This window comes from Pleurodeles waltl, chromosome 6 (assembly GCF_031143425.1).
Source record: "Pleurodeles waltl isolate 20211129_DDA chromosome 6, aPleWal1.hap1.20221129, whole genome shotgun sequence".
In the NCBI taxonomy this organism is placed as follows: domain Eukaryota; kingdom Metazoa; phylum Chordata; class Amphibia; order Caudata; family Salamandridae; genus Pleurodeles; species Pleurodeles waltl.
The window spans coordinates 887,837,909-888,991,341 of record NC_090445.1 but is presented as its reverse complement, the minus strand read 5'-3'; the positions used below and the strand labels follow the sequence as shown (position 1 = coordinate 888,991,341).

At 44.8% G+C, this 1,153,433-nt stretch overlaps 2 protein-coding genes across 12 annotated transcripts; one reads left to right on the top strand and one right to left on the bottom strand.

Annotated features, from left to right (window-relative positions):
* Positions 1 to 430,763: 430,763 nt before the first annotated feature.
* BCCIP (BRCA2 and CDKN1A interacting protein) lies at positions 430,764 to 656,907 on the bottom strand. 2 transcript variants are annotated; one of them, XM_069239708.1, is made up of 7 exons: positions 656,728 to 656,907; positions 649,544 to 649,618; positions 640,937 to 641,017; positions 636,996 to 637,091; positions 574,840 to 575,027; positions 550,416 to 550,587; positions 430,764 to 431,434 (listed from the first exon to the last, which is right to left on the bottom strand). In XM_069239708.1, the coding sequence occupies exons 1-7, from the start codon at positions 656,851 to 656,853 to the stop codon at positions 431,321 to 431,323; spliced, it is 852 nt and encodes a 283-aa protein (XP_069095809.1). In that variant the 5' UTR covers positions 656,854 to 656,907; the 3' UTR covers positions 430,764 to 431,320. The 2 variants fall into 2 exon arrangements, with proteins under 2 accessions (XP_069095809.1, XP_069095808.1); XM_069239707.1 differs by lacking the exon at positions 430,764 to 431,434 and adding an exon at positions 460,691 to 461,152 and having other exon boundaries at positions 656,728 to 656,900.
* Positions 656,908 to 657,291: 384 nt separating this feature from the next.
* Positions 657,292 to 1,107,713, top strand: UROS (uroporphyrinogen III synthase). 10 transcript variants are annotated; one of them, XM_069239701.1, is made up of 12 exons: positions 657,292 to 657,440; positions 722,755 to 722,825; positions 806,628 to 806,719; positions 809,405 to 809,488; positions 853,797 to 853,893; positions 990,311 to 990,385; positions 1,025,401 to 1,025,472; positions 1,043,461 to 1,043,535; positions 1,082,377 to 1,082,460; positions 1,083,204 to 1,083,286; positions 1,096,060 to 1,096,161; positions 1,107,468 to 1,107,713. In XM_069239701.1, the coding sequence occupies exons 3-12, from the start codon at positions 806,657 to 806,659 to the stop codon at positions 1,107,591 to 1,107,593; spliced, it is 861 nt and encodes a 286-aa protein (XP_069095802.1). In that variant the 5' UTR covers positions 657,292 to 657,440; positions 722,755 to 722,825; positions 806,628 to 806,656; the 3' UTR covers positions 1,107,594 to 1,107,713. The 10 variants fall into 10 exon arrangements, with proteins under 10 accessions (XP_069095802.1, XP_069095806.1, XP_069095801.1 ...); XM_069239705.1 differs by lacking the exon at positions 1,025,401 to 1,025,472 and having other exon boundaries at positions 657,293 to 657,440; XM_069239700.1 differs by lacking the exon at positions 722,755 to 722,825 and having other exon boundaries at positions 657,300 to 657,440.
* Positions 1,107,714 to 1,153,433: the final 45,720 nt, after the last annotated feature.

Below are 1,153,433 nucleotides of genomic sequence, written 5' to 3'. Positions count from 1 at the left end.
TACGCTTAGTTCGGCCATATGCCTCATTGTAGCAGTCCTCTGCCCTTGTCCTGGCATTCCTCACTGGGGTCAGTAGCCATGAGGGGTTGGGGTTATTAGAGTCACCTGCAAATTCCGAGGAATACCTGCTAGACACACACTAACCATTAGGGACTACCCCATTTCCAGACACCTGCTCATACTGTGTGGGGACCTTGGGCTCACCTATTAGCCACACCCGGTGCCTCTGGAGTTGGCCCATCACATAATGGATACTGCTATTCCTCAAAATGTAGGCGTCATGCACAGAGCCAGGATACTTGGCATTCACATGAGAGATGTACTGGTCTGCCAAACACACCATTTGCACATTCATCAAATGGTAGCTTTTTCTATTTCTGTACACTTGTTCATTTCTGCGGGGGGGGGACAAATGCCACAAGTGAACCATCAATGGCACCAATGATGTTGGGGATATGTCTCAGGGCATAAAAGTCAGCCTTCACTGTGGGCAAATCCTCCACCTGGGGGAAGACGATGTAGCTGCGCATGTGTTTCAGCAGGGCAGACAACACTCTGGTCAAAACGTTAGAAAACATTGGCTGAGACATCACTGATGCCATGGCCACTGTTGTTTGAAAGGAGCCACTTGCCAGGAAATGGAGCACTGACAAGACCTGCACTAGAGGGGGGATTCCTGTGGGCTAGCGGATAGATGACATCAGGTCTGGCTCCAATTCCACACACAGGTCTTGGACTGTGGCACGATCAAGTCTGTATGTGATTATGATGTGTCTGCCTTTCATTGTCAACAGGTCCACCAGGGGTCTGTACACCGGAGGATGCCGCCATCTCATCATCTGCCACAGCGGTTGTACTCTATGGAGGAGAACGGTGAGCAGAGGGTCATTTACCACATAGGTTGCACTACTGTGTCTGCAGTAATGTTAGTAAATCCGTGTGTGAAGTAGTTAGTCCGTATATGTGCCAAAATGTGCTGTGATGCATTTAGGTGCCATGCCATGTGCCTCCCTGAAATGGCGGCTGCCTGACTTATGAGGAGGGACAAGGGGAAATGAGGTAACTGGGCTGGCGTTGTGCAGCGTCGCGGTAGGCGGCCCAAGACCACAGCGTAACTCAGCATTCCAATCCAAAGGCCATGTGCGCCGGCGGTGACGGTATGCACCGCCGCAGACGTGACTGCCATTTTTTATCTGTTCACTCACTTGATACCTGACCTTCAACAGGAGAGGAGCTACACTGCAAGTGCTGCTGTGACCTCAGTCTAGAAGCGACAATGGCTCAAGTGTCTGGGGAAAGGGCCCCTGCCTTCACTGCGGAGGAGTTGGACAAACTGTGGATGGGGTCCTCCCCCAGTACACGCTACTCTATGGTCCTCTAGACAAACAGGTGAGAACACTGTGAGCATGATGCGTGGGCAATGCCTGTTTGGAGTGGTGTGGAAGGAAGACACATGTTGGGGGTGGCTGAGGGCTGCATGTGAGGATGGTCAGTGTGTGTGCGTCAGGACATGGGTGGGAACTGGTGGGCAATGAGTATGACGGTCCGGGCAGGTGAGTAATTTCCTTTCGTCCTGTACCTTTCCTCTAGGTCAGCGTCCACCAGAAGAAGGGTGTTTGGCATGCCATCGCCAAGGAACTGCGGACCCTGGGGGTCTATCATAAACGTAGCACCCACTGCCGCAAGAGGTGGGAGGACCTGCGCCGCTGGAGCAAGAAGATGGCGGAGGCCCAGCTGGTTCTGGCCTCCCAATGTGGAAGGGGTGCCCGTCGCACCATGACCCACCTGATGTACCGCATCCTGGCGGTGGCCTATCCGGAGTTGGATGGGCGCTTGAGGGCATCACAGCAGCCACAAGGAGGTGAGTACAGTTTCAGATAGCTGACTCAGTGTGGTTTAGGAACTAGCTGGGTGGGGGTTGTGGGCTGAGGGTGCTCTTAGGCCAGGGCGATTATGCCAGGGTAGCTCCCTTGTTTGCAGGCTCAGAAGCACCCCTACCCCAATGGTACAACTGGACAGCTACTAGTGTGCAGGGTCCTGTGGGTGTCAGGTGTGCATATGTAGGCGTTAGGCATTGTACCCCATAGGGTGGTGACTACCATAGGGACTGGTTGGGCAAGGTCTAGTGCACAGGGCAGCTCTGTGTGTGTTGTGTCCGCCAACGGGAGTGGTATTGCTGGCAGTGACCATATGTGTCCTCTGTCTTTCCCCCCTTCTTGTTTTGTCACCCTGTCCTTGTGTGCATTAGCATCATCTGGCGGAGAAGCAGAGGCACCGGCGACGGAGGGAGCTGCATCCCACATGGCCCAGGAGGGTGAATCCACAGAGGGTGAAGGCACCAGTGGGGACGGAGGGCGAGGGGAGCTCCACGACGGGGACAGGAGGAGATACCAGCGACTCCTCCTCTGATGGAAGCTCCCTGGCGGTGGTGGACACCTCTGTGCCCACCCCAACAACAGGTACAGCCGCCACCCCCCCTACCAGCACCGTCCTCCCAGCAGCCCCTCAGTGAGTTTCCCATGCCCACTCACATGGGAGGGTGGGCATTTCCATCACCCCAGGCACCTCAGGCCCTGCCCAAGTCAGCCCTGCTGCCCTCAGTGAGGAGGCTATTGACCGCCTGATATCCCTCACTGTTGGGCAGTCAACCATTCTAAATGCCATCCAGGGTGTTGAGAGGCATTTGCAGCAAACAAATGCATACCTGAAGGGCATTCATTCTGGCGTGGCGGCCCAACAGAGAGCATTTCAGGCTCTGGCCTCAGCACTGATGGCAGCCATTGTCCCTGTGTCCAGCCTCCCCCCTCCAACTTCCACTACCCAGACCCAATCCTCTCTACCTCAGCCTATCCCAAGCACACCATCAGACCAGCATGCACACACATCAACACACAAAAGTGGTTCAGGAAAACATAAGCACCACACATCCCACAGGCACTCACACAAGCACCTTACCCATACACACATACCAACATCCACTTCCTCCTCTGTGTCTCCCTCCTCCACCTCCCTCCCAGTCTTGTCTCCACTTACACCTGCATGCACTACATCATCAGCCACTGCCTCCATCACCAGCATGCCCATCACAACACACCAATCACGTGCAATCACCACCCCCACTACCATTCACACGTCCCCTGTGTCCTTTCCCAGTGTGTCTGTGACCCCTCCTCCCAAAGTACACAAACGCAGGCACACAACCACTCAACAGCCATCCACTTCACAACAGCCCCCAGCCCATGCACCTTCACCCAAACTCAGCAGACGTACTCCTCCTACAACCACTACCTCTTCCTCCACTCCCACACCCTCTCCATCTTCCCGTCCCAGTGTGTCTAAAAAACATTTCCTAGCTAACATTAACCTCTTCCCTACACCTCCCCCCGTCCTTCCCCTAGGATGTCTAGATCCCAGCCCAGCATCTCAGCCACCAAATATGCATCCGCTGTGGTCCCTGCAAGTCCGGGAGGCTTGAAGGGGGCACCCGTCAGAGCTGCCAGTGTGCCACCTACAGATATGAAGGATCATCCTATTCCGCCACCTGCAAAGGTCAAAAAGGGCCCGGCTTCCAGCAGGGGAAAGTCACACCACCCACCCGGCAAGTCCTCGCCCAAACACAGAGAGGACAGTGCCAAGGTCCCTGCAGCGACTGCCAAGGTGGGGAAGTGCCACAAGACAAAGGGCAAGTCACCTCAGGGCACAATACCTCCTGGTGAGGGGCTGGTGCCCACCATTTCGTCAGGGATGACAGCGACCTGCACCACAGTCACCACTGTCGCTCCGACCGCCACCTGCACCGCCGCTGCCACAACCTCAGTCTGCACCATCCACCCCAAGGATCAGCCATCCGAGGCTGCTGGAGACGGGATGGTGTCTCCCTCCACCACAACAGACACTTGCACCACGGCCAGCACCGGCAGCATCTCCGCTGCAGCCACCTCCACCTGCACCACCATCTGCAGCGCCACGTGCCCACGTCGGAAGTCAGCAGCATCCCCAGTGGGCAGCAGTTTGTTTAAAAATGCAATGTCCTCACATTTATGTACGGTAAAGACTAGAAAAAAGAAAAACAGTGCTGATGGTAAGTGGATCGGCATACCTCATCGCTTGTGGGAAGCCAGCATTTTTTTTCCCTGTGTTTGCCCAGCAGCCAAATAAACTTGCAACATGTGACATTTATGAAATGATGATGCCATGGTTAATCCTGGGAAGTGTGGCTTGTGTCGATTGCTCGTTTCCTAGCCAATAAGACCCCACAAATGTCAAGTATTGTTAAAACACTGTTAACCCATGTTTACTTACCAGGAAAAACCAGAATGCAAAAGGCAAATGTCAACTGTCTTGCACAGTAACATTTCCACTTGCAAACAAGCTTTTGCAAACTCAGTAGGTCTCGCAGTTTGGACATATTGAATTTGCCAGTGTTAAACCCATGTTGCACAGCATTGTGTCATTTTGTAGGCATGTGGTCACCATGCATACCTGCGACAGTAAAATTACGTGTTTTATTTTTCTTTACCGATCAGACATGGATAGGTACATAAAAAAAGAAGCACAAAAGCACTGTTTGAAAACACATTGCGAAAGCCTTTAAACTAAACATTTAAACAAAATGTAGCAAGGCTGACTAGGTTGTGGGAGGGAGAGAAGCAACACAGCGGTGCATTGGGGGGAGGAAACAACACAGTTAAACAAAACGGCCTAAAGAGAGCAACGTGGAATACAGGGAGACAAGAAGCACACATAGGCAAGAGAACACAACACAACACAGGTGACTTCCTGGATCTTGGACACGCCACTTGAGGCACCACCTCCAGCACTGCCACGACCAGCAGTTGGCAGCCTAAGTCGCCGCAGGATGGAGTGTGGCTCTGCCTCCATGGAGTATCATGCAACCTGTTCCAGGTACATCGCGTGGCTCAGACACCCAGGTGAGAGGATGTGAACTGCCACACCCCAGGTGCAGCATCACTGGGCACAAAGTCCCCTCCAGAACCAGTGGAGAGATACATCCACTCACCCAGTCCTTGGCATGATGAAGCAGACTGGGCACAAAGCCCCCTCCAGATCCAGTGGAGAAATGCATCCACTCACCTTATCCTTGGCAGGGTGAAGCACTCTGGGCACAAAGCCCACTCCAGAACCAGTGGAACATGTCACCCACTAGAGAGACTGTGGCTTTGCACTCCCCAGGGCCAGGCAGTGGGCAAACCACTCACTAGAGAGACTGTGGCTTTGCACTCCCCAGGACCAAGCAGTGGGCAAACCACCCACTAGAGAGTCTGTGGCCTTGCACTCCCCAGGACCAAGCAGTTGGCAACCCACCCACTTGAGAGACTTGAGAGACTGTGGCTTTGCACTCCCCAGGACCAGGCAGTGGGCATGGAGTCCCCCCGAGGAGCAGTAGCGTAGTACCATCTTCCGGCTGAGGTGCCTCCCCTCACTTTCCCCCTGAGGTGCCTGTTTTTTTCCGACCTGATGCCCCTGCAGAGTTCTCTCTATTTTGAGGCAGGTGAAGCCCATGCTTTTTGGGACCACTGGTCCACGGACATTAACAAGGGACAGTGTACGGCCTTGTTACTTAATGTAAATATTTGTACATACTGATTCTTTGCTTTTCTCTTGATATATCTGATTGTTCCAATATAACACTGGTTAGACTCATTTCCTTTTGTCCTTGTGTTCTTCCAGGTGGTGACGGGGTGTATCTGTAATGTTGTTGGATATATTTGTGTGTATGGTGTTGTGGGTGAGGATGGAGGTGTTGCAAGAGGTGTGTGTGTCTCACTCTCTTTTCCCTCCTCCCCTCCCCTGTGTGCTAGGTGCAGTACTCACCGTTGTCGTCGCAGCTTCTGCTTCGTGGTGTGAAAATTGTAACTTAGCAGAAAACTATTATGGGGGCTTTATTTGACTGTACAGAATCCTGAATGAATTAATGAACAATAATTTATTGTACAGATAATAAAATCCAATACAAAAAAAGAAACAAAAAAGCAATTGAGGATAAATACCCTCTGAGACTAAATTCATGCTAAAACACATCATAAATTATACACACATGACATAAAAGATACAGAAAATGCATATATATGAAAGACATTCCTGTCTAAAAAACATAAGACATACTGGGATATAAAAATAAAACAAACCACCCAACCCGGAGCCCCGCATAGTACAAGACAAAATGCATAGGCACAGCCCTAAAGTGCATGGTGCGTTAAATATTAATTACACTAAACATCAATGTATGCCATTAGAACTTCTCGACCTAACCAATAACAGACAATATGAAAAGATTCCGATTATACCTGTTCATTGCTCGCAGTGCCATTTAATTTAGATTTAGATTGTGCAATTTTAATAAATTTAGTCAATAACACATTTAAAATTGGGTTGCCTGGGTCCAAGTACTGAATAATAGCCTGTCGACAGGAGCGGATTCCCAGTTCATTCCATTTGCTCCAAAGCAAAAATCTACACTCCTTTAATAAGGCTGGACACAAGCAAACCACATGATCAATGGTTTCATCCGCATTACTACAGCCTCTACATGTCACACCATCCCTGGGGGGTAGCTGGCATTGGGGCAGATGTTTTAAAAATCCCCAATCTCCCATCCTTAAGGCCATGAAGGCCTTTTTCAGCCAAAACCCATGAGTGCAAGAGGAAAAACTAGAAGACATGCCTGGCTTAAAAGATTCGATTATTGCCCAGGCGTGCTTCCGTTGAACGAGGAGTGAGCAGTCTGAATGATAGGAGTACAATTGAATAAGCCGTTTAATTTCTAGTTTAAACAGAGAGTAGGGGTGGTTACTTGCCCAAAGATCACCTGCATCTAGTCACCGTTTACATTCATCCAAGAAATGAGAATAAGTACACTTCAATTTCGACTTACTAATTTCTTGCCACAAAACTGCCTCCAAGTGACCATCCGTGGCCTTGTGCAATTTATAGCAAAGCTTCAAAAAAGCACCAGTACCAACTGCCACCAAATCCGGAAGTCCAAATTCCAACCGTACCTTCGCGGGTGAAGCCAGGCGCGGGCACTGGAAGACTCTCTTATAGATTTTATTAACCAGCCTATTTAATAGGCAAGAGCCTTTGCCCAACAGAATTTCTTGTCCGTAAGCCAGCAAAGAGATAATCTTTACTCTCATAAGTTCCATTAGGGGAAGACGGGTCGGCCCCTTTAAAATTTTAGATAGTTTAGAAAAGGCCACCTGCAATGCCACAGCTTTAAGTTCAATTTCCTTGTTATGTTTATCAAAACTGCCACTGGAATCGAAATGGACCCCTAAATATTTGTAGGACTGGTCAAAGACAAGTTTGCAGCTTTTATAACACGAGCTAAAACTTGAGTCTTTTTTCCTCCCAAAGGAGACCACTTTTGTTTTAAGCAAATTAACTTCCAATTGATTCGCTGAAGTATAAGAGGCAGTTGGTTAAGCAGCTGTTGAAGGCCAATCTTAGTGTAACTAAATAGTGCAAGATCATCAGCATAAAGCAGATGGCTAAGCCTAAGGCCACCAAGCTTGGGAGGATGGGACTTAACAGCATCAAGAGATATTGACGTGTCTGCAGTAAATAGATTAAAAAGAAGGGGAGCAAGTACACAACCTTGCTTCACACCACGGGTGGGGGGATTTTCCTAGAGAGAGAGAGCACCCATCACCAAGCTTGATACGGACCCAGGTGTTTGTATGGAGATCTATGATAGCACCTAGGAGTACTGGGGGATACTTCAGTTTTGTAGTTTAACCCACAGGGCACTTTGTGGTATCCGATCGAATGCGCCTTAAAATCCACAAAACAGCAGTGCAACATCAGGAGTGAGACAATTGCCCTGTTGATCAAAACCAAAAGTGCTAATAGATTGGTCGTAGTGCCTGATCCAGCAGAAAACCCTGTTTGGACAATGGGAGTTAAAGCCTTCGATTTAGCCCAGGCATGGAGATCTTGCAGCAAAAGACTAGCATAGAACGTAGCCTCATTATCCAGCAGGGCTATCATCCTAAAGTTGACGGGATCTGACCTTGAACCACTTTTGTATAGGGGATGGAGGATGGCACCACGCCAGGACTCAGGTATTGTTGAAGTCAAGAGTCAGTGCTCGAACAAATGTGCAAGGTGGTTAGACCAAAAGAGAGGATCCTGTTTAAATAGTGCCTGTGGAAGGCCGTTGGGATCCGGTGCTCCAAATCACTTAGCCCTCGAGAAGATATGGGGGTGACCTAATTGAAAGAACTTCATCACTCCCTGCGAGGGAATTAAAGACCCTGTGAACAAGGGACATGTATTATACAAAGCGAGAATACATCTATGGGCCCCTTCATCCAGCAGTTTTGCATCCTGATCAGTAGCAGAAAAGTGGGTAGTCAAGTAAGAAGTCCAAGCTCCTTCTGAAATGTCAACAACGCCAGTGCCCCTTTGATTACTATTTAAGTTGTTGATAAGGGACCAAAATTTCGTAGGGTTTGAGTCTTTGCTTGCACTTAAACGTTTGTCCCAAAACTGACTATGATAGGTCTAGTGGTCATCATAAACAGCCTTCCTGTAGTCTTTCCTTAGTTGATTGCATTCAATGAATAAACACTCAGAGTCTGGACTTTTTCTAATTGCCTTTGCTAGCCTATCAAGCGCTTTCTTTAGATTCCTAGTTTCCCTAGAGATGGCAGAGGACCGGGATGGAGCACAATTACGTGCAGGTTGGTGGAACTTTGACCATAAAAGGCAAGTTTAACCCATAACTGAATTGGAGTCACACAGCCCGATCCCTCTGAGTACAAAAAATAGTACATTCAGTGATTACTATGCCACCAATAGAAGCATTCCATTTTATGCGCTTTAGTGACTCGAAACAAATACACCACCCACTGCCCGCATAACATCATGAACAGGAAATCTGGATTAGGTAGATACAGTTTGTGGACAATGATCGCTCTCACTCCGAGACGAAATCAAAAACCTTTCAATAAGAGGAAATAATTCAATATTGCAAATGGTGTAGTCTAAATAGGAGTGTGAGCGACCGTCTGATCTTGTCCACCAGGTGGGGCATCGTCACATAAACGACCATTCAAGACTTTAAAGCCCATACTGTTTAGGTGCACTACTAAATACTATCCCAATGGGCAATGCAGACAACCCGGTGGACTTAATGGATCAGAAAAGAACTTGCGGTTACCACAATCGGGACCCTCAAGCACCTCCATTGTGTCCTGAAACAGATTTGTATTAAAATCACCAGTTGTTATATAATTAGCACATGGGTATTCCTCGACTAGGATGCCCACGATCTGCATCAGTCGAGACAAACTGCCCCTTTTGTCCTTGGTCCCGGGAGCAATGTAAATATTAATAATTACTATAAGGGTCTGCTGCGCAGTCCCATTTGTTATAACAATCCCCTGAATCCAGTTGTCATCCCAAACCAGTGGCATTACACTCCCATTTAGTTTAACAGTTACATAGATGGCCAATCCTCCCTTAGATTGGCTATTCTTGCTTGTTCTGTGGGCCGATTTCCATATTTCTAAATACCCTGGCAGTGGACAGCTGTGCTCAGCTCAGGTTTCCTGAAGGATGATTATATTGTAACTGTTCAAAAATGTTAAGGGGTCAGCTGAGGGAAATTTATTCCCAACCCCATTGATGTTCCATGAACATAAGGACCTGAATGAATAATCTGTGGACGACAAATGCAAAAAGAACAAGTGATGGACGGAATGCTGAACAATGTCAAACATTCACCCCCAGTACAGAGATCTGGGCCTAAATCCATCGCTTTTTTGCTGCCCATGCCATTCTAGTTTGGACCCAGCCATATGCAAATCAGTCTTGACCCTGTTGCCCATGGGAACAGTCCAGCTTGAAATGCCAGGCCAGGTCTTCCTTGGACTGGAAACAAGCATCCTGGGACCGGTTTCGAGGTTTCACCCCTCATCAGCCAGGCTAGCTTGAATCCAGTAGCATGGGAAACACGGGACAAGCATCCTGGGACCGGTTTCGAGGTTTCACCCCTCATCAGCCAGGCTAGCTTGAATCCAGTGGCATGGGAAACACGGGACCCACGTCTGGGCATACCCTTACCATTAAGGGTGACAAATGCAAAAAGAACAAGTGATGGACGGAATGCTGAACAATGTCAAACATTCACCCCCAGTATAGAGATCTGGACCTAAACCCATAGTTTTTTTGCTGCCCATGCCATTCCAGTTTGGACCCAGCCATATGAAAATCAGTCCCAGAACAGTCCAGCCCAAACTGTCAGGCCGTTTGGCCATGGCGGTAGCAACAAGCACCGCAGCCGTATTAGCCAACAGCCAGGCGGAAGACAATGTACCGCCCACATTATTACAACTGGCCTATCCGCCACCTTTTCCGGGGAGGTACCATCGCCATCAAAAGCACGGCAGAAACAGTACACAGAAGCCAAAAGACTCACCCCTGGAGACTCAAGGAAGAACCACAACACCATGGAGCCCGAACAGCAGGTGTTCCCCATGCTGATCTACCTCCTCCTAAACCAGTAATACCAATGCCAGTGACGACGACCACGAGTGAGTACTGCCGCCTAGCACACAGGGAAAGGGGGAGGAAAAAGAGAGTGACACACACACGCAACACCTCCACCCCCATCACCATACACACAGATGCAATAACATTACATATTCACCCCTCACTCTTCAGGAATAATGCAAGGACAAAATGATTTGAAGAAAGTGAGTGTAATAATATAAAATGCTAGAAATACGTCCTCAAAAATCAAAACAGTATTTACAGATAATACAAATGAAGGGACACTGCCCAGTCCATAATGTCCGTGGGCCACAGGGCCATATCACATAGGCCAAGGCCCCACTTGACTCCTGCCTTAATACGGAGAGAACACTGCCGGGGAATCAGGTCGAAAATATACAGGCACCTCAGGGGGAAGGGAAAGGGGGGACACCTCAGCTGGAAGATGGTACAACATGACCTCTGCGATGTTCTGGAGAGTGCAAAGCCGCAGTCTCTCAAGTGGGTGGTTTGCCCACTGCTTGGTCCTGTGGAGTGCAAACCACAGTCTGTTTAGTGGATGGCTTCTCCACTGGTTCTGGAGGGGACCTTGTGCCCAGTGTGCTTCATCCTGGCAAGAAGGGAGTGCAAAGCCACAGTCTCTCAAGTGGGTGGTTTTCCCCTGCTTGGTCCTGTGGAGTGCAAACTACAGTCTCTCTAGTGGATGCCTTCTTCCACTGGTTCTGGAGGGGGCTTTGTGCCCTGTGATGCAGCAAATGGGGAGTGCAAGGTCACAGTCTCTCATCTGGGTGTCAGATCCACGAGATTTGCTGTGGGAAGGATGCATGACACTCCATGGAGGGAGGACTACAGTCCATCCGCCAGCGGCAACGGTTGTACAGTGGTGGCAGTGCCGGTGCTGGTGTCGGTGCTGCCAGTGGTGGGGGGGGCTCCAGCCCTTCCCCTGCAGCCTCGGACGGTTGCCCACTGGGGCTGCTGCTGCTGCCAGTGGTGCTGGTGGCGGTGCTGCCAGTGGTTGGGGAGGCTCCAGCCCTTCTCATGCAGCCTCGAAAAGCTGCCCACTGGGGCTGCTGCCAGTGCTGCTGGTGGCAGGGGCTGGTGACTGTGCTGCTAGTGGTGGGGAGGCTCCAGGCCTCCCCGCCGCAGCCGCAGCCTCAGACGGCTGCCCACTGGGGCTGCTGCTGCTGCCAGTGGTATTGGTGGCGGTGCTGGTGGGGATGATGGTGGCGGTGCTGCCAGTGGTGCGGACCGGCTCCAGACCTTCTCCTGCAGCCTTGGATGGCTGAAGCGGCATGGTTGGTGGTGGGGGCTCCGATCCTGTCACAGCACCAGGCCTCTGTCCCTCCTGCCTGCAGGGGCAGGCCCTTTGCCCTTGCCTTTGGCAGCTGGTGGTGCCTCCCTGCCCTTGGCAGCTGGTGGTGCTTCCTTGCCCTTGGCAGCTGATGGTGCATCCTTGGCCTTGGCAGCTGGTGGTCTCTTCTTGCCCTTGGCAGCTGGTGGTTGTTCCTTGGCCTTGCCCTTGGCAGCTGGTGCAGGCACATTGCCAATGCTGATGGGTGTCTCCTTGGAGCCTCTCACACCTGCAGTAGCTGCAGAAACTACAGTGGCTGTGGACTGGGTGGCTGAGGTGCTGGCCTGGGTTCTGCTCAGCCTGGCCCGAAGTGAAGGACGCGGGAGGGGTAAAGGGGTAGAGAAGAGGTCAAGGAGGTGTTCAGGGGAATGGAACTGGGTAAAGGAAGTTGGAGATGGGAGGCTAGAGACAGGGACAATGTCTGCCATCAGGGAGGAGGCCAGAGCCCGGAATGATCTATGTTGGGCGGCCACGCCAGAGTGAGTGCCCTCCAGGAGTGCATTTGTATGTTGCAAATGCCCCTGCCAGCCCCTGGATGGCATTTACTATGGTTGACTACCCAACAGAGATGGATCACAGGAGGTCAATAGCCTCCTCACTCAAGGCAGCAGGGCTAACTGGGGCAGGGCCTGAGGTGCCTGGGGCAAAGGAGATGCCCACCCTCCTGGGTGAGCGGGCACGGGAAACTCGCTGAGGGGCTGCTGGGAGGGCGGTGCTGGTACGGGGTGGCGGCTGTACCTGTAGTTATGGTGGCCACTGAGCTGTCGGCCACCAGCAGTGTGCTTCCATCAGAAGAGGTATCACTGTCAGAACTGTCCCCTTCTGTCTCTGCTGTGGTGCTCCCCTCGGTCTCCGTCCCACTGGTGCCCTCACGGTGGGTGGATTCGGCCTCCAGGGCCATGTGGGATGCAGCGCCCTCCGTCACCGGTGCCTCCGCTCCTCCACCAGATGATGCTAATGCACAGAAGGACAGGGTGGCAAAACAAAAAGGGGGGAAGAGACAGAGGATACACTTGGTCAATGCCAGCAACAACACCACCGTTGGTGTACACAACACACAGGGGACAGCCCTACGCACTATGCGATGCACTACCACTCACAATGCTAGTCACCAGGCCATGGACAGCAATACTTGATGCCAGTAGCAGCATACCTGAGACCCACAGATCCCTGCCCAGTAGTAGATGCCCACTAGCATGTTTGGGGGTGGAGTGCATCAGCCCCTGCCCAACATGGAACCTACCCTGCAATGTCCGGCCTGGCCTAGGGCACCGACAGGCCCACATCCCCCACCCAGAGACCACCCCACCATGCGCAATTTACAGATTTTGAAACTGCACTTACCCCCTTGTGGCTGCTGTGATGCCCTCAAGTGCCCATCCAGCTTCAGTGGGTGCTCCGCCTGCCATAGACTCACAGGGTCCGCAGACCCTCGGTGATGGTGCGCCATATACCCTTTTTCTGATGGGCGCTGACCTGCAGACAAATGAAAATGGAAAAAGGGATCCGTCATACCATCCGGCCTGTTACAGCCATGGTCCACCATATCCCGCCCATCCCCTTACGCACATACATTGCCCACCATACATACTACATACTGCCCAGGACCCCTCCACCCCCCCCTTACACAAGGCCTTCCCACACATCACACCATGCGTTCATGCCCCATGCATTGTGCGTACAGTGTACTCACCTGTTGGTCTGGAGGCCCATAAAGCAATCGGTACTGGGGTAGGACCCCATCCACCAGATTCTCCAACTCCGCAGCGGTGAAGGCAAGGACCCTTTCCCCAGTGACTCGAGTCATGGTCGCTTCCAGACACAGGTCACACCAGCACTTGCAGTTTAGGTCCTCTCCTGTTGAGGGTCAGGTAGCAAGTGAGTGAACAGATAGAAAATGGCGGTCACGTCTGTGGCGGTGCGTACCGTCTCCGCCTGCGTACATCACCATTGGCTACTGTGACTCATAGGGCCCAATGATAACCAATTAGGAGTTGCACGCCAGTACTCGACCGCCTCCTGCAATGGTGCACAATGTCAGCAGCACTACCTCATTTCTACCTGTCCTTCCACACAGGACAGGCGTCCGCCATTTCAGGGGGGGCAGGCCATGGCACCTATCTGCATCAGCCAACATGAGCACATTTTGGGAATAAACATAAAGATACTGTTTCTGTCACAAAATGCAATGCATTGTACATTGAGGAAATGTTATGAACTGACCAGATGCTCATCGTTTTGCCCCCTAGAGTACAACCGCTGAGGATGAATAGGAAATGGAGACATCCCCCGTGCACAGGCCCCTGGTGGACTTGGCAACAATAGAGGACAGGCACATTATCCTCACCTGCAGACTTGATAGGGCCACAATCCAAGAGCTGTGTGCCCAATTGGAGCCAGACCCGATCTCAGCTATCCGTCAGCACACTGGGACCCCCCTCTTGTGCAAGTCCTATCTGTGCTCCATTTCTTGGCAAGTGGCTCCTTCCAAGTGACAGTGGCCATGGCAGCAGGAATGTCCCAGCCAATGTTCTCAAACGTGCTGACCAGAGTGTTGTCTTCCCTGATGAAACACATGCGCAGCTACATTGTTTTTCCCCAGGTGGAGGATTTGACCACAGTGAAAACTGACTTCTATTCAATGGGACATATTCCCAACATTGTTGGGGCAACTGATGGTACACATATTGCCTTTGTTCCCTCCCAGAGAAATGAACAGGTGTTCAGAAATCGAAAGAGCTTTCACTCTATGAATGTGCAGATAGTGTGCCTGGCGGACCAGTACATCGCCCATGTGAATGCAAAGTATCCGGGTCTGTGCATGGTGCCTATATCCTGAGGAATAGCAGCATCCCATATGTGATAGCTTAACCCCAGAGGCACCGGGTGTGGCTAATAGGTGAGCCCATGGTCCCCACCCAGTGTATGTTGATATATGGGTGTGGGGTTGGCCCTAAGAGTGAGTGTCTGGCTAACAGGTATCCCTCGATATTTACAGGTGACCCTGGCTACCCTAACCTCTCATGGCTACTGACCCCAGTGAGGACTCCCAGGACAAGGGAAGAGGAATGTTACAATGAGGCACATTGGCGAACAAGACGAATTATAGAGCGAATCTTTGGCCTCCTGAAGGCCAGGTTTTGGTGCCTCCATCTAACACGTGGATCCCAGTGCTACTCACCCAAGAAGGTGTGCCAGATCATCGTGGCAAGCTGCATGTTTCACAACCTTGCCTTGGGACGCCAGGTGCATTTTCTTCAGGAGGATGAGGTTGGAGATGGGCGTGTGGCAGCGGTGGAGCCTGTGGACAGTGACAAAGAGGAGGCAGAGGATGAGGATGTGGACAACAGAACATCTATCATTCGACAGTACTTCCAGTGACACACAGGTAAGACACTGTAACTTCATCTTCCATTGCAGTTTTGTGTTGTAAATTTACACTGGCAGGCTGCTGTTCCCATTACTATGGCCACTTACTGTACCCTTTGACAAGTCTATTCACAGATATTTGTGCCCTACTCTGGTTGTATTGAATGTAGCACAATACAGGTCATACTTATGTATACATTACTGTACAGTATACTTGCAATGTCTACAGATTATGAAAGGAATACATACTTAAAGATTTTGAAATACTACATGCTTTCCTTTTTCTCAAAGGATGTTTATTTAATTGCTTACAATTTAATGGGGATGTGCAGTGGGCTTGGTTGGTGGTGGAGGAGAGTCCAGGATAGAGTCCATTCTATGTGGGTCACTGGTGCATTGTCCAAGGGGGCATAGGAAGTGGAGCAATGGCAGTTCAAGGTGGACAGGGTGACAGAGTGGGACACAAGGGTGACAATCAGGAGAGTCTTATTTCCTGGTGGGTGTCTTGGCAATGTTCTCTGGCTTCTGCCTGGATCGCATGGACTGTTTGCGTGGTGGTTCTCCTCCTGCAGGGGGAAAGGTGCTAGTGGCCTGTTGTTCCTGTGGCGGGGCCTCCTGTCCACTAGCATCAGCAGAGGTGGAGGGCTGTTCATCGGTGTGGCTAGTGTCAGGGGGCCGTTGGTGTGCCACTGCCTCCCTTATGGTGTTGGCCATGTCTGCCAGCACCCCTGCAATGGTGACCAGGGTGGTGTGGATGTCCCTCAGGTCCTCTCTGATCCCCAGGTACTGTCCCTCCTGCAGCCGCTGGGTCTCCCGCAACTTGGCCAGTATCTGGCCCATCGTCTCCTGGGAATGGTGGTATGCTCTCAGGATGTTGGTGAGTGCCTCATGGACAGTCGGTTCCCTGGACCTGTCCTCCCCCTGTCGCACAGCAGTCCTCCCAGCTTCCCTGTTGTCCTGTGCCTCTGTCCCCTGAACCGTATGCCCACTGTCACTGACAGTAGATCCCTGATCATCCTGTGTTTGCTTTGTTGCCTGGGGTCCCTGTAGTGGTGGACACACTGCTAATTGATGTGTTCTGGGGACAGAGGGCTGGGCCCGCTGGGTGGGTGCTGTGGTGGTGTTTCCTGAGGGGGAGGCTCTGTGGTGGTATGAGACTGTGGTTGGGTAACCGACTGTGCGGAGGTCCCTAATGGGCCAGGTTGGTCATCCAGATCCAGGTGAGCAGAGCTGCTGTCATCACTGTGGGCCTCTTCTGGTGGTGGACTGGATGTTGCTGGCACCTCCTCTCCGGTGACGTTGGGTGGGGACCTGTGGGGATGTAAATGCAGTGTTATTGTTTCTGCGTGTGACATCTTGTGCATGGGTGTGTTGTCCTGTATGGTTGTGAGTGCCCCGTCAGCTTTGCCTTGTGTGAGTAATGATTTTGTGGGCTAGGTGACTCTCTCTAGTATGCATGCTGTGGTGATGGGTGTCCATGCAGGGCTGTGAGTGGTGTCCATGCATTGGTGGTGCATGCAGTACTGGGTACTGGGATGGGTGGGTTGTGATGGTGGGGTGCGGGAGGTGGTGGAGTGATGGGAGTGAGGGTGAGGGTGGGGTATGTCGTGGCATGCAGGGAGTAGGTAAAAGTAGTAAAGATTTGACTTACCAGAGTCCAGTCCTCCTGCTACTCCTGCCAGGCCCTCAGGATGCAGTATTGCCAAGACTTGCTCCTCCCATATTGTTAGTTGTGGGGGAGAAGGTGGGGGGTCCACCGCCAGTCCTCTGTACAGCGATCTGGGGTCTTGCAACCATGGAACGCACCTTCCCCCATAGGTCATTCCACCTCTTCCTGATGTCAGCCCTTGTTCTGGGGTGCTGTCCCACGGCATTGAGCCTGTCCACGATCCTCTGCCATAGCCCCGATCTTCCTTGCAATGGATGTCTGCTGCACCTGTGATCCGAATAGCTGTGGCTCTACCCGAATGCTTTCCTCCACCATGACCCTTAGCTCCTCCTCTGAGAACCTGGGGATTCTTTGTGGTGCCATGGGTGTAGTGTGTGTGGTGTGTGTGAGGATGTGTGAGGTGATGTGTTAGGGTGTGTGCTGTGAGGTGCGTGGATGGTGTATGGGTGATGTTGTTCTGTGGCTCTGTTTCTGTGGGTGCTCTTGGTGTGTCTCTCTCTCAGTTGTCAATTTCTTCGAGTCGTAAAGGGATGTGGGTAGTGTGGGTGTGTGTTTTATAGTGGTGTGGGTGTGGTGTGTGTATGAGTGTCAGGTGTGTGTAGCTTGAATTGCCCAATGTGGTGTTGTTTTGTATGTGTATGTGTATTTTGAGCATGGAGGTATGTACCACCAATGGTTTACCACGGTTGAATGTCTGCCACGGTGATTTGTGGGTCATAATGCTGTGGGCGTAGTTCTGTTGGCGTATCGGTGTGTGTTTTGCTACTGCTATTTTATCACTGACCTTTGGGCTGGCAGACTTGTGTTTGTGTCCGTATAGTGACGGATTATGTGTGGGTCATAATATGGGTAGTGGTATACCGCCGCAGTATGTTGGCGGCAGTCGGCATGGCCGTAAGCGGGACTTACTGCCAATGTCATAATGAGGGCCTAAATTTAACCTTATGGGCAAGAGCTTGAATGCCCAAATCCAACCAAAGGGGGACAAGAGGGGTACTGGCCGGCATATTGGCTAGGAGACGCAAAAAGAGATTCTCCACTAACTCCAGTTCATTTACGTTATCGTGCCCCCAAAGTTCCCCACCATGTAACATTCCGCTTAGGGCTTACAAGCTCTAAATCTGTAATGCAGGGGTCACCGGCGAAAACTAGAACCTGAGGCTGCCATCAAAATACCACCTGTATAGTGCTGCAGTCTGAGCTTATACTTTAAAATCTGCAAAGACCAGCCAAAAAACTCATTTCGGGTCTACCCCAGATATTCAAAGGTACCGACCTTCTCCAAGCAAATACTATTTAATCTAGAGTGAGACCAAGAAGAGTGGCAAGGGTTTAAAACCATGTAGTTGGTTTTACTATGATTAATCTCCAGCCCCTTCTGTCCGCAGAAGGCACCGAACCGATCCAACAAATTCTGGATACCCATAGATGACTTCAATATCAGTAAGGTGTTGCATGCAAATGAGATCCGGTACCCTCCTACCAGCCAGACCCGTGGCATCATGATTATATTGTTCCAAAAAGGACACTAGGTAATTAATGAATAACAAAAATAGGTTTGGAGCTAATACACACCCCTGCCTCACACCCCACATCACTGAGATGGGGGTCAGTCAATTCCCCAGTAGGACCACACCTGAGCATAATTATTCTCATGGAGCCTTCTAAAAATATCAACAAGATATTTTGGCACACTCATATTAATCCAGACTTTCAACGGTGCCTCTCTGGGGACAAGATCGAATGCCGACTGAAGATCAACAAAAATTATATATAACTGATGGCCCCCTATCACAGCATGTTCCCAATATACTAATTCCAACTGAAAAACTTGATCAGTGGTACTCGTTCCTGCTCTTAACCCAGCTTGGAGGGGAGTGAGCACATCTATGTCCTCCATCCAAGCTTGCAATTGGCTCCTTAAAATATGACTAAACACTTTCTGCGAGCTGTTGATTAAACTGATAGGCTGATAGTTGGATGGAAGGGACTTTGAGCCCTTTTTATAAACTGGAATAACTTCAGCCCCCACCCATGTCCTTGGCATAGAAAGCCCAATCATAATGCTCTTAACCCAGCTTGGAGGGGAGTGAGCACATCTATGTCCTCCATCCAAGCTTGCAATTGGCTCCTTAAAATATGACTAAACACTTTCTGCGAGCTGTTGATTAAACTGATAGGCCGATAGTTGGATGGAAGGGACTTTGAGCCCTTTTTATAAACTGGAATAACTTCAGCCCCCACCCATGTCCTTGGCATAGAAAGCCCAATCATAATGCTATTAAAGAGCAGGCATAAGTAGGGACCTCAAATCTCTCTCTCTGTTTTAAATATGTCTCCTCAGACCTTATCCAAGTCAGGTGCTTTCCTAGGTGTGACCCACTCGATGGCTTTTAATAACCTCACTTCCAGTAAAGAGGCAGGTAAGACCAACTGGCTGGCTAGATGTCCTCCACTGGATCTAAAATAACACCAGACCAATTGCATCCGGGATCACTCACGTAAAGACGTGAAAAATGTTCAACCCAGGCAGAAGCCAAATTATTACAAGAGGGTGAAGCAGTAAATGAAGGGCTCCTTTTAGCCAGAGTTTGTGCAGAAAGGCATAATCGTCTTTTCCTTTTGCTGCTTGATGGAAAGCCTCCTAATAGACCACTTCATAATCTTGTTTAGCCTTAGCTATTGTTGCCTTACAAGAAGCCCTAGTTTCCTGAATGGGGGCCCTAATACCTATTTTAATGGCAGTCATCAAAAAGCACCAGGGCCTTAGTGTACCACTGTAGCTCTTGGGACTGTTTGGGGGAAGACCTAGCCTTCACCAGAAAAAGCTCCTTCAGGGTACAAAACAAGGTGTTATGAATACAGGTATAAACTTCTCTCACAAACCTACTGAAAGTGAGCTCCCTCCCAGGGCTGTAATTGCTTCCAGAGTAGCACCAAGAGACTCATACAGACGCTTCTGGATAGTGGAGGAGGAGGCAATGGAGCCCCACTTTGATCTGCGTCTATTACTAGTGAGCAGGAGGCTACTACCAAAGGGTTTGTGCTCATGGGTCAGAATAGAAGTCTACAAACTAAGTAAAAGAGCCAGGGCATTGTGGTTGCTATCCAACGGCATAATCACCATTATATCAACAAAATGCTTCCACAGCTTTATATCCACCCAAACATAGGGGGTCATTCTGACCCTGGCGGTAATTACCGCCATGGCGGAGGTCGGCGGTAGCACCGCCAACAGGCTGGCGGTGCACCGCTGGGCATTCAGACCGCGGCGGTTCAGCCGCGGGCAGAAACGGAAAGTCGGCGGTGTCCCGCCGACTTTCCGCTGCCCTTGAGAATCCTCCATGGCGGCGGAGCGCGCTCCGCCGCCATGGGGATTCTGACACCCCCTACCGCCATCCAGTTCCTGGCGGTTCTCCCGCCGGGAACAGGATGGCGGTAGGGGGTGCCGCGGGGCCGCTGGTGGCCCCTGCAGTGCCCATGCCAATGGCATGGGCACTGCAGGGGCCCCCGTAAGAGGGCCCCAAAAAGAATTTCAGTGTCTGCCTAGCAGACACTGAAATTCGCGACGGGTGCAACTGCACCCGTCGCACCTTCCCACACCGCCGGCTCAATTCTGAGCCGGCGTCCTCGTGGGAAGGGTGTTTCCCGCTGGGCTGGCGGGCGGACTTTCGGCGGTCGCCCGCCAGCCCAGTGGGAAAGCCAGAATGACCGCCGCGGTCTTTTGACCGCGGAGCGGTCTTTCGGCGGGAACCGCGTGGCGGGCGGCGACCGCCGTCCGCCGCGGTCAGAATGACCCCCATAATCTATATGGCTTGATCCTCCCTGCTGATTAAAAATAAACCTTCCATTCTTGTCTGAGGTAGTTCTCCCATTGCAAGCTCTCAGCCCATCATTAACAGTGAAGGCATTCATTTGCAGGGCAGCCACTGACACTTTTTCACAGGTTTGTGATAGAACGTGGGAACACCCCACCCTTCATCCTCAGATAATGTCACAGTATTGAGGGGTTTAAAGTTACAATTGAAATCACCAACCACAATCCTGTATACATCAGCAGGAAGAGTTGTCAGGAATAAACATTAATGAAACATAATGTAACCCTGTCAGGTAACCGTAGTGTAACACTTAAAATATCCGGGGAACCACGATCAACAACATTAGCAGTGCATAGCAAAGATGTTTTCAACCAAATTACAAGGCCCCCGACGGCTCTCCCCTCCAGAGCGATAGGGCAGGTTGATCAAAATTAGTAATCCCATGCCAGAAGGGTGATGAAGTGGCCCATGTTTCACATATGTCATATTGGTCCACAAAATCAGCCCATTCCCGACATGCAAGTTTATTTCCAATTCCTTCCAGATTCCAGGAAACTAACTTTGTCATACACCCAATTCCAGAATTAGGATCCATGATGTTGGGCATACCCTGGTGCATTAATAGAGGGGAGGAAAACCAGAAAGATGCATGTAAATGCAATGCATTACCAGGAAGGAAACTAAGAGCATCGCAAGGTGGAAAATCAACAGCAACATGAAACTCCAGTGAAACACCCAACATATCTCTGACTTCTTCTCAGCTGTGCCACAGAGGAGATCCCCAGTGGACTAAAGGTTGACCTGAAGGGCAGGAAAAGGCAGGTCTAAAGAAGTATCATAATGACCCAATTCTCACTGCTTGACCAAGGTAATTTGTTTATATGGATTCCATAAAAAGTATCATTTAAATGTTCTCTCAATTCCAAGTGTCACAGTTACAAACACCAGTGGCCTGCAGACATGGTGCCATGTTTATAACAGAAAAATAAATTTGTTTAAATGTGAGAAATTTTAAGTGAAGAAAAATGCTTCATAAAACATTAAGAAGTAGTTGGCTTAATTAAATTGGAGAAAGACATTACAACTTAATGTTACATAGAAAAGGTTTTCTTCGTATGATATTTCTCCCAGTTATAAAAATACATATATCCATAGACTCAACTGGCCGCTGGGAGCAAAAAGCCTGCTGCTTGAAAATGAGACACTTTGAAATGGCAGAAAATCTAAATGAAGAGTTAATCAGCATTCGGAAACATCAGTTTGCTATCACACTCCAGTGTTGAGTGGAAAACGACTTTTATTGAAGAGTTAAATACTTCAGTGCTTCAGGTCTTCATCTTTGTGCCCAATCCTGGCCCATAAATGTGGCTGAGCACTGCTCATTATCAGGCTCTGCTATCTGCAGCCTGATGATAAAAATGTAACCCCAGCCTTCCCTTAATTTATTCCCTTCCCTTGTGCTTATTTAAAAATTAACTCAAGGCAAGCTACTTTGAAGATGTCTGGGAGCAACTAGTACCTCCTGATTGAATGATTGGAGACACCTTTGGATGTTAGCAGACAGGGCGCCATAACCCGCCCAGGGCCTGTGTGCTGCCACTGTTTTATCTTCTTCCAAGCCTCTCCCCTGATAGTCAGTGGACTGATCATATTCCATTAAAAGGACACTAGTACACCCCAACATTTCAGTCTGTTCTGAGCTCTGTGGCCATCTATTATTTGTGACTGCAGTCTCACTCCTCCACTACACCCACTTCCCTCAAGAATGCATGGCTTCAAAGGCTCTTTTTTTAGAATTGTTTTGGGGCTTGGAGTTTGATTTAGAGTCATAGTACCAGAAGATAAACTCAGAAATGAAATAATTTTACATTATAAGTCTGTGAACAAAAAAGAAGAAATTCCAAAGAACTGTGAACACAATTTGTGTGATGATACTTTGAGTACAATTAAGCTCAGCAATACATTTTGGGCACTGCTTAAGATAGCCAAGTAACATCACATGTACATACAACATGTTATTTGTGATGAGTTGTACTTATTTAAGTTGATATGTGTAATCATAACAGTAATGACCATTGACACAAGACATGATACAAACTGAATTGAATAAAAGACTGAAAACCTACACTGATTCAAACATATCACATGCGGGCTACATGTAATTATTTTCAGCTAATGCAAATGCTATGCCACTAGGTTTTCAAATAGTGACCTGAAGATCACAAGTATATTTGCAAACTCCAGTGAGAAGGCATCCTAGAATGTCTGGTTGTGACTTATAGTTTACGTGCAGTGCTCTGCATCAGTAACATAAGCCCTCTAATCATCCTATGAAGATTCAAGCATGTGACCATCAGATTAATCACAGATCTCTGCATTAAGTATATTAACCACATGTTAGAAATGGGTTCTCTAGTTGGCAGTGGTCCAAAGAGTGACCCTCACTCTAGTCAGGGTAAGGGAGCCACACAGCTCAGGGAACTCCTGCTCACCCCCTTGGTAGCTTGGCATGAGTAGTCAGGCTTATCTCAGAGGCAATGTGCAAAGTATATGTACACTATTGGACCTGGCCCTTTTGGCAGGGTTATCCCCAAGCTTTTCCCCTATTTTTTCGGACCTATTTTGCTGGCTTTAGGACTCTGGGCACTTTACCACTGCTAACCAGTGCGAAAGTGTATATGCTCTCTGTCTAAAATGTATTGGCCAATCAATTAATCATGGAGATTTGTAGAGCGCAAACTTGCAATCCCGGCAGGTCTACAGACACTGGGGGAGTCTGCGAGCCTTGGTCAGCTGGTGATGGAGGTCGAAAAGCCATGTCTTGGGCTGTCTTCTGAAGTCTTCCAGGGAAGGGAAGATGCACAGGTGAATGGAGAGGTCGTTCCAGAACTTTGCGGCGAGGTGGGAGAAGGAGCAGCCACCAACGCATTCCTGATGGATGCAGGAGATGTAGGCCAGGTTGGGTTTGGCAGAGCGGAGGTCTCTGGTGGTTCGGTGGAATGTGATGCATTTGTTGATATAGGCAAGTCCAACATCATGGAGGGCTTTGTAGGCAGGTGTGAGAAGCCGGAAGTGGCACCTTTGCAGGATGGGAAGCCAGTGGAGGGCCTTGAGGGGGGGAGAGATGCTGGTTCTCCTGGGGAGTTCAAGGATGAGTCTTGCTGCTGCATTCAGGATGGTCTGGAGGGGGTTTGGGAGCTGCTTCATGGTTCGGGCATAGAGGCCGTAGTCAAGGTGGCAGGAGATGAGGGCCTGGGTGACTGTGTTCCTGGCTGTGATGGGGATCCATTGGAAGATCTTGCAGAGCGTGTGGAGGATGTGCAAGCAGGAAGAGGAGACGGTGTTGATCTGTTGTTTCATGGTGAGTTGGGTGTCCAGAATAATGCTGAGATGGCGTGCCTGGTTGGTAGGGTTGGGCAGGGAGCCTAAGGTGGAAGGCCACCATGTGTCGTCCCAGGGAGAGGGCTTGTTCCCGAAGATGAGGATTTCTGTCTTGTCTGAACTGAGCTTGAGGCAGTTGGTCCTCATCCAGATAGCGATTTGGGTAATGGTGTTTTGGAAGTTCCTTCATGTGGTGGAGGTGTCGTTGGTGAGGGATAGGACGAGCTAGGTGTCATCTGCGTAGGAGATGATGTTCACTCTGTGGGTGCGTGCGATGTCAGCCAGTGGAGTCATGTGGGTGTTGAAGAGGAAGGGGCTGAGGGAGCCCTATGGAATGCTGTAGATAATCTCTTTGGGTGTGGAGACAAAGGGGGGGGGGGAGAATCCTCTGTATTCAGCCAGAGAGGAAGGAGGCATTCCAGTGGAGTGCATTGTCTTGGAGGCCAATGCTGTGGAGTCTGGTGATAAGGGTGTTATGGGAAACAGTGTTACAGGCCGTAGATAGATTGAGGAGGATGAGGGCTGTTGTTCCTCATAGGTCGAGGAGGTGTCTGATATTGTCGGTTGCTGCGATCAGGGTGGTGTCAGTATGGGGGTTGGGCAAAAATCAGGATTGGGAAGAGTCGAGCAAGCCGTTTCTTTGTAAAGTCCATGAGCTGGTCGTTGATGGCCTTTTCTAAGTCTTTGGTGGGGGGGGATGTGCGGAGCGAGATAGGACGATAGTTTTTGAGCTCCTTATGGTCAGCTGAGAGTTTCTTCAATAGGGGCTTGACCTTGGCATATTTCCAGGCATCGGCGATAATGGCTGTGGAGATGGAGGAGTTGAGGATTTCTGTGAGGGAGTGGGGGATCCGGAGTGGATAGAGGTCATGATTGCAATAGTGATTTCGGTGGAGAGCTGTTTCGATTAGGTGATCCAGTGGGGTGGGGAGGTGTGGGTTGGGGTGCGGAGGTGGTTGAGGTCAGTGGGCTGGGGGTCGAAGTTGCTGTAGATGTTGGTGATCTTGTGGCGAAAGAAGTCCGAGAGCGTGTCCCAGAGAGCTGCAGTAACAGAAGTGCAAGAGGAAGCACCATAATAAACACAGGTAGGTTTCTCCTGGTGCTTCTTTTCCCGTGAATCTTCCCCACCATCATCGTCCACAACAAACTACTGATGTTCTTCTGACTAGGGCAAACCTGTCTCCCTAGCTCCAGCATCCATCTCGTGCAGTGTGACAGTACACATCTGACTGAACCATAATTCTGCTTTCCAGCGGTCCAATCACTTGTTAATGAATTTCAGTTTGGGACATAATTGCATAAAGCCGTTGAAAGTGATATTAACTTGTTAGCTCAAACCAGCCATGATCCTGGTTTGCAAACATGGGAACTTACCTCCACCTCGGAGCCCCAGGGAGTGGGAGGCTGATGAGTGGATTTCAGAGGATGTCGAAAGCAGACATCTGTAAGGCTGCAACTTGTCCTTCCCTCACACCTGGATAATCCATGACGTGTTGAATAGGAGTTTGGAGAGTGGACATTTAAACAGATAACTGCCTAGTTGAGTTTATATCCTGCACTAGCATTTGTCATTATGTCTTGTTTATTGTTTTTTGAATAAACGTAGGTGTGTGGCAATCACAATCTTTCAGTGTCAGTCAGTGCTGGCTGTACTGCTAGGCTATATCTTCTATGTTAAAGGACGAGGGAATCGGATGATGTGTAAAGCCCAGATTACGTGCCGGAAAGGTTCATTTCAGGAAGTCTGTTCAACCTCATCTTGGTCCTTTGCACCTTTTCCCCCCGCCTGTCTTCTGCTGCACCTTTGCTAAATGGATTTCACCGATTGACTAGAGGTACAGATAGCATGTATAGAGAGTTTGGGTTGCTTATCCCTCTTCCTCGTGAGGAAGGTCTCAGATTCCGTGCTTGTCAAATAACTAATTCTGTCAAATGACTGGGATGAAGGAGTGTCTACTCTACGGAATGAATATTACTCCTCTCTACATTCTGAGCGTGTCTACACTCGATGCAAGATGCCAGCCGTGGTCTTGCCACTGTTCCAAATATTGAAAGATATCCATCTCACCTGCCCTGGTAACAAAGTAGCGGAGGCTGGGGGAAGGGTGCACGCCTTTGAGTTTGGCTCAGCAGACAATATGACACACTACCCCCATCTGTCAATTTATACAGCTCCACTGCCAGCAATCGTAACTCATACACCACCCGAACCCCTAAATTTTGCTCCAGTGGTCTGCACCCTCCCAAATATATTTCACTTTGGGTGGTCCCCAGGTTGGCTTCATGCTACGACAAAGGCCGGATTTAAGATGCCTTTTATCTCACAGGAGAAATGTTAGTAGACTTTACATTCACAGTTGGATGGTGGCGGGTGAAATTTGAAATTTCAGTAGCAGATTTAGCATTGCCTGCCAATGCCACTGTGACAGAGGGGACCGTGCCTTCTGGGCATGTCGGCTTTGAATTCTGGTCACTTCACATCCAGTCCGTTCGCGTCTGATGGACTTTAAAAGTTGAAGTAAGATAAGGTTTGCCCTTTTTCTGACTCAATGATTTGACTTTTTTAGACACTGCAGAATGTCGCCGTTCAAAGCCACGGCAGCCTGATATTTCATAGCAGCGGATTTCACATCTCACTGAGCGTTTATGGAGTCATAAAACTAACCCTGCAAGCCTCACTCTGTTAAGGTGAAGGACTCTGGCGCTGATGTCTCTCGCCTAGCCGTCATTGAATCTCTTTCTTGTCAGTGAGGTTCTTAAGAGACTTTGCACTTCGTTCTAAAAAGATTGTGCAGAAACACCCGTTCATCGTTTTCACAGTTGCGTTCAGTGCACTTAACAGGGTATATTACCTAATGTTATGTTTCTGAGAACGATCGACTTGGCAAAAGCTTCTTTGTTGTAAACTGATGAGAGGAAAGGTTATGCAGACATCAAGGGCCACATGTAGCAAGCTTTTTGCACGTCGCAAACAGCGACCCCTTTTGATATCTATAGTAGAAAAGAGACAGTTACTGTCGTTCGCGTCTACTAATTCTTTAGACTATAGTACCCATACTGGGTGTAATGTCGCGCCGCAGCAGGCGCGCGCTCTGCAAGAAACACTCAGCAGTGTTCTGGCAATAACTCTTTATTTTAACTCTCTATTCACACACTGCCTCTTCCCGCCTTCTCACTCCTATATATCTCTTCTTCTCCGTCATTCCGGTGCAACCCATCTTGCACCTCCGGTCCAGGGGGGTTTCTCTCACCCACCCCTTCCGCTTCCATTCTAGTGGTGCTGGCCAGTTCCGGCCACAACACTACATCCCTCCCCAACGGGGGAGGAGAGGAACAAATACAAATGAGATGAAACACAAAATGAGATGCTGCCATTTCCACATGGCTTATGATTGAAAACAAAAGTCTCCTTTTCTTTTGGGCGTTTCCTTTTTTTTATAGGTCAGTCACACGCATAGTCTGCATATCGGCGAGAGGGGCCTGGGTTACGCCTCAGCATGTATCTCCCTTCTCTCGACCGGTCCGACACCTGGATCCTCTATGCACTTTGGTTGGGTGCCGTCGCTCCTGCAAGTCGGTTCTGTGGTTGTTCCGCCACTGGGCGAACTGTGTGGTGTTCTGAGGCATCTTCCTGTTCTCCGCTTGTGGGTTCTAGGCATGCAGGTTCCACATCTGAGTCTGCTCTTTCGTCTGTGTTTCTCCTGTCATTTTCGCTGGGCGCCCTTTGGGGCAAACGTTTGAAGAGTGCCGCGTTGCAGGTTACTGTCTCTGGCCCTCGCCGGGCTGTTACCATGGTGCCCTTCACAGCAGTCACAGTCCACGGGCGTGTCTCAAAAGGTAGGCGGAACTTCCCTCCTGGGTGACGGTCTTTTACCAGGATGGCGTCGCCTATTTGCAGGGTTATGTCTCTAGCTCTCCTCTTTTTGGACGCATGTCTCTTAGGGCTGGTTCTCCTTGCTGTTGACGTGTCAGGAAGTGGTGGTTGGTTTGCCCACGATGGGTGATGCAGGATAGCATCTGTCATTGTTCTCCCGAAACAGAGTTGACTGGGGGTGGCTCCGGTGGTGGTGTGGGGCGTGACTCTGTACTCTCTTAGGAAGGCGTATATTGCTCTTTTGGGGTTCTCCGCTTCTGCCACGGCGATGCGGATGACTTTGTTCAGGGTTTTGACAAACCTTTCCACCTCTCCATTTGCTTGTGGCCACCGGGGTGTGACGCGCCGGTGTTTGGTGTTTGTTGATGCTCGGTTGATATTTAAGTGAGAAGTCATACCCTTGGAGCTGTAGGATCCATTTCTCAATCCTGGGTGGTGGTTTGGAAGACGATCCTTTGTAAAGGGATAGTAGAGGCTTGTGGTCGTTCACCACAGAGAAAGGCTTGCCGTATAGATAGAGATGGAAATGGCAGCACCCCCAATGGATGGCAATGGCTTCCCGGTCGATCTGCGAAAACCGCTGCTCCGTTGGTGTGAGTGTGAGGCTGGCAAAAGTGATGGGGGCCCATTCTCCGCATTCTTGTTTCTGTGCTAGCACTGCTCCTAGGCCCGTGGGGCTGGCGTCGACTACCAGCTGTGAGTGGCATTGGGGGTCAAAGAATGCCAATGTGGTGTCAGCGGAAAGTGCACTCTTGGTGGCTTGGAAGGCATCTTCTTGCTCCTTACCCCATTCCCATTGGTGGTTTGCTTGTGTGAGCTGTCGTAGGGGCCCGTGATGTCTGCGAGGTTTCCCATGAACTGGCCGCAGTACGTTACCATGCCCAGGAAACTCCGGACTCCTGACATCGATGTGGGTGCTGGGGCTTCCTGGATGTCTTTACTTTCAGGGGATCCGGTCCGACTTCGTGTTTTGAGAACCGATACCTGAAAAAGCAGATTTCTTGCTTCAAGAATTCACATTTTTTCCTGGTGGAGCGTTAGTCCACTTTTCTGTAGTCTGGCAAACACGGCTCGCAACCTCTTCAGGTGCGTTTCGACAGTGGGGGCATGGACCAGGATGTCATCGCTTACGTTGAGGACTCCTGGGAGCCCTTGTAGGACTTCTTTGATGACGTGCTGGAAGACTTCCGCCGCGCTTGAGATGCTGAAGTTAAGTCTCTTGTATCTCCACAGACCATTGTGGGTGGAAAAAGTGGTTATGGGCCGTGAATCAGGGTGCTGCATGATCTGGTGGTAACCTGATCAAAGGTCCATTTTTTAGAACCAACATGATCGTGTTAGCTCACTGAAGATATCATCTATTGTTGGGGTCAGATGTCTCTCCCTTTTGATTGCCAAGTTTGGCATGCGCATGTCGACGCAGATCCTGACAGCCTCAGGTTGTTTGGGCTTCCTTGCGACCACAATGGGGGATACCCACGGTGTTGGGCCTGATACTTTCTCGATGATTCCTGCCTGTTCCAGGAGTTTGAGTTCGCGTTCAACTTTGGGGCGCAGGTGGAATGCTACCCAGCAATGTCTAAGTGCCGTGGGGGTGACTGAGTCATCGATGTGGAGGCATAGTGGGGCCCTTTTAGGCAGCCGATTCCTTCAAACAGTGTCTTGAATTCCTGCGTTAGGTCATTGAGTGCATTCACATGTACGCTAAATGCAAAGTGTACCAGGTCGAGGTCCTGGGCCGTTTGGCAGCCAAGTAGGAATCCTGCACCATCTTTGAAGACGTACAGTTTCGTGGCTATTCCGGTGGTATCATGGGAGAGTTCTGTCGTGAATGACCCTGCTATCTCTAGGGGTCGCCGGTTGCCAAACGCAAAAACCTGTATGTTTGTGGGTCGGAGTGCAGGCAGTGGTTTGGGTAATTTGTTGCATATGTCTATGGCCATTAGGTTTATGGACGCACCCGTGTCCACCAGTGCTGGGATTGGAGAGCCTTGAACCTTGACTTGGCATGTGGGTAGGCGTCGTCCCCCAACGACGTGTATTATGTGGACTGTGTGTTGGTCATTGTCCATGTCACTGTCTGAGTCTGGGTCTTGAGTGGCTTCAACCATTTTGATGGTTTTCCTTGTGGTGTTGGCCGTTGGTTTTGGTGTGGATCTGCAGACTTTCGCAAAATGGTTGTATTTCCCACATGCGCTGCAAATTTTACCCCACGCAGGGAAGGTGGTCAGATGTGGTGCTGGGCCGCCGCACCGCTTGCATGATCTGCTTCTTTGCTTTCCTTTATAGTTGTCTCCTTTTTGTCGCGGTGTGTTTGCTACCACTGCATTGGCTGCTTCTGCTTTTCCTTGTGATGTTGGTGCTTGTTTCATGTGGGCCGCTCGTGCCCGTGATAGCTCTTGAGATCGTCCGAGTGTGAGAATGTCTTTCATTGGCATGTTTGGTTGTTGTAGCATGCGCTCTCGGAGTTTTGATGACGAGCACCCTTGGATGAATTGTGCCCTTATTGCGTCCTCTTCATCGGTCAGTGTGCAGGTGCTGGCTAACTCTTTTAGCCTGGCATAAAAGACGTCGACGGATTCATCAGTTATTTGGCGGGCTTGGCGTAGTAGGAACCTCTCGTAGTCCGGGTTTGCATATGGCTCAAAATGCACAGTAATTGCCCCTTTTAGAGTTTCGTAGGTCCGGGGCCACGCTTCTGTTATGGACCTAAACACCTTATGGATGTCTGCCCCACCAATGTGGAGAAGGAGGGGTCTGCGTCTCTCTGGTTTGACATCTAGGGCTTCAAAGTACGTTTCGAGGCGTTCCACCTAGACTTTCCACCTCGCAGCTTGAGTGGGGGGTGCACCTGTTATGGTAAAAGGTTCCAGTGGTGGTATGCCAGCCATTGCAAAAAAAAAGGGGGCAAACAATTGTGGTGAGGTGGTGAGTGTGCGCTTGGAAGTACGGTAAGTGTTGACTTTATTGTTCTCGTACTTGTTTACTTCCTTACAAGCACTTTTGTTTTTTTTTACCTCTTTTTTTTTTTGTGCCCTCTTTACCTTGCTTGCGTTGTTTGAGAAGCAGGGGGAAAAAGGACTTGCAAAGGTATTGTTTGTGTGTTGACAGTTCCTTTAGATGGCTTGTGTGGGGTCTCCGGGCCACAGGGGGGGAAACAGAATGCTTAATGCAGCCGTTATTATTATTTTTTTTTCCTTTTGTTCTCTCCTTTGTTATTTTCTTCTTTGTCTGTTCTGGGTGCTGGGGCCTGCTTGTTGTGGAGTACAGGACTTGGGCTCGCACTCTGGCGCGTGCGCGCGTGCGGGGCGAGGTGCGCTCTTTTGATGAATTTCTATTTTGTTTTAGGTGCTGGCTATAGCCGGCTGTCGGGGCCGCGACTTGCATTGGGCAGCAGCTGAGGGGTTGCACGGGCGTTTTATTGTGTGCGCACCGCCCTCCTGGTGCGGCGCAGCCCTTTTGGTGAGTCCGCCGTGTGTGTCAGGCGACGGTGCCGGTTGTCAGCGTGGGCGGCTGCAGATGAAATCCCTGGTGGCTTCTGGGATTGGAATCGATGGGACCGCCTTGAGACCGGTGGTCGGCGTGGCGTTGGTCAAACAGTTCGAGATGGCTCGGAAGGTAAGCCGGTCGGACTTTCTGCTTTTTTTTTTTTTCTGCGTCAAAGCCTGTGCCCAACAGATCCTGGTTTGTCGCTGGGTGTGCGGTGGGTATCGCACACCCAGGTTGGCCCACTCTCGTCGCCATTGTAATGTCGCGCCGCAGCAGGCGCGTGCTCTGCAAGAAACACTCGTAAGCAGTGTTCTGGCAATAACTCTTTATTTTAACTCTCTATTCACAAACTGCCTCTTCCTGCCTTCTCACTCCTATATATCTCTTCTTCTCCGTCATTCCGGTGCAACCTATCTCGCACCTCCGGTCAGGGGGGTTTCTCTCACCCACCCCTCCCGCTTCCATTCTAGTGGTGCTGGCCAGTTCCGGCCACAACACTACACTGGGCACAGGGGGCGTCTTGACAAAGTGTCACGTTCTGGTGCTTTGACTTATTCGGGAAATGCTGATTCACATATGGTAGAATGTGAATCTGTCACTGCTTTTCAGCATTAAAAGGAACGATGGCTTGGGCTTTGCGTGAGTCTTCAAAGGCCAGAGCAGTAACGCAAATTATTTAAAGCCGGAGGAAATACATAAAAAAGTCCACACATGGAAATCTACACATGGCGAAGGTCATAGTGCAAACCAGGAAGGTTATTAAAATGTATGAATGAATACAGAATGCATTTATTTAAAAATGCTCAAAATGCAATAAAGTGCAAAATCACTGGCAGTGGAAAATGAGCCCTAATCTAGTCAATACCCGGAACAAAATACAGTTCAGTACAAAGTAAATAAAAATCAAGGAGAGTTACTCATAAGGACTGCTTAGTAAGGCACATGGAAAAAAACATGAAAAGTAAAAGTTTAGATTGATGAACATACCATCATAAGATCTGCTTTCTAACAGCCAGGAAAGAAGACTTGGCTCATCTACCAAATAGTGAAGCTTTATACATTTTCTAGACAGAAACCTGCACTGTGACTGTGGTCTGACAAAGAAAGTTACATCTCACAACTAATGAGTAATTAGAAAACACACCATGGTAAACTTTACATTTGCCCCAGATCTAATGAATACATCTCCATTGGGCCCAAAGGAAATGGCCTTCAATTGTAAACAGTAGTAAATCTGTCCGCCCCAAGGACATTAGGAGCAGAAAACATTACATTTGAAAAACTTTACAGTGCAAGCAGACCAATAAGTGGGCTGAATTTTATACAGTTAATAAGGACCACATTTGAGCTCTGCGGTGCAAAGCAGCGGGGACGTTGATGAGGTGAAGAAGAGTTTGTGTCAAGCACTGGAAACCGCATGCATTATAATGTGCAAACTGAAAACATGAGTAGGCCTAACGTCTTACTCATGTCAAGCTAACAAAAGTTCTTTATGCTAAACACAGAAAAATGCATTACATTTGCGACTCTTTCGTATTAATTAGGGTTCAGGATTATTTACTGTGGAATTCACATCCATTAGTCCATTGCCTGCAGAAGAGGCACAGTTGTCTGCAGTAGATGTTTTGAGCCATTTGAACACTATGCTGTCTGACATGGTCAATTAATTGTTTGGTGCGTTGACAGAGTTGTTTAGATGAAACTACCCTGCTTTCCTGCCTAGTCAATTAGATCATTTAGGGTAACCATGCCAAGGAGGCATTTCCTTACACTGTCTTTTAATAAGGAGAGACAAAACATTTAGCATTTTCATGTGTAGATAATGTTGTTTAGTTTATAGCATTCATGATTATTCCAGTAAATAGGACATTTTATTTAGGAGTACTAAAATATAAATATCATGAATGATTTCATTACTTACCGGTTCTCCTCATTTTCTCTGAATACCCTGTTTCTCGTATCAATACTTACTCATGTAAGATGTTTCACCTCTGCTCAGATCCACGTGACCTAGCCCTACCCAATCAAAAGATTTTTTGCAAGTCACAACCTCCTCACTCACCCCGCCATCTCTCCCCTCTAATCACCTTTTCCCATATCTGGGTTTAAAAGGGCCATCAAGTCCAGAAGTCATCCTGTAGATCCCCAAGCTCAAAGAACCAAGGGAACAGGTTGTGAACCGGGAAGGGATAAATGTAAGTATTGGTACGGGAAACAGGGTATTTGGAGTAATGAGGATTACCGGTAAGTAAAGAAATCATTACCTCCACAACCCTATTTCTCGTCCCAATACTTACTCATATGAGGATATACCAAAGCCAATCCCCAACAATCAGGTCCCCATAAAACAGATGCCACAAACTTCAGATATTGCAAAACAAACTTTATTGTACCAGAAGGCATCATAGAGGAGACCAGGCTGGTCAATGAGACACAGAAGCCAAAACTGCAGACCCAAAGGATAATGAGTCTCGAACATCCAACCTGTAATGAGACACGAAGATAGAGGGAGTAACCCAAGTGGTAGCAAGACAGATGTCCAACAAAGAAACTCCCGAGCCTCTGCCAAGGAAGTCGCCATGCCCCGAGTAGAAAGACCCTGTATACCATCCGGCAAACAGACCTTTTGAGAGGCATAAGCCAAAAGAATCAATCCAGTGACTCAAAGTGGGCGCAGAAGCTTTCAAGCCATGACGAAGTATGCCAAAGTTCACAAAAAGGGCCTCACATTGCCGAAAGCGTTTGGTGCGAGAGAGATAGATGGATACAACCCGCAAAACACCCAAGCTGTGCAAGGCAACCTTCTCAGGAGTAGCAGGATCTGGAAAAAAAAGAAGACAATGTGAACTCCTGGTTACTGTGTAAAGAGGAGACAACCTTTGGAAGAAAGGATGGGCCCAAGCGAAAAACGAGGCGGTCGGAAAATACCTGTAAATAAGGAGGCCATATTGACAAAGACCCCAGCTCACCCAACCTCCGGGATGAAGTGATGGCCACCAGAAAAAAAAAATTCAAGGACACAAACTTAAAATCCACAGTGTCCAGGGGCTCAAATGGAGGAGATTGAAGAGCCCTGAGAACCAGAGGCAGGTCCCAAGGAGAAACAACAGGATGGACCTGCGACTTCATCAAAGAAAAACTCTTAAGGAGACATGAACTTAATGGAAGGAGCTCAGGCAAACCAAAAGGCTAACGTAAAGCCCGAATGGAAGCCCATTGGACCCTTAAGGTGGAAACAGCCAAACCCTTCTGGAAACCATCCTGAAGGAACTGAAGGACCGAAGAGGCAGGACAAGAAGCCGGGTCCAAAGAGTAACCCCTGCACCACTGGGCAAAGGAAGACCAATGATGAGCGTATGCCTGTCCAAACTAACATCGCCTAATCTTGTAGGAAGGGAGAAATATTTATCAGAGCCATCAGGATTGCCTTCAATTCCTTCCAACTGGAGGAGTGCCTGCTCTCCAGAGGAGACAACCGACCCTGAACAGAAAGGGAGTCCAGAGTTGCCCCCCGACCCAGCAGACTGGCATCTGTGGCAACCACAGTGGGAGGAGGCAGTGCCAGTGGAAGGCCCCTGGCTAAATGATGGGGATCCACCCACCATTGCAGTAAGTAACAAATGTGACAGGAGACAGGAACCGGGTAGTCCATGGGATGTAGCCAAGGCACCCAAAGCAACAGCATATGACAAACCACCAGACCCAAGTGCAGACGGGCCCACAGGATGACAAAGACGCACAAGGCCTGAAAGAAAAAAGAAAACAGAAACAATGACAAGAAAACAGATACCAGATTAGAGCAAGCGTCAATCAGGGAACAGGACATGCAGCCTACCATGTGACTCTGAAGATGTAGCCAGTCTCGAGCAGGCGCCAGATCCATGGAACCCAGAGCCATGAGATCTTGCAACCACTGAGCCCGGTCCGGAGGAAGGCTGACAAAACTTACTCCTGTGTGGAAATACACAGCGATGAACTGCAGATCTTGGGAACAGATGAGATTTCTCCCAGTTAATAAGTAGACCAAAGGCCTCCAAAGTCTTGCACAGGAACACAATCTGAGACTGAAGGACGGACAGCACAGGGTGATGGAGAAGCCAATCGTCCAGGTAGGGATGAATCATTACTCCTTGTCCTTGAAGATAAGCAACTAGGGGCGCCTACACCTGGGTGAATACTCCGGGAGAGGTAGCCAGACCAAAGGGGAGGAGCCAGAACTGCCAGTGGAGAACCCCCACACAAAAACAGAGGAACTATTGATGGGCTGGAGCAATGGGAATGTGGAGGTAAGCACCCCTCAAGTCCAAGGAGGCCAGCAATTTGGCTGGGCGAATAAGGAGAATAATGCACATCTTGAAATGAGTTGTCCTCAAAAACATGTTTAAATGTTTGAGATTAAAAATGAGTCTGACCTTCCCTGCAGGTTTCAGGACCAGGAAGACAGGCGAGTAGAACCCCCTCCCTTGCTGTTTAGTGGCACAGGCATTACAGCCCTCTTCCCCACGAAGTCTGCAATTTCTTGATTCAGGACATGAGGATTTGCCCAAGATGCCAAAGAGTCTATGGTGCTGGTAGAGGGAGGCCTGGAAACAAAGTTAAGGAAGTAACTTCCTGAATTGACCCGTAGAACCCAGGATCTGATACATGTTTTTGCAAGGTGAAAAGAAAAATGGGGAGACGACCTCCCACCGGGATAGAGGAATAGTCAAGAACGCTTCCCATATTTAGGAGCCGGGGGAGACTAAGGCCCTCATTACAACTTTGACGGGCGGCGGAGGCCGCCCGCCAAAGTTGCGCCGCAGGAATACCGCACCGCGGTCTGAAGACCGCGGCCGGCATTCTGAGTTTCCCGCTGGGCGGGCGGGCGGCCCCTTAAGGCCGCCCGCCAGCCCAGCGGGAAACAACCTTCCCACGAGGACGCCGGCTCGGAATCGAGCCGGCGGAGTGGGAAGGTGCGACGGGTGCTACTGCACCCGTCGCGTATTTCACTGTCTGCTATGCAGACAGTGAAATACAAGCGGGGCCCTCTTACGGGGGCCCCTGCAGTGCCCATGCCATTGGCATGGGCACTGCAGGGGCCCCCAGGGGCCCCGCGACACCCCCTACCGCCATCCTGTTCCTGGCGGGCGAACCGCCAGGAACAGGATGGCGGTAGGGGGTGTCAGAATCCCCAAGGCGGCGCAGCAAGCTGCGCCGCGTTGGAGGATTCCAACGGGCAGCAGAAAACCGGCGGGAGACCGCCGGTTTTCCTGCACTGACCGCGGCCAAAGCGCCGCGGTCAGAATGCCCTGCGGGGCACCGCCGGGCTGTCGGCGGTGCTCCCGCCAACCGCGAGCCTGGCGGTCACAGACCGCCAGGCTCGTAATGAGGGCCTAAGGCTTAGAAATAGAACGAGCAGAAAAAAATTGAAACTTCTGAGGCCTGGACTGAAATCGCCCAGAGAAACCTCTAGTGCTCTTCTTAGGAGGAACCTCCTTAGCGGGGACAGGCCTGGAGTGGTAACAAAAAACCTGAGCATGTTTCTGAGTCTTAAAGGCTTTGTGGAGCATCTGCTCCAGATCTTCACCAAACAGACGGCTGCCCTAAAAAAGCATTTGCAAGAGACCCGACTTTTGAGCAGAGTCCACAGTACAATCACAGAGTTAGATGTTGCGCCGGGCTGAAACAGAAGAGGCCATGGCTGACGCAAAGGCCTTCAACAAATCACAGGAAACATCCGCCCAGGAATTTAGCCTGAGTCTCCATGGAAGAAAAAAGAGAGAAGCATTCAACCCCTTCCTGGAGTGCCTCGGTCAAAGATTGGAAATCTTTAACCAGCAACTGAGAAGCATAAACAGCAGCCCAAAAGGCAAGGTTCTATCCAGAAAAACACTTCTTCAAAAAGGCATCCACCCTATGATCAACAAAATCAGACAGGGGAACCTCCTCTGACATAATAGGACAGTCCACCAGGTGAGACAGTAGGTGATCAATTTTCTGGTAAGAAGGAAATTACAGATCACCCATGGCCAAAGGATGGAGGTGCAATAAATACTTAGGGAGATCAGACCTCTCAGGATCCAGCCATCCATGAAGGAGAAGATCCAACACCTCTCTGTTGACAGCCAAACAAGCCACAGGACGGTAATTAAATTGCTGAAAAAGTCCCGAGCTGGGACCAAGAACATCATCTTCCATAGGGATACTGAGATTCTCCCCAAGATATCTGAACAATAACAGGTCAGACCTCTGAAGGAACGAGGCCTCAGCCACCTGAGAGTTAATGTCCTCATCATACTCAGGAGAAGGCCAAGAAGAGGTAGAAGAGAGTGAAGTCACCATCAGAGATGAAACAGGAAGTAGGGGAAGAGGGAGAATAGCGAGAGTCGCTCACATCCTTGAACGGCGCAAAAGCTTGATAAAGTGATGAGAGCAACACCTGGAATTGCTCCTCAGAAATCCCCATACCCTGGGAAAAACCAGGAAGAGAGCCCATAGACCGGTGATGTTTTACTCCCATCCTGAGAGGTACCGGAGCAAGGATGGCACTTAGCTGCATGCTTCCTGTGGTCCATAATGAACTGCCACACAGAAGCAGCCGGACACTTAATTAAAGGGAAGTAGGACCCTTAAGTAGGCCACAAAGAAACCTGAACAAAAAAACGTAGTAATGAAAGAAAAAGAAACCAACAGAGAGAAAGAAAAAACAAAAATGCGGCCAACACAAGCAACAAAGGAAAAACGACCAAACTCATTAGCTAGCTTGGTCCGAAAACCGAAAAAGACACTTTATTAAAGTGAGAAAGTACTCCAGAGGAGTAGCAATTGCCTTCCGCCACCTCAGGGAGCCAAACACCAAAGCAGAGTGAAAAAAACAATGGGCAAATTTTCCATACAGACGCCATTCAACAAAAGTGTTGGGAAACATGCGTTCTCGCTGGCCGACAGAACAGGACGGTGGTAACCCCCCACACAAGCTGGGGTCCTGCCACTCCAAAGCTCATTGAGAGGGCGGAAGTCCCGGACATCGGCGGGGCCCCAGCTTTTTCCCGAGGCAGAGAGACAGCAGAACGAGGCACCCTAAGTGCTGGAATGACCTGCCAGTGCGGAGCTGAAGAAAAATGAAAGAGGCCCCAGACAATCACCGCGCACGCCACAGGATGAGTGTGGTGAAAACCAACAAAACACAGTAGTCCCCAACACCTCAACCTCAGGGACACCCCAGGAAGGGCCAGCCAACCCAGAATCAGAGAAATCAAACATAATTACAGTGCCCAGCACAGTAGACAGACAACAAAAGCAAATAAACAGCCAACCCCAGGAGGCCCAGCCCCCAGGACTTAACTTTTGACCGTAAAGCTAGGCAGGGTAAGTAGCAGAAGAAAAAAAACAGGATGTCTTCTGGGCTCCTTGTCCCTTTTATACCCAGATATGAGAAAGGGTGATTGGAGGGGAGAGGTGGGGAGGAAGTGATGAGGGTGTGACGTGAAAAATCTTTTGATTGGGTAGGGCTAGGTCACGTGGGTCTGAGCAGAGGTGGAATACCTCATATGAGTAAGTATTGGGACACGAAATAGGGTTGAGGAGGTAAATATATTTATACTCTGACAATCAGCTAAAAAATGATCCCTTAACTGGAAAATATAATGTAAATTAAGCGTCTTCCAAACTTATTAGAATAACTCTGCCTTTCTGGTAATATACCACCTGCTTTTTACCCTTCATACATTGTTACCTCTATGGCCTTTTTATCTTTATATTGAGTTCCCAAATGACACCCGGGAGCCCCTGCGCCTATTTCCAAATACTGCCAGAGCAGTCATGGATAGAACACTCCCATGGCTATTGGCAATCCTAACGTTGTTCGCCAAGCCGGTGAGAGCTCAGGACCACTAATCAAAGTGATCTTCTCTCACGACTGATGTACATTTTACGTGAGGAATATAGATATTATTCTAGAAAATTGATATCTGAATTTTAGTTCATAGCCTGCCTGTGTTTTTATTTCTATGCATTGCTGGTATTTCTCATGCATACAATGTAAGTAAATGGAAAACCTGTAATAGTAGACAGTGCCAGGTCAGGCAGAGAACCTGAATATCAGTAGTGTGGCATCCTATCAGTGAAAACGTGTGTATTGCTTTACAGTGCATTGTTACAAAATTGCATTTACATGGAGCTTTATTCACTTAACAAGCTGCCAAAGCACTTTCCATGAATGGAAAGTGTTGCAGCGGGGGGGGGGTTGGGCTGTGCAGGTTATTGGTGCAAAATCAAGTACCTTTTGTCCCGGGCTAAAGTTTGACATCAACAAGTCTGCAGTATATCAATTACAGAGAAGCACATTAGCCCTCACAAAGAAGCAGGGGCCAGATGTAGCATTATTGCAAATTGCGACTTGCAATTTGCGAGTCGCTATGGGGTCGCAAAGACCCACCTCATTAATATTAATGAGGTGGGTCGCAAATTGCGGCCCCATAGCAACTATAGGCACTCGCAAACATGGAGGCCTGCTGTAGTCAGCAGACCTCCATGTTCGTGACTGCTTTTAAATAAAGCAGTTTTTTTTTTTAAAGTGTAGCCCGTTTTCCTTAAAGGAAAACGAGCTGCACTTAAAAAAAAAACGAAACCTTTAGTTTCGGTATTTTTTCAGGGCAGGTCCGTTGGACCACTACCTGCCCTGAAAAAATAGTTTTGGGTCCATTCACAAAGGGGAAGGGGTCCCATGGGGACCCCTTCCCGTTTGCGAGTGGGTTACCATCCACTTCAAGTGGATGGTAACTGCAACTCCATTTGCATTCCACTGCGAATCGCAAATAGGAAGGGAACACCCCTTCCTATTTGCGATTCGGAAATGCATTTTGCGAGTCGGTCCCGACTCGCAAAATGCATTTCTGCATGGGAAACACGCATTTGCGAGTCGCAAACGGCAAATTTTGCCGTTTGCGAGTCGCAAAGTGTTTCCTGCATCTGGCCCCAGATTAGAAAAAAGTACAAATTCAAGTCATTCAAGTTAGTCATAAATCATTGTTCGTCAGGTAGGAAAATGGTCAGTACAATTCAAAGCAATTCAAATATAGCAAATACAAAGATAGATTGTTTAATGTTGTAATGAATCAAGCTTGTTTCAACTTCCCCTGAAGGGAAATTTCATAACATGCTATGCTAAGAAGCTGAGAAAGAAAATGGAGTAGAAGGTGTCCCCAAAGAAAGTCTGTAAAAGGCAGTATCAAGGGAACATCGCGTCAGATAAATTGCAATGGATTTACATAGGGGTATAACTTTTTGAGCAAGTGCAAAAAGTCTCAAGCGACAGGAAAGGGGCATCTTAAGCAGATGGAAAGGGCACCTCTGAATTTAACCAGCTAAATAGTGCACAATTGAACATACAATTTTCAGCAGTTACAATACTGGACACAGTTCCCGGAGAGAAGTAACCAACCAGAATTACAAAATGATGATAAAAAGTTAATAGTCTTCTTCTCAGGCATTGACCAATGGAAGTTGTCAGCTGCAGGGGCTTCAAGAAATATCATTTACCAGGATGATACATCGTGGTCAGCTTGTCTCAGGTGCAGGTGTGGAAATGTACTCTTTACTGTGTATGAAACACATACTGATAATTTATTCTCATAGAAACCAAAACATTTGCTACATTTCATTAGTTCAAACTAATGTTGATTAGAACGTGGCTCTTGAAACGGGGATAAGGGGAACAGAATTATAGCAGCCAAATGTACTTTGAAATGTTAGCAAAAGCCATTTGAACTGAAGTCTATATTAGCTGGCTAACTGAGAGTGAATTCACTTTAACTATTGTCAACTGTAACACGAAAACAACATTTTGAATATATGTATATATATCGTGAGTAAGTATTTATGCCAAACAACCCAGAAATAGTGAGAGTATCACTAGGAGCCGGCTACTCCATTGTTGTGAAGCCATAAATGAGAAATTTTACTTGAAAATCTCCTTCCTTGAAGATATTGATGATGCAGCTATAGCATTAACTGAAATCAAATTGTGGATGATGCATCATCATTTTAGGCTCACTCCCCTTAAAACTGAGTTCCTCCTGATCACCCCCTAACTGTTCTATCCATGTACCATCAACACTCAACAAGTCAGTGTTCTAAACTGCAAGCCCTTTTTGGTGGAGAGAGCCAACTCATTTGGCTTCTTTCTAAAGAAGGGATTAAACCTGAAAGTACACTGCAAGACAATGGACAAAGGGGTCCGATATCAGCTACAGTTTCTATATGGTAACAAAGTTGTAATACCTGTAGATGACTTTAAACTGATGGTATTCTTTCTGGAGCCTTCAAGAGTTTTCTATGTGGACTCCCTATTCATTGGAATCCTAAACATTAATATAGCACCTCTTAAACCGTCACCACATGTTCCTGCTACGACTAGTTACAGGTGTGAGAAAAATCGAAAACATGTAACGCAATAGGGATAACATTAAACTGGCTCCCCCAGAAAGCAATACGCATCTATGAACTGACATGCATAGCCCTTCAAACCCTTCAGTACCTGTCTCAGAAACTCCTTGTCTCAGGGGACAGCAACAACTCTGACAACTCCCTCCTTGAAATTCCTTCAGTGAACAAAACTAAGACAGTAACACAAGCTTTCATTTGGAGCACCCCTAGAGTTTGGATCTGTCTCCCGCCCAATTACACAAAATTAACAAGCTGAATTTGGGGAAAAATAACTAAAGACTACTCCTACAGTGTCATTTTGCTCCCTGACAGATTGTGAGTTTGGTTGGACTGAGAACGCACATAGATCTTGTTCTTGCACAAAATATATCATATGCATTGAAAGTTTGAATAAAACCATTTCATAACATACATCTTGTGGCCTCCTGCATTCCTGGTTGCTCAATCGGTATGTCTAAAAATGTAGCCATACGGCAAAGTTCTTGACATGGCTTGGCAAAACGATTGCTCATTCAACGAAATACAGTCTGCTGTACTGACTTCTGTATGTTAATTAGACCAGGACAAATGCAGATTAAATGCAATAGAGATTCAATTTTGTATACAAAAATCCTGCAGTGCTTATCGACATGTCTTATGTCAAGGCATCAGCTTGCCTTTAATTCAGCTATTGGTAGCAACTAAAAATGGAATCGAAGAATTGTTATTCGTGTATTTGTCTTCAAATTGGTCCCGAGCTATTGTTGATACCCTGAACTTTCACAGGAGACTGTAGTAGATTTTGATCGTTTATATTCTGGCATAATTTTGAAACTGTCCCCAAATGATTTTATTTTAGCTTGCTCTTTTAGTGATTTTGTTACAATTAAAAACGTCTGATTCAGCTGCTCCTCACTTCTTGAATATTAAACTGTGTTAGGGTTCTCTCTAAATTCTGTGGCTGTTCATCTCTTTCCAAATGACGGATTTTAAAGTTCTGGCTTTTGCATTCCTCAGTCAATAGAGGCAGTGGGCATATTGTACATCGTTACCGTGAGCTATATCCAAAAGGCCAAAATCTAGCCATAGTTGTGCTGGTAGTGCAGGGCTAGGAAGAGTGAAGATATGTCCAGGACTTTTGATTGTGAATTTCTCTCAGCACTCATTCAGGTTGTTTTACTAAGTCAATGGAACTGTATGTCATTGCTGGGCTGAATTTTGTAGAGAAAACAAAGAGCAAAAGATACTGCTGAGGTGGCTACACAGTTTATGTGTAGACTTTTACTTCATGGTAAAGATAAATAGCTTAGCTTTTAGTTTCAAATCATTAAGGTGAGTTTTAATCCTGTCACACTATATTGCCATACTCCTACATAATGGTATAAATCAATTTGATTTAGGGCCTGATTACGAGGCTGGAAGTCCAAGGACTGCCATCCTCGCAGTGACAGTCAAATAGCTGCAACTGTGGCTGTCCAAACACCACATTACAATCCTGGCAGGTGGACCTGCCAGGGGACCACTGTCTCTGATAGGAACGTGGATCCTGACTGTTCGATGGTGATGAAGCAGAAAATGAAGGTTTTGATTTATTAACGCTTAAACGTAGTGCTGAAATAATCATGTGTGACTTTAACCGAACTAATAAAGATTGTACGGGGCCAAAATGTGCCCTCAGGGTAGTTTGCCATCATTTATAAGCGTGCTTTATATAACGTGGTGTATTAGAATTGCACTAATCCGACATAATCATAAACGTGTGCTACGATTTGCTTGTTTGAAATGTTTTAGCTTAGCATTACTTTAGCGGAGGCTTTGGCCTAGTTGCCTGGTCTCACGGTTTAGATGCTCGTATTTTTCCACTGTGCTAATAAACGTGTATTTTTGCTTGAAGCTGTACTTTTCCACAGAAACCGTTCACATGCTTATCTTAAGGTTTCGTGCCAGCCTGGCATATTTTCTCTTTACTTCAAGGTCGATTTGCAGGTGCGGACAATGGGGGCTCTGAAAGTGAGCTAATTGGTAGACAATGTTGCAACTTGCGTACCCATCTCCAAGGATAATGTATGCTTAAGTAAAAGCTTGAGAACTGTCGTTTTTGATTGGTCAATTTGAAGCTAACCTATGAACCCTCCAATGGAGACCCTACTGGATTCGAACTGTTGTCTATAAAACCCAGGTGCACGAGGAGAAATTAGGCCATTATTGGACATCGTCCATGCCCGCCATTTTGCAGACTTCGTAGCTATTATGACCCACTTTGCTGCGACGCCATTTTGAGAGACTTTGATGCTTCCTCTAATCGAGAGAAAGAGACTTTAGATGATTCTGGCCCTAGAGACTTTAACTTTGATTTGTCCCTTTGCATGAAGTAGTAGTTTTACCTTGCCGCCGTGAGGCAATTGCCCCGTCCACCCCTGCCCCTTTGCCCCGTCCTATGCTGATCGAAACGGTACCCATGATGACCGAAGAACGGTACCTGTGAGACGAAGACTTCCTTGTATGCTGATCGTAATTGGTAAATATGAAAGGAAATTGTAAAATTGCATTGTGTTTCTTTTAGGTAACCAACTGCTGATTTTGGTAAGATCCCTAGTTAGGAGTTTTCTAAATTAATGTTGCTAAATTGTTTTCGCATGAAGTCCCACATGCTGATGCTAATTTGAGGTTAGACGAGGATTCCCTATGTTGCACGATGCAATTTGAGATCTTGTTATGCTGACTAAATGTATGTGATTAGTTCATTACAGATTATCGTATTAGTGATTTGCATTGCTATTATCGAATGCCTTGTGATTCAAATGCTACATAGATTGCACTTGTTTCGCCGCTATGGACAGCTATTAATGTTCATTTATGTTTATCATTTGGTGTTGAGACACATCTATATTGTGCTAGCTTTGTTAATATAGGGAAATAAATTCACTAACTTTGCAATAAACTGGTGTGGTTATTCCTGGCTGAAAGGTCAGGGTTCGCCGAAATGTATTCTGGATTAATTGTTAAGTGTTATGTCGATCAAGGTATTGCTTATGTTCGTTATTGATTATTGATTTTAATGAAATTGATTGATTAAGAGTACAGAGAGTTCCCACTTAGTCAAAAGATTCATCGGCCTAAAGAGCGTCCGAAGACAGGTAAATTATTATTACGGACCGCTCTATCAGTAGATGATAGCAGAGGACGGTTACGTCTTTTGGGACCCTGTACTCCTAGAGTACATGGTGTTGGATTAACGGTTACGCATTTTGAGACCCCACTTGACAAGTTGAGTTAGATTTTTCTTGGGTAAAAATAGATTGACAGAATGATGATGGGCTAGGTCCACCGCGACTTTCCCGGGATCTCGGAGCTTGCGAATGGAGAGAACGGAGGTGTGGAATCAGCGTTGGCGGAACTAGTGATGGTATGAGTGAAGTTAGGGTTTTGCGCTTGCACAGCTTATTCCCGCAGGGTGTGTGAAAAGGTTGCGAGGATTTTTCTTTTTTTGAGGATAGCGGAGGTGCGACTCCGAGTGTAGAAGTAGAGAAGTCGTCGAACTTCATAGAAATAACGGAGGTGCGGCTCCGAGTGTGAGAGTAGGGAAGTCGTCGAACTTCATGTGCGTGTGGCGCTTTGTGCATAAAAAGGTCCACGTGGTTGTTGTTGTTGAGACGGGCCCTGCGAGGTCAAGAGACTCCGGAGTATGTTGATCCATGTTGTGGTCTGGGCGGTTTAGTAGGTTGATCGGGCGTGGTCAACGAGTCGGTACGTGTGTTAGGGAGTGAAAGAAACTTCGACTTCGGGCTTTGACAAGATTCTAAGTGCACTAGAATAGATCATTGACAAGTTGAGAGTAGGTCTGCGGGTCAGATTTGCTTGCGAACGTGGGGACTGAGAAAGACGGAATAGCGGCCGAGGCTAGTGAAAGGTCCCTAAAGTCCTGAAGCGACTGTGTTACCCTTCCTGTAGTAAACCGACAGATCTGTTTTATTTTTTGGTAGCTCGCGATACATGCAAAGGTTGTTACGAGAGGAGCTGAGTGAAGGAAGACTAGCCGCGAGGCTTTGTCAGCCGCAGTGTGTGTGAGTGTGACGTCACTAGGAGCTGCGCTGGGATAGGTTGGTTGTAGAGAAGGGTCGCGCACGGATTGGACGCAGTCCGTGGGGCCTGATTGGAAGGGGAAAGGCAAGCGAAGAGTATTCCGGGAATTAAAGTCACCTATTGATTACAAACTTTGTGGAATAAAAGACGAGAAAATGAAATTCTTTAAAGCATTTAGGAGTGCGATGAAGGGGGAGTCTTACATTAAAGCGAGCGTAGGAGAGGAGACGCCGCCCGAGGGTACACCAGCTTACATTGTAATGGAAGAGAAGGGGGTAGCTCCGTGTCTTTGGCTAAAGCAATGGCACAAACTGACAGAGAAACATGGGAGCGTAGCGTTCCCGATACATGGGACATTCAATATAAGGATCCTAGAGAATTTGAGATTCACGATGTACGACATGAAGGTGCCTCCAAGGCCAGCCCAGTTTGAGGCTTTAGCGATTTGGGAACTAATGGCCAGACAGCAACAGCAGAAGAAGTTTGAGACCAGAATGAGAAAGGTAGAAAAGACACTAGCGGACGCTAGGTGGGATAATGCACAGAAGGTGTGGAGGTCAGATGTATTGCAGGGGATAAAATTGTTCCCCGCAATTACTAAGGAAGAAGAGGAGACAGGGAAGAAAGCTACCTGTAAGACGGACAGGAAGTGTTCCAAGGATAGAGAGGACGAGGAAAAGTTGAGAAGAGAGGAGGAGTTAGAGGATGAGGAGCTAATAATGCAATTGCTGAACGACCGTCCACCACCTTATGCGGAGGATGGACAGGGTCCAAGTACCAGTTCTGCCCCTCCGGCATCGGTACAGAACAGTGAAACCCAGAGTTCAGGAGCGTCATCGGGATCTAAGGACCCGAGTTTATTGTTTACCCCGCAGATACCGCAGGTTAGGAGAATATACCCAGATGTGCCCATGTTGAAACCAGCAGAAAATTATCAGCCGCAGATGCCAGGGTACTACAGCAGTGACAACAGTGGAGGAACAATTCTAGAACCAACCGTAAGGGGAGTACAGAATGGTTACAACCAAACAATGGGACAAGCTGAATCAACTCAGTTTTTGATGCTTCAAAAGCAGATGCAGGGGGGAAACGTACATGGTCAGATGACGGGGAGTCAGATGGGCATGCCGGCAATGATGACCCATGGTGTGGGCATGAACATGCCACAGAACATGGGAAATGGACAGAACCCAGACGCGATATCACTACCCATTACTGTAGGTCCACCGGTACCTTTGTATAGTCAGCCTAACTTAGGTATGAGCGGTCAGGGACCAATGCTGCAGAATGGGACAGAAAGAAGGTGCATAGAGAACACTTCAGGGATAACTCCGATAGCGGTTCAGCCAAATGGACCCGGATCCTTGATGGAGTTTAGTCCCATGTGTGCTCAGTCAACGTTGGTGAGGTCGAGCCCCCCACTGATAATACCTTTAACATCGAGCACTGAAAAGTTGCCGCAACCATCAATGGCAGTCGATGTGAATGCCACGCTGATGGGGGTGAATGCGCAACAGTTGACACAATGGTTCAACAGTCTAAATTCCACACAAAGTTCAGCCAGTGGGAAAGGAGAAGACTATATGAATAGGGTCAGGTTGAACATGGAAGCACAAGAATTGGTGGAAGGGACCATGGGTGTGAACAGGTTAGAGTCCTACACAGAAGAAGAGCTGAGGTATCTATGTCCTAGGATTACGAAGGAAGTGAACAAGGTACATAAGAGTCTGCAAGAAGCAGCTGACAGAAACAGGGTTGACATAGACAAGATGAAACACTTGAGCAGGAGCTACAGGTTAGATTTTGGGACCACAGATTTTGAACACATGAGGTCAGCAGGCATGAAGACACACCTTAGAGAATTGCTGCAGAGTGCACAGGTGTGGAGGTGCTTAGACAAATGGGAAAGCAGGTGGGTAAAGAGAAAGGAAAAGAGGAGGGACAGTGCTACAGAGCACAATGAGAAAAGACCGCAGAGTAGTGATACAGTAACAATGTTACCAATGAGGGAGACAGCAGGGGGAAAATTAGTACATGTACCATGGCACAGAAGCGATATTCAGTCTTTTACGGACGATTTTCCCAAACTGAGAGAGAAGCTGATTGAATGGTATCAACAGACTGATAGGTTTGTGAAGCTTGCAAAATGTCTCTGGGAGGACCTGAACACTCTCTTTGAGATTGTGGTTCCGGCAGATTTGTGGGAGGATTGCAAAAGAGCGGTAGGTTGGCCGACAAGTGAACCAGAGAGAGACAGGGAGACGGGCGCACCATCACCTATGGTGATGGGCTTGTACTATAAGGTGATTGAGCATTTGAAAACAAAGGTACCCGCGAAAAACGTGGATTGGCAGAAGATTGATCGAACTGCCCAAGAGACTAAAGAATCGATTCATAGTTACTATGAGAGGTTGTTGAAGGCGTTCAAGAATTACAGTGGCACGGAAACAATAGAGGCGAAGGACATGCTCCATTTTGTCTTCAGATTTGTGGAAGGGCTGAGGCCAGAGATAAGTCAGATGATAAAGTCGCATTTGATTTGTTGGCAATCGAAACCGATTGATGAGGTGTTGAATTATGCGAAATACTGTAGCGACGAAATCGAAGTGAAACAGAAAAAGTTGAAAGAGAAGGTGATGATGATGCAGCTTAAGGCAGCTCAAACAGGTTTACAAGGTTTGCAGGGTTTGCAAGGGATGCAAGGGTTCCAACAACAGGTACCGCAGCCGCAGTTGCAGGGAAACATGGCGTTTCAGCCACAGGCCAGAGGCAGAGGCAGAGGAGGTTTTGTGAATAATGGTCCGGATTTGAACACTGTTGTGACGGGTGTGCAGGCAATGAAGAAGGTGATGCCATGTCACGTGTGCGGAATTGTAGGTCATTGGAAACGCGAGTGCCCGATGGTGGTGCAGGAAGGTGCAGGTGCAGGTGCAGGTGTTGGTCAGCAAAACAATGATGTCAATGCATTTCAGACAATGAGGGGACCGAAAATGAGAGGTCCAAGCCCAAATTTTCAGACCATAAATCAATTGCAGGGATTGCAACCTATGCAGCCGCAGCAGATGCAGATGCCTCGTATGCAGATGACGCAAATGCAGCCGATGCAACAGCAGTTACCTATGGTACCTAATCAGCAAATGCAAATACCATTGGCACCAATGAGTCAGCAGCAAGTGATGGTTCCTCCACAGGTCTCGGGTCAGGTAATGAGTACAAATGGCACAGTACAACAGTTCCCATTACACAGTGAGAGTGGAATAAACAATGTATGGGAGAGTGAAAGTTCAGAAGAAGAAGGAGATTGTGTGCTTGCAGCATCCTTGGAAGTTGATCAAAAGGGTCCGTATGTAGAGGGAAGAGTAATGGGTCATCGTGTCTCGTTTTTGGTTGACACGGGAGCAACCCGTTCAACTGTTAAGAGCAGTGAAGTACCAAATTTGCCACTCTCAGGGAGGACAGTTCAAGTGGTGGGAGTAGCAAACAGGCACCTGACGAACCCAATAACAGATCCGGTAACAGTCAGCATCGGTAACTATCAAGGGGTACATCAGTTTGTGGTATGTGACTCAAGCCCGATAGCACTGTTAGGAAGAGACCTATTGTGCAAATTGGGTTGTTCAATCATGTGTTTGAACGAAGGAATAACAATCCAGACGAGCAGTGATGGGGAAGAAGAGGACAGTGTAGAGGGGGACGAGATGGAAACTGTAGATGAAGAGTATCCTCTGATTTGTCTTTTCCCGATGATAACTGAAGAAGATATTCCAGCTGAATTACGAGAGACAGTCGGAAAGGAAGTGTGGGACATGACTGGGAAAGAGGTGGGATTGATGAAAGGAGTGGAACCAGTGAAAGTGGCTGTAAAGCCCAATGCAATTTTTCCCCAGACCCCACAATACCACATGCCACAAGATACCCTCATGAAAGTTGCCCAACTCATTGACGAATTTGTAAAGCAGGGAGTACTGAAAGAAGTGTTAAGCAGTCCATGTAATTCACCAATAATGGGACTAATAAAGCCAAGTGGGAAGGTCCGACTTGTGCAAGACTTGAGGAAAATAAATGACATCATAGTCAAATGCTGCCCTGTCGTACCGAATCCAGCTGTGATAATGTTTCAAATTCCTTGCGATGCCGAATGGTTCTCAGTCATCGATTTGTCACAAGCATTCTTTTCTGTGCCTCTTCATGAGGACAGCCAATTCCTCTTTTGTTTCAAATTCCTGGACAGAGTATACAGTTGGTGTCGAATTCCTCAAGGGTTTTCTGAGTCACCGTCAATATTCAATCAGATTCTAAAGAAAGATTTGGAAGCATTAGAATTGCCATTCGAGTCAACCCTAGTACAGTACATTGATGACTTACTGGTTGCATCGAAGACGGAAAGTGGCTGCACAGCCGATACCATTGCTCTGTTGAATCATTTGGGGAGGAATGGACATAAGGTGTCTCCTTCCAAATTGCAGTTCCGTCAGAAGAAAGTGAAATACTTGGGTCACCAGATAGAGAAAGGGTCACGGAGAATAATGAAGGAAAGAATAACAAGCGTACTTCAAATGAGTCCACCCAAGACAAGGAGGGAGGTGAGGAAGTTTTTGGGAATGGTGGGCTACTGTCGCCAGTGGATTCCCAACTTCTCGACTCTAGCAAAGCCTTTACTGAAGCTGACCCAGAAGGATGCCTTGGATCAAATTGAGCTGAAAGGAGATGAGATGGATGCTTTTGTTGAATTGAAAGAATGCATGTGCAGGGCTCCAGCTTTAGGTATGCCTGATTACACAAAGCCTTTCACATTGTTTTGTCATGAACGTGATGCATGTTCTCTGTCTGTCTTGACTCAAGCCCATGGTGGCGTAAACCGACCAGTAGCATATTTTTCAGCTACTTTGGATCCGGTCGCAGCAGCACTCCCAGGGTGTTTGCGCGCCGTAGCAGCAGTTGGTATCAGCCTCACTCAGAGTGAAGGAATAGTGATGGGACACCCAGTAACAGTCATGGTCCCTCACTCAGTTGAGATACTTTTGACTCGCTCCCGAACGCAACACATGACCGGAGCAAGACTCACAAGGTATGAAACGATAATTCTGGGCTCACCGAACGTGCAGCTGAAAAGGTGCGCTACGTTGAATCCAGCAACCTTGCTCCCTGGAGAAAATGCCGAAATTGAGAACGCTGAAGACGTCGAGCATGACTGCCTTCAGGTGACTGAATTTTGCACAAAACCTCGACCGGACATCAAGGATACTAAGCTTGATGAAAATGACCAAATTCTTTTTGTTGATGGTTCATGTCTAAGAGACGGGATGGGGATTTTGAAAGCAGGATATGCTGTATGTACTGTAACAGGGGTCTTGGAAGCGGGATGGCTTCAAGGAGTCTATTCTGCACAAGTGGCAGAACTTGTAGCCCTTACCAGAGCATGTCAACTGTCTGCATTGATGAAAGTCACCATTTACACTGATAGTCAATACGGGTTTGGGATTGTGCATGACTTTGGACAACTATGGTCACAGAGAGGGTTCCTGACTTCTTCAGGATCCCCAGTGAAGAACGGGGAGAGGATAAGGGAATTGTTACACGCCATTCAAGTGCCAGCCGAAGTTGCAGTAGTAAAGTGCAGTGCTCACACGAAAGGACAGGACTATGTTTCTCTGTGAAACGCATATGCGGATCAAGTCGCAAGATTTTGTGCCTTGAACTGTATATTACTCAGGGACGAATGGAATTCGATAAATGAACCAGAACTCGAACCAGCTGAAGCATTTGCCTTAAAGGTCGTAGATACAATAGATGAACTAAAAGCATTACAAAATAATGTCAGAGAGGACGAGAGAGATTCCTGGATTAAATCACAATGTATAAAGAGACAAGACGAGTTATGGGTTTCACATGAGGGAAAATTTGTTTTGCCAAACAGTCTCTTATCACAGCTTGCGCGGTTCTATCATGGGCAAGCTCACCTAGGGAGAGATGCCATGATAAGATTGTTCAAAACTGATTGGTTTAACCCCAGATTTCGTCAAGCTGCAGAAGCAGTTTGCCATCGATGTGTCACTTGCCAGCAGATGAACCCAGGAAAGGGAACAGTTGTGAACGCGAGCCACATTGGTAGGGCAAGCGGGCCTTTTAGTCGAATGCAGATGGACTTCATCGAGATGCCTGTGCATGGAGGTCTGAAGTATGTGTTGGTGATTGTGTGCATTTTTAGTCACTGGATTGAGGCATACCCCACACGTAGAAACGACAGCCTTACAGTTGCAAAGCTATTGTTGAGGGAGTTGATACCACGTTTCGGATTCCCGATCTCTTTAGAATCAGATAGGGGAAGTCACTTCAATAACGAGGTGATAAAGTTACTTTGCGAAGCGCTGAACATTGAGCAAAAACTGCACTGTAGCTATCGCCCTGAAGCCTCAGGATTGGTGGAGCAGATGAATGGTACGCTGAAATCGAGAATGGCGAAAATATGTGCATCGACAAATTTGAAATGGCCTGACGCATTGCCCTTAGTACTAATGTCAATGAGAAATACTCCCGATAGAAAGACTGGATTGTCTCTGCATGAAATTCTCATGGGCAGGGCTATGAGACTTCCTGCAGTTCCCGCAAACGCGCTTTTGAATATTACAGATGATATGGTGTTAGACTACTGCAAAGGTCTGGCTGACGTGGTTCGCTCTTTCTCTCACCAGGTGGAAGCGACCACCTTGCCACCGATACAAGGTCCAGGACACGCACTGAAAGCAGGTGACTGGGTCGTGGTAAAGAAGCACGTGAGAAAGTCGTGTCTGGAACCCCGTTGGAAAGGCCCTTTCCAAGTGATCCTGACGACAACTACCGCTGTGAAGTGTGCGGGGGTTCCCAACTGGATTCACGCCAGTCACACAAAGAAGGTGTTGTGTCCCACAGATGAGGAAGTTGAAGCGCTGAAACTGCCAGTGCCTGATAAAACAGTGCTGAGTGCTGAGACAGAGCAGAACCGAACAGAAAACGAACAGGTAGAAACGGGAGAGAAAGAGATATTCTCCGAGGACGAAGACACCAACTCGCTTGGGGAAGACCAAGGAGAAAGTTCAGACAGCGACGAAGAAGCTGAAGGTGACAAACAACCTGAAGCAGCTGAGGGTAGCAAAAAGCCTGAAGCAGCTGAAGGTGACGAAGAACCTGAAGCAGCTGAAAGTGATAAAGAGCCGGACGAAAGTAACGGTGACGAAGGGCTCGAAGAAGGTGAAAGAGCAGGAGAGCCTGATCAGAGGAGGGCTTTCCCAGAAGCAAACGATACAGAAAAGGGAAAAGAGAACGTGATTGATTCCCCAGGAGGAGGGGACAAGGCAGAACAGAACGAAAAAGTTCAAGCTTCCTCAGAAAAGATCGCAGGTCCATCAAATGGACACGGTGCAAAGAGGAGACTAAGTATATCACCAATAAAAGAAAGGACTAAAGAAAGTTTGAACGACGGAGAAAGGCCAAAAGTGAAAGAGAAAAGAAAGGAAGTGACTGTCGTGGAACAATCGTCAAGTGAAGAAAAAGACTTGACAAAAGAGGAAAGTACCAGTGAAGCAGAATCGAAAAGAGAAGCAAAATTGAAAAGGAAAAGGATACCAAACAGGAGATATTCCGGTCCTGAATGGGCATATGCAGTCAATGACGATTGGACTGACGAGTTTGTATCTCTAAGCATCGAGAACGAAGAAGAAGAAGAGATACCAATAGAAAAGAAAAGTTTCATAGACTCTGTCGATTGAAAGAGTAATAAATGATATTGTTTGCTACAATCTAACGTGAAACAAAACAACCAGCTGAGACATTTGCTAAACCGATAAAGACTGTGTTAATCCGAATTGAGACAAATGCTGCTAACCGATAAGTGACCGGCCTCTTGAAGAAGACGGTGTGAACATTGCGCTCGTTCAGCTTTGTAACTGAATCGCTAAATAGTTTCATTTATAGGTGCTTCTAGCTCTCTGATTCTATACAGATCATGACTAGGTACGCTATGCAAAATAATAGAAAGAAATATTGTAAATATGTGTGTATAGGCTTGGTAATTACATGTGTACTAATAATAATGGCAATTGTGCTTGGAATGCATGGAAAGGGTGAGAATGAGAATATTGAGGCTTCTACTTTTGCTCCTGTTACTGTCACTGAACTAACCCCATTGAAAAGACTGGCATTGGATGAGAGACTCTTGCATGATAAGAAAGAGCTTTCGTATAACGTTTTCTATCGCTTGCTAACAGAGTATGTTGAGACTATGGATGCGAAGGATTGTTATGTGTGTACACAGATACTGACATCAGTAAAGGAAGGGGTGACTTATCACCACATGCCTCTTACATACGGGATTACATGTAGTACAGTAATGTCTAGGTTTTATGGTCAAACTAACATACAGTATTTTTACTCGAATTATGATGTTACTTTTGCTTATGTTCCTATAATAGCGCAGCTAAGCCAGATTGCTAAAGATTGGGATGCTAAGATAATGAGGGAATTTTTCGAGCCAATGCAACCTTTTGAAACGGCTCATGCTCATAGGGAGAACCTTACTTGCTTAGTCTCTGCAGTAGAAATAAGCTTTTTAGATCGCACAGATGATAGAAGGGCACAAATGAAGGCGAAATTAGAAAAAGAGCTACATAAGAGGACTTCAGTAGATAATTATGATTTTGCTGCTATAAAGACACAAGGGAAAATAGCTTTAGATGCTTGGCATGTAGGGAAATTTTGTATATATCGAGGTGAATCCTATTATGACAATATTTTTGTAGGAGCGAGTGAGTGTAAACATACGTTTATTTTTAAGGCCAAATGGACATTCATGATGAACGGACTTGACCCTGTCATTCCAGGTGTATATTACATTTGTGGGTATAATGCCTATTATCGTCTTCCAAAGGGATGGTGGGGGAGATGTTATTTGGGTATAGTATTCCCAAAGGTTTATCAACTGGATGACGTATCGATGATTCAAAAGACATCTGGATCCCATCGTATCCAGAAAAGAGAGACCGCAGCTGCTGTGGTAGGAGATATATTTGGAGCCATGATTCCTTCATTGGGAGTTGTGTTGAATTCCATCAAAATAAGAAAGTTGTCTACTATAGTGGATAACATGTTGACAAAGTTTTCAGGTGCTATAATCCTGATAGATGCTGAACTTGCAGCGGAAAGAGCTATGACTCTTCAAAATAGGCTTGCTTTAGACATTCTTTTAGCAAAGGATGGAGGCGTTTGCAAAATGCTTGGTGCACGACACTGTTGTACCTATATACCCGACAATAGTGTGAAGATTAAAACTATGCTTGCTAATCTAACAAATGAAAGTGCAGATTTGAAGGAATTGAAAGAACCAGGAGTGTGGGAGAAGGTTGGAAAGGGACTTGCTTCAGTGGGACATTGGATTGGGGGAATTTGGAATGGAATACTATTGAAAATAATAGAAGGAATATTAATAGTAATAATTTGTGTATTTGGAATTTGGGGAATAAAAAGGGGAATAATAATGATTATGGAAAGAATTAAAAGAAGAAAAGAAGAGAAAATTGTGAAAAGAATGGCAGAAGAATACAAAGCGCAAACTAGGGGAACTAAAAGAAGAAGGGAACAGACAGAATTTTAATGGAATAAAATTTGTGGGCATGATTTGTGTGATGACAAGTAGTCATCAGAGGAGGGATTGATGAAGCAGAAAATGAAGGTTTTGATTTATTAACGCTTAAACGTAGTGCTGAAATAATCATGTGTGACTTTAACCGAACTAATAAAGATTGTACGGGGACAAAATGTGCCCTCAGGGTAGTTTGCCATCATTTATAAGCGTGCTTTATATAACGTGGTGTATTAGAATTGCACTAATCCGACATAATCATAAACGTGTGCTACGATTTGCTTGTTTGAAATGTTTTAGCTTAGCATTACTTTAGCGGAGGCTTTGGCCTAGTTGCCTGGTCTCACGGTTTAGATGCTCGTATTTTTCCACTGTGCTAATAAACGTGTATTTTTGCTTGAAGCTGTACTTTTCCACAGAAACCGTTCACATGCTTATCTTAAGGTTTCGTGCCAGCCTGGCATATTTTCTCTTTACTTCAAGGTCGATTTGCAGGTGCGGACAATGGGGGCTCTGAAAGTGAGCTAATTGGTAGACAATGTTGCAACTTGCGTACCCATCTCCAAGGATAATGTATGCTTAAGTAAAAGCTTGAGAACTGTCATTTTTGATTGGTCAATTTGAAGCTAACCTATGAACCCTCCAATGGAGACCCTACTGGATTCGAACTGTTGTCTATAAAACCCAGGTGCACGAGGAGAAATTAGGCCATTATTGGACATCGTCCATGCCCGCCATTTTGCAGACTTCGTAGCTATTATGACCCACTTTGCTGCGACGCCATTTTGAGAGACTTTGATGCTTCCTCTAATCGAGAGAAAGAGACTTTAGATGATTCTGGCCCTAGAGACTTTAACTTTGATTTGTCCCTTTGCATGAAGTAGTAGTTTTACCTTGCCGCCGTGAGGCAATTGCCCCGTCCACCCCTGCCCCTTTGCCCCGTCCTATGCTGATCGAAACGGTACCCATGATGACCGAAGAACGGTACCTGTGAGACGAAGACTTCCTTGTATGCTGATCGTAATTGGTAAATATGAAAGGAAATTGTAAAATTGCATTGTGTTTCTTTTAGGTAACCAACTGCTGATTTTGGTAAGATCCCTAGTTAGGAGTTTTCTAAATGAATGTTGCTAAATTGTTTTCGCATGAAGTCCCACATGCTGATGCTAATTTGAGGTTAGACGAGGATTCCCTATGTTGCACGATGCAATTTGAGATCTTGTTATGCTGACTAAATGTATGCGATTAGTTCATTACAGATTATCGTATTAGTGATTTGCATTGCTATTATCGAATGCCTTGTGATTCAAATGCTACATAGATTGCACTTGTTTCGCCGCTATGGACAGCTATTAATGTTCATTTATGTTTATCATTTGGTGTTGAGACACATCTATATTGTGCTAGCTTTGTTAATATAGGGAAATAAATTCACTAACTTTGCAATAAACTGGTGTGGTTATTCCTGGCTGAAAGGTCAGGGTTCGCCGAAATGTATTCTGGATTAATTGTTAAGTGTTATGTCGATCAAGGTATTGCTTATGTTCGTTATTGATTATTGATTTTAATGAAATTGATTGATTAAGAGTACAGAGAGTTCCCACTTAGTCAAAAGATTCATCGGCCTAAAGAGCGTCCGAAGACAGGTAAATTATTATTACGGACCGCTCTATCAATGGCGACTGGAGTTGTAACCAGTCATAGCAGCGTTGAACTCAGCACTGCCTGGCTGATTACAACCTCACTTTCCGCCAGCCTTTCCATGGCTGGGTCCCCGCCATGGAAAGGCTGGTGGAAAGCCAGTGCAGAGGGCCACAGTCTAGCACCTTTGCAGACAGTGTGCATTCTAATGGTGCTGGAATGCTACTATATTTACCTCGGCTCTCTTAAGGGAGCCAAGACCAATAATGTAGCACAGATCCCTCCAGGCAGTCCTGGAGGAACCGTGTATTACAATGTTCCCACCGGTCAGCCCAGCGGAAACATTCCAATATGCTCCCTGCGAGTTTGGCGGTCCCGCTGTGGGACCGCCAAACTCATAATGAGGCCCCTAGATTGTGATGCCATTTTCCAAAGACCTTTCTTCTTATGTTTCCAAATGGGATAATTTTGGCTTCATTTAGATTCTCCATGAAATTGTTATTTTTATTATTTGTCTTAAGCTCCCTCAGGGATCCCTCTAGCCCAACTGCTACTCATCCCCTTTATTTTCTTCTTTTTCTATCTCTCTCCTCAATTCTTCACCATCTCACTGTGATGGCCTGCCATAACATTGTGTCAAAATCTTGCCAGTCTTTAATATTTTCACACTAACATTGTGATGTCATGTATACTGGAGGATATAATCACCCAGGTAAGAATACTGTATTTGTCATTATTTTTATATCATTGTAATTAATATTCAACTTTCAGATAGCATATACAATATAATTTTTGCAATGTTTATTGTTATTATTAATATACTTTATTGTATAATTGTATATTATGTTGGTAGTTCCTGTTTTAGAAGTCGTTTTCAGGGTTAGTAAGGCAATTGGGTGGGGAGTGTTTTCAAAGTGTTGCTAAATATGTTATGTTTTTAAATGGTATACTTTAAAAATGTGTTTTAATGTTTTCAAAAAGTTTTTAACTTAATGGCTTTCAGTGTGTGTCCTTTTAAACATATTTTATAATTGTGATATTTGTGACGATATTTGGTCATGTTTTATCTATGTTATCATGCTGACAATATTTTGCGTTTCTTAATTGGTGTTTTCAATATTTTATGGCTATAATTTTGTAGTTACTGTTTGCGTTTTTGTGGTTTATGTATAGGATGGCAATATTTGTGTTCTATATAGTTATGTGAATATATTTCTGTCTCTCAGCGTTATCGATCTTGATATTATTTCATAGACGCCTCTCTGTTGTCCTCTCAATAAGAGGAACAGGGGTTAGTGCAGAGTTTAATTTGTGCAGATTGTGGACATCAGCACTCTTTTGTGCGGACCTGGAACTATTTTTCATAATCAGACTTTGAGCAAGTGAGAGCATAAAATATAGAAAAAGGAGGGCAAGACAGATAGTACAACAATGATAAAGGGTGAAATCAGAGATGAAAAAGAACTTAGGCTACAGAGATAGAAAGTGTGGGGTAGTGGAAGAAAGAGGCACAGGGTGGAATCAAAACTAAGTAGTCTTGGGGGCACATTTACTTACAACAAAAGTGACGCAAACCACAGAAAATATTTATTTTGAATTTACTTTTAGGGCGAGCCATGTTTTGCTCTGAAAAATTGCCTGAAATTAACTGACTTACTTTTTGTCAAGAGAGTGTTCCATGGGTAGTGCATTCCCATGCAACCACCCATGTTTTTTTGATGCACAACCCTGTCTACTAGCAAATGTAGACAGTGTTTTACACTAACAAAAAACACCTATTTGAGGCAGACATGTAAAAGAGAAATGTTTTGTTTCTCCAAACCATTCCCACTTACATGGGTGCTGAACTGTACAACTTACATCCAAAGTTGGAAAACATTTATCATTTGTCCTGGCATAGTATTTTGTATCAGAAGGGTATCTTTTCAGTGCACAATTTATACTAGACATGACGCAAACAACATTGCATTCCTGTGCAAAGATGTGTGCGTTTCGCTACGCAGCCTTATTGTGCGCCAGCGCTAGGAAGATAGTTGGACGGTGCCATATCTTAGTAGATGTGGCTGTTTCTGCTTTATGGCGCTACCCTACTTTCGGTGCTGCTCGGCATTGTGTGACATCTTTGCGAATTTGGGCCTTTGTATTTGGCAACCCAGGCATTTGGCTTTGATGGAGAAGGACAACTAAACAAGCATTTTGAATGCAACGGGTCTCGTATTTGCTCGAGTTAGAGCTATTAGCGTTGTAAAGCAAAAAAAACGCAGCGCAATCGCGCTATTTAAAATGCAGCGCGATCGCACTGCGTGGAAAATAAACAGATAAAGTAGTCCGGACTCCAGGCTGAAAACATCCAGCCTCGTATGTTTTTGGTACTTTACCGGTGCTGTGTAGGTGGGCTAAACACCGGAAAAGGCCTGACGTATGCATGGCTTTCACAAATGAAAGCAAGGGGATTTTAAAAGGCAAGCCCACGAACCAATGTAAGTGAATTTGTGCTTGCCCATAAAAAGACTTTGTGACCTCACGCTTATGTTTTTTTTAACAAATTAAGCACTGGCTGATCAGTTATGGTGTTCAACCAGCCATTGGGCCTGCTTCTGGCTTGTGGCTCACTTTCCTGTTGGCCGATTTTTTTCTCTGTACTGTGTCTGATTTCTCCATGTATATGTTATTATGAAGGTATGGGCACTGCTGCATATCCTCTAACTGGAGTCACCGGGGCTCCTTTAAGGTGGCTTAATCGACCCACTCCTTGCACAGAACTCGTGCATTTTTCTACCTTAAATTATTAAATATAGACCTTGTTGAATATATTAGTGCTAATCCTGTTTACTGAATGACAATTGGATGCCTTTTGGGTACCAAAAATCAGAAGGTAGAACGGGAGGGTGTTAGCATTCCAACACATGTCCTCCCCGAACCTAACTAACTGCAAAATCATTTGACGTTCTGTTGGGGTTTTTTCCCACACTGAGCAAAAAACATGAAGAGGGAAATAATGCCTATTTATTCTTGATTTACAGATATCACTGGGATTGACACAACAATTTAAATTCTCTGCTTTCCCAATTTGATTTGTGAGTAGCTCATGTAGACTAGTTTTTGTGTGTATATTCTGGTACACAAAGCCCTGTCTCTCTTATTATGAATTCAGGACTGCCTTGCATTTGATAAGCTTCCTATCACATTTGCAAAAAAATACGGAGAAGCCACAATACGTTGATTAGGAAAGTAATAAGGGGTCAATTAAGGGTTTCTATTCATATATTGCCTGGACAAAAAAAAATCAAAAAACAAATGCGCTTTGGCAACTAAAGTTTGTGCTTATTACTGTGGGGAAACTAATACGGATAATTTTGGTTAAAATCTTCTTGACAGTAAAATGTATTGTTTTGAAAAGGAAATATGAGAACATGTGTAAGAGGAGGATGGCTCGCACAATTCCAGGGGGTTTTGGATTGTGCTTTCTGTTTCTAACAAGTATTCGGCAAAGCCAATAAGTCTGGCTTTTTTAATAAGTGAATGTGCGTCTTTACTTCTATATTTTTAAGACAAAATTATTGATTAAGAGTGGCCAAGTAACTCACCATAAAGCTTAATCATTTGTATCCTGTCGAATCAAATAGCACTGCAACATAGAACCATGCTCACTCTCACTCCCCCATCCCCCACCGTTCTCCCTCCCGAACCTGGGGTACCACAGTGTCTCTTCTGTCCCTTCGAGTGCATTTCCGGGCAATAAGCTGCCGCTCATGGGACCAGTGTTTCATCTCAGCCTCGGTGCAGTCCATCGTTCCATCAGTGTCCACTGGTAACGTTACGCCTCCTTGGCAATCTGAGTCTTCCTCCACCACTCGGCTATCCAAAATGTTCCTAAACTTTTTTGGACATCCTTTGCCCTCATATACTAGTTTTTCCACTGCTCAGCACCTCTTTATTTCTATCACCCAGTCCTGGACTCGTAGTTAGTCTGCTCTTCCCCACTGTCATACATTTTTTCTTTTGGCAATCAGCAGCCCCAGCAAGGCCAGTATCTTCTGGTACGATGTAATATCTGTACCCTTCCACACTCCCAGTAATACTAGGGATGCCTACCTATCTATTTGTGTGCCACTGTGGCCTCAAACCTAGTCTGCACCCTCATCCAGAATTGCGCCAGCATTGGGAAGTCCCATATCGTGTGAAAGAAGGACCCGACCCCCGCTGATCGCATGCACACAGCCACTTATCCTGTTTGGCCCGTCCTTTTTTGTGTAGTAGTGTACTGGTGTAGTAGATCCTGTGTAGTATTTTAAGTTGTATCAAGTAGAAACGTGCCTCTTTTGCCTGTTCTCAAGAGAATTGTAGGGCTTTTCTCCAGGCTTCATCCATGTCTACCAGCGTTCTCTTAGTTTATTCAGATATCCCTGTGAGTTCACCATTAGTGTGCCAACAGGCTTCTTTAGTGATTTGGCAATTTGTGTGTAATGTCGATCAGTGAGTTGGTTCATGCAAGAATGAGTCAATGGGTGGATTAATCAATGAATATGCAAGTACATGGATTGTTGGATTGTTGAGTGGGATATGTTCAAAATGTTGGTATGGCTGGGGGCGTAGTGTGGCGTTAAAAGAGTTAGACACAAGGAGCCTCTTTTTCTCATCCCATACATTTTTGAAAATGCCATCCACAGCTTTACTTAGTGTGGGTCATTCGATGTCCCCTATATGTAAAGAATTGCTACCATGATGTTACATGGCAATCACCATGCCATTGATACCATGGCTAGTGTTATGCCTACGGTTGTCAACACTATTCCAAAGATATCCACAATATGCTTAGATTTACAAACATTAGCCAGGGCAGGCCATACTTGGGTACTGTCATTAAGTGGCTTTTCAAATTGTGCCTCTATGTACCAGCTTTATGCCAGGCACAGCATTATGCAGGAGGTGGATACCATCCAGCCATGGATGCCTCCCATTTGCTGAGAATTATCAACATTGTTCCTTGACCAGCATTAGGCCAGAAGTGGATTTCATTATACCGATGATGCACAAAATGACAAGAATTGCCACCATTATTCCAGGGCAGACAGTATGCTGCAGAACGGCATGTGCACTATATTTCCAGGATGTCTACAGTAGGTCAAAATACACCACTATTGTAACAAAAATGATCACAATTATACCTTTTATGGACCGCACTAACCTAGAGATATATATATATTTTTTTACCTTTTATTTATGCTTTTATACAAGTGAAGCAGTACAATAAGATCTTGCATTTGCAGACTCATACGATACAACTATGTTATTGCGACATTTCTAATGAGTATTTTCACTTTCCAGATTTTATCTATATAGTATATAAACGAACGGACACATAGCTGCAACCATGCTTTGTTTTATCAATCAGTTATATCACCCTCTGGTTCTCCTGTTTCTTTCCCTATAAGGTATTGTTTGTAGATGTCCCAAAATTTCGCTGGCTTATTTGTGGGAGGGAGTAGTTCACTGTAATTGTCTGTTTGCATGTTACAGTAAGTCATATCTCTATGCCATTCATCTATTGTAGGGATCGGTCCACGGTCCCATCGCATGGCGATCCTACGCTTAGCTAGCAGCAGACCCATAACCACCAGTTTGCGAGTCGATTTTGGTAAGTGGTTATCCCACCCCATTAGTGCTAAGAGTGGACCAGCGTCTATTTGTTCCTCAATTATAGTTTCTAGTTCTTTGAATACGGCTTTCCCAAAAATTTGTGTTTTTACACACGCCCATGCCATGTGTGGAAAATTTGCTCTCTTCATTCCACATCTAGGGCAGTTCGAATTTTCACGCAAACCATATCTGTGCAATCGGAGTGGGGTGTAATATATTCTGTTGAGAAATTTACAGTGGATAAGTCTATGTCTGCCGTTTAGGGAGATAGAACGTGTCTTGGCACAGCAGTAACGCCATTGTGTGTCTGTAATTTGTACCTCTAGATCCCTTTGCCATTCCACCCGGGCTTTTGAGAGCTCATAAGTTCTTGATTCCTGTATTGAAGCGTATAGGCGGGACACCAAGTGCCTCGTACAACTCCCCTGCAGGATCATGGAGAGCGATGTGATCTCAGGGGCTTCTTGCATGTCTTCACCCAATAGTTAAACCAGTGCATGACGTGCCCTGTGATACTGGAACCGGTGCAGGGGAGTAGACTCAACGGTCTCATTAAACACTGTTTCCCAACTTTTCATTCTATTGTTCGCTTAGGGCAGATATCAGTTTGCTGTCTCGCCAGAGTGGGAACCAAGCACAGCAATATAACGGTACATATGGGGAGTATAGCAAAGCCATTTTCTGTTTATCCGCAATCTCTTGCCATGCCTTTGCCACCGACTCTAGAGAGGCACATTTTTTATTTTGCCTGCTCGGGGTCTGGTATGGTCTTCCCTGTAACGGGGCAGGCAACGCTAGCTCTCTTTCTATGCTAAAAAATGGGGAATTCTCTGGTCCATGGAGCCAGATGTGCACTACAGCAGCTCGGCCCGCTACGCTATAGGTTTCCAAATCCGGGGCTCCCAATCCGCCGAGCTCATATGGCAAGGTTAGCACACGCCATTGTACACGGGGCTGTTTGCCTGCCCAGGCCAGTTTTATTAGTAGTGATCTCAATGTAGCAAAATATTTCTTAGGCAGCACCATCGGAATATTCTGGAACAGGAAGAGAAAGCGCGGCAAAACCACCATTTTCATCAACGCTACTCGACCAAGCAAGGACAGAGGGAGTCGTATCCACCTCTCAACATCTATAGCCAATTTAGTCATCGCCGTATCATAATTATCCCTCACAATAATGTTGGGATCGGTGTGTACCTTAATACCCAGATACCTAACTGAACCGATCTCCCATTTTAGCGGGAAACCTACCTCTGTCTGTACTGTGGAGGGAGTCAATGGAAATATCAACGATTTACCCCAATCGACTTTGAGGCCGGACAATGCCCCATATCGCACTATTTCTTGGAGCATCGGCGCAGCATTACGTTTTGGATCTTTGATATACAGCAATGTGTCGTCTGCATATGCTGATATTACTACTTTGTAATGTTTGAAATTAAGACCACAAGGGCTATGATATTCCCTCAGGGCACAAGCCAGAGGCTCCGCTGCCAGCGCATACAGTAGAGGGTAAAGTGGGGATCCCTGCCTAGTGCCCCTGGTGATGTCCATTGCCTCTGTCACCACCCCGTTCACTCGGACCCTGGCCCGGGGTTCCCTGTACAATGTGGTTATCAAATGTCAAAAGGTGTCTCCTATTCCGAACCGTCTCAGTGCCGCCCATAGGAAGTCCCATTCTACTGAGTCGAACGCTTTTTCCACGTCCAGAAACACTGCCACTGCCTGTATATCAGGATTAATGTTTAGAATAGTGCCGAATAAGGTGCGTAGGTTCATGGTTAGATTACGGCCAGGGATAAACCCGGCTTGTTCAGTTTTTACTAGTAGGGGCAGCACTTTGGCCAGACGTTCTGCTAAGATGTTTGCGTATATTTTGACATCTACATTTAACAGTGATAGTGGCCTGTAGGAGGAGCATTGTTCTTGTGGTTTCCCCGGTTTAAGCAGTGTGATTAACATGGCCTCCCGCATCGATGGAGGCATGTAACCATCTGCAACCATCTCCTCAAACACCTCTTCTAGGTGTGGGAGTATTAGTGTTTGGTATGTTTTGTAGAAGTACACTGTCAGGCCATCAGGGCCCGGGGCTTTACCTTCAGCCATGCTTCCCTGAGCTTTTGCTATCTCGCCCAGCGTAAATGGTGCCCCCAAAGCCTCTATGTCGCTCTCCGAAAGTTTTGGTAATTCTATGTGAGTGAGATATTCTTTTATAGCGTTAGGTTCAGGGCTTCCTCTTGTAGTATAAAGTGTTTGGTAATATTCTCGGAATCTAGCCGCTACATCCTCGGGTTCAGTGAGAATGCTAACATCTGTTGCTGCCGTTTTGTTAATTAGATTGGTGCTGCGACTGGGTCGGATTAAATTTGCTAGGACCTTGCCAGGTCTGTCCCCCTCCCCATTAGCTCGGGCCACAGCATACTTCCCCATATGACGCACTTCCGATAGTGCTGTCTCTTGAAACTCTTGCATCATTGTGAGAATATGACCCAATGTACGTGTATCTGCAGTATCACGATGCTCTTGTTCTAACTGGGATAGCTCCCAGATTGTGCCCACTCGGGTAACTGATCCTTTGTTTAGTTGGAAAAATTATTTAATTGCATTGGTCAGTTCTTCCCTAAACACGGAGTCTGTTAGCGAGTATGGTGGGAATCTCCAGGAGAATGGTGGCTGTGGAATTTGACCCACTGTCAGTAATATCGGAACCGGGGAATGATGCGAATACGTTTGTGGCCAGGGCACTTCGGGTGTTACTCTATGTGATAAAGTGTGGGAGACCAGCCAGAGATCTATGCGTGTATACAAGTCATGTGCTGATGAGTAATGCGTGTAACCTCCCTTTTCAGGGTGCCTCTCTCTCCGGATATCTGTCAGGCCTAAGACCACCATTATGTCTAGTATTGCGTGCGCTGCTGCTGCCGGGCCCCAGGTCCTACCTCCCGATCTATCTAATGTAGGAGACAGCGTACAATTAAAGTCTCCTCACCAAAGCTGTGGAAGGTCTCTCCATTTCGTTGCCCGCGCTGCAAGATTTCTATAAAACTGGGGGTCGTCGTAATTCGGCCCATATATTCCTATCAATATAAAGGTGAAAGCCCTGCCTTTGCATTTTGCCACAACATATCTCCCCCCGGGGTCAATCTCAGCACTCTCAAACTCAATGGCAGATGTGTGGGAGGCCCACAGCAGGACACCCCTAGAATGAGTTGTGTAACCTGCAGCCAAGAACTGCCCCTTCATTCTGCGCGATGTGAGCATATGGCTGTCCGGGGCCAAATGTGTCTCTTGCAATACTGCAATATCGACCTTGTGTCGGTGTAAGTATGCCACCACCCCACTAATTTTGCGTGTATCATTAAGTCCCCTCACATTCCAGGTGATCAACCTTAGTCTATGGTGCCCCTTTTGTGTGTCAGTAGTTGTATGCTCTGGAGCCATCTATTCTCTAAGATGGTTTTCTAAGTCCAATTGTGCATAGTACTCATCTGCATTATGTCTGCTTCGTCTACTACAACGTTTCAACCATACTGTTACTGCAACTTTTCCCCTCCCGCCCACCCCCCTCCCACAATAGGCCAAACCCCAACCTGCCCATCTGTTTGTAACTTTCACAATCCTCCCACGAACTGCCCCTCTGGATCCTAACCCCAATTTTGCTATAAGTGGAACACACATGAAGGCGGATGTTGCTTCGCCTTAACAAAAGTTTTGTTATGTTGGCTACCAATATATGTGTCCGTCGGACCATCCCTGCATCTCGGGGCACATCGCGCCCAGCGTGTAAGATACGCAGGATTTACCTCCAGTCCCTGAAAATTCAAGCCTTATGGGCGACAACCACATGGCATTAATGTACATCTACAGTATACACATCTTTTACAATGTTAGTGTTCTGAACCAATTTCTGCAATGGAACCTTGACAACTAGGAGCAGCTCTTTGATTAATTGTTCGCTGGCTCTGCTCCCGCTGCGTTTATTTTATCTGCTAGCTTACGGTTCACAAATTGTTCCAGTTTCTTATGATCAGTGAAGAATATTGTATTTCCATCTACATCTACTCTTAATTTGGCTGGGTATAGCATTCTGTAATCTAGTTGTAGAGCTCTAAGCTGTTTCTTCCCTGGCAGGAATTGCTTCCTCGCTTCCTGCACCTGCAGTGTGAAGTTGGGGTACAATGAGAGAGTCATACCCTCATATCTCAATGTTTTAAACTCATGTGCACGCTTCAATGCAGCATCACGGTCCCTATAGTTCAACAGTCTCGCTATCACCGGGCGAGGTGGAGCCCCGGGCGGGGGCCGGACCGCTAGCGACCTATGTGCCCTTTCCACCACGAAGAACGCTGAGAAGATGTCCCGCCCCAGCAATTGTATCAGCAGGCTCTTGATAAAGTTTTCCATGTTTGCGATCGATGTAGACTCCACTAGTCCCACAATACAAAGGTTGTTTCTACGAGAGCTCGACTCCAGATCATTCATTTTGTTTTTAAGAGAGAGTATCCAGCTCCGTGTTCACTTTTAGTTGTCTGGAAGCTAGTGCTGTTTGTCCATCCTCCACGGCCGACACACGTATCTCCACCTGGTCCAAGCGCTCTGTCTGCTTATCTAGTCTTTCTGACATCCTGTCCACACGATAAGATAGAGAGTCAATTTTGCCATCTATTTGGGTTAGACTTTGCTGCATTGCCGTTAGAATGTGTCGTAGGTCTTGTTCTTCATGAGCTGGGCTCTCTGGGGCCCTCTTTGATCCAGCCTCTGTGCCCTTCCCTGCCTGGCTCATAGTTTTTCGTCGCTCGAAGTGCAGCTTAGGCTGGGCTTTGTCATGTTTTCCCATAGTGGCAAAATTTAGTTGTCTTCCCACGTGGTCCGCTCCTCATTCCCAGCCAACTCGCTTTCCGATATCACAGATCACGCGGTCCCGTACCACCGAGGGCCCCTCTACTGGGTCAGCACCGCCGTCCCGGGCTCTAGCCCTGGATCAGCTCTTTCCAAGACGCGACTCTCCGCAGTTGGCGCCCCTCTGCTGTTCACCAAGATCGCCAGCGCGCCGGATTTAGCACGTCCAAGGTCCCTCCTCCATTAAATTGTGCCAGCTTCATATGCCGCGCCGGAAAGTTTTAAAATAACACCATCAGTCGCAACATTGCCATGTTCGCTCCAAGCAGTTCACTCCAGCCACCCGATAAAGCGGTAGGTTCCACGCTTCTTTCCACCCCACAGCGTAGTCTCACCTCCAGGCCTCCTCGCTCCCCATCTGCTCCACTGTGTCGCCGCCCCGAGAGCGGAGCGCGGCCGCGCGCTACCAGCGCAGCACGAGGATCTCTGTAGGTCCGACGCGCCGACCAGGGCCGCCCCCAGGCGCGACCTCTCTCTCGCCTCGGGCGCAGTCAGTTACTCCACAACACGCCTCGGGAACTTGCCCGCAGCACATCTACAGGTGAGCGCAAGCGCCGCCACTCCATCTCTAGGCCTCAGCTGTCCGGCTCCGGCCCGCTCGCCTTGAGCGTCCTCGTGGCCCGGTGTTCACACCGGGTCCCACCGGGGACCACTGACGGCCGGATCTTTACCCCTGCGGTCTGGGCTTCAGCTGCTTCCCCAGGGGGTCCGAAGGATCGGGCATAGCCCGAAGGATTATGAAGGATCTTTAGGTAGCCGGCAGAGCTCCGCTACTGCGCGGCCATCTTTCGGCTCAGCAAGCTCCGCCCCCCCCACTAACCTAGAGATTTAATCATTGTGAATGGGCAGATGGGTTGGGGAGGATCACCAGCTGCCCAGGGTGACTTGAAATAGAAGGATTAGATCACTGACTGGTGTGATGCAAACACAATTCTCTTTGTCTTTTTTTTCAATTATACATAGTCCAGTCACTGTCCATGGAGGGCCCATGGTAGTGTCCAGGACCTCAAAGAATGTTCTGTCATGGCTGATGTGTGGTTGGTGGTTTGGTGCAATCTCAGCAGATAGACTCCTTTGCCATTGTCCTGCTCACACCTCCCTAGGCAGACTCCTACAACTGCTCTACCAAACAAGGCCCGGTATGTTGGTAAGTAGGAAAAACTTGATATGTCATTGCTGACAGTTACAGTCTACTAATGGCTTATGAATGTGAGCTGATCAATATGTGCATGACACTTCCAATAATCAATGACTGGGGTGAGCTTTCGGACTTCTTTTGCTATAAATTGTGCAAGGTGTGAGGAAATGTGTTTTTTTATATGGTGTGGTTGTTCAACCTCACTGTGTAATAAACTCACAAACCCGTCTTCAGTCCATTCAGGCTTGTTTGTAAAAGTTTAGCTCAACACTGAGTAGTTGTGGCTTCGAGCATTCAGGCTCTAACAAAGGAATATCTGCAAAGCATTTAGAAGTACCAACCAAATGAGTGAGAAAGAAACACAACAAAGGATATCTAACACCAATGTATAAAGATAGGTCTTAATGTTATGAATTGATAGACAACAAAATGAACAAAATCCACTATAAGGTTCCAGAGATATAAATTATAAGCAAATCATAAATCACTGCTTTTCACTCAAAATGCAAACAGGCAACTACTGCGGTTAGCGATTTCTTAAATTTTGAAAACTTTTTATAAAGTTGTATTCGGCCCGCCTTGGGCGGCCAGCTTTGGCAGGGAGCAAATCACAGGGGCAGGTCAGGCTTAGCAGGACATTTACCTTGTGGTCTAAGTAGCTGCCAGTCCAGTTCCCGGCTCTATGGGCAAATTGCTATAGACATTATCAAAGGAGTCATGATGCAAGGTATACAAGATGCTGAAGATGCTGAGGATGTTGATCTGGTCGCCATGGGTCTTCCTGGGACCACCCCTCGGTCATCCAACATGGGTGGGTGACTTTGGCGTAGAGGTTGATGTCCCCCGAAGTCAAGGTGAAGTCCAGCCAAAAATCAGTTGCCACTGGTCTACAGGTCTCTGGTCATAGCCAAACCAGCAGTTCCTTTTAACTGTGGCTAGTGTCCGTCTTGGAAAGTCACAATGAACTTCGACCAATCTCATGGGTCTAGCAGACTTGCTGCAACTTTTGAGTGTTGGGGCTCAGTATCCTGGACTGCATTTCGGTGATCAGCAACAACTAAGGAGATTGTGGCTTCCAACTCACCAAGGCAGCTTTTTTAGCTTTTGGGGTCCTGGAGCTGTAAAACAGAGTCAGCCAATTGACTCTTGGAGTTCCACTCTTGTGCCTGAGGCACATGGGATAACCTTCCCCCGAACAGAGCACCATAGGCACAGTCCTGGTTTTGCTAGCCCAGGAGCACCAAGTGTAGCCCAGCATTTGGTGCATCCTCTCTTTGACAGGGCCAGGGAACAGCAAAGCAGTCCTTCTTTGGTCCTCTCCCTACTTCAGATGTGAACTGAGGTCTGAGTGCCAGGGGTGCCATTTTTGTGCTCACAACTTGCCCTCCCAGGATACAGCAACTACTAGCCAATGGGCTACCAGGTCTCTTCCTGCCTGATGATGACTTCCTGTCATGTGTGACATCGAGCTATCCCAGAGTGCAATATTCTGCCCACTCTCATGAAGGCAAAACCCTTCTATTGGTTTGTGGTGCTTGGTAGCCTATCCTTGAAGTGTGGTTCCCTAAAGGCCACACACTCATGGAAAAAGAGGTTTGACCACTGTTTTCCCCTCTCTGCCCCCTGTCTACCAGAACAAAGGAGCAGCCCCTCTTGTGTGTGACATCTATATATATTTTAAAAAAGATATGATCATACAGTTGTTGTAATGGGTACTTCATCTTCGCTGTACAGATTATATGGATACCTCATGCTTTCCCTCTCAAACTCCCTTTCAATGCTGAAAAGTTTAATGCAGACATTTAGGGCCTGATTTAGATCTTGACAGTAAAGGTCCTGCTGTTGTTTTTCTGTCAGAAAACCCGCCCGCCACCTTGGCAGTCCGCCTGCCTGATTTAGATGTTGGCTGGATCATAGGCAAAAGACCGCCCGTGTCCCGCCGACTCCACCAGGAATCCTCACCTGCGTCAATGGTGGGAACACTGCCAACTTGACGGAGTACTCAGGTCTGCCGCAGCGGAGGATCAACGGTATTACCAAAAAGTTCTAAATCAGGCCCTTAGTGTTAAGCAATCTCCTCAATGCACCTGCAAGTTAAGTTGCTCGAACATATTTTCAGGGAAATATAGTAAGCAACATGGTTTTATTTGTGATTTGCTGTAGCCAACTAAGGGCCTTATTTAGAGTTTGGTGGACAGGAGACTCTGTCAAAACGTGACAGACATCCATTCCGCCATACCCCATGTGTCATCAGCTATAATGCACTATCATACATGAGATTCTGCAATCTCTGAATAAAAACCTGTCTCTAATTTCTTTATAATAGGCGACTTGTGATGTCACCAATCGCCTATTCTAAAGAAATGAGACAGCCATTGTAGGAGGCTGGACTGGCTTGTAGTGAGTACCAAGGGGTACTTACACCTTGCACCAGGCCCAGGTATCCCTTATTAGTGTATAGGGTGTCTAGCAGCTTAGGCTGATAGATAATGGTGGCTTAGCAGAGCAGCTTAGGCTGGACTAGGAGACGAGTGAAGCTCCTACAGTACCACTAGTGTCATATGCACAATATCATAAGAAAACACAATACACAGATATACTAAAAATAAAGGTACTTTATTTTTATGACAATATGCCAAAAGTATCTCAGTGAGTACCCTCAGTATGAGGATAGCAAATATACACAAGATATATGTACACAATATCAAAAATATGCAGTATAGTATTAGAAAACAGTGCAAACAATGTATAGTTACAATAGGATGCAATGGGGACACATAGGGATAGGGGCAACACAAACCATATACTCCAAAAGTGGAATGCGAACCACGAATGGACCCCAAACCTATGTGACCTTGTAGAGGGTCGCTGGGACTGTAAGAAAACAGTGAGGGTTAGAAAAATAGCCCACCCCAAGACCCTGAAAGTGAGTGCAAAGTGCACTAAAGTTCCCCAAAGAGCACAGAAGTCGTGATAGGGGAATTCTGCAGGAAAGACCAAAACCAGCAATGCAACAACAATGGATTTCCAGACGAGGGTACCTGTGGAACAAGGGGACCAAGTCCAAAAGTCACGACCAAGTCGAGAGTGGGCAGATGCCCAGGAAATGCCAGCTGTGGGTGCAAAAAAGCTGCTACTGGACAGTAGAAGCTGAAGATTCTGCAGGAACAACAAGGGCTAGAAACTTCCCCTTTGGAGGATGGATGTCACACGCCGTGGAGAGCCGTGCAGAAGTGTTTTCCTGAAGAAAGACCACAAACAAGCCTTGCTAGCTGCAAGTTGTGCGGTTAGGGTTTTTGGATGCTGCTGTGGCCCAGGAGGGACCAGGATGTTGCCAATTACGTCAGGGGACAGAGGGGGCACCCAGCAGGACAAAGAGCCCTCTCAGAAGCAGGCAGCACCCGCAGAAGTGCCGGAACAGGCACTACAAAGAGGAGTGAAACAGTTCTCACCCGAAGTTGCACAAAGGAGTCCCACGCCTCCTGAGGACAACTCAGGAGGTCGTGCAATGCAGGTTAGAGTGCCGTGGACCCAGGCTTGGCTGTGCACAAAGGATTTCCGCTGGAAGTGCACAGAGGCCGGAGTAGCTGCAAAAGACGCGGTTCCCAGCAATGCAGTCTGGCGTGGGGAGGCAAGGACTTACCTCCACCAAACTTGGACTGAAGAGTCACTGGACTGTGGGAGTCACTTGGACAGAGTTGCTGGATTCAAGGGACCTCGCTCCTTGTGCTGAGAGGAGACCCAGGGGACCGGTGATGCAGTTCTTTGGTGCCTGCGGTAGCAGGGGGAAGATTCCGTCGACCCACGGGAGATTTCTTCGGAGCTTCTAGTGCAGAGAGGAGGCAGACTACCCCCACAGCATGCACCACCAGGAAATCAGTCGAGAAGGCGGCAGGATCAGCGTTACAGAGTTGCAGTAGTCGTCTTCGCTACTTTGTTGCAGTTTTGCAGGCTTCCAGCGCGGTCAGCAGTCGATTCCTTGGCAGAAGGTGAAGAGAGAGATGCAGAGGAACTCTGATGAGCTCTTGCATTCGTTATCTAAGGAAATCCCCAAAGCAGAGACCCTAAATAGCCAGAAAAGAGGGTTTGGCTACTTAGGAGAGAGGATAGGCTAGCAACACCTGAAGGAGCCTATCAGAAGGAGTCTCTGATGTCACCTGCTGGCCCTGGCCACTCAGAGCAGTCCAGTGTGCCAGCAGCACCTCTGTTTCCAAGATGGCAGAGGTCTGGAGCACACTGGAGGAGCTCTGGGCACCTCCCAGGGGAGGTGCAGGTCAGGGGAGTGGTCACTCCCCTTTCCTTTGTCCAGTTTTGCGCCAGAGCAGGGCTGAGGGGTCCCTGAACCGGTGTAGACTGGCTTATGCAGAAATGGGCACCATCTGTGCCCATGAAAGCATTTCCAGAGGCTGGGGGAGGCTACTCCTACCCTGCCTGAACACCTTTTTCCAAAGGGAGAGGGTGTAACACCCTCTCTCTGAGGAAGTCCTTTGTTCTGCCTTCCTGGGCCAAGCCTGGCTGGACCCCAGGAGGGCAGAAACCGGTATGAGGAGTTGGCAGCAGCAGCAGCTGCAGTGAACCCCTGAAAAGGCAGTTTGGCAGTACCCAGGTCTGTGCTACAGACCCGTGGGATCATGGGATTGTGCCAACAATGCCAGGATGGCATAGAGGGGGCAATTCCATGATCTTAGACATGTTACATGGCCATATTCGGAGTTACCATTGTGAAGCTACACATAGGTAGTGACCTATATGTAGTGCACGCGTGTAATGGTGTCCCCGCACTCACAAAGTCCGGGGAATTGGCCCTGAACAATGTGGAGGCACCTTGGCTAGTGCCAGGGTGCCCACACACTAAGTAACTTAGCACCCAACCTTTACCAGGTAAAGGTTAGACATATAGGTGACTTGTAAGTTACTTAAGTGCAGTGTAAAATGGCTGTGAAATAACATGGACGTTATTTCACTCAGGCTGCAGTGGCAGGCCTGTGTAAGAATTGTCAGAGCTCCCTATGGGTGGCAAAAGAAATGCTGCAGCCCATAGGGATCTCCTGGAGCCCCAATACCCTGGGTACCTCAGTACCATGTACTAGGGAATTATAAGGGTGTTCCAGTATGCCAATGTAAATTGGTAAAAGTGGTCACTAGCCTGTTCGTGACAATTTGAAAGAAATGAGAGAGCATAACCACTGAGGTTCTGATTAGCAGAGCCTCAGTGAGACAGTTAGTCATAACTTAGGTAACACATACAGGGCACACTTATGAGCACTGGGGCCCTGGCTGACACATACAACTAAAACAACATATATACAGTGAAATATGGGGGTAACATGCCAGGCAAGATGGTACTTTCCTACACAACCTCCCCCCAAACGAAGGACAATAAGACTAGCCATGACCTGATGAGTCTTCATTGTCTAAGTGGAAATATCTGTAGAGTCCATCTGCATGGGAGTGGGTACTCCCAGGTCTATGTTCCACTGTATAGTCCATTCCCTGTAGGGATATAGACCACCTCAACAATTTAGGATTTTCACCTTTCATTTGTTTTAGCCAAAGTAGAGGTTTGTGGTCTGTCTGAACAATGAAGTGAGTGCCAAACAGGTATGGCCTCAACTTCTTCAGTGCCCAGACCACAGCAAAGGCCTCCCTCTCTATGGCAGACCAACGCTTTTCTCTAGGGGTCAACCTCCTGCTGATAAAAGCAACAGGTTGATCCTGGCCCTCAGAATTAAGTTGTGAAAGGACTGCCCCTACCCCTAATTCAGATGCATCAGTTTGGACAATGAATTTTTTGGAGTAACAGGGGCTTTTCAGGACAGGTGCAGAGCACATGGCCTGCTTCAGCTCCTCAAAAGCTTTCTGACAGCTAGCTGTCCACAATACCTTTTTAGGCATTTTCTTGGAGGTGAGGTCATTAAGAGGGGCTGCAATGGAGCCATAGTTCTTTATGAACCTCCTGTAATACCCAGTGAGGCCTAAGAAGGCTCTCACCTAGGTCTGAGTTGTAGGGGGAACCCAATCTATAATAGTTTGGATTTTCCCCTGAAGTGGTGCAATCTGTTCTCCACCTACCAGGTGTCCCAGATAAACTACCTTCCCCTGCCCTATCTGGCACTTTGAAGCCTTGATAGTGAGGCCTGACTTTCGCAGGGCCTCCAAAACTTTCCATAGGTGGACCAGGTGATCATCCCAGCTGGAGCTAAAGACAGCTATATCATCTAGATATGCTGCACTAAAAGCTTCCAGCCCTTGCAGGACTGTATTCACCAACCTTTGAAAAGTGGAAGGTGCATTTTTCACTCCAAAAGGCATTACTGTGAATTGGTAATGGCCTCCAATGGATGAAAATGCAGTTTTTGCTTTTGCATCTTCTGATAATTTGATCTGCCAATACCCTGCAGTCAAGTCAAAAGTGCTTAGATACTTGGCAGATGCCAGTGTATCTCTTAGCTCATCTGCCCTGGGTATAGGGTGAGCATCAGTTTTGGTTACTTGGTTGAGACCTCTATAGTCTACACAAAACCGCATTTCCTTCTTTCCATTTTTGGAATGAGGGTTTGGTACAAGTACCACAGGAGAGGCCCATGGACTTTCAGAGTGCTCAACCACTCCTAGTTCAAGCATTTTCTGCACTTCTTGTTTTATGCAGTCTCTGACATGGTCAGGCTGCCTATAGATCTTACTTTTGACAGGCAAGCTGTCTCCAGTATCTATAGTGTGCTCACACCAAGAAGTGGTGCCTGGCACAGTAGAGAAGAGTTCAGAAAACTGACCTAGGAGATTTATGCAGTGGTCTTTCTGCTCAGCAGTGAGACAATCTGCCAGTACTACACCTTCCACTAGAGCATCTTGTTCTGTAGAAGAGAAGAGATCAGGGAGAGGGTCACTCTCTTCCTCCTGTCCCTCATCTGTTGCCATGAGCAGGGTGAGATCAGCCCTGTCATAGTAGGGTTTCAGGCGATTGACATGGAGCACCCTAAGGGGACTCCTGGCAGTGCCTAAGTCAACTTAGTAGGTGACTTTACCCTTCTTCTCAACAATTGTGTGGGGTCCACTCCATTTATCTTGGAGTGCTCTTGGGGCCACAGGCTCCAAGACCCACACTTTCTGCCCTGGTTGGTACTGAACCAAAACAGCCTTCTGGTCATGCCATTGCTTTTGGAGCTCTTGGCTGGCCTGAAGGTTTTTACTGGCCTTTTTCATGTACTCAGCCATCCTTGATCTGAGGCCAAGTACATAGTCCACTATGTCTTGCTTTGGAGCTTTTAAAGGTTGTTCCCAACCCTCCTTAACAAGTGTTAGAGGACCTCTCACAGGGTGTCCAAACAGGAGTTCAAAGGGGCTGAAGCCCACTCCTTTTTGGGGTACCTCACTGTAAGCAAAAAGGAGGCAAGGTAACAGGATATCCCATCTCCTGCGGAGTTTTTCAGGGAGTCCCATAATCATGCCTTTGAGAGTTTTGTTAAATCTCTCCACCAGTCCATTTGTTTGTGGATGATAGGGTGTAGTGAACTTGTATGTCACACCACACTCCTTCCACATGGCCTTTAAGTAAGCAGACATGAAATTGCTTCCCCTGTCTGATACCACCTCTTTTGGGAAGCCCACCCTGGAAAAGATTCCCAGGAGGGCCTTTGCCACTGCAGGAGCTGTAGTGGTCCTTAGAGGAATTGCTTCAGGATATCTGGTGGCATGGTCCACTACCACCAAAATAAACCTATTGCCTGAAGCAGTAGGAGGGTCAAGGGGGCCAACTATGTCAACCCCTACCCTTTCAAAGGGAACCCCAACCACAGGCAGTGGGATAAGGGGTGCCTTTGGACTGCCACCTGTCTTGCCACTGGCTTGACAGGTTTCACAGGACTTACAAAATTCCTTTGTGTCCTCTGACATTCTAGGCCAATGAAACAAGGTAACAAGCCTATCCCAAGTTTTCATTTGCCCCAAATGTCCAGCTAAGGGAATGTCGTGGGCTAGAGTTAGGAGGAACTTTCTGTACTCCTGAGGAATCACCAATCTCCTGGCAGCTCCAGGTTTTGGATCCCTTGCTTCAGTGTACAAGAGGTTGTCCTCCCAGTAAACTCTATGAGAGTCACTGACATCCCCATTTGCTTGTTTGACAGCTTGCTGTCTTAGACCCTCTAGTGTGGGACAGTTCTGCTGTGCCACACTCAGCTCCTCCCTGGCAGGCCCCCCTTCACCCAAAAGCTCAGCAGTGTCTGCTTCCAGCTCCTCTGGTGTAGGTTCTGCACAGGGTGGAAATTCTTCTTCCTCAGAAGAAGAATCCACTGTAGAGGGAGGGATAGTAGGTAGTGCTTTACTTCTACTAGCCCTAGCTTTAGGGAGCACTTGGTCCATTCTTCCAGGATCCAAGTCACCCTGTCCTTTTTGCTTTTTGGCCTGAGCCCTTGTCAAAGCAAAAATATGCCCTGGGATGCCCAGCATTGCTGCATGGGCCTCCAACTCCACATCTGACCAAGCTGATGTCTCTAAATCATTTCCAAGTAGACAGTCTACAGGTAAATCTGAGGCAACCACAACTTTCTTTGGACCAGTAACCCCCCCCCCCCAGTTGAGATTTACAACAGCCATGGTGTGGCTAATTGTGTTGTTGTGAGCATCGGTTACTTGGTACTGGTAACCAAGTAGGTGTTGTTCAGGGTGGACCAGTTTCTCTATTACCATTGTAACACTGGCACCTGTGTCCCTGTAGGCCTGAACCTCAACACCATTTATTAGGGGTAGTTGCTTGTATTTATCCATGTTAAGGGGACAAGCAACTAAGGTGGCTAAATCAATAGCCCCCTCAGAGACTAACACAGCCTCTGTGGTCTCCCTAACAAGACCAACCCCAACTAAGTTACCAAAAGTGAGCCCAGCTACTCCCTTGGATTGGCTATTAGTAGGTTTGCTCCCACCACCACTGCTATTAGTAGGGACACTAGGTGTAGCAGTAGGGGTTGTAGTGGTAGGAGGCTTGGTGCTTTTCTTTGGACAACTGGGATCTGTTGTCCAATGGCCTTTTATTTTACATAAATAGCACCATGGTTTCTTTTCTTTGTTTTGATTTGAAGAGGATTTGGAACCAACAACCCCCACCGGAGTGTTTTTGTGGGCCTGATGAAGACTCATTTTTAGATTTGTCCCCACCCTTGTCAGAAGACTTACCATCCTTCTTCTTGCCATCTTTGTCACCCCCTGTATAAACTTTTCTGTTCACCCTTGTTCTGACCCATTTGTCTGCCTTCTTTCCCAATTCTTGGGGAGAGGTCAGATCAGAGTCCACCAGGTACTGGTGCAACAAATCAGACACACAGTTATTAAGTATATGCTCTCTCAGGATTAAGTTATACAGGCTTTCATAAACAGTAACTTTACTGCCATGTAACCACCCCTCCAAGGCCTTCACTGAATGGTCAACAAAGTCTACCCAGTCTTGTGAAGACTCCTTTTTGGTTTCTCTGAACTTCATCCTGTACTGTTCAGTGGTTAAGCCATAACCATCCAGGAGTGCATTCTTAAGAACTGCAAAATTATTGGCATCACTTTCTTTTACAGTAAGGAGCCTATCCCTACCCTTTCCACTAAATGATAGCCATAGGATAGCAGCCCACTGCCTTTGAGGGACATCCTGTACAACACAGGCCCTCTCAAGTGCAGCAAACCACTTGTTAATGTCATCCCCCTCCTTATAAGGGGGAACTATCTTGTGCAGATTCCTGGAATCATGCTCTTTTGCAGGATGACTATGGGGAATACTGCTGCTGCCACCATGGGTTTCTAAACCCAATTTCTGTCTTTCTCTTTCCACTTCTAAGGACTGTCTATCCAAATCCAGCTGTTGCTTTTTGAGCTTCAGTCTGGTTTGTTCCACTCTCAATCTATTGAGCTCCCTTTATAACACTCTGTCATCAGGGTGGGTGGGACATTCCTTGAAACAGAAGTATGGTGAGAATGAACAGAAGGAGACCTGTCCCTAACAGATGGCACCCTAACAGGAGGCTGGACTGGCTTGTAGTGAGTACCAAGGGGTACTTACACCTTGCACCAGGCCCAGGTATCCCTTATTAGTGTATAGGGTGTCTAGCAGCTTAGGCTGATAGATAATGGTAGCTTAGCAGAGCAGCTTAGGCTGAACTAGGAGACGAGAGAAGCTCCTACAGTACCACTAGTGCCATATGCACAATATCATAAGAAAACACAATACACAGATATACTAAAAATAAAGGTACTTTATTTTTATGACAATATGCCAAAAGTATCTCAGTGAGTACCCTCAGTATGAGGATAGCAAATATACACAAGATATATGTACACAACACCAAAATATGCAGTAATAGCAATAGAAAACAGTGCAAACAATGTATAGTTACAATAGGATGCAATGGGGACACATAGGGATAGGGGCAACACAAACCATATACTCCAAAAGTGGAATGCGAACCACGAATGGACCCCAAACCTATGTGACCTTGTAGAGGGTCGCTGGGACTGTAAGAAAACAGTGAGGGTTAGAAAAATAGCCCACCCCAAGACCCTGAAAGTGAGTGCAAAGTGCACTAAAGTGCCCCAAAGAGCACAGAAGTCGTGATAGGGGAATTCTGCAGGAAAGACCAAAACCAGCAATGCAACAACGATGGATTTCCAGACGAGGGTACCTGTGGAACAAGGGGACCAAGTCCAAAAGTCACGACCAAGTCGAGAGTGGGCAGATGCCCAGGAAATGCCAGCTGTGGGTGCAAAGAAGCTGCTACTGGACAGTAGAAGCTGAGGATTCTGCAAGAATGACGAGGGCTAGAAACTTCCCCTTTGGAGGATGGATGTCCCATGCCGTGGAGAGCCATGCAGAAGTGTTTTCCTGAAGAAAGACCGCAAACATGCCTTGCTAGCTGCAAGTTGTGCTGTTAGGGTTTTTGGATGCTGCTGTGGCCCAGGAGGGACCAGGATGTCGCCAATTGCGTCAGGGGACAGAAGGGGCGCCCAGCAGGACAAGGAGCCCTCTCAGAAGCAGGCAGCACCCGTAGAAGTGCCGGAACAGGCACTACGAAGAGGAGTGAAACAGTGCTCACCCGAAGTTGCACAAAGGAGTCCCACGCTACCGGAGGACAACTCAGGAGGTCGTGCAATGCAGGTTAGAGTGCCGTGGACCCAGGCTTGGCTGTGCACAAAGGATTTCCGCCGGAAGTGCACAGAGGCCGGAGTAGCTGCAAAAGACCCGGTTCCCAGCAATGCAGTCTGGCGTTGGGAGGCAAGGACTTACCTCCACCAAACTTGGACTGAAGAGTCACTGGACTGTGGGAGTCACTTGGACAGAGTTGCTGGATTCAAGGGACCTCGCTCCTCGTGCTGAGAGGAGACCCAGGGGACCGGTGATGCAGTTCTTTGGTGCCTGTGGTAGCAGGGAGAAGATTCTGTCGACCCACGGGAGATTTCTTCGGAGCTTCTAGTGCAGAGAGGAGGCAGACTACCCCCACAGCATGCACCACCAGGAAAGCAGTCGAGAAGGCTGCAGGATCAGCGTTACAGAGTTGCAGTAGTCATCTTCGCTACTTTGTTGCAGTTTTGCAGGCTTCCAGCGCGGTCAGCAGTCGATTCCTTGGCAGAAGGTGAAGAGAGAGATGCAGAGGAACTCTGATGAGCTCTTGCATTCGTTATCTAAGGAAATCCCCAAAGTAGAGACCCTAAATAGCCAGAAAAGAGGGTTTGGCTACTTAGGAGAGAGGATAGGCTAGCAACACCTGAAGGAGCCTATCAGAAGGAGTCTCTGACGTCACCTGCTGGCTCTGGCCACTCAGAGGAGTCCAGTGTGCCAGCAGCACCTCTGTTTCCAAGATGGCAGAGGTCTGGAGCACACTGGAGGAGCTCTGGGCACCTCCCAGGGGAGGTGCAGGTCAGGGGAGTGGTCACTCCCCTTTCCTTTGTCCAGTTTCGCGCCAGAGCAGAGCTGAGGGGTCCCTGAACCGGTGTAGACTGGCTTATGCAGAAATGGGCACCATCTGTGCCCATGAAAGCATTTCCAGAGGCTGGGGGAGGCTACTCCTACCCTGCCTGAACACCTTTTTCCAAAGGGAGAGGGTGTAACACCCTCTCTCTGAGGAAGTCCTTTGTTCTGCCTTCCTGGGCCAAGCCTGGCTGGACCCCAGGAGGGCAGAAACCTGTCTGAGGGGTTGGCAGCAGCAGCAGCTGCAGTTAAACCCCTGAAAAGGCAGTTTGGCAGTACCCGGGTCTGTGCTACAGACCCGTGGGATCATGGGATTGTGCCAACAATGCCAGGATGGCATAGAGGGGGCAATTCCATGATCTTAGACATGTTACATGGCCATATTCAGAGTTACCATTGTGAAGCTACACATAGGTAGTGACCTATATGTAGTGCACGCGTGTAATGGTGTCCCCGCAATCACAAAGTCCGGGGAATTGGCCCTGAACAATGTGGAGGCACCTTGGCTAGTGCCAGGGTGCCCACACACTAAGTAACTTAGCACCCAACCTTTACCAGGTAAAGGTTAGACATATAGGTGACTTATAAGTTACTTAAGTGCAGTGTAAAATGGCTGTGAAATAACGTGGACGTTATTTCACTCAGGCTGCAGTGGCAGGCCTGTGTAAGAATTGTCAGAGCTCCCTATGGGTGGCAAAAGAAATGCTGCAGCCCATAGGGATCTCCTGGAGCCCCAATACCCTGGGTACCTCAGTACCATATACTAGGGAATTATAAGGGTGTTCCAGTATGCCAATGTAAATTGGTAAAATTGGTCACTAGCCTGTAAGTGACAATTTGAAAGAAATGAGAGAGCATAACCACTGAGGTTCTGATTAGCAGAGCCTCAGTGAGACAGTTAGTCATAACACAGGTAACACATACAGGGCACACTTATGAGCCCCGGGCGCCCTGGCTGGCAGGGTCCCAGTGACACATACAACTAAAACAACATATATACAGTGAAATATGGGGGTAACATGCCAGGCAAGATGGTACTTTCCTACAGCCATTCAACTGTAATAACTTAAATTTTAGTTCTGACCTTACAATGCCTGCTGCCAGAGCCAGCAGCAGAGTTGAGAGGCAGGTCACGGGACAAGCATAATTAAAGTAGATGTTTAAAGAACAAAAATAAAATGTTGCTTTACTTTATTCTGCTTTGTTTGTTTAGCTGTACAGTGACAAGCAGAAAATACATATTGATGGCATCATGTTGATTTTTGTAATTCTTTGGGTAATTATGGAAAAGCTAGACTCTTTCTGCATGATTCGACATTTTCCAAGCTACTGCACCTTTTGTATTAAACAGACTTGTATTACACTGATTCTAATATCTTTTCGTAATGTGTTTAATTTTGCACTAGACGTTTTGTTTTTATTCTTCATGTTTGCAAGCATGTTCTCTCTTTTATATGAAAGGGCTACTCACCTGTATTTAAGTGGGTTGTGGGAAAGGTAATGGTGTGACCATGTATTATAAGGAATAAAATGCCCCCTGCAGTGTAGGATAAGTATATTACAAGTCTTCTTGGAGTTCCATAACCTTATAAAAGAACTTAGCCCTTTGCCTTGTTTCTCTCTACAGTCATAGAACTCCTTGTGACATACAATATACTTATAATGTCCAGCAGGGGGTACTTTATCCCATAGGAAATACGGCGGACAGGACATCGCCCCCGTTTGTGATTGAGTATCAAACGCTAAATAAGGCCACGTGTATTTTAATGGAACCATTTTTATGGATGGATTTTTTCACACAGTTTTCTGTATCATTAATGAGACACAGAGCTGCTTGCAAATTTGAAGAGATCATTTTTACTGCTTGGCGCAGTACAGTTGTGACAATTAATAGGCAGTGGAACCAAGCAGTGACATAGGTTGCCCTTCCATCACCAGAGACCAATGCTGTCAGCGCTGTGAGACACTAACTGAAGAGAAGCACCGGCTCATTGACCAGGGAAATTGAAGTGTTCTGCTCTTCCCAGAGATCGTGTCTGTCTGCTGCTTGGCCCTGTAATGCATTTCTGACCGTGCCATCTGCTCAGAGCTGCCAGTTATTATCAACTTGTTTGCACTGTTAACGTTAAGTCAGCCAGAAAGACTATTTTATGCAGTATCCAAGGTTGAACCAGCTCACTCTGTGTTCTGTTGTTATTGTATCTGCGAGGCAACGCTCGCTGTTTCTATTGCACTGACCCCCATTGTTTTACAGGAAAGAATTCTCAGTGGTATGCCGAGTGCTACCATCCAGTTAGTTGCCAGCACAGGGTGGCGGCGGCAGAAAGGTACACAAGCAGTGTGCCTGGCAGTGCACGCAGTGGGCAAGATGCATGTCTGCACTGGACCTGAAGTCAGGTACTCTGTGCCCTCTGAGAGATGCAGTAGCACTGAAACCATTCTGAAGCTTGTGCGTTTTTCATTTGTAACAAGTGACATTGAAAAACGTACTCCTGTAACACTGCCTGTGACATACACTGTGGAACCTTCTGGAAATCAGAGCGGGATAAAGGCCCATATTTATAGGAAAATGATGGAACGCGACGCCGCGCCAACATTGTCAGCGCTGCGCTCTGTCATTTTCACAACGCAGGGATGCGCGGTTTTTAATTGAATACAGTCACCCCTGTGTTGTCCCCTGCACTGGCGCTAAATTTAGCTGCCAACGCAGGCATCCATGCACTATCATGCAAGGATGTCTGCATTGAGGGGTATGATTGTTTATGTGCTGGAAGGTGTCCCTTCCCACACATAAACAATCACTAATGGCGATTTGGCACTTCTGTACACAGAAGTGCTAAGGCGTCATTTTCAAATGATTGTTTATGTGCAGGGAGGGACACCTTCCCGCACATAAATAATCATGTCTGGCATTTTGCTCTTTCTATGCGTGCTGCAGAATGCAGCACACATAGAAAAAGCAAAAAACAAGGAGGAATAAAAGTATTCCTCCTCGTTCTGCCTTGCTAATGCCATCTCTGCGGTGGCATGAGACTTTGGTGCTGCCTCAGGTTTACGAAAACTTGTAAATCTGCGGCAGTGTCAAAATGCAGTGGGTGTTGCTGTGGAAAATGCAGTGGGTGTTGCTGTGGCACACCCACAGCTACACCCATTGCACACCCTTTCCATGCAAAGGGCTGCATATGAAGGGGTCGTATTTACAAGGTGGGGTTAAGCCACAAAAAGTGGCTTTACGTCACCTTGTAAATATGGCGCAGTGCATAGCGCCACCAGAGCGTCACAAACAGTGACACTCCAGAAGCGCTAGGGGCTCATAAATATACCCCAAAATATTATAATTTAAGCTAGGAACTTAAGACATACACGAGCACTGTCTAAATGTAAGGTTTATGCGTAAGAGGCAAATGTCTGTAAAAAATTTTACTTTTTAATTTATGTTAGAGTTTGTGTTTTGTTAAAAAGATGAGAAGGGCCACGTGTTAAATTTTTGTAAGAAAATTCCGCTAATTGGTTTGTAGTTAGACATATTTGAATAGAAAGGGTTGTATCACATAAAGGGTCTTATTATGACCCGGGCTGTCTGAAGACAGCCAGGGTCGCGGTAGCGGTCTGAACACCACCAGTGTGGTGGTCCGACCGTCACTTTTCGACTGTGATGGTAGCGCCATGGTTGGACCGCCAGCTTTTACATGAATGTAGCACCGCCATGTAAAGGCTGGAAGAGACAGGGTGCAGGGGGCCCCAAGGTGGCCCCTGCACTGCCCATGTACTTGGTATGGGCAGTGCAGGGGCCCTCATGGCCAGCTCCGTACCGCTGTTCACTGTCTCCTTTGCAGACATTGATCAGCGCGACGGGTGCTGGTGCTCCCTGTGCACTGCAGCATTGCTGCCGACTCAAATATGAGCCGGCGTCAATGTTGTAGGCTGTTTCCTGCTGGGCCAGCGGGCAGAAACACAATTTGTGCCCGCTTGACCCAGCAGGAAACTCCTAATGGGGCCCACAGGAAGGTGGCTGCACTGGCAGCAACCTGACCGCAGGAGTTTGTCAGACAGCCTTTTCCGTTCAACAAACTCATAATGACCCCCAAAGTGTGCACTGGAAGCACTAAGTTAAGAAACAGTTTTTGCATAGCTTTGTGCTTACTGGTAGCTTAAATATTTGAAATGCTGGAGCAGCTGCATTTTACCTTCAGGAAAATGGTTGCTTCTCACAGGAACTTTCAATACATATGCTGCTTTTGATAGAAATGTAGCAAAAATGGTGGACATACCTGAATTGAGCAACAGATCATACCACATTAGCACACAAAGCAACATCACAACACAAAACATAAAGAACAAATCACAACAAAACAGAATGCAACACAAGAACTGCTGTATGAGTATAAAACAACAAACAGACAGTGCAATAATGCAGCACACAGGTAAAGCAGCCAAAAAAACAGAACACATCATCACCACTTCAAAATGACAGACAACCAATTTGCACATCTGCTCCTAGCACACATTACCACCTCCATAGTCCTGTCTGGACAAAAACAAAATAACATTCACATCTGAACTATATCCTTGATTCACAAGGAGGAAGACAATGCATTCAGGGAAAACGATTATTATACAAAATCAAATCATTCAGGCAGGCTTCCTGTGTTCTTTTAAGTTAAAGATATTGTCCCAAAATATTGGCCAGGAGCCCCGAAAACATGGTGGCCCATCATAAAAACCTCACACGAACTGGACGTTTTGAAAGGTCCCAGCATGCCAGGGATATTTCTTATGTGGGTTCTGGCCTCTCTGTCCAGAAATCACATGTGACTATACGTCCATCGTGCCTCCCTGGCATTGCAGGCTTCCTACCACACTCTATTTTTCTCCCATAGTTTTTTCTGTCATGTAAGCGAGAGTCATCTCAGAGGAATAATGGTCTTTGAAGCAGCCACAAGTTTAATTTTGGCAGCTTTGCTACCACCCTTGGGGCTGATGATGCTTCTGTGAAGACAGTGGCTTGACGGCCTGGTCACCATTGCCTAAATGAGGCCTAAAGTTTTTTTAGTCTAGTTTTTCCCGGACCGTGCCATGTGAATGGCAACTGTAATTGAATATAAATAATGTATATACCCTCACAGTGATACGTTTGTTGACGTTTGAAAACGTTTTGCAATACCTTTCTTTTCCTTATTCCACTTTTAATCTATATTTGGATGCTTCACCATTAAGAAGTGTAAAACATATGGATATGTTTACCCTGTTTTCACCAAATGTTTGATGAAATAAGAGATATTCAATGGTAAATATTTTCACTGCTGGAAAAAAGTAAAATGCAAAGTTCCAGAAATTACCTAATCTTCATGCGCAGTGTACATGGCGGACAACGCTTGCATATTGGATTAAAAATAGGCATAAGTAAGCAATGTATTTGAACTGGAATCATTTATTCTTGTACATTACAAGATGCGAAGGTTACAAACAAGAAAGCTAGAAATTATTGTGAAACAGGAATAACACCTTTAAACTAGAGCCAGGCATAGTTGGAGATTATGAATGTTGAAATTTACACGCGTTTTATGAGTTTGCCTTTGATACATCCCTCACTTTAAGGTAGCTAGCTACCAGGAAACATGAATCACACAAAAGAGAACATATATGAATTCACAATGTCCATAGAATCATCCTTCGGGTGGTTGGAAAATGCGGATCAGGTGTGAACAGTGGTACTGGAACAATTTTCTAAGTGGGGGTGGGGTGCTGCCATCAGAGCTACATCACCCGGGCAATAGGGATTGTGGAAAATCCAAGTATCACAAAAATTATAAGTGCAGCACATAAGCCACTCCTCTTCAGCAGGAGCATGATAACCGGTGGTGCATTCTGGAGCACACTGTCATAAATATATTGTGGTTTAAATACTATTATTTATGGACAGCATGTTTCATTCAAATGGCAACTAAATTTGCAGAGGCATGCAGTTTTACTGATAAAACCATATAGGGCACAAACAACAGTGTGTGGAAATCAGATTTGAATGAATAATTAAAATTTGCACATCACTAAGTAAGATGTCTGTTGTTTTGATCCTATTAAAATGTTTGTTTCCATTGCACTTCAAAATTACCAAAAAGTGCTTCATTTGTGCTGATATATTTGGAAATATTTTGTACAGTATATTTAGTGGTATTTACATTTTGATGTGTTAGAAAAAAATAACATCCTGCAGCCTATCATTTCACACTCCAAGTACTCCAACAAGATTGTCACATAATTGTTGTTGTAAAGTCTTCTCACTTTGTAATCATGGAATGAAAAGCAAATGTGTGTAACCAATAAGTAGCATTTTGTTAGAAGAGATAGCCTGACATTTGCCCTCTGTCTTTAAATGGACAACAAAGGTCACAAGATGAAGACACAATTTAAAGGCATCTTTATTAAGCATTCACCTTCTGAACTCCAGCATGGACATTTCTGGGGATTCTGCAGCACTGCCAGTGCCTCTACTTTCAGCGCCTATGGGTGTGGAAAGTGAAAGTATAAAGAAAAATCACTTTTGCCCCATTCCTACTGGTATTCTTCTTCAGTGGGTCATCTTAAAAACCCTTCAGGAGGCAGTAGGTTCTGTTTTCCTTCTTCTTTGTCTGACAGTTCAGTAATACTAAGATAACTATCTGAAGCCCGCCATTTCAAGTAGTTTCACAACAGGTTTTCAGTTAACCTCTTGACTATGAGAGCTTTCCTCCCTGCTGAGCCATTTTTTGGATGATTGGGGTAGCTCGTGTTTAATTCTAAACGAACCCGTGGTTTGTAAATGCCTCTAGAAAGAGCGAACTGGCAAAATAACCAAATATTATTATTATTTTTTTTGTGGGAAAAATGGGTAAAAGTGCTATGTAAGAAAGCGTATTTTTTTCTAAAACTGGCATCAACGAAATGCTTGCTGTACTTGGCTCACCATCTTCCCGGCTTTTAGTGGTATAAAGAAAACTTTTTACCAGCGTTTTTTCATTTTGCTAAATGGTAGTCCATTTTTAGGGTTTTCCTACACAGCACATGTACTGTGATGTGAGACGTATTGTTTACTATTTAGTGGGCTTACTATCTGCCCACAGCATGCCATCAGTCTTTTCGTTGTCACTTTCACTTGCAATCTTTGAGTTTTTAGCTTGGAATTGACGTACAAGGTCTGCATTAACACCTGCAGTCTCCAGGTGAATCTCAAGTGGGAAAATGAGGGAACTACTGTGTGAATTACACCTGGAATTACTGATTCCAAGAGTAATACCTCATTTTTCTCTCTGGGAAATTCCGGGTTCCATTTGTAATCCATGTGAGCTCTGCTCCCAAAGTTACCATTACCTTCTGTCCCTGTAACTCTCAGGTGGTGGGTTTAATGTGGAGAAATCATGGCATCTCGTACCTGGGTCTTAAGTGTTCGAGCGCGCATTGTGTCGGAGTCCAACAAAAACAGTCAGTGTATATGCCACGGCTCAAATGCAATCGTGCATCCATTGTCTGTTCTGATGTTTACCATTAAAAGTAGAAAAATGTTTTCTCCTCAGAAACCTGATCAGTCCTTGCCTCCAAAAGGTGAGCCTGTTTTCCACAAAGAACCTTGCATAAAGTGGCCTCTGTCCCCAAATAAGATTAGTAGGATGCCCAGTCCAGGGCCAGGACAATGGGTCCCAGTTCATTCTGCAGCAGGAACCGCATGCTGCATCTCCAGTGTGCCAGTTGGCGCATAAACTAGAGGCCCTATCTTCGCTGCGCGGGACCCTCCATCCAGGACAAGGACTATGGGTCCCATTTCACTCTGCGGTAGGAGCCGCAAGCCACATCTCCAGTGTGCCAGCTAGTACATAAATTAGAGGCACTTTCTGCGCTGCGTGGGCCGCTCCATCTAGGGCCAGGACTAAGGGCCCCAGTTTACTCTGTGGCAAGAGCTGCACAGCGCATCTCCAGCGTGCCAGCCAGCGTGTAAATTAGAGGCACTCTCCCTGGTGCGCAGGATGCTCTATCCAGGGCCAGGCCTACTGGCCCCAGTTCACTCTGCGGCAGGAGCCACATGCCCCATCTCCAGCGTGCCAGTCAGAGCATAAATAAGAGGCACTTTACCCGTTGCGTGGGTTGCGCCAACCAGAGCCAGGACTACAGGCCCGAGTTCACTGTGCGGCAGGAGCTGCACGCTGCATCTCAAGCGTGCCAGTAGGTGCATAAATTAGAGGCACTTTCCCTGCTGCACAGGACGCATGGGGGGTGCTCCCAAGCAAAGGCCAGGCCAAGGGCTGGTCCATCCACACCCGTCAGTGCCAGGAGGAGGCTGGGCTGGGCCCCCTCTTGGCTGGACTGGGAAGTGCACTATTAAGGTACTCCACCGAAATTCTACTTTTGCTGTGTCTGTTTTGCTCACTGTATTTTACCTGCTTGCAGACTTAGATACTAGGTCCTACTGACCAAATGTCTTTTGACTTATGCTGACTTGTTCACATTGTATTAAGCAACCCTCCAATTCTGGCCCTTATCTACGGAATCAAAAGTAATATTATAGCATCATTATAATTTTGACCCAAGGTGCATTACATTTCATTATGGGCAAACGGAAAAAGCAGCTGATTTTGTCCAGGGAACTACCAAAAAAAGCTCCACTAAACAAAATAACTGCACTCTTAAGGAGATTGTTCTCATCATTGAGGAAGTGGAGTCGCTAATTGGTGCTGTTGCGCCATGCCAAGTTGAACCTGGGGTAATTTCGAACAGCACAAATGGCAATGTTCTTCCCAACAATACAGGCACTATTCCTAAACAAACAGTTCCTAGAAACAGGAAGGGAACTTCAAAAGCACCCCCAAAACACAAGCATGATGCTCAGAATATCAGAAGTTACTTCAGTGGTCCCAATAGGGAAACGCAAGCTTGTGAGTCACCCCCAGACCAAGATTTGATAACACCAGGTGCAATTAATACAGCTGATCAGCCTAATCAGTCTAGTCAGGCCTCTCATCTCTTACAGACTGAAAGGCCGCAGGTAGACACAGCAAATAAATTAACTGTGGCCGGAGATTTAGGGCCTGATTACAACTTTGGAGGAGGTGTTAATCCGTCCCAAATGTGACGGATATACCACCAGCCGTATTACGAGTTCCATAGGATATAATGGACTCGTAATACGGCTGGTGGTATATCCGTCACTTTACTGTCACTTTTGGGCCAGATTAACACCTCCTCCAAAGTTGTAATCAGGCCCTTAGTCCATTTAACACAGCAAACCACAGAACTAAGGAATAAGGTGGGGATTTCAAAACTGTGGTTTAACAACTTTGTACTTTGTTAAACCAGCTCATCGCTGACAAGAGCATTAATACTAGCAGGGTCAGGAACACTACTCACAACTTCCAAAATCTTCCATCTAGCAATGATCCCAAACCCCTGTTGCCTGACAGTTCTTCTTTCATAAATGTCCTTGGGTTTGTACCAAAAATGGCTGGGATAGTAAAGATACCAGGGGCCAGGATAATATCAACACGCCTCTGACATTGTGTTCCACATGCTTGACGCATCCTACCAGTAATCTTAGGAAGGAGTTGGGTTCTAATAGGGGCCTCCCAGCACCTTTTGTTAGCAAGACCATTCCAGAGTTGGGTCCTTTTGCTAGGCATCGTAGATGTTCAATCTTTATGGTTAACATCCCCAAACTCAAGCATAAACAACACAAAGAAGAGGAGGGCACACTAATAAACAAATCAATCAATTGGATCCTTAAAGTGAGAGGTTGTAGGTCCCTTAATAGAGAGGACATCCTGGGAGCTTTTAGGCACATGTGCCCTGGCTCCAATTATGATTCCATCGAGCTGATTCAGAGAGTTAGTAGACATCTAAGTGGCATTTGATGTGTGGACATCCACACTGTTTGATACAAACATTTGTTTTAATTATGGATTGCGGGTCTCTAACCACCACAAAAATCGGTGCACACCTCCACTACATTCTGCAGAAGAATCCCCCAGTAGGGCAGTAGATTGACAATCAGTGCCTAATACCAGATCACTTGTATTAGATGGGATCTCTTACTGGGCTAATATTGACAAATGTATAGCTTCGAGCTCTACTAACCCTCTTTCCTTGCTAACTGATGACCCTGTTTGCTCTGGCTAGCTGGGGTTTCACTGTCAAGCTTGTCCCTCCTTCCAGTATCTTGCAGACAAGCTATACTGGGGACATTAAGGCACCTTGTTATCTAGGCTCAATAATTTCTTGGAATATAGCTGGATTAAAATCTAAAATTAACTCACTAGATAGGAAATACTTTATGGAGCCATTTGACATCTGCTTGTTGAAGGAAACATGGTCTCTGGAAACAGTTTTCAAATCCGACTATTTAAACTTCTGGATCCCTGCTAGGCGCTGCCTCGCTGAAAACCCAACTGTAGGACGTACAATTTGGATTCGATCTAGCCTGAAACCTATATTCAAACAACTCCAAACTAATTGCCCAGATATCATAGCTGTACGAATAGAGGCAGGCACTTCAAGACCCACCAACATTTATAATGTTTATGGCAGAGGGGTTTAAGGTGGCTTCAGATTGACAACCATTTCTGCACTAAAGGAGCTTCTGGGTAAGTATTGTGGTGAATAAGACTTATTAATGGCAGGGGACTTTAACACCACATTTGAACCTCTAAGCAGTGATGATGATAGCTTAGAAGAGGTGGAGGACGAGAGTTTGGGCATTCCACAACTTAAGTTACCACAGATATGCAGGTAGACAGAGGGTGCTTTTCAGCTAAAAGCATTGCCATCAGGATTTGGGGTGAGGGCTGGCAATGGGAGAACTAAATCTGATAGAAGGGGTGAGGGAGGCAGTACTTTAGCCAACTCCTTCCACACTTTTCCTATTGACTGCAACCCAAATTTCCAAGAAAATGACGCAGCGTGGCGCCACAAGCTATTAGGAAAGTGTGGAGGTGTGTCGTATTTATAGCAATATGACGCATCCCTGACTTTCCTCTGTGTTGGCACGCAATTGACTGCCTAGCGCCAACGTGGGCACCCTTGCACCATGGTGCAAGGGTGCCTGCATTGCAGGGATGATTGTTTATGTGTAGGATGGGACACCCTCCTGCACATAAAAAAATCATTAATGGCGTTTTCCTCCTTCTATGTGTGATGCAGAATGCAGCACGCATGGAAAGAGCAAAACATGAGAAATAAAGGTATTTCTCCTTGATGCACTGACATATTCCCAGATTTACCAAACCTTGTAAATCTGGGAATGTGTCAGATTCCATGGGTGTTGTTGGGAACACTCACACCAACACTTGCAGAACTCCCCGTTCATGCAGAGTTATGCATGAAAGGGGGCTATATTTACAAGGCTATGAAAAGCCACACAAGGTGGCTTTTTATGGCCTTGTAATATGTGCGGGCACACTGTGCTGCTAGAGCATCAGAAAAGTGACATTCCGAATACTATATATTGTAAATATGCACCTATATTTTAGTAGAGCTTCAGTTCTGGCCATACATTAATGATATGGTTGTTAAGACTAGGGTAGAAAGTGACCACAATTCGTTGTGCCTGACAGTGGAGTCTTTCTGCTCGAAGTTAGGTAATATACACCACATTGTTGTTAGCAGTAGGGATGTCTATCCCACAAATGATACACGCCACCTTAAATGGTCTCAAATAGTAGTGAAGCCTGCCATCTTGACTGATTGGTACTGATTTACAGTCCTGCCTAGCTGAGATGAAAGTAATTTTGGTAGGAGTAAAAGTATGCAGGCTATTCCCGATACTCACAACAGTGTCTTTAGGAAAATGTTAAGTTACTTTATAGTTCCATCTACTAAATCTCGTGGAAAAAAGGGTAGAGTAAAAACCTGATTTAATATGGAGTGTTAACATTCCTGTCAATAGCTTGGAGACGCACTGAGGTCTAAAGATATCTCCCTGAGTCACTTAGCAGTGAAGAGCTACAAAGTGACTCAGTTCAGCGCAAAGAGGGATTGGGATGAAGGGAAGTGGCGAGAATTGAGTTTGGTGTTTTTTATCAGGGACTCCACTAAATTCTGGTCCCTTGTAAAGTGGGGTGGAAAGGACTGTTTAGATAGCCACAAGCATTACATAGTTCCCTCTGTTTGAGTTTAGCATTTCTCAGCCCTATATTCCTTCAGCCACCCTACTACCTCAGTTGAAGATGTAGGGGAAATTCCCTGTATTTATATCCCTTTTGAGTCGTCCCTTGATCCATCAGATGATAATACCCCAATAACACCAGAGCTTTCCTTTGATCTTTCAAATGTTATGCTCACTATAAATGATAAAACCAGAGTTAGGGCCACAGGACCTGATGGTATCACATCTGATGCATTCCTGTTTGACAGAGACAATTGGTCTAGGTATATCCTCCTCCTGGCAAACACCATTGTTAGAGGAGCTCCAATTCCAGATTCCTGGAGGGAATCCAAAGCTGTTCCAATGTATAAGAAAGGCGACAAATCACTGCCAGGTAACTACAAACCAATCAGCTTACTTGATTGCATACAGAACATTTTTGTCCGTCTCCTTCATGGCTTGATCCACCAGTGGGTTGATGATAATGATATTTTGTCCCCCGATCAAGTGGGTTCCACAGGAAAACTAGCACTAGAGGCCAGGTTTTTCTTTTTTTGTTAATATACTGGAGGACGTGAAGATCCGGGGAGGCAGTCTGTATGTTGTCTTTGATCTGGTTCCAAGGAAGAAATTGTGGCAGGTTCTGTGTGGTATGGGTGTGTCTCTAAATTTGTTGAGAGTACTGATTGCATGAGGGTAACTATGCCCAGGTCCGATGGGGTAATAAGGGAGAATTGACCAAACCTTTTGCATATTCCTACTGGAGTACATTAAGGCTACATTTTGGATCTGACTCTATTTTCTTTGTTCCTTAATGACATCTCCTTTTTTCAGGTCTTCCCACTGACACTCCTACCCAGAACAACACTTGTCATTTATTTGTTAGTGTGCCTGTGTGGCATTGAATATGTGGGTGGGATTAGTCACCCTTTTTTCATCAGACTCACTGAACATAGGTCGGCTATCAAGATGGAGAAATTCAGTCGCCCTTTGGGTCAGCACTACATAGATCTACAATGTAATAGATGGCTTATTATTGAGAAGGTTGTCAGCAAAGAAGGTTATGACGTTAATAAAATCAGTTCATTAAGAAAAGTATTTTGGATTTTCACTTTAGAGACACACTAAAGGATTAAATAGTGAGATCCCATGGGAGAGCGCTATAAAATATACTTCCTGATAAACTAAAAGGAATTTATTTTCTTAAGGAAAATACCCCATTTATGGGGATGCGACATAGGGAATTCTAATAATAAGAAGTTTTTCTTAAGACTATGTATAAATACGTGTCATTTTGAAGATGGCGGTGTCAATTTCTTTCTGGGACGTGAGGATGACATTTAGACATCGTAAAGAAATGCAGAACTGTGAGGTGAGAGTATACCGAGGTGGGTGCAGACGTAATTGGTTGGCAGCCTTGTTAGGGTCGAGCCTGCTTCGCATGCGCTTGCGCATGTGTTTCGCTTGCGAGACGCTTTAGGAGTTAGAAAAGGGCTCGGAGCCCCATCCACGTCACAACAGTGTCTTTCATTTGTTCGTGTGCTTGGCTGTTAAAATCTGCTTGCTTTCATTAGTGGAAGGCACGCATACGTTATGCCTTTTCCAGTGGTTAGCCCTCCTCGAGCGCAGCGACCAAGTACTGAAAACATGCGAGGCTCGCTGTTTCCCGTCAGGTTTGTGAACTACTTTTTATCTTTTGTTTGCAGCATGATCTTGCTTGGCAAAAGTCGAGCGCCCTGCATAACATCGACCCTGTTACATAGTTAATTGAACTTTTGCCGGTTATGTAGATAATTGCATTTTTGCCGATAGGTTTCATTACGAGTGAACTGTAGCAGTGCAATTGCGCTGTTTTTTTTCATTCAATGTGGCAAGAAAATTCTGGTTGGGAGTTTACAACTGCTAATAGCTGTAACTCAAAGAAATGCGAGACTCTGGTGCATTGCAAATGCTTGTGAGAGAGCGTAGCTTATATAGGCCCTCATTCTGACCCTGGCGGTCTTTGACCGCCAGGGCGGAGGACCGCGGGAGCACCGCCGACAAGCCGGCGGTGCTCCAATGGGGATTCCGACCGCGGCGGTAAAGCCGCGGTCGGACCGGCACCACTGGCGGGGTCCCGCCAGTGTACCGCGGCCCCATTGAATCCTCCGCGGCGGCGCAGCTTGCTGCACCGCCGCGGGGATTCCGACCCCCCCTACCGCCATCCAGATCCCGGCGGTCGGACCGCCGAGCTCCGGATGGCGGTAGGGGGGGTCGCGGGGCCCCTGGGGGCCCCTGCAGTGCCCATGCCACTGGCATGGGCATTGCAGGGGCCCCCGTAAGAGGGCCCCTACATGTATTTCACTGTCTGCTGCGCAGACAGTGAAATACGCGACGGGTGCAACTGCACCCGTCGCACAGCTTCCACTCCGCCGGCTCGATTCCGAGCCGGCTTCATCGTGGAAGCCTCTTTCCCGCTGGGCTGGCTGGCGGTCTGAAGGAGACCGCCCGCCAGCCCAGCGGGAAAGTCAGAATTACCGCCGCGGTCTTTCGACCGCGGAACGGTAACCTGACGGCGGGACTTTGGCGGGCGGCCTCCGCCGCCCGCCAAGGTCAGAATGAGGGCCATAATCTATATTAATATGCAAATGCTTATGAACTAATATGTAATAATGCTGCATAGAAACTGTAGTAATGTATTTTGCTTAAACGTGCACCTGAAATGTGACCACGGGGAGTGGCCGTCAATATATGCGTGTACTAATGAAAATGACTAATGTTTATAAATTATTTTATTAGACTTAGGGCCTGATTCTAACTTTGGAGGACGGTGTTAAACCGTCCCAAAAGTGGCGGATATACCACCTACCGTATTACGAGTTCCATAGGATATAATGGACTCGTAATACGGTAGGTGGTATATCCGCCACTTTTGGGACGGTTTAACACCGTCCTCCAAAGTTAGAATCAGGCCCTTAGTTTTGTACTAATTATTAATGATTATGTTATTAAAGTATGCTAAATAAAATTGTAGGCCTTAAGTTAGCATGAGCCAAAGCTTAGCTGCCTGGCTCTCATATTGAATGTGTTTTTTCTAAACGTGCAGTGTGCTGACTCGCAAAAGGACATGACCTCTTGTTTTCTTCAACTAGAAGCTGAATGTAACTATAGAGGATCCGTTCTCACGAAATTCATATTGCTGGTAGAAAATGTTTAGTTAAAAAGCAACAGTGTATATTAGTATAATGTACAAGGTCGCTCAAACCGGTATGGACAATGGAGCTACTGACCAAAAGATGTGCAAAGAATTACAGAAGGATGAAATCATACCGGACGTGCTACATCTGAAGGTGTCAAACATATGGACCAATGAAATGTCTGTAAAATAATATGGGGCGAAAGATTAATGACATAATCTGTTTTCTAATAGGGTAAAGATAGTGGGGTATAACCTTTGTCCAATCAAATTTTAGGGGAATGTACAACGAAAAAGGGATAAAAACCCATGACACGGGGAGCCATTTAGATTGGTTAGGGAGATGCTGCTGATTTGATCCAGAAACTTTGTCACTCTTTCTGGTGACTTATTTGGTTTTGCTTAAACCATCCTTTTCCTTAGATTGCCCATTGACACTTTACCTCCTTATGAGGGAAGTGCCCTTTTGTGCCCCAGAGCTGAGTTTTGACTGATGGCGAATCAACTGATGTCCTGAAGATGAAGACTGAACCTGAGTGCTGACCTAAACCTTGGAGGGTAACTATGACAATGAAATTGTGATTTGTCTGTTTGCTTTTCCTTTCTAGGTACCAACTGCTTACTTTTGACAGAGACCATAGCTAGATGTTTTCCAAATTGGTGTTCTAAATTATTTTGCATGAAGCCCAACATGCTAATGCTAATCAGTGGGTAGGACAGGAGTTCACTGAACTAACACAAATAGACAAAAGACAGAAACAATGCTTTGTCGAACTGAGGCGTTAATGACACTTTGTTAAAGTGGATCTATGTTCATGCAGTGTTATATTATGATGTTTGTGATTCTTGCCTTAATGAAGTCTTATCAGAGTTGCCATATGGTGACTATGCTATTGTGTTTCTTAGTTTTGAGATTAACACATCTTTTTTTAGAATTGTAACTAATAGGGAATAAACCTCATAAAATTATACTAAACTGGTGTGGTTATTCTTTTTTTTTTAAACCAGATTTTATTGATTTTAGATTCATCCAATAGTACATATACATTTTTATTCATTTAACATTCCTACGTGTACCACCATGTATCTTAGTCACATTTATACATTCTCTAGTTAGTGGTATTTAATTAGAATATGTTATAAATTCTTGTAGTAGCAAAATCCAACTCCCTCCCCTTTCCTGGTCCCTCCCTAACCCTTCTACCCAAGAGCTTTGATTCAGCATTGATATTTCTACTGCAGAGTCAATTGTCATGTTTGGTTAGTATTTATAGGCCTCTTGTAGTGTTCTGACATGTTATGGGTTTCTGCACAGGGTCAGAAGTGTGTTTCAATCTATGAATGAATGTTGTATCCTATTATATTTTGTTGCTTGTTGCGTGGTCCTAGCTATTGTGTATTAGGTGGGTTCTGCTGTGTGCACTCTGATCTGAATGTGTCCATTATTGTGTCCCAACCTTCTGGCACTTCCGGGGGTCTGATCCCATTCTTGGCCTCTCTTTGTAGTAGTGTACCTTCTGCTGTTGCCCACCTAAGTAATTCGTTTTTCCAGGTTATTACTCTAGGGCCCTTAGGGTTTTTCCAATTGCTTGCTCTTTCCCTCTTAGCTATTGTTAAGGCAAGGTCAAGGAATCTATCTGAGGCTTTGTGTTTAGTTGAATGAGTAAAGGCGTGTAGGAGGCAAATTTCCATAGAACACGTTGTGTTCTTATTCAGTAATTGGGACAATTTTTGGCAGATCTCGGTCCAGTAGGATGTCAGTATGGGGCATTCCCAAAACATGTGATTAAACTCTGCATCCACTAATCCGCATCTTGGGCAGCACTCAGTGGATTTATTGAAGTATTTATTAATGCGGGCAGGTGTTAAGTAAGCTTGGTGAAGGATATAAAAATTGATAAGTTTAAATCTAGCACTCCGCAAAGCCTTGGGAAGGTTCCGCAGTATATGTCCCCATTCTACTTCCGAGATTTCGCGACTGGAAGCTTTTTCCCATTGTTGTTTAAGGTAGGGTAGAGGATCCGTAATATCTGCTCGGATTAAACCATACAGCCTTGTTATTGCCTTGGTTTTGTTATTGGGAGATGTCAAGTATGTGCAAATTGCCTGTGCCGAGGGTTCGATGTCTTTCGTTCGCCAATGATTATATATGCTGGCTTTTATGGTCCTGTATGTTAAATAATGTTTAGTCGGGATGTCGTATTCTGCTCTGATGGCTTCAAAGTCTTCAGTTTATTGTCCTTGAAAAGCAAGCCTACGGTAGTAATTCCCGCCTCCACCTAGTCACCTAGTTCAAGTACAGAACTCTTCTTTGTTATTGCCTGTAATGAGCTAACGGGGAGCTCCACAGAATAGGGAGTTTTAGTTTTAATCTTGCGTAAATATGTTTTCCAACACCTGGTTAGTATTTTTAGTTCTGGACTGTCTTGTTTCTCGTCTCTAGGAGATCCCACCGGTATCTCAAAAAGCCTGGTCCCCTGTGGAGTAGAAGAGTTTGTATTTGGAGTTATCATCAGACTATTCGAGATCCAAAGTGCCAGCTACTGTAATTGTGCTGCAAGATAGTAGGACTCGAAATCTGGTGTTGCTAATCCCCCATCTGTTGCTTGTCTTTTAAGCTTTGTCAGGGCCACTCTTTTCCTACCTTTACCCCATACAAATGAACTTACCATTGTATTCAGTTCCCTAAAGAAGGATTTAGAAATCCAGATTGGGAGAGCAGCGAAATGATATAGAAATCTCGGAGCACAATCATTTTGAGTATCGCAATTCGCCCTGTCACTGATAGTGGCAGTGTTTGCCAGAATGTCATGGAGGTTTTTATGGAACGGACTGCGCCGCCCAGATTGCCATCATGTATATCCCTTGCCTCGTGATAAACTTTCACTCCCAGGTAAGGGAGCCCGTCAGGTATCCATATTACCAATCCCAGATTCAGGGGAGGTAGCTGGTGGTTTGTAAGAGGGAACAGGCCTGTTTTGTCCCAATTTACTTTTAGGCCTGAGTGGTTTTCGAAATTATTTAGCATTTGTTGTGCTAGGGGTAAGTCCCTTTGTATATCATCCAAGAAAATTAGGAGGTCGTCCGCGTATAGGGCTATATGATGTCTATCGTTTCTGACAAGTATACCTGGCCCTCCTTGCCCTGCTCTGGCCGCAGTGGCCAGTGGTTCCATCGCCAATGCGAATAGTAAGGGGGAGAGGGGGCAACCCTGTCTCGTCCCGCGCTCCACTTTGTATCTATGTGATATTATGCGCCCCGTGCAGACTTTAGCTGAGAGGTCAGTATATAGTAATTTCACCCATGCTATGTATTCTGGTCCTATTCCGAGTTTGAACATCACTTTATAAAGGAAGTCCCAATTTAAGCTATCAAAGGCTTTTACGATGTCGACTGCTAGGATACCCGGGGTCCCAGAGGTGGATGCTAAGTCCATCATAATGGCAATTAATCTGCGAATATTCCCGGCTGTATTACGTCCTGGTATGAAACCTGCCTGGTCTGGGTGTATTAAAGCGGGCATCATTGGGAGAAGTCAGTGGCCAGTGGTTCCATCGCCAATGCGAATAGTAAGGGGGAGAGGGGGCAACCCTGTCTCGTCCCGCGCTCCACTTTGTATCTATGCGATATTATGCGCCCCGTGCGGACTCTAGCTGAGGGGTCAGTATATAGTAATTTCACCCATGCTATGTATTCCGGTCCTATTCCGAGTTTGGACATCACTTTATAAAGGAAGTCCCAATTTAAGCTATCAAAGGCTTTTTCGATGTCGACTGCTAGGATACCCGGGGTCCCAGAGGTGGATGCTACATCCCTCTTAATGGCAATTAATCTGCGAATATTCCCGGCTGTATTAAGTCCTGGTATGAAACCTGCCTGGTCTGGGTGTATTAAAGCGGGCATCATTGGGAGAAGTCTGGACGCCAGGGCCTTGCTAACGATTTTATAGTCGAGATTCAGCATAGAGAGGGGTCTATATGCTCCCACTCCTGTTGGGTCGTTGCCAGGCTTAAGAAGGGGGATTATGATTGCCTCCCGAGTCGAATCAGGTAGAAGGCCATGGTCTCTGGCGCTTTTAAACATTTTTTCTAGTCTGGGTGAGAGGATCCCTGCGAAGGTTTTGTGAAACTCAGCGGGGAGGCCATCAGTTCCAGGTGTTTTTCCCCCTGCTAAACTCTTCATGGCTTCGCTGATCTCTTCTATTGTGATGCTCTCCTCAAGCGTGTCTGGGGGTATTGGTTCCCAGGGTTTTTGGTTTAGTGTTGCTAGGTAGTTTTCGGTTGATTCTCTGTTTAAATTGAGTCTTTTTTGGTATAGTTTCTCATAAAAAGATAAGAACTGGGCATTAATCTGTTCTGGTTCATGCAACTGGATCCCTGTCATTGAGGTCAGACTCATTATGGGGGTGGATTTTCCAGATTGTGAGACCACCCAGGCAAGTAATTTTCCCGCTTTATCTCTTTCGCCATGCACTCTTGTGAGGTAGTTTTTATGGTCAAAGTATCTAAGGCATTCAACACATTGTGCTACTTCTCATCTGAACTCTTGTATTGGGGTTTGTATTTTTGGGTTTCCAGGTCTATTCTTCTCAGCCTCTCTCAGTTTAGCCTCAGCCCGCTCAATATCCCCCAATATAGTTCTACGTATTCCTACTGTTTCAGCGATACACTTTCCCCTCATAACCACCTTAAAGGCGTCCCATTCTATCAGAGCGTTAGATGCTGTAGTGTCGTTTTCTTCGAAATATTGTAATATACATTGGCGGAGTTCGGCTCGGAAGGGAGGGTCCTCCAATAATTCAGGTTTAAGTCTCCACGTGGGTATACAGGAGATGGAGGACCCCCATTTGAGAGATAATAGCAGGGGATTGTGGTCCGATATTGTGCGAGATAAATACTCTATATTTGGTATAAGCGCGTGTATATCTGGAGAGCATAAAAAGGAGTCCAATCGTACATGTAGTTCATGGAGGCTAGAAAAATAGGAGTAGTCCCTGACACTAGGGTGTAATTTACGCCAGGCATCTGTGAGGCCCCAGTTCGCTTGCCAGGTAGAGAACTGCTGTGCCGTTCTCAGTAGTGGGGAATGTGGCAGGGGAGGATGTGATCTGTCTGCATTTAGGTCGCTTACACAATTATAATCGCCTCCCACTATCACTGATGATTGTAAGTATGATGCTAGTAAGCTGGATAGTCGTGTAAAGAATTCACCTTGTTCTGTGTTGGGAGCATAAACATTGATCAGAGCTATCTCTTTCCCCTCCAGTCTGCCCTTGATCGCCACAAACCTCCCCTCGGGGTCTATGAGACTGTCTATCATTTGGAAAGGGACCCCCGCCCGGATCCAGATCAGAGTGCCCCTCGCGTATGCCGAGTATGTAGTGAAGAATGCCTGGCCACGCCATCTTTTCTGCAGAACCTTGCCCTCCGCCGATGTTAAATGGGTTTCCTGTAGCATGGCTATGTGAATACCCCTTCTTTGCAGGTATGCCGATATCTTATATCTCTTGACCATTGAGTGCATACCTCTGATGTTCCACGTGAGGAACTTATATGGTTTTGGTGTTGTCATAGTGGTACGTTTGTTACTCTAATCAGGTAGTGTTTCTGATGACCCTGCTTCATGGCGTGCCCTAGCGTGCCCTCATAGTTCCTAATCTGCTCTGCATTTTCCGTGATGGTGCTCGGTGTAGAATTTAACCCCTTAAGATTCCCCAACAACATAATTACCCAACTCCCCATCCCCAGGACAAAAGTCAAACCTCTCTCGTCCAAACTTGTGAAAAACGTTAACCTGTCCAACAACGTGGGGGGTGCCTCGGGGTGGAAACCGAAGCTCAGCAAGGCGGTCTCTCCTCGACCCCCAGGAGGAATGTCATGTCTCAAAAATTTTGTTCAGTACATGTGTGGGATATCAGTCGGATTCTTCTGCAGTCCCTCTATTTATTACGATCTCAGGAGCGGGCGCTGCGTCCTATTTACCGATGCCATGTTCAGGCAGTTTCAGATTCATGTCTGTAAATCAGGTTTGTGCGTCAGATAATTTTATCTGATGTTCCTGGGGTCACCTCTGGGCCCCTTGTGTCAGACGCGAGCAAGTGGTCCGACTCTTGTTCCGATTCCGACTGATCTACGTTTTTTTGGGATTGCTTAGGCGAGCCCTGTTCTGAGCAGCTGAGGGCCGCATCGGCCTCCACTGCTTTTTGGCGGTCGTTTAGAATTTCCAGTGGGGATGGACTGGTGTGTCTAAAAGATTTACTGAAATTAGCCCTTCCTTTGCGGTTTGGCTGTGGTTTTTCTGGGCCGTGACTTGTCTCATCGGATGGTTGTTTATCAATCCAGTTCCACACTTCCTCTGGCGTGTTGAAAAATTGTGTGCCTGTTGTGGTCACTATTCGTAGCTTGGCTGGAAAAAGTATCCCATATTGTACTCCCATGTTGCAGAGTTTCTGTTTAGCCTCCCTAAAGGAGGCTTTCTGTCTCTGTACCTCTCGGGAAAAGTCAGGGAAAATTCGGACCACTTGGTTGTTGAGTGTACAATCTCCCTTTTTCCTGCTTTGGGTTAGTAGATGGTCCCTGTCCCTGTAGTGTAGCAGTCTGGCTATTATTGGCCTGGCAGGGGCACCCGGTGGTGGTGGACGTGCAGGGACTCTGTGTGCCCTCTCAACTGTGAAGAACTGGGAAAGAACTTGGTCCGCCACTTTTTCTTTCAGCCATTTTTCCAGGAAGTCTACCATGTTGGTTCCTTCGGACCGTTCCGGCATTCCTATGATTCTGATATTATTTCATTGCGATCTATTTTCAGCGTCTTCAACCCTTAATTCTAATTCTTTGATCCGCTTCTCCATCTGACGTGACATTTTGGAATTGTCCTTTACCTCAGGCCTTAGTTCCTCCATCTGTTTTTCTGTGGTGTTCACTCTCTCTACTAGTCGGCGATGGTCGTCTCTTAGTACTGAGAAGTCCGATGCTAGGGAGTCTATTTTCTCCTCAAGAGCAATTCTGGAGGCAGTGATGGCTTGCATCATGTCTTGTAGTGTAGGTTCTCTCGTCTCACTGTCCTCTCTTGAAGGGGATTTCCGCATGTTTTCTTGTTCTGGAGGTGCCCTGGTTGAAAGGTCTTTGGGGTTATCAGTATCACGACATCTGCCTGTTTTGCCCATGGTGGAAGACAGCCGATGTACTTGCTGGCAGTTATTTATTCTTGGGTGGTCACAGGCTGTCTGTTGGAGGCAATGCAGTTTGTCACTGGAGAGCAGTGATTATTCTAATAAGGAGGCTGAGATTTGGTCCAGTGTTGGGTCTAAGATTCTGTACCTTGTTATAGGCCACCAGCCAGCATTTGCGAGTGTTTTTATGCCAGGTTAACGACTGTTCTGGTGTCGGTCTATCACCTTTGGGCCATAGATTAGTTTCTTCGGTGCTCTGGGTTGTATATCTTTGCTGAGTTGCAGCTAATGTTTGGGCGCCGGGTGTTTCGGGCTCTAGAGCTCCCAGGTCCGAGGCTAGGTCTCTCAGTGCCTCCCAGGTAAGGACAGCTATGTTGCAGGAGCAGGGCTATCAATGCAGCAGAGCAGGAAGTCTCTGGTGGTATATTCCAACTCTCCGCTATATTACTGGTTTCCTGCCATCCCTCCCGCTGCCTTGGTTACTGGGCAGAGTTACGCACCTTGGTTTGGGCAGGTATACCTCCCAGCGTTCACCTCTTGTTCCCTGTTATCTCTATGGGATCTGTTGCAGAGCCCCTGTCTACTCCAACCCAAGTCGCTGGCTGCGGGTAAGATTTTCAAAGTGGAGGGCAGGAGGGGCTCCTCTCCCTTCTGGTCTTGTGCACCGCGGGGCCCCGGTGCCCTCACCGATCTCTACCCCTTTCGGGGCGTGTCCTTCACTCCGGTCTTCCGGGGTCGCCGCCCGCTGGGGCCGGCCCGGCTACCATCAGGTCCTCAGGGCGAACCACAGTGTCCGGGCGCCGGACACCGGGCACCGATGTGCCAAGTGCCCCGCAGTGCCAGGTTTTGTCTCACCTCGTTTTTCTAATGCTGCCTCCCAGGCCCGTAGGGCACGGCCCTCGGGGCCTGTTCTCACAGGAGCTTGGGTGTGCGTCGAGGGGCCAAGGCGCTGCGACCCGGCCACCTGTCCAGCCCCGGGTCTCTACCTCTTCCTATGCCGGCACCACCTCAGAGCTGATCCGTCTGCCCCGGCGTGGGTAGGCCCGCCTCGTTCTGTCCTCCGTCCGTTCGTCCAGGGCCGCAACACTCGACGAGGGCCGCCGTTGGTCTCCGCACCGGTCCGCAGAATCAGGCGGAGCGCTCAGCGGTAAGGGTCCAGAGGGGCCCCCCACCTATTTAGCCACTCCGCACGACTGAGTTGCGGAGTGCTCGGGCCACCATCTTGTTTCCACAGCTTTACTCTGCCGCTTTTTTGAGCTTGCTCGTGTCGGGCCCAATTCAGCCGTTATCTGGGGTCTGCAGCTATTTAGCGGTACCTGTGGGGGTCATCGCATTTCCCACTTGGTTATTGGTGATTTTGGAGCTATTCGGGGTACTATAACCCCGGGGGTGAGGAGAGAAGGATGGGAGCCTCAGAAAGAAGCTGCGACCGCCATGACGCCAAGCCACGCCCCCCCAACTGGTGTGGTTATTCATGACTGCCAGGTCATGGTGGTGTCATTGAGTTAATTAATGTCTTTGACTAAAGTGAAAGGCATTGTTGTAATACATGTTGATGACATTATTGACGTATTGATTTACATATTGATTAGTTATCTCGTCCTAAGGTGTCTCTCAACTGGGCCGAAAGATTCATTGGCCTAAAACGAGTCCTGATGTGTAATAAGTTATCATAAAGGGACGCGTTAGCAGTTCTGGTAGCAGAGCGACGGTTTGGCCCTTTTGGGCCCTAGGACAGAGAATTATTGTTTAGAATGTTTTTCTGAGATAATGCAAATTGGAGATATGATGTGTTTCTAAATTCCCCATGACTTTCCCGGGATCTCGGAGCCTGCCTAAGTGAGTTGGGAATGTTCTCGGCGTCTCAGCTTGTGTGGTGTAGAATTTGCGCTTGCTCAGCTTATGCATTTTGCAGGTGTTTTGTGAGAATTATGTGTGTTTAGGCCCGGTAATGTTATTTTAGCTGGAGTGGGCGTACTCCAAAGTATGAGAGTAGGGAAGTCGGCGTACTTCAGATGAATGTGGCGCTTTGTGTTCAAAATTATCCACGTGGTTGGTTGTTAATGTACGGACCCGTTGTGGTCTAAGACTCCGGAGTATATTGACAAGTGGGAGACACTTGGGTTTATGTTGTAATTTGTGCGGTTTAATAAGTCAATCGGGCGTGGTTGACAAGTCGAGTTTGATTCAAAGTGTATGAAGGAAACCTTCGATGGAGATTTGGCAAGTACTAAAGTGCACTAGGACAAACCATTGACAAGTCGATAGTAGGATTTGCGGGTCGAATTCTGCTTTGTATGTGGGAACTGAGAAAGAGGGAGTAGCGGCCGGGTCTTCAAGTGAAATCTCTGTAAAGTTCTGAAGCGGTTGTGTACCCTTCCTGTAGTAAACCGGCAAATTTGAGTAGTTGTTGTTGTTAAAGGTGCTCGCAATATTTTGCATTAGTTTGGTGTGAATCCAGTGTGAGGAGGACAAGCCGCAGGACTTTGTCAGCTGTAGCGTGTGTTAATGTGACATCAGTGGTACCGGGCTGGGATAGGTCAGTTGCTGAGAGGGGTCGCGCATGGATTGGCAGCCGTCCGTGAGAGGCAATAGGTTGAGAAAGGTGAGTGAAGAGTGTCCTGGGAATTAAAGTCACTTCCTGATTAACTACAAAGCAAAAGAAAAGACGCAAAGATGAATTTTATCAAAGCTTTTAGGAGCGCTCTGAAAGGAGACGCATATATTATGGCGAGTGAAGGGGAGCCGACACCGCCTGAGGGTACTCCAGCTTATATAGTAATGGAGGAAAAGGGTGTCGCGCCTTGCTTATGGATGAAACAGTGGTGCAAATTGACAGAGAAGGAGGGATGTTTCGCATTTCCGGAGTACGGTACGTTCAATACGAGAATCTTGGAAAATTTGAGGTGGATGTTAAGTGTACAAAAGCCACCTCCGAAGGCCAGCATTAGCAGTCTGGGATTTAATGGCTATTAAACAGAGACAACAGAAATTCGAGAGGAGAATGAGAAGGGCAGAAAAGACTTTAGCTAAGGCTAGATGGGACAATGAGAGCAAAATGTGGCGAAGGGGGATAGTCGACTGACTTAAATTGTTCCCAGCAATAACACAGGGAGACGAGACACAGGGAAAGAAAGCCACTTGTAAGACAGACAAGGACTCTAGCAAACCAAAAGAGACTAAGAGGTCATGGGTAGATGAAGACTATTCAGATGATGAAGAGTTTCTTAATCAGTTGTTGCATGATCTCCCTCCACCTTATGCAATAAGTGACACTGCCCCAAGCACTAGTGCGGGTCCTGGGAACCAGACGCAGGACAAGGGAGTTACAGAAACAGTACAGACTAGTGATACGGGTTTGATACAGAATGGTGTCAGTGTACCCACTGTGCCAGACATGCAGATACAGTTGTAACCTCCACCACAGATACAGAGAATCTATCCAGACGTCCCAGTACTAGAGACTACTATGAATCTGATAGTGCCGCCTGACCTGATATACACTAAATCGAGGTTAGTGCAGATTGAGCCAACTCCACAGTTGCTGCCCCAGCTGCAGCAACAGCTGATTCCGGGTTATAGTCCAGCAGCAGAACCTCCGTTAGTACCTGCCCCAGCCTCAGTGAGTCAAGCCTTCAGAGTTACAGCTTCGCGAGGTTTGGAACCAGGTCAGACACCAGCAGCTATATCATTACCAATTACTGTTGGTCCACCGGTGCCATTGTATGCACAGGGTAAGCCTGAGATGGGTGATCAAGGGTCAGCGACCCAGGAAATAATAAGAGGAGGGTTCACAGGAACCCCCCGATCAATATCACCAAGATCAAAAGCAGCCAAACACCTTAGATCTCTGTTAGATCTTAGCCCAATTGGGGCTCCTTTGGAGGCAATGAGACAAGTAGGGTCAAGTGTGCTAGCCCCACAGACAATGAGTGTGGATGTGTCACAAACACCATTGATGCAGTCAGGAAATATCTTGTTGCAAGGCTTTTCCATGCAACAGTTAAACGAGTGGCTGGGAAATAATAAAACCTCACAACCCGCCATAGTGACCGCAGAAAAATCTGAGAGAGATGACTACCTAAACTTTGTGAGACTGGGTGTGGAAGCTCCTGAACTAGTGGAAGGGACAATAAGGGTGAATAGATTAGAATCATGTACAGAAGCAGAATTGAGATACCTGTGACCCAAAATCACTAAGGAAGTGGGCAAGGTGCATCAGAGGTTGGCAAACCTGGCAGACAAAAACAATATTGATATCGAGAATACTAAGCATTTGAAAAGAAGCTACAGATTAGACTTTGACTCTAAAGACTTTGACCACATGAGGTCGGCCGGAATAAAAGCACATATTAAAGAGATATTGCAAAGTGCGCAGATCTGGGGAGCCTTAGAAAAATGGGAAGGCAGATGGGCAAAGAAAAGAGAAAAGGAGAAAAGTGATAGTCCGGGATCAAATCAGAGTAAAACTTCACCGGACAGTGGGACAGTAAAGATGCTACCGATGAGAGAAACAGCTGGAGGGGTTCTAGTGCATGTGCCGTGGACTAGAGGAGACATTCTGTCTTTTACAAATGATTACCCCAGGGTGAGGGAGAAACCGATAGAGTGGTATCAGCAGACAGACAGGCTTGTGAAGCTTGCGAAGTGTCTCTGGGAGGACTTCAATACCTTGTTTGAGATCATTGTGCCACCTGACTTATGGCTTGAGTGTAGGAGAGGTGTAGATTGGCCGATGCAAGAAACGGCAAGGGATAAGGTGACCGGAGCACCGTCCGAGGAGGTGATGAAGTACTATCATAAAGTGATTGAGTTTTTTAAACAGAAAGTGTCGCCGAAAGTGACTGATTGGCAGAAAATCGACCGGACCTCACAGGATGTTAAAGAATCAATCCATGCTTATTATGAGAGGTTGTTGAAAGCGTTTAAACATAACAGCGGCACTGAGACTATTGAGCCGAAAGACATTAACCATCTTGTGTTCAGATTTGTTGAAGGTTTGAGGCCAGAGGTTAGCCAGATGATTAAGAATCGTTTGATATGTTGGCAGGCAAAACCGATTGATGAGGTGTTGCAGTATGTGAAATACTGTAGTGACGAGATTGAGTTGAAGCAGAGAAAGTTGAAGGAGAAAGTGATGGTGATGCAGATTAAGGCAGCGCAGGCAGGTATGCAGGGAAACGGAATCCAGCAGATGGTACAGCAGCAACCGCAAGGGAATGGCGTGTTTCAGGAGCAACCAAGAGTCTGAGGTCGAGGTTTTGTGAATCGCGGTCCAGACTTGAATACTGTTGTGGTTCAAAATGATGCGCAGGGGATGAAAAAGATGTCACCATGTCACGCGTGCGGGGGCGTGGGGCATTGGAAGCGGGAATGCCCGAATGTGGTGCATGATGGTGTCGTTCAACAAAGCACTGATGTCGGTACATTTCAAAATGTGAGGGGTCCAAAATTGAGAGGTCAAAATCAAAACTTCCAGAATAACATGGTTCAGATGCAGGGGTTACAGCCCATGTAGCAGATGCAAATGCCGCGTGTTCAACCAGCACAAATGCAGCAAGTACAACAGCAGGTTCCCATGGTACCTAGACACCAAATGCAATTACCATTAGCTCCAATGGGACAGAAACAGGTGATGCTTCCTCAGCAGGTCACAGGTCAAGTAATGAGCCAAAATAATACAGTACAGCAATTCCCATTGCGTGGTGAAGATGGAATGAATGATGAATGGTCGGATGACAGTTCAAACAGTGAGGAGTGTAGGCTTGCAGCATCCCTAGAAGTAGATCAGAGGGGACCCTATGTAGAGGGAAAAGTGATGGGTCACAAGGTTTCATTCTTGGTCGACACGGGAGCTACACGCTCTACAGTTAGAAGTGCAGATGTTCCAAAATTGCCACTTTCAGGGCGTACCATAAGAGTGGTAGGAGTAGCAAACCAGTACTTGACAAACCTGATCACAGACCCGGTTCAGGTTGAGATTGGCAACTTCCAGGGACTGCATAAGTTTGTAGTCTGCGATTCTAGTCCAGTATCCCTACTGGGAAGAGACCTACTGTGTAAGACGAAACGTTTGATTACCTGTTCTAATGATGGCATTGAGGTGCAGACAAACAGTGATGATGAGGGGGATGATGGGCAATTTACAGAATCAGAAACAGAGACCGCAAATGAAGACTACCCTTTGATAACCTTATTCCTGATGCTTACAGTAACTGACTTGCCAGCTGAGTTACAAGGAACAGTGACAGAGAAAGTGTGGGACCTGACAGGAAAGGAAGTGGGATTGACAAAAAGGAGATGAACCAGTTAAAGTACAAGTGAAGCCAAATGCAGTGTTTCCTCAGGTACCACAGTATCACATGGCACAAGATGTCCTTATACAAGTGTCGCAGATAATTGCAGACTTTGTAAAGCAAGGACTTCTGAGGGAGGTATTGAGCAGCCCATGTAATTCACCAATAATGGGTTTGAAAAAGCTTTGTGGGAAGGTTCGAATTGTGCAGGATTTGAGAAAAATAAACAAGATTGTGGTAAAATGTTGCCCTATAGTGCCAAATCCAGCAGTAATCATGTTCCAGGTTCCGTGTGATGCAGAGTGGTTTACAGTTGTGGACTTGTCACAAGCGTTCTTTTCGGTGCCTCTTCATGACGACAGCCAATTTTTATTCCGTTTCAAATTCCTGGACAAGGTGTACAGTTGGTGCAGAATTCCTCAAGGGTTTTCTGAGTCACCGTCCATCTTCAATCAGATATTGAAAAAGGACTTGGAGTCACTAGAATTGCCTTTCAGTTCGACTTTGGTACAATACATTGATGACTTGTTGATTGCGTCCAGAACAAAAGACGACTGTAGGTATGACACAATTGCCTTGTTGAATCATTTGGGAAAGAACGGACATAAAGTATCCCCAAAGAAGCTGCAATACTGTCAGAAAGAGGTGAAATATTTAGGGCACTTAATTGAAAAGGGGTCCAGGAGGATATCAAAGGAGAGGGTGACAGCCATACTACAGATGAATCCCCCGACAACAAAGAGAGATATCAGAATGTTTTTGGGAATGGTGGGCTACTGTCGTCAGTGGATACCCAACTTTTCGATTATCTCTAAACCATTAATAAAGCTGACAGGCAAGGAAACTAAGGATGACCCATATACTATAACTCTGTCTGAAGAAGAGCTTGAGTCATTCATGGAATTGAGGGAGTGCATGTGCAGGGTGCCAGCTTTAGGTATGCCTGATTACACAAAGCCTTTTCTATTGTTTTGTCATGAATGTGATGCTTGTTCTTTGTCTGTTTTGACACAGGTCCATGGAGGTGCAAACCGTCCTGTAGCATATTTTTCAGCTACCTTGGACCCAGTCACAGCAGCCTTACCGTGTTGTTTGCGCGCAGTTGCAGCAGTTGGTCAAAGCCTCACACAGTGTGAAGGCATAGTGATGGGGCATCCCTTAACAGTAATGGTTCCACATTCAGTTGAAATCCTGTTGACTCGAACTAAAACTCAACACATGACAAATGCCCGACTTACCCTATAGGAGATAATCATTCTGGGATCACCTAATGTCTCCTTAATGAGATGTACTGTATTGAACCCGGCAACTCTACTTCCTGTTGAGAACACTGAGATTAGTGATTCGGAGGAGGTGGAGCATGACTGTCTTGAGGTAACGGAACTATGTACCAAACCCAGACCTGACATTAAAGATACGCAGTTATGTTTGTTGATGGATCCTGTTTGAGAGATTCAGTCGGAATACTGAGAGCCGGATATGCTGTATGTACAATCACTGGCATTATAGAAGCCTCCTGGCTCGAAAGAGTGTATTCCGCACAAGTGGCTGAATTAATTGCCCTTACTAAGGCATGCCACGCAGCTGAAAATCTGAAAATCACTATCTATACTGACAGCAGATACGGATTTGGAATTGTACATGATTTTGGCCAATTGTGGTCACAGAGAGGTTTCATGACCTCTTCTGGTTCACCAGTGAAAAATGGCGAACAAATTAAGGATTTGTTGCATGCAATTCAGTTACCTCTTGAAATTGCTGTGGTGAAATGCAATGCTCATTTTAAGTCACAGGACTTTGGGGGTTATTCTAACTTTGGAGGAGGTGTTAATCCGTCCCAAAAGTGACGGAAAAGTGACGGATTTACCACCAGCCGTATTACGAGTCCATTATATCCTATGGAACTCGTAATACGGCTGGTGGTATATCCGTCACTTTACCGTCACTTTTGGGACGGATTAACACTCCTCCAAAGTTAGAATAACCCCCTTTGTGTCTATGGGAAACGGTTATGCAGATCAAGTCGCAAGGTTTTGCGCATTGAACTGTATATCGTTCAAGGATCAGTGGGAATTGTTACCACAAACTGAAAAAGAAACATGCTTAAACTTTGCATTAAGAGCTGTTGACACATTAGATGAGCTAAAATCACAGCGGGGTCGTGCAAGCAGGGAAGAAAAACACTCCTGGCAGAAAATGCAATGTGTACAGAGGGCTGACGGCTTGTGGGTTTCAGAGGAGGGGAAACTGGTTTTGCCAAACAGTCTTTTGTCACAGTTTGCAAGGTTGTACCGTGGTCAGGCACACATTGGGAGAGACGCAATTATCTGATTATTCAAAATTGATTGGTTCAATCCAAAATTCAGACAAGCCGCAGAGGTTACCTGTCACAGGTGCATCATCTGTCAACAAATGAATGCAGGAAAAGGGACTGTGGTGACTTTGAGCCACATAGGGAGAGCTGGAGGTCCGTTTAGCAAGATGCAGATGGATTTCATTGAGATGCCTGTGTGTGGAGGCCTGAGGTTTGTGTTGGTGATTGTGTCTGTTTTCAGTCACTGGATTGAGGCCTATCCCACACGTAGGAATGACAGTCTTACAGTTGCAAAGCTGTTGCTCAGAGAGATAATACCACAGTTCGGATTCCCGGTCTCTTTAGAATCAGATAGGGGAAGACACTTCGACAATGAGGTGCTTAAGCTCTTATGTGCTGCATTAGACATTGAACAGAAGCTGCATTGTAGCTACCACCCGAAGCATCAGGACTAGTAGAACAGATGAATGGCACTTTGAAGTCAAGAATGGCAAAAATGTGTGCAGCTACCAATATGAAGTGGCCAGATGCATTGCCTTTAGTGTTGATGTCAATGAGAAACACACCTGATAAGAAGACAGGACTATCTCCCCATGAGATCCTCACGGGCAGAGCTATGAGATTACCCGCAGTACCTGCTAATGCTCTTGTGAATATCACGTATGATATGGTGTTGGACTACTGCAAAGGTTTGGCTGATGTGGTCCGATCTTTTTCCCACCAGGTGGAGGCTAACACGTTACCACCAATCAGTGATCCAGGTCACAATCTGCAAACCGGTGACTGGGTGGTTGTCAAGAAGCATGTGAGGAAATCGTGTTTGGAGCTGCGTGGAAGGGGCCACACCAATTAATACTGACAACAACCACTGCTGTGAAATGTGTAGGCGTTCCAAACTGGATACATGTCAGTCACACGAAGAAGGTGGCATGTCCAACTGATGAGGAACTTGAAGTTTCCGACTCAGCAATTCCGGAGAAGGAAGTCTCAGGGCCTGAGAACAGTCAAAGGGGAACTGAGACTACAGGAGAGACCACTGAGGACGGCCCAGTCTCTCAAGCAATAAACGAGTTCGAGAGAGATGACGGTGAGCCTATCTCAGTAGAGGCAGCCGGAGAACTAAGTCAAGGAGAAGTTCTCCCAGAAGTAGATGGATACAGTTAGAGCTTGAACCCGTTACAGACCCAGAAGAAGAGGAAGGGGAAATAGTAGAGGGAGGTAATAACACACCGGAGTCCCCTGAGCCAGTTGCAGGACCGTCAAGAGAAAACACCATAGCACAAGAGGAGGGTGCTGTTCAGTGTCCTGAAAGACCAAGCAGGAAGAAAACACATAAAGGTGATAACTGGCCAAAGAAACAAGCTGTAAGGGAAAATATCATCCCAGGTGGGACAATAGAGGAAGAAATCGACACAACCAGAAAGGAAGATCTAAGTGAAGAAGAACTGCAGAGTGAACACAGGCTGAAAAGAAAGAGAGTTGCAAATAGAAGGCACGCAGGCCCTGAATGGGCATATGCAACATTATCTGAGTGGCAAAATAATTCTTAGCGTTCTGTTTTGATCGAGAAGTACCAGGCCAATATTACGGTACCTGAAATCAACCAGAGAAAGAGACTGTTGTAAAATTTGAAATTGAAAGCTGAAAAGCTGAGAAAAGAGACCTATGAATTACCGGATGTGACATTTAAAACATGATTTGACTTAGAAAAAACGATTATGACAAGATGCTAACCTGATTTGACAAAAAGAGTCCTGGGGTGAGTGAAACGCTGTAAATACACGCAGGAAGAAAGAGAGACTTTGCATTAAAAAAAAACTTTAAAAAAAGAAAGAGCTTTTAAATCGTCCTCAAGTTGGCATACAGTAGAGGTAGTAACAAGAAGGGTAAAGTATGTGGTTGGTTAAGTGTTATCTTAGGTATTGTGTGTGCAATAATAGTTGTGGGTGTGATTGTGGGAATGCCATGGTTGGATAAGAAAGCTAACAATGCTTCAAAACCTGAGGCTGCTACACTAACACCGTGGGAAAAGTTTGAGCAAGATACAAAATATTTGCATGAGGGAACTAACTCAAAGGGAGAACTCTCAACTAATGTCTTCTATCGCTCACTGAATGAGTATGTTGATACAATGGATGCGAGGAACTGTTATGTGTGTACAAAAATCCCTACCTCAGTACAAGAAGGGGTTACTTACCATAGCTTTCCACTAATTTACGGGATTAGCTGTAGCCTGTTGCTAACAAGGTTCTATGACCAAGAACATGTGCAATATTTTTACTCAAATTTAGATGTAGTGTTTTCCTTTGTGCCAGTGATTGAGTTTCTGAACAAGCTAGCTAAGGAGCATAGTATAAAACTAGTTAGAGGTTTCTTTGAGCAGACACTAACATTTGGGATAGCTTATGCACACCGCAACAATCTGACCTGCTTATTAACACCTACAGAGAAAAGCTTTTTAGATCACACTGATGATAGACGCAAAGCACTGAAAGAAAGATTAGAAAAGGGATTAGAAAAACGCACATATGCAAATGATTATGCTTACAATGCAATAAAGACGCAAGGCAAATTAGCTATAGATGCATTACATGTAGGTAGGCTTTATATATATAGGCCAAAATCTGATCATGACACTTTATTTGTGGGAACAAGTGAATGCAGGCATGTGTTTTTGTTTCAGAGGAAGTCGACATTCATGTTAAATGGACAGGATCCAGCGATTCCAGGGATCTATTATATATGTGGACTTAATGCTTATTACCGTCTCCCTAAGGGATGGTATAGAACATGTTATTTGGGAATAGTTTTCCCAATGATCTACCAGATTGATGACTTAAAGCAAATACCTAAAATATCTGAATTACAACATGCTAGACAAAAACGAGAGACAGTGGCTGCTGTCGTTGGTGACATATTTGGAGCCATAATTCCTTCAGTAGGGGTTATCTTAAACTCCATAAAGATTCAAAAGTTGTCTACTATTGTGGATAACATGTTGACAAACTTCACAGGGGCTATACTCCTGATGGATACTGAACTTGCTGCGGAAAGAGCTATGACTCTTCAAAATCGGCTTGCTTTAGACATTCTTTTAGCAAAGAGCGGCAGAGTCTGTAAGATGCTCAACAAGCGTCATTGTTGCTCATTCATTCCGGATAATAGTAAAAAGATTAGAGGTATGCTTACTAACCTAACAAGAGATAGTGCAGATTTGAAAGATTTGAAGGAACCTGGAGTTTGGGAGTACGTTGGAAAAGGAATTGCCAGAGTAGGGAGCTGGTTTAGTAATATTTGGAACGGGGTTCTTGCAAAAATATTAGGGAGTCTATTAATTGTCTTAGTTTGTTTATTGGGTTTATGGGGAGCATGCAAAATTAATGAAAGAATTAGAAGAAATTGGACAAAAAGAAGGAAGAGGAATGAAGAAAATGAAAGGAAAAGATGTTTAATGAAATTTGGGAAAGTTCACACAAAGGACAAGATGTTGAAATGCGCATTATGCGCAAGGTGAAAAATTGAAAGGCGGAAAGGGAAAGGTTTGTGTGATGACGAACTTCATCAAAGGAGGGACTGAGAGAGCGTAGCTTATATAATCTATATTAATATGCAAATGCTTATGAACTAATATGTAATAATGCTGAATAGAAACTGTAGTAATGTATTTTGCTTAAACGTGTACCTGAAGTGTGACCACGGGGAGTGGCCGCCAATATATACGTGTACTAATGAAAATGACTAATGTTTATAAATTCTTTTATTAGACTTAGTTTTGTACTAATTAATAATGATTATGGCCCTCATTACAACCCTGGCGGTCCAAGACCGCCAGGGCCGTTTTGGCTGAAGCACCGCCAACAGGCTGGCGGTGCTTCAGAGGGGATTACGACCGCGGCGGTAGCGCCGCGGTCGCACCGCCGGGACCGGCGGTTTCCCGCCACATTTGCCCCGGTGGTTGCCCAGGGGATTACAAGTCCCCTACCGCCAGCCTTTTAAGGCTGGCGGTATGAGGAGTCGCGGGGCCCCTGGCATGGGCAGTGCAGGGGCCCCCTGACAGGGCCCATACAGCTTTTCACTGTCTGCATAGCAGACAGTGAAAAGCACGACGCGTGCAACTGCACCCGTCGCACGGCCGCAACACTGCCGGATCTATTTGGAGACAGCTCCCAAGTTGAGGCCCACATCCCCGCTGGGCCGGCGGGCAGAAACTTGGCGGGTGGCGGTTGCCGTCCGCCAATGTTGTAATGACCCCCTATGTTATTAAAGTATGCTAAATAAAATTGTAGGCCTTAAGTTAGCATGAGCCAAAGCTTAGCTTCCTGGCTCTCATATTGAATGTGTTTTTTCTAAACGTGCAGTGTGCTGACTCGCAAAAGGACATGACCTCTTGTTTTCTTCAACTAGAAGCTGAATGTAACTATAGAGGATCCGTTCTCACGAAATTCATATTGCTGGTAGAAAATGTTTAGATAAAAAGCAATAATGTAGATTAGTATAATGTACAAGGTCGCTCAAACCGGTACGGACAATGGAGCTAATGACCAAAAGATGTGCAAAGGATTACAGAAGGATGAAATCATACCGGACGTGCTACCTCTGAAGGTGTCAAACATATGGACCAATGAAATGTCTGTAAAATAATATGGGGCAAAAGATTAATGGCATAATCTGTTTTCTAATAGGGTAAAGATAGTGGGGCATAACCTTTGTCCAATCAAATTTTAGGGGAATGTACAACGAAAAAGGGATAAAAACCCATGACACGGGGAGCCATTTAGATTGGTTAGGGAGATGCTGCTGATTTGATCCAGAAACGTTGTCACTCTGTCTGGTGACTTATTTGGTTTTGCTTAAACCATCCTTTTCCTTAGATTGCCCATTTTACACTTTGCCTCCTTATGAGGGAAGTGCCCTTTTGTGCCCCAGAGCTGAGTTTTGACTGATGGCGAATCAACTGATGTCCTGAAGACGAAGACGGAACCTGAGTGCTGACCTAAACCTTGGAGGGTAACTATGACAATGAAATTGTGATTTGTCTGTTTGCTTTTCCTTTAAGGTACCAACTGCTTACTTTTGACAGAGACCATAGCTAGATGTTTTCCAAATTGGTGTTCTAAATTATTTTGCATGAAGCCCAACATGCTAATGCTAATCAGTGGGTAGGACAGGGGTTCACTGAACTGACACAAATAGACAAACGACAGAAACAATGCTTTGTTGAACTGACGCGTTAATGACACTTTGCTAAAGTTGATCTATGTTCACGCCATCCTATATTCTGATGTTTGTGATTCTTGCCTTAATGAAGTCTTATTAGAGTTGCCATATGGTGACTATGCTATTGTGTTTCTTGGTTTTGAGATTAACATATCTGCTTTTAGAATTGTAACTAATAGGGAATAAACCTCATCAAATTATACTAAACTGGTGTGGTTATTCATGACTGCCAGGTCATGGTGGTGTCATTGAGTTAATTAATGTCTTTGACTAAAGTGAAATGCATTGTTGTAATAAATATTGATGACATTATTGACGTATTGATTGACATATTGATTAGTTATCTCCTCCTAAGGTGTCTCTCAACTGGGTCGAAAGATTCATTGGCCTAAAACGATTCCTGATGTGTAATAAATTATCATAAAGGGACACGTTAGCACTTGATTTCCTTTGGAATAAATATAGGACTAGCCAGTCTGTGAAGTTTGCCAATATTCACGGCTTGAGGGCTCTAGGTCCGCAACAGAAAAAGAAAGGAGTAACGAATTGCCTACGGTACCAATCCGTTTTGTCAGCTAAGGTTTACACACATAGCTTTTAGACGCATGTGTACGATTTAATAAGTAATGTCTCGATAAACAGCACACCGCGCCTTACACAGAGAGTGGGAGGGACGCTATGCGAGATTTTGTAGGCAACAGCTCAAGATATAATGGTAAGTGTTGCTGGAAAATTCGAGCGAAATGCTGGCTGGTGGCTTGATCGGCACCCGTAGCTCAGTAGACTGGGACATTTGATGCAGGGAATATCCATACCTGTAAGGGGACCGGACCCAGAGGTTGATGCATCTCTCGGAAAATATATTTTCAGACTACCTCGGAAGATAATTACAAGTTTCTCCGTTCTATGGAAAGTTCATAGATTTAAGATTCAAGAAGGCACAGTCTAAACGATATATTGGGATGCACAGACACAAACGCTATATGTGTTGGGGCCCATAGACAAAAAGTGCCCGTTTATGTTTGAATAGATATGAGAAACGGTGTGAACATGAACGGTCTCCTAATTTTCTCCTGATGTTTACAGGTTATCCTAAGAACTATTTCCACATGACGCATGAGCTACTAGGATACCGTAGGCACTGAAAAAGAATGCCTACAAGTGGGGACTATAATTATCCGTACTAGTTGGTAGGTCGATGATTCTATTTCGAAGAGATCTTTCATAAAATGAAGGAGACGAACACTTTAAACCCACTCTTTGCCTTCGTCTTTTTTCACTTTAATTTCTGCCTCGTTTTTATGTCGCTGGCAAGAAGAGTTACTGTGATTGTTGCATTTCAAGACTAGATTTCAAAGTCACCTTTTCGGGCTAGTGTTGAGAAATTTAGGGGCCTAGTTATTCGTTTATATTGGATAAGAAATTCATACCATTTGGGATTGCATGCTGTGTAGTACCAGTAAGAGTCAGAGTATGTCATGCTGCATGCACACACCTAAAGCATGTTGTGGACATTCTTGGCATACTAAAGAGAAATAGGAGACATTTTCAGTATATTCACTAACAGAAGCATGTAACTCATGGCATGATGGCTTTTGAAATGTTTAGATGTGAATGCATCTGCCTATAGAGAGCGAGAAGTTAAGAACTCACTGGGTTGCATGCAGTCCATCACCAGTAAGAACTAAAGACTGAATGTTGCACTCCATATAGACATCTAAGTCAGGTCTTTGAACACTGCCTGGTGCACTAATGAGAAATAGAAGATATCTATTGCATATCCACTATAAAAAGCATGTAGGGCAGGGACTTGAGTCCTGACAAGCCCGGTTTTTGTGGCATACAAACATAAGGACATAAGAGTTGCATGTACAGCTCAGTAAGAGTATCATATTTTTACAGGTCAGGCCATTTCGGTGGTGTGAGAAGTACAGTTGTGGTGCTCCTTAAGAAGGTGCTGTGCCGAAACACGCATTGAGAAATAACATTATGATCAAGCTTTGAGCCACAGCATTGATACAAAAGAAATGAAAGCAAAAAGAAAGAAAATAGTAATTAAGGCATACAAATGGACTATTGGACTGTATTCCATTGAAGAGGAATTGATTATGCTCCAAAGATAGTTATTGAACCCTGTGTTTTCAATGACCATATTTAGGTCAATATAAGATTTTATATTACTCATGTATATTTAGGTTGAAAATCGAAGGGAAGTTATGATCACACATTAAGTATATATTTTATTGTGGAATGATTGGGTAGTATGTGAGTTAATGTAGTAGACAGTGGATAAGAGAGATATGAATGGTGTGATGAGTGTAGGTGTTTTTATTTCTTATAAGATATGGGTTGTGAAGGGATATAGGGTGTTATAAGACATAGATATGTTATTTGGCCTGAGAAATATTATGAAGAATTATGAGACAATAAATGATTATATAGAAGAGCTTTAAAGCCGTACATGCACTTTTTAAGATTGTTTGACATAAAAGAATCAATATAGGTGGCCTGGGAGTTGTTTCTTAATTTCATTTTAGAATCTGAAATACCCGCCTCTAACTCGAAGGGAGCAATTTGTACCCAAGAGGTGTGTTTCTTGCAGCATCGCTACTTGTGGGCCGGGTCTATGGAGGAACCATAGAATGGCGTACCTTTTAACTTGGTCTAATAGGCCGCTGAAGTTTCACAGGCCTTAATGGTGGATCAAATGGTGTTGTGGGTAAAGCCCAGTGGAGAGGTATATGAGATGTCCGGAGTCTGAAGGACCACCGGGAGGCCTCACTGTGTGATTGTGTAGTGTCTGAAAAAGCCGTTGAGTCTGATATTGTCACTCTCCACCTGGGGAGGGGCCCCCCGGCACCACATCACCCCTGGCATCACCTCTCCCCCTGGTGCAGGCAGCCCTCCTGGAGCGCTTCCTGCACCTGGAGTCATTGCACTTGGTGCTCCGGGGAGGCGATGGGTTCGGTCAAAATGGCCCTGAGTTTCTGCTTTATCTGGTTGTATGATTTGTGTTGGGCCTGAACCTGGCTGGTGTAGTCTGGGAACGCAATCTCCTGGCAGTTTGGTACATAAGTTGGCCTTTGATCCCCGCCTTCTGAAAATTCTGTTCCTGTCTTCATAGTTCAGGTGCTTCGCAATCATATGGTAGGGTGGGGCCCCCGGGGTGAGGGAGTCTAGGCCAGAGATCTATAGGCACGTTCAACAATAAAGCATGGCAACAGTCAGATAACTTCGATCCAGGATGTAATCTGTCGCTCCAAAAACATTGTGTGGACCCATCAACAGCCTTGAGACATCAGACAAATGGAAGGTTATTTCTTTGGCTCCTATTATGGGCTCCTATTATGGGCATCATCTACCCTGGCAATGAGGGTCTTGGAGGAAACAGTGAGGTGGGACATTTCAGTTTAGAGCTCCCGGATCATGTCCTCCAATTCCGATATGCATCAATCCACTTCAGAGACCTGCACAGTGGAGTTGCGGTGCTCCTAGTGCAGAAGGGCCATGACCACTCATACTTCCCCTATCTTAGATTCAAGTGCTGTGAATCGTCTGAAGGATGATTGTGGGGTCTCCTTCTCCTGGCACCTGGACAACCTGGGTGTCCCTCCTCCGGCTCCCTTTATGAGTGCCCATGGAGACTATAATCTTGTCGATATTGGATTGAGCCAGGGTCGCCAGAGATTTGTCAGCCCATGATGCCTTCTAGGTCGTGGTATTGTCTTTGGGTGGGCCCGTAATGGCCCCCGGAGGGTGGAGGGGGGACTCTTTCCACGGTGTGCAGGCTCCAGCCTGCCTGGCATGCCTGGCATGCCCCCAATCGAGGTATGGATGGCACTAGCAGCTGAAGCTGTCAGGTGTCGCACCTCGCAGCACAGAGTAGGACCGAATGCCCCCTGTCCCTGCCACTACTGCCAGGCTCTCCTACTGTCCAGGGGTCTGGGTGGCTGCCCCTCGGTGACTCTCTGCTGAGCACTCCGCCCCTCTTTGGCTCCGGTCAGGGCCCACGTCTTCTCTGTGGCCCCAAAGCTTGCTGAGGGCCTAGGATATACTTCAGGGTCAAACGAACCCCAGTGATAGCACCCTGGACGGCCCATGTGGTGGCGGGTACCACCATGTGTATGGAGCTGTGGGCTTGCACCTCCATTTCCTTCATGGCTGCTGGTGACGGGGGAGTCCACATCGCCGTCTCAGAGCAGCCAGGCGGATGTCCTCCCTAGGCCCATTGGCCAAAGGATCGAGGCAATCTGGGGGTCCTGGGTGTTCAGGGATGGCCTCAGCGGGTCAAGCAGCACACCAGCACAGCTACCAGAAAACATGGGCCAGAAGCCGAGCGGAAGCTCAGAGAAGAGTGACCCCCATTTTGTCCATCCTGTCTCCACTGCCTTATGTCAGCTAATTTAAAGCAGATGCCCCATTAACCAGCCAACCTTTAATGATCAAATAGATTGGCCATTAATTTCAGGTTTCTGAAGGAAATCATGTTATCTGAACTGATTGGATTATAATGCTAAGAAATCAAAACAAAATGTGATCATAGTGTAAGTGGAGGCATTTTTCTAAATACCACTTGAGAGAAAATCCATTATAAACATCTGTATAAATATAAAACTTTACACAATCTGCAAGCTGGCAAGTTTTCTTACGAACATAAGAACAGGTTTTGTAATAGAAAGGATCTAGCAATAAAGTTTTTCTTTTTAGGTAAATCACTTTGAGACAGAGAACCATAGCTGTCTCAGTGCAACAGCTGTAGAGAATTCTAAACCTGTAAGAGTTGCAAGCCTGCAAATTCTATTTTGCGCCAATACCATTGACCACAACACAATTTCCATGGCGTATATAGCTAGAGATTTAGGGGCATATTTATACTCCGTCTGCGCCGAATGTGCGTCAAGAATTTTGACGCACATTCGGTGCAAAACTTGCCCCATATTTAAACTTGACGCCCGAGCCCGCAGACGTCAAAATCCCGCCGTGTGTGTCATTTTCTGGATGCGGGAAACCGCCTTGCGTTAATCATATGCAAGGTAGGCGTTCCTGTCCAAAAAATGACTTACACGGCCGTGCGTCGTATTTATTCTTCCGGGCAAAAATGCCGCATGGCCGGGAGGTGCAGGCGGAAAATGATGCACAGCCCGATTTGCGCCAAAAATTAACACCTGGGTCAGGGCAGGCGTTAAAATGGGGCAAATACACCTGTATTTAATTAGAACACACAGAAGCAACAGCAGAGCAGCAAAAGGGAGACATGGAGGTGCTTCTCATCTAGCGTGCACGCAGACGCAGAGCCCAGCAACAACAACAGCAGCTACCACAACACCAGCAGGGACCCCAAAGGCAGCGCAGAAGGCAGGAGAGGATATTCCGCACCAGAACAACCCTTCATGGCCTCAGTGAACATGACATCATCCAGAGGTACAGGTTGAACTGGCAGGCCATTCAACAGCTGCTGCGCAACATAGAGCCACAGTTGGCACCCACCTTGCTGACACCCTGCACCATCCCAACAGAAACCAAGCTGTTAGCTGTACTTCACATGTTGGCAAGTGGCTCCTTTCAAAGCACTGGCACCCTGGTTGCCGGAATATCACAGCCATCATTCTCTGCCTTCTTGCCCAAAGTACTAGATGCCATCATTGGACTCACACCCCGCCACATCTGCTTTCCAAACACACTGCAGAAGCAGCAGGAGACAAAACAGGGGTTTTACCTCATTAATGGATTACCACACGTCCTTGGTGCCATCGACTGCACACATGTACGCCTTGTGCCACCTGCTGCAACTGAACATCTATACCGCAACAGGAAGCACACACACTCCATCAATGTGCAGGCCATTGTGGATCCAAGGATTGATCACCAACATCGTGGCAAAGTATCCTGGGAGTGTCCATGACTGATTCATCTTCCGTCACTCTACCATCAATCAACACTTCCAGGATGGACGATATGGCAATGGACTACTTGTTGGTAAGTACAAAAACCTACTTATATACACACTGCACAGCAACCCTCTAGGACACACAACACATACCCCACAACAGCAATATGTGGACAGGAACACACAGAGGTCGTGCTATCGCTAGCCATGTTTGATAGGTCTGCAGTGAACCTGTCACACATCTGAAATTAGTGTACAGTCAAATGTTAAGACGCCAATGATCACAACGTATGGAGAGGTTTGGCTAATTGTCACCTTGCAAAATGTAAGCGTCTCACTGATGGTTAAATTAATCCATTGCATAGGTCTAAAGGTATGGGATGTCCAGCGTACATAGATGCTAACGTGTTACCACCACTGTCAAAATGAATCTGTGTATGGAACTATCATCTCATCCCCAGTGAAGACACAGGGACACCTGTATTACAAGTCACAATGCTAGGGAGTGCCCACTGTACTGCAAATACCCAAACATACTGCTGACAACCGGTCAGCAGGCAAACACTCGTTCAGCCAAGGAAACAACACAATGTAGATGGTACATCCTACAAGCCTAGGAAGGAACACAATAACACAAAAGAGTCACAGACAACACAAGACAACTACCACCGTGCAAGGTGATATTAATGGGGCAAGCTACATCAACATGATCCCATTCATTTTCTTTTTCAGCTGATCAGGGGTATGGGATCCAGCCATGGATTATGACACCATTTGGCAACCCAAGCACTGCAGCAGAGCGTGCCTACAATGAGGCACATAGCAGGACACACACCATAATCGAGAGGACCTTCGGCATCCTCAAGTCGAGATTCAGGTGCCTCGACATCACTGGTGGCAGCCTCCTATATTCACTAGAAATGGTCTCTAAGATCATTCTAACATGTGCCATCCTGCACAACATTTGCATACGAAGGAGCATTCCCCTCTTAGAACCAGAGCCACAAATGCCTGAAAACGAGTAAAAGGAGGATGCTGGCCTGCAACATGAGGGGGAACAACAAAACACAGCTGCTGGATTGTGTAGGCGCCAACATATTGTGAACAATTATTTTTAAAACAACTAACCATCACCACTGTATTAACTAATGTAAATAAACACCAATAATAATCACCATATCATGGTATGGCTAATCATTTGTGCTCACCTTTATCTCTAACTATCAGAATAAGAGTGTAGCCTCATGTAGCATTGCTGATATACCGATCATGACACAGAAATTTCCTGAGCAATTGTGATGCGTATTATACATTAGTCACATACACACACACTGTAAATGACATATATCCTGTAGATTTCACCTTTGAAGGGCAATAGCAGAGGACCACACCTATTTCACACATACATGTTGGCAACATGGTTCATTGCAGCATATGGCACACAACAAAGACACCATCAGTCTACAAGAGAAAAAAATGCCTCATAAATGAGGCAGTGGATGTGATATTGCATTGGTAACAGGAATGTATGTCCAGACCCTTGACAGCAGTAAGTCGTACAGCACCTATCTTTGCAAGGACAATCTGTGACTAAAGTTCCCTAGAAGCAGAACATAGACAGCACAAGTGCCATACCTATGACAAGCGTTGCACACATGACATTCCATGTACATGTCAGCCCATTTCCTAACTGCTGACACACCCATGCTCCTGGTCTCAACCCACCTGTCTGAAGAGTTCCCTGGAATGATAATATGTGTACCCCGATATTCCCTCCTCTACACACACAGACTAACAATAGTAATCCAGTGTGCTACACCCTTTCATATGGTATGCCATTGTCATAGTACATCTGACTGCATGGACGTCAGGTCAATTAATATACTGGCTTGTCATTTCTAATCCCTGTTATCGCTTCCCGTGTGAAAGGTACTGTTGGCCATTTGAACTAGAATCTCACCTACAGGACTTGTGATAAACTGATGCAGCACACACCTGTGATCACCTCAATGCACACACTACCCATTTGAAAAGCACTGTCCCTGCAGATGCTTGGAACAGCTTAGAAGTTGCCATTTTGTCAAATACACTGTTATGCATTGCTAGTAATAAAGCTGTGTAACACAGCCCTTGGGTTTATGTGTCACCTTCAAAAACACAGGACAAACACAGTTTCCCATGTCAACTGTCTTGTTCTTCCTCCGACCAGTGTAACTCAGACCACTGAGTATGTACCTTGTGAAATTGCTGGATCCTGATTGACCCTGCATCCTGTCAGCCTGACTGGCACCTGTCTGTGCGTTATCCTAAAGGTTCCTTGTGGCTACATATGTACCACACTTGTGTTACCAAACCTCACATTCCTCAGGGGATATTTTGTCATGTGCTTCCTCAATGCATACCCAAATATATGGTATAGCATCATCTGTTTTTTAATTGTACCGTATTAGTAAAATTGTCTTTGAATACCAAAATCATGGCCTATCCCTTGTCTGGGTATCATGTATGCATGAACGACAAAGTGTGACGGTGTACCACGGCCGTATGCAGGGATTGGGTATGGTGCCTCCAGGAGAACCAGCTACCTCTGATAATGTGCATGAAAAGTCCACACATGTTAGGACCCTGACAGTTCACACGCTGAATCACATTGCTCACAACATATTGATGGGCTGTGCGTGCTTAATAGCTGCAAGATTAATCAACACAGAGGCTATGATGTTCCCAGATGCAGTGGGAACTTTACAGGCCAACCTGTTTACAAATTTTGTAATGACACCTGCCGGAACATGACTCCTGAGATAGGATCTCACTCAGCACACCAAGGTTGCCCTGTTGACAGCCTCATACCACGTCTGCAGTGACAGGGTGGGACCATCCCCATGTAGGTTCTCATGTCCTCATCGACTTTACTTCCATTGATCTCCGAAGGATACTCAGTAGATGCCGGAGTAGCCGCCACTGACATGATGAGACCTGGACGTAACTGTGACAACATAGACCCCTAAAAATATACAGGATCAACATTGGCCACACACATGAACCAGACACCTCTGTGCAATTGAGCACTGGAAATATGTGGCCCGTGCTGCCTCGTCTGCTGGCCCACCACTGCCACTGGAGAGTTGTGGCTCAGTCATATGACCACAACTGTGGCGTGATATAACAGTTGTGGGTCAACTGTGGCTGTCTGTGCCAATAACATGTGCCAGACTCACAGTGGGTTCACCAACAAGTGCCTAGGAAGCAGTTACCAAATTTCTAGGACATGGGATGGGCAACTTTTGGACCATTGACATGAACAAGCGAATGCCATCTATCCGGTGCATGCTTTGTCATTTGTGGTGTCTACGTTACCCAAAATCTTGTAAGTGCACACAACAGATGTTGATACATGTATGACTAGCACATGTCCTCTCTCATTTCCACACTGACTTGCATCTAAGGTTTGGACACATTGACTTCACATTCATACAAGCATATTTTCAATAATGCATCTTGTGATGCACACACACTGGGTGGACAACTAGATTAGTAGCCAATGCACACACATTGAGCCATAGGCATAGAGGTATTGCACGTATGTGCATCATCTTGCTATCCTCTGCTGACACCAAACATGCCCAATTTGTGCAATACATATCTGTAGGCCACACATATGGCCATCTAGTGCATCAGCCAAGAGTGAAAATCCTGTTAAGGAAGTAGCGGATCATGGTCCGCAGCAGTATGATGTCTCACATGTGACCATACACTGTCAACACCAAAGTGGGTGCAATCAGCCTATCTCAGTTGTGTCACAAATGTAACATTACATTAAAATGTAAAAATGACCCAAACCCAGTTAATGCCCTGAAATTTTGATGCATACGCGTCAAAAAATTACGCACAAGCGTAAATAAATTACGCTTATGCCTGAAAAACGACGCATTATGCCCTTAAAATTGGTTACGTTTTAGACTATTTCCAAATATATGGATGCGGCCTAATTTTTACTCCTGTGTGTCAAAAAATTATGATGCATCACAATAAAAACGGCGGCCATTTTATGCAGGAAGTGATGTAATAGGATATCCTGTTTACAGATTATTTACAGTGGGGGTACTTTAACTTTCTCTTTGCAATCTGTGATTCTTCTAGACTGTGTGGCTGTGTTCTGAGTTTTGTCCAGTGAAATTGTGCTTTTGTCTCCTGTGTGGTCCATTACTTGTTAGTTTGTGAATTAACATTGTTGTTGTATACTGTCTGAGTGTTTATTGTGTACTATTGTCCAGTATTGTATTGTCTTTGTTGTTTGTGGGAGTCTGTTGTGGGTAGTGATAGTTCGGAGATAGTTGGGCTCTTTTAGTTGTTAAGTTAACTTTTTTCTTATTCTGCTTTCCCCCATTCTCCTTTGTTCTTCTTTATTCCCTATTCCCCTTTTTCTGTGCAAAGATGTTGGGTAGGCCACGTCTTGGCAAGATGGGTGAGGAGGAGCTTGGGGGGTTCATATGGCTGGTGTTCCATTTCCTCCCACTTATGATTGAGGCAGGGGGGCGGGTGATACAGGGGTATCACACCGAGGCATGTAGAATCCGGTGGGGAAAGGACCTGCATCACTTGCAACGTGTGTATCGGAGCCAGAGGAATGACCACCAGCTGAAGCACCTCATCTCCAGGGAGCAAGATCTGCTGGACCACCTGGGAATTGTGATTGGTGGCCCTGTTGGTGAGTACAAATCATGTAAATGTGCATGATTAAATGCTCTGTAGTGACATCAGATGATTTGTACAATATCTGCCGGCTATGTTGTTGAGTGTGTGGAATGCTTTGGAAACATAGAGGGTCATTGATGGACTACGTTAAGGACCACAATTGGTAGCTGTCAGGAAGCAAGTGCCCTGCAAACTTACTGAATAATTTTGCTTCATGTAAGTTGGTGCTGCCTTTGTGTCAGACAGCAACATAAATTAGGAGCCAATTATGTATATATAGGTCACATTTGCCAGTGAGGTATAGATTTTCCAAAACATTACCGACCTTTGTTGACACAACAGCTAGACTGACTTTAGAAACACTACATGATGCAGAAAATGAGTGCAGGCTTCACGTCAATTGTTGATAGCAATGTGGCCCAGACATATGTCTCATGTGTGTCTGGTGAGTGTGTAAGGAAAGCGTTCACAGAAGTTCTATGAATATTAGGGAGTATTGTGGTCCTTCATCATTTTGGATACATGTCAGATCTGGATTTGGAGACATATGGAAAAAGTGCAAGGTGCCCTCAGCTAACATCTTACACTGGTATTTGGTGTTTGGTGTTCCACCTTTCGTTTAGGGATGGCAGGCCAAAGGTATGCACATGGGTTCATATATCTATGGTTGGTGCAACTCATCATAGCTGGGCCACATCAAATGAAGAAACTGTAACAACATGAGGGCTTACAAATGTCCCTGCCCCTCTGTACATTGTACCTATGTGTCATACATTTGTCATGGCCACAATGGCTGGTTGACTGGTAATGCACTCCTCAAGGAAACTGGCTTTGGATGTCTCTCTTGGATGCACATGATGAGACGAATACACTCCATTATTATGTCTGCTCACTAATGAAGGAGCATGTTTGCCACCACATGATAGTTAGGGCCACTGAATGTGTGCAGACATGTGTGTAAATCTCACAGGAGACCCATGGTATGTAAAAGCTAGCCATGCTATATCGGATGCAATATCATCATGTCTGAGTGGATTTACTTACTTATGATATCTTACACATAGTTTTTTGTCTTAGGAATTGTTGGTCAGTGCACAGAATTTGAGCACATTTCTTCCTTCCATGCCTTACAGGTGGACCCGCACCCCACACTGTGGGCGAGGTGGCTTCATTCGAGGACCCCGACAACTCCAGTAAGTGTTGATATGTCTGTTATGTGTTGTGTTTGCTGGTGATGTGTGATGGAGTCCTGTGTGTTGAACAAATAGCAAGGTGTGATGCGCTGGCCCATCATTTGTCTTGTTCCATGAGTGGGATTTCATTTTCTCAGCATTTTGGAGTTGGCCAGTGCTTATCCTATTGTCTTATTTAGGGATTCTAGGTCATTCCTGTAGTCCCCGCAATGTGAATTGGGATGAGTCATGTGGATAACACTTGTATCAGCAAGAGTCGCACTGGACCTAATCTCAGATTTAGTCAGCCTGTCAGACCCACATTCTCCCAGAATGGGGCTGCAAAATGCTTACCCACAGACTGCTGCTTCCCCATTCACTAATGTACTTATGAAAATGTAGGTTGAACTTCCTAGCAGCATGTAGCTCCACATGTAGTGCAACGAGTATGTGGCACTTGAGTGCAATGGCCTAGGTGTGCATGCAAATCATGGCCAGGGGTGTTCTTGCAACTCTGTGTTAGTTGTAAGTCATGGCTTACTGGAAGTATATGATGTGGACAAAGGTATGCATTGCAAGACATGTGTGTTGCTGGGATTGGTCAAGGGTTTGCTGTCTCCTATTTGTAGATACACCTTACCTGTGGTGTGTATGTTGAGCCCAACACATGTCCAGCTTTCATAAGATTCCTGGGTGTCCATGTTGTTGGAAATTGTTAGTTGTTTCTCCACCCCCCCACCCTCAAACACAGGCATGGGTTTGTGAATAGTGTACCTAGGACTGATGATACAAGTATTTTACACAGACATGTAAATCAGTGAATCTTTGGTCTGAACCTAGTATACACACTCAGGTTTAGCACATGAGTACTATACTAGCAAGTCCATTTACAACTTGCAGATCATGTGGCCCTAGATTTCCATCCCGTACACTGACATTTGTAGTCCTGGCATTGGCGGAGGATGTGCAGCATGATTGTTAGCTGACAACTGGCAGAACTCTGATGCCAAAATCATGCCAGTTGTTACCCATCTTGTAGGGTTTGGATGTGCTATGTGTGATACGACCTTTGTAGGCTGGCCTGCCATGTACTTCCTCAGGGGCATTCAATGATCTGTATGATGATAGGAGCTGTTACAAGTACAGTAAATGTACTGTCTGATTTACTTCTTGTGCAATTTCACACAATGCAGTTTCTAATGTAATTATTTTCATTTGTCTGCACAGCTGCTAATATGAGACCCATCCAGGTGCGTGAATTCCAGAGGCGGGCAATGCGGTACCAGCATATCCTGCTGGTAGAGTCGGGCTACAGAAGGATGGCCCGAAGATACAGGACCGAACGGGCCTCCGGAGCCTGGAGGGCTTTCCCACAGGGTGGCCCTTCTTTGCCCACCGCACCCACCACCAGCACCACCACCACTACTACCCAGGTGGCACCACCCACAGCTGGGACCGTTGTGCCAACAACATCTTCAAGTGCTCCAGGCCCTAGCAGTGGACCACCTTCAGGGCAGCCCACAGGCATTGACCATACAAGGCCACACACGTCCTCAGCTGGTACACAGACCACCCTAGCTGCAACAATTGACCCTGCTGCTTTTGTGGACATGCAGGGCAAAATGGACCTTGTCCTCAGGAAAATGAGTCACCTGCGGCGGGATGTTCGCCATATTAACAGGCGTGTGCGGTCCATTAAGCGGACCCTCTGGAGGGCCAACCTCTAGACTTTTTTGATAGACATGATTCCCTCTCCTCCCTCCTCTTTCCTTCTTCTTATAATTTGTTGAATTTAGGGGGCTTAGTGTTAGGTTAGTATAGGCTGTTAGTTTAGTTAGTGTTAGTGAGTGGGGGGTCCTGATTATTTAATTTCTTTCTTTTTGAGTGTGTGGGTGGGTGGGGGTCTATGTTGGGGTTCTTGTGTGTTTTGAAGAAAAAAAAAATAAATTAAAATTATATTAAAAAAAATACAACAAAATATATATTTGTTTAGGATAGGATAGTATGTGTTTAGGTTAGTATCTGTTGTCCTCTATGTGTCCCGTCTCATAAGGGGGGCTGGAGGGTTGATGTTTAGAACGTTTCGTTACATGTGATAAGTAAGTTTAGCTTAGGTTAGTTAGGGACAGTTGTGGGTAATGAGTAGTTAGGGTAGATTAGGGTAGGTAAGACTTTTCCCCGAGTTTTCTCTTCTGTTATTTCCGTTTAATAAATATGTAGTGAACCCTTGACAGTATGTGTGAAATGTTTGTAGATCAGGGCCTTGGCATAAGTGTACATGAATTTTGTTGTATTACATTTGTGTCCTATGCTACGAACAAATCCCAACTGAGCTGTAAGATTGGCAGCTACCCCAGAGCTACCTTGCAAAGATTCGACCATTCATTGCAACCACCAATCACAGTTACTATGGATCCCAACGTGTTTTTTTCATTAAGTATGTTTTCAATGTCACATACAGTACTTCCAGATTTATGATTGGGGACACTGTGTTATGTCTGATTGCAGTGTGATGTTCAAGGAAACCCTTATTAGCGTAGTGGTAGTGAGCACTCTTGTAGTATCGTGTTCATGACTCACATAGATCATTTGTGACACTGTTCAGCATGATTACGTATTTGGATGTAAACTTAGACACCTTCATTCATGCAGTTTGTTGACTGTTTGCTTAGATTTGTGGGCAATGTTATATGTGTTAGTATTGCATGGTGGCAACATTTTGCTGCCACTATTTAATGGCTTAGATATCCCTTGAGGAAGCACTATTCTGTCCAACACAGCATTATGGTGTATGGTTTCTCTTTTCATCAGATATTACCCTCAGGAAGGGCAGGGTATGGTGCAATCCAGGCCACTGTGCATAGTTAGCAGACTACATAATTTCAGGACAGTTGTATTGACAAGCTATGTAATTTGACAGGAGGCAAATTTCAGTGATCTACTGCACGGTTGATGTGTCACATTACACAGAGGCAAAGTGGTTGTGTAAGGGCCATTTATTGAAAAGTGCTGTAGTGCTATATGTACATTGTCCATGATTGTGAGTCCATTATAGTGACATCTTCCATTGTGATCCTACACAAGTGCTAAAGGAAAATGCATTTGACATGCTGGGGTGATGTGTCAGACAGTGCAGAGGGACAGGATTTGCCAGTGAGTAAGTGAGAGACAAGCACTGGACAGGCCACCTTCTTGTCCTACTCAACCCTCCGTCTACATCCATTCTCATGGTGAGGCCTTTCACTGGCTGTGGGTGCTGTGATGGCACTAGCAGCACACTTAACAATCTGGACCTGCCCCAGTCTCTGATCTTTCACATCCACTTATATGTAGTTGAAATGTAGCGTATACTATGCATTGCATTGTTATGGCACGATATGGATGTTAGCATTGGTAATGTGTACAGCTGATGTTGGGGAATGTGTGGAGATTGGATTGCCCTGATAGTCGTAGCAGTGTCCTATTTCCTCCTCTGACTGTGCAGGTGTATGTCAGTGACCAGTTACATGTGTCCTCCCCCTCAATGCTGTTGTCTGAGCAGTATGACATGTGGGATGTTGCATTGTGACCCAGCCACAGGATGGACCCTGGCATATGCAGCATGGGTGTGACCTTAGTACTGTGTACAGTTGTCATCTTCAACCCACTAATATAGGTGTGTATGATCCATGGGGACGTTACTGCCATTGGCTACTTGAGCTGCACACAGAGCGGAGGTGGTAGTGGCAACTGTTATCACTGTTACATTCCAGTTTGTTGGTATGGCTAGAGGTTGTTAAATGGGCCCTAGTTAATGTAGGGGGTATAGTGGCTGACGTGTGATGGGATGTCAGTTTGACGTTGTGACCTTCCCTCCTGGCATGGCTTTACCTTGCTACATCGTTGGCATGGCAGCATACCCCCATGGAACTGTTGTTGGTGGTGTGTTATGGTGTGCCCCAGCTTCTCTCTGTACAGGCCATGCCCCCATGCCATACCGCTTTACCCATGCCACTCCATGTATATCATGGATTCCATGCATTTTGTGGTCGGTATCCCCCCGCTTACAGTTAACATTTGTTCATTTTAGTTTCCCATGCGACTTACCCTGCATGTGTGTTGTCTTCTGGTAGTCTGTGCTGTCCTGTCCTTTAATCCCTGTGACGATCTCCTCAGGGATGTCGGCTGCGACCATCTCCTCCATGTGGTCCAGGGCCTCCTGGTGTGCTGGACTCCCACCTCCAGTCTGCAGTGCTGCAGTCATGCCAGCGTTTCTAGCACTCGATGACTGTTCTGCGTACTTCTGCCACACTGTTGAGCTTGTCAACAATTTGTTGCCATACTGCCTCTCTCCTACTGATTGGCAACTTTGAGGTGACAAACAGTTGGTGTTCCGTCACCTCTTTAACCAGAATTTCCTGTTCCTCTGCACTGAAGTGACACTTTCTTTTCTTCTTCAAACTGTCCTGGGTCTTGTGTGGGTCCTCCTGGCTGGTTCCTGGTCTGTTGTCATCTTCCTGGGGTCTGTACAGGCATCTGGGATCCATTTTGGCTCTCCTCTGCTGAAATGGCTGTGTTCGCCAGGAATTTTGACGCTATTGCGTAAAAAAAAGCAGCATATCCGGTTTGCGGTGTCGTAAATCGACCCACAGTCATTTCTGCTGCTTTAACGTCGTTTTGCTTTACGACTTGACGCTGCGGTGTGCGTAATTATTTTTTACTTACACCTGTTTTTTGCGCCGCAGGGCGTCAAAGTATAAATTTGACGCCCGCATGGCGCACCGAAATGGCGTTAGCTGGCGGTAATATTTTTGACGCAAAACTGCGCTGGCGCAGTTTTGCTTCAAAAAGTATAAATATGGCCCTTAGAAACACCAGGATAGGAAGCTAGCAGCATCTACAGCAGATATATCAGTGATAAGGGTAGTAGGTTGAAGCCAAGGGTTGTGCATTTAACAGGGTCAGAATGGGGGACCAAAAGCAGCCCTGGCAAAATAAATCGCCAAACCAGCCCCACTCACTTTTATCCTTGTGCAGTCTCTCTCTTAGCATCAATGCTCTCTCTCTCTCTCGCCATTTCTCTCTCCTCCCTCTATGATTTCTTTCTTTATACCTTATCCCTCACCCTTCTTTTTTTCTTGAAGCCTCCCCGTTGCAATTAACCTTAGAAGATGGGAAAAGTGACAGAGACAACAAAAGCAGTCCTTTGCTTTCACAAGGGCCTCCAAGAGTTCCAGCCCACCAGGGAAATGCCCAGTGGAATATGAGAGCTGTCTGGCCCTTGCATTTCACAAAGACTACCACAAGCAACCTTTGAACTAAAGGAGAATTGAACTGAAGCATCTCGCTTGCTGGAGTACCAATTGCTCCTCGAAATCCATAACAGCATCTTACTAAAACATTGATGGTTAGTAAGTTCCATTGAGTCTTTGTTGAGATAACATATAATATGTTGCATTAGGTTTAGTTTGTCCTAATAAGATCAAGAAGAAATATTTTGATGAAGAGTTGTTAATATCTCTGTCATGGTCAGTGTTTTATCCCAGTTCTCTTTTTTTTCTTGGGGAAAGCTTGTTGCAGGAAGAGAAGCTTCTGCTGTAACCTCATCAAGGGCCTGATTTAGATCTTGGTGGTGTTACCGCCAATCTATGCAGCAGCGGACCCGAAAAGACTGTCAAGTCGCCAGTTTTCCACCTGCCGTATTTAGATGTATTGCAGCTGAGCCGAGGAGTGTCACAACGGAGTGCTCATCCTATCCGGCAGACTGGTGGGTTACCGCCGAGCCTCTTTAGCTGTTACAATCCTGCAGGCGGTGAACTAGTGACAGATAGCTGACAGAGGGAGACCTTTGCTAGACCCAATGGACCTCAGACAATGGCACTGGCCATGGAATAGAGGTAATCCACACATACACAGAGTACCTTAGCTATATGTGTCCCCCTGCAGTACACACTACACAACACAACTGATACACACTATAATCCATTGCCATTCCCCCACAGCACGGACGTGCCAGAAACACACATTGCCATACATCCATGACACAATACACACACATAATGGACACTCCACCGGCACACGACACAGCCGCAACAATCAACACAACTACACACTCATCTACACAAACACATTTACACACAAGCGCAACTACACACATCATGACAACCACACAACACTCACCTGAATGTGACACACAGCAGTACAACACAAAACCAAACATACACAACATCAAACCCACAAACACAGACAACTCCAGTTGCCTCTGCCTCAACCAGCCAATCACAGTACATACACACACAAACTGACTCACATACACAACAAGTTGCACAACATCACAGGTACACATCCCCTTACAATGTGCACACATGGACATAGTTGACAAATGTGAAAGTACTGTCATTGTGGTGCCAGCATTAATTTGGCCATGAATACTGACACCACAATGACATGTGTATATGTGTGCGATATGTGTCATGTACAAGTGTGTCCCAATCCATTTACCACACGTGTGTCCCAGACATATGCATGTCACAGGAATTTAAAAAAATTACTGTGACATTTATATGACTGCAATGTTCCTGTGGCCATCTGCCATGCCCACACAGCGGATACAGCCAATGCGGGTTCCCTACCTTGAGGTCCGACAACAGAGGGTGGGGTCATATTTTCTCCGTGGTCCAGTGGCAGCAGCGATGGAAGTTCAGTCCTGTCCAGCTGAAAATGGTAGTGGAAACGCAAAAGAAAGTGAGTTTTGGGAACCTCTCCCACAAAAACCACCAACTCAGACATGGAGGTCAGACAGCCACAGTTCGCTTGGTGGTAAGGCACATCCAAATCTGCTCGGCTGTAAAGGTGGCTGGAGTCCTGCCGCCAGCCCCTATTCCCAATGCTGCAGTAAAAAATCTTGACTGAGTCGGCGGGACTCGGGCGGTCTTTCTTCTATGGTCTAGCCATCATCTAAATCGGGCTGGTGCACCGCAAAGGTGGTGGATGGGAAATCCAATGATTTTTCTACGGTAGGACCATTACTGCCAACATCTAAATCAGACCCTACATCTTTGAAAAAGTTTGAATACCTATTAGTGGTTATCCCCCGACGTTTACAGGTGGGTGATGCATTCCATCGCCTTCTTTTCTGATAGAGTTAGAGAACATGTTTTAGAGTTTGTTTAAAGACTGTGGTGCCATAGTCTTTTTTAGGTCTGTTTCTTGGCTGTCTATGCACCATGTTGTCTTCAATGGGCAAGTTTAGAAGATTTTAAGTGAATAGTGAAACCAGGGCTGATACCAAGTTGAGGCAACGGAGTGTAGAAGTTACACACACATGAGCTGGTTGTACTTGTATGTATTAAGCAATATCAACTAAACTCACTATTTCCCACCACCAAGAAATAACTTCGCTGTTATTCTGTTCTGTTAATGAATGGGATTGGACAACAAATAGGCAAACCTTTTTTTTTGTTGGGCGTCAATGAATTCGACTCACATAATCAACATATATAATTGAAAATTTAACAAGGTTTTGCAGAATGCATGAGGTTACATTCTGAATTAAGGGTTATTGATTTTTTGCTGGGCAGAATGGTTGTTCTCGCACCTTTTATGTAAATTACCCAGGATTAGTTCCGCAATAAATGTAGAGTGAGATTATCCTTTCTGTCCATAATTACACTTCTCACCCTTCTGATTGCAATGCTTTGGGATGCAGGTCACGGGCATGTGCAAATGGGATAGCAGTAGCGTGAAGCTTACGATAAATAACATTGAAGTTACCGGCGGCGTGGTTTGGCAACAGTCCTGTCAAGCATTCGTTTTTTTTAACAGACTTCACATACCATATGTGCCCCCAGCAAGACAAAATGCAAACTTTTGACAGCACAAGTGGATGACATGTTAACTCATTGCGAATTAGCTTTGAATTGTTTTCCAAATTCTGCCTATGTTCCAAAGTGATTTTTTTTTTTACAAATGATTTAATATGACCAGATTGAGAAACAGAGAGCTCGCTGCATACTTAGATTTTAAACCGTTGCAAAACCTGGCAAGTGCAAAGCGGCAGACTGTCAGGGTGAAAAAATCACACAACATATCGAAGTAACATTGTGAGTTGCAAGTATCTTTGTTATCCGCATTACCTGGTTAATCCGACTACCCCAAGAAACATCTCTATTAGCAAGGGTCAAGGAGCATTAAAGAGCAATCAAGGACTGCACTTGTGGTAAGCCTGCATCACACAAACTTACTTTGTGTGGTTGACTTTACCAGAGTATACATCTGTCCATTTGAAACCCCTGATGATCGCAGTGGTGTTTTATTCTCTTTATTTCATGACCTGTGGAAATGCTAGTGCCCTTGGTTTTATAGCTACTGGAATTAGGTTTTCCCTGATAGGTTTCCCTTGATAAGGATGCCGCAAATACAAAGATTTGAAGTTGCATTGTGACTCTACCACTACCCCTAAATACCAGTGGTCAGCCCTTACTGGTGGATCCGAAGTGTACAATTGATGACTCAAGCAAGGTTTGTTAACCCTGGGTGGCATGTCTGTAAATTGAGCACTAGTGCCCTTGCTTTGACCGAGAGACCATTTGGGACCTCAACTGGTCTCTACTTTGAACTGTTACCAGTGAACCATACTCCTCTCTCTGACTACCAGTTGTCCCTTTAATAGCCACATTGACTGTCAGTACCCTAAACCACATTGTTTGGAAACGTTGTTCTAATTTGGGTGGGGAGTTTTTGATCTTGCTAGTTATTGGACATTTTTACTAAAAGGTCAGCCATAGGTGCTGAAATTCATGGAGTTGTCCAGCATGGCACTAAGGGGGTCTTTATGACCCTGGTGGAAGGTGGAGAAGCAGCGGTAAGACCGCCAACAGGCTGGCGGTCTTTTTTTTTAGTATTATGACCATGGTGGTTACCGCCATGGTCATCTGCCGGTTCTGCGTTCCGCCCGCCAGGGCGGAGACGATCGCGGGGCTGGAGACCAGGGTCTCCAGCCCGGCGGCCATCACTATACCACCGGCGGTATTTTGACCCGGCTTACCGCCGTGGATTTCCTGCGGTTGGAACCGCCATGAAATCCATGGCGGTAAGCACTATCAGTGCCAGGGAATTCCTTCCCTGGCACTGATAGGAGTCTCCCCCACCCCGACCCCCAACATCACAGAACTCACACGACACGCACGCAGGCACCACCAACACACACACGCACACACACCGACATACATGCTTAAATCCACACACACAGTCAGACATGCACACCCACATACAAACATACACGCACACATCCATACAGACATACCCACAGACATGCACGCAGTAATTCCCAAAACATGCAACACCCCCGCAAGCATACACGCACTCACACACCCCCTCTACATACACACACGCACACCCACACGCACGCACACAACACCCCCCACCCCCCTCCCCTCACGGACGATCGACTTACCTGGTCCGACGATCCTCCGGGAGGGGACGGGAGCCATGGGGGCTGCTCCACCAACACCACACTGCCAACAGAACACCGCCACGCCGAACCACAGGACGTGATTCGCTGGGCGGGGTTCTGTTGGCGTGGCGGTGGAGGTGGAGCAACCTCCACTTCCCTGCCGCCCGCCAGTATGGCTGTTGGCGGCTCTCCGTCCGTAAAAGGACGGAGAGCTGTCAATGGTCATAATAGGCCGAGCGGCAAACCGCCACCACTGGCGGTTTTCCGCACGGCGGTCCCTCCGCGGTCTTGGGAAAAGACCGCCGAGGTCAAAATGACCCCCTAAGTCTCCAAGAAACTAGGGCAGAAGATAGGCATATGATATATTGTTGCACGCCGTCTGACACCTGTACTTCACGGACTGGCTATAGTAAAGAAACATGATAGTAAACCCAAACAATTCATATTGGCCACTTGGAACACCAGAACCTTTTACTACTTTTAAATGCTTGTCATAGAGCCCATTGTACATAAGAACTCTTCTGCATAGAGCCTAAGTTTTACAATAGTATTTGGATTTGTGCTTCAACTGTAGAAGTTACTACGACCTTCAGATATTTTGTGCATATCTTTATTTTAAATTCCATTTCTTTTCCAGTTTGTAAATAAAGCTCTAAGCCCTTCAAAGCTATAGCTCTAACTGGATACTGAATTTATTGAGAGTCCTCCAGTGCCCAGGTTTAAAAGCCTCTACCATCTCCTGGAATAAGCCTTGATTGTCTGACTCGTTGGACAGGGAGAGTCAAAGGCCGTAGCCTGGGTAGTCAACTGGAATGCAATAGTACCTGAGGCTCAAAGACAATGGTGAATAACAGCACCCACCGCAAATATGACTCTGTTACCAATGACTGCGACAAGACCCAGAGAAAGTGCCTCACACCAGTAATGCTGCTACCTTTGCCTATCTGTTCAGTGAGGTTTCCCCTTACGCTCCACATTTTCCCTTCCTCCCAAATTCCAGTGATAGATCTTCTCATTACAGTCCACTGTTGATGAATTCACTACTGTCCCCATTTCAGGACATGATGTAGTACCACATTTGGAAGCAGCAATTGAAAAACCCAAAACAGAGGAAAAAGATTATGGCAGGTGTAGGAACTTTCAAAAGGTGTGGTGTCTAGGCCCTGTATATTACTGAGTTTTGCCCTGAAGAAGGTGGTCCTCGATATTTGTTGGTTTTCCACCGAAATGTGCATTGGCGAATAATACGGATTAATAGTGCTTGTAGTGGACTGCGAAATGCCAATATTGAACTTGAGTATTCATAGTTATCTTTAAAAGCGCTTATATTGAACCGCAAGGCGCTGACCACGGACCTTAATAATTGTGATATAAAAGGGCCAGTTAGTGTAACCCAGAAGGAATTACATCATTGTTGGAGCAGGTTGCCTTTAGAATCCGGCAACAAGAGACAGGTATTCATAATTTATAAATTTGTATATATATATATATTTTTTTTAATATATATATATATATATAAATATTCAGGCAGTCGACAATGAAATGATTTGAAACGCTCTGTGCCTTTATGGTTTGTGAAATGAGTGTTTGAAACTGTATGTATGGTGGTAAAATGATTGAGTGTGATTAGTAAAGTGACCCTGGGTACATGAATAGTTTATCTGTGTACACTTTATTTTTCTATGTCTAAAAGTCTTTTGTATTGATAATATCAACTTTATACATAATAAATAAGTATTTTGTATTATGGTATATTGTTTTTTTCATATTTATTTTTGGCTTCAATAATCCACAATATGTTATAGCATATCAGGTTATTTAACCCAAATCCAATGCAGTTTGGAGATGCAGTCTCTGTTTGCATAACATGTAATTTTCCCTTGTAACTGCTCACCTTATTTACACAGGGGCCCTTTGGTGTTTTGAACATGCTAGTCTTTTGTTACTCCAAACGTCCTGAGCCTTGCTAGAGGAAGGGATGAACTTTCCACAACTAAATGTGGGTCTAGGATAGGAAATCCACCCACTTTAAATCCTGGCACCAGGTAGAAATATTGGACTTCCAGAGCTACTCTTCAATACACTTCTTGACTGTGGACATTATAGGAGAAGGACTGCCTTGATCTCCAGAGGACTGCCCTGCTGTTTGAGGTCTGCCTTGCTAACCAGAAGGCTACCCGGCTGCTCCAAGAGGACTGCTGCACTGCTTAAGGACTGCCTTGACCCACCCATAGGACTGTCCTGCTGCTTGAAGACTGCCTTGCTCTCTGAGAAGAAAGACTAGGCCTGCTCCCTTCATCACAGGCTACCTAAGTGACTCCAAGTGGAAGTTGCCTGACCTCCTGTCTGAACTACAGGGACACAACAAGCTCCAGATACAACTCCTGAAACCGCCTAGCTGACCTGCTGCACTGGACCTGCAACGGGATCTGCTTGAGACCTACTGGCTCCAAAAACTGCCTCCTTAGGTGTTGGCTAGCATCATCTGAGCTCCTTCTGTGACGAAAGGTGAAATCTTGAAGTTTTGTGCTGTTTGCAACCGCAAATGGGCAGGTTTGCGCCATCACTGTGCCACCCACAATGACAGCCGATACAAAACTCTGGTGAACCCAACAGTGACCGCCAGTGATGACTGGCAACATGAGATCTTCACTTCACGGAATAGCAGTGACAAGCTGTAGAGACTGGCAGTGTGAAGCTCCAGCAAAGACGGTCTGCAACGCCTAACCAGATCTTTGCACTACAGTAGGGACCATCCACAATGCCAGGCCTGCTCTTTGCACCACAACAACAACCACCTATGATGCTGACTGTGCTCCTTGTAGCCTCCTCCACTGCAAACAGAACTCTTTGCTCCAGACTGTGAGAAGAAAACGTTTTCAGTGACACTAACCTGGTCCATGTATCCGGCCCATACTCTATCATGAACAGCCTGAACTTGTGACTTTCCCTCGATCTACTATGATCCCAAATCACATGACCAGATTTCCCCAAGTGTTTTCAGGCATTAAATCTACCATCAATTTTAAAATTAAATATCTCCAGTTCCGCTGATTTGATTTTTTTGTTCAGAATTTTATTTATTAAAATGTACTCTGTTTTTCTAAACTGGTATAGGATTTTTCTTTTGATGTGTTTTCACCTTACTACTATTTGTTTGCTGCTTAAATACTTTACTCTTTGCCTCTATGTTAAGTGTGGCTGCTTTGTGCCAAGCTACCCGAGGATTAAGCAATGGAAAGTTACTGACTTTTTTGGTTCACCCTGCTAAGGACTGTGGTTGTTGCTTGAGTGGGGCTTCCACTACACTCAATCAATAACCCAATTTGTACAGACTCATTCACTCCTGACCCAGTGAAGCTATCCTTAGTTGTTCCCTTTAACTGACTCTACTTGGTTTCCCATCACTCTCAAGGGACATTTATCACCATTTTTCTAAAGCTGCTGCGGGGGATTCAGATCATGTGCATGTAGTTTACTTGAGAACTCTGGTAGTGGGGCAAGGAGTAATTTATCAAGAACACTGACTAATGAGGATATCCTATCTCATTTATGTCCCTTGGTATCACTTGTATCAGTTTCCCTTTCCTTCCTGTCTAATATGATATTTTGGGGAGCAGCAGTCCCTAAAGAGGTTAGAGAGGCTTCTCTTCTGACCCACTACAGAGGAAACATCTTGTTTTATATTGTATTGTAGCATTTATATCCCACATAAGAAGCATGCTACACCATGTAGGATGTATGGTTGGAAGAATGTTGTTTTTGTTGTGTTGTGACCCTATGTGAGAAGTGTTTCCATGTAGTGCATGATGGTCATGTGGTTGTCGTGTTATGGGATGCAGTGCAGTGTGCTGCATCTTGAAGTGTAATAGACAGAGACACAGTTTTATGATTTTTAGTATGCTTTTAGCTTTGAACAGATCTGCAGGTTCTTTATGGTATAGGTTGCTTAGCTGGTTACTGCACTGGGTTGTCTAATGTCAGATTCTGTGTACAGTTGTTTTCCAGAGCTGGCATGGTTGGAGAGATATGTTGGGATGGGCTTCTTTAGTGTCAACTTTGGTGACGTTTGTTATTTGGCAGTACAGTGCTGGTGATGAACAACCTTCATAGCAGATATGTATTATGTGAATTTAATAGGTATAAGTTACAATTTGTTGCTGACCGCGGGATATTATGGTTTGAGTATTATCGTGGGCCATAATTGTTACATATGGAATAACATAACTACATGATGCCAAAGTTATCTATAGGTCATCCCTTTTTTGCTCACCTGCATAATGAAAGCAGTTTGGTGGTTGTTTGCAATTAGTAGTTTGTTATTTGAGGACTGCACTTGAGGATGTGACTGTTTTGTCAGTGATGCTGGTGGTGCATTTATCTATGAAATAGCCAAGTTTTCAACTTTCTTCAGAAGTGTCCATGTGCCTGAGTGATTTTAATGCTTCTAATGCAGGTTGGTAGTAATTTCCATGAAGCTATTTAGGGGGTCACTCTCACCCCGGCGGGCGGCGGACGCCGCCCGCCTGGCGGGAACCGCCATTTGACCGCTCCGCGGTCAAAAGACCCCTGGCGGCATTCCGACCTTCCCGCTGGGCCAGCGGGCGCTAACAATGTTAGCGCCCGCCGGCCCAGTGGGAAGGGGGCCTGCAACATTGAAGCCGGCTCCGAATGGAGCCGGCGGTGTTGCAGGTGTGCGACGGGTGCAGTTGCACCCGTCGCGCTTTTCACTGTCTGCTAGGCAGACAGTGAAAAGCAGGCTGGGGCCCTGTTAGGAGGCCCCTGCACTGCCCATGCCAGTGGCATGGGCAGTGCAGGGGCCCCCAGGGGCCCCAGGACACCCGTTCCCGCCAGCCTCTTCCTGGCGGTGTAAACTGCCAGAAACAGGCTGGCGGGAAGGGGGTCAGAATCCCCTGGGCAGCGCTGCTTGCAGCGCTGCCCTGGTGGATTTGCCCAGCTGGGGGAAATCCGGCGGGAAACCGCCGGACCCGGTTTTCTGACCGCGGCTTTACCGCCGCGGTCAGAATGGGCAGGGAAGGACCGCCAGCCTGTTGGCGGTGCTTCCTCCATTCGCGGCCCTGGCGGTCCTTGACCGCCAGGGTCGGAATGACCCCCTTAATCTAATCTCAGATAGCTCAGAACAATACTGCCCGCCTGGTCTGTAAACTTGCACCCCGCACACCTTCCGAGCCCACTCTGAAATCTCTGCACTGGCTGCCAGTGAAAAAGCATTCCCTGTCTAGTTCACAAGTCTCTGACCAGCAACAGCCCCTTTACTTATAAAAGAAACTGCATCCCTACAGGCCAACTCACAAACTCAAGTCCAGTGGGCAATCTCTGCTACGCCCATTCCACATATGTACCTTCCCTGACTTGGCCAGCTTAAAAAAAAATCTCTCAAACGTGGCTCTTCAGACTCTCTATGTATTTCTTTATTCTTGTGTATGTGCCACAGTTCAAACATATATTTTCAGGGGTAATCCGGACTGTGCTATATAAATGACCACAAATGTCATAACATAACATTGACGGCTTCTACTGAGAAAGCAGTGCCTCCTACGGATTTTTTATGGTAAGGTGGTATGATGATAAGTGGTGCAAGACTGGACTGCAGTATTCTGTTTGGTTTGTATTGCTTGAATTTAACTTGCAGGTGTAGCAGTCCATTTCCTTGGGAAGCTCTGTGGACAATGAAGAGTGCCTTGAACATTGCCCTTCTAGCTAAATGCAGTCAGTGGAGCGATTGCAGGACTGACGTCATACGTACTCTTGGGTGAAAGCAGAGAAGAATTCTTGTGGCAGCATTTTTGATGAGTTTTATTATCCATATAATGACTGCGGGTGCACCAAGCTACTGGCTACAAGCATAGTGAAGCTTGAAGATTATGAGCATGAGGATCGTTTACAGTTTATGTTGGTTTTCAAGTAATGGGAATATGAGACGTACTGTTTTCATTTCATAGAAGGCACTCTTCGTGACATTCTTTGCAGGAGATATCAAGGATAGGTCTAAATCTATGGGTACTCCTAAGTTTCTAACTTCTCTTGATGTTGTTGCACAGGCTTAAAGTTCATTTGGCTATTTGGCCATAGGCTGGAAGTTTTGCCATTGTCCGCATGTCATAATCTCTGTGTTTGTGGTATTGCAGTTTAGATTGGTTTTTGCACAAAGGCAGTCATCAAGGTTTGAATTATAGAGGTCTTGGGGGCTATCCATTTTTAAAATGATTTGGGGGTCATCTGCATATTTGTAACAGGTGAGGTTGTATGATTTAACCAACCCACCTCCAAATCAACACAGCACAAGTCAACACACCCACTAGTATCAGCATTCCAAGCTTCAGCTACAGCAAAATCTAGGAAACAGACTCGCTCAGTGTACAGAGCACAGATAAACCTAACTCCAGAGATAACCTCAACAAGGACATTACCAATTACAACAACTGGATTAAGAACTATGCAAACTCCCTTGCACTCCTCAAACATAACAAGCGAAGAGGATCCAATAAGCAGGCTAGCTTGTACACAGAGGACTCTTGGGGCACCAAATTGCACTGTAAACAGCTAGAAAGGAAATGGAGAGCCAGCCACGAACCCTCCCACCTGCAAGGCTGCAGCCAGACGCTACCACCAGCTACTAAGGGACACCAAGGAAAGGGCACTAGCTGAAGGCATCAAAGGAAGCTCAAATAGCTGCAAGGAGATCTTCTTGATCATCAAGGACTTCACCACACCCTCAGCCTCTGTCACCAACATCACCGCCTCCCAAGAACACTGCAACAACCTAACAAAATTTCTTCCACAGCAAAATAGCAAACATCTACAGTGTCTTCGGACACCAACCTGACCCTGGCAAACTCACTGTCACCAACCTAGACAGCCACCTGACCGAGTGGACAACCCTTACCTGAGATGACACAGCAACAGTCATGCAGACAAACCATTCAGGGGCCCCAGTGGATCCATGCCCCTAACGCACCTGCAACCTGGGAACATCGCCAATCAGCACTGCCCTCACTCACACCTCTATCACGTCCACCACATTCCTGGATGACTGGAAACAGGCAGAAGTCAACGTCTTCAGGAAATCATCAGCTGACCCAAACCAACTGACCAACTTCTGACCTAGCTCTCTGTTCCCCTACCCAGCCAAAGTGATTTAGAAGGCCATTAACAAGCAACTTTCAGCCCACTGCGACCACCAACAACATACGGACCATCGTGGATCATAGAGAAACAGCAACCCTCATCCTGCTTGATCTATCTACGTCTTTCAACACTATCTCCCACCACACTCTCATCGGAAGACTCCATGAGATAAGCATCAAAGGATCCACATTCAGCTGGATCTGCTCCTTCCTCACAGGAAGATTCCCAAAGGGTCAGAGTGCCACTATTCACATTAGAGACAAAGAAGATGATCTGGGGAGTCCCCCAGGAATCAACTCCTCAGCATCACTATGTTCAACATCTACATGACACAGCTCACCAACATCATCCAATCCCAAGGCATCACTATCATCTCCTATGTCTATAACAAGAAAATCCTCCTCTCCCTAACAGACAAGAGAACCACCATCAGAACGAGCTTTGCCAACTGCATGACCATGGTAGCAGATTGGATGAGAACCAACTGCTTGAAGTTTCATTCTAACAAGACGGAAGTGTTGGTCTTCAGAAACCAGAGCTCCTCATGGGACTCCACCAGGTGACCATCGGAGCTAGGACCAACACCCACTGACAAAGAGAGAAATCTGGGGGTCATCATAGATGACAAGCTCAACATAAGGACCCAAGCCAATGCAGTGAGCATCTCCTACTTCCACATCCTTCCCAACTTTATTCAAAGTACTAGAGGTAAATGTTCTTACACAGCAACAATGGAGAGATTTCTTGTAATAACCACAAATTATAAAAGAAAAATTGTGTGGACAACGAGCTGTGGTAAATATTTATTTCTGGATGAATATATTATCTGTAATTGATCTGGGGTTGTGGCAAGAAAGGTAGATTCAGAAACTGCTGAGCTTTTTTCATTTGTTTTGCATGCCACAAGAACTTGGTACTTGGTACACATGTAGGAGCTTACTATACCAACTGCCAATATATTTATTGCACAAAATGCTGTGGTATAAAAGTGACATATTTCATAGGGATCTGTGGAATATCGAAAATATGTCACAGGTTCACCCCAAAAAACTCAACTTGCAATCCTCTAGTCACAGAAACCGGGTGTATTTACTTATTAAATGACAACCTGGATTTATGATTATTCTGGGCCAGATCTTGCAGCTGCCATTTCCCGCAGCTACTGGCTCAGCTGGACCACCAGCATTGAGTTGGTGCGGTCCAAACAATTGTCTTTTGTTAAACTACCTCCTCCAGCATTGTTAACAACAATGATTTTCCACAGGCAGAGTGTCTTTTATTTGTGTTGAAACTCAATTCTTCTACTTCCTAGACTATCACCCTCCAGGACCAAGAACTGACTTCTGTAATTAATTATCTAGCAACTTTAAATTTAAATGCTGTAAACTTTACTATTCTGGATTACCTTAACTTTAATCTGAATAGCTTTTCTCACCCTAACACTCTTAACCTCTTTGAGTCAATGAAGGCCCTTTAACTCCAGCAGCTAGTTACTATTCCAACACACATCGCTGGACACATTCTGAACCATTGCCCCTCTTAACTTTAATAATTCCTTACCTACCTGCAAATCCTATCTAGCCGGCCCTTGGTTCAAAATTAACTTGTCCGCTGGATGTGGGTTTTGCATTTTCTGTTTATGTATCCCCTTTGCATGTCATATACATATGTATTTGAGTGCACCATTTTCATTTTTAAAAGGGTTCTTTATTTAGAACTAATTGTGCATGTATAGCATATAGCCATTGCTTTGTTATAGGCTGGAAGTGCATCAATTATTCATGTAAATGTCCTAATGTGATTTAAGATGAGTAGTATGTTTTAACAAATGTGCAACAGAATTCATATGCTAATTCTTGGATTTTATGTCATTCATCACAGTGTCTAATCCTTTCATGACAATCAGAAAAGTGTCTTTAAGCCTGCTTTAGACATATATATTCAACAATGTTTCTTGGGAGCTTCCTACAAGGTGTGCTGCAAACATTATTTGCAATGTACATCAGCTTCTCCAAAACAGGCCCTTATCAGCTCAGGAATGCCGCAACTAAGACAGAGAACACCTACAGAAGCTAACTGACAACAGTTCTGTTGTTCAGCTAAAGTATGCTGGCTAGAGGTCACTCAAGAAACGCAGACATGCACTGTGGTGCTATAAATGTTTAGCTCGGAGCTAAAAGTCAGGAGGAAGTTATCAAAGCATTTGATGCAATGATTTACTGAATCCCACTACAAAGTTGATTTTGTTTTAGTATTCTGTCTATTAATCACTTTAATGGCCACTGTGTTTATATCTCTTCATATAATCTGCACTAGAATAGGATATTCATATTTCATAAAATCTTTTAATTATATATAGTATGGAATTCTTGTGAGTGTCCATCCAAGGGTGGAATAGCTTTGGAACTCACTAATAATACAAGGCTCAGAGCACTGATCATTGAGCTCTATGCACCATCTTGAAGTAATGCGACATGGTTCATGGGCCATAGTTTGCAGTTTTCCCTGGCTTGATATTCCACCAAAACACTGAATACCAAATATAAGTATACCCGAACATATGCTCAAAATATGGTCAACTCAGAGGTATTGTGGTACAGAATATAGAAAGTAAGAATATTTGTTTTTGTTGGGTTTATTGTTTGTTTTAAAATATTGTTGTATATCATATTTTCTTTACTATATTTGTATTAAATATTGTTTTTAATTACTTTAATAGTATATTTGTTATTGTATTATTGTCATTATTATAATACACAGGATTCTGAAATCCCAGTATAAAGCTCATCTCGAACATCTTTATAATCAATGACTTGTGACACACCCAGTCACTGATTCTAAAGAAATTACATCAAAACTCAACTGTAACAATCTTTTACAATTGAGTTCTGACGTCCCCATAGCTGCTGCCAGAGCCAGCACTAAAGGAACATGGCAGGTCATGTCATGGAACATAATTTAGGCAGCTGTTTAAACAACAAAAACAAAATGTGCCTTTAATTTCTTCTTTGTTTTTTAGCTGTGCACTGACAAACAGAAAGGGGATAATTATGGCACCATATTTCTTTTTGCACTCCTTAGGTAGTTATAGAAAGTTAGAAAGATTCTGCATGTTTCTACACATTCTGAGCTACTGTGCTGTATTAAAAAAGCACAACTGACATATTAAACTGATTCTAATATCCTTTGAAACAAATACCTAACAGCTTTTTGATGTGCTAAATTGTGCCCTAGATAGATGTTCTATTTTTGTCCTTCATGTTTGCAATCATGCTCTCTTTCATGTAAAAGAGGTATGCATCAAGGATTTAAGTGGTTTGGGGGAACGCTGATGGTGTGACCTTGTTGTCCAAAGAAACAAATACCCCCCTCCTGTACATGTTAAGGATATTGCAAGCCACCATGGAGTTCTGTGTCTTTATAAAGAATATTTCCCTTCCTCAATATGGTAATGGAACTGCTCAAATACTTGCAATATACTTAAAATGTATGACAGGGGTACTTTATCGCATATAAAATATATGTCGTTTTTTTTTTGCTTAGTATAGTTTATCATTTTTAATCCGTACATTTGTGTACATTTAATTGATAATTTTCAATTTAGTAGCAGGCTGTTGGATTTGTGGAAGATTAGGGTGAGAAGTTGTTATAATATGTATTAAAGCAATTTTGAAAAATACTTTTATATTTATTATTTGTTTTTACTTTTGATTGTTTTATTTAATAATTAGTTTATTATTATTATTAATAATATTTTATTAATAGCTTTCTCCATATTTTTTGTTGGTGTTTTTCGTGTAGGATGGTAGGGAGTGTGTTAATTTCTATTATTTTTCATTTGTTTGTTTTACATTTTTTAAATAAATTTTATATTATGAAATGTGTGTTTTCCATTACATTTAAATATATTTGTCTTCAATAGATATATAGTTTTAATTTAAATATGTTCACACATTTTTAAATTTGTTATGTACATCAATATTTAAAAAAATATTTAGGGGGGCGTGGCCAAGATGGCGGCGTGAGCGGACGCGTTCATGTGAGCTCTGCCGCCCGTGTCCCAGTAAAGCTCGGTGGCCCCGTCTTTTGGAGCCCCAGGCCCTCCTGACTGGGTGAAGGGAACCGAGAGACGGCGGGTGCCCCGAGGGAGAGTCGGGACGCCCTCTGAGGAGAGCGGTGGCAGCGTTGGGCCCTGGACGCGGAGGTTGCCTGGGCCCGCATTCGAGCAGCAGCGGAGAGTGGTGAACCTCGCGCTGGTGGTTCTGGATCAGGACAAGGGGTGCAGCGGGACTCCGCGGCCCGCGGCGGCCACTTCTTTGCTGGGCCATTGCGGGGTGGAGGTCCCGGGCACGATACAGCGCACCAGTCTACATTTGTGCTCCCGCTCCAAGTTGGTGGAGCTTGGACCGGCACTAAGAGGTTGGGCCACCCATCGGCGGTGTGGTCGGCCCGCGGTGGCCCAGCCCGAGTGCGGGGGGAGCCTGGGCCCTGCAACTGGCCCATTAACTTTTGGCAGCGGTGGATGCAGAAGCTGGTGGCCAGGGTCTGAAGGGCATAAAGTGAAGGAACTGGCAACTCGACCCACAGGGAGTAGTACGAAGAGGCTCTAGACGTGACGGGCACGGGCCACAGAGGGGCACTCGGGGCTATGACGTCCTCCAAGCCAAAACAAGATCAGTCGGTGAGAAAAATGTTGACCAGATCCCACCCGGTACAAAGCAAATCGTTTGAGGGGTCGGCGGTGGCGCGGTCTCCTGAGGTACGTGGGGAGATGGTGGAGGATGGGGAGGCCCCAGTCACAAAGGGTTTCCTTACCTCATTGTTTGACTCGTTGCGGAGTGACCTGCAGGATCTTTGTAGAGACATTTTCCAAGAGGTGAAAGAGCTACGAGTGGAGGTCAGGTCTCTGGGCGAGCGGGTGGCCCAGGTAGAGGATGGCGAGATCTCTCGTGGTGAGGAGTTAGCGGGCTTGCAACAGTAGGTCATACTCCTGCGTGACCAGCAGGAACTTTTCCAGTCTGCAGTTGAAGACTTGGAAAATAGGTTGCGACGGAATAACATTCGCATCAGTGGTGTGCCGCTCAGAGCAGAGAAGGAGGACATTAGTGAATTTGTGGTGGCGCTGTTTGACTCGGTGCTTGGCCTGGAGGGTGCCCGGGAGATTATGCTCGACAGGGTCCATTGAGCGGGCCGCAGCGGCGGGCCCGGAGAGCATCCGCCCAATATCCTGGCATGTGTTCATATTTATGGGCTTAAAGAAAGCATCCTGCAGAGGGCTCGTAATCTCCAGCAGATTCAGTTTGGAGGGCACGCGCTCCAATTATTTCAAGACCTCTCGCTACGAACTCTGCAGAGGCGTCGCAAATTTAAGCCCATCACGGAGCACCTGCAGGCGCACTCAGTGTCTTACACATGGGGGCACCCTTTCCACCTTATCTTTCGTTGGGAGGAACAGCTCCGCCAGGTGAAATCAGTGCCGGAAGTGAGAAAGATTCTCTGTTTGGAGGGAGACAATCAAGAAGAGGGCACATCCATGGTCACCGCCGATGGGGATCGACCACGATGGCGGCGTAAGGAGAGAAAGAGGAAACAGCAGTGACCTACAACATCGGAGCAGGTGTTAGAGCGGCAATCTGTACTGAGTAGCGTGGCCGCTGGAACGCACGCTTAGTGGCTGGAGGGCTGGGATGGTGGCTCTGATATGGGCCGCAACAATTCAGGTCATGTGACCACTACGGCGGGACCTGGGCGGTGGAGTCGTTGGACTTTATACAACGAACTTGAGTGGTTCTGCTGCCCCTGTTGAGACTTTGCCTCTTAGGAGAGGAGTGATAGAGGACTTTATGATTATGAGCACCTGTTGTGCGTTATGGTTGTATGTTGGTGCGCTCCCCCTGGAACTTGGGTACAAGTTGTCTTGGCTGACTGGCCCCGTGTTTGGAGCGGCCTTGGAGCTGGTCTGGGCGTGGGCTCCCTCGCCGGATCCCCCTCATGAGCGATTTTGATACTGGGACATATGTCTCTTGCGTGCCTAAGCTTGAATGTCCGTGGTCTTAACAATCTGGCTAAGAGATTAGCGATTCTGTCGGCCCTGGAGCGCTCTGGTAGTCACATTTGCCTTTTACAGGAGACGCATTTGCTGGCGAGGGACACATATCGTATGCGCTCAAAGTGGTTTCCTAGACAGTTCGGGTCCTCACCCTCCACAAAACATGCTGGGGTGGCAATATTGCTCTCGAAGACCTTCTCTGGGGAAGTGATAGCAAAGATACATGAGGTGCAGGGTGGACTCCTGGCATTTAGACTACAGGTGGGGGCTTTCTGATTTACCACTGCTTCTTTGTACGCCCCTAATGCGCAGCAAGAATCCTTCCTGAGACAGGCGATTGCTCCGGTGCTTGCGACACCCGATGGGGCTGTTTTGGTGGGAGGGGATTTTAATTTGGTAATGGACAATGAGTTGGACCGATCTGGGCATCATTTTGGACAGACGGGTGTGTTGACGACAGCAGGACGACAGTGGTTGGCCGAGTGTGGACTGGAGGATGTTTGGAGGAGAACACATCCTGCACTTAGGGACTACTCCTTTTATTTGGCTGCTACCAAGACGAATGCGCGGATTGACTTCTTTTTGGCCTCACGAGAATTCACTTCTCGAGTTCGGGAGACCACAATAGATCCCAGGGCCCTTACAGATCATGCACCTATCACGGTTGAGGTTGGTGTGGATGGAGGTCGGATGGGCAATTCGAGCTGGCGCTTTAGGGACGCGATCTTGCAGAATAGAGAAATGGAGGAGTTGCTACGGCGAGTGATTTTGGACTATCTTAGCCACAATGACGTGGGACAACCTGTTTAGAGTCTCTGTGGGAGGCTCTGAAGGCAGTGGTGCGAGGGGAGGTAATGTCGCTATCAGCGAGAGATAATAGAGCAAGGAGGGAGCAGAGGGCGGTGCAAGAGCAAAAGGTTACAGCACTAGAGCGATCCCATAAGTCCACGGGTGCACCGAGAATTTGAGAAAATGAGGCAGCAGTTGAGGCGGCTGGACTGGGACAGGGCGGAGTATGCGATAGCGCGGCTTAAGCATAAATATTACATTGGGAGTAATAAGTGTGGCAGGCTTTTGGCGCATCGGTTGAGAGCACAGCGCTCGGCAGCAGCGATAAAAATGGTCCGCTCACCTTTGGGGAGGGAGGCCCGCACAGATGATCATATTGCAGAAGCGTTATAGAGTGTTATATACGGCTGATGATCAGAGCGACGCGAATCCAGCCACATTCCTCGCGGGGATAGCAATTACTCCGCTTGGCGAGAGGGAGGCGTCCTCCTTGGATCAGCCTATCAGAGTAGAGGAGGTGATTTCGGCAATAGCTAGGCTAAAGGTGGGGAACTCTCCCGCCCCTGATGGCTTCACAGCGCTCTTTCTGCGCGGAGCTTGCACCGCTTCTGGTGCGTCTTTTTAACTCTTTTCAGGAGTCAGGGGCTCTTGTGCCCAGTATGTCCGAAGCTACCATTGCGGTGATACACAAGCAAGGGAAAGACCCTGAGGAGTGTGCCTCATACAGACCAATCTCGCTTTTGAACATAGACGCTAAGCTTTTTACTGGAATACTGGCCCACCGCCTTAACCCCTATATGCCGGGTCTTATAGATCCGGACCAGGCGGTCTTTATACCCCACCGTCTGTGTAGTGATAATACGAAGTGACTGCTACATTTGATAGATAAAACTAGCAGATCTCATAAGGAGGCGCTGCTCCTCTCTATTGACGCGGAGAAAGCGTTTGATAGGGTCCACTGGCCTTACCTATTCCGGGTGCTGGAGTGTTATGGATTGGGTCCGTGCTTTAGGAGGTGGGTTCAGTACATTTATCGCTCGCCTACGGCTGCGGTCTGGGTTAATGGTACAGTCTCTTTGCTATTCTCGGTTGGACGGGGGACTCGACAGGGGTGCCCTCTCTCCCCCCTTTTGTTTGCGCTCTATATGGAGCCCTTTGCGCAGCGTCTACGCGACAACCCCTTGGTCTCTGGGATGAAGTTTGGAGGGGATCATCACCTTATCACGCTGTATGCAGATGACGTGATTCTTACCCTGGCTGAACCCGCAACCTCCCTGACTGAGCTAATGGTGATAATGGAGGAGTTTAGCCAGATCTCGGGGTTCCGGTCCAATATGCAGAAATCCCAGGTCCTTAGTCTGTCTGTGAACCCAGAACGCGAGCAGGGGTTGAAGACTCAATAGCCCTTTCTTTGGTCGTCATCACGACTCCCTTACTTGGGTATTGATTGGGCGTCTTCAGTTGCGAAGAAGGTGAGCTTGAATTATGCGACATTGGTCCGGGAGGTGCAGCGAAATCTGGAGAGCTGGGCGAAACATAAACTTTCCTGGCTGGGCAGGGTAGCGGCGGTGAAGATGACCACGTTGCCACGCATAATATATATCTTCCAGGCGCTTCCTCTGGCTCCCCCGTCTCGAGAGATAGCGACTCTCCAGTCGACAATCCTCAAGTTCATCTGGGATGGGTGACCGGCACGGCTCCCTAGAAGACTTTTATACCGCTCTAGAGCGGAAGGGGGGTTGGCAGTTCCCTGCCTTCTACGATATTGTCAGGCAGCGCAGTTGCGCTTTCTGTTAGAGTGGAGCCGTCCACTTACTGAGAAACACTGGTGTTTCATGGATCAGGCGGTCGCGGGGTGTCACATTTGGAAGGAACCTTGGCTTTGACGTCGACATAGGGCGCGGGGCCTATATTCCTCCCCGATTACAGGGGCGACGTTACGTGTTTGGGATGCAGTGGCATGTCGAGCGGGGCTTACGTCGTTCCCGTCCCCTATCACCCGGATAGGGGCGAACCCTGATTTTGAGCCTGGGCTGCGTATGGAGGGCCTGCACCGATGGTATGATGGAGGCTGTAAAAGGGTGGGGAGTCTGTTTGACGAACAGGGAGTAGTTTCTTTTGATCAGATGCGGGAGACATATGGCCTGACGGAGGCAAATAGGCTGATGTATTACCAGGTGAGGCATTGGGCTCTTCTGCCGGCGAACAGAGCACTGATGGATAGACTGCTCACATCGTTCGAAAAGTGGCTGTTGACGAAGAAGAATGACAGGCGAGTCCTTTCAGACCTGTATAGATTCTTGCAAGGGGGAGAGCGCCTGCCTAAGTCTAAAGGGCAACTGAGATGGGAGAGGGAGTTGGAGAGGGAGTTCTCTGACGAGGAATGGGACAATAAATACTATAGAGCACATCATACAGCTTTCAATGCAGCGGGGGCGGGGACGGCGTAAAAAGTGGCTTCCTATTGGTATTACACCCCAGCCAGGATACATTCATGGGACTCCACCAAGCCCAGCTTTGCTGGAGGGGGTGTGGTAATACAGGTACGCTGGTGCATCTGCTTTAGCATTGCCCCAAACTTCAGAGATATTGGACGAGCATCTTAGATGATATTGACAAAGTGTTTCAGACCGAGCTCCCTAGGTTTCCATCATATATACTGTTGGGCTTACCCAACCCCCTAACTTTCCCTCTACGATCCCTAAAAGGGTGACAGATGGCGCTGGCACTCAACGCGGCTGTGCAGTCGATACTAGCCTTATGGGGGACGGACAGGGTTCCGACGTATGTGACATGGCTTCAGAAGCTTTGGTTTATTCTTGCAATGGAGAAGCTTACCCTGGTTTCTCAGCAGAGAGTGGGTGACATAGCTACGTTACGGGAATCCGTTTCTTAAGATCCTATCAACAGAGTTTACGGACCTGACATGTCCGGCTTATTTGAGGGTACTGAGGCTGACAGATGCTTCGTAGAAGATGTGTGGCATGTTGGGTGGGGGTGTCCCGGCATGATGTTGTTGGGTAAAAACGGGGAGAATGTAATGGGAGAGGTGCGACATAGCGGATGGGGGAAGCACTGTTCTTGTACTGTTAATTTCTTGTATGTTTTGTTTACTTATGTACGAAGCTCTGAAGTGATTAGATCATTGTCTTCACCCACCTTGTTCTACTAAATGTTTGGAAGCGGACGAAAAGGGAGTTTTCTCCTGGTGATAAGACAGTGATCATGTGCATGCTCTCGTGTGTGCCAGATTGAGACGCTGTAACTAGATGGTTGAATTGCTGGCGACTCGAATAATGTGCTTCGTACTTTATATGTTAAAATCAATAAACAGATTTGATCCATAAAAAATATTTAGGAACTAGAAAAGTTTATCTAGCTCCTACAAAATACAACATGTTCCCTACTGTTGCTAAGATTAGTGTGAAAGTACTAATTCTAACCCTTACGAAGGGCAACACTTTTCCTACTGTTGCTTACATTGAAGTGGGAATAGCGAGACTAACCTCTCCAGAGTCCACTACTTTCTTTACTTTTGAATAGATTGGGGTGGAAATAGTAAATCTAACTATGCCAAAATCCAGCATTTTCCTTGTTGTTGTTTAGATTGGAGTGACAAAGTAGATCTAACTCCTCCAAAGTCCAAAATGTTCCCTGTGTTTGCTTACGTTGGAGAGGGATTGTAAATTTAACCCCTCCAAATTCTAACACTTCTTTCCCTACCATTGTTCAGGTTGGAGTGCGAATAGTAACTCTACCTTCTTAAATGACTAAGGGCCTGATTATGAGTTTGGCGGTCGGACAAAGTGACCATCAAGCTCGCGGGGAGGATGCCACTGTCATACCGGTGGCGTTCCTCCCCCCAAGCGTATTACAATGTTCTCTCCGGGATGACCAGCGTGAACATTGTATCATACGTTCCCGTTGGGCTGACCAGCAGGAAAAGTGCTCGGCATGAATCGGCATGGGCAGTGCAGGGGCTCCCCAGCACTCGCTTTCCGCTAGCCTTTCCATGGCGGGGTCCCCCATGGAAGGGCTGGTAGAGAGCTGAGTTGTAATCAGACAGGCAGTGCTGAGTTCAGCGCCGCAGTGGCTGAGTACAGCTCAGACTGCCTTCAACCCATTAGGAACCATGTTCCTGGTGGGGACGGTGGTCCCCTGGCTGGTCCACCTGCGAGGGTTGTAATGTGACAATCAGACTGCCTGGAGTGAAGCGGTCCGACCGTCACTGCAAGTGTGGCGATCCTCGGATCGTCACACTCGCAATCAGGCCCTAATACTTTTTCTGGTTCTGAATGCATGCGTCCAAAGGTAACTATAACTCACGCCCTCACCATGCATTGCTTATTAGCCCAGATATGACAGCACTCATGAAAACTTTTAAAACATCATTTAAAATATCAATGAAACATTAGCAGTCAAATTATTGAAGAGAAAACTGTGTATGGGGGCTGCGAGTTATAGTTACCTTAGGGTGTGAGTTATAGTTACTCGAAATAACTCTAACTATAAAGGCTGAATTTCTATAGTGTTGTGGGAGTAACTTCAGATCCTAACTATAATATCTCTGTAACCTCTGAATTTTTAAGTGAATATATATATATATATATATATATATATATATATACATATATATACATATATATAAATAAAACGTACTGATACATATATATACACACACATATATATCTACTATACACACACACACACACACATATATATCTATATATATATATATATATATATATATATATATATATAAAACGTACTAACTGGCAGTCCCCAGTAGTTAGTTATAGTTAGAACCTATATTCCATATGAAAAGCCCTTTATGTTCTATGGTGCCGTTTGACGACTGTTCACAGAAATGTTCAAAATTAGTGTGCCACTCACTTTAGCTGCTGCCTTGAAAGTTTTGGTGTGATTTGTCAAGCAGGGGCTGTGAAAAAGTGGGGGGCTCCCAACTTGCCTATAATTTTAAACATGACTACAGCCCGAACTGCTGGATGAAATTTCACAAAATTTGGCAGAAAGATAGCTCTTGGTCCAGAAAGAGCCCTTTTTGTAATTTGGTGTAAATTGGTTCAGTAATATTAACATTATTAAAGGATAAATACATTTTTATATCTAGGGATGTGGATGCTCCGTGGATCAGACACATCTCATGCTGAGATCTGATTGGCTGCCAGCACTTCAACCAGGAGGTGCTGGCAGCCATCTTGGGACTCAGACTCAGCCAAATCCCAAGAAAAAAGTAAATAAAAAAAACAGAAGGGGGCAGGGTAAGAATATCCTGGTGGTGGGGTCTAGAATCATTTCTTTAAACATTTTTGCAGCAAAATCGCAGTAGATCCACGAATCTGCGGCACAAATTTACAAAAGAAGCCCTGCTCTCTCTGTATTGTTGTATCACTCTTGCTCTTGTCTTCTTTCTTTTTTCCCGTTGTTTGAGTGCCTTCTCCTTGCTTTTCCCTCGTTCTCACTGCTTTCTCCTTGCTCTTTCCCCCGTATTTTGTGTGCCCTATTCTTGCTTTTCCCTCGTTGTCACTGCTTTCTCCTCGCTTTTCCCCCCATTTTTTGAGTGCCTTCTCCTTGCTTTTCTTTAGTTTTCACTATATTCTCATTGCATTTCCCCTTTTTTTGTGTGCCTCGTCTTTGCTTTTCCATCATTTTCATAGCTTTCTCCTTGCTTTGTCCCTTGTTTTTTGAGTGCCCCCTCCTTGATTTTCCCTGCCAAACCCCTGCTGCTTTAAAAACACATAGAAAGTCATTGCAATATGAAAGGCTACAGGGACGTTATGGTTAGGCATTAGCTTTGAAAAAACCTTAGAAATTCACTTAAAAAAAATGTGTTAAAAGGACCTTATGGTTAGGATCAGCATTTACCCCACATATTACATCAGTAATTGCATCTTCTATGACATCAATGATAATATAATTGCAACATTTGCAGTAACATTATTGATCTGACAACCGTGCATCGCGGGCCTGAGTTATAGTTACCTTAGAGCGCACGTTTTAATTACTTGAAATAAATGTAACTACAAGGGGGCGTGGCCTGCGGCCGATGAAGCTGCACGCTTAGCGTGGCGCTCCGGTGCTGCGAACGGGGCCCGGCCAAAATAATAGCACTTCGAAACCCCGAAAATGATCGGCAAGATAGGCCCCGGGGAGCGGAGTCCCGCCCGATAAATGCGGTGTAAACTCTGACGAGAAAAGAATAGCGGCTGAGGAGGTGAACGGTGTCTCACCCCGACGACCTCGAGGATCCAAGATGGCGGCAGCCTCAGGGCCCCGGCCCGGCTGAGCTCGGACCCTGGAGCGGAGAGACCAAAAACCTGACTGAAGCGAGGCGAGATCACCCGCACTCCAGGAGTGACCCGGCAGCTACCCCCGCTCCCGCGGAACAAGGCACTGAGGTGAGCGCACGATAGCAGGCGAGCAGTGTAGCAGCGGCCCAGCGGAGTGTCGACCCGAAGTGAATCATCTTGGTCCGTGGCCCTGGAGGAACAGGCCGAGGCCTACGAATGGGTTACCTGCAGCGTAAAGAAGAGCCGTGAGATTAAATCTTCCATCGAGAGACACTGGAGGAACCCCCAACCCCTACAGTGAAAGGTACAGAAACCAGGAGCGGGAAAGGGGAGATTACGCAGCAGCGGGAGTGTGAACTGATGGGCCTACGCTCCGACCTCATTGACGGCCCGGAGCGTTCCCTTTCAACCGTGGCCTCGCCATACTGAATAGTGGGAAAATACGTGGAACAGACAACCACGCTGAAGAAGCAGACGGCGAGAATAACAGACGCTCGATCCCGGACTCGGTGTCCTCCCCCCCCGGGCACCCCCCCTAGTCTGTGAACAGTCTGGGAGTCGCGGCCGTGAACCGTGGAGGGAGTGGCCGAAAAATCCAGCACGTGCCCCCCCCACCTAAGATACGAAAGGTCGTCGGGACCCTGACCACATGGTAGTCTACACCGATCGGGGCGACTAGACCCTCCCTCTGCCGGGAGTGATGACTTGATAAACGCGGCCCTGGTCCCCGGCAGCTGCAGCTGCCCGCCTGAGCAGGCACCGAGTAACAAGGATGGGGAAGCCCAAGAAACACGAGGGGCAGGCCCCGGAAGACTCCGATGACACCCAAACTGCAGGACGGCCCCAGAAAACAGTCACCTGAGATGGCACGGCTGACCAGGAACCAACTTTGGATACAGTGCTCCAGGCCATCGGAGAATCTCGAGAAGCACTAGAGCAAAAAATAGATAACCTGACTGTAGACCTCTCCCTACTGCGAGATGATCATCGTAGGCTAACGGAGAGAGTGGGAACGAATGAAAAGGGGATTAAGCTCATGGCCTCAACCCAGAAGTCTTCTTCTAAAGAACTCTTGGAAATCACCTCTTGTGTAAAAGCGCTAGAAACAAGAGCGGAAGACGCTGAAAACCGTGCCCGAAGGAGCAACATAAGGCTGATTGGCGTACCGGAGGGAGCGGAGGCGGCGGCGGTAAATATGGAATCCTTCCTGGAACACTGGATCAAAGAAACAATACGTCCTGAAGGCCTATCAACTTTTTTTGCCATAGAAAGAGCTCATAGGGTGCCTAGCAGGCCTCCTCCCCCTGGAGCGAGAGCTCGACCAATAGTGGCAAAACTCCTGCACTTTAAAGACAGGGATTACATTCTGTCACAAACGCGCCTGAAAGGTGAAATAGCACTAAATAATCAGCGTGTTATGCTCTTTCCGGATTTCACCAAAGGTACTCAGGAGCAAAGGGCCTCCTTCAACAATCCCAAACGAATCCTCCGTGAAAATGGGATAAAATACGCCATGCTCTTCCCGGCCAAACTCAGAGTGGAATATGAAGGGAAAGTACATTTCTTTACATCCCCACAGGTAATCGACGAATGGCTGGAAGCCAAGAATATCACAGCCCCGGGCCCCCACCACGGAACTAGTAGCAAAACCCCCAGAAAGCGTAGCAGATCCTCCAAACGAAATAAAGAGATTGCTCCTCCAAAGCACCAAGCTCTCCAAGAAATGCGCGATGCAGTGGACGCGGCTGCGGCACTGGGCCGGGGCTCTTTCCCCTCCTCCCAGAACTCTGGGCACTCCTCGGACCGCGACTCCTGCAGTGGAGACTCATTGAGCTCGTCGCGGGATACACTCATCAGCCTACCAAAAGTGACCCCGAGATCCTCGGAAGAAATCATTTGACTCTTTGTTGCTAGAATGGTTACTAAAGGAACACTGAGAAGCATCAAATAAGCATGGTCTAGATAGCAGAAGAACAACTCTCCGGAACATCCACACTCAACACGCCCTGCGCAACACCCTCCTGGGTAGCTAAATATAATCTCGCTGGGTCCCGGAACCGGCCTGGAGTGTAGGCTCTCGGTCGCTGACATGCCACCCTCCTATAGAATTTTAAGACAAGTTACAATGGTTTGGACGGGAATAGTTCTGACCACCGGTCCTGGGGAGTGGGAGTTGGGAGATGAGTTTACCAAGTTAGTATTAAGGGATAATCTAGCACTTAACATTTATGAAGCTGGCAGCTCACGCATTGAAATCACGCCGCCACAATATAATCCTATACACAGTAATTTCCTCATCCTCCCTAGCTTCTACAAGGTTAGCAACCAAAATGGAAACCACAAAGTATAAGATAATAACCTGGAACGTTAGAGGTCTAAACAATATGTCCAAACGTTATAAAGGATACAACTATTTAAAACGCAGGGGGATCCACATTGCTCTACTACAGGAAACGCACCTGGTAGAACAGGAAGTTAACTTCCTTAAGAAACGGTGGAGAGGTCAAATAATCGCCACTAGTTACTCAGCTTTTGCAAGGGGAGTATTAATCTGGATCCGACCGGGGGTGCCCTTTCAGCTTCTTCACAAGCACATAGACAGGGACGGGAGATATGTAGTGGCCTCCGGGAGACTGGGCGGAAGAGATGTAACACTAAGCGGGATATATGCACCCAACCAGGACCAGGGGAAATTCCTCGATAAATTGTCCCTTGAAATAGGCTCACTCCTAACAGGTCCTAATATAATTGGAGGGGATTTTAGCTGCATAGCTAACGTTAGCCTGGACAGATAACACACCCCCATTTCATAGTTCCTTACTCTAAAAATTGCTAAATCATTTGCAGAGTGGCAAAAACACTGGCACCTGGGAGACTGTTGGAGGCAGCTTAACCCTCATACACAGGACTTTTCATATTACTCGGCGGTACAGGACCTACATGTGATACTAGACACTTTTTTAGTCTCTCCTGAAATTCAAATAGACGTAATTCCTGCTGAATACCTGTGCCGTACAATATCTGACCATAACCCTCTGATTCTATCGCTATCCTGGGGAAGGGAGAGAACGACCATTCCAACATGGCGTCTGAGGGCTGAAATGCTTGAGGATGAGGCACTCAAACATCTTTTCCATTCAACCATAGTTGATTTCTTTAAACACAACGCACAAACTGCGTCTTCCAGATCCATTGAATAGGAAACATTCAAAATATTTATAAGAGGCACCTGTATCAGTGAGAACATAGGAGCCCGGAAATCTATGGAAAACGAGCTCCGTAGCCTGGAGGATTCCCTCAGAGACCTTCAGAGCAGACACCCCACACAACATGATCTGGCCCCCCTCCTGAAAGACACCAAAAATAAAATAATAGAAGTAAACAATAGGCTGTCACGATATGATTATAATCAGCACATAATCAAACAGCACTCAGAGGGGGATACGCCTGGTGCCCTGCTGGCGTGGCTGGCTAATCCACCTAAACATCAAACTGTCATAGTGGAAATCGAAGACACCCCAGGCATCAGCGTTTACACCAAAAAAGAGATTAACTCTAGCTTTATCAACTACTATTCAACACTATGGCGGTCATTCTGACCGCGGCGGGCGGCGGTAGCCGCCCGCCATGCGGTCAGCGGTAGCCGCCCGCCATGCGGTCACCGCCATTTGGCCGCTCTGCGGTCAAAAGACCGCGGAGGCCATTCTGGCTTTCCCGCTGGGCCGGCGGGCGCCCGCCAAAGGAGCGCCCGCCGGCCCAGCGGGAAAGGCCCTGCAACATAGAAGCCGGCTCCGAATGGAGCCGGCGGTGTTGCAGGGGTGCGACGGGTGCAGTTGCACCCGTCGCGATTTTCCCTGTCTGCTAAGCAGACAGTGAAAATCATGCTGGGGCCCTGTTAGGGGGCCCCTGCACTGCCCATGCCGGTGGCATAGGCAGTGCAGGGGCCCCCAGGGGCCCCACGACACCCGTTCCCGCCATCCTGTTCCTGGCGGTAAAAACCGCCAGAAACAGGGTGGCGGGAAGGGGGTCGGAATCTCCATGGCGGCGCTGCTTGCAGCGCCGCCATGGAGATTTAGCCCAGACAGGGGAAATCCGGCGGGAAACCGCCGGATCCCCTTTTCTGACCGCGGCTTTACCTCCGCGGTCAGAATGGGCAGGGAAGCACCGCCAGCCTGTTGGCGGTGCTTCCGTGGTCATCCACCCTGGCGGTCGATGACCGCCAGGGTTGGAATGACCCCCTATATGCGCCCCCCACTGAGACACTAACTAACCTCCAATTACAAGACCAAGAAGACCTCGCCCTCCCCAAACTTGGGGAAGAGGAGAGCTCAGCCTTAGCAGCCCCAATATCGATTGCAGAGATTAAAACAGCAATCCAAGGCATGGCTAAAGGTAAGGTCCCAGGATCCGATGGACTTCCACTGGAGTTCTATCTCCTGTACCAGGACCTGTTAGCCCCACATCTCAGCACAATATATACTGAGGCTTGGAGCGGGGGCAACCACCCACAATCTACTAATGAAGCCATCATGATTCCCCTACTAAAACCCGATAGGCCCCTAACAGATGTCCGTTCTTACCGTCCATTATCCATGCTTAATATAGATTAGAAAATATTAAGTAGGATTCTTGCGAACAGACTACTCCCCCACATGACCTTGTTAATCCACCAGGATCAGTCTGGCTTTATCCCGCAACGTAGCACCGCACAAAATATTAGACGCCTGGTGTCTGTTCTCCGTTCTATGCCTCCGGAAATGACTCAGGCCGCGATTATCTCGGTCGACATAGAAAAGGCATTCGGCTGCCTGAGATGGGACTACCTAGAACAGGCCATGCCGAGAATGGGGATGGGAGAGGGATTCACACGTTGGACTAGGTTGCTATACTCAAATCCCACTGCTAGGGTGAGAACAGGTAACACCATATCTGATTCATTTTCGATTGGCAGAGGAACTAGACAGGGTTGCCCACTATCCCCTCTCCTTTTCGCAGTAGCAGTGGAGCCCCTGGCCCAAATGGCTAGAACCGGGCAGCACTTCCAAGGCATTTCAATCAACGACTGGACACATTATATCGCCCTTTATGCTGACAATATGGTGCTTTTTCTCCGTAACCTAGGAGATGATCTACCAGGTGTAATAACCATGCTTGAGAAATACGGCATAGCCTCCGGACTTCGGATCAGCTGGAGGAAGTCCACTATATTCCCCATGTCAAGTAGCACACCAGAACCGAATGAGACGAGAGGGTTACCCTGGTCTCCTAACACTTTTAAATATCTAGGAGTAAACATATACCATACTGCGGAAGACCTCCTTGAAAGAAATATTCATAGAGCAATCAGAGGAGTCAGAGCTAGCATGCGCTTCTGGGAGACTCTACCATTAACAGTGTCCGGCAGAATTGCCCTACTTAAAATTATTGTGCTATCCCGAATGCTATACTACTTCTCTACCATCCCATTGGTAATCCCGAAAGCAGTATTCAGAAGCACTGACTCCATGATCGCAAGCTTTATATGGGGACCGAGCAGGCACAGAATCGCACTAAATTCATTGCAGAGAACCACTGCAGAAGGGGGCCTGGCTGCCCCAGACCTAGAAATCTATTACTGGGCAGGTCAACTACAATGGCTAGCAAAACTTATCAGCGAACCCCCAGGTGCGACAGACTTACGGATTCCACTGAACTGTCCATCTAAAAAGATACTAGGGATGGTACTGACAAGGTCACAATTACCAATGGAATGGGAATCAACCAGACACTGCTGGGAGCAATTCCTAAGAAGAACCCGTACAAAAACCCCCATACACACCTGAGGCTCCCCTGGGATGTCTGACTTATGCTTTGGGAGACCACATTCTTAGGGGTCTCAATAAGTTGGAAGAACACAACATCACAAAACTAGGTGACTTATACAATAACGGGAGACTCCGCACTTACTCGGAGCTCCAAGATCAATTTAATCTCCCGTCAGGTTTGTTCCTTATATATAACGCAGCCACCAGAACTGCACAAAAAATTTGGGGGTCGGCAGCTATCGAACCTCCAACTCACAGTGGCTGTAACATCCTCTGCACAATAGGAGAAAGGAAAGGAGTGATCTCAGAAATATATAAATCACTACAAAACAGTTCATGCACACCCCTAAATAAACTCAGAGACAAGTGGCAGACTGATTTAAACACAACAATTGAAGATGCGCAATGGACAAAGATCACCTCCCATATTTACTCCGTATCTAGAAACGCCAGATTCAAATTAATAAATCTTTACATTTATCATAGAGCCTACTTAACCCCGCAAATGATAACTAAAATATACAATACAAACGAAGCGAGATGCCCTAGATGTACTGAAACAGCTGCAGGTCTGGTACACATGCTGTGGAGTTGTTCACAACTCAAATCATATTGGTCAGAGATATTTAGGAGAATTTCCGACAGCACTAGCAGGAAGATCACCCTGTCCCCACTAGTGGCCCTGCCAGGAGACTTCCCCCGCCCTACTGCCCACAAAATGTCCAATAAATTTATTGACTTGGCTCTAGTCCTGGCCAAAAGAGAAATCACCTCACACTGGAAAGACTCAGTAGGCCCGCAAGTTAAGAAGTGGGAAGAAGCGCTAGAAAAATGGGCAAAAGTGGAGGGTTCTGTGCTGCTAAAAGAAGCACTACAGGGCCGGAGGCCGAGAGAGGGTGCTACACAATGGGACTCACTACTGGAAAGTTTGAAAAACTTAGGGCCAGATGTAGGAAGCCTTTTGTGCCTCGCAAACGGCGAAAAACACAGTTTGCGAGGCACAAAAGGCTGAAATGTGATTCCGACTCACAAATAGGGAGGGGTGTTCCCTTCCTATTTGCGACCGCATTGCGATGCTGAGTTGCTTTGTGACCGCAAAAGCGGTCACAAACCAACTCACAGTTACCATCCACTTGAAGTGGATGGTAACCCATTCACAAAAGGGAAGGGGTCCCCATGGGACCCCTTCCCCTTTGTGAATGCCCACAAAAATATTTTTTCAGAGCAGGCAGTGGTCCTATGGACCACTGCCTGCTCTGAAAAAAACAAAAACAAATGGTTTCGGAATTTGTTCTTTTTGCAGCTCGTTTTCCTTTAAGGAAAACGGGCTGCAAAAAGAAAGAAAAAAACTGCTTTATTAAAAAAGCAGTCACGGACATGGTGGTCTGCTGTCTCCAGCAGGCCACCATCCCTGTGAGTGTCTAGACTCTCTATGGGGTCGCAAACAGCGACCCACCTCATAAATATTCATGAGGTGGGTCTTTGCGACCCCATAGCGAGTCGCAGAAGGTGTCTGAGACACCTTTCTTCATTTCATTTTGCGAGTTGCAAATTGCGAATCGCCAGTACTCTCAATTTGCAACTCGCAAAATGAAACCTACCTACATCTGGCCCTTAGACTCTCCGACACCTGAAAAGGATCAGACGGCTTCAGACTCCGAACCAGAAGCAGCCCCCACACCCACGACATAGAACTTTGGTAGCGATTGATACTCTGCTTAAACCTTCAAGAACTGTCAGCTCAGGAATATAATGTGTTGATTTAAGTGCAATATGGGGGGTGGGTGGTTTAATAGCGAGAAATTGGGGATTTACTGTTCATGGTTAAAAATCAATAAAAGATATTTAAAAAAAAAAAATGCATGCAAGTTCTGATCCTAACTCTAACGTCTCTGGAACCTTTGCTTTTTTTGTGAATATACATATATATATATATATATATATATATATATATATATATATGCACACACACACACACGCCTTTGGAACACCTAGGGCACACGCGCCAGACTGAACCAATAATTACAAAGAGATGTCGGTTATAATATTGGTTTCCACCATGAGCTCAGGCAGGAGCTCTCTCACTCTCTCTTGCGCTGCTGTGTGATTTGTTAGGGGCTACTCTGGTTTTCTCTGTTCGCTTGCATTTTGAAATGCAGTCTGAATCTGTTGTGACAAGGGAGACAAGGTTTCCCTGGGGCAGGAGGATGAAGTAAATTTAATTGTTAATGCATATGTAACCTACCCTTTAGAAACATTTTACTTATGGGTGGTGTCTGCTCCAGTAAATTCAAACAAAATGCATTTTCATACCTAGATAACTGCCCTTATTCCTGCTGATTGTGAATCTTATCGCTATAGGATATCGCAACATCAAAGTGGTTTGGTGGGTACTCACCACATAAACTGAACAATGTTAGAATGGGGACCTTAGGACTATCTGGAAATGAGCCTGATCAAGATCCTGAAATAGGAACTGTTTTATTTCCTTCTTCCATGGATTACAAAAACATTCACTTCTGTAACCAAGCAGTGCTACTGATGGAGTATTCCTTTTTGTTGGAGCTCTGACAGGTATATCTGCCCACCACTGTCCAACATTTTGATATTTTCTCCAAAATACATTTTTACTTTTGTTTTTTAAAGTGTTGAATATTTTTGCAGATGTTTCATGGGCACTGCCTTTCTGAAGGTTAATACCATCTCCTGTGATACAAGACCCCCAACTATATTATTTGTTGCACAGAACTTCATGCCATCACTGTTGCCTCTTATTCACTATCTGAGGTTTTTGCCTGGTAGAAGGTTCCATATCAGATTTTGAGCCCTAGAGAAATGATTAAAGTTCCCTATGTTTTGAGAATCTAATTGGGTGGCATTGTTACACCAGGTAATTTTTCAAATTCCTAGGACATCAGTGTTGTAAACAAGTGACAACTGACTAGAGTGTACATGCTTCATTGGACAATGACGAGCCACATTACAATGCAACAAGAGCAGCTCTGTTTCCATCATTAAGGTCCACACTACATTTACTGAACAAATAGTCAAAGGCAAGTATATCGTTATATGCAGTGGGAGTGTTTCAGCACTCTTCCGATTAACAGCCCTAGAAGTTTCCAGAAAAGATATTCCTGGTTATACAGAGTAGTAAATACACTTCCCTCATGACTGACACTGTTTAACGTTCAGTACCATACCCACTGATAAACACATAATATAGCCTTATGGCCCACTGTAGTCGGCTATAGTGGCCATTGAGGCCCACTCCAACCCTGAGCCGAAGGCAAGGGCATTTCACAAGGAAGCAGGCCTTTATTGGCCTATATAGCCCAGCTAATCTAATTAATAAAACAAAGGCCTCACAGAGCCCGAGGTGATTGAAATCCCCTTGAGATCTGTGAGGCCTTTGTTCACAGCAACAGCTATGAATGCCAAATATTGGAATGTTGGTGCGCCCAACTTTTACCAGCCATTAGAAGCCCGGTGTCTTCAATGGAGCTCCCAACATTCCAATGTTCTAAAGGTTTTTCTAGTGGAGTACAACGAGGAAACACTAACTCTAATTGATATGTTTTCCTTGCTAACCAAAATGATATTTCATTCCATTTAGTTGGGTACTGCCCCATCATAACATTTATTGTCTGTGGATTAATAGTTGCAGCTTTTGTGGATGGTTGGTACAGTTCCTATCACCTCAGCACCCTGACGTTGTAAAACATATTGCCTGTATATATTTATAATTTCAGTGAGCATCTCCCTAGCATCTTGCTTTAGAAAGGGCAAGTTTGTCCCACCACTGTATGCGGTCCTAGCATAATCTTTGCAATATATGTGAGAGTTTTCCCTGAAAAACTGTCAAAGGCTCAAAATATGTTAAAGGCACTTCAATATACACAATGGATCATATTGAGTTGGAGGGTCAATCTTGACATACTATATTAATACCCTAGCTGCATCTGCAGCTTCCAGATCAATCAAAGAGCAAAATGCTTCCTTAGTGTATACTGGGTCTGGTCCAACCACTAGTACTATTTCACCACCTAGCTGTTAAGTGGGTAGGAAAAACTGTATGGACATTCTCTGGAATTTCTACTTCCTCTAACTCAGATGTTCCTGGCTCTCCAGACATAGCCTACAGACTCAAACCTGAAACTCATGATACCTGTTGAGCATATAACAAACTTCAGTGGGAGGAGGAGTGCTTCTGGTAGTCCTGAGGAGGATCAGTAAACAGCTCTGGATTTCTCCAGCTAACTTCTGTCTGTCCACCACTTCAGGTTTCAGGTCTTTAAAAACTTATTAAGGTTCAAGCCATGTGGCTGGGCAGCATTTTGTGAACTGTCCCAAGAAGAGGAAAACACCCAAAAAGATTTTCTTGGCCGCCACGGGTCAGATCAAAGGAAAATAGGCATGTGTCTCTCATTCTTCCCTATATAGACTTAGGCTCATTTAGATCTAGAATGTTATGATTGAGACAAGCTTGTAGTTGCATGGATCCTCACCCTAATCTCTGAAAGCTGTAAACACACATGGCAACTGTTGTTTATAATTCTTTCTTAATATGTACAACCAGCACACAAACTTTGTGAGATAACAAGAACTATTATTGTTTTACAGCAGTCATAAACTAAAAGAAGATGAATATTAGAAAACCCCAAAGCATTATATATAGCAAAATACCTACTATATGGAATAACTGGTCTAACCTCAACGTAACTTTAAAAACGTCATTATTATTAGCATCCTTTTTATAGTATCAACTGACTAGTACTTTTCCTCACTACTTTATGCCAAGTCAAGTATTACCCTGCATACCTCTAAGCAGCTTTTAGGTCTGCAGTTACCAGATGCTAAGCTTTCTTCACATCTTTCTCCCAATTATTTGATTTGATTGGATCATGAAATGTATGTGCTAAACAGCTACTTTGGGAACTAAGGGGGTCATTACAACATTGGTGGTAAAAGCTGCTTATGGCTGTGCAGAAGACAGCTAACACACTGCCGTGGACGCGAAATACCGCCACTGCCATTATGACCCACAGCTCAGAATCTGCCAAAATCTAGACACCCACACAAGTCCGCCACACCAAAGGTCAGTGATAAACTGGCAATAACAAAACCGAAACCGTCACGCCAACAGGAATACGCCCACACTATCACGACCCACGAATCCACGCGGCGGTCTTTCAACCGCGGTATTCCATTGGCGGTACACACCGCCGCGCTCAAAATACACACACATCTACAAAACACAACCACATTGGACAATTCCAAATACACACACCTGATACACATACACACACCACACCCACACACCCAATACACTATAAAACACACACCCACATCACCCACAAACCCTTACGACAGCAATTGTGACAGAAGGCCAGAGAGACACACCACCAGAAAGAACAATAGCATCCACAGGCACTCAACACCATCACTCACACAACATCCACGCACCTCACACAACGCACCTCTAAATATCACCCCACACATCACAACACACACCACCCCACACATCACCCACACCACCCCATTGCACCGCAAAGACACCCCAGGTTTTCTGAGGAGGAGCTCAGGGTCATGGTGGAGGAAATCATCCGGGTAGAGCCACAGCTATTCGGATCACAGGTGCAGCACACCACCATAGCTAGGAAGATGGAGCTATGGCGAAGAATCTTGGACAGGGTCAACGCAGTAGGACAGCACCCAATAACTAGGGATGACATCAGGAAGAGGTGGAACGACCTACTGGGGAAGGTGTGTTCTGTGTTCTCAAGACACCAGATTGCGGTTCAGAGGACTGGCGGTGGACCCCCACCTCCTCCCCCAGAACTAACTACATGGGAGGAGCAGGTCTTGCCTATACTGCATCCTGAGGGCCTCGCAGGAGTAGCTGGAGGAATGGACTCTGGTAGGTCAAACCTTTAACTACTTAATCCCCCATCCACCTGCATGCTATCACATACCCCCACCCTCACCCTCACCCCCATCACTCCAACTCCTCACATATGTCCCAGTATCACAAACCATACATCCCAAACCCAAGCCCTGCATGTAACACCAAAGCATGGACACCCATCACCAAAGCATGTCCACTGCACATACCCATACACCCCCTAAACCATTATCACACAAGGTCCCACACAAGAATGCAAGCACTGGGCTACAGGGTCACCCACCCATTGCACACCATGGCACACACAGATGCAATAATCATGCTTTTACACCCATGCAGGACCCCTACCCAACGTCACCAGACAGGAGGGTCCAGACATGTCCACTCCACCCACAGAAGAGGCCCACAGTGCAGCAGCTCTGTCCAACTGGATCTAGATGACCAGCCGGCCCATCTGGGACCTCGGGACAGTTGGTTCCCCTCACACTGGCACAAGCCACAACAGAACCTCCCCCCTCTGGAAACACCAGCCCAGCACCCACCCAGCGGGCCCATACCTCTGGCCCCAGGACATGTCAGGCAGCAGTGTGTCCACCACTACAGGGAACCCAGGCTAACCCACCACCCCAACAACACCAGGGACCTGGGGGCAGTAATAGTGGGCACACGGTTCAGGGGACAGAGGCCCAGGGAAACAGGGGAACTGGGAGGGCTGCTGTGCAACAGGGGGAGGACAGGCCCAGGGAACCCACTCTCCACGAGGCCCTCTCCAACATCATGGGAGCCTACCACCATTCCCAGGAGACGATGGCAATGGTACTGGCCAAGTTTCAGGAGACCCAGTGGCTGCAGGAGGAACAGTATTTGGGGTTCAGGGAGGAACTCAAATCCATCAATTCCACCCTGGGCACCATTGTAGGGGTGCTGAAGGAACTCGTCAACACCAGGAGGGACACTGTGGCACAACAAGGGGCCCCTGACACTAGCCTGGACGATGAACTGCCCACCACCTCCGCTGGCGCTAGTGGACAGGAGGCACCACCACAGGACCACGACACCAGCACCCCACCCCCTGCAGATGGAGAACCACCCCGCAAGCGGTCCCTGAGATCCAGGACAAAGACAGAGAATAATGCCAAGACCCCCGCCAAGAAATGAGACCACCCTGATTGTCATCCTTCTGTCCCAATTTTTCACCATGTCCATCCATCAACTGCCCCAGCTCCACTTCCTAAGCCCCTTTGGACAATGCACCTGTGAGACTAATAGACTGGACTCTGCCATGGACATTTCTCCACCATCACCCCTGACCATTTTACAACCCCCTCCACTATTTTTCACTTAAATAAACACCCTTAAATCACAAAACAATCTGGAGTCAGTCTGTGCTTTCGAAAATGTGTATTAGCAATAACAGTGGCAAAATGCTATATCCAATGTAATGTCAACATACCTATGTCACACAGCTCTAGTCCATGCGGAAACAAAGCAGAGGTCACACGGTGGGACCCACATCTGTGAAATCGAAAGGGAAAGTGACAACTCAGTGTCCATACACTGGGTGAAAATGACAGATGAGAGGTAGAAGAATTAAATCAGATGTAGCAGGCAGTGTTGTCTTCTTACCTGTGTCTCACTGGAAGTATTGCTGGATCACTGTGTTCCTGTTGTCTATTTCATCTTCTTCTGCTTCCTCGTCTTCACTGTCCACAGGCTCCACAGCTGCCACAACACCTCCATCTGGACCATCCTCCTGCAGAAAAGGCACCTGTCGTTGCAAAGCCAAGTTGTGAAGCATACAGCAGGCCACAATGATCTGGCACACCTTCTTTGGTGAGTAGAATAGGGAACCACCTGTCATGTGGAGGCACTGGAACCTGGCCTTCAGGAGGCCGAAGGTCCTCTCTATAATCCTCCTAGTCCGGCCATGGGCCTCATTGTAGCGTTCCTCTGCCCTTGTCCTGGGATTTCTCACTGGGGTCAGTAGCCATGACAGGTTGGGGTAACCAGAGTCACCTGCAAATGTCGAGGGACAACTGTTAGACACACACTAACTCTTAGGGATATCCCCAGACCCAGACACCTAGTCACACTGTATTGGGTCCATGTACTCACATAATAGCCACACACGATGCCTCTGGAGTTGCCCCATCACATAAGGGATGCTGCTATTCCGCAGGATGTAAGCGTCATACACTGAGCCAGGAAATTTGGCATTCACATGGGAGATGTACTTGTCTGCCAAACACACCATCTGCACATTCATAGAATGGTAACTCTTCCGGTTTCTGTACATCTGTTCAAACATGCGGGGGGTACCAAGGCCACATGTGTCCCATCAATGGCACCTATGATGTTGGGGATATGTCCAAGGGCATAGAAGTCACCTTTCACTGTAGGCAAATCCTCCGCCTGAGGGAATACGATGTAGCTGCGCATGTGGTTCAGCAGGGCATACAACACTCTGGACAACACTTTGGAGAACATAGGCTGGGACATCCCTGATGCTATGGCCACTGTCGTCTGAAAAGACCCACTTGCCAGGAAATGGAGTACTGACAGCACCTGGACTAGAGGGGGGATTCCTGTGGGATGGCGGATAGCTGACATCAGGTCTGGCTCCAACTGGGCACACAGTTCCAGGACTGTGGTATGATCAAGTCTGTAGGTGATAATTACATGTCACTCCTCCATTGTCAACAGGTCCACCAGTGGTCTGTACACCGGAGGATGCTGCCATCTCCTCACCTGCCCCAGCGGATGTGCTCTATGGAGGAGAACAGCGAGCAGAGAGTCAACCAACACTGAGGTACGTAAACACATCTTAATCGGAAAATGTTTTAAAATCGACATATGGCTGTATTAGTGTTTAAGCAAGGCCTAGATATGTGTGACGCAGTCAAAAAATAATGCCATGTGGCTCCCTGAAATGGCGGCTGCCTCACCTGTAATGTGGGACAAGGGGATATGCGGTAACTGCACTGGCGTTGTACACCGTCGCGGTAGGCGGTCGAAGACCGTGGCGCAATCCTGCATTGGTTAACATTGGACCCTATGGGTCCAAGGAGCCAATGACGATGTATGTTGGCGTTGACGGTACGCACCGCTACAGACTTCACCGCCATTTTCTCTCTGTTCACTCACTTGATACCTGATCTTCGACAGGAGAGGACCTACACTGCAAGTGCTGCTGTGACCTCAGTCTGGAAGAGACAATGGCCTCTTGTGTCTGGGGAAAAGGTCCCTGCCTTCAGCACGGAGGAGTAGGAGAAACTAGTGGATGGGGTCCTCCCCCAGTACACACTACTCTACGGTCCTCCAGACAAACAGGTGAGTACACTGTGAGCATGCTGTATGGGCAATGCCTGTTTGGAGTGGTGTGGATGAAAGATGGGGGGGGGAATGAGGCGTGCATGAAACGACAGTGAGTGCATGTGCGTCATGGCAAAGGTAGGGATGTGGGCCAATGACTGTGACGGTGCGGACGGTTATATCTTCTCCTTTTCCCCTGTACTATTCCTGTAGGTCAGCGCCCACCAGAAGAAGGATATTTGGCGTGCCATCGCCAAGGAAGTCCGGACCCTGGTGGTCTACCACAGACAGAGCACCCACTGCCGGAAAAGATGGGAGGACATTCGCCGCTCGAGCAAGAAGACGGCGGAGGCCCAGCTGGGGATAGCCTCCCTACGTGGGAGGGGTGCCCGTCGCACCATGACCCCCCTGATGTTCCGGATCCTGTTGGTGGCTTACCCGGAGTTGGATGGGTGCTTGAGGGCATCACAGCAGCCACAAGGGGGTGAGTACACTCTCATTCAGCTGATTCAGCGTGCATTGTAGGTGTCTGGGTGTGGGAGGTGGGCTGTTGGTTCCCCTAGGCCAGGGCGAGTTTAGTAGGCAAGGTCCCTTCTTAAGGCAGGCCCTGTGGCACCCCGCCCCACCTGTGTACAGAGCCAACTACACCTAGTCAGGCTCCTGTGACTTCCATGTGTGCAGCAATCGGGCACAGCCTTGTAACCCATGTCCCTGTGATTGATTAGGGAATTCCAAGTGCACGGCATAGTGCAGGGGGCTTCTGTGTCTGTAATGTCCGCCAACAGTAGCGGTATTGGATGCACTCAACATGTCTTTCTTCTGTCCCCACCCCCTTTTTGTGGTCTCCCTGTGCTTGTGTGCATTAGCATCATCAGGCGGAGGAGCAGTGGCACCGGAGCAGGAGGGAGCTGCATCCCACATGGCCCTGGAGGGCGACACAACAGAGTCAGAAGCCACCAGTGGGACGGACGGAGAGGGGAGCTCCACGGCGGGGACAGGAGCTGAGACCAGCGACACGGACTCCTCCTCTGATGGGAGCTCCCTTGCAGTGGCGGGCCCCTCTGTGCCACCCGCACAGCCGCCACCCCCCCACCAACACCACCCTCCCAGCAGCCCCTCAGCGTTTGCCCCGTGGCCGCTCACCCAGGAGGGTAGGCATCTCCTTCGCCCCAGTCATCCCTGCTGCCCTCAGTGAGGAGGCCATTGACCTCCTCAGGTCCCTCACTGTTGGGCAGTCTACCATTTTGAATGCCATCCAGGGTGTAGAGAGGCAGTTGCAACAAACCAATGCATACATGGAGGGCATTCATTCTGGTCAGGCAGCCCATCAGCAAGCTTTTCAGACTCTGGCCTCAGCACTGATGGCAGCCATTGTCCCTGTCTTTAGCCTCCCCCCTCCAACTTCCTAACCCCTGTACCTCACTCTATCCCAAGCACACCATCAGACCAGCATGCACACACGTCAACACACAAGGGAAGCTCAGGCAAACATAAGCACCACACATCCCACAGGCACTCACGCAAGCATCATACACATGCAGAAATACCAACAGCCACTGCCTACACTGTGTCCCCCTCCTCCTCGTCTCCCTCCTCCCTCCCAGTCTCGTCTCCTCTCACACCTGCATGCCCTACATCGTCAGCCACTACCTCCATCACCAGCACACCCACCAGCACACCCCACTCACGTGCAGTCACCACCCCCACCACCATTCACACATCCCCTATGTCCTCTCCCAGTGTGCCTGTGAGCCCACTTCCCAAGGTACACAAACGCAGACACCCACCCACCCAACAGCCATCCACCTCACAACAGCCTCCAGCCCATGCACCTACACCTCATACAACCACTACCTCTTCCTCCGCTCCCAAACCCCCCTCCATCTACCCGTCCCAGTGTGTCCAAAAAATGTTTCCTATACAACCTTGACCTCTTCCCCTCACCTCTCCCACCCCTTCAGTCTCCTAGGGCCCGCCTCTCCAGGTCCCACCCAGCGCCTCAGCCACAACATCTGCGGGAAAAGGGGTGCCAGTAGTAGTAAGCGGCTTCTGGTTTGCACCAGGCAGCCTGGCAGCCAGTGTGCGAAGGAGCCAGTGCACGGACAATCCCCCAACACAAAAGCACAAAAAGTTGGCCAGTGCCCGACGGGAGAGAGGAAAAAAATCTTCCACTAAAGCCTCTCCCATGGGTACAGTTGGGAGTATGGAGACAGCTGCGCCACCATCCAAGGTGGGGAAGGGGCACAGTAAAACAGGCAAGGCTGGGAAAACCTGCACTGCAGACAACACCGCCACAAGCACCGCTGTCAAGGACACCACCGCCACAGACACCACCGCCACAAGCACCGCTGCCAAGGACACCGCCACCACCAGCACCGCTGCCAAGGACATCGCCGCCACCAGCACCGCTGAACAGGACACCGGTGCCACCAGCACCGCTGCCAAGGACACCGGTGCCACCAGCACCGCTGAACAGGACACCGCTGCCACCAGCACCGCTGAACAGGACACCGCTGCAACCAACACCGCAGGCCAGTGAGCGCCAAAGATTCCGTCGCTACTGAGGCCGCCACGAGCAGGATGAAGCACTCTGGGCACTAAGCCCCCTCCAGAACCAGTGGAGAAAGGCATCCACTACCTCAGTCCTTGGCAGGATGAAGCACTCTGGGCACAAAGCCACCTCCAGAACCAGTGGAGACTGTTATCCACTTGTGAGACTGTGGCTTTGCACTCCCCAGGATAAAGCAGTGGGCAGACCACCCACTGGAGAGACGATAGACTGTGGCTTTGCACTCTCCAGGATGCAGCAGTGGGCAACCGACTCACTGGAGAGACTTGAGAGACTGTGGCTTTGCACTTCCAAGGATGCAGCAGTGGGCAAACCACCCACTTGAGAGACTTGTGAGACTGTGGCATGCACTCCCCAGGATAAAGCAGTGGGCAACCCACCCACTGGAGAGACTTGAGAGACTGTGGCTTTGCACTCCCCACGATAAAGTAGTGGGCAACCCACCCACTGGAGAGACTTGAGAGACTGTGGCTTTACACTCCCCAGGATACATCAATGGGCATGGAGCCCCCTCGTGGATCTGGCGTCGTGCACTCATCTGGCTGAGGTGCCCCGTCTTCCCTTCCCCCTGAGGTGCCTGTTGTATTTCTATCTGATGCCCCAGCAGTGTTCTCTCCGTTTTGATCGGGTATTGAGTGTAGGCCTCGCTCATGCATTTTGGGCCCAGTGGTCCACGGACTATGATGGTGGAATACCTTGGACTTGTATTCTTGGTGTATATATTTGTTTCTAGTGTAAATATATGTATATATTTTTGATTACTGATTTTGCATAGATTACAAACGTTCAAATCATTTCCTTTTGTCCTTGCATTCTTCCAGGGGGAATTGGGGGTTGTTAATGTAATGTATCAACATGTATTTGTGTGTGTGTTATAGTGGGTGAGGGTGGGGGTGGGAGTGTTGCATGTGTGTGTCACTCTTTTTTCCCTCCCCCCTCCACTGTGTCGTAGGTGCAGTACTCACCGTGGTCTTCGCCGCCGTCTTTGTTGTTCCTGGTAGAGAAGCAGGAAGATAAAGGCTGGCAGTATCTGAAGCTCGGGTTCCATGGCGTCCTGATTCCTCGTGGGGTGTGTAGAGGTGAGCGTTTTCCTTTCCAAGTCCTGTTTCCGCCGTGTTTTTGTTTGCGGTGAATCCGCCCCGGAAAAGGTGGCGGATTGGACTGTTGTAATACAGTGGGCGGAACCTTGTCTTCCACCTGTCTGTTGGCGGTGACCGCCGCGCTGTTTGTTTGTAGCACCGTGGCGGTCAGAGTGTTAAAGTGGCTGTCTATGTTGGCGGTTTCCGCCACGGTCGTTATTCCATTTTTTTTTTACCGCCGGCCTGTTGGCGGTTTTACTGCCGCTTTAACACCGACCGCCAGGGTTGTAATGAGGGCCTCAGTGTCTTCACACTAGAGTGGCAGTAGAAGTTAGAGAGGAGTTCATAGAGAAGCCAAAAAAACTGTCTCTCTCTCCTGAAAAAACAGGACTCAGATGCTGTTGGTAAACAGGAAGGTTTTAAGATCTTTTCTAAAAAAAAACATAACATTTTGTTGGGTGGTAAGGGCCAGGGAAATGGAGGCTCTCTCTGGCACCACAGTTAGATGGTGGTCACCCATTCTGACCTTCCTGAACCCAGTGAGCCTGCTGAGATCTTAGGTCATATGGAGATAGATACCAGATAAACAAGGTAGCTAGGCAAGAGAGCTGATATTTCTTATGAAGAATTTTATGATGGATTCGCGTGGCTTGTGCTGAAGAGCAATGGCCACCTGATTCACTGGCTCCACACTCCATCGCCTACAATGTCGCACCCAGCCTGCCACCCTTAACAAAAAATGCACACTAGCATAGGTGGATAACCCCAAGACACCAAAAATACCACCAGCAAGCTGATCCGACACCAGAATCAGCAGTGCACCCGGACACTCTTCCCCAAGAGCCGAGACAGTGTGAGGTCTAAAATGTCAACCACCACTCCATCGATAGTCCCAGGACTATGTACTCGCCCTGAGCTGCACCAAAGTGTTAGCCCATACAAATCGACATGCTATAAAAGAGACATGCTAATCAACGACCCTCCACCGAGTTAACGCCTCCAAACATCACTGCGGTGTGCCACTTGTGACTTGTGCCATGTTCAAATAAGTGCTATGCACCAGCTTGCTCCATCCAAACTCGGCGCAAAGCCACAGGCCATAAGTGACCCGACTTATTCCGACCGGTTCCCAGGCCATTCTGCAGAACACACAGAAGTGCCAAATCGCCATTAGTGATTGTTTATGTGCAGGAAGGGACACCTTCCCACACATAAACGATTGCACCTCTCAACGCAGACGTCCATGCACGATAGTGCAAGGATGCCTGCGTTGGCCTTAGGCAGCCCAATTTATCACCAGCACAGGGGGAAATAAATACGGCGCATCCCTGCATTTCTAAAGTGACGCAGTGCAGCGCTGCCAATTTTGGCACAGCACTCTGCTGCACCACTTTTTAGTAAATCTGGCCTTATATGCTATAACATCAGTGAGACATTATGAGTGTCAACATTATGAGTAACAACTAACTCTTTAAGAAAAGAGCAATCTATCGTAGAATTGTTTAGGGAAAATAAGGGAGTAGTAGACTTTTTAGACATGACTCCTAGGTATTTTACATGTTGATTCATGTTAATATATGATGATAAACCATTGTTGACCAATTACAGCTAGGCCGATCCTGTCATTGAGAAATATAGCTAACATTACAAACATTGCTAACATCAGAGAAATGCTGTAAAGTGGTTGTTAAATAATATGTTCTTCTACCAGTGTTACATGAGATTCTGTTGTAGTCCTTTAGTGTGTTCTTTTCAGGGTGAATAAGTGGTTCCATTAAGTTAATGGGACCAACAAGAAGTTGGACATATGTAACATCGTGTCCAGGTGCGGTACAGGATAAACCTGAGTCTTGTGGGTGTAGTGACTGTTTCCAACCGTGTATTGTGGTGAAAGTAAAAGAGTCATCAGTGAAGTCTAGATGACCATCTCTGTTTGGGTTGAGGTATTCAGGAAGACCTTGAAATCCATAAGGGAGTTGAAGTATAATGCTTTCCCTTTAGCAGTGATACAGAATTTGGCTGGACCTGCAAAGGAAAAGGGTATGTTCCAATCTCCTAGGGCTTGTCGAAGAGCTAGGAATCCTCTTATTGTTACAATAGTTTCTTTAGCGTAATCTTGATAATTTGAGATATGTGATCTGTTCCAATTAATTTGTTGCGCTTTCCTCATATGGCCAAGGATGCCTCAGTGTGGCAGCAGCATAGAGATTAGAAAATCATTATTCTCAGACGAATGGAGCTTCCAGGTGATGAGAACCCAGGTTTGCTTGAGGGGATTCTGTGTGCTCTTTCAATTTCAAAGTATTTGTCAAAGGTGTTGCCCAATTTGTGAGGGATCCATGATTCAAGGAATTCCACACAAGAGTTAGCATAATTTTCCACATTCTCTTGTTGATTCCCTTTGCGTTACGGTCTTTGAGGTCAATCTATCAAACAATCAGGATTTATAAAGCATGGCTAATCACCCGATAGGGTATCCAGCCACTTGCATGTCCCGGAGGCCTATTCAAGCAGCCAGGTCCTGAGGGCCCTTTGGAATTCCAGAAATGAGGTCATGGTCTGGAGGTGTGTGGGGAGGATGTTCAAGGTTCTGTCTGCAACATGAGAGAAGGAGCGTCCTCCACTTCTTCATTGGTAGATACGGGGAGTATCAGCATTTGAAAGGGAGGCAGAGCGTAGTCTTCTTGATGGTTGGTGGAAGTTCAGACTGTGGTTAATGTACGCTGGTCCTTGGTTATGTATAGCCTTGTGTGCGTGGGTCAGCAGCTTGGATTGGCATCTCTTCTGTACGGGGAGCCAGTAGAGTTTCCTGAGGTGGGGTGCGATGTGGGTTCATCGGGGAAGGCTGAGGATGAGTTTGATTCTGGCGTTCTGTATGGTCTGAAGTCTCTATAGGAGATGCACGCCGATTCCTACATAGAGGGCGTTGCCGTAGTCCAGTCAGCTGGTGATGAGAGACTGTGTCACAGTGCATCTTGTGTGTAGTTGTAACCACTTGAAGATCTTACATAGCATGCGCAAAGTGAAGAAGCAGGTGCAGGAGTGTTTCATTTGGTTTCTTGTGCTAGGTCACGTTGGTCCCCAAGGCACTGTATGATAACAGCAATGTTAGCAGATATGTCTCCTTTGTTTTTGTGTGGGAATTCTGGAATGGTCAAATCAGATTTGGGATGTTTGTGAGGAGCTTTATTTTCTTTATGCTCTTTTGATTCCCTTCCTTTGTGATCCGCTATTGCGATGGTAGGCTATGAGTCAAATAGCTGATAGGACGCAAGTAGGATAACGAGCAAAGGTGATCTGAGGTGCGTTTGTCTGGTAGCAGAGTGACAAATTGGCAGGATAGTAACATGGGCGGTATGTTACTGCATGTGGCAGCCACTGGTTTGGGGTACAGGCAACTTAGAGTAGATAAGTAGCGGCATAAGTGCCAACTTGAAATCAGATGCCAAGCTTGGTGATCTGGAGGTCTGGTGGTCATTTTGTAGCTGGGTCAAACGCCCTTAAACAAGGTTGTGCTTCTTGTTGAGTCCCATGGGCTAGCTGTTCTTTTAGAGCTGGATGGTCGCCAGGTTGAGCAAAATAGTAGAAGCATGGTGTTCAACCTTTTTTATGGATGGTCGGTATGGCTGCCGCCATATTGAAGTCAGACATTGGTGCTGGAGACCGGTGTGCTGATTAGCATCCTGATTTAAGATCTCCAAGTAAGATTTAAGTCCTCATGAGGTCTTGATTGTATCCCCCGCACCAGTGGGAACTGTGGTGCGCTGGGTACAGTCGGCGGAGACTGGTCTCGAGATCCAACTCTGTGCTGTGCTGCAGCAGGTACAGTGGGGCCCACAAGGTCAGGTTTCGGACACACTTGTGTCCATTGTGATGGGGTTTGTGGAAGAATATGTTTATTGCACGCAGGTTTTTTAAATTAAATATGGGCAGGTAACCGATCGGAATGAGTCTGGTGGCTTATGGCCTGTGGGTTCGCGCCGAGTTAGGATGGAGCCAGGTCAGGCGTGCAGCTAGCTGGTGCATAGCATTTATTTGAACCTGGCACAAGTCACAAGTGGCACACCTCAGTGATGTTTGGAGGCGTTAACTCGGTGGAGGGTCATTGATTAGCATGTCTCTTTGATAAAATGTCGATTTGTATGGGCTAACACTCTGGTGCGGCAGAATGCAGCACACACAGAAGTGCCAAAGCGCCATTTTGAAATGACTGTTTATGTGCAGGAAGGGACATCTTCCCACACATAAACAATTACACTCTTCAACCCAGACATCCCGCACATAAGCAATCAATTCTGGCATTTGGCTCTTTCTATGAGTGCTGCAGAATGCGGCACACATAGAAAAAGCAAAAAACGAGGAGGAATAAAAGTATTTCTCCTCGTTGTGCCTTGCTAATTCCACCACTGGGGTGGCGCTGCCTCAGGTTACGAAAACCCCGTAAATCTGAGGCAGCGTCAAAATGCAATAGGTGTTGCTGTGGCACGCCCACAGCAACACCCATTGCATGCCACGTCCATGCACAGGGCTGCGTGTGAAGGGGCCGTATTTACAAGATGGCTTTAAGCCACAAAAAGTGGCTTAACACCACCTTGTAAATACGATGCAGGGCATAGTGCCACCGAAGAGTCATGAAAAGGGACGCTCTGGTGGCACTAGGGGCTCTTAAATATGCCCCATAGTGTCTTTATGGCACTTGTCTTAACATAATTTTCCTCCTAGATTGCATCGGGCTCCTCGTTTATACATATGTACACTAATTACATCCTACGCAACAACCACTTCCTATTTCTATCCTTAATGTATCCCTCAACAGACAGAGGTGTTTACCTGCATATATAGAACCTCACAGAACACTTTGGAAGCTAAGTTCCTTCTACTGTGTTCCCACCTACTCATCACGTGATACCATCACTTGCTATCCACCTGCTTGCTCACTCACACAATACGTGTATTCTACCAACTTAACTGGGCACCAGTGGCGGCCGGCAGCTTTAGGAGGGAGGGGAGCGGGCGGGGCACACACACACATGTGCACACACATTCATTCTTTCACACACAGACATGCACGCACATCCATTAACAACACTCATACCATTCAAACATGCACGCATGCACCAAACATTCATTTTAAAACATCACACACACTCATTCTTTCACACACACACACGCACGCACATCCATTAACAACACTCATAACACTCAAAGATGCACGTGCGCACCAAACATGCAATTTAAAACATCACACACATACACACACACACTTACCTTTGGCCTCCAGGTCCCAGGAGGGTTGGGACTGCTGCCTTCCCTCATTGGCTGACCTTAGGTCAGCCAATGAGGGAAGGCAGCAGTCCCAGCCTCGTCACAGAGTGGGATGGGGTCAGTGAGACTGCTGACCCCACCCCACTCTGTGACGAAGTGTCACTGATTGACACTCACCCTGGGCACTTCAGGGCTTAAACCTGAAGCGCCCAGGGAGAGTGTCAATTGGTGACGCTTTCCTCATCACCCAGGGGAGGGCCTCGAGGCACATTTGCTGGGCCGAGGAGGTCACGCCCATAGGAGCTGTGATCTCCTCAGCCCAGCAAAGTTCAGCTCAGGCAGCCAGGATTCTGTGCAAATCGCGCATGTCTGCTCCTGGCTGCCTGACCTGAACATGAAGAGTGTCTGTCAGGCTGACCTTTGTTCAGCCTGACAGACACTCTTCATGGGGGGCAAAAGGTGGGGGGGGGCATGGCCCCTCCGCCCTAAAGGACGGGCTGCCACTGCTGGGCACTCAAACCCAGTCCACAGATGGAGTGCGACAGCCGGCCTTAGGGCTCGGCCCTATTGTGACTCCCCTCGCTCCAATTATAGACAGTTTGGGTAAGTACGACCTTTCCGCACCTCAGGGGATGGGTGGTGGGCGGGTTTTTATACACGGTCTCTTTTTATTTCTTTTTTTCTGTTTTTTTTTACCCTTTTCCCTCTGTTTTTCTCCTCTAACGCTCCCCCTACACCCTGCTCGGCACCATTAATCCTTACTCCAATCAATAGGTCTGCTAAGGTCCCATATATGTCACCTATTTCTTAGCTCATTGCATCGAGAACATATTCAGGAATGTCTCCCTACGACAAGGTCTCCATACTATCATAAGCTCTTGTTACAGTGCCCACAATCCACCATTTGCAACGGTTCTAACTCTTAACAGTGTCTGGTACCCACACTATACCATCTGCCATAACACTGCATACCGACCACATATTACTGACACCCTAAATCTGCACAATTTTCAGACCGTATAACACCCTTGCTCCAAATTGCCCCCCCCCTTCTCTCACTCATATCTACTCACATACACCCTCACCCTGCAACAAGGCAGATGACCGATCTAAGGATTATCTCATTAAATGCATAAAGCCTCTTCCACCCACTAAAACGCAAAAAAATTGCAGAGTACTGCAACAGATTAAATGGTGACCTAATCTTACTGCAAGAAACCCATATTGAATCTCTAAGAAGATGCCAGATTCTACTGCCTGCGGGTCACCGACTGTCTAATCTCCCCTGCCATAAAGAAAGAAAACAGGGTTATTACATTATTTTCCAGGAAGTCAGAAGCCAATATTCTTTCACACACAGAGGATCACCAGGGTCACTGGTTGATCACTAGGATCTTGACTAATAACAGAGATCTAGCTATTGTAAACATATATGCCCCAAACTACAATTCAGTCGAATTCTGGACAGCTCCAGACAAACACCTCTCAGAAATACCAGAAAACATTGGCATCAACCTACTAATGGATGGCCTCATAGACAGGCTCTCCTCACATAAATTCCTAGGAAGCAGGTCTCACAAACAAATGACTTTGTGCTGCAAAACCAACAACTTGTCTGATATTTGGAGATTATATCACCCTACGAGTAATTATTATACATTTTACTCTACACCCATCACGCATTCAGTAGAATTGACTACATCTTGGTGGCAAAACCCCTTGTGCCCCTAGCACATAACCTAAATATCGAACCCATAATAATTAGTGACCATGCTTGTATATCACTTAACATCAGTCTCTCTAAGTCCCAGCCCCATCCAAATTATGGTGCCTCAGTGACACACTACTGGAAGGAGATTCCTCCAGAACCAAGATCAGAGAAACAATACTACACTTTTTGGGAGAAAATAAACATGGTGACACAACAGACTCCACCAGATGGGATGCCCTGAAAGCCTGCCTGCCTCAGAGGCACACTGATGAACGTAACTGCATCCTGAAATAAATCTCCAAATAAGCGCCTTGAATCTATTGAATCTGAGTTTAAACAAATAAATGATTCCATCAGACATTCACCTGGCTCACAAGAGATCCCATAGCTATGCAAGTTACAATACGATATAACCAAACTCTAAGCATTAGAGCGCACACATGGGTGGACATCGCCAAAGCAGAGAATACGGTCTGCAGGAATAGAGCTGGAAAAGCTCTAGCAAACTATCTAAAATACTCTAAAAATAGAACAATTACCACGGCTATTAGAAGCAACACTGGTGTAACAGTCACTTCCCCACAAGAAATTTTAGAAACCTTCCATAAATTTGATGCAGAATTATATACTTCAAATCCAGGCATTAATTTATCTGACTGCTCTTCCCTCCTTAAGTCATGTACCCTTTTTTCTGCCTCATCAGAGGATAGATCTCTCCTTAATGGCCCAATCACCTCTGAAGAAATCTTCTCGGCCATCAAATCTCTTATACCTGGTAAAGCTCCGAGCCCATATGACTATTCATTAAAGTTTTATAAAATGTTTGCCAATTTACTAGTCGACCCTCTCCTAGCCCTATTTCAGTCATACACCTTGACCAGTCATATATCACAGACAGCTTCCCAAGCAACGATAGTTGTCTTTTTTGGCAATCTTTTTATTCAACAGTTGCTCAGCATACAAAGATGGCATCATCATGATGTATCAATACAGTTGGGGAAAAGAACCATTACAATTTGCAGTTGCCCAAGCAACAATAGTTGTCATCCCAAAAGAGGGTAAGGACAACCTGGATATCAGTAACTTTAGACCTATCTCACTGATGAATATCGATTGTGATATATATGCCAACATCTTAGCACAGAGATTGGAGAAGGTGAAACAAAAACGTATTTCCCCATCCCAGACAGGATTCCAGAAGGGCACACTTGCCACTGATAATATTCAGACCATCTGCCGTGTTCTAGAAAAAGCACTATTATTACACACACCAGCCGCAGCAATGGCCCACAACGCAGAAAAAGCCTTTGATAAAGTCTCGGACTTTTTCCTGTGCAGGGTATTAAAAAATGTGGCCTCAGGGAATCCTTCATAAACATGAACATTGCACTATACACAGATCCGATGGCGAAAATCAGAATAAACTGGCATTTATCTGACACATTCTGGCTGGCCCAGGGCACCAGACAAGGATGCCCTCTCTCTTTACTTCTATCCTCCTGGTCATTGAACCCCTCCTGTCCTCCTTAAAACAGAATATTAATGTCAAAGGTATACCTTTCCATTCAGATAGACAGCTTGTTGCAGCCTACGCTGACGATGTTTAAATCTTCACCGAAGACACAGAGATGGCTATTCCGCATAGAATGTCCAAGAGCGAGAAATATTCGCAATTCTCCGGATATACTCTCAACCACACAAAAACAGAAATCTACCCACTAAACATCCATTGCACATCTTCATCGACAGATACATTTAGCATGAAACCGCAGCCTGCTAATCTGAAATATCTGGGCATATGGTTTGATAAAGACCTAAAAACTAACCTGGCCATTAATGAGAATAAAACACTATACAAAATTAAAGACCTCCTTAACTCCTGGTACCCCAAGTACATGACATGGTGGGGCAGATCAGAGACAATCAAGATGATGATCCCCCTTGATAAACGTCCTCGCAAACGTGCTTCCCATGAACCTGTCCCCCACCTTCATTAGAGCTGTTGGTAAAGCAATCTCAAGCTTGTGTCGAAAGAGAAATAAGTCAGAACTCTCCAGCAATGCCCTTAAACTAAACAAGACCAGAGGTGGAATGAACATGCCAGACTTTCAAAAATACCAACAAGCCTTCCTAGCAACACAAGGTACCGGGTGGTTTAAGACGTCAGACGAGCAATCGCCTCAGTGGCTAAAAATTGAAAAACAACTGCTGTCACCACTACCTCTAAGCTCATCCCTCACCATCCGCTGTCTTCAGAAACTACCAATAAATCATTTGCACACTACAATACAGACACTGTCTTACTATGAGTTGACAAAACATTAAACAATCGCCTAGCTAACTCTACCCTAGCCTCCCCATGGCACAATGATAAAATTAAATTGGAGGCAGACCTGTGTTCTGGGAGAAATGGGTCAAAAGGGCAATTCATTCTGATGGGGACTTGGGGACAGCGAACCCCATATAACTTTGCATGCCTACATAATTATTCGAGTAATTGATCGAGTTCTACAACTTTCTAAAAATCAAATCCGCCAGTAGGAAACTTCAAAAACCCCATAACCCCGACCTTCCCACACCCCTTAATAACCTTCAAAGGCTGGGACAATCAGCATCACACATATGCAAACTACTTGACCCTCCCAGCTTACATCCTCTTAAAAACCTGAAAAAGAAATGGTCCCCATATATAAAAGAAGAAATCTTGTCACATTTCTCGGACGCCACCTGGAATAGAATCTGGCACTCCCCTTTTCCCACCAAGATTACTCCTGCAATCGCACCATCTACATTTTGGACACTACACAAAACATATTGGGCACCCTCCAAATTACACAATTTAGGAATCCTGTCGTCAGACAAATGCTGGAACTGTGAGTAGTCTCCTGGATCATTAGAACATATGTTCCTTACATGTAAAATGGTACACCGATTATGGACCAAAATTCACCAAATTATCTTGGGCTTGGTAAAAGTTCAGATTCCACCATCTGCCTTGACCACTACTCTAGGTGTAGAGGCTCATCCATCCCTTATAAACATTCCATCACACAACCTTTTACAAATAGACTTAATGCTAGCCCATGGCACCAAAACGGTCCTAACAGAATGGAAGACGCCAACAGTAATACCGTTCTATAAATGGTGAAACATTCTTTGTTTTACTAAAAGCGCAGATAACATAATTTACAAACATCTGCACAACACAGCTCAGACGCGCTCCCTGTGGAATGCTCTAGATTTATAGCTACAAAAAGTGGACCCTCCTTAACCTCCTTCCACTTATATCAAGACCACCCACATCTTACTAGCTCAATTATACACCCTCCAATAAGCTCTTAGCAGACCCAACTCTACCCTTCGTACTTGGACTAAGCCCACAGTCCTCCCTCTTCCCCACCTATACTCCTCCTCTTACTTACCTTTCAAGTTCCCCCTCTTTATCTCCTTTCCACATTTGCACCCCGAGTACAAAGATGGTATCACATCCTTTCTCATCAAAGCAGGAATGAATGAAGGACAGTGTTTTCCTAATAATTCTCAGGAGCTTAAATCCTGCTTTACGTGTACTGCTGATGTCCTATCTGAATGACAGATTAGAGTTTATCCAGAATTCCACATTCTGAGCGTGGTTGAATGCATAGGTAGGTGCCCAAATGAGTCTGGCCACCATTCTTTTGATGACAAGGAGGCAGGACAGAAGGCCACAATCTCTTTTTTGTGGTTGTTCAGAGTTAAAGAATTATACATCATCCGGTTGAAGACCTCCAACAGACCATCCCTTAATCAGATGATCAATTGAGTATTGTTAGCATGTAAGTAGAAAATGGTGCTGAAAGATTTGATGAATTTCGCTAACACAGAGGAATAAAGGTTAAAAATGGTGGGGCTTAAAATCGATTCTTATGGCATTCCAGTGATAATTGGTTTTGGAGTAGATATAACCTTTGCAAGTGTTGCTGCTTGTGTACGTTCTGATAAAAAAAGAGGAAAGCCTTGCAAGTACCTCACTCCCGATCCCAGCTTATTTTAGTGTCTAGAGAAGGAAGGGGAGGGAAATGGTGTCATAAATTGTGTCAAATGCTGCTTAAAGCTCTAACAAGACCAGAGCACCACCCCCTTCTTCATCAAGTGTGTCTGTGATATCATGGGGGACTTCACTAGCACTGTGTTAGTTTAGATTCCTTTGCAGACACCATATTAGACTGGATGTAGGAGATAGCTGGTTTCAAGATATTAGGTAAACTGCTTAGTCACCATAGTTTCAATGAGTTTGGCAAATAAAGGAAGCAGTAAGAAGGGGCAATAGATGGCCATGATCTTGGGATCAAACAATGGCTTCTTTAGAAAGGTGGTAATCAAGTCCCTCTTCCATTCCTTAGTCACCCAGCCAGCCCTAAGGCAAAAATTACAGAGGTCAGTCAAGTAGGGAATAATAACAACAATGACTTTTAGTCGGTTGACTGGACAAAGATCCAACCAAGAAGATTAGCCGTTTTAGATGTATTGAAGAGGGTGAATCAAATCTAAGACACGGCACAGGATTCTTAATGGAGAGGAAAAGAGGAGTCACTGCACCTCTCCTTGCATCACTGAATGAACAACGAACTGTTAGAAATATATCCGAAAGGCAAGCAGTTGTATCAAAAACATGCTTCCTTCCAAATCAGCTCTGTGTCCTGCCGGCCAACTTTGCAATGTTGCTTACTACAAGTAGTTATCTAAACATCAGAATGATAGATTTCCTCTTTGCTGCATTTCTGTTATTTTTGTTAGTGCGACTAATGTCAGCCTGTTTATAATACGATATGGTAATCTCACACACTATGGCCCTCATTCTGACCTTGGCGGGCGGCGGAGGCCGCCCGCCAAAGTCCCGCCATCAGCTTATCGTTCCGCGGTCGAAAGACCGCGGCGGTAATTCTGACTTTCCCGCTGGGCTGGCGGGCGGTCGCCTTCAGGCCGCCCGCCAACCCAGCGGGAAAGAGGCTTCCACGATGAAGCCGGCTCGGAATCGAGCCGGCGGAGTGGAAGCTGTGCGACGGGTGCAGTTGCACCCGTCGCGTATTTCACTGTCTGCGCAGCAGACAGTGAAATACATTTAGGGGCCCTCTTACGGGGGCCCCTGCAATGCCCATGCCAGTGGCATGGGCACTGCAGGGGCCCCCAGGGGCCCCGCGACCCCCCCTACCGCCATCCGGATCCCGGCGGTCGGACCGCCGGGATCTGGATGGCGGTAGGGGGGGTCGGAATCCCCTCGGCGGCGCAGCAAGCTGCGCCGCCGTGGAGGATTCAATGGGGCGGCGGTACACTGGCGGGAGCCCGCCAGTGGTGCCGGTCCGACCGCGGCGGTAAGCCGCGGTCGGAATCCCCATTGGAGCACCACCGGCCTGTCGGCGGTGCTCCCGCGGTCCTCCGCCCTGGCGGTCTTTGACCGCCAGGGTCAGAATGACCGCCTATGTTAGCTATTTTGAACATTCAAAGTATTAATTTTGAAGGCCCTAGGACTTTCACATTTAGACTCTAAATAATTAGTTTGGTCATGTTTATCATACAACTAGGCCTGATTACTATGTAATATTCAGCTGTCATCAGCAATTTTCTTACCACATATTTTATTAGCTCCTGTGGGAGTCTTACAGAAGTATGTGGGTTGCACTGGCACTTGGTTTCACAGGATTGTGGTAACCCACAATATGTTATTTATTTTATTTGGCTTCCTTGGGACCCTCCTACACAGGTTACATGGGGTCTGTTTAACCCTGCTCCCTTATATCTTTGTTTTAACATTTTCAGGGCACAGAGACTGAGGCCCCATGTCCTGTGGGGTGGCAGCAACTTTTCTTTTCAAGTTGTGACCAGGCAATCAGAGCGTGTGCTCTCGCAGGACTCATGGGAGCCTCTTGTGCAGAAGTGAGATGGATGATGGGGATAAAAGCCCCCTCAGCCAATCAGATCACTCTAATATTCAAGGTTGTGTGCCGGCGGGACTCCCATTTACCAAACTGTTCTGAAATATATGAATTTTGAATCTCAATTTCTCAAAAGCTACAGAATTGATTTACACCAATTGGCAAAAAAACAAACTTTTTGAGTAAAGTTCTAATTTTTTGCCAAATTTGGTGTAATTAGATTTAGTCGTTTTTTCTGCCGATGCAACAATAGTTTCCTACAGGAAATAACATAGGAAATCAAAGTTTTTGGGCCATTCCTTGTTCTTTACTCCTGCTCGATAGATTGCTGTGAAACTTTATGGGAAGGAGCTAAGGTGGATGAACATTTTCTTGAAAAAGTTTTGTGAAGATTTCTCAAGCAGCACTAAAGTTATTAGCGAAAGAAAAAATGCTCTTTCTATGGAAATTGTGACCTAATTATACAAACACACAATTCAAGTTTAGGTATAGTTCAGCGAACAAAAAACAGAAAAAAAACTGAAATTTTCCTATGATGGCATGCAACACATAACACACACCAGACTCATGCCGCAGCCCATGTTCAATGCACTACTTGTCTAAAGGCACGAGAAAAAAATACTGTTCACCAAGAGAAAAACATGGCAGCGGTCGTGGGAAAAGGTGTGTGTTGTGTATTACATACATTGGTTAGTCTGTAAGAGATTGAGTGCTGGTGCCCAAAGCTCAGCTAAGAAGCCTGCAGCCGGCGCTATTAAATGTCAGTGTGCCGAACATCAAGGCTGCAAAGTTTTCACTCCACCTCAGGCCTCTTTAGTATCCTACCAACCATTTGCTGCATCTTTATCTCACTCATGCAGGGTCTTGCTTTCTCTCTTGGTGACGGTTTTTACTTCTTTCTCTTCCTTCACAATTCAGTTTTGTAAGTTTTTCCCTCTCTTGCTCTTAGTAACTGTCTGAGGAGGAAAAATAGGTTCCGGTTCCCAGAAATGAGTGCTGGTGGCCCCCACCGGCAACCACAGGCTCAAATTAAGTGCTTGTTGCATGTCATAACGGGAAATTTCAGGGCTTAGGCTTATTTATGTTCACTGAACCACACCTAACCTGTAACTGTAGATTTTTGACTCAAAATAGGTGTATTTATATAATATTTAAATATATTTACATATCACTCTGTGAGCTCCTGTTAGATGCTGGTCTTTGGTCAATCTAAGATTGAACCTGAAATAGGTAGGATGAAATAGTTGCAAATTACTTGACCACCATTGTGATATCAGACAGACCCAACATCAGAATTGGAACTGCAGCTCTTTTATGAGCAATAAAGTCAGCGACAGCCACCGCGTATGTCAAGTGGGGGGTGGGATCGATGACGGGGGAAACAGAAAAAAAAAGAAAACCCACTTACAGGTTCTCCCTGTTGTCACCGCCTCCTGCTGCATCATGCTGCCTCACTTGTCGCTCCTCTTTGTCTGGTGTCCCAGCATTCACTGGGACACAAGCACAGGCTCCCCAGCAATCCTGGTGCTGTTTTCATGCTAAACATAGCATGAAACAGCATTAGGATTGGTCTGAGTGGCTTGGACTGCCTGGGGTCTGCTGATTCTCTGTGTATACAGCCGGGTTGGAGAAACCTAAGTGTGCATGTGTGTTTGGTTTGCCTCAGACGGCTGGCCAAACATATATGCGCACTTAGTGCACTCTCCCCTCCTTCCCCCTCCCACCTGCCATGACCCAGACCGCCCCACTCTGTACACTGCTGGCTGTGCCAGCAAGTGAAAAATGCTAAAAAATAAAACAATAGCAAGCTATCATTTTATTTTTCATCTGCTGGCTCAGCCAGGAGGGTGACTCCCCTCCGCCACTGCAGAGGAGCCGCCACTCAATAAAAGTGTGTTACAATGAGGCAAGTTTCTTGTTTAGTTGACTGTCAGGTTGTGTTCCGATTTACAGTTGTCAGATGTAAGGTCTACCCTACGATTGAGCAGAACTTAGTTTAAAAAAACCATTTGATTCCTTTATTGCTTCGCTTTTTCTTGACAACAGTTTTAGGTTCTTTATAGTGGGTCAGAAATTAAGACTCATTTTCTGTCCGCTGTCTTTGCTTTCTGAATAATCATTTTTTTTGTAAAGAGATGTTGGTAATGGGCATTCGCCCACATTTTGCATTATTCATACTCTCTTTATTTGCTATGTGATTTACTCTTTAGTTGTGCCTTCCTATTTTGATTGCAATAGAATGTCTACATTTAAAAAAAATAAAATTAGAATCTGAACAATAGACTAAATTGGATCACAGCTTCTCTAGGCATTTACAGGGAAAATTATTTTATCGAATGTCAGGGTTTATTGTATTTTAAGTATAGTGTCTGCTGGAAAGCTGAAATCGACTTGTTATTACAATGGTTGCTTTGAGCTAACATATTTCTGTCAAAGTCAGAAATCATCTCGAAGAAATATGAAAAAAATCAGAAATGGTATTCAGCTACATTAAATTGTATACAGCAAAGCACAATTGTGCATGGGGGCATCGTAATTCAAATCAGTCAATGCTCGTTCTATTATAAACATTAAATAATGCTGATGCATATGGCAGTTAAACTATTCACGAAATGGCATTTTTGGTGTGCTTCAGATGCTTTCTGCTTAAGTGCTTTTTAGGTACTCCTTAATGTGGGGTAGTGTTGAAGCAGCTAAACAGAATTCTACCAAGCAAAAGAATGCAAGAGTATGTAATGCGAACCAAAAGCCTCCCAGGCAAAAACAGTAAGTTTCCAGTCAAGAATTTCAAAGAGTTGATGAAACAATGAATTTGTGGAAAGACTTAATGCACTCATCAAACCCTGTAAGTTCAAGTAATTTAATAACAAAGAGTTATTGATGGTTGCTTGTCCCATTAATTCAGGCGACAAATGCTGAGAGAAACTTTTAGGGCCTGGTTTTGAGTTTGACGGACGGGCTTTCCTGTCCGCCACACTCTTGAAAGGGTGGCTGCCGTCTTTGTGGTGACCACCCGCCGGACCTATTAGGAGTTTCCTAGGCAGGCAGGAGGACACCTCAGTTACCAACCCGCCGGCCTAGAGGGAAACAGGCTACAACGTTCATAATCGAGCCAGCGGTAATTCTGTAGCCCGCAGTTAGACAGTGAACATTGTGACAGTGCTGGGCAGCAGGACCCTTGCTCTGCCCATGACAAGTGCATAGGCAGTGCAGGGGCCCCCATGTGGCCCTCTGCACCTGTTCTCCGCCAGCCTTTTGAGAAGGCTGGTGGAGAATGAGATCGTAATCGACAGGCCAGCGCTGCATGCAGCACTGCTCTGGCGGATTATGACCTCCGCCACTGCCAGGCCGTCGGGATCATGTATCCTGGCGCTGCTGGCAGAACTTGTGGCGGTTGGACCGCCACAGCAGCGGCGGTCCTGACCGCCACCAAGAGGCTGGCGGACTCAAGACCACCAGCCTCTTCATGATGCCCTTAGTCTGGAGATAATGTTGATGTCTGCCAGAGCTGAGGAACGTGCTGGGAGAAAAGCTGCTGACATGGAGATTGGAGGTGCCCAGAGCGAGTCAGTCATGAGTGTGAAAAGTAATCCGAAGCAAAAGATTGATGGGCACTAAGTGATTTTTATATGTAAAAAGAAGTTGTTCTTTAGATGTGGATTTTCATTTCCACACGAAGGAAAGTGTCCCGCCATTAGACAGATTCGTAAAGGCTGTGAAAAAGAGAACCATTTTGTGATGGTGTGTAGAGCTTAGGAAAATGTAAGGTGTGTCACGGTGCAAAAACAAAACGGGTACCAGAGCGTTCCAGAAGCAACTTCCGAGGCACGCCCACAAGGCTAAGTGGCAAATTCAGTTAAGGCTAATTGATACTAAACGAAGTTGATCGCCATCTAAATCATCATCAAGCCCCCTGTTCCCAATTGAGAAATGGCTACTAACTAGAGGTTCCAAAAAACACATCCTTTCCTACATGTATGCCCTTCTTATCAATATACAAACCTCTTTGGTATCTTCAGCACAGCGCCGATGGGAGAGAGAATGTGAGCGTTCCTTTACACCCAGGGAGTGGTCGGATATCCTCAAGCGGGCTGCCTCATTGGGCCGAAGTGCTGCAGGTAAAGAGACACTAATGAAAGTACTGCATTATTGGTACTACACTCCGGCAAGAGTGGCCCGGTGGAAGAGGGATGGAGATGTGTGCTGCTGGCGGGGGTGCACTGGTTAGCAGTGGTAAAGTGCACTGAATCCAAAAGTCAGCAAAACAGAAGGTCATAAGGAAAAAAGTCTGGGGAAACCACACCAAAGGTTCCAGGTCTAACACGTGCCCCTCCCAGCTGAAGGTAGGGAGAGCTACCAAACCCTTTTGGAGTTCTCTTCACTAAGGCAGAAGAACCTGGAGAGACCATCAGCATTGGCGTAGTCTGTCACAGGGCAGTGTTCCACCGTGAAGTCCATTCCCTGTTGGGAGATGGACCACTTCAACAGTTTGGGATTCTCACACCTCATTTGCATTAACCATCTGAGGGAGCTATGGTCCGTCTGAACCCGGAGGTGAGTGCCAAACAGGTATGGCCTTAGATTCTTCAGCACCAAATCCACAGCAAAGGCTTCCCTTTCAATTACACTCCACCTCTGTTCTGTGGGGAGTAGCCTCCTACTAATAAAGACTATAGGTTGATTCAGGCCCTCTTCATTTAGCTGTGAGAGCAAGACCCCTATGCCAAGCTCTGAGGTGCCTGTCTGCACCATTAATTTGTGGGAGAAGTCGGGGTCCTTAAGTACAAGTGCAGTGCACATAACCTCCTTCAAGGTTTCAAAAGCTGTCTGGCATGGCTCGTCCCGATCACCTGACATGGCTGCTTTTTTAAAGTCAGCTCTGCCAAAGGGCAACAATGGTGCCATATCCCTTGATTAATCTCTTGTAATAACTAGTGAGGTGTAAGAAGGCTCTCACTTCTCTCTGAGACTTAGGAGGTTCCCAAGCCAGAATGATCTCAATTTTGGCCTGGAGGGGCTGCACCTTGCCACCTCCTACTTGTTTACCCAAGTAGGTCACTGAACCCTGTCCTATCTGGCACTTACTAGCCTTGATAGTCAGGCCTGCCCTCTGCAGAGCCTGAAGCACTTCTTTCAGATGGCATGCGTGGTCCTTCCAGCTAGAACTGAAGACCGCATTGCTGTCTAGGTAGGCAGCACTGAAGTACTCCAGTCCAGCTAAGACCTGGTTTACCAACCTCTGGAAGGTGGCCGGGGCTTGACCCGGAACTGGAAGTGCCCTTCTGATCTACAGAAGACAGACCACTCTTTTGCCACATCGGTCAAGGCAATCTGTTAGTACCCAAATGTTAAGTCAAATGTGCTGAGGAAGTTGGTAGCTCCAAGTCGATTTATGAGCTCATCAGCTCTGGGGATGGGTTGTGCACTAGTCCTAGTGACTGCATTGAGCCCAAGTAGTCTACACAGAAACAAAGTTAAGGTGTGACACCTAGCAGGGCAGCCCTGTGGACAAGCACCACTGGGTGGACCAAGCGCTATTGGAGGGTTCAATAGCCCCTAGTGCCAAAAGTTTGGAGACCTCCTCCGTAATGTTAGCCCTCATATTTTCAGACAACCTGTAAATTTTGTTTTTCACAGGTGGGCTGTCCCCAGTGTCACTGTCATGAGTGCATCATGTAATGAGCCCTGGGTAAAGTGAGAGGAGAAGAGCCAGGCAAACTATCCCAACAACTGGCAGCAGTCTTTCTGTTGATCTAGGGTCAGTGTAGGGGAGATGCTAACACCCTCCATTAACCCATCCTACTATTTGGAAGATAGGAGGTCGGGGAGAGGTTCATTCTCCTCTTCCACCCCATCATCAGTTACAGTATGGTAATCTCAGACCTCCCAAAGTGGTGCTTGAGGCAGTTCACATGCAGGACTCTCAAAGGGTTCCTAGTAGTTTTGAGGTCCACCAAATAGGTGACATTACTCTTCTGTTCCTTTACCTCATAGGGCCCAGACCAACAGTCTTGAAGAGCATGGGGTACTACAGGTTCCATAACCCACACTTTTTATCGAGGCTGAAACTTCACCAGAGTGGCATTCTGGTCATACCAGCATTTCAAAGATCCCCATCAGTGCCTTGGCTACAGGGAGCACAATCACTGTCGTGAGAGGGATAGCTTCGGCTACCGGGTGGCATGGTCCACCAAGACTACAACAAATATGTTTTCCAGGGATGTCTGAGGATCCAGAGGCCCACAGTGTTGTTGCCAACCCGCTCAAAAGGGGTGCTAATGACAGGAAGAGGTTGCAGGGGGCCTTTGGCTTCCCCCCGACTTGCCACTCACCTGGCTGGTAGGATAGGACCTGCAGTATGCAGCTGAGGCCTTCCTCATTTGAGGCCAATAAAAGTGAGTGACAAGCATGTCAAAGGTCTAGTCTTTCCCTAATTTACCTGCTAGTGATACACCATGAGCCAGACCCAGTATGAAAGCTCTGTAGCACTGAGGAATCACCAACACATGTGTTGCACCAGGCTCAGGAGCCTTAGGCTCACTACACAAGAAGTCATTCTCCCAGTAGATAAGGTGCTTGCCAAAGGTGTCACCAGCTGCCTGGGCCTCAGCCTGCTGCCGAAGACCCACAAGAGTAGGGCCCTCTTTCTGCACCTTGCAGAACTCCTTCCTGGTGAGACCCCCTTCCTGCTGCCAGTTGGACAGATCAGGCAGGCTCCCCAATTCAGCCATTTCCTCCCCTGTCGGTACCAGGGCCTCCCATTCAGGTTCAGCCTCCTCCTGGACAGTGGAAATCTCAGGAGCGGGTTTCTCATGCTTCTTGTCCTTCCTCTTCTTGGCAGGATCCTGGGCCATTCTTTCAGGCTCCAGGTCCTTCTGATTACCCTTGCGAGCTGCCATGAACCGTGTGGACAGGGACACCCACGCAGGCAACCTCAACATTCCCAAGTGTGACCTGAGCACCACCTCCTTTCAGATGGTGTGTTCTAGGTCATTGCCCAGCAGACAATCCACAGGCATGGATAGACTCACAGCTATCTTAAGCAGAGCTTAGACCCCACCACACTCATAAGGAACCACACCCACTGGGCAATGTCTTGCACGGTTGTCAGCGGCAAAAACTTGGTGGAACATGGCAGGGACTACCTGTTCTGAAGACACCAGATGATGACACCCGACAGTTGTCATGCTGGCTCCTGTGTCTATATGAGCCTCAACCCTCTGGCCATTGATGGTGACCCACTGACTGTACTTCCTGGTATTATCAGGCATGTTGGTTTTCTACACCATCTCTCTGTCACCCAGGGAGAGTAGGGTAGCCTCTACACTCTCCCTAAAGCTGTCTGGGGCAATCTCCTCTCCAAGCGCTATGCTAGCCAACCCCAGTGAGTGCCTACCAGTCGGAGACTGTGCCCACTTGAGACACTTGCAAAAACAGCAGATGATGGACGGAATGTGAAACAAATCAAGCATTCACCCCCAGTCACAGATCTGGGTTTAATCCAGTTTTTTTGTTCGCCACGCTATTCCAGTTTGGACGCGCCCATATGTAAATCAGTCTTAACTCTGCTCCCCATGGGAACATTCCAGCCCGAACTTCCAGGCAAGGTATTCCATGGACCAAAAACCTGGACCGTTTTCGATGAATCTCCCCTCATCAGCTAGGCTAGCCTGAATCTGGTGGCATAGTGAGCACAGGACCCATGTCTCAGCATATCCTTCCCGCTTAGAACAACAAAAGTAAAAAGGACAGATGATGGGTGAAATGTGGAACAAATCAAGCATTCTTCCCCAGTCACAGATCTGGTTTTAATTCATCAGTTTTTTTGCTCGCCATGACATTCCAATTTTAACCCATCAATATGCAAATCAGTCTTGACCTTGCACCCAATGGGAACAGTCCAGCCTGACTGACTTCAACTGCTTGTTCCCAGTCCAAGGAGGACCTGGACTGACAGTTTGAGCTGGACTGTGCCCATGGTAAAGTTTCTAGTAGAAACCCCAATTGCCTTGCAAAAATCCTTGAGTTGGGTTACTGTATACGTCCCTAGCTTGGCCAGCTCAAAATCCAGATTTGCACGTGCAATTGTGGGACCTCCAATCAGAGACATAATTTATAGAAATGTAAAAATGGCAATCAGGGATACTTGAAAAAATAAAAATGTCAGTCAGATAGGGTACAAAACAATTGTCAATCGGGATCTGCACAAATGCAGGTCCTATCCTCACCGCTGATCACCAGTGTTAGAAACTGGGTCTCTGCTTGGCAGAGGTATGTGCCCTGTCCAAGTAGGGATCACACTCCTAGTTAGGGTAAGTCAGATACACAACCTGAATTAACCTGTGCTCACCCTCTGGTAACTTGGCACAGAGCAGACAAGCTAACTTGACAATGTGTAAAATATTTGTGCAACACAAATTACAGTAACGCAGCGGAACATCACAAAAGGACTCCACACCAGTTTAGAAAACAAAAGAATATTTGTGTGAGTAAAACATGATCAAAACGACAAAAATCCAATAAGTAGAAGTGGAGATATGCATTTTTAAAGATTAAACTGCAAAATAGTGCTCACTTGAGGTCACACTAGACCGGGTAAATCTAAAGTTCAGGTCGCTCGCAATGGTGGGCAGGCCGGCTACAGGACTCACACAGGACCTGCTGAAAAGTACCTTGAATGGAGGGGTGCGTGGACAGCAAAGAGGTGATGCGAAGGCGATGCGTCGTTCAGATTCATGCAGTCGGGGTACGTGTTGTTCTCGAGCCGCGCAGTTCTCAAGAGGATGTAGAGACAACTCTAGTCATTCTTACAGCAAGGCAAGAAGCAGCAGGCTGCAGGCCAACACAGCAAAGCAGTTTAGCAGAGCAGCAGTCCCTCCTGACAGCACAGCATGTCTTCTTCCTGGCAGAAAGTCCTCAGATCCAGAAGTATACTGATTTGTTGGGGCTTGGGGTCCAATACGTATTCCCATTTGAGTCTTTGAAGCGAGTGAGACTTTGAAGTGCACAGGGTCCATGTCCTTCTTTTCCACACTCTACAGGGTTTTATGCAGCTCCTTCTGTGGGGACAAGCACAGGCCTATTCAAGTGTAATTGTCAGCTCCTCCCACCCATTTAGCACAGGAAGGTCCATCAACCTGGTGATGTGCCATTAGGATGTAAATATCATACCCCAGCTCCCTTTGTGTGTGACTGTCTAGAGCAAATGCACAAAGCCCAGCTGTCACCCAGCAGTCACCCACCCCAGAGGTGTATTCAGAGACAGGCAGAGGCACAGAATGGTTAAAATAAGAAAATGCCAATTTTCTAAAAGTGGCATTTTCAGACTTACAACTGTGAGTCCAGAGACACCAAACTCCAAATTTCTATCTTTTCCCAAATTGGAATTTACACTTAAAGACTGTTTCAAGGTAATCTCAGTGTTAACCGACGGGAGATACAGGCCTTGCAGTATTGAAAAACAAATGTAATAGTTTCTCACTACCAGGACATGGTAACCTTAAAAGTACATGTCCAATGTTTTAAATACCCTCAACCTGCCCTTGGGGCTAGCTAGGGCCTACCTAAGAGGTGACTTACATGAAATAAAAAGGAAGGCCTGGGCCTGGCAAGTGGGTGCACTTGCCATTTCAAAATGGCAGTTTAAACTGCACACACAAGCTCTGCAGTGGCACCCTTGAGACATGTCTGAAGGGCTTCTGTATCGGGTGGTGCCATCAGTGCTGCAGGCCCACTAGTAGCATTTAATTTACAGTCCCTGGGCACATATAGTGCACTTTACTAGAGACCTACAAGTTAATTAAATATGCTAATTAAGGATAAGCCAATATTACCATGTTTAAAGTACAGAGCACCGGCATGTTAGCAGTGGTTAGCAGCAGTAAAGTGCACAGAATCCTAAAGCCAGCAAAAATGAAGCCAGCAAAACAGGATGTCAGAAGGCAGGTCGGGGGAAACCATGCCAAGGGTGCCAGGTCAGACAGTTATCATCAGTTTCTACACATATTGGTTTGTTTAGATACATGAGACTTAGGGCCTGATTTAGATATTGGCGGAAGGGTTGTTCCATCACAAAGGTGATGGATATTCTGTCCACCAAAATCTACATCCTATTGGATATAATTGGATTTAGATTTCAGTGGACAGGATATCTGTCATTGTTGTGACAGAGTAACCCCTCTACCAATATCTAAATCAGGCCTTTACTTTTGGTGTGTCATCAGGTGCAGAACTTTTCCAAGATGACAGCCAACACATCATACAGCTTGTTGTGAATGCATTTAACTATAGCCATGACATATTCATTTTCAGAGCTACAGAGAAGGAGCATGATAGAGCTCTCACATAAGTATGTCAATTACTCAGTGATGCAGGTTTGCCTTTGAATGCAGACTAGCATGAGCTCAAGAAGACAATCCTTAAATTCTTTGGCCATATCTTTTTTAATGGGAGTTTGACACCTGATCCTGCAAACGTACAAGCTCTGCCAGCTGCTGATCTCCCACAAGATGTTTCAATGGTATGTTCTTTTCTTGGAATGGCCAGTTACTGTTCAAGATACGTACAGGACTTTGCAACTGCTAGTTCTCCACTACAAGAGTTGACGAGGAATAACATTTCTTTTCAATGGTCACAAGAAGGTAAGAAAAGTTTCAGGAGAGTCAAACATGCCATTGAAAATGCTACTGAAGTTGCATACTTCAATCCAAAGCTTCATTCAGAGGTTGTGGTCAATGCTAGCCCAGTCGGTTAGGCGCTATCCTTGCATACCATAGTGGCCATCTAAATGTTCGATGTCATAATGTGGCCAATGCTAGTAGAAGCTAGTCCCAATCAGAACGTGCTTACTCACAACCTGAGAAAGAAAGAAAGGTTGGCTGTGGTATGGGCTTGTGAACATTTCTATGTAGTCCTGTATGGAAAACCTTTCACGCTGGTAACTGATCATCAAGTTTTGCTGACCATCTTTGGCAATCCAAGAGCTAAGATGACCCCTCACCATGAACTATGTTAAATTGTAAGGCCACATTGTCACTGACACGAGCAATGATAGTGACTTGCTGAAGTTAAAAGACATAACTACACATCAGTTGTGGAACAAGCGCACTCAGCCTCTCAATACTGATGATGAATATCACAAATACAGAAATGTCAAAGATGAATTGTCCATAACTCAGGAAAGAGTTATACTGCGAAGGTCAAGAATCCTGAATCTGGAGATTCTTCAACAGAAAGTGATTGAAGTGGCTCACGAAGGACATTGTGGTATTGTTGCCACAAACAGAGCTTTCTGAGACCGAGTTTGTTTTCCATACTTAGATGAAAGAGTTTAAAAGTAACTCAAGGACTGTCACTTGCCTGTTAACCAATGTCACTCAACATACTATGAACCTTTGAACACGCCAGAACTCCCTAGACATGCATGGGAGAGCATAGCCATTGATTTCTTTGGTTCACTAGATAATGTTAAATGTAGATGAATACTCATGTTTTCCTTTGGTTGAAGATCTCTTATCCTCGACTCACAAACGAGTTATTGAAAAACTACATGGCACATTTACGTCATGAAGAATCCTAGCAATTGTGGAGTCGGATAATCCCCCCTCCCTTTATTAGTAAAGAATTTAAAGAGTTCTTGGATAATCTGAGGATCAGGCACCAAAAGTTTACAACTTTATGACCACAGGTCAATGGACATGTTGAACGTTTTATGAGTACACTAAAGAAAGCAGTAAAGCGTGCAACTCTTGGGAAGCTCAGTTTGACAACACTATTAGATTCTACTCTACAAGCTCATCGTTTTGCACCCTATTCGACCACTGGTGAAAGTCCTGCGACTTTGATGTTCGGGACAGCAATGACAGCCAAGTTATCTCAATCGACCATCACGAGAGACACAATTGAAAACATGATTGGTACAAAGGACTTGGTTAACAAGAAGAAAATGAAAGCTTATGCAGACAAGAGGCAACATGCAAAAGACATCTTGTTTAGAAAAGAAGATTTGGTGATCACCCGATAGATGTGCAAAAGAAGATCTGATGCTCCTTATGATGCTCAACCTTTCTAAGTGGTGGCTACCAAGGGACACACAGTGACTGCCCAACACTCTGGGAAGTCTGTTACCAGAGACTCTTCTCACTTTAGGACTATGTTTCATCAGTCTTCAACTTGAAATGATGAAAAAAGGACTCACTTTGAAATCTCAGTGACTGCTGCTCACTCCTTACCAACTTTAGCAATCCCTGACATTGAAGCCTACAGCTTCCAGCTTCCAGTAACCAGATCGGGTCATGTGATCAAAGCTCCACAAAGATTGAATGAATTTATATAGTTATACATGTATATATATGATGTGTGTCTACTGATTTTATAACAAATGCGTTTCTACTGATTTTATAACAAATTGTAATTTTGTATTTAACAGAGGGGGAGATGTAGTGTGTTGCATGTTTTAGGACAGAACCTTTCTGGTTCCAAATGGACTCCATATCAGTGTGACATAACTGTTATAACAGGATGGAATGAAAGCTTGGTTTAGAAAGTTGGAATACAGAGGTACACACAGAGGAATAAAGAGGTGTGATTTACAGCTCTGTGTGTGGTATTGTCATTGGTGGGTACTCAGGCTGGGGAAGACCCTACACCTGCACGAGAAATTCTTTTATGAAGAGTGATATTTCCAGGTAAGAAGCCACATACTCAGGAACAGCAGCTAAAAATCAAATATTGCCAAATCATCTCAGTGGCAGCAAAAAGTAAACAAACGCTCAATATGTTTTGGTATACAGCCTTGCTCATGGATGACATCCCAAAGTTCAAAGCGTGAGTAAATAGTGCAGAGTTCATGTACACAAAAAAAGCAACCATCAGAAAAATATGATTGTAAAAAGTCAGCCTCTTGAAACATTTATGAATCAAATTTAAAAAAGTTTTTGTGCTTCATTCTCAGGATCCACAACGTATTAACGCTGGCTTCCTTGCCTTTTGTTGCACAACAAAAAAACGAAATGGGTGGGACATCCCTCAATAATCCTATTGTTGTGGTCATTTATCTGAAATTCCAAAAAAGCACCATTAAAGCACAGTGCTTGCTATCTTGTGAAGCGAGATTGTGAATGGGCATTACTGAACCAAGCATGCTTATTAAAAATCAAAAGGCATTTATAATCTTAAAGGAATGTGTACTATAGTCTCAAGTGCCTAGGCAACAATTCCAGCCTTAATGTCTTTCAACAAACAATAATAATGCTTGTTCATGAAGTTAAACAGAATGCTGAAGCAAGAATAATAAGTAAGAGTGTAGCTCAATGTCACTAGAAAAAAAGACAAGAAATAAAGCACAAAAGAACGATTGTACAAAAATTCAAACTTTGTCTCCTGAAGAGTTGACTACAGGCAGGCTGAGATGGACCTGAAGCTGAAGCTACAGCTAGCCAGTTTGGCTGCAGAGAAGAGCTGAGGCTGGGAAACCATTAGCAGAGGAGAGAAAGGCTGAGGCAGAGAGAGTCTTGGACAAGGGGAAAAACGTTTTTGTCTCAAGAACTGAGTTTTCAGGAGCTGGACTTGAAGTCCAACCAGCTATCAGAGTCCATCAGCAATGGTTGAAGTGTAAATAATGTCCAGTGGTGAAGGAAGGAGCCACATACCCAGGGACATCGTGCCGGACTTTGTTGTGGAATTTGACATATTTGATATAGACAGATGGTTTGAGGCATGTGAAGAAACTCTAGAGATGGATGGGGTCCTTGAGGAGGATGAACAAGCCAGCCTCTGAAGGCATAAACCTAAGGAGGGGAGGGACACCCTATTGACCTTAGAGAAGGGAGACAGGATGAGGTATCCCCTCATGATGGAGACTCTTGTAAAATAAATATGGTCTCACACCAGAAAAGTACAGGTTGAGGTTCAGGGGCAGTCAGAAACTGTTTTAGCAATCCTGTATCCTTCAGAGGTGCAACCGCCCCCCACGAGAAGGCAAGGACAGACGCACTCCGGGAGCGCATCAACTCCTCCACACACAACTCTAAGGAACTCTTCTCAGTCATGAAAGAGTTCACAGATCTCCCCTCCGAAGCCACCAGCATCCCCGTTACAGGACCTCTGTGACAAATTTGCCACCTTTTTCCATCGCAAGATCCAGGACATCTATGACAGCTTCCTCCCAGAAAATCCTGGCACTGGAACCTGTGACCGACCCCCTCCACTCCCAGAGCCCACCCAGACCACCCACAGCTGGCCAACGCTTACCACGGAGGAAACCGCCGGCATCATGAACAGCAACCACTCCGGAGCTCCCACGGGCCCCTGCCCACACCACATATACATCAGAGCCAGCGCATCCATCGCCCCCGAGCTCTGGAACACAATGAACTGCTCCATCAACACTGGTACCTTCCCTGAAGACTGGAAACACGCTGAAATACGTCCTCTCCTGGAAAAGCCATCAGCCTACCCATCAGAACTAAAGTCATTCCAGCCCATCTCGCTGTTACCCTACCCCGCCAAAGTACTGGAGAAAGCAATAAAAGCACAACAACGGAATTTCATCAAGGTCAGCAACCACAGCACGGAGACAGCCTTCCTGGCAGCCACCGACAACATCCGATTACTCCTAGACCGCAGCCACACTGCAGCACTCATATTCCTCGACCTCTGAGCAGCCTTTGGCACGGTCTCCCACAGCACTCTACGCACCAGACTCCATGACATAGAAATCCACAGAAGAGCTCTGGAATAGATCCACTCCTTCCTCTTTGGAGGACGCAGACGGTCAAACTCCCACCCTACACATCCAGACCCTCGGGAGTCATCTGCATAGTCCCCCAAGGATTCTCACTGAGTCCCACACTGTTCAACGTATACATGGCCCCAGTCGCAGCAATTGACAGAAGCCGTCAGAAGGCACGGTATGAACATCGTGTCATATGCCGATGACACACAACTCATCATTTCCCTCGCTGAAGACCCGGATACGGCCAAAAGGAACTTCCACTCAGGAATGGAAGCCGTCGCCAACTGGATGAGAGAAAGCACCTCAAGCTAAAATCTGACAAGACTGAGCTCATCATCTTCAGAAACGCCACCTCAGCTTGGCATGACTTCTAGTGGCCCACATCCCTCAAGACCCCCCTGCACCGACTGAGCATGCCCGCAACCTAGGCACCATCCTCAACTCCTCCCTATCTATTATCTGCCAGGTAAACTCAGTCTCCTCCTCTTGCTGGCACACACTCACAAACTTCAGAATACCTTCAGATGGATCCCAGCAGACTGTCGCAGGACAGTCACCCAGGCCTTAGTCACAAGTAAGCTCGACTACTGCAATGCCATCTATGCTATCACCTCGACTAGAAACACAAAAAAACTACATATCATCCAGAACGCCGCTGCCAGACTTATCCTGGACCTCCCATGCCAAGAACACATCTTCCAACACCTGAGGACCTTCCACTGGTTCCCATTCGTGAAACAAATCACCTTCAAGCTACTCACCCACAGGTACAAGGCCATACACAATGCAGGGCCAGCCTACCTGAACCACCGCGTTTCCTTCCACACCCCCGCCAGATCCCTCCGCTCCGCCCGTTGGCCCTTGCCACCATCATTCGCATTCGTAAAACCACTGCTGAAGGACGATCCTTCACCTACATTGCAGCAAAGAGCTGGAACAACCTCCTCCTGCACCTCAGACAAAGCTCATCGCTCACCTTCTTCAGGAAGAACCTCAAGATGTGGCTCTTCGGATGAGGCCCCTCCCCTCCAGCATCTTGAGACCCTCACAGGTGAGTAGCTGTGCTTTACAAAAACTGATTGATTACAAACTGATTGATTGGATGGATTTTGTGGATTACTAGTGTAAGGCACTGGATGGTTGGGTGAAGAGTTTAAGGTGAACACCTATGAGGGGCTATACAATTGGATGACCAAAGAACACTTTCCACCCAGGGTGCCCTGACAGGCCAGTTTTCTGGGAGTATCACTCCCAAAGGGCGGGTACAGAGGCCCAGATTGAAGGGCACAGAGTGGAAACAATCCACAGTGGGAGGTTCAGTGGATTAGGGATTGCCAGCTCTGAGATAGAGCACCCCAAGGCTGACCACAATGAGGCCACTTCTGACCTGGGGCTGCTGCCACAGAGACAGAGGGCTGGCAAAATGCTGGAGCCAGATTCCTTCATGACACAGACAGAGTGTGTCACATTTGAGAACCGTGGTGGTTCCCCCTGTACGTCCTGGCTCACCAGACACCTGTTTAGCCTCAGGGTACAGATCCTGAGCTGAGTGGCTAGTCTCAAGCTACTACCTCTGAACTGGTGGGAAGGAGAGTAGAAGAAGGGTACCTAACACCCAGATCAGGGCACACTGCATGTCCTGGTTCATGCCACCTGCAGGTGTCAGTGGCCTCTGTTGGCTACTGTCCTTATGGGCAGAGTTTTCTTTGGGTTGGGGACAGAAGTCTGATCCAAAGGGTGGAATGGGCCACATCACTTTGTTGGCCATGGTGATACTGTCTGCCTACTGGGATGTACCTGTGAGCAAGTTAAGATTAGGTGCTGCACAGATGGGGTCCACAGAAGAGGAGAAGGTTTCCCCATGGGTCCGTTCAGTGCTCAGGAGAGTGGAGAGAGGAGAGTGTAAACAAAGGGATCCAACTGTGTTCAGAGAGGTGTACAATTGACAAGTGCCCCTGCATGACAGGGCCTTCACCAATGTTCTATTGTCTAAGCAGGGAAGCCCATCAAGGTATGGATTAGCCTACCCTGACCTTTGGCTGGAGGGGGTTGTGCTGGACTGCAGGCCATCCTCTCACGTTTGGCCTTCACTCCTATTTTTGCTGAATTTGTTTTGTTGGCCTTTAGACTGTGCACCTTACCACTGCTAACCAGTGCAAAGTGCCTGTGTTCTCTCTTTTTTAAACATGTTAGAATTGGCTTATACCCAACTGCTATATTTAATTTACTCGTAAGCCCCTAGTAAAGTGGCACTTTGTATACCCAGGGCCTGTAAATTAAAAGCTACTAGTAGACCTGTAACACTGATTGTGCCACCCACTTGTGTGGGCCTCTAAACATGTCTCAGGCCTGCCATTGCAGACCGTGTGTGCAGTTTTAAACTGCCATTTCAAATTGGCAAAACAAACCTTTTGCTAGGCCCAAACCTTTGTTTGTTGTTTTTAATAAATATCCTACCCCTGGGGTAGGCCTTGGACAGCCCAGAGGGCAGGGAGCAGTGTATTTAAAAAATCTGATGTACTTTCAAGTTTTGTTTGCACTGGTAGTGAAAAACTCTTCAATATGTTTTTTACTACTGCATGGCCTGCCTCTCCCACAGGATAACTTCGGAGTTACCTTATTACATTTAATAAGCTATAACTTCCACATCAGAACAGGTAAACAGTTCAGTCGGATTTTAAATTACAATTTTGAAAACGCCACTTTTGGAAGATTGGCATTTTCGTATGTTAGCCATTTAGTGCCTGCAGCCTGTCCCTGGGTCATTTGACTGGATGTAGATGACAGTTGGGCTTTCTGTATTACTCTTAGAGTGCCACAGACAGTTGAGAGCTTAGGTGTGCCTGGATGTGCTATCATTGGCAGGATAGGAGGGCGGAGCTGGGCACAGCCCTACTTATACTTGAATAGGCTGCATCCTGCCTCTACACAAAGGGCTGCATACTCCCAGAGTTAATATGGTGCCAGGGCAGCAAAGGCAGGAAACTTCCACTTCAAATGGAAACCTCCAGAAGTTTCTTCCACCTCAAAGGCGGCACCTGGTATAAATATTGGATCTCAGATACCAGCTCTTCACAACAATTTGAACCTGTGGAGTCTCTGCCAGGAAGACGTTTTGCTAGTGAAATAGTGCCATATGTAATTGGACACAATACTACTACACTATAATTTTTGTATTTGCAAACTCAGTAGATTAAGCCAATATTGTAGCCCCTTCCCTTCCCCACCCACAAAGATCCCCAAAAGACTTGTGAACATCTCTCGCCCACAAACAATTCCCAGCACAACTGGCAATATTTATGCCAAACTAGATATCTGCCAAATAGCATGTGGTGTCTATTAGGGTGAACCCCGCAACACTTGTATGTGGATTTGTTACTGGAGCTGGTGAATCTGTACTTGCCTAGCTACAGCTGTTCATTTACTATCGTGAGTGTGTGCCATTGTTTAACATAGGACTCAGGTAATACTGCTGGGCAGTTACAGATGCCCTCTCGTATGAACTATCAGTTCTGAAACATTGTCTGATAGGTTTACTGTGCCCTACGGTACCCCTTGCTCTGCAATTCATTTGGACTGTCAATCTTCATTCCGTTCTTGGGAATATGTCGTAGCAGCCCTCTAATTTGTAGAAGTTGTCAGTGCCTTTAATTTTTTTTAAATCATACAGCAGCTTTCTGTGACTGCAACTTGTGTAATAACAAGCAGCGTCAAACACTAAGGGGGTGATTCCAAGCTTGGCGGCCGGCGGGAGTCCCCCGCCAAGCGGGAACCGCCAGAAGACCGTACCGCGGTCAAAAGACCGTACCGCGGTCAAAAGACCGCGGCGGTCATTCTGGGTTTCCCACTGGGCTGGCGGGCGACCGCCAAAAGGCCGCCCGCCAGCCCAGCGGGAAACACCCTTCCACGAGGAGGCCGGCTCCGAATGGAGCCGGCGGAGTGGAAGGGGTGCGACGGGTGCAGTAGCACCCGTCGCGAATTTCAGTGTCTGCTAAGCAGACACTGAAATTCTAAGTGGGGCCCTCTTATGGGGGCCCCTGCAGTGCCCATGCCATTGGCATGGGCACTGCAGGGGCCCCCAGGGGCCCCACGACACCCCATACCGCCATCCTGTTCCTGGCGGCCGAAACCGCCAGGAACAGGATGGCGTTATGGGGGTCGGAATCCCCATGGCGGCGCAGCAAGCTGCGCCGCCATGGAGGATTCCCCTGGGCAGCAGAAAGCCGGCGGTACACCGCCGACTTTCCGTTTCTGGCCGTGGCTGTACCGCCGCGGTCAGAATGCCCAAAGGAGCACCGCCAGCCTGTTGGCGGTGCTCCCGCGGACCACGGCCCTGGCGGTTTTTACCGCCAGGGTCGTAATCAGGCCCTAAATATGTTTTATGGTCTATTAATTTTTAGTCATACATTGATGATTGCAGCAGTCTAATTCTGAGACAGATGCTTAACCTTCATTTGTTCCAATAAGCTAATGTTCTTTATCAGTGGACTATACACTGAAGTGCATGGTACATGTTCATTGATAGTACACAGACTGTAGTTACTGACAGTCCATTGAGAACTCTAGATGCCCTCTTCTATTTCACATGTTGATTGACAAATGGCGTATGTCCTGATGAGACCTATAGACTGATAAATTTGGGTCGAAACTTCATATCACCTTAGGTTGTCTATTGATATTTCAAAATGGAGATCTGAAAAATCATGATATACTTCTTTTGCATATTGTTTGTTAACCCTGTGTCTTTTTGTGTATTTGATGTTGAATTTATATATTCACCATTTTAAACACTGTGCCGTCTGCACTATTATTGAGTTATTGTTGATCTACTATGATTACAGAAACTTTTTTCTACTAAGAGTAATGCTCATGTACATTCCTTGGTTGTATCTACCTATGGTGATTTCGTTTTTGCAGGCCATATATATTTACTACACTTGTCCAAATCAATCCCTCAAAATTGCTGTCTTGTGCTTAGCTGCTTTCGGTTAGTCATGAAGAATGTATGGTTTGTCCTGCCTGTTGCATTTTAGGTGCGCTGGGTATAACATGAAATACCGGATAGCCTCCTGCTGTAAATTTCTTCTTGACCAATATAAAAGTCAATCGAGCTTATTGAACTGCCTGTCTAAAGCCTGGATATAGAGCTATCCTAGTGAATCGATGAACCAGCATTTGCTTATATCTTGCCAGTGTTAGGGCTGCATCCCTGTCATGATAATGTATTAGTTGAACAATTATAAGGTGGGGTGTACCAGGAAGTGTTGTGCCCATTCACATAAGTGTAAAAACTCCATCTGCCGAATGTCAATAGTAAACTCAACAATTGTTACACAGAGTCTTTATCAGTGGACTCCGCTACACCAATGATTCTTAGGTTATTCCTTCGAGAGTCGGTCCCAAGCCCTCAATCTTGCTACTTTTGATTGCTGCGTTATCTTCCAGCCTCCAGCCTCAACAACAGGATCAGCAACCATCCCCTTCTCCGGCATAAAGCAATATCAGATAACCTCCTGTGGGCTAGTGTCGATGAAGGAGAACCGCAGTCCTCTAGCAATCTCCACAGGCAAACCTCGGCTCCTAGGTCTGCGTTCCGCAGATTGTTATGGACGCTACTGACCCAGTTTCACCTGCCTGCAGGATAGTGGGAAATGCTCTGGTTACTTACTGGTAATCTTCATTCCTCCATGTCCATCCTCCATAATACAGTCCTTACTAATGAGAAATCCCAAAGCAACTTGGATTGATTATATGGCCTAAAAACAGAAAGAACACAGCAGACTGGTAAGGACAAAAGCAGAAAGACTTTAATACAAGAAAACAGAACACAATCATGAGGAAACAGCAGAAAAAACATGATCTGCAAAAGAAGAAGCAAACCCCTCCCCTAACTGAACATGATAATGGGACAGAAACATATGAGGAGAGGACCATGTGCCACACAGCAAATGTCTCTTAAGGAAGCCCCCTTAAAGGAAGCCAGAGAAGCAGATAATTTCCCTAGTCGACCTTCCCTGCACATAAGCAGGAGCGTCAGAAGGAGACAAATCATAGGCACACAAAATAGCCAACTTCATCCAATAAGAGAGGGTAGAAGTAGAAGGACGAGAACCTCTACTACCCACCCCAAAAGTAACAAACAGGGAGTCAGATTTCTGAAAAGAAGAGGTGTGATGCAAATAAATAGACTAAAGCCCTGTGAACATCCAGTGTGTGAAGAAGATCCTCCTCCTCTGAGGATGGATCAGGGCAGAATACAGGAAGAACAATATCCTGTGAGCAGTGAAAAGAGGAAAGAACCTTAGGCAAAAAAGATAGACTGGCGTGCAACACCACCTTATCTGGAAAAAAACAAATGAAAGGGGAGACAGAACGCAAAGCCCCAATTTTCTCAATCCTGCACCCGGAACAAATAGCCACCAAAAACACAACATTTTGAGTCACAAATTTAAGTCCACAGAATCCAGGGCTCATCGGGAGACACCCATCAAACCATTAAGGACCAAAGGCAAATCCCGGGTAGGAACTGGGGACCGAAAAACAGGGCGCTGCGGACAAAAAACTTCGTAATAGCAAGGAAACCAAAGGAGCAAGGGACAGCACTGCCTCCCTCTAACAGCTTGAATAGCCGCCCATTGAGCAAGAATGGTGGACACCACCAAACCCAGGACAAAGCCATCTCTCAAAAAATCCCAAATCCTGACAGGGTCACAAGTAAGAGACAACAACTGTTTGGAGACACATCATTTCTCGAAATTCCCCCAATGTCTATTGTACGACTTCTAGTGGAAGGATGCTGAGATCCTTGAAGGGAGTCTGCCACACCTGAGGAACAACTCAGAGCCAACAACCTCAACCCCAGATTCAACTGACGGAGAGGCTCCTGAGACAGGAATGATGAGAGTAATGGGGGAGGCTGAAGGGTCAAGATCCAAGGAGGAGCCACTGCCAAGTATCTCAATATGGAAAACCAAGGCCTTCGCGGACAACTGGGGACCACTAAGAGAACCCGAGCATGATCCTCCCTGATCTTCTGAAGGACCTGTGAGATCAATTGGAAATGAGCTAAACAACAGAGGAGACCTGGAGGCCACCGGAATAAGAAGGCATCTATTGCCCACGCCCCTTGGGCTGGAATCAGAGAGCTAAACTGAGAGAGGAGTGAATTCTCTTTCGTAGCACACAGGTACAACCATGGGGGGCTGAACCTGTGAGTGATTTCCCAAAAACCCAGTGGAGAGAGACTGCTTTGAGGGCCCCCAAAACTACACCCAATGCAACTTTGCTGGCATCTGTGGTGATAATCAGAGGAATGGGCTGAGCAAGCTGGAACCCTCTCGGCAAGTTTTCAGGAACCAACCACCAGTGTAACTCTTTCCTGGTCTGAGGAGACACAGGAAACATAGCCTGGAAGTCCTGAGAGAGGGGACTTCACCTGCTCAACAGATGCACTAAAGGAAAAAGATGCAAATGGCTCCCAGGAACCAGGCCTTGGCAGAAGCCATTACCCCCTGACTGCGTAATCACAGGTGGGCAGAAACTTGGGGATGCTGCAGCAGGTCCGGAAGATGAGCCACCAGCCTGGAAGCCCTGTCTGGGGAGAGAAATAGTATTCCTTCATCCATAGAAAACAGGGCCCGATGAACTAGAGCGACTGGACTGGATGTAGATTGGACTTGTCCAGGTTTAACAAAAGCCATGGCTCTGCAGAACATTACACACAACCATGACATTGGCTTTGGCCTTGGAAAAAGAAGAGGAACTAATTAACCAGTCATCCAAATATGGGAACACCGGTATACCAGCCATATGCAAAATACCCACCAAGGGAGCCAAGAGCTTGGTAAAAACTCTTGGAGCTGAAGTCAACCCAAACGGTAGGACTCGAAATTGCTACTGGTGACCCCCAAGAGCAAAGTGGAGAATCCTCCGGTGCTCAAGGAAGATCGACAACTGAGCAAAGGGAAAATGCTCTGCAAGGTTGTCATTTTGAATGTCTGATGAACCAAGAACCTGTTTAAATCCTCTAAGTCTAAAAGTCCTCTGAAGGTTTGTGGACAAGGAACAGAATGGAATAAAGCCCCTACCCTATACTGCTTGAGGAACCGGGACAATGGCCTTTTTTTGTAGCAATGCCTGTACCCCTTCCATCACAGCCTGTTGTTGGCAGCAGGGATGAAAAAATCCTTTGGAACGTTTGAGAACTCAAAATGATAACCACTGGAGACCACTTGAACTGCCAAAACATCGAAACGGTGGAAGCCCAAGTCTTTCTGAAATGCCAAAGGCGACCCCAACCGTAATAGTCATCAGATAGTCTGGAATTTGGCTGGACAACACCTGAGGGACGGGCTACAGAGGGCTGGAAGTGGTATTTGTCAGAGTGAGTGGCTCAACAGTTACGGTCTGACCTTGAAAAGGCTGAGAAGTCCCCCTGGAGGATGAAAAAGGAAAAGCATGCTTGTGAGCAAACCCTTTGCTCCTAGGAAAGGCTTTCAAAGGAGCAAGCAACTTCTCATCTCTGCAGTCTTTTTAACCATGGCTTCCAATTGCTGCTCAAACAGTTTCACACCATCAAAAGAAAGCTTCAACAAAACAGCTTTCTGCGATGGGATCAGCCTACTAGGTACGCATCCACAAGTGACGATGGGCTGAAACAGCTGCCCCAGAGGCCGCCGCAGAGGAGCATAAATTATCAAAGGAAATGTTAAAAAAAAAAAAAACTCCCTGTTCCATCAGAGCCAGGAGGGCTAAACAGTCCAATCCCTCAGACATGTTGTCCACCAAGGACTGGAAATCCTTGAGCAAGGGTTGCACAGTTTAAATGGAATAGTCGTTTGCCTGTACTGCAAAATTGGCTGCCGCATATGCCCTCTTGGTAGCCTTTTCCACCTTCCCATCCACAGCGTCAGAAGGGGAGGCATCTCAAGAAACAACATTGCCCTGGGTGGAGAACCCGCCATCAGGTTATCAACTTTAACTGAGACAGGAACCTCCTCAGCAAAGTTGACAATGGGATACCGCTTGGCCAAAAATCGAGGAAAACAGGAATTATCCACATGCTTCCATTCCTGTTGCAAAACCTTCCTCATAGCAGCATGCAGAGGAACAGAGTCAGGTTCAGGCAGCAAACACTGTGCCAAAAAGTCACTAACTTTAGGAACCCCCTCCACCTCAGGAAATTCCAGATTAGATCATAAATGCTGCACAATGTCAGAAAGATCAGCTCCCTGTATAAAACAGCACTATTTGTTGTCCTCTTCAACATCATCAAAATCCCCCACAGCCTTGTCTGAATCCAGCCTACAAGGAATTTTAGGGGCAGGAGGGCCTTCCTTAGCCTTAAAAGCAGCCTTCACTGCCAAAACAATCATTTCCTGCAGGGAGGGCTGCGCAGGAGCAGCACCAGAGGAGCCTGAGGCATTGCCAGGATCCAGATCCATAACACCGAAGAGAAAAGTCAGCACGACTCTAAACCGACCTACTTCCTGCTTGTAAGCAACCAAAGTCTCACAAAGTCCAGCGAGAACTGCCTGAAAGATGGACATAAAACAACTTCAGACCGGCCATAAAGCCATGAGGCCACAGGGGACGGAGGGCCATATGTACGAACACATTTTCCCATTGACACAGAATGGGAAAAACCCTTTGCTACATCTGGCCCGGAGTCTCGACTGGACTCGCACAAACTGCAGTGCCATCACCTAGCGCAAAATGCGAGTGGGAATCGCAAATGCCTCCCGACCACTAGAGCAGATCCAGGAGCGTGCTGACACCTGCTGCGCCCTGCATGCAAGGCAAAAGCCAGGAACTTGGCACTCAGCACCGTAACCAGCAAGTCGGGTCGAAACCCCTGAGTGCTCCCAAACTGCTAAAGCCAGTCCGGAAGCGCTCCGAAACCCGCAGTATAAACAAACACCCTGCAGCCCGTCCTGACCGCTAACCAAGGACCAAGCATAGAAATCCCAATCCGCTATAGTGAGGCCCTGGGAATTACAAGAAAAAAGGAAAAGAAGGACACTAAAGTAGTACCTTGAGGCAAAATCCATCAAAATACCCCACCACCTGAGTCAGCCAGGATCATTAGCAGAAAACAATTACATGATGTGTGTTGTAGTTGCACGTGTGTAATGGTGGCCATGTTGGGGGAAAGTAATTTGAATCAGCTAGGGGTTAGGGTCTGCCAGAAGAAGATAAGGTCTCAGTAGTAAGGACTGGAGCAGGGAGGATGGACAGGGAGGAAATGGGTGCTGCCATCTTGCACAGGCCACTTCCAGAAAACAGGATCAGCCACTTATCTCCTTTGCTGCACTCTAACAATCTTGGACATTAGTGCTCGTACAGCTACCATGGAGATACACATTATGGGGGTCATTATGACCCCAGCAGTAGGTGATAATGTGGCAGTAGTACCGCCACATTATGACATTGGCGGGTTGGCTACAACCAACCTGACAATTTTCCATTCCTACCGCCATGGCGGTAGCAGCTGCCGGGCAGGAGATAACACTCTACAGTCTGGCGGCCGCTATTGTACTGCCGGCGGCATTTTGAGCCTGCACACCACGAAAACCATGACGGTAGGACCTACCAATGACAGGGAATTCATTCCCTGTCACTGGTAGGAGGTTCACCAACCACAAAACACTCCCCAGACGCCCCACACCCCCCTCCATTCACACTCCCCCCTTCAGATCCCCCAACCCCGTACACGCACACACTCGCAGACACACACCACTCACTCACACTGGCATACACACATTCATTCACGCATACATCCATTTATTCTTGCACACATTTGTACACACATTCACACTGACATGCAGACACGCATTCACATTTCCATTTTTTCACGCATTCGCACACACAACACCCCGATTCCCCTCCCCTGTCAGAAGCCCAACTTACCTGCATCTAGGTGGTCTTCCGTCAGGGAACGGGACGGGGCGCTGCTACCACCAGCAGCACCTGACCATGATACGGCTGGTGGCGGTGAACTGGCCAGCGGGGCTGGTGGTAGCAGCAGCACCTTATCACCATCCGCCAGTATGGCCACGGCTGGATTTCCACCCTTCTTGTGGCGTAAATCTGGCTGTGGTCATAATCTGGCGAACGGATGGTTGCCGCGGTGACAGTCTTTTGGCGGCCGTCACCGCGGCGGTAGGCGGCTTATACCGCCAATGTCTTAATGTGGGACTATGTTTTCTATGCTCTCTCAGTAGCATTGTATGATGTAGTTCGACAGGATGCTAGTGGATATTAACTTCCTTTTGGCAGAGCATCATGCTAGTGTGGCCACCTGGATATGCACCACTCTAGCACCCCCTCAAAACAGGGACTCTTTGTTGACTGTTCAGCTAAAGTTTGTGAAAAAAAGCAGTTAGCATATTTGTATTATGCAACTCTTTTACTATAATGTGGCCCCTTTTGTTGCCCATTGTCTCATGTATCAATGGGTAATAAGTACTACACTTTGGGTGTGAAAAGGCATAGAGAATTTTCATGACTGCCCACCAAATTATGATTTTGTAGATCTTGATCACATTCTTAGCAGACAACCTTCCAGCTTCCTCTTGGGAATGCCTGCAGTGCTGCCGTAACATCATACTTAAAATAGCAGAAAATTGTACTACTTACAAATTTTCTGTGGTTGTGATTTAGAAGTGCAATATTCTCAAATTCTGATTTTGTTCATGGAATTTGTAATTTCCAACTCTAAACTTTTGACAGTTGAATGATACAATCACAAAATGTTTTGTGACTTGAGACATTAGCTCTATGAAAATCTTTTTCGATTATTCTAAAGCCCTTATTCACAACCAGCATTTAGTTAAATCTTGGCACTGTTAGTGACCCAAACTCTTAGGATAGCTTTGATGATGTGCCTTAACTATGTATTTTCTAGATTAGAGAGTCTATGGTCCTCTTTATGACATTGGTGGAAAATCCCGCTTACCGCCACGCTGACTGCCGCCAACCTACCGCCGATGCGGCGGACATCTGCTCACCATATTATGAAACACACACCAATCCGTCACTATTTAGCCACATACACAAATCCGCCAGCCCAAAGGTCAGTGATAAACTGACAGTATCCAAACCCACACCGTTACGCCAACAGAACAATGCCCACCACATTATAACCCACGAATCACCACGCGGTAAACCATTGGCGGTACATACCGCCATGCTCAAAATACACACACTCAAACAAAACAACACCACATTGGTCAATTCAAACTACACACACCTGACACCCATACACCCACCACACCCACACCACTATAAAACACACACCCACAGTACCCACAACCCTTTACGAATACAAACCATTGGCACGAGACAGACACCACGACCACAGACAAGACCACAGTCACACACCACCATCACCTATACACCACCCACGCACCTTACATCACACACCCCAGCACATTACCCTACACACCCTCACCCACACTAGTCACATAACACCCATGGCACCACAAAGACACCCGATTCTCAGAGGAGGAGCTAAGGGACATGGTAGAGGAACTCATCAGGGTAGAGCCACAGCTATTTGGAGCACAGGTGTAGCAGATATCCATTGCTAGGAAGATCGAGCTATGGTGGAGGACCGTGGACAGGGTCAATGCCATGGGACAGCACCCAAGAACCAGGGATGACATCAGGAAGAGGTGGAACGGCCTACGGGGGAAGGTACGTTCTACTGCAGCAAGACACCAGCTCGCTATCCAGAGGATTGGCGGTGGACACCCACGTCCTCCCCCACAACTAACAACATAGGAGGAGCAAGTCTTGGCAATCATGTATCCTGAGGGCCTGGCAGGAGAACAAGGAGGACTGGACTCTGGTAAGTCAAATCTATACCATTCTCACCCCCCTACCTGCATGCCATCACATACCCTCACCCCCACCCTCACTCCCATCACTCCACCACCTCCCACACACCCTACCATCACATATCACACATCCCACTGCCTAGCCCTGCATGCACCACAAATGCATGGACACCACTCACAGCCCTGCATGGACACCTATCAGTAAAGCATGCACACTTGAGAGAATCAGCTATCCCACCATATACCAACTCACACAAGTGAAAGCTGCCAGGCTGAATAAAACCAAAGAGGGCAACCCACTGATGCACAATATGTCACACACAGAAACAATAACACTGCATTCACATCCCCACAGGTACCCCAGCCAATGTCAGCAGAGAAGAGGTGCCAGCACTATCCAGTCCTCCCACAGAAGAAGTCCACAGTGATGACAATGACTCTGGTCACCCGGAGCTGGATGACCAACCTGGCCTATCAGGGACCTCTGGACAGTCGGTTACCCAGCCACAGTCACACACCACCACAGCGCCTCCCCCATCAGGAAACACCACCACAGCACCCACCCAGCGTACCCATACCTCTGTCCCCAGGACACGTCAATCAGCAGTGTCTCCACCTCTATAGGGACCCCAGAGCACACCTCGCCCCAAGACAATCAGGGACCTGGGGTCAGTGGTAGTTGGCACATAGTTCAGGGGACAGAGGCACAGGAAAACAGGGAAACTGGGAGGACTGATGTGTGCTAGGGAGAGAACAGGCCCAGGAAACCGACTCTCCAGGAGGCACTCACAGAGATCCCGGGAGCATACCAACATTCCCAGGATACGCTGGGCCAGATCCTGGCCAACGTGCAGGAGAACAGGGGAGGGACAGTACCGGGATCAGGGAGGACTTGCAGGCCATTAACACCACCCTGGTCTCCACTGTAGGGGTGCTGGCAGACATGGCCAACATTATGAGGGAGGCAGCCTCACAACAGCGGGCCCCTGCCACTAGCCAGACATCTGAATTGCCTTCCACCTCCGCTGCCGCTAGTGGACAGGAGGCCCCGCCACAGGACCAACGGGCCACCAGCACCCCTCCCCCTGCAGAAGGGAAACCACCCCGCAAACGTTCCCTGCGATCTAGGCAAAAACCAGAGACTATTGCCAAGACCACCACCAGGAAATTAGACTCTCCTGATTGTCACCCTTGTGTCCCACTCTGTCACCCTGTCCACTTTGAACTGCCATTGCTCCCCTTTCTATGTCCTTACCTGTGCTACCAATAGACTGGAACTATACCCTGGACTTTCCTCATCATCACCCCAGCCCAATGCACTTTCCCCTCCACTTCTTAGCACTGTCCTATCTGTGTGTCATTGGAAGTATTGTCTGATCACTGCAGTTCTGTTGTCCTCATCGTCCTCCTGTGCCTCCTCATCCTCACTGTCCACAGGGTCCACTGCTGCCACACGGCATCTCCAGCCTCCTCATCCTGCAGAAAAAGGCACATGGCATCTCAAGGCAAGTTTGTGCAAAATACAGCATGCCACGAATATCTGGCAGACCTTCTTGGATGAGTAGCACAGGGATCCACCTGTTAGATGGATGCACGGAAACCTGGCCTTCAGGAGGCCAAAGGTACAATCTATTATCCTTCTTGTACACCCATGTGCCTCATTGTAACATTGTTCTGCTCTTGTCCAGGGATTCCTCACAGGGTCAGTAATCATGAAAGGTTGGGGTAACCTGAGTCACCTGCAAATATGGAAGGACAACATTTAGCCACACACTATCCCACATGGCCCATACCATACCCATACACCAACATCCACTGGGTGGGAAACAGGTCTCACCTATTAGCCACACCCTGTGCCTCTGTAGTTGGCCCATCACATTTGAGATGCTTCTATACCTCAGGATAAAGGCATCATGTACAGACCCAGGATACTTAGCATTGACATGGGAGATGTACTGGGCCGCCAGGCACACCATCTGGACATTCATGATAATTTTGCCGGGGGGGCAAATGCAATAGGTGTTCCATCAGTTGCCCCAATTATGTTGGGGATATGTCCCATTGCATAGAGGTCAGCCTTCCCCTCACCAAATCCACCACCTGGGGGAATACAATGTAGCTGCACATTTGTTTAATCAGGGCAGACAACACTCTTGTCAGCACGTTTGAGAACATTGGCTGTGACATTCTTCCTGCCAAGCCCACTGTGACTTGGAAAGAACCAGCTGCCAGGAAATGGAGCACTGATAGAACTTGCACAAGAAGGGGGATACCAGTGGGGTGACAGATAGCAGATATTAGCTCAGGCTGCAGTTGGGCACACAGCTCCGTGATTGTGGTCTGTCAAGTCTGTAGGTGAGGATAATGTGCCTGTCCTCCAAAATGGGGTTATGTCTCCATCTCCTGTTCATCCACAGCAGAAGCAATCTATGGGGCAAAAGAGTGAGGAGCCAGTCACAAATCGAACATTGTAGCCACAACAGTACAATGCATGATGTTAATTTGAAATGTATAAGTGGCATTTGTCCTGTATGTCCAATTGTGACCTGTGACGCAGTTATAATCCACGGCCTGTCCGGTGTGGCGGGACAGGTGGAAGTGAGGTAATTCCGCCGACATTGTGCGTCGTTGTGGGAGGCGGTCTGGAGCCGCCGTGCAACGTCTCATTAGATAATATTGGCCCCTATGGGGTAAGTGGCCAATGGTGATGTACGCCGGCGGCGACGGTATGCACTGCCGCGGACGTCACTGCCATTTTCTATCTGTTCTCTCACTTGCTACCTGACCTTCAACAGGAGAGGACCTACACTGCATGTGCTGCTGTGACCTGTGTCTGGAACCTACCATGGCGCGTGTGACTGGGGAAAGGGCCCCTGCCTTCACCTCGGTGGAGTTAGAGAGACTGGTGGATGGGGTCCTACCCCAGTACGGACTGCTGTATGGGCCTCCAGACCAACAGGTGAGTACACTGTGAGCACGATGCATGGGGCATGAATGCATGGAGTGGTGTGTGTGAAGGCCTTGTGTGGGGGGGGTTGGTGGATGTCCCCAGGGTGGCGTGCACCTTGTGTGCTCCGCCCTGTGTGTGCAAATGGCGATGTGAAGGGGTATGGTGGGCTATAAGCGTAACAGTCAGTACAGTCTGACTAATACCTTTCCCTGTGTGTATTTCTCTGCAGGTCAGCGCCCATCAAAAGAAGGGTAAATGGTGTGCCATCGCCAAGGACGTGCGGACCCTGGGGATCTACGGCAGGCGGAGCACCCACTGTCAGAAACGGTCGGAGGACCTGAGACGCTGGGCACGGAAAACCGCGGAGGCCCAGCTGGCGATGGCCTCCCAACGAGGAAGGGGTGCCCATCACACCCTGACCCCCCAATGGCCTGCATACTGACAGTGGCCTATCCGGAGCAGGATGGGCGCTTGAGGGCATCACAGCAGCCACAAGGGGGTGAGTACAGTGCCCATCATTACAACTTATGCATGGTAGGGTGGGATCCGGGTAGGGGATGTGTGTACGTGGGTGCCCCTAGGCTAGGCCTGGCATTGCAGAGAAGGTCCCATGTTGGGCAGGGTTCTGAGGGGATATTCCACCTACCTAGCTTGTAGGCATCCACTACTGGGCAGGGCTGTGTGAGTCCCAGGTATGCTGCAGTTGGCGGTATGTGCCCCTCCCCATGCCCTGGTGGCTAGCATTGTTACTGGTAGTGAATTGCACAGTGCTTAGGCCTGTTCCCTGTGTGTGAGGGTGGTATGTACGCCAACGGTGGTGTTGGTGCAGACATTGACCCAGTGTATCCTTTGTCTCTCTCCCCCTTTTTGTTTTGTTATCCTGTCCTTATGTGCATTAGCATCATCTGGCGGAGGAGCAGAGGCACCGGCGATGGAGGGAGCTGCATCCCACAGGACCCAAGAGGCAGAGTCCACCGACGCTGAGGGCACCAGTGGGACGGAGGGGAGGGGAGCACCACGGCGGAGCCTGGGGGGACAGTTCGGACACAGATACGACCTCCGATGGAAGCTCCCTGGTGGTGGTGGACACTTCTGTGACCACCTCAGCTACAAGTACAGCCGCCACTCCGTACCAGCACCGCCCTCCCAGCAGGCCCTCAATGAGTTGCCCGTGCCCGCTCACCCAGTAGGGTGGGCATCTCCTTCACCCCAGGCACCTCGGTCCTTGCCCCAGAGAGCCCTGCTGCCCTGAGTGAGGAGGCTATTGACCTCCTGCGGTCCATCTCTGTTGGGCAGTCAACCATTGGGAATGCCATCCAGGGGGTGGCAGCCCAAATGCAACAGACAAATGCATTTCTTAAGGGCATTAACACTGGCTTGGCGGCCCAACAGAGATCAATCTAAGCTCTGGCTTCCTCCCTGATGGCAGCCATTGTCCCTGTTTCTACCCTCCCCCCTCCAACTTCCTCTTCCCAATCCCATTCCCCTCATCCCCAACCTATCCCAAGCACACAGGCAGACGAACATGCACACAGGACAACACACAAGAGTGGCATAGGCAAACACAAGCACCACACATCATCCCACAGGCACTCACACAAACACCATCCAGATGCAGGCATAGCAACATCCACTGCCTCCACTGTGGCCCCCTCCACCTCCCTCCCAGTTGCATCTACACTCACACCTGCACGCACTACATCCTAATCCACTACAACCATCACCAGCACACCTATCAGAACACACACCTCACTGGCAGACACCACCACAACAGCCATGCACACGTCCTGTGTCCTCTCCCACTGTGTCTGTTCCCCCCCTCCCAAGGTACACAAACGCAAGTGCTCAGACACCCAACAGCCATCCACCTCAGCATCTAGCCCATGCACCTGCACCCAAACACAGCAGACAGACACCTCCCACAACCACTCCTTCTTCCTCCACTCCCAAACCTGTCCCTCTTTCAACCCCAATGTCCCTAAGCAGCTTTTCCTCTCCACCATTAACCTCTTCCCTACCCCTTCCCCCATCCTTTACGTCTGGCCAGGGTGGCTAAAACCCAGGCATGCACCTCAGCCACCCAGTCCACGGGCCCAGTAGTGTCCACACTCACTCGTGGTGGTAAAGGATCCAGGGCACCAGGCAGCCTCAAGGAAAGGGTGCCTGCCCCAAGTGCTGCCCTGAAGGGCAAGGTGCTATCCCCAGCTACTGCCAGGAAGGGCAAGGAGCCTGCCCCAAGTGCTGCCAAGAAAAGCAAGGAGCCATCCCCAGCTGCTGCCAGGAAGGCAGGAAGGACAAGCGGCCTGGTGCTGGGACTCAGTCGGAGCCCCCACCACCAACCATAGCTGTGCAGCCACCTGAGGCTGCAGGAAATGGGCAGGAGCTTGCCACCACAACCACCAGCAGCAGCACCACCACCACCAGCATTGGGCAGCCATCCAAGTCTTCAGGGGATGGGCAGGAGCTTCCCTCCACAACAACCACCAGCTGCAGCAGCAGCACCACCAGCAGTGGCCAGCCATCTGAGGCTGTAGGGGATGGGCTGGAGCTTCTCCCCACAACCACCAGCAGCAGCAGCACCACTACCACCACTGAGCAGCCGTCACCGCCGGCGGACGATCTGTAGACCTGGCTCCATGGGCTGTTGTGCGGTCTGCCCCCTGAAAATCCTGTAGTTATGACACCCAGGTGAGAGACTGTGACCTTGCACTCCCCAGGATCTAAAGCACAGGGCATGATGCCCACTCCAGAACCAAGGGGTATAGCACCCACTCACCCCATCCTCAGCAGGATCAGAAGCACAGGGCACGATGCCCCCTCCAGAACCAGTGGGTATGGCTCCCACTCACCCCATCCTCAGCAGGATCTGAAACACATTGCACGATGCCCCCCTCCAGAACCACTGAGTATGGCACCCACTCACCCCATTCTCAGCAGGATCTGAAGCACAAGGCACAATGCCCCCTCCAGAGCCAGTGGGCAAGTCACCCACTTGAGAGACTGTGGCCTTGCACTCCCCAGGACCAAGCACAGGGCATGTTGCCTCCTCCAGAGCATGTGGGCAAGTCACCCACTTGAGAGACTGTGGCCTTGCACTCCCCAGGACCAAGCACAGGGCATGTTGCCCCCTCCAGAGCATGTGGGCAGGTCACCCACTTGAGAGACTGTGGCTGTGTACTCCCTAAGACCAAGCACAGGGCATGTTGCCCCCTCTGAACCAGTGGTGTTGTTCCATCTGCCGGCTGAGGTGCCCCCCGTTCCCCGTCCCCCTAAGGTGCCTGCTTATTTTCCAACAGATGACCCTGCAGTGTTCTCTCTGTGTTGGTGCAGGAGACTAGTGGGGCCTTGGACTTTGTCATGTGGCCCTGTGGCCCACTCACATAGAGGACTGGGCAGTGTCCCTTGAACTGTACATATGTACATACTTTTAGATTGCATGTTCGTATTTTTTACTGTATTTATAATATTACACTCACTATCATCTATTCGTGTTGTCCTTGCATTATTCCTGAGAGGTACGAGGTAAATATGTTTTCTTACTGCATCTGATTGTGTGTATGGTGTTGGGGGGGTGTGTTGTGCGTGTGTGTGTCACTCTCTTTTTCCTCCCCCTCCTCCCCTGTATGCTAGGTGTCTGTAATCACTGTGGTCGTCTTCGGCGTCGTTGGTGTTCATGGTGGAGCAGGACGTAAAATATCATAGGAAAGATTTGCAGCTCAGGCTCCATGGCTTTGTATTTGTTCCCTGTGTCTCCAAAGGTGAGTCCTTTCCCTTCTGTGCAGTGTTTCTGCCAGGCTTTTGCTGTCAGTACCGCCCCAGAAAAGGTGGCGGTTTGAAGTGTGATAATATGGTGGGCGGAACATTGACTTCCGCCTGGCTGTAGGAGGCTACCGCTGTGGTGCCTGTTGTTTCTGCCCTGGTGGTCGGTGCGGTAAAGTGGCTGTCTATCTGAGTTCTCACCGCCATGGTCATAATTTGGCAGTAATTACCGCCATCCTGTTGGCGGTATTACCGCCACTTTCTCACCGACCGCCAGGGTTGTAATGAGGGCCTATAACTCCCCACCTCTCCATCATGAAGGTCAGGCAATCTAAAACATTCACTTCCTTGATAAAAGTTTTGTTTCAATCCATTACAACCAGAAGCATCTCCTCCTCTAAGGCAGAGGAGCGTTGACCCACTGGATTGCGGGGAAAGGAAAAATACAATGAAAATAACACTATGGCCCTCATTCTGACCTTGGCGGGCGGCGGAGGCCGCCCGCCAAAGTCCCGCCGTCAAAATACCGTACCGCGGTCGCAAGACCGCGGCGGGTATTTTGACTTTTCCCCTGGGCTGGCGGGCGGCCGACGAAAGGCCGCCCGCCAGCCCAGGGGAAAACGACCTTCCCACCATGAAGCCGGCTCGTAATCGAGCCGGCGGAGTGGGAAGGTGCGACGGGTGCTACTGTACCCGTCGCGTATTTCACTGTCTGCTATGCAGACAGTGAAATACTAGCGGGGCCCTCTTACGGGGGCCCCTGCAGTGCCCATGCCATTGGCATGGGCACTGCAGGGGCCCCCAGGGGCTCCGTGACACCCCCTACCGCCATCCTGTTCCTGGCGGGCGAACCGCCAGGAACAGGATGGGGGTAGGGGGTGTCAGAATCCCCCATGGCGGTGCAGCGAGCTGCGCCGCCATGGGGGATTCAAATGGGCAACAGAAAACCGGTGGGAGACCGCCGGTTTTCCATTTCTGACCGCGGCCAAAGCGCCACGGTCAGAATGCCCAAGGGAGCACCGCCGGCCTGTCGGCGGTGCTCCCGCCCCCGTTGGCTCTGGCGGTGCAACACCGCCAGGGTCATAATGAGGGCCTATGTTATTATCATTTTATTTTTCCTGGGAGAAGGGTCGGGCAGGGCTGGAGGAAGGGGGCCGGAGGAGGGGTATGTGCACATCATGGGCTGGCCAAACAGACATGCACACTTTATGCACAGTGTACTGCACAGCCGAGTGGAAAACATGCCCAGGCTCCCACTCCCATTCTGAGCAGCAAAGCAGACCGCTCAGACCAATCATGACACTGCGGTTGCCCCCACACTCCCACCGCCCACGTTGAGTGGCAACCGCCGCTGATTAAAACACCTGCCAAAACTGAGAGATATCCACCACCCTAAGGACATCTCTGTACATTGGCAGCATCCACCGTCCTGGTGGTCCTGTCAATGCTGGAAAAGTTTGATAGATGACTATGTCAAACATGACAGCTGGCCATCAAACTTTTTCAAAGTTTTACATTTTTAAAAATCAAGTTTCCAAAGTGGGAGTATGATTTTCATGTATGTAAAACCAATGGGCAATCTACACAGTGGAACATTTCTCACAGTATGTGTGGTGGGGGGGGTTATTTTTGCTGTCCCTCACCATCAGGTTTTACCTGGTGGTGAAAGACAATAAAAAACCCATCCAACGTTCCACTCAAATTTGGTAGAACGATCCAATGGCTTACCTCCAACCTCCTGTGCAACGTCAGGCTTTTTGCGGACTACGTAGGTGATGGAGCTGGAGGAGGCTCTGTCGTTCATATACTGCTTGCCCAGTAGCCACTCTGTTGCTGCTGCAATAGTATAACCTATCTGCCAAATTCTAAATAAGGATTCAGGCCCTCATTATGACTTTGGCGGTCTTTTTCTGCCAAAGCCGCTGGTCCCACAAGACCACCAGTGCTGGCGGTCTTACGCCCACTATAATACGAGTACTGCAGGATTTCTGCCACATTTTGGGCTGAAATCCTGCAGTAGCCATGCTCGTGATCAGAGGTGCATGGGCCTGATAGTGGGGCGCTGCCAGCGGTGGAAGTGCCCGTTCCCTGCCGGACGACCTCTTCGCCGGATGAGGTAAGTCAGGTGTCTGACGGGAGAGGGGTTGGAGGGTGGGGGGTCTTGTGTGTGCATGTGTGAGGGGGTGTATGCCTGCGTGTGTAAATGTAAGTGTATATGTGTGTGTGTATGCATGTGTGTATGGGTGTTTGTATGCATGTGTATATGAGTGTTTGTATGCTTTTGTGTTTGCGTGTGTGTATGGGTGTTTGTGTGCGTGTGTGTATGGGTGCTTGTATGCATGTGTGTATGCGTGTGGGTATGGGTGTGTGCATGCATGGTTGAATGCATGTATGGATGTTGAAGTGAATGCGTGTATGGATGCATGTGAGTGAATGAGTGTATGTCAGTGTTGGTGAATGAGTGTATGCAGAGTGCGTGTGGGTGTCTGTGTGGGTGTGCGTGTATGCGGGGCGGAGGGGTCGGGGGTGCTGTACCAGAAGTGGGGTGGGTGAAGGAGGAGGCGCTGTACCAGAAGGGGGGTGTGGGGGATTCTGTGATGGAGGGGAGTAGGGGGTATTGTGCTTGCTGGAAGGGTGGGGGAGTCATCTCCCAGTGACAGGGAAGAAATTTCCTGTCACCTGTAGCTTTTCCGCCAGTCTTTATTGGACCACTGGGTCAGAGATGCTCATCTCCGGCCCGGCTGGTCCAACCTCCCTGCGGTCTGAGGGGGGATGTGGTGGGTTGGCAGAGGCCAACGTGCCAAACTCATAATGTGGCGGTCTTCCCTACCAGCCTGCTGGCGGTGGGACCGAAACCGCGAGTCTGGCGGTCATCAGACCGCCAGACTCTTATTGAGGGCCTCAGTCTTGAATTTAGCCCCTTGGAGGTGATATTGCTCATGGAATGCCTAGGCCGTCGCAGCATCTATCATATTTACTGCTTCCTGGCATGCTGTTCCCTATTGGCGCTTGTGATGCTCTGGAGGTCTGAAGGACAGTGAATGGCGGGGTGCCTTCATGGCCCCAGGAGAAATTGCTATAACAACACAACTATGACTGATACAACTGCATTATCTGCACATGACTTATTTTACACCATAGCAGCTTTGCCACTCTGGAATTCTCACCGACTTTTACTGCACCTGTTGCACATTTCCCTTTTTTTCCAAAAACTCTTTTTATTTAAACAAAGCTCATGGTACTGCAGACATACATCTACTATTGCAGACCAACATGGGACAGCAATAATAGTTACATTAATTATCAACTGCTGCAAAATACTACTACTATCCGACTTTGGTGCTTTTACAGCCCAATCACAGAGGACTTGGAACACAACATGCACGGTATGACTACCTTCGCCACATTGGATTTGCTTAATTATGGCCCAGCCAACGTGTCCCATCTGGTAGCACACCAGGGTCCTCAGATTTCTTCCACTTTTTGGGGCATCCCCGTTTCTGGTACACCACTTATTTTTGCCCTTTGACACCAATCTAGGTCTGATACCCACTGATCCAAAGTCCGTGCGTCGGTTTACCCCAATTTCTTGCTATATTGCATTTGGAAACCCTGAATGGCAACACTGCCAAAATCCTGGAATATTTTGATATCGGTTCCTCCCCTGTTATCCACAGCAAGATCCACCTGTCAGATATGGGGATTGTGATTTCCAAGGTCTGTGCTAATCTCTGGGTAATCGCTGCCCAGTAGGTCTTGATCACTGGGCCAGCCCATAGGGTATGAAAAAAGGTTCCCTTCTGCCGCAGCCCCTGAGACAGAAAGGCGTATCAATGTTGTGCATCTTGCGTGAAAGGGATCTGGAGCAGTAGGATCTGTGTAGGAGCCTCAATTGTATCAGGCAAAATCTTGCCTGGATAACTATCTCCCTTGGGCTTTGCAGCACCTCTAGCCAGTCCTCATCATCTAGCTCTCCCAAGTCCTGAGACCACGCTTCACTGAGGTACCTCAGCGAGTCTGGGACATTGTTTATGAGTTTTCTGTAAACCACCGACTGTTGCTCATTTCCAAATGCTGATTTCTTTTTACATGGTGTGGCAGTGTCCTTCGGTGGTGCTTTACTGGACATAGTTTTGCCTGTGTCGTGTTGTGAATGCTGGACTGATTGATTGAGCTAATGCATAAAGTGACTTTGCTGGTCCTTCTAGATCAGGTGGGTAGGAGCCTGTGGGGACTGAACGTTTGTGGGCCTAGTGGCAATGCTTGATATAAAGGACATTATGTGCGAATGGAAATGTCAACACCCTCCAACAGTATCAGAATGGAGGGAACGTATGGACTAGTGTGCCAAGCAGGAAGAACTGATTTACATCGCTTAAGAAAGCCAATGCAGATTTAGGGCAAATGGGGGAATACTACAGTTTTTAATTCTGTCTAGGGGCCTGACTCCTGTAGTTAATGTTTCAAACTAATGGCCTCATTATGACCCTGGCGGTCACCAGACAGCCAGGGTCACGGTCGCGGTTGGACTGCCGCCAAAGTGGTGGTCCGACCCCGACATTATGACCATGGCAGAGCCAACACAGTCTAACTGCCGACACCGCCAGACTGCCACCAGCCTGCACCCTGGCAGTCCCAGCGGTTGTAAACCACCAGCCTGAAGGCTGGCGGAATGGCAGATTTGGGGGACCCCAAGGGCCCCTGCACTGCCCATGCACTTGGCATGGGCAGTGCAGGGGCCCCCATTCACATCCCCGTTGCTCATTCCACTGCCTGAATTACAGGCAGTGGAATGCGCAATGGTTCTGCTGCACCCGCCTCACCGCCACATTGCAGCCGGCGCCATTAGGAGATGGCTGCAATTTATTTCAAGGCCCTGTTCCCTGCTGGGCTGGTAGGCAGAAATGTTATTTCCACCCACCAGCCCAGCGGGGAACTCAAAATAAGCCCCGGGGAGATTAAGGCCGCACAGGCGGCCTGATGGCGGTAACAGTTTGCCAACGGCCAAACTCATTATGAGGCCCTAAATTTCTGAAGACCTGGATGTGGGTGGTGTGCAGTTCAGTTAGTGTACCTTATATTGTGGTTTTACTTATGTTCCAAAAATCAATAAAACTTATTTATAACAAAAAGGTCTCAGTCTTTCAGTAAGACCTGAACTTGTATTGACAAATGTGATAATAGGGTTTGTGAGTTGTGCCCTTCGGCTTGTCCTAGTTACCACATAGCTTTTTCTTTGATCCATCAGTTTATTCCACATGACACAGGCTTATTTAAAGACCCAGTTCTTAGTCTGCTGTCCACCCTCAGACTAAGTTCATTGCCTTTGACCTCTTTGAACTGCCTATGCTTTTTAATGCACTGAATATTTTGAAACTGTTCTTGCCCTTGCTCATTCCACATTCTCAACTAGATATTTTCAGTGTCAAATGCTTTAGGCATCATTTCCAATAACTCAGGACAGAGATCGTTCCCTCAAAACATAAAGAGGCAATTGCTACACCTCTTCCTAAAATACTGGACTCTAAGTCCACTCTAATCTCACCAAAGCTTGTCTACCTTTTTTCTTGTCACTCGGAAACCATCAGTGGCCAAATCTTGATGAACCATACAGACTCTTAAATGTTTATCTTTCTCCAAGCATTGAGTGCCTTGAGTGAGGCCTAGGTGGGTATACATCCTAGACTCATTACGGTGTTGGTACTTTTTGCTCTAGATGACCTGCACATGGGCACTGATGCAAGTGATATTAATGCCCTAATGTTATTAAATTTGTCATTAGCTTTGAAACACCGTCACTCACCATATTCTCATTAACAGGCGTCAGTAAATAGTGACTGAAGGAACATTGTTGGTATGGTTGACCTCTTTTTGGTTGGTTTGAAGCCAAGAGGTCTCTTTACCTCCTGTCATGTCAGGACACTAACACCTTAGCTGTTGGTCCCCACAGGTTTCATCTTTTCCTCACTTCATTGACATTTTTGTTGGGCCTCTGGCTAAGTACATTCACTCCTAAGCTTTTGCCACCTATTGGCTTTTGCAATGCTTTTTTCTGATCCTTTGCAGCAAAAAAAGAAAAAAACATGATGATATGGACATAAAACTACAAACAGCTCTGAAGACCGAAGCCACAGTCCTGACAAGCAACCAATTAGTGCACGAGACAACCATACAGAAGCTGACTGAAACCATTGCCAGAGCAAAGGTACACCCCAACATCCTGAGTTCAGTGCTTCAAAAATACCAAGCGGGGATGACACAGACTTTGAGAGGGTGGCTACTTTGGCCGCCTGTCTCCAGAATGTTGAAGTCAAATTGAGCTCCCCTTTTGACAGGAGAGCTCCAAACGGCTTATCAGGCGGCCAACCCTGCTGGTACAGCTCTGTTTTCAGTAGTGAGGAAAGCCATCCTGGAATGGTTGGGATATAATAGTGAACACTACCAGACAAAGTGCAGGAAAGAGAAGTGGAACAGCCAAGACAACCTGAGGGCATCGTTCTATTGAATCTAAGATTTAGGTATACAATAGTTGAAACCCACCGAGCAAACCAAAGGAGAAGTGGTTGATAAGGTCCTGCTGGAACAAATCCTGGAAGCTCTGCCCGGCCCTGCCAGAGCTAGGATCACACAACACCCAGATGTTATGCTGATCGACCTGGCCTGCGTTTTCCACAGATCAACTGACTTCAGGGTTCCACACTCTCAAGGACCTACTCCATCCGTCCCAAACTGGAGAAATTCTCCCTTACTTAAACTAGTCCCAAAAGTTCACCAGGAGATCCGCTATGTACCACAACTCCCAGGGAAGGAGTTTGGACAAGGACCCCAGTATTTTCAATGTGGCGTGTAGGGTCATATAGCACACAATTGTCCCCAAAAACCCCAGTCGCCTGAACCCATGGAGGTGGGCTTCTCACGTAGGAGAGTCTTGTGGGCGGGAGGTAGTCCACCTAAGTACAGAAAACAAATACAGGTCAATGCAAAACCTACCCTGGTACTGATAGACTCAGGGTGTTGATGCTCAGTGATTAGTGCAGAAAGAATGTTACCTCAACAGTGGAAGAGAGGGGAAACCGTATTAATAACCTGTGTACACGTGGACAGTACAACCTACCCGATAGCCAAGTTCAACTGGCATGGATAGGAAGAACTCCTAAGGGTGGGTGGTATTCCCCAACTTGTGTAGGACATGGTAGATTTTCCTCTATTACTGGATACTGTGGGTCAACAGGATCCTGACCTGGTCTGCCTAAAGGAGGCACAGTTTCAGGCAGAAACACTAAACGGGGTTAGGGGAAGAAACATCAAAGTCATAGCAAAAACAATTTAACATAACTGATTGTTTGTCCTCACAGTTGAAACTAATTCTACTCCTGTTTCTCCCGCAGCATTCCCCAAGAAGCAGAACTATGTAGCTTCAGTACAGCCCAGAGATAGGACCTCAACTTACATTAAGCTTGGGCCAGTGCAGTGGCAGAAGAGGACAGCCAGGTAGGACCCTTCTTTAGTGCAACAAAAGGTCAGTTGTATCAGAAAGTAAGGAAAGGGGAGGAAGTAGTCACACAGCTCCTAGTGCTCCTCACCTTTTAGACAACAGTTTATACATTTGGCCCACAGTCAGACAGGGGGACACTGCGGTAGGATGAAAACAGAGTAATACCTACTTAGACACTTCGAGACCCCTACCTGTCATAGATATTCCCTTCTCCTGGTGGCTATTGGTCTGGTTGGACCACTTATAACTTCTGTTCGGGGTGTCAATATATATTGTTTTTTGTAGATTACACCACCTGATATCCCTGAGCGATACCCCTGTCCAGCATGACCACCAAGGCAGCTGCCCAGGCCATGATAGACTAATTTTCCTGAGTTGGTCCTCACAGACCAGGGCACCCCTTTTATGTCACAACTCATGACACAGATTTGCCAGGTGCTCGGAATAACCCACATCAGAACCTCCGTTTATCACCCCCAAACTGATGGCCTTGTAGAACAGTACAACAGAACGATCAAGACCATCTTAAAAATTTATGTCTGAGACAGTATGGGATTGGGTCCAAAAACTACCCTTGATTCTTAATGCTATACACTCTCATGCTCAGTCCTACACAGGTCACAGTCCCTTTGAGCTAGTGTCTTTGACATGGCGCCAGAGGAGTGGAAAGAGGAGGAGGATGAGGGGCGAGGGCTACTTAAATACATTGTGGTATAAAAGAATGGATACACACCCTTTGGTAGGATGTCAGTGGTAACATGGAGAAAGCACAGAAAAAGCAGCAACTGGGATGCAATCACAGCAGACAATTAAGATAGCTACAAGTGAGAGAAAAGGTCTTGGTCACCTCCACTGATAATAAACTACTCACAAAGTGCCAGAGCCCGTACACAATGACCGCCCATATCACTCTGGTGACCTACCGCATAGCCGTTCCCCATAATCCTGGAAAGGGACAGATATATCACATAAACCTCCTCAAAAGTTGGGAAGAGGATGAAAGGAAAACAGGGGAACGTCCACCCAACCTTTTTAGTAACTGGCACACAGACCCTGGAGATCGCCTTTCCTCCCGAAGATGACCCTTTGTCTAAAGAAGAGATAAAGGTAGGAAACAAACTGACTAAACTACAGACACAACAAATCCGAGACCTAATAAACTGAAACTAAGATGTTTTTTCCCGTCCACTGGGAAGAATGTCATTAATACAACAAGAAATTCACACTGAGAAAGGCCGGGTGATACTGTTATGACCACATAGGATTCCTGAAGCCAGACGGAAAGCCGTAGGGAAGGCAGTAACTAGCATGTTAGCAGGAGGAATAATAGAACCCACCAATAGTCCTTGGTGCTCCCCACTTGTGCTTGTGCCACAATCCGCAGCACTATACGCTTCTGTTTAGACTTTCTCCAACTTAACAGCATCTCTAAGTTTGACACATATCCCATGCCCCGGGTGGATGGGCTCATCGAAAGGTTGGGGACTGCCAGATACGTCACCACTGTAGACCTAACTAAGGGGTAATAGCAGATAACCCTACATCAACAAGCTACGGAAAAAAACACTTTTTCCATACCCTCGGGTCTTTACTATTTCAAAGTACTGCCCTTTGGATTGCATGAAACACCAGGCACTTTTCAGAGGCTGATGGATACATTGTTACGGCCTTATCATGAATATGCGATCGCTTACCTTGATGACTTAGTCGTAAACAGCTCAACCTGGGAGCAACATCGAGAACATTTGGTGGCAGTACTCTTGACTCTCAGAAAGGCCAGCCTCACAGCGAACCCCAAGAAATGTAGCCTTGCCAACAACTCAATTAAGTATTAGGGATATCGCATAGAGGAGGGAAGGATAAGCCCCCAGGTGGACATGATGAGGGCTGTGATAGAATTGCAGCACCCCACAACCAGAAGGAAATCAGGTAATTCCTCAGACTGGTAGGGTATTACCGACAGTTGATACCTAAGTTCTCAGAGAAGGTCGCACCCTTAACAGATGCTTCAAACCAAGGTCTAGGAGTAGTGTTATCTTAGAACGACCTCTCCGGTCAGCCTTACCCTGGGTTTACATAAGCAGGAAGCTTTTGCCCCATGAGGCCCACTACCCCACTATAGAAAAGGAGTGTCTGTCGATTGAGTGGGTGGTGGAGGCCTTGCTAACTAATCATACTTGTCTAACGTGGCTGGCACGTCATAAGGATGCCAATCCCCGAAAATTCTGCTGGTTCTTAACCCTTCAGCCTTTTGTCTTCCAGGCTCTTCATTTCCTGGCCATTGTCACACTACAGCCGATTTCCTTTCTTGTGTTCTGGTGTGAACATGGCCCGATTGGCAATGCTTGGTTTGGAGGCACTGTGGCTGAGTGTCCACAGAGGTACCAGGAAGTGAGTACATGGCCGTAGAAGAAGCATAAAGTACCTTCGGCAGGTGCCCCAGGGGCATGATTGGACAGTCAACTGGCTGTAGTAGTCTCCCAGGACATGCCCTATGAGCTCTTCGTGATGGCTCATAGGACAGGAGAGCAGGACTTGAAGGTGCGCGAGGTGCATTCAAAGGAGGACATCGGAAGGAAGTGAGGACCAAGGAAGGGAGGACAGCGAGAGTTGAATGCCAGGAGGCCACCATCACCGCGAGGCACCTGGCGGAACGTGGCTTGCTCAGATAGACACTCGTCTATGTGGGCGAGTCAGGAGCTTGGGGGGAGGAACCAGTGAGATGGGGTAGCCAGGGACGCCGCCGGAAAGTACTTGGTGGCACTTAGGCCCTATGAAAACAGTCACGCTATTGCAGTGACTGTGGGAACTGTGAAAAAAATCTAGGAACGAAGAACTAGACCTTGTGTTGATCTTACCTGCACCTGTGACTGTGGCAATAGCTTGATTACACTTCGTGAAGGAAGCACTCAAAAAGAAAGCCAGTGCACAGGGTGTTACCCCTTCTCCTCACAAGCACATTCCCAGAGGTAGTGATACTCGGTATCAAAACACTTACCAGTGTTCTCCTTTTCTTGAGACACACGTTCCAGATGCTGGTCCCGACGGTCCAGGAAACTGAAGGAAAAGGAAAGGATAATCAACTCCCATGTGGAGCAACATACCTACCACCTAGTATCTTTTTGTAGAACAATAAAACGGAAATAAAATACTTGAAAAACGGTCAGGTTCTGTCATACTGACACCTGCATATTCACCAGGACTCTGAAACCTACCCCCTCCCTAGGACTCTGTCACGTTTAAAAAGCTACCACGAATGACAAAAAGCTGCAATTTCCTGAAAAATTTACATTTAAGCTGAAGAAACGATTATTTAAATCTTGAATGAATAGCTGAAGAAATGGGTGTGAGTCTTGCTAGTAAGTGAATTTGAAAAATTTATAAAATGAAAATGATAGAATGTGAATTACACAAATAAAATATTGTACAGGTAAGAGGAAATTTCAGAAAAAATATAGATTTCATTGGATAATGGGAGAATGTGAAACAACATAAAAACGACGACTGAAAAGCTACAGAAATGCAAAATTGTTGAGAGTTCTCATTGAGAGAGTGCTGGGAGGAGCTTATGTGCACGTTTCATAATAATGTAATGGGACTACCAGAGAATGCAGCAAAATCTACTGCAACCTCAAATGAAAAGTTCAGTAATTAGTGACACTTTTCCATAATTTGCAGGTACACTCAGAGTTCCTTTGGGACTGAATCAGACACAATGACTGTACCTGGAGGGGAGACGAATGGTTTTCTTGGTGCAGTCCTAGATGTAGACCAGAATTGACCATTTGTAGAAAGAGAAGTGAATGACCATTCCATATCATTTTTGGGTGATACAGGTGCTACCCATACTACAGTTAGACCAGTAGAAGGTCCAAACCTAACACTCTCAGGAAAAGCAATACAAGTAGTAGGCATTTCAAATAAACAGGTGACTAATAACTTGTCTGCAAGCATTCCTGTAAAAATAGGCTGAGCTATAAAATTACTTAAATTTATAATTAGTGAAACAAGACAAGTAAATCTATTATGTAACTTGAATTGTGTAATTTATTGCACACTGGAATGTGTTTCCATTCAGACAAATGATCCTTGTGTTGGTTTCAAAATAATATCAACACAACCAAAAATTGGTATGTTCCCAGTCCTCACAGATAAGAATTTACCTCCAGACGAAAGATATGCAGTGAAAACAGAAGTTTGGGATTTCACAGGAGAAGAGTTTGGCCTGAATGAAAATGCAAACCAGTGCAAATTACAGTGGAACCAGATGCAATGCTTTCATGCATTTCCCAATATAAACTTTCTCATGAAGCTTAGGAAGGGATCATACCTGTGACTGAAAAGATGATGTAGCAAGGCATTTTAAAACAATTTTGGAGGAATCCAAGTAACTTACTGTAGGAAGCTGGCCTGGTGTGTGGTGGGTACCTAAGGTACTTACACCTTATACCAGGTATCCCCTCTTAGTGAAGTGTAGACAGTGTCTAGAAGCCAGGCTTTCTAGAGGTAGCTGTGGATGAGCAGCCAAGGCCTATCTAGGAGACATTCAGAACTCATGCAATACCACTGTAGTCACACAGCACTTACACACATGAAAGAAAACACTCAGTGTTACAAAAATAAAGGTACTTTATTTGTGGAACACAATACCACAAATTACTAGAAGGGCAACCCTCCAATAGGAGGTAAGTAATACACTAAGGCCAATACTTATACTTTATTTGTGCCGCATTTGCATCGTTTTTTTACGCAAAAGCGGCACAAACTTGCCAAATATAATTGTATTTTGTAAGTTTGCGCCACTTTTGTGTCAAAAAATGAAGCAAATGCAGCGTATAAAAGTATAAATATGGGCCTAAATATATACACTAGTAATCAGAAATAGGTATAGAAAAGGTTAGAAAACAGTTCAAATAGTAATAACCAACAGTGACCCTAGGGGGAGCACAAACCATATCCCAATGGAATGCGAACACCCACCTAGGTAAGTAGAATGTGTAGAGGGGAGTTGGGAGTACTAGAAAACCAGAGAGGTAAGTAACACAGTACCCCCAGTGACCAGGATAGCAGGAGTAAATCACTGGATTTTCCCCAAACCACCCAGAAGGAGGAAAAGAAGACACCAAGACAAGACTGCACGAAAGCCAGCAGTGGATTCCTGAAGAAAGAAGACCTGTGGAGAGAGGGGACCAAGTCCAAGAGTCACATTGGAGTCCAGGAGGAGTGGGAGCTACTACCCACTCAGCTATACTTGAAGGAGTTAGTAGACAGTGATGAAGACCTGGTCAGCACTGCAGCCCTAGAGCCAGATGATGTCCCACGCTGGAGTGAAGACTGCAGATGGGTGTCGGTGCAGGAATTCCACCAACAAGCCTTGGGACCATCAAGGCCCAGGAGGACTCAACCCAGGAGAGGGAGTCACAGGGGACCCTCAGAATTGCAGAGAGTCTACAGGAGCAGAGGCAGCACCCGCAGGAGTCCCACAGGATGGGGACACAGGAGTCGCAGATGAAGCCCACGCAGCACTACAAAAGAGGATCCCACGCCGCTGGAGAACCACATAGGAGGCTGTGCTTTGCAGGAAGGAGTGCTGGGGGCTGGAGCTATACGTCGCCTGAAGATCCCTTGGAAGAGATGCAAACAAATCTTGGCAGCTGCAAGAGATGCGCTGCACAGGGGTACTGTCCTGCGTGGGAAGGCAAAGGCTTACCTCCACCAAAGTTGGACAGCTGGCATGGATGACCAAGAGGAGTTCTCTGGACTTCCACCTGTGATGTAGAATCCATACAGCTCAAGATGAGGAGAGATACAAGCAGCCGGTCGTTGCTTGCTGTAAGTGCCTGCGGTTGCAGGGGAGTGACTCCTTCACTCCAAGGGTGATTCCTTGTTGTTGTTGTGCAGGCTGAAGAGTTTCTGTCTTCTGAGGATACATGGCTGGGGAAATGTTGCAAAGCTGGCAGGAGTAGTGGAAACAAAGTTGCAGAAGACCAGCGTTGTCGGTTCCTAGAGGGTCCAGTCGCAGTTCCAGTGGCCAGAAGTCGAAGTGGAGGTTGCAGAGGAATCCTGATGGAATCTTGCAAGCTGAATCTGAGGTGACCCTAAATAGCCCTGAAAGGGGGATTAGTCGCCTAACCAGTTAAACACCTATCAGGAGGGGACTATGACATCACCTACCTGGCCACTCAGATGCTCCCAGAGTTCCCTGCTAACCTTGGAAACAAGATGGCAGAACCCCGGGATCCTCTGGAGGAGCTCTGAGCACCACCCTTGTGGTGGTGATGGAAAGGGAAGTGGTCACTCCCCTTTTCATTGTCCAGTTTTGCGCCAGAGCAGGGACTGGGGGTCCCTGAACCGATGTGGACTGGTTTATGCATGGAGGGCACCAAAGGTGACCTTCAAAGCAAACCAGTGGCTTGGGGAGGCTACCCCTATTTCCAAAGGGAGAGGGTGTTACCTCCCTCTCCCAAGGGAAATCCTTTGTTCTGCCTTCCTGGGCTTGATCAGATCAAGTAGCAAGAGCACAGAAACCTGTCTGAGGGGTGGCAGCAGCTGGGCTGCTCGGAAAAACCTGTAAGACTGGTGGTAGCAATGCTCGGGGTCCTCTAAGGAGACCCCAGGGTGCATGGAATCACACTTCTAATACTTGTAACAGTATTGGGGTATGATTCCAACATGTTTGATACCAAACATGCCAAGGTTCGGAATTACCATTATGTAGCTGGACATAGGTAGTGATCTATGTCCAGTACACAAATGAAATGGCGTCCCCACACTCGCAAAGTCCAGGAAAATTGACCTGGTGTTTGAGGGGGCACCTCTGCTAGTGGGGGGTGCCCTCGCACACAGGTACCTGCACCCTGCCTTCTGGGCTGAGAAGGCCTACCATAGGGGTGACTTACAGAGACTTAGTGCAGTGACCTGTAGTAAAAATGGGTGCATTCACCCATTTCAGACAGGCTGCAATGGCAGGCCTGCAGAACCCTTTGCATGGGCTCCCTATGGGTGGCAGAATAACTGCTGCAGTCCATAGGGATCCCCTGTAACCCCAGTGCCCTGAGTACCTAGGTACCATATACTAGGATCTTTCATGGGGGGACTAGTATGCCAAGTGTGGGAAGAAAAAAGGTACAGTATACATGAACGAAAAAAACTACTGGGGTCCTGGTTAGCAGGATCCCCCGTAGTCACAGTCAAAGACACTGACAACAGGCAGAAAATGGGGGTAACCATGCCAAGAAAGAGGGTACTTTCCTACACAACCCCCCCAAACGGAGGACAAGAAGGCTAACCTTGCCCAGATGAGTCTTCATTGTCTGAGTGGAAATATCCTGAGGGTCCTCTGCATTGGAGTGGTTACTCCCAGGTCTATATTCCACAGTATTGTCCATTCCCTGTAGGGATAAGGACCACCTCAACAATTTGGGATTTTCTCCCTTCATCTGTTTGAGCCATAGAAGGGGCTTGTGGTTTGTTTGAACAATGAAGTAACAATGCAGTGAGTGCCAAACAGGTATGGCCTCAGCTTCTTCAAGGCCCAGACCACAATAAAGGCCTCCCTTTCTATAGCTGACCAACGCCTCGCTCTGGGGGTCAACCTTCTGCTTATAAAAGCAACTGGTTGATCCTGACCCTCAGTGTTGAGCTGTGAAAGTACTGCCCCAACCCCTACCTCAGAAGCATCAGTCTGGACCATGAATTTCTTGGAGTAGTCAGGGCTTTTTAACACAGGTGCTGATCACTTAGCCTGCTTGAGATCCTGAAAAGCCTTTTGACAGCTAGCTGTCCATAAAACCTTTTTAGGAATCCTTTTAGATCTGAGGTCTTTAAGAGGGGCTACAATGGAGCCATAATTCTTGATGAACCTCCTGGAGTACCCAGTGAGGCCTAGGAAGGCTCTTACCTGGGTCTGTGTAGTAGGGGGATTCCAGGCTAAAATAGTTTGTATCTTCCACTACAATGGTTGAATCTGGCTTCCACCGACCAGGTGGCCCAGATATACAACATTCCCCTGCCCTATCTGGCACTTAGAGGCCTTGATAGTGAGGCCTGCCTTTTGCAGAACCTCCAAAACATTCCAGAAGTGGACCAGGTGGTCATCCCAGGTGGAGCTAAAGACAGCTATGTCTCCAAGATAGGTTGCAATAAAAGCTTCCAAACCTCAGAGAACTGTATTCACCAGCCTATGAAAAGTGGTGAGTGCATTTTTGAAACCAAGGGGCACAACAGTAGATTGGTAATGCCCTCCAATTGGTAAAAATGCAGTTTTTGGTTTTGCTTCCTCTGACAATTTGATCTGCCAATATCCTGCAGTCAAGTCAAAGGTGCTTAGATACTTGGCAGATGCCAGTGTATCTATAAGATCATCTGCCCTAGGAATACGCATCAGTCTTGTGTTGAGCCCTCTGTAATCAACACAGAACTTCATCTCCCTTTCCCATTTTTGGAGTGAGGTATTGGGACTAGCACCGCTGGGCTAGCCCAGGGGCTGTCAGAGTGCTCAATCACTCCTAGGTCTAGCATCTTTTGCTCTACTGCTTTGATGCAGTCCCTAACATGATCAGATTGCCTGTAAATTGTACTTTTAATAGGCAAACTGCCCCCTGTGTCAATGGTGTGCTCACACCATGTTGTCTAACCAGGTGTCATTGAAAAAGTTCAGAGAACTACCCTAGGAAATTCATGCAGTCCTCTTTCTGAGACTCAGCAAGGCAGTCTGCTAGGATAACTCCATCTACCGAGCCATCAGCTGCAGTGGTGGAAAAGAGGTCAGGGAGAGGGTCACTCTCTTCTTCCTGTCCCTCATCAGTAGCCATGAGCAGGGTCATTTCAGCCCTGTCATAGTAGGGCTTAAGGAGGTTCACATGAAGCACCCTGAGGGGGCTTCTAGGAGTGCCAAGGTCCACCAAATAGGTGACCTCACCCTTCTTCTCCACTACAGTATGTGGACCACTCCACGTGTCCTGGAGCGCCCTGGGAGGCACAGGCTCCAGGACCCACACTTTGTGCCCTGGTTGGTACACAGTTAGGACAGTCTTCTGGTCATGCCACTGCTTCTGCAGTTCTTGGCTGGCCTGAAGCTTTTTAGTGACTTTTTTCATATAGTCAGCATCCTGGATCTGAAGTATATAATCCACAATATCTTGTTTAGGTGGATTGTGAGGCTGCTTCCAGCCCTTCCTTACAAGTGCAAGAGGACCCCTAACAGGGTGTCCAAACAGGGCTGTAGCCCACTCCCTTCTGAGAAACCTCCCTATAGGCAAAAAGGAGGCATGGCAGTAGGACAGCCCATCTCTTCTGAGTTTTTCAGAGAGTCCCATGATCATGCCTTTGAGAGTTGTATTAACTCTCTCAACCAAACCATTGGTTTGGGGGTGGTAAAGGGTGGTGAACTTATAACATATACCTCATTCCTCCCACATGGCCTTCAGGCATGCAGACATGAAGTTTGTACCTCTGTCTGATACCACCTCTTTTTGGAAGCCCACCCTGGAGAAGATTCCCAGGAGGGCCTCTGCCACTGCAGGAGCTTTAGTGGTCCTTAGAGGTTTACCTTCTGGATACCAGGTGGCACGGTCCACCACCACCAGTATGAATCTGACTTCAGAGACAATGGGCAGGTATAGGGGGCCACCAATATCCACCCAAACCCTCTCAAAGGGAACCCCAACCACTGGTAGTGGAATTATGGGGTCCTCTGGGGGGCCACCTGTCTTGCCACTGACTTGACAAGTGACACAGGAGCGACAAAACTCCTTTGTATCTTCAGACTGTATTGTGGTCATTTTTATGTATCCTTTGCACGTTTGCTTCTGGCGTTAGGCCTTTGTGCACTTTGCCCTGGATGTATTTTATTCCTTGCTTGCAGCATAGAGCCTCTGTGCACTTTGCTCTAAATGCATGTTATTCAGCTTCGTACTGTTATTTTTCAAATAGCCAGTTCTACGGTGTAGGAAGTTGGCTCTGTATGTGCTATTTCAAAGTAAGGAATAGCATGCACAGAGTCCAAGGGTTCCCCTTAGAGGTAAAATAGTGGTAAAAATAGATAATACTAATGCTCTATTTTGTGGTAGTGTGGTCGAGCAGTAGGCTTATCCAAGGAGTAGTGTTAAGCATTTGTTGTACATACACATAGACAATAAATGAGGTACACACACTCAGAGACAAATCCAGCCAATAGGTTTTGTTATAGAAAAATATCTTTTCTTAGTTTATTTTAAGAACCACAGGTTCAAATTTAACATGTAATATCTTGTTTGAAAGGTATTGCAGGTAAGTACATTAGGAACTTTGAATCATTTCAATTGCATGTATACTTTTCAAGTTATTGACAAATAGCTATTTCAAAAGTGGACACAGTGCAATTTTCACAGTTCCTGGGGGAGGTAAGTTTTTGTTAGTTTTACCAGGTAAGTAAGACACTTACAGGGTTCAGTTCTTGGTCCAAGGTAGCCCACCGTTGGGGGTTCAGAGCAACCCCAAAGTCACCACACCAGCAGCTCAGGGCCGGTCAGGTGCAGAGTTAAAAGTGGTGCCCAAAACGCATAGGCTAGAATGGAGAGAAGGGGGTGCCCCGGTTCCGGTCTGCTTGCAGGTAAGTACCCGCGTCTTCGGAGGGCAGACCAGGGGGGTTTTGTAGGGCACCGGGGGGGGACACAAGCCCACACAGAAATTTCACCCTCAGCAGCGCGGGGGCGGCCGGGTGCAGTGTAGAAACAAGCGTCGGGTTTGCAATGTTAGTCTATGAGAGATCAACGGATCTCTTCAGCGCTGCAGGCAGGCAAGGGGGGGCTTCCTCGGGGAAACCTCCACTTGGGCAAGGGAGAGGGACTCCTGGGGGTCACTTCTCCAGTGAAAGTCCGGTCCTTCAGGTCCTGGGGGCTGCGGGTGCAGGGTCTTTTCCAGGCGTCGGGACTTAGGTTTCAGAGAGTCGCGGTCAGGGGAAGCCTCGGGATTCCCTCTGCAGGCGGCGCTGTGGGGGCTCAGGGGGGACAGGTTTTGGTACTCACAGTCGGAGAGTAGTCCGGGGGTCCTTCCTGAGGTGTTGGTTCTCCACCAGCCGAGTCGGGGTCGCCGGGTGCAGCGTTGCAAGTCTCACGCTTCTTGCGAGGAGTTGCAGGGTTCTTTAAAGCTGCTTCTTGGAACAAAGTTGCAGTCTTTTTGGAGCAGGTCCGCTGTCCTCGGGAGTTTCTTGTCGTTGTCGAAGCAGGGCAGTCCTCAGAGGATTCAGAGGTCGCTGGTCCCTTTGGAAGGCGTCGCTGGAGCAGAGTTCTTTGGAAGGCAGGAGACAGGCCGGTGAGTTTCTGGAGCCAAGGCAGTTGTTGTCTTCTGGTCTTCCTCTGCAGGGGTTTTCAGCTAGGCAGTCCTTCTTCTTGTTGTTGCAGGAATCTAATTTTCTAGGGTTCAGGGTAGCCCTTAAATACTAAATTTAAGGGCGTGTTTAGGTCTGGGGGGTTAGTAGCCAATGGCTACTAGCCCTGAGGGTGGGTACACCCTCTTTGTGCCTCCTCCCAAGGGGAGGGGGTCACAATCCTAACCCTATTGGGGGAATCCTCCATCTGCAAGATGGAGGATTTCTAAAAGTTAGAGTCACCTCAGCTCAGGACACCTTAGGGGCTGTCCTGACTGGTCAGTGACTCCTCCTTGTTATTCTCATTATTTTCTCCGGCCTTGCCGCCAAAAGTGGGGGCCGGGGCCGGAGGGGGCGGGCAACTCCACTAGCTGGAGTGTCCTGCGGTGCTGTGACAAAGGGGTGAGCCTTTGAGGCTCACCGCCAGGTGTTACAGCTCCTGCCTGGGGGAGGTGTTAGCATCTCCACCCAGTGCAGGCTTTGTTACTGGCCTCAGAGTGACAAAGGCACTCTCCCCATGGGGCCAGCAACATGTCTCTAGTGTGGCAGGCTGCTGGAACTAGTCAGCCTACACAGATAGTCGGTTAAGTTTCAGGGGGCACCTCTAAGGTGCCCTCTGGGGTGTATTTTGCAATAAAATGTACACTGGCATCAGTGTGCATTTATTGTGCTGAGAAGTTTGATACCAAACTTCCCAGTTTTCAGTGTAGCCATTATGGTGCTGTGGAGTTCGTGTTTGACAGACTCCCAGACCATATACTCTTATGGCTACCCTGCACTTACAATGTCTAAGGTTTTGTTTAGACACTGTAGGGGTACCATGCTCATGCACTGGTACCCTCACCTATGGTATAGTGCACCCTGCCTTAGGGCTGTAAGGCCTGCTAGAGGGGTGTCTTACCTATACTGCATAGGCAGTGAGAGGCTGGCATGGCACCCTGAGGGGAGTGCCATGTCGACTTACTCGTTTTGTCCTCACTAGCACACACAAGCTGGCAAGCAGTGTGTCTGTGCTGAGTGAGAGGTCTCCAGGGTGGCATAAGACATGCTGCAGCCCTTAGAGACCTTCCTTGGCATCAGGGCCCTTGGTACTAGAAGTACCAGTTACAAGGGACTTATCTGGATGCCAGGGTCTGCCAATTGTGGATACAAAAGTACAGGTTAGGGAAAGAACACTGGTGCTGGGGCCTGGTTAGCAGGCCTCAGCACACTTTCAATTGTAAACATAGCATCAGCAAAGGCAAAAAGTCAGGGGGCAACCATGCCAAGGAGGCATTTCCTTACATACGGTCTCGTTTTATTTTTGATATCACACTGTTTAGCCTACTTCAGCACTGGAGTTCTCAATAACACATTCTTGCTCACTCTGGGCGCCAGTCAAGGATACAGTCTGGTACATTGCAGATAGACGTGGTAGGAGTTTAGTCTCTGGATACATTCTTGCGTAGGGACGTTTTGTGATCACACTGACATATTAGTTATAAAAACACTTCCTTGTCCTAATACACGCAAGATGGAGATTCCGACCAGGGAACCACAAATAGACGCTGACTGCCCTGTTGCAGATGCTGAACCAGATCACAGGCCTTTGCTCAGGTATGAGGGTTGATGTCTTCCCGGGGAATCTGAAAGGCAAGTTAGTAGCTTAACATGCTGTGCTCGAAATATAACTTACTGAGAGAGAATAGAATCTATTAACACCATGATAGCGTTGTTTTTATGTTTCACTCTCATCGTGACTATTTCAATCCTACTCTGTTGTATGGTTCTGGTTATTGCGGCTCACGCCTTATTATCTAAAATGCAGTCGTTTTATTAAAAACAATCTATAAAACTTAAACTGCCTTTGTCATTTGTATATGAGATCATACTGTAAATGAGAGAGCTGGTTGGGACCTGTGACCACGACTTCCCTGAGAAGTTCTAAAGATGTCATGCGCTCGGCTGCCCAATCATCCCTTCCCCTTGGGAGAGATGAGGCACTGCTAGTTAGCCGGAGCAAAACCGGATTGAAGGTGACAGAGGTCCTTCTAAGTGGGTCAGACTCAGTCCCCCACAAAATGAAAGACCCTGTTACCTAGAAATCCAGTAGTCTCATTTAGGATAATGAGAGCCCACGCGACAAGACATATGGGGCTAGTGAAATTGTGGGACAAGTCTGTCTCATGTCTTGCTTTGTCCCAGGTGACTTGCCATGGGTATGTCATGGGCAAGAGTCAACAAAAATTCTCTATACTGCAGAGGTACTACCAACCTCATGGGGTCACCAGGTTTGGCTTCCCTAGGATTTGAGTTTAAGAGGTTGTCTTCCCAATACACCTTGTGGGTGCCACTGACATCCCCTGTTTCCTGACTGAAGGACAGCTTGCTGTCTCAGGCCTTCCAGTGTGGGACAGGTTTTCTGTGCCATACTGAATTCCTCCCTGGCAGGCCCTCGGCTTCAGCTGTGTCAAATATCAACTCTTCAGGTTTAGGTTCTACCAAGGGAGTGTATTCTTCCTTCTCAAAGGGGGAATCCTCACTGGAGGGTGGGGCAGGAGGCAACTTTGTGCCCTTTCTACCCTTGGCTTTGGGAGCCTCTTGGGCCACTGTTCCAGGCACCAAGATTCCTTTCTCTTTCTGCTTTTTGGCCTGTGCCCTGGTCAAAGAAAAAATATGCCCTGGGATGCCCAGCGTTACTGCATGGGCCTCCAATTCCACTTCAGCCCAAGCTGAAGTCTCCAAGTCAGTCCCCACGAGACCCTCTAAAGGTAGGTCACTGGACGCTACAACTTTCTTTGGACTAGTAACTCCCTCCTCCAGATGAAATCAACAACTGCCATGCGGTGGCACACAGTGTTGTTGTGGGCGTCACTGAGTAGGTGTTGCTCAGGGGACACCAGTTTTTCAGTCACTGTAGTGACACTGGCACCTGTGTCCCTGTAGGCCTCTGACTGAACACTATTGTGATTGGTTCCCGTGTTGAAGGAATACTCAAATGCGTTGGTCAGGTGTGCCAGTGTTTTATTATAACAAGAGGATAGTCGGTGAGGTATGGTGCAGGTAAGTTAAAAGGATTTTTCCTCCTTTGGGTGGGTGGTGGTTTCTTGTTGTGGTCGCTCTCACTCTTCTCTCTCTTTTATTTCCTCGATATGCAGGTGTCCCGGCAGGTACATGTAAAAGAACAGAGGACAGAAGGTAAGTGGAAGGATCACTTTAGGGGTTTTCTCTTTCTTTTTCCTTTCTAGTATCTACATGTCTTATTTTGGAGTTTACAATGGCTATGATCTCACTGTCTCTCTTGGTTCGTCTGGAAAATCGTTCTTCTGGCCTTTTTTTTTTAGCGCGTTACTGTTCTTCCCTTTCTTTTATAGTGTCTTCTATGTCTCTGTCGGTGCAGTGCCTTTCAAGTGCCATAGGGCCAGATGTAGGAAATTTGCAAATTGCGACTTGCAATTTGCGAGTCCTTCCAACTCGCAAATTGCAAGTCGCAATTTGCAATGCAGAACGGTGTCTCAGACACCGTCTGCGTGTCGGTATGGGGTCGCAGAGACCCACCTCATTAAAATTAATGAGGTGGGACGCAAATTGCGGCCCCATACCGACTATAGGCACTCGCAAACATGGAGGCCTGCTGTAGTCAGCAGACCTCCATGTTCGTGACTGCTTTTAAATAAAGCAGGTTTTTTTTTTTTTAAGTGTAGCCCGTTTTCCTTAAAGGAAAACGAGCTGCACTTAAAAAAAAATCCGAAACCTTTAGTTTCGGTATTTTTTCAGGGAAGGTAGTGGTCCCTTGGACCACTACCTGCCCTGAAAAAGTAATTTGGGGTCCATTCACAAAGAGGAAGGGGTCCCATGGGGACCCCTTCCAATTTGCGAGTGGGTTACCATCCACTTGAAGTGGATGGTAACTGCGACACCATTTGCGACCGCATATGCGGTCGCAAATGGTATTGCATACCATTCCGAATTGCAAATAGGAAGGGAACACCCCTTCCTATTTGCGATTCTGAAATGCATTTTGCGAGTCGGTCCCGACTCGCAATATGCATTTCTGAATAGGAAAATGCGATTTGCGAGTCGCAAACGGCAATTTTTGCGACTCGCAAATGCTTTCCTACATCTGGCCCTTAATCTCTAGATATATAGAATTAAAGTGCTTCGGTGATCTCTATGCGGAGGTGTCTCCGTGCTCTGTTTTCCTCTTTCCCTTGTTCCTTCCCCAATCCCGTTTACTTCTTCTCTTCCCCCCCCTTTTTCATACGTCTCTCTCACTCTCGCTCTCTTTCTCTTCGTCTTCCCCCCTCAGGTATGTGATCCCACGCACCTGGGTTCGCCGCGCTTCTCCAGAAGCGAGGTGGGCATTAGCGTTTCGTCCTCCCGGCTGCCTGCTCCTGCGGGACCTGTCAGACGTCTCCGGCCGATTCCTCCAGGTTGCAGTCAGCGGTTGCTGGGTCTCGAAGCGCCGCCCTTCGTCTGCTTTGGTGACCTCTGGTAGCTCGATCCTTTCCTCCTTTGGTACTCGTCCATCCGCTTCCTCCACACCATTTTTCCCCTTCAGTGTTGTCGGAGGAACATTTAACTTGGCGGCGGCCCGCCGATCCTGAGCGTCCCAATCAACCCGTCACAACCATATATTAAGGACAGCTGCCTGTACTTACCCATGTTAAGGGGACAGGCAGCAACGGTGGCAACATCAATGCCCTCATCTGTGACTAAAACAGCATCATTAGTCTCCCTAACTAAGACAGCCCCCACCACACTTCCTAAAGTGAGTCCAGCTATACCCCTGGAATGGCTATTGCTTTCTGACCCACTACTACTGCTGTTACTAGGGGCACTAGTGGTAAGGTGGGGGTTGTAGTGTTGGGTGGCTTGGTGATTTTCTTAGGGCAGTCGCTGTCTCCTGGCCTATGGCCCCTTATTCCTATAGACATAGCACCAAGTCTTCCTGTTATGGGAAGAGGAAGAGGTTTCGGACCCACCCCCAGATAAATTTTGTGTGCCTGGTAAAGACTCTTTACATTTGTTTTTGTACTCACCCTGGTCCTGAGACTGACCTGCTTCCTTTTTCTTGTCTTTGTCACCCCCTGTGTAAGCTTTTCTGCTCACCCTTGTTCTGACCCATTTGTCTGCCTTCTTTCCCATCTTGGGGATATGTCAGATCTGAGTTTACCAATTACTGGTGCACAAAATCAGACACACAATTGTTAAGTATATACTCTCTCAGAATCAGATTGGTTAAGCCCTCATAATCAGTGACGTTGTTACCATGTAACCAGCCTTCCAAAAATCAACCCAATCCTGGGAGGACTCTTTCCTGGTCTCCCTGAACTTGATTCTGTACTGTTCAGTGGTAAGACCAAACACATCCGAAAGAGCAGACTTTAACACTGTGTAATTGTCAGCATCTTCCTCTCTGACAGTAAGAAGCCTACCCTTGTCAGAGAAGGAGAACCATAGGACAGCAGCCCACTGTCTCTGGGGGACCCTCTCAACTTTGCAGGCCCTTTCCAGAGCAGTGACCCACTTGTGAATGTAATTCCCCACCTTGTTGGGGGGGGCAACTTTACTAAGGTTTCTAGAATCACAAGAGTCCTCCCTGACCATAGGTTCCCTGAAACCAAAACTACTAACCCCAACCCCTGCCTCTCTCTCTCTACTGCCAAAACCTTCCTGTCTAGGGCTGTTGCAGCCTCAGCTTGGCCTTCTCCAGCCTCAGTTTCCTGAGCTCCCTGTCTAGAGAATCTTCTGCTGGAGTTGAGGAGCATGTCCCCTCAGATACTGAGGTGACATGAGAGGAGGATCAGTCCCTACCTTTTGGACTAGCCCTCTGGGTACAAAGATAGCGTACTGCCATGGCCACCCTTGGCACTACCGGTAGTGCTCCCAGCTACACTATGGGTTTTACTAGGGACCCTGTGATCCTCTGAGGGACCCTCCTGACCCTCCTCACTGTCTAGATCCTCTCTTTCTAAAACTGGGGGGTTAGAGTCTACATCCTCCTCCCTCTCCTCCTGGCTACCATCTTTGTCCTGGCCATCCTGGTGGAGCATGCAATGGAGCAGACTATTATTAGAGTTCGTCCCTGTCTTCAGTTTCCTACTCTTACACACTTCCCTCAGTTCCTGAAAGGTACGATCCTCATAGTGAGAACCCATGGTCTGAGATGAGCTAGGTCCTGAAGACATGTTTGTGTTAGAGTGGTGTAGGGTGTGCCTAACGTCCCTAACTTCTAGTCTCTCTTACAGAAATTTGGAGCAAAGGCTATGCCTAGACCCCTCTCTTACCCAAACCCCAGAGACTGTAGTCCTCATTATGACATTGGCGGTGACTGTTAAAGTGGCGGTAATACCGCCAACAGGCTGACAGTAATTACCACCAAATTATGACCATGGGGGTGTTCCCTCCCATAGACAGCCAATGTACCACACCAACCGCCAGGGCCTTAACACCACTGACCACGGCAGTAGCCATCAACAGTAAAGCAAAAGCCAAGGTACCGCTGACCATATTATGAAAAAGCAAACTGCCATGATTTCTGGGGTGGTACCAACGCCATCAAAAGCCTGGCGGAAACACTGCATAGAAAACAAAAGACTCACCATCAGAGACACAAGGGAGACCGCTGCCGCCATGGAACCAGAAATTCAAGTCTTCCCAGTGCTCTTCTACGCCATGGTCCTTCTGGAACACCAACGCCGACGAAGACGACGACAGTGAGTACTGCCGCCAAGCACACAAGGTAGGGAGGAAGGAAAAGGAGAGTGACACACACACACAACACACACCAACTGCAGAATTAAACCAATGTCACAGGACACATGTCTAATTAAAACAAGGACCACATTGAGGTTTAAGTGACACTGTTATTTGATGCCAACAGCCACCATATTGCCCATGCGAAAACAAAAGCATCCGTCAATGTTCAGAAAGGGCCAATGACCAGTCCAAAGTACAAAAGGCCCACATGGCCACAGGGCACAGTCCAAGGCCCAACTTGACTCCTGACATCATCCGGACTCCACTGTGCAGGGGCATCATGTTGGAAATTGGCAGGCATCTCAGGGGGGATGGGGTAGGGGTGGGGGGCACCTCAGCTGAAGTGGGGAACATGCCCACTAGTTCTGGCGGGGACTCCTTGCCCAATTGTCCCTGGTGGGAAGTGTAAGGCCATAGTCTCTGAAGTGGGGAACATGCCCAGTGGTTCTGTAAGGGGCTCCATGCCCATTTGTCCCTGGTGGGGAGTGTAAAGCCACAGTCTCTGAAGTGGGGAACATGCCCAGTGGTTCTGGAGGGGGCTCCTTGCCCAGTTGTCCCTGGTGGGGTGTGTAAGGCCACAGTCTCTGAAGTGAGGAACATGCCCACTGGCTCTGGTGGTTGGTGGAATAGGAACCTTCCCTTTCTTGCCTCCAGGAATAGGAGGTGCCTCCACTGTCCCCATCTCCTGTCCCTTGGTTTTCACCACCCTAGTGCTCCCTTTCTGAGGCGGAGGTGTGCTCACAGTAAGAGTAGCAGCCATCACAATCTGGGGCCCCTTTGTGGCAGCAGCTGAGGAGTTGATGGGAGCAGTGGCAGACTGTTTGGCTGAGGTGCTGTGCTGGGTCATTGGGACCCTGCTCTTATGGACGGGATGTGAATACGTGCATTTGTGTCTCTTAGGAGGGGAGGCAAACAGGGTGGGAGGGGACAAAGGGGACACCTAGATGGATGTTGTGGTGTTGTCTGCAAGTGAAGTGTGTGTGCTGCATGATGTGGTGATGGTGGTGGTGGCCGTTGATGCAGTGCATGCAGGTGTGGATGCGGATGTGATTGTGAGGGAGGAGCAGGAGGAGGGGGGTAGACAGTGGAGGCAGTGGATGTGGTTGTGTGTGCAACTGTTGTTTGTGTGAGTGCTTGTGACCTGAAGTGTGCTGCCTGTGTTTCTCTGTGCTACTCTTGTCTGATGTTTTGTGTGCATGATTGTCTGTATGTGTGCATGGGATGGGTTGGGGTTGAGGAGACTAGGACTGGGAAGTGGTAGTTGGAAGGGGCACTGGCATTCCATTTGCTAGGTACCAGAGCAAGATGAAAGCCAACCACTGCCAACAGCACTCCTCCTGGGACCCACTAAGCCCTGTCTGACCTGGAATGCCACCTAGCTGGAATAAAAGATTTTGCTATACACCCATTTACCTTGTGCTGGACCACGCATCAATGTCTGAGCTGTCATCAATGGGCACCCACTTACTGAAACCCACCACCAGGATCCCATTCCAGCCCACAAAAATGGTTGTCACGCTCACTGTACTCACCCCCTTGTGGCTGCTGTGCTGCCCTCAAGAGCCCATCCAGCTCTGGGTAGGCCACCGCCAGTATGCAGGCCATCAAGGGGGTCAGGTGCCGACGGGCACCTCGCCCTCATTGGGAGGCCATCCCCAGCTGGGCCTCCGTGGTCTTCTGGGCCCAGCGTCTCAGGTCCTCCCACCTTTTCCTGCAGTGGGTGCTCTGCCTGTTATAGACACCCAGGGTCTGCACGTCCTTGGCGATGGCATGCCACAATCCCTTCTTCTGATGGTTGCTGACCTGCAGAGGCAATACAGACAGGGGGGCACCATTAACCATAAAATCCAGCATGTCACACATATGGCCCACAAATTACATTTTCATCTCCATTGGCACACACATCACCCGGAGCCCTGCATGTACACTACCACAAGACATACCCCACACCTTGTTGCATGCATCGTTTCCATGGTGTACTCACCTGTTGGTCTGGAGGTCCTTACAGCTGTCCATACAGGGGTAGAACCCCATCCACCAGTCGCTTTAACTCCTCGGAAGTGAAGGCAGGGGCCCTTTCCCCCGTCACATGGGCCATGGCAGGATCCAGACACAGCTCACAGCAGCACACGCAGTGTAGGTGTTGTCCTGTGGAAAGTCAGGAATCAAGAAAGGTCTCACTTGAAAATGGCGGTCACATCCGCGGCGGTGTACACCATCACTGCCGCCTGTGATCCTCATTGGATGCTGTACTCCACAGAGCCCCATGTTAGCCAATGAGGAATAGCACGACAGTGCAAGATCGCCTTCCGCCATGTGACGACCAACACCGGCGGAGTTACATCATTTCCACCTGTCCATACTTACAGGACAGGCGTTCGCCATTTCATGGTGGTGGACAACAATCAGAAATTGAAAACTGCATGAAATGTACATTGCCATTCACATTGTCCAATTACATGCATGCCCTGTTGCATAGAGGTGGTGGTTCCATTGTTCAGTTTGTGACACGCTTATCACTCTTGTGTCCCTTAGATACCTAGCACTGTGGAGCAATAGGAGGAGGAGGGAAGCCCCAGTGTACAGACCACTTGTGGACTTGGCGACACTGGAGGAGGGGTATATATTACTGACCAACAGACTGGACAAGGCCACAATCACAGAGCTGTGTACTCAATTGGAGACCGTCATCCCACTGGGATCTCTCCCTCTTGTGTTCGATCAGTGCTCCATTTCCTGGCAAATGGTTCTTTCCAAGCGACAGTGGGCTTGGCAGCAGGAATGTCAGCCAATGTTCTCAGTAGTGCTGGCAAGGGTTTTCTTTGCCTTGGTCAAACACATGTGCAGCTACATCGCTTTCCCCCAAGTGAAAGATTTGGCCACTGTGAAGGCTGGATTCTATGCAATGGGACATATACCAAATATTATTGGGGCGATTGATGGAAAACATATTGCATTTGTCCCCCCTGCAACAATGAACAGGTGTTCAGGAATCGGAAGAGTTTCCACTCACTCAATGTGTAAATGGTGTGCCTGGTGGACCAGTACATCTCCCACATCACTGCCAAGTATCCTGGGTTGGTGCATGACGCCTTCGTCCTGAGGAATAGCAGCATCCCAAATGTGATGGCACAATTACAGAGGCACAGGGTGTGGCTAATAGGTGAGCCTGAGTCCCCACCCACGATATGTCAGTGTATGGCTTCTGGGGTAATCCCCCATACCATTGTGTAAGGCTAATGGTTGTCCCTCAATTCATCCAGGTGACTCTAGCTACCCAAGCCTGTCGTGGCTCCTGACCCCTGTGAGGAATGCCAGGACAGGGGCTGAGAATCTGTATAATGATGCACATGGGGGAACCAGGCGAATCATAGAACGTATCTTTGGCCTCCTGAAGGCCAGGTTCTGATGCCTCCATCTGACACGTGAATCCCTGTGCTACTCCCCTGAGAAGGTCTGCCAGATAGTTGTAGTATGCTGCATGTTGCACGTCCTGGTCTTCAGGCGACATGTGCCTTATCTGCAGGAGGAGGAGCTTGGAAATGCCCCTGTGGTGCAGTGGACCCTGAGGACAGTGAGGATGAGGAGGCAGAGAATGAGCATGTGGACAACAGAACATCAGTAATACAGCAGTACTTCCAATGACACACAGGTAAGGTGGAACTAACCAACTCTCAAATTATTTATGTTTTCAGTGTGGCTGTAGCAGGATGGAAGTCATTTCCTTTGCATCTAAACTGACTGTCACCTACACCTTCTCTATTTGCAGATATTGGTGTTATTACTACTGTGCGCTGATGTCATGACTACAGACAGCTACAGCTCATCATTTGTATACTATAACAAAGTTCATGTCAATTGCACACAATGTAACTGTTATCATAAGTGCACATTTTCATCACATAAAGCACTATCACTCAAGTTGTGTTTAAGAGTGTTTATTGTAGTGTAAATAATAGAAGGAATAGTGCAATTGAATGGGGTGATGGTAGAGGAAAGTCCAGGGTATGGATCCAGTCTGTTTGTAGCACAGGTCCAGTGTCCAAGGGGCCATAGGAAGGGGAGCAAAGGCAGTTCCAAGTGGACAAGGTGTCAGAGTGGAACACAAGGTGGACATTCAGGAGGGTCTTATTTCCTGGTGGGGGTCTTGGTCTTGGCAAGTGTCTCTGGCATCTGTCTGGGTCGCAGAGAACATTTGCGAGGTGGTGCACCTTCTGCAGGGGTAGGGGTGCTGGTGGCCTATGGGTTCTATGGCAGTGCCTCCTGTCCACTAGCTGCAGCAGATGTGGTGGGCTGTTTAGTTGACTGGCTAGTGGAAGGAGCCCAGTGGTGTGCTGTACATTCCCTCATGATGTTGGCCATATCAGCCAGCACCCCTGCTATGGAGACCATGGTGGTGTTGAGGGCCTGCAAATCTTCCCTGATCTCCTGATGGTGTACCTCCTGCAGCTGCTTGTTCTCCTGCATGTTGTTAAAAATCTGTCTCATCTTGCCCTGGGATTGTTTGTAAGCCCCCAGGACATTAGTGAGTGCCTCCTGGAGAGTCGGTTCCATGGGCCTGTCCTCCCCCTGGTGCTCAGCTGTCCTCTGAGTGTCCCTGTCCCCTGGTGCCTGTGTCCCCTGAACTATGTGCCCACTGCCACTGATCCCACGACCCTGATTGTCTTGGCTTTGAGGTGTGGACTGGGGTCCCTGTACAGGTGTGCACACTGTTGATTGACGTGTCCTGGGGACAGAGGTGTGGGGACGTTGGGTGGGTGCTGTGGTGTTGGATACTGAGGGGGGAGGCTTTGTGGTGGACTGGGAGTGGGCTGGGGTGGCCGACTGACCAGTGGTCCCTGATGGGCCAGGTAGTTCATCCAGATCCAAAAGTCCAGAGTTGCTGTCATCACTGAGGGCATCTTCTGCTGGGGGACTGGATAGTCGTAGTGCCTCCTCCCCGTGGGATTGGCTGGGGCACCTGTGGGGATGTAAGTGATGTATTATGCTTCATGTCTGTTACATATTGTACTCCATGCTGTGCATGCTTTGGTGACGGGTGTACATGCAGGGCTGGGAGGGCTATACATGCATTGGTATGGCATGCAGGGCTTGACATTGGGGGTAGTCACAAGTGTAGTTGCACTGTGTGGGATGGAGTGGAGTGATGGGAGTCAGGATGAGGGGATGAGATGGCATGCAGGTGGGGGGGTGATAAGTAGTAAATATTGACTCACCAGTGCCCAGTCCTACAGCTACTCCAGTGAGTCCCTCAGGATGCAGGATTGCCATGACTTACTCCTCCCATGCTTTCAGCTGTGGGGGAGGAGGCGGGGGTCCACCGCCAGTCCTCTGGATGGCAAGCTGGTGCCTTGCTGCCTTGGAACGTACCTTCCCCCGTAGGGATGGTACCATGGGATGCTGTCCCACGGCATTCACCCTGTCCACAATTCTCCACCATAGCTCCATCTTCCTGGCAATGGATATTTGCTGTACCTGTGCTCCAAAGAGCTGTGGCTCAACCCTAAGTATTTCCTCCACCATGACCAGCAACTCCTCATCTGTGAAACAGGGGTGCCTTAGTGGGGACATGAGTGTTGGGTGGTGTGTGTGGTGCAGAGGGTGTTGAGTAATGTGGTGGGGTGTGGGATGTGGAGTGCGTGACGGATATGTGGGTGGTTGTGGTGTGTGTGTAGTTGTCTCTGCGATTTGCGTGGCTAGTTAATGCAGTCTTTCTGTAATAGCAAAGGGTTGTGTGTAATGTGGGTGTATATTTTATAGTGATGTGGGTGGGTGTGGGTGGTATGTGTATGAGTGTCAGGTGAGTGATTTTAGTTTTGGCCAATGTTGTGTTGTTTTGTATTTGGGTGGCCATTCTGACTGCGCCGGTGTGTACCGCATTGTGGGTGACAATGTGGTGGGCGTTGTTTTGTTGGTGTAACAGTATGGATGTTCGTACCAACACTTTAACACTGACCTTTGGTCTGGTGGATTTGTGTTTGTGGCAGTATTCTGTCCGCTTAGTGTGTGTGTGTCATAATATGGTACACCAATGTTCGCCTCCGCGAAGCGCCATTTACCGCCAATGTCATAATGTCCACCTATGTCCTGACTCTAGGTATACGTGTAGCCCCTTAGCTAGTAAGTGGTCTTTCTTGTGAAAAGTACCAAGTTACAGAGGGGTAAGGCAATTGCAAATGCTTATTCTACCGCTGTACCACCAATGCAGGAAGCTCGCCTGGTGTGTGGTGGGTACCTAAGGTACTCACACCTTATACCAGGCACAGGTATCCCTTCTTAGTGAAGTGTAGGCAGTGTCTGGAAGCCAGGCTCTCTAGAAGTAGCTGTGGATGAGCAGCCAAGGCTTATCTAGTATCTAGGAGACATGCGAAGCTCATGCAATACCCCTGTAGTCACACAGCACTCACACACATGAAAGAAAACACTCAGTTGTACAAAAATAAAGGTACTTTATTTTTGTAATACAATACCACAAATTACTAGAAGGGCAACCCTCCACTAGGAGGTAAGTAATACACTAAACATATACACTAGTAATCAGAAATAGGCATACAAAAGATTAGAAAACAGTGCAAATAGTAATAACCAAGAGTGACCGTAGGGGGGACACAAACCATATACTAAAAAAATGGAATGTGAACCCAGGACCCCCACCTCTGTAAGTAGAATGTGTAGAGGGGAGCTGGGAGTACTAAAAAAACAGAGGTAAGTATCTCAGCACCCCAGGTGACCAGGAAAGCAGGAGTAAATCACTGGATTTTCCCCAAACCACCCAAAAGGAGGAAAAGAAGAAAAATAAGACACCCAGACAAGACTGCAAGAAAACTGGCGGTGGATTCCTGAAGAAAGACGATCTGTGGAGAGAGGGGACCAAGTGCAAAGTCACAATGGAGTAGGCGCTATTACCCACCCAGCAGAAATTGCAGGAGTTGGTCGACAGTGATGAAGAACAGGTCAGCCCTGCAGCCCTGAAGCCGGAGAAGAGTTCCTGATGGATGCAGATGATGTCCCAATCTGGAGTCAAGATTACAGGCAGGTGTCGGTGCAGGAACCCCACCAACAAGCCTCAGTAATGTCAAACTTGCGGTTAGTGGAAAAGCATTGCTGCCAGGGACCAGCAAGGCCCAGGAGGACTCAACCTAGGAAACGGAGTCACAGGGGACCCTCAGCATCACAGAGAGTCCACAGGAGTGGAGGCAGCACCCACAGGAGTCCCCCAGGACGGGGACACAGGAGTCGCAGAAGAAGCCTATGCAGCAAAAGAGGATCCCACGCTGCTGGAGAACCACTCAGGAGGCTCTGCTTTGCAGGATGGTGTGCTGGAGATACACATTGCCTGAAGAGCCCTTAGAGGAGAGGCAAACAAGCCTTGGCAGCTACAAGAGACACAGTGCACAGGGGTACTGTGCTGCATGGGAAGGCAAGGGCTTGCCTCAACCAAAGTTGGACAGCTGGCAGAGAGGACCAAGAGGTCTACTCTGGACCACCACCCGTGATGCAGGATCCACGCAGCTCAAGATGAGGGGAGATCCAGGCAGCCGGTCGCAGCTTGCTGTAGGTGCCTGCAGTTGCAGGGGAGTGACTCCTTCATTCCAAGGGAGATTCCTTCTTCTTCTTGTGCAGGCTGCAGAGTTGCTGTCTTCTGAGGATGCACGGCCGGGGAAAATGTTGCAAAGCTGGCAGAAGTGGAAACAAAGTTACAGAAGAGTCTTCTTCATTGTTGCAGCGTTGTTGGTTCCTAGAGGGTCCAGTCGCAGTTCCAGTGGCCAGAAATTGAAGTGGAGGTTGCAGAGGAATCCTGCAGGAATCATGCAAGCCGAATCTGAGGACCCAACCAAGAGAGAGACCCTAAAAAGCCCTGAAAGGGGGATTGGTCACATAACCAGGTAAGCACCTATCAGGAGGGTGCTCTGAGGTCACCTGCCTGGCCTGGCCACTCAGGTGCTCCCAGGGATCCCTGCCAACCTTGGAAACATGATGGCAGAACCCAGGGACCCCCTGGAGGAGCTCTCAGCACCACCCCTGTAGTGGTGATGAACAGGGACGTGGTGACTCCCCTTTCCATTGTCGAGTTTTGTGCCAGATCAGGGACTGAGAGTCCCTGAACTGGTGAGGACTAGATTATGTATGGACGGCACCAAATGTGCCCATCAAAGCAAACCAGTGGTTTGGGGAGGCTACCCCCTTCCAAGCCAGTCACACCTATTTCCAAACCTCCCTCTTCCAAAGGAAATCCTACGTTTCTGCCTTCCTTGGCTTGATCAGTTCAAACAGCAAGAGGGCAGAGACCTGTCTGAGGGATGGCAGCAGCTGGGCTGCCCGGAAAACTTTGTAAGACTGGTGTTAGCAATGCTGGGGGTGCTCTAAGGACCCCCAGAGTGCATGGATCATTCTTCCAGTACTTGCAACAGTATTAGGGCATGATTCCGACATGTTTCATACCAAACATGCCCAGATTCAGAATTACCATTTTGTAGCTGGACATAGGTAGTGACCTATGTCCAGTACACACGTAAAATGGCATCCCCGCACTCACAAAGTCAAGGAAAATGGATCTGGAGTTTGTGGGAGTACCTCTGCTAGTGCAGGTGTGCCCTCACACACAGGTACCTGCACCCTGCCCTCTGGACTGAGAGGGCCTACCATAGGGGTGACTTACAGTGTCCTGGTGTAATGACCTGTAGTGAAATCGGGTGCATGCACCCGTTTCACGCAGGCTGCAATGGCTGGCCTGCAGAACCCTTTGCATGGACTCCCTATGGGTGGCAGAATAACTGCTGCAGCCTGTAGGGATCACCTGGAACCCCAATGCCCTGGGTATGGGGGGACCAGTATGCCAATTGTGGGAAGAAAAAGGTACAGTTTACATTAAAGAGCAAAACTACTGGGGTTCTGGTTAGCAGGGCCCCAGTAGACATAGTCAAACACTCTGACAACAGGCAGAAAATGGGGTAACCATACCAAGAAAGAAGGTACTTTCCTACACTTATTTAAGAAAGACTTAAGAAAGATAAAAGAGATGGTAGTTATGTGTTGTCACACGTTATCAAATTAAGCAGTATTTTTGTCGCAAATTCCAGTAGGTACAGAATGGTCTAAGCTAAGTGATTTGTGCTCAGGAGTTTCCCATTCCTCTTTAGGAGGCTAGTTAATATGTTTTTGCTTTTAAATTTCAAAATAGACTCCTGGTTTGGGCTAGGATCCCATAACAGTATACAGAAAGTCCTTCAGTTTTCTCCCAAATACTCAAAACATATCTAGAAACTTCAAAATGACTTGTGACTCAGTGCTAGTGCAATACATTGATGATTTGATGACTGCTGCAAAAAGAAAAGAGGGCTGTAAGTTCAACACCATTGTGTTATTGAATACCTTGGCATAACATTGGCCATAAGTTTTCCCCTAAAAGATGCAAAACTGTCAGAAAGAAGGTATTTATTTGAGATTTCAAATTCAGAAGGGAATTTAAAAAGGTGTCCAAAGAAAAGTGAGGATGTTTCTTGGAATAGTTGGATACTGCTGCCAGTGGATTCCAATGCACCAGAGAAAGATTTTAGTCCTCACTTAGTACAGTTCTTAGCGCCCTATGCAATAAAGTGTATGCATTTTTGTCAATGTTGATAGCAATACTTGTAAGGAAATGCCTCTTTTTGCATGTTCCCTCCCACATTTTTGGACAGATGCTGCTGGGTTTTTGACTCTGAGTGCACTGAGGCCTGCCTACCACATCTCAGTGCCAGTGTTCTAACCTCTTAGAAAGTTTATATCAAATTGGCTACCCCGAAATGGCAGAGGCTGACTTACCTCTAAGTCCCTAGCATATTGTATCGAGGGCATTTAAGGCAGAGTGTCTACCCAGGGATGCAGCACAGATTGTGACACCTTGTGTGTGACAAAGTACAAAATGACTCACAGCTTGCTGCTGCAGACTGGAAAGGCAGTGGTAATACTGCTGATTCAACTTTGCTATTCAAACCCATGGCAAATCCCCCACTTCTCTTAGCAGTATATGTACGTTTCCCTAAGGAAGGCCTATCACACCCTAGGGCAGGTACTATATATTATTAAGTAGGAAATGAGTTTTGTATATATGTCCTGACAGCAACACTTTGTCAAAGCCCAGCTCACCTGAGTTCTTGTTCAGTTCTGATGGAGGTTGAAGACAATCCGACCCCACCCTGAAACTGCTTGTTCCAGCACACTAGTTTTTAAAACAGTGCACTAAGAACAGAAGCTCAAGGGAAGGGGGGAAGTGGATAAAATAAAAAATAAAAAGACAACACCGTTCTTGCGTTTCCACTGTTGAAGTGCTGCACAAATCTGCGGCCCTTTCTGACTTCTGTAGAAACTGGTGCCTAATGAAACATAAACAAAGAACAGATAAGTGCAACCTATTCCTAAATGGGTTCCTGACTATCCCTTTATTTATTAGAAATTCTCTTCTAAAAGTACCTCTTGGATCCTGGTCTCTAGTTTCCAGGTTTGGAATGTGTTACTGCTCTGGGATGTGTTTTCTATTACTGTAAAGCTTCTAAAACATTAAACAAATACCGTTATCAGAATTACCAATATCAAACATTCATCATAATATAACTAAAGCCTAAATTCCCAATAGTAGACTCACTTTTCCCATATTTCCAGAATCTTTTATAAAACAAATACTGTACTTGTACATCAAAATACAGCATGTAATTTGTGCAAGTCCTTGATTTACTGTTTGCCTTGCTGTCAATGGTTTTCACTGTTCGATTCCCAAAAGTTCCATGAAAAAAAAAAAAACAATGTCCGCTTCACAAAGTTCCGCAAAATACTCCTGCAACAAAGAGCCTGAATCACAATGCTCGTGGAAGGCACTTCGCCTCAAACTGTCTATACACGAATCCAGAAATTGCTGTCAAAGCTTCCTCAGGTAATAAAAAGTTTTGCACTTACTTGTTGCTGGCAAGAGATACTGATCAGTCTAACCTTGTCTTCTTTCTCTTTTGCAGGTTACTCGTAGGAGAGAGGCTGAGGCAAGGAGGAACCGGAAACCGGAAGAAGGAAGAGCCAGCAGCTGCGCCCATTGAAGTCAAAGAAAGTCTGTAAAGAGCAGGAGTGCCAGCGCCGAGGGATCTGTTCTCAGGTAAGCTGGAGGTAGACGAGCACAAGCACTGGGTGAGGCTCGGGGGATGCCTTTTATAGACAGGGCTGGGTGTGGCTCAAAGAGCTGGGTGTGGTTTGAAGGGCTGGGTGTGGTCCTCACATGCTGCACATGTTCTTGGAAGGTGTGCAGAGCTGGGTGTGGTTTGAAGAGCTGGGTGTGGTCCTCACATGCTGCACATGGTCTTGAAAGGTGTGCAGAGTTTCAGTTATTATGCAAATGAGTTGGATTAACACATGGCCTAGGGAGGAGTGTTTTAAAGAAGCCTTGGTAAAAGCAAGGCCCAATGTGTAAACAAAACAGCACATTAAACAACATACACAGAAGCCTAGGGGGGGGGAAGGTGAAATAACAAGAAAGGCTTTTAATAGTAAGTTTAAAAGGGAGCTATTACAGAACCCACTAGTGCAGTGAGAGGGGACATGCTCTTTGCTGTGTACAAACCCTAACAGTTTCCCCCCTCAAAGGCCCTCCTACAGGACGGGGTTTTCCTGGATTTTTTAAATAAAACCGTCTAATCAGCTGTGGGGCATGTACATATGATGCTGGTTCCCATGAATTCTCAGATTCATCATATCCTTTCCATTCTACTAAATAAAACAGACGTCCACTAATTCTTTTTGAGTCTTTTATGCTTTTCACTTCATATTCCAGATTTCCCTTAATTGGTATGGGTGGAGGTGGTGGTTCAGGTCGGGTTTTTGAGTTGTACGGCTTAAGCAAGGACACATGGAATGTAGTATGTACTGGATATTCTTTTGGTAAATCTAATTTTACTGTTACCGGGTTTACTATGGCAGTTATACTAAAGGGTCCAATGAAACGTGGTTGCAGCTTTCGGGATCCCTCTATGTTTAGGTTTTTTTGTGGAGAGCCATACCTTGTCACCAATTTTATACATTGGGGCCTCAGACCTGTGTTTGTCTGCTTGTCTTTTCATGCTTTCCTTGTACTTTAATAAATGTTTCCTGGCTTTGTCTTGTATGTCACCTAACCTCGTTAGTCTATCCGTTACTGTAGGCAACAGGGAATCTTCTAACAAAATGGGTATAGCTCTTGGATGATACCCCTGCAAGAAATAGAATGGTGAGCAAAGTAGAGCTGAATGCTCAGTATTATTATAAACAAACTCTGCTACAGGAAGAGCTTCCAACCATTCACTAGAATAATCAGCCAATAAACAACGTAGTGTTTGAAGTAAGGTTTGGTTCAGTCGTTCAGTCTGTCCATCTGTCTCTGGGTGGAAAGCAGTGGATAAGGCCACATCTATTTTCAGTTTTTCACATAATTTTTTCCAAAATCTGGAGTTGAACTGGCTCCCTCGGTCTGACACCACTTTGCTTGGCAAACCATGTAAACGCACAATTTCCCTTATAAAAATATCGGCAAATTCTGCCGCCGTGGGTAATTTCCGTAATGGTACAAAATGTGCCATTTTAGATAAAAAATCCACTATAACCAACACTGTTGTGAAGGATTTTACAGGTGGTAAACCTACAATAAAGTCTACGCTCACAGTGTGCCAAGGTTGTTTGGGTGTTGGCATTGGTATTAACAAGCCGTCAGGAGCCTTATGAGAAGATTTATGTCTTGCACAAATTGGACAGGTAGTGACAAATTGCTTAATGTCCTTTCTTATAGTGTCCCACCAAAAGTGTTTTTGCACATTTTCCAGGGTTTTTACCCAACCAGGATGACCTGCCAACGGTGAGGCGTGATGCCAAATTATCACCTGTGTTTGTAATTCAGAGGTGGGCACTAACAGCATGTTGTCGTGATACAATAAACCTCGTTGTATTGTGTTATGGGAATCCTTTAACCAATCCTGAGGTGCTATTTGCATGTGTGCATTATATAGATCTGTGATGAAATCCTTCTGTTGTACTGGTGCCAACAACTTTTGGGGAGGAATAATGGGTTCTCCTATTTTATCTTGTTTCATGTCTGAGGTATGTCCGTATCTAGATAACACATCAGATTGAATTTGTTGTGCACCTGGTCTATAGGTTATAACAAAGTCAAATGTGCTAAAAAAAATTAACCAGCGCATCTGACGTGGTGTTAGTGCTTTAAGTGATCCAAAAAACTGTAGGTTCTTATGGTCAGAAAAGATTGTAACTGGGTACTTGGCTCCCATTAAATGGTGCCTCCATTCTGAAAAGGCTACTTTGATAGCTAGTAGTTCCCTTTCAGCCACAGTGTAATTTTGTTCAGCTGGCAATAACTTTTTGGAATAGAAGGCTATAGGATGTAACTGGCCATCTACTGCATCTCGTTGAGAGAGAACTCCTCCTAAAGCTACTTGTGAAGCATCCGCTTCAACAAAAAAGGGCAAGTCAGGATCAGGATGTTTCAGAATTGGGGCTGAAGTGAACTTTTGTTTTAGGAGTTGAAAGGCGTGTGCCGCCTCATCAGTCCAAAGAAATCGTTGCCCTTTCCGCAACAAGGTAGTTATTGGGGCCGCAATGTCTGCAAAATGTGCAATAAACCTCCTATAAAAATTGGCGAAACCCAGAAATTTCTGAATATCTTTTACAGAGGATGGTTCTGGCCAATCAGCAATAGCACTGATTTTCTTTACATCCATAGTTATTCCTTGAGGTGACAGGCAGTATCCTAAAAAGTCCACCTTGCTGACATTAAAAGTACACTTTTCTAACTTAGCAAAAAGATGATTTTCTTTTAACTTTGATAATACTGCACGAACATGTTGGGTATGTTCTTCTGAGTTCTTAGAGTAAATGAGGATGTCGTCTATGTATACTATGACACAAACGTCCAGGAATTCGTGTAGGACCTCATTTATAAAGAACTGAAAGGCCGCAGGGGCATTACATAACCCAAAGGGCATTACTGTGTACTCAAATAAACCAAACTTTGTCTTGAAAGCTGTCTTCCACTCATCCCCCTCTTTTACTCGGACCAGGTGGTAAGCTCCCCGCAGATCTAGTTTAGTGTATACAGTAGAATGTCTTAATTGATCCAACAACACAGGTATTAGAGGAAGAGGATATTTATTCTTTATTGTAGCCTTATTTAGTCCTCTATAATCGATACACGCGCGCAGGGATTTATCCGGCTTCGGGATAAAAAAGAGTGGAGATGACACCGGAGATGTGGAATGACGGATGAACCCAGACTGTAGTAGGTCATCTAGGTAGGTTCTTAAGTATTTGGTTTCTTCGTCAGTCAAAGCATATACTCTGTTATTAGGTAAAGGGGCCCCTGGGATAAGATCTATACGGCAGTCATAAGACCGATGTGGGGGCAGCACACTAGCCTTTACTGGATCAAAGACGTCTTTAAAGTCAGAATATTCAGGAGGGAGACTTGGTTCATCTTGTGTAACACTAGCACAGTGTAATACTGTGCTCTGTTCTGTACCTGCTTCTTGATAGCAATTGGTTCTACAGAAAGAGGAATCCAAAGTAACAGTTCTATTCACCCAATCAATTTTTGGGTTATGAGTTGTTAACCAGGGTACCCCGAGAATCAAACCAAAATTAGGAGTATCTATTAGATCAAAGCTAATCACCTCTGTGTGCCCGTTCTGACAGACCATAACAAGTGGACTTGTTTGTTTTGTGATTAATCCAGAGGTCAATTCTGACCCATCCACTGCACATACTGCTTCTGGACAAGGCTTTAGGCACATAGGAAGTCCTAAGATTTCAGCTAACTTATTATCCACAAAATTTCCTGTTGCGCCTGAGTCCAGTAGGACAGGGAGAGAATGCCTCACTTGGGTAGTAACAATTAAAACAACCTGAATTATGAAATGTCTAGGTATGTGCGGTACCCTGAAGGGTGCAGCATTAGAGGTTTGATTAAGATGTTTTCTCGAACAAGTAACCTCTCCCCTTGTCGAGCTTAATCGTTTCCCGATTCAGTTGAGGAGGTGGAGGAAACAGCACCCTTTCGTGGAGTTTTAGACTTTACTGGACATTCTCTGGCAAAGTGACCTGCCCTGCCACAATATAAACATAATTGAAATTTTCTCCTTCTTTCTTTTTCCTCTGATGTGAGTGGACCTCTGAGTGTCCCTATTTGCATAGGCTCTGGTTCAGGGAGTTTATTATCTGTGTCTTTCTTCTCGTGTCTAATAAAAGTTAACCGTGATTCCAGTTTGTATTTATCTCTCTTTCTTTCTCCTAGTCTATGTTCTAATTTCACAACTAAATCTACAAAGTCCGAATAGTCTTTTGGCAAATCAACGATATGAGCCAGCGCGTCTTTTAACTCGTCTCTCAAACCTTTATAAAAAAGGGAGACACGCTTTTCTTCTGGCCACTGTGTCTCGGTGAGTAAACGATTAAAACTAGTGAGATAGGTCAATAAATCCTTGTTACCTTGTTTAAGATTTAAAAGCTCATTATCACTTGCCTGCATGAAAGTGTGTTTTGCAAAAAGGCTGGTCATGGTACGTTTAAATTGATTCCAATTATGGAGGATGGGATCATCTCTATCCACGAAAGGAATTGACCAATTGGCTGCTGTGCCACCCAAATAAGACAAGACGAATGCCACTTTCGTATCATCAGTAGGGAACTGTTGTGGCTTACAAATGAAGTGTAATTGACATTGATTGATAAAAACATGGAATTTGTTACTATCTCCATGAAAACGTTCAGGTGCTGCTAAGGGCACAACATTAGGAACATTAACAGTAACCTCAACTGGGGAAGGCAAAGTTGTATGTTTTGATGGCGCCCCTGTCTCTGAGGAGGTTTTAAACAAAGGCGTAGAAGCTGTGTTCCACTGAGATCCCCTAAATTTATACCTGCTTAAATCCTGTTTTAAAGAGGTATTCTCCATCTTTAATCTCTCTATTTCCTCTTGCATATGTTGCAAGATGCCAGACACTGATTCATTATGAGCCAAGTCCTCATTTAGGGCCAGCGCCATATCCGTGACGTCAATGCCCTCTATTTCTTCCCCGGTATTCATCATCCACCAGAACTGAAATTTTTTAAGGCTTGTGCTTCTGTCAAAGCCCAGCTCACCTGAGTTCTTGTTCAGTTCTGATGGAGGTTGAAGACAATCCGACCCCACCCTGAAACTGCTTGTTCCAGCACACTAGTTTTTAAAACAGTGCACTAAGAACAGAAGCTCAAGGGAAGGGGGGAAGTGGATAAAATAAAAAATAAAAAGACAACACCGTTCTTGCGTTTCCACTGTTGAAGTGCTGCACAAATCTGCGGCCCTTTCTGACTTCTGTAGAAACTGGTGCCTAATGAAACATAAACAAAGAACAGATAAGTGCAACCTATTCCTAAATGGGTTCCTGACTATCCCTTTATTTATTAGAAATTCTCTTCTAAAAGTACCTCTTGGATCCTGGTCTCTAGTTTCCAGGTTTGGAATGTGTTACTGCTCTGGGATGTGTTTTCTATTACTGTAAAGCTTCTAAAACATTAAACAAATACCGTTATCAGAATTACCAATATCAAACATTCATCATAATATAACTAAAGCCTAAATTCCCAATAGTAGACTCACTTTTCCCATATTTCCAGAATCTTTTATAAAACAAATACTGTACTTGTACATCAAAATACAGCATGTAATTTGTGCAAGTCCTTGATTTACTGTTTGCCTTGCTGTCAATGGTTTTCACTGTTCGATTCCCAAAAGTTCCATGAAAAAAAAAAAAACAATGTCCGCTTCACAAAGTTCCGCAAAATACTCCTGCAACAAAGAGCCTGAATCACAATACTCGTGGAAGGCACTTCGCCTCAAACTGTCTATACACGAATCCAGAAATTGCTGTCAAAGCTTCCTCAGGTAATAAAAAGTTTTGCACTTACTTGTTGCTGGCAAGAGATACTGATCAGTCTAACCTTGTCTTCTTTCTCTTTTGCAGGTTACTCGTAGGAGAGAGGCTGAGGCAAGGAGGAACCGGAAACCGGAAGAAGGAAGAGCCAGCAGCTGCGCCCATTGAAGTCAAAGAAAGTCTGTAAAGAGCAGGAGTGCCAGCGCCGAGGGATCTGTTCTCAGGTAAGCTGGAGGTAGACGAGCACAAGCACTGGGTGAGGCTCGGGGGATGCCTTTTATAGACAGGGCTGGGTGTGGCTCAAAGAGCTGGGTGTGGTTTGAAGGGCTGGGTGTGGTCCTCACATGCTGCACATGTTCTTGGAAGGTGTGCAGAGCTGGGTGTGGTTTGAAGAGCTGGGTGTGGTCCTCACATGCTGCACATGGTCTTGAAAGGTGTGCAGAGTTTCAGTTATTATGCAAATGAGTTGGATTAACACATGGCCTAGGGAGGAGTGTTTTAAAGAAGCCTTGGTAAAAGCAAGGCCCAATGTGTAAACAAAACAGCACATTAAACAACATACACAGAAGCCTAGGGGGGGGGAAGGTGAAATAACAAGAAAGGCTTTTAATAGTAAGTTTAAAAGGGAGCTATTACAGAACCCACTAGTGCAGTGAGAGGGGACATGCTCTTTGCTGTGTACAAACCCTAACACACTTCCCAATTTTTGTTTTGCTGTGGGAAGTTTAGTACACCCTTTGGCTAATACAGGGTTGCCGGCTGACCACTTACCCTGACTAACTTCTGAAAGGGTCTACTTAGATGGGTACAGTAAGGTATTAAATTAATTGTAAAATTTAATGTCACTGTATAAAAGAAATCAACTTTTAAAAAGTTGCCACTGTGTGACAGTTTGTCCCGTGGCCTCGCAGAGTTACTGGCCAAAGGACAGCGTTTTGCCCTCCTGGGGAGTAGTATGAATGACTCCCAGGCTTAGGAACAATGACAGAATGGGTAAAACCCTTTGATACATCTGGCCCCTAATTCCTCACAATTTTCACTATATAAATCAGGTTGACCTACAAACCACTAGATGTAGAGAGGATAAACTTGCATCAAAGAGTGAATGGTCCCACTCACTGACCTGGTCACATGTTAGATCTACTTTTATCAATATTGACACACTCAGTGTGGATTTTATAGCTCCTCTAGAGTGGTCAGGCCACTATTTATTAGAATGTTCAATTTCTTTCACATTGTCTATTTTAGCACCTATCGAGGGACCACTACCAAATATAGAGCTTGGAAAATTTCACTAAGGACACATTAGCTGGGAGACTGCAGTAGCCCAAGATAACAGCTGTTCAGAATACCAGTGAGCGTGCTCACCAGTTTAATACAGTTATGACAAGATCTCTAGATTGGATTATTCCTGAAAAGATCAGCATTGAAAAGAGACAAATGATCACTGCCAAATGCTGCACATTAGATTTAAGCACAGAAGAGGGCTTGCAAACATCTTGAAAGATGATGGCGACACTCTAAAGTAGACGATGACAAATTGAATCAGAAAGCCTCTCTTAAGAATGTTTACTCTAAGTATTGCCAGGTCCAATGCATTCATTTTTTTACAGAAGGTAAAAGAAAGTTAATAGTCAAAATTGTAAAGGAGCTGGCTCACTCCACTGCAGGAAGGCAGTTCATACTAGCTTCTCCTACCTTCTGAACCAACCTAACACTATGTTTTAGGATAATATTGAAAATATCTATTTCAGTTTTACTGCTCAATCTAACTCTATCTGTCTCTCATCTCAAATGAATGTGCCAAATCCAACTCCCGTTGCTGCTTGGAACTCCTTTAAACCCTTGTCTCTTTACATGATGTAATAGGGCATGGTGACAGTCACATCTAGATCCCCAGATCCTTGCCCCCGCTATGCCTGTTCCCAACATGCTGTGTAAGGAAATGCCTCCTTGGCATGGTTACCCCCTAACTTTTTGCCTTTGCTGATGCTAAGTTATGATTTGAAAGTGTGCTGGGACCCTGCTAACCAGGCCCGAGCACCAGTGTTCTTTCCCTAAACTGTACCTGTGTCCCCACAATTGGCACAACCCTGGCACTCAGGTAAGTCCCTTGTAACTGGTACCCCTGGTACCAAAGGCCCTGATGCCAGGGAAGGTCTCTAAGGGATGCAGCATGTCTTATGCCACCCTAGGGACCCCTCACTCAGCACATGCACACTGCTTCACAGCTTGTGTGGGCTGGTGGGGAGAAAATTACTAAGTCGACATGGCACTCCCCTCAGAGTGTCATGCCAACCCCACACTGCCTGTGGCATAGGTAAATGACCCCTCTAACAGGCCTTACAGCCCTACAGTCCTAAGGCAGGGTGCACTATACCACAGGTGAAGGCATATGTGCATGAGCAATATGCCCTTACAGTGTCTAGGCAAAACCTTAGACATTGTAAGTGCAGTGTAGCCATAAGAGTATATGGTCTGGGAGTTTGTCAAACACAAACTCCACAGTTCCATAATGGCTACACTGAAAACTGGGAAGTTTGGTATCAAACGTCTCAGTGCAATAAATGCACACTGATGCCAGTGTGCAACGTATTGTAAAATACACCCAGAGGGCATCTTAGAGATGCCCCCTGAATACAAACCTGACTTCTAGTGTAGGCTGACCAGCTCCTGCCAGACATGTTGCTGGCCACATGGGGAGAGTGCCTTTGTCACTCTGTGGCCAGGAACAAAGCCTGTACAGGGTGGAGGTGCTTCTCACCTCCCCCTGCAGGAACTGTAACACCTGGCGGTGAGCCTCAAAGGCTCACCCCTTTTGTTACAGCACCCTAGGGCATCCCAGCTAGTGGAGATGCCTGGCCCTCCGGCCACTGACCCCACTTTTGGCGGCAAGGCTGAAGGAGATAATGAGAAAAACAAGGAGGAGTCACCCACCAGTCAGGACAGCCCCTAAGGTGTCCTGAGCTGAGGTGACCCCTGCCTTGAGAAATCCTCCATCTTGGGTTTGGAGGATTCGCCCAATAGGATTAGGGATGTGCCCCCCTCTCCACAGGGAGGAGGCACAAAGAGGGTGTAGCCACCCTCAAGGACAGTAGCCATTGGCTACTGCCCTCCCAGACCTAAACACACCCCTAAATTCAGTATTAAGGGGCTCCCCAGATCCCAGTAAATCAGATTTCTGCAACCTGAAGAAAGAAGAAGGACTGCTGACCTACAAGCCTGCAGAGAAAGAGGAAGACGACAACTGATTTGGCCCCAGCTTTACCGGCCTGTCTCCAACTTCAAAAACCTGCTCCAGCGATGCATCCGACATGGATCAGCGACCTCTGAAGCCTCAGAGGACTGCCCTGGACTTCAGGACAAAGACACTCCCATGAACAGCGACCCTGTCCAAAACCAGCTACTTCTTTGCAACAAAGAAGCAAATTTCAAAGACTGCACGTTTCCCGCCGGAAGCGTGAGACTTCACACTCTGCACCCGATGCCCCCGGCTCAATCCTGCAGAAAACAAAAACCTCAGGGAGGACTCCCCGGCGACTGCGGGCCCGTGAGTAACCAGAGACGACCCCCCTGAGCCCCCACAGCGACGCCTGCAGAGAGAATCCAGAGGGTCCCCCTGACCGTGACTACCTGTAACAAGGGACCTGACGCCTGGAACCAACACTGCACCCACTGCCCCCAGGACCTGAAGGAACCGAACTTCAACGCGGGAGCGACCACCAGGCGACCCTCTGCCTAGCCCAGGTGACGGCTGTCCCGAGAAGCCCCCCTGTGCCAGCCTGCATCGCTAGAGTGACCCCCGGGTCCCTCCATTGATTCCTACCTGAAACCCGACGCCTGCTTTGCTCACTGCACCCGGCCGCCCCTGTGCCACTGAGGGTGTACTTTGTGTGCCTTCTCGTGTCCCCCCCGGTTCTCTACAAAACCCCCATGGTCTGCCCCCCGAGGACACAGGTACTTACCTGCTGGCAGGCTGGAACCGGAGCACCCCTGTCCCCATAGGTGCCTATGTGTTTTGGGCACCTCTTTGACCTCTGCACCTGACCGGCCCTGAGCTGCTGGTGTGGTAACTTTAGGGTTGCCTTGAGCGGTGGGCTGCCTATGCCCCAGACTTGAGACTTGTAAGTGTTTTACTTACCTCCAAAACTAACCTTTACTTACCTCCACCTGGAACTGTTGATTTTTGCACTGTGTCCACTTTGAAAATAGCTTATTGCCATTTTTACAAAGACTGTATGTGATATTGCTTTCATTCAAAGTTCCTAAAGTATCTAAGTGAAGTACCTTACCTTAAAGTATTAACTGTAAATCTTGAACCTGTGGTTCTTAAAATAAACTAAGAAAAGATATTTTTCAATATAAAAACCTATTGGCCTGGAGTAAGTCTTTGAGTGTGTGTTCCTCATTTATTGCCTGTGTGTGTACAACAAATGCTTAACACTACCCTCTGATAAGCCTACTGCTCGACCACACTACCACAAAATAGAGCATTAGAATTATCTAATTCTAAGGGGAACCCTTGGACTCTGTGCACACTATTTCTTACTTTGAAATAGTATATACAGAGCCAACTTCCTACATGCTGCTTTACTGTCATTATCTTACAGACCTGTTTAACAGATCAGTCCAGAAAGCAGAATATCCTCATGATTGAAAACAAGCTCTACTGATGCCTTTGTTGCAAAAGCAGGATCAGAGGCTCAAAACTTTGAAAACTGTTTCCTGATTTCTGTGCTCACATATCTAGCTAAAGTAATCGAGAAGGTGGTAATTTGCCAGCTTTAGACATAATTAGAACACAACCACTTGATGGATGCATCTCAGACAGGTTACAGCGCTAACCATAATATAGAATCTATCTTGTTGGCAGTGACTGATAACATGAGGCTTCCGGTGGATGTGGGCAGATCTGCTGTCCTTATCACCCTTGTCCTCTCTGCAGCCCTTAATACAATGTCCAACCATCTTTTAATCAAACAGCTGCACGTGCCTTGGTTATAATCAAACCCTCTCCGCTGGTTCTTGTCAATCCTGATGGGTAGATCTCAGTCAGTGCATCTCCCCCCGTTCAAGTCATAGGTTATGTCCATTACGTGTGGTGTCTACCAAGGCTGTTCATTAAGTCCAGCACTTTTAAACATCTAGATGGCCCAGTTGGCTGATATTGTAAGAGCCAGGGGATTTGATATATCTTATGCTGATAATACTCAAGTAATCAAATCTATTTCTGAAAACACTGACTCTATAAGGTGTGATATGGGTGAAAGCCTATAATCAGTAGCCACGTGAATGCACAATTATTCCCTGAAGTTGAACAGGGACAAGACTGAAGTGATCCTGTTTGAGACAGCAACCTTCATTTGGAATGATACCTGGTGGCCAATTACATTGGGCCCTGCCCCTATTCCAAAGAAAGCTGCTAGGAGTTTAGGGGTCATAATAGATGACACTCTTCACAAAGGACAGGGTTATTGCTTTATGTGATTCCTGTTATGGCATCCTGTACTTATAATGCAGGTTTTTTAACTGGATATCCATCCAGTGTGGCAAAACCACCATTTAGGCAATTGCTTACTTACTAGTCGCATATATTATGGGAATAATATATTATTGACAAGGGTAGGTCAAATTATATGTTTTCATATGGCAGTTTTCAAATGTACTACAGACCGAACTGGAAAGGACATGATTACATTGATTATTCATTTCTTTGATCAGGTAGCTAAATATTGTCACTCATGTTCTCAATGTTGCCAGAACAAACACATGGCAATTCATAAATAATTTTTGAAAACATAAATAATTTTCTTTCAATGTCAATTGAACCAAGAGGTGAGCTAAGAGGTACGTAGAATGAAATGTCAGTTGAGGAAAAGTTGGAAAAAGCAGGATGCAAGCAAGATGAAAATTAACGATGGAGATTTTCTAATGAAAGGTTTGTCTTGCTGGATTCATGGCTACTCAAATTGCAGGACTAATGCATAGAACTACACTTGTAGGATATTATGGAACAGTAGATCTATTAAAAAATATTAGTGTAATTCTTATTTCCTAAATATTGTGGAAAACGTGTGTGAAAAGATGCATAGTTTGTGAACTTAACAACATAGATAAAAGGACCAGTGTTTATATAAGTCATGCAGGATCTTTTACAATACTGGTGGTATATTTGAAGAGATGCCATCCTGCAATGTGTTAAATTATATCTTAGTGATTCCTTCATTATTTTCAAAATCGATTGAGGCATATTCAGCAAGAAAATGTGATGAACTGTAAAATGTTAAATTGCTATTTATGGAGTTGTTCCCGAGGTTTGGATTGCCAACTTCAATAGAGACAGACAAGAGTGCACATGGTAAGAATGAAACCATGAAGGTGCACTCTTGGCATTGCGTCAGCTGCTCTAGTAAATATTACTGAAGATTGGTTTTTAGTTGTTGCGAAGACCTAGCTGATAATGTATGCTTTATCTATCACCAGGTGAAGCATGCTGCATCTTCTGCAAGTACTGAGACATTGTGCACACCAGTAAACAGACGAAAGTAAAGCAGATCAAGCAAGTAAAGATGGAAGCTTAATTCAAACCGGTTTGACCCAGAGTGTAAGAGAAAGAAGCAGAGACCTCCAAAAATGGATTTAGCAAAAGTGTTAAAAATCAGAAGAAACGGTAAAATAGAGTGCTGACAAAGAGAATGAAGAAGGCATTGATTAATTATCATTTGAGGAGACTGCTGAAGATGTTAAATAAAAGTGGCAAACAATAAATTCACAGCTCCTGAATGGGCATGTCTGCGAAAAAATTGTGCCAGAAGAAAGAGACATTGAGTTGAAGGATTTTAAAAGTTTGCTTGAAGAGCCTCCAGGAAACGACGAATGAACTATAAAATTGTCAATGCTAAATACATTTTCTTGACAAGTGAATTTTTGCTTTGATTTTTGAAAGACTTATTATTATTCTTAAAATGTGTGCTTTGGAAAGGTTTGTTTTTCTTTTTATTTACTTGTGATTACTTGGATTAATTTGGATTCCTGTTTGTACTTTGCTATTTCTGCTTTAAATATCACATTTATTTTGGGACAAAACTATTCTAAATAACTAAAGAAGATGCCTTCAAAAAAAGACTTTGACTTTCCAAATACATTATACAATTTTTATTTTGACTGCACTAATTAGTGTGTTGGTATATCTATATCCTCCTGCTGAGAGTTTTGTTATGATATGCTATAATGTACTTATAGCCTGCATGTTCATTCGGCGGTTTCTTGGTGCTAAATGCAACGGAAGGTCCAAATCACACTTATACTTAGAGAAAGAAGGAGAATATTAGGCCTCATCCAAGTCTTTAAGTCTTTCCTAAATTTCAATTCATCCATTTGATGCATGGAGGTAGAAGCAGGGACTTGCATATTATAGGGGCTTGTATGGAAAACATGGCGCCAGCTAACCTTTGCTTCTTGAATTTATAAATAATAAGGAGATTGGAGTAGGGTGATCATAAATTCCTAGTTGGTAGATATTTCATAATTCTAGTTCTTAAAAACTGAGAACCCTCCTCCCAAAATGCCTTGAAGATAATGCAACAGGCTTTGAAGGTGATTCTTTAATCCAGTAGAAGCCAGTCAAGATCTCTCGATAAAGGAGTGATGCGGCAGTTTCTAGGAGCCTTAAAGATAAGTCTGGCTCTCTGATTCTTGGCAGTCTACAATCTGCGTAACTGTTTTTTGGGGAAACAGAGATACAAAGAGTTGCCGTATTTGAGCAGTGAAGTGATTAGTACCATGACCACCAAAGTCAAGGTCTCGCGAGTAAGGTACCTAGCAATCTTTTTATTTGCCTCAGAGTCAGGAAACAGATTGAAATCACTGATCCTATCTGAGGTTTCAAGGTAACCATGGGGTCAATAGCCAAGAGGTTCCCCTTTGTCTGAGGGCCAAGCAGAAGGATTCCATGTGTTAACTTTGTATTTTTCAATTTTATTGGCATTATGCTTTAGGACATTGTTGCCCATCCAGCTCCGGATCAACCACAAAACAGATTGAAAGTTTCTTTGGGATGCTAGGGAGCCATCAAATCTAAAAAGAAGCTGACAATCATCTGCATAAATATATATTTTACAGTTAATTTTATTCAGAGCTTGAATAAGGGGTTTGATGTAAATATTAAATAAATGTTGTGATAAAGAAAAGCCCTGTGGGACTCCACAGTCCAATTGAATTGCTAGAGCCTTAAAATGACCCAAGATAACTACCTGAACTTGGTTTGACAGAATTATTTCATCCAATCCATAGCTGAGCCTTGAAACCCAGCAGCGTTCACAATGTCCACCAATAACTGATGGTTGACTGTGTCAAAGGCTGCTGATAGTTTGAGTAGGACTAGTGCAGAAGTCAAGCCTTTGTCACCGTCCTTACGCATTTTATCTACTACAGAGAAAATTACCAATTCAGTACTGTGAGCAGGATGAAACCCACCTGGCACAGATTAAAAAAATGAGAGTTCTCCAAATTAGTAAATAAGAGAGTCTAAAATGCAATAGTGAAACTTTATATTCCTTTAACCACTTTTAAAAGAGAATTTCACTATCAAGGGCATAGTCTCTGCAACATTTCCTCTCCAACTGGCAATGAATTTCAGCTCCTCGGAAAACCACAGTGAGGATACTGTACGTTTAGTATTTTTGGCTTTACATAAGGGAGCGTGTTTATTACTGGCATTTAGTAACCAGGAGGAGACTCCTTTCTCCATGACCTGAACATCATGACAGAAAGTAGGTGCAGAGTCTATAAGCGTTGCGCAAAAACCCTCCCTATATAAACATGAACAATTGCGAACATGTGGCCTGATTTAGATACTGGCGGATGGGTACTCTTTCACAACAGTGGCAGATATCCCATTCGCTAAACTCTAAATCCCATTATTTCATATGGGGTTTAGATTTTTGCGGACATGATATCCATCACCGTTGTGAGAGAGTAATCCATCCACCGAAATCTAAATCAGGCCCATAGTTATTGGTCCCTGGTTGTATATCTTAGGCCATCTAATTTAAATGTAATCAAAAAATTATCAGACCGGAGATAGGGAAGAACACATAAACTAGTAGATAGGTGATCTTTTGTCCAAACGTCATCTAGGGTATGTCTTTTAATATGCATATTAAAGGACAAGTTTTGTACAAGACTGAAGGTGGATAAAAGTTCTGTAAAGTCTCCAGATTTCTGACACCTATTGTCATCAGTTACCCAATAGTTAAAATCCTCTAAAATTAGACTCTTTGCATGATCTATTAAAAAGCGAAAAATTGCCTCAGAAAACTGCTGGGGGAAGTTCCGCATATAATTAGGAGGATGATACGTTAAGATACAAACCTGTGACTGTTTAGCAAATTCCAATTTAATAGCTAAGAGGTCAATTTCAGGAATGCAATGGCAGCAAAGGGAGGTTGATTACATTTTTTAAGAATAATAGCTGCCACTCCACTACTCATCTTGCCAGAGTGCCTTTCTGCTTGGAGAATATAATACCTATCTGGCAGAGGTAGTAAAATATAAGGAGTGGATTATTTTGTTAACCAAGTTTTGATAAGGCATAGAATATTTGGATTTTCAGTTATCAGCAAATCAATCAAATCTCCAAGTTATGTTTGACCAATGAGCGTGTATTAAGATAAATCACTGATAAAGTACTGGAATGAATCAGTGAGTCGGAAGGAGGTGTTACATATGAACGTGAGATACTTACAGCTATTGAGATGGGTAAATGAGGATGATGAATAGCCAGGAGTCCAAGGTTTTTTTTTAACTTTCATTAATGTAAGTGGGCAAATAGCATAACTCACAGAGTAAAGTGCTCTGAGTTTGCTTGATGAGTAAGGGTGATTTCCAGCATAACGGCAGGTCACTGGTCTGACTGGGCACGGATGGGTGCAGACAGGCTTGCCTTTGGTGCTTGCCTTCGATGTGCCAGCCCCAGCCAGGATTAAGTAGGCGCTGCAAAAGTACTAGACCTCCTCCCAGATTAGCAATCTAGTCATATAAAACTAACAGTAAAAATGGCCACTGAGCTTCCACCAGTAATGAGTGGTAAGTTGCAGATTAGTTAAAAAGGATCACAAAACAGGTTAAAAGACAACCAATTCAATTCATCAGCAGTTAACAGCTAGGAATATCTTTCAATCTTATATAATAGCTCAATTTTAGGTTGTTCCTTTTTATTGTCTTTGAGGATGTTTCCTCCAATTAAAAACACTTTTGAGGATGTAGGAAATCTGCCTTTACTGCATGGTCACTCCAGATTTTGTGCCTTTAGCTGGACCCTATATATTTGCTTCCTTTAGAACTCTGTGCACTTTACCCCCGCTAACCAGTAGTAAAGTGTCTGTGCTCCACCTTTAAACATGGTTTAGTTGATATACTCCTAATTGGCATATTTAATTTGGTTACAAGTCTGTAATATGTGGTACAAAGGTTACCCAGAGCCTGGAAGTTAAATGCCACTAGTGGACTACAGCACATTTTGTGCCATCCACTAAAGTGCAGTGCTAGCATGGCTTCAGGGCTTCAATTGTAGCTATAGCAGTGTATAAACTGCAATTCAACCAATCAAAATCAACCAGTTTGACAGGTCAAAACCTCCCCTTGAAATATTATTAAGTCACACCTATGTAGGCCTTGTAGCCCTCAGGAAGGGTGCATGGTATTTAAAGGTAGGACATATACTAATTTCTTGTTAACATGTCCTTACAGTGTCTAGCACCTGTCACGACTCCATTGTGTGTCCTATGTGTGGTGTGTTTTACCCTCCGAGCCTATGTCACCCTTCCTTTGTGGCTCCTCCCTAACCTGAATAATCTCAGTCATGCTTGCTTCCCTAGTAGTGCCTCTCAGGGCCGTTCTCTATCTATAGTTTCCCCCTCCCGCTGAAGTCTGAGCCATTGACCTTTCAGTTATGTTGCTATGCAAGTTTCATCCAGTTTGCACCTGCAAATATCATGTGCCCAGTTAGAATAACAATGTTTTCTCTGAAGAACAACGGGTTGTTCTATCATGCACTTGAGTTTAGGTGTTATGGTCATATTTCAAGTAATGTTTTCACCTGTGACTGGGTAGGCCCATTTCCCCTGCTATGCAATACATGTACTCCCCCCCTCCTCAGGTTCTTTGGAATATTCCACACCTCCACTTGGACCATGTGACCTTCTAGAACACTCCTGGCTTCCTGTATGAATACCCTCCTTGAATCTGCATCAGCATTTGGCTCAAACCTGTTCCGTATGTGCACCAGCATCGTTCCTGCACTCATCTTCCAGTGTCCCAGTCCAGCACATCTCTTCTCTGTGATCATCTCCTGATTCGCCCAGAGTTTTCAGTACTCTAGTCTTCCAAGCCCTTCTGATGACTCTGTGGTTTTAGTGTCTGCAATGCTTACAGTGTATTCCTCCATGAGTTACAACTCTGCTTCTGCTTAGGTTCTTGCACTGAGTTTCCTATCATTTTGGATTCCAGCTCTAGTATTGGTAAGGCTAAGTACTTAACTCTCAGCTTAGTGCACACTAAACCATAGACTTGTGATATTTCAAGACTTTCTTCCTGAGTCATCATTCGGTTTTGAATCCTGAAAATTTCTGGGGTTTTGAGCCCTCCCTCTGAGGCCCAGCTTGATGATATCTTGTTGTAGGACCTTGTGTGACAATTGATTTGGGGTCTGTGTGGGTATCTGTTGTGGACATGTTTTGGTGATGGGTGTCCATGCTTTGGTGTTGCATGCAGGGCTTGGTGTTGGGATGGGTGGGTTGTGATAGTGGGACATTTGTGAGGTGTTGGAGTGATGGGGGTGAGGGTGGGGGTATGTGATAGCATGCAGGTAGGGTGGGGGATGTAATAGTTAAGAGTTGACTTACCAAAGACCATTCCTCCTGCTACTCCTGCGAGGCCGTCAGGATGCAGTATAGCCAAGACTTGCTCCTCCCATGTTGTTAGATGTCGGGGAGGAGGTGGGGGTCTGCCGCCAGTCCTCTGTACTGCAATCTGGTGTCTTGAGACCACGGAACGCACCTTCCCCCGTAGGTCGTTCCACCTCTTCCTGATGTTATCCCGTGTTCTTGGATGCTGTCCCACTGCGTTGAACCTGTTGACGATTCTGCGCCATAGCTCCATCTTCCTAGCAATGGAGGTTTGCTGCACCTGTGATCCGAATAGCTGTGGCTCTACCCGGACGATTTCCTCAACCATGACCCTGAGCTCCTCCTCAGAGAACCTGGGGTGTTGTTGAGGTGCCATGATGTGGTGTGGATGATGTGTGAGGTGGTGTCGGTTGTGATGTGTGAGGGGATGTGTTTGTGTGTGTTGTCTGAGGTGTGTGGATGGTGTGTGAGTGATGGTGTTGTGTGCCTGTGGATGCTAGTGTTGTTTCTGGTGGTGTCTTTCTCTGGCCTTCTTTCTCAATTCTGGTAGTAAGGGTTTGTGGGTGATGTGGGTGTGTGTTTTATATTGGATTGGGTGTGTGGGAGTGGTGTGTGTATGTGTATCAGGTGTGTGTATTTCGATTTGTCCAATGTGGTTGTGTTTTGTAAATGTGTGTGTATTTTGAGTGCGGCGGTGTGTACCTCCAATGGAATACCGCGGTTGAAAGACCGCCGCGTGGATTCATGAGTCGTGATAGTGTGGGCGGATACCTGTTGGCGTGACGGTGGAGGTTTTGTTATCGCCACTTTATCACTGACTTTTGGTGTGGCGGACTTGTGTGGGTGTCTGGATTTTGGCGGATTCCGAGCTGTGGGTCGTAATAGCTGTAGCGGAATTCCACAGCTGCAGCCGTGTGTTGGCAGTCTTCTGCACGGCGGTACATGGGATTTACCACCAATGTTGTAATGAGGGCCATAATGAGCTCACATGGAATATAAGGGGAATGGCGTCACTACATAAGCGTCAGCGGGTACACACCTATCTTAGGAGACACCAGTTACATCCAGCCATGCTGCAAGAGACACACCTCTCAATTGCTACACTAGAAAGCACACGCATAAAATGGAAAGGGCAATTATATGGAACCACATCCTCCTTATTTGCTCAGGGAGTGGCGATCTGGATCGCTCCAGGAGTCCCATTTGCAATGGCTCACACGCAGATAGATCCCAATGGTAGATATGTGGTCCTGGAGGGCGACCTGGACGGCTCACCCCTATCGCTGGTAGCGCTATACGCCCCTAACATCAACCAATGCGACTTTTAGGTACACTATCAACCGGAAATCTCAATGACCAGGCTGCAGAAAGTATATGGGGTGGTGACTTCAACTGCGTCCTAGACACTCACAAGGATCGCTCCTTTCCCCCACTTGGCACCGCCCCGACCAACCGCACCTCACACGACCTGGTAACTTGGGTCTCCAAAAATGGCTTGAGAGATGTCTGGAGATTTGGGCACTCCACTCATCGCGAATACTCCTACTATTCCTCAGTGCACAGCCTACACACCAGGATAGATTTGCTCCTTGCTTCAGGGGCAGTAATCAACAAGATATGCTCATCAGAATATCTGGCCCGCACCATATCAGACCATAGTCCGTTATATTCAATTTTAGAATGGGGCCGCACACACACACGCATACCAACATGGCACCTGCAGACAAAGTCACTCACAGATCCCCCCTTTCACGCAGAATTGGCCAAGTGCTTGTCCAATTATTTCTCCTTAAATAATAACACAACTGCATCACGCGCAACCGAATGGGACGCCCATAAAGTTCTGATACGAGGGCACTGTCTTGCAGCTTCAGTGGGGGTAAGGCGTACACTAACCAAAGAATTGCAAGAGCTAGAGACTAAGATGCAAAAGGCAGAAGTGGCGGTCTCCAGAAATGAGAGGCCGATTGAGGAACTGAGATCACTAAGGACCAGCCACAGAGAGGCAGATGTTAGATTGTGTAAACATGATTACAGATATTACATGGCACGTCAACACGCAGAAGGAGATAGATCAGGACGACTATTGGCATTGCTGGTTTGACAGCCATCGCAATCCTTACCTATAGGTGCGATCCGGCTGCACTCAGGTAATATTATTAACACTCAGGCAGAAATCAATGAGGCCTTTTATACATACTACCGCTCCTTATATTCACCCCCTCCGCCATCAACCGAGCAGCAAATGGCTGAACTTTTGTCAATAATCCACCAAAAATGACAATTAACCGAAAATGCAGATGCACTGGAGGGCCCTATCACCATAGACGAAGTACGTCTAGCATTGTCACAGATGGTGCGCAGCAAAGCACCTGGCTCAGACGGCCTGCCAGTAGAGTATTTAAACTCCCAAGCAACTCATCTCTTGCAACCACTCCTAGAGGTGTTTAACGAAGCTCACGCCAGGGCGCAACTACCAGATTCCATGTGTGAAGCCCTGATAGTGGTGCTCCCGAAGCTAGGCCGTGACCCCCTGGATGTCAAATCATATAGACCACTCTCCCTATTAAACTCTGACTGCAAGCTTCTCTGAAAAATCCTAGGAAATAGACTGCTCCCCTACCTACCAAGTCTGATACACACTGATCAGTCCGGATTTATACCAGGGAGAAGCACCTTCTTAAATATCAGAAGATTAATCTGCATAATGCACAGCAACACTGGGGGAGAAGCAGTGGCATTCTCCTTAGACATAGAAAAAGCGTTCGACGCGCTGAGTTTTGACTTCCTTGTGCACACACTCATAGTGCTGGGTTTTGGCAACGGCTACATTAGATGGATTAAAACACTATGGGCCTCATTGCAACATTGGCGGGCGGCAAGTTGTAACCGCCGTGCCCATTCTGACATCCCCGCTTGGCTGGCGGGCGGAAACCTGCCCAGCGGGGATGTGGGCTGCAACATGGGAGCTGGCTCCAAATGGAGCCGGCGATGTTGCGGCTGTGCAACGGGTGCAGCTGCACCCATCGCGCTTTTCACTGTCACTGTAGGCAAGGGTGCCCGCTATCCCCCTTACCGTTTGCAATAGCCATGGAACCACTAGCGATTAGGCTCCGCAGCTGCGCCCAAATATGGGGCATCCCAGAATCTAACACACACCACATTATATCCCTATATGCGGACGATGCCCTGATATATTTGCGCAATTATACCACCTCCATAGCTGGGGTGATGACAATATTGGACACCTTTGCAATCATCTCCGGCCTACGAATTAACTGGTCCAAATCATGCATCTTTCCTCTTACTCCTACAGCAACTGATATGCACCTGACACTAGCGAAATACCAATTACCATGGTCTCATTCCACCTTAAATATTTAGGCATACAAATATATCACTCCATAGTAGACCTCAGGGAAGGCAACTTTGACAGAGTTCTCAGATTTGTCCTCGGCTGCTTTCCGTTCTGGAGCTCGCTCCCTTTATCCCCTATGGGACGGGTAGCCATAGTCAAAATGCTCATCCTCCCGAGATTCGTATATTACTTCACTGCGCTCCCGATACTCCTACCACGATCGTTCTTTCACTCGCTGCACTCCTTGGTGACTGATCTGCTTTGGGGCAAAAATAGGCGCAGAGTAGCATCATCCACAACGCAATAGCCACAGGAGGCAGGTGGATTGGGCATTCCAAATTTCAAGCTATACTACGCTACTGCTCAACTGCAATGGCCAACCATGTGGCTCAGTGAGCCCCTCCCAGAAGAGAGCAAAGCACTGGGAGAATTCCTAGCACCACTACTGATCCTAACTTCGCTATTGGCTAGCCCCCATCGCCCACAGAAAAGGGCTATATTGCTAGATGTAGCCAGATCTTGCTGGCGCAGTTACGTCCAATGCAAGACCTCCACGACTCCTTACTCTCCCTTGCTGCCGTTGACACAACTCCCGGGAGCCCAAAAGCTCTCATTACATCACGATACACGCGACATAAGACTTAAACGCAGGTGACTGTTATTCAAGCTCCACGCTGCGCTCCTTTGGGGAACTAGTGAATGCATGGGCGACTCACGGCGGGGCCTATCTGACATATGGTGCAATCAAACTCCTACTCAACAACATATGGGGGCTCGGCAACGCTGAGTCACAGGAATCTCAGCTGCTCACTGCAATCCTCACTATAGGCAATACAAAAGGCATAATAATAAAACTGTACAAGCTGCTCCTAGCTGGAGCTTGCTTGGAATTACCACAAGCCAGGGCCCGTTGGGACGCCCCCCTCCCCTCACCCTTGCCCAAGAATACCTGGTCCGCAGCACTTTCTATGATCAAGAATGTATCCCGCAACACTAGACTGCGCTACACCCAGTTCAATTACATTCATCACTCCTATTTATCTCCGGCCTGTATAAAAAAATATACCCGAACTCAAATCCAGAATGCCCCAGATGCGCTACCCCAGCAGCAGACTTCTATCATATGGTTTGGAGCTGCTACTCAGTGAACACGGCCTGGCAACGTATTACTGATACGACAGCTGACATTGCCGTTCACACCCTAGCACCCACGCCGGAATCTTGCCTACTAGGCATATGTCGGCACGACAAAGGCGACAAACACCTCCATAAATTTATTGACCTAGCCTTCGTAGTGTTCAAGTGCTTGATTGCCACGCACTGGAAGGCCCCACATGCCCCGTCACATGCTACCTGGCTCCGAGACTTGCACAGTTTCTCGCAAGCAGAGGCCCAGACATTGCGCCAGCTACAACACAGGGGACTGATCCAAGGCGGCGCTGAAATCTGGGATACTTTTGTGGTTAACATTGAGGCCAGAGATGATACATATCCCCCCTGAACACTGGGGAACCTGCATGATACGGTCCCTGTCAAATCCCCATACTGTACGTCCCGTCCCCCGGAGACCCCCATAAATAACCCAGACACTATACTTACAGAGCACCACTCAGGACTCACGTCTGCCAGACGCGCAACAATAAGTTAAATAAGCTCCCCCCAACAGCGGTCCCTAACGTTGCCATTACAAGCCCACTCCCAGTGTTGCGCCTACTCCTGGTTCGACCAAACTGCCCCCACAGACCACAGACCATAGATGCAATTGATGCCCCACCCCCACTCTACAGGCAAGAACAGCCCAAACCACTCCACCTGCCCATTAAACCACTCCTGGAACACAAATGTAATATCATTTATAAGCTGTTCTGTTACACGTTGCATCACAGTACGGCAAAATACAAACTGCATTGTATAAGGTTATATATGTGTGTAAACAGAATGCAAAAACTTAATGGAGAAATGTACTGCCACTCGTTTATCATGTTTAATAAACAGATTTAAACAAATAAATATATACAGTGTGGTACAATTTTGTAACTCCACACTTTGCTTTTCAAGAACTTAGCTACATCAGCTCCTGAGGTGACTGTAGTTTGTATACCCTCCTTCAACACTTTTTTTAGCTCTTTCCGCCAGGCCGTTAGATGAAGGAGAGTATAAGGCAACTTTCAAATGTTTGACATCATGTGTTTTGAGAAATGCACACATGCATTCCGAAACAAATTGTGTACCATTACCTGTAACTATTTCCTTTGGGGCCCCCTCCAAAGTGAAAAAAAATTCTAAAATGTTTATGGCAGCATCTGTTTTAAGGGATTCCAGAAAAGCATAACTTATCCATTTAGAAAAAGTAATCGACAAGAACTATCAGATAACATGTTATCTGGTAGAATTACAAAAGTTCCTGAAAAATCCATTGCTACATTTTCCCAAGCAGCCCCGGGAAAAGATACTGGACGTAAGGGTGCTTCTATAGTTTTCTAGTGCTTATTAGCAATGAGGCACTGAGAGCAATTATCAACCAATTGTTTTACTTGCCCCTCAAAAGAATGCCACCAATAAAGTTGCTTAAGATTTTTGCATGTTTTATTGATGCCCAGATGTCACTGATGTGCAAGTAAAATGAAATCATTTCTTAAACTTACATGAGGTATAAAGATGTCATCTCTCATGACCAGATTGTTCACTATAGATAGCTGATCTGACACGGCAAAATATTTTCAAATCATTGCTTAGATACCTGACTTCAGGCCACCAAGTATTGCTCAACTTTTCATAAAGTTTAATCACTGGCATAGACTGTCATCCATTTTTTTTCTGAAATTACTTATTTACATTCAGACACACCATCTGTCGCAGCCATTATACATTCCACTTCCTCTGACAATTCCTCATCATCAGCAATGTTAAGAGACATGTGGGAAAGGGAATTCAGGCAGAAATTCTTGCCTCCAGACATTTTTTTATCATAAAATTATATTAATGAAGATAGGATAGTAATCTGATTAATTTGGCGGATCCATTGGTGTGTTTTTCTTTCACTCAACATGTACACTAGCGGTTTGTGGTCAGTAACTAATTAAACTCAGGCCCCAATGTGTACATCCTGAATTTCTGAACAGCCCAAGTACAGGCCAGTGCCTCGCGTTCAATCCTACTGTAGTTCCTCTCAAAATCTCTGAGCATCCTGGAGGCAAAACCTATAGTTTGTTTCTCATTACCAACCCACTGACTGAGTAGGGCTCCTAAGCCATATAAACTTGCATAAATTGCAATGATGCATTTGCTACCTTCATTAAAGGCATGCAAAGCAGGAGGTTCCTCAATTATTCTTTTTGCAATTTCAAATGCAGAATTAGCCTCATCTGACCAAATAAATTTAGCATCTTTTCTCAACAATGCTCTCATTGGTGCACCATGTGTGCATACCTTTGAACAAACAAACAGCATCTCTATCCATAGGTGGAGCAGCTTCTACAATGGCTATTAAAATACACATTTTATGTTTGACCTCTGACGCAGTGATTGTGTTACCTAAATAATCTAACTCCTGAGTCCCAAATTTGCACTTGTCATTCCTCATGGTCATGCCTGTACATGACTAAATAGACAGCACTTCTCTAAGAATACTAATATGCTTGTCCATATTTTTTGCATAGGTCAAGATGTCATCTTGATAGGTTTGTACTCCTACTATATCCTCAAACAGGTTATCCATTAGCCGAGGTTACTAGTCCAAAAAGGTAATCTCAGGTAACAATATGCCCAAAGGGTGTGACAAACGTTGTTAATTCCTTAGAATCAGAAGAATGTGCAATTTGATATGCTTATGATTTGATACACAGACTGTAAATTGATTACTGAAATGTATTTAGCATCACCTAGATTAGCTAACAACTCCTAAATCTTGGGCAGGGGATAGCAATCTACTGGTATATTTTTGATGAGTGTTCTGAGATTCACACATAAACTATATCTCTCTTGATTTTTTTTTTTAATCACTATGGGTGACACCCATTGTGATGAGTTGCAAGGTTCAATGATGTCCTCCATACATAGGGGCATATTTATACTCTGTTTGCACCGAATTAGCATAATTTCTTTAATTCTAATTCGGTGCAAAACTAATTCCATATTTATACTTTGGTGGTAGACACGTCTGGCACCAAATTCATGGAGTTAAAGTCATTTTTTGGAAGTGGAAACCTACCTTGCCTTAATCAGATGCAAGGTAGGCGTTCCCGTGCAAAAAAATGACTCTATGGCCTTAACGCCATATTTATACTCCCGCGCAAAAATGGTACACAGGAGGGAGGAGGGGTCAAAAAATGGTGCAAAGCTTGCTTTGTCCTGTTTTTTAACTCCTGGGTCAGGGCAGGGGTTAGGGGACCTGTGGGTCTATTTCCATTGTGGAACACCATGGAATAAGCCCGCTGATGTCCTTCCCAGGCCCCAGGGGCACCCCCACCCACACCAGAGGAACTGTGGAGGATGGGGGACCCCATCCCAGGCAAGTACAGATAAGTACAGGTAAGAATTGCATTTTTATTTTTTAAAGTGCCATAGGCACCAGGGGACCTTTGTCCCCTGTCCTGGCCATTGGGGTGGTGGGCATGACTCCTGCCTTTTGTAAAGCAGGAGTCATTTGACATGGTAGGTTTAGCCCCATAAAACAACACTAATCTTGTTAGAGTCATTTTTGTTTACTCTAACCTGCCTAAAGTCATTTTTTGGTGCTAAACCCCTTCTTCTATATCGCCAGCCCCACCCGACTAAAGTTATTTTATTTTACTATAGCCTACCCTTTGCACCGACTTGCCATTCCATAAATATGGTGCCCGGCTGGTGCACAGAAATGGTGCAAGCCGGTGATAAACTTTTTGGTGCAAAACTACTTTAGTGCAGTTTTGCACCAAAAAGTATAAATAAGGGCCATAGTTTTTTAAAGTATTTCTTTCAAATATTCCTGATGCTAAGTGGAACAGGACGAACTTAATGAATATCTGGTTACGCTGAAGGTTTTTAATTTGATTTGATGGTCACATCCTCTTACATTAGCCACATGTTCACTAAACATATCCTTATATTATAACAGAATGGTATCAATGTCATTGTTATATTCTGCACTTGAAATAAATGCAATGGGTTCTTCACGAACGACTACAGGATTGTCTGCACCAGGTTTGCGATACAAACCTAATTTTGCTAAATATTGCCAACCCATTATATTTTTTCTCCTTAACAGCCATGTATATTTTGGTTTCAGAACACCTTTCTAAGCATTTCAAGGATAAAACAAGATACAACAACATGTCTATATCCTTTTCTCCAAAAGCTTTAGGTTTAATGTCGGTTTGTAAGAGTGCTCTGAAGTAGCCCCAAAGTCCTGTCTCTCTGAAACGTAACAGGTTACCCAGAATCAGCCATGACTTGTAATGGGTTACCACTTATCTTTGCTTCACATAGTGGTTCTTTGACTGAAGCTCTCAGACACTGCATCCTCTTGAACATCAAAGCTGTTAATTCTGATATTACTCCTATTATTACATTTACAAACATTTTAGAAATGTCCAATTTTCTTGCAAGCTATACAGCGTTTTCCGAAGACAGGAATTAGGGTTATCACCAATGTGAGATTTCAATCCACATCTATAACAATGATATCTAAGTTTCCTTTGGACAATTGTTTTTCTTCAGTTTTGGTACTAACTAGGGAAACCATGTCCATTCCTTGTTCATAATCAGAATTAGATACAGCATTAATGGATTCACTAGAATTTATAACTTTTGAAGATATTATAGATCTTTCTATACTTTTGGCCAGATCTATTACTTCCTTTAGGGAAGGATTTCTGCAGCTTAATAACCTTGCTTGAACTTTGTTTGAATAACAGTTAAAAACAAACTGATCAAAAATATGCATATCTACATTTTCCTCAAGGTCACAATTTGCAGCCAAAACTCTCAAAGCAGAAACATATTCCTCCACACTTTCATCTATGAGTTGCTTCCGTTTATGAAAAGTGTGTCTCTCCAACAGGATGCTGGGTTCATCAGAATACTGTTTTGTAAGACTTTGAATGGCTTCTTTGTAAACATCCCAGCCATTATCATCTGAATATCCTTGTGGAGCTGTAATGGGTGACAAATTGATAAATACTTAGGCCCAAATTTAAGAATAGTAAGTGCTGCCTTTGCTGGTTTTTTTACGCTAACATTTCCTTAGTGCCATGGTGCATCATTTTCTAAATACAGGTGCATGGATGGCGCAAGGAAATGTAGTTAGCCGGCGTTAATTTTTTTGATGCACAAATCTGCAAGCGCTGTTGTTTGTCATTTTTTTAAAATCTGGGCCTTATTTTGCTGCATGACCTAAACAACCAAATAATAAGTCAACTTGTGTGCAGGAGCAAACAACAGCATATATTGCCACAAGATAGTTTTCAAAAAGCCATAACCATGACTTCCATTTTGTTTATGGTTTGCCAGGAAGGTCATGAAATGGATGAGGCCGTGCACAATCTTGTGCTGTCAAATTTGCCAAAAATAGAAATGGAATTGCAGGCAAAATAAATAAAGTACCTACTTTATCAAAGCCTTAGTTGAATAAAGGATCAACTTGTGCTGTTTGATGACCGCCAATGTGAAGAGATATGGGCAAACAACGTGATTGTATACTAGTTAGTCAGTCGAAGCCCAATCCAATATGGCCACAAATGTGGTGAAGTAGTTGCACTGAGCAAAGGAATGTTGCAAGCTTGTGAGTCACAACGTGCCCAATCCAATATGGCCACTGACGTGGTGACATAAATCACGTTGTGTGAAGTAAGAATGTTGCGAGCGTGCATCTCACAATGTGCTGATATCGCAAACTCATGCCCAAAAGAATTTGACATATTATTGGAGGGACTACGCAAGAGGCAAAAGTACCTTGTACATGGCTCCGGGGAAACGCGGAGTGTGCCAGTGAGAATCACTGCAACAGCAGTATCTAGAACGAGTTAAACATTATCTTAATCTTGTGTGGTAACCATGACATTAATACATTTGAATGTACACTACACAACCTTTCATCAGTGCCTTCAGTGATGAAACAAATTAGTGACCTTAGCATATAGCCCTTAACATTTCCTCTAGAGAAAGGTGTGTCAATTTAGGAGCTCATCAGGGATACTCTGAAAAAAGCATTTCAAAAGGGACTACCAACATTTTGGCACATGTGCATATTTCATATAGTCAGTGTCCTCTAGTGTGAATTGGCAGTGGGAAGAGGTGGGTAAATCATTAGTCTTGTCTGCGGAGGGACATACAGCTTTTGACTTCTTGTAAAAAAAAAGAATCACACAGAATAATCATACCAAAGTAAGGAATTAGTGTGACCAAGCAGAACACGATGGAGGCCTAAATGATAGTAGTGTTCGTAGGGGGATGACAGGAGGTCATCATAATGCTAGCGCGCCTGGTCCTCAATTAGTAAACTTACAAGGGGACTCGTATAGGTCGATGAACCTTTTGAATTGCATGGAGTATCCTAGCTATGCAGTGATCCCAAGTCCAATAATCAACATTAATATATTATTGTCAACACAACCACCAAGACTGAAACCCTTAATAATTAAAATACTAACCATCACTCACTATAAAAGGTTAAAAAAATGTATTCCCTATTGATTACAATTCTACTCAAAATCTTTATTTACTTTTCTTTTATTAATTAAATGCTTTATTAGTCATCACAAAACATTTCTCGCCAGGCAATCAAAGCAATTCATTAATCAGCAATTACCAACATTAATGGAATATTTCAGCAATGCAAATTCGTCAGTCTATTATCACTGTCAACGTCTTCCCAGTCACCTACCTAACCAAGATTAGCATCAGCATGTGGGTCTTCATGCGAAAACAAATTTGTCAAAAACATTAATTTGGAAAAATCTACCTAAGAGAGAGATTCTGAATAACAGCGCAGTTGGTACCTAGAAGTAAAGGTACAAATTAATCAGTCACATTTTCATAGCTACCTATCCAAGATGGATCAGCAACAAGTCAGTCTTTGTCCCCAGGTCATCAGTAGTCAGCAAAGTATTGGGCTCACAGAGAGCAAGCCCAAATATCAGCACTTCGGACACCATCTCCTGACGTCATCAACTTTCTCCTCTCCGCTCTGATTTCGCTCCCCTTGTCATTACTTTTTATTAGGGGCTCTCAGTCCGTCCCACTAATTGCTAATTGGTTAACTTTACAGAAGTTATGACTCTAACCTATAGTTTTGGTTTCCCAAATCTACATGTCTGTTTAGGCTTCAAGTTTCATTAATTTGATTGGTCCTTCTAGTGATGAGAACATCATCCGGCTCTTCAGGTAACTAAATTGTTGCATACGAGTCGTTGGTCAGTGCTTCCATTGTTCAAGTCCTGGGAAAGTACATTTAGCCTACACTACACATAATTGTATCAAATCGTCTTTATCATCTCCTGTCCTCTGGTACATTTGCAGAATGTTCTAGCAGAGCGTCTGAACTCTGCATAGTTCAAGGTCGTTCACTCCGGTTACCAGTCCTCGCAAAGCCTCGTCGAGGCTTCACGTTATAAGCAGGCAAGGCCCAGTGAAACCAGGCCTTTGGTTTGGCTAAGTTAAAAATGCGAATTAACACAAAACATAGGTTATACATCCAATTATGATATATTAATACATTTAACATATAATTTTCTCATATTTTAGCAACTTGTTAATACACATGGTGACCACTCCCCGTGGGCACATTTTGCTTACACCCGTTATTTTCTAATATCTTTTTACTTATGAGATTGTCTTCATTAATAAGCACACATTAGTCATTAGAAATTTCTCAAATTAACACATCTGCTCCATCAGTCCCTCCTCTGATGAATAAATATGTCATCACACCTTTCCTTGTCCACATTTCATAAGTTAGTTTCAGATACATTTTGTCTTCTTCTTGCATTTTCCCTATAAATCCTGATTATTTTTACCCCTTTTTAATTTTTTTATTTCACTTTTTGCCATAATTTACACGTACCCCATAATCCTAATATAGAAACAATCACAATTAGTATCCCGTGGACGATTTTCCATAATACCCTATTCCAAATTTGACTAAACCAATTTCCCACTGAGACAAATCCATTTCCAACCTTCTCCAAAACTCCTGGTTCCTTCAATTCTTTCAAATCTTTGCTTGCATTAGTTAAATTAGTAAGTAATTCTTTTATCTCTTTATCATTTTCAGGAATACATGAACAGCAGTGCCACGCATGAATCATTTTACAGACTCCTCCGTCTTTCGCTAAAATTATATCTAAAGCAACCCTATTTTGAAGCATCATAGCTCTATCCGCAGCTAGTTCACTGTTTAACAAAAGTATTGCTCCTGTAAAGTTTGTCAGCATATTATCCACAATAGCAGAAATTTTTCGTATCGTGTTTGCATTTAAAATAACTCCTAAAGAAGGAATTATTGCCCCAAAAATATCCCCTACAATTGCAGAGGCGGTTTCTCTCTTTTGTCACATTTGATGTAATTCAGTCACTTTCGGTATCTTCTTTAAATCATCTATCTGATAAATCTTAGGGAAAACTATTCCCAAATAGCAGGCTCCATACCATCCTCTAGGAAGACGTTAATAGGCATTAAGTCCACAAATATAATAGATTCCAGGAATCACAGGGTCCGCACCATTCAGCATAAAACACATGCCTACATTCACTTGTTCCCACAAACAACGTGTCAGTGCGTGATTTTGGCCTATATATACAAAGCTTTTCTACGTGTAATGCATCTAAAGCTAATCTCCCTTGTTTTTTAATAGCAGTATAAGCATAATCATTTTTATAAGTTCTTTTCTCTAACCCTTTTTCTAATTTTTCCTTTAATGTTTTTCTCCTATCATGAGTATGCCCGATAAAGCTCTTTTCCATTGGTGTTAATAAGCAGGTTAAATTATTACGATGAGCACAAGCTGTTCCAAAGGTTAGGGTTGGTTCGAAGAACCATCTAACTAATACTATATCATGCTCCTTAGCTATTTTACTCAAATATCTAATATTAGGAATAAAGGAAAACACCAGATCGTGATTCAAATAAAAATACTGTATATACTCTTGGTTATATATAATCTGGTTAGTGACAAACTACAAGTTATGCCATATGTTAATGGCAGACTATGGTACGTAACCCCTACTTCCACAGAGGAAGGAATTTGCGTACACACAAGACAATTCTTCGCATCCATCGTCTCTACATACTCATTCAACAACTGATAGAAAACGTTAGAAGAAAGCTCTCCTCGTGCTTTAGTGTAATCATGCAAATATTTTTCAACTAACTTAAACCTCTCTAAAGCAGTTAGTGTAGTAGTTTCATGAACAGGAATATTAGCAGCTTCTTTCATCTCATGAATAGACATTCCCACAATCATTATTATAAACATTATTACACACATAATTGCCACTACAACACTTAAATATCTACAATACCTAATATTTCTAACGCTATTATTTAATTCAGCTATGATCGATAAAGAATCAGAAAGCAGACATAACCCTTAAATAAAGTGCAACAAGAAAAATCTAAATCGAAAAAAATCAAAAATGTACTTCTTTCTCACACAAGGACCCCTTTTCTTCCTTAGTCAAAATCGATTAGCATATCAGGTTTATCAATGTCTTTTCCGGGTTTATTTTAATAGCCTTTTCTTTATTTCTCTTTCAGATTAGCTCAACTACTCAGTCTATTGATTCCCTTCAGGTTGCATCAAAGTACTGACTCAGAACTTCTCTGTCAAAGCAAAAGGACATGAACTCGTTTTGCCATTCATTTGTCCCTGCATATGCCCATTCATGCCCTGCGTATCTTCCACTTTCTACTCTCTTTCTTTTTAATTTTTGTTCTCCTGCTAACTCCCCTTCACTTAGTTCGTCTTTTCTTGTAGACTCCACTTCTTCCTCTATTGTTTCATTTATGACTAACTCCTTTTTCTTGCTTATTTGTGACACAGTCCAATTGTCTCCTTTTCTTGTTCCTTCTGTCAGCAATCTCTTTAAGATTGGACTCTTCTCTTTCTCTTTATCTGTGGTGTTTTCTCTTGATGGACCTGCAATGGGTTCAAGAGTAGTCGAATCACCTTGGCTTTGATCCGTCTCAACTCTTTCCCACCCTTGGTATGGCACTCGGTCTGCTTGTGCTTTAGCACTGTCTGTTTCTGGGAGAACCTCCCCTGTGCTCGGTTCTCCAGTCGACTTTGTTGGGTTAAGCTCTTGCTCCATTTCTCGTGCTCCTGCACCTTCGTCTCTTACTGGTGTGATTGATCCATCTTCCACCAGCTCTGGGTCAACGTCAGGCTCAACTTGCTTCAGTTCAGGTTCAGGAAGGGCCACTTGTTTTGCTGCTGTTGGTACTCAGAAACAACACTTCTTCATGATCTTGTGGATTCACCATCTCTTGGTATGGCTCGCATGCATCCAGTTAGGTAGATTGGCACATTTCACAGCTGTCGTAGTTGTCAACACCACCTGGGATGGACCCTTCAAACGTGGCTCTAGGCAAGTCTTTCGGACGTGTTTTTTTATCACGGCCCAATGTCCAGCTCTCAAGTTGTGACCTGGGTCATGGATGGGTGGTAGGGTAACAGCCTGTACCTGCTGAGAGAAAGATCAAACCACATCAGCCAGATCTTTGCAGTAGTCCAATATCATATCATCTGTAATATTGACAAGAGCATTTGCTGGTATTGCTGGTAATCTCATTGCTCTGCCCATGAGAATTTCATGTGGAGACAGTCCTGTCTTTCTGTCAGGTATATTTTGCATTGACATCAACACCAAGGGTAATGCATCTGGCCATTTCAGGTTTGTTGCAGCACACATTTTGGCAATCCTTGTCTTCAATGTACTATTCATTTGCTCTACAAGTCCGGATGCTTCTGAACGGTAACTGCAATGAAGCTTCTTTTCAATGCTTAATGCTGCACATAAGAGTTTGATCACTTCGTTATTGAAGTGCGTTCGCCTATCTGATTCTAAAGAGATCGAAAATCCGAATCGTGGTATCAATTCCATAAGCAACAGCTTTGCAACTGTAAAACTATCATTCCTACGTGTGGGGTATGCTTCAATCCAATGACTAAACACACACACAATCACCAACACGTTCACCACATGCAGGCATCTCAATGAAATCCAACTGCATTCTGCTGAATCGTCCTCCTGCTCTTCCAATGTGGCTCAAATTCACCACTGTCCCTATTCCCACATTTAGTTGCTGACAGATTACACATCTGTGACATACTGCTTCTGCTGCTTGTCTGAATTTTGGATTTAACCAGTTAATTTTAAACAGCCTGACCATGGCATTTCTTCCAATGTGTGCCTGGCCATGGTAGTATCGGGCCATCTGAGTCAATAAACTATTTGGCAGCACCATTTGACCCTCCTCAGAAACCCAAATTTAATCTGGTCTTTGAACACATTTTAACTTCAACCAAAGCTTTTTCTCCTCCTTGTCTGCATTTTCCTGCAACGTTTTAAACTCTTCTAAGGTATTGATTACCCAAAGAAATGTATTCTTGTGTCTTTTGGTGTGCACTGCATTTTACCACAGCAATTTCTTCAGGTAACTGAATTGCAACTCTTTTATCCGGTCGCCATTTCTCACTGGTGTTCCAGTTGAGGTAATAAAACCTCGCTGCGACCACAATTAGCCAAAATCATGAACAATTCCAAAACTGTGGTACAAATACCGTTACAGGGTATCCCATGACTACCCCCTCGCAGACAATCTGGTAAAGCTGCTGCAACCGGGTCCACAGTAGCTGAACAATAAGCTACTGGGTGATAAGCATCTCCATGGACCTGTGTCAAGACAGACAAAGAACAAGCATCACGTTCATGACAAAACAGTGTGAAAGGCTTTGTGTAATCAGGCATTCCCAACGCTGGAGCTCTGCATAGACTCTCTCTCAATTCAGTGAATGCTCCCATCTGATCTTCATCTCTAATAATAGGATCTGTAACTCCTTTGTGTGTTAACTGTTGTAAGGGTTTGGCTATCTCAGCAAAATTTGGAATCCACTGCCTACAGTACCCTACCATTCCTAGAAACATTCTAACATCTCTCTGCAAAGTCAGGGGACTTCTCTTAAGAATCATGGTGATCCTTTCTCTGGAGATTCTTCTCAACCCTTTCTCAATCTGATGTCCCAGATATTTGACTGACTTTTGACAATACTGTAACTTCACAGGTGAAACTTTATGTCCAAATTCTCTCAAATGATTCAACAGGGCAATTGAGTCATGCTTACACTCGCCCCTTGTTTTGGACGCAATCAACAAATCATCAATGTACTGTACAAGAGTCAATTGGCAGGGCAATTCCAATGACTCCAGATTCTTTTTCAAGATCTGATCGAACAGGGATGGTGACTCTGTATACCCTTGTGGAAGCCTGCACCAGCTGTAGACTTTATCTAAGAATTTGAAACTGAAAAGAAACTGACTATCATCATGAAGTGGCACAGAAAAGAAAGCTTGTGACAGATCAACTACTGTGAACCACTCTGCGTAGCAAAGGAATCTGAAACAGTATCACTGGTGGATTGGGCACAATCGGACAACATTTAACCACCATGTTGTTCACTTTTCGCAAATCCTGTACAACCCGTAGTTTCCCACGTGGCTTTTTCAATCCCATTATTGGTGAATTACATGGACTGCTCAACACTTCCTTTAAAACTCCTTGTTTTAAAAAATCTCCAATTATTTGTGCCACCTTCATCAAAACATCCTGTGCCATGCTATACTGGGAAGCTGTGGAAATTCCACATTTGGTTTCAAAGTGATCTCAATCGGCTCCACTCCCTTAATCAGACCCACTCCTTTTCCTGTCAAGTCCCAGACTTCTTCCCTCACAGTTCCCTGCAGATCTGCATGAAACTCTTTCACAGTGAACATTGGGAAAAATTCAATCAATGGGTATTCTTCATAAGTATTAGTGAGTGCCATTGCAGATGCCTGTTCTTCTTCATTGTCACTGTTTGTCTGGACTTCTGTCCCTGCATCTTTACAATTTATAGAACATTTGGTTTTGCACAACAAGTCTCTACCCAATAAGGATACTGGGCTTGAGTCACACACCACAAATCTATGCATACCCAATTAATTTCCAATTTCAACCTGCACTGGTTCTGTGATTGGGTTTGTCAATTGTCTATTCTCCACTCCTACGACTTGCACTGTCCTGCCTGAAAGAGGTAAATTTGGTACTTCTATGCTCCTCACTGTAGAGCGTGTAGCTCCTGTATCAACCAAGAATGAAACCTTATAACCCATCACCTTTCCCTTTACAAAAAGCCCTCTCTGGTCTACTTCCGGGGAAGCAGCAAGTATACAGGCTCCTTCATCTGAATTGCACTCATCCATTCATCGTTTATTTTATCCTCACTGTGAAATGGGAACTGGTGCACTGTGTTACTACTATTGTCTTGTCTTTGACCTGTGACCTGTTGAGTAAGCATCACCTGTTGCTGTTCCATCGGTGCTTGGGGTATTTGCATTTGCTGTCTTTATTTTTTATTTTATTATTTTTTTTTATTTTGAGTAAGTTCTTTACTTCATACCACTTACATGTCTATGGTTTTCTTCAATATAGCCACAATATAATTTTATTTCTTATCTTTTATTCTCATCACTACTTGTTTCTGTCTTTTTCTTTGCCTTAATTTTTCTCTCTTTCATTGCAACAACATGTAGAATTTAATTATAACTCATAGTTTTCGAGTATACACCACTTTTTCTTAATTATCCGAGTTTTTGGTTTGTTCGAGCACGGTGCTCATAACTCCACAACTTTAGAACAGCACTCAGGATTAATTTAACTCTGACGTACACGAGTGTTGTGACTCTCTATTAAGGGTGCTTGATCACCTTAGCACTTCTGCCTAATTTTTCCCGTTTTCCGAACTTTTTTCGACATTACTGATTAAATTAAAGTAAAGTAATCTTTTCCCAAAACTCCGGGCTCTTCGGCCCACCTTAACATGGTGACAGTTTTTTCCTGGAGTTCTTACTCTGATGGCTAAAAAAGTGAAAAAGGACTAAGCAAGTCAAGGATAGTCCTTTTAAACGCGCGCACACGGGTGGACACCTTTTCAAGATGGCGTCCGATTAAGACGCGAATTCGGCAACTAACTGCCGCTGTCCCCGAACATTATTTTTCCAAGGTATTCTGGTACGCTTTTACTACCCTGACCCCAGAAATAGATATTTTCTGATATCTGGTTTGCCAGTATTCTAGATTTCACCACAATTATGAATAACTAAGGAGCTATCTGCTAATTCTCTATTATCGGGGCAAATGCATAATTTTAGTCTAAAATAGTTATTTAACATACTGTTAAATGACCTCTTTAAATTTAGCTGTTACTTTTTTTTTTCTCTTAATTTTCTCTCTCAATATTTTTATGTTACTAGTTGCAATACTATGTTGGTATTTCTACATATGTTGTATTTGACTCTAATTCAGGAGACTATGGGGGTTATTCTAACCTTGGAGGAGTGTTAATCCGTCCCAAAAGTGACGGTAAAGTGACGGATATACCACCAGCCGTATTACGAGTTCCATAGGATATAATGGACTCGTAATACGGCTGGTGGTAAATCCGTCACTTTTCCGTCACTTTTAAGACGGATTAACACCTCCTCCAAAGTTAGAATAACCCCCTATCTTTCTTGAAGTCTTTAATTAGTTAATTTTTTTCTCAAAATTCAGACCAATGATAATAATGATGTGATGAATAACCATGAATATTATACTGGTATGACTATTTGTTTTTTCGCTGCTTCGAGCACAAAGCGCCATATACATATGAAGTTCACATACATATGAAGTTCTTCCCTACTCTCACATTGTGGAGTACGCTCAGCTGGAGTACACAGACTCCTTACTTTACCTCACATACATCACAAATCACCTGCAAATTTGCTTAAGCCTGTGCAAGCACAACCTACCACTTTCACACTACCTCAAAAATATGCCGAAAACATACAAAAACTTTACTAGCATGATCCAGGATCTGGGAAAGTCATTTCTGGGCTTAAGGGGACATCATCTTTGCTACAATTGCCATTTCAGAAAAATAAAATTCAAACCTTATAAAATGCGAACAACTAATCCTAACTTAACCTAATACCATAACCAAATATCACCACTTAACTAGTTCTCCAAGGAAACTAACCATCCTCTGCTAACAAAAACTGCTAGCGTGCCTGGTCCTTAGTAAGTACTCGTATAGGTCGATGAACCTTTTCAATCGCATGGAGTATCCTAGCTATGCAGTGATCCCAAGTCCAATAATCAACATTAATATATTATTGTCAACACTCAACCACCAAGACTGAAACCCTTAATAATTAAAAAAATAACCATCAATCACTATAAAAGGTTAGTCATTTTTATTCCCTATTGATTACAATTCTACTCTAAATCTTTATTTACTTTTCTTTTATTAAGTAAATGCTTTTTTAGTCATCACAAAACATTTCTCACCAAAAGAATCACAGGCGATCAAAGCAATTCATTAATCAGCAATTAGCAACATTAATGGAGTATTTCAGCAATGCAATTTCATCATTCTATAGTCACTGTCAACGTCTCCCCAGTCACCTACCTAACCAAGATTAGCATCAGCATGTGGGTCTTCATGTGAAAACAAATTTGTCAAAAACATGAATTTGGAAATTCTACCTAAGAGAGAGATTCTGACTAACAGTGCAGTTGGTACCTCGAAGAAAAAGCACAAATTCATCAGTCACATTTTCATATCTACCTATCCAAGTTGAATCAGCCATGACCTGTAATGGGTTACCACTAATCTTTGCTTTACATAGTGGTTCTTTGACTGAAGCTCACCAAATTGCATTCAATAGTGAGAACCACATTACTCAATCTCTCGGACACTGCACTGTTAATTCTGATATTACTCCTATTATTATATGTACAAACATTTTGGAAATGTCCAATTTTCTTGCAAGCTATACAGCGTTTTCCGAAGACAGGACAATTAGGGTTATCACCAATGTGAGATTTCAATCCACATCTATAACAATTATATCTAAGTTTCTTTAGGACAATTGTTTTTTTCTTCAGTTTTGGTACTAACCAGGGAAACCATGTCCATTCCTTGTTCATATTCAGAATTAGAAACAGCTTTAATGGATTCATTAGAATGTATAACTTTTAAAGATATTATAGATCTTTCTATACTTTTGGCCAGATCTATTACTTCCTTTAGGGAAGGATTTCTGCAGCTTAATAACCTTGCTTGAACTCTGTTTGAATAACAGTTAAAAACAAACTGATCACAAATATGCATATCTATATTTTCCTCAAAGTCACAATTTGCAGCCAAAACTCTCAAAGCAGAGACATATTCCTCCACACTTTCATCTATGAAAGCTTCCGTTTATGAAAAGTGTGTCTCTCCAACAGGATGCTGGGTTCATCAGAATACTGTTTTGTAAGACTTTGAATGGCTTCTTTGTAAACATCCCAGCCATTATCATCTGAATATCCTTGTGGAGCTGTAATGGGTGACAAATTGCTAAATACTTAGGCCCAAATTTAAGAATAGTAAGTGCTTCCTTTGAGTTTTTTTTACGCTAACATTTCCTTAGTGCCATGGTGCATCATTTTCTAAATACAGGTGCACGGATGGCGCAAGGAAATGTAGTTAGCCGGCGTTCATTTTTTTGATGCACAAATCTGCGAGCATTGTTGTTTGTCATTTTTCTTAAATCTGGGCCTTATTTTGCTGCATGACCTAAACAACCAAATAATAAGTCAACTTGTGTGCAGGAGAAAACAACAGCATATATTGCCACAAGATAGTTTTCAAAAAACCATAACCATGACTTCCATTTTGTTTGTGGTTTGCCAGGAAGATCATGAAATGGATGAGGCTGCGCACAATCTTGTGCTGTCAAATTTGCCAAAAATAGAAATGGAATTGCAGGCAAAATAAATAAAGTACCTACTTTATCAAAGCCTTAGTTGAGTAAAAGATCAACCTGTGCTGTTTGATGACCGCCAATGTGAAGAGATATGAGCAAACAATGTGATTGTATACTAGTTAATCAGTCGAAGCCCAATCCAATATGACCACAAATGTGGTGAAGTTGTTGCACTAAGCAAAGGAATGTTGCAAGCTTGCGAGTCACAACGTGCCCAATCCAATATGGCCACTGACATGGTGACATAGATCACGTTGTGTGAAGTAAGAATGTTGGGAGCATGCATCTCACAATGTGCTGATATCGCAAACTCATGCTCAAAAGAATTTGACATATTATTTGAGGGATTACGCAAGAGGCAAAAGTACCTTGTTCATGGCTCCGGGGAAACGCGGAGCGTGCCAGTGAGAATCACTGTGACAGCAGGATCTAGAACGAGTTAAACATTAACTTAATCTTGTGTGGTAACCATGACATTAATACATTTGAATGTACAGTACACAACCTTTCATCAGTGCCTTCAGTAACGAAACAAATTAGTGACCTTAGCATATAGCCCTTGACATTTCCTGTAGAGAAAGGTGTGTCAATTTATAATGAGTAGGAGCTCATCAGGGATACTCTGAAAAAAGCATTTCAAAAGGGACTACCAGCATTTTGGCATATGTGCATATTTCATATAGTCAGTGTCCTCTAGTGTGAATTGGCAGTGGGAAGAGGTGGGTAAATCATTAGTTTTGTCTGCCGAGAGACATACAGCTTTTGACTTCTTGTAAAAAAAAAGAATCACACAGAATAATCATACCAAAGTAAGGAATTAGTGTGACAAAGCAGAACACGAGTGAGGCCTGCATGATAGTAGTGGTCGTAGGGGGAAGACAGGAGGTCATCATAATGCTAGCGCGCCTGGTCCTCAGTTAGTAAACTTACAAGGGGACACGTATAAGTCGATTAACCTTTTGAATCGCATGGAGTATCCTAGCTATGCAGTGATCCAAAGTCCAATAATCAACATTAATATATTATTGTCAACACTCAACCACCAAGACTGAAACCCTTAATAATTGAAAAAAGTAACCATCACTCCTTATAAAAGGTTAATCATTTTTATTCCCTATTGATTACAATTCTACTAAAAATCTTTATTTACTTTTCTTTTATTAAGTAAATGCTTTATTAGTCATCACAAAACATTTCTCACCAAAAGAATCACAGGCGATCAAAGCAATTCATTAATCAGCAATTATCAACATTAATGGAGTATTATAGCAATGCAATTTTGTCAGTCTATTGTCACTGTCAACGTCTCCCCAGTCACCTACATAACCAAGATTAGCATCAGCATGTGGGTCTTCATGCAAAAACAAATTTGCCAAAAACATGAATTTGGAAAATCTACCTAAGAGAGAGATTCTGAATAACAGCGCAGTTGGTACCTAGAAGAAAAAGCAAAAATTAATCAGTCACATTTTCATAGCTACCTATCCAAGTTGGATCAGCAACGAGTCAGTCTTCGTCCCCAGGTCATGAGTAGTCAGCAAAGTACCGGGCTCACAGAGAGCAAGCCCAAATATCAGCACTTCGGACACCATCTCCTGACGTCATCAACTTTCTCCTCTCCGCTCTGATTTCGCTCCCCTTGTCATGACTTATTATTAGGGTCTCTCAGTCCGTCCCACTAATTGCTAATTAGTCAACTTTATCAGAAGTTATGACTCTAACCTATAGTTTTTGTTTACCGAATCTACATGTCTGTTTAGGCTTCAAGTTCCATTAATTTGATTGGTCCTTCTAGTGATGAGAACATCATCCGGCTCTTCAGGTAGTTAAATTGTTGCATATGAGTCTTTGGTCAGTGCTTCCATTGTTCAAGTCCTGGGAAAGTACATTTAGCCTACACTACACATAATTGTATCAAATTGTCTTCATCATCTCCTGTCCGCTGGTACATTTGCAGAATGTTCTAGTAGAGCCATCTGAACTCTGCACAGTTCAAGATCGTTCACTCCGGTTACCAGTCCTTGCAAGCCTCATCGAGTCTTCACGCTGTAAGCAGGCAAGGCCCAGTGAAACCAGGCCTCTGGTTTGGCTAATTTAAGAATGCGAATTAACACAAAACATAGGTTATACATCCAGTTATGATATATTAATACATTTTACATATAATTTTCTCATATTTTAGCATCTTGTTAATACACATGGTGACCACTCCCCGTGGGCAAATTTTTCTTACACGCGTTATTTTCTAATATCTTTTTACTTATGAGATTGTCTTCATTAATAAACACACAGTCATTAGAAATTTCTCAAATTAACATACCTGCTCCATCAATAATGTCACCGAGACATATTTCTGCTCCCTCTGGAAAACACTGCTTACTGTTTTACTCACTACTATGATCCTTGCAGCTCCAGGGGCTGGCAGCGTGACTCACCCTGTTTCAGCACTGTGAGTTACTAAATGGTATGGATGCCAAGCTTTGGTTCCACTGGTACAGTTTCCAGAGAGCCAAAATTCAAAAGAGGGCTTATTGTATATGACAGCGGTCCTTAACCTATTGACTTTTGAGGACTCCCACTGAATCTCTATTGGAAACAGAAGCCCCCCCCAAGCAATTCATACATTTTGAGCCACTAATTAAGACATTAATATACCAAAAATACACAAACAAGTACACACAAATACTCAAATTACAAAATATTTTTTTAGTTTACAAATTAAAATATACAAAAATCTAAATTTTAATTGTAATGGGAAAGTTGGTGCTCGGAGTCCGTAGACCGCAGGTTAAAAATACTGCCCTAGTGTGTTTCTCTCCCCCAACTGCACTCCATGATGTGCTCTATCTCTTGCTTTTGTGCTACTCCCTAACCCGCTATTGTTGCTCTCTATATGTTTCCTCCCTCACTCCACATTGCTCTCTCTCCCCATTTGTTTGCTTCCCTCCCTGCAACATCCACGTTGCTTCCGCCCACCGGCGCCCTGTGTGTTATTTCACACCCAGCCCCCTGTTGATTTCCCACACCCTCCATGATTCTGCTCTCTTATTGCTTCTTTGCTACTACCCCTGTGCTCTCCACCTTAATCTCTCTTGCCATTAGTATGATTACCACATCCATCCTTGTGCTTACCTCTGCCTTCCTGTTTCGTTCACCCACTCCGTGATTCTGCCCTCCTCCGTATTGCTTCTGTGCACCCCCTGCACTCCACATCACTCTCTCTCACTGTTACCTTACTTCCCACCACCTGTGCCCCCATGTGGCTTCTCCCGCCCTCCTGTTTCTTCTCCCCACTCCCATACTCCATGATCCGTCCCCAGTGCAATCCTCGTAGCTGTTGCTCACCGGTGTTTCTCTCTTTGCATTTGACTCCCGGAAAGGCTGGGGATATTTTGTTCAGCTTCACCAGGGAGTTTATGAAATTCACAACTTTTAAATCAACTTCACTGGGAAACAAATACAGAAACTACACTTGTAAAGGTGTAGGATCTACAATCACAGCCTTGGGTGTCACAGTAGGGGTCGAGGGAAGTCAGGCTCTCAGCTTTCTTTCACTGTCTTGCCTGAATTAGAATTGCTAATTACAAATGGTACATTTGCGAGTATCACCAAGTGTGCACTGGTTACAGGCTAAGGATTAAATGAGCATGTAATATTAATACTGTTATGGTTAACTGACTCTTTAGCATTTATGTACATAAAATATGCAATAATATATTATTAAAACCATTGGCAAAGCAATAGGTTCCAAAGGCGAGACCTATTAGTTTGACAATGCTTGGTATATTTTACTGCTGAAGGTTGCTGGCCACAGTTTAAACAGATTTCACGAACACTAACCCCCCCCAGATGGGCTAGAGACCAAGCCACCTGTTGATGGCCCCTTCCTGACCCATCAACAAAGCAAGGGGAGACATTGCTAGGAATCAAACGGTTGCAGTTTATTCAATGTACATTATGAATATAAAAATACATCTCATGCAGGTTGTAAAATTATTTCACACATAACGATAATGCATTTTTCTGTCTTTCCAGTTTCCTCTGTGGTTCCTATCCTGCAGTGTTTCAGCACAGCCTTTCCTCCCAACAGCTCTTAGTCAACACTGCTGTGGCTAGGCTTCCCTTACTACCAATCGCAGTGGGCGGCCCCTTTGCCTTGCCCGGCCGCAAGCGCTGTCACCGCCTCATGCTAACCCTGGTTGGCCATTGTCTTCTCCCTCATTTCCCTGCCGTGTGGCATCCCAAGAACACTACCTGCGCAGTTCTTTTTCTTTAAGCTAATGAGCTGTCCATCTGGCTGAGCCCTCTCCACCAGCTCTCTCCGCACCAGTCTCAGCCCAGAATTACGCAGATGCGATGCCCACTCTCCTGGTATGGGTGGGTGGGGCAACATTGGAGGTCGCAATGACTGGGGTGATGCTTGCACCCCTCTTATGCCCTGCGAACCCCTCCCCCTGAGCACTTGATTGGCTGGTTCAAAGCACACCAGTAAATTAAGGCACCTATAATTCACTGGTTTGGGCCTCCCGTGGGCATTAGTCGTGCCCTCGAGAGGCATTTGTCGCGGGCCCCTAGCGGGCCTGCTGTGCAGCCCGGCCCGCAAACCATTAGTTCGGGACAAGAGGCAGCCTAAGTAGCTTAAGGGTGACTGCAACACACCATGTGAATTATCAAAAATCATGCCCACTCTCCTGGTATGGGTGGGTGGGGCAACATTGGAGGTCGCAATGACTGGGGTGCTGCTTGCACCCCTCTTATGCCCTGCGAACCCCTCCCCCTGAGCACTTGATTGGCTGGTTCAAAGCACACCAGTAAATTAAGGCACCTATAATTCACTGGTTTGGGCCTCCCGTGGGCATTAGTCGTGCCCTCGAGAGGCATTTGTCGCGGGCCCCTAGCGGGCCTGCTGTGCAGCCCGGCCCGCAAACCATTAGTTCGGGACAAGAGGCAGCCTAAGGAGCTTAAGGGTGACTGCAACACACCATGTGAATTATCAAAAATCCTTCTTGCGAGAGAATATTCAGCACCCATCACTCCATTTTGTGTGTAAAAGGCCGCTTTATTGGAAACAGGTGCACTCACAATATATCCGCCCTAGGCCATGTGCCTTACAAAACTAAAACCTCAGTATACATAAAATCTCCTATCAACCTCTCCCCAACTCACCCCTCCCCCCTCCCTTCCCCTTCTTTACACTTGCAGCTCATTAGTCCAGCCCTCCTTACTTCCCGCTCCTGTTTTATCTATCTAATACCTTAATAGTCAGTTTCTATCGTCTTGAGCGTGCAAGTCTCCCGCCCCTAAAAATTCATATTATCTTCGTAGCCCAGTTACTGTCCATCCTCTTCCAATGTGCGTTTGTCTTGTCCTATTTTCGTCCCAACCGTTCTCGTCTGTCATGTGCCCTTTCTCTGTCTCCGCCTGCACCTGTTCCAAGCGACAATACATCAAATCCCTCAACCCGTGCACCCTTTTTCAACAAAGCAACCATCAGTACCACACTGAATAGTAAAAAACCTTTTACCCCCTGCCGTAAATATTCTGGGTGGGAGGGTGGGGAAAAAAGCCTGCCGCACTGGCAAACCACCAACCACAAAATGGTGGCTTCCCCACGTGTTTGCCCCTTTTTATATGGTAGCCCCATGCTACCAAAAACACTTGCCCAAACCAGCCCAAAAAGCGCCCAGAAGGCGCGAATGGGCTGCACCACTCTCGCAAACATTCCGGGGGGGAGACTGCCGATATCGGCGCTCCCCCCCAAAACCTCCTTGGGAGAGAATATTCAGCACCCATCACTCCATTTTGTGTGTAAAAGGCCACTTTATTGGAAACAGGTGCACTCACAATATATCCGCCCTAGGCCATGTGTCTTACAAAACTAAAACCTCACTATACATAAAATCTCCTATCAACCTCTCCCCCCTCCCCTACCCACCCCTCCCCCCTCCCTTCCCCTTCTTTACACTTGCAGCTCATTAGTCCAGCCCTCCTTACTTCCCGCTCCTGTTTTATCTATCTAATACCTTAATAGTCAGTTTCTATCGTCTTGAGCGTGCAAGTCTCCCGCCCCTAAAAATTAATATTATCTTCGTAGCCCAGCTACTGTCCATCCTCTTCCAATGTGAGTTTGTCTTGTCCTATTTTCGTCCCCACCGTTCTCATCTGTCATGTGCCCTTTCTCTGTCTCCGCCACCAGAAAAGGAGAGGATCCGGCCCCATCGCCCTCCTCTCCTTTTCTGCCCCCCCATCGTCAAACGTCACTGTGTTCATAAAAACTCTAGTGTTCCTTAAACATTGCTGGTAGGACCTCTTTTAATTGGAGCAGGTACAATTCCATGCCCATAAAGGACAGGTGTACTCCATCGCCCCTGAAAAATTCTTTATCTTCATATCTAATGTCGGAATGCTTCAGATAATCAAAACCTTGCTCCCCACAAAACGTCCGCATTTCTTTATTTATCTTTTTCCTTGCCTTTTCAATTGCACCTGGCTTTCTCGCTCCTCTCCAAACTAAACAAGGAACAAAAGCCGTCCAAACGACATGGCAGCCATGCCACTGCCGCCGCACTATTAACAAATCTCTCTTCATGTCCTTCAATATGTCCAAACCAGTCCTTTTCACAAGATCATTTTCACCCAAATGAATTATTAGAACGTCTGGACAAGCCCCCTGCCCCCTTAATTTCTCCAAAGTCCCCAATAAATCAGTCCTACACATACCCCCTCTGCCTTCCCACCGAACCCGATAACGTACCCCGTCTAAACCCAAATTCTTCCCCAAAGCGGTTGACTGTGCTTGCTTGGCTGCCCACTTCACAAATGAGTGACCAACGAGCCATATTGACAAGGACTGCACAGCTGGCCCCGGGACCGAACCTGCATCAAGAAGAAAAACATGTTACTACCCTTTTACAATCCCCCATCATCGCACATATTTTTTATACGCAGCGGACCTCCATCGCCCCAACTCCAAAACTGCATCCTGTCGCCATCCCCGCCGCCCTGCCTCTGTCGCCATGCCAATTCTGAAAGAATGCGTGCCGTATTGAGAAGCATCACAACCTAAATACCTCAAGCAAGCCCTTAATACTGACATCAACTGATAAGCTGATACCACTCCGCCCCTCGCATAACAAAAAAAACAACCCTGCTGACGTCGCAAAATCCCTTGCCATCCCTGCACCAAACGCACTGGGCACAATTCTCGACGGGGGTATGCTCGAAGGAATACTTGCCTCCCTTTACCTTGCTGATCAGTCTTCGCCCGTACCAAAAATATTGCAACTCCCTTTTCTGAAACGCAAACATCCTGCCATCGAACCCCACCCCAATCAGAAGAACCCAATAACTCAGACACCCTAAACGCCCCAAAAAACATCCATGACATCAAAGTCCTGAACAATGCGCACTCTGCCGCACCCCTGCAAACCACCTCAGCCACCTGCAAAAGCTTTTTTAACAACCCTAAGGTAATGGGCTGCCGCTTCCTTGTTCCGGCCCCCTTTTCCCTGGCCCAACCTTCCAAAATGCACTGCCCCAATTCACCCGCCGACGGTGCATAGCCCCACATCATCTTGCCCATAAAGGCTATCCCAGCCAACTTTCCTGCCATGGACACTCTTGAGAGGCCTAGATCCACCATGTCCATAATAAAATTGACCACATCATCAACCCGTTCCTGTTCACTTCGGCGACGACGAGCTCCCGACTCCAAAAAGGAGCTCGCCAAACCCCAAAACCGCCAGTGAATTCACCACCAATCGCAGAATCCCCTGCTGCCTATGCTCCACAGCGCCGCCGGCATCTCCGTCCTCCTCACCCGTTCGTTCGCGACCACCCACGGAATCTCTCCCACTGCGAACGAGATAACGCATCCGCAATGTCATTATTCACCCCTGGCACGTGCTGCGCCCTGAAGTAAATGTCGCGCCGCAAACACTCCAAAACAAAAACACGAAGAAGCTGCAACACCTGTGGCTCTCTCGCTGACTGCCGATTAATTACCTGCACCACTGCCATATTATCCACCCGAAACAGCAATCGCTTGTTCTGTAAACAATGCCCCCACACACACACTGCCACCACCAACGGAAACAACTCCAAAAAGGCGATACTCCGCCCTCCTGAACGCCATGTCTCAGGCCACTGTTCTGCGCAATACTGTCCCTGCCAATAAATTCCAAAACCCGACGCCCCCGCCGCATCTGAAAAAATTTGAACATCCCATTCACACAATGTCCAGGCTCGAATGAGGACTCCATTAAACGACTCCAAAAACACGACCCACATTCTCAAGTCCTCTTTTATTCCCGCGCTGAGCCGTACATGATGATGCGGCACGGTGCCCCCCGACAATGCCATACCAAGCCTCCTACAAAATGTCCTGCCCGCCCGGACCACTCGGCATGCAAAATTTAAATGACCCAACAGGACCTGAATTTCCCTCACTGTCGCCTTCTGTTTCTGTACCACATGTCGCACCATTTCCAACATGTTCCTCTGTTTCTCCTTTGGCAGATGTGCCACCATATCCAGAGTATCTAATTCAATGCCCAAAAAAGATAAGGCCGTACAGGGCCCCACCGTCTTTTCGGGGGCCAGGGGCACTCCCAGGTCCCCCATAATGCCTTGAAAGTTCTGCAACGCTGTCTTGCAAAGACTCGGACTCGGACTCCCTCGGCCCTGCAATGAAAAAGTCATCCAAATAATGTGTCACCGCCTCATGACCAGTGACGGTCACAAAAATCCATTGCAAAAAAGTGCTGAAACATTCAAACAATGAACATGATATCAAGCAGCCCATGGGCAGAGCCTTATCAACATACCAGTTGCCTTGAAATTGGATGCCCAGTAACTCAAAATCCTGCGGATGCACCGGCAGGAGCCGAAATGCAGACTTGATATCAGTTTTCGCCATAAGGGTGCCCGGACCCAAGGCTTCCACCAATGCCATTGCCACGTCTACTGAGGCATATGACACTTTCGTGAGTTCCTCCGGAATGAAATCATTCACCGATGTCGCTTCCGGCCAGGACAAATGATGAATCAGCCGATACTGACCCGGCTCCTTTTTAGGCACCACCCCGATAGGGGATACGATCAAATTTTTCAAAGGCCAATCAGTAAAAGGGCCTGCCATTCTCCCTTCCGCCACCTCCTTGTCAAGTTTGAGCCGCACAAGCTCCTCTTTTCCCTTCACCGAGCGCAAATTCTCTGCCCACCGCCGCTGTCGTGGCCCGTTATAAGCCAACTCGAAACCTTCGGAAAACCCGCGCAACAACAGTAGCCCTTGAGCCTCATTCCCGTAGCGCCCCACCCAGAACGCCAGCTTGTCTAACTTAACTGGCGTAATAGCTTCTCCCCAACATTGGCCCTTTCTGCTTGGGCTGTCCCTGATTCGCATTGGCACTACTCCCTCCTGTCGCTGACTGCTGCCCGCCGCCCGCCGGTGGTTCCTCCGTAACAGCTGGTGAGAGGGTGTTTCCCTCCGCACTTGGAGCACTCGTGCCGGAATTTACAGTACTCCCTTGTGCATAACCCCTTGTTAAAATCCCAGCAAGCACCAAACTTCTTCCCGCTAGCTCCTGCCGCACCGGACACGCTCCTTTCCGTTGTGTTGGTGCTGAAATTGGCCCCACCCTGGGTGGGGCGATCCCGAAAGGGCCGGTAAGGAATTGGTAGCCCGCTCAACGTAAAAATAGTTTTCCCAAATTTTGCAGGCCCCATGGTGTGCTGCTATAAGTCAGCATCAATTTCACCCCATTGAGCCTCCTCATCCGCCGCCATGCGCGCCTGAAACTCCTCGTCATATTGCGCCCACGCATAACCCCCATAATTCAAATAGGCCTTGCGAATAACATCCATGTATTTTAGCAGTGCCACTGAATGCTCCGGGAAACGCTCGCAATACACGCTCGCAAATATCAGAAAAGCCGCCATCCAATTCTCAATCGTCACTGGAACGCGGGGCCGCTTCGACAACTCAAATTCTTCCTCTTTCGAGCCTTCCTTCGCTCGAACCTCTCTGAGCAGTAACTTAAGAATTTCAACATACTCCCCTTTCCAAATTTTCTCTTTTGTTGCCTGCATGAGGTGGGCACCCAAAGGCTTCGCCGTCTCCATGTATTGCAACCTTTTGCACTTACCACCTACCTTCCCCACCCCATGCTCTTCCCTCACCTTACCTGCCTCCTTGTCCGGACTCTTACTTACTTGCTCCTTTACATCATCCGTGGTGACCCCCACATCTGTCAAATACACACCTTTACTCAGCCGCTCACCCGTACCCCCAGAAATATCATCTGTCTCTACCGCCACCCCCACAGACTTCGACCCCGTTGACGCATTACCTGTCCGCAACGACGGGGGCCGCTCCGTAACCGTCCGTCTTGCTTCCTTCCTCACCATTGGGGACGGCACCTGCAAAACTTCACCAACAGCATGAGACTCCCCCCCAGCCGCCCACCAATCCTCTTCCTCCCGAATTTCACCCTCCTCCACACTGTCCACCTCATAGTCCAACTCCTCCTCCTTCTCCCCGTCCTCCACGTCGCTGTCCACCACTCCTGTCCCAAACGGAGCCCTCTTTATAAAATTCTCCAGCTGTGCCGCCGAAGAGTGCGGTCGCCTTGAGGCTGCCGTAGGCCCCGCCCGTCGTGCGGCAGGGCCAGGCCACTCCCCCGTACTCACCATTACCTTGGTGGGCACAACACCCAATCCAGGCTGGCGTCTCCGCACCGCTACCTTGGCCCGCCGCGAATATCCACTACCTCGAGGTCGGATCCAGCCAGCCGCACTGGGCCCCGCCTTCTCTTCATCCCAGGGTGCTGAGCCCGCAAAAGGCTCACCTGGGTCCCCCTCATCGCTCCCACTTTTCTCCCCCTGCAAAATTGCCAATGCGTCGGTGATCAATGGCCCTTCCTCAACTCCCACCCCCCCCTGTATCTCCTCGCCGGCCCCCCTACCCTGACCCTCAACCTTCTCCTTTTTGCTGGCCTGCGAAAGCATCAGACCCCTTACCCCACTCCTGATTCCCCCATAAGTCCTGAGGGGCGGGCGCACCTTAAGGGTAATGCCATCCTCCTCCACCATGCTACCCTCCCCCACCTCCTGACCCTCCTCATCACTCCATTCCAACAAAGAAATCCCCTCCCCGCTTTGGTTAAAGCCCAATCCTCCACCTCTCTCTGTGGCCTCCTGCCCCCAGATATGTAGGTCCTCTCCATTGCCCTCCTGTGAGCTCCCCTCATCCCCCTCCCCCCTCCCATCGTTGCTCCCCTTCACTCCTCCTCTGGAAGTGTGTCCTCGTCTTCCCCCACCTGTCTCCCCCTGGCTTGCGTTATTCCCTGTCCACCTGGAAGCTGGCCATATACGGCCTTCGCTCCACCCGCCCTCCCTGCTCCCCTCCCCTTTACAGGAAACCTCCAACCCGCCGACCGCTCTTGGGAAGCCCCCGCCGGCAGGCCCCGTCTCAGAGGCCGCGCCCCCAATGCACGCGGCCCGCGCAACAGCATACCTTTTTACTCTGGAGCCGCGGCCGGGACCACTCTGGTCCCACCCCCAGCTCCGACCTCGTCAAACTCCACTAGCGGCCGCGCCCTTAAGGGGCCCGGCTGCCGCGACAGCCCATACGCTCCCCGCTGGTTGGGCGCGCCAGCCCTCCCAGCGCGGCCCCTACCCGACCACAGGCTCCTTACCTGTGGGTCCCGCCGACCCCCACTCTTCCGAGGCGGCGAGCATGCCGCCACACCACTTGCCGACTGCCGCGCAGGGCGTACGCGGCAGGCACCACCTTCCGCCAGCAGGTCCAAACGGCCTGCCTCTTTCAAGAGCCGCATCGCCTCTTCAACACGGGGATCCATCTTACACCCTCCGGCCTCGAACACCGCCGTCCTACTCTAACGGTAACCTAGAAATTATCTACATGCAATGAAATGTACTCCTGATCCAGCTACGTTAAGCAATGTAACCTAACTAATTAATTTAATTTTAATAACATTTTTTTTTTTTTTTTAAACTACCCCTACCACCTAAAACCACTAAATCTATGGAAGGCGAAAAAAGCCTGCCGCACCGGCAAACCACCAACCACAAAATGGTGGCTTCCCCACGTGTTTGCCCCTTTTTATATGGTAGCCCCATGCTACCAAAAACACTTGCCCAAACCAGCCCAAAAAGCGCCCAAAACGGCGCGAATGGGCTGCACCACTCTCGCAAACATTCCGGGGGAGAGACTGCCGATATCGGCGCTCCCCCCCAAAACCTCCTTGCCGGCTGCGGCGCTGAGCTGCCTTTGTGCACAGATTTTAGCTTCAAAACAACATATGAGGCATAGATCTTCTGCATGTGGGCAAGGAGGAATGGACAGATGTGTGAAGGGGAACAAATTTGGCCCTTCAACAGTTCGGTGTAAATTGCATTAGAATCTCAGTGCAATACAAGCCTAAGCACGATAATAAAATAGGGCCCATCATCATGCAACTTACACATAATGCTGAATGCTGATTGGCCTGAATTTTTTGTGTGAAGAAGAAAAGGACCGTTTGTTCAAGCTAAGTGACATTTCTCTAATGGTCCTTCCACGACGGCACTGAGCAGACGTCAAGATGAGGAACAGTGCACTATACATAAGCATACATATTATTTTCTAGGTTGCCACTACTCACGTTCTGTTAATCATACATGCATACATGTGTGGTTTAACAATATGCATACACCAAATCGGATGGTTCACAACTCATTTTCAGCATACTGTTTGTTGTAAAGCGTGTCTCTTTTCATCGCTTGTCAGGAATCTGTATGGGAAAATGGTGCCAATGTTTATACATTGAAAACAAAAAGAGCTAGCACGCATGAGAGTAAGGGACAATAGCCTTTTTGACAAGCCAAAAGCTTAAAAATAATACTACTAAATATTTCTGCATGGTACAAACACGAAACACCATTGATTTTGCATCAGTTATTCAGTGAAGGTATTTGTGACACTTTTGAGCCACCAATATCTTGAAGCACTTGTGTGTTGTAATTCTATAAGTCAGTTTTTATACAGAGATATTGCTTCACCTACAGACATTGTCCAACCTCAGTGGAAACAAAACTATAGTGAAATGTTGTTTAATCTTCTTAGTCCTTACCAAGAAACGTTCGCACAAAGAACAAGAAGTATGAATTCATTTTAGGAACGCACACTGTCCTTTCCTCCAAAGAGACTTTCATACCGTGAGAATGCATTACTTAATGGAGAAAATGTACTCAGATTTGCAAAATGATGTGCTTCACTCACAAAGATTTTACTGGGAGGTGTTTTAATTCTGAAGTAAGCCTGACTGGCAGAATAAAAGATGTCTTAATTGGACCCAAAGTCTTTAATCATGAAGACCAAGAACAAAAAGCTGTGTCAAAACGGATTCAAAACTAGAAAGTGCTGTATGAAAATATGATCTGTTTTTTCCTTTTGTGGTGTTCTTTTAATTGTTTAGGTAAGTGTATATCTTGTGTGTACCACAAATAAAATAGAAATTAAAAGTTAAAAAATAGCCTGCAGTCCAGCTCAGCGGACCAGTTGCCGAAAACACAACAATCTAGCCCATTAGCATCCTAAAAATCTCAGGGACGTATAGGTACTCTAAAAATAGTATTTAACATTGCCACATTACCTTGAACTAAGCTGTGTTTTTAGGTTGACATATAATTGAACTTGTACAATTCATGACAAGCATATTGTATTCAATACATACTCTAAGAGTCTTTTATTTAGCTTCCTTCAGTCATTGGCTTCATTGACTAAAAAACCTTCAGTTATTGGCTGTGACCTTTTCAGTCATATCATGAATCAGCACACAAGACTATTTGGGCTCCACCTTCTTTCTATTGGTAGCTTGACTGTATCCTTCCTCCTTCAGCGGAATGAATGTTGGACAGCTTTGCATGTGAACAAGCACACCCTGTCATCACAGATGCAATTCTTTATCTTATCCATGCATTATTAACATAAAACAATTTTCTTTAAAATTGTTTTGCACTGCACCAGGCACTATTTATTGCTTTTGGCATCATTCGGCAGCAAGCTTTGCCGGTGCTTTCATTTTTTCCTGAAATCACTTTGAGATCTTTACACCAAATTCGGACTATAAAATGTACCATTTAATTTAGATTGGCAACCTCTTTTCCTGCTTAATTATTTGAAAATTTGGAGAAAGAAGGTGATTTTGATGGATTCATCAAATTCAAAAAAGCAGCTCGCTGTAATTACATCCAATTTGGTAAGCACGTAGTATTTCACCCCGTATTGTTATTTCCTCTGTTGTGTTTTTTTCAACCGTTTGTGATTTATAAGCAAAAAACAAAGTGGCCATCGAAGATGAGACAAGCAGTTGATTCTGTCAATGTTCACTAACTTTTAGAAAATGTTGAAATAAATAAATAAATAAATAAATGTTCTGGTTGATTGAATTTTCACAAACAGCACTGAATGTGATTGGCTGGCAAGTCCACTTAAGAAGCAAGACATTGTGTATCTCAATTAAATGTTAAATGAGTTGCTGTTATCGCTGAAGTCCCGCATAGTCAAGGGTATCTAATAGCGGATAAAATAATTATCTTGTTGTAATGGCCTCCTCCAAAGGTCGTTAACTTAATTAGTACAGGCAGGTAGCGTGGGAGATGACAGCGACAGATACCTGAAAAATTAGTGTTGAGGAGGTGGAGATTAGCAAAGCAAACTGCATGGAGTGTGAACTTGTACTGTCCTTAAAAACTGCATTGCCTGTGAACTGATTGGCATAAATGTATTGAAATTACATCGTGCACAGAGGCATTACTGTTTTATTATGTACAACTGGGTTGTCATTAGCTTACGCGCTAAATATATACACATTATTTGATATACACTTAAAGAGAGTATGCTACAGTATACAACAGGTAAACCGTATCAATAACACAATGCATGTCATGTAAATATGTGAAACTGAAAATAACATGGCATAACATAAAACAAACATGGGTACCTCTCTGTATCTGTAGAAGCATGCATGTATATATGACCATACATATCTGGTTAAAGCATAAATACATTAGTAGCTGCTCCCAACATAGAAAACAAAACTAAATCTGCGCTCTTTTTCGACCCCTATCTCTATGGTGCATTCAGAAGTAACAAATTAAGCAGACACAGATTGCTATAACATGGTTTGGGAATACTACAAAAACAAGAAATTGAATGGTGAAAACAAAAGGATACATTAAAAACACTTTTTGTCTGTGGACAGCACTGTCAAACACATGAAACCCCCAAAGCAGAGTAATGGGAAATCGATCTTCCAAGCACTTTCCAAAAAGTGCTCTGACTTTTGTCTGCATTTTGCGATTTAGCGTGGGCACCTGTTCACTCCAAAAGAGGTCATGGAACTTCACCCTTAGGTTTGGTGGTTAAGCCAGAGAAACATACACGGCCAGCTGAGGGAGTAGCAGCCTGCTAACTGTAATTTCTTCAGTGTGCTGTCTTTGCCTAGGGGTCTTTCTTCCTTATTTATCACTTTTAGTATATGTTTACACAAGTCTGCCAATGCCAGGAATGAGAAAAAAAAGGTATTTCATCTTAATATCGACTCCAGAGTATCATGCAACCAAAATATTGAGGACTAAAATATTGTCAAGGTAAATATATGTACTTAGTATAGATTTATTTTACTTAATTCCACATATATGTACTTTCATGATGTGTATATCTTCCAGGTATGTAGAGGAGTTGAGAATAGGAAATCTATCCTTACCTATATTCACTGAAAAAAACAAATGTTACAGAGTCGTTAGATTTAGGTTCACGTTTTACCCACACAAGACCACAGCTGTGCAGCAGTCATATTTATAGTTATACATATGTTAAGAAACTATAACTCGTCGCCTAAAGTTGCTTTCCGGCACTGGTTATAGTCTATTCAGATAAGTATAACTGTAACTGCTGAATTTCTATGGTTTTGTGTGGGCAAAATGTGAACCTAACCATAACGTCTATGTAACCTTTGTTTTTTTCAGTGATTTTCTTTGTATTTTAATGTAAAGTAATATATAATCACACTGTATGTTAATACAACCACCACTTCAGGCACTTTATTCAAACCCCCATATTCACCCAGGGGTATGGTGTGTGAGTGGGTGTTTTTTTATCCCATTGAGCTTCAGATCTGCAGGTACTCGTGGATCCGTGGAGGATGTGCGTCCCTAGACATCTATATTATTTTCCTTTAATAACTCACAAACTACTGAACAGATTTGCACCAAATAACAAAAAGAGATCTTTCTAGACCATAATCTAGCTTTCTGCCAAATAATTTGTTCAGCTGGTTGGGCTATTGTTCTATTAATAAATTGCAAAATCCACATAGACATACCATAGGGAAAAGGTGTTCCCCCCCTTTTCTTGGCCCCCCTCTTGATAAATCACCCTAAAACTTTACAGACAACAGCTGAATTAATTAGTGTATACATTTTGAAAATTTCCACAAGATTTGTCAAACGTCGCCAAAGTTATTAGCAAAACAAAACATACTTCATCTATGGAAAAAGGTGGTCCCAACTACAATTACCTACTGGCAATGGCCAGTAGGTAATTTATTTACCTTCTTAATATTTTTGTCCTTGATATTTTGGCCATGATATTTTGGTAGCACGATGTTTCTGTAGTTGACATTTCAACATGATAACCAGGAATGAATGGTCCCACCTAGAAAAAGAAAGGGACTGCTGTATATGCATGAGAGAGAATATATGTGTGTGTGTGAGTGTGTGTGTGTGTGTGTGTGTGTGCGCACGCTCACCCATCCAGTTTCCTCTGCCCAGGGTCAGAGGGAGGCACTGGAGCTTTGGATGTCACTTTGTATCGCAAATGGGGTCCCTTCAGCTAAATACCCTCCTGCTCCCACTGCCCATTCCCCATGCTCAAGTCAACAGTCATGCTTGACCATAATCCAGACATACTGGTGTGAGGCAACAATACCTGCTTCCCAATTTTCAATTTTAGAGCTATATACTAAGTATACTATTTAGATCTGAGCCATGGCAGTGCAAGTCCTTGCTATGGCTCTTGGAGAATACGTTCACCATAATATGGCTGGATCCATCTCAGTTTGTCACACAAATGAAAAGAATATGGCTGTTAACATACAGTGACCTAGGTACTTTGTAGAGACGTATATCAAGAAAATGCAATGCCCTTGCCTTCAAACTGTGGCATGCGTCGTCATCAGGCTTCCCCCACCTATACTTCAATGTGAGTCAAGATTTGCCCAACCACCTAGTGTGGGGTTCAAGTTTTTTTTTTTGTTATAGGCCACATATGTATATATTGAAACAGTCTAGAACTGTCCACTATAACTGTTTAGGCAGAGATACCCTGGCTGAATTAAAAGAAGCTGGATAGCTGTATTGACAAACTTAGGTTACAATCACCATGGAATCTTCAATCATCAGCATGATTCAGCTGACTCAAAAGTGTCCTGTGGGTCAGAGACTATTTATCCTGACAATTCTCTAGCTGTATGAGTCACGTGTGAAAGTTGGAACACTACAACATATAAAATCATGCCTGTGATACTCTTTCTTCTTATTTTTTTTGTTGTCATCATTCGTGACTGGAAGGGAGTACTCAGTTGAGATACTAACTGAAAATCGAAACTCGTCACCCTTGTCTTCATCCTGAAACACTCTCTCCCTGCCGAGACCTCCTCCAACACTTGGTAGAACTGTTGATTCTTCAGTCATAATCATTGAATATCAGTCTGAATCATTGGACATCAGAGTTTCTCACTTGTGGAACCTTCCGTGCTGATACCGCCTGTGATCTTACCAACCACCACTCCTTCAGAGGTCCCCACATTTCCACCCTTTCAGTACAGATGCATTTGTGGTCAAGTTTGATTATTCTCAGTGCAGAAGTTGCCCAGTCTTCAAACCCCAGTGGCCTGTGAGGTACCAATTTCATGTAGATCTCCCACCTTGCAAGTAGAACTAAGATGAATAACAGTGCTCTTTGTCTCTTATATAACCTTATGGTGGACCCAGCATACTCTAGGATTCCAAAAATCACCTGTTGTAGGCTTACTTTGATTTCTCTCCTGATTATACCTGCTAGGGCCTTACCTACTTCCTGCCAGAAGACAGGGATAGTGGGATACTGCCAAAACATATGTATATTGTCGGCCTTCTCCATACCACACTGTACCAGGGTTTACGAATGTGTGGATGGAGTCTCCACTAATTTGTCTTATCCCTTAGAACAAAAATGACCAGAAAAGAAATGGAACTTGATTTTATTTCTTGACTGCGCAGTATTCAATCAATCAAATCAATCAGGAATTTGTAAAGTTCATCTAACTTCTTTTTCTCTTCTATTTCTTCCATAGGTGAACCATGGCTCCATGGACGGACTCTAGCACCTCAGAAAGAAGGTATAAGACCGGGTAGGTGGATGTCTGGGGTCTTTCTCTATGGAAGAGAAGGGAGTAGAGAGGTAACAGCGAAGCGTGGGGTAAAGGGCCCAGTGTAGGACTTTGGCTCACCAAAACAAGCTACTGTGTGCCCTTGTGTACTCTAGACCTCCATGCTTTCCTTTAAGGGGCTCTCCTTTGTGCACACCTCTTTTGAGTGAGTGGATATATTGGGGTAGGAGTCATGCAAAATCCCTGATGGTGCCCCCTTTCCCGTTATCTGCCCTCTGTCCTCCCCACCCGCTACCCCACTAGTGCTTGCTCGCCAATCAGTCTGTGCTACGTCATTCGATGGTGTAGCTAGACTGGGAATCTCGCGGGACACAGTTCCACCAAGGTAACACTCGTCTTGTAATGAGTGCACTCCATCCATCATCTCCAATGTTCCTGTCACACACATTTAGCGCATGCCTTTTTATCTCGGTCTCCCAGTTCAGCCAACTTTTTCAGATTCCAGTGCACTCTGTAAATAGGTGGTTCTTCTTAAGGGATGCAGATTTTACTGTACTCGTAGACAGATACTTGCCATAAATATGTAACTTCCAGCGTAGACTGGTACCTTTTCCAGGTCTCTGCTGGGAGGGTAAAAGCTCCATCATTCCCCTGTGCTAACCTCGAATACCACTTTGCCATCTCTTTTTTGGGTGGGAGTCCGTCTGTATTTTTTTTCTATTCTGGGTTGCCTTCTGCTTCCTTCCTCAACCTGTGAATCCAACTGGTTATCTGATTTAAATATAGACAACATATTGTTTGTCATTTGGGTGATCTCTTCCCAGGATATCAGACTACCATCCTTGATAATTTGGTCCCATTTGTCCATACCAGCCTATTTCAAGGGTCTTGCCAAATCGTCTTAGAGACATTCAGGAGTTCCAGGTGAGTTCCAGATTGGGGTGAACTCACTGTAGTATGAAGCGAGTGCTTTCACATGGCACCCTGAGCAACATATCTTTCAGAATGTCAGTACTTTGCTGTGTTTCTACCCTAAACAATGCTCTTATATTTTTTAGTTGAAAGCCCAACAATAAAATCGGAAATCTGGGGTCACAATACCACCTTCAGATCAGTTCCTATGGAGTTTTTTCCAGGTAATTCTCACGCTTTTGGATGACCAAATAAAACTACTGATTTCACCCTGTAGTTTCTTAAACCGTTCTGCCCTAAATATTAGCAGGATCATATTGAAAATGAAAGTAAACTTTGAAAGCATTGCCATCTTTATGATATTGGCTCATCCCAGGATTGTAAGTGGAAGGCTGCTCCTTCATCTTAGCTGTTTTTTAGTTTCCATCTTTACTTTATCAAAGTTGATTTATGCCATTTTATCTAGGTCTTGTACCACTTGGAACCCAAGATACTTTATCTCCTTTGTGGCCAAGGAGCTGCTGGTTTGGGTGTTCCATTCCATAATCTCAGTTTTTTGTTGAATTCTTCCAATGTCTGTAAGATCGCCGAATATTAATTGAACATATCCCTAGTATATATCATTAAGTTGTCTGCATATCGAGTAACTTTCTTTGTCCAACCATTGATTTCAAACGGGGTCTATGTCAAGATTCGCTCTTAGTCTCCTTGCTAGTGGCTCAATGTATAGATTAAAGGGCAATGGTGACAGAAGGGCACCCTTGTTGCGTTCTTCCCTGTGTTGCTATTTGTTTCACGAATTTCCCATTCACTACTACTCTTGTTGTCGATTCTTTATAAATTATCTTTATTGCTCTTGAGAAATCTTCTCCTAGGTCGAGTTGTTTAATCACACCATGTAAGAAGGGCCAATTCACTCTATTGAAGGCTTTGGCGGCATCAAATGTTAATACTGATAATAGTATTCCTGCTTTGGATGCCAAGTCTATTGATCTGACCAATTAGTGAGTCAGTTCATAAAGTTGCATTCCTTTGATAAAGTATTTTTGATTCTTTTGTACTAGACATCCTATCACCTTTTCTAGCCTCCTAGCTAGTATGTGCATATAAATCTTATAATCTCTGTTTAACAGGGAAATTCGTCTATATGACTCGGAAACTTTAGGGTACTTGGTAGGCTTTAGTGATGCACTAATTGAGCCTTCATCCCAAGATTGTGGTGCAGTTTGGCCTCTTGTGAAAATATCGACTGATAAATTGGTAAGTACTGGAGATAATTTGTCTGCCAGTACTATATACATCCCTTTCGATAAACCATCCGGACCTGATGCTTTCCCTTTTTTTTAGCTTTTTTATTGCTGCCTTCTCCTCTTCCTGACTTATCTCTCAATTCAATTACTGACTCAGATCTGGCCCTAGTTTTGGAAGTAGATCCTTCTTGAGTCAATCCTCTATCTGATCCTCTGAGACCACTAGCTAGGTCCTCTGTGTAAAGCTCATGAAAAACAAATAGTAAATGCCTGCTCTATGTCTGCATTGCTGTACACCACTCCCTGATCCTCTTGTTTATAATCCCCTTAATAGTATTCCTCTCTCCTTCCAACTTTGTCTTCCAGGCCAGCAGTTTCCAAAATTCTTCATCATACTCATAGTGAGCGAGCTTGCTGGTCTCCCACTTCTCCATAAATAATCCTTCTAAGTGGTCTGCTAGTTCACCTTTTGCTATTTTGATCCGATTATTTTTTTATCAAAATCTCTCTGTGTTTATGAGCTGCCAAACTAATACGCCTCCATCTAATCTATGCTTTGTAAGCATCCCAGATTATGTACGTGGGGGATGAACCCTTGTTTAGGTCAAGAAAATCTACTGTATCCTTTTTTAACTGATTGACTGCCCCCTAGTCCAGCAAAAGTGATCTATTTAAGGTCCACCTGGTAGAGATTCTTTCTGTCCCCAAAAGAAAATCTAATCTAATTGCAGACTGGTCCGATAAATGTTCAGGACATGAATTTCCTCTTTAACTTTGTTAATCAACCTGATGTCCACCAGAATAAAATCTATTCTAGAGGCATGACAATACTTCTTATTATAAAATGTGTCACTTTTTCCCTGTCTCCCCTTCTGTCTCCAGATATCCTTCATCAATATTTGTACCTGTGTCAACATCTTGGGGGATTTTGCAGTGTATCTTTTCATGGACCTGTCAAGGGCAGAATCTAGCAAAACATTGAAGTCTCCCCCAATCACTATCAGAGATGTTACTTTTAAAAACTGACAGTATAAGTCCTAAAGGGAGTACAGATCATCAATGTTTGGCCCATAGTAACCAACTAAGGTGATCTCTGTGCCACATATTTGGATTCTAGCTATCAACCACAAACCCCTAGGACCAATTATACATTTTCCTAAAATTGCCTGAGACAAGGTTTTAATCAGAATAACCATACCCTTGGTACAACACGGTTGATCGGTGCATACAATGTCTTTAATCCATTTCTGCTTTTTCATAATTTCTCTACATTCTTTACTCAGTAAATATGTCTCTTGTAGTACTATTATTTTGCTCTTTGATTGCATCAAATATTATAGAATTTTCCTTCTCCTACTCACCCTGAGACCGTTCATGTTCCATGTAAAAATAGATGTTGTTCTTTTTTTATTTTTGTCATCCAACTCCCTTTCCTTCGTATACTTCTTTCTTGCCTCCAATCAGATATCGCAAGTTCTCTGTAAGAAAATGAGGTCCATTTTTTAAAAAAAATCTCCCACATGTTTCCCACCTAGAGCCTCTTCTTCTTCACCCCCACTAGAAGTGTACCCTCCCTACCTACCCATCCTGGAAAACCCTCCCTTTTTCCTTTTGGTTTTTATTGATTTACCCTTTTGAGCCTTTTCCCCTCTGGTGCCTTCCTTTATACATGGTGAGCTTTAATTTGTTTAAGTAAACTCCCCACTGCCTCTCTTAAATTATGCATTTTATTGTCCCACGTTACTTTAAGAGTCAAAGGGAACTTCAATTGGGCGATAGCCAAAACTTCTTCAATCCCTGAATGTACTTCACCCGTAGGTTGCCAACAAGGGAGCAAACTTGATATGGAGGGTGTAAGAGAGGGTGCTGAGGGAGGAAAGGTGATCATACACACCGTAATCATGTTCCAGGTACTCGTCGACAAGCTTCCAATGCCAGAGCAGGAAAAAAAAGTTGCAATCAGAATCCTTGGATACACTGGGGACAGACAAGAATCTGGTAACCAAACAGGGGTAGAGATGCTCCTGATCGCCATGATGACAGAGATGAAATCCAAAATTGCAACATCAGAAAAGAACCAGGCAAACATTCAAAGCGCCTGCGCAATCCTAGATGGCAAGATGGATACCTTCATGGAGAAGGTAAACACTCTAGAGGCATCGCTTGAAGAACTTAAAGAGGAGGTCGAGGCAAACTGTAAGGAAATTCAAACATTGAAAATGGGGAAAAAAGAGCTTTGGGAAAAATTTAGGGGGTTATTCTAACTTTGGAGGAGGTGTTAATCCGTCCCAAAAGTGACGGAAAAGTGACGGATTTACCACCAGCCGTATTACGAGTCCATTATATCCTATGGAACTCGTAATACGGCTGGTGGTATATCCGTCACTTTACCGTCACTTTTGGGACGGATTAACACTCCTCCAAAGTTAGAATAACCCCCTTAGTCCTTAGAGAACAACGCAAGGCAGAGTAATGTAAGAAGTCTAAGTATGCATGAAGGATTTGAAGGAGACTATCTTAGGGGTTTTATTATTGCCTTACTGAAATAATTTGTTCCATCTGTAGATCCTAGTGAGCTGGTGGTATATATACAAAGGGTACATCGTGACACCCTTTAAAAGAAATCCAAACAGGAAAAGAAACAAAGAAAATGTTGATTTTCCTAGTAATTTATGACGGAAAGTCTTAATTTTATTAAAGACACGGAGGCGAGTATTATGCTTCTCTAACTTGCTTTATTTTAAATAGCAGCAGTCAAGAAAACTACAACTCCCATGAGGCTTAACAAGTCCAAAGCCAATGGGAGAAGAACAGGAATAACAAATGCACCAATCACCATCCACGGTGCTACGTAACCACTAAGCTTGACTGCGACCAGCCCTCTTTCTTGATGCGATGGTTTAGTCGATGCGTGAAAACAAAGGAAAAATAGTCAAAATGATAGCAATTGCCAGAACCAAAGAACAAAGTTCCTGAAGTAAGTGCAGGCAAAAGAAGAGACAAGGAGGAAGCCGGGAGATGTTCTGTGAGTTTTTCTGAAATGAATCCTGGAGATCAAAAGGAACGGTGGAGTTCGGTATGACCATAGCTTGATCAGGTAGCTGGTTGCGTTGTTGTAGATGTTGCTGTAAGGGAGGGAAAGGACAAAAAATTAAGAACGTTTGTCCCACTCGAGGCGGGATAATACTCGCCTCCGTGTCTTTAATAAAATTAAGACTTGTTGTCATAAATTACTAGGAAAATCTACATTTTATGTCAAGAACGGAGGCTCCTATTATGCTTGTTTAAAGCATATTAATCACTACAGAAGTTGCAGTATGTACCGGTTTACAGTAAAATGTTCTAAAAACATTATCGTTAGACCAATCGTCAGACCTCAGAATGTCCTCCAGGCTAGAACCAACCCAAAAGGCCTTGGAGGCCATTGCACCCCTAGTGGAATGAGCCCCAAAAACAGAGGTATCAATCCCTGCAAGAGACATAACCCAACGAACCCATCTAGCCAGCGTAGCTGAAGCAACAGGTTTGTGGGGTTTACGAAAGGAAATGAGCAACTGGGAAGAGGAAGACGTCCTGAGGTCAGCCGTGCGATCTTCATAACATTTAAGACATTGACCAACACATAACTTAGGTTGATTGGGAAAGTATGGGTAGAAAACTGTATGTAAATTAGATTTTGTGCGTCTATGAACTGAAAATAATACCCCTGAAGGGGCAAATTGTCGAGAAGAAATATCTAATGCTCGAACATCAGATAAACGTTTGATAGAGACTAGGCAGAGTAACATGGTTAGTTTGGCAGAAAGTGATTTTAAAGACAACTCATGATTATCTTGCCAAGATAAAAACAGATTCAGTACTACATTCACATCTCACAACTTTGAGTATTTGGGTAATGGAGGAAAAGAAAATTTTACTCCCTTTAACAGGCGACAAAGGAGGGGATGTTCTCCGACGGGTTTGCCATTGACCTGATCATGGTGCATGGAAATTGCTGATCGGTATAGATTAATCGTCCTGTATGACTTACCTAAACCGGCTTGTGCCGCTAAGAAGTTAATGACATAATTTATATCTGCTGAAACTGGATCGAGGTCCCTTCCCACACACCAGCAAGACCAAAGCGACCAAGCAGAGCTATATGCCTTTCTGGTGCCTGGGGCCCAGGCTTTGCTGATGAGGTCCGCAGCTTCATTCGAAATCGGGACGGAAGGTCGGGAAGTCCTGATACCTTCCATGCCGAGAGCTGAAGAGTGTTGTTGATGACAAGGGGATGAGGATTTCCGTGAGGATCTTGAAGAAGAGAAGGGAATGACGGGAGAAGAAGAGGGGAATCGATTGTTAACTCCAAAAGGGGTGGGAACCACATTTGTGACTGCCAAAAAGGTACTACCAGTACTGATGTGGCTTTCTGGCGTCTGATCTGGGCCAATACCCTGGTGATCATCAAGAAAGGAGGAAACGCATAGTTGATTGCTTGGGACCAGTCCTGTAGAAAAGCGTTGGAGGCCAAAGCTACCGGGTCCGGACGCCAACTGAAAAAGAGGGGTAACTGGGAGTTGAGACGGGAGGCGAAAAGGTCTATGGCAAAAGGGCCCCATTTGCGACAAATGGAACGAAAAACTGAAGGATGAAGTTTCCAATCGCTGTAATCTCTGAGGAAGCGAGAGTGCCAGTCCGCCGTCTGGTTGAGGGAACCTGGAAGATATTCTGCTGAAAGGGAAATCTCGTTGAGGAGACAATACTCCCAAAGACTTTTTGCGAGGTCTGCAAGAGGTTTTGATCTGGTGCCTCCGAGATGGTTTATGTAACGGACAGCCGAAACATTGTCCATGCGGAGGAGGATGGTACACTGCACCCTGTCTTTTGCCAGGCTTTTGATTGCAAAGGAGCCTGCAAGCATCTCTAAATAGTTGATGTGCAATCTGGACTCCTCGAGTGACCATGTACCCCCAGTCGAGATTGAGCCACAGCGGGCGCCCCAACCCGTAAGGCTTGCATCGGATTCTAATACAAGATCGGGGGCTGATGGAAAAATAGCCCTGCCGTTCCAGGCATCTAAATGGTCTATCCACCATTGGAGTTCTAAACGAGACTCGTGATCGAGAGCTATCATCTCTGAATACGCAAGACCTCTTCGGAGATGACGGATTTTTAATCTCTGGAGAGCACGGTAATGGAGGGGGCCCGGAAAAATGGCTTGAATGGAAGCCGACAGAAGGCCCACAATCCTGGCCAGCGTTCTGAGGGAAATCAGTGACCTGCTGAGTGTTTTCCGAATTTCCGATTTTATGATATGTACTTTTTGTGAAGGGAGATGGAGAGTAGCGGACAAAGAGTCTATCTCGAACCCTAAGAAGTCTATTCGTTGAGCAGGGAGAACATTGGACTTTGCTTCGTTGAGAAGGAAACCGAGTTGGGAAAGAAGGGAACAAGTTATTTGTAACTGAGACAAGAGAGTAGCACGATTCTGATGTAGTATAAGGATATCATCCAGATAAATTAGAAGTCTGATGCCTAATGACCTGAGATGAGCCGTGACCGGCTTCATTAACTTGGTGAAGCACCAAGGTGCGGAAGAAAGACCGAATGGAAGGGAGGAAAATTGATACGTCTGGCCTAGCCATTGAAACTGAAGATATTTGCTGTGATTTGGATGAATGGGAACTGAAAGGTATGCGTCCTGAAGGTCTAGACGTACCATGAAATCGCCAGGAAGAAGAATGTCCCTGAGATGGATAATGGTCTCCATCTTGAAGTGTCGATAAACGACAAACTGATTGAAATCCCTGAGATTTATAACCGGCCTGAACTTTTTGTTTTTCTTTTGCACCAAAAAGAGAGAGCTGAGGAAACCAGAGGAATCTAGAGGGGCTTCTTGGATGGCTCGCTTTGAGAGCAACAAAGCTATTTCTTCTGAAATCAGGGAAGACATCTCCTTGGAAAAACGAGGAGGAGGAGGAAAGTACCTTTGTACGGGAGTGGCGTAGAACTCTATTTGGTAACCCATAATGGTATTGAGAACCCAAGGGTCTGAAGTCAGCGAGCGCCATTTTTGGATGAAATGACGAAGTCGTCCCCCTATTGGAGTAAGGCCAAAAACAGGGCTTACCTTGGTTGTTGTGGGATCGGAATCCACGCTGCCCACGACCTCTGTAGCCTCTGCCACGCTGAGGGTAGAACTGGGGTTTGTAGGCTTGAGATGGATAGGTGGACTGAGAGGAGTAGTAGGAGCCTCTGTTTCCTTGGAAGGAACGGCCGGTAGAGCGGCTCCTGCCTGTACCGGCCCTGGCAAAAACCCGATGATTGAATACCTTTTTGATATTCTGTTGAGCTTTGTCAATCGAATAAAAAGTAGAAACAAATTTTCCTAAGTCTTTAACAAAGGTATTCCCAAAAAGATGACCATCAGCTTTAACACCGGGATCCATGTTGGCCAGATTTGACAACTTGGGGTCCAATTTTAGGAGTAAACCTTTCTTTCTCTCGTGAATGATGGAGGCATTAGCGTTGCCCAGGAGGCAAAAGGCTCTCTGTGTCCATACGGATAGCTCAGCCGGATCAATGTCCGCCTCATCCATTCTTGCTGATTCAGCGAGATCTAAAATACGAGCCAAAGGACCCACAACATCGAGCAGTTTGTCCTGGCAACTTGACCAGGCTTTATCTACCCCCTTACGGGGATCCTTTCCGAATTTAGAGAAAAAGGTAAGTATAGAATCGTCAATTGTAGGAGTCGCTGTAATCTGGGAAAAAAGTGATGGTCTGGGGCATTCAGATCTCAATTTAGACCTTGTCTGCTTATCGAGAGGAACTCTCAGTCTGGACGCAATATATTTACCCACGTGAGAAGACGGAGACCACTAAGTGGAGTTAGGGTGATGTAAAAGTGATGGGTCGAACATGGGGTTACCATCCGCGTCCAAAATGGTTTTGGCAAAAAATGGGTCCGAAACATTTAGTTTAGGCTTTTTGGCAGGGGAAGCCTGAGACTGAGAACCCCATATGTCAGAGGCGTCATCTGCCTCATCTGCATCACCGACGTCGTCATCGGTATCAGAAATGTGGGAGACAACAATTTGTTTTGGCGCTGTAACAGAATGCTTAACTTTAGATTTGCATTTGCTGAAAACATTACTATTCCCCTCCTGAGAAGGAGGCCTGGGAGGAAACTCGTCCTCATCCATTGGTGAAGAAGCTTCACCAGTCAAAACAGCGCTAGCGGATGGTTTTTGGTTAGACAAATCGTTATAATTTCTTTTTCTGCTATCCCCCGCAGAATGGGCCAGAAAGGATTTGTGGACCATGTTTTGAACAGTGGTCTCAAATTTTTTTGACATTTTTAGCATAGAAGCTGAAACAGCTTTTACCACAACCTCATTAATGAGGGTTCCAAAATCTTCAATATTAGCTGAAGGTGAATCCTGAGGATCCATTATACAGGAAATGGTACTTCAAATACAATTGTATCAGGTAGGAGAAAAAGAGAGAGAGATAGCCCCTGAAGAAAGGGTTAACAGCAACCAGGAAGTAATGGGAGACTGAAGGAACCGAACAAACACGCCCCTTAAGGCGTGTCCAGGTCAGGCAAGGGACGCTGTGGAAGCTGAGACGAAGAAGCGAGGCTCCGGGACTCCGAACGGCGTGTGAAAGAAAAAAACTCGGCACCCGGCGGTAAGGAGCGTTCGCTTTAGAACGTTCGCATGAAGGAGGCCAAATGCCTCAAGACGCGTGCGAGGACAGGTCATAAAGCCTCAGGGCTGAAATAAAAACGCTGCGAGGAGTGGGAACGCATGCAGCAAAGACCGACGAAGCGCAGAGAAAAGCACGCGCTCGTATACCATCAATAATTACAGTATAACAATAATAAGCACTGAAAAAACGTAGGAGAGAATAAAAGCACCACTTATCTTGACTGCGAGCAGCAAGAAAGAGGGCTGGTCGCAGTCAAGCTTAGTGGTTACGTAGCACCGTGGATGGTGATTGGTGCATTTGTTATTCCTGTTCTTCTCCCATTGGCTTTGGACTTGTTAAGCCTCATGGGAGTTGTAGTTTTCTTGACTGCTGCTATTTAAAATAAAGCAAGTTAGAGAAGCATAATAGGAGCCTCCGTTCTTGACATAAAATCTCGATTAACTTTGACTATTTCTTAATAAAAGAACACATTCTTTCTGAGACTCTAAAAAGAGGCAGCTTCAAAAAAGATGAATGGTCCTTTTGCATCAGGTTAGACATCTCAGGGGACACTGACAGTGGGGGTTGGGGAAGTACATACCTATGACACTCTTGAATGCAACATAACACCTTAACACTTAAGTTGAGAATTGTTCAATATGTTTTGCATATTTGCCATTAGCTTTACCCTGTGGATTAGAGAGCATAAAGTTTTATTGTATTCTGCCATGCAAGCCACATTATATAAGACCATGATATCATGATTCATTCGTGGCAGATGTGAAACATAAAACACAGCACTCTGTGAGGCACAGCACACTATGTGAAAAGGTGCTGATGTTTACACATATACACTATTTGACATCTTACCTTAAAGTTGAGGTAATTGTTCTCAAACCAGGGAATCTAGACAGCATCGCCCAGTGGCATAGCAAAACTTAAGGGGGGCCCTGCAAAATACATGGAGAGGGGGACCTGAAGCTCAGCCCCCCGCACCATAGGGGCTGCAGGGGCTTATGTTGCGCCACTGGTGTCCCCGTGTAGGCCAATACTCGTGGAAAGGAAGGCAACTGTCATTTCCATTCTGTGATCTACCAATTGATTGTGCTTCTACCTTGCATCTAAAAGTGCCCTAAAGGGTGTCTCTTGAAATCTTTGTGCGGTAGCCATAATAAGCGCTGCATATTACTTACTCTATAAAGGGTCTGATGCCTCTGGGTTGCTGCCCTCCATTATATGGGTCCATATAAGGGCAGCAGAGGTTACTCACTAAAAGAGATAATTTCTTTGCTCATCACACTTCCTGATCATTTTCTTGGTTTCTCATCTTCACATCCAGTGGTAATGCATTAATTTAATCAAGACTCAGATATGGGATTTTGGTCTAGCTTGTCCACCTAACCTTTCCAACACCTCTAGTTAGTCAAGAGGCCGTTGTGTGTATATAATTTCGAGCTGCTCCAGGTCCCAGCATATTACGCCAGTTCTGGGGTCACAACACTGGCTACCTATACATAACAGAGTCATCTTCAAGTCTATGACTATATTGCACAAAGCTAGTCATCAGAAAATCCCAAATTTCATACCCGATAATATCTCCTGTCACATTCCTATCAGAATGCTGCACTCTGCAGATCGTTTCTTACTACAAGTCACCAAGAACAGATCAGTTGCTCATTGTGATAGAGCTGTTTCTGGCACATTACCTGGGCTTCGGAACTCTGTCTGTACCCCTTCATTCCAAAACCCCCTTATCCCCTTTTAGCAAAATGTTGTAAAACCGATTTTTAAATCAGTAGTTTTAATCTTTCCTTTGTCTTCAGAGTCACTATATAGGTTGTATTATTTTGACAGTGCCACGCAGCCTATGTGTATAAGTGCCAAATAAATACATTTATCATAACATTATGTGCACAGTGTAACAAATTATTTCATTGGCACTCGTTCATCCACATGTGTTTCAAAAGACTGGTTGGGGTACTCTCCTTCCACAAACCACTGGAAGCAATACACTCAACTGTCTTCAGTGGTGACCAAATGCACAAGAATATGAGAGCCAGTGGTAGAAACTGGGAATAGGGAATGAGATGGGAAACAAAACAGAAACACTAGCCCCTACCACTCTGGTTCATCACTCAAGTTGTTCACGATGGTTCCAAAATGTTGTGCATACCTACAAGGCATCAAGATATCTTAAGTAACGTGCATAAGAGGTTTTTTGCATACTTGTAACGGTGAATGAATATACCTTAGCAATAACTTTGTGTCACCAAATCTCTATACTTGGATGTGGAAATTGTAATTTCTGAAAACTATACTACACAAAGAATGAGCACCTCAAATATATGCTCCCTAATACTTCTCCCTAAGACCTGAATAACCTCCATAGGCTTTGTCAAAATGCATTCTCTGTGGAAGGTTAGTTAAAGTTTCTACTTGACTCTCGTAAACTCCAGGACACCCAACGATGTAAATATTCTGTTGTTCCTTAGTCTTAGTAACTTGTATGTTCATACTAGAATTGTAATACCTTGTATTGACATTCATGCATAAAAAGGCAACATAGTCCTGTCTAAAAATCCTCCTTTTTCCACCAAACGATAACCCTTCTCAAATGTCGTTCTTAGAAGGGTTCATATAAATGTTTAGAAAAATAGTTCACAATTTGGTTCAATCAACACCAATATGTTCTGAACACATTTCAGTAGCTCCAAAGTCCTTCAATACAAATTCATATGAAAACAACAGGTGTTGGCATTGAAACTCGACATCCATGTAGCAAGCATGTAGCAAGGCCCTTTATGCGGTAACACTGCATCACGATTGCTTAGCAAAGACAATGAGGAAGTTATACCCAGATATCCAAGATGACTGCCATCTCTCCAGAATACGCAAGAGTTATTTGCTTTTTGGGAATTGAGGCTTATTGCCAGCACACTTCAGTGTAATGTGTTCTCCGGGCATGCAGCATCAGTTCAGACAGTGCCATGACTGCAATGACTGACAGCCTTTCCGTCTCTTAAAGGAGTTCAGTGCAAACAGATTTGGATTATTGCACCATCAAGCTTGACCAGTACCAACAATACCCCCAACCATGCTTCCTGACACTCCCTTGTAGAATACAGCACCTCCAATTACAGTCTCTTCAGGCTGGGGTGTCTCTTTCCCCAGAACAATTCTGAGAAGAGCAACTATAGCCAGCAGTCAATTTGGAAAAGTTCTTATTTTCTTGTGCCTGTAAAATCACAGCTCTAGATATGCAGGGATCTCTAATATGCTGAATCTTTTCCCTGTGGATGTTCCAAACTATCCAGCATACAGGGGGTGGTCTTGAATCTTTGGCTTTGCACTGACACCTGGAGAGCCAAACCAAGATGGGGTACAAAGGGTGAGCATGCCATGAATTGAAGAGAGCTTGAGTCCAGTTCAGCCTTTTGATGAATAGTTTTTAGCATTGTTAGACCCATAAGCAGTTTGTGTTGAACAAAATATTGCCACAGAAGACCAATCTTGTTCCACTTGTAAGAGGTGAGAATCTTCTGTGAAATCTGATGGTGAGCCAGCATTGTCTGATAAAACTGATTTACCTACCCAGTGAATGCACTTTCGTATGTGCTGAGTTGAAGATACACCAAATTCTAAGTCGGCTATATCAGAAAAAAAGAGGAGCAAGCACCAAATTCAAAGCTCGGCAAAGACTAGCAGTCAGTTCAGGAACATTCAGAAGCCAGTGGTGTGCCAGGCATCACTCTTAAAACTTCACTTTGTTGGAGCTATTCAGTATAAGGGACGACATCCATTATTCAGTGTAGAGGACTCACCAGTAAGACTTTGTCCAGGTTTCACATGTTTAGGTTTTCCACCTCACACCAGAGTCCAAATTGCTTATTTGACTCTTAGAAGCTACCCCAAATGCACCCTACCAGTATGTATGGGTGACCCCAACAGGGGTGCAATATACTCCGATGTCTTCACTCAGTTTGTGTTGCTGTGTTTTTATGGTATTATGGTGATTTCAAAGACTGATAAGGAACATAAGAAATGTAAATTTGTGTTGTCAAGTCTTCAGCAATGTCATTCGTCTTGCAAATCTCAGAGGTGTGAGTTTCAGAAAGAGTAGGCTGAGTGTCTTGAGTTCAGATTGAATATTTCTGGCCTTTCTATAGATGCTAAGAAAGTTTCAGCTATTTTGGATTGTCGTGCGGTTCCTATTGTAGTAATCAGACTGCATGTTTAGGACGGCAGCACAGAGTGTGAGAGACTGAGTTAACTCCACACCATTTAGAAGCTGTTGACCTTACTCCTGTGACACAGTGCCTCACCCAACCCTAGAAAAGAGAAGATGATTTGTGGCAACCTAAACCTGACACTCTGATTCCTCAGGGAATTTGTGGAAACAGATCATACCCCTTTCCCTCAGTTACTCAGCGATTGACACATGCAAAGGCAGGACATAAGATACAAACTGGATTTCAATGTATTTATTGAAGCATCTGAATCCTAGCATAAAAAGCATGGGCTGCGATAATAAGGCAGATGAAACATAGTATGGTAATCATCCTTACAACCAGTGTAAAAAAGATAAACAACTGAACTATGTTGTATGATTCTAGAGAGGCTAGAGATTCCTTCCTACCCCCTGTGTCTAGGTCTGGGAACATAGTGGTTGTAACCCTTTTGCCTGTCCTGATCTAAGGGAGTAACCCCAAACCCATACCTGAATGTGATATCAAGGGTCTGCCTGTTGTCTGGATGGCAATATTCTCGGGAAGCTGAAGAGTCAGCGTCAGGATCAGCAAAGCTGTCTGTGGAATGGTGTGCGTCCCAGGAAGGCCAGGACTGGAATGCCCTCTGCCCCCCCTTAGGTCTATGTGTTGTTTATATAATAGCTCATACAGAGTTCTAAGGACAGGCCTGAGGTACTGATGTTTCTAGAAAAGGGGACTGACTCCTGAGCTCCTGGAGTGGCGATACAAATTAGTATATCATGTAATGACCATGACAGCCCTGAATAGAGCACAGAATGCATGTTGTACAAATGACAAATAAAATGTGCAGCTCGAACAACTATGTCTTCTTGGAAAGAAGCAGCTGATTAAAATATAAAAACAAGCTAAAAACTGGCTGTGCTAAAAAATATTAAATTAATAAAAATGCATATGAATGTAAAAGGCACAGGTTACTGGCCTAATGCTAAAATAAGGGTGCTCTAACTAGTTGCTAAAAGTGACCCAATACAGGATTGCCCATCATTTACTAATGTTAATGGGAGACAGAGTTTCAGAATTTTTTTGCATCGATTTATAAAGAACCCTTCTTAGGTAACTGATGAAATGACTTGAGTTTTAAAAAAGAGAACATGGAGAAGTATTTCGGGCATTTCTGAGAACAGAAAGACTCATGTTTTGCCAGAAATTGAGTGCAATTATTCTGTACTCGAAGGAGAAATCTTAGCTACAAAGGTTGGTTGTACTGAGTGGAGACATCTATTCATAGAGTGTATAAAGGCATTTGAAATGGAACCTGACCATCAATATTTACAGTGTTTGCAAACTCTTCAGAGCAAGAACAGTCATGTCAAATGGCCTTTTTTCTTGATCCACTACAATTTCATGATTGCCTATTTTCTGGATAAAAGAATGTGCGATAGCTAGAGGATTCCTATGATCGAACCGTAATTTCCTCTCAAGGAGAGACTAGATTAGTTGTATCTTTCTTAGGCAAAGTCAGCATGGCTCTAGAACAGATGGATTCTAAAGAACAGGAAGGTCTTCTTTTAAAGACTCCTATAGCCTAATACAATGACTTATATTTGAGCCAAACAGCTATCTTCATTCTCCCTAAGAAATTACAGGTGGATGTTGGAAATTGTATCATGATTTTGCTATCTTTGGTCATAGAGGGACAAAGAGTATTTTCAATTTGTTTAAACAACCTTTTTGGTGGCGAGCTGTGCATTTTGATGTCCAGGAATATGTGTTTGCCTGTTCAGATTGTGCTCAGTATAAATCCTTGGCTAAGTCATTTGGATACCTGCATCTGTTATGAGTAGCTCTAGAATCTTTTGACACATTTTATAATGGATCTTCCACCTTCACAAGAAAATTGTGCGATGACTGATACTGTAGATACTTTGTAATTATGACCTTTTCTCTCCTTTGTTTAAAGTACTAACAGATGAAGCAAAGGCATAATGTTTTGAGTGATATTTTTTATCTTAATAGATTGCCTCATACTATAATTTCAGGCATAAGTACTCAGTATCTTTCACTGTTAAGAAATATCATGTTTATTTTGATTAAACACACAGTAGTAAAAGGTCTCTGGTGTGCCAATCCGTGTCTGCTGTGAACATCTCAGGATTGCCGACCAGCAAAGCACTTAGCAGTTTTGTGCCCATGCCTCTACTGCAGTCAAACTGGCCACATGGTCAGGAAGGTGTTTGATCTCACAGTTGGTTGGGCGGTTTTAGATGTTATAGGTATGTGTCCTGTTTGATCAAAGTATTCTTCTCCTGGCCATGGGTGCTGGACACTGAATGCTGGTCTCTGAATGACTTCACTCACCACAGGTGTGTTTCTACAGAACACTGATTGGATTGTGACTACTGTGTCTCATGCCTCTCTCCAGTGGGATTACATGGACACTAACAATTTGGCTCCCAATACTGAGAGTTCTATTCCTACAATTTCTTGTTAGGTTTTGCCATCTTGGTCTCTGGATCAATCCTGTGGTCTTTTGATTGAACTAATCTCAACTGGGAACATTATTCTGTTATCAATTCTTCTCAAAAGAAGCCATCTGTTCCTCAGCTTTACTTCTGATCTCTATCTGAACCTCAACCAGTTATGGTACACAATTAACCAGAAAATTAGGTTGTTTCAAGGTCATCTTCAGGTCCTGATCAACAGGAAAGATTATCTCCTAATGAGTGTTCCTAGGAAGGTACAGCTTCAGATGATGTTCCCTTGCTTGTCTTGCATTTCTTTCAGCAGAAACCTTTTAAACCTAGAGCTTCAGGAGGGAGACACACTGTTGTAACTGTATTAAAAATGGTGCCAGAGGTCATTAGTTGGCCAGAGGAATGAAAGCAGTCCACATTGATAGCAACAAGTTCTGAGATGCTGTGCCCTGTGTGCCGATGAGCGGTCATGCTGTCTGAATTGCCCTGGTGTCTCACCACTCGCAGTTGTCAGAAAGGTAGTCCACAAGCTAATCCCAGTACCAGGAATGAATGTCAGTGATGAGACCACAAAAGTAGCGCTGCTCAAGAGAAATAAAACTCTGGTTTACTTTAGAGCCACCAGATGAATGCCACGATTTTCAGAAATGGAACGTTGTCAAGCCCTATAACCACCATCACGGGTAGAGGATGATCAGGCATAAATGGGAACCCAACATGGATAAGATACTAACCGATAAGGAATGCAAGAGAGTCGTAGAATACACTCAAAAGGTTGGTAGGAATGCAAGTTTAAATTGTACTCAGTTCCATTGCTTCCTTAACACTTATAAGATCCCCAAATGAATAAACCTAATGCTAGAGGTGGTAACACAGTAATGCCCAAGAAGTGGATACCTCAACACAGACTTCTTCATTATGGTATGAAGCTGCAATGCGATGACCTCTTTCTGTAGGGATGACAGACATTTTGAAGAGAACACTAAACAGAGACAATCTATATTTCCCAGAGGCTTGTCATCTGAGGTTGTTTCCCAAGCATAAGGTGGCGAACGCTGGTAATAAATACACAGATTTGGCATTTGTATTATCTAAGAGATGCATAGCCATGCATTGGAAGGGAAGAGAGGCACCACCAATAATGCAGTGGAAAAGAGCTCTTTGCACCTGGGCACAGAGAAAAGGTATAGAGTTGTTGGGTGAGAGGCACAAAGGAGTAAACAAACAACTGATCACCCATCTTTTGGGATGAAACACCAATGTAGGGATGAGAGTTATCTGAATTTGAATAGGGGGCCTGCTTGAGGTCATCTTGGCTTGGAGCTGATTGGTGATGGGATATATGGATGAGAATAGTGTGGAAAGGGAACCAGATCCACAGAGGCGTTAATTGGTTAAATACTGTTAAATGAAACCTGAATCTGTTGATCAACTTACCAGTCACAATAGGGGTGAAGGCTGTCCATGTGAAATCTCTGACATGACAGGAAGTTTCAAAAGGAACCAATGTAAAAGGGCTGCAGAGATTGAAGCACAAAATATGATGTTGGTGTAGATTGCTATATGCTGCTATTGGAATAGTAATAAACAAAGGCTCCTAATATTTCTCCTGTGATGTCAGTTTCCGTTATTAGTATTCATAATCAGACATTTCCCAGTACTGGATGTATCACAAGGCCTTTGTTCCCTTATTTTTCATTGCATTCACTGCCCTTTGCTACTATCTTGTTCCAGATTTTTGTTAACTGTACTGCCATTAATAAGGAAGCATTCCCAAGTGCTAGATGCTTTGCAACACATTAGTTCCCTTGTCTTTAATTGTGGCCATCACCCCTTGTGAGTATTTTTGTCTCTGAATTTGCTTGTTGCTGTTTTGACTTTCTTCTGAGTTTCTACACCTGGATTTCGGCTTACCTTTTTAATCCTTCCTGATATCATGCGGAGTTTGGTGCCTTGCTAATATTTCCAACAAACATTTCTACTTTCAATAGTAATCTACAAGATTCTTTCCCTTTTATGGGTTTTCTTCTTAACAGCAACCTTTCAGGGAGAAACAACACTTTCACATATTCTGTTCTTTGCAGAGCGGCACCGCGGCAACTGGGAAGAGTTGTCCTTTCCTTTGGCAATCAAGAAGGCAACTCAACAGGCCCTCTTACCACCGAATCCTTGATATGTATTTAAAATCACCTTTTGTGCAAAATCAAACGGAATGTAGTATCAAATTTAGGAGCCAAATCACTCAGTACAAAGAAAAATATGACAGATGATGTCACATTAGGTGTGGGTCAGTATGAAATTACACTTGGTTGACAGCAGATTGATGTGCAAAGTTACCCATGGCACAACATCATCTTAATGTAGAAAACATTTAGGTGTGAAATCATATTTTGTTGCAAAACCACTTTTAGGTTAAAAGTTACCCTTCAAACAAAGTCAACGTCAAGAGAAGTGCTGAAAAACCTTTAAGGATCACAATCACCTTTTGTGGAAAGTAAGGAGGCTTGTGGTATCACATTTCAAAGCGCCATTTTGGTTCATAAAAACATTTAGGTACATTTTTGTGCTTTCAGCCTCCTTCCAGTTAGTGACAGAAATGGGTGTGAAACCAATGTTGGATCCTGGACAGCTAAACATTTCTGAAAAAGTAGACAACATTCTGAATTCAGCATATTGTGTAGATCCTTCAAGGTTTTCTTACAGAAAGTAACAGCTAAAAATAAAAAATATTGAAATTGAGGTGAAAAAAGAGCCATTTCTGTCCACATTTTCTTCTATAACTTTTTCCAGCTATGGCAGATTTTTGAAAGCGATATACCGTTACGTCTGCTGGACTCTTCTGGACTCTTCTGGTTGTGGGGACATATAGGGCTTGTAGGTTCATCAAGAATTCTAGGTACCCAGAGCCAATAAATGAGCTGCACATTGCAATGGGTTTTCATTGTAGACCGGGTCCACAGCAATTCATTTGGTGACATATAAAGAGTGAAAAGTAGGAATCTAGGAAACCTTTGTACTTCCAAAACGGGCATCAGATAAGGTGTTGAGAAGCAGTGGTTATTTGCACATCTCTGAATTCGGGGTACCCATACTAGCATGTGAATTACAGGGCATTTCTAAAATAGACGTCTTTTTTATACACTGTGTCACATTTGGAAGAAAAAAACGTAGAGAAGACCAAGGGACAAAGGGACAATAACACTTGTTTTTCTATTCTGTGTTCCCCCAAGTCTCCCAATAAAAATGGTACCTTACTTGTGTGGATAGGCCGAGTGCCCGCAACAGGAATCTCAACATGGACACATCACATTTTTACATTGAAATCTGACGTGTTTTTTGGAAAGTGCCTAGCTGTAGACTTTGGCCTCTAGCTCAGCCGGCACCTAGGGAAACCTACCAAACCTGTGCATTTTTTAAAACTAGACCAGATGGGATGGGGTCACTTCTGGGGCTCTCACCAGGTTCTGTTACCCAGAATCCTTTGCAAACTTCCTTTTACCCAGCATTCCCCCACATCGTCCGACAAAAATGGTACCTCACTTGCATGGGTAGGCCTATTGCTTGTGGCAGGAAATGCCCCCAAAACACTACGTGGACACATCAAAATTATCAATTACAAAACTACCTGTTTTTGGTCCTGGGTTCAGCAGCCATCCAGGGAAATCTACCAAACCCACACATTTCTGAAAACTAGACACCGAAGCAGTCCATGTAGGTGTGACTTGCATGGATACCCCAGTGTTTTCTTACTGAGAATTCTCAGAAAACCTCAAGTTTAGCTACAAAATCAAATTTTCCCCACATTTCTGTGTGGGATTGCCACCTGGGCACAAATTTCCTACCACCCAACGTTCTCCTCAGTCTCCTGATAAAAATGATACCTCACTTGTGTATGTGGTCCAAGTGCCTGTGACAAGGATGAGCAAAAACGTGTTGAAATTGAAGGGGAACCAAAGCAAGTCCAAAAGGGCAGTTTGAGAATAAACATTTTTAGGCTGACAAGTAGGGCAGAATTTTTATTGGTATAGATGCGACAATGCTGGGCGGTAGGAATTTTGTAGATTCCTGCAGATTCTGGAAGGTTCCATCACAAAAGTGTGGGGAAAATGTGTGATTTCAAGCAAAGTTGGAGGTTTGCAGGTCATTGTGGGTAAGAAAATGGTGTGGGGTGCATGTGAAGTACACCACCCTGGACTCACCCAGATGGTTAGTTTTCAGATGTGTCTAGGTTTCTTAGATTTTTCTACATGCCAGCGTCCCAAAGTCCAAAAAGTGCAGCTCTTAGCATTCCAAGTGGGACGATTTTGAGAGTTAGCTAAGCTCTCATGGCCCAAATGTAAAATCAAAACCCAAAATAATCAAATGTGCTTGCTTGCCGTTGGGATAAGATATTTTAGTGCACGGGGGAGTGCTGAAAGAGTGTTACCCCCTTCAGTTGGGGTGGGGGCATAACCATGCCCATACTGGTTGGTAGCCACCACCCCACTGTTTTTTTTATTTCTTTTAAATTCCCTGCATCTAGTAGGATTTCTGCCCACTGGGGGAGTGGATCAGGGGTAATTGCCCCATCTGCCTACCGGTGGGCAGAACAACTTTGTCCCCATTTATTTGGGGTAGAGGTATGGCCCTACCCCCAACCTCTTTTTTTAAAATAAAATCTTTACTGGTGTCCAGTGGGCTTTCTGCCCCATGGGCCTTACAAACATAGGCTGATCTGCTCTCAAGGGGGCAGAAATGGCCAACAGTAATGTTCCCTCATGGGGAGCGACTCTTGCCCAAAAGGCTGCCCCCCCCTAAACAAAACACACACACATCAATCCCTGGTGCCTAAGTGGTTTCTGCCCCCCTTGGGGGCAGATAGGCCTAATAGAAATAGGCCGATCTGCCCCCAAGGGCGGCAGACATGACCTAAAATAAATATGCCCCCAGTGGAGTGACCTTTGCCTATGGGATTGTTCCCAATCTGTAAAAAAAAAAAACCCTGGTGCCTAGTGGTTAATGCTCCCCTTGGGGGCAGATCGGCCTAATTAAAATAGGCCGATCTACCCCCACGGGGAGCAGAAATGGCCTAAAATAGATTTGCCCCCTAGGGGAGCGACCCTTGCCTAAGGGGTTGCTCCCCTTTGCATGAAATTGTTGCATAAAAAACAAACCCCTGGTGTCTAGTGGATTGGCCTAAGAAAAATAGGCTGATCTGCCCCCAAGGTGGGCAGAAATGGCTTAAAATAAATTTGCCCCCCAGGGGAGCGGCCCTTGCATAGGAGGTCAGTCCCCATCTGTAAAAAATAAAGCAAATAAAAATCCCTGGTGCTTAGTGGTTTCTGCCACTGCGATCGGGCTGCAGGAATGCTCAGAAAGACATCAAATGAAAGGAAAAGCCTTTCCTTTCCTTTCCTTTGGTGCTTCTCTGATCTGCCCCACACCCTGATCGGAAGAGAAATATAAGCTCAACTTCCAGCGCGATGAGGTCGACCTCTGATGAGGTCTGACATCATCAGATGCCACTGGGGGGTCAGGGTGGAGGAGGAAACGATTCCCCTTCCATCCCTGCCCAGGGGAGGGGAGTGGGAGGCCCACAGGGGGAACGCTAGCGCTCCCCCCATGGGCTGGGTCCAGGACATAACAGTTACGTCCTTGGCAGCCGAGCGTTGCAGCTGAGGACATAACGGTTACGTCCGTGGCACCCAACAGGTTAAGGAGCAAAATTACATTCAGGTGCCAACTCATATTTAGATGCACAATTACCCATTGAGCAACATTAGCAGGAATGTTGAAAGAGAAGACGACAACCACATTTAGGAGTAGAGTACAGCATTTAGACTCCATCCTTTACACTTTATCAATGTGCAAATTATGTATTTACATTTGACATCGTATTTACAGTGTGCCTTCATATTATTAACGTAGATGGATGTTAAACACATTAATGTAATAACTGAAAGACTGAAGCTTTATAAACATGCACTCTAATGTTTATTTAAACTCCTTTCATGTATTCATTATTCATGTTTATTTTTATACTTTATGTTGCATTTATTGACGGAACAGGTATTCATCTTTTTCAAGTTTTACATATATTCTGAAAAGTTAACGTGTGCATGTATAACCATGTACTTGAAATGCAAACTTAAACTGAGTAAAGGCCTTCATTGTAAAATGTGTTTTGCTTGGTAGTGTGTTCTTTTCTCTTTGCAGATGCGTTTCAAGACTTTGTTTGCTAGTGACAAAAAGTATTGTCTTATGTATTAGTTTGCTGAAAGTAAGGTCTGAGAGAATAAATCTTAGCAAGAAACATAAAGATCTAATTAGCAGCTGAAGCTTCTTATTCATAGTGTATCAGGAACAGAGGATGTTCAAGGTTACAGTAACTGTCTGAGTTCTGTGGGATGAGAAATTCAGGTGGTGTTGCAAATGCAAATGATGGATCTGAAGCCAATTGATCCTTGGAGGGAAGGAGAAGATAACATTCATGTTGAAGGTTCTGTTTGTTTTAATAATGCTCATGGTGTTAGAAGTTAAGGAAGATTTCCCTTGGATTTTGAGGGGTACAGACCTCTCTGCTTCCTTTATTCTTACAAGTGTGATGCTTCATGCTAAACACTTATTCCTTTTTCTGGAGTTTTTCTACTGGAGATTTTGCTATGCTGACACTTTTACACATTTTCAAATTTCCTTAAGATTTCATCCCAACCATCCTCATTCCTGACTTTGAACTCTGACTAGATGATTTTAGAATAATTTCATATTTAGAACAAAGAGCAGATGCTTTTTTATGGGACACCTATTTCCAATTCTCAGTTTCTGTATTGCTGTGGTAGCTATTGATTTGTATCTTAATTTGATGAGACTGAGTGGATGGTGATTTTCAGCTAGCCAACTTTAATCCTATACCTTTTTTTTAACATTTTTATGACTTGCATATATATTGGATTGATTATTGATTGAAAGTACATTTTCATTGTGTGTCAAATTGGGCTTCACAGAAATGTAAATTGTTTAATATTGTTGATTCCTTCGAGGTCTCCATCAACTTAAAAAAGGTCCGTCAGTAGAGACTGTAAATCACGCTCCTGGGCGTTCTCAGATTGTAGCAGTGAACAGTTCTATTACAGAGACAGAGGGAATCATTGTATTCGTATGAGAGCCAAGTTTTGCCCAATCCCATACCCAATCCCAAGGTGCATTTCCCAGTTTGGAAGAGCAGTGGTATTCTAGAAATTTGGAATGAGGTTTTAGCAGTGAAGTATCAATAGGGTTGCGCATTGTAACTGCTCATGCCTAGCTTGCAGTGTTCTGCTGAGATTGTGTGGTGGGATGTGATTTTTTAAGTTGTTTTATGGATGTGGAAGCGCTTAATGTAAAGAAGTTGAAGTGATAGTGGTTGCGACATAGACAATGATCGGGATGGTAATAAGATATTAGTGAAGAATACAATATGTTGTAATTGTCTGCTATGTTTTGTGGTGTTAGTTTGGGGTGCCATCAGCTACACAACTAAGATAGGGACAAATACCTTTGTGTGAGAGTAAGGAGTAGTTAGTGTAGTGCATCTCTTTGTGCAGCGGTGAAGATATACTAATCGAGGTTTTGCTCAAGTGTGAGTCAGAGTAGGCTGGAAAGTGTCAGTCCAGACCATTTCTTGTGTGATTGAGTACTATTGAATTTATAGTGGAGCAGACAAGGTTGTTGAAATTTTGCTCTGCATTATTATTGTGCTTGTATTCCAACTTTTGTGAAGAATTGTAAAGGAGGGCGAGCCACTGAAAGGAATGAGAAAGTTGCCACAGTGTGCCATGCTGAGATTGGTCGGTTAATGTTGGTGCCACGCTGTTATTGGTTGAGTATGTCATAGAGTGCTGTGCTGCTGTTGGTTGTTAACATCAAACAAGAAACGTGGATGAAAAGAAGTTACTTCCAGGTTGAAATTAAAATTATCTTTGTGATTGTTGACAATGTTGTTGGAAAAATTACATTATTTAAGGCAATGTCACCCCCTAAAGATAAGCCAGGTCATTTTATGGCTAAAAATGTAGGACTTTACACATGCATTCAGCTGAGTCAATTGCATACGATCACAGAGAAGGAAGGTGCATTGATGCTCCAAACAATGGCACATTTAATTTGAGAATCATTGAAAGTTTGGGAAGGGTATTGTACAAAATGAAGCCACCTCCTAGAGTTGCACAGGTTGAAGCACTTAATGGTTGGGAGCACACAACTATGTTAGGGAAGGGGAACTATATCAGGGAGGAGTTTGAAAGGCAGTACTTAGTTGTGCTGATGGTAGATGGGATGGAGAACAGGAGTGGTGGAGGACTGATATGTTAGATGGAACTAGATTATATCCTGCATTGACGAGTGAAGAATTTGAGAAAAAGAAAGAAAAGAAGGAGGAAGAAAGGACAGGAAATCCAAAGAGTTCAGGGGAAGACAATTATAGTTTTTCTAGCGGTGATATACTAGATATGTTGTTAGAAGCACGTCCACCTCCATACAATGTGGCTCAGCCTGAAAGAATGAATGGTGCAGTGGCCAATGTAAGCTCTGAAATAGCTACAGCTCCCGTAAATACAAGTCAGAACTAGACAGGAGAGAGTTCAGGGATTGATAAAGCCATTAACTCCACAACTCCCAATACCTCAGATGCGATCACTGTTCCAGTCACTGTTCATCCCACAGTCCCCTGGTATAAACCTGAGTTAGCAGGAACCATGACACATACTTTGACAGCCCCACCTGGAGGAGATATGTCAACTAATACTTCTGTGGTCCCTGGACAGGAGGAACTCCTTTAGTCCCGATTCAAGTGAATACCCCTTGTATTGTCTCTGCAATGCCAATCAAGAATCTGACAGGACTTACTCCTGTAGGAGAGTCTACTCCAAGATCACAACATCCTAACTTGCCAATTTGGAATTCACCTCACGGTGTAGTCAACAACTGTCCTAGAGAATCAGTCTCGAATAATAAAAACTATCAAGCATTTTATGATTTGATTAGATTTGTCAATGTCCCACCCCAAGAGAAAGTAAAGGTTCAGACAGAGAACAAAAGCAGACATTGGTCAGGAAAAATGCAGTGGATGTGGTCAAATTGAAGTTAGGATCGGATGAGATGATACTCAGAAATCTAAATCTTTCCGGATTAGGAACTTATCAAGAGGACAAGCTTGTGTTAATTTGTAAAGACATTACTAGATGTGCGGGACAAGCTCACAATAAATTCTCTGAGTTAGCCTAAACATATCAGATAGATTTAAACTGAACAAAGTAATTGCAGAAAAGTTACCATGTGTGTTATGATGAAAGTGACATTTGCACCATAAGAACATCAGGAATGAAAATGCAAATTAAAGAGTTAATTGGTAGCATACGAAAATGGAGTGATTTGGATAAGTGGGAAAGCAGATGGAAGAAACAGAAAGGACAAAAGAATCAGAAGAAATGGTTTCCTCTGCCTTTACAGGATAGAGAGGGCTCTTCAAATTTTCCATTGAGGGATGTGCCTGGTGGAGGTTGTATCCATGTGCCTTGGAGTAGGAGTGATCTTGCATCATTCACTAATGATTTCCCAACATTGAGAGAAAAACCAGTAGAATGGTACAAGCAAGTTGAGCGGTTTGTAAAGATTTCACAAGTCTTGTGGTTGGATTTGACATTGTGGTACTGAGTGACTTGTGGGCAGAATATAATATGTCTGCAGATTGGCCAGAAACAGAGCCTCAGAGAAATCTGATAACAAATGGCCCTTCACTGTTGGTGATTAAAAAGTATCAGCAGGTGATAACCTTTTTAAAAGGGAAAATAAAAGCCAAAGACATTGATTGGGTTAAAAGTGACAACCCAAGATCCTAAAGAGGTGGTGCACGCTTATTATGAGAGATTGTTGCAGGTGTTTAAGCAGCATGGTAGAATGGAGACTCCTGAAGCTAGGATATGGGACATTTTGTGATCTGGTTTGTGACAGGATTGAGACCTGAGATTAGCTTGATGATTCAACAACATTTTATATGTTGGTAGAACAAGTCAGTTGATGAGATCCTGAAATATGTGAAATATTGCCCTGATGAATTGGAAATGAAAAGAAAGCGGTTGAAGGAGAAGTTGATAGCGGCACAGATAAAAGCAACACAGAGAGTAAATCAGAGCTAACCCCCTACAGAGAATCTTGGTTCTAGGCAAGAATCTTATCAGACGGGATTACCTGTGATGCAAGGTGGAAACGGGTTTCACAACAAGGTAGAGGTTGAGATGTTCCAATTGACCCAAGTACTGGGATTGATGTGGCAACTTTATAGGGATTGAATCCTTGTCATTATTGCAACAAGTTAGGTCATTGAAAGTGAGAATGTTGTCTTAATCCCAACAGAAAGATAAATGAGAACCAGGTTCAGAACTAAGGATTTGTACACCTCCAGATTAATAATCTCATACAGCCACAGTGTGTACCAAGACCGAGAATGCAAACTTCTAATTTGTCCCAAGCTCCAGTGATGCAGGTTCCACAAGCCCCAATGCCAAAGCAAAATGCAAATGGCCCCCGATTTAATTCAAATCCAGTCCCAAATATAACCCAAAACTCCTTCCAGAATCAGAATTTTTTCCACCAATTTACTGTCTTTGATGCCTTTGAAGGCCACACACCTGACTAGTCACAATGACGGTGCTTGAGGGGGGAGAAAGATTGTGTAATTGGTGCAATCTTAGAGGTAGACCAGAGTGGTCCATTCGTGGAAGGTGATGTGAATGGCCACCCTGTATCGTTCTTGATCGGTACTGGTGCTACCCGCTTTACTGTTAGGATAGTGGAGGTTACAAACCTAACTCTCTCAGGAAAAAGAATCCAAGTTGTAGGAGTCTGTCAGAAAATGCTCCCTAGTGAAGTGGGAGAGGAGAAGAGTGATATATACATACCATGGCATCTTCCCACCGATAATTCACAATCTCCTGATGTCCATGTCCTTTATTTTCAGCCCTTTGATGATTGGACTCTATATGAAATGACTACTATGAGCTATATCCTTCGTCTACGAGAATTCTCTTTGAGTGACTCTGTTATCTTTCATGGTGAAGAATCTAGCCCCTTTAAAATGCCAGGACCCGTAAGAGAATGGAAGAATACAAAAGCCAATGAGTAAACAGCTTTCAGTTCAAAGGGGAGGAACCAGGAAGCAAGTCTGACTTGGCATTATGTGGAAGAGGTAGAGCTAAGAGAATCAGAGTCAAAAGACGCTGTCTAATCCGAAGGACAAGACGCGGCAGGAGAAAACCAGGAGTCTTTCGATACTGCAGAAAGAGGTCAAGGAGAAAATGACCCCTCTGAGCAGAGTCCTATTAAGCGTACCCTAGAGGAACAACATGGCCTAAATTCCAGCGGGGTCCATACCCAACAGGCCGAGAGTCACCGGAGAGGTGATATCTCCAGCCATGCTCTGGGAGGAGTGTGGCATATCCGGGTAGGGGGCCGGGTCCTCGGTTTGTTTCACTTAGGGAGGCAAAGGAAGGGGAACAAAGGTGACGCTAAAGGAGTTACGGAAGTTCACGGATGTTGGAAATTAGGTGACTTTACTTCTTTCACTTTACTAAGGTTATAAATCCTCACTAATGATCCACGAGGATATTAAACGGCAACGCACAAAATAAACTAGAGAAATTTCTATATTTAGTTCCATACTAGCGACATACAGACTCCACCATGAACGCATCTTTTGCATGGGTCAAAACACTTATGAGGCACGCTAAAATGTTCAGGAAATAACACGATTCCTGGTATACAAGTATTCATTAGTTGTCTCCTTTCTTTTCTCTGAGCCCATACTTGGTCCCTGTGACACTCTGAAAACCTTACCTGGGAACAAAACCAATACAGAAGAAGAGGAACAAATAACAATGCCAGTTTCCTTCCTACAAAGGAACAAGATCACACAATAAACACCTTGATTGAACCACTTAAACGCCTCACTCATCATTCCAACGTTGATATAATTCACAGAGTCACAAATCAGCAAATGACAAACCCCGTAACAGAAGACGTGCCTGTTAAATTAGGGTCTTTTGAGGAGAATGACCAGTTTGGGGTGTGTGATTCGAGTCACGAGAGTGTACCAGCACTTGATTTTTTGTGCAAGTTAAATTGCACTATCAATTACACACCACAAGGTGTTGAGTTCCAGTCCCATAATGAGGATGCAGGCTTTATATTGATGAATCAAAGGCCAGAGATTGAGCTGTATCCTGTAATGACATTTAAGGATTTACCACTGTATCTTACAGATATGGTTGAAGCCTGAGGTCTGGGACTTTTCAGGAAAGTACATTGGTCTCATAGAAGGAGTTCAGCTTGTTTGCATAAAAGTAAAACCTAATGCTGAGTATCCAAAACCCCACAGTACAATCTGACCCCCAAAACAATTGCTGAAATCACTCCTCTGATTGAGTCAATGATACAGCATGGGATTTGAAAGAAGATGATGGGAAATCCATGTAATTCACCCATTATGGGCTTACAGAGGCCTAGTGTTAAGTACCACACAGTGCAGGACCTGAAAAGGATCAACAATATTGTAATTCCCTGTTGTCCTGTGGTACTGAATCCAGCTGTGATTTTGTTTCAAGTGCCATGTGAGGCATTGATTTGTGTGAGGCATGTTTTCCTGTTCCCTTGCTAGAGGACAGCCAGTACCTTTTCGCCTTTTGGTACCAGAACCATGTTTATGAATGGTGCAGAGTCCCACAAGGGTATACAGAGAGCCCTTACATTTTCAACCAGATTCTCAAAAATAACCTTGAGGCCCTAATTATGACCCATAATTTTGTCCTAATACAATATATGGATGACATGGTAGTGGTGTCTGAGTCTCAAGAAGTTTGCAAATGAAACACCATTGCATTACTGAACCACTTAGCTGAGAATGAACATAAAGTGTCCCTGAGTAAGCTGCAGTATTGCCAGAAAGAAATTCTGTATCTCAGACATCACATTAAGAAAGGAGCAAGAAAGAATAATTTCTTAAAATGACTCCGCCAACCACCCAGAGAGCAATCAGGATGTTTTTAGGAATAGTGGGCTACTGTGGCTAGTGGATACCCAACTTTTACCTGGTGACCAAGCCTTTACAGAGGCTGACACACAAGGATGTATCTGATCCGATACAATGGGATAACAACTGTTTGGTTGTCTCCCTAGAGCTGAGAGAAAGTCTCTGTTGTTCCCCAGCACTAAGAATGCCTGATTACAACGAGCCTTAACACTTTTCTGCAGTGAGAGGGAGGGCTCCTCACACACATGTACGGAAATGCGAGACGCCATGCTACTCTTAACCCAGTGGCCGCAGAACTGCCAGGCTGTCTTAAAGCTGTGGCAGTGGTAGGTGTTATCATAGAAGGATGCAAAGGTATTGTGATAGGAAAGCCTCTAAATGTTCTTGTACCACATTCAGTTGAGATATTGTTGACACACACCTTACCATCAGCCGCTTGTTGAGATATGAGCAGATTATACTTGTGGCTGAAAATGTCACCCTTTAAAGATGTGCTACTTTGAATCCTGCTATCCTCATGCTTCTCTCAGAGAGTGAAAATGATGATGGAGAAGATGAGCATGATTGCCTCGATGTTACTGAACTATGCACCAAGCCGAGATCAGATATACAAGATGAATCACTGGTAGAGTCTGACTACACACTGTAGATGGGTCTTGTCAAAGATATGATGGGGGAAACTTGAGAGCTGATTATGAAGTCTGTACAGTCTCAGGAGTAGTCGATGATTCCTGGCATTGAGTGGTATTTCTGCACCAGTGGCTGAATTGGTTGCTCTTACTAGAGCTTGCTGTGTGTCCGACCAGTTGAAAGTGACTATGTTTGCAGATAGTCAGTACGGCTTTGGTGTTGTTTATGATTTTGGGCAGTTATGGTCCCAAAGAGGTTTTATGATATCATCTGGCTCTCCAATTCAACATGGCGGATACTACCGGAAGTTTTCTGTAATGAAGTGCTGTGTTCACCACAGTGGGGGTAATTGTGACAGTGGGAAACCGATATTCGGATGAAGTTACTCGAAATTGTGCATATGTGCCTCAAACGTTCAATGGTGAGTGCATGAATGAATCTGAAGGTGATACCAACTGTAACATTTTGTTGTCAACAACAGATACCAGGAAGGAAGTGAAGAGATTGCAGGAGGAAGTGGCAGAAGCAGAGCAGCAGGGTTGGATCAGAGCAGGATGTTTGAGGAGAGATGACAATATATGCATTTCTGTAGATGGCAGACCACTGTTGTCCGACAGCATGCTATCACCACTGACAAAGCATTTTTATGGACACGTTCATATTGGGAGGGACGCTATGGTTAGTTTATTCAGATAGCATTGGTTAAACCCACAATTTACATTGGTGAAAGAAGAATTGTGCCACAGATGTGTTATGTGTCAGCAGATGAACATAGGGAAAAAAAACTCCTGTGACACTGAGCCACATGGGAAGATCAGGAGGGCCATTCAATAGAAAGCAATTGGACTTCATTGAAATGCCTTTGTGCAGCGGGCTGAGATATGTCCTGGTGAATGTAAGCATCTTCTCACGTTGGGTGGAGGCCTACCTCACCAGGAGAAATGATAGTCTCACAGTAGCCAAATTGTTGTTGACGGAGTTGATATCTTGGTTTGGTTTTCCGACTTTGCTGGAGTCAGAATGAGGAACTAATTTTAACAACGAGGTCCTGAGAATGTTGTGTGCAGTATTATGGGTGGAGCAAAGACTAGATTACAGTTATTGGCCAGAGGACTCTGGCATTCTGGAGCAGCTGAAGGGGACGTTAAATGTCAGATTGGCCAAAATGTGTGCATCAACATCTCTGAAGTGGCCAGATGCTTTGCCTATTGTGTGAATGAGACTTCACAGTGACCCTGACAAAAAAAAGAGGACTGTCGTCTCATGAAATAATCATAGAAAGAACCTTAAGACTGCCTGCAGTGCCTGCAAATGCACTTGTGAACATTATGGATGACATGGTTCTTGGCTATTACAAGGGACTAGCTAATCTGGTCCTTCCTGTGTCCCACCAGGTTGAAGTTATTATTGCCTCTCCATGTCTGGAGCAGTGCCATAACCTCAGTCATGGCGACTGGGTCCTGGTGAAGAAGCATGTTCTAAAATCAAGTCTGTAGCCTAGGTGGCGTGGACAGTACCAGATTACCCTAGTGGCGAACACAACTGTCATGTGTGTGGGTCTTCCCAATTGGATTCTTGCAGACCACTCTCAAAGAGTGGAGTGTCGTCTTGATTACGTGACAGTGTCTCTTCCATTTTGCAACCCACAACTGAGAGATAGCGAGACTAGGGTCCACAAAGTACTGGTATTCAGCAAGAGCCTGTGACAGCACATCCTCAGCCTGGGGGGGGATATTGATGAACTGGCATTTGAGGAGTCTTGGCCTTAACTGCTACCTGAGCCAGGCTCAGACCCTGACAAAGGGTCTAGTGCTATGTTAAAGCAAGTAGAAACTGATAACAGTTGGTCAAGGAGGCAAAAAAGAGAGATTGAGATTGCTTCCCGAATGAGGACTTAGCACTGTCCCAGAGGATACTAGGACCAACCTGCCAACTCACATGGTGCCACAGTGTGACACAGGATATTGGATCCCCTCACACGGTCTCCCAGTGAGGAGCCATTATCACAAGGTGGAGGGGAAATGAGCTGAAAGCAACTGTAAACCATGGTTTTCAGCTCGTTTTCAGAGTCTTTTAACTGCAGATGTCCAATGATGGGTGTGAAACACCCCAGGACACCCGCAGCATCCTCAGCAAGCTTTTGTTTTTGTTTTTTTAGATGAGGGGGTTTGAGGTTGGGGGTAAAAGTGCCTCTGAGGTGCTTCTTGGCGCGAGGCAATGCCCCCTCCAAGGCCCCAACCCCTCCTCTCACTGTAAGATTTTTGGTGAAGTTGGCAGGTCTGTAAGGAGTCTGACCTGAGTGACAGTGAAGATGAGCAACCAGCGCTCAGGAGATCAAAAAGCACTGGAGTGCCATATAGGAGGTACCCATCCCCGGAATGGACATATTTTGCTGATAATTATAATGAAGGGGAAACCTGTGATTTGAAAGACAAAAGTGAAATCCCAGTTGAGCCTCCGTAAATTTGAATTGTAATCTGAATGGAGTTTAAACTGCACGCTCAATAAACAAACAAAGTTAAGAAATTTCGATCATTTGAACTGAACTTTGATTTGTAAATAATAAAAAAGGACATTTTCAAAAGAAGTAAAAAGTGTCCCTAGGCCCAAGGCAACAAAAGGAGCGCAAGGGAGTCATTTAGAAGAAGACAGAGTAGGGCTAAGAAAGTCTCATGAAAATGTTGTATATAATTTTATTGCACAGCGTTTGAACTTTGTTTTGCCATTTGCACAAGTGGAAAAACCAACACACAGAAATAACTCTGCTCCCAATTTGTACTCAACGGTTTGATTCTAGAGAAGGTATGGAAAATAATAACGCACATAAACGTGCATATATGTTAACAGGAGTGTTGCCTGTCACTATTGTTGTACTAATTATTCTCTTTGTAGGGTTGTCTTCACCCACATCTCCTGTAGTAGCTGAGCTTAAGCCTAGTGTTACCCCTCTGACCGTGAGTCCTTCTATAAAATAGATTTCACATGTGAGATTATAAAGCTTTACTTATAGATGCATCTAGAGGAGATTATTCATAAAATGCCTACTTTAAACTTTAGGTTGCTTTAGGAATATGTTGACACTATGGATCCAAAGAACTGCTATGTTTGCATGCAGTCACTCATATGAGCTTCAGAAGGAATTATCTATCACCATATTTCTATTATGCATGGTGTTATGTGTAGTCTTCTGTTAAGTTTGTTTTATGGAACAGGACATTTCCAGTATCATTTTTTGAATTATGATGTAGTCTTTACTTAAGTTCCTTTGTTGAAGCATTTGCATCTTTGTTACCATGCTACGACAGTGGAGACAGCTGCCAGTTTTCTATAAACCCATCACAACACTGGACATAGCTTATGCACACAGAACACTGAAGTTGGCAAGACTTTTTTAGATTTAATAGAAGATGGGAAGAGCGCAATGGATGAAAGGGGAAAACCAGGATGGGATGAGAGCTATAAGGGACAATGGGGTGAGGAAGAAGCAAAACTTTGAGACCTAGTTCTTTTGCCAGCAATATAGTTAGATTGGCAGTACGAAGAGAAATTATGTGTGAGTGGGAATAAATTGTCCTTTAACGACATTTTCATGGGTAAGAGTGAGTGTGACCATGATGCTGAATTTGGTGCAAGAGTATACTTGTGGCTCAAGGCGGGCTCAAAGAAAGCGCAGAAAGAGAGGAAGCAGCACCATATCCTATTTTATGGCACTATTCTGCTCTTCCCCTTTAATAAAACGCAACACACCACCTTTGGTTGCTGCGCTGTTTTGCGTCAAATGTAAGTAAATCTGCACTGTAGCTTATACTATGATACAACAGATGGCTAGCCGGAGTGGCGATCATTGGTGTGTCAAGAACTCACAATGTGAACCTATTATGTTCTTAACATGAAAACTCCAGCTTTGTTTGCTATTGGTTATTTTACACGTTTATTTGTGCTGCAATACATTTTTTTAAAGAATTCAGCATTGCAAAGGAAAATATCTATTGTAATAAAAGCTATAAAGGTAATGGAGTGAAATCAGTTCAAGTGCACATTACAAAAACCCATGCATCCTGAGACACATTTTCAATCAAAGTTTCCTTTGTCTTGGGGACTGCTTGGAAATTGTTACAGACAGCTTCCATTCACTATTAGAATGCACATCCTTGACTGCTTACCACAAAGGTTTCTCCTAACCGAGAATATTTGCTGACATGCAAGGTTGAAAGTGACGAAAGATGGGACCTTGAGAAGCGCAATGTGATAGGAAAGCAAAACAGGCCGGGTACAGAGAACATGAGCTACGGCAGCGCCTGTCTGCGAAGTAAGCGATAACAGCCGATCCCCCCGATAAGAGCGCGCGATGTATAACCCATCATACGTTTTAAAGATGAAGTTGCGAAATAGTATTTAGAAAACTGATAAAATCTCCAGAGAAACGTGTCAGCATTCATTTTACTTGTGTTACTGCATTTCGGCTAAAGCACGTATTAACAATTCTGCACCGCCTCGTGCCGTATGTCAACTAATATGGCTCACTACTGTTCATCATTGGAGCAATTTGAAAATAAACGCCGCCTTGTTTAACCTCGGATCAATGTCCTTCAAAACACAGAGCGCTGCATGAGGTTCCCAACAGCGCGACGACTGTCTGGAAAACGTCTGGTAATTACAAGGTGATCAACGCTCTGTCCTCAACAGTATCTTCTAGGAAGAGGACGCTAGAGAAATGAAACGGACATCTTCATTAACGCTTCTCACAGCAATATGTAAAATAGCGTCAGCCATTACTGAAAGCATTATATTACTCCGTGGTTATAGAACAAACAATTGTCTGCTCTTGGAAATCATAAAATCACCAGGAAATGCTGGTAGGACAAGTAATTGAAGCAATGTTTCAGCGGACGAGTTACCTTTGAGAATAGAATGCCGTCCAGATCTAATGATAGCAGCCTTGTGTTCATAGCAACATGTGATTAGTATTGATTCAACTCTTCCAGTCCACATCGTCATAATGTTAAAAAAACATAAGCGCCAAAGCGAGGCTTCGAATTATCGACTGTGCAAGAGGAGGTAACACATGATGAGCATGAAAAATTGAATGAACGGTTTTTAATGCTTTGTTTTCAGGTTTTGCTGTGGCGACCTGGTTCTGGGACTAGGAGACACCACCGGCCCTTTTCTGGAAACTGGCGCAGGAATACAGGGAACCGTCCTGACCTGACTAATATTTTATATTGGACAAAACTCGAGATTATGGGCCGGACTTCTTAAACGCCATTGGTGGGGTCATTTTAAATCTGTGATTTGCTAAGGGTTGCTATTTAGCTTTTTCTCACTCGATAAAAGCGTTCTGTGTTTCAATCAATCTCCAAATACGGAGACCAGTCAGTCCTGCTTTGCGGCAGAACATTCAATGTGTTCACATTCTGTGAAACGATTGTTTCTGCCACGAAAGTACACTGACTGGCATATATGAAGTGTAACAAAACAATAGAGCACTTCAAAGTGCAATATGCTCAGTAGCGTTTTGGCACAAATTAGCAATACTGTGCAGGTTACATAATCCACCATTTTAGAATCATGGTTCCCAGTGCTACCGCTAGGTATGAAACATTTTAAGAATAGAATGGTGCCCACAGACCCATTTTCAATACGTTGGAAAGACTAACAACATTTGAAGAAAAATGTAATAGGGAGGAAGCCTTGACTGATTTGTAGAGGTGCTAAACAAGAGTTCATGTCACACCAAAAACAAAACAAGCATTTACAATGCAACGGGTCTCGCGTTTGCTCATGTTAGAGCTGATCGCGTTGTAAACACCTAACCCGACTTTTCATCTATCGGGCAAAAGTGCATTTATGTACATAACCCGAAAAAGTGAAATCAAGTATGTAAAGCGCTCGATTTCTGCCAAGCGAGATCGGGCTCGTAAATTAGAGAAAAAAAAGTCCAGGAGCCCGATAGAAAACAGCGAGCCTCGCATGTTTTCTGTACTTGGTCGCTGCGCGAGGAGGGCTAGCCACCGGAAAAGGCATGACATATGCGTGCCTTCGACTAATGAAAGCAAGCAGATTTCATTAGGGAAGCCCACGAACCAATAAAAAACACTGACGTGAAGTTGTCAGGGCTCCGAGCCCTTTTCTAAATACAAAAGAGTCTTGCTGCGATACGCATGCACGAGCGCATGCAACGCAGGCTCGACCCTAAAAAACATACCCAGACAGGGGATTTAAATCAGCCTCCTTTCAGCCACCAGTTCGTTTTGGTCAGACCATTCCACCCTTTGCTTAAAGAAAGTGTGATTCTCATTTTTGAGCAGGTGAGAGACCTGTCTTGATGTTTGCTACTGGCTCTCTGGCTGCATAAAGAGAATCTCCCATTGAGATTTTAAAATTAAGGCCTTTAGTCAGTTTAAGTTAACCTGACTTTAACTAAACATTTTAATGTGCATTTCAAATACATGGATATTCAAACAAGCATTAACCTTTCAGAATATATGTAAAACGTGAAAAAGAGGAATACATGTTACTTCAATAAATGCAACTTAAAGTGTAAATATAAACATGAATAATGAATACATGAAAGAAGTTTAAAGAAAAACTAGTGTGCAAGTTTATAAAGCTTCAGTCTTTCAGTGATTACATTACATTAATGCATTTAACATCTATCTATGTTAATAATATTAAGGCACGCAGTAAATATAAAGTCAAATGTAAATACATAATTTGCTCAATGATGGAGTCTAAATTGTGTTACTTCACTCCGCCCTCTGATGCTGATGCAAGTGATCACAATATCACACATGTGAATTCGTATCAGGTGAGTTCTAGTTAAGACCTTGAAGTATTATACAACGTCTGTCTATTATATTGAGTAAAAGGTCCACTTTAATTCAAAAAGGCGGAAAACCGCGTTGCTGTCCTCCCGCGGCATTCCTAACATAATGTCACGAAAAGCTTTTCAATATACTGAGCAGTATGGCATAAATTTTGGACGATAGCATACGGGACACCTGAGTATAGTTTGCTTGTGATGGGGATTCCAGAAGCGCTTTTTAAGCTTACCGGCTCTGAAGTCCCTTCAAGTATTATGGAAGCCCTGATGAAGTCTTTGAGAATATTTATCTCATAGGACGAAACACGTGTTGGCTGTTGTTGCATTATGGATATTGGTTTCCAAGGACGGTTATTGTTGCTTTAATGGATTTTGCATTTCAAGATTAAATTGAACTTTGCCTACTATCCTGGTCCGACTCATATTCGATGGCTTACCAAGTCTTGGCACATATGAAGGACTGAACTTTTATTCATGAGTGCCCTGACATCTGTTTGTTACCCAAAAAGCATGTACCATACCATCCCTTGGGCAATTTGAAATATCCACGATCCCCACAAACCATATGGACTCCAGGAATGACGGGATCACATCCTCCCAAGAATGCAAGGATATGTCAGTGAGGTCTAGCATAGGTTTTGCACTTGAAGAAGACCCTTCTAGTACAAAACAATAAGCTCCAAAATAAATTAAACCTTTTCTTTTTACCATTTTGTGAACTTTACAGAGAGTAACAAGGACATTTGCAAGCTGCATGCATACATCACTCTAAAGAAAATTGTTACCAATAACAGAATGCATCAGTAGAGACAGCATAAACCCAACCAGGAACCCACAATACACCCAGAATCAGGTCACATTTCTCACAATATTGACAGATCCAAAGCGGGCAGCAGAAAATCACACAAATGCAGAAAAGTACCATAACGACTTCATACACTGACTTTAAAGACATTAGGACACAGAAGAAGGGTGTAGATACGTTTAATAAGTTCCATGCAACATCCCCGAAACCTCCTCTCTCCTCAGCAACTGTCTGCCTTCTGCTTCTGGAATCCACACAGTCCAGTATAGAATGCACCCAGTTGGTAAGATACAACACATCTCTCCTCTTTACAAAAAATAACAATTATATGACCAACACTACAATTAAACAATGAAAGCATTAACAGATGTACAAACTATGCTTCCAGGCATAATTTTTTTTTTTTTTTAAACAAACCATAATGAGCAAATAAAGTCTTACAGCCAAACTTGTTTCTTTCTGATCCAAACCCTTTCATTCTTTTCCACTAGCTCGGACTCATAGGCTGGCATCTTTTCCTTACTGTTCTTTCCTCCCATATTTTACACTCCAATTTATTGCACAGCGTAACATCTCTTACATTCCACCCTTTGTCGTCATCCAACCACACACTGTTGCCAACTACTTTCCTTACTACTTGTGGCCTCGACCATTTTGATTGGCCTGTTTTTTGACTACCTGCATGTAACATTTTTGTTTTCACTCAATCACCCACTACAAACCTGTGCGACTTGCTTTTCATTTTATCATTTTATCTGTGCACATATTTTTCTTGATACTTTTCTTAAAATTATTTTTACTAAACACAGCGTGACATACAGTAAGCAATTCAGAGACTCGAAACATCATCTTGTGGACGTGTGCAACAGTGCACAGAGCCCGCTGTGGATAGATACAAATAGGATCAACATTGACACATTCTCTTTCCCATCCATCTTGCCTAAACTAACTGCTCCGGTCTTGCTCGCCCCCATGAGGGCGCTACCTGCCTTCCTTCTTCCCCCCACTCCCTTCACATTCCTTGGGTGGTGTTCCACTGGCCCCATACCCTCTCCCATTTTTTAGGGCATCCCCAGCTTTGGTGGACCACCCTCTCTGCCCTACAAAACCAGTCCATGTCTGAAACCCATTCCTCCACTCCTGGTTGTTGGGGGGGCCCCCCATGCCCTTGCCACATTTCTTTTCTTGATTCTTAATCACCTGTTGTTTCAACTCCTTTTCATTTACTTATTTTTTTACTAACTTGCTGATACACGCAGGTGTGCTTTTGGTGCTTGCTTGCCTACCCTTCAACAGGCTAAAATGGGGTTCCCTTGTAGCTGAATGTGGTGTATTGCTGTAACTCCACAACATGTCTTTCATCGTCTTCCCTCAATCTGCTCCACATCCTGCACCCAGCTGCACAGATTCCTTAAGTACTCTGTAAAATGTCTCCACAAGACCATTTTCCCTTGGATTATACACAGCTGTTCTATGGTGTGAAACTCCTACTTTCTTCAAATAACTTTGAAATTCCACAGCTATAAATTGTGGTCCATTGTCAGTGACCACACACTTAGGGTAGCCTTCCCTTTTGTACACCTTTTCTCAGAAACAGAAATTCACAACACTGGATGCTGTTGTTTCCCCAACAAAGGCTACCTCAGGCCAATTAGAGAAACAGTCCTCCAAAACAATAGCATATTTCCCTTCAATTCCCTTGCTGTTGAATGGCCCACATATATCCATAGCCATCTTCTGCCATGGCTTTTCTGGTAGTTTGGTGGATAATATGGTAGATACCTCAGAGTTATGGGATTTGTCACTGCACATGCAAGCTATGCAATGGCGCACAAACCTTTCCTTCTCTTGATCCATACCCAGTCTTGAAAACGAGGTGCTTTGCAGCTACCTCATACCATGGCCAGCCCGTTTCGTAACAGTTTACAAAATTCCTTTGGAGCATGTTTTACAAATCACAGTAACACCATGGAGGGGGTGATCTGAAATTTGTACTCTGTAATTTCTTCCAACGCTGCAATGATTTGGGCCCAGAATGAGGCCACATAAGGGTAGCACCATGCCAAGTGTAGATAATCTGCTTGTTGTGTACCACATCTTTGGATACTAGTGTCAATGGTAAGTGAATACCTAATGATAGACATGAATAAAAGATATACCCTATTCAGAAATTTAGGATGAAAAAGACAGTAACAACCGTTAGGAGACACCTCTTTTGTTTGCTGACAGCAATATGTCCAGATTTCATCTGTGATTCTGATAATCAAAACCTCTATCCATAATTCTCATGCCCAGTCAACTGGTGTGCATCAATTATTTCCATTACTGCAGTGTGGAGCCTAATCTTAACAGTTGGGGAGCAGATAACAGGAGAGAGATAACACACCATTCCACCGGTTCAGCAGGAAACAAAGAACCGAAACAGCATGCGGCATGACAGGTAAGTGTGTACATTAAAGTGCAAGGGGCATCACAGAGGTATTCCTGGAATGATTTAAATGTCTGATTATTATTAAATAGGTCACCAAGTGACACAATTTGTTTCATATGAAGGTGTGGCCTAACTGTGGAGAAGGGATCAATTTGAAGTGGGGTATAGTATTTTATGGGAATAAGAGGTGAGTACAATACCTGGATATTACAGAGGAACGCCAGTCTGGACAGCGTCCAGCGTGTGCATTTCACTGTGTGTACCTCATGAAAGGGTCTAGGAAGGAGGCATATGTGAATGCATGTAGTGGAAGTTGGTGCATCACACCTTTCTTTATAAGAACGTGTGGTGCATTTCTGCTGTTGTGAACCTGATGATGAATAAATTGCACCTGCGCCATCAAATAATATGCTTCAAAGTGTGGAGCAGCAAGCCCACCCGTATTATATGGGATTTGAAGTCTGTTCCAGCGTATCCTTGGTTGTTTACCTGCTCACACTAGTTTTTATCATGAGTTTGTTGAGTTGTGTAAAAAATGCATAATTTAGGGAGATGGGGATGGGGATGTTTTGGAACATATGAAGTAATTTTGGGAGCACCGCCATCTTCCTCAACGCCATTCTACTGGTTAAGGATAACAGAAGCTTTATCTAGCTATCCACCCACGTGAAAAGATTAACCATATATTTCCCAAAGTTTTCCCTTAAAATAGTTTGAACATTCATGTGGTATTGTATACCCAGTTAACGAACAGGCTCCATCTGCCATAGCAATGGACGGTCCAGGATTGGCTGGGTAGCCACAGGTGTAAGAGAGACCATAATTGACTTTGACCAATTAATTGAATACTGGATCAGCCCCCATATTGTATGCTTTCTCTAATGATTGGATTTAAGTTTCTCTCAGGGACCTGCACCACAAGGTGGGTGTTATCCGCATATATTGCTAAAAGCATATACCTGAACCCCAGATTGATCCCTTGTCTATGATGAAATTCCAGAAGGGGACAAGCCAGGGTCTCCATTGTGAGAGTAAATAAGATCAGGGATAAAGAGCATGCTTACTGAGTTCCATGGCTAGTTGCAGCCTTTGACCCTCACTGAGACCAGCAGTTCTGTATACATATGCTGGACCCATTTCAGTAGAGCTCTACCAAGGAATGTTCTTTCAGCACAGTAATTAGGAATTTCCATTGTGCTGTATCGAATGCTATAGCTGTATCCAAGAAGGTGGCTCCCACCGATAAGTTCGGGTCTATTTGATGTGTAGGTAAAATAAAATGTGAGTAATTGTCCATTGCGGATCTGCCCGGTATAAAACAGGATTGTTCTGGGCACACCAAATGAGGAAGTAGAGGCAATATTCTGTTCGCTACTGCCTTAGTCAAAATCTTACAGTCCACATTGATAAGTGACAGTGGGCGATAAGAGTTGCACTCTTCAGGGGATTCACCAGGTTTAAGCAGAGTTATAATGGTGGCTTCTCCCATGAATATGGGAGTTTCCCCATCCAAACCCCTCTTCATATACTTCCAATAAAAGCAGAACTAGTTCCTCAGCATAGACTGTATACAATTAGACTGGAAGGCCATCACTGCTAGGTGCACTCCCATTCTTAAGTTGTTTGATCACTAAAGTCAGTTTTTCCACTGTGAGTGGTTGGCAAAACTGGACATGCAAAGCACTGTCCAGCCAGGCCAATGTCACTTTGCCTAGCTACTGGTGTATCTCTGGCATTGCTACCGCCATTTTGTACGTGTAGAGGGACAGATAAAAATTAGTGGATGTCGTTAGTATGTTGGCAGGGTCATGCACAGCATTCCCTTAAGGTGTATTAAGGCGTGTTATGCAAGTGGCTGCACATTTGGGTTTTAGCAGTGTAGCTAATGTGTGTCCTGATCTATCCCATGCCACATATTTCCTGCCAGCCTTTATTTACTCAGGAATTTCAGTTTCCTCTCAGCCTCTTCTCAAAATTAATTGAGTTTAGCATGCATGGGACCAAGGTCCCCTTTACCATGAGCGAGATCATAGTGGCGCTCCAAGGAACACAATTACCTTTTCCGATACATTACCCCCAAATCTGTACTTCAAGGGCCTCCCACAAGGTAGCTGAAGAGACAAAAGAACCTCTATTGACCTCTAGATAGGATTGAATAGCCTGTTGGCCTTTCTCTGTAAACACTGTGTTCAAGAAGTTTTTAGGTTGGAGAGGGCACAAAGGAGTTTGGCACCAGGTATGAGGTGGTTCCAGTGATAAGATCAGTGAGAGGGTCTATATCTTCACAGTGTTGGATCACCCCATGGAAAAAAATGTGGATTATCAATATTAGGGCGGTAATTATTTATCAAGGTGTTGTGTGAACAATTGAATAGGCCCTGCAGAGTGATAAAATGACCCTCTGGATAAGCAATGGTACAGATGTGTTGAAACTGTACCGATTTGTTAATAATTATTGCAACACCCCCAGAATAGGTGGAGTAGGAGGAGACATATCTATACAAGCCCCATGTACTAGAGGGAGGATCAGTACGATCAGGTGGAAGATGCATTTCTTGCAGCAGGAGAATATCCACTGCTTGTCTAGTCATATATGGAAGAACCTGTCTGCATTTTCGAGGATTTTTTAGCCCTCTCACATTCCATGTGCACAACCTCAAGTGGCAGGGATGAGTGCAATGTCTCCTGGTTATAGCCATACTGTAACAATATAATTTCTATTGAAAAGTGCAGCGTATATTATGTGATGTCGAATAATCTGTCACAATATTCTGCCTGTATTGCAGATTCCTCCTAGCCCTTCCCACTCCCATGCCAGGACCCAATCTTCCAGCAAATTCCTCATAGAATCCATCCCCAACAACATAAACAGTGAAGTGAAATTATATCTGAAGTTGGAATAACAACATATTAAGTGCATCTAAGCATACAGTCGGGCAGCCAAAGCAGATGGTATACTACTGCCACACCAATTAGTTGGAGCCAAAAGAAAAAAATAACACAAACCCATCAGCAATAAACACATAATAATAACTTGGCAAGCGGTGGTCCAAAAATGGACAAAGGTCCCGAGGACCACCTCCCTCGTCCGGAGGAGGTGTAGAGGTACTAGTCAACCAGGGAGTCTTCAGGTAACCCAGGTAAACCCATGACCAGAAGGGCTCACAGCAGAGGGCATGACTCTCACCCTTCTTCAAACAGCAATCTGCTGCGATCATTGTCTCTTGGTGAGGAGGAACCCTGGCCAGTCATGTGTTTCTGAAGAAATGTAAGAGCATCCTTGGGGCTCGAATACACTTGGGGATTGCCTTTCCAGAGGAAATGAAAACATGCCAGATAGAACATTTAATTCCAGGTTCTTGAAGTTTTTTCTTAACCGGAAGACATTTTTTCCAGGCATCTCATGCAGATTGGGTAAAGTCTGGGAAGAATGAGATGGCCATCCGTTCGTAATGAATTTCCTTTGCTTCTCTGACCAGGCTTAAAACCTGGTTTTTATTTATGCAGCTAAGAAACTTTGCTATAAAACGCTGCAGAACTGCCCCCCCATATCGGTCTGGGAGGGCCCTCTCAATAATGAACATCTTTGAAAAAGTGTCAGAACAGAAGAGGGACAGGATAATTTTTTCTAAGTAATCTTCAGCTTGGTGCATCACTATTGCTTCCAAGACACCAATGACACAGATGTTGCTCCTCCGTGAGCAAGCCTCCAAATCCTCATGTTTCAACTGTATTCCGTGAAGCTCCATATGTAGATCTTTATCATGGTAGTTTGTTGCAAAGGATCATCCTCCAAATCGAATATGAGTTGTTCTGCCATGGTGTGTTGGGTACATTGTTTGTCGAAGCGGTCTTTCATGTCATCTATTTTTTGTGTTAAGAAGTCAATCTTTAAAACTATGGATGTGAGGCTGGAATTCATGTCCAGTAATAGGACCAGGATATCCCCCCATGAAAGGGAGTCCACGGCAGCCATAATCCCCAGTTGGGGTTAGAGGCTCAGGGTCCGGGTACTTGGTGCTTTCCCGAGCCAAGATTGTTTAGTGTCAGATTTACCCATAGTGCAACATCGGATGGTGTAGGAGTAGCCAGCACTCACATATACCAGTTTCTGAGCAGAACCCAGCTATCACAACTCCTCCCTAGTCCACGAAGAGGTAAATTTGCATATATGACAATCAGTGCATACTCCCAAGCCTTCAGAAAGAAAGGAGCTCAGGCGCCGGCCACAAATTACAGCACTAGTGGGCCCAAGACGTGAGAGCACATGTTTGAATACAGGCACTGAAAGGCTGCAGTCCATCTGGCCAACTTCCCCCTTTAATGTGGCACTGCAAGTTGTTTACAATACCTTCTCGCCCCCCCAGCAGGCACCTATAGAGTTCCCCAGCTGTCCTGCTCTCCACTCTTCTGCACCAGTTTCTTCAGTTCTGGAAGGTCCAATGCATCCATCCACAGCTGTTGTCCGCTTGGGGACTTCACAGCCAGGGGATGTGGGTGAGCCTCAGCAGCATACTACATGCCGGTCGTTGCATCTGGTCATCCTTGCCCTCCGAACTGCAATGGCCTGCGAGTTCGAGTCCTCACGAGCCCCCCTAGGCAGAACACAGGAGCCAGAGCCAACGCCCGCTATCTGACTTAACTCTGCATGCGCCACTGCTGATCGGAGTCTGCTCCACACAATGAGGGCTCACAAATCAGGCAACGGTGTGGGTGCTGTTCCTCTAGGGTGCGAGTCCTGGCCAGGCACTGGGCTCCCCCCTGTCAACATCAATGCTGTGGGTCCTCCTGCTGAGGCAGACATTACAGCATGTTGTCGTAATAAGGATAAGGATGTTAGATATATTCGCCCCTGCTCATGGACCATACTTAGAGCGCCTTTATCTTGTTTTGCTGCTCGGTCACACCCCCATAGATTAAACCTTTTCCATGTTTGTATGTGTGCTGTACACTACGGCACACATGAAAAGTTTTGAGAACAAAAAACTTTTCTCTAATACATATGTATATTTTTTAAATTCTTTGTATTGCAAAAGAACAACACTTAAAACATTGCAGCAACAAAATCAATGACATCAGATAATGGTCATAGAAGATTCCCAATAGCCCTCTCCCTCACCCTGCCCATAGGAAGATCAAAGCGCATCCTCAATATCAGTTTGTATCTGTTTTCGATCTTCTGCCCCCTAGGAGTCAGGTGAGCACATAAATCACTTCTATGATTATTCCACTTTTCCCAGATTTTGGTCCATTTCGTCGGGCAAACCCTACTCACGTACACCACTATTTCTGCCAAAATGCACCAGTCCAGATAAGGTTTCCAGTCCGCCAGTTCCGGTGGTTGACTTGCTTTCCAGGTGCGGGGAATATTACATTTCGCCACTATTAACCCCAGAGTCATCCAGACCTGGTCCATATGTGTGAGATCTGTTTTATCCCAGATATTCAACAGGCACCTTTGAGGGGAGAGCACAACAGCTTCACCACACACAGTATTTAGGCATGACACCACTGATTCCCAGTAGCCCTGTATGACCAGGCAGCTCCACAGCATATGCTAAAAGGTCCCCATGTGTCCACAGTTCCGAGAGGGGTGTGGCCACTCTGCTCATCTTTGCCAGGGTTGTGCAGACATAATAGCATCTGTGGAGGATTTTCAACTGGACTAAATGGAACCTGGAACAAATGGCCACCTCCTTCGGGGAAGCCAGGGCCTCCTGCCACTTATCATCATCCAGTTCCCCTAGATCGCACAACCAGTGATTCCTCAAGCTCCCAAATACATCAGGTGAGTTATTAATGAGTTTACGATATGTGAGGGAGACTGCCTTCCTGGATATGTATTCAGTCAACAGTTGCTCTTCAAGCGGTGAGGATTCTGGGGGAGCTACTGTTTTTGGTAATGCCGTGTGCAGTGCGTGCCAAATTTGAAGATAGCGAAAGGTTTCTGTGGGCACTAGTTGATATTCTGCCTGAAGATCTGTGAAGAGGAGGACGGTACCATTCACCCACCTTTGCAATTCTGATTATATCCTATTTACGGAAATCCGGTTGTGTACCCAGAGCGCCTAATATTGCAGTGTCCCATATTGAGGCGGCCCACGTAATTGTGTTTCTCCAACCCAATGAGTGAAGTGTTTCATGTCAAATGGTAAGAGTGACAGCTGCGGGAATGGGAAATATCTGGCATTTTTCCCTCCGTAGAGTGCCCGCTGGAAGCCCCCAGGTTGCATGACCCTGCGGTCCACTTGATAAGCTGGCTTGGAATCAGGGAGTTAGACCCAATGATTAATGGTTACCAGTTGCGCTGCTCTGTAATAAGTATGCACATCTGCCAGGGCAATGCCTCCATCATACCAACCTCTTGTTGGCCTTTTAGTGGCCATGCGTGCGGGGCCCACGTCACAGAGCAGAGTACAAATTTCACAGTCGATATTTTGGAAGTAGGAGGCATGGATGGGATATGGTGTATTGTGGAGGGCATAAAGGAAGCGAGGCGGCGCCTCTCCAATGTTATACCTGCTTCGAGGAGGTTTACATTTTTGGTGCAAAGCTGTCTAGAATTTTTAGTACATATTGCTTTGCGTAAAAAGCCATGGGTGGCTGTATGGGAACACCCATGTACCACACATAGGATGCACACTTGACACAACTTAGCACAAAGCTCACTGCAAGAGTTGGTGCACCCATATGAAACTGTTTTTGTGTGATGCATAGTGTTTAATTTGTTAAAAAAAGGAAAGTGCAGGTGCTCGAAATTTTTATTTGGAGGCTCACCCACTTATTTCACTGGCACAGGCCACATCCAACTCTAACATTACATACTACCTACATGGACAGCGTCCAAAGCAGGACTGCTGTGAGCGATTCAACCTGACTTCTCAAAGTAGGGCTCGGGGAGATTCTCCCACAAGAAAATGTTTGGAAAAAATTGGTACACTTCACCCACATGTGCATGGTAACCACATGTGCATTACAAGTACACATACCTCCACAACCGAATGCCTAGCTCCCAAGGAAAAAATAAGTCATCTTTCAATCGGTTTGCATTTCATTGTGTGGGTGTTATGATGTTAATCTAGCACTACATTTGAACATACCGCATTTTGCAAGTGCAATCACAGCAAAATTGAAATGGCTGGTAATCTACAACTGTGAGAGACACAAACCTAAAAAAGCAGGGTGGGGATTCTTAATGTTAACAACAACTGCATGTTCTATTAAAGTCACAGATTGTGAGCTAGGCAGTCTTTATATCTCTGAGGTTGTTAAAATCCGTGCCATTAAAAAGAGTAATTATAAAAGCTGCTATCCTCAGTGCTTAGAAACAGCAAAAATAGCATCATTAAGCGCAATATAAAGTCTGATATTAATGTTATCATCTAAGGTTGATAAAACAAACCCAATTGAGTTAGATGATGCCGATAACAAATGCGGAAAAACGAAGGTGTGCAAAGCTCCCTGCTGACTGAAAACTCCTCTGCCGAGTGTTTCTTTCAGGCTGCAAAGTCAGTAGGCTAGCTCAGGAGGTTATCATGCTTGCAGAAGAGAGGTCTTAAGAGCCTAGAGCCTACCAGTGATAGCTCACTGGGTGGACGAGCCTGATGGAGAGAGATCTGTGTGCACCTGCTGGTCTTTTATTGAATTCCTCTAGGGTCATCTCTGCTTCCACCCTTCCACTGAACTGGATAAAAATAACTGCCAATATTCAAACACCATCATCCAGTGCCTCAATCTGTTGTGCTGGCATGGACCCTGAACTTGTGTCTTATTGAGACCTGGTCTCATAATTCTAGGGACCTTACAAGAAAGGGCACTTCCTGTCAAGTCAACACGCGACTTGACCCCACAAAGGCCCTCAACATGGCGCTTCATGTATTGGATCTGCTCCCTCACAAACACTTAAAGGCTAACAACCCTCACACCATCTCCTCCCACTGGATGTCAGTACGCTCTGCGACCATTCAATGTAACCCCTGTTATGATGACCCTTGAGCCAAGTCCCCATGGGTGGAAACACATTGACATTTTAATAATTCTCACTGACAAAAACTAACAATGAAATACTTTAGAGCCTAGAAACGTGGCTACTGAATTGGACATTTTGTGCCCCATCAATGGACTGCCCTTTAAATTGTATTCAATGAATCAGGCCATTTTGTTGTAGATCATTACTTGAAACAAGCATTTGGTTACTATAAAATCCCCCAGATCCTTACTATCTCCGACAATATATTATTTAACTCACAAATCGTTAACATTGCACACGTTTTTTCTTCTAAGTCGCACGAGTATTTTTGTTCTGGTAGAGGGGTGTGCACAAACACAAAATAGCATACGTTTTTGATTTTAAAGCAATTCATTGTTTTATATCTGTCTATGATTAGAATGGCAATGTTTACATGTTACTCAATGTTAATCAATTTGTGTTTTTACTGTGTCCTTAGATTGAATTTAGAGCAGAAATGTGTGGGTGGTGAGGTGCAGTGGTTTTCGTGTGTATGTGGCATCACAGACCTCAATGAGTAAAAAGTCCTTATTCTTTCTCTATTACAATGTGTCAGGGCTAAAATGTAGAAAGCTCTTTCTTTGAATACATTTGTGTTTTGATAAAGAAACCCTTTGATATGTTGCTGATGATGCAGAAGGGGCTATAATCTCTGCGGTGTATTTTAGGTTCCAATAGATTTTTATTACATTTCTACAGCATATAAATCACCTGTAACACCTTGCAACCAAATATATTTGCCAATGTACTTTAAAGGGGAAGTAATAAATATCCTGGGCTGCCTGGGGCAGAAAATCAGTTGAACAATAGGATTATGACAGCAAAAGTGTATGTTTACGAAATGGGACTACTGAGTATGGGTCTCCCTTGAGGCCTTTGCATAGTTTTAGATCCTGGAAGAAGAGCCACATTTTAGGAGTGCTATGGGGCAACGTAGAAACATTCTGTAGCTCTTTTTAGAGAAGGTTTGAGCACTTTGAAAAGTTATGAACATCGCATACAATTAAAAGAGAATGCAATTCCTGTGAGAAATACACTGAGATGAGCGTCATTTTTGATGAGAGAGGAAATACTCACCATGCCAGAGGAGATCATAGTAGAGGGTTTAAAGATTTAAAGACTTTTCACAGTTTTCCAAATTGGTTATATTATTGTTGCTTAACGTGAACATATCTTGAGCTTGCTTCAAAGTCAAATGATTGAACTGTTTTTAACCCCATAAAGGACGTTTTGCAGTTTTTCAGGCTGCTCTGTGGCTTGGCTTTGGTGGCTTATGTCTTTGAAACAAGTGATAAACAAGTTGTTCTATGGGGATCCAAACAATTTGTTCCAGGATGAATTTTCTATTTATAGAGTTCCCGAAGAACTTCCCTATTAACAGCTGTACTGATTTTCCATGAGACTGTTGATTTTATGTAAACAGAAATGCAGACATTTGTTTTAGGAGGCCAAGTATTTCAATTAAATATATTCTTCTTATGGGCTTGGGAGAGCGGATAATCCTAAATTACTCTGCACCTCTTAAGGCCTAAGAGGAGGATCTTATGTATGTGTGTAGGGGCAAGCTGAAATTCTCAATTCAAATTTATTTCAAATACTTTTTCTTCAGGAGTCAATAATGAAAGTTAATTACATTTTTAAAAGTTTTTGTTTATCATAAGTTTTTAGTTTATTTTCATTAGTCAATTTGAAGTTTAGTTTACATAACATTACATAAAGTGTGTCCCAAAATCTGCCTCTATTCTGTTATCCTAAATAAGTAAAATAACAATTTAGTCAATGAAAGAACGATTCTAGTAATAATCTGGTTTACTAAGCTATCAGTACTCATAGGGGATATTGTAACAGACTTCTTAATAGAGATTAGTCTAGGTCGGAAACAAATCTATTGGTGTCTAGAGCTCAGAGGGAAAGACTCTGAGTCTGATCTGTCTGCAAATCTCTCCTACCTCACAGCTGCTTGCCTGCTTACTCACCGGCTCACCTACTTGCTTGCAATGCCCACACTGTTCTTTCCCTAGGAATACATTCTTTTGAAAAATCTTTTTACTCAACAGTTTCTGAGCATACATGACTAACATAATCATGGATCAATAGAGTGAAACATTATAGCGATGGAAGACCCCCACCCATGGTCACCACCAGTAATTGATCAATATTATGAAAACAGTGACATACACAGCGCAGACAGACTCGACCCCTTGGAGTCCGTATTGAACATACCTCCCCGCCCATCCTTTCCCAACCTACATTAACCTCTATATGTGGCCCAAGAATTCCAGATCTTTTTCTGGGGGCATCCACGGCTTTTATAAATCACCTGTTTGGCTCCTTGGCACCAGTCCAAGTCTCTCTCCCAGTCTTGGAGAACTGGAGATTGTATTGCCCCATGTCCTCTCAATGTTCCTCTTGGCCACCCCAGCAGCTAGCATCAACCAGATCCTCTGGCATCTAGGCCACCTTTCCTCCCCAGTTACATGTCGTAAAAGCCATCTGGCCCCTAGTGGTACTGTGAGACCAGTGACTCGATTCATGATGGATATCACCTCTTGCCAGTATGTTTGATTTACGAGACACTCCCATAGTCTATGGAAAAAAGTCTCCACCATACCACAGCCTCAGCACACAAGACAGAATCACTACTCCCCAAGCGATGTAGGAGTGTTTGGAAGTAGTAGGCTTGATGTAGTATTTGGAGTTGTATTAAATGGAAGTGAGTTCTTATCACGACCTCCCTAGGTCTCTGCAGCGCCTCCACCCAATCATCATCATCCTCTAGAAACTCTATGTCACCCTCCAAGCCTCCCACACAGAGCTTATAGGATCAGGGGAGTTATTCATCAGCTTTCTGTATATCAGGGAAATGGCTTTATGTGGCATGGGATCTAGAAGGAGACGGTACTCTAACAGAGCCGACTCCGGCAGTCACTCCCCTTCCGTTATGTGACATCGTATTGCCATTATGTGACATTACATTGCATGAATCATTCAGGGTCCCCCATATCGAAGTCCCTTTTCAGGTCAACAAAGGAAAGCAATGCTCCCCTTCTCTAAACATCCCGAAGGCGGTCAATACCAATGAGGCTCCATTTATGAAACCCTCCCAGGTTTCCCAATTTTGGCAGTTGATTGCTCTCCCATAGGGGAGTTCTGTCTGTGAGCCTGCCCTCCCAAACCAGACATTTGGTGGCCTCCCACCACACCCTTACTACCGTTTGAGTGTGCACTGGGAATTTACACTCCCGTTGTCTGAATGTGCATCTGGAGTTTACGCTCCCGTCGTCTGTCATGTGGGATGGACGGATGGGCGGATAGCCTCGGGTCCCCATTGCCTCGATAGGCCGGCTCTGTGACATCTGCAAAGACTCAATCGTTGACTGTGATCAGTTGACACATACAATAGTAAGCACAAACATCAGAGACCGCCAATCCTCCTTCAAATACTGCGCGTTGGAGCTTGGCCAGTGAAATGTGCAAGCTGCCCCACACCACAGGAGTTTACATAGTTCACTGTTGGCCACAGGGAAAAAGTCAGCAGCCACTCTATACGAAGTGTTCTGTAGAGCATAGAGAAGTCGAGGGAGCGACATAATTTTAAAGAGTGCTTCTCGCCCGATTAGAGACACTAGAAGCCCTCTCCAGGGGACATCACTGCGGAGTTGCTCTAGCTGGGGAAATACATTTTTCCTCTGAAACTCGTCAGCGCTATGTGACACATAGAGGCTGAAATACTGGAAACCCTCAAACACTACCGCGGCTAGCGTGGGCATCCCCTCGCCAGGGGGAAAACAAGGACTTTGCCCCAGTTGATTGTGAATCCAGAATGGTTCCCAAAGATCTGGAAGATGTGAAGTATTCTATCTAATGTAACAATAGGGCGCATGACATACTGTAAAATGTAATTGGCGCATCAGGTAAGTCTCTCCTCCCAACTTCCTCCCCCCTCGATTTTCCATTTAAAGGGGTCCTGTCTCACCCATGCAGCCAATGGTTCTAGGGCCAATGAAAAAATCATGGGAAGTAGGGGGCTGCCCTGTCTCCTGGCCCTGCAAAGGGCAAAGGAATGGGTCAGTACTCCATTCACTCTCACTCCAGGTGTCCCAGCCAGTACAAGGCTGCAAACGAGTAAGGCCATTTGACGCTGTCAAATGCCATCTTCACGTCTAGAGAAAGCAGTACTGCTTCTTAACTGTAAGGGGGGCCGGTCATGTGCATGACGCCAAACAGTTGCCTGAGATTTAAGCGTTTGCTTCTATGGGGCAAGAATCCGGATGGTAATCACTTTTTGCAGCCTGTTAGCCAGGACCTTAGCGGGGACCTTAGCCTCCACATTGCGAAGTGAGATAGGGCACTATGAACCGCAATCAGTGGGCAGCTTACTCTTTTTGGCCATAGCCTTTGATCCTCTGGGAGAACACCCTCCCGGCGAGCCCCATGAAACATGTCCAGCATATACTTCGCAGCTTTATCCAACACACATTGGTATAGTTCTGGAGGAAGGCCACTGGGCCCCACCACCTTCCCAGACTGTAGCTCCCAGATGGCATTTCCCACCTCCTCTTCCGTCAGGTCGAGCTCAAGCGCATCTCGGTCCTCTCCAGACAGGGTCCTGAGAGAGATGTCCCCCAGACGTCCAGCACAGACTTCACCAGTGCTTACATTTGCTGCAGCGTTTATAGCTTTGAAGTACACCTCAAAGTCCTCTGCTATCGCCTCCTCCGTAGAATGGGTCACCCTTTTAGTATCCCTGATTTCCACCTCACAGTTTCTGCCCATATCCCACCTATTTAACCAGGCAGAAACTTGTTGGCCTTGTCTCTGATGTCATTGAGGCGTCATTGCGTGGCAAGCGCCTAAGACTGGGCAGAATCTTCCTCCAGGTCCTTGAGCTCCTGCTGCAGGAGTCAAAGCCTATGCAATTGTAATGAGTCAGGCGTTTCCCCGACCAGTAACGCGGATTGCAAGTTAGCTATATCCTTCTCCAATGTCCCACACTTTTCCACACTCTCCTTTTTCAGCCCCCTATCAGAGCCTGAGCGTGGCCCCGCAGGACCATCTTAAAGGCCTCCCACAAGGTGTAGGCCAATGCCACTGTACCTTAGTTTTCCAGGAAGTATTGCTCTGTTCGTTCTCAGATCTGGTCGCAAAACGTTGCATTCTTCAGATACCACAGATCTATCCTAGGGGCCTGAGTCTGGCTCCGAGAGATGCCAGAGAATATCACCTCGACCGGGGAGTGGTCGGATATACTTCTTGCTAAAGGGGCAGCATTGTGAAACCGACCAACATGTGTACTGTGAGTAAATAGATAATCCAGTCGGGATGTGCAGCCTCCAGGTGTGTGTATTGTCTTGACGTTAGGGGGTGCTTGTGCCATAGGTCTACCAAGCCCATTGCATCCACAAAGCTCCAAAAGGCAGTGGTGTTGGTCCCTCCCAGGGAAGTGGATTTTTGTCCATATCTGGCAACATGGTTCTATTAAGGTCTCCCCTGAATATCAGAACCCCGAGTGGCAATTCAAGTAAAGGTGCGTTGAGTGCCGGCAGGTTGACCACATGAAGTCCCGGCAGTATGTAGACTGAGCATAGGTTCAACATTTGACCCTCCAAGTACCAGTCTGAGCCACATAACGGCCCAGGGGATTGTGCCTTGTGTTGTGTGGCATATATGGCACTGAGTATTAAATGAGGTTGCCCGTTCCCCTGGAATTGGAGGCAAGGCCTGAGTGGGCCAAGAGAAAGTACCCCACGCGATCCAGGGCTTTGTACTGGTTGCCAGCAGAAGGACAATATCTGGGGAGCGCCTATGGATGTGCTGTAAAACAAGGGTGCATTTAATTTTGTTGCCTTGGCCATTGACGTTCCACATCATGACCTTTAATGCCGATCTAGTGTGGGACCCCATGTAGTAATGTGTGATTTGGCATTCTCACCCAATGGGTAATAGTGGCTGCTCAATGCCCTCCCCACCGGAAGTCTGGTGGCCTCCTTCTAATACCCAATGTAGCTGAGCCTAAACACATCCCGGTCTCTGTGATTGACAATCAATCCTGGGGATCTTGGAGAGGTGTTTGGGACAGAGGGTGTTTAGGATAAGATCTTCCAAAAAAGGTATCCACACTAGGTCCATTCAACCCTTCTGGGACCCTAACCACTCTGATATTCTTTCTTCGTGCCCTGACCTCCTGAACCTCTAGTCTGGCAGCTATGATTGCACTTTGTTTTGTGAGGTATTGGACCTGGTCTTCCATCCATTTAGTGGTAGTTTGTAGCATGTGGATATGTGATTCAGCAGTCATGACTTTTCTGACATTTTTTTTTAATTCGCTCTCAGTAGAGTGACATCAACTGTCACAGTGTCTATCTTTGGTTCAAGAGTATTCTTGAGGTCCTGAATGACTGCCATAATGGCGCCCAAGGAGGGTTCCTGCATCTCAGGCCCTGGCTCCTCAGTGCTTGTGGATAGTTTGGTCACATCGTACTTATCCATCTTCTTAGATTGGATCTGTGGGCATCCCCTGGATTTCACTATTGTGTCTCAGGACTAGGGCACAGCGGCAAATGGAGGACCGCGCCACAGAACTAGCTATTGTGTGGGCACCGCAAATCCACAGCGTCTCAGAGCATACATGTGCCTCACGCCTCGGGAGGCCTTCACTACTGTTCCTCACATGTCGTCACACAGCTCCATTACCCCACTGCGTCCGAAGGCCCAGCCAAGCCAATCCAGTTCCAGGGGGCCAATGCATGTTGGGAGTGGGGGGCCCGTGCTTATGCCAGAAGGCTGTCAGATCTTTATCCCATGGGGAGCACGTCACAGTGCACAGCCCCTGCAGGCCCCACAACACTCCCGCCACTGCAGAGAGTGCCCCCAGCCTTGCAGAGCAATCTTCTCATCCTTGGGTCCATGGTGCCCCTCACCAGAGAGGACCCCCCAGGCAGTCTCACCTCATCAGTGTGGCATCAGGTGTGCCCCCACACAGCCCCATCACAGATCACTGGATCTCCTGCTCCTTATCTCAGCTCAGACAGTTGTTTGTTGTTGAGCCCCCATTACTAAGGCCAAATCGTCTCAATTGCGGCACCCTCCTCCTCACCGTGTTCACTTGGTGACTCTTGGGGTAATGGTATCCAGGAGCGTCTCCCCTCCTGTGAGGCAGGTCGCCTTAGGGCTCCAACTGAGATCACACTTCACTGCTGCCCAGCTGAGCAGTCAGAGGGAGGCATCAACAGGTGGTTGCAGGCCCAACCCCAGGGCAGCAGCGATCGGTTAGGCGGAGAAGTTACGTTTCGGTGGCAGCCACAAGGCACCCTCGGAATCCATTGTTTGAAGTGTGATGCGGCTGCCAGGCCCAAGCCTCCGAGGTTGCATAGCCCTCAGCAGCCGCGGCACCCCAGCGGGTCCCTGAGCGATCTGCACCCCGGGGCACGCAGGGGGAAGCCTATACAGGTCAGGTGTGGGGAGATGGAAGGACGGATGGTGGAATTAGATATTTATTGGCCGCTGAGCGGTTTCAAGCTATGGCCATCTTGGCTGGAGCCAAGACACGCCCCTCTCCCTGGGAATACATTTATACACATAACATGAACGAAATACATTTTAACATGGTTGCAACGTTTAAAACATTTAACATGCAATCAGGTACTTTGTTTCCTTGGGAAAGGAACACTTTCTGTCGATTTGATTTTTTAATACAAGGAACAATCCTAATGTGTGACACATCACATTTCTTTTCATATTACTCTGGAAACAAAGCAGTTTTTCCCATATGATTCACTCTCTGGAAAACAAGACATTTATATGAGTTTTGAATACATTTTTATTCCGCCACCTCCATCCAATCGCAACTTCATATCATATGCTTATTTATGAAGAAGCAAGTTTCAGATTAGCGTAGTAAGTTTTGAAATTCCAACGCAAGTCAGTTAAACAGAAAGAATGAAACAATAGAGCTTTCTTTGTTATAGAAGGAAGTTTGTGTCATGCATAGGCCATGCAAAGGTTATGACAGAAACATTTCTGCTAAGCAAAAATATGTTAGAATTTGTCAATGTTAGAAAAATAAAGCAAGTCGAACAAACACAAGTCATGCAAAGTACAGAAAGGGAAGTGCACGTTTTAAATGCAGTTTCTGACCAGGCCTAGTTTTTACTCATACAAGTTATTTCATTAATGGATTTTATTTCCTGATAAAAGCTACTGCAACCTCCCCCCTTTCAGAACCATCACAACTCATTCACAAATTTGTTTGTCAGAGTTCACTTTCATCTTCTTCAGTATCTCATCTTTTCCTTTTCAAGCGCATTTATTCATGTCTTTATCTCTTTTCTTTAGCAATATCACTTTTATTGCTTTGCATATTGCGTATGTAGATAGGAGGAAAGCTACTACTATTAACCCAGGAACTCATATTGTCTTCAGAATTCCTCCACCTATTGTCTTAAACCAAATAACTACTTTAGTGAATCCTTTTAGAAAGTTTTGAACTATACTAGTGGTTTCTAAAGGTTCAAGGCCAAGCTTAAGATCAAAAATACTCTTTGCATACTCTACATTCTTTCTACTCTCATCAGGTATGTAAGTAAAACAATTTTCAATTTTCAGCATCTTGCAGCATCTTGCCTTTCTCAGATAATAAGATATTTAATGCTAAGTGGTTCTGCAAAACTATAGATCCAAAAGATACTAATAGAGCTACAGAAGTACTATTTGCTTAACTAACAACAATTGTTGATAATGTTCTAATTTTCTCATCATGCAAAACTACTCATATAGAAGGTATGATTGCTTCAAATATGTCTCCCACTTGTGTGCCTGTGTCATTGTTAATGCATCTAAGCTCTGTATGTGATACATCTTTGGAAAAGGTAAGCCTAAACAACAAAGACGCTTCCAATTTACAGGAAATCTAAAATATGAATTTTCACCACAAATAAAGTATATCCTAGGCATGGTAGGGTCATCTTCTTGCAAGATTTGGAATGTACCTCCAGATAATTGAAACACATGCTCACAATTCCTATTTTCCACTGGTGTCTTTCTTCCACTTGTTCTTCTTTTAAACACACATACTGTCCCGTTGTGCCTTTTATCTAATTTAAGCTTAGGGACAGACATTTCCTTTTTAAATGCATACTCTTCATTTCTCCATACAATCTTCTGAACATCCTCTTTCTTATATACATTTTTTGAAAATTGCTCATTTCTTTCTTCTAGCATTAAAATAAAAACTTTCTCTTATGAATTCATTAAACATGTTAGACTTTTCTCATCAGCTTTAACAGTATTTACAGGAAGAAATGGTCTAAAGTAATGCCATGCAGTCTCCATTTCTTTAGCTTGTGTTTGTAAAATCATGCTTTTCATTAGTGGAACTTTAAAAAGTACCATGTCAAAATGTGAGTAATAATATTTGAAATGTCGCTGTCTATATAATAAACTAAGAAATATACTACAAGAAATACCATAGCTAAGTGAAATATGGTGGTAGGAAACGTGTTCGTCTGTAGAGGATGGCATGTGCGCACATACGCAACAATCCTTAACTTCATTAACTTTAGTTTATTCTTGCACTAATCTAGAGTAAACATTCATTGAGTAACCTTCATTCATGTAATCTACAAAATGTCTTCAATTCATCTTCATCAATAGTAACTTTGCTACAGTAAGACTATGATTTCTCCTTTTTGGATAACCTTCTACCCTTCTGGAGGATTTACGGACAATTACCAGAACATATCTCAATCTGTTGCAAATGGCCATTTCTATTAAATCCATCTGCATCTGGATAAAAGGACCTTCTGATCTTCCTACATTAGTGTAATATGTGTTTGTTTGCCTACATTCATTTGTTAACATGTCATACATCTATGACACAATTCTTCTGCTTGGGATTGAATCTGGGATTAAACCAGAATTTCTTAAAGGTGAATATCATTGCATCCCTACCTAAATGAGTCTGGCCCTGAAAGTGTTGTGTCATTGGAGATAGCAGACTGTCTGGCAATACTGGTCTTCCATTAACTGAAACCCAAACATTGCATTCATCTATTCCACAACCTGCTCTGACCCACCCTACTTCTCTAAATCCGGTGCATTTACTTGTATTTGTCTCAATTCATCCCAGTTGTCAGTCATTCTCAACATCATGGAAAGGACGTTTGTTTTCTCCTGCACTTTCCTTTGTGAATGAACTGTTTAATGTGAGGGCCACATCTGCACAATAGTGTGCCACTTTATCAGCATACCTGTTGCCAATTGTGACATATCCATAGCCACTTCTGTGTGCTGCACACTTTACCACTGCAATATCAGTGGGGATTTGTAGAATTTCTAAAGGATTTTTGACAGGTTCCCCATTTCGAATGGGCAAACACAAGGAAGTCCTCTCTGAGATCACAATTGCCCAAAATCATGGACAACACCAAATCCGCACTGACTATCTGTAAATATAGTCACTCTCAATTTTGCTGTCAAGCTGCAAGCTCTGGTAAAGGCAATTAGTTCTGCAATTGTGCTGAAGAAAGTACTTGAAGCCATGAAGCTTCTATCACTTTTTGAATTGTGCAGACAGCATATGCTGATGTCAATGAACCTTAATTTGTTCTTAAGCATGAGCCATCAACAAATAGAACATTATCTGAACTTATTAGAGGCTCATCATTTATGTCTGGTCTAGGATCTGTGACATCAAGGCAATCAGGTTCAAAACAATTGGATCCTTCTTCTTCATGAATGGGCAATATTGTGCTTGGATTCAGTACTTGACATCTTCTCAGCACAACATCGTTTTCTGCAAAAATTTGCTGCTCGTAAAGAGTCAGTCTTGAATTTGTAAGTTGCTGTGTCTTAGTTCCAGTAAGCAACACCTCGAATGAGTGAGGGACCATGACAATTAATGGATATCCCATCATAATATTCTCACACTTTTCAAAGCTGACGTTAAGACAACCAGGCAAAGTAGTGGCCACAGGCTCAAGAGTTACGAAGAAATATGCCACAGGTTTTTAGGCATCTCCATGAATTTAGGTTAGCACTGAGAGAGCACATTCTTTCCTCTCACTGCAAAACTGGATAAAACGGTTGTATAATCTAGCATTCCCAGTGCCAGGGCAGGAAAGATACTTTCTCTCAGCTCTAGAAATGCTTTTATGCAATCATTGTCCCATAGACTCATATCTGCTACATCTTTGTGTGTCAACTTTAGCAAAGTTCCACCGAGGAAAAGTTAGGTATCAACTGGCTACAGTAGCCAACCATTCCCAAAAACATCCTGCTCTCCCTCTGCGTTTTAGGTGGGCTCGTTTTCAAGATAGGTTTGACGCTTTCTCTTGATATCTTTCATGTTCCTTTTTCAATTAGATGTCTGAAATACTGGGCTTCTTTTTGACAAAACCCCAGTTTGTTTGGTGACATTTTATGTCCATTTTATGCAAAAATTATTTAATAAGGCAATGGTGTCACCTTTGTAAGATTATTTTGTTCTTGATACAATCAGTAGGTTGTCTATTGCACCAAAACAGAACTTCGAGGCAAGCTCAATGATTCCAGATTCTTTTTCAAGATCTAGTTAAAGATGTATACAGTAAAAACTTGTGAGACACAACACCTTGCTAATACTTTCTCTCAGAACTCAAAAGAGAACCAATACTGACTATCTTTGTGCAATGAAATTGAGAAGAAAGTTTGGCAGAGCTCAATCACCACAAACCGTTCAGCTGCGCATGGAATTTGAAGTATAGTGGCTGGATTCGGTACCACAGGATAACATGGGATTATGATGTCATTCACCTTTCTTAAATCCAGCACTATCCTGAATTTACTGCTGGGCTTTCGTAACCCCATAATTGGTGAGATGCACGGACTCCCAAGTATTTCTCGAAAAATGCCCTTTTCCAAAATGTCATTGATCAAGAGTGTTATTCCCACTATCACTTCAGGTGTCATGTGATAAGGTGAAAACTGTCATGTGTCATGTGATCCTGGTGAAAACTGCATCTGATTTTACAAGCTCAACTCCAATAAATAATCCAATATCTTTGCCTTTGAAATACCATACTTCTGGATTCACCCTCTCAATTAAGTCTGCAGGTAAATCCTTTGCTGTGAAAACTGAGAAGATCCATACCATCTCTTGCTGAACAATTCAAAGACTACGTCTCCATCATGCATCTGGAATTCTACTCCTTGTGGTGAGCAATAGATGGTGCAATTTAACTTTCCAGTAAATACCTCCCTAATACAAAGGATCCTATTTTTACAGGTACTTCTTTTGAAATTGTAGTAATCTGTCTAGTTGTAACTCCCAGAATTTGGGTCTCTTTTCCCAAGAGGAGTTGGTCTGGTTCTTCTGCTGTCCTCACAGTGGCACAGGTAGCTCCTGTGTCAATAAGAAATGAAACTTGGTGGGCATTTACCTCACCTTCTACAAAAGGTCCACTCTGGTCTACCTCTAAGACTGGGCCAAGAACACAATCTACCTCCTCTCTCAGGCACTGTCATTGTGACATGCCTGAATCCAACATCTCAATGTTTTCAAAATTGGGCAACTATTGAACTGCATTTTGACTTTAAACCTGCATTACATTTCGATTCATTTTCAGTAACTAGTTCTGATTTAATCTTGCACTGTTTATATTGGGCTGTACCACAGATGCTTCAGGCATAGGTACCATTTGAGTTTGATTTTGCATCAGCATTTGTATCTGTCTCATAGGAACATTTGGAACCTGCATTTGATTCATTTGTTACGTCTGAGTATTAACAATAATATCTGGATTGAGCCTACACATGTGCCTCCAATGCTCCACTTTGTCACACAGGTGACAAGGTGTCATTTTCTTCAGTTTTGCAACATCAATACCTGTACTCAAGTCGATCAGAGCACCTCCCTCTCTTCCTTGAGACATTATCATTCCACTCTGCACTCCTTGCATTCCTGATTGAAAACCACCTGTTTGTATTCCACTCATATCTTGAACTGTAACACAATTTCCAGCAAATGGCTGATTCTAAAAACCTTGTTGCGCAAATGTAGTCAATGCCATCATAAACTTCATCTTAAGCTTACAATGCTTCATCTCCTGCTCATCACTGCAGTACTGTGCATACTTCAAAATCTCATCCAAAGACTTAGCCCCTCATTACGACCCTGGCGGTCTTGAGATCACCAACGTTACGGTGGCAGTTGGACCGCCACCAATGTGGCAGTTCAACAGCCACGTTACGACCATGGCGAAAGCGCTACGGTCTGACCGCCAGCACCCCCAATTTTCTGCTGGCCGACGGACTGGCAGTCTCAATCCGCCGGAGCAGCACTGCAAGATACACTGCCCTGGGGATTATGACCCCTCTCTCCGCTGGTAGAACTGCTGGCGGAGACGGATGGCCAGGTACCTCTGGGGGGCCCCTGCTCTGCCCAAGCACTTGGCATGGGCAATGCAGGAGCCACACTGGGCACCCCCTTCTCGATTTTCACTGTCAAAATCACAACGGGAGCTGCTGCACCCGTTGCACTACAGTATTGCTGCTGGCCGGAAGCAATGTTGTAGGCTGTTTCCCACTTGGCCAGCGGGTGGGAACTTTGTTTCCACCCGCTGACCCAGCGGGAAACTTTTAATGGGGCCTGAGGGAAGGCAGCAGCACTGGAGGCAACCTGACCGCTGGAGTTTGGCGGACAGTAAATCCTTAGGAGAAATTCTACCCTTCAGAAAAGTAATTGCCTCATTATATTTACTCATCACCACGGGCGAAAGTGCATTTGTAACAGGATCTCTCGCTGGTTCTGTATCCTGCCAATGGACAGCAATCTTACATTCAGCCCACACATCACTCAGCACCACAATATTAAAGAACGCATTTAAATCTTCCCTTAAAATGTTTGAGAACTTAACAAACCTTTCAACCTGTGTATTGGACTTTCTCTCAACTTTGGAAAATTGTTTGTGAATGATGCAAGGTCTCCCCTCCTCTAAGAGACATGTACATATCCGCCTCCTGGTATCTCCCTTAAAGGGCATGCTGCAGTTGTCTCTTTCTTCTCTGAATGTAATGTTTGTTTTTTCTCCTCTGCCTCTTTTTCCTGTTTCTTTTCATGTTTTTGTGACCATTTGGTTTCAAATTTACCAAATTCACTCCACATGCGTACGCATTTAATTACTTGACTGAGATTAATTTGCATTCCTGGAGAACACATGTTTTCAATTGATGTATCACCTAAATGTAGCCTTAAACTTCTCTGCAATGGTATGCTTATAGATATATCAACCTCATATTAATTTGCCAGTTCAAATAACTGTCATTTACAGCTGCAGCTTTTCTTGTAATTTCTTTACATAAATAAATCAATCCTTTATCTTGATATTCTTTATTATGATCAAGATCAAAACATCCTCTAATAATGTCTTATATTTCAACTTTCAATTTGGGCACATTTAAAGGTCTGTCCTTTTCAGGAGCTGGGCTACTTTCTGAATCTGAACTAGTACTCAGTCTTTCTGCATCCTCAACTTTCATACAATTTCTGCCAGCTTCTTCAAACGTACATTCTCCTGGTATAGTTTGTGTTGTGAAAACAAATTGCGCTCCCTCTCCTAGAGCTTGAATGGTCTGTGGTGGAGTCAAAGCCACAATCTGTGAATTCTGAGATGTCAGGATAAACCTATTTGCTAGTGTACCGCCTATTGGTTGCTGAACCACTGTTGCTGGAGTTTGAATAATCTGTGCAGGTACTGTTTAGGGTGTAATTAATTCAGTAATCTGTGCTGGAGCTGTAACCACAGTAACTAGAACATCTGTTAAAGTTATCGTTTAGCTGTACTCATTGGTAGTAGAGCACCTGCAACTGCTTGCTGAGCTACAGGCTACACATTAACAGGTTGTGCAACAGTCGGTTGAGTCAATACGGGATGTATATTTTCAAGCTGTACTGTTTGCATCTGGCCAGTAATTTAGGAAACACCTGGGTCTGTTGGAACAGTCGCAATATCCACATTATTTACTAATTGAGCTCTATCATTTGACATAGGACACACATATATTCTAATATATCATCACCTGAATCAGAATCTTAATCAAATTTTGTTTCTGTTTTCAGTTCTTTATCTCATTTAATCTTTTTCCTTACAGGTTGTTCAGAATCTTTAATCTTTGTGCTCCCCTCCTTTGTATGCACAAGATATAATCTAGTACCTTCCACTATACTTTTTCTCCATAACTGTCTCTCTTAGTTTGTTTTGTTAATCCTTTTCTATCTTTATTCTGCTCTATTTGCTCCAATTGACCAAGTGCTTCAAATTGTGTTGGTCTAGGAGGTGGCTTCATTTCATGTAAAATTTCTCTTAATCTACTAATAATCTCCAAATTAAATGTTCCCCCATGTAGTAAAACTCAATTCCCCTTCTTTTTCAATGATCTTGCACCACTGACGAAGCCAGACACATGTATGTAACCCTTCTACCATTGTTATTTGATGTGCAGTTGTATCCTCAGGAGGTGCTTCCTCACCCTCCCTAACTAGAACCATCATATCACCTCTCATTAGACTCCTTAAAGTTTTGAAAAACTTCATACTTTTGAATTTTAATTCAACAATTTACTAATCAAATTTACAATGTTCCAAATGTTTTGAAATTGTTCCTTATACGTCAGGACACAGAACCTCCTGTAATTCAATCAACCAATGAACTCGTAACTCTTGCCGATATTCTGCCAATCACAGCGTAGCTTTACACCAAGAGACCAATACCAGTGTGGCACAATATGATGCAACAAATCTAATAACTAAGCAACATAAAATTACATTAATTTCTGTCTGCTTATTCTAAAGAAAACCCACTTGCATAAAATAACAATCGGAATAGGTTTTACACCTTCCAATCCTCAATGGAAATTTTTTTCTCATTCACAGTGATGAGTTCTAGACCTGCGGGAAATAACTAACCAGAAATGTGTCACCTTTGAACAAAAGTTTTCACAAGAACTAATCAAAATCAGTACACTCACAACAGATTATTACATCCCTACTGTAAGAGTCAATAATGAAAGTTAATTAAGGTTTTAAAAGTTGTATTTTATCTTAGGTTTTTAGCTTCTCAGTCAATTTAAAGTTTACAGGCCATTACATAAAGCGTGGCCCCAAAGCAGTCCCTATTTTGTTATTGTAAATCAGTAAAGTAACAATTTAGGCAATGAAAGAACAATCCTAGTAACAGCCTGGTCTACTAAGCTATCAGTACTCATAACAAATTTTGTAACTGACTTTTGAACAGAGAATAGTCTAGGTAGGAAACAAATCTGTTGGTGTCTAGAGCTCAGAGAAAAGGAATCTGAGTCTGATCTGTCTGCAAATCTCTCCTAACATAGGTGCTGCTGCTCACCTACTCACTCGCTTACTTACTTGCTTGCCATGCCCACCCTGTTCTTTCCCTGGGAAGCCATTTAAACACATAGGGGGTCATTACAACCCTGGCGGAAGGCGGAGATCCGGCGGTAAGACCGCCAACAGGCTGGCGGTCTTACTCTGTGGAATTATGACCATGGTGGTTACCACCGTGGTCATCCGCCGGTTCTCCGTTCCGCCCGCCAGGATGGAGACCACACAACATCCCCCCACCCCCCTCCCCTCACGGACGATCGACTTACCTGGTCCGACGATCCTCCGGGAGGGGGCGGGAGCCATGGGGGCAGCTCCGCCGACACCACACCGCCAACAGAACACCGCCACAGCGAATTACAGGACGTGATTCGCTGGGCAGTGTTCTGTTGGCGTGGCGGTGGAGCAACCTCCACTTCCCCGCCGCCCGCCAGAATGGCTGTTGGCGGCTCTCCGTCCGAAAAAGGACGGAGAGCTGCCAACGGTCATAATAGGCCGAGCGGCAAACCGCCACCAATGGCGGTCTTCCGCACGGCGGTCCCTCGGCGGTCTTCAAAAAAGACCGCTGAGGTCAAAATGACGCCCATAATGTGAAAGGAATACAATCAGTTGCTTTGTTTTCCTGGGAGAGGAATAATTTCTGTTGATTTGACTTTTTAGAACAAAGAACAGTCTTAGGGGCATATTTAAGAGCCCCTTTCACTGCCTTAGCGGCCTTTTCCTCACGCCGTATTTACAAAGTGGCGCAATGCATGCATTGTGCCACTTTGTTACCCCCTTTTGCCAAGTTATGGCTGTACCAGGCATAAAGTATGCAAGGGCGGGTGTTCCATGGCGCTGTGAATTTTAACAGATTTCACTGTGCCATTTTTGACATCATTTTTTATGCCTGTTCAGAGTAGGCATTAAAATGACACACCCATAGAAAACTATGGGCCTCCTAGCACTTTGCTACACTAATGACAGTATTTTTCATTCTAGTGTAGCAAAGTGCCACAATATTTTTTACGTTATTGTGCTAACGACCGGCATGGTGCACCATATTATAAAAACGGCGCAACCATGGTGTCGCTAGGTGCCGGTAGAAGGGCGCCGAAAAAGTGGCGCATCAGCTATGATGCGCCACTTTTTCATAAATATGGGCCTTAATGTGCGGCACATCTTGTTTCTTTTAATATTACTCTGGAAACATAAGCATCATTTTCTATGTTCTTCAATCTCTGGAAAACAAGACATTTGTATGAGTTTTGAATACATTTTTATTTTGTCTCTTCCATTCGCATGTATCTTTACACCAGAAGCTTATTCATAAAGAAGCAAGTTTCAGATTAGTTTAGCAAGTTTTGAAATTCCAATGCAGATCACTTAGATAGAAAGAATATAATAATATAGCTTTCTTTGTTATAGAAGGAGAATTGTGTCATGCATAGGCCGTGCCAAGGTTATGATAGAAACATTTCAGCTAAACTGATTTTTTTTAGAATTTGTCACCGTTAGCAAATCAAGCAAGCCAAACAAACATGAGTCATGGAAAGTTTAGAAAGGGAAGTGCATCTCTTAATTGCAGTTTCTGGTTAGGCCATGTTTTCACTGATACAAGTTACTTAATTCATGGATTTTATTTTTTTATGAAAGCTATAGCAGGGTTAAGCCAAAAAAAAGGTCTAGTGAAACCAGTAAAGGTGATATGCAGTGCACAGAGCTATGACAGGCACAAAATTATGCCAAATGTTTGGAGAATTTAGCAGTGAGAATCGAATTGTTGAAAGCTTTTTGAATGAAAGAGGAGGAGTTTGTTCTGAGGTCTGCAGCAGGAGAGTGGTTTTATCAGGGTAAATGTAAATATTGTAAGAGCACTGATTTTGAAACTTTTATCATTAAGGAACCCTTTATCACTGTAACGTAAGTGCTAATGGAATAGGGGCAATTATGTAGAAAAAGACAGATGTAGAACAAACACACAGTGGGAAACCCCTCCCACTCTTTGGACATTAACAATCTTCCTACTTTCAAGGCTTTGAGTTCAACCTGAAGTGATTACAAGCTAATAAAAGCCCGGAAGAGCCACTCCCCTGCCTTCTGTACAGAACTCTAGCATCAAGGCTTGGTCCACAGTTTTTAAAACCCTCCCATAAATAATATGGGGGTTTTGTCTTGCTAAATCGCATACTCTTCCTGTTCTTTCTTTCATTTAAGAATACTATCCTATTATAATTTCTTCCTACCCCTTCTCAATCGTTTTCTTGTTAAATTTTAAATGAGCACCCCTGTCGTTTGAGTCTTATTTATTTAGCACTCTGGGGCCTAAGTTGGGCATAACTATTGTACAAGTGCATTCAAACTGTTAAACGACTCCTGAGCCACATAATGCAGAAGAAAAATGAATAGCATCCAAGAATGAGACCATGACTGTACCAGAGGGTTGAAACAGTGTTGTGACGAACAGTTGTAGAATCATTCATTTTTTTATCTATTAAGGCCCACCCAACACTCAAAAATTGGTTTGGCAGTGACATGAAACTGAATTTGGATATATAATCATTGTAAAACCGGACAAATGGATGCAGTTGCTGAACAGGGCAATTGGACTTCTGCAGAACTTTTGAAAAATAAAGCACAGCAGCTTTCTCACCTGACCCATCATCCTTCAGCATGTTATTCAAAACATTAGACTGAATAAACCTAGAAAAATGCAAATATACAGGGTGTAAGAAACTGTATTATTATTTGGAGTGGGTGACTACCTTGCCAGGGTGAACCCTCAAAGTCACTAAATTATGCCAGATTCCACCGCCGGGCCAAGGGTAGGCACTTACGACCTGGTGGTGGAGGCCAGACCAGCAGTGGGATAATGATCCCATTTCCACCAGGGATTTCCTGGCAGGAGACCCCGCCAGGTGATCCTTTGCGGAAAGCATACGGGCGACAGGAATTCTCATTCCTGTCACCTGTATGGGACACACCAGGCCCCCCCTTGCCACACCCCCCAACCAACTGACAAAGGCCCTAGAACCGTCCCACCCCCTGAACACTGAAAACTGACCCCCGTCCCCCACCCTCCAATCTCCCTGTAGGCATCCCCAATCCCCCCTCACCATCCCCCACCCCCACCTCATACAGGTCCCCAAACCTAAACCCCCCACATCGACATGCACCCATATCCCTACTTGCACACACGCATTCATACACGCAGACACGCATACCCCCATTCACAAAGTAACATGCACACCCCCATGCACTCACACACTCAACACACGTACCCCCTTCCCTCTCGAACAGCACTTATCTGATCTGTGGCACTGCTTCAGGAGCGAACGGGCATCGCCGCGCCTCCATTCACCACCACGCCTATGACTGCATCATTATAGGGGTGGCGATGTCTGGACTGACGTGGCGTGAGGGTGGAGCAGCATCCACCCCCACCACCGATCGCCAGCATGGCGCATGGCGGGTCTCGCCGCCATCAATGGCGGTGAGGCTCCATGCGTCAGAACATGGCAGGATGCCTGCCGCCACAACTGGAGGTCTTCCATTGACTGTCAGCATGGTCGGCGGCGGGCTATCCCGCCATGTTCGTAATGAGGGCCTTAGTCTTTGTCTGGAAGTCAAGATTCTTCAGCGAGGCAAGGCAGCCTTCAAGGAGGTGGACAGGTTTTGGGCCAGGTACTTCTAAAGCTGTTGGATTTTTGTGGGAAAAGCTCAAAGTATGAGAAATACAAGTTTCACTCCCATGGGCGTCTAAGCGTCAAACAACACTTTTGGTGCCTTTGCCTGCCCAAAGATTTTAAACTTTGGACTTCACCTATTTTCAGGAGCTCAGAATCCTTTATCGAGTCAAAGCTGTGGCTTTAGCCAATGTTTAGCTCCACGAGGCTGGGCACCAAGGGTCTGCTCAGCAGGATTTGCTGTTGTGAAGATGCTCAGAGTGGGAGAATCCTGATCTCTTAGCCCAGCGAGGTCACACCTTCTTCAGATTGGCTTCATTGGTTTGTGATGGTCCTCCAAACATTTTCTAAGTCCCAGGTTTTCAGTGGTGGTAGGACAAGTCCAGTTAGACACAGGGTCCAAGTGCCTCAAGAACAGCATTTAGGGGTCAGGACTCACTCTAGCAGAGGTCACAGAAGTATCCAGGTCAAGTCAATTTGGCATTGTTAAGGTTGGAACTTCAGGACAAGGCCGCTTGCAGCTTTTGGCAGCTCTGTAGCCACATGGGTCAGCCAAATGACCCTTTGAGTCCACTTCTTTGTCATGGGTACAAGAGGGAGCAGGTCAAGGCTCCTCTCGGGTCACATACAGCAGATCTAGTCCTCTTCTAATGTTCCTCAGTTCCAGTAAGTGTTCCCAGGAGGCTTCCAGAGGTGCCACATTTATACATGGAAATAACTTGTTGGTGGCAGAGGCTTGTGTCCCCTCCCAAACCAATCCCTTAAACGTTCCCAGGGGTTACCCTACTCATTTTTGCAACAGTTGATGTCTGCCCTACTCCAAACAATCCCACATTGCCCCTCACTCCTGAAATCCAAAATGGTGAAACCCTTCTTCCCTTATACAGAGCCTGTGTGCCCACCCAGAGAAGTGACCAGGGTAATATTCAGCCCTCCTCTTTCGTCGCTCCATGCCAATTCTGGGGGCAGCCGTCCACCCTCCCCAATTCCCCCACGGTTATGGTTCATGCCTGAGAGGACGAAAGAAGAGGCCTGTCAATGCAGGTGCTATCTGACATCTGCTTCTGTCAGAAGAATCCGCTCTGACGTATATTAAGCTATTGTGCACAGCCCTATTGGTCTCCCTGCCTGAGGAGCAAAACCACATGCCCACACCTAGTTTTTTTTTCACTGCTTTGGCAGCAGTTTTTACACATCAACCAAGGACATTCACCAGCTTGGTGACGGTTGGAAGGTACATGGAACAGGAACACTTTTCATCAGGAATAAAATCACGAAATACATTCAACAAAGAAACCTCCACTCAAGATTGGCACCCTGCCTCAAAACACCACCGTACAAGAAAAAGGCAATTGGTGGTACTTCTCTCTCTGTTCAATCAGCCAAACTATGGAATTCATTGCCCCCAAATATAAGATTCACAGATAACTATCTTATCTTCGGAAGACTACTCAAGAGTTGGCACTTTCCTACATAACAACCATACTCAAACAGCAATGCACTGCATATCACTGTGTATATAAATATGTCATAATTTGATTATGTGTATCTATCTAGATATGTGTATTTCTTTGTACAAATAGGTACAATAACTATTTTATCTTAAAATATATACATACTCTTTAGGCTTGTTTAACAAATGTATATTTTACTTCAGTTAAATACATATATGTATGTATTTTTAGGTGTATGTATGTATATGTGTTTCTTTACATATAGATGTGTATGTTATTTTACATATGACATGTTCATATGTCATTGCATAGTTTCTATATAATTTGCTTGCTTAGATGTTCATGAGTCTCTGTATTTATTTTATATTTCACAGTAGGTAAATATGATCTTAACTATTTATCTACATGCATTTCACTATTGAAATATTGAGGAAAGATAAAATAATGTTATAAAAGTACACAAATGAATTAACTTTGAATGCTGTAACTCTTGAAAGCCTGTGTTTATATGATGCGACTTTAAACCTCAATATATTATATTCCTTACACATTTATTCCCTTAATGATGTAATCATGTAGCTATATATTTGCTACTCAAATCCTACTGTACAAGAGGGAAAAAAAATTAGTCCCTTGAAAGTATTAGTCTGTCTGACCATCACCCTATACCTCTATCAAGCTATCCTCTATCTCCCAAACCCATTCTATTATGATCCAAAATAACCCTTCACACTCTTCCCTCTTCTACCTCTCCTGGCTTACCCCAAACCTCAGTTTACAACTATGATCTCCCAAACAACCCTACTAAATTCTCCCTCATTTATCTCTCCTTTGACTCATCCCAAACCCCATTTAACTACTATGATCTCCCTAATCCTTTTCTACAGACTCTTCCATCTGCCACCTCACCTTTACTCATCCCAAACCTCATCTTACTACTATGAACTCCCAATTAACACTTCTGGATTCTTCCCTTCTCTATTCCTCCATTATTCTATTCAAACTAATTAACAGACTCACGTGTCCTCCGCTCAAATTAACTCATAGCTCCCTATACTAATACTAATACTGTACTCATATTTCTCTATACTAATCCACCACTAATCCCTTGGGGTTCTGGAGTAGTGCGCTACTCACAGAAAAGCGCTTGGATGCCTTGTCAGGGGCAGTAAGCGCTATATAAATACAATTACAATTATATGTAAATTAACCTTCATGAGTTTTCAGGTACGGAAAAGGTAATTTTCCAAAATTTACTTTTCCTTAATATTTATTGAAAAATCTGGCTTCAACATTAAGATGGGTTTTTAATTAATAGTGTGGTTTCATCAATCCTCTAGCTGGTCCCTAATAAGAGATAGCAGAAGTGACATTTAATATTACTTCCCGGTGTTTCCCAGTGGACCAGTTGGTCTTTATTCAATGAAAACGCTTTTGGGTGCTATAAAGATTTGTTAACTTCAAAATTTCATGTATTACTTTTAAAAACCTTGCACCCTACCTTGTGGGCTACACCTCCTATAAAAGGGTGACATTATTATTTAAAAGAAAGGTATTTACTTGTCAAAAGGGCTTATTTGCACTGTAATAGTCAGGCTACAATGGTAAGTCTAAAAGCACGTTTGCAATGTCGCTATAGTGGATGGCACAAGAGGTGCTGCAGTCTACCAGTGGTATTTAACTTCCAGGCCCTCATTACATTTTGTAGTATATACTAGGGACATATAGGCAAGGTAAATATACCAATTTGGAGAATGCCAATTCAGCCATGTTTAAAGGGGAGCACAGGCACTTTACTACTGGTTAGCAGGGGTGAAGTGCACAGAGTTCTAGAGACAGCACAACATATAGCGCAAAAATCTGGGGGGCATCATGCAAAAGATTGGTATTTTCTACAAGGGGGAAATCCTACGGCTATGACTGAAAATACTTTTACAGTTTTGTTTTGGCAATCACATAACTAAATCCTACGGAAGACTGTGTTTCAAGTATCACTTTGGCGTTTTTGGTCTCTTTATTCGTGGAAAAATGGGAGTGTGGTGATAAAGTGAAATGATACTGACAGAGGTGTAAGGTAATATTATGTCAGACTGGACATACATCTTCGTTTGGAAATTTAAGCAGTTGTAATCCGAGTGGGTCATTAAAATGTGATTGTAAAGAAAAGGCGTGCTTAATATTTTGATATGATTAAACTATGAGTGCATAATCTCAAAGTACCAGAGGTGTGCAACTCTGAGCTGGCCTTATGAACAGTGTTGCTCTCGTAGCCACAGGGTATCTGAGTTCAAGTTCCGTGAGTGGGATTGCCGTCTGCAGGAGTTACTTGAGGGAGTTAGAGCAGGTAAACAGGCATGAGTCAGAGGTGGCATTTTAGAGGTTATAGGTGCCAGCTAGGGCAAGGGCCGTTGTTATAGAGCGAGAGAGAGAATGATCACCTTACACAATCTGTACTTCGAACAAATCACAGGTTCGACACAGTATTATTTAGGTAAAAAAAGTAAATATCATAGTTTCACTAAAACATTTGTTTTTAATTGTTACCTGAATAAGACAAATGAAGCTGTTGAGAGTACTATGCATAGTCAAATGTCACATTCTGTAAAGAGCATGCGCCTACAAGTGTCTTAGGAGTGTCTATCAAATTGAAATCCCTACATCTATGAAAAGGGAACTTAAATTTGGTTGTGGGATAAAAAACTGTTTTATACGCCTTTTTCCTCAAAAGCAGACAACATGCAATAATAGGTTCCACCACTTGAGTCAACTCAGGGTTTTCAACAAAACGGGTCATCTGGATTTAAGGCCACTGACAAGGTTCGCTGTGACAGTTACTCTAATTCCAACAATGGAATCTCACCACGCAAACACCTTACACACAAAATTGACAGTGAGTGGTTGTGGTACGTTGCATTGGTTAGTAAGACAACTAAACTGTATGTTGGCAAACCAAGTTGCAGTTATGTTTCCTATGGCTGGTAGCAGATGTGTGAAAGGGGTTGTCTGTCATATCATCCCTACCTCACGCCTGTACCTCTAGCTAAAACAGTCAGTATTGCCTCGTCTGTTGCTTTCAGGTCAGTACTTTTGGAAAGGCAAGCCAACAGGTGGGGTGCCTGTCGGTGGCAATGGATTGTGATCAGAGAGGGCACTGCTTAGGTAGATGACATTGTAGGACATACACTCTAACCCTATGCTCGAAAGAAGGTTGATGTTTCGTTCGTAAGGCATGCGTCATAAAAATACAGAATAAATCGCTCAAACGCGGCACAAAGTATTAAAAAGTTAAATTGATAAAGTGATTGTGCGTTCTATGGTCACAGCTCTGTTATTTACATAAATTGAAGGATAACACTTTACATAAAAAAAGCAAAGACCTTTCCCCGCATAAGTAGGTGAGAGGATGTATTGTTTTATTGTTGCCTTCGTGCATTTGCTTTGGAGGGGAAGAGGTGCGTGGCCGAGCCATCCTTCCCATGAACCTATTGGCTGTCAGGATTCAAGTGAGGATTGATAGTGAAGGGAGGTAACTGCAAGATGGGCTTCACTATCGCTTCCTTTAGCTTTCTAGCAGTAGGGTCTGGTTTCATGCACAGTCATAGAGTGGGCCTGACGTCTTACGGTCAGGGCGCAAACCAGTTGTTGTTTTTGCACCTTGTGAATGCAGGGATGGAGGCCTTCGGGGGCAGAAGACCTCGAATCCTGTATTTACATTTCCTGCATACCGATTTGAACCAGCCCATTTTTCAAACTGGTCATGATGCAGAGAATAACATCGGGGGGAGCATGCAATGGGTTCCTGTCCGCTCTTCTCTAAAACACCTGCCACCATTCACAAGGTGGAAGCTGGCCCGTGGTTACTACCTCATGTTGGGATTCAGTAACCTGTAAACGTTTGCGACAATAATGTGGACACAAAGTATTGCAACATATAATTTGACTCTCAAGGGTAGGAGAAGACGACCCTTTAAGGTCCCTCCTCCTTGGCATTTGACATGAGTTGACAAAAGTGCTGAGCGAACCGTTTCCTTTCACACAAAGCACCTTTAGTACATTACAGAGTGTGCTTTTGCAATCGCGAAGGTTAGGATTTGGTGAACGGGAGGCTTTGTCACCTGAAAAGCAGGTCGTACATCCGGCCCATGGTGTTTAGCTCCAGTTCTGTACAGGAGACAATCTTGTTACATCGCTTCGGTCACGTAGTTTTAAAAGAACAAAGCAGGAGATTAAGAAATGTGCGAGACAGACAAAAGCAGTCACCATGAATATTATTCAGCAAATTGTGACAGAAAGTGAAAGCTTTTGACATCAGTTACTATCCCACAGTATTTTCAGCACCGAAGGACCACCGAGACAGTGTGGTCTGCCCAGGTACCTGCAGGCCAAGGTTACTTGGGCTCAGTGGTTCTCTTTGCTGCCATATTAGTACTACCGCACTGGGCCTGTCCCAGCCCTTTCATGTTGTGTTACTGATTCCGAAACCCACTACTAGAAGACAACTACATCACGCGACTTTTGAAGAGAAATATTCGTCATATTGCTTTCAGGGGAAATCTTTGTGCAGTAACACTATATCTTGCATCTCTTTGTGGCTGCAGTAACATCACAAACAACTGCATTCCACAACTTTCCCCCGGGCCCCACGGGCCGAAGAAAGCATGTCTTCTGATACCAGGCCAGAGAGGGCAGGGAATAGACGTGCTGTGTTGCCGGTTCCGCCATCTTCCCCATTGTACACCTGGTCCGCACAGACGGAGTGGAAGAGACGGCAATTACCCCTGGATGAGTCTCCCGAAAATATCCATGTAGTATTTAATAGCCATGATATATTGACATGTAACCATGAAGATGGACAGGCACATTTATTAAAACGATAGGGTGCAGGTTTGGCAACAGCAGAGGGAAAGATGTCAGGAAATTAGATACTTTAATCTCAGGAGTGGGTGTGGTACACAGGAGGGGATAAAGTAGGGTGACAGAAGTCCAAGTGCATTTGTTATGGGGAGGCAAGTGCAGCAGAATGTGACTATTACTTAGGGTTGTTCCATGATCCTTCTTCTGGCCACTTTCATTGCTTGTGCATGAGTAGTTCTTGGATGACCAGTGTGGAAGGGATTTGGCGGCGTACGCAATATCAAACCGCACATGTTTATCTTTAAAAAAAAGAATGTTGTCCACCGAGGCTCCAAAGCGACCTCCGAGACCATACAAATGGAATTGCTGTCGCTTAGAATGTCTCAGTGGAAAATAACTGCGTTTTTCCTATTTAAACATTTTCTTTTTAATACATGCCATTCCCGATTCCCCCCTCCTTTCCTGGCAGTCGTGTCCTGGGGCCCATGGTTATTGAGAGCATTGTGGCATCAGCTGACTGTCACTGGGTGATCGGGAGTCAGGACCTGCTGTCTGAGTGCACTTTCAGGAACACAGGTTACAAAGAGGAAAGGAGAACTCCTCATTATGAGGCACCCTGTGCCCCCAACTGGCAGTGCCACACACTGCGGTTTACAGAGCAGCCCATCTCACCACACCTGCAAAGGCTGAACAGAGCAGGACGAGACCTGCATTAAAACTGGCTTCCACTGGAGAAGACATCGTATCTCAGCCCCAGTTGTTCCTACCCCACTTTCACCATGCTCCAGATCTTTACACATATATCTCCCCTGGAAAAATGAATTCTCTCTCATTTTACTGAGCTCCAGAGAAGCAGAAGAAGTGATAAGTAAGAAACTGCGATGCTGGGTGCAGCACTAGAGCGAAGACTGGAGCTTCAGAAACTCCACACCAAGATCTTCAGGCTGTGTACCATCCCACGCTAACGAATCAGTGCCAACAAAACAAACAGATTGCTCAGTACCTTCCCACCTGCAGGAAATAACCAGACAAAAGAGCTTTGTTTATATTCGGTGTATTTTCACCTAAGCTGCAAGCAGACTCAACGCCAGGGAGCTCAGTAGCCTCATAATCTTCAGCAGTTCATCCTTGATGATGTCTGCAATGTCCAGAGCTTAGCAGCTGAAAAAACAATCTCTCCACCATCTCTGAAGTGGTATGAAATGAAGTATACACAACAGAGTTTTAGATTCTAGAGGTAAGTTGACAACACTGTGTTGTAACATGCTGTATTGCTCAATGCATGCTGGGGGTGCCATGTGTGGGCAGAATTATTCAGCAACATGATGAACATGGTCATACGGGTTTTCAGCTACAGTACATGCATAGCAGAACAGGAATATCAAATGAACAAACACCATCACCAATGCCCACCCTTCCAATGCCAAAACTGTTGCAGTTAAAGAACGGAAATGTTAAACTTTGTCTTTATTGCTCTGTGGTTAATACACATTGTATATTTTATTAACACCTCATTTGCTCATCCTGATTGCTCACTAAGATTTAAACCCATGCTGCACAGCAAAGCTCCCCCTTAAAATATTTTACAAATTCAGATTAGATTGTATTTTCATTTGCCTGTTTAGAACTAATAGGGTATAGGGCCTGCCCAAAAACAGACACAAGTTGGACTCAATGATCATTGCTGGGTAAAAATAATTCAAAATTGAATAAAATACAATGAAATATAAAAACAGTTTCCTAAAAACTACCCTGACATTTTTCATCCCCAACTTCCACACCCAAACACAGGAATAACAAGTATTGACAAAGCCAGTAAGTCTGGCTTTAATGTGCTAACAAATATACAGAATTTGTACATCTGTATTGTCATGCTTTAGTACATTAAATCAAACCGTCAAACCAAAACTAAAAAAATAATACCGTTGACTGCCACTCCAAAAAATGAAGGGTTTGTGGTCAAACATACAAACTAAACAAACTACTTTGTAAATGGACAAACATAGTCGGCAACAACACAGATGTACCATGCATGCAATGTTATGCTTCAGGTAGATGTCGGACATCCCTTTGAATAGGCAAGGCACATGTGGCAACAAATACAAGACTTTGGACGCTCTTTATAATCCTATATATAAAGTGAGGAGCCCCAAACCATTCTTCTATGTCTATGCTATCCAAATGAGTTACACCAAAAGCAATGGTAAACACTTTGGTGACACGACCACCTCCCCCCTCCCCAGCCCCCACACCCACATTGAAGGAAGCCCAAGAAGCAGCTCTGCTTCCTTCCAGGAACACAAGTGAACACAGACAGCTAAGACTCCATTAGTAGTTGCAATTTTGTTAGCGTACCTGCATCATTTCACAGATGTACTTAGCTTAGCTGGGATCCTGCAATCTAAATGATTTTGGCAGCAAGCAACAGTGATATCTGTGGCAGCATAAGTATGTCTAATGTCCTACCCACAGACTTTATTGGAAATAAATAGCATATGCCTTTGTTTTCTGCACTACCATGACCAGCACACTTATTACTGTAGACAAAAGCATAACTGGTGCAAGCATCAGTCGTTGAAGTCTGGGGGAGTTTATAGGGTGGTTCATTAAAGTTACAGAAGAAAACAAATATTGAAAAACCACATGTGGTGCTTTATGTAGAGAAAATCTTTTGTGGTGTTCAGCACAAAGTGCAAGTGTCAGATACACACTTCTAAATACCAAGCAGACATACATGAAAACCAGTCTTACTATAATTCTGAGCCGGCCCTTCACAAAGATGGTAGGTAGCCAAGCTCCACCTTTGTGTGGGGAACATTCCCATTGAAAACAAACTGACCAATCCGATGTTGGCAATGAAGCATGAGCTCGATTAAAACAATAATGACATAGCTCATCAAGAAAAGTATGTAAATGAGGGATAATATTTGTGGGGTGTTATGTATAGCAACAATCATTTTTGCACAGCATTTTTTAAATAACATGAAATATATTTTAGAGCATTCACATACTTATATTTTAGAACATACTTTGAGAAAGTGTTACAGTGCAAAATATGCTGTTTTTAGACTGGGAAGTTTTCTTTTCAAGATAGATTCTGTTTTCACCAAATATTACCTGCTAGCATCTATAAACAGTACACATGGCACATTGCAATGGAAACACTGCATTGGAGGCAGAATGATCCAGCAACCGGCCAATGGCATGAGGAAGGAGTTTACTCCTCTGAAGTTCACTATATGCATACTTTTAGGAAACTGGAGACAAACGCTCTGACAGGCAGCTGCATTACAAGCCATTCCTAAAACAAACAATAGGAAGGCTCAGAAATGTCTCTAAGATTATTTAGGAGATCAAAAAGTCTTGCCAAAATTCAATAATGTCACCAGGAGACCAGAAAACAATTCTAAAACCGAGAGCCAGTAAATTAAGCCCCGATTGGGTTTGGGTCCTGCTAGCTCTAAGAATATCCTTTAGATATAGACTATCATATTCATCTGGAGATGTCAGGTCTGACCATGGGCATGGCCAGACAAGCCCAGGACCTGGAAACAAAAAGAAGCAAACGCTTGTGGTGTGCAGAGGTGCTCCAACAGCCTGTACCTCGAAGTAAGCCCTGTCAGTGTGAAGGACAGGAGGCAGAAGGAAGGAGCTTAAAAATATGCTAATTCATGTTGGGCACTTGTGAAATTAAAATCTAGAAAAAACGAAACTATTTCCGATGTCATCTGCATGGGTAGTGGAAACACCAGGCTGCTGTGCTACCTCCCCAGACGTTAGTCATGTTTTCAATGCGCTTTTCCGCAAAACAGGATTAGATAGGTGACGTTGAGCATTTCCCAAAGTGAATATGGTCAGCTGTCTTTTTAAAGATTTTCGTTGTTTGTCGTGTTGTTGGCATATTGTGATGACTTTCCTTTTGTTAGTAAGTTTAGAATATTTCATACACAAAATAGCAGTGTGCTGCAGGTTTGTTTTTACTAATCTTGCATTTTCCACATAATGCTACTTAAAAATGCAGATTGCTTACAAGTTAAAACTATCAGATAAACACAAGAACGCAGAACAGCCAGCCTTACATGCTAACAACTAGAGTAAAAGTAATCTGTGATATGTATACACGAAAGGTCACACTATGGAAGTTCTTTCAGTGGCAAGGCTTGTTTCTATAGACACAGAACGTCATCTTGCTGATTTCTAACCACGTCTAATCTGAGCAAGAGTGCTTCCTGAGTAAACGCAGAGATATCTTTTTGATGCTAGTTTTCGCGCCACGCACAGGAACTCTGGCAATTTCCGCCACGCTTTGTGGAAAAACACGTTATCAGCTGTGGCGATTCGCAGCTTGTGTGTTCGGCTAATCTAGCAGAGGTGCCACCTGACATTTCCAAGTTGTCACTCACCGGCAGGCTAAGCAACAGTGACACGCATTGCACACGCTGGCCCTCCCTGCTGCGCCACATATCTGATGAAGCATTTGAGGCACAAGAGGAAACCGCGGCATGTAACACACCGCCAGGCCTGGGCCCTCGCTCCTTACAGGTCACCTCCAGCACTCGACCTTACTGCGCCTTATTAGAGCTGTCAGTAACTTCCCAAAGATAATCAATGCAACCCTCAAAGCAAGGGAAGCCTGGACTCCCCAGGTACACTAGAATGCAAACCAAGTCCTTATATCTTGTGCAATTAACAATTCAAGTGAAAATTAATTTGTTAGTCAATGACATGTATTTCATTTTTCGCTAAGTAAATAAATAACAGGTATGTTTCCAACTCTCCGTTGGTCATTTTATTGTCATTTTAGTGGCTCAAATCAACGTATTCAAAAACATCAAGCAAACATAAGACTGTTGTAGTCCGAATTAGGAGGACATATAAAACACCAAAAATGAAGAACAAGGCAAAGGACCCTTTTGGAGGCAAAAATACATAAAATCGCCCCCTGCTTGCTTTTCCATTGCTGGGGAGACTATTTTATATATATATATATATTCACTGAAAAAAATGTTACAGGGACGTTATAGTTAGGAAATAGAATTAAAAAAACATATAACTTCACTTAGCAAAATAAAGGTGACAGGCACATTATAGTTAGGTTCTGAATTTACTCATACAAAACCTTAGAAATTCACTAGTTATAGTTATTTATTTCAAGTAACTATAACTCGTGCCCTAAGGTAACTATAACTCGCGCCACTGCCATGCACAGATTTTTATGAATAATTTTACAACAACCGTTACAGTAATATTATCAATGATGTTGTTAAAGATGTCATGATTGCTGTAATATCTGGGGTAATTAGCAGTGCATGGCGAGAGTGCGAGTTATAGTTACCTTAAGGCACTATAACTATAACTGGTGATTTTCTATGGTTTTGTACCAGTACAAAACCTACGGCCAACCCCTACAACCACCCAACTCTGCGCTTTTCATGGCCTTTGGCCGTGTGCAGCGGGGGTTGGCCTCAGGGCATGAGAAATTGAGAGAGAGAGATAGCGTTTTTTTTAGGCTTTGAGGAATGATATAGTTAGAATGAGATAGTTTCGGACAAATTGAAAAAAAAAGGGGTTTTTGTCAATTAAAAAGAGTGAGATCACCTTTCAGTATGTAACTTAAATATTTATAGTTGAAAAGAAACTAAAGCAGGGAGTGACCACAGACTCACCTAGACTGAAACCCTTAGCCTTCAGTGTGGATGGTTGAGACCTTAACCACTAGACCAAAGGTGACGCCTTACTGTGCATTGTCAAGACTTAGTTATGACATTCAACCCACAGATTTTGAGGGAAAAAAGACTTCAATGTTCCATTACTAGGAATGGTTAACAGTGAAAACACTAGAAAATAAACAGACACACTGTCATGAGATACAAATTTTTGAAAATTCAAACTACTGATAGTCGAAAAGCTTTACCATTAGGCAACAAGTGACCCTGGTCTGCTGTCCATCAAAATGTAACTATAACATTTGCGTCAAATATCTTGCTAGTTTGATGCTTTGAAGTAATTGTATGGAGAGATAACAATCTCTCTCTCTTCCCATGCCGTCAAGTCAGATCAATCAGCTATGCCCAGAGGGTGGGCACCCTGGGACATAGCAGGAGCATGGCCCTCACTCCAACATGAATTAGCCCTGGGGAGGTGGTGGTCCCCAGAGCCGGGGGGTCTGATACAGAATCCCTTCATTCCCTCATTGCAGCCCCAGGGAGGTGGTGGTCCCAGGGACTGCGTGGGGGGAGGTGAGTGCATGGCCCCCACGCACAATTGTAACTTTGCCCTGGGGAAGTGGCAGTCCTTGGGGATGAAGGGGGGGCACTTGGCCCCAGCATTCTATCTGATTTCTGATTTCAGCCCCAGGGAGGTGGTGCTCCCCGCGGCTGCAGTGGGATCTCGCAACTCCCCCACACACAACTGACACTTTGCCCTGGGGAGGTGGGGGATCCCAGGGCTGAAGTGGCATGCACCCCCCCACACACTTATCGAGATTAAAGCCTTGGGGAGGTGGTGGTCCCCAGGGCTGCGGGGGGCCAACAAGATCCCCCTTCACTCATTAAGATTAAAGCCCCGGGGAGGTGTGTTGTGGGTCTTTAGTACAATAGAATCTCATTATAGAATGTGATGACATAGTGAGATTTTTGTGTCAGAATGTGCAGATGCAAGATATCTGGGCAGTGAGGAGAGACTGTTAGCTGTGAAGGAGGCTTGCCTGTCTGCACTTTATTGCATGTAATAAACTCTTACTTACTCAAGTATTTTCCAGTGTGTGGACTAACTGACACAACAAACTTGGTGACGAGATGAGAGATGCGAGTGGAGCTATCGGTGAGGATTGAAGGAGCAGACAGAGATGAGCATCTAAATTGAGGAGCACCGGCAAAAGAGTAATTTGCATTTTACTGCTCAGTGAGTACTAAAGAAATTGTCAAGCACAGGTGCCCGACTGTGATGTTTAACAATAGTTAAAAAAAAGAAAGAAAATAAGACAGTACCTTAAAAGAACCGCTGGAGAGAGTGAGTCAGGTGTGAGCTCAGGAAGGGTTTCTCATGCTGAGGTGGGAGCACAGAAACGAAAGGCTGCGGCAGAGCAAGGAAGTCAAAGTGGCTCGAGGACTTCTCAACTGTAGTTGTGTGAGCACACACACTACTTGAGCTGTGCAACTGTAATGTGTGAGTGCGCATGCCTCTCGAGCTGTGCCATTCCCATCTGAAGTGGGAGACAGCATGGAAATCAGCTGCTTAGCAACAGGCTATGTTTTCACCAGTGACAACCTGTATGACCCAGAATACATTGGGAAGGGTCAATGAAGTTGAGAAGGCGAACGGTTAAACACTCACCTTGCAATTCTACAGTGTGTCACGCTGTGCAGTGCCGTTTTAAATGGCAAAAAAACTATTGCGCTGTTCCAATTACGTTGTAAAATTGGTAACAGAAAAAGGAATCAACATTGAATCTAAAAGTGGTGGCTATTTTAAATTGGAAAAGAAAGCGATACATCCTAAAGAAATTGCCTGTTTTAGAAGAATTTACAGACATAACTACTTTTTTAGATACTTACTTTTTTAGACATGTACCATATAAATATATATATATATATATATGTTTTTTTTTCTTTGTGTGGAGTGGTGAAGTTTGGACATTGAAGTAAGTACACTTGACAATTCCACATCCAGCAATAATGAGTCAGCAAACTTTCTCATTATGACCACAACAAGAATTTTGGTGTTCTGGAATGGAACCTGCATTGAAATGGAACGAATAGAAGGAGTATTTTCTGAATTACACTGCAACAGTGTATGTTGTAGGGAAGATGTCACCAGAGCACAATGAAATAATTCTTGTTCATGCCTTAGGCCCTTAGGGATTGAAAACCTATAATCAAATGCATAAATCAGCGGTAGACAGTGGAGACTTTAATATATTTCATTTAGCTATGGAAAATTTGGATAACCATTTTGCTCCAAAAGATTGCTTTGGAGTAACACGGTACACATTTTTTTCAAAGAAAACAATTGAAACATGAATCACTTGATGATTATGTTAGCAAATTAAGAACGTTGGTTAACGATTGTGCATTTGGGGTTTGGCTAACTCTCATATTAGAACAAGTAGGTATGCTTACATGCAATACAGCAATTCAAGAATTGTTTGCAATGGATATACAACCTGAAAATTGTGGAGGTGAAAAAATAGATGTTATTGGGTTTCAGTGGTTCAAAAATAGACAAGCATATGGCAAACTATATGTTGCAAAAAACGGAAGCTCAGTTTTAGGTTGTCGAGATCTGAAAAATCTCCACATTATTTTAGATCCAAATAGCAAAGAGCAAGTACTTGTGGTAAATGAAGGAGTAAAAACAGGAGAGAGAATGGTAAGGAAATTTCCTAAGGTATTAAACAAAATTATTGGAAATTTATAAGGGTTCGAATGCAAAATAAGACTCAAGGAAAGTGAAGTGTCAAAAAATCACAAAGTCAAAAACATTCCTGTTTCACTACAAGAGTAAGTAAAAAGTGAATTTGAAAAATGTGTTGCTGCTGTTATAATTGAGCCTGTAGAGGCTTCAGCATGAATTTCACCCCTAGTACTAGCACGCCAATCTAATGGCAAACTAAGATTATATTTGGATTTATGCCATCTTAACTGAAATATAATAGTGGATCAATTCCCATTGCCAAAGATAAATGAAATGTTTTCTATACTGAAAGATGCAAAAGGGTTTTCTACCGTTGATCTATCAGCAGCATACCATCAAATTTCTTTATCTGAGGACAGTAAAGAACTTACTACATTTATCACGCCACATGGCTGCTACAAATTTAAAAGAATTCCATTTGGTTTGGCATCAGCAGCAGCTGTATTTCAGCGCTTAACGAATCATCTATTTGGGAAATTAAAATGTGTTGCATTCTTTTAAGATGATATATTAATCTATGGAAGAAATAAGGCTGAACATCACCAGTTTTTGGAAGAGGTGATGAGTATTTTAGAATCTCTTGGTTTGACAACTGAGTATTCAAAATGCTCTGCAGAAACTAGTGTTACATATTTGGGGCACATAATTGATTGTGAAGGGATCAGACCTAAACCATCCTTGGTTGATGCTATATAGAATGTACCAGCACCCATTAATAAAGAAGAAGTGAGGTATTTTATTGGTTTAGCTGAATTTTGCTGCAAGTACATACTGAATTTTTCTGAGAAAACATATAATATCAGACAGTTACTGAAAGCAAAATGCAGTTTGAGTGGACTGCTGAATGCGACATGGACTTTCAAACTGTGAAGAAATGCATCACTAATGTGGCATCACTCAAATGTTTTGATCCTAATGTTCCTTGTGTATACATCACTGATGCAAGTTGTATGGGACTAGGGGTAGCACTTACCCAGACAGACACAACGGTGAAGAAAATGTAACTGCATATGCATCTTGATCATTGTTGCCCACAGAAGAAAAATATTCACTGATAAAAAAAAGAGACCCTCGCATGTGCATGGATGATTGACCACTTTAGAACATCTGTGTGGGGAAGGCGATTTACATTAAGATGTGACCACAAACGTTTGGTTATGATTTTAACAACAGAAGGTACTATCAATACTTCTGCAAGATTAGCTAAACTATTGGTAAAATGGCACGACTACAACTAGCAGGTCCAACATGTAACAGGAAAAGTAAATGTAATTGCTGATTTTTTATCCCGTATGCCCAAACAATTGGTTGAATGTGAGGATGTAGTTAGGAATGATATTCAGATTGTGGGAATTCAGGGAATTCTTGCAGTAAGAAAGAAGTATGTTATCTTGCTTTCAAGGAGGCTAAAATAATAATTAATGTAACGTATTCATAAAACGGATTGCCACATAAATCTAAATTGGAGAAGAAATGTAAACCTTTTTGGGAAGTTAGAATGGATCTGTGTGTGCAACAGGGTTATATTTGGAGAGGTGAACATGTTATACCACCAAATGGTATGTATGCCCTAATTCTAGACCTATGTCATGAGGGTCATTTTAGAATAATAAGAACAACATAAAGTATGAAAAGCTCATTCTGGTGGCCTGGGATGTATATTAGAATTGAGAGGTATGTATGTGAATATTCAAAATTTAAGAATGCAGATAATACCTTGGTGACAATGAAGCCACCCAAGACAATGTTTTCAGTGCCAAAAGCTCCTTGGGTGTCTGTGGCTATTGATATAATGGGGCCAATAGGAGACATGCAAACATTTTTCATTGTACAAATGGACATGTTCTCTAGGTGGCAAGTGGTCAAGGTGGTGCAGAAGGTAGATTCTGGTACCGTCCTGAGTTTTATAGATACATTATTTTCTATGCAGGGGATACCTTCACATTTATTAAGTGACAAAGGAGTAAAGTTTATGTCCAACAAGGCAAAATAATATTTTGATAGACTAGGAATCACACACAGAACAACGTCACTGTACAGTGTTCTGGAACGCTTCAATAGAGTAATCACAAATGTCATCCAACTACCTGTTTCAGGGGGCTGTGACTGGGAAACTCAGTTAAAGAAAACAATGTGGGTATATACGGAGTCCAATTGTGAAATTACAGGATAATCATCATTTGTTCTTATGCAAGGGAGACAATCCAAGATGGCTGTTTGAATCTAATATTTTACAATGGTCAAAGGAAGAAGTACACAATAGGATGGAATCTACACAGTTAAAAAGAAGAGGTTGGTATGATGTGAAACATGGCACTAAGGAATGTTAGCTTATTGGTGAATTTATATGGTTATGTACATTTAAAATGTGAGCCTAACTATAACGTCCCTGTAACCTTTGTTTTTTTAAGTGAATTTCTATGTTTAAAAAAAATATATTTCCTAACTATAACATCCCTGCAACCTGAAGCCAGTTCGCACGACCAACCACCCATCCCTACTCTGCACACGGCCCTTTGGCCATGCGCTGCGGGAGTTGGCCACAGCCTATCTCTCTGGGTGTGAGAATAGGTGTGTATCTGGGAAGGAGAGTGGCTGTGAGTATCTCTGTCTGGGTGGGAGAGTGCGTGCATCACTGTCTTAGTGGGTGTGTCAGTGTCTGCACAGGTGTATGAGTGGCTGCATGAGGGTGTGAGTGGGTCTGTGAGTGAGTGTGTGAAAGTTTGAGTGGGTGCATGAGTGCCTGAGTGGGTCTTTGAGTGGGTGCGTGAGGGTGTGACTGGGGCTGTGAGTTGGTGCGTAAGGGTCTGAGTGGGGCTGTGAGTGGGTGGATGCACAAGGGTCTGAGTGGGTCCGTGACTGGGTGCGTGAGTGTCTGAGTGGGTCTGTGAGTGGGTCTGTAAGTGGGTGCATGAGGGCATGAGGGTCTGAGTGGGGCTGTGAGTGGGTGAACAAGGGTCTGAGTGGGTCTGTGAGTGGGTGCGTGTGTGCTGAGTGGGTCTGTGAGTGGCTGCATAAAGGCCTGAGTAGGTGTGAGAATGAAAGAAAGAGATTGAAAAAGAGAGGGAGTGAGAGGGAGAGAGATAAAAGTTTTTAGGCTTTGATGGATGATATATTTACAATGAGATATTTCTACACAAACTGAAAAGAAAAATGTATTTGTCAATTAAAAAGAGTACGACCACCTTTCTTTATGAGCTCTAACCATGAGAATGAAACAAAAAGAGGGAAACGACCAGAGACACACCTGGATTCGAACTCTCAGTGCAAAGGAGCAATTTAAAAAAATTTCATATTTTTTTTTTAGCCCTTTATGGGGTATCTGGGACCACAGGGGAAGCCTCAAGGCCTCCCCCGTGGTCCCTGACTTTTTTTCATTTATTTTTTACTATGCCCTTTACGGGCTACCTGGGATGGCGGGAGGAGCCTCAAGACCTCCCCCCGTCCCCATTGCTTCAGAAAGCAAGGAGTTGCTTTTAACAGCAGCTCCCTGCTTGGTTGCAGGAAACAGAGGTAGGTGCTGTTGTAAGAAAGCGGAATGTTTGCTGTGACTTGGCTGCTGCTGTCAAAGCTGCAGCCAAGCCACAGCAACGTCCCGAAAGTGGGCATGCTGGGACATAACAGGAGCCGGCCCTGGAGGGAGGCGGTCCCCAGGGCCATCAATGGCTCCATGGGGAGGGCCGCGCGGCCTCCCTCCATGTATAGCCCTGGGGAGATGATGATCCCCGGGGCTGCGGGGGGCCTCCGTGCCTCTGCACCCAATTCCTGTAATGCCCTTGATGTGGTGGTCCCGGGGGGGGAGGGGCCATACAGTCCCCTGCACATGTTTTAATATTTCGCCCTGAGGATGTGGTGATACCCGGGGCTGTGGAGGAGGTAATCGGGCCTCCCCTACATTACAAAAGCATTTTGCCCTGGGGAGGTGGTTGTCCCTGGAGTATTGGGTGGGGGGCAGCATAGTCTCCCGCACATATTTCATTAATCGCTCTGGGGAGGTGGTGGTCCCCAGGGCTGTGGGGGGGCCAGGAGGCCCCTCCTATTAAAAAGAAACCAGTGCTCCTGGGACCCTGTGCTTTTTTTTTTTTTTTTAATTGCAATTTCTCAGTAAATAAAAAAAAAAAAAGCTTTTTAGCCCTGTGGGTCCCTTTTGGGCCCCAGTACCAGAGCTAAGGGGTCAGGGTATTCATACCCTGATCCCTTTTGTATTTTGTATTCTTTTCTTCTGGGACTCGGCTTCAGCCGAGTCAGTAGATGTCTGCCAACACTTCCTTGTTGAAGTGTTGATAGCAAATCAGATTTCAGCATGAGATCGGGAGGGGGTGCGAATCATTCACGTCCCTAGATATACAAATTTGGATTTCCTTAAATTTCTCAGAAACTCCAGAACGGATTAACACCAAATAACAAAAAGGACCTATTCTGGGCCAAGAACTATCTTCTGCCAAATTGAATGTTATTTCATCCAGTGGTTTTTGCTCTATCGCTGTTCAATTTGTCCTGGGAATTAACATTGGAATCACATTAAATTTCACTCACCTCTTTATCTTGGCTCCCGCTTGACAAATCACCCAAAAACTTTCTAGTCAGCAGCTCATGTGACTGTCAAATTTATTGGGAAAATTGTATGAAGATTCGTCAATCGGCGCCAAAGATACAGGCAAGCAAAAAACATATTTTTCTATAGAAACTAGGTCTTAACTATAACTACCTAGTGGTGACTGCCACTGGGTAATACATATATATATATATATATATACATAGATATATATATATATATATATATATATATATATGAGATTTTGAAGGTTCATCTTAAAATAACAAAATACATCTGTATATGTATATATAAATATATATGTACACATATATATGTAAACACACATATAACCACTGAAATTCACCAGTTATTGCAAGTAACTATAACTCATACCCTAAAGTAATTGTAACTCGCGTCCCCGGCCATACACAGTATTATCAACAACTTTTTTTAAATGTATTTGTATTGATTTTTTTGCCATGTAAGAAAAAATAGTTCCAGCAAAATAAAATCAGTCAGAGCGTGGAGAAGCCTTCTAGTCAGCCAGCATATACATTAAATGGGAGGTTGCAACTGCAACTGGGAGAAGGGAAGAAGGGGAAAACAATAATCCACAAAAAAAGGAAAACCAACTATAAAAGCCTGAACAGGGGAGTCTGTATTTATAAGAAAAGGAGAAAAAAAGTAGTGTTGATCGTTGGAGGGGAGTAAGATGTGAGGGGTAAGGGCAGGCCTACACAATGGAATAGAATCGATATGCAGATGTCCCTGCGTTGTCACTCGTCGGGGGCAATGCAAGCATGTAGGCCCATTCAAGGGGGACATAGCAGTGGACCCCACACATGTATATGACGGGACAGGCATCCTGGGGGGTCGTGTAAGACTAGATACACTGCATAGGTTGCCTATAATTAATGAGGGTGGTGGCAGCTCTAGGGGAGATGGGGGGGGGTTTCCATTAAGCAGATGGGCTCGGTAGCCACTCATAACCTTGCTGCTATAATGCAATACAATCTGTGGTAGATATGTGGGGTCTATTACTAGGGTACATTGTCATATTCAAGGTGGGGGTATGTAATTTTTTGCCTCAATATTAAGAAGGTAAACTTTCCAACTTTCGCCACGTGTTCTGAAGTACCCTCTCATCCTAAGGAGCCGAAGGGTGTTCACTTCTGCTTGTGCCCAAGATAGCATTGTGGACAGCGAGCGTTGGGGGGGTCAGGAGCCGCAGGTGCCTTCCACGACATCTCTTTCTGATGCTTGAACAGTACTAAAGGCCTGGTTGATTAACATATGTAAGCGTTTGTCCCTTTTAGCCATGGCGGATATTCCCAACAAACAGGATTCAGATGTGGGGGTGAGGGTATGGTCCTCAATGTTCAGCCACTGTAGTGGGGATCTCATGTCAGACCACCTATAGTATTAGGCAGTGTCCCATACATGTGGTATAACCCTGCAGCCGCCAGCTTACACCTAGGGCACTCAGGGGCCATGGTTGAAAACATAGGCTGTATGTGTTGAGGGGAGAAGTAAGCTTGGTGTACGTATTTAAATTGCGTGAAGCAGAGCCTCATGTTGCAAGAAACCTCCTTCACTTGCTGCAGTACCTTGGACCAGGTCTTGTCTGAAAGTGGTTGCGGAAGGACCCCATTTAATTTGTGCTTCGCTCCTGTCGTATGGTCTGTAGATGTGGCGTTAAGGGCAATGTAGAGATTAGTAATGGAATGCTTCGTGGACCCAATAGTATTATGTGCAATGTGGGTGACTGAGTAGGTTCCACATCTCCAGTGTCCCACATGGCCTATATTATTTGACGTATAGTGTCATGTGTCAAAAAGCGACCAGCCTCTATTTCATAAGTGTCTATGACATTCTGGAATGCTATAAACCTTCCATCATGGCATAGATCACCAAATTGGGTCACCCCTGATGCCATCCAAGCATCTGAGTTGAGTCCTTGCACTTTTATGTGGAGTTCTGGCACACACCACAACTCTATGGAAGGAGAAATTAGGAATTCAAGGCCCTTTGCCATGCCCAAGCAACGCCACCACAGTCAAGCCACTGCCATCTGGCGAGACTCTTGCTGAAGTCACCTCTCAAGGTCAGACAACCATGCCCTCAAGCAGGCTACGAATGTAGCCAGCTCACCGGCCACTGCAGTTGTGCTTCTGCATAATACAGTTCAAGGCTGGGTCACCAAGACCGCCATCAAGCAAGGGCCGTTGTAGGGTGATGAGGGCCACCCTTCACCTGTCCTTACCCCAGATCAATTCCAAGAGGAAAATATGGTTGTGAAAAAAGAGCTGAGGTAACACAATCAGAAGTGCTGCATAGAAGTAGAGCAAACTGGGCAGCACCAAAAACTTAGATATTGCCACCTGGCCCAGTAGAGATAAGGGCAATGACTGCCAAAAAAGCAGTGACCGCCTTATCCACATTACCTTCTCTGATATCCTTCTCCAAATGATAAATCTAGACACCCAGATATTTAAAGGGGTCGAAACACCAGTGAAGACGGGAACCTGGTGGTGCAGCATTGCGTAGCTCAGGGGTCATGTCATAGAGAACAGGCAGGATTTGGGCCAATTCACTATGAGTCCGAAAGTGGCACCAAATTTCACCAGCAGGAGTATCCGTCCTGGGAGAGAGGCCTCCACATTGTGCAAGTATGCCAATACGTCATCTGCATATAGCAATATAATGTGGAGTGCCACCAATTCCGGGATCCCAGGGGCTCCACTGCCAGGGCAAAGATCAACGGTGACAAAGGACACCCTTGTCTGGTGCCCCTTTATATCATAAAACTGTTCAATATCATCTGCCCTGTCCGAACCCACGCTGTTGGGTTTCTGTACAGGACATGAATCCATCCCAGGTAACCTGGGTCGAATCTCGAGAACCCGAGATTCAGCAGCAGGTAGTCCCAACGCAGGGTATTGAATGCTTTTCGTGTTTCCGAGGACACCACCACCCGTCCGTGAGATTTTGGGGAGGGGTGTGTCCTGGATTCAGCAGAGCAACAGATACATTTTGAGAAAGATGATGCACCCAGGTAAAAATCCTCTATGGTCGTTGTGTACAAGAGCCCCGACGATGGGGAGCAATCTAATGGCCAACACCTTGCCCAGGATTTTATAATCTAAACTGAGTAATGATAGTGACCTATTGGAATGTACGTCCAATGGGTCCTGTCCTGGTTTAGGCAGGGCCACAATCAGAGCTTCCTGCAACGAGTCCGAAAGTTTGTCTGTCTCCCTAGTCTCAATGTACATGCTTAGTAGGTGTTGTGTAACTTGGGCGGAGAAGGTGTTATATTTCTCAACGGGTATCCCATCTGTGCCGGATGCCTTATTCGGGGCAATTTGGCCAATGGTAGCTCTGATTTCTTCAAGCTGGAGAGGGTCATCTAATTCAGCCCTTCGCAGAGGGGATAATTTAGTGAGTGGATGAGGTCAGTGGAACCCATGCATTTGTTAGAGTGTGCACTGCCTTATATAGTGATTGATAACAGTCATGAAACACAGCATTGATGGCAACTTGTGTTGTTAGCATTTCACCCTCATCCATCTTGATTTCACCTCTCGGGATCTCTGTATACTAGCCATGCTAATAATTTCCCTGAGTGGTCTCCCTCAGCATGAAGCATAGCCATACGTAGCTTATGATCATGTTTTCCTAGCCTCATCTCCGCTTCATTGCTTTGTTCATGCATCTACTGAAGTTAGGTGTAGTACAGTTTGCCACCTATTTCCATAGGACACAGATCTGGCTTGAGAGATAATAATTTGTCCTGTAGGCACCTGCGAATTCCCCATGTGGCTGGCAAACAGTAGCTCTCACTACTACCTTATGGGCATCCCATTCCAGAGCCCTAGAATCAGTGTTCAGCTTGGAATATTGGGTAATGCACATTGCAAAGTTCTCTTGGAATGGGGGGCTGCAATGCCTCAGTTTGCAGCCACCAGGTAGGTATCCTGGGGTGTGACATATCCCACTACAGGATCACTTGTAAAGGGCAGTGATTTGAGAGGGTGTGAGTCAGGTGTTCTGACTATAATGTTGTGGTTTCCTTTTAGCACCTAGATTGGACACCCTTATTTTAGCTCTACGCCTGTAGCCTGTGCCCTTTCACATACATTCACATTTATTTGTTTTTTTCATTTTGTTACGTTTTAGCACAGCTCGCTTTTTACCTTGGTTGTTTTTATATTTTAATCAGTTGCCTTTTTGAGAAGGCATAGTTGTTCATGTTTTACATTCATCAGTCGTTTGCATGCATTTCACTCTGTGCCCTGCTCAAGGCTGTCATGTTCTATACACATTAGTCTACTCAGTAGTGTCACTCTAAGAGTTAGGGAGTCAGCTCTCCAACCAAATATCATGTCAGGCTTACACAACATGTTTTGTTATATATGCACCACATAGGCCTATAGAGGGTAGAGGGCATTCCAGCCATGGGCATCTGAGGTTGTACACCGTTTCGTTGACAACTTTGTTGATCCTGGCCTTGTCTTTCCAGCCAACCAGGAGGATTGCTAGCAGACAACAGACAGGCCCATGCCGTTTTTGAGTTCTGTAGTCGGGGCTCCTTCCATAGCCCAGGACAGGCAGAAGGGCTAACACTGCTCTGTCTCAGGTTTAGACATTAGGGTTTAGGTAGGAATCACCAGATTCAGATTTACTGTAATGGTCACAATCATCACTATATTATGTTTCATCTGCCACATAGTCACAGCCTATGCTTTGTATAATCGGATGCAATTGCTTCAACAAATATAGTGAAACTTATCTTGCATCTCTTTTTCTGCCTTTGCATTTGTGTGTTGCTTTGTGTAACTGAGAGATAAGGGTATGATCTGTCCACCACGACTTCCCTGAGGAGTCAGAGTATCATGTTTCTCGGCTAAATCACCTTTACTTTCTAAGTTTGGATGAGGTGCAGCTAGCTAGCCAATGAAATCAGGCCGACAGGTTTCAGTCGGTGTTGGACTGACTCAGTCACACACACTCGGTGGTGCTGACACCCTAAACTAAGCAGTCTTATTCCCAAGGTAAGAGTCTTACTACATGGCACCAACAACGTTTGGTCAGGCACAAATGTAACAGATCTCCAGAGTATCTCTATCTCACATGCTAAAGGTACCCTAATCACCCTTATACAGAGACGTCTGTCGTGTCTGGCAATAATCCTCCTCAGCTAAATAGGCAGCACCTATCTTAGTCTGTAAGTTGTTCAAGTTGAATCTTAAAAGGATTCCCCAAATTGGTGTTTCTAGCTCTGATTTTGTATCATTTTCAAATATGGATGACCATCAACGGGTGGCAATTCCAGTAAATATGAAACAGCCTCTCACACAACATTTATTAACTTATGGGCTCACTGATAAGGGTGGGGATGCAAACACACACACTTTTCATAACTATACAGTACCAAATGCACCTCCACAAAACAGACCATATGCATATTTAGAAATACCACTTTCTTATCAAGAACACCAGAATTGGTTTGAAGATGCCCTTCCACACGTTATTCAAAATGTTACATTAGGTGCCTTAGGGCCAGAATAGGCCACATACACACTACATCCCAAGGTACAAAACATGCCGGTAGTGGATTTACGCCGCTTATACAATAATTTTGAAGATATATAAGGACTAATACAATTCTTAATGTGGACCTTACATACTGCCCCAGACAGGGCTGCTCCAGCGGCACTACATTTGACTACAACCTGGATAAATCCAGTGACTGCGCATTCAATAATGGGTAAGGTTTACACCAAACGTGAAGAGATTCTGTTTTGGATAGCACAAAAAGTAAATGCACTGAAAGCAGCGTTTCCCCTAAGAGGACCCCAAGATAAACATAGAATTCTCACAATGTGCTTGAACCTTTGGGATGGTTCCCTCTGTAGAGCACTCTGCCACTTTGGGCACAGTATTCGCTGCAATTTACACTACCACACATGGATGAGTACAGGGTGACCTCTGTCCTGGATTTGGGGATGCAATTAATGGGCAATTTTGCACAGTCTTCTCAATTATATTAAATAACATTAAAGGGGGCAGTAGCACTGGCAGTATGCCAGCGGCTCCGAGACATTCCTCAACAAGATCACGAATGCAAGCTGCCAAAGTTATCACCGAGATTTATAATAGTCTAGGTCGGGATAGTCTGGGAGCCAGGCCAGGTAAACCACAATTACAAGGTAAATCCAGTAAGGATAATACCAGGCAAGCACAAGAGGATTCTAAAAAATGCTGGGATAAGAAGAAAAATAATGAGGATAAACTAAAAGAAAGAGGAGAATCTCTGCATTCGGAAACCTCATAAAAAAAGAGTAAATCTTAGAAATCATGAAACTTTAAAAACTCTTGACACATATCAGTATAATGATGCTTGCCCATTTTGTTCCTTCCAGGACTCACCCGACAAACGAAGTGAGAGAGGAGGGCGATCAGGCCACCAAAATGAGTACTTGAAACTGAAAAAGGAGTCACAATGCACTTTGGAGATTTTCACGAAAAAAGAAGAGAAACTTCCACTACAAAATCCCCAATTCAAAAAGGAAAAGGTTGTGGCAATTTCGGTTAAACATGCAACACATATTGAGAACATTACTGAAGAACAGGACGTGGGCAGTGACTCTGCTAGACAGCGCAGCAAATAGTTCGTCAGAATCTTTGAGAGATTCTGCATGTGACATTAACTAATGACTTTCTTGAAGTTGAAACAGCGGGCAGGTGCGTTTTCCCACCCTACAGGGTTTAAAAACTAAGAATTCAAATTGAGGGAGACATAGAATGCAGCATTAAAGTAATCTTCTGGGGAAGATTAACACTATTATGACATACTATTGGCAGAAAAAGATTGACCACCTGATTTTGGCCCCACAGTCCCACAGGGGAGAGATGTAATTTTGCCTTTCTTCTCAGTCCTTGTTCTTGACACAGTAAAAGAATCCTATAACACAGATTGGGCTTTGGCGCAGGCTTCAGCAGTGTACCGCAACCATGTAGGGTGGGCTAGGGATTCCCCTACCATGTCATTCCGATAAGATGCACTCCACAGTTCCAACCTCAATATTCTATAAAACATGAGAATAAAGCAACTTTGAGGGAAATTCTCTAACAACTTGAGTACGACAGAGTAATTGAACCTTGCGTCTCTCATATGAATTATGCTGTAGCTAAGTCAGACAATTCATATAGAATAGTCTTAGATTACAGAAACTTAAACAGTCACACACACACACATTTGCCATACAAAATGTACATAATATAGCACTAATGTGCATCATGGCGCACATTATCCTGAGGATTGTCCTATGTAGATGACATCTATCTTACAGATGTCGACCTCAACACACACCTAACCAGGATGGATTGCATTGTTTTTGGATTCCCCGCTCAGGGCTAAAAATTCAATTTAAAGAAAACAAAAATTGCTTTTGTAAGTGTCCTATTTTTAGAATACGATCTATCAAATGAGGGAAAGAGTCTGGCTCAACAATTCCTAGAGAAATGTGCAGAATTACAACCACTAAGGACCATCAAGAAACTACTATTGTCGCTCGGTTTCCTTAATTTTGGCAGAATTTACATTCCAGAATAAGCACGGCGCATAAAAACCACTTTATGATTTAATTTGTCTGGACTTCTCTAGCAAACATCGGAAACCACAACAGACACAAATTCTTAGAGCATTACAGAATTACATGTTTGAAGCCAAACATTTACACACGTCACAACCAAAAAAACGTGGTAATCCGAGTCACTCTGGGTACCATCAGGATCACGTATGTCACATTCAAAGAAGGTGACCCTGTCCCCAAAGCATACAAATAACACCTGTACTCTAATGCAGATCAATGTTTTGCATCAACAGAAAAATGCTGACTGCTGTCCAAATGGGTGTCAAAAAAGGAGAGACCAGTAGCCCATGGGAAATGCATAATCTTCGTTATCCCGATACCAGCTCACGAGACAAGAGCATTACATCCAAGTTGGATAAAATGGGCTACCTCTTTGACTGCCACTGATGTTGATTATGTTTTTGATCCAAAACTTCAGACCCAAGAATTTCTCCAGTATGAACCCCCATGTCCACCAACATTTTGCCTCTAGATCAATATAGAATCGTCTTTTACACTGATGGTTCAGCTCAACCAGCTGTAGGTACCAAACACCAATACTACGCGGCTTTGCAGCTTTTTGTGGAGTAATGAGGGATGGTGAATTCAGCCTTCATATTGATGGCCCTGGTACAGTGGCGGCAGAAACACCATTTGACATAAATGAATGTGTTACTGTCTTGCAGGGAACACAATAGTTTTCTGATGAAAATTCAAAAGCATATGCCGCCACCTTGGGAATGAGGAATTTGCCACCATCCACAGGCTGGATTCCTAAAGTTGGGGATCTAGTCCATTATTCAATACCTGTGAAGCAGGAGTTTGGCCCATAATACCGAGCACCTGTTCAAGCCCTGGGAATACACAGTACCAGAAATTTTCTTTTACCACTGCTGCTTGATTCTAAAGACAACAGATTTGTTTCAATTGACAATGTCAAATTGTACCACGTGGCTGATCCTGCGCAGCCGACCAAGAGGATTCCTGGGTAGTTCCAGTACCTCTCTCAGTACCATCCAGTAGTTACCTCTTCAAGCACTAAACAATGCTGAACTTATTTCCCCAAGCTTGGGGAGGGCGGAGAATGAACTTTTGTTGATTCCTGTCACCACTTCATCGACAAGAAATGTCCACAATATAAATTTGGGGTTTTCCAACGCAACACAAACGGATGGATTTGCTTAAGATGAACTACCTATGGACACATCCCTTTCACCTGCACTGGCTCCTTTTTTTGCACAGACTACTTCTTGTTAGTTTGCCAACATAGATTACTTTTTTTCAAACCCCCCAGCAACAGCTTCAGTACCTGTATCAAAAATACAGAAGCTCTTCAATTGGTTTAAATATAATTACTTAGATTGTCCATGGTACTATCTGTGGATACTATTGACACTGCTTGCCTTTCTTCTTTGGATTGGTTTCGTCATTGTTTTCTTTCCGCTGATCCATGCTCATTATCTTCCTGAATGCTCTGCTGTTGAACTGATGGATCAGGTTTGAAACTTTATTTGTCCTCACATAAAGTCTGAATAAGCTTGTCCCTTGTGAACACTTCAGTCACTCCAGTTCCTGATGGGATTGTTTTGGATAAAGTACCATTTGATATCTCTGGTGCTACGGAAATCTTTCAAATTCCATATGTTTTTAAAATATCAATGAATTATATTACCTTGAATATTACACTGTATTTGAAAGTAAATATGTTTACATGAACACAGCATAATATGGGGAAATGTTCTGTTATCACCTTTGTGACATAATTTTCTACACAGAGTTAGTACCCCTAGAGTAGTTTTTAATTATACACAGTGGAAACATTGTCCGACTTCACCAGCGGGGAGTTCCAAAACATATATAGAAAAGTTTGCTTATTTTACTGGGCATGATAATAAAAATGCTGAGTCTTATTATTTCAAATTTTATTACAAGACCGGAGGCTCATATTATGCAGTCTTCTTCTTGCTTTAATTTTAAACAGCAGCCAAGAAGAAAACTACATTTCCCAATGAAACAAACTACAAAATGACATCATAAAGGCACATCCAATAGGACGTCGAATACCTCTATTACTATCTTAACTGCGAGCAACAAGTCCTCTTTTCTTGCTGCTCGCAGTCAAGATAAGTATCACCATTATTTTTCCTGTCATATTACGAAAATGTTTATTGTAAAATGTTCTTTACTGTCGAAGCGTTAATATGCTAACCCCTTAGTATTCTGTATATATTACCTCTAACGTTGTTTTTTCCTCTGTGCCTTTGCGCCTCTCAACGGTCATTTTTGGCCGTTTTATTAACGCGTTAATACGCGCGCGCTTCCGGCTTCTTCAGCGCTTCGTTCCCCCTGCCTGCAGCCGACATTCCGAGCGTATTTTCGCTCGTTTAAGCGGCTTCCGCATTACGCAAATACCAACCTCTCACGGAGAGAGTTCTTTTCGACGCGGAGACAGCCCGTCTTCAGCACCGCCTCATTTTTGAGCTCCAGCCCCTGTTAGCCACTCCTTCTTTATTTTGCTCAGGTTTTTAACCATTTCTGTTCCTGAACTCGATAGTTAACCGGTTATTAACTGAGGATACCTTATTTATTTAATTTTTCTACCCCATATTATTTTATTAATTTCAGTCATAATGACTGAGGAAGAAGATTCTCAATTATTTCAAGAGAATTTAAAATCTTTCATTAAATATTCTGTTCAGCAAGCTGTTGCTGTTTCTATGTCAGACATAACCAAGAATTTAGAGGCCTCTTTTTCTAAAATTATGTCCACCTCTAATATGCCTTCTAATAAAGGCAAGAAACGTGCGGCCACCCTTCCGGTGCCTACCAAAGGCGTTTCTGCTGGACCTTCCACCCGAGAGGTGTCTAAATCGGGTTCCAATTTCTCCCCAATTCATGTTACCCAATTAAGAGACACCGATGATGATGACGATGATGATTCCCCAAGTCATACTGATGATGGGGACGGATCGGTGGATCCATATTCTTTTGGGCCTCTGGAGATAAGGTGCAAAATTTTTCCTAATGACGGTGGTGACGTTCACCCTGTGTCTCATATTTTGGTGGACCATTCGGGCGAGCCTATGTTTGATCCTTCCCTAATGGTTCATCCAAATTCCAAAGAGTGGTATCCTTCTGACCACGTTGCAGATTATGTCTCCTTCTTTTTACGCCATCCTCTAGATAAGAATACCCGAAATAAGCTCAAGTCAGAATGTCCCCGTCCTTCCTTGCCTGACAATATTACTTCTACCCCAATAATTGACCCTAATATGCTTATGTTTTTTACCAAATTTGGTAAGGACCCTAAAAAAGGTGTCGATAGAGCCTGGTCAGGTTGCCAGGACAAACTTTTGGATTTGGTGGGTCCTCTCACCAGGATTTTTGACTTGGCTGAGGAGGCCAAAATGGACAACACTCCTATTGACCCAGAGGTCCTATCTAATTGGGCGCAACGCGCTATTTGTATGTTGGGCAATGCCAATACCCAACTGTCCATTGAGAGAAGGAAGAGCCTCCTGTTGAAGATTGACCCCAAACTAGCTTCCTTGGCTTCTAAAGATGACGGCCCGTCAGCCAAGGGCCAGTTATTTGGAGACTCCTTTATCAAGGAGCTTGGTAAATATGTGTCCACCTTTGCCTCCCTTGATAAGGCACAAATTTCTATGAAAAAGATTTTCTCTTCTCTGGTTTTTGCCAGGGCCGGCAAAGGCAGGAGTCGCTTTGCCGGCCGTTCCCTCAGAGGCCAATATGCTAACAGAGACTTCTATAATCAACAAACCCAGCTTGATACCTACTCAGGTTACAAACCAAGATTCTACCCCCGTCGCTCAAGAGGTTATCGTCAAAGAGGCTACGCCAACAAAGGAGAACAAACCTCCGGTAAGTGCTTGCAGTTCTGGCCTTCCTCCAGTAGGAGGCAGACTGGCTCTATTTCTCGCTTCTTGGCTTTCTCTCACGTCGGATCCCTGGGTAATTCAGTCTGTTCAAGGTTACCTCTTAGAATTTTACCAACCCCCACATCAGTCTCGTTTTCCTCTTCCCCTTGTTTTTTCTCACGATCAAAACAACCTTCTGCACAACGAAATCCAGTCTCTCCTCGACAAGCACGCCATAGAACCTGTCCTATTCGACTCTTCAGGTTTCCTCAGCACCATTTTTCTCGTCCAGAAGAAAAATCAGAAATTTTGTTTAGTGCTAAACCTAAAAAACTTCAACAATTTTGTGGTTTATCTGCACTTCAAGATGGAGGCTATCCTCCACCTCAGGGATATTTTGCTTCAAAACGACTGGTTAGTCAGATTGGACCTTCAGGATGCTTACCTCACGGTACCAATTCATCCCTCTCACAGGAAATTCCTTCAGTTTCAGTGGCAAAACTCTTTCTACCAATTCCGAGTTCTTCCTTTCGGTCTTTCTTCCGCTCCTTGGGGTTTCACTAAGATTCTCAAACCCGTTGCGGCCTTCCTCCGCTCTCACGGAGTTCGCCTGATTCTTTATTTAGACGACTTTCTTTTGATGGCACAGGACAAACGTCTTCTCCTCGACCATCTACAATTTTGTCAAAATCTTCTTCTCAATTTGGGATTCCTTATCAACTTTCAAAAGTCGGCTCTCATCCCAACCCAGAATTTAGAGTTTCTCGGTTTCCTTATAGACACCACTTGTTCGGTTCTCCAGCTTCCTCAACACAAAGTGTCCCTAATCAAGAAAGAGATCCGTCAATCCTTATCCCTTCCTCACATCTCCCTCAGAACTTTGGTTCGTCTGGTAGGTCTCCTCGCTTCCTCTATCCAGGCCATATTCCCAGGTCCTTTACACTATTGGGCCCTTCAACGACTCAAGATCAACCATCTTCACAAAGGTCTCGCCTACTCAGATCCTTTGGTCCTAGATTCCGAATCCAAAGAAGAGCTTCGTTGGTGGCTGACTCATCTAGACGCCTGGAATGGCAGAACTATCTTCTCTGCCGTCCCAGATCTTGTATTAGAATCCGATGCAAGTCGGACCGGTTGGGGCGCAAGATGTGGTCAGTTCTCGACTGTAGGCGCATGGTCTCTGTAGGAGTCCTTCTTGCACATAAACAGTTTAGAGATGCTTGCAGGCTCCTTTGCCATCCGTACCTTTACAAAAGACAAGATAAGCTGTACCATTCTTCTCAGGATGGACAACTTGTCCACCGTCAGATATATCAACCATCTGGGCGGTACCAAGTCCAAAATTCTCTCCACCCCGGTGAAACATCTTTGGGAGTATTGTCTACCCCGACAAATCTCAGTCAAGGCGGTTTATCTGCCAGGCAAGCTCAATACAGTAGCAAACTGGTATTCCAGACATCTTCACGACCCCAGCGACTGGCAATTGCATCCTTCAGTATTCAATCATCTTATTTCCATCTTTGGCGAAATGTCCATAGACCTTTTTGCTTCTCGCCTCAACTCTCACCTTCTCTCCTTTTTCAGTTGGAGGCCGGATCCTCAAGCCCTGGCCATGGATGCTTTCCTTCAGACTTGGCCATCATCCCTGCTTTACGCTTTTCCTCCCTTCCTGCTCATTCCTCAAGTTCTGGCACAAGCACGCAGACAACGCGCTACTCTAATTCTCATAACCCCATTCTGGCAGGCTCAGCCTTGGTATCCAACTTTATTGGAGTTGGCGATTGACCTTCCCGTTTGGCTTCCTCACTTTCCCAACCTCCTCTTAGATCCCCAAGGCCATCAACATCACTTAATTCTCAACAACTCCTTGTTCCTCATTGCTTGGAAGATTTCGGGTCGTCCTGGAGAACCCCAGGAATTTCAGAAGATGCTATCAGACTCATCCAGCAAGCCAGGGCTCCTGGTACTTCCAAGGACTACAAATCCGCATGGGCCATTTGGAGCAGCTGGTGTATGGACAGGAATTCAGATCCCTTTTCAGCTGATGTAGTGTTGGTGGTCAATTTCCTTGCTTCTCTCTCCTCCCAAGGTAAAGCTTACCGTACGATTAATATTTACAGATCTGCCATCTCCGCGGAACATAGAAGAGTCAATGGCAGACCTATTGGTGAACATCCTCTCATCTGCCAACTGTTAAAGGGAGTAAGATGTGTCCTTCCTCCATCTCCTAAATATAATGTTATGTGGGACGTTAATCTGGTATTAATTTTTTTTACAGCCTGGCCGGATAATGATTTCCTCTCTCTCAAGCAACTTTCTGCCAAATTAACTATGCTTTTGTGCCTAGTCTCTCTTAAGCGTGTTTCAGATGTTAAAGCCTTAGATGTTTCTTCCTTTTTCTTCTCTCCCCTTGGTGTTTCTTTTCAGGTTAAAAGGCGTACTAAAACTAATTTAACTTGTGTAAATTATCCCTTTTTTCCTTCTCAACCCAAATTGTGTGTGGGAAATTGTTTGAAAAGCTATGTGACTCGTACTGCAGATTTGAGATCATCCTCTGCCTCCCAATTGCTCATTTCCTTTCAGAAACCCCACAATCCTGTTTCTTCTCCTACACTGGCTCGTTGGGTCAAATGGACCATGTCCCTGGCTGGCATTGATGTGCAATATTTTGGTGCCCATTCGGCCAGAGGTGCTATGGCCTCTCGTGCCTTTTGGGCGGGTTCCTCTTTACAGGATATTCTCAAGTCTGCAGATTGGTCTAATGAAAGTATTTTTAGAACGTTTTATTGTTAACCAATTTCTCATGTTTCAGATTCTGTTATTGCTTTGCTTTAAACATGCATAATATGAGCCTCCGGTCTTGTAATAAAATTTAGATTTTCCTAGCCTTGGTGTCTGAAAGGCTAGATTTTATTAAAGACACGGAGGCGAGTATTATCCCACCACTGTTGTTAACCCTCCCTGTTATTTTGTTTCAGTGCCAACTCCCTCTTCCAGTGTTGGCTCTTCATAATCTACGTGACCAACTCCTACCAACTTTGGATTCTCTCCTCAACGTTCATCCTTCCAGGACTCCAGTCTACACTCACCAGCTTCAGAATTGCTTGTTGGACTTTGTGACATTAGTTTCTGTTTTTTATGTCATTTTATTGGTTACTTCTCCTCTTTAGTTCTATTCGCATCAAGAAAAGAGGACTTGTTGCTCGCAGTTAAGATAGTAATAGAGGTATTCAACGTCCTATAGGATGTGCCTTTATGATGTCATTTTGTAGTTTGTTTCATTGGGAAATGTAGTTTTCTTCTTGGCTGCTGTTTAAAATTAAAGCAAGAAAAGACTGCATAATACTCGCCTCCGTGTCTTTAATAAAATCTAGCCTTTCAGACACCAAGGCTAGGAAAATCTCAATTATCTTCTTCAAAAGCAAGGAAAATATTTCTAACTGATACCAAATTGATTAATTTGGATTCCTTTGTTTCCCAGGTGGCCATAGAAGGTTATGAGTATTGGAAGAAATTAATTCATTTGAAGAGTGTGTGGGACATGAAATATTGGCAAATACAAAGCATGGAAGCTTTACTTAGAGCTTGCATTATTCCATTGCAATTATTATTTTTGAATGACACCATACAACAAAAACTTTGCCTAGGGTTAGCAAAAATAAAAGATATGAATGCGCCCTCTGTAGCAAAATTTGATAATTGGCAAAAGATTCTAAATGTCACTGAAGAACAGCTCAATGGCTGCGTTCAGAATGGTACCTTTAATTCATCACTTTCAGGTCCCGACAGGGGGGTTATTGTGGCAAGTGGACACAAATGGTTGTCATGCACATTTTGTTAACTCCATGTGGTATTTTACAGTGAGCAAATCTGACCCTTGTTACATCACCACACAACACTCCACATACAGAGTGGGCCGATTTTGCCAACAATGGTTACAATCTTCCACATTAACAGCTATAAAAGAACACCTTAGTCTCCTTTCCGGAGATGTAGACTTACAAGATTTCTTGTTAGGTCCCAGAATGCCATACTCAAAACGTTTCTTATATGTGATATTCAATGAAAATAGGAAGCTTTCGCAAATAGAAGCCCCTACACCTTTAAGGCAAATAGATAAGGAGAATTTAGAGAAAGCTCTAGCTGTTGTCGATAATGGTAAGAACATATACCACTGGAAGTGTGGGGTGGTCAAGTGAGGGTAAAACTGGATTAATGGACCCTCGACTAGTGGTGCTATATAAGGGGCTGTGTGTAGAGAGTGTCTATGGTAGTGGCTGTGTCTACAAGAGGGAGTTCCTTTTACGGACTAGGTGGTCTCACACCCATAACAGTGTCATGCTTCATCATTTGACCACCTAGCCCCACCCAGGTAAGATAGTACTACCTGGGCGGACTCAAACTCGTTGTTAAAGGAATGACAGAGGGAGTGCTGAAATAAATCTAACTGGATATTTCACAGGGATCCAGATGGGGTGAGAATAAAATTACCATACACGTCATCTATCAAGGTTAGTTGGGTACTTTAATAGAGGTGCATGTAGGTAAGGTTAAAATTATGATTGGGACTCAGTCGAGTTTTAATGCCTCACGGAGTCTAAAAATCAGGGACCAACATGTTTCTGCCCTCTCTACGTGCTGGAAGGTCAGGGGCATTCATCAGGGTCAAGGATCCCCTAGGGGTGGATGCTTTGTAGCATGCTCAGTGGGTGGTAAAAGGTAGAATACTAAGCCTACCTGAACTGATTGTTCATATTTAGGTAGGTCCTGAGGAATAAGGCGATTTGCCTCTGGTCTGGGAGATGCCGGAGGGAGGGTATCCCTTGTAGTCACACTCACTCCAAAGGGATTACCGGTGGGTGTACCTACTGCCCTGAGCCCAGCCGCTTGAGTGACATCATTCAGAATGACATGTCACTTTTACACCATGAACAGAGCCAACTTAGGTCCATTATGCAGTTGAATTGGACATTACAAGTTCTAAAAAAAATAGCTGTGTATCTTGGAAGCACGTTAACTCTAAGGAGTTATTTGCCGCAGATCATATGCAGCTTGTGGTGTGTGGTTCGGCCCTAATGACTAGTGCTCACTGTCAAGGTCACAGAATAAGGAAATCCGATGCCTGATTAGGATGTAGGAGAGTGAAAGAGCTTGTGCTGTGTTCAGAGGTCACCTCCACTCTTCTGGCCTGTTCCTCGGCCATCTGAGTTTGGGTTGGTCTCGACCGGGCAAGTTTGCATCTCCTCCGTTTAGGACAAGGGATCACCAATGCTCCACAGAAAATCGTTTCTTGATGTTATTTTCAAGGACAGTTGTCATCAGCCATGTTTTAACAAAGAGCTTTACATTGGGTCCCTCAGCATGTTCAGGGAAGCCCAGAAACTGGATAGTGTTGTACCTCGAGTGCCCTTCATCATCTTCTAGGCTGGGGTGTAACAAGGCCACTTCATCATTCATGACCTGTAACTGTTGTTGCAGATCCTGGACCGTGTGGGAGCATAGACATCAAAGTGGATTCCTGTTAGAAAACAGTGCTGATTACTGAGACCCCCTAACAATTTGCCCCCATTTTTCACTTTTTGCTGGTGTTTTCCTGACTCAGATGGTGCCCTGGGTACTGCTAACCAGTCCCAGGGCCTGTGCTACGTATAAAATACATATGCAAATTAGGCTAATTATAATTTGCTATGCCAACCTATCTATAAGTCCATAGTATATGGTAGGGCATGTAGGTTTAGGGACCAGAGCATAGCTAGTGCACCCATAGGTGTACTGCTGAGGTGCCCAGTGTCATTTTAATGGCAGGCCTGCCTTGCTGGCTGCTTTTAAATTAAAGGTATAAGCAAATTTGACTTTGGAATTAAAAGTAATGCCAAAGTCTTAAAGCACCTTATTTTTTACATATAAGCCACCCCTAATGTGTGCTCTGTGTGCCCCTAGGGCTGTGTGTGATGTACCCATAAGCAGGGACCTTATAAAAATAGTTTTATAAGCCCTGGTTAGGTAAAACAGCCAAATTTGTTTTTTCCCTCATTGTAGTGAATGGCCTCCATAGGCTAGAATGGGGAGACTTTATTTTAATTTATAAACTCCACTTTTATCATTTATAAACTCCCCTTAAGTGTCAGATACATCAAGTTTGATATCAGATTAATTGTTATAATAAATCCCACAACTTACAATTGTTGGATTGAATATAACTTGTTGAGGTAAAGCGTTTTAAACTCTACCTAAAAAGTTGCCAACTTCAGCCCTCGTAGTGCTCTGCTCTGATTGGCCAGCCTCTGGCAGTCTGGCCAGGCTGCCTTGATGAGGTGTATAGTAGCCTAGGCTGAAGACAAAGGAATGTGCCTGGGGGAGGAGAACTTCCCTCAGCAAAGGAGAAGCTGGAAGGGGGAGGACTGCCAAACCGGTCCTCAAAGGCAGGGAAGGACATTTGGAGCAACCCAGCACCTCCCTCACATCCTGCAAACTCAGGCAATTAGACGCCCTTCTGATTAGATTAGGAGAGGGCAGGAGTTTGGGATTTTTTGCCACACCAGTGGGTGGGCTCAGCTAGATGTAACCTCCAAAAATCACTTTCAGCCATGATGGATTTGTGAGGAATGTTGCTCCCTGGGGTTGATTTTTGCCATACTTCCCAGGTAGCGGTCATCACAGGGGGAAGAACCCTGCACCTTATTGGAGAACCAGGACCCCCCTGTTTATCGCCCAGGAGCATAGATACAGCTGGCAGACCTGCACCCACACCTCAGTTCCCTACTAGATCCCAACAAGGAAGAATGTCAGAAGAAGAAGGACTCTAAAGGACTGCACCAGCTGCACACTTGGGCTTCACCACTTAAAGGACTTTGCCTGTCTTCCACTGCTTCCGGAAGAGACTCCTTGTTTGCTACAGGTACAAAAGAGCTGCCCAGAGTCCCTTGCATCAAGTCCTGCAAGCAGAGCCCAGCTGACCAATGTCCAGTGGCCATTTTAGGATTCTGACCAGGTGCATTCTGGGAATTGTAGGCCCAACTCCCAAGGAGAAACTCAGAGCTTCTGGAACTTTGGATCAAGTTGTGGACCCTTCAAGGACCCAAAAAGGACCTCTGGAAGAAGAGCCAGAAGTTTGGAGACGTTTGGAGCAACTCCATAAGTTGAAGAGGTAAATTGTGGGAGTTGTAGTCCCAGACCCCAAGAGGCAAACCAGAGTCTCTGAACCCTTGGCTGGTGCTGTAGACCACTTTCTTGCATCAAGAAACACTTCTGAAAGTAAGTGTGACAGTGTTACCTCGTGGGTGGCCTGAACCCTGGCCTTTGTTCCTTTCCACTGTGACCTTTTCAACCCTTTGACCACTAGTTGCTTCTATGCGCTAGAAAGCATTAATTATTTAAAAATGCATATCTCCTGTTCCCCTTATCAGATCTTAATTGTTTTGGTGTAATTTTAAAGATAAAAAATATAATCTATTTTCATGAATTGGTGTTGGATTTTTATTGTATTTTGTGTTTTACTTATTAACTGTTTTGTGATTTTTAAATGCTTTACACATTTGTCTCCTAAGTTAAGCCTTGTCGCTCGTTGCCAAGCTACCAAGGGTTGAGCTGGGTTTAATTTATTGCGATCTAACTGGACCTAAGAGGAGGTTAGTTGCCTACTGCCAAGTGTAGGTACTTACCTGCCCTTACCAATAATCCATTTTCCAACAATTCCACATCATCCACGTGGCCCGCTTGTCTCTGGTGGTCCGCTCTAAGGAGGGTGATATCTGAGGAGACGGCAACTATTTTCAACTTCAGGAAAGTCTTTGTGTCTAAAATAGCATGGAGGATTTTTTCCAATTGTACAGAATGTGCAAAGAGTGTGTCAATGAGGCACTGTAAAATATTTGTGGAAGGGCCCATGAAAGCAGATGTCGGCCCAGGTTCCTCAGCATTTGAAGATGGGTTATTAGAGTACCTGGGTTCCCCATCATAATATTTGTGGGCAAAAAGTGGCAAGTAGATGCCACAGTAAGGGACTAATAGTCAGGAGCTGATGCGTCTGAGAGAGTGAGCACTACTGGTGGGATTCAGCTGGGGGCCTCCACTCAATGACAAACCACCGACTAGGCAGTCCGTCCAAGGCAGGAACACAAGCCCTGACACAAGTCAGGCTCACATAGTGTATATCTCCCCCCCGGTCACAGGTTTGCAGAGTCGGGATGTGTTTGCTCTGGGGCAAGCGCGACTGTCATAAATGTCACCTTCTCACAACAGAGCAGGGCATCTCCCTTTTTGTGGCCTTCCAGCAGCCCCTCCTCTGAAGCACCAGGAAATCTTCAAGCATGAGAATTCCGTCAGCTAGTCGGCAATGGTGATTAGATCATGGAAGTACGATTGCGCAAGGCCACATATGCGTCCCGCCATAAGGGGCTCTGGTAGGCCACAAAGCGTCTCTCCGTAGATGGAGCTCCACAGCACCCTCTGGTACCACAGCAATGCGATGAGGCCTGGTGGTGCAATCAGGCAGCCCCAAGGAGGGAAAGGGGGGGGCACCATCAGCTCCGGGACAGTCACAACTCAAGGTGTGCAAGGGAAAGGACACAGTAATCAAACTGGACTCACCTTCCTTATGCAGAGTGATATCAGGGGTGAGTGTTCTGTGTAAAAGTCAGTGCGACTGGGGGCCCTGCAAATCAACCCCATCAGCACGGATCAGGGATCACACCCCTCTGCTACAGTCTCATCTTCATGCCCGCATCAGGGCCTGGAGGATAGCCCCACTGCGAACTGCTGCTCACGAGCACCCAGCTTCTTCACAGCTCATGTAGCCTTCTCGTTTCACAGATGGGGGCCCTTGCAGCAGGAGAATCAACCTCAGCGAGGGCCTGGTACCCAATGATCGATGTCATCTGTGGAGCCCTGCTGTTCCCCTTAAGCACTCTGTTGCAATCTTGCATGTAAGGCGGGAACCAGCCCCAGGCACCGGAAGAGCACGGCCCAGCAGCGGGCAGGAAAACAGGCCCAGGGGAGACTTCAAATATGTCTGGTTCTACTCTGTTGCATGCAAAAGCCCTCACTGTGAGCGCAGGAAACCCCTGCACAAACGCGCCAGCGAGGTGGTGACTGCTGTGAGCATGGTGTAGTGGCGCAGCTTTGTGGCAGTTAGGGCGGCGACTCAGTTCACGGAGCCAATGTTCATTGTGCCGAGGATCACGGTCATGTAAAACATAGGACTGCCGCAATTCCTCCCTTACTCCACCAACCCTAGAGGAATGCCCTTGGGCGATTGGCTTGTTCAGCCTGCAGGTAGGTCCTGATTTGACAGGATCATGTACGGGCCCAGTCAGAGCTCACTCAAATAGCGTCCGATGTGGCTGCCCTCTTGGTCACGCCCCTCCATAGTATTATCAGCAATGATGGCATTTCAGATGTGATTAGGGAGATTATAAATGTAGTCATGAGTAGTTTAATATGCAAGGGTAAGAGCACATCATGGCGAGGGTGCAATATATGGCTACTTTAAGGTACACATTTTAGTTAATTGAGATAACTATAACTGGTGCATTTCAGTGGTTTTGTTAGTTTCAGAAGGTATGTTTTACTGTGACATTTTCACTCAACTATAACATCCCTTCAACCTTTGCTTTTTCAGTGAATTTCTAAGGTTTTTTAAATGTAAAGTTAGATATTCTTTTGTGTCCTAACTATACCATCACTTTAACCTTTGTGGTTTTCAGTGAATTTCTAGGTTTTTTTTTAACGTAAAGTAAGCTGTCCATCATAATGCATGGAAGGGGGACTGAATGCAGCGTCTGACCTTGCATTGTCTATTGTCCTGCCCCTGATTCAAATTTCCTACTCCAGCCACCCTCCTCTTTGCCTTCCACTGACCAAGTCCATACCCTTGCCTCATCTTCCATCCCTGTGGGGTTGTTGTTCTGCCACTACCCTTCGTGTCTGCCCTGCATTGAGCCTGCTGCCCCTATCCACCTACTCCTTGCCCTCTATTGTCCAAGTAAATGCACCTGCTCCCTCCCTCCAGCCCTGCATGTTCTGATGTGCTGCCACTGCCCTCCTGATAGCTTGATATCCCTGCCCACTTCATCTGCCCTCTGCTGCCTGAGTCTATGCCCCTATTATTGCCCTTCTGCTTAGCCTCTGTGCTTAGTTTGCTGCCACTGCCCCTCCTACCTGCCCAGGATGGTCAGATGGCTGCTGTCTGTCCCTGCCTTCTATTGTCCAAATTCCATATTTTATATCCCTATCCCCTCCATTGTCCAAATTCCATATTCCTATCCCCTCCCTTTTTGCTGCCAGTACTTTCTGCCAACCATGCTCTGTTGTGCTGCAACTGTTTCTCCTGCCCGCACTGCATGGTCTGTTGTGCAGCCCCTACCCTTTCCCATGCCCTCTCTTGTCTGTGTCCATCCCCTACCTCTCTCTTCTACCCATCCATGGTCGTTTGTTCATGGCCCTACTCCCTCCTTCTTGCCCAACATGGCAGCTGTGCTGCCACTAACCCTTCTGCTTGCTATTCATGTTCCTTTGTGCTGCCACTGCTCCTCCCACTTTCCCTGTGTGGTCAGATTGCTGCCCTTACCTCTCACACCTTCCCTCCGTTGTCTGGGTGTATGCCATTATAGTCTCCCTATTGCCCTCCATGGTGTGTTGTGCTTCCAGTGCCCATCTCGCCTCACCTGAACGGTCAGCTTGTGGTTCCTGTCCTGGCATTTTGCCTCCATTTTCCTTGTGTGGGCCCCTATACCTTCCCTCCTGCCTTCCCTGGTCCATTTGCATGCCCCTACCCGCTCCATCCGGCACTTCATGGCCCGTTGTGCTGCAATTGCCACTCCTGCCTGCCTTGTATTGTCAGCTTGCTACCATTTCCTACTTCACCCTTGCCCTCTGTTGTCTGTGTGCATGGCCCTGTCCCCTCCCTATTGCTTTCCATGGTCTGTTGTGCTGCACTTCCCTCCCGCTTGCTCTGTGTGGTGCATTGTGCTGCTGCAGCCCCTTGCACCTCCCTGTAAGGTCAGTTTGGTGCCCCTGCCCCCTCCCTCCTGCCTTCTATTGTCAGAGTTTACATCCCCACCCAATTCCTTCTACCCTCTGTGGTCCAATGTACCATGCAGGTCAACATTTTAAACTTGGTAAGAGGGACAATTTGAAACAAAAAAGCTGGGAAATTGCTTTTCCTCGTTGACTTTGAAAAAGAGGAGATTTTAGGTGGAAAACGGCTAAAATAAGGCCTTTTAGGGCTTTAAAACTTTGGGAGTCTCCTGCTTGAATTGGGTCTTTTGGCATGTACAGCTGAACTGCTACTTCATCTCCCTTCTGCATTCAATGGTCTGCTGTATTGACACAACCTCTCTTGCCAGTCCTACATGGTTGGTTTGTTGCCTGTGATTCCCTTTCCCTTGCCATCCATGGTCTGTTGTGCAGCCACTGCCCCTCCCGCCTTCCAAGTGTGGTCAACCTGATGCCTCTGCCCTCTCCTCCCTGCCCTGCCATCAGTTGTCTGCGTCGGTGTCCCTGACCTGTGCCTCCCCAGTGTTCTAACGAACAACTAGATTGCTAACATTCTATTATTATTACAAAAGTGTGACACACCTGAAGTCATCTTGATGTAATCAAAACTGTAATACCTAAAGCATTTACTATAGAAATTACAAAAATAAGGGGGTCTTTTTCCTACAGACCTTGTAGTTAGTGCTCTAAAAAACTAAAATGAAGACATTTTCTGTAACCAGAGACAAAGCAGTTTTAAACTATTTGCTATATTTGTTTTTATCCAATTTATCACTTTAATTATATGTTGTACTTAGAGGAGAGGATGTTTCGGAGTCGGCTCAACATCCTATCATTCTGGGCAAATCACTTAATCTTCCTGTGTCTAAAACCAAAATGAATGTGCCTGTGTGTAATGTAACTGATGCTCATGTAAAGCACTCAATACCTTCCAGTGAAGTCTGTGCTATATAAAACTGCAAAGAAATAAAAATAGTTTTGCACGCTTCTGTAATTGGGCTATACCTGGGCTACATGTGGGTGATACTTAGCCTACATTTAGGCTCTTTTTTTCTCTGGTGGCAATCTTGGGAGACTTTAGTTCTGAAGATCCTCAATTTCCTCATTTACTACAGTATTCTCAGTAGAACATACTTTGTTTTACACTTCAATTCCATCAAGATAGCGTTCAGATGTGCCACACTTTTGGCATAAATTCTGAATGTTAGCGCACTAGTTGGTCATTAGAACACTGTGGTAAAGCTGCTGATCACCAGGGAGTTAACTGGAAGTCATAGCTGCCAAGTTTTCAGCCTGCTTGTGTAACATTTCCATGGTTTCAGTGTCTGCAGGAGTGACATTTCAATGCCAAATATGTGACATTTTATCACGAGTAAAAACGAAACAATGAAGGCCATGAGAAGAGAGAGATATTACAAAACAGTCCCTCCTAAGCATTACGACTGTCTAAAAATGGCTTAAAACTGGCCATAAAATGAAAGGACTATTTCATCTACCATGTCTGGGTAATACAACTTTAAAAAAAAAAAAAAAAAAAAAAAATATATATATATATATATTTTCTCTCTCTCTCTTCCTACAGATTACTTTAACTTGCATGAATCTTTCATTTTAAGGTGTGTGTGCCGTTGTTTTGAATTATGAGTTACCTAAACAAGAAGAAAAACAAAAATAGTGAGAAGACAAATATTTTGTCATTTCTAGCCACGTCAATTACCCCGCCACACCCATTCTAATACACTACCTCCAATGCAGTGCTTATGAGTGTGTCAACCATATGCAATCAAAGTGCCCTTCTTGGCTATTAATGATCTTATTTACAATTATACAAAACAGTCAATTAGTACAGTGTGCAAACTATATCACTTTTGTATCTCATTAAATATTCTCTTATATTGATTTCTGTTGTACACAGAAAAAAGCTCAAAAGTTGAATCAAGGTATTATACATATAGCAGTGATAGAAACAAAGGGACAATTAGAAGGGAAATAACATTAATAAGAACAAAACATCTACAATTCACATTTGTCTTTATGCAAAAAATGAGAACACATCAGTAGGTCAGTTTGACATATATTAAAAGGTCTTTATGATGAAAATTGTCCAGAAAAAATACATTACACCACTACCCTTCTATCATCCATGCCTTGATCGATTAAATCCTTTATTGCCACTTTGTTTCTATTGGATTCTCTTGTAATTGACAGTCATGGGTTACCTGTTTGATTTGTTGGAGTATTTCTTGCTCATATTCTGTGCGGTCCATTATCACAATTGCTCCCCACTTTTCTGCTGGCTTTATCTCCTTGTCATTTTGTGGTATTGCCAATGCTTTTGTTTCTTCTTTAGAGAGATTATACATGATTAATTTGTTTTTGGATGCCATGCGGTCCTGTACCCTAGGGACCACCTTTTCAAAGGTGACTAGCTCTATTGGCACATTTCTTGTTGGATGGGAATAAATTTGATGATTACGTTCTGAAAAAACCTTTTGTTATTAATTGATCACCTTCAGAAAAGAAGTGTTATAGTTGCATCTTCCTGAAAAAAAAATTTGAGGTGAAAATAATGACATGTCTTTAGTCAAGTCTTTCTTCATATGGGTCCATAGATCAGGATCAACCCCCCCCTCCCCAAACCACTTGAATATTTGTCTCCTGGTTCTGATCTCTCCGGATCCCTGTCGTGCATTCATCCATTTCCTTCCTTCCCGCACCTCCTCTGGCCTCTTCCTAAAAAAGAAAACACAACCTCAGTCTGACCATCATAGATACTAGTGGAAGGACCCGAGTTGCTTGTTTTGAAATCAGTATATGATGCACTGTTGGAAAAGACAATGAATATTCCAGGACTTCTTCCTTGATATTGGAGGAAAAAAATTGGGTTTTCTGAGTTGTAGAATCCTTTACATAGATAAGAAGATATGAAATCCCTTGAAAAATTGATTATGTCTTTTTGAATCTTTTTCTTTTTAAAATTTTCCATATTGACCTTGAACTCTCCGATCTCTTTGCCTATTCTTAAAGTAAATTATTTGCACCTGTAATCGCAGAATTGATTTTAATAGAATTCTCTAGTTCAGCAATCTCTTCAAGCTGTTTTTGCTAATACGTCCTACTGTTTTAATGGATAAATACATCCAATCTCGTGAACATTTTATTCCAATACAACTGAGGTCTCTGAGGTATTCTGGATTTCAATAAAAATGACTCAAATGTTTCTTACTTGTAGGCCGAGGGGTATGGTTCCATTTCTCAGGTGTTCCAAACGGACCTCTCCATGTAAAGTAGTACGAATCTACTTTTTCTTAAGTGGTATACGTTTTAATGGTTCAGTTTGTTCTGTTAGGATAGATTGCTCCCCTTCAGGGTTTAGTGCTGAAGGTCTCTACTAGTTCTCTAATTTCATCCTCTGTAAAGCTAAGTGTTTGTAGTCCTGACATGTCACAAACAAACTAGAAACAATGTTAAATGGCTTTTGGGAAATGAGTATTTGTGTACAAGCTTTGTGCGTAAACACTAGTTTTATAGGAAGAGAAATGAACCCTTGTGCACACACTAATAAAACACAACAAGGAATAGGGGTCTGATCCAGTAAAGTGGGGTGGGGGTGTCAAGGTAAACCATACACAACCAGGGGGCCCTCCTTGGCTATCAACTATCTTATTTACAATTACACAGAACAATCAATCAGTGCTGTGTGGAAAATATATAACTTTTTTGTTTATCTCATTAACTATTCTTTTATTTTGGGAAAGCTCAGTGGGAGTATGCAGAGTCGGACTCACCCGGCCTAACCTGAAGTGATTGCCAGGCTGAGCAAGCAGACAGCATATACTAATCTGTGGGTGTGATGGGTGCCACAGGTACCAGATGTTACACTGGTGTGCTGATTGCCGGCAAGCCTCTTGGTCTCAAAGGAGGGGACGATGGTGATGGTTTTCCTGTCACCTGTGCTGACTGCAGTGAGGGCAGATGCCCTGCCACTGTCGCCAGACTCTCGCAGGCTCTCTGTTTCCTGATAGTTGAGACAGGGCAGTGCAGGTTGGCAGATGCTTTAGGGTGTGTGCCACGCTCGCCCCCACAGAAGACTACAGAGAGGGTATCATAACACCAGGAAACAAAGGCATGCTCACTGGTTGGGTGGGGCATAGGCATGAGGGAGAGTAGTTGGGAAGGTTTGGGGATGAGGGTGTAGTGAGGATTGGCAATGTCCCTCTTTTTCATCTGGCCTGGGCCAAATCTGTACAGGGGGCAGCAGAGAGAGGGGCCCTGTAGAGTGGTGGCAGCACCTAAATGCAGCAAAATCATTATGGGAGTGAGAGGATGCTTTTATTATTTTATGCAGCACCTCAAAAGCTCTCTGGGAGCTATATGTGTGGCTAATGAATTTCAGTGATGTAGGCACCAGCACTAAAATGTATTAGTCTAACGCCTGATGCATGGTACTTGGCCAGGCTGGGCAGACTGCTGCTGGTGTTGAAAGTGCACGTTGAGTCTGCATGGTGGAATGTTTTACTGAAATAGAAGAGAAAGATATTTGAGAAAATGCTTTATAATGTTGCTTTCTATAGCACTGACCATACTTTGTGTGAAAATGAACCCCCTAATTGTGTTCCTTTCTAGATTAAATAGTTTAAGATTTGCCTGTTTAATTAAATCAACTTGGTTTCAGGTGTGCCACACTTTTGTCATAAGACTGTCAGTGCTCTAGTTGCTCTTTAGAACACTCTGGGACGCAGCAGTAGAACACAGAGGAATAAAACGACGGGCTGCTCATGATGGAAGTGCATGTTTTACTGACAATGTGACACTTTATTCTCACATGGCTGAGAAAGATAGTGTTAATTTATAGAAAATCTGTTCTCATTTTAGCTCCTGGAGCACCTTCCATAACCTCTATGAGAAAATCATGGGAGAAAGCAGTTTTGTCTCAAACATGATTTATGAAATCCTGGAAGGTCAGCATTTTCCACAAGGTAATATCACCTTAGAATACATCACAAGTCCTAAAATTATTATGGCACCACCAACAAATGAATTAGATTGTAACGAAAATTTGTTAACACCCTTTATACGTGATCCTTTTTGTGACCCTCAAAACCTGCCATTCACTACAATGCATTTCAATTTGGTCCATGTCCCAGAGTCCGGTATTGGCTGCAAAGCATGTTGCGGCCAGTCAGCAAGCCATCTTCTCGCCACATGGTCTTTGGGGTCTGGGTATGCTCACTCTGACCCCTTATATATGTTTTTTAAAATTCATTTACAGGACTCAGGGATCAAGTCCCTGAGTCTTGTAATGGCTGCCAAAACATATTGTTCAGGTTGAAACCAACTAATCAGGATTGACTAGTCCCCTTTAATTTGGCCAATCAGAGCAGATTGTGAGAGAGGGGGGGGGGGGGGGGGGTGTGTGTGTGTGTGTGTGTGTGTGTGTGTGTGTGTGTGTGTGTGTGTGTGTGTGTGTGTGTGTGTGTGTGTGTGTGTGTGTGTGTGTGTGTGTGTGTGTGTGTGTGTGTGTGTGTGTGTGTGTGTGTGTGTGTGTGTGTGTGTGTGTGTGTGTGTGTGTGTGTGTGTGTGTGTGTGTGTGTGTGTGTGTGTGTGTGTGTGTGTGTGTGTGTGTGTGTGTGTGTGTGTGTGTGTGTGTGTGTGTGTGTGTGTGTGTGTGTGTGTGTGTACCTTTATTTCACAAAAACTACTGAACAGATTTTGACCAAAGCACAATCTGTGTTCCAAGATCTAGCATCCTGCCAAATTTGGTGCAATTCCATTCATCCATTTTTTCTGTAGCACGGTCTAAAGAAGTCTATGGAAAAAGCATGTGGATTTTGCGTTTTGAGACCTCCCTTTTTTCTCGGCCTCTGCTTGCCAGATGACCCTGAGACTTTCCAAGCACAACTAGTCAAAAAGTAGCATCTTTTTGGGAGGTTTCTTGGACATTCGTCAAATGGGACCAAAGTCATCAGAAACTGAAAAAAACCCTTTTCCTGTGGAACAGCTGATCTAACTATAACCACCCAGTGGCAACAACTACTGATTAACAAAGTTTAAGCGATGTTGTTCTTACGTGACAGTCACACACACTGTAACATTTATTTTAAAAAAATATATATATATATATGGAAAATGTCACTTACCCAGTGTACATATGTTTGTGGCATTAGTCGCTGCAGATTCACATGCTGTGCACATCCCGCCATCTGGTGTTGGGCTCGGAGTGTTACAAGTTGTTTTTCTTCGAAGAAGTCTTTTCGAGTCACGAGATCGAGGGACTCCTCCCATTTCGGCTCCATTGCGCATGGGCGTCGACTCCATCTTGGATTGTTTTCCCCCGCAGAGGGTGAGGTAGGAGTTGTATATGCTAGTAATAGTGCCCATGCAATGGAGTGAATACGTATGTACATAATGTAGTTTAAAGTAATATATATATTTACAATCATACAGATGTTCAAGATCAACTTCTAAACGGCTACAGGCTCCCGGGGAGGCGGGTGGGCGCATGTGAATCTGCAGCGACTAATGCCACGAACAGATGTACACTGGGTAAGTGACATTTTCCGTTTGGTGGCATGTGTAGCTGCAGATACACATGCTGTGCATAGACTAGTAAGCAGTTATCTCCCCAAAAGCGGTGGTTCAGCCTGTAGGAGTTGAAGTTGTCTGAAACAATGTTCGTAGTACTGCTTGGCCTACTGTGGCTTGCTGTGTTGTTAGCACGTCTACACAGTAGTGTTTGGTAAATGTATGAGGCGTAGACCATGTAGCTGCCTTACATATTTCTGTCATTGGAATATTTCCTAGAAAGGCCATGGTAGCACCTTTCTTTCTAGTTGAGTGTGCCTTTGGTGTAATAGGCAGTTCTCTTTTAGCTTTAAGATAACAGGTTTGAATGCACTTAACTATCCATCTAGCAATGCCTTGCTTAGAAATTGGATTTCCTGTATGAGGTTTTTGGAAAGCAATAAATAATTGTTTTGTTTTGCGAATTAGTTTTGTTCTGTCAATGTAGTACATCAACGCTCTTTTGATGTCCAATGTATGTAGTGCTCTTTCAGCTACAGAGTCTGGCTGTGGGAAGAACACTGGTAATTCTACTGTTTGATTTAAGTGGAACGGTGATATGACTTTTGGTAAAAATTTAGGATTTGTTCGTAGAACCACTTTATGCTTGTGTATCTGAATAAATGGTTCTTGTATGGTAAATGCTTGAATCTCACTTACTCTTCTTAAAGATGTGATGGCAATTAAAAATGCAACTTTCCATGTTAAGTATTGCATTTCACAAGAGTGCATGGGCTCAAAAGGTGGACCCATGAGTAGTGTTAAGACAATGTTGAGGTTCCATGAAGGAACTGGTGGTGTTCTTGGTGGTATAATTCTCTTTAGACCTTCCATAAATGCTTTTATGACTGGTATTCTAAATAGAGAAGTTGAGTGCGTAATTTGCAGGTAAGCTGAAATTGCTGTAAGATGTATTTTAATGGAAGAAAAAGCTAGCTTTGATTTTTGCAAATGTAGTAAGTATCCTACGATGTCTTTGGCAGATGCTTGTAAGGGTTGAATTTGATTATTGTGGCAGTAATAGACAAATCTTTTCCACTTATCTGCATAGCAATGTCTAGTGGTAGGTTTCCTAGCTTGTTTTATGACCTCCATACATTCCTGTGTAAGGTCTAAATGTCCGAACTCTAGGACTTCAGGAGCCAGACTGCTAGATTCAGCGATGCTGGATTTGGGTGTCTGATCTGTTGTTTGTGTTGCGTTAACAGATCTGGTATGTTTGGTAGTTTGACATGAGGCACTACTGAGAGGTCTAGTAGTGTTGTGTACCAAGGTTGCCTTGCCCATGTCGGTGCTATTAGTATGAGTGAGTTTGTTTTGACTCAGCTTGTTTACTAGATATGGGAGAGTGGGAGAGGGGGAAAAGCGTAAGCAAATATCCCTGACCAATTCATCCATAACGCATTGCCCTAAGACTGATCTTGTGGGTACCTGGATGCATTTTGCGTTACCCTTTGTTGCAAATAGATCTATTTGTGGCGTTCCCCAACTCTGGAAGTAAGTATTCAGTATTTGGGGGTGAATCTCCCATTCGTGGATCTGTTGGTGATCCCGAGAAGGATTGTCCGCTAGCTGGTTCTGAATTCCTGGAATAAATTGTGCTATTAGGCGAATGTGGTTGTGAATCGCCCAATGCCATATTTTCTGTGCCAGGAGACACAACTCTGTTGAGTGTGTGCCTCCCGGTTTGTTTAGGTAATACATCGTTGTCATGTTGTCTGTTTTGACAAGAATGTGTTTGTAGCTTATTATGGGTTGAAATGCTTTCAGCGCTAGAAATACTGCCAATAGTTCTAAGTGATTTATGTGAAACTGTTTTTGGTGAGTGTCCCATTGTCCTTGGATGCTGTACTGATCGAGGTGTGCTCCCCACCCTATCATGGAGGCATCTGTTGTTATTACGTATTGTGGCACTGGGTCTTGGAAAGGCCGCCCTTGGTTTAAATTTATACTGTTCCACCATTGAAGCGAGGTGTATGTTTGGCGGTCTACCAACACCAGATCTAGAATTTGACCCTGTGCCTGTGACCACTGTGATGCTAGGCACTGTTGTAAGGGCCGCATGTGCAACCTTGCGTTTGGGACAATGGCTATGCATGAGGACATCATGCCTAGGAGTTTCATCACCTTTTTGACTTGTATTTTTTTATTTGGATACATGGCCTGTATTACATTGTGAAATGCCTGAACCCTTTGTGGACTTGGAGTGGCAATCCCTTTTGCTGTGTTGATTGTCACCCCTAAGTATTGCTGTGTTTGACACGGCAGAAGGTGTGACTTTGTGTAGTTGATTGAGAAACCTAGTTTGTGAAGGGTTTCTATGACATACTTTGTGTGTTGTGAACACCTTTCTAGAGTGTTGGTTTTGATTAACCAATCGTCTAGGTACGGGAACACATGTATTTGCTGCCTTCTGAAATGTGCAGCTACGTTTGCTAGGCACTTTGTAAAAACTCTTGGCGCAGTTGTTATTCCGAATGGCAACACCTTGAATTGGTAATGTGTTCCTTGGAATACAAACCTTAAGTACTTTCTGTGTGAAGGATGTATCGGTATATAGAAATATGCATCCTTTAGATCTAGTGTTGTCATGTAGTCTTGTTGTTTGAGTAGTGGGATTACGTCTTGTAATGTCACCATGTGAAAGTGATCTGATTTGATGTAGGTATTTAATGTTCGGAGATCTAATATAGGTCTCAGAGTCTTGTCTTTTTTGGGTATGAGAAAGTACAGAGAGTAAACTCCTGTTCCTTTCTGGTGTTCTGGTACTAATTCTATTGCTTCTTTTAGTAGTAATGCCTGAACTTCTAGTCCTAGAAGATCTATATGTTGTTTTGACATATTGTGTGTTTTCGGTGGCACGTTTGGAGGGAATTTGAGAAATTCTATGCAATAACCATGCTGGATAATTGCCAGTACCCAAGTGTCTGTTGTTATCTCCTCCCAATGTTTGTAAAATTGTGTTAGTCTCCCCCCCACAGGTGTTATGTGTTGGGGATGTGTGACTTGGAAGTCACTGTTTGTTTTGAGGGGTTTTGGGGCTTTGGAACTTCCCTCTATTTTTTGGGAATTGTGCCCCTCTATATTGCCCCCGAAAACTTCCCCGCTGGTATTGGCTTTGTTAAGTGGGCCTTGCTTGTGAGGTTGTGGCCTCTGTAGGTTGACCTCGAAACCCTCCCCTAAATGGTGTTTTGCGAAATGTGCCTCTGCTTTGTGGGGAGTAGAGTGCGCCCATGGCTTTTGCGGTATCAGTATCTTTTTTGAGTTTTTCAATAGCAGTGTCGACTTCCAGCCCAAACAACTGCTGTTCATTAAAGGGCATATTCAGCACGGCTTGTTGTATTTCCAGCTTGAATCCTGACGTACGCAACCATGCGTGTCTCTTTATTGTTATTGCAGTATTTACTGTCCTTGCAGCTGTATCTGCTGCGTCCATTGATGACCGTATCTGATTATTGGAGATACTTTGTCCTTCTTCTACCACTTGTTGTGCCCTTTTCTGGAACTCTTTGGGTAAGTGTTCTATGAAATGCTGCATTTCGTCCCAATGAGCTCTATCGTATCTTGCCAAAAGTGCTTGTGAATTGGCAATACGCCATTGGTTTGCTGCTTGTGCTGCGACTCTTTTACCCGCAGCATCGAATTTGCGACTCTCCTTGTCTGGAGGTGGTGCATCTCCCGAGGTATGAGAGTTTGCTCTCTTGCGAGCTGCCCCAACAACCACAGAATCTGGTGTTAATTGCTGCGTAATATAAACAGGGTCTGTTGGTGGTGGCTTATACTTTTTTTCCACCCTTGGAGTTATGGCTCTGCCTTTAACAGGCTCCTGAAATATTTGTTTTGAATGTTTTAGCATTCCTGGGAGCATAGGTAAGCTTTGGTATTGGCTATGAGTGGAGGAGAGTGTATTAAATAAAAAGTCATCCTCAATTGGTTCTGAATGCAAGGTGACGTTATGAAACGCAGCTGCCCTTGAGACCACCTGCGTGTAGGATGTACTGTCTTCAGGTGGCGACGGCCTTGTAGGGTAACAGTCTGGGCTGTTATCTGATACAGGAGCATCATAAAGGTCCCATGCATCAGGATCATCTTGACTCATTGCAGTATGAGTCGGAGATTGCATCAGTGGTGGAGTGGCTACCGGTGATGCGTGCATTGATGGTGGTGGAGATGGTGGTGGAGTTGTTTGTCTTGCCACCTTTGCCTGTGGCTGCTTGTCCTTTTCTTGAAAGGCAAGTCTTCTTTTCATCTTAATTGGGGGAAGAGTGCTTATCTTCCCTGTGTCTTTTTGAATGTGGAGCCTTCTTTGAGTGTAGTCTGGCTCAACAGATTGAAGTTCCTCTCCGAACTTATGTCCTTGCATCTGGGAGGACAATCCCTGTTCCTCTGTGTAGGAACCCGTTTTCGGTTCCGATGCTGGATGTTTCGGAATCGAAATCTTTTCGGTCGCCTTTTTGGGCTCCGAGGCAACCTTCTTTATTTTCGGCGTCGTGGTTTCTCGGTGCCGAACCATTTAGGTGCCACTGTCTCGGTGCCGAATCTGTTCGGGGCCGGTGTCTCGGGCCCGAGATTGCTGTGTGGCGGTATCTCGACCGGAGTCGGATGACTTCGCCACATGCATGCCCTTTTTCGGTGCCGATGATCGGTCACCTATCTTTCGGGTTAAGCCATGGCCTGTTGGCGGTGGCGTCCCCTGGGCTTTTGTTGTCTTCTCATGAGTTTTATGTTTCGATGTCTTACTCACGGTTTTCGGCGTTTCTTCGGGATCGAGCTCGTCCGAGTCCGATTCATGGATGGAGAAGCTTTCTTCTTCCTCCTCGAAACGCCCTTGTCCTGTCGGTGCCGACGCCATCTGCAGTCTTCTTGCTCTTCGGTCTCTTAATGTCTTCCTCGACCGAAACGCTCGACAGGCTTCACAGGTATCCTCCTTGTGCTCTGAAGACAGACACAAGTTACAGACCAGATGCTGATCTGTATATGGATACTTGTTATGGCATTTTGGGCAGAAGGGGAATGGGGTACGTTCCATCAGCCTTGAAGAGACACGTGGCCGGGCCGACCAGGCCCCGACGGGGGATCGAAAAAACCCCAAAGGGCCACCGGAGCTCTTCAAAAGTTGGTGTCGATCTGTTATAACTAACCCGATTCCGAACGCAAACAATACAGACGATTTTTCCGAGATTCTAACTAATTTCCCGACCCGAAACACGGAGCGAAAAGGAACACGTCCGAACCCGATGGTGGAAAAAAAACAATCTAAGATGGAGTCGACGCCCATGCGCAATGGAGCCGAAATGGGAGGAGTCCCTCGATCTCGTGACTCGAAAAGACTTCTTCGAAGAAAAACAACTTGTAACACTCCGAGCCCAACACCAGATGGCGGGATGTGCACAGCATGTGTATCTGCAGCTACACATGCCACCGAACATATATATATATATATATATATATATATATATATATACACACTGCAATTGGCCAGTTCTAGTTCAGTGAGCTAAATATAGCTTATATAGTGCTTATGACCTAACGTATTACATCACTCAATACATGTTAAATGACATCATTGATGATCCATTGAATTTAACAGTCTGCTATACGCTTTATATACTGGAAGGTATTCACTTAGCTACACCTAGACCCAAATTTCTTGAACATTTTTTATTGCTAGTGGACATACATTTCGCAACATGCTCGGCATGAAGCATATCTGTGAAATCACCTACATTTCTTAGATATGCTTTTTTAGTGATATTCAAGTCATAAGGAACGTAATGTCTTTGGAGACATTAACGCAATCAGCAATTTATCCAATAATAAACTTGCACATGTAAATTACTCACAACTGTCAGTTACCTTTGTAACTAACCCCTGTAATCTGTGTAGACATTAATGCGACTAACAATTTATTAAACCTTGAATACCATTCAAAGGAGGTGTGGTCCTTATTTTCCTTAATGACTATGTAACTATTAAATATCTCATTTGACATCGAATTTTCAGTCCACCGCTTCAAATCTATGCATTAACCACAGATAAGGCATTCACAACCAGTTCCTACACACAGCCCTCAGTAGTTATAAAAAAAAAAAAAAAACACCTTTGAAACATTCCTGAACTGAGCAGAACAGCGTACACCATTAGGACGTTTACAGTCATACTGAAACTTGAACCTTTTGTGAGTCACATTACACTTTGCTGAAGAATGTATAAGTATTGTTTTTCACTGAACATTTGGAAATATCTGCCCTTATAAATCTCCAATTTAAGTAGTTATTGACAGCAGCACTACATGACAACTGTTTAACAGCATGTGCGATAGAAATCTACAGGTGAACAATTTATTTTAAGTATAAGCTTTAGTTTTTCCTCTCCTATTTTGGCAGCAGGGCTTTGATTTAAGAAAATCTATGTATAACATACGTCTGCAAATCATACTAGACTCTACCCTGTTTAAATGAAGTAAGATTTCCATTTAAAACTTTAGTGGTAGGGGAGAGACATGGGGAACATGGCGGCCGTGTTCTAAGCGGTTGCAAGCTTCCCCAGGAAAGATGAGAGCGGCTGCTGTGGCAGCCACAGCATACATGCCTTAACCACCACCGAGAGCGCACTCCTGGCAGAGTTTACCTGTAGGGGTTTTCTGAATCCCCTTCTGCATTTCCTCTCCCCATAGAGGGTTTCCGTGAGACTCCCTGGAGCACCCTTTCCCGACGTGGCTGTCAGTAAGGGAGTTCTGCGCTGGGGGAAAGCCGCACAGGAGCTGCAGTGTGGAAGAGTGACCAGAATGAGGGCCTATAGCCATGCAGGCAGCATCAGCAGAAGCACAGACCAGGGAGTGAGAAGTTGAGTCTTCCTGGCCTGTGCAGAGACGGAAACAAGCACTGACGCTCTGGCAGTGTCTGTCTGGAGGGGAGTAACAGGCGAGGTTAAAGGTGTAGTGTTGGGGGCCCTAGGCCCTCATACTACCAAATAAGGAGACGCACACAGTAGCATGGTAGTAGGAACTGGCCACGGGCACGTGCGCCCGGCCCCTTTTATCCGGTTCTGTGCCCAGGACGTAATGGTTACGTCCTGAGGCACAGTGCTGCTGTGCCCAGGACGTAACCATTACGTCCTGGTCACAGAGCCCAGAGGGAGCGCTAGCGCTCCCTCTGTGGGGTTCTCCCCCACCCCCCCAAGTCAGGGATGGAAGGGGAAGCCCTTCCCCTTCCACCCTCCCCCTCCCCCCCACCCCCCTGTGACGTCAGCGCGCGAGCTGATTTGTCACAGGGTCTCCCCCATCACACTGGAAGCTCTGCTTCCAGCGTGATTGAAAGACAAATTCTCAGCATTTCTCTTTCAATCACGTGGGGGAGGCCCGGAGAGGCTTCAAGGGGAAGGAAATGTATTTCCTTCCCTTTGAAGTCTCTCCCAGCGTTTCAAAAGCCAGATTGCTTGCAATCCGGCTTTTGAAACCCCACTAGACACCAGGGATTTTTTTTTTTTTTTAAATGGACATAAGAGAGCTCCCAGGGGGCCGGCTGAGCTAGAGGCCAAAATCCACAGGTAGGCGCTGTTTTCTATAAAAAAATGTGATGTGTCTACGATGTGTTTTGGGGCGTTTCTGGTCACGGGCGCTAGGCCTACCCACACAAGTGAGGCATCATTTTTATCAGGAGACTTGGGGGAACGCTGGGTGGAAGGAAATTTATGGCTCCTCTCAGATTCCAGAACTTTGTCACTGAAATGTGAGGAAAACGTGTTTTTTTAGCCAAATTTTGAGGTTTGCAAAGGATTCTGGGTAACAGAACCTGGTCAGAGCCCCACAAGTCACCCCATTTTGGATTCCCCAAGGTCTCTAGTTTTCAAAAATGCACAGGTTTGGTAGGTTTCCCTAGGTGCCGGCTGAGCTAGAGGCCAAAACCTACAGGTAGGCACTTTGCAAAAAACACCTCTGTTTTCTTTCAAAAAATGTGATGTGTCCACGTTGCGTTTTGGGGCGTTTCCTGTCGCGGGCGCTAGGCCTACCCACACAAGTGAGGTATCATTTTTATCGGGAGACTTGGGGGAACATAGATTAGCAAAACAAGTGTTATTGCCCCTTGTCCTTCTCTACATTTTTTCCTTCCAAATATAAGAGTGTGTAAAAAAAGACATCAATTTGAGAAATGCCCTGTAATTCACATGCTAGTATGGTCACCCCGGAATTCAGAGATGTGCAAATAACCACTGCTCCTCAACACCTTATCTTGTGCCCTTTTTGGAAATACAAAGGTTTTCTTGATAGCTATTTTTCACTCTTTATATTTCAGCAAATGAATTGCTGTATACCCGGCGTAGAATGAAAACGCATTGCAGGGTGCAGCTCATTTATTGGCTCTGGGTGCCTAGGCTTCTTGATGAACCTACAAGCCCTATATATCCTCGCAACCAGAGGAGTCCAGCAGACGTAACGGTATATTCGAAAATCTGACATTGCAGGAAAAAGTTACAGAGTAAAACGTGGAGATAAATAGATTTTTTTTTCACCTCAATTTCAATATTTTTCTTTTTCAGTTGTTATTTTCTGTAGGAAACCCTTGTAGGATCTACACAAATGACCCCTTGCTGAATTCAGAATTTTGTCTATTTTTCAGAAATGTTTATGTTCCTGGGATCCAGCATTGGTTTCACGCCCATTTTTGTCACTGACTGGAAGGAGGCTGAAAGCACCAAAAATTGTAAAAATGGGGTATGTCCCAGTAAAATGCCAAATTTGTGTTGAAAAATTGGGTTTTCGGATTCAAGTCTGCCTGTTCCTGGAAGCTGGTGATTTTAGCACCGCAAACCCTTTGTTGATGCCATTTTCAGGGAAAAAACCACAAGCCTTCTTCTGCAGCCACTTTTTCCCATTTTTTAAAAAAAATAACGAAATTTTCACTGTATTTTGGCAAATTTCTTGGCCTCCTTCAAGGGAACCCACTAAGTCTGGGTACCTCTAGAATCCCTAGGATGTTGGAAAAAAAGGACGCAAGTTTGGCGTTGGTAGCTTATGTGAACAAAACGTTATGAGGGCCTAAGCGCGAACTGGCCCAAATAGCCAAAAAAAGGCTCGGCACAGGAGGGGGAAAAGGCCTGGCAGTGAAGAGGTTATTGGCAGTATCACCTGACTGGTGACGCCTGTGTTGGGTGGGTGTACATGTAAGACCAGCCCTCAGCCGAGTGGCTGGTATAACCACTAGAACGTGTACAGCAGGACACTACAAAAGGCACTGGGAGGCAGGCAGCGGCGGTGAGGAGGCTCAGTGCCCCACATATATGGAGCAGATAGGTCAAACGACTAGTAAGACTGGAGGTAAGACTTCATGGTATTCACTGCGCACCTGGGCTATAGTGGCTAGAAAGGTAAGCTCCGTTTTGGATTTCTCCTTTACTGTTCCTAAAAATACTGTGAAGGCGCAAACGTGTATGTCTTGTGGTCCGGTAGGTGTTCCTGCTATGAAATTAGGTCAATCCATCAAGCAGTCAAATAAACGTACTCGAAGAAAAGGCAAGAAAGCACCTGACCCGCAGGTCAGGATAACCCCCTTGTTAAATTCTTTTTTTAGAGCCCTGGCTTCCCTAGCTCTGTGGAGTATGGAGGAGAACCTGGAAGAGGAGGTGAGGGAACAAGACCAGAGAGGGGGCTATCCCTTACTGTGGACGCTCTGATTGTCACTGATGCCCCCGTTGTACCTCCAGGGCTCTTGGAATAAAAAATAAAAAAGAGCCGACAAGGGTATTCATACTATAGCACAGGTTTCTACCAGTAATCGGTTTGAGGCTCTTACTGCATTTGATAAACTGGCTCAGGTTAATCAGCAGGTTCCATGCTGTGAAAATGAACAAGGGGGACAGCGGGGTGAGGCAGCAAGAGGTCAGGGACGAAATAAGATCAGCAGCGCTGGCCAAATCACTTGCTGCCATTCCTCTGGGTTTAAAAGGGGAGATTGAAGCCAGGTTTGTAGTGTTGGAGACCAACCAGGCGAGAATCCAAGCCTCCTGCTCCGCTGTCACAAAAGTAAGATGAAATGGCTGCACGCACTTTGGTACTGGAGGAGGAAGTGGTCCAAATTAAACAGGATGTTGTGAAGAACACTCCTGGGATAAGTCTGCTGACTAAGCAAAATCAAGTGCTGAGAGAAGCTCTTTAGAGAATTAAATACCATTCTCGAAGGAATAATCTCAGTTTTCTGAATGTGCCGGAGACCGAGGAGGGCACAGACATGAAACCTTTTATAATTTCTTAGTTTTAGGAAGTAGTCTTAAAGGACAGACCAGACATCCTTGAAGAAGAAATGCGAAGAGTGCACTGACACCCTTTCAAGAGGAATCCTCAATAGCAAAAGGCAAGGAAGATATTAATGATTTTTTTTTCAAATGCTGTAAAAGAGGCAATATTGACCAGCGACTAAAGGAGTGGCTCTTTTAATGCAAGAGGGTTTTCTTTTACTTTCAGATCAGACGTGTGCAAGGCAACGGGTCGGCGACAGTAGGAGCTAGGCAGGAGAATGGAGGAGGTGCAGAAATTAAGGGGCAAAAGTGCAGCTTAAATGTCCAGCGATGCTCCCCATCATGTGGCAAAACCAGATGTTTATTATCGAGGTGTGGCAGATGTGGATGCACTGACTGTTACCAAAAAAAAAGGGGCAACCTCCTGATAGTTCTAGTAGTCCCAGGGTCTTTTTTTTCTCCTTTCCTTCTCTTTTTCTTTGTTTAACTCCAGCATTGCGGGTAGGGAGGGTGGTGGGGGGCATATTGTGGTAAATTTGGAATTGAGGGTAGCATCTCCCAGGGGAATATCTTGGGCACTGGAATGCCTACAAGTATTGGGAGGGTTACCCAGGGTGGGACACTGGGGTGGATGGGGTAGAAGGGCACTGGGTGGGTAGCAGTGAGAACAAGCATTTTCAATGCAACGGGTCTCGCATTTGTTCCGAGTTAGAGCTATTAGCTTTGTAAAGCAATACAAAAAAAACAGCGCAATCACGCTTTGTAAAATGCAGCGTGATCGCGCTGCGTGGAAAATAAACTGATAATATAGTCCGGACTCCAGGCTGAAAACATGGAGCCTCGTATGTTTTTGGTACTTTACCGGTGCTGTGTAGGTGGGCTAAACACCAGAAAAGGCATGACGTATGAATGCCTTTCACAAAGCGGATTTTAAAAGGCAAGCCCACGAACCAATGTAAGTGACTGACGTGGCATGGGCGTGGTTTCAAGCCCAAAGAGGAATTACAGAATGGACGGAGCACTTTGAGCTCGCCCATAAAAATGGAAAAAAAATGTCCTCAGTTTCACTGAGCTATAGGTATTTCATGATTAGGCCTCAGCCGATTTACCAAGGGAACAGATTGAGTTTTGTTGTAAACAATGGAAGGGAGTAAGGAGATAGGTTTCCTGACTTGGAATGTAAATGGGTTAAGGAGTCAAGAGACAGCAGAGACTGGTGATAAGGTATCTTGAAGAATGCCAGGCTTATGTTATCATGCAAGAAACACACCTAACCCCAAACAAGATCACAGCCCTCTTCTCCAGGGTAATCTGCTGGAGAAATATGTGGTATCGGATCAAACGGAGCACTGCAAAGGGGTTGCGATTTCAGTTAGGAAGGGGGCTGGACTAGACATCACTTTCTTGAGAACAGATAGCTCAAGCAGGTGGGCCTTCGAGGATATGAGATGTGCCGATGTTGAGCGTGTGTGCCTGGGGTTTTATGGGCCAAATATAGATGGCCCTCACTTTTTGACTAACCTCGACTGGTGTTTGGTTGAATTGACAGTTTCAATGATCCTTGGGGGGTGGATTTTAACACCCTTTTAGATCCCCCTCTAGGATTGCCAAGGACTAGGCAGGCCCTTTGAAACATGTTGCAGGACCTAGGGTTGGTAGATGTATGGCGACATTTTAAGGGCTTGATGAGAGGTTATACTTTTTATTGTAAGAAGTATGGCCATTATTCTAGATTGGACTATTTTCTTGTTGAAAGTGCCCTGGTTGCCACAATAAAGGAGATTAAACATCTTCCTGGTCATATTCCAGATCACTTTCCGGTTACCATGCTGCTCCATTGCTCAAGTCGTAGGCAGAGTCCAAAATGGACTCTAAAGCATGCTCTCCTTCTCGATGAGGGTGTGGCATCTACCTTAATAAAACAAAAAAGCCACTTCTATAGTCTTTCTTGATAATGCTGGTTCTGCTCCCGCTAGGAATAATATGGGTAGCTTTTATCCACGGAGTCTTGCAGAGTCAGGCATACTTTAAAGAAAAGCTGGAAATGGTGGAACTGGCCATAGAGAAGCAAGAAGTGAGAGATCTTGAGGCTGCTTTACAGCCACAAAGTTTAGCCATAGACCGAGTTAGGCCCCTGAAACAGCTGGAGGAGGCACATCTAAATTTTAAAATCAAGCTGGATGCCATCTGCAAGGGAAGGTGGCTTGCAGGCTGCATGAAGGAGTTCAAATATGGTGAGCGAGCAGGTGCTTTTTTTGGCATGGAAGGCAAGAGCAGACAGATTCAGGAACATTATTAAGGAGTTAATTGTCAACCCCTTGGGAGAGGTTTCCAATACGGTTGAGGACATGCAGGGGTTCATGGTGTACCTATTTACTACACTGTATACAGAAACAGTGTTTCAAGACTCGGGCAAACTTGTGGAATGGTTGAGGGGTTTGGAACTCCTAGGACTCTCTGCAAAGGGCAGAGAATGCATGGAGGCAGAGATTACCCAGAAGGAAATAAGAGAGCATTTGGTCTGCAAAAAAAAAAAAAAAAAAAAAAAAAAAAAAAAAGGAGAAGGAGGCAGGCTCCCTTTGGAGTTTTACACGCTCTTGAAGGAGGTCACAATATTGGGGGGGGGACTTGTTCGATATATCAGGGCAAGGTTCAGATTCCTGACTCATGGAAGGAGGCCACAATCACCTGGATCTTAAAGCCTGCTACAGATCCCAAGAAGGGTGATTTGCATTGGCCAATCTCCTATTAAATGCGGAATACAATATCTTTGCAAGCATTTTGGCCAGAAGGCTGGCATAGCTAGCCCCTCAATTTATCCTTCCGGACCAGAAGGGATTTGCGGCAAAACGACAGATCCAAGAGCTCACTCAGCAGCTATGTTCTATTGACTTAGCAACTACTCGGGGGGGGGGGTCCCTCTGGCAGTGGCCACAATAGACGCTGCGAAGGCGTTTGATGTGTGTTGGGCCTATATTTGGCAGGTCTTGACATTGCTGGGTTCAATACCTCCTTTATTCTGACTCTCCAGAGGCTGTATGAGAACTCTTCAGCTAGTATCCTTCTCAATGGGTCACTGACCAGGAGGTTCAATATCCGCAGGGGTATGCACCCTATCGCCCCTCCTTTTTGACATTTATATTGAGTCATTTGCTCTGCAGCTTACAACGGATGTTCTGGTTATCCCCTTCCAGGCACACCACTATAGTAATAAAATAGAGCTATACACGAATGATTTGGTCATCTATACCTTGGACCCCTTTAAGACCATTCCGAGGGTGGAAAAGTTGACAGAGGAATTTGGGGCCTTAGAGTATTCGGTAAATGTTTCCAAGTGAGAGGTATTGTGTTAGAATATAACAAACTGAACAAGGGAAGTGTAGGCAGAAATTGAATATCTGGGTATGACTATTGTAGAATCTTTGGAGGATATCCCACGGTACAATTTGAGAAAGGTGGTTGAAGAGGTAGATGTGTTACTGGCCAGGTGGAAAAATGTGCCTTTGAATAACTATGGGTGGGTAAACCAAGGTAAAATGACTATCATCCCTGACTTACCTTTTTTTAATTGCATCCCACTCACTTTCCCTAGGGTCACCATTGATAAGTTTTAGGGAAAAATAATTTGTTTTAGTTTGACCTCGTGGGTAGGATGGGGGGGAACGGGGGGGGGGGGGAGGGGGGGAAGGCGTTGGCCTGGAAAAAACAAAGGTGCAATCTCGTGAAGGGATGCCCCTCTCTGCCAGATCTGAACCTGTATTGTCTGGTTGTTCCGTTCATGATGCTTCTGGGTGTTCTGGACACCTGAGCCTGGGAAGAGATTCTGGCTGAGATGGTTAGGGATTTGGGATGTGGGGGGATTCCTATACAAGTTTGGCATCCTGAAATGTTTTTTTAAAAAGTACGACCAAAGATCGTGCAAGCTGCTTTGAGTCTATGGCACACAGTTAGGAAGCTTCTGGGCATTGATTATTACTTAGATTTTGCACATGTTTGGGATTCCCCAGGTACTCCAGAGTTTCTGCATGATAAGCTGGGCCTCCCACTAAGTGAGGTAGGCATTGCTACCCAGGGAGAGTTGTTCTCAGCTCAGGGGGGGTTCTACCTTGTGAAGGTCTGAAAGCTAAGACTAGGGGATCCATGACGAGATTTAAATACCTGCAACTATTTTCCTGGTTTTCAAGTGTTGCTCAGGAGATGGGAGATTCCTGGGAGGTTGGGTCATCACTTTAGGATGTACAGCCTCAGCACAAGGAGGTTGCAGTTTGGTACTGGATGTTTCTCGAAGCAGATAACAGCAAAATTGCGGTGACCCAGTCAGTCTGGGAAGGAGTTATACAGGGGGGGGGGGCAATTTAAGGTTTTTGTGGCAAACATCCCTGAAGCAGCTGTATTCGGTGGTTAAGCCAGCCAACCTGAAGCTGAACCATTTTTTCACCATCAATCGACTGTACTGGACCACCCTCCCTCCCAAAAAAGATCACAAAGTTTGTCCAGGCGCAAATGACATCAGGTTAAACCTGGGGTTGGTTGTGTTTGGGGTAGATGCTGATTTACGTGGGCACTCCAGTAGAGCACAGAGGGGTTTGGATAACCTTGTACTCCTGGCCAGGGGAGCGATCTGCAGGCATCGGACTGAATCACCTCACCCCCAGCGTAATAATTTGGCTTAGCGCATCCTTTTGGACTTGTCACTTGGACAATGGGTGTAAGACCGGCAGGACCACAAGGATATGGGATGACTTCTTTAGGTGGAGTGGGAGTTGATAATGGAATTTGTTCCTATGATTACACCAGGCGCCGCATGAGTGACAAGTCCCTTAGGCTCAGTCCAAGTGGAAGGGCTAAGCATTTGCAGCAGGCTGAGGGTCGGATAATATTGGAATAGCCTGAATTTTGCAGAAGTTATGGTGCTATGAGGACTTAAAAAAAACAAAAACAAAAATTAGTGGTAGTTAAATTGTGCACTCCATAACTTTTACCATGGTGAATCAGATTTGTCTCCAGTTCTACACTATTTGTTTTTTGTACATGCACACATACACAACAGTTAATCATGCTTTACTACCTACTTTTCTTTGTAAAATAGACTAATTTGAGGAGCAGTAGCTTGGATGATGTCATTATTGATGTAATTTGAGGTGCCATCAATGATGTCATTTAACATGTCAAGAGGGATGCAATATGGGCAGTCAAATGAGGGACCGTGCACGTCATGGGGTTGGCCACAAGGCTTTGCCTCTAGGACCTCCGCACCCCACAAGGGATAGGGGTTCAGGATATCCCTGCTCTACCTGACCCCAAATGTTTTTTTTAGTTTATCTTTTAGGACAGGGCACAGAGTCCCTGAATACTGCAATGGTGACCACAACATTTCACCTCATGTTGCTGACGGCCAATCTGAACTCTCATGTGGCATCTCAGTGCCGCAGGACCAGCCAATCGGAAGACTTTCTTTTGAATTCCGGTCCCATATAAGTCCTGCAGCACTAGATATCACTTTTTGTTTTTACCCTAAATTTCTCAAAAACAGCTGAACAGGTTTGTATCAAATCACAAAAAGCACACTTGTTCACTAAAGATCTAGTATAATTCTGTGCAGCCATTTTTTCTGTATCGTTATGAAATGTTCATGGGGAAAATTAGACGAGTCATCATGTTGTAATGCCTGTGGGGAAAGGGCATGCATGGTTTTGACTGATAGTCACCCACATACGAGTTGTTAAAAGTTTATTAAATTAGAATCTTGTGCACTCACTGTGGATAGATTTAATTTATAAGCAAGACTGGCACACAAACAATGGAATTTAACATTTGCTATTTTTCTGCCATGAGTTGCCTTGCTTCAGTAACAGAACAAAGTGTTGTAATTAGGTTGACCAGACGTCCAGGACTTCCCCAGACATCCTGGTTTTCAGAGGTCTGTCCCGGCATCCCAGCACTTTTGGCAATTTTAAATACATGCCCCCGTCTTTGGGGAGATGTGTTTGCACCTTTCAGAATTGCAACTTGCAGAAGCTTTGACTTCTGCAAGCACCTCTAATATCTGAAACTTAAGTGATTAATCTTTGTTTCAAGCAGCGAAGGGGTAAGTCAGCTGGAGCTTCAGTTCATGGAGGGGAACAGGGGACTGTGGGCCAAGGAACAGGCTGCACCATTCTGCTACAGATAATGCTTTCTAAATGAAGCTTTTTGAGTTGTTCAGAAATAAGAGCACTAAGCCTTAAAACTTCAGAACAAATCTGTGCTCAACACCATTATACTTGTTCAAATCCTTTACTCAAAAATGTTTTAAAGTCCCTGTCACACGCTGTGTTTATATATCTATTTTCACAGAGTAAACCATAGGTTAAATTAATAGGTGAAATGTCCAGTAACAACATAACATAAACTCTAAAAACCACAGAAATTCACCAGTTACAGTTAAAGTTATCTCAGATAACTAACTTGTGCCATAAGATAACTATCACTTGCACCCTTGCCATGCGGTTTTCTCACCAATAATTTCATTACAAATGTTGCAGTGATATTATCAATCATGGCATAGATTTCATGAGTGATGTAATATATGGGGTAATCAACAGTGCATGGAGAGGGTTATAGTTTCATTAGGGCATGAGTTATAATTACGATAGTTAACTATAACTGGTGAATTTCTGTGGATGCTAGAGTTTAAAACATTATGTTGTTACTGAACATTTCAACTAACTACAACAGAACTTTAGCCTTTGTTTTTTCAGTGAATTTCTAGGATTTCTTTTAACAAAAAGTAATAGTTTATTCCAGTATGTAAAGCCAACCCCACTCCTCATGGCTGGGCGGCTGGTCGCAGGGCCAGAGCATGAGGGCAACCCCCCTTGCAAGCTTCCAACCCCACACTGCAAATTTCTTCAGCCATGCACTGCAGGGAGTTGGCAACAGGGCCTGACTGCAGCCAAACCCTCTGCAAGCAGACAACGCCACTCTAAGCACAGCCTTTTGTCATGCGCCGAGTGGGATTTGCCTCAGACAACCACCTGGAGGCAAGCTAACCCCACGCCTTTGGTCATGTGTGGCATGTAGCTGGCAGCCCGGCCTGGCTTGTTGCCATGCCCTGCTCCCAACTCCTAACCGGCAGTCAACCCCTTGCTGCGCATGGCCTTTGGTTGTTTGTGGTTGGCTGCAGGGACTGGCTTGCTGCCAGGCCATGCATCCAGCTACGCCCAGACAGCCAACCCCCATGCAGTGCACAGCACAATGTGAGGTTAGCCACAGGGCTTGTCCCGCCACCAGGCCTGAGGCAAATGCCCCAGCAGGCACCCAACCCCACGCCATGAACAGCCTTCGGCATATGCAGTGTAGGGCAGGCCCTTGAGACACAATCCACCAGGGCCAAAACATATATATCACGAGGAGAGGAATGCAGCCCCCTCCCTGATCTTTAATTGGCCAGAGGGACCCATTCCATTTAAAAGGGGTGGGGGCTGCATGCCCCCACGCCCTGAGCCTTAAAAGGCCCTGGAGACACATCCCCAGGGCCAAACACAATTAAACAGGGGAGTGGGCATACAGTCACCCTCCCGAGCATTCTTGGGCCCCAGGACCCCCCTCCCCAGGGACCAAATTCTAAGGGGAGGGGGTGAGACGCCCCCTGCCCGCATCTTATTAGGCCGTAGGGACCACATTCCCAGACTCCAAAAAAAAAAAAAAAAAAAAAAAAAAGGGGAGACAGCCACCCGGAGCCTATTTTGGCCTAGGGGGACTCCATTCCCTAGGGCATTTCTAAGCTATAGGTGAGTGCCCCAGAGCCCACAAGGGGCACCACCAGCTGGCTCCCCACATGGTGCGCCCAGATGGAGCAGCTGTTTTCTGTTTGCTCCCTCCGGGCAGGAGCAATATAACTTGCGCCCTCGTCATGCAATGCTAATTCCCCCACAAATTACGGCACTCATGACATCATTGATTATAACAATGCAATATTTGCAGTAAAAATATTTGATGAAAAAACTGTGCATGGCGAGGGTCCAAGTTACAGTTATTGTGGAGCATGAGTTATAGTTACTTGAGATAACTAACTATAAGAGATGAGTTTATGTGGTTTTGTAGGTTTAAAATGTGAGCTTAACTATAATGTCCCTGTAACCTTTGTTTTGTTTTTTTTAATTAATTTCTGTTTTTTTAAATTCTATTTCCCAACTATAACGTCCTTGTAACCTTTGTTTTTTTTCCAGTATATGGAAAATGTCACTTACCCAGTGTACATCTGTTCGTGGCATTAGTCGCTGCAGATTCACATGCTGTGCACATCCCGCCATCTGGTGTTGGGCTCGGAGTGTTACAAGTTGTTTTTCTTCGAAGAAGTCTTTTCGAGTCACGAGATCGAGGGACTCCTCCCATTTCGGCTCCATTGCGCATGGTCGTCGACTCCATCTTAGATTGTTTTCCCCCGCAGAGGGTGAGGTAGGAGTTGTATATGCTAGTAATAGTGCCCATGCAATGGAGTGAATACGTATGTACATAATGTAGTTTAAAGTAATATATATATTTACAATTATACAGATGTTCAAGATCAACTTCTAAACGGCTACAGGCTCCCGGGGAGGCGGGTGGGCGCATGTGAATCTGCAGCGACTAATGCCACGAACAGATGTACACTGGGTAAGTGACATTTTCCATTCAGTGGCATGTGTAGCTGCAGATACATATGCTGTGCATAGACTAGTAATTAGTTATCTCCCCAAAAGCGGTGGTTCAGCCTGTAGGAGTTGAAGTTGTCTGAAACAATGTTCGTAGTACTGCTTGGCCTACTGTGGCTTGCTGTGTTGTTAGCACGTCTACACAGTAGTGTTTGGTAAATGTATGAGGCGTAGACCATGTAGCTGCCTTACATATGTCTGTCATTGGAATATTTCCTAGAAAGGCCATGGTAGCACCTTTCTTTCCAGTTGAGTGTGCCTTTGGTGTAATAGGCAGTTCTCTTTTAGCTTTAAGATAACAGGTTTGAATGCACTTAACTATCCATCTAGCAATGCCTTGCTTAGAAATTGGATTTCCTGTATGAGGTTTTTGGAAAGCAATAAATAATTGCTTTGTGAATTAGTTTTGTTCTGTCAATGTAGTACATTAACGCTCTTTTGATGTCCAATGTATGTAGTGCTCTTTCAGCTACAGAGTCTGGCTGTGGGAAGAACACTGGTAATTCTACTGTTTGATTTAAGTGGAACGGTGATATGACTTTTGGTAAAAATTTAGGATTTGTTCGTAGAACCACTTTATGCTTGTGTATCTGAATAAATGGTTCTTGTATGGTAAATGCTTGAATCTCACTTACTCTTCTTAAAGATGTGATGGCAATTAAAAATGCAACTTTCCATGTTAAGTATTGCATTTCACAAGAGTGCATGGGCTCAAAAGGTGGACCCATGAGTAGTGTTAAGACAATGTTGAGGTTCCATGAAGGAACTGGTGGTGTTCTTGGTGGTATAATTCTCTTTAGACCTTCCATAAATGCTTTTATGACTGGTATTCGAAATAGAGAAGTTGAGTGCGTAATTTGCAGGTAAGCTGAAATTGCTGTAAGATGTATTTTAATAGAAGAAAAAGCTAGCTTTCATTTTTGCAAATGTAGTAAGTATCCTACGATGTCTTTGGCAGATGCGTGCAAGGGTTGAATTTGATTATTGTGGCAGTAATAGACAAATCTTTTCCACTTATTTACATAGCAATGTCTAGTGGTAGGTTTCCTAGCTTGTTTTATGACCTCCATACATTCCTGTGTAAGGTCTAAATGTCCGAACTCTAGGACTTCAGGAGCCAGATTGCTAGATTCAGCGATGCGGGATTTGGGTGTCTGATCTGTTGTTTGTGTTGCGTTAACAGATCTGGTATGTTTGGTAGTTTGACATGAGGCACTACTGAGAGGTCTAGTAGTGTTGTGTACCAAGGTTGCCTTGCCCATGTCGGTGCTATTAGTATGAGTTTGAGTTTGTTTTGACTCAGCTTGTTTACTAGATATGGAAGGAGTGGGAGAGGGGGAAAAGCGTAAGCAAATATCCCTGACCAACTCATCCATAACGCATTGCCCTGAGACTGATCTTGTGGGTACCTGGATGCGAAGTTTTGGCATTTTGCGTTTTCCTTTGTTGCAAATAGATCTATTTGTGGCGTTTCCCAACTCTGGAAGTAAGTATTCAGTATTTGGGGGTGAATCTCCCATTCGTGGATCTGTAGGTGATCCCGAGAAAGATTGTCCGCTAGCTGGTTCTGAATTCCTGGAATAAATTATGCTATTAGGCGGATGTGGTTGTGAATCGCCCAATGCCATATTTTCTGTGCCAGGAGACACAACTGTGTTGAGTGTGTGCCTCCCTGTTTGTTTAGGTAATACATCGTTGTCATGTTGTCTGTTTTGACAAGAATGTGTTTGTAGCTTATTATGGGTTGAAATGCTTTCAGCGCTAGAAATACTGCCAATAGTTCTAAGTGATTTATGTGAAACTGTTTTTGGTGAGTGTCCCATTGTCCTTGGATGCTGTACTGATCGAGGTGTGCTCCCCACCCTATCATGGAGGCATCTGTTGTTATTACGTATTGTGGCACTGGGTCTTGGAAAGGCCGCCCTTGGTTTAAATTTATACTGTTCCACCACTGAAGCGAGGTGTATGTTTGGCGGTCTACCAACACCAGATCTAGAATTTGACCCTGTGCCTGTGACCACTGTGATGCTAGGCACTGTTGTAAGGGCCGCATGTGCAACCTTGCGTTTGGGACAATGGCTATGCATGAGGACATCATGCCTAGGAGTTTCATCACCTTTTTGACTTGTAATTTTTGATTTGGATACATGGCCTGTATTACATTGTGAAATGCCTGAACCCTTTGTGGACTTGGAGTGGCAATCCCTTTTGCTGTGTTGATTGTCACCCCTAAGTATTGCTGTGTTTGACACGGCAGAAGGTGTGACTTTGTGTAGTTGATTGAGAAACCTAGTTTGTGTAGGGTTTCTATGACATACTGTGTATGTTGTGAACACCTTTCTAGAGTGTTGGTTTTGATTAACCAATCGTCTAGGTACAGGAACACATGTATTTGCTGCCTTCTGAAATGTGCAGCTACGTTTGCTAGGCACTTTGTAAAAACTCTTGGCGCAGTTGTTATTCCGAATGGCAACACCTTGAATTGGTAATGTGTTCCTTGGAATACAAACCTTAAGTACTTTCTGTGTGAAGGATGTATCGGTATATGGAAATATGCATCCTTTAGGTCTTGTGTTGTCATGTAGTCTTGTGGTTTGAGTGGTGGGATTACGTCTTGTAATGTCACCATGTGAAAGTGATCTGATTTGATGTAGGTATTTAATGTTCGGAGATCTAATATAGGTCTCAGAGTCTTGTCTTTTTTGGGTATGAGAAAGTACAGAGAGTAAACTCCTGTTCCTTTCTGGTGTTCTGGTACTAATTCTATTGCTTCTTTTAGTAGGAATGCCTGAACTTCTAGTCCTAGAAGATCTATATGTTGTTTTGACATATTGTGTGTTTTCGGTGGCACGTTTGGAGGGAATTTGAGAAATTCTATGCAATAACCATGCTGGATAATTGCCAGTACCCAAGTGTCTGTTGTTATCTCCTCCCAATGTTTGTAAAATTGTGTTAGTCTCCCCCCCACAGGTGTTATGTGTTGGGGATGTGTGACTTGGAAGTCACTGTTTGTTTTGAGGGGTTTTGGGGCTTTGGAACTTCCCTCTATTTTTTGGGAATTGTGCCCCTCCTATATTGCCCCCGAAAACTTCCCCGCTGGTATTGGCTTTGATAAGTGGGCCTTGCTTGTGAGGTTGTGGCCTCTGTAGGTTGACCTTGAAACCCTCCCCTAAATGGTGTTTTGCGAAATGTGCCTCTGCTTTGTGGGGAGTAGAGTGCGCCCATGGCTTTTGCGGTATCAGTATCTTTTTTGAGTTTTTCAATAGCAGTGTCGACTTCCAGCCCAAACAACTGCTGTTCATTAAAGGGCATATTCAGCACGGCTTGTTGTATTTCCGGCTTGAATCCTGACGTACGCAACCATGCGTGTCTCCTTATTGTTATTGCAGTATTTACTGTCCTTGCAGCTGTATCTGCTACGTCCATTGATGACCGTATCTGATTATTGGAGATACTTTGTCCTTCTTCTACCACTTGTTGTGCCCTTTTCTGGAACTCTTTGGGTAAGTGTTCTATGAAATGCTGCATTTCGTCCCAATGAGCTCTATCGTATCTTGCCAAAAGTGCTTGTGAATTGGCAATACGCCATTGGTTTGCTGCTTGTGCTGCGACTCTTTTACCCGCAGCATCGAATTTGCGACTCTCCTTGTCTGGAGGTGGTGCATCTCCCGAGGTATGAGAGTTTGCTCTCTTGCGAGCTGCCCCAACAACCACAGAATCTGGTGTTAATTGCTGCGTAATATAAACAGGGTCTGTTGGTGGTGGCTTATGCTTTTTTCCACCCTTGGAGTTATGGCTCTGCCTTTAACAGGCTCCTGAAATATTTGTTTTGAATGTTTTAGCATTCCTGGGAGCATAGGTAAGCTTTGGTATTGGCTATGAGTGGAGGAGAGTGTATTAAATAAAAAGTCATCCTCAATTGGTTCTGAATGCAAGGTGACGTTATGAAACGCAGCTGCCCTTGAGACCACCTGCGTGTAGGATGTACTGTCTTCAGGTGGCGACGGCCTTGTAGGGTAACAGTCTGGGCTGTTATCTGATACAGGAGCATCATAAAGGTCCCATGCATCAGGATCATCTTGACTCATTGCAGTATGAGTCGGAGATTGCATCAGTGGTGGAGTGGCTACCGGTGATGCGTGCATTGATGGTGGTGGAGATGGTCGTGGAGTTGTTTGTCTTGCCACCTTTGCCTGTGGCTGCTTGTCCTTTTCTTGAAAGGCAAGTCTTCTTTTCATCTTAATTGGGGGAAGAGTGCTTATCTTCCCTGTGTCTTTTTGAATGTGGAGCCTTCTTTGAGTGTAGTCTGGCTCAACAGATTGAAGTTCCTCTCCGAACTTATGTCCTTGCATCTGGGAGGACAATCCCTGTTCCTCTGTAGGAACCCGTTTTCGGTTCCGATGCTGGATGTTTCGGAATCAAAATCTTTTTGGTCGCCTTTTTGGGCTCCGAGGCAACCTTCTTTATTTTCGGCGTTGTGGTTTCTCGGTGCCGAACCATTTCGGTGCCACTGTCTCGGTGCCGAATCTGTTCGGGCCGGTGTCTCGGGCCCGAGATTGCTGTGTGGCGGTATCTCGACCGGAGTCGGATGACTTCGCCACATGCATGCCCTTTTTCGGTGCCAATGATCGGTCACCTATCTTTCGGGTTAAGCCATGGCCTGTTGGCGGTGGCGTCCCCTGGGCTTTTGTTGTCTTCTCGTGAGTTTTATGTTTCGATGTCTTACTCACGGTTTTCGGCGTTTCTTCGGGATCGAGCTCGTCCGATTCATGGATGGAGAAGCTTTCTTCTTCCTCCTCGAAACGCCCTTGTCCTGTCGGCGCCGACGCCATCTGCAGTCTTCTTGCTCTTCGGTCTCTTAATGTCTTCCTCGACCGAAACGCTCGACAGGCTTCACAGGTATCCTCCTTGTGCTCTGGCGACAGACACAAGTTACAGACCAGATGCTGATCTGTATATGGATACTTGTTATTGCATTTTGGGCAGAAGCGGAATGGGGTCCGTTCCATCAGCCTTGAAGAGACACGTGGCCGGGCCGACCAGGCCCCGACGGGGGGATCGAAAAAACCACGAAAGGCCACCGTAGCTCTTCAAAAGTCGGTGTCGATCTGTTATAACTAACCCGATTCCGAACGCAAACAATACCGACGATTTTTCCAAGATTCTAACTAACTTTCCGACCCGAAACACGGAGCGAAAAGGAACACGTCCGAACCCGATGGCGGAAAAAAAAACAATCTAAGATGGAGTCAACGCACATGCGCAATGGAGCCGAAATGGGAGGAGTCCCTCGATCTCGTGACTCGAAAAGACTTCTTCGAAGAAAAACAACTTGTAACACTCCAAGCCCAACACCAGATGGCGGGATGTGCACAGCATGTGTATCTGCAGCTACACATGCCACCGAACATATATATATATATATATATATATATACACATACACACACATTTATATAGATACACACAGCTTGACAGTGACTGAAACACACATTATTTGTCCATGTTTATTGCCAGCCTTTAGTCCTACCTCTATTTCTCAACCCGTCCCTGTGAGTTTTAAAATCTGGTCACCCTAGTTGTAGTTGCCATTCAACGATATGCTATCCACACCAAAACCCCCTCCGTTTTAATGGCAAAACTGTTTTGACCTGCTATCAGAACCTTTGGTGGATTGGGGAACCCTATATTTTTTACACCACCGCATTTCCCTCACAAAAAATATGGCTTAATCGTGTTTAAATGAGTCAACGTAGTTTGAAAGTAAATAAAGATGAAAGTTCGTAAATTATCTGTACATGGCCATGGTTTAAAGTCATCTCTTAAGAATATTACAGAAATCCTTTGCAAAATCTGCAATGTCACCAAGGAAACATCTTCTGTACTTGCGGCTCTTGTCCGCCTACGTAAGTATTTTATTGTGGATCCCATGCACGGTGAGCCATAAACACCCAGCCATTCATTTCTAATATGAATTGCAGCTCTGGGAAGTGAACCAGAGCACAATCTCTCAAGGGCAGACTCTGCATATTAATCTGCAAGAAGCACTGCAGCTTGGCTTTTCTTTTTTCAAATAACCTTTTGGGTTTTTTGGAGAGGGCATGCAGGTTTACATTACCAGGCAACGAAACTGCCCATTTATGCATCAATACATTTCAAGCTTGAGACAGCTCCTGTTTACGCTCCATTGTGTTTCATCTCTATCATTTATCACATTTTATAGACTATTTGATTTGAAAAACCTTTTTGATATTTTCCTCAGGTTTGTGCGAGTGGCTCGGCAGCATTACTTCAGCAAGCTGGCTACCAGTGAAAGCAAGGAAATTCTGCAGCAGGCAATCGATAAACTATCCCCTGGTCCAACAAGGAAAGGGAAGTCCACAGAAGAAAACTGAAATATCGAATCCAACGAACCCGTCCCTTCAATTTTATTCAATGACCTCCTTCATTATTCTAGGTCAAGTTCGAAAAAAATGCAATACAAAGTCCAAAGAAAATGACTGAACTATGTCGACATGAAAGTTTTACAATTTAATTGCATCCAGAGAGAAAATGTGTCTAGTCAAGGATTGTAAAAATTCAATTAAACTTTCTTCAATGTCTGATACAATATTTGATGGAAGTATAAGGCATCGTGTTAACTACGGTTTAGTGCGATCCAGACCAATCTAATGATCTGAAGTACACAAAAATAAAATGTTGCTTGTAGAATACATAAAATCTGAAATTATATAAAACTGACAAAGTGCATGACCACTGAAAGTAAAACCCCAGACTACACAGGCAATGACTTCGTTGGAATATTTGATTCAGACAGATAAATATTCTTTCATTTTATCTATGATGGCGTCCATTTTATCGGCTGGAATTAACATCACAGTTCGAAGGGGTTTCATTGGTACGTCATCAAAAGACCAACGGCCTCCTAAGCATGTGTCGCTCTCCTCGTGCACGGAGTAATCAAACTTCAGAAGCGCTTTCTAAAAGGAAAAATCAAGAGGTTTTAATCGAAACAAAATCGTGCAGCATACACCGAGTCGCCGAGCTACTTCAGATCTCTTTAAAAGCAAATGCACTTCTCTAAGGTCAAGCATTAAACATTGTTTTATGAAAAGCAGCAATCTTATACTAACCGAGCTCCTCGACAATCCCTGCCTCACAACTATCTGTGGTAATCGAACCTGCTTATTCTAACGCCCCACTCCCTATTTAAATGTGGAACATGCCTATCGTTCGTACCTGTCGATTAAATGTGCTTTCATTGTGGGTATGACGGGAGAATGCGATGACAGGTACTGTAGTAGCCCACCATCTAAGATTGCTTGAAATAAAGAGAGCAGTAATGGGCGTTACAAAATGTAGGAGACAAAACAGATAAGACGTTTGCACAATTTGAAATGCTGGTGGACGCACACAAGCTGCTATTCCACAAGTCCCACAACACGACAACGCAATTAAAAAAATTGTTATTTTTTACTGGGGAAAACGGACACTAGAATGAATGAATACATGAATGAAATACTTATACGTGTAATCGGTCTAGCAAAGGCATTATGACAATAAGACTGGTTCAGGGAAAAGGGAAACCCAGCAGCCAAAAAAAAAAAACACATTATAATCTGGAGCCCTCATAAAGTTTAGTGATCTGAACTTTGGCACAGCCAGAGTGGCCAATTTCGAAGCTGAGCGACCATAACAGACAAGGTTTAATACAATTGCTGGTCTCAGTAAAACAAGGAATGACTAAATAAAAAAATAAAAACAACACACAAAACAGAAAGTAAGGTGGTTAGAAAAAAAATGGAAACATTTTTGCCGGTTGAACATATACAATTTGACACGGCGGGACACCTTATACTACGAGACAAGTTGCAACAAGCACGAAAATAAGGAAGAAAAAGGTTTGCTGTTAATTGAATTCCATCTGACAGAATGGACTACATTCAGGTCATTAGCACCAGCTGAATCCAGGAGATGCCACTTACATGCATGATACAATGAGGCTAAGCTCTAGTGGCATTTGTTTTTAGTCGAGTGGGGACGGACAGAAATACTAAACCTAAATTGCACTTAGTGAGTGTGCGAAGCAGTCAAGACTCTAAGAAAAAAAATGGAGTCATGATACAGTACTGTTTTCAAATAAATTTTCTAAAAAGCCATCAGTTCCATAGAGGCACTGATAAAACGTTCTAATACTTTAATGGTGTCTCAAGCAAGTGCAACACTGCCCTGATGTGAAGGGAGCTCACCATGGCAATACAACTTTGAGATAAAATGATGGATATTTTACTACACTTTCCATGCTAAATTTACATAAACCCGTTGGCAACAAAGACAGTTCTAAAACCCAGTTTCACACAACCCATCATATTTCATACCATCCTTCTTCACTTCCTCATTTAACTTCCTTCCATGTTTCCATATACCCTTTCCAAAAAATGTAGGATTCCTATGTTATCACTGATAATGTCCTTAGGAGGAATGGACAAAAAAAATAAAATGTACAGATCTTACTACCTCATGCCCTTAACAAGACCTAGCCAGATTTTAAAGCATCATGCAACAGTGCTAACACACAGGATACCGAGACTTTACAAGTCGAGACAGCAGAATGACTATCAGTTCTGACAAGAAATTCTCTTGTACCGTCACAGCGATTATGACTCAAATACTAAATGTAAATGTAGATGAACAAATGGAGTAATATAGACACTTTGATATATATTACCTATTGGCGGTCGCCAGTATATAGTTATAGTTAGGACCTAGCATCCATAGGAAAATGTTGTTTTACTGATAACTTTGGCACAATTTGACGCATTTTCCCAATTTTTTTCGAAACAAATTTGCCACTCACTTCAACAGCTGTCTTGAAAATGTCAGGATGATTTGTCAAGCAGGGGCAGAGAAAAGGGGAAGAGGGGGTTCCCAGAACATGTTTCCCCCATGCAATTTCCCCTAGGGATTTTGAACACTACTACAGCATGAACCGCTGAATGGAATTATGTCAAATTTGTCATAAAGCTAGAGCTTGGTCCAGAAAGACTGCTTACTGTAGTTTGGTGCATATTCCGTTCAGTAGTTTTGCAGTTATTAAAGGTAAAAGAAATATAGATATCCAAGGATGTGGAGGGTCCGCGGATCGTATAGATCTCATAAAAAGACCTGAGTGGTGGCAGCCATCCTGAGACTCAGACAAGTCCCAAGAAAAAAAGTTTTAAAAAAATTGAAGGGGGCAGGGTAGGAATACTTTGACTCCCTAGGCCTTATGGTAGGGTCCAAGAGGGATCCCACCAAGACCAAAAGACATTCAATAAATTAAAAAAACAACAAATGCCACAAAATCCACTGCAAATTAAAAAAAAAAAAAAAAAACTGGCGCCGTCCCCTTCACTTTAAAAAAAAAAATTGCCACCTAGGTGGGTCAGGTTGCGGGGATTGGATTTTATTTTATAGTAGGGGAATGGGGCATGCATGGCCTCCCTTCTACAGCCCAATTTCGGCCTCGGGGACTGTCATCCCACCCCGGGCCCGGCCACTTCAATTAAAGGGGGGGGGGGGGGGGGGGGGGAGATTTTGCGCCCCTGTCATATTCACCCCGGGGACTACCACCTCACTGGGCATTGCCGTGCACTTTCAAAGGGAGGGGGGAGCGCGTGGTCCCCCTCCTGCAGCCATCAATGGCCCTTTGGACTACTACCCCCAGGGCCAGCTCCTACTATGTCCGGAGGTGCCCACACAAGGGCCATAGCGGTTTCCCTGACCACACTGGTGTGGGCAGGTAAACCTCTGTTTGCTCTTGCTTGGCAGGAGCTATTAGAAAGTTCCCTGCCAAGCAAGAGCAAACAGTAAAGTACGCTTTCAGCAGGCAGGAGCCCATGCGAGCAGGCTTTACATTCGTTTTCTTGCCCGCTGTTAAGGGCAAAGCACCAGTAGAAAAAATATTCATGCCTGCAGGAAGCCACTTTATAAGCTGCTCCTTGCGAGTGGGAGCAATGCTGACTCCTGCAGGAGTCAAGAAGCCGACTGGGGCTGCCAGGGCATTGGGGCGCTTCCGCAATCTCCAAAAAAACAGCAAGTGGGTACCCTGAGTAGGCTCCAGGGTACCTACACTGTACTGACCAGGCCCTGAGGGATGGGGTCCCCGGGGCCAATGTAGGTCCAGGGAGGGGAGCTGTATGTCTCCCCTCCCTCTTTAGTGTCTGAGCAGGTCCCAGGGGATGGGGTACCCAAGGCCAATATTTGCTATGGGGGGAGGGCTGTGTGCCTCCCCTTCCGTTTTACATATTTTCATAACTTTATTTCGATCTACACACAGATCATAAAAGTACAGACACATAAAAGCTTCCTTAAAAAGCACATCTACACGTGAGTACATAGGAACTCCTTTCATAGTACAATAGCCACCGCAATACCGCACCAAACAGTCAACACGTTTGAGTGCACAAAAATATCCATAACATATAAATATAATTATGAAATAACAATGAATTCGATATAAAACACTAAAAGGTGAAAATATCGTACTCCTAGAGCGGGTAGACACACCCCAAGGCAGATGAACTTCATGCAGACGTCAAACTGCCTTAGCCCCCCATAAGGTGATGCATGGTAGTCATTGGCTGTGTAAAGTGTTCGTGTAATTGGAAAAGAAATAAGGGGTACATAATTCATGAGGGGATTTAAGCATAGAGCAAAAGAATGGCCTAAAACAGCAATTAAACTTTGAGCAAAAGGTGAATCCCAGAGAGTGCAATACCTCCAGCCAGGGTTAATTACATCATGGGATCGAGGGAGAAGACCACCTTGACCCCCGTTTATGCTTCTCCTGGGGGTACTCTGACATCAGGAACATGAAGGCATTTAGACCGCCAAATCCAGGCTGCCTGGTGGTACCTTAACTATGAACACCACCAGTCAGATCTTAAAATCCTGATGGCAACCAGGTAACTCATAACACCCAAGGTTCTACACTGGGCAACTGCCATTTTTTCCTCTGGGAGTCATACACTGGGCAGAAAAATAAAAGATGGAGTTTAGTTTTAAGAGGCACCTTACAAGCCGGGCACTCGGTACTCTTGTATTTAACATTTGTTCACTTAGCACAGAAGGCCATAGCGGGTGGAGACTGTACCCGGCATGCACAGTTTTCTCTTCAATAATCTGATTTATGTTACAATTATATTTTTAATAATGTTATAAAAGTTGTCATGACTGCTGTAACATCTGGGGTAATTAGCAGTGCATGGTGAGGGTATGAGTTACAGTTACTTTAGGGCATGAGTTATAGTTAATTGAAATAACCAACTATAACTAGTGAATTTCTGTGGTTTTGTGTGAGTAAATTCACAACCTAACTATAACGTCCCTGTACCCTTTGGATTTTTAAGTGAATTTCTATGGTTTTCCTAATTCTATTTCCTGACTACAACGTCCCTGTAACCTTTGTTTTTTTCAGTGAATTTCTATGGTTTTCTTTTTAATGTAAAGTATTTTCAATTACTTTACAGTCATCCAACCATCGCTGCACACGGCCGTTGGATGTGCACAGCGTGGTTGGCCTCAAGACTTGACCTGCAGCCAAGCCCCTAAAACCACCCAACCCCATGCCACGCACAGCCTTTGACAGAGTGTGGCAATGGTTGGCTGGAGGGCCTGGCTGGCTGCAGGTCCTGGTCTGTGGGTAGGTCCGGCGACCTACCCCACGCCACTCATGAAGTGCTTCTTTCTTTGGTAGAGATGTGATCATATTCCTATGCATCAAAAACGTATCTCCAAAATCGTCAGGAATGGTGCTCTGAGGGTCCTTTTAGTAAGCGCTCCATCGTCCAGGGAAAAATGGAGGGGAGAAGGGGGAGGACATGGCATATCACTAATGTATTTGTAGCATGGGCAAATGGACGGGTCTTCTAGGCAAGTTTAAATACTTGTACTTTTTAAACGTTTAGAACACAATCGCTGGTCCCAGCAGCAGATGACAAGAACAAACCAACGTATGACAGAGGACACGGAAAGAGATGAAAACTCCACTGTCAGCAAGTGGGAGCAGTTTTAATGCTCCAGCTAGCTGGGAGCAGTTATGTTTGTTTTTGCTTGGCGGAAGCGGTCACAGCTTCTGCCAAGCAAAAGCAAACCGCTACCTCCCGCGGGTGGGCACCTCCAGAGGTAGCAGGAGATGGCCTGGGGATGGGGTGGAAGCCCCCAGGGTCATATATGGCTTCAGAAGGGGAACCACACGGTCCCTCTCCTTTTTCAAAGTATGATTGCCCCTGAGGAGGTAGTGTCCCTGGGGGGGTTGGGGTCCATGCAGCCCCCCCTAACCATTTAATTATGTAGCCCCAGGGAGGTGATGGTTCCTGGGGCCCTGGGGAGGTGGTGGGGTCTGGGGTGTGTGGTCCATGTGGCCCCTAAACAATTACATTTAGGTAGCTCAGGGAGGTGGTGGTGGTGTTCGGGGCCTGATGAGGGGAGGTGTGTTCTGTGTGGCCCAGTATGATTATTAAACATAGCCCCGGGAAGGTGGTGGTGTCCGGGGATTTTATATCCCTAGGAGGGCTGGAGGGCTCATTCATTAAAATGGTGATGCCCCTGGGGGCTTTGCCCACCTAGGGGCAATATTAATAAAAAGCGCAGGAGACTGTTTAAATAGTGTATATATACACACACATATACATACATACATACATATATACAAAACACACAAACACACATTTTTGTAAAAAACAAGAAAAAAAAAAAAAAAAATCTTTTTTGCCTTGATAGGGTATTCCAAACGGATAACAGCACAGGGACTGTTGGATCCACGTCCCTAGATATCTATATTTTTTTTAACCTTTAATAACTCCAAAACTGCTGAATGGATTTACACCAAATAAAGCACAATCTGCATACCACACTATAGCTTCCTGCCAGATTTGGTGTCATTCCGTCCAGCGGTTCAGGCGCGGTAGGCATGTCTAAAGACCCTATCGGAAAATGAATAGGGAAAACACATTTTGGGGCCCCACCTTTTTCACAGGCCCCACTTGACAGATCACCCCAAAACGTTTAAGACAGCAGCTGAACCTACTGTCGTATTAGTTTTGAAAATTTTGTGAAGATTTGTCAAGCGGTGTCCAAGTTATTGGCAGAACAAAAAATGCTTTTCCTATGGAAACTAGGACCTAACTGTAAGTGCTACTGGCCACTGCCAGTAGGTGATATATCTATCTACACCAGTCCCGCTCCACAGGGTTCCTTTAAAGAACAAGGGCGGCACTCCAATCAATCAGTTGAATCCATAAGGCAGAGCAAACATCAATATTAGGAGTTCACCCCTAGTGTTCGCCAGCAAATGCCTTTTATATAAATGTAAAGACGTTAAAAAAGGATGTAAATATTATATATATATATATGTAAATATTATATATATATATATATATATATATATATATATATATATATATATATATATATATATATATCTCTCTATGGAAAATGTCACTTACCCAGTGTACATCTGTTCGTGGCATGTTCCGCTGCAGATTCACATGCTGTGCACTGTTCCTGCCATCTAGTGATGGGCTCGGAGTGTTACAAGTTGTTTTTCTTCTAAGAAGTCTTTTCGAGTCACAAGACCGAGTGACTCCTCCCTTTCGGCTCCATTGCGCATGGGCATCGACTCCATCTTAGATTGAGATTCCTTAGATTAGTAAAGATGTCCATGCAACGGAATAGATATGTATTTACATAGTTTGTGCTAAAGGAATGTTTATTTACATATATATACAAATTCTAATTGTGACTCAAACGGGGCTCCCGGGGAGGTGGGAGGGCACATGTTAATATGCAGCGGAACATGCCACGAACAGATGTACACTGGGTAAGTGACATTTTCCGTTCAATGGCATGTGTAGCTGCAGATACACATGCTGTGCATAGACTACAAAGCAGTAATCCTCCCAAAAGCGGTGGTCAGCCTGTAGGAGTTGAAGTTGTTTGAAATAATTTTCTTAGTACAGCCTGTCCTACTGTGGCTTGTTGTGTTGCTAACACATCTACACAGCAGTGTTTGGTAAACGTATGAGGTGTGGACCAAGTGGCTGCCTCTGTCATTGGTATGTTACCTAGAAAGGCCATTGTTGCTCCTTTCTTACTAGTGGAGTGTGCCTTTGGTGTAATGAGTAGCTCTCTTTTAGCTTTTAGGTAACAAGTTTGTATGCATTTGACTATCCATCTGGCTATGCCCTGTTTGGATATAGGATTACCAGCATGGGTTTTTTGGAAAGCGACAAACAATTGTTTAGTTTTACGAAATGGTTTTGTTCTGTCTATATAGTACATTAGTGCTCTTTTAATGTCTAATGTATGCAGAGCTCTTTCTGCTACTGAGTCTGGCTGTGGGAAAAATACTGGGAGCTTAACAGTTTGGTTTAAATGAAACAGTGAAATGACCTTTGGCAGAAATTTTTGATTTGTGCGGAGAACTATTTTATGTTTGTGTACTTGTATAAAGGGTTCTTCAATAGTGAACGCTTGTATTTCACTAACTCTTCGTAGTGAAGTGATAGCTACAAGAAATGCCACCTTCCAGGTTAAGAATTGTATTTGGTAAGAATGCATGGGTTCAAAGGGTGGACCCATGAGTCGTGTAAGTACAATATTAAGATTCCACGAGGGTACTGGTGGGGTTCTTGGAGGTATGATCCTTTTTAGTCCTTCCATAAAGGCTTTAATGACTGGTATTCTAAATAGTGATTTTGTGTGTTTAATCTGCAAGTAAGCAGAGATTGCAGTGAAATGTATTTTGATAGAAGAAAAAGCGAGATTTGCTTTTTGTAGGTGTAATAAATAACCTACAATGTCTTGTATGGAGGCATCTAACAGTGTGATGTGTTTTGCTTGGCAGTAGAAAACAAACCTTTTTCATTTTTTAGCATAGCAATGCCTGGTGGTAGGTTTCCTTGCCTGTTTAATGACTTCCATACACTCATTTGGAAGATTTAGATAGCCAAACTCTAAGATTCAGGAGCCAAATTGCTAGGTTGAGCATCGCTGGATTTGGGTGCCTGATCTGTTGTTTGTGTTCTGTTAACAGGTCCGGTCTGTTTGAAAGTTTGATGTGAGGTACTACAGAGGTCCAACAGTGTGGTGTATCACGGTTGGTGTGCCCACGTTGGTGCTATGAGTATTAGTTTGAGTTTGTTTTGACTCAGTTTATTGACTAGAAAAGGAATGAGTGGGAGAGAGGGAAAAGCGTAAGCAAATATCCCTGACCAACTGATCCACAGAGCATTGCCCTTGGACTGAGGGTGTGGGTACCTGGACGCAAAGTTTTGGCATTTTGCGTTTTGTTTTGTGGCGAACAGATCTATGTCTGGTGTCCACCAGTGGCGAAAGTAATTTTGTAGTATCTGGGGATGTATTTCCCACTCATGAGTTTGTTGGTGATCTCGACTGAGATTGTCCACTAATTGATTGTGAATGTCTGGAATATATTGCGCTATTAGGCGAATGATGTTGTGAATTGCCAATGCCACATTTTTTGTGCAAGGTAGCATAGTTGTGATGAGTGTGTTCCCCCTTGTTTGTTTAGGTAGTACATTGTTGTCATATTGTCTGTTTTGACAAGAATGTGTTTGTGAGCTAGAAGAGGTTGAAATGCTTTTAGTGCTAGGAAGACTGCTAGCAGCTCTAAGTAATTTGAGTGTAGTTGTTTCTGTTGACTGTCCCATTGTCCTTGTATATTGTGATTGTTGAGGTGTGCTCCCCACCCCATCACTGATGCATCTGTTGTGAGAATGGCGTGAGGCACAGGGTCTTGAAAAGACCGCCCTTTGTTTAAATTGACAGGGTTCCACTATTGAAGCAAATAGTGTTTGGCAGTCTATCAACACTAGATCTTGGAGTTGACCCTGTTCCTGCGTCCATTGTTTTGCAAGGCACTGCTGTAGGGCCGCATGCGTAGCCCTGCGTTTGGGACAATTGCGATGCATGATGCCATCATGCCTAGGAGTTTCATCACAAATCTGACTGTGTAGTGTTGATTTGGTTGTATTTTTGGTACCATGGTGTGGAATGATTGTACCCTTTGTGGGCTTGGACTGGCAAATCGCTTTTTGAGTGTTGCTCCCAAGTATTGTTGCACTTGGGCTGGTTGCGAATGTGGTTTTTGGTAATTTATTGAAAACCCTAGTGTGTGTAGGATATCTATTACATAACGAGTGTGATGTTGACATTGCTGTTGAGTGTTGGCTTTTATTAGCCAATCGTCGAGATATGGGAATACGTGCATGTGTTGTCTCCTTATATGGGCTGCTACTACTGCGAGGCATTTTGTAAATACTCTGGGGGCTGTTGTTATCCTGAAGGGTAATACTTTAAATTGGTAATGCTTTCCTTGTATGACAAACCTGAGGTATTTTCTGTGAGATGGATGGATGGGTATATGAAAATACGCATCCTTTAAATTCTGTGTTGACATGTATTCTCCCCGTTTTAGTAAGGGGACTAAATCTTGTAGTGTCACCATGTGGAAGTGTTCTGATTTGATTAATAGGTTGAGAGTCCTGAGATCTAAAATTGGTCTTAGTGTTTTGTCCTTTTTGGGACTAAGGAAATATAGGGAATAAACCCCTGTTCCTTTTTGTTGGGGAGGTATTAGTTCTATGGCTTGTTTTGTTAATAGTGCCTGCACCTCTGTTTGTAACATTTCTAGATGTTGCGCCGACAGTTTGTGCGCTATTGGGGGAATATCTGGAGGAAAATGTGTGAATTCTATACAGTAACCATGTTGGATAATTGATAGGACCCATGTGTCCGTGGTTATGTCTGACCAATCTTTGTTGTAAAATCTCAGTCTTCCTCCCACAGGTGATGTGTGTTGGGGGAGGCTGACGAACAAGTCACTGCTTGTTATTAGTGGCCTGCTTAGTGGGCTGATATTTCCCCCTTGACCATAGGAATTGTCCCCTGAAGGACCCGCGAAACTCCCATCTCTGATATTGTGATTGGTAGGTGGGTTTTGTTTGAGAGGTGGATGCTTCTGAAGGCTGTTGTCTGAAACCTCCCCTATATTGCGGTTTCCTGAATGCCCTTCTATATTGGGATGAGTAGATTGCGCCCATGGCTTTGGCCGTGTCAGTGTCCTCCTTCATTTTCTTGATGGCTGTGTCCACTTGTGGTCCAAGCAGTTGTTGATTGAATGGCATGTTTAGTACCGCCTGTTGTATCTCTGGTTTGAACCCTGAGGATCTTAGCCAAGCATGTAGTCTAATTAGGACTGCAGTGTTCACTGTTCTTGCGGCAGTGTCAGCGGAATCTAATGCTGAACGTATCTGATTGTTCGATATTGCTTGTCCCTACCACTTGCTGAGCCCGTTTCTGGTGTTCCTTGGGGAGATGTTGGATGATATAGCTCATCTCGTCCCAATGAGCTTGGTCATATCGTGCGAGGAGGGCTTGAAAGTTTGCTATACGCCACTGATTGGCAGCTTGCGACAATACTCTTTTTCTTGCTGCGTCTAACTTTCTACTCTCCTTATCTGGAGGTGGTGCATCTCCAGATGACTGCAAGTTGGCTCTTTCTCGCAGCTCCAACCACTACAGAGTCTGGGGCAGCTGCTGTGTAATGAACACTGGGTCTGATGGTGGTGGCTTGTATTTCTTTTCGACCTGTGGTGTAATGGCTCTTCCTTTCACGGGCTCCTGGAAGACTTGTTGGGCATGTTTAAGCATGCCTGGGAGCATAGGCAGGCTTTAGTAGGAAGCATGCGTGGAGGCCAAGGTATTAAAGAGAAAATCGTCCTCCAATGGCTCGGAGTGCATGCTTACATTATGGAATGCAGCAGCCCTAGCCAAGATTTGGGTGTATGAGGTGCTATCCTCAGGTGGAGAGGGTTTCGAAGGGTAGCACTCAGGGCTATTGTCCGACACAGGGGGATCATAGAGGTCCCAGGGGTCTGCATCCTCTTGTGACTGCACAGTGTGTGTGGGTGACTGTGCATTGGGCGTGGCAAGAGGTGACACTGTTTGTTCTGGTGAATGTGGAGGAGAAAGTTCTGGGGAAAAATGGCGAGACAGCGATTTTTCCCTGGGCACTTTAGCCTTTGGCTGTTCAGTCTCTGATCGTCCCTGGAAAGCCAGTTCCTTTTTAATTTGAGAGGCGGTGCAGTTTGGATTTTTCCAGTATCCTTATGGATCTGTAGCCTTGCCTGTGTTTCATCAAACTCCTCCATTTGAAGTTCCTCCTCAATTCTGTGTCTCTCTTTTAGTTGCTTAGAGAGTCCATGTTCCTCAGTGTACGAGGCTTTTTTTCGGCTCCGAAGCCGTTTTTTTCAACACCGAAATGCCCATGCTTATGGAAGGCCTCGGCTCCGAAATACTTTTTCGAGGCTTCGTCGACTCAACAAGTCGATGTCGAGTTTTTTCGATGACAGGATCTCGGATTTTGGCCTTTTTCGGTGCCGAAGGTGTTGCTTGGTCACCCCTTTGTTTTTTATGGGTCGAGCCATGGCCTTCAGGCAGTGGCGTCCCCGAGGCCTTATGCTTCTTAGGCTGACTGTGGCCTTGGGTCGGGGCAGGCGTACTAACGTGTTGGCATGCTGTAGGTGGTCGGTCTGCGTCGGAGTGGTCCGAGTCAAAACTTTGGATCGAGATAGCCATCTCCTCTTCTTCGACGTTGAGGTGCTCTGAACTTTGATGCCATTTGCATCCGCCTCGCCCTCCGATCCCTCAAGGTCTTCTTCGATCGAAAGGACTTGCAGGCCTCGCAAGTATCTTCCCTGTGCTCCGGTGACAAACACGGATTACAGACCCGATGTTGGTCTGTATAGGGATACTTGGCGTGGCAGTGTGGGCAGAAACGGAAGGAGGTCCGGTCCATTAGGCTTCAACATCTTCTGTGGTCGGGCCGACCAGGCCCCAGCTGGGTGCGGAAGCCCCGAATGGCCACCTAAGCTGTGTCTCGTCGGTGTCGATGCAAGATGTTTCCCGATCGCAAACAATACCGACGCTTTTCGGTGAATTTTAGGCTTTTTCCGATTAAAATAACGGAGGGAAGAGAAACACGTCCGAACCCGATGGCGGAAAGAAAACAATCTAACATTGAGTCGATGCTCATGCGCAATGGAGCCGAAAGGGAGGAGTCACTCGGTTCGTGACTCGAAAAGACTTCTTCGAAGAAAAACAACGTGTAACACTCCGAGCCCAACACTAGATGTCAGGAACAGTATATATATATATATATATATATATATATATATATATATATATATATATATATATATATAATGTCACTTACCCAGTGTACATCTGTTCGTGGCGTAAGACACTGCAGATTCACATGCTGTGCATTATCCAGCCATCTAGTGTTGGGCTCGGAGTGTTACAAGTTGTTTTTCTTCGAAGAAGTCTTTTCGAGTCACGAGATCGAGGAACTCCTCCCCTTTCGGCTCCATTGCGCATGGGCGTCGAATCCATCTTAGATTGTTTTCCCCGCAGAGGGTGAGGTAGGAGTTGTGTATATAGTAATAGTGCCCATGCAATGGAGTAAGTATGTATGTACATAATGTGTCTAAAAGTGATATATATTTAGAATTGTACAAGTTTATTTTTATCAACTACTAACGGCTACAGGCTCCCGGGGAGGTGGGAGGGCGCATGTGAATCTGCAGCATCTCATGCCACGAACAGATGTACACTGGGTAAGTGACATTTTCCGTTCGATGGCATGTGTAGCTGCAGATACACATGCTGTGCATAGACTAGTAAGCAGTTATCTGCCCAAAAGCGGTGGTTTAGCCTGTAGGAGTTGAAGTTGTTTAAAATAATGTCCGTAATACTGCCTGTCCTACTGTGGCTTGTTGCGTTGTTAACACATCCACACAGTAATGTTTTGTGAATGTATGAGGCGTAGACCATGTGGCTGCCTTACAGATTTCTGTCATTGGTATATTTCCTAAAAACCCCATTGTGGCGCCATTCTTTCTAGTGGAGTGTGCCTTAGGTGTAATAGGCAGGTCTCTCTTTGCTTTCACATACAGGTTTGAATACACTTTACTATCCATCTGGCAATGCCTTGTTTGGATATTGGATTTCCTGCATGAGGTTTTTGAAAAGCTACAAACAATTGTTTTGTTTTGCAAAATTGTTTGGTTCTATCAATGTAATACATTAGAGCTCTTTTAATGTCTAATGTATGTAATGCCCTTTCAGCTACAGAGTCTGGTTGTGGAAAAAATACTGGGAGTTCCACAGGTTGATTTAGGTGGAACGGTGATATAACTTTTGGCAAAAATTTTGGATTTGTGCGTAGAACCACTTTATGTTTGTGTATTTGTATAAAGGGATCTTGTATGTTAAATGCTTGTATTTCACTTACCCTTCTAAGAGATGTGATAGCTATTAGGAAGGCTACTTTCCATGTTAAGTATTATATCTCACAATAGTGCATGGGTTCAAATGGTGGACCCATGAGTCGTGTTAATACAATATTGAGATTCCATGAAGGCACTGGTGGTGTCCTTGGGGGAATTATTCTTTTTAGACCCTCCATAAATGCTTTTATGACTGGGATTCTAAAGTGTGATGAAGAATGTGTAATTTGCAGATAGGCAGAAATTGCTGTGAGATGTATTTTAATGGATGAAAAAGCTAGCTTAGATTTTTGTAAGTGTAATAAGTAGCTTACAATGTTTTTTGTTGACGCATGTAGTGGTTGAATTTGATTATTATGACAGTAATAAACAAATCGTTTCCATTTGTTTGCGTAGCAGTGTCTTGTAGTAGGTTTCCTAGCTTGTTTAATGACCTCCATACATTCTTGTGTAAGGTCTAGATGTCCAAATCCTAAGACTTCAGGAGCCAGATTGCTAGATTGAGCGATGCTGGATTCGGGTGTCTGATCTGTTGTTTGTGTTGAGTTAACAGATCTGGTCTGTTTGGTAGTTTGACATGAGGTACTACTGACAGGTCTAGTAGTGTTGTGTACCATGGTTGGCGAGCCCAAGTTGGTGCTACTAGTATTAGTTTGAGTTTGTTTTGACTCAATTTGTTTACTAGATACGGAAGGAGTGGGAGAGGGGGGGAAAAGCGTAAGCAAACATCCCTGACCAACTCATCCATAACGCATTGCCCTTGGATTGAGGTTGTGGGTACTTGGATGCGAAGTTTTGGCATTTTGAGTTTGCTTTTGTTGCGAATAGGTCTATTTGCGGTGTTCCCCAGTTTTGAAATTAAGTTTGCAGTATCCGGAGATTAATTTCCCATTCGTGGGTCTGTTGGTGATCTCGACTGAGATTGTCGGCCAACTGGTTTTGGATTCCTGGGATGTATTGTGCTATTTGGCGAATGTGATTGTGAATCGCCCAATGCCAAATCTTTTGTGCTAAGAGACACTGTGATGAGTGTGTCCCTCCCGGTTTGTTTAGGTAATACATTGTTGTCATGTTGTCTGTTTTGACAAGAATGTGTTTGTGGGCTATTAACGGTTGAAATGCTTTCCATGCTAGAAACACTGCTAGTAGTTCTAGTTGATTTATATGAAGTTGTCTTTGTTGAGTGTCCCATTGTCCCTGGATGCTGTGTTGGTTGAGGTGTGCTCCCCACCCTACCATGGAAGCATCTGTTGTGATCACGTATTGAGGCACTGGGTCCTGGAAAGGCCGCCCTTGGTTTAAATTTATAGGATTCCACCATTGAAGCGAGGGGTGTGTTTGGCGGTCTATCAACACTAGATCTTGAAGTTGACCCTGTGCTTGTGTCCATTGTGTCGCTAGGCACTGTTGTAAGGGTCGCATGTGTAATCTTGCGTTTGGGACAATGGCTATGCATGAAGACATCATGCCTAGAAGTTTCATCACTAACTTTACTTGATACTGTTGGTTTGGGTGCATGCTTTGTATTACGCTTTGAAATGCTTGTTCCCTTTGTGGACTTGGAGTGGCAATCCCTTTTTCTGTGTTGATTGTTGCTCCTAAGTATTGTTGTATTTGACACAGTTGTAAATGTGATTTTTCGTAGTTTACTGAGAACCCTAGCTTGTGAAGGGTTTCTATGACGTATTTTGTGTGTTGAAGACACTGTTGCTGAGTGCTGGTTTTTATTAACCAATCGTCTAGGTAAGGGAATACGTGTATGTGCGGTCTCCTGATATGTGCAGCTACTACTGCAAGGCATTTTGTGAATACTCTTGGTGCTGTTGTTATCCCGAACGGTAACACTTTGAATTGGTAATGTACGCCTTGGATTACAAACCTTAAGTATTTCCTGTGGGAAGGATGTATGGGTATGTGGAAGTAAGCATCCTTGAGATCTAATGTTGACATGTAGTCCTGTTGTTTGAGCAAAGGAATCACGTCTTGAAGAGTCACCATGTGAAAGTGATCTGATTTGATGTAAAGATTTAGTGTTCTGAGGTCTAAGATGGGTCTCAGTGTTTTGTCCTTTTTTGGAATTAGGAAATACAGGGAGTAAACACCTGTTCCTTTCTGATGGTTGGGTACTAGTTCTATTGCTTCTTTTTGTAACAACGCTTGGACTTCTAGTTGTAAATGATCTAGGTGCTGTTTGGACATATTGTGTGCTTTTGGAGGCACATTTGGTGGTAATTGTAGGAATTCTATGCAATAACCATGTTGGATAATGGCTAGGACCCACGAGTCCGTAGTTATGTGTTTCCAATTTTGGTAATAATCTGTGAGTCCCCCCCCCACTGGTGTTGTGTTGGGGATTTGTGACGTTGGGAGTCACTGTTTAGTTTGTGGGGTTTTTGGGCTTTAGAATTTTCCTCTTGTTTTAGGGAACTGTCCACCCCTATATTGTCCCCGAAAGCCTCCTCTTTGGTATTGGCCCTGGTATGTGGGTCTGGCCTGTGCGGTAGAAGGCTCTGTGCTTTGGGCCCGAAACCCCCCTCTAAAGTGTGGCTTCCTAAACGTGCCTCTGCTGTGTGGGGAGTAGAGCGCGCCCATGGCTCTGGCCGTGTCAGTGTCTTTCTTTAGCTTGTCTATAGCAGTATCCACCTCCGGCCCAAACAATTGTTGGCCATTAAAAGGCATTTTCAGCACAGCCTGTGGATCTCTGGCTTAAATCCGGAGGTGCGTAGCCATGCGTGTCTCGGAATGGTGACCGCTGTGTTTACTGTTCTGGCGGCTGTGTCTGCTGAGTCCATAGCTGATCTTATTTGGTTGTTGGAGATACTTTGGCCCTCCTCCACAACCTGTTGGGCACGCTTCTGAAACTCTTTGGGAAGGTGTTCAATGAAATGTTGCATTTCGTCCCAATGTGCCCTGTTGTATCTTGCCAATAAAGTCTGCGAATTGGCAATTCGCCATTGATTGGCTGCCTGTGCTGCCACCCTTTTCCCCGCAGCATCGAATTTTCGACTTTCTTTGTCGGGTGGTGGTGCATCCCCAGAAGTCTGTGAGTTTGCCCTTTTCCGCGCTGCTCCTACTACCACAGAGTCAGGAGTTAGCTGTTGCGTAATGTACACAGGGTCCGTAGGGGGAGGTTTGTACTTCTTCTCCACCCTAGGTGTGATGGCTCTGCCTTTGACTGGGTCTTGAAACACCTGTTTAGCGTGTTTTAACATGCCTGGTAACATTGGCAAACATTGGTATTGGCTATGTGTTGATGACAGGGTATTGAATAAGAAGTCATCCTCTATAGGTTCTGAATGCAGTGCTATGTTATGAAAGGTAGATGCCCTAGAAACCACCTGCATGTAAGCAGTACTGTCTTCTGGTGGTGATGGTCTTGCCGGGTAGCAATCCGGACTATTATCAGATACTGGTGCATCGTACAGATCTCATGCATCTGGGTCATCTTGGCTCATCCCTGTGTGCATTGGTGATTGCATCATTAGGGCTGTTGCAATTGGGGACAGTTGTGGTGAGTGCGGTGGCAATGGCTGTGGTGAAAAATGTGGTGGTGTTTTTTCTTTAGCCACCTTTGCTTTTGGCTGCGTTTCAGTTTCATAGAAAGCGAGTTTCCGCTTCATTTTAATTGGGGGAAGAGTTCTTATTTTCCCCGTGTCCTTCTGTATATGGAGCCTCCTCTGTGTATAGTCTGGCTCTCCCATCTCTAGTTCTTGTCCAAACTTGTGGCCTTGTAGTTGTGAGGAAAGGCCTTGTTCGTCCGTATAGGAGCTTTGTTTCGGCTCCGAGGCTGGATGTTTCGGCACCGAAACCTTCTCAGCAGTCTTTTTCGGCTCCGAAGCAACCTTTTTAGCTTTCGGGCTGACGATCTCTCGGTGCAGAGTTTGGTCGGAGCCGGTATCTCTGTGCCGAGTATACTCTGTGCCGGTATCTCGACCGGAGTCGGATGTCTTCGGCTGCTGTGTGCCCTTTTTCGGTGCCAATGCTTGGTCACCGGGTTTACGGGTAAAGCCATGGCCTGTTGGCGGTGGCGTCCCCTGGGCTTTCATAATTTTCGAGTGAGTTTTGGCCAGGGCTGGTTTACTCACGGTTTGTTGCCTCGCCGGCTGCTCACTCTCTGGCTCGTCAGAGTCCGAATCAGGAATGGAGAAGGTCTCCTCTTCTTCAACGTCGGGGTGTCCAGCTGGCGTCGACGCCATTTGAAGCCTTCGAGCTCTCCGGTCCCGTAGCGTCTTCTTCGACCGAAATGCCCGACAAGCCTCGCAGGTATCCTCTTTGTGTTCGGGGGACAAACACAAATTACGAACCAAATGCTGGTCTGTATAAGGATACTTAGCGTGGCATTTGGGGCAGAAGCGGAATGGGGTCCGTTCCATGAGCCTTGAAGACGCACGCGGTCGGGCCGACCAGGCCCTGCCGGGGAGTGGAAGCCCCGAAGGGCTGCCGGAGCTCTTCTTTTCTTCGGTGTTGATGTGCTCTTACTAACCCGATACCGAGCGCAAACAATACCGTCGAATTTTCCGATTGTTAACTAACTTTTCCGAACCGAAACGAGGAGCCAAGAGGAACACGTCCGAACCCGATGGCGGAAAGAAAACAATCTAAGATGGAGTCGACGCCCATGCGCAATGGAGCCGAAAGGGGAGGAGTCCCTCGGTGTCGTGACTCGAAAAGACTTCTTCGAAGAAAAACAACTTGTAACACTCCGAGCCCAACACTAGATGGCAGGATAATGCACAGCATGTGTATCTGCAGCTACACATGCCATCAAACATATATATATATATATATATATATATATATATATATATAGAGTCACATGTACTACTGCCACACAATGCTAGATTCAGTCTTGCATGTATCACTATCTCATACCAGCCGTGCAAATTATGTGCAAAGTGCTACCACGGTAGTGCCAGAGCCAACATTACACCAGAGGTGGGCACTGTACCGCTGCAAAACATTTTTCTGGTTCTGTTTCTCATGCATTAAACTCTCCAGCACATAGGCCCTGCACAGACCTATAGTACAATTGGTGAATGGCTGCATTTCAGGTTAAGTATGACGGAAAAAGCATTGATTATAGGGTGCTCCATGTGCAGCATTTTGCTGGAGAGATGGGCGGCTCACCTAACATAGCATGGTTTATCAGTGCTCTAACAGCACAAATTCTGCATGTCTGAAGCAACATCACTGAAGAACCAGTTAATAGGTATCACCAAAACTACCACAAAGTTGCAACAATGATGGAAGTGATGTTAAGGTATATTTTAACTATATAAGTTCTATGTAGGCTTAGAAAACAAATCTATGAAGACTGCTGCAGACAAACTGCACCCACTGACTGCCATTAACAACTAATGCATCTATTTAGCATCGTGAGCAGTGCACTGGTCGCCACTGGAGAGCACACGACTTCAAGGTGTGCACAGTAAAAACACATTTGAATGCTTAAAACCAGAATTGTAGGAAAGACGTAAAGAAAACATTCATGCAGAACATTAAGATCAGCAACACAAGAGTAGCTATCGGTCAATCAATTGAAATGGGCGAGGTTTTAGGGCATTGCCAATGGCTTCGCTGTATCCATTATCTGAGTTGAAAACTTCTTTAGATTGAATGTGAAGCATTTCTGGGACCCATCTGAATTACATATATTCTGTTCTAGCATTACTAAAATGTATTCCCCTTTGCCAGCTTGTCCTCTAGATAGGAAAACACAAACAAATTATTTTTAGGCGTGCTGTAAGCACTGCTAGACAATTGGTGAAAATACACGGGATAAGCTTTAGGCTGAAAGTTTGAACTTTGAATTGATAATGTTTGCCATAATCCACAGACCTCACATATTTAGAACTGCCTCAGATGCACTGAAGTTTGAGAGCAGCCATCATTTAAATCGATAATCGTCAGATAATCATTGATTTGTAACTGGAATATTTTCATCTTGAATGTTATCATCTTGACAAGTCTGTTCAATAGGCATAACCCAGTTTTGGCCTCAGTGTTCTATATGTCTTTATGGTCTTAGAAAATATAACAAGTAATCTCTCTGAATAAGGCACCCTTTGATTTGCAGTCTTCTACTCCAAATGGAGCTCCAGATATAGGAGAAAATAAAAACTGCTACTAAACTGGTCTTCTTTGAACAATATACTCATCCACTGTTATCCCTGGGAGATGTTCACCCACTGCGATGTACCTTCAAACCAGGTCTTACCAGCGGTCTTATATAATGTTATAAAACCTTTTGGACAAAATAAAGGATGTTCCAGCATCAAATATAATGATACTGTAATGGAATACTGTTGTCGGTCCTCAGTCTTGACGACCATACACGGGTGCTTTTTATAAACTCTTGTGGAAGAATCTTGTTGCACGAAGCAAGGGTTTGAAATCTCACGCATTTTGAAGGCCACATTCCTACATAAAAATTCTCAAAACGGAAGAACAGTGACTTGTTTTTAAACTAAACGTTATTCTGTATACTTCTGTCTAGTCATTATGATGATATTCTAGGAGTGCATTATTTTTGTCAATGGCCAACATTTAACCCTTCTAACCAACTGTAACAACTACAATAGAACAAGTAATAGTCCTATTCTACAACTGTTGTAGAAATCCTTGGGAACCGTTATGAGAGAGAAAAAGTAAACACCCTGACAAACCTGTGTTCTTAGGGGCCAGCAGGGCCAGGGAAACTTAGTATCCGTCGACATAAACAAGACCTATAACTTGATATTACATTTTTGAATGTAGAAGGTACTCAGAAGGAGACCCAGTATTTACATTTTTTGTTAATTTTTATGACCATGGTTGACATGCTGTCAATATCAGGACTCTACCTGATGCCCCACCTCAGACTACTTAAAATGCTCGGAACTCGACAAGAAGTATTAGTAGTATTTTGCAATGTATTACAAGTGCATTATCATTACTCAAAGGGTGGAATGTAAACTAAAGTCTCAACTATAAAATCATGCTTTATCACTCTGGTATCACCTGATCAAAACGTGCACGGGTGTAAATTGAAAACACCGAAAGTCTACTGAGTGATTAAACGGCCATCAAGAACTCGGTCGAGGGAAGCACTCACAAATAGCACAACTGCACATTTAGACATGTTTAGATTGATTCTCAGTGCCACTAGAGATGGTAAATGCTTACAGCAGTTTCACTGAAAAACAAAATGAATGTCCAGAACACAGCATAGCTCCAACTTTCTTTTCCTTCTCAAGTTATATTGTGGTTTGACAACTATTACGTTTTTAAACATATTTAAGTTACTCCCATGTAAAGCATAAGCTGTTAATAAAAAATAAAAAAACATTGAAATTCAACAAGCTATGGTAAAATGAAAAACGACGACACTCTTGAAAAATGTACGGAAAGATTTATAAGTAGTGGCATTCCATAGAAATACTAGTTTTGAATGCTTGTTGTAGAGGGGTAACACAACTGAATGTATTCCCCTAGTTGATCACATTTCAAACCCTGGAAATTAATGTTGAAGAAAACCAAAGTTACAGTGGTGCCAGATTCCTTTCTCTCATTCTGAATTAGGGAAGCTAAATATGGCAAAGGCTGCTAATAAAAGCCACAGTCCTTATGGGCTACCTAGTGATCCATACACATATTTACCAGACATATTGGGCCTTTAGCTTGCCTGCCATTTAGCTTGTAAACTAGTCACCACTTAAATTGAGCAAGACAATGATTATCCCCATTTATGACCCGCTAATACATATGATTGTTGTTGCCAAGTAAGCAAATAATTTATTGTGTGATTAATTCAAATCATCACAAACAGCAGGATCAAACCAAGAATGAGCCATGGTAAAAACATTTTTTTTTTAAATAATAATAAAAAAAAAGTACGTTGTGACACTGTCACGTAGAGAAGAACATGTGTGATAAAATGTAAAATACAAAAACAAGTTAATAGGTCAGATTTATAAAATATACATCACTTGGTGTTTGTATACTGTTAAACAGCAATAAAACCATAACCAATAACTTCTAGTAAGACTTTTGTCATTGCATCTTTGTAATAGCAGCTGGTGCTACAGCATTTACTAAATGAAGACAACGGAATCTGATTTTAGATCCTGAGTCCAAAAATTGCAGCTTTGATCATTCTATCTTACTAACTGCAACTGGATTGTTGAACGTAATCATATATATTCATTTATAGTCACATTTTAGTCCCTGGGCCAGGAGTTGCAGCATTGTCCTTTGTACTCAGTCTGTCATTGGTGCCGTTACCTCACCTTGGTCACCCGCTGCTTAGCTCATCAGTTACCAGCTTCAAGGCCATTAAGAAATAAGCAGTAAATTGACCCGATTCCCCTTTCAGGCACAGTTACCACCTCAGTGTTGCAAGTCTGTATCTTCTAAACTGTGGTTTGAGCCTAACTTTGCGCAGCATGAGGGGTTTGAGACAGACATGTGAAGACTATGCATTAATGTCTCTGCAAACGTACCACATACGTACCAAAACCTCTCCGTGCCACTGTTTATTCTTCCATACCAGTATACCTCCAAGGGAATAGAATCAGGCAAAATCTAAACCCCATCTTTTTTAATCTTAGCGCCAAAGGTTGCCTCCAGCTCTCCTAACAGGAGTTTGGCATGTTTAATTAACAGTTGGCTATTGACTTGCTCAGAAACGTAATATCGCAAATCTCTTCTACCTCTAATTAACAAAAGCAAGAATTCAAGTATGATTTCCATGCTGATTTCCCTTTAGCTTCAGACATATATAGGTATTATTATTTTTTTTTAGCGTTTTTAGAGGGTCTTCTTTAAGTTTAGCACAGTAAGCTTGAAATCTAGAATTAAGCATCAGATGGCATGTCCTCAGTTTAAATTCCAAGTTAGCTATACTTGAACAGTGGTCTCTGGTAGACAGAAGACTTCTGACATAAGTGTTACACTGGCCTTTATCAACCCATCTATCCAAAGTACTTCAGAAACTAATTATTCCGTATACAAGGGAAGGTGTTAGTTTGCATTACATGACCTTCCCAAGCATAGGTACTTCAGTCCCAGAAATTTCTACAACAGGAGCAGAAATGCAGTGTTACGAAATAGTGTTGCGATTTTGATAGCTTGCTTGTGAGGCGAGGCATAGCATGACCTCTTTCACTGAACCATATATCAAGATACATCTAGTCTCGAACCCTTTCTCTTTTTTCACTGTAAATTTCCCAGCCACCCCTGTTGTCTAATGGCCGGTCACAGCTCTCTTTTCGCGTTTTTTCCCTTGATGTCATTTCTACTGCAGTGCACGCTAATTCATCAGATTACCTTTGCAGCCCTTATAGCGGATTCATCTAGTAATATTGTGTGGTCCGCATACCGCAGAACATTCACCTTGTGACTGACCAACTTGGGGAGGTAAGCTTTATTTAAAGAAAATGGCCCTTCAATGGCAGCCAAATAAAGGGTGAATAGCAGAAAAGCCAATATGCTCAAACCTTTATATGTATATTTTTTTTTGTGTGGCCTATTTAAGACTGGCATTTGACCTTTACTCAAGTGTTAGTGTTGCTAGAACAAAAATATTAATTAAAAATTATTAATGAATGTTTATGTGTTTTGAATAATGAAAATGATTAACGTAGAAAAATAATGTGCACGTTTCAAAATGTGCCCTCGAAGAGTGGCTACCAAAATTCACGATTTATATTAAAAAAGTGACTAAAACAAGTGGAATATTGAAAATGTATAATAAAAATGAAGAAATATGTCAGACTGAGATATAGAACATATGTTTTGCATTATATTGTAGAGTTTAACTTAGACAAAATTGTGGCCTAGTTTTGCCAGACCCCGTGCAGAAGCCGAAAATTAATATTCAATGTAGAAATGCTGATGTGCTGAATTGACCATGAACTGCCCGTTGTTTAATAAATTCTGCTAAGCTAAAATCCTATGCGTGAACCGATGGACAGGAGATGAGGGAATCAAATTTTGTATCAAGGACTCTGTAAAGCATTCAAAGTGTACTTTCCCAGGGCTCGAACAATAGAGACACTGACTGGAGAAGAAGATGCAATATTTTTTAAACCTGACAAGCCGGATGATGAGGACATTGTACAGTGAACCAATCAAGTACATGGGAACTGTGTAATGCTAGAACTTATAGACATGAATTATAAGGATCATTGGGTAAAGGAAAATCGTGAGATTAATTGACCAATCAGGAATTGGGGGATAGTCTGGGTGACTTGATATAATGACGGGACAGAAGGGGAGAGTGGAGAAGTTCGAGGGAGATGTTAGGTGCAGATGTCCGGAGAGAGACTAAGAGATTTGAAGAGATTCAATATTCTGTCATTGGGCTTATGCTCTTGAAGGCCTGATGTGATGCTGAGTGGTTGATGACCTGAAGACTGACTGTGTTGCTGATCCATACCGTGGATAGGTAGCTATGACAATGTGACTGAATTACTTTTGTGCCTTTTCTTTCTAGGTACTAACTGCGCTGTCTATTAGTTTTCCTTTCAGCTAGATGTTTTTCCAAATTTGTGTTTAAATTATTTTCGCATGAAGTCCCACTTGCTAATGCTAATCTAGGTTAGGTGAGATTCCTATTCTAGACATTGACAACTATAGTGACAAATGATTGACGAACTGATTTGCTGAACTCTGCTACTCATGTTGAAGTATTCACTTTTGATTCACATGTTGACTTATGCAAATGCTTTAGAACATATTCGGTCTCAAGTTTTGATTAGATTGTGTTATTGGTTATTACTAATAAAGTAATCTTGAATTGAATAAAGTTTTGAATTAATCTCATGATTTAGCACTGTAATTAATAGGGAATAAAAATGACTAAACGTATATTGAGTTGTGGTTATTCATGACTGAAAGGTCATGGTGTGATTTATTAACTGCTGATTAAAGATTTGCTTAATGGTTATGGATTCTTGTGTATCGATTATTGAGAAACATTGGTCACATCGTAACTAGGATACTCCATGCAAATCAAAAGGTTCATCGACCTATACGCGTCCCCTTGTAAATTTACTTATTAAGGACTGGGCGTGCTGGCAGTTTTTGGTAGCAGCTTGATGGTTGGTTTCCTTGGAGAACTGGTTATGTGGTGACCAATAGTTATGGTGGTAGTTTGAGTTCGGGTTAGTTGTTCATCATTATTATTGTGAATTTGGATTTTTGTTTTTCGTAATGGGAATTATAGCAAGAATGATGTCCCCTTAAACCCAGAAATGACTTTCCCAGATCCTGGATCCCACTAGTGAAATTAGGTATGTTCTAGTGTTAAGTGTGAAAGTGGTAGGTTGTGCTTGCAAAGGCTTATGCAAATCGCAGGTGAATTGTGACGTATGTGAGGGAAGTAGGGAGTCTGCGTACTCCAGATGAGGTTTTAGTAGGAGTGTGCATACTCCGCTGTATGAGAGTAGGGAAGTCGTTGAACTTCACGTGTGTGGCACTTTGTGCTAAAAAATTGTCCATGTGGTTGTTGGTGATGAAGGGACCCTGCGTGGTCTAAGACTCCAGAGTATATTGACAAGTGTAGGAGACACTTGGTTATATATTGTAATCATAACAAATTTATGTACACTGTTCCAAAACCAAGTAGAAATAGGAAAACACCAGGCAATCCTCTTGCTAGAAGCAAATGCCCTCACACATCCTATCGGATGTTCGCCATTTCTCTGATCTGGGCACTTAACTATTGAGAAAAGATCTCCGGTAAAGAGCCCCCTCTTTGGGTGCCCGTCAGACATTGCAGCGCCGGTCGGATGAGGAGCATGCCCAATGATGAAGCATTACATCCGATAGGATGTGAGAGGGCATTTGCTTCTAGCAAGAGGATTGCCTGGTGTTTTCCTATTTCTATTTGGCCTTGGAACAGTGTACATACATTTGTTAAGTATAATATTTGGGAGCTCGTACACTGCACCATTAATATCCCAGTCCCCCTTTTGTAGCATATGTTGTAATCTGTCTGGTTTAGTAGGTTGATTAGGTATGGTCATCAAGTTGACGTGCAAGTTAAGTGAGTAAGAGAAATTCTTTGCCTGAGATTTGGCAGGTCCTTTGTGCACCAGGACAGACCCATTGATCAGTTGAGTGAAATTTGCGGGTCAAATTTTGCTTGCGAATGTGGGAGACTGAGAAAGAGGAATAGCTGTATGAGCGAAAGGGCCATCAGTGAAAATCCGTAAGTCTCCGAAACGATTCCTGTAGTAAACCAGCAGGTTTCTTTTTGGTTATTGGATTTTGGTTAGTGCTCACAATAATTTGCATTAGTTTTGTGTGAGTCGAAGATTAGAAGGACAAGCCGCAAAACTTTCAGCTACAGTGTGTGAGTGTGATGTCAGAGTGAGGCGTGCTGGGATAGGTTGTTTAGTGAGAAGAGTCGCAAGTGGATTGGCAGCCATCCGTAAGAGACAATTGGTTGAGAAAACGGGTGAAGGGAATCTGTGGAGTAAAAGTAATTTCCTTATTTGAATCAAATATACAAAACATAGAAAAGATGAAGTTTCCCAAAGCATTTAAGGGTGCCATGAAGGGTGATGCGTACATTAAAGTGACTTTGGGGGAGCCTACCCCACCTGAGGGTTCTCCGGCATATATGGTGATGAAGGAGCGAGGTATCGTGCCATGTCTTTGGTTAAAACAGTGGTGCAAATTGACAGAGAAAAAGGGAATTTTAGCGTTCCTTGAGCATGGATCGTTTAATTTGAGAGTTTTGGATCAGTTGCGGATGACGTATGAGACAAGGCGCCTTCCGAGAGCAGCAAAATTTGAGGCTTTAGCAGTTTGGGAGCTGATAGCAAGACGGCAACAAGAGATAACGTTTCAGAGGAGAATAAGAAAAGTGGAGAAATATCTGGCAGAAGCGAGATGGGATTGGGAACAGAAGGAGTGGAGAACCGTAACACTGCAGGATGTTAAGTTGTTTTGTGTTATCACAGAGGAAGATGAGGCAGAGGGGAAAGAGGATACTAGCAAAAGTGACAAGAGTTCGTCAGGGAATAAAAAGAAGAAAAAAGCTTACATAGAAGAAGATTCAGATATTGAGGATCTTATTACTCTTATGTTGAGGGACCGACCTCCACCATATGCAGTGCATGAGGGGGGGGTATAAGTACTAGTTCTGCTCCAACTGCACCAGCTGAAATGTCAGAGACAGCGAGACCAGTGCAAATAGATAATGGACAGGTACATGGGGTAGTGCAGAGTACTCCCAATGCGGTGACTACTTTGGTAGTCCAAGCGCAGATGCATTCACCATCGGTACAAATAATTTATCCAGGGATACCAATTCTTGAGACAACCTCGAACTTAGTGGTTCCTACAGAGCAAGTGGTTCCAAGGCCGATGCTAGTTCAGACCGAGCCGACTCCAACGCTGATGTCTCAGGCACAGACACAGGATTTGCCGAAGTTCACACCAATGACAGGGACACAGTCAGATGTGACTCCAGTAATTAATCAGAGCATGGGAGTAGCCCTTCCACCAAAATTCGGGTGTCAGAGCGGAATCAATGCAATACTGTTGCCAATTAGTGTTGGTCCAGCGGTACCACTGTTTGCGCAGAAGAAGCCGATCACGGGAGAGCAGGGCGAAATGTCACAGCGTCTTGAGAGGAGGGGGGGGGGGGGGGTGAGTGAGCATGTGCAGGTGGTTTAGTCTATGGGACAGACATTTGAGGGATCTAGGCCATTAATGGACCTTAGTCCACTTGTTGCACTTCCAGATGGCGTAAATGGCCCTAGTGTTAGTCAGAGCTTGAAGCTTTTGACGCCGCAAACTCCAGGTGCAGAGGTACAACAGGTGCCATTGCCAAACGCAAGTAATGTTTCATTACAGGTATTGACAGCACAACAGTTAAATGAGTGGTTAGATAGTCTGAATACCCAACAGAATACATCCAAGGGGAAAGAGCAGATTGATCGTGTGAGGCTGGCTACAGAAATAACTAAACTAATTGAGGGATAAATGGGAGTGAATAGGTTAGAATCCTATACTGAAGAAGAGCTGAGATACTTATGTCTGAGAATCACGAGGGAAGTGGGCAAGATACATTGGAGGTTGGCAGATTTGACAGAAAAACACGACATAGAAATTGAGAAAACAAAGTACTTGAAAAAGAGTTACAGGTTAGATTTTGAGGCAAAAGATTGACAATATGAGATCAGCGGGGATGGAAGCGCATCTCAAAGAATTATTGCAGAATGTTCCGATTTAGGGAGCTTTAGAAAAGTGGGATGGCAGATGGGCAAAGAAGAAGGATAAACGGAAACGAGATTCACAAGAAGGGTCTGAAAGTGTTCAGAAAGAAATGGATCAAGTAAAACTTTTTCCATTGACAGAAATTCTAGGAGGGCAGTTGGTTCATGTTCCATGGCACAGGAGTGATATTCTGTCATTCACAAATGATTATCCGAAGCGGAGGGGGAAACCGGTTGAATGGTACCAGCAGACAGACAGATTTGTGAAGCTTTCAAAATGTCTGTGGGAAGACCAGAATACTCTGTTGGAGATAGTGATGCCAGCTGATTTGTGAGTTGAATGCAAGAGAGCAGTAGATTGGCCGACGAGTGAACCAGAAAGAGATAGAGTTACAGAAGCACCAACACCTGAAGTGATGAAACATTATTATAAGGTGACTGAGATCCTGAAGACGAGAATTTCACCTAAAAATATTGATTGGCAGAGAACTGACATGACAGTACAGGAGGTGAAAGAGTCGATACATACATACTATGACAGATTGTTGAAAGCGTTCAAGGAGTACAGTGTTAAGGAAGCGATCGAGCCGAAAGACATGTTGCAATTTGTGTTCAGGTTTGTGGAAGGATTGAGACCTGAAGTAGGTCATATGATCAAGAGTCATTTGATGTGTTGGCAAGCAAAGCAGATTGTTGAGGTGTTGCAGTATGCGAAATACTGTAGTGATGAGATTGAGTTGAAGCAGAAGAAGTTGAAGGAAAAAGTGATGGTGATGCAGATTAAGGCAGTTCAGACAGGAGTGCAAGGGAACTTTGTTCAGCAGATACCACAACAGCGGGGAACTGTCATGTTCCAGCCTCAGATGAGAGGCACGGGTTGTGGAGTCAATATGAATTGTGGTCAGGATTTGAGTACGGTAGTGGTTCTAAATGATGTGCAAGGGATGAAGAAGATGTTACTGTGTCATTTTTGCGGAAACGTGGGACACTGGAAGCGGGAGTGCCCAACGATGGCACAGGATGTTGTTGTTCAGCACAGTAGTGATGTCAATACATTTCAAACTGTGAAAGTCCCTAGAATTAGAGGACTTAATCCGAATTTTCAGAACAACATGAATCAAGTGCAGAATTTTCAACCCATGCAGCTGATGCAAATGCCTTGTGCACAAATGACAGTTACAACCAATGCAGCAGCAGGTTCCTATGGTACCTACACAGCAAGTGCAGAAACCTCAAGCCCCGATGGAACAGCAACAGATGATGCTTACTCAGCAGGTCACAGGTCAGAGACAAGACAGAAGTAGCGACACAGTGCTCCAATTCCCATTACATAGTGCGAATGAAATAAATGGTGAATGGGTGAGAGAGAGTTCGGATGAGGAGCCATGTATGCATGCCGCCTCATTATTAGAGGTAAATCAGCGAGTATCCTTTGTTAGAGGGAAGGTGATGGGTCATAGGGTCTCATTTCTAGTGGACACAGGAGCTACACGCTTTACAGTGAGAAGTGCAGAAGGTCCGAACTTACCTCTTTCAGGAAGAACAGTTCAAGTTGTAGGTGTAGCGAATAGACAGTTGATAAATCCGGTCACAGATCCAGTACAGGTTGAAATTGTTAACTTTTAGGGTCTGCATAAGTTTGTAGTCTGTGATTCAAGTTCAGTACCCCTACTGGGAAGGGACTTATTGTGCAAGACCAGATGTTCGATTAATTGTTCAACTGCTGGAATAGAGGTTCAGACAAATAGTGATGATGAGGAAGAACAAACTCCTGAAACTGAGAATGAAATAACTAATGAAGAGTACCCGTTGATTGAGTTTTTCCCGATGTTTACTGTGAAAGAATAACATGCACACTTGCGGGGAACAGTGCAGGAAAATGTGTGGGACCTGACAGGTAAAGAAGTGGGCTTGAGCAATGGAATGGAGCAGATTAAGATCACTTTGAAGCCCAATGTAGTGTTCCCGCAGCTTCCACAGTATAACATGGCACAAGATGTTCTGATGAAAGTGGCACAGCTAATTGGAGATTATCTGAAGCAAGGGATTTTGAAAGAAGTGTTGAGTAGTCCGTTTAATTCACCGATAATGGGCTTAAAAAAAACCTGTGGGAAAGTTCAAATTGTGCAGGACTTGCGAAAGGTGAATGACATGGTGGTCAAGTGTTGTCCTGAGGTGCCAAACCCAGCAGTAAAAATGTTTCAGACTCCATGCGATGCGGAATGGTTCACAGTGGTTGATTTGTCACAAGCTTTCTTTTCTGTGCCTCTTCATGAGGATAGTCAGTTTCTCTTTAGTTTCAAATTCCTAGACAGAGCCTACAGCTGGTGCAGGCTTCCTCAAGGGTACATGGAGTCTCAGTCTCTGTTCAATCAGATTTTGAAAAAGAATTTGGAGTCATTGGAACTACTGTACCAATCGACTCTGGTGCAGTACATCGATGACTTACTGATGGCATCCAAAACGAGGGACGAGCACAACTCGATTGCCCTGTTGAATCACTTGGGAAGGTTAGGACATAAGATGTCACCTCTGAAATTGCAGTATTGTCAAAAGTCAGTGAAATACCTGGGAAACCAAATTGAGAAAGGGTCAAGGAGGATTTCCAGAGAAAGGATTACAGTGATATTACAGAGAAGTCCCCCGACTTCACAGAGAGATGTCAGAATGTTTCTGGAAATGGTACGTTATTGTTATCAGTGGATTCCAAATTTTGCTGAGATTGCCAAACTGTTGCAGCAACTGACACATAAGGATGTTACAGATCCCATTACCTTAGATCACGATCAGATGAAGGCGTTCACTGAGTTGAGAGAGAGTTTGTGCAGAGCTCCAGCGTTGGGAATGCCGGATTACACAAAGCCATTCACATTGTTTTGTCATGAACGTGATGCCTGTTCTTTCTCTGTCTTGACACAGGTCTATGGAGGTGCTTATCGCCCAGTAGCCTATTTTTCAGCAACCTTGGACCCAGGTGCAGCAGCCTTACCAGGTTGTTTGCATGCAGTTGCTGCAAGTTGGTCAAAGCACTTCACAATGCGAGGGAGTAGTGATGGGATACCCTCTGATGGTAATGGTACCTCACTCAGTTGAGATTTTACGGACAAGGACGGAAACACAGTATTTGACTGGTGCCGGACTGACAAGGTATGAGACAAGCATTCTAGGTGCTCCAAATGTAACATTGAAAAGATGTACAATGCTGATCCCGGTTACATTACTTCCAATTGATACTGTTGAAATTGAAAAAGAAGAAGACATTGAGCATGATTGTCTTGAGGTAACAGAGTTGTGCACAAAACCAAGTCCTGATATCCGAGATACACGGTTGGAAGAAAATTACCAAATTGTATTTGTTGATGGATCATGTCTCAGAGATGGTACAGAAACATCGAGAGCAGGATACGCTATGTACACAATTACAGGAACATTAGAAGCTTCTTGGCTTTGAGGTGTACACTCAGCACAAGCAGCAGAATTGGTGGCTCTTACTAGAACGTGCCATGTATCAGCTAGATTGAGAGTTACTATCTACACAGAGCCAATATGGAGTTGGAATTGTTCATGATTTTGGACAGTCGTGGTCGCAAAGGAGTTTCCTGACCTCTACTGGTACACCAGTAAGATATGGCAACAGAATAAATGAGCTGCTGTATGCAATACAGTTGCCTGAAGAAATTGCTGTGGTGAAATGCAGTGCACATCTAAAAACACAGGATCACGTGCCACTGGGAAATGGATATGTGGATCAAGTCGCAAGGTTTTGCGCATCAAACTGTATATCATTCAAAGACAAGTGGGAACTGATGTCGGAAGAAGAGAATACATGTACAAGTTTTGCATTGAAAGTGATCGATACTCTAGAAGAGTTGAAAACCTTACAGAGTAACGTCGACAAAGAAGCGAAACAACTTTGGTCCAAATTAAAATGTGTTCCAAGACCTGATGAGATACGGGTTTCTGAAGAAGGTCAAATGGTCCTGCCAAATAGTTTGTTGTCACAAATGGCCAGGTATTACCATGGGCAAGACCACATTGGGATGGATGCCATGGTTTGTTTGTTTGAAATTGATTGGTCCAATCCAAAGTTTAGGCAGGGAGCAGAAGCAGTATGTCATCACTGTATAATATGTCAACAACTAAATGTGGGAAAAGGGACAGTGGTAAATTTGAGCCACATTGGAAGAGCAGGAGGTCCATTCAGCAGGATGCAACTGGATTTTATTGAGATGTCTGCATGTGTAGGTTTGAAGTATGAGTTGGTGATTGTGTGCATTTTTAGTCATTGGATTGAAGCGTACCCTACAAGGAGAAATGATAGCCACACAGTAGCGAAGTTGTTGCTTAGAGAGTTGATACCACGTTTTGGGTTTCCAATCTCTTTAGAATCAGACAGGGGAACACACTTCAATAACTAAGTGATTAAGCCATTGTGTGCAGCACTAAACATTGAGCTGAAGTTGCATTGCAGCTATTGCCCTGAAGCATCCAGACTAGTGGAACAGATGAATGGTACCCTGAAGTCAAAAATTTCTAAGATGTGTGCAGCCACGAATCTGAAATGGCCAGATGCATTGCCTTTGGTGTTGATGTCGATGAGAAATACACCTGACAGGAAGACAGGTCTGTCGCGCCACAAGATCCTCATGGGCAGAGCAATGAGATTACCAGTAGTTCCAGCCAATGCACTTGTGAATATTACATATGATATGGTGTTGGACTACTGAAAGGTCTAGCTGATGAGGTTTGCTCTTTCTCTCAGTAGGTGGAGGCTACTACCCTGCCACCAATTCACAATCCAGGGCACAATCTGAGAGCCGGCGACTGGGTTGTTGTCTGAAAGCATGTTCACAAGATATGTTTAGAGCCACGCTGGAGAGGGCCTTACCAGGTGGTCCTAACAACTACGACAGCTGTGACGTGTCAGGACTCCCGAACTGGATTCATGCGACTCATACGAAGAAAGTGGCATGTCCACTGGATCATGAAGAGCCGTGGTTGAGAGCACCAACAACGGTGAAACAAGTTGCCCCACCTGAACCAGAAAAAAGAACAAAGAAAGCCTGAAATCGAACAAGAGCTTGTGGAAGATGGTTCTTACCCCTGTAAGAGACGTAAGTGAAGAATTACAGGAGAGTGCTGAAGAATCAATATCAACGGATATAGCAGGAAAGCATAGCTCAGTAGGGGCTCCACCAGAAGCAGACAGTGCTGAGAAGAAGGCAGAGCAAGTGCCAGACCAAGAAGGCGAAAGAGTTGAGACGGATCAAAGTCAAAGTGATCCGACTACTCCTGAGCTGTTGCAGGTCCATCAAGAAAAAACACCATAGAGAAAGAAAAGGAGAAGAGTCCAATTCTGAAAAGAATATTGATAGAGGGATTGAGAAAAGGAGACAACTGGCCTGAGTCGCAAGTAGAGAAAAGAAAGGAAGTGGTCATAAATGAAACAATAGAGGAAGAAGTGGATACTACGAGAAAAGAAGAATTGAGTGAAGGAGAACTAAGTAGTGATCGAAAGTTGAAAAAAAAAAAAGAGAATACTAAGTTGGCGATACGCAGGACCTGAATGCGCATATGCAACTGCTAATGAATGGCAACACAAGTTTATGTCTTTTTGTTTTGACAGAGAGGTTCTGAGTTAGTATTTTGATGGAACCTGAAGGTAAACAGGGAACTGAATTGTTGAACCAATCTGAAAAATATCTTAAGAGTAGAGACTGTTGAAAATAAACCAGAAGAGACATTGATAACCTGATTAGGCATTGAAAACCGGATGTGACAAGCTGCTAATCAATTTTGACAAGGAAAAAGGGTTCCTGGATGCGAGACTGAATTGCGAGAGATAATTTTTCCCCATTTTTAGTTTTTTGCTGCACTTTGTAAGAGTTACTTCTGCTTTCTGATTCTTTACAGATCATGGCTGAGTTAAATAACCAGGTTAGGAATGCTAGGCGCTGGAAATGTATGAGTGTTGGATTGGCGATTATGTGTGGGATCTTGTTTATAGTAGTGATTGTGAGAATGTCTGTTCATGATGTGAAAGGAGCCAATCGTACTTCTGCTTCTGAGACTACTACACTAACAGTTTTAGAGAAGTTTAAGTTAGATGAGAAGTATTTGCATGACTATATTAATGCTCAAGGAGAGCTTTCTTCTAATGTTGAGACATTGGATGCAAGGGATTGTCTTGTGTGTACGCAAATTCCTTCATCAGTAAAAGGAAGGAGTTATGTACCACAGTCTTCCACTAACCTACAGAATAAGCTGTAGTCTGCTACTAACAAGGTTCTATGATCAAGAGTATATACAGTATTTGTACTCTAATCAGGACATGGTGTTTTCGTTTGTTCCTATTATTAGGTATTTGAATAGAGTAGCTAAGGATCATGATATAGTATTGGTTAGAGGATTCTTTGAACCTACACTGACATTTGAAACTGCATCCGCACACAGAAATAATCTTACGTGCTTGCTTACACCTTTAGAGAAGAGCTTCATAGGGCATACTGATGACAGGAGAAAGGCATTAAAAGAGAAGTTAGAAAAAGGGTTAGAGAAAACGACTTATAAGAATGACTATGCTGACACTGCAATTAAAACGCAAGGGAAACTAGCACTAGATGCAACCCATGTAGGCAAGCTTTGAATATATATGTCAAAATCACGCACTGACACTATTTGTGGGAAAGAGTGAATGTAGGCATGTGTTTTTGTTTCAGAATAAATGGACGTTTATGTTGAATGGTCAGGACCCTGCGATTCCTGGTATCTGTTATATTTGTGGACTTAATGCTTATTACCGTCTTCCAAAATGGATGGTATGGGACATGGTATTTGGGGATAGTTTTCCCAAAGATTTATCAGATAAAAGATCTGAAGAAGTTGCCAAAATTGACTGAGTTACATCATAAGCGACAGAGGAGGGAATCCTCTTCTGCAGTGGTGGGAGATATATTTGGTGCAGTGATTCCTTCACTGGGAGTCATACTGAACTTGATCAAGATCCAAAAGTTGTCTACTATTGTGGATAACATGTTGACAAATTTTACAGGGGCAATAATCCTGATAAATACTGAATTGGCTGCAGATAGAGCTATGACTCTTTAAAATTGCCTTGCTTTAGACATCCTTCTAGCGAAGGACGGCGGAGTCTGTAAAATGATTAACTCTAGGCATTGCTGCTCATACATACCGGATAACAGTAAGGAGATAGACTTACTTACTAACCTAACTAACGAAAGGATGGATTTGAAGGAATTGAAGGAACCAGGTGTTTGGGAAAAGGATTTATTTCAGTGGGAAATTGGCTTAGTACATTTGGAATGGGGTATTAATAAAAATCATACAAGGACTATTAATTGTGATTGCTTGCATATTAGGATTATGGGGTTCATGTAAATGGTGTCAAAAGATTAAATTGAAAAGATCTAAAAATAATTCAGAGGAGGGAAGACCAAGACAGGGAAAGAATCTATAGGGAAGATTTGAGAAAAGACAAAATGCTAAAGAGACAGAGTTGTGAAAAATTACTGATGGTAAAAAGTAGAGTGATTACATATTTAGTCATCAGAGGAGTGAATGCTAGAGCAAAAAAATTAATTAAAAATTATTAATGAATGTTTATGTGAATAATGAAAATGATTAACATAGAAAATATAATGTGCACGTTTGAAAATGTGCCCTTGAAGAGTGGCTACCAAAATTCACTAATTATATTTAAAAAAGTTACTAAAACATGTGGAATATTGAAAATGTATAATAACAATGAAGAAATATGTCATACTGAGATGTATAACATATATTTTGCATTATTGTGTAGAGTTTAACCTAGCCGAAATTGTGGCCTAGTTTTGCCAGGCCCGTGAAGAAGCCGAAAATTAACGTTCAAAGTAGAAATGCTGATGTGCTGAACTGACCATGAACTGCTCGTTGTTTAATAAAATCTGCTCAGCTAAAATCCTATGCGTGAACCGACGGACAGGAGATGAGGGAATCAAATTTTGTATCAAGGACTCTGTAAAGCATTCAGAGTGTACTTTCCCAGGACTCGAACAATAGAGACACTGACTGGAGAAGAAGATTGTAGGAAGTTGGCTCTGTATGTGCTATTTCAAAGTAAGGAATAGCATGCACAGAGTCCAAGGGTTCCCCTTGGAGGTAAAATAGTGGTAAAAAATAGATAATACCAATGCTCTATTTTGTGGTAGTGTGGTCGAGCAGTAGGCTTATCCAAGGAGTAGTGTTAAGCATTTGTTGTACATACACATAGACAATAAATGAGGTACACACACTCAGAGACAAATCCAGCCAATAGGTTTTTATATAGAAAAATATCTTTTCTTAGTTTATTTTAAGAACCACAGGTTCAAATTCTACATGTAATATCTCATTCGAAAGGTATTGCAGGTAAGTACTTTAGGAACTTCAAATCATCAAAATTGCATGTATACTTTTCAAGTTATTCACAAATAGCTGTTTTAAAAGTGGACACTTAGTGCAATTTTCACAGTTCCTAGGGGAGGTAAGTATTTGTTAGGTTAACCAGGTAAGTAAGACACTTACAGGGCTTAGTTCTTGGTCCAAGGTAGCCCACCGTTGGGGGTTCAGAGCAACCCCAAAGTTACCACACCAGCAGCTCAGGGCCGGTCAGGTGCAGAGTTCAAAGTGGTGCCCAAAACACATAGGCTAGAATGGAGAGAAGGGGGTGCCCCGGTTCCGGTCTGCTTGCAGGTAAGTACCCGCGTCTTCGGAGGGCAGACCAGGGGGGTTTTGTAGGGCACCGGGGGGGACACAAGCCCACACAGAAATTTCACCCTCAGCAGCGCGGGGGCGGCCGGGTGCAGTGTAGAAACAAGCGTCGGGTTTGTAATGGAAGTCAATGGGAGATCTAGGGATCTCTTCAGCGCTGCAGGCAGGCAAGGGGGGGGTTCCTCGGGGAAACCTCCACTTGGTCGAGGGAGAGGGACTCCTGGGGGTCACTCCTCCAGTGAAAGTCCGGTCCTTCAGGTCCTGGGGGCTGCGGGTGCAGGGTCTCTCCCAGGCGTCGGGACTTAGGATTCAAAGAGTCGCGGTCAGGGGAAGCCTCGGGATTCCCTCTGCAGGCGGCGCTGTGGGGGCTCAGGGGGGTCAGGTTTTTGTACTCACAGTCTTAGAGTAGTCCTGGGGTCCCTCCTGAAGTGTTGGATCGCCACCAGCCGAGTCGGGGTCGCCGGGTGCAGTGTTGCAAGTCTCACGCTTCTTGCGGGGAGCTTGCAGGGTTCTTTAAAGCTGCTGGAAACAAAGTTGCAGCTTTTCTTGGAGCAGGTCCGCTGTCCTCGGGAGTTTCTTGTCTTTTCGAAGCAGGGGCAGTCCTCAGAGGATGTCGAGGTCGCTGGTCCCTTTGGAAGGCGTCGCTGGAGCAGGATCTTTGGAAGGCAGGAGACAGGCCGGTGAGTTTCTGGAGCCAAGGCAGTTGTCGTCTTCTGGTCTTCCTCTGCAGGGGTTTTTCAGCTAGGCAGTCCTTCTTCTTGTAGTTGCAGGAATCTAATTTTCTAGGGTTCAGGGTAGCCCTTAAATACTAAATTTAAGGGCGTGTTTAGGTCTGGGGGGTTAGTAGCCAATGGCTACTAGCCCTGAGGGTGGGTACACCCTCTTTGTGCCTCCTCCCAAGGGGAGGGGGTCACAATCCTAACCCTATTGGGGGAATCCTCCATCTGCAAGATGGAGGATTTCTAAAAGTTAGAGTCACTTCAGCTCAGGACACCTTAGGGGCTGTCCTGACTGGCCAGTGACGACTCCTTGTTGCTTTCTTTGTTCCCTCCAGCCTTGCCGCCAAAAGTGGGGGCCGTGGCCGGAGGGGGCGGGCAACTCCACTAAGCTGGAGTGCCCTGCTGGGCTGTGACAAAGGGGTGAGCCTTTGAGGTTCACCGCCAGGTGTTACAGCTCCTGCCTGGGGGAGGTGTTAGCATCTCCACCCAGTGCAGGCTTTGTTACTGGCCTCAGAGTGACAAAGGCACTCTCCCCATGGGGCCAGCAACATGTCTCTGGTGTGGCAGGCTGCTGGAACTAGTCAGCCTACACAGACAGTCGGTTAAGTTTCAGGGGGCACCTCTAAGGTGCCCTCTGTGGTGTATTTTACAATAAAATGTACACTGGCATCAGTGTGCATTTATTGTGCTGAGAAGTTTGATACCAAACTTCCCAGTTTTCAGTGTAGCCATCATGGTGCTGTGGAGTTCGTGTTTGACAGACTCCTAGACCATATACTCTTATGGCTACCCTGCACTTACAATGTCTAAGGTTTTGTTTAGACACTGTAGGGGTACCATGCTCATGCACTGGTACCCTCACCTATGGTATAGTGCACCCTGCCTTAGGGCTGTAAGGCCTGCTAGAGGGGTGTCTTACCTATACTGCATAGGCAGTGAGAGGCTGGCATGGCACCCTGAGGGGAGTGCCATGTCGACTTACTCATTTTGTTCTCACTAGCACACACAGGCTTGTAAGCAGTGTGTATGTGCTGAGTGAGGGGTCTCTAGGGTGGCATAAGACATGCTGCAGCCCTTAGAGACCTTCCTTGGCATCAGGGCCCTTGGTACTAGAAGTACCAGTTACAAGGGACTTATCTGAATGCCAGGGTGTGCCAATTGTGGATACAATGGTACATTTTAGGTGAAGGAACACTGGTGCTGGGGCCTGGTTAGCAGGGTCCCAGCACTCTTCTCAGTCAAGTCAGCATCAGTATCAGGCAAAAAGTGGGGGGTAACTGCAACAGGGAGCCATTTCTTTACAAAGATGCAACATTTTTTATACCTGACGAGCCGGATGACGAGGACATCGTACGGTGAACCAATCAACTACATGGGAACTGTGTAATGCTAGAACTTATAGATTTGAATTATAAGGATCACTGGGTAAAGGAAAATCATGTGAATAACTGACCAATCAGGAATTGGGGAATAGTCTGGGTGACTTTGATATAATGGCAGGACAGAAGGCGAGAGTGGAGATGTCAGAGGGAGATGTTAGGTGCAGATGTCCGGAGAGAGACTAAGAGACTCAAAGAGATTCAAGATTCTGTCATTGGGCTTATGCTCATGAAAGCCTAGTGTGATGCTGATCGATTGATGACCTGAAGATGAAGACTGACTTAGGTGACATTCCTATTCTAGACATTGACTACTATAGTGACAAATGATTGACGGACTGATTTGCTGAACTCTGCTACTCATGTTGAAGTATTCACCTTTGATTCACATGTTGACTTATGCAAATGCTTTAGAATGTATTCTCTCTCAAGTTTTGATTAGATTGTGTTATTGGTTATATTACTAATGAAGTAATCTCGAATTGAATAAAGTTTAGAATTAATCTCATGACTTAGCATTGTAACTAATAGGGAATAAAAATTACTAAACGTATATTGAGTTATGGTTATTCATGACTGAAGGTTTATGGTGTGATTTATTAACTGCGGATTAATGATTTGCTTAATGGCTATTGATTCTTGTGTATCAATTATTGAGAAACATTGATCACATCTTAACTAGGATACTCCATGCAAATCAAAAGGTTAATCGACCTATACACATCCCCTTGTAAGTTTACTTATTAAGGACCTGGCGCGCTAGCAGTGTAAAGACCCATTATCACTCATCAAGAGGGGAGGGACGTCCCAGCTTTGCCCATAGTTTGCCTATACGATGTTGTTGAAGGCTGTGGTGAAGTCTATCAAGGCAGTGAGTAATTAAGGCCCATTTCATTCATAGCTTAGTCTGCCAATATTGCTTAAGTCAACAAGCTGTCTTCATTAGGAAAGTTGGTATTATATGCTTCCCAGAGGCCCACTGCTTCAAATATTTCCGTAGACGTTTAGCATAACACTTTCCCTCAATGTCCAAAAGGGATACAAGTTGGATATTTTCAGGATATTTGTAGGATATTTTTGTGTATTGGAAACAAAGGTGAGCCTTGCCAACTAGAAGGTATTGCATTTGTACCTCAACAGGGGCTATAAAGAGGCAGCCCTATTGCCAAGGGTAAATAATTTCACACTAAGAGAGGCCAACTTACCGGCAATGCTTTTACCAAAAGCCAAGAATTATTAAACAATAACTAAACTGGTCAAGTCTACTGGAACAGAGCAGGTAGGAAGGGCTCCTGATTTCTTGGTATTTATGGACTAAAATGAAGGTCCTAAAATTTGCTTTTGACCCTGGTAACAGGTGTAAACTGCACAGGGCCTGCCTCATGTCAAACTATAATCAGTCTTCATAAGCATTATTGTGCATCAGTTCATTATGTTGCAACTGTGGGCTATCATAATCTCTTCACTCTTATAATCGTGGTCTTGGTTCCTTTTCTTTAATGTCTGTGGACACAGTTTATTCCTTGAATTCAAGCAAATTTGCTTTGATGGCACAAAGACATGATGACTTGGCTTGCACCATGTACTATTGTCTTTAATTCAAGAACTTTAAACAGCCGCCTGCGTTCAGTTAACTGCCATGTACACTTCTTGAAGGATCTGAGCCTATAAGCGAACATGCTAAAGTCTCAAATAATGTATATGGGCTCTTCCAATAAATTACACTGAGGTAACTACTACTTCGCTAATAGAAAAGTTGACTTTTTTATATTCTGGCATTACATTTTGAAAGCATACATCATTGTAAATGTCATGGCTCAGAAGGGTACTCCACATGCCCTGGATCCTGATGTAATTTGCCAAGGATTGCTCAGTGAAGGCCTTGCTTGCGTTCTTTAAGGCCAAGAATCTCTAAACAAAATGAGAAACCTTATCACACCTAATCAGTTCTGTATATCTGTAACCCTACACACATGGGATTTCACAGCCACACAAATAACCACCCTGTTAAATTCTGTTAAATATGAGCCAATTGATATGTTAATTATTATACAGGTCACTCCGTGATACGAGCCCTGGAACGGGTAAATAATTTCCAAAGACTTATATTAAAAAACAAATTAAAAAAAAAAAAAAACACTAAAAGGAATTGATACTTTTTCTAAACATTCAGTCACAATCTACTGCCTTATAAAACAGTTCCATGGACAGACCGTTGAAGATTATTATTCACGCAGACTGTTTTTCTACTGTTATGTCATATTAAAGGTCCATTATTGATAGCTGTTAAATATGTCTGACATTACTCATTTGTTAATATACTGAAAAGCATTTCTTATTTTCTCAAGCTTGCACGTCAAATGACAATATATTACGAGTCTGAAGTAGCAGAGAGCTTACACGTTATCTATTCTTATTCAATGTAACAGCAGAATCCTCATCCTTAGAATATTCAGAGTCATCAGACTGGATCCAGAGGCATTTGCAACAATGCTCCGTGCATGCTGGTAGGTGGCACTATATTGCTAGGTGGTGACTTCATACCACCTCGAAAGTGGAGCTGCATGTAAGACCACCGTGGGCACCAATGTCAGTTTGTTAATCTTTCTCCTTCTGCGATATCAGACATGGAGCACCCGAAACAAACTGCTGGCAAGTGTGTGCCTAAAACTAACCTGCAACCTTATTCAGGAGTCCTCTTAACAGAGCAGGGAGGAGGGAGGGAGTGGGGAATTTGGGATTGGATAAATTATCTATCGGAAAGGGCATCACGAAGGTAAAGAACTTGTTCCTATAGATACTTCTATTTGAAGATTACTCAGCTTGAGAATAGATTCTGTAGCAGTACCTCTCAAAGGTGATGCGTTTGATTAGTGGACTCCGGTTAGGAAGCCTTGCAGGGCAAAGAGGGCAAAATAGCCCTTCTCTTGGACAAAACTGTCAAGGATCTAGTGTTTCGTGAAGTGTGCTTCGACGCCCATGTCACAGTGTGGCAGATATCCAGAATCAGCACCACCCTGGCCAATGCCATTGTAGTGCCCTTGGCCCTACTGGAATGAGGCATGAAGGTCCATTCTTAGCCAGGGTAAAGCAGATTTTGATTGGAGGACTATCCAAATGGACAAAGTCCTTCTTTGAACTGCCTTGCCTCCTTTCAATGTCTCAGTGAACCCCACAAAGAGCTGATCATCCACACATTGGTAGCATGTAAAACCTTTAAAGGGTTCTTATACAGAGAAAACTACCCGCAAGTCGATTGATTGATGGAAGGGTCATACCTTCTTTGGTAGGATGAAAACCTGGTTCTGTAGCCTGTGCTTAATTTGTGACAGTAAAGTGCCAGTGGCCAAACCTCTGCTCAGAAGCCTGCGACCTGTGCAATGGAACGTTGGCACACAGAATATCAAGACTGGTAGTTTTGAAACCACCTTGTACCTCTTAAATCCAGTACCAGACACTCCCTTCCCCTTACTCACTCCTGCAGGTTCCTGCTTTCTTCTTTTGAGATGGTTTTGCCGTCTTTCTGATCTGTGTAATTTTCCTCTTTTGCACCCAGTATATAAATGATGCTAAAAATAACGGCTGGTCCCCAAATATAAGTGCTGGTGCCCCACACCGGCACAAATTAAGCAATGTCTGTAATATTAGTTTATTTGGGAAGAAAGTGGTGTGGGGCGGCTGTATCGAGAGTGCTTGTAGCTCAGATATGCGCCATGCAAAAATTATAGTGATAAGAAAAACTACCTTGATCATCAGTAGTCTGTGCCACTGTCATAAGCTCGAATAGCGTGCACATAAGGAACATCAGGACCAGATATAGATCCCAATTAGGCATGACGAATGGCTTTAGAGGGAACTTGTGTGTCAAACACCACTGATCAAAGCTACCATGTACCTCCTAGGGATGGAGTTGCTACTCTTGGTCCACCGGCCAATGTCTGTTCAAATGATCTGCTCCAGCCTTCTGGGAGTGGTTGGTTGCCAAAAGATCTTCTGTTGAGCCTCTTGGCACAGGACAGAACACCGCCCTACTTGTTGCAGTGCCACTTTGCGGTCGTGCTATCTGCCACGACCTGCACCAGCCTTCCCCTGATGCTAGGTGGGAAGGCTTTAAGACAAGTGCTGATTTGTTACAGTTTCTATGCCAAATACCTAAGGACACTGATCTCCACGTCCCAAATAGTACCTCCCGAACCTAGAATGATGCATCAGGTACAACTGTGATATCCATGTGGAGAACTCGTCTGCCTCAACTTGAGGTCCAGAGCAATCTCTTGCAAGATCTTTGACTAAGGAAAAAGCACATTTTATTAGAGCATTTGTCCATAAAACATTCTAAAAAAACACAATAAAAAAACAATACAACTGTTACATTCTAATATTATAATGCACGATCCTGGCAGAGCTGAAGAGGCAGCCGTGGTGCTGGTATCACGAAACCTTGGGTTCCATTTCAGGGTCCGCATGTGCTATCGGGTGTACAGGATGAGGGGGGATGCATGTGGCCAGAGGCACAAGAAGCCCCAATACCATCCTTACTATGACCTGGGACTGTGCCCAACATATCTGGATCATATACTTAATGTCCTGAACTTGCTACAGTAGTGGAAATCCTTTGAAGGTTACAAGATCCAAGATAGCACCCATGAAGGGTATTCTCTGCGTAGGGCTAAGGTGGAACTTTGGCTCGATGAAGGAAAACAGGGCCTCGCTGTTGTCTGGAAGTGTTTCATGACTGATTGCAGTGACTGTACCTTGAGCAACTTTGCCCATTGGTTAATGGGCAAAGTAAAGGAATGGATACATCTCCAAGCTCAAAACCTACGCTGCAACCACCACCATCATTTTTGTGAATACCAGAGGGGCAGAAAGCAAGACTAAAGGGCAGTTTAATAACTTAAGTGTTCCAACACCACTGTTAACCACAGTTACTGTCTGTACGACTACAATAGGAGTATAAGGAAATACATGTACTGCAAGTCTAGAAACACCATCTAGTCTCATGGATTCAGACCAGAGAGCATTCTAAAAGTGTCCTCCAGAAAGGAATTTAACACCCACAGGCCCAATATAGGCCCGAGGCCTCCATCCTTCTTTAGGACAAAGAAGTAGCGCAAACAGAAATCCTCATCCTTGTCTGAATCTGGCACCCACTCAGTTGCATTTTTGGCCAGCAATAGATTAACTTCCTGAATGAACATAGTGGTGTGGTCAACTAAAAATTGCTCTGGCGTGGGGAACAAAAGGTAGGGATGAAATTAAAAGCCGGAGGTGGCCCTGTTGAACAATCTGTAAAACCTATTGGTTTGACATGACAGATTTTCATTCGGAGAGGAAATACTGAATTATACCCACTATGGCTGTAAACAGCCTAAGAGGGCACATCAAAATAGATTGGGGACTGCTGCAGCAAGGGAGGATGAATTGGAGGAGAACTGTCTCTGCTGTTGCACTGGCTCAGAAGGATGATGCTGCCAGTAAGGCAGGCCCCTGTAAGAAATAAGTTACTTACCTATAACTGTATTTCTCCAGTATTGGTAGCTTTCATAGATTCACATGCTTGAATACTTCCCCATTCCCCGGTGGAAGGTACAACATAGGCCTAAATTGTATATCAACATTACATGCCTTAGGCCTTAGTTTAACAACCTATCACAGTCATTTTGTAAAACAGACCTGTAAGGAAATGCCTCCTTGGCATGGTTACCCCCTGACTTTTTGCCTTTGCTGATGCTATGTTTTGAATTGAAAGTGTGCTGAGGCCTGCTAACCAGGCCCCAGCACCAGTGTTCTTTCCCTAACCTGTACTTTTGATTCCACAATTGGCACACCCTGGCATCCAGATAAGTCCCTTGTAACTGGTACCTCTGGTACCAAGGGCCCTGATGCCAGGGAAGGTCTCTAAGGGCTGCAGCATGTATTATGCCACCCTGGAGACCCCTCACTCAGCACAGACACACTGCTTACCAGCTTGTGTGTGCTAGTGAGAACAAAATGAGTAAGTCGACATGGCACTCCCCTCAGGGTGCCATGCCAGCCTCTCACTGCCTATGCAGTATAGGTAAGACACCCCTCTAGCAGGCCTTACAGCCCTAAGGCAGGGTGCACTATACCCTAGGTGAGGGTACCAGTGCATGAGCACTGTGCCCCTACAGTGTCTAAGCAAAACCTTAGACATTGTAAGTGCAGGGTAGCCATAAGAGTATATGGTCTGGGAGTCTGTTTTACACGAACTCCACAGCACCATAATGGCTACACTGAAAACTGGGAAGTTTGGTATCAAACTTCTCAGCACAATAAATGCACACTGATGCCAGTGTACATTTTATTGTAAAATACACCACAGAGGGCACCTTAGAGGTGCCCCCTGAAACCTAACCGACTATCTGTGTAGGCTGACTGGTTCCAGCAGCCTGCCACACTAGAGACATGTTGCTGGCCCCATGGGGAGAGTGCCTTTGTCACTCTGAGGCCAGTAACAAAGCCTGCACTGGGTGGAGATGCTAACACCTCCCCCAGGCAGGAATTGTCACACCTGGCGGTGAGCCTCAAAGGCTCACCCCTTTGTCACAGCACAGCAGGGCACTCCAGCTTAGTGGAGTTGCCCGCCCCCTCCGGCCACGGCCCCCACTTTTGGCGGCAAGGCTGGAGGGAACAAAGAAAGCAACAAGGAGGAGTCACTGGCCAGTCAGGACAGCCCCTAGGGTGTCCTGAGCTGAAGTAACTCTAACTTTTAGAAATCCTCCATCTTGCAGATGGAGGATTCCCCCAATAGGATTAGGGATGTGACCCCCTCCCCTTGGGAGGAGGCACAAAGAGGGTGTACTCACCCTCAGGGCTAGTAGCCATTGGCTACTAACCCCCCAGACCTAAACACGCCCTTAAATTTAGTATTTAAGGGCTCTCCCTGAACCTAGAAATTAGATTCCTGCAACTACAAGAAGAAGGACTGCTGAGCTGAAAAACCCCTGCAGAGGAAGAACAGAAGACACCAACTGCCTTGGCCCCAGACTTACCGGCCTGTCTCCTGCCTTCCAAATAACCCTGCTCCAGCGACGCTTTCCAAGGGACCAGCGACCTCTGAATCCTCTGAGGACTGCCCTGCTTCGAAAAAGACAAGAAACTCCAGAGGACAGCGGCACTGCTCCAAAAGAACTGCAACTTTGTTACAAGGAGCAGATTTAAAGACCCCTGCAACTCCCCGCAAGAAGCGTGAGACTTGCAACACTGCACCCGTCGACCCCGACTCGACTGGTGGAGAACAACCAACTCAGGGAGGACCCTCCGGCGACTCTACGACTGTGAGTAACCAAAGTTGTCCCCCCTGAGCACCCACAGCGACGCCTGCAGAGGGAATCCCCAGGCTCCCCCTGACCGCGACTGTCTGAACTCCATTTCCTGACGGCTGGAAAAGACCCTGCACCTGCAGCCCCCAGCCCCTAAAGAAACGGAACTTCTGTGCAGGAGTGACCCCCAGGAGGCCCTCTCCCTTGCCCAGGTGGTGGCTACCCCGAGGAGCCCCCCCCTTGCCTGCCTGCATCGCTGAAGAGACCCCTTGGTCTCCCATTGAAAACTGAAGGAAACCCGACACTTGTTTGCACACTGCACCCGGCCGCCCCCGCGCTGCTGAGGGTGTACTTTCTGTGTGGACTTGTGTCCCCCCCGGTGCCCTACAAAACCCCCCTGGTCTGCCAGCAGGTAAGTACCCGCGTCTTCGGAGGGCAGACTGGAACCGGGGCACCCCCTTCTCTCCATTATAGCCTATGTATTTTGGGCACCTCTTTGACCTTTGCACCTGACCGGCCCTGAGCTGCTGGTGTGATAACTTTGGGGTTGCTCTGAACCCCCAACGGTGGACTACCTTGGACCAAAAACTAAAACCTGTAAGTTACTTACTTACCTGTGAAAATTAACAATAACTTACCTCCCCCAGGAACTGTGAAAATTGCACTGTGTCCACTTTTAAAACAGCTTATTGTGTTTTATGTGAAAAGTATACATGCTAATGAAATGATTCAAAGTTCCTAGAGTACTTACCTGCAATACCTTTCAAATGAGATATTACATGTAAAATTCGAACCTGTGGTTCTTAAAATAAACTAAGAAAATATATTTTTCTATAACAAAACCTATTGGCTGGATTTGTCTCTGAGTGTGCGTACCTCATTTATTGTCTATGTGTATGTACAACAAATGCTTAACACTACTCCTTGGATAAGCCTACTGCTCGACCACACTACCACAAAATAGAGCATTAGTATTATCTCTTTTACCACTATTTTACCTCTAAGGGGAACCCTTGGACTCTGTGCATGCTATTCCTTACTTTGAAATAGCACATACAGAGCCAACTTCCTACAAGACCCAAACTTAAAAATGAACCAATCACATTGCCCCACCCAATAGAACCTCCAGTGAGGAGATGCCTTCCCTCAGATTTCACCAGCATAAGTGCTGTAATAATAAACAACATTGAGGAGAGAGAGAGAAGGGGAGCTCATCAGGGGAGGCGGGGAGGCTGCATGTAAATCTATGAAAGCTTCCAGTATTGGAACTTTCATGGATTCACATAATTGAATAAGAGTAGCAAGAAGTGACTAGCACATTTTCTGTATTCATAAGAACACGCTCTACCATGTAAACGATAGCATCTGCACTTAGATGCCTGTATGTAAGAGAATGAAAATGTCACTTACCCAGTGTACATCTGTTCGTGGCATCAGTCGCTGAGATTCACATGGTCTGCATTAGCTCGCCATCTGGTGTTGGGTCGGAGTGTTACAAGCTGTTTTTCTTCGAAGAAGTGTTTTCGAGTCACTGGACCGAGTGGCTCCTCCTTCTGTGCTCATTGCGCATGGGCGTCGACTCCATCTTCGATTGTTTTCCCCGCAGAGGGTGAGGTAGGAGTTGTACTATAGTAATAGTGCCCGCGCAATGAAATGTGTAAGTATGTACCTATTAAAGGTTTAAATAATATATATACAAATGTACAAAATTGAAGGTAACTTCTGAACTGCTACAGGCTTCCGGGGAGGTGGGTGGGCCCATGTGAATCTCAGCGACTGATGCCACGAACAGATGTACACTGGGTAAGTGACATTTTCAGTTCGATGGCATCTGTCGCTGTAGATACACATGGTCTGCATAGACTAGTAAGCAGTTATTTCCCCATAAGCGGTGGATTAGCCTGTAGGAGTAGAAGTTGTCTGAAATAGAGTTCTTAATACAGCTTGACCTACTGCGGCTTGTTGTGCGGATAGCACATCTATACAGTAGTGTTTGGTGAATGTGTGAGGCGTAGACCATGTGGCTGCCTTACATATTTCATGCATTGGGATGTTTCCTAAAAAGGCCATTGAAGCACCTTTTTTCCTGGTTGAATGTGCCCTGGGAGTAATGGGCAGTTGTCTTTTTGCTTTAAGGTAGCAGATTTGGATGCATTTAACAATCCATCTGGCTATACCTTGTTTTGATATTGGGTTACCTGCATGAGGTTTTTGGAATGCAATAAATAGCTGTTTAGTCTTTCTGATGTTCTTTGTTCTGTCAATGTAGTACATTAATGCTCTTTTGACATCTAATGTATGTAGTGCTCTTTCAGCCACAGAATCTGGCTGTGGGAAAAAAACAGGTAGTTCTACCGTTTGATTTAGATGGAACGGTGAAATAACTTTTGGTAAAAATTTTGGATTAGGTCGTAGGACGACCTTATTTTTATGTATTTGTATAAAAGGTTCCTGTGTTGTGAACGCTTGAATTTCACTTACTCTTCTCAGAGATGTAATGGCGATGAGAAAGGCAACTTTCCAGGTTAGGAATTGTATTCCGCAAGAGTGCATGGGTTCGAAAGGTGGGCCCATGAGTCTTGTTAGGACCACGTTTAGGTTCCATGAAGGAACAGGTGGTGTTCTTGGTGGTATAATTCTTTTAAGACCTTCTATGAATGCTTTGATGACTGGTATCCTATACAAGGAAGTTGAATAGGTAGTCTGCAGGTATGCAGATATTGTTGCAAGGTGTATTTTAATAGAAGAGAAGGCTAGCCTTGCTTTTTGTAAATGGAGCAAGTAATTTATTATATGTTTTGGAGTTGCGTCTAGTGGTTGTATCTGATTATGATGGCAGTAACAAACAAATCTTTTCCACTTACTTGCGTAGCAGTGTCTAGTGGATGGCCTTCTGGCCTGCTTTATGACCTCCATACACTCTTGGCTAAGTTGTAAGTGTCCGAATTCTAGGATTTCAGGAGCCAGATTGCTAGATTCAGCGATGCTGGATCTGGGTGTCTGATCTGTTGGTTGTGTTGCGTTAACAGATCTGGTTTGTTCGGCAGTTTGATGTGGGGTACTACAGAAAGATCTAGCAGTGTTGTGTACCAGGGTTGTCTTGCCCACGTTGGTGCTATTAAAATGAGTTTGAGTTTGTTTTGACTCAATTTGTTCACTAGATAAGGGAGGAGAGGGAGAGGAGGAAAAGCGTAAGCAAATATTCCTGACCAGTTCATCCATAGGGCATTGCCTTGGGATTGCTTGTGTGGGTATCTGGACGCGAAGTTTTGGCATTTTGCGTTCTCTTTTGTTGCAAATAAGTCTATCTGAGGTGTTCCCCAGAGTGTGAAGTAGGTGTTCAGAATTTGTGGGTGGATTTCCCATTCGTGGACTTGTTGGTGATCTCGAGAGAGATTGTCTGCCAGTTGATTCTGGATCCCTGGAATAAACTGTGCTATGAGGCGAATTTGATGGTGGATTGCCCACTTCCATATGTTTTGAGCTAATAAGCTTAACTGCGTTGAATGTGTCCCTCCTTGTTTGTTTAGATAATACATCGTTGTCATGTTGTCTGTTTTGACAAGGATGTATTTGTGGGTTATGATTGGTTGGAAAGCTTTTAGTGCTTGAAAAACTGCTAATAATTCTAGATGATTTATATGCAGTTTTGTTTGATGTATGTTCCATTGTCCTCTTATGGTGTGTTGATTGAGATGTGCTCCCCACCCTGTCATGGAAGCATCTGTTGTTATTACGTACTGTGGCACTGGGTCTTGGAAAGGCCGCCCTTTGTTTAAATTTATACTGTTCCACCATAGAAGCGAGAGGTAAGTTTGGCGGTCTATTAACACCAGATCTAGAAGGTGACCCTGTGCTTGAGACCACTGTGAGGCTAGGCATTGTTGTAAGGGCCTCATGTGCAGTCTTGCGTTTGGGACAATGGCTATGCATGAGAACATCATGCCTAGGAGCTGTAGTATTGTTCTTGCTTGTATTGTTTGATTTGGAGACATGTGTTGAATGACTCTGTTGAAATTGTGAATTCTTTGTGGAGTTGGCGTTGCTACTCCTTTTGTCGTGTCTATTATGGCTCCTAGATATTGCTGTACTTTGCTTGGCTGAATGTTGGATTTTGCAAAGTTGACGGTGAACCCTAGTTTGTAGAGGGTTTGTATGACTTGATTTGTGTGGTTTGAGCATTGTGTGAGCGAACTGGTTTTGATTAGCCAGTCGTCTAGATACGGGAATACATGTATTTGCTGCCTTCTGATGTGTGCAGCGACTACTGCTAGGCATTTTGTGAATACCCTTGGAGCGGTTGTTAAACCGAAAGGCAATACTTTGAATTGGTAATGTATTCCTTTGAATACAAACCTTAGATATTTTCTGTGTGATTGATGTATTGGTATATGGAAATATGCGTCTTTGAGGTCTAGGGTTGTCATGTAGTTGTGTTTTTTGAGCAATGGTAACACTTCTTGTAGTGTGACCATGTGAAAGTGGTCTGATTTGATGAATGGGTTTACTACTCTGAGGTCCAGAATTGGTCTCAGTGTTTTGTCCTTTTTTGGTATCAAGAAGTACAGTGAATAAACTCATGTGTTTATTTGTGTGCTTGGTACTAATTCTATTGCATTTTTTTGCAGTAGTGCTTGAACTTCTATCTCTAGAAGCTGTGAATGGTGTTTTGATAAATTTTGTGATTTTGGTGGTATGTCTGGAGGGAATTGCAGGAATTCTATGCAATAACCATGTTGGATAATTGCTAGGACCCATGTGTCTGTAGTTATTTCCTCCCATGCTTCGTAATATTGACCTATCCTTCCCCCCCACTGGTGTTGTGTGGGGGGGGTGAGTGACGTGTGAGTCACTGCTTGTTGGTAGTGGTTTTGGGGCTTTGAAATCTTCCTCTATTCCTAGGGAATTGCCCTCCTCTATACTGGCCCCGAAAGCCTCCCCTGTACTGTCCCTGGTAGGTGGACGGTGCGGACTGTGAGGTACTGGCTTGTGTGGCCTGACCCCGAAACCCTCCTCTAAAAGGTGTTTTGCGGAAGGTGGTATAAGATCCTCTGCTCTGCGGGGAGTAGAGTGCGCCCATGGCCTTGGCAGTGTCAGTGTCCTTTTTGAGCTTTTCTATGGCTGTGTCGACCTCCGGACCGAACAGCATTTTTTCGTTTACTGGCATGTTAAGTACTGCCTGCTGAATTTCCGGCTTGAATCCAGACGTTCTGAGCCATGCGTGCCTACGGATGGTAACCGACGTATTAATGGTCCTTGCGGCTGTGTCTGCTGCATCCATAGAGGAGCGTATTTGATTGTTGGAAATGTTTTGACCTTCTTCAACAACCTGTTTTGCTCTTTTTTGTAGATCTTTTGGGAGATGTTCAATGAGATGCTGCATCTCATCCCAGTGGGCTCTGTCGTATCGTGCTAGCAGCGCTTGTGAGTTTGCGATGCGCCACTGGTTTGCTGCCTGGACAGCGACCCTCTTCCCGGCTGCATCAAACTTTCTGCTTTCTTTATCTGGGGGAGGTGTGTGAATTTGCCCGTTTTCTGGCAGCCCCTACCACCACAGAATCTGGTGGCAGCTGAGAGGTGATGAATACAGGGTCCGTAGGAGGCGCCTTATACTTTTTGTCCACTCTAGGCGTTACTGCCCTGCTTTTGACTGGCTCTTTGAAGATCTCCTTTGCATGGCGAAGCATGCCTGGGAGCATAGGAAGGCTTTGGTAGGAGCTGTGGGTGGAGGAGAGGGTGTTAAATAAAAAGTCATCCTCTACTTGTTCAGAGTGTAGTTCCACATTATGGAACTGAGCTGCTCTAGCCACCACTTGTGAATAGGCTGTGCTGTCCTCAGGTGGTGATGGCCTAGTTGGGTATGTGTTTGGGCTGTTATCAGACACTGGTGCATCGTACAAGTCCCACGCGTCTTGATCTTGGTCGTCGTGGCTCATGGCGGTGTGAGCTGGCGAATGTGACGGGGTGTAAGTTGGTGAAGCCGGAGTTACAGGTGGAGGCGAGGGAGGAGGTGTTACTGTCTTTGCTGTTTGTTGCTGAGGAGCCTCTCGTGCTACAAACTGAAGTGTTCTCTTTCTTTTGACCGGTGGAAGGGTACTGATCTTCCCTGTCCCCTGCTGAATAAAGATACGCTTCTGCGTGTGATCCACTTCAGTGGATTGCAGTTCCTGTTCGAATCTGTGTCTTTTCATTTGTGAAGACATAGAAAGTTCTTCAGTATAGGAGCCTGAAACTGGGTCTGTTGGTGCTTTTTTCGGCTCCGAAAACCCTGTTGTTTGTTTTTTCGGCTCCGAGGTAACCTTCCTCTTCTTTTGTGCCGAAAAATCTTGGCCTCTATGATCTTCGGCGCCACTGTCTCGGCGTCGATCCGTGTCGACACCGAACTCTCGGTGTCGATGCTTCTCTTTAGCACTCTCTCGGTCCCGAGGAGGCTGCGTGCCGGTGTCTCGACCGGAGTCGGACGATCTCGACACTGAATGGGCCTTTTTCGGTGCCGATTGTTGGTCACCGTGAATTTGGGTTGAGCCATGGCCGGTTGGCAGTGGCGTCCCCTGGGCCTTTTTGCCTTTTTTAATTTCTGATCTCGACGTCTTACTCACTGTTTTTGGATGGTCGAGTTCGTCGGAGTCTGAATCCTGGATGGAAAAGGATTCCTCCTGTTCCTCTTCTGTCTCGAACTGTCGATGCTCTTTTGGCGTGGACGCCATCTGCAGTCTTCTCGCTCGACGGTCGCGCAGAGTTTTTCGGGACCGGAACGCCCGACAGGCCTCACAGGATTCTTCGCTGTGCTCGGGTGACAGGCACAGGTTACAGACCGAGTGTTGGTCCGTATAAGGATATTTGTTGTGGCATTCAGGGCAGAATCGAAAAGGGGTCCGTTCCATCGGCGTTGTTCTCCACGCGGTCGGGCCGACTAGGCCCCGACGGTGTGCCGAAATCTACCCCGAAGGGCACCGAAGCGCTTCGATGTTCAATGCGTTGTCGTATGTGTTTATCTCGAACCGGATCGCAACGATACCGTCGAAAATCTTCCGTTTTCAGCTATCTTTCCGTTCCGAAACTCGGAGCGACAGGAACACGTCCGAACCCGATGGCGGAAAGAAAACAATCGAAGATGGAGTCGACGCCCATGCGCAATGAGCACAGAAGGAGGAGCCACTCGGTCCAGTGACTCGAAAACACTTCTTCGAAGAAAAACAACTTGTAACACTCCCACCCAACACCAGATGGCGAGCTAATGCAGACCATGTGTATCTACAGCGACAGATGCCATCGAACATAATATTTAAACACTAATAGGTAAATCCATATGTATACAGTATATGTTAATATTAAACAGAAAATGTGGTGCTAAAAAGCAGAAGCGGATGGCGGGAAAAGAGAAACAACTCACCTTCATCGGAACAAATTCCTAAGGACTGCTTGACCAACTGCTGCATCTCAGAGCGTCTCAGCATCCAAACAATAATGCTTTGTGAAAGCATGTGTTGTTCCCAACGTTGCCGCTCGGCAGATGTCAGGTAGGGACACGCCGGAGAACAGTGCATAAGACGTGGAAACCACCCTGGTTTAGTGTGCTACATTCCAGGTGAGGTATTTTATGTCTGCTTTATGAATGAGTTCAAATGGTTCCTTCATCAGCTGACCCAAGACTGTATTTAGCTGCCAAGCTGGAGGTGGTGCTTTAACTGGAGGAAAAGACCGAAAAAGACCTTGCATAAATTGCTTTATAAGTCTATGAGACCAGAGGGATGGATCTTTAGATATTCGTCTATTTCTAGAAATGGCTGCCAAGTAAACCTTGATGGATGCATGGGCAAGACCTGGGCGGACGAGATGAAGATGATAAGGTAAGATTTGCTCTGGAGTAGACGAAAGAGGGTGAATGCCCTTAGAGACACACACCACAAGCAGAATAGTTTCCGTCTTACTTGTGCTATCTGCACGCGCTTTAGCGAGAAAGGTCTTGCAGTCGTTCGGAATATCTAAGTAGCTGAATTCATTGAATTCAAGAGCTATGCAAATAAGTTGAGAGACTTGGGATTCGGGTGTCTCACCTGGCTCTGGTTGATGGTTAATAGCTTCAGAATCATCATCGTTATCCTGATGAGTGGACACGACAACAGCAACAGTAGCTCCATGAACCACGGTTGACGCGGCCAGGCTGGAGCAATTAGGAGTATCTGACAAGGCTCTGATTTGACTTTGTTGATCACTCGTGGAAGTAGAGGTATCAGGGGGAAAGCGTAAGCATAAATCCCTGACCATGCTATCGAAAAGGCATTTCCCCATGACCTTAGTTGGTGATGCCAGCGTGGATAAAAATCAGCATTTTGCATTCTGGGACGTTGCGAACAGGTACCGATTTGGCTTTACCCATTTGAGGAATATTGCATCTAGCGTCTTCTGATTCAATTTCCATTCGTGGGAAGATGTGCTTAGTCTACTTAGCGAGCTGAGGTGGTGTTGCGTACTCCTGGGAGGTGTTCTGCCCTTATGTGCACCAAATGCTGAATGCACCCAGCCCACATGGTCTGCGCTTCCTTGGACATCAGATGTGACTGAGTCCCCCCTTGCTTGTTGATGTAGTGCATTGTGGTCGTATTGTCCGTTCGGACAGGCACTGATAATGCTTTGGATTCATAGAAGGAAAGCCTGCAGCGCCAGGTACACTGCTCTGAGCTCGAGGAGGTTGATGTGAAGAGTAGCATGAGAAGGGGGCCATTTGCCACTCACTTGGAGGTCTTGCAGACATACACCCCATCCCTCCATTGAAGCGTCCGTTGTTATTGTTAGCGGAGGCACCGAAGTTAAGAATCCAAGGCCTCTGGAAATGTTCCCAGGTGTTATCCACCAATCGAGGGAAGTTGACATCTGTGTTGTTACCTGTATGATGTCCTCAAAGGAGCCTCGTGTCTGCTTCCATTGCTTGTCAAGCCCCTCCTGGAGTGGACGCATACGAAGGTGGCAGTGAGGAATAAGACTGATACAGGAGGACATCATCTCGAGCAAGGACTTGAAGCGTCGAACTGAAAGAGACTTTCTTTGCTGAACTGCTCCTGCTAGCTTGATGAGCTTAAGTGGTCTTTCCACTGCTAGATAAGCTCTTTTTTTGATCATATCCAGTATAGCGCCCAGGAAAACTGTTCTCATAGTTGGCTGAAGGTGAGACTTTTCTCGATTGAGAGCGAGACCTAATTGTCTGAAAAGCTGTAAGGTCGCATTGAGAGAATAGCGTAGTGATTGGATGTTGGAGGCCTTCACTAACCAGTCGTCTAGGTATGGAAATATTTGATGTCTCTGGCACCGTAGATATGCTACACAATTTTTGGGTGTGGTAATATATTCGCGCTGCCTGTCAAGCACCGTGATTATCATGGACGGGTGTTTTTAACTCTTAGGGAATACTTTTTCCATCGCCTTATGTTTAACAACGATATATGAAACGGGATATATATTCACAGACCGTCTCATTGATTTAGTGCATATTGATTTGGACGCTCGCCCTGGTACTCGGGCTTGCGCCGTTATTTTCAGCCTTATTGCCTAATTTGGTCGCTTCAGATACCCAATGACAGTTTTGTACTCAGACTAGTTACACGTTCTTCAAATTTTTTCACCTCTTTTCACTACCGCAGTCTGATGTCTTGCGCTCCAGGTTTTTACTCCCCCTACTGATCCATTGAGAATATGGCTTGCCTTTCCTTTTTTTTTTTTTACCACACCAGTTCACTACTGTCCCTTCCATGTCCTGCCTCAGTGTACACAGTTCGGCATTAATTTTGGGTCGTGTTTTTTACCATTTACAGTGTCTCGTTGCTTCTTCTTCCTTTTCAGGCTTATCATGGCCTACCATTTCCGCTATCCTACGAGATAGTATTAATTCATTTGGAGATGGTATTCCTATACGCTTTTCATGGAACTCCTACTCTCCGCACCTACATTCTGAAGGTATACAACTTCGTGTTTATTAGTTTTTTAGCTTTTACTTTACTTTGGTATGGTCTAGATTTTCACTTTCGCACATACAATTTCTTGAAGGTTTTTATCACTTGGGTTTTCTGTGCCGTTGGTCACTTGCACGTTTCCATATTAGTGCGTTTACATCACAGGATTTGCTGGTTCTTAAGCCCTTTTGTATATTAGCAACTACAATTTACTCTCTTCTGTTTCTGAACCATTGCACATTTTTTCTGGTATGCACTAATAAATACGCACGGTGCGCATCCCTTAACCTTGGTACCACTTTAAACTTTCACATGCCAGTTTGTTTAGTTACACTGCACTACTTGATTCAGTCTTTCACCTTAATTTAAAATATACATTGATATGGAAGTAGTTCATGTTTTTATGTTACCAATCTGTACATATTGTATATTTACTCTACAGCCTTGAGAAAGTCTAGGAGACGAAACACGTGTCGGCTGGGCTGTTCGTGTTGGATTACTGGTTTACATGTGGTCTTTGACCTGTATATTGACCACACTGGTGCACACATCAATAAATGTTCGGCTGTTACTTACTCCTTGGACCCTGACTCTTATTGCTTGATCACTTGGAGCAACCACTCGGAACTTGTTCTCGTGTCCCCTGGCTTGCTGTTCATATATCTTCAGGAGGGGACTCAACAGAAGTTGGCTCTAGGGAGGCAGGCGCTGGCACTACATAATCGTCCCACACATCCTGCTCTGAAAGTACTTCCCCCTCTTCAGTGTCAAACTGATGAAGCATGGGCTTGCGGATACTGCGGAACTAGAGGAGGAACCTGCGGAGCAGCAGGAGGAACATATAGGAGCACCGGAGTACTTGGTGCCATAACCAGTGGGTTAGGAATTACTGCAGGCTGTGGACAGAAGCATTCTTTATAGTCTGCTAGCATGGCTTGCAGGTCAGAAACCAGACCAGAGGGTAAGCATGCCATTACCTGCTGCTGTTGAGGGATTGGGTCGTAGTAGTGCTGGTCATCATACGAGTCATCATCAGAGTATTGCTGACATTTTACATGCTAATGTGACAGACTCCCGGCCACACCATATTCTCCATCCTCATCATCATCACCATCCAAAAAGTGTGATGGCAGAAGTCTTGACACCTTACATGGTGATGTGTCGATGGTGGCGCCGACGAGAAAGTAGCCACTGGAAGCATCGTCGGTGTCATCGACGATGAAATTACAGTCGATGAGGACGTCGTCGACGGAGGCATTGCCGACAGAACCGTCGACGCAAGATCAACCGTCAATGGGAGGATCGCCCCGTCAACGAACATGAAAACGTCCCCGACGAGGATCCTGAGGCCGTCGACATTGAAATAGTCACTATAGCAGGTGTCACTGACGATACAATCGTCGACAAGAGCACAGTCGACAATGGTGCTACAGACGGTGCAGAACTTGGATTCTTGAATTGATGTTTGATCTTCAGAAGAGGCGTAGATGCCTCAGAAATAGTCTTTTTGAAGGACTTTTTGAGGGAATCTGAACTTTTCTGGATGCCAGTTTGCTTCTTCTCTGCAGAGATGCAGATTTTTTGAAGAGCCCTCACTGACTTCTGTGAAATCTTCTTAAGTTGCTCGAGTATCTGAGCCCTCCTGCTTCATTTTGACAGACATTATAGAAACCGATATAGAGGAAAAGGTACTGTCCTCGTCAGAGGCTAAATGGCCAGCCTTACCTTTCTGAAACCTCAAAAGCAGACGACCCTCTGTGTCTTTCAAAGTCTTTATAGAAAACTTTCTACATATTTTGCAGTCCTTGGTCTTATGACTTGGGTATAAGCAGTAAATGCAATCCTCATGTGGATCATCCACATATAATCTTTTCTTCAGACAGGAGGCACAGAATCTAAAAAAGCCCTTTCTTGGTGTCTCTGACATGGCAGCCAGTTTGAAGCACCAAACAAGAAAAGACACTTCAAATTTTTAGAAATAAGCTCCTGAGAGAAAAAACTTGAACAGAGCTCAAAGGAGACTCCTCAGTACGACGTGCAGTGGAAAATCAGAGTTAGGAAGCTCTTCACAGGAGGTTCTATGGGGTGGGGCAATGTGATTGGTTAATTTTTAAGTGTGGGTCTATTTTACAAAATGTCTGTGATAGGTTGTTAAACTTAAGGCATGTAATGTAGATATACAATTTAGGCCTATGTTGTACATTTCACCGGGGACTCCCATCTCGACAACTTGGAAGTATTCAAGCATGTGAATCTATGAAAGTTCCAATACTGGAGTAATAGCTACTAAACTTTCTAAATACCTAAATGCCTGCACAGCACTAAACATTATGCAGGCAGGTGTTTGCGCATGAAATTGAGCATGCGTGAAAATTGAGGGAAAGATCTTTTAAATATAGGTTTTAAGATTGGATGGGGAATCGTTTTCTTTTTTTTGAATTTTAGTGGCTAGTCCTCTGGTTCTACCACAGTACACTGTTTGTGCAGAGAGGATTTCCTTTTGTAAAGAAAGTTTTTATTTCCTGGTTTTCACATTGGCACAAACCACTCCGCCATTTGGTGGCGGGGTGTGGGGGGGATTGGGAGGGTGTCAACGGTCTAGTGCTGCACTTGCAGGGATTTGCCCGGGCCACACCTAGATCAGGCTCTGGTGCATAGCAAGCTCTAAGTAGCAGGCAGGAAGGTGTTTGTGCGTGAAATTGAGCATGCATGAAATTGAGGCAACGTTTTTTTTTTTATGTTTGTAAAGATTGTATGGGGAATTGTTTTGGGGGGATTTTTTTTTATTGTTTGTTCTGACTGAATTTTTGTGGCCAGCCCTCCGGTCCACAGAAGTATGCTGTTTGTGCATAGAGGGTTTCCTTTTGAAAATAAAGTTTTGGAACACACCATTTTGGGGGTCGACAGACTAGTGCTGCACTTGCAAGGATTTTGTTGCGACACACCTATATCAGGCTCATGGGAGTGCAGGTGTGCCGACGGAGTCCCAAAGGCAAGCCATCTGTACCGTTTCGCGCCTGGGGCCAGGACCACTGCACATTTCTTCCCTATATGGTATACTAGAGATCAACTGATGAAGATTAAGGATGAGGGTAAGAGAGCTTGTGTTAACTCTCTTGATTTCAGTAAAGATAATCATGATGATGTATGTAACCATTGTTCGTTTGCACGTAGAACTGACTTAACATCCTCATCTGTGGATTTTTACCCCCAAACCGGTATTAGGCACAGTCACGGATTGTTAGAAGAAACTGTTATGGATTCTATTAAACACTTGCTTCCAAGTTGAGCATTGCTATGAGTTTGGTGAACTAGTGGACAATTATTCATCTGATATAGTGTTTTTAAAAGAAACCTGGGAAGAGTAGACTTGTAATCTTGAATATGTGATTGCAGTACCCAAGGGAGTTATTTCTTTTAAGATAGACCGCAAGGACCAATGCAGTGGTGGATCGTGAATATTTATTGGGACCACCTAAAAATTAGATGTGAGGAAGTCTTTCAAGTCGACTGTAAAGTACTTATGTTTACCTGTAAATTTAGCAATAGGGGAGTGTTGAATGGCCTGTTGATTTAGCGACCACCAGGTCCAAAAGTTTCTATTGATAGTAAATGAATATATTGAGTCCTTCATGCAGTACCCTAATGTTACCATTTTAGGGGATTTTAGTTTTCATCTTGAAGCTCATAAGAATGGTGACAGAGAGATTGATTGACAATCTAAACGCCTTTGACCTGGTTCAATTGGGGGACAAGCCAAACACGCCAAGCCACGACATAGATGGCATTTTTTCTAACAATAAGGAATTAAAATTACCTTTGACTTGGCAGATCATAAAGCTATATTGTTTAAATTAAAAACCCTAAAAAAAAGCCAATTCAAGAAAGCCTGGACAGCAGCATCTTAAGTGCAAAGTTTGGAACAAGATAACATTTCTTGAGACCCTGGCCGACCTCGGCCAAGTCTTAACTGTGGTACATTCAGATCCTGATATTGAAGCTGTAAATTACAAGGACTGGATTAATACACCAGCTACCCGGTTACTAAAAAAAAAAAAAAAAAAAAAATACTAGAAGTTGGCTAACTGACGCCTGGTTCTTAGCAGACCTGAGGCTTTAAAAAAAAGTGTAGACATCAAGAAAGGATATGGAGGGACAAAACCGTGGGACAGAGAAAACAAAATACAAACAACATTTAAGAGATTACAAGCGGCTGATTGTTGAGAAAAAGTCGGAATATTTCTCAAAGAAAATTGAATCATCTAATAACTCAGTGAAGGAGTTAACACCGTAAGAAACCTGGTCAATCTTGACACACCGAATACTTTTGTGCCGAAACAGGAGATGTGTAATAAGATGCAGCTCATTTTTTCAAAATAGGATCCAGGAAATATATTGTAAATTTACTCCCAATCACAATTCTAAACAAAAATTATGTTTCAGAAAACCTACAATCTTACCGGGGTGCACTTTTAGAGTTCTCACTGCTGACTGAAGAAAGGGTGAGTGAGCTTATTGACTCCACTAAATCTGGCTCTCTGTCAGACCCCGAACCATATCTATCATACACTTAGCATCAAAGGTAGTATTAGGTCCTCTTACTACTCTCCTGAATGTAATCATCCAGTCAGGAATTTTACTCACTGACTGGAAGAAAGCTTCTATTCTTCCTTTATTAAAAAAGCCCTCGCTGGATCCCAAGGAGGAACAAAATTACAGACCCTTATCCAGACTCTCGTTTCCAGCTAAAATACTAGAAAAACATCTAAATTCTGAGCTGGCAGAATCTTTGGATACAATGGCAATTTTAGATAATGCACAGTATGGTTTTAGAAAAAAACATAGCACAGAGACACCTTTGATTGCAGTAGTGGAAGAAATAAGAATGATCATGGAAAGGGGAGGGAAAGCCGCACTGATCTTATTAGCTCTATCTGCAACTTTTGATACTGTTTCCCACACCATACTTATCATTAGAATATATAGGGTTTGGTGGCTCAGCTTGTGTCATGTTGAAACCTTTTCTCGTAGACAGAGAGAGGACGGTTGCATTTGGAGGTTTTACAGCCACACGTTTCACACAGCCATGCAGGTGCCTCCGGGTTCTTCCCTGAGCCAGACTCCTTTTAATATGTATGTGGGGCCAAACTGGTTTGATTGTTAGTTTTCTCCACTGTATCATATGCAGATGATACACAGATTGTAGTATTTATTTCGGAAGACACAACAGAGGTTGCAAACAGCTTCAGATCTTGTATGCCTGAAGTAGGGAATTAGTTGAGTAACAACTGTCTAAAATTAAACTCAGATAGAACTGAGGTCTTACTGTTTGGAAATAAAATCCATCTTTCTGGGATTCCGTTTGATGGCCTCAGGATCTTGGCTCTCTACCTTCTCCTGTTGTGTAAGTTAGAAATGTAGCAATTACTTTTGACAGTAAGCTCATGTTAGCAGAACAAAAATCAAACCACTCCTGGGTGTTTTTATTTGCTGAGAACCTAAAAAAAAAAAAAAAGCAGTTTATTCCTCTCTGAGAAGCCTGGTGCCATGGAAGTGCAGACCCATGACATATGCTTAGACATCCCCAGAAAACCCAGTTGATCGCTTTCAGGCATACCCTCTAGGCACTACACTGGTGCCAAAAGAACACCATATGAAGTTGGTAGTGTCCATATTTTGCTGTGTCCAGTACATTTTGGATAATTAGGGCCAGCGAGTTCCCGAGGTCCTCTGGAATGCCCAACAAGAGCTTGATAGTATGAGCACACCTGCCTAGAAGAAACACTGCATTCTAAGAGCATAAAGCCAGAGTAGATGCAACATTTTTTTGCCAAAAGGCAAGAAAGTGTTTTGACTCCATATCTCAGAGTTTTGACTAAAAATCTTTTATATTGAGTCTATTTGTGGACACCTACACCACAAGGCTTTCAGGCGTGGGTTGTTTTATCAAAGTCAGGATCCCCAGAGACTGATCTGTGCAGTCTAACCACAGGTTGGCTGATCAAAAGTGCTGAGCATGGCTTGACCAAGTGGCCATGAGTGTTCATAAATGCCTCGTTAAATCGTAACAGTGGGTCAGATGAACTTTAACACAGCTGAAGAATTTTAGTAAACAAAATGGACTTTCCAGTTAGCAATTGCAATTCTAGCACTTCTGCTGCTCTTTGCACAACAACAGCAAAATAGACACTTTTTGGTGGATGTAGGAAGTTGGCTCTGTATGCACTATTTCAAAGTAAGGAATAGTATGCACAGAGTCCAAGGGTTCCCCTTAGAGGTAAGATAGTGGCAAAAAGAGATAGTACTAATGCTCTTTTTTGTGGTAGTGTGGTCGAGCAGTAGGCTTATCAAAGGAGTAGTGTTAAGCATTTGTTGTACATACACACAGGCAATAAATGAGGAACACACACTCAGAGACAATTCCAGGCCAATAGGTTTTTGTATAGAAAAATATATTTTCTTAGTTTATTTTAAGAACCACAGGTTCAAATTCTACATGTAATACTTTGCATGAAAGGTATTGCAGGTAAGTACTTTAGGAACTTTGAATAATCACAATAGCATATATACTTTTCAAATAAAACACATATAGCTATTTTAAAACTGGACACTTCAATTTTCACAGTTCCTAAAGGGAGTAAGAGTTAGTTAGTTCTGGCAGGTAAGTAAACCACCTACAGGGTTCAAGTTTGGGTCCAAGGTAGCCCACCGTTGGGGGCTCAGAGCAACCCCAAAGTTACCACACCAGCAGCTCAGGGCCGGTCAGGTGCAGAGTTCAAAGTGGTGCCCAAAACACATAGGCTTCAATGGAGAAGGGGGTGCCCCGGTTCCAGTCTGCCAGCAGGTAAGTACCCGCGTCTTCGGAGGGCAGACCAGGGGGGGGTTTGTAGGGCACACAAGTTAGCACAGAAAGTACACCCTCAGCAGCACGGGGGCGGCCGGGTGCAGTGTGCAAACACACGTCTGGTTTGTAATAGGAATCAATGGGAGACCAAGGGGTCTCTTCAGCGGTGCAGGCAAGGGGGGGGCTCCTCGGGGTAGCCACCACCTGGGCAAGGGAGAGGGCCTCCTGGGGGGTCACTCCTGCACTGGAGTGCTGATCCTTCAGGTCCTGGGGGCTGCGGGTGCAGGGTCTTTTCCAGGCGTCGGGATCTTAGAGTCAGGCAGTCGCGGTCAGGGGGAGCCTCGGGATTCCCTCCGCAGGCGTCGCTGTGGGGGCTCAGGGGGGACAAGGAAAAGGTCACTTACCCAGTGTACATCTGTTCGTGGCATTAGTCGCTGCAGATTATCATGCTGTGCATAGTCCGCCGTTGGGTCGGAGTGTTACAAGTTGTTTTTCTTCGAAGAAGTCTTTTCGAGTCACGAGACCGAGGGACTCCTCCCACTTCGGTTCCATTACGCATGGGCGTCGACTCCATCTTAGATTGTTTTCCCCGCAGAGGGTGAGGTAGGAGTTTTGTATGCTAATAATAGTGCCCATGCAATGGAATAAATACGTATGTACAAAATGAAGGTTTAATGTAATATATTTACAAATGTACAAATGTTCAAGATCTACTTCTAAACGGCTACAGGCTCCCGGGGAGAAGGGTGGGCGCATGTGAATCTGCAGCGACTAATGCCACGAACAGATGTACACTGGGTAAGTGACATTTTCCGTTCGGTGGCATGTGTAGCTGCAGATACACATGCTGTGCATAGACTAGTAAGCAGTTATCTCCCCAAAAGCGGTGGTTCAGCCTGTAGGAGTGGAAGTAGTTTGAAATAAAGTTCTTAGTACGGCTTGACCTACTGTGGCCTGTTGTGCAGATAACACATCTACACAGTAGTGTAGAGTAAATGTATGAGGCGTAGACCATGTTGCTGCCTTACATATTTCGGTCATTGGAATATTTCCTAGAAAGGCCATAGTAGCACCTTTCTTTCTGGTTGAGTGTGCCTTTGGTGTAATAGGCAGTTCTCTCTTTGCTTTAAGATAGCAGGTTTGGATGCACTTTACTATCCATCTGGCGATACCTTGTTTTGAAATTGGATTTCCTGTATGAGGTTTTTGGAAGGCAATAAATAGCTGTTTTGTCTTCCTAATTTCTTTGTCCTGTCAATGTAGTACATTAGCGCTCTCTTGATGTCTAATATATGTAGTGCTCTTTCAGCTATTGAATCTGGCTGTGGGAAGAACACTGGTAATTCCACTGTTTGGTTTAAGTGGAACGGTGAGATAACCTTTGGTAACAATTTTTGATTTGTTCTTAGAACGACCTTATTTTTGTGTATTTGAATAAATGGTTCTTGTATGGTAAACGCCTGTATTTCACTTACTCTTCTTAGAGATGTGATGGCAATGAGAAATGCAACTTTCCACGTTAAGTATTGCATTTCACAAGAATGCATGGGTTCGAAAGGTGGACCCATGAGCCTTGTCAAGACAATGTTGAGGTTCCATGAAGGAACAGGTAGTGTCCTTGGTGGTATAATTCTCTTTAGGCCCTCCATAAACGCTTTAATGACAGGTATTCTAAATAGGGAAGTTGAATGAGTAATCTGCAGGTAAGCAGATATTGCTGCGAGATGTATTTTTATGGAAGAGAAAGCTAGATTTGATTTTTGTAAATGTAGTAAATATCCTACTACATCTTTTGGAGATGCATGCAATGGTTGGACTTGATTATTATGGCAGTAACAAACAAATCTTTTCCATTTACTTGCATAGCAGTGTCTAGTGGATGGTCTTCTAGCTTGTTTTATGACCTCCATACACTCTTGTGTGAGGTTCAAGTGTCCAAATTCTAGGATTTCAGGAGCCAAATTGCTAGATTCAGCGATGCTGGGTTTGGATGCCTGATCTGTTGTTTGTGTTGTGTTAACAGATCTGGCCTGTTGGGTAGTTTGACATGAGGTACTACTGACAGGTCTAGTAGTGTGGTATACCAAGGTTGTCTTGCCCATGTTGGTGCTATTAGTATGAGTTTGAGTTTGTTTTGACTCGATCGGTTTACTAGATATGAAAGGAGAGGGGGAAAAGCGTACGCAAATATCCCTGACCAATTCATCCATAGAGCATTGCCTTGAGATTGCCGGTGTGGGTACCTGGATGCGAAGTTTTGGCATTTTGCGTTTTCTTTTGTTGCAAATAGATCTATTTGAGGTGTTTCCCAAATTTGGAAGTAAGTGTTCAGGATTTGGGGGTGAATTTCCCATTCGTGGACCTGTTGGTGATCCCGAGAGAGATTGTCTGCTAGCTGGTTCTGGATCCCTGGAATAAACTGTGCTATTAGGCGAATGTGGTTGTGAATTGCCCAATGCCATATTTTTTGTGTTAGGAGACACAACTGTGTCGAGTGTGTTCCCCCCTGTTTGTTTAAATAAATACATTGTCGTCATGTTGTCTGTTTTGACAAGAATGTATTTGTGGGTTATCATTGGTTGGAATGCTTTCAACGCTAGAAATACTGCTAACAATTCTAGGTGATTTATATGAAACTTTCTTTGATGTACGTCCCATTGTCCTTGGATGCTGTGTTGATTGAGGTGTGCTCCCCACCCTGTCATGGAAGCATCTGTTGTTATCACGTATTGTGGCACTGGGTCTTGGAAAGGCCGCCCTTTGTTTAAATTTGTACTGTTCCACCATAGAAGCGAGATGTATGTTTGGCGGTCTATCAACACCAGATCTAGAAGTTGACCCTGTGCATGTGACCATTGTGATGCTAGGCACTGTTGTAAGGGCCGCATGTGCAATCTTGCGTTTGGGACAATGGCTATGCATGAGGACATCATGCCTAGGAGTTTTAATACCATCTTTGCGTGTATCTTTTGTGTTGGATACATAGCTTGTATCACCTTGTGAAAATTTTGAACCCTTTGTGGACTTGGAGTGGCTATCCCTTTTGTTGTGTTGATTGTCGATCCTAAGTATTGCTGTGTTTGACACGGCAAAAGGTGTGACTTTGCATAGTTGATGGAGAAACCCAGTTTGTAAAGGGTTTGTATAACATAATCTGTGTGGTGTGAACACTTTGTTAGCGAGTTGGTTTTGATTAACCAATCGTCTAGGTACGGGAACACGTGTATTTGCTGCCTCCTGATATGTGCAGCTACTACTGCTAGACATTTTGTAAAGACTCTTGGTGCTGTTGTTATTCCGAATGGCAACACTTTGAATTGGTAATGTATTCCTTTGAATACGAACCTTAGGTATTTCCTGTGCGAGGGATGTATCGGTATATGGAAATACGCGTCTTTTAGATCTAACGTTGTCATGTAGTCTTGCTGTTTCAGTAGTGGTATTACGTCTTGTAACGTGACCATGTGAAAGTGGTCTGATTTGATGTAGGTGTTTAGTGTTCTGAGATCTAATATTGGTCTCAGACTTTTGTCTTTTTTCGGTATTAGAAAGTACAGTGAGTAAACTCCTGTGTTCTTTTGTGTTTTTGGTACTAATTCTATTGCGTCTTTTTGCAGTAATGCTTGAACTTCTAGTCCTAGAAGGTCTATATGCGGTTTTGACATATTGTGTGTTTTCGGTGGGACGTTTGGAGGGAGCTGGAGAAATTCTATGCAATAACCATGTTGGATAATTGCTAAGACCCAAGTGTCTGTTGTTATTTCCTCCCATGATTTGTGGAACTGGCTTAGTCTTCCCCCCACTGGTGTTGTGTGAAGGGGTTGTGTGACTTGTGAGTCACTGTTTATTTTGAGGGGTTTTGGGACCCTGAAACTTTCCCCGGTTTCTTGGGAATTGGCCCCCTCTGTATTGGCCTCGAAAGCCACCCCCTTTGATATTGTCCCTGGTAGGTAGGTGGTCTTGTTTGTGAGGTGCTGGCTTCTGTGGCTTGACCTCGAAACCCTCCTCTGAAAGTTGTTTTGCGAAATGTGCCAAATGTGCCTCTGCCCTGAGGGGAATAGAGTGCGCCCATGGCTTTGGCTGTGTCAGTGTCCTTCTTTAATTTTTCAATTGCAGTGTCCACTTCTGGGCCAAACAATTGCTGTTCATTGAACGGCATATTGAGCACTGCCTGTTGTATCTCAGGTTTGAAGCCAGATGTGCGCAGCCATGCGTGCCTCCTTATTGTCACAGCAGTATTTATTGTTCTTGCAGCTGTATCTGCTGCATCCATAGAAGAATGTATTTGGTTGTTGGAGATATTTTGCCCCTCTTCAACCACTTGTTTCGCTCGTTTCTGGAATTCTTTGGGGAGGTGCTCGATGAGATGTTGCATCTCGTCCCAATGGGCCCTGTCGTATCGCTCTAGGAGTGCTTGCGAGTTGGCGATGCGCCACTGATTTGCAGCTTGTGCTGCAACCCTTTTCCCAGCTGCATCAAACTTGCGGCTCTCCTTGTCCGGAGGTGGTGCGTCGCCTGATGTCTGCGAGTTGGCTCTTTTACGAGCTGCTCCTACGACTACTGAATCTGGTGTCAGTTGTGATGTAATAAAAGCAGGGTCTGTGGGCGGTGCCTTGTATTTTTTCTCCACCCTTGGAGTTATTGCTCTGCTTTTAACAGGCTCCTTGAAAATCTGTTTAGCGTGCCTTAGCATTCCCGGGAGCATGGGAAGGCTTTGATAATGGCTGTGGGTGGAGGACAGGGTGTTAAAGAGGAAGTCATCCTCAATTGGCTCCGAATGTAGAGATACATTATGAAATTCGGCTGCCCTAACTACCACCTGTGCATATGCTGTACTGTCCTCAGGTGGTGAGGGTTTAGTTGGGTACGACTCTGGACTATTGTCCGATACTGGAGCATCATAGAGGTCCCATGCTGCCTGATCATCCTGGCTCATGGTGGTATGAGCTGGTGATTGTGGTGGAGTCTGTGCCGGTGATACATGAGTTGACTGTGGTGGAGAGGGTGGTGGAGTTGCCCTCTTTACCACCTTTGCTTGTGGTGGCTTGTCTTGTTGCTGGAAGTCAAGTTTCCTTTTCCTTCTGATTGGGGGAAGAGTGCTGATTTTCCCTGTACCCCTTTGGATAAAGATCCGCTGTTGCGTGTGATCTACCTCTGTAGTTTGTAATTCCTCCTCAAATCTGTGTCTTTTTAGTTGGGAGGACAGTGATTGTTCCTCTGAGTAGGAACTGGTTTTTGGTTCGGTTGCCGGGTATTTTGGCACCGAAACCGTGTCTTTAGTTGTTTTCGGCTCCGACGAGATCTTTCTCTTTTTCGGTGTCTTGGCGGCCTCTCGGTGCCGACCATCTTCGGTGCCGCTATCTCTGTGCCGAGCAGCTTCGGTGCCGCTGTCTCTGTGTCGAGTAGCTTCGATGCCGCTATCTCGGTGTCGAGCCTTTTCTGCACCACTCTCTCGGTCCCGAGAGTGTTGCGTGCCTGTGTCTCGACCTGAGTCGGACGACTTCGGCACCAGCTCGCCCTTTTTCGGTGACGATGGGCGGTCACCTACTTTATGGGTTATGCCATGGCCTGTTGGCAGTGGCGTCCCCTGGGCTTTGTCTGTTTTCTCGTGTGATCTTTCTTTCGACGTCTTACTCACGGTTGGTTGCTCGTCGACGTCGAATTCTTCGGAATCCGATTCGCGGATGGAGAAAGTTTCTTCTTCTTCCTCCTCCTCGAACCCTTGTTGTCCTGTCGGCGTGGAAGCCATCTGCAACCTCCTGGCTCTTCGGTCCCTGAGCGTTTTTCTCGACCGAAACGCGCGACAGGCCTCACGCGACTCTTCCTTGTGCTCGGGGGACAGGCACAAGTTACAGACCAAATGTTGGTCTGTATAAGGATATTTACTGTGGCATTTAGGACAGAATCGGAACGGGTCCGTTCCATCAGTCTCGATGTTGCACGCGGTCGGGCCGACCAGGCCCCGACGGGGGATTGAAAATACCCCGAAGGGTTACCGGAGCTCTTTAAGGCTCGGTGTCGATTTGCCCTAACTATCCCGATACCGAACGAAACAATACCAACGAATTTTCCGTTGATTCTGACTAACTTTCCGACCCGAAACACGGAGCGAAAAGGAACACGTCCGAACCCGATGGCGGGAAAAAAACAATCTAAGATGGAGTCGACGCCCATGCGCAATGGAACCGAAGTGGGAGGAGTCCCTCGGTCTCGTGACTCGAAAAGACTTCTTCGAAGAAAAACAACTTGTAACACTCTGACCCAACACCAGACGGCGGACTATGCACAGCATGTGTATCTGCAGCTACACATGCCACCGAACCTTTGGTTACTCACAGTCTCGGAGTCGCCGGAGGGTCCTCCCTGAAGTGTTGTTTCTCCACCAGTAGAGTCGGGGTCGCCGGGTGCAGGGTTTCAAGTCTCACGCTTCTGGCGGGAAACGCTGTTGCCTTTAAGTTGCTCCTTTGGAAACAAAGTTGCAGTCTCGGGTGAACAGGGCCGCTGTTCTCGGGAGTTTCTTGGTCCTTTTAGAGCAGGGCAGTCCTCTGAGGATTCAGAGGTCGCTGGTCCTGGGGAAAGCATCGCTGGAGCAGTTTTCTTCCGAAGGGGGGAGACAGGCCGGTAGAGCTGGGGCCAAAGCAGTTGGTGTCTCCGTCTTCTCTGCAGGGTTTTTCAGCTCAGCAGTCCTCTTCTTCTTAGGTTGCAGGAATCTGAGTTCCTAGGTTCTGGGGAGCCCCTAAATACCGAATTTAGGGGTGTGTTTAGGTCTGGGGGGTTAGTAGCCAATGGCTACTAGCCCGGAGGGTGGCTACACCCTCTTTGTGCCTCCTCCCTGAGGGGAGGGGGGCACATCCCTAATCCTATTGGGGGAATCCTCCATCTGCAAGATGGAGGATTTCTAAGTCAGAGTCACCTCAGCTCAGGACACCTTAGGGGCTGTCCTGACTGGCCAGTGACTCCTCCTTGTTATTCTCATTATCTCTCCTGGACTTGCCGCCAAAAGTGGGGGCTGTGTCCAGGGGCCGGGCATCTCCACTACCTGGAGTGCCCTGGGGCATTGTAACACGAAGCCTGAGCCTTTGAGGCTCACTGCTAGGTGTTATAATTCCTGCAGGGGGGAGGTGTGAAGCAACCCCACCCAGAGCAGGCTTTGTTTCTGTCCTCAGAGAGCACAAAGGCTCTCACCACATGGGGTCAGAAACTCGTCTCTCAGCAGCAGGCTGGCACAGACCAGTCAGTCTTGCACTGAACAATTGGGTAAAATACAGGGGGCATCTCTAAGATGCCCTCTGTGTGCATTTTTTAATAAATCCAACACTGGCATCAGTGTGGGTTTATTATTCTGAGAAGTTTCATACTAAACTTCCCTGTATTCAGTGTAGCCATTATGGAGCTGTGGAGTTCGTTTTTGACAGACTCCCAGGCCATATACTCTTATGGCTACCCTGCACTTACAATGTCTAAGGTTTTGCTTAGACACTGTAGGGGCATAGTGCTTATGCACCTATGCCCTCACCTGTGGTATAGTGCACCCTGCCTCCGGGCTGTAAGGCCTGCTAGAGGGGTGACTTACCTATGCCACAGGCAGTGTGAGGTTGGCATGGCACCCTGAGGGGAGTGCTATGTTGACTTAGTCATTTTCTCCCCACCAGCACACCCAAGCTGGCAAGCAGTGTGTCTGTGCTGAGTGAGGGGTCCCTAGGGTGGCATAAGACATGCTGCAGCCCTTAGAGACCTTCCCTGGCATCAGGGCCCTTGGTACCAGGAGTACCAGTTACAAGGGACTTACCTGGGTGCCAGGGTTGTGCCAATTGTGGAGACAATGGTACATTTTAGGTGAAAGAACACTGGTGCTGGGGCCTGGTTAGCAGGGTCCCAGCACACTTCTCAGTCAAGTCAGCATCAGTATCAGGCAAAAAGTGGGGGGTAACTGCAACAGGGAGCGATTTCTTTACAGTGGACAAGTTGGTGGGCCCTGATCGGTTTCTGGTGAGGTATGCAGTCCACTGGCATCTTGCAAGCCTAGGTACAGCTCTTCATCAGTGTAATGAGGGGGGATGTAGATCATCTGCCCCCTTGTCATCATCAGTATTTTGACAGATAATAGTCAGAACCAAAGCGGGCCTCCATTCTCTGGTAGTTTAGAATCGAGGGGGAGGCCAAGTCTAAAGGCCTGGCTGTATAACCAGTGGTTATGTCTTGGCTATTTTATAGAGTGACATATGCCTGACCAACGGGCCAAAATCGGTTCAGGGGCAGAAACCTGCATTGTGATTGGATCCAGTACTGGAGTGGTTGGCACTGCCACAGAAGGAACTGGCATGGACCTTGGGGCCAGAGGGGAATGCTAGATCACCTTCATTATGGCTCTGGTAACGGGGCCTGTACGGGCAGACTGTGTTGGGTGGTGGTGGTGGGGAGGGGGGCGGGGCGTCAGTGAACTCCAACTAGGGGCTCCTATGGCTTTTTGGGACTCAAAGGTGCACCTAAGAAAGCTGGTAGTATTTAGATAATTTGCAGCATAGCCTTCTTAAAGGTCGCATTTTGCTGAAATGTTGGCAACAGCACAGAAAATTTAGAACACACCAAAATTGGTTTTGGTGTGTTCTACATTTTCTGTGCTGTGGTACTGTGTCGAGTCAGAAGACACCAGGCTCTTCGAATGAAGCCCTTGCACTTCTCGCCAGTCTACGAGGGTAGAAGGGAATAATTTCCGTTTGGCTTTCTTGCTCTCATATGGTGCTCCGTTTTGAATAAAACGCCTTATGATCAGCAAAATAAATCTTTGTCTCACCCCTCCCAGAATGCCTACATGTACTTGAGGGTGCACCTATTGCACAGACTTGTGTGGTTACCACAGCCCATACACCATAAAGCCATGTTGTACAGGTCCCGGTAGTAAACAAAATAAAAAATCCTAAATTCGTTTTTTACTACTGTGAGGCCTACCCTTCTCATAGGTTAACATTTGGGATTCCTTATTGCCTTTAATGAAGTGTAATACCTGATTTTCGAAGGAGTAGGCCTGTCATGTTTAGTACCTAGGGAACTGTAATGATTAGTCCTCTTTAATGGTAAAGTCGGATTTACTATTATAACTTTGAAAATGTCACTTTTAGAAAGTTGGCATTTTCCTACTTTTAGCCCTGTGCACCTGCAGCCCGTCTCCAATACACGTTTGGGCTGTGGTAACAGCTGGTTTCCTGCATTCCCTTTCAGACAGCAAGTTTATGTGCAACTGAGTGGCCACCTGCATGTTGATGGACCCTCCTGGGCAGGATGGTAGGGAGGAGTGGACACTTACACCTGAATAGGCAGTGCCCTGCTCCGACACAAAGGACTGCTTACCAACCTGTAGTGAGTCTGGAGCCAAGGCAGGAAAGGTGGACCTCTGTGCACTTTAAAGACCCCTTTTGAAGTCACCCCCCATTTCAAAGGCACAACTGGGTATAAGAACTGTACATCTGACCCTACCAAACTAGTACACTTCTGGACCTGTGCAGAACTCTGCCAGGCAGGAGAACTGGTGTGCAGCCACTCTGAAGGAACAGTTTTTCTGCTGTGCTGCCCTGCTCAGGAAGGACTGGATCCATATCACTTAAACCCAGAGTGATTCCAAAGGCTTGCTGACTTTCCTCCTATTGTTCTGAAGTCTCATGGATACAAAAGACTTCCAACACAACATACAACAGCACCTGGACTTTGCTTGCTGCACGTTTTGTCCTGCCAAGTGGTGTCAATCCAGTCCTGGGCCCTTTTAAGTGTGTATAAAGTGCTGCAACTACCAAAATTCACACACCGTTGGAATTGCACTGGTCGGAACAGACCCTTGGTCCTTCAAAGCTGACGCATCGCTGGCTGCGCAGCTCGACAAAGACGCATTGCCTACACCTAAGGAGTTCGGCAGCGATGCATCACCAATTGCATTGTTCAGAACAAATGCATTGTCTTTATCGCCAGGACTGACGATTGGGCATCAACTCAGCTGTTCCTCGCATCCTCCCTCGATGCTGAAGCAACCCTGAACATAGGTACTGATTTCAGCGGGACAAGGTTGTTCCCTATATCCAGCCCACGCTCCTTCACAGTTGTCCTAAACTTTCAGATTTGACTTGGTTAAGCTCAATGAGATAGTCCCTGTTGGCGCTTTGTTTGTAAGCACTATATTTGCAGATATTATTTAAAAATTCATATCAACTTTTACTTATTATATTCTTTTCTATTTGGTCTTATTTTGTTCATTAAATTAAGGTCTATTTTTCTAACCAGGTGTGGTATTTTCACTGTTTTACTGTTCTTAGTGTTGCACAAATACTTTACACATTGCCTCCTAAGTGAAGCCTGCCTGCTCTGTGTCAAGCTACCACAGGGTGAGCACAGGTAAATTTATGGTGCGTAACTGACTTTCCCAGACTAGGATTGTGGTTCCTGCTTGGACAGGGTGCATACCTCTGCCAACCAGAAACCCCATTTGTAACAGCGTGGCTCCTCTAACTTCTTCACCAGCCTATGCTATCTGTGCCAAAGACCAATACTGTCAAGAGACTAAACCCACTAGATATTACACGTTGTAATATATTGTAAAAGGTCATCCACTATGTGAAGATGGTTAATGCATTTCTTTCTGAAATGCCCCTCCATGGTAAACCAGTTTACACCAAGGGCAAATGGATGGTGGCAACCAGAGAGGAGGGACGGGAGTCCTGTAGTACAAATTTCATGAGGAAGATGACTAAACAAAAGTTTGACACATAGAAACAAAGATGGGCACAGTTGTGAGCAACCAGTATTTGAGGGGCAAAACAGAGTCTAAATTGTGCAATACTTAAGTCCTTGAATACTATTTATGTTTTACCATTAGCTGTCAAAGCACACACTCTTGAGGTAATCTCAGTTCATTCTCTCTTGTCTTTTAGACTTGGAACAAATATGCGTTCTCACTCAATACTCTGCACTGCGTGTTTGTTTTAGACTGGTCAGCCATGCCTTATTCTAGTTTATTGGAAAATTCAGTGTAGTTCTTCTGATACAGCAGCACTCCTAGATGCAAGTATGATATCTATATTGCACTCTTGGTCTATGTTGCTAGCCCAAAGTTCTGCAGTGCTTTATATCCATACACTTTTGCTTTCTCTTTCTTACAAATGTCTCCTACAAAACTAAGGTACCATTTTGTCTTGCACTGTATCATCCCTCTCTTTGAAGATCAGAGCTGGCTTTCCACAACACCCTAACATCTGACTTGAAGAATCACAATAAAGTCGTGCTTTTGCAATGAAAACCTGGCTTGACAATACCTCTGTTTCTTGCTTGCTAATGGACACTTATCTTGGGCTTTGTTCACTGATGGATCCCTGCCTAACAAAATGTGTTTATACAAACAGAATTCAAGTTTGATCAATGTCAGCGTCTTGCTGCAAAGGGGGCTGTGATTCAAAATGGCTGCCTAACTGTTCTTCTCAGAGCAGCCAATTCATGCACCACTGGGCCTCCACAATAAGTCTGCCTCTCATGCAGTACAGGCTGCTGGAACGAAAGGGTAAAACATGTCACATGGTCCAAACAACCCCAGAAACCCAGAGACACTGACATTTCCCAAAGAGTAGTTTAAGGGGGCCCAACCCTTACTAATAACTCCTGCTACATGGAGGTACTTAGGGCCAGATGTACCAAACAGTTTTGCCCATTCTGTGTCTATGGGAATATGTTCGTACATATGGCCCTAAGCCCCAACAACCATCCTTAATCTGTGCAATTCATAAATTCAACTGAAATTTTGTGGATTACGTCCTTGATCCCCATGTTTTAAATTAAATAAAATATTAAGAAGACATCTACAGTCATCAATCAATCAGGATTTGTAGTGTGTGCTCGTCACCCGTGAGGGTATCCGGACTAGGGCTTCAGTCAAAGAGCCAGGTCTTGAGGCCCTAACTGAATTCCTGGCGGGAGGGAGATGTCTTAAAGTGGATGGGGAGGCTGTTCCAGGCTTTAGCAGAGAGGTAGGAGAAGGAACGACCTCCACTGTTGGTACGCCAGATGTGGCTACCTTAGAGGACAAAAGATGCTATACTATAGGCAAGCTGTTCAGTTTAGCTTTACAGGTTCTGGATATAGGATCAGATCTTTCATTATGTGAAACAGGTGTGGGCTGACTAAGGATAACTACAGCAGTGGAGGATCTGAATATCCTGCCCGTATGTCTCTGCTGGAAGAACTTGACTTATTTTTACTACCAGATCTCTGCAATATCTCATGTAGAGATAGAAAAAGGCAGAAAAGCCTAAGAGCACATCTTTAGAAAGAGCATTTGAAATACATTTTCTCTAGAAACACGGCAAACGTTCAGGGTGGTGAAGAGTGCAACTTCCATTTGCGACATTATATAGGATTGCAACATAGATATACTTGCATCTACGAGTGCTGCTCTATTAGAAGAGCTACACTGATTTTTCCAATAACCTTGAATTTGGGCTTTCTTCGAAAGGTAAGGGACTATGTTCCCATTATGACTTGATTGCAGTATGCTGTGATAGTGTGGTTTATCTGGACAGGCAATAACACTTGGACCTGAACCACAGGACTAAACAATAGGCAGTCCGGTGGCTAGAGCTGATGTGCAGAGTTACTTCTTGTGCAGACCATTTGACCATAATTTTCATGGTTTTGCCATGTATGCTACATTAGAAGGAATTAAAGAAGAGAGAAGGTAGTTGGTAAATACACGTGGTGACTGTTCTAAGGTGTTTGGATTGGAGTTGAGATAATGGCTTAACACGAGATAAACATTGGAGGTAAAGTGTATACTCATCAGATGGCAATTCTTTGCCTGACAACCAAAGGTTTTCTTTTTCCCCTTCCAAGAGTTTATCATGATGGTTTCAATTAAGTTGTACGAGGACTCTTTCATGTTCATATAAAGGTGCCTTCTGGGTGCCTACTGAGAAGCCTTGTACACCCTGAAATCCTGCAGCATACTAACTAGATTCTTGATGCACTTTCCCACTGTCTTATTTCAGCAAGCAAGAAATGATGGGTACTTATTTTGAGCCAGCGAAGGCACTGTCATGCCAGAAGATAGGATTAGTGCATTATTACAATCAATGTCAACATGAGCTCCTTATTACATCTAGATATACCAATTTCTTCATGTGCAGATAACAAATACATTGATCTTGTTACTTGTTTAACTGACAGAAACCCACCTGGAAGGCTGGGAAAGCTGAAGAGTAGCTAAAGTTGCTGCAGAATACAGGCAAGCTACTAACATGGTCTTGACTTTTGGGAACTAAGGCAGACGTTGAAGGCCAATTATTAAAATATGTTTAGAGGTTGCAACTAGCCAGAAAAAGCTAACAGTATCAATAAATAATAAAAGAGTAAAAATGCAAGTTCTAAACCCATTTAGAAAAACAAAAAGCTGAGAGTATAAACAAACAGTCACAAAGAATGTGAAGGAAATTAAATGAAAATGGAGAAAAACAGGACTAGCCATTTTCAATGCATGGCAGTGGGAACAACAAAGAAAGTTAGTGAAGTCATCTGAAGTAAAAACATCAGTAGAAGGGTTCAAAATGGTTCAGCTGATGCACGACTTAGGAAGTTAAATTTACTGCTTGGGTCATTGCAGTGGAGAGAGCACTACAGTTTAAAAAGCATAAGGCAGTGGAACTATAACCAAGACTCCTCATACTTGTTAAGATTTTCCTGGAAGCTCTGGTAGTTGCTTAGGTATTTCCCTTGTAGGCAGAACCCAACAGAGGTTGCATAGTAGGCTTTCTTCAGCATCAGATACATGAGAAGTTTACTTTAGAGAGTTAAGGGAGTGTTGAAAATCACTGGCCTGGGCGTGGTGCTGGGGCAGTGTACATTAGATAACTTCTTTGTCAAAGTAGGACGGAAACCCCATATGAATTTCACAATGGAAGGCAAGACATTTGTAAGTGTTTTTGGTGCTCAGTTTCTAGTTTGTTTTTTTAATTAGCATTTTCAAGAAACAGTGGTGCACACCCCCTTACACCCGCTCCCAGTCATCTTCCCTCCACAACATTACAGCAACTGCTACAGAGATGTCTATCCAGGGCCCTGAATTCAGACAGGGTTTTGCAGTCCATAGAAGTTCCACCATATGCCCCACACTCTGGAGTATTTATACTGGCATCCCCATGCTTAAACGATCTCCCTAAGTTTGGGTTGCCCCTTCCCGGGGAGGACCACTACAGTGGCTACATTTGGCTCTGGAGGAAAGAAACCCTGTTACTCCGTTTCAGCGTAAAGATTCATCAGATGGGGAGTATGCAAAGATTGAAAACACATAGTATTCTACTGGGAAGCCATCAGTTCCAGGGGTCCTACCAGAATGTAAGTCTTGCATGGCCGCCTCCATCTTGTCTTCCGTAATGGCAGGCTCTAGATTAGTTCCGTGGTGCGCCCTGGGTCTAGACAGGGGTATGCCCTGAAGGAGTGGTGGGTATACAATGTCTAATAATAGACCATGAATACCTCTGCAATATCCCTCTCGTCTGTGGCATACTGTCCTCAGTTTTATAGGTTAGTTGTAACACAATATAGATTAGATAAAGAAGAGTCTGGTTTTGCAGATGTTAGTTCCTATATAGGTGGCAGGATTAACAAGCATTTGCAATGCAATGGGTCTGGCATTTGCTCGATCAACAGCTAGTAGTGTTGTAAACTCCTAACCGGACCTTTCTTGCCACATAAGTTGAAAAGTAATACAGTTTCACATGAGCGAGCCGATTCAAAGCGTCACGCCATGAGTGTGAAAGAGACACACAAAAGGAACAAGCATTTGCAATACAATCGGTGTTGCGTTTGCTCGATTTAGAGCTATTAGTGTTGTAAACAAGAGGACGCATGGCAATGCATATGTCACCAGACAAAAATGTCTTCATTTAAAAAATGTGCGGTCAATGTGTACTTGTGTGCATAAAGTCCAAACTTACAAAGAAGGGGGGCGTGTCCTTTACTTTGAAGGTTGGTAAAAACAGGAAAACAGTCAATAATAGCTCGGGGTCCTGACATGTTGGAAGGTAAGGAAAACAGGGAGACAAAAAAAAAAAAAAAAACTCACCCTGACCAAATGCACACCTAGCAACAAATGGACATGGAAATGTAGCTCTGATTGTAAGTTTCGCAACTATGGAAGTTTAAATTCACAACAAATGTAATTAAAAAAAAAAAAATATAAAATACCTGTGTAACACCCACTAAACATAGATAAATTCCAGGGGTAGGTAGAGGATGGATAGATAGATGGGTTTTGATTGGTAGACTGATTGGTTGGTTGGTTGATTGATTCAGGGAGTTATGTAGGTTGGAGGAAGGATGTGGACATATATTTAGGGAGGGAGATGATAGATAGATAGATAGATAATGAATGTCCCAATTTAGCAGCTAAATGAACTGCTCACAGGATTACACAGTTTGGTCCAATGGAACAGAGGGAGGAGTGAAGAAATGGTCAGAGACAGAAGGGAGGGTGAGCCGCAGGGACGCTTGGTAAATCGTGGTAAAATTATATAGTGCTTGTCCTGAGTTCCTGCGGGTGGCATGACTGCCATGCGATTAAAAATATGGTAGGCAAACGTAGCTATTTCTGGGGCATCAAATGTGTGCAATCTCATTTAACAACTGAAACGCAACATAATTATTTTTTTGTTCACTTTTTCAAACAAGTAGATACTTCCCAGCAAACGACGACGGGGAAGCGAGGTGTAAATCGGAACTTTGGTACAGAATGTGTGACTATTATAGAAGCCTGAAACTTAAATTCGTAGTAATGTGTGCCGAAATGGCAATTTAGCTGGATTAGATTAAAAATGTTGCATTTAACCTTTTGTTTACACCGGCCTGCGTTAGTCCCTTTAATAATGGTCAACATCAAATGTTTTGAAGCTACGGTATTCTGAAGTGGCGACGTCACGGAGCAGGCCCCTGCATTCAGAAACAATGAACAGGCCATGACTCGAAAGGCACTGCAGAAATGAAGGCGCACTGCTGCAGTTAAATAAGAGATGTGTGTACCCCTACCAGATGCTGTGCGTTATAGTCATTTTACCACTCACAAGAGATAAACAATAACTACAGTGCACTGCGATCTTTGTTAGAATGTTTCCTTTTAAAATCCTATCTCTTAAAATACCGGTTATGACATGCCATATTGAGGAACAATCACTTGTACACGGCGGTGGCACAGGTTGGGCGACCAGCAGAGTGACCCCATCAAACTCCTGCAAGAACACCTGCAGTAGCATTGCACAGATACCCATGTCTGCCTGTATATTCTGCTCTCTCGTTTGCTCAGTAATTATTTGGCATCCCCAGCCCGGTGAGCAGAGGCCTGTGCACACGCATTGCTGCCGCTAACTGTGCATGCAGTGAGTGACTGCAGATGTCGGTTTTTGCAGTACCCATATCTCGATGCCCTGCAGGCACCGTGTCTCTAGCCTGCAGCCGCGTGCTTCGCAGTGACCCCTGGAAGTGCGGTTTATTAGCAGAGTGAGCAGCACAGCTCCGCATTAGTTGGTAACACCTGTTCAATGAAGCTTGCAAGTGTCACTGCAGTACCCTACCACTCCTGCACCCGACCACTTCACCTCCACAAACACCATCACAGACGCCCAGAAGGCGTACGTCAAAACTCATTACAGTGTACGGGTCTGTGCCTAGAAGTGTACACATGAACTGCTCAAGGATACACATTGCGTCTGTTGTCAGGATTCTTCTCTCCCGGAAAGGACAATAACTTGTGACCCGGTGCCTTACTCATGGGTAACAGGAGCTATCACCGTCCTAGCACTGTAAACGAGGGCGCGTGGCAATGCGTATGTGCAGCGGCGGCACTGCAAATCTCAAGAGGAGGGCGGCAGGGAAGTGGATGGGGTGAGGGGAAATTTACAACAACAAAAAAAAAAGCCACGTTGAAAGAAAAAAACAGCGCGATTGCGCTGCTACAGTTCACTCGTAATGAAACCTATTAACAAAAGTGCAATTATGTACGTAACCGGCAAAAGTGCAATTAACTATGTAACAGGGTCGATATTATGCAAAGCGCTCGACTTCTGCCAAGCGAGATCACGCTGCGAAAATAGAGAAAAAGTAGTCCACAAACCTGACGGGAAACAGCGAGCCTCGCATGTTTTCTGTACTTGGTCGTTGCGCTCGAGGAGGGCTAACCACCAGAAAAGGCATGATGTATGCGTGCCTTCCACTAATGAAAGCAAGCAGATTTTAACAGGCAAGCCTACAAACCAATGAAAGGCACTGTTGTGACGTGGATGGGGCTCCGAGCCCTTTTCTAATTCCTAAAGCGTCTCGCAAGTGATACGCATGCGACGCAGGCTCGACCCTAAAAAGGACTAATATTTCCATTCTTCTATGCACTGCCAGGCAATGAGCAAAATACATCACTTGCTTACTAGTACCAACACAGTATTTGGGTCCTGTTAGGTCTGGATACTTCAGGATTTGTGGGCACTGTGGTATACCACAGCAGGTCCGAAAGGCAAGCCAGCAGTGGTAAGCAGAGCTAACTGGTCCTAAGAATAAATGGAGAACTAGCTAATCAACTCTGGCAGTCCAAGTTTAGTTCAAACCGGACCCTGCAGTAGACCACCTTCTCCCAACAGGAAGTGTCCCACCTCCAGACCTGCCCCAAAGCTCAGTGGATTTCAACGAGACACCTAATCAGTGAATACTCAATTTATAAGACTGTATTGGAAAAAAATAGTAACCTCCACAAAATCTAGAGAAGTTGACCTTTAGACCACGAAAATCCCAAGTCTGACTTTCTAGTACTTTCATACGGAGGCAAGCTAATTTCTTCTATGTCAGAAATGTCCCATGCTGTGAAACAGAACAGTAAGAGAGAGACTCCCGTCCGGCATGAAGACAAACCGCCTAGCTTACCCCTATGTAAGGACAAAGTATCATTGTCCGCTTAGTCTTCAGTGTCCTTTCTGGGCCAACTCCAAAGTACCAACTACAATGGTGTTCCAAAGAAAGCTAACCAGCAAATCTAAAATCTATAAAAAAAAAAATTAAAAAAGGCACAGACCGTTACAAAACTGTTTCAGTAGTCATTGTGGCTGGCTGGATAATACAATAGGATTTTATTTGATTTAATGAAACAAAGACTTAAAAACAGAGCCTCACAAAATGATAACCATGTGTGGTAGTTTCAAATATAAATGAAATATAGTCTAACTATGACTGCTGCTACCACCTGAAGGTTTTATTTAAAGAGGTTACTTAACATATTTGGCAGAGTCGGCACAACTCTGAAACCGGTTCCAGGATACTTATTTCCGGGCCAGGGCTTGGCAGTTCCGGCTGTACTGTTTCCATGGGGAACAGGGGAAGACTGATTTGCATTTGGCTGGGTCCAAACTGGGGTGACGTGGTGGGCAAAAAAACTATGGATTAAACCCTGATCTCTGCGACTCTGGGTAAATGTCTACATTGTTCAGCATTCCGTCTATCATTTCTTCCTTTTGCCTTTGTCACTCTAAGTGGGGAGGGTATGCCCAGACTTGGGTCCCCTGCTGACTGCACCACTGGATAGAAGCCAGCCTGGCTGATGAGGGGTGACACCCCAAAACCTGGCCCTGGATGCTGGGTAACTGTCCAGGGAGGACCTGGCTTGGCAGTTTGGACTGGACTGTTCCCATACGGAACAGGATCAAGACTGATTTGGGCACGGCTGTGTTCAAACTGAGGTGGCGTGCTGGGCAAAAAAATGATGGATTAAACCCAGATATCTGTGACTGGGGATAAATGTTTGCATTGTTCAGCTTTCAGTCCATCTGTTATTTTTCACTTTCTAAAAGTGGCATTTTCAGGCTTACAATTTAAACAATCTTCACCAAAAGATATATTTAAAATATGAGTTCAGAGACCCTAAACCCCATAGCTCTTTCTGCTCGCAATGCAAATTACACTTCAAAGATATTTCAAGGAAACCCCCATGTTACCCTATGGGAGATATAGGCCTTGCAAGAGTGAAAGCCGAATTTAGCAATATTTCACTACCAGGACATGTCCTACCTTTTAAATACACTGCACCCTGCTCATGGGGCTGCCATAGGCCTACCTTAGGGGTGACACACGTAGTAAAAATAAAGATTTCGGCCTGGAAAGGGGTGCACTTGCCAGGTCGAACTGGCAGTTACAACTGCACACACAGACACTGCAGCGGCAGGCCTGAGACATGTTTACAAGGCTACTCATGCGGGCAGCACAATCAGTGCTGCAGGCCCACTGGTAGCATTTGATTTACTGGCCATGGGCACACATGGTGCACTTTACTAGGGACTTGCTGCTAAACCAAATATGCCAATCAATTACCAATACCATTTTAGACAGAGAGCACTTGCACTTTAGCACTGGTCAGCAGTGGTAAAGTGCCCAGAGTCCTAAAGCCAGCAAAAACAAAATTCAGCACAGGATTAAAACAGGAGGTCATAACGAAAAAGACAGGGGAAACCATGCCAAGAGCTGACAGGTCTAACGCCCAGCCACAAAAGTGGGGGTACCGTTTTCACAGACAGACATGTGGAAACACAGAACAGTAGAACATTTACTATTATCAGTTGGATTTCTCTGTGTTTGTGGCTTCCAAATGTAAGCCCTCTGAATTGCATCATTGTATGGGTAACCCAAATTTGAGGTGACAACTTACCCACTTACCTCCACGCAGCATCTTCTGTACATTTCAGAATACAAAGATTTCCTTTATAGCTAGTTTTCAATCTTTGTATTTTACCATATAAATTGCTGTACAGTCTGTACACAATGTAAAATTGTGAGGTGCAGCTCAGTTTATTGGCTCTGGGTATCTCCTGTTTTAGAGGAACCTACAAACCCTATAGATCGCCATGACCGGAAAAATCTATCATAGGTAATGGCAACTTTCTTCTGTCAATCAGGCATTGTGACAACAAGTTATAGAAGAAAATAGTGTCACAATTATGTGCTGTTTCCTAGTTCTTTTCACAACGTTTTGATTTTCAGAGTTAGTTTCTTTGGGGAAACCTTGAGGGATCTATACAAACCTCCCATTTCTGAATTCAGAATCTTTTCTACTTTTCAAAAATGTATAGTTTTTGCCTGCATCATTTATAGGATTCACACCGGTTTCCACCACAAACTTCAATCAGGTTGAAACCACAAAAACTAGGAATAGAGTAGTTTGAATAAAAATGCAAAAACTGTAGAAAAAAAAAATATTTTGATACAACTGTGTTTGTTTCTGAAAACTTGGAAGATGGTGGTCTAAACACAGTTACCATTTTGTTGATGCTATTTTAGAAAAGATTTGAAAAAAAAAAACAGGCTTTCTTGCACAGCACTCTCCCCATCCCATTTTTTGCACAACAAAATCCAAAATTTAGCAATAATTTGGCTATTTTATCGGTCCTCTCCAGAGGAATCCACAAACCTTGCGTACCTTTAGATTCCCTGGGATGTTAGAAAAGAATGATGTAAAGTTGTCGTAGATACTTTATTTGGAAAAAAGGCATCAAGGTGCAAGCGCAAACTACCCCAAACAGCAACAAGCATTTGTAATGCATAGGTCTTGCATTTGCTTGAGTCAGAGCTATTGGTGTTGAAAATTCATAGCTTTTCTTGCCAAAAGACGAGAGCTGCTGTAAACTTGCCTTAGCGTTATCTATTTTATTTGTTTACGTAAATCAAGCAGCTATTTTAGTAACTGCTAGGAAAACTGAGACTGCTGTAGGCGGCACTAAGCCAAACTGAGAAAAATCAAGGAAAAGCAAATCCTTGAAAAGAACGAATGGCTCTACACCATCCTCTTTCCATCCACTGCTGTCATGGCTTGTTGTTTCTTATTCAGTCTCTGTACCGCACATGCCCTCTCTGTTCCCATCAGTGTTCTCTAGGTTAGATTATTATTATTATTCCTTTGCTCTGAATCTCATTCATCTGCTCTGTTGCTTAAGCCATGACTGGGCCACAAGAGACTGGCAAACAAAGAAACTAACTGAAGCTGCTCCGCTTCAAAACACAAACAAGTCAGGTATCAAAGAGGGCTTTCTAAATTCCAAAGGAATCTGTGCCAGAGGATCACATTTAAAAGATTATGCACCTGCCCAGGCTGGGGGTAGGAAGGCGCGAACCCAAAAACCGGTGGCAAGATCGCCGCATTCAACGGGTAGGAATTGAGGAGAAAACCGCTTTTGATGAAATTCCATAGTTGAGCTTCCCAGGGACTGGAGAATCACAACATGGGGCTCCCATGTTGAAGTCACACGGACTCAACTATACCTAGTGTTTTAGCACTAGCACTGCCACGCATGGGCCACATACCTAAAGGTAACACAAAAACTACAGATCCCAGAATGCAAAGGGTTGTGTGTCGGAAGGCCAGGAGTGGATGGAAGTAATCGCATGAGAAGGAGGGGTGTCTTAATATAAACTTCATTTTTAGGGTGGTTGGTCCAGCAGCTTTGTAACTGCTACCCCTGCTCGGTAGCAAGCTTTAAATCAAAGTTGTTCTTAGTTGCTGAAGTTGAAAGCAAGAACACGCACTGGCTACATTGTTCCAGAACCCTGCCCACAAACAGTCAACAGCACGCGCACAGGCCACAGGTGGCTTGATGTAGCTTGTCAAAGGCAGAGATGCCATAGAAGAAAGTGCAGTAGTGACAGACACTGAGGGTGCACGATGACAGAGGCCATGGTGCAGACGGAACAATCAATCACAGCCCTCCACCCCATCCCCATTCCTTATGCCCCACAGACCACACAGCAGCCTGACCATCACTTGACATGGTGCTTCAACGGCCGCCTTCACCCTCTTTCTGAACAAAACCCATCAGCGCCCCAAAACTGACCGCTTTTATCTTGTGACAGAACGATCAATACCAGTGCATTAATTAAAGGTGAAATAGAGGCACTGTTGTTAGAGGCCAACTAAACAGCAGCAAAGCACACTCCGGAAAGACAGCTCTGTTAGTCCTCGCGCTGCCAGGCCGAGGTCACTTGCTTGTGCAGCCCCAGGGCATGTACCCAGCCAAGAAGGAGTTCATTAAACAGCTCACTCTTGACATGGTTGTGAGAAAGGGTTTCCGGCCTTGGCAGCAAGGCTGCGTTGCCTTACTCGCCTAGTCGGTGGTAACTCACTAACAGATATAACTCGTGGCCAAATTTCAAAACACCATTGAGCGCAAAGGGGACAGACAAAAGAAGAAAAAAAAATGTCATTTGCCCACAGGAAAGCATAAATCGGCAATCGTGCAATTATCCATGTAATGGGGTCAGTCTGCAAGGCGTAACAAAACAGCCTCAAGGCAGGACAAACGTAAAGCATTTACCAATGACATCAAGATATTTTTGCAAGGAAAGCCCAGGGACGAATGAAAGTGATGGGTGTGGTTAAAACCCAGACTAGATTACAACACGTCAGGAAAGCAGCGATTGCGCGCTGCTATGCTGGACCTAACAAAATGGGTTTAGCATTCTAAGGGGGGATTAGCCTAGCAGGCAAGGAGTAAACGAGCATCACAAAAGCAATACATCCATGTGTTGAACAAATAAAATGTGTAAAGGTGCAGTCAGCTCTCTTGAGAGAAAGGCACACATGTAAATTTTATCTTACCTCAAAGGCTGTTAATCCTAAAGTTTCTATCTTGGTAAATGAAGAAATAGCATCAGGTCTTTGGGAACAATAGTGATAGTTAGGGCTTGTCATGTTCTCGAAACTCATTGTTTCATAATATCAGGCAGCGATTTGCAGAGGTGTCCTCCAATTAGACGCTCTACATCCATTAGGCAAAATAAAAGTGGAAACCCACAAGTCCATCGAATTTCATAGACTAGTGATCCTGATTATACTCCAGAATGCGATCTCTCTCCCTTCCCAAGTACAATGTTATGACTTAACACAGTCACATAGGTACAATCAGTGTATTAAACACAGCTGGGCTTTGTTTTATTTATAAGTCATCCTAGGCATCCCATCCAGGAGTCAGCCAAGTAAGAGAATCTGGCTAAAACGTACCCGTTAATGCTCCCACCCAACTGCTTGTGTCTCCAACCAAATGAGGAAACGTGAGCATGGTGTGGGACGGGAATAAATACAGGTCTCAGACGCATCTGCATGCTACTTGTTACCTGTGTAAAATAGAATCATGTCCGGATAAGTCCTCATTGTATCTTAAATGGCAATAAAGTCTTGTGACCTTGTTTTGTGATAAGTATGCCAAGCGTAATCAGCAAAAATGTAGTGTTTGTGGTGACATGAATGTTCTTATTATCAGAGTATTATCAAGCACGAAAATATGTGGTCTCAATATAATCATTAGGGAGGAGGCAAGTGTGTAAGGTGCTGTGCATGCGAGATAGGATCATGAGAACTGGAGTCTTTGTTACACCACAAATGCCAACATCCTTATGTGACAGAGTACTCCACTAAGTATGGTAAACAAGGCAACAGAACGGTAGTGTCGGGGTTGTTATTTCAATGTAATTGTCAGTGTCACTAGGCATACAAATAAGTGGTTGGTGGCAGGTGCATTATGAGGCAAATCGACATCAATGGCAAATTCATTTTAGCAGGTGTAATTCCATGACGTTCAGGAGTGACATGATTGTCTAAAACCATATATAAGATTATGTAGTGTCCACATAGTTACTTACTATTAAGTGTCACAAGGCATAGACATTAATGGTCTTCATTCAGTCACTACAGACCCGGAAAGTAACATAGGTCAATATCATATGCAAATACACAATTTCAGAAGTAGTGTAATGTGGAATAAGGGCAAACTTTGTGTCCTGAATTTCATGTTTACATGTGATCACTTTCTAATCTGCAACAGTGTCAGCCATTTAACATCATCGTTGAGCCATGGTGTTTGTTTGCAGTTGATGCATTCAAGGTTGCTTTTTTTAAGAGCAAAACAAATCGGATTGCTCTCTGGGACGGCTAATGAAGTGTGGGTTATCCATCACCGTCCATCTCAGCTAGTCTTCAGTATGACCAAAGGATACAAAGCGACTGGTCAGTTGTGTAATACTAGGTCTGCAACCGATATTACTTTTATGTTCATTGACTCTTGCCCTCATTTGCTTTGAGGTCATGCAAAGTTGAACTCCCATGGTGTTTTAAAGTCAAGATCAATTTGTGTGAAAGGGTTGGTGAAGGAACATACCAAACAAGTTCCACATGTCCTACTTTTTTTAGAAATCCCCAAAGAGAAGCCTGTGAAGAGGAGTTCAGCTTCCTAGCTGTTGTATGTACCAAAATGCCCTTCAGATTTTGGCTGTGTTTAAACACACAGTGGTTTAGGAAAGGAGATCATCACCAAATTTAGAAAATGCCTATTCCGGTTGATTAATATTTTTATATTATTTAGGAAGCATGAGTAAATGTTCACAAACACATTGCTGTAGTTTTTCTTACAGAACGGCAGCTTGTCAGTTGAACGTATCCGTCTGAAGTGTTCCTTCAGACACATAAGAATTGTACTACTTGTAAGTTCTCTCTCAGGGCCTTAGGATGGTACCTTTCACTTAAGAGGAGAGAATTTCTGTCAAAGGGGTTCCTATATGTTTCAGTTGTGAAATCCCAGTGTGTGGGTATACAACCAGTTCTAAGAAGCGTAAGTTGTTACTGCCGGACTGGACTGGCCTGGCCTGCGAATTTCAGATGAGGAGTTACTCCGTTGTTCCATTGTAGGAAGTTTGTTACGGATGTCTTATCTCCCTCCCAAATAATCAAGATGTCATCCATATATCATTGTCATACTTTGACACTGGTGTAAAAAGGATTTGCCTGTATATAGATGCAAGTGGCCTCAAAACTACATGCATTAGCCAGATTTGGGCTAAATGTACTGCCCATGGGAGTCCCTTTCACTTGTAGATATAATTGATCTTCAAAACAAAAGCTGTTTTCTGTCAAGGCCAGCATTGCACATTGGGTGATGAAGGTGATTGGTGTCTTTTGGGATTCTGAGGTCTTCGGTAGAAGTCGTTCTATTAGTGACCGAGCCTCCAGTTGGGGTATGCACGTTTAAATCGACTAACTCCAGCTCGATCAGCGTATTACTAGAAGGATCAAGGTCAAGGTAATCTAGGCGACAGAAGATAGCTTTAGTAGTGTTTAGATGTGAAGCATTTTTAGCACCAAAGTACAAAGAAAGTGGTCTACCAATGGGGAGAGAGGTCTGAGTGCAGAACCAAATCACAGAGACAATTGGCTGCCCGTTGGATTAATAGGAGCACATATAAGTATGGGACCCTGGGGTTGTCCTATTAAGGAAGTCACGTTCCTGTTTGATAATCAAGGCATGTTTGAAAACTTCTTCAGTCATCCTTTTTATAGTACTCAGTGTGTTTAGTTAGATTCCTCTGAATTGAGAAATAGAAAGTTCTGTCCTCAGTTGTCTTAAGCATTCTCTTCTGTAATCATCTATGTTTAAAAGCTCAATTGCCCCACCTTTGTCTGCTGGTCTAATGGCCAGTGTAGGTTCACTGTCTAATCGTTGTGCAGACTGAAGATCTACATTAGGTAGACTGAAGAATCGAAGATGATGATCCCTGTATTCATTCTGCAGCTCTACATTTATGGTCCTTGTTCTCCACTACCGAGAGGGAAAGCCTAACTTTTAACAGTCTCTATGCAAGATAAAATGTAAATACATGCCTTTCTCATCAGAGTGCTGTGTCCACTACACGTTTTCATGTTTTCTGCGTCACACACGGATATATTGCTTTTGAGATGCCTATTAACAAACTCAGGGGGTTATTACAACTTTGGAGGAGGTGGTAATCCGTCCCAAAAGTGACGGTAAAGTGACGGATATACCACCAGCCGTATTACGAGTCCATTATATCCTATGGAACGGATTAACACCTCCTCCAAAGTTGTAATAACCCCCTAAGTGTGGTGTATGCCACTATCTAATAGCTATCAGACTTATGTTTTTCAGATAAACAGACCTTGAACATTAGAGGGAAACACTTAAAACCTCTTTTCATGCAGGTTGTAATTTTCTATGCTCTTCATTTTCCTAACAGAGAGGGCAACCTTGTCCTGACGAATGTCACATACACCTCATTTTACAATGTTGCAATGGCAGAAACATGTTGAAATCTGCCAGTGGGTCTAATTAACATCCACCACAATTTTAATCTTATTTTTGGGGACACAATAAAATGCACACCGTCCACAAAAGAAGTGGCTTTATCCGTTTAGATTCCCCTCTGCATAGCAACTCTCACATCTCGTGACAAATTCAAGTGGCCTTACCTAAACCCTGTATGATTTTTTAGAAAACGTGTGGCGCTCCCAGACAATACAGCAGGTTGCAGCTCTCAGTTTGATCTTAGTGATAAGTGCCAAGATGGGCCAGTGGATGTAGCATGTCACCTATCAAGTGGGTGACAGCCTTTCGTCCTAAACTGGAAAATAACTCAGACTTTCTATTTCTGTTACTCCCATGTTCTGCAGTGCTGTAGTATTGGCAAGATTGTAATGGAGGGTGTCCTGACTAACTTATGATCCTTCTGGACCACTTTGCGAATGAATACAGTGCATTTTAAACAGCAAGGATGAATTACTAGTACACAATTGAAAGAAACTTTCTCAGCGATTGAGAGCTGTTTCAGTGGAAAGCAGAGATCAATCTAGCTCAAGTCATATTGAGGCAGCATTTCCTCTTCAAGAGTGACCTTTTTTCAGGGTTTTGAAATTAAAACATGTATTTTACCTCATAAAAGAATTCATCCTCAGCATTTGAAAACGTCAATTCATCTTTTGGTTGCTGTCCAGCTGGGTTTCTGGAATTCTTTGCAGCTTCTCTAAAGGTCTTGCTGATCATCAGATAATAGTAGCATTTCCCACATGGCTTATTGGTTCTTTGTGTCTCGGCCAGTTCTTTCCTGATGAGCAGAAAGAGAGATAACCGTTTTTACATAACCTACGATGCTGAACAATGACGAATAATATTAAAGAGTGCACAGAGACACAAACCTACTTGTGACAAAAGCATGACATTTAGCGTGTTGATAATGCTACGTGTCTTCAATCACATCTTCTGTAAAACCACCCGATTTGTCTTCCACGCACTAGAAGGCAATTTTGAGTGATGTATTTAAAGTTCATCTTTTGCCCGGCAGGCGACTTGAAAATGGGATGATAAAAATCACAGAGACTGGAAAGCACTGCTGTTCAATGACAATCGAGGTTGCAATTCAGTTAATATGTAGGCACGAGGTTTAGACTAGGAATGAGTGAAGTTTCTCAACTCTTTCACAGGATACCAAACACTGCAACAAATTAAACAGTAGTGCATGACTGCAGCAACGATACACCAGTGGTGGTACACAAAATTATTCAACCTCGCCACCCCCCCCCCCCCCCAACCCCAGAACGTGAAAGAGGGGGCCCAGTCTCTCATATCTTACAGCTTTAATTCTGGTCTGAATGACGGACCTTGAAGGGGGTGAGGCTCCTATGCACTACAGTGGTTTGTGCTACACCCTTTTGACAAGGTACACACTCACAGGGCCTTTCTGCCACCCCTCACATTCTGTTGGTCAGTTCCGGTCTCATTTGCATTTTTGTTCTGACCACTACAGCATGGGCAAGCCCTTTTCAGACACTGTAACTTATCTGTAAATGACACATTATGCTCTTTCACATGAGCTAGATCTGCACACAACATAGTTCCCTACAGTGCCAAGGACAATGGCAATGTGTGCTTTTTGAGACCAAAAAATACTTTTGCTTTTAGGCAGTACGGCAATAATGTTTCCCTATTCATTATTATATAGTATATATTAACAGCCCAGCAGCTGTAATACCTGACCATAGTAAATTCTGAAATAAGCAAAAGCAAAGTCAATAGGTCTTGTCTGTGCCAAGAGGGATTGGGAAGAGGAGGGAGGGATTTGGGAGAAGACCTACTGGCTTTGCCAATATTTTGTTTTTTTCTTAGCTAGGTGCTGTGAATTTGCACACATGGTAGCCATCTTGGACTAGTTTTTCTTAAAGTTTAAGAAAAACATTCTAGTATTGGGGTGAAGAAGCGTACGCGAGGTCAGCCATCATGGAATGGTTTGTAAACCAAAGAGGCTACCCAGAGAACAGTGTGAGGATGCTGGAGGGGGCGCACTGGTAGGTGAGGGGTAATTAATGCGAGGACAATAAAGGGGGAGTAGCAAAGAGAACAAGATGAGACAAAGGAAGATAAAATAGTTCCTCATGCCCTTCACTGCAAGCTCTTGACGTCAGTATTGGAAGGAAACACCTCATCCAATCAAAACATGGTGAGAACAAAATTTTCCTTGAATGGGACAAAGAAGTCTTGGGAGGGAAACCACTGAATCAGGAGCAAAGACTGACAAAGAAGAAAACCGAGAAGATGGCATGGTTCAAAGAAGTTGAAACCTGTATATGTATATAGGAGCTGGAGCATATTTATATAAGACTGCGAGCAAAAGCAGGAACACAGCAACTGCCTTCTGTTCAAACAGTAGCATTCTTCTTACTCCCATATTTCAATTCCAGCATAAAAATCTAACTACCAATAGACAGCCAAAGATGTGTATGGAAGAGAGACATAAAAACATGCAGATTATCAACATTCTTTTCCTCTCTAGACTGCATTATAGAAGTACTTGGAGATCCAATCAATTTAATAAGATAAGCACATACCAAAACATAAAAATGATTTCTAAGAGACTAACATGAATAGTTATGGCTGGTCAATTAGTGGCAACTGCCTGCAAAAGAAGCCTGATCCAAACAACCAAAAGATGTTTAGTTTGGTATTTGATGGCATTTCTGAACCCCCAACCCTCAACCAACCATTTCTTTAAACCAAGGCCTCGTTTTATTTATTTTGATTACCTCTTGATGTTGTGTTACCATTCTCCCCACCAACCCCATCTGGAGCCACATAACATATGGCGGGCTCTCCCAGTCTGCACCACGGCGCACCTTTAAATAGTTGCAAACTGCGAAAAGGGCCCTATGTAGGAAGTTGGCTCTGTAGGTGCTATTTCAAAGTAAGGAATAGCATGCACAGAGTCCAAGGGTTCCCCTTAGAGGTAAAATAGTGGTAAAAAGAGATAATACTAATGCTCTATTTTGTGGTAGTGTGGTCGAGCAGTAGGCTTATCCAAGGAGTAGTGTTAAGCATTTGTTGTACATACACATAGACAATAAATGAGGTACACACACTCAGACAAATCCAGCCAATAGGTTTTGTTATAGAAAAATATCTTTTCTTAGTTTATTTTAAGAACCACAGGTTCAAATTTTACATGTAATAGCTCTTTTGAAAGGTATTGCAGGTAAGTACTCTAGGAACTTTGAATCATTACTTTAGCATGTATACTTTTTACATAAAACACAATAAGCTGTTTTAAAAGTGGACACAGTGCAATTTTCACAGTTCCTGGGGGAGGTAAGTTATTGTTAGTTTCAACAGGTAAGTAAGGCACTTACAGGTTTCAGTTTTTGGTCCAAGGTAGCCCACCGTTGGGGGTTCAGAGCAACCCCAAAGTTATCACACCAGCAGCTCAGGGCCGGTCAGGTGCAAAGGTCAAAGAGGTGCCCAAAACACATAGGCTATAATGGAGAGAAGGGGGTGCCCCGGTTCCAGTCTGCAAGCAGGTAAGTACCCGCGTCTTCGGAGGGCAGACCAGGGAGGTTTTGTAGGGCACCGGGGGGGGGGACACAAAGTAGCACAGAAAGTACACCCTCAGCAGCGCGGGGGCGGCCGGGTGCAGTGTGCAAACACGCGTCGGGTTTCCTTCAGGTTTCAATGGGAGACCAAGGGGTCTCTTCAGCGATGCAGGCAGGCAAGGGGGGGGCTCCTCGGGGTAGCCACCACCTGGGCAAGGGAGAGGGCCTCCTGGGGGTCACTCCTGCACAGAAGTTCCGTTTCTTTAGGGGCTGGGGGCTGCGGGTGCAGGGTCTTTTCCAGCCGTCGGGAAATGGAGTTCAGACAGTCGCGGTCAGGGGGAGCCTGGGGATTCCCTCTGCAGGCGTCGCTGTGGGGGCTCAGGGGGGACAACTTTGGTTACTCACAGTCGTAGAGTCGCCGGAGGGTCCTCCCTGAGTTGGTTGTTCTCCACCAGTCGAGTCGGGGTCGCCGGGTGCAGTGTTGCAAGTCTCACGCTTCTTGCGGGGAGTTGCAGGGGTCTTTAAATCTGCTCCTTGTAACAAAGTTGCAGTTCTTTTGGAGCAGTGCCGCTGTCCTCGGGAGTTTCTTGTCTTTTTCGAAGCAGGGCAGTCCTCAAAGGATTCAGAGGTCGCTGGTCCCTTGGAAAGCGTCGCTGGAGCAGGTTTCTTTGGAAGGCAGGAGACAGGCCGGTAAGTCTGGGGCCAAGGCAGTTGGGGTCTTCTGTTCTTCCTCTGCAGGGGTTTGTCAGCTCGGCAGTCCTTCTTCTTGTAGTTGCAGGAATCTCAAATCTTAGGTTCAGGGAAGCCCTTAAATACTAAATTTAAGGGCGTGTTTAGGTCTGGAGGGTTAGTAGCCAATGGCTACTAGCCCTGAGGGTGGGTACACCCTCTTTGTGCCTCCTCCCAAGGGGAGGGGGTCACATCCCTAATCCTATTGGGGGAATCCTCCATCTGCAAGATGGAGGATTTCTAAAAGTTAGAGTCACCTCAGCTCAGGACACCTTAGGGGCTGTCCTGACTGGCCAGTGACTCCTCCTTGTTATTCTCATTATTTTCTCCGGCCTTGCCGCCAAAAGTGGGGGCCGGGGCCGGAGGGGGCGGGCAACTCCACTAGCTGGAGTGTCCTGCGGTGCTGTGACAAAGGGGTGAGCCTTTGAGGCTCACCGCCAGGTGTTACAGCTCCTGCCTGGGGGAGGTGTTAGCATCTCCACCCAGTGCAGGCTTTGTTACTGGCCTCAGAGTGACAAAGGCACTCTCCCCATGGGGCCAGCAACATGTCTCTAGTGTGGCAGGCTGCTGGAACCAGTCAGCCTACACAGATAGTCGGTTAAGTTTCAGGGGGCATCTCTAAGGTGCCCTCTGTGGTGTATTTTACAATAAAATGTACACTGGCATCAGTGTGCATTTATTGTGCTGAGAAGTTTGATACCAAACTTCCCAGTTTTCAGTGTAGCCATTATGGTGCAGTGGAGTTCGTGTAAAACAGACTCCCAGACCATATACTCTTATGGCTACCCTGCACTTACAATGTCTAAGGTTTTGCTTAGACACTGTAGGGGCACAGTGCTCATGCACTGGTACCCTCACCTATGGTATAGTGCACCCTGCCTTAGGGCTGTAAGGCCTGCTAGAGGGGTGTCTTACCTATACTGCATAGGCAGTGAGAGGCTGGCATGGCACCCTGAGGGGAGTGCCATGTCGACTTACTCATTTTGTTCTCACTAGCACACACAAGCTGGTAAGCAGTGTGTCTGTGCTGAGTGAGGGGTCTCTAGGGTGGCATAATACATGCTGCAGCCCTTAGAGACCTTCCCTGGCATCAGGGCCCTTGGTACCAGAGGTACCAGTTACAAGGGACTTATCTGGATGCCAGGGTGTGCCAATTGTGGAATCAAAAGTACAGGTTAGGGAAAGAACACTGGTGCTGGGGCCTGGTTAGCAGGCCTCAGCACACTTTCAATTCAAAACATAGCATCAGCAAAGGCAAAAAGTCAGGGGGTAACCATGCCAAGGAGGCATTTCCTTACACCCTATTACAGTAAATGTGCTTCCCCCACAGCAGCTGCAAACTTGTGCTGCCTTAGAGGCAGCACATTCACGTGAAACAGAGCAGCTGCTTCAAAGCTGCTTAGTGCTTCACTGTGCAGGCTGCAACCCATCTGCACTTTAAAGAAGGTAAAAGAGATCCCTTTGCAGGCGGGTGCAGTGAGTAGCTGCACGCGCCTGCATGGGGATGTCTGGGGTGGAGGGGTCTAAAGGACCCCTTTCCACCCCTTCAGAGGACTGCCATTGGAAGGTACATTGACGGTGCGCCACCTTTTTGTGGTGCACTTAGTGTGCCTCTTTAGCTACTTTGCCTTTGCACATGCCTCCAAAAGTCAGTGTAGGCGCAGAGGCAAAGACATTCCAGCATTTACTTGGGGCTATTTCCCCATGCATATGAGATGGTGTTGGTGCTACATGTGCACCAGCCCCATCTGTATTACAGAAGGGGCCGCACAAGCATCTGCAGCTCCTTCTGTAATCTCAAAGTGCCCGGCTGGCACACATGCACATTGCGCGCCGGGGCATTGTCTGTAATATGGCCCCTGGCCCCATCTAACATGTGAAACGTCTGGCATTCCTAGGTGCTAATACAGCACTGTTGCCCAGAACAGGGCGCAATACCACAATAACACTGCAATAACTACCCCAGTTGTAATCTTTGTTTTAACAATTAATTAAATTGCCTCCTGTAAGGAAATGCCTCCTTGGCATGGTTACCCCCTGACTTTTTGCCTTTGCTGATGCTAAGTTATGATTTGAAAGTGTGCTGGGGCCCTGCTAACCAGGCCCCAGCACCAGTGTTCTTTCCCTAAACTGTACCTTTGTCGCCACAATTGGCACAACCCTGGCACACAGGTAAGTCCCTTGTAACTGGTACCCCTGGTACCAAGGGCCCTGATGCCAGGGAAGGTCTCTAAGGGCTGCAGCATGTCTTATGCCACCCTAGGGACCCCTCACTCAGCACATACACACTGCTTCACAGCTTGTGTGTGCTGGTGGGGAGAAAATGACTAAGTCGGCATGGCACTCCCCTCAGAGTGCCATGCCAACCTCACACTGCCTGTGGCATAGGTAAGTCACCCCTCTAGCAGGCCTTACAGCCCTAAGGCAGGGTGCAATATACCACAGGTGAGGGCATATGTGCATGAGCACTATGCCCCTACCGTGTCTAAGCCAAAAATTAGACATTGTAAGTGCAGGGTGGCCATAAGAGTGCATGGTCTGGGAGTCTGTCAAACATGAACTCCACAGCACCATAATAGCTACACTGAAAACTGGGAAGTTTGGTATCAAACTTCTCAGCACAATAAATGCACACTGATGCCAGTGTGCACTTTATTGTAAAATACACCCAGAGGGCATCTTAGAGATGCCCCCTGAAAACATACCCGACTTCCAGTGAGGGCTGACTAGTTTTTGCCAGCCTGCCACACACCAGACATGTTGCTGGCCTCATGGAGAGAGTGCCTTTGTCACTCTGTGGCCAGGAACAAAGCCTGTACTGGGTGGAGGTGCTTCTCACCTCCCCCTGCAGGAACTGTAACACCTGGCGGTGAGCCTAAGGCTCTCCCCCTTTGTTACAGCGCCACAGGGCATCCCAGCTACTGGAAATGCCCACCCCTCCGGCCACTGCCCCCACTTTTGGCAGCAAGGCTGGAGGAGATAATGAGGAAAACAAGGAGGAGTCACCCACCAGTCAGGACAGCCTCTAAGGTGTCCTGAGCTGAGGTGACTTACTTTTAGAAATCTTGTAGAAGGAGGATTCCCCCAATAGGATTAGGGATGTACCCCCCTCCCCACAGGGAGGAGGCACAAAAAGGGTGTAGCCACCCTCAAGGACAGTAGCCATTGGCTACTGCCCTCCCAGACCTAAACACACCCCTAAATTCAGTATTTAGGGGCCCCCAGAACCGAGGAAGAGAGATTCCTGCAACCTAAAGAAGGACTGCTGATCTGAAGCCCTGCAGTGAAGACGGAGACGACAACTGATTTGGCCCCAGCCCCACCGGCCTGTCTCCCTACTTCAACGTAAACTGCAACAGCGACGCATCCAACAGGGACCAGCGACCTCTGAAGCCTCAGAGGACTGCCCTGCATCTAAAGGACCAAGAATCTCCCGAGAACAGCGGCCCTGTTCAACAAACTGCAACTTTCTGCAACAAAGAAGCAACTTTAAAGACCCCACGTTTCCCGCCGGAAGCGTGAGACTTTCCACTCTGCACCCGACGCCCCTGGCTCGGCCTGCAGAAAACAAACACCTCTGGGAGGACTCCCTAGCGACTGCGAGCCCGTGAGTAGCCAGAGTTGACCCCCCTGAACCCCACAGCGACGCCTGCAGAGGAAATCCAGAGGCTCCCCCTGACCGCGACTGCCTGTAACAAGGGACCAGACGCCTGGAACCAACACTGCGCCCGCAGCCCCCAGGACCTGAAGGAACTGAACTCCAGTGCAGGAGCGACCCCCAGGCGACCCTCTGCCTAGCCCAGGTGGTGGCTACCCCGAGGAGCCCCCCTGTGCCTGCCTGCATCGTTGAAGAGACCCCTGGGTCTCCCCATTGCTTTCAATACAAAACCAGACGCCTGTTTGCACTCTGCACCCGGCCTCCCCTGCGCCGCTGAGGGTGTACTTTCTGTGCCTGCTTGTGTCCCCCGCCCCAGGGCCCTACAAAACCCCCCCTTGTCTGCCCTCCGAGGACGCAGGTACTTACCTGCTGGCAGACTGGAACCGGGGCACCCCTGTTTCCATTGAAGCCTATGTGTTTTGGGCACCTCTTTGACCTCTGCACCTGACCGGCCCTGAGCTGCTGGTGTGGTAACTTTGGGGTTGCCTTGAACCCCCAACGGTGGGCTACCTTGGACCCAACTTTGAACCCTGTAAGTGTTTTACTTACCTGTGAACTTAACAATTACTTACCTCCCCCAGGAACTGTTGATTTTTGCACTGTGTCTACTTTTAAAATAGCTTATTGCCATTTTTGTCAAAACTGAACATGCTATTGTGATTATTCAAAGTTCCTAGAATACCTGAGTGAAATACCTTTCATTAGAAGTATTACTTGTAAATCTTTAACCTGTGGTTCTTAAAATAAACTAAGAAAATATATTTTTCTGTATAAAAAAACCTATTGGCCTGGAGTAAGTCTTTGAGTGTGTGTTCCTCTTTATTGCCTGTGTGTGTACAACAAATGCTTAACACTACCCTCTGAGAAGCCTACTGCTCGACCACACTACCACAAAATAGAGCATTGGAATTATCTCTTTTTGCCACTATCTTACCTCTAAGGGGAACCCTTGGACTCTGGGCACACTATTTCTTACTTTGAAATAGTATATAATAGTATATACAGAGCCAACTTCCTACACCTCCTGCATCACTTCACCTTGCCTGTCCCCCGTCCACTAGTGCCCCAAAAACACCCCCCCCCCCATCTGTGAGCTTAGGGAGCTCTAGATGAAGCGGAGGGTGTGTGGGGCTTCAGCTTAATGTAAGCACACCAATGACTAACCCAGGACTGGGACTAGAAATGTCCCCTAAGGTACCCTGATTTGCTTTCCCTACTAAGCTAACATTCGGATTTTGTCACACACAATGCTAGCTCTGTACTAAGTCATGAAAATTAGTACCTTAATATTTAAAACAAGACCTTCTTAACCAGTGCTCCTTGCATCTATCTCAGTCATAAATTAAACTGTGTACTAATGCAATCACAATGAGAAACCTAAACTTCAATAAGAAAATAACTATGCCATATTGACACTGAGGGGCTCCGCCGCCTGTCAAAGTCCTTCTTCGGGATGACCGCCTATGTGGCTGTCCCTCTGCCTGCCCTATTACGAGTTTCCTGCTGGGCCGGCGGGCGGAAACAGCGTTTCTACCCGCTGGCCCAGTGGGAAACTCTACAACATTGACGCTGGCTCGTAATTGAGCCGGTGGCAGTGTTGCGGTGCGTCTGGTGCAACAGCACCCGTCACGCTTTTCACTGCCCATGATTCAGGCAGTGACAAGCGAGAGGGAGCTGTCCATGGGGGCCCCTGCACTGCCCAAGTGCAGGGGCCCCATGGGCCCCCAACATCTTCCTTCTGCCAGCCTTTCCATGGCAGTGTGAGCAAAGGCTGGCGGAAAGGAGACTCAAACTGCGGATTACGACCGTCAAGACCACCAGGCTGTCGACTGGCAGCAATCTGGCAGTGCTGGTGCTCGGACCATGGCGGCTCCGCCACAGTCGTAATGTAGCGGTTGAACCGCCATCATGGTGGCGGGCCAACCGCCACACTCGTAAAGAGGCCTAAGTGACACATGGATAACTGGTACTTATCACTCCACTATAGATTGCTCAGGTTTGACAATTGTCTCTAAGATTTACTACAATGTTGAGAATGGGGGTACCCACGTTAGTTGAAAAATATATTTTCAAAGGAGACATTTTAGCCACTATACATTGCACTTTGACTATGCACTCTGAGCGATTGACCGGGTCGTGTATGCATTTTATTTTGCGGAGGAACCTGCAGATTTTGTTTCCCAGCTTGCTCTGTGGCACATCATTTCAATATTGTTATACAACTTTAATATCTGGATTGATATCCCTAACCTTTCACCCTGGTTCAGCCAGAATTGACAATCTACATCCCTTGCACTCACTGAAATACTTTACCTCTGAACACAAGAGTCTGCCTGTATTTGAAATGTAATACTTGCATCCTTCAGTTTTTGTCACAGTTAATTTCTCTTTTACCCAAAGTATGACAGACAAGCTGGCAATGACTTAATATTTCCTGGTTGATCTCGGGAGCTGAGCTACATGAAGCAGCCTCTGCCATCTATATTTTCCATGATAAAAAAAGGGGCAAATGCTCAGCACCCTCCTCTCTACCTACAACACAGCATCTCTTACAAGGCTCAGTCTCAAAATCACTTTTATTAATATCTTCAACACGCTGGGCTCTCAGAAAAGTTCCAAATCTGAAGACAAATAATTCATGCAGAAACTGATCACCAGGTTAACTGGAGCTGGCATCAAAACTATACTCCATAATAATATGCATTTGATAGTTTTTTTACTTTGAAATGGTCCGGATTAATGATCATGAGTGGCTGTAAAGCCAAATTAAAGGAAAGAAATGCTTATGGTTAAGACAGATTGAAGAAAGCAGACAAGGAGCATCAAATAATTACCATTATTTGCATGCCAACAGATCAACTATAAATGTGATATTGTTTACAGAATAAAAAAGTGCTGCTCTTTCATTAATTTGAAAAGTAGGTCTCTTTTGGGGGTTAACATATTGCGTTTGTTAGGCATATAGATGCATATTTATTATATATGTGATAGGAATGGAGAGCATGGTACAATTTTATTTCTAGATAAAAAAAATATTTTGTTTGAAACTTTGAGTGAAAAAAGGGCTGTGCCATCCCTTTGACCAAAGACTGATAACCTAATAAGTTTTTTTTTGTTGTTGTTTTTTTAAAATAGTGAACTAATTCCCTGTGAGGGTACCAGCCGCTCTGTAGCAGGTGTGTGAGACCATTTCTGGGAGCTTGCGTGAGAAGCCAGGTCTTCAGCTTCTTGCAAAAGTCAATAAGGGAGGAGGCGGCTCCGATGTGATGTAAGAGGTAGGTCCAAGCTTCAGGGGCCAGGTACGAGAAGGTACAGTTCCCAGCTCTGCTTTTATGTATGTGTTGAGTGTGTGCTAGTGAAAGACCGGCAGATTAGAGGTGTCTGGAAGGTCGGTGGAAGTGAATACGGCTATTCAGGCAGACAGAGCTAGTGTTGTGGCGAGCTTTGTAGGGTTAGGTGAGGAGTTTAAAGTGTATGCGCTTGTGTACTGGGAGCCTATGGAGTTCTCAAAAGTGTGGTGTGAGTGGGCTTGATGTGGGAAATCGAGAGCGAGTCTGCCTACTGCATTTTGGACGAGCTGCAGTAATCTTGTGAGCTAGTTGGTAATCCCTACATACAGGATGTTTCCAGAGTCCAGTCTGCTGGTCATGAGGGCTTGGGTGATGAATTTACTTCCACTTTCTGGTAGACACTTAAGTATTTTCTTCAGCATCCTAGTGTGTTGAAGCAGGCAGAAACTAGTGTGTTGAATGAGGCAGCCATGTCCAGTTTGTTGTCTATTGTGATTCTGAGGTTTCTCGCTTGCGAGAAGGGCATGGGGCGGTCCAGTGTCTGTGGGGACCAGGCAGAGTCCCATGGCGAGGCATTCTTCCCAAAGACTAACACCTCAGTCTTGTCCGAGTTCAATCAGAAGCAATTTACTCTCTATTGTTTTCTACTTGGCAGCAACAAATAAGACAATGGATTTCGTCATGCACCATTTCGGAGAAAGCAACTTCTTCAAATTACCATGCTCTATTTGTGAAGTACAAGTTTATCAAAGACATCGCTCCATTTCACCTGGTTCGTAAATTTGATTTTCTTTTGTAAATGAGATATATCTCCATTTAGCAACCATTGCTGCTAAATGTGACTTTGGAACCCTCCCTACACACTTAAGGAATGACCTCTTTAACAATACTTGCCTCGACCCATAGCCCTTGCAGCCAGTTGCATAAGGAGGGAAGACCATAAACTGTGATTATGTGGCAAAGGGGCAAGGGTGGAAACTTATCATTCCCACTCAATGGCAGTCCCTAATAGTGCTGTAGGCCCACATGTCTGCTCATGAAGATCATTCAAAGGTACAGAATACTTTCTCCACGTTCACTTTGACCAAATCGTTTCTTCTGATCGTCGACCATCCAGAAGTCTGTATCGTGCTATGGCTCAAGCGGTCCATTGAGGCACCTGCTACCAGCCCTGCTGGATACTCATATCAGCCATTACCCCCAAACGTCAAACCACTGCCAGAGCATTCAGAGTGCCATATACTTCCTTTCCTAGAAAATAGTTCACTTTGATACAGAGAATGCCCAACCCACAGAAGAAAGCAATAAAAAGCCTCTCATTTAAAATCCTTTATTAACATCTCCTGACATATTGAGGCCTCCCTCCCCCTTCGTCAGAGGTATATTCCACTAGCCTCTCTCTACTACCCGGTACCCATTAAAGACATCTGACAAACAGACTCACACTCACAACAGTAGCTTTCCACGAACGCCAGAGTTGTTCAATAAAAAAAACAGAATCAATAGTCCTGGCAGCAGATGCAGTCTCAGAAGATAAGCCTATAAAGCTGGCATCCTCAAAGAGTCCCTGAATTCAGGATTCTGTGCCAAGAATACCCTGTAAAGTGCAGCCAGTTATAGATGGGCATGAAAAGCCATGCATATTCAAAATACCTCAAAGAAACATAACCACCAACCCGCTCAAAAGATTAAAGTGCAGATTGTGCTTGTCAACAGTCCGTAGAAAAGCAGAGACTGAAGAGTTTATAAAAAAAAAACACAAACAAACAAAAGCAGAGGCCATAATGGAGATGGAGCCAGGGGCACTGTGAGCCTGATGGTCTCATTTTTGTAAACTGATAAGCCATAGCGTTGAGTCCTTTCCAATGCACTCACTCCAATTTATATTCAGGCTCTGCAAGTTAAACGTGCATGATGCAAATGGAAAATGTATTATCATCATTATTATTACTATGCAGCTCGAAAACAGTCTGATTAGCATTTTAAAAATCACTTAATTCCAGCAACCCAGGAGATTAACTTTAAGCTGATCTTCGTGTCAAGAGCAAGCGTGCGTATTATCTTCTGTTCTCGCTGATTTACAATGAAAAGCATCAGACTCTGGGTAGCTCATTACTACCTTAAAAAGGTCAGAAGCAAGTCAGGACTTGGTGACTGAGTGCCTGCAGGACTCCTACATACATACCAGAATCAGTCAGAGACCAATACGGATCTGGACACAAAGGGATAAAGAAATACATGAATTGGAGCCGACCTGAGATATGAAGGCAGGCATGGGGCAAGAGAAAAGAGCAAATCGAAAAGACTCAGACTGACTGCTGAGGTGAAGTACATTGGCTCACTCAGATGTGCACCACAGACACGGGCAGCTTCAGCTACAACAATACACCTTGTGCATACTTAAAGTTGCACTTATATTTGATGTGGGTGAATCACTCATAATTATAATATTTCCTCTCTCAAAAGACATTCAGTATTTCTTTATGGTGAAATGAAGGTGTTTTTGTTTCATTAGAGATGTAGAACGCCACGTTTTGCTAATTACCATACTACATAAATGAACTCAGTAATTTGCAGATCTTCGGTAACACATTGATGATTAGGAGTGTTGTTATTTCAGGTAACTATTTTCTCTTGGGCGGTATTATTTTTACAAAGAACAATGATAAATGGATTCCAATCACCAAGGGTCCTAGCAAGTTAACTAAGAGGGCTTGTACTCCCCTGTATGAAGGGATGAAGGGTTAAATGAATTTGAAGTTGGTTTTTCACATGCGTACTTTTGGATTGCTAAGTGGCTCACACTGGACTTCATTTTCAATTCTACAGCTGTATTTTAATTAATACTAGATGCATCCAGTGTGGTCACACGTTTTTCTTTTCACTGCGCCTCCAAGCACATTCGGAAGTACCCACAGAATTTGTTTGAGAGTTAGCTAAGAGATAAACCTTTGCAGGACGTTGTCTCTCCAGTACGTTAAGACACTGCAAAAATACAAAGGTGATGGCTGCTGTTTTAGGCACAGAACTCATAGGCTTCAACAGCAAACCTACAGCCAAATCAATGTCCACTCAAAATTACCCAACACGTATAATAATGAAAACAAAATAACGTTTCAATATTGATAAACAGATAGGAAATCTCGGTTCATTCCACAAGGAAGATGTTGTATTGTAAGTATTATTATATATTGCTTTATGGCTTGGTGGAACCTGGCTGTCTCCCAGCAACAAGGGGGATTCTGGAAAGGAGTGGATAGAGGAAAACAGGAAGAGCGGTTGGTGTGGATGACAGCCGGGCCAGGGTTCGCTTAAGATAAATAAACCTGCTTGAAAAGGAGAGGAATTTTCACTGTGTATTTCTTTTGTGTACATTGAGAATAAACTTATCAGTGGCGACGAGCGGGAGTCAAGGCAGTCTCCTGGAAACCCATCGACGAGCAGGAGCCCATGCAGTCTCCTGGAAACCTATCTGACCCCTGGATCCTGGCATAAACGACCGGCGGTAGGACAGAGGAAAAACAAGTCTAAAGATAAGTGTGCTGCGACACGCGGTGTGTTTATTTACGGCACTGTTGTTTTTTTTTGCCATTATTTTTATTAGTCATGCGCGTGTTGAAACGTCACCCGTGCGCATGAAGAAGCGTGTGCAGAGTACATTACAAGCAACAGCGTTGCTTAGCAAAGTGACGCTGCCACAAGGATTAACACGATCAACGTGCACTGCGCATCAAACCTTAAGCAAGTGTCAACGCTGATGCGCACGGCTGTAAGGGAAAGCAAGATACTATTATAGAAAAATATACATAGATATACATAATAAAGACCTGTTCAACAGAAACATGCACAGTGACAATGGCATCACAATCAATACCACCACCACTAGCGTTTTTACAACATCCAGGAGAACCGTGCATGGTTTGGGAAGATTGGAAAGATGCTTTTATTACGTATTTGGATGCCACTGGAGAGGAGATGTATGTGGAAAAGAGGAAGTTAGCACTTTTGAAGCACTGTCTCGGAGTGGAGGGAAGAAAAGTTTTGAAAACCCTACCATTACATGCGGTAGAGGGAGAAGATTGTGATCAGGAGGAAGAGGTGTATGAAAATGCCATGAAAGCATTGGAAGAGAACTATGGAAAAGAAAATGAATATTGTGGTAGAACAGCACAAATGTTTCTCATGTGCTCAAAAACAAGGAGAAACAATAGATCAGTAAGTAAATAGTTTACGAAGTTTGGCCATAACTTGCAAATTCAAGGATATGAATGATGAAATTATTCGTGGCCAATTCATAAATAGACTGAAAGATATAAAAATACAGGAACATTTATTAGGTTTGAAAAGCCCTACGTTGGACAAGATGGTTGAGGTCACTAGACACATGGAGAGTACATATCAGTATGTCAAAAAACTGAATAGCGCAGATTCTGGAAGTAGGGAACAGAATGTAGTGGGTGAAGTGAGATTCACCAAGAAGAGTGTGAATAAATTTAAGAAGGCTCTGGAAAAAAGAAAGAATGCTCCAGGTGTGGCAGTAACAAACATTTAGCGGAAGCAAAAAATTGTCCAGCCATGAACACTAGGTGTTTTAAATGTAGGAAAGTAGGACATTTTGCAAGGGTATGCAGGATGACTGGTGAAAGTAAATTCAGGAAGTCTGTAAATATAGAAAAAGGGAAATGGAAGAGAATAAAACAAAAGACGGTAGTACAAGTGAGGATGAATTGGAAATCTTGGCTGTGGTGGAAGGCGGCGCACTAGTGTGTACTCAACATGGTGTGAAGAGTGAGGAATACAACCCACCTAAGTGTGTCACTGAAATAAATGGGAAACAGTCACATATGTGGGCAGACTCATGTTCACCATTTACATTGATAGACAAACAAGTGTTGGTGTGGGGAAGTTTGAAGTATAACAAGCTTAGTCATACAGATGTGGAGCCGTAGGGATATTGTGGTGGTAAACTCCAAACATTGGGTTATTTTGAAGGGGAACTTGCATTTAAGGACAGAAGAACACGAGGAAAAGTATATGTAGTGCGACAAGGAAGATCGTTGCTCAGATGGAAGGAGCAACGACCACTGGGAGTCGGGCTGAATCCTAATCATCCGGAACAAGTGTTGTTAACAGAAGGAAGTGAGGAAGTGTAGGAAGTTGGCTCTGTATGCACTATTTCAAAGTAAGGAATAGTATGCACAGAGTCCAAGGGTTCCCCTTAGAGGTAAGATAGTGGCAAAAATAGATAATACTAATGCTCTATTTTGTGGTAGTGTGGTCGAGCACTAGGCTTATCAAAGGAGTAGTGTTAAGCATTTGTTGTACATACACACAGGCAATAAATGAGGAGCACACACTCAGAGACAAATCCAGCCAATAGGTTTTGTTATAGAAAAATATCTTTTCTTAGTTTATTTTAAGAACCATAGGTTCAAATTCTACATGTAATATCTCATTTGAAAGGTATTGCAGGTAAGTACTTTTGGAACTTTGAATAATTACAATAGCATATATACTTTTCACATAAAACACAAATAGCTGTTTTAAAAGTGGACACAGTGCAATTTTCACAGTTCCTGGGGGAGGTAAGTTATTGTTAGTTTTATCAGGTAAGTAAATCACTTACAAGTCTCAGGTTTGGGTCCAAGGTAGCCCACCGTTGGGGGTTCAGAGCGACCCCAAAGTTACCACACCAGCAGCTCAGGGCCGGTCAGGTGCAGAGGTCAAAGAGGTGCCCAAAACACATAGGCTTCAATGGAGAGAAGGGGGTGCCCCGGTTCCAGTCTGCCAGCAGGTAAGTACCCGCGTCTTCGGAGGGCAGACCAGGGGGGTTTTGTAGGGCACCGGGGGGGGACACAAGTCAGCACAGAAAGTACACCCTCAGCAGCGCGGGGGCGGCCGGGTGCAGTGTGCAAACACGCGTCGGGTTCTCTGTAGGTTTCAATGAGAGACCAAGGGGTCTCTTCAGCGGTGCAGGCAAGGGGGGGGGCTCCTCAGGGTAGCCACCACCTGGGCAAGGGAGAGGGCCTCCTGGGGGTCACTCCTGCACAGAAGTTCCGTTCCTTCAGGTGCTGGGGGCTGCGGGTGCAGGGTCTTTTCCAGCCGTCGGGACTTTAGGTTCAGGCAGTCGCAGTCAGGGGGAGCCTGGGGATTCCCTCTGCAGGCGTCGCTGTGGGGACTCAGGGGGGACAACTTTGGTTACTCACGGTCTCGGAGTCGCCGGAGGGTCCTCCCTGAGGTGTTGCTTCCCCACCAGTCGAGTCGGGGTCGCCGGGTGCAGTGTTGCAAGTCTCCCGCTTCTTGCGGGGAGTTGCAGGGGTTTTTAAATCTGCTCCTTCGAAACAAAGTTGAAGTCTTTTGGAGCAGGGCCGCTGTCCTCAGGAGTTCCTTGTTTTTCTTGAAGCAGGGCAGTCCTTTGAGGATTCAGAGGTCGCTGGTCCTTTGGAAAGCGTAGCTGGAGCAGGTTTCTTTGGAAGGCAGGAGACAGGCCGGTAGGACTGGGGCCAAAGCAGTTGGTGTCTTCTGTTCTTCCTCTGCAGGGGTTTTTCAGCTCAGCAGTCTTCTTCTTCTGGTAGGTTTCAGGAATCTAAATTCTTAGGTTCAGGGGAGCCCTTAAATACTAAATTTAAGGGCGTGTTTAGGTCTGGGGGGTTAGTAGCCAATGGCTACTAGCCCTGAGGGTGGGTACACCCTCTTTGTGCCTCCTCCCAAGGGGAGGGGGTCACATCCCTAATCCTATTGGGGAATCCTCCATCTGCAAGATGGAGGATTTCTAAAAGTTAGAGTCACTTCAGCTCAGGACACCTTAGGGGCTGTCCTGACTGGCCAGTGACTCCTCCTTGTTATTCTCATTATTTCCTCCGGCCTTGCCGCCAAAAGTGGGGGCCGTGGCCGGAGGGGGCGGGCAACTCCACTAGCTGGAGTGTCCTGCGGTGCTGGAACAAAGGGGTGAGCCTTTGAGGCTCACCGCAAGGTGTTACAGCTCCTGCCTGGGGGAGGTGTTAGCATCTCCACCCAGTGCAGGCTTTGTTACTGGCCTCAGAGTGACAAAGGCACTCTCCCCATGGGGCCAGCAACATGTCTCGGTTGTGGCAGGCTGCTGGAACCAGCCAGCCTACACAGATAGTCGGTTAAGGTTTCAGGGGGCACCTCTAAGGTGCCCTCTGGGGTGTATTTTACAATAAAATGTACACTGGCATCAGTGTGCATATATTGTGCTGAGAAGTTTGATACCAAACTTCCCAGTTTTCAGTGTAGCCATTATGGTGCTATGGAGTCCGTGTTTGACAGACTCCCAGACCATATACTCTTATGGCTACCCTGCACTTACAATGTCTAAGGTTTGGCTTAGGCACTGTAGGGGCACAGTGCTCATGCACTGGTGCCCTCACCTATGGTATAGTGCACCCTGCCTTAGGGCTGTAAGGCCTACTAGAGGGGTGACTTATCTATACTGCATAGGCAGTGTGAGGTTGGCATGGCACCCTGAGGGGAGTGCCATGTCGACTTACTCGTTTTGTTCTCACCAGCACACACCAGGGGTACCAGTTACAAGGGACTTACCTGGATGCCAGGGTGTGCCAATTGTGGAATCAAAAGTACAGGTTAGGGAAAGAACACTGGTGCTGGGGCCTGGTTAGCAGGCCTCAGCACACTTTCAATTCAAAACATAGCATCAGCAAAGGCAAAAAGTCAGGGGGTAACCATGCCAAGGAGGCATTTCCTTACAGGAAGGAAAATGGGTGACGAAATTTCCCAAATTGTTTAGAGAGAAACTGGGCTGCCTCAAAGGCTTTGAACATCAAATTGTTTTAAAAAGGGGGGATGTGCCAAATGTACACAAGGCACGGGTGGTGCCAATAGCACTAAGAGAAAAATTGAAAGAGGAGCTTCAGAGGTTATGTGGAGAAGGCGTAATTGAACCAATAGAAGTGTCCGAATGGCTGAGTCCAGTAGTTATAGAGAGGAAACCTGATGGAAGAATTTGTATGTGCATTGATTTAAGGGACTTAATTACAATATTTTGATTGATCGGTACCCGTTACCAAGGATAAACGAAATGTTGGCCAGTGTTCGGAAAGGGAAGTATTTCAGGACATTGGATTTGTCGAATGCTTATTAGGTGCGTTTGTCAGAGAATTCCCGACATTTAACATCATTCCTCACAACAGAGGGGGCGTTCGATGTGTTAGGATGCCTTTTGGTTTAGCATCCGCTTCTGCAGTGTACCAGAGGATTATGCAAAAGATTCAGTGCAACATGAGTAACACATTAGTATTCCAGGATGATGTGTTGGTTTGGGGGGAAAATGAACAAGCACATGATGAGGTATAGGGGGAAGTGTTGGGAAGATTTGAGAAAGCAGTGCTTACCATCAGCAGGAATAAATGCAAATTCTGTGTTGGTAAGGTGGAGTACTTAGGGCACACGTTGAACCAAGATGGCATAAAACCAAAGCTAAAATTAATAGATGTCATATCAAAGGCTCCCTCTCCTCAAAACAAAGAACAACTGAGATCATTCCTTGGCTTGGCTGAGTATTACATGAAATTTGTAGATCACTTTGCAGACAAGGTGCATGTGCTGAGAGACTTAATGAAAAAAGGTTGCCATTTTAAGTGGTCCAAGGAGTGTCAAGGGGCATTTAAATTTGATTAAGAATTCAATAGTGAAAGCCATCACACTGAAGCTGTATGGTCCGGAGGATGAGACTATAATAGTGGCGGATGCTAGTAATTATGGATTGGGGCGGCATTGTTGCAAAGACATGAAGGCAGAGAAAGAGTGGTAGCTTTTGCGTCGCGCACACTGAAGGGTGCTGAACCAACTTACTCAACTATCGAAAAGGAGGCATTGGCATGCTGGTGGAGTGTGCAACGTTTCCATACATATGTATGGGGCACAGAATTTGAACTACGGACAGATCACAAACCGCTAATAGATATTTTCACCAGTAAAGGGGCCAGCAAACCTACACCAAGGATTGCTAAGTGGATATATAGACTACAAGAGTACACATTAAAAATGATATGTACCGGGTATAAAGAAAATAAATGCCGATTCTATGTCTAGATTACCGGTGGATGACGAAGTGAAGTTTGAAGAGGATGAGTGGATGGTGGCAGATATATCAGATACGTGGGGAGCTATAGTTAGGGAGAATTGGAAAGCTGCTGTACGAGGAGATGCTGTATTGAATAAGATAATGAAAGAATTACCGGTGGTGGAAAGGAAACATGTGGGTGTTGATACGGATGAATTCATGAATGCATGGGGAGGAATTGTCAGTTATGGACGGTGTATTGAGAAGAGGGGACAAATTGGTTGTTCCGGAAAGCTTAAGAGAAAGAGTGTTGGGATTGATGCATGCTTGACATGGCGGCATGTCTGCCATGAAAAGGAAGGTTTGGGCGGATTTTTGGTGGCCAGGAGTGGATAAACAGTTTGAAAGGTATGTGAGAGAATGTATTGCATGCACATGTAGTGACAAGTCACATGTGTTGCTGGAATCAACTATCAAATCGATGGAGTTACCAGAGAAAGCATGGGAGCAGGTAGCCATTAACATATGTAGTCCATTTGGGTGCTTGGGATGGTCAGACAGGTTTGCTAAAGTCATGATGGACTATTATTCAAAATGGCCGGAAGTGGCATTCATGAAAGAGGTGAGAACGTGTAATGTGATAACGTTTTGCGAGGAAATATTCAGAAGGGAGGGGTGTCCTGGAGAGATAGTCAGTGACAATGGGCCACAATTTACTTCTGGTGAATTTGAAAATTTTCTCAAGAAATGGGGGATTAAACATTGCAGAACACCTGTGTATCATCCAAGGGGTAATGGTATGGTTGAACGATTTAATCGTGTGTTGGGGGAAAACATTCAGTTAGCTATATTCAACAACTCTTCGTGGAAGACTCAGGCCAGGGACATGCTATAGAGTTACAGAACACCACCACATAGTGTGACTGGTGAAACACAATTTTTGTTACTAAAGGGGAGAGTACCATGTACAGTGGCAGTACCAGCAAGGATGGTAAAAAATAAAAAAATGAATGGTCAATCCTAAAGAGATTGGTCAAAGGGTGAAGAAGTATCAGCAACAGTGTGAGTCAAGACACAACAGCAGAGTCAAGAGAAAACAAGAGGTTTATTAAAAGGGGTGTGTGGGTGAGAGTAAGTACGGGAAATTTGGCAAGGAATGGTGAATCTAAATTGTCATAACCTAGATGTGTGATAGATGTGAAGGGAAATTGTGTTAACTTGTGGAATGTGAGGAGGACAGTGAGGTGTATTGATGTGGAAAGGAGTGAATGGATGAGGAGGAAGGGAATGAGTAATATACAAATTGAATGTGATAAAGATATGGCAAGAAGACCCAGCGAGAGGGTTAAGGAAAGATCAAGGTCACTGAGGGACTATGTATGCTATTAGAGTCATGTTAGTATAAGTATGCATTAAAAAAAACAAACAAAAAAAAAAAAAAATGTAGCATGAGTTTCATGGTATGTTATTGTATTGCTATGAATATTACTAGGGTTTTTTTTATTATTTTAGGATGTGGGATGTGTTGTATTGTAAGTATTATTATGTATTGCTTTAAGGCTTTGTGGAACCTGGCTTTCTCCCAGCAACAAGAGGGATTCTGGAATGGAGGGGACAGAGGAAAACCGGAGGAGCAGTTGGTGTGGATGACAGCCGGACAAGGGGTCGCATAAGATAAATAAACTGCTTGAAAGGGAGCAGAATTTTCACCATGTATTTCTTTTGTGTACATTGAGGATGAACTTATCAGAAGACTCGAGAATTTATGAATGTATGAGGTTGACATTTTGGTGCCCAAAGCCTTAAAATCTAGAAAACTTGAAAGTCCATGACAGAACTACTCCTTGCTACATATTCAATCAACAACCTCTACTCCAACAACAACGAGGCTAATTCCATTCTACACTATTTCTCATTAGGTCCTGCTATGGTCAAGCACCTCGATATCCGAGGGTTAAGACACTTGGTCTCTCCCCCTCAACAAGTGAAGAGAAGGTCGGTCAACATCTGTTTAAGGAATCCTTTCTTAAAAATTACTTTTATTGAATCTTCAGCCAGTTTCCATGAAAGAAGTCCCCTTGTTCTTTTACAACTAAAAATAAACCCTTGTGCTGAGTCTTTCTGCTTTTGCCCAACAAAACAGCCACTTGATACCTGGTGGCTTCTGTTTTTTCCTACATCACGCTGTATGCAAGCTTTATAAAACAAACACAGTAGGTGCTGCAGAGTGTAGGTTAAAACTATTAAAATGCTCTCATTCACGTTTACCCTTTGATCTCCAAAGGCCAGAAATAATGTTTCTCACAGACACTTTACTTGCAAATTGCTAAGGATTCTTCGAACAAGAAAGTGGTCAAAAGAGCCAAAATACATCATAAGCATGCAGAATATTTTAAAGCAGTGGCAATGCAAGGCCTGTGGATTACCATTTAATTGCTAGTGCTTAATATGCACACAAAAACATGAAAATGTATTTTCTTTTTTTTAAAGTGCAAGCACCTAAAGATTATGGAATACATGGCTGGTTGAATACCAAGGCTCCCCAATCTTGATTCCACGTTATGGTTGGAGAACAAAGGGTTTGTATATCCGAAATATTCTTTTCAGTTGAAAAAAATAGGGGCACAAGATACATGTGCTTAAATTGCTCAGACCTGGGTTAGCTCTTAGTCTTGACAGTGTAGATGACTGACTGAATCCACGGGCGAAAGACTGCAATAAAACCTGTGCACATGGCAGACAGCAAAGGAAGACGACTAACACTACTTTTCCAATGCCACTTTCTAAAGAGGACAATGAATAATATACAAAGTGAACCATTGTCAGACTCATGTTTTCTGAATTTTTTGGTTCACCTTAAAAACAGATTTATAAAATATTGCTGATGAGAAAACACGTATCTTGATTTGCGACTCACTATTAATTGGTATAGAAAAAGGAGATCGTTTTTAGCCTTTCTTTGCACCTAATTCCCTTTGTGCCATTTTCTACCACCACATTAAGCTTCCTGTCCATCTCACTCCTGCAAGTTCTTTTTATCCCTGCTCAGTCTGATGTTGTTTATATATCTTTTCCTTCCTCCTCCTTTCTACCTTATTGACCTTTCTCTGTGTTGCTCAAAGTCTGATGATGAAAAATAACTCCCAATACCCAAAAACGATTGCTGGAACCCATCACCCGAAACCACTGGCACAAATTAAGCATTGCTACAGCCATTAGTTGAAAGCCTGGCTCATGAAATTGCAAGGTTGCTGTAGGTACAGTCTTCATGGGGCATATTGGCTGATAAGTTCCTGAAAAGAAAATATGTTTTTGGTCAGTTTCATTAATTCCCCAATTTCCTTTGAGAACAGGAGACCATCTGCATACAGAAAAGGAAGAGCTCAAGTAATGGTTGTGTGCAGAACAAATTAGCAGTCTTAAAGGCCAGGCCTGCACTGCTTAATTTGAGCCAGTGGTTTCCGGTGCTCGGCCCGGCACTTATGATTGTGTGTCACACGGTGGCACGGTCTAAATTCGAGATCAGCACAACAGTTGTTTGTTAATTCAATATATATTAACAGTTACTGATACATGCAGCTCAAGCCATTCTTATTGCTTTGGGGGCCCAGGATAGTCTGAATTGTCACACTTGAAGGAGAATGATGGGAAGTAGTTGAGTTAGTATTGTCAATGGCAGGGCTGGTGGGCCAATATGTGACAACTTTCAGTGGCTGTTTTTTTCCCCCCCAAAGAATGCACTGCCAGCCTTTACAGCGCGTCTGAACAGAAGAGGACATTCTATCAAGCAAAGTGGGAAGGACATAGGGATTACAATGAAAAAACTGAAAACAAGAAACAAAACAGAAGGAGAAAGTTGCCTGACATGCTGGAAAGGTAAAAAGCAGAAAGAGGAGAAGAGGATACTCCAAGAGCTCCAAGACATGAACTCTGTCCGACTTTGTGTTCAAAAGAAGTGGGTACAGAGGGAAAGTTGGGAGATTTGGCATGTATCACCATTTGAAAAGAAAAAAAAAAACACATACTTTCTTAGCACCACAAAACACATTTGAATGTGTGTTTCGCAGCAGTTTGAATGATTTATTGAGGAGAAGAAAGCTTCACGAAGCAGAGTGGAAGCAATTAATAATTCTTACAGAAACGTGTGCACAAAATAATAGATTTCAGAACGTGTTTTTCTAGGACTGAAAGCTTTACCTGTCCAAATACTGTGAAAAGTTCATTACAAGGAAATTACTGATACAACAAGGCTTGAATTAGGTTGGGCGTCAAGCATTTGAATTTGGTGTCAACATATTTAATGAGCATATGCGCCAAATAAACTTTTTTCTGCTTGATAACAAAACCAGCACTTGTTTCAGAGATTTGTGGTCCCGTGTATTTTCCTTCTGCTTAGGACTATTTAGTAATTCTGAACACAAAATAGTTTTTTTTTCTGCAATAAATCACTTAGGGCTAGTGCGGTTCCATGCTTAACAGTTGCGCTAAACGGCTCTTCTACGAAAATTATGATTATTATGAGCTTTGCCATAAAGGAACTGGCAATGTTGACCTGCGTGTTGTAACTGTACCATAAGGAAAGCAATTACAAGTACATATCACGTTTCTTGTAAAAGGATTTTAGTTTTCTCAGCTTGTCATAATCAAACTTATTGTCACTTGCTTGAATTCATAGCATCTCTCTTCCCCTCGGCTCCAGCACATTTACATTTAAATAACATCTCTGAAGCCATTTGGAAAAAAAATGACTGTTCGAAAGCAGTTTCAGAAAGAGTCTTACTGAAGTTGCTGGTGCATGGGCAGAGCGATCTGTGCTGGTACATTAATGAATCTTTCACTTAGGAGGAGGCCCACGGGTTTACTGGTGTCATTTAGAAGCTTATCCAGCTGTTCGACCATACTTTGTGCACAGTTCTTCTCACACTGGCTTAGAATCAATTCTTTAATTTGTTCAGCACATGGGGTATCCTGGAAATCAAAGACATAGCTTTCGTTAGTCCACACAAAGTCTAAGTGCACAGACAAACCCTGACAGGTTTGATCATTTATATCCCCCTTCATGTGCAAAGTTATCATGTGCGGTATATTTATTTTTTTAAGTTATGGGTATGGTAATAAGATCTTAAATTACTTTAAAAAAAACAACAACAACAAAAAACAACAAAAAAAAAACTAGAAAGTTACTGAACAAAACAAAGGTTAAAGTAGCAGTATAGTTAGGTGTTTAAATAAGGCAGAAATAATTAAAAAAAACAAAAGTGCACAGTGTACTGCACGTTGGGGGGTTGGTTGCAGGGCCTTACTACTGGACAAACCCTGAACACAACCCCCCCACACAGGTAGTCAACCCCTTGTGGAACCCCAAACCACATTTCATTTATTATTTTCTTTAAAGTTTTTTCACTAGTACCTCAGTACTGGTGCTCAAGCTTCACCCACATGGTACCGCTGTACAGTGCACACCTCCCTCGCACAAGCCTGCACCATAAACAGTAACATGGGTGCAAAGCTTTGTGTCCGTTCCCACAGTACCTCATGGTAGTGCTGTGCTGGGTCTAATGATAATACCGCAGTACCTGCAGCACACTTTTTTTTCCTTTGGCCTCTGGGAGGCCCAAGTGGTAGGGGTACATGATGTCCAACCCTGCCCCATATACTGCTTTTTAAACATATTTAGGACATGTACCAAGTCCCTGACTCCTGAAATGGCATTTGCAATATTTTTCTCTACATGTTATCTAACCAATCAGATCGCTTTTTTTTTTTTTTTTTACATTGTCGGAACTGCAGGACACATGGGACCATCTGTTTAGACATATCTATTTTTTTAACCCGTCATGACCACCCCCATGACCTCTTTAAATGTACATTTCTTGTAAACTGCTGTACAGATTTACATCAATCACAAAAAGCACGGTTTGAGTAAAATTCCAACTTTGCCCGATTTGACATTACTCCGTTCAGCCGTTGTAGGAAGTTGGCTCTGTATGTGCTATTTCAAAGTAAGGAATAGCATGCACAGAGTCCAAGGGTTCCCCTTAGAGGTAAAATAGTGGTAAAAATAGATAATACTAATGCTCTATTTTGTGGTAGTGTGGTCGAGCAGTAGGCTTATCCAAGGAGTAGTGTTAAGCATTTGTTGTACATACACATAGACAATAAATGAGGTACACACACTCAGAGACAAATCCAGCCAATAGGTTTTGTTATAGAAAAATATCTTTTCTTAGTTTATTTTAAGAACCACAGGTCCAAATTCTACATGTAATATCTCATTCGCAAGGTATTGCAGGTAAGTACTTTAGGAACTTCAAATCATCAAAATTGCATGTATACTTTTCAAGTTATTCACAAATAGCTGTTTTAAAAGTGGACACTTAGTGCAATTTTCACAGTTCCTAGGGGAGGTAAGTATTTGTTAGGTTAACCAGGTAAGTAAGACACTTACAGGGCTTAGTTCTTGGTCCAAGGTAGCCCACCGTTGGGGGTTCAGAGCAACCCCAAAGTCACCACCCCAGCAGCTCAGGGCCGGTCAGGTGCAGAGTTCAAAGTGGTGCCCAAAACACATAGGCTAGAATGGAGAGAAGGGGGTGCCCCGGTTCCGGTCTGCTTGCAGGTAAGTACCCGCGTCTTCGGAGGGCAGACCAGGGGGGTTTTGTAGGGCACCGGGGGGGACACAAGCCCACACAGAAATTTCACCCTCAGCGGCGCGGGGGCGGCCGGGTGCAGTGTAGAAACAAGCGTCGGGTTCGCAATGTTAGTCTATGAGAGATCTCGGGATCTCTTCAGCGCTGCAGGCAGGCAAGGGGGGGATTCCTCGGGGAAACCTCCACTTGGGTAAGGGAGAGGGACTCCTGGGGGTCACTTCTCCGGTGAAAGTCCGGTCCTTCGGGTCCTGGGGGCTGCGGATGCAGGGTCTCTCCCAGGCGTCGGGACTTTAGGTTCAAGGAGTCGCGGTCGGGGGAAGCCTCGGGATTCCCTCTGCAGGCGGCGCTGTGGGGGCTCAGGGGGGACAGGTTTTGGTACTCACAGTATCAGAGTAGTCCTGGGGTCCCTCCTGAGGTGTTGGATTGCCACCAGCCGAGTCGGTGTCGCCGGGTGCAGTGTTGCAAGTCTCACGCTTCTTGCGGGGAGCTTGCAGGGTTCTTTCAAGGCTGCTGGAAACAAAGTTGCAGCCTTTCTTGGAGCAGGTCCGCTGTCCTCGGGAGTTTCTTGTCTTTTCGAAGCAGGGGCAGTCCTCAGCGGATGTCGAGGTCGCTGGTCCCTTTGGAAGGCGTCGCTGGAGCAGGATCTTTGGAAGGCAGGAGACAGGCCGGTGAGTTTCTGGAGCCAAGGCAGTTGTCGTCTTCTGGTCTTCCGCTGCAGGGGTTTTCAGCTGGGCAGTCCTTCTTCTTGTAGTTGCAGGAATCTAATTTTCTAGGGTTCAGGGTAGCCCTTAAATACTAAATTTAAGGGCGTGTTTAGGTCTGGGGGTTAGTAGCCAATGGCTACTAGCCCGGAGGGTGGGTACACCCTCTTTGTGCCTCCTCCCAAGGGGAGGGTGTCACAATCCTAACCCTATTGGGGGAATCCTCCATCTGCAAGATGGAGGATTTCTAAAAGTTAGAGTCACCTCAGCTCAGGACACCTTAGGGGCTGTCCTGACTGGTCAGTGACTCCTCCTTGTTTTTCTCATTATCTTCTCCGGCCTTGCCGCCAAAAGTGGGGCCTGGCCGGAGGGGGCGGGCAACTCCACTAGCTGGAGTGTCCTGCTGGGTTGGCACAAAGGAGGTGAGCCTTTGAGGCTCACCGCCAGGTGTGACAATTCCTGCCTGGGGGAGGTGTTAGCATCTCCACCCAGTGCAGGCTTTGTTACTGGCCTCAGAGTGACAAAGGCACTCTCCCCATGGGGCCAGCAACATGTCTCGGTTTGTGGCAGGCTGCTAAAACTAGTCAGCCTACACAGATAGTCGGTTAAGTTTCAGGGGGCACCTCTAAGGTGCCCTCTGGGGTGTATTTTACAATAAAATGTACACTGGCATCAGTGTGCATTTATTGTGCTGAGAAGTTTGATACCAAACTTCCCAGTTTTCAGTGTAGCCATTATGGTGCTGTGGAGTTCGTGTTTGACAGACTCCCAGACCATATACTCTTATGGCTACCCTGCACTTACAATGTCTAAGGTTTTGTTTAGACACTGTAGGGGTACCATGCTCATGCACTGGTACCCTCACCTATGGTATAGTGCACCCTGCCTTAGGGCTGTAAGGCCTGCTAGAGGGGTGTCTTACCTATACTGCATAGGCAGTGAGAGGCTGGCATGGCACCCTGAGGGGAGTGCCATGTCGACTTACTTGTTTTGTTCTCACTAGCACACACAAGCTGGCAAGCAGTGTGTCTGTGCTGAGTGAGAGGTCTCCAGGGTGGCATAAGACATGCTGCAGCCCTTAGAGACCTTCCTTGGCATCAGGGCCCTTGGTACTAGAAGTACCAGTTACAAGGGACTTATCTGGATGCCAGGGTCTGCCAATTGTGGATACAAAAGTACAGGTTAGGGAAAGAACACTGGTGCTGGGGCCTGGTTAGCAGGCCTCAGCACACTTTCAATTGTAAACATAGCATCAGCAAAGGCAAAAAGTCAGGGGGCAACCATGCCAAGGAGGCATTTCCTTACACAACCCCCCCCCCAAACGAAAGAGGATGAGACTAACCTTTCCCAAGAGAGTCTTCATTTTCTAAGTGGAAGAACCTGGAAAGGCCATCTGCATTGGCATGGGCAGTCCCAGGTCTGTGTTCCACTATAAAGTCCATTCCCTGTAGGGAGATGGACCACCTCAACAGTTTAGGATTTTCACCTTTCATTTGCATCAGCCATTTGAGAGGTCTGTGGTCAGTTTGAACTAGGAAGTGAGTCCCAAAGAGGTATGGTCTCAGCTTCTTCAGGGACCAAACCACAGCAAAGGCCTCCCTCTCAATGGCACTCCAACGCTGCTCCCTGGGGAGTAACCTCCTGCTAATGAAAGCAACAGGCTGGTCAAGGCCATCATCATTTGTTTGGGACAAAACTGCCCCTATCCCATGTTCAGAGGCATCAGTCTGCACAATGAACTGCCTAGAATAATCTGGAGCTTTGAGAACTGGTGCTGAGCACATTGCCTGTTTCAGGGTGTCAAAGGCCTGTTGGCATTCCACAGTCCAGTTTACTTTCTTGGGCATTTTCTTGGAGGTGAGTTCAGTGAGGGCTGTCACAATGGATCCATATCCCTTCACAAACCTCCTGTAATACCCAGTCAAGCCAAGGAATGCCCTGACTTGAGTCTGGGTTTTTGGAGCTACCCAGTCCAGAATAGTCTGGATCTTGGGTTGGAGTGGCTGAACTTGGCCTCCACCTACAAGGTGGCCCAAGTAAACCACAGTTCCCTGCCCTATCTGGCATTTGGATGCCTTGATAGAGAGGCCTGCAGATTGCAGAGCCTTCAAAACCTTCCTCAGGTGGACCAGGTGATCCTGCCAGGTGGAGCTAAAGACAGCAATATCATCAAGATAAGCTGTGCTAAAGGACTCCAAGCCAGCAAGGACTTGATTCACCAACCTTTGGAAGGTGGCAGGGGCATTCTTTAAACCAAAGGGCATAACAGTAAACTGATAATGCCCATCAGGTGTGGAGAATGCTGTTTTCTCTTTTGCTCCAGGTGCCATTTTTATTTGCCAGTACCCTGCTGTCAAGTCAAAGGTACTTAGGAATTTGGCAGCACCTAATTTGTCTATGAGCTCATCAGCTCTTGGAATTGGATGAGCATCTGTCTTGGTGACAGAATTGAGCCCTCTGTAGTCCACACAAAACCTCATCTCTTTCTTTCCATCTTTGGTGTGAGGTTTGGGGACCAAGACCACTGGGCTAGCCCAGGGGCTGTCAGAGCGCTCAATCACTCCCAATTCTAGCATCTTGTGGACTTCCACCTTGATGCTCTCCTTAACATGGTCAGACTGTCTAAAGATTTTGTTCTTGACAGGCATGCTGTCTCCTGTGTCCACATCATGGGTACACAGGTGTGTCTGACCAGGGGTTAAGGAGAAGAGTTCAGGAAACTGTTGTAGGACTCTCCTACAATCAGCTTGCTGTTGGCCAGAGAGGGTGTCTGAGTAGATCACTCCATCTACTGTGCCATCTTTTGGGTCTGATGACAGAAGATCAGGGAGAGGTTCACTCTCTGCCTCCTGATCCTCATCTGTTACCATCAACAGATTCACATCAGCCCTGTCATGGAAGAGCTTAAGGCGGTTCACATGGATCACCCTCTTGGGGCTCCTGCTTGTGCCCAGGTCCACCAGGTAGGTGACCTGACTCTTCCTTTCTAGTACTGGGTAAGGGCCACTCCATTTGTCCTGGAGTGCCCTGGGAGCCACAGGCTCCAGAACCCAGACTTTCTGCCCTGGTTGGAACTCAACCAGTGCAGCCTTTTGGTCATACCAAAACTTCTGGAGCTGTTGGCTGGCCTCAAGGTTTTTGGTTGCCTTTTCCATGTACTCTGCCATTCTAGAGTGAAGGCCAAGTACATAGTCCACTATGTCCTGTTTAGGCTCATGGAGAGGTCTCTCCCAGCCTTCTTTAACAAGGGCAAGTGGTCCCCTTACAGGATGACCAAACAGAAGTTCAAAGGGTGAGAATCCTACTCCCTTCTGTGGCACCTCTCTGTAAGCGAAAAGCAGACATGGCAAGAGGACATCCCATCTCCTTTTGAGTTTTTCTGGGAGCCCCATGATCATGCCTTTTAATGTCTTGTTGAATCTCTCAACCAAGCCATTAGTTTGTGGATGGTATGGGGTAGTGAATTTATAAGTCACTCCACACTCATTCCACATGTGCTTTAGGTATGCTGACATGAAGTTGGTACCTCTGTCAGACACCACCTCCTTAGGGAAACCCACTCTGGTAAAGATACCAATGAGGGCCTTGGCTACTGCAGGGGCAGTAGTCGACCTAAGGGGAATAGCTTCAGGATACCTGGTAGCATGATCCACTACTACCAGGATATACATATTTCCTGAGGCTGTGGGAGGTTCTAGTGGACCAACTATGTCCACACCCACTCTTTCAAAGGGAACCCCCACCACTGGAAGTGGAATGAGGGGGGCCTTTGGATGTCCACCTGTCTTACCACTGGCTTGACAGGTGGGGCAGGAGAGGCAAAACTCCTTAACCATGTTGGACATATTGGGCCAGTAGAAGTGGTTGACTAACCTCTCCCACGTCTTGGTTTGTCCCAAATGTCCAGCAAGGGGAATGTCATGGGCCAATGTTAGGATGAACTCTCTGAACAGCTGAGGCACTACCACTCTCCTAGTGGCACCAGGTTTGGGGTCTCTGGCCTCAGTGTACAGGAGTCCATCTTCCCAATAGACCCTATGGGTTCCAGTTTTCTTGCCCTTGGACTCTTCAGCAGCTTGCTGCCTAAGGCCTTCAAGAGAGGGACAGGTTTCTTGTCCCTTACACAGCTCTTCCCTTGAGGGTCCCCCTGGGCCTAAGAGCTCAACCTGATAAGGTTCAAGCTCCAAAGGCTCAGTTCCCTCAGAGGGCAGAACTTCTTCCTGAGAAGAGAGGTTCCCTTTCTTTTGCTGTGTTGCAGTTGGTTTCCCAACTGACTTTCCTGTTCTCTTGGTAGGCTGGGCCATTTTTCCAGACTCCAGCTCTACTTTTTCACCCTGTGCCTTGCACTGTGCTCTTGTTTTCACACATACCAGTTCAGGGATACCCAGCATTGCTGCATGGGTTTTTAGTTCTACCTCAGCCCATGCTGAGGACTCCAGGTCATTTCCAAGCAGACAGTCCACTGGGATATTTGAGGAGACCACCACCTGTTTCAGGCCATTGACCCCTCCCCATTCTAAAGTAACCATTGCCATGGGATGTACTTTTTTCTGATTGTCAGCGTTGGTGACTGTGTAAGTTTTTCCAGTCAGGTATTGGCCAGGGGAAACCAGTTTCTCTGTCACCATGGTGACACTGGCACCTGTATCCCTCAGGCCCTCTATTCTAGTCCCATTAATTAAGAGTTGCTGTCTGTATTTTTGCATGTTAGGCGGCCAGACAGCTAGTGTGGCTAAATCCACCCCACCCTCAGAAACTAGAGTAGCTTCAGTGTGGACCCTGATTTGCTCTGGGCACACTGTTGATCCCACTTGGAGACTAGCCATACCAGTGTTACCTGGATGGGAGTTTGGAGTGGAACCTTTCTTGGGACAGGCCTTGTCTCCAGTTTGGTGTCCATGCTGTTTACAGCTATGACACCAGGCCTTTTTGGGATCAAAGTTTTTACCCTTGTACCCATTGTTTTGTGAAGAGGCTCTGGGCCCACCCTCCTGTGCAGGTTTTTGGGGGCCTGTAGAAGACTCTTTACTATTTTTAGTTTTGGTTGTCTCATCACCCTTCCCCTGGGGAGTCTTTGTGACCCCTTTCTTTTGGTCACCCCCTGTTGAAGTCTTGGACACCCTTGTCTTGACCCAATGGTCCGCCTTCTTTCCCAATTCTTGGGGAGAAATTGGTCCTAGGTCTACCAGATGCTGATGCAGTTTATCATTGAAACAATTACTTAACAGGTGTTCTTTCACAAATAAATTGTACAGCCCATCATAATTACTTACACCACTGCCTTGAATCCAACCATCTAGTGTTTTCACTGAGTAGTCAACAAAGTCAACCCAGGTCTGGCTCGAGGATTTTTGAGCCCCCCTGAACCCAATCCTGTACTCCTCAGTGGAGAATCCAAAGCCCTCAATCAGGGTACCCTTCATGAGGTCATAAGATTCTGCATCTTGTCCAGAGAGTGTGAGGAGTCTATCCCTACACTTTCCTGTGAACATTTCCCAAAGGAGAGCACCCCAGTGAAATCTGTTCACTTTTCTGGTTACACAAGCCCTCTCAAAAGCTGTGAACCATTTGGTGATGTCATCACCATCTTCATATTTAGTTACAATCCCTTTAGGGATTTTCAACATGTCAGGAGAATCTCTGACCCTATTTATGTTGCTGCCACCATTGATGGGTCCTAGGCCCATCTCTTGTCTTTCCCTCTCTATGGCTAGGATCTGTCTTTCCAAAGCCAATCTTTTGGCCATCCTGGCTAACTGGATGTCCTCTTCACTGGGGTTATCCTCAGTGATTTCAGAGGTGTTGGTCTCTCCTGTGAGGGAACCAGCATCTCTGACTATTATTTTTGGAGTCAGGGTTTGAGGGACCCTGTTCTCCCTAGATAGGACTGGTAGGGGGGAATTGTCCTCCAAGTCACTATCCTCTTCCTCTGAGTTGCCACCCTCAGAGGGGTTGGCCTTTTCAAACTCTGCCAAAAGCTCCTGGAGCTGTATTTTGGTAGGTTTGGGGCCCATTGTTATTTTCTTTATTTTACAGAGTGACCTTAGCTCCCTCATCTTAAGATGGAGGTAAGGTGTGGTGTCGAGTTCCACCACAGTCACATCTGTGCTAGACATTTTGCTTCTAAAAGTTGGAATACTTTTTAAGAATCTACAACTGGTTCTAGAATCTAATTCAAACTTTTACAAACTTTTAAACTCTAAAAGAAATGCTAAACAGGATCTAACACAAGGCCCTAGCAGGTCTTTTAAGAATTTAGAAAACTTTTCAAATTGCAAAAATCAATTTCTAATGACAATTTTGGAATTTGTCGTGTGATCAGGTATTGGCTGAGTAGTCCAGCAAATGCAAAGTCTTGTACCCCACCGCTGATCCACCAATGTAGGAAGTTGGCTCTGTATGTGCTATTTCAAAGTAAGGAATAGCATGCACAGAGTCCAAGGGTTCCCCTTAGAGGTAAAATAGTGGTAAAAATAGATAATACTAATGCTCTATTTTGTGGTAGTGTGGTCGAGCAGTAGGCTTATCCAAGGAGTAGTGTTAAGCATTTGTTGTACATACACATAGACAATAAATGAGGTACACACACTCAGAGACAAATCCAGCCAATAGGTTTTTATATAGAAAAATATCTTTTCTTAGTTTATTTTAAGAACCACAGGTCCAAATTCTACATGTAATATCTCATTCGCAAGGTATTGCAGGTAAGTACTTTAGGAACTTCAAATCATCAAAATTGCATGTATACTTTTCAAGTTATTCACAAATAGCTGTTTTAAAAGTGGACACTTAGTGCAATTTTCACAGTTCCTAGGGGAGGTAAGTATTTGTTAGGTTAACCAGGTAAGTAAGACACTTACAGGGCTTAGTTCTTGGTCCAAGGTAGCCCACCGTTGGGGGTTCAGAGCAACCCCAAAGTCACCACCCCAGCAGCTCAGGGCCGGTCAGGTGCAGAGTTCAAAGTGGTGCCCAAAACACATAGGCTAGAATGGAGAGAAGGGGGTGCCCCGGTTCCGGTCTGCTTGCAGGTAAGTACCCGCGTCTTCGGAGGGCAGACCAGGGGGGTTTTGTAGGGCACCGGGGGGGACACAAGCCCACACAGAAATTTCACCCTCAGCGGCGCGGGGGCGGCCGGGTGCAGTGTAGAAACAAGCGTCGGGTTCGCAATGTTAGTCTATGAGAGATCTCGGGATCTCTTCAGCGCTGCAGGCAGGCAAGGGGGGGGATTCCTCGGGGAAACCTCCACTTGGGTAAGGGAGAGGGACTCCTGGGGGTCACTTCTCCGGTGAAAGTCCGGTCCTTCGGGTCCTGGGGGCTGCGGATGCAGGGTCTCTCCCAGGCGTCGGGACTTTAGGTTCAAGGAGTCGCGGTCGGGGGAAGCCTCGGGATTCCCTCTGCAGGCGGCGCTGTGGGGGCTCAGGGGGGACAGGTTTTGGTACTCACAGTCGGAGAGTAGTCCTGGGGTCCTCCCTGAGGTTTTGGATTGCCACCAGCCGAGTCGGTGTCGCCGGGTGCAGTGTTGCAAGTCTCACGCTTCTTGCGGGGAGCTTGCAGGGTTCTTTCAAGGCTGCTGGAAACAAAGTTGCAGCCTTTCTTGGAGCAGGTCCGCTGTCCTCGGGAGTTTCTTGTCTTTTCGAAGCAGGGGCAGTCCTCAGCGGATGTCGAGGTCGCTGGTCCCTTTGGAAGGCGTCGCTGGAGCAGGATCTTTGGAAGGCAGGAGACAGGCCGGTGAGTTTCTGGAGCCAAGGCAGTTGTTGTCTTCTGGTCTTCCGCTGCAGGGGTTTTCAGCTGGGCAGTCCTTCTTCTTGTAGTTGCAGGAATCTAATTTTCTAGGGTTCAGGGTAGCCCTTAAATACTAAATTTAAGGGCGTGTTTAGGTCTGGGGGGTTAGTAGCCAATAGCTACTAGCCCGGAGGGTGGGTACACCCTCTTTGTGCCTCCTCCCAAGGGGAGGGTGTCACAATCCTAACCCTATTGGGGGAATCCTCCATCTGCAAGATGGAGGATTTCTAAAAGTTAGAGTCACCTCAGCTCAGGACACCTTAGGGGCTGTCCTGACTGGTCAGTGACTCCTCCTTGTTTTTCTCATTATCTTCTCCGGCCTTGCCGCCAAAAGTGGGGCCTGGCCGGAGGGGGCGGGCAACTCCACTAGCTGGAGTGTCCTGCTGGGTTGGCACAAAGGAGGTGAGCCTTTGAGGCTCACCGCCAGGTGTGACAATTCCTGCCTGGGGGAGGTGTTAGCATCTCCACCCAGTGCAGGCTTTGTTACTGGCCTCAGAGTGACAAAGGCACTCTCCCCATGGGGCCAGCAACATGTCTCGGTTTGTGGCAGGCTGCTAAAACTAGTCAGCCTACACAGATAGTCGGTTAAGTTTCAGGGGGCACCTCTAAGGTGCCCTCTGGGGTGTATTTTACAATAAAATGTACACTGGCATCAGTGTGCATTTATTGTGCTGAGAAGTTTGATACCAAACTTCCCAGTTTTCAGTGTAGCCATTATGGTGCTGTGGAGTTCGTGTTTGACAGACTCCCAGACCATATACTCTTATGGCTACCCTGCACTTACAATGTCTAAGGTTTTGTTTAGACACTGTAGGGGTACCATGCTCATGCACTGGTACCCTCACCTATGGTATAGTGCACCCTGCCTTAGGGCTGTAAGGCCTGCTAGAGGGGTGTCTTACCTATACTGCATAGGCAGTGAGAGGCTGGCATGGCACCCTGAGGGGAGTGCCATGTCGACTTACTTGTTTTGTTCTCACTAGCACACACAAGCTGGCAAGCAGTGTGTCTGTGCTGAGTGAGAGGTCTCCAGGGTGGCATAAGACATGCTGCAGCCCTTAGAGACCTTCCTTGGCATCAGGGCCCTTGGTACTAGAAGTACCAGTTACAAGGGACTTATCTGGATGCCAGGGTCTGCCAATTGTGGATACAAAAGTACAGGTTAGGGAAAGAACACTGGTGCTGGGGCCTGGTTAGCAGGCCTCAGCACACTTTCAATTGTAAACATAGCATCAGCAAAGGCAAAAAGTCAGGGGGCAACCATGCCAAGGAGGCATTTCCTTACAGCCGTTTTTTCTGTACTTGCAACAGACATTTCCTATAGGCATTAACATGGATACTTAACATTTTGGGACCACCCCAAACCCCCCCCCACCCCCCACCCCGCAACCTCTCTTTTTCTTGGGCCACACTTAATGGATCACCCAGAAACCTTTCAGGAAGGGGCCAAAGTGTATGACCTTTTTTTCTGCAGTTTGTGTAGATGCATCAAACAGCACTACAGTTATTAGAAAAAACAAAATACACTCGTCCTATTGCAACTCGTACCCCACCATGCATGGTGTTGTCATCAATGATGTCATTTCAGATATCGTGTGTGATTTTATCAATTATGTCACAGTACATGCATGAGTGACGTAATGTGTGAGGTCATAAGCAGTGCATGGCAAGAGTGCGAATTATAACTATTTCAGTTAACTGTAGCTGGTAAATTACAGTGTTTCTTTTTAGTTTAAAATGTTATGTTTTAACTGACACTTTCACCTAACTAGAACATTATATATATATATATATATATATACACACACACACACACACACACACATATATAGTAGCAGCTGTCATAAGGGGCGGGGTGGCGTGCACAGGGAAGGGGAGCAGGAGGGTGGCGGGGGGATAAAATATTAATAGCATTTTTAAACAAGCATTTACAATGCACTAGGGTCTCGCATTTGTAGGAGCTACAGCTGTTCGGAGTTGTAAACTCCCAACCGGATTTTTCTTCCATTAAAAGAAAAAAACAGCGCGATCACGCTGCTACAGTTAACACGTAATAATACATATCAATAGAGAAAAAAAAGTCCACAAACCCAGCGAACCTCGCATGTTTTCTGTACTTGGTCGCTGCGCTAGAGGAGGGCTAACCACCGGAAAAGGCATGACGTATGCGTGCCTTCCACTAATCAAAAGAAGCGGATTCTAACAGGCAAGCCAACTTGCCAATGAAAGACACCGACGTGATGTCGACGGGGCTCCGAGCCATTTTCTGATACCTAAAGCGTCTCGCTAGCGATACGCAAGCGCTTGCGACGCAGGCTCGACCCTAAAAAATAAGCTCATCTTTACGCCACGCAGCGCTAAACGCCGTGTCCCGCTTCTGGAGGCAGGCACAGGCTCCCAGTCTGCCCTGTGGCCAATCCTGACGCTGCTCAGAGCACCATCAGGATTGGTTGGGAGTGCCCAGCGATTAAAGGGGAATGGCTTCCGCTTTCACCCCCAAGCTTCCCCCCCCCCTCCCCCACTCCAGTGACGTCTGATGACAACAGCACGCAAATCACGTGCTGAACTCAGGTCACCTCGAATCGTGCAATCCCGGAAGAGAAATGCTTTTGCATTTCTCTTCCGACCGGTGGTGGGGCGGGAGAGACAAGAAAGGAAAGGAAAGACCTTTCCTTTCTTTTCTGGTCTCTAACAGCATTTCTGCTGCCCGATCGCAATGCGATTGGGCAGCAGAAATGGCCAGTAGACACCAGGGTTTTTTTTTCTTTTGGGGGGGGGGGGTAAATTTGAGTAAGGGGAGTGGCCACTCCCCGGGGGGGGGGGCAAATCATTTCTAGGCCATAATTCCCACCACCAAGCATTATTTCATCTATACCTATAAAAATTCTGCTGCACTTGTCAGCCTAAAAATGTTTTTTTTCCAAACAGCCGTTTTGGACCCACTTTGGTTCCCCCTCAATTTTGACATGTTTTTGGCTCTACCCTGTCACAAGCACTTGGCCCACCTACACAAGCGAGGTATCATTTTTACCGGGAGACTGAGGGGAACGTTGGGTGGTAGGTGATCCCATACAGAAATGTGGGGAAAATGATATTTTTTAGCTAGATGTGAGGTTTGCTGAGGATTCTGGGTAAGAAAACATTGGGGGGGGAAATCCATGCAAGTCACACCTCCCTGGACACCCTCGGGTGTATAGTTTTCAGAAATGTCTGGGATTGGTAGGTTTCCCTAGATGGCTGCTGAGCCCAGGACCAAAAATACAGGTGCCCGCCCCACAAAAACAGGTAGTTTTGTATTTGATCATTTTGATGTGTCCAGATAGTGTTTTGGGGCATTTCCTGTCGCGGGCACTAGGCCTAACCACACAAGTGCGGTATCATTTTTAATCAGGAGACTTGGGGGAACGCTGGGTAAAAGGAAATTTGTGGCTCCTCTCAGATTACAGAACTTTCTGTCACCAAAATGTGAGGAAGAAGTGTTTAAGCCAAATTTTGAGGTTTGCAAAGGATTCTGGGTAACAGAACCTAGTGAGAGCCCCACAAGTCACCCCATCTTGGAGTCCCCTAGGTGTCTAGTTTTAAAAAATGCATAGGTTTGGTAGGTGTCCCTAGGTGCCGGCTGAGCTAGAGTCCAAAATCCACAGGTAGGCACTTTGCAAAAAACATCTCTGTTTTCTTTGGGAAATCGTGATGTGTCCATGTTGTGTTTTGGGGGCATTACCTGTCGCAGGCGCTAGGCCTACCGACACAAGTGAGGTACCATTTTTATCAGGAGACTTGGGGGACCATAGAATAGCAAAACAAGTGTTATTGCCCCTTGCCTTTCTCTACATTTGTTCCTTCCAAATGTATGACAGTGTATAACAAAGACGTCTATATGAAAAATGGCCTGTAATTCACATGCTAGTATGGGCACCCCGCAATTCAGAGATGTGCAAATAACCACTGCTCCTCAACACCTTATCTTGTGCCCATTTTGGAAATACAAAGGTTTTCTTGATACCTATTTTTCACTCTTTATATTTCAGCAAATGAATTGCAGTATACCCGGTATAGAATGAAAACTTGATGAACCTACAAGCCCTATATATCCCCGCAACCAGAAGAGTCCAGCAGACCTAAAGGTATATTGCTTTAAAAAAATCTGACATTGCAGGAAAAAGTTAGAGTAAAACGTAGAGAAAAATTGCTGTTTTTTTTACCTCAATTTCAATATTTTATTTCAGTTGTTATTTTCTGTAGGAAACCCTTGAAGGATCTGCACAAATTACCCATTGCTGAATTCAGAATTTTGTCTACTTTTCAGAAATGTTTAGGTGTCTGGGATCCAGCATTGGTTTCACACCCATTTCTGTCACTGGCTGGAAGGAGGCTGAAAGCGCAAAAAAATAGTAAAAATAGGCTATGTCCCAGTAAAATGCCAAAATTGTGTTGAAAAATTGGGTTTTCTGATTCGAGTCTGCCTGTTCCTGAAAGCTGGGAAGCTGGTGATTTTAACACCGCAAACCCTTTGTTGATGCCATTTTCAGGGAAAATAAACCACAAGCCTTATTCTGCAGCCCTTTTTTCCAATTTTTTTGAAAAAAAACGAACTTTCCACTGTATTTTGGCTAATTTCTTGGTCTCCTTCAGGGAAACGCACAAATTCTGTGTACCTCTAGAATCCCTACGATGTTGGGGAAAAAAGGACGCAAATTTAGCGTGGGTAGCTTATGTGGACAAAAAGTTATGAGGGCCTAAGCGCACCCTGCCCCGAAGAGCCAAAAAAAAAGGCCTGGCACCTGAGGGGGAAAAGGCCTGGCAGTGAAGGGGTTAAAGGACTCATTTTGGTAGCAAACTTTGTGAATTAAGTTTTGGCTTGGTTCAGGTGGGCGCCCTCTTCTTGGCTGCCAAAAATAGAGTGAATGAACCTGCCTTTGTATAGTACAGGAGATGCACCCAACAGCGAGCCCCTGTATTACATATTTGGAAGTGTGACTAAAGTTATGTGGGGGCCTTCTATGTGCCTCCTGTCTCACATAGCCTGGTAACCATCCAGCACACAGTGACAACAGCCACGTTTTAGATGGTGCTGAGAAAACAACACCTTGCTGCAGTTTTTCATTCACTGCTGGAGTAATTACTAAGCACCCTCAATTTCGAGGAAGATGTGGGAGAAGTCAAAGGAGATAAAGCGATTTCCAGAGAATCACACATTTGAGTATGTGGGGAAGCCGGGAGTATAAACCAATTCTTCAGGCTCCACATGCAGTCCTCGTGATACAGAGCGCATCTGCTACAGAGTAATTGAAGGTTTTCTTCCTGAAAACAACATTAAACAGTTTGTGGGTGGGGTGAATACCCAGACGCTGCACTAGGAATCCTGCAATGCACTGTGAATTGTTACTACTACCCCGTACATGGCCAGGCGACTAAGACGGGAACATGTCTACAAGGGCTTCAACTGGCTTCCTATGGGTTTCCTGCAGGCTAGAAAAATTATTCAACACTCAGCATAACAGTGGGGAAAGTGGACCAAAGCAACAAATAATAAATAAATATGCAGATCCCTCTTTAGAGTGACACAAATTGTAGGCATTGGTTTATTTTAGTGTACATGAAAAAAAACAAGTAGCAATTCGTCTTCATGAAAATTTCTAGCACAGATTGTGTCAAATAAAAAACTCTACCATACCACTAAATTACAAGTCGCAGACAGTAGCCACAAAAAAAGTTTACCAGAGGGCTCAAAAAGAAACACGTGTGAGAGCCTTTAAAAAAAATAACAAAACAAAAAAAAAAAAAAGAAATTGTTCGGATCAGCAAAATGTTTTTTTGTTGTTGTGTTTTTAAATGCTTTTTGGCCAAGCAGAATCCCAAGGGGAACCCCTACACCAGGCCATGCGGGGTGGGGGAGGGTAGGGTATTCCTACACAGCCCTCCTTGTCTTTAGCTTGAACTTGTTTTTTGGGACACGGCTGAGTCAGAGTCCCAAAATGGCTGCCAACACTTCCTGGTTGAAGTGTTGCTAGCCAATCGGATCTCAGCTTGAAATCTGTCTGATCAGTGGAGGATACAAGTCCCGAGATATATAGATATAGATATATATATATATATATTATTTTTTTAAAAGTTTTTTTAACTTTACAAATTTAAAAAAACAGACACACTAAAAAACAAAAATATATTTCTGGACCAAGATCCACGTTTCTGCTAAATTTAGTGTTATTCCGTACAGCAGTTTGGCCGGTAGTCATGTTCAGAATCCCTATGGGTATTGCATGGGGGAAACTTGTTTTAGGACCCCCTCTCCCATTTTTCCTCAGCCCTTGGTGGACGGATCACCTCAAAACCTTCAAGACAGCTGCTGAACAAATTAGTTTAAGAGTTTTGAAAATTCCATAACATTCATTAAATGGCTCCAAAGTTATTGGGAAAACCAAAAACGCTTTAAGACATAACTCTAACTACCTGCTTCGAAGGAAAGTGTTGCCTATCATAGACACTAAAACTCGCACTTCAGAGCAAGGTTTTGATGCCGTTTAATGGCGACCCAGTACGATCTGAACAAGATCTTCCTCACAGCCTGATATGCGGTGAGCATGATCTTGTTAAGATCAACAGTGTGAGTTTTATTGTCTATGATACGCAATACTTTCCTTTAAAGAATTATATAACGGTTACCTGCAACTCGCACCGAAATGGTGGATGTGACCAGCTTTTGTCAGGACTTATATATATATTTATCCCAGTGGCAGTTGCCACTGGGTAGTTAGTAAAAAGGGGGGGCACACACGTTATCACCATTATTTTTTTCAGAAAAACTGCTAGAAAGCAAGATCTTGGTCCGGAAAGCATGCTTCTGTGTAAATCTCTTCAGTAGTTCTGGAGAAATTAAGGCAAAAACACTGTATATTTCATGCAGCAGAGGATCCTTGAAGCAGACAGACCTCAAAGTAAGGTGTGATTGGATGTCACCCACAAAGAATGATGTGGCCAAAGCCACTTTTGGACTCAGTCCTCTGTCCTAAAATAAAGTGTAAAAAAAAAAAAAAAAAAAAAAAAAAAAAACGAACAACAACAACATATGGGGGCATGTTAGAGCATAATAAAAACTGCCCTGTAGCCCCCTAATGTGAAATATGTGGTGCAGTGCCCCACTTGAGAAAATGATTACAGCTTAGGCAGTAGCATGTCGGGGCCTGGGGCTCGTCCGCCCTCCCTGCCTTTCCAACCAAAACAAAGGAGTGGGTGCCAAAGGTGCGCACTGGGGTGCCCCAGTTTAAAAAAAACCAAAAAGAATTAGAAAATGTAGATAGAAAATGGTTGCCAGCTCCGTCACAACCCATGGAACTGCTTACAGGGAGCCGGCTGAGAGTGGGGCCACTGGGGTCTACCCCCCACCACAGCCCCTGAGATAAAATAAAGATCTGGGTGTCTTGGAACACCCAAAAAGTACATAATTTATAATTTCTTATCCACTTTTCCCTGCAAGGAGTGTCCTATAGTGTGCTGGCTTTTTAAGTATATTAAAATGGTGGTGTCTCTAGAAGGATAGGGGAACCACAAAGCCTTTTTTTTTTTTTTTTTTTAATATTTTGGTGGGCTGCAGGGAGCTCAGCAACCATCCCCCCCATCAACTTTAAAAACACCCAGATCATTAGATCCATGACTCCAGAAGAACTTAGCATTTCATTTTTTTTAAACCACTCCTAGCTGGAGCGCTACGCTGCTCAGCTGGAGTGCAGAGCCCCCTGTGCGGTTAGTTTTATGTCTGCACTCTGTAGCTTGAAAAAGGTTTTAAAAAAATAAAAATAAAAAATAAAAAAAAGAATCTGATATGTTGATGTTTTTCTTTTAATAAAACGTGATTTGTTTTTAATGACAATCCCTTTTATGAAACAATGCATTGTGTGAATGAATGAAATATACATTTCATTATAATTATTGGCAAAATTTGACAAATGCAACACATGTGCTTTATTTATGTTGATTTCTTGAACCCTCCATAAAGCCAAAAGGCCCACTTTTATATTTTGATATTCTGACCCTTTGACAAAATCAGTAAGTCTGTCTTACTTAAAATGACACCCTTTATATTCAGCCATGCACCCATGGGGGTTTGGGTGCAAGGCCCTGTGCCCAATTCCCCAACCCCCTTCCATTGCAAACAGCTTGTGAGCAGCGGAGGGTTGTCTGCCCACTGGGGGTGGATCCAGTGGCCAACCCAATGCAGAGTAAAGCTGAAGACCGTATGCAATGTGGAGATGGCTGTAGAGACTGGGAGGATATAAAATTTGACACACTGTAATTTGTTAAAATGAAGTTCAGATGAAATGCTGAGGTTAAATGTTCTTTGATGAACCAACATCTTGAAGAAAATGTCTGGACATGTGAAAGAACATCTAAATTTACATCAGTTATTTGTGAATACATTTGGATAATTATAGGTATAATATGGAATTGTAAATGAATTTGCCTTTAAAGACAAATGAAAGAACATGGACTGTTTATGAGAGTCTGTTTTTAGTCTTTATAAATTGTTTGCACTTAACTATTTTATGGGTGGTGGGGCAGGGTGATTTTATGAAGGTGGAGCACGCTGAAATGCACAATCTTTGAATAAACTTCAGAGTCATAGGACTCAGGAGTGCCGGCTGTTTTTCACCTTGGTGACAGCTTTATTTCCGATTGAAAACAGGTGGTCAACCATTCACGAGCACTGGTGCCATAGGCAGTTTTGGCTAAAGTGCTGGATAGAAAATATATATATATATATATATATATATATATATATATATATATATGATAATAAATAGCATACTACTCTCTGGCCATCTATAAATATGGGTAATGCCTTGTTGCTCTTTCACGAGCATTAGCTATAAACATTGTTTTAAGGAGACCCAGCTCACAATCTTGCTGCAAAGGCCCATAGTGTGAAACAGTGATGATCTAGGGTATGATCCAGGTCCAGAAGATATAGCTCCACTACAGAAAAAGCCTGAGATTTGCACTTTGCACTGCAGTAAAAAGAAAAGGTGGGAATGTGCATTATCAGTATAGTTTATCTAAACAATGTTATATTGGACCACATTTATTTTCACTTCTATGGCATACATTATATTGGCTTAGATTCTTGTGATTGATTGGGGATAACACTAATAGATACATATTGTATAATTAGATCACAGAAAGATATTTAGGTAAAAAGACATTTCACGACGGAGAATAATAAATAAAAAAAACCTGGCTAAGTGAATTGAATAAAGGACACAAAACATTCAATCACTTCTCAGCATAACTGGAAGAAACATGAAAATGTTTGAATGGTATAGGGGGAACAAACCGGAAAGCAAACAAAATATAACCTGTAACAGCAAATAAATAGTTTATGTCCTCATCGTGCCCCTGTTGCCTGCAAAATGCTGGAAGTACTAAAAGGAATGTTTTAACCAATACTAGCAACACGAAATAAAGATGTCTCTTATGCAATGACAAACATCTTCCACACACACATGAAAGTGATGCACAGGAACTGAAATATTACTCTATTAATGAAGCTGAATAACCGAAATTAAGGGCAACCAAAGAAGTAAATTAACAGTAATAAATAGTAATACCTCTGGCATTCAGAGCGGCTGAAGAACTTTGTTTACATCGGAGATTAGGAAATCACTTAAATCAAAAAATCTTGAGAAAGGTGAACAGGAAATAAAAGTTATAATTTTATAATTGAAAATGGTGGCAGAGGTTGGGTCGAGCCCCAACCTCAAATTATCCCAAAAATCATTCTGCCCCTCTCCAGACGGCATTCAGGAGTACAGTACTTCCAATCTGCCACACCCGGGAAACCGATTAGACACCAGGGAGATCTTTTTTCTTGCTGCAAAGGGGGAAGATGGCGCGCCCAGCCATAAAGGACCAAGTCCCCACCTCCACATGGCCCAACAGTCTTTCGGGCCCACAGGGAGCAGATAGGAGAACTTCACCTACAATTTGCCCCAAGGGAGTTGGGGTAAACAGACCAGCACTTTTTTTCATATAAAAAGGGATTGGCGTGCTTAACCACAAACTTCCCCATCGGGTCCAAAAAACGTTTGTGGGCATTCTAGACTAGGGGTAAGATGCAATTTGTTAGCGAACAGCTCCCCAATCTATTTTTTATTTTTGGGCCTGTTTTCCCCTTGTGTTAAGTGTCATTTCTGTCTCCAAAGGGCAGATTTTGGGTAAACACCTTCAATCCACCCCCCATGTGGGCAGAAAGCCTGACACACCATGTAAAGAAATGGCTCCCTGTTGCAGTTACCCCCCCACTTTTTGCCTGATACTGATGCTGACTTGACTGAGAAGTGTGCTGGGACCCTGCTAACCAGGCCCCAACACCAGTGTTCTTTCACCTAAAATGTACCATTGTCTCCACAATTGGCACAACCCTGGCACCCAGGTAAGCCCCTTGTAACTGGTACCCCTGGAACCAAGGGCCCTGATGCCAGGGAAGGTCTCTAAGGGCTGCAGCATATCTTATGCCACCCTGGGGACCCCTCACTAAGCACAGACACACTGCTTGCCAGCTTGTGTGTGCTAGTGAGGACAAAACGAGTAAGTCGACATGGCACTCCCCTCAGAGTGCCATGCCAACCTCACACTGCCTATGGCATAGGTAAGTCACCCCTCTAACAGGCCTTACAGCCCCAAGGCAGGGTGCACTATACCACAGGTGAGGGCATAGGTGCATGAGCACTATGCCCCTACAGTGTCTAAGCAAAACCTTAGACATTGTAAGTGCAGGGTAGCCATAAGAGTATATGGTCTGGGAGTCTGTCAAAAATGAACTCCACAGCTCCATAATGGCTACACTGAATACTGGGAAGTTTAGTATCAAACTTCTCAGAATAATAAACCCACACTGATGCCAGTGTTGGATTTATTAAAAAATGCACACAGAGTGCATCTTAGAGATGCCCCCTGTATTTTACCCAATTGTTCAGTGCAGGACTGACTGGTCTGTGCCAGCCTGCTGCTGGGAGACGAGTTTCTGACCCCATGTGGTGAGAGCCTTTGTGCTCTCTGAGGACAGAAACAAAAGCCTGCTCTGGGTGGAGGTGCTTAACACCTCCCCCCTGCAGGAACTGTAACACCTAGCAGTGAGCCTCAAAGGCTCAGGCTTCGTGTTACAATGCCCCAGGGCACTCCAGCTCGTGGAGATGCCCGCCCCCTGGACACAGCCCCCACTTTTGGCGGCAAGTCCAGGAGAGATAATGAGAAAAACAAGGAGGAGTCAATGGCCAGTCAGGACAGCCCCTAAGGTGTCCTGAGCTGAGGTGACTCTGACTTTTAGAAATCCTCCATCTTGCAGATGGAGGATTACCCCAATAGGATTAGGGATGTGCCCCCCTCCCTTCAGGGAGGAGGCACAAAGAGGGTGTACCCACCCTCAGGGCTAGTAGCCATTGGCTACTAACCCCCAGACCTAAACACGCCCTTAAATTTAGTATTTAAGGGCTCCCCTGAACTTAAGAATTTAGATTCCTGCAACTTAAAGAAGAAGAGGACTGCTGCGCTGAAAAACCCTGCAGAGAAGAAGAAGATACCAACTGCTTTGGCCCCAGCCCTACCGGTCTGTCTCCCTCCTTCAGAAGAAACCTGCTCCAGCGACGCTGTCCCCAGGACCAGCGACCTCTGAATCCTCAGAGGACTGCCCTGCTTCCAAAAGACCAAGAAACTCCAGAGGACAGCGGCCCTGTTCAATCCCCGCAAGAAGCGTGAGACTTGCAACACTGCACCCGGCGACCCAGACTCGACTGGTGGAGAAACAACGCTACAGGGAGGACCCCCAGGTGACTCCAAAACTGTGAGTAACCAAAGTTGTCCCCCCTGAGCCCCCACAGCGACGCCTGCAGAGGGAATCCCGAGGCTCCCCCTGACCGTGACTGTCTGATTCCCAGATCCCGATGCCTGGAAAAGACCCTGCACCCGCAGCCCCCAGGACCTGAAGGATCGGAACTCCAGTGCAGGAGTGACCCCCAGGAGGCCCTCTCCCTTGCCCAGGTGGTGGCTACCCCAAGGAGCCCCCCCCTTGCCTGCCTGAACCGCTGAAGAGACCCCTTGGTCTCCCATTGATTCCAATTACAAATCTGACGCTTGTTTGCACACTGCACCCGGCCGCCCCCGCGCTGCTGAGGGTGTACTTTCTGTGTGGACTTGTGTCCCCCCCCGGTGCCCTACAAAACCCCCCTGGTCTGCCCTCCGAAGACGCGGGTACTTACCTGCTGGCAGACTGGAACCGGGGCACCCCCTTCTCCATTGAAGCCTATGCGTTTTGGGCACCACTTTGAACTCTGCACCTGACCGGCCCTGAGCTGCTGGTGTGATGAATTTGGGGTTGCTCTGAACCCCCAACGGCGGGCTACCTTGGACCCAAATTTGAACCCCGTAGGTGGTTTACTTACCTGCAAGAACTTACCTCCCCTAGTTACTGTGAAAATTGCACTGTCTAGATTTAAAATAGCTATATGTGTTTTATGTAAAAAGTATATATGCTATTGTGATTATTCAAAGCTCCTAAAGTACTTACCTGCAATACCTTTCAAATGAGATATTACATGTAGAATTTGAACCTGTGATTCTTAAAATAAACTAAGAAAATATATTTTTCTATACAAAAACCTATTGGCCTGGAATTGTCTCGGAGTGTGTGTTCCTCATTTATTGCCTGTGTGTATGTACAACAAATGCTTAACACTACTCCTTTGATAAGCCTACTGCTCGACCACACTACCACAAAATAGAGCATTAGTATTATCTCTTTTTGCCACTATCTTACCTCTAAGGGGAACCCTTGGACTCTGTGCATACTATTCCTTACTTTGAAATAGTACATACAGAGCCAACTTCCTACATTGGTGGATCAGCGGTGGGGTACAAGACTTTGCATTTGCTGGACTACTCAGCCAATACCTGATCACACGACAAATTCCAAAAATTGTCATTAGAAACTGATTTTTGCAATCTGAGCTATTTTTCTAAATTCTTAAAAGTCCTGCTGGGGCCTTGTGTTAGTCCCTGTTTAGCATTTCTTTTAGAGTTAAAAGATTTGTGAAAGTTTGAATTAGAACCTAGAACTAGTTTTAGATTCTTAAAAAGTATTCCAACTTTTAGAAGCATAATGTCTAGTGCAGAGATGAATGTGGAGGAACTCGACCTCACACCTTACCTCCATTTTAAGATTAGGGAGCTAAGGTCACTCTGCAAAATAAAGAAAATCACAATGGGCTCCAGACCTTCCAAACTACAGCTCCAGGAGCTTTTGGCAGAGTTTGAAAAAGCCAACCCCTCTGAGGATGGCAACACAGAGGATGAAGATAGTGACTTGGAGGAGAATTCCCCCCCTCCAGTCCTACTTAGGGAGAACAGGGCCACTCAAGCCCTGTCTCCAAATATACTAGTCAGAGATGCTGTTTCCCTCACAGGAGGGACCAGCACCTCTGAAATCACTGAGGATAATTCCAGTGAAGAGGACATCCAGTTAGCCAGGATGGCCAAAAGATTGGCTTTGGAAAGACAGATCCTAGCCATAGAAAGGGAAAGACCAGAGATGGGCCTAGGTCCCATCAATGGTGGCAGCAACATAAATAGGGTCAGAGATTCTCCTGACATGTTGAAAATCCCTAAAGGGATTGTAACTAAATATGAAGATGGTGATGACATCACCAAATGGTTCACAGCTTTTGAGAGGGCTTGTGTAACCAGAAAAGTAAACAAATCTCACTGGGGTGCTCTCCTTTGGGAAATGTTCACTGGAAAGTGTAGGGATACACTCCTCACACTCTCTGGAAAAGATGCAGAATCTTATGACCTCATGAAGAGAACCCTGATTGAGGGCTTTGGATTCTCCACTGAGGAGTATAGAATTAGATTCAGGGGGGGCTCAAAAAACCTCGAGCCAGACCTGGGTTGATTTTGTGGACTACTCAGTGAAAACACTGGATGGTTGGATTCAAGGCAGGGGTGTTAATAATTATGATGGGCTGTACAATTTATTTGTGAAAGAACACCTATTAAGTAATTGTTCAAATGATAAACTGCATCAGCATCTGGTAGACCTAGGACCAATTTCTCCCCAAGAATTGGGAAAAAAGGCGGACCATTGGGTCAAGACTAGGGTGACCAAGGCTTCCACAGTGGGTGACCAAAAGAAAGGGGTCACAAAGCCTCCCCAGGGGAAACGTGTTGAGACATCCAAAAACAAAAATAGTAAAGAGTCTTCTTCAGGCCCCCAAAAACCTGCACAGGAGGGTGGGCCCAGAGCCTCTTCACAAAACAATTTTGGGTACAAGGGTAAAAACTTTGATCCCAAAAAGGCCTGATGTCGTAGCTGTAATCAGCCTGGACACCAAACTGGAGACAAGGCCTGTCCCAAGAAAAGTACCACTTCTAACTCCACTCCAGCTAACACTGGAATGGACAGTCTCCAAGTGGGATCAACAGTGTGCCCAGAGCAAATCAGGTGTCACACTGAAGCTACATTAGTCTCTGAGGGTGGGGTGGATTTAGCCACACTGTCTGCCTGGCCTCCTAATATGCAAAAATACAGGCAGCAGCTCTTAATTAATGGGACAAGTGTAGAAGGCCTGATGGATACAGGTGCCAGTGTCACCATGGTGACAGAGAAGGAAAATGTCACTTACCCAGTGTACATCTGTTCGTGGCATTAGTCGCTGCAGATTCACATGCTGTGCATAGTCCGCCGTCTGGTGTTGGGCTCGGAGTGTTACAAGTTGTTTTTCTTCGAAGAAGTCTTTTCGAGTCACGAGACCGAGGGACTCCTCCCACCTCGGTTCCATTGCGCATGGGCGTCGACTCCATCTTAGATTGTTTTCCCCGCAGAGGGTGAGGTAGGAGTTGTGTATGCTAGTAATAGTGCCCATGCAATGGAATGAATACGTATATACCAAATGTAGGTTTAAAGTAATATATTTACAAATGTACAAATGTTGAGGATATACTTCCAAACGGCTACAGGCTCCCGGGGAGGCGGATGGGCGCATGTGAATCTGCAGCGACTAATGCCACGAACAGATGTACACTGGGTAAGTGACATTTTCCGTTCGTTGGCATGTGTAGCTGCAGATACACATGCTGTGCATAGACTAGTAAGCAGTTATCTCCCCAAAAGCAGTGGTTCAGCCTGTAGGAGTGGAAGTAGTTTGAAATAAAGTTCTTAGTACGGCTTGTCCTACTGTGGCTTGTTGTGCAGATAGCACATCTACACAGTAGTGTTTAGTAAATGTATGAGGCGTAGACCATGTTGCTGCCTTACATATTTCGTTCATTGGAATATTTCCTAGAAAGGCCATAGTAGCACCTTTTTTTCTGGTTGAGTGTGCCTTTGGTGTAATAGGCAGCTCTCGCTTTGCTTTAAGATAGCAGGTTTGGATGCACCTAACTATCCATCTGGCAATACCTTGTTTAGAAATTGGATTTCCTGTATGAGGTTTTTGAAAGGCAATAAATAGTTGTTTTGTCTTTCTAATTACTTTTGTTCTGTCAATGTAGTACATTAGTGCTCTTTTGATGTCTAATGTATGTAGTGCTCTTTCAGCTATTGAATCTGGCTGTGGGAAGAACACTGGTAATTCTACTGTTTGATTTAAGTGGAATGGTGAGATAACCTTTGGTAAGAATTTTGGATTTGTTCTTAGAACTACTTTATTCTTGTGTATTTGAATAAATGGTTCTTGTATGGTAAACGCCTGTATTTCACTTACTCTTCTTAGAGATGTGATGGCAATGAGAAATGCAACTTTCCACGTTAAGTATTGCATTTCACAAGAATGCATGGGTTCGAAAGGTGGACCCATGAGCCTTGTTAAGACAATGTTGAGGTTCCATGAAGGAACAGGTGGTGTCCTTGGTGGTATAATTCTCTTTAGGCCTTCCATAAACGCTTTAATGACAGGTATTCTAAACAGGGAAGTTGAATGAGTAATCTGCAGGTAAGCAGAAATTGCGGCAAGATGTATCTTTATGGAAGAGAAAGCTAGATTTGATTTTTGCAAATGTAGTAAAATATCCTACTACATCTTTTGGAGACGCATGCAACGGATTAATTTGCTCATTATGGCAGTAATAAACAAATCTTTTCCATTTAGTTGCATAGCAGTGTCTAGTGGAAGGTTTTCTAGCTTGTTTTATGACCTCCATACATTCCTGTGTGAGGTCTAAGTGTCCAAATTCTAGGATTTCAGGAGCCAAATTGCTAGATTCAGCGATGCTGGGTTTGGATGCCTGATCTGTTGTTTGTGTTGTGTTAACAGATCTGGTCTGTTGGGTAGTTTGACATGAGGCACTACTGACAGGTCTAGTAGTGTTGTATACCAAGGTTGTCTTGCCCATGTTGGTGCTATTAGTATGAGTTGGAGTTTGTTTTGACTCAATCTGTTTACTAGATATGGAAGGAGAGGGAGAGGGGGGAAAAGCGTACGCAAATATCCCTGACCAATTCATCCATAGAGCATTGCCTTGGGAGTACTTGTGTGGGTACCTGGATGCGAAGTTTTGGCATTTTGCATTTTCTTTTGTTGCAAAGAGATCTATTTGAGGTGTTCCCCAAATTTGAAAGTAAGTGTTCAGTATTTGGGGGTGAATTTCCCATTCGTGGATTTGTTGGTGATCCCGAGAGAGATTGTCTGCTAGTTGGTTCTGGATCCCTGGAATAAATTGTGCTATTAGGCGAATATGGTTGTGAATTGCCCAATGCCATATCTTTTGTGTTAGGAGACACAACTGTGTCGAGTGTGTCCCCCCCCTGTTTGTTCAAATAATACATTGTCGTCATGTTGTCTGTTTTGACAAGAATGTATTTGTGGGTTATCATGGGTTGGAATGCTTTCAACGCTAGAAATACTGCTAACAGTTCTAGGTGATTTATGTGAAAATTTCTTTGATGTATGTCCCATTGTCCTTGGATGCTGTGTTGATTGAGGTGTGCTCCCCACCCTGTCATGGAAGCATCCGTTGTTATAACGTATGTTGGCACTGGGTCTTGGAAAGGCCGCCCTTTGTTTAAATTTGTACTGTTCCACCATAGAAGCGAGATGTATGTTTGGCGGTCTACCAACACCAGATCTAGAAGTTGACCCTGTGCCTGTGACCACTGTGATGCTAGGCACTGTTGTAAGGGCCGCATGTGCAATCTTGCGTTTGGGACAATGGCTATGCATGAAGACATCATGCCTAGTAGTTTCAGTATTATTTTGACTTGTACTCTTTGTTTCGGAGACAAGGTTTGTATTACATTGTGAAATGTTTGTACTCTTTGTGGACTTGGAGTAGCAATCCCTTTTGCTGTGTTGATTGTTGCTCCTAAGTATTGCGGTGTTTGACATGGCTGCAGGTGTGACTTTGCGTAGTTGATTGAGAAACCTAGGTTGTGTAGGGTTTCTATGACATATTTTGTGTGTTGTGAACACCGTTTTAGCGTATTGGTTTTGATTAACCAATCGTCTAGGTATGGGAACACATGTATTTGCTGCCTTCTGATATGTGCAGCTACTACTGCCAGGCATTTTGTAAAGACTCTTGGCGCAGTGGTTATTCCGAATGGCAACACTTTGAACTGGTAATGTATTCCTTTGAATACGAACCTTAGGTATTTCCTGTGCGAAGGAAATATCGGTATATGGAAATACGCATCTTTTAGATCTAAAGTTGTCATGTAGTCCTGCTGCTTGAGCAGTGGGATTATGTCTTGTAATGTGACCATGTGAAAGTGGTCTGATTTGATGTAGGTGTTTAGTGTTCTGAGATCTAGTATTGGTCTTAGAGTTTTGTCTTTTTTTGGTATTAGAAAGTACAGTGAGTAAACTCCTGTGTTCTTTTGATGACGTGGTACCAGTTCTATTGCGTCCTTTTGCAGCAATGCCTGAACTTCTAGTCCTAGAAGGTCTATATGCTGTTTGGACATGTTGTGTGTTTTCGGTGGGACGTTTGGAGGGAGTTGTAGAAATTCTACGCAATAACCATGTTGGATAATTGCTAAGACCCAAGTGTCTGTTGTTATTTCCTCCCAAGATGTGTAAAACTGGCTTAGTCTTCCCCCCACTGGTGTTGTGTGAAGGGGTTGTGTGACTTGTGAGTCACTGTTTATTTTGAGGGGTTTTGGGACCTTGAAATTTTCCCCTGTTTCTTGGGAATTGGCCCCCTCTGTATTGTCCCTGAAAACCTCCCCTTTGATATTGTCCCTGGTAGGTTGGTGGTCTTGTTTGTGAGGTGCTGGTTTCTGTGGGTTGACCTCGAAACCCTCCCCTAAAAGTTGTTTTACGAAATGTGCCAAATGTGCCTCTGCCCTGCGGGGAATAGAGTGCGCCCATGGCTTTGGCTGTGTCGGTGTCCTTCTTTAATTTTTCAATTGCAGTGTCCACTTCTGGACCAAACAATTGCTGTTCATTAAACGGCATATTGAGCACTGCCTGTTGTATCTCAGGTTTGAAGCCAGATGTGCGCAGCCATGCGTGCCTCCTTATCGTCACAGCAGTATTTATTGTTTTTGCAGCTGTATCTGCTGCATCCATAAAAGAATGTATCTGGTTGTTGGAGATATTTTGTCCCTCTTCAACCACTTGTTGCGCTCGTTTCTGGAATTCTTTGGGGAGGTGCTCGATGAAATGCTGCATCTCGTCCCAATGGGCCCTGTCGTATCGCGCTAGGAGTGCTTGCGAGTTGGCGATGCGCCACTGATTTGCAGCTTGTGCTGCAACCCTTTTCCCAGCTGCATCAAACTTGCGGCTCTCTTTGTCCGGAGGTGGTGCGTCGCCTGGTGTCTGCGAGTTGGCTCTTTTACGAGCTGCTCCTACGACTACTGAATCTGGTGTCAGTTGTGATGTAATAAAAGCAGGGTCTGTGGGCGGTGCCTTGTATTTTTTCTCCACCCTTGGAGTTATTGCTCTGCTTTTAACTGGCTCCTTAAAAATCTGTTTAGCGTGCCTTAGCATTCCCGGGAGCATAGGAAGGCTTTGATAATGGCTATGGGTGTAGGACAGGGTGTTAAAGAGGAAGTCATCCTCGATAGGCTCCGAATGTAGCGATACATTATGAAATTGGGCTGCCCTAGCTACCACCTGTGCATATGCTGTACTGTCCTCAGGTGGTGAGGGTTTAGTTGGGTACGACTCTGGGCTATTGTCCGATACTGGAGCGTCATAGAGGTCCCATGCATCCTGATCATCTTGGCTCATGGTGGTATGAGCTGGTGATTGTGGTGGAGTCTGTGCCGGTGATGCATGAGTTGACGGTGGTGGAGAGGGTGGAGGGGTTACCTTCTTTACCACTGTTGCTTGCGGTGGCTTGTCTTGTTGCTGGAAGTCAAGTTTCCTCTTCCTTCTGATTGGGGGAAGAGTGCTGATCTTCCCTGTACCCCTTTGGATAAAGATCCGCTTTTCCGTGTGATCTACTTCTGTTGTTTGTAATTCCTCCTCAAATCTGTGTCTTTTTAGTTGGGAGGCCAGTGATTGTTCCTCTGAGTAGGAACTGGTTTTCGGTTCGGTTGCCGGGTGTTTTGGCACCAAAACCGTGTCTTTAGTTTTTTTCGGCTCCGAAGAGATCTTTCTTTTTTTCGGTGTCGTGCCCTCTCGGTGCCGATCATCTTCGGTGCCGCTGTCTCTGTGCCGAGCAGTTTCGGTGCCGCTGTCTCTGTGCCGAGCAGCTTCGGTGCCGCTACCTCGGTGTCGACCCTTTTCTGCACCACTCTCTCGGTCCCGAGATTGCTGCGTGCCTGTGTCTCGACCTGAGTCGGACGACTTCGGCACCAGCTCGCCCTTTTTCGGTGCCGATGGACGGTCACCTACTTTATGGGTTAAGCCATGGCCTGTTGGCAGCGGCGTCCCCTGGGCTTTGTCTGTTCTTTCGTGTGATCTTTGTTTCGACGTTTTACTCACGGTTGGTTGCTCTTCGACGTCGAATTCTTCGGAATCCGACTCGTGGATGGAGAAAGTTTCTTCTTCCTCTTCCTCGAACCGTTGTTGTCCTGTCGGCGTGGACGCCATCTGCAACCTCCTGGCTCTTCGGTCTCTGAGCGTTTTTCTCGACCGAAACGCGCAACAGGCCTCACACGTCTCCTCCTTGTGCTCGGGAGACAGGCACAAGTTAAAGACCAAATGTTGGTCTGTATAAGGATATTTATTGTGGCATTTAGGACAGAATCGGAACTGGGTCCGTTCCATCAGTCTCGATGTTGCACGCGGTCGGGCCGACCAGGCCCCGACGGATGTTCGAAATTACCCCGAAGGGCTCCCGAAGCTCTTCAAGATTCTGTGTCGATTGGTTCTAACTACCCCGATACCGAACGAAACAATACCGACGAAGTTTCCGAGATTCTGACTAACTTTCCGACCCGAAACACGGAGCGAAAAGGAACACGTCCGAACCAGACGGCGGAAAGAAAACAATCTAAGATGGAGTCGACGCCCATGCGCAATGGAACCGAGGTGGGAGGAGTCCCTCGGTCTCGTGACTCGAAAAGACTTCTTCGAAGAAAAACAACTTGTAACACTCCGAGCCCAACACCAGACGGCGGACTATGCACAGCATGTGTATCTGCAGCTACACATGCCAACGAACACTGGTTTCCCCTGGTCAATACCTGGCTGGACAAACTTATCCAGTCACCAATGCTGACAATCAAACTAAAGTACATCCCATGGCTATGGTAACTTTAGAGTGGGGAGGGGTCAATGGCCTGAAACAGGTGGTGGTCTCCTCAAATATCCCAGTAGACTGTTTGCTTGGAAATGACCTGGAGTCCTCAGCATGGGCTGAGGTAGAACTGAAAACCCATGCAGCCATGCTGGGTATCCCTGAACTGGTGTGTGTCAAGACAAGGGCACAGTGCAAGGCTCAGGGTGAAAAAGTAGAGCTGGAGTCTGGAAAAAGGGCCCAGCCTACCAAGAGGAAAGGAAAGACAACTGGGAAACCAGCTGCAACACAACAACAAAAAGACAACCTCTCTTCTCAGGAAGAAGTTCTGCCCTCTGAGGGAACTGAGCCTATGGAGTTAGAACCTTATCAGGTTGAGCTCTTAGGCCCAGGGGGACCCTCAAGGGAGCAGTTGTGTAAGGGGCAAGAAACCGGTCCCTCTCTTGAAGGCCTTAGGCAGCAAGCTGCTGAAGAGTCCAATGGCAAGAAAACTGGAACACATAGGGTCTATTGGGAAGATGGGCTTCTGTACACTGAGGCAAGGGATCCCAAACCTGGTGCCACTAGGAGAGTGGTAGTGCCTCAGGAGTTCAGAGAGTTCATACTGACCTTAGCCCATGATATTCCCCTTGCTGGGCATTTGGGACAAACCAAGACGTGGGAGAGACTAGTCAACCACTTCTACTGGCACAACATGTCCCAGAAAGTTAAGGAGTTTTGTGTCTCCTGTACCACCTGTCAAGCCAGTGGTAAGACAGGTGGACATCCAAAGGCCCCCCTCATTCCACTTCCAGTGGTGGGGGTCCCCTTTGAAAGAGTGGGTGTGGACATAGTGGGTCCACTTGAACCTCCCACAGCCTCAGGGAATATGTACATACTAGTAGTAGTGGATCATGCTACTAGGTATCCTGAAGCTATTCCCCTTAGGTCGACTACTGCCCCTGCAGTAGCCAAGGCCCTCATTGGTATCTTTACCAGAGTGGGCTTCCCTAAGGAGGTGGTGTCCGACAGAGGTACCAACTTCATGTCAGCATACCTGAAACACATGTGGAATGAGTGTGGAGTGACTTATAAATTCACTACATCCTATAATCCACAAACTAATGGCCTTGTTGAGAGATTCAACAAGACATTAAAAGGCATGATCATGGGGCTCCCAGAAAAACTCAAAAGGAGATGGGATGTCCTCTTGCCCTGTCTGCTTTTCGCTTACAGAGAGGTGCCTCAGAAGGGAGTAGGGTTCTCACCCTTTGAACTTCTGTTTGGCCACCCTGTAAGGGGACCACTAGCTCTTGTGAAAGAAGGCTGGGAGAGACCTCTTCATGAGCCTAAACAAGACATAGTGGACTATGTACTTGGCCTTCGTTCAAGGATGGCAGAGTACATGGAAAAGGCAAGTAAAAACCTTGAGGCCAGCCAACAGCTCCAGAAGTTTTGGTATGACCAAAAGGCTACACTGGTTGAATTTCAACCAGGGCAGAAAGTCTGGGTTCTGGATCCTGTGGCTCCCAGGGCACTCCAGGACAGATGGAGTGGCCCTTACCCAGTGCTAGAGAAGAAGAGTCAGGTCACCTACCTGGTGGACCTGGGCACTAGCAGGAGCCCCAAGAGGGTGATCCATGTGAACCGCCTTAAGCTCTTCCATGACAGGGCTGATGTGAATCTGTTGATGGGAACAGATGAGGATCAGGAAGCTGAGAGTGAACCTCTCCCTGATCCCCTCTCATCAAACCCTAAAGATGGTTCAGTAGATGGAGTGATCTATTCAGACACCCTCTCTGGCCAACAGCAAGCTGACTGCAGAAAGGTCCTGCAACAGTTTGCTGAGCTCTTTTCCCTAACCCCTGGTCAGACACACCTGTGTACCCATGATGTGGACACAGGAGACAGCATGCCTTTCAAAAACAAAATTTTCAGACAGTCTGACCAAGTTAAGGAAAGCATCAAGGTGGAAGTCCACAAGATGCTGGAATTGGGAGTAATTGAGCACTCTGACAGCCCCTGGGCTAGCCCAGTGGTCTTAGTCCCCAAACCTCACACCAAAGATGGAAAGAGAGAGATGAGGTTTTGTGTGGACTACAGAGGACTTAATTCTGTCACCAAGACAGATGCCTATCCCATTCCTGGAGCTGATGAACTAATTGATAAATTAGGTGCTGCCAAATTCTTAAATACCTTTGACTTAACAGCAGGGTACTGGCAAATCAAAATGGCACCTGGAGCAAAAGAAAAGACAGCATTCTCCACACCTGATGGGCATTATCAGTTTACTGTTTATGCCCTTTGGTTTAAAGAATGCCCCTGCCACCTTCCAAAGGTTGGTGAATCAAGTCCTTGCTGGTTTGGAGTCCTTTAGTGCAGCTTATCTTGATGATATTTCTGTCTTTAGCTCCAGCTGGCAGGATCACCTGGTCCACCTGAAGAAGGTTTTGAAGGCTCTGCAATCAGCAGGCCTCTCTATCAAGGCATCCAAATGCCAGATAGGGCAGGGAACTGTGGTTTACTTGGGACACCTTGTAGGTGGAGGCCAAGTTCAGCCACTCCAGCCTAAGATCCAGACTATTCTGGACTGGGCCGCTCCAAAAACCCAGACTCAAGTCAGGGCATTCCTTGGCTTGACTGGGTATTACAGGAGGTTTGTGAAGGGATATGGATCCATAGTGACAGCCCTCACAGAACTTACCTCCAAGAAAATGCCCAAGAAGGTAAACTGGACTGTAGAATGCCAAAAGGCCTTTGACACCCTGAAACAAGCAATGTGCACAGCACCAGTTTTAAAAGCTCCAGACTACTCCAAGCAGTTCATTGTGCAGACAGATGCCTCTGAACATGGGATAGGGGCAGTGTTGTCCCAAACAAATGAAGATGGCCTTGACCAGCCTGTTGCTTTCATTATCAGGAGGTTACTCCCCAGGGAGCAGCGTTGGAGTGCCATTGAGAGGGAGGCCTTTGCTGTGGTTTGGTCCCTGAAGAAGCTGAGACCATACCTCTTTGGTACTCACTTTGTAGTTCAAACTGACCACAGACCTCTCAGATGGCTGATGCAAATGAAAGGTGAAAATCCAAAACTGTTGAGGTGGTCCATCTCCCTATAGGGGATGGGCTTTATAGTGGAACACAGACCTGGGACTGCCCATGCCAATGCAGATGGCCTTTCCAGGTTCTTCCACTTAGAAAATGAAGACTCTCTTGGGAAAGGTTAGTCTCATCCTCTTTCGTTTGGGGGGGGGGGGGGGGGGGAGGGCGGGGGTTGTGTAAGGAAATGCCTCCTTGGCATGGTTACCCCCTGACTTTTTGCCTTTGCTGATGCTATGTTTTGAATTGAGTGTGCTGAGGCCTGCTAACCAGGCCCCAGCACCAGTGTTCTTTCCCTAACCTGTACTTTTGTTTTCACAATTGGCACACCCTGGCATCCAGGTAAGTCCCTTGTAACTGGTACCCCTGGTACCAAGGGCCCTGATGCCAGGGAAGGTCTCTAAGGGCTGCAGCATATCTTATGCCACCCTGGGGAACCCTCACTCAGCACAGACACACTGCTTGCCAGCTTGTGTGTGCTGGTGAGGACAAAACGAGTAAGTCGACATGGCACTCCCCTCAGGGTGCCATGCCAACCTCACACTGCCTATGCAGTATAGATAAGTCACCCCTCTAGCAGGCCTTACAGCCCTAAGGCAGGGTGCACTATACCATAGGTGAGGGCACTAGTGCATGAGCACTGTGCCCCTACAGTGTCTAAGCAAAACCTTAGACATTGTAAGTGCAGGGTAGCCATAAGAGTATATGGTCTGGGAGTCTGTCAAACACGGACTCCACAGCACCATAATGGCTACACTGAAAACTGGGAAGTTTGGTATCAAACTTCTCAGCACAATAAATGCACACTGATGCCAGTGTACATTTTATTGTAAAATACACCCCAGAGGGCACCTTAGAGGTGCCCCCTGAAACCTTAACCAACTACCCGTGTAGGCTGACTGGTTTTAGCAGCCTGCCACACTCGAGACATGTTGCTGGCCACATGGGGAGAGTGCCTTTGTCACTCTGTGGCTAGTAACAAAGCCTGCACTGGGTGGAGATGCTATCACCTCCCCCAGGCAGGAGCTGTAACACCTGGCGGTGAGCCTCAAATGCTCACCCCCTTTGTTCCAGCACCACAGGGCACTCCAGCTAGTGGAGTTGCCCGCCCCCTCTGGCCACGGCCCCACTTTTGGCGGCAAGGCCGGAGGAAATAATGAGAATAACAAGGAGGAGTCACTGGCCAGTCAGGACAGCCCCTAAGGTGTCCTGAGCTGAGGTGACTAACTTTTAGAAATCCTCCATCTTGCAGATGGAGGATTCCCCCAATAGGGATAGGAATGTGACCCTCTCCCCTTGGGAGGAGGCACAAAGAGGGTGTACCCACCCTCAGGGCTAGTAGCCATTGGCTACTAACCCCCCAGACCTAAGCACGCCCTTAAATTTAGTATTTAAGGGCTCCCCTGAACCTAGGAACTCAGATTCCTGCAACCTAAAGAAGAAGAGGACTGCTGAGCTGAAAAACCCTGCAGAGAAGACGGAGACACCAACTGCTTTGGCCCCAGCCCTACCGGCCTGTCTCCCCCCTTCGGAAGAAAACTGCTCCAGCGACGCTTTCCCCAGGACCAGCGACCTCTGAATCCTCAGAGGACTGCCCTGCTCTAAAAGGACCAAGAAACTCCCGAGAACAGCGGCCCTGTTCAACAAAGACTGCAACTTTGTTTCCAGAGGAGCAACTTTAAAGACCCCTGCAATTCCCGCCAGAAGCGTGAGACTTGCAACACTGCACCCGGCGACCCCCACTCGACTGGTGAAGAAACAACGCTACAGGGAGGACCCCCAGGCGACTCCAAAACTGTGAGTAACCAAAGTTGTCCCCCCTGAGCCCCCACAGTGACGCCTGCAGAGGGAATCCCGAGGCTCCCCCTGACCGCAACTGTCTGATTCCCAGATCCCGACGCCTGGAAAAGACCCTGCACCCGCAGCCGCCAGGACCTGAAGCATCGGAACTCCAGTGCAGGAGTGACCCCCAGGAGGCCCTCTCCCTTGCCCAGGTGGTGGCTACCCCGAGGAGCCCCCCCCCTTGCCTGCCTGCACTGCTGAAGAGACCCCTTGGTCTCCCATTGATTCCTATTACAAACCCAACGCTTGTTTGCACACTGCACCCGGCCGCCCCCGCGCTGCTGAAGGTGTACTTTCTGTGTGGACTTGTGTCCCCCCCGGTGCCCTACAAAACCCCCCTGGTCTGCCCTCCGAAGACACGGGTACTTACCTGCTGGCAGATGGGAACCGGGGCACCCCCTTCTCCATTGAAGCCTATGTGTTTTGGGCACCACTTTGAACTCTGCACCTGACCGGCCCTGAGCTGCTGGTGTGGTGACTTTGGGGTTGCTCTGAACCCCCAACGGTGGGCTACCTTGGACCCAAATTTGAACCCCGTAGGTGGTTTACTTACCTGCAAGAACTAACAATAACTTACCTCCCCTAGGAACTGTGAAAATTGCACTGCCTAGTTTTAAAATAGCTATATGTGTTTTATGTAAAAAGTATATATGCTATTGTGATTATTCAAAGCTCCTAAAGTACTTACCTGCAATACCTTTCAAATGAGATATTACATGTAGAATTTGAACCTGTGGTTCTTAAAATAAACTAAGAAAATATATTTTTCTATACAAAAACCTATTGGCCTGGAATTGTCTCTGAGTGCGTGTTCCTCATTTATTGCCTGTGTGTATGTACAACAAATGCTTAACACTACTCCTTTGATAAGCCTACTGCTCGACCACACTACCACAAAATAGAGCATTAGTATTATCTATTTTTGCCACTATCTTACCTCTAAGGGGAACCCTTGGACTCTGTGCATACTATTCCTTACTTTGAAATAGTGCATACAGAGCCAACTTCCTACAATTAGTGATGTGATTAATAGTCCCACTTAGGTTGTCATAACGATGTAGTAACTGAGATCCTAAGCAGTGCATAGTTCAGTGCAAGTTATAGTCTACTAAGCTAACAACCAACAAAAATGAAAATCACCAGGTAAACATTAGTTTGTATGTTATTTCAGCACTTCACAATAACATTTGTTTTTTTCAGCTAATTTCCAGGATTTCTGATAACATTCAGACATCTTCCCCGCTGAGTCTTTGGCTGTATGCATGTGGGATTGGCTGCAGGACCTGGCCACCAGCCAGGTCCTATGCTCAAACTTACAATGGGCAGCCATCCTATTTTGAGCAAAACCCTCAGCCATTCTCAGCAGGGGGTTAGTCGCACCCAAACCTCCATGGACGCCAAGCCCTCCACAGACTCCCATCCCTTCATGGACACCTAACACATTTGGTTTTTTATTTTGTTTTTTTAAGGGTACCACTTTGATGGTGTGGTACCAGTCACTCAAGCATCTCCACTATGGTACCTGTGTACTGTGCAAGCTTGCACGACAATGAGGAGGTTAACATTTGCACTGGACTAAGGGAGCTGATGCTTTAGCAAGTGCTCCTACAGTAATACCACAATACCTCACAGGAGAGCATTGCTGAGTCTCATGGTACCGATGCATTCAAAATATGTTTTATTTTTTTATCTTAGCCCCATGACGGTGCCTCTGGGTACACTATAAGTAGCAGGGGGGCAAGGGTGTCCCTACCTTACCTCTCTGTACTAATGTACTAACTTTAAAAAATAAAAAAAGGCCAGACAATCAGAAGTGATCCCTTTGTACCTAAAGTCTGATGAGAGAAAATGCTCCTTTGGCCAATCGGAGGGCCTCATTTTTTAATTCACTCTATGGTAGGGCTCCTGTCGGGCCAAACATCCAGCTATTCCTAACTTTAACCCCTTCATGACCACCCTGAGCACATCTTTAAACACATATTTCTTGATCACAGCTGATTGGATTTATAGCAAATAATGAAAAGCACACTTTCTTACTAAAGTTCTAACTATTTGCCAAATTTGATGTAATTATGTTTGGCTGTTTTTTCTGTATCAGAGAAAAATGTTTCCTGTAGAAATTAACATGGGAAAAATCAATGTTTTGAGAGCCCACCTTTTTCTTGGCCCTTGCTCGAGAGACCAGCGCAAAGCTTTCCAGGAGGTGGATTGACTATTTAAAAAAAAGTCAGAGCACAGATGTCAACCAACATCAAAGTTACCAGCTAAAAACCAAAACATGTGACCAAACTACAACTACACAGTGGAAACCGCTTGTGTTATATTACACCACTGGTAGTCGCCACTGTGTAGTTCTGATTCAGAGGCACTTTCCATTGAAGGGGTATTTTTTGATTTGCCTTTAACTTTTGTCCCCATGGGCGGATTTTCATAAAATATCCCAAGTCACTAGCTTAGTTAGCTAAGCCCAAGCATGCCAATTTTTGTTCAGAGACAAAAAAGCGTTTTCCCATTTTAGCTCCCATACAAAAATTCTCTTGTGGCAGCTATTACACGACGCTGGCTCAGTCCGTGTGTCATGAACGTTAGCCAAAAAGGGCCTAAATAGGCCATGGTAGGCACATTCTAAACCAAGGCTACAGTGGGAAAAGGGAATCAAAGGAACCTTTCTTGTTTTAATGTTAAAAAAAAAGAAACATTTATGGGATTCAAGAGTTGATTTAGGGTCCCCCGAAAGCTAAAGTGGTGGTCAAGGACTCTTGTGCCTGTTTCGGTATTACAGTATGGCCGCACTTTAGGTGTCAGGATTCACAAGTTAGAAATTAGACTTATGAATCTGAGGCAAGCTTCGGGATATGAAGATTGATGTATTTGAGATTTACATAGGGTTTGTGAACCCAAAAGAAAAGAAAAAAAAATAGAAAAAGGAAAGATTTGGCCAACTTTAAAAGAAAATGGGCCAACCCTTTCACGTCAGCTGCAGACTAAAGGCTGTACACAGCATGTGTTGTCCCACAAATATGGGTTAGAGACGAGGCCTAGCAGAAGACTATGCACAGAGGGGGGTTGGCTGTCTGCGAAGGTTGAATGCAGAACCTTGTTTCAGACCAGGTCCTGCATTCAGTCCTGCTGCTCATGGCCTTTGGGGGTTTGAAAGTAACTAGAAAAAAAAAAAACATTCTCTAAAAACGGAGTTACTGTTTTAGCTCAAACGCCAATGTCATGAAAAAAAAAAAAAATAATAACCAAGAAAGCAACACAGTGATCAGCTCAAGTAAAAGCGTGTGTTGTGTGCTTGGGAAACCATTAGCAGACAAATGTACAAGGCTTTGCACATATGAGCCAGAAACATAACTGTTTTCCAAATATTATTATATATATATATATATATATATATATATATATATATGAGAGAGAGAGAGAGATAAGAGATGTGCGTTATGTGTGTGTGTATATATATATATCATAGACACACATACACACACCACCACAATCTTTAAATTCATAATTTCAAAACGAGTTTCAGTGTACTACAGTCCAATACTGTCAAAGGGAACTACAGGATGATTTTACAAGTCATTTGCTGTGCATTTCTGTTTTATATCACATGCTTTTCTGGTGTACTTCGCTTGTAAAAGCGTTTTTTTCACGTGCACCTAACACTAGTTGAAACGAGATTGTCTGAGTTTTGTTAAAATTTCATGAATAAACGGATGATAAAGCAATGATCAGTGGTGGGAGACAGTAGATTTTTGTTATCCTGTAACTGCTGCATTTACAACATAATTATGGATTTTCTGCATTTACCACAGAATTTGCCATACAATTTGCACATTTCACAAAAAGTTCGAGCTAAAATGAATGCAAAATACTGCAAGAGAATGTGTCACTATCAAAGAAACCTAGACAATTGGGAAGATCTGTAGTGTGATCTGGGACCTTTCATTATGATGAAATCCATTAGGTAGCTATAGTTGGTCGGCTTTTACATAGAAAGAGTGTCTTTTGAGCTGCTGTAACTTTGGCCCCGTCTGCAGAGTCTTCACAAAACCTTCCAAAAAAAGTACAGCCACCTCATTTCCTTCCTGGAAGGTTTTGGGGTGAGAAAAAGGAGGGATTCCCAAAACACAAAATCTCCATGCATTTTCCATAGACTAATTTCCGGCGATACATACAGAAAAACACGCACACTTTGTACAACTCCTCCTTTATAAACATGACAAAACTAAAAAAAGTCCCAGTTAAGTAGAGATCTCCAAAAACAGAAAGTGCAACAGCAGTGTGGTTAGTTGGTTAAGTGAGTGAAAGAAGACGATCACAGCGATTGGGAGGGCTGTGATCTCCACACAGTCGTCATGTAGTTACTTAGTGTATTGGGCTCACTTTGCCAAATGGAGAGCAATAAAGTTTTTGAGAATAAGGAGACATGGTTTAGGGATGACTCAGGCCTATCTTTCTTGCCCTACAAAATGTTTTGTGCACCAACAAAAGTAACAATTAATTAACTGGTCTATCACAGGGTACAATTACCCAACTATTCTCTTTCTATCCACCCAAAAAAAGAAGTCAGTAAAATGGTTGAGTGGACGCACCAAGACCTCAACCTGTGGCTTCCAGATTAAAGACCAGTCTCTGCACTGAATGTATCAGTCCACTGCGCAGATTTACAGCCACCTACAGTCATTACATTCCGAAATGAAGATGATAGAATATAGCACATGAAGGAGTGTTTGGCAAACAACAAAAGGCTTCCAAGTGGCACCAGTACAAGTGCATCACTTCTAGCCAGTCTTGGCCTTTTAACCAACAGTATGTTTTGTGGCTAATGTTAAAATTTATAAGTCATGTAACAGAATGCCCTAGGAGCCGGTTATGAAAAATACTAGTTTTAAAACTAGTTGCTCATGGTCCCATTACACAATCATTTGCTCATATCAACTTAACAATTTGATTAGTCTGATGGTTTTGGGGCCTCAGTAAAATCAGTAAAAAACAGATAGCCTTATACAAAGACTCCTTACTACTTAAGTAAAAAAATATTATTTCTCTGAATTCATCACAACGCTGCCAAGCTTGATGCAAATATGTATGGTTATCAGAATCAACCTTGGCCCGAAACACGGACTTTCCCCTAATCTATTCTTTTAAGTATGGTTTTAAAGCACAGACTCTCGTTGCGGCTTTCCCTTAACCAGGAGACAAAACCCTCAATCATATTCCTGATATAAGCCTTCCTTGCGTGCAGTAATGTACACCGCCAACATTAAAAGCAAGTGCAACTAGATTAGTGTGAGAGACTTTCCAGCCTCTCCGCCAAAAGTTGGGTGGAGTTCCTACTACAGGTCCCAAGGCGCCAGATTAAATCAAGCCCTCGGTACAAAGCTCCTAAGTGAGTGAGTGAAATCACATTTTACACAATCCGCACTTAATGCGTTAACAGAAACAGCTGGTCATTATTCTGCTGCAACATCCTTTAATTTAACGCATATATGTGAATGTCACTCAACAGTTTTTTGACAGTGGCGCAGAGGGAACTTAGTACAACAAATCAGGTTATCAAACCAAGGGCATGGTTGACAAATGATCAAAAAAACACAAAAAAAAAATTAATGAAGAGTCTGGTTTACTACTTGGATTCCCTTGGCACAAGATGATCAGATCAGTAACTGCTCTCTTCGGAGATACAAAGCTCCCACGTTGAACGCATGCTTAAGGGAACCTAATTCTCAGTGCCATCACGTGTCAGTTTTCTGTATATCACAGTGAACAGTGGATGGGAGCAGGTTGTGGCGACATGGCCAAAATCCTGTCAATGTGATTTTGTGATCCTGGGATATCTTAGCCCCAGCAGCACCAAGACGCCAGATCAAGCCTCTTCTATACATTTGGGTCCTGTGAGATCTGGTATTCATGCAAGACTAGACTACTCATCAATTACACAGCTGCTATGTAACAACCAATTTAATATTGTATCTTCTCCTGCCCATGCCGGCCCACCTGAGGCAGCGACCCATCACATCCATGACATCTCATTAAGGAGTAAAGTCACTCATAAATTGACATTGAAGACAGGGTCAAGATTGTTTGAACATCTTTGGATTCAAGACCCATACTTGAGAGGAATCATGTGTAGTGCCAACTTGAGGAGGACCAAGCTCAAATATCAGGCAATAAAGGGTTAAAGTGGACCATTAACTTCCTGCAGAACAAAGCTTAAATCTCCTCACACATCATCCTAGCTGATGGTCCTACTACTAGAGAGTAAGGTGGGATAGCATTAGGAGGGTTATTGGGTGCTTCAGTTTTCTATATTGCCTGTTGTGTATAATCTACCCTACCCCCCCTTTTGGTATATGACATTCTCTCTATGGTGGAACTAGCCTCATATCTTCTAGTCTCTGGTTGAGAGATTTGAGTGTACATCAAGTCCCTGGAAGCCATCATCTTGGGTAAGGGCAAATGTCAGTAGAACCTCCTATTGCTCCTGTGCAGTGTCATATTGGTTCTGACACTTTGGGTTTTTATTGGTCCAGACAAAGCATGGCAGGGGCTCCTGAAGTACCTACACCAAAGATCTGAGATGCGCCAGAACACAGTAATAACCTAGCCCACAAAGAACGTGATTCATTTTTTTTAAACATTTAAAAAGGACCTTACATCCTGAATGTATGTGACACACCACTTCCTTTTTGTATTCACGTTTAGCCACTCTTCTTACAGTACAACCTTTGCCATCTTGGGTGACTATAACGTTTCTGTTGATCTTGTCCACTCTCATAGCCTTACCAAATCTGGGATCACGTTTTGTGAACACTCAGAGTTTGATTATCCTGACACAATCTCCAACTTTAAATGCAGGTTCCTTGACTTTCCACTTGGCATCATAAGCACGCTTGACTTTCTCCTGTTTCCCTCATTGCCACTTCCTCTCTTGCTTAACCTCATCCTTTTCCTTAAACCACCACAAACACAACAACTTACGACACAGGATCCCTCCCTTCAGGTAGCTTAAAGTATTAGCTCAGTGGTGGTATACAGGGTGATGCGATATGACCACAATTTATCCCTCAGTTGGTCTTTTCACCCCCCTCCGAAACTGTGCGCCCACAAAATGCTTTCCTTCAATACACTGTTAAACCTTTCCACATCTCCATTTCCTTGAGGCTGATACAGAGTAGTAGTGATATGGCGAACATTACAGTATCTAAGAAAACAATTCTGTGACCTCAACTGCACACCATTGTCGGTGATAAGAACTTCAGGGTTCCCTTTCCTGGCAAACAGCTCCTTGAAGAACTCAATGACAACAGCAGTAGTAATTTGGGAGACAAACTTCACCTCAGGCCACTTAGAGTAACAATCCACTAAAACCATGGCAAATCTGCACTCCTGCGAGAAAAAAAAACGGAAAGGTCAAATCCCACTCTTTGCCACGGAAACACCAGCCATTCAACTGGGCACAAAAGTGGCAGTACTGGCATTAGCATCTTTTCACTATTAGCACATACCTCACTCGCCTGTACAACTCTATCCACTATCCTATCAAGACTAGATCACCAAAACATCGTCCTTATAAGCCTTTTCATAGATGACATTCCTAATGTCCCTCATGGGCTAAGGACAATATGTAATACCGTATACAACTAGGTGATATACACTTCCCATCTGTAAACAGCATACCACCTCTAAATCGCTTTTCTCTTGGGCCATTCTTCCCGCACATATACCATAACACTTTGCAACAATGAATCACCCTCCACAGCTTCTTTCCACACTTCCTCACTTATACTTCCGAATTTCCCAGACTCTGCATCAGATATGCAGGCTATCACATCAGTGTCATCTGTCTCATAAGTGTTTACCTTTTGATCACACAGTAATCTGGACAAACAGTCTGTGTGACCTTGCTTTTACCTGGTACATGTTCAACCTTACTATTGTATTCTTGGAGTCTAGACATTAATCTTTCAATACATGTTGGAACATTGCACCCCGCATAAGGAGACAAAATCCCTATAAGCGGTTTGTAGTCCGACACATGCCACCAACTCTTTCTCTACTATTGCCTAGCTTCTTTCGGTATCACTCAGGGTACGAGAAGCAAATGCTACATTCCATTCCTCTTTTCAACTTTTCTGTAAACGCACACTTCTTACCCCGTACAAAAATTTGCATCAACTGTTACACAGTATTCTCCGCTGACACAAAAAGGTTTTAAAGTCGGTGCTCTTACAATCCCAGATTTTATCAACGCAAACGCTTGTTGCTGTTTTTCTGACCACTCAAACTCAGCATTTCTCATAGTCTGCTCTCTCAGTGGTTCCATTCTGACAGGGACATCTGTGGTGAATTTACTATAATGTTTGCATAACCCTGCAAAAGTAAGCAATTTCTCTTTGTCTGTTGCGGGTGCCTAGACAATAGCAGACACAATAATGCCCTTAGGTACTACACCTTCCCTTAACAAAGTATTTCCTAAAACGACTCAAGGAAGAGTATACCCTTATTTTCTTTCCATGTCAGATCATGTTTTCACAACACTCCACATACATCCTTCCAATGTTCCTGCACATCTTTGGAGAAGATAAGGATATCATCCTGGAAGCTTTTGACAAATCCCTCCCTGCCTTTGAAAATGTGGAACATAGCCCAGTGGAACAGAGATGCAGCTACACAAGGCCAAAAGGCATCCTCTTGAATTGAAATAGGCCTTGCGGAATAATGAACATGGCCAAGCATTTTGAATCCTTAGTCATTTCGATTTGGTGATAGGCTGATTGTAGGCTAAAAGTGGAAAACACTCTTGCACCCTCCAACATGCTCACTACGTCATTGATATTGGGCAATGAATGACAGTCAACCACAATATTGTCATTGAGTGCTTTAAGATCTGTGCATAACCTTAAGGTCTCATCCACCTTGCGAGTCAAAACTATGGGTGAAACCTGTTCGGAGTAATCAACTTCTTCGATGACGCCCACATTCAACATCTCATCCAGTATGCTGTTAAGGTCATCCCACACATTTGTAGGTACCCTTCTCAATTTGTTTCACTTGTCAAGCCCCTAGATTAATTTTAATTTGGTTAGGTAGCCCTCCAATTTACATAACCTCTCAGTGAACACATCAGAGAACAGAGAGATTAACCATGCAGAACTGTCAAGTTCATTCACTACTCATATCGGTTCTTTGCTATGCAGGTTTAACATGATGTTTCCACCGATCCCTCCATCCAACAACATTTACCCTTTTCACCACACCGTACAATGTAATCTGGGCTTTGCGCCCTTTCAAATTTTTAACCACCTCTGTATAACCCACCACGCTGATAACGGACCTATCAAAGCTCTGAGCTACAATATCGGATTCAACTAATTTATTAAGTCACCAAACCTTTCTGCAAAATACTGCTTTCTGATTATTGTCCATGAAGACCCAGAATGTGCCAAAAGTTCTAACTCTGTCAAGTATATGGACTTTGCATTTAGGAGAATTTCTAACCTCTTCCTCATTTTCTTCGTGAGTATTCAAAGGCAACACTATCCCCTTATCCTACTTGTTATTTGCTTCTCTGGCACACGCACCCATCACACACGCCCTTTCCCTCACACTGGAAATTATGCCTTTGGTAGGATTTGCAACCCTCTTATTATCCTTGCACACTTGTGAAAAACGTCCCACCTGTTTACATTTGTTGCACTCTTCACTGAGAAAACAAAGCCAAGTGGTTTAGACTCCCACACTTAAAACAACTTATAGATTTGTCTCACTTTACGCCTGTTTGTCTACACCTGCAAGCAGAACTATCACTAATAATGCACACCTCTTCTTTTATATCCATACTTTTTGCACTACTATCTTGTATGGATTTCATCCACTTCTCCGACTGCTCAAGGGCTTTAGCATCTTGCAATTTTGCATCTCACATTACCCACAACTGCTCTTGTATTTCTTTAACTCTTGACTTTCACAATTATTTGGTTCCTAATCATTTAGTCAGTCATATTACCAAAGTTACAATTTATGGACAATGCCCTTAAAGCGGTTAGAAATTTGTTGAATGATTATCCCTCTTGCTGAGCTCTGTTATGAAACTTAAACCTGTTTAAAGCTATGCTGGAGGTCAGCTTGAACCTGTGCTGCAATCTTAATAAAGCCTCCTCAAACACACTAAGGTCTCCTTGCCCTTCAACCCAAAATATCTAAGTATACCAAATTCCTGCCACTGTAAAAACGCTGGAGAAATGCACTTTCAGCAATTAGCTACAAGTTGTGAAGAATCCTCCATTCAGTCTGCTTAACCTTTGCAAATATTAAAACTTCAATCATTCGTCAAATAATCCAAAAAAAGGATACTACTCCTGTACTGTAGTAGCTAGTGTCAAGTTTAAAAACTGGAGTCCATGAAATTTTCCAAAGACTTATTGAAGAACAGCACAGCATGCCGCCTACAGTCCAGGCAGTACAATTATCAACTCCCACTCATTCCAGAGCCAGAACCAGATAAACGAAAACCGGTATGACAGCAGAATTGGAAAGTAAACACCATTTATTTAAAGTAACAAACACCATATATTACATTTAGTTGAACAATGGCTTTATTTGCCATCAATTGCATTTCTTTATCATACCCAGCTGGATAAATCCGCAGCTCAGTGAAAGAATAATTTTTCTGACATGAAATTTGGATGTAAAATTTTAATAAAGTTCAAAGATTGAAAAAAAACATTTATTCGTCAAAGTGTGTCTTAATTAGTGTACATTTTGCAGGCATTTTAAGGGTTTCATTCTATTAAAACCATGTGGGCCAGGGCACCTTTAGCATTTCAAAGGTCAGAACTGTCAATAAGACAGTGAGGTCATCAGTAAGGCAGGGGTGCCAAGTTAAGTAAAATATAGATAAAAATATCCTGCCAGAACACCGACAAGCAAGAGTACAAAGTGAGTCACATCCTCTGCATTGCTGCTAACATAGCAGATCATCCAGCATTTCTATTCGCCTGATCAGTGCCAAGTATCTCACAAATAGGACGTACATTTGTAAAAAAAATTATGGAGGTACTAGACTAATTTATGCAAATACGACTTGACAAATGCGATGAGAGCTTATATGTATCCCATTAACATTGTAATTGATGAAGAAAGGTACAAAGCGGAACAATCCTCTATGTTATCTCTCAATGAGTGGAACGTCTAGCTTTTCAATTTGTCCGAGCTGTGCCTAGTATTTTACAAAAAAAGGATATACATTTTCATAAACTTTCTGCAGAAACCAAAATAATGTATGCAAATATGACTTGACAAATGAAATTCACGCAGACATTCAGAACAGCTAGGCAGAACAGTGTTTTCATTTTTTTTAAATGCATCCCAAGGCCATGTTCTAAAGTCTGCCATAAAATGGAAGTATAACATAATGTAATATAATAGAGGTATAATTTGGATAACAAAATAAATGCATTGAGACAAAGAGCGCAGATATTGTGTACATGTATAAACCAGCATGTGCATAGATATTAAAAGCTGTCAATGGACGGTTATTTAAGAATGGCTAAGTGCACAGGCACAGACTGAAGAGCAGACAGGGGACTTAACAAAGCACTGGTTGGAAAAAAAAAAAACTGAGCTACCGGTAACTTGACATGCAGTGGGTCCTTAAAACAATTTTACACGAAGAACCACGAACCAGAGGAGCGGACGTAAATTAGGAAAGCAGCAGAAGTTACGGGTAGGAGGCCAGGCCTTGCGACCAGCCTCTGCTGCACAAGGCCGTAGACCATGTGCAGCATGGTTTGGCCACTGGCTGACAGACACAAATGAACTCTTGTAGGCTGTATACAAAAACATTTTTTAAAATAATTATCAGTGCAAAAAAAAAAAAAAATCTGTAAAGTTATGGTTGGCAATGTTATAACATCTCACCCTATGTTTGAAAAAATCCTTTAAAAGTCCAACAAAATAATGAAGCACACCAAATGCAATGATTAACTCCTCACAATATTTATGTTAATAAAAAAAAAGCTAAATGTAAATAAAATGCATTGTAATATCAAACCAATTAATGAAACTACATTCACAATTTTATCTGAAAATGTGCCAACTGTAATCTCCAAGATGATTTACAACATTTGGAAAAGCATTCTTTTCATTAAGGCTGAGGTCATGAGCACTGTATTTAGTGTGAGATCTGTGGCTTGCATGACCATTTGGTGAATTGTGAATCTAACCATAACTTGCGATATTAAGTGTTCCTTAGTTTTAATCAAAACCTTAATTGGACTTTAACCGTGGTTTCGTAAGTGAAGTTCCAAGGTTTTTTAAAACAATATGCTACAATGTTATAACAATGGCACCCATAATATTAGCTATCAATCAGCCTTTTATTTGATTATTTAAAAACAATCATAAACGGGTCACAAAGCTATCAGTTTAAAAATATATATAAATACTCCTAATATATTAGATGATAAAAAAAAATAAACAAGTGTCAGTATTCAATGAATTTAGTTGCATAGTACTGACTTCAGAAAATCCCCCTCATAAAACAGGCCTAATAAATAGGAAGCATGCTGCCACACTGTTGTTGATGTGGTGGCAGCCAATCAGATCATTCTTCTCCATGGCGTAATGTATACTACGTTTCTGAGCCTTAACCCCTTGAGTTCCACGGATGTAATTGTTACCTCCTCAGCTGCAGCGCTGTTGTGCCAAGGACATAACCGTTACGTCCTGTGCCTGACCCACCCCCAATGGGAATGGCAGCAGAAGACCTTCTGCAAGCACCCCCAGTAAACCCCTCCCTCCCCCTTCACCCTTCTCCAGGGATAGATCGGCCATTTTTTTTTTTTTTTTTTTTTTAGCAAAACCCACTAGGCGCCAGGGATGTGTGTGTGTTTTGTTTAGTGAGAGCTTGCCCCCCAAAGGGGGCACATAACTCTTGGCCTATTTTTTTTTGGGGCCCCTCTGCCTCCAAGTGGGCAGAATCCACTAAGGTGCCAGGGATTATTTAAAAAAGATTTGTGGGGGGGAGGTAGGCCCTTGGGCAGGGGTCACCCCCAAAGGGGGCACATAACTGTTGACTATTTCTGCCCTCCTTGGGGGCAGAGCGGCCTATTATTTTTAGGCCCATCTGTCCCCAAGGGTGGCAGAAGCCACTAAGGCGCCAGGGAAAATTTCTAAATGTTTGGTGACTGGCGAAGTATTTGCATTTGTGATTAGAAGGTTTTATTTCTCCTTTTTGTTCTAGTTCTAAGCTTTTGATTCCTTTGCTGTGACCCCTTGTGGTTTTAACAGTGGCTTACCTGCAGTTTCTGTAGTTGCACGTTCTGGGTAAGAAAAAACTATTTACTCCAAATGAGTATCGTTGCCATGCATGAATGACTTTTTTGTAAATGGTGTACTAAATGCAGGATTGTGTGTGAAATTGTCCTTAGATTTGTGCACAATGATATTTGTGTTGTCTTATGTGTCATTTTCTTTTTCATTTTTATGGGATATCATTGGTGCTTGCTGTGTCTGTGCAGAAGAGCTGCTGGTAAATCTAGCTTTTTCAGGCAAGTGAGTGGTATCGTTTTTGACTACATAACTCTTTGTGATAAAGCCACACTTTGTTTATTACTTATTTTACACAGTGCTGGTTGCGCATTTGTCCAGTTACTTTTTGTAAGAAGGATCATGGCTATACGCAGGGTGACCACTCAGCAGGCTGTTGGTATGTTTTTTGAGTCGTCTTCTGACCATGATTATGAGATTGACTCCGCATCGGAGGCAGAGAAGCTTTTTGTAAGAAGGATCATGGCTATACGCAGGGTGACCACTCAGCAGGCTGTTGGTATGTTTTTTGAGTCGTCTTCTGACCATGATTATGAGATTGACTCCGCATCGGAGGCAGAGAAGCAACTGCAAGATTCTGGCAGTGAATTTTCTGTCAGAGAGGAATCATCTGATGATGAAGCCACTCGCAGTACGGATGAAGTGCCTGTTTTAGAGGAAGACACTGATGTGCCAATAAGTGCAGCAGCCTGGGGCTGAAAGGCTTCCCATTGGAAGACTAGAACTCTGGGTTGCCCCAAACATGGAGCAGCCAGAGTTGCCTGTCTTTACTTGTCTTCCGGGGTGTAGAGTGAATACGGAAAACAAGTTGCCTATCAATTTCTTTCAGTTGTTTATGGACGATGTATTTTTGGAAGAGATTGTTGAGCAGACTAATCTGTATGCTGAACAGTATTTGAGGGACAACAGTGTCAGACTTAGGTCACACTCTGGAGCTAGCCGGTGGATTTCCACAAATCTGGGAGAGGTGAAAAAGTTCTTGGGTTGAATTTTTTTGATGGGGTGGTTGAGGAAGCCGTCACTGTCTTCATATTTGTGTACTACTCCCTTGATGGCAAAGGTTATATTTCCTGCAACCATGAGTCGTAATCGGTATTTGCTGCTTCTTCGGATGCTGCATTTTGCTGATAATGCTTTAGCCCTGCCACAAGATCATCCCGATTCTGACCGTCTTTTTAAGTTTAGGCCTGTCTTTGACCATTGTGTAGATCAGTTTTCAGAGGTCTATGTTCCAGGGAAAGAAATAGCTATGGACGAGTTTTTGGTCCTGTTCAAGAGCCTACACTGGTAGGGATTCCAGTATTGACCCCCCTGGGTGTACATACACTTTTGGAGTAAGTGAGAAAATTGTGTTAGGGACTTGGTAGACAATAGTTTAACAAAGGACACCATTTGTACCTAGACTGAAGGGCAATTGTTCAGGGAATTGTGCCAAGTGGACACTTGCTTGTGACACACTTGGCTCTAACCGTAAAGGCTATCCAAGGGAGCTTGTGTGTAAAAAACTTAGTGACAATGCAGTGCCTTGCATAATGGTGAGCTGATAACTGTGAAATTTGCAGACAGAAGGGATGTCTACATGTTGACTACCATCCATGAGGAGTGTACTTACCCTGTGACTGTTTGGGGTCAAGTTGCTGAAGTGCACAAATGTGTGCATTTTGGACTACAATAAGCACATGGGTGGTGTAGCTAGAGTAGATCAGAGGTTGGAACCTTACACTGCTGCTCGTAAGGCTTTTATGTGGTATAAAAAGTTGCCTACACATTTCTTCCATTTATCAAATTTTAATGCTTATATTGTGTTCAAGGACTGTTCTCCTGAGTCAAAGATGACATTTGTTAAATTTCAGCAGTCTGTGATAGGGAGCCTTGTTGTGGTGGAACAGGCAAGTGTTCCTAGCGAAGCAGTGTTGGAATATCGCCACTTTCCTGATCACATTCCTCCTACTAAGAAATGTAGAGTCTGTGCCTGAAGAGTTATCCGGAGGGAGACTCATATGTACTGCTCCGATTGTCCTAAGCCTGGGCTGTGTGTGGTCGGCTGTTTCAAAGTTAGCACAACCAAGCAAATTATTGGGCACTACTGTAAGCGTAAACGTAAACTGCCTGTTCAATATTGTTTTACATTTTTTGTTCAGTTTCACAGTTGGCATTACTGTGATGTGTTTAGTTAGAGCTTTTGTGTTTGTAGTTTTGTACTTACATAGTGTGCTTGCTTCTTCTCTAGGGAAAAAGTACCAACTCTAGATATGTTCGAAAACTAGACACCCGGTCGAGTACAGGATGGTGTGCCTCTTGTGGATTCCAACAAATTTCTTAGCCACAACACCCTGTAAACTGTAGAATGCGACTAAAGTCACACATTTTTCTTGCATTTCTGTACCAGATTCTTCCAGAAGCAAACAAACCAGAAAACTATATCACCCACTGGTCCCCCCCCAGTCTCCTGATAAAAATGCTAACTCAATTGTTTGGGTAGGCCTAGTACCCACGACAGGAAGGGTCCAAAACACAACATGGACACAACAAAATTGTCTATTACAAAACTATCTTTTTTTGGCTACTGATGTTTGTTATGATACAAACATATCAATCATAGCTAGCAGACAATGTATTGTGCCATCCTGTTTTCAGCTCATACCTGTTGGAATGGCTATTGATTCTGGTTGTGGTGGAAACATATTAATTTTACATAAGGTTAGTAGATAATGTATCCTATGTTTTACTTCCATCACTTCCAACATGCCTGCTAGCGGCATATTGCAGTCGTTTTTTGTTTGCAGTATTGTTACTTATGGGATTTGGAAATAGGCAATACGGAGCTTTATTCATTTAAAGTAAACCTCTTGTGGATATTAATAAGGGGCCTATGTTTAGATACTTGGTAGGTAGGTTTGTGTATTAAAAAAAATAATAATAAAGAAAACAAAAAAACCTTTGATTGATTTATGTGTATGAATACACAACTTGTTCCAATTTTTACAACTGTCAAAGCGGCCGCCGAATATTCGCTCTAGTGTGTTCTATGTGCATAGTTGTCCGTCCTCTATTTAATTGGGGCTCATGATGTCTCTCTTTACCGACTCTTTTCCAATTGCCGGGTAAGCTTGCTTTTATGTTGGAATCAAAGGTTTTGCTTTAGCTATTAAGGCAGTAAATTATGTTCAATCGGCGGAGGCTTACGGTTTCTCCTTGTATTCAGGATGCCACTTCGCTTGATACAGCATTCCACTACGGTTATTTCTGATAAGGCAGCTATACAATTGGGTTTTGTCCATTAACTTTTGAATTGGTGTGATTTGTAAAGGATGTCAGTGTGCTAGGTTTGTAGACAACGCACTAACCTCTTAATATAGACCTTCATGCTGTGATTTTTATTTGTGGGGAGTTTGATTTAATGGTTTCATCTACCTCAATGCATTCTCACTCTGAATACATGACTGCACTTCTGTCATTCCGCACCTAATTTAGATTTCCAATAGGAGTCTATTGGTTTAGTTACTGGACTCATGTATCTCCTCTGTAATTTATGTATGTCCTGTATTGGCCAATTTTTCCCTCTTATTCTGGTAGTTTCTTCGTAACTTTTAGCCAGGTTTCACCGATTGTCTTTTATATTATAGCATGGTTTTTGTTTTTAGGCACATGACTTATTATGGTCACTTGCCATCGAAAGATATGATCAGACATTGGAAATACAGGTGTGAACGACTGTTGCTAGTCATGCTACATTTTGGAATACAAGACTGTCAGGGTAGATATTAAGGTGTCTATTTTGTTCAGATGGCCAGCTTTGGGCTTACACTAGGTCTACATTATTCCTATATCGAGCGCTGCTTAAACATTGTGTTTCAGATACCTAGCGTCAATATAAGAGGGCAGCTCTCTTTTCTCTTCTGCTCCTATTATCACTGATACAAGTTGGACATAACTAGGACAAGCTGTGTTGAAGTTTACACAGTATTGGTCTAACCTGCCACGTTATGGTATTTAGAACATATGGTATCTAGGATTTTTTACTCGGGTATGTATTCCCAGAGTTTTTATATTTTTGGTCTGACTTGTCTTTACAATACAATAGTTGACAGCATCACCATTTGACTGCTCTGCATTTGGATATATGTAGTTTTGAACTGGGTCAGTATGGAAATAGGATTGTTGATGTCTTATGTATTAACACGGTGCTACATGGGTGATGATATCCTGATGTAGTCCAGCTTTTCTTCCTTTTTTCTTTTCACCGGTTGGTGGATTGCACTATAGATGTAGAGTTGCACTATATTTATCTTTCTTTGGTATATTTAAGTTTGATGCATGGATCTCGCTGCTGAATTTTTTCATCTCGGTGTGACTTACTTCCTCCCCCACCCCTCTTTTTGTGTTCTCCATCTCTTCTTTTTTTTGCTTCAGAATTTTTACACATGTGAATGCAGTGACCTTTCTGTGGAACGCCCAGGATGAAAGATATTTATCACAAATTTTGGTGTGGAATTGTTGATCTCTGCTATCATCCTCTATACGTTATTTAACAGTTTGCTTTGTATATTTTTACAGCCTTGAAAAAGTCATATTTGTGAGGAAACACGTGTTGTCTGCGGCTGTGGATTTATCTACATTTGTTACTTGCAAAACTGATGCTTTTAACATCAATAAAAGGATCCCACTTCTACAGGACTTATCTGGATTAATTAAAAAATGTGGACCGTTAAGGAGTGCTGCGGTATTTCTAGAATTACTATATGTATACTGTCACCCCTGTGGTGCACTAATTTGCTTTTGGGTAATAGGAATTTACCATTCAGCACCACATTACTTTACTATTTTCTGTCTATTTTTTTAATATGTTTCGCCATCTACTATTCGATACATGTGCACGCACGGATACCGGGTATATGTACGACAGACCGTTAAGCTGCATAACAGTGTATGGTGAGGTCGAAAGTTAACGCCTAGAACTAGAACTCAGCAATTTTACGGTTTTGTGCGAGTAAAACGTGAACCTAACTATGTCCTGGTAACCTTTGTCTTTTTAAGTGAATTTCTATGTTTTTTTTAATGCTATTTCCTAAGTATAACACCTCTGTAAGAGACATTGCATGGGAAAACGTGTTTTTGGACTCCCCCCTTTTTTCTCGGCAGCTGTTTGGTGAATTACCCCAAAATATTTAAGTCATCAGCTAAAGTGAGTGGCAAACTAGTGTTGACAATTTTGTAAAGGTTCATCAAAACGCTGCCGAAGTTACTAGCAAAGAACGCTTTGTCTATGGAAACTAGGTCCTAACCAAACCTACCTACTGGCTGCTGCCATTAGGTAATCTATATGGATAAAACATGGATGAAGCGTTTAGGGTGAGGGGCTCGGACAGTAACTCACAGGATGGGTGGGGGGCAGTGTGGGAGGGGGCGGGAAGAGACCAGTTGGAGAACTGTATCTACTAGGGTGAGTAGATAAAAGGGCAGGATCCAAAACTTGTTTAGAAGACACAATTGCTCCATTTCCAAGTAAAAGGCAACTTATCATGAAGACTGAAGGTGAGCATGGAGGATCGAACAGGAGGAAAGTGGTCAAGTGGAAATGAGTGCGTTCAACTGTCTAGTTCAACAGAAAGGGCAGCACAAATCCTGCCACTGTGCTATCTCGATTTCTTTTTTAAACTGCAACCGACTAAGAATTCAAAGGGCATTCTCTCTTTCGGAAATATAGTTTCTTACCTGTGACCCACTGTACTTCAATAAAGAATACAATGCAAAATAACAAGCAAGAAAGTTTGTAATCACAGCTATTCACGGTGATTTTAACACTCACTTCAGAAATCACCAAGTGTACAATCTATGAGAACTCAGTGTGAGAGGAGCATTACACTTTTGCCATCAATATAAAGAGAGCTTAAAGTGTGCATCATTTACACACCAGAATAATCAAATTTGGTGTTATTTACTTATTTTAGAAATTATTTATTCAACAAATTATTCATTTATTAAGGAGTTTGCAAAAGCACATTGGAGTGGCTTTCAGTTAATTTAGAGCACAGAATGGGTTGAAGTGCAAAAAATAGTCACTAACATTCTGCAAAACACTGGCTCTGACTGATTATCTAAAACAACAAAAAAAGTAAAAACGTGCTGATTTTAGCCTCAGTTGCTATGAAATAATGTACAAACGAACGGGTGCAAGGTTACAAGTGACACAGTCTTTTACATGTGAGAATCCATGTATTAACATTAGAGTAGATCAACAAATCAACCCAACACACTACAAGGACAAATGAAGTATGTTACAATTAAAGTACCTTTTACATGAATGCGCCTATCAACACTGTGGCTTGCTGGAAACATGTGAGCGGGAATGTAGGAACACTATTTTTTGGGATTCCACTCAGGGAAATTGTTCAGAGTCTTTGAAGGGACAGAATGTCCTATTGCAGACGTTGCTCAAGTTTTACACTAAACAGTTAAGAAGAATCCCAGGGTTGTTGTACTTGCCAAAATAGGCAACAAGGATGCAATACTACCAGAGAGAAGACTAATCTAACTAAGGCAGTGTGCAAGGCAGTGCAGAGTCCTCGCTTCCAAAGACTGACCATAGTTTATGAAGCTAATAGACTGAAGTACACAGTGATCAGTAATGAAGGAACAGTTTTCATTCCCATTTCAACCTTACATTCACATGGCTGGTGTTGCGAATGGAGAAATCTGAGAAAGAAGGCAAGAGATTGGCACTGTGGTGGTGGCAGCATAAGTCTGTCCATGTTGATTTGACAACTTCTTGTAATTTCTAAGATGCATGGCATATAGGTCAAGCTATCTTCAGTTCTACCAAGCAGAATCAGTCTAAGGCAAGAGTAAACCTTGCACCTCTCTGCACATTTGAACTTTGGTACCAGTCTCAAAGTCAAAGGATGTGAATCACGGACTAGAGCTAACACTTTGAAGTGTCCTGTGGGAGGCAGCCACATGCCCATGATCACTGGAAGACAAAGCTGGCCTTGAGCGTGTATGATTGGGATGAATGGACAGCTGGGAAGAGCAGCACTTCAAGAACTAATAATTGGCTTTGCACGCTTTAACTTTTCCCCAGTAATATATGCTTGGCAAGCAAAAGCAGAGGGAAGTATTTTGGGGGGAAAACGAGAAACACAACAACTGGTGTGAGAGTTTTTAAAAGTAAAACAAAAAAGGTAAAGTAAACACAAGAAAAGAAAAAAAGCTGACATTGAACAAACAAGATTTATAATGATTGATTGAACAAGAAGTAAGATTAGAATGGGCAAAGAGTTTACTGGAAGAGAAAATACGACAAGTCCTCAGAAATGTTAAAGAAAAGATAGACTTACCTCAGAGATTTTAATTTCTAGCATATAATTGATGATGGATTAACTTAGTTTTCTTAAGAACTAATTATATTTCAAAAATGCATTGTGGAAAAGCCAGATATCAATTCTACTATAAATAAATAAAAATAGTTATGATTCTAAATTGGATTAACGGTTTTATTGTCTACATGTTTTGCAAAGCAGCTGCTAATTCCAGTGCATACGAGATGGTTCTGAGGAGTCATGACCAAGGTTCAGTAGAACTAAAGCAGGACGGGAAGCCAGTTTGTGGTCAAGGGCTACAGCAGGCCAGGTTTCATATAGTGATTAATCTCCACTACATACACAATGAAAAAATGACAATCATCTAGCGCTGAAGCGAAGCATGGAGTCAATCTTGGGGGCCTTTCTCTGGAATGTAAACTGATAATAGACGTTGTGGAAGGGCACATATAACTGAACCCATTCCAGAACAAAGGCAGACTAGGCTGCATCCCCCAAATCATGCCAACCAAGGCGCAAGACTTATTCTGCACCATGCAAAGGATTCCCCTTGCTCACACCATTTAAGCACAGGTGGAACAGCACTGCTGTGGCATAGTACTTCATACCAGTGGAAAGAATGAGATTTTTAAGGTTTCAGAATCAAAGGGAGTGATCTACTTCACACCCACATCGATGGATGAAGAAAAAGATGAAGCAAACAAATGGTAACAATGTTTAAGGATATATTAGCATTTTTTTTAAAAATAATAATTTAATGCGCTTCACCCTTAGGTCGTGAGCCGCTAATTTGAGAAAATATAGTGCTGGGTAATGAGACATTCCCCACTGACTAAGGGCCTCATTACGAGTGTGGTGGTCTTAAGAATGCGGCCTGTGTGGTGGTCTGACCACCAGCTCCGCCAGGATCTTGGATCCCAGTGGTCTGGAGGTGGCAGAGATCCTAATCCGCCAGGGCAGCGCTGCATGTAGCATTGCCCTGCGGATTAAGGCCTCATTCTTCGCCAGACTTTTAATGGCAGTAACACGGTCATGAAAAGTCTGGCAGGGAACAGGTACAGGGGCCAGAGGGGGGCCCCTGCACTGCCCATGCACTTTGCATGGGCAGCACAGGGGCTCTCCTGCCCAGCACCATCACAATGTTCACTGTCTGCTCTGCAGACAGTGAACATTGAGAGGGTGCTGGTGCACCCCACTGCCTACAGCATAGCAGCTGGCTTGATTACAAGCCAGAGGCAATGCTGTAGTCTGTTTCCCGCTAGGATGGTGGGTAGAAACCTAGGTTTCCGCCCACCAGCCTACCGGGAAACTCCTAATTGGGACGGCAGAGAGGTAGTCAGTGTGGCGGCAACCTCCCCATCAAAAGTTCAGTGGATGTTGAAAACCTCGGCGAACTCCTAAATCAGGCCCTTAAGTGAGTCTTGAGGTTTTTTTGTTTTCTAAAAAGGGCGCAACAAGTAGTAGTTCATAGTGCAAGGAAAGAGGAAGTTAATCGTTCAAAGGAAGATATTCAATAGCTGGGTAAGTGATGAAGGAAGAGTTCAAGTGGGAACTTGCACAGTGATTCTAGTAACAAGAAGGGGGTTGGTCGGAAGAAACATTTAAGCTATACACAAGACATTAAAGCATATTTTAGCATGTATATATTGATAGTGGAGATGGTCCAGCAAAGGTATGGCTTTAACAAATTTAGGGGCTAACGTGATGGTCTGGCTTTTTAGTTTTAGATATACTGGAGATCCTGCAGAGGGATTTTATTTACACTTAATGAAGGTTGGAGCCTACTATGGCAGGGAAGGTAGCTCTCCTACTTACCCTCTAGTATAAGGAGGTGGAAGATAGACTTGTGCTTATGGAAATGTATAGTACAAAATGGGATGAAAGCAGAAACTTGCTTAACCATTAAATGACAATCAACTTTGACTTCCAGACTTTTTACACTATTGCTAGTTAGTGGAAAAGATCAAAACATATTTGCCCAATGTTGCGATGACCAAAGAAATGGATTAGCATGAGTGACAAGGACATCTGTCTGGTCCAAGTTGACTTTTAGCCAGTTATTTGCCACTCATTGACTTTGCAAAGACATTCCATAACCATTGGATTTGACAGAAATCCATTTTAATGGACAAATCACCCTAATGGCAATAGACATAAGTGTTTAGTTTATTTCCATGGGTCCTAACTAGTCTAGCGAGGTCTTGCTTAACAAGGGTGAATAGATATGGAGAGAGTGCAAATCCTTTTGGAACACCTATGGGAACTGAAACAGGGGGTGACAAAGAGACAGAACAACTCTGGGTACTATCTTTCAAGAAGGAGGAAAACTCACACCAGCGCCTGACCATACAATCCAGAAAGGATGAGACGGGAAAATGAGGATATTGTGAGTTACAGTGTCAAATACCCCGAAAGACTGAGTAAAATTAGGACACTGACATTGTCTGAGTCTGCTGCCACATCGGGATCGTCTGTGGAAGTATTCACAGCCGATTTTGTTCCTTGACATGAGTGAGTTCCTGTGACCTAGCGGGGCACATCAAGTGTGATCTCATTTGAATGACTACAGTCCCAATCATAGGTTTAACATATAGAGCAGTGGTGGACTCTTACAGCGCTTCATGATTGTGTGTTTTATCTGTGTTACTAGAGCGGAGGCCTGCTGCCCTACTTTCGTAAAGTTCCACATCTATGCGCTAAACCAGATAATTGGTTTAGCGTTCCAAAGGCATGTTATGTTTGTATGTGGCCTGTGTGGTGCATACAGTGTGTTTATGACTGAGCCACAGTAATGGAGGCCTGAAGGCTAGTTTGTTCCCCAGAGAGGGGAAGTGTATTGCTGACATTCCTGGATGTTTAGTGAAGAAAACAGACACTGGAGTGGGAAAAGAGGAGACAGGGCTCATTCAGAAAATCAAGTTATGTCCTTTTGCTGAGAGGAACTGCTGATTAGTCCTACTGTCCCACTGCCACTTGCTAGGTTGAAGGGTGGGACAGCAGTTTTTGTTGTTCAGTGTGAGATGGGTCCTTTAAGTAAGACCAATGTGGCTGTTGATGAGTTGGGTGCAGGACGCTCATCTCACTTTGTTCCTCTGTTGTAGGTACTCCATTCTGGAGACTAAAATGCTGTGTGGAGTCATCAACCTGCACAACTGCAGTGTCTAAAAAAAGTCTCAATAGGACAGATGAAACGAGAACCAACCTAGATCCATTCTAAAGGTTAAAACTGATCATTTACATCCCTGTCTCTCTAACCTGTATAAAAAAGGAGCCACTAACCCAGTTCAAGTTCCACGTTTTCTTCAACCAAGGTAAGGATGGCCTCAAAGAGTACCCATTGGACTACTGCAGACCCACAGCTGATGCCTGCATGACAGTCACATTTCCAGACGTGATGGGACATCATCTGGCGTTTGGCCTTGCTAAAAGAAAGAGTCTGTTCTGACGCTCCTTGATGCCAACCTGCTGCTGAAATAAAGAAGATGCTTGCCAACCCTACAGAGTGTAACATGACCTGAAGTGCCAGAATAGCCTGATCAGTGTTAGTGTGTGGGTCCATTAGCCGAAGGAATACTGGGGAGAACGACCTGCATGCCCTGAGGCTTGTGGGCAGCAGTCTCTACATGAAAGCAGTTCCATGAGGGATATGCAGTTAGCAGTCATCGTCACTGCCATTGAGACATTGGTGTCCAAGGCGGAATGTGTCACAAAAAAGTGTGTTAAGAGGCGAAGTGTGGCTCTAAGATGTTTGTACCTGAAGCGGAGTGTTATCACCCAGAAAGTGTGCCTAGGAGGACTCTGCTGCCACCAAACATGTCCAACATGAGGTGTGGTGTGCCATTGTAAACTAGGGCCTTCAGCGGCTGTCCTTGCTTGTGCAGCTGTGATCTTTGACTTCAGCAGCTAACCTACTGCACCTCGCTGGTGACCCAGATAAGGGTCCACTGCTGCCAGAGTCACTGTGTGAGGATGTTGGCGGGCGACTCCCAGTCATCCTGCTGCCATATTCCCCCACTTTGTGGGTCGAGCCTCCAAAGGAAATGTCTCCTCGCAGAAGCTGGAGTAAAGAGACGTGTATACAGGTTGCTAATTCCCACCTTCTTTAGGAAATCTTCAAGTATTGTGCTTTGGTGGAGAATTGAGAATTCAAACTGAACTCTGAAGTAATCTGCACCTAAGCCTACTAGCCAAATAGACACCCACATACTGAAGGAGACCTACCTAGACATACCAAAGAGGTGAGAATTAACCGAAAGAATAATGCCATCTATGATATCCCAAACACCATTATAAGTATTGTGACTTTCTTTATGTGAAGGATTGCATTTTACACGTGTAGATTAAAGTACTTTTCGTTTACCCAACTCTGAGAATCCTGTGACTTTTTGCCATTGCTACCACTGAGTCAAACGCTGAAGAGGTTGTGCTTCGCCCAGGTTGCAGTGCTACGGTAGAATGGCTCCTGGGATACCAGTGACAAACTATCCTAGCCCTGAAGCCCATTAACCCCAGCTTGCCATGTGACACCCCTCCCCTAACAAATACGTTCAAAAGGGGTCTGAGTGATCGAATACCTTAAAACATAATAGGTCTAATGGGGAACCCAATTTAAAATTATTTAGAAGTTGTTCTAATCAATCTATTGACATTTGTTTTAAATACTGACAGCATTTAAAGTATCTAGTGCCTGAGAAGAGGTGTTCACACAAGAGTTTAGCTGAAAGGTGTCTTTAATCACTGTTCTCTTATCAGTAAAGACACTAACAAGATCTTTACAGATTTTGAGGGCTGCTGATAGGAGGAACTAAATTAGAAATATCAGAGTCTGCATACTACTGTAAAACTTCTTTCTGATTGTTACAAGCTGATAAAATGTGGCTAGAACCATTAGAAAAGTATTCTTTGAGGGTTTTGTAGGAAGACTGTTTAGGGGTTAGCAGCTTGTTTTTGTGGAACAGTTTGAGATCAGGTGACTCAGCGAGCCACTAGGGCTTGTCGGGTCTCAAGCTTCAACTCATAGGATGCAACTGTAAACTAAGGAGAAACTTCGAATTTGTCTTTAGAATATGACATGACCCGAGGGGCAATCTAAATTAGGAAATTTAAATTGATTATGTTAAACACTCTGTTACCCCCCCACAGGACGTCCAGGCACTAGAATGCTACTTGAGTGCCTGATACATAGCTAAAACTGCAGATTAAATAGCCATGGCTAAAGCTTTTAGGTAACAACTGACAAGGTGGAATCAGCCTAAGATCAGGGGGAAGTTTGAATTATTAAAAAGCCTAAAGGATGTGTGTGTGTGTGTGTATATATATATATATATATATATATATATATATATATATATATACACACACACACATACATACAGACACATATATACAAACACACACACACACACACCTTAGTTCATTGTGAAAGGCACACACACAATAAAACAGTACAAGAATTTGTTGGAGCTTAATTGAAATCCGAATTGCACACTGCACACATGTTGCCCCTAATAAGTAAAGAAAAGGTGATAATTTAAAATAGTAGAAATTAATTTTCAGTCAATTTACCTTTCTTTCAGTTAGGTTTAGGAGACTGATGAAGCCAAATATATGACCATGGTCGTCGTCATCGTCGTCGTCGTTGTCTTCTAGATTTTCTGCTTGCTGATGGATTTGAAAAACACAAAATTCCATGAACCAGCAAATAAAAGAATTCTGCATTAAATAGCTAAATTAAAATAATTTGGAGATGAAGAGCAAGAACGGAAAGAAAGGCAGAAGGTTCTATAATGCAGCAACTTCTCTGTGTGCCATGCAGGCATCAGAATCTTACAGTCTGGAAAGTAGCTAGAAACTGTGGTGCTTTGTGCTACTCCTTCTTTAACAGTGATATGAACATTAATTGTATAATTAAATAAGATATAGCACTGGGTATTATTCGTCTTATCCGTTCGGGCTGCAATTGACTGGTTCAACTAAGTGCCACGTTACCAGGAACCACCACTTATGGAAGATTTTCATTCAGCAGTACACCGATGCTCTGACTCTCTCCCCTGGTTGCCCAACATTCCCTCGCAGTCCTTCATTACTTGTCATGGAGTATTAAGTATTATTATACCCCCCCCAACTTTCCCCCTTTAACTGATCCCTATGTTCAGCACTACTCGCAGTAAACCCCCCCACCCCACACCCCATGTAAAGTGTTCCGTGTCTCCATGATCCATAGGTCACATACATACATAAAATAGCAAATCCAGGTTTTACGGTAATTATGCTAGTGACACTTCTAGCTGCATTTAATCATGCATTTTTTTAATCTTATTTATATTTGTTCCTGGTGTATTTTGGTGGGTGAAGAAACTAAGATGTTACTAGTAATTTACTGGTTATTTTAACTGAAAAAGTACCCTCGCGGTGCTAAGCCTCTGAAGTTTTAGTGTGCTAAAGTAGTTATTTACACTAAAGAAATACAAAGAAATGAAAAAGTAACATTGCAGTACTGGCACATTTTGTAGGAAGTTGGCTCTGTATGTGCTATTTCAAAGTAAGGAATAGCATGCACAGAGTCCAAGGGTTCCCCTTAGAGGTAAAATAGTGGTAAAAATAGATAATACTAATGCTCTATTTTGTGGTAGTGTGGTCGAGCAGTAGGCTTATCCAAGGAGTAGTGTTAAGCATTTGTTGTACATACACATAGACAATAAATGAGGTACACACACTCAGAGACAAATCCAGCCAATAGGTTTTGTTATAGAAAAATATATTTTCTTAGTTTATTTTAAGAACCACAGGTTCAAATTTAACATGTAATATCTTGTTTGAAAGGTATTGCAGGTAAGTACATTAGGAACTTTGAATCATTTCAATTGCATGTATACTTTTCAAGTTATTCACAAATAGCTACTTTAAAAGTGGACACAGTGCAATTTTCACAGTTCCTGGGGGAGGTAAGTATTTGTTAGTTTTACCAGGTAAGTAAGACACTTACAGGGTTCAGTTCTTGGTCCAAGGTAGCCCACCGTTGGGGGTTCAGAGCAACCCCAAAGTTACCACACCAGCAGCTCAGGGCCGGTCAGGTGCAGAGTTCAAAGTGGTGCCCAAAACGCATAGGCTTCAATGGAGAGAAGGGGGTGCCCCGGTTCCAGTCTGCCAGCAGGTAAGTACCCGCGTCTTCGGAGGGCAGACCAGGGGGGTTTTGTAGGGCACCGGGGGGGACACAAGCCCACACAGAAATTTCACCCTCAGCGGCGCGGGGGCGGACGGGTGCAGTGTTAGAACAAGCGTCGAGTTCGCAATGGAAGTCAATGAGAGATCAAGGGATCTCTTCAGCGCTGCAGGCAGGCAAGGGGGGGCTTCCTCGGGGAAACCTCCACTTGGGCAAGGGAGAGGGACTCCTGGGGGTCACTTCTGCAGTGAAAGTCCGGTCCTTCAGGTCCTGGGGGCTGCGGGTGCAGGGTCTTTTCCAGGCGTCGGGACTTAGGTTTCAGAGAGTCGCGGTCAGGGGAAGCCTCGGGATTCCCTCTGCAGGCGGCGCTGTGGGGGCTCAGGGGGGACAGGTTTTGGTACTCACAGTCGTAGAGTAGTCCGGGGGTCCTCCCTGAGGTGTTGGTTCTCCACCAGCCGAGTCGGGGTCACCGGGTGCAGTGTTGCAAGTCTCACGCTTCTTGCGGGGAGTTGCAGGGTTCTTTAAAGCTGCTTCTTGAAACAAAGTTGCAGTCTTTTTGGAGCAGGTCCGCTGTCCTCGGGAGTTTCTTGTCGTCGTCGAAGCAGGGCAGTCCTCAGAGGATTCAGAGGTCACTGGTCCCTTTGGAAGGAGTCGCTGGAGCAGAGTTCTTTGGAAGGCAGGAGACAGGCCGGTGAGTTTCTGGAGCCAAGGCAGTTGTTGTCCTCTGGTCTTCCTCTGCAGGGGTTTTCAGCTGGGCAGTCCTTCTTCTTGTCGTTGCAGGAATCTAATTTTCTAGGGTTCAGGGTAGCCCTTAAATACTAAATTTAAGGGCGTGTTTAGGTCTGGGGGGTTAGTAGCCAATGGCTACTAGCCCTGAGGGTGGGTACACCCTCTTTGTGCCTCCTCCCAAGGGGAGGGGGTCACATCCCTAATCCTATTGGGGGAATCCTCCTTCTACAAGATGGAGGATTTCTAAAAGTCAGAGTCACCTCAGCTCAGGACACCTTAGGGGCTGTCCTGACTGGCCAGTGACTCCTCCTTGTTTTTCTCATTATCTCTCCTGGACTTGCCGCCAAAAGTGGGGGCTGGGTCCAGGAGGCGGGCAACTCCACTAGCTGGAGTGCCCTGGGGCATTGTAACACGAAGCTTGAGCCTTTGAAGCTCACTGCTAGGTGTTACAGTTCCTGCAGGGGGAGGTGTGAAGCACCTCCACCCAGAGCAGGCTTTGTTTCTGTCCTCAGAGAGCACAAAGGCTCTCACCGCATGAGGTCAGACACTCGTCTCTCAGCAGCAGGCTGGCACAGACCAGTCAGTCCTGCACTGAACAATTGGGTAAAATACAGGGGGTATCTCTAAGATGCCCTCTGTGTGCATTTTTTAAAAAATCCAACACTGGCATCAGTGTGGGTTTATTATTCTGAGAAGTTTGATACTAAACTTCCCAGTATTCAGTGTAGCCATTATGGAGCTGTGGAGTTCGTTTTTGACAGACTCCCAGCCCATATACTCTTATGGCTACCCTGCACTTACAATGTCTAAGGTTTTGCTTAGACACTGTAGGGGCATAGTGCTCATGCACATATGCCCTCACCTGTGGTATAGTGCACCCTGCCTTAGGGCTGTAAGGCCTACTAGAGGGGTGACTTACCTATGCCACAGGCAGTGGGAGGTTGGCATGGCACCCTGAGGGGAGTGCCATGTCGACTTAGTCATTTTCTCCCCATCAGCACACACAAGCTGGCAAGCAGTGTGTCTGTGCTGAGTGAGGGGTCCCTAGGGTGGCATAAGACATGCTGCAGCCCTTCGAGACCTTCCCTGGCATCAGGGCCCTTGGTACCAGGGGTACCAGTTACAAGGGACTTACCTAGGTGCCAGGGTTGTGCCAATTGTGGAAACAATGGTACATTTTAGGTGAAAGAACACTGGTGCTGGGGCCTGGTTAGCAGGGTCCCAGCACACTTCTCAGTCAAGTCAGCATCAGTATCAGGCAAAAAGTGGGGGGTAACTGCAACAGGGAGCCATTTCTTTACACATTTGCCCTAATTCAACTATGTTTATAAATATCATCTGTTGTTAAACTCTCAATGTTGTCAGTATGCCCAGATATTGGCCTGGCAGTCTTGAATGAGTGCATGGAGTGACACATAGAATAAGATCTAACTCCTGTAGTTTGTTTTTTTTTTTTAAGAAATACACACAAGAAAATAGAGTGTTTAATCTGTATTTCCATATGCAAATTACTAAAAGGCGATAAAAGGAGGACATTATAGAGTTTGCCACCAACTCTATCTCTTGGAACTTACACAAAAGGCATAATACATATGAAAATACCCAAGAAGGTTACCTTAATTACACTCCCAATATGATTCTGTTGTATTAATAAGGCTGCCACTTCGGACGTGTTAACATGAGCTTTCAGAAACAGCTGAAAAACAAAAACAACTTAAAATAACCTTTATAAAACAATACAAATGTTACAAATGGTCCATGAAAGCCCATAAAGGGCTTTAATAATAAAAAAAAATTTAAACATAGCTCAGTGTAAAAGTCGCACACCTTAATACTGAGCTATGGGAGTTCAAGTCCAGCTGGATTCATTACTATTTTTTTATAATAAAAAAAAAAAAATATATATATATATATATATATATATATATATATATATATATACATATACACACACACACACACATACATATATACACACACACTTTAAAAAAACATAGTAAATACATTTTTTTGTTAAATCCAACAAAAATCTCATTCCAAGTATAAAAAAAACTCACTTTTTTTCTCTCTTTCAATCAATTTCTCCCACTCACACACCCACTTAAGACACTCACGCAACCACTCACAGACCCACTGACACACATGTACAGAACCGAGCACACAAACGGACGCACCCACTAAAACACTGATGTACGCACACTCACACTCAGACAGACAATCTGACAGCCACTCTCACCCCCAAATACACCCACTCAAAGCTATTCTCACACCCAGAGATGCTGCGTCTAACTCCCACCACACACGGCACAGGGTTGGGTCCCTGCAGATGACACTGCACAACTCCAGAAACCTCTATGATGGAAAAACTGACGTGGAAGCTTATTTCTAGATGTCACATGAAGGTAGGATTGGGGAGGGGGTGGAATTTGGTGAACGGGGCTCAAATGCTGTCTAATAGTTATGTTAAAGTAAATGATGCCAGGAAGACCAACACTGCAGTTTTTATTAGGCCTACTGTGGAAGTTGCCAGAATTAGGACACGCTACTTGTTCACATAAAGTATAATCTAAATTTACACCTTAGCCTAACTGCCCACTGCAAAATAATACAACTGGCCCTAGTGCCAAAGCTGTTGTACTGATTTAGGTCAATCCCCATAAGGGTCAATCCCATTTAGGTCAATCCTCATTAAGTTAGTATGGTTTAAAAATATTAGACTCAATATAAAATGGCTTTTTTGGGAAAACAACAGCGCTAAAAGTGCTTTAAAATACCTTCAGCTGCCCTTAAGGAAAGGCAGGTATGCCTACTCAAATTTTAAATATATTACTATTCCACCATGCTGCAACATGTGAGGTATCTGATTATAGATAGAAGCGATGAAAATGTGACTTCTAAGAGGCTGCCTTATATTTCATAAATTGTGCCCTGGAAAAGAACCCTGTTACTTTTTAGTCAAACTCACTGACCAGAGTTAAGAATGACTCATGGTAGTATCTGCAGTAGCTAAGCTCTTGAAAAAAGTGGGTTAAAATGTTTAACTACTACTACTACATGCCATTGTGACATGCAACACTTTTTCTAGGAGTATTCTATAATTATTATTTTACGATATGGGGGGGGGGAATCTGGTGTGAAATACATTGGAAATATTTACAATATCAATTCTTTGCTTAAACTCTCCCACCTAAAGAAAACGTTTGGTCTTTCAAACAAGAATCAAATATTCACAAACTAAGGATTCTTTTTAGCAGACTGAACGCTAGTCAGTTGTCTTCAGTACAAATTATTTTTTTAATAACCATATTTTTATTGATTGATTTAATGTATGAGTTATAATCAGAAAAAGTTTATAATTAAAAGGTATTATAGTATTTTTCTGATCTAGAACTAGGTGGGACAGATCTTAACTCCTATTTCTAGACTGAACCGGTGTAGGAGTATAAATGAACATAAGGTTCAATTGGATGAATCTCTACAGTTGGAGCATTTGTCTCTACTTTCGGCCAGGCTTTAGGCTCAACATTATAAAACCTTACACAACTTTTACTAATCCCCTGTTCAATTGTCTGCTTGAGGGAGAAGACTAAATGCTGACTGTCCTTGTTGCGGGCGGCAGACATGGATATTGTGCAAGTATTTGCCTCTTGCGAGAAGTTACTTGGTTATCAGGGAAAATCACTGGCTTTATAGGGAAAATCTTGCATGCACAAATGGTTTCTACACATTCCATTTTGCTTGGGTTTGATTGAGCAAGCTAAGCAAGAAAATTCTTGCTTCGCTCAATCTGTGTGGCAGTAGTAATAGCCAGAATTTGTATTGCAGCAGATTGGCTTAAACCAGATCACACCGGCTTCTCAGCAATGGTTGTCATGCTATTCATTTTGTTTTCATTTTGAAAATGCATTTTTTAAATTGTAAAGAGGAAAGAGCAAGAAAAAGTGCCAGTCAAATCTGAGGCCCTACTGAATCATGGTTAAAAAAGTTACAGACCACATGAGCTCTGTTCGAAGATTGTTTTAGTTATCACTGAAGCTAGTGTAATTAGTGATCTTGGACTTGCTTGAAAGCAATAGATACTGTTTCTTCTCACGACTTAGCTCACTAATATTGTTTTTTATATATTTATTGTTGAAAAGCCCCTTGATAATATCATATGCAAAGGAATCATTTGATATTTTGCTATCTAAATGCTCACGAATCATCAGCATAATGAATTACTGTATATTGTGACGGTCAAATAATCCGATACACAGGCATGTGGCGGCCTCTCGGGATACCATTTGCAACAAAGCTATGAAATCTAATCTGGAAGCGACATACAGAAAATATATAAACAATTATTTTGATGTTGCCTAACTGTGGTGAGTTTAGGAGCCTTTTAATGTGGGCTGCCAAACACTGGAGAGACTGAATGCAACATGGTACAAATTTTGTGTGGTGAACTTTTAACAACCATTTTGGAAATATTCTGACTATCATGAATAGCTCACAAAAAGTCACTACAGGTCTCCTTGGGGACCTTTATTAAAGTGTTTTTACAGCTATGGGCTTTCGATCCAGGAAACAGGCATCTCATCTACACTCAATGGACGATCTAAAGGTATAGTACTGATGTTAGCAGACAATCGTCCAACAGGCTGAAATTTTGACTGCTGTGAGGAATTCAGTCATACTTAAGAATAAAGCCTGCAAATGATAGAAGGTCTGTTTTTGTAGTGTACTAATAACGTTTGGCGATACTACATCCACCTTAACATAGGAATGAAAATATAGAGCATTCATTTGGCTGTGCAAGATGTAACACAGCTTTGCAATTGATAGCATGCGCTACCCAACTGTTGTTTGTGTCTATGTTTTCCCATGAATTTCGTGGGTTAATCCTACAACAGTGCAATTTTATCTGTGTGCATGAATTGTTTAAGAGTGGATTGGTACCCAAATATCCAATTAAAGTGGCTTTTTCATGGGCCTGCGGGGTGCCCACAGAAAATATAGCTGTTAAATGGGTAGAATAGTTGCATGTGATTTTAAATGCCTTTTACCACAAGTAAGCTTTAGTTCAAACAAAAAGTAGTGGAGATTCTGCTGACAAATGACATATGTGACTATTTGCATCATACATTTCTAAACCAAACATCATTCATACATTTATGCCAATGCACAATTATAGTTAAGTTATTGTAAACACTAAAAGCATGTCTGGCCTGATCAACATTTCAGTGCCAAGACACTTGAGAACTATGACCAGACGTTCTAGAGTGCCTAATGACATGGTGCAAAACATGCTTATTACCTTTATTTTTAAGTGCATTCAGGCAAATGATGCATCCTTTGGCAAAGCCTTTTGGTAGTGCAATCCAAACAAGCATATCTGGAGAAATGGTCAATGACGTGGAGGGAAGTCCAAAACGTATTACAGTACCTTTCATCTGACAAGATACATCAAATCAGTCACTTCTCACTAGTGGGAAGTTATAGAGCAATCAAAAAAAAGAAAAAAAAAAAACCAGGAGGAATGCTAGCATCCTCCCATCACATTTTGTGTGCTTGATTTAATACCCTAAGTGGCCATGGGTATGCCCAGAAGTGGGTCCCTTGCTCACTGTGTCAATGGAACCATGCTACGCGTGACTGAAGAGCCCCAATCAAGGCAAAAATCGGTCTTGGGTTGCTTGCGTTCTAGTTCAGAAAGGGCCTGGCTTGGCAGTTCGGGCTGCACTGTTCCAATTGGAGAGGACCAAGAATAATTTGCATTCGGCGAGTCTAATGTGAGATGGCATGGTGGGCAAACGAACGAGGGGTTGGGGTGCTACAACAAGCAATTGCCAGCAGTTAGTCTTACTGCAAGCATTCTCCCATCACTTCTTGTGCTTTTGAAGTAACAGAGCAAACCAGACCAAAAGACCACAGTAGTCAGATTTGACGATAACCCGCTCGGGTTGACAACCAACAAAAACAATGCAAATGCAATAAGTGTCAAAGTAGATATTCAAGACAAAGGAAGAGAAAGCTGGCTGCCTGTATAACAGAGGTCTTCAAACTGGGGGGGGGCGGGGCCTCAAGTAATCCTAGGGGGTGAGGGGGTTCCAGGCTCTGGCCAAAAGAAGCATTATACAGATAACAGGGCTGTGTTTTCAGCAGCATGTTATTACATTTTTAAAAAGGTAACAGTACATAACTGCAATGTTTAAATAGATCTAGACATATTTAAACATTGCCATCTTAACAAAATAATTGGGAAAGATTCTGAAGGCGGGGGGGCCAGTGATTTTTATTTTTCTTGGGAGGGGGGGGGGGGGAGGGGGGCGTGGCATAAAAAAGTTTGGAGATCACTGCTGTATAAGGAGAAAACAAAAAAAGCATTTTGGATGTACCCCCTCTTTGTGAATAAGGTTGTACTTAATGCAGACTGATTAAACCACACATACTATAGAAGCATCTGAACAGTTGATGGGAGCATTATCAAACAATACTTGAATTATGCGGTTACATTTAGTGAGAACGTCTGAACCGTAGCACAAGTGTCAGTGGAGACCAAACCTGCAAGTCTGTGCCTACTTAGGAAAAGTGAGTTGTCTAGGAGGATACCGACTTTTACATCTGTGACCATGAATGATGTGTTGCTCCATGTAGCATAACTGAATTATATTTTTTACATTAACGTGAATTAACAAAAATGTAATAAATGTAATAGTCTCATTTTCACATTTTTTAAAGGGGAAATTTATGGCATACATAACTCATATTAAAATACTGTGAAACTTCTTGTAAAACTATCTGTATTTAACCACTGATTCCATCTTAACCACCGACTACATTTTGTGCTTAGCTTAGCTTCAAGTGCCGTCACGTTCTACATTGAACGTTTTTTCACTGTTCTCACCAGAGAAGGGAACATAAAGTGGGGGATCCGGAGGTGATAGGAGTGTACAAGGATGAAAACGTTTATAACAAAGAAAGGTACAGCTATGTCTTGGGAATGCACATTGGGATCTGGCCAGTTCTTTTGTGTGTTTTCAATACAGACCAAGTTCGAGCCAACTTAATCAAAGGGAGGGGGAAGGTTACCAGAACCTTCCTCATGGGTTTGTTTAAGGTATATAAGGTAAGGAAGCTTGGCCCTGAGGCAGAAGTAATTCATTGTGAGGGTGGACGCACTGATAAAAAAAACAGAGCCCTATTGGGGAATGTTTCTCCTGTCTCAGCTGTCCAGGGTTCCACAGCTTGACGTTGGTGAGAACAAGGATGATGTTGGATTCGAACCACATGGTGATGCATTTTTAATTCTTAATTATCTAGCCTTGCTGTGTGAATTCATAATATATATATATATATATATATATATATATATATATACACACACACACACACACACATACATACACTCACTGCATATTCATTGTTGATTTATTGCACTTTTTCTGCGTATTATTATTTAATTCCTGTGATTATTTTAGTATCTGCACGTTTTGCTGCATTTAAGTTAAATGCTCACATTAATATTTTTGTATGTTCTCGTTTGAGATCTGGGAAGTGCCTCAATAAATCCATTGCTTAGACTAAGAGTGCTGCATTCTTTAGCTTTGTGTCCTCTTAGTTTGAAGCTAAGCAGAACACTTCTATAGTTGAAGTGGTGCTTCTTTTGTTTTAAAATACCACCCTAGAAGTTTTGAAACTTTTCATTTCACTTTGTTGTCTTCCCTAATCTGTGAATCATAGATTGCCACATTTTTAAAATCTTATGTACATAAAATTCATAATAGTTGCAAAATAAGCTACCTTAAAGGCAGAGCATAGCCCTATTAGTTGAATGCTGCAGGTCTGGGCTGACCCGTGGTTCAGTGGCAATATAAGCCATACATACAAACATTTGAACTTCACAAAGAGGAAGAAAAACAAACAGCCTCAAACCTAAGGTAAGGTAATCAGGCACAACGGCCTGCCTGCTTACCAACACCACCTAGGAAAATATTTACTGGAGGTGGGAGTGGGGGTTAGCTATGTAAAATGGTACAGATTTAGATAGAACAGCTATACTCTCAATGTATATGGTTCTAGTCTGAAATGGGTCTAGGACAAGAAATCCATGCCCAAGATTATGCAGATTGTACAGGCTCAAGCTAGAGAGGCAAGTTGTCTGGTGTTAAATAAGGCATGTACCGGCTTCAGAGAGCATAAGTATTCCTTGGGCTATACAAAGCCTACAGGTTGAGGCCAACAACTTTGTTATTTCTCATTGTGCAGCAGTGCTTAATTGGTAAAACAAATAGTGGGGACCTAAAGTTTTGCTCCGAAGTTGGTGACTAGTGCTTCTGAATGTCAGAGATGCTGAATACCAAGACTGCTCATTTTGATCCCACCTCATGCTTCTACAATGCACCACCAGGCACCGTTTGACCTTGTATCTCACTCTTGCTGGTTCTTTTTTAGTCCTGCTTTATGTCACTGTCATCCTTTTTCAGTCTTTCTCTTCTTTCCCCCTTGTGAGTTTTTCTTCTTTCTTGGCCTGTTTAGGAAAAATAACTAATGGTCCCCAGAAATGAGTGCCGGTGGGACCCACTTGCAACCACACACTCAAATTAAGTACTGGGTTGCAGACATTTTATGGACCAAAGCAGCCATACAGATACTGCTTCTTATCTCAAACCCCTTCTATTCAGTACAACAGGCTGCTTCAAGACTTTAAAAATCTATTTGTAAGCAAAATGCAGTACAAATGTTTGGAGGGAAGCCGACTTGGAGGGTAACATGGCCATCCATCTTTGATGCTTACGTACATACTCTGCAACAAATGTCCTTTAACAAGATGCAACAAGAGAGCAGAGGTTCAAATCTGAAAATGACCCATAACCTTTTTAGGTTTAAATACTGAGGAGGCTGAACAACCATACGATTTATCAAATCTGCCGCCACTTTTCCCAGAAAATTGTGTTTTAACACAAGAAGTAACACATGCAAAACAAAGAAAGGAACTCCGAGATTTTCTCAGTTTAAGTGGAAAGCATTCACATTAAAATGCACTAAACTGGCTTTTAAGCAATATCCAGGTATTTCAGTACGACTTTTTCCTACAGAGTCAAGCACATGCTAACAAATTTTTAATTAACGAAAATATTATGGACAGGTAAAACTCCATTCATGCTTATTTGTATTAGAAGACCTTCAGATGTATTCCGCTTTTTGGAGTTTGTCAGAGTTGTTTAGCTAATCCAGCCACGTCGAGCCAGGCACTAATAATATGACTACCAGTGGTTCCCAAACTGTGTGCTTGATGCACAGCGCCCTTGGCTACTTTTGTCAGCACACCAGGGTGCTGCGGAGTACAGATTGGGAACTACTAGACTAATCCAAATGCCTCAGACTCAACTTGAAACAAGCATTTGCAATGCAACGGGTCTTGCGTTTGCTCATGTTAGAGCTGATAGCGTTGTAAACTCCTAACCCGACTTTTCAATTATCGGCAAAAGTGCATTTATGTACGTAACCCGAAAAAGTGCAATTAACTGTGTAAAGCGCTCGACTTCTGCCAAGCAAAATCACGCTAGGAAAATAGAGAAAAAGTAGTCCACGAGCCGGACAGAAAACAGCGAGTCTCGCATGTTTTCTGTACTTGGTCGATGCGCTCGAGGAGGGCTAGCCACCAGAAAAGGCATGACGTATGCATGCCTTCGACTAATGAAAGCAAGCAGATTTTAATAGGCAAGCCCACGAACCAATGAAAAACACTGACGTGGACAGGGCTCCGAGCCCTTTTCTAATTCCTAAAGCGTCTCGCTGCGATACGCATGCGACGCAGGCTCGACCCTAAAAAGGCATTTGAGAAAAAGAGGATCAACAAACAAGATGTTCTTCTACATCCTAAATCTAAAGATGATGTTATTTATAACTCAACCCCCTACACGCGGCCAACACAAAACAAATAAAATACACTCCTGTACAACAGTTAACAGTGCACTGTTTTTCACAACTGCTTACACTGACAAAATGGCTAAAACGTGCAATATACTTGTTTCACAATTATATTTATTTTAGAAAAGCATACACTGAAAGGGTATAGCACATGCACATACGTTTATATTATCACAATCATTCAACATTATGGTCAGTCGTTTTAATGAAAAGTTACAATGACGTTGCTTTAATAATCTAATCACCCTAAATTGATCATAGTTAAAAATAAGTAATTATGCTGCGAAAGACTAGCATTTGTAAGATGTACCTGCTGTAGCAGTTTCTTTATCCCATTGTGGTCACTGTCAGTAATTTCATGTGCTTCAAACTCAACATTTACTTCCTTTAGAAAGACAGACATATGAAAAACGATAAATAACTGTTGCTGATTACAGGTATCAAGTACATTCCAAAGCAAAAACAAATATGCATCAAGCAACTAACAGCATCCTTACAGATGAGGTTTTAGAGCTACCCTAACAATGCAAAATTGGAGTAGATTACACAATCAGAAAAAAAAAAAAAGAAAAAAAAATTTCATACAACATTTTGGGTGTCTATGTATTTAAACCACATAAATATTAGAAATTATCTCTGTGATTTCATCATGTAATATAAGTTTATTGCTCTGTGTCCTTGGCTTTACATATTGTACAATTCTTAACCACAATATCCACTACCAAATGGATAACAGAAGCCGACGGCTCCCACAAGACTTTCTCAGTCCAATTGTTAAGCACTATACAGTCTTCCTCTAAAAGGTGGAACTGCACTTTCAAGATATACTTATTATACTCCTATCTAGTCACAGCGAGTGCAATGATATTCAAAAATTAGGACACGTGGCATTTCAGAACAAGCTTTGGCAAAGCTGATCCGTCTTGCCTAATAAATAGTGGAAAGCTATTGGGTTTGCCAATGCTTGTCTCCTTTGAGAGAGGCCACTGCTTTTGCTGTTCAGCAGAAGAAAAAATAAATAAATAAAAATAAGCGCCTTAGCACGATGACATTTACGCATGTCATTGACACAGTAGCAATTTTATTTAGTAATTTTACTGTGCCAACATTACTGACACCAATCTTGGAGCAGTAGATTAAAAAAAAACACACACCTGTGAAAGGACCTTTACAAATGGGAGAGGCCTAGTAGCAAATTACACCTGCAATGCCTAACACATGTTAAATAAAAAACCGAGACAGGGAAGCAATAGAAGAGTGTGGTTTTGGAGTGGTAGGATAAATTTACTTCCACTGTTGGGTCATCAGTGAGTAGGGAGGCTAAGGTAGCATAACAGTGGAGGGGGGCGTTAAAAAAATAGTAAATAACAGCCAAAGGATAAACAGAATCTTATTTAAACAATTCTGCATAATAATTGTGGTAACAAGAAGTTTGGACAACAATACCTGTGAAGTTTTTAATGATCATACTAAAGAAACTAATATATCTGAACACTACACTTTCAGACCACAAAAACAATTCAACGATTGGCAGCATTTTGCAAAGAACAAAACACATTCTCCAGTCACAATTTGTTCTATCCATCTTGTATGCAGCATGGAAAGAAACGTACTCGTTTACAATCAATGTGCATGCAAGCTTTTTATGTAGACTTGTAATTACTCTACTCAGCATTTGGACATGACATTTAAGCCTCATATTTAAACGTTTGTAATGTTGAACCCTTTGCTAGACTTCTTAACTGCAAATCTCAACAAGCACAAAAAAAGAACTATTATAAAAAAAAAAAAACACATCTCTTTGCTTATACAAGAGTGGTTTACTATATTTGCTACTGTAAATGTGTTTTTGATTGTAGTTTACAATTCACAGCAGAAAATATAAAATATCCAGTCGAGCAGGACAAGAAAAAGAAGTGTGTATGTGCGCTTTCTTATTAAACTTTAAAAGAAAACTCATCTAAGCAATGGCAAATTATGACATACACGAAAGCCAATGCCTGGAGGTTGATCCGAAGCCCACATTCTCTCTAGTTCACTTCTTTTACTTTGAAATATTGATGACATGCCAGTCACACTGAAGATAATGCCAGATTTCTACCACAGGATACAGCCATCTTCCCATAGGACTAGAAGCATGCCGAGATCCGTCCGCTCCTGAAGAAACCCACGGCCGACCCTCTGGACCTCAAGAACTACCGTGCCATCTCTCTGCTGCCTTTCCCAACCAAGGACGACAATATCCTGGACATCTCCCAATCAGGTTACAGGAGCAATCACAGCATGGAGACCGTCCTCCTCGCTGCCACAGATGACAGCTCACTCCTCGACCGCGCCATACGGCAGCCCTCATCAAACTGGACCTATTGGCCGCCTTCGACACGGTTTCACACATCACCATCTGCTCCAGAGTCCACTAAGTCTGCATTCGCTGAAAGGCCCTACAATGGACACGTCCCTTCCTGTCTGGCAGAACCCAAAGAGTTAGACTTCCGCCTTACCTGTCAGAAACTACAGAGATCAGCTGTGGAGTTCCACAGGGCTCCTCCCTGAGCCCCACACTCTTCAACATCTACATGTCCACACCCACTGTTAGGAACCACGGGCTGCACATCGTCTCCTATGCCTACAATACCCAGCTGATCATCTCTCCGATTGAAAACCCTACAACTGCCAAGAAGAATTACCACGACTGGATGGAAGGCGTCGCCGCCTGGCTGAAGGATAGCTGCCTCAAGCTGAACCCAGACAAGACAGATACTCATCCTGGGACCCTACACACGAGCCTGGAATGACTACTGGGGGCCATGCACCCTCGGCACTCATCACCCCTACAGACCACGCACTCAACCCTGGCTTCATCCTGGACTCATCGCTCACCATGACCCGCCACGTCAACTCAGTCGCATCCTCCTGTTTTCACATTCTCGGACTGCTCTGCAAAATCTACAAATGGATCCCAAATGACCTCCGCAGAACCGTGACCCACACCCTGGTTACCAGCAGATTAGACTATGGCAACGCCCTCTATGCCGGCACCATCCTCAAGAAAATACGGCACATCCAAAACGCCTCCACCGGACTCATCTGGACATTCCCTGCTGCAAACACATCTCCAATCACCTAAGAGACCTCCACTGGCTTCCTACTGAGAGAAGGATTGGATTCAAACTCCTTGCACATGCATACAAGGCCCTCCATGACCTAGAACCCGCCTAGATTAACCACTGCATCACCTTCTACTCCCCACACCAAACCTCTCTGCTCAACAAGCACTAGCCACCGTACCCCTCAGAAGGCTTTTATGCCCTCTATGTCCCCTCTGGGCATTTCCATTACTGACCGATATGGACACACACTGCTTACACCAGGCAGGCTTGAGGGGCTCGACTTTGAGCATTCTGGAGACTTTTCTCCAAGAGAGAACATTGTCAGTCAAGTGCTCTGCCCCTTTCCAACTCCCTTGTGGGTTCCCCAGGGGTCATCTTTGAGTCCAACCCTTTTTAATTTGTATGTTGCCCCTCTGTCTAAACTGATTCTATCTTTTGACTTCCAGGTGTCCTCATATGCTGACAACAACCAAATTATTGTTACCGTTCAAGACAACGTTCACATTACAGCTGACAGGTTTCAAACCTGTATGAGGGAAGTCAATAAGTGGATGTACCAAAATTGGCTATAAATGAATGGGGACAAAATCGAAGTTATAGTTTTTGCTGCAAATACCACTATTTGGAATCCAAACTGGTGGCCAGAGACATGTGGGACCCTACCTACACCAACACCCGCTGTTAGGAATCTCTGGGTTATTTGAAATTCAGCTTTAACTTTTGATGCCCAGGAACTTAAGAGTGATGGTAACCCTGGCCCTTGTTGTGTCCAGACTGGAGTACTGCAATGCCCTATACCTAAACATTAATCAACTATCCCTGAACAAGCTTCAACTTGTTCAGAATTCAGCCGCCCGACTGGTGCTCTGGCTATCCAGGTTTTCCTCCACTAAGGAGGGAATGAGAGAGCTGCACTGGCTTCCAATTAAAAAACACATTAGCATTAAGACGCTGCTTTTGGCACATAAAGCTCTTCATTCCCAGGGTTCAGGATACTTACAAACTGCAATCAATTGGTATACACCTAGTAGCTCACTAAGATCATTAAATCTTAAGATTGCGAGGACCCCAAGGAGCAAAAAAGTGAAATGGGGGATAGGGCTTTCTCAATAGCAGCTGCTAAGTTATGGAACTCTTACAATTGAGATTAGAGGAATTTCATTCCTGCTTCTGTTTTGCAAGCAACTCAAGACCTTGCTATTTTCCCTCTAGATCTTGGAGTAGCTCCGTCCTTTCTTACCTGCTTAGCGCTTCGATACCACTGGTATGAATGCACTCTATAAGAAACAAATACAAATTACAGAATGGTCTGGAGACGCTTGTGCACTGTAAAGTGTATGCTCGTTCATCTGCATGGGCTATTGGTATAGGCAAACTGAAGTTTATATTACAAGCACCTAGACATTTTGAACCTAAGCTCTACATCTGGGGCCCCATATCATAACTTGTGTATAATTAAGAAATTCTAACTCATGAATCAGCTAATTAAACGATACAAGGAAAATAAAAGACCAAGAATATATAATAAACTTAACCAACTCCTATAAAGAAGTCTTCATTAAAGTTTGGTTTGGGGGATCCGGAAAAAGAACTAGACAAATGTATTCAATAGAATACTCTATGATCGTGGTAACCAGATTATTGCTGTTGAGAGAGCGTAGCTTATATAATCTACATTAACTTGAAATGTTTATGAACTAATGTGTGATAATGCCGCTTAGAAATTGCATTAATGTATTTTGCTTAAACGTGCACCTGAAATGTAACCACTGGGAGTGGCCGCCAATGTATGCGGGAACTAACAGATATGACTAATGTTGATAAAATATGATATTAAAGTGTGGTTTTGTACTAATCATTAATGATTATGTTATTACAGTTATGCTAAATGAATCTTGTAGGCCTTAAGTTAGCGTGAGCCTAGCTGACCGGCTCTCATATTAAATGTGTTTTTCTAAACGTGCTGACTCGCAAAAGGACATGACCTCTTGTTTTTTTTCCAAACTAGAAGCTGAATGTAACCATAGTAGATCCGTTCTCATGAAAATTCACATTGCTTGTAGAAAATATTAGACAAAATGCAACAGTGTAAATTAGTTTAATGTACAAGGTTGTTTAAACCGGTAAAGACAATGGAGCTACTGACCAAACGATGCTCAAAGAATTACAGAAGGATGAAATCATACCGTACGTGCTACCTCCGAAGGTGTCAATTACATGAACCAATAAAATGTCTGTAAAATAATATGGGGTGAAAGATTAATGACATAATCCGTTTTCTAATAGGGTAAAGATAGTGGGGTATAACCGCAAACCAATGAAAAATTAGGGGAATGTACTACGAAAAAGGGATAAAAACCCATGACACGGGGAGCCACTTAGAATTAGGTAGGGAATGCTATTGATTTTATCCAGAAACTGTGTCACTCTGTTTGGTGACTTTGCTGATTTTCTTAGAACCATCCCTTTCCTTAGATTTGCTCATTTACACTTTGCCTCCTTATGATGGAAGTGCCTCTATTGCCCCAGAGCTGAGATCTGACTGATGGTGAATCAACTGATGCCCTGAAGACGAAGACTGAACCCGAGTGCTGACCTAAACATTGGAGGGTAACTATGACAATGATTTTGTGATTTGTCTGTTTGCTTTTCCTTTCTAGGTACCAACTGCTTACTTTTGACAGAGACCGTAGCTAGATGTTTTCCAAATTGGTGTTCTAAATTGTTTTTGCATGAAGCCCAACATGCTAATGCTAATCAGTGGTTAGGACAGGGGTTCACTAAAATTGACGCAAATAGACAAACTACTGAAACTATGCTTTGTTGAACTGACGCATTGACGATACTCTGCTAAAGTTGATCTATGTGCACGCCGTGTTATGTTCTGATGTTAGCGATTTTTGCCTTCGTGAAATCTTATCAGAATTGCCATATTGTGACTATGTTATTGTGCTTCTTGGTTTTGAGATTAACACATCTGTTTTTAGAATTGTAACTAATAGGGAATAAAACTCATAAAATTCTACTAAACTGGTGTGGTTATTCATGACTGTCAGGTCATGGTGGTGTCTTGAATTGATTAACGTCTTTGACTAAAGTGAAATGTATTGTTGTGATAAATATTGATGACATTATTGACGTATTGATTCACATATTGATTAGCTATCTCGTCCTAAGGTGTCTCTCAACTGGGTCAAAAGATTAATTGGCCTAAAACGAGTCCTGATGTGTAATAAATGATCATAAAGGGACACGTTAACACTGTGCATTCAAGTTTGACATCTTCTGCATGACTATAAAGTTCCTCAAGATTGTACACATGACCTAGAAACATGCTAACGCCTTAGCAGACATATACCTGTCAACCCCTTGACGAAACACAGTTGAAGTCAAGCATTTAAGAGGGTGATCCAATTAAGGCCTATGGGGAATTAATACTTTTTGGAGAGATATGGAGACATATTGTTTGTGAGGCGTATGAACAGAAGTAAAAAGCGGATTAGTTAACATATGCAGATATACAGTTCTATAGGAGGTTAATTAAAAAACAACTTCATCCAGTAAAAAAATGCATTTTAACACCGAACTGTATATATTCATAAAAAAACATGACAGCGAGATTTACATCTGCGTTGAAACAAAAGACCCAAAGTTACACACAGAAATCGATTACAAGGACACACTTAGTCTATGTGTGGTCAAACGCATTCATTTCTTCTCTGTGCAAAAGAAACTGCTCTACCAGGAAACAGAAACAAGCGTGGACAGTTCACAGCTATAGAACATCCGTCACTAGTACGTCTGAAGTTCTTAACACCGAATGTTTAAAACGTTTAATAAACATTGCCAAAATAAAACAATTCGTTTTATAATTTGCTAAATATTTATGAAGCAAAACATGCAGCAGAAACACCGCTTGACTTCACGGTGAACGCCTCCTTTTCTAAATGGCCGCCAAGATCGCCTGACTCTCGGAACAAGTTCTCATTCTAGTTTCCTACCCGTGCCAAATGCTTCCACCTTAAAGATAAACAGTGCCAGCAAAGGCGAGCCACGTGGGTTTAAACACGATGTTGAACCGAACGATATCGATATCTGATTAACCTCTGGAGAATAACACTGACTACGCAGAGATGCGTGCAGACTGCAGGAACAGATCTAGCAAATAACGGGCATAAAAAGCAAACCATGAAGCTAGGAAACACCGCCCCCCCCCCCCCGGGGAATGTGTCGTCTGTAATGAGAATAAAAGGAAGAACTGCACATATTAAGTTTACACTATATCACATCATTCTTGCTTTCTCAACCGTGTCCCACACGCCGTCTCCCGACCCCCCCCCCCAAAGGAGATAACGTGGTGGAGCACCCTTGCACCTATAACGACCTCGTTTATTTCTTCGTCTGAATCTACGTCCTCTTCCTCGGAACTGTCATCTTCTTCGGAGTCGTCCACCTCCTCCCGGTACTGCTTCGTCGGCTCCAGAGCGGGTTTTTTCGGTCTGGACGCCATCCTGCTCAGCAGTGAAGAGGACGGAACAAGCAGCGAGTCATAAACATAGAAGAAAGGAGAAGGGGTGGAACATCGCCCTCCCTCCAGGGCAGCCTCTCAGCCTCCCAGGACCCTGCAGTCTCGCCAGGAATCGCTAAAGGTGCCGGGGGCAGCAGGAGATGCTGCTCTGTAGCTCTTGTTGAATCGCACAGCTCGGGAGTACCGCTAATTCGTATTTCTGTGCATTTTAGTTAAACAAACACGCAAGGTGTCATTATTTACAAAGTTGCGTGGCAATTTCTGTGCTGCTTTGAAGTGTCTGCAATTTCATACTTGGTCTTTGATTGATGACTTTTAATGGACCTTCCCTTCAGTAAAATAAATAACACTTTAGTCTAAGGATGGCCACTGCGAGGTGTGCGTCCATACCTGTCCTCTCTCTCTCTCTATGGCTGTAGCGCTACTTTAACTACGCCCACATCACTTGCAATGTTTATGCTCATGTAGAGGTTATGACATGCTTCCTGATTAGCGCCCCGGTGGTTCGTCGATTTATTTCAGTGCACTGAGTACCTACTACGTGTACTCATGTTTCCCTTCTGCAAGCCGTAAGTTATTATCAGGAAGTTACTTTCGTTTGAACATAAACGTGTATTTTTTATGCAAATTCGATTTTTAGAGCTATTTCAAGTTGTAGCACGTTAGGTGCGAGTGGTATATGCAGTCCTGTATTGTCTCATCAGTTGTTTTGCTTTTCCATTATAAAACGAGAATGTAGATTTTCCTAGTTATTTATGAAGGAAATTCTTAATTTTATTAAAGACACGGAGGTGAGTATTATGCTTTAGCCTTTTCTTTATTTCTAATAGCAGCTGCAGTCAAGAATAAAACTACTGATCACATAAGGCGAACACAAGTAGCCAATGAGGATCAAAAGGTAGTTCAAAGTAATGCACCAATCACTAACAATCCACTCTAATAATACCTATCTTGACTGAGAACATCCCTCTTTTCCTGTGCGAGGTTAAAAAGTAACAAATAACGGAATAATAGAACAACAAATACAAATAGCCATGCAAAGCGATAAAATTTCATGTAGCTGAACAAAAGTCTCTAAAGAAAATCTGGAAGCGTGCGCTGATCCAACAACTGAATGTTCCTGAAAGCAGGTGGAGTAGAAGACGTAGACGAAGAAAGGGAGGAAGGATCTCTAAGAAGAGGTCTGTTGCGTTGATGTAGATGCTGGAAGGGAGGGTAACAAACAAGAGCGTTAGCATTTGTAGAGGCAGGATAATACTCGCCTCTGTGTCTTTAATAAAATTAAGACTTTCCTTCATAAATTACCAGGAAAATCTGCATTTTATGGCAAAGACCGGAGGCTCCTATTATGCTATTTTAAAGCGTATCGATCACATGTAGAGAGGCATGTTGAATTGGTTTACAGTAGAAAACTCTAAAAACATTGTCATTAGACAAGTCAGCCGATCTGAGAATGTCCTCCAGGCGAGAACCGGCCCAAAAGGCTTTGGACGCCATGGCTCCTCTAGCCGAATGGGCACCAAAGGAGGAGGTATCAATGCCAGCAAGGGACACAATCCAACGAACCCTGCGAGCCAAGGTAGGAGAGGACACAGGATTGTAAGGCTTTCTGAAAGAAGTAAGGAGTTGGGTAGAAGAGGAATTTCTCAAACCGGCTGTCTGTTGTTCATAAACTTTTAAGCATTGGCCTACACATAGCTTAGGGTGATCAGGAAAAAAGGGGGGAAAAAAACGAAGAAAGATTAGTCTTAGTACACCTAAACACATTAAACATAACATCTGAGGGTGTAAAATGACGAGCTGTGACATCTAGAGCTCTAACAGATAAACGTTTGAAAGAAACTAGGCATAAAAGCATGGTGAGCTTAGCAGAAAGCTGTTTTAACGATAACAATGAATTGTCTGGCCAGGAAACAAACAAATTCAACACAGCATTAACATCCCATAACGAACGGTATTTAGGTTTCGGAGGGGTGGAAAATTTTACTTCCTTTAGAAGTCGGCAGACCAAAGGATGCTCTCCAACCGGTTTACCCCGGATGTAAGAGTGTGAAGAAGAGATTGTGGATCTATACAGGTTGATAGTGCGAAAGGATTTACCTTTGCTGGCTTCTGCCGCCAGGAAGTTGATAACCATAGTTACATCTGTTGTAAAGGGATCAACGTGTTTTCCCACACACCAGCTATGCCAGAGAGACCAAGCTGATCTATATGCTTTCGAAATAGGTATGCCAGGTCGGGATTCCCCGATATTTTCCAAGCTGAAAGGGTAAGGACATTCTGGAGTATAAGACTGTGGCGGAGGCCGTGGGGGTTGGTCAAGAGATCCAAAAATGAGGGGATTAGGAACGGAGGTTCGATTGACAGTTCCAGGAGAGTAGGAAACCACACCTGGGAGTGCCAGAAGGGGACTATGAGCACTAGAGAGGCTTGTTGACGTCTGACCTGCGCCAGAACTCTGGAAATCAAAATGAAGGGAGGAAAAGCGTAATTGAGGGAGGATTACCAATCCTGAGAAAACGCATCGAAGGCAAGGGCTAATGGGTCCAGGTGCCAACTGAAGAATTGTGGGAGTTGTGCATTGAGACAGGATGCAAAAAGATCTATGCGGAAGGGACCCCATTTGCAGAGAATGTTGTTGCAAATCCGCGCATTGAGCATCCAGTCGCTGGAGTCCTGGAAGTGGCGAGATAACCAATCCGCCACAAAATTGAGGTTGCCAGGTAGATACTCTACTTGGACCGAGATTCTGTTTTGAAGACCGAACTCCCAAAACCCTTTTCCTAATTCCGCTAAAGGTTTGGATTTTGTGCCTCCCAAGTGGTTGATGTAACGAACCGCGGAAATGTTGTTCATTCTGAGAAGAACCGAACAGGAAACTCTGTCTCTTGCGAGGCTCCTGATTGCAAAGGAGCCGGCAAGCATCTCTAAACAGTTTATGTGCAGTTTTGACTCCTCTAGAGACCATGAGCCTCCAGTCAAGATTGGACCACACCAGGCTCCCCAACCCAACAGACTTGCATCTGATTCTAATACAAGATCTGGGGCTGATGCAGAGATAGTCCTGCCGTTCCAGGTGTCTAAATGGTCTATCCACCATTGAAGTTCTGAGCAAGAATCTTGGTCTAGAACTATGAAATCTGTATAAGCTAGACCTTTTTGAAGGTGACAAATTTTTAGTCTCTGCAATGCGCGGTAATGTAGTGGACCTGGAATGATAGCTTGGATTGAAGAAGAGAGGAGGCCTACTTGCTAGGGATCTGAGGGATAGTCGAGAACTGCGTAAAATCTGTAGAATTTCTGACTTTATGGACTTGATCTTTGATGATGGAATAAGAAGAGTAGCCGAAACCGAGTCTACCAGAAAACCTAGGAACTCGATGGTTTGGATCGGATCCAAGGAAGACTTTTCGTAATTTATAATAAAGCCTAGATCTGAAAGAAGAGTGCAAGTGAGGTGAACCTGGGACAGAAGGGAAGTGCGATTCTGATTCATGATCAGAATATCATCCAAGTAGATAATTAATCTGGTGCCTCGATCTCTGAGAAAGGCCGCTACTGGTTTCATTAGTTTTGTGAAGCACCATGGCGCGGAATATAGGCCAGAAGGAAGGGAAGTGAAATGGAAAGTCTGGCCGACCCATTGAAATTGAAGACATTTCTGGGAGTCCGGATGTATGGGGACTGTAAGATATGCGTCCTGTAGGTCTAGCCTTACCATCCAATCTCCCTGGAGCAATGTATCTCTGAGATATAGAATAGTTTCCATTTTGAAGTGACAATATAGAACAAATTGATAGAACTGTTTTAGATTGACACCGGACGCATCTTTTTGTTCTTTTTCTGTACTATAAATACTGAACTGAGAAAACTTGAAGGATCTAGAGGACAAGGAGCTATTGCCTGTTTTTGTAGAAGTGATTGAATTTCTAAAGAAATTAATTCTATCATTTGAAGAGAAAACTGAGGGGGGGGGAGGAAAACTTGCCTGAAAAGGCTGTGAAAAGAGCTCTATAACATAACCCTGAACTGTATTTAGAACCCAGGGATCTACTGTGACTTCCCTCCATTTTGACAGGCATAGAGAAATACGACCCCCTACAATTGGTGAACGGAAATGTTGACTTACCGGATTGAGCGGAGAATCTGGAGTTACGGTTTCCCTTATTTCTGAAGCTCCTGTTTCTTTGGGGGTAGAATTGCGGTCTGTAGTCCTGGGTTGTGTTATTATTGTAGAAACTGCAGGAACCTTGGTTGGCATAGGAACAGCCGGCAAAGCGGTTCCTGCCTCTGCCGGCCCTGACAAAAACCCGTGCTGAAAACATGTTTTTTAGGGATTGTTGTGCTTTGTCAAAGGAGGAGAATGTTGCAACATACTTGCTTAGCTGTTTAATAAAAGAGTCTCCGAATAGCAGACCTTCTGCCTTTACACCGGGATCTGATCCGGCTAGGTTGACCAATTTGGGATCAAGTTTAAGCAGGAGGCCCTTCCTGCGTTCGTGTGTGATTGAAGTATTTGTATTTCCAAGTAAACAAACAGCACGTTGGGCCCACAAGGATAGTTCAACACGATCAATGGAAGCATGTTCTAGCCGGGCTGTTTCGGGCAAATCGAAAATGCGGGTTAGAGGTCCCACAACGTCTAAAAGTTTATCTTAGCAAGAAGACCAAGCTTTGTCGACTCCTTTACGCAGGTCTTTCCCGTATTTAGTGAAGAAAGTGATTAGAGATGAGTCGATTGTAGGAGTTGCCATGATTTTGGAAGACAGGGCAGGGTGGGGGCATTCAGATTTGAGTTTTGCCCGAACCTGTTTCTCCAAGGGGGTGCGTAATATGGCTGTTACGTGGTCTGCTACATGATCAGTGGGAAACCACTCTGTAGAATTTGGACGCTGGATGTTGCTCGGGTCAAACATTGGACCCCCTTGTGCATCTAGTATTGTGCAAGACTCTGCAAAATCTTGGGGCCCAGATTTGGGTTTTTTGTGAGGAGGAGGGGAGAGAATATCTCCAACGTCCTTGTCGGAATTATTCGAATCTGTGTCAGGGTCATGCATCTCGTCGTCCGTGTCTAATATCTTAGATACAGTGATAGGAGAGGATATATGTTTCGATTTAACCATGCATTTCTTTGAAGATTTAGATATTAACCCCTCCTTAAAAGGAGGCCTTTGAGGAGCCATGTCCTCCGCCGTATGTGAGACATTGTCACTAACCAATAGCGTTGTTTTAGTATTTTCTTGATGGTATAGGACACTTTCTGCTTTCCCCCGCAGATTGGGCCAGCATGGTTTTAGACACCAAATTGACGACTGAATTTTCCAAATTTTTTGCCATGAAGCTGAAATAGCTTGTTCAACGGACAACTGAATGAAGTCATTTACATTTTCTTTAAGGACGTCTTCCTCCTCTTCCTGAGTTAAATGTAAAACAGAGGCGCTGTCCATGGTGGCAGCAAAAGGTTGGAAAAAATAGATGAATGAGAGGGAGAAAAGGGTTAAACTTCTCACAGAAATGAGAAGAGCAGGGAGGCTCCGCCTATGGGTGGGACAAAATACTTGTGGATATGAAGCCAGGGAGTTAAAACAGAAACGAGGAGTCCGGCGCTGGGAAAAGATAGTCACAGACACGTCAGCTGAGGAAAAACGGTGAGCGTCTTACGAAGCTTGTTTTCCCCTCTCAGCGAACGGTAGAATATGGCTACCGCGGGCTGAGAAGAGGAACGGCCTCAAGCGGCAGGTAAATAAACGGGTGCGCGACGCGAGTCACACAGTAGAATGTGGCTACAAGCCGACTACGCAAACAAGGAATATACCGGCATAACAATGATGGCCTATCAATAACAAAGCAGTGCGAACACCAAACACGATAAACAGCCAATAATATAAAGTAAATATGAAAGGAAAATAATACTTATCTTGTTTGCGAGCAGCAAGAAAAGAGGGTTGTTCTCAGTCAAGATAGGTATTATTAGAGTGGATTGTTAGTGATCGGTGCATTACTTTGAACTACCTTTTGATCCTCATTGGCTATTTTTGTTCGCTTTATGGGATCAGTAGTTTTATTCTTGACTGCAGCTGCTATTAGACATAACGAAAAGACTACAGCATAATAGGAGCCTCCGGTCTTGCCATAAAATTCAAATTACTAGAGTTAAAATAAAAGCAACACAGTAAAGTGACACAATTCAAAGATCCCTGTTTATCCATCTGTATTAAGACAAGTGTCACTGAAATTATGTGGCAGGATTGACTGATGTATGATACAAGTAAAACAAATATCTGCCACAATGTGTCAAAAGAGCAAAATTAAGCTGTAAATTCATAGACAATATTTCCTAGCTATTTTGGCATTCTGACTCAATTGATAGATAAGTGATCTCAGTACTATAGAGTGTATGCAATAAACTTTTGAGGATCTTAGAAAAGTATGCACCGAAACAAAGGAATGCTGTAGTATGTATATTTCCCATTTTAAAATAATGTGTGTAAAACACACAATACTGTACTAATAAGAAAACAACTCTACCTATATACACTTCTGCACGTTTTGTAAAACGTGTGCCTCTTACATTCCATATATCCCATTTGTGCTTAAATATTTCGCATACATTTCATGTAAGTGCTTTAGTTTAAAAGAGATACTTTAACGTGAGGGCGTTATATGTCTGGTGCCCTGTTGATCCTGAAGCGTGATCTGGCAGAGGAAGGACTGGTCCTCTCAGATATGCAGCTATACTACTTTGCAGCACATCTGCAGCATGAGGCCCGATGGTTGATTGATACAGATAATTGGGAAAAGAGATTACTAAGGAGTGCATTTGGGGAAGACTCCCTGGTGCGCCTACTGGGGCTGTTCAGGAAAACCAGTTCCATTTCTGGTGCGGCATACAGCACAGATATGGGAGACAGCAGTAAAGAAGGTGCTGTGGAAGGCCCCCTTTGATAGGGAATTGTGACTGTGGGTCCTTGAGCCATTCAGATCTATAGAGCAGGATATGACAATGGACAGGTGGAGAGAGGAGGGATGCCTTTTGGTAGGTGACTTGTACCCGAGGGTGGTCTTTATCTCCTTCCAGGAAGCACAGGATACATTTCAAGTGAGGCAGGGACAATTCCTCTATTATGCTAAGCTGGACAACACAGCGAAAGAGATAAATTGCACTGACCCGGCGGCTCCAACTTCCTCACAGATGTTGGGGGGTTGATCAGGTGAGGAGCGGGTAGGCATCTCATTACACTTTTTTATTTACAGAGCATTCAGTGGAAATATGGCTCTGCCCATGTATCGTGCATGAGCTGCCTGGAAAGCTGATTTAGGGGCACCACTTGAAGATTCAGACTGGGAGCATGCCTATGGTTTGGTAAGGAATGTATCTTGTAACAATAGGTTTAAGCTATTGCATTTCAGTTATTTACCCCATCCAGTATATGACCCCATCCAAGCTTAAAACGATAGCGCTGTGGTGAGGAGAATGCCTCCTTCTTGCACCTGGCCTGTCAGTATGCAGAGGTATATGGGTTTTGGACTGAGGTGGTACCCAGGGTTGAGAGAACCATGGACATTGAGATCCCTATAACCCCCGGGGCCTGCTTATTGGGCATAGTAACGAAACCCGGGGGCGCAAGATATTGTTTGGATTCCTCCAGCTGGTGCTGCTTTTGGCGTAGTGTAAGGTGGCCATCAGATGGATGGGTTCCTGGGTACTGAGTGTGGAGGTTTGGATTAGGGATGTATTAGAATGGGGGAGGTCTCAGAAGAGCAGAATATACGCGTATCCCGCACTGATGATGGAGCCACCGAAGCTGTGGCAACTTGGAGACTACTAAATAATGACTTTGATTACCCGGGCAGCTCTGACTCAGACTTGGATCAAGGGGACCGAAATGCATGATTGTGGGTTGGGTATTGCTATCAACTTCAGGAGATGAGTCTACCAACAATGAACCTGATATCTGTACAGCTATGTAAGCTCTCTGACTTGGTATATGTATTACTGTTAACAATGTATTACTTCTATTATCTAGAACATAAGACACTGCAAATACATACTGCACTTGGGACTATGCACTGAATGTTCTGTTTATACAATATATTAAATGCAACATAAAGGTTTTATAAAAGGCAAAAAAGAGACCCTTTAACAGGCAATACCTTAAAAAGAGATGACCATGTTTGTGATTCTTCTAAACTGTAAGTTACTTCCCAACTGATGTCTGAGGAAACCCTGTGTTAGAAACATGAATTCGGATGAACAGTGTGAAAACGCAGAGAGGAGCTATTCTGTTCATGCGTTTGAAATTACAGCAAAATCCATAGTTCTTTTATTACCAATAGCTTATCTAACTGTGCGGATTATTAGTGCAGATCTGAACAGAAAAAGGCTCACGGATGTCTGAGTTTGTGGGATGTATTTGGGCTTTATATATGTGCAGAGGTGTCTTATCCAGGTGACTGGTTGACACCTGTTCGGTATAAGTCAATAAGGACGCTCAATGAAGGACCACACGCCAATTATGAATACAATTTAGCTTTACTAGAATTTCAGGTAAATGTATGCATTTAGCACGTCAACAATAGTGGAATAAGAATAGCAATGAAAAGCATCTATTTATATATGAGTACACTACAAAGAGCATCTATACATATAGATATATAAGCAAAGAGTTCATTGACAGGTATAAGCTTTGATTAACTGTATACCAAAATGCATCACACTACGATGTTCAAGAAGCAAAATATAAATGAGTTGAATACTTCAGTTAAGCTTTGATTTACTGCACACCAAAATGCATGTTTCAATTACTGCAGGATGCTCACACTACGATGTTCAGAAAGCAAAATATAAACAAGCTTAATACTTCAGATTATAAACACAGTGCAAGCATAATAATCAATCATAATGATAGAGCAGAGAAACAAAGGCCTTTCATCCCTGTGTGGAACTTAACTTAGTCCACGAAATGCTGGGAAGCCCTCTACCGCCTGCTTGGACCTCTCTCCCCCTCAAGCGTCACGGTCTCTGAACAGCAAAACAGGGAGGCAGCGCTGGGCCATGGCAGCTTTCACAACCCCATCTGCGAGCTTCAAATCCCTCACCCGCACTTCAGTGCTTAAATAACTTGAAGCTTGGATTCTCTTTCTGGCATTTTCTAGCTATGTTATCAGCACTTGTCTCTTGGCTGCTCTGCCCTTCCCAGCCTTTGTTTTCATTCCATCTTCTCCCTGTACTCTCGTTCTCAAGGTTGAGACGGAGTCTCCTACACAAACAAGCTTGAAAATAATATCATGAACTTTTCCACGTTGTTCAAGGGTTTCAGCAGGCATCACGCTCATCTACACTACTCAAGCTATTTAACCCTTCGCGTCACAATGTCTTCCGCACCTTTCCCTATACTGATCACTCCACCCCTTAGATGAGCTCATGCATGCGAAACAGATATCATTTACTTTGACATTCCGCTAGCTAGGTTGCTACTAATACTTGTCAGCTTTATTCTAAGCGCCTTCATCTTAGTATAAAGCTGTTTTGTGCATACATATAGTCTGCATAGTATAGTCATTAGCGTAACACAAACAATCAATAACCAAATTAGCAGTTATAACACTATATTTAGATTCTTCATAGCTCCTAGTGCCCAGCCTAAGATGTCATACCAATGATGCTCAGTTATTTTCTAGGCGCATGAAGCAGTGTGCATAAGCTATTTAGCGTTTATGGTCATCAGTATGGCTGTATCCTTGGTGTATTTTAGCTGCCATATAAAATTTAGCAAAGGTAACTTTTGCGTAGTGCCTGATTGCCTCTAATCTGGGTAGCTTAACAACAAGCGAGATGTTCCACACTAACTGCGCACGCATTTGCGTCTGTAATGTGGTTATGGTAAACTTGGTCGGTGCAAGATGTCAGTGCTTATGTCAATAATGCTGGTAATATTGCACATACACATTACTTGCTCTCCGGTGGTTTGTATAAATCCGTTAATAAGTAAGGGATGATTAGTGACATACATATGCTCTCTGTCCCTATCTGATATAAGTCTGTGCCATTTAATAGGATAAGGTAACCATTCACATTCTCCCGGTATTGTGTGAAGACATGGATCTAGCACCCGTCCAGTGTGGGTACATACCCATCCCTTAGACCAATCTGCACATCTAGTGGGATCTACAGTGTGATTTGTTTAATCAATCCACTTTTTGTCAGTGTGAGGTATCCACCATTCTTTTACTTATCACTACGGGGAGCAATAGAATGGGGCACCATATGTCAGGAGGAAGATCACTTCTTGCTATATCAAAAAGAGCATAACACATTTCTTCCTCACAGTGAAACTGTATGGGCTTTACCCATATTTCTTCAGGCAAATGCAATTGTTGTCTCCAATATTCACCCTGAAGCTGTCCCCATTCTGCTTTAAAGTCTGCATACTGTTGATTAACAAAGCTTTGCCACAGTATGCACTGGATGCCCTTAGTCACTGTTTGCGTGTTTTAAAAGGTTTTTTCCGAATTGTTCATAAGTGAAATTATGCCATTGCCAATCGCGATACAACCCACGCAGGACTTTCTATACTTCTTGTGAGTGTGTGGGCCTCCATTGAGAAATTACTTTTATGGCCTCTCCTGTACTATATCCTGTAGAAGATAGCTTTTTCCTAATGGCTTCAACATCAAAAGAATTCAGGGCCCCTACCCCGATTCCGGTGGCCCCAGCTATCAAGGACCCTAGATCTCTTCTAATGCGTAATTTTGGCAAGGGCCATAACTGTGGTGTCCATGGTGCACATAATGGATCATACTTTGAGACATTCCCCTTGGCAATATTTATCTGTAATACAATACGGTTAATTATGATTGCATGCAGAGCTTGCTTACATCCTATTCTATATCGAACTATGGAAACGTTGCCTAAGTTGCTGACCATGCGTCTTTCGGTTACATAAAACATGAAGGCTGGTGGTTTGGAGTATCGAACTCCTTTGGTTCCATTGTTCATTGTAACAACCGCCATATGTCCTGGTAAAGTAATCTGTTTTTCAGAGCAATCATAAGGTTTACACGGGTATGCCTGTGCTGGTGTAAAAGGTACAGTGGTATCACAATATTTATATAACATGTTTAGCGTATAATTCAAAGCCTGTACTGTTGCTAGCGTCCCCTGTAACTCGTTCAGTCCGTTGGCATGTCGGATTTTCTGCCAAGTTACCTTCTAGGTCACAGCTTTGGCAGCCATCCACTTGCCTCCAGGTACCTTCACTTTGCAAAGTGAAACATTTCCCTGGTCATCAGTTACGTTAGCGGCTTGAGGTTCACAAGTGACATGAAGGTCCGTAACGACATTCTCTGCTACATTCGGTTGGACACAATGACCGCAAACAGGAACCACGTCATTGACTCAGATGTCATCATTTATGACCGTGGGTTAAGTCTCACTGCAGGTACAAATACAGGTACATTAGAGTTCTTTAAAAGTACAATATATGTACTCCCCACCCCTTGACTCAATATCTATCCTGCCTCTGGCTTTTTCCCTGGATGGTTCACCCATACTTTTCTTCCTGTGCTTCCAAATCCTCCCTCACCTCTCTGGGTGTTATCGGGGGGGGGGGCAGATCTTTCTTCAATGTGGGGGGTGTACACTTGTTCACAAATCAATTGTGCAATTCAGTCATGTGCTGATAACTTTTTTAGCTGTTCTTTCACCAATCTGTTATATCTCTTAATCATACCTGCAGCTTGTGGATAATAACTAAGGTGCACAATCCACCATATTCCCTGTTCCTGCGCCCAGCCCTGCACTGTTTTCCCTGAAAAGTGTGTGCCCCTATCTGTTTGGATCTCATCAGGTGCCCCATAATGTTTTATCAGGTAGTTTAGCACTCGCAAAGTGGACTTTTGATCTGCAGACTTACAGGGCATACCCAACATAAGGCCAGAGTAGGTGTCCACCATGGTCAATACGTAGCTTTTTCCTCCTTCTTTTGGTAGCGGCCCAATATAGTCCAATTGCCACACCGTAGCAGCTGCAGTTCCTCTTCTGATATGGCCGCTAGGCTTCTTTTGCAGGGAGGAAGGATCTCTAAGAAGAGGTCTGTTGCGTCGATGTAGATGCTGGAAGGGAGGGTAACAAACAAGAGCGTTGGCATTTGTAGAGGCGGGATAATACTTGCCTCTGTGTCTTTAATAAAATTAAGACTTTCCTTCATAAATTACCAGGAAAATCTGCATTTTATGGAAAAGACCAGAGGCTCCTATTATGCTATTTTAAAGCATATCGATCACATGTAGAAAGGCATGTTGAATTGGTTTACAGTAGAAAACTCTAAAAACATTGTCATTAGACAAGTCAGACGATCTGAGAATGTCCTCCAGGCGAGAACCGGCCCAAAAGGCTTTGGACGCCATGGCTCCTCTAGCCGAATGGGCACCAAAGGAGGAGGTATCAATGCCAGCAAGGGACACAATCCAACAAACCCTGTGAGCCAAGGTAGGAGAGGACACAGGATTGAAAGGCTTTCTGAAAGAAGTAAGGAGTTGGGTAGAAGAGGAATTTCTCAAACCGGCTGTCTGTTGTTCATAAACTTTTAAGCATTGGCCTACACATAGCTTAGGGTGATCAGGAAAAAAGGGGGAAAAAAAACGAAGAAAGATTAGTCTTAGTACACCTAAACACATTAAACATAACATCTGAGGGTGTAAAATGACGAGCTGTGACATCTAGAGCTCTAACAGATAAACGTTTGAAAGAAACTAGGCATAAAAGCATGGTGAGCTTAGCAGAAAGCTTTTTAACGATAACAATGAATTGTCTGGCCAGGAAACAAACAAATTCAACACAGCATTAACATCCCATAACGAACGGTATTTAGGTTTCGGAGGGTTGGAAAATTTTACTCCCTTTAGAAGTCGGCAGACCAAAGGATGCTCTCCAACCGGTTTACCCCGGATGTAAGAGTGTGAAGAAGAGATTGTGGATCTATACAGGTTGATAGTGCGAAAGGATTTACCTTTGCTGGCTTCTGCCGCCAGGAAGTTGATAACCATAGTTACATCTGTTGTAAAGGGATCAACGTGTTTTCCCACACACCAGCTATGCCAGAGAGACCAAGCTGATCTATATGCTTTCTTTGTTCCTGGAGCTCTTGCCATGTCGATGAAGTTTGAAGCTTCTGCCGAAATCGGTATGCCCGATTATTTTCCAAGCTGAAAGGGTAAGGACATTCTGGAGTATAAGACTGTGGCGGAGGCCGTGGGGGTTGGTCAAGAAATCCGAAAATGAGGGGATTAGGAACGGAGGTTCGATTGACCGTTCCAGGAGAGTAGGAAACCACACCTGGGCGTGCCAGAAGGGGACTATGAGCACTAGAGAGGCTTGTTGACGTCTGACCTGCGCCAGAACTCTGGAAATCAAAATGAAGGGAGGAAAAGCGTAATTGAGGGAGGATTACCAATCCTGAGAAAACGCATCGAAAGCAAGGGCTAATGGGTCCAGGTGCCAACTGAAGAATTGTGGGATTTGTGCATTGAGACAGGATGCAAAAAGATCTATGCGGAAGGGACCCCATTTGCAGAGAATGTTGTTGCAAATCCGCGCATTGAGCATCCAGTCGCTGGAGTCCTGGAAGTGGCGAGAATACCAATCCGCCACAAAATTGAGGTTGCCAGGTAGATACTCTACTTGGACCGAGATTCTGTTTTGAAGACAGAACTCCCAAAACCCTTTTGCTAATTCTGCTAAAGGTTTGGATTTTGTGCCTCCCAAGTGGTTGATGTAACGAACCGCGGAAATGTTGTCCATTCTGAGAATAACCGAACAGGAAACTCTGTCTCCTGCGAGGCTCCTGATTGCAAAGGAGCCGGCAAGCATCTCTAAACAGTTTATGTGCAGTTTTGACTCCTCTAGAGACCATGAGCCTCCAGTCAAGATTGGACCACACCGGGCTCCCCAACCCAACAGACTTGCATCTGATTCTAATACAAGATCTGGGGCTGATGCAGAGATAGTCCTGCCGTTCCAGGCGTCTAAATGGTCTATCCACCATTGAAGTTCTGAGCAAGAATCTTGGTCTAGAACTATGAAATCTGTATAAGCTAGACCTTTTTGAAGGTGACAAATGTTTAGTCTCTGCAATGCGCGGTAATGTAGTGGACCTGGAAAGATAGCTTGGATTGAAGAAGAGAGGAGGCCTACTTGCTAGGGATCTGAGGGATAGTCGAGAACTGCGTAAAATCTGTAGAATTTCTGACTTTATGGACTTGATCTTTGATGATGGAATAAGAAGAGTAGCCGAAACCGAGTCTACCAGAAAACCTAGGAACTCGATGGTTTGGATCGGATCCAAGGAAGACTTTTCGTAATTTATAATAAAGCCTAGATCTGAAAGAAGAGTGCAAGTGAGGTGAACCTGGGACAGAAGGGAAGTGCGATTCTGATTCATGATCAGAATATCATCCAAGTAGATAATTAATCTGGTGCCTCAAGCTCTGAGAAAGGCCGCTACTGGTTTCATTAGTTTTGTGAAGCACCATGGCGCGGAATATAGGCCAGAAGGAAGGGAAGTGAAATGGAAAGTCTGGCCGACCCATTGAAATTGAAGAAATTTCTGGGAGTCCGGATGTATGGGGACTGTAAGATATGCGTCCTGTAGGTCTAGCCTTACCATCCAATCTCCCTGGAGCAATGTATCTCTGAGATGTAGTATAGTTTCCATTTTGAAGTGACAATATAGAACAAATTGATAGAACTGTTTTAGATTGACACCGGACGCATCTTTTTGTTCTTTTTCTGTACTAGAAATACTGAACTGAGAAAACCTGAAGGATCTAGAGGACAAGGAGCTATTGCCTGTTTTTGTAGAATTGATTGAATTTCTAAAGAAATTAATTCTATCATTTGAAGAGAAAACTGAGGGGGGGGAGGAAAACGTGCCTGAAAAGGCTCTGAAAAGAGCTCTATAACATAACCCTGAACTGTATTTAGAACCCAGGGATCTACTGTGAGTTCCCTCCATTTTGACAGGCATAGAGAGATACGACCCCCTACAATTGGTGAACGGAAATGTTGACTTACCGGATTGAGCGGAGAATTTGGAGTTACGGTTTCCCTTATTTCTGAAGCTCCTGTTTCTTTAGTGGTAGAATTGCGGTCTGTAGTCCTGGGTTGTGTTATTATTGTAGAAACCGCAGGAACCTTGGTTGGCATAGGAACGGCCTGCAAAGCGGTTCCTGCCTCTGCTGGCCCTGACAAAAACCTGTGCTGAAAACATGTTTTTTAGGGATTGTTATGCTTTGTCAAAGGAGGAGAATGTTGCAACATACTTGCTTAGCTGTTTAATAAAAGAGTCTCCGAATAGCAGCCTTCTGCCTTTACACCGGGATCTGATCCGGCTAGGTTGACCAATTTGGGATCAAGTTTAAGCAGGAGGCCCTTCCTGCGTTCGTGTGTGATTGAAGTATTTGCATTTCCAAGTAAACAAACAGCACGTTGGGCCCACAAGGATAGTTCAACAGGATCAATGGAAGCATGTTCTAGCCGGGCTGTTTCGGCCAAATCGAAAATGCGGGTTAGAGGTCCCACAACGTCTAAAAGTTTATCTTGGCAAGAAGACCAAGCTTTGTCGACTCCTTTACGCGGGTCTTTCCCGTATTTAGTGAAGAAAGTGATTACAGATGAGTCGATTGTAGGAGTTGCCATGATTTTGGAAGACAGGGCAGGGTGGGGGCATTCAGATTTGAGCTTTGCCCGAACCTGTTTGTCCAAGGGGGTGCGTAATATGGCTGTTACGTACTCTGCTACATGATCAGTGGGAAACTACTCTGTAGAATTTGGATGAGGGATGTTGCTCGGGTCAAACATTGGAACCCCTTGTGCATCTAGTATTGTGCAAGACTCTGCAAAATCTTGGGACCCAGATTTGGGTTTTTTGTGAGGAGGAGGGGAGAGAATATCTCCAACGTCCTTGTCGGAATTATTCGAATCTGTGTCAGGGTCATGCATCTCGTCGTCCGTGTCTAATATCTTAGATACAGTGATAGGAGAGGATATATGTTTCGATTTAACCATGCATTTCTTTGAAGATTTAGATATTAACCCCTCCTTAAAAGGAGGCCTTTGAGGAGCCATGTCCTCCGCCGTATGTGAGACATTGTCACTAACCAATAGCGTTGTTTTAGTATTTTTTGATGGTATAGGACACTTTCTGCTTTCCCCCGCAGATTGGGCCAGCATGGTTTTAGAAACCAAATTGACGACTGAATTTTTAATTTTTTTTTACATTTTTTGCCATGAAGCTGAAATAGCTTGTTCAACGGACAACTGAATGAAGTCATTTACATTTTCTTTAAGGACGTCTTCCTTCTCTTCCTGAGTTAAATGTAAAACAGAGGAGCTGTCCATGGTGGCAGCAAAAGATTGGAAAAAATAGATGAATGAGAGAGAGAAAAGGGTTAAACTTCTCACAGAAATGAGAAGAGCAGGTAGGCTCCGCCTATGGGTGGGACAAAATATTTGTGGATATGAACCCAGGGAGTTATAACAGAAACGAGGAGTCCGGTGCTGGGAAAAGATAGTCACAGACACGTCAGCTGAGGAAAAACGGTGAGCATCTTACGAAGCGTGTTTTCCCCTCTCAGCGAACAGTAGAATATGGCTACCGCGGGCTGAGAAGAGGAACGGCCTCAAGCGGCAGGTAAATAAACGGGTGCGCGACGCGAGTCACACAGTAGAATGCGGCTGCAAGCCGACTACGCAAACAAGAAATATACCGGCATAACAATGATGGCCTATCAATAACAAAACAGTGCGAACACCAAACACAATAAACAGCCAATAATATAAAGTGAATATGAAAGGAAAATAATACTTATCTTGTTTGCGAGCAGCAAGAAAAGAGGGCTGTTCTCAGTCAAGATGGGTATTATTAGAGTGGATTGTTAGTGATCGGTGCATTACTTTGAACTACCTTTTGATCCTCATTGGCTATTTTTGTTCGCTTTATGGGATCAGTAGTTTTATTCTTGACTGCAGCTGCTATTAGACATAAAGAAAAGACTAAAGCATAATAGGAGCCTCCGGTCTTGCCATAAAATTCAAATTACTAGAGTTAAAATAAAAGCAACACAGTAAAGTGACACAATTCAAAGATCCCTGTTTATCCATCTGTATTAAGACAAGTGTCACTGAAATTATGTGGCAGGATTGACTGATGTATGATACAAGTAAAACAAATATCTACCACAATGTGTCAAAAGAGCAAAATTAAGCTGTAAATTCATAGACAATATTACCTAGCTATTTTGGCATTCTGACTCAATTGATAGATAAGTAATCTCAGTACTATAGAGTGTATGCAAGAAACTTTTGTGGATCTTAGAAAAGTATGCACAGAAACAAAGGAATGCTGTAGTATGAATATTTCCCATTTTAAAATAATGTGTGTAAAACACACAATACTGTACTAATAAGAAAACAACTCTACATATATACACTTCTGCACGTTTTGTAAAACGTGTGCCTCTTACATTCCATATATCCCATTTGTGCTTAAATATTTCGCATACATTTCATGTAAGTGCTTTAGTTGAAAAGAGATACTTTAACGTGAGGGTGTTATATGTCTGGTACCCTGTTGATCCTGAAGCGTGATCTGGCAGAGGAAGGACTGGTCCTCTCAGATATGCAGCTATACTATTTTGCAGCACATCTGCAGCATGAGGCCCGATGGTTGATTGATACAGATAATTGGGCAAAGAGATTACTAAGGAGTGCTTTTGGGGAAGACTCCCTGGTGCGCCTACTGGGGCTGTTCAGGAAAACCAGTTCCATTTCTGGTGCGGCATACAGCACAGATATGGGAGACCGCTGTAAAGAAGGTGCTGTGGAAGGCCCCCTTTGATAGGGAATAGTGACTGTGGGTCCTTGAGCCATTCAGATCTATAGAGCAGGATAGGACAATGGACAGGTGGAGAGAGGAGGGATGCCTTTTGGCAGGTGACTTGTACCCGAGGGTGGTCTTTATCTCCTTCCAGGAAGCACAGGATACATTCCAAGTGAGGCAGGGACAATTCCTCCATTATGCTAAGCTGGACAACACAGCGAAAGAGATAAATTGCACTGTCCCGGCGGCTCCAACTTCCTCGCAGACGTTGGGGGGTTGATCAGGTGAGGAGCGGGTAGGCATCTCATTACACTTTTTTATTTACAGAGCCATCAGAGGAAATATGGCTCTGCCCATGTATCGTGCATGAGCTGCCTGGAAAGCTGATTTAGGGGCACCACTTGAAGATTCAGACTGGGAGCATGCCTATGGTTTGGTAAGGAATGTATCTTGTAACAATAGGTTTAAGCTATTGCATTTCAGTTATTTACCCCATCCAGTATATGACCCCATCCAAGCTTAAAACGATAGCGCTGTGGTGAGGAGAATGCCTCCTTCTTGCACCTGGCCTGGCAGTATGCAGAGGTATATGGGTTTTGGACTGAGGTGGTACCCAGGGTTGAGAGAACCATGGACATTGAGATCCCTATAACCCCCGGGGCCTGCTTACTGGGCATAGTAACGAAACCCGGGGGCGCAAGATATTGTTTGGATTCCTTAAGATGGTGCTGCTTTTGGCGTAGTGTAAGGTGGCCATCAGATGGATGGGTTCCCGGGTACTGAGTGTGGAGGTTTGGATTAGGGATGTATTAGAATGGGGGAGGTCTCAGAAGAGCAGAATATACGCGTATCCCGCACTGATGATGGAGCCACCGAAGCTGTGGCAACTTGGAGACTACTAATGAATGACTTTGATTACCCGGGCAGCTCTGACTCAGACTTGGATCAAGAGGACCGAAATGCATGATTGTGGGTTGGGTATTGCTATCAACTTCAGGAGATGAGTCTACCAACAATGAACCTGATATCTGTACAGCTATGTAAGCTCTCTGACTTGGTATATGTATTACTGTTCACAATGTATTACTTCTATTATCTAGAACATAAGACACTGCAAATACATACTGCACTTGGGACTATGCACTGAATGTTCTGTTTATACAATATATTAAATGCAACATAAAGGTTTTATAAAAGGCAAAAAAGAGACCCTTTAACAGGCAATACCTTAAAAAGAGATGACCATGTTTGAGATTCTTCTAAACTGTAAGTTACCTCCTCACTGATGTCTGAGGAAACCCTGTGTTAGAAACATGAATTCGGATGAACAGTGTGAAAACGCAGAGAGGAGCTATTCTGTTCATGCGTTTGAAATTACAGCAAAATCCATAGTTCTTTTATTACCAACAGCTTATCTAACTGTGCGGATTATTAGTGCAGATCTGAACAGAAAAAGGCTCACAGATGTCTGAGTTTGTGTGATGTATTTGGGCTTTATATATGTGCAGAGGTGTCTTATCCAGGTGACTGGTTGACACCTGTTCGGTATAAGTCAATAAGGACGCTCCATGAAGGACCACACGCCAATTATGAATACAATTTAGCTTTACTAGAATTTCAGGTAAATGTATGCATTTAGCACGTCAACAATAGTGGAATAAGAATAGCAATGAAAAGCATCTATTTATATATGAGTACACTACAAAGAGCATCTATACATATAGATATATAAGCAAAGAGTTCATTGACAGATATAAGCTTTGATTAACTGTATACCAAAATGCATCACACTACGATGTTCAAGAAGCAAAATATAAATGAGTTGAATACTTCAGTTAAGCTTTGATTTACTGCACACCAAAATGCATGTTTCAATTACTGCAGCAGGCTCACGCTACGATATTCAGAAAGCAAAATATAAATGAGACGAATACTTCAGATAAGCTTTGATTTACTGCACACCAAAATGCATGTTTCAATTACTGCAGGATGCTCACACTACGATGTTCAGAAAGCAAAATATAAACGAGCTGAATACTTCAGATTATAAACCCAGTGCAAGCATAATAATCATAATGATAGTGCAGAGAAACAAAGGCCTTTCATCCCTGTGTGGAACTTAACTTAGTCCACAAAATGCTGGGAAGCCCTCTACCGCCTGCTTGGACCTCTCTCCCCCTCAAGCGTCACGGTCTCTGAACAGCAAAACAGGGAGCCAGCGCTGGGCCATGGCAGCTTTCACAACCCCATCTGCGAGCTTCAAATCCCTCACCCGCACTTCAGTGCTTAAATAACTCGAAGCTTGGATTCTATCTCTTTCTGGCATTTTCAGGCTATGTTATCAGCCCTTGTCTCTTGGCTGCTCTGCCCTTACCCAGCCTTTGTTTTCATTCCATCTTCTCCCTGTACTCTCGTTCTCAAGGTTGAGACGGAGTCTCCCACACAAACAAGCTTGGAAATAATATCATGAACTTTTCCACGTTGTTCGGGGGTTTCAGCAGGCATCACGCTCATCTACACTGCTCAAGCTAATTAACCCTTCGCGTCACAATGCCTTCCGCACCTTTCCCTATACAGATCAAGAGGAGTGCCCATACACTGTCACAAAATATGGTTCTAACTCATTGGCATAAACATTTGTGTCTCCACTTAGTTTTCCTGGTTGAGGAACCACACGTTTCCCAAACAATGAGGAATCAAACCATTTCAGGCATAGTGCTACACTCAGATGTCTATTAACTCATCGTTCACACTTAGTAGGAGTGCAAGGGCCGAAAAGAATCAAAACACACCAAAAATGTCTAGAAAACCATACCACAGTCATCTTGATATGTGGGTGGCATAAATGGGTCATACATACATGGAATCACATGGGTATGTGACTCCAATAACTGTCACTCTTTTTCTACACTGAGGTACCATGTTACATGGATGTATTCTGAACTTCAACTTACTATTAGCACTCCTCCACTCTCCCAGTAAGCTTCCTTCAGAGTACACAATCCCATGGAGCCCTGTGGATGAGAAAGCAAATCAGTGAGGCACGGAGAACAATCATGAAGTGTTTTGAAGGTCTAACCTCATTGTGTCCTGAAGGGGCACACTGTGGCATTTTTACCGGGGTCCCAGGGCACTTGAGGGTTACTGTGTTCAAATTGTAACAATAAGAACTTCTGGTGTCCGGGGGCTTATCCTATTGTTCGACTCAAAACTAAGCACCTAGTTCACTGCTTTATGTTTTGACCGTAAGTAAAGTAAGGAAGAGCCATCCGAAACTCTGATATTAACCAGGCAATAAAACAAAGTCCAGCCAGTGCTTTTAGTTAAAAATGATTAATTACAACACACAACTAAATACTACACAGGAAATATAGAGGGCAAAAATAGCATTCACAGTTATCAAAGGGTATTGTCATGGGGATGGAGATAGCCAGTCGTGACTGCAGTGCCACTCCTAGCTTCTTACAAATGGTATGACAAAAATAAAGTGAAGCACATTGTTAGAAACCGCGGTCGGTAGTGGGAGAGGTATGCACCCTGTCCAAACAGGGATCACAGTTCTTATCAGGATAGGTCACAACACAAACTAAATTATTCTGTGCTCACCCTCGGGTAGCTTGGCATAGAGGAGGCAGCCCTAACTTAGAAGGCAATGCGTAAAGTATTTGTGCAAAAATTCATACAGCAACACTGTGAAACACAAAAATGTTTTCGAGCTTTCGCGTCAAGAATTTTCAATTCTATTAAGGACACGGAGGCGAGGATTATGCTTCTCTTTCTATGCTTTAATACAAACAGCAGCCAATAGGAGAAGATGTTATTAAAACAAAACATATCCCAGCATTCAAGGATATAATGTCACAACCATAGAGAGTACAGTATATAAACATCTGAGGCAAATTAACTTCCTCTTTCTTTGCGAACATCTCAGTCAATAAAAGTCAATAAAAAGTCTATCAAAGAGTGAACCCGACGAGGGACACAAATCCAAACAGCCAATGAAACAGCAATCCCAGGAAGGAAGGAACATCCAGGATCCAACGAATGTAAGAAACATCATTTCTGGTTGAACCCTAGAAAAAAAGGGAAATAAAAAGCCAATCATAAAATATGGCCAGAAAAAAACCTGATATCAGTAAACATGCTTAAAATGCCATATCAATTGGGTGGGTAATACAATGAGACAGGAACAATAAATCAAGATACTTAACTTATAAGCTAATGTCTTGTTGATAAGCTTAGGGAGGGATAATCCTCGCCTCTGTGCCCTTAATAGAATTGCAAATTCTTGACGCGAAAGCTCACATTTTTTTAATTCTATGTCAGGACCGGAAGCTCAGATTATACTAGTTCAAAGCTGATTTACCACGACCGATGCAATGTCTAAAATAGGTTTATCATAGAAGGCCTTAAATGTAGATTCCGAGGACCAGTCCGCTGCTTTCATAATATCCTCTAATCGTATTCCCACGTTAAAAGATTTTGAGGCCATAGCTCCGCGTACTGAATGTGCCCCGAAAATAGAAACATCAATTCCTGCTTCAATAAGAAGCCATCTGATCCATCTGGCCAAAGTAGCCGATGAGACTGGATTGAAAGATTTGTGAAGGTCAATTAATAATTGACCCCTATGGTCTCATGAATTCATCCGTAGCAGCTTCATAGGCTTTTAAACATTCAACAACACACAGTTTCGAGTTGTGGGGAAAAGCCGGATAAGACACAGACTTGGTGCCCGTCTTAGTGTGTCTGGAAATAGAAAAGGAAACCCCAGTAGGGGAAAAACTCCTTCCTGCACGTCCAGACACCTAACATCAGGCACTCTTTTGCAGAAGATGAGACACAGTAGCAGGGTAAATTTAGCCAAAAGTTGCTTTCGTGATAAGAACCTATTATCTGGCCAAGAGGAAATAAAGGTAAGTACCACATTAACGTCCCAAAGAGACGAGTGCCAAGGTAGAGGTGGATTACTTGCAAACCACAAAGTGTTCACTGACCGGTTTACCCAAGACTGGGAGATGGCCGGCTGATATAGAAGATCTATAATTAATAACAGATCTGTAGGCCAGACCCAACGCAGCAAGAGATGCTAGAAAATTAACTAGCAGGTTGACATCGGCATTATAGGGATCTGCATCCCGTTCCGCACACCAATGAATCCATCTTTTCCAGGCGGAGGCATAGCGTTTATGTGTGCTGGACGACCAGGCCTGGTGGATGAAGTTGGAAGCTTGTTCAGAAATGACTGGCAAGAGCCATTGTTGCTGGAAATTCTCCATGCCACCAGGCATAACTTGCCTGACACAGTTAAGGGATGGGGAATCCTGAGAGGGTCCAGCAAGAGATTGCACCGCAGAGGAATCAGAAGGGGAAAATTGCACAACTCCAGAGCTAGAGGGAACCAAGCTTGAGCTCTCCAAAGGGGGATTACTAGCACAATCTCGGTTCTCTGACGGCGAACTTGAGTCAAGACTCGAGGGATTATGCTGAAAGGGGGAAAGGCATACCCCTGATGAGGGGACCAGTCCTGAAGGAAGGCGTCCGTGGCCATTTCATCCGGATCCGGTCTCCAGCTGAAAAAGAGGGGAAGCTGTCGATTCAGTCTCGAGGCAAAGAGGTCTATCGTGAACGGACCCCAGATCTGGTTCAGAAGAGAAACCACTCCTGGGAGGAGCATCCAATTGCTGCCATCCCGAAGGAATCTGGAATTCCAGTATGCTACCGCATTGTTCACCCCTGGCAGGTCTTCCGCGGTGATGAAGACAAAACTGTCAGAACTCCATGGCTATCCGACCTAGGGTCTGAGATTTCGTGCCCCCTAGTTTGTTCACATACCTGACCACCAAAATGTTGTCCATCCTCAAAAGAATGCAACAATCCGATTTCAGGGGCGATACACTCCGGGTCGCAAAAGAGCCAGACAGAAGCTCCAGGCAGTTGATGTGGAGGTGGAGTTCCTCCTCCGACCATCGACCTCCTGTGGTCAAGGACCCACAACGGGCTCCCCAGCCACATCTGCTGGCATCCGATTCCAGAATCACATCTGGGGAAGTGCCGAAAACCGCACGCCCGTTCCAGGCCTCCATTTGCTCTAGCCACCAAGCTATTTCCGAATGGGCCTCCGATGACAGAGGTACCTTGTCCGCATAGGACAGGCCCTTCTGCAGATGAGATATCTTGAGACGTTGGAGGGCTCTGTAGTGAAGGGGACCCGGAAATATTGCCTGAATCGAAGACAATAAAAGTCCGGCCATCCTGGCTAAGCTCCTCAAGGACACCCTCTGGTTGCATAAGAGAAGGCGCAATTCCTTCTTTATATTGCAAACCTTCTGAGGTGGAAGAATCAACTGGGCCTTCACAGAATCTATCCGAAAACCCAGAAAGTCTATCTGCTGAGATGGCAGAAGACAAAATTTGGGTTGATTGATAAAGAAACCTAGACTCTACAGGAGATGAATTGTCCATGCCAAGTGGTCTTGAAAGACTGAGGGGTCTTGAGCCATAAGGATTACATCGTCAAGGTAGGTGATCAGACGCACCCCCCGGGCGCGAAGAAATTCCACTACTGGCCTCATCACCTTGGTGAAGCACCACGGAGCGGAAGAAAGCCCAAAGGGAAGGACTTGAAACTCAAAACATTGGTCTATCCAAAAAAATTGAAGAAAGCAACGATGAGGAGGGAAATTTGTGATGCTCAGATATGCATCCTTTAAATCCAGGCTGTAAGGAAATGGCTCCCTGTTGCAGTTACCCCCCACTTTTTGCCTGATACTAATGCTGACTTGACTGAGAAGTGTGCTGGGACCCTGCTAACCAGGCCCCAGCACCAGTGTTCTTTCACCTAAAATGTACCATTGTCTCCACAATTGGCACAACCCTGGCACCCAGGTAAGTCCCTTGTAACTGGTACCCCTGGTACCAAGGGCCCTGATGCCAGGGAAGGTCTCTAAGGGCTGCACCATGTCTTATGCCACCCTAGGCATCCCTCACTCAGCACAGACACACTGCTTGCCAGCTTGTGTGTGCTGGTGGGGAGAAAATGACTAAGTCGACATGGCACTCCCCTCAGGGTGCCATGCCAACCTCACACTGCCTTTGGCATAGGTACGTCACCCCTCTAGCAGGCCATACAGCCCTAAGGCAGAGTGCACTATACCACAGGTGAGGGCATAGGTGCATGAGCACTATGCCCCTACAGTGTCTAAGCAAAACCTTAGACATTGTAAGTGCAGGGTAGCCATAAGAGTATATGGTCTGGGAGTCTGTCAAAAACGAACTTCACAGCTCCATAATGGCTACACTGAATACTGGGAAGTTTGGTATCAAACTTCTCAGAATAATAAACCCACACTGATGCCAGTGTTGGATTTATTAAAAAATGCACACAGAGTGCATCTTAGAGATGCCCCCTGTATTTTACCCAATTGTTCAGTACAGGACTGACTGGTCTGTGCCAGCCTGCTGCTGAGAGACGATTTTCTGACTCCATGTGGTGAGGGCCTTTGTTCTCTCTGAGGACAGAAACAAAAGCCTGCTCTGGGTGGAGGTGCTTCACACCTCACCCCTGCAGGAACTGTAACACCTTAGCAGTGAGCCTCAAAGGCTCAGGCTTCGTGTTACAATGCCCCAGGCCACTCCAGCTAGTGGAGATGCCCGCCCCCTGGACACAGCCCCCACTTTTGGCGGCAAGTCCAGGGGAGATAATGAGAAAAACAAGGAGTCGTCACTGGCCAGTCAGGACAACCCCTAAGGTGTCCTGAGCTGAGGTGACTCTGACTTTTAGAAATCCTCCATCTTGCAGATGAAGGGTTCCCCCAATATGATTAGGGATGTGCCCCCCTCCCCTCAGGGAGGAGGCACCAAGAGGGTGTAGCCACCCTCAGGGCTAGCAGCCATTGCTACTAACCCCCAGACCTAAACACACCCCTAAATCGAGTATTTAGGGGCACCCAGAACCTAGGTAACTAGATTCCTGCAACCTAAGATGAAGAAGGACTGCTAAGCTGAAAAACCTGCAGAGAAGACAGAGACACCAACTGCTTTGGCCCCAGGTCTACCGGCCTGTCTCCCCACTTTGAGAAAAACTGCAACAGCAACACGTTCCACAGGGTCCAGCGACCTCTGAAGCCTCAGAGGACTACCCTGCATCTAAAAGGACCAAGAACTCCAGAGGACAGCGGCTCTGCTCCAAGAAAGAAGCATCTTTGCAACAAAGGAGCAACTTTGAAAGAACACGCTTTTTCCCGCCGGAAGCGTGAGACTTTGCACTCTGCACCCGACGCCCCCGGCTCGACTTGTGGAGAACCAACACTACAGGGAGGACTCCCCGGCGACTGCGAGCCCGTGAGTAGCCAGAGTTGACCCCCCGAACCCCCACAGCGAGGTCTGCAGAGGGAATCCAGAGGCTCCCCCTGACCGCGACTGCCTGCTTCAAAGACGCGACGCCTGGTAAGGACACTGCACCCGCAGCCCCCAGGACCTGAAGGATCCGACCTCCAGTGCAGGAGCGACCCCCAGGTGGCCCACTCCCTTGCCCAGGTGGTGGCTACCCCGAGGAGACCCCCCCCCCTTGCCTGCCTGCATAGCTGAAGAGACCCCTTGGTCTTCCATTGAACTCCATTACAAACCCGACGCCTGTTTGCACACTGCACCCGGCCGCCCCCATGCCGCTGAGGGTGTACTTTTTGTGCTGACTTGTGTCCCCCCCCCCGGTGCCCTACAAAACCCCCTTGGTCTGCCCTCCGAAGACGCTGGTACTTACCTGCTGGCAGACTGGAACTGGGGCACCCCCTTCTCTCCATTGAAGCCTATGCGTTTTGGGCACCACTTTGACCTCTGCACCTGACCGGCCCTGAGCTGCTGGTGTGGTAACTTTGGGGTTGTCCTGAACCCCCAATGGTGGGCTATCTTGGACCCAACTTTGAACCCTGTAGGTGGTTTACTTACCTGCAAAACTAAAAAACACTTACCTCCCCCAGGAACTGTTGCCATTTGTGTGAAAACTGTATATGCTGTTTTGCTAATTCAAAGTTCCTAAAGTTCCTAAGTGAAATACCTTTCATTTAAAGTATTGTTTGTAAATCTTGAACCTGTGGTTCTTAAAATAAACTAAGAAAATATATTTTTCAATATAAAAACCTATTGGCCTGGAATAATCTTTGAGTGTGTGTTTGCCATTTATTGCCTGTGTGTGTACAACAAATGCTTAACACTACCCTCTGATAAGCCTACTGCTCGACCACACTACCACAAAATAGAGCATTAGAATTATCTATTTTTGCCACTATCTTCCCTCTAAGGGGAACCTTTGGACTCTGTGTATGCTATTTCTTACTTTGAAATAGTAGATACAGAGCCAACTTCCTACATTGGTGGATCAGCGGTGGGGTACAAGACTTTGCATTTGCTGGTCTACTCAGCCAATACTGGATCACACGACTAAATTCCAAAAATTGTCATTAGAAACTGATTTTTGAAATTTGAGCTATTTTTCTAAATTTTTAAAAGTCCTGCTAGGGCCTTGTGTTAGTCCCTGTTAGCATTTCTTTTAGAGTTTAAAAGTTTTTTGTAAAAGTTTGAATTAAGTTCTAGAGATAGTTTTAGATTCTTAAAAAGTATTCCAACTTTTAGAAACATAATGTCTAATGCAGAAGAGATTGTGATGGAACTCAACCTCACCCCTTACCTGCATCTTAGTATGTCAGAGTTAAGGTCTCTCTGCAAACTCAAAAAGATAAAAACTGGTTCAAACCCTACCAAAATACAGCTCCAGGAGCTTTTAGCAGAGTTTGCTAAAAACATCCCCTCTGATGATGGCCTCACAGAGGGGGACCCTAGTGACATAGAGGATTTCCCACCTCCAGTCCTAGATAGGGAGCCCAGGGTCTCTCAAACCCTGACTCCAAATGTGATAGTCAGAGATGCTGCTTCTCTCACAGGAGAGTCCAGCAACTCTGGAAGCATTGAGGGCAGCCTCAATGAAGAGGACCTCCTGCTAGCCAGGATGGCCAAAAGATTGGCTTTGGAGAGACAGCTCCTAGCCATAGAAAGGGAAAGACAAGAGATGGGGTTTGGTCCCATCAATGGTGGCAGCAACATAAATAGGGTCAGAGATTCTCCTGACATGTTGAAAATCCCTAAAGGGATTGTAACTAAATATGAAGATGGTGATGACATCACCAAATGGTTCACTGCTTTTGAGAGGGCTTGTGCAACCAGAAAAGTAAACAGATCTCACTGGGGTGCTCTCCTTTGGGAAATGTTCACTGGAAAGTGTAGGGATAGACTCCTCACACTCTCTGGAAAAGATGCAGAATCTTATGACCTCATGAAGGCTACCCTGATTGAGGGCTTTGGATTCTCAACTGAGGAGTACAGGATTAGGTTCAGGGGGGCTCAAAAATCCTCGAGCCAGACATGGGTTGATTTTGTAGACTACTCAGTGAAAACACTGGATGGTTGGGTAACTGGAAATGAAGTGCATGACTATGTTGGGCTTTATAATTTGTTTATGAAAGAACACATTTTAAGTAACTGCTTCAATGAAAAGTTGCATCAGTATCTGGTAGACCTAGGTCCAATTTCTCCCCAAGAATTGGGAAAGAAGGCAGACCACTGGGTCAAGACTAGGGTAACCAAAACTTCCACTGGGGTTGACCAAAAGAAAAGGGTTACAAAGCCTCCCCAGGAGAAAGTGGGTGACACTAGAAGCAAAGAGCAAGAGTCCTCTGTAGGCCCCCAAAAACCAGATCAGGTGGGTGGGCCCTAAGACACAACCCAAAACAAAGGTGGGTACCAGGGTAAGAACTGGGATGCCACTAAGGCATGGTGCCAAAACTGTAGACAGACAGGCCACCACACCAAGGACACTTCTTGTCCCAAAAACAAACCCCCTAGCAAAATCCCAGGGGTGACCAGTGTAGCCATTGGGGATGACTCCTCAGATGAGGAGGTCTTCATAGCCTTCAACTGGAAAAAGGGCCCAACAGGTGAGTTGGAGATTCCAGAGGGAAGCAGACACTTCCACCACCTACTGGTGAATGGAATCCCAGCCACTGCCCTAAGAGACACTTGTGCCAGTCACACTATTGTGCATGACAGGCTGGTGTTCTCAAACCAGTACATCCCAGGTGAGACTGCCAGAGTAAGAGTTAGCCCAGACAGGGTCACTGATAGGCCTGTGGCTTTTGTGCCCATAGAAGTGGGTGGGACTTTTAGCTGGAGAAGGGTGGTAGTCAGTACATACCTCCCACTTGATTGTCTCCTTGGAAATGACTACCCAGAGGTTAGTCGGAGCCCAAGAGAGGAACTGGTCCAGTGCCAGTCCTCCCCCAAGGACTCTGGAGGTGCTACCCCTGCAGTAACTACAAGTAGGCCCCAGAAGAAAAAGAAAGGAAAACAGAGTAGGAAAGGTGGACAACCTTTAGCCAAGGTTCCAGCAAGCCAAGGAGACTCTTCTCCAGTAGGGGAGAACTCCTAAAATGGCACTGGTAAAGTCCAACCTGAACCCACAAGAAGTCCTGGCTAGTCAGGCAACTGTTAAACCTGAGTGGGTGGCTCCTCAGTTAACAGAAGAAAGAGTGGAAGAAGGGTGTTTACTACAAGATGTAGTAACCCGCCACTCTTACACAGCAGACAGGCACCCTGAACCCAAAGAAGCCTGTAGCTTAGCTCCTTCCCTTGCAGGTGAAGAGCTAAAGGTGTGGTTCTGGGCACTGGCAGCTGTCAGTGGCCTCTGCTGGGTGTCAGACTTTATGGCTGCACTATCCTTGGCATGGTGGTCTGACCCCATGCCAAATAGCAAGTTAGGCCCCCTGACCCTGTTGGTCATGGTGGGGTTACTCCAGCTCTGGGTAACCTCTTTGGGTAAACTAGGGGTGACCCTGGCTAAGATAAGATTAGCAGAGGTGGATACCTATAACCCCAAAATAGAGAGAATGGGTGAAGACATTAAAGGCACAGACAAGAGGCAATTCAGACTAGGTCCTATCACTGTGGAAGTGGGTCAGTTCCCCAGAGGGAATGACCTGAACAGGAGGATGTAAGGCAGAGTAGGCCCTGCAACAAACCAGCCTATTTCCTCTACTCTTCCTCGCCTGAAAGACTAGGAGAACTCTCCCAGCTTTGGCTGAGTCTCCTGGCCTGTGGGCTGGCGGGGGGGCTTGTGTAAGGAAATGGCTCCCTGTTGCAGTTACCCTCCACTTTTTGCCTGATACTGATGCTGACTTGACTGAGAAGTGTGCTGGGACCCTGCTAACCAGGCCCCAGCACCAGTGTTCTTTCACCTAAAAAGTACCATTGTCTCCACAATTGGCACAACCCTGGCACCCAGGTAAGTCCCTTGTAACTGGTACCCCTGGTACCAAGGGCCCTGATGCCAGGGAAGGTCTCTAAGGGCTGCAGCATGTCTTATGCCACCCTAGGCACCCCTCACTCAGCACAGACACACTGCTTGCCAGCTTGTGTGTGCTGGTGGGGAGAAAATGACTAAGTCGACATGGCACTCTCCTCAGGGTGCCATGCCAACCTCACACTGCCTGTGGCATAGGTAAGTCACCCCTCTAGCAGGCCTTACAGCCCTAAGGCAGGGTGCACTATACCACAGGTGAGGGCATAGGTGCATGAGCATTATGCCCCTACAGTGTCTAAGCAAAACCTTAGACATTGTAAGTGCAGGGTAGCCATAAGAGTATATGGTCTGGGAGTCTGTCAGAAACGAACTCCACAGCTCCATAATGGCTACACTGAATACTGGGAAGTTTGTTATCAAACTTCTCAGAATAATAAACCCACACTGATGCCAGTGTTGGATGTATTAAAAAAATGCACACAGAGTGCATCTTAGAGATTCCCCCTGTATTTTACCCAGTTGTTCAGTACAGGACTGACGGTCTGTGCCAGCCTGCTGCTGAGAGACGAGTTTCTGACCCCATGTGGTGAGGGCCTTTGTGCTCTCTGAGGACAGAAATAAAAGCCTGCTCTGGGTGGAGGTGCTTCACACCTCCCCCTGCAGGAACTGTAACACCTAGCAGTGAGCCTCAAAGGCTCAAGCTTCGTGTTACAATGCCCCAGGGTTTTCCAGCTAGTGGAGATGCCCGCCCCCTGGACACAGCCCCCCCTTTTGGCGGCAAGTCCAGGGGAGATAATGAGAAAAACAAGGAGGAGTCACTGGCCAGTCAGGACAACCCCTAATGTGTCCTGAGCTGAGGTGACTCTGACTTTTAGAAATCCTCCATCTTGCAGATGAAGGATTGCCTCAATAGGATTAGGGATGTGCCCCCCTCCCCTCAGGGAGGAGGCACCAAGAGAGTGTAGCCACCCTCAGGGCTACTAGCCATTGGCTACTAACCCCCCCAGACCTAAACACACCCCTAAATCGAGTATTTAGGGGCTCCCAGAACCTAGGTAACTAGATTCATGCAACCTAAGACGAAGAAGGACTGCTAAGCTGAAAAACCTGCAGAGAAGACGGAGACACCAACTGCTTTGGCCGCAGCTCTACTGGCCTGTCTCCCCACTTCGAGAAAAACTGCAACAGCAATGTGTTCCACAGGGTCCAGCGACCTCTGAAGCCTCAGAGGACTACCCTGCATCTAAAAGGACCAAGAACTCCCGAGGACAGCGGCTCTGCTCCAAGAAAGAAGCATCTTTGCAACAAAGAAGCAACTTTGAAAGAACACACGTTTCCCACCAGAAGCGTGAGACTTTGCACTCTGCACTCGACGCCCCCGGCTCGACTTGTGGAGAACCAACACTACAGGGAGGACTCCCCGCCGACTGCGAGCCCGTCAGTAGCCAGAGTTGTGCCCCCACAGCGACGCCTGCAGAGGGAATCCAGAGGCTCCCCCTGACTGCGACTGCCTGCTTCAAAGACCCGACGCCTGGTAAGGACACTGCACCCGCAGCCCCCAGGACCTGAAGGATCCGACCTCCAGTGCAGGAGCGACCCCCAGGTGGCCCTCTCCCTTGCCCAGGTGGTGGCTACCCCGAGGAGCCCCCCCCCCCTTGCCTGCCTGCATCGCTGAAGAGACCCCTTGGTCTCCCATTGAACTCCATTACAAACCCGATGCCTGTTGCACACTGCACCCGGCCGCCCCCGTGCCGCTGAGGGTGTACTTTTTGTGCTGACTTGTGTCCCCCCCAGTGCCCTACAAAAATCCCCTGGTCTGCCCTCCGAAGACACGGGTACTTACCTGCTGGCAGACTGGAACCGGGGCACCCCCTTCTCTCCATTGAAGCCTATGCGTTTTGGGCACCACTTTGACCTCTGCACCTGACCGGCCCTGAGCTGCTGTGTGGTAACTTTGGGGTTGCCCTGAACCCACAACGGTGGACTACCTTGGACCCAACTTTGAACCCTGTAGGTGGTTTACCTACCTGCAAAACTAACAAACACTTACCTCCCCCAGGAGCTGTTGAAAATTGCAGTGTCCAGTTTTAAAATAGCTTATTGCCATTTGTGTGAAAACTATATATGCTATTTTGCTAATTCAAAGTTCCTAAGTGAAATACCTTTCATTTAAAGTATTGTTTGTAAATCTTGAACCTGTGGTTCTTAAAATAAACTAAGAAAATATATTTTTCTATATAAAAACCTATTGGCCTGGAATTGTCTTTGAGTGTGTGTTCCCCATTTATTGCCTGTGTGTGTACAACAAATGCTTAACACTACCCTCTGATAAGCCTACTGCTCGACCACACTACCACAAAATAGAGCATTAGAATTATCTCTTTTTGCCACTATCTTACCTCTAAGGGGAACCCTTGGACTCTGTGCATGCTATTTCTTACTTTGAAATAGTACATACAGAGCCAACTTCCTACACAGGCGAACCAACCAGTCCCCTTCTTGAAGGATATCTCTTAGGAGATGAATTCCCTCCATTTTGAAGTGCCTGTAGACTATCCAGGTATTGAATTCCTTGAGATTGATACCTAATCTTGATCCTCCGCCTTTCTTGTCTACCAGAAAGATAGGGCTTGAAAAGCCCCTTCGATGGGGAACAGCATGGCAGATCGCCCATTTTTGTAGCAGGGCTTGAACCTCCAAACTTAATACCTCTTGGTCGTAATGGGAACAATGGGGAAGAGGAGAGGGGAACTGTTGAAGAAGGGACTGATAAAACTCCAACTTAAAGCTTGAACGGTTTCTAACACCCAAGGATCTCTGGTTAATTTTTGGCATTCTACAAAACAAGTCTGCACCCTGCCCCCAAGAATCACCTCTGAGGGAGGAATGAGTCTCACCTGAGTTGGCAGTGTCCTGGGAGGCTCACTGTCGTCCCTTGCAGTAGTTTGTTCGATAACGGCCTTTACCTCCTCGGGGCTGTGAGGGGTAGAACGTAGAGTCTGTCTGTTGGTCTCTGTTATACCCACGTCCGCGGGCAAAGGAATCACGTCTGTGGCCTTGATAATAGGGGCGGTCTGACGAGCGACCCCCACATACGTTCGGCCCTGTGAAAAAGAGCTTCTCTGAATACTTTCTTGAGGGATAATTGGGCTTTGTCTATTGAATTGAAAGTAGCTGCAAACTTTGAGAGGTCTTTAATGAAAGGGGCTCCGAAGAGAAGCCCCTTGGCTACCTGACCTGCTTCAGAGGTAGCAAACTCGTTAAGCTGGGGGTCGATGTACATCAAGATGGAGCGCCTTCTCCCAGTAGAGATTGCCACGTTAGCATTTCCGAGGTGGCAAATGGCTCTCTGGGCCCAACCCAACAGGACATCTGGGTCGATAGGGACATTAGATTCTTTAGCTAAGAATGCCATTTCTAGTATTTTAGCCAGGGGGCCGGAAAGATCAAGTAGCTTATCCTGACAGGACCTCCACGCACAGTCAAGCCCCTTTTTGGGATCCTTGGTCCATTTTTTCAAAAAAGTGACCACTGTAGGGTCAATATCCGGGGTGTCTGTGGCCTTCCCTTCAAGGTCTGGCCTAGGGCATTCTGCGCGTAACCTGGCTCTCACATCTTTGTCGAATCCTGCCCTGATGTGTTCCTGGAGGTACAAAGCTACTTTGGGGGCAGAGTCCAACTTGAGGAGCAAGGGTGAATTATATCCTCTGGATTAAAGGTCAACACCCAAGGGGTCTTGGAGATTGGACCCTTTGATTTTTGTTGCCTTTTTTCGTTTGCTTGGGCCGGGGCGGTCACCGGGGTCCACCTCCGAATCTGCATCAGATGAGGATTTGGAAGAAGAATGGTTAGAAGACTGATCTGTCCCATAAGCATCCTGCTGTTGAGAGGAGCTATATCCATGCTCATTTTGAATGGAACCAGACAGCTTGTCAAATATTTCTGAGTGAGCCCATTTTTTGGCCATAGATTTACCCTTAGATACAGAGGGTTGGCTCGCTTGGGTTTCTTCAGAAGGCGTAATGGTTGGAAGCCATCCCTAATGACGTGCAAAGCTCTCAAAGTGGTGTGTGAGAGAGCCAAGAGCCTTCGCTAACACCTTGTTTACTGAAAGCTGGACGCTATTATCCAAGGCACCAACAAGGTTCTCTTCAAAAGATGGGGATTCACCCCAAAAATATTAATCCTCCTCGTAGGACTAAGATTGAGCCATAATAGTATAGAAACACGTCCCAAGGAGTGTAAATTCAATGGTAGCCAGAGACTTCAGTCAGGGGGAGTGCAAAAATCCCAGCAGGTGTAGAAATGTAAACATATAAAGTGTGGAGGGAGCAGCCTGCAGCACTCTAGGCAAAGCCTATGCTTATTTTACAACCCTGAGCCAATCCAGAGGTCTCAGGGCGTAAGGGAGCCAAGTTGTTGTTAATGTAGGACGAAGGAGAAGAAAACCTGGACAAAAACACTCACGCTGGCTCGTTCTGGCAGCCAGCACCGTTCCGATCCTCTGAAAAGGAAAAAAACAGGCGGCAGAAGGAACGAGCAAGCACGCACAGACTGAAATAATTACGGGCGAAGCCTCGTAAAAATGCCCCCGCTCCACCAGTTTCAAAAGAAAAACAGTGCGGCGAATGCTAGCGCTAACGTTAAACATCAAACAGTTATAAATACAAGGAATAAGCAAGCAAATATCGTAACATTCAGAGGCACTTAACTCGCTGCGGAAGCAGCAAAGAAAGAGGAAGTTAATTTGCCTCGGATGTTTATATACTGTACTCTCTATGGTTGTGACATTATATCCTTGAATGCTGGGATATGTTTTGTTTTAATAACATCTTCTCCTATTGGCTGCTGTTTGTATTAGAGCATAGAAAGAGAAGCATAATCTGACATAAAATACAAAAACAACTTCACACCAAGATAGAAAAAGAGAAGTTATTTATCTGGAGGAACCAAGATCAAAAACTGTACAGATCCCATAAGCGTACAACAAGATAATCTTTGGCAAAAGTATTCACGCAGTGCTTTGCAAATCGGGTGCACTCCTCTTAGGATTGGTACGGTAAAGTCAGTGTACGGGCCTAGAGATGATGAATGGGCGCTGGGGAGAGGGGCCGTGACAGAGCATTACATTTGCGGGAAATGCTGCTGTACTCGGCACTCTGCTCAGGGCATGATCGGTGAGCAAACACACTCCTCCTGAGATGTTTCTTTCAATCCATCAGGCAGGGTCTGAGCTGCAGAGTGGTTCAGGGGGTGCAGCGGTACTACAGCGATAGAGAGGCGCGGTGCTGCAAAGAGGCACCACATTCGCTAGCTGGAATCTACTACAGTAGATACAACTCTTTGACAAGCAACTCATGGGTTGCAGAGAGGCTTGCACTTGATGACGGTGATCCGGGGTAGTAGGCACAACTTTTAAAGAGTGGCACGGGGCTGCAGAGATTCCCCATGCTCGCTAGCGATAATCCATGGCAACATGCAGAGTTTCAGAAGGACCGTGCGGGCTGCAAAGAAGATATTTTGGGACAATAGGCACAACTTCAGAGGAGTGGTGCAAGGGCTGCAGAGAAGCACCATGCTCGCTAGCGATAGTCTGTGCTTCAGCGCTGGGGCTGATGAAGCGCCGTTCACAAATTCTTTGATGTCTTTGAGAGTTTGGGGAAAAACAGGGGGCACGCCCTTGAAGACCATATCTGCAAGAAGGCAGAGTCCTTCTACTGGGTCAGAGAGCAGCAGGGCAATAAGCAGCAGAGCAGTCCTTCCACTTTCAGGAAATCAGTCCAGTTGAGCCCCATTGCCAGCCCAGCAGTTCTTTTGAGAGGATCTTAGTTTATGGTCCAGTAGTGTCTGTTTTGAGAGGATAGTACTTATACCCAAATGTGTCTTTGAAGTTGGGGGGGGGCTTCAAAGACTGGAGTTGCATTTCAGCCCAGTCCTGTCTGCCAGGAGATCTGTGGAGGTTATAAGTCCTTTGTGTGAGGTCAGGCCACTACCCTTTGAAGTGTAAGTGAGAGCCCCTCCACTCTTCCTGCCCTGGAAGATCCATCAGTATGCAGATGCAGTTGAGTGTCCTGTGTTTATTCCTGTCTGAATGGAATACAGAAGGGTAGATGTCACCCAGCACAGACCAGACATAGATTGGAGACAGGCTGTGAGGCACACAGAGCAGTAAGAGCAGAGAAATGCCCGCTTTCTAAAAGTGGCATTTCTACAATAATAATGTAAAATCCAACTACACCAGTAAGCAGGATTTCTCACTACCATTTCAAGCATACAAACAGTTCAACGCTGCTCCTTTCAGATGAGAAATTACTGCTTAAAAGTATATAAGGGAATTCCCAATGCTAACCTATGAGAGGAGCAGCCTCACTGTAGTGAAACATGAAATAGGCTGTTTGCCACTGCCAGGACATGTAAAAATTAAAGGTACATGTCCTACCTTTTACTTACAGAGCACCCTGCCCTACAGCCTTCCTAGGGCCCACCTTACGGGTTACTTATATGTAATAAAAGGGGAGTTTTAAGGCTTGGCAAATAGTTTGAAATACCAAGTCGAAGTGGCAGTAAACTGTACACACAGGCCCTGCAATGGCAGGCCTGAGACATGGTTAAGGGACTACTTATGTGGGTGGCACAATCAGTGCTGCAGGCCCACTGGTTGCCTTTAATTTACAGGCCCCGGGCACAAGTAGTACACTTTACTAGTGACTTGTAAGTAAATTAAATGTGCCAATTGGGTATGAGCCAATATTACCATGTTTTAAGTAGAGAGCACAAGCACTTTAGCACTGGTTAGCTGTGGTAAAGTGTACAGAGTCCTAAGTCCAGCAAAAACAAGGTCAGAAAAAGAGGAGGAAGACAAAAAGTCTGGGGATGACTCTGCACATAGGGTCATTTCCAACATACATGAAACTAGTGGGGGTGCTATCTCCTTTCCTTTTCCCAAGATGGTTGAGTCAACATGACTATCATTGTAGAAGTAGGGCTGTTTCTGAGTCATTTGTGCATTTTTCCCCAATGTCTGGAAGAGTTATTATAGTGACCGCAGCCTTAGTTTCTCACTGTTCCTTTTAATGGTGTGTAGGAGCAGTGCTGAATAGGCCCAGGTACTGCTGACTTCAGCCATGGTCTCTGCAGGTGTGGTGTGTAGATGTGCGCCTCAGTTTCAGAAGACTTAGGGCTACACATGTCAGCAGAGACTGCTCTTTTGTTTGCCACAAAGAGGGAAAACCTCATTGTTGGATCTTCCTCTGGCCCAGAGCTGAAGAACACCACCCAAGCAAACGAAGAGTGCATCCCTGGTTGCAGTGGTGATCCTCGTCGTGGGTCTGCAATGAAACCACCATATGTTTTGCAGTGTTCTACTAGAGTCGTGTTACCTATGGTGCTTCATCTTCTCATGATGTGACCACTGATCGGGGTTATGAATTTTTCAGCAACAAGCGGTGCCATGTGCTTCATCTTCAGGTGAGGAAAACCACTGAGCAGGGTTTCAGGTTATCTTTGCATTAAGCACCATCGGCACGTCTTTTTTTTGTCTGTCATTTATAGTCATTTGTCTTATTCCTGGCCACTTTCCGATCTGCGGGAAGATCAGGGTACACAAGTGTATAACAGATTTGGAGATCAAGTTGCCTATCTCTGAGGAACTTAGAAGGGGGACCCAGAGCAGAGGGCCTCACCACATGGCCTTGTAGTGCAAATCCTTACCAGAGATAATGTTAAGTCACTTAATTTCTCACGCTCAGCTCCCTACGGCCTGCTTCTTCCATAGTGCAAGTGTACCACCTGCACCTCTCCTCAGCAGTCAATTGGCTCCTTCCAGCCTGGTGGTTCAAGGCAGCTGTTCTTGGGAGAGAGCGGAACTTTCAGGTTCCTGTTCTTGGACCTGGCAAGAGGAGTTGGCATTATACTACCAATCGAGAGCGAAGTATTTTTAAGTGGATTCACTCCACTTCCATGTAATGTCAATAGAGAACCAACTGGGTGGTTGAGTTTCTCATCTCAAGCCATACAATTTGTCCCTTAACCCTTTCTAGAGAGGAATCCTTTCTCTTTTAAAAGGACTCTTATCCACTAAAAATTCTTATTGGCATGTGCCGTCATCAAATCCTCACCCAGACACCTATTGCATCTGGGTGGGCTCACCTTGTGATCAGAGGAGCTCTTTGAATTAATGGTTGGATCTGAGAATCTTTCCAATTACAGCATTCTTGGGCAAGATTAAATACATGGATGATGCTTGTACAGAAAATAGGTCTTCTCCTGCATCTAAAATCAGATCTATGTCTTTCGGCCACTTATTTCAGCCCAGTGGGCCTTGTGGCTTTCCTCAGGACCAGAAGTCAAACATCTTCAACTTATGAGGTAATTTCCCTTATATATTTCAACTAGTTAGGGTTGAATAGTGCTTCAGCTTCACATTCATGCATGTTACAAACCGTTAGGCTATATTGGACCATTCATTCTCTGGGGTTTGGAAAGAGAACAGAAAAAAGAGACATTAGTCTTCAGTCACCATGTGTGAGCACTGCACACTCTATCAAAAGAAAGTTCTTGTTTTGTCACCAAAAACAACGGACAACATGCACTTTTCTCATACTCAATCAGGCGTAAGTGGAGAACAGCTATCAGCCAGAACGACCATCTTAATTTTAAGCTCAAAATGTTCATATGTGTAATAGTTCTCTTCTCACAATCCAGTTAGGATATGATCATCAAAATTAGCACACCTACTTCCTCTGCCCCATTCGAAGTTTAAAGGTGGGCCAACCCTGTAGTAGCCTACTAAAATTGGAAAATAGTTGAAAATGTTAGGATAATATAGTCTCTCTCCTTTGCGGTTGTTGAACCAAATACCCTTCCCCTAGCACTTACATTTTCAAAAATCAACATCCTCCATAAACCTAGATGATCTTCCAGCCCCCTACATGTTATTGTGGACCGCAAGGAGCCGCTGTAATGAACCCCATGGTCTTGCAGTGAGTTTGCATGACTCCTCCTTCTTGCGTGTGTCCATATGTTGTCCTATCCCCTTTCCTTGTAAAAACCCATCTCAGACAGGAATCATATAACAGGAACAGTTTCCATTCACCACCCTGTGCCCTGTAGTTTGTTGGGATGAAACCAAGTTCCCCATATCTGCCCTCTACACTACCAGTGCTGTAAAATACAAAGCTTGCACCCCTGCTAGCCAAACCACAGGTCTACCACGTGCTCTCAATCATGGAATATTGTGGCGGAGTCACTCTTTCACCATTGGAAAGAGGCCCTTTCAACTCTGAAGAGTTTTTGCTTTCTGCTGCAAATGAAAGTCCTTCACGCATCCCATAATTTGGTGATATTAGCAGGATTTGGACAAATGGCTCATATGCTTAGTGCCTGGATATGTCGATCAATAGGTGGAAGGTGGCCACTATATCTTTGCAAAATGTTGGGAGATTTGTTAAAATATAGTGTTTTTTTGTAGCTTTTGCACCGTTTCCGCCAGAAACATTTCAGTTTAACCTGCAAGTTATGCAAGAGGATGCCTGGATATGTCAATCAATAGGTGGAAGGTGGCCACTATATCTTTGCAAAATGTTGGGAGATTTGTTAAAATATAGTGTTTTTTGTAGCTTTTGCACCGTTTCTGCCAGAAACATTTCAGTTTAACCTGCAAGTTATGCAAGAGATGGGTGAGTATGTGTTAATTGCAGCAAAACTGTGATTATCCAGAAAACAAAGGCATGCACATTCATGCAAGTGCAGTGGCCACAATGTGCTTATATTTTTAAATTGCTCAACTGAAAAAAAGGCTAAGAATGCTTTTATTGCATGTGTGTTCATTGTGAAATATCTAAAAACCTTATATGCTGGGCAACCCTTGGAGCACATCTCTTGCCCTTACTTTTTGCACCACCAACACATCCGCCCTGCTCCCATCACAGCACACTTGCAGTCACGCCCTGCTTGCTTACACACTAATTTCTCCTTTTGCATGGCAATATATCTCATCTAGCTCAAGTGCATCTTTCAACAATACATGTTAACCACTGGTTTTCCTTTTTTCCTAAGGGTGTAATAATTGTATTTTCTTTTTACGAGTATTACAAAGAATCCTAACGAGAATATTGTGATCTTAATTAAATAGAATTGAATACAAATACTGGCAAAGCAAACCAACAGAGACGCAAATATTTGATGTTTAGAATACAGATGTCAACAAATTTACCTTCAGTTAACTCCCAGGGTGCCTGGGGAGAGCTGGTCTCATTCTCGGCCATGGTTGCTGTGTGCCGAGGACGAGACCAGCTTGTCATGCACCCGGCTCTCGGGGGAGCGCTAGCACTCTCTCCGTGGGCCTCCCACCCACACCCCCATCCGGGATGGAAGGGGAATCTCTTCCCTTTCCACCCTGACCCCCCACCATGACCCCCCGTGACGTCTGATGATGTCAGCAAGCAACCTCATCAGGGGTTATCGCTCTGAGCTTCCAGCGTGATCCAGAAGTGAAATGCAAATCATTTGGGGGCAGGCAGAGGCCTGAAATAAAAGGAAAGGCCTTTCCTTTCCTGCCTCTGTGAGCATTTCTGCAGCCTGATCGTGAAGCGATCAGGCTGCAGAAATGCCCAGTAGACACCAGGGATTTTGTTTTGTGGTTTTATGTGTGTTTATATATAAGGGGAGCGGCCCCTTTGGCAAGGGCCGCTCCCCAGGGAGGATAGTTAATTATTAGACCTTTTCTGCTCGCCCATGGGGGCAGATTGGCCTATTTTAATTAGGCTGATCTGCCCCCAGGGGGTCAGAACGCGCTAGACACCAGAAATCCTTTTTTTTTCTTTGTTTTCCATGTGGGGAGAGGCCCTTTACGCAAGGGTCGCGCCCCTTGGGGCAAATTCTTTTTTGGCCAGTAGATCGGCCTATTTTTATCAGGCTGATCTGCCCCCCAAAGTTGGCAGAAACCACTAGACACCAGGGATATTTTTTAGTCAGTTTCACGCTAGGGGGAAAACCCTTAGGCAAAGGTTGCTCCTCTGTGGGTGCAAATTTATTTTAGGCCGATTCTGCCCCCCTTGGTGGTTGATCAGCTTATTTTTCTTAGGCCAATCTTCCCCCAAGGGGGGCAGAAACCACTAGACACCAGGGATTTTTTTGTTTTTTTGCAATTTTTTCCCCCATGAAAAATTTTTTTTTGCTGTATTTTGGCTAATTTATAGGTCTCCTTCAGTAGAACCCACAAACTCTGGGTACCTCTAGAATCCCTACGATGTTGGACAAAAGGGACGCAAATGTGGCTTGGGTAGCTTATGTGGACAAAAAGTTATGAGGGCCTAAGCGCAAACTGCCCCAAATAGCCAAAAAAACTCCTGGCACCTGAGGGTGAAAAGGCCTGGCAGCGAAGGGGTTAATTTGCACACTCTGTGGTGAATAAATAACTCTGTGTAGGTGCAGTCTTTCCCGTTCTGATATTCATTCCTTAACTTTCAGTTTCTTTACAGTGTTTACAAAATAAACCCTGTCAGACCTGCTGCAATACCGCAGGAGAACGACAGGAGCACTCCTCAGTCCTCATGAACATTATCCACTTCAGCACACGTAGGTCAGGCCATCCCAGCGCGCATGCAGCGGGTGCTGCTGCATAACTCAAGGGGAGGGAGATGAGATAAAAATAAATTAAAGCACTTTCCTTGCCTCCATCCGTGCCACCTCCTGCGGCCTCGCGGTCTGGTGTCCCAGTATTCACTGCTGGTACACCAGCACAGGCTCCCCAGCAATCCTGGTGCTGCTTTCATGCAAAACCTTGCCGCTCAGACACAGCCCAGGGGTCTGTGCAGTTTCTCCAGCCAGACTGTTAAACACAGCCAGGCTGGAGAAACCTAAGTGCATATGTGTGTTTGGCTGGCCTGAGACGGCCGGTCAAACACACATGCACAATTTGGTGCACTCTTCCCTCCTCCCCCCACCTATCTCCCAGGGCCCAGCTCAGCCCCTCCCTTCACTGCTGGCTGAGCCAGAAGCAGAAAAATAAAACAATAATCATCTAACGTTTTATTTTTCTGCTTTTGGCACAGCCAGTGGGACGAGGCTCCTTCGCCATTGCGAAGGAGCCACCCCTGCTTGAATGTCTTTCAAGGGCATGCTGAGAATGCTTTGAGGCCTCACCATTCATAGGAGTACACTACATAAACAACACTGACAAAATGCCACTGAAAGTCACAGTTACATTTATTGACAATCCATGGAGGCAATAATGTATTTCTAATTCATATATTTTTCCTGGTCTGCCCTAATTTTCCCATAATATAGCACAGTGAAAGTAAGTTCAGGTTTGCACCCTAAATGACTTTGTACGTCTTTTAAGGTCTGTTATTACCAAGCCCTTTTGATTTTACTAAAATTATATATATTTAGTTAAGAGGGCTTTCAAATACATATCTTTATCCATTGATCTGTTACTGTGCCCCTCACATTTTTCCCAGCTACTACAGCAGGCAATATGGGGCATCGGGGAAGCACACTTCAGTTACTCATTAAATGATGCTTTCTGCTCTTTCACAGGGAGGACATCCATACACAAAATAGTACCCCAAAGTGACAGGTACTACCATAACTATATACACCAAAATATATTTGCTTCTAGCCAATTTGTTTGGATTTATGAAGGTCCAGTGGCTTCCCAAATATTGAGTTTTGCTAAAATCATAACAAAACAAAGCCAAAAGGCTGTTAGACAATATCAGTGCTATTGGCTTTACCAATGATTGTTATGATTAGTTTTTTATTTGTTCTCGAGGCAGCGGTGGAGCAGACAATGTGGTTGCACATCATTTTGAGACAAACCACTTGTGAGTAATAAATGCCATTGTTAACCCAAGTGAATCTAGTAATAATGATCAAATATAAAATATCTACTTTTGATCAGTTTACAACTAAGAAAATAAATAGCAGCACACTGTAAAGCATTGATAAAGTGTACACGATCCCTTACAGGGTCTTTTAATTGCATTGGGTCCTGGACGCTGAGGTGATACTGCCGGGTTAATATAGGGCAGTTGGTTGCAGAATGACCCTTTTGGGAAATGTCCGGTAAGGTAGGTGAGCTTTGGAGACATGCTCTAAGCATGTTTTAAGAAGGAAAAAAGTACCTTCTCAAAAATTAGCATCAGCAATTAGCCTCCTTATAAAACTGTCATGAATCTTAAATCACAACATCAGTTACATTTTTGATTGATAGTAATGTAATCCTTAGCAGGATGGTGATTTAAAAGTTAGGACACAATGTTTGAAAACATATTGCAATACAATCTTTAACTGGTTCAACTTTGCTGGAGGTGTTAAGGGACTGTAGCACTGATTAAGGGATAATTGCCAAGTCTCTCTTTTTCCCTGTGTGCTGTGGCATTTTGTTTGGTGATGTGGGACCTCTTGAACACTGTAGATTCAGCGTAGGCTATGCTTCTACGTAAGAGTGGAATTTTATGACCTATTTTCGTGTAATAGTTTTGTTATATAACAGAGCTAGATGTAGACCACATTGCTACCATCCAGCTCCCTGGTACTGAGGGAGACTAGAAGCCAGTGGAAGAAGGAAGATGTGAGCATGATAGAAAGAAGCAAAACTTGTGTTTTAATATTAAGTGCAACATACTAGGCCTGAGACAGAGTCACCAATATAGAATGGCAAAGAGTGGAAACCAGAACAGAGAACTATACTTTCCATTTTTCAAATTGGTCTGGAGAATCAGACATGAGAAGTCAATAGTCACAACGGCGCCACCATATGCAAGTGATAAAGAAGCTTACCATTTGAAAAAAAAGATAGCCTTATGGCCCAGGACAACACAATACCCTATAGTGCGTGAGAGCTGTAATAAGCAGCCAATGAAAAGATTTCAACAGAGGTGCTTCATGGTCACGTTTTTCTCCAAAATCGTACCAAAAGCTTATTTTATAATAGACTGCAGCCTCGTCAAAAGGTCCTTGGACAGTTCAAGATATAGTGCACTGTTGTAGCCACTCTGGAGCTGATAAGAGTGGAAACACAATTTCCCCCCTTCAGGCATTGGATAGTATTCACCACTGATGGAACAAGCCCAGGGAAGGGTCTGCCATCCCACCTGTGGTTAAAAACAGGGATTTTAGTGAATGTGTGATTTGTGTGACTGTATTGAAGTGGTCAAGAGATTTGTGATTCGTTTACATACACCTCTTAGCATGACAGTTGAAACCTATATATTTCTTACACCTAACCAGTGGGCACAATAGTCTAGTCAGGTGATGGTTGTGGTTTTGAAGATAGTGGCTGTAAAGTGTGATTTTTATGGTTTCCTCAACCAATGTGTATGGACAGTGGTGCATTTCCTGAATACAGGTTTAATGGAGATTGTTGTTTTGTGGCAATCAACCCCACTGCAGAGAAAATTCAATTTATTACAAAAAATGTGTGTGTGTGTTCAGTGCACCTTATTGCTCCCCAGCTTAAAGGCATTTTTGTTCTGCTGGCAAGCGGTACCATTTTGAATTGTGCAAACGTCCACTAAAGCGCCATGGTGAGTGGCATTTGATTGCTGTAATTTTAGCAGAATTTATTGTTAATGGTGAAATATGTTTATTCCTTTCAGATACAACTGTCACCTTTCTGTGCGCTTCAAACCACCTAGCAAAATGATTGATGTCTAGGGCATTCATTTGACAGTCTACCATAGTCATTGAAGAGATATTCAAGAAATGATTGACAAGTAAATGTGTAATACCCATTTATATTGCTTTTGTAGGGTTCTATGCTGGTAAAATAATAACATTAAGAATTTTCTTTTATTAGGGCTGAGCAAAAGTCCATAGAACAGAAGGCATAGAATTACATGTCTAAAGGTAGTGTATGAGAGTTCAGTTTGCAACTTTAGGAGTTAAGAATCTTTTTGAGACCAGGTTCTTTGAATGCTGGTACTGCTGGAAGAGGAACAGTTACAACACATTGCTACTCATTGTTAGGATTTCTTTTAGAAATAATCTAAGAATAATGAATGAATTCCTTCCTAAGGTTATAATTGAAGGAAAATACAGTACCCATAAGGTACCAGGTGCAAAGTTTGCCCATTAGTCTCAGGGGAGAGGTGTTGAATAGTTGAAGAAGTCTTACAAGGATAAGGTTATTGAACTGATTGAGCCTGTCTTCACTGTGGTTAAGTCCTTTGGTCTTAGCCCACAAGACAAATGGTGTGTAGTGGCTCTCCTGTGGAACTTTGGCGTTTCTTACCTTCTGGATGACTAGTTACCACCGTACACCAAAACCTTATGAACATTTGTCTATTGTTGGTTCAGTGTTCTTCCCACTATTTTTCAGTGTCAGATTTAAGGGAAACGTGCAATTAAATTGCCTTAAGTTTCTCAAGTTTGGATCCTGTTCACTATTGAAGGGACGTTTCAATACTTTGACAGGCCTTTTGATGTGATGTGTGCAAAGATGTGTTTTTAGGGGAATCAAAACATTTGCTTTTAGTGAAAAGTGTGGGTTCTTCACTGTTATTTTTGCTCAATGTTTAATTGAACACAGTAAAGCTAAGAAAACTGTTGTGTGCATTCCTAAGCCTCACGGATAGAGCTTATGTTAGAATATGTTTGTATTTTTATATCACAAAATTGAATCTAATATCAAGTGAGAGTACTAAACCTAATACTAGTTTGCTTGGTACCATTTGTGACCATTATTCATGACCAATTGATATAGTTATATGACTTTTTAAAAATGTAGTTAGGGTTTTGTCACCTTAACAGGGCCTTAGAAAGGTGTGGTCAAAAAGGATGTCTCTTGAGTGGCAGCCGGATGAGGAAAGGGGTTTTAATGGGTTAAATGTGCAATTGTAATAGTCCTTGTGTTATAGTTGGTGCCAGATGCCACTGCTTTTAGCTTACATGGAGTCAGTAGGAGGATGGTGAACAAGCACATTATTATGTTTGCTTCTTGGACTCTGTGACAGGATGAGAAGACTTACTCTATAATTGATAAAAGGGCTGGCTTCAGCATGGATCATTTAAAAACATTTAGGCTCTCATGTAAAACAAATCAATTTCTGTCTTTGGATTGCTTTTATATAAAGCAGTCTTTTTTTTAAATGCAGCTATTTTTCCTTAGAAGGAAACTGTATGTGGTTAAAAAAGAAAAATGTCACAAACCTTTTCAGTGCACTTGTAGTGATCTCATGGAGCAATGTCTGCACATAAAAATGATTTTTTGAAAATTCACAAAGGGGAAGGGGGCCCTCTGAGGACCCCTTCCCATTTGCGAATGGCTTACCATCTCCTTTGAGGTGGTGGTAAAATATTAATGATTTGGGACCTGATTTAAGTTGCAAAACATTAATACATAGCTTAAAGATACATTATCTAAAAGGGATGCCCTTAGCACTCCCCCCTTCCAAATTCTAAGTCTGTATATATATTCCCAAACCTAATTAGTGATTCCGAAAGATGTTGCAAAATGTCTTGGTGAATAAAAAAAATGCCATTTTGCGGTCGGAAAGGCTCTGATTGTTTGATTCAGAGCCTTACCAATTGTAAAATGTTTTTTTACATGGGTGTTGTGGGTACATTAGTACTTCTAAGAACTGAATTGCAGTAAGATGCTGTTGCTTGCCACATTCAGACGTATTTGGGTATATTCATTACATACTTGAATATCAAGTTTGCAGTTACCAATGCTTGGTAAATGTCTCATTTACTATAACTAATGCTTGTTGATTATGCCCATTGTGTCTCACCTGCTAAACTTGTGCCAACTGTAACTGCCAAAACGTGCTCTTCACAATGTGATCTGTATTGAACATGTGCCACAATCAGGAGGATAATTGTTAATTTCCTTAACAAGTAATCAACTGCTAAAAGACACATGCACATTTGATTATTTAAGTATGTTTATGAGTCTAAGTACCAAGTGCTGTGTTCACCTGTTTCCAGTTAAGTCAAGTATCTTGTCCTCCAGCCTGCCTCCAGTCGAGTTCCATTGCAAGTTAAGTTCCTTGTTCTCCAGCCTGCCTACAGTCGAGTTCCAGTGTTCCTCATTCTCTGACCAGCTTCCATTCAAGTTCTAGCATTTGTCGTCCTTCGGGCAGCCTCCAGCCGAGTTCCAGTGATCCTTGTCAGCTTCCTGCGGAGTCCTGGCTCTCCTCTTCCATCTTCTGCCGACGATCCCATATGTCCTGTAAAAGAGAGAAAATAAGAAATTTGAAAAGAAAACAGTTTCGGGTTCTTCTGAAATCTTCAAGCAGTGAACTTCTTTTGAGGGTAAAGAAAGATTAATTGCCTAAATAAAACAAAACAGAGCTCTGTCTTTTAAATAATTTATGACAATAAGAACTAGCGTGATTTATTGTTTGGGTGGGGATTCCAAAATACTGCTAAACAGACATTAAGAAAAGACGTATTTCCTGTGACAAGTGTTCCCCTCAAAATTAGGAGATTGTAAATAGAGCAAGTTCATCAAAACTATTAATGGCAAGAGATTACACCAGAACACAAAGAAGCCCTTTAGTCAAGTTGATTGTTTTTGAGTTTGGACATTGCTTCAGAGACTCTGAAAGTATTATAAAAAGAGGAAGAGACTTGTTCAGCCTTATAGAAACGTATGTACAATATATCAACAATAACTGACATTAAGCAATGTATAATTTCACAATAGTTTATGCAAGTTCAATGTATTCATGAATTAATTCATTTGCAGCCCAGAATCTGAAAAACCAAGAACCCAGTATTTTGAGGAATCAGGCAGTCCAGGGTCCCTCAGTCTGATTCTGCAGTCCACAAAGCAGAAGCTGGTATTTTCTCTTTTTCACTTCCCAAAACCCCCTTCCTCTTGAGGATTTGTGAAAGGGCAATGTACTCTTCATCACGGTCAGGTTAGTCCTCACCAGGCTATTGGAATTGACATTGCCCAATCGGAATGCCTGGAATTCACGTGAGTGGCTTGCACAGAACAATGACAGCCTTATTTAGTTTGTCGTTTTACCATTGGAACTGATTCAAAGCTAGCAATATATTTTTTGAGCACTTGGTGTATAAGGCTAATTTCTAAAATACGTGAGTACTTTTTGTACGTGAAGCTCATTCCTGATTAACAAAATATTAGAGCAGGGTGTTGAATTTGGTTGTCTGTGCCTGTTAATAATTGTGGTGTGGTGGATGAATTTATGGTTTTGTTGATTTTCTGGTGCTTGTGCCTCTGAGAGGTGTTAGAAAAGGCAATGAAACAAGGTACAGTGCTGCCTAAGGTAATGGGGTACACTGTGAATGCGTAGCAAAGGAAATGGAGAGATTTGCACTATATCAAGCCATTTATGAAGTTTCAGAATAAGCTGTCTCTGCAAGAGCAGTTGCCATTGTGAATAAGTAAACTTGTACCGACTCTTGGATAAAATATTGACCACAAAATACAGTCAGTATTTTTACAACAAAAACACTAGCTTTATGTACATATAAAGTGCAAAAAAAAATTATCAAGCTATTGTGTCCAAAATATTGACATCAAATTGGTATGTGTACTTAATTGCAATTAACATTATTGTAAAGTAAAAGTTACAATAATATTTTTTAGAACTCTGGGGGTGTTGCGTGTTGCCAGGCAAAGCACCCGGCATGAAACATGAATAATACTCTGCACAAAGCGATCACGCACGATCAGGATGAACTTGTCCAGAAATAAATTATTAAAGGTTCTTTAAGCCCCTGCAATGCATTTCGGTCCCTAGGCCTTGCTCATGCATGAAGAATCATGTCATACCCACCATTTAAAGTTTGGCACAATCCAAGTAGTACACTAGGGTTCAAATGTTGGGCCATCTTGGACTGGAGTCCCAGTGCCATAGCGCATATAACAAAACATGTACATACATGAAATTTCGTAAATACCATCATGCAGGTATTAATGTTGCAAATCGTTTGCCTTGATACGTATTGTACCTGCAATCTGATACAGAACCAACCTGCTAGTGATAATGATATTCATACACGTGCAGTTAAATTGTAATATTCGCTGTGTATTACAAACATGCACATTTGAGTACAGTGCTCAGAAAGTTACATTCTTATGTTGTCCTGGTGGCATGATCAACAAGGCAAAAGTCTTAGTATGTAATTTGGGACTAGCGTGCAACAAACACCCACTTGAGCTCGATTATAGCAGGGTTGTCATGTGAGCAGAATAAAATTACCTCCATACTGCACAGGAAAGCCACGACAGGCAGTAGTTTGCTTCATGCATTAAGTAGCCATCCATGCATATTAAAATGGAGTATTCCTTATGGTGAATTAGTGTTAGCCAAAAGAAACTGTAGGGATTAATATGATATTCCAGTTGAACATGAGGCCATGATACACAAATGGGTTTTAGATAAAGCCACATAGAGAGTCAGTACACACTCTAGAAACTAGATTTGATCTTAACAACAAGAGAGACAACAGTGATGAAAACCCTACCAGGATGATTACCACATTTAACAGCACATCGGGCACAGTGAGGAGGATTCTAGCCAAAAACTGGAGTCTCCTGAAGTGTGACCCGATTATTGGGAACACAGTAAGGGATACACCCAGCATCACATACCGCAGAAGCAGATCACTTAGAGACATACTTGTCAAGAATGAAGTAGTACTGCAGAAGAACATTAATAGCACCCTGCTATGCAAAGTGATATTATCAATTACGTCAAATAATATGTCAGAGTTATTTAATATGTAGGGTAATAAGCAGTGCAAGATGAGAGCACACGTTATAGTTACCTTAGGGCACAAGTTATAGTTACTTGAAATAACTATAACAGGTGAATTTCAGTGTTTTGTGGAGTTTAAAACTTTGCGTTGTTACTGAACATTTCACCTAACTATAACGTTACATTGTTTTTTTTAATGTAAAGTTATATTTAATTACTATATATTAATCCATCCCCCACTGTGCATGGCTTCGGCTGTGTGTGGTGGGGTGTGGTGGGGAGATTGGTTGCAGGGCTTGCAGCATATCTCCCGCATGCAGGCAACCCCATTTTCCACAGGGCATTTGGTAGTGCATTGCAGGGGGGCTGACCACAGGGTCGTGTCCTAGGGAACTCAGGCCCTATTTTTAACGAGGAGGGGCCTTGTGCCCCCCTTCCTGAACTTATTATGGCCATGGGGACCCCATCCCTCAGGTCCATATATATTTTAAACTGGAGGGGCCCACGTGGCTCCCCTCCCCGAGCTGTGACGCTGCAAAGACCGGCGACGTCCCACTTGCGGGCCGCAGTCAGATCAGCGGTCCGCGTCTCGGACGGCCATTCTGGCCGCTTTACGGGTCGCGACCTTTTTTTGGGCCACTGCGCGACCTGAAACTTTCCCTTTGGGCTCTGTTTCACGCTGCGCCCACCTTTTACCCCCCTAATTTTACTTACCTGTTTCTTACTGTTTTTCTGCTTTTCTTCTTTTTTCTCTTTTTCTTTTTTGTTTCTTCTTGCCCATATTTTCTCTTTCCCAGGAGTCTGTGTTTCCTTCCCTGCATGCCTTGCTCCCTACCTTCAATACTACAGCTATATGTACATTTACCTTATGTGGCTTTTCCCCAAACCAAGATGGTGTCTTCATTACTTCCTGTATGTCACTTCCTGTTTGTCACTATATAAGCACAGTTGGTCTTCTGTTCCTTGCCTTGCAAACACTTCCATTACAGTTGTGCTCCTCTCTCCTGTATCCTGTGAATTTTGAACTTCACCTGCTTTTCCTTGTCTGCAGTTTTTGTTCCAGACTTTTTGGGCCTCACTTTTTCTTTTTCTTTATATCTTTTTGAGGATTTCCTTGATCTGAGGTTTTTCCCAAGTTTGTTTTTTTTCCTCTGGGACTCCGTCTGGAGGTTACGGCCTGCTTAGTGTTCTATTTTCATCAGCACCATGGGTTACTGGAAAGGGTCCCCCTACCTTGGTCAATCCAGAACAAGCAAGAAACCTGGTGGTGCCCAGAGACTGGCAGATTACCGCGGTAAGAAGCATTCTGGTCGTGACACGAGCTTCCTTAGGCCCTGGGGACATGATCCCCCCATGGCTGTTATTAAAATTAAAGGGGAGGGTGGCCTCAAGACTAGTAAGGCCCTGGGCACTCCATCCTCCAGGGCTGCTTTTAAAAATGAAGGAGAAGTGGGATCCCGGCCTCCCATCCCCAGGCCTATTTCGGCCCTGGGGAACCCATCCCCTGGGGCCTGGCACCATACTCAAAGGGGAGGTGGACACATAGCCCCTTCCCCAAGAAACTAGCGCTGGGCCTCAGGGGGTTGAGTTCCCTGTGGTCAAAATCAGTTTGGGGAGGTGGCTATCTGCACCCCCTTCCCAAAATATAAATATTTGTTCCTCCCAGGACCTTGCCCAGCCAGGGGGGCTTAAAAAAAAACAAGCACAGGAAAACACATTTTTAATTATGCCATTTATTTGTGAATCCTTTGCGAATTTGCAGCAAAATGTTTATTAAAAAGGTTTTTGGTCCCAGGTGGGGTCGCTCTGGGACCCCACCACCAGGCTTAGGGACTCCCTAGTCCAAAGACAGCTGTCACCGCCTCCTGGTTGAGGTGGTAGCAGCCAATCAGATCTCAGTTAGAGATCTGTCGTGATCCAAGGAGCCTCTGCGTCCCTTGATATACAATGTTTTTGAGCATTAATTGCTCAAAAACCTCAGAATAGATTTACACTAAAACACAAAAAGAACACTTTGTGGTCCTAGATTTCTGTCACATTTGGTGTAAATCTGTTCAGTGGTTTAGGCTGTAGCTGTGTTTAAAGTTCCTAGTGAAAAATGAAGGGAGAAAATGTGTTTTGGGACCCCCCTTTTTTTCTGGGCCCCCCTGGACGGATCACTCTGAAACTTTCTAGGCAAAAAAGAGCACTTTTTTGGAAAGTTTCCTGGAGATTTCTCAAATGGCGCCAAAATTATTAGGATTATATATATATATATATATATATATATATATATATATGTATATATATATATTTACACTTACAAAAAACAAAGGTTACACGGACGTTGTAGTTAGGCTCAAATTTTAAATGTACCAAACCATAGAAATTCACCTGTTTTAGTTGGAGTAATCTCAAGTAACTATAACTCATGCCCTAAGGTAACTATAACTCGCGCCCCTGCCATGAACAGTTTGTTCGTAATTGTTTTTACTGCAAATATTACATTGATATTATTAGTGATGTTATCAAAGATGTCATGAGTGCTGTAATTTGTGGGGTAATTAGTAGTGACCCTACCGCCAGAGCTAGGGGGTCAGGGAGTCCGTACCCTGGCCTCGTTTCTTATTTTGTTTACATTTTTCTGGGTCCCAACTTGGCTACCAACACTTCCTTATAGAAGTATTTTCTTGGAATATTTAGTGAAGATTTATCAAACGGTGCCAAAGTTATTAGAAAAACAATAAATGCTTTCTCTATAGAAACTAGGTCCTAACTATAACTATCTAATGGGGACCTTCACTAGGATATATATATTAAATTAATTATGCTAAAAAAAATCCATATAAAAAATCATTACAAAACGATAAAAAACAATAATTTGTTTTCACTATTCTAAGTAAATCTTACTAACATTGAGGGCAGTATGTACATCCTGAGGGTCATAGTATTCTAACTCAATCTAATAAACTGCCTACATTCGGCAGGGTCAGAATTACAATTCAAAGGGAGTCCTGCAAGTTTTGGTGAAAGTTCATACAATGGTAGTTGGATAGGTTTAGGTTACTATTCTAACTCCTGGCTAATACACATGGAGGTAAATGCATGTTTTGAGTTAGGAGTTGCTATTCCGACTCCAGTGTGACTAATAACGGGGAACTGGGAAAAGCGCATTTATTGGATTGGGGAGGGGTAGATTTACTGTTCTGACTCCAGTCCTACAAACATTGGGGAAGGTGCATGCATGTTGGGCAGATTTACAACTGTAATTCCTGTCTAACCAACACTGTAAAAAGTGTATGCCCCCAAATAATATAAATATCCATTTACAAATTATTTCAAAAAACCTAACTTTCCATTAAATGTTTTTGAGCAATCTACATATAATCATATATTTTATTTAAATTATCAAATAATAATTTTTAAACTATAAAGTTACCCTCAACATGTGTGCCAAAAACAATCTCACTGTCACTTGGTTTCCATGACAGCTGTTAAAAGTCATTGTTTTTAAACATAAACATTTTCCATCTCCAAAGCTCTGACAAATCATATGTACATGTGGTTTTAAGTAGCAAACATCCTGATCTCATCAAGGTAGTCTCATATTTTAAGCTCAGTTAAAATGAGGCATAGTGAACTGAAAGTATCTGGTCAAGTGGTGAACCTGAGATTGGTACCCAGGTTTCTAAATGTGACTACACATTGTGCAGATCAGCCATTGCATGAATATTTGATCACCCAAAGACAATGCTTTGTGTGTAATAATGTAGATTTTCCTAATAATTTATGAAGGAAAGCCTTAATTTTATAAAAGACACGTAGGCGAGTATTATGTTTTTCTTTTCTTTCCTTGGTTTATTTTAAATAGCAGCCACAGTCAAGAGAATAAACTACAAATCCCAGTGGGCCAGAGAAACACATGGCCAATGGGAATGGAATCAAACCAACTTGTGGAACCGAAGAGTGATGAGGGATCCCACTGTACACCTAACTTGACTGCAAACAGCCCTCTTTTCATGTGCGAGAAGAGTCATGAATACGTATTAAACATTGGTAAGATGCAACATAAGTTATAAATAGTTAAAATCAGAGTGAAAAAGTCTTGAACAAAGTCCAGGTGAAGATATTCAGCAGAAACCTCAGTAGCCGGGACTGACTGGCAACTTCATGAAGGAAAAGACGTTCCATGGAGATCTGTGTTTGAAGAATCTTTGGAGTTTTGATGCTTCTTAGTTAGTTGATGGTGCTGGAGAAGAAGCAACTGTTGGGGTGGGAAAAACATGATTAATAGAATGTTGCAGTTGGATAATACACTCCTCTATGTCTTTCATAAAATTAAGACTTTCCTTCATAAATTATTAAGAAAATCTACATTTTATGTCAAGCCTGGAGGCTCCTATTATGCTATTTTAAAGCATATCAATTACCACCGAAGATGTTGTATTAACAGGCTTGCAATAAAAGGTTCAAAAGATACTATCATTAGACCAATCAGCTGATCTCAGAATGTCCTCTAGTCAAGATCCTGCCCAAAAGGCTTTGAAAGCCATGGCGCCTCAGGAGGAATGAGCCCCAAATTTAGGAGTATCAATACCCGCCAAAGACATGACCCATTTAACCCATCTAGCCAAAGTGGGAGATTAAACTGGTCTATGAGGTTTTGGATTGTTCTTTGTAAATCTTAAGACAATTTCCCACACATAACTTTGGTTGATTGGGAAATTAAGGGTAAAACGAGTAGAAATATTAGTTTTGGTACGTCTCCGGACATTGAAAAGGGTACCTGTAGGAGTAAAGTGATGAGCAGATATGCACATTTGACAGATGCTTGATAGATATAGGACACAGTAACATAGTTAATTTAGCTGAAAGCATCTTAAACGATAATAAATCATTGTCAGACCAGGACAGAAACAATTGTAAAACTACACTGACATCCCATAATTCACTGTGTTTAGGAATAGGAGGGTTAGAAAACTTTATTCCCTTTAACATACGACAGAATAGTTGATGTTCACCAATGGGTTTTCCATTAATATGAGGATGACTTATTGAAATAGCTGAACAATACCGAACAATAAAGATTTATTGTTCTATATGACTTTCCTGAACTAGATTGGGCAGCTATAAATTTGGCAAATAGAGTGATATCTACAAAAAACGGGATTGCAAGATTTTCCCATACACTAGCCCAATTTGACAAAGCTGATTTGTAAGCTTTCGTCATAACTGGAGCCCATGATTTATTGATGCATTCTGAAGCTTCAGACGAAATTCCTGTATAAGTTTGGGAAGACCTACTACCTTCCAAGCTGATAGCAGAAGAGTACAGTTGAGGATTAAATTGTGAGGAAGATCCTGTGGGTTGAGAAGAAGGTCGGTACGAGAAGGAAGAAAGACTGGAAAGTCTATTGCCAGTTCTAGAAGGGGAGGATACCAAATCTGAGACTGCCAAAATGGAACAACCAGGACTAAACTGGCCTTCTGCCGCCAAACTTGAGAGAAAACCCTGTTGATCATTAGGAAAGTGGGGAAAGCACTGGTGGTTGTCAAGAATCAATCCTGTAAAAATGCATCCATCGCTAGGGCCAGAGGATCTGGTCACCAGCTGAAGAACTGAGGAATTTGAGAATTCAGACGAGAGGTAAAAAGGTGTATTTGAAGAAAAAGAGTATTGAAAATAGAAGGATGGAGCCTCCAATCGCTGAAATTGTAGAGGTAGCGGGAGTACCAATCTGCCACATTATTGAGTTCTCCTGGTAAATATTCTGCTCAAACAGACATTTTTTGACAAAGGTAAAACGCCCAAAAGCTTTTTTTGCCAGTTCTTCCAACAGCTTTGACCTTGTGCCCCCTGGGATGATTGATATATTTCACTGCTGACAGATTGTCCATTCGAAGAAGGATAGAGCATTAGACTTTGTTCTTTGCAAAATGTCTTATCGCAAAGGAGCCTGCACGCATCTCTAAACCACTAAACAATTGATGTGCAATGAAGACTTTTCTGGAGACCATGTACCTCCAGTCATTATTTGACCACACCTTGTGCCTCAGCCGATCAGGCTTGCATCTGATTCTAATACAAGATCTGGTGCTGAAGCACGGATAGTCCAGCCGTTCCATGCGTCTAAGTGATCTAGCCACCATTGAAGTTCTATAAGGTATTCGTGATCGAAGGGGATGGAATCAAGACCCCTGCGTAGATGATGGATTTTCAATCTCTGCAGGGCCCGATAGCAATAGTGAAGAGAACCTGGAAATATGGCTTGGATCGAGGAAGAAAGCAGACCAACAATCCTTGCAAGAGACCTGAAGGAGACGGAAGGAAGTCGTAAAAAGTGGATTATCTCTGATTATCTCAGACTTTATTGCTTTTACTTTTGACTTGGGTAAGCGAAGAGTGGCTTCTTTCGAGTTTACAAGGAACCCCTGAAACCATATGTGCTGGGCTGGAGAAACAATGGATTTTTCTTTGTTTATGAGAAAGCCCAGATCTGACAAGAGAGAACAAATGTAGTGCATTTGAGAGTAAAGAGTTTGAACGTTCTGACTGATTAACAAGATGTTGTCCGGATAGATAATTAATCTGAAGCCCTGGGCTCTGGGATGTGCCACCACTGGTTTCATTAGCTTAGTGAAGCACCAAGGAGCCAATGAAAGACGGAAAGGAATTCAAGAAAATTGAAAGGTTTCTCCCTGCCATTGGAAATGAAGGAATTTTCAGTGATGAATAGGAATAGGAAAATATGTGTCTTCTTAATCCAAACGAACCATCCAATTGTTCTGGAACAAATCATTTCTGAAATGCAAGATGGTCTCCATTTTGAAATAAAAGTCGACTATAAATTGGTTGAAGTACTTAAAATTTATGACTGGTCTCATGTTTGTGTTATTCTTTTGAACTAAAAAAAATTAACTTAAGAAACCTGAAAGGTGAAGATAGTTATGTTGAATAGCGTGTTTGTGAAGGAGAAACTGAATTTCTTGTGAAACCAGAGAAGTCATCTTTGCTGAGACTTTTAGGACATGAGGGGGACAGGGTTGATAAGGCTTTTTGTAAAGTTCTATGGAATAGCCCTGAACTGTGTTTAAGACCCAGGGATCTGCTGTGATGGTTTTCCATTTGTGATGGAAGAATTGTAGACGATCCCCTAAAGAAAAATGGCCACAAGGAACACTTACTTGCGGGATGAGATGACTTGTAGATCCTCTGACTTTGTCCTCTGAACCCTCTAGAATTGAGGGTGGAATTCTTGAGGAAAGAGGCGTTGAAAGAACCTTTTTAACCTTGAGGTCTAAGGGTTCTGCCGGTAAAGCGACTCCTTCCTCTACCGGATCTGGCAAAAACACGATTGGCAAATACCTTTTTCAGTGATTGTTGGGCCTTATCCAACCCAGCAAAAGTTGTTACATATTTGCTTAACTCCTTGATAAATGAATCACCGAACAGCAGTCCATCAGCCTTAGCACCAGGATCCATGGTCGCAAGATTTGCTAGCTTAAAATCTAATTTCAGCAGCAGACCTTTGCATCTTTCGTGTGTCAAAGCCGAATTGGCATTCCCCAATAAACAGAAGGCTCTTTGTACCCACAATGAAAGTTCTTCTGGATCAATGGAGGCATTGTTTAGCCTAGCTGTCTCTGCAATGTCAAAAATGCAGCATAAATGACCCACGATGTCCAACATTTTATTCTGACACACGGACCATGCTCTTTTTCCCCTTTATGGGGATCTTTCCCAGACTTTGTGAAAAAAGTTAGGGAGGGATCAATAGCTGGGGTAGCAGTTATACGAAGAGGCAGGGAGGGTCTAGGGCACTCAGACTTTAGCTCTGCCCTAGTCTGTTTATCTAGAGGTAGGCGTAATCTGGCTGTAATGTATTCGCCCACATGATCTGATGGGAGCCACTCAGTGGAGTTGGGTGGCGGATTAGTTTAGGATTGAACAAGGGATTGCCCTCCGAGTCCAGAATAGTTTTGGAGTAAAAAGGATCAGAAGGAGAAGCAGACAATTTCTGCTTCTTGGGAGCTGGTCCATACCAAAAGTCTGAGATATCCAGTCCGTCTGCATCATTATCTGTATCAGGATCATCTTGATCATCATCTGTATAATGGATAGCAGTAATCACAGTCTTTTGAGCATTATCGTCTAAATGCTTAGATTTGGTCTTACATTTAGTCCTGGAGCGTTCCCCTCCTTGTTAGGAGGCTTGTGAGGAGCTTTGTCCACTTTCCCATGTGAGGAAGCCTCTCCATCCATAAGCACAGTTTTTGTTTCTTGACATTGAGAAGCCATTGTGGCTTTGTCCTTTCTGCCTTCCCTCGCAGATAGGGCCATATTAGATTGTGACATAATTGACAAAACTGTATTTTTGAATTGCTTGGAAAGTTTAGTCATAGATGCTGAAACAGCTTTGGCTACGCAGGAATGGATGAACTGGTTGAGATTAGATTTAAAATCCTTTTCACTGTCATTATTGTCATCCAGAAAAACATTGGAAAACTCCATGTTGGATAAATAATAGGGAAAAATAGGAAAAAACAATGATAATACTAAACTGGAACTCAAAGGATTAAATAACTGTGGGTAGTTAGTGGGAGGAGACTGGAAGAGAAGGGAAGAGATATTAGTGAGCTCCGTGTGGGAATGGGCGTGTATGAGGCGTGACTGATAGCCTGTGCTTGCCGGAAATGATGAAGCGTTCTCTGAGGAGAAGGCTGACTGTTTTCACTGTGAGGAGAAAGGTATGTTTTGCCAGTGAAACGAAGGGAAAAATGTGAGCGCCTCCTCAGATGCAAGCGCGAGAGGAAATACGCTTGATAAAAGCTAATACGCCACAGAATGGCGTCTGCCACTGAGGGAACGGCCTTTTATGTGTGTGTTTTAAACCCTGTAGGGAAACTTTTTATCTCTTCCGCCCCATGGTCCGTGTTCAGTGGCCCGGGGTTAGGGAATCCGTGATTTTTTTTAGCTTTCCGCCCACCATTTTTACTTCTCCTCAGAAGCACTGTTACAGCCACCATTTTAGGTGTGTCGGCGGTACAGTCTTTTCTTATTTCGGCACCTGGGCTATTTTTAGGTCTGATGCAAGCTATGCGCGAAAACGAGTAGGTGAGAGCTGCCTCTGCTATATGTCTCCCTAGCAGGCTGAAAGTTGGGAATACCTTTTAATTGCTTAATTTAAAAAAAAAAAGAATCGTTCTTAACCTGTATCTGTGTGTTTTAACTGAGGGTTTAACTGTGTCACTAGCCCAAACCTGATTATATGGGCTGACAGGGACTGCCTTTTATGCGTGTGTTTTAAACCCTGTAGGGACAACTTCTTATCTCTTCCGCCCCTTGGTCCGTGTTCAGTGGCCCGGGGGTAGGGAATCCGTGATTTTTTAGCTTTCTGCCCGCCATTTTTACTTCTCCTCATAAGCACTGTTACAGCCGCCATTTTAGGTGGGTCGGAGGTACAGTCTTTTCTTATTTCGGCACATGGGCTATTTTTAGGTCTGATGCAAGCTACGTGCAAGCCCGTCTGCGCCCGTCTGCGCCCGTCCGCGCCCGTCCGAACCAGAACGGGCCGAGGGTCTAGCCATGCACTTATAAAAGAGGTAAGAACCAAGTATACCTCGGACTCCCTCCATGCTCTGAGGCCTGATACACAGAGTAGTTGCGCTCATAGCATAGACCCCATGAACCCTGAGCATGGGGTCTATGCCTGTGGACCCCACAACGTACTCTGGCCTACTTGGAACTAACAGCCCAAGAAGATAGTAAATGTCTGATCTTTTTACCCAACTGTCGCTCTTTGGTAGCACATAAATTGGACATACACTTGCTCTTAGAACAGACTAAACCTCTGATTCTATGTCTGATGGAGACTTGCCTACATGAGGGATCGGCCCCTGATGTTGCCTTGGCATTACCCAGCAGACACCGAATAAGCAGGCTGTTGCCAAGAGGATACAATTTAAGACACTGTGCCATATACATAGAGCACTACATAATAGAGGCCCAGTAATGCTGAGGACAGTAGCCTCCTTTTATGCACCTAATAGACCACTCAGATCCTTCTCAGCCTGCCTGGCAGTAATTCCAAAAGTAAAGAAAGCCAGATGGGGTAGAAGATCTTTGGTATATCAGGGTGCAAAGGTGTGGAACTCCCTACCTCTTGGCCTACGAGCAACTAGTCATGAACTGACTTTCTGCAAGGCATTAAAGACTTGGCTATTTAAAACTTAATTCCCAACTCTCTTATTCCTCATTCTACTGTTCTAGCTCTGAGCGCTGGGAGGCCTTCGGGTAGCCATGCGCTATACAAATCCACATAACATAACATATTCTCTGGTCGGGTAGGCGATGCGTTGTTTTTCTCCCTCGTAAGAGAGCAATGCATCGATTTGCGGACCTGGCACCTCAGATCCGCGCAGGTTCACGCCCAGGGATGATGCGTGAGAAATATGCTCGCACAGTGTTAGAAAACTGCACTGCTTGTGGTTTGCGTCGTTATCAGCAGCCGCAAGCGGGTGTTGTGTTGTTTCTCCAGACGCGAAGCATCAATCTTCCAGCTGCGATGCAAGTGGAGCATCGATTTCAGCTGCGAAGTGGGTGTCGCGTCGTTTAGCAGCCACGTTGAAGATGGTGCATCAAAAATTTCCCCGCAAGGTGTTCTGTGGGTTGATTTCATCCCTTGTTCTGCCAACTTCACCTTTCAACGGCGAATGGACTGAATAGGGCACCATTTGGCAGGGCAGGAGTCTCAGCAGAACGTCCAGGTGCTGGCAGAGGAAGTCTGTGATGGCCCTGAGTCTTCAAAACAGGAAGCAAGCTCAGTTCAAGCCCTTGGAGATTCTTCAAGTAGGAATGCACAACAGAGTCCTGTCTTTATCCCCTTTCATAGGCGGAAGCCTCAGGATAGCCCAACAAAGCACAAGTAAGGGAAGCACTTCTCATCAGCTCTTCTCCTTGGCAGAGGTTCCTTTTGCTTCCAGAAGTGATCTAAAGTCTGGTATTTTGGGTTCACTACTTATACCACTTCCTGCCTTTGAAGTAGGCAGAATTCAAAGGAAAGTCTCCGTTGTTCACAAGATCCTGCCTTGGCCAGGCCAGGCCCCGGACACGCGCCAGGGGGTTGGAGTCAGCATTGTGTGAGGGCAGGCACAGACCATTCAGGTGTAAGTGACCACTCCTCCCTTCACTCTAACTCAGATGTCTCATCAGGATATACAGGCTGCACCCCAGCTCCCTTTGTGTCACTGTCTAGAGGGGATTCACAAAGAGCCCAACTGTCAGGCTGACCCAGACAGGGAATCCACAAACAGGCAGAGTCACAGAATGGTTTAAGCAAGACAATGCCTAATTTCTAAAAGTGTCATTTTCAAACTAACAATCTAAAAACCAACTTCACTACCAGATATATTTTAAAATTGAGAGTTCAGAGACCCCAAACTCCATATTTCCATCTGCTCTCAAAGGGAAACTGCACTTTAAGGATATTTAAAGGCAGCCCCCATGTCAACCTATGAGAGAGAAACCAAATTTCGCAGTATTTCACTGTTAGGAAATGTAAAACACATCAGTACATGTCCCACCTTTGACATACGCCGCACTCTGCCCATGGGGCTACCAAGGGCTTACCTTAGGGGTGCCTTACATGTATAGAAAGGGAAGGTTTAGGCCTGGCAAGTGGGTGCACTTGCAAAGTCGAATTGGCAGTTTAAAACTGCACACAGAGACACTGCAGTTGCAGGTGTGAGCTAAGTTTACAAAGCTACTAATGTAGGTGGCACAACCAGTGCTGCTTGCTCACTAGCATTTTACTTACAGGCCCTGGGCTCCCCTAGTTTACTTTACTAGGGACTTACTAGTAAATCAGATGTGCCAACCATGAAAAAGCCAATTACAGATACAGAGTCCAGCACTCAGTCAAAACATGGGAAGCAGAGGTAAAAAAAGAAAGGGGAGACCACACCAAGGATATCAGGTCTAACACAGATATGGATTGCCTTCACCACTGATGCAGGGAGGTCTGATTTCTTGGCTTATGCAAACTTTTATTGATCCATATAGCTAAATTTTATCTGTTGACTTAATACAACACTCTAGCTAGGCAATAGGTGTATTTCTACTGTGTAATGTATTATAATTTGAATACCTAATTTCTGTTTGTCATATATAATTGGAAAAGTAATAAGGATGGTTGTTTGAGGACTATTCTTTAGCTAGTTTCGCTCTGAAACTAATTGCACATAATCTGTTTTTCTATGATCTATCACAATGGGACCCTGGTATAAATATAATAATGAGGGCCAGATGATTGGGCTAAAGTTTGTAATTAGATTTTATACTTTGCATAGGTGTTCCATGTTTACAATTAACCTTCTTAATAAAAGTGGCCTTTAAAAATAATTACAATCATTTGGATATCATGTTGGGTTTTACCATTACTCTCCTCATTAAAAACAAGTTCTAACAATCTATTTTAATTACGTGACATTTCAACTTTATTTGTGAGCTGATGTGTGTTGAGTTTGAGAAAGCGTTTTAAAAATAATGAAAATTAAAGCAATAACGTGTAGGCCTCAGAGGAAAATGCAATGCTTTTATTCAAGTGAAAAGCCCTATGCAGACACATTTACATGTATAATTCTTAATAAGCTGACTTTGCAGTTTGCAATCTTGACCTAAGTTAGGAATGTTAAACCTTCAATGATGTTAACCTGCTGAGAATACGATGACTTAATGTAAGAAAAGTACGTTTTAACCTTCCTATAGGCATATTTTGTAAGAATATAATAATGTATTAAATTGTATTAACTTACATTCTGCTGAATGTTTCAAAATGAACAAAGGCTTACTCCTAGAATCAATAGGTAGCTTGTGAGAATGATGTAAAAAGTCTAACCCTGAACTTAAGTTTTCATTAAGCAAAGACAACAATGGGAAACTATTTTGAAGAAAATAATTTTTGATAACGTTATAGCAAATACACTTTTTTGACTATGAACTATTTGTTGTACCATGAGATAACAGTGAAATGTTCCTATTCCAATTAAGATATTGTTTGCTGATTGGCTGAGACGAGACAGAAGCTGATACTTGTTGCAAAAGTTTTACATTTTATATTAGTCCATGATCCTAGAGTAGTTTAGCTCATTCTTTCCAAAATTTTGTGGGAAATTTTCTCAGCGCACATTCACTCGTTGTCCAAATCTTTGCTACTCAGAAACTCTACTGAGTTTCATGAACTTTTCTTTATGGAAGGTTCTGCTTGATGGATTATTGAGATTTTATTCTGAAGCTTTCTGCTTTAACCTCTCTATTTGGAGCTATTTTAGTTTGTTGCTGACACTTTTTCTCGCCTATCCCCAATCTATGTTATTCGATTATATTGATTAATTATTTGATTGATGATTACTTATGTCTATTCAATAACGAGTTAACTTACTAAAAGATTTCTAAATATATATTTTGAACTCACACCAATTCTCGTTATTGACTGAAAAAAACTACTGAAATTGTGATGGCTAATTGATTGATTTACAGCTTGTGGTTAATCTCATTACGTCTAAGATCTGCTGGCCCAGTGGGATTACTACACTGATGAGATGGTAAATCATACTTTGTAAACCAATGTTTAACTGATATCCTGGCACTCTAGTAAGTTTATACCAATGATCATTTTTTATAGGGTTTCTTAACAGAGCTGGGTTGATTTACCTTTAACATGTCAGGTTCTCTAAACCTTTTACTAACTCTGAAAGAAGGCCCCGAAAACATTTTTGCAGTTAGACTGGAATTGTATGTTGTGGAGATCCAAAAGTTCAGCCTCATAAGCTCCTTTCTTCAGCAGTACTTTTGGATTTCAAACTGAATACTAATTAATAATCTGGCTTGACTAGACAAATGTTCAGGCACACTTTGCCTCTTTGGGATGGATTGTGGAAGCCCTCTGTAAAATCAGGTAATACACAGCATTTCTTCTCTGGTGTGTTTTTGGATGTGTTCAATCAACTATTACGTTTGATTTAATTTTTGAATTACGTTTCTTTTAAAAATCTTGAATTAAAAAATGTAAACAATTGGATACCAACTGAGGCTAATAAAAAACTTCTGCCTTTTTAGTCTGCAGTCAAACAATTTCAGCTCAGGCTATGTACTTTGTTTAAATGTACAATCACTCTTTGCCTTTGCCAGTGCAGTGCCCTGATCTTGTGCAGTAAGCGCCAGTCAGGGAGTATAGTTTGAGCGATGAGTTGCTCTTGGCTATACGGGAAAAGGATCATATTTCAGTGATTTGGGCGTCTGAATTCTTAGTAGCCATTTGGGATTTTGATGATGGGACTCTGTGGTAGCACCTTTTGGACTTGCCATGTATTGGGGGAACCATCCCACAGTGGATCATTTTTTCCAACATGCCAGAACCCAACAGGTAACCATTCTTTCCTGGTCTCTTGAAAGCCATATTTAATTTTGGGCCTTCCAGTTGCCACATTTTCTGCTTCACATATATGTTGACATTCCAGCATTTTCATTTGGGAACACCATCAGCATTTCCATTGAGTAACGTGGTCTGCAGTGCTGCACGTGTGGTCAGATGTGTGCTTTTTTCGATGCTGCTATGAAACAGCCTTGTTTTACACACAACCAGCTTGGCTGAACTGGCTAATGGTATGGAGAAAAACTGGCTGAAGCTCATTTGGGACAAACAGGACTAACAATTGTGGAATCTGTGAAAAAATCAGTCCTGGGTAAATGGTTCTGTGAGTTACCATTAATAATTAATAGCATTAATCCACCTTCCTTTACCTATGCATGCTCAAGTAGTTGTGATGATTAGAACAGGATTTTTCCGTCCTAGATTTGTGCTCTCTTCATGCAGCCCTGGAACAAACTCATTCGTCCCTGCTTTTGTGTCAATATGTGGGAACTATGGGAATACCATTTAAGGAGGTGCCTCTTGTGTGTGATGAAACCACAACAGTCTAATCTTGTAATTCCAACTTCAAGTGACCTGGCCTGGTTACTGGTGATCTCCCACCTAAAATTCAAGTTCACTCTAACAGCATTTTGACTGGCACTGGTTCTGCTGAGGGGTGGTACCCAAGTCTGTGGTTCCTAATGTTTTGACTTATGTGGGCCCCCACTTAATCATTACTGGAAACTTGTAATGCCCACTGAATAATGATTGTTATCTAGGAACTCCCAAGGAGTCATTACCAAAAGCCAAGGGCCCCAGCCTAAGCATTTTGATGATTTAAACAGCAAATCAATACACAAAAAATACAGATAACTAGCATTCATCAAATACACAAATGATGTAATTTTTTTCATTCACAAACATATATAAAAAAAATCTAAAATGTTAATAGAAAGGATTAAGAGTCTCTTAAATTTAATTGAGGCCACTGATCATCCATACTGTATTCTGTTTGATGCATTTGCACTGCTCCCAAAGAGCTAATCGGAGGTTTCTAATTTAATTTTTAGTCTACAATCTCAAATTCCCTCACATTTACAGAACGTTTTTAAAATTCTTAATTTTACATTTTGCTGCTTTTTATATTTACACACTTTATTAACCTGTTTATATTTTTGAATTCTCTAAGCAATTGCCTAACAACTGAGTAGGCATCATGGATTTCCATTGATCTCTGAACCACAGGTTAAGAACCACTGGGCTAAGCATTACATTCTAGACATCCCTACCCGTATCATTAGGTTTATGGCCAGCAGTGAAAAGTCCTGTATTCTTGAGAGCATCACTGAAAGACAGATATGCCATTTGAGCCACGCTCTTTGCTGAACTTGTGGCAGGAGTTATTATTACTGTGCGCTTTTTAGGTCTAATCTGCAGCATTGCACGCACTTTCACTTGCAAGAGGAACTGTATACAACAAGGGCCTTGCAGCCCACCTTTTACTTAACGTTTGTTCATTTTCACTCTTATTTGCTGGCTTCTAATTAGCCTTTGCATGCTGCTTTCACTTCCTCTTCTTTTAGCTGGAGCATGGACCAAGTACTGATTACCTAAGCTTGATTGCTGTCTGTCCACTGATCGCACTGTGATTGAGGTACTACTTTCATTTTTTCTTCTTCCCTGTCATCCTTTTTTTAACTCTTGCCATTTGTAGCTATGTTTTACTATGCCACACACACTTCAAATAAACCCTTTTCTCCTTTAAAATATATGTTTATTGTGACAAAAGCTATGACTTGCTTTTTTTGTGACATGGGCACAATTGCTTTTTTATGTGATAAGATTCTATGTCATATATCATATATATTTTTTTCATACTTAGGAGGGGAGAGCTATCTGATTAACTCAGAATACAGGGGTGTTGTGCCGAGAACTAAAAAACATTGTCAAAGCCAATATGTCTCACCTTTGAGACTGTTGCCTCTGCCAATGCCTTTTGTTCCTGCTGTACAGCATGGGCATTGCCGACTTTGGCATTGATTTGTAACCGTGCTGTTTAGCAGTGTGGTTGCTGTGCAGCATGGCTAAAAATGATAATAAAAAAGGACTAATATACACCCTGCACTAATGCGCTTAAAAAAGCACATTAGCCCTAGCTGAACCTTGTACTTTTTAGGATTAGTTTTAGCCAGACTGCAAAGTATCTCCTCTACTGTACAGCATTGGTACACAACATTGCCAAAGCCCATGGCTCTCCTAGGCTTTGCCAGTGCCTGTTCTTTTATTGTTTATGTGCTAGGAACCTTTTGTTTAGTTCAGGTGAATTATGCTAGTGCCTTGGTAAAAATGGATCTTGGGGTTGTCCTACTTAAGAAATAAATGTGTTGGATGAAAGCAACAGTCTAACATTTATGTGCAACATATGAAAAGTCTGCGTACATTTTTAAACATCTGTCACATTCAAACTGCTATTACTAGCGTTATTTTTTTCCTTCATGGGTATACATTTTGCCCAGCAACTTTACATTAATTAATCTCTTAAGTGACTCAAATGTTCTTAAATAAAAGGAATAACTTTGCTGTCAAAAACAGGCATATGTAAATGAGTATTAATGTTCTTAAAGGCATACTTTCAACTACACCATAACGTATTATATTCTGGACAGGGGCAGTACCTCCACGAGAGCCCCGCTAAAAACTATGCCCCCAGAACGGAAAATTAACATTGTAATAAAGTTTATTTATTACTATTTTACTTTTCAGCACCCTGTCCTGAACTGAGTGTCAGCATGGGGCAGGGAAATTGCTGCTGAGTGGCAGCAGAGAACCGTCTTGCGATGGCCAGCCTGACATGCGCACTTTTAGCAGGGTTAGGGAAAGCCCAGGCTTCCAGCGTTCTTGTGAGTGCTAAAAGGGCCCGCTCCCTGTTGCTTCTCTCATGCTGTTTAACAGAATGAGAGCAGCACCAGGATTAGTTAGTGCAGTTTCTTGGGGTCCCGAGTTGGGGCTTCCAGGAGAGACGGACGATGAGAGCAGAAGAGAAAAAGACACCATCAGTGCCATTTTTAAAAATTATTATTATTTTGCCCCCTCATGGCCCCTCCCCCCCCACTGTAAATATAAGCCAGCCTATACTGATTCTGGATGCAGTCAACAGTCTGTATTTGCATATCACATGTTCTGGAGCCACTTTCTTTGTGCTTTTTGCCAGAACATAACGCTCTCAATGTGCTAGACAGGTGAAAGGAGTGTTCTCGTTAGACACTGCAGTACCGGCTAGTTTGTGCTTGTCCATTCATAGATGTCTCACACCTGCCCTTAGCAATGGTGACAAAAACATCATGTCCTTCTCAACAAACCGAAGTTAATAAGTCACTGTAACTGACTGGTGTTTCCCATACTGGCAATTTATGTTCTTAGACCAGTTTTAGACGCCCTGGCAGTCATCCTAGACCTCATTTTAGGGATTGCTGCTGCGTGCCCTGGCTTGCCCCCTTGTGACCCCTGACACCACCTTTGCGACCCCTGGTAGGGTAACCAGTCGTCCCAGATTTACCGGGACTATCCGGGTTTTTCACCAGTTGCCCTGGCAGATTAGTGGAAATTTAGCTCATGTCCCGGTTTTTAGAGAGGGTCGCCTGAAAACGTTGGGAAGTGCTTTTTTTGTTTTCCACAGAAGAGATAGTAAGCATACACTATCAGAAAACATTTTAATTGACAAGCATTTTACTGGCTTTAAAAATTGCATATTATCTATGTTCTTAATACCTCGTCTATAATTCACTGCTAATGAGTGCTGTCATTCTTTGCGCTAGGTTGAAGTACAATTGTAGTCCTTCTTCTGTTTTTTTGTGAAATGTCCTGTTTTTGGCATTAAAATTCTGGTCACCCTAACCCCAGGCCTTAGAGGTGGCAAATTCAGTGCCAGAAACAAAGGGGCAGCTCCGCATTCCTATGTTTCTGCCCGTTTTTCTTTACACTAAGAGTAAACAAGATTCTGTTATTCACTATCAGTAATAAAAAATGGAGCACACCTTTGGTGGCAGCTATGGTATGTAAAATATTTTTAAATGTATTTTGTGTCCGTGCTGGCGGGTGAGAATGTGTTTATGTGAGGAGTGTGTGTATATGTCTGAGCATGTGTATGTATAAGCATGTCTGTTTGTGTGTGTGTGAAAGTGAGTGAGAGACAGTTACAGGCAGTGAATGAGTGTGTGTGTCTGAGATTGTGGCCCAGATTTACTATTTTGTGATGCAAGGCAATGCTGCACCAAAGATGCTGCACTGCCCTGCGTCAAAGCGAGAGAGAAACAATGCACCATTTTTACTGCCATATGGTGCATTATTTCTCTCTCCTTGCACTGCTGCATTCTTGGCAGCCACACGCCAATGCGCACACCCTTGCACCATAGTGCAAGGATCTGTGTGTTCTCTGTAGCATACTGTTTGTACTGGAAGGGGTCCCTTGTGTACAGAAATAATGCTTTAAGGCTTTACCCACTTTATAGTGTGCTGATTGAAGGAACGGGGAGGAATTAAAACATTTCTCTCGTTATGCCTGCATTGAGTTGTCGTAAGATTTCGGTGCAAAATCCCCTCTAACAATGTTTGTAGATAGGAATTTGCACCAAAACCCTCGAGTGGTTGCATGGTAACACCCACTAATCACCGATGGAACGCCCACCAGACCCGAAAGAAAGGAAGGCAGTGCATGGCACAGTTTTGTGTTATTTTGTGACACTATCCAACTACTATCAGGATTTGCACTGGGTAGTAAATTCCACCCTTACACTTTGCACCAGTTTGCATCAACACGGTGCAAAGCTTTAGTAAACCTGTGCCAGAGTGCCAGCAAGTAAGTGAGTTGCAGTGAGAATAATAGTGAACGCAAGTGAATGAGTGAGAATGAATAAGAATAAAGGTAATGGACGGTAAGAGAGTGCAAGTTTGATGTTAGTCATGTAAACATGCCCTCCTGAAAAATAAACAGGGGCGGAGGGTCATGTGATGTCACTTCCTATATTGCCATTGAGGTAAAGGGTATGTAATGTCACTTCAGCTACCACTGGCGTTTTGGCGAATTGATGCCCACAGCAATCATATGGAGATGGGTTCTTTGTAGTAATCACGTTATTACAACTAGTTTTCATGAAATCATGCATGCCATAATTTTAGTAGAGGAAAGTGGGAGCTTTAAAAACATATGTATTTCTCCTATTGACTTCTATCCGAAGAGAGGCAATTTCGGTCGGGTGATAGCCAAAGTAATGCAATGTTTTGCTTTGAAAATCGGGAGTCTCCTACCTGAATCAGAACGTTTGGCATGTTTGTGATACTACCGCAGATTTAGGATTTCGTTTAGGTACCACCTACTGCTTTTAACAGGTGTTAATTTGCACAGCTTCGCGGTGCAGTAAATGGGGTATTACCAGTGCTTTAAATGGGCCGGTACTCACAGGTACTGAGTACCGGCACTTCTTATTTTTCTCACTCTGAGTACCGGCACTTCTCTGCTGCCAAGTAGAGTACCGGTACTCATGAAAGGTAGTCTCATTAGCTGCTAGTGCTGCTGAGCACTAGGCTGTCAGAGTTGAACCTGTCTCTGACAGCTAAGGTGCTGCTTTAGCCCTGAGCCGACCCCTCTGAGCTATTCAGCAGGAAGTATCTGCCTAATGTCCGGGTATTCACTATCACGCTGTGTTTGACAGAACAGGGCCCATTCAAGCCCTGTGCTGTCAATCACATTCACACTACTGTATGCATTTCTGCAAACACAGGAATGGAGGGATCCACGCTAACAGAGACATCTAAGAAAGCCATGGGAGGAAAGAAGTTTAAAATGGCTTTAATTCCTCCTGAGTCTTTTGAACAAGGGTCTGCTTATGTCTGTGTGTGTGCCTGCTTGTATGCATGTGTTCTTCTGTGAGAGAAAAGCGAATGAAAGAGGGAGAGAATCGGGACACTTTAAGGAGGACTGTGTGGAATGCTTTGTGAGTGCGTTTCTGCTTGTTTCGTTGTGTGTGTGTGTGTGTGTTTGCTCAAGAATATATAGTATTGTGCAAAACGACAGCAAATAACAGTATGGCATTAGGAAGCTGCAAATATTGCAAAACAAAACAAAATGTTAAAATATAATTGTGTTTCGCTTTCATTTTGTGTAACGAGTTAACTTGTTTTATTTAAACACTTTTCTCGTGTGTCTTGGTATGTGCTGTAACTGGTATATAAGTCATAACTTATCCTCATGTCTTGCTCTTAGCCCCGCCCCTTGCCCCACCCACCACACTACAAGCTCATGTTCATGAGTACCTGCACTTATTTTTTCCCATTTAAAGCACTGGGTATTACTCCATCTTTCAATGTAAAAACCCCTTATTAAATATATGAAAATCCATATACTGCACACTTAACAAGATTTTCCCACTGTTAAACTTTGCTAAATGAATGCCTCATTGTTCAAGTTCAAAAGTACTTTGCAAGACGCGACACTATGTAGAATTAGTAAATAAAATCTTGTGAATGTAAAAAGTTGAAAGAATATCAGGCCGAATCAGTCCTTTGTCCTTGACTCCATGGGCTCTATAAATCAATCAATCAAACATCAATCAATCAAATGGCACTTGATAAAGCACGCAGCTGCTTTAACATAAGTATTCCAGCACTCAAGCAGACAGTGTAAGGCAGGTCAGAGTGACCGAGTGGTTAAACAGAGTCATATAGCCAGGTTTTAAGTTGTAGTTTGAAGGTTGTCAAAGACTCAACCTGACGCAGATAAGGTGGTAGGCTGTTCCATTATTTTGCAGTGAGAACAGTAAAAGAGCTGCATCCACAGCGAGACTTCAAGAATTTTGGGATCCAAAGGAGGCAGCTATTGTTGGATCTGAGTACCCTGTCATGAGTGTATAGGGACAGTCTATTCAACAGATAACATGAAGCTTCACCGTGAAAGGCTCTGAAAGCCAGCGTCAGAGCTTTGAATTTAATACGCTGTTCCCCCGGGAGCCAGAGCAGATGTCTCAGATGTGGCACAATATGATGGCACCTCAGGACTCTCCTGATAAGTGTTGCCGCAGCATCCTGGATTAACTGAAGCCCGCTTATAAGATATGTAGGGAGACCAAGATAAACGCTCAGGAGTGTGTATATTAATAAAACACCTACCTGTCCATGGGACAGTTTGCTTCATAAATCTACCTGTCCTGTAAAAATATCCACTTGTCCCTATGGTGCCACATAGTGCAGAGACAAATTATGGCAGCACTTTCATTCTGTAAGAGTTCTGATAATAGGCTCTCTGATTATGCAAGGGCTCATGCTATAGTGAGGTGTGAATACTAGAACTTCCCTTATTTTGCCACCTTTCAGCAGATCTACATACTGGGGCTGAAGGTAGTGGAAAGCAATTATTTCAGGTTTGGAATGCCATGTTCTCTAATCCTTTCTCATACTGAGAAAGGTTGGAAATTTACTCCTGACAAGGGCAGAAGTAAAACTTCTTGCAGGATTGAGGAAAAAAGTGGTTGAAGGAAAAGTGAACGTGTAAACGCTCAACAGATTTTCATGTGAGTAAATCTACACATCTATATTTGCTCAGGCTAAAATGCAGCTCATACATATTTTCTAGGAGTATGATTTCCCTGCAAACTTCTATAAATTCTTGTGAATTCATTAAAGGTGTAATTCTTCACTAATGCAAGGATATATACTGGGGTGCATTTCTGTGATTTCATTAAGAAATGGGCCCCTATTTAGGACTGGCATTAACCAAGATCTTTGGTTTTTATTAAAATTCTGTCCATCTGCGGGTTTTGCTGTGATTGAAAGCATTCTACTCTTTCACAAGCAGCATATCAGCACACAAAGTAATTTTGTACTAGGATGTGCTGTGGAAATGTGTGTTTTTTGAGACCAGAACATATTTTTGCTTTTTACCAATATTGTTATGATTGTTACGGTCCAGCATCTCTCACAACAATAACGTTTTACAAAACTTGTGTTAAAACAAGACATACATCAACAAAACAAAAGCCTTGCTTTTTCCAATGCATGTTTTTTTCATGCTTCCCATAATGGTGTTGAAACTGATTACACTGATTTTCTGTTATGAATATTTATTGCAAATACTAGTATACATCAGCTTATTTTAATAAATGATGCTTAAAAAAAATAGTACCTAACATTTCACAGTAGTTTAGGAAAACATGTTCTCCCAGTTGTATTTTTTTAGAACATTTTACTTTGAAAGCAACAAATCATCAGTCTTGATTTCAAGCTTTTCCAAATAGTTGCATCTAAACACAGAGCATTCTGGGAGCATTATACATAGCTTCATATTGTTGAACTTTGCAAACGTGTGAACACATTTTTATACTAGAACCAGTCAGTAGCGCAATCTGAGCTTACATTATTTTCTTAGAGCGCACACCCTAATAGAAAATGTTTTGCATCAGTGAACCATAAATACAAGTTCGAACAGGAGTAACATATGGAGACACAGACAATGCCCTCATGTCATCATGTACAATATGTCCTGGGTGTCGGGCTATAGGAATTCCACCCTCCTGAAGAATGTAGAAGTAGTCCAGGTGAGATATGACTAAAGAATGAACTTCTGTCTTCCTTGTGTCTTCAGGAACCAGATAAAGGAAATTCATTATGATTTTCATCTTCATAAAGCAGACAGGTGGGACTTGTTTAATTTGTGCAGCAGAGGAGGGAGTGGAATAAAAATTGATGGTCAAATTTCCAGCTAAAGAGGTTAGTTTGGGGGAGCGTTGAGTTCAGAAGGCCACCAGAGGGAGGGTGTGGGGAACCATTTTGATTGAAAACCAAAACTTCTGTTTTATCAGAATTTAATCTCAAGTAATTAGTGTCCATCCACGCCGTGACTCCTCTAAGACACTCTTTAAAATTGTAAAAAGATGCCTCCGAGTTATCTTGGAAGGAAAAAAGCAATTTGATGTCATCCGCATACAACACTACCTTGACACCTCATGATTCGATGAGATTCAGCAACGGGAAAAGGTAAAGATTAAACAAGAGAGGGCTCAGAGCAGAACCCTGAGGGACACCACCTATCAATGGTTTAGGAGTTGAAACATGTGGATGTAAAACACCCATTGGGATCTGCAGTAGAGGAAGGATTTGACCCATAAAAGAGCCTTGTCCTGAATGCCAAGGTTGATAAGTCAGTTAATCAAAATAGAATGTGATACAGTGTTGAGCGCTGCCAACAAATAAAGGAGCATCACCATAACAGATTCTCCCTGACAAACTGCCACCTCCAGAAGAGCTGTCTCCATGCTAAATCCTGCCAGAAAGGCTGACTGTGGATTGTGGAGAATGGCATTTGCCTCCACAAAAGTGGACAATTGTTGATGGACCAATTTCTCCAGAAGTTTTGCAGGTGCTAGGAAGAGAGATATGGGCCTATAATTTCTCAGCATGCTTGTGTCAGCATTAGGCTTTTATAATAATGATAAAAATAACGCAGATAGAGGTATTGTTTTAGAATAACAACTCCAGGCTGCAGTGCTTCTTGCGTGTTTATTGACCTTGATCGCATGCTTAAATAGAAACAGGTAGTTGTTCCCTTGACTTGTTTCAGGTAATCTGCAGCCAGCTTGTAACAAAAATGTGACTCCCAGAAGGCAGGGGTCACGGCAGCTATGCATGCTGTAATAATTGAAGTGTGCGACTGGCTGGATCGTGTGCTGAACGGGCAAGGTAGAAGATGACACACATTTAAGACGTCAGTGCACATTGGGGCTGCCGCTTTGCCAACAGCAGTTCCGTTACCAGAGAGGCTTTATTTTCATCACGTCGTCACGCAGTCCACTTACAACTTGAGTTCAAATATAACCGAGAGGCACTTAGAAGCCAACATGACTGATCGATTTTCTAACACAGTATTTTCAATAAAGTAGCATATCTGAAGTTGTTACTTATATTTACATTCAATAATAAAGCCAAATGTGATCCTTCAATGTTGAATGTTGATTAACCAAGGCCCTGAGTGCTCAGCACTGAGTCACTGATTGAAAACTGCTTTACCTGTCTCTCATTGGGGTGACAAGGGGAGAATGTGGGGAGGGTCATACTCCATAGCCTGTTGGCTTGTCAGAGATGTTTGTTTGTGTGGTTAAAGCCCTTTCCCCTTGCCTTGGCTAGGGAGGCAAATCTAGTTTGAGTAGATTGCCTGGCAGTCTATAACTTTTAAATGGTGGCTGATGTTTGATTTAAGGTTAGCCAGCAAACTCTCACGTGCCTGCTTAAAGATGTTAAGGTTCACTGATTGACTGATACATGTTTTCAAACTAAGCTGTGACTTCCTCCATTCTTACTTGTGACCTCCATGTTCACAGAGTTACTTGTAGCAAATGCAGCAAGTCGAAAAAGATGTTTGTGGTGCTGCTGTTGTCGCCTCTGTCACTACTTTCTTTATTGTTTTCACATTTTTATTGACATAATTTTTTTAATACTTTGTTTATTGGCTGTTTCAAAAGCATTGCATCTCATATTTATTATTTCTGCAGTTTGATATTAGTTTCATATATATCGTCATTGTTACTAGCACTCGGCTAGTATGGCAGTGGGTCTAAACCCGTGTCATGCGCTTTTATTGAGTCAAGAGCGGTCTTTTATAACATATATGCACCCGCATGTCATAACTTATAGGATGCATATCAGAGATAAAGGATACATCTATGTCCCAGCTAAACAAACTAGAACTGTAACCAAATTATAGACATAGTGCCTGTAAAGATTCTTGTTACAGGAGTTCTTATGGTAGTACATGTTGGGGGGAGGGTACCCGTATGTGGAACCATCTCCTAAGGCCGTGTAACTTCTTGTATTAGAAGGTGTCGCCGCCCGTTAACTGTGATGTGTTTGCAAAGGCCACATGTGTGGCTAACACTCCTAACTGCAACACGCCTCCAGTGGGCCTCATTCATCTGTCGCCTCCCCTGATCGCGCTGATAAGTACTTATTGGGTGTCCAATAGGTGTATCCCTTTCTCAGGATCTCATCTATCCAGGGGGGTGGGCCTGGTTCCCTCAAAATTAACCACACCCTGACTTCTGTCACTCAGTACTTATCCCACTCCCTTGACTCCCACTTCTCCACCACCTCAGACCACATAGAGGCAATGGGGCGCTGACGCACTCCCCGCTCTTCCTCCCTTTTCAAGGAGTGTGTTTCCACCCGCGCCCACTTCGTCACGTCTTTCTGCCATTCCTGTAGTGTTGGGCCCACAGGACACCTCCAGGCCATGGCTATCCAGCATCTGGCTAACACTAATGCCAAATCCAGGAATCTACTGCCAACCTTCCCAGAAGCAGGTCTCGGGAACAGTCCCAACAGGCAGACAGAGGGGTCAGTCGCCAGTTGTCAGCCCAGAGCATCCCCCAGCATTCCTAAGACCCTAAGCCAAAACTGCTGTACACCAGGGGACTCCCATGTCATGTGGTCAAAGTCTGGGGCCGGAGCATTGCATCTTGGGCACCCTCTGGGTTCACCTCCATATATTGTTCGGAGTATGTGCGGTGTTAGGTATTTCCTATGGATGTCGTTGTAATGGAGATAATTAAATCATGAGTTCCTGGAAACCCTGTGGGGATAAGCCAGGACCCTCTGCCATTCGGAGTCTGTCAGTTCCCTACTCAGGGTTCCCTCCCATCTGGATTTCAACGCCTTCAGCGACTTTAGAGTAGTTTCATTTAGGGCTTTATAAATCCAGGTTACTAAGTGATAACCCTCGCCCATTGACAGCAGGAGCTGCAGTACTCTATGCAGTTCTGATTCTGCGTTCACCGTGTTCTACAGGCTCTGTATGGTTCGCGTCAATGCACTGTAGGTAAGGAACTGCCCAACCTGTAAGCCGGTCTCGGCCGTGAGGGCCTGATCAGTATAGGGAAAGGTATGGAAGACATTGTGACGCAAAGGGTTAATTAGCTTGAACAGTGTAGATGAGCGTGATGCCTGCCGAAGCCAGAGCAACGTGGAAGAAATTCACGATGTTCGCTTTCAAGCTTGTTTTCTTTTGACATTTCGTAGATAAACTTATTCGCAGCTGCATGTGTGAGAAACAGGCTTTGAAGGAGATTCAGTCTCAACCTTGAGAAGGAGACCACAGTAAAAGATGGAATGAAAACAATGGCCAGGGAATGGCAAGGCAGCCAAGAGACATGTACTGATAACATAGCTAGAAAATACTGGAAGGGGATATAATCCAAGCTTCAGGTTACTTAAACACTGAAAGGTGGGTGAGGGAATTGAAGCTCGCAGATGGAGTTGTAAAAGCTGCCATACCCCAGCGCTGCCTCCCTGTTGTGCTGACCGTGATGCTTGAGGGGGAGAGAGGTCCAAGCAGGCGGTAGAGGGCTTCCCAGCATTTCGTGGACTAAGTTAAGTTCCACACAGGGATGAAAGGCCTTTGTTTCTCTGCTCTATTATTATGACTGATTATTTATGCTTGCACTGTGTTTATAACCTGAAGTATTCAGCTCGTTTATATTTTGCTTTCTAAACCTCGTAGTATGAACCTGCTACAGTAACTGAAACATGCATTTTGGTGTGCAGTAAATCAAAGGTTATCTGAAGTATTCAGTTAGTTTATATTTTGCCTCCTGAACATCATAGTGAGAGCCTGCTGCAGTAATTGAAACATGCATTTTGGTGTGCAGTAAATCAAAGCTTATCTGAAGTATTCAACTCCTTTATATTCTGCTTCCTGAACATCGTAGTGTGATGCATTTTGGTATACAGTTAATCAAAACTTATATCTGTCAATGAACTCTTTGCTTATATATATATATATATATATGCATAGATGCTCTTTGTAGTGTACTTATATATAAATAGATGCTTTTCATTGCTAATCGTATTCTACTATTGTTAATGTGCTAAATGCCTACATTTACCTGCAATTCTAGTAAAGCTAAATTGTATTTATAATTGGCGTGTGGTCCTTCATTGAGCGTCCTTATTGACTTATACCGAACAGGTTTCAACCAGCCACCTGGATAAGACAGGGCCTTAATGGGACCAGTACACCAGCCCGGAAACAATCCCCCATTGTCTCCATCCCTACTTGTGTCCATGGCCGCATCCGGTGCGTCGTGAAAATCCACACCGTGGTGCCATGATGCATTCCCGCCAGCGCATTTCAGGCGCGTACAGGACTTTCACACCAGTACAGCTCAGACTGTGCTTCCAGCAGATCAGGCCACCGTCAGCAGAGCACCCGGGTCCTGGATGGAGACTTACGAGTCAAACATTTTAGCTATTAGTAGATTACCATTGACCCACCCGGTTGTCACGCTCAGGTCCGGGAGATTCCAGCTGTTAGACACCTTGCTATCCACTGTAGTTGGGCCGACAGATAGTATAACTCAAAATCAGGCACCCCGATTCCGCCCTCACTCGTGGGACGGCGAAGTGTGGACAGGGAGGTCCGCTGCCTGCCGCCATCCAAAAGTAATTCCCTAAGGAAGGCATCCAGATCTCTGAACCAGTTTACTGGAATGGACACTGGAAGGTTAATAAAAATTATAAAAGGAGGGGTAGCATAATCATTTTAGTCAGGGTTACCCAGGCCATCAAGGGAAGCTTGAGGGAGCGCCAAAATGCCATGCAGGATTTCAGTGATCTGAGTGCTTTACCCAAATTACCATCCAGAAGGTCCTGGGGGTTGTGGAATATTTGTATCCCCAGGTATTTGAACGTGTGGGGCGCCCAGAGAATATCGGTGGGGGGTGCAGGTGGCAGGGCGAACTGTATCCGCGAGTAGTGGAAACACACAATTTTTTTTCCTATTCCCCTTTAAGCCTGATGACCCACCAAATTCCTCAGGTATTTGTAAGGCCCAGGGAATCTCTGTTGTCCCATCCTGCAGGTATACCAACAAGTCGTCTGCATATTCCGAGATAACATGATTAGTGTCTCCCCTCAGCACTCCTCGGTCGTGTCCTTGCTGTCGGAACTGTGCTGCGAGTGGCTGAATAGCTATGGCGAACAGAAGGAGAGACAGGGGGCAACCCTGCCTGGTACCGCGATATATACCATAGGCCATAGGCCTCAGAGATCATCCTACCGGTCTTCACTGTCGCCACTGGGGAGCTATACAGTAACTCAAACCATTGTACCCAGTGGTCGCCCATTCCCATACTGATCATCACTGCCCTGACAGAGTCCCACCTGAATGAGTCAAATGCTTTCTCCAGGTCAACTGACAGGAGCATAGCAGTAGGGTGCTGTAGGTGTGGTGGAATGTGTAAGAGTGAGAGCAGTCGCCTAAGATTCAGGGAGGTGCTGCGTGCAGGTATAAAACCAATTTGATCGTCGTGTACTAAGTGAGGGATGTGGGGGTGCAGTTGATTAGCCATAATCTTTCTCAATATCTTGAAGTCACAATTTAGCATGGATAGAAGCCGGAAATCAGCCACCGAAGCCTCTTTCGATTTAGTTTTGGGCAAGGGGACCACCAGCGTCTCCCTCAGTGTCTCCGGAAGAATGCCTTTTGCGTACGCTTCTGCATAAAGCTCAACCAATTTGGGTGCTAGGATATCAGCAAATGACTTATAGAAGGGAGCCCGTCCGTGCCTGGCATTTAGCCTGCTGCCAGCTGTTTAATAGCTGCCTTTACCTCATCCAATGTTATTGACTCCCCCAGCGAGTCCCTTATGTCAGGGTCGAGTGATCGCTACGGTAGTGTCTGCAAGTGACACTCCAAGGGCAGGGCCTCATTCAGCCGCCTATATAGGGACATATAATAGGTTTTAATACCTGAAAGGTAGTACTCACACATCCTATCTGCGAGTTGGGTGCTAGTGATCGGGGTATTCTCACTACCTGGGTGCACCAGCCTGGCAAGTACCCTGCCGGCCCTGCCCTCCTCCCTTGGCTTGCATCTTGCTCATTGTCTCCCTCATATATCTCTCGTTCTAGTCAGGTAAGGTCTTGTTCAAGAGATCTCCGGATCCCCACAGTCTGGCTCATACTGTGTCCCCGTGTCACTACCTTCAAGGTCTCCCACTCTATGCTCTGGGATGCAGTGGACTTCTTATTAATGGTTATGTGCTCTGTTAGGTGTGTTCTGAGAGAGTCTCTAAAGGTCACATCTTCCAGTTCTTCTGGCTGGAGCTGCCAAGTGGGTATCGGGGCCTATTGTTTGCGCAGCACCCGGATAACAGTAGGGGACTGTGGTCTGATAGTGTGTGCCCTTGATATTCAGTGAATACTACGCCGAGGCTAATAGTTTCCGCACACACAAAACAGTCTATTCTAGTGTGGAGGCCAGAGTAACAGGAGTAGTCCCTCTGCTGAGGATGCTGTGTTCGCCATATGACCTCCATGCCCCAGTAGGCTACCAGCCCCTTCATTATCTTGTGAGTCGGTGCTCTCGTTAGCGGAGGTGTGGAGCGGTCCAATACAGTATCAAGGATACAATTAAAATCCCTACCCAGCAACAAGTGCTGCCCTGTCATGCGAGCCATCCTTCCCGAGAGGGTATGCAAAACCAGGAACTGGTGTTGGTTGGGTGCATCGATACATCCTTGGGTCACGTGCCTTCCATGCAGTCTACCTTCTACCAGTACATATCGGCCCTCCAGGTCTGCATCTGTGTTAATAACTTCGAAAGGGACCCCAGCCCTCACCCATATCAGTATGCCCCACGCAATTGAGTATGTAGTGGCATGTATTTGGCCCCTCCACCTGTGCTGGAGCCGGTCAGCCTTGGAGTAGTGCTATGTGGACCCCTCTTCGTTTAAGATATGCCAGGATCTTATGGTGTCTAGCAATGGTCCCCATTGTTCGGATATTCCACTGCATTATTTTGTAATCAGCCATGTTGGTATACTGTGGACAATGTGGGGCATATGTTCTCCAATGATCTCCATATCCTCCCTCTGCCCATCTGTGCCTCCTCCAATTCAATAACATTCGACCCCACAGGTGCAAACTGAGAGGTTAACACCAGTACCCAACTCCCACACCCCAGGGCAAACCCCCAACTGCTAGATGGCCAAACCATGAAGGCTTAACTAAACAGTTGAAACAGTTCCTATAGTAATCTTGTCATCAAATAGGTGTTTGGCAAGAATCGAGGGGTAGGCATAGCCGTCTTGGCCCGTAGAATTAAGCAAAGCCCCTAATTAGGGTCAGTTACAGAGCCTTTGGAGGTTGAGGGGAGATCATACTAACTAATCCGCAGCTTGGGGAGTCACCGCAGGGGCACCATCCTTGTGTTGCGAGTCAGAGGACTGTTCCGGCCAATCAGTTTCGTCCCCATCCATCTCGTTCTGCACCCATGTAGGCTGCGGTCCCAGCCGGGGGAGTCCTGTGTTCCTCAGTGCCTCTTGCGCCCCCGCACGGTCTCCCTCTCCATCCGATGGGTACCGTCTGTTCCGGCCTTGTACGTCTTCAACCAGGCCCAGGCCTCGTCTGGCGCTTGATAGAAGTATGTGCTGTCATTGACCATCTTTTTCCCTGTAATGCAGCAGCTTAGCCACCACTGTATGGGGTGGATGACCCGGAGCCAGGGGTTTAGCCGGCACTCGATCTGCCCTTTCCAGCGCAAAAAAGTGGGTGAGCTGCGTCGGTGCCACCTCCGTCCTCATCCACTGTTCTAGATAGGACACCATATCTGTCCCCTCAGTGCCCTCTCATCGTTCCTGCGGTTATGGCCTTCTGCATCTTCCGCTCTGTGTTCCAACCGGAGGACGCAATCAGTTAACTGCGCCATTTGAGCTTTCATGTCTTGGTGTGCTGGGCTCAATTCAGTTAGCGCTGTTTTGTTATTCTGGACCCTATCGGCTAATTTCAGGTGGTCCGCTCTCAGCAGGCCCAGTTCAGCAGATACCCGGACAGTCTTGCGCTGTGGTGTTGTCTTAGTGTCCTCAATGGTCCCCAAGATCTTATCCAGGGTGGTTTGCAGAATGGCAGGGACAGGGTCCCTATCGTTTGGCTGCTCCATTCCGTCCAACTAATGCTGACCTTGTGATTTAGCCCTTAGTTCACATTTGGAAGGCATCTGCGGTGTGTCCAGGTGCCTCACTGGGGGCCCCTCCACTGCGGTCCTCAGCGGGTCATTCACTGACTCTTTGCCCCCAGACCTCTGGCCCCCAGACAGCCAGATTGGGAGCTTCAAGCCTGCCTGGCCTTGCACTAGGCCCCAGTGGATCTCTGATACTTCACTGACACTGTCTCGATTAGGGTTGGTCAGGCCTCGCATACAGTGTCCTGGGCACAGCTGTGGGGCAGCAGCAGCAGTCACAGTCCAGAAGTGGGCCCCCTTCACGGCCAGTCATTGTGACCCTTAAACAAAAAGGAAGGAGGAGGGGGGCGGCCGCATGCCACCAATGTTGGCCACCCCACTTGCCCACACCTCCCCTACTCTGCCCGAAATGAGATGGGGGCGGGCCGTTGACCTCCACCTCGGGTGATAGTCCACGGCCCCTGGATCTTCAAGAGCTGAACTGCGACCTCCCATCTAGTGGACACGCTTAAGGCACCCCCCCCCCCTTCTGGTCTCCTCCTCACTGCCTGGTCAGACTTCTTTGTCCTGCGAGGGGCCCATGTTGCCCACTTTCCATGCGGCCTCCTCCTCGTCCCCGCCACCACCTCTCCTCACCGCCATTCACCTAGTGTCCTCCCCTGGCCTGAGGGTCAGGGAAGCCAGCACACAGGCCGCAGTCTCGGCACCAGGCGCCAGTGTCTTCACTCCTCCGTGGTGCCGTACCCAGATCCACTGCGGGCAGTAGGGTTGAAAGGAGTCAGGCTCCGCCCTCCCTGCAGCTCGCTTTGATGTGCCCAGTCTTGGCTCCCAGGAAAGCTGGGCCGCGGGCCGCGAGTGCTCCCGCACTGCATCGGCAGGTGCATTAAGTCTGTGGGAGCCCCCGCCGGATGGCATCCGCCTTTGCACCAAGGCCTCCTCCCCGGCCCAGCCATAGCCGCCCGACTCTCTGTCCGTGTGCTCAACGTGGGTCTCCTCTCCCACACGTCTGTCCTACGGTCATCCGCAGACAGCGGCTCACTCCCAGCTTCTCACTGATTGTTAAGCTTTGTCCGCTTCTGTGCCCTCCTCTGCTTTCCCTTGGGGTAGGTTTAGGGCCCTGATGGGGTACTCTAGTCAGGATTAATATTGGGGCGACACGGAGCTCAGCCATCATGCGTCCGCCATGTTAGTCGGCAAGGCCACGCCCCCTTTTTATTGACATATAAATGAAAAAACATGTTACAATGGTTCAGCATAACAATTCCACTTCTCCACAGTGCGGTGATAATATGATACTATGATAATGTGCCTAGAGACTGCTAAGTACAAATATAGTACTGCATAGTAATTACGGGGATCTATGTCCATACAGGTGTCCATAGTGGCAGTGTGCACTTCCCTTCTGATTGAAAAAAGGCTTGAGGGTGGGGGCAGTGGTCATATCATGCTGCATGAAGACATATACCATTGATAGAGCCTTAAGAACTATAATGATAATAGAACAGTAATGGTGGTCTCCCTCTGGATCCCCTACAGGGAACTTATTCAGGTCGCTAGGTAGTCATGAGGGAACCCCTCATTTAGCTTGACTCTATACCTTGATGTTGTGAAAGTATGATCCTGTGATCAGGGAAAAGGGGAAATAGGGAAAACAAGGTTGAGCAGGGGTGGGGGTGCGGAGGGGAAGTGGGTTGGACAAATGTCAGGGAGGTAGATGGAGGAGCTTGTGCAGGGATCATGAGGGTGGAAGGGACCTTCGAATCGTTGGCGTCTGACTTCACAATGTGCAGTTGGGGGGAGGTGGACCCTGCCATCACCAGAAGTATTCTCATTTGCCCATGTTGACTCTCATGCGGGAACACCTTCATCTGGTCATGCAATTTGAAGTGGCGGGGTACAGTTGTTGCTTAACCGAGTTTCTCATGTGTAGAGAGAACACTCAATAAGAATGGGGGTGGGGTGGGCATGGGTCAATGCAGTATTTTGACTAGTTGTTGAGAGGAGATCCCAAATGTGGCTCTAGTGGTATGGCATGATTCTAAGCCCTTGTGGGCATTAATGGGGCTCCTTGACAATAGGTGAGGAGTAAGACAGGGAAAGGTGGAGAGGGGTGTTGGTATTTGTCAAGAGCATATTGTGATGGGCATTCACTGAGAGTGAAAATACATATAAACCTTTAGGTATTCAGACATGTTGTGTCCTGTGTAGCTGGGTTGTCAATGAAAGGCAACCAGATTTGTGTGAATGTTTCCCAAGTGCAGCTTGTAAATATGTTGTTCAAGGGACGTGGTTTTGTATGTTTCCATCAGCCATTCATCGTAAGTGGACCTCTGGTGCTGCCAATGTCACTGAATTTTCACTGTAGTTATGACAGTGGCCAGCAAGCGTCTTGTATGGCAGTTAGTGTCAGGGGATCAGTCATATCATGCAGTAAGACTAGTTTGTGAGAGAGAGGGAGGGGCATATCAAGGGTCATACTTAGGGTGTTCCTGACTCATGACCAGTACCTATTTAGGTCTGGGCAGTGATAGAGTATGTGGGGCGTATCGCAGCCAGGATGGGCACACCTCCAACAGTTAGTATGATGCAGAAGGCCTGCCACCATAATTTTTCAAGGGGACTAGTGCCAGTCCTCAAGTGAAGAGAGTAAACATCATGCTGGATTCTCTATCTGCTTATCCATATTCCTTTTCACCTGTGTCCAGGCCTCCCGTGTGTATTCTATTTGTAACAGTGCCTGACATTTAGAGCGTAATTGTAGCAAAAGAGATTGGGAGTGTCGGTCATTGACTATCAGGTGATAGAACTCAGAGATGGCCTCCTTGAACATCCCCCAAGTTTTCAGATATTGTACTATGGAGGAATCTGCCATTTCCCAATGTGGTGTGCCTAATCAACTTTAAGGAGAGTGTTTTAACTGTACATATTTCACTTTATGCCACCAGGTAGGTGATATTCTTCTTTCAGTGTGTCAAAAGACTTAAATTCCCCTTGTGACAGCAGGATCTCAAGTGTGAGGATTCCTGCCTTCTTCCATCCCTTCCAGAATATTGATTGTCCCCATACACAGTTACTAGCATTATGCCAGATAGGTGCCTCTGTATATATTTGGGCATCAACCTTGAAGAATTTATCTGCGTAGAGCCATGTTTGTACCATGGATTGCATAAAGGGGTTAGAGGTCCGTGAAGGTAGGGTACCCCGGCTATATCACAGGTGAAGGCCCGGACCACTGTGTATAATCTCCCAGCCAGTGTTGACCCAAAGGGGATGTCGTTTTATTTAGTCTCGCCCACAGACAGGTCGGTTGGGACAGGTGTGTCAGTGCTCAGCACATTGCAGGCTCATGCCACCACACTGTCTGTGGGTAAATAGTTTTGAGATTCTTTGTCTTGGTTTCTGGCACCCCTAAATGAAATTATTTATTCCTTGGTCAATTTCCTGCATTATTGAGATCTTAACTGCGAGTAGGAGTATACCTAACACATAGATAACTCGGGCTACAACACGCATTTTCATGTATTCCACTCTTCCCCACACTTACAAATGTAGTTGTGTCCATTTTGCTTAATCTGCATTGGTTTTAGCAATATGTGGTTCAGATTTTCTGCTTCCATTCTCCCTACCCCCCAAATAATTGACAAATTTGGGTTTTCTTTCAAATTTGTAGCCTGTTATGGCTGCATTTGTTAGCATATGACACAACAAATGCGCCTCGCTTTTTATCCCATTTGATTTTGCATTGTGTTTCCAAGAAATCCAAGGAAGTTTGCATGAGCATCAGTGGTGAAGTGTGTAGGTCAGGGAGGGTGGATAGGATCTTGTACGCATGTAAAAGAATTTTGATGAGGCCTGCTGGCATGAGAATTCCTGCTAGATTTGCATCCTGTTAAATGGGCACCTCTATTAAGTTCCAAGGTCAATAGGAATAGAATGGGTGATAAGTGGCATCCCTGATTGTTTCCCTTGAAAACCAGTAATTAATCCGCAGTTAACCTATGCTGCGGAGGCATTGTTTAGCCATTGGACCTTGACCATGTTTTCCCCCCAATCCCATCCTATGGACAGTGTGAAACATAATTCTCATTCAGTTCTATCAAATGCCTCTCAGCATCGCGAGAGAATGCTACCATTGTCTCTGGAGTCTTTAGAAAGCCATAAAATGTGGGATAGAGTACACACTCTGTTTCCGGTCCAGGGAGGACTTGGCTTTAGAGTCCTGACTGTACGTTTCTCATGGGGAGCAGGGTCAAGACTGATCTGCAAATGGCTGGATCTCAACTGTGGTAGCGTGGCCCAGTTTGACATTGTTCAGCGTTCCATCCATCTGGGCTTGTCTTTCAAAAATCCTTTGATCTCATTGGTAAATGCTTTACGTTTGTTCCTCCTTGGGTTGGTTTAGTTACCGCCTTGCAGACTGACCCTGTTATCTCAAGTAACTATAACTTGTGCCCTAAAGTAACTATAACTCGCACCCCCGCCATGCACGTTTTTTTCTTAGAAAAATGTTACTGCAAATATTACATTGATATTATCTATGATGTTATCAAAGATGTCATGAGTGCCGTAATTTGTTTGTTAATTAGCAGTGCATGGCGAGGGCGCGAGTTATAGTTACTTTATGGCATGGGTTAGAATTAATTGAAATAGCGCTATGATAGGTGAATTTCTATGGTTTTGTACGTTTAAAATGTGAGCCTGAGGATAATAACCAAGTAACTTTTTTTATTTTTGTGAATTTCTATGGTTTTTCAAAATCTATTTTCTAACTATAATGTCCCTGTAACCTTTGTTTTTTTTTAGTGAATGTCTTTTTTTTTTTTTTTAAACGTGTAGTAATTTTTATTACTATAAGTTAATTCAACCACCGCCAGGCCCTGAGGCCAACCCCTATAAGCACCTATCCGTGCACTGTGCACGGCCTGTGCGCAGCAGGGGTTGCCTGTAAATGCCTGGCCTGCAGCCAGTCCCTGCGGCCAACCCCTCCGACCACCCAACCCTACTCTGCGCATGGCCCTTTGGCCGGGCGTGGTGGGACTTGGCCGCAGTGTGAGAGTCTGAGTGGGTCTGTAAGGGGGTGCATGAGTGTCTGACGGGCTGTGAGTGGGTGCACAAGGGTCTGAGTGGGTCTGTGAGTGGGTGTGTAATGGTCTGAGTGGGTGTGTGAATGGGAGAAAGAGATTGAAAGAGAGGGAGAGAGGGAGGCAGATAGAGAGCTCTTTAGGCTTTGATGGATGATATACTCTGCACAAATTGAAAAGAAAAATGTATTTGTCAATTAAAAGACTAAGATCACCTTTCAGTATGAGCCTTAAACATTTGCAGTTGAAATAAAAGAGGGAAATCACTACAGATACATCTGTAGTCGAACCCTCAACTCTGTGTGAAGGTCCATGACCTTCACCATTACGCTGTTTAATTTTTTTTAATCTTTTTATTTTTTTGCCCTTTATGGGCTATGTGGGACCGTGGGGGTAGCCTCAAGGCCTTCCCTGCGGTCTCACTCGATTTTTTTATTATTATTATTTTTTTGGGCCTTTACGACTTATCTGTGTCCCAGCCGGCTCCTGGGTGAGCCGACGTTGCTCCAGCAAGTAAGGAGCTGTTTTCAATAGCAGATCCCTGCCTGCTGGAGCAATGTTTTCATCTGTCTTCCCTGCATGTATATCTGTGTTCAGGAAGATAGATGAAAACTCAGCTTTCTGGCAGCAGGACCTCTTTGACAGATCTTGCTGTCAGAAAGCAGAGTTATGTTTGCCTTTGCTTGGTGGGAGCAGTCAACTCCCACCAAGCAAAAGCAAACAGCTGTGTCCCGGGGGTGGCCACCCCAGGACATAGCAGGAACCGGTCCTGGGTTGTGGCAATCCCCAGGGCCTTCAGTGGCTCCTCGAGAGCGGGCATCTGGCCCTCCTCCAATGAACATAACCTCAGGGAGATGGTGGTCCCCTGTGCTTGAGGGTCCGAAACAGACCTCCTTCATTCTTTTTTTAAAGCCCCGGGGAAGTGGAGGTCCTCGTGGCTGTTGGGGACGCTGTACGTCACCCCCGGCATTTCATTGTAATTTGTGCCCCGGGGAGGTGGTGGTCCCTGGGGCTGCGTTTGGGGCGCACAGCCCCCACATTACCTATACTGAATGCCCTGTGGGGTGGCGGTCCGCGAGGAGGCCGTGCAGCTCCCCCCATATTACTTATACTAAATGGCCCATGGAGAGCAGCAGCCCCTCTGCTCATATTTTATGTATAGCTCCATGGAGGTGGTGGTCCCTGGGTCAGGCACATAAAAAGCATTCCGACCTGGGGAGGCGGCCCCCGCACAAATAACACAAATCGCCCTGGGAGGTGGTTCTCCCCTGGGCTCTGTCAAAAACAAATATAAATGCCCCCAGGACCTAGCCCCCTCAGGGGCTAAAAAAAACAAGCACAGGAGTCCGTGCTCGATTAAAAAAAAAAATATATATAATGTTTCCAGCAAAAAAATATATATATATCTTTAGCCCTGTGGGGTGGGTCACAGCACCAGAGCTAAGCGGTCAGGGAGTCTCTACCCTGGCCCCCTTTTTTTTGGGGTAGCGGTTTTTGTTGATGCCGAGTCCCAAGATGGCTGCCAGCACTTCCTGGTTTTAAGTGTTTGCAGCCAATCAGAACTGTGCATTTCCCTGCACGAGCTTTTCTTTTTCTGTGAATCATTGCGAAGGATCCATTGCCCTAGGTATACAAATGTATTTTCCCTTTAATTTCTCCAAAACAACTGAACGGATTTACACAAAATAAGTGAAAGCACAATCTGCGTAACAACAGCTAGCTTTCTGCCAAATTTGGTGTAATTCCATCCAGTGGTTTGGGCTGTAGTTGTGTCTAAAGACCCTATAGGAATTAACATGGAAAACTCAACTTTTTTTGACCCCCCTTTTTCTCTGACCCTGCTTGATGGATCACCCCACATCTCTCTGTGCAAATCTAAGCTCACCGTGCCACATTTTTTTGGAAATTTTTGTGAAGATTCGTCAAACTGTACACACACACACACACACACACACACCTTACCTGCAAAATACTTACATTTTCATTGTAAAGGCATATGTGTTGTAATGGAGGCATTGTAGAGGCTGGTGTGGTAATTGCATGAGTGGTTCGGTCATACAACCCTAAAAATATCCCCCTTGACCATTCACATAGGCTACAACTGTCTTAGGATTTACCCCAATACATCAACCAATTTGGTTTTGGTTTTTATTTTGATGTTCACATAGGGCCTGATCATGACCTTGGCGGATGCAATACTCCATCCTAAACGTGATGGATATCTTGTCTGCCGTATTACAAGTTCCATTATATCCTATGAAACTTGCAAAACAGCAGGCGGGATATTCGTCACGTTCGGGACTGAGTATTGCATCCGCCAAGGTCGTAATCAGGCCGTAGTCCTAAATCCAGGCTGGGGTCCTTCAGCTTCAGATTGCTCTGGTGTGGTTAGTTCAAATTTTGCTTTAAGGGCTTTCACTCTTCTTTCCTGTAGTTTTAAATTCACCTTTTGTTGGTGGTGTTCATTAAGATTTAAGTAGCAGACTGTATAACAGAGTCACTTATTTCATCATAGGAGTGTCCATCTAACACCACTGATATCCAGTGTTTCTCCTTAGTATTTTGTTTTATGAATTAAGTAATGGAAATATTAACAATATGTTTTGTAACTAAATATGGCTTGGGACTCGTGTTGAGAGGCTTTTCCTTATGCTATCCAGCTATTTTCTTAATTCTTTGTCCATGGAGTTAAATACAAGAAAAGCAATATTGATTATTCAAAGAAGGTCAGCCTGCTGTGTTTTCCTTGCAATCCTTACAATATGGTTCCTGTTTAAACGTTTGCCCTTTCTGCAGTGTCACCCCAGGTTTATTTTTGCCTTTTGCTGAACCATATTTTTGCTGGCTATAGAGCTCTGTGCGCTTTACCCCTGCTAACTAGTGTTAAAGTGTTCAACATGAAGAAATTGGTATACACCTGATTGACATGTTTAACTAACATATAAGTCCCTAGCATATGGTACAAAGGTGTACACAGATACTGTAAGTTAAATGTCACAAGTGGACTGCAGAACCCATTGTGCCTCTCATTACAGTGGCAACGTAAACATGGCTACAGACCCGCTGCCAGTAGTCCGGCTGTGCAGGTTTTGACTGCAAATTCAACCAGTAAATGTAACGCCTTTTGATAGGCCTCTATTTTACTTTTAAATATTTATAAGTCACCCCTAAATAGGCCCTATTGCCCATAAGGCATAAGGTGCATAGTATTTAAAAGTAAGACATGTAAAAGTTTAATGCTAAACTTATCCTTACAGTGACTATCCCCTCAAACTGTTTTCACAGTAGCAGGGTAGGCTGGTACCTAGGAAAGCACTGAGATGCAGTATTAATTGTTAATGCTGTATCTCAGGAATGGGTCTAGGCAGAAGGACAATTTAACAACTATTATCTTAATAGTTATTAAAAATCCAATTAAATTGTGAAGTCTGATTTTGTGTTTGTAGGTATTACGTACTTAGTAATTTTTAGAAAGTTACCTTTACCCTGCATGAAGTTCCTGGAAGCTAAATCTGCATTGTGCTCTCTGATTTCTGCCAGACAGAAATTGCCAATTAAATCTAGGATTTAAGGGCCTCCCTGAACCTAGCTCACCAGATTCCTGGCGACTTACATGAAGAAGAAGACTGCTAAGCTGAAACCCCAACAGAGAAGGAGGAAGACAACAACAACTTTGGCCTCAGTCCTACCGGCCTGTCTCCTGCTTCAAAGAACCTGACAGAAGAACAGCGACACATCCAGTGGGCTCAGTGACCTCTGACAACTCCAGAGGACTGCCCTGCACCCCAAAGGACCAAGAGCTCCCAAGGACTGCGGCTCTGTCTAAAAGAAACTTTCAACCAAGAACTCCCACCTCACTCCGGATGCGTGAGCCCTGACCCCTGTGCACCCGACGCCCACAGCCCGAATCAAAGTGGTCCACCCAGCAAAGAAGGGTCCCCAGGCGATTGGGAGCAAGAGCCCAACTTGGGTTGGCCCCTCCAAACCCCCACCACAACGCCTGCAGAGAGAATCCAGAGGACCACCCTGACTGTGAGCCCTGGACAAAGATATCCAACACCTAAAGGACCCACTGCACCCGCAGCCCCCTGGCCTTGGAGGACCTGACCCCCTTCTGCAGCATCGACCAGCAGGCGGCCCTCTTACCTTTCTGGCCCGTGGTGTGCTCAACCTCCCCTCTCCCCCCCCCCACACCTACTGCCTGCAGCCTCTAAGTGACCCCCGGGATCCCCTCACAGAGTTGCATTGGAAACCGGACACCATATATGCACCCTGCACCCGGACGCCCTAGTGCCACTGAGGGTGTGTGTCTGGTGCCTACTTGGGACCCCGCCAGTCCTCTCTTGAACCCCCCCGGTCTACCCTCCGAGTTGCTGGTACTTACCTGCTGACCACACTACCACAAATAGAGCATTAGTATTATCTATTATTGCCTCTGTCAAGCCTCAGGGGAACCGCTGGACTCTGTGCACACTATGTCTCATTTTGATATAGTATATACAGAGCCAGCTTCCTACAATAGGTGTGAATGAAGTGTTCATTTTCTCCCAGAAGCAAACAATAGGCTGACCTAACTGGACAGATATGACCCAGCTGAACCTGACAGAGTATGCTGCGGGGCTGGAAGGATCCGCTTTGACATTAAAGTGTCAAGTCCTACTTGAATGCGACATCCTCCATGACAGGTCTGCTGGGGTTTAACATATGATACTTGAGGCTCACTTCAAGGAGGCCTCCCTTGTCATCAACAAATGTTAGCTGAGACTTGTGCAGGGCCCTTATTTTGTCACCCCTCCAGGCCGTCAGGCCCCAACAATCACCGTGGTCCTCTTTCTTGACATTATGATGTTGCAGTCTGTTTGACAGATCTGCTGAGTTTGCATATATCATTGGGGTGTACTTCAAAGAGTGAAGGGAGGAAACAATTCTTGTGTATCCCTTGTCTGTTACTGGAAAGACAGCTTTGTTCTTCCAGACTTCCATCTCTGAGTTTGTTGTGGGTACATGGACTGCCACAAACTGTATTTGTGTTAGATGCGGGAGAATATTAGGATTACTATGGTGCGCTCCCCATACACACACCCAGCTCTCAAGATCCCACGTTTAGTGTGGCCAAAGACTTTGGCCATCTTGAAAATGACCTTTGAGATAGGTTTAGCCCTGAGAACCTTTACTCAATTGCTTAGGTTGTCCTCAGGGGTGATTTCCCACCCACTAGCTGTGTGCCATAGCTACCAGGGGGTTGAGCTCAGGTGTGTTTTTAGTAACTTTATTGGTTCACCCTGACAAGGATTATAATTATTACTTGAGGTTGGTACTTTTTCTCTATCAACTAATAAGCCATTTTCTTAGAGGTCCAATATTTCCTCTTGGTAATTTTTTTTGTGATAATGAACATTTATGCATTCTCAAGTGCATGTGGAAAAAGGCTTGGAGCAACCCACTGTTCAAATACACATAGGGAATGAGCTATAATGTCTTAGTAGAACTGGGTTGTTCTGCATCACGCCTCTGTTAAATTTGCCATTTTTAGATGCCAGGATGTACATGTATGAGTCGTACAACCAGCCCTTGACACAAACAGCATTTGCAATTTAATTAATAGTGCTGTGAGATAAAAACAACAAGTGATGGAGTATCCTTCTCTCATTTACCCTTGGTGAGGATAACCTAAACTCCCTCACTCAATCAGTATCCTATATCTGGAACATACAAACCTATAATCTACAGGTAGTATTTCCTTTATAATGATACCTCTACTTTGCCTACATGCGATAGGCAAAGCTATTGTTTAACAATAGGCATTTTGCTTTTTTTGAATTAATAAAACATTTTTGAGTGTAGAAGTGGGAGTTAAGCATTCATTATTTATTTGACCTTTTACACAGCCAAACGTTGTAATGCACCAGTTAAATTCTCTGCTTGACATTCTGTTTCTTTTTATGTTGGTTATAATTCAGCCTGTGGTCTTCACTGGCTTGTATTTCATTTTAAACCATATTCCTTGAATTTATAAGAAGCATTCGGTTTCAGCTAATTTTAAAATTACACTGTCTAGCTGTCCATGTGTAGTGTACAGGTAGTGCCTATCGTACCGTCATACATGCCCCTTTCATGAGCTCACGTTAGAATGTATATTTTCCTAGTAATTTATGAAGGAAAGTCTTCATTTTATTAAAGCCACGGAGGCGAGTATTATGCATTCTTAACTTGCTTTATTAAAATAGCAGCAGTCAAGAAACTACAAATCCCAATGGGCTTAGCAACAAGTGAGCCAATGGGAAGAAACAACGTACAAACAGTAAGCACCAATAGCATACCAGCTAGTAGTATAGAGTACACCCTTGACTGCAAGCAGCCCTCTTTTCTTGTGTGAAAATGTCAACTAGTATCATAAAATAGAGGTAACAAAGATCCTATAATAACGATTGCCAGGATGGAAGATAACAGTTTTTGGCAGCAGGAGATAAACCATTGAAGGCGTGGAGAAACCTGGCAGGTTTGATGGTGAGAAAACTTGGAGTTCCGAAGATGGTAGGTAGGTAATTGTCCGAAGTCATCATGAAGAGGCAGGTGGTAATGCTGGAATCGCTGATAGGGAGGGAAAAGACAGACATGTTTAATGGTAGCTGTGGTGGGATAATACTCGCCTCCGTGTCTTTAATAAAATTATGACTTTCCTTCATAACTTACTAGGAAAATCTACATTTTATGTCAAGACCGGAGGCTCCTATTATGCTAGTTTAAAGCATATCAACTATTAATGAAGCTGCTGTTTGAATAGGTTTACAATAAAATGTTCTGAAAACATTGTCTTTGGACCAGTCAGCTGACCTCAGAATGTCCTCGAGGGAAGAGCCTACAGAGAAGGCTTTAGATGCCATGGCACCTCTGGAGCAATGGGCTCCAAAAGTGGAAGTGTCAATTCCCGCTAGTGACATTACCCATTTGACCCAACGAGCAAGAGTGGGAGAGGAAACTGGTTTGTGGGGTTTGCGGAAATAAATTAGTAGTTGGTGATTGGAGGACATTCTGCGGTTAAGCGTACGCTTTTCATATTCTATTAAACAGAGGCCCACACAAAGTTTAGATTGAGTAGGAAAGAAAGGGTAAAACACAGTGTGAAGATTAGTTTTAGTACGTTTGTGGATATGAAATAACACTCCTGTAGCAGTAAACTGGCGAGAGTAAACATCTAAAGATTTAACATCAGACATACGTTTAATAGAAATAAGACATGAGAGCATAGTTAACTTTGCTGAAAGCATTTTTAAGGAAAGGTCTGCGTTGTCAGGCCATGAAATAAAAAAGTTGAGCACTATGGATACATCCCATAAATGAGTATATTTGGAAGCATGGGGTTTGGAAAGTTAAACTCCCTTCAGGAGACGGCAGACTAAAGGATGTTCGCCAATGGGTTTGCCGTTTATATAGTGATGGTGCATAGAAATATCTGATCTATAGAGATTGACCGTTCTGTAGGACTTGCCAAAACTGGCTTCTGAGGCTAAGAAGTTAATGATTAGGTTGATATTTGTTGAAAAGGGATTGCTACATTTCCCCATACACCAGCGTGTCCATAGAGACCAAGCTGATCTGTAGGCTTTTCTCGTTCCCGGAGCCGAGGCGTTGTTAATGAATTCTGAAGCTTCTGTCAAAATAAGAGGGGTTTGCTGGGGAAGCCTGAGACCTTCCAAGCTGAAAGAGTTAGGGAATTGGATAGAATTAGGTTGTGAGGGGAGCCTGTTGGATCGAGGAGAATAGAAGGGAAAGAAGGGAGGAGAACCCGAAAATCTGTTGAAAGCTCTAGGAGAGGAGGAAACCAAACCTGAGACTGCCAAAACGGTGTCACCAAAATCAGGGTTGCTTTTTGGCATCTGACCTGGGCTAACGTCCTGTTGATTAGGATGAAAGAGGGAAAGGCGTAGTTGATTGCCTGGAACCAAGCTTGTAGTAATGCATCTGTTGCAGCGCCCAAAGGATCTGGACGCCAGCTGAAGAAACGTGGTAATTGTGAATTGAGGGGGGAGGCAAAGAGGCCTGTATGAAACGGACCCAATTTGTTGGAGGGAAGATGGAAAATGGAAGGATGGAGTTTCCAATCACTGGAGTCTTTGAGATGACGGGAGTGCCAGTCTCCAGTCTGCTACAGAATTTTGGGAACCTGGCAGGTACTCCGCTTGAAGCAACAAATTGTGGGATAGACAGAATTCCCATAGGCTTTTTGCTAGCTGAGCCAGAGGTTTTGACCTGGTGCCTCCGAGATGATTTATGTAACAAACTGAAGAAACATTGTCCATACGGAGAAGAATGGAGCATTGCACTTTGTGTTTTGCAAGACTTTTGATTGCAAAGGAGCCTGCAAGCATCTCTAAACAATTTATGTGCAATTTGGACTCCTCTGGCGACCATGTACCTCCAGTCGATATTTGACCACAACGTGTGCCCCAACCTGTTAGGCTTGCATCTCTTTCTAATAGAAGTGAGTGTACATAAGTGGAAGATGGTCCTGCTGTTCCAGGCGTCTAAATGGTGTATCCATCATTGGATTTCTAAGCGAGAGTCTGTGTCTAATTTTATTAGATCGGAGAAAGCTAAGCCTTTGCAGAGATGGAGGATTTTTAGACGTTGGAGAGCTCGGTAGTGAAAAGGACCGGGAAATATGGCATGGATAGAGGAGGAAAGAAGATCTACTATCCTTGCTAATAGTTTGAGAGAGATTTAATATTTGAGAAGAATGTGGTGTAGTTCTTTTTTAATGGAAATTAATGTTGAAGGAGGGAGATGGAGGGTAGCAGAGGAGGAACCTATTAGGAAACCTAAGAATTCTATTTGTTGTGAGGGAATCATTAGAGATTTTTCTGAGTTTATGAGGAAACCTCGGTCGGAAAGGAAAGAGCAGGTGAGTTGAAGATGAGAATGAAGAGTTTGAGCATTTTGATTCATCAGTAAGTTGCCGTCCAGATAGATTATCAATCTGATACCTAGAGACCTGACAAAAGTGACGATTGGTTTCATGGTTTTCGTAAAACACCAAGGAGCTGATGAAAGACCGAAAGGTAGGGAAGAAAACTGATGGGTTTTGGATTGCTACTGGAATTGAAGAAATTTCCTGTGAGAAGGATGAATAGGGATGGCTAGGTAGGCATCTTGTAAATCTAATCTCACTCACCAATCGTGTTGGAGAAAGATATCTCTGAGATGGATTATAGTTTCCATTTTGAAGTGACAATATATGACAAATTGATTGAAAGATGTTAGGTTGATTACAGGTCTTAACTTTTTGTTTTTCCTTTGGACAAGGAATAGAGAGCTCATGAACCCTGTGGGATCTGGTAGAGTGAGTTGGTTAGCTTTTTTGTGTAAGAGAACTTGAATTTCTGAAGAAATAAGATTGGACATTTCCTTTGAGAATCTTGGAGGGGGAGGAAGAGCATCTTGATATGGAGGGGAGTAGAATTCTATGGAATAACCCTGAACAATGTTCAGAAACTAAGGGTCTGTTGTGATAAAACGCCATTTTGGAAGGAAGAATCATAGGCGCCCTCCTACGGGAAGGCCAAAATATTGGCTTACCTTGGGGATTCTTGGTCCTGGCGTAACGTTGTCCGCGGCCGTGGAAACTTCTGGATCTTCGAGGGTAGAACTGAGGTATGAAATCCTGGGTGTTATAGGACGAATTGCAGGAAGAATTATAGGAGCCTCGTGATCCCTGGTTATGATAGGGACGGCTGGTAAAGCGGCTCCTGCCCCTACCGGCCCGCGCAAAAACTGTTGGTTAAACACTTTCTTTAAATTTTGTTGTGCTTTGTTAATAGATGAAAAGGTGGAAACGTAGCGGCTAAGATCCTTGATGAAAGAATCGCCGAAAAGTTGCCCTTCTGTTGGTATTGCAGGATCAAGGGTAGCCAGATTTGCAAGCTTGGGGTCTAATTTCAAAAGTAAGCCTTACTTTCTTTCAAGGATGATGGCAGAGTTTGCATTGCCCAGGAGACAGAAAGCCATTTGAACCCAAAGAGAAATGTCTGTAAGGTTTACTTCAGAATTGTCTAGTCTGGCTGATTCCGCCAGGTCGAATATTTGGGCGAGAGGTCCAACCACATCTAGTAACTTGTCTTGGCAAGTTGTTCAAGCTTTATCTACCCCTTTTCAGGGATCTCTGCCAAATTTGGAAAAGAAAGTAATCAAAGATTGATCAATAGAAGGAGTTGTGGTAATGTGAGAAGGTAAAGAAGGTCTGGGGCATTCAGACTTTAGCTTTGCACGAGTTTGCTTGTCAAGGGGAAGACGGAGACGTGAAGAAATATAATCGCCGACATGGGGAGCAGGAAGCCATTCTGTAGAATTGGGATGGTGGATGAGCGTAGGATCAAACATGGGTTTACCATCAGAATCCAGAATAGAATGAGTGTCAGAACTGGATAATTTTATTTTCTTTGAGGGGGAAGGGAGGAAGTGGTGTCTGAGGCGTCGGAATGGATTAATTCATCTATGTCATCGTCAGAGTCCAATATCTTAGATATGATTATCTTTTTGGGTGCATTATCGATATTTTTTGCTTTGAGTTTGCATTTAGAATGTGAAACTGCAATCTTTGTATTAGTAGAAGTGTTCCCCTCCTTTCTAGGAGGCCTTGGAGGAAGTAAATCCTCAATCTGTGGTGAGGAAGACTCACCTATCAATTGTGCGCCGTCTGAAGATTTCTTTTTTGGTGCATGAGACATTTTATGTTTTCTGCTTTCCCCCTTAAAATGGGCCAATAAAGTATTGGACATAATATGTCTGACCGAATTTTCAATGTTTTTAGATTTTTTTTTCATGGAAGCTTGTACAGCTTGTTGCACTGAAGACTGAATAAAATCTGTCAAATCTTGGTTGAGAATTAACAGGTGTTGGAGAAGAACTATCAATCTCCATTGAAACGATATAACTTTGGTAAAGGTTTTGACAAAAAACAGCAGTTAAATGGTTCACCCAGCCAAAATGAAATGTGGGTGGGAAAGAAGAAAGTTAATCACCCCCCTGAGGTGTGAGCAGTGTGTCCGGAGTACGTTGAAGGCCGGATAGACGCACCCCTTTGAGGAGGAATGGACGTGACCCAAGGTGTGTCGTTGGAGACGAGCAACAGAAACGGAGTTGACGGCAGAAACCTGGAAGCGGCTTCAGAAACGCGTCTGAGGTGTACCGAAGATGAAGGGCAATGAAAAGAGAAAGACGGGCCTGAGGAAGACCGCAAGCACCACGGTTTATACTGTTGGAACGCGTGCGAGGGCTGTCTGGTGAGAAGAGGAAGGGGGAGAGGGGGTGAGAGGTTCAAGTAGCGTAATGCCTAGGACGAAGATAACGCTCGAAGTGTGGCATACATTTAAGAAACGCAGAAAGCTTCTATAATAATATAAACAATGACAGTATAAACGATAAACAAATATTGAAACAGAGATATAAAAGAGTACTTATCTTGACTGCGAGCAGCAAGAAAAGAGGGCTGCTTGCAGTCAAGGGTGTACTCTATACCATTAGCTGGTATCCTATTGGTGATTACTGCTTGTACTTTCTTTCTTCCCATTGGCAAGCTTGTTGCTAAGCCCATTGGGATTTGCAGTTTCTTGACTACTGCTATTTTAATAAAGCAAGTCAAGAATGCATAATAGGAGCCTCCGGTCTTGACATAAAATTCCTTGCTTGATTTGTCTAAATGGTGTCCCTTTTGACTTTAGCGAATACACTAGTGTGACAGTACTGCATAATTATAGGAGATAGCTTTTTCTCTGAATGTTTAGTACCTTTCGTACATCCTGTCCATAACTTGGTGGCTCTTTTCATTGGCTACGTTTAACCATCTCCTACACAGTAAGTGCATCCTTCGCTTTCGCTCAGTCTGACCTGAGTGTTGTCTGTCACAATTGGAAACAGGAAATGACTCCATTATCCCAATGCTGCTAAATCCTGACTGTTCACGTGTGCACTGTCTACCTCGGGCTCTATCTCTTAATTTGCAACACTCAAACTGAGGAAGCAAGTGTGGTTCATTGAAACACAGCTTATGTTCTCAGGAAGATTGGCTCTTTCTCGGGATAAGCATGAAAACCTCCCTAGGGAACTTGATATTATGAGCTACCCACGGGGTCCCTCTAAAAAGACATATTTGGTATCACGTGAATCAAGGATGCAGCTCGTGGCATCTCGTAACTCAAGCTCTGTCTCTCCTCAAATGACAACTTGTACCTTACTTTGGCCCTAGTTGCAACATTCCATTGAAGACTTCAAAGAGACTCAGATACTTCAGCTCTGGCTGTCACTGGAACATCGTGCACAGCAACACTCAAAAATGTACGTTGTACAGATATACGTCCTTGGGAAATGTACAGCCAAGAATAAACAAGAAACACGTTGCTTTGAATTCTATTCAGGCTGAAAGAGACTGAAAACACTGCATCACCATCTCTGCTACACAGCTACTCCTGTGTAAGCATTGGAAATAACAAGCCCATAAGACTACAGTTCTCACCACAAGAGTTATGTTTTTAATATAGTGCAGGTTTTGCATGGCCATTATGCCTTAGTGGCACTAGCTTCCCCCTGGCACTCTTTCACGGAGAAGCTATACAAGACCTGGCGGAGAGGAAATGTGCTTCTGGAGGATAGTTTAGAAGCATGTCCCCATCCTGGATATTAGTTTATGTTGAAACCTCCCGCCCTTACAGTATGGAAGGCCCTGGCATCTGTAACTACCGAAATTTAGGTCAGAAGATGAGTGGATAGGGGAACTCATGCAGTATGAGTAAGCCAAGAGCAGACCCGATTAACCCTTGCAAAGTTCGTTGTTACTCCAAGTGGCGATATGCTAAAGAGAGATCTGGGTTTGTAATGCACTTGTATTTATAAACCTTTTTCAAAAATCGAAGTAAAATGAACTAGAAAAATAGAACTATAAATACTACGTAATGATGCGCTTAACACAAATAAGAAAAAAATCAGCATCCCAATAGACGTGTAATGTACCTCAATTTTAGCTGTGACTCCCTACCTACATGAGTGCCCATCTGGGAGGGGCATTTCAGAGAAACGAAATTCTCTGACTACTTGCAAAGTTTCTACTTATATTGCGTGGAGTGCCCATCGGATACTGACACTAATACTTTTGACGTCGACCGTTTGCATACCATCAAGCTACTCCTAGAGAATGACATCAGGGGTAAGAATATTCAGGCAGCACACCTGAAGCTGTTTCATTCTGATATTATGGGGCTTTGATTTATACAGTAGACTATTACAGCTTGAGCTGTGCCATATCCTTGACCAGATCGTAAATGCCTTGTTACAGTACGTGGAGCACCACATCACATTTCCTTTGGAGAGAGAGGCTTTCAGTGGTGTGAAAGCTGTGTATATGGTATTACCAAATTTGCCAGTGGGGTGGGTGGCTTACCCAGATTAAACCTGCACTACCAAAGACCATGTAGCTTTGTAGATTACATCTGCTACCGGTCTGAGTTAAGCACATACTTGTATCTGTTATTCACTTTGTAAAAAAATGCGTTTTTTGCATGGTAACCCACAAAGTTTTGATCTGATGCTGCTGACGTTTTGGCTTTTATAGTGCACTGATAAACGTATCTCAGCGCCCGTGGTCTGACGCTTAAAAAGTGTATGTCTGTTTGACTCGCCAAAAATTGGCAAAAAAGTATGTTACTTCTAAGTCCCCAGTTTATGGTGCCAGGGGTACCCAGGGCCTGTAAGTTAAAAGGTCCCTCGTGGACTGCAGCACTTACTGGGTCACCACACATGCAACAAAGCAACACTCCCATCCTGCCACTGTTTGCTGGCAGAGCGATTTTCAAACTGCTAGCTAGACGTTACCATTTAAACTAATGACCTCACTTTTTAGTATAAATGTCACCCCGAAGTTAGGCCTATCGAGCCATAAGGTAGGGTGCTGTTTATTAAAAAGTGTGACATGCTTTTATATGTCCTAATAGTCAAAACCCCAAATTCTTATTTTGTTCGGTAAAAAGGAAAGTAGCCCCCTTTGGTGATTGCAGGGTTATACGTTGACAACTCGGATATGCTAAATTCTGCATGGGACTACAGAAGTTAGTTCTTCAAGGTATCAAAAGATTGGCTACATTAAACCCGGTTTGATGTGCAAGTCAAATTGAATATGACTTTTAAGTAAAGAGCAACTTTAGAAAGTTGTCACACTGTTGCCAAGTTTTCCAGTGCAGTTTACAGTTGCTGGCCACGAGACTGCCTTCTGCCCTCCTAAGGGAAGGTGTGGAAGACTTTCAGGAAGGAACACAAAGGACTTGCTGTTGGATGAGGTGTTATCTCTTCCTTGAAGGAAGGCGAAAAAGGGTGTGAGCCAAAAAAGAGAGCTTCAAAAATTAAGCTGCATTTGAAGGTCAAATGGTGAACACACATGAGAGAGGCTGCTCTTTTGTTCTGGTAGACAGGTTGGTGTTGGGAACAGTGATGGGGAAATAGTTGCCAAACCAGTGTTCTCATGGATGTGTAGCCCTTAGGTGCTGCATCTCTAGGTTTGTCTACCAAGCACCACACTCAAAGAGTGGGGTTCTGCCTTTTTGGTAGCGGGCAGAATATTGCATTATGGGATAGCTATATGCCACAGTGACCAGAGTCAGACTGGGAACTCAAAGCAGCCCAGACAAAGTTTGTCAGACTAGCACACATAGGGTGCATAGCGAGCAAGCCTGACCAATACAATGGGGTTTGAGGGGCTCTCCTCCAAGAAAATTTGGGGAAAAATGGCAAAAAACTACATTTTACAACACTTTTTTAAAAGGATATGTTCAATTGTATTGGTTTTTAAAGCATAGTAAATTATGTTCTTACAGTGCAGAGGATACAGCAGTCTTGATTAGGGCTCTTCAGACACCATCACTCTCTAACAGTGCCTTTTATCTCTCCATAGCCCCTCTCTCACATATATGTCTATTATTTCATAGCACCTCTCTTTCCAGCTTAGGGTGTTGGATCACTTTACATCACACACACATACAGAGACAATGAATTATACGTGTGTAAATCAGTGTATAGAACAGCATTCTTCAACGAGTAACTCATGAGTTACTGGTAGCTCTGCGGCTACCAGTAAGTAGCACTCCTGTGTACATCTCAGCCTACTAAATTAGAAATTTTTGCTTTAATAAATTAATATACGTATACCAACATTGTGTATTCAAGACCAAAATGTGTGTATATTCGGAACTCACAAGCTGATATTTGGAGAATAATGGCCGAATTTCCATATATATTTAAAACTGATTTTTGTGTGATAAATCATGTGGGGAGACTTATTTAAATATATGTACTTTCTGGCCACTGGCATTACAGCTGTGTCTGGTATTTATTATCCATGTAGAGTCAATCCATATTGACTAATCCTTTTTTACATTCCTGCTGGCAACCCTCTCTGGTGCACTGAGGTGATCACTGCTAGTAATCTTGCGTATAGTGACCAATAATGTAATTTTCTCTGATGTGGTCACTATTACAATATTAGTAATATTAGTAGCTTTTTGATGATTCGCATTGGATATATGTAGCTCTTATTACACAAAGCTTTAGAGGCGCCTGTTATAGAAAATGTTCAGTAAGACAAAGAGGATTGTAAGGTGTAGACTTCACATGTCACCCAAGCTGGTAGGCATTTTTTAAAAGTGTTTGGTCTGGAAAACCATAAACTCAGGATTCAGAACGTAACACAGTGGTTAGGGTTGACTTTACTAATAGCGACTTATTTCTACCCAAACTAGCCCTTTTTTAGCGAAATTGGGATAATCACAGACTGTGTAAAAAAGCATTAACTTTCTAACCTGTACTGTGCAGTTTGCATGCAGCTTTTTTATGGCAGTTCATAGTTCACTGTACTAGATAATGATTATTACTTTATGACCTGCACAGTAGCAAGAGGATTGCTGTGACAAAAGCAGTCTCACACTGAGCATTGCACATAAACTACTGTCTGTGATCTGCATAGTACACATTCTTTGCAGCGGGCATATCATCCCTCTGAGCTACCTGAGAAGAGTCAAAACTGCCATCTTTTCAATAGATTTTGAAATTATTACCGAACAGATAGTGACCATAATGCCCTAAACTAACAATTAAAGACAAGTTGTTTACGTTCAATACAAACATAGTTTCTCAATCTGAAACGGTTCTAAAACTTTCAAACAATGGACAAGCTGTCAAGTGGTCCAAGGTAAGTCCTAACTATAACATATTATCACAAATATATGCTGCATTCAATAGCATTATGGGCCCCTTTGAAACTTTTCCATCTAACGAGATCCCATTGAGCAAACTACTCAAGGATTTGTTCAAGGCTTTATAGTCCCTTTATACAAAGGAAATGGTGATTAGAAAGGGGAGAACAAGCCAACCTCCCTCTTGTTACTCTGGTGAGTGTTGCAAAGCCAAAGAGCACCTAATTAGGGATATCAAACACAGTGATCACGATCAAATCAAGCTATCTCAAGCTAATCATAAAACAATTATTGGCATACGTTAACAAGGGTTGACTGATTCATATTGGTTTGCCCCTATTGATGTATCCAAAAACAAAGACCAGAAATCCATTCAGCAGATTTCTTCCCATGGTGATCCATTTACCCAAAGTGATGTTCAATAGGCAGTCCAACCTCAGCAATGGGTAAAACACTTTCAGGATATGTAGGCTGCAACCCCCCAGATGGCATTTTCTACAGTCGAACAAATAACTGTCCCGGATGACTCGGATAGTAAAATTAATGACAAATTCTCCCAATTTACAATGGATGAAACACTCAGGACCTTTCAGTCTTTATGCCCCGTCAAGGCAACAGGCCCGAACAAGGTCCCCGGGGACCGCATTAAACCTGAGGTATGAAGACCTTACATTAATGCACTTTCTAATAAAATCATGACAGGTGATAATATACCATCTTCCTGGCTTGGTGTTGAGATTATTCCCATCTACAAAAAGGGTGAAAAAACATTTCTTAGTAATTTCAGACTAAACAGTCTGATTGACAATCTCCAAAACGTTTTTTGTCGACAAGTACTTGATAGACTACAAGACTAGCTGTATGAATTCAAGGTCCTGTCCTCGCTTCAAGCAGGGTTCTGTCCTAAAGTAAGTACCAGTTGGCAGGTCTTTCGACTGAATCTTATAGTTTGGAAATATCTGGGGCTCTCTAACGATCATCTCTATACAGCTTTTGTAGATCTGAGGACCAGCTTTGACATGGTCCCCAGACACTAATTATGACCCTCCCGGCAAGAATGGGTGTAGAACCTAGCTTGTTGGATGTCCTTATCAGGCCCAGGTAAGGCAGGGTTGGGGGAAGGAGCTCACAGACCATATACCCATCAATCTCAGTGTGCACCAGGGATGTGTGCTCACCCGCACCCTGTTTTCCCTTTACATATATGAAGTGGCCAATTTTCTATTTCTTTGCATTCACGACTGCCCAAAACTAGGTGGTTTTGCTAATTCATGCACTACTATTCTCAGATGATACTGTGCTATTATCTTGCACCCCAGTTGGGCTGCAGAATCTTTAGAATATTTTTTCTGATTACTGTGTCTCTTGTGGACTGGTAGTAAACTCTTCCAAAACAAAGATAATGGTGCTGAAAGCACACAGACCTTTTAAAGGCGGATTTCATATGAGAGGGACTAAGCTACAACAGTTAGATCATTTTGATTACCTTGGAGTTAGATTTTATTAATCGGCCAAATGGAAAGGTCAAATACTAAAATCAGGATTGTCCCTCCTCCAAACTACTTGTGTAGTCATCAAACAGTATAAAGCCACCACACTGAAATCAGTATCCCCAGACATTGAGATCTATAGAGCGAAGGTGCAATCTGCATCTCTTTATGGTGCAGAAATCTTGGTTCTTTGGAACTTGAGTAGGTTGATCTCTAAAGAAGAACAGTCTTATAAAATTATTGTTCAAACTGCCAAGAAGCACCACGACCGTCCCTATATTCTTTGACACGGGCCTTAAAAGGATTGGAAACTTGGCCAAGTTGAACCTGCTTCTCTGCTGGGTCAGACTTTAGTCTACCCAAGACCTTGCCTCATATAGAACAGCGTTTGAGAAGGGTGTTAGTTTAGGGAATATTGGCTCCAGGCCCTGTCTCCACTATATTAAACAACAGCTGGTGATGCTGGGTTAGGGCATGCACTGGACTAAATCTTCCTTAATAAACAATCATACTAAGGAAGTTATCAAACAGAAATATTGGTTTAACGTGATCCACTCATATCTCAGAAATACAAAGGCAGGCGGGCTGGTTGAAGAGTTCCTGTTTTTCAGACCCAATCCTAAACTAGATATGTATAGGGATGTGTATGTGCACACTCTGCTTATAAAACTTAAGAGTAGGCACACTGCTTGTGAATAAATTCACCTACAATAGTGTCTCTGATCATCGCACATCGTGCAATTGTTCATTTTGCAAATGTAGCATAGGGGATGTAAAGCATGTATTATGTTTCTGCCCAGCTTATGTTAAACCAAGGAGATCTTGGTTAAGACCTATTTGTATTTCTTCGGGGTTTGAAACATTATAGAGAATCTTATTGAATCCTAAGGACAGACTTTAGCACTTCGATTGCATTAGGCCTTGGCAGTTACCAAAAGCTGTTTGGTGAATAAGGAGCTCCGTGAGAATCAGGCTACAGCACTTTAAATTATTCAACTCTGTGTACTTTTTTTCGACTTGTTTATTGAAAATTGCATTTACTTGTTCTTAAACCCTTAGTCGCATTCTTCATCCATACTGTATTCTAGGGTGTTGAATGAATTACTTTAATTTTAATTTAAGAATGTATTCATGAGTGTATTTATAATTTTTGTATGGTGTGTTTTTTGTGCTTGAGTCCGAAATAAACATTACTGCCCCTAGACAAAACACCGATCTCTCTCCAGCAGGTCCATTAATCACTACAGTTATCTTGGCACTTTTATTGTTGCATGAAAACTGTTATGTATACAGGGAGCTCTGCAGTGCTTTTAAAACTGCTGCACTGCTAAAAAACTGCCCCAGTATTAAAGGCGGCCCCCCACCAACCCTTACAGCCACACCTGATGCCCTGTGCGGACAGTCCAGCCTTGCACATGACAGGAAGTTGTCATCAGGCAGGAGGAGACCTGGTATCTCATTGCCTAGTAGCCGCTGCATGCCCGTGGGCAAGCTCTGGGCATAAAAGTGGCACCTCTGGCAGCCAGACCTCAGATCATGTCTGCACTGGACGGAGGACCTAAGGAAAACTGCCTTGCTCTTCCTGGACCCGGCAAAGAGAGGCTGTAGCAAAAACTGGACTACACCCTGCACTGCTGGACCATGGGCTAGTAAAGAGAGGACTGTGCTTGTGGTGCCATGCTTGAGGAAGAGTCATCTCCGAGCCCCAGACAGAAGAAGGGACTTAAAAGAGTCAGTTGGATAACTTTGTGTTACAACTACAGGGCAACAAAAGCTGAAGAAGCCTGCCTTGGTGAGTTGGCAGCCAAGCTTGCTTGACCACTGCTGATCACCAAAAGGACACCTGGAAGACCAAGTCTTGATGCTGTAAGTCTGCTGGACCCGGGAGAGTCATCGGAGTGCAGTTTGGTCACCCAAGATGCCCACTTTTAAAGAGAACCACTGGTTTGCCCATGGTGACTAGATGACCAATGGTAACTGCTGTTTGACTGGACTTTACCTGGACAATGTGAGACATCGAAAGCTGTCTCGCAAAGTCGCCCCATCTTTTTTTTGGGCTAAGAGGTGGCCCCAGAAAGGCCCCAATTACCAGATCAGCGTCCTTCTGTATCTTCAGCATCCTGCATCCCTTGCATCAGGTCCACTGCATTGATGTCTATAGCAGTTCACCCATAGGAGATGGAACTGAACTGGTGACTGCTATGACTGCAAGGTAACTGTCCTGCCAAGCCTCATTGGCTCCTGTAACTCGTTCCCTACTGGAGTTGGTCACCCAGAGCGGGCTGGAGTAGTCAGACACAACTTTAAAAAAGTTTCAAATATTTTTCACGTAATCACTAACCTTGTTAGGTGGCATAGCTTGTTTGAGATTTGAATGAAAAGCAGTACTTTATTATTTGTTAATAATGTATATCTCCTGAGCCCTCTTGTGGATTTGGTATGTTTGGGGTCTAAAAAATGTATAAAAAATAAAAGCTATAGTTAGAAATTAGTGATGGGTTTTATTTGTGTTGTGTTCTTTCTTGTTAACTGTTTTGATACTTCTAAATACTTTGCGCTTATTTCTTTGACAAAACCTGACTGCTCAAAGCCACAGCTACCCATGGTTGAGCTACAGTTTCACAAACGAGCCTGACTGGACACAAAACGGGTGTGTGACTTAATTACAGAGTGAGGTTGCACAACCACACCTTATAATAAACTCCTTCCCAGGCTTCCAACACATTCCTCCAGTATTAGTCTAGTAGCCTTTAAGAGGAGACCCAATGCACATAGAACAGAGTTCATTGTAATTTTTGATTTTCATTCCACATGCAGACCAAAAGCTTTGTGGTTAACATATTTGCACCACATGGTATACAGAGCAGTATCTACTCTGGAAAAACATCACACGTATCTAGTAGTTTTCTCTAACGAGTGCTTCTGAATAACCTTTGCCAGTGTGGTGACTTACGCCTACCAACCCATGACACCGACAATAATCCAGGTCATGCACTACCTACATCAGATGACAGCACAATAAAATGGCCAGTTGACCTATTGAAATCCATACTCCATTCATGTCCGTGGAGGTGCAATCATGTTCACCCCCAGAAGGCACGCAGACTTCTTAGCACGTGTTGCCTATTTCACAATCCAGAAACAGAAGCTCTGGGCCATTAGCCGCTGAGCTTGACTGCTGCCCTGAGAGAAACATCAACATGGTGGGCCTGGAAACTAGAATCAGTCCTTGCAGAAATGTTGACACCAGCCATACACTCTACACGCCCACAGTAGAATGGGCCATGGGAGCATGGTAGGGTCATGGCAGCCCATCTTTCTGTAAAATCAGCTGCCAGTCCGCCACTGCAACAGTAATGAGACCTGCACATCAAGAGAATGGGCATGAAAATCTTACATAGTAAGATGTGAAGAACAATTTACTTAACAGTACCTCAAAGACAGCGGTTTCTGCTTCCAGCCTAATTCCTAACCTTAGGGGAGCAACAACTTTTGCCATCCTGCTCCCCACGATTACCCTAGCACACTCCACAATAATTTCCATTGCAAACAACCTCCTTCCTACTTCCACCTGTCTCCAAGAACAGTGTCTGCATCATACTCACTTCAGTAACTAAGTACAGACTGCCTGCAGTAGGTACAATGCAGTATATTTCCTGCTTATTTTTGTGACTAATGAAAGATATGAATGAAGTGACCCCTACTCCTGGCGTGTGAGTAGATATCTCATACTAACCAGCAGTGAACCGCTGTGATTCGTGGAGGAATTTGGAGGGCATATTGATGACGCTCTCCCTTCCACAGTACATGACATTGTATGACATTGTATGTATTTTCGCTTCTGCTATGAAAGGAATTTAACAAAGTTGGGGAAGATTCACCGTTAATCATGGATTTTTCTGGTTAATGGTGAGGTTGGAAGCAGCTAAGTGGGCAGCAGCAAGCCTCTTGTATTGTTTTTTTAATCAGACCCAACATGTACTCCCTCTTTTCCCTCTCCTTCCACATTTGCTTGACGATAGTGTAAACTATGTCCCATAGTACTCAGTGGCGTAACGAAACTGGGGGATGGGCACCCTGCAAAGAACATGGAGCCCCCCTACCCCTCAGGGCTCACTAGGTAACAGGCGAGGGTGCTGTACTGAGGGGGGCCCTCTGGAGCTTGGGGTCCCCCAGCACTGCTGGAGCTGCCGGGGCCTTTGCTACGCCACTGTTAGAAAAGGGGTACATATAAGTAGGTCCTACTCCCGATGCTTCACATTGGCAAGTACTATGGTGGCTGTTTGGCTTCATTGATGCAGTCTGCCAGCAAGCAGGGCATCCGAGTGGGAGCAACCATAAGGGAAACTTTTGTGTGTTGCTGTATTGTGCCAGAAGTCTTAAGATTCCCAGGCACACATGCAAGGCTATCTGTGCCATCTGTGTCACCATTGCAAGCCCCGGTGTCACAGGGGTACTTCTCTTCAGAACCTTCCTTCTTTTACATTCACCATAAGAAGGCCGTCGTCATATCTGAGGACTTGGATTACTTTTGGCCATACTTGGTTGGGCAGTGTCACCTGTAGTGGATGTAGACTTGCCCTGCATGGACAGTGTGTCAGTCACGTTCAGTAGACCTTCAGGCAACGCCCAAGTCCCTCCTCAGTATCGCTGGTATTTCTTTGCTAGTTCTTCCATGTGTGTCAGTTGTGCAATACAGCAGATCATGATTGTGTGTACTCTTGCCAGTATTAATGTTTGCGTTAGTTGTCCCTGTGCGGTAGAACTGTACCGTTTCCCACACTCCTCTGCCTCCACACCTTGGAGCCCCACCAGGCCATGTCTGCCGTTGCCACTGTCCTCAAATGTTTGGAGCATCAGCTCGTGTGCACTTCAGCCTCTTGTTATAAGACGCTGTAAAGGGTGATGTCTCGGGAGGCATCCCAGCTGCCTCCTGAGGCCATACCAGGATACTTTGCCGTCCTATGGCACGAGTGGTAATGACTTTACTTATGTATGTGGACGTATTGTTTGTTGGCGTCAGCATGTCGGTAGGCATGCCTCAGTTTCTTTTTGCATTTGCTGATGGAAGCCTGTCAATACAATTTCAACGCATGCTCAGTTGCAAAAACATAATGAACTATCACACCATAATATTGCCATAAAATAATGTAACTGCTTGCAGATTTACCCCGGTGCTATATTACCACATACTTTACTTTGCTGAGCGCTCACTGCTGTACTGTTATCACACGAGACAACATGTGATACAGATATTACTCTTAGGCCGTGCTGCAAAGTTGCGTGTGACCTTTGCAGTTGAACTCTATCGTTCCAGACTTTTGAGTAGGTTCTAGGATCTGTTGACTTATCACACTTTGCTGTGGTTTCTGCTTAAGGAGCATTTTCTTCAGTTCAGCATTAATTCCTGCTGTTGATAAACGATGTGAAAGAGCTTCCGGAGCTGTAATTCCCTAGTAAAATGAAATAAATGTAATATCGCTTAGATATGCGTCGCTCTTGTCTTAGCAGGGGACGCTGTGCCCTGAAATTATAGCTACAAAAGGGTGCAGGTGCAGCTGTCAGGACTTCTATTAAGGCTACTATAATTCATGGCAAGCAGGCTGCCAGGATGGTATCTGGGCTCCCGCCCAAAGTGAGGTACAAAAGAACTGTTGTTTTCTATCTATGGCTCCCGGTTACTGTCTAAGGATGCATATGCATTACAATTCAAATTAAAGAGCACTACATCAACGTACTAAATCAGTATTTTGCCGCATGTTGTCCTCCTTTTCTTGATAGTCAATTGTTTCTATCGTAAAAACAATTGACTAACAGTTTCTAGCCTACATTGTTTATCGTTGCTTATCGTGCACACTTGAGATAGTAGTAAAAAGAGAAACATTATGACCTTTAGGAAACAGAACTCTCATCGTGTGGGTTGCAGCCAAGCTTACCTAATGCTGCTGCTCTCTGCATGTAATGGCACTTTCCTTCTGCATCTAATGGCACTTTCCTTCTGTATCTAAAGGCACTTTCCTTCTGTATCTAAAGTCAATTTTCTTCCATATATGATGACACTTTCCTTCTATATCTAATGCTGCCTCCTTTCTGTATCTAATGGTGCTTTCCTTCCATATATTGTGGGGTTGCTTTCTGTATCCAATGCTGACTGCCTTCTGGATCTAATGCAGCTTGCCTCCTGTATCTAAAGGCACTTTCCTTCCATATATAATTACACTTTCCTTCTATATCTAATGACACTTTCCTTCTATATCTAATGCTGCCTCCTTTTTGTATCTAAAGGTGCTTTCCTTCCATTTCCTGTGGGGTTGCTTTCTGTATCCAATGCTGACTGCCTTCTGTATCTAATGCTGCTTGCCTTCTGTATCTAATGCTGCTTGTTTTCCCTGTCCTATGGGGTTTCTTTCTGCATCTAGTGGTGTTTGTCTTGTGCATTTAATGGTGCTTTTCTTCCATATTCTATGGTGCTACCTTCTGTATCTAATGCTTCTTGCCTTCCCAATCGTATGGTGCTGTCTTTTCATATTGTTTGGGATTGCTTTCTGCATCTAGTGGTGTTCACCTTGTGCATCTAATGGCGCTTTCCTTCCATATCCTATGGGGTTGTTTTCTTCATCTAATGCTGCTTGCCTTCTGTATCTAATGCTGCTTACCTTCCCTGTCCTATGGGGTTTCTTTCTGCATCTAGTGATGTTTGTCTTGTGCATCTAATGGTGCTTTTCTTCCATATTCTATGGTGCTACTTTCTGTATCTAATGCTTCTTGCCTTCCCAATCGTATGGTGCTGTCTTTCCATATTGTTTGGGATTGCTTTCTGTATCTAGTGGTGTTTGCCTTCTGCATCTAATGGTGCTCTTCTTCCATATCCAATGATTCTTGCCTTCCTTATCCAATTGTGCTTGTCTTCCTCAATTGTGCTTGCCTTCCTTATCCAGTGGTACTTACTTTCTGTATCTAATGTTTATTTCCTTCTTAATCTAATGATACTTGCCTTTGCATATTTAATGGTGATTTCCTTCCATATCTAATCATGCTTTCCTTCCTAAGCACACACTGCCTGTTCCCCTCTTTCAGCACTGCTTCCCACTTTGATGGCTTCCTGGCTGGGCGAGTTAAGCCTCTACTATTCCAAGCAGAAGTATTCCAGCTTTTGAATTAGTATTGTGAAGTTGAGAAACTACTTGACTAGTGTTGTTTGGCTTTGATTAAAGCTCACCAATAGAGTTTCACATAGTCTTGAAAAGAGAAGTAGAAACAAACACAAGTAAACTCTAGGCACTTGCCAACTTGGTTTGATGAGTATATTGTGCAAAGCAGGAGGGGGAATTATAGTTAATTCTCCATTTTAGGTGTTAAGGTTTCCAAATAAAAGGCATCGCCTATCAGCAACATTATTGTAGCATGCACAGTAGCATGTATTGTAGCCATGTCTGTACGCATGAGCTAAATACTATCCACGTGAAGCCAGAAAGAGACATAAGCACTTGCCTTTCCAGGAAGACAAACAGCTTTTGGATTAGCAGACTACCATTCAAGACAACTTGGAACTAAGTAAAAGCAACTCATGACACGTTCCTTTCTCATTAAACCCCTTCAAACGGAGGAGCAATAAAGGGTATGTCACAACACTGCAATGTGTGTCCTTGAGTTCAAAGCTGCTAAATGGAATGAGCTTTAGTTTTCACACAAGTGGCATTTGTTTTAGCTCCACTGGTGAGAGCCTGTGCGAATTGAGCAATATCATTCCTAAACTCTTGGTTTGAACCTAAAAAGCCCTCCAGGAAACATGAAGAGAGAAACCAGCATGATAGTGGGCGACATCTTTTGGGAATAAACATTTTAGCCCCTTTCTCCATAGTTAGTGACATCCACTTCATGGAACTGTAGGGCTAGAAACATGCACCAATCATAAACCCATACCAGAATTTGTATTTACATGTGACAGTTAACAAGAGCTTATGTCTATAGTCCTTGAAGGAGCTAAGAAGGTTTGTAGGAAGGTTCTTCCTCATGTCCATGGATGGTTAATAAAATCTAACCTTACTTGCTGTGTTTTTTGGCCTGAGTGATGTCCTTGACTTTGTTCATCTAAGGTTAAATGTCCAAAGAGGCAAGTATCCCTTTGGGCACTTAGACCCTGTGGTCGAGAGACTTATGGACTGTAAAAGGTCAAGATTTGGGTTGTTGTTAGAAGGACGTCTTGGACACTGCTCAGAGCCTAAATAAGCAGCAGCTTGAAGGACAGCCCAGGAAATAGAATGACAGCAGCTTTAGATAACTAACCATGTTCCTTGAACATCTCTGGAGGTTTCATGCGGTATAAATGCCAGTAACTTTACCACATGGTATTACCTCAGGCAATTTTACAACCCAGTTGCTCAAGTCAGAATAGAAAATAATGTGGGGTTTCAATTTTACCAAGCAGTAAACCCACTTGTGATTCCTTTTTCCCACCAGTATCTCCATGTAACTTCCCTCAGGTAATAGCTGGAAGGATTGAGCAGAGAAAAAAATATTGAGTCGTGCACAATTTGGTATCTAAAATCGAGTATTAGCACTATTGCACCTGATTCCTGAACTACCGCAGGACTCATAAATGTTGATTGATCACTGCAAATTGTCAGCACTCTGAAGAAATCTTACACAAGAATGCAAGAACTTTGCAACATTCCCTCGCAGCCAAGCTTGGGATATTGTGTGTTTTTCTGACACTTTTGGATTTGTAACCATTCCAGGGTCAACAGCTGTTCCAAGGATGATGGACCCTAACTAGGGTGAAACCGGTCCTAGATTACTTGTGTTCTGGTTCAGGAAGGAATTGGCCTGGCAGTTCAGCTGGCCTGTTCTTATTGGAGAAGGGTCGAGATTGATTTGCATATGGCTAGGTACAAACTGATGTGGATAGTGTGCAAAACAATGAAGGACTGTGATGCATCAAGTGGTTGTGATTAATTCAAGCTTTCCATCCAGCCCTTTCTTTTAATAATTTCGATGTTCCAAGGATGGCACTCCCAGTATCTTGACCGGATCACCCACCAGTCCCAAGATATTGAGTCCTGTTCTGGTTTTTTGTAGGACCAATTCCTAAGTAGGAGAACTGTATTCACAGAAAACACCCAAGTTCTAAAATACAGACCCAACAGCTGCTGCACACTGAAAAAGTGTCCACGAATGTTGCCCCCGCCTCAGTGCTTTGTCTCTTCGAGAGGCCTCCATCCACACCTATTTGTTATTCTCCATACATATTTAATGCTCCCCTTGTAGAAACCTTTATTCTAAAATTGTATCCCTAATTTCTGATAGGATGATTCTGCTTTTATGTGCAAAGGTAGCCGAGATAGCACCTTCCTCAACCCTGTACAGTGGGGTTCCACCTTCCAAGGCACAAGTGGTGTAAGTAGCATTGGTTGCAGTTTTGAATGAGCTGAGGATGAGATTGGATGAAAGTGGGATCGCAGCTGTTATTCTTTTTGACATTTCCACAGCCTTCTGTACTGTGAGCCAGACCATACTGTTTAATAAGCTCATTGGGGTTGGAGTGTATGGCCTGTTTCCCAATTTGGTACTTTCATTACCAGTAGCGGCTCACGGGCGCAGAAGGGGCGGGGCGGCGATCAAAGGAGGTGCGGGGTAATAATTATTTTATTTAATTAAAAAAACAACCACTTACCTTCCTTCGCCGCCGCAGCTGCTCCTCTCCTTCGTCGCCAGATGCTGGAGCCACAGGCTCCCAGCCTGCCCTGCGGCCAATCCTGACACTGCTGAGCACTCCCCCGCACTCCTCGTCACGCCCATGGCCCCTGCCCCCTTGACCACAAAACAATCATAAACAAAGTTTATGATTGTTTTCTGGTAAAGGTTTTGCAGCTGCCCCTTCAGGCGGGGGTGACGCTCCTCCGCCCAAATGGAGGAGCCGCCCCTGTTCATTACTCACCAATCTCAACCAGACAGTATTTATTTCCCCCTTTAGATCCTCAGCCAGCTGAGTACTTTGTAGAGACCTGCCGCACTCCTAGCTGAGCCTCATGCTGTGTAAAGTCTGTGCGGGCCCCACAGTAAAGATGTTCTTAGAATTTTGTCTGACCTGCATGTACTAAGCAGATGATAATCAAATAATATTGAGACTAGGCGGCAACAGCAGTGAGGCACACTCTAGTTTCTTTCTGGGCCGTTGGTGTTGTGGCAGCTTAGATGACCAATAATTGCCTCAGCTTGAACTCTGATAAAAACCGAGGTCCTGGGGCTAGGTGACCCTCAAAATCTTAAACCTTTAAGGTTAATTTTCTCATAATGTAAAATTCATAGCTATGTATTAGGCATGTGCCATGGTAAGGAGGATAGGGCATCCTCTTCAGTTGAGCAGATATCAAGAATCAGTGCCAGCCTCTTTGACCTAGCCCTAACCTTCCGTCTGCCGCATTGGGCATTAAGAGCGAGCAAACCTTACAGACGCAAATATGTTTGACAGTTTTATTTAAGACATTGATTTTGATTGTATGAACGTGTCTACAGATCAGATAGGGAATCTGCTTGGCCCTAAAGAAGGCCATCGACCCATAGAGGCCCAACATAGCCAAACATGTTGGTGCAGCAGAGATTCTAGAATAATTGTACTCACTGTGCATCCTGACTGGTATTTTTTAACCTTACCCAGGGTACCAGAAATTAAATTATTTGGGTCACCTTTTAGTTAATATTAAACATGTGGATCCCTGCGAGTACCCAGTGCTGCTTTATTAAGTTTTGTTTCCAATAGGAGGTTGAGCCCTCCCTGGCAGTAACATCTAGTCAGGACTGGGTTCAAGTTCAAGTTTAAGTTTATTGACACGGTTAATTAAAACCATTGCTATTCCAAAATACAAAATGACATACAACTTTGCCTTCTCATTATATTAATGGAGACCCATAAAAACACAAAAGCTTATTTAAACTAAAATGTGGCATGGTAAAGAGTTGTGCATATCTAAAATGTTCTCCACTAATTCCAAAACTTGGTCTTAAACTTAACTTTAGGACTTTCTTGCTCCCTTACGAACACTATAATAGTACATGAATGAAGCTGAGCGAGCATCCTGAATAGTACCTAGGGCTGTTTCCTGGCTGGAAACTAATCATAAAATGATGGCCCTTGCAAACTCGACTTCAACTTTATTCACTAATTCTTTCTGGGCCTGTTCCATGGTTTTGGTCCCTAAACAAGAAGACGGGATTGAAAGACCACTAAGCCAGCTAATAATGGCGGTCTACATGAGCGTATGTTCAGTGTCTTAAAAATGTTTTTCAGATAAAATGTCCTGTGGCTTAGCAAAGCCGGGCACACACAAAAAATATGTTCTAATGACTCTTGACTGTACCCACACAATCGACAGGAATGTGTCAGGTCCTGCTGTTTCCATGAAGGGACCATATCCTTTGTTTCCATCAACCCAAAGCGGAAAAGCATGAACCGATGTTTCAGCGTCTGGTTGAAGGTTACTGCTAGATATTTCTGTGCCCATAAAGTTTTGTATGATGTTATTATAGTCCAGGCGTGCTGTCTATTTGCCAGTTTTTGTTTGTCAGAAGTTAAAGATTACTTCTTAGTGACAGCGTGTTTGCCTTCCGAAAAAACTCCTTTTTGTCCGAGTTCAGGTCCCAGGGTTCTAGCAAACCTAGTGCTATAATGCAGTTATTTAAGTGATGACCCCAGGTGCTTTTATCATTGTGACGCTGTTGCTCCTCAATTTCCATCCAACATAGATTGTTTAGTGTACCAGTCTCAGCTGCACGCATTCTCCAGCATAGTTTAATAAAGGCACATCTACTCTGAAATTCAGAGTTTTTCAGACCCAATTCTAAACAAACATGAGCTGGAGATACTGGTCGTAGTATCCGAAAAACTGTTATGTGTGCCTTCGTCTGGACTTGGTTGATAAAAACTGTCTCCTTCTCCAGCATGATTTCGGCGCCATAAGTGATGGTGGGCATTAGCCGCACTGCCATGACAGAAAGCAGGTGAGTGTATGAGGGGCAGCTCAGTTTTTGTTTTAAAATTTTAAAACCGTAGGTCAATGAGAGGGCTTTTGCTTGAGCGACAGCAAGTTCCGGCTTGAAAGTCAAGAGACGGTCCATAGTGAACCCCAAGTACTTGTATGTGGGTGCAACCTCCACCCGGGATCCATTTATGAACCGTGAAGCAGATTTAAACTTTCTGTCAACTAGGCGGACAACCTTAGTTTTACTCAAATTCAATTCTAGGCCTTGTATTGTTATGTATGTATAAAATGCATCGATACGATGCTGCAGCCCAACAGGTGTTTGGCTGAGTAGAACTATGTTGTCTGCTTACTGTAGCCATGCAATTCCTCTCTTGGCCAACACTGGCGAGTAGTTATTTACGGGAGCTGGAGCCTCGGCTAGGTCTGCAAGATATAAGTTGAACAGCGTGGGAGCCAATACACACCCCTGTTTAAGTCCTTTTGCTGTTAATGTTCTGTGAGTGAGGTGGCTGCCCTCTCCGATTTTTACTTGCGCCCAAGTACCTGTGTACAAGTCCATCATTGCGCCAAGAAGGCTGCATGGTAGGCCCCAACCTTTCAATTTCTCCCATAGGCGGGATCTTGGTACGCAATCAAAAGCTGCCTTTAGATCAATAAAGCATGCAAGAAGCCTTTTTTTCTTAAGCCTGGCTTTGTTTCCCAGCAGGGCCAGGGTTCCCAGGTTGGTGGAAGCACCCATATGTAGGAGGCTGGACTGGCTTGTAGTGAGTACCAATCCCTTATTAGTGTATAGGGTGTCTAGCAGCATAGGCTGATAGATAATGGTAGCTTAGCAGAGCAGCTTAGGCTGAACTAGGAGACGAGTGAAGCTCCTACAGTACCACTAGTGTCATATGCACAATATCATAAGAAAACACAATACACAGATATACTAAAAATAAAGCTACTGTATTTTTATGACAAAATGCCATAAGTATCTCAGTGAGTACCCTCAGTATGAGGATAGCAAATATACACAAGATATATGTATACAATACCAAAATATGCAGTAATAGTATTAGAAAACAGTGCAAACAATGTATAGTTACAATAGGATGCAATGGGGACACATAGGGATAGGGGCAACACAAACCATACACTCCAAAAGTGGAATGCGAACCACGAATGGACCCCAAACCTATGTGACCTGGTAGAGGGTCGCTGGGACTATTAGAAAATAGTAAGGGTTAGAAAAATAGCCCACCCCAAGACCCTGAAAAGTGAGTGCAAAGTGCACTAAAGTTCCCCAAAGGACATAGAAGTCGTGATAGGGGAATTCTGCAGGAAAGACACAAATCAGCAATGCAACAACAATGGATTTCCAGTCGAGGGTACCTGTGGAACAAGGGGACCAAGTCCAAAAGTCACAAGCAAGTCGGAGATGGGCAGATGCCCAGGAAATGCCAGCTGTGGGTGCAAAGAAGCTGCTACTGGACAGTAGAAGCTGAAGATTCTGCAGGAACGACAAGGGCTAGGAACTTCCCCTTTGGAGGACGGATCCCCCACGCCGTGGAGAGTTGTGCAGAAGTGTTTTCCTGAAGAAAGACCGCCAACAAGCCTTGCTAGCTGCAAATCGTGCGGTTAGGGTTTTTGGATGCTGCTGTGGCCCAGGAGGGACCAGGATGTCGCCAATTGCGTCTGGGGGCAGAGGGGGCGTCGAGCAAGACAAGGAGCCCTCTCAGAAGCAGGCAGCACCCGCAGAAGTGCCGGAACAGGCACTACGAAGTGGAGTGAAACGGTGCTCACCCGAAGTCTCACAAAGGAGTCCCACGTCGCCAGAGGACAACTTAGGAGGTCGTGCAATGCAGGTTAGAGTGCCGTGGACCCAGGCTGGACTGTGCACAAAGGCTTTCCACCGGAAGTGCACGGTTGCCGGAGTAGCTGCAAAAGTCGCGGTTCCCAGCAATGCAGTCTGGCGTGGGGAGGCAAGGACTTACCTCCACCAAACGTGGACTGAAGAGTCACTGGACTGTGGGAGTCACTTGGACAGAGTTGCTGGATTCAAGGGACCTCACTCGTCGTGCTGAGAGGAGACCCAGGGTACCGGTGATGCAGTTCTTTGGTGCCTGCGGTTGCAGGGGGACGATTCCGTCGACCCACAGGAGATTTCTTCGGAGCTTCTAGTGCAGAGAGGAGGCAGACTACCCCCACAGCATGCACCACCAGGAAAACAGTCGAGAAGGCGGCAGGATCAGCGTTACAGAGTTGCAGTAGTCATCTTTGCTACTTTGTTGCAGTTTTGCAGGCTTCCAGCGCGGTCAGCAGTCGATTCCTTGGCAGAAGGTGAAGAGAGAGATGCAGAGGAACTCGGATGAGCTCTTGCATTCGTTATCTAAGGAAATCCCCAAAGCAGAGACCCTAAGTAGCCAGAAAAGAGGGTTTGGCTACTTAGGAGAGAAGATAGGCTAGCAACACCTGAAGGAGCCTATCAGAAGGAGTCTCTGACGTCACCTGATGGCACTGGCCACTCGGAGCAGTCCAGTGTGCCATCAGCACCTCTGTTTCCAAGATGGCAGAGGTCTGGAGCACATTGGAGGAGCTCTGGGCACCTCCCAGGGGAGGTACAGGTCAGGGGAGCGGTCACTCCCCTTTCCTTTGTCCAGTTTCGCGCCAGAGCAGGGCTAAGGGGGTCCCTGAACCGGTGTAGACTGGCTTATGCAGAAATGGGCACCATGTGTGCCCATGAAAGCATTTCCAGAGGCTGGGGGAGGCTACTCCTCCCCTGCCTTCACACCATTTTCCAAAGGGAGAGAGTGTAACACCCTCTCTCAGAGGAAGTCCTTTGTTCTGCCATCCTGGGCCAGGCCTGGCTGGACCCCAGGAGGGCAGAAGCCTGTCTGAGGGGTTGGCAGCAGCAGCAGCTGCAGTGAAACCCCGGGGAAGGCAGTTTGGCAGTACCAGGGTCTGTGCTACAGACCACTGGGATCATGGGATTGTGCCAACTATGCCAGGATGGCATAGAGGGGGCAATTCCATGATCATTGACATGTTACATGGCCATATTCGGAGTTACCATTGTGAAGCTACATATAGGTAGTGACCTATATGTAGTGCACACGTGTAATGGTGTCCCCGCACTCACAAAGTCCGGCGAATTGGCCCTGAACAATGTGGGGGCACCTTGGCTAGTGCCAGGGTGCCCTCACACTAAGTAACTTAGCACCCAACCTTTACCAGGTAAAGGTTAGACATATAGGTGACTCATAAGTTACTTAAGTGCAGTGTAAAATGGCTGTCAGATATCGTGGACGTTATTTCACTCAGGCTGCAGTGGCAGGCCTGTGTAAGAATTGTCAGAGCTCCCTATGGGTGGCAAAAGAAATGCTGCAGCCCATAGGGATCTCCTGGAACCCCAATACCCTGGGTACCTCAGTACCATATACTAGGGAATTATAAGGGTGTTCCAGTAAGCCAATGTAAATTGGTAAAATTGGTCACTAGCCTGTTAGTGACAATTTGAAAGAAATGAGAGAGCATAACCACTGAGGTTCTGATTAGCAGAGTCTCAGTGAGACAGTTAGTCATAACACAGGTAACACATTCAGGCACACTTATGAGCACTGGGGCCCTGGCTGGCAGGGTCCCAGTGACACATACAACTAAAACAACATATATACAGTGAAAAATGAGGGTAACATGCCAGGCAAGATGGTACTTTCCTACACCATTCCAGCTCCGAAACATGTCTGGCATTGTGGAATTAATTGACTGTCATGAATCCATTCTGCTGGTTGTTGCAGTAGACAGGATGCGTAGAGTTTTGCTTCCACATCTATCAATGCAATTAGCCTGTAGTTTGAAGGATTTGTGGGGTTACCTGCTTTGTATATAGGGTGAATAATGCTGCCTTTCCATGCATCTGGAAAACCCGTAGTGCCTCTGAGGTCGTTAAAAAGCAACGCCAAATAGTACGCCCAGAATGAAGGGTCTCCTCTAAACAAGGCATTCGGAATACCGTTCTGACCAACTGCCCCTTCCATTTTTAGTTTCTTGATAAGGTTTATCAGCATTTCTATATCAATGGTCATTAATGCGTGCTTTTCTTCGTTTCCGTTTGGAGATGAGTCTGTTTGCGTTGTTACTCTGAAGCCAAAATTAATCTTGCTTAAGTCGTTGGCTATCTGTGTGGCCTCCTCCTTCACATGGTGCTCTGGAAGTGAGAACATTGTCTGTACGTGGGCTTCCCATGTGGCTGCATCGATACCTGCATTCGTGTGTCGATTTTTTCCCTTAGTTAGTCCATTTATTAGTTCCCAGAACTTTTTGTTATTTTTCTGTTTGTTGGACATAAGCAGCTTGGTCTAGTACTGTGTCTCTACAGTGAACGTCAGGCAGAGCCAAATAAAGTCAGAGTGCTCTCTCTTCGTTCTACCTCAGGCACATGTGCATTCCAGTTGGTTACTGGTGTGCGCTAAGGATCTCTTGTCATTGTGATCCTCCACTGTGACTTCAGGAATTGAAGAAAGCCCAGCGCTCTTTATCCATGTTCATCATTTGACAGGCGGGCACCACAGTTGTTTCCACGTATTTGCAGAGGAATGTTAGTCCTGCCAGTCCTGCATTCTTTCGGGAGGCCAAGACTGGCACACCTGTACATCGTATGCGCTGTTAACAGCGGCATTTCATTTATCAAGTGAAAAATTCTGTGCCTCTTATTCAGATGGTACGTTTCTGGCAAAGCTTCTTGGTCTTATGTTGACCCAGTGAGAACTACAGCATATTTTTCATTTGTCATGTACTTCCTTATACAAAGCTATTTTGGCATTTGCAAGTTGTTATTTACACTGTTTATTAACCATTGTTTCTTCCTCCATGAAACTTTGCATGCATTGTGATAATCGGCATTTATGTCTGAACCTGGTCAGCCATCAATGAAATGGGAAAAATGGCTATGTTTATTTCACAACTGTGTTAGCTATGGATGGAAATTATTTTTGCCTAAGAGGAACAAAGTTTGGTTATTATTAACTTATTTAGGATGAAAAGGCGAGGAAGTGGTAACCCGTTTACCACAACTACAGCCTCCTCGAGATGTGAATATAGCAGACTCCGACTGTTTCACACAAGGTTTGGATGGGTGGAAGACTCAATTTCCCACAGTCCTCACATTATTTTTGGAAATATTTTGCTTTTATATGCGCCTTAAATTTGTTAATGAACCGGTTGATTCCTGTGTCTCCAATATATGAGCCTTGGCAGCAAATTGTGTTTTTGACAACATAGTGCATACATATAAAAAGAATCATTATTATCGAACGTTCAAACAAGAAAATCCTAGAGCAATTACTTAAAATACCCTAATCAAACTTACTTAGAAACATACACTGCCAAAAGTGATAAATGTTCGATTTAGTCTTTTAAGGTCTTGAGTAACTTAGAAGAGTCTGACACAGCTGCTGTCATCCCATAACATGATATGGATGCCAACAAACAAAGTGGTAAATAGGATAAATTAAGGGGTTCTGGAAAATATGTTTATAGTTCACATGAGAGTCACTGTGATTAAATGAAAATACATTAAGGGCCTGATTCAGACCCTGGCGGCCGGTGACCGCCAGGGTCACCGGCCACGGGAGCACCGCCGACAGACCGGCGGTGCTCCAAAGGGCATTCTGACCGCGGCGGTTCTGCCGCGGCCAGAAAGGGTAAACCGGCGGTCTCCCGCCGGTTTACCGCTGCCCTTGGAATCCCCCATGGCGGCGCAGCTTGCTGCGCCGCCATGGGGGATTCTGACACCCCCTACCGCCATCCTGTTCCTGGCGGTTCGCCCGCCAGGAACAGGATGGCGGTAGGGGGTGCTGCGGGGCCCCTGGGGGCCCCTGCCGTACCCATGCCAGTGGCATGGGCACGGCAGGGGCCCCCGTAAGAGGGCCCCACTGTGTATTTCAGTGTCTGCCTAGCAGACACTGAAATACGCGACGGGTGCAAACTGCACCCGTCGCACATGCCCACTCCGCCGGCTCCATTCGGAGCCGGCTTCCTCGTGGGGAGGGGTTTCCCGCTGGGCTGGCGGGCGGCCTTCTGGCGGTCGCCCGCCAGCCCAGCGGGAAAGCCAGAATGGCCTCCGCGGTCTTTCGACCGCGGAGCGGCCATATGGCGGTTCCCTCCAGGCAGGCGGCGACCGCCGCCCGCCGGGGTCAAAATGACCCCCTAAGTGTGGTTCAAAGTTACATTCATCATCGTGTAAAACTAACCCACCTATTGAGAAAGAGTATTTTAAGTGTTGAAGATGAGGCACTTTTCAAATGTTTGTATGAGGATTATACCAAAATAATTCTATGGTGCAGAATGGTACAAAGAAGGATGAGTCCCTCAAAAATGGGATTCTTGGAGTTGTTGACCCTCGAGTTCATAAAGAAGTGTGCATGCAATTGTGAGGGTGAGTGTGTGGTACTGCTTAGGCCACCCAGAAGAACATAAGGGTTTGACACAGATGAGGGTGGTGAATGTACTGTACTTTTGGGTATTAATGAGGCATTGTTAAAACTACTGAACTTCTCAATCACTATTGATAATAGAATTCTGGAAGTTAAGGCCAGCTCATGTCATCTTTTACCATTGTATCTGACAGTGTATTTAATAATCATACATGTGATAGGATGCTACATCCTTATAGATCGATAGATATACATTTATCGCATATTTAATAAAAAATGTTGCAGTCAGCAATATATATAAATGTTAAAATTGGTAGGCCAGAAACAACCGACGGAAGTTCTAGCTCACACAGAGTAAAAACAATGGTCCCTAGCCGAGGTCTAGGAAGTCCACTTAAAAGGATGTCTGTTTCATCATGGGTGATAATTACTTAAAACTGTCCTCTCGCACTCCGTGCTGTCCATAATGTTCTTCAACTAGGCTGAGTGAGGGAGTATTAAAAAGGAAGTTGTATAGTCATGAGCTGAACATCTCCCTCAGCTTTCAAAGTTTAACGCATGCTTTAACAGTAGTTCTGCTTTTAATATGAATTTTGCCACACATGCTATGTGATGAGGTGTCAGTCCTTTGAGGCAAAATAAGATGGCTTCTTGGCATGATCAAATGCAGTTTGCGTTGAACACGTTTTTGAGGTACAGTTTGCGCCAGGGTGACCGTGCAGGGCATATGCATAGAAGGTGTAGAAAGTCTTCCTGATGATATACACATAGCCTGCATTTCGTGTATTGTGAGGGTTTGAGCCATTTTGGGACCATGTGGACCAGTGAGGGGGTAAACCCAGCCTGGCGTGCAGTACCCTTATTTTTAGGAATTTAGTGTTTCTCCCAGGTATGCTGTGCTGTCGGTGCCTTGACCGTATTGATAGTCATCAGTGAGTGGGATCGTGACCAGAACTTTTCTATGTCCTTGGTCCACCGTAGCTGTTTGATTTGTTTATTTATTAGCTTCTTAAAAGTTTTATGCGGAAATAACTTTTGCCACAGCTCTTCTGCCTGAAGTTGCTTGATTGCTAAGGCAATTTTGTTAGACCATGAATTTGAGTCATCCGGCGAGTTCAGGCCTGATTTATACCTGATTAGGGCTTCTAGTGTGTTTGGGGGCACTTGACTGAATATAGAGGCATATTTGAGGATAGCTCCATTCTGTACCAGGGCTTGGTCTTGTAGCCCAAATTCCAGTCTGATTTGTGCTGGTGAGGAGCTGTGTGGTAGGCTGAAGAGAAGTCGGAAAACTTTACTCTGAGCGATGTTCAAGAAATCATTAAACTTGCTGAGATAACTTTCTAAGCCGTATATCAGGGAGGGCAGAAACTTTGCTCTGATCACCGTGAGGAACGGCCTCCAAGTTGGACTTTGCAGATTCGTGGATAGTTTTTGAAAGGCTGCAAGTTGGGATGCCACTCTTGCTTTCAAGTTGTTTAAATGCAAGCGGTGAGATCACCTTTCCTGCAACCAGACTCCCAAATATTTGTAGATACTACTTCTGCCCACTAGCTGGTTTCCACAGAGCCACTGCTTTTTCTTATTGTGCGCTTGCCGAAGATGACTACTTTGGTTTTCTCTAGGTTTGACAGCAGCTTGTTGGATTTGCAATTCTGATCCAGGATGTTCAGCAGTTTTTGCAGCCCGGTGCCTGATAGGTTCAAGAGAACGATGCCAACAGCATAAAGAAGTGCTGTTAGAAGTTGGTAGCCCAATTTGGGGGAATGGGAACTGGCTGAGTTCAGATAAGCACACAGGTCTGCAAGATATAGATTGAATAACATCGGGGCTAGGAAATAGCCTTGCTTTACTCCTCTTCCTATCGGAATTTTTGCTGAGACTTTTCCATTGCTGCCAACTTTTACCCTAGCCTTGTTGTCAGAATATAAGAGCTGAATTCCTTTTAGCAAGTTTGGCGTGATATTGAGATCCACTAATTTTTTCCACAATCTGTGCCGTTCCACAGAGTTGAAGGCTTTAGAAAAGTCCACAAAGCGAGTGTACAAGGCCATTTTCTTTTTTGTATACTTTTCTGCCAGGATTGCCAGTGCTACCAAGTTGTCAGTAGTGCTTGATTTGGTTCAGTGAGATTAGGTTCCGTCTAGTAGCCCAGTCTTTTATTTCCACCAGCAGGCACTCCGCAAATATTTTCGCATCAATGTTGAGGAGAGCGATCAAGCGATAGCTGTTGGGGTTCCCATTCAGGGATTTTATGTTCTGTGGCGCAAGAGGTGAACGGATTACTAAGTAGGTTGGTCCAAAATTCCAGATCATGTTTTAAGACCCCCGTGAGGAGACCATTTGGGCCGGGGCCTAATTGGTTCTGCAGTGCCTAAGGTGTCCTTCGATCTTTTGTACTTTGAAGGATAAGTGATTTGGCTTGTAATTTAAGCACATGTTGCTTTCTACCACTTTCTGACAGCCATATAGTTTGGAGATATACTCGATCCACTTTGCTTCAGGCACGGTGTTGCTTAAGGTCCCTGCTGCCCCATGCTCCAGTTGGCTAACGATGGGCCAAAGGGGGCGCTGTTCTTTTGTTTGCATGCCTCAACAACTTTGATCCATTCCTGGTCTCGTGTGCCTGCTTTGCTTCCCAGACTGCCTTCTTGTATTTCTTTCTTAAAACTTGGAAGGTACCGATTTGTCTGGTGTCTATGTGTTGTTTCTTTATGGCTCTTGCAGAATGTTATGGTTTCAAGCAATGCACCGGTGTTGTTGTGTGAGCTTTTGTGTTGCAGCACCACACCCACTTCCAAGGGCCCAGGACTGGATTTGGCACCATTTGGCAGAGCAGGGCTTTCAGCAGAGGACTCCAGGTGCTGGTAGCAAAATACAGGTGAATTATTTGATGTCCCTGAGACTTCAGAAACAGGAGGCAAGCTCAGTCAGGCCCTTGGAGAAACTATGGATTGCAGGATGTAGAGAATTAGAATCCAGTCCTCTCACCCCCAGGCAAGAAGTAGCAGGCAGCAGGCCTACACAGCAGAGGAAACAGCACAGCGATCCTTCTTCCTGGTAGAATGTTCTCATTCCAGAAATGTTCCTAATTTATGGTGTCAGAGGCCTAGTACTTATACACAAATGTGCCTTTGAAGTGGGGTATATTTCAGAGAGTGATTTTGAAGTGCACCAGTTCCCTTTCACCCCAGTCCTATCTGCTAAGAGTTCTGTGGGGGGTTATCAGTCACCGTTTGAGTGGTGTCAGGTCACTACCCTTTGCTGTGTAAGAGCCCCTCCACCCTTCCTGCTCAGAAAGACCCACCAGTTTGTAGATGGAATGCAGGAGCAATGGAGTGTCCTGCGTTTTATGGCTATCTGGATGGAATTCACAGAGGTAGATGTCATCTAACCTGACACAGACCATACGTGGATTGAGGCAGACTAAGGCACAGGATGGTTAAAGTAGGAAAATGCCAACTTTCTAAAAGTGGCATTTTCAGACTGGCAATTTAAAAACCACCTTTACAAAAAGATGGCTTTTCAAATTGTGAGCACAGAGACCCCACACTTCATTTTTCTATCTTTGCCCAATTGGAAATTACACTTAAAAGATGTTTAAAGGCAATCCCCATAGTAGTCTATGGGAGAGCTAGTCCTTGCATTACTGAAAAACTAATTTAAGAGTTTTTCACTGCCTGGACATGTTAAACTTGAAAGTGCATGTCCAACTTTTTAAATACACTGCACCCTGCCCTTGGGGCTAACCAGGGAACCAGGGCCTACCTTAGGGGTGTCTTACATGTAATAAAAAAGGTTTGGGCCTGGCAAGTGAGTACACTTGCCAGGCCGAACTGGCAATTTAAACTGCACACACAAGCTCTGCAATGGCAAGCCTGAGACATGTTTGAAAGGCTACTGTAGTGGGTCACACAACTAGTGCTGCAGGCCCACTAGTAGCATTTGACATACAGGCTCTGGGCACACGTAGTGCACTTTACTAGGGACTTAATAGTAACCCAAATATGCCAATTGTGGAGAAGCCAATGTCACCATGTTTTAGACAAAGAGCACATGCACTTTAGCACTCAATAGCAGTGGTAAAGTGCACAGAGTCATCAAGTCAGCAAAAATGAAGTTCAGCACACAGTCAAAACGAGGTCACAAAGCCAAAAGTCAGGGGAAACCATGCCAAAAGATGCCAAGTATAGCAATATGTGCATGTTAGCTCATTGACATCTGTACAATGAGATGAATGACATCAGTAAATTTGTGCTCTCTAGATTGGATGCCCACAGGATGGGATGGCTCCCCTACCTTAAACCAGATTTTACAAACCCTCCAGTGTAATTTACGGCGCCTCACTGTGCATAAAGAGGGAGAAAGGATGTACCAAAAATCTGTAAAGCTATTTGAGGTCTTTCGTCAGACAGCTGTATTTGTCTGGGAGACCGGATTTTAACAGTATTTTTAAAAACGACACGCAAGAAGTAATGGATAGGGAGGTGGGTTTGGGCAAGCCATGTTCAATCATTCGCTTTCATGGGTTTTTCTTGGTTTGTCATTGTTTGAATAGGCTGTTTATCAAGGCCATGGCATACTGAAGATGGTTACAATGTCCAATTTGTTTTCCCAATCAGTGTTGCTGCTCAGGTAGTCTTTTTGTAAGACAGCAGAAGAAACATGACTTGGAGATTGTGATTCTGGGTCACTGTGAGTTCTTTGATGTATTCACTTTACTGATCTGATGACATTTAAATGTCTGGTTTAATGTTTTTTTTGTTTAGCAATTGTGTTGTGGTTGTCTTTATGAAAGGCTAAGGTTAATAAACGCCACCCCATTGTTAGTTAATTTGTTTTACTTCTCTGTATTGATCAAATATTGGATTTACATATTTTTTGTTCAGAAAGTAAGAACATAAACACCCACAAACTTCCATTTTGTAAAGTATTTACAATGCATAGTTAGTTTCTTATATCTTTTAAGTTCACAATGCAAACTACATCTTCCGATTTCCTTTTGTAGCAGTTTTCTTTGAGGGCATAACTTAACTTTGCTAATGCAGTCTGTTCAACAACCCCTACTCTCAGCTTCCATAATGCTGTAGGCCTTTAGGTGTCTTCATTATGATTGCTTCTTTCTCTAACAGCTAGGAGCATACACAGTCATCCAACTATTACAAAACACCACGTCGTATGAAAGGCCAGGCATATTCGTTTTGCAATTGCATAATTAAGAAAATTGAGACCTACTGGATTTTTCAGTGCCTTTTCAAAATAGCAAAGATAGTTAGTTGCGTCTCTAATCAAAGTGGAAAGATGCTAGTGAGATAGGGGAGGAGCAGCACAGAACATTGCCATTTGTTGCGATTGTTATGTGTGATGTTATGTCAATTTGTATAGTGTGCTAATGATCTATGAGGGTATCGATGTGCTGTGCATTTGGGTAGGTGTCTATCCACTTAGTGAGATTATTCAAAGAGCCAGGTTTTCAGCTTCTTGAGAAAATCAGGAGGAACGAGGAAGCTCTGATGTGATGTTGGAGGTCGTTCCATGCTTTGGGGGAGATTTAAGAGAAGGCATAGCCTCCGTCTTTTGTTTTGTGAATGAGAAGTACATGTGCTAGCAAAGGTCTGGCTGTGAGAAAGTGGCTGAGAGGTGAGTGGAACTGAATGCAGCTATTGAGATAGGTAGGACAAGTGTTGTGAAGTGCTTTATATGTGTGGGTGAGGAGCATTTTGAAAAGTTTTGAGCCTGTTCAGGAGCTTCTTGGTGGTTCCTGCATAGTGTGTGTTGTAGTAGTCAGATCTGCTTGTGATTAGGGCCTGTGTCACTGTCTTCCTCGTGTTCTGTCTTAGCTGCTGGAAGAACTTCCATACCATTCTCAGGATGCAGAAGCATGTGGCGGTAACTGTGTTTCTTGGGCTGTCATGTTGAGTTTGTCATCCGGGATGACTCCTAGGTTTCTGTTGTGGGTGGTGGGGATAGGTGTGAGGCCAAAGTCTGCTGGCCATCAGGTAGAGTCCCAAGCTGAGGTTATCCTTCCAAGGTTCACCACTTCCTTTTTCTCTGTGTTGAGTTTGAGGTAGTTGGATTTCAACCAGGCGATTTCCTTGGTCATGCAGGGGGCAAAGTTAGTTTTTGCTGTGGGGTCTTTTCTGCCAGGGAGAGTCTCATTTGGGTGTTGTCAGCGTAAAATGAGCTGAAATAATATCCTTGGGACTCCGCACATATTGATGTTGGCCTCCGATGTATATGGTTGCAGGTTGCCTGTGAGGATGGAGCAGATCCAGTGGAGGGCAGGACCCTGGATGCCTGTATCATGTGGTCTTTTGATCAGGGTGGAGTAGGAGGTCATGTCGAAGGCAGCTGAAAGGTCGAGCAGTTTGAAGACTGCTGTTTCTCCACGTTCAAGGTCAACCTGATGTCATCATTTGCTGCAATGAGGGCATCTCAGTGCTGTGGTTGGGCCGGAAACCAAACTGTGTGGTGGCCAGGAGTTGGTATGTGTTGAGTTAGTGAACGATTTGCTTGTTGATGGCTTTCTACATGACCTCAGCTGGGTATCGTAGACTGGAGATTGGATGATAGTTTGCCAGTTGAGTGGGGTCTGCCAAGGGGTTCTTTAGCATTGCTTGTTTCCATTAGTCCAGGAAAGTTTTGGTGGTGATGGAGATATTCAGGATGCAGGTGAGGACTTCGCTGATGGGGGAGCTGCCCAAATTGTAGATGTGGTGTGGGCAGTGGTCCGTTGGTGTCCTGGCGTGGATGGTCTTCATAATGTTGGCTGTTTGTTCGGTGGTGAATATTTCCTGTGTAGTCAGGGAGTTTTTGTGGTTATTTGTGGGTAGGCTGGAGGTGAGGGCGCAGGGGTTTGGTTGAAGGTCAAAGTTGTTGTAGATGGTTTTGATTTTGTTGCTGAAGAATTCTGCTAGATTATCTCCTGGGTCTTGTGGAGGGGTGATGCTGTTTGTGATGGAAACTGGAGAGGTGAAGTATTTGAAGATTACGAAGTTCTTTGCCGCTGTTGTCTATGTGATCTTCTAGGAGCTTCCTATTGGTTCCCCTTGTCAGCTGGTGTTGGCACCTCAGGGCTGCTTTATACATTTAATTGTCTTTTTCATGGCAGTTCATTCTCCATCTTCTTTCCAGTTGTTTGTAGTGTTGTTGCACAGAGTTTTTCAGTGTACCAGCTAGCCTGCTTCCTGGTGCTCTATTTCATATTGTGTTTACGGGTGCAGGGAGTCGGCGCATTTTGTGATCCACTTGCCAAGCTGTTGATTCTGTGTTTAGGTTGTCGTTGGTGGGGCTAGACTAGTTGAGACTGAGGGTGTCAGGCCAGTCAGATTCCAAGATTCTGCTCCAACTGCCTTTGGCAAGGCCTGTGATCCGTCCAAGGGAGGGGTGTACTTGTGGTGATTTTGATACTGTTGAAGGTGTCGAAAACTGGGTTGAGGGGGTGTCTGGTGAAACGTGTGGGTCTGGTGACATGTCAGTTTAAGATTTCCTAGGCTTTCGAGGGGAGCAGTGATGTTGGTATCGGTCCTGCCTCCAAGGGAAAATTAAAGACTCCTAGTGGGATATCGTTTTTGGAGTCAATGGCAAGGGGAACGACAAAGTCTCTAAAGTCAGTGAAGGTAGCTCTTGGTCCCAGTGGTCGGTGGATGAGGGTTCCAGTCAGGGTGTATATCGCTGAGATTTTGAGTTTGTAATGGAGTACTCTATGTGGGGGTTTTCGTTCTCTGTGAAGTGGTGCAGTCGAGGGATTCCTTGAAAATTATAGATTCTTCCTCCCTGATTGGGAAATGTTGTTTGCCTGCACTGAAGAATAAGAGCACGTATGAATACAGCACTAGGAAGGTCGGCGGGAGTGACTATACTTATTTTTATCTATTCTTTGTGAAGTTTAATAACATTGCTATTTAATAATAATTTGCCACATTCATTTCGATGGTTTGCCATTTGCCGGTGCCAATAAAGAATGCAACGTATAGGATATCAGGCTTCTCTTCAGGCCTCTACATGTGTGCAGCCCAATCCTTGTGTGCTGTATCCACGTGCATCCTCTGCTGCTCGAGGCCCTCCTGCACCTGGGGGTTGGTTGAATCCATGTGACTGTCATTGAGCCCTGTTACTGCTGTGTTTCAGAAAGACACCCTGGCTGCCGGGAGATCAGGCTCTTAACCACGTCTTTTAATGGAGAGCGAAAGGAGGAACAGAGCTAATAACGTTAATTTAAGAACTCTGCTGATTAGATTAACTAATCCGGTAGTTAAATGCAACATATAAAAAGAGAAATTGATCAAGGAGTTGAAACTAATTCTGACCATGGGCATTCATGCAAGTCAGTAGCCTTTTCAGAGGGTCTGTATCGCTTTATTGATTGCTCTTCACAGAAGCTAATTTTTATTTTGGGCAGAGGTCTTTCCGTTCATTTGTTAAGCAAATATAGAGCGAGTTTCCAATTTAAAGAAGTTTGCAATTTAAAGTAGAACTGCTATAGGCAGGCCTTCTCTTCATATACCTGCTAGTTAAACAACCCTCTCGGTCCACTTGATTACTTTTTCATAGACCTGAAAGCGTAATGACATTCGTTATTGGTTAATCACGGCTGATGGCCTGCAGGCTGCATTATAGTTATTACACGGACTGTTTCTGGTCCCAGCCCAACCTCCACTCACCTTAATCCTTCCTCACAAGTCCCCTAGTCTGTGAGGGCTTCAGTGGATAGTTTTTCCAAGAAGACAACAAAGAGCACCTTTTGTTACCAGAAGCTGTTTTGGCTGAACATCTAACATTGTACTCAGTGGTTACCTTGCATGATAACCATAGAGGCATGTCAGATGTTTTTTTGTGGGGCCCAGGACCACAAATTGAAGCAGGGCCCTACTTTGGAGGAGGACCTCTTTCAAAGTTTTATAAAAATCTCCTTCGGTAAAAGAGAAAACACGGTGGATTCGGCATCTAGCATCATCTAGACTTATTAATCATTTGAGCAGCCTCATCATTAATATCTGCTTTAAGATCTATAAACAAATGTTGCAGGACAGGCAAGGGACCCTGAAAAGGTACAGTGCTGGGAAATAATGACCTAGAACCCACCCCCCTCCAGTGACCGGGTTGTTTACAGGTTGATTCATTTGAATTGCTTCTGTATCAAGAACACGCACAAATCTCTAATCAATTAAATTGCATAATCCTAATCTGGCAAGGACTGCAAGAGAAAGGGATGGTAGCAAAACTGCACAGTCGCCCAAACACCCATTCTACTCTTTGAAATACGCTACCTGAAACAAAACCATGCATAGTTACTAAAAGAAAGAAATTAGGACACATACAGGAATTGTGGGGCTATTTCTGAACATTGTACTAGTCAGAGGTGTAGTATCGTCGGGGCGGGTACGAGTCTGATTGCAAGAGCGTGCAGTGCTATGAAGAAATGTAGTGGGACAACTAATGTAATTTTCGGTGAGTGCTGCTGGCAGGTTCCACATCATTCTACTGACCACGCCTAGCGAGCACCCCTCCCCATTTATTTCCTAGCCCATGTGGTCAGAAACATTATAGTCAGGCTGGGCGTGGGGGCATGTTTCAACTCCCCTTGCCCCTCGAGCCAAGTGGTAACTTCGGCGTGCCAGTTGCGTCCCTGGGCGCAACGCTACAATGGGTACTGCTGTGTTTTGGGCTAACTGCACGGTGTCTTGAAATCAATTAGGTCCATCATGGATGTTATGTTACCACTGAAGTGGCTGTTCATGATTAGTTATCATATTTTTCACTTGTAGTTCAGTTGGTGTTTGATGGGGCTCTGGGTCCAGACAGTATAAATTCAGACATGTTTGCGAATGATCTCTCCTACAGACTTAAGTTATGCTCCCTGTAGCTGCAGTGCTAGGCAGGGTGAGCACAAACGGTCTCACACTCCAAGAGGAATGGAGTAATAAGGCCGATCCTCAAGAAGGGCTTTAGCTAGTCCTGATTCTTTTTGCCACACATTATTGCTCGAAGTTTTGCTAAAGCTTATAGCAAATGACTCAACTGCACAGCAAAGGTGGGTGGATAAAAATAACATACTGTCCACTATTCATGCTTGTTTCAGGAGTTCCCACACAGATGATTGCTAATTTGACCCTTAAATCTCTACTGGCAGATACGTTAATATTAGGTATGGTTGTTTCTGTACTGCCTTTGTTGGTGTAAGTAAGCATTAGACATACTGGATTTGAGTATACTACTGAACAAGCTTCCAGGCCTCTCAGTCCAGATGTCTTACTGAACTTGGTCTAGTATACTTGATGGTGACTTGTGCAAGAAGTGGCAGACTTAGATATTCTTTGACAACTGAGAATCAGACAAGAGTGCTCTTTTGTACATTTCTACTGCTCCAGTTTATCTCTCATTTTGATGATGATCTCCAAGGTGGTGCGGATTACTCTCTACAGCTACATGGGAAGTTTTATCTAGCATTCATATACATGAATGAAAAGGCACTAACGGATTTAACACTGTGGATGTCCCCAAAACAGATTGACACAAGCACACATATGTTCAGAAAATGCACATCTTTCACATAATCTTTTGGCATCCAAACTGTTAAGGATCCTGAACAACTTGTGTCCTACTAATGGTACCTTGGTGGAATGGAAATTAAGACAGTGACCTTTTGTAACTGCCTATGAATCACTTTTAAAAGAGATGGGGAATTGGAACAAACTGCACCAAAGATCCTGAAGGTCCGCCGAACAAAGGTTGGAGAATTATTCCATATAGTAATAAATGGAAGCCTGCAGTCAATCAATCAGACATCGGTTTGATTGAGCTCACAGCTACTCAGAATGTCCTGCACTAATAGCCTCATTGACCTCCTCTACCAATTTTTTTTTACTGATCCGCCAATCCAGAAAGCCAGGTTTTGTGGTTGTGTTTGAAGGAACAGTCATGCTTCACGGCCCATAGGCGAGCAGGCAGGGAGTTCCATGTAGTGGTGGCACGAAAGGAGAAAGACGTGCCACCCCATTTTTCAATTTTAATTCTCGGGACAACCACTTATATGATGTCAGAGGAACGCTGGGTATTTGCTGGATAATATGGAGTGGTCCTTTAGGCCAGGTACAAAGGACCTGCCTGATAGAAAGCTCTATGGGCCAGCAGGAGCCCCTTGAACCATACCCTCTCCTTAATCGGCAGCCAGTACAGCTCTTAAAGGTGATGACAAATATGATGGCTTCTCTGAAGTTTAAATAGAAGCCGAGCTGCAGCATTCTCTACCAACTTGGGTTTTCTAAGCTGATATGCCTGTAGGCCCCAACAGAGAGCGAGGGCGTAGTCGAGCCGAGAAGTGACAACAGCTTGTATTATCATCTTCTTGAACTGAATTGGTAAAATCTGTAGCTTAATTCAGTATTATAGTCTAATCCTGTCATCTAGTACTATTATCACTCCCCACCTAAAAAATTAGAACATAGCACCACTGCTGCACTGTATCGATCTGTTATAGGTGAGTTGTGACATCAAAAATCCTTATGTCAAGAGTTAAGAGAGTGTTGGAAAAACATCTTCCTGAGCTGATTATCTACTTAAATTAAAACATGGCTCATCTTTGGAGCTCCATATAAACTCTCCTTCACGGCCTTACCAAGCACCATTCCAGAGATGCATCTTCAGATTGAATAATCATGGACCAGAGTTGACAGAGCGTGTGTGGGCAACCCCAGGGAAGGAAATTCCACCCTGGTGCTTGGCATACCATAAGACAGCCCTCCACCATTGTACAAATACAGAAGTACTCTGTGCATCTGCCATGATGGATGGGCATGACAACTTGAGCCCCGCTTCACAACTTGGACCCGATCCTTGAAGAGGCACAAAATAGCTCTGGGGAAATAATGAAAGACCTGAAAGACCTAATGAATTGGAAGAACTACAGTGCAGAGAGCCTGCTCTAAAATAACAATGGAGGCCATGGCCTTTACAGCAAGCAGAAGGTTGGACAACAGGTAATCAGCCTCTCAAACATGTAGTGAGGGTTTGATTTTAAATAGTCAACAGCGAGGACCTTGCTACAATGTTAGGAATAGAAAATGTGCTTGGGCAGCTGATCAATGTGTACAAGGTTGGGGAGACGCTTTGGATAGGGGTGTGGATAATAATCCCCAGTGAAAGGCAGCTAACCCAAGGTCTAGAAACAATGTACTTCCACAAGCAAACATGAAATACTACTTTAGTGCTGGCACTTCGTGAAACTTTTTGTTACTTGAACTTCATTTAGTATTGTGCTGTGCTGTTTTTGGCATTGACAGTCGATTGTGTGTACCCCTGTTCATTTCATAACGTGGAATGATAGAACACATTACCTTCAAAAATCAATTTCTCACTCGTTTATTTTCTTGGTGGTAAGAGGTGCCCCTGCTCCATGGGGTCTGTTAACGCTGTGGTGTGGTTGGCTGAGCCTGGATGTCGTAGCTTGCTCCGGGCAGCTGCACACAGATTAAACACTAGGTGTACTAATTATATTGCTAAATAATTCAGTACCAGTTGATGCAGTAGTGCAATAGAGGCACTTGTTATTTTGTAGGTCATGGCATTACATCAACATAAGGTAACACACTAACATGTTTCTCCCTTCTGCTTCGAACATTAGAGAATAAAAAGGACAGCAAAAGATGACAACCGACAATCGTTCATTTCATTTGGGATAAATTCACAGACCATACATTGAAAGAAAAAAAAAATACTGGATGCTCTTGGGTTATTTGTGGGTCAGCCAATGCTCAAAAGATGTTTGGTGGAACTTTCTTTTTAATTGCTGCTGATAACCTGAGTCTGCCTTTGCTAAATTTCAGGTGAAAGTTTAGATTGACTTTTTATTGACATGAGCCTGATAAACTATTAGTGAGCTACAAATGAAGTGTAGAAGGAGATAAGACTGTCAGTCAGCTCTGATAATCACACATGGAACCAAGCGGTGTCATAGTCCTATCCCGTTCTGTTGTAAGTTAGAAGACTACCAGACAGTGCAGCTGTCTGGTTTGCTTAAGACATCTTGGGGACACTCCGAAAGCATCTGTAATGATATCTGTATTTAACCACCGATTCCATCTTGACCACTGACTCCATTTTGTGCTTAGCTTAGCTTCAAATGTCGTCACATCGATGATGCAGGTATTTGTCCATGCACAGCTTGTTGTCTACATTGAATGTGTTTTCACTCTTCTCACCAAAGAAGGGAACATATTGTGGGGGATGCAGAGGTGAAAAGAGTGTACCAGGATGAGAATGTTTATAACAGAGAAAGGTACAACTCTGTCTTGGGAATGCACATTGGGATCTGGCCAGTTCTTTTGTGTGTTTTCAACACTGACCAAGTACAGCCAGCGCTTGAATTTCACAACTTATCGCGAAGAGAGGGGGAAGGTTACCAGAACCTTCCTGTGTTTTTTTTTAAGGTATATAAGGTGGGGAAGGTTGGTGCTGAGGTGGAAGGAACTCATTTTGAGGGTTGGCACACTGCTCAAAAGTCCCATTTGGGATTGTTTCTCCTGTCTCAGCTGTCCAGGGTTCCACATCTTAATGTTGGCAAGGACAAGGATGATGTTGGATTCGATTCCCATGGTGATGCATTTTTAATCCTTAATCATCTAGCTTTGCTTCGTGCATGCATAAATATATATATTCACTGCATACATATTAATTGTTGATGTATTGCCCTTTTTCTGCCGATTATTATTAAACTGCATATGTTTTGTTGCATTCAAGTTAAATGTTCATGTTGATACTTGTGTATGTCCTCGTTTGAGATCTGGGAAGAGCCTCAATAAATTCATTTCTCAGACTAAGAGTGCTGCATTCTTTGCATTATTTAGCCTCATTCCCTCTTAGTTTGATAGTTTGAAGTTAAGCAGAACAGCGTCCCAGGGAATGCATTCTGCCCGTTGCTTACTATTGGCTTTGTGGTTCTTAACTCACATTTACTTGCTTTCTGTATGCTGGCTCTATTTGTTTTAGACCGTCTACCATGAGTTCATTCCTTCCCTTGCACAAACCTTGTTTACTGTATACCCGCTGAGATATCATTTTCTCTACACAGACCTTTATATCTTGTTGTTTTCTTGTCACATTTGCTGTGCATTTAAAGACAGAGGTCAAATGTTAGACTGTCTTCTGAGGGAGCGTGGTGTTTACTTTTCTTTTTGTGACTTTAAAGTGAGAGGGTTTAAAAGAAAGCAAGAGGAATGCACATTACTCTCCCCATGGAGCCCACTTGTGCCCCCCCCTGCCCTCCAGTTTACAAGGCTGTAACATAACCCTTTAAACAGGCCTTCTGTGGTGGTGGTAAACAAATATTCATGTTGAGGTTCTTCTACCAAAGCACCTTTGACTTTTGCTAAGTGTGACTCCCTAGTGAATGTCTAATGATCTTTTTGTTTAGAGTCCGAGTACCAAACCCATTTAAAAATAACATGCATTGACAAGCTAAAAGGGGAAGCCTATACAACTACACTTAATGAGCAATAGCTTCAGTATATGCACCTCATGCAGTGACACTACTGCTTTCCTGAAAACTACATACAAACAGGAGTCCGGAAACCCACTACATTATTTAAACTACAGCCTTAAACATCCTTCCTACATCTAAAAATAGCTTTTATGCTATTTGGTGGATGCATGTGTTGTCATCAATGAAATAGGTGAACATGTTCCACTGAAACAACAACGGCCTACCACCAGGGCTGGCTGTAGCACTGCTGGCTTATGGTGTAACACTCTAACCCACTTCACAGTATGCCTCCCTACTCTATGCCAGTGCACTCTACCCCACTCTAATATGTACCACTGAAATATTCACAACTGCACTATACAGCTGTCCACTCTATACCACTCCACTCTACTCTTTACCACTCCACTCTATGCCATTCCACTCTGTGCTACTCTGCTCTGCAACACAGCACTCTATGCCACTACACTCTACACTGATGCACTCTACACAACTAAACTATTGAACTGCACTCTATCCTGCACCCCTCGTCTCTACACCTCTTCACTCTACTCTGAAACAATCTACTCTGTGCCACTGCACTTTAAGCCAGACTACTCTACACCACTCAACGCCACTGTGTTCTACGGTGCACTACTCTGCTCTGCTCCATTCTACTGTGCACCACTCTAATCTAAACCACAGCACTCTACATCAGTGCACTCAACACGACTTTATTCAGTCAGTGCAGTCTATGCCATTGCACTCCACACTAACTACTCTGCATTACTGCACTCTACGCCACTGTACTCTGCAACACACAATGCCAGTGCACTCTACGCCACTCTGTTCTACTCTGCTCGACTGTATTCTGCACCACTCTACTGTACGCCACTTTACCTTGAAAGACTGTGCTCTACCCTTCAGCACTCCGCTCTACCCTGAACCAGTCCACTCTACTACACTTCACTCTACTCTCAAACAATCTGCTATACGCCACTGCACTCTACTCTGCAGCACACTATTCTACGCCACTGCACTTTGTCAGTGCACTCTACACAACTTTACTCAAAACCAATACATTTTACACAATCTACGCTGCACCACTGTACTTTATGCCAGTTCACTCTAGGCCAATCTACTCCTTTCTGACACGCCTCTCTGCGACACTACACTCTATGATTCTCTGCTCTACTAAACCTCACTCTTTGCCACTCCACTCTATGCTGCACACTCTTCTCTAGTCTGTACCATTCCACTCTCCTACACTACTGCACTCTTTAGCACTCCAATCTACTCTGCTGTACGCCACTCTACTGCACAACTTTGTACTCCACTCTACACAACATCCTCTATGCCACTTCACTCTGCAGTACACCATTCCAGAACACTCTACTCTACCTTGGCACTATACACCACGCAACTCTACTCCACTCTACGAGACTCTACTCCCTCCACGCAACTCCATGACACTCCACTTCACTCCACTCAGCTTTACTCTACAACACTCTATTTTGCCCCATAACACTCCACTCTACTCCACTTTACAGCACTCTATGCTACTCTCCTTTGCCCCAGTAACTTTTAGCTATGCTGAACAGCAGCCACACTAATGTGCCACATGGCTAAAACACAGGCGAGACCTATTGGCTTTGCTGATGCTTATTACCCATGTCACTCCTGCTTCCTGTGACTGATGCTTCAGCTGCCCCAGGCAAAGGCCACCCTTTTATGGCTAGGCCTAGAATAAGGTGCAGGTCGGGAATATCCTTTCCAGTGCCTGCAGCAGGCGAATGGTGCAGTTGCTCAGTCCTTTTCTATCTCCATAATTGAATTTCCTGTCACAGCTGCCTCTTGGTTTATTGTGGTGGACTCCTGAATGTGGAAGCTGTCTTCTCAAGAAATTGTATCCTCCAACACTCTCTGCTTTCATTGGTCACGTCCAACAAGCAGCAGAGTAAGTGCAAGAATAGGAAAAGCAAGCATTCTGTTTGACATTGAGAAAGTGTGTCATCGCAGCTATACTGCTTAGCCATATAAAAAACTTCATGATATATCATATTATTTTGACATTAAGTAATCAGCCCTTCAATGTTCACATCCACAAACTATAAATTCACAGTGTCTTTCTTCTATCTAGTACCCGTGGCTCTGTATGATCTCTTCTCGGTTTTATCTGTGCTCTGCATGCTCTCTCCTCTCCCCACCTCCTTCCCTGATTTTCTCCTCTTAGTTATCCTTCCCCTCCCCTTCTTTTCATTATCTGTGGTCTGTACCGCATGGGCGTCGATTCACCAAAATGTTAGTGGTAGCAGAAGTGACCTCACATGTCCTTTGACACCAATGACATCAAAGAAAGTGATATCATATGACCGTAGACCTACTATCACTCTCACCCCTTCTCTCTTCTCTCAACTATTTTTTATTATCTCTTTCACCTGTCGTTCTCACCTGTTGCTCTCTTTCCCACTCAGTCTCCTCCTCTGTCACAAATGAGTCTTTCTCTCTCATCTCGCTACTCCACTCCGACAGGGGAGACCCTAGGTTTGTATCTCCAAGCGTGAACCCCTCAATATCAACGGGCCACACCACCTGTTGACACGCTCCAGATCTTCCCACACAAAACGGTAACCAATCACTGCACGGCCAGCCTACTTTATTTGCCCGTGTAACAGTCATGCTGGAGTCCAACCAATGGGGAGTTCGAATCATTGGACTCAGATAATCAAAAAAACAAAACAAATGGTTAACCCATAGAGTTCATTACTTGACAACCATTTTCCCAAATCCACCAAAACTCATTTATCCTGCTAGCGGGACCAATCCGTTCCAATTTACATATCCGATTTACCGATGTTTCGCACTCCTGAACTGTGGGAGGTAAAGGCCAGGCCGATTTACGACAAATTTCACGTTGGGCCAAGAGCATCAGTATGAACAGCGGGTACTCTTGCTGCACAGTACCTTTCTTGCCTCTAAGCTCTTGATTGCATAACCCAAAAATAATTGTCTCCAGCTCCAAACAAAATATTTCCTTAAGAATTTTTTCAATACCTTACCAAAACTTCGTCAACTTCGAGCACTGCCAAAACATGTGAAGGTCATCTGCACTAACAGGACCACAATGCAGACAATTCTTTGTAGTCTTTCCTATGGGCGACAGCTTTGCCGGTGTCCAATATACCCTATGTAAAGTGAACAAGTGATTTTTCTTCATGACTCCAGATTTGATGGTGAACCAAAGTCTAGAACATGATAATCCCCATAAATGAACAACATCTAGGGTTGGAAAAACCTCCCCCCCACTTCAACAGCGGAAGAGGCTGATCCTCTGCTGCCGCATCCAACAGCGCATGATACCACAAAGCCACTTCTTTGTCAATGGATTTCCACCTTAGTTTCTCCTCCCAAGGACTCTTCCCAGTTTCTCCTTTCTGAAGAGACTTGACCCAGCTAGACAATTAATAATACTTAAACTTAGAAATTGTGTCACCTGCTCGTTCCGAAAATGTAAACCAAGATACTGGCTCTGAGTCCTCTATAATTTGCCCCCATTCAGTCACCCCATTGACTTTCAACTGAACTAATGGCTTATCTAAAAAACACTCAGGAGTACCTGGTGAATCCCAAATGGGTGCCAATCTACAATAATAAGCTATCCCTAAGACACCCCGAATCTGCGACCAAATCCTACATGCCTGTTTAGGGACCTTGAGTCGGACCTTCTTAAAATAGTTCAGATGACCAAATTTATATAAAAAGTTGTCAGCCTCGCAGGCAAGGTGTAAAGTCAGAGCCTTCCAAAGGGATGCATATTCTGATCTTTTACTCAGAAGCATTCTTATGTTCTTCAATTGAAAAGCAAGATAGTATTTGTAGAAATCTGGTGTTGCGATTTCCCCCCCATTCTTTCTTTTTGCATAGCTTTTTCCATGCTATCCTATTCCCCTTAGATGCCCATATAAATGCAGATAGATACCCCTGTAATTGTTTTAACCAACATGCTTTAAATTCTAGAGGAATAGCAATAAATAGAAAAGTGAATTTTGGGAGAATGATCATCTTTAGAATATTAGATCTACCAATTAAAGAAAGGGGAAGAGCGGCCCATGTCTTGAGAAGTGTTTTAGTTTCTAAATAAGCTCTATCAAAATTAACCTTTGCCAGTTTGCAAAATTGTCTGTAAGCTGAACTCCCAAATACCTTATCTCTTGCTGAACTAACGGGGAATTATAAACCATATTCTAGCACATAATCTCTGTCTTCTCTGAGTTTACAGAATAACCTGACAATCTACCAAAATCTTCCGTAAGTAAGTTAATGGTAGGAAGGGAAGCCGTCACATCTCTAGTGTAGATCATGAGATCGTCTGCATACAATGCAACTTTCCTTTCCCACCCACTGCTTTGAAAGGGAAGGATTTTAGCGTTGGCCCAAAGCAGTATTGCCAGAGGCTCAATATACAAATCAAAAAGAAGAGGAGATAGTGGGCACCCCTGACGAGTCCCTCGGCCAATCCTAAACTCTTGTGACAGTTTATCATTAATCTTTATTTTGGCTGTCAGGCATCTATACAAAGCCTTAATTGCTCTAATAAAAGATACCCCCAGTTCATAAAATTCCATAACAATCTGCAAAAAAGACCAGTTCACCCGGTCAAATGCTTTAGCTGCATCAAAATTCAGAACCGCTAACGGGACCCCCTCCTGCAACGCCAAATCTACAGCTCCCAGCAAATCATGAGTTAGTTCCGAGAGTTGTCTACCCTTAATGAATCCCTTATGTACCAGACTGCCCACCACCCTCCCAAGTCTTCTAGATAAAATGCCAGTATAGAGCTTATAGTCCAAATTAAGTAGCGAAATCGGACGGTACGACATGCACTGAGTTGGGTCTTTTCGAGGTTTCAACAATCAGCAAATTATAGCTTCGGCCTGTGATTTTGGCACTTGCACTCCTTCAAGAAACACATAATTAAACAATTCCAACAGAATTGGGAATAACTCCTTCCCAAGTAGCTTATATAACTCATTCTGAAGATTATCTGGGCCAGTTGCTTTCCCTTTCTTAAAGCCCTTTATTGCTTCAAACAATTCTTTCTCCTCTATCTCGCAAATTAACTGCCGCCGTTTCGAATCATCTAAAGCAGGAAGGTGAATACCCTTCAAAAACTCTCTAACCTGCTCTTCCGGTATCCCCAGATCGTCAGTATAAAGTGTTTGAAAAAGAGAAGTAAAAGCTTCTTCTATCTCTGTTTCCTCTGTACAAAGATGGCCTGTAATCCCTGATCTGATCGACGAAATGTAGTTATATGAACGGTATGACTTGGTTTTACAGGCTAAAAGCTTACTTCACCCTTCCCCATACTCATAGTGTGCATAACAACTACTATCCCACCTTTTCCTGTTTTGTTTCTCTAAGAACAAATCCAAATCTAGATGCGCTTTTTAATATTGAACCTCCAAGCCTTCCAGCTGACATTTGTTCTCATCCCGATGGGAGTTATGTATTAACGCCTGAAAAGTGGCAATGGATGATTCCAAACTTTTTTGCTTCACCTTCTCCTCTTGACGCCTGTATGCAGCAAACCTAACAAGTTTGCCCCTAATATATGCCTTATAGGCATCCCACACGGTCTGTAGAGTAGCTGACCCATGATTTAAGGCAAAACACTCTCTAGTGTCCTTCTTTAAGGCCTCAATTATCATATCATCTAAAAGTAACGCCCGATTTACCGTCCACCTAACGTTCGAAAGCTGTGCCGTAAAACCGAGATTGAACTTTACCGCTGAATGATCTGAAAGATGCGCGGGGGCATGCCCCACGTAATTAACATTTCCACACAACCTTTTATGCACTAAAAAAAGTCTATTCTAGATCTATGACCATATTTCTTATTATTAAATGTAAATCTAGAACCATCACCCCTCTTCCAATGCCAGATGTCAACGAGATCAAGATCTATCATAGCCTGCCTCACCCATGACCGTGTTCTAGGGGAATTAACCGTTCTTCGGGGGTCGTTTTATCCAGTATAGTATCCAACAATACATTAAAGTCGCCTTCCAACAGGACTGGATACTTAGCTAAAAGTAGATGGTTATACAACCCTTGAAATGGTACCGGGTCGTCTGTGTTAGGGCCATAGTATCCTGCCATCGTAAACCAAAATCCAAACAGGCCCACTTCCACAACCAACCATCTACCCTTAGAATCCACTAACACATCACCCACCTTTACCTTTATAGATTTTTTAAAGAGAATTGCCACCCCTTTAACTGCACAGGATTGATTGGTGCTTACACTATAGCCCGCCCATTTCACTTGCTTGAGAAAGGTATCCCACTCATCTTGCAACAAGTGAGTCTCCTGAAGAATGATTACCTTCTCCTCAGCCATTCTCAAAAACTCAAAAATCTTCCTCCTCCTCCCGCTAACCCTCAAACCGTTAACATTCCACTAGAGAATCTTCAACTGAAAAAGCTCGAAGCTACTCATTGTCAAAAAGAGAGTCCAACCTCCAGCAGCCCTGCTAAACCTCAATATACAAACTCTGAGGACAATAATTTGTTTTCCTTTTTTCCCCACATGCTCCCACACCTAGTGCAAAACAAGAACCCAATCACCTCTAAGAAAACCACACCCAACCCCCCCCAGGGTAACCCTCCAATCCTTCTCTAGGTTAACCATGCTGTTACCCCATTGAGCTCTCCACTGGACAGAGTGTTAAATATATTAATTGTGACGCCTTAATCTGTTCTATAAATGCCCGAACCTCTGTGGAGTCCCTAATGTTATGCATTTTATTGTTCCACATAATCCATAGGGCAGCTGTGAATCTCAGCTGGACTGTGGCACCTAAGGACGTAAGTTCCTGCATATAATTCCCCAGCTCCCACTGTCTATCCAGAGTCACCTTAGACACATCTGATCGTATATGAAAGGACCAGCCTTCCTTTGAGAAACTCTCTACTTTAAGAGCTTCAGACAAAATGTTTTCCTTAATAGAGTACGTGACGAAATTTATTAATATCTTCCTGGGGACCTTCCTTCCAGAGTTCCTCTTAAAAGGATCTTGATGGATTCTTTGGATATCTTCTTCTAAAGTCAAGTGAGCTAAATTTGGGATAGCATCCCTAATCATCGATATCACGTAGTCCTTGATATCTATTCCTTCCATACCCTCGGGGACACTCAGCAGTCTAATGTTGTTCCTCCTCATATTATTTTCCAAAATTTCCAACTTGTCCTGAAGTATCTTCTCCTCACTTTTCAGCTGTGAAATGTCCTGACTACTTGCAAGCACCCATTTGTCCTGTTCTTCCACCGCTGCTTCCAGTCTGCCCAATCTTTCAGTTAATAAATTGATCTTGGCCTCCTAAGCCTCACAAACTTCTCTGATTTTGGCTTGATTATGTTCGGAAATCTCGAACATCTCTCTAATCCCCTTTGTTAGGGAGATTAGAAGATCCTGTACTGCCGGGCCATGAGGCATGGGGAAACTGAAGGGCTTAGTTCAGGGGGGACAGAGATTAATAAAGATGAAGCCTCCATTAACCCTGAAGAAAACACTTGAGCCACTTGAGGCAGATTATTATCGGCATTCCCCAACTCCTGGGTCTTTAATCCGAAACCCCCTAAAACCAAGGAGGTTCCGATTACATCTTTAGGGGGTAATGCCGCCTTCACCCCCCCTTGAGAAGATTTGAAAAAGTGGTGCAGCCCTTCTATAGTCCTTTAATGGGTATTTTACGGTTGAGACGCCTTTTATCAGAGCATGTGAGGATCCTCCTTTGCGAGGCAATTCTTTTTTTAATTTTGTACTGATGTGGTGTCCCTCCGTGGAATCGCCTGACTCCAGGGGAGTACTTTTTATCCCAGATCTCAACCTCTCTGCCCCCTTGCTACCCCCCTTCCTTCTACTTTCTCCCTCCTTTCTCTTATTAGGGATTAGTGAAAGAGGAGTGACAAGGTCGGATTCCAAGGAGCCGGGCTGACCTTTCAGTATGTCCCCCGGTACATTAAAAGCAGCCTGGGGACCTCTGGGGCGACGTCTAACTGGCGTCATACGCAGTGTATCTTCCGTGCTTTCCCTGACCGCTGCACCCTGATTCCAAAAGAGCTTCCCCTCCGGGAGAAGCCCAGCTCCCGTACTGGCCATCCCGTGGAGGTTGCAGGAAACGAGCAGCGTCTCCCACAACACACAATCCTTGCAGCCTCTGCCCACACACCGGAACCCAACTTGCGTCTCTGGCGCCGATCCTTCTCCGTCTCGCCTGCCAAGCCGCACACCGGTTCCGCCACAAGGAGCCCAGCTGTAGGACCACACCACTCCGGTTGTCAATTACTGGTAAGAGTCCTCACACATAGCCAGTGTCACCCAACATAATCCTACTAGCATCTCTGCCCAGAGAGCTCGCAACCACACCCCTAAACTGGCCGCTATGTTCCCCCACCCAATGTCCTTATCACCACTTTGTCTGTCTCCCTAACTGGTATACCCATTCTCCCCTTCTGCTATGTTACTTTATCACCACTTTCTCAATTTTTTTATGTCACTTTTTCATCTGTCTACCTCCTCAACTCTCCCACCTATGTGTCTAACATGTCTATTTATTGTATAGATCTCCTACACCTGTCTCTTCTCTGTGCTTTTTCTCATTTTCTCTATCACCTCTCACAAATCTCCCTTCACCCTCCTCATCTCATTCTCTCAGAACACTCTCAGTAGCCTCTCATCTCTCTCTCTCATATCCTTTCCCCTCTAACCACCCTCTTTCTTATTTGTCTGCTGTCTCTGTGAGCTGTAGCATTCTAATAAGTCTCACCTAACTCCATCTGCCTCTCAGTTGTTTATCACTCCAGTGGCTATCTCTTTCTCATTTGTCTCTATCTATATCACATTTCTCTTAACTATCATCCCCTCTCACTGGACTTTCCCTCTAATGGTTAACTCTGTCACATGCCCATGTGTTTATCACCTATCCCTTTTACCTACGTCACATTCTTTCACATCTGTTTATATCTCTCACATCAGTTACCACTCCGTCATCTGTCACAAACCTCTGTCTTTGTCTTTCTCACCTGTCTCTATCAAGTGTCCTCCCCCTACATTCTTTGCATTCTTTTTCCCGTCATAGTTGTTACACTCTAACCTTTCCCTCACCTGCAATTATTGCTCTCTTTATTTGCTCATTAGCAGTAGAAGGAACTCAAATGGCTTTGACTGGGTTCGGGACAACTTGTAAGATAAATGATTGTTTCAAAAGCGTGTTTGCTTAGGTCTGGCTGCTGTGTAGAGTTCCAATGACCCTTAGTGCACACAATATAGCTGAGGGGCAGGGAAAGCATACAAGGCTCACAAGAGCCTTGTTTAGCTTTGTTGTGGCGCTGCTCTTACAAATTCTGAGGCCAAGGGTCGCATGGACAATGTCAGTGGTCGCAGAAGGGAGGCCAGGCGTCGCAAAGGTGACCCCTGGCAACCCTAAAAAACTATTTTCTGTTCTCCGTGTTACTTGTGGTCTTGTATCTTCTCTTCTTTCTTTTCTTTCTTTTCTCTTCTTTTTTCTTCCTGAGTTCTCCTTCCCTCTCCACGAAGAGTTAAAGCAGGTGGACTTTTACTGTGAAGCAGCAGAAACTTGCTTTCCATCTAGTTTGAAAAAAAGTTCCTACTCATTTTGGTCCCTTTGCGGGCTTCTTGAATTATATATGCATAGACATAAGTAGGTGCTTCGATCACTGCATTCCCGTCTGAAGAAATGGGCACATTCTGGGTATATGATCACTGTTTCCGGCCTGCTGTATTTGAATTTGTTTGCAGTTAAAGCTGTCAGAGCTATGTGCATTCATAGTGCTAAAATGTTATTAATTGAAGTACCGCCGGAAACAATGAAATGCTCTTCTTACGATGCAGCACAGTGCTAACTTCAAGCGCTGTGCAATCTACTGCAGGCAGATTAAAATATCAATGATGGTTTTTATCGCTGGCAAATTCAATTACCGGTGACACGTATTTGTTTGTGATGCAGCCAATCAAACCTACAAATTGTAATTTTGCCCTCACAACAGGTTACCTTATGCGACCCTAGGTGTTTTTTCGTTATTATGATTTTACTTTTAACTTTCAGACTCTTCACCATCATGTCCTCCACAATTCCTGCTCTTCATTTTGGGTTCTCCTCCTCCATTGCTCTTTAGTGGTCAGCCTGATTTCACACGCGATGTTTCTCGTCAAATATTCCATTCAGGTTGTCCTTAAAAGTCACCAGTGGCTCGTCCTTCTTCTGGCACCCTTCCAGATGGTTTGCACACTATAAATAGGCAATTACTCACACACCAGGAGTACCTGCCTTTATTTTATGCATTAGGGAGAGTTCGAGCACTTATCATCAGGAATTCGTTACTATCAGTAGTAGAGTAGTGACACTTCTTCTTATCAAGTAGGTACCATGGAGTAGTGAGACCCTGAAGTACCACTGTCCAGATCAAATTTAGTAGATGTGCCGAAAAGACACAAAAGGTCCAGTAAGTGCCGTCTGCAGTTCAGTAGCCAGTCAGCTAGAGAGAGTGAGAGTGTGTGTGCGCGCGCGCGTGCTTGTTATGTACAATTAGCTAAATTATACCCTTATGCCACGTGAAGTAATTATGCGTTGTTGGACGCAAAATGTTAATGCAGGAGCACAGGAACAAGGTGAACACTCACAACGCAAGTCGATTTTTTACACAGCAGCTTTTTGTTTTTTAACACAAAATGCATCCTCCTGTCCAAAATGGACACAAGAATGCATTTTGTGCTAAATGCCGGTTTACTATTTTATGTAATTTAAGTATTGTGAAATGTTTGCTTAATTATGCAAAAGCAAATTACACAAACCCCTACTTTTCATACGGATGGAGAGGGCCCGGGCTCTCTCGAACCCCTTGCTCTAGAAGCCGCGGAGGGGAGCAAATCACCCTGCAGCAGATGTGGGAGGTCCCTGGCCTGCTTGTCAGTTGAAGCCCTGATTAGAAGGAGGGAGTGGAGCAGCAACACCAGGCTGCCACCAAAGACTGACCGAGAGGTGTGGTTGGTGCTCTCCCTCTCCCACTGTTTCCCACAAACAGAATACAGGTCATATGTAATCAACAAAGGTAAGAGACACGGACCATTGCCTACCAAGAGGGTATAGGCAGAGTACCTCAGGGAGGAGAGTCTAGTTCTTTTATTGCACTGGGGTTCTGATTAAAACAGGCGCATTGCTTTTGGATTAGCTGCTTGTGCTGATATGGTATCAAAGGATTTAAATTAAAAGACAGTGACATGCAGGATCGAGTACTGGCCCCACCTAGCCTTATTGTTTCTTTTCTTGACAGAAAGCTCATGCCCCCAATGTGGTCCGTAGATTTACCCCAGTTACGTTTGTTTGTTCTGGTGATATCCTTATATGGCAAGGACTTCTCCATCATTAGGTGGCTAACCTGGCAAACAATGCCCTCAGCCTATTCAGTGATTCACCCACAAATGAGAGAGTCGGGGCAGTGGTACGTGGATTAGCGGTGTATGCTGGCGAGGGTGCGCGTTGTGCCAAATGTCACAGTATGTGTTGCCGGCTTTCAGTACAGGTGGAGAAGTGCACCTTAGATAGCCACACGCCTTGGGTGCCTCGTTCAGAAATACCACTGGACCAGTGCTTCAAATGGAAAAATTGGAGAAGTGCTCGTGCCCAATACCAGACTACCTAGTTGCTTCTCAGAATTGGTAGTAGTCACCAACTGGAAGTATTGCGCCTCTGTTGAGACGTGCAGGCACTTTCTATCTCAAAATGGAGACATGCAGGTACTCAGTACTTGAAGTGCTGGTACTCAGTACTTGACAGTACCAGCCCATTTAATGTACTGAATCGGACTAAAAATGCGATAACCTCGAGAGTGTACCTATCATTGCCGCAGCGGCACTGTGCCCAGGTCTCTGAGGAGCTCATGCCACACCACATTTTGCTGTCTTATCACCCAACGTAAGGCTCGTTTTTTAGTTCTGGCTTGACAGACGATCAGTTTGATAACTTTTTTTACCATTTCTTGGCTCAGCCCAAAGGAATACTATTCTCTCAGCTCGTGCTGTTGTTATGGTGTATCATTAGGCTTCTGTAAGTGATTCCATTGGAATGCATGTGGGCATTATTTTACACCTAACGTGCATTCAGTCAGCACATTCCATTATTTATGTCCTATATGCATTCTATACAGAAGCAATCCTTTTTTGCTATTTTTTTTCCTCAGCATAAGCAAAACCAATAGTACAGGCTTTAATGTGCTGAACAGCATTTTTGCCTGTCATATATTTAAAGAGCATTTGTTAATTGCCTGTGACCACAAGTGTTAGCACATTACAGCCAGACCTTTTGTCTTTGCCAATGCTTCTGTTTTCTTTCTTACAGTAAGGCCTATGTCTCCCTTCCCACCCCTCCGTGCGGTCAAAGTTATGAATCGCTTGTTAACAGAATGAACCACATTATGCTTAAAATATTTGCATTTTCTAGTGTGCCGCTCAAGACACTGTGGTCTTGTTCAACCATTTCTTACCTTAACTTAGGCTTTTACTTCTTGGCGCACGGAGCCGCGTGAGCGCCATGTTTTTTTTGTTAAATTGCGGTTGCACATCCTAATCGGAGACCACCAGCCTTGCAGCGAAGAGGCCTTATCTGTGGGGGCGAAAGCTCCCCGCGAGTGCTGCTTATAATGCTAACTCACGGCTTGAGGAGCGGAGGCTGCAGCACCCGAGCGCTTAGTCCTGGTGTAACGAACAATTTATTGTGTTCTCTTTTAGAGGCCTTCGCTGATCTCAGAGCCAACAAAATGAAGGCGCTGCTGTTGAAAGACCCCAAAGACAATGAATTGGGACCGGACCCGTACGTCGAGGTGAGTGAGCGCGTCTTTGGGGCAGGGTTGGGTATGAAATGGGTTGGGTATGAAATGTCCCCGCTGTTCATCACCGTCGTAAAGTCTGTAATGTAAACACGTCACATTATGATTAATGTCTAAAAAATAACCGGAAAATGTTTTTTTCAACATTAAAGTGCCTTTCTTCAGTTCTGTAAAGACGTAGCCGTATTATAACCCTGTACAGATGACAGTGAGATGCTCTATTGTATTGTGTATGGAGCCCTCGCATAGCACTAACAGATCCCGAAGCACTGCGTTTTACTTTGCTATGTATAGTAAAATAGGGAGGGACAACTGTTGTATTTTGAAGCATTCCTTCTGCTCTCGGAGGCAGGGTTGGGGATTCTAGGTTAGGGGATGGGTTGCTCCAAGAGAACAAATACTTTCTCCAGCGAGAAGAAAAACAGGTTTAAAGTGCAGATGATCCCATTAGTGAATAATTTATGCTTGCATAAATGTACATCTGCGGCATAGTGCTTAATTTGAGCTTGTTGTTTACTTCATTTTGAGGGCCGGCACTTATTTTTGTGCCTCAAGTACTTACTGCGAGCAAAAGACATAAGGGAAAGAAAAACTAAAAATCGTCATACTGGGAGAAAGCAAAAGGCTGCAAGAGTGAGTTGGAGGGGCAGGGAATGGCTTTAAATGGATTGAAGAGGCCTGAGATGGTTTTAGGATTACGCTGCCTCAGTATTCCGTGTTCGCACATTTAATTGCAGCAGCTGCGTGTTTAAGAGGAGGGCTTTGTGGCCTGCACGTTTTTATTTACAAATTAAGCACTGCTGCATTGATTCATACAAAAAAGCTTTCCCCCATTAAAAAGTTTGGAGTTCACAAAACAGTTCCAGAGCAAGCCCTGCAAGTTGGTGCACCTTTCGAGGAGTACTTCTTCCAATCACTTTGATGTCCATAAAAATTGAAATATAGTTGTCTCCACGCTTAGGCAAGCCCCTGTACGAATACAGGAGCCTCTTCACAAAGGTACATTTAGACGTGAGTAAACGTAGGTGTGTATGCTATGAAGTAAATTTACAACTTCTGGAAGTTCAGCATTTAAGAGTGTAAATTTGCTCCAAAGTGTAGACTTACTTGTCTTCTCCTAAATTCAGAGAGAGGGTGAAGCCTAATTTACGAGTGTAAAGTTACCAGTAGTAACTTTTAACACATAAGTGGCGATCTCTGCAGTCCTGGTGGTGATCTACCTGTTATAAAGTATAGGGATTTGTAAACAAGTTTAAATAATATTTAAAAAAAAATAGTAAGAATACTTTCTTGTTATATTTTAATGTAAATTAATATTTTGTTTTAAATGTATACCTAAATGAAAAATGACAACATTATTAACTTAGTCTTGGAATGAATATACACGTCACTTAAATATATTACATTTTTTAAAGATTTATATAAAAAAAATCCCTAAAGTAAAATGTTTGTTTATTCATTATGTTGTGACAAATAAAATATATATATGTATATAGAATTAATTGACATATTTTTATTATTTATTTAAAAATGTAAAAGGTTATTAAAATAGTTGTAATATTTTAGTTGTATATATTTTTACCATCAAATGTATATATTTTTAAAAACTCAAAATAAATTAATTTATTTCAACATTATTTCCTAAGAGATTTTATTTTAAATCCCTGCCTCCGTAATGATCTGTGAAAGGGTTGCGCAGTTCCAGTGATTGTCCATGTGTGTTGTTGACTCAGCTGGACCACACTTACGACTGTTATGGTAAATTATTGTCTGTAGTAACTATAGAAGCGTGGTTTGTGAATAGGAAGGGGCTTACTCCTTTTTGGGTGGGTACCTTTCCTTCTCAAACCCTTCACTAGCCCTCCCTTACACCGCTCCTTAGTCCTCCCAAAACCCCTCCCGTTCAGTACTAAATATCCCCCATTTTCCAGCCACTCATTTGTCTCTCCTACAATTGCTACTAAAATATAGGCCTATGTGTGAGGAGATCTCCATAGTCAAGTTGGCGATGGTAGGTCAAGTCAAGATAGGAGAGGCAAAGGCGCAGACCTCACCACATAGGTCAGTGAATAACAATTTGTAGTATATGATTGGCACTGCTAAACATACTGAAAAATGCAGTTTGTGAATAGGCTCCAATTTTTTATTTTACAGTTTTAGGTCATTGTTCTTTGGTCAGAACTCAGAGGTTTTGCATGTAGTTGTGTATGTTTTTGTAACTGCTTAACCACAGAAAAGCAATCCAGAAAATGTATGCATTAATGTGCTTTTGTGCATATTAATATTCATTGGGTAGTTTGTCTTAACTTCTGCATTGTGTCGCGGCACACAGAGATGTGTTTTGTTGTATATGGTCTGTATTGAAAAAGATGACGCCTTCTCCACCCGCTCCACAGTTTACCTTTAAAGATGTGCTCGGAGGGTCTCATTTGATTCTCCTTGTTACCACCATTAACAATTTAGCAATTTAGCAGATGTGCATGAGCTGCGATCACAGCAAAGTTGCAATCAAATCTGTAAATATTGCTGGATCTCTGTTTTCCATAACAGGGTCATCAATAGCTGCCGTTTAGTAAATAATGTGATGCGAAGGACACAAAAGTGTGAAATTATCCGCTGCTTGTTTATGCCTGGAGATAGCAGGCCCATTGATTTTTGTATTTTCTCTTCCGCCTGCAGGAACTGGGATTGCTTGGGTTTGAGGCAGCATTGATCCCCGTTTTATCCTTCGAATTTGTCTCTCTTCAGAGCCTTTTTGAAAAGGTAAACTGATTTTGCTGTTTCTAATGCATGGGGATTATCATTTATGAAGGATAATTCAAAATATCTGATCTGTGTTGGTCTGCTTTTCTTCCGCCACTAATGAAAGAGTTAAAGCTTACTATAGGGTGTTCTAGTACTTGAGCACTTTGGAGTCACAAATTATGGAAAACAGGAAATTCACAGGCTAAATAGTTCAATGTTAACCTAGCAATATTTCCTGCTTGGGTGAGGGCCATTGGTGACTTGAGAGCTTGAGAGGTGTATGTGATTCTACCGCCGAAGAGGGGCAGCTGCCACATCAACAGGCCCTAAAAATTAGCCATTCCACATCATTTCCTAAGATTCCTCAGTCGTGAGCCGCCTCTGCCCCTTGCGAAAATAGCCAAGTATCCCCTGCAATAAATAGCTCCTCTTCCTTGTGCATACCGACCCTCAAACAGGGAAATCATGAGCGTTGATTAGTTAGGATATATGTTTATAATATATGTTGCACCCTTATCAAAGACCTTTCGCATCAATACATTTGGAAAGGTCAATGCAGATGTCTGATCTCTTTGCAAGTAAACATTTCAGCTCACAGGATAACCATCACCCCACGCCATCTCCTATGCAAAGGCGAAACACGAGGAATAAAGGGATTGCCTTAGGAAGGTGTTCACTCACTTTATCATATGCGTTTCAAATTCATCAAGGTGACGAAAGGCGTGAATAAAAAAAGCATTTGTAATAAGCTATGTGGGATTTACGACCATTCCCTCGGAAGCAACCACTGAAAATAGAGGAAGAGGGAACCGCCATAAAGAAGAAGCTCTTTACAGCGCCCCGGATGAGTTTATTGATTTCCTGTCACTTCTGGAACTTAATGAGTGCGCAAGTGACACTCCCCGTGATTCATGTGTAGGAACGTAAGAACAAGGGGTGCTGCAATTAACAACACGGCAGTGTGTGCAGCTACAGTTCCTCGTTAGTGTCCTTTTAAAATAGGACGTTTAAGCAGCAAGAAGTGAATGCGGATTTACAAACTAGTGCATTTTATTGGGACTCCTTGTGCGCGTACACGCGTTAGCGATTCTTTCAGTCTCAGTGCATATACCGAGTCTCCAAGGAACATCCACAGACATGAGAACGAGCAGCTATAAGGGATACTTTATGGAAAAGGGCTCTCTGATGACATTCGCACAGAAACAGTGCAAGCATAAACATGCATAGGTAGCTTAAAAAAAGCAACCTAGGACTCTGAGTAAAGGAAGGCCCACGAGAGGAAATCATTTTTCTTGCTTTTTTCAGGGGCCTCACCCACTCTGTTAGTGAGATGCTTCATCACCATCTGATCCCGTTCTTGTCCATATAAACCAGGATGGGCTCGACCATATTCCATAAAGCATTTAAGATTAGGGTCCATAAAATAAAAATATCTTAGAGGCACCCCATTTTAAATTGAGCGCCCTAGGTATGGTTAAAACCAAAATGACAGAGGTGTTTTTGAGTATTAATGTTCCTGCTCCCTCTTATAGAATTATCAACATGCTTCAGCCTGTTACATTTGGCCCTAGGCTTTCATCAGGATTGGTCCTGTGCCATGTCCAGAGGATTGTTAGATAGTTATTGTCCTCTCACTGTCAGTCTGATACTGTTTCTATGACTGTACATCACATATACATGCAGACATACTTGCCCCACACAAAGAAGTACCTAAGAGGGCCTGTAAGGAATTACAAATCTCAATATTGGGTTGATGTAGGTGGTTTGGCGCTGATGCAAGATGGTGCCTTAGTGCACTTCTCCCACTGTAGATGGGAAACCTGGCACCCATCTACCCATAATTGAGCTCCTAATGTCTCCCTTTGGGGCACACTGACCCTAACCCTGATTGACTGACGTATCTGGTCCACGGTGGGAGGCCATAGCGGCACAGTGACCGGTATCCCAACTCAGAGGGTCTGAGCCAACAGCATACAAGCATGGGAGATGGCGGCAGATGCTGAGTATCGGCTGTCCCTGGCCACAACTAGAACCCTAGGGGCGGTGCAGTAATTTTGATGGTGGTGGGGGCCTGTACCCTGCAAGTAGTCCTTCTTCAGGTCCACACCTGAAAACTGTACCGCCAGCGAGGGCCGGAACCCGCAGACTGCACCTGTTCAAGTGGTGAAACAACCTTGCCTGCAGAGCCAGTCCCGAATCCAGAAGAGCCTGAAACCCCAAGGGCCCACACAGGACGACTCAGAGGGCCTACTGAGGAGCAGATCAGGGCTCTGTTGGCCAGTGGGGGGGGGGGGGGGGGCGGTGGGGCCTGGGGACAATAAACAGCAAAGAGTCTGTCCAGAGGAGCCTGTGGACGCAGTGGTCTGCTTCACATTCTGGGACCAGGTGTTGATTCCTAGAAATTCTGGGAGAGCCAGGGCACCCCTGAAAAAATCAGAAAGCCCGCCTAAGAGGGTAGCCCTTGCAGACTGACAGCAGAAGACCAAATATGATGGGGACACCAGCAGAGAGCCCATCTGGTAGAGGGGATCCTGCACGGGAGGTGGGAGAGGTGCTGCCTCTATGCCAGACAAGAGGCTGGCTGTCTTCCAGCATGTGCCGCAAGGTGTTGGAAAAATGGAAGGACCACAGTTGCCAGAGGGGGGCCCAGATACTGGACACATCCAAGGTGCTGGCTGAGCAGCTGCCTCAAGATCAATTGCAACAGGATCGGCGAGCCACCGGGCCGGAGTGAATAGTACTGTCTAATCCCTGCATGACAACACCATTGGATGACAAAAAGGGCACAGATTGTCACAAGCTAAAAAGCTTGACAAATACACCTTTAGATGCGAGAAAGAATGTAGCCCCTTAGATTAGACGAAGGGCAAGAGACGAGTGAGGGGCTGGACCCCTCACTTAAAGACCTGCTGAGCCATTAAAGACAGCAAAACTGCACTAGAGCCCAAAATAGATGCAGTGGTAATTTATATCACCCCTATCAGGTTTGACTGGAAGAAACATTCATCTAGGTTTAATGTGGTGGAGCACATGCCCACTATCTTGCTGTGAGTTGTTCGGCAACTACGGGAGACCATGCAAAGAATACATGAGAGGGTGGTGGACGCAGAAGCGTGGTCCCAACCCAATTACATCTGATTGGTGGGCCTTACAGAGCGCTTTGAAGGCAAGGACCCTGAGAGATTGTGTCTGAAAGGTAATCAGCCCCACTGCCCAGTCTGGAAACTTTGTGATTGAAACAGCACACAGGATACCCAGAGTCCCCCATAGGCCTGGCACCTGAACCCTATCACTTATCTTCCAGATCCTCCACTATAGAGACTGAGATGCCATTCTTAGGGCGGCATGTATCAATGTACCCCTGTAGTATGAAAACTATACACTCATGACATTCCCAGAATACACACATTAAGTACAGGTGAAGTGGATATCTTTTGAAAGGGCGAAAGTGGAACTGCGAAAGCTTATTATCCAATACATGGTGGGGTGGGGGAGGAGGATGGACAGGGTGGCCAACATAGTGATCGCAGCTTGAGCTGCTCCTGACCCCCTTCTGTAAACCACCACTATCCTGCAGGTGTAGCTGCTCCTGAGGACCCGTTTTCCCAATCTTCAGCTGTTGACGACCTATGGCTGCCATGGGGGCCGAAATTCCTGCAGCCATAGCTTCAGAGGTGCTGCAAGCCATGTCTCCTGGCTGAGTGTGTTGTGGTAGGCGCTGCGACCTGTTGGCGGTTAATGGGGCGGGAGGCAGCACCGGAAAAGCAGGGTTGCTTGACTGCATGAATACACAGTGTCGGAGTAGACTGGGGGCTGCTTTACTGCCCGAGCCCGGCGGGTGAGTCCTTGCTCTTGCTGCGGTGAGTGCGTGGTTGCAACCGGACTTTCCTGGCTCCTGACCAGGCCTGTCCCAGGCTGTTTCTGTGGTCACGCAGGTCTGTGGCTGGGCCCTGGGGCACTATTGGTGGCTCCCTATAGCATCTGGATGAGTGCAGCCAGGGCCCTGAGGATCCCCACCTTAGCATCTCCTTTCCTTGCACTCACCTGGGCGCCGCTGAGCTAGGAGAGGCCTCCACACTTGGCCACTGCAGCTCCTTGTGGCAGAGCCCCTGAGATCGATGGTCACTGCTGCCAGACGGCGTGGCCTCCGCCATCATTCCTCCTTCCCCTAGGCTCACCTGGTAACTGAGGAGATCTCCGCATTTAGACTCTACATCTTGCCCGCATTTGTGACCAGGGGGCCTGGGGTGTGCTCTGGAGGAATGTCAGAGAGACCGGGCGCAGGTGACGGAGCACACCGCGGTGCCGCCCATCACCCTCAGGACCCCCAAAAAGACGGAAAACCCTTTCTTACAAATGTCATAGACATGAAGATGGCCGGTATGCTTCTTCGGGCTTGGCCACCTGCACCTAAGACTTCCAGGACTGGCAGCTGCCTGACTGAGGCCTCGCCAACCCACACCCCTGAGAGAGAGGTCTCCCAACCTGACCCTGTTTGAGCCTGCATCTATGCTCCTGGCACACTATTTGTTGAAGGCTGTTTCCCATGGTGGCTGGGTCTGAAGATTGTTGCTGCATGTTCCTCTGACTTCCCCGGCTTAGTGTCCTTCGAGGAAGGGGTCTGTAGATCTTCCTGTGCTCACTGTATGATTCCCTTTTCATTTCATTGGGTTGTTTGATTCACCTCATTTGAAGTCCAGTTAAGGTGACAGATGCTTCAGTGGTGGAAGTATGGCCCTCGGGGCCCACACTACCCTGTTCCTCCCTGCTTCCCTCCACCCATGCATATGCGTACTTTCTTCAAATCAGTCTTGTCTCGGTTTCACTTTGACGCTCACTAGGGCCTGTTATGCTGTCCTTTAGGTTGATTTCCTGGAACATGAACGGCCTCTTGGACCATATCAAGTGCACCATGGTCCTACGCTTTGCCAAACACTGTCAGCCAGCAGTCCTCATGCATCTGTTAGGTTCCCAGTGTCATTTTCTCTGCTTATGCAGATACAACAGAGTGTTGTATGCGGGGTTCAGTCGGGGCTCACAGGGTGTAGCTATTCTGCTCCACAGGGGGTTTGCTTTGATAATTTCCAACTTACATATAGACCGGCAGGGACGATACATGGTGATGTGGGCCTACTCAAGGGCCGCCACAACAGCTTTATTTTGGTTTATGTGCCTAATCAGATCTCTGCTGGGACGTTCTCCTCGATTACCACTCTGCTTGTGGGCTTGCTAATGGGCGTCTCCTTCCTCAGCGTTGATTTTAATGCAATAACAAATCCTGGACTAGATGTATCCAGTCCCCCTACCCAGGGACGGTTTCCTGTGCATGTCAACTCTCTGCTTAGATGGATGTGATGGGTCTCTGTGACGTCTGGAGAGTCTGGCACACTCGGGACTGGATATATGCTCACACCTCAGCCGGACACAAGACAGACTCTCATATTACTCTTTTTCTCCTGCCGGCAACGGATATGGGTCAAGTTGAATGTATGGCCGTCCTTCAAGGGGAATATCGGATCATGCCCCCGTTACTTTAAATTTTGGTGCAACGACTGGACCCTGCGGCCTCTGTGGCACCCTAATGCCTGGCACCTCATGGGCCCCCTTTTCGAGGCCTCTCTTTCACCTGAGATACAGGCGTAATTTGAGACCAACCAGAAATCGGTTGCCTCTGCGGCCACTCTATGGGAGGCGTGCTTGGCATTGACCCGAGGTGTGGTGAAACAGCTTGCACGCAGTGGTGAGCGGGAGAGAGTGGCGCGGGTGATGCCCCTCGAGACCTAGATTCTTGACCTGAAGTGTCAGAGTCATGGCCAGTATGCCCCTGACCTCACGCAACGGCTTTCGGCGGCCCAGGGACAGCTGAGGAACCTCTCCCTTGAGATCGGCCACCAGTGTTGGCGGGCGCGTATGCAAAAAATCTATGACCATGTGGATAAGTCCGGGAAGCTTCTTTATTGGCTCGCAACTCATGACCAAGCATACCTCACCACACCCCAGTTGACAGCTGCAGACGTTCGGCTTCTCTCCCAGACCCCTGACATTTTGCAAACTTTTGCATCCTTCTATCAGGATCATTATGCTCATAGGCCTTGCCCCCCCTCGGGAGATAGGACACCCTCTACTCCATCTTATGCTACTACCAAATCTCCCCCCTCCCTGACTCCCCATAGCCAGAGAGTTGGATGAACTTATTATTGAGGAGGACATTTCTTCAGCTCTCTCTGTTATGCCAGCTGGGAAGACGCCATGGCTTAATGGTTTCCCCGTTGAGTACTACCGGTGGTTCCAAATGCTGAAGTGGCTGAAAAAGGTGCTTTTCCTCCTGAATTGGACCTTTCCTCCATAGTGGTTCTTCCCAAGCCGGGACAACCCCCTTGAGAAGTGCTCCTCATACTGGCCTATCTCTTTGATTAATACCAAAGTCAAACTGTATGCTGAAATCCTGGCCAATTGGTTAAAATCCGCCTTACCATACTTGATCTATCGAGATCAATGCTGCTTTATGCCCGGGCACAGTAGGAGACACTGCATCTGAAGAGTCCAAGTGGCCCTCTCCAGGTTGGTAGTGTCACCCAACCCCGTGGAATTGCTTCTTTCAGACTTTGAGAAGGCGTTCGACACAGTGGACTGATCCTTTCCTGAGGCTGTTCTTGTGCAAGTTGGTTTGGGAAAGCACTTGAGGTGCCCTATTGGGGCCCTATATCGCCAGCCCTATGCCCAAGTCAGGATCAATGGCTCATTGATCGTTTCCCTGTTCTGCACAGTACATGCCAGGGTTGCCCCCTGTCCCCTATATTGCTTGCCCTCGTGATTGAGCCACTGGCACGGCTCATTCGCTGTGACTCCCAGCTTAGTGGTTGGTCCTAAAACGGAGGGCCACAGAAGAGGATCTCTCTACTCTGACGTCCTGTTGATTTTAGCTGACACCCCCCCACCCCCACTTCGGGGCCCTGGAGTCTTGAACTTGCCTTGTTTGGGGAGGCCTCTGGTCTCCAGGTAAACCATTCCAAATTCTTATTAGTTCCGATTGGGGGCAATGCTGGCAACTGTCTCTGGCGCTTCGATATTCCTTAGTGTGGCCTCTCTTTTAAGTACCTGGGATTTCATATTTCCCTAAATCCTGACCTTACAAGGCTCCTTAGTTTGTACCCATTGGTGCCCAAAATGAAGAGTGATATTCAGAAGTGGTCACAGCTCTTAAAGCATTTGATAGGTCGCATTGCCAGCTTCGAAAAGATGATCCTCCCCTGCTTCCGTTACATATTTCAAAACTTCTCTCTCCCAATCCCCCTGAGCTGGTTTCGCCCCCTCAGCTCCATTCTCAGGTCCTTCCTTTGGTCTGTGGCTTCTCCAGCATAGCATTCCGCAATGGTCAACAGTCTCCCTATTCTGGTGGGCTAGAGATTGTGGACTTTCATTGTTATTACCTGACTTCCCAGCTGGTTGTAATCAATGACTGGCTTAATGGTGGCTGAGATGACCCTGCATACTAGGGGGAACTCTGCTTCCTGAGTTTTGATTTCTTTCAGGACATGCCCTATGACGCCACATTACCTGGTAACTTGCCTGATATCTCCTGTGTGATTTTTCTTTGGTGGGGCTCTGCGTTGTACTTCATTGGCTGGAATGGCTCATTAATGGAGATGACTCATCTGTGGGAGGGATGCTGGCTTCACCACCTACTGCTTTGGAGGGTTTTCATAAGAGGGAAATGATTGGCATCTATGTCCTTGGCGATATCTGGGCGGGGAAAGATATCTTGCCCTTCCAAGAACTGCAAGTTCGTAATGAGCTTCACCGTACACAATTGAAAACGTACCTGCAGCGCTGTCACACACTCATGGCTAGCATACCTCTGGACACTGCGACACCTGAATTCAGTCCATTGGAGGCCAATTTGTTGACGGGTCACATTGGCAGAGGTGCTATCTCCCAGGTTTATTGTTCACTTATTGAGAATGCAGTACATGCTTTTGAGGAACTCTGCCTCTGCTGGGAAGGCTGGGTTGGTGAGCTTGACAAAGCAGACTGGAGGAAGGCGCAGTTGGCTTCGCGCACACTCACAGTCTTTACCTGCCTTCGGCTGATTCAGTTGAACTACTTGCACACAACTTACATTACACTGATCAGATTGCATAAAGCTAGCAAAATCCCCCATCCTGTCTGCTTTTGGTGTTCAGAAGCTCCGGCTGATTTCTATCACATCATCTGGACCTTCTCAGTCATCCCCGTGTATTGGCAGCATGTGCACAGTGAGCTTATGGGGGTGCTGGGGTGGGATTCTGACCCCTAAGTTGACCCTGCTGGGGCTTTTTGATGAGATGGGGGTTGACTGCACCTTTGTGGGTATCACCACATAGGTGGCTAAGAGAGACGTTGCCTAGTGCTGGAACGTCCAGACCCTGGCGGAATGGAGGGCAGGAGTGGACTGGGGCACTCAGCTTGAGAAGTCCATTTACATTTTCTGTGGTTGCCTGCAAAAGCACAAGATATGGGGGAAAAAGGGGCATACTATGGATTGGGAATGAGATTTGTTTGTGGCTGGTTCCACAGTGACAGTAAATGCAGTTGTATCTTGCTTGGTGGTTCAAAACGAATAAAAAATTGCCATAACAAAATATCCAATACATGATTCTTTCCCTGCAAAGCTTAAGATCTTTTCTGACAGCAAGTCCTAGGTCTTTGTGACTCTGGGCACCCGGTCAAAAATAAAAAGCAACAAGGACTCCCTCCTGCGTCAACCATTGAGATAAGTCCCAAGCAAAACTAAGCCCAATTGGCCACCAGTAGAACATGTAGTACAAAGGGGGAAGAGGAACTGGTGATCGCGGATGATCCTTGATACCTACACAGTGACACTTTCCTGACTAGCCGGGTTGCCTTGGAAGCGGTGGGCGGTTAATATAACGAAGCCATGAACTTAGAGTGTTCTCTTTCCCTCAACATCTTTTCCTTCATCTATTCCCGTTCTTTTCCTTTTCACCCCCATTGGACACTATGTGGTCCCAAGAGATTGAAACCAATCTGTTCTTTCCTCTTATATATTCATTTGGTAAGTTAGTATGTTATATAAGGGTGGGGGGCAGTTCTACACCTACCGCATGAGGTAGTAGGGTGGGTGGTCTAAGGTTGTTGTTGTACAGGTATACCATGTGGCACTGAGAAACACACACAAGTATTAAAATTGAGCCACAGCAGAGTCTGAATCTGAAGATCCTCACATTGAAAGTCATCAAGCTCAGCCACAAACTGAAGAGAGGAGAAGTGGATATATTTTTTAGTAGACAAGACCCAGACCTGGTCACTCTATAGGAGAACCACAGTAAGTTTATAGGCAGGGGACAATATAAAATCTTGGCTCACTTGGGGTTCACCTCTGGTTCATGGGGAGTGGCCATTGTGATGTGTAGATCATTCCAACTCTCAATAGAACGAATCAGGACAGACAAAGAAAGTTGTTATGTAGTGATACAAGGAGAATGGAACGCATATAAAGGAATTTGTAAGAGACCTTACAACTTGGGCCCTCTCCCTGGAGGATGCCGTCTGGCTGGACCAATAAATTAGAGGTGGTGGAGATTCAAGAGTCGATTAGGCAACTGCATTCAGGGAAAACCCTGGGCCCCAATGGCTACCCGCAGAATTTTTTACGTGCATAGGGGAACCTACTGGGGGAGCTCCTCCTAGGGATATACTTCAGGACTAGGGAGGAGGGCTTCCTGCCATGAGACCTCAGATGGAGTACTGTCACCTCCATATATGTACAGGGTTGTTCCCTGGGCGATTGCTACTCATAGCCACCAATATCCTTACTGAAACCAAGATGATGGCCAAGGTACTAGCTAATCACCTCTACCAAGTGATAGATAAGCTTATACATGAAGGCCAGTCTGGGCTCATGCTCTGAAGGGAGACAAGACATATTCATCGGCACCTCTTTGGGGTCTTAGCCAGAGTGAAGCTCACATCAGAGCCGGCAGTGGTGTTGTCTCATGACACAGAAAAGTACTGTGACTCTCTGGAATGGCCTTACCTTATGACAGTCCTCAGTAAAGTTGGGTCTGGGTGTGGAATTTCTGACATTGCTCAAACTGCTACATACAAATGGAATGTCAAAAGCAAGGGTAAATGCGGGTGGTACCATAAAAATTCGTCTTGAGACGAGGGACAAGGCAGGGATCTCCTCTTTACCCCGATATTTGCCCTGGTGGTGGAGCCCTCGACGAACTGGATCTATTGTGACCCACAGTTGAGAGGTTTCCGGTGGGACTGAGTTTGGAAGCATGTCATCCCCCTATATGCAGATGACATGTTCCTTTATGTAACAGGCCCACAGCTTGCTATCCCCAGGTTGGTGGAGGTACTACATATACTTGAGGTATACACAGGAGTCCACAATAAAGGCATAAATTAGTAGCATATCCACTTACATCCTGGCAGCCACTGGCAGCTTGGGGGATCATTTTACAGTTGACAGCAGAGGGTTTCATTTAATTTGGGGTGTACATCACTCAAGAATAGTCAGACTTTATGCGTAGGAACCTGGGTAGGGTACTGGAAAACTACTAGAAGGATGTGGAACACTGGAGGAAGCTCCCCATTTCCCCCAATTTGCCAGGAGGGTTTGTTTAAAAATGATCTCCCTACCTCAGTACCTCTATCTGTTGCGAAACACACCTTACCAGGTCCCGGGCTCCTTCTTCATGGCATTGATAGCATCACACGATCCCTGCTGTGAGATGGAGGCACCCCCAGAATAGCATTACATACGCTGACTAGATCCCCATACGTTGGGGGTATAGGTTTACCAAATCTACAACTTTAGTACTAGGCCTCTCGCCTCCTGATCATTAACGATTGGGTGTTTGCGGATCAGCTGGAGCCCTCATTGAAAGCATACAGGACGGTGATGTCACCAAGGGGTTATCCCAGGGATCTTTACAGTACCACTACCCTGAGTCGGAACTCAACCCCAGCATCCACAGTTATCAAAATATGGAGGGCACCAATTAAGGAACAAGGGTGAAGGGAAAAACTCACATGGGAAACACCACTATGGCACTCAACTCTGCTGGCAAACCTAATGACACTGGATGGCTTTAAGAAATGGGGATTCTGAGCATATCGGAGCTTGGTATCATACGGAGTCCTGATGGACTACTCCCATTTGATGAACTCCAGCAAAATATCAGCTGACCGAAGCCCAGCAGTTTTGCTACCTACAGCTTACACTTTCACTGAGTGGGTATAGATCCCTTTTAGATTTGATTGTAGATTAATTCCCCCTGGAGGGCAGAATACTGATAACCTCACTACATAAACATGAAATATTCCAAATAAACAGGACACTGATCACAACACACATGGCTCCTTGGCGTACCTCAAAAGAAAATGAGAAGGTGACTTTGGGGCCCTGAAGGGCGGGGACTGTGGGGAGGTCTGTTAGTACCCCAGGGATGCGGTGAGTAGAGCAGGCTTCAGACTAATAAAACTTAGAATACTCCATAGGGCTTACTTCAATAGAACAGGTCTGTATAAAAATGGGAAGAACAGACACTACTACTACCTGTTTACGGGGAAGCCATATGCCAGTTTTCCTGATTCACTTCCTCTGGAGCTGCCAAAGATCCAGGGGTTCTGGGACAAAATTCAGCCAGAGATATCTGGAGCCCTGAGAAAGTCATTACAGCTTACTCCGCAGTTGACTACCCTGGGGATCTGGAGTGATCAAACACTTTCCAAGCATGCCTTGCTTTAATGGTGGCAAAGAGGGACATTATTTGATTGGGGGACAGCGGGACACTTCTGAGGGTAGCCTGTTGGGTGCGCAAAATCGACTGGTGTAGGCATATCGATGAGATGATATACTGGGCTGCCCCCAAAAGTACTCCAAAATATGGGGACCCTGGGAGAAATTCAGGGACCCTGCTGGATTACTTTAAAACACTGGGTTGCTGATGCACTTCCTGCGGCCTGGGGCGTGGGTTCCCCGTGCCTGACCAGGAAATGGACGAATGTGATGCCTGGTGGTGCCCTGACATATATATGTACACTGTCCCTATGCTGAGAATAGGGGAGGGATCAGGAGGAGTTATGGTCCAGTGTATATCCTCCTTGTGTGAGTATTGAAAATAAGTGATACACTGTTCCAATCATACAAAACAAAAAATATAGTGACCGGGGTCCTAAATTCTAGGAGCAAGAGGCCTCACACACCCATGGGGTGTCATGCTTCATCATAGGCACTGCTCCTCGTCAGACCGGCGCTGCAATGTCTGACGGGCACCACCCCTGATGGGGGGGCTCTTTGCCGGAGATCTTAATATATGGTGGTGCCGTGACCCCAAAGATGACTAAAGTGTCAACGGAGATCAGAAGAGAATGTGGTTAAAATTGACTCTCAAAACCGCCACTGAGACTGTGGATTTTATTGGACCCAATGGACGGTCAGGGCCAAGGTTAAAAATTAGAATCAAAAGAGTGAATAAAGAAGTTAAGATCAATCACTCTTGTAATGCAGAACATATCAAAGAGAGGAGTTTGGGAATTCTCCAAAGACTACCCCCTCATGGGTCAACATGTTTCGCATCCTGGTGGTCCAAATGGATCCAGTGATGCTTCATCAGGACCTTATGTGACTGTATGTATCTCCTGAATAATGAGGGCCACATATATTTACAAAGAAGTTAATACAAGTACCTCTAGACCAGCAATTAGTTGGGAGGCGTAATAATCACTTACATGAATCTGGAATTAGTAATTTCCTAACTCGTACCCGTCCTAAAATTGAAGACGAGCATCCTAGGAATACACGGACACATAGAGGGTCATTCTGACCCTGGCGGCCGGTGGCCGCCAGGGCCACCGACCACGGGAGCACCGCCAACAGGCTGGCGGTGCTCCAACGAGCATTCTGACCGCGGCGGTTCAGCCGCGGTCAGAAGCGGAAAGTCAGCGGCCTCCCGCCGACTTTCCGCTGCTCGTGTGAATCCTCCATGGCTGCGGAGCGCGCTCCGCAGCCATGAGGATTCCGACCCCCCCTACCGCCATCCTGTTCATGGCGGGAAAGCCGCCATGAACAGGATGGCGGTAGGGGGGGTCGCGGGGCCCCTGGGGGCCCCTGCCGTGCCCATGCCAATGGCATGGGCACGGCAGGGGCCCCCGTAAGAGGGCCCCGCAAAGTATTTCAGTGTCTGCCTTGCAGACACTGAAATACGCGACGGGTGCCACTGCACCCGTCGCACCTTCCCACTCCGCCGGCTCGATTACGAGCCGGCATCCTCGTGGGAAGGTCGTTTTCCCCTGGGCTGGCGGGCGGTTTTTCAGCAACCGCCCGCCAGCCCAGGGGAAAACTTGTAATACCCGCCGCGGTCTTTTGACCGCGGCGTGGTATTTCAGAGGGGGGAACTCTGGCGGGCGGCCTCCGCCGCCCGCCAACATTGGAATGACCCCCATAGTCTCTTCGGGAACCACGGACCGGGGTAGGTCTCTGCCTGGCCAGAATTGCTCCAACAAAGGTTGTTTAGCGCTGGACTATGTGTCCGTGTATTCCTAGGATGCTCGTCTTCAATTTTAGGACGGGTACGAGTTAGGAAATTACTAATTCCAGATTCATGTAAGTGATTATTACGCCTCCCAACTAATTGCTGGTCTAGAGGTACTTGTATTAACTTCTTTGTAAATATATGTGGCCCTCATTATTCAGGAGATACATACAGTCACATAAGGTCCTGATGAAGCATCACTGGATCCATTTGGACCACCAGGATGCGAAACATGTTGACCCATGAGGGGGTAGTCTTTGGAGAATTCCCAAACTCCTCTCTTTGATATGTTCTGCATTACAAGAGTGATTGATCTTAACTTCTTTATTCACTCTTTTGATTCTAATTTTTAACCTTGGCCCTGACCGTCCATTGGGTCCAATAAAATCCACAGTCTCAGTGGCGGTTTTGAGAGTCAATTTTAACCACATTCTCTTCTGATCTCCGTTGACACTTTAGTCATCTTTGGGGTCTCGGCACCACCATATATTAAGATCTCCGGCAAAGAGCCCCCCCATCAGGGGTGGTGCCCGTCAGACATTGCAGCGCCGGTCTGACGAGGAGCAGTGCCTATGATGAAGCATGACACCCCATGGGTATGTGAGGCCTCTTGCTCCTAGAATTTAGGACCCCGGTCACTGTATTTTTTGTTTTGTATGATTGGAACAGTGTATCACTTATTTTCAACACTGTCCCTATGTACATGTGTTAATATGGGCCCTACCTGGAGCATGTAATGTTTTTCTATTGTGGATCACCATTGCAGGTTGAAAATATATAAAAAGATTTTAAACAAATCTCAACATGGGTTCCTTTGATAATTTTCAACTCAGCATCCAGCTTGAGTACTCAGGTTCAGATTTGTTTGTTTATTGCATGGTTACTTAAAATCATTACAATCTAAAAAAGAGCCTTATAATTTGGTAAAAGCCACTGCAGGGACAATAAAAGCACAAACATGAATAGATCATAAAATAAAACCAAAAGTAAAGATCATTTGCACATTAAAACCTGAGGTCACAGGATGGGAATTGTAAATAGAAAGGCAGGTTCCCCCCCGACTCCTGATAATTCTCCATTACAAGCTGCCTGGAAGCTGTTCTAGTCCAGCTAAGAAAAAGGGGTGGTTCCTGAGTCAATAAGTGTTCTATCCACCAACAGTGCAACTTTCATACATTTCACAAAACGAGCTGACACTTGTGCCGATACCCTTCTCAGACAAACTTTTAAGGCTACTTGGCACGTATGAATGTTTAAAATATGGCAAAACGATCGAAGCCGGAACTTCCTTAGTAGGATCAGTTCCTCGCAGATGCATAGCACATGGGTCAGTGATTCTTCTCCTTTAGCACAAAGGTGGCATCACGTATCCTCCTCTGCTGAGTTGCTCCACCCATACAAATAGCTCTTCACGGCGACTAACCCAAAGCGCAAGCCCATTAGTTGTTGTTTTATATTTAGATTGAAGGGCAACTAGAGGTAAGATGGCAGAGACCCGGCTCATACAACATCGAAGCCAGACTACCATGCCCCAGTTTTTTCACTATTCCTACATTTGTATCTGCTGAAATTAGCCTGGCTTATTAGATCAACAGTTTGGCCATCATGGGTACCGGAAACCCGCTTGTCCAGATTGTGTGTGCCTCTAAATCCTCAAAGGCCAGGATCAGAAGCTTGTGCCAGTTTGTTGCCAGGCTGCTTATTCATTTCGAGATGGAGTTTTTGAGCGTGCGCTCCCTCGCCTGCTTGGCTTTCAGACTATAAGCTAGAAACCTGCCTTTTAATAGTCACTGATGTGACGTTAGCCCAAGCTCTAGCCAGATTTGAACATGTAAAGTGCAATTTGGGAGCAAAAATTCTCTTCAGTAGCAAGATGAGTGTGCTCTAACCAGCCACTTGACCATTCAATTTCTAAAGGTCAATGCCCCATAGACCCCCATGGGGAACAATCTACATCATTTTATCCTCAGAAGTGGTGATAGATCTGGAGTGGTTTTTTTACTTTGCAGAAGGCCACTTCTAGGGAGTTGGCTACCCACATGAGCTGCTAGATGCCCCCTGTGGTCCAACCAGACTCCCAAATTTTTATAAGAGATCACAACCTCAATGGCTTTTCCCTCAATGAACCATGCCCCCTTTTTGCCAGTTTTGGGGAGATTATCATCACCTTTGTTTTTGCTATATTCACTTTCAAGCAATTGGCCTTACACTAGCCTGTTAGCACTGTGAGGAGTCTCTTGAGGCCAGTCGGTGTTTTGCCTAGCAGGACCATGTCATCCGCATACTGGAGTGCTTGAATTTCAAGGCTGGCAATTTTGGGTAAAAATGCCCTCACTGACGACTGGTGGTCTGGGAGTTCTGCTAGATACAGATTAAATAGAAGTGGTGCCAGTATGTAGGCTTGCTTTAAGCCTGTCTGTCCAGATTGTACTGTGGGGCCCATCCAGTGCTAACCCTTGTCTTTATCCAGGTGTCCGAATATTTTCCATGTTCCCTGGATTTTTTAACCTCGTATGAGTCAACCCACTTCTTGGCTTCCTCGTCCGTCCTTTAAGCATGGACAGCTTTTCTATATTCTAGGTGGATGGTGACGATATGGGTTCACAGTTCTTTTTTCCCTTGTCCTTGCTCAGCTTCCGCAGGGCTTTGTTGAGGTTTCGTTTTAGGGTTGGTATTTGATGCTTCATATCTGCTGCTGAGCTAGAATGTGCAGATGACTTGCCATTTTCTGTCACACCTGAACTGTTTGGATTTTTTCTCAGGCGCAGTCAGCCAGAGAGTCCCAGGAATTTGCGGTGATAGTTTCGCTATGTGCTTGCTTGGTTGTATCCCGGAAAATGTTCACAATGTTTCCTTACTTCTCTTGGTTCATCATGGACCACTTTATTTTCTTGGCAGGCTCAAGCTGTTCCTGGATGCCAAGATGACTTATCTTGGGTTCAGTGGGCCCCAGGACCCGAACTTCACAGATAATGGCATGATCGCTGGCCAAGGAAGGGACCACAATGAACTTGGTGGTACCTCGAAAATGAGCCACTGACACCAAGATGTAGTCAAGGGTGGCCATCTCTGAAACAGGAGATGTGTGTGTGTAATCTGCAGGCGATTCTGTGCTGAATCTCCCATTTAATAAGCGCAGGCCATGCTTACTTAGAAAGGAGGCTAATACAGCTCCCTGTTTATCAGTTCTTAGGGGCTGCCTATTAATTGGGGGTATGGCCCATATTTGATCATCCATCAGGTTCGCATTAAAATCACCCATAACGACCCCAATATCTTCTGGGTAGGTGGCTGATAGATCTTTCAGGACGGGGAGTAATGTAGCCAGCGTTGCCTCTCTTCTTGCTTTTGCCGAGATAGATACACCCTAGAATGATGGTTGTGAGCCTGGTTTTTACACAGTTGGTCTTTCCCACCAAAAGTTTAATAAAGATGTAGTCACTGTGTTCTTTACATAGCATTGCAAGAGTTGCAGCCAAATATTTTGTTTCTTAAAGTGACACCCCTCTGGAGGTGTGGCCCCCTGCTGGTTAGGCCACTGCTGATGATTCATCGGCTGTGAAGTCAGGCCAGGGGATGAATGAAGAACCCAAGTTTCCTACAGGCCGACCAGATCGCTTTTCTTGATTTCGCTTATAGCTGCTGCCTTGTTTCCACAGCCCATTAGGCCTCGTATATTCCATGAGATGATTTTCAAATCTGGACTTATTGCTCGGTAATGGTTAGCCGGTTGTAGTGCTTTCCTCTTATCTAGTTTCTAAGCACTAACATAACACAACAGAAAGGCACTTCTGAGGTCAAAGAAGACTTTTATTGTTGTTAATTCTTCCCCAACCACAATATTTATGAATGACGAATTAGTAGCTTTCAACTCCGCGTTAATCAAACAAAATATATCAGTTTGCAATATACACAGCAGGTTATATTTATAAGATATTGAATGCAAAGCAAAACAAATACTTCACCGTGTGGGAACTATCTACAGCTTCATCTTTCTAAGGTCTGCAAGCTGATGACCCCTGTCAGCCGCGAGAAAGAGAGATTCATCTACCCACACGGGATTGCTGGCAGCCTGCGCCAAGCTCCAGCACGAGGTCCGGCAGATTCGAATCTGACCCTCTGCAGCCTGTTACATTCGTTACAAAGGTGTGCCCCCTCCTCTCAGACCTGGGAAACTGAGCAAGCCTTTTGGAGACTGGCCAGGTCTCCAAGACTACTCCTGTTCCCAAGCTCAAGCAAAGAGAAAACAACACCCATGTACTCCCTCTTATCATGTCTAGTCTACTGTGAGAAAAACATCTTGGTTCTCTGGTGCAAAAACATAGCTTGGAAAAATACAGCTTGGATTCTCAACTGCAATGTCTAACTCCACGTTAAAGGCAATGGGCAGCTAACCTAAATATCAAATGCAATGTCATGTTAAAGGCAATAGGCAGCTAACCTAAATATCAAATGCAATGTCTAGTGTCATGTCAAAGCCAATAGGCAGCTGAATACAAAATGCAATGTCTTATATCATGTCAAAGCCCATAGGCAGCTGAGCTGAATACAAAATGCAATGTATAATATCATGTCAAAGCCAATAGGCAGCGGAGCTGAATATAAAATGCAATATATGATATCATGTCAAAGCCAATAGGCAGCTGAGCTGATCATGTCAAAGCCAATAGGCAGCCAAGCTGAATACAAAATGCAATATACAATATCATGTCAAAGCCAATAGGCAGAATATCTAATAGCATGTCAAAGTCAATAGGCAGCTGAGCTGAATATCATGTCAAAGCCAATAGGCAGTTAGGCTGAGTACAAAATGCAATATATAATATCATGTCAAAGCCAATAGGCAGAATATCTAATAGCATATCAAAGTCAATAGGCAGCTAAACTGAATACATCATGTCAAAGCCAATAGGAATGCAATGTCAAAGCCAATAGGAATGCAATGTCAAAGCCAATAGGCGGCTAGACTGGATACAGCATGTCAAAGCCAATAGGCAGAATACAGAATGTAATGGCTAATGCAATGTCAAAGCCCATAGGCGGCTAAACTGAACAAAACATACCATGTGCTACTGGTGAACATTGAGCAACTAATATGCGCAGTGGTGAAACACAAAGTCATTGGTCAAAACAAACTCCATCAAATAGCAGTACATTCCGCCCTTTGACCAATGAATTTTTGCTTCACATATCTCCTGTTTCAAACAAAAACAAAAACATCAGCACAAAAAAAAAAAAAACATTATATTTGAATGATCAAAGCAATCCCTGTAAAGCAATAGAAGTGAATTAACACATTGATCTCATAACTTTTCACATCAGATACATCTACATAGAAAAGACTGAGCATTTTTTTTTTTCTCTGAATGAGTCTCTAATTCAACAGTGTAGCAATTTGATGTGGCATGAGTTCTACTCATGTAAAGATGCACGGTCCACCTGAAAGGTTTGCTGGAAGGTAAGCAAAAGTCAGAGTTCCATACGAGAAGGGAAAAAAAAAAAACCAAAAAAAAAACCACAGCTTAGTTCCAGTGGAAGAATGCAATCAAACAAGTTGAACTTGAACTGAAGGCGCAGTTTGCGCAAAATGGATCCATGGTGCTGGCACTTTACTCAGCCAGGTTCAGGTTGGGGATTCGGTCCCTTCCCCGACCCCACACGCACACACCGGAAAGGGGACCACACAGCACACTCAGGGACAGTGGCGAAACGTGGTAGGATCTGCAAAAGAAACAAGTATGACTTTTCTTGCAAATAACATTTTTCATTTAAACTGCACCCTTCCTCTTTCTTTCCCTGTTTTATAATCAGCAGGACGTTTTTGGGGCCCTTTGTTACATTTTCTGCAGGTTCTGGAGGGTCAATTGGGGCTTCAGCCCACACATCAGCACTGAGGTTTTTATCTGCTGCGCCACAGCTTCCCTTTTCTTGCGCTGTCAGAAGGGCTGGGGCAGACTCCTTCTTTAACAAACCTCCATTCACTGCACTTTTGCCAATTTGGGCCATTCTGTCTCCAATTTGTATGAATGAATCAGATTCTTTTCTAGGTATCAGCATAATTTCGATTTTTCCTTGGTAATTTGCAGCAATCACTCTCCCTAAAACCTGATCACTTTCCCATTCCTGTCCTGGTAACTTTCCTCTCCCCAACTGCTCTGTGACTGCTTGCATGACAGATTGCTTTTGTGCGTGCTGCACAGTTTATATCAAATCTAGGGGAATGTGCATCTCTCTCATCTCTGCCCACCTGTAAGTGGCTTTTTCTCTCAGCTGTTCACATTTCTGGGGCACCCACTTAGCCATCCCCACTAAGGCAGAATTCTGGGTGTACACTTCTCTCTCTGAATTTTTCTCATTAACATCTGCAAGGTAATTGAACCAGTTAGGTACAAGCCATGTGGCTAAAACATTATCAAAGAACCAAAAATCAGCATAAAAATGACACATCTCACGTAGCTCTTGCTTTAAAATCTGACACACATTATACAACGCTGTTCCTTCTACTGTGCCAGAAATCAACATTTCAGTCAATGAATCATTAGTAAAACAAACATGCTTTTTATCTTCAGTGGACACGAATTCAAATGGTGCACACAACTTCATTGATAACTTTTTTACCTGTTGTACTCTAGCCCTGTCTTGCAAGTACCAGATCCATTGTATGATTCTAGCTAGGGGCATTATTTTCTTCCCTTGTTCATGATTTACGTGTACATAAGTATTTCCTTCTTGCACTGCGCAGAAACCTAAAGTCTGCATTATTTCATTTGCCAAATCACAAGCGCGCAGCTGCATATAATTTTTCACAGTGACCATATACAAAAGTGTTAGGATTTCACTCAAATGAGAGCTATTCTTTTTCCAAAAATCAAACAAGCTAATGAAACTCGGGGTGTCTTGCTCTAAAATCCTTCGTTTTACTTGTGCATTTTGCAACAGTAACTCGTAAATCACATTCTGGTCTCTCTCGTCCATGTTATCAGTTAAGGAATGCATTTTGTCTGCCAAAAACCCTGGCTCACACGAAAAGTCAGTGCAGCTCGGAGCTGTCTTAACCCCCTCATTACTGGAATGGGACAAGAAAGATTCTTCAAAAACAGCCCTTTTATAACTTTCAGTCGGGCTAATTTGCTCACGTAAATTCCTATTTTCATGTTCCAACTTCCTACATTTCTCCTGCATTTCTCTGTAAGCTGATAAAGACCTTTCTGTCATCATTACTTCCAAAACACACGTTTTCTACATATGTACAACAGAAATTATTTCTCAAAGCATTATCAGGCATTTTAGCTACACATGCATTTTCTTCTGTAATTCCCCAAACAGAAAACAATTCACAGTTTTTCTTAGCACCATCAGGCAGTTTATCAACACATGAATTCTCAGACATGGTCTGCCGTGCTACTGTGATTCTCCAAAAAAAACAATTTCTGTAATTCTCCAAACAACAAAAACAATTACACTTTTAAAGTGTGCACTTAGAAATCTACTAACTCGTCAAACCCCTTCTTAATCACCTCTTAATGACCGACCCCACTTCTGGTACCAATTGTAGTGCTTTCCTCTTATCTAGTTTCTAAGCACTAACATAACACAACAGAAATGCACTTCTGAGGTCAAAGAAGACTTTTATTGTTGTTAATTCTTCCCCAACCACAATATTTATGAATGACGAATTAGTAGCTTTCAAGTCTGCGTTAATCAAACAAAATATATCAGTTTGCAATATACACAGCAGGTTATATTTATAAGATATTGAATGCAAAGCAAAACAAATACTTCACCGTGTGGGAACTATCTACAGCTTCATCTTTCTAAGGTCTGCAAGCTGATGACCCCTGTCAGCCGCGAGAAAGAGAGATTCATCTACCCACACGGGATTGCTGGCAGCCTGCGCCAAGCTCCAGCACGAGGTCCGGCAGATTCGAATCTGACCCTCTGCAGCCTGTTACATTCGTTACAAAGGTGTGCCCCCTCCTCTCAGACCTGGGAAACTGAGCAAGCCTTTTGGAGACTGGCCAGGTCTCCAAGACTACTCCTGTTCCCAAGCTCAAGCGAAGAGAAAACAACACCCATGTACTCTCTCTTATCATGTCTAGTCTACTGTGAGAAAAACATCTTGGTTCTCTGGTGCAAAAACACAGCTTGGAAAAATACAGCTTGGATTCTCAACTGCAATGTCTAACTCCACGTTAAAGGCAATGGGCAGCTAACCTAAATATCAAATGCAATGTCATGTTAAAGGCAATAGGCAGCTAACCTAAATATCAAATGCAATGTCTAGTGTCATGTCAAAGCCAATAGGCAGCTGAATACAAAATGCAATGTCTTATATCATGTCAAAGCCCATAGGCAGCTGAGCTGAATACAAAATGCAATGTATAATATCATGTCAAAGCCAATAGGCAGCGGAGCTGAATATAAAATGCAATATATGATATCATGTCAAAGCCAATAGGCAGCTGAGCTGATCATGTCAAAGCCAATAGGCAGCCAAGCTGAATACAAAATGCAATATACAATATCATGTCAAAGCCAATAGGCAGAATATCTAATAGCATGTCAAAGTCAATAGGCAGCTGAGCTGAATATCATGTCAAAGCCAATAGGCAGTTAGGCTGAGTACAAAATGCAATATATAATATCATGTCAAAGCCAATAGGCAGAATATCTAATAGCATATCAAAGTCAATAGGCAGCTAAACTGAATACATCATGTCAAAGCCAATAGGAATGCAATGTCAAAGCCAATAGGCGGCTAGACTGGATACAGCATGTCAAAGCCAATAGGCAGAATACAGAATGTAATGGCTAATGCAATGTCAAAGCCCATAGGCGGCTAAACTGAACAAAACATACCATGTGCTACTGGTGAACATTGAGCAACTAATATGCGCAGTGGTGAAACACAAAGTCATTGGTCAAAACAAACTCCATCAAATAGCAGTACACCGGTGGCTGTTTGCTAGGACCGGGAACTGAGGGCGTTTGGAAGCCATGTCCAGTCCAGGAATCTCTGTGCTTGCATAATACAATGATGGGCTCCTCCTTCTTTGTTTGCTGTTAATAATAAGGTCCCTTCTGTGCTTGGTGGTTACCTCTTTGGTCCCCTTAAAATAGAACTGGTTGCAAGTCTTGGCTTGTTATTCTTTTCCCTCTCATAACGCCAGACCCAATTTGGGCCATTGTGCTTCTCTATCAAGCAAGGTGGGTAGTTAGGGTCACTTCTCTGACTTATATTCCCCAGTTTTCTAAGTGCTTTTTATTTCTTTTTAAGGCCTTTACTGGAGCAGAGTTGGTGAAAGTTATTTCAATGCACCCGTTTTGTCCCCTATATCTGGGGGAGAAAGGCCACTCCATCTATGAGTAGAAGTGATATTTTCCAATTCTGGTATGGGGGCATAAAGCTTCATGATAGAATATCCCATTTTCCTTGCGAGGCGTACTCAGGATGTTACATAATCTTTAGATCGCGGAATTCACTGTTGCCTGATTATTGCACTGCACAGCGTCCTGACATTCAGCTGTGTTGGGGACGGGCTGGTATCTCCCTCGCTGTGGTCCCGCTCCAAAGGGCTGTGCCTGATGACATTCTGCAATAGGCACTCAGTGGGGCCACCTTGTGGGACTGTTATTGTATGAATGCTCTAAGGCAATGTGATCCCCCAACCTCGTATGTCCCATATGATGTTGACTGGTTGCTTTTACACCTCTTGTGCCTACTAGGGTATTATCTGTTTGCATCCATGATGTGAATTTTTCTGATACAGTTACCGTGGAATGAATTGTTAATATTGTTTTTGTAGCGGTGTTTGTGATTTGGAGTGTGCTTTCTGTTTTCTGAAGTGCTTCTGGTGTTCCATTTTGTTTCAAGTTGACAGCATCTATTGTAGCAGTGTATGCCTCCTCATTGTCAGTGTTTTTGGGATCAGGATTGGCGCAACTGTTTAAACTTGTTGCATAGGGTAGAAGGGAAGACGCAGAGAGCGTCCCTCCTTTCGGATCCCCCGTTATGATCAAGAAGTACCCCGGGGACACTGAGCAGAGCTGGGTTTCACCCAGAAGTGCTCTGCTCAACTGGGGCGATGGAAAAAAAAGAAGGACGCTGCAGGGAGAGGGCACGCAGCCTGAAGGAGATGTGGAGAGGAGGGAGGCAGCCGGGTGGCAGAGGAAGGACGGCCAAGGAATCAAGAGGGAAGACAGCGGAATAGAGGAAAAGATACACAAGGAAAAAGAGGGAAAACAGAAAAGAGAGTACCAACAGAGAGAAGAAGAGGAAAAGGAGATGAAGGAATCACCGGAGGAACCAGATCTTCCAAGGGAGGACCCTGAAGCCCGGACCCCCTGTGGCACGTCTAGCCACGTCCCAGGAGGGACGTGGCTTTGCCAGGTGCCTGTTCGGGGCTGGCACTGGATACAAAAGATCACGGGGAGAGGGAAGACTCAGAGATTGTGGGGCCGAGGGAAAAGGGAGCCCTTTAAAGTAGTCACACACCAAAAGATACACGTGGCATGAAGGGCGTGGTGTTGTGTTTCACTACCATTTCCCCGCTCAGAGTCACAGACCCATCCATCCCTCCCTTTACTTCGAAGGACTATCATAAACATCACTTACCTGTCCTCAAATCCGTTGTTGTCTCTTCTCTTCTTTGAGGATCCTACACCAACCAGTACCCAGTGCCCGAACACCTAGGAGAGAAAGAAGAAAAGACGTAAGACAGCGTTCTTAACTCCCTGATGGCATATCCTATCTCTCTGTAAATTCAAAATAGACAATAGAACCTATACTGAACTCCCTAATCAGAATCTTGTCGTATACATTCATTCCCATAACACTATTGTCCCCTCATACCCTTTAACACATAGCTATCTCTGTTTCCCTTTGGGTCTTTGCTATCAGTATGGAGCCGGTGCAGAATATTCACATCTCTAGTTTTGCTTCTTTTATTTAGCTTTTTCAATCTTTTCTTATTTTTCCTTGACAGGAGCACTCTTCCCCTGTCCTGGGCATTAGTGCTACTGCTAATAGCTTTAGGGTCCAGAGAGAAATTCTCCTATCCTTATTTATGCTCCTGGTACTACCCCTGCTGAGCCACACTGGGCTTGACAAATGGTTCATTTGGTCAGGGGTTACCTGGTCATTGGTTGGCCCAGTGGCTATCGGCCTCACAAGTTGGTATTAATAAGGCCACCCTGTTTTCCGTTACAGAAGTATTAAAGCTTTTTTGTGGGGAGGAGTCATTCCTGACCACTGAGCCCTTCGTTTTCTTCTTTCGCCCTTGATCAAACATCTCATAATTTCAGGTAACAATTCTAGTTTCCTTATAATTCGAGTAGAATGTCATGAGTCTTGCCTTTGGGTCAATTGTACTGAATTTTGAGCTCTAGGTATTAGACTTCTCAAGTGGTCCAGCTTGCTGTCGATTCTTGTGATTATAGATGCCACTGATTGTATTATACTTTTTTAGAAGTCAAGTTTATCAGCTTGAAGAAGTGCTGTGTTTGCCATCGCGTTCAGTGCCCTGTTGATATTTATAAAAGTGTCAAAAGATAAAGATAGGGGAGGTATTTTTCCTCCCTGTTTTCTTCAATTTTGGAATCTTCATGTTTTTGATGGATGAAACATGATCTGGAGAAGCTTGAGCACTAGCTGGACAATGAGCATCATTCGCCCTGTTCCCTATTCCGTACCATGTGCGTGGACATGTTTTCCACTATGGAGTCTGCTGGAGAGGATGGGCCTTGGGAGGTACCTGGGCCTACTTCTAGACCTGCCTGTTCCAGCCCCTGAGTTAAGATCTCCTCTATATCAAAAGTGCTTGGTGCACAGGTGGTCGTATCTGGGTTGTGCAGTAGTTGCATGTCAGGACATACTTGGTCCCCTGACACCACTAATGTAGCTTTTATTTTAACCTTTGTCGTACTTCCTTCTGGCCCAGCTGGGCATGTGGGCGATGATGATGTTTGCATGGCCTGTGCCTCTAGAATCTCCCATGCATCTAGGGTGTCTTTCGTATATACTTTTATTGAGAACTGAGTGGGCTGCACTGAAGGTGGTATCCTTGTGAAATTCTGTTTGAGTTTCTTCTCCCTTCCAGACGTAGAGGTGACCGATGTCACCCATGTGCTCCTCTGGGTATTGATTGTACTTTCTGGCTCCTTACCTGTGATTATTATCTCTGGTCTTAATGGGATCCTGTTAGGTGCAGTATTGCTATGTGAAACTTCAGGGAGCTCTGCTGTGTGTCCTCTGCAGCATCCTCGGCAGGATGATTGGTCTAAGCTTTTGGATTCCTGGGATGAGGCGGGTTGGTGCACTTGTAGCTGCGCTAATGCAGCCTTTTGCATTTTCATTTTCTTCACTTGCTATGGGATTATCGCCTGTACTGCCATTTGATAAAGTTTGTTTTGACCAATGACTTTGTGTTTCACTACTGCGCATATTAGTTGCTCAATGTTCACCAGTAGCACATTGTATGTTTTGTTCAGTTTAGTCGCCTATGGGCTTTGACATTGCATTAGCCATTACTTTCTGTATTCAGTTTAGCCGCCTATGGGCTTTGACATTGCATTAGTCATTACATTCTGTATTCTGCCTATTGGCTTTGACATGCTGTATCCAGTCTAGCCGCCTATTGACTTTGACATGCTATTAGATATTCTGCCTATTGGCTTTGACATGATATCATATATTACATTTTGTATTCAGCTCCGCTGCCTATTGGCTTTGACATGATATTATATATTGCATTTTGTATTCAGCTTAACTGCCTATTGGCTTTGACATGATATTCAGCTCAGCTGCCTATTGGCTTTGACATGATATTATACATTGCATTTTGTATTCAGCTCAGCTGCCTATGGGCTTTGACATGATATAAGACATTGCATTTTGTATTCAGCTTAGATGCTTATTGGCTTTGACATGACACTAGACATTGCATTTGATATTTAGGTTAGCTGCCTATTGCCTTTAACATGACATTGCATTTGATACTTAGGTTAGCTGCCTATTGCCTTTAACGTGGAGTTAGATCTTGCAGTTGAGAATCCAAGCTGTATTTTTCCAAGCTGTGTTTTTGCACAAGAGAACCAAGATGTTTTTCTCACAGTAGACTAGACATGATAAGAGAGAGTACATGGGTGTTGTTCTCTCTGCTTGAGCTTGGGAACAGGAGTAGTCTTGGAGACCTGGCCAGTCTCCAAAACGCTTGCTCAGTTTCCCAGGTCTGAGAGGAGGGGGCACACCTTTGTAACGAATGTAACAGGCTGCAGAGAGTCAGATTCGAATCTGCCGGACCTCGTGCTGGAGCTTGGCGCCAGCTGCCAGCAATCCCGTGTGGGTAGATGAATCTCTCTTTCTCGCGGCTGACAGGGGTCATCAGCTTGCAGACCTTAGAAAGATGAAGCTGTAGATAGTTCCCACACGGTGAAGTATTTGTTTTGCTTTGCATTCAATATCTTATAAATATAACCTGCTGTGTATATTGCAAACTGATATATTTTGTTTGATTAACGCGGACTTGAAAGCTACTAATTCGTCATACATAAAAATTGGGGTTGGGGAAGAATTAACAACAATAAAAGTCTTCTTTGACCTCACAAGTGCATTTCTAGTGTGTTATGTTAGTGCTTAGAAACTAAATAAGAGGAAAGCACTACATCGCCTTGGGTTAGTTGCCTCAGAAAACTCTTTTTAACCACTAGCTCTTCCTTATGGTTAGGTCTTGACGACTTGAGAAATCTGGGGCTGAGCTCCCACTCCCCTCTCTGTATGCGAGATTTCACTAGGATGGCCAGGAGGGGGCGCGAGTACCCAGAGCCTCACAGCAGTGCACTGTGCTGTGAAAAGGGCCGCCAAGCACAGGCTCTGGGGTAAATGCTTGGAAGGTTGGTTTGTGGTTGTGAGGGCCTGCAGTTGGGGTGCCCTGAGGGTGTGCCACCGGTGTGCACAGGTAGAGTTGCTTTCATGGTTGTTTCCTGGTTGTTTTTCTGGGTGTGGCGTGCCACCACACCCCTCCCACTTTGATGTGTGATCCTGCTTGGAAAGATAAGAGGATAACTCCTGTTAGTGGGGAAATAAAAGGAAATCCTGCGCCTTGTTTCTCCAGAAATAACACCATGCAACCCTCGAGGCCTCGTCTGTCGGATATTGTAATAATTAAGATCTTTCGTAGGTAGGGGGATCACCTGCATTTTGACAATACAAACTGTATTTCATAACACACAAGTATAGTGTACTCACAATGGTGACACACTCCACATCACACAGAGTAAAGGTGAAAATGAGGATAATTGCAGAGCAGAAGTATCTCACCCTGAATTAGTAATGAGTGCTTCTTCAGGAGTGCTACTATGATCATGGTAAAAAGATAACAAGCATTTGCAATGCAGTGGGTCTCGCCTTTGTGAGAGTTAGAGCTATTGGAGTTCTAAATGATAATTAAATTTAATTATGTTTTTTGGTTCAGAATGTAGTGGCTGTATGTGGTGTGGAGTGTAACTATGTTGGAAGTATTGGAATTGTTGGTTGTGGAATACTACGGGGCGGAATTGTGTGATGTGGAGTGTATTTGTGCAGTAGATACAAGGATGTATCTTGTGCTAAAATATAATGCCAAATGCTGGTTTTACATTTTGCATAATTATGCATAATTAGTCAAAAACAAATGACACAAATTTCACACCCTCATAATTTTTCCGTTTTCCGTCGCAGAGGTTCCAGAGAAGTTTATATTAACAGTTGATCCCACTTGGTTTTATTGGAACAGTGAAACAATTTTTTCCACTTGGCCTGTTTTGCTTTTGTGTGAATTTCGTTTGGTTAATACCTAAAGGACTGTTTTTTTTTTTTTGTTTTTTTTTTTTAATTCTGTACACTCGCATGGGAATAAAGTCTTCTCCTAATAAAACCTTATAACGTGTTTGCTGGGGGCAGCAGATGTATGAAGAGATTCGAAGTGAGGGCGAGGAAACTGAATAATAATGGCATTTGTGCAATTATGTAGGACTCTGGGAATTCTGTACAGAAATGTTTTCTTATGACTGATCCACAGTGTAGTGTCATTCACAAAAAGTGCAATTTTCGGCTGTGCTCCAATCCAGAAGAACGTTGAGATTTGTTCAAGAATTAGCAAACCTGAAATAATTTGCTATTACACCACTAGAAGGGTGATATACTAAAACTTAGGATTTCTAAGAGAATATGGTGGCATCTAGGGACATTTCTTGTTTTTCGGCCATAGACAGGCAAGTTAGCCATTGTGGGGTTTATTGGAGTTGTATTCGCAAAGACACCCTTGAATACTGCCTCATACCTGGATCCCCAAACTCTCATGCCTTAATCTTATTGAACTGATGTGTTATGGTGACCAGATCTTGAAAGCCACAGACCGGGCATTTTTTTAAAATAGAAGGACTCGATTCAACATTGTCAGAGGCACACAGAATGACTGTGTTCTTCAGTGTAGATAAATAAACGAGGCACCAAGGAAATAAATAAAAAGTCAGTTTTAACCACAGGCTCACACGTTATTTAAATAGATTTCTAATAAGAGCTGTTAGCCAATTGGTCTTGGTGATTGAAGAGCTATTGGCTTTGTCAGTGGGCTTTAATAAACATTTGAAGTTTATGATTAACTAGCTTTCCCATTCCGGCAGATGTTTGGAAGAGAGGGTGTTGCAGAGATTATAGGAGTAGAATGGTCAGCATTAGGTACAGTAGGAATGTTCTTGATAGGAAACATCTGGCTGTCAATTAATCTCTGTGAATCCAGGTTTGTTGTGAGGACTGCTTTACTGTCTGAGTTGAGAGCAATAGCGGGTGAGGGAGGCGGGCAAAAACAAACTTCAGCCGCTAAATTTTACGCTGGGTTGCACAGAAACACACAGTGCTCTCTGGACGACAGGGGGAGTGCTGTGGAGTACCACCCATTTTAGTTTGGGCAGGGGATATTGAATATTCACAATGTCTCTGCCCGGTAGCAGCGTTATTAAAGGTTGCACGGACATGCAAGAGGAAATTAAAAGATGTTTTGTATCAGCTTTGCAGTGTTCCCTTCCAGAAGCCGACTCCACGAGAGCCCAGAGGCTCAGTGTAGGAACACAGCAGCAGCACCCGAGAGCCAGCCCACTGCAGAGACAGCAAACACTGGGTCCCAGGGCAAAAGTTCGGGATCCAATGAAGTGAGTCTGCCCATGGAAAGAAACCGTTAAAAAAAACAGTACTAAAGACTTGCACTGAGCACACAGGGTAGCGAGAGCAATAGTGGTGGGTGTGGGGCCAAGACAGACAGTGGACAGTAAACTGTTGTACTTGGATGAAGTTCATACATATAGTTTGGTATCCCCACAAGAAACGCGGCTCCCATCATGGACTCCACTGCAGAGCGAAAACTAGCGAATTGCGATTGTATAAATGTCTTTTAGAGACAGCCAGCGAGACCTATAAATAAGGTGTACATTGTTTTGTTGACAAACGATGGCTTATGCAACAAGTTCAGGAAATAAACATCCGACCTTGTAATTAAGTATAATGCAGTCAGGCTTCCAAAAATTCTCTTTTATAGAAATAAAAATAGACTGTCTACAATGCTAAAGAAAACAGGGGATAATGGAGGCCGTTAGTCAACAGAACACGGGCCTAACCAACCGAGTTTATCAGCAGCTAGAAGTAGGACACAAGCCCATACCGCTGCCCAGCCCTTACAGGAGAAGTCCTTTACTGCTAGCCCCACACAGAAATTACAAAGGAGAGCTAAGGAGTCAACAACCATTTGCCCACTCGATCTCCTAAAAGATAAAAGCAGACCTCAACACTCTAAAAGAAAGATAAGCAGATGTGTGCAGAAGGTTATTAATATGTTACGGCCCATTGGAAAAAACTTGCAGAAAGGCAGAAAACAAAAGGAAGTCGAGGAAAAATTCATGTGTACGATAAAAGTATAACGCCTAATAATCACACTTACCCTAATTCAAAATAAGTGTGAACCCATCATGCAAGAAAAACAAAATAAGAAGCACCCAGTGCGAGCCTTAAATTATAAATATTCAATATGGGGAGGAAGCCAGGCGAAGCAGCGACCTTCCCAGCACTGTGAAGAGTACCTTTAAGGAGCGTGCACCAAGAAGAACAGGAAGAATTGGATTCTTAATGGGACGCGGAATGGATGAGGAGGGGGCAAGCAGCGATGCCATATAATCGCAGTGGCAATGCTAACAGGTGGTCGGCGAACTAGTTAATTAACATATACTAGTTGACGGGTGTGAAATGCTCATAGTAGTGCTTGTCGGCCAGCAGTGATGTCAATGTCTGACCCTCACGATCCGCAGTCAATCTCCAGATTTATCAAATTTTTGACTGTCCACACCACAAACGTAAATTTGCTATTTAGGACACACCTTTAATTGACAGTTGGCTCACTTTTAAGCGTTCAGTTATTTTATTAATCGCGTATCAATGTTTTGATAATGTTATAGCACGTGGAAGGACAAATCTTAAGATGACTCAGCTAATAAGGTAAAAGAGGCGCACTTCTAATCTGGTAGAGAAGCCCACATGCTCGACTGCTTAAGAATTGTAAGCTATCAAAAAAACGGCACATCACACTTTAGTTGCATATATATGGTTATAGATTTATGTTTGAAAGGATTTTTATTTCAAAGATCTTATAGAATCCTCTCTTTTTGTTTGGCCTTCTTTTTTTTTATAGAATTTTATATATTGTATACAATGAGTTGATTGTTATGGTTTTTATTAACTATACAATAAAGATTACTACTACTACTACTACTCATAGTAGTGCTTACTTACTAAATAGGCGGGTTGATTATCTTTGAACTCTGTACATCTTCAATAGTCTAAGTAGCAACTCCTCTATAAACAGAAAGCAGCACTCATGGCACTACATAACGGCAGGATGCACACTTGGGGTAGGGTAACCACCTGTCTGTAATTTACACGGACAGTCCATAATTCCAGCCTGATGTCCGTTACTGAGCTGGTCACGGACAGCTTTTGTCCGTCATTCCGACACTCACCTTTTACAGCTTTCTTGCATGTTATTCAGCTGGCAGTCCGTAATTCCAGCCTGATGTCCGTTACTGAGCTGATAATGGACAGCTTTTGTCCGTAATTTCGGCACTGTCACTTTTTTAGCTTTCTTGCATGTTATTCAGCTGGCAGCTCCATGATGCAGACATCAGAACTTGCTTTCAGTACAGTGTCAAAGGTTATTGAGCACTCAGTTGAACAGTGCACAATAACTTAAGGCATTTCAAAAGCTCTAGCTTGTTGCTTGGGTTGTTTTTTTCTGACTTCTATTATTACGTCTTTCCCATTTATTTTCATGTTTTACAGTTTTCCGCTTATATAGTTTGGCACTAAGATTTTTACTTCTATTGCAGGTTTTCATTAATCCGGGGTATTTTGATGTTTCCATTATTATGGTTCGAGGTGGATAAGTGTTGGGATTGATGGATGGGTGGATAAGCAGATGCATAGATGGATGACTAGGTGGCTAGAAAGATGAGTGGATGAATAGTGTGGGTGTGATGTAGAGGGTATACATGTGAGGGTGGCTAAATAGATGATTGCATTACTTGGAAGGTTGAACGTATCCTGAATAATGGATGGGTAGATAGATGAACGGATTACTAGCTAGATAAATGGAGGGGCATGAGTGCCAGCATGGATGAATGAACAGATGGCTGGATGGGTGGGTTTATGGATGGATAATGGGATTGATGCTTGGGCAGATGGGTGAATGAATATGGGTAGAATGAACTATCTATGCAGATGAATGGATCGATGGATGAATGGATCTTGGTGGGTGCAAGAATGGGTAGTTAGAATAATAAATTGATGGATGCTTGGATAATGGATAAAACAGGTTGGATGGATGGAGTTTGCTGTTTCGGTGGACGGATGGATCTTACTAGGTGTGTGCATGGATGGATGGATGGATGGATGAATCTGTGAAAATGGATAGATCTAGGTGGGTGGATGGATGGATCTTAGTGGGTACATGGATGAATACATAAGTAAGGATGTATGGCTGTGTGGGTGCTTGGGTAAATCTAGGTGGATGAATGGATCTCTTGGTGGGTGGATGCATGATGTTGCTGGGTGCATGGATGCATAGCTCAGTGAATAGATGGGCCATGGGTGCTTGAATGGATGGATCTGTGTAAATTAATGGATCTTGGATAAAGGGATGGATACACAGAAAGATGGATGGGTGCTTGGATGGATGGAAGGATTTAGGTAGATGGATGAATATAGGTGGATGGATCTTGGAAGGTGCAGGATTTATGGACGGATGTGAAACTCTTGCTGCACACTGTTCACATGCTGTTCAATGTATTATTAACCTTTCTATGAACCTCGGTATTACATGAGCTGCAGCTTGCTGTTATCAGATGGAGGGTGAGGGCTTCTGTCTTGGGCAGTGATATAAAGATGGTGCTGATAAACATTGAAAGGTCTGTGAGCAGCACTAGGGGTAGTTTTAAAACCTTCATTCAGGCACATAAACGTGTTCTCTAGATTTCTTGTTACGCAATCCAAGTGAGCATTTGACAGTGGTTAAGTAAAACTACAAATATACCACATTGTTAAAGGGGTTGTTACTCTAATATGGCACAGCCAAAATAAGACAATTCCCTTCCCTGTAAAATGCTCTTGCACTTAGGTCTGCAATTTTCAGCTGCATCAAGTAGGAAGGTAGAATTTAGCTAAGACCCTGTTGCCATTTTACGGCCAGAAAATGCTTTATAAAAACCTCAAATTAGCAAAGTCGAAGTGAAAGACTTCCATATATTGAATTATTCTAAAAATATCATGTCCAACTTTAGAGTTACATTCTGGCAGCCAATGTAGCTCTCTTGAATGTCTTCCTGAGGTGAGTTGCCCACATGTCCACTAATTACACAAACTATTTGTAACTTGAGCCTAATGTCCATTGTCTGTTATTCATCTGACAACCAGAAATGGTCCACAATTTCAGCACTGTTCCACTTTCTATGGCGCGCCAGTCCAAGTCACATGATGAAAAACAGCGGGATTGTCCATTGTCCATACCTGATTCTATACTAATGACATTTGTCTGTCATTTTGATGCTGCTTCTTGACAGGCAATCATATGTCTCACTACATCCTTTAATTACCACCATCGACTGTGGCCACAGTATGTATGTGACTTAGGATTGGTAGATACGTGGGGCATCCAAACCTAGAACTCTCTACACGGCATGCTGCCTGCAAAGCAAACCTATAAGTCCACGCTAGTTGTGAGATTATTGTCTTTCCAGCTTTTTTTTTGTCCATCTGATGGCCACTTTTCTTCCTGCAATGCACTGGACTTATTTTTGATCTTTGTTCTTCTAAAGAGACAACTGATCCGTGAAGTGATGACTGAATCTAGGCCCGGCCTAGCGCTACCCCGGCCAGTCCAATAGAGAAGCCACTCGAGCAAATCAACCCCTGGTCTACCTCCACAAGCACCAACACCAATACACCACCAGAGGTTGCCAAGGTGTGCCAGTCATTCGGGTGCCTTGTCTTTTCAGGTCCTGGCATGTCTGCTGAGACTTCTCTCCAGATGCACCAAAACACTTTTTCTCCGACAGGGAGATTGTAGCCAGTTGTCGACCACACCGGCTCCGGACGCTCCAGATTGGCGCTGCCCGCGCGGCGGCCACAATGGAGACGACGGCTTCTCCCATTGCCAGGACAACGAGAGCAGATCCACCCTCGAGAACCCGGATGTCTGGGTTCTCAGAGAGAAAGAAAAAGAGAGGACAGACTTCAAGGGGGCGGGGAAAAAGACACGGAAGAGACCGACAACGAGGAAGACGCCGAGAGACAAGGAGACCGAGAGGAGCACGAAGGCGCCGATTGGAGACACTCGAACCGCAGGGGTCAGAGAGAAGTTACCGGCCACGGAAGGAAGGAGGATTCCGGAGATGCGCTTACCGCCCGCCACGCCCCAGGAGGGACGTGGCTGTCGAAGGTACGGTCCTTATTTAAGGACAACCTGAAATTAAACCGGGAGGGTACCGATAAGAAGGGAGAGGGGAGGGACAGTACTGGAGAGGGAGGGTGGGAAGGGGAAGGGAGGTTGGGACGACAGAGAGGTGATAAGAAGCACTGAGAGACAAAGAACCAGAAAATAAACTGCACCTACAGTAGCAGTACTATAAGAGCACCGAACTATAAGACATAAAGCACGGTGAACCTCACAGAGGTGACTTTATACACACTCACTCTCATCACCACCTAAACCACCCAGGATCTCTCTCTCGCTCTCTCTCTCTCTCTCTCCCTCCCTTCTGTCTACTCTGTTAGCATCTCACAAACATATGAAACCCTACCTTACCGTAACTTTCGTTCCTTTTCCGGTACGACGGGGAGAACGAGACACCATCTTCGCCAGTCAAGAAGGCACCTAGAAGGAAAAGACAGGAAGGACACTTTTGGAGAAGAAAGGACACTGATGCTATTCTTGCGCTAAAGAAAAAAAAAAAAACACGAACTATCCAATAAATTCACGATAAACCCCATTCGAGCCTCAGAGTCCTTATTGTCACCTGACCCACTATTACAGAGATATTTCAAGACCTCAAATTCAAACGTGAGGAAATAACAAGTGCTTCAGAATTCCACACTAATCCGTAGTCAGCATTGTGAGGACATAACATATGCCACTTTTTTTCATGAAAAGGACTGGCTGCCTGTTGAGAAGTGGATTAATTTTAAGGCACTGACACTAGTGCAAAATGTTGTAATGCACCTGCATGCTTGTATATTTATGATACTACCTGAGGCAGCAAAACACCCCATCCATGCCTGGATGTCAAACAGGTATGACCACATTACAAATTATACTCATTATGACTGTGATCATGGCAGCGTCCTCTCCAGGGTGAAAGTTGGTAAAGTCTCCATTGATATGGTAGAGTTATCTATCATAGTTAGTGAGGATTTTTAATTTTTCAACAAAAACATACACATTCAATTACTAAGGAAATGCCCATAGTATGCTTTAGGGTTCTGCAAAAGAAAAATGTGGACAGGAACTAAGGGTAATTTGAAGGGCATAGCATCAAGAAAAGAGTAATTGTGCTTTTCAAATGTGTTAACCTACCATTGCTTCAAAATGGGGGGCCCAACTAGGCAGTGTGAAAAAACACTTTTGTGGTGTTAAATGGTGCACAATGGCTTGGGTGTGTGGTGCATTGTGCCACTGATTGTTAACTATTCTGAGGGTGATGACGGAGAGTACCGAAGGTTGGAGTTCACTGTGCTCAGGGAGATTGTGCAGTGTTTTTCTGGTGGCAGAGCACTGGGCTGTGCGTGATGGTGCAAAATGACATTGGTGGGGTTACACCATACAGTGAGTTTTGGTGCACTTTGCTAAGCGTTTGGTGCACTGTTCTGAGGGTAGTGGTGCAATGTGCCGAAGGTTGTAGTTGAATGTGCTGAGGGCGGTGGTGCACTGTTCTGTAAGTGGTAGTGCCCTGGGTTAATTGGGCTGGTGCCTTATTCCATTGGTTGTGGTACATAACATAGTGTATAATGTGCACTCTGGAGTGCCTGGTGGTACGCTGTTTTGGCGCATCCCTGGTTTGATGATCGAAGTGAACAAGTGTGGGATTTTGTAAAATTATTGTATGTGCTCCTCTTCTGCAACTCATTCAAGTTTTCAAGTTTGACCTGTAATTAGTTCACCTTTTCATCCGGTAACTTCTTTCTCCCAGGAACCTAACGCTATTGAGGCAAGACATTGTCCATCGTATCCTTGATTTGACTGCAGAAGTATTAGTTTCACCTTTTTTTTTGGCTGATGGGTGTTTCCGACTGCTTCCTTTGAAAAGGATGACGGACTACTTTACTACCGAAAAGTAAACACTATCACCACGCATTTAATTTTTTATCTTTCACGCACTGTTTATACAAAGTAATCCAATTTTAATTGCTGTGCACCATAGTAGACATTTGTATTGCTTTGCCAGCCTTCACATGTCAACATCAAGTCAGTTGGCTTTTCTAGTGTTTGTACAGGCCCTTGAAGTTACCACAGAGACTGAGTCTAGGCTGATGGATGCAAGGGTAGACCAAGTAGCATGGGGAGTAGATTGTCTAAAACCATACACTAGTTTTATCAGAAACATTCTCAATGAAACGCACACACATAACTTCTCTGACTCCTTCAAATGTGATCTAGTGAATTACTTGCAATTGCACTCCCTTGCTGCTTGTAGTAGTAGTAGTAGTAGTACTACTAGTAGTAGTAGTAGTAGTACTGCCTCTGAGCTGGAAGTCTATACCCATCAACAGAGCACTACCTCAGTAAATATTCGTGTGTGTTTGCTAGTTTTTTAATCTTTAAATAAGTCCAGTCACATGGGAATGTTTGCTTTAATACTGCTACGTATTTTGCAAGCCTAAGAACATTAAGCTATTTTGATTTGTAGTCGTGACAGCTATTTATATACTTTCATAGCATTGATTGACCTATTCTGAAGTGTCCACAAAATTGACCTTTTGTCGTGAATTTTTGTTCTGAATTTTTATGCTTCATCCTGAATTTTTACAGTCACTGCCCAGAATTTGCCTCCATGACAGGTGGTCACCCTAACTGGGGGTAGGGTGGGTCTGAAATGGCTATAACATTAGAGTGACCAGAATGCTAAAGCCAAAATCCGGGACATTTCACAAAAATAGGAGAAGGACTACAATTTTACTTCAACCGAGCGCATAGAATTACAGCGCTCCTCAGCGTAGCCTTACAGAAGAGACACTAAGAACATAAATTAAATGCGATTTTCAAAGCAGGTATTATGCCTGTTAATTACATTTATTTCTTATAACAGCTGCTCACTACCCCTGCTTTGGAAAACATAAAAAAGAGGCACCACTAACCATTTTCAGTCGACCCTCCCTCAAAACCTGGACTTGAGCTAAGTTTCTATAAATCTGCTGAGACAGCTGGTGAAAAACCGGGACTGTCCCAGCAAATGCAGGATGCCTGGTCACCCTATATAACACACACTTTATTGTACAGTATGTACATTTCACCAAAAGAGCATAAACATGCCAATTCAAAATTATATCAAAACTCTAAATCTTTAAGAGTTCCTTAGAACACCCTAACTGTGATTAAAGTAGGCGACTTAATTCCACAGAAATGTTTAAAAAAGCTTTTATCTGGATTAAAAAGCCAGTAACCCATTAAGTGAAGTTTGCCAATAGGATATTTATGTTGCGCAGTGAAAGACCATAAACTTAATTTGAACAAACCCATACCACGCTTTAAGAACATTTGCTGTCTATGAATAAGGTGAATGATGGAAAGGTACAATAACATTTTTTTTTACCTCAAATCCATGACACTGCCTCCCACTCACCTTTTTATGTCCCTTAACCCCTTCGCTGACAGGCCTTTTCCTCCTCAGGTGCCAGGCCTTTTTTTGGCTATTTGGGGCAGTTCGCACTTCGGCCCTCATAACTTTTTGTCCACATAAGCTACCTACGCCAAATTTGCGCTTTTTTTTCCAACATCCTAGGGATTCTAGAGGTACCCAGAGTTTGTGGGTTCCCCTGAAGGAGACCAAGAAATTAGCCAAAATACAGCAAAAAAATCGTTTTTTAAAAAACAAATGGGAAAAAAGGGCTGCAGAAAAAGGTTTGTGGTTTTTTCCCTGAAAATGGCATCCACAAAGGGGTTGTGATGCTAAAATTACCAGCTGCCCAGCTTTCAGGGACAGGCAGACTTAAATCAGAAAAACATATTTTTCACCACAATTTTGGCATTTTACTGGGACATACCCCATTTTTACTTTTTTTTGTTGTTGTTGCTTTTAGCCTCCTTCCAGTCAGTGACAGAAACGGATCCCTGAGAACTAAACATTTCTGAAAAGTAGAGAAAATTCTGAATTCACCAGGGGTCATTTGTGTAGATCCTACAAGGTTTTCCTACAGAAAATAATAGCTGAAATAAAACAAATATTGAAATTGAGGTGAAAAAAACAGCCATTTATATTCACGTTTTGCTCTATACCTTTTTACTGCAATGTCAGATTTTTGAAAAGCAAAATACCGTTACGTCTGCTAGACTCTTCTGGTTATGTGGATGTACAGGGCTTGAAGGTTCATCAAGAACCCTATGTACCCAGAGCCAATAAATGAGCTGCACCTTAGCAATGGGTTTTCATTCTATACCAGGTATACAGCAATTCATTTGGTGAAATATAAAGAGTGAAAAATAGGTATCGAGAAAACCTTTGTATTTCCAAAATGGGCACAAGATAAGGTGTTGAGAAGCAGTGGTTATTTGCACATCTCTGAATTCTGGGGTCCCCATACTAGCATGTGAATTACAGGGCATTTCTCAAATAGACGTCATTTTTACACACTGTCTTGTATTTGGAAGGCAAAAATGTAGAGATATGATTCAAAAGGCCAGGGCACTCGCATGAAATTAGATAAGAGTCTGTACAGTTAGGTTCTTGGTCTTCGGAAAATCAATATATAATCCAAACAGAGTTAAAGTTCAGTGTCTTTATTCTTGTGTGAGGTTTTCATATATGTTCATCACATCAGAAATATTCCATATGTGGTCAACACAACAACATCCAACAGCCAACACGTGTTTCGTCTCCGAGAAATTAATCTCATTGACTTCCTCAGGGCAAAATATAAGTAAGGTGTTAACATGAATAGGTGGCTTATCCTAATCAAGTAAAACTCTTCAAGATAATGCTAGAGGTATAAGGTATAGAAGAGACACAGAGTAATTCATGTTCGGTTCATGCCGAGGAGTTTCACACACACTCCTGAGACGTTACTCTGTGTCTCTTCTATACCTTATACCTCTAGCTTAATTATTGGGGAGCAAGACACAGCGCCCCCAACACAAGAATTTAACCAAAAGAACTGTTTTGTTTATAGATCGCACCGTAAAAGATTTTGGATCCATACGTGCTGACTTATGAGCACTCCCTCACGAAGACTCGGGGATAATAGTCTTTTGCCCCCGTCACATGATTCCCACTACTCTTTCTCTATTGATCGTACATTAGCTTGAAGAGTTTTACTTGATTAGGATAAGCCATCTATTCATGTTAACACCTTACTTATATTTTGCCCTGACACCTAGGGGAATCCAGGATGGGGCTCTTACCAGGTTCTGTTACCCAGAATCCTTTGCAAACCTCAAAATTTGGCCCCAAAAAAACACTTTTTCCTCACATTTCGGTGACAGAAAGTTCTGGATTCTGAGAGGAACCACACATTTCCTTCCACCCAGCGTTCCCCCAAGTCTCCTGATAAAAATGGTACCTCACTGGTGTGGGTTGGCCTAGTGCCCGCAAAAGGAAATGCCCCAAAACACTATGTGGACACATCAAATTTATCAGATACTAAACTACCTGTTTTTGTGGGGGGGGGTTGGGCTGCGATTTTGGTCCTGGGTTTAGGAGCCATATAGGGAAACCTACCAAACCCAAACATTTCTGAAAACTAGACACACGAGGGAATCCATGGAGGTGTGACTTGCGTGGATCCCCCAATGTTTTCTTACCTGGAATCCTCAGCAAACTTTAAATTTAGCTAAAAAAAATCACATTATTCCCACATTTCTGTGTGGGGTCAGCGCCCGAGACAAATTTCCTAGTACCCAACGTTCCCCTCAGTCTCCCGGTAAAAATTATACCTCACTTGTGTAAGTGAGCCAAGTGCCTGTGACAGGGAAGAACCAAAAACATGTCGAAATTGAGGGGGAACCAAAGCGGATCCAAAAGGGCAGTTTGGAAAAAAAACATTTTTAGGCAGAATTTTTATCGTTATAGATGCGACTATGCTGGGTGGTAGGAATCTTGTGGATTCCTGCAGATTCCAGAAGGTTCCATCACAAAAATGTAGGAAAAATTTATGATTTCCAGCAAAGTTGGAGGTTTGCAAGGGATTGTGGGTAAGAAAATGGTGCTGGGTGCATGTGAAGCACACCACCCTGGACTCACCCAGATGTTTAGTTTTCAGATGTGTCTAGGTCTTGTGGATTTTTCTTCATGGCAGCGTCCCAAAGTCCAAAAAGTGCAGCCCTCACCATTCCAAGGGGGAAGATTTTGAGAGTTTGCCAAGTTCTCATGGCCCAAATGTAAAACCAAAACCCAAAATAATCAAATGTCCTCTTGCTTGCCATGGGATAAGACGTTTTAGTGTGCGGGGGGAGAGCTGAAAGACTGTTACCCCCTTCAGTTGGGTTGGGGGCATAACCGGGCCCATACTGGTTGGTAGCCACACCACACTATATATATTTTTTTAAATTCCCTGGCATGTAGTAGACTTTCTCCCCCCCCCCCATCCCCCTGGGGTGGGGATCGGGGGTAATTGCCCCATCTGCCCACTGGTGGGCAGAACAACTTTGGCACCATTTATTTGGGGTGGGGTTATGGCCATAACCCCACCCTCTTACTGTGAAAAAAAAAAATCTTCCCTGGTCTCAGGTGGGCTTTCTGCCCCCCTAGGGGGCAGACGGGCCTTCGAAAAATAGGCCGATCTGCCCCCAAGGGGGGGCAGATATGGCCAACAGTAATGTGCCCCATTGGGAGCGACCCTTGACCAAGGGGCTGCCCCCCCAAAAAAACCACACACATGCACACACACCAATCCCTGGTGCCTAAGTGGTTTCTGCCCCTCCCCCGGGGGCAGATCGGCCTAATAGAAATAGGCCTTTCCTTTCCTTTGATGCCTCTCTCGGCCCCTCCACGTGATCAGAGGAGAAATGCATCCGCGCTGGAAGCTGAGCTTCCAGTGCGGAGGGGTAGGCCTCTGATAAGGTCAGCGTGCGGTCGCGCGCTGATGTCCTCAGATGCCACGTGGTGGGGGGTAAGGGAAAGCAATTCCCCTTCCATCCCTGCTGAGGGGAAGGGTGTGCCATGCCCTCGGGGGGAGTGCTAGCGCTCCCCCAAGGGCCCATGTGAGGGTGAGGTGGTTACGTCCTCGTTCCGGGCACCCAGAGGGTTAAAATAGGTATGACCAGAGAGCGCACCCCAGCCACTCATGCTTCCTTTCGGCTATGCTCGCTGTCATAGAAAAACCAAGTACTAACTCTGAGAATGTGTTAGATACGCTCTCTGTGATTTTCCAAAGATTGATGCCTAAGAGAGTTGAAAGTTTACTGAAACGTAAATAAAACTTAACTAAGCTCCAAGTAGTGAAGTTGCAGTCGTTCAACAACATCCAAACAGCTCTTTCTGACTATGGTGTTCAAGTAGGTTAACTGCTTACAAACTTCTAACTAGTACTCTTTGTCACACATAAAAACGTGCTTCTGCTGTTTGCATTGGACCCTTGCTGGTAATGCTTCTAGTTTACCGTAGCATATTATTATTTTATCAGCGTGTTTTGTTTTTGCAAAAGGGCAAGTAAACAGCAGTCAGAGCAGCAGAAACGGCACTGCAGTTGCTGTGGAAACTCATCTGATCGTGGTTCTTGAAGTGAACCTGGCGAGAATGGTTGGTTTAAGGGAAATCAGTAAATGTGCGTGCGGGGGCTCAGATATAATAGTGTGAACAACAGGCTGGATGGCCATGTCCAATTACTCCAACACAACCCACATCACAGCAGCAGCCAGAGCACTGAGAAAATGTTTGCCCAGCTCTGAGGGTAATTCAGTGCTCAATTTGCACCCAATTAAGACAGTGCCTGGGGTATGAATATACCTTGCAGTACAAATAGAGAAACCGAGAGCTAATTTAACCAGATTGTAGCCATCTCAGTTCATTTCTGAGAGCCTGTTACACTGGATGTCTGTTTGCGTATGCATGCACTTGTGTGGTGTGTGAGTGCATGTGTGTGTTTTATTAGTTTTTGTTTGTGCTCAACTGTCTAACCTGCGCAACTTAACACATGCATGTATGTAAGTGTGCACTACACACTTTTGTGTACATGCTGTGTGTGCCATCCATGTATGTGTTGGGCATGAGCCCTTGTGTTTCTGTGCACTTGGATGCGCTCCTTCCTCAGGGCTAGTGAGGGAGCAGCTGGGGTTGGGGGCAGGGGTGTTTTGTGAAAGAAGTAGTACCTCGATCACGTCAGGAGTAGCTGACGTGCACTGATTAAGATAAATTAATCAGTGCTTGGTCCCTATGCAGCAGAGAGGAATGGAAATGTTGCCAGGCCTGGAGTGGACGAATTACGGGGCTGTAAAGAAGAGTGCCACGCAAACTAACAAATGGTGATCGAGAGGCAAGTTCTTTTCTAACTACAACAGCGTCTCGCAAGCGATACACATGTGCTAGCGCATTCTATTGCAGGCTCGACCCTAAAGAGCACATGTGAGGAGAGGTCAGGGGCCCTACGAGGGTCAGTAGCTAAAGTCTGTTTAGATTTTTTTTTTTTTTACTCACTGCATCAAGGATAAGGTCTTATTTTTCCCTGTTTTCTTCCCCACTGTTGCAATCATAAAAACAAGCATTTGCAATACAGTGGGTCTTGCATTTGCTCGAATTAGAGCTATTAGCGATGTAAATTCTTAACTGGACTTTTCTTGCCACATAAATTGAAAATGTAAAGTAAAACAGTTGACATAAGCAAGTCAATTCAAAGCTCCATGGCCACCATAAGCGTGAGAGCAGAGGAGAGACACAAAAGGAAAAAGAAGTTCGCTTGCAGTCACACATATCGACAAACGTGCACTTAACCATGTAGCTGTGTCGGTCCCCAAGGTAGTAACAAAACCACCCCAAGGAGGGACAAACATAAAACATTTACCAATGATAACAAAGGATTTTTGAAAGGCAAGCCCACACACGAGTTAAAGTAATGGGCGTGAGGTGGGCGTGGTTAAAAGCCCACATAGATATCCTCACATCGGAATAGCAGCACTTGAGCATTGTTATGCTCGACCTAGCTAGAGACCCTGAATGACTGCATACATTACACAATGTTTTTTTCACCATATTGTTTAAAAATGCAATGTCCTCACATTTAGGTACATTAAAGACTAGAAAAGAGAAAAACAGTGCTGATGGTAAGTGGATCGGCATACCTCATCGCTTGTGCGAAGCCAGCGTTTTTTTGCCCAGCAGCCAGATAAACTTGCAGCATGTGACATTTATGAAATGAAGATGCCATGGTTAATCCTGGAAAGTGTGGCTTGTGGCGATTGCTCGTTTCCTAGCCAATAAGACCCCACAAACGTCAAGTATTGTTAACACACTGTTAACCAATGTTAACTTACCAGGAAAAACCAGAATGCAAAAGGCAAATGTCAACTGTCTTGCAAAGTAACATTTCCACTTGCAAACAAGCTTTCTCAAACTCAGTAGGTCTCGCAATTTGGACATATTGAATTTGCCAGTGTTAAACCCATGTTGCACAGCATTGTGTCATTTTGCGACAATAAAATTACGTGATTTATTTTTTCTTTACCGATCGGACATGAATTGGTACATAAAAAATAAGTACAAAAGCACTGTTTGAAAACAAATTGCCAAAGCCCTTAAATAAAACATTTAAAGAAAATGTAGCAAGGATGACTAGGTTGTGGGAGGGAGAGAAGCAACACAGCGGTGCATTGGGGGGAGGAAACAACACAGTTAAGCAACACAGCCTTAAGAGAGCAACGTTGAATGCAGGGAGACAAGAAGCACACATAGGCAAAAGAACACAACACAAGTGCAGGTATGGCGAGCAGATAGAAACTAATTTTAGTATGCTTTTAGCTTTTAATTTCTGTTACTTCCACCACTCATGCATACTTTTTGTTAAACAGATTACTTGCCCTGAAGATTATGGTGGTCTCATTTTTACCAGCCCCAGAGCTGTTGAAGCAGTTAAACTCTGCTTGGCAGAGAATGATAAAAATGAAGGTAAGTGCTCTGAAATCCTGAATTGTTCTAATTTGTGTAAAAGTATTGTCTAAATCAATCTCTCTGATCTTGATTGCCTGGCTTTTGGCTTTGACAAAGCTTGTTTTGCTTTGCCATGATTTTTAGGTCTCGCTTATCAGACAGTGAAAGATCTATTGTGAACTTAACGTGAGTTTACACCCCCTCATTCCCCTATTGCTTACTATTGGTTGGTTTTATTGTCACTTCGTTTGCTTACTTTTTATTTGAAGACTTGCCTTCCTTCTAATGTTTTTGACAATCCCTTGGAACAAAGCCTCTTTATGATGCTTTTAATTTGTTGATTTATATCCTTCCACTGCTCAACTTTAGGGAACTAATTTTTCGTTTTTCATTCAGCACTCAGTAAGAGTGTTTGTGTGCTTCCACCCTCACAAACTCCCACTCCACCCCGTGCTGTGTTGCTCCCCACTGCTCTGAATTTGTCTGTAAAAGCTCAGCTATAGAGACATTTTGGTGGGATGTGGAGAAGAGCAGTCTTCCAAGGTTCTAGTTTTATCTCCTTAATCCCATATATTTCATGAAAGCACAAGCCTTTGCACACAAAAAGGCTTTTATGGCGCTGGGGTAGGGTCATCTGCTGCACCCACTCAGCTGTGTCTGAGGCAGAAGATGCACTTCACATCACACTCCTCATGGAGGCCCATAAATCTCCTCTCCGGGCTACTACCAATGACCAAATGGCTACATCCTGTAGAAATTAAATAAGGCATTGGCAAGCATTTCCTTTACATTCTGATTCTTCCTTGTTTTTAAAATTTTTGTTCAGAGTTACCTGAATGAAAAGTAATTTAAAAAGAAACCATGCTATTTAGAAAAAATTAAAACAATAAATTGAACGAGCATATTTGAGATATCATAAGATATGTCTTTGGTCCTCCTCCAGTATTTTGAAATGTTTTTTCTTATAGATTTTCTAAAACAATACTTTACAGACAAGTCAGCAACTTTGCACTCACATTATAAAAGTGTGATCTACTGGTTTTGCCAATTATTATATAGAACAATTGTGGTGAAAGATGCTTGTCAATGTTAAAAAAATAGAAAAAAGCAAACATATCTTTTAATCTCAAAAAGCTCACATTGTCATAGAAGTCCCTTCCACTAGAGGGAACCACCTTGTTCGTGTATGCGCTCTTTGTGAAAAAGCAGAATGCCGTCACTGAGGGTGAGGTTAGATTGTGACTGAAGTTGAATAAGCCATTGTCCTATTCTATATGCTGTATTGGGAGGAAGAAAAATGTGAACGATGCACAACAGATTAATGGACTAAGAAGGCTGGCTGAAGGCTCCTGTAGGTTGGTATATTATATACAATTTTACAAGAATCTAAAGGTCTTGGCCTACACCAGACATAAAAATCAGTAAAAAGAAATTGAGGTATCTCTGCTGTCTGAATCAACCATGATAGACATATTCTGCCACTAGGGAGGCTGCAGTAGGTTGCTACCTGTACTTATTGAGGTGCCGATTTGGACTATATATTTTAAGGGAAAACCTCCTTTTCAGAACAAAACAAGCTTACATTATTCTGCCTATACTGAGTTAGCCTATCACTACATTATTGCACATTTCACATTTACAGGAAGCTATGTAAGTACAGTCTTCCCATTTGGCTCTGCCTCCTGTTTTAGGACACTGTCCCCAAAAACATAATTGAAGCTAATTCTGTTTCAGGTGCATATTCCAATTCATCCATTACTTGCTTATGTGCTAAGTCACATGGACTATTAATTATTTAATGTTTAATTTGCCTCCTGTATCTGCTCACATGTTTTCAGCATATGTGTGTTTGCGATTGAACCAGAATTACCACCTAAATTGTAATCCAGACTATGCAAGCAGACATATTCACACATGGGCGTTTGAAAACACTTGGTGTCATACTCAAAATCATTTATGCACATAGGTCAATCATACGTGCTCCTATAATGAAATCTAAGCTCTAATATAGCACCTTCTCATTTACAAAATCATTTTCTGTGGCGTTTTGTGCACGGATTACACTGCAAGTGTGCAACATTAGTTAGCTGTGCAGATTTTCTCTGCAGTCGTGTTAGCTAGAGTAACAGTCATGGTCGATGTGGTGACCTCCATCAAAGTCATAATTTTGTGAGTGCTAGCAAACATTTGCAAAGCTTTATTCCCACATTCACCCCACCTCCAACTGTCTACCTGCTTCACGATGGCATAACTGGTACAGCAAGTATGGGAAAGAATCCTAACCTCCCCCATGGATTCATGGAGTGTTCTATGGCTTTCTTCACATGGGAAAATGGTTTATATTTGAATTACTAAAAAATAATATACAGTTGTACATTTAACATTTTTTCATATATGGCAACACCAAAAATCAATGACAGAAATAATTTAGGCAGAAAACTAGCATAACATAAAAGATATCTGCTGAGAATAATAAGACAGTCAGCACTGGCAGGGAATATTAAATATGGCAGTTTGACAAAAAAGCGACTGGGATGGATTTTTGGCCGAACTCTAAGTTTTTATATTTTCTATTGTTTGGATAATCTAAAAATGAAAGATTTACAGGTGTGCGTGAAAGAAACTAATAAATCCCACCCTTCTTCTGATTACAATTCTCAGAAAGTGTTACAAATTACCCCCTTTATAGACAAATGCCTACAAGGACTTCCTCATTATCTGGGCTCCGTTGTTAAACATGTGTGGTAGAATTAGAAAAACTAGCACCCAGAGACCAAACTAATGCTCCTAACTCTGATCAAGCGATTAGTATACAGTAGCTGAACCCTATTTAGGTAATTTGGGCCATAACCCGTATACCTCAGAACCTCCATCAAGTAGAGCCAGCTCAGCGTGTCAGAGGCTTTTTCAGGGTCCACAGCCTAACCACATTCCCCCCTGTGACCTCCTGGCCGTCACTGTTTTGGGCTACTATTGCAGGACTTTGCATCCCCTTGCTGTATTTAAGTTGCCCTGCCTTTCTTGCCCCGCAGCTCTATTTGTAGCTGCTTTCTGAATTCGTAGACCTTGCCAAGGGATTCCTCTCTCTTGACTCCTTGATGCTCTACCACTCATTTGCCCTAGTACTTGTTGCTCCCCCAGTTATTTTCTATGAAAATTTCCAGTGATGTGCATAAATAATTGAGGCAGGTGAGGTCCGTAGCGATCCCAGAGTTTGATTCCCAAGAAGAAAATGTCATCCTGGTTCCACCTTGGTTATTTTCTACTTACAGAGCGAAGCAGTCTTACAGGAGTCTGCTCAGGTACCTTGACATCAGAATGTTGGGCAATAAATTCACCGTAATCAAAACTCTCGGATCTACTGTAAGTATTGTATGTGAATAAGTGACGAAGTACGTTCTCCAGATGTCCACACCCCTATGTTTCCCATAGTTTTCACTAGGGCTGCCGTCATTCCTAGCTTTTTGTGCTGCTTAGGGTGATATCTGTCTAGACTACCATCTAGTATGCAATTGAAATCACCTGCCCATATAATGGGGGCATCTAAGTACGAAGTCAACAATTCCAGTATTCTGGGGAAAAGCATTTTATCATCCATGCTAGGCGCATATTTATTGATAATACCTAATTCTCTGTCATCTAGGGTGCCGTAAACAAGAATATATCCCTCAACGTCCACTTCTGAGTATCAAAGCTGGAAAGGGACACCTACGGGTAACCAAATTGGCCTATGTCAAGAATGTGGCTGAGTCAATCTGACCTCACTACTTCTTTCTGGTTTTAGATTCTATGATTTCGGTGAGTTGAGTTTCCTGCAGGAAGGGTATGCCCACTTTGTGTCTTTTAAAGAAGGATAAGGCCCTTTGTCGTTTGGCAAACCATTGAAACTCTGTACGTTCCAAATAATTATTTTAAATTGTCTACCCATGTAATCACAATAGAACTGTGGGAAGAGGCATGTCTGATGTAACCGTGTGAGAGAGGGAAAATGTGAGCTCTTGCAGGGGCAGTTCTAGAGTTTGTGTGCAGTAGTCATCCATGACATATTGCTAGTCAACATGGCCCAAAACAATGAACGGTTATTCAACTTCTCATACCCTAAACTCTCATTCACCTCACCTCGGGTAAACAGTCTTTAAAATTGTAACAGTGTGCAAACCTAGTAATTCTTGCTGACTTGAATAGTGCGGCACAACCCCAATGTAATCATCACACTGGTAAATATATTGTGCATTAACATATATAGCAATACTGACTCTTGTGTTAAATATGCAAGAGATGAAGTTCACTGTATGACTGCCTACAAACCAGAACAAGCCTTAGTGGACCTAAGAATGACCCTGTCAACTAAGTAGTGTCCACTTTAAAGTGGGGGCAAAAAGTCTAGAAGAAACTGTAGTGATGCTGACAACCTGTGATCCATACAAAAAAAAATCTTGAATACCTGGACCCGGTGGGAATCATGCATCACCGGGATCTCTTATTCCTAAACTCATCTCCATCTCCCTGTGATCATTCTGCTGAGGCATTCTGGCTCTGACTTAGGTTCCCACCAGGTATTATCCCCGAGTCACCCACAGAGGGGTGATCCCCAGAGGCTGATCTTGCCATCTTCTTGCACCACCAGCCTTCCAAAGCCACCTTGAATCCTCAGATGCCTCCTGCTTCTTCTTGTGGAACTCCCACCAACAGTTCCTTGAGGACCTGGCATCCTTGCATACGGCTAGGAAGATCTCATTCTGTCCCCATTATCCAGCCAGATCTTTTTATCTAGGGTTTGTCTTGATCTTTCATTCATGACCAGAATTTGAGCCCCAGTAATCTCTCCCAGTACATCAGAGGCACCAGTCAAAATGGGCGTCTGCAGGTACTTCACCCTTCCCCTAGCTCAGTATACTGATCCATTTTAGTTTACTGACTCATTCTGGAGGCTTTCTCTATCACTATGCCGGGATTATAGGGTGTCTGATCAGCGGACCCTCACATTGGCCAAAAGGCTCTCCAGTCATGTCCAGTGGTGGCTGATAACTCCCGTAAATGGCGGGGAATAGATATTTGCTACTGCTACCTTATTGTTGGTTTTGCAGTTTTTAAGTCAAGCTCAACCAAGAGTATTGGAGTGTTTTGCCATTACATTACAGAAGACATAATACAACAATATACTTACCTCAGCATTCAATCTTCATACCTGTGGCCCGACACTTTGAAATCCATACCTCACACTGAATTGAAGAGTTGAGCAATGCATGCTGGGAGGGCAAAGTGAAACTAAAACACCTTGCATCTTAACCAATAAAAGCACTGCTTTCATGCTGTTTACTGTAGTAAACAGCATAAGAGCAGTGTGAGGACTGACATGGACAGGTGACCACAGCACACTTTCTGAGAGCGATGGGACTGTCTTTGCTTCCCCGGCTCCCTAACAGCTATGTCTGGGGAAGCATGAACTACATGTCTGGTTAACCATAAGCAAAATACCAGCCAACCGGACATGTGCAGTTCAGTCAAACAGCCCTAGCTGCTGGAAATAAGCCACACCTTCTGTCTGCCAGGCGAGCCAACTCCATGCAGTAGCATACGTACATACATAATGTATGTATGTTGTGATACATCACTTCATGTAAGTAATGGCTGCAGTCTGGGGGTCAGCACCTCTACGCCCCTATGTAGAAACCGCCATTGGTTGGACCTTCAGATCATCAAGGCCTCAGTGAGTGGAGATCAGAGCAGGATGTCCTCAGAAGGAAGTTTGCCTCCAGTCGCTCTGTCAAAAGACTATTCAGGGTTCCAGTTCCAAAAGTCTAATCTTCCAGAGGTTAACCAAGCCTCATTAACTATTGAGAGTTGCCCCGAGGAGTGGGGGGACATAGGGAGCATGCAGCATGTAAAAGAAGTGCAGCCCAAGCATCAGTTCACCGCTCATGGCTCTGCCACCTCCACCCTCTGCGATCAATCTGCAGGGCACCACCCAACAGCAAGTGATCCGGTCCCGAGGGTGGAGGTGATGTTGTGATGTCAAGGAGAAGGCCAAAGCCGATATGTGTCAATGAAGATTCCCCTAGGTGCCACAGCGCCACAGGACCTAGAAGCATTGTGACTCCCAGCTCGTGGCTGAATGCCCTCAGGCAAGTGAGTATTGCATCCAGCAAGCTTGGCTTTCTGGTGCAGATCCCAGGATCACCCTTCTGTATAGTAGGTGTGCTTTGTCCAGAAGAGTCCACAAAGGGCCCTTCATTCCGGTTAGTGCCCCACGCCTGCTGGCCCCATACAGGTAGGGTGACCAGGCATCCCGGATTTGCTGGGACAGTCATGGTTTTTCACAAGCTGCCCTTGAAGATTTCATGTTTTTCAGTTAGACTTGACTGAAAACAGAGGGAGGCAGGGCTATTATATGTCCCAAAGAGGGACTAACTAGCAAATTATCTGAAAACAATTTAATTACCAGATATGATTCTTGGTTTAAAATTTGCAATTAATTTTATTTCCTTAGGGCCACAATACCTACATGAGAAATTGCGATTTCCAATGTACGAAACTCTTTTGAATTCGATCTGCAAATCCCAGTGGGTTGCAATTGGACCTACCTCATTAATATTCATGAGGTAGGTGGAAAGTTGTGCCCTTCTGGGAATCGCAAAAATCACAGGATTGGTGGCCTGCTTGGGGCAGCAGACCGCCATGTATGTGTTTTCTTTAAAATATAGCAACTATTTTCTTAAATGCAGCCCGTTATCCTTAAAGGAAGTCTGCAAATTGTTCCATTTGCAACCAGAAAAAAAGCTTCGTATGTGTGGCCCTTAGTACCTTATTTGTCTGTTTCTTTGATGATGACCGCTGTCATTCTCTGCCCCTTGGTTGAAGTGTAGTCCTTTTATTTTTGTGAAATATCCCGATTTTTAGTTTCCAAAGTCTGGTCCCCCTATGTATGGGCAGAGAGCACCACACTTGAACCAGGCCTGTCTAGATCAAGTCTTTTCAGAGCTGGAGGAGTTGGAGATCCACGGCATCAAACCCAGTCCAATCGGCAAACCTTTGGGTCAGCCATACACAGGATAACGGACAGCGCACGTTCAGCCTCCAGGATGTCGATGCTGCTCCCTGTCAGCCCTTCTGGGGACAGGGTGTGACAATATCAATTCTAGTACAGATAAGCCTCAGGCTACTACTGCATGTTTCAAGGCATTTTGATTGGCCACGTCGCCAAGCATCATTTATGTTAAATTAAAATATTGTTTTGTGACCAGCGGGCTTCCAGAATCCCAGAGCGAGTGTTTTGCATGTGTGCGAATTCCTACACCACAGGACTCCTGAGTGAAGAGTGCAGTCTGTGGTGCTGTGATCAGGTACACACATTCTTCTTAGTTTGTCCTTCATACTAAAAATCCGCAGGACAACGTGTGTAATATTCAAGTATGTGGGCCTTTTTTGTGGAACATTTTGTGACATTTAGCGGGACATGGGAAAATGAAATAGTTTTATTGTTTATTGTGAGAACAAACCTGTTGGGAGCTGCAGAATATGATGAAGAAGGCTTTTTTGCCGACTGCTTTTTGTGTAGGTAAATGTGCTAAGAGTACATAACGTCTTTGGTTACTCTGCTGTGCAAGAGAAATGTTTCTTTCAACTGAACTCCTGTTGTGATTTTTGGATGGCATTGCTATAGGGGCACAACTACTGCATTACCCTAACAATAGCATGTGATTGCTTAATTGTATGAGCACCTTCTAGTCAATGAATTTATGCCTGCTGTACAGAGGAAGTCTGCAGTGGAAGATCTGAATCAGCATGCACAAGTACTATACTTTTTTCTTTGATCCCACTTGTGTATTTTAAATTCTTAAACCATATAAAGAGGTTCATTTTCATCGCAAGAAATATGTTGACTAAAAGAAAGCCACCCTGTGTATGGCATACATCAAGCTGTAGTCTGCACTCGATCGTGTGGAGCATGGCAAGTGCTGAAATCCTCTGTTATGGGCTTGAATCTCATTTTCTCGTACCTTGACTCCACACGAACAAGTACATCCAAGGTAGTTTGGCACCCTGTGGAAAGTGACAAGACAAGCTTATGGTCTGTCTCGCCTTGCTAGCGTTGTATACTGGGTGCTTTTCTAAAGGTCTCGCCTGAGACTGAGCATGCACTGTTTTTTGCAAGACATTTTGTTCGCTTACAGTGGGATAAGTGCCCACTCACAGTTTACCATTGGGTTGCCTGATTGTAACTCTCATTTGCTTACTGCTATTTGATGGCATGTCTGGACATTACGTCTCCGTCGTGAGTTTGCCCCTTCCCTTTAGCATGGATACATTAGTGTCTCATTACACTGCTATTTTCCTTTTTTATTTTGGAACTACTTTTTTCTTTTTAGTTAGTAGAGTGCATTTGTTTTCCAGCTGCTCCCTTGTGTGCTTCTTACCCAATCTCTGTTGCTCTTTCTCGTGCGCTTCTCTGGCCCTCCGTCTCCAAGTTGCTCCATCCCACCATGTGCTTCTGTGCTCTCACCCCTCTCAGTTTTGCATTGTCTCACCATATGCTTCTGTACTTGCATGTGTTGCTTTGTCATGCAGTTTGCTTTTCTGCCCCTCTCGTGTTGCATCATTCCTAGTCCACCTCCCCTATTTGCTTCCACCCTGCAGCTCCTGTTTTTTTGCTGTGCCCCTCCCGTTTTTTAAATTTCCAGTAACTGATCCAACTTGAATCAGTAAGCGTGCACATGCATGGTGTGGGTGCCTACAAAATGTCATCACTGTCCGCTTAAAAAGTAAATTTTTTGGTATTCTTTAGCCATGGCTAAAACCATTGGTAAAGCCTATAGGTCCCACAGATTAGATATATTGACTTTGCCAATTTTTGTTTAATTTGTCTGTGGTCTTTAGCTCTTCCCCAAGACAGTCCAAGCTGAGTGTGCCGATATCACGATGATTACGTTTGATCTTGCTGTTTGCAGATCGTGTCTTGAGGGAATAGCAAACGACTGCCTTCATTTAGAAAGTACTGCAGCGGCTGCACCTCCTCAATGGCGGAGAAGCGTTGCCCCCCTACCAACAGAGGAAGCTGCAAAACTTCAAAAATAGAACAATAATAAACAATGTTTATTATCATTTTATTTTTCTAGGGGGCAGGGCCATGGGGAATGACAGGCAGGGAGGAGGAGTGATGGCACTGCTGTCAGTCGGCATGTGGGTTTGGCTGGCCATCTCAGGATGGCCAAACCTACATGCACACTGAACTCTCTCCAACCAGAGCTGCGTTGCCGGGTTGGAGGCAGAAGACACAGATTCCCAGTCTGTCTGGGAGTGCAAAGTAAAGGCACTCAGGCCAATCCTGACGCTGCTCTCATGCTGCCAGCAGCATGGGAGCAGCATTAGGATTGGTCCCAGGGCAATCTGGAAGCCTGTGCCTGGTGTTGCCAGAAAAGTGATGATGCAGCAGTGATTTAGATTTTTTTTGTTTTGTTTTGTTCACCCCCCACACTCCCGCCCTGCTACTTTACCCTGCCACTAGCCATGACTGAAGTACTGTACAATGAACTGTCTGTGTTAAAAGCTATACATGATTTTTGGCACACCAAAGTGTGTATAAACAGTTGCAAATTTGAAAATGTTGCTTGATTCTATTACTTGGGCAGGTAGTTTTCTATATTCCTTCTTTGGGAGCTGAAATGAGGAAGAGCAGAAGGAACCTTTGTCAGGGGAGCAAGGTCTGATGACGTGGCTGCTCTCACTGCGTATATTTATGAAAGGCCTCAGTAACAGCTTTGTTGGTGCAAAGTTATAAGGTGTTTACAATATAACGTTTCCCATCACAACAAGGTGGAAATGCAATCTATCTTCAGTCCTGTGAGCTTATTGATGCAAATTTGTAGGAAAACTGGATGAGGCCCCTACCAAGGAGCCTGAATGAACTGCACTACAGGTCTGCCCATCTATCCCCATAGATTTTGAATTGAAAATGGACCAGCTCCATTGTGAGAGCAACCAGACCTGGTTTGGTATACCAAAAAGTAGTTCAGTAGGCACATAATTTATGAACCTGTTCCCAGTTCTACAGTAATAGGAGCTGACGTTCAATGTTCTGTAATAATTTAGATTTAGACATGAAGAATACTTACTGAAAGTGAAAATGAAACCCAGAAGCTGGGTGATCTGCATATCAAATGTTTGTGAAACTCTCACTTCCTACTTTGAAGTACCGATGGAACCAGACATTTATCACTGGGGTGCATCGTTTTCATCAGATTGATTACACTCAAGTCCACTTTCTGTTGCTGTGCCCCGTACAAAAATAGGTATCCAAGTAGGTCAAACCATTGTACCTTTGATACAGATTGTAACTGAATGTGAGTAAGTAATTTTTATTCATGCATAGGTTATTAAAACCAATACATGCAGCGGCAGCAGCTGGTAATAACGATCAGTGGGGTGGGTGGGGGCACAGGGCGAGGGGAGAGGTTTTGCACTGAGTGGGAATAATTTAAAACATTTTTTTTTTTTAAACCTGCTTTACCTGCTGCATGCCACCTCAGAGTTCCTTGCCGCCTCGATGCTTTGCTGCTTCTTCTCTCCCCACACAATCCAAATGTTTTGCTCATGCTGTTGCCCAGCATGAGAGAAGCGCCTGGATTGGTCTGAGTCGGTTGAAAATGCCACTCAGTTGGGGAGTGGGAGACTGCACTGGTTCTTCACCCTGGCTGTGCAACACAGCCCAGGTGAAGAGTTCTAAGTGCGCATGTTGGTTTGGCCGGCTTTCGACTCCCGACCAAACTGACATGTGCACTTGGACTGCACACTACTTCTCCTCCTTCCTCGGTGACAAGGATTGCCCCGCTCTACACTATGCAGACTGGCTGAGAAAGAAGCAAAAAATTCAATGATAATACAATAGTTGTATTATCATTTTATTTTTCGGCTGCCTTTCAGCAGCGGGCCGATGTTCCTTCGCCATTGCGGAGGATCTGCTCCTGATTACATGTGCATTAAAAAGTAAACATATTAAAATGTTACCATGATAATATAATATAACCACTGTAACATTATGATTGAGAATAATAGAATTGGACAATACACAATATCTCGTTTGACTTAGTGCAGTTGAAACTTCACACAAAATCTATTTAATACAATCAGTTGAAAGCTAAACCCATAAAAATAACATTGACCAAGCAGCCTACTTCACAGAAAACCCTTAATCTGGTAAATAACGTGCAAACATGCTGTGCAAAATTTTGCCATAAAGTGTGTATGTTTTACTTTATAATATACTAAGAAAATTAATGTTTGTTCTTAACAGGAAAGTCTAAGGCAGATTAAGGGGCAAAATATTTTGCTGCAAACTACAATCCACGCTTTGTTGTGCATCTGTTTTACTTTCTAATATGCGAAGTAAAATGCTATTTTTCTTAACAAACTGGTGTAAGGAAGTTTAGGGGCAAGCAGATGTATACTGCAGTACCTGGCCTAATAATGTTGGCCACTTAAAATTTTAAAATAAAACAGACCATGGAGTACAACCTCTGGGAGATCCATAATTCTAATCTCAAATGAGAACTCAAGTCAAAAAGTCCTCCATCTAGTAGTGTTGGTCACTTTTAAAATTTTTGAATACGGATCAATCCACTAAATACAATCTTTGGGGAAAATCATGATTCTAATCTCAAATGAGAACATAAAAAATTTGAATCAAATAGTAGATGTCGCCAGCTCCTTAGCAGCTAAATTCAGAAATCCTACTGTTTTACATGCTAATTAATTTACAGAGCTCTTAGAGTCTGATGTAAAAGTCTTTGTCTATGTATTAGCAAGGCCGGGCAAATAACAGCAGATGAAGCATAGATTAATTTTTTCTGCCACAGAGTTGGCACTCTAAGGTTGTGCAGAGCTGTTTTATTGGGCGTAAGATCCTTCAATACAAACAGCCCAAGTCGTATTAGCGGGAAATCATGTTTTTCGGCCTCTGAGAAATGTGCAGATAAATACGGCTGAGAACCCAAAACTGCGTACAATGGCATGACCACCCATGCATGCCCTTTATTTGCAGCAATAGCCTTGTCCATTGCTGCAACATGACAAAAGACCAAAGTTCAACAGCTTTATTTGTGATGCGTTTAAAAGTGGCATAGTCCATGGGGGTGTGTCAAGCATCTTCTAGTTGGAGTGCTTCAGTCGAATGCTGTGATGTTGAGTACCCAGAATTCTTTAAGTGGGCCTGCCTTTCTATTCCTGCCCAGTACTGATGTGCAATTGAATTAGCTTCAGCTGCCCATGTCCTCCATCAGAATGTTACCAGGGCTTCCTGCCTGCATGGACCCAGGAGAAGTAAACCAAACTCAAGTCTGATTTGGGCTTGTGACACGTACTGTGGTATTATAAAATGTTTTTTAAAAAGGATTGATTGTAGATTGTCTTTCCTTTTAAGCAATTACGAGCCGTAAGAGATTGAGGGCATTAATTTGGCTCCAGCTACCTGAAGGAGATGGAGCGTCGAGTTGTTCAATGTTCTATGCCAGTGGTTCCCAGCCTGTGGTCCGGGGACCCCTGGGGGTCCGCGAAGCCTTCTCAGGGGGTCCGTGACTGCTTAAAAATTAAAAAAATATTTACAGATTAGGTCCTCAGCTTTCAATAATGGCTCAGTGGGGGGTCCCCGGATTCCAAAAATGATTCTGTGGGGGTCCCCGGTTCCAATAAAGATAAAATGGGGGTCCACAGAAGTCAAAAGGTTGGGAACCACTGTTCTATGCTTCAAGGTTTTGAAAGCAAACCGCATATTATTTGCAATAGATCGTCCTGAATGTAAATGCAGTTTATAGGATAGATGGAAATCTAAATAGACACCAAGATACTTCTGGGTGTTGACCAATTCTAAGACATTGTCATCAGCCCACCAAGTGTATTTAGGCTGCCTGTTACTACATTGACATTTACATCAAAGAACTTCATTTTACTATAATTCAGGCTCAGTTGCAAATTATTGGTGTACCCCAGTAACTGATTTCTTGACCGCTGAAGCCCAATTGGGGTTTTAGAGAGGAGGTCAATGTTGTCAACATTTTGAAGACTTTTGGTTTGTGTCTTGCTCACTTGAGAGAATCCCCCTGCACCTGGGCCAGGGGCTGTCAAGGTCGGGCATGTAAATATTAGATAAAGAGGGTGCAAGGATGCACCCCTGTTTTAAGCCCATCTTTGTATATATTTTATACCAACTCTTTGGCCATCCATTATTTTGATTCGTAGCCATGTGTTGGAATATAGATTGATTATTGCCTTCAGTAGTTTTGCCGATACACCCCACGTTACCATTTTTTTCCACAGCTGGGCTTTGAGATTAATGAAGGAGGAATACAGTTTACTGAATTTGGAAATTGCTTGTTCAGCCAGAAGTGTTACCGCCAGTAGGTTTGCCGGAGTGCTCGTTCCTTCCCTGAAGCCAGTCTGAGTTTTTGGAAATATATTTGAACCATAGGCCCATGCCTCTAAATCAATAAGCAAATTAGAGGGGTAAATCTTGGCTTCTACATCTGTTAAGGCAATTAATCTGTAATTAGATGGATTTGAGCGTTCACCTGATTTGTAAATGGGCTGAAAGATACTGCCACGCCCTGACTCCGGAACTGTATTTGATACCGTGGCGTAATTAAAAAGCAGAGTTAAATACGAGGACCAGAATCTGACATCATTTTTTAATAAGGCATTTGGAAGGCCGTTAGGCCCTGGAGCTCCATCTGATCTGAACCTTTTTTAATATTTTAGCTACCTGTTTATCACTGTTCGGTGAATGATCCAACTTTGACTGGAGCAGATTTTGTTGCTTCTCCTGGCTAGATAAGCCAGGCTTTGCGTATAATAATGGGGCAGGGTGAGTCCTGTTGTGCTGAATTGTAAACTGTGGTGATGTATGTTGACCACTCTGCCTCTGTAATGTCCGCATTGTAGTGCTGGTTTCTCCCAATTGACCAGTTTACTTATTTCTTCCCAGGTTAATTTTCTTACTTGCTTATAATAGTTTGTTCCAGAGGCCCATATTTAGGTTATGTTTTGCTGCCCAAACCACTTTTTTCATATTTGTTTCATTTTAGTTACTTTGGACAAGAAATCCTGGATAGGTTGGCCACCGCACAAACTGACCTTTGTAAACTCTCTATTGGGTTGCATCTTCATAGTGCGTAATTGTGGTGTAAACCATTGGTCCCTAATATGGATTGTACCTTGATGCCTTGACGGAGTTGTCGGAACATTTATGATGAGAATCTCAACAATCTGAATGTGTCTTCTTATTCCATGCAAAATCCCTCCTCATCAGTTTTCTTTATCACCACGTGGTGTCTGGGTGTCATCATGGCTTTTGTCACCAGCCCTTTTGATTCACTTAACTCTTTGTACCTCCATTTATCGTTTGTATTTAGTAGCTAATGTTGGGGCAGGGTGGTCATTTTTAGTTCTACATATATCTTTTGTTGTCTGCTAGATCCCCTGCAATCATTCTGGGTGATCCACTCAGCGATCAGGATGAAGTTTGCAATGGTAGTTATAAAAGGAGTCCATGTCTGAAACGTAGGCCCTCATTGCAAGTTTGGTGGTCACTGGACTGCCACGCCTGCGGTGGTGGTCGCACCGCCGCCTGGGCGGCGGTGCAGACCTCCATATTACGACCACGGCGGTGATCCCACTGCAACACAGCCAATCACCACCAGTACCACCAGTGCGGTCGGACCGCCACCGCTGAAGGTAGCCATCTCCAGGCCGACGGGAACCAATTCACCGCCCACCATATTATGAGTCAGCAGACTGCCATGAAAAGCCTGGCGGAAACTGCCAGTATAAAAGGAGACACTCATCTCCAGGTACACAGACGCGTCCGCGGCCGCCATGGAACCCGACCTGGAAGTCTTCCCGCTGCTGCATCTTGCCACACACCTCCAGGACCAGCGATGACGACAAAGGCGACAACCGTAAGTACCCCCACCTAGCACACACTGAAGGAAAGGGCATTATTACACACCCACACGCAATACACACACCCGGCACGGACAGCGACGGCCACACACACACACACACACACATGCAAACAAACACCCGTATCAACACACACATTTACAGACACATACGCACACACTAACTACACAAAGGCTTACACTATATACACACACACCCCACCAACAGACACGTGGCATTCACACAGCACACTGCACACCACCACCACTGTTAAACATATCCATACACAACACCCCTACAATCACACAATGACAACAACATCATAAACACACAAACGCATTGTCGGAGAGGCACATTGAACAACTCCACCCAACAACACATAATGGCAGCAATGCATAGCAACAACACATAATTATATAAATAGTACAGATATCGAAACAAGGCCTCGGTGAAACGCCACGGCGAACTAACATACAAAGGACACAACAGATGCATCACTATACACACACACCATTACCAACCAATGCCACACACAACCATAATAACACATCACAACAAGCACATGGCACAAGTCAACAACCCAGCACATGCAGCAACACAGGTACATCCCATACACATACAACACAAACATCAAAGTATACAGATATAACACAACCATGTTGAAGGAAATCCAGGACAATTTCTCAACCTTGACATCCACATCTATGTGTGCAGATGTATTTAAAAAAAAAAAAAAAAATCTAAAAAAAACTATGTACAAGTGAGGCCTATTCGCCAGTCCAAATGTCTTAAATGCCCTAAGCACATTGGGCACAGTCACATGCCCCAACTTGATTCCTGACTTCAAATTGGCCACCACATGGCTGGGGCACCAATGGGGCTGGCATGCACCTCAGGGGTGTTTTTTTTGGGGGGTGGTGGGGCCTTGGAAGGGGGGGGGGGCTGGGTTTAGGTGTAGGGGGGTTAGGCTTAGATTTTGATTGTGGGGAAGGGGGGTTGGATTTTGGGGTAGGGGAAGGGACCTCAGTCTTTGGAGTGGTGGTTTCTTTGCAGGGGGAGGGGGATGGGCACTACTAGGGGGGGCATGGGAAAACTTGGAGGTGGAAGGTCTGGGTTGAGGCAGGGAGACATGGCACCGAAGGGCATCATGGGGTGGGACAGGAGCAGGAAACAGGTCAAGCATGGCAAGGGAAACCTTTTTAGGTACATGGGGGCGGTCATGGGTAAAAGGTTTTGGAGTGGAGGTAGAGAGTGGTTGTAGGAGATGTAGGTATGCTCTACATGGATGCAGATGTGTGCAATGTATGCTTGTTTGTGGTGGGTGTATGTCGGGTGGGTGAGCGAGGGCGTTTATGTTTTTTGGGAGGAGGGGGAAGAGATGCAGGTGGATGGTATGCAAGATGTGTGAGTGTATGTTGGGGTGGTGGCTGCAAGTAATGTGGATGTGCGGCATATGATCGTGAAGGTTGTTGTGAGTGTGGATGTGGTGTGTGGGGTGGATGTCTGCGGGTCTGCTCTTGTGGTGTCTGTGGGTATGACAGGACTGGTGGCAGGATCAAGGAGTGTTGATGTAGTGATAGCAGGTGTGAGTGGTGATGTGACTGTGATGGAGGAGGTGGTGGGGGAGACAGTATAGGGGGAGGCTGTAATTGTGTCTGAAGGTGTGTGTTGACTGTGTGCATGCTTGTGGTGTGTCCTGTGGTGCATGTGTTTGTCTTTGCACACCTTGACTATTGTAGTGGGTGAATGATGGTCTGTATGTGTGCTCTGGATGGGTGAGGGGTGTTGGATTGGGCACAGGTAGCTGGAAGGGGGACAGAGAATGAAGGGACACTGGCTGCCGTCAAAGAGGAGGCCAGAGCCTGAAACTATCTCTGCAGGCCAGCCAAGGCACTGTGAATTCCTTCCAGGTAGGCATTACTTTGTTGCATCTGGGATGCCAGTCCCTGGATAGCATTCACAGTGGTTGACTTCCCCACAGAGATGGACGTCAGGAGGTCAATAGCCTCCTTATTGAGGGCAGCAGGCCTGACTGGTGCAGGGACAGAGGTTCCTGTGGTGAAGGAGATGCCCACCCTCCTGGGTGAGTGGGCACGAGCAACTGGGTGGGGAGCCACAGGGAGGGCGGTGCTGGTAAGGGGGCTGGCGGACAAGGGTGGTGCTGGGATAGACTCAGATGGGTCCGCCACCATCAGGGAGCTTCCATCGGAGGAGGAATCCGAAGATAATGTAGCTGTACCGGTGTCAACAATGGTGCTCCCCTCACCCTCCGTCCCACTGGTCCCTTCGGCGTCGGTGGACTCTGCCTCCTGGGTCCAATGGGCTGCAGCTATCCCACTTGCTGGTGCCCCTTCTCCTTTGCCTGATGATGCTGATGCAAACCAGGGTAGAAGAGGACAGGGAGAGAGGGTGGGAGAGAAAGAAAGGGAGGAAAGGACCAATACTTACCCATCTAGTACACATACCAACAAGCCCCTCTGGGGCTAAGGAATGGCTATGATACATTGTCCCCCAATATTGGTCATGAAGATATAACCCAGCTGTTACCTCCTAATTCCAACAAAATTACTAGTTTGGATATGCCTCTGTCATGAGTCATTCTACAATGGTAAAAACTACCACCTACCCACATATACTTACCAATATGACACTTTTGACACATTGTTTTTCAAATGTCATGGGTAAGTACATTGCACACAAAATATAGGACAGGTTGGTAAAGAATTAATGATGTACAGATGTTGATTGACAACACAATGGTTTCACAGTAGGAGAGCCCTACTCACAGGACTTATTACCCAATATCAGCCCTAACTAGATGACATTGGCTATCTAAAGTGGACTCAGAGATAGGGAATTAAGGTTTGGAAATCACTCAACATAGGAGTGTGTCTAAACGTAACTGGACAAGAAGGTATAGCACCAACATATCACTCTTCCATGGTGTTTAAAAGCTAAATTACACCACTTCTAAACAGTGGAAGTAATAGCCAGGACTATAATCTTATCTGATGTACACACTTCTCATTAATACGTAAGTAATCTAACTGACACAATAGAAGCCCATACAACTGATATTAAACAGTCTGTACTCACCCCCTTGTGTTTGCTGTGCTGCCATCAAGCGTCCGTCTATCTCTGGGTAGGCCACCGCCAATATGCGGGCCACTAGGGGGGTCAAGGTCCAACTGGCACCTCTCCCTTGTTGGGAGGACGTCCCTAGCTGAGCCTCGGCGGTCTTCCGGGCCCAGCGTCTCAGGTCCTCCCACCGCTTTCTGCAGTGGGTGCTCTGCCGGCTATGGACCACCAGGGTCCGCACTTGCTTTGCAATGGCTCTACATATCCCCTTTTTCTGATGGGCGCTGACCTGCATGGGAGACACAGGCAAAAGGAGATATTCATGTAGAGTTACAGTACACCTACACACACATGCTTTTACAGAGTCCACAATACACCATTATCATTCATACTACACAACCCCAGCAGTCAATAATGCCATGTCAATATTCACACACTTTCGGCATCAAACACCACCGTAGCTGATAAGTATTCCACATTGTACTGACCTGTTTATCTGGAGCCCCATACAACTGTCCAATCTGGGGTAGGACCCCTTCCACCAGTTTCTCAAGTTCCTCCGGGGTGAAGGCTGGGGCCCAGTCTCCTGCAGGATATGTCATTGTGGCTTCCAGATAGAGAACACAGCAGCTCACTCAGTGGAGGTCTTGCTTGCTCGAGTGGCAGGAGTCAAGTGAGCTGGGCTATAGAAAATGGCAGTAACGGCCGTGGCGGTCATGACCGTCACCGCCGGCGGTGATCATCATTGGCCCCAGTTTCCCATAGGAGGAGTTGCATGGCGCTTCTGACCGCCTCCCGCCATGACGACTAACGCTGGTGGAATGAGGTTACTTGCATCTGTCCTCTGCATGCAGGACAGGCACCTGCCATTTTACATAATTTTAAGATATTTATGTCATCCTAGTGCGTCATAGCTTGATGTTAATCACTAGTTGCTTGATGTATGATGTCAGCTCATATGAACTCACTAGTGAAGTGAGTGTCACCTGCCAATATGTCTGATGTATAATCTTTTCACTGTGTGGACGTTTGATAACTGTATCTGACTTGGGGACGAGTTTACTATGTCTGACTTCCTTCTCTGTACAGACCCCTTGTGACAGGTATAGCAGTGAAATTGACAGCAAGGCTGTGGCAGTTGTGTAGTTTGTGAATAACTGTTTGCCTGTGTCAGGTTTCAAATACCCTACATGACTTGTCCTGTTTCCACTTCATTGGTGTATTTTAGTAACAACGGATGTCCTGAAATTTGTTCTGTCCTATGCCTAGATACCGTCTGATAGTGAGAGTGATAAATGCACCGGTCTACCGGCCCCTAGTTGACCTAGTTAACATGGAAGAAAGACACATTATACAGATGTATCGTCTCAACCGTCAGTCAATCTGGGTACTGTGTATCCAGTTGGAGCCGGATCTCTTGCGAGCCATACGTAATCCCTATGCCATCCCACAAACAGTACAGGTGTTATCTGTCCTACATTACCTCGCCTCAGGATCTTTTCAGGTGACAGTGGGACTGACTGCAGGAATGTTACAGCCAATGTTCCATTTTGTGTTACAGGATGTACTGGATGCCTTACTCAAGCACTTAAACAGCTACATCAGGTTTCCACAAGATGCTGATTTGTACACTGTGAAGTCTGCCTTTTATGACTTGCACATGTTCCACAAGTAATAGGGGCCATTGATGGCACCCACATAGCTTTGGTTCCTCCCAGGGCCAATGAGCAAGTCTACAGGAACAAGAAGAATCACTATTCGATCAATGTGCAGGTGGTGTGTCTTGCTGACCAATACATATCCCCTGTGACAGCAAACTTTCCACAATCTGTACGTTTCCTACATCTTGAGGAACAGCAGTGTCCCATAAATGATGTCACGACTACAGAGAGAGAGGGACTGGCTCATTGGTAAGTGTACCACTGTATATCTAACATCTATGCTACTTCACTTCCCAGTCAGCTCTATGCCTCTCATAGTTCCCTAATGATTTGTACCTATGGCACACTGGTGACTCTGGCTACCCCAACCTGCCCTGGCTCCTGACACCATCGAGGGGCCCTACAACAGATGGGGAGGACAGTTACAGTGAGGCTCACAGCCGAACAAGGCGTGTAATCGAGAGGACATTTGGGCTACTGAAAGCAAGATTCAGATGCCGACATGTGTCCGGTGGTGCACTACAGTACAGACCACAGAAAGTCTGCCAAATCAATGTAGCATGTTGCATGCTACACAATCTTGCCCTGAGAAGACACATTCCACTGTTGGATGAGGAGGAAGTGGCAGCTGGACCAGTGGCTCAGGCTGATGACTTTGTAAATGATGAGGAGGCAGATGAGGAGGATGCAGCTGACTCTAGGACTGAGTTGATTCGGCAATTCTTCCAATGAATGCCATGATATGTGTGGTCTAAAGTTAATGGAACCTCTACCCCGTCTGCCTAGTGACCTTGTCCCTCCTTGTGTTTTGCATCAGGGGATATGAGTGCATTACATCCATCCGTCTGTGTTATGCATTTTGATGGGATGCTGACTTACCATCGGGGAGGTGTAACTGCTATACTCCCAAAGCCATTTGGTACTTGCTGTTGGCATAGCATGACATCAGCGTAGGGTTCCCCATGTTGCATGGTTTCAAGACTGCAGTTTGGATGTTTATGGTCAGAAATAATCCTATCACATAACAGTTCAGCTACCCATCCACACTGTTCCCAAAGCTGATGTCTATTTTACACATTGCAAGATTGGTTTTCTGTTGGTGATGTTTGCTATGAGGAGTGGTTCTTTTACTCTGCATGTGTGTGACCTACAGACCTACCTTGTATATGTGTTGTTGTTGATGTAAGCCTCAGCAAGGCCTAATAGTGCAAGGGGTTCACCTTTCTCTGCACAAAGTCCTCAGACCATATAGGAAGAAGTTGGCACAGAAACTGGAATAAAAGACAAAAGTTTATTAACCTCATGAGGTGGTACTACAGTTCAGACAGCACCCTTGGGTAATGTCTGAAGTAGCACACTGAACTGAGAGAGCATGGTCCTTTTATACCCACACAGGGGCTAAAAAGAGATGGTACAATTATGGAAACAAGACTTGTGTACATGTAAGGTCATGTGGAAAATGCACAGTCGACAGGTAGGAGGAGATAACAGTTTCCAAGGAATAACAGCTGCAGACCTTACTGAGCATGTGCGAAAGTAAGAGATGCTAAATATAACTTGTCACTAGGCAGATTTCAAGAGCAGTTAACAGAAAGGTAGGACAGAGCACATGGCAGCATGTAGCAGAGAAAATGGCTGCCATGAATACAAAATGGATTCCGCAAAATGTTCACAATAGTTACTAAATACAAGATGTCTTCTGCTAATGCTTAATCTAATCACTGCTAAATTACAACAGACGACCCTTTCAGCATTAGCTGAAGACATTCGTCTTTCTGGGATAATCTAAATATTCATCCTGTATATTTATGCTCATCATTTCAGCTATTTCCTTATCTAACATATGTTGTGCCTTCATTTCTGTAATATTTCTTTTGGTAGGCATACAAGCAGTAATACACATGGAGCAGAACATTGGACCACACTGAATACAGATACAGCATGTAAAAAATATTGCACTTATTACACACAGGACCTTCCAACAGGTAGTTGGTAATATCCATAGTTACCACAAACAAAATATGTATTATGTGAAGCTGTAAAACTACTATTATTTACACTCTCAATAGTTAAAATCAAGGTACAATCACTTATCCCTACTGGAATTCGTCCAATGCTTCGTATACATAAATCTGCTTTAGTTTTTGTAACAGAAATCACAAATTGTTCTTTCTTGTCAGTCTCGTATATTTGTGAAGACATATGGTATTGAAACATTGTCCGGTTGATACTCTTCCGATTCCCATTTAGTTCCTTTAGCTTGGGGATACCCATCTTTGTCTTGGTAGCATTCTTTATTAAGGCGAAAAAGAAGTCCGCCCTCTGTACGTTTTCCAGATGCAAACAAAAGCATGTACCAAGCTTAACAAGAACCATTGTGTGAAAAAGGAAGAGGAATGAAAGGTGTTCCTCCTTTCTTTTGATGCGCAGGTATCATTCCACATACCCAACAGTTAGTAGTATTTGTAGCATTATGAGTATGATGCAACATCTGAATGAAAGTATTATTGAAGTACGATTGACGGTGCTTCTGCTCCTGATAGGGAAGCGTAAAGTAATAGTGATCCTCTGGTACTGGAGTAGTGGCAACAAAAAACTCACGAGCAGGAGACTTCTTTTCAATAAACCAGGTGATTGTTGCTGTAACCACCAAAACAACAACAAACCCCATAATACTAATAATCAATTTGTTATTCATTTTAGCAACAGTGATAATCGACCCTTTCAGAAATGAATTAAAAAACAATTGTTGGAGCTCTTATCCCTGGGCAGCCGCTGATTTCTTCACCACGGGCCAAGACGGGTGTCACTATTCTAATGCACGGCTGATCCACCCCCTTGCCACATTGGCTCTCCGTTTCACTAACCCAGGGCGGTAGCTCAACCAGTCTTTTCAAAACAATTTTCAGATTCTTTCCTTGGTCTCAAATTATATCGCGACACTCCAGAAGTCGTATGGTCCGGGAAGACCTCTGCTGATTCGTCAGGTGATATAGCACGGCCTTTCTCCGTAGTCAAAATCTCTCGATGATCGGTCAGCACAGCAGGTTCCACCAAGGTAGGTAGCACTCTCTTGCAGTGAGTACTATGGACCCAATTCTTTCGGTTCGTCACTCGAACTGCTGTCCTTGTCGCAAGGAGCACCTGTTCTGGGCCTCGCCACCTTGGTTCCAAGCTGCTTGATCTTTCAAAAGACTTAATCATCACCTGATTACCAGGTCGGAGTTCATGGCCTTCACCTGTAGATCTGTCAGGAAGTGCTTCTCGAACCTGTTGATGAATAGAAACCAAATTGTCGGTTAACTGTGCCAAATAATCATTCATCAGGACACAAGGTACATCATATACAGATTTTGGTTTAGGAACTCCCCAAATATTCATTGGTCTCCCAAATACTACTTCATAGGGGCTAAGGCCAAGTCGGGAGTGTGGCACTGACCTAATAGACAATAATGCCAATGGTAATGCATCCGGCCAAGTTAAGGATGTGGAAGCCTGTATCTTCGCTAATTTCAGCTTCAATGTAGCATTATACCTTTCCACCAACCCTGCTGATTGTGGGTGGAAAACCGCATGGAACTTCTGTTTGATCCCTAATCCTTTCAGGACATACTTAATAACTTCCCCAACAAAATGAGGTCCGTTATCACTCCATAAAAGTCTGCCAACACCAAACCTAGGGAAAAATTCTTTCAAAAGCACCTTCGCTGTGGTAATGGCAGTATTATCCTTTGTGAGGTACGCCTCTATCCATTTACTGAAGGCACAAACCACCACCAAGACATACTTTAATTTGTTGCAGCGTTCAAGCTGAATATAATCCATTTGTAGAACTTCAAAAGGTGCAGTTGGTGTAGCAAACCCTCCTGCAGGAGTACGTGTCCCTTTTCCAGGATTGTATTGTAAGCAGATCAAACAAGACTGTACTACTCTCTTAGCTGTACTGGAAATTTCTGGATGCTCCCAAACTTGCGTAAGCAACTTCGTTATTGTTGAAGCTCCAACATGTGCCAGCCCATGTGCCATCTGAACCATAGGTTGTACAAAAGCTATAGGCAATTTCCATTTATCCATCTGCTTATTCCGCCAACAGCCCTCATCATCCAATTCTCCATCTTTAGACCATTGCTCACGTTCTTTCACAGAAGCAGATTTCTGTATATCTAATACGTCTTGTCTAGCATTATGCCAACGTTCAGCTTGTGACTTCACTACATACATAGAAGTAGTACTTCGCTGCATCACAGTCTCACGTGCTACACGGTCTGCAAGAGCATTACCTTGCCCTATCTTATCGGTCACTTTCTTATGTGCACTACATTTCACAATAGCTAGTTTATTTGGATATGTCAATGCAGTCAAGAGGTTATGCACTAATTCTCCGTGCATTATCTGCATCCCGTGGGATGTGAGAAAACCTCTCCTTCCAAAGCAAACCAAAATCATGAGCCACTCCAAAAGCATAGTGGCTGTCTGTGTAAATGTTCACACTTAAATCAGTACTAAGCTCACATGCTCGTGTCAAAGCTATTAGTTCAGCTGCTTGAGCTGACTTCTGTGGTATACGAGCTGTCTCCACTACCGTGTGTATTGTGGTGATTGCATATGCAGCTGAGGTCATACCATCTGGCAACTTCAAACAAGACCCATCAACCCACAGTTCCCCGTCTACATCTAAAAGGGGCGTATCTTGTAAATCAACACGACCCTTAGTCTGTTCTTCGGTAAGGAATATACAATCATGTGTTTCTTGTGACTGAGGCTGAGTCACCAGATATGGCAACAAAGTAGCTGGATTTAGTGTCGCACATCTCTTCAGTGTAATGTGAGGAGCCAACAATGTCAACTCATAACCTGTCATACGGGTGCTAGTTAAATGTTGTGTCTTTGTTTGATTTAAAAGAGCATCAACCGCATGGGGTACTAGCACCAACAGCTTAAGTGACAAAACTATCCCTTCACTCTGACGTATTGAGACAGCTTTTGCGGCAACTGAACGAAAACACCCAGGCAACACTCGAGCGACAGGATCAAGTACTGCTGAAAAATATGCACAGGGACGCTGCTTATTGCCATGTGTCTGTACTAAAACTGACAATGCACATCCATCTTTCTCGTGTACGTAAAGTGCAAAAGGCTTCATGTAATCTGGAGTGCCTAACACTGGTGCAGAACAAAGGGCTTGTCGCAGCTGCCGGAAAGCAGTCTCACATTCATCTGTCCATGGGAGGGGCAATGGAGTATCTTTAGTAAAAAGTGCTAGCAAAGGTTTGGCAATGTGTGAAAACCCTAATATCCATTGCCTACAAAAAGAAGTAAGACCAAGGAATGCACGAACATCTTTCTGAGTAGAGGGTACTGGTGTGTCTACAATTGCCTGAATATGATCTGATGTAAGTGCACGGCCCTCCTTAGACAAAAGGTGACCTAAATAGGTTACCCTTGGTCTACAATATTGCAATTTCTTTCGTGACACTTTATGATGGTGTGAAGCAAGAAAAGAAAGTAAGGACAAAGTGCACTTTTCACATTGCTCCGGGGTATCAGCTGCCAACAAAATATCATCAACATATTGTATGAGAGCCACACCTTCAGGTAAAACAAAAGAATCAAGGTGTCCAAAGTAATAGTACAAGAACTAATTTCTCCCTCAACTTCCTCATAAAAGGCGGCTGGATTTTTCTGCGGGTCAGGTAATGCTGTTTTAAGTGCCATTACATCTGCCCTATTCCAAGGAGTATACACCCAATTATAAATAAAATAACCCTTAGCATCAACAGAAGTTTTATCATCACTTGTACCCAATCCTTTAGGAGGAACATACAAAGGCGCGGCCTCCCGCATTGGTTTCGCGTGAACTATCATAATATTATCTGTTTCAAAGATGGAAGCTTGCGCCCCTTCGGTCTGAGATGCTCGTGCAACTGCGTCCGCAGCCCTTTTCTCTTCTTGCAAACGGACTGCCACAATGCGTAATTTCATTAAAAGCCTGATTGCATCAGCCACCTGGGAGAAAACAAAAAGACCATCACGCATTTGCTTATGATCAGCTGCTACATCATCGGGCTCTAACTCATCAGAATATTTCCGATATAGTTCAATAACTTCTGAGCCAAATGCCTCAGTAAAATATAGCTGCTCCTTTTCCGTCCACCCTTTCATGTTGTCTAAAAGTTCAGAAGCAGAAACAATGCTACGAATTGTTTTACGAGCAATAGATCTAAGCTCAGACGTACGGTCAGCAGGCAGCATAGAGCGACTGTCCCGCATCTTCTGTTGCTCCGAACTGGAGACTTTAGGTAACTCATGAGGGGCAGAAGGGACGACATACGGAGGTGGAGGGCGATCTAGTAACAATAAATCATCATGTGGTTTATTAAGGATAGGATAGAGAGGTTGCCTAACAGTGTATTGGCCAGTTACCTGTAGCTTACATTCTTTCTCTTCTTGCTCCTTTAAGTCATTTATTTCTTTCTTTCTCATTTTCAATGCTTTCACATATACATTCTTCCGCTGCTCTTTCTCAAGCAAGGCTTGCTCACGCTTCACTCGTCCACGCGCTTCTTTCTCCCACATTCGTACACAGTCAAACATATCTTGCCTAGACTTTCGCTTACACATACATTGTTCCACATACTCAATCTTTCGCAAATCAAATGACCCATGCATAGGCCAACGTAACTCAGGATCCGCGCGGGTGTATTTATTCCATAATGTGCTGTACATTATAGAAGAAAGACCATGTTTAACATACATATCTCTATTTGGCGTCCCCTCTGGGGGTGCCGGTTGCGATTCTTCCAGTCTCAAATTGGTACCATTACAAAAGCAACACATCCTACGAAGTGCGCTAAAAACAGGCATGCCAAAAATAGTGCAGAATATTCAATATTATAATCAAAGTAGCACTTAAGGTGCCGTTCAAATCAAAATTAAATTGGAGAAAATTCTCCTCATTACCTGCCTATATAAATTGCAATTTATATATCAAATCCAAAGAATACAAATTGACTAGTCACCCAAATCACGAGAGCCACAGTAAGTAGTGCTAAACTACATTACCAAACACAGGCATCAAAACCCACAGCAAGTGCCGTAAAACGGCTCTTACCAATCACAGGGTGTCCAGGTTCCAACTGCCAAGTTCTAAAATCGACCAAATGCTCACTGCATGACGAATGAACAAAAAGGATCTCAGTCGAGGACCGGTGCCACCTGGATGGTCAAGTCAGAAGGAAGGGAAAAACGCTGTGGTTGCCAAGACTCGGGTCTCCTCAGGCATTGATCGTCGGCAGCGAGATCCCAATCCTTCGTCGCGACCAATCCGTTGGGCATCCGAGTCGCCGATGAGTCCCTGTTCGGGCGCCAATTTGTTGAAGTAAGCCTCAGCAAGGCCTACTAGTGCAAGGGGTTCACCTTTCTCTGCACAAAGTCCTCAGACCATGTAGGAAGAAGTTGGCACAGAAACTGGAATAAAAGACAAAAGTTTATTAACCTCATGAGGTGGTACTACAGTTCAGACAGCACCCTTGGGTAATGTCTGAAGTAGCACACTGAACTGAGAGAGCATGGTCCTTTTATACCCACACAGGGGCTAAAAGGAGATGGTACAATTATGGAAACAAGACTTGTATACATGTAAGGTCATGTGGAAAATGCACAGTCGACAGGTAGGAGGAGCTAACAGTTTCCAAGGACTAACAGCTGCAGACCTTACTGAGCATGTGCGAAAGTAAGAGATGCTAAATATAACTTGTCACTAGGCAGATTTCAAGAGCAGTTAACAGGAAGGGAGGACAGAGCACATGGCAGCATGTAGCAGAGAAAATGGCTGCCATGAATACAAAATGGATTCCGCAAAATGTTCACAATAGTTACTAAATACAAGATGTCTTCTGCTAATGCTTAATCTAATCACTGCTAAATTACAACATTGTGACCTCCCCACTGCAACATGATTCCTGTGGATTGCATTATGTCCTGTATGTGTATTGGATGGGCAACATGGGAGACATCATTGAAGCTTTACCCTATCTTGATCTGTCTTCAGGTCAGATGTGTGGTTCCACTCTGCTTTCTGACATGACTGTTGGCACCCTTGGGATAGAATGACAGTACAGGAAGGATGTCATGACACACCTGCTGGACATTCTTGCAACATCTGTCCATCTGTCAGACTTATTGACTCCTATTTGTGCATTTCAATTTATATCTTTCATATTAAATGGTACTGGTGACAGTGATGAGAAGTAATCTATTACTGTGCTGAAATGTGTTTGTTGTGATTCAAAGTGCATTTTCTTAGGAGTGGGGTCATGGGGTTTGAAAGCATCAGAGTAGGTGGCCCAGCTGTTGGTTTCACAGGTCAAGTCTCCAAAGGCCAAGGGGAAATGGAGGTTTGGCAGTGGACAGTCAACTGGGTGTCTCAATGGCACACAAGGGAGAATGTTCAGGAGAGAGATTATGTCCTGGTGGTGTTTTTAGTCTTGGCCTCAGGTCCTGCAGGATGCCTGGATGGATGACCTTGTTTGTTTGGGGGATCCTCAGCTGCAGGGGCAGGGGTGCTACTAGCATATGGGCCCTTTGGCTGGGCCTCCATTGCAGTAGCTGTGGCAGATGTAGATTTCACAGGTGTTGATTGGCTACTAGTAGGGGCCTGCTGGTGGGTGGAGAATGCACGCAGGATGCTGGTAAGTTCAGTGAGCACCCTAAAAATGGAGGCCATGATAGCATTGTGTGCCTGCCACTCCTGCATGGCCTCCTGGTAGTATTTCCTCTGCAGCCTCTGGTTCTCATGCAAGGTTGTCAGTATTTGACCCGTCCTGTCCTGGTCCTGTCCTGCAGTGGTGACGTGTTTGCTGTGTGCAGGGGTGCAGTTGTGTAGTGTTTGCTGCGTGTTAGGTGTGGCGGTGCCTATAGTATCCAGGTGCAGTGTCCTCTATTTGTGCGTTCGTCCCTTTCTCTGTGAAAAATTCAGGATGCAAGGGGTTGTGGATATGTGAGGGGTGTGTTTTATAGTGCAGTGATCAGGTGTGTTTGGTGTGTGTATGTGTGTCAGGTGTGGGGTATTTGTACTGTCTAATGAGGTGGGTGGTGGGGTTGAGTTTTTGACCGTGGTGATTCGGACCCCCAATGGATTACTGACGTGCAAAGACTGCTGTGCTGATTTGTGGGTTGTAATTTGGAGGGCGGGATGTTGCCGGTGTGGTGGTGCTGGTGGTATACCGCCTCTCTCCCGCCCTTGGTCAGGCCGACAGTGTCAGGTTTTTGGCTAATTTTGGACGGTCTGCATTTTGTGACTCGTAATACGGCAGTTATGAGACCGCCGGCACTTGCGGTCTTTTGGTGCACGCAGAGGCGGCGGACTTCTGCTAAGAATTGCCAAAGTCGGATTGAGCACCTCAATGTACTTTGCAAAGTGATACTAGCCATCAATTTAAACGGTGAAGTATTTAAAATATTTCAAAGAAAGGGTGGTATTGAGAATCGAAACCAGATGGCCCATGTGTTTTGTGATGCCCACTTGAACTTTTTCAAATACATCATGTGCTTCACAATTAAAAGGGAGGAAATAGCAGCAGTATCCATCCAGGTCGTTATGTGCATGCAAATGAACCTGGACCAGTGCAATGTCTCTCTGTTGCTTCAGCGGTGTGCGCATGCCTTAATTTCTCCTCCCTTGCAGTGTGCCCAGTGCTTTGCTGGAGGCTGGTTACAGTGTTTTGTTCAGTGTTGCCAGATTGGGCTGTTTTCCGCACAAATGGACAATATTTTTCCCATTTGTGTGAGAAAAAAATTAATTGCCATGTGCCTATTTTTTGGGCTTTATTTAGCTTGTGCTTGTTTTTTATAGCTGGGCGGCACCTCAGCTTCAGTGCTGCAGTTGATCACACTTGAGCTGCCTAGCTTGTTATTGGTAACGTGGCACTGACATTACTGGGTAATGTGTGTGAAAATGCATTTGTTCTGAAAAGTGAATGTCAACTCTGGATGTTGTTTTCCATAGAATACCATAGCCCAGACGCCTCAGTGTGCTAATAATTTCATCAGATAAGGATGCTGAAGGAACATAAAGTACTTTGGGCCAGATGTACGAAGCATTTTTCAAGTCGCAAACGGCGAATCGGGCCGTTTGCGACTTGAAAAATGCTATTTGGGATGTACAAAGCCCAAACTCCAATTCAGTAACCTGTTACCGAATCTCAGTTTGAGTTTTGCGATTCGGTATTAGGAAGGTGCGTGACAAGGGCGTCCCTTCCTAATACCGAATCCAGATGTTATGTATGATTGTTTTCACCGCAGTAACCCATACGCAAACCGCAGCGGGTCCCCATGTGAATGGCAGCGAAAATATTTTTTCTGAGCAGGCAGTGGTTCCACGGACCACTGCCTGCTCTGAAAAAATGTAAAGAAAACTTTTTCTTTTTGATTTTGATATGCATCTCGTTTTCCTTCAAGGAAAACGGGCTGCATTTTTTTAAAAAAACTGCTTTATTTAAAAGCAGTCACAGACATGGTGGTCTGCTGTCTCTATCAGGCCACCATCTCTGTGAAGGCGGCCATTCCCAATGGGGCCGCAAATTGCAACCTACCTAATGAATATTCATGAGGTAGGTTATTTGCATTCCCATTGGGAATCGCAAACAGTGTCATTAACACTGTTGTACATCAGGTTTTTCGACTCGCAAATTGCAAGTCGCTATGACTCGCAATTTGGGAGTCGCAAAACCTGAATTTCGTACATGTGGCCCTTCGGTAAAGTAGGGTGAGCCGGGATTAGAAGTCACATTTTCGGACTCTACAACCTGCACTGTCCCCTCTGCATAACATGGTCTGGGATAATCTTTTTTTTTTTTAAGCAGCCAAGTATTAGGTTGCAATACTTGTGCATTAGTCAAGACAGCGGTGCCATAACTCCAGCAGCTGCAGCACAGAGTTGTGACTCTTGAGACTTGCAAAGTAAGTTAAGAAAAGCTCGTGATTATAATCATCATGCTTTTGTCTACTGACAATTTTGACTCAACATGTACTAACACAGAGAGCTAATATCCTACTGCAAAGAATGCGTAGCACGCATATCACAGAACTGTATTTTTAGTGAGGATAGCAGTGAGTTACTGTTTTGCCACAAATTGTTTTGTGGAACATATACCACATGGCACTCACTGTGGGGATGTAGGGTCAGGTGTTGTGTATTTAGAAATAACACAGCTTTAAAACCACCTGTTGCCAAATTCCTTGCGTGTCCAGAAGTTTTTAAGCAACAATAAATATGTTAAGGTAACTCTCATAATGAATGTTCCTGCTGTAGGGATATCAGTCTTTTGTTTAGCGGCAGTTTTAATTCATAAAATAGCACAGAGGGTCATCGTGCCTGCTGCATAGAACACCATGTAGATCACAGGACTGCATTTATGTGGATAGCTCTGTGGGTGACTGTTTTTGCCACAGAGATTCTTTTGTTACTTGCAGTCTTTCGTTATCCTAATGTTGCTAAAGGGGTTCGTTTCAGCACAAATAAATTATTTTTAGTAAAGCCAACCACTGTTGTATGTTTTAAATCCTGTTTGTTTTTCTCCAGACCAAACACCTTTAAAATATAGCCCGTACTAGCATGGAGGACATGTGCCTTCTACACCGTGTAATCATCATGGTCTCATGTAACATTTCCTAGACTTATTTGTACACCTATGATTCATTGGCTCAGTATAATTTGTCTGTGAGATATATATATATCCACAAACTTCATTGCTTGGTTTTGCTCGCGAGAAGGGTCACTCATTTTGTTGGTGAATGTCACTCATAAGTACACTGAAACCATGAAAATCTCACACATAAGCAATCTGATATCTTGGTAGCTGTATATTGGGATTAACATGACTAGTGTAAAATGTAAAAGGAAATACATTGAGTTCTGTACATTTGTCTAAAACAGAAATTAGGAATGCTCAAAATGTTAAATTTATGCTTCAAAATGTTTTTTTTACGGCTTATTGATTGCATCATTTGAGTGTTGCAACTTTGGGCTTGTTTTGGGCTAAGACTCGTCCATTTTAAGCTTACATTGGGCTGGTAGTTGAACAGCTTTGGGCTTTAGAAGACTTAGAAAATCTGGCACCACTGTTTTTGTTGTTTTCTGTGGTGCACATGTGGGGCGGTGGTGGCAAGAGGAGGCAGCCGCCGAGGCACGAATAACTGCCAAGAGGCGCGCGTGCCTGGCCCCACCCAGGATGGGTCTGACCGCCAGCTGGCTCAATGGCAGAAAGGGTTGTTGTCAGCCACATGTCAAGACTCACACTCTGCCATCCCCTGAAGCAATGTAATGGTCAGGGACTTTGTCAGTAGTGCAAGTGAGCCTTCCCTGTACAAATGCCTGTTATATTATAGTAAGTGCACTCTGCCTTCGCTTATGCTATGCGCCACTGTTCCAATGTGTAGTACGCCTCATGGTATGCGCAGTCTCGTTCTGCTTCTCAGGACTTCTGCTCTGTACGCACACTTTTTCTGTACCTCTCTTTTCACTTCTTTACTTTCTTTGCACTTCTGTCTACTGCGCACAGCCCTCCCTGTTTGCCATGTCACCCTCTGTGTACAGCCTGGCTGTGCACCTCTTTGCAGTACTGCAACGTGTGCACGCCGGTTCCAGGCCCACTTTGCACTGCTCGTCTTGTGATAAGAAAAAGCCTCCCTTCTTTGCCCAGTTCCCCTGTGTATATTATTCATAATTTATGTACGTAAACCCAGGATCTTTCTGTAGGGGAAAATCGATGTTACATAGGTTGCTTCAGATTTTAGCATATCTATCGTGCAGTTGAATAATACGATGAGAGATATATCATTCCATGTGTAGGAGTCCTGAATGAGGGCTCGAGTTTATGCTGGGAGACGATGCAGCAGCTGAAACTCTCTCTCCGACCATCAGGAGTTCAAGCCTTCCAACCTTTTGAGAATGTGAATTAATGACCTGTGAACAGGGTGCTACTAACGCCTGTTTGTGAAAGTGCTTAGAAGCAGCAGAAGTTATGTCTAAAACCCATATGAAGCAGCTGGAAGAGGAGATGGGCGTTATGTTTACCCCACATCCTTAAGCCTGTGTGATATCGCTGGTTCCAGTCTGAAAGGACATTTGAAAGGGCTTTCTCCCAACACATAGGAACTATCTGAATAACTTACAGGATTTGTTCTGCATTGCAGAGGTCCTGCGGTTTCAGCTTGTGCAAGGAAACGTAGGGTTCAAAAGCTGTACACGTGCTATCAGCTACATGCAAAGCGATTTTGTAAAGCATGACTTGTCAGCAGGGGGAGCGGCAGCGTCCGCAGCCTGTGATCTGCCGAGGGCCTGTGCTTTGATGGACACACGGCAAGTCATATGACCCAATAAAGGCGACAAAAGGCAAAAAAACATGACAAGCACAGGCTATTAGTGTAGATTATATCATCCCCCCAGGAATGTTCCTATCGTTGCGGCAGGAAAAATAATAAATATTTTGGCCATTAGATGCAACTAAAATCGGCATTTCAGTTATTAAACTAAATCATTTTAGATAATAAACTAAATCACCTCATTTTTAGTAACAAAACGCTTTTTTTGTTTTGTTAAAATCTGCAGATTATTCCGCAGATGATGTATTGAGTGGCAACTCTGGCAAATACATAATAATGTGGTAAACAGGGGGCTCCAGATCCACGTCATTCCGGTGCCCTTGACATGCAGTCACACAAGCAAATTACAAGCTAGGTCACAGGCACACAGTGTGCATACATACACCCCAAGCATGGGCAGCATATGCATGTGTAATGTTCCATATGTTTGCATGGGCACCAATCTGCATTGCATGTATGTACCCTGTTGTGCCTGTGGGCTAGTTTGTGTTGTGTGTGCAAGTGTGACCTTACATGTTGACTGTATGCTCGCTGTGCACCCATACCTGCCTGTAGTGGTGTCAATCGGAACTTTCATTGTAGGAAGTTCAGACTTGTTGGCCTAGCCACTGCTTGTTTAATGTGAGGATGATGGGCGATTTTATACTTCTTCAGCTGAACCGATTGTTCATTTACCGATGTCATTCCTGCTTTTGTAATGACACCCTGCTAAGTGTTCTATAACGGCACATACAGGGTGATATTCTTCATGCTTTCGAACAATTATGGGATTTTGTGATTTTGTATACGTTTTACAGATATTTGATTGGAAATGAACTTGTGTGCAATCTAGGAAATATGATATGTGGGTGGAGACCGTGTTCAAATCCACTTTACACCAGCACCTGCCTCCTAGTTACGTCCATTGAGTTGTATGACAGTTATTATTTTGAAACCAGTATTTCATTTTGTGTGGGGTAATTGTTTTGAAGCTATCACGAAAAAGAGCTGCCAGGGAGGGAACTGCACAATACTGAAGAAAGAGAAGAAAAAACACTCACCAGTTGGTGTTGGAGTCCCTTGATGGGATGGGATGTTTAAATAACGTTTAGCAAATGTCACAGGATGAATACACTGGATCGCCCTCAAACAAATTTGCCCTGGGGTGATATGGTGACTAGTCTTGTACTTGATGTGGACTTGTCCCATTGTGGGCTAATCTGATTAATCTGATGGGACCTGGGTTTACATGGTGCGTTCACTAGTTATTGTATTGTGGGGTTTATTTGTGGCACACAAGGTAATGTCCTCAGGTGGCTGCAACGAATGCTAGTTGGAGCGGCCTACTGTTGGTCTGCAGAGCACAAGAGAGGAATGTTTGTTAGCAGCTTGCACACATTTCCCTAGCAGAGCTCTGCTTCATGGTGGCGGGGAGTTCCAGTATGTCTGGGAGTCTGTGAAGAGTGGAAGTCAGGTGGACCAAGCAACCAACTAGAATGGTCTTGTACCCACTGGGTCTACTTAGCACAGTAGATCCTCTTGAATGAAAGGTAAATCAATGATAAGCCACTCAAACTATCCAGCTGACACCAATACAAGTGGATTGTGAAAATACAGTGAACTTGAATATTACAAAATTGCAAAACCAAATGAGGTAGTTTCTGGCGTAGTGCAGTACCCGTGGAGTACCAGTAACAAAACAGCGAAGAGAGTAAGCATTTAGAGAGAAAAGATACATGACCTATATGTGTGTAAAATTCTTCTTCTTTCGAACTGATTTCAGGGCACTAAGAAGCAGTTGCCTATGATTTTATGAAGGTTCCATATCTGAAAAGTCATATTCATCCTCCTCCCAAATTTTCATCTAACCTTTGCAACCTGATCCTTCACTTCACCAACAGCTAAAGCTCCAGTTATCAGGGACTAGCTGAAATCCATAAATCTAATCCTTCCATTTTTCCTTAATCCACGGACCTAGTCCTGCGCATGCATCTTTGTATTTTCAATCAACAACATCTACAGCACTTTACCACTTTTCACAAAAAAAACGATGGGTCCTAGTTCTCATGGTTTTTACAATAAGTTTTTCGTGGTCTTGAATGCAGACAGTACAGTTTCTCATATTATGCGAGCCAGCTTAATCAAGTTCAGGTTCTGTTTCCTCTGTTATTACAGCATGAGTGTAATAAGTGCATTCCAAAACATGTGCACATAGGAAACGTATTATTGAATACTAGAGCATATGGAAACATTGTTAAGTGGAGTGTGATGGGTAAAAATGCATGCATTGTATCCTTGCATTGGATTCAAAATTAAGTAAATGACCATAGGGAAAATCAGTTGTCAAAAAGCATAAGGGCAATAAATCATTTTTATTATTAGTCCAGCAGTGGTACGAGGCAGGGCTGGAAACCAAAATCAACCCTGGCAAAAAAGGTCTGCAAGAGGTCGTGAATATCAAGTGGTCATTGGGGCCATAGTTTCTTCTTAACAGCTCTTTTTGCTCTGAAAACAGCCCTCTCGCTTGCAGCCCATCAGGGAAATGTCAGCATGGTAAATTTACTAGTACGGCCCGAACAATAGGTAAAGATTAAACTCACTGAACACCACCTTAGTTGCAGTGCTGTCCTCTGCACTCTGTTCCCTACTGTCTGTGTATTTCCACCATTTAAAAAAAAATTGATTTAGAAAAATGTAGATTTCTGAAACATCTTCTTTCTATATGTGGATATGCAAAAAATCTGGCATGGAACCGGCTCTCCAGGACCGACTTTGCAGAACCCTGGCCTAGACTGTAGCAACTTTGTGGATTGTCAATTGGTTTAGGCAGATCCAATCAGACGGTAGGGGGAGGAATCTGCAAGTGCTCCAAACCCGCTAAATGCTGGCCGCGGTGCGCGCATGCTCCCCTTAGTTGCAGCGCTGTCCTCTGTACTCCGTGGCCTACTGTGTGTGTATTTCTACAATTTTTTACCCTTTCTAATCGCCATCTGCACCCATTTTCCTCAGTACTGCGAGCGTGCAGCTGGCGCACTTCTGGTGTGCTGAAAGTGCACCTAAGGCAAGCCCGTCTGCACCATCCGCATCCGTTCTGCGGCCACTGCCAGTCACTATTCCTGGTTGATTCCAAGCGTACCCCTCTCCTATGAGTTCCTCCACAGTCTTAGGACACAACCTTTGGCTAACTGCCATATCTGTTATCCAGTGCACCTTAGGGGTCCTGTTTCATGTATTGCCTGTAGGTATGAGTTTGGCTGTTTTTAAGAATCGCCCCTGGAGGCCCCTTGTGCCCTGTTATCTACTAAATCATCTCTTTTAAGTGGGCTTACTAATGCACCCTCTTAAAGACAATACGCATAGGAGATATCAAACTTAACACAAAGGAGAATCTGGAATTTTTGTTTATCACTGAAACCTGGTTGAAACCATGGTGTAATCCTTATATAGCCATGGCAGTACTCCCGGGCTATACTATGGTATCCAAGGATACATTAAAAGATCTGGGTGGTGGAATAGCTGTTATATTCAATAACAGCTTCCAATGTAGCTCCTTTAACAGGGCTATTCTCAAAGGAGCAGAAAGCCTAGACTTTTGTTTCAAGATCAGTGCCTCTGAATCTTTTATGGGGTGTCTACTGTATCACCCTCCAGGGCCAGGGACTAGCTTTCTGTCCACAAAAGGTGAGGCTCTCGTCCCTGTGGTAGTTTGATATGCTAACTTCACCATGGTAGGTAATTTAAATTTCCATTTGAACAATTTAGACAATCTGGAGGCCAACTTTCTTCGAGACACTTTATTGGTAAATGCCATAACTCATCTACCAGGTCATACTATCCACTGGATGTGCACTAACCATCACTGTTTGACTTCCTGTATGCCTATTATAAATTTGTGGACTGACAATTGCTTAGTGCCATTTAGTATAACCACAGTGCCCCATAATCTCCCTTCAACAAATCAGGTGCTTCTCCTTTTATGCGCCGGAAATGGGTATATATGAAATTGAATCATACACTGCTTTCTCGCCTGTCTTTTAATACCGCAACCTTTAAAGGGAACCTGGCAGACTACATCAGTTTCTTTAATACCTGGATCACTGAAATAGCTTTGGATCTCCCACCTTCTATTGACTCTATGAACCGTAGGCCTAACAATTCACAACCTTGATTTTGCCCAGCTTTACTAAATCAGAAGCAGTACTGTAAACAGTGAGCATAAATGGCAACAATCTTATTGCACCAAGGATCTCTCCTGGGTCAGAGAGGCCCAGAAAGTATTTCATAAACTGATTAGAATAGCAAAAAAGTCTACTTCACTATGAAAACTGAAGAGGCATATCAGGACACTAAGGTGATTTTGAAGATATCTGAAATTTTCCTGTGGCTTAACCCTCTCCTAAGAGAGATCCCGCCATCTCAGGCCCTCTGTGATCGGTAAAAGATCCAAGCCCTACAGCAATGATTTACGTCCACCCCCCATGACTGACCCTTTAAGTGGCCCTGTTTCATGTGACATTTATAATGGAAGGAACACTAGTCTGCCAGCATTTGTTGAAATTTCCTTGACATTGTCACACCAGATGACTATTTCCTGTAAATCAGGTTCTCCTTTTCCCCCAGCCATTCTCCATGAGGCAATTGACATAGTAAATCCTCTGATTAACCGAATTCTTAATACCTCATAAGTCACAGCTGAAGTTCCAGCAGCCTGGAAACTGTCAGTCATTAAGCCCCTCTGAAAAAAAACCTTTGGCTGACCCTACTAATCTTAGACCCATTTCTCTTTTGCCTGTATTAGCTAGAATAATGGGGAAAATTGAAAATCAACAACTTGTTAGTTTTCTCAAAAGCTCCAGTTCGCTTCATTCTTGTCAGTCTGGTTTTAGGCCTCAACATTCTACTGAGTCTGCTTTACTTGAGGTCTCAGAGACTGTTAAAATGACCTTCGACGCTGGGAATGATGCTGTATTGATACCATTAGATCTGTCTGCAGCATTTGATACCCTTTCACATGATATCCTTCTCCAGCAACTCCAAGACATAGGGATTTCCCATAAAGCTTTATCCTGGTTCAAATCCTTTTTAGCTGACAGGAGACAGACTATTGTGCTAGGAGAATTCTTGTCCAAAGTAATACTGATTGCAAGAGGTGTACAACAGGATTCATTTCTTAGCCCTGCCTTCTTTTAATATCTTTGTTGCCCCTCTGTTATCTTTGATTGAATGCTATGGAATTGCAACCATTTCTTACGCAGACAACACTCAGTGGATCCTCTCACTTGAATAGGGACCTGCTGATCCTGAATTGAATTCCAAAAAGTGTCTGTCTAATGTCATTGATGGATGCAAAACAACCATCTTAAGTGCAATACAGAGAAAATGGAAATAAACCTTTTCAGGAAATACAGTTGTTTCTCTCCGGCACGTTGGTGACCCAATTCAGTTCCCTCTCCACCAGACACGGTAAAGATAGCAAAGAATTTGGAGGTCAAATTTGACACTGACCTGTCTTTTCTACCTCAAGTGGCGGCAGTAGCCGGGATATATTTTATTTGCTCAAATCCTTGAAAACATTATTTAATTTCCTCCCTCTCGCCACCAGGAAAATGGTGGCATTTGCCCTTATTATGTTAAGGCTCGACTACTGTAACAGTCTATATGGTGGCTGCTCAAAACCACTGATTTGCACACTACAGATATGTAGCAGCCAGGCTGGTGTTACAGCTCCCTAAACGGAGCTTGGCATCAATCACATAAAAAAGTTTGCATTGTCTAACAATACATACAATAATTTTGTTAAAGATCCAGCTGCTGGTCTTTAGAGCATTTAAGGCAACGGGCCCTAAATATCTCATGGCCAGATTCAGTTACTACCAGACTTGATCAACCTTAAGTGTGAATTTGCTCAAGCCCCCTCCTTTTTGACTCAAAATTCGAAATGGAAAATCCTTACGGGATTAGGCACCAAAGCCTGGAACCACTTGCCATTGAATCGTCAATTTATAGATATGGAAGATGAATTTAAAAAAATCCCACAAGACTTGACTTTTTCAAGCATCAGATGCTCTTTGCCATGCCCTTATTTAACTGACTCACTTAGGTTCAGGACAGGGTTCACATTGCTACTTAGTACAGCACGAGGATGCTCATTCTTGAGTGACAGTTGCGCTTTGCATATGACTCATTCATTCATTAAAGGAGAGTTGCCAGTGTTTTCGTTTGCAAAACTGAAAGAACTGACCATACCTTTAACACCATTCTGTTGCTATTTATTTCCAGTCCACTAGACCTTTCTACAGTGGTCGGAACCCAGTCAGGCATGCCATTCTACGTTACCAGGAATTCTCTGTGTGACATGCCCATAACTTGGGCGCAGGAGTCGGTTAATTCCCAAAGAATGACATCTAGATGGGTAACACCAAATGCCTTGAATACTTAATTCATTAATATATCCATTTTAGGAGAAAATGTTTATCTAAAAACCCAGCACAGTGACAGTCTAGGAACTAAGAGACCGTATGGGAGTGGACGGTTGACCTGGAGAGTGGCCGTACCTGGGTATTCATTGGATGTCTCGCTCAACCCTGCTCAAGGTCCTCCCTCGACCTTTAAAGATGGTGAAATTACAGAGTTTCCAGGGCTGATCCTCACCTGGCTCTGCAGGCAGAAACTCAGGTCCTGATTCACGAAGGGGAATTTACAGTTTTGGGTAACTGTAGGTTTTTGTAGGCTATTCACAAACTACGAGTTCATAGTCATTTTGGGGAAGAGGGAGGCATTACCAACACGGACGCCAGACTTGTGTTAAAAAGGCCACTTAATTGGAAACAGGTGGACTTGCAATTCAAACCTTGGCCTTTGCCTTACAAAACTATATAACTCACTATACAGCCAGTGACCTACCAACACTCCCCTATTCGCCCCTCCCCCGCCCCTTAAACTTAGCCTTGCCATCTAGTACTCTTTAAACGGTTCAAACTGTTTAGTCCCTGTTCAAACTGTTTCCTATCGTTAACTGCCTTCTGATGCAACATAACAATGAACTTGCAACTAGCTTAACTTGTAAGACAACGTTTTACTTCCTTGCTTGCCCCTGCCTGCTGTTGTCCACAACCCCTTTCATTTTCAGTGTGTATTGCCAGGTTCGCTATTTGTACATATTTGTATGCTATGTGAACTCACCCTGCCTCTGCCTGCTCCAAGCAACAACCTTACAAACACCTTCACCCCTGTGCAAGCATAGCCCAACAAAAACCTTTTGACTATGCCCCAGGAAAAACCTATTTTAAAAACTAGGACAGGAGGGAGGGGAACATTTTAAAACTGCCTAACCGCTGACCACCATGTCACCTGCCTCAAAATGGTGCTCCACACCTAAAATGGCTCCTTAATATACCAGGCTTTACATAGCCCAACCAGCTCAACGCAGTCTCGGACTGCTCCACCTTCCTCAATCCTCCTAGGGGGGAACCGTCCACAGGTCGGCGATTTCTCCTCCCGCTTTCCCCCCAAAACCCTATCAGGGAAGAGGTGGGCATTACAGATACTGACACCAGACTTGTGTGGAAAAGGCCGCTTTATTGGAAACAGGTGCACTTACAATTCAAACCTTGGCCTTTGCCTTCCAAAAATATATACCTCACTATACAGCCAGTCACCTACCAAAGCTCACCTCCCTCCCCCAACCCTTAAACTTAGCCTTGCCATCTAGTACTCCTTAAGCTGTTCAAACTGTTTAGCCCCGTTCAAATTGTTTCCTATCGTTAACTGCCTTCTGATGCAACATAACAATGAACTTGCAACTAGCATAACTCGTAAGGAAACATTTTACTTCCTGCTTGTCCCGGCCTGCTGTTGTCCACCCCCACTTCGTTCTCAATGTGTATTGCCAGATTCGCTATTTGTACATATTTGTATGCCATGTGAATTTGCCCTGCCTCCGCCACCAGAAAAAGAGGGTCCCCCTTGACTTTTTCTGCCCCCCCCTACCCAAAAGCTCAACGTTCGTTCAAGAGCTCCTTCAACTTTTCGCGCATATGCAGCAGGTACAGCTCCGTGCCCATAAAGGACAGGTGCACCCCATCAATGCAAACAAACTCCACATCCTCATAACACAGGTCTTATCCTTGCAAAAACCCTGCATCTCCTTGTTAATCTTTCTATGCATCTGCTCGATGGTTTCTTTGCTCCCCTCCAAGCCCTCCGTGGGACAAACGCATTCCAAATGATATGGCAGCCCCTCCACCTCCTCTGAATCTCCATCAATTCTCTCTTCATTGCTTTCAACGCCTCCAATCCTGTCTGTACTACTAAATCCTTCTCCCCCAGGTGGATTAACAGCAGGTCTGGACAAGGACCTCTAGACTTGAATTTATCTAAGGTCAGCAACAATTCCTGCCACCTCATTCCCCCTTTTCCCTCCCAACACACTAAATACTGCTCCCAATCCAATCCCAGTTTCCTTCAAGGGTGCTCGTCCTTGCCTGCCGCTGCACCCATTTTATGAATGAATGTCCCACCATCCAACTAGAAATGAAGCTTGTGTCGGTGCCTAGGACGACACCTGCAAAGACAAAACACTGTTAGGCGCTTCCCCCAGAACCCATTTCACCCTTGCTGTGCACCTACTTTTGTTAGCAATCAGACCTCCATGGCCCAGTGTGCATCATCGCTGTTTTACCTCATCCCTGCCTACTCGCCTCCGTGACCATCCCGATTCTGAAGGAATGCGTACCAAAGAATTTTGCATCCAAGCCGGGAGACGTTAGGCATTTCCTCTAGCAACTGAAAGGACATCACCTTGCTACCATCCCTATGCTTAAAAATCCCTCCTGTTGCAGACCCACTCTGAGCCCTTGACTGTTTTCCAAAGCTTCAGGGACATTTCCAGTTCACCGGATACTTCCTCAGGAACACTGATGTGCCAGCCATGGCCTGATCCTTTTTTTTGAACTGCACAAAACCCTGATTCCATTCTGGCTAATATGCACCTCTTCCCAGGATATTCACCCAGACTGCCCCCAAACCCCAGGACCTCTGAAACTCGAAAAGCTCCAGGAGATCACTGTCCGAAACAGCAGTTCCTCTCCTTCCCCAACACCGATTGTATGAAGGCTCACTACTATCTGTTTAAGCAGACCTAGTGTAACCAGTCTCCTAGCCTTCCCAGCTGACCAACCTCCTTGGCCCACCCATCCAAATTCTCTGCCCCAGTTCTTCGGCCGATGACGTGTAACCCCATAATAATTTACCCACAAAGGCAGTCCTCACTAACTTACCAGTTATGGTTACCCTAAACAGCCCTCTCTCAGTCAAGTCCATTATAAACTGCACTACATCCTCCACCCTTTCCCAGGCCACCCCGCCTCCTTGCCCCTGAGCGCAGAAATCCCTGCCATGCCAGTGCATAAACACTTCTTGTAGAGGACGCCAATGAATTCACCACCAAGAGAAGCATCCTCTGTTGGCTGTGCTCCATAGTGCCACCGGCATCATTGTCCTAACAAGCTCCACGTCCGTGACCAGCCCATGGAACCTCTCCCACAATGCATCTGCAAAATGTCATTGTTCACACCCGGCACATGGCTTGCCCTGAAGGAAATGTCATGGTGCATGCAACCCCACACAAGCACCCTCAACAGTTGCAGCACTGTGGGTCCCTTACTGACTGCCTGCTCACTACGTGCACCACTTACAAATTATCCACCCTGAAAACCACCGTTTTGTCCTCCAGATGCTGACCCCACATGCAGATTGCAACTACGAGAGGAAACAGCTCCAAAAAGTAGATGGCAAAAGCTGTCGCGCCTGCCGCATCAGAAAGAAAATTACGTATCCCACTCACATTCCTGCCACAGTTGCAAAGGGATGCCAGTGAAAGATTGCAAAAAGATACGCCACATGTGCAAGTCTTCTTTTGTACCTGAGGAAAGTCTAACATGGTGGCGAGGTAGTCTGTTCCCCGCCAAAGCCAGTCCCAGTTGCCTACAAAAGGTCCTCCCAGCCGTCACCACCCAGCAGGCAAAATTGAGGTGGCTGAGTAAAACCTGTATGTCTCTGACCGTCACTTTCTGCTTGCATAACATCTCAAACACCAATGCCATCATGGCCATTCTTTTGTGTTCTGGCAAACAAGCCATCATGGTCTCCGAATGCAGCTCAATCCCCAAAAAGGATAACACTGTACTTGGTCCAACCGTCTTCTCCAGGGCTGGAGGCAGACCCAGATCCCCCATGAGACTTTTGAATTAGCCCAAGAGCCCCACACAATGAGCTGAACCTGCCAGAGCTGCAAAGAAAGAATCGTTCAAATAGTGGGTCACCACCATGTGACTTGTGACTCTTGTGATTAGCCATTGTAAAAATATGTTAAAACATGAATAAATGGAGCAGGAAATAGAGCATCCCATTGGTAGTGCTTTTTCCATATACCATGACCCGCCAAACTGGGTGCCAAGCAGCTCAAAGCCATCGGGGTGCACTGGCAACAACTGCAAAGCAGACTTAGGCCCTCATTATGACTTTGGCGGTCAAAACAGTTGACCACCGAAGTCACACCGTCCAGGACACCGCCAGTGATGGTCGTCTTGAGACCACCATATTATGACTCCTGGCAGCTCTCCACCATAAATTGTGTGGAGAGCCACCAGCAGCCGTACTGGCGGTCGGCGGTGCAGTGGAGGTTGCTCCGCTTGCACCGTCACTTCATCAAAACACAGCCCACCGTATTATAACTTTGTAATCGTGGTGGTGGTGTTGTGGTGATGGGCCGGTGCTGGCGGAGCAGACCCCATGGGCCCCGTTCCCTCCCAGACGACCACCAGGTAAGGTGATCGACCGACAGAGGAGGGGGGTGTTGAGTGTTGTGTGTGTGAATGGGGGTGTGTGTTTGTGTGTGTGGGTGGAGGGGTGTTGTGTGTGTTTGTGTGCGTGTGTGTGTCTAAGTGTCTGTGTGCTTGTGTGAATGCGTGAATGTGGGGGTGCGGGGAGTGTTGTGGCCATGTGTGCATGTGTGTGTGAATGAGTGAGCATGGATGTATGTATGTGTGCGTGTATGTCTATGTGCGGTGTGTGCATGCATGGATCGGGGGTCAGTACAGGGATCGGGGGTCAGTATGGAGATCGGGGGAGGGGGGTGTCGCTGCTTGGGGGGCTCCTGATGGGGTCAGGGGGTGGGGGCTCCTACAGGGAGGGGGGGTGGGGAGTCCTGTAGTGGCGACAGGAATTTGTATTCCTGTCGCCAGTATCCTTACCGGCATGGATTTCATGGTGGGGCTGCCGCCACGGAATCCCTGCCAGTAAGGATACTCAAAATATCGCAGGCGGTGTTAGGTGGACCACCGGGCTAAGGTGGTCGACTTTCAGCCCGGTGGTCCTACCCCCCTGGTGGTACAGGTGGTGAACTGGCTGCTACCCTTGTCATAATTTGGGGGTCCTGCACCGCCACGCTGTCAGTCCTAATGACCCCCTTAATGTCTGTCTCTGCCATCATTGCCTTGGGACCCAACGCCTCAACCATTCCAATCGCCACATCCACTGATGCGTAGGAGACTCTTGTCAATTCTTCCAGAATGAAGTTGTTCACCGATGTGCCCTCCAGCCATGAAAGATGCTGACTTAGCTGGAACTGTCCAGCCTCTTTTTTGGGTACCATGCCAATGGGCGACACAATAAGGTTCTGCATTGGCCAGTCTGTAAAAGGGCCTTCCATGTGACCTTCACCCACCTCCTTATTGAGCTTGCTCCTTACCACGTCCTCATTTCCCCTTACTGATTTCAGGTTCGCAGCCCAACAACGCTCCCTCGGCCCCATGTACCCTAAACGGAAGCCCCAGGTAAATTTCTCCAGCAACAAGTCTGCGTCCTTCTTCTGATCATATTGGGCCAGCCAAAAACGCAACCTCTCCAAGTTAACTGGAGTATGAGCCTTTCCCCCAGGACCCTGGGCTCCTCGCCCCCTTAGCGCTGGCTGCCATTGCTGCTGTGAACCCCCACTATATTGTGCCTGCTCCTGTCCTGGTCCTGGTGTCTGGTGAGGAGTTGTTCCCACAGCAATGGACTAGTGCGTGCCTACCTGCACACTTTCAGCACTCATGTCGGAATTCACAGTACTCCTGAGTGCATATACCCTTATTAAAGTCCCAGCATGTCCCAGTCTGGGCTGGCCCTCTCCCTGATGGTCATGCTTGTCCTTTTCCTGCTGACCCCACCCCTCCTCGGGTGGACCTGTCTCGAAAGGGCCGATTCGTAATAGTGAGACCACTAGCAGTGAAAATGGTCTTCCTGAACTTTGTAGGGCCCATAGTGTGTTACCAAAGGTCTGAGTCAATTTTTCCCCATTGTACTTCGGGGTCTGCTGCCATGCGCGCCCGAAATTCCTCATTGTACTGGACCAAAACATAACCTCCATAACTCAGTTGCGCCTTCAGGATGATATCCATGTACCTAAACAACGCAACTGACCTTTCTGGATGCCGCTCACACTATACACTAGCGAAAATTAGGAATGCTGCTGTCCAGCTGTCAGTAGTGACTGGGATCTAGGGGCGCTTCACCATCTGATACTCCCCCTCCTTAGACCCCTCTTTTGACCTCACTTCTCTATGGAGTAACTTTGGCATTTCCACATACTCCCTCGTTCCATATTTTCTCCTTTGTTGCCAACGTAGGATGGGCCCCCATCGGCTTCGCAGTGCCCATGGTCGGCATCTACTTCACTTTTTTCTGTTTACTCTCGACCGACTGTCTCTGTCGTTCGAACGTGACCCATCTCCCCAACCCTGGTACCCCTGCTCCACTGAGAGTTCCCGTGATCTACCCCTTCCTGTGTTTTTTGCTCTTTTGTGTTACCCTCACCTGACCTTTTTCTGTTGAAACACCAACATCTGTGACATATATTCCTTTTTAGTAGGCATGCCTCCCCGTCACAACCAACATCCTTGGCTTCAATAGCCACTGATACCATGTTATTGCCACATGTAACCCCCCTTACCTGGCACCAATGTCAGTGACCGCTCCTGTGCCTTCCATCTAGCCAGCTGGGTCTTCTCCTTGGCTGTCCGATCACCTCCAGGCCTCCCTACCACACTAGATCCCTGCAACGACTTATAAGAATTTTTATCACACCCCCTCTCACCCATCCTCCCACCATAGCTGCTCCTCCCCCTTTTCCTCATCCTCGTCCCTGATCTCTCCTTCCTCCACACTTTCCTCTTGAAAGTCCAACCAAGTTGCCTTCAGTTCATTTGAACCATACTCACCAGGCGTCACTCCACCTGACGCCTCCTCCTGCCCAACAGCATATAGCAATGCAACTTCCTCCCATGGCTGGTGCCACTCTGTTGCACCAGGACGATGCCTCTTCGGTGCTGCGAACCTGGCCGGGTGCACGACCTCTACCTTCACACTGCCCCTAAAAGGTGTCCTTGGCATGCCTGACCAGGTGACCGCCTTTCCTGCCGATGGCATCCGGCTGGCCACTCGTGGCCCTACCTTCCCTTTCTCCCAGGGTCACTGAGCTGTAGTTGGCCTGCCTAGGACACGTCTCGTCACCCACAGCGCCTCCTGCCAATGAGAAAACAGGTCCGCTGTGCTGGCGCCACCCCTTTCTTGCCTCAAATGTGGTATCACACCCCCCATCGATCTTCCCTCCATGCTACCCCTCCTTCTGCCCCCGCTCTTTTCTGCCCCACCCTGTAAGTCCTGCAGCTATGCTCCTGACAGGCACTCTCCCCCACACCCCAAATCACTTTCAAGCACTACTAGTAAGCTTCCTGATATATACCTTGGTGGAGGGCTTGACCGCAAACAGCCACTCTAATCCTCTGGTCCCCATATCCCCTCCTTGCTCCTGATTCCCTTCATCCTCTCCTTCTTCCTCCTCACTCCATTCTAACATAGTGGGCCAGTGAGAAGACACCGACCAGAGCAGCCCTGTCAGGCCCCACCCCTTCCTCCTCTGGTTCCCTATCTCTCTCTCCACCCATTAACCTATCACTCTTGGCCTGCTCCTCCCTCACTGCACCCTGGTACTCCCCCAGCTCTTGGTCCTCCTCAACATTGCGTGTGATATCGATGATAATTTCCTCTCATGTAACGCCCTGCACACTCCACCTGTCCTCCACTGCTCCTCCAGCCTCCCATCTTGTCAGCACAGACACCTGGTGCACCTCGCCCATCCCCCGCCCCTTCCCTGCCTCGGGCCGATTATTTTATGAGGTCACGCCCCCACCCTCATGGGGAGTGAGGCCTCTTCAGGATCAAATGCAACACACAGCAGCAAAGCCTGTCCGTCGACAAAGCTCTCCACTTGCATGCGCAAGCTTTCCTCGCTGGCATGCCCTCCCCGGGAGCAGCGACGCTGCGCGCCTTCACCGTTCCTCCATGCCCACAAGGGAGACTGCCCACCTCAAACACAGGTGGCCTCCTCGCCTTATCTGGGCACAGACGCTTCGTGCATGGCGCCCGATGAAAAGGCCAAAACACTCTTCGCCACACTGCTCGCAGCTTTGCACGCAGGCTGCAGACCTACCAGCACGCTCTCCCTCACGATGTCAATTTTGTCTGCCTCACTTAGAAAGCGGAGGGCATGCTGCACTTTGTCATCGGAAGACATCTTTCCTGGTCAGTGGTATGTTTTCCTGTTTATAAGTTATTTATTTAAGTTTTGAATAGCGCCCAAAATGCGAGACTACAAATAAACTGCCACTGAAAATACCTCAAAGAAAAAGAAAATTCTAAAGCTAACCACTGTGTCACATGCCTCCAAATGGTGCCCCACACCTAAAATGGCTCCTTAATATACCAGACTATACATGGCCCAAATGTAGCCCAACCAGCCCACCCAGTCTCGGACTGCACCACCCTCCCCAATCCTCCCCGGGGGGTCAGGGGTGGGAGACCTCCCTCCGGCTGCAATCCCCCCCCACCCCTCCAAAACCTCATAAAGCAGTCATAAAATTACTAGTAACTTGTAGTTTGTGAATAGCAAAGAAAAAAATATAAACTTACACAAAAGTGTAAGTTTACCTTTGTGAACCAGGCCCTCATGTCGGAGCTCCTCCCACCAGAGAAATTATGTTACCAAAGCAACCTGCATAAGGCAGGCCTAACAGCACTCTTGGTTTTTCCTGTTTGCAACCACTATGAAAGGCATAGGGATCGTGACCATGAAAAATTAACAAATGCTGCTCACGTGCAGGGGATAACTTTCAGTGAATTAGCTCCCACTGTTTTAGCAGGAGTACTTTTGTCAGAAATGTTCTGTCACAGTGTGGAACTTTAAATATTGTGGGGCAGGTACATGGGGTTCCGCAGATATGTTAACAGTGAGAGGGCATCATTTTACAAGCATTCATCCTTCGACCCTTTTTGACAATGTCTGTACTAGTGCAGGCAGCGTAACACTACCATGGCTGTAGTGTTATGCTGCACTGTGAGCAGGCACACCAGGCTGTACCTAAATCCAGGGTTGGGGCAAGCACCCACCCCTTATCCCTCCTGCAGACTCCCATGGGCAGGTACCATTGGCTTGCCAGCTGGCCACCCCTCTGGGTTCTAAGTGATCCATAGATATTTTAATTATTAAAAGAAATTGCTGAATTATAATTTTTAATTGTGAGGCAGTCTTGAACATATGAAACAACCGCCGTACAAGGAGTCAAAGCGCCTCTCACTTAATTACACTTCTGATTAATAAGACATGGGCTGAGAAAACTCTTTAATTTGAGTGGATACGCTGGGGTATCTAAATGCCTTCCTTTTCTGTGGCTCTTTTTAATGATTGCAATGCCAGTCACCAAAAGATGGCATCTCATCACTTACTAACATACTGAATAGTGTAATTTTCTATTGTTATTACCCAATTTGATGTTTCCCAATTACACAATACATATTATCCTGGAGTTCTAATAAATCAAACTACTCTTAAAACTCAGTCATACAGGGCCAAGTTTAATAAAAAAAAAGGCACTGTGCGTTGCTGCCACTCCCAGTGCTGCTGCATGGTCAGGGTTGCTTCCCCTCGCCCCATAAAGCAAGGTGCTTAGTAGCTTACATATTGCAGATACGTATTGTGCCCTGAAAGAGGACTATTAGCAATAGTACTCTCGGGCCTTGTCTAGAAGTGTGCGCTAAAATCGGATTTCATTTACGAAGTAACTGCTTTTACTACACATACTGAAATTCTGAGTTTTGTTACCTTATCCTTAGCAGTTTTGCCCTGATGAATGTCCACACCTCAAACCCTGCCCAGAAATGCCCACTGAACACTGATACATGTGAATTTTGGCGCAGTAAGCTCAGAATTATGCCTATTATTCCCTATTTACTTAATGCCAGACTGGAATAGGTGGTATTTAATGCTCCTCATAAATATCTAACACCGCGATGTTGGTATTTACCAGGCATGGTTAATATAGCCCATGCCGGGAAGCTCGTAATCAGGGCCTTGGTAAGGCACATGCAGACCTCCTTGCTCTTTTTAATTAAGCACGACTCAGAAGACAGGAGCCTCCATGGCTGTAAGGCAGCCCGCAGACCAGCACCTCAGTTGGAAACAAACCACATTGACATCAGCACCCTCCATCCAACATCACGTGTCACCGCTTGCCACATAGCCCTCAGCCTCTGATATGGAAGTGCCAATCCCGTTGGAACATTCCACTCTAATGCGTTGAACGGAAGGCATCATTTAGAAGGCCAAAGTGGAGGTGCGTATTTTTCTAAATGTTATATTTTATAATAGCATATGCATTGAAGTATTCATGTATGTGGACTTATATTGTAGAAAGATAGCCTGGGAAATCATCTGTTCCCAAGTGTACTTCTGGAAACAAAATATATAAATTATCTGTGACACGTCAAAGGCAATTCGACGTGTAATTTTACATCATGTACTATTACGCAGAGTGATATGCCATTGACTGTGTGCAAGGGCACATTTCTTTGCTCGGTTGAGAAAGTGTTTTTCCCTATAATTCTCTAATAAATGAGGTCCCCCCTTTTCCATTTCCTCCCTGCTGTTGGCAGGAGTAATTCTTCTATAATTTCAGAGTGAGAAAGGGCCAGAGAGGTACATGGTTAAATCGAAGCAACGGTATAAAATCATGCTGCACAGACGCCACTCTTAAAATAGGCCTGCTTGCACATTTAAAGTATATTTTACGTCATTTATTGCACCATGTAAGACTTCTGCAACAATTATTAGACCACCACTGTATTGGATAAGTGTTTTATACCTCATTTTTGGTGATCCTTCCAGTGTCAGGAAGTGTTTTCTCCATATTTTCTCTGGCTCCTACATTTTTGATTCTGCTACTTTTTGGACACCTTGTAGATTATTGTAGCTTGGTTTATTTCCTGGTGGAAGTTAGAGACATGCTGCAGTATGACCCCTTTTTGTAATTTCTTGTATCCATCGCTGTAATCGATCGACTCTGAAGGTGGATAGATTCCTTCCTGTGGTCTGCATGAGTACTTTCCAGCATTTAGAGTCTGATTTAGAGATTGGCAGGTGGGTTACTTCATTCCGAATCTGATGGATATCCCGTCCGCCTTATGTCATGTACGGAACCTACGAGACTTGTAATACGGAGATTATCTGCCTGGAGGGACCCAGAGGATTCGGAAAACTCTACAATAACGGAGTCCAGACATTTTTTAATTCCCCTGCATGTTATTGATTCAGTTTCTTTATGTTTAACCTGACCATTGTTAAATATTTTGGTACAGCAAACTTGTATAGCTATCCCCTCGATTGCCCAGGTGCAATGAATGCCTGCAGTCACACTTGCAGTTTCATCTCTCCTCAAAAATGCACTATTGTTCTCAACAGGTCTGTCTGAGATGCTCAGCAAAGAAGCTGAATATTTAGTAAAGTCCAGCCCACCTTTTTTGAGATATCAGGTCCATTTATTTTCGACTATTGTAATCTTTTTTCATCTCTGCAGAAAAGTGATTTTATGCTTTTGCACCAGTTTTCTATATTGCGTTTACACAACTCCATATAAAAGTGTTTTATAAGGAATAAACAATCTCTACAACAACAAGTTAGAGCAGACACCAAATAAAAAGAAACATGGAATACTTAGAGGTAGGTTGGTGATCTTCATAGGGCCATTTACCTTAAGTGAAGATGGAAATGATAATATTGGCAGACTTCTGAATGCTCATCACACATTAGCATTCAAGATTCTTCTTTTGGGACTTGTGAACCTCCCATAGGGTCTAAATGAACCCCCCTCACCCCCTTAGCGATGTTCTCAATAAACCTAGGCGTGAAGTGTTTGAACAAATCCATACTTGTGATCTTAAACTCCTTCTTTGGAAAATAATTTTTCCAGTGTATCTTTTACTTCTGCTCGTATATAAGTTGAGCTTAGACTGTTTCCTACCGTTCGTTTAATGCTCATGTTTCAATTTCGGTCTGTCAATTTTCTGACATGTTTTTCTTTGGCACCTTTAGTTACTGTTGGTAACTTCACTGCATGTTCTTGGAGCTGGAAGGACACAAATGTGATTACATGTAGTCCTTAATAGGTTCAGCCTCATCTGCTCCAGCTACTTCAAGATGAAAATAGAAGGTACAAAATGAGCTTTTCCCAAAGAGTGATGGTCTACAATAATCTGTGTGTGCTGCTGATGTCATCTAAATGTTTTATATTCATTCCTACAGCACATATTTCATTGTACAAATAACTGCCTTAGATCCAATCACAGGTTGGCCAAAGAAGGCAAGGATTTGATTCTATGAAGAGCCAGCCTTTATATACTTTATTGCAGACAATTGAATGGTACCACATGCAGCAGACTAAGGAACCACAATGCATGACATTGTGTGTAGTCATTGTTTGGAACCCAACAAAGCAGTGGTTTCTGTGAAAATGTCAGTAATGATCCATGCAACTGACATCCGATCATGCAGATGGACACGGTCCATCACAAACGTACTGTGAGACTGGCCTGTGGAGAAGTTAAGGTTCCTAAATAGAAAGGCACCAAAATGGCACCGGCACACGTACAAATCACTTCAAGCTCATCTGCAGCATCAGATGGCTAAGCTCAGGCAGCTGTCTTGCCATGACAAGAAACAAGCCCTATTGACCCATATTTGTTTAAAAATGTTGAGTACCTTATGAACAGAGTAACTTATTGTTGGTCAGTCCTCAAAAGCTGGTTTTGGTGTTGAGGACAATGACGCACGTGCCACAGTTCCACAGCATGGCTACCATTGCAGCTTTCCCTTCTTGACTAGCAGACAACATAGATACACCACAACTGCAATTGACACAGATAAACAACTCTAGGATCAAGGCTAAAAATTGGATTTCATTCTTGGATTGTTTTGGGGTTATTTGTCCTCACCCGCTGCCTGTGTGCTAGCTGCACTTAACCCTCTCACAACGGGACAGAACACTACCTCTGGGGTTCCTACTGTAGTAGCTCATCCAAAAAATGGTTCCGTACACTGTCTGTCCCATAAATACATCACAGCCATCAATTTTCTGGTAACAGTATGGTGTAGTCCTGTAAAAACTAGGGAATTATAACAAGCAATTTGTGACTTTGTACTGGCAAAGCTCTAGTTCTGCATGTTTGTACCCTTAGAAAATGTTACTTCCATCCTTAAAACATTCTGCCTTGGCACAGAAGAAGAAATCACCAGTTCTGCTGATGTATTTGTTAAATTGATTCCCCTACGGAAACCACTTACACATATAAAATATAAAATTAGGTTTGTCTTCAAGTGAAATGATGACGGTTTTCCATGTTCGCATATTTTTACAGTCATTCTTTCAGAGTACAGCTCTCAACTCTATGAAATGCAAATGGATTGTTTCATGAAAAGAATGTCTTTTTCACTACAGTGGCCCATCTACTCTAGACGGCGTACTTTGCAATCAGTGCAGATTTCCAAATCCTATACTCAGCCTGTTCATTACAGGTAATAAAGAAAATGAGGCAAAACCCACTAATCCTTTGATTTAGGTAAATAAACAATGATAATAATACGTGGTCATTACAAGGGGAAAGTAAACCTAGACTCCCACAGTGAATAATTTAAAATTATTATATTCAATATATCCAGTCTCCGTGGATTAATTTAAGAATTTTATTTATTTTGCAAACTCAATTAATGTCCTCTAACAAACCCAACATACAATATTTCTCATTAAAAATGTATAGCAATAGGTGCTCATATATTGATAAGCACAGTGAAAGTGAATATTATGAACAAAGTGATGGTGTTCTATACAATATATACAAAATATGTGGTTAAAATCAGAGTGAACTTCCAGAGGCTCCGTCAATCCAAGATTCCTGTAGTCACTTAAACAAATGTTATGTCAATCCACATTTCAATTTATGTCGACGTTTCAACCCTGTATGTAGATATGAATCAACAACAGGTCATCATCAGGACTGGGAATCATTCTATATAGTAGCATCTACAAAATAATAATTAAACATCTATTTTAATGGAGGGACTCTTTTCCTTAAAAAAACAATGTATCAAGTAATCCAAAGCGTAATCACTCACCTAGTAGTTGAAATTATAGATTTTCATTTCTTGATAGAGTCATCTTCCTAATAAACACATAACTTCTATGAACCACCAATGTTTCTTAATCTAATATTACTAAAGGATAAACTAATAATCCACCCTGCAAAAATACTTACATTGTTAGCGATTCTACAGAGTACAAATTATTGTTCATTAAAGCCTCAAAAACGGGCTCTTCAACAGGCATATAGTCTCTCCCTTAATATCTTTGTCTCCTCAAAAGAGAGAGTCCCGGCAATAATGGCGGCTGATGTTCAATTCCAAGTTTCTAAAAGTAAATAATCAAAAATATATGAAAATAAGAATGCCGAAAATACTGGCATTCACGCATTAATACTGATTCCCTAACCAACTTACTTGCTTTCAGCCTGTTCTTCCACGCAACGGAGATAATTCAATTACGACCTCCCGTCTGCGTATGGTGGCAGAGTTTAAATAGAGCTGGCGTGTGTGTATCCGACCAAAGCAAATGTTTCCTTTCAGGTCCGCAGCCTTGTGAAACAACTCCCTTTCCGAAAGCCGTATCGGGAAACAGCCTTTCCCCTTTCTGGTCCGAAGGGGCAGGCTTATACAAAACACCTGCGTATTTCCAATTCAATTCACATGTAACCATGTTTCGTATCCGGTCCGCCTGGAGGCGGGACATCATCCTATCTAATTCAGCCAATCCCCTTACAGTTCAACCGGGGCATATTGTATTTTTTCTATACCAGCGACAAATCTATGGCATTTGTATAGCTCTTGTACACGGATCGTAAACTACAATTTACCTTCAAGAAAGGTGGATGCCATCCACAATAATATCGACATCCAATATCCTACTTACAAGAAGTGGTTGGAACGTCCATATATCGAGTGCAAACAATCCTTTGCCCATTCTACATGGGTGTTGTAACTACTTATAGAATCTCTCATCATTCAAGGCCCTCATCAAAAACGGAAAAAAGGACAAATCATCATATATTTGTAGCCAATAAACAAACCCAACAACTACCCTGGATACATACTGGATCACTACCTGAAGGGGCAACCCTATGGCAAAACATGGTTATATATGTTCAACCACCAATTTAAGTGTATAGATCTGTATGATTCATATATATATATATATCTATATATATATCTATATATATATATAAATATCTATATATATATATATAGATATATATATATATATATATAGATATATATATGTATATACATACATAAGTCACAACTATCAAATAGAACTCATAAAGACTAAAGTTGATGGAAATGGCCTAACAACTATTATAAAGATGCCTGTCTCCAATCCTCTAAAGTATTCAGTCCATCATTTATAGTTCCACATTTTTCCATCCAGAACAATTGGCGTTTGGAGAGGAGGTAATCTTTATCTCCTCCTCTTGGGTACACATTGATTTGTTCAATAATTTGCCATTTCAATTCATCACTGTTGTGCTGAAATTTTTCAAAACGTTCCACTAGTGGCCCTCCTACTGTTTTGCCTTTAATCCTGCTTTTGTGCTGCAGGATCCTACATTTAGCCTTCTGTGTCGTTTTTCCAATATACAAAAGCTTACATGGGCACCAGATTGCGTAAATAACATCCTGTGTATTACAATTTGTAAAAGCTGGTAAAGTAAATGTGTCATGATTATAGCGAACTTCTGTTGTATTAAAGCTAAGCTTACAAGCCGCACAGTGTCCACATTTATAGTGTCCCACAACTGCTGGTAAACCCCATAGTGTGTTATCATTTCTTTTAAGCATTAGTCATAAAAGTGCTTGTGTCAAAGTATCTTTTAAGTTCTTGCCTTTCTTAAATGCAAATAATGGGGAATCTTGTACATGAAGGTGATCTTTAATTAGTTCCCAATGGTGTAGAATAATTTTCTTAATATCATTACTAGCGGGATTGAATGTGGTTACACAGGCTAGTCTATTGTGGTTCTCTTTCAATGGCTTTGGTTCTAAGAGACATTCTCTGTGATTATACCAAGCACATTTTCTCGCTCTCTTTACTAGTCTTTTTGGGTAACCCCTTTCAACGAGTCTTTCTATAAGAGTGTCCGATTCTCTGAAATAATCAGATTTTTTGTATGCAGTTTCTCCGGATCCGGAGGAACTGTTCAAATGGAAGAATATCTCTCAAGCTTCTAGGATGATTACTAGTATAATGTAGTAATGTATTCCTTTCTGTTGCTTTTTGGTATAACGAAACAAATAACTTATTGTCCTCTACTCCTATTCTTAAATCTAGAAAAGGAATGTTTTCTCTGTTATAATCCATAGTGAATTGTATATCATTTGACTTGTTATTCAACCAAGAATGAAATTCTTGAAGTTCAGTCACTGACCCCCGCCAGATTAACAACACTTCGTCAATATACCTGGACCACTTCCTTATATGTCCTAGGAAGGGATTGGTATGGTTCAAAATATTGTTGGTCTCATAATCAGCCATATATAGGTAGCTGAGCCTTTATGGTGTTCCTAAAGCACTTCTCATGCCAGAAAGGTTCCACAGGGTTAACCCTACTTCTGAGGTTTTAGACTGACAGACTGTATTTAGGGTGAAATGACAGCATTACTTTCTCATAAATTAGTGAGCTCTTCTACCACAGCATAATCAAGGGTATAACATGCAGTATTCTGAGTGGTGCTTAAGTGGCTGACCCTGGAACCAGGAACTAAGGGCCACTTACCATGTTAATTTGAGCTAGCAGACTCCCATGGATACCAGTGAACTCCACTGATTTTGTGATTTTGTGCATATGTTTTATTTTCAAAGTTTGCTTACCTCACATTGACAACAAGCAGTACTTGTTCTATTCTGTTCGCCTAACTAGTGTCAATTATACTTGATATCTCCTTCTGATTTGCCTCTGAGCACCTGGCTGACTGTCCTCCTGCTCCTTGGCCCCAATTCCTAGCCTCAGATAAACACCTGAACGTAAAGTCTAGGGTGGCCTAAACATTGTCTGCGAAAGCCCAGGATAAATGACATTGACATGGAAAACATTTGCAAGAATGCATTGAGTTTTGCAATTTTTTATCTTGGTCTTTTAAGGTATCAACCTAAAGACCACTTTAGCTGACTGTTGGTGAAGTCTATAATGCAGTATATGTAGAGTGTGCTTTGGGTCAGTCTTTTGCTCTATGTTGGATGGCTTTCTTGTGTATCTGAGTTTCCTAAACCTTATTCGCTGGCTCTCCTGCCTATTTGTGCTTTTACCCCTCATCTCCTCCCCACCATAGTTCCTTTACCATCATTTTGATTGGTGTCTGACATGAAGGGACTAATATGTCACTTTTCTTAGCACCCAATGGAAGTGCAAGGCTTTCCTCGCAGTCTTACTTATCTCCCGCCCCCCCCCTTTAATTTTTAGTTATCATTGTTTTCTTTGTTTGTTTGTCCAATAGCTGCACACTATTACCAGGCCACTTGTTTTTCAGAATTTGATCCCACCCCTGGCTGTCAACTTGCTCTGGACTGGATCTGGTAAGGAATCTGCAACTAGAATATGTCTCTACCAGATAATTTGTTACAGAAAGTAAGTAACTTGTTCATTAGTCGCTGATAATGTGAGGGAGGCTTATCTTGTCTAATAGACTTAGGAAACCTTTGTTTGTACCTGTAGTCTTAGTTTTCCTTTATGCCCATCCCTCTATAGATGCAGGACTGAGAGGTCACTTCTACGTTTTGATGTAGAGCTAGGCTGAAGGCAGATCAGGTTGGAGCAGATACTACCTCAACTGTTCAAAATATACTGCACCATATACAGGGCTCTGCTGCCCTTTGGCTAGGTATTTGCTATAAAAATAGCACATGCATGTATGTACTGTCAGAAAAGTTAATGTTGGAGTTCTTTAGAACATAAACAAATTGACCTACTCATCTCCTTGCTTGAAAATAGGCAGCCAGGCTCAGAGTTAGAATATAAGGCCTGATGCCAAGAGCAGTTTTAGTGGGAGTTAGAATTGTACATGGTGGAGCATTCTGAAAGCATAAGTAATGCATGAAGAGGTGAACTTGGCTGAGCTGTGGTAACGAACATCAGACTGATGAAAGAGGGACCTGCACTGTTCTGGTGAAGCTTAGGAATGCCAGAACATATGCAGCATCATATGTGAAATGGGAGGGAAATATTAATAAATTAGAATATGGAATTTTCACACTGAAATATATTTGGAAGAATAGAGCCATAGGGGGTGATTTTAACCTTGGCGGACGGCGGAGGCCGTCCGCCAAGGTACCGCCGTGAAATGACCGCACCGCGGTCAAAAGACCGCGGCGGCCATTTAAACATTTCCGCTGGGCCGGCGGGCGCTCTCCGAAAGAGCGCCCGCCGGTCCAGCAGAAATGCCCCTGCAACGAGGACGCCGGCTCAGAATTGAGCCGGCGTAGTTGCAGGGGTGCGACGGGTGCAGTTGCACCCGTCGCGTATTTCAGTGTCTGCAAAGCAGACACTGAAATACTTTGTGGGGCCCTCTTACGGGGGCCACTGCAGTGCCCATGCCATTGGCATGGGCACTGCAGGGGCCCCCAGGGGCCCCGCGGCACCCCCTACCGCCATCCTGTTCATGGCGGGTTTCCCGCCATGAACAGGATGGCGGTAGGGGGTGTCTGAATCCCCATGGCGGAGGAGCGCGCTCCGCCGCCATGGAGGATTCAATGGGGCAGCGGTAAACCGGCGGGAGACCGCCGGTTTACCCTTTCTGACCGCGGCTGAACCGCCGCCGTCAGAATGCCCTCGGGAGCACCGCCAGCCTGTTGGCGGTGCTCCCGTGGTCGGTGACCCTGGCGGTCACCGTCCGCCAGGGTCAGAATGACCCCCATAGTCTTTTACAAGTACCGAAGACCACCAAGTCTGTAAAAGATATGTTAGATTATGTTATGTTATTCTCTTATAGGGCGCACTATCATCCAAAGGTCTCTGGACACTGAAAACTCAGTCACAAATAGAGAGCAATAGTGCGGCTAGGGGAAGTATTGTTGAAACAAGAATGATTCATTTATTTTTTAAATTACACATAAGAGGGGATGTTTCCAAGCTCGGAGGGCAAGTTTTGCTTCTTAAAAGAAGCCGGAACCGAAAAGGTACTGCCACCCAAGTGGGCCTAATGGAATATAGGGGCATGCAGCATTTGAGAAGATTGAAGTGATCTTGTCTGATGGTAACGAACTAGAGCATTGGTGATAGATTTGGGAGCTATGCTGAAGAAGGAATGATAAACAAAGCAGAGCAGTTTAAGTTTATTGCAAGCTTTAATGGAAATGAAAAAGCCAGGCGTGGGAAGAATGCGACGCTTTACGCTGTGTCACAGTTAAAGCAACAGTGGCCAGCCAAAGGATATGGTTCAGAAGGGGATATCAGGAGGTCACTTCAGTTTGAAACACGGGAAAGATGCATTTCTCAAAGATTGCTCTAAGAAGTTCATCTGATTCAGCAAAGATCCCTTTTTTCCTGTTTGTCGGTGAATTGTGCCTTCCAGTTCGGGCCACTCACCTCCTTCAGAAAGAGGTGCATGGCTGATTGATTGTTGATCCTTTGTGGAGATACCGCTCCTCTCCATGGGTAAGGCAGGTAACCTCTACTTTCTCTAATGGCTTTCCTTGGGCCTTGCATAAAAAGTCTGGGACCTTGGGATAGACCCCCTCCCTCCCCCCGTCCAAACTTCACGGTTTCTAATTTCACTGAAAAGAGCAGCCTGAAAAGATACCTTTTCAGGAGGACATTGTTAAGTCATTGTCTAGCTCCTGGATGACATTACGTTTTGTGAGTACAGGAGCACTGCATTAAAGGCGTGCTTTGTTCTTTTTATTTGCTATATTGTTGTGTTTGAAAATGAGTTGTTAGCAGTTTACGTTTGAATCTATTTGCACATAATTGCATTATCAATTTAAGCTGAGTATCACAAATAAAAGTGTCCAGGATGTGCCATAAAAGCAGCGAGCCTTCTGTGCGCGCTCATTAAATGTGCTTGTATTTTAGCTTTTAAGAAATGTATCCGATATCAATACAGTAGTCTAAAATTACAACCCCACTGCAGCAGGACAAAGCTCTCTCACCTTTTCTGTGCTAACTCTGTAAACTGCATATTCCCCGGCGATCAGAATTTTGCTAACATCAAACTTTGCCCGACAATGTTGTGTTTCCGGTCGTTCATCTTGCCACAAGGTTGTACCCACACACTGAAAATGATCGAGCTATTACTCCGTGCTTACAATCTGCACATTTTATGTGTCTGCGCTATTAGCACTGACGAGGTTCCCAAAATTATTTTAATTAGGATAATGATCTTTTATTGTACCAGACCATAACCGGGTAATACATGAATTCTAATTTGGAATTGGGATAGTGCCAAGATAGGGAGCTTGGGGGAGATAAAGTAAAATGCGCTGCGTGGTTAGAACACTCATCGAAGTGTTCAGTTATATTGAAATCTCGATTTTAATACTGCGGAACTGCATACAAATAATCAGTGAGTGTGAACCAGAGGGATATACACTATGACAGTGGTTCCCAACCTTTTGACTTCTGTGGACCCCCACTTTATCATTAATGAAACCCAGGGACCCCCACTTAATCATCATTGGAATCCGGGGACCCCCACTGAGTCATTACTGTATGATTGGGACCTAATTTGTCAATATTTGTAAATATTTTTTAATTTTTTAAGCAGTCGCGGACCCCCTGAGAAGGCTTCGCGGACCCCCGGGGTCCCAGGACCACAGGTTGGGAACCACTGCACTATGAGATTGCAAGACTTGGCCGTGCCACGTTTTAGGGATAATGGTTTAGAAATGGCCTAATAGGGAACGTGGAGGACAATAGCGGTAAGGTAGGATCTCCTTGTCTGCTCCCTCTGCTTGAGACATAAATTGATACTTTGATATCTTTCTCGATGTTGATGCCCATCAAGCCTACTCAGGACGTGGCCTCCTGAAACACAACACATGCTTAGTTATTACAAGAGGATTCAGCTCCAAAAATCCACCCGACCACTCCCATTGAGTCTTATTTGATCGGGTCAGAGCTATTTTTAATACTTACTCTTGCCAGCTGACACTGAACAGATGTTCTGTTCAGTCGAAAAGTGGAGGGGCAATAAAAGATGCCTTTAAATCTTGTTCTTATGTCACATTTGCTCTGTGTTCACAGAGGTCAAAAGTCAAAAAAAAATTTACAATTAATTTTCCTTCTGACTGCAGAGTTAATCAGGACTTTGTAAGGTGAATGGTGTGGCCTACTGCTTAGAACTTAAAATAAAAGGATATAGGATGTCAGTTTTTTCCTAGAACACACCATTTACATGACTAAGTCAACTGTGCAAACATTTCAAAATATGTTTCAGTAGTTGTGAAAGCCATTTTTATATTTTAATAGGATGAAAACAAATCAGAATACTTAACATGTTGACGTGCAAAGGATATGTTTTCTAAAACCCAATTTTCACAGATTGTTATTACACTATATAGTTTTATCAGAAAAGCTGCAAGTTAGTGGAGAGGTTTTGGGACATTTATTGGAAAGTTACTGTGTGTAGATGACAATATGTTACCACATCATGGTCTAGTAATATATTTATTAAAATTGAGTGTTTAAACAAACTAAGAGACACTCCTGCCCTGATGTTAAAGTTGTTAGTAAACTAAAAGAAGTCCTCAGTTATGTGGGCTAGTCCGCATTGGTATATGGGCTAGATTCTTGTGATACATGCAACAAACTTTAGTCTACTTAATCAAACAAACAATGTTTTTTTGTACTGCAGAAATGCTGAGCTCACATATTTGAAGGTGCAATCATATGTGAGAATTAAGAAAAAAGGGACTCTGTAAACTATTTGCCTAGGATCACACAATTTGAGACCTATTTACAGGTATAGTACATTACAGTTAGGTCGAGTAGATTATTTAAGTTACTCGACCTGGAGGTTTAGTAACATTTGTATCATTTTTTGAGGCCTGGGACTTGACATAAGACCAGAAGAGAAAATTGGCAAGCTGTGGCCAGCTTTACAAGCGATGTTTCTGTTTTGATCTGTAGTAGATCCACAAAGACTGTTAGGACCTACTGCCAGAACAGAACTGGCAGAGTGACAGGAGTGGTGGGAACAGGGCTTGGCACTGACTTTACGTCTATGGTAGTGAGCTGTAAATTCCCAGCAGCACTGATGTGTGGGCAGGTAGGATGGAGTACAAAGTGCAAAGATTAAGTAGTTTAGTGACTTGTGATTGTTGTTAAGTGATACGGAGAGGTAGTGGATATAGAAAATACTCTTTAAAAAATGAAGGTGAAAGAGCAGCCTGGCTATTCTATGAAATGGTCAGTCAAGGCAACATTTGGACGCCTGGTCTTGTGTGTATCGAGTGGGAATCACAACTCAGTTGATAGTAATCTAATAGGAATTGTTGTTACTTGTGAAAGTAAATGTCACTTCCGTCACCGGTACACCATTTAATATGATACATCAGAAAAGATGAAGGTGTATCTTAGTGTTTTCTACTTGTCACCGGAGAGTATAAAATAGGAAACTGTTAATATTCTTAAGACAACATTCACTTCATACTGGACAAAGGTGAATCTTGTCTCCTCATCCTTCTCTCAGTGGCATTTGATACAGTACCTGATTTTGAAGCATGATTGTCCTTCAAGGGGAGGTTCCTGAGTTGGTTCACCTCTTTGCAAGCTGACCATAGAATGGAGAACATCTCCTCTGACACTCCCCTGATCAAGTGTGGCATGCCATAGTGTACCATCTTAGCCTTCTCTAGTTTATCTCGTGCACAAATCCTGATGGGGGAACCAGCTTTTTCCTTCATCAATATGCAGATTATACTCCATTTACTTTAAAACGCTTCCTTTGTTAACATAGATAAATTGAGAACCTGTTGACATCACTGAACAATTCAAAGCTAACTTCAATAAGTAATGGCTCTCTGAACTTTAATTAGTGACTTAGTTCCAAATATTTCCCCTTTGGTAAAGTCCTTTTGCTTTACGATTTATCTGCATCTTTTATTTAGAGCACATAATGACCACTTTAAAAATGCCAGAGCTGCGCGGACGAAGCTGCACTTCGTTTCCCAAAAAATTAAAACCATTCCTAAATAATAAAAACTTACACTCAGTGGTTCAGTCTTTAGTGATCGCTCACATTAGCTTCAAAAGTGCAGCCCTGATTGAACTTCCTAAAGCGGCATTTTATTCACTGAAAGCTGTGTTACTCATTAGGCAGCAAGACTGGGACCTAGAAATAAATAAATAATGACATCTCGCCCCTTTGCTGACAAATTATCACTGATGTCAGTCAGTGAATCCTGAATTGATTTCAGATTGGCTTGTCTTGTATTCGGGGTGCTCATTCTTCAATATTCACCATATCTTAGTATTTTCGGGTTATTTGTAGTGTTGGCTGTAGACCAGAATTAGACTCTTGCACATGTTTCCTGTGTGTCAGGTTTTGCAGCTGCAGAGAAGTTATGCTTCCACACTCTGTGGCTGACCCTGTGATACAAAAGCAGTGTTTGCATAATTTTAACATAATTTGCATAAGACAGGACCAAGTTCCTGCCCAAGTCCTTCTCTGACTATGTGTGTGGCCGGGTAGTGCCTGACAAAAGGCTGTGCTTATCAGTGAATTGCTGAATACTGATTAGCCAAGCTGGCAGGGATCTATAGATTGGGTATGTGGTTCCCACTGACCAGGTAATGGCGAGGGTTCTGCTCCTCATTGTTGGGCTGCCCACAGGGCTGCAAATAACTTTCATAATTTTTGACTGACTGGTAATTTTATATGTTTGGCTAGTGGCAGGAGAAATAGGCTACTTTTGGCATGCAAGTGTTTTATAAGTTGACACAAAAGAATATAACATACATTCATGCCTTCATACCTAGATACTAGATCCCGGTTAGGGTCTCCTTTGACCTATGATTTGAAAGGAGGTAACGGAAGTGCTGAATGTACTTTAGAGGGGTTAAGCGATGGGGTTAAACTTGCTTCTCAGGTAAACCGCAGAAATGTTCACATTTGGGGCTTTAAAGTTCCCTTTTATGAGGTGATTGGCTTTGGCGAATGTAAAGGTTTTAGTAGTATAACACTCGTTTTGTTCATTCTTTGAGTCATTTTTTCAAGAGCTCGCTTTAGGGAGCAAAGGAACTTCGATAACTCGGTAGAACTAATTGTCTATTTACTTGACAGAATTTGGCAACTTTGTAGGTTTGTAAAGTCTTTTTAGTATTTTTAAAACGATGGATCCATAGAAGCCTGGGGATGAAAACAGTTGTTAAAATGATCTATTTAAAAATATCTAGTAAAAAACTGTAACTTACATAACCATTTGCAATTAATCTGTCACTTTTCCGGAACATAATTTGAAGGAAACTATTGGTTTTGACTGCTAACACTGTAATACGTATGTGTTTATTACAAGTAAATAGCTTTGATTATAAAAAATAAAATTAAAAAAAAAACTAGAGTATTTTGGTGGGGCACAAGCCATCCCTTGTTTGTATAGCGTTGCTGTCACAGTCATCATATATATATTGCTATATCAGGTTATTTGTCATGACCTCGCTGTAGCGCTGAGATCAAAGTTAGACTATTGCATGTGCCAGGCAGAGAACATGACAGGCCCAGTAAAGGCCATGTCAAAGCAAAAGTTTGTTGTCTGGTTGTAGTATCGTTATAAAATGTGTTCATGTGACCGGATGAATCTGTTTTGACACGTTAATGCTTTATTTCAAACTATTCTATTCCTCTGTTCCTTTATTTCTTCCACCACTCCCTGATGTAAGGGTCCGGCATCCACCAGGAATCCTTGGTTCACTTTACTCATTTAATTAAAACATTGATACTGCCACTAGTTGTGAAGTCACGCAGTCGTTGCCTTCAGGACGAATCCCTCTATAGGCTGAATGTCTGGTGTCTTGTAAATGACACCACCCTGTACATTTATTTACCTTTATTGAGTGGCATTGAATGTCTCCTGAAGTCTACAAAACATATTTGCACTGTATGCCCTTCACTGTGAGGCCTTTTGCTGGACATTGGGGCAATCAGTGGTTACTAGGCAGTATCTGTGTTGGGATGTGTCATATCCACTGGTGTCCCAAACTCTACAACAATTTGTTAAATGACCCCCTAAAGCCTTTGACTCTGCAAGGAAAGGTAGCTTGATAATTTCAGGGCTTATTCCTGGAGCTTGCAGTAGGACTGGGACTCTGATACTGTTCACTCAGTACTCACACTTCATAAACGCAATATCCAATCAAAGCTATATCTGTTCAAAATAAAGGGTGATATTGACAGGTGAGAAATGTAAGGCAGTTTAAATGACGAACAACAAAAAAACTAGACTCTTAGTTCTTTCTATAAAACAACCTCACACCTACATCATTTATGCAGCATTATGCTAAGTATTATGTAACTTTTGGACTGGAGACAACAGTTTATAGAAATATAACTTTCAGTTGTTTACTAAGCAGTGTCCCTCAGTGCCAAACAAAATGTTACAAATAGAGGGTCAGACTGGGACAGAGAAAAAAATGGGCACCAAATTAAAGGTGGCGCTCCATTAAATAACTTATACATGTATGCAATTAAGGGCCCATGTATGCAAATAAGGGCAGCTTTCAACTTGTAAAGACATGCTGTATAAGTGTTTTGCAGGTTATTGAAGACTGCATGGATTTGAGCACGCTGCATTCAGTGCTTGTTTAATATCAGGAAAATCATCAGTAAAAAGAGTGTCCCAGCACACCATAAAACAGGCCCACAAAAAGCCAAAAAAAACATCCCACACATTGACCAGTCACACCAGCCCATGGAGCACTGCCTAAGTGCTCTGTAGGTCATCTGACCTAATACAAATGTATCTAGTTTGTTATGAAATGTCTGCCCCTTGTCCTAGTTCTCTTCGTCTCTGTGTGCATTGGGGAAATATCCCAGTCAGTTTGTCTAGTTGGCTGAGACACTTTCCAAAAACCACTCAAAAACTGTAATTCACACTCATCACAGAGGGACATTTCTAGTTTGCAAGAGCAACTGATCTTGAAATCATGTTTCAAAGCCCAATTAATGTGGCCACCAGGTATTCAGCTATCTGTGACAGAGCTCACCAGGTGCAGTTCAGGCTCTGATCAGTTACAGATCCAGCTGGAACAAGTCAGTGTTCCAACTGGAGCCTACCTGTGTGTGGACTACATGTAGGCTTTCTGGGATAAAGTAGGTCATATGGGGGTCCTCTGCACTAAATTCATTGTACATTGGGGTGTCATTTTAAGAGCCCAGATCTCGTAAACAGTCGGTTACGTTCCTTAGTTCCTACAGCCTAGCGGGGAAAATCGACCTATGGTGAAGAGAAGACTCATTTGTGTCCCTCTGGGCTGGAAACAGAGTTATGCTGATGCTCAAAAAGTCAGCATAGTCAAAGGACACTGCTGGCTTATCAACAGATCTTGTACATGGGTGACCCAGGCACATTGCAAGACTTTGATAGAGTAGATTGTTATAGATGATTCACAGATCAGGCCAGCTGAAAAGAAACTACATAGTTGCATCTAAAGGAGGCAGTTACACTTGCGTGGTGCTCCGTGCATGGGTCAGATAGCTGGTCCTCATTTTTGCTTCCAAGGTCAGACAGTTCATTTACTTTCAGAGCAGTGCAGCTTCAGACATCTCAGCAAGGCACAATAGCAAGGGTACTCCGGCTTCTAGGCTTGTAAGTACACTCCAGGGGAACAGCATCATAAAAACATGGTAAGACCTATCGCTCAATTGATGTTGTAGAGCTTTCCCTGAAATACAGCTGAATATATTGTTTTGGCTGTAGAGGGCAAATATTTGTGGCAAACTCTATAGCAGTGTTAGGAAACTTGGGCCAGTCGTGGAGGGTGGGGGTAACGTTTGTTTTTCAATTAAGAGAACAACACATTGTTGTAAAAAACACACGACACAAAGAAGCATGCGAAGAACTGTACAAAAAGGTTTACAAAAGAAAGAACCCCAGTTTGATTAATCAAATGATTTTAAATCCAACAATTAATATCACAAAATATCACCTAAAACAAACATTATGTTCACTCAGTAAAAACAAGACACTTTTCTCTGATGATACATCCTCCCACAGGTTCTTTGCTCTATGAATTATTTCTCCAGGTCCTGGACTAGTAGTGAAATCTCCCCCAGCCACCAGTGGCTCCCTGGTGCCTTAGAGTGGCACGCTGAAGCTCCAGCCACAACTCGGGCTCTAGTCATGATGACCGCAGAGTATATTAAATGCCAAGCGGTGCACTGGCATTAGTTCATGTTTTCCACACCTCATCAACACACGTCTGGAGCTCATTCTATCTGTCTCACTGGCGAAATTCATCAGCATTTTGACAGCAACTACGTTAAGTGTCTCCTGGATGTGGTGTCTTGGATCGAAACATAACACAGCCTCAGGCAGTTCGTATGCCTCCATGTACCCAAAGGCCATGAGGAAGTGAGAGTCCAAATTGATTCTCATTAAAGCTTGCAGGAAGATGCCTAAGCAGTCTCCTTCATCATCAGGTAAGTCCTCTGTAAAGGAATGATCTCCTATGTAATCTTCCCACAAAAAAAGCTCAAGAATGAGCATAGGAAGGCTTGGTCCTCTTCTTCCTCGACACTGTTCTCCAGTGCTAAGTCTTCCTGGTCACTGGGACAGACCCTGACGCTGACTCGGATGAGACAGGAGTGTCTAGGTCTAGCATCTGACCCCTCATAGGTCATGACCTTCAACGGCTCATGCACCCTCTGAACCAAACACCAAGCGGAGTGCATTCCCACAAGATTAGGAGCCCCAGCATCTCCAAATCCAATGCATCCTAGTGCTGCTCCTCCCTGGGCCTCAGCCCGCTGCAGAAAGGAAAGTTGCATCCTTCCAAGGTCCTGTCCCATTTTCAGTCAGCCTCCATTGTAACCAGTGAAAACACCACCCACAGAGGCACTTACTGGAAAGGAGCACGCAAAACCCATGCCACACTCCAGGCCTTATCACATATATGCAGGAGGTAGTGAAGGACGAAATGTTTTGGAAGCAGAACCGCTTTTGTATTTGAAGGGTGTGAGACTTCTGTTCTGGAGGGCCTAGTAAAAAAGCCCGTGCCTCTCTCTGAACTCTAATCTTACACCAAAGGCCAGTGTTCCTATTGCCTGTTAATGGACAGAAATCACTCTCCTTTTTGGTCAGGTGTAGACTTTAAGTGCCACCCCTGGCCAGAAGAACCATATGCTAAAAAAGACATGGAGCATCCTAAAGGGACTAGTAAATTGTCTACTTCAATGAGGGGAAAAAGCGCTAATCAGTCGAAAGTTAAAAAATGCAGAATGACACAGTTGTCCACGAAGTGCAAAGGCTTGGTTCTACCTACACCAGCTTTGTTTTCACTATGCGTGGAGCAAATATAGGAACTGTGTTCTCCCCTAGACATCACTTGTGCTTACAGCACAGTACGGCAGAAGGTTTAAGACAGCGGTTCCTAACCATTTGACTTCTGTGGACCCCCAAAGATTCGTTATTAGAAACCAGAGACCCCGCCTAAGCAATTTCTACAGTTTGCGCCTAAATAATGGCAGAAACAGTATACATCAAAACACACATGACAATATATTTGAATTCACGAACAAAAGAAATACAAAAATCGGAATTGAAATGTCAGTGGACAGGTTGGAACTTTTCATTATTTGGTTTGAGTTCTTTGTTTTTTCTTCTTGTACTACATGCTCGCCTTATGTTGGTGCATAAAAGTGATTTGGGTATACCAGTGATCATTATTAGTTTCTGTTCCTTGTGCTTTTGCTGCTCCCACGAGTCAAGTTAACGATTCCTACTTGATTTTTGGCCTTCAATTTCACATTTCATCACATTTACAAAGCATTTTAACATTTTAAGTTTTACTTTTTTATGCACATATACTTAGTTATTCTGCTACAATTTAGTAAAATAACTTCATTTGTAGATCCAATGAATACGTGCCACGGACTCCAGGTTAAGAACTGCTGGCTTAAGGTATACTCCCATTCACATGCGATGGTGGAGAGGGTTGTTTCTACTGTAGACAATCAATGGGCACAAGCTTCAAAGAGAGGTGTGAGCGTCACTAGAAAGGGTCTTTGGATCTGTCCACAAAGTGGGAGCCAGGAGTACATGTTTCGGTTGAGCAGAAGTTGTACGCCTCCAGAGATAAAATGCTGCCCCTCTACGGCTATCATTTTGTTTATTTATCCAGCTTCCTAAGCTTGAACTTTCAGGGGCACACACATGGTATTAGAACGCTATTTAGATAACTAGATACTTTATGTTGTTTTTCTCTGACAGCAGCACAAATGGGAGGAGGGCAGTCATGAACCTGCATAGATTTTTAGATCCTGCTTGACAGTGCAACCGTCACTTGACCTTTTAACCTACACAATGTTAGTCTACAGTTCCGTATCTATTTCCGTGCTATTTCCTTATAGTGCCTCACATTACCATACAACTTCCATTAAAGCCAGACTTATTGGCATTACCAATGCTTGTCCTACCACGCGATACCACTTCTTCGTTCCGCACGTCTATGCTCAACGGAAATTTGGCAAACTCTGGCTGTCAGAGTTACGTCACTAACACTAAATGACATTAGCACCTACATCAGGCCGCTGATGTCCCAAGGCTGGTGTTTGCCTGTTTACAGGTCCTCGATTTACACATGTTACATCACCAACTGTACAGTGTAAGTGGAGCGAGACCCTACTTTGTCCTCAACGATGCCGGAAGTAGTGGGTGCTTGGAAGTGTTGAGCAAGTTACACGGTCTGCATTGTCATTTCATTGCTTCCCTTCGAGCTGGACAAAGACCAGGTGTGCAGGAAAGTATGCTCCCTACCCTAGCAGTGATTATAGGTAGTGCAATAGTAAAGCACCCCATAAGGGTTCACCTGTACAATTATTTTTTACCCTTATACAGCTTTGCATGGACTGCAAATTTCTTTTTGTCCTTAGTTCATATAGCATGCGCTCCCTTAAATCGCCTTTTGGGGAGGTCCAAAAGGCAGCAGTTTGGCTTATTTTATGCGGCACAGCAGTTTTTTAAGCTCTTTAAGCTGCAGATTATTGCAGCAAACAAAAAGAACTGCCAGTGAGAAGAGCACTAATGCACCGGATGCCAGGCTGCACGTTCTGTGCTTGGTGCAGCTGGACTGGAAGAGAATAGCAGAGATAAATCATGGTCGTGACCCGGCAGTCCTTGTATAAATTGAGCTTGTTTGTATTAGTTATGAAATGCTAAGTGTTATATTTTTATTCCATTGATTTTTTGGGTGTTTGCAGTCTTGATGTTGTATGGCATATAACGATCTATGTTATCAATCACTAGATTATGCTATGCTGTCAAGAAGTGACAGCAAATTAACCTTTATACAGAGTTAATAGAGCAGTCTTGATGTGTAATTAGGCTTTCAGTTTATGCCTAATGATTAACTGCTGTAAAAGTTTAAATCATTATAATATTCAGCACTGCATTGTCAAGACATATGTACAAAATGATAGCTTTTTGTGTACTGTGAGTGTGTGTGTGTATATATATATATATATATATATATATATATATATATATATATATATATAAGAAACACTCCGTTCAGCGTTTCCTTTCCGCACCTTATCATCAACGATGCTAGTCCATGACGCGCGCCACCGCGTCTAACATCCAACACTTTCCTTAAATATATTAAGGCAGGACAGCACTCCACGAGCATGGAACCTTGCAGTTTATTTAAAAAACAGGAACGCGTTTCGGCGTTACCGCCTTCGTCAACCTGTGGGTCGCCTTCTTGGCTCCCTTTAAATACCATGTGACCTATATCGACAATACCCCCGTGCACCAATTACAAAGACTGAAGTGTAAAAATAACAAGAAATGTATATCAAATCATAACGAATCAGTATCACATTATTAAAACATCTTAATTACATTCTATACCTCTCTTCATTTTGCAAATTTAATCAAATGCCCTTTCATGTCAGACTCATCCTAACGATGACAAAGGGTTAAGTAATTCCCAAATCATTCATGGCATAGCGTAAATACTCTAATACAACCGTGTGAAACCAAATTTCAAATGTTTTTAGTTCTCGTCTGTTTTACTCATCATAACCCTTGATTAACATAATGATCATTATCAACAAGAACATTTGTGACCAAGCCTCCCAAATCATTTTACATAAGAAAAAAAATATTTTCTTCTTTCTCACTGAAAAACATATGTATGCATGTTATGTCATTTGTCTTTGATTTTAACCCAATTATCACAACACTATGGTCTTTCCAATAACCGTTTCATGTGTTCATGTTATCCTTACTCTCCTGTTATCCGTCTTTCTTATTACATCGATCATAACTATACATATTCTAATCTCATTTCCAATATTTGTAACATACCACTTTTTCCATATTTTGACGCTTGGACCATCCTCATTTTACCCTTCGCAATCTCAATCTACGGTTATCAACATACATGTACTCACAGAACTATCAGTGCAGGTGAATATATAATTCATCACTGGAATTTGGAACCATCAGTTCAGGTGTATATATAATTCCTTACTGAAATTTAGCCCATATGGTTCTCTAGTATCCAATGTCAATATGTATTTGGACTCTAATTTTCTTAGATTCTTCTCCCTATCACCTCCACGGATGTCTTTTTTTATCCCATCTATTACACTATACCTCACATCTTCTATTCGCCTTCCATGAAACTCATGTATATGTCGAGCAACCGGGTAGGAATCATCTTTATTAAGAATCGCTCTTAGATGTTGTAAAATCCTTTTATGTACTTGGAGTTTGGTGCTTCCTACATAAATTTTGGAACAACTGCATTTCAAAATGTAAACTACATACTCACTCTTGCAATCATATCTTCCTTTAAGGGTGTGTAATAGTCTATTTCCCTTAACAATGGTTTTGATGTTTTCTCCATTCCTGCATGCCTTGCATTTCGAACATTTATAAAACCCGTCCGGCGGGTTGAACCAACTTCTTTTAGGAGTCGTTAGTTGTCTCACATCACTCTTTACTAATATCTCTCTCATGGATGTCCCTTTCCTGTAAATTATCAATGGCCTGTTCTGTAATTCATCTCCTATAACAGGATCACTTTTTAACATATACCAATGTTACTGTAAGAGTTTTCTCATTTGTATATGGGCAGTGTTAAAAGTGGTTATAAATCTCACATTTCCTGTGTCTTTCTGATTTCTTTCTTATTTTTGCCCAAAGTGTTGGCACTCATATCTGTGGAAAACAGTAAATTATCTCTGAATCGGGATTTTACTTTTCTGGTGGTTCTTTCAAGGATTTCACTGGAATACCCCCTCATCCCTAATCTCTCGATCATTTCCTCCTGGGCATCATTGAATGTTTTTTCCATACTACAAATTATTTTTGCTCTTAACAACTCACCAAATGGGATATTATCTTTCAAGGGTTGGGGATGATAACTAGTCGCATGTAATATACTATTCCCTGCAGTGGGTTTTCTGAATACTGTTGTTTCAATTTTGTTATTTTCTATGCTTACTTTAACATCCAGAAATTCAATTTCTTGTGTGTTAACTTTACCAGTGAATTTCAAATTACATTCATTGGTGTTAATCTCCTCTATGAAATTACTAGCAGTGGTTACATCTCCTCTCCAAATTACAAAAATATCATCTATATATCTAAGCCACATAACAATGTGCTCTTTCCATTTGTCTAAGGGGGAATTGTTTAATATCTGTTCTTCCCACCAACCCATGAATACATTTGCGTAACTCGGAGAGAAACATGTAAAACTGCTGAACGGAATACACCAAATTTGGCAGGTAGCTAGCTCTTGATCCCCAGGTTGTGCTTTTTGTGATTTGGTGTAAATCCGTTCAGTAGTTTTTGGGAAATTAAGGTTGAAAAATAATTGCATATCTGGACGGTTGGGTCTGCGAGAGTCTCAAGACTCTTGCGGAGCAGTAATTTTAAAACAGAACGTTCTGACTGGTCCAGGGAACTTTATTTCCCCTGGACAATCTCGCTCCCATGGGAGTCAGACTTGAACCACCTCTCTGATTGGCTGCCAGCAATTTGAGAAAAATGACATTTGAGATGTCATCAGAGATATCATAAATGATGTCATAGAACTTATCATGAGTGATGTAATATGTGAGGTCATAAGCTGTGCATGGCGGGAGCGCAAGTTATAGTTATCTCTACTAACAATAACTTTTTGAATTTCCAAGTTTTTTAGTTCAGAACGTTAATGTTGTCACTGACAAATTCACCTAACTATAACGTTACTTTAACATTTGTTTTTTTCAGTGAATTTCAACATAGAGCACTAACCTCCTATTCTCTATGCAAAGGGGGCATAAATTGGCGGGAGCAGCACAGATACCCACAGGAATTTACAACAATACAATCAAGCAGCAGCATCCATGCCTCCCCATCGTGTGACAGTATTTGCTACATGTTTTTTACATGATCTGGCTTAAAGGTGGTGTTGGAGTCTGCCACCTCAGAGCTAGTGGTAGCCAAATCAAATCAAATAAGGATTTATAGAGCACAAAGCGGTGAGGGGGGTTGTCCTCTGTGCTTCAGTTGAAGAGCCAGGTTTTAAGGTCCTTCCTGAATTGAGGTAACTATGGTGACTGCCTGAGGTGCAGGGGCAGGGTGTTCCAGCTTTTTGCCACGAGGTAGGCGAAGGATCTTTCTCCAGCCGAGGTCTTCCGTATGCGGGGTATGGTGGCTAGTGCCTGTTGAGAGGAGCGGAGAGGTCTGGTGGGGGAGTAGAAGGTGATGTGGTGGTTGGGGTAGGTGGGTCCTAGGTCGTGGAGGGCCTTGTATGCATGAACAAGGAGCTTGAAGTTGATTCTTTTCTCAACTGGAAGCCAGTGGAGGTCTCTTAAATGATTGGTGATGTGTTTGTGTCAGGGAACGTCCAGGATGAGTCTGGCGGAGGCATTTTGGATGTGCTGTAGTTTCTTCAGGTTCTTCTGGGTGGTGCCATCATATAGGGCATTGCCATAGTCGAGTCTGCTGGTAACCAGGGCATGGGTTACGGTTCTGCGGCAGCCCTTTGGGATCAATTTGTAGATCTTCCGGAGAAGTCGAAGTGTGTGAAAACAGGAGGATGCGACTGAGTTGACTTGGCGGCCCATGGTGAGCCGTGAGTCCAGGATGAAACCGAGGTTGCATGTGTGGTTTGTTGGGGTGGGGCAAGGCGCTGAGTGTGGCTGGCCACCAGGAGTTGTCCGAGTCTGATGTGGAGGGTCCCAGGATGAGTATCTCCGTCTTGTCAGAGTTGAGCTTCATCCAGGCGGTGACAGCTTCCATCCCGTTGTGGAAATTCTTCTTGGCAATTGTGGGGTTTTCGGTCAGTGAGATGATCAGCGGGGTGCCGTCAGCATAGGAGATGATGTTCAGCCCGTGGTTCCTGACGATGGATGCGAGTGGGGCCATGTAAATGTTGAGGAGTGTTGGGCTCAGGGAGGAGCCCTGTGGAACTCTGCAGCTGATCTTCGTAGGTTCTGAGAGGTAAGGCGGGAGTCTGACTCTCTGTGTTCTGCCAGACAGGAACGAACGTATCCATTGTAGGGTCTTTCTGCGAATGACAGCTGCGTGGAGTCTGGAATAGAGGGTGTGGTGCAAAACTGCATCAGAGGCGGCCAATAGGTCTAGTAGGATGAAGCCTGCTGTATGGTCGCCATAGAGGAGTGAGCAGATGTCATCTATGGCGGCGAAGAGGACGGTCTCTGTTCTGTGGTTGCTCCAGAAACCTGATCGGGAGATGTCCAGGATGTTGTTGTCCTCGATTGAGCTGTGTGTTGATGGCCTTTTCGATGACCTTGGCTGGGAAAGGCAGCAGAAAGATGGGGCGGTAGTTCTTGAGGTCCAGGGGGTCGGATGTGGATTTCTTCAGGAGCGGGCAGATCTCAGCATGCTTCCAGTCCTTGGAGAAAGTAGCTGTATCTATGGTACAGTTGAGGGTGTGACAGAGCTCGGGTGCAATGGAGGCGTTGGCTTTGTTGAAAATGTGGTGAGGACAGGGTTCGATAGGGGTTCCTGAGTGGATGATGGAGCGGGTCTCGTTTGTGGTGATGGTGGTCCAGCAGTGCAGGATCTGTGACGGTTCGGATGGTTAGGGCTGGGGGCTTGTTGAAGGGCTCGGAGGGTCTTGGGGTCCGAAGCAGTCGTATATGTCTTTGATTTTGCAGTGGAAGAAGTTGGCTAGTCTGTCGCAGAGGTCTTGAGATGGAGGGATGTTTGCTGTTTCCGATTGGGGTTTGTCAAACTCTTTGACCACGCCAAAGTGCTCTTTGATGTTATGTGCGGAGGCGCTGATATGGTCCTGCGGGGCGGCTTTCCTGGTGGCTCTGATGACGTGGTGGTGGGATTTGATGCCATCTTTGAAGGCCTTGAAGCCTTCCGGGGACTTCCTGTTTCTCCATCTTTTCTTTATCCGTCTGCAGGTGCGCCTGGAGTCCTGGAGTGTGGGGGAGAAACAGCTGGTCTTCTTGAGGTGATGTTTGCCTGAGGTGTTTTGGAGAGATGCTAGGGTGTTGGCGCATTCGGAGATCCATTGGTGGAAGTTCCGTGCTGAGATGTTAGCATCTGTGGTGAGGGGAGGGGGGAAACTTGCTGAGGGTGTTAGTGAGCAGTTCCTCGGTGATCAAGTTCCATTTTCGGCTTGGGGCTCAGAGTGTGTTGAGGAGGATGGTCGGTGTAGTGGTGGTGAAATGAATGCAGTGGTGGTCAGTCAAGTGAAGCGTGGAGGTGTTGTCCATGGTGATGTTGTTTCTGGTGGAAAAGATAGTGTGTGTGCCCGGAGATGTGTGTTGGTGAGGTGACCACTTGCTTTAGTCCTATTGTGGCGAGGTTCTTGAGCAGGGGAGCGGTGTTGATGTTGTTGCAGTTATCGATGTGGTAGTTGAGGTCGCCGAGGAGGAAGTAGTTTGTGAAGGCGAGTGCGTGGGGAGAAATGATCTTGACGATGGAGTTGTTGAAGGCTGGGTTGGGGCCGGGTGACCTGTAGATGAGGGTGCTGGGGAAGGGTGGATTGGATCTTTAAATGGAGGTGCTCCATGGGGGGGAGTGTTCTTCCTCGTTGGTTGTCAGGCGGAGGGTGGATTTGTGTACAATGGCCAGGCTGCCACCTGGGTGAGAAGGCCGGTATTTGCAGAGCAGTTTGTAGTCACTAGGGATGGTGATGGCGATGCCCAGTGCTGATGCTGGGTTTGTCAATGTTTCGGTGAGAAAGGCTATGTCCGGGCAGGTGGAGTCTAGTTGGTCTTAGAGTTCTACGGCGTGTTTGTGGAGGGAGCAAATGTTGAGGAGGATGCTCCGGGTTGGTGCTCAATGGCACAGTGGGGTGAGGGTCCAGCGCTTGGTGTAGGGTGAGGATGTGGTGGTAAAAGAGGCAGGAGAATGGTCCATGGGTGTCTCTGGGTGATGCGAAATGGCAGGCAGTGGAGCGTCACGTGTTCAGTGCGTGGAGGGTCTCCGTGTTGTAGCAATGGAAGGTCAGAGGACTTGGGTTTGTGACGCGGGGTGCGGTCCAGGCACAGACGGGTGCAGACAGGCTTGCCTTTGGAGCACCTTCGGCGCGGCCGCCATTAAGAAAGGGAGGGAGGTGGGAGTGACCGGTCAGCTGGGAGGCGGAGGGCAGGAAAGTGCTTTGCAGGGAGGGTGGCAGGCCGCAGGCGCAGCAGCGGCAGGGAAATGGAATGCGGGGAAAGTGAAAGGCTGAAAGGAGAGAGAAAGAGACAAGAAAGAAAAAGAAAAATGATAGAAAAAAGAAAATTAAAGATGTCAGAAAAAAAGCAAAAGTAAAGGTGACAGCAAGATACTTACACACAGATAGCCACTAGGCCACCAGGGATGAGGTTCAGGCGGGAACCAGCTGGTGGAGATTAGTCTCAAACTGGGAGTCAGGCAGGCTCTTAGTTTGAAATACAGTAGAGGCAGCAGCAACGGGTGAGCTGCACAGAGGAGAGCGAACAGACTGTGACTAGGAAGTCAGAGGAGTTATCCTCTCAGTTCGCAGCAGCCGCCATTAAGAAGGGGAGGGAGGTAGGAAGGTCCGGTCAGCTGTGAGGCGGGAGGGCGGGAAAACACTTTGCGGGGCGGGGCTGCAGGGCCAGCAGCGGCAGGGAAACAGAGCATAGGGAGAGTGAAAGGCCGAAAGGAGAGAGAAAGAGACAAGGAAGAAAAAGAAAAATGATAGAAAAAAGGAAAATTAAGATGACAGAAAATAAGCAAAAGTAAAGGTGATAGCATGATACTTACACACAAATGGCCACTAGGCCACCAGGGATGAGGCACAGGTGGGAGCCTGTGGGTGGAGGTAGAGCCTGCCCGACTCTCAGTTTGAGGCCCCAGTTCGAACGCAGCAGCAACAGGTGGGGCTGCACAGAGGAGAGCGAGCAGACACTGACCAGGAGGTCAAAGGAGTCACTGTATCAGTGTGCAGCGGCCGCCTTTAAGAAGGAGAGGAAGGCGGGGGGCCGGTCAGCTAGGAGGCTGGAGGGCTTTGCAGGGAGATGGGCAGAGCTGCAGGGGCAGCAACGACAGAGAAATTGAGCACATGGAGAGTGAAAGGGAGAGAAAGAGACAAGAAAAAAAAGAAAGAAAAATAAAAATTATAGAAAAAAGAAAAAGAAAGATGACAGAAAATAAACAGAAGTAAAGGTGACAGCAACATACTTGCACACAGATGACCACTAGGCAACCAGGGATGAGGTGCAGGCAGGAGCCTGCAGGTGGTGGTGGGCCTTGAACTGAGAGTCAGGCAGGCTCTCAGTTTTGCACGCAGCAGAGGCAGCCGCAACATGTGGAGCTGTGCAGAGGAGAGCGAGAAGACGCTGGCCAGGAGGTCAAAGTAGTCGCCACGTTTGCCTCGTCTGAAGGCTCATTACGTTAAACAGTTGCACTATTGAAAAGGCTCTAAAATTGCTTAGCCTCAAGGGGCCTGAGCATTTATCTCGAAAGAAGAGCATCATTTTTTTATCTGCTAAATGATCAACATACAGCACAATATAATAATTGTCTTATGATGAAAATTGGTTGTATTTAATCAGCTTAAAGTTCGAAAATATCCACTGCCACCACCTTTATGCCTCACACAATGTATATCAATGTGCATCTTTTGTGTATTAGCCAGTCAACTAGGGACGCAACCCAAGGGGGGGCTTCAGCATGGGCCTTCCATTTTTGGAGGAGGATTAAGGAAGAAATTCAGGCCGCTGGTTTACATACTAGCTTTGCAGACAGTGTGCATTCCAAGGGTGCTGGGGGCCACCCCGTGCAACGGCATTGGCCTTGGCTTCATGTGGAGGCGAGACCAGTGCTGCCGCAGGGTTTCCACGGGGCTGCCAGCTCAATTTGCCATGTAGAGCGATGTAATTGTGCCAGTCAATATCTACATAGAAGAGGCCTTCAGACTATATGAGGACGGGGAGAAGAGCATCTTAATTTCATCTGACCCCACTGAACACCTCCGATCTTTGGTCATGGGTTTGGTGGGGAGCACATGTGGCAGTATTTGGATCCCTGCAAAGGAGGCGGAGTTCCTCATTGAGGACAACATCCAAACCCTGATATTTTACACCCTTGACAATATTTCTAAAAATTGGTGTCCTTCATTAGGCAGTCCCATTGTCGATAGAAATCAATGTCCAGGTTTGCTAGCCTTATTTCTAAAAAACATCACAAAAATTATCACTACCTGCAAAATATAGTATTTGACCCAAAACGTAACGATTATTGAGTCTCAATATTGAAGCTTTTTATGAAAGGATAACACCAAGGGCCACATTAGAAGTACTGGCAGACAACGTACATGAAGTACGCATCATTAGAATGGCATCATAAGGCACCAGTTTTGTCATGAACTGCAGAAAATTGTCTCTAACAACAAACTTATTTAAGTTTGAGGAGCATTTTTCGGCAGGTCTATGGTACGTACCTGTGTGGTAGTAATGGCAGATTTTCAGTGTGGCAAACCTGTAAGTGGATAGGTTTTAGCGAACACCCCTACTCATAGAGGAAAACCCTTCCTTTTGAAGCCAGGCTCAATGTCTGGAAGACAGACAAAGGCGTCTTTGTTATCTGCGATTGACCTGGAACTACTTTCTCATCTGCTTCAGTGGGCGAGATAGTCACACACCTTTTGGAAAGATACCAGCTAGCCTTCTTAAATGTGGTAATTTAGATGAGAGACATTTCAAAATCGCTTTATGTTGCACAGTTATTTTCCCACTTCTTGACTCGCTTTGTTCAGCTATGTTCTTACAAGACTGCCATTTTAAGCAAATGTTAATTTCCAAAATGCACACAATAATTTATTTCTTTACATGTGTTTTTAAACATACTTGACGTTTCTACTTCATAACCTGGAATTTCCTGTTTGTTAAATAATGTACATAAATTCATCATTTGATTGACAAGGTTATGGTATATTTTAATTTCTGTTACATTAAGTGAGGTTTCTTTGTGCCTCTGTGCATTTTGGAAACGCCCTTCTTCTGGGGCATATTCATGAATCTGTGTATTACTCAAACTTGCGTTTGGCATGTTCTTCTGCCATAAGATGGAAGGCATGGAACTGCGTGTAACACAAAGTCACACGGAAACCAGAAAGATGTTGTGATACTGAGCCTTGACTATGAACCCATGGGAGATCGAACTAGCATTATCAGTCCTCAACTTCATGATGAAACTAAAGACCCACTTCCTCAATGAACATATTGACCTCTAGATGTAGAACTCACTGCATTCTCAAACCCAGCCATATTTGGTTGATAAGCGATGCTTCAACGTGTAGCCAGTGAACATCTGTCCTATCTCCCACCATCTACAGTGCTGTAAAGTGCACCCATACATCACACCTCCTCTATCATTTTGCAAATGTCCTGGGGGGTCCCTTGTCGGGGATCCTTCCAAGAGATTGAACATTTACTCAGAGATCTCCTGTGGGACAGAGGGTGGCGGCGGGTAGCCCTTCATGAACTTCAGCTGCCGGTGGGATGGGGGCGTCTGGGGGCTCCATTGTTTGAAAATTACTACCTGGCGGCACAACTTGAATGGTTCTCCTGCTTCCTAGCATGGAAGAATATATTTGAAACCAGTACAGGCGGGGCTGTGCTACGCCACCATGTCTTATGTCAGTTCCTTCATCCTACTATCTGTCTTCCGCAATCTTGGTCTCTTCACGTATGGGTAGCTCGGAAATGCCTTACAAGGGCCTTGCAGCTGACACAACAGGTCATCCCATATTCCCTGGTGACCTCCCTCAGGTGCTTACCTGGACCCTTGCGGCCTTTCATAGCCATTCAGTATACTGAATGGCATTCACAGTCCCTGACCACAATGGGAGACCTCTTCCACAATTCGGAACTACTTCCATTTGAATGTCATACATCAAGACTATGTCATTCTGCATAGCCAGTTCTTGACATACAGGCACCTACTCACAGGCCTCCAATCCCTCTGGGGAATAACAGACGAGGAGCTGCCAACAAACTCCGTGATCCACACTGTACGTAACACGGGGAGGGCTGACACCTCATCATGTAGTTATACACAGCGCTTAGGGACCACACTGGATACTCCCTGATACCCCTCAATGGAGGCCCTTACATGACTCTGAATGGTCGAAAGCCCAGGAGTCTCCACACAAGGTATCCAGAAATAGTCATTTTAAAAACATTCAATACACAATCCTTCATAGGGCATACCGGGCCACCTGACCCGCATTTCCCCACAGCACTCCTGGCCTGCCTGAGATGCCATTTCCCTTCGGCTGACCTCCAACACATGCTTTGGTCCTGCCCAAAAATAGCCAACTTTTGGCGGACAGTACATTCCACCTTGGCCACACTTATCGAGCTCCCAGCCCTCAACTTCTTGGAATCCATAGCCCTTCATATCTTCTCACAACAGAAAAACCAAAAGGTGAGAGCCCACTTCACAAACCTTGCACTTCTATTTGCTAAACGCCGCCTCACCATGCACTGGTGTTGCCCTCACCTCCTCAGCTCTTCCTCGGTGGCAGCCAACACTCATCAAATGGAGCACAGCACAAAGCTCTGCATTGCATTAGGAGGAGGCACGTTGGATGCGCAAACGTCCAATTGCGCCTGCTTGTGATGCCGTGTTGTTCCAGCTCCAGGACCTTGTCGCAGAGACACACCTCAGTACTCCCCCCACTTTCCCTGTCCCACAGCCATGAAACACAACTGCTCCACTCGCCTACCAGATCCGCCGGCATTGCACTACTGCAGTCAAATCATACAGCGCCCCAGGGCCAGCTTTAGCGCTGGTGGCGCCCTGTGCAACATTTTTTGTTTTGGCTCCATGACCACCTCCTCGGATTCACTCACTACCACCCCCCAAATGTGCATCTCATCTCTTCATAGCCCTCTCACATACATTCATTTGTTTTGAAGGGCGTGTAAATGCTGGCTTTACTAATCAACTCAGCTATCCACATAGAATACAGACCTGTTCTTTGCAACAGGCATATAAACCCTCTAAGCTACTTAATGGCAAGTCAAAGCTGGCAAGACAAAACTCCCATCTTTCTCTCTCCCTAGCAGGAACATTAATCGCAAGAGGTATCTTGACATTTTAATTGTTACCTGAAGGCTGGACACTCAATGAACTTTTCAGCAGGTGCTTCTAAATCGCAAGTTTCGTAAGTACTTGCTAAACACAGCGCCCCCCTGAGGTCAGCATCCGGTGCGGCCGCACTGCCCTAAAGCCGGCCCTGCATCGCCCCACAGCTCGTGGTCCACCTCAGTTATATTCCTTCCCCCTGATCCAGCATCCACATCCCGCAGTTCACTTCTCTAATCTCATTCTTTATCGAGACCCGCCCCCACTTCCCTGGGGAAAAGTCTTCAGGGGGTCACATCGGCTCACATTAGAACTGGTCACCTTGTCAGAACATGTACAATAGGTCGGGCCGCGGCGTCCCGCTGCACGTGCCAGAGCGCAGCTGACATAGACATGTAAGTAGTTTTCACTACTGTCATCAGACTCCTCCCCTAATTCAGTCTGCTATCAGGGCCCTCGGATCCTTGCACATTGTCCTGCACTGCAGATCGCAGTCCCTCCCCCTCCAACTGTTCCTCGCTGTTTTACACTCACACTTTGCCTCTGCTGATAAATCCGTCTTTATTGCATTGAAGTTGTTTGGTGACTATAACTGTTTCTGTTCATACTGCCCAGACTGTTAATGCTCAAATGACTGACTCCATGTTAAAACCTAATAAAATCATTAAAAAAATTAAGTTACTGGGGACATTAAAACTGTAAAAAACTTTGCACTTGTATAGCGCACTACTCACCCGTTAGGGTCTCAAGGCGCTGTACGCATACCGCTGTGGGACCCCTCCTGGCTTTTCCCTGTGAGGCGCCCACTCCTGGACAGCCCCAGGGTGAAGCCAGGCATCCAAGCGCTGTGAGGGCCGTTGTGGAGATTAAGCAAGCTATTGCCCAGAGTTACAGAGTGGGACCCATTAATTAGATTAGGCACTGAGGCGAGAATTATCTGGTCCAAGGGAATTGAGCCCAAGACCTGCCAAGGTGGGGAATTAAACCCTGATCCGGGCCAGATCTCTGCATCAGGGCCTGCCGCTATAACCATTGTGCCACAATTCTCCACACACATTAGACACAAAGGCATTACATTCTGAGCAAGAGGAAATGGCAGCTCATCTGTCTGTGCACACAGAGCAAGCCTAAGTGTAACATTCACCGACAGACTCACTCCAGCTGGCTGTCCGCATCTCCTTCCCGCCCATACACAGTCCACGATTTACTAGTCATCCTGAGTTTTTATTACTAACTGGTTCTGATACAAGATCAGTAAACCACTGAATAAGCACCCCGTTCTAGAATGTTTCATTCAAAAATTACAAGTATAAGAGCAGCTGTTCTGCGGAAGAAGTGATGGGACGCAGTCCCCAGCCATTCTTACAGACTTCGACCTCTGCGTCTGGTGATATCCACTTTATCTCTGAGAACCACTGACGAAAGACCGTGTTTAGAGATCTCGGTTGTCTGCAGAAGAAAATGTGCAACAATTAAAGTTTGATTGCTTTATTGTAGCTTCAGACAGGTGATAATGTATCTCCAGAGATTTGAGGGATTAGGTTTTATGATCTGACTTAAAAAGGTACAAATTACAATTAAATGCATTGTACTTTCACAGCAGTTTGGCATTTTCTGAGCAAGTTGTATTACCCCCTCTAACCTGAAACTTTTTTGGTTGACCTTGGAAGAATGAAAGCTTAATTGACTACGTGAACTGCAGGTCGCAGACCGTTTTCAGCTGTGCATGATTGCTTATCGCACTAAGCTTCATGAAGTCCTATGTGCAGGTTTTTAATGCTAAAATCTAATCTACAAAAGGAGCATAAGAGGCATAAACACATTCCTGTCTGGGTGTATAGAAAGATCCTTTGTGAATACATAGAGCAGCAGTTCTTAACCTGTGGTCCGCCGACCACTGGGGATCACTGAGGCAGTCTGCCTCTGTTTAGAAAATGAAATAATATAAGAGGTTCAATAAAGTATACATAGATAAAAAGCAAGATGTAAAATTAAGAGATATAAAACGCTCTGTAAATATGAAGGAATTTTGAAAGCGGAGGCTCAAAATTAAGTTGGTTTCCTTAGCTTGATTTTTGGGAGCAGCGCAAGCACAGCTAACAGAATCTAGTACGGATGATTGCCGGCCTCAATTGAAGCTTTGTATACCAACAAACAGAGAGTACACACAACTCTGTACTCCCCCACAACCAGAAACAACAAATGTTACTTGCAAATTTTAAACAAATACACATGCAGAACCATCTCAGTACAGTGATACTTCAAAAAGAAGTATTTCTGATTTAAGTAAAAAAGAAAACTATAACTCTTAAAGAACTTTAATAAACATACAGCTCCAACATTATCTTCACATCAGCACGAAGAACAGGGCCTGACTGGCCACTCTGCTACCCTGGCAATTTACAGATGGGCTGCAGGGAAAGGGGCTGCTTACAGGCCGGCCTAATGAGGAAAAACACTACACATTCTCCACAAATATGAATTTTCAACATACATAACATGGTCAAACGTTTATATGGCATGAATATGAACTGTCTCTGCTATGCTCCTATAACCTGAAAAGAAGTCAGGACCAAATGTACAAACCTTTTTAGTATTCACAAACCCTCTGAATCAGTAAATTAGTGAATGCTAAAATAATTTTCCTACGTATTAAATATACATATGTTAGAAATGGGGTCTTTGGTTGGCAGTCAGGTTACCCCCTGTCCAAGCAAGGACCCTCACTCTAGTCAGGGTAAAAGAGAATCACCCTCAGCTAACCCCTGCTTACCCCCTTGGTAGCTTGGCACGAGCAGTAGGCTTAACTTCAGAGTGCTAGGTGTTCAGTATTTGTACCAACACACACAGTAACTTAATGAAAACACTACAAAATGACACAACACAGGGTTAGAAAAATAGAAAATATTTATCTAAACAAAATAAGACCAAAACGACAAAAATCCACAATGCACAAGTCATCAAATTAAAAAGAAAAAAAGAGTCTTCATGTACTTTTAGACACACACTAACACTGTTAGTGTGAAAATGTACCTTGAGTGCACCAAAAATAACCCTGTGTGCGTCAAAAAGGCCTTGCGATGTTTCTATTTCACACATGAGTGAGACCTTGCGCCATTTCTCCTTTCATCGGGTTGCGGCGCATTGTTTCTTCTCTCCGCAGGAGAGCGATGCGTCAATCCGGTGGGCACTCTTGGGTCCCGGCAGGCCTTGCGTTGTTTTTACACTCCCAGCGGTGCTTGCGTCAGAAATCCAGCCGCACAATGATCTGAAAACCACACAGCACAGGTTGTGATCTTACCAGCCTCCGTTAGCGATGCTGCGTGTCGTTTCTCCAGCTCCGTGCTTCGATTCTTCGGTCGCGTTGCAGGCGAGCATTGATTTTCAGCCGCAAAGTCGGCGGCACGTCGATTTTTCAGCTGCAGATTGGAGTCGCGTTGATCTTTACCCCACACAGCATTCTTCCTCTTAGGCTGCTAGCTTCTCCTTTCAGGTTCCCAGGAACTGGATGGGCACCACAGGGCAGAGAAGGAGTCTCTGGAGAGACTCCTGGTACTGGCAGAGAAAAGTCTTTGCTGTTCCTGAGACTTCAAACAACAGGAGGTAAGCTCTAAATCAAGCCCTTGAAGATCTTCACAAGATGGAATGCACACAAATTCCAGTCTTTGCCCTCTTACTCTGGCAGAAGCAGCAACTGCAAGATAGCTCCACAAAGCACAGGCAGGGCAGCTCTTTTTCCTCAGCTCTTCTCCGGGCAGAGGTTCCTCTTGTTTCCAGAAGTGTTTCTAAAGTCTGTGATTTTGGGTGCCCTTCTGACACCCAATTTCTCCTTCGAAGTAGGCCTACTTCAAAGCAAAGTCTCTTTGGATGGTAAAATCCTGCCCTGCCCAGGCCAGGCCCCAGACACTCACCAGGGGGTTGGAGACTGCATTGTGTGAGGGCAGGCACAGCCCTTCCAGGTGTGAGTGACAACTCCTCCCCTCCATCGAGCACAGATGGCTCATCAGGAAATGCAGACTAAACCCCAGCTCCCTTTGTGTCACTGTCTAGTGTGAGGTGCAACCAGCCCAACTGTCAAACTGACCCAGACAGGGAATCCACAAACAGGCAGAGTCACAGAAATGGTATAAGCAAGAAAATGCTCACTTTCTAAAAGTGGCATTTTCAAACAATCTTAAAATCAACTTTACTAAAAGATGTATTTTTAAATTGTGAGCTCAGGAACCCCAAACTCCAAATGTCCATCCGCTCCCAAAGGGAATCTACACTTTAATCAATTAAAGGTAGCCCCCATGTTAACCTATGGGAGGGACCGGCCTTGCAACAGTGAAAAACGAATTTAGCAATATTTCACTGTTAGAACATATAAAACACATTACTATATGTCCAGCCTTAACCATACACTGCACCCTGCCCTTGGGGCTACCAAGGGCCTACCTTAGGGGTGCCTTACATGTAAGAAAAGGGAAGCTTTAGGCCTGGCAAGTGGGTACACTTGCCAAGTCGAATTTACAGTTAAAACTGCACACACAGCCACTGCAGTGGCAGGTCTGAGACATGATTACAGAGCTAGTTATGTTGGTGGCACAACCAGTGCTGCAGGCCCACTAGTAGCATTTGATTTACAGGCCCTGGCACCTCTCGTGCACTTTACTAGGGACTTACTAATAAATCAAATATGCCAATTATGCATAAACCAATCACATACACATTTTGTATAGGAGCACTTGCACTTTAGCACTGGTTAGCTGTGGTAAAGTGCCCAGAGTAACCAAAATAGCAAAATCAGAGTCCAGCACACATCAACAACCTGGTAAACAGAGGCAAAAAGTTAAGGGAGACCACACCAAGGAGGAAAAGTCTGACAACATAGTAATTCAGAAAATGTATGTCTCCCTCACTAAATTTGTTTAGCAATGGGTACTGAATCAGTATGTGGAAGCAGTGTGGTTTTGGCATCCTTTCTAAACATCAGTTTAGTATTGTGTGCATCAATTATTTATGATCATAATCCAGGTGCAAAACATTGAAAAGTTAGGGACTCTTGAGTTGGGTTGGTAACCTGCTTGAAAACGGAAGGGGTTCCCTTTTGTTTTTTTAAACTCAATCTTACATAGAACAGTTGGCAGAATAATTTAGTGGTCTCCAAAAGGTTGGCATGCAAATTGTGATCACTAACTACGTCCACATTTTTAGTACATCTGGCCCTCAGTTGCATAAACATACTAGAACTATGAAAACAAGGCCATCAGCACAGCATGTGTATACACCATGCATTCCTGCACTAATACCTTCCTTTTGTGCGTTCTCCTACCTAACTAAAAGATTGTCAACTCCTCGAAATGTTTTTATAGCGCACATTGAACGTGTATCAATTCTTGGCATTTGCGAGGGATTGAGTCCTTAGCCAGACAAAGCGATTTCCCCAGAATCAGGCGCACTGGCCAGCTGGGATTGGAACACGTGACCAGATGCCCACAGATATAGTGGGGAAGCCTGTAGACGTGTGTGTGCCGGCATAGCACGTAGCGTGGCACTGCTTCTCCTCCCTCGGTGTTTGTTCATAAAGTGTGAATAAAAGATATGTCGTGTTCACTTTTATCATTTCAATATCTCTAACTTGGCCACATAAAAGTCCCCATTGGGCTGGTGCGAATAAGTATACTGATTCTAGAGCGCTGTTGGGAAAAGATTTTAAAGGAATGCTACAGCTCCCTCGAGAACACTATAAAACCTACTTTAATTAACCGATAAGGTTGAAAAATATGCTGTAAATCGGACCTTGGGTGTTGGAAGCACATTGAGTCATGTAATGAAAGGTGCACAGTGTGGCCTATGCCATGTGAAATGTGCAGTGTTGAAAGGTACTACTTAAAACAGAATGTAGGGCATACTGCGTGAAATGCATTGTTTGGTGTGCACGTTCACATGTGCAAGGAGCTAGATGCAATGTAAAGTGTGCTCTATACATCACGTGACGTGTACTGCCTTCACAGACAGTAACATTGAGCAGTATGGCAAATGATATGATGACAGTAACTACACGAAACATACTGTGACATGTACAACGTCGAGTTCACATTATGAAGAGATCATGATTGTTACTACGACAAGTACATTATGAGGTATTTGTAAAGCACCGATCTGGCTGAAAGCAGCAGTGTAATGTACAGGCTAAGGGCATCTTTACAGTCAGGTGCAGTGCTTAATTTGTGCTTGTTGTTTCCGGTGCTGAGCACCGGCACTTATTTGTGAGGTCCGGGACTTATTCTTCTGCCTCAAGCATTTGCTGCGAGCAAAAGACACATATGGGAAAGACGGAAGAAGGAAAAACTAAAAAGCGTCATAAAGGGATAAAGTAGAAAGTTGCAGGATGAGCAGAAGGGGCAGGGGTGGCCGTAAATGGATTGAAGAGGCCCGAGATGCATTCAGGATTAAGCTGCCTCAGTATTCAGTGCTGGCAGATTTAATTACAGCAGCCTCGTGTTTAAGAGAAGGGCTTTGAGCACCGGCACCTCTTTCTTTACAAATTAAGCACTGAGTATGTGGTACCTTGATTTCGGAAGCAAAGTGGGCTGTTACTCCAGTGTGGTTTAGTATTCTCTAGTCGAAGAAGTGCCTTTCCAAAACTGGAGCATGAGTGCTGCATTGGTAATGAATTCGCAGACCCTGGATACACAGACGGGGAGAGGGCCTGTTGCCTTAGGTTTTTCTGCATGGCTTCTACAGTGAGACATATATATTGGCATGGCGGCTGAAGCATATTCCAGATAGTCTGTATATTCCAGATGACCTGAACAGACGTCATACTGGTAGAGCAGCTGCCCGGGTGAGGGTTGAGGCCAGGAGGGGTGAATTCTTGTGTCTCCCGCAACCGTGTGAGCACCCTCCAAAACATGAAAGTATGGTGTCTGTCCATCCGTCTTCCCCACGTCATTTCACCGTTACGTCAGGCAGCCTAACAGCCTTCAAATGTAAAACTCAAACCACGTAAGCTGAACATGCTAAGCGTTTGCTGTGCCCGCTGTTTCCAAGTGTACTGGGCCTTCATTGTCTCTGAAAGAAACACTCACAGACAGTGTTTGCTGATAGCACACGCATGGAACTGCGTCACCCGCAGTTCGCTCTTTATTTATACCTTCGTGCTCCGTGCCCCTCCCGGACACGCAGAGCACGTCAGGCGCACATGGAGAGCCCGCATGGCTCTTCATTAACTCTTTACATCCCCCCCATGTTTTACTCCACATGGGGATTGGACTTAACAAAACCAACACCAAAATTAACACATAACGATATAAAGTCACTTAGGAATAGTTCGTACTACAAAACACACGTAAACAGTCCACCTCAACGAAAACACGGTCCTTACGAACCAGCAGACCTTCCCTCTTCATCCTGTTATAGCCACCTGGCAACGGAACTCCAACTATGAGCAGCCTACATGACAGACAAAGTCCTTCAACTGACTACTCGGTGCGGGATTGGGACGTAGATCATATCTTCGGCTTCTTGTGCGCAAACTTGCATTCCCAGGGGCATAAACAGGTAAGGTTTGTTCAGTCAGCACCGGCCTCCTGACACTCTCCACCTCATTGGTCACCACAGGTGACCCGCCGGTAATGTCCTCAAACTCTCCTTCATCATCAATTGGTTCCCTCCGTCCAGCTTTCTTAAAATGTGACACATTCCGTGTCACTCTTTGTCTTCCTCTGGCCGCAGTGATCATGGACCCCTTCACACCAATAACCTCCCATATCTCGGGTTCAAACGGAGTTATAAACTTTCCTCCCCCTCTCCGACATTTCACCACCACTTGGTCTCCTTCTTGGAACCCTCGGTACCGTGCTCGTCGTTGGGTACTCGCCCTCTGATTAGTAGCTCGCCGTCGTTTTTGAGTGGCTTTAACATCCAACACAGGAGGTCTCCATTTAGGACCTGATGGAATACAGTCACGTGGAGATACTTTGAACATCAAAGAGGAGGGAGCACAACCAGTAGTACTATGAGGCGTTTGACGATAGGCACTCAGGAATTGGTGTAGACACTGTTCGCTGTCTTCCCTTTTCTCTACTCCAATTCGAAGAGCCCTGTTCAAAGTTCGCATGAACCTTTCCACGTCCCCATTTGCCTGAGGCCAGTAAGGCGTTATCTTCCGATGACGAATTGCCAGACCCTCAAGGTATAACCGAAACTCTTGGCCTTGGAATGGGGGACCATTATCCGTTCGAATCTCATCAGGCAAACCAAACAACGCAAATGTCTTTTGTAGAACTGGCCGCACGTTCTCAAACGCCGTCGACGGCACCACCTCAACCATTGGGAATTTAGTATAAGAGTCAATCAGAACAGCAGTTAATCTCCCATCTGGAAAACTTCCGAAGTCCATGCTTACTTTAGCCCATGGTTTCAGAGTAGCCGGCTCCGTTATCACTGGACAACTCGGAGGTTCCACGGACGTGATGATACAGGAGTGACACCGTCCTACCATCTCATCAACCTGGCTGTCCATACCTGGGAACCATACCTTGGCACGTAATCTAGCTTTGGTTTTAGCAGCCCCTTGATGTCCTTGATGTGCCAGCTCAATCACTCTAGACCAGAGACTGTGTGGAAGTACAATCCTTCTTCCCCGTAGAACCAATCCTTCATTATCAGTAGACAGTTCATCTCGCACTTTCCAGATACTTTGCATGGCCACTCTCTGTTCAGGGCGAGACACATGTGTTTTTTCTAGAAAATATTTCCACCTTTTATGGCTCAACGCATCTTTGACGTGGCTCAATATGATGTCTTCCTGCGTGGCACTTACAATCTCTGGTACGAGAAGGGCGTTAGGACACGCCGACTGCACGACCATGCTTACAAAGACTTCCGTACTCTCCTCATCTTGTTCTTGTTGCGCATCCGACACCTGCGAACAAGGGTGGCGAGACAGATAATCTGCCGGATTGTTTGCCCCTGGCCGGTAAACGACAGTGAACCTATAAGGTTGAAGGAGAACGGTCCATCGCTCAATCCTCGGAGGTGCAAGACGCGGGCAACCAGCGAACAACGGAACTAAAGGTTTGTGGTCAGTCACTACTTGAAATTCGTGCCCGTACAAATACAAGTGAAAATGGCGGCACGCCCACCGGATGGCTAGAGCCTCACGCTCAATCTGCGCATACGTGGTTTCAACGGCCGACAACGCCCGGCTGGCATATGCGACCGGGACCCATTCCTGATACCTCTGTTCTTGCAAGAGGACGGCTCCAAGCCCGACGGGGCTCGCATCTACCACTACTTCGGTCTTTCTGCTGGGGTTGAAATAAGCCATAGTTGCCTTGTCTAGCAACGCCTCCTTAATATCCATGAAGGCCTGTTGTGCCTCTGGAGTCCAGTCCCAACGATGTTGCCCTTTTGTTAGCTGCCGGAGAGGTTCAGACATGGTGGCTAGATGTGGTATAAACCTCCCGCAGTACGTGGCCATCCCTAGGAAGCTACGAACCTCCGTGGCACTTTGCGGAACCGCGGCCTGACGGATCGCCTCAGCCTTCCGTGGGTCCACTTGCAGGCCTTCTTTCGAAAATACATATCCAAAGAACTCTACCGAATTTTGGTAAAAGGCACACTTCTTTTTATGAAGCGTTAGTCCCGCTTCAGATAGCCGTTTCAACGTCGCACGTAGATGACAATGATGATCCTCTCTCGTCTTGGAGTGTATTAGAATGTCATCACTCAGGTTGATTACTCCTGGTAACCCCGACAGGGTTTCCCTAATCGCATTTTGAAACACCTCCGCCGCGGAGGACACTCCAAAGCTCAGTCTCTTGTATCTTCTCAACCCCACATGCGTCGAGAATGTGGTAATATTCCTGCTTTCCGGGTCTAGCTCTAGCTGATGATACCCCGCATTGAGATCCAACTTGGAGAACCACTGTGCCCCATTCAGATCTGCAATGATGTCGTCCATGGTGGGCGTTATGTGTCTTTCCCTTCGAATAGCCTTATTTGGCAGTCGCATATCAACACAGAGGCGAATCGCTCCTGGCTGCTTGGGTTTTGGCGCAATCACCAGCGGCGACACCCACGGCGTAGGCCCATCCACCTTCTCTATGACCCCTTGGTCCTCCAACAACTGCAGCTCTTTCTCAACGACAGGTCTCAGATGAAAGGGTACACGACGATGCCTTACTGCCACCGGAGCCACGTTGGGATCTATGTGCAATTTGATGCGTTTTCCTCTTAACCGACTTAACCCCTCAAACAGTTGCGGAAACTCGTTGAGAAGGCGTTCCACTTGAGTCTCATACACCTGTCGTGCAAAAAACACCAGTCCCAACTCTTCTGCCGTGCGACATCCTAGCAGAGTGCCACGATCCCCAGCCACCACATAGAACTTGGTTTTTGTTGATTTGTCTCCACTGCTTACAGCCACCTCCACTGTTCCCTAGAGGGGAAGAGGGTCTCGCCCTCCATAATTGTATATCTTAGTAGTTGTCTGGGTCAGTGGCGGGGCAGGTATTAGTTGGTGGAAAAGCGTTTCATCCATGACATTGACCGACGCCCCTGTGTCAATGAGTACGGAGACAAGCATGCCGTTGACATGAACGTCACTCATGGGCGGCGGTCTCCTTTTCCGTGCCTTGCCCCCCGTGAACGATATTACAAATATGTCCTCTTCTTCATCTTCCTCGAAGACCGGGTCACTCGCCATCGCCTGGTCTCTCACCTCCTCTGTGTCCTTGGATACAGCTCTAACACTTGTATCTCTTCCCTTCTGCTCTCCTGGCTTATTCCTCCTGGACCTACACACTTTGGCAAAATGATTTGGCTTGCCACACCTGTTGCAGGACTGTCCTTTAGCCGGGCACCCCATGTTCGGCCGGTGGTCATACCCACAGCTTCCACAGGCCCTGTCGCCGGGTCTGGCAGCGCTTGTTTTCCGCTGCGCTGCTGGGCGTGTTTGAATCGCATCCACTTGTTCCTCCTTCACCTGGACTACACGACACGATGACGCAGCCGCTAATGACTGACCTCTTACTGCCGCCATCGCATCCGCTCGTACTGCCGACAGTTCATGTGATCTTGCAAGAATTAGAATGTCATCGAGGGACATGCCCTGCTGTCTCAAAATCAACTTCCTCAAAGCATTCGACCGGCACCCTTGAATGATTTGCGCACGGATCTCCTCTTGCTGGTTGAGACCTGTGCACGAGCTCGCTAGCTTTCTCAACCTGGCATAAAACATATCCATCGACTCGATTTCGGTCTGCTGGGCCTGTCGTAGTTTAAAACGTTCGTAATCCGAGTTGAGTTGCGGGTCGAAGTGCCTGTTCAGAGCAGTTACTGCTGTATCAAAATCAGCCTTGTCCCCTGTGTCAGGAAGCGAGTCAAAAAGCTCCTGTAGTTCATCTCCACCCATCAACAGCATTACTGACCTCCGCACTTCCCCGTCCGTTTCCCTGGTTGCACGAAAGTAGTTTTCTAGTCTGGTTATCCACAAACGCCACCTGGGTGCAGCGGTAGCCGGGTCAATTAGTTGGCTAAACGGTGGTAGCGAAACGATCGAGGAGTGAACCCTGTTGGTCAACTGTGCTGGGAGCTGGGGGTTCCCTGGTGGCGGTGGAGGATTGGCATCATCCTGTGGTGGGGCACTCATCTTTACCCCTTCTCACCCTTGCGCTGTACACAAGGTGAAGCTGTCCTTTCGTTTTTTTTTTTTTTTTTTTTTTTTTTTTTTTTTTTGACTCCGCCTTCCTTACTTCTTTTGTTTTCTTCTTCTGCCTCCCTTTTCTTGCCTTTTATTTTTCAGTGACAGTCTTCGTGTTCCTCTTCATATTTCTTATCTTTTTTTTCTTTTTTTTTTTTAGCCCCTCCCGGGGGCGGCACACATCTGACTTGCCTTTCCTCTGGTCTTTTCTCTTGTGTGCAAACACACCCGCGCGTGCACCACGCGTCTTTCCTTTTATTTCGGGCTTCCCCCCCCCGGCCTCGCAGGAGACGCACGGCGCGCCTGGCCAGGGAAGCACGCGTCTGCTTCGGCTGCTCCCGGGCAGCGAGGGACGCCCTGGGCGGGGCCTTGGAGCCTCGCGTGGTGCTGCTCTCGGGCAGCGAGGGACGCCCTGGGCGGGGTGTCAGAGCCCCACGTGGTGTGTTCCGTGCGGGGCAGGGCGCGGGGCGCGGCTCACCGTCTTTGGGTTTCCCCGATCGGGAAACCGGTTATTTTCTTCGTCGTCCGCTCCGCCAGTCGCGCGCCTGAGGTTCCCTTCGTGAACCCGGCTTTTTTTTTCCGGCGACTGGCCCGGCACCACGATCGCGGCAGCCGACACTGCTCCGCTCTCCTCCCGGTACGTTTTCTCAGCCTGGCCTCGCTATTTGACTGCCCTTTCTTCTACTGTACCGCATTTCGATCCCGCTCGTCGCCAATGTACTGGGCCTTCATTGTCTCTGAAAGAAACACTCACAGACAGTGTTTGCTGATAGCACACGCAAGGAACTGCGTCACCCGCAGTTCGCTCTTTATTTATACCTTCGTGCTCCGTGCCCTTCCCGGACACGCAGAGCACGTCAGGTGCACATGGAGAGCCCGCATGGCTCTTCATTAACTCTTTACACCAAGCTCCTCCCTTCCCCACGAATTGGCACTATTCTGCAGAGCACAATTGCTCCATCCACACAAACTCCTCGTGATGTCTCGGAAGTGCCTGATGCAAATACAGTAAGCCCTGTTGTCTTCGAAGGTCACCGATGTCCATGCCACTTGTGCCGGGCAGGGGGCTATATAAATGGGCTAGCATCATTAACGTACAAGGGAAACTGTTGTTTCTAGTCATTTTGTTCTCTCTATTCTTTAAAGGGGACATATAACTGCAGTGGCCTTTAAAGAGGTTACAGCGGCATCTAGCGGCAAAATTTAGGAATAGATGTTTCTCTGGAGATGGTTGTCTGCCGCAGAGAAAACCGGACACGCTAAAGACTCCAGTAGTCCTGAAAAAGGGGAGTGCTGAAGGGGATTTGCTGATGGCAATCACGAGATTAGTAATAATGTACATAACACCTCCTGCCTGTTTTTAGTTCTGCGTTAAGTAACAAGGTCATGGCACCAGTCAGTCATTCAGTGGACTCCGTAGAGATTACACTGGAAACCACTGGAAAGAAACTGCAACCTGCGTTAAATCAGTAAAAGATTGTCGTGTTTTGGGTGTGACTTTTTATAGCTGCTAAGTTTTCAGCTTGTTTATGCTTGACATTTCCATGGTTTACTCGTGCCTATGCGTAAAATTTTTCACATTATGTGTGGCTCTGCTAGTGAAACATAATTAAAACCAAAAAGAAAAATGTCAGTAATAAGGTAAATCTCACACACTATTATTCCCTGTGGCACAACGTAAAGCTGTGGAAGTGTGTGCCACTTACTTTCTGTTTAATTATTTTTACTTGCAGCGGCGAATGCTGCTCACTGGTGGCATACTATCAGTGAATTTAAAATTCACTGTGTCTGCAGAGAGCAGGGACAACCCACCCCATGCCTCATAAAACAGTGCGTGCTGTTCTGAGGTATAACTGTTACACCTGTCTAGCTTTCCTTGACCCCTTGGCAGAACTACATATTGACTGTCGGAGTTTTTATTATGGCACAGACAAATAACTTTTTATACGGGTGATTCAAAAAGAACAACTGCTGCTCAGCTCAGAGGAGCTCTCAGAATTGTGTGACAAAACATTCCAGGGCGGGATTGCAGGAAAGCTTAACAATTTGTGTTAGTCAGACCAATGAGGCGTGGCACTAGGCGGGGCTGCTTTACGTTTGGTTGGCCTCTACCACATTCTCTACTTCTATGGGAGCTTGTCTCCGGAGGTTGCCACCTCTCCCATAGAAAAATAGAAGACAGTTCATGTTTTTAGCTTCTGCCATAGTCGTGGCTTGCTGCTGAAATACGAATTTATGGAAAAGTATCTGTTTTTTGACATGGCGGTGCTGCCGCTGTTTACTGTGTCTGCGCTTTTCAGTATTTAAGGCCCTATTGACGGGTCGGGGCTATTTGTGAGACCCGAAGGAGGAGAGCCCTAAGCATAAGGACAACAATACATGTAAATCCAGAGAAGCCACCTAGCACCGTCCACACGGGGAAATCCACCGAAAGCAATCCTCAAAGTGGAAACTATTAAGATTTATTTAAAATGTAAGAATCATTACAGAAGGTAAAAAGTTATATGGTTAGTCGATCAAGTCCGAATATGCGTTATGCAAATAAAGGTACACCAGCATTGGCAGTGGAAGCTGAGCCCTAATATAATCAATAACCAGAACCGTTTATGGTCTAGCACAAAGGAAATAAAGAACCAAAGAGCAATATGTCATACAGACTGCTTAGTGTAAGGTAGGAGAGAAGAACATGACACATATTCTAAGTCCATATCGATAAACAGGGACGTTTTCCCTCTAAGGGGACTGACAAAGAACCTGGTTTACAGCCCAAAAGTAGCATTTTTACATGCTTTAGACAATCAAAATCATACAGTCCACGTGGTTCGACGTAAAAGATACATAGAGCTCATCCAATAATAAAACAGAAAAACACATCGCAAGTGAATTGTGACGTTTTCTTTACATCTAAGGAATAATACACAGAAAACAAAAGCACATTCAGAATGATAAGTAGGACCTCCCTTCGGCTGGAGGAAACGGCCCTCCGTAGTACCCAGTTAAACTTTTTCCTGAAGGAAGGAACATCATGAACTGAAGAGAGACAGTTTGTTGATACACTGCAGGCAGGCCTGCAAAGCTGCTAACTGAATTTTGTAGAACTAATGAAAACACTGAAAGTCGTTATCTGAGGCAAAGAAAGAAAAATATTTCAGTTTAAGATGTGTGCGATGTGTAAGTTTTTGAAAACACAGCTAGTCCTACTCCCCTTAACTTAAGAATTTCGACATGTTAAAATGCAGTGGTAATATTTCAGTTGCGTCTATTTAATGTTAAGTACATAATTATTATTTTTGGAATTAGCACTCACAACTGTAATTGTCAGACCAGAATCAATCAGACTGATGCTTTTTAGGTGATTTCGTTTTATGGATCCTGTTTTAACAATATGTCAAAAAGGGGAAGAAATACACGTTTTGACTGATTTCCCATTGTTAAATGGCACTGACATAAAAATACTGGTCATGCCTGTAATGAACCTGCCAGTTGGCAGTCCTCTCGATTCCAGTCCTTTGGCGAGGAAGCTGTGGTCGGTTTCTCAGCAGTGGGGATGGGAGGTTTTGGGATACCTGGGTCTATTTTCCCTCTTATGACATTACAGAGATTGTTAAACGACAGTTGGAGTATTCAGAATGCAGAATGGAGTTGTCAGAATGCCATTGTCACTGTAACATTCAGGACTGGATCACGTCGTAAATTGCACATTGACAGTATTTCAATTTGTTGCTTTTAAATTGTGCAAGACACGATGTTAACACCATATAGCACCATGTATTATGTTTTTCATACTCAAAGGCATAATGGTGTATTCAAGCCCATTCAGTTCTTGGCCTCTGGATTGCTCGATCGATTCATTGCATTTATAATGTGCACACTACCTTGAGGTCTTTTGCCATGGGTACTAATGAAAAGGCTGTATTTAAGAGTTTTTTAAAGGAGGAGATTTTGGAGAAATGCAGCATATTTTGTGGCAAGGAGTTTCAAAAAACTGATGCGAGGTATAAAAAACAGACTCTTGTCCTGGATTCTTAGCTCCAGGGTTGAGCAGTACAGAGAGATTACATGTGTCAGAAAGGTTAGGGCCAGGTTGTAGAACTTAGGGCCACATGTACAAACATCAAGTTTTGCAATTCGCAAAACCTAATGTACACCAGTATCTCAGACACTGTTTGCGATTCACAAATGGGTTGCAAGGGACCTACCTCATTAATATTCATAAAGCAGGTCACAATTTGCGACCCATTTGCCAGACCACCATGTCTGTGATTGCTTTTTAATAAATAACACATTTAAAAAAAAAAAAAAGCATCCCGTTTTCCCTAAAGTTTCCTTTTCATTTATTTAGAGTAGGCATTCCCTGTCACAAAACAATCATGCATCCCTTTGCAATTTGCTATTAGCAAGGGATGCCCTTGGCCCGCACCCTTCCTAATGTCCAGTCACAAACCAATTTTGCGATTTGGTAATAGCTTACCGAATCGCAAAATAGGGCTTTGTACGTAGAAACATGCTTTTTTTGGGGGGTAGCAAACCGCCCGATTCCGTGAATCGGGCCGTTTGTGACCTAAAAAAAAAGCTATGTACATGTGGCCCTCACTTCTTTTTACAAAAAAAAAACAGCCAACATTTGTTAAAGGAAACAAGGCTACTTTTAAAAAACGTTTTCAGTTCTAAAGCTTCACCCCGATTTTTACAGGTGAAGAAGCCCAAAGGGTGCTCTTTCCGTTTTCTTAATTAGTTACCACCCCAACTTGGGACTCCGTAACGTATAAGTGGTTTGCGATCATAATCCTGGTCACAAATCATTTATACATAGGGTACAGAATTGCATTGTGGAAGAAACGCTCAAAACGTGCACCTTTCAAATTGTGATTCGCTAACCATTTCTAACCCCATTTTAGGAGTTGGTAAAACTTTACTAACTCCTGAAATGGGTTTAGTATATCCAAAATAACGTTTTACCAAACTTCTGACTTCCCGAATCAGAGATTTTGCAGCTGCTCAAAAGATTAGTATATCTGGCCAATGATTTTCTTCTTTTAATGGCGCTTCCAGTTATACCAGAAGATAACACTTTAGTGTGGTGCCGGAAGTACACTTCGTTTATCTTTGATGACACTTGCATTCCTCTCTTGATATACCAATGAAAAAGCTCACAAAATCACCCAGTACAGTTGCATTTTTGTTTACATCTCTGAAAGACCTGGTTTGTATGGCAAAAGTAAAATTCATTAGGTCATATCTAAAAAGGTGTCCGTCACTAAGATTTCACAGGTTCCAGCACTCTGTTCATGTTTCTCTGGGTCCAAGGTCCATTCACATATGTTGACTGAAGAATCGTTTTAGTTTGTTTTTTTCTCCTGCAAGTAGCCACTGCTCTGCTGTTTGTAAGGGCCCCCTTATAATAAGTTTTAAGTATTTAGATTCTTTCTGCCTCATTCTCTAATTTAGTTTTCGATTGAGGTGTGGAGAGTTTAGCGTGCAAAACAAATAACGTTAAGTGGGTTTTGTAAATGTATTATTATTATTTTTTTTGCAGAGCTTGTTATAAAGCTCTGGTTGCCATTTTCAGATACTGTTGGAGTACTCCAATATTCACTTTGCTAGTGTCACTTGCAATCAGTTTGTGCACCGACTTCTAAGCTTGCTCTTGGCAGCAGATGTACAAATGGGTTTACGTGCCTCACATGAGGAATTACCGTCTTGCTGTTTGTTTGCTCTTTTGGTGCTGCAAATGAAGACAGGCGACATGTGTGTATGGGCAACTTCAAGACAAAATGGTGACTAGCAGACTTCAGCTCATGTGACTGAATATGGCATCACAACTAGCAAACTCTGAGTACGAATGTGCTGGTAGTTCCTGCGTTGCATTGCAGTCTGCATTGCCCGAGTTTAGTCTTCTGAGCACAGGTTTGTAAAGTTTTCAGTTGCAAGAGTGAGAGTTGGTCCTGTCCACTTCTGACAAGGTTATTTTGAGAGCAGAGACTTCTTCCATATAGTCAGTACCAATCCAAAACATTACTGCTGCTCTGGAAGCTGATTGGTACCTGGCACAATCCTCTGTGATGGTTGGACAGAATCAGACCAGATCTCTTTGTCTAGCTATGAAGCTAGCCTTCTTGCAGTCACCCAGCGCCAAGTGACTGGCAGAGATGAACTCTCTGCTCCTGAGGAACCTCACATTCCAGTGCTGTACTCCGGAGTGACCTCCATGGAACCTTCCCAGGCATCTGTGGGTGGAGAATTCAGTCCATAACTGGGTTTGAGGATTGGAATAAGTCTCATTGAGATCCTGCTTTAGAACCCGTACCACAATATGCCAGTCAATCTCGAGCACACTCTGTATTGTGTGAACGATAAATCAACATCCTCACACCTGCTAAAAGTCCAGACACGTCATGAGTATAGAGTAGATATAGATATATACATTTCTCAGACGCTGAGTTAGTCTTTTGTGAGTCATCGCTTGTGTGCGCCAAAAAACAAGAGGCTCAGTACATCAGAAGCGCACATATAGTGCAGACCTACTTTAACAAGGACATACACATTGGTTACAGTTAAAAAACCATGGCACTTCCAACATTCATTATGTTTATTAAATGCAGTACAAATCAGCATGAATCATAAAATCAAAGACAGTTCACAATCATAACAGGACCTGTAGTACCAGAGCCCGGAGTTGTTATTTTACTCAGGGAACAGGGAAATAGCCCGGTTCTCTGCTGGACCTTTTATTCACTTCCCCTGACTGTGGGTGTCGTGGTCACTGCCCAGGATCTCATTCACTGGCACTCATTTGGATGTGATAGCACACAACTGTGTTACCAATCCTTACTTTTTCAGAGTTTTTATAGAGCCACTCAAGTGTTCATGTGTTTAGTTGGTAAATGATTTAGATTTCTGTCTTGTCTTTCACCTTATCAATTACGACAAGATAAAACGTGTTTAATTTGTTTCAGGAATGCATCTGGCTATGCTGAAAATCGAATAAAAACAGCCTGCTCTTCGTGCCTCTCCTCCTCGCTAGAGAATACAAACCTTAACACATATATGCAAGAAGCCATACCAATATTTGTATTTACATTATTTCATTATTTTGCAATCTTATAAAGCACGGAGCATTTATGAAAGGCATCGATTTAATGAATTATAAAACATGTTTACATGAAAAGTAATAAGAAAGTGACTAATGCTTTAAAACACACTATAAAATGCAATTTAAAACTATAATTTGAGTCAGTGAGTTCAACGCATTTTCTAAACAGAAGAAAGGTTTGCAATGGAACAGGGAATCGGTTTTCATGTTTCATAAGCAGGCCAAAAATGATCGTTTTGATAAAGACATTTATCTTAGATTTCAAGATTTCCGGCAAGAAGACAGCCATACTGCAAGTCAATCTACAACCCATCTGATTTTGAGTTTGATGACTAGGATAGAAATAAAAAATCGGTTGCAGGACTTTGTACCCAGTGAACTAACCTGAGAAGGATTCCAATGAAGGTCAAGGGCGGGAACGGTATGATCAAAAGGGCTGGCCCCTTACTGTAGCTTGCTGACAGACAGGAGAGAATTTGCCACTGTAGGTGGGAAATGAAACTTTGATCTTCTTTTCTTTTGGATCCAAACTGGCCTTCCTTCCTGAGGTGGCCTATATAGGTAGCTAGGTTAGAACCAAACATTGCGATGCTCTGCAGGATGTAATACAGCCTTTAAAGGAGAGTCCGGGAGGGCTGGATCCAAGCCTGATCTTTTGGATAATCAGAAACTAAATAGAAGAGCTTCATTTAGATTCATTTAGTTACTCTAAGTTATGTGGATGTCCTGAAAATCTGGCATGGATCTTGCTGTCCTAGTCTTACATTAGTAAGGCCTTTTCTAAAGCGAACAGTGATGATTTAAGAAGCAGCGGCAGCTCAACGTTTCCAGGTTTACTCCTTTTAAAGGATTGAGTCTGTGCTGCTGTTTTAAAACCTTCATCTGAAACTTACACTTTGACGTAACCGTACACGAAAAGTTGGAAAATGGCAAACATTGTGTTAGTATTAAATGCTTTGTCAGGTTCAAGGCGTGCCCACTGTAAACAGAATGAATTTGAACTAGATAAACATTGACTGCATCCTTTTACAGTGTAACAAAAGGCTGTAAGATGTCTGTTTTTTCTAACACACTACATTAAAACCGCTTGTAAATGAATAGTGCTAGTTTTTCAAAATATATCAGGAATTAGCACATAATATTTTAAAATTCAGAATTGTGATGCAAACAAAGATTTAAATAGGAGCAAAACAAATCAGAACACTTTATTTGGTGTTGTGCAAATGACAAATATTTGCAGAAACACTTTTTCCACATTGTCAACTATATACATTTGTCACTAAAACAACATGTCAGTGGGTACATTTTGTGTCCATTCCAGTGGAAAATCTGCTGATTGCAAATAAGTGTGCCACCACTTCATGCTTCAGATATGTGATTATTAATAGTGATAGTTTTAAACATGGTTTAAGAGACATTCCTGCCCTGATGACAATGCGTTTGTTTTTTAAATAAATTTCATTAAGTTTTTACAATATATGTGACATTCATTCAATGACATTGTTGGCAATTATGCAGTTGATCAGGGGGCAGATGTAGTAGCGGCTCTGCAGATGTAATAATTTAGTGGTATAGTCAACATATCAATACCTTCCAGATTTTTAGAATGAGAAAACCAAAATCCTCACACCTTCATACATACCACCTTGGGCACTTCTATCTATAGACATGCAGCAACTTCTAATTATAACCATGTATCCCCAACCACCTTTCCCCCCACTGTGCCTGAAGTCTCCCCAATGTTGTAACAGCCCCCCCCCCAAGTTATAGATAAGAGAGCCATCCACAGAAAGACATCCCATGTATCTTATACATGTGTTGCCATTAGTGCCGTGGTGTGTTGCAACCTCGCCCCCTGTATTTAAGGGTAGCTATTTAAGATGGGGGGCAGTGGGGTCGCACACTGATGAGTGTGTATCCTGTTGGTCAAGTGCCGTCACCAATGCCTCACAGGATATGGCCCCATTCGTTGATCCCTGCCCCCTTCTGGCTTCCTGCAATTTGATCACATTCTCATAGCTACCCCATTTCAGCATCTCCCACCTCCGACCTACAAGAAGGTCGTCCCCGGGAGCTGTTCCATAGCTGAGCTACTTCCCTCCTGGCTAAAACGAATGCTAAGCCTTGGAATTGACTCATAGTTTTTGTTTTGGTGGTGTGGGGAACCAGCTAGGGAGACAATGCTCCAGAGTGCAGGGGATCTCTCTTTCTATGATCGAGGTTAGCATTCTAATGATTCCTTCCCAGTATTCAAGCAAGTGGGTACCGCTCCAAAACATATGTAAAACCTCAGCTCAGGGCTCCCTACCACAGGGACATTTCACCTCTTTCTGACCAAAATATCGGCTTAGTTTGTAGTATATAAGGATTAATCAAGTTAAATCGTGTATTGTCGGATACCTTGGGTATACAATCCAGGATATGCTCCCAGTCCTGGTACTTGATAGAGCTACCCAGTTCCCCTCCCACCACGATAGAAGGACCGTCAATGGGGTCAGTAATTCATGCCTCTGTCGCCTGTCGAAGCACGTAACCGCATTGAACTTTCCAGATACGGTGACCAGGTCCTGACATACTTCAGAGTGGAGTGGTTCCACTAACCTCTGCTTCCAGTATCGGCAGATTTTGGTCATTACTGCTCAGTGCTAAAGAAATTGCCCCGGAGCCAGAGAATAGAGCGCTTGAAAATCCACAAAGGGCAGAAGAGTTTCTGCCTCATATAATGCCACCATTGTTGTTGCTCCTGCGGCTATCTAATTATGGATTCCCCACCAATCGCCGTAATGCGGAAGCGCTGGTAGAAAGTGCACTGGGGTGTCAGGGGAGTATGGCAGTTTAAGTTTGCTTCTTCAAAGGTAACAGTCCCAGCAGCTTTGCACGACTGAGATTTCCCACGTATAAGCCGTAGCCGGGGATCTTGATCAGGAGGATACCGGACAGTCTGTGGGTGTCTAGGGCTCTGATGTCCAAATCACCATTGGGCGATAACCTCCTTTCTATCCATTGGGTCAACCACTGTAGTTGTCCCGCTAAATAATATGATTCAAAATCTGGTATGGACATGCCTCCCTCCATTATCGGTCTTGGGAGCATGGCCAGTGCCACTCTCCTACGGCCCGCAGACCAAAGGAACCCTGTAATAAGTGTTTAAGGTCCTTGCACCTCAAATGTGGGCTCCATAGCGGTAATGCTACAAAAAAGTAGAGAAGGCGCTGTAATGCTACCATCTTTTGGAGCACACCCTGACCTGCTACCAATAATAGAAGTGCACTCCAAAACTCAATGGTAGATCTGAGCCCCCAAGATAGCTTTTCCCACGTTGCCCTCCAGTACATCTTCCAGGCTGTAGTATATGCATACTCCCAAATATGGTAGGCATTGGGGTTCCCACCGTAGGGACCTCACGTTAGGTGATGGGTTTCTCAAAGGCACAGGTAGGAGGATACAGGATTTTCGCCAATGTGTAAGCCTGAGAATTCTCCAAAGCGCTCTTGGAGGGACCGAGCTCCCGCAAGAACTCCTCCCATATTCTGAAGGAAAAGGAGAAGGTAATCAGCTTAGAGTTCAATATAATGCTCTCTTGATCTCCCACTCTTATTCTGCCATATATTTGTCTCCCCTCCCGGCATGGCAAGTGGCTCCATCGCGAGTGCAAAAAGCAGGGGTGACAAAGGGCACCCCTGCCTCGTTTCCCGCTTTACTCCGTATCCCTCAAAGATAATCCCACCCGTGTATGTGCATTTGTATAGAGGAGTTTCGTCCATTCTTCAAATCCCTCACCCACCCCAAAACATCTCATTACTTCCTGCAAGTATGGGCACTCTAGGCTGTCAAACACCTTTTCGATATCAACAGCAAAGATCACCAGTGCATTCTTATCATAAGTATCAGCTTCCAGTACCAACATCAGTTGTCTGATATTCAGGGTTGTATTTCGACTTGGGATGAACCCAGACCGATATCTATGTATTAGAGTAGTCATGTGTTGCATCTGTCTGGTTGCCAACATTTTGCTAAGTATCTTATAATTAATATTCAACATCGACAAGAGGCGCTAAGATGTTACGTCCGCAGCTTTGTTCCCCGGTTTTAGCGGGGCAATATAAGTGCTTCCTTAGTGGACAGTGGTAGGAAACCCTCATATTTGGCAGTCTGTAAAGGGCTAATAATTTAGTGGCTAAGCGCTCCGCAAAGCTGGAGTAAAATTCCGCAGGGATGCCATCGGTGCCTGATGTTTTCCTCTTGGCCATCTGTGTTATAGCATTCCTAATCTCTGGGAGCGTTATGTCCATGCCGAGGTCTGTGGCAGTGTGCAGAGGGAGCACCGGAAGGGCGGCATTCGTTAAGAATGTAGTTAGTGCATCTGCTCCGTTAATGGCGATGGTGCAATATAAAGTTGAATAATATGCTTGGAACGCCTCATTAATATTGTTCTGTTTGTACAATCTGTACCGAATGGTGGAGGCCAATTCGACTATCACAGAGCTCCTTTTGGCCAGGTTTGCCAGCCATGCCAGTAGTGCACCCTCACAGTCCTCTTCAGCGTGTGCTTCAATCATATAATTTTTGTAATCGAAGCACCAGAGACATTCTTCCTCCACCGCTACCTTTTCCCTGGCCTCCAAGAGTTCAGCCTGGATATCCGGGCTCTGCCTTTCGAGGGCTCTCAAGTCTCTCTCTATCTCGAAGTAACATCCGTCTGACCCCTTTGTCCTCAGATATACAGTGGCCTCTAATCACGGACTTGAAGGCCTCCCACTCTATCAACTGGGAGGTGGTACCAGTATTTTCTGCAAAATAAGTGTCTACAGTGGCTCCGAGAGTGTCAATAAACACCGGGTCTTTCGGTGATTCTGGTCACAGTCGCCAGGTCGGTATAGCGGGCCTGGGTCTGCACCAATACAGTTCCAGCAAGAGGGCATTATGATCTGAGACCATTCTTGTTAGGTACTCAGTGAGCGCCACCGTTTCATGGATATCCGGGGAACATAAGATGGTGTCCAGTCTCACATATATGTCAAGCATTGGCGAGTAGACTGAATAGTCCTGTTTCTCTCTGTGTTGGGAGCCCCAGGAGTCAGCCAGTCCCCATTCCCTCTGCCAATCCGAGAAAGAGCGGGCTCCTCTGTGAATCGGGGAATCTTGTGGGGGAGGATGGGAGTGGTCTTTAATTGGATAAGCCACACAATTAAAGTCCTCACCCAGTATGATATATCCGATCATGTGAGGGGCTAAGACCCTAGATAGCATGGAAAAGAATGTTGTCTGATTTGTATCGGGCCATAGATGCTTACTATGGCAATGACCCAACCATCCAACCTCCCAGTTATGATCACATATCTAACCTGTGGATCTATCACTTGGCTAGTGCACTGGAAAGGGACGCCTGCCCTGATCCATATCAGGGCTCCTGGAGCATATGAGATGTATGTGGTGAAGTAGAGTTGATCCCTCCTTCTGTGCTTAAGCGCAAGTCCTTCTTTGGTTTTAAGATGTGTCTCCTGGAGCAGTGCATTCTGGATTCCTGCCAGTACTTTGTGTTGTTTGTGCATAGAATGCATGCTCCGGATATTCCAAGATAACAGCTTGTATGTCACGGGGATGCCATGATATGTAGGACTAAGCCAATATGGTAGTATGGTGTTGAAGAGATACCACCTGATACTCCATAACAACCCCCTCCTCTCAGCACCTTTGGAGTACTCTAAGGCACAGTGTAACTCTTCCCTGTCAACAACTAAATAACAAACAAACCAACTTCCCAACCCCAGGACAAGCAGTACAACTCTACTCATACAAACATACAAGCATACAACAGTCAGTCATGGAAGCGCCCACCAACACTATCTCCCCTGTTAGGGTTAAGCCCCGCTCCAGTGCCGCTCCCCATCACGCCTAGCCAGTCCAAATGTATGTTGGCTCTCTGGCTGGAGCTCATAGCTCAGACCCCCTTAGTGTGGACAGTGGCTGAATGCCATCGTTTATCTCTTAAAGGGACAGGATTCACAGCCCCTCTATCGCCACTTGTTTGTGTTAGATTAATTCATCTGCCGTTCTGGGGGTGAAATGTGGCAAGGGTAAGTCTGACTCGGGTGCTGTCTTCCAGGGACGTATCGGTCTCCGCAGCTGCATCCGCACTAGGCGATGTGGTAGGGTGGTGCTCGTTCCTGCCCGGTGCAGCCACCTCCTCTACTGCTCTCTGTTATCCTCTCTGGATCTCCTCATCAGAGGGGGCACCTGGTCTGGACCTCTGGCGGGTTCATGCATTCAATGCTGTGTTTCCCTCCTCGAAGGACTCCGGCTTGGGCTAGCATTTGGGTGAGCGTCCGGCCAGTCCCAGGCTTCTTTTGTAGAGTTGAAGTACTGCACTCAGTCGTGCCAGAAAGGGCATGGCGTATTTTATTTCCCTGGACCTGATCTTCTTCTTAGCTTGTAGGAAGGAAGAGCGTTGTCTTTGAACTTCTCGTGTGAAGTCCGGAAAAGGCATGATTTTACTGTTCTCTAGCATTAGAGGACTCTTGGCTCTGGCCTGCACAAAGATATGGTCCCTGTCTCTATAATGCAACAAGTGGGCAAGTATTGGTCGTGGCGGGGCACCAGACAAGAGCGTGCGAAAAGGGTTTCTGTGTGCTGGCTCGAGGGTGAAAAAAGGAGGACAACCCTGATGGCTCTTCCTCCTCTTGTATCCAGCATTTAAAAAAAGCCACTTTGTCAGCTCCCGCAGCTCACTCCACTATGCCTATGATCCATATATTGTTCCGGAGTGATCTGTTTTCTTCATCCTCTGCTCTATTTTCAAGAGTTCGGACTTTGGCTTCTAACTCCGTGAGGTGGGTCCACATTCCAGATACTTCATTGGGGATGTCGTCTACTAGTCGTTCTGGTGCAGTAACCCGCTTTGGTAGACACCGGTGATCATTCCTGAGGAGACTCAAATCCGTTCCCAGCATATCTATTTTGATTTGTAACACCTGCCTTCAGGATGGCCTGCAAGGTGTCTTGTAGCGTGAGGCTCTTCTAAGTACCTTGTTTGGACTTTTCCCCCTATCCTTTCAGCACCCCTGATGACAGCCCTTTCATCTGTTTGGCCCCTGTATACAGATATTTTTTTTTGGTTGTTTTTCCCATCATGCCGATAAGAATTATAGTACGCAGCAGACCACCCACTTAGGATTTGTCCCCAGCCGTACTTTATCAACCCTCTGCATGCCGTGGTCTAACCAGTTGTGCTGTACTTGAGTGGCCGTGCTGCCAATATATATCAAGAGATGGTTATCAAATGGCATGGGGATCTACTCCTCGTTGCTCTAGACCAAACCCTTCCCAACTCTTCAATGAGACTGTGGTGCGTTGAAGCATAGGTAGAGGCTTTCCGATGCTGTGTGGGTACCCCCGGCTCCCAGTCTCCTTTGTAAGTTGCTCCAATGCCCGGTCCGACTTAGCAGCTCCCTGTCCCGGCTTTGGGGGGATTGGGATCTGCCAATGCCTGCCCAGGTTAGGGCTCAGTTCTCAGAGGGCTGCAATTAGATTCACGTGGCAGGGTCTTGCCTTAGGTTTATGCTCAAAGCTGGGGGGAGGGGGTCTTGGAATCCAATATAATTCAAGTATGGTTGAGTGCTCATGGGCCACCCTATAGGCCTCTATGTCAGTTTGTATGTAAGACTGTCTTCTGCAAATGAGTAGCCCTCAGTATTTAGTGATTTGAATGGATCAGTACCGCCTTACCGCCTGCCAAGTAACCACTCTTGTGCTCTGAGTAAAGCAGCAGGTCTGCATTGATTAGGGACTAAGCATCAGGATCTGTGCTCCGTAGTGGCTGTGCTTCAACCAGTCTCCCCAGGTAGTGAGTGTACGTGCCTCTGGAGTTGAGACCCATGTGTTGCACTGGGCTGAGTTAATCACTCCCTCTGCTCCGTAGCTGTGTGGAAACAGTTTTTGTCCTCTCCCGGTGTTCAGTGGCGGGGGGAAGGCCCTCAAATAGCTGCCTTACTGATGCCGGGCCCACTGTATTCTCACTCCAGTGTAATTATAGGCCGATCCCGGTCACTTTTCTGCAGGCTCCCTTCCCTGCTTCTTGTCTTCTCTTGTGCCTTCATACAGCGTGCAGTGGTGGGGAAGGTCACAAGGGCCCTGCCATCCTCTACACTCTAGTCAGAGCCTTTCCTCTTCTCTCGTCCCCACATCCGTGTTGACACGGTCAGGCCCGCCTCACCCCCTGCCACCACCTCCTCACCTCGCACAACGTTGTTGGGTGCAGGTGGCTTGTCTGTGGGGCGGTTCGACTCATTCCCCTGGCTGCTGCCCAGCACAATCAAGGCGCCAGTGGTTGTGCTAATCAACCCCGTTTCGACAGGCACAATTCTTAACCTTCTTAAATAATCTATAGTGGCTCCGCTTTAAAAAAAAGCCATCACTGAACCTTGCTGACCTTGCCATCTGTAAGCCTATTGCTGGGAAGCTTGTCTTGATAAAGATCGCATGGGTTAATTGGGGGAATATGTGTTTGGCTTTCACTGTAAACTGAGTACAAAGTCAGCTTTGCTTGATACCGGGAGTGACTCCTTGAGATTGCTGTTGAGGAGCCAGCAGCTCTGTTTGTACTTCTAAACCTCTCAGCTACATTCCATACGATTGATTATGGTATGCTTTTGGACTGATTGTCTTTGTCATTAGGGGTTACCAAAGCTCCAAAGGCCTGGTTTCAAATCATGTGTCAAATCATACTTTTCACATTATGTGTGAATAGTGCCAAGTTTGTTGTCCCTTAACAACAATAACACTGAATAACTCCTGGTCACCTCCAGACCACTTGTTTAAACAAAAAAAAAACTTACATGGAATCATAGGGAGATATTTACAAAGGCAACTTTACACATGATTAAATCTAAATGTGTAAAAGTACTCTTACCCTTTAGAGTAACTTTATTACTTTTGGCCAGTTATCATTTACAAGTGTAAAGTTACTCAATACTGCAGTCTTATATGTGCCCACCACCTATACTTTGTGATCTGCGCATTTGGCTGTCACCTCGGCAATTGGGGCGTAGATCTCCATTTGGTAAAGTGTAGAGAAATTAATTAAATTTTAAGAAAATCATGGTTTATGTTAAGTATATAATAATTTTATATATGTATTCTAAATATAGAATAGTTTTTAAATGTCAAAGCGCTATTAACTACGATTTAATACATTTAGGTTTATTAAATTAAAAATATTTTTTAAAGATTCTTTTAGAAATTAAATCAGTCTAACGTAAACTTTATTTTATTATATATTAAAGGTTACTAAAGGTTATGCATACATTTAATTAGTTAAACTTATGAGTTACCTTTTACATTATAAAAGATTATTCAAATATTTTAAAATAAAATATTTATTTACAATTTATATATAATTTTTAACATTAAAATTGTATTTTTATATTTTGACATAATAACATTTATTTTAACATTATTTCTTATGAGGTTCTATTTTCCCTGCCTCCATTTTCATCTATGTGAGGGTGTTGCAGTACCACTGGTTGGCCATGTGTGGTGCTGAGTGTACTCCATTTCTGAGCTGGAGTACATCTTCAAGTATTTTGGGTCCTGTTTGGCTGCAGTAGCTTTAGAAGTGCAGTTTAAGAATAGGAAGGGGCTTTCCCTTTTGTGGGTATGTACATGTCCTTTTCTAACCCTCTCCGTAACCATTCATTACTTGTATAAAAACATCTCCCTTTTAGTTTTAAGCATTCCCTATTTCCCAGTAACCACTCCCGTCCCTCCCACATTTACTAATAAAACATATACCTACGTGTGAGGAGATCTCCACAGTCCAGGCGGAGATCTCTGCACATAAAAGAATAGTGGAGTCGGAAACCTCTTCATGTAGGTTTGTGAATACCTTTTTGCAGTACTGATTAGAAAATATTGTAGTACTGCTAAATATAGTATAAATGTTTATGAATAAGCCTCGTGATGTGTTGAAATTAGGGGAAAGTGCACTATGCCTCTTTCCCAAAGTAAAAAGCATTGGCATAACATTTGGCAATCATGTGATGGAGGCACATCCTAGCAATATCTGGACACAAACTTGCATCTAGACAAGACAACACAAGTCCTACTGTCAAGAGAGTACATTGGCTTCATTCATATGGTCAGTAGAATAAGGTGTTAAGGCATGAGTTCAATTTAGAAAACTATCTCCTTGAAAGCAAGATTGGTACATTCTTTACCTAGTCAGATGATAAGATCTCAGGACAAAGGGTGACATAGAGTTTTGACAGTAAAACTGGAAACAGTAGAAGAAAAATAATAGAAGTAAAGGGATACAAGTGGTTGCATTATCTTGCACGGCCTTGGAAGTTAACTTCTTGTTTGTAGAGTTTTATTAAGAGATTAAAGACACATTTGTTTGGGACTAACTGCTGTTGCCTGGCACCTGCATACCTCAGGTTTTCTGGTGCACTGCAAAGAAATTAACTTGATTTGACTATTCCACCTGTAATGGTGTCATTAGTGTAGGCCTTACAATAAGCTATATTGTAGCTGTTAGCGCGTCTGACCTTAATAAGTAAACTTACAAGGGGACACAAATAGGTCAATGAACCTTTTGACTTGCAATTAAGATGTCCTTACCATAGATCCAGTACATAATCAATACTCAATACACAATGATCAATAATCATTAGTAATCAATAAATCAGTAATCAATGGAATCAGTATTTATCACGCACCATGACTTTTCAGTCATGAATAACCACACCTTTAGTAAAAGTTTAGAATGTTTATTTCCCTATAATAACAATGCTAAGGGTATGTAGGTTAATCTCAAAATCAAATGAAACACATACAGGAATAATACTGGTTGTCCAACAAGGCGGAAGAAATGCAATCTAATCAAAGCTTGAAATACAACACATTCTAATGTTATGGTGCAATTCAATAACAAAGTCAACTGTGTCAATGTTATAACATACATGGAATTCAGCAGAGAAATTCGTCAAACATTAGTCCCTGTTATTGTAAGTCATTAGTGAGAATCCTTAACTAACGTCAAATTAGCATCAGCATGTTGGGCTTCATGCAAAACAATTTAGTAACATGAATTTGGAAAAACATCTAGCTATGGATCTATCAAAATAGCACAGTTGGTACCTAGAAAGAAAAAGCAAATATGCATGGTAATCACAATTCTGAATATAACTATCCTCAGGGTGGATCAGCAAAGCAGAATCATTCTTCGTCCTCAGGACATCAGTCGATCAGCAAAGCATCAGGCTTCAGCATCAGAAATTAAAAGGGCAAAGTCTTTAAGCATTAAAGTTAAGCACGTCTCCAGTAAAGATGCATAAGAAATTAGTAACCTCTCGGCTAGGAAAAATGGGCAGTAAGCTGTCTTCTCTCAGAATGAGTGAGCGTCTTCTCTCTCTCTGCAGTGTCATTAAGTCAAAACTGCTAAAACAATCCCCAAAATCCCTATTGGTCAGTTAATCGTATGTTCGCACTCTGTCCAATAAAACTGAAATCTCAAATCTATGAATTCTAATATTTCTCCCTTCCCATATTGTTGATTGGTTCGTCTTGCGATGTCCTCATCATCCGGCTTGTCAGGAAACAATATTGTTGCAGCTTCTACTCTAGTCAGTATCTTCATTGTTTTTGTCCTGGGAAATTCAATCTCACACACATTACACATAAAATGTTGCATTAGCAAGAACATCATCTCCTAGCAGTTGGTTCACACGAGAAGCTTCCGTTATCAGCACATTTAAACAATACAATAGAGATTCACAGTTTAACTCACTTGGTCAACATTTGTATTAAACACTAAGAAAAACAGCATTCACGTGAGGCCTGGCAAATAGGCCAAGAGACTCGCTAAGTTAAGGCCTACAATTATTGAAGCTAAAGCTTAATTTATAACCCTCAATACTACATATTACTGCATTAGTCTAACATATATTCAATATTTCATAAGTATTAATCATTGATAAGTACCTTTCGTTAACATTGGTGGCCATTCTTTGTAATCACATTTTCAAATGTGTGCATTATTTTTCTACGTTATTACATTCTCTACATAAACTTATTATTCAAAATACATAAACACTCATTAATAAGTTTTATTAAAACACCTGCGCTAGCATAGCCCTAATGTGGGCCACACAGAGTGTCTGCTGTGGGTCTTCACCCATCACTCTCATTCAGTCAGTAATTTAGACCATCTGTGTCACTTTGAAAAAATCTTAATAAATAACTGAATAACATGAATCAACATGCATTGAAACAAAAGGCAAATCACTTACCTAACAAGTAGTTATCCTAACATTCGCACATAGATGTGCTCCTCCTGTTCCTATGTTATACATCCCTGTTCCATAAATTCACATATGTGACCATGCCTACCTCTCTTTTATTCATACACACATATGCTGGTCAGTACTCCAATGGAAATTCCATTTTTGCATTGCCTCTTACTTCGCAACCAATTGATCAATTTGAAGGAACGCAGTGCAGGAGACTGACTTTCCTCCTGCCAAGTTTGGTGCATTTTGCATGGAGGCTAATTTATAAAGGAATTCCCCAAAAAGAGTTGGCCATTCTCCGTGAGTACCCGCGGGCCCAGTCAGCAAGGAAACTTCAACCGCAATGAACAACACACCGCAGCTGATGTTGGTGCCCTGGCCCTCCTTTCTCACAAGGAGCTTTTGAAGGAGGACCATAAGCGCTCTGAGCTGTAACTAGAAGCAGGACACTGGGGCAGCTGATAACTGCCCTGCACTTTCCTGTCCTACGACCTTTTGTGGGACAGGGAGGAGTGGATCTTCCTGCATCTTCCCAGGTGTCCTGTTTGATATTGTGAATACGGCACCGAGGCAGATGTCAGCTGCTCTGGCTAGCCTTCACCAGCAAAATGAGGCTAAGCCACTAAGTTAACTGATCTATTTCTTGTCTCTCGAGCTTTTGCCTTTTTTTGTCAGCAGTAATTTCAATCTCAAGCCATGACTAAAGATCTTTCCAGCGCATATTGGTATTGTCACTGCATTCTCTTTCTCATCTGAAAATTTGAAGTGTTGGCGGTTTTATTGTTTTATGTTACTTAATAAAGCCAGGTGAGTTTATTTTAACCCAAAATGATGGGTTAGAAGCTGCGAGAACTGATTGTATTGAAAAATGTCCTAGGAGGTACCCATGATGCAGAAGAGTTGTTCTTTCCAGCATCTGGTTATATGGAAAGTAGTAAAGCTGAGAAGCCACTTTACAGGCGACTAACCTTTCCAGCCGCATTGTTTGAGAAATGTCTTGGCACCTCTGTAGTTTGACGGCTTTTGTGGTAGGATTTAGATTATCTGTTTCCTGAACATTCGTGTTAAATGCTATGGAAGCAGTAAAGCAATCCCAAATACTTGTGGGAGACCAACCAGCACAGCTGGTTGTTCCTTAGGACCATAATGTGTGTACAGTCATGACAGGCCATATCTATCTATCTATCTATCTATCTATCTATCTATCTATCTATCTATCTATCTATCTATCTATATAGTGTATTCATAGACAACCCTACCAGGCAAAACAGTCAGTGTTCTGTACATACTATGACCACTGAGATGTAGAGCATTCATTGTAAAGAACCGAAAACAAACACCTAAACATTAGACGAACCCGAGCATATTGCAATTACTCGTGTATCACACCTGCATTAGTTAGTTTCCCTCGTCGTGTTTCCCCATTTTTAGTGTCCACAACTGCCATCTTTGACAGGGTCAAACATCAATGTCCAAACAATGCAAACGTATTGTTAGTTACACAAATATTGATTAAAAGCGTACACACAAATGCACTACACTGCACTAGTGAATTTGAATCAAGGTCAACCTGTAGATTGATCATCGATGCATGAGTGTTTGTACGCACTCCACACAAAAAAAAGGCCTCAGGGTAGGCTGGTACGTTTTGTTTTCTTTTGATCCATGGTTGACAATGTGCAGTGTTGGTATCAATATAGTTGTTTATTGCCAAAAAATGCAGTGTTACACACTGTGCAGTTTCTGCAAGTATATGCTGATTGCACATATGCTTAATTAGTAGGAGAATATTAGATTCTGGCACAAACTGCCATATCCTGATAATTAAATCCATAATTAACATACTGTAGCTGTCGGAAACAAGGTTGCTTTAGTAGTCGGATGATTGGATTATGGAAACGAGATTCTGATTTACTTTTCCCTGCTCAAACGTTTCTTTTGCAAATCTGTAGAAATGCAATGTTGAAGTTTGGGATATGGAAATAAATAGCTGTTCTCTAACTAAAAATAACATATTTAACTTTTTCAAGAAATGTTTTTGGCTTTTCACGTATTTGGGTTCTACAGGCTTTTGAAACTCTTCCATTATCCAGACTTTCCACTTGCACCCAGGTGTTGAGCCAGCGACTAGAGTTGATTGGTTTTACAGCAAGTGCTCCAATTACATGCTATTTAGAGGGCATAGTAAAGCGAGGTGGGACTGTTTATCAAACTGCATCATGGAAGACTGTGTCAAACGGAATCCTGAAGTGCACTGCTCTCATTTTCAACTTTCTGCATCATTTGTTTTGGCCCGGCTTACCAGACTGCGCATGATGACTGTTTGAAAAAAAAAACAGTTCTCAGCTTAGAGTTGGGTTAGAGTCCGCCAATTGCTTCCTGTTGGTTGGCTTTATTGTCACTGTTATTTGGTTGATTTGTATTAGTTAGGTTGTGTGGACTGCCCTTCCTCTTCTTGTGTTTGTCCCTTCCCTGGAACATGGCCTCATTAGTAGGGTACTTTCACTGCTTACTTATCAGGCACAGTTTTTTTCTTTTTGGTTAAGCACGCAATGAGGATGCATGTGTTTTCCAGCTGTCTCCCTCATGTAATTCTCTTCCACCCACAGCTGTGCTCTGTGTTGGTATCTCTATCTCTCTCTGTGCCCTTACCCTCTGTGTTGCGTCCCCCAACCTCATCTTCTGTGTTGCATCTTCCCGCCCTCTGTGTTTCTCTCTGTGCCCTCTGTGTTGCTTTAGCCCCTCCATACCTTCTATTTTGCTTCCCCCTCTTGTGCCCTTGGTGTTGCTTTAGCCCCTCCCTCATTGTTGCTTCCCCACCCGCATCGTAAAAAAAAAAAAACTTGGATTTCTAAATAAAAAGAAAAAAAACTTTCATCATTTTTACAATATAACGCTGCCCAAAGGACAAAGCACATTTTTTGTATTCGGGTTCTGCGGTATGCCTGCAGCATAGCATCGCTAAAAAACCACTGGCAAAGCCAGTAGGTCTCAAAGGCGAAGCCTTTTGGTGCTGCCAGTGCTCGCTATAATTCCAATGTATTACATTGCTTCATTGTTTGCAGTGCAGTTTGTACATTTGTTGATCAGTAAGTTTCTCCAAAGGAAGAACTGTTGTTGAATCTTTAATAACTATTATGCAACATGATGAAACTGTACAAACCTTTCTGAACGTTTTAATCAACCTCGAAATTTGGTTTGAAGAGTTTCGTATATAACTGCCAATGTGTGGGGCATAGTTATAGGAGAGTTTCAAAAGTACGTGTTCTGTATTATTTCCTACTGGAAAACTTCTGCTGTATTAGGAGCAAAAACTGCTGTATCCGCACCATACTTGGCGGATTTTTGTTTAGGAAAATAAAGTAACTAAAGCCTGCAGTGCGTCTAAGTATGGCTAAAGACAAGGCCCTGTACCCTAAGTCCCACGCATATAGCTGAAGGCCATTCACAATGGAGACAGTGGGCCCAGGGTTGGGTGCAAAGCTTGGCTGAAGACTGCTCAAAGTGTGCATGCACAGCAGTTTATTTGCTTTGCAGATGTCCAGAGTATGTCACTAAATAAACTTTGTTAAAGCTGAAATGGCACTAAGTGCTTAGAAGACAATTACCATGTGTTACAAAAACATAGAAATTCTCCTAAAAACAGTTGAGGGGCTGTATAGGTGAAACCTAACAAACACTGAAATTCCCAGCCTGTGGTGAGAAACGCAACCACAACTTTCTTTCGCTCCCCAAATACACTTAATTAATGCTACCTGGCAGGCCTGACCTGAGGCGCGTTGAAGTTGCAGCAAATCGCTTTATAAATCCCCCAAAATCAATGCCATCAATTGCGTGCTTACCAGGCGTTCATCCCATCATCTAGGTGTACTTGTTTTTAAATTCACACATTTAAGAAGACTCTTCATGGCACCCATCCGTTTCCCCTAGAAAGAATGATTGATATATTAGAATTCTGTAGGGGTTATATATTTTGGTTTATTAACATAAGGCTTTCTTACTGGTTGCTATATCCATCTCACTGCCACATTCATGTTAGGTTGCTTAGGGCCCGGTATACTATGCAGTTTTGTGGTCTGCAAAAAGGCCAGGTACAATGTACCATCCCTGTTTTGCGAGTTGGTATGCCTTTACCAACAGGCAAAAAAGAGATTGGGACTCGCATTTAGGAGGGGGCATCCCTTCCTAATTGCAAGTCACACAGGTATGTGTGATTGTTTCGTGACCGTGAATGCGGTCCCAAAACAATCGCTGTTAACACCAATGGCCGTATGGCTGGCATCTAGTAAACTTAAACTTAATGATGGAAAAACGGAGGTGATGTTCTTCGGATGCCTCAAGAACCCACTTACAGACTCTACAATTATAGATGGTGTAGGTGCTCTCCTGCCGCCCAAAGATCTTGTAAAAAGTCTGGGAGTGTGGCTGGATCCCTTTCTATCAATGTCCCAACATGCCAACAGAATAGCTGGAGCCTCCTTTGCGCTCTTGAGGACGCTTAGGAAGGTACTGGCAATTCTGCCTTTCACCGCTAAAAGACTGATTATTCAGGCCTTGATAGGCTCCTGGCTTGATTACGGGAACGCCTTATTCATAGGGTCACCTAAATATGTAATAGATAGACTACATAGAGTTCAAAATTCTGCAGCACGAATGCTTTTAAAAATTCCTAAACATCAGCCTATACACAAGGGAATCTCCTCTCTACATTGGCTCCCTGTTACAAAAAGAATTCAATTTAAGACTCTATGTTATATGCACAGAGCATTACATAATCTGGGTCATGAGATGATCAGACCTTTAGCCACATTCTGTATACCAGGTAGACAATTGGAATCCTCCTCGGTCAGCCTTGCTGAGGTTCCCAGAGTCAAAAAAGCAAGATGGGGAGAAAGATCCCTGTCTTTTCAAGGAGCAAAACTTTAGAATAGCTTGCCGATAAATATCCGAGCATGCTTACAGGAAACTACTTTCCACAAAACCTTGAAAACATGGTTATTTAGAGCCTGAAGTTTTTGATGTTATGTTTCTTGCGATTAAGTGGGCAACGTAAAGCGCTACGAGGCTTCAGGGCAGATAAAGCGCTATACAAGCTATAATAACATAACATGATAATAACATAATTTCAATTGGTGTTAATTCATTCCCAAACTGACCCCTTCCCCTTTGTGAATGCATGCAAAAATATTTTTTTCGGACCACTGCCAACTCTGAAAATATGAAAAAGAAACTTTTTATTTTTATTTTTGAAATGCAGCCCGTTTTCCCTTAAAGAAAACAGGCTGCATTTTTTTTAAAAAACTGCTTTATTGAAAAGCAGTCACAGACATGGTGGTCTGCTGAGCCCAACAGGCCACCATCCCTGTGAGTGAGCCCATTCCAAATGGGGTTGCAATTTGGGAGCTACCTCATGAATATTAATGAGGTAGGTCATTTGCGAAATGTGTCAGAGACACATTTGTACATTTTATTTTGTGAGTCTGTAATTGCGATTCGCAATGAATCACAGTTAGAGACTTGCAAAATGAAGTGGCCGTACATCTGGCCCTTAGTGCTTTGACATTCAAAGACCAGATATTGATATCTTTCTTTGGCAGATTGGCAGATTATTTAAAAAATAATTTATGTTTATCTGTTTTGTGGGGTCGAATCTAACAATAAACTAAATAAATGTTGTCCTCTTTCTCCTAGTGAAATATTACAGTCCATCAACTTGTTATCACACATAAAGAGAATAATATTTGTCCAGCTTGACACATTGAACTCCACTTCTGCAATTGGGCATTGGCTTAAACCCCACAGTAGGATCATACTTTACTCTTTCCTGCTGTACTAGGAAAGAACGTCTTACCTCCGATGACCAGTTATCCTTGTGCACTCATTCTTGGCAGCTTGGCAGCTTTCAAAACCATTGACCACCTTGTACTAACTGAAAGAATGTCTTCATTTGCTGCCATCAGTGGGACGGCTCAGGCGCTGTTCACTTCTTCTTGCAAGACTGCTATCACCAGGTTCAGCTTGGCCTTTTCTTGTGCAGTATGCGCAACATCAAATGTGGTGCCCCTCAAGGCTTTGCCCTAGCTCCTCTGCTGTTTAATTTTTACATGCTTCTCTTGCTGACATCCTAAACTCTTATGAGTTAGACTATCACATTTATGGTAATGCACAGTTCCACCTCCACCTCCACCTCGAGGAGGAACTTGGAAACCTTTCCAATTTGGCTCGTTGCCTTTTTCAGGTGCACTGGTTGATACAGAAAATCGGTTATGCCTTAATGGAGACAAAACCGAAATCCCTCTGCTGGCCAAGTCAACCCAGGGAGCTTCTCCATATCTCTGCTTGAAAAACTGGCACCCTCCACTCCTCAGTCCTTGTGAATAAGACTCGTAGTTTGGCTGTGAACCTTGACAGGGAGCTATCATTTACTACCTTGACAAATATCGTCACTAAGATGGTATTTTAGCACCCTCCTCTGCAGCAAAGGGTTATGCTGGTGCTTCTTTCCTTGCTCAGAATCCCACTTATCCTTCCCATGGTTATGTAATGCCTAGATTATTGCATTCCATTATTTACCGGCCTGCCCAGCACTTTCTCATGCCTTTTGTTTGGCCTAAAGTGTCATGACAACATTGCTACCGCTCTGAAATCCCTTCATTGACTGTCGGTTCTAGAGCATTCAAAACATTCTGCCTTGTACACAGCTGGCTTGGTGGTTGTTCACTGAATTATCTTACAAAACATTATGACCTATACCAACCTTACATCAACAACCAGCGCATATTTTGCCTCGACCACAAGGATTCAAGGGATATGGGGGTTGTGCTGTCCACTCTTAGTTCACCTTCGCCTGGAATTCCTTACCTTTTCATTTGAGATGGGAAGTGACTGCCTCAAATGTATAAGATATTTAAAAACGCACTTCTTCACCCAAGCATTTAGTTGTTCACCCTAAAACCATGTCAGCCCTCCTCAAATAGATTCTAAGCCCGGCTTTACCTCCTCTTCAAGGCTCTTCAGGACTTTGTCGATCACCTAAATCTACTTTGCCTAATGCATGCATTATAAGGCCTGTCATTTGTTCCCTTTCCCAAAGCACTCCGAGAGCACCATATGGTGGTTAGTAGCGCTTTGCAAAAGCCCCAAATGAAATACAAAATAAACGCAAATAAAATAAACCACTATTGCCAAGTGAAAGAAAGAAAATATAGGATGCCTGATATTTGTATATTTTGTGTGGTGTCTGTTGTGTAAGTTGTGCTTATTAGGATTCTGAAATAGTCCCTCTGCTTTAAGTAGCGTCAAGTGGATTAGGAGAATAGATGACAACAGTCACAGTACCATTATGGAAAGTAAATTAATGTTGTATGCAGAGTAGTTATGCTCCAAGCAATAGAGGACTTGAGTCAAGCATTCCCTTGGAGGAGAGTTCATAGTTGTAGTTACTTTTAAAGTCCTTGTTATTAAGAGGCGTACAATGTTTATTATTGTTAATATGTATGACATCAGATTAACAATATACCTCATGTCTCCTTAAAAGCAATGCAAATGATGTACATTGGCAGATTGACTCTCCACTCACTTCATAGGTTGCACACTTGTCCAGTTCGCTTGCTTGAAGCATGATTCACTTCAGTCTTTGTAGGAATAAGCACAATGATGGGTCTGCTGCCCTGTCAATGGCCAAGGTACACTGGACAAATAGTTCTATATCCTCTTCCCCTTTGTCGACCGCCTGGGTCGGATGCTGTACACTAGTCCGTTTTCAGGGAGATACATTACAAGAAGTGTGCGGGTGACCATTCCTCCCTCATTTTTGCTGCAGTAGCTGAAGTGGCCGAGCCATAAGATGGCCGCTAGTTGTGGCTCTGCCTGGCCTCCTCATGGACAAGGACCGGGGACAAACACGGTACATTACCATCATAATTCTCCCAAAAATTCACCGTTTTTATTGAGTTCTATCTTGATCTGATTTAACCTGTTTGCAACATCTCTGTTCACGGAATAGTGCGATGGCACTCTACCGTCCGCAGTTTTTACAGCAAGTGGGGGAATAAGGACAATCATTCTGGTAACTTTTTGTTTTGCATTGGTATTCAGGAAAACAAAATGCATGTTATGTTTTTCTGCTTTTATTATAGAGTCATTGACCCAACCAGTTTTACAAGGGTTAGGTATTATATGACTGAACGCCAGAATTTAAGCTTGAACGAATTATCTTCATCCAATAGCCTTTGCTCTCTCCAAGTTAATATTGCCTGCTTGGAGAAAAAATGAACAACTTTGATCAATTGTTTTTTTAATCGTGGACATTTTTCTGTAGCTTGGGGCCCTTAGAAAATGTGTAGTTTTTGGAAGTGCCATTATTTGTATATTGCTTCGTAATGATTTATAGCATATTGTAAATGTTCGACTTTTCATGTGCTGCTTTTTTATGGGCATCAACACGAAATAAACTTTTCCCATTCATAAATTGGGTGGATGAGTGATGGTGCATTGACTGTAAGTGCAGGAGACAAGCTTCCATAGGACACGCCAGAAACAGAATTTGATTCAGGCAAAGCATCTTTCTTAGAGGTTTGCTGCTCACGAGAGATGGAAGGCTCAGTTAAAGCAGCAAGTCCAGTGGCAATCCTGTGCTGAATGCCTAGTCCACAGTGCTTGCCAGCTCTGGCAGTACCACTGGCAGTAAGCCATGCGCAGTACCCCCTTCACCACAATTCATTGTGACTTGCGGCTGGATGCATCTGTCAGCATTATCAAGCCCCTAGGGAGTGCAAGGTAGGTCGGTTGGTGGTGAGTGAAATGCTGACTGGCTCAATTCCAGAGACAAGCAAGGATCGTCATTTATCATATTGACAGTGGGTCTAAACTTGGAACTGTCTTCATTGTTGCCCCTGTTGCTTCCTGTGATGCACTCATTTCACGATGATGATAGTCTAGTGAAAGTCTGGGGCTCAGTTGTGTCTGCGTTGCTGTTGGAGACAAACATATTTGACCTATTTGCACCAACTCTTCTTTTAGCCGATCACCCCAGAACTGCTTCTACACTCTTTAAATTCTAGACCAACTTATGAAAATGGAGAGAGCCGTCCGGGGCCCTTGGTAAAGGCAACCATATTACTGTGGCAGTAGTCGTAAACTATATAACGAAGACAAAATCCCTTTCTTGAGGTCTGACCAGCAGTAAAATGTTTTTGGTGCCACAAGGTGATGCACTGAAAGCCTGGACAACTACAGAGGCTGAAAACATCAAGTGTTTGTTTATGCCAAACATGATTGGTGCCTAATGTTCTTTTCACATCAGAGACAGCTTCTGCACTGAGACCTCTAACAATATCAGAAATAGAGACATCTACACCAAGGAAGAGCTTTACTTAAGTGATTACATAACAATAGATGGGATGAATACAGGAGTCTTTTTGCCTTCCTATATGTTTTACTGTGATGGCATGGTTGCTTTATTGGACATCATTCAAAGAAGTCTTCATTATCAGAAAAGTCAACCAGCAATTTGTCTCTTTCAACTGTCATCTTTTGTTGTTTTAGCACACATCATGTGCTATCAAATCTATCATTGTTACTGCCAGACCTCTACAGACCAGTATTCCAGTGAAGGAAACTTTGTGTGGCGAGTTGGAAGTTTTTTCATTGCTAGGTCACATGGCTTTCCTTACAAATCAGCTCTTATGGGATTTGTGACCTCACTCACGCTGTTTCAGCAAAGCACCACTTCTAATCCAAAGCTCTTAGTGTCTGTGTCCTCCATAGTAAGGCAAAATTCTGTGTTGCAAAAGTCAGACGTGAATACTAATGGATAAAAGCTGCTTATTATATCTTGTAGTCTCGCAGGGTCAACACGTCTCTAAAAATATTTGTCCGATCAGTTCTGAGGTGCAGCACCACTGCTTGCTGCTTTCCTTCTTGAATAGCATCATTGATCTGAGAGGGACTTACAGTTTCTTACTTTCCCAAATGTATGTAGATATCCCGCTCCATAGTTACTAGAACCCTCCCATCAAGAACCAAATCGGCAAAGTATGAAGGACATGTCTAAATTAAGGTAGCTATCACTAGTACACTCACAATTTAACATTGGGTTTTAAGTTGCTTTCCAGTCTTCTTGTCTGAATTGTCAATTTTTTACCATATTCTGATTGCCTATGTTCATTTCAAAAGACATCAGTGTTTTGAGTGTGATTTTGAGGTGACGTGCTTCACAGGATACCAAATTGTATTGACTAGTAAATCAAGATAACAAAAATAATGCAAGAATGATGCAAACATATAAGAGAAACAGACTACAAAAAGGGACAACGGTATTAACATGGAAGAATATACCATAGTTTAAGGGACCCGTTTGATGTAAAAAGGGAGTAGCTAAGTTTTTTGGAGCTTCCTCTGTGAAAAAAAAAAATAGGAGGGTGTGAAATAATTATAGGGGACTTGGTATGGGAAATGGGTTAAAAACAAAAAATAATAAATACAAAGTGATTATGGTGGTCACCTGCCGTACATAGAAAAGGTGAGAAGGGAATGTGAGGTTATACTCAAATATCCCGCCTCACCAAATTGCCCCAAGTTTATGGTACTTAAATAAAAAAAAAAACGACCCAAATATTAATTACCCAAAATTAGTCACTTGTGGAACCAATTTTGGATGCTTGTCCAAATGTTGTGGGTGCCTGGAAATCCAAGGCCCTTGTAATTTACCACCCCAACATCATCGATCATTATTAGCAGTGTTGCCTTCTAATTAGTACCATTAGGCTCTTTAGGTGCACTTATTAGAGGCTAACTCACATTTTTTCTTGTGAGAGTCGGGAGTAGCATTGTGCAGTAGCCTGCATTCCCATTCAGCGCCGGTGACCTAGAAAGGAGGGGTTTGTATGTTATTTTATTAATGATGATATACATTGGGATCATGGCAACAGTAGCTCGGCAGTGATGCAATGGGCCAGGTGCAGGCCAGGAAAATGGACCATTTGACTGCAGTTGTGGCAGTAAAATACAGTAATTTGCAAGGTTCAGAGGTCCATCCAGGGATTTGGACCGTGGTGCCACTGCACCTGCTACACCAATGTCAGTGACCAATGTTAGCTTCGCTCCTGCCTGGCAAGAAATCTGAAATAAGTCATGTAAGTAAAGCCTTTAGAAATGGAACAAAGTATACAGTTCATCTCATCTCTATCTTTAACTTGTCTTAGAATTTGATTTTGAAGTGTAAGTTAATGTAACATCCTGCTGTGCTGTCGAAAGAACATGATTGCATTTGTTCCCCCCTGCTGTGGCGTGCCGCTTTTTTTTTTTTTACATATGCAAGACACATTTTCAATATCCACTTACAAATACTTCATCATATTTAACAAATTGTAGATTATAATCAGACAGGGTGCAATGACAGGCTGTCCATTTCTCCACCACCAAGAGTAGACTTGTTAAAATCCATTGTAAAATATAGGTGGACGCAAGGGGAGAAACCATATCTGCATCTGTAATAATGGGAAGGGTTGCATACAGTATGGTGCAATTATTTCTCAATCACTTCTAGACTGTGTTATTACACTCATCAAATATTGTCAAGAAAAAACATGTCAAGGGTTTTGTTTTTAAGCTATTTTACAATGTCGCTTGTAATTTTCATTGGGAAAGCTTGCAGTAATCTAATGAGTGTTTTTTATGCCTCTTTTCGATTGACTGATGCCTAAACAGACAGGACCTTTTCTACATGCAGGTTTTCACATAGCTTTTCCCATTTTTCCAAACCATCTATTTTCAAAAGCAGCTAAGTAATCAGCATTGTTAAAGGATGGTATGGATCTACTGGCAACAATAGCTAGCTGCCAGGGGTCAAATGTTGCCCATTATCGAAAGGGTGGCTGTGAGTGTAAACACTAGTTCGTGGCGCTTCATTACCGCTCAGAAACATACTGTGTTATTACCATACTGGTTAGCAGGAGACATTTGTACAATAGCTTACCCTACAGAAATGATCCCCTCATCAAGGCTCATTGGAAAATGTGATTTTAAACCACTGTGGCGAGACCGTGGCTGAGGCCAAGACTTAAGATGGCACACCTTCTTTGAGCTCCCAGACTGGTGCCTCCGATGCTGCCCGACACCATTATTTTGCCTGTGCTATATGGGGGCTGGAGATGGCCGCTGCTGAGACCGGAATCAGAGGGCCTGCGAAGAGCCACCAAGAGACATCCTGGAGGGCAGGGCCTGACGTGAAGTGGCGCGGGCTTGCCTGTGGTGCAGTCAAGACAGTATCCTCCAAGATGCTACAGACTTGAACTCACTATGAATAACACACATCTAGTTTTCTCCTGCTACCAGCGACAGAGCTATCTTACTCCTGATGTCTTAACCAGGGTATACTTCTACAAGGTTAAGTAAGTAGTACTGAAAGCGATCAGGAAACTGAACTCTATCCTTTCATGGCGACATGGTCCCACTATTTCGGAACTTATCAGTTTTAACTGTAGCTAAGCAATGCAGCTTCAGAGATGTACTGCTCCATCTACACAAGAAGAAAATCCCTTACCACTGGGGCTTACCATTGCCACTGATCTTTACTATCGACAATAAGCAGGTCACTGTAGGGTTTCTACACAAAGCCCAAGTTTTGTTGCACATGGACCTCCTGCAGCAGATGATGGGGACTGGCCAGAAGCTCCAAGCTTATCTAACACATCCAGATGGTAGAAAATCCCGCAACAACCCATAATCGGATCTTCTCTTGATAGATATTGACTGATGGCACTGCGGATGCCCTTGCTGTTGCCTTGGTGGCTTAGGACTGCATCTGAATGCCACCTGCATGGTGGCATATTTAGAAGTGGCTTTCTGGCTTTCACAGACACACAGTGATATCCTTTGATTTGTGATTTAGGTGGTCGGAGACGGGCCCTGGGTCCGACTCTGGAGCAGCCCCTTCCCTTTGCTGATGGCCTTCTTTTGGCCATTATATGTTGTTTCTTTTTCTGTTAGTATCAGTTCTCTCTCATTGCTTGGTTCTTATTCTATCGACGTTGTTTCACATCCCATGTTTTACTCTAGGGCGTTTGTTTATTCTCCTATCAACCATTACAGGGTTGTTGTGTACTCACAGGGGCTGGTTGGCTGCACATTCCTGATCCAGGCCCTCACATACATTTTGACGTTGGCGGTTTTGAGTACATGGCCCGTCTCTCTAGACAATTTCTCAAACTCAAAAAAGTTTCATTAAACATACAGAGGCTGAACTCCCCAGTGAAAAGGAAGGGACTTTTAACATGCCTCCACACTAAGCAGGTGGATGTAGCCATGCTTCAGGAGGCACGCCTTTTACAGCCTGATGCCAAACAGCTCCATTCCTGTAGGTATCCGCTTCAATTGCATGCATCAAATCACACTAAAACCAAGGGAGTAGACTTTCTGTTCAGGCGTGACCTATCCATCAACCTATATTGTACATATTTAGACAAAGAGGGTAGGGCGTTGGTTGTGAGGGTGCACATGGGCACATGTCCCTTCATTTTCTTCTCCATCTGTGGCCCCAATGATTACAAGAACGAGTTTTATGACTCATTACTCCCACAAATAGAACGGTTTGCTATGAGCTATCTAATTATTGGGGAAAGACTTAAATGTGGTTCTAAACCCAGAAGTCAACCGTTCAGTGGCACGCTACAACACATCCGTCCCTAACCCAAAGAATGCTAGACTTACACTTCCGAGATATGTGGAGAGAAACCCATAGGGGAAAAGGACAACACCTTCTATTTTGGTGTACACAAAACCCACACCGACTGATTGATTTCTTCCTAACTTCACAGTCCCTTCAGTCAGCAACCCTCTCTACCACCATTGGCACTCAGACCTTGTCTGATCACGCCCTGCTGTCCCTTCTACTCAACGCAAGTGCCCTCTGTCAATGACCTGCCCCCAACCACTACTTGGTACATCAACAAAATTGCTTTCTGGGTTTTGGCATTGAGGGACTTGATACAAGAATCTTGAGTTCTATCACAAAGATAACAATACTTGGGACAAATCATGTGTGACCTTTTGGGATGCGACCAAGGTGGTATTACGGGGGAACTATAAAGCACGTGTCCACCTTCACCACACTGTACAAAGCTAAAAAGGCAGATCTGGAGAACCACCCGGCCAGGCTTGAGGCCCAGTACAACACTACGGAATAACCTAAACTATATAGGGAGCTGTGCTGTGTTCCTGGAGAACTGGAGCAGTTGCACATGAAAGATGTAGCTCAGAAGTTGCTTTATGTCAAGCAGAGATATTATGAGAACGGGGACAAAGCTAATAGGCTGTTCGTCTATAAGTTGGGCCAGACACATACATGGCATCATACTTAGTCCATTAAGGATTATGACAGCAACATTCACAGGTATACATTGGAAATCATTGAGCTCTTTATGTCCCACTACTCCATACAGTATCAGACTCTATCCCCCCGCTGATGTTCATAATCATTATCTTCAGGACTTTAGCTTCCCTCATATAGAAAGCACACTCCTTTAGGACCTGGAGAACCCCATATGAAGTTCATAGTTATTAGCTCAAATACCTTGCAGAGGAACGCATGGTATGACTCAGTTGAGTGGCTTTTGCTAAAAACAAAAATGCATAAAAAGGGAAGTGTTGCTTTTGGACTATTGTTCTGCACACTGCCACACCCACTGGCATCCAACGTAATGCAACTGATGTTTATTAAAATGCAGACATATAAACATAGAGTGAGCTACTTACCCTTGGTACTGCTCTTTCTGGTGGATACCCTCTCAAACCACAGAGTTTATTCTGGTGCCAGACTGGACCCGAAAAAAACATGTGGCTGCCTGGCAGATATCCATCACTCAAGCACCCTCGGCTAAGGCTTTAGAAGCGACCTTAGCTCTTGTAGAACAAGCTCAAAGGTCCTCATGAAGCTCTTTCATAGCCAGGGCACAGTACCTTTTTTGCACAGAACAATTAATCTGGATAAGGTCTGTTTCTGGGCCAACATTCTCTTCTTTTCATCCAAAAACCCCACAAAGAGTTGGTCATCTACTCTGTGCCCTAGTTTGATCAATGCAAAAAGTAAACTCTCTGTTGGAGTCCAATCACTGAAGCCCCTCTTTCTCCTAAGAGGGATGTGGTAGTGACAACAAGCAGGGAGAGTGATAGATTACCTCACATGGTAGGGCAGTTCCTCCTTTGGTAGAATGAATGCCTGAGTCTGAAGGACAAATGTGTCTGAATATATGGTGGTACATGGTAGCTGTACTGACAGCAACTGCAGGTCAGTGACACAGCACACTGGAGTAATCACAGCGCAGAAGATAGCCTTAATGTTCAGAAGTCTCAGTGAACAGCAGTGTGTAGGTTCAATATGTGCACATTTACAAAGTTATACTAGGTAAAGGTTAAACTGCAGTATGACGAAAGGCATATGAGGAAGCATTTATCTGAGCAAATTTAGGTCTGATCACGTAAACATACAAATGCAGAGAGGGCTGACAAGTAATCTGTAACATTGCCCACAGCAAGGCCTTTGTGTGCATAGAAATGATAAATAAAAGTACATCAGAAAGTTTAGACTGTAGTGTATTGACCCGATTATCCTTGCACCAGGCTGCAAACTTTACCCAGCATGCTCTTGAAGCAGATCAAAACCACTCCACTGGTACTGCTCAATCTCTACACATGGAGATCTAGGGTCTGAAGATTCAGGTGCTATACCCCGCTCTATTGCTGTAACAGTAAGTCCCCCTGCAAAGGTAAAATGAGCAGGGGCCGAATGGTAGGGCTCAGCAGCTAAGAGTTCCACACTCTCCTAGCCAAGTCCACGGCTATCAAGGTGATAGGAGCCCGATCTAGCATAGCCACCATCATTATTTGGGTAAGAAACAGCAGAGGTAGGAATGTGTAGAAGAGACAGAAGTCACATGGAGGGCATAACACATCACACAGGGAGCCTAGAGATAGAAACTGTAGAGTGCAAAAGTATTGACATGTGCTCTTGATTTTAGCAAAACGTTCTACCTTCGGTATGCCCCAATCTGTGAAAATGCCTTGAACATCTCGGGGTGCATCCGCCACTCATGATCAGGCTGATGGTATCTGCTGAGTTCATCCTCCCTGGCATTGAGGGATCCTGCCAGATGGTTGCCTGTCAAGTGAGACTCCTTGAATGTCCGATTGTGGCCACAGGGTCAGTGCTTCCTGGCACATCACCCGTGACCCCACACTACCCTGCTTGGTACTGTACCACATGGCATTTGTGTTGTACTCCTGAACTTGCAAAATGATGCCGTAGATGAACTTGAGAAAGCCCTTGAGAACCATCCGGATGGCACACAACTCCAGATGGTTGATGACGCCCCTGCCTCAACGGTGACCACGTGTTTTTGATGTTCAACTTGTTGAGGTGTCAACCTAGCCAAGGGCTGATGCATCTTTCACCCCCTGAGATATGAGTGGGACAGAGAGACCAACCTGCCCGTCAGGTTGTTATCCTTCATCCGCCATTGAAGGTCCCTGGCCAGCCGCTTATCCTGACAAGGTAATGTTGTTCAAAAAATGCCCCCATTTGTTGAGCCCTAGAGGGCCCTCATGTGTCAATAGGCATGATACACCAGAAGGATATATGAGGTAAGGAGACCAAGAAACTTCAAAACCATCAAGACTGAACCTAGGGTGAGCCTGAAGCATCAGAATCATACCCTGAATGTCACTGACTTGCCGAAGGAGCAGAAAGGCTTTGAATGCTGCTGTGTCCAGGACTGCTTCTGTAAAGGGATTCCTCTACACTAACAGCATGAGGCATTTCAGCTTATTGACAGAGAACTCTGGTACAAAAGTAGCAGACTGGTCATTTGCAAATGGTCCGTGACTGAGTGTGATGAGTCCATCTTCAACTTCTAGTGGTTGAGGGGCAGGAAGACCTGCACTACTGACCTGCAATGCTGGTTTGCAGCCACTGCCATTACCGTTTCGAAGACAGTTTTGCCAAAGTGAGCACAAAAGACAGGACGGCGAACTGAAAGGTTTCTTTCTATGGGTTTCAGGTCACCAACATTTTAGGGTTAGTGGAAGTGACATCCCATGTCCTTTGACACCAGTGACATCAAAGAAAGTGATGTCATATAACTGTAGACCTGCTGTCATCATCACCCCTTTTGTCTCTTCTCTCAACTGTCTATTTTTTCATTGTCTCTGTCACCTGCCTTTCTCACCTGCTCTCTCTTTTGCACCCCATCTCATCCTCTATCTCAACTGAGTCTTTCCATATTTTAGCCATATTTATTTCTCTCACCTGACCTTCCTACGTGTCTCCTGTACACGCAACTGTCTCCTGTCCCCCACTTCCAGGGCCGGCTTTAGGCTAGTGGTGCCAAAAACAGTCTTTTTTGGCACCCTCTCCACCCAATGACCACTTCCTCAGATTCCCTCACTACCACCTGGCAAGTGTGCCCCTCATCTCTCCATAGCCCCCTTTCACATATATTCATTTGTTTTAAAGCACTTGTAAAGACTGGCTTTACTAATCCATTCAGCTATCCACATAAAATATAGTTCTGTTCTTTGCAGCCGGCATATTAACCCTCTATGCTACTTTATGGTGAGTCAAAGCTGCAGCTAGACAAAACTCCCATCTATCTCCCTAGCAGGAACATTAATCACAAGAGGTAACTTGACGTTTTATTTGCTTCCTGAAAGCTGGACACACAAGGAACTTTTCAGCAGACGTTTTTAAATCGCAAATTTCATACGTTATTGCTAAACACACACCCCTGAGGTCAGCACCCCCCAATCCAGGTCAGCACCCGGCGCGGCCGCACCACTCGCATTCCCCTAGAGCTGGCCCTGCCCTCCTCTCTTACTCTTTCTCACCTACATCTTCCCTGTTTGTCTTTTTGTGATTTGTCTGCCTCCTTATCGTCACTTTGTCTCACTCTCCAACTGGTATACCCATTCTTCCATTCTGCTTTGTCACGTTAACACCACTTTCTCAACTGTATCAATTGTTTTAGATGTCACTTCATCAACCTCCTCATGTCTCTCACCTATGCTTCTAACATGTATCTTTATTGTATATATCTCCTACACCTGTCTCTTCTCTGTGCTGTTTCTCATTTTCTCGGTCACCTCTCACAAGTCTCCCTCCACTCTCCCCATCTCATTCTCTCTGAACACTCTCAGTAGTCTCTCACCCCTCTATCTGTGACACATACCCCTTCCCCTCTAACCACCCTCTTTCTTATTTGTCTCCTATCTCTGTGAGCCGTTTCTTTCTAATAAGCCTCACCTATTTCCATCTGCCCCTCAGTTGTTTATCACTCCTGTGTCTCTATAACTTTTCTCAAACTTTCCTATACCCCTCTCTGTCTCCCATAGCTATCTCTCTCTTATTTGTCCCTATATTACATTACTCATAACTATCATCCCCTCTTGTCGGTCTTTCCCTCTAATGCAGAGATTCTCTAACTTTCTAATGCCCCCCCTCCCCCCCCCCCAGGTGGAAAAACAAAATCATTGGGCCCCCCTCAGAATTTTTCACAATTATTTTAATAAGTTGGCAATGTTTAAATATGTCTAGACTTATTTAAGCATTGCAGTTAAGTTCTGTTACCTTTTTAAAAATGCAATAAATTCTCTTCTGCTTAAAACAAAGCACTGTTATCTGCAAAATGCTTCTTTTGGCCAGAGCCTGACGCACCCCCTGGGATCACTTGGCCCGACCCCAGTTTGAAGACCTCTGCTCCAATGGTTAGCTCTTTGTCACATGCCTATGTGTTTATCACCTATCACTTTTAACTACATCAAATTCTTTCACATCTGTTTATATCTCTCACATCTGTCTCCTCACCTGATGTCTTTAAACCCTCTCTCTTACACAAACCTCTGTCTTTGTCTGTCTGTCACCTGTCTCTATCAAGTATCCTCTACCTCTATTCTTTGCATTATTTTTCCCCTCACAGTTGTTACACTCTAACCTTTCTCTCACCTGTAATTATTGCTGTCTTCATTTGCTCACGATCAGTAGGAGGAACTTAGAGGCCTTTGACAGGGTTCGGGTCCACTTGTAGGCTAAATAATTGTTTCACAAGTGTGTTTGCTTAGGTCTGGATGCTGTTTAGAGTTTTAATGCCTCCTCATGCACACAGTATAGCTGAGGGGCAGGTAAAGCTTACAAGGCTCACTAGAGCCTTGTTTAGCTTTGTTGTGACACTGCTCTTACAAACTCTGAGGCCAAGGGTTGCATGGACAATGCCAAGGGTCGCAGGAGTGAGGCCAGGGGCCATAATCGTGACCCCCTGACAACACCTAAATGATGTCCATGTTTCCTTCCCCATGATGAGTCAGATGAAACATCAGTGCAGGACAGGACAGGACAAGAAAGTATGCATCCTGAAAGTCCAAGGACACCATCCTATCCCTGGGCCATGGTTAGCTTCTGGAATTTGTCCTTCTAAAGAAAAGTGTTCTGGAACCAAAGATTACAAATCGGCCTGAGCTGACTATGTTTTATGGGCACAAGAAAAGACTGGGAGTAGCACCAGCTGCCTCTCTCATCTGTCTCTGATTGCCCATTTATCGAGCACTGACTAAATCTCTCTGGCAAGACTGGAGGCATGTTCTTCTAAAGAATGAGCAAAAACTGGAGGGGGGACTATGTAACCTGGATAGACAACCTTCAGTACCCACTGGTCTAAGGTAATTGCACAACAGCTGGACAGGTAGAAAGGTATCTTGCCCACCACTGGTCTAAAACAACTCCCTAAGCGGGAATCAGTGTGGTTTGGTGATGGCCGCAGTGGAAGAGGAAGATGAGGACTGACCATGTTGTTGGTTTTGCCTCTGCCACAACCATGCCTCTTGGAGCCCCTATATGGGCTGAGATGGCTGCCTCTGGCGATGATCCAGGTATGACTTGAATTGATGGGTCTTAGCTAGCAAACCCAGAGAGCGAGCTGAAGCATGGTTATCTTTGAAGCACTCCAGACCTGAATCCGCCCTATGTCCAAACAGCCTAGTGTCATCCATTGCATCTCCATGAAGAATGCCTGTATGTCACCTAAGAAACTTGTGATGCGTGTCCAAGCATGGCGATGAATAACCATACTTGAGTCCATAGCACAGCATACAGTCTGTGGTATCCATTCCAGCCCACAAGAGGTTCTTGCCGTATCCTGTCAATTGTGGACCATACGCGCAAATGTAGGAAAGCACCTTTTTTTAACATGGTTACTCCCCACCTTTTGCCTGGAATCTGATGTACTTTTGACTGAATGTGCGCTGGGTTCCTGTTAACCAGGTCCCTAGTGCCAGATCTCTTTCCCTAAACTGTACAATGGTTCCCCCAACTGACAAATCCTTTAGCACCCTCTGTAAGTCCCTAGCAATTAGTACCACAGGTACCTAGGGCCTGAGGTGCTAAAGAGGGTCCCTATTAGCTGCAGCACGAATTGTGCCACCCTAAGGGACTCCTCACCAAGCATATGAAAGGCTGCCATTGAAGGCTGCGTGTCTTGGTGCAGACAAAAGTGAAAACACAACATGGCACACAGCCTGTGTGCCATGTCCCCTAACACTGCATGCACTATATGTAAGTCATCCCTACAGCAGGCCTTGCAGCCCTAAGGCAGGGTGCATTACATTACATGTGAGAGCATATCTGCAAGAGCAGATATGCCCCTGCTATGTCTTTGTTAATTCTCAGACATAGTAAGTGGCCTGGGAAGCCATTTTAAATGCATGTGCTGTACACTGGTCAGTACGAGTTCCCCGGCTACATGATGGCTTCACTGAAGACAGGAATGTTTGGTATCAAACATCCCGCATTAGTGATGTCTGTGTTGGATTTACCAGTACATGCACCCAGAGGGCACCTTAGAGGACCCCTCTGAAACCCTACCAGCCTCTACTTTGCTACCTAACTGGTTTCTGCCAGCCTGCCCAGAACAAAAGCCTGACTGGGAAAGAGGTGTAACACCCCCTCCCTCAGTATGACCTCCTGACTGGCCTTCGTAAGGCGGCAAGCAGAAAGGGCTGCCCCTTCGAAATGCAAATCTGGCTCCTCTCATGGGAGAAGAAGCCACCCTCCGTCCAGAGCAAACTTAACTTCTGAACAGGTGGAAAAACTAGCTAGTCAGGTAGGCATGCCACCTCCAAGCGATACCACCCCTAAAGTGGGCTACTTGGAGCTGGACACAAAATTTTAGAGGTAGCCGTCTTTGTGATGGCATACCTCGGAATTCTGGGACAGGGTTATGCCCACTTCCCACAGGAAGTGGTCATATAGGGGTTGTAGTGGCCCCAAGAGTCTGTAGCCCATTGGTTACTACCCCACATATCCCTAACGCCCATACATTCAGTATTAAGAGGAGCCCCTGGCACTAGAGAAGCAGATCCTGACGACCTAAGAAGACCAAGGCCACCGAAGAGCCACAACAGCAGAAGAGGAGATAAGAAGCAGCTGACCTGGTACCAACCCTGCTGACCTGTCTGCATCCCTCATTGAAATCTGCACCAAAGTTGACTCGTCCTATGACTCCAGAAACCCGGGAGGACTGCCTGCCTTTAATAAAGACACAAGACCTCCCATGAACAGTGAACCTGTTCTTCAGCAAACTCTAGAATAAGGGACTCCAAAGCCACCTGGATCCCCCAAAACCTGACACCTGACATCACCACTGCGTCCGCCATCTCCGACCTGAGTTGAAGTGGACCACCGGTGCCAACAAGGTTCCCCAGCCCTCCAGAGTCTGAGTTCATTGTGGTTTCACCCCTCCTGGATTCTCGGACGATGCCTGCAGCCTCTGCACTCTGCCCCCTCGTCAACGACTACTCTGTAAAGAAATCACAACACCTAAGAACACCTCTGCACCAGTCGCCCCTGAACCGTGGTGAAGAGGATAATGTGCCAGTCTGTGCCCGACCATCGTGAGGCCTTAGCCGTGCTGTTGGTTCAGTCCGACTGGCCTCTTGGCCAGAGCCTGCAGCCTCTTTTTCGCACTGACCGTTCTCCTTTGAAACGCATTGGGCACCCCACGTTTCTTGGTAACCTGCAGCCGCTCCCGTGCCACTGGTGGTGTACTGCTGGTGCTGCCTTGAACCTTGCCTATTCCTCACCTTAACTCCTGGAGATTGGTTGTGTAAGTTGCTGTACCTTACCTGTTTGCAGAACTTGTTTTTCCTTTCATAGGATAACATTGCAGAACTCAGAAATTGCACTGTGTCCACTTTTCAAAGTGAAGAGAATTCCTATTTAAAAACGTATTTACCTGAACGATTTTTGTCTGATGCCTAAACATATATAAAGATACTTGCTATTTTAAAAAATTGGTGTGGATCTCCATTTTGTGTCTCATTTATTGACTATTGTGTTTATTTGTGCACTCCTCCGTGTTAAGCCTAAGGCTGCTCACCACACTACCCCTAAATAGAGTACTTTGGGATTGCATAGCAAGCCCTGTCCACTTATTGGGGACCCCCTTGACCCTTTACGTGGTATTTACAAACCACATAAAGGGCCAGCTTTTGCGGGTTAGGTAATAATACCTCTTGATTTCTGGATGTGTAGATAAAGTCTGCCTTCAATATACTGAGCGGCCAAATCATTAGCTCCTTCTTTATCATCCCACCCTGTGGGACATCATGACATTTCTATCCATTTTTGCCTGAGCTTCTAGACACTGAAGGTACTACACTGTGGCAGAGGGGGGTTTGGAGAACCTTATAAAACCACTGTCTGTGCCTTAGTGATCTCATAACCATGCACTGACTGAGATCTAGCCATATAGACCCAGCCAATTATATCTACTTTATTTGGCAATCTCAGTTTATTACTACCCACAGCCAGTTACACATTCAACAACCTTTCTAGTTAGCCAATCTCTTACTTAGATTTACTTTCTTTTGGCAACGTCGATCATGAAAGTGAAAGGACCAGGACAGATTCAACCATGTAGTCTATACCCTGAAAAAGTCCTGTATTAGGGATGAATTACATATTGGCTGATTGCTGTTGTGCTTATCAGTATTCACAAATTGAACTCATTATTATTGCATTCAATATTATTGAAGAATTATGCCTCGGTCATTCATTGTAATACATATAATTGATGCTGAATTATATCAATTGGAATGAGGAGCGAACGGCTCTTTCTGGTAATGGAGCATATTGTTTGTGAGCACCTATTTGCAAGACATTTATCAAACTGATTACTTTAAATCAATTGATACTGATGTGCGACTTGATCATACCTATCGTTACCATTGTAATAGATGACTTTGAATCATGCTTGGATCCAAGACACTTAAGACATACTTCATTTGAGAGTGTAACTGACATCTGTTTCCTGCAGACTTAGCATGGTTTGAAGCCTGTAGGTTTCAGGCAAGACATCTGTATTGCTCTCACTTGAACTAAAAGGACACAATGCCAAAATAATTCACCACTCGTAGTCTAAATAATGAATTTGTTAAGGCACTTCCCAAATATCAAATAAAAGTCATACAAATATATGAGAACACGCTTATGGAGTCCCTCACACAAAATGGAGTTGATGGTCAAATGAAGGTTAAATCTAAATAGCATTACAACATCCCTTGCACACTGTCAAGAAAAGCAACATTTTGGAGGTCAGTAAAACACTGACAAAAGTTCAGAAGTGGAGCTCCAAATCCAGATTAAAGAGTGCAGAAAAAAGGGTATTGACATGAGTGTGCAATGGCAGTGCGCAAATACGGCTCCACACCATTGCTTCCCAGAGGCAGGCGGGATCACAGCGAAGACCAATAGCGCCACCTTCAAGTGTGACCCCAATGCTAAAAAGTTTCCAGATTCATTATGGCACTTGAGGAAATTTAAAAGGTGAGGAATCTGCAGCTAGAAGTATCCATGAGAAAGTTCACACAACAATGAGGCGTGCCATTCCAAAATTGTTTGTCTTTTGATGGTGCAGTCATTAAATTCAATTGCATATCAAATGTTTTGGGGAGAATTCCTTCATCTTAAACTTTCTACATTTTAACAAAGAGCAATCTTCTCCTTGCCCCCTCCCTCTGCCATGCTTTAGTTGTGTATTTCGTATGCAAGATTTATCTTTAACAGAACGTATTCTAATGTTTTTCAGCCTGGATAAAATCGCTGAAAGAGAAATGGCAATCCAAACCAGTGTATGTAGTTGGAAAAGCTACTGCTTTGTTAGGTGAGTCCATGCATGATCTGTCTTATCAAATATAAATATGTCTACAGAGGGTATCTTGTGATTTCTTTTGTTTTCAAATATATGATATTTTGTCTTAAAATATTAATAAGTAAGCATTCAGACGTATGAAAATATCCATGTTCCAATGAGCAGATGGAGAAATCAATCCAATTCAATGTAATATTTATAAAGCACAATGATTACCTTGGGTTAGGGTGTCCTGGCGCTAAGATGCAACACTGGTACTGTGAATTAATTACCAACCAGATTCTGGGAATCAATAATGGTCATGCACTTAAGGAGTGGAGGTTAGGTGTGAGGACATAGGAAGTAATGTGCAAACTGACATGCAAGGGCATTATGTTTTGAACTGAAAAATATTGTAAAGAAGGCTGATGTTTAAAGATCGATTGGTGCAGAATGATGCCCAACAACAATCTTACAGCCTGTTTTGGATCAGTTGCATGTGGTGAAAGGAAGTCCAGCATTAAGAGCGTTGCGGCAGTGGTAGGTGTACCATTATCACTACCTGGATAACTGTCTTACTATGCTACTTAGGAAGAAAATATTTTCTGTAGTGCCCTCAGCACTGTAATGTGGGACAGGTGTAGTATGATGGAGTTTATGCAAAAGGCAGTCACCCTCGAAGTTTTTTTTATTTAAATGTCTTTATTGGCATTTCTCTTTTCCATACATTAACAATTTACCTTCATCGTGTTTCGCCCCTATGGGATAGGCATAAAGAAGGATTTGTACAGTAATTATGCAGCTGCATCAAGCACAAGAATGTGACAAAACAAGTACATCAAAGAGTGTCAAGGCAATCCATGGTATGTTGTGTGCCCAATTCCAACTGTAGGAGCGACAATATCTGACATTGGGTTTGTTTTCACAGCTATCTGTCTCTGATAAACTGTATATGGGGAGGGCTATTGTTGTCTAGTGAAAGGAGCTCGTTGTGATGAAGTGGTAAGAGAAATATCAAAGGTTGGAGCCATTTCAACTGAAATAAACTGTATTAAAGAAGAAAATTGATCAGTGTTATAACCAACTATAGGGTCTCTGGTGTTAGGGGCTGTGATCAACATTATGGTAGTGCAATGTCAGCCTGCTGAGAGAGGTGGCATCTGCCGGAGGCTTTCAGCTTCAGTCGCCGTGTGTAGCATGCAGAGTGTTGTGTCATGAGGTGTAGTATGGATGTGAGTTGGGCACTAAGAGGTAATGGCTAATGGGGGTCTTGGTGTCGAGCTTCCCTACCGTCTCATCTACATTTAATCTCTTGTTCAGTGTTTCCCTCTGATGTTAGAGCTCTGTGACATTATCACTTCTCTGGTCTGACACAGTGCTATTATTTGCGTTTAACCAGGATCCCAATACCTTGCTCCACAAATCTGCCATTGGGCGCCTTCTGATTTCTCATCTATCCTCAAACTGAGGTGCCCTTTTTTCTCATTCGGCCCACCTTATGATATCTTGTACCCAATCGTCATATACAGGACCATTATTCGATTTCCGGGCCATCACGATATGTCGCTTTGCTAGAGCCAGTGCCAGGTCTGGGAACCTAGATCCCACCATCAGTTTCTTGGGTCTCAGGAAGATACCCAATAGGCAGACCTCTATATCATGTGGATATTGCACCCAAGTGTGAGGTGCAACTTGCGTAAAACCGCTGATCAGAATACCCTGAGACGGGGCAGCTCCAGGTCATATGGGAAAAATCTGCATCCAGCTGTATGCATCTGGGGCACCCCCATAGCAGGTTCCTATATGACCCGGAGTCTGTGTGAGGTGAGGTAGGTCATGTGAAGGAAGTTAAATTTAGTATATTTGAGCCTAGTGTTACGGGATATCCTTTTGGGGTGCATCACTATTTTGTTCCATTCTCTGTCCGTGAATTTCTTCCCACAGAAATGATCCCATTTAGCTCTCAGGTCAGTCAAAGGTTGGAGTTCCTCGTCGCTTAATGCTCTATAAAAACAAGTGACTTGTCGATAAGAAGTACCAATCATCAGCAGTAACCGCAGAGTATCATGTGTCTTGGGCTCTCCCCTTCCACAATGCAACAGGTCCACGAACATTCGACGTAAAGTTTTGTAATTCAGGAATTGGCCACAGGGTAATGCATATTGTTCCATAAAATCACCCACGGGCATGAGCATCCCCATTTGGAAAACGTCTCCTACAGATTCCAATCCAGCGGTAGTCCAAGCAGTCAAATTTGCTGTGGTACACAGAGTAACCGGGTTACTGTGGAGGAGACCAACCAGTGGGATCGGGGGGGTATGTAATCACCTTTAGGTTTCTCACTTGGCATCTTTTCCAGGTGTACATTGCCACCTTGAGTAAAATGATGGAATGCAGGATATTTACATTGTGACTGAGTAACTTCGGCAGTAGAAGGTCTTGGTAAGGGGCCAGGCCTATGTGATCTAAAGAACTACTGTGTGAATCATCAAGCCACTTCGAGATCCACTGCAATTGTGCGGCCATGTAGTATAGCTCAAAGTCCAGCACCCCAAAGCCCCTTTCATCTAGGTGGTGCCGTAAGGTCTTTAGTGACACCCTGTATGTACCTCGTCCTATTTCAGATCTCACAGCAGATATCTGAAGGTTTACAAAATAATACAAAAGGCAAAGGAGAACTACCATTTTAGACAGAGCAAATGGTGCTGTCAGGGATAATCTCAGTGATCTCCAGAAGGAGATATTACCCTTAAGGAACTTATATGCCATCCCCAAGTTCCCTTCGTTTAGACTGTCTACTGTGTGGTAGACATAGATGCCCAAGTATTTAAAGGAAGAGGTTTCCCACCTGAGACCCTCAGGTAGGTCTTGTGTGCACTGTGCACCCCTGAGATAGGGGAATAGGCAGGTCTTAGTGCGGTTTAATTGCAGTCCTGATACCTCCCCAAATTCCTCAAGATGTGCCACCACCTTATGCGCCCCTCTCATGCCTTGTGCTATGTACAGTAAAAGATCGTCCACATAAAGCTAGATAATGTGTTGGAATACATCTATTATTATACCATCCCCATTGCCTTCTCTGCAGAACAGCGCAGCTAGGGGTTCTATGGGTTGGGCGAATAGTAAGAGCGATAGTGGGCAGCCTTACCTCGTCCCTCTATGGATGTCATGTTTGGAGGAGATCGTATTCCCCGTCCTGACGCTTGCGATCGGGTCAGTGTAAAGCAGTGTAGCCCACTTAATCCATCCCTCCCAAAGGTCCATCTTTTGTATGGCCATAGTTAGGGAATATCATCAAATGGAATTAAACACCTTTTCAAGGTCTACCCACATGAGTACAGCGATTGGCTGGTTCTGGATATCCGGTTGGTACAGGACATGGAATAGCCTGCATATGTTGAGGGCCGTGCTTCTATTCAGGATGAACCTATTCTGGTCTTCGTGAACTAGATTCTGCACGTACGGTAGAATTCTATTTGCCAGGACTTTACCTAGAATTATAAAGTCCATATTAAGCATGGATAGTGTTTGTAAGGCAGTAGGGGCCACTCTCAAGATGGTAACCTTATTGGGAAAGAGTTGTGTTGTAACTATCTTTCTTATCCTTTTGTTTTTCACAAAAAAAGATAAGTTACAGAAGAAAACATGGAGTCCATTCTGGGTGGATGGGGGGATAATTTGTAAAAGTATCTTGAATATATAATTTTAAGGATAAAAATGATACAATTGTAAGGATGAAGAGATATAATTGTAAGAATGAAGTGATGATGTTGGTACTTTTGTCCCTGTAAACTCCTCATGTTTGTTTCCTTTTTGGCAACAGTTTCTGGGCCCCTGATTATGCAGGTTAAGAGAGCACCTACAATTGGCCTCTCCACCCTGTAGTTTTAAGGGGTAACACACCTTGCTCACTTTTGCATGAGCCTTGACTGGTTTGTTTTCAGTATGCTGGAAGTACTCACCAAGTTTGTATACTGGTGGGGGTTGGCCAAGCAACATGGCTGGTAGTACGTGAGCCCCAGAGCTCCTGTTCAGCGAGTTATGAAATCCTGCATAATCCTTATAATCTCCTCTACAAACTGCACCCTGAATAGATGCACACATAAGACCGGACACCTAGTCACTGGTCGAAATTAAGGTATCCTGTGGCGGTGAACAATAGCAGAGCGCGGCTGCCGAGGCCTCGCTGGTCTGCGGATTACAGGGCTATACTGCTGTTGGCAGCGACGGACGATTGAGAAGAAATATGGGGGATGCCAAGCACAGGGGTGGAAGAACTACATCAGTCAGCGCAGCAAGCGGGTGGCCCCTGGGTTGCTACAGTAGCGCAGACGGCTGATGAGGAGTGTCCAGTGCCAAACAGACTGAAGCTGGAAAGGTTGGACCACTGCATTGGAGACAGCAGGAGGCGTGACAGTCATTCTAACATCGGAGGAGAAGGGCTCATGGGGGCAGATGTACCGACAATCAGGGGGGAGTCTGTCGACGACCCTCCCCCATTACAAGTGAGGACGGACAGACAGCAAGGCCGCGATCTAGGGCCTACTGGAGCAGGCCTGGGATCCATGGCATACAACGCAGACCAGGAATGACACACATGAGTTCTGGTGGACGCATACCAGCACCAAATTGGAGGAATGGGGGGTGATTACAAAATCCAGACCTGGAACATCAGGGCTTTAGGCACATAGGCCAAACAATACAGAGTTCTCACCTTCTTGAAGAGGCATAAAATCAGCATAGCATTACCGCAGGAAACACACTTAGATAAAGCAGGGGCAATATGACTAGCAAAAAAGTGTTGGGGACAAGTCTTCTACTCCTCATACTCTACAAACATTAGGGGAACATTGATTTAGATGGCCCAAGTCTGCATTTTTTTCTAACATACATGGAGGTGGATGTGGGGAGGGAGATACGTCTTATTTCAGGGGACACTTGACAGGAAACAGTTGATGTTACTTAACACCTATGCCTGTAACACAGACGATCCCACCTTCTATACAAACATGCAGGACATGGTGAAGCAGGATCTCTCCTCATATGGCCTTCGAGGCTTTGATTGTGTGCTCAATGGCAGTCTGGACAGAACACCTCTACGTCAGGTACAAAATCACAAATGGCAGTTCCACTTGGTGGGACCATGCAGAATTTGGGATTGATAGAAATATGGGGTGCAAGTCATTCTACCAACAAAGTATACACATGCCACTCATCGGCACACCACACCTGCAGCAGATTAGACATGATATTAGTTGCCATGATCCTGAGGGCGGAGGATATTGAGGTGACATATATTGTGTGCTTCCTGTCTGATCATTCTCCGGTTAGCTGCATGATACACTGGGGCGGCCCAGTGAATAGCACTTTTACTGGAAGGATGCCATTGGATATGTTGATGGACCAAGTCAGGAGGGAGACAGTTTCACAGGCACTGACGGACTATCCAGCAAGAAATTGGGGCTGTACAACACACAGGGCCACAAAGTGGGATGCCTTAAAGGCAGTAGAGGAACTTGCATGGGGCCTGACCTCTCGAGTAAGGCAACAGCTGCAAGTGGAATTAGTGAGAGAAGAACTAGCCTTCAGGTGGTTGATCGAACTCCCCCCGAAGGGAATAGGAGAGAATAGAGTGTGCGCAGCTGCATAGCAGATATCTGGGATCGTCTAGATAAGTAGACACTAACCCAATACCGACAAAGGCTGCATTGAGAGGGTGACAAATCGGGGAGGCTACTGGCCTGGATCATACATAGGGAACACCCTCCGCTGCTCACGGCCCACTTGATGGCTCCAGTTGGCAATAGGGTCACCACTAAAGCAGGTATATTAAAAGTGTTCCGGGATCAGTTTCGGCAGGTGTACACAGCAGATTTAAATATAACCCTGGACCGTTACATACTGTTCTAATGAACCAGGCGATAACCAGGCTTGAACGGGTGGTGGTGGAGGAGCTGGATGCTCTCGTAGAGTTAGACGAACCATGAGCTGCATTGCGTATGCTGCCACGAGCCAAAGCTCCAGGAGGAAATGGCTTCCCCGTCAAATTTTATCAAGCCTGTCTGGCCCTAACTATGCAGCACCTTCTGGAGGTGCTACTGGAAGTTCGTGATGAAGGGGTGCTCCTGCAGACTAAGAGGGAGGGAGAAATATGTCTGTTTCTGAAACCGGGAGGTGATGGAGCAGATCCCGCAGCATACAGACGTATCACTATGATTAACTCAGATGAAAAAATACTTACATTTTTTGGCAAACAGACTGGCCCCACACATGCCCAGATTGGTGCATGAGGACCAGTGCGGGTTTATCCCAGGCCAGAACACAGATATGAACCTCTGCTACTTGGCCCATGTATTGCATGATGTTGAGGATCAGAATGAAGAAATGATGCTCGACTCCATAGACCTGGAGAAGGCTTTTGACACAGTGGATTGAGACTGTCTACTTGCGCTCCTGAGTGTTATGGGCTTTGGACACAAATTTTGAGGCAAAGTTAGTCTACTATACATGAACCCAGGTGCTAGAGTGTTGGTAGACAACACCGTTCCGAGATGTGGATTTTAGAATGCAGGACACACCAGCGGTGCCTGCTCTCACTGCTCCTGTTTGCGCTCGACCTGTATCCATTGGTGGTTTGGGTACACAGGAAGCTGAGGGACTGGGGTATACGCCTGAGGAACGTGCACCATGTAATACTGATATATGCGGATGATGCTCTTTTCCATCCTCCCGCGTCTCATTGCCAATCCTATTGCACCTGTTGAACGAGTTTGGAGACATCAGGTCTCCGATTTAACTAAGCCAATCCTTGCTATTTCCCCTCGCATCATTAGTTGGGACACCAGCAGAAAGTCTGCCGGAGATTGGTCTGTGTTGGGGACAGCAGCATTTTCAATACCTTGGAATCTTTGTGGCGCACTCTAAAACCCAGCAATTACTCCTCAATATTAGCCAGATCCTGGACTTGCTTAGAGCTTCCGTAATACTTTTTAAAACACTCCCCCTGTCCTTGAAGGATAGGCTTTCCATCTCTAAGATGGTATTGTTGCAACAATTTCGATATGTTCTACAAAACACATTATGTCCCCTCCCAGCATTGGTGTTCTGAAAACTGGAATCGCTCCTTGTAGGAAGTTGGCTCTGTATGTACTATTTCAAAGTAAGAAATAGCATGCACAGAGTCCAAGGGTTCCCCTTAGAGATAAGATAGTGGCAAAAAGAGATAATTCTAATGCTCTATTTTGTGGTAGTGTGGTCAAACAGTAGGCTTATCAGAGGGTAGTGTTAAGCATTTGTTGTACACACACAGGCAATAAATGAGGAACACACCCTCATAGACAATTCCAGGCCAATAGGTTTTTATATAGAAAAATATATTTTCTTAGTTTATTTTAAGAACCACAGGTTCAAGATTTACAAACAATACTTTAAATGAAAGGTATTTCACTCAGGTATCTTCAGACCTTTGAATTATCACAATAGCATGTACAGTATTGGCAAAAATGACAATAAGCTATTTTAAAAGTGAACACTGTGCAAAAATCAACAGTTCCTGGGGGAGGTAAGTAAATGTTAAGTTCACAGGTAAGTAAAACACTTACAGGGTTCAAAGTTGGGTCCAAGGTAGCCCACCGTTGGGGGTTCAAGGCAACCCCAAAGTTACCACACCAGCAGCTCAGGGCCGGTCAGGTGCAGAGGTCAAAGTGGTGCCCAAAACACATTGGCTTCAATGGAAATAGGGGTGCCCCGGTTCCAGTCTGCCAGCAGGTAAGTACCCGCGACTTCGGAGGGCAGACCAGGGGGGTTTTGTAGGGCACCAGGGGGGACACAAGCAGGCACAGAAAGTACACCCTCAGCGGCACAGGGGCGGCCGGGTGCAGAGTGCAAACAGGCGTCGGGTTTTCAATAGAGATCAATGGGGAGACCCGGGGGTCTCTTCAACGATGTAGGCAGGCACAGGGGGGGCTCCTCGGGGTAGCCACCCCCTGGGCTAGGCAGAGGGTCGCCTGGGGGTCGCTCCTGCACTGGAGTTCAGTTCCTTCAGGTCCTGGGGGCTGCGGGTGCAGTGTGGTTTCCAGGCGTCGGGTTCCTTGAAGCAGGCAGTCACGGTCAGGGGGAGCCTCTGGATTTCCTCTGCAGGCGTCGCTACAGGGGTTCAGGGGGGGTCAACTCTGGCTACTCACGGGCTCGCAGTCGCCGGGGAGTCCTCCCTGTAGAGTTAGTTTTCCGCAGGTCGAGCCGGGGGCGTCGGGTGTAGAGTGGAAAGCCTCACGCTTCCGGCGGGAAAAGTGTGGTCTTTAAAAGTTGCTTCTTTGTTGCAAAGTTGCAGGTTTGTTGAACAGGGCCGCTGTTCTCGGGAGCTTCTTGGTCCTTTTAGATGCAGGGTAGTCCTCTGAGGCTTCAGAGGTAGCTGGACCCTGGGGGATTCGTCGCTGTTGCAGTTTTTCTCGAAGTGGGGAGACAGGCCGGTAGGTCTGGGGCCAAAGCAGTTGGTGTCTCCGTCTTCTCTGCAGGGCTGCAGGTCAGCAGCCCTTCTTCGTCTTCAGATTGCAGGAATCTATCTTCCTCGGTTCTGGGAGCCCCTAAATACTCAATTTAGGGGAGTGTTTAGGTCTGGGAGGTTAGTAGCCAATGGCTACTAGCCCTGAGGGTGGCTACACCCTCTTTGTGCCTCCTCCCTGTGGGGAGGGGGGCACACCCCTAATTCTATTGGGGAAATCCTCCATCTGCAAGATGGAGGATTTCTAAAAGTCAGAGTCACCTCAGCTCAGGACACCTTAGGGGCTGTCCTGACTGGGGAGTGACTCCTCCTTGTTTTTCTCATTATCTCCTCCGGCCTTGCCGCCAAAAGTGGGGGCAGTGGCCGGAGGGGCGGGCATCTCCACTAGCTGAGATGCCCTCTGGGTGTATTTTTACAAAAAAGTGCACACTGGCATCAGTGTGCATTTATTGTGCTGAGAAGTTTGATACCAAACTTCACAGTTTTCAGTGTAGCCATTATGGTGCTGTGGAGTTCGTGTTTGACAGACTCCCAGACCATATACTCTTATGGCTACCCTGCACTTACAATGTCTAAGGTTTTGCTTAGACACTGTAGGGGCATAGTGCTCATGCACCTATGCCCTCACCTGTGGTATAGTGCACCCTGCCTTAGGACTGTAAGGCCTGCTAGAGGGGTGACTTACCTATGCCACAGGCAGTGTGAGGTTGGCATGGCACCCTGAGGGGAGTGCCATGTCGACATAGTCATTTTCTCCCCACCAGCACACACAAGCTGGCAAGCAGTCTGTCTGTGCTGAGCGAGGGGTCCCTAGGGTGGCATAAGACATGCTGCAGCCCTTAGAGACCTTCCCTGGCATCAGGGCCCTTGGTACCGGGGGTACCAGTTACAAGGGACTTACCTGGGTGCCAGGGGTGTGCCAATTGTGGAGTCAAAGGTACAGTTTAGGGAAAGAACACTGGTGCTGGGGCCTGGTTAGCTGGCCTCAGCACACTTTCAAATCATAACTTGGCATCAGAAAAGGCAAAAAGTCAGGGGGTAACCATGCCAAGGAGGCATTTCCTTACACTCCTTATCTCTTTACTGTGGGCGGGCAGAAGCAATAGGGTGGCTCTAAACACGCTAACTCGATTTTATGAGGTGGGGGGCTGGAATTACCGAGACTGAACTTGTACTATTATGCCACATAACTTCAACAGACAGCAAGATGGATGGATGAAGAAGACAATTGGTAAAAGACACTGCTCGCAGGAATGGTGGCAGCGGACCAACTCTCAGCATTTTTAATGGAGGATGCAGGGGTCTCGATAGACATGCCATATGTTGTGCAGAGACGGCGAAGTTATGGCAATGGTTTGTTGCGGCGGTATTCAAATGTGCCCCATTTCACCACAAACTATCCTTGTGAATACTGATGCCAGTAAGACACATGATGGCCAATATGACCTTCCAGGCATGGAAGGATGGTGGCTGTGCCCAACTAAGAGACTTGTACCCTGGGAAAAAAGTTATCACATTTGATTGAGCTCGTACGGAATTCAATCTGGGCCCGGGACACTTCCTGCAACACTCTGGGTTAACAGGTGTGGCCAATCAGACCTGAACCTCATACCCTGCTGTGCAGGGGACCACACATACAGTGGAGGTCCTTCTGTCCTGTGTGAGTTGGGTAGGCATCTGATCATGTTATTCTACAAAACCTTGAGGACGAACGCAGCGGGAACACAACCCCGGGCCCAGCGGCCTGGGATGTTGACTTAGAGACCACCCTAGGGAATGAGGAGTGGTCACACACCAGTGCACTTACAAAAACGGTCTACAGTAATGCCTGGTTCAAACGGGTGCATGATATTTTCTTGCACAGAATTTATCTGACCCACACAGGACTCAGACACATGACCAATCAGAGAGGACAACTGTCTGCATTGTGGCATGGGTGGTGTGGGCTTTCTTCATTTGGCCTGGAACTGCCAGCCCATGAGGAGTTTCTGGACCCAAGTGGTGGACGAGAGTTGCTAGGAGTCACACATTTACAAATGGAGAATACTCCACGCTGCTGTTGGCTAGGTAACATTAAAAGATGAAAGGGACTAGATGGCATACAGATTTGCGCAGTTAGCAACGGGGCTCGCCAGGGGTGGAGTAGTGATTACATGGATAGGACAGTGAGCCCTGGAGACAAAGCAATGGTACAAAGACATGGCGGAATGGAAACTAGCTGAGGAGGTCCATATAAAGCTGTCTAGGCGTGATGAAAAAGTAGATGGGTGTTAGACTTTTCATCCTTGGCGTGGTCTCCCTTAACTTTTTGCCTCTGTTCCCCAGGTTGTTGACGTGTGCTGGACTCTGATTTTGCTGTTTTTGTTACTCTGGGCACTTTACCACTGCTAACCAGTGCTAAAGTGCAAGTGCTCCTGTTTAAATTGTATGTAAGTGGTTCATCCATGATTGGCATATTTGAATTACTAGTAAGTCCCTAGTAATGTGCACTAGAGGTGCCAGGGCCTGTAAATCAAATGCTACTAGTGGACCTGCAGCACTGGTTGTGCCACCCACATAAGTAGCTCTGTAATCATGTCTCAGACCTGCCCCTGCAGTGTCTGTATGTGTATTTTTACACTGTAAATTCGACTTGGCAAGTGTACCCACTTGCCAGGCCTAAACCTTCCCTTTCCTTACATGTAAGGCACCCCTAAGGTAGGCCCTAGGTAGCCCCAAGGGCAGGGTGCAGTGTATGGATAAGGTAGGACATATAGTAATGTGGTTTATATGTCCTGACAGTGAAATACTGCCAATTTCGTTTTCACTGTTGCAAGGTCTGTCTCTCTCTCATGGGATAATATGGGGGCTACCTTTAAATATGATTAAAGTGTAGATTCCCCTAGAGAGTAGATGGACAGGTGGAGTTTGGGATCCCTGAACTCACAATTTAAAAATACATCTTTTAGTAAAGTTGATTTTGAGATTGTGCGTTTGAAAATGCCACTTTTAGAAAGTGAGCATTTTCTTGCTTAAACCATTCTGTGACTCTGCATTGTTTGTGGATTCCCTGTCTGGGTCAGTTTGACAGTTGGGTTGTTTTTCACCTCACACCAGACAGTGACACAAAGGGAGCTGGGGTGTGATCTGCATTTCCTGATTAGCCATCTCTGCTAGGAGGGAGGGGTGGAGTGGTCACTCTCATCTGAAAGGACTGTGCCTGCCTCTGACAATGCTGTCTCCAGCCCCCTGGTGTGTGTCTGAGGCCTTGCCTGGGCAAGGCAGGATTTCACAAGAAGGTGTGAGTCCCCTTTGAAGGAAGGTGACTTCAAAGACTAAAATGGGTATAAGAAGGGCACCCAAACTTACAAACTTTAGAAACACTTCTGGAATCAAGAGGAACCTCTGCCTGGAGAAGAGCTGATCGCTGAGGAACAAGTGCTGCCCTGCCTGTGACTGTGCTTTGTGGAGCTTTCCTGCAGTGCTGCTTCTGCCAGAGTAAGAGGGCAAAGACTGGACTTTGTGTGCCTTCCATCTTGAAGAAGAAATCTCCAAGGGCTTGATGTAGAGCTTGCCTCCTATTATTGAAGTCTCAGGGATAGCAAAGACTTCTTCCTGCCAGCACCTGGAGTCTCTGGAGAGACCCCTACTCTGCTCTGTGGTGCCCTTCCAGTTCCTGGGACCCTGAAAGGAGAGGCTGGCAGCCTAAGGACAAAAATACACGCACCGAGCGCCGTGCGGAGAAAAGATCGACGCGAATCCGATCGCGGCTGAGAAAACGACGCGACGCCGGTTCCGCAGCTGAGAAACGACGCCGCAGGAAACGCGACCGAAAAACCGACGCCCGGAGCAGGAGAAACGACGCGCAGCATCGCTGACGGAGGCTGAGAGATCGCACCCTGCGCCGCGGGACTTTCGGATCGTCGTGTGGCTGGCTTTTTCAACGCGCACCGCCGTGCCGAGTTGTTTTCGACGCACACAGCCGTGCAGGGTTACTTTCGACGCACACCGCCCGTGCGGGGTTATTTTTGACGCAAACCAGGTACATTTACACGCTAGCAGCGCTAGTGTGTTGTTACAACTACCTAAAGACTCTTTTTATTTTAAACCTTTAAAAAATCATAACTTGACTTGTGTATGTTGGATTTTTGTCGTTTTGGTCTTGTTTTGTCTAGATAAATATTTCCTATTTTTCTAAACTGGTGTTGTGTCATTTTGTAGTGTTTTCATTAAGTTGCTGTGTGTGTTGGTACAAATACTTTACGCCCAGCACTCTGAGGTTAAGCCTACTGCTCTGCCAAGCTACCAAGGGGGTAAGCAGGGGTTAGCTGAGGGTGATTCTCTTTTATCCTAACTAGAGTGAGGGTCCTTGCTTGAACAGGGGGTAACCTGACTGTCAACCAAAGACCCCATTTCTAACATTGGTGACCAGCGGTCGGGATTTGGACTTGTATTTGTACTTGACATACAGTAATTAAGTGTACACTACTGTTTTTGATCTCAGACCACTACGTGACCACATACTACTAGTCTTGTGATTTTTGTTTTTACTTGGACTGTTTTTCTCTGCATTCAGTTTCTCTTTTTTTTTTCGCTGATCCCGTGATTGACTTTGCTGAAACTTCATTTGAGAACTTGCTTTTCTGTTTTTGGAACTGTGCATATTTCTTTTAACCTCTCATCATGTCTCAGTCTGGAGATGCCCTAGCTGAAGCTGCTTTTGACTTGGAGAAATTGGAGAGCTACAAAGTGGCTCAGTTGAAGCAGTTTTGTAGTAATGTTGGCTGTCCCATTAAGAGCTCATCCAAGAAGGATGAGCTGCAAAAGGTGCTGAGGGCCTGGGTGACAGCCAAAGCAGCTGAGGGGCACACAGATGAGGAGCCAGAGGGGGAAGAGGAGTTGCAAGTCACTCACACTGATGTAGTGGGTGGGCCTGCTATGTCTCAGGGGAGGATCTCCAGGGCAGGTAGCAGTGTGTCCTCCAAGAGTCTGACACCTGGAGAGTTACAGGACAGACAGGCAGAGAGGGAGTACCAGTTGGAGCTGAAAAAGCTCAGTCTAGAAGGGGAACAGAGAAAGCTGACCCTTGAGGTGGAACAGAGAAAGCTGGCCCTTGAGGAAAGGAAGATAAACATGGCTCATGAGCTCAGTTTAAAAGAGATAGATCAGAGGAGTCAGTCCAGTAGGGATGGTGGCAGCAATTCTACAGTGCAGCCTGAGAGAAGGGTACACATCCCAAAAGACCTTGTAAGGGATTATAAGAGGGAGGATGATATCTACTTGTGGTTCAAGGGTTATGAGTCAGCTCTCCACATGAACCTGGTCCCTGAAGCTCATTGGGGGGCAGCCCTGTGGAAGCATTTTGAGGCAGAGGGGAGGGACACACTGACGGCCTTAGGGGATGCTCAGAGTCTCACCTACCCTGCCATGAAGGAGGCCTTACTTACCAGGTATGGTCTCACCCCTGAGCAGTACAAGGAGAAGTTTAGATCCTACAAGAGGAAGGAATCCCAAACATGGTTGGAATGTGTTGATTCTTATTGCAGGTCACTGGATGGTTGGGTGAAGGGCAGTAAGGTAAACACGTATGAGGGGCTTTACAATTTAATTGCTTGGGAGCACTTGTACAGTTTATGTTTTCCAGAGCTGCGCCAGCACCTCATTGACAGCAAGCTGACTGACCCCAGGAAGCTTGCACAGGAAGCGGACCGCTGGGAGAGCACCAGGGTCCAAAAGAGGTATGGGGGAGACCACGCCAAGGGTGGGCAGGGTCCCTCTCAGACGAAAGGGGGGGGTAAGGGCAAACAGGATGAGTTCTCTAAAGGGCCCCAACCTGATTCCCAGGGCAAGGATTCCCAACCCCCCAGTGAAAAGAGGCCATGGTTCTCCAGAGGGAAGCCAATGGCAGGTGGTCCCCTACGTAAGTGCTATTCATGTGACCAGGTGGGTCATGTGAGGGGGGACCCCAAATGCCCCAAAAGTACACCGGCACCCACTGGTGCACCGTCCCAGGGTTTGGCCAGTGTAGCGCTTGGGGAGGAGTTGGTTTCAGGTGGGTGGGAACCAGCAGAAATGACCCTTGTCTCACTAGGGGACAGTGAGATGGTCCAGAGAAACCTAGTGCCTGATAACACTAAGAAGTACAGGCAATGGGTGACCATCAATGGACAGAGGGTGGAGGCTCTAAGAGACACTGGAGCCAGTGTGACTACAGTGAGGAGTCACCTGGTGTCTGAAGAGCAGATTGATCCCCGGGTACTTCACCAAGTAGTCGCAGTAGACAATTCTGAGCGCCTCTGCAGAGTGGTGCAGGTTCCCTTTGAATGGGGGGGGGTCTCAGGTTCCTGGAAAGTAGCTGTGAGTCCAACCATGCCTGTTGATTGTTTGCTAGGCAACGACCTGGAAGATTCCCCTTGGAAGGAGGTGGAACACAGGTCTCACTTGGAGATGTTGGGTCTGCCTGGGTGGGTATGCGTATCCACCCGGTCTATGGCAGCCAATCAGGGTAGTCAAGAGCCCCTGGAGCCTGAAACAGTGGCCCAGGGGACCGCCAAGAAGAGGAAAGGCAGGAGGCGCGGGAAACCCGCCCCAGAAGTTCCCACGGTCCGGGAGGAGGCAGAGCCTGAGGGTGATGCCCCGGAACCTACAGGGGAACAGGTGGCTGAACTGGGGGAGGTCCCCGAGCTGTCGCAGTGGCAGCAGGAAGGGGGACCCACCAGGGAAGTATTCTGCACAGCGCAGAAGGAGTGCCCTACTCTTGAGGGGCTGCGGCAGCAGGCTGCAGCCCAGGCGGCTGGCGGGGCGCCAGGTACTCACCTGATTTATTGGGAGGATGGCCTCCTGTATAGTGAGCCTAAGGTTCCTGAGCCGGGGTCAGCTCGTATGCTGGTGGTACCCCAGGGCTTCAGGGCCTTCCTACTGGGTTTGGCTCATGATGTGCCTTTGGCAGGACATCTAGGGCAGGACAAGACCTATAAGAGGCTTGTCTCCCACTTTTACTGGCCCTTGATGAACAAGCAGTCAGCTGCTTATTGTAGATCTTGTCAGACTTGTCAGGCAAGTGGCAAGAGTGGGGGGAAATGCAAAGCTCCCCTCCAACCTTTACCGGTAGTCAGTACTCCCTTTGAAAGGGTAGGAATTGACATTGTGGGGCCTCTGGATCCCAAGACAGCCATGGGCAACAGGTTCATCCTGGTCTTGGTGGACCATGCCACACGGTACCCAGAAGCTATTCCTCTAAGGACGGTCACCGCCCCCGTGGTGGGACGTGCCTTGATGGGGGTTTTTACCCGCATGGGGTTCCCCAAGGAGGTAGTATCTGATAGGGGTACAAACTTCATATCCACTTATATGAAGTCTCTGTGGAAGGTGTGTGGGGTAACCTACAAGTTCACCACCCCTTACCACCCCCAAAGTAATGGTCTGGTTGAGAGATTCAACCGCACCTTGAAAGGCATGATTCAGGGCCTGTCAGAGCCCTTGAGGCGTAAGTGGGACGTCCTCTTGCCATGCCTTCTGTTCGCTTACAGGGAGGTGCCTCAAAAGGGACTTGGCTTTAGCCCCTTTGAGCTCATCTATGGCCACCCTGTGAGGGGACCGCTCAGTCTGGTGAAGGAGGCTTTGGAGAAAGCTCCTAGTAAACCACCCCAGGATGTATTTAGCTACATGCTGGCACTAAGAAACCAGACTGCCCGCTTCAGGAGTCTCGCTCAGGAGAACCTGGAAGCAAGCCAGGAGGACATGAAACGGTGGTACGACCAGAATGCCACTCTGGTTGAGTTTCAGCCTGGACAAAAAGTGTGGGTCATGGCACCAGTGGAGCCTAGGGCTCTCCAAGATAAGTGGACTGGGCCTTTTGAGGTGGTGGAAAGAAAGAGCGAGGTCACCTATCTGGTAGACTTGCAATCCCCCAGGAACCCCCTGAGGGTCCTACATGTCAACCGCCTCAAACCACACTTTGAGCGAACTGAGCTATCCATGCTCCTAGCGACAGATGACGGGGTGGAGGAAGAGAGTGAGCCTCTTCCTGACCTCCTGTCTGCAGGAGAGACAGATGGGTCTGTGGAGGGAGTGATCCTCTCCCCCTCCCTGACTGAGGAACAGCAGAGGGACTGTCGCCACGTGCTGGGACAGTTCGCCTCACTGTTTTCCCTGATCCCAGGAGTCACACACCTGTGCACACATGATGTGGACACTGGGGACAGTACACCTGTTAAACATAAGGTTTACCGGGTGACTGACAGGGTGAGGGCTTGCATTAAGGAGGAAGTCTCCAAAATGTTAGCCCTAAGGGTTATTGAGCACTCCAGCAGTCCTTGGGCCAGCCCAGTGGTCTTGGTCCCAAAGGCTACTGCTCCTGGTGCCACTCCAGAACTTAGGTTCTGTGTGGACTACCGGGGTCTCAATGCGGTCAGCAAGACTGACGCGCACCCCATCCCCCGAGCTGATGAGCTCATTGATCGGTTAGGAGCTGCCAAGTACCTCAGTACGTTTGATTTAACATCTGGGTACTGGCAGATTGCCTTAACTGAAGGGGCAAAGGAGAGGTCAGCATTCTCTACCCCCGATGGGCACTTCCACTTCAATGTGATGCCCTTTGGGATGAAGAATGCCCCTGCCACCTTTCAGAGGTTGGTCAACCAGGTGTTGGCAGGACTGGATGAGTTCAGTGCCGCCTACCTGGATGACATTGCTGTGTTTAGTTCCACATGGGAGGAACACCTGCAACACCTCTGGAGAGTGTTAGAGGCCCTGCAGAAGGCAGGCCTCACTATTAAGGCGAGCAAGTGCCAAATAGGGCAGGGTTCTGTTGTGTACTTAGGACACCAGGTGGGGAGTGGCCAGGTGGCACCCCTACAGCCTAAGATTGACACGATTCTGGCTTGGGAGCCTCCCAAGACCCAGACTGAAGTGAGAGCCTTTTTAGGTCTCACAGGATACTATAGGAGGTTCGTTAAGGGATATGGTACCATTGTTACCCCCTTAACTGAGTTGACTTCCAAGAAGCAACCCAAGAAAGTGATCTGGACAGAGGCTTGCCAGAACGCTTTTGATGCCCTGAAGGCTGCCATGTGCACAGCACCTGTGCTGAAGGCACCTGACTACTCCACGGAGTTTGTTGTACAGACAGACGCCTCAGAGCATGGTATTGGAGCAGTACTCTCACAGCTGAATGAAGAGGGCCTAGATCAACCCGTAGCCTTCATTAGCAGGAGGTTACTACCCAGGGAACGTAGGTGGAGTGCCATAGAACGTGAAGCGTTTGCTGTGGTCTGGGCACTGAAGAAGCTAAGACCCTACTTGTTTGGGACTCACTTCCGAGTTCAGACCGACCACAGACCCCTCAGATGGTTAATGCAGATGAGGGGTGAGAACCCAAAATTGTTGAGGTGGTCCATTTCCCTACAGGGGATGGACTTTACGGTGGAACATCGACCCGGTACAGAACACGCCAATGCTGATGGTCTGTCCAGGTTCTTCCGCCTTAGTGATGAGAACTCCCATGAGGTTGGGTAGTTGCTCCCCACTTTTAGCTGGGGGGGACACGTGTTAGACTTTTCATCCTTGGCGTGGTCTCCCTTAACTTTTTGCCTCTGTTCCCCAGGTTGTTGACGTGTGCTGGACTCTGATTTTGCTGTTTTTGTTACTCTGGGCACTTTACCACTGCTAACCAGTGCTAAAGTGCAAGTGCTCCTGTTTAAATTGTATGTAAGTGGTTCATCCATGATTGGCATATTTGAATTACTAGTAAGTCCCTAGTAATGTGCACTAGAGGTGCCAGGGCCTGTAAATCAAATGCTACTAGTGGACCTGCAGCACTGGTTGTGCCACCCACATAAGTAGCTCTGTAATCATGTCTCAGACCTGCCCCTGCAGTGTCTGTATGTGTATTTTTACACTGTAAATTCGACTTGGCAAGTGTACCCACTTGCCAGGCCTAAACCTTCCCTTTCCTTACATGTAAGGCACCCCTAAGGTAGGCCCTAGGTAGCCCCAAGGGCAGGGTGCAGTGTATGGATAAGGTAGGACATATAGTAATGTGGTTTATATGTCCTGACAGTGAAATACTGCCAATTTCGTTTTCACTGTTGCAAGGTCTGTCTCTCTCTCATGGGATAATATGGGGGCTACCTTTAAATATGATTAAAGTGTAGATTCCCCTAGAGAGTAGATGGACAGGTGGAGTTTGGGATCCCTGAACTCACAATTTAAAAATACATCTTTTAGTAAAGTTGATTTTGAGATTGTGCGTTTGAAAATGCCACTTTTAGAAAGTGAGCATTTTCTTGCTTAAACCATTCTGTGACTCTGCATTGTTTGTGGATTCCCTGTCTGGGTCAGTTTGACAGTTGGGTTGTTTTTCACCTCACACCAGACAGTGACACAAAGGGAGCTGGGGTGTGATCTGCATTTCCTGATTAGCCATCTCTGCTAGGAGGGAGGGGTGGAGTGGTCACTCTCATCTGAAAGGACTGTGCCTGCCTCTGACAATGCTGTCTCCAGCCCCCTGGTGTGTGTCTGAGGCCTTGCCTGGGCAAGGCAGGATTTCACAAGAAGGTGTGAGTCCCCTTTGAAGGAAGGTGACTTCAAAGACTAAAATGGGTATAAGAAGGGCACCCAAACTTACAAACTTTAGAAACACTTCTGGAATCAAGAGGAACCTCTGCCTGGAGAAGAGCTGATCGCTGAGGAACAAGTGCTGCCCTGCCTGTGACTGTGCTTTGTGGAGCTTTCCTGCAGTGCTGCTTCTGCCAGAGTAAGAGGGCAAAGACTGGACTTTGTGTGCCTTCCATCTTGAAGAAGAAATCTCCAAGGGCTTGATGTAGAGCTTGCCTCCTATTATTGAAGTCTCAGGGATAGCAAAGACTTCTTCCTGCCAGCACCTGGAGTCTCTGGAGAGACCCCTACTCTGCTCTGTGGTGCCCTTCCAGTTCCTGGGACCCTGAAAGGAGAGGCTGGCAGCCTAAGGACAAAAATACACGCACCGAGCGCCGTGCGGAGAAAAGATCGACGCGAATCCGATCGCGGCTGAGAAAACGACGCGACGCCGGTTCCGTAGCTGAGAAACGACGCCGCAGGAAACGCGACCGAAAAACCGACGCCCGGAGCAGGAGAAACGACGCGCAGCATCGCTGACGGAGGCTGAGAGATCGCACCCTGCGCCGCGGGACTTTCGGATCGTCGTGTGGCTGGCTTTTTCAACGCGCACCGCCGTGCCGAGTTGTTTTCGACGCACACAGCCGTGCAGGGTTACTTTCGACGCACACCGCCCGTGCGGGGTTATTTTTGACGCAAACCAGGTACATTTAGACGCTAGCAGCGCTAGTGTGTTGTTACAACTACCTAAAGACTCTTTTTATTTTAAACCTTTAAAAAATCATAACTTGACTTGTGTATGTTGGATTTTTGTCGTTTTGGTCTTGTTTTGTCTAGATAAATATTTCCTATTTTTCTAAACTGGTGTTGTGTCATTTTGTAGTGTTTTCATTAAGTTGCTGTGTGTGTTGGTACAAATACTTTACGCCCAGCACTCTGAGGTTAAGCCTACTGCTCTGCCAAGCTACCAAGGGGGTAAGCAGGGGTTAGCTGAGGGTGATTCTCTTTTATCCTAACTAGAGTGAGGGTCCTTGCTTGAACAGGGGGTAACCTGACTGTCAACCAAAGACCCCATTTCTAACAATGGGGAACTCATAATCTGGCTAGACCTGTGTGACCACTTTCTAGACCCTAACATTACCACAGAAACAGAGAATAGTGATAGCTCGGATAATAATAAAGACGCGGAAACTAACCTTCTGGAGGATGCAGCTCCCCTAGCCATTAGGGCACTGGTCGAACGTGGTGTGTGTGTGTGGCATACCGAATTACGGAGAGGCAATGTTTTTCTGGGGGTTGATTGCTTATTACATGGATATGTGCTCTCAAGAACATACCGTGCAATGTGATGTTTTTCTCACCTATAAATCAACTTCTGTATTGGATTTAACAAAATTAAAAATAAAGGTGTTTTTTTTTAAGTTTGCGTACTGGCCTCCTTACGTAAATTATGTCCCGAGCCTGGGGTAGATGCCACTGCTTTATTTGCATTTTTGAGTCCGTTATCGCAGCTGTAACCCATTCGTAAACCTAAGAATAAATGTGTTCAGTAAATTATTTTCTAACATTATTGATGCATCTGTCCTTAGGGCTACCGAAGTTGACATTTATTTTAGTCTAAGAATAATGTCTGCAAGATGGAGTGTAAGGGGATACCTACAGATGACAAACCCACCCCCACTTTCTTCTTCCCTTGTTCTCTAGAAGGGGTCTTCTAGAGGCAATCTTCTATTGCAGAGGGCATTAGAATGTGGTCCACACACCACTAGGGGTCCACGGCTCCTATTCAGGTGGTCCACAGTCCCATATGACTGTGATTTTCTGTCAATAATTATCAAGATTTTTAGCTCAATAACTGTATAAACATGATTCCTCCTACGAAGATAATAGTTTCATCTAGTAACATCTATAGCTTTTTGAAGCCTTGCCATTGCCTACACAATGTATTTTATATATGCATCAATTAAATCAATAATAATGATTAAAAACAAAAATGTTTTTAGTCAGAAGCTGAATGCTAGGTCAGAACAGAGCACTTATGTATGCACAGTCACTGTTAGCATTCAAACACTCTCCCTTCTTAACTAGCAATCAGCTTCTGGCTAAAAACAGTTGGATTGCTTATGATTTTCTAGAAAATCATATGCATCTGCACACTTCCTGAGCCAATGTTTTAACCACTTCGTAACCTGTGCATGTATGCAGAGGTAAATTCCTCGAAGGCCTTTTCTTTCTTCCATCCACTCCTGTACATAAGCAGGCACTTACAGACTCCAGGCACCTACACTGCTTGTATTGTAAAGGAGGCATTGCTGCGCTTTTCAGCAGAGCTGTAACACACAGGCAGAGTACCATTTCTCAGTAGGCAGCAGGTACTGTGGCGCAATGAGCACCTAGTTTTCTAGGTTTTATACAGTCACTCTCTTTGTCACCTTTTGACATAAGATTGGTTGCTGCCCTGTATCTATATATCTAAGACCAGTGTCAATCCATTTACTACTTCTGGCCCATCACTTATTCTGAGAGCTCTGATTTCACATGATTACCTATTGCTTTGTGAGTACAGCCTGGGTGTTACACGGTGTGTGTAGTCTTATATTTAAACATGCAGCAGCAGAGGGCGTTAGAAGTGCTGAGTTCATATAGTGTGTCTTTATTTGTGTATATGTGTGTGTTTTTGTTGTTAAGAGACAAATTGTAGAAATTACTTAGGGATCCTTGTCTTCAGTTGTGATACATTCGCATCCGCAGAAGTGAAAAGATTAAGAACTACTTCCAGTCTATCCAGATGGAATCCACATAGACGGGTGCAGTGAGTGGCTGCACTTACCTGCAGAGGGCTGTTAAAGTATGGAGTTTCTCCTTTGCCCTTTTCAGCAAGCTTCTAGGAGTGAGGGTGCACTGGCTATGCACCACCTGAATGTGGCACAGAGTCATTGTACTCCCTGAAAGTGCGCGCTTTTTGCTCACATAGGAAAATTAAAGACTTGGGAAACGTAACGTTCTAACCACAAAACTCTGCAGCTGGTCCTTTTATACCCACAAATTATTTCTAAACACAGCCCCTTCACCCCCACCCCCCTTCCACCCCACAGGTCCGTCTGCACCGATTGCACCACTCAAAAGCTAGCCCTGCTAAGGCCTCTGCAGATAGGTAGAGGACCTAGTGTTCTAGGAATTAACTTTTTTCCCCCTTTCTGAAGAAGGATAATGTGCCCGAGCCTAGTTGGGTAGCTCCCCATGGACTGTTCTTCAGAATATAGGCTGGACCTGTCCTAAATCTTAGACTGGCGTGGACCCGGAGCTGTTGCTGTATCCAGAGTGTGAAGCTGCAGGCTGCCTGCCACCCAGTTCTCTTCACAAGGACTGCACCCAAAGCCCTTACTGATTTGCCCTTGCCTGTCAAAGGAACTTTGTGATCTAAAGTCCCTCAAACCTCCTGCCAGATATTGTAGTAATGGCTAGCTGTAGCGCCAGAGTAGGCCACAGGTTATCCAGGGTTAACCGGTGAATAGAACATCAGTTTGTCATGAGGTTTCGCCAGCCATTTGAAGTGGTGCTTAATGCAGGCAGGGTACAAAAGAGCCCCGGCACACAAGGGCATCCAGTGAATGGCAATTTTAAAAACACAGAATTCTTTTCTTGTAAAGTGACCTGCAGCCAGCCACTGGAGAGTGAGCAGAACTTCATCTCACCGTTCCCATGCCCCTGATATCAAGCCTATCCCAAGCCTCGTTGCTACTAGGTCAGCAGCATACATTGTTAAGCATTGCACATTTGAAATATAAACAGTTAATTTGGAACGGTACCGCCACCCGGGGCAATTTGGTTTAATAACGCTTTGTTGAATTAAATTATTTTATTTCAATTAGAAAATGCATCTCACTTGGAGCCAGGCATGCTGCACAAGGAAACAAGACATGAACCCTCTGGCCCCCTCGCTCGTTCCACCACCGGAAGACAGCAGACCATCTGCTGTTTTCTGTTGTTTTGACCCTGCGGACAATTGGTCCAGCACTCAGTTGGCTAGCTCTTCGTTCAGATGGAGAAATGTCCTCACAGTCTGCTGTGAGTCCTGTGTAACATTGTAGTCGTACATGCTTTGTTTACCCTAACCCAGAACCAGGAGGACGGCATACCTCTCTAGTCCAGTAGCAAACGTTTCAGCTCTGAAACACTTATTACATAGGGTGGGTGCCCAAAATGCGCATGTGTAGGAAAGTGCCCCTTTTTGCATGGTTACCCCCCACGTTTTGCCTGATATTGATGCTGACTTGACTGAGAGTGTGCTGGGATCCTGCTAACCAAGCCCCAGCACCAGTGTTCCTTCCCTAATCTGTACCATTGTCTCCACAATTTGCACACCCCTGGCACACTGCTAAGTCCCTTGTACAAGGTACCAGTGGTACCAAGGCCTCTGTGACCAGAGAGGGTCCCTAAGGGCTGCTGCATGCATTGTGCCACCCTAAGGGTTCCTTCACCAAGCACATGCACACTGACATTACCAGATTGTGTGTGCTGGTGGAGAGAAATAGGTAAAGTAGACATGGCACCCCTTCCAGGGTGACATGCCCACAAACTACTGCCTGTGGCATAGGTAAGTCACCCCTCTAGCAGGCCTTACAGCCCTAAGGCAGGGTGCACTATACCACAGGTGAAGGCATAGCTGCATGAGAAATGTGCCCCTACAGTGTCTAAGTCCATGCTTGGACATTGTAAGTGCAGTGTGGCCATATTAAGTACATGGGCTTTGGAGTTTGTCATTACATACTCTGCAGCTCCATGATGGCTTCACTGAAGACTGGGAAGTTTGGTATCAAACTTCTCAGCACAATAAACCCACACTGATGCCTGTGATGGATTTATTGTACAATGCACCCAGAGGGCATCCTAGAGATGCCCCTATATTTTAACCAACTCTTTAGTGTAGAGCTGACCAGTCTGTGCCTGCCTACCATTAAAAGACAGATTTCTAACCTCATGGGGTGAGAGGCTTTGTGCTCTCAAGGCTAGAAACAAAGCCTGTTTTGATAGAGGTGCTACAGGAACTGTAACACTTGGCTGTGAGCCTCATAGACTAATGCCTCCTGTTACAGTGCCCCAGGGCACTCCAGCTAGTGGAAATGCCAGCCCCCCTGGACAAAGCCCCACTTTTGGCGGCAAGTCCCTCAGGAAAATTAGGTAAAACAGGAAGGAGTGACCACTCCAGGTAGGACCACCCCTAAGGTGTTCAGAGCTGAAGTGGCCCCCTCCATGCAGAATCCTCAATCTTGGTTTGGAGGACAGGGACCAATAGGGTTAGGAGTGTGCTCCTCTTCCCAAAGGGACTGGGCACAGGAAAGGTGTAGCCACCCTCAGGGACAGTAGCCATTGGCTACTGCCCTCTGACCCCTGCAACGCCCCTAGACTGCTAAGCTGAACCCCCAACAGTGAAGATGCCAGACGACAACTGACTTGGCCCCAGCCCTACCGGCCTCTCTGTAGCTTCAAGGACTCTGCTACCAAAAGGTGACACATCCAGCAGGACCAGGGACCTCTCCAAACCCCCAGAGGACTGCCTGCCACCAGAGGACCAAGAACTCCAAAGGACAGCGGCCCTTTCCAGAAGAAATCCTCCAAAAGGACTCTAGAACTGCCCCAGATCCGTGAGTCCTGCCCACTCTGTATCCGACGCCCAAGGTGCTCACCTAAACCCCCCAGGTCTGCCCGCGGAAGTCGCTGGCACTCACCTGCCAGCAGATCTGTTTCCAAGTGCCCCCAGTCTCCATAGGATCCCATTCTAAATCTAACTTCAACTTTGACCTCGGCACCCGCCGGCCCCATGTTGCTGGTGGTGTAAGTTTGGGGTCATTCTGATCCCCGACCAGTGGACATCCTAACCCCTGGAGACTAGAACTGTAAGATGAGTACTTAATGCAAAATTGCACTAACACTTTTCACCCCCTAGGACTGTTCTGAAAATTGCAGTGTCACCTTTTAAAAGTGAAAAGTGTTATTTCTAAACCGTTTTCTTTGCCAAATCTAAACAAAGTGCTAGTGATACATATGTTCGATATTTACTTGCAAATGTACTTACCTACAACAAGATCCTTTGGGTTCTAGAAATAAAGTAACAAAATATATGTTTCCAATACAAATACATTGGCCTGGACTTAGTCATTGAGTGTTTGCCTCATTTATTGACTGTGTGTACAACAAATGTGTTGCACTACCCTCTGATAAGCCTAACTGCTCGACTACCCTACCACAAAAGAGAGCATTAGTATTACCTACTTTAGTCTCTGTTAAGCCTCTGGGGAACCCCTGGACTCTGTGCAGATGGGAGTTATATCCCCCGATCTGCCTCCCATAGGTGGAGGGCAGAAGGCCCTCTAAACACCAGGGATTTTTTTGTTTGTTTTTTCTATAAAAGAGGGGTGGGGGCTGCCCCCAGCATGGGCATGGCCATACCTAAAAAATGGGGAAACAGTGTTTATGCTCCCTTGCAGACTAAAGCATTTCACCACAATGGCAAGCAAGAGGATATTTGATTTTGTTGGGTGTTGTTTTTAAAAATTAGGCCAGGAGAGGTTGGCCAACCTCCAGTATCATACCTCTTGCAATGGTGAACAGATGCACATTTTGGGCTTGGGGACCCTGCCACCTGGAAAAACCTACCAGATCTAGACAGTTCTGAAAAATAGACATCTGGGGGAGTCCAGAGTGGTGTGCCTCGCATCCATCCAACACCATTTATTTTATCCACTATGCCCCGCAAACCTCAAAATGATACGTTTTCTGTGCATTTCTATGCCATATCTTTCCAGAAGCAGAAATAAACCAAAAAGTTCATACCACCCAGCGTTCCCCACGATCGTCGATAAAAATGATACCTTACTTGTGTGGGTTCCCAAAGCAGAGTCACCCTAGAAATGTATTTTTTAAAAACTGCCATTTTGGACCTGCTTTGGTTCCCACTCAAACTTTACAAGTTTTTGGCCCTTCCCTGTCGCAGACACTTGGCCAACCCACTCAAGTGAGGTATCATTTTTATCGGGATACTGAAGGGAACGCTGAGTGGTAGGAAAAATGTGACTCCCCTCAGATTCCAGAACTTTACATTACAGAAATGTGAGGAAAATGTGTGTTTTAGACAAATTTTGAGGTTTGGAAGGGATTCTGGGTTAAAAATTGTGGTGGATTTCCCTAGGTGTCTAGTTTTAAAAAAATGTGCAGGTTTGCTAGGATTCACTAGGTGCTGGCTGAGCTGGGAACTAAAAACCACACCTTGCAAAAAACGGGCAAGTTTTGCATAGAACAATTTGATGTATATATGTTGTGTTTTGGGCCGTTTACTATTGGGGGCACCGGGCCTACCCCCATAAATGAGGTACCATTTTGATCAGACGACTTGGGAGAATGCTGGGTGGAAGGAGGTTTGCAGCTCTGTGCAGATTTCAGAACTTTCCATCACAGAAATGTGGGAAATTTTTTTTAGTCAAAGTTTGAAGTTTGCAAGGGCGTCTGGGTAAAACAACCTGGTGAGAGCCTCACACATCACCCCACCCTATATTCCCCTAGGTGTCTAGTTTCCAAAAATGTACAGGTTTTCTAGGTGTCCCTAGCAAGGGCCAGACTGAGGTGGGGCCCAAAAGCCACAACTACCCACTTTGCAAAAAAAAAAAAAAAAAAAAAGAGGTCAGTTTTGCTTGGAAAGATTTGATGTATCAGTGTTGCGTTTTGGGCCGTTTCCTGTCACGAGCACCAGGCCTACCCACGGATACCATTTTTATTGGGAGACTTAAGGGAACACAGAATAGTAGAACAAGTGTTATTATCAATTGTATTTTTCTGCATTTTCACCTTCCAAATGTAAGACAATGTGTAAGAAAGAATTAATTTTGAAAAATACCCTCTAATTCGCATGCTAGTATGGGTACCAACAAATTCAGAGATGTGCAGTTAATACCTGCTTCTAAACTCCATATCTTGTGCCCTTTTCAGAAATATATTGGTTTCCTTGATACCTACTTATCCCTATTTATATTTTACCATATAAATTGCTGTATACCTGGTGCACAATGGAAAACCATTGCAAGGTGCAGCTCATTTATTGTCTTTGGGTACCTTGGGTTCTTGGTGAACCTACAAGCCCTATATAGCCCTGCACCTAGAAGGGTCCAGCGGACGTAACAGTATATTGTTTTTGAAAATCTGCCATAGCTAGAAAAAATTACAGATGAAAATGTAGACGCAAATTACTTTTTTTTCAACTAGTTTTCAATATTTTTCTTATTTCAACTGTTACTTTCTATAAGAAAACCTTGAAGGATATACACAAATGACCCCTTGCTGAATTCTGAATTGTCTGCTCTTCAGAAATGTATAGCTTTCTGAAATCCATCATTGGTTTCACTCCCATTTCTGCCACTAACTGGAAGGAGGTTGAAGTACAAAAATAGGAAAAATGGACTGTCCCAGTAAAATGCCAAAACTGTGTTGAAAAAATGTGTTTTTCTGATTCAAGTGCACCTGATCCTGAAAGCTGGGAAAATTGTGATTTTAGCATTGTAAACCTTTTCTTGATGCCATTGCAGGGAAATCACATACCTTTCCTTCTGCAGCACTTTATTCCCATTTTCCCCCCAAAAATCAAGATTTAGCTATATTTTGCCAATTTTCTTGGTCTCCTCCAGGGGAAACCACAAACCCTGGGTACCTTTAGAATCCCCAGGTTGTTGGAAAAAAAGGACATAAATGTGGTGTGGATATCTTACGTGGACAAAACGTTATGGGGGCCTAAGAGTGAACTACCCCAAATAGCCAAAGCAATTATTTGCACGGGGGAAAGGCCTAGCAGCAAAGGGGTTAACAGTATATGCAGAGTATTGCCAGAGGCCCTGGTTTTATTATTGTAGTGATTCATCATTGTCATAATTGAGCATTGTGATAATCATTATCATTGAAATGTTTTGTTATCACACAACTCTGGCTGGACATTCACAGCTTTAATACAACTATGATATTTACATTGGACTGTACTTAAACTCTGCCTACACCACTTCCCATGAACTTACCTTGGCTGCTCATCCATGTCTACGTGGAGTGTCAAGGATGCTTGGTGCAGCAAACTTTCCCCTCCAGATTTAGTACCTTTGGCTCCTGCCTAATTTGTAAAAGAATAAGTGCCGGTGCCCAGAGCTCTGCGTAGAAGCCTTTGGCAGGCACTCTTACATTATGACGCGCCAAATACCAAGGCTGCATAGTCTGGAATCCACCTCATGTCTGTTAAACCCACTAACAAACACTCCCTGCCCCTTTATCTCACTTGTGCCACTTCCTGATCTCTCCCTTTGTAGTTTTTCCATCTTTCTCTTCCTCCATCTTTCTCCTTTGTGTATTTTTCCTTCTTTTCCTTCTTTTGTTCTCAATAAATATCCCATGAGAATAAATACATGCAGGTCCCCCAAAACTAGACCATTGGTTGGTATGGGACCCCACTATTCGCTTTTTAACGTACCATTGGCCCTTGCATCTACGTGTTCTGAAGACTAATTCTGAAAATATAAGATTAGTATTCTTTTTTGAAAGCTACATTTATAGTTAAAAGTGTCATTGTTTTGTAGACTAAAAGTCAACCTAAATGGTTTACAAATCATAGCTGCTTGTGCACATGTAAGCTTCTTTTTTTATTCATACGTTTTAAAACTAACCCTGCCCTTTCTGAGCTGACCACTGTCTACCCCCATCTGGTCGCAGGCCACCTTTGTTTGACTCTTTCCACAGCTCTTTATTCACTTTTACTTTCTGTGAGATCAGGATCTTCCTGTGAACCCTGTCTGGCTTGCATAATACATTTAGCCGTGGATTCTGCTCTCCCTGTTTCCACACTCTTATGCAACTCATCCCTTGAGACTGCAGATGTTCCAGCCCACCATAGTTTCCCCAATTTTTAAAAAGCCAAAAGCAGACCTTAAACAGTAGCATTTGTGGTTAAAGTTGATTCAGGAATCAGGCATTCTGGGCTAATCTTTTTATGTTCTCCCTACTAGCGGCATTGGCAACAGATCGACTGTATCCAGTATAAACCTGGAGTATATTTTGAATCATCTCTTGATCCTAATTTGATGGCTTTCATGTCTGTCGCTGCCCAGTGCGCCTCATTTGATCGGTTTTATTTCTTTTGTTGTGTTTGTTCAGCCCAGGAGCAATTTGGTTTCACTGTGTTTTCTTTGGGTGAGATTTAACTTTCCATTGCTGATCTCAGGACCTTCCAGTGTAATGCATGAACAACTATTTTCTCTGCCTCTCTCTCCTTGATTTTCCTTCTACCATTTCACTTTCCCACCCTACTCTCTTTATTTAAATATTTCCCTCTCTCTTGTCTTGCTGCCCTTCCCTTTCTCTGCGCCGCTACCTTTAATTAAGTAGTGTCCGTCCCACATGCCACCTGCCCACTTGCCCAGTTTCACTCACGTTCTGTTCGCTGCCTGCCACTGCATTAGTAAGCAGTCATCTTTAAATGGTTTTCAAACTAGACCAAGATGGCTGCCCATGCATGCATTCAGAAAAAGCATTTCAACAAGGCTTCCATGCATGTGCCTGCCTGCGCAGTGTCCATCTTGAGGCTAAAAGGTCTGCCTCCCGATGTCACAGTTTTGAGACCTATTGTCAGCACTGGCTTTCATTTATTTATGCGTTTACCAATCCATTAAAATACAGACATGTGTGAGATTACATAAAATCAATTGAACAAATCAAAATTCACTCTTAAAAACAAGCAACATAATAAATTTAGCTAGCTTTATGTTCAGACAGCCTGCAAAATCCACCCTTTTCTCACTTATTACAACACTATATTTTAAAAATTCCTACCTTTGGAAACCTTTTAACTTAAAATATAACCCTTTTGATTGTTTTCATTAATGAACCTATGTATTAGTAGTTCATCTTCTGCTGCAAATTACTAGCCTGGCTTAAGAGGGGTGATACCCCGAAACCAGTCCCAGGATGCTTGTTTCTGGTCCAGGGAGGACCTGGTCTGGCAGTTCGGGCTGGACTGTTCCCATGGGGAACAGGGTCAGGACTGATTTGCATATGACTGGATCCTAAACTGGAATGGCATTGTGAGCAAAAAAACTGATGGATTAAACCCAGATCTGTGATTGGGGGTGAATGTTTGATTTGTTCTACATTTCGTCCATCAACTGTTCTTTTTGCGTTTGTCGCCCCAAGTGGGAAGGGTATGCCCGGACGTGGGTCCCGTGCTCACTATGCCACCAGATTCAAGCTAGCCTGGCTGAAGAGGGGTGATACCCCGAAACCGGTCCCAGGATGCTTGTTTCTGTTCCAGGGAGGACCAAGTCTGGCAGTTCGGGCTGGACTGTTCCCATGGGGAACAGGGTCAAGACTGATTTGCATATGACTGGATCCTAAACTGGAATGGCATGGTGAGCAAAAAAACTGATGGATTAAACCCAGATCTGTGACTCGGGGTGAATGTTTGATTTGTTCTACATTCCGTCCATCAACTGTTCTTTTTGCGTTTGTCGCCCCAAGTGGGAAGGGTATGCCCAGACGTGGGTCCTGTGCTCACTATGCCACCAGATTCAAGCTAGCCTGGCTGAAGAGGGGTGATACCCCGAAACCGGTCCCAGGATGCTTGTTTCTGGTCCAGGGAGGACCTGGTCTGGCAGTTCGGGCTGGACTGTTCCCATGGGGAACAGGGTCAAGACTGATTTGCATATGACTGGATCCTAAACTGGAATGGCATGGTGAGCAAAACAACTGATGGATTAAACCCAGATCTGTGACTGGGGGTGAATGTTTGATTTGTTCTACATTCCGTTCATCCACTGTTCTTTTTACGTTTGTCGCCCCAAGTGGGAAGGGTATGCCCAGACGTGGGTCCCGTGCTCACTATGCCACCAGATTCAAGCTAGCCTGGCTGAAGAGGGGTGATACAACGAAACCGGTCCCAGGATGCTTGTTTCTGTTCCAGGGAGGACCTGGTCTGGCAGTTCGGGCTGGACTGTTCCAATGGGGAACAGGGTCAAGACTGATTTGCATATGACTGGATCCTAAACTGGAATGGCATGGTGAGCAAAAAAACTGATGGATTAAACCCAGATCTGTGACTGGGGGTGAATGTTTGATTTGTTCTACATTCCGTTCATCAACTGTTCTTTTTACGTTTGTCGCCCCAAGTGGGAAGGGTATGCCCAGACGTGGGTCCCGTGCTCACTATGCCACCAGATTCAAGCTAGCCTGGCTGAAGAGGGGTGATACCCCGAAACCGGTCCCAGGATGCTTGTTTCTGGTCCAGGGAGGACCTGGTCTGGCAGTTCGGGCTGGACTGTTCCCATGGGGAACAGGGTCAAGACTGATTTGCATATGATTGGATCCTAAACTGGAATGGCATGGTGAGCAAAAAACTGATGGATTAAACCCAGATCTGTGACTGGGGGTGAATGTTTGATTTGTTCTACATTCCGTCCATCAACTGTTCTTTTTGCGTTTGCAAACTACGGGCTAAGCATGTAAAAGATAAGTAAATTATTTACATTCCTCACAGTTAAGTGTGTGTGTGTGTGTATATATATATATATATATATAAATTAGATTTCCTCTCAGCTCTCCATGCTCCCTGTCTCTTTTAGAAATATCTTGTGACTTGTCCTTGTATGCGTTGCTTGGCATCTTGTCAGGAAGCACTGTGTGTACGGCTCCTACACTATTAACTGGTTCCATCATGAGACTCCCTTTCTGTCAGGATTTGAGAAGCCACTAGAGGGCTGAGCTCTGACATCTAGCTTCAGTGGTGCATCGATCCTATGTCCCCCTAATTACTTGTCTGCTTACTTTAATGTTCTTAACTTGCCTACCCACTGTCTACCATCCACTTGATAATTAAGGTACTTTGTGAAATTGGCAATGAGCATAAAATGCAAACTTGCCATTGTTTGGCATGACCGCTCATTCTTCCTGTTTATGTGTAACTTATACTGTTGTGACGATATTGTTCAAGGGTCTATGGGCCTGATTCTAACTTTGGAGGACGGTGTTAAACCGTCCCAAAAGTGGCGGATATACCACCTACCGTATTACGAGTCCATTATATCCTATGGAACTCGTAATACGGTAGGTGGTATATCCGCCACTTTTGGGACGGTTTAACACCGTCCTCCAAAGTTAGAATCAGGCCCTATGTGTCTTGGAGTTCAGTTTGTTGCTGGTAGGGTTGTCTATTGACTTTTGTTTAAGAAGTTTTAGGTCATGCTACTTTTAAATTTCCTGGAAAAGTACTTTTTTTTTAATTGTGTGCTGATTTTGTGGTGTGTGCGCTTTCAGTCATGTTTTATATTTAATGCACAAAGGTGTTTGGAGTCCACGATGGGTGCACACCAGGGCACAGTCTTCCTCATGCCGCATGATGAGTTGCATGATGGTGGTGGTTGGCTGGTAATGCTGTTGGGTCAGTTTCATTCTGGAGGCGGATGCTTGTGTGTTAGCTCATCTTGGGAATGGGTGCAGCTGTTCACTTTTAGAATTAATTAGTATTATATTTAGAGAATGTGTCGTGCTATGTTCTGATTGTTTATTGGTCAATTTTATGTGGCCTGTGGGTGGGTGTTTGTGTTATGTTTTCTGGTACTTGTTTCACCTGTAATATTTATTACGTCATCTGGCTCTGCTTTGCGGTACTATGCGCACCAGTTAGTATTTGTGAGAAGCAATCTGGGAAGGGACGTAACATTTAGCTCCTTGTGTGGAATCTATCTTGTGCACCTTGTTTCTACTTGTCTGCTTACTTTAAATAAATGTTCTTATCTGTACCGGCATGCCTACATGGGAAACTATAGTGCTTCAAGACAGAATCCATTATCACTATCCTACAACACCCACAAAGGTAAGAGCACCTATTCTTAAAATTCTGAGGTATTCCTTTGAAATTAGTGGTTGAAGTTGCATTTAGAAGAGCTGGAGAATGAGAGTGCATGGTCCCCCTGACACTTATTCCTTCAAACATTGGAGCATTTGGTAAACTCCCAAAACACCTGCATGAAACTCACCTCAACAAAGAAACAAAATATCTGGGCCACATTGGACTGATACCTTTGTGACGCCATGCACTCATAAAGACTCAACATCCACATCATCATCATTTAGAATTCTATTAACCGTTTATCCCTCCAGGCTCATTTTCCTCAGCAACACGGTCCTCGTCAAACCCCCAGCCAATTCCACTTGATGGCCACCCTTTAGCCCCCTTACCCTTTATCCCACCACTGCATCACCCAGACAGCCTATCCGACTTCCTCAGCGCTACTCCCTGTTCTTTCTTTTCCCTCCTCCTACCGTCTCCTCTCTCTCCTTTCACCCCCACCTCCAGATTCTCCTTCTACTCTCCTGTTTAAATACTGCTGACTTTTCAGGGGGTTTCCAACCGTGTATATTGACTATATTATTCGCTATGTATTGTTCGAACTCTGTACACCTCTATTTTAATATCTTTTGTAACGCCTACTCATGCGTATATGCATTCTACCCCGTGAATATAAGCCCCTACGTCATACCATTATTCTTGGTTGTTTTGTTCTATAAAAATTAAATATAATTCTGAAATTTCAAAAAATGGGTTTTAAGTGGGGAAAATAGAAAAATATTAAAAGCATATCTTGCTCAGAAAATGTAAACTCTTAACTCATAGGAGTGCCAAGCTAGGAAGTCTGGTAATTAATCAACATTGCATCTGACATGCAGGGACATATGAAACAATAGGATTCCATACAGTTGCGAAAAAACACAAATTCTATCATTTGTTACATGTTGCAGAGGACATCAAAGTATGCAAATTGAAAGAATGTTGGGCTAGTTTCTAGGTGAGCAGTTCCTCTATGCAGATTACTCAGCTTCTGATGCCCTACAAGAGTGCCCTCATACTTGCCGTGTATGCTCTGTAGCAGCACTCTGTAGACCTGTGGTTCCCAGCCTTTGGTCCGGGGAACCCTGGGGGTCCGCGAAGCCTCCTGAGGAGGTCCGCGACTGCTTAGAAAATTCAGTAATATTAACAGGTTAAGTCCCCAGCTTTCAGTAATGACTCAGTGGGCGGGAGGGAGGTGGAGGGGGGGATCCCCGAATTTCAATACTGATTCATTGGGGGTCCCCGGGTTCCAGTATTGATAAAAGGGGGGTCCACAGAAGTCAAAAGGTTGGGAACCGCTGCTGTAGACTACAATTACTTGCCCTTTACAGTGATACTGATCTGTTCAAAGGGATTGGATTTTGTTAGTCAGTCCCATGCCTCGCTATTATTACATCATGCTGTGTGAGTCTCTTTTTGTTTGCTAAGACAGCTGGCTTTTAGATGGCTGGATTTTTTTAAGGTGTGAAAAGACTCACAATGTAATGGTTGTCGATGCTAAAGCATAAACACTGGTTTATTTGTGTCTACTAGCCTGTGAGTTGGCTGTCGTCATATTTTGGTTATCCTTCCACACCTACTCTCTGGGCTTCTTAGGCCCATGGGTACATGCATGAGACAAGTTCTGTTTATTATGCACATTGTTTTACAAATGGTCACCCTAAGACTAGAGGCTTGGACTCTGCTACCCGCACCTCATTCTTTTAAAGAGAAGCTCTTTTGACACACTAGAGAAAGCGGCCCCTTGTAGGATTTGGACGATTGCACTAGAATTACTAAAACTCACACCATCTTGGAATAGCTGTTCTTTCAGAAGAGATGGATAACATTCTCATGACGAATCCATCAGTGTATTGCTGTTGCTTCCACAATAACCGATTCTTTCCGTTCTGCATGTATCCTAGAGCCACGTGGTTGTATATTTAATATTGTCGGGGGGACGTGAAAACTGGTAACAGCAATTTAGCGCTAGCGTCACTATTGATCGTGGCCTTTGGTTTTCATTTAAGCTATCATGTCCTTCTTGTAAGTAGCTTGCCTGTGATTACTTGTTTTGTTACTGAATTGCAGGAGCGCACTCTGTGTACAGTACTGCTCATTGGATCGGTTTCTCTTTGCCATTACCGTTTTCGCACAGCCGGCGTAAGTTGATTTTTTTTTTTAATGGATCCAATAAAGCTGTCACTTAAACATTATCTGTCTGTACCATTATGCTGCATAACCTCCCGCGTCGGTGTGAGTTGGTCAGAGGCACTTCTCGGCTGTTCCTGCCGCGCGGCCCGGGCTGATGGCCAATGCTGACTCCGCACTGCAGCAGCAGGAGCGCGCGGCCATGTCATTAAGGCGGCCTCGCGCCAGGTGCCGTCGCCTCTCTCGACGGCGTGTGCGTCAAAGGTGGCGCTCTTAACAAAGGCACCTGCTGTCCATCTACAGCCATCAGGTCAAACGTCTCTGTCCTCGCAGCCCAGGTGTTTTGGTATGCCATGTGCTCAAGTGGTCAAGCAACTGATTGCTTCTGGCAGACAGAAATGGACAAATTGGCCATTTCAGGGCAAAGGAGAATATTTGCAACAGTGCAAAGCAATAAATGAAGTGGGCGTTTACGTAAGAGTATCATTAGGACTGAACCCAGGCGCACGCGCCCCCCCAAGTAACACAATTATAGTCATTGCATATTACCCAGTCACAGGATGTGGGAACTAATTTCCTTAGGCTCACCAGGGCCGAGAATGTAAACACTTTTGATAGTACACTGAGTGGATGTGGGCACTAGTTGAGATCAGTGAGGTTTCTGCTCCTCAAACAACCAGTAAGAGTTGGTGACATTGGTCTCCTAACGAATGCCCATGTCGAGGAGCACCAGGGAGATGGAAGGGATTTTCCGAGGTTGTGGTTGACCTGGCTTTAAGTCATTTACTAGCTGTTAGGGGAGTTTTGAGCCGCGGCTGGGGGGTAGGGCTTTTGTAGGTACTTTAAAATCCCAATGAGCTTACGTCAGGATCAGTGCTGTAGTTGGACTACCAACATTTAGAACTGGGTTAAATAATAAATTAACTTCACTGTCCTAAAAGGGCACACCAACACATTAGAACATTAGAGTGTGGGTAAAAATACTGATGAACCATTCAAGATAAGATGGGATTGAAATAAATGATTTCAGGGCTTCCTTCCTTTTTTCTTATATATCGAAAGTCTGAGGAGTCTGTTATTCTGAGCACTTTCTGTATTTCTGCTCCACATTCACCAGGCTTTTCAAGTTTCACCTGGCCTGGTCATGAATGGTTAAATGACCAAATAAATTGGGAGCCGAATGGCTGGTGAAAGTTGTTTATTGAAGACTGTCTTCAGTCCTGAATGAACTCATGTTTCACCTCTCCCTACCCCATTCAGTGTCAGCCACTGAGATGGGTACAAGTGGGCTGAGCTCGGCGATGGGGAGAGGTCTGTGGTTTGGTCCCAACTCATGGACTACAGCCCTATCGACGGTGAGGTAGGCTTACAATGGAGGGGGTAGTGCTCAGGGGATCGCAGGCTGGAGAATGGCACCCCTACCCTTTATTATTGCCAGCACATCTTATTCTCGATTGATGGCTGCAACAAAGAGTCATGCATCAATTTATATATAATTAATCTTCCTGTAGTCCATACATACCACCAAAAATGAGAAAAAATGCCTGGTGTACTTGTTACTGCATGCAGTTTCATATTATAAATAGTAGACGGGTGGCAAGCAAATTCAGTGGCTACAAACCACTAATACTTCTATGGTGAATAGGTAAAAAAATAATGTAAACACAGAGCAATCCCCAAAAGTTCACAATATTACAGCTGTATGTGCAGTTTCTTTCTAAACAGTATGAGCTATCAGGGTGGCGTGGCTTGTGCAACCAACATGACTGACACCCTCTAACAAAGCTATGCTACACCGGCCTACTATCCTCAGTAAACCTAGCCAAGGTCAGCCATCCAGCCCTTAAAACTACACACATGGATCATCGGAACTAAGGGCTCTTAACCTACGTGAACGATGGACCATAGGCGCCCGGAGGAAGCCTGTGCTGGATCATTGACCTTAACCCACATGGCGCGCCTCTCTGCTGCCCCTTGGGATGCACGATGACACAGGTGTTCTAAACCGCCAGCATAAATTGCCAAATGTAGTCTGCAGCCTGAAAAAAGGAAGACTCACTGTGGCGGGTGCAGCAGGTGCCACAACTGCTGTCGGGGCCCTGGCCGGACCTCTGAGGCCATGAGCAGGGGTATTTATGCTTGATAGCCTGAGGGAGATTGTGGAATTGGCTGGGCCTATGGACTGTCACTGCCAAACGATCGAAGGCGCTCCTGCTGCAGGGGGGGGGGGGGGCGGTATGTGATGCATGCTGTGCACATGAAAAGCAATGAGGCCTGCCCGCTACATAAGAAATGCACCACCCTCCCTTTTAAAGTGCAGAAAAATGCAGAAATGCTTTAAAAAAAGAGGCCATATCAGAGCCAGTTGGGCAGCATATTAACGCAGGGTGCTATCAGATAGGCACAACTGAGGACCTGGGCCCCGGTGGTGAACATGGGAGCGATAAAAGTTTGCAGCAGCGGCATGCTCCTCTTGCAGGTGTAATAACCCATATCTTGCTCTGAAGAACTGTTACCCAACTAGAGGAGCCTGGAAGCATAAGAATCCCACGGGTAACCCTATCTGCCTAGCTCGCACACACACCTTTTGGCGCCGACCTGAGACTGGGCAGCCACCTTGTGGCGAGCAAGCTGTTGTATGCGCAGTGCTCCTGCCTCACTACTCCATGTGAAGCCCATTCCTGAAGATAACTGTGCCTCACCACCACCACCTACACTTGCCACTGTACCCCTATCAAAGGGAGTTCGCATAGCTACACTGCTAAGGAGGATAAGTAAAGGCAACCCTTCCTGGCACTGGTAAAAACAGTAAATTCCCTTGCCCACCTGGTGGGGGGGCTAATTCCCAGACCCCTACTGGTGCCCAGAAGTATTACTCCTGGACCTACACTAGCTTCCAAATCCAGGCGTGCGTGGATAACTACCCAGCAGCCCCATAGACACAGACTAACTCCGATTCCGCCATAGCACCACGCTTAAACAGCAGGGCACAACCAGAACTGCTCGTGGCGTGCACGGTCGACGCCCAGAGTTGCCGACAAGCGGTATACGATACGCTGCCCTGGCTACTGCTGCCCTTTACAATCACAAGACCTAAGAGGCACAGAGATGGGACAACACACCGCCTTGAAGCCCCGAACACCTTCTGCAAAAATGGAGTCTTCACCAACCACAAGAGAACATAACAAACACCCCACTTCATTAGAGGATAAACTGGACACAGTACTCCTTGCCATTGAACGATCCAGGACCTCATTGGAAGCTAAAATAGACACAGTTGCATCGGACCTTACCCTCTTACATGCAGGTCATTGAAAACTTGCAGACAAAGTTGCAACAGCAGAACAAACTCTTGAAACATTGCAACTTAAACTGCAGGACATGGAGTCCTCTCTGCAAACACTAGCGGAACATGTACGAACACTGGAAAGGGGAGCTGAGGACGCAGAGGGAAGATCCCAAAGAAATAATGTCCATGTGGTAGGCCTACCAGAAGGCACAGATGGCCGTGATCCAGTCCAATATGTAGAAACCTGGATATGAGACCTTCTTCCCTTGACTGCCGTCTCACATTTCTTCTCAGTTTAGAGGGTCCATCAGAACCACACACACAGACCTCCATCTGGCGCTAGCCCTCGCCCAATGGTGATCCGCTTTCTCACTACCAGGACAGAGACTTGGTGCTGAGGGAAACACAGCAGCTACCTGAAGTAAAAGTGGACAATGCCAAAAATATGTTTTTCCCCGGACTATACATCCACTGTTCAACAACACCGCAGCTCCTTTCTTGCAGTCAAGCGCTTGCGGGAACTGGGTCTAAGATTCCCCCTTCTTTTCCCGGCAAACTAAGTGCAGTTGCGTTGCCACACACTTGTTAACCACCCCGGAAGACATGCAGAACATGGCTAGATGAATCACTGCTCCAAAACATTCATTCCAAGAGTGAAGAAGACTAGGGAAACCCCCTGCCTTCAAGCAATCAACGCTGCCAATGGTCCTTATCTCAGACCCCGTCAATATAGAGAGAGAGAGAGAGAGGCACCAGGCAGGGATGCCATCTGTCTCCCCTGCTCCTTGCTCTAGCCATGGAACTGTCATGCTGTGAACGCAGGGCTGTGATTGGGGCATACCCTTGGGAGAAGGGATCCATTGAGTGTCTCTCTATGCTGGTGATCTCCCCATCTAGAACCAGACCTCCCCGGGTCTCTTGCCACCCCCGCTGCTGCTCATCATAGAGGAACTGCTCCCGGCCCTTCAGGTGAGCAGTGCGGTTCCAGACCAGTCTTTGCCTGCAGCTTGTTTCCTGCTTGCCCCTCATCCTCCCTTCGTCTGTCTCTGAGCACTTTTTTCTGTCCTTTAGCACAATTTTTTGCTGCCTCTTTTCTGCCTCCTTTTTCTTCTCAGTCCACTTCACCTCTGCTTTGTTGCCTCTTTTGCCCTTTTCTTTTCGCTCTGTTTCATTTTTCCTTTGTTTCCTCTTTTTACCCCTTTTAATTCACTCCGTTTCATTTTGCCCTGTTGCCTCTTATTGCCTCCTTTTCAGTTCACTCTTGCTGCCCTGCACCCAGGGCCATCACTGCCCCTAGCCACTGCTGCCCCTTGGGCTTTCCTGATAGTTTTCCCACCTTCTGACTCGGCCCATCCCACCTCCCAGGGCTACAAAATGGAGGCTTCTGCGGGGCTTCATTGAGTAGCCCTATACCTTCCCGGGTCTCTCACTACTCCTCTGCTGCCATCCAGCATAGAGGAGCTGCTTCCAGCCATCCAGCTGAGCAGTGCGGTTCGAGACCGGGCACTGCCTTCAGCCTGCTTCCTGCTCGCTCCTGATCCTCCCTTCGTATGTCTCTGAGCACTTTTTTCTGCCCTTTTGCACATTTCTTTGCTGCCTCTTTCCTGCCTCCTTTTTCTTTTCACTCCGCTTCATGTCTGCTTTGTTGCCACTTTTTGCTCCTTTTCTTTTCACTCCATTTCATTTTGCCCTGCTGCCTCTTTTTGCCTCCTTTTCAGTTCACTCTTGCAGCTCCACCCACCCCCCTTGCTGCCGATGCCTGTTGCCCCTTGAGCTTTCCTGATTGCTGTCCTGCCCTCTGACTCAGCCCCTACCACCTCCCACGGCTACATAATGGAGGCCGCTGCATGGCCAGGTAGTGGGCACACACAGCAGGAGTGCCAAAGGCAAGTCTGTCTGCACCTGTCCGCGCCTAGACCGTGGCCAGAGCCAGGACCCTTCGACCTCCTGACCACTACCAATACTTCTTCAACAAGATCCTCAGCCTGCCTCGCCCCTAACCACAGAAGGCCTTTTTTCCTGCCAGTATCGCCACTTCTCCTGCACATCTACACCCACCGCACACCTCTCAGCACCCCATCGGCCACAGACCTCAACTCCAATGCGCTCTACTCAACGTCCGATCCCTCAAAAAACACACCATGGGAATCTGGGACACCATAACCTCCCTCGCCCCTGAATTCATGTTCATCACCGAAACTTGGCTCGCCCCCTCCTCTGCCCCTGACGTCACCACAGCCACACAGCCTGTGTACAAGATGATTCAGCATGATTCCACAGACAGATAAGGCAGAGGCATCGCCATAATGCACAAAGACTTCATCAACTGCACCACCTCAGATGACAACACCTTCCCCATCATGGAACACCTTAATCAAACCGGACGCTAAAACCACCTTCAGAGGAACCCTCGCCTACAGGCCCCCGCCACATATTCTGCAACGCGTTCCTGGTTTTCATCGCCCCCTTCACCATCAACTCCAACCACTGCATCCTCCTGGGTGACCTAAACTTCCCCCTAGAAGATCTGAGTGACGCCAACTCACCTCACTCCTGGGAAACAGGAGCATCATCGGCCTCTCCTATATCGTCAACCATCCCATCCACCACACAGGTCGTACATTGGATCCCATCTTCTCTACCACCGGCAGAGCATCCTTATCTCACACCACTGAGCTAACCTGGACAGAACACTACATCATCCACTTCACAATCAAAGGGAAACCTGCCACCCCGGAGAACCGAACCATTCTCCCCCAATTCAGCTTGAGCAAATTCTCTGCATTTTCCTGGACCTCTGCCCTCAAGGAAAGCAGGCTGAGCCATCAGACACCCTTGAACACCGAGTCCAGAATTTCTCCACCTTGTTCACCTCCATCGCTCTCCTCGAGAATACTACCGCCAGCTTTTCATCACAGAACTCTTCACACTAAAACAACACTGCAAGAAACTTGAGAGGCACTGGAGCACTGACAAGATCCACGTCAAACTCAATGCTTTCAGAACCGTCCTCAACAAGTTCCACCAGCGACTTATAAATGCCAAAAAAGAAGCACTCAACACCTGCATCGAAGCAAGAGCACATCATACCAAAGAACTCTTCAGCATCGTCAGAGAGTTCTCCAATCCCCTCCATCACAGAAAACTCAATGCACCCATCCCAAGTGCTCTGTGACAAGCTATCAAACTTCTTTCACCACAAGATCATCGACATCTACAGCAACTTTTGACCCCCAAGCCAGTGATTCCAGACCTCCTTTGCTTCCTAGCGCACACCCCCCCCACCTGCTCTCTGATTGGAAACAACTGTCCACCGAGGACACCATCTCCATCATGACCTCCATCCATTCCGGATCCCCCTTAGACCTCTGCCCTCACCACATCTACAACCTCAGAAGTGAAGCCATCGGAAGCGCCCTCACGGAAATCATCAACACCTCCATCTCTACTGCCACCAACCCTGACACCTGGAAACACGCCGAGGTCAAGCTCATTCTCAAGGAACCCACAACCAACCCCTATGCACTAAAAAATGAAAGCCCCATCTCGCTCCTGCCCTTCCCCATGAAGGTATTGGAAAAAGACATCAATCGCCAGCTTACAGATTTTCTGGAACACAACAACCTGCTAGACCCGTCACAATCTGGATTCAGACCCAATCACAGCACAGAAACCGCCCTCTTCGCAGCCACAGATGACATCAGACGCCTCATTGACCAAGGAGGAGCTGGTGCCCTCAAACTCCAACCTCTCTGCAGCCTTAGACACCGTCTCCCACCCCACCCTAAAGGCCAGACTACACCGCATAGGAATTCAACACAACGCATTCAACTGGATAGCCTCCTTCCTATCATACTGAACACAAAGGATCTACCTGCCGCCCTATGTCTCCAAGCCCAAAGACATCATCTGTGGTGTCCCATAGGGCTCCTCCCTCAGCCCCACCCTTTTCAACACTTACATGACACCCCTCGCAAACACCGCCCTTACCCATGGACTCAACATCATCTCCTACACCGACAACACCCAGCTAGTTCTATGCTCACAGACGACCATGCAGCCACTACAACCAACTTCCAAAACACCATGTCCGACATCTCCACATGGATGAAGGCCAACTGCCTCAAGTGGACTTAGATAAGACAGAGGTCCTCATCTTTGGGAAAAAGCCCCTTCCCCTGGGATGATCCGTGGTGGTCCCCCGCCCTAGGGCCTCTCCCCACCTCCAGCAAACACGCATGCAACCTCATAATCATCCTGGACACCAAACTGACCATGAAGCAACGGATCAACACTGTCTCCTCAGCCTGCTTCAACATCCTGTGCATGCTCTGAAAGATCTACCGCTGGATTCCGCTGTCAGCAAGAAAAACTATCACTCAAGCCCTCATCACTAGCCCACTCAACTAAGGCAACACACTCTCCATCTAAAGAACGTCCTGAATGCAGCTGCCAGACCCACCCTCAGCTTCCAGAGAAGAACGAGCATCACCCCTCACCTCAGGACTCTCTACTTGCTCCCCATCCAGCAAAGATGCCTCTTCAAACTCCTTACCCACACCTACAAAGCCATCCACAAGTCAGGTCCCGCCTACCTCAACAACTGCTTCTTCTTCCACCAACCAATGAGAGAACTTTGCTCCACCTCCCTCGCCCAGACCCACATACCCCACATCCAGCGCAACCGCTCTGGAGGTTGATCTTGCTTCTACATCTCACCCGAAGCCTGGCAGCCTCCATCTGAAAACCTGCCCTTCCCTACAGGATTTCAGGAAGCAGTCAAGACCGGGCTGTTCAACCTACACCCCCACTGGGCCGAACCCCTAGAGCACCTGGAGACCCCCTACCCCTCAGGGTGACAAGCCATGCTCTATAAGACTTGATTGACTGATGTACTTAAAAGAACTGTACCAATTCCCCATGTCAATAACAAACGCTCTTAATAATGACACGCCCCTATCAGGTCTACGAGTCAGCTGGACCAAATCTTGTCTCTTCCTGCTGACCTACACCACGTCTGACCCTGGTCCTCTCCATGCCGCACCCACCTTATCCTGGCAGCCAGTCACTTTTAGGTACCTAGGTGTCCAGATGTACCACACAGATACTGACCTACTCGAAGGGAATCTGTTGCAAACAATCACGTTCTTTGAATCCCAGATGATATTCTGGAAGACACTGCCCTTGTTAGTGATGGATAGGGTGGCACTCTTTAAGATGGTCGCTTTGCTCCACCTCTTGTACTTCTTTGTTAAACTCCCATTGTATGTTCCTACTTCATTCTTTCGCTCTTTCAAACGTGTCATGTGCGGATTTATTTGGAACACCTATTGCTGTAGAATAGCCCACTCCAAACTCTACAAACCGACAGACTAAGGTGAACTGGTACTCCCTAGTCTGCAACAGTACTACCTGACAGTGCAGCTCAATGGGTCGCATTCTGGCTGTCTTCTAGGCACCTGCTGGACATTGCTACAACATCCCCCACCTCAGACACATTCTAAACTCCTGCACCTATTCCACCCTTGCGCTAAACCCCGTGCCTCAGCCCCTACTATTAGTGTGGTGTATCTCTGCTACCGCAGATGCCCATATCTCACTAAAGCAACGATTTCCTGTGCTCCGGCTATTGCCCTGCTAGTGACGCCATGAGACCCTTACATCATCACATTAACAGAACAATTACCTGGTATGCTTTAGGAGTCCATACACTTGGCAGCCTTTATGACAATGGTATGCTCCTCTACGAATCCCTAATAGATGGTGGCTTGATACTTCATTGCTCCTTTATTAACACACTGCAGCGGGCATGGGGAGACCTAACACAAGATCCTCCCCCACACACCTTACCCTACAATACCTATATGTGTTTGTTAGCAGGAGACACTTGGTACTGACTCACTGAGACAACATGCAGCCAACATGCAGCCAAACCACTTATGGCCCTTCGTGATCGGTGGGGAAACCGACAGAGGGAGACCCTTTCCAGACAAAGAGTGATCCGCACTACTAGAGGATCCCACACATGTACCACGCAGCACACAGTTTCAATTAATACAGTTTTATATCACACAGAGAGCCTACCTTACGCCTTATACACTTAATAGATACTATAACCAAACTGATGCTGAGTGCCCGTGCTGTCACTTGATAAACGCAGATCTCTTACACATGCTGTGGGCATGTCCGTGGCTACATCATTAATAGAACATGGTACTACGACGGTTATCTCACTGTGTGAGGCGAACTATACAGCAGAACTGGAAGGCCTGTCTCCAGTGGCTCGTCCGCTGAGACAAAATGCACAAAGCCACATCCTGTTTCTTAGACTTAGGCTCATGCTAGGTAAACTACTCATCACCTGTAGATGGCGCACCCAGACCCACCAAGCTATGAAGCGTGGCTACAATCTTTGAGCATCTGGGCACAGGCAGAGGGAACTGCCCTTCACCGAGAGGACAGTCTCAGCCAGCGTAAATACCCACTTGCCATCAACTGGGACACAATCCTGGCGGACCTTCACACACCCATACCCACGGCAGAACATCAGACTGCATTATCACCAAACAATACTGGTGACAAGTCGACTTCCCTCCCATCACCTGGCTTATCAAATACATCATGTGGACACGCTGAACTCCCCTGGTACGCTCCAGTACTACCATCAATGTCATACTTACAAATGTCTCCACCATACTAGTTGAGGAGCATCCCTACCATCCTCCTGGATTTAAGTGAAACTGGTTCTTGGTCTTCAGGCCTATAGTTCCCTTCCATTCCCCTTCCTCCCCCCTTTTTTCTTTTGACCCAGTAGTTCCCTCCTAACTCCTTTTCTTTTCCTCTTCATTTCAAGTTTCCTTAACGGTGTCCCTTTTAAGTATTATAATGTGGCTCTTTTTAAGATCTTGTATCTAATGCACTGTCTCTAATCCTGAAACTGTAACCAACGGGTATGCACACCGTCCCTGAAATCCACCAACTTGAAGCTCCGTTTGTATATTTTAGAACATTGCTCAATAACTAACCCTCCAGACTATCACTCTAAGCTACCATATACTGTGCTACGTCTTTAGCGTGTACTTCATATTATGTGATACATCCATTACTGTCAATGCTTTTCTTACACATGCTTTATTTCTGTAACAGTAAAGACGTATTGTAGGGTGTCAGAACACTTTACGTCACACACAGATAAAAACTAAATCATACAAGTTTGTAAATAGATGTTCAGGAAATGTTACCTAAGACAATGATGGTTATAAGGTGTAGGAATCACATATCGTCCATACTTGCAGAAATGATAATTCCCTCAAAACTGCTAGGCATACAAAGATTAATCCTGTGAGGTATTTTTAATTGCAACTTCTTTATGACCAATTAAGAAAGCTTTAACAGATTTACTGTCACATTTGCCCTTGTTGCCTATTTCTGTGCAGAATTATTTTTTTAAATACATAAGTTTCCCGGAGTTGTTTTGTTCGAATTCCCGCACTGGGTAAGGTATACATTATGTATGTAGATGATAATCAGATTGGGTCACAGGAGATCACCAGCATGCTAGTGAGCTTCTTTGGTGTCCAGAAATGAATTCTGTCCTCATAAGAAAACCAGATATAGCATATTTGCTGGACATCTGTGACAAGGCCAATTGTTCACCTTACGTGGGGCCCTTAACTTGAAACATCTGCAGTGTGAGAACACTGTGGTATTTATTGGCTTGACTTCAAGCTGCCTAGTTATTTTTGTGAGGCATATTTCGATTTTGGCAGACAGGGTAGTCCACCACAAACATCAAAGAGAACACTGTCTACCAAATGGAGGCCCCACCGTCCCCCGCTCTGGTTAGTTGAGAAGACTGTCATGTTTCCGCTGGCGTAAACCTTAGACCAAAGGTAGAATGGAGTTTGTGGAGTCAGCCTAAGTACCTCAGACCTGCCACCCTATGCAGAGCAGATACTCCAGTGTACCTTTTTACATGTCTAGTACTGTCAGGAAAAGCTTAGTGTTCTCAAACAGAAGAAATACAGAATGAAATTGGTTTTTGTTTTGTGAAAAGAAACTCCTGCGTTTGCTAAGTGGTTGGATGAAAAGCAGCAGCCACTCTGCAAATTTACAAAGATTACAAAGGAGATTGCATTACAGCAGCTCCTCTGAAGGCATAGAGATCTCCACCAGGCAATCAGAGATCTATAAATATTATGGACAGTAATCCAGCCTGGTAGTGGAGGTTATTACCTTCACCCCACTGGTGGGAGAAATGCCACCTACCAATCTCTAAATGAGGCCCTAGCACATGTCCTTTGGTGTTACATTGCAGTTTATAGCACTTCACAGATGATATCTACCCATTCACCAACACATAGAACATAAGCAGCTGAAATGGTGGATTGCTCTATAAAGAACAATCAGAATGTTTTTGTTTTACCTTGATGACCAGCTTATCCCCTGGAGGCTTGTCTTGAGACACTGGAGTGGATTTCACTGGATCTCACTGTGAGCTATATACCCTGTTTTTAGGGTCAAGCGCAAAGCGCTCTGTCCCTGTTGTTATCTCTGTACAGGCTTGTAACCACACCCATGTCCTGCCCATCAGTTTAGTTGGTTCGCGGGCTTGCCTTTTACAATTCGCTTGATATTATTAGTGAAAGGCATGCATACGTCATGCCTTTTCCAGTGTTTAGGCCGCCTCAAGCGCACCGGACAACTACTGAAAACATACGAGGCTGCATGTTTTCAGTATGCTTTCTGGACTACTTTTTCTTTTTATTTCGTAGGCAGCATGATATCGCCGGGCAGTAGTCGAGTACTTTGCGTGACATCAACTCTGTTACATGGATAAGTGCAGTTTTGCTGGTTACATGGATATTTGCACATTTGCCGGTTACATGGATAATTGCACTTTTTCTGATACGTTTCACTGCGAGTGAACTTCTGTTTCCTTTTGTGTTTGCTTTGCAATCATGCCAGCTGTCGGCTCGCTTGTGTGCAACTGTTTTGCTTTTCAGTTTGTGGCAGCAAAAGTCTGGTTAGGAGTTTACAACGCTAATAGCTTTAACTCGAGTAAATGCGAGATCCATGGCATTGCAGATTCTTGTTTATTTTGGTCTTTCTACTGCTTGCAAGCCTTGCCCTGTGATCAGCTCAAAGCCATCCCATGCTTAGTTCGTAAGAAAGCTCTTCCACAAGCCAGTGCAAAAGCTCTGGCAAATGTTTGTGGAAGTTGGTTGCTCATCATTTATTAACTAAAAAAGTATAAATTACTATTAACTCATGGCAAGATGTCTCCAGCCTAAATGATTGATTCTTAACATCACATTACCCATACAATGCCTCCACCAGCTACATTAAATTGATTGGCTGCGGTTGTAATCCTCCTGACCTTGAAATTTCTTTGCCAGCTACAAATATGAATAACTTATATTTTGATACTCCTCATCACCATTTCTGTGAAATATGTTTGACAGATTTTGCGTGAATGGTGTGGTTGCAAATTGAGGTTACCCCAAAATGTAGTCATCCGAAAATGTACTTTCATCAATCCTCCCACAATTACTGGAGACATTGTTAAACCTCAGTTTCATGAGGCAATGTGTCCCCTGTTATAAGGCATGTCCCAAAACACTATCATTTTGCAAAATACATTGCATGCAAAAGTCAAAAAATATTCTAATTTCCAAATGGACAGCAGTACAAGAAAAGCTTATCAAATACATCATGTGGACACGCTGAACTCCCCTGGTACGCTCCAGTACTACCATCAATGTCATACTTACAAATGTCTCCACCATACTAGTTGAGGAGCATCCCTACCATCCTCCTGGATTTAAGTGAAACTGGTTCTTGGTCTTCAGGCCTATAGTTCCCTTCCATTCCCCTTCCTCCCCCCTTTTTTCTTTTGACCCAGTAGTTCCCTCCTAACTCCTTTTCTTTTCCTCTTCATTTCAAGTTTCCTTAACGGTGTCCCTTTTAAGTATTATAATGTGGCTCTTTTTAAGATCTTGTATCTAATGCACTGTCTCTAATCCTGAAACTGTAACCAACGGGTATGCACACCGTCCCTGAAATCCACCAACTTGAAGCTCCGTTTGTATATTTTAGAACATTGCTCAATAACTAACCCTCCAGACTATCACTCTAAGCTACCATATACTGTGCTACGTCTTTAGCGTGTACTTCATATTATGTGATACATCCATTACTGTCAATGCTTTTCTTACACATGCTTTATTTCTGTAACAGTAAAGACGTATTGTAGGGTGTCAGAACACTTTACGTCACACACAGATAAAAACTAAATCATACAAGTTTGTAAATAGATGTTCAGGAAATGTTACCTAAGACAATGATGGTTATAAGGTGTAGGAATCACATATCGTCCATACTTGCAGAAATGATAATTCCCTCAAAACTGCTAGGCATACAAAGATTAATCCTGTGAGGTATTTTTAATTGCAACTTCTTTATGACCAATTAAGAAAGCTTTAACAGATTTACTGTCACATTTGCCCTTGTTGCCTATTTCTGTGCAGAATTATTTTTTTAAATACATAAGTTTCCCGGAGTTGTTTTGTTCGAATTCCCGCACTGGGTAAGGTATACATTATGTATGTAGATGATAATCAGATTGGGTCACAGGAGATCACCAGCATGCTAGTGAGCTTCTTTGGTGTCCAGAAATGAATTCTGTCCTCATAAGAAAACCAGATATAGCATATTTGCTGGACATCTGTGACAAGGCCAATTGTTCACCTTACGTGGGGCCCTTAACTTGAAACATCTGCAGTGTGAGAACACTGTGGTATTTATTGGCTTGACTTCAAGCTGCCTAGTTATTTTTGTGAGGCATATTTCGATTTTGGCAGACAGGGTAGTCCACCACAAACATCAAAGAGAACACTGTCTACCAAATGGAGGCCCCACCGTCCCCCGCTCTGGTTAGTTGAGAAGACTGTCATGTTTCCGCTGGCGTAAACCTTAGACCAAAGGTAGAATGGAGTTTGTGGAGTCAGCCTAAGTACCTCAGACCTGCCACCCTATGCAGAGCAGATACTCCAGTGTACCTTTTTACATGTCTAGTACTGTCAGGAAAAGCTTAGTGTTCTCAAACAGAAGAAATACAGAATGAAATTGGTTTTTGTTTTGTGAAAAGAAACTCCTGCGTTTGCTAAGTGGTTGGATGAAAAGCAGCAGCCACTCTGCAAGATTACAAAGGAGATTGCATTACAGCAGCTCCTCTGAAGGCATAGAGATCTCCACCAGGCAATCAGAGATCTATAAATATTATGGACAGTAATCCAGCCTGGTAGTGGAGGTTATTACCTTCACCCCACTGGTGGGAGAAATGCCACCTACCAATCTCTAAATGAGGCCCTAGCACATGTCCTTTGGTGTTACATTGCAGTTTATAGCACTTCACAGATGATATCTACCCATTCACCAACACATAGAACATAAGCAGCTGAAATGGTGGATTGCTCTATAAAGAACAATCAGAATGTTTTTGTTTTACCTTGATGACCAGCTTATCCCCTGGAGGCTTGTCTTGAGACACTGGAGTGGATTTCACTGGATCTCACTGTGAGCTATATACCCTGTTTTTAGGGTCAAGCGCAAAGCGCTCTGTCCCTGTTGTTATCTCTGTACAGGCTTGTAACCACACCCATGTCCTGCCCATCAGTTTAGTTGGTTCGCGGGCTTGCCTTTTACAATTCGCTTGATTTTATTAGTGAAAGGCATGCATACGTCATGCCTTTTCCAGTGTTTAGGCCGCCTCAAGCGCACCGGACAACTACTGAAAACATACGAGGCTGCATGTTTTCAGTATGCTTTCTGGACTACTTTTTCTTTTTATTTCGTAGGCAGCATGATATCGCCGGGCAGTAGTCGAGTACTTTGCGTGACATCAACTCTGTTACATGGATAAGTGCAGTTTTGCTGGTTACATGGATATTTGCACATTTGCCGGTTACATGGATAATTGCACTTTTTCTGATACGTTTCACTGCGAGTGAACTTCTGTTTCCTTTTGTGTTTGCTTTGCAATCATGCCAGCTGTCGGCTCGCTTGTGTGCAACTGTTTTGCTTTTCAGTTTGTGGCAGCAAAAGTCTGGTTAGGAGTTTACAACGCTAATAGCTTTAACTCGAGTAAATGCGAGATCCATGGCATTGCAGATTCTTGTTTATTTTGGTCTTTCTACTGCTTGCAAGCCTTGCCCTGTGATCAGCTCAAAGCCATCCCATGCTTAGTTCGTAAGAAAGCTCTTCCACAAGCCAGTGCAAAAGCTCTGGCAAATGTTTGTGGAAGTTGGTTGCTCATCATTTATTAACTAAAAAAGTATAAATTACTATTAACTCATGGCAAGATGTCTCCAGCCTAAATGATTGATTCTTAACATCACATTACCCATACAATGCCTCCACCAGCTACATTAAATTGATTGGCTGCGGTTGTAATCCTCCTGACCTTGAAATTTCTTTGCCAGCTACAAATATGAATAACTTATATTTTGATACTCCTCATCACCATTTCTGTGAAATATGTTTGACAGATTTTGCGTGAATGGTGTGGTTGCAAATTGAGGTTACCCCAAAATGTAGTCATCCGAAAATGTACTTTCATCAATCCTCCCACAATTACTGGAGACATTGTTAAACCTCAGTTTCATGAGGCAATGTGTCCCCTGTTATAAGGCATGTCCCAAAACACTATCATTTTGCAAAATACATTGCATGCAAAAGTCAAAAAATATTCTAATTTCCAAATGGACAGCAGTACAAGAAAAGCAGTAGGCAGCGTCCCTAGCAGCATCTAACTCTCCAGAATATCGTCTGGCTCACACCCAGAGGCAAGGGTTTTTTACACTGAATTCTTGCAGAGAAAATAATGTTTGCATAATAATTGTGGTGTGAATAAATGTATTATTTCCTCAGCAAATCAGAGCACATGAAAAATGTCATTACCTTAAAACCTAAGCACTATCCCATTTTCTTCAATAATAATTTATCACCCTCTATGCTAATGTCATCCGAAGCTGTTCAAACAAACAAGTTACATTTACAGTATCCCAGTATTTGAATGAATAGATTTCATTGAAGCAGCGGATGATGTGGTCGCATGTTGCCAATTACAACCAAGTTACAGCATATTCACCATTAGCAGAACAATAACAGCACTGAAAAATATTCTAATACATTGCAGCTTGACTGAGTACTGTGGAACGTATGGGGAGAGGATGTACACAGATGTGCGTGAAGGGGGAGGACGGGTGAGTGACAGGGATGGCTTACGTTTCAGTTAAAATAGTGCTTGCAAAACATGTGGGCTATTTAAAATACATTAATAAATACAGTCCTGCACATCTTAGAAAATTCGTTTCAAAGGTTTAAAAGGTGGCATGAGCAGTGTGGGACAGTGTGCTGCAAGAATCTGAAAGGGTATTAGGAGCAGCAATAACACTGGGTAATTAAATGGGAATAGGGGTACAGGTAGCAGCAGGTTCACAACTAGAATGTTGGGTGTAGAGTGATGGGTGACAGAGCTTTTAATACATACCTTGGGAACCAGACTTGCGTCCTGCCCCTCTACCGTTTCCATGATGCTTTGTGTATGTCAGACCATAGAGTGATCCATTAGGCGAGGATGTGGCCAGCGGTGATGGCGTGCCTAGGGGGCACGTCCCATTGCACTACAGAGAGCGTGCTACTTCCAAAGCCTTGTTTGGGGCACAGCACAGGCGACATTTAAAAGACACTGGGCATTAACTGAGAATTTCACTTGAGCATAGACACATTTTCAGGAGGTTGTGAGTACAAAAGTACAGTGCCCGTACACCCGCCACTTAATGTACAACCTCTAAAGAAATATTTTTTAAAATACCACAAAACCACGGATATTCACATTGGACGTGTCTGCGAACACAACCTGTAAGCGTGCAAGAACGTTATAAAAAAATATGTCACCCAGTGCCTCACTCGTATGGGCTTACCATAAGGCAGGCGTATATCTTTGTTTCTTGTGGTATTTTTGAACATATGTATACTTTGCAACAACGAGGACCGCATCTGCTGTGTCCAAACGAAATTGATTTTGACAACTAAACTTGTTGATTTAAAGTAGCATTTAAAATAAATGTCTAGAGCCATGCCTAACGCATATCATGACCAACTACTTTTTTTATAAGTTCTGGATTCCCTATGCATTGTACATGTAATCCTAAAGAAGCGCCAGGTTTTACGAAATGTAATAAGTATCCAAACGTATAGGAAAGGACTACGTCTTTTTACATTTTGAAGAAATACATTTTGAAAGCACAAATTCAATCAACATGAATATTTGATTTATGAGATATTTAGAACGTGCTGTAAGAAGATTGATACTCATAAGTGCAATAGTTAAAACATAACATTATAGACTCTTCCAACACGTCATATCATAGGTTACAGCCCCTACATGGTCGGGAGTGGGCTTTTCCTTGCCTTGCTTAATTACACAATTTCTGAATCCATCTTTAAGTTCATTATTTAGTGTCAAGATATGGAAATGACTGTAGTGAGCACACACTGCTGTGGTCCTCTCCTTAACAATTTTTAGATTGAATACGAAGTCTTAATAATATATAATGGACCCATATGTAGGTAATGTTATTTTTAAGATTTCATTTGGTTGAAGGATCTGAAAGCACATTGAAGTCGCTATTTGCTTCTTTTTGTAGTCTCTGAGATTGGCCTCGTCCCTCAAGGAGAAGATTCTGGAAATGCCGAAAAATTAGCAGCATTGATTTGTTCAAGTAAGTACATTAATGACAAAACGGATGCAGCTCTTTCATCGCTGGTCTTTTCGTATTAACAAGTTAAGGTCTCCCAATAATGTTCCCTAATATGTTTGTTTAAGTGAGATCCTGTGTAGGTCTAGGGGAAGTTCAAATTAGTCTTGGGTAATGCACACATTTTTGTGAATTTTGGTTTAGGCTTGGATGTGAAACTATGCCACTTTGCATAATTATGCTCAATTTGCAGAAAAAAATGCCGTACACACGTGGAAACAACAGATGTTGTTCCCGGTACTTTTTTTTTTTTTTTTTACTAATCTTTTGGCACTCCATACCTTCTCACATCAAAAACTGACCATAGGATACATTTTATCTTGAAATATAAAAAATCGTACTAAATGACAGATTTGTATTTTGCATAATTCTACATAATGTTGCAGGAATTTTTCATAATCACGCTAAAGCAACCAAAGCAATGTTTTGGTTCACCCCTAGTCTTGTACAGTTTACAAGATTCCTGCTTTGCAAGTGTGGGATGTTATGTTACAGAAAGCAGTTTGAGGAATCTCTTTTGGAGAGAAATGCTGCAATAACTGTACAATGTTTCATAAATTGCATCTTATACAACTTAGAGTATTTGAGCATTGGCTTGGACTGTTTACATGTAAAAGGTCTATTGCCTATACTAGAAACTGCAAGTCACACTCTTAGAAATTGTCCAGCTAAGTGCTCCAATTTGAATCTGTATATTGTTGAATGTCACTATTACCTCAGTAATAAAAAGTGCAGTGTGCCAATTACTTGCAGTCCTGACTTCTTACTCAGGATTTCCTCTCGAACTGACATATTATGGATTAGATGTCTAGCTTTGATAATACTTTATTTAGACATTAAAGTCCGTTAAAGAGCTAACAGCATAGTATAGAGCAAAACATTAAAATACGGTAAACAGGTAAGCAATGACTCTTTATACATTCCTGGCGATTCGTAAAATAAGTTTTAAAAATGTCTGCTAGCTTGGGTGTAAAATGAAAGGTTAGCATAACGTTATTTACTCGAAAAACCTTCTGGGACCAGATTAGTATTATTAACTGGGTACATCTGATTATATTTGCAGCACAACCAAATTAGAAAAGGATATAAACCAATGCGGCTAGGACCATGATTTTGAGCCTTTCCCATAATGTACTGGTACTGTGCTCTGATAGTACAGAGCAAGTAATTCTGGTACAAGGTTAATGGTAAGAGATGTCTGTTTTCCCAGGTGCTAAAAACAGATCAAGCTTCGCTGTGTGTACATATGTAAGATGCAGTTAACTTTGATCTTGGACATGAATATCTTGGCTTAATCTATGACAATCTAAGATTTTTAAATAATACAACAATTTAGCCAAAAGTTTCTGAAGTTAAATAACATATTTGAATACATCTAGCCACATTTCCTAACAGTAAAATTGTGTGTTTCGCTGGAGATTTAACATGGGAGTATGCTAGAGGTTGTACTATAAACAGGCTCTAATCATTTCATACCTGAAGCGGTAGGTGAGGTTTGCCAAGACTAGTGAATGACCAATAATAGCCTCAATTAAAATCCGAACAAAAGTGACAACCTGTGCCTAGCTGTCTGCCCACATTGTGCATGGGCCATTGTTCTGCCGGTAATATTTACACAGAAAGCAATAAGATGTTTACAGTGCTGATGATAAGAGACAGGCACAGACGTCACGACTCCTTCACTTTAGTTCTGTCTTGCTCATGGGACATAAGTCTGAGAATCATGTAATGAATGATCTCTGAACGTTATATTTCCGAAGGCTACAGGATAGGAGAGGTTGTCGCCTTGAATATACTAACTTTCCATTGATGATCTCAAGTAAAGTTCGGGTGAGAACAACAACAACCTTCTCCTAGCAGCCTAACCTCTTTACTCATACCAAAAAAGGCTAGAACTCTGAGGGAGTAGAGGATGTGGCTGAGTTCTAATGCTTTCTCCATTATATTCAGGTTTTTTTATAAGACTGGCTATTGCTTCCGGATGGGGTTCAATTAAGAGGAATTTGACAGCCTCCTGCATCAATCATGTCCTCTGGTTAAGTCAGAAAGTGGCAAAGAAACCTTTGCGTTCATCGATTAAAACTGGGCAGGTGCAGAGAAGATGTGACAACGTTTCCTGATTCGAGACACATAAACAACACTTGTTGATGGCAGGTTGAGGCACCCAGGCAAGCAATAGGTCTAATGATGAGAAGCATCTCAAGACTTAATTTTGTAGTATGATGACATTTTATGGTGTATGATTGAACACATTTTCGATGTGGCACTATTTGTACCAACAGCTTGCCTCATGAATCAGAGGCCCATGTGGGAAATAATGGAGTCTACCACGACACCCTGACAGTTCTTGTCAGACCAGCTATGATGCAGAGGTTCGCTGCTCATTGTCTGTGAGTCCTGTAGGCTTACGGATTCCAGGTGAAGCTGGCACCCGTGATTATCTTCTGGAAACCAGAGGTGTCTGTGGCATGAGAGGTGGAGAGAGTCACTGACCCAAGCATGGTGCAGGAGAGCACGCCAGGCAGCCACCCCTTCACTCCTCTCACTGTGACAATCGGACAACACTGTCACTGTTGAGGCCAGTGGAGAATGTTTTCTATTGAGAAGCTATGCCACCAAAGGGCTAGAGACCAAAGCAAGGGAAGAATACAAGGACTTTTCCTTCAAGAATTTGCTTCCTCCATGAAGAATAGCTGGAGAGAGAAGGGTATCAATGACGAAAGCGAGAGGCTAATATGAGGACTTTTAAAGAGATGCATGGTGCTGTAGAGCAGATGGAGGCCGGAAAGTCCTCTACAGAGGGGATTTTTTATTCTCCTGTGAGCTGTGTCTTCAAGCCTAAATGAGAGATTGGAGACTTGTGCCTAAGAGTGGGTGCAATAGAGACCAGGCTGAGAATGGTGAAAAAACATCAAATAACAGAATCGTAGGGTTCCCATCTGAGCAGAGAGTCTGATGCCTGAATGTTTTTACAGTGGCACAGGAGGGTTCCAAGGTGGAATCTGTGAAAGTGATCAAGGCATCTTGTTTGCTCACTAAAGGTCCTACTGTGGTGGATGCTGCAAATCGCACATTCCTGTCCTGGTGGAGTTGGTGGATGCGCATCAGAGAGACATTGTGATTAAACTTCTGGTAAAGAAAAGGGACATGATGTTTGAAGGGTCCAAAATTCATATTTTTCCCAGATTTGAGCCATTCATCCAACTGAAGGGAAAAGACCTTCAGCTGCTAAAGATGGACTGTTGCAGCGGGGGAAAGAAGCTTCTTTATGGTTCTATGCGCAATTATATATAGTGGATTGTGGGAGGACACATGTTCAGCATTCCTAGTGTTGCCAGAGACTACTTGAACTCTGTAATGAAGTCACAGGAGGAGATCCAAACTGGTGCGCACAGGTCTGATGTTAGTGTGGTATTGTGCCTCAGATGGATGTTCTTATGTGAGTGGTCCTCGGCGTTAGGTTGGAGGAGTGCAAGATCCTTTTTTCTTTTTTTTTTTAATATATCTTTTATTGCTTTTAACTAAGGATTATGTCGCATTACAAATATAGATACTGGATTAGTCCCAACTGAGTATTCTAACCCCCTGCCCCCTCTCGCATTTAGTCCGTCATCTGTTATTCTTATTGCAACTTTCCGTTGCTGCCAGGAGACTAGTCAGTGTTCGTTAGTGTATTTTGTGTCATAGCGGTTGTTGTCTGCATGGAACCAGATTCTGAGTCAGATGTGTTATCCTCTGAGGTAGAGGCATCCATTGTCTTAGGATTGACAAGCAGTGCATCCCAGTGTTTGGCGTTGTCTTTAGGTCTTTGACCCTGCAGTGCTTCCTTCAGAAGTACCGTGCTCTCGATTTCAGCCCATTTCACTAGAGCATTGTGCCATCTGTCCACTATGGGACCTCCCGGGTCTTTCCAGTGGGAAGTTATTTCTCTCTTTGCTAGTAGTAGCGCCAGATCTATGAATCTATTGGATATTTTTTGTGCTGAGGGTCAAGGGAAATCTCCTAGTATTGTTATTATAGGGGTGGGCGAGATTGTTCTTTCTGTGCTGGAGGTGATTTTTCTGAGCACTTCAGTCCAGTACAAGTTAATTTTCGGGCAGTTCCAAAGCATGTGCAGAAGGTCTGCTGATAGTTCTTCGCATCTTGGGCATTTAGAATTATTCGTATTGTAAAGCTTGGTTAATAATTGTGGGGTCAAGTATGCTCTATGGTAAATATATAAATTTATCAATTTGAACCTTGCGTTCCTGGATACGGAGTAAATTTGGGAGGTGATTCTGGTTCATTGAGTGTCCTCAAGGTTAGTGTCTAGATCGGGCTGCCATTTGGATCTAAGTTTATTCAGCGGTTGGTAGGTGGCACTTTGTAGAGATTTATATATTCTCGATATTACCCCTCTCTGGTCTCCCATTGTGCAGAGGAGGTGGCAGACTTCATGTGTGTCTGGTTCACTTGGTTTTGTGCCCCATAGCTTTTGAACAGTGTTGACTAAAGTAGTATGAGTGACAAGCCCGACGGGAGATTGAACCGCTCTTGTAGTTCCATGTAATCACAGAGTTTACCATTGTTGAACAGATCTCCCATTTTCGTGCTGTTATATTTTATCATTTTGCTAGTATGTGCTGCGATGTGACCCCTTGGGATAAGGTTTAGAGCTATTAGGGGGATCTCGGGTGAGTGGGGGGTTCTAGTGCGCGTGCGTTTTAAGAATTGGTCCCAGCAATGTCTAGGTGTCTCCCATTCTAATGGGAGCTGTTGAGTTGGTTTTTTGGGGTTCAGTAAAGTATTTAAAATGTTTTCTAGAGGACAGTTTGATAAAGTCTGTGAGTTGTTTGTTTCTAGGAACTCGCCGATCAACCTAGCTATCCATTGTAGTTGTCCTGCCCAGTAGTAAATCTCAAAGTTTGGCGCAGCTAACCCGCCCTCTGAAGTGGGCCTCTGGAGTGTGCCAAGTGCTATTCTACGTCTATTCGACCCTCATATAAAACTCCCAATTAGGGTGTCTACGTTTTTGAATACTTTTTTAGGGATTATCAGGAGGATGGTGGAGAAGTAGTATAATAGCCTGGGCAGTGCTATCATTTTTAGCAGGGCGACTCTCCCAAAGACAGTCAGGGGAAATGTGCTCCAGAATTGCATATTGGTTTTGAGTCCACTAATTGCTCTCTGTACATTATCTTCTAGGAGATCTTCTACTTTATGGTATATGTTGACCCCCAGGTATTTAAATGTATTCGGGGACCAGGGAAGGCCTCTGGTATCTGCGGGCTCGGGGGTGTCAGCAGTCAGGGGAAAGATGGTGGACTTCCTCCAGTTAATTCGGGGGCCAGGAGCTTTACCGAAGCTTTCAAGCATATCTATTGCCCCTGGCAAACCTGCACCCAGCTTTTTAAGAAATAGTAACATGTCATCTGCGTATAGTGCTATGAGGTGTGTTTGATTGTTAATCAGTATACCTTCATAGTGCCTCCTAGTTCTTGCTGTTTGTGCAAGGGGCTCCACTGCCATGGCAAACAGAAGGGGAGATAGTGGGCAGCCTCGTCTGGTCCCCCTACCCACCGGGAATGAGTCGGAGATGATGCCACCTGTGCGTACTCTCGCTGTGGGGTTAGTATAGAGTAACCTTGTCCAGAGCGTGAAGCCCTCCCCTAGCCCTAGTTTTAGCTTAACCAGTTCCAAGTAGTCCCCTCGTAGGCTATCAAAGGCTTTTTCTATGTCTACTTATATTATTGCTGCTTGTGGTATTGTTGTAGTTGATGGCATGGCGTGTAGGATTGAGACTAAACGTCTAATATTTTGTGCTGTGCTGCGTTGCGGGATGAATCCTTCCTGGTCTTGGTGGATTAGTGACGTCATATAGGGTAGCAGTCTGGTTGCCAGTATTCGGCTTAATATTTTGTAATCCAGGTTTAACATGGATAGGTGGCGGTAGGAGCGAACGTCCGTGGGTGGTTTATCGGGTTTTAGCAGGGGGATCATTATGGCCTCGTTAGTTGTTTGGGGCAGCTTATTGTTATGCCATGCCTCAGCATATAATAAGCATAGTCTTGGGGCTAAAAGGTCTTGATACAAAGCGTAAAACTCCATTGGGAGTCCATCTGTTCCTGGGACTTTACCTCTGGCCATGCCTTGTATTGCTGTTTTAATTTCTGTGATTGAGATAGGCGCGGCTAGTGCCTGACTGTCTTCTATATTTAATTTGGGGAGGGGGAGTGTCTCTAGTTCTTGGAACTGTGTGTTACTGATAGTATCCTCAGGTGGGGCGTAAAGGGTTGAGTAGTATTCGAGGAAACAGGTGTTTATTTCTCTTTGACCATGTATACTGCCACTTGTGGGCGTCCTGATCTTCACTATGGGAGTTTATTGTTTATGGGGCCTAGCAAGCCATGCCAGCAGGGCCCCTGCTTTGTCACCCTCTCAGTGCTGCTTGTTCAAATGCTGCTTATAGTCAAAGCGGGATAATCTTGAGTTAGTTTCAATTATTTTAGTTTTCGTTTCGTTTAGGAGGGATAGCAGTTCGGGATGTGTCAGGAGCTTGCGCTCAGTCTCTCTGAGGGAGTCCTCCAGTTTTTTTAATTCAGTTTCAATTGACTTTCGGACCCCAATACTCTCGCCTATGCAGTTACCCCTTGTTACTATTTTGAAGGTTTCCCATTCTAGGGCTCTAGAGGATGTTGTCCCTGCGTTTAGTGAGAAAAATTCCTCAATATTTTGGTGTAAAGTGAGTTTGAAGGCCTCGTCTTCGAGTCCCTCTGTTCTCATTCGCCAGGTGGGGATTGACGGTTTTTCCCCGCCCCACGCCAGCGAGACCACCAGTGGGTTATGATCCGATATGGTGCGACTTAGGTATTCGGCTGTTACTACGGTGTGTTGTAGTTCCTTGGAGACCAGAAAGGTATCTAGTCTAGTGTGTAGATCGTGTATTGTCGAATAATAGGAGTAGTCTCCAGCAGTCTTATAATTGCCAGTGTTGCTGCCATTCCGTGAAATATTTAGCGTTTTTTTTTAGTTTGCGTGTGTTGTAAGGGTGGGTGGGATCTATCCAAGTGCGTGTTAGCTATACAATTGAAGTCCCCGGCAAGTATTTTTGGGCCTGTGAGGGTCGGGCCTAGTTCCCGTGATAGTTTATCTAAGAAACTTTTTTGGTCTGAGTTCGGCGCATATAGGCCACCAATTGTCACTTCTTTTCCATCTGCCTTCCCCTGACCACTACATATCTCCCTTCTTTATCTATCATTGTTAGCTGTGCCTGGAATGGCACCCCTGGTTGGATCCATAATAATACCCCCCTAGCAAATGCTGAGAAGTTCGTGGCAAATATTTGGCCCCTCCATCTTTTTTTGAGTGCAGTGACCTCTTGTTCTAGTAGATGAGTTTCTTGTAGTAGAGCTATATGTGCCCCTCTACGTTTGAGGTAGTTGTATACTTTGTACCGCTTGGACATGTTATTTAAGCCTCTAACGTTCCATGTTATCATTTTGTAGACTACAGCCATGATCTATGAGTTTTAAATTGGTAGCTATTGTTGGGTGTGGACCGTTGGTCAAATCTTCAGTTATATAAAATTGTTAATGATTGGTGACTAGAGTTGTTAGGTTTGTGGATGACTGGTGCGATGTAAACCCCTCTAACTATAAGAACAAATTTTAAACCCAACTCCCATTCCCCAGGACCGGTAGCCATTACTATTCCCGTCCAAACCATAAACAATCTTAATTTAGAATCCTATAGGTGGGTGGCGTGACAGAGGCCGCGTGCCCCCACTCCGAGCTGCTCCCGGGGCCCGGCTAGGTTATATCTAGGTCCCAGAAAGTATACGTAATAAGTTTAGTTTGTCTGCAAATTTGGAGGGGACTCTGCTTGGCGTCTTATAAGTGTCAGCATTTGTCATGTTAGTACTCACATAGATCTAAATCATTAACTCTAGTGGTTAGATAATCTCCTCCGCGGTGCCTGGCGTGATTTTAGGTGGACTTGTTAAGGTGTCACGCAAAGTTGAGGAACTCCCACAGTCTGAGTCAAGGTCCGATGCATTTTCCGGGGTTTGTGGAGGAGGGCTTGTTCTCCCGCTCAAGGCCGCTGCTGCTTCCACTGCGTTCTGCCTCTCGCGGAGGGACTGGTGCCTCGGGGGGGGGCGCCTCCGTTATTCTTTTGGAGAATCTGCTGCGTTTCCCGTCTGGTTTGCGTGGGGTTTGAGAGGGATGGGTCAGAATAGCTATATTCCGAGATTCCAGCCATTCCCGTGCTAGTTGCGGTGATGTAAAGAAGTGCGTTTTTCCATCGTGTTCCACCCTGAGCTTGGCTGGGAATAACATTGCATATTTTATGCCGTTCTCACGTAGTGCACGTTGGAGTCGTTAAAGGAGGCCCTTTGTGCTTGCGTTTCCTTGGTAAAGTCTGGGAAGATCATGATCTGTTGGTTGTTGCATGTGATCTGTCCGAGTTGACGTGTTTGTGAAAGAATATAGGGGGTCATTGTCGACGACCACGGAAGCACCGCCAACAGGCTGGCGGTGCTTCCTTGTGTATTCCGACCGCGGCTTTGAAGCCGCGGTCGCCCAGCCGGGTCCGGCGGTTTCCCGCCTGATTACCCCCGGCGGCGCTGCTTGCAGCGCCGCCATGGGGATTCCGACCCCCTTCCAGCCAGCCTGTTTCTGGCGGTTTTCACCGTCAGAACCAGGATGGCGGGAACGGGTGTCGTGGGGCCCCTGGGGGCCCCTTCACTGCCCATGCCACTGGCATGGGCAGTGCAGGGGCCCCCTAACAGGGCCCCAGAAAGATTTTTACTGTCTGCATTGCAGACAGTGAAAATCGCGACGGGTGCAACTGCACCCGTCGCACCCCTGCAACTCCGCCGGCTCCATTCGGAGCCGGCTTCATTGTTGCAGGGCCTTTCCCGCTGGGCCGGCGGGCGCTCCTTTGTCGGGCACCCGCCGGCCCAGCGAGAAAGCCAGAATGGCCTCCGCGGTCTTTTGACTGCGGAGCGGCCAAGTGGTGGTTCCCGTTTGGCTGGCGGCTACCGCCGCCAGCCAAACTCGGAATCAGGCCCATAGTCTCTGTCTTTGTAATGTAGTAATTTAGCCACTATTGGTCGTGGTCTAGGTCCTGGGGGTGGCTGTCTGCCAGGTACCCTATGTGCTCTTTCTATTGCAAAGAATGCTGATAGGCCCTCAGGGGCCACTGTGGTCTTAATTCAACTTTCTAGAAAGGATTCCATACTGTCTGCAGACGTTTCGGTTTGTTCTGGTATCCCGACTATTCTGAGGTTGCTCCTGCATGCATGATTTTCGGCATCTTCTGCTCTAGTTTCTAGGGTTTTGATGCAGGAGGAGAGGACCATGAGTTCGGCGGCCGTTGATTTTTGTGTCAAAGTTAGTGCCGTGAGCGACGTTTCGTTGGTTCCTACTCTCTCCTTTAATTTGCGATGGTCGTCTCTCAGTAGAGTAAGATCCGTTGCTAAATGATCTATTTTCTTCTCTAGTGCTTCGCGAGAATCTTTGATGGCCAGGAGGACCGTGTCCAGTGTTGTTTCCTGTGGTGACGAATCTTCTGAGGGGTGTGGAGGTTTAGCACTTACTATTTCGCCCTGGCTCTGGTCCTCACGTTTTTTGGTTTTCCCCATTGTTGGGAGGGTCGTTGGATTAGACGTTGTTTTTTAATTATTGTGCTGGTGGTCTTTATGATCCGTCGCCCCCTCCTGCAGAGTGGGCGCAGCGGGGAGGCCAGGGGCCCCAGAGCCGCAGCAAGGGCGGACAGCGGGGGGAGAGTCAGGGGGTGCCCCCAATCAACCTTCCCCCCCAGCCGGGAGCACGAGGGTCCTGTGCCTTTCCCAGCTGCAAGGTTTCTTCGCTCCAGCTGCTTCTATGTTACTGGGGCTGTCAAGATGGTGCCTCTCCGATTCTTATTTGTGGCCTGCTGTGTCATTTTGTTTGGGGGGCCCCTCAGGCTGTTCCAGGCTTTTCAGAGGCTTCTGGGGGGCGTGTCCACACCTGTTCCTCCTTTCGTCAACTGTCCCCAATTCTGGCGGGGGGCTGCCTCAATGGGGCTGGGCCGGTACCGCCGCACCACCGCAGGTCACAGTGTCCAATTTCCTTGCCTCTATTCCCTCCTCTCTTGAGAATCAGTGCCACCGGGGTGGGGGCCCAACAGCCAGTTCGCCTCCGACCCCCGCGCCACCTAGCAGTCCCCAGCCGTCGAGGGGCTCGGGCCTCGGCCCCCCACGAAGACGCACCTCTGCGTGGGCAGGGGGAGGGGACACGCGCCTCCCGTCGCCCCTCTCTCGCCGGGGGCTCACCCGCCCCACTCGCCGTCCCCGGCGGGGCCCCCGGTCACCGGGCCCGAGCCCGCTCTGCTACCGTGTAAGGGGCCGAGACCCTCCCCGTCCGCCCGCTTCGCCACTCACCGGCCTCTCCTCTGTCCCGCTGGATGGGTCGCTTGTCTCAGCCGGCCCCACCAATCAGCACCAGTCCTCTGGTCCCCACGGCCCTCGCTCCGGTTCCCCCGTGCTTCGCCACAGCTCTGCCGCTCGCTCAGACGATCGCGGTCGCCATTTTGTTTCTGGTGGCCGTGGTGTAATAAAACTCTTTATACAGTTCTCCAAACCGGATTAAAGTCCGCAAGGGCCCCCCTATGATCCAGGGGTCTTGTGGTGCAGTTGCCTGTGATCAGCTCCGATTTCTGAGTGCTGATCAGCGGAATTAAGCGGGCCGGGCCCCGTTTACCGCCCCGGAGCTCTGCCCTAAGCGTGCGGCTCCATCAGCCGCTGGCCACGCCCCGAGTGCGAGATACTTAGTTGTTTTTTCTTAGATTTTATTGGTGTGCAATATGTTGGAAATCCAAAACTATTGATTCTTCTTCTGTCCAATCCCACTCTGAGCTTATGTTGATGGGGTCCTTTCTCTCTGTTGAATAAGGTGTTGTTGGATAGAGAAACTATAAAAATCGATTTCCCTTTTATTCTGGTATATAAAATGCCTTCCAAGTTTCCAGCATCACAGAAGAGAAGCCCTAATAATTGGCTCTACCACTAATATGCAGCTACTGTCCTTATACATGATGGATGTGTAGTGTTTGAACTTTAGAGACTGGTGCTTGAGACGTACTGCAGTCTTAGCGTGCAAATAATGTCAGCAAAAGTATTTGTACATGTCAAGTTTTTTCGATGTCATGCATCAGTTCTCTGCGGCGATTTCCCAGAACATCATTGTGTTTTAACCCCAATTTATAAATATTTGCAAGTCTTTAACGTTAATTTGGTTATCGAGACCCTTAACAAACGTAATAAAAGCTTGAGTATCAAGTGGTTGCTCTTAGGGTACGCCATAATATCATATTAAAGTGTACATTTTGTGTCATTGACACACGACGTAGAGGTGTGTATAGATGTGCTGTGTTCTTCTCTAATTGCATACATCAGCACTTGCCATTCACCAAGGAACAGGTATGAGTGGTTGTTCAAATATGATGTTAATTAATGCTCACTGGCATCTCAAATTAAGCTAATTTTGTTATCAATAAGTATTATTTTGTTACATTACATATTTCAGATTATGGAGTTTGGTGGTTATTTATAGTCAGCTATCTGACATTTTTAATATCGGGACTATTTTTAAAGATCAAAACAAATTCTCAAGATAATCAAACCAAAAAAATGGAAATTGTATTCCTGAAGCTGGCCCATTATTAATGATACAGAAGATGGCAATGTAGGCAGCTCTCACCAATGTTCCAAAAAAAGTTGAATTTAGACTTTAAACATGGCATTGATGCCTTTCTCTTGAGTCTCTTGATGACATTTTCATTACATGGGTTCTCACAAAGGCATACTGTGCAATGCTAGCCCAAATGGCAGTACCAGGTCAGATGCATATTTTAATATTTCCAGTGTTGTGATTAAATCCTTATTCAAGATTTGGCATAAAACACAAGTCTGTATGTAAACAAATTTAAAAAATGCAATATAAAGAATCCATAATGAGAAATGCTACAGTAAGCAACAGCATATTTTGTAGCAGGTAAAATTTAAGTTTAATGTAGGGGCAAGAAGTAGTTGCCCCAGTATTGCCCCTAGTTGTAAAAATTGGGAATGAGGGGGGGCTTTATGTTATAGAAATTCTGGCACAAGCCACAAATGGACACATATCTTTTTATGCATTGTATGTAGGATGAAGACGGTATCATAGTGAATAGATCCTTTAGAGCATGGGTGTGTTTATACATGTATAGTTATATACCAGCTGTTTATCTGTTTACAAACCAAGTATATGGGCAAAAATGGACTGACTGAAGCACCTATTCGATGCCTGGAGTAAGGAGTTAGTAGCCAGATTTCAGTTGTCACTCACACTACTGATTCCTGCCATTTAGCAAATTTGTGACCAACTAACACCAGTCTGTAGTCAGCAGAGCCAAAGAACACTGCAGTGTTAATGTATTCTGGGTACTCCTTGTGCACTTAGTGACCAGGAGAAGGATTTGCTCTTCCATTCATAGTTTACCGGTCATTTGAGTTAAATGTGGATGCCATAGAAGGAAGCAACAGATGGTCAAGTGAAGGGACTTTCACAAATTAGTTGTTAATAAATAACTTTACTAACTTGTAATCAGCTTATATTCAGCCTTCCCTCCAAACCCTCATAATGCCTGATGTCTTTTGTGCAGGTGCCTACAAGTATTTTTATATGCATCTTTTAATTAGCATTCCCAAATGCTGCTGTGCAAAATAATTAAACGTGTAAAGTTCCATCAAAGCAGCACAGGGTCTTTTGCAAAGCAGATCTAAAAACAAGTGAAACACAAATTAAAATGCAATACATAAACACCAAATACTTTTAAATATGAAATGCCCCTCATTGCTGAAGGTAGTGGGTGCTAAGCATAAACTTCAGTCAGCATGCTGAAAGCAGAGCCTCCAGCAATCTTCCAAGAGCCCCCTGCAAATAGACTGCCAAGATAGGGAGCATTCCAGATCCTTTCCCTCCTACTCTCATAATGAAAGTGCAGAGCCGCCCGTGTAATAGCAGAAAAACACCCCCTCAGCCCCTCCAAAATGCAGCATTTCTACCCTTTCCCATCATTTGTCACTAATGTTTCTTTGATTCATTTAAGAAGTAAGCAGCTGCTCCTATTCGAGAGAAAATAGAGATCTGCTCTCAAATGTGACAGAAAGAGGACACTGGCTTGAGCTGTCCATAGTCAGATGTTCTTTCTTCAATTCCTGCATTTACATTTCGTTCCCCAATGACTAAGGTCTTGGGGACTCAGTTCAGAAAACAACAAAATCTTGTGGCCATGGTAGGAGTTGTCTCTCTGTGCTTCTGTTGCCTCAGAACTGTCTTCCTTATGCTCTTCTTTTCCAGTCTCACGAGTTGATGAAGAATAGTCTCAACTATGTCCTTCAGATTGCATCCCAATCGGCTGCAATTCATCCCGAATCATGAGGCTCTGCATGTGCAAGACACACTATAGAAGTCACTAACTATTCTCAAACTGAAGGATTTATTACAATAATCTTCTCCAGTTGACTCATCTTTGTCCCTTATTAGCTATGCATACTTCAACCTGTGCAATTTTCATGTCCGTATATTTTATTTTGGTCTCTATCTGTTCCATTTTGGCCATTAACACCACAATTCATTTCTCACCTCTATCATATTTCACATGCAGGGTTCTCTCGCCCCTAGGCATATGTTCCTTAACATCCTCTTCTTCATGAAGGAGCTCGGTCAGCTATTGTATTTTTACCAATTCCTATGACATGGGAAACTTTACATTGAGTGGGTCTATAGAAGTTGTTTTCATGCTCGTATAGTAGCGTTGGCATAGTCTACAAGATCCAAACTCAACAGTTTAGCCAACACAAGTCTGGACAGTCCTTGGTCTTCCCATGTGCTCCTTCTGCCGAGTTAAGGGGTTGATGGAACACTCCAGAGACTGCTCTCCATTGCCAAAGCAGACACCAGCCTGTGTCCTTCACCACTTGTACTTTGACTATAAAAGGTCACATGCTGTAACAATAGAGTGTCTCCACTCTGCATATCCTACAGGAACAGAATACCCCCCTGTAGAGCTATCACCACACACTCCCCAAACATAGATTCCTATCAACATCTTACAAACCACAGTGTCAGGGACACCAGGATCTCAGATCAAATGCACAACAATCGCTGCACACTGAGATTTCCACTGCTGCTCATTCCATATCCCTACAATCTTCTACAGCCTTCACCTGAGCGGGAAATGGAGCAATCTCATACGGACAGGTTAAGCACAAGGAACAACAGGACTGCTTATGAAACTCAGCCAGAGACACCTCTCTCTCACTTCCAGGACGTTTAAGACAAAGGTTCAACAAATCCCCACTGACTGCGACCCTCAGTCCTTCTAAACTCAACAAACTGGTCTGTACATCACTCATCATCTACCAAATGCATGCACTCGAGAACTCAAATTGGCTAGCATTTTATATTTGTTTTTCAGTGACGCAGTGCTCTAAAGAAACTATGCGTATCCACAGACAAAGAGAATGATGTGCACATACGACTTTTTCAAACATGAAGGCCAACACAGGCAACAAAGGCACAGACTCTCAGTCTTGTCCAGCATTGCAGGACAGATGAGCAACTGAGCACCTCTGAGAGAGCCTTTTCAAAATCAGGTGAATGACTGAAATCTCTGGCATGCCATTGACAAAGCAACAGTACCATGGACCCTAATGAAAGTAAGGAAACTGCTTCCTGCCACCTAAACCCCCACTAGCTGGGGAGTAAAATGCAAACATTATTGGGATGCCGAGGGCCCCTAAAACTCAAGGGCCCAGGTGCCACTGACCAGATAGGTACACCCTTGAGCACGACCTGCAGGAAATTAGAGAAAAACCTCTCCATAATTTTTCTTATCAAGCTGATTGATAGTCAGAAATAGCACGTAATCCTGGAGAAGATATCATTCTGTTTTCACAGTTGAGCCAATAATCTTTTGAGATTGAAATTGTTGCCGTATGTGGAGTGAAAAAAAATACAGCATTAAACGCTCCTGGCAATATATGACATCCTCGGTTACAGACAACAGGGGGTCCGGACGAGGCGTACAACTCCTGTCATGGAACATCACAGGGGCCAAAACCCTGCTACAAGATGGTACCCCGCCAAAGATCTGGGAGAAATTAGATATTATTGCATTACAAGAGGCCTGGCTAATGGAAACTCTGCCTGTAGAAGGCTACACACAATATTATGTTAAAGCTTTAAAATCACAATGTAACGGGAGATTGAAAAGAGAGCTCTCTGTGTACGTGCAGCTCACCCCGAATATGATTTCTGAACAGTCACCATCGACGGTCTACAAATAATTAAGTTCAGTAAATGGAACAAGCACAACACATCGCCAGTTTTGCTACTTAATGTCTATGCTCCCCCTAAACAGAAGAAAAAAATAAGCATTTTATGCTATGTTAATCTCCATATTAACTGACTTTAGGCTAACAAAGCCATCTTGGGAGATAGTCCTGACGGGAAACTTCATGTCCAACTTAATCTGTACCCCAGATGAAGATGAACATCTGAACACAGAGAATTTATGTTGGAATGTACAATCACAAATATGTTCTATATCAAAATGTTGTGATAGAAAAGGACAAAATCTAGCTACGGCTTTAGAATTTCTTGGCATAAGACTGTTAAACAGAAGATCATGGGACGACAATCTTCCTAAATACGCTTACATGGTTCAAAGTCCTGATCAATTATAGATTACATGATTTTATCATTACCACTATTTCCATTTTTACAGCAATACACAATTAAATACACAACCCTCAGTGACCGCTCGTATCAGATGCTTACACTCAGAATAAGCCATCCAACACATATGCGTGCCCCAGTAGACATCAGTTTAGCCAAAGCGACCAATTTAAGGCGCTAAAGGTGGAGTAATAAAACAATAGCTGACTTTACTCACCTATCCAAAGAACTCTTGAATACCAACTTCAAGACACGAAGAAAGCAAATTAATGCATAGCAGGACTTCACTAACAGCCTGTAAACACAAGCACCACCAGTGAAAAATAGGGTACGGCCGTCAGGAGAAAGGCAATCAATCCTTTCACTCAATTGTCAAATGATAACAAGGGAGTTAAGAAAGATCATTAGACTTACAAAGAAAAACAACTGCCAATCATTCCCATGGGAATCAGTAAAAACATTAAGGAAACAATATAAAAATCAGCTTTGGGAGGATTGCAACTTGAAGACAGAGACATTCTGGCCAAAGTTAATACACTGTGCTAAAGAAACCGACTCCAAGATGCTATGGGAGATCATTAATGGGCTTGATGGACCAGTCTCAGCAATAAACAACAAAACATTTGCGGAAGAATCATCGGTTCAACATCTTGCAAATACGTTCGCTGCCAGAAATCATCTTGATGGATTTGTGATTGAAGGAGACAATCTAAAAAGGCAAACGGATTATAACAAATGTATTTGATGATCTAACTGACATTGGCAGAGACTGTCCCAAAGTGCTGGAAACAGAAGAAGTTATCGAAAACAGCTAAAGATTGTAATAAATTAAACTGATGACTTTAATGGTATGTCACACAGTGGGCCAAGTACATTAGAAGACATGCATATGAGCTCACCTGAAACTGATACAACAGTTGTATGTGCCACTTGATGTCGAAAAAGTCATAATTGCTGGGCACTGAGACAGTGTGCCAGGGCCAAACGGTATACCACAGTCCATCTTCAAACAAAACCCCCAGTTTTGGGAAACTCGTTAGTGGCATTATTCAACAAACTCCAGTTGACAGGCACCATTCCAGAGGGCTGGTATGGCTCTATAATAAATCCAGTCTTAAAGGGAGGTGAAAGGTCAAATCCAGACAACTACAGGCTTATAGTGCTTTTAGACTTAGATGCCAAGTATTATGCCTCTCTAATATTGTCCGATTTCACTGAGTGGTCCAACAAGAAAAACATAATCCCAGGAAGTCAGATTGGATTCAGGAAAGGACTCAGTACAATCATGCATACTTTAAGATTATCCCTAATTGTGGATAATTGCAAGAGAATGTGAAGGAAACTACATCTTTGTTTCATATATTTTAAAGCAACTTTCGATCTCACATAAGTTGCTACGAGCCATTGAACAGTTATATTCGAAAACCTGGATCCAAGTTAAATTGGGATGCAGCATAATACTTTTGAGGCTGATGTGACATCAAAGCTAGATGAAGTACATTTCCATCCCACTGTTCTATGCGGATGACATTTTACTATTTAGTTTAACAAAAGGCTAGTTACAACACTGAATAGCTACGTCAGAGTAAACCTCCAGATCAATATAACAAAAACCAAAATAATGACCACGAGCAAACGACCTGGTCCTTCAGTTAAGATCCTGAAATAAGTCAATTGCTTTAAATATACAACAGAGTACATTTTTCTGAACAAATACATTGCATGTCAAAGAAAGAGAATATGCAAAAAAAATATTTTCGGACTCTTGCAAATAAGTTGGATTGTCTCCCTTTTAAACCATTACTGACTGTACTAGTGGTCAAGTTGTTGCTAACAGTGGCATATACTAGTGTCGCCATGCGAGGACAGGATGCAAATCTCTTGGACAGACTGTAGGTCAGCACTTTTGAGAGGGTGTTTTGCCTTTCCCAAAGCTCATTCCCAGCACAAGTATGATTGGAGTTTGGGCTTACACATCAAGTACTGGGTTGAATATACGCCACAATAAAGTGCTACCATAAAATAAGATGCGATCATGAGAGTTTGCTAAATAAGTCATTATGGTCAGCATTAGAAAAAGGCCCTCAATCCACATATAAATATTTGCATATTTCTCTGGAATCTTCACACTTAGCAGAACTCTGAAATCATGGCTTGCCCTCCCTGATGTTTAAGAATTTAGTTAATAAAATAGCAAAGAAGCATACTTATTTGGAAGACAAAAACAGTTTTAGTCGCTGATCTCATGCTTGGATGGTGCTTAAGTTTCATGTCAGCCTGAAGCCAGCAACATATCTAAGTATTTCTTTTCCGGCGCATATTAAGCGAAGTCTGTTGGCCATTCGTTTCGACCAACTACCAGCACTTGCATGTCAACCGACCTGTAGGCATAATGACCTAATTACATGTGGACAGTGTAGTGCAGAGAGAGAAGACCTTATATACTTGGTTTGTAAATGTCCCTTTTTATACATATCACATGCTGCTTCATTGAAACAGAGTTTTCATGCCAGAGGAATGTGTACATGCAAGATAAAAGGGATTTCAAGCGCTCCACACAGCAAATCACAGAAGATGTTGGTATATGCTCTTACTCAAAGTAGCTTATTCTTATGGCACAAAATTAATATCATCCTTTATACAGGTTCCATCACAAGATCCAAATCTATAACCAACACATGTTTCATCCGCTTTACTAGTATAAATAGCAGACTTCATCAGGGCTAAACTGCATTTATATCTGAACGTGCCACCCCAGGCGCATCATTTCAATTATTGGCATCTAAGTAGTATTACGAGATTATGTAAAATGACATCCATCCCAGTGTAACAGGGGTACAACTTTTCACCCTGGCGGGTACTCCAAAACTGCCACGTGGAGTGTCACGGGCTCCAAACTTGGCGTGCAGACCAATAATAGCTAGTCTAAATCCAGCTGACCCACAGTTGAAATGTAAATTAATGAAATTATTGTCATTGCATGAAAAGGCTGTCTTGTTCAAACATTGAATACAAAGTATAGTAAGCACCTGAGAAACATATTTAATATCCTATCAGGCACCAATCAAAAGTCTCAAGGTAAACCCAATCCGCTTCTGATTATTCCGTAAAGGGAACATTGGATGGGGCTGACAGGCTGCTAGCCCAGAATACAACTGGACTTATCTTGGCTCCCTGTCAATGAACTGGGACAAAATAAAATGTTTGAAAAACTGACCATTTTAACATATTAATACGAATTGTTGGCTCACCTTAAGATATTTCACTTAAGGACACTTGTTAGCATTGCCGCACTTTATCTAGTAGTTTGTTAACTGTGTTATTTATTAATTTGAATCATCTATTTATTTGAACGTCCAATCCTGTTTTTTGTTGTAGTCTGTAAATGATTTTAACAAGTAGACATTTTGAGGCTGTTATGATCTATTCAGTATTTATGCATTGTATTTGATGTGTTGGTTAAAAAGAACAGTGCATCTTAATTTAACATTGTTCAGTTTCATTTAAACAAAACAATAACGAATTTTTGACTTTGACTTTAATCTGAAGAAAGAATTGAGGTACAGTTCTTGATGGGAGCCCTTTCGATTTTCTCGACATTATTGTAGACTATTTTAAGCAGACAAACACTGGCATCACCATCACAGAAGAGAATTCTCTCCAGCAAGATCACTCTACCAGAAACAGACCCAACTTACAACCATCCCCCCTTCAGTAGACAAGTGAACATCACCCAAAAAAACACATTGTTCTCTCTGGCTGCTGAAAGCTGAACCCCGCACATGGCTGTAAGGTCAGGGCAACGCTTCACACACACTGGCATGATCAACAATGAACATTTTCGCCCTCAGCACTTCAAGCCTTACATCTAGAATTCAGAGGACACCATACTAGTAACAGGTAATTGCAGTGGTAACTTGGAGCTAAAGCAATAGGAGGAACAGATTGGACAAATCTGGCAGCACTAAACACACCGTGCATATTGCGGCACGTTTCATAATAATGTAGGTCCATCCTGCCCTATGAGTTATGTACTGTAAACTAATGCCAACTGTATCACATCCGCCATTGACTGTACTGAACAGAGGACGGCAGAAGGCACTCCTGAAAACAAGAGCAGTAACGAACCTTGACCTCTTCAGGCTTTAGTACATGTCCTTGAAATTCTATGCTGGGGAAAGTCTCTAGCAGCTAGCTAGAGCAAACAGCAACTCCGCACAGTCTCCTTACAGGAAACCACACCTGGCCAAGAGAAAGACAGGACACATCACAAAATCACCACCAATATCCCTTCACACAGTACCGCTTCTGCACACCAATGGCAGCTGGTTCCTGTGAAAATGAGATACTTTGAAAAGAACTTTCCTGCATTGCACTGTGTGAGGACAGCATGCAAGCCTGACGTATTCTAGGGGTGCGATAAGGATCTTTCCAGAGAATGTTTTTTAAAAAATGGGATACTTGGTTTATTTTAAAGCTAAATGTTCAAATTCATTGGCTAAAATACAATATGATCTAAAGGACACTATTTTCATGGTGTACCAAGCACGTCTGACAATTTTGAGGAGTTTTGAAATTTCACACTGCTCTTGAAAACTTTGGAGTAATTCAGCCAAAACAATACACATGTTTGGCTCAATTTCCTTTCAAATTGGCTAAAATGCCACAGGCATTAAAAGCATTTTAAAGGTTCTGGGGTATGCATTTTCACATTGCCTATATTTTTTAAAATGTATATAGCATCTTTCTTCACTTTTCTAATTTCATTTTTTATTGATTTAGTTAGTTATTTAAATGTTGTATAACGTGGTACACTTGGGATAGGCATTAGCAAATTCAAATACATGTTATGATAGAGAACGTACTTAAAGGAGTGGCAAAACAAAAGTTGTACAAATCTCTGAATTCCGGGCCCCAGACAGAAGAGATAGGCCAAATTAACAGATTCATAGAGCAGTGCAACCACTCCTGTTACAAAGACATTGCATGTTCAGACAATTCATGTGATCCTTGTAGATTCAGGCCTTAGACACACATGTTGTAAAAGACTGTTCGATGGCATGTGTGGCTGTAGATACACATGCTTTGTATAAGTCCAGCATCTAGTGTTGGGCTCGGAGTATTACAAGTAGTTTTTCTTCTGAGAAGGTTTTCGAGACACGAGATTGAGTGACTCCTCCTCTCGGTAATACTGCGCATGGGCATCAAGTCCTTTGTTTGATTGTTTTCTCTCTGCCATTGGGTTCAGACGTGTTTCCTATCACTCCGGAGGATCTGGGTTTGGGCCTTCTGAACTTATTCCATCTTTCTATACCGTTTGTATTGTTTTGATCGCATTTCTATCTATAATCAATCTGATTAAAACCGTTGGGGTTGATTTTTTTCTGCCCTTAAAAGGGGCCTCACCCTTTTAGGGCCCCCTTCAATGTCAGACTGATGGAACAGACTCAGTTTTGATTCTGTCCTCGGTATCACGCCAATTTCCCATACACCGACCAGCATGCGGTGTGCAATCTCTGCTTATCTCCTGACCATTGAAATGAGACTTGCGACACCTGCAGGTCGTTTAGATCAAAGAAGACTCTCTGGGACTGAAGAGCTTGTCGACTGGAAATGGCGTCCAAGTCTATAGAGGACACACCAGACATTTTCAGTGAGGAACACACGCAAGAGGAGGAAGAACAGAGTATGGCGCTTTCCATTAGAGACTCGGACTCCGACCATGACTCCAATGCGGACAGCCACTCTGTACATCGTACACCTGCCCCGTCACACCACCCAGCAACATTGAAAAGGTCCCTAGCACGGGTCATTGGTCCTCCACTGCCTTCGGGCCATGGTTGGATCCAAAAAACAAATCCGGATGACCAACCTTCGGGTTCGGTGCCAAGAATGAAGACCAAAGTGCATTCGGCACTGGCAAAACAAACTGGTCAGCTGTTTCGATGTCGAGACGAAAAATTACTGACAGTGATTTCGGAACTGAAAAAGCATCCATCTGTTTCGAAGCCAATCATTTTGGTCTGAGTAAAACACTCAGCGCCTAACACTTCTGAAACGAAAGCTCCACAAAAGAAAATTCAGAAGTACTGTCAATTCTATAGGTTATGGACCCTCGACACTGCAACTACAAATACAAAAAGGGGGCACAGGAAGGATAATTGCCTCTCCTCCAGTGACTATAAAAAGAAAATTAACCTTTCAAGAGACCCTAGATGCTGGACCTCCACCAAAAAAAGACTTAAAGGACAAAGACAGAGAAAAGACGGTGCAGCAGAAACAACCTTCGTCACCACATTCTCCTCTTCTTCTTCCCTCTACACCACCATCACCCACATACCAGACACAGGTCTCTCCACAGACATCCTCAGCATCACCACACAGAGATGATCTCAGCGACATTCAACAGGTCACGGATCCATGGGATCTATATGACCCTGATCCAATTACTTTCAATGAACCAGATTTATATCCTGCTAGACCTTCTCCCCAGAAGACACTACAGCATACAGTCAGGTCATAGTGATGGCAGCTGCATACCATATTGTGTAGATGCACACTGACCCCATAGAGGAGGATTTTCTCTTCAGTACTCTCACATCCACTCATAAAGAGTATCAATGTCTCCCGATGTTACCTAGGATGCTCAGGCACTTAAACATTTTTAAAGAACCAATGAAGGTCAGGATGATCACTCCTAGACTTGATAAAACATATAGACTAGCTCCATCAGACCCAGTCTTCATAAGAGCTCAGTTACCACCAGACTCCATAGTGGTTGGGGCAGCAAAAAAGAGGGCTAACAGCCAGTCAGCAGGGGGTGCTCCTCCTACAGATGAGAGCAAAAAGATAGACGCTGTAGGGAAAAGGGTAGCCTCACAAGTAGCGAACCACTGGAGAGTAGCCAACTCTCAAGCTCTTTTAGCTTGGTATGACGGGGCCCACTGGGATAAGATGGAAGAGTTGCTCCAATACATTCCACCAGACCACCAGAAGCGGGGACAGCAGATAGTTACAGAGGGACAAGCAATCTCAGATAATGCAATTAGATGCGCTACAAATGCAGCTGACACTGCAGCTTGGGGCATAAATACCAGTCTAATTATTAGAAGCCATGCATGGCTCAGATGTTCAGTCTTCTCACCTGAAATTCAGCAGGCAGTTTTAAACTTGCCTTTCGAAAAGTAGCATCTGTTTGGGCCAGAAGTCGACACAACCATAGAAAAGTTAAAGAAAGATACAGAAACATCCAAGGCAATGGGGGCATTATATACTGCACATGCTAGAGGTACCTTTCGCAGGCCACAATTCAGAGGTGGCTTCAAGCAAGCAGCCCCAGATTCAGCATCCACTTTCCAACAGAAACCTTACAATTCTATTCAAGAGGTTCCTTTCGAGGCTCATACAGAGGGTCCAATAATAGAGGAAGAGGCAAGTCATCCTTTTCCAGACATTCCTCCACTGCAACCAAGCAGTGGCTCGCTCACCATCCCCACAGCACATACATCTCCTGTGGGAGGAAGGCGGGTACAGTTTTATCCATAATGGCAAGACATCACTACAGACCAATGGGTTCTGTCTATTATCCAACATGGTTATTGTCTGGAACTCATTACGACTCAACCAAACCCCCCTCGTTCACTCAGACTTACTCAGGACCATCTCAAATTGCTGAAAGAGGAGGTACAGTCACTACTACTCAAAGGAACCATAGAGCTAGTACCCATATCCCAACAGGGATCAGGAGTATATTCACTATATTTTCTAATTCCAATAAAAGATGGCACATTAGGGCCAGTTCTAGATCTCAGGCATCTCAATCTATACATTATCTCAGGAACACTTTCACATGGCCACTTTACAAGATGTCATACCCTTACTGCAAAAAGGAGATTACATGACAGCATTAGATCTCAGGGATGCATATTTCCACATTCCTAAACATCTAGCACATCACACGTGCCTAAGATTTGTCATTGCAGGAAAGCACTACCAATTAAAAGTATTACCATTCGGAGTAACAACAGCACTAAGAGTATTCAACAAATGTTTAGTGGTATCTGCAGCATTCCTCAGAAGACCAATAATACTTGTCTTACCATAGCTGGACAACTGGCTAATAAAAGCCAATGCAAGCCAAATATGTCCACAGCACACTCACTACACAATAGAGCTGCTTCACAAGTTGGGATTCACCATCAATTATGTCAAATCCCATCTACAACCATTACAAATACAGCCATATTTGGGTGCAATTCTCAACACTCACTTGAGATTAGCATACCCAAATCTAGTAAGGATTCAAGCATTTCAAGATCTAATAGCTCATCTGCATCACAACTACGCGTACACAGTGAAATTAGTGATAAAACTATTAGGAATGATGGCCTCATGCATAGCTATAGTTCCAAATGCAAGACTGCACATGCAACCATTAAAGCAGTGCCTCTCACAACAGTGGTCTCAGTCACAAGGTCAACTTCAGGATCTAGTGTTGTTGGACCGCCAGACTTACCGCTCTCTGCAGTAGTGGAATCACAGCAATCTATCAAAAGGGCGGTCTTTTCAGGACCCTGTGCCTCAGACCACAAAAGGGCGGCCTTTTCAGGACCCTGTGCCTCAGACCACAAAAGAGCAGCCTTTTCAGGACCCTGTGCCTCAGACCACAATCACAACAGATGCATCACAGACAGGTTGGGGAGCAAATCTCAACAACCTTACTATACAGGGAGAATGAAACTCTGTCCAACAAACCTACCACATAAATTACTTGGAATTACTAGCAGTATTCCAAGCATTCAAAGCTTTTCTGACACAACTTTCACACAAGGTGGTGTTTAATACGCACAGAAAATATGACAACAATGTATTATCTGCAAAAACACGGGGGGACACTCATCCCAAGTATCCAGCTTAGCACATTCAATGTGGAGATGGGCGATTTACAACCACATTCAAATAGTCGCAGAATATCTCCCAGGGATGAACAATCAACTAGTAGACCTGTTAAGCAGGATGCAGCACAAATGGGAAATTCACCCCCAAGTAATTCGGAAATACTTTCAAATGTGGGGAACACCAGACATAGATTTGCCACAAAAGAAAACTCAAAATGCCTAAGCTTCGCATTCAAGTACATTGCTAATTTAAAGGATTTATCAATAACCTGGAACGTGCACGCCTGATAGGAAAATTCCAGCCAGCGTAAAGCTAGATAGTGCACCCATACCATCACTAGTCACTTGAGAAGCATAGGCTGTGAGACAGAATCAAAAGTGGCACTGGGATCCAATAGAATCAGAGCCTCTATACATCATCTATCCAACTCTTGTCTAAGGATTTCATTAACACCTACCAGTGCAGATTCACTATTGTTCTGTATGGAATCCAGATTGAGACAGATGTAATATCTCATGAGTGTCCAAGAAAGTAGAGAACTGACCCTTAATATGCTTGTCAAGAATCTTCATGTAAAGTGGTAGGAAGGAAATCCAGGTTGGTTTTTCTTTCTTTTTTTTTTAGCAAAGGAAGGACCATAGCATGTTTCCATGATTTATCAGTGGGGGTAGAAGAAAGTGCATCACACACAGAACTAAGCTTATCAGGTGGGAGAAGGTTATAAGGGGATCCTGATTTTATGAATTTAAATAAAGCAACAAATGTTTTTGACTCAAGATGGTGAAAATAGGTCAACGACTCAATGGGAACGTCCAAAAGCGAAGTTGCGTATCATGGCAAACAAATCCCATTTATGCCAAGCCTGGTCACTGGTATGATGGAGTTAGGCCCTACAAAAGCATCCTTATGCCTTTTTCTGAGGTCTTGCACACCACTTGCCTCTGGCGGTTGAGTAGTTATTATTATAAAAGTTTTTAAAGTGCATAGCTACCTAAAATGGGTTTCCCAGCACTAAGCCCTTCATGGTACCTCCCTGAAAGTATCTCTGAGACACAACAGTCAGAACAGCCACGTTTTTCATGTTTTTCGAAAAACAGAAAGAGAATGATAGCATCTCAACAATGGTGAAAGTGAGTTCCACAGTTTGGGACCTATGTAGGAGGACACCCGGCCTCCTTGATGGGCTCTCCTCACTCTGGACACTGTGGAAAAATAGGACCCACTGAAGCGTAGTGAGCGATGTGGCTTATAAGGTGATACCAAAAGCATGAGATAGTGAGGACCCGTGTTTGCTAGTAGTTTGTACATATAGCATAGTGCTTTAAAATTAATTTGTCTTTCATTAGGTAGCAAGTGAAGCTCGTGCAAAAGCTTGGATGTGGAGATCAGTTTGGGCAGTCTTAAGAGAAGTCTTCCGCCAACATTTTGAGCTAACTATAGTCACTTGAGTACAGCCTTAGAGACACCCAGATAGAGAATGTTGCTGTAATCCAGTCGTCTGGAGATGATCAAAGCATGTATCACTGTTCTTTGCGCTGACCCACGAAGGCAACTAAGAATCTTTCTTAACCATCTGAGCATTCCAAAGCAGGTAGTCACTACGTTTGTAATCTGGGTGTTCATTGAGAGCTTACTATCTAGCCAGATGCCTAGATTCTTAACAGCCGGCGTTGGGGTTGGACATGCCCCAAGAACCTCAGTCCACAGATGAGGCCCCCAGAGATGGGGCTGGTTACCTATCAGCAAAATCTCGGGCTTGTCCTTGTTCAATTTAAGGGAGTTAATGTCCATCCAGGGGAACACTTTTGACAGGCAAGTTTTTAGAGTACCAGCATTATGATTCTCCTGAGCTGACAAGGAAAGGACAATCTGGATATCGTCGTATGAAAAAAATGTGAGACCGCAGCTCTGTACAGTATCAGCCAGAGGGCATGCATAGATATTAAACAGGGTTGGGCTGAGGGGTGGAACCATGCTGTACACCAGAATCTAGTGGGTAGATCTGTGAGCGGCGCTGCTTAGTATGTACTTGAAAGCAGCGATCCTGCAGAAAAAAATCTGAACCATAGCAAAGCAATGTCACATACATCTCTTTCTTCTAGTCTTTGCAGCCAAAGATGTGACTGAGTTCTTCCTGTAGGATCTGCAAAAGCGCCCCTTGTCTCCCGAAATGGTCACCCCCTTATACTTTGGAGCGCACTCTGCATTCTTTGCCCCTTTCTATGTTTTTTCCTCTTATTTGCTATTTGGGTGTTTGTCTTTTTTAGATTGGTTCGTTTTAGGTTGTTCGTTTGTGAAGATCTAAGTCTGGTTGTGCAAATCCAGTGCTTATTACTTCTGCAGTTTGTTCCTGTTGCTCTGTTGAAGTCTTCATTTTTCTTGTGGATATGGTTGTGCAGGTATGTGTATTGGTACCTGTATCACTTTTAGACTTTCCGTTTGGGCTTACCGAGACACTGTTCCAGTACCCCTTTTTGATAGTTGTGATGCCCTTATTGAAGGTGCCAATAATGTAAGCTAGAGAAGACAAGGCGACGATTGGACTATGAAAATATTTCCCTTAAGGGATTGTCAAAATGCTTATAATTTCCTGTTGAAAACACGCAGGAATAAAACCTGTGCTATAAGTAGGTATTGTCCCTTTCTCTATAATTTTAGGACTAATGATTCCGCCTTTCATTAATACATCCTTTAGGTGATACTGTAAGGGAACACCAGAAAGTGTCTTGAAATTCATCGTTTAATTTTTGCAGTGCAATTATGTCTAGATGTATGATTCTTTTGAAAGATAGCTCAATTAGCAGGTATGAAATGCAGCGACGATTCATATCTGGCCTTATCTCCTATATTATTGCCTCATTCGTTATCCCGATGTCCTTGGTTGCTTGCTGTAATTTTCTGCTAACAGATCGGCGTTCCTAATAAATCAGTTTGCAATTAGGGTATTTAGATAAGTCTCTGTCACAGGCTAATGAGGTTATTTAATTTAATTTTAGTCGTGTATTGCTTTCTTTTGTAACAATTCTGTTTGCTACTGCTGAAATTCTAGTACAGGTTAATGCTCAAAGACTCTGTTATTTGTGGGGTTTATAGCCCGTAATCCCATATCAGACTTCAGTTATTCCTAATTGTAGTAATGTAAACTGGAATAGGTGAACAAAGGTGTTAATTTTAGTAAAATGTTTTTATTAGAGACTGTAGTCGATTTTACATAACATGTAGTGCAACAAAAGTGTAAAACTGCAGCAGATCTACCCAACTACACCACTTTCAGCTGCACCTGGCTAAGGCTTCCCCAACTTGGGAGGGCTGCGCATATGGCAGCTCACCAGGGCTGGAATGGTAAGGCTTGCAGCGACTGGCTGTGCCCATGGTGTGACTCTGGAAGCACTTGCACAGCTTCCAGGGTCGCTCTCCCTCGGGGCAAGGGAAGCCCTGCTCATAAAAGGGGCAGCAAGGCTGCATGCGGGTCCCTGTTTCCCCGCTCACCACCCCAAGCTACACAGAAGCTACTCCCCTGATACACACACAGGAGTCCTGCAAGCTGCAATTTTATTATAAAGAAAGGAGTTCTCTGATTTACATATAGCCATTCCCCATCCTTTGGGTGGTTTCCTGTATCCTGAGTTCCACCCCTAGAGGGCATCCTTGATTCTGTGATGAGTATCTGATTACGATCTACATTCTTGGCTCTCTATATCCCTTGATTTATGGCCCTCTGCTGGTATTTTCACTGTAGAAATCTCCTTTTCATTGCTGAAAGAACTCTCCACACTCTTGATCTTAAAAGAGCTCTCATGTACTGGATAGACAGAACAAAAGACTTTAGAAAATCTCAACAACTTTCTGTGGCTTTCCAACAACCTCATAAGGGTAATCCCATTTCCAAACAAGGATTAGCCAGAAGGATAGTAAAGTTTATCCAAACTTGCTATCTTAAAGCTAAAAGGCAACTATTCGTAACTCCTAAAGCACATTCAACTAGAAAGAATGGAGCTTCAATGGCAATTTTAGGAAATATACCAATGGCAGACATATGCAAAGCAGCCACATGGTCCACACCGCACACATTTACTAAACACTACTGTGTGGATGTGTTATCTCGACAACAAGCAAATGCTGGTCAATCGTGCTTAAAACACTGTTTCAAACTACTTCAACTCCTATAGGCAAACCACCGCTTCCTTGGGAGAGGGACTGCTTTTCAGTCTATGCACAGCATGTGTATGTGCAGCTACACATGCCAGCCAACGGAAAATGTCACCCAGTATACATCTGTTCGTGGCATGTAGTGCAGCAGATTCACATGCGTCCTCCCTGGAAACCTGTAGCTGTTGTAGTACTTTATTATGTAAATATGTATATGCATTGCATGGACATCTTCTTCACCATATATATATATATATATATATATATATGTGTGTGTTTGTACATACACAATTTTTCACTCCTTAATTCACACTCCTCTGGGAAAACAACCTAACAAAGGAGTTGATGCCCATGCGCACTATCACCGAGAGGAGGAGTCACTCGATCTTGTGACTCGAAAAAAGCTTCTTTGGAGAAAAACAACTTGTAACACTCCGAGCCCAACATTAGATGGTGATATATCCACAGCATGTGAATCTGCAGCACTACATGCCACAAACAGATGTACACTGGGTAAGTGAAATTTTGACATTTTCCATATATATATTCACCTAAAAAACCAAAGGTTACAGCAACATTATAGTTAGACTCTGAATTTACTCGCACAAAATCAGAGAAATCCAGCAGTTATAATTAGTTATTTAAAGTAACTATGACTTGTAGCCGAAGGCAACTGTAACTATAGTTACCTTAGGCCACGAGTTATAGTTCCTTGAAATAACTCTAACTGCTGAATTTCTCTGGTTTTGTGCGAGTAAATTCAGAACCTAACTGAAACGTCCCTGTAATCTTTGATTGTTAAATGAATTTCAGTTTTAAAAAAATTCTAATTCCTAACTTCAACGTCCCTGTAACCTTTGTTTTTCTCAGTGAATTTCTATGGGTTTTTTTAACGTATATTAATTTTCATTACTATACGCTAAGCCAACCACTGCCGCGCACGGTCTTCAGACGTGCACGTTAGGGTTGGTTGAGGGCCTGACCAGTCCCTAATGCCAACCCTTTGGCCGTTTGCGGGAGGAGTTGGCCACAGGGCCAGTCTCTCTGGGTATGAGAATAGGTGTGAGAGGGTGTCTCTAGGTGTGAGTGTGAGCGTTTGTCTGGGTGGGAGAGGGTCTATGTGGATGTGAGAGTGGGTGTGAGAGTGTCTGTGTGTAGGAGTAAGTGTAAGTGGGTTATCTGAGTGACAGTGGGTGTGAGAGTGTCTCTGTGAATGTGTGTGTGAGTGTCTGGAGGGGGATTGTGAGTGTCTATTTGAGAGTCTTAGTGAGCCTGTGAGTGGCTATGTGAATATCTGAGTGGGTCTGTGAGTGACTGCATGAGTGTCTAAGTGGGTCTGAGTCAATGTGTGAGTCTGAGTGGGTGTGCCAGTAGTTATGTGAGTGACCTTTCCACAAAGGAACCTCACCCATCCTTTTATCCACAAGAGTCCATAGCTTTGCATGAAATACCCACCCAAGTGGAGTTCTTTCTGCCTCCTTGGGTAAATGTCCAGTATGTATTCTACATGACCTTGTGTACATTTGGCAATGTGATTGTTCCTCGTGCCTCTTTCTTGAGAATTCTTTGACAAGATGAATCCTCCTATAGCGAGGCCCATGAGACTTGAAAGATTTAAGTCTCCACCAAACCAGGATCCTTTCTCTTATCTATATGAAGTAAGTGCTTCTTGGTTTTGTTTTGTTTTCTCATATTCCTCGGCATCAAGAAGGTGCCATTAAAATCAGTGGGAAATGCACTGGGGGCTCTTGGTAAGCTGTCCATCATCCTGGCAAAAAGGGGGAAGACATATGCATACTAGTAAGGTAGACGGTGCGGTGCCAAGCAGGTGCAGCTTTCAGTTGATTTGCACATGTGCATACTCGTAGCAATTTAAAGCGAGAACCATATGCATGGGGGCACCACCCGTCCCCCCTCCCTCAGCCGTTTTTGGCCCTGGGGACCCTATCCCCTGAGGCCTACCTCTATTCATTGGGGAAGGGGACCGCGACTCCCCTCCCCAGGCTGATCTCAGCCCTGGGGACGCCATTCCCTGGCCTCCACTAAGTGGAGAAAGGGGCCACAAGGCCGCAGTCCCCAGGCCACTTTATGGTCCCAGGGCCCGGCCATCTCTCCTGGGTGCCCTCCAGGGCTCCCAGTGTGCAATAGGCCAGCGGGGAGCCTCAGGGCCCCTGCAGTCCGAGCCGGCTCCCTGCCTCCTATGGGACCCGGCATTGCTGTCACAGACACGAAGCTGCTAAACATGCAGCTCCTTGTCTGTGAGAGCAATAGTTTACTCTGTTTGAAACAGAGGAAACTTCTGCACCCAGTTTAACAGCTCTCGCTTGCTGGAATTGGAGTGTTTGCTCTAACTTAGCGGGAGCTGTTAAAGCTCCCGCCAAGTCAGGGCAAACAGCTATGTCCTGGGGTGGGGACTCCGGGACACAGCAGGAGTGGGCCTGGGAGGTGGCGGTCCCCAGGGCCATTATTGGGTCGATGAGGGGGGCCACGCATCCTCCCGCCAACCTTTCATTTAGCCCCGGGGAGTTGGGAGTCCCTAGGTCCAAAGGGGTCCGCAAGGGACCCCCTTCATCATTTTATATCAGCTCGGGAGAGATTGCGGTCCCTGGGGTTTCGGGGAGGCCGTGTGGCACCCCCTTAATTGTAACAAATTACCCTGGAGAGGTGGTGGTCCATGAGGCTGCGGGGGGGGGGGAACAGGTTGTTGTAGAGGCCCACACACATACATTTCAGAATTAGCCCTGAGGAGGTTGCGCTCCCCGGGGCTGTAGGGTAGACCTTACGGGCATCCCCCATTTTAAGTAATGATTTGGCCCCAGGAAGGTGGTGATCCCTTGAGTGCGGGGGCTGCGCGGCCCCCAAGCATATTTCTGCTTCATAGCCCCGGGGAGGTGGGGGTCCCCAGAGCTAATAGAAGCCCTAGAAGGTAGGCCCCATGCACCCCACTTCTTTATCAAACCCCCAATGCTCTTGTGCCCTGGCCCACCTGGGGGCAAAATGTTTTTTTGAAAAAGGGTGGGAGGCCGCCCTTTTAAAAAAAACAAAAAATGTCTGGAAAATCTGATGATCTGGAGCCACAGATTTTTATGAACTTTAAAAAAATGCTTTTTAGTCCTGGAAGGGTCAATGAGGGACCCCCTAGACCAAGCATAGGGGCTCAGAGTGACCCTACCCTCGCCCCTTTTCTTTACTTTTTTTGTGGGACTCACAAGATGGCTGCCAGCACTTCCTTGTTGAAGTGTTGCCAGCCAATCAGATATCAGCACAGGGACAGTTGTATCCGCATCCCTAGATATCTATATGTTCGATGGCATCTGTCGCTGTAGATACGCATGTTCTGCAATAGCTCGCCATCTGGTGTTGGGCCGGAGTGTTACAAGTTGTTTTTCTTCGAAGAAGTCTTTCGAGTCACGGGACCGAGTGACTCCTCCTTTTGTCCCCATTGCGCATGGGCGTCGACTCCATCTTTGATTGTTTTTTTTCCGCCATCGGGTTCGGACGTGTTCCTGTCGCTCCGAGTTTCGGAACGGAAAATTAGCTAATTTCGGAAGATTTTCGTCGGTATTGTTGCGTTCGGGATCGGCGTACTTAGATTCCACACCGCGTTGAAGATCGAAGAGCTCCGGTGCCCTTCGGGGTAGTTTTTCGATCCTCCGTCGGGGCCTGGTCGGCCCGACCGCGTGCTGAAGAACGCCGATGGAACGGACCCCGTTCCGTTTCTGCCCCAAATGCCACAATAAGTACCCTTACACAGACCAACACTTGGTCTGCAACCTGTGCCTGTCACCTGAGCACAGCGAAGACACCTGCGAGGCCTGTCGTGCGTTCCGGTCCCGAAAAACACTCCGAGACCGTCGAGCCAGAAGACTTCAGATGGCGTCCGCACCGACAGCCCAACGGGAGTTCGAGGAACAGGAAGAAGAAGGTACCTTCTCGATCCAAGACTCGGACTCCGAAGGATTCGACGATACACAAACCGTGAGTAAGACGTCGAAATCCACTCAGAAGAACATTTACAAGGCCCAGGGGACGCCACTGCCACCAGGCCATGGCTCCACCCATAAATTCGGTGACCGCCCGTCGGCACCGAAAAAGGCCCACACAGTGCCGAGATCGTCCGACTCCGGTCGAGACACCGGCACGCAGCCTTCTCGGGACCGAGAAAGTGCTGGAGACAAGCCTCGACACCGAGATGCCGGTGCCGACACGGCTCGACGCCGAGACAGCGGCACCGAAACAGATCGACGCCGAGAGGTTTCGGCCCCGAAAAAGAAAAGAGTCACCTCGGAGCCGAAAAAACACGCAGACAGGGTTTCGATGCCGAAACAAACTGCAAGCGACCCAGCTTCAGGCTCTTATACAGAAGAGCACTCGCTAACCTCCCAAATGCAGAAGCATAGGTTTGAGGAAGAGCTGCAAGCAACTGATGTGGACCATACGCAAAAGCGTATCTTCATACAGCAGGGGACAGGAAAAATAAGCACCCTTCCCCCCATTAGGAGAAAGAGAAGGTTGGAGTTCCAGACGGAACAAACACCACAACCAAAAGTGGTGAAAAGAGTTACCCCACCACCCTCTCCTCCGCCTGTGATTAACGTCTCACCAGCACAAACTCCATCACACTCCCCAGCTCACACCACCATGAGCCAGGGTGACCAAGATCAGGACGCATGGGACCTATACGACGCCCCAGTGTCAGATAACAGTCCGGAGGCATACCCTACAAAGCCATCTCCACCAGAAGACAGCACCGCGTATTCTCAAGTGGTGGCTAGAGCAGCACAATTTCACAACGTAAGCCTCCACTCAGAACAAGTCGAGGATGATTTCTTATTTAACACACTCTCCTCCACCCACAGCTCCTACCAAAGCCTGCCTATGCTCCCTGGTATGCTCCGGCACGCAAAAGACATCTTTAAGGAGCCGGTCAAAAGTAGGGCAATCACACCAAGGGTGGAAAAAAAGTATAAGGCGCCTCCTACAGACCCGGCTTTCATCACTACACAGCTGCCACCAGACTCTGTCGTTGTAGGAGCAGCTAGGAAAAGGGCCAACTCTCACACATCTGGAGATGCACCACCCCCAGATAAAGAAAGCCGCAAGTTCGATGCAGCTGGTAAAAGAGTCGCAGCACAAGCTGCAAACCAGTGGCGCATCGCGAACTCACAGGCACTACTTGCGCGCTATGACAGAGCCCACTGGGACGAGATGCAACATCTCATTGATCATCTGCCCAAGGACTTACAAAATAGGGCAAAACAAGTGGTTGAGGAGGGACAGACCATTTCCAACAACCAGATCCGCTCCTCCATGGACGCTGCAGATACAGCTGCACGGACAATTAATACATCCGTAACTATCAGAAGGCATGCATGGCTCCGAACGTCTGGATTTAAACCAGAGATTCAACAAGCAGTTCTCAATATGCCTTTTAATGAAAAAGAACTGTTCGGTCCAGAAGTGGACACAGCGATTGAGAAACTCAAAAAAGATACGGACACTGCCAAAGCCATGGGCGCACTCTACTCCCCGCAGAGCAGAGGGAATTACAGCACATTCCGTAAAACGCCCTTTCGAGGGGGGTTTCGAGGTCAAAGCACACAAGCCAGCACCTCACAAGCCACACCGTCCAGTTACCAGGGACAGTATAGAGGAGGTTTTCGGGGACAATATAGAGGAGGGCAATTCCCTAGAAATAGAGGAAGATTTCAAAGCCCCAAAGCCCCTACTACTAAACAGTGACTCACAGGTCACTCACCCCCTCCACACAACACCAGTGGGGGGAAGAATAGGTCATTATTACAATGCATGGGAGGAAATCACTACAGACACTTGGGTTCTAGCAATTATCCAACATGGTTATTGCATAGAATTTCTACAATTCCCTCCAAACATACCACCAAAAGCACAAAATTTAACAACACACCATTCCAATCTCCTGGAGATAGAAGTGCAGGCACTATTGCAAAAGAATGCAATCGAATTAGTGCCAAACACACAAATAAACACAGGAGTTTACTCACTGTACTTTCTGATACCAAAGAAGGACAAAACACTGAGACCAATCCTAGACCTCAGAGTAGTGAACACTTTCATCAAATCAGACCACTTCCACATGGTCACACTACAAGAAGTATTGCCATTGCTAAAACTGCACGACTACATGGCAACTTTAGACCTCAAGGATGCTTATTTCCATATACCAATACACCCATCGCACAGGAAATACCTAAGGTTTGTATTCAAAGGAATACATTACCAATTCAAGGTACTGCCTTTCGGATTAACAACCGCACCAAGAGTCTTTACCAAATGTCTAGCGGTAGTCGCAGCACACATAAGAAGGCAGCAAATACATGTGTTCCCATATCTAGACGACTGGCTAATCAAGGCCCATTCGTTAATAGAGTGCTCAAATCATATCATACAAACCCTCTTCAAACTAGGGTTCACCGTCAATTTCACAAAATCCAAAATTCTGCCACGCAAGGTACAACAATACCTGGGAGCCATAATAGACACATCAAAAGGAGTAGCCACTCCAAGTCCACAAAGAATTCAAAATTTCAACACCATCATACAACGCATGTATCCAACACAAAAGATACAGGCAAAGATGGTATTACAACTCCTAGGCATGATGTCATCATGCATAGCCATTGTCCCAAACGCAAGACTGCACATGAGGCCCTTACAACAATGCCTAGCATCACAGTGGTCTCAAGCACAGGGTCACCTTCTAGATCTGGTGTTAATAGACCGCCAAACTTACCTCTCGCTTCTGTGGTGGAACAACATAAATTTAAACAAGGGGCGGCCTTTCCAAGACCCAGTGCCACAATACGTAATAACAACAGATGCTTCCATGACAGGGTGGGGAGCACACCTCGATCAACACAGCATACAAGGACAATGGAACGTACATCAAACAAAACTGCATATCAATCACCTAGAACTTCTAGCAGTTTTTCAAGCACTAAAAGCTTTCCAACCAATAATAGTTCACAAATACATTCTCGTCAAAACAGACAACATGACAACTATGTATTATCTAAACAAGCAGGGGGGGACGCACTCCACGCAGTTAAGCCTGCTAGCACAAAAAATTTGGCATTGGGCAATTCACAACCAAATTCGCCTAATTGCACAGTTTATACCACGGATACAAAATCAACTCGCAGACAATCTCTCTCGAGATCACCAACAGGTCCACGAATGGGAAATTCACCCCCAAATTCTGAACACTTATTTCAAACTCTGGGGAACACCTCAGATAGACTTGTTTGCGACAAGGGAGAACGCAAAATGCCAAAACTTCGCATCCAGATACCCACACAAACAATCCCAAGGCAATGCCCTATGGATGAACTGGTCAGGGATATTTGCTTACGCTTTTCCTCCTCTCCCTCTCCTTCCTTACCTGGTAAACAAACTCAGTCAAAGCAAACTCAAACTCATATTGATAGCACCAACTTGGGCAAGGCAACCCTGGTACACAACGCTGCTAGACCTATCAGTGGTACCCTGCATCAAATTGCCCAACAGGCCAGATCTGTTGACACAGCACAACCAAAAGATCAGACACCCAGATCCAGCATCGCTGAATCTAGCAATCTGGCTCCTGAAATCCTAGAATTCGGGCACTTACAACTTACCCAAGAATGTATGGAAGTCATAAAACAAGCAACAAGGCCATCCACCAGGCACTGCTATGCAAGTAAATGGAAGAGGTTTGTTTGCTACTGCCATATTAATCAAATACAACCATTACACACAACTCCAGAACATGTAGTGGGTTACTTGCTTCACTTACAAAAATCTAACCTAGCTTTCTCTTCCATTAAGATTCACCTTGCAGCAATATCTGCATACCTGCAGACTACCTATTCAACTTCCCTATATAAAATACCAGTCATTAAAGCATTCATGGAGGGCCTTAGGAGAATTATACCACCAAGAACACTACCTGTTCCTTCATGGAACCTAAATGTTGTCCTAACTAGACTTATGGGTCCACCTTTTGAACCCATGCACTCCTGCGACATACAGTTCCTAACCTGGAAGGTGGCATTTCTCATCGCCATTACTTCCCTGAGAAGAGTAAGCGAGATTCAGGCGTTTACTATACAGGAACCTTTTATACAACTACACAAAAATAAAGTCGTCCTAAGGACCAATCCTAAATTTTTGCCAAAGGTTATTTCACCGTTCCATCTAAATCAAACAGTGGAACTTCCAGTGTTTTTTCCACAGCCAGATACCGTAGCTGAAAGGGCACTACATACATTAGATGTCAAAAGAGCATTGATGTATTACATTGACAGAACAAAGAACATCAGAAAGACTAAACAACTCTTTATTGCATTTCAAAAACCTCATGCAGGAAACCCAATTTCAAAACAAGGTATAGCCAGATGGATAGTTAAATGCATCCAAATCTGCTACCTTAAAGCTAAACGACAGCTGCCCATTACACCAAGGGCACACTCAACCAGAAAGAAAGGTGCTACCATGGCCTTTCTAGGAAACATCCCAATGCAAGAAATATGTAAGGCAGCCACATGGTCTACGCCTCACACATTCACCAAGCACTACTGTGTAGACGTGTTATCCGCACAACAAGCCACAGTAGGTCAAGCCGTATTAAGGACATTATTTCAGACTACTTCCACTCCTACAGGCTGATCCACCGCTTTTGGGGAAATAACTGCTTACTAGTCTATGCAGAACATGCGTATCTACAGCGACAGATGCCATCGAACTGAAAATGTCACTTACCCAGTGTACATCTGTTCGTGGCATCAGTCGCAGTAGATTCGCATGTGCCCACCCGCCTCCCCGGGAGCCTGTAGCAGTTTGGAAGTTACCTTCAATTATTTATATATGTATCATCTCAACCTTAAATAGGTGCATACTTAGTCACTCCATTGCATGGGCACTATTACTACAATTCAACTCCTACCTCACCCTCTGCGGGGAAAAACAATCAAAGATGGAGTCGACGCCCATGCGCAATGGGGACAAAAGGAGGAGTCACTCGGTCCCGTGACTCGAAAGACTTCTTCGAAGAAAAACAACTTGTAACACTCCGGCCCAACACCAGATGGCGAGCTATTGCAGAACATGCGAATCTACTGCGACTGATGCCACGAACAGATGTACACTGGGTAAGTGACATTTTCATTTTTAATCTCTGTTTAATCCAAAATTACTGAACTTACTCCAAATCACAAAAAGCATGCTTTCGGGACCAAAAGCTAGCTTTCTGCTAAATTTGGTGTAATTCCATCCAGCGGTTCAAGTTGTAGTTGTTTTTAAAATCCCTATGGGAAAATGCGTGGGGAAAATGTGTTTTGGGACCACCCCTTTTTCTCTGCCCCTGCTTGATGGAACACCCTGAAATACTCAAGACAGCACCAGCAGCAAACCCACTGAAGTATAAGTTTTGAAACTTTTGTGTAGATTCATCAAGCGGCGCAAAACAAAAAATGCTATTCCTATGAAAACTAGGTCCTAACTATAACTAACTACTGGTGGCTGCCAGTAGATTTTTGATAGATAGATAGATAGATAGATAGATAGATAGATAGATAGATAGATAGATAGATAGATAGATAGATAGGTAGATTTCAATAACTTCTATTGTGGTTTAAATATGTTCCAGTTTGCAAACCTAACTAGCACCATTCATGCACTGCTTCTGAGCTGTTTGCAGCGCCTGTCCTTGAATCATGTGTTTCATTGAGCCACTGCGCCTTAGTCTAGTTTGCGACAGATATAATTATAGTGTTCTCTCTACCGGATCCATTTAGAGGATGCCGTCGCAACGTGTAATGGAATTATGAGATTCAATTTTAATTATTCATGCTAAGCAAGCACGTGACTCCTTGAAAGATTAAGACATACTGAAGTGTAAAATAAATAAACCTGCAGGAACACTCCGCGTATCTGTACTACTGTGTTTTGGAATGGATTCCCCGATGTAAAATGTAAGTTTTTATTTCAATATTTTTTCCAGGAATATCTCCCGGCTCCTCGCCTCTTCTTTTCCCTTGCGGGTATATCAAGCGAGAAGTGCTTCCAAAAATACTTCGAGAAAAGAGTATGTATACTTTGGGGTGTTGTGTCCAGTGTTTCTACCCCTATACTATAAACCGGTTTTATTCTGTCAGATGTTTATAGAGGGCTGTGTTGTCTAGAGATTCGACTCTCGTGAAAACCGGTGCTTCAAGGAAACTACTTTCCCTGGTGAAATCTAGCCGCCGCCCCCCCCCCCCCCCCCCCGCCCGAAAAAGGGACTTCTCAACTGGCACAAAGCAGAAGCCCTGAGTAGAAAATATTAACTCATTTTTAATGCCGTGGCTGTCTTTTTATAGGAATTACGGTTATCTATTTCAATGTGATAAATGTTGACTTTTGTCCAGTTGGTTCAGAATGTGATGATAATTTGGGATAAGGTTTTCGCCATTGGCGATTGTGCGGGCCCACCCGATTGAAAACAACATCCCAGACCAGTTATATGGCACGTAGGAGAATAACATTTCTGACAGATAATCGATATCTAGACATTGCAAAGTCGTATTTCCTTTTCCATGTTATTTCGGCCCTTCCGCACGCTGCCCCTTGGATCTATGAGTGACCCGACGTGCACATCTACAATTACTTTCAAAAGTACTTTAATCATGTATTTAGAAGTGGTCTACACAAAAATCGAGCTGAATGTTTCCGTTGCCTGTTTTCTCGTTTTGATCTATGTTTTATGTAGTGTTCTACTGCAGCGCAGCGGCTGTTTATCCGTTTATAAGGCTCTATAACAACCGCTGCATTTCTGTTTCCTTCCTCCAGGTATTTCCATGGAAAGCCTCGTCGTTTATCAAACAGCGCAGCATCCCGCTATCAAAGAGTCCCTGAGAAATTATTTCTTACAGGTACTTTTCGCTCTTCGGGAAGTGGGTTGTTTGGAAGGAATGACTGGAATCTGTCTTCTGTGTGCCATGCTAACAGGACGCCCCAGCCGAGGGCTTCATCCTTGCGCCGAGTTTAGCACGCGCGTCACTCGAGAACATGGGAACTCTGCAGCCATTACTTAAACGAGGTGTTTCCTTTGGCACACTTTACCAGTGGCTGTGAAAACCCACATGAGTGAAAGTCGACGCTCCAGCTAATGGGGTTTTCAATTCCCTGCAACGTGTCGCTCTGCGAGCAAACACGCCATTACTTCCTCGCACGTCTTCCTCCTAGTCCTTACTGAATGTGTAATGTTTTCTCCAACAGAAATTGCTTGTCATTGGTTTGGTATCATGTCACTCTCATTTGCTTGGTTCTTACTAAATAAATGGCTTTCCTTCTTCGGGTGGTCCTTTCTGTGGTGCATAGCTTTTTTACCATTCTTTTGATCGTATCAATTGTAGCCTTCTGGTGCTCACATTCAGGAAACTTTTTTTTTGTTATCCGCATTGCATGTGAGTAAATGTGTTTTGTTCCCTCTGCACAGTGAATTTTATTTTATATTTATATAGCCCACTTTAAATACTGTCCCTCCCGCTCTGTGTTGCTCCCTCATCCTCCCACCCTATTTTTTTCAAAATAGTTGTATTTATTCCTCTCCAGCCTCAACCGTATACATTGCTTCCCAAGCCACTCCTCGTTGCTTCTCCCATACACGTTCCTCCATTTCTTCTGCACCTCTAGCGGTCCTTACAATTGGGAGAGCCTGGCAGCTGCTTTTTGCTGGTGGGCCATACCCTTTAAAAAAAAATGTCATCTCACAAGTAAGCATTATTTATTTTTATTTACTACTCCAAATGACATCTAGCAACTTTGGAAAGGTAAACAACATAAATACGTTGGCTCTCATGTCATTGTGTGGGTATACCAACGTGTTGTGACAAATGTGTGCTCATAGGTCAGCACACATGCATGTGTATATGGAATGACTCTGCCAGCAGGGTCGTGAGGTGTACAATTGCATTTACGTTCTCACATCTTTTTCTGTTTTTCCGATGCTGTACGGCTTTGGCAAAAAGCATTTCTTTTTGGCGATGCGGGACAGCATGAGCAAAAAGCATTGCATAGACTATGTCAAAAAGGTAAGACCAATTGGCTTTGCCAATGCATCTTAATTACATACATGTGCAGTCCATACCAGATTCTGGGACCAAGCTAAGTAGGTCTCTGTGGTTCATTTCTGGCACACAGTCTCCAAAATTTGCCTTAAAGTTTTCATGCTATATAAGATCTCTGCAATTGCGCAAGGGTTGTCCTCTCCTTGATAATTTCTGTGAGGCATTCATTCAGCAGATTTGGGCTCTTGATGTAAGCACAACTGCTGATAATGCCTGGAACTCAGATGGCAGCTGTATTGTGAGAGAATAGTTGAGTGCGTTTTTTCATTTACCCAGCAATAAGGTAAACACCGGAACTGTTGCCAGGCAGGACATGTTGACCAAGTTTTTGCCGGCGGTCCTAGAAGACCTAATGCTTTTCTGGCTAAGAAGATTCACGATTGACAGGACCCACAGGTTTGGATACTATGAAGTGTCGGGGCAGGGCAGTCAGTATGATTGTTTTCTTTTGTCACCACATGTAGATACGCCCCACAGAATTCTTTGGCAATGTACAGGCGTCCCTCATGGATGTGGTTTTTGATGGTTCCCACCGTTTTGGTGAGAAGGCAGACTCTGCGTTAGAGAATATTAAGGGCACCAGAGCTACGGCAGGCTGCTTTGGGCTGAAGACCCCTGCCAAACAGTTACTGCATCAGTTGAATGTTTAAAGGCTATTTCAGGAGGCTGGCATATAGACATAGATGCCTTCTCCACCAGTGATGCTGCAGATACCACAGTCCTTTCTAGGACATTGACGCGGGTCTGGCAGGCAGCAAGATAACAAGCATGGGCATCAGTCCTCTTTCCCTGCTACAACGGACACCCACCAAACCATTTTAATTTGCCATAAGTGAAGACTGACCAACCGGTGGAGGGCATAATTTAGCATTTTCTTCAAGGTTGGTGATTCCCCACGCCAAACAGATGGGTCTTACAGATCATTTGAAATGGCCATGCTCTACCTTTTTCTTTCTCCCCCTACCTTTTCCTCCCACACCAAAGCAACTTTCAAACAAGTACCTGCCCAATCTGGTCCAGTAGGTGAGGTTGCTGCTCTCCAAGGGTGCAATTGAGCGAGTTCAGGTGTAGGAAAGAGGAGGCGGTTGTTGCTCTTGCTATTTCCCTGTCCCTAAGAATGATAAAGGCCTTCAGGCCTTCTCTGAACCTGCAGCCTCTGAATACCTTCCTGAGGAAGGACTCATTGAAAATACTCTAACTGGCACAGATTCCTTTGGCTCTGGACCCTGATGACTGAATGGTGCTGATGCCCATCAACTTGCAGGACGCATATTTACATAAACCCGTAATGTAGTCCCACAGATGTTACATGCTGGTTAAGATAGGCCAAGAACATTTTCAGTTTGCTGTCCTCCCTTTTGGCCTTGCTAGCACCCCTTCGGTGTTCATGTAAGTGATGGTGGAGGTCGCTGCCGATCAGCTGATGATACCAGTTTTTCTGTGCCTCGATGACTGACTGGTGAAGAGAGGCTCACTATATTAGCAAAAGTCCTACCTAACTCTCTTGCAGAGAATGCCATTCATTAGAGTAATCATTGACACATTGGAGAGCAGAGTTTATCCACCACTGCAACGAGTCCAGGGGTTTCAGGCCACGACTCAATGTTTCAGGCTCAATGCTGGATCATGAAGAGGCGTTTTTGCCTCCTATCCTCCTGCATGTTCCTTGTCAACGATTCCAGGTAACACATGTGGGCTCCACAGTAGAACTGAAAGTTCCAGTGGGCACAGCATTAAGATATCTGACTGATGACATACATGTCTCAGAAGAAATGGCTCAAGATATGCAGCGGTGGCTGCTCAAATGCTTTTGGTCAAGAGGCAGGGTCCTCTGCTGTCCCCACCCAGAGTTGACAGTGGTGACAGACGCATCACTGTTGGGCTAGGGGGGTTATCTGTGGTAGGTGAGATCACAAAACTCTGGTCTCCGGCAGAAGACCGGCTCCACTTCAGTCTGCTGGAGTTGCAGGCCATCTGTCTGGCTGTTAACGCCTTCCTTCAATCAATTAAAGGGAGGCTGGTGCAGGTTCTCACAGACAAATCCACAGCCATGTGGCACTGCAACAAGTAAGGCAAAGTGGAGTCCTAGGTCCTGCGTCAAGATGCTCTGCATCTCTGGAGGTGGTTGGAGGACAGGGACATTTTGCAAATTACCTGGCAGAGTACCTCAATGCCAGAGCAGATGAACTGAGCAAGCGGTATCTGGGAGAGTACAAGTGGCATCTCCATCCTGAGGTGCCGTTGTGGCTGTGCCTTATGAGCTCCAGGGCTAAGCCCTCGTTGTTTTCTGTCAATTTTATAATATAGCAAGTGTGAATAATCTTTCAGTCACTATTGGTAAAATAAAAAGATCCCATACTGCTTCTGGTCTAGCAACAGCCCAGGGCAGCTAGTGCCACTGTCAGATGGCTGGTGCAGGCACTTAAAGGCGTCTGCACTAGCCATCAGAGATGTTTTTCAAGGCTGGTGAAATCCTAGACCTGGCTTTGAGACACTGGCATGCCTCATTGCATCCATCATCTGTGACATGCCAAAATATCACTGCAAAGGGCAGCCATGGACGCTGCATGCTTAAGCCCTGCAGTACCTGGTTCCACAAGCCAGACAGCTCGTCACTGTAGCTGTTCCTATGTGGTAACAGATTGGGAAACAGTGGGGTGAAAGAGCAGAGACTGAAATCTAGTACCTCGAACTGCACAGGTTTGAGGTCTCAGCTTCACTTATGCTTCAGTGCTGGATGCAGAAAGGAGCTTTGTAGCTGTCCTAGGGGTAAATTGAAGAGCAGGAGTCCAAACTGAGCTTGCGCAGGTAGCAAGGCAAGGAAAACAAACTTTTAAATGTGTGCATATGGGTGAGAGTGTGTGTCTGTAAAAGAGTGTGTGTGAGCATGTCTGTGTGAGTGAAATTAAGAGAGTGTCGATAGAGTGAGTCAGAGTGAGTGAGAATGAGTGGTAGGAAGAGTGTGTAGGAATGAGAGTAAGGAAGAATGATAGAGAATGTAACTGAGTGTGAGTATGGGTGAGTCAGTCGTAGTGAGTGAGAAAATGAGTCAGAATGAGTGAGACCAAGTGAGAATGAGTGATACTGAATGAGACTAGACAATTCAGAGTGAGAATGAGCTGTAGTATGTAATAATGAGTGGAACTGCGTGATACTAGGTGAGTTTGAATGAGATTGAATGAGTGAGGATATGTGGGACTGAGTAAATCAGAACGAGTGTGACTAAGTGAGTGAGAATGAATGGAACTGCGTGACATTGAGTGAGACAGAATGAGACTCAGTGATTCGGAATGAGTGAGACTGAGTCAGATTGATTAAGACTAAGTGAGAATGATGGAGACTAAGAGACTGACTGAGAGACTGTGAATGAGTGAGAACGTGTAAATCGAAGTGAGACTGAGTGAGTATGAGTGAGACTGAGTGCGAATGAGACTGAGTAAGAAGGAATAAGCCACAGTAAGACTTGGTGAGTCAAAATGAGTGACATTGCGTGTATCTGACCGAATGAGAGTGAATGAGCGACACTAAGTGAGAATGAATCAGACTGAGAGGGTCAGAGTGAAAATGAGTGAGACTGTGTGAGTCAGTGAGTCTTATTGAATAAAAGGGAGTGGAAATGTGACTGAATGTGACTGAGTGTAAGAGAGTGCAAGAGAACCTCCCGAACCATCCAAGAAGAAATCAGGCATGCTCACTGGAATTTTAGCCAGGGACTATGACCCACCACTTTTAAAGGTCATCAGCCACCGCTGCAAAAGTGGTGCAGGGTGTCTTCCAACAGTGTGGAGAACTCTGGCTAGATCTTTTCACCACTGTTGTGAATGCACAGTGTCAGCATTTTTGCGCATTAGAGTTTCTGCTTGAACACTTGTTCTCTGGCCCTAAATTCTAATAAGCATCAGGAACAATCAGGCTCAAGTCATCCTAGCGGATCCGGATTAGGCCAGGAGAGTGTGGTACTCGGACAGTAGGGGCATGAGCATCCGACTTCTGATCAGGCTGCCACTTTGTGAGGACCACCTGTCTTAGCAAAAGAGCACCTATATGCATGGAGATTGAGCAGCAGTAGCTGATTGCGTTTGATATGATGTCTGAAGTGGTGGATGACATCCTTGCCACCAGGCACTCTTCCACAAAATCCATTTACAACAGAGAGTGGGACAGATTTGTGACCTGATGTAGCATTTGCAAGATTGATCTTAAAAAAAAAAGAAAAAAAAGCTGTTGGACATCCTCTTGTTTGCTGTATCTTTGGTCCAGCAAGGCCTTGCTGTGGGCACTTTCAGCCTTTCTGTGTTTGCTGAACCAACCATCCTTGTTTTCATCACCTGGTGGGATGAAACTTATTAAAGAGTTGACATACATTCCCTCTCAAACTATTTGTGATGCCACAGTGGGACATTAACTTAGTTTTGATGTTTTTCATGTGTATGCTCTTCAAGCTGATGCATAGCTGCTCACTGCTTCTCCTGACCCTAAAGTCCATCTTCCTCATTGTTATTATGTCAGCTTGTCACAAGTGAAATGCTGGCATTTGGAGTGTAACTGCCCCACTCCATCTTTTTTCTGTACTAGTTGGTGTTGCAGACTCCGGTGGCAAAGTCATGAATCCCTTCCACGTTGGGCAATCCATTACTATACCAGCATTCTTTGCTCCCCATCACCCCTCGAAAGTAGAGGAGAGGCTTTATCCGCTGGACCCCTGAAGAGACTTATGCGTTTACATTGATTGTACTGAGGGCCATTGAGTGAGCAATCTAAGGTGAGAAATACGGAGTTAGAACTATCCATCAGAAGAACAAGTTACTTACTTTTACTTACTTTGAGTAACTCTCTTTATTTTGGATACTCTATCTAACTGCAAATTCATCACTACCCTCCACCCCCCCTTCTGTGGAGTGAACTATTTTTGATATCTAGAAGGGTTCCAAGTTACTATTCATCACACTTTTACTAGCAGTTGTTCACTCTGGGGCACAAAAAAAGAAAAACAAGGAACTGATGTGAGTGTGCAGGAGTGGTGCTTTCATGAAGCTCAGCTCCATCACTACTATAGTGGTGGGCATCCTCACAAGCAGCATAATGCCACTAGGCGGCACACACAATACTGTAATTGGAAAAGATTTCCACATCTAGTCTGGCACCTGAGGAGTATTTCAAGATGAGTAATCTGCAGTTAGAATATCCACCAGAAAAAGCATTCAGAAGGTAAGTAATTTGTTCTTTCAGGCCCTTCAGAAGCTGCAACAGAGGAGGACTTTTTCGTACAGTAACAAAGAAGGTAGCCAGAAAGCCTTCCTTTACCTGCATAGTTTCTCAAAGTACTGCAGCATGAGTGGAGAGAGGAGGAGAATCAATCATTTCCAAAAATTGTATTAAGGCCATATCCACTACAGAATGTCTAGGAGGAATTCTATCTGTAGTTAAAGTGGAGTCCTTGATGTCAGGATTTTCATTGCAGGAAGTTATTATTTCTCAAGACGCCCCACCTGTAGATTGTGTAGATAAGAAAATTGAGATGGTAATCATGTGATCACACACTGCATCCAATTCGAGCAAGTAGGTGTGTGTACTACATAATCCAGTCGCTCCTGAAGGACTTTTAAGTTATTGACAAATCAAACCAAGCTAAGGAGTTCACATCAACCTTGTATATTATGGAACAGCAAGTGCTCTTCCTGTCTGATATTTCATTTGATTCTTTATGTGCTGCAGCAGCAGCAGATTCTTCCATTGCAGCCAGAAAGGACAGCACATCCAAAAAAGTGATGTTTATGCCTCTACCTTTTTTGGGTACAAATTTATTTGGCCACCCGTTTGAAAAAATGATCAAGACATCTGCTTAGAATAGAAAACTTATGACTCCAGCAAATCCTTCTGTATGCTGGTTTGGGTTTAACTACAAAGAGCATTTGGTACCGTTTGCTAGTCAACCCTTTTGAAGACTGGGTCATGGATGATGGGGGCCGTTTCGCACACAAGTACCGGTACAACCATCATTGTGAACAACTCCACCTCCTCCTGCCAAACCATAATTATGCTCCATAGAGTCCCAACGATCCATGTGCAGGTGCCTATGACATTTTGTCTGAAATTTGGAAGTCATCATTAACTACATATTATCAAGTTTTCAAATTTATTTTTATTTCCCTTTTGATGATTTCTTTTGTAAGACTTCATTGCTTCATTGTGCTTGATGCCAAAAGGTATTGTTGAAGGGTAAATAGGGGCTGTTGATCAAAGCAGTGATCATTGCAGTACCACAGGAAGAGAAGGGGCTTGGTTGATTTATTTTTATGATTCAGTGTCGTCTCTGGACTGGGTGTATTTTTACTGGACTCTGCTCATCATTTTTAAATTTGGTTTCCTGTGAATTAATTCCAGAGTTGTTGCAGCACTGAGAAAGTTTTAATAGTTGATTTATGTGAGAGGTCACCCAGGTTTCCTAATTTGGTAATGTCCAGGAAATGGAAGAAGAACAAGGAGGTAGCATCCCAGTTTTCCATTCCTACTCTTTCTTGTCACTTTCCAATTTTTATAGCCACCCTCCTGGTATATTCTAGGCAACCATTTTCTTTCCAATTAGATGTTAGCTTACATATCATCAGAAATGTGGCAGCTGTATTCCTTCTATTTCTAGGGACAGTGTCTATAGGCAAAAGACGAAGCCATATTGAAACTGCTTTTGAGGAGGTTTGCTTTTGTAGGGAAACAGGGACGGATGGGAACCAAAAGCAATCATGGTAAAAATGTTTAAACCAGCTCTGCAACCATCTTCCCCACTCCTTTTCTCTTTCCATCATTTATCTGTCTAATTCCTTCTCTCCTCACTCTCTTCGCCCTCTCTCTCTAATCCTCCTCTATCTTCTCTTTCACTCTCTCCTCTCTCTTTCCTTTTACTCTCTTTCATCCATCTGTATCTTTCTTTCCCTTGTCTCTCTTGCTCTGTCTTTGCTTCTACCCCCACCCCTCTGGCTGCAATAAAGTGACAGATACACCAGTAGCATCCCAGGGACCTCAGCAGTGGACATCCCACTGGGGAAAAGCCCAGTGAAAGGAATGGTCAGTCCAGTCTTGTAGACAAACAATAGCTGTAGAGAAAACATTGCTCATTCAGTAAGGACTGTGATGAGGAGGAAGATGACTCAGAATAATGAACATTACCAGTAAGTATTCGGGCAATTAGCAGGCTAACAGTCGGTCAGACACTTTCGCAGTGTTGCATTTCACCTTGTGGTCTGCAACACTAAATGAGAGGCAAAAGTATTGCTCAATCCCTTAGTTGAAAGTTGTACATTTCTCTGTCTATTATACTCATTTTAATTCAGTGGCTTGGTAAAGGTGTCATGGGACTCATTGCAATCAACGGAAAAGGTCCTCCACCTAGTTGGGTAGTTACAGATAGACATAGTTGGGTACATAGGTCTGTCAAAGACCTGGAGCCTTGGTGTCACTGCACATGCTACCCTATTGATAGCTTTGCCTATTTTTGAATTAAAGAATATCCACCATATCTGCTAGAACTGCATCTTGACGCTAGTGTACTACCAAATCCAATGAGCTCAAGTCTCCCTTATAGAAATTATTTTTAACCACTGAGCAATGGCTTCTACTGGACGCAGCTATGGCATATGGGAGTTTGGACACTGGATTATACATGTCCATCAGAAAAACCAAGGGACATTCTACTAAATGAAAGTGTCAATGGCAACCAGCTAACCACATCAGGTACCATTCTCCAGTTCTAAGGTGCACTGCAACGAACGGGATTTTGCTCCAAACTAGGAAGATTCCTCAAAAATTTCACACAGCAGCAATTATAAGTAATACAATTAATTTGAAAGTAATCTGCTGGATTTTGCAACAGAGCATGAGAATATTTTATAGTATGCCGATATGAAAAGTCTTCACATGCATGTTTTGTGGTGTGGCTAATGAGATATAAAATATTGCCCCAGCTTAACTCCTAAAACCTGGTTCCGAGAAAAAAACTGCATACAATACCATGTCCATTTAAAGGTGAATGGAGTACAAGTATTCCCTTCGATCAACTACATTTCATTGCAAAGCCATGTGGCTTTCTGGAGTTATCAGGCATGGTCAATCATTTTGCAAAGGAGCAGCCATTTTATGAGCCACTTCGTGTTTAAAAGAGGATCTCAGGCAATTCATTCCAGTGAGGATGAATAATATGTTATGCACAGTTCTCTTACGTTCTCAGAATGGTTCTCAAATAGTTCTTTTGTGCTGACGATGGGTTTTGCCCAACAGTCAAGCTACAACAGATTTAATGAATGTGCCAACATTCACTAAAGAATGTTGATGGCCCAGCGTGAGTGCTCAGGCTGTCACAGTATGATTAAAAACCTCTAGTGAAGAGCACCGTCAAAACATTTACAAACAGAAGCTTAAACAATTTAGGGGCCGTGATACAGACAGTGATTGGGACAAATGGATAACAACAAAACAGTGCAATTAAACTGCAAACCATACATTAAGAATTGGAACCGATGGAGACATATGGACATCAGTGGAGATGCCGTACCACAAAGACTGACACCTTGAAACGAAGATTGTTGCTTTTCAAGCATAATAATTAGCTGGGGTAGGAATGAATTCTGTATACTGCTTATGCTGCTCACTCGTAGCAGGGCGGCAGACTCTCCGAGATCCAAGGTCGTGGCAGTGATCAATGTAATTGTCAAAGGAGAGAGAAGTATGGGGATTTTGAGAGACTAAAATGGCTAAAGTTAAGGGATGTTGTTGATTATGAATATGTGAGTTGATGTGCAGTTATCTGTGTAAAGACACAGCAACAAAATGTAAAATATGAATTTAAAGGCCACCAAAGAAAACTTCATATATTATTCCATTATTAAGGATTTGCACTTTTCGTCATTCTGACATGACAAACCACTTTTGTCTAGTCCAGGAGTGTGTCTGTGATTATCGTAAGGTCTGAGGCTTTAATGTAGAATTCCTTATTGAGACAGTGGTCACAGAGGTTTTTGGAAGTCTACTTTTCCATCCGACAACTAATGATGATTGTCATTATCTGGCTCTTTTTTGAGGTTGCTGGTATTTTTAAAGATTTTCAATTCCTGTATCCAAATTCACCCAGGCAAAGATTTTATTCCATAGACCATTCCACAACCAGATACTTTAGAACCGTTTGTGATCATTATTTTTTTTTAGTCTTGGTTGATCTCCTAAATTGTCCACTTTATTCAATGCACTGTGGGTTTTTAAACTTGCTATGGTGCCTAACCCTAATTTTGGATCTCCGCAGAGGTGTAGTTTAAAATTAAAAGCAGGTGCCTTCTCCTTTAAGCTGGGTAATTTGAATCTTTGTCAGGGTGTTCATATTGTATACAGCCTAGGTCCTTAAAAGTTCATTGATGTTCGAGACTGGTATGCCACTGATGGTAGAAGAATGAGAAATAGATAGATAACTGGTGGAAGTGGGTGTATTGGGAAATCTCTCTGTGAATGTTTATAAAAACATTTTTTAAGCAGGTAGTGATGCCAGGGTCCACTGCCTAATGTTAAAAAATGAAAAGAAAACTTTTCATTTTTCTTTTTTAAACGCATCCCGTTTTCCCTTAAGGAAAACGGGCTGCATTAAAAAAAAAAAAGATTCCTTTATTGAAACACAATCGCAGACATGTGATTTTTGTGTTTCCTAATGGGTTGCAAATTGCGACCTACCTTAGTAATATTAATGAGGTAGGTTGAGTTGCGATCCACTTGGAGTCCCTAAATGAGACTCTGAGTTTCATGCATTAATAATAGCGATTATCTAATTGAAATTTGCAGAGAGTCGCAATTAGGTAATCACTGTTCCTAACACTGGCACATCTGGCCCTTAGAAGTACCAACACAGTTAAAAATTTGGAAACACAACACTTTAAAATCCCACTCCAATTTATAAAAATAGAGATTAATTAAATGAACCAAAGAACACCAAAATGACAAAAATCCAATAAGGGGAACTGGAGAGATGAACAGGGTCGGTGTCCAAGGTGGTAACAAAACTGCCCCATGGAAGGACAAACATAAAGCAATTACCAATGATAAAAAAGGATTTTTGAAAGGCAAGCGAATGATAGTGATGGGCGTGCTTTGGGCGTGGTTAAAAGCCCACAGAGAGATTAGAACAGGTCAAATCATTTGCGCACTCGACCTAAAAAACGAAGCCCTGTGTACCTACCAAGGAGATCCCATGAAGGTTCTCATTCTATAGGTGAATCCCTACGGATGAAACGTGACTGTGCCTGGCTGATTCTTGAGCCAGGCAAGACAGGGCTGACACCAGGACAGCAATGGAATTTACCCTGCCTGCAGGGATGGGGGTGGAGGGAGGGGTCAGCAAAGTGTCACTACCCCTAAATAGGCTAAAATCTAACGTCATTGGACTGGCTCCGTCTCAGTAGACTTTGTCCAAGCACCCGAGTCTTTCTGCAGTTAAGTGGCTTTATAATTTAACATCACTATTCTCTTCTAATGGAGGCAACTGCTGTTAATTGCCCAGTACACAATTATACAGGCCTAAACGACAGGGAAGGGAAGGCCAATAAGAACATTTAATGGTAGAAAATATATAGTCAATAAGCTTATTAGCACCCGCTAGCCTTTTGCAAATGCAGACATGGGCCCAGTCACACCTTCATTCAACTCAGTCCGGCTGGCAAATCAGGAAAATAATAGTTGTTAAATCTTGCAGTTTAAGTCTTCTGATGGGTTGGGTCAGTCATAAAACTTCATAACAGGAACTAAAATAATTCGACATGTAACAAAAAGCCCAAAAGTGCAGCTTTTCAAAGTGTGTTAATATTCAAATAAGTGGAACCCGGTGGAAGTAACTGAATACAGGTGCGTGAACTAGAGGCCCAGTGTGATACCTCATGTGCGCTTTGTTGTCATTAGTGATTTCGATGGGAGGATGAGTATCAGATAATGTACTCAATGCTTACTGACCTATTTTAATTTTTGGGCAACCTTGCTTACAGGCTAGGAGCAAACAGAGTCTACACATCTTTGTAGTTCAAGCAGCCAGATGGAACTTGCGTGCCTGCACGTTAGGTTGTGCATAGCAGTGCGCAAGTGCTGCTTTTCCAACATGCTGGTATGAATCTGGGCTTTTAACCACGCCCACCGCACGCCCATCACTTTCACTCGTTCATGGGCTTGCCTTTAAAAAATGTGTTCTTTCGGTTGGTAACTGCTTTACGTTTGTCCCTCCTTATGGCAGTTTTGTTACCGCCTTGGGGACCGACCCTGTTACATGGATAATTGCACGTTTGCCGATAACTTTGACTGTAAGCAAACTTCTTTTTTCTTTTGTGTGTCTCCTTCACGCTCACGGCGGCGCTTTGAATAGGCTTGCTCATGTCAATTGTTTTATTTTTTATTTTCAGTTTGTGTGGCAAGAAAAGTCCAGTTAGTAATGTACAACACTAATAGCTCTAACGTGAGCAAACGCGAGACCCATTGCATTTCAAATGCTTGTTTTTCGTTGAAACTTAGTGACAGTAGCATGAACATGACAATTGTCTGTGCATTTTTCTTTTGTGTAGGCGGGCATCCCTGCAAGCATTACTTTTTTCAGCCCATCCGGTGTCAAATTCTGTCTGGGACATATACAGGCACTCTCTGGTGACTCTATCAATCACATTAAGGTAATGTATGGGGTCAAATAGTCAATAAGAGGTTTTGGAATATGTGCTTGCTGCTGAGATCTGTATACAACCTGTATGCCGGCATTTCCAAATTTCAAAGCTTTTTCACTGCCTTCCATCTTCAAAAGATTAATAACATGCATCCCATTGAATAATGGGATTGTAAATGTTCTCCGGATACAACCCAACCATAGTATTTAAGCTGTGCACATGAACACATTGCGACTAACGTAGCTTTGTACTTCACTGTATATTTTTGCTGCGTAGTGAAACAATGGGCATGTAGTTAGTCACCCCAGCTGTAATTCTCTCTTTGTACTGTAAAAAAACAAGGCAGCATTTTTATCTCAATGTGTTTTTTTTTTTGCATTGGAAAAAAAGGATTACAAATGTAACTTTCTCCAAAAAGTACCTATTCTGTATAATCAGTTTGTTATATAATGACGTAGACTTACATATATCTATCATAAAAGTTCAAAAGGTATATATTTTAGAAGACAAAAAATGGATCCTCCTTGCAAAAGTAAACCTAGTAGATATAGCTTTTATTTTGTTGAACATGGGAAGTGTTCTGAGACATTCCTTAAATTACCTCTTAGAGTTAATGCACGAAGGCCACTTCCTAGACTTAAAAGCTGAAAAGGAAGTTACTGGTGGTTCAGCAGTGAAGGTCATTACCTCTATAAGGTCACTCAGAGATGGGATTCTCAACCCTGGTGTCATCTACTTGTTCCTCGTAAAGGTACATGTTTGCACATTGCTCTGTGTATGGTTGAGTTACATCTGTGCCGATCAGGGGGCCTGGTTCTTGTTTCACTCAGACACTTCATAACATGTCTCTACGCTTGGGCTTTTGCCCTCAGGTGCGTGTTGATGGTAGCTCGGTTAAGAAGCTATCAACATTATGGAAATTAAGCTCTATTTGCTGAATACTTCAAGTGCTTAGGTCCCACTGTTAGCAGACATATATCTGCAACCAGTAACCCTTTATGCTTCAGCTGAAAGAGATCCCCTAGTACACCTTTATTAAGGTCTTCTGAGTTATGCTTTTTATCTAGAGTTCTCAAAGGGGTTCAGAGGGTTGTGAAATGCCCAACTACTCTTAAAACAAAGGCAAGGAAGGTTCTTCATTTGGAGGAGTTTGAGTTTCCAGAGTCTTCATGTTCCTCTGGCCTTTTCCCTTATTAAAAAGTGGAGCGTTTCTAGGGTCAGTTCCCCAGTGATGACTTTGTTCAGCCACTGAGTCCTCCATCTTTTGGGATCATGGTATAGTCTCCGGGAAAATAACTGATCAGGGCTGGATTTATTCTTGAAGTGCTCACTAAGGTCGGCATTTTAGCCTCATCTGCTTTGGGTTTGGTTACATTAAAAGCACCCCAGCTCGCCCACACTACTATACACTACTGTACATTGCTAAGCAGAAGCATCGCTGTGATGGTATCCGTCCACAGTGTTTTCAGATACTTTGTGATCTCTGAGCCCTCCCAAGTAGATCCTCCAGCAGCTAACAACCCCCCGCAGCTATGTTAGTGGCTCAGGCTCCAACACCTAATCCACTTCAGGTATCTCATTATCATCTCCTGCACGAGCAGAGACTAGAGACCACAGCCAGTGCCTTCCAGGAGTCTGCCCTGATCCACTTACTACTATATTCTGATCTAGGCAAATCTGGAATTATCCAGTTTTCCTTCTGAGCCTGAAATATTAGGCTACGCTGTGGTCAACATAGTTGACATTGTCCAAGCTATGTAGGCTTCTAAACCATGGGCAATCAAATCATTGCCCAAGAGACATCCAACACACTGCGTCTCTCACACATTTATTAACAATGGTTGCTTGTCATTGATTTCGACCTCCACTCTGGCAGTCAGATACTCCAGGTCTTTCCACTGGCCTCCAAACCTTTGCCATTGGCACCAGTGAGAGACTGCTCTAGTCTGAGATACTTACTCTCAACCATTGTTCTGTTAGCTCCTGCATCTCTCAGAACAGGATCCTTCCTCCTGTTGATAATAGCTTCTAACACCAACCTCATCATGTTTGAGTGACTATACTTCCATCTCACTAAGGTGAATAGCCACTAGAATGAGGGAAACTGGGCTCTCTCAGATCCCTTCACCCCCAGTTAACACACCCACTATCATAGGTGCAGCAGGTACAGGGTCTTTCATGTGACAGTCTAGCTTATTGTGCCACCTAAAGCACATAATAAATTTGGGCTTGGAATAATTTTCCCGCCCTCGCTTATCCATGTGGTATTCCAGACTTGAATCCAACTGCCTTTCTGATTGTGTCCCCCCTTGAAACCTTTGAAATTTCCCAAACCTCTACCCTCCAGGTTGCAGCTAGATTGTTAAGAGCTTCTCACTCATCTTACCTTAGAGCCATGCTGCTCCAGCTGTTGTGAACCCCATGAGCTAATCACGTGTCAGCAAACACTGCAAGTTTCTCTGGATCTTTCTCTGTCAGATCTCACAAATATTGCCTAAGTTGGTTAAAGCACCCCTCCTTGAGTCTCATTGTCACTATCAATGTGTTAAGGGCATGACAGTCATTGGCCTTCATCCCTCCGTCGCCGACTCATTCCTATTTTGCAACACACCATCTGCTCTCTTGGATTCTTTAAACATCTGAAGATAGTGTGCAGACTTCAGCCCAGAATGCTTCACCACAGCTTTCTTTATTGGCCTGTAGTTCCTTTGCCCAGCCACGAGCATCCTTCCAATTACTGCAATACCTTATTTGAGCAGATAGTTCATTAAAGTGGCTGCCTTCAAGGCTGGACTGGCTTTTTATTTAATCTGACATTTCCTCGGTTGGCTGGAGCCATTGGAGGCCGATTTTGGCAGCATTGATAGAGAGTGATTGAGAGGGGGAGAAGAGGGACTGAGAGAGAGCAAAAAATCAGATAGGGAGAAGTGAGAGATGAGAAGAAACAAAGGATTGATGGAAACTGAAAGCCTAAGGAGAGAAAGGGATCCGGCAGATTTGAGCATTTCTTCAAAAGCTGCTTTTGGTTCACCAATCCAGGCCTGCCTTAGACACCGTTCAATGCCTGATGTCTGATGACATAGACTAACAAAAGTCTGGACACATCTATGAAATCACAGAACACAGTACGCTGCCACCATCACTCCATGTACTAAACCCATGGCAGGGATAGTAGTCCATTGTCAATACAAGAAGGGCATGCTTTGTGTACCCTTGTAGGTCACAGGGCAGGTCCAGCAGTTCACTTATGTCATGTGACAAGTCTAGGACTTTTCACACAAATGACAATAATGAGAGGCTAGGGACAAAAAACAAAAACCTTTATACCACATATTGATGTTCAGGCACTTAGTGTAAGAAAACAAAACTGTACACCATGCAAGGGACATTTCCATCTCAAGAGTTATCTATTATTGTTATTACTATTATGTACTCATATCTTTATCATTATTTTTTTTGCATTGTTTTTATTACTTGTGTCTTTATATTGTCTTTGTTGGTTTGTTGACATGAACACATGGCTTTTTTTTAGCTTGTTCTGGCATCTTTGTAACAGTCTACAATTCATAACTCCATCTTATCCCTGGATTCCTCATACTATTTGTCACCATACACCCCTTTTGATTTATACTGTCCAACATCTGCTTCCCCTTACTTGATCTCCTGTGGCTTGATTTCCTCACTTATTTCCTCCTTGTCAAGCACCTTTGGTCAGCTGTCAACTACTCCATTTTAGATAGGTCATCACAGTCACAAGGCTCCTTTCTCAATCCCTAAATTGAACTTTTCTGACACATTTACCACCTTTAGACAGTCTTAGAGTAGTGTACATCGCTAAAAAAAAGGGAGCCAACATAAGAGATTAAACAATTCAATAGATATATTGTGTCAAAGCAGTAACTTCTCAATGCAGAAGAACACAGCAGTCTCAGCACATTTGTGTGCACATAATCATTATGCGGCTGACACTTCCAACGAGTTTCGGTCTTGAACTGGACATTGGTCGTAGTTAGGAGCACCCACCAGCCCACTCTGTTTAAACAAACCATATCATCAAATTGACAATATAAAAAACGGACCACATAAGTGCATCAATTTACATAAAAACGTGGCAGCCATCTTTAAATACCATATCATACATATATACGAAGGACATATTACATTAATCGCATGTTAACTGTCAGAAAAATCCCCAAATAAATATATCATATGACATTCAGTTATTACCCTTGCCCCCGTACTCGAGAAATACCATTTCTGTCATATAATTATTTTGCATGTATTAATCTTAATATACTCGAATATAACACTTTTTATGCAATAGCTATTGTTCAACATGTCAAATAACCAATCTAGACCAAGTAGCCTAACAATCAACTGAAATAAAAGTACCAACAATTTCTACAATTTTTGACAAGCACGCAACAAACAAACAAAAATAATTAATATACATATCTTGTGGTGTCTACATTGGTATTGCCCTACTCCTCCATCTGGCTGTCACTATTCTATTTCAAGTAGTCTGGTCCTGTAGTAACAAAAATTATGAAAATGAATTACTAAAAACATAAACAAGGCAACGCCCTGAATGCAAAAGAGAAATTTAAACAAAGACATGCAGTTCAGTATCGATATTCAAATCTCTTGATTCTAATGAATCAACTTTTAAAATATACCGTGCCTCCAGTCTTCTGAGGATTTTTTTCTCTATGACCCCTATCCACGCGTCCCCCCACCCTGGGTTCTTTGGAACACAATCGATCACTGAATATGGTAACAGTCCTGTGTTTCCCTGGTGTGTCTTCCAGAAATGCCTCGCTCTGGGGTTACTATTGTCTTTGTTGTTGATAGCCCTGAAGTATTGTAAAACCCTTTTGTGTGCCTGTAAATTGTCCTCCCAATGAATATTTTATCACATGCACATTTCAACTTATACTGCATATTCAGTAGGGCAATACCAGTGTGCTGGGAGTGCCGTTTTCTTCGAGAGAAGTTACTACTTTGATTTACGAGTGTGTGGGGCGTCACGCTGTCAGGAGCACCAGGGACAATTAGGTGCACGCCATCACATCCATTTGCGGAGATGTATTTATGTGCATGAATGTCTGTAAGTATGTTGTGTGCATCTGAGCATGCACTGTACAGAAGTCAAGCCACTTAGCGTTGCCATTGTTGTAGAAGTTGAGAGTAAAAGGTTGTTATTATTCTTTTTGTAATGAAAAGCATACCTAAAAAAAGATTGAATTTGTTATTATGTTTTGTTAATCCGCCTTTAAAACATGCTATGTCTCCTGGCACTGACAGCTTGTCGTTTGTACTCAACAGTGGAGCGGAAAATACTTGATCACCATCATTAGACCTCACTAACGCTACTGGGAGCAAAGACTGATGGTATCCAAGGAACACTTCATAATTAGACAACAATAAAAAAGCAGAGAGAATATTGTGACAAACCTACTGAAGGAGAAACAAGGGTGAAGTCAATGTTTCCTTGAGGACCTAATGTGCTCTATAAAGATTAATGAAGCACTATATTCCTTAGTGAGCGCAAACAAGAGTAGATATATTGCAAAATAGATTATTTTTGTCTCAAATCTACCCAGTGTTGTCTAAATCTGGGCAACGGATCTTCATCAAGATAAATTTAGGTATGTCCTTAGCAGTCTAAACTTGGATTAGTCAATCAATATGCTCATTTCAATTGAAACTGTATAAAACCAGCTAAAAGGATAAAGCAAAATAAGTACATTACAAACTATCCCACTGTACAACTTAGGAATGCATCATCTTGCATTCAGAAAATGTTCAAAGTGTAAGGCTAAAAAAGGCCTGTTTCAGTGCTAAAATCTCATCTAACATGATGTTCCTATGCCTAATAGCTGAGACTGAAGTACCCCAAACCCTAACACCGTAACATACAGAATTATAGAAGGCTAACGATGAACGGATGGGCATCAGATTGACAACAATAGTGATGCTCAAGTTGTCTATGAAGTCACTCAGAATTGCAAGCTCATTAACATCCCCATTATTCACATTTCACCCATCTGTAATTTGTGTTGTATATTCTCCTCCTGCCCTTAGATCATCTGCCCCTGCTTCTAACCTGTAAGCAAAAGTAGATAAGTAATTGAGGAAATGCATACAATATATATAAAAAGTATAAAAATGGCCTCCTGCTACCCACCCTCACCTCCATCCCTACCACTCTCTGAATATTCCCTTCCATGTCCATCTCCATCTCCTAATGTAAAAGAAAAACAGAAAAAAACGGGCTTTCTGCCACCCACACCCACCCCACCAACTGCCCATGTTTTCCACGCCTCCTTATTCAATATTGTGGACCATAATACCTTACTAACCCACCCCTCTCAGTCAACCTCTTCCCCCTGCTGAAAATGAAGCAAAAGTAACCTGTTGTCCTGCCATGCACCTGCCCCACTGCAGATTCCTCATCTTTTGAATACTCTACCAGGCGTTGGACTGGATCTGGAAATTTTAAAACAGTACCCTTGTGCGCAGGTAGGTGGCATTGTGCAGCTGCGCACATCTGGACATGATGTTTGAACCTGGATGCAAGTGTCACCTAAGCATGCTGAGGTCAGTTCCTTTCTTTCTGTGCTATCAGATGTGGACCCAGAGCTTCCCCACGTCTCACCTAAGGCAAAATTTTACAAACTTCTTCAAAATGTACCTGAGAATTCCAGTTTACAAGGGACAGTGTCGCCCCCTAAAACTACAAAGTTCATCCCTTGTAGGGATTGTCACAAACAAATGTCTGTAACAGATCCCCACTGGTTTTGTCTCTGGTACTTGAGGTTGGGCCCTGACTCCAAGGCCTTGTAGTCATTGTGCCTCGATGAATCCGAAGGCCACCTGGGACTGTGAGGCAAAGCTGGATGTCACCAAACACGATAGACTCCGTGCCGTGACTGGTCGTAGGGAATGTCCCGATCTCGTTCCCAAAGTCGTTCATCACGGTCAAAGACATCTGGTAAGTCCAAAAAGAAGCACAACGAATCCAAGCAAACTCATCCCGTTCCCACCATTCTCAAACTTCTGAAAAGGTGCAAGGGCATAACCTTTCCTCTGGTTTTGCTGCAGAACTCTTGTCTCCTTCGGATCGGATTCTGACTCTCATCCTGGGACAACCCCCGTTTCTGGAACCTTTGGTGAAACTGTAGCAAACTTAGGAATTCTGTAACTCCATTCTGAAGGCTGATTGATTCTGCTGCACCAGTTGGAATCTTTGAGACTGATTAGAGGCCCACACCGGCTTCTGTTCTCACATCGGTCCTGATGACCCAAGCCAACAGCACCATGGAGCACCGATACTGACTCCGTTGATGAAGCGCAACCTATAGTGCTTACTGACTCTGGTTCGACTTCAATAGAGGCCACACCCTGATGTCTATGGGCTGCACCCTTCTGGCATCCTATCAGACACTAACACCATGCCCTTGCCTGAAAGATGGATGCAGATTATTTTTAATCTTTTTAGCACTGATTCTGACAGTGATCACTTTGATGAAGAGGATAAGTACACTGAGGACAACTAATATGATGAGCGTCAAAATGCAAGTGCGCTGGATACTTTTACAGACACTGGGCTGGTCTCTCCACCTGGGCCTGCTACTGATTAAAGTGCCTCCTTCACAGTGGTGATGAGAAGGGTGGCCGAGGTCCGTGACCTCCAGTCGCCCACTATGGAGGTGAAAACTAATGTACTCACAGAAGCCTTCCAACCCGGACAGAACACTACAGAACCCCTATCCCTTTTTAAAGAGGCCCTTACTGACACACTTCTAGAGACATGGGCAAACACATGCTACAGGCCACCGGTGAATAGGTACAGTGAGGCGCTTTTGCCCTGTCTTGGGTGATCCGGCTTTCTTACCACAGCACCCTACCTCAGAAAATTTAGTGGTGCAGGCATCCACCAGCAGAGTCAACCTCAATGCCTTCTGTACCACTCTACTCGATAGAGCAGTGGTTCCCAACCTTTTGGCTTCTGTGGACCCCCTCTTTATCATTACTGGATCACAGAGACCTCCACTAAGTATTATTGGATTCTGGGGGCCCCCCACTGAGTCATTACTGAAAGCTGGGGACCTAATCTGTTAATATTATTTAATTTTCTAAGCAGTCGTGGACCCCCTGAGGAGGTTTCGCGGATCCCCTGGGTCCTCGGACCACAGACTGGGAACCACTGGGATAGAGAATTACAATTTGCTGTGGGCTGGATGCCACACAGTCTCTTGGTCGGGTGATAGGCACCAGTGTGACGCTTCGAAGACATACCTAGATGAGATCTACAGGCTTCTCTGGTGAGATCCAGACCTCCTAATGAACATGCCCTTGGATTGCTCTCACCTATTCGAGCTCCTTAAAGACAATACAGCCACAGTGCACTCCTTGAGCCTTTTTCCCACAGCACATCAGTTTTGCCAGTAATTTTGCTCCCTAAGTGGCTATGGTAGAGGCATTCAGTACAGCCAGCAAATGCCCATTCAGCCAGCTCAGCAGAACATGCAGCCCTTTTGAGGCCATGGCACGCAAAAACAGCAAGGGCAAGGAGCAACCCCGTCCCCTGCAGATTTCTCACCTCTACCCCCAGCTGTTGCAGCCATAAAACCTCCTTAGTGGGTCATTCCAGACACACAGTCACAATGTCAGAGGCAGGATGCAGCATTTTCTCCTTCAGGCTGGCAATCATTCATTTTGGACAAGTGGGTACTTTAAATTGTGCAGTGGTTATGTCCTTCTCTTTCCTTTCCTTCCACCCCACTACACCTTCCACCATCTACGGGATAGCTGATGGAGGACCATCTGTCCATTTAACAGCAGGAAGTTCAGGCCCTTCTGGCCAAAGGAACCATAGGAACGTGTTTCATCAGAAATGGGAACTTGCTGCTTCTCCCGCTACTTCCTGGTGTGAAGAGGTATTCATCCTATTTTAGACCTTCGCCCTTTCAATGCCTTTTTGAGAAATGACAAATTCAAAATGCTCATCCTAACCCAGGTCTTGTCAGTCCTTGATACTGGATGGTAGTGTTGGACCTGCAGGATGTTTATCTCCATAGCCCCGTCCTGTTGGCTCACATGAGTTACCTGCAGTTAATGGTGGGTCAACAGCACTTTCAGTTTGCTTTTCTTCCCACTGCCCCGTGTGAGTTTCTGAAAGTAAAGTCAGGGGCACCAATTTTACCCAACCTCAATGACGGAGGCCCTCATTATGACCCTGGCGGACGGCGGTATTATGGAGAAAAGTAGTGCAAACAGGCTGGCAGTACTTTTCCCCATAATATGACATTGGCGGTTTGGCTCAAGCCAAACTTCTAATGTACCAACTCCATCCGCCACGGTGGTAACAGCCACTGGGCTGGAGACTTCAGTCTCCAGCCAGGCTGCCGTCACTAGCCCGCCCGTGGGATTATGACCCCGCCTACCGTCATGGTTTTCGTGACTTCCTTGCCGCCACGAAAACCATGGCCGTAGGCACTATCAGTGATGGGGAATCCCTTCGATGTCACTGATATGGGTCTTCCCTGCCCCCCTCCCCAGATTCCTCCCACCTCCCCTCACCAGATCCACCCCCCAACATACATGCACCTTCACACACCATCACACACACTCATACACACACTTATAGCCACATGCACCCACGCATGCATTCATCCACCCACACATCCAAACAAGCACACACGCATTCACACAACATACACACAGTCACACATCCATACATGCACACACATACCACACGCAAAGCACAGCCGCATTCACGAACACACAAACATACACACACCCCCAACTCCCCCTCCCCTGTCGGAGCACCCAACTTACCTGATTTCAGGGGATACTTCAGCAGGAGACGGATGGGGCACTGCTGCCAGCAGCATCGTCCGCCAACAGAACACCACCAGACCGTATCATGGGTCATGATACGGTCTGCGGCAGTTTACTGGCGTGGTGCTGCTGCTGGCAGCAGCGCTAACTTACCACATCCGCCGCCATGACCATAGCCGGAATTCTGACATCCTTCTGGTGGTATTCCGGCTACAGTCATAATATGGCGGTTGGCTGGTAGCCACGGCGATGGTCTTTTGGCGGCCTTCTCCGTGGCGGTAGGTGGTTTTTACCGCCAATGTCATAATGAGGGCCTGAGTGTTGAAGGTGGACTCACCCCAGGCAGTCATTACCCACCTCCGGACTACTGCAAACCTCTTGCCATCTTTGGGGTTCACTAGCAACATGCCAAAGTCACACCTGACAGACGTTCCCTTTCACTTGAGCTATTCTGGGCACAGTGCAGTTTTGTGTTTTTCCCACCGCGGAGAGTCAAGGACATTTGGGCTATGATCTCAAAATTGGCAAGTTGACAGTTTGTGTTGACATGCTGTGCACACAATACTTCCAGCTTCATCTCTACAATGAGGAGTATGTTATGCTACATGCAGTCTTACGTGGCTGAAGCATCAGTAGGCCACACTATGCCTACTCAAGGCATTGGAAGGAGGTGGCTGCATCTCACCATCCTACTCTAAAGCCGCACTCGGCCATCCCTAAGCAGCAGGAGAGCAACCAGCAATAGCAGCAGGTGTGGTGGCTGTGGGCTCTTGTGCGACATTGCACTAGAGACAAGTGAGATCTTCTGGGAAAGAAGGTAGAGTTTTTTCAATGATACCAGGGTATTTCTGCTTCCTGGCTACCTCGGCTAGGTTGGAGGGCAAACAGATTGGGAAATGAGTGAGTGAGCCTGAGCCCATCATGGCTGTTCCTATACACAGACCAGAACTGTCTGTTGGGCGTGGGAATGCAGGTTGTATGTGACACATCTCTACTATAGTCAGTACATTCACACTCACCAAACTGGGACAGAACCACCCACTGTCTTGGAATATCCTTATAATGTGCAGTTAGGGTTGCATCATGCCTATATACCCATTGTATCTTTCCTTGCGCTCTGTGCCCCCAATTGTCAATGGTAGACCTTGGTTAGAAATGGAATCATGGACTCAAGAAAAGGCACGGAGACCCAGCAAGCCTGCTTGTTGTAACTGGTGAATTAATGGATCCACCAGGAGCCCTGTGGGGCTGGTGGGTAAAGCACACTCCATGTAAGCTAGACGGTGTATGTAGGCTGTGGGAGCATTCTCTGCTGATGTGCACATAGATCTTTACAAACTCTTCCTTGAATGTCAGTGTGAACTGTATTCCATTCCCATTAACTGTTCGTAGAAGTTGTAGGTAGAAGATAACAATGCACTAAAGCCCGAGATAGTAGTAATAACGTACTTTTGTTTTTTACGTTCTAGTTTGCAGCAATAGGCCCAACCACAGCCGAGGCGCTGACAGCAGAAGGGGTGCGTGTTAGCTGCACTGCGAAAAACCCAACGCCTCAGGACCTGGCCATGGGGCTGAAGTCAGCTCTGCAGCAGTGAACACTTGGCGGGGCTTGTCTGGAAACTCTTGAAGACGCAGCAATTGCGAGGTTCATTGGCACGTGTGGGTGGTTTTGATTCGAATATATGCTGTTATAATAAAACATAGACATTTGTAAATAGCAGCCTATTGGATGATTCATATTTCCATAATTAAAATAAAAGTCGTGTGCGGCCTACCAGTATACCCCGCTTCGGGCACTTTTGCAGCTTAGCGCCCCCAGTCGTTTCCCCTGTCAGCAGCCCTTTCTCCTCACCTGCTGCTCCATGGTTTTTAGCTGAGTATTTGCTGCTTCCCAGCCACGGTACTCTACAATCTAACGTCCATTGTGTACTGTTGGATCGATGCCTCGTGGTAGCTGTAGACCAACATTTGACATCCACGCATACCGGACCCTGGTAGAATTTCCACTTGACCAGTTACACATGGTTTCAAATTAATCCATCCATGTGTATTTTTTTTTTACAATCGACTTTATATTAAACAGAAAACAAAGGTTTCTTATTGAAAGGGTAATTATTGTACTTGCTAAGTAAAAATAGTGACTAAAGCTATTAGACAACAATGAACATTTTCAAGATGCAGCGCCAATCTAGAAGAATGTTGTAACTAGTCAGTTGGAGTTTCCGCACAGGCGGCTGATTGTTTAACACTCGGTGATCAGGCAGGCCACAGATGGTTGATGCTCTACAGGTTAGTATAAGCTGGCAGGGCCTGGCTTCCTCTGTAAATTCTTCCTGTTCCGCCCTCCTTCCACAGTCATCACACGCGGTAGATGTGCTGCGTCCACATTAACATCACACCTCAGTGACAACTTGTTTTAAAGGAGGACGGCAACATCTTGCAGGCCGCCGACGTGTGCAAACACAGGAGATTAAGCAGCAGGAGGCTGGACGGTTGTGTACTTCAGCAGTTGCGAGCAAGTCCACAAACACGGGCGCAGCCTGTCCCCGGTAAACACTCAGTGTAATCTTCTCTGCGGTGCAGGTGTGCACGCCTCTCCTTTGATTTCTAGCATGTGCGTTCTTCTTCTTTTGTTTGGTAAATCAGTTGAAGGGTTGGCGAGTCCTTGGGTGTGCTGTGGAGTAGGACCTTCTGCACTCTTTCGCTTGCTATTGTGTCCTCCCATGTGGCTTAAGGCAAGATATACGATTCATTTTGGAGATCACAAACTGGCCGTTTGCGACAACAAAAATGCTTTTTGATATGTACAAACACCAAACTGTGATTCTGCAGAATCACAGTTTGGGTTGCGAACCAGAATTTGGCTGTACCGTATTTAGGGCTTCCCTTCCAAATACAAATTCGCAGTAGTATTTATTAATGTTTTGCAATCGAATTGTGGTCGCAAAACATACATTTTTTACCACCAGTTGAAAGGTAGTTATAGGTTCAGTCTCAAAGGGGAAGGGGTCCATAGGCACCCCTTCCCCTTTGAGAATGTTAAAAAAACACTACCTACTCTTAGAAATCTAATTATAAATGTTTTTTTGTTGTTGTTTTGTAACGCATTGCATTTTCCTTTATGTAAAAGCAATCACAGACATGGTGGTCTTCTGACCCCAGCAGGCCATCATCCCTGTGATCACTATAATTTCTAAGGGGTTGCAAACTGTAACATACCTAATTAATATTTACAAGGCAGGTCGATTTGCAACCACTAGGAACCGCTAATTTTTCTGTAAAACTTTCATACATTAGGAATTGCGATTTTCAAATTGTGATTCAGTAAGAATCACAATTTGGAAATCGTAATTCCCAATGTTAGTACATCCGGCCTGAGTTCTTTGTCTAAACTTTAAGAAGCACTCTGAAAATATGTAAAAAAAAATTCCATCAAAAAACCACGCTAATCCCAAAATGTTATGTGTGTAACACAAAAATTATGGATGTTTTAAATACATGTATGAATGAAATCTTAAGTTAGAGATACATCTCTTTGTTACTTTTCTAATCCTTGTTTCCAGAAACATAGGATACACTACATTTTTTTGGGGGGGGCAGAGGTAGAGGGCAGCAGAATCAGACTTGGAGACTTTTCATTTACCCAATACAAACTACCCAAGTGAAACAGTGATATTTAAATATGATTTTTTTAATACACAGTTCAGATAGAGTTTAATCAAAGACAACTCAATGTACAATTGCTCAGCAAGTCACAGCATCTGCTGACAAAGGCAAAAGCAAACTGGAGGTCACAGGTTTGAATATCTGCAGGATCTGCTTTCCATCCTTCAAAGGCTTATAACATGAGTATTAGTGAGTTCGTATAATAGTAACCCCTGTAATTTTTTGTTCTATGAGGATGTGAGAAGGTGGCTGGCAACACTTTGTATTCAAAGTTAATATTAGCAGAGACTGGGCTCTTAGAAAAAATACAAAGGAATGTATTCTGGGAGTCCGATAGCTCTCCTAACTGGATTTATGATCAGAAGCATACATCTAATTCTCCTTACTGCACGCTGATAACCCAAATTTATTGTGTCAAAATGCTGTGAAGAGGCTGAAAAGGGTGGTTGGGCGCTAAACAAAACACATACTAAATATGGCTAGCTGCAGAGAGGTAGCAGAGGTAGAGCCTTTTAAAAATGTGTCTGAGCCTTACCTTTAAAAATACATCCAAGCCTTACCAGAAGCTAGGAGCCTTGAAACAGATATGTCCTCTCATTTTTGTAGTCTTCTCTCTCACAGACTGGGGCAGTCCGAGAAGGCTGGAGCAGCACATAATGTGGCTCAACAATCTGCTACAAAGGGAGTAAGGCAGGTAGGTGCCTCATGAAGTGGAGCGGTCAGGAAAGAAGGAGACATAGTTTCATGGCACTATGGCGTGTGCTGGGAAAGGGTGAAGTAGTTTGGACCCATTTACTTGTTCTGTTCAAAGGTTGATGAAGAGGAGTGGGCCAGCTGTGGCCATGTGTAGATAGAAAATACATGCACCTTTCTGGTGCTGCTGAAATGCAATGGGACATGCCCAGGGAAGGTGCAGTGTGGAAGGTGTTTGGCACTGGTGGTGCTAAAACGAGGAGGAAAAGGCCTTCTTTAGTCCCATTTCTGCCCTGCTCCATTGAAGGTAGGCTTACAGCTCCCATTCGTTTTGTATGTACAAAAGTGCATCTCTGCTCCTGTTTAAACTTCACATGTTGTAGTAGAGTAAATACACTCTGACAACAATCTCATATCTAGTAGTGGAAGTTTGCAAGTATCATGTGAGGCGGCACTTTGATTTTCCTCTTCGTCAGCATGAATTGAAGCCCTTCAGACCTCCATTTCGGGGCGGCAGGCAAGTGAGGGCTGATGGGACTTGGGCAATAGACAACCCAGAGCCTAGGCTTCCCAGCCCGCAGGTGGTGGGGCAGGGTGCAGCATGGATTTCCTAGTCTTCATCCGGGAGACAGACTGCTGGCAGCAATAAAACTTCCTTCTCTTCATATGTCCTCAGATGCACAGGACAACTTTGAAGTTGAGTGGGGGCAGCGGGTGGACAATAATGCAAAGAATGCCCAAAGTCTTGTAGCCTAAATAAAAGGGCAGAGTGCTTAGGTTGGAGGTGACCTTCATGATATTTGCTTCTGTGACCCGAAGAGTGGTCATAAGTACTAGAACCAGGTCAGCATATCAACAGCAGGGCCATTTAAGGTAGCACTTTCAGACACCAGTGGCCCTGCGATCAGTAGAGGTGAATGGGAATTTTGTCCACCAGGTACTCCGTCACATTTTCCCGTGTGACCTCCACTCTAAAATCTGGGTGGGATAAATTTCCCACGTCCCCCACATTCCTTAAGCCCATGCTTGTTTCTTTGCACATGCTTAAAATTGGCTGTGACCTGATCTGGGACAAACACTGCAAAAATGTAACTCATGGGGAGAGCAGAGATCAACTGCATGGGGCTCCCTGAATTCAGGGGGGGGAGCCTGCATATGGCGAGACGCAAGGAGCCAGGATTCCTTGTGGGGGGTGCATTGGTAGACGCACCATCGTGGCTTCTGAAGCAATTCTAGTGCTTCCTAGCTGCACTAACGTAATGCGTGCACCGACCCCGATCATACAAGGGGTCGCGGTAAGCGAGTGGGTTCTTCCTTCCCGCTCGCCGACTGCAAGGAGACTGCACAGTTGCTCCGCAAGGAGCTTTTAAAAATTCCACCCCACCTCCCCTATGGCACTTGGTCCTATTGTGTGTGCATTCTAACTGTGCTTCATTTCTGTTTAGGTTTAGAGCTGGTAATTGTGTGCTACTCACCAATTGTCTTCCCTTACCGGGCAGAAGGCTACATCGTGAAAGTATGTTTTGTTGTATTGTAAGTAGTTTGGCAGAGTGAGATCATGATTGGTGGGGTTTACCTTTGTTACTTAAGCAGGACACCAATGTGCATGGGGCCCTCCAAGGCGTGCTGGCTGGAAATCGAAAGTGACATCCAGGTGTGCAGGGGTTTGCAAGCCCTCACTGGCATCTGGTCTCAAGGGCCTACCATCTGCGCATGTGCAATGGGCACAAAGCTAGCACTGGCCCTTGCGGGGTGAGTCTGAGAGGTGTAGGGGGCTCCCGAGGTAGGTATCCTGGCGGGCAGGTGGGCCCCCTGCACAAAGATTGCACCTTGAAGGGTTGCTGAACGGAGGGGTTGGGGCTCTCACATATGAGAGGACCTACCCCTGGACCACTTAGCAGGGGGGTGGAGACGGGTCTGGGGAGCACCATGGGAGCTAGTCATGATATCCTATGCGGTCACTGAAGTAGATATGCAGCAAATACATTTAGATAGTGCCAGGGAAAATGGATGTATTAGCGTTCTCTGTTAAGGCCAGACATCTACAAATGTAAATTAAGTAGTAAATATGATGGGATTACTGCATACAAATGTGTTGAGAGATGATTTGATATTGGTTAATTTTTTTATTTGAAATAAAATACGGCTGGGGATTTATGACCCCTAACCCAAAAGGATCAAAGGAATGTGATTTATTGATTAAAATGGTAGTTTTGGGCCACGGGAGGGAAGTCTCATGGGTTGGCAGGAGGCCTCAGCAGTACCTGGCCATATGGGTCCAAGCGAGCAGTTCTCGTGAGACTTTTTCATTCCAGACACATCACAAGCCACAGGAAGGGAATGGTGCTTGGGCCTCTGGCTGCTCTCAGCAGAAGCTTAAGAAACCTTCACAATGGTTAAGGACACCAAGTGCAAGGGATATAATGTATTTGTGCATGTATTTAAATTACTCAAATTCCTGTCCCTTACAATATATCAGCCTGATTCTGAGAAGCATGTTCTTCATCTGAACTAAAGAATGGCCTTTTACTTTCAGTGAACATTGTCTGATAGCTCAACTGCTATCACCACCAGTTTTTACTTAGTCAGGCTGGTGAATATTCCTTAAAAGTGATGCACTCAGCTAATAGACAAAATGGACGCTGTGAAAACTGCTTGTGGTAACTAGATTACTTTTCTGAAGGGCGACCTTAGCGATTATTGATGGATGGACTAGGAGCAGGAGAAATGTAGGCTTTCATTTAAGGTTTGACAGGATTCTCCTCCAGGGGGAGATTTCTGTGACTGCAACCATGTCAGCTTCTCTAAAGGCTCTCAGAATCTGTTGAGCGGCTGCAGTTTCATGCAGCCACTCAGCAAACTGGTTTGTTTTACAAAAAAACTCCTGAAGCATGAGTTTTTTGTTGTAAAAAAAATTACAAATGGTCCTGCCAAACAGGGAGTTTTCTTCCTCTGTGTGGGTGTGTGAGGGGGGATTTTAAATGTTTACTACGTGGGACCACCAACCTTTACTTGGAAGTTCCCACCAAAATATAGCACATCAGACTGTTTGCCTTAAATAGGTTGTGCCACAGGGGTAAGGTTTCTGCCAGGGAGGATATCGCCAGCAGAAACATGATTATTCACCCAACTCTAAAAAGTGCGGACAGACTGGAAGTTTGCCAGACGAGGTGGAATTTTGTGGTGGAGTATCCTATCTACCAAACTCAAAATAACCCCTTTAATTTCTTTCTAGAATCATCAGTCTTTCGAATTTTAGAACAAGCTTTAAATATTAGAGTACATATTAGGTAATGACAGTACATATTTGAGGAACAGCCAGTGGTTATTCTGCAAAAAACAGCTCCATTAGCGTGCACCAGTTGCAGAAAATCTGTGACAGGTTATTTTGCCCCAGACAATGTGCAAGAAGTAGAATTTTCAAAACAGAAATAACAACCACTCATACCCCTAGACAGCTCTACAGGTAAGATAGTAGGCTTAAAAAGACACCAAAAGAATAGTGGAAACCTGCAAGGAAGCTTGACACATTTTTGCATTACATTAGAGGTCATAGTGCTGGCGGAGTTACACTTGCAAGATCCCTTAATGCGCAACACCAAGATTGAGAGCTTGAATCTTAGTAGGACAGCTTTATGAAAAGCTGCCATAGTGCTGATGTGAACAAGCGACAACTGTTATGGCTGAAGAGTCTCCATCAAACCTAGTATTAGGTATCTGGGGTGGGGAATCTGTCAACTGCTCGCAAGAGTAGCATAAGTGGATTTTAAGGTAGGCAAGATTACAAGGGTACATTAAAGTAGTTGTTGAGAATGTGACATGGTGCCTGGACACCAATAATATGTTATTGTTGTGTCCATAATAATCTACATGATTCCAGAACAGCCCTAAGTTAACATAGTCTCAGCCCTACAATAAAGGCTATGTTGGCACTTAGGGGGGCAAACCGCCCAAACACCGCACCACGGTCAAATGACCGTGGCGGTGATGCCAGCTTTCCCGCTGGGCCGGCGGGCGATCTCAAGAAGATCACCCGCAGGCCCAGCGGGAAAGCCCCTGCAAAGAGGAAGCCGGCTCCGAATGGAGCCGGCGGATTTGCAGGGGTGCGACGGGTGCAGTGGCACCCGTCGCGATTTTCAGTGTCTGCAAAGCAGACACTGAAAATCATTATGGGGCCCTGTTAGGGGGCCCCTGCACTGCCCATGCCAGTGGCATGGGCAGTGCAGGGGTCCCCAGGGGCCCCACGACACCCGTTCCCGCCATCCTGTTCCTGGTGGTAAAAACCGCCAGGAACAGGATGGCGGGAAGGGGGTCGGAATCCCCATGGCGGCGCTGCAAGCAGCGCCGCCATGGAGGATTCCCTGGGCCAGGGGTAAACCGGCGGGAAACCGCCGGTTCCCCTTTTCTGACCGCGGCTTTACCGCCGCGGTCAGAATGGCCCAGGAAGCACCGCCAGCCTGTTGGCGGTGCTTCCGTGGTCGTTGACCCTGGCGGTCGGTGACCGCCAGGGTCAGAATGACCCCCTTAGTAGTTAATGTGGTCCTCTTTTTGCTGTGGCACACCTGGAAGGGTATTTCATAGGTCTACCATGAGTTGCAAAGGGAATGCTGGAGCCTCAGCTGCTGGTAAATTAATGTCTTTTGTAGGTGATACACATGAGCTAACATCACATCCATATCATATAGTAAATAGTCTTATGTTTGAGAACGACCTACTTGTGTGAGTAGCATGCAAACCAAATTTCCATGTAGATGGACTTTTGCCATTGTGAAGACGTTATTCTAGAGTGTGGATGCTATGTTAGCTAGATAGTCGAGAATATCTGAGTACTCATGGTCGTCAACATCCCTTTTGGGTCAAAAAAAGGAAACAAGCAGTCAGGGAACAATAGTGCATTCGATGCTGAATCAGGAATATCTATCCAACCTCATGGAGGTGATGTCCACACACTACCAGGCAGAGGTCCTGTAATACATGGACTACAGGTGAACACGCAACACCAATGGTTCTGGTAGCAGCAGCCACTAAAGTGCCAACCTCACCACAGCTCCCGTAACTCTGGTTCCTGTTGTGTTAACACACCTGCAGATGTGAGATTTCTTCCAAGTAGTGCAAGCAATAAAAGTAAGACAAATAGATACTTGTGCGGGACACTGTCCTGAATGTTCTGAAATGGATTATATACATAAGAAGAACACCTTGTAAGCTACTTTTTAGCAAAGCTCTCCCCCGACCGACATCTATCTTTGAAAACCTCATGTTTTAATGATTATCCAAACTTTATGTAGCCATATTATCTGTAAAGGGGGGCTAGACCCCTACCTCTTTGAGTTTAAAGATGTCGATGTGTTCTTTATCTGCATTTGTATGGCATCCTGCAATACACATACAAAGAGGAATAAGGCCCTCATTACGACCTTGGTAGCCTGAAGACCGCCAGGGCCGCAGTTTTGGTCTCACCACCGACGGGTCAGCGGTGAAGACTGCCACATTATGAGTGTGGCGGTTTGGCCTCTGCCAAACTGCCACATCCTCACTGGTACCACCGTGGCAGTTGGACAGCTGAGCCGGAGATCAGCATCTCCGACCCGGTGGTCCACTGAAGACTGCAGGTGATATCACAAGTCTCATCACATGCAGACAACACCCACTCACACATGCACACACAACACTCCCCACCCTCCCACACTCCTCCCCTGTCAGAGGATTGACTTACCTTGTCCTGCAAGGAGGTCGTCCGCCGGGAACATGCGTTTTCCACCGCCGGCAGTGCCCCACCATCAGGACACCGCCAGGCTGTATTACAGGTCGTAATACGGCTGGCAGAGTCCTTTTGGTGGGGCGGATCTGGCGGTGGAACCGCCTCTGCACCTCCCACCACTAGCATGACTACTGGAGGATTTCTGACCCAAATTGTGGCAGAAATCCTTCAGTATTCGTAATTAGTGGTCTGGCACTGTGGTCTCGGGAAAAGACCGCCAAAGTAATCCTAAGGGCCCAAGTCTCTAAAAATAGTTTTTGTGCCAGAAGGTATCCCTTTCTGCACAAAATCAGTTTTGACCACAACGCAGGCACCCCTTAAGTCGTGGCGCAAGGGTGCCCGCGTTGGTGCTATGCTGCCACAAATGTACCAGCACAACAAGAGAGCAGAAGTGCGCCATATCTTAGTAGTTATGGTGCGTTTCTGAACTCTATATTTCCCAAAACGCAGTGCAGCAAGTTACCTTGCTGTGTTGTGTTAAGTCAAAGGTTAGTAAGTCTAGCACCAAGTGCCTCCCCTAAGCTCCTAGGGGGCTTTAGGAGTGTACTACTGTGGTGTTTTGAGACTTAAAGGACAAAGTCAGAAGGTAAATCTTTGACCAGGACGAACCTGGTTGGTGTATAAGACCTGCGCTCCATTGTGGTCAGTGTCAAGTTGAGCCTTGGTCCTGATCTACTGCATGCATTGACTATCATTGGCTCTTTATGCTTCTTGGTGCTATTCCTACTTGAAACCTTAAAAAATATTATCCCGAGTTCCCCCGTATTGGAATGTTTTCATCTTGATGTAAACAATTTTATTAAGTTTTACTGTGTTTTTCTAATTTAGTTTGTGATTTTTATTATTTTGCATTTCCATTTTATTACTAAATAGGACCTTCAAAAATACTTTGCACATTGCCGTATGTTAAGCCTGTTTGCTCTGTGCCATAGCTTCTAGGGGTTGAGCTCAGGTTAAGTTAGTAACTTTGAGGGATCACCCAGACAAGGGTTGTGATTATTCATTTAGGTGGGTAGTTTCTCACCCTAAATAACAGTCTGGTTTCTTATATTGGGGCATCTGAAGTTGTCACCTGGATTGTGAGGCTGACTGAGAGGAATAATGGATATAAGTTGTTCTCTCCTGTGCAGTTTGCTAACATCACCGTTTGGAATCCTTGCTTAGCGTTTGGCCTTGTTTCTTCCTTATATTTATTCCCCTCAGAACCGCCTTGTCTGAATGGTACAGCTTCCAAACTAATTGAGGCCTGCTGGGGTGGATTCAACCAACAGACCCGAATAGCTCTTAATGGTTGTCTCTGGGGTGACATAGAAGGGACAGGGTAGTAGCACAATTAGAGTTGTGTGATTAGGCTTTAAAGATACACTGTTTGCTTTGCTCACTCCCTACATCTGAGCATTACAGAATGTTACTGGTAGTGTCTGTAGTTTCCTCCGTACTTGTGGCTGAGTTGTTTGGTGGAGTAAAGGGTGGCAATGGGAGCAGGTATCACAGTAAATCTGCTTTTGTTATAAGGCAGCTGTATTGCCACTCTCTCCATGGTTCATAGTCTATAGATCTTCTGATGGATACTCCTAACTCCGGATTCCTCACCTTTTGAATTTCCTCCAGGTGCCAGACTGAATCTAGAATTATTCATAGCAATTGCTCCCACACGTTGACAGGTGGTGCCATTGGACTCCATTGTGATCCCACCATCTCCTGAAGTGAAAGCATGAACTTGCATATAAGCACCATCCCTACACTCTGACATCAGTTTGTTTCTTTGTGCACCATTCCACATGAAATTGGAGCTCTGCCCCACTCCCAAATGTTCACATAGTTTTACTGACTCTAATATCATTTTTCTCTGACACTGTTTTAGAGATATTGTCTCACCTAAAGACCACAGGCTTTGAACCATGCTGTGACTGCAGGTAGCAAATATTTGTTGTGGGTCTGCACGAAGTCAGCCGCCAGTCTGTGATGTCTAAGCGTGGCTCAAAGTCATGTTCCAGTGCTTCCTGCTGCATGGAAAGCCATCAGGATGGCAAAGCTGCTAGCCACTGAACACAAGAAATGCAGCGGTCGTGCTTTGTCGCACTCCAAACAGCGCACCTGCTCCTGCTGCATGTCATTGCCCTGTTTCAGGTCCTGGTTTCCCTCCAGTCACTGTCATCTGGTAAGTTGAAGACAAAGTAGAGAAACAAGTCTTGCCATAAACAAGAAGTCCAAGTGAGACTCTTCTCTAATTTGTCACTCCTACTCAAAGCGAAGTCACACAATCTTACATGAAGGACCTGACGCAGCTCCCATCATCATACTCAGATCCTATTCTGATGTTGGTCACTGCATGTCCTGATTTTCTCAGACTGTCATCGGCACAGCAGCAGATGGAGGCCTTCAGACAGGATATTCTGCAAGGTTTCCAGATGATGCCAGCTTCATTTCCAGTGCTTTTGTGCTGCAGAGCTAGAGGGGTGCCTAGTTGGACTACTGCTGGCAAGCCCTGCCCTGATGACAACTGATCCAGTTCGACCAAAGCCCCAGCCCAAGCTTCGTCGGTTCTATCCACTTCGGTGCCAGCCTCAGTTCCACATCCCGTGCCTGGCCTGTGTCTCGTTATAAGATGACCAGTGTGCAGTCCCCAACTGTGAATGAACCTCTGCTTCAGCCTTAACACCAGTACTGCTGTAGGCTGGAATCCTTGTTCGGATCAGATTCGGAAACTATTCAAGACCTTCAAAATGTTGTGCATGATAAGGACGACAGTAAGGAGGCAGGTAATTTGCTCCATCTTTATTATATTGATGTTTGCTTATATTTAGATCTACAGAATGCCAGTGGCTGGGTGGTTCCTCTGGGTCAGAATTGGACTCTTCACCAGGGCCTCCCCATGGTGGATAGTACCTTATTTGTGGTAGTAATACGCAGAACAACAGAAGTGCTGGATCAGCATTTATGTACAATAGCGACTAAGGCAAATATCCTGACAGAAATCTTACAACCTGAATCTGCTACTTAAGAGCCATTACTTCTCTTTAATGAGGCTTTTACAAAATCATTGATTGCTACCTTGTCTAAGTCGTGTTTGACTCCCCCACTAAGTTGTCCAGTGGCTAGGTATCATAGGCCTGCCCTGGGTGACTAAGCTTTTTTGACCCAGCACCCGACTCATGAGAGCTTTTTGTGTTTCAGGCTTCCACCAGCAAAGTGAATACCAATGCATTCCCTACTATGCCTCAGACAGGGAATCATAGGCCATTGGCGTGTTCAGGAAAAGAGTCTTTTTCTCTGCCAATTTGACTTTGAGAGCCCTAAACACAATTTTCCTGCTGAGACTCTACATGCATGCCCGTTGGTGTATAGGTAGGGAGATCTTGCAGGAATGCTTTTGCTCACACACTCCAAGGCTGGCAAGACATGACCAGGTATACATTCGTAGATGCTCTGAACGCATCCTACTGTGTTGGCTGTGCCAAAGGCACCAGTGTAGTAATCAGACATCATGCTGGAAGTGCGGCACAGGATTTTCTGGAGACATACATCCTTTATGGAATGCCAATTGATGGTTCAAGACTCTTATAAAAAATCTGACTGTGTTGGAGAGATTGAAAGACATCCGTGATACAGTCCATTCTTTGGGTTTTCTATCTCTGGTCCGTTAATTCCACAGCAGTACCAAAATATTCCCCCTTACGATGGCCATGGTAGGGTTTTTTCCTGCCTAGCTGGTGTGCAAATACCTATGAGAAGTGGGTTGTTTAGCATCATTACACCCTCTATTTACATCCCCCATGTTCTTTCTGCATTTGTTCAGACTTCAGCAGGTCACATATCTATTCATGCACAAGAAGTTCAAATTCTGGTGCCCGTAGGAGTCATAGAGCGGGTTCCAGAGGTGGATAATGGAAAGTGGTGTTACACCTGTAAGTTTTTGGTGTCCAGAAAAGATGGAGGACTAAGGCAGACGCTAGACCTGTATCTTATGAAAACCTTCCTTCTGAAGGACAAATTTAAGATGTTGACTTTGGCCCAGGTTCTTTTTGTTCTGGATCCAGAGGACTGGATGTTGTCCTTGGACATGCAGGATTTGTATTCTCATGTTCCAGTCCCACAGATGCTTCCTTCAGTCATGTTGGGGTCAGAATGCTTCCAGTTTACCATCCTGCCCTTCCTCCTCATCTTTGCATGATAGTGTTAACATTAGTGTTGGTGATGGTTGCGGGCCATCTTTGCAGGTTGTAATGCATTTTGCATACCTTGCAGGTTGTAATACATGTTTTCATGCACCTCGATGACTGGCTGCTAAAGGTGGGCTTAGCACAGTCAGTCACTGGTTGCCTGCAAACAACTGTTGCCCTTCTGTCATCCCTGAGGTTTTACATCAACAAGCTAAAATGCCACCTCCAGTCTATGTAGAGGATTCCCTTCTTGAAGGCCCACCTAGACACAATTGTGTTTAATGCCTTTCCACTGCAGCAATGAGCCTAGGGTATTCAGGTTATGACCACGATGTTTTGGGCTCATCTCTGGGTTCCAGCACAGATGGGTGTTAGAAATTGGGTCTCTAGTTGGCACCCTGTACAAGTAGGGACCACAATCCTAGTCAGGGTAAGTCACAACACAACCCAAATTATCCTGTGGTCACCCTCTGGTAGCTTGGCACAGAGCAAGTAGGCTTAACTTAGAAGGCAATATGCAAGTATTTGTGCAATAACTCATACATTTACACAGTGAAAACACCACAAAAATACACCACACAGGTTTACGAAGATAGATAATATTTATCTGAATAAAATACGATCAAAACAACATAAATCCAATATGCACAAGTTGATATATCACTTTTTAAAAGTTTTAAAAGAGTCTCAGTTCTTAAGAAACAGTGGTTGTATCCTTGTAACACACAGTACCTGGGATGCGTCAAAAATTACGATGCACGGGGGTCGCAGAGGAGGAGATACGTTGAAAAATAATGCGCTGTGCAACATTTTCCAGCACGACATAGACGATGCGTTGTTTCTTTCCACACTGCAAGGTGGTGCGTCAATTTTCAGGAGCGCAGCCTTGGTTCCTCACTGCGATGCAGATATATTTTGACGCCCAGGGACGATGCGTTGTAAATCCTTGACACACTGGTCGAAGGATCAGGCGCTGCATCGATCCAATAGGCGATGCTGCAAATTTCAGCCACAAGCCAGGCGCCCCATCAATTTCTGGTTGCGAGTCCAGCATTGCATCATTCCGGTCAGCAGTGCGTAAATTTTCCAGCCACAATGCAGGTGCTGGGTTGACTTCTGCAGGCGTTGTTTGAATTTTCTGACGTACGAGGATTTCCTTTAGGGGTGAAGTCTTTGTTGGCCCTGAGACTTCAGAAACCGAGGCACACTCAATCCAGGCCCTTGGAGAGCACTTTAGGAGGAAGGCAGAGTCCTTCCAGCATAGTCAGGAGCACCAGGCAGCAGGGCAACAAGCAGGAAAACAGTCCTTCAGCAAAGCAGTCCAGACGAGTCCTTTGGGCAGCCAGGCAGTCTCTCCGACAGAGTCCAGGTGTAGGTCCAGAAGTGTCTGATTCAGTGGGGTCAGAGACCCAGTTTATATACTCAAAAATGTGGGAGAAACTTCAAAGAGTGGTTTTGAAGCTCATACATTCCCCTTTCAGCCCAGTCCTGTCTGCCAGGACCCATGTGGGGGGTTATCAGTCCTTTGTGTGAGGGCAGGCCACTGGCCTTTGAAGTATAAGAGTGTCCCTTCACCCTTCCTGCCCAGGGAGGCCCATTCAGTATGCAGATGAATGCAGATGTGGCTGAGTGTCCTGTGTTTATAGCTGTCTGGGTGAATGCACAAGGGGAGCTGTCAACCAGCACAGACCAGACGTGGATTGGAGACAGGGCTGTAAGGCACAGATAGCAGTAAGTGCAGAGAAATGCCCACTTTCTAAAAGTGGCATTTCTAAAATCGCAATAATAAATCCAACTTCACCAGTAAGCAGGATTTTCTATTACCATTCTGGCAATACTAAACCTGACAGGGCTATCTACCACTTATCAGTGAACTGCTCTGCCTCTGCATAGCTGCACCTGTAAGTGGAAGCCTGTCCTCACTTGAACTATGACGTCTGTCAGAAGTTCGAGGCCCTCCTGCCAGCTCCTTATCCCTGGTGCCTAGTGGGAGGGCTCTGCTCTTCTGCTGCGCTGCCCTCTGTGTCTTTTCTCTTTTCTCCTCCTTTTCATTCAGTGTGCTGTTTTTGTGCCTTTCACTTCGGCGCTTTCCTCCTTCTTTGCCTCTTTCCCTTTTCTTCTACTTTTTCTTTTAGTGTGCTGTCTATGTGCCTTTGTTGCTTTCTGTGATTCTTTTCCTCGTTTTTCCCCTCACTTTTCTCATTCTCTCCCTCTCTTGCATTCTCCCTGCCGCTACTGCCCCCGCTGCCCCACCCCCCTTTTTTGCACCATTCCCACCTCCCAGCTGTCCTCTCCTCCCCCTCCCTACTTAATGGCGGCCGAAGGAAAGCCCATCTGTGCCCGTCCGTGACCCGACCAGCACCAGGACCCCTGGAACTCACCCACCACCGCTACATTGCACTCAACCCAGGACACGACAACAACTGCAAGCAGGCATCTCCAAGCAACACCAAAGGACCCTTCACCTGTCGCCACTGCAAATTCACCAGCCTCCATCACTCAAGCCCACGCCCGAGGACCCACAAAGCAGAACACCTCAGATGTATCCTGATCAGCACTCGCTCCATCCACAGGCACGCCATCGAACTCTGGAACGTCATCGACACCACATACCCGGACGTCGCCTTCCTGACAGAAACATGGCTTAACCCCTCCCCCGCTCCAGACATCGCCATCGCCATCCCAGACGGCTAAAGATCATCAGCAAAACCGCACAAACCGCCCCGGGGGAGGCATCGCCGTTGTCTACAAATAGTCCCTACGCCTATCCACCAGCACCGAAGACTCCACAACCAACATGGAACTCCTCCACTTTCAGATTAGAACCAACCCTATCACGGCTCTGCGGGGCTCCTCATCTACAGGCCGCCGGGCCCCCACCCCCATTATGCGACTCCGTTGGTGACCTTGCTCTTACATCCAAGGACTACATCCTACTGGGGGACCTCAACTTCCACCTGGAGATCCCAAACGACAACAACTCCACCACCCTGATCAAAAACCTCGCCAACCTAGGAGCCAAGCAACTCGTCACCACACCCACTCACTCAGCCAGTCACACACTGGACCTCATTTTCTCTGCCAGCAACCACATCTCCTACAGCCACACCACCAAACTCGAATGGACCGACCACCGCTGCATTCGCTTCACCTTCAACAAACCCATCGGTCGCCACCACGCCCTCCAACTTCCCCGCAGAAATTGGAACAAGGTCACTGAAGCCTAGTTCACCGTTAGCCTCAACACAGCACACCCCAAGCCGACTTCAACACTGCCGCACACAACCTCCACGAATGGATCACCGACTGTGCCAACACCGTCACCCCCTTGAAGACACCCCACTACAGAAGCACAGCCAAGAAAGCAAACTGGTTCACCCCCGCACTCAAAGAATCGAAGCAGGTCTGCAGACATCTAGAGAGAAAATGGCGCACCGACAAGAGCCCCGCAAATTACGAAACCTTCAAAAACGCCGTCAAACATAAACAGCTCATTAGGACCACCAAAAAACATGCCCTGCAACAATGCATCAGTAAAAACGCCCACAACAGTAAGGAACGTTTCACCGTCATCAAAGAGTTCACCAACCCCAAATCCGATTCCACCGATATCCCCTGTTTGCAAGAACTCTGAGAAAACCTCACCAACTACTTCCATCTCAAGATCACAGACATTTACGACAGCTTCACCACCCAGAGCCCCCCGCAACTCTCACTAACAGCCCATCGACTGAAGCGTCACCACACCCCCCACCCTCCTCCACTGGAACAACTTCACCAACATAGAGACCCCCAACATCATGGCAACCATCCACTCAGGAGAACCCACCGACCCCTTGCCCTCACCACATCTTCAACAAAGCCAGCAACATCATTGCCCCCAAATTCCGGCATACCATCAACCGCTCCTTCGAAACTGCCACCTTCCCAGAAAGTTGGAAACAAGCCGAGATCAAACCTCTACTGAAGAAACCAACTTCCGGCCCATCTACCTGCTCCCCTTTCTGGCCAATTTAATTGAAAAAGGCAGTCAACAAACAGCTCACCGCCTTCCTGGAAGCCAACAACATCCTGAACCCCTCTCAATCAGGATTCAGAAGCAACCATAACACTGAGACCGCCCTCCTCGCCGTCACAGACAACATCCACACCCTCCTCGACTGAGGCGAGACCATTGACCTCATCCTCCTGGACCTTTCTGCCACCTTCGACACAGTCTCACACGGCATGCTACGCATCCGCCACCCACCTCCACGACGCCGGCATCCAAGACTCAGCACTGCAATGGCTTTCCTCGTTCCTCACTGGCAGAACACAGAAGGTCCGACTCCTCTCCCCCCCTTTTTCTCGGAAGCCACCAAGATCAGCTGCTGCATCCCCCAAGAATCCTCGCTGAGTCCCACCCTCTTCAACCTCTACATGACCCCACTAGCCACCATCGTCAGAAGCCACGTACTCAACATCGTCTCCTACGCCGACGACTCCCAGCTGATAGTCTCCATCACCAACAACCCGACCACCGACAAAAACAATTTCCATGAAGGAATGAAAGCAGTAGCCGTCTGGATGAAAGTTAGTTGCCTCAGACAAATCAGAAGTCCTCATCTTTGGCTCCACACCCTCCACCTGGAACGAATCCTGGTGGCCCACTTCCCTCAGAAACATCCCCACCGACCATGCCCGCAACCTCAGCGTCATCCTAGGCTCACCGCTCTCAATGGACCGACAGGTGAGCGCAGCCTCATCAGGTTGCTTCCACGCCCTGCACATCATTAGAAAAATCTACTAGTGGATCCCCACCAAAGCCAGAAGGACAGTCACCCAGGCCCTCGTCAGCAGCCGCCTTGACTACGGCAATGCACTGTACCCTGGAACCACCGACAAGACCCGGAAAAGACTTCAACACATCCAGAACGCCTCTGCCCGTCTCATCAAGAACGCCCCATGACAAAGCCACACCTCGGCCCTTCTAAGAGACCTACACTGGTTGCCTATTGACAAGAGAATCACCTTCAAGCTCCTGACCCACGCCTACAAGGCCCTACACAATACCGGACCAGCCTACCTCAACCACAGACTCTCCTTCTACACTCCCGCCAGACATCTCCGCTCCGCCGACTGGGCCCTTGCCAACGTCCCCTGCATCCGGAAGACCACAGTCGGAGGAAGATCCTTCTCCCACATCGCCACCAAGACCTGGAACACCCTCCCCTTCCACCTCAGGCAATTTCCCACCCTGTCTCAGTTCAGGAAAGACCTCAAGACCTGGCTCTTCCACTGATCCTCAGCTCCCCCCTTACCTTCCCCAGCGCCTTGAGACCCTCACGGGTGAGTAGCCGCACTTTACAAATACCTGATTGATTGACTTAAAAGTATATGAGGACAGTTCTAATACTAGTCTATGAGAGGAGCAGGCCTCACAGTAGTGGACAACTAATTGGTGAGTTTTTCACTGCCAGGACATGTAAAGCCTATAAGTACATGTCCTGCCTTTCACTTGCACAGCGCCCTGTCCTAGGGGTTACCTAAGGCCTACCTTAGGTGTGACTTATGTTAAAAAAAGGGGAGTTTAAGGCTTGCCGAATAGTTTTAAAGGTCAAGTTGAAGTGGCAGTGAAACTGCACACAGAGGCCTTGCAATGGCAGGCCTGAGACATGGTTAAGGGGCTACTGATGTGGGTGGCACAATCAGTGCTGCAGGCCCACAAGTACAACTTAATTTACAGACCCTGCCAATTGGGTGGGAAACAATGTTACCATCTATAGGGGAGAGAGCAAATGCATTTTAGCACTGGTTGGCAGTATTAAAGTGCCCAGAGTCCTAAAGCCAACAAAAATGAGGTCCGAAAAGCAGAAGAAATGCAAAACGTTTGGGGTGACCTTTCAGAGAGGGCCATATTCAACAAAGGTTTTGAAGGTTCTTGGACTTGTGCATCCTGCTGGACCCCATTCTCTCTGGCATATGTGGGCCCTACAGAAGAACCTCCACCTGCATTAAGAGCCGCTTGAGGTTTGTACTTCAGAAGAGGCAGTACAGGACATTGGGTCATGTTTTGGATATGAACTAGACCTGTGGTAGTCTGTTCTCCTCACTTCATTTCCCATGCAGAGCTCACATTAGTTACAAGTGCATTATCTCTGGGCTGGACCTTTCATCTGGGAGAATTGCAGTCAGAAGTCTACTCCCCAGTGGAGCAGAGGCACCACGGCAACCTTCTTTAACTTCATACCGTTCAGTTGGCTCTGATGGCCATCTTCCCATCTATCAAAAATAAGCCAGTTCTGGTCTTTATGGAGAGAACGTCTGATATGTGGTATTGCCATAAGCATGGTGGTCTGGGGTTGTGAGTTCTGTGTCAGGAGGCACTGTAACTCTGAAGGTAGCTGAACCTGCTGGAGATCACATCCTGCTACTAATCATTTGACAGGATTCTTGAATGCCATGGTGGATGAGCTCCACAAATGTCATCTGCCAGACCTCGAATATGATCTTCATCCAGAAGCGGTTCAAGACACTTTCACCTAGTAGTGTGTGCCTTGGCTGGATCCTTAGACAACCACAGAGAATGTGCAGTGCCGCGATTACTCAGCACTGTAGTTTCTCCCTCAAGGCTCCTTGAGACAGGCACCTCCTCTGGATGGGGTTCCAATCTCGTTTATGCTTTCCCTCCTCTGCTCTGAGTTCAGAAGAACATCAGGAAGTATTGGGCTCAGATCAACCTGATAGCCCTCAATAGAGTCAGGCGAGTGTAGTACTGCGACACTGAGCATTTGACCTCTAGTCTAATTACCTCTTCTGGAGGAATTCCTGCCTTAGCAGAAGGGCAGAGTCAAACACCATAATCCCCACAGCCCACATCACCCTGCATTCAAGATGAGGGGAACTAACTAATTGAGTTTTTATGTTTGTTTGATTAATAGTCCAGCAGGCTTTGCAGTGGGCACTGTTAAAGGTCATTTGTTGGCCCTTTACGTTTGCCTGACCCTGTTATTTATGTCACCAGATGTGATGTGTTTTTAAAGGGACTCACAAACAGGCTTCTCCCTATGGCCTTTATTGTGTCTCATTGAGACCTTAATTTGGCACTCACGTTTTTGATGTGCAAGCCGTTTGAGCTTATGCACATTTGTTTATTGGGATTGCTAGCCATTACAGTAGTATTTTTGATTTAATTACTTCTGCTTGCTGTGTTATTGAGATTCATGAGCTGTCATTGCAACCTCTGTATGCTACTGTGTTCCTGAATAAACTAGTCCTGCAAACTTGTGTTTTCTTTCTGCTGAAGATAGTGTCACCTTTCCATGTGGGACAGTCCATCACTCACACTACCTTTTTCACTCCACCTCACCCCTCTAAGAAGGAGGAGACACTTCATCCACTGGACCCAAACAGAGCTCTAAGCTTTTACATCAAAGGCACAAAAGGGCACCTATTGGAGGACCAGCTTTTTAATGACGTTGACAGTACTAACAACAGAAATACGGTCCAAAAGCAAACCTCATCCTGGTCGATCATCTTGTGCATCACCACTTGCTATACACTGGTCTAAAAGGAGCCTTCAAAAACCCTTGGGGCTCCTTCCACCAGAATCAGGGCTGCCACAGTGAAATTGGCAAAGGTGTGTTCCAGTGTTGGACATCTGCCAAGCTGCTATATGGTCATCTATGTACACATTCTCCAGGTTCTAATGTCTCGATAATTAACTTCCCAGGTAGAACCAATTCACGGCCTCGGTCTTGCAAGACTCAGTGGTCTAAGTCCACTCCTCGAACCCTCCACCTTTTGAGAAGTACTGCTTTGGTCTCTATTCAAATGGTGACTCTTCGGTTAGATGTAACCATCACAAGAACAAGTTACTTGCCTTCAATCACACGTGTTCTGGTAGACACACTATCTAGCCACATATTCATCATCATCTTCCCTCCTCCCCCTTCTTTGGAGTGGACTTATTTCTGTGGAGTGGACTTTTTTTTAATAACCATTTTATTGATTTAATAACATATAGACCAGAGTCACAGCATCACATACAAATCATTTTGCTACATGAATATAGGTTGCAAAGCAGCTATAATAATGCCACCAATCAAATAACATACTGTACGTAACAATCATATATCAAGGTTGGAGTACAATCCATGGATTCCATATCTTGGAATATTTGTGTGTGTGTCCACTTGTTAAATATATCGTATTTTCCTAGTAAAGCATATATGCCTATTACCTGCTGCTTGTGTATCGGTGGTGCCGCTGATGATGTCCAGTCCTTAGCTATATCCTATTTAGCTACTACCTACATAGCTATTAGGAACCCCAGACATGGTACTGTTGTGTCTCAGGTATGGTTTTCGGTTATCAGCTAAAAACCTATATATAACCTATAAAACACCACCAAAGGGAGTATTTTCTTGACAGTAGAAATTGGAAAACACCAGATTTTGCTGCTTTATTGCCATCTGGTGTCCAAGTAGTATAAGTGCAGCCTCAACCAATAAGCATGTCTGCCAAGGATGCTCCTGCTGTGGCACAGTTGGTGATAGAAGCCAAGTAATGCCCTTCTTACCATCCACAAAGTTCATTGACCAGCTTCCACTCCGATTTGGGGAGAATGGCTCACCTCGCATGGCTTCAGCTCACTGTTCGTTGCACATGGCTCAGTCCACAGCAAGAGGCATCACACTGTCATCCTCCTTCCTGAGAGCTGGATGGAACTTTGTTGTCGTGAAGCTCATGTATCAAGTTTGTTACAACAAAAAAATCACTGTGCCTGAAGACATCTGTAAAATCAATGTCCTCCAATTAAGCGCTCCTCCCAACACTCATGTTCTTCGTTTTACATTGTGACGGTCTGAAAGGCATGCCTACAGGAGCCACAATCCCTCATACAGAAGATCAAAGACCATGTCATGACCATCTTCATCAACCATGCGACAGGCTAGAAGGGGTCCATATCACCAGTTTTGCTGAAATTGCGCTGTCTCCACTACATCCAATAAAACAGAGAAACTGGAGTTGGCATGTGAGCTGCAAAAAGTAAAGCTCAGAAATATGAAAAGAGAGCTACTGCTCAGTGTTCTTAGCAAGTGCTGCAAGGAACACTATTTTAGCCAAAACAAGTACATGGTTAATTTCTGAGCATACATCCAAAAGTAGATGTTCATGTTACAGCCACAAGATCAGCAAGTTCAAGTTTCATGCCTTCATGTCAAAATGAAGCTTAGAAATTATAATGATGAAACAAGGCAAGATGATTGGGAAAATAACTTGTACAAACCATTGGGACTATATTTAATAGAAACATATTGAGATGTGCTCGTTTTTTTTCCTTGTGATGGAAAATGCTCTAGAACAGATAAAGGTAAAGTCCCTTTTGCAACTGTCATATGCAGGGGCACATGACCAACACCTTTTTCAAATAAACAATGGCCCACTGTTCGTCAATAATCAATTCTTAACTGTCCTTGGCTTTCAAATAAACTACACATGCAATTGCCCCAATGCACCCTGCAGTTCATGAAACCTCTTTACTATCCCAGCAGTTTATTTTATACAGCAGTAGCATTTGCCGTCACCAAAGGTCCTATCGCTAACGGTATCTATACTGATTCCTTAGCAGACCTCTCCCAATGACCAGGTAGATCAGAATAGACTCAGAATAGATACTAATACCACATATCAGCCCCGTCATTTGTTGGTATCTTCAGACAAACAATAGAGCAGTATATCACAGGCTTGGAATAACGAAGCTCTGATGACCCACCGCACATAAATAGGTAGAAAGGCTTCATCCATCATTTGTCCAAAGAACGGAGCAGCAGGAAGGTGTGTTAAATGTGATCATTTTCTATGAATTTTCTATGTGCTGTAATCAAATCTTAATGAGGTCCAAACCTAACCCGATCCCTGCACACCCTGATAATTGGGTGGGACCGGATGGCTGGAAAAGGGGAGCTTGAGTGGTGGGAAATGAGACAGACAAGGAAGTGAGGATAATAGTGAAAAGTTACCTGTAAAAGCAAATTCAAGGACAAGGTACAGAGAATAGAATCAGGAGCAGGACAGAAGGGAGGAAGTTTAGACAATAAGAATGAACGGGGGAAGGAAGGAAATAAAAGCCAGATTCTTTATAAACACTGGAAAAACACCACCTAATAATTCATATGGAGCAAAAAAGAGTAAACATTAATAACCACAATTCTTTTTACAAATGTTTTAAACAGTGGAAAGAACCGAAATAAAAAAAAACACACTGGAATTCACAACAAATAGAAACTGAAAACAGGAAAGCCTAGTCTTAAGGCAACCCTTCTCCTCAATTATTCTGATTGTGGCTGAGGTGTTTTATGAGCCCAAAGGCAGGCCCTCACGGCTTCTTGCATTATCTAGAAAACTTTTGTGTGAACTCCATGGACAATTCTGTTCTATGTATAGTCTTCTAGGCAAAGAGGGTGTTTAAAATAGAGTAACCCACTCAATGGTAGAGATGAGTAGCAAGGTCTGACAGGACAGGTCAGTTCATGTAGATTTCAACAACAAAGTTATCTTCAAGTCTCATGCCAGGTTTGGGTCTTGAATAATGTGTATGCGTAGGTACTTGATGCTTTTGTGTGTTAGTTAAGCAATTTCATCATATCACTGCTCGATCATGCACCAAAGCTGGTAAATGATTAATGTATTCCAAGTAACTGATAAACCCTACACTTCCCCAAATTTTCAAGGATCTCCAACAGTCTCTGACCGGACCATCTGATGCTTCTCACATAGAGAAGTATGTAGTCTGCAAAAAGTGAAATGTGGCCATCACTTCCATGGCTCCCACTTGAGGCTTTGCACCAAACCATCCATGTGGATCGAAGCTGAAAGAGAGTCAATCGCTAATGCAAAAAGCAAGGGAAAGAGTGGGCGGCCTTATGGTTATGGGAACGGAAAAATTACCCCATTTATTTAGATCTACACCACTGGGATTACATTAAGTAAATCAGATGTATTTTATGAAACTCAGACCTAGATTAATGTTTTCTAATATTTTAGGTAGATACAGTTCAAGGAGTAAAAAGTTTTCTCAAAATCTATTGACAGAATCTCTGCTGGACCCAATAAGCTGTCTGCCCTTGTGATGGGCAGGTGTAGACTTTTCAAGCTGTGTCTACACCATTGCATTGGCATAAAGCTACTTTGATCAAGATGGAGGGGATTACTTAGTTAAGAGAGTCAGCAGGGCTTTAGATATTATTTTAGCATCAGTATTATTCAGAAAAATTGACTGGTATGCACTACATCCCTCTAGTAGTGGCTCGATTTAGATGTCATTATAATAATAGCTGTACAAAGGTCTTTAGACAGATTCCCCGCATGCATTGCCACCGCTACAACGTTACATAAGTGTTGCACTGTTATTGAGTATTTTTATTTACATTTGAGCAAGACTATTAGAGCCCAGCGTTTTCCCTCAGAAAGTTCCTCTACCATCAGGGTATGCTCCTAGTCCAAGTGGTCCTCTCGTCACCTGTGAGCAATAGGCATGTCATCTACCAGCTCCTCCCCTGCTCCCTTATCTGTAGAGTTTACAGCCTTATATAAAGTTCAGTAATTTGGAAATGTTTCTGCAATTACTTGTAAGTTGTGGATCCTTTCTGATGAGAATGCCAAAGCATGAGGTACAATCTGCCTTTTTAATCTGGTCAATTGAGTTTCTAATCTTCCTATGAATCCTTTGCTTATTTTATTTTTTATTTAAAAGGCAAGCACTTTTCTACTGATATATATTTTGTATGCCTCTCATAATATACTAGGATGCGCAACTGAACCATCAATGGTTCCAGAATGTGCCATTGTCTCCGTGAGCCACCATGCATTTTATCTCCAGTCAATATGTATCAACCCAGTATCATGCCCTAAAAAAAGTTGCACTGGAGTTGGAGGTGATAGACCTTTGGGTCTGATTCAGGCCCCTGTCACCCAGTTGGCATCCAGGGCAGGGATCATGAAGTAGGTGTATTATTTTGCCGTCAGGTTCCAGCATCTCCACACACCTATTAAGGCCCTTGAGCGGGCTGCCATGGTTTGTGTTGTAAGACTCACCTCTACATAAATCCCATTCCTTATTTATTGTGATGTTTAAGTCTGCTCCAAACACTGCAATGCCCAGGGGGCTTCAGCTACCCATCTGCTGAGTTTCTCCAGACGGCACGTGTAGGAAGTAAGGTTTTATGTATCCATATCAAGTGTTGACCCGCCAGTGGTCTAGACTCTAATATGAATCCCCACTGTGTGTATGTTCTTTGCCCAATGATCCGAGTGGGAAGGGACGTCTGAAGGAGGGTAGCAACCCCTCTTTATCCTTAAGTAAACCTCACAGATATATACACTGGAGAGTGCAGACATTGCAAGAAAGTGGGATTCTTGCAGCATCCATACCCTCAAGGAGAGACTCCTAAGGTATTGCATTATTACCCTCCTCTTGTTTCTGTCTTTCAGGCAATCTACGTTCCATGCTATTATACTGAAGTGCCCCCACTGTGTGCCTCGCCTAAGTTGACATCATACAGGCTGTCTGCTATCCTGTGGGCTTGTGTGTTGTAGGTTCCATCCAACATAAGAAAATAGCTCAACATAGCAACAGACTCTACCCTCTTCCTTTTCCCTATACTTCCAAAGCCCCCAAGCATCCCTCACCCTTCCCTTTAAACATTTCTCCAAAGTTATGATATACAAACAAATGAGAGAGTGAACAATATCTAGTCCAACTAACAAAGTGGCGTACCTCCCCTTATTTAAGCATAACGTAGTCGTGAAAGCTATCTCACTGGGTGCATACTAGGTCCTTCAGGGTCCATCGGTGATAATCCCATCCCTATGTGGCAACTGTGGTCCTACTATGTTAGTACATGATGTTCTCAGGAATCTTAAGCATAAGAGGTCAATGGAGCTCCCTCCTTGATTCTCGGACATGTACAGTTCAAGTCATCCTGAGTATGAGAAGTTCAAGCGTCTCCATCTGTGCCCACCTGGCCATTCTCATTCGTAGTTGCAGATTAGGGCCATACCATCCTTTCCTTTATTATTATGTTTCCTTAACACTCAGAGGAAATGTCTTGTGTCTGTAGTTGTTGTAGTGGTTCATTAGTTCGTCAAGTTGTTTGTTGCTTCACCTCTAGTCTCCTCAGCTCAGATCTGAGAGGTCGTGTTCGGAGAGTCTGTTATGGATGACGGTAATCCTTCTGCTTTTGGGGATGTTGGCAGCACGTCTCCTCTATCTAGTTCCAAGTGGCCTGAGGGGGTCTCAAAAAGGAATGACTTTCCTTATAAGGTCACTTTCAATTTGGCCAGGTATACAAGTTTATAATCCATCTGTAAAGCAACTTGTTTCTGTTTTACATGATTTACTTTGCTGCTGCATTTGTTTGGTGTAATCAGGGAAGACCATTACCTTATGGAGTTCGAAGTCTGACTCCCTTAAGTCATGCTACACATACAGAATGTCTGTGTAGTTCAGCCGTTTACCAATGATATCTTTGGGAGGTGCACCAGTTGCTTTCCACTGTGGAGCAGATGGATAATTCTTCTTTAGGTACTCATGATTCAAGCCAAGTCCATAGGAAGTGGTCCGATTTAGTGCCTTCATCCTCCCGCCTCGTATTTAATTTTGCACATCCTTTTGTATCCTCCACATAGTCTGCTGTGTGCTTTGATTTAGCTTCTAGGTGGACCCCCATGGAGCACCAGGCCGTAAGTGTGTCTTCTGCTTTAGATATCCTCCCTTTAGCCGTGTCATTCCTTCAGTCACCCCATGTACATCTTGTTGGAGCAGCTCACATTAATAGTGACTTCTCCAAGTCCCACAGTCTCTGTTGCATTTTACTTTATTTTGTAAATTTTATAGTGCTTTTAGATTTTTATTTTTATTACCACATTTAAGGATGCACAACTCTAAGCAGTGTAGATTTGCTCTTCGTTTTTTACAGTTGTTACCTAATGATGATGTGTGTTTTAGAGTGGGAACCTTTCTTAACTCAGCTGTGTTTTAATGTAAATGTGTGAATCTATTGTTGTGGAAGCTGTGTTTTATTATATTTGTATGAATACGAAATGTATACTTTGTATGAAACTTTTATGATTGTCTCCGACATTTGAATAAAAATTGAATTAATTGATTGATTGCTTGACTTCTCCAAACTTTGTTTCTGGTGCCACTGTGGATTACTGGATTGCTAAAAGGACTGCACTGCTAGTCATGCCTGTTTCAGTTGGTTTGCCTGCATGTGCTGCATTAGAGGATGAAGGATGAGGTTGCAGATTTTGGCTGTGTTTAGTATGTTTATTCATTTTGGCCTGCTGTTGCGCATTCATAGCCTTGCCCTTCCCCATCATATGTGACCCATCGAAGTAGGGTCTTTGGAGATTGTTCGATCAACGTTCCAAGGCAAGGCTCTGCATCCAAAGCAACAGCAATTATTTCATTGCAGTTCCTATGCTATGTTGTTGTCCCCTCTATGTGAGGTTGGGGCATGTCACAGTCAATGGGCCTCAATCCACACCTGCACTGACTTCAGGTCACCTTCCATGCACCCTTAATGGCCGCCACATCCGGAGTGAGTCAAGTCGTAACCTGTGCACCCCAGATCTCCTAGGGTCCATTTCTGTAATTCCTGTGCTGTATCTTCTTTACTTTATATCATGCCCTCTGTACCTCTTTGGCCACTGGGGCCTCAGTGTTGCACAATTGGCCTTCCCTCAGGCTGCATTAGCCACCCAACTCCACTTAGTGGCTACTTCTGGGACAGGGGACTCACTCTCTTGTGATCAGCAACATCAGAGGCTATGGATAAGGTCTCTGCCCTTCATCCCTTCTGGTCTCTCTCCACAGCTTCTTCTCCTGGTTTCTCTCCACAGCTGCTCTCCCAGTCTCTCTCCCTGGGACCACTCCCAGTAGTCAGTGGAGTTACCATACTGGTGTGCTTCCTTCTCAGATGCCACCACCTCCTCTGCACTGGAACTTCTCCCAAGACCCACTTCTGCCAAACAGTGGGATGATGGTAGCCACCAAGTTGCTCCGCTCTTTCCTCCGCAGGTGCAGACTCCTGCGTAGGCTGGCTATCCATACTTGATACTGTCTAAGCCTGCCATGTGCACTGAGGATTAAGTCCATGTCTCTGGCACGCACAGCCAAGCTGGGGGCGCTGTCATTCTGTTCTACTCTATTTCTGCACTACATCCACCACCTGGATGTCGATTTGATGCCGTAATTAGGGCTGAGTACTATGGGATATTTTGGGCTGCAACCTGTGCTCAGCATTTGCTCAGAGTCCAACCACTATGTTCAGTGGTTTGTCCACACCTCCATGGATTAGATTTTTGAGATTATAAATGTGGCCCAAGTTAGATTTTGCACACCGCACAACTTGCAATCTGTCACAGCCGGTCTGTGTCTGAGGATGCGCAAGAGTTTCAAGAAAAACTAACAGCAGCATGCACAAGTGGCACCTATATAAGGTTCTGTGACATCAGTCCTGAAGGCAGTGAGGTCGCTGCAGAGTACAATGGAACCATCTGTTGGCATGCAAGAGTAATTGCTCTGATAATTTCCAGAGCCATTCTGGCACCTGGGCGGATTTCAAAAGGTGAGGAATCTGTGGGTAGATAATGTATCTACCAGTAAGAGCATTACCAAAGGTAAGTAACTTGTTCATTTATGTCACACTAAATTCATGTAATACACAAAGCATTGCCAAATCAATAGCTGCTGTATTCCAAAGCAAAATATTCCATAGAACCACTCTGATAAAATCAGCATTATATATTGCATTATCATGCACACATCATAACATCATAATTACCTACTTGGATGGTGGTGCATATATCAAAAGCCGTTTACTGGACCTGATCAGTTATCAACTAATTCGGGCAACCAAGCTCCAAATCTAGAGAAAAAATAATGAAAAAGTTACCAAGGAATTGGTAATTCAAATCCAATCCGATGATCCCTTTGTTATTCCTCAATACTATCTGAATCAAGATTACCAGGGACTTTGCAATGATGAAGACATTCTCCTCAATTAAACTAATGGTAAGTTTGTTGATTATAACAGGATGTTGTTTTCAAGTGATAAATCCTATTTTGAATAAGTTATTTTTGCTTTGGAATTCCATTAAAGACACATTATAACTAAGAGTGAAGTTTTATGTTTTTATGACCTGCTTCCTGCTTGGTCCCACCAGTAAATCAATCAGCATCAAAGCCAAAACCACCTTTAAAAATACATTGAGTGAGATTTAAGACAAAAAAGATAATTATTAAGACCTTCAACAATAAAATATTAACTCTGTGCCATTGAAATAGGGTAGGGGGATAATCACCCACCAGACAAAATGCAGTTAAGATGTTCAACTGTTCATACATTCAAGGATTTATCCTTTAATTCTTTTGAAGTTGAGAAAAATCTCTACCATTCAGTTAGGGAATAATGGATATTACTGTTTTAGTGCATTAGTATTTATTAGACTTTAAATTGTATATAAACAGCAGAAGAATGAAATTAAAGCGTCAGCAAATTACCTTACAGACCCTTATCTCTGGTAAACACAGAATATATGATTTTAAGCGCACTGTTGGTGCACTGTTTGCTATCTCTACTTCCATATTTAATACATACAGATCAAAGTAGTTTTGTCCCTCACCATAACACCTCACTCAATGTACGCTGTTTCTATCAGATCCTAGATGCCGCTTGTAGCCAGTACACAATGGCCGGATGTCTCTCACTGGACTTAGACCAGGCCTTCAACACGTTGGGATGGAATTTCATGTTTCCTGCCCCCGCTCTTTTCAACATTCACCCTACATACATACGCTGTGTTAAACTCTTATACACTAACCCCACTTCAATGCCCAAAACATGGGCCACATATCTCCTCCCCGTATCAGGTGTCCCGTGGCACCAGACCGGGATGCCCGCTCTCAGCACTACTATTTGTTCCAACTGTGGAACCCCTGGCACAACGCATTAGACAATCTGCACAGGGTGGGGAATCCATCAAGGTCTAGTAATGCACACCATACTGCTGTATGCCGATGACATGTTATTTTATGTCCGAAACCTACGTGCAGACCTGTCATCGGTATCCGGACAGCCCTCCTCAATTAGAAACTTGTCCAGCTGCCAAATCAGTTATGGTAAATCCCATGCATTTTTGTTCATTGACACTAGTGCAACTACTCTGCCTTTTGGGTCTGCTGGTATACAGATAGCACAGCAAACGTTCCGGTATTTAGGCATACAAATATATTGGGAGGCGAAAGATTTGTTGGACGGTAACCTCCTAAAACCGAATGCCTCGCTTAAATTGTTTTTGGGTCACGTTGCCCCTGTCAGTTGCAGGACGGATGACTTTCGCCAAGATAGTTATCCACTGCTCCAATTGTATCACTTTGTCAACGTACTTGTGGTCATACCTGCACCTGTTTTCAAATTATTAAACTCTTCGTTAATTGATCTGAAGTGGGGCTCTGGGAGTCTAAGGGTTGCCTTTTCCAAGATCCACTCTAGCAATGGTGGTATGGGTGCCCCAGACTCCAAGGCCTAGTGCTTGGCAGGGCAATTACAATGGCTCTCATATTGGCTGGCAGGCCATAACCTGACTGAGATTGGTTATATACCTCACATGTTTACACAGGGTATTTTACACTGCCTGCTTTTCCCTGGTACCAGTCCAGCTCCTCAGCAACCTCTTCTGCTACGCATAGCTCTTGCATATTGAAAGGCTGCCTTACACTACACTGACCCAGTCACACACATCCCTCTCAGAGGTCTCCCCATTTCCTTAGGTACACTAACTAAGGAGAGGTTGCTACCCTGGGAACAGACATGGGTCACGATGGTTGAGGCACTCTTTGAGGACCAAGCACTCATGAACCACGAGATATTTACTAAGACTCATGGGCTACCACCAGAAATGCTCTTTTTGACACATGCTAGTAATACTCGATATGTCCATGAACCCTGAGTCCTGCATGGCTCTGAGCCATCTGCACACAAAATTATTCAGTCGATTCATACTATAGGTCATGGTAGATGCCTAATTAGATGGTTATACCATGGTCTGCGATCACAGCTGGTGGTCCCCCTGAACCCTCTGTATGCCAAGTGGGTATATACCGCCAATGTGGTCTCAATGACAAACCCCTCTCTATTTGGCACATATAAATTAGTTAATAATTATTTTATCAATTACACATCATTCAGTATGTGGCCTGCATTGTATTACTACTACTACTACTACTAATAATAATAATAATAATATAATAATTTTGATATTATCATTATTTTATTGGTACTATTATTATTATTGCAGATGTTAATAGTAAGGATGATAAAAAATAATAAGAATCATAATAATAAGTGACAGTAGAGACAATTTGTTATTTATTCTTACAGCACAACTTTCAGAAGGCGGTAGAGCACAGATCACTATTTTTCTCTGAAATTTTGTATGGCTATATTGTCATTCATTATTCCTGCATTGACCATTTCTGGCTACAGTGCAACAATGGATTGCCTCTGTGGATGCTTAATGCTTGATTGGACGTGCAGGTATGTTCCTTGTCTCAATACTGTGCTGGAATGTCTTAGTCTATATTACAACGTTCTCAAATTCCTTTGTTGAATGACTTCTTCACCCTTGCCCAAACAAGGCCACTTTGAACAGCCTTATCTAGTATGCAGTTGTTTTTGCTCCAAAAGGTAGTCATTATAAGGGCAATGCATGCAACTACCAAGACAAATGAGGGTATTGCAACCTGGGGCAGGCATAAACAATGTTAATATTTCTAATGGATGCTTCTAACTGCAGATTTCTTACCATTAGACTATCCCCAGACGCTAGACTGGATCTTAGCAAAATAAACAGTGTTGATCGTGAGTGCAGGTAGGTGGTACCGTGTAGCTCCGGGTTAACTTAATTCTGCCCCGGAAGTGACAAAGGAGCTGCATATAAGCACCACCCCTTTGCGTTAACATTTGTTACTTTCTTTACGCCTTTGATTGAGATCCGGAGCTTACTTCCAACTGTTGACAGTTAATGAGCTTATTCTTGCAAAATTATTTTTCCAGGGTGCATTAAAGTATAGGTGGGCCCCATAAAATGCAAGGTTTAATACTTTTAGTAACTGTTGCAAATAGTTGACAGATCCCCACAAGGTCTGCGTCTGGTCCTTCGGTTTGGTGCATGACTCCAATTCTTCTGAGGAGTGTGCCTTTATGAGTTTGCAGACAAACTGGGAATGCAAAGTAAAGCTGTACATTGCCAAACACCGAAAGAAGCCTCATATGTCCCACTCCTGTGCAGGTCGTGGACACCCTCTCACGCTAGAGGCCATTGCCGCAACAGGACTTCATTGAGGTCCAAGCGTTCCGGTTAATCGAAGTTAACACAGAAGCTGAAGAAGGCTAAGAGGGATTTATCCCAGTCCAACCATTCTCAGCCTGAGCAGCCACAAGGACGTTGCAGTACCTCACAGTCACAGTCCTGACAGCACTATCTTTGCTCTGTTCTTTTCTGACTGGTCGTGTGCAAAGAGTGTCATTGGGGGGGTCTCACTTCTGAGCCAGTCTCTGTTTTGTGGGTTTCCTCAGGACTCCTCACTGAGCCCTATCTTGTTTAATTTGTATGTGACACCCCACGCCCCGCTGAACAAATCATTTGTGTTTTTATTGGTATCTTACACCGGAGACACCCAGATTGTGGTCTCTCATACTAACAACGCTCAGACCACTGGAGAGAGATTTCAGAACTGTATGTCTGCAGTGAGCGACTGGATGGGTTGTCACTGCTTAAAACTGGATTCATCTAAGACAGAAGTGCTTTTTTTAGGGAACAATCTGTTGTTCTGGTCCCCAGACTGGTGGTCACCTGCTCTGGGCGTCCTTCCCGTACCAGATAAAAAGATGAAGAGCCTGGGAGTCATCATTGATCACAAGCTCACATTTAAAAATCAAGTTAACGCCATCCTCTTTTCTTCTTTCTGGATGTTTAAAATCCTAAAGAAAATCTTGCAGTTCATTCCTTTCGATCTCCAGAAAACTGGAGTTTCATCATTAGTGCTGGCTAGGTTAGATTATTGTAATGTGCTTTACCAGGGTCTTCTAACAGACTTGCTAAATAAGCTACAAATTCAGCAGAACTCGGCAGCCAGGCTCTTATTTTGGATACCTAAGATCCAATCCGCAAATTTGGCCCTGAAGGCACCGCAATGGCTCCCTGTTAAATATTGTATAACCTTTAAAGCCCTCTGTATTGCTTTCAAGGCTTTGCATGGAGCTGGTCCAGCATATCTACAACAAAGTTTTACTTTGTATCAGCTCTCTAGAACGCTACAGTCTGGCTTTCACAACAATGTATCGGTGCCATCTTTCAAGCGCCTCATAGGGGGAAGAAGCTTTGTCAGATGCACTGCCTTGCAATGGAACAGCTCAAATATGCCACTTCCTTGCTCAGTTTCAGAAAGATGCTTAAAACACTTCTTTTTGTTCTTAGCTGACTATTGCCGTTTACTAATCCCCTTCTGATAACTTACCTTCTCTGCTCACATAGCACCAAGACGCTCTTTCGGCATTTGTGTGCTCTATAAAACTCATCATCATCATCATCTTGCTCCTGGTCCCTCCAGAGGAGTCGATTTTGCAGCTGATCCCAATGCACCCATTTTCTGAATCTATCAGCAACGTCACAACAGATTGAGGCCTTCAGGGAGACCATGTTACAAATGTTCCATACTCAGGGCCATCTGTGCCTTCAAAACCCACCTTAGGTTCCACTCCAACACCGGAGCTGAAGAGCTGACTTTGATTCCGGCACCAAAATCCACATCGGTCCCTGCAACATTGACCCTTGCACCAACGCCACCGACACTGGAGGAAATCTTTATTCCTTTTGTCCTTTCCTTCTCTGACCTGGATGCATCTCAGCCCAGACTGAGATTGTCTCTCAACGCCATTCCAAGGCACCAATCTCAATTCAAGCCTTGGAGCCTCATCCCAGCTCTCCAACAAATTTTCAGTTCAGACTCTGATAAGAGCCAACCAACTTTTAGGAATGTCAATGGTGATGAGAAGGATTAGGATGATAAGAATTTATATAACGACTTTCGTGGGTTGGACACTTGCACAGACACTGTATTGTGTTTACCCCGTGGACCACCAACAGAAGAGAGTGCCTCCTTTGCTGTGGAAATGAGACATGCAGTGGAAGTATTGGATTTACAACTGTCAGCTATGGAGGCAAAACCAGTGTACTAACTGAAATTTTGCAACCAAGACAGACTTCTTCAGAATGCTTACTTCCATTTAACAAAGCCCTAACTGAAACCCTTATGGGCACCTGGCCTGGGCCATGTTCCTGGCTACCAGTGAACAGGCAGGTTGCAAGAAGCCACAGACCAGCAAGAGAGGACCGATGTTTTGATGCAGCATCCTACACGGGCTTTCACCAGTAAGGTGAACCCCAATTCTTTCTTCACTGCTCCTAACCGAGAGTTAAAAGCTTTTGAGAAATTATGAAGCAGATGTTTTCCTTAGTCAGCACTGCCCTCAGGTCAATCAGTGCCAGCTGCTTGCTAGGGAAATATACCCATGCTTTAGGAGACATGTTTGAGGAGATCTTGCTGGCAGTTCAGAGGAATTTCAGGCCCTTTTGTCTCAAGCCATCCAGGATGGTCAGGACTCCTCCAAGTAGATCATCCGATCTTGAAAGCACACTACCGACTGCTTGGTTAGAGCAGTTGGTACTAGCAATGTGCTTCAGCAGCAGACCTTGATGGCATCCACAAGCTTCTCTGGGCATGTTTAAGCTTCTATGATCGATATGCTATTAAGTGGGTCTTGCCTGTTTGGAAAGAAGGCTGATTCAGCATTGGGATATTTGAAAGGAAACAAGGCCCTGGTGTGTCCCCCTCGGCCTCTCAACCCACTTGGGACAGTATCCTGAACACTTTTACCCCTCTCAAGACTACTCTAGGGTTTTGGCATACCATCAAGGCCCACTGCCCTCACAACAGGCATGGCATTCCTTTCGGGGTCAGGAATGTGGACCACATAGCCACTTGCCCAGCCATGGGCCTCTTTCCCCTATGGCAACAGCCTCCAAATTGCTTTAGTTTGCTTTTAGTGGCACATTATCCTGACACCCTTTGGTTGGCAGAATCAGACATTTATTCAAAGGGGGGCAAATTATAACATCTGACAGGTGGGTACTCCAGATCATCCAAAGAGACAAAGCTGTCCTTTCCGACCTGCCACTCCTTCCACACACATCAGAAAATCTTTCAGAGGAGCACCTGTCCAACTTGCTCCAACCCTTCCAGGCTATTTTGGCTAACGGGGCCATAGAGAGGTTTCTGGCCTCTAGAACTCTGCACTTCTTGCGAAAGGACAAATTCAAGATGCTTACAATGGCCTAAGCTCTCTTTTGTAAGCCCTGGATCCAGGTGACTGGATGGTGGCATAGGGCCTGCAGCATGCTTACTTTCAATTGCCTGTCCTGCAGTCCTACAGACACTGCCTGTATTTCAAGGTAGATCAGGAGCATTTTAAATTTGTTGTGCTCCCCTGTGGCCTCACCATTGCTCCTCGGGTGTTCACAAAGTTTAGGCCTTTGGTACAGCCCACAGTCAAAAGTTGGAGGTTCCAGTTTTCCCCTACCTTGACAATTGGCTGTTGTAGGTACGCTTGCCACAGTCAGTCATAGACCACCTTCTCATGACAGTGAACCTCTTGACATCACTGGGGTTTAATATCAGCATGTTAAAGTCACACCTTACTCCTTCGCCAAGGGTCTCTTTCATTGGAGCCATCCTGGATACAGTGCAGTTTCAGGCTTTCACTCCACCACAACGAGTCCATGACATTTGGGCTATAATCCTAATGTTTGAGCCTCAGGTCCTGGGTCTCCGTAAGAATGGCTCTAAGACTTCTGGGCCTCTTGACATCCTGTTCATCGTTATTGCCAGGTGGCATAGGCAGGCTCTGCAGCGGAACCTGAAGTCAATGTGGGTCCAGCACTGGGGGAATTTGGTGGATTCCATCCAGGCTTCAGGTGAGACTGCAAGTGAACTAAACTAAAGCTACAGAACCCTATCTCTGCCCCACCCAGAGCTGACAGTGGTGACTGATGTGTCACTGCTGGGATGAGGAGTTGGCCTGGGAGAGGTGGAGATCAGAGACTCTGGTCTCCGGTGGAGCTCCATCTGGAGGACTTGTGGACCATTGATCTGGCACTGAAAACCGTCCTAGCATCTATCAAAGGGAGGCTGGTTCAAGTACTCATGTGGTACTGCATCAAGCAAGGCAGGGCGGGGTCCTGTGCCAGGAAGCACTTCTTTCTGGAGCTGGCTGGTGTACCAGGGCATTTCCCTAGTCGTGAACCACCTGGAGGGATCTTTGAATACCAGGGCAGATGATCTCAGCTGGGGGTCTTGGCAAACCACTAATGGTGCATTCATCCCAAGTTGACACAGGCCAACTTCCAGCAATGGGGAGAACCCTGGCTAGATCTTTTTGCTGCTGTTGAGAATGTGCAGTATCAAAACAGTTGCACGCTAGAGTTCCCAAGAAGGTTCTCTCTTGGAGAATCATTCCGAATAAAGTGGAGTACAGAACTCCTGTGTGCCTTTGTGCCACTGCCTCTTCTGCCCTCAGTGCTAAAGAAATTCAGGAATTACCTGGCCCATCCTAGTGACTCCGCATTGGGCAGTACAGTATGCTACCCGGTATTTCTGGGTATGAGCATCGGTCCTCCAATCGGGCTACTGCTGTGAGAGGATCTCTTTTTTAAGTGGGAGAGCAAGGTCCTGCACCCAGGTCTGCATAATGTGCACCTAAAGGCATGTAGACTGGGGATGTGGCTTGGCTGAGTGGCAAGATGGCCGCACGTGACTCTGCCGGCCGGACCGAAAATCCGACTTAATACATACAAAGGAGGTACCCCAGGATGCTACAAATGCTTCTCAGCTGTGTACATTGACCAGAACCTTGCATTGGGGAAGAAACCGGCTGCAATCTTTGGCAGCACTCTAAGCACGCTAGCATGACTAAGGGGCCCCGGCGCAGCACCGGGCCCATGCTGGGCACTCGTGGAGGGATGGAGCGATCTGATCCTGCGTGGGCTGTGCACTGCAACTGGACACAAGGCCTTGGATGGTGGAGGAGCCATCTACCTGCCCTGGAGACCTGCTGGTGGACTGTGTGGAAGGGCTGAGATATGTGCAGGCAATCTGACGGCCTGCGCAGAGCGTTGATGCAAGCAGCCGGTGCGGCCTGAGAGAGGGCGTGCTCTGGTCGGGCCCAACTGTGAGCTGCCCCTGAGACAAGGGGCTGGCTCGAGAGTCACTGAACACTTTGTCACTCTGCTGGCGGCCTGACCTGTGAGGAGAGATGTGCTTCCATAGCAGCGGAGTAAAGCGGGCCGGCCCAGAGCTTCTGCACGGTGGAGAGGTGAGGACTGCTCTACCAGGCGAGGTGGAATGCTGCTTGGGTGTGTTACAGCCAGACACCAGGCCTGAGTGTGTGGCGTGGGAACCTTGGGTGGCGACTGGGTTGCTCTGTCCCTACTTGCTACCTTGCCCTTCCTGGAACTCAATGCCTCGCCCGCTGTGCTGCTGATGCCCAGTCGTGCATCACCACCTGCATAGAGGGCATGGTTTTGCCTCACATGGGATACTGGGCCTCCCACAAGCACAATACTGACTTTCCAATTGCCCAGGCCTGAGAGAGTTACCCGATTGGAGGGTAGTGGAGAGGAGATCCACGGAAAGCTGCCTCCCTGTCGAAGCTCTTTGAATCAGCCACCGGTAGAAAATCACCAAATAGAAGGACCCACAGTATCAAACTGACTTATGTGTTGCAATCCCAAGGTCTGCTTGTGCCGCTTATCAGATTTGGGTAAGCAGGGTGTGGCATGCCCCCCGCATGGAGGACACTGATTGCAGTGGAGGCCCGCACAACTACTAAGCCTTCTGTTCCGGGTGCCTTTGATCTGGGAGGCCCGGTGGTGCCCCTACCTCTCTTCAGTTAGTATATTCAGTTCCTGTACGATAGTGGCGTATGGGTGTGCTCTGTCCCTGGTTGTTACCTCGCCTCTCTTGGAACTTTGCGGAGGTGCCTCACCCGTTGCATTGCCAGCATCCAAGCATGTATTGCCTGCATAGAAGGCCAGCTTTTATCACCCGGAATATGGTGACCTCCCTTGTGCACGATATTGCATTTCCAACTGCCAGGGCCAAAGAGGGATACCCAGGGGCAGGAAGGTGGAGAAGAGAACTGGAGAAGGCTGCTGCCCTGGCAAAGTGCTTTGAGGGAACCACTGGTACAAGATCACCAGCCAGAGGGACCCACAGGGTCAAACGGACACGTGTGCTGCAAGACACAGGCTTGCTCGTGCCCCATGTTGGAATTGGTCAGCAGGGTGTGGTGAGGCCCTTGTTCAGAGGACACTGATTGCAGTAAAGGCATGTATAGCTACTTAGCCATCTGTCTTGGGCACCTCTGACCTAGGGCTCCTGGGGGTTCCCCTACCTCTCATGTTAGCATTTTCTATATCTGCATGATCTTTGTTTCCTCTAGATCATTCGGCAATAACACCAACAATAAACAAGTCGATAAACATGAAGCCCGACTGGACATGCTGGAGAATCGAGTCTCAGACACATACAATCTGTTGGTGGATGCTAAGGAACATTTGCTACGAATGGACAAAGTTTTGGAGCTGATTAAGGCTAAAAATGAGGAGCTGGAGGCACACTCCAGGAGCAATGCATGATCTTTGTTTCCTCTAGATCATTCGGCAATAACACCTCTCACAATGGGGACAGTGACACCAAGGGACAGTGACACCAAACAACAAACACTGTTGTTTGAACAAAAACATTCAGCCTTACAGTCTGACCAGGAGCACTGTACGGACCCACTGCAGTATCAAACAGAAGATGAGGATTCGCAGGAGGCGGGACTAAAAAAAAATCCTTATTGAAGTCAAGCAAGGCCTAAGCGATAATGACTTGGATATTTCTACAACCTTGGAGGCTAGCGTTCCCCTACCAAGAGCAGCCCAGTTAACATGATGACCCCTCAAATGCTGAAATGCACATGAAACATTATACGACTTAGAGCTAATACAACAGCGGCTGCTTTATTGAACAATCATATCATGAATTGTCTGTGTGCCGGGACAGCCTCCACATTGTCAATCCAGCACCCAACCACTATGGAAGGGTATAGACCTGGCCCAGCTGCTTCCCCAGGGATATATCCCACTGTACTACCGGTCATGGTTTTGCGGTGTTGGGATGAGGGACACTATATACTCAAACTAGTTTGGCGGTTGGATGGGTGGAGAGGTTTATATTCATTTCTACTTTCAATGTTGTTGTTTGTTGCATTTAGAGCATTACCTTCATGAAACAAGCCACGACTACCACACACTGTACAAAACGCGATATATCGCAGCTAACCCATGCAGCTAGGCTACATCTGTAGCAACACACGAAGGCTGTATGACAGAGACCTCTTGCATCACCTGGAATATGAGGCCTCAAAGATAAACGGAAGGAGTGCCTAGCGCACTCCTATCTCATGCGACATAAAATTGACATCTGCTATTTACTGGAGTCACACCTGGCTAACATGACAGACCCCGGTTTGCAGGCCCGCTGGTGCGGTAAAACATATGTGTCCCCTTACTCTAATTATGCAAGGGGGGACTGCCATCCTCATCCATAGGGGAGTGCACTGCCAGCTTAAGCACTCAATTTCGGACAGAGAAGGCTGATTTGTTATACTCTCTGTAACCCTATACAGACACCCGGTGATACTAGCAGCGATATATGTATCCGATGTAGACGACCTGACTTCTCTGAAATTTGAAGGCAGATCCTGGGACTGGAACTCTGCTCAGTCATAAGTGGGGGGGTGACTTTAATGTGGTGCTGCAGGACCACCTGGACCTAAAAGGCGCCTCCAGGAGCCTGCATCCCCAGGCCACAAAATCCCTGAGAGCCATAGTATCGAACCACTGCCTTGTTGATGCGTGGCGACACATGCACGCTAAGACCAGTGAGGGCATGTGCTTGTTTGTGCATCGAAATGTGTGGTCTCACATAGACTTCTGGCTCATGACACGCAACGTCTCCACTTGGGTCACTGACGTCTCACTCATTCCGCTCTCACTCTGACCATGCAGCGGGCAGGCTAATCCTACAGATCTCACAAGTACTGCTGAGAGCATTTACGTGGTGACTTCCCCTGGGGGCGCTGCGCGATGCGGCATTTTGCAAAGGGGTCCTTACCACAATAACAGAATACTTTAAACACAATAAGGTCTCGGTTCTCATCCCCATCTACCCGGTGGGAGGCCTTCAAAGCAGTGATAAGAGGCACCTGCATAGCCCTACAATCTGGGGTACTGAAGGCCATACATTCCACCCTAGCCAGACTAAAGAGTGACATCTACACATTTGAATTAGAGTATTACCAGCTGGGGAAACCTGACACACTTGCCTATATCCACAGTAAAATCACGGAATACAATGAGGAAGTGAATAGGGAAACCTACTATTTATTTAAAGAGATCCAGGCGTGGCTCTACAGCAAGGATGAGCGCCTGAGCAACACCCTGGCAGGCCTTCTGCGCATGCCCCATGAATATGTTACACAACTCCTAGACTCCAACTCACAGTCGATCTCCTCACCCACCGAACTCTTATGGGAAGATGTCTGCCTTTTACTCTCGCTTATAGCAGCAATCTACAATGCTGGACACAGCTGAGTTAAACACATACCTCAACACTATGCAATTGATCTGGTTAGACCCCTTACATCGCGAATACCTAGATGCACCCATTATGGCGAACAAGATCATAGAGGTGATAAGGGATTTCCCGGAGACAAGGTCCCGGGACTAGATGGGCTAACCACTTCCTTCTATAAAGAAGATGCCCAACTTCTAGCTCCACATTTGCTGCCAATGTAGCTTGATTCCACGGATACTGGGGAGTTACCTCCTACCTTGAGGGAGGTGGTCATTGTCACCCTGCTCAAACCGAGTAAACCAGCTGAGGGCTGTGACTCCTATCATCCCCTCTCACTTATAAATATTGACCATAAAATATATGGCAAAATATTGGCAAATCGGCTATCCCCCTTGCTACCATTGATTGTCCGCCTGGACCAGTCGGGCTTCATTCCTGGGTGGTCCACCTCCCACAACCTGTGCACAATGTTTGCCATCAGGCACTACCTTGCACCCCATGTCCCCGCTCTAGCAGCAATACTTTATGCCACAAAGGCATTTGACTCCCTTTTATGGCACTCTTTCTTCCTAATCCTTGCACACATTGGACTGAGTCCACAGTTCACTAAGCAAATCAAACTCTTATATTCGAACCCCATGGCCCATATTAGTCTAAATGGGCTCCTCTTGAAACTGTTCTCTATCACTTGCGGCACATGGCCGGGATGCCCATTACCCCCCATATTATTCGCAGTAGCGATGGAACCCCTAGCAGTGAGACTTTACCAACATCAGGCAAATAAGAACATAGGCTTCAGATCCAGAGGACTTATTGTTTCTATATATGCAGACAACATTACATTATACGTCTATAATTTTAGAGAAAATCTTAATCCCGTTACCCGAGAGGTGGTGCACTGTGGTAGCTATTCCAGAATCACTGTCAATTGGTCCAAGTCCATTCTATTTCCCCTCACAGACTCCACGACACGCTTCCCTTGCGATTTCCCTTTTAAGTGGGAGTTGGAACTGATCAAATACCTTGGTATCTGGCTCAGCAGAGATGTTGAGGAAATCTGGCGGGCCTATTATGGGCACACCTTGGACTGGCTAGAAGTTACGATACCCATCTGGACACTATTGCATTTGATCTCAGTGGGCTGCAGTGCAATAGCGAAGATGATAGTGCTCTCCAAGCTGCTATACCTATTCGGTAACATACCGCTTCCCCTCTCGACCCCATTCTTTAAGCGACTGCGGTCCAATTTGATTTCATTATACCGGGCTGGGAAGCAACCTAGAATGCCCTATGAAATATTCACTCTTCTGCAATTACAGGGCGGACTGCGGGGCCCAGATATGGTCTTCTACACACTGTGCGCACAGACCCATTTTTTAAAGTATTGAATACATCCCACACCCTATCAAACCATTGAATCAGACCGTGTTTCACCATGTCCTTTGTCTACTGCAATTTTGATTCCATAAAAGGCACCCAGAGGTGAAAATCAGATGAGAGCTACATGCCGGATTATGCACATTTCAATCCCCAGCCACCACTGCCACTCCCACCTCTTGAGCACATATAGACATCCACCTCACCCCACAAACTGATAACCAGACTTTACAACCAACCACAGACCCACCCCCTAATCACTGTCCCATTATCACAGCATGCATGAAATGCTGACTTAGACACCCGGCTGACAAAGGAAATGTGGAAATATTGATGCAATCTCCTGACACTGCTGTCACCAAATTACAGACTGAGGGGGTCATTCTGACTTTGGCGGGCGGCGGAGGCCGCCCGCCAAAGTACCGCCGTCAGAATACCGCTGCGCGGTCAAAAGACCGCCGCGGTAATTCTGATTTTCCCGCTGGGCTGGCGGGCGACCGCCAGACGGCCGTCCGCCAGCCCAGCGGGAAACCCCCTTCCACGAGGATGCCGGCTCCGAATGGAGCCGGCGGAGTGGAAAGGGTGCGACGGGTGCAGTTGCACCCGTCGCGGTTTTCAGTGTCTGCATGGCAGACACTGAAAATCTTGGTGGGGCCCTGTTACGGGGGCCCCTGCAGTGCCCATGCATTTGGCATGGGCACTGCAGGGGCCCCCAGGGGCCCCACGACGCCCCTTACCGCCATCCTGTTCCTGGCGGCCAAAACCGCCAGGAACAGGATGGCGGTAAGGGGGTCGGAATCCCCATGGCGGCGCAGCAAGCTACGCCGCCGTGGAGGATTCCCCAGGGCAGCGGGGAACCGGCGGTACACCGCCGGTTTCCCGTTTCTGACCGCGGCTGTACCGCCGCGGTCAGAATGCCCAGGGATGCACCGCCAGCCTGTTGGCGGTGCATCCGCGGTCCCCGGCCCTGGCGGATTTTACCGCCAGGGTCGGAATGACCCCCTGAGAGTCATACAGTTTAATTTTCTACACCGTCTGTATCATACCCCAATGCAACTTTTCAGGATGGGTCTCATTAGACACTAGGTTTCAATGATGTAATGCACCATGGGCTGACTTTCTCCATCTTGCCTGGCGATGCCCCCCTGTGGCAAAGTATTGGATGACAATATACAATACCATACAAATCACAGACGAGACACTTGCCCCTAGCCCATTGGCCGGCCTTCTGGGATATGCAGATGACGTGCCCTCCCTGACCCGCAGACTTATTACAATGTTACTCCTCTTGGCTAAACTTAGAGTGGCTATGCATTCAGGTGGAAAATGAGCTCCTAACGTAAAAGCTTGGCTGACAGACGTGACTTATTTCCAAGAAGAGTTGGCTCACTACTAGGAGCTCAAGCCAGTCCGCTCATGTCCTAAGGATATTTGGGAACCGTTCCTTGCCTATCTACATCACCAAAGTGACCAACATGGCACTACTGGGGAGGCGGGGGATGGAGCAGCGGCAGGCCCCAGACAGGAGACGACTGTCTATCCCTACAGCACTCACTGAAGGGTACGACGATGCAAGGGTGGAGCATCAAGGAGACTGGGGACCAACACTTTCCCTTACCTGTCTAACGTGTGTTGATATGCATAGCATGTAGACAACCTATATCCATTGTTAGGCCGATACCTGCTGTGAATGTACAACCTTAATACATGATAAAGTGCACTGGTGGTATACGATGACAATGTGTTATGGATCATTACAAATGCTCTCGTTGTGTGTGCTTTGTATTGAAATTGCAATAAAATAATATTTTTTAGAAAAGGTGTGGAGATTGAGTGGCAGCAGTTCACTGTGTTCGATCTTCCTCCCACAGCTGTATATGTCACTCTTGCTGACAGGCAACCCTCTAGAAAGTCTGTCTATGCTGGGCACTAGGAGGCTGATAGACTGGGCACTGGCCTGGTGAGGCACCCACGATATCAATCCATTACATACCAAACTGTTGGATGTCTTGTTGTTTTAACTCTGGCCTAGCAAGGACTGGCAGTAGGCAAACTGCCCTGCTGAGATTTCCGATAATCTCAAAGCCATCTTGGACAGAGGGGTGGGAGGGGCTGTTGCCCTGATCCTTTTAGGCCTCGCAGGAGTCTTCTACATGGCCTGCCACTTGATACTTGTTAAGCATATGTCATGTCTTGTCATACGTTCATCTGCCTTCAAAGTGTCTGTATCTTTCTGTCCAATAGATGCCAATTTGTATCTCTAACTTTACATTTCTCTAAGTTCTGCACCTTCATGTGGTGGCCCAGAACTCTTCACTCATACGCTCTCTTTTTAATATCTATGTAGCCCCCTTGCTGACCTCTTCCACCCTTTTGATCTCGAAATGTTCTCCTGTGCCAATGTTGCTAAGCTTATTGTTTCTATCTGCACTAATGAGCCAGAAGTACAGTCAAGGTTCCATAAATGCATGAAGACAGTGGCTACTTGGATGCCAACAGCTGTCTTAAGCTGAACATGGAGAAAACTGAGGTATTTTTTGGGCCCATGCCTTCTACCTGACCACCCAGTTTTTGGCCAGTTGAGCTCAAGAAAATCCTGGCACCTTCTCCTGTAATAAAAAAACTAGGAATCTAGTTTGATGATAAACTTTATTTCCCCATTGACATCTTGAGTGGCTGCCACATCTTGAGTGGTTGCCACTTGCATTGCTCTGCTTCGGTCACTCACAAAAGTCCTACTTTTTAGGGTCGAGCCTGCTTTGCATGCGCTTGCGCATGCGTATAGCAGGGAGACTCTTTAGTATTTAGAAAAGGGCTCCGAGCCCTGTCAACTTCACGTCAGTGCTTTTTATTGGTTCGTGGGCTTCCCTAATTAAATCGGCTTGCTTTCATTAGTCGAAGGCACGCATAGGTCATGCCTTTTCCGGTGGCTAGCCCTCCTCGCGCAGCGACCAAGTACAGCAAACATGCGAGGCTCGCTGTTTTCCATCGGGCTGGTGTACTTTTTTTAAAACTAATTTACGAGCCCGATCTCGCTTGGCAGAAGTCGAGCGCTTTACCTACTTGATTTAACTTTTTCGGGTTACGTGCATAAATGCACTTTTGCCCGATAGGTGATAAGTCGGGTTAGGAGTTTACAACGCGATCGGCTCTAACAGGAGCAAACGCGAGACCTGTTGCATTGTAAATGCTTGTTTTTGCCAGTTTCCGCATATAAGACATTGGTCCGGGCCCTCATAGCTTTCCACCTTGACTACGGAACACTTATTTTAGCATCGAGAACTCTCTCCTAAACTGTCTACAGGTAGCCCAGAGTGCTGTCAACAGGCTTCTCCTGAACATCCCACACTGTCATTCTTTCTCCAGACATCTGGCCGCTATGTACTGGCTGCCCACAGTGAAGAGCTCAGAATTAAAGGTACGATGTGTGATGTATAGAGCCTTCCAAAATAAAGGTCCAAAGTACTTATGCAATTTTAGCCTTACCCCCAGCCTACAAATGAAAAACGTCTTGTGGTTACTCTAGGTCAGGAAATCCAGACAAGGTGGCTCCTCCTTTAGCTTTCAGGCTCCTCCTCTATGGAACACTCTTCCACTGGAATTAAGGAGCTCGGAGTCTGGAAAAATATTTAGAAATAAATTGAAAACGCGGCTTTTTACCAAATAGTTGGTTTTACCCTTTCCATCTAGTGCAGTTCTAGCGCCGATGTGCCAAATTGTGCATGACAGCGTGCACTACAAAAGCCAAAAATAAATAGCGAAGAAGCCATCAGGAGGTGCAGTGAATAGGAGGTCCGAGGCGCCGATTGCCGTGAACCAGCGTCTGGGTTTCTGTGTCCAAGTCTGCAGGTCTCCGTGTTTGTGTGTGCATGTCTCACTGTCTTCATATGCGTCCCTTCCTTTCCCAGCGGGCTCTTTTGGTGTTTCGGTGCTCTTCTCAGTGGGGCAAGGCTCTTGGGTAATATTTTCAGCCTCTCCATAA

What these genes read in the sequence shown, in the direction of transcription:
- BCCIP (XM_069239707.1), bottom strand. Translation starts at nt 656,853, where the DNA reads ATGGCGTCCAGACCGAAAAAACCCGCTCTGGAGCCGACGAAGCAGTAC. An exon ending in CAGACGAAGAAATAAACGAG is followed by an intron (nt 649,619 to 656,727) that starts GTCGTTATAGGT and finishes GTCTTTCTAAAG; the next exon opens with GAAGTAAATGTTGAGTTTGA. An exon ending in TAAAGAAACTGCTACAGCAG is followed by an intron (nt 641,018 to 649,543) that starts GTACATCTTACA and finishes TTTGTTTTTCAG; the next exon opens with CTGTTTCTGAAAGCTCATGT.
- UROS (XM_069239697.1), top strand. Translation starts at nt 901,287, where the DNA reads ATGCCCACAAGGGAGACTGCCCACCTCAAACACAGGTGGCCTCCTCGC. An exon ending in GACATCTTTCCTGGTCAGTG is followed by an intron (nt 901,534 to 990,310) that starts GTATGTTTTCCT and finishes AATGTTTTTCAG; the next exon opens with CCTGGATAAAATCGCTGAAA. An exon ending in AAAAGCTACTGCTTTGTTAG is followed by an intron (nt 990,386 to 1,025,400) that starts GTGAGTCCATGC and finishes ACTGAATTGCAG; the next exon opens with GAGCGCACTCTGTGTACAGT.